Source organism: Kogia breviceps, chromosome 19 (assembly GCF_026419965.1).
Source record: "Kogia breviceps isolate mKogBre1 chromosome 19, mKogBre1 haplotype 1, whole genome shotgun sequence".
NCBI lineage: Eukaryota > Metazoa > Chordata > Mammalia > Artiodactyla > Physeteridae > Kogia > Kogia breviceps.
In genome coordinates this window covers 47811129-48832855 of record NC_081328.1, presented here as the reverse complement: position 1 = coordinate 48832855, position 1021727 = coordinate 47811129, and the positions used below count along the sequence as shown (strand labels likewise).

The following is a 1021727-nucleotide window of genomic DNA, read 5'->3' as shown; positions in this document are numbered from 1 at the left end:
GATGGGGTGGGGAAAGGTGAAATGAAACAACAAAAGGGTCAGGTTGAAAGATCTCAGGAAGGTGACATCACAGCCTCAGGATATGGGCTAAACTCAGACAGGAGGGGGTGGACCCAATGTGCAGGTGTGGGGCTCATCACACTCTCCCTGTCCTAACCCCAACTTTTGCCCAGCCCTTCAGCCTCTCCCACCCCCCAGTCCCCATCATGTGCCCATGGACCCCACAGAAGCTGCTCACATTCCTCTGGGAGAATCCCTTGTGGGTCTCCCTTAGGGGCAGGGTTAACTGGAGAGTTGGGGGAACACCCTTGAAGCTCCAAAGGGCCAGGACAAATGAGGCATTCCCTGTGGGCATAAAATTTAAATGGGTGCCCCAAATCCTGACTGTCCCCGAGCAGGGAATAGAGCACCTTCCAGGATGGGTAATGGGTCTACTCTGTCCACCAGGGCCTGGGTTCTACCTCTGTCCTCTGGAACCTCCTCAGCTTTGCCTCTGAGCACCCCTCACACAATTCACGGCCACTCACAGCTGACAGCAAATGGCTTCTCAGGTAGCAAGCAGAGCCAAACAATGGGCAGCTCTTTCCCAGACCAGTAAAGGAAATGGCTCCCTTCCCTTGACGGGCACCAACTGCCATGGAACTTCTGCAAGTCTCCTGGGAACTGGGACTTCTAGAACCTTCTCAGGACCTGAGTGACCAGTGGTGGTGTAGCAAATGAACAACCGTCAATTACCCACCACAGTGGAAAGGCTCTTGGATTAAACAAACTTTGCCTTTGAACATTTAGTTCCTTTTCATTTCATGAAATTACTAACATATTGGGGTTTAAAACTATTGTCTTATTAAGTGCTTATTATCTGTCTTGCCTCTTCTAGATTCCCTTTCTTTTCCTTTCTTGCCTTCTTCTAGATTTGTTTCATTCCCTCCCCATTACCTTGGTTATTATACACCTTTTGTTTTTTAGAGGTACATGGACATTATAACATGCATCCTGACTTACCTTAGCATAATACTCATTGCAATCTGATAATGAAATTCAGAAAACAATTTCCATTTACAATAACATCAAAAAGAATAAAATATTTAGGAATAAAATTTTAAAAGAAGAGCAAGATTTATACACTGAAAACTACAAAACATCATTAAAAGAAATTAAAGACAAATAAATGGAAAGACATCCCATGTTCTTGGAATGGAAGACTTAATATTGTTAAGATGGCAATTCTCCTCAAATTGATCTACAGATTCAACACAATACCTGTCAAAATCCCAGCTGTGTTTCTGCAGAAATGGAAAAACTGATCCTCAATTTCTTAGGGAAATCTGAGGGACCAAGAAAAGCCAAGACAATCTTGAAAAAACAGCAAAGTTTCCCAATTTCAAAACTTACTACAGTTCATAGCAGCACTATTTACAATAGCCAAGACATGGAAGCAACCTAAATGTCCATCAACAGGTGAATGTAGTATATATACAAGGAAATATTACTCAGCCATAAAAAAGAATGAAGTGATGCCATTTACAGCAACATGGATAGACCTAGAGATGATCATACTAAATGAAGTAAGTCAGACAAAGACAAATATCATTATGATATCATGCATATGGAGAATCTAAAAAAATGATGCAAATGAACTTATTTACAAAAAGAAACAGACTCACACACATAGAAAACAAACTTATGGTTACCAAAGGGGGGAGGGATAAGTTTGGAATTTGGGATTAACAGATACAGATTACTATATATAAAACAGATAAACAACAAGGACCTACTGTATAGCACAGAGAATTATATTCAGTATCTCGTAATAACCTATAATGGAAAAGAATTTGAAAAAGAATAGATATATGTATCTATAAATGAATCATTTTGCTGTACACCTGAAACATTTTAAGTAAACTATACTTCAGTAAAAAAATTATTTTAAAAACTTACTAGAAAGCTATGGTAATTAAGACCGAGTGTGGCTGCTATAAGGATAGATCAATGGAACAGAATTGATGAGTCCAAAAATAAACACATACATTTATGGGCAACTGATTTTAGACAAGGGTACAAAGACAATTCAATTGGGGAAAGAAGAGTCTTTTCAATAAGTAGTATTGGAACACATGCAAAGGAATGAAGTTGGACCCTCACCTCACACCACCTAAAAAAATTAACTAAAAAATGGATCAAAGACCTAAATGTAAGAGCTAAAATTATAAAACTCTTAGCATAAAGCATAGGAGTAGATCTTTATAACCTTGAATGAAGCAAATGGTTTCTTATATATGACACCAAAAGCATAAGTGACCAAAGAAAAAGATAAATTAGGCCTCATCAAAATTAAAAACTTTTAACAAAGCTTAAAGTCAGCAGAAGGAAGGAAATAATAAATATCAGAGAGGAAACAAAATAGAGATTAAAAAATAGGAAAAAAAAGCAATAAAACCAAGAGCTGGTTCTTTGAAAGGATACACAAAATTGACAGACCTGTGGCTAGGTTCACCAAGAAGAAAAGAGAGAACCCAAATAAACAAAATAAGAAATGAAAGAGGAGAAACATCAACCGATACTAGGGCAATAAAAACCATAAGAGAATATTATGAACAATTATTGGACAACAAATTGGACAACCTAGAAGAAATGGACAACTTTCTGGAAACATAGAGCCCACCAAAACCGAATCAAGAAAAATAGATAATTTGAACAGACAAATCACTAGAAATGAAATAGAATATGTAAACAAAAATACTCCCTACAAACAAAAGTCCAGGACCAGATGGCTTCATAGGCAAATTCTACCAAACATTTAAAGAGGAACTTTTACTAATCCTTCTCAAACTCTTCCAAAAGATTAAAGAGGAGGGAACACTCCCAAAGACATTCTATGAAGCCACCATCACCCTGATACCAAAACCAGACAAAGATACCACCTAAAAAGAAAATTATAGGCCAATATCTTTGATGAGTACAGATGCAAAAATCTCAGCAAAATATTAGCAAACCGAATACAACAACACATAAAAAAGCTCATACAACATGACCAAGTAGGATTCATCCCAAGTTCACAAGGATGGCTCAACATACGCAAAAATCAATGTAATACACATCAACAAAAGAAAAGACAAAAACCACATGATCATCTCAATAGATGCAGAAGAAGCATTTGACAAAATTCAACATCCATTCATGATAAAAACTTTTACTAAAGTGGGTATAGAGGGACCGTATCTCAACATAATAAAACTTTTTATGACAAACCCACAACCAATATAATACTCGATGGTGAAAAGCTGAGAAAGCCTTCCTGCTAAAATCTGGAACAAGGATGCCCATTCTCACCACTTCTCTTCGACATAGTATTAGAAGTTTGAGAAATCAGACAAGAAAAAGAAATAAAAGGTATTCAAATTGGAAGGGAAGAGGTAAAGCTGTCCTTATATGCAAATGGCATGATACTATACATAGAAAACCCTAAAGACTCCACACAAAAACTACTAGAACTGACAAATAAATTCAGCAAGGTAGCAAGGATAAAAGATTAACATACAGAAATTGGTTGCATTTCTTTAACAATGAAATATCAGAAAGGGAATGTTAAAAAAAAAAAACACCTTTTAAAATCACACCCCTCCGAGAGGCGAGAAGATGGCGGAAGAGTAAGACACAGAGATCACCTTCCTCCTCACAGATACATCAGAAATACATCTACACGTGGAACTTCTCCTATAGAACACCCAGCGAACGCTGGCAGAAGACCTCAGACCTCCCAAAAGGCAAGCAACTCCCCACGTACCTGGGTAGGGCAAAAGAAAAAAGAATAAACAGAGACAAAGAATAGGGATGGGACCTGCACCAGTGGGAGGGAGCCGTGAAGGAGGAAAGGTTCCTACACACTAGAAGCTCCTTCGCGGGCAGAGACTGTGGGTGGCGGAGGGGGAAGCTCCGGAGCCACGGAGGAGAGCACAGCCACAGGGTGTGGAGGGCAAAGCGGAGAGATTCCCGCACAGAGGATCGGTGCCGACTGGTACTCACCCGCCCGGGCGGGCGGGGGCCGGGAGCTGAGGCTCGGGCTTCAGTCGGATCCCAGGGAAACGTCTGGAGTTGGCAGAGTGAAAACAGCCTGAAGGGGTTAGTGCACCACGGCTAGTAGGGAGGGAGTCTGGTTGAAGTCTGGAGCTGCCGAAGAGGCAAGAGACCTTTTCTTCCCTCTTTGCTTCCTGGTGCGCGAGGAGAGGGGATTAATTGCGCCGCATAAAGGAGCTCCAGAAACGGGTGCGAGCCGAGCCGCGGCTGTCGGCGCAGACAGCAGAGACGGGTGTGGGGCACTAGGGTTGCTGCTGCCGCCACCAAGAGGCCTGTGTGCGAGCACAGATCACTCTCCACACCGCCCCTCCCGGGAGCCCGTGCAGTCCGCCACTGCCGGAGTCCCGTGATCCAGGGACAGCTTCCCCGGGAGAACGCGCGGCGCGCCTCGGGCTGGTGCAGCGTAACGCCGGCCTCTGCCGCCGCGGGCTCGCCCCGCATCCATACCCCTCCCTTCCCCCAGGCCTGTGCCAGAGCCCCCGAATCAGCTGCTCCTTTAACCCCGTCCTGTCTGAGCGAAGGGCGGACGCCCTCAGATGACCTACGCGCAGAGGCGGGGCCAAGTCCAAAGCTGAACCCCAGGAGCTGTGCGAACAAAGAGGAGAGGGGGAGGTCTCCCCCAGCAGCCTCAGAAGTAGGGGATTAAAACTCCACAATCAACTTGAAGTGCCCTGCATCTGTGAAAAACCTGAATAGACAGAGAAATATCCCAAGTTGAAGAGGTGGGCTTTGGGAGCAAGATATACTATTATTTTCCCCGTTTTTTCTCTTTGTGAGTGTGTATGTGTGTGCTGCTGTGTGAGATTTTGTCTGTATAGCTTTGCTTTCACCATTTGTCCTAGGGTTAGACCGACCCGTTTTTTTTTCCTTTATAGAAATTTTTCTTCTTAATAATTACTTTTTATTTTATTAACTATATTTTATCCTACTTTATTTTGTTTTCTTCCTTTCTTCCTTCCTCCCTTCCTTCCTCCCTTTCTTGCTTTCTTCCTTCCTCCATTTCTTTCTTCCTTCCTCCCTCCCTTCCTTTCCTCTCTATTTTTTCTCCCTTTTATTTTTGAGCCGTGTGGATTAAAGGCTCTTGGCGCTCCAGCCAGGCGTCAGGGCTGTGTCTCTGAGGTGGGAGAACCAACCTCAGGACACTGGTCCACAAGAGACCTCCCAGCTCCATGCAATATCAAATGGCGAAAATCTCCCAGAGATCTCCATCTCAACACCAAGACCCAGCTTCACTCAAGGACCAGCAACAAACAGTGCTGGACACCCTATGCCCAACAAATAGCAAGACAGGACTACAGCCCCATCCATTAGCAGAGAGGCTGCCTAAAATCATAATAAGGCTACCAACATCCCCAAACACACCACCAGACGTGGACCTGCCCACCAGAAAGACAAGATCCAGCCTCATCCACCAGAACAGAGGCACTAGTCCCCCCAACCAGGAAACCTACTCAACCCACTGAACCAACCTTAGCCACTGGGGACAGCCACCAAGAACAACGGGAACTACGAACCTGCAGCCTGCAAAAAGGAGACCCCAAACACAGTAAGATAAGCAAAATGAGAAGACAGAAAAACACACAGCTGATGAAGGAGCAAGATAAAAACACACCAGACCTAACAAATGAAGAGGAAATAGGCAGTCTTCCTGAAAAAGAATTCAGAATAATGATAGTAAAGATGATTCAAAATCTTGGAAATAGAATAGACAAATTGCAAGAAACAGTTAACAAGGACCTAGAAGAAATAAAGAGGAAGCAAGCGACGATGAGCAACACAATAAATGAAATGAAAAATACTCTAGATGGGATCAATAGCAGAATAACTGAGGCAGAAGAACGGATAAGTGACCTGGAAGATAAAACAGTGGAAATAACTACTGCCGAGCAGAATAAAGAAAAAATGAAAAGAACTGAGGACAGTCTCAGAGACCTCTGGGACAACATTAAACACACCAACATTTGAATTATAGGGGTCCCAGAAGAAGAGAAAAAGAAAGGAACTGAGAAAATATTTGAAGAGATTATAGTTGAAAACTTCCCTAATATAGGAAAGGAAATAGTCAATTAAGTCCAGGAAGCTGGGCTTCCCAGGTGGCAGCAGTGGTTGAGAGTCTGCCTGCCGATGCAGGGGACATGGGTTCGTGCCCCAGTTCGGGAGGATCCCACGTGCCGCGGAGCGGCTGGGCCCGTGAGCCATGGCCGCTGAGCCTGGGTGTCCTGAGCCTGTGCTCCACAAAGGGAGAGGCCACAGCAGTGAGAGGCCCGTGCACCGCAAAAAAAAAAAAAAAAAAAAAAAAAGTCCAGGAAGCACAGAGAGTCCCATACAGGATAAACCCAAGGATAAACACACCAAGACACATAATAATCAAACTGTCAAAAATTAAATACAAAGAAAACATATTAAAAGCAGCAATGGAAAAACAACAAATAACACACAAGGGAATCCCCATAAGGTTAACATCTGATCTTTCAGCAGCAACTCTACAAGCCAGAAGGGAGTGGCAGGACATATTTAAAGTGATGAAGGAAAAAAACCTACAACCAAGATTACTCTACCCAGCAAGGATCTCATTCAGATTTGATGGAGAAATTAAAACCTTTACAGACAAGCAAAAGCTGAGAGAGTTCAGCACCACCAAACCAGCTTTACAACAAATGCTAAAGGAACTTCTCTAGGCAAGAAACACAAAAGAAGGAAAAGACCTACAAGAACAAACCCGAAATAATTAAGTAAATGGAAATAGGAACATACATATCGATAATTACCTTAAATGTAAACGGATTAAATGCTCCCACCAAAAGACACAGACTGGCTGAATGGATACAAAAACAAGACCCATATATATGCTGTCTACAAGAGACCCACTTCAGACCTAGGGACACATACAGACTGAAAGTGAGGGGATGGAAAAAGATATTCCATGCAAATTGAAATCAGAAGAAAGCTGGAGTAGCAATTCTCATATCAGACAAAATAGACTTTAAAATAAAAACTATTACAAGAGACAAAGAAGGATACTACATAATGATCAAGGGATTGATCCATGAAGAAGATATAACAATTGTAAATATTTATGCATCCAACATAGGAGCACCTCAATACATAAGGCAAATACTAACAGCCATAAAAGGGGAAATAGACAGTAACACAATCATAGTAGGGGACTTTAACACCCCACTTTCACCAATGGACAGATCATCCAAAATGAAAATAAATAAGGAAACACAAGCTTTAAATGATACATTACACAAGATGGGACTTAATTGATATTTATAGGACATTCCATTCAAAAACAACAGAATACACATTTTTCTCAAGTGCTCATGGAACATTCTCCAGGATAGATCATATATTGGGTCACAAATCTAGCCTTGGTAAATTTAAGAAAATTGAAATCGTATCAAGTATCTTTTCTGACCACAACGCTATGAGACTAGATTTCAATTACAGGAAAAGATCTGTAAAAAATACAAACAGGGCTTCCCTGGTGGCGCAGTGGTTGAGAATCCGCCTGCCGATGCAGGGGACACGGGTTCGTGCCCCGGTCTGGGAAGATCCCACATGCCGCGGAGCAGCTGGGCCCGTGAGCCATGGCCGCTGAGCCTGAGCGTCCGGAGCCTGTGCTCCACAACGGGAGAGGCCACAACAGTGAGGCCCACATACCACAAAAAAAAAAAAAAAAAATACAAACACATGGAGGCTAAACAATACACTACTTAATAATGAAGTGATCACTGAAGAAATCAAAGAGAAAATCAAAAAATACTTAGAAACAAATGACAATGGAGACACGACAACCCAAAACCTATGGGATACAGCAAAAGCAGTTCTAAGAGGGAAGTTTATAGCAATACAATCATACCTTAAGAAACAGGAAACATCTCGAATAAACAACCTAACTTTGCACCTAAAGCAATTAGAGAAAGAAGAACAAAAAAACCCCAAAGTTAGCAGAAGGAAAGAAATCATAAAGATCAGATCAGAAATAAATGAAAAAGAAATGAAGGAAACAATAGCAAAGATCAAAAAACTAAAAGCTGGTTCTTTGAGAAGATAAATAAAATTGATAAACCATTAGCCAGACTCATCAAGAAAAAAAGGGAGAAGAGTCAAATCAATAGAATTAGAAATGAAAAAGGAGATGTAACAACTGACACTGCAGAAATACAAAAGATTGTTAGAGATTACTACAAGCAATTGTATGCCAATAAAATGGCCAACCTGGAAGAAATGGACAAATTCTTAGAAATGCACAAGCTGCCGAGACTGAACCAGGAAGAAATAGAAAATATGAACAGACCAATCACAAGCACTGAAATGGAAACTGTGATTAAAAATCTTCCAATAAACAAAAGCCCAGGACCAGATGGCTTCACAGGCGAATTCTATCAAACATTTAGAGAAGAGCTAACACCTATCCTTCTCAAACTCTTCCAAAAGATAGCAGAGGGAGGAACACTCCCAAACTCATTCTATGAGGCCACCATCACCCTGATACCAAAACCAGATAAAGACATCACAAAGAAAGAAAACTACAGGCCAATATCACTGATGAACATAGATGCAAAAATCCTCAACAAAATACTAGCAAACAGAATCCAGGGGCATATTAAAAGGATCATACACCATGATCAAGTGGGGTTTATTCCAGGAATGCAAGGATTCTTCAATATATGCAAATCAATCAATGTGATACACCATATCAACAAACTGAAGAAGAAAAACCATATGATCATCTCAATAGATGCAGAGAAAGCTTTTGACAAAATTCAACACCCATTTGTGATAAAAACCCTGCAGAAAGTAGGCATAGAGGGAACTTTCCTCAGCATAATAAAGGCCATATATGACAAACCCACAGCCAGCATTGTTCTCAATGGTGAAAAATGGAAACCATTTCCACTAAGATCAGGAACAATACAAGGTTGCCCACTCTCACCACTCTTATTCAACATAGTTTTGGAAGTTCTAGCCACAGCAATCAGAGAAAAAAAAGAAATAAAAGGAATCCAAATAGGAAAAGAAGAAGTAAAGCTGTCACTGTTTGCAGATGACATGATACTATACATAGAGAATCCTAAGGATGCTACCAGAAAACTACTAGAGCTAATCAATGAATTTGGTAAAGTAGCAGGATACAAAATTAATGCACAGAAATCTCTGGCATTCTTATACACTAATGATGAAAAATCTGAGAGTGAAATTAAGAAAACACTCCCATTTACCATTGCAACAAGAAGAATAAAATATCTAGGAATAAACCTACCTAAGGAGACAAAAGACTTGTATGCAGAAAATGATAAGATACTGATGAAAGAAATTAAAGATGATACAAATAGGTGGAGAAATATACCATGTTCTTGGATTGGAAGAATCAACATTGTGAAAATGACTCTATTACCCAAAACAATCTACAGATTCAATGCGATCCCTATCAAAATTATGACTGGCATTTTTTACAGAACTAGAACAAAAAATTTCACAATTTGTATGGAAACACAAAAGACCCTGAATAGCCAAAGCAATCTTGAGAATGATAAATGGAGCTGGAGGAATCAGGCTCCCTGACTTCAGACTATACTACAAGGCCACAGTAATCAAGACAGTATGGTACTGGCACAAAAACAGAAATATAGATCAATGGAACAGGATAGAAAGCCCAGAGATAAACCCCCACACATATGGTCACCTTATCTTTGATAAAGGAGGGAAGGATATACAGTGGAGAAAAGACAGCCTCTTCAATAAGTGGTGCTGGGAAAACTGCGCAGCTACATGTAAAAGTATGAAATTAGAACACTCCCTAACACCACACACAAAAATAAACTCAAAATGGGTTAAAGACCTAAATGTAAGGCCAGACACTATCAAACTCTTAGAGGAAAACATAGGCAGAATACTCTGTGACATAAATCACAGCAAGATCCTTTTTGACCCATCTCCTAGAGAAATGGAAATAAAAACAAAAATAAACAAATGGGACCTAATGAAACTTAAAAGCTTTTGCACAGCAAAGGAAACCATAAACAAGACGAAAAGACAACCCTCAGAATGGGAGAAAATATCTGCAAATGAAGCAACTGACAAAGGATTAATCTCCAAAATTTATAAGCAACTCATGCAGCTCAATAACAAAAAAAAACAAACAACCCAATCCAAAAATGGGCAGAAGAACTAAATAGACATTTCTGCAAAGAAGATATACAGATTGCCAACAAATACATGAAAGAATGCTCAACATCATTAATCATTAGAGAAATGCAAATCAAAACTACAAAGAGATATCATCTCACACCGGTCAGAATGGCCATCATCAAAAACTCTAGAAACAATAAATGCTGGAGAGGGTATGGAGAAAAGGGAATACTCTTGCACTGCTGGTGGGAATGTAAATTGATACAGCCACTATGGAGAACAGTATGGAGGTTCCTTAAAAAACTAAAGAACTACCATATGACCCCGCAATCCCACTACCGGACATATACCCTGAGAAAACCATAATTCAAAAAGAGTCATGTACCAAAATGTTCATTGCAGCTCTATTTACGATAGCCAGGACATGGAAACAACCTAAGTGTCCATCAACAGATGAATGGATAAAGAAGATGTGGCACATATATACAATGGAATATTACTCAGCCATAAAAAGAAATGAAACTGAGTTATTTGTAATGAGGTGGATAGACCTGGAGTCTGTCATACAGAGTGAAGTAAGTCAGAAGGAGAAAAACAAATACCGTATGCTAACACATATATATGGAATCTAAGAAAAAAAATGTCATGAAGAGATTAGTGGTAGGACGGGAATAAAACACAGACCTACTAGAGCATAGACTTGAGGATATGGGGAGGGGGAAGGGTAAGCTGTGACGAAGTGAGAGAGTGGCATGGACATATATACACTACCAAATGTAAATTAGATAGCTAGTGGGAAGCTGCCACATAGCACAGGGAGATCACCTCTGTGCTTCGTGACCACCTAGAGGGGTGGGATAGGGAGGGTGGGAGGGAGGGTGATGCAAGAGGGAAGAGATATGGGAACATACGTATATGTATAAGTGATTCACTTTGTTGTAAAGCAGAAACTAACACACCATTGTAAAACAGTTATACTCCAATAAAGATGTTAAAAAATCCAATTAAACAATAAAAAATAAAATTAATATTAAAAAAATAAAAGTAAAAATTAAAAAAAAATAAAACACAATCACACCCCTCAAAATAAAATACTTAGGGATAAACCTGACCAAGGAGGTGAAAGACTTATATGCTGAGAACTGTGAAACATTAATAAAAGAAATTAAAGATGATTCAAAGAAATGGAAAGATATCCTATGGATTGGAAGAATTAATATTGTTAAAATGGCCATACTACCCAAAGCAATATACAGATTTAACACAATCCCTATCAAATTACCCATGACATTTTTCACAGAACTAGAACAAATAATCCTAAAATTTATATGGAACCATAAGAGACCCAGAATTGCCAAAGCAATCCTGAGGAAAAAGAACAAAGCAGGAAGCATAACCCTCCCAGACTTCAGACAATACTACAAAGCTACAGTAATGAAAACAGTGTGGTATTAGCACAAAAATAGACATACAGATCAATGGAACAGAATAGAGAGCCCAGAAATAAACACACACCTACAGTCAATTAATCTTTAACAAAGGAGGCAAGGATATAAAATGGGAAAAGACAGTCTCTTCAGCAAATGCTGCTGGGAGAGTTGGACAGCTGCATGTAAATCAATGAAGTTAGAACACACCCTCACACCATGCACAAAAGTAAACTCAAAATGGCTTAAAGACTTAAATATAAGTCATGACACCATAAAACTCCTAGAAAAGATCATAGGCGAAATATTCTCTGGCATAAATCATAACAATGTTTTCTTAGGTCAGTCTCCCAAGGCAATAGAAATCAAAGCAAAAATAAACAAATGGGACCTAATCAAACTTATAAGCATTTGCACAGCAAAGGAAACCATAAACAAACGAAAAGACAACCTACAGAATGGGAGAAAACATTTGCAAATGAGGCAACCGACAACAGCTTAATTTCCAAAATATACAAATAGCTCATACGGCTCAACAACAACAAAAAAACCAACAACCCAATCAAAAAATGGGCAGAAGACCTAAACAGACATTTCTCCAAAGAAGACAGAAAGATGGCCAATAGGCACATGAAAACATGCTCAATATCACTAATTATTCAAATCAAAACTATAATGAGGTATCACCTCAAACTAGTCAGAATGTCCATCATTAAAAAGTCTACAAATAAAAAATGCTGGAGGGGGTGTGGAGCAAAGGGAACCCTCCTACACTGTTGGTGGGAATGTAAGTTGGTGCAGCCACTATGGAAAACAATATGGAGGTTCCTCAGAAAACTAAAAATAGTATTACCATATGTGATCCAGCAATCCCACTCCTGGCTATATATCCAGACAAAACTATAATTCAGAAAGACACATGCAACCCCTATGTTCATAGCAGCACTATTCACAATAGCCAAGACACGGAAACAACTTAAATGTCCATTGACAGATGAATGGATAAAGATGTGGTACATACATACAATGGAATACTACTCAGCCATGAAAAAGAATGAAATAATGCCATTTGCAGCAACATGGATGCAACTCAGATTATCATACTAAGTGAAGTAAGTCAGAAAGAAAAAGACAAATACCATATGATATCACTTATATGTGGACTCTAAAATACGGCACAAATGAACCTACCTACAAAGCAGAAAGAAACTCACAGACATAGAGAACAGACTTGTGGTTGTCAACGGGGAGGGGTGTGGGGAGGGTTGGACTGGGATTTTGGGGTTAGTAGATGCAAACTGTACATATGGAATGGATGGACAACAAGGTCCTACTGCATAGCTCAGGGAACTATATTCAATACCCTGGGATAAACCATAATGGAAAAGAATTTTAAAAAGAATGTGTATATATGTATAACTGAGTAACTTTGCTATACAGCAGAAATTAACACAACATTGTAAATCAACTATATCAATAAAAGAAGAATGAAAAACTTCTGTGCTTCAAAGGACACTATGAAGAAAGTGAAAAAACAGCCCTCAGCATTTTCAGAAAATATTTGCAAATCATATAGCTGGTAAGGGACTTGTATTCAAAAAATATATAGAACTCATAACACAATAATAAAAACACAAACAATTAAAAATGGGTAAAGGATATAGACATTTCTCCAAGTAAGGTATGCAAATGACTGATAAATACATGAAAAGATGCTCAATATCATTAGTCTTCAGGGAAATGCAACTCATCGGGGAAATGAACTTATATGAGGTCCCTGGAGTAGTCAAATTCAGAGAGACAGGAAGTAGAATAGAGGTTGCCAGAGGCTAGAAGATGGAAGAATGGGGAGTTAGTGTTTCATGGGGACAGAATTTCGGTTTGGGAAGATGAAAAATTTCTGGAGACGGACAGTGGTGACTGGCTGCAGCACAGTGTGAACGTACTTAATGTCACTTAAGAATGGTCAGAATAGTAACTTTTATTTTATGTATATGTAGTGTAAGCCCTGACAGTTTTTTTTTTTTTTTTTTTTGTGGTGCTAGCGCCTGAATTAACCTTTCATTGCCACGGCATCCCCTTCAACACATTGCCAGCCACGTGACTAGATAAAGAGCCAGGCCACCCCCCAAACTGAGGCTCCTTTGTTTTAGAGATCTTGGTTGATTTTAATAACTGACAATTTGGGCTACTTGTTTTTGGTTTTGTTTATTTTTTCTCTTCCTGCACTTTAAATTCCCACTCTTATGTTTTAAGTTCACCAATAAAGAGTGAGCCCTCAGAACCCTAGGCCCCCACCCTCTACCCCAATAAAAGCACAAGCTCAGGTACACCCCCCCACACACATGACCTCACTGTGTGCCCCCAGATGTGCTGTGTATGTAAGATGCCACCAGAACACTACTAGATCTAATCAATATATTTGGTAAAGTTGCAGGATACAAAATTAATGCACAGAAATCTCTTGCATCCTATACACTAATGATGAAAAATCTGCAAGAGAAATTAAGGAAACACTCCCATTTACTACTGCAACAAAAAGAATAAAATACCTAGGAATAAACCTACCTAGGGAGACAAAAGACCTGTATGCAGAAAACTATAAGACACTGATGAAAGAAATTAAAGATGATACCAACAGATGGAGAGATATACCATGTTCTTGGATTGGAAGAATCAATATTGTGAAGATGACTATACTACCCAAAGCAATCTACAGATCTGATGCAATCCCTATCAAACTACCAATGGCATGTTTTACAGAATCAGAACAAAAAAATCTTAAGATTTGTATGGAGACACCAAAGATCCCGAATCGCCAAAGCTGTCGTGAGGTAAAAAAAAGGAGCTGGAGGAATCAGGCTCCCTGACTTCAGACTATACTACAAAGCTACAGTAATCAAGACAATATGATACTGGCACAAAAAAAGAAATACAGATCAGTGGAACAGGATAGAAAGCCCAGAGATAAACCCACACACCTATGGTCAACTAATCTATGACAAAGGAGGCAAGGATATACAATGGAGAAAAGACAGTCTCTTCAATAAGAGAAAACTGGACAACTACATGTCAAAGATGAAATTAGAACACTCCCTAACACCATACACAAAAATAAACTCACAATGGATTAAAGACCTAAATGTAAGACCAGACACTATAAAACTCTTAGAGGAAAAACACTCTTTGACATAAATCACAGCAAGGTCTTTTTTGATCCACCTCCTAGAGTAATGGAAATAAAAATAAACAAATGGGACCTAATGAAACTTAAAAGCTTTTGCACAGAAAAGGAAACTACACACAAGACGAAAAGACAACCCTCAGAATGGGAGAAAATATTTGCAAACAAATCAACGGACAAAGGATTAATGTCCAAAATATGTAAACAGCTCATGCAGCTCAATATTAAAAAAACAAGCAACCCAATCAAAAAATGGGCAGAAGACCTAAATAGACATTTCTCCAAAGAAGACATACAGATGGCCAAGAAGCACATGAAAAGCCGCTCAACATCACTAATTATTAGATAAATGCAAATCAAAACTACCATGAGGTATCACCTCACACCAGTTAGAATGGGCATCATCAGAAAATCTACAAACAACAAATGCTGGAGAGGGTGTGGAGAAAAGGGAATCCTCTTGCACTGTCGGTGGGAATGTAAATTGATACAGCCACTATGGAGAACGGTAAGGAGGTTCCTTAAAAAACTAAAAATAGAATTACCATATGACTCAGCAATCCCACTACTGGGCATATACCCAGAGAAAACCATAATTCAAAAAGACACATGCACCCCAATGTTCATTGCAGCAGTATTTGCAATAGCCAGGTCATGGAAACAACCTAAATGCCCATCGACAGACGAATGGATAAAGAAGATGTGGTACATACATACAATGGAATGTTACTCAGCCATAAAAAGGAACGAAATTGGGTCATTTGTAGAGACGTGGATGAATCCAGAGACTGTCATACAGAGTGAAGTAAGCCAGAAAGAGAAAAACAAATATCGTATATTAACGCATATATGTGGAACCTAGAGAAATAGTACAGATGAACCAGTTTGCAGGGCAGAAATAGACACACAGATGTAGAGAACAAACATATGGACACCAAGGGGGGAAAGCGGCGGGGGTGGTGGTGGTGGTGTGATGAATTGGGAGATTGGGATTGACATGTATACACCGATGTGTATAAAATAGATGAGTAATAAGAACCTGCTGTATAAAAAAAATAAATTAAATTCAACAAAGCGCCCCCCCCACACAAAAAAACCCCACAAAAGACAACTGTCATGTCAACACAACACTTAAAACCCATCAACAGCTTCCTAGTGCTCCTAGGAGAAAATCCAAATAAACCTCGAGAGCCTTGTAGGATTTGGCCCCTGCTCACTCACACCATTGCCCCAAGTCTCGAGCCGAATGCCGCGTGCCCCTGCCGCGCTGGCTTCTTCCAGCTCCTCCAAGACACCCGCTCGCCAGAGGGGCTTCCTGCCCCGCATAGAATCCTGCATGCCTGCACACAGACACTCACACGTGCACACAAATACCTAATTCCTCCTCACTCTCAGCTGTGGCATCTTTCCCAGCAAGGGTCCCCCATGGACCATTCGCTCCCTCAGTCTCTGTTTGCCGAGTACCCAGCACTGCTCGCTGCATCACCGTGACAGCTGCAATTAGCCACTAATTAGGCATCAGTTATCCACTTCCCCTCTTGCTAAGGCCCATCCCTTTTTTTTTTTTTTTTTTTTTTTTTGCGGTACGTGGGCCTCTCACTGTTGTGGCCTCTCCCGTTGAGCGGCACAGGCTCCGGACGCGCAGGCGCAGCGGCCATGGCTCACGGGCCCAGCCGCTCCGCGGCACGTGGGATCTTCCCGGACCGGGGCACGAACCCGCGTCCCCCGCATCGGCGGGCGGACTCTCAACCACTGCGCCACCAGGGAAGCCCGACCCATCCCTTTTGATGAGCACTGCCACCCCAGGACCTGGTCCTGTACCTGACCTGCGGCAGTCCTTCAATAAACATCACTGAGGAACAAAGGCTCTGACAAGTCCTGCTGCAAAGACCGTTTAACCTCATCTAATCCAGCGTTTCCCCTAACACAGTTGAGCATGAAACCATTCTTTTCTTTAAGCCCCATCACTCTTCCGAGGAACAGTTTGAAACTGTAGATCAAGGTTCTAGCTGGTCCAACTTCCACCAAAATTGTGCTCTCCGGGGTCTATGTGTCCCAAGACACAAAGGACCAAACGTCAGATGGTGAAATGGTGGACGTGGCAGGGAGTCAGGCAGACGTCCCCTTGGCCATGAAACCACAGGCTTGGGCTCAGGGTGGACGCCCTGCCTCGAGTAGAGAGACTCAGGGGTGACGTGGAGGAAGGGGCTTCCCAGTGGGTCCCACCTGAAGTCCCACCTGAGCAGAGAAGCCGGGGGGGGGACCCCCAGGTTCTAGGTGGCACAATTAGCTTTAGCTATGTCCACACTGTGGGGGAAACAGCGGGCCCTTTGGAAATGCCACGCGGTGTGAAACACTTCCTAACTGGGAAATGCACTTGGGCCGAGCAGTGGGTGGCTGGCCACCGTCCCCTCTGCCACCGTCTGCTCTGCCAGCTGAGACACGTGGTTCCCTCATTTCCTTTGCTCTGACAGTCACAGCCATGGGAGATGAGCCGAAAGGCTCACCTTCTACTTACAGTCCCCCGGGAGCTCTTCCTCCTGCTGAATTAACTTGGAAGACAGGTTTCCACAGATGTGACCCATCATTAAATACAACTGCAGGACGATGTTCCTCGGCTGGGGAAGCTTGCGGTGGGCGGGAGACTGGGCCATCTGGGTCTCGTCACTGTCCCCACCACACGCAGCCTCCCTGTGTCTACTTTGGCGCTGCTACACGTCCTTAGGCTGAGTTCCCGGCAGAAGGGACAGGAGGACAGGCGGCTTTGTCCTCTGCCCAGCCGTGTCCTTGCCCCAGGCCTTGGGCACAAAGGGAGAGCAGAACCCCACCGGCCAGGCTGGCTCAGCAGGGGCCTCGGGCTTCACAAAGACGGCAGAGTAGCCAGAGAGATGTCTTCGGCCCGCAAAGCTTCCGGAGGTCACTGCCAGGCTAGGCAACCTGGAGGCCTGGGGTCTCTGTCTAGCAAGCCCCGGGGTGAGGCCCCACAAGGCACAGACTTGCCTGGAGTCCAAGCCAGCCAGGTTGGGAGGCAGGGTGGGTTAGCGGGAGGCTTTTGCAGCCAAATGCCTCTGCCTGCACAGGGCAGGGGGTGGTGGGCGGTGCTCCCGTGAAAACAGGTGTTTGACAGACAGGCCTCACGCTCAAAGGAACCAGACGCTGGTTAGAGGCGAGAGAGCCGGGTTTTATTCGGTCCTGTTGTGAGAGAGGAAAAAGCTGTGCTCGTCTCTGAGAGCAGCAGAGACAGCTGGGGGTTTACAGGCAGGGAGCAGTGAGGGCGTCCGTAGGTGGAAAATTACTAAAAGGAGACAACGAGGGGGATTCTTGCTAAAGGCAGGTCAAGGAGTAGACATCAAAGCTTGGTCAGATGGCAAGGGTGGGGTGACATAGCAGGATTCTCTGCCAAGCCTGGCTTAGGCGGGCCCTGGACGAGCCCTGCCGAAAAGAGGGCTCAGGGGAACCTGTTTAAAGGTTTGGTCAAGAAGAGCCCTTGGGCTTCCCTGGTGGCGCAGTGGTCGAGAGTCCGCCTGCCGACGCAGGGGACACGGGTTCGTGCCCCGGTCCGGGAAGATCCCACATGCCGCGGAGCGGCTGGGCCCGTGAGCCATGGCCGCTGGGCCTGCGCGTCCGGAGCCTGTGCTCCGCAACGGGAGAGGCCACGACAGTGAGAGGCCCGCGTACCGCAAAAAAAAGAAAAAAAAAAAAAAAAAAAAAGAGCCCTTGCCCGGCTTCAGCCTTAGGAGGGGCTCTGAGTTTGGGGAGCAGGCAGGGTTGAGCCTCAGGCTCCAGACAGAGGGTTCCCTCACCATGGCTCCATCTGGTGGGAGGGGGAAACAAGATTTATCCCTCACGGGTCCTGGAGGGTACAGGGCCACACAGCGAGGTGGTGGGGAGAGAGGTGACCCCAGGCTCTGAGGGAGGCGTGTCTGGGGTTTCGAGGGGTCACTCACAGGCTAACTGAAGCATAAGAGTGAGAATTAGGGCTCAGGAAACCGGAGGCCGGCTCACTTATCACCTGGTTGTCTAGGTCCTCCGGGGTCTTCTCAAAGGGCAGCTTCATGGTCGCGGGGGCCTGGCTCCGTACCTGTAACCATGCAGCTGGCAATACGTTCGTTCGTTCAAGACGGACGTCTTTTGAAACGGATGCCTCGGGAACCAAAACCTAAAGTCAGGCGTTTACATTTCCGATTCATCTGGGGCCTGTGCCCTGTCCCTCGCGCCAGCTCCGAGTCCTTCAGAACTGCTGTGGGTGGTGCCGCTGCGCCTCTGAGACGCCGAGTCCCGGGAGCCTCTTGGGCTGCCCCTCCCCCCATTCCCCTCCCCGCCCTGCCCCTCCCCTCCGCACGCACGCACACACTTAATTCATTCTTCATTCGAAGAATTGACGGCACCTGCAATCTGTGTTTTTATTAAACGTTAGATAAAATAAACTCTCTGTAACTTTCATTTTAAAAAATCACTTCAATCAAGCCTTTTACTTTTCTTCCACTCTTTAGAACGTGGTTCTCACAGTAGCGCCCTGGACCCGCAGGATCAGCCTCATCTGGGAGTTTGTTGGTGATGAATACGCCCAGGCCCGCCCTGACCTGCTGCAGCGGGAAATATGGGCGTGGGGAGGAGCCATCCGAATTTTAACAAGCCCCCAGGAGATTCTAATGCACGCTAGAGGTTGAGAACCACCGCTTTAGAGGAAAATTTTAGGCTCTGTTTCGAGTAAATTCACTTGAAGTAGCCAGCTATCCTTAGCTATCAAGCCCTCCTGTATTTCCTTTCTTTACGGTCATACACGTTTGAGGTGAACCCACCCTCAGGGCCTGGGTTCCCTTCAACGAGCCCACCGGTTACATGAAGAGCAGGTGTTTCAAAGCTACGGTTCTCCCCATGGCTGCTTAGTTGGAATCACCTGGGAAGCTGCCCGAACTCAGGGTTCTGGCCCCACCCCCAAGGCGGGCAGAGCCAAACGCCCGGATGTTCACATCTTCCCTTGGGTCTACGTGTGGACAGGTGTGCAAGCCTGGCCCGGGAGGGGTCAGTGCCCCTCAGAGGAGAGTCTTGCCGCCCTTGGCCCACTGTAGTGGAACAGTCCCTGACAAACAAACCAGAAATTTGGGCAGATTCGAATCAGGGATAAACGCTGTCCATGCACAGCAGCGGGCGCGGCAGAACTACACCCGAGAGACCCGGAACTCAGAGCAGCTCTCACCCCAAAAACCTCGCAGTCGAGCTCGTTCAAGTTGACTGTCTCCCTCAGGGCACGGACCTTGGATGTCCCTTGCTGTCCTTCCAGGAGAGGTCCTGCAAGGCCCTAGGGCCAGTCCCCGGCCAGGAGGCCTCTGCCTCCCTGCCCCGCCCCTAACATCCTTTTCTCCACTAACTGCCCATCAATGATGCTGCCCACTTGGGCTCACTTTATATCTGGGGGGAGGGGGCGTTCAAGGACAGGCTGCCTTTAAGAGAGCCAGCATCCCTCCAACGGCTTCTAAAACGTTACAGCGCAACTTCCACCCGAGAAGTGGAAATAGAAGTGGAAATCTTTTCTATTCTGGACATAGAAAAGATTTCTTTCTTAAAAGTGCAAAGATCCCTTTTCTTTTGGATATTAAAAAAAAATTAAACTGTGTTATAGAGTAGTCTCCTGTTCAATGACTTAGTTTATATTATCTCATACTGGAAAGAAATATCTCCAAGGTGAAAGAAAGCCAGGGGCCCTAAGTAATAAATGGGAGTCAAAATAGTAGCAAAAAGCTGCAAGATGATGGCTTTACCACTGAAACAGCACCATTCCTCCCACACGCTCTGTGTTTCCACAGACCATTGGGCCATCATCGTCCTGTTTGCCTGAGGGAGAGAGATACCTGGGCCCTGGGGGATGGGCCTCTGCTGGAAGGCCTTCTCGGCTTTGTTTGTAAAACAAAACGTTCTTTGAATATAGTGAGTCAGGAAAGAAGAATTTGAAGGAGGTCTGGAAATGAAATTTCCTGCCTGTGGTTGGACTCAGCCCATCTGTCTCTAAATCTACCCCAAGGATATTCGCTGCACTGTGACCAGGCTGTCCCTGCATCCCCCAGACTTCTATGGTGTGGGCAGGTAATCTGGGAAGCACGGCGGCTACCAGCACAGGCAGGGCTGCGGAGACGAGCCTTCGATTCTGTGGATGCCATCCCCAACTCCCCTATGGTCTCTGCTGAGACTGGGGGATTTGTCACCTCCAGCCTGGCCTCCGTCCCTGAAGGCTTCTTAAGCAATAAGGCACTATGAATCTCAGTCCTTTTGATAGGGACAGAGTAGGTGATTAAATAGTTAATCCCACTAAAGGATCATAAGTAAAGGAAAAAGTATGGGAGACCCCTGTAAGTTAATGATCGCTCAAGAAAGCAGGTTTGCTTAACCACAAAACCAAGCAGGCTTGCTTAGCAACAAAACCATGCAACAGAAGCATGAGACATACCCCCAAACAATAACACAATGGTGGCACGAGACCCACATCCTGCCCAGTGAGGTCAGTAAGTTCATGACTTTTAGGACATGGTCCTCTGCTCACAATAAAAACAAAAATATAAGGAAAAGATGACACTATACTGAAACCTGAGATGACATCATATTTTAGTATATGTTATCGCTCATTTCCATCGCACCATGACAGTGTCAGCTTGGCCATTTTGGACAAGAAAACTCCCCCGCCCGACCTGGAGGAGGAACTGATGACGGAAGCGTGACGTCTACTCAGGAATGAGGAAGAAAGTGGTCTTTTTCCCCTCACCACTTTTCCTTTGATTATAAAAATGTAGCCACAAAGTTCTCGGTGTGGCACTCCCTTGCCTGCCCGCTTGTATCTCTCACAAGCGTCCTATACTAATAAGCTCTTTCCTAACCTGTCACCCTGCCTCTCGCTGAATTCCTTCTGTACCAAGACAGAAGAACCTATGCTCTACTGAGTACCGACCGAGATGCATTCTGCTCGTTTCACTTTTATCTTCTGTGTCTTTCTTTGCTGGTGGGAAAGCACTAATAAGAATTCGGGGGCTTCCCTGGTGGTGCAGTGGTTGAGAGTCCTCCTGCCGATGCAGGGGACGCAGGTTCGTGCCCCGGTCTGGGACGATCCCACGTGCTGCGGAGCGGCTGGGCCCGTGGGCCGTGGCCGCCGAGCCTGCGCGTCCGGAGCCTGTGCTCCGCAACGGGAGAGGCCACAACAGTGAGAGGCCCGCGTACGGCAGAAAAAAAAAAAGAATTCGGGGTTGTCAGCCGTCCCTGTGTGCCAGAACTTGAGACTTTCTGAAGGAAACCCAGGAAAGTCCTGGGCACACTCAGACCGTTTGGTAACCTGGTTGTTGCCAGCAGAAGTGACACGGCTGCCTGGTTCCTGGGGACCTGTCAGGAATCCAAAAGAATTCCTTTATGGTTCTCAGAGGGGTCTGGAACTTTCTCAGGACCCCGCCCATTTTGTAATTAGTGGAGCCATGTTTGGAATCTGATATTCCAATTCACCAAATGCTGCTGGCGTGGCCCCTCAAGGGACTACTTTAATCGTGAAGATTTATTTTAAGATCTTCAAACTCCAGAGCCCCCTACCTGAAGGGTGATCCCCTGACCAGACCACCTGGGAAACCGCTGGAAACAAAGACTTTCCAACCCCACCCTGTGACTCCGTCAGAACCTAAATTTACCCTATCCTCAGGTGATTCAGGACAAAGCCCTGTTCCAGAGATGGGGAGACAGAAATGGGGTATGTGAGGGGGGTGGGGGGGTAGGGCTGGAGCCATCCCCCCACAGAAAAATGGTCTTAATGAAAGACACAAAAAAATGGTATATTTAACTTGGTGCAGCCATTATGGAAAACAGTATGGAGGAGCCTTAAAACACTTAAAATAGGGCTTCCCTGGTGGCGCAGTGGTTGAGAATCTGCCTGCCGATGCAGGGGACACGGGTTCGTGACCCGGTCCGGGAAGATCCCACATGCCGCGGAGAGGCTGTGCCCGTGAGCCATGGCTGCTGAGCCTGCGCGTCTGGAGCCTGTGCTCCGCAACGGGAGAGGCCACGACAGTGAGAGGCCCGCATACTGAAAAAAAAAAAAAAGAAGAAGACTCACCTGGGAGCACAGCTCTTCTTAGCATGGGCCTTAAAACTGTGGAGTGTTTTTTCGCATTTAAAGGTGCTGGGTGTGACCCAAACTTTCAAGGCCCAGCATTGGGTATAGTTTCTCAGTGCTGGGTTGTAGCTCTTTTACACACTTATCCTGGGTTTGTCTAATGCACAAACGCACCAACAGTCGACTCTGACCTCAGCTTCTGGCACTTTACTCTGTCTTTGCCCTGGAAACGTGGGGAAATGCCTGCCCCATGGGAAAGCTTGGGGAAAGCTGCCGATCGCCAGTGGGGCTTCTTTCACATGGGAACCAACCGCACGTGGGCATGGAAAACGGCTTCAGAAAAGCCAACCTGGGGCCCCCCCAGGACCCAAGACACACTGTGGTCTGCGGTCTGCCTGCTCATGGTGGGAGGGGTCTGAGGCTCTCCCCTCCTCCCAACCCTTTCCATTAGCTAGAGAACCTGCTCCTGCCCCTCTTCGGTGATTTACAAAAACAGCCACAACTCTCAAGAGTCAGATAAGTCAAGTCACGCTAAGGAATGTTGAAATACACAAAGCCGTCCGTTTGCTTTGAATATGCAGATATTTGACATAAACCATGAAACCAAGAGGAAATCTCCAACTTTCCAAACGTGAGGAAGGAGGTGCAGGGAAGGAACCCCAGCCCGACCACATGCTCTCCTTGGAGGGAGTTGGCTGACTGGGTCATTCCATCTGGAGGAAGCAGGAAGTTATGGAAACCAGACGCCCTGGGGACCCCTTGGACATCAAAACAACGATAAAATGGGGGAGCAGAACATTCCTTTGCAGACGGCCCTGGATTTTGTCATACAGGCTGCAGAGAGTTCCTGATTGATGTTTACGTCTGTAAGTCATTTTCAGGGTGTTTATAAAACTGAAGGGGAGAGAATAGCAGAAACACAGCACATGCTGGGCCTTTGGAATAAAAATGGATTATCTTCTACCTGGAATGTGGTTAATGCTTTAAGTTGAGCAATCAGGGGAAAACCTGGAGTCGAGATCTGGAAATTTCATTTCTTCCCAGTCTGGTCTTTTCGTAAGGATTTTGTGCTTTGACGGTGGTTCCTCTGAGTCTCCCAAACTCTCTCCACTTCCTTGTGAAGCAAAGTGATAATGGGGAAAACCAAAGTAGAAAACACCTATCAACGTTCCTTCCCAACCAGGGCAGAAGGGGGAACCTCTGGGCTTCAGACTGTGAGTTTACCTGTTGTGATGGTTAATTTTATGTGTCAACTTGGTTGGGCTAAGGGATGCCCAGATAGCTGGTCAAACATTATCTCTGGGTGTGTCTTGTGAGGGTGTTTCTGGAAGAGATGAGCATTTGAATTGGTAGATGGAGGAAAGAAGATGGCCCTCCCGAAGTGGGTGGGCATCATCCGCTCTGTGGAGGGTCTGAGTAGAACAAAAAGACAGAGGAAAGGTGAATTTGCTCTCTGCTTGAGCGCGGACGTCCACCTCCTCCTCCCCTCAGACAACTGATTCTCAGGCCTTCAAACTCAGTCTGGGACTTACACCATCGGCCCCCCGGTTCTCAGGTCTTCAGACTTGGACTGAACATCTCCAGCTTCGTTTAGTCACCAGCTTAGTTTAGAGGTTGGAGAAGGCCTGGAGCCTGCCTTACTACCCTACCGGGATGGGTCCGTGAAGCTTGTGCGTCGTGATGACCTGCAGTAAATTAGGCAAAGAGGCTGGAACTGCCTTGGCAGAGCATTGACGTAAGGGACAGAGGGCTCAGGGAAGGGGCAACGTTAGGATGACTTTGTTGTGTGAGATGAGAGAACTTACCACCTGACTGTGTTCCCCAGCAAAGCTCAGAGGACACCACCTTTACAAAAGCAACAGGCAATGCATTGGTGAGAGGGGCATTGACATGTTTGAGAGGCTGCAGGCTGGCTGTCCTCTGTGGGCCTGGAGTTTACAGTGAGGGACCAGCCACGGGACTGGGCTCCTCAGCATCAGTGAAGATGATGTGATTACAGAGTGGAGAAGGCAGGTGGCAGTCCTCACTGGACAGTGGTCAGGGAGACATAACAACTATAATGGACAGCAAAGCTAAAAGGCCATCGGGATGGGCAGGGAATTAGTGGAACTAAGACAAAAATCTAGAGTTGGTTGATATCAGCCATTCAGTGGAAAATCACGTTGGGTCAGTTGCATGGACCAAGAGCCCACTGATGTAGGGAGGACCCTAGTCTTCCTGACAAAGAGCCCCTGCACTGGCACCACAGCTGTTCATGATAAAGGCATCTTAACTCTTCCTTAAATGGACTCGCAGCCGTTTGTCAGAGTATTCACTGGGAAAAGGGGGACACCCCGAATTTCGAGGGCTGGTGGATACCGAGTCTGATGGTGACACCAAGATACCTGAAATGCTATTGATTCTTGCCACCACCTGGAGGGCTCTGAGATGGATTGGACGTGACGTGAGGAATGGGTGGATCTGAGCAGTGCGACGGGTGGACGGTATCACACCCTCCGGTGTCTTCTTCACATCCTGGTGGTCCACCTTCCAGCCACAAGCTTCACGGCCTTGTAGCCTGACAGTGCTTTGCCTCTTCTGCACTGTGTGTCTCTCACACTGAGACGTCTCTGAAGACACAGCAAAGGACGCCTGTGGGAAATCACACAGCACTCGTGCAGGTGCAAATCTAGGGGTGCGGGGGCATGAACCAATCCCCCATGGGGCCAAGACTGGCCAGTGGGGAAGACAGCCACTGATGGAAGAGCATGAAGTTGCTTTCGTGGGGGAATGACCAGGAATGGGATTAACAGACAGTTGGTTAAAGGGATGGAGCTGACTTTGGAAACTGGAGGAAAGGTGATCCATGTTATAAAGTGGCAAAGAACTTGGCTGAATGTGGTCAGTGTTTTATGGAAGGTGGAACTTAGGAGCAATTAAATTGGATGTTTAGAGGATGAGATGGCTTCTCACGGGGCTCAGCAACCGGGTACAGAAATGCAGATGGACAGCTTGTAGCACTGACCTACTGCTGAAGGTTTTCTGATAAAATATAGAAGAACCACGGCATAAAGGATTTGAGAATGTTGAATGGCCAGAGAGAGGCTTTGCTTCAAGGAAGACTTTCTGACCCCCTCCCTCCTGCTCCTTCCAAATAAGTGACCACTGGCCCCTCTGGTCTAAACACAATGTACACATGCTCCCATCATGTCCTGATTCCCCTGTCCTGGAATACTGTCCATGTGCCTTTGGGAGCAGGGACACTGTTTTCTCCATTGAACTATAACTGCTCAGCACACTGCCTTGGATACAGAAAAAACTTAAATGGCTGTTGAATTAACAAATAGAATATTAAGTAGTAATTAGGTGTAATTACATGTATGTACGTGGCAACAATAGTTTTCACAACAGGTCAAATCCCAAAACTTATAAAAACCAACGGTGCACAAGCCAGACAATATGTAGACCTGGAAACATGCCATAAAAGACAAAGAAAACCTAGCTTCTGCCATGTAGAAATCAAGTCTATAGCTGTAAGTCTGGGTTTTGTTGGCTTATATATTTTTTGCTATTGTTAAACATTTCTGGGGAAGACTTAAAGCACAAGAGCTACTACCTTGCAATGCGAGGGAGAAACTGCAGAAGCCAAGGATGGTTCGTGGCTTAGGAAAAAAAAACGTTCTATCCATCATGCTCCTTCCCTTCACTGTCTGCATAATAGAACATCTCCAGAATGACAAAAATCTCAGAGGGAAAGGTTGATTCCTAATTACTAAGTCCAGGGAATGCTGCCTAGAAATAAGCTCAAATTAGGGATGATCTTTTAGGTGGATTCCAAACAAATGTTGAATTTGCTAATTATCTACCCTGACTTGCTTGCTGCATTGGATGCCCCTGCTTCCCTCAGATTCGGGAACATTCTGGCTTTCCTCCAGCCCTTCTGGTTCCCCTCTCTCATGGTCTTATGGACTCTTTTCCTTCCCTTCCCATAGCTGTTAGCACCTCTTGACAGTTAATGCCGATCAAGGGAGAAAGTACTGGAATCCTCTCCTGAGAGAGGAGCTGCAGGACTAGCGGGGATCCAGCAAGGAGTCAGAAGATGGGTCTCCCTCGGCCCTGCCCTTCCCGTTGGTGGCTCCCTGCTACACCCTCGAAGGAGGGGTCTGGACCCAATGACTGCCAGGGTCTACTCTGTTGCCAAAGGGTCCCCCTCCACATCCCTTGGTGCTGAATGCAGACACTGAGAGAGCGCTCCTGATGCTAGGTTTCCCGTTGCCATGGGTACAGCCAGAGGGTGACAGCTCTTCTGAAATCCCAGGCATGAGATAATACGGCCTCAGAGCAAATGCGGGAGCGTGTCCTCCTGGTTAAGGTGCCCCAGAAAATCAGCTATGTGGGACTGGCTAAATGACATGGAACATTCTGCTTTTCTCCTGCCATTTTCACAGGTGATGGAGGGCTGAGCTGTCAGCTGTTTCATCAGCCTCCTAGCACCACTTCCGTGACCTGTGGCCCCTATCCCATCTGCACTTCCCCGGCGATGCAGCAGCTGTTCCTCAGCTGCCTCATCTGTCCCCTTGCAGAGGCAGCCAGGTTTCAAAGGAAGGAAAATGCCCCCCTGCCCTAAATCTCAGCAAAAGCCTCTGTGTCACAGTCTCTTATCATTTAAATAACATCCTGGGGTATTAAAAAGAAACCCCATAAACATATATATAAATCACCCGGAGAGCAACGCTTACAGAAAGGGTCAGAATGCAATATCAGAGACCACCCAGCCCAAACCTGTCCTGGCAGAACAGGCCAGGCCAGGTGCAGTCTCCAGGAAGAGAGAAGGGAACCAGGAAGGATGCAGCACAGGGGACCACGATGCAGAGGCCGGACCAGGGAGCCCCTGACGGACCCCGACCGCAAAGGTGAGAGATGGGCGGAGCCAAAACATCCCGCTGAGGAATCACCCCCTTCCCCATTCAGGTGTCACAAGTATGCCCAGGACCTGCGGAGGTGAGAGAGACTTTCAGTCCTCTGATCACATGGTCAGCCCTGAGCTTTGCCCTATGGCTGTCTCACAATGTCCACAAAGGCAGCCCAAGGGCCACACAGGCTGACCCAAGGGAGTAACTGAAAATGAAGGGAAATGCCCCCTCTCCCCACCCCATGCTCATGAGTCAAGCCCATGGCCAGTGCAGCAGGTGAGAGAGGAGGTGCCCCCAGATATGTGTATATTTTTTACAGCAATTTAAAAAAATTAATGTAATACATGAACAACCATTGAATTGTACACTAAATGGGTGAATTATATGGCGTGTGAATTACATCTCAATAAAGTTGTTCAAAAAAAGATATGTCCAAGCCCTGTCTGCCTTGAACCTTACATGACCTCATTTGTAAAAAGGGTTTTTGCAGATGTAACTAAGTAAAGGATTCTGAGATGAAACCCAACTCCATTTAGGATGGGGCTCAAATCCAAAGACTGGTGTCCTCTTAAGATAAAAGCAGAGGGAGATTTGAGACCCAGACCCAGATGAGGCCATGTGAGGATGAAGACAGAGTTGGGGTGATGTGGCCACAAGCCAAGGAATGCCTGGGGCCACCAGAGGCTGGAAGAGGCCTGGCAGGACCCTCCCCTACACCTCCAAGGAGAGCACAGCCCTGCGAATGCCTTGATTTCGGACTTCTGGTCTCCAGACTGTGAGATGTTTTAAGCCCCCCAGTTTGTGGGGCTTTGTTGGCAGCCCCAAGAAGGGAGAGCCATCAGGAGTGACCAGAACTGGCCCGGTGTAGTGGAGGGACCCATCAGCTTGCCCCAGGACCAGGCATGGGGGCGCGGAAAGCAGCCCTGGGCAAGTGTCTGGGGCCGCCCACCTGGAAGAGGGTATTAGAGACGAAAACTCTGGGCCCCAGTGACATGGAAATCTATCTAGTCATGAGCCCAGATGGGAAACTGAAGGTTCTGATTTTTTTTTTTTTTTTTTTGTGGTACGCGGGCCTCTCACTGTTGTGGCCTCTCCCGTTGCGGAGCACAGGCTCCGGACGCACAGGCTCAGCGGCCATGGCTCACGGGCTTAGTCGCTCCGCGGCATGTGGGATCTTCCCGGACCAGGGCACGAACCCGTGTCTCCTGCATCGGCAGGCGGACTCTCAACCACTGCGCCACCAGGGAAGCCCGAAGGTTCTGATTTTAAAAAGACAGTATTCCCAGGGGCAAAGATTCCAAATATTTTGAATAAAGGAGGGGGAACTAGGAAGAAAAACACTCCACAATTTGAGGTCTTTAGAAGAATAATAAGAACAGCATTTTTAGACTTCAAGTGGGGATTTCTGTGTGTTTACACTTCAGTTTTGGGAACCACGAAGACAGCGATCTGAATGCAGATCTGGAAATACAGTTTCCAATGTGGTTTCGCTTGGCCCGACGGTTCCCAAACAAGCCTCAGGACTTACCATTTTGGCCAGATTCTTCCCTGGTCTCCCAAGTGTCAGATGAATGAACGTGACCATGCGCGAGCGCCGTCCCCTCACCAGCCCCAGCAGCAGAGGAGCCTGAGTTACACCACCCCACAGAGACGCAAACCCAGGAGCTTCATTGGTCTGGTGTCTGTGCATGTGGTTCTCAGAAGAAAAGCAGGATGACGCATTGATCCAAACACACACCTGGGACAGGAGGCAGCTCCTACTCACGAGCAGACGCGGGAGGGCAGCGAGCCCGGTGGCCTCGGGCTCCCGCTCTCCAGCCACGTCGCCGGGAGAGTCTCTGCCGCTTACCCGCCGGGTGAACTGCTCACATCACTACACCTGTCTGGGCCTGCACTACAGCTGTGGGGCCGAGGCACCGGGCAGAGCTGCCTCTGGGCTGTCGAGAGGTTAAATGCGTTGGAGCCGGGCCTGGCTTGGAATGAGCTCCATCTGTGTTTGTCCTTGTTCTCATGATGTCACTAAGGTCCCTCTGTGCTGAGCGGTAGGCCGGAGGCCCGGCATTCCTGAGTCCCCCTGATGGCACCTGCACAGCAGATTCTGCCTCTTTTGCTCCACAAGTGAGCAAATGGAGGCCTGGCCGGCTCACACCTGTTGCAGGTGTGACATTTGCAGGGCCCTGCTCTTCTCTTCCCTGGGGCCCGCCTGCCCGCGAGGCCTCTTGGGGCACATGAGCCAGGATTTGTGAACGTGTACGGAGCTTGCAAACAACCAGAGACTCTTTAAGGCAAACCAAGGGGTCGGTCTCGGTTTCCTCATTCTGTCCACCCCACGGGGCTGACCAGGGCCTGCTGTGCTGAGTGGAGGGAGGGGGCCAGGAGGGGCCCAAGCATCCCCAGCCCATCTGACACATCCTGCCTGACCAACCAATGACCCAGCAAGTGGACATCCCCTTCCTTTAGAAAAGAGGAGACAAGAACCTCAGAAAGCTGATTTCAGATACCTGAAGAGTCGTTCAAAGGAAGCAGGGTCAGGCTGGCTCGATGGCTGAAACAGCGAGAATGGGGCCCATAGGAAAAGCGTCAGGAAGGCCAGCTCACCCCCAGTGAGGGGGATTCTTCTCAGACTCAGACTGTCAGAGGATGCAGAGAGACAGACGGGCTCAGGGAGAGGGCTTTACTCATCCAGGGCCATGGCTTTCAGATTAACAACACCTTTGGGAAAAAAAAAAAGGAAAAAATTCACTGGACTTCATCAAAATTTTAAATGTTTGCTCTTTCAAAGACCCTGTTAAGAAGATGAAAAATGAAAAGACAAGCTAAGACTGGCAGAAAATATCTGCAAACCACGTATCCAGTACCTAGAATATATAAAGAACTCTCAACACTCAACAGTAAAAAAAAAAAATCCAATTAGAAAATAGGTCAAAAAATGAAGAGATATTTCACTGAAGAGGCAAACAGATGGCAAATAAGGACACGAAAATACATTCAACATAACTGAACCATCAGGGAAGTGAAATATTAAAACCAAAAAGAGCTATCACTGCATATTTATTAAAACACCTAAAATAAAAAATAATGTTAATGTCAAATGCTGAAAATGCAGAAAAACTGGATACCTTCTACATGGCTGGTGGGAACGCGAAATGGCATAGTCACTTTGAAAAAGTTTGGTAGTTTCTTTAAAATCTAAACAAACAGTTATCATATGACCCAACAGTCGTAGTCTTGGGCATTTATCCTAGAGAAAGAAAACTTATGTCCACATAAAAACCTTATATGATAATTTATAGCAATTTTTATTCATAGTAGCCAAAAAGTAGGAACAAGCAAAATGTCCTACAGTAGAAGTAGGACGGTTAAACAAACTCATGCATCCATACTGTTGAATAGCACTTAACAAAAGGAGGGAAGGAATTACTGATGTATACAACAACTTGGGTGGATCTCAAGAGCATTATGCTGAGTAGAAAGGCCCATCTCCGAGGGTCACATAGAGGATGATTTTATATAATTTTGTCAAAATGACAACCTCATAGAGATGGAAAACAGATCAGTGCTTGCCAAGGATTACAGGTGGTAGGGGACAAGGTCATGGGTGTGATTATGAAAGGATGTCTGTGAGGAGATCTTTGTGGTGAGGGAACACTCCTGTATCTTGATTGTGGTGGTTACATAAATATATGCCTCTGATAAAATGAGAGGACTATACATACATTTTGTGAGTGTTAATTTCCTGGGTTTAATATTATACTACAATTATGTAAGATGTAACCACTGGGGAAAACTGGGTGACGTGTACACAGGACTTCTCTGTACTATCTGTACAATTTCCTGTCAGTTTATGAATGTTTCAAAAAAAGTTTTTTTAAAAAAATAGACAATGGGAGAGATGATAGAAGGTGAAATATTCTATGGTTCCTCTATTTTCTGAGAGTAGATGAGAAATATTCATTCCTTTCAGACTAAATATTCACAATGTAAGGCTAACTAAAAAAAGAATACAAATCTATGTAGCTTCCAAACTAGTGGCGGTAGGGATGAACTCAAGAAAGCTCAATTTAAAAAGACAAGAAAAAGGACTTCCTTGGTGGTTCAGTGGCTAAGACTCCACGCTTGCAATGCAGGGGCCCAGCTTTGATCCCTGGTCAGGGAACTAGATCCCACATGCCACAACTAAGAGTTTGCATGTCGCAACTAAAAGATCCTGTGTGCCTCAACTAAGATCTGGTGCAGCCAAATAAATAAATAAATATATATTTTTTAAAAGGACAAGAAAAGAGGAAAACGTGAAATGTGGAACAAGAAATTTCATAATATGGTAGATACAAATCCAGAATAGTAATTACGATTGTGAATGGACTAAATATGCCAGTAAAATGACAGAGGTTATCAGATTGGACCAAAAAAATGATATCAAGCTACATTTTAATAACAAGAGATTCTGTTTAATTACAGAAAGATTGAGAGTAAAGATGAGAAGCAAATACTACCAAGAGGAAGCTGGTTTATCCCATATTAGTGGGAGGTGATAATCAACTTCTTCTTTTGAGACATTCATAAATTGACAGGAAATTGTAAAATTTAAGGCAATGAATGTGTCCACAGAAAAACTTGTACGTGAATGTTCGTAGCAGCATTATTCATAATAGCTACGATATGGAAAGAACCCAAATGTCCATCACTGATGAATGGATACATAAAACGTGGCACATCCATAAAACAGAACAGTATTCAGCAATAAAAAGGAATGTTACAACATGGATGAACCCTGGAAACATTATGTTTAGGAAATAAGCCAGTTACAAATGACTTCATATATATGATTCCTTTTTATGAAAGACCAGAATAGACAAATCTCTAGCGAGAGAGAGTGGACTGCCTGGGGCTAAGAGAATAGTGGGGGTGGTAATGGGGTGCACCTACTAATGAGTTTGGGATTACTTGTAGGGGCAAAAAAAAAAGTTCTAAGGTAAGATTGTGATAACGGATATACAGCCCTGTGACTCTACTGCAAACCACTGAATTGCACACTTGAAATTGGGTGGCTCGTGTGTTAATTATATCTAAAAAAAGCTGTTTTTAAAAAGAGACTTAAAAAAACCCCAAAGCCCAGGCCACACCCCATTTCCAGGATTCACATTAGAATCTATTTCTAATAGATTCACATATTTAATTCACATTAGAATTGAGACTCAGCCATCAGTCCTTTTAAAAATTCCCGAGTCGGGCTTCCCTGGTGGCGCAGTGGTTGAGAGTCCGCCTGCTGATGTGGGGGACGCGGGTTTGTGCCCCGGTCTGGGAAGATCCCACATGCCGCGGAGCGGCTGGGCCCGTGAGCCATGGCCGCTGAGCCTGTGCGTCTAGAGCCTGTGCTCCGCGACGGGAGAGGCCACGACAGTGAGAGGCCTGCGTACCTCAAAAAAAAAAAAAATTCAACACGTGTTTGGGCAGTGGGGTCTCTGCTGCACAAAGAGCTCAAATCCTGCCTCTGAACTGGAAAAACGTGCTTCTGTTTCTTGCATTGCCTATTCCTGTCTTCCCCACGACTGCTTGTGCGGCTGAGCAGGGAACACAGACTGAGCAGGGAGGCCAGTCGTCCCGACTCCCTGTCCACTTGGGTCCAGGCAGGCTTTCAAGACAGGAGACACTGCTCTTGGACTGTTCAAAAGACCCCAGGCAGGGCTTCCCTGGTGGCTCATTGGTTGAGAGTACACCTGCCGATGCAGGGGACACGGGTTCGTGCCCCGGTCCGGGAAGATCCCACGTGCCGCGGCGCGGCTGGGCCCGCGAGCCATGGCCGCTGCGCCTGCGCGTCCGGAGCCTGTGCTCCGCAACGGGAGGGGCCACAACAGTGAGAGGCCCGCGTACCGCAAAAAAAAAAAAGGGAAAAAAAAAATTCCCGAGTCATTGCAACGTGCAGCCACCTGGAGCATCAATAGACCAGGTGACAGCTACGTTTCCCCCGAACCCGAAAACCCTCAGCTAGGCTAGGTCCCCAAGACTGACGCTCGCTCTCACGGAGTGGCAGACACTCTGCGCGGTGCACGACCTGGCTAGGCAGAAGCACGATGGCACCAGAAACCATAAACGCAGCCCAGGCCCCTCAGCGCTGTCAGCTGACGTTGGACCTCCCACCTCTCTTGCTTTGGGGCTCAAAGGAACAGCCACTCACAACAATGGTCGAAGTGTTCCATCGTCTCCTGGGAGCGAGGATGTGGGTGTTCCCGGCGACGCTCAGATTATCCAGGGCCCGTACGACCGCATTCCAGCCTCCAAAACACCTGCAGCTATGGCGGCGCCTCCGCGGCAGGCGGAGAGCCCAGGGAAAGGAACATGAGCCGCAGGCGTTCCACTACCCCCCCGGGCCTGGCCTGCTCATCGGCGGAGGAACCAAGAGATCCTGGGAAGGTGACAGCTTCGGCAGAGACCCAAGTCCCATGCCACACTGGGCTGGACAGTGCTCCCCAAAGATTCACGTCCACCTGGAATTATGCGTGAGACGTTATTTAGAAATAGACTCTTCGTAGATGTAATTAGTTAGATGAGATCCTCCTGGAGAAGGGTGGACCCTAATCCAATGAGAGTGTCCTTATGAGAAAGCAGAGGCACACAGGGCGGAGGCCACGTGACACGGAGGCAGAGATCACAGAGATGCAGCCACACACCGAGGTTCGCCGAGGTTTGCCGGCGGCCGCCAGAAGCTGGGAGAGGCAGGTGGGATTCTCCCCTTCATTCCTTTAACTCCCGTTTCACACACCTGGGCCGGTCCTGGACAACGAGAGGGTCGGATGATTTCTCACCGTGGACCAGGAGGGAAAGAGGAAAGGGAAAGGCTTCGAGACTGGAGGCTGCCCGTCGACACCCCCGCCTTTCTCTCCCTTTCAGAACTCTGCTCCCGGAGGGAAGACATCACGAGGAAGAAGAGCGCGTTCGTACGTCCTGCAAGGAAGACGGTCCTCAGCAGGAACTGGAGACACCGCACCACTTTGCTATCCCTCCCGTGCCCCTACCCCGACCCCAGCAGATTGTCCCACGTGACAAAGGACAGCAAACTGTGTGCTGGCGGTTGGGGTGAAGTTCCCCCCTACCCCCGTAGGGACAAGATCGTCTTCCCTGAAGCCTGAAGGGCTCGGGGTTCAGCAGAAGCACCTCCGTCCCGTGAAGGTAGCCGAGAGACAGAAACTGCAGGTACGTCGGTGCCGGGGTGAGCAGGGCCAGGCAGAGGCAGGTCCTACCACCTGCCCCCTCATCACGGCAAGGTGGGCAGGACAGGATTCCTCAGGTTCCTGTGGACCCAGGGAGGCCGCAGACGTGGCTGGAGGACCCGCCCCGCCCCGCCGAAGCGTCACCCACTGGGTGGTGAGCTGGGAGTGCTCCTCGTAGGAATGAGAGGGGAGTTGAGCGGAGCCTCTGTAGGATCCCAACACTGGGAGGCTAGGGCAGGAGAGGACGATGCCTAAAGGAGAGAACGATGTCACCATGTGACACCAGAGAAGTCACCAAGAATCGGATGGGAAACTGCAACCCCACAGCCTGCAGCCAGCCATGGGCACGCACCTCTCTGGGTGACACCCTGCAGCCCAGCGCCCTCGGCAGTCTGCAGGCGTGGGTTCCTGGGACGGGAAGGGGACGGAGGGCTGCTGCATTTTTCTCCCCGGCAGCTGCGCCTGGGCTTGGGAAGAGCCTGGACCAGATGGAGGTTGTGGGCTCACAAATGAATGGGCTCAGATGTTTAACTAACATCTGAGAGAGGGACGAAGCTTTAAACCAGATGCTGTTAGAGGGAAATGCCTGACGGAACTGTTTACTGGGTTAAAGGGAGTGAAATTTAGTTTTCTTGTTGCCAAGCAGGAACGAGGCCCTGTCAGAGAAATGTCTGGGCAGAGATGAGAACAGAATCACACATCTGCACACAGCGGATTGAGAGCTGGCATCTCACACCTGCTCTAAGACAGACAGATTGACAGCCACGTGCTGAGCATGGAACTCAAACAAAAGGACAGCAACCGTCACAGGATAAAGAAAGAAGGAGTTAATAAAGAAGCAAACACGAAGGACCAGACCTTCCCAAGTCCCAGGAAAACTCATCCTAGATCTGAAAATGAGACCAAGAACTAGCAGTTTGAAAACAATAGCAAGACAAGCAAACATCTGGCGAGATTAATCAAGAAAAAGAGAAACCACAAATACACGTTAGGAATGAGAACATAAGTTCTCATTGCAAATAGGAAGACGGAAAGTTAGATATTAGAGAGCTGTAGGTATCATTTCATGCCGATAACTTGAAATTCTAGAACAATGTTTTGAGAAACACGGTCTCCTGATGCTAGGTTCATCTAGTAAGTGTTTAAAGTGGACAAACATACACACATATAGCCTTAGAGATTTATCACCATGATCTGCATCGCAACCTGTTTCAAAGAGAGTCTTGCCGAGAGTAAATATGTGCTTATAACCCCCTGCTTCCTGAATATATGTGGGAAAGGGAAGGGAACATGTGGGACGTGTGGGCCAGGCCATGGAAGAGTTTTGGTGGCCTTGATCCTGGCTCTCACCTGGATGCTATTTAGTTATTTATTTATATTTACTTTTTAAAGTTTTTTTGACGTGGACCATTTTAAAAGTCTTTATTGAATTTGTTACAATATTGCTTCTGCTTTATATTTTGGTCTCTTGGCCGCGAGGCATGTAGGATCTTAGCTCCCTGACCAGGGATTGAACCCGCACCCCCTGCATTGGAAGATGAAGTCTTAACCACTGGACCACCAGGGAAGCCCCGTATAATTTAATCAGACACTTGATTTTGGAGCAAAGGCAACAGCTTGGTCACCCACGGCAGCCAGGAGCCAAGTGGTCCACCCCCAGCCCTGCTGCAAAAGAAGAGCACAGAAAACCCAACGTAAGGCATGGCCTCAATGAGGACAATGGGAAAGAAAACCATCTCTTCAGTAAAACCAGTTTTGACATCCCTCTATCCAAACAAGCTGCCCTTTCACAGGTGGCCCCTTCTCCTCTGCCAAGGCCCAAAAGCGATTTCCCACTCTCCTTCAATTCCCCAAGTTGAAATTCTACCTTGTCTTCCAAGATTTAATTGGAGTGAAAATCAATTCATAAAGCTTCCTGGATCCACCATCTCCCCACATCTGAACTCGCTCCCCCGGGTACCCCAACATCTCCACGATGCCTCCTGAAGAATCCTTTCCAGGAGTTCTGGGAAGGATGGCCTGGCCCTTCCTTAGGGCAGAGGTTCTGTCTCGCTATTTCTGAATCTTTTGTCCTGCCTTCTACTTAGGTGTGCTGAGTCCAGTTACATGGTATCCACCTCAAGCCATTTTCTACCTGTTCTAGAGAACATGTGTTTGCCTACATAACTAACAAGAAGGACAGGCCCAATTCTGTGGGGCTCCCTAAAGATGCCAATATCTTTACAGAGTAAAGAAACGCCACCTTGTCAGTGCAGACTCTGGACAGAGCAGTCTACGTGGTGTGGCAGACAAGGCCTTGGAACACCTGACCCAGACTCAGATTTGCTGCTAACTTGTGGACATGACCACATGCAAATCATTTACTCGTGGGCTGTCTCACCTTTCTGTACTGAGATATGAGGAACTTTGGGGTACACTAAATGCTAAGGTCCCTTCAAACCCCCCAAATTCTATGTGGTCTCTATCTACTGATGTATCTATTGATCTGTTTCTCTATCTGTAGATCATACATGCTTTATGTTAGTTTCAAACTGCGTGTTTCCCCCTCCAGACATCTGTAACCAGCTGATACCCTTTCCGAGGCTCCCAGAACATTCCAAGATGAGTGCCCACAGCCGATGAGCCTGTGGACACTCTGGGATGTTCCCAACCAAACAGGCGTGCCCATTTCTGAAAGTGTGGTTGACAAGGATGGACCAGGAGAACAAGTTAGGGTCAGAGTTGGTCTGAATAACTTTGGATCATGTAGAGATGAACCCCAGCAAAAAAGGCCATTAAAAATGTAAACAGGGCTTCCCTGGTGGCACAGTGGTTGAGAGTCCGCCTGCCGATGCAGCGGACACGGGTTCGTGTCCCGGTCCGGGAAGATCCCACATGCCGTGGAGCGGCTGGGCCCGTGAGCCATGGCCTCTGAGCCTGTGCGTCCGGAGCCTGTGCTCCGCAGCGGGAGAGGCCACAACAGTGAGAGGTCCGCGTACCGCAAAAAAAAAAAAAAAAAAAAATGTAAACAAACAAAGTACCAGAACATTCCAAAGGCTTGAGGAATCCATCTGTGCACGTGCTTTTCACTAATTTGAGGTGGAATGAGGGAAAGCCAAAGCTACCACAGCAGAAAACCATAGAGAGTCACTATTTCAGAATAGTTTATATTAAAGTAAGGCATTTGACCACAGAATGATCTCACTTATATCTGCTTCAATTCACCTAATAAAATACTGAAATCACTCTGTACTTTCCCATTCAGGTGCCTAACTAAACAGAAACTTTTCAGGGCAGACCCTTGTTTTCACGTGGGGGCGTCTATCCATTGCAAAGGACTGGCAGGGCAGACTTGTTCATCCATCAAATGAGGAGGGAGAACCAGGTTGTCTTAAAAAATCTTTTTCTGGTCCTAAAATTCTTTGGGTTTTATAAACCTACATTAGCTTCTCTCAAACAATTCTTGTAGCATAAGAAAGCTTATCCTAACAGGTCTGGTTTTGAATCCCAACCCTCCCATTTACCAGCCGTGCAAGTGGAGGTAAGTGAGCTATGCTTCCTTGTCCTCAGCCTTCTATTCTATGAAACGGGTACAAACAAACCCAGTGCTTAAGGCCGAACCCTGCAGACGGGCTTCCAGTAGCAGAGAGCTCCTCCAACCTCGAACACCTCCAAAAGGCCATACCGGTGATTTCCATTTCCCTTTGACAGTCTGGAAACCATGAATTTTGTGACGTTCTGTGTCTCCCCCGGTCTTTGGAGGCTGGGGCTGAGCTACAACACTGCATTTTACTACAAGTTTCCTGGAAGGCAGGACAACATAGGAATGCAGCAGGATAATACTGGCTATGTGAAAAAGGAAGGCACGTCAGTTCTTCAAGACGAAAAACATTTTGGTATCTTTGCTTGGCAGGGTCCTCATAGTGGGGCCCACAGACCAGCTTTAAGGAAGGGAATCAATGAAATTGTAAGAAAGTTTAGTGGATCCACGATGTATGCAAATTCTCGGAAAGCTACCCATAGCTTTTAGCAAACACAAAAAGAGCCTCAATCGCCAAGGACCCCAGCCACGTTCAGATGATCCAAGCAAGTCAGCCTGTGCCAGAGCTTGGTCTTTTCTGCAGTGCGTTATACCAGGGTGTGTGTCAACGTTGGGAAAACTTCCTAATGAAGTTAACCCTCAAAAGGACAAACCAGGGCTTCCCTGGTGGCACAGTGGTTGAGAATCTGCCTGCCAGTGTAGGGGACACGGGTTTGAGTCCTGGTCTGGGAAGATCCCACATGCCACGGAGCAACTGGGCCCGTGAGCCACAGCTACTGAGCCTGCGCGTCTGGAGCCTGTGCTCCGCAGCAGGAGAGGCCACGACAGTGAGAGGCCCGCGCACCGCGATGAAGAGTGGCCCCCGCTCGCCGCAACTAGAGAAAGCCCTCGCACAGAAACGAAGACCCAACACAGCCATAAATAAATAAATTTAAAAAAAAAAAAAAAAAAAAAAGACAAACCAGGTGATGAGTGCATCCTCCTGAGTTCAGTGACACAGCCCTTGTGTGATTCCTGGGGAAGGATAGAAAGTAAAAGTGCTTGACAGGTGAGGACTGGAGCAGGCGAGAGTCACCAGTGGAGCTAAGTCTAGAAGGAGGTTTCATGAGAAATAGAATATTCTATTCTATTTCTTGCATCATCTCCAAGTGTCTCCTCCCTGATTGCCTATTCGCTGCAGGGAGAATAAAGAAACAGCGATTATGCAGTGGACCAGGCGGGTCAACACCCACATCACCAGTGAGGGGCGCTGGACCTCGTGCCTCCCGATGGGGTGCCCCTGTGCTGGATGCAGCACTCCCTATACAGGGTCCTTCCCAAAATGCATAACCCCCGTCTACTCACGAGGAAACGTGAGGCATACCCCAAATGAGGAGCAATCTATTATTTTTTAAAAGGCGGGGGTGAGGGGTTACTCTTAAAAAATGTCCATGCCATAGTAGAAAAAGAAAAGCCATAGGAATTCCAGATCAAAGAAGGCTAAGGAAACAGGACAACTAAATGCAATGCCTGATTCTGGACTGGATCCTTGACTGGAGGGAAAATGCTATAAAGGATAGTACTGGGTCAACTGACAAATCTGAATTCAAACAGTTGATCAGACAAAAGTGTCGCATCCGTGTTACATTTACTGATGTTGGCAACTATACCGTGGTTTTATGGTTATGTAAGTGGATATTCCTATTTTTAGGAATTATGCACAGAAAGGTTTAGAGCTAAAGGACTGAGTGTATGCAAGTAACCTTTCAAATGGTAAAGGGAGAGAGAGAGAGAGAGCGCACAGTAACACAGCAAATGAGTGAAATATTAGCAGGTAAATCTGGGCATACAGGTGTTCTTTGTACAATAATTTTTGGTAACTTTTCTGTACTTTTGAAATTCTTTCAAAAAAGAAAACAATCGTAAAAGGCAAGGCCTTTCCCTGTGCGTGTTGGGGAGGTGACGTGGGGCAGATAGGATGAGGGAGAGGGAACTGGTGTCCATGTCAGGCGGTGGAGGCGGGGGCATGGTGGGGGGAAGAGAGGAGAGGTGAGAATCAGTGACCCGATGAAGAGAATAAAGAGAACCGGTCGTCAAGAATCGTTCTGCTAATCGGTGTCAGGGATTCTATCATCCTTATGACCCCGGCGCTCTCTCTCCTTCTTATTTAAAGGTCTTCCATCTTGGAATTCTGAGCCATTTGGATGATAAACAAGAACTCCGTGTTCTCAAGTGGAGGGAGGTGGACCCTCCCGGTTTCCGTTACTGATGTGGACCAAGCCATAGCCAGAAGCCCAGGAGCTACGTGAGGGGCACAAGACAACCAGGCAATGCCACCAAAGGGGCGGGTCCACCAGGGAGTCTAAGTGCAAACAAAGGCCAGGCTGCCGTTGTTCACTAACTGCACCAGATGCAGATGGACAGGTGGGAGAAAGGGCGATTTGAGCAAGAGCACCTGTTCCTGTCCCCAGGGACCTGTCAACTGCTCCCTTTGTTCCCAAGTGGCCACCTGCCGCAGATCAGTGTTTGGCCGTGGTGTCAGAAGGAAGTTTTGCTCAATGCAGACTGATGTTAATTATTTTTCTCTTTCAGCTCTAAAGAGCGTCTTAGCATCCAGCTGCCTCAGTGAAATGGAGTTGAGGTCATAGAGGGTGAGGGGAGCTACCCGGACAGCAGGGTAGTGAGAACAGGGCTGAGGATGGAATCACCAGGGGCTGGAGGGCTGACGTCAGTCCAGTTAGAAGAAGGACACCCAGGGGCATCTCCAGGAGACACAAGAACATGATCCTGACAGAGGGCGGGGGTCAGAACCACCAGGAAGGTCCCTGGCCGGGAGGCCCCCTCCATGCCCACACCAGCTGCCTCCAGCAGCTCTTGCAAAACTCTCAGAATGACACCATCACTCAAAATTCTGTCCAAGAGCCGCTGATCAGCTGTGATCGGTCAACTACAGCCATTCTCTGGCAAGCTGCTCTAATTGATTTGCAAAGGATTTCCCCCTAAATGGCCCTTGGATCAGGTAAATGAACAAAACTGGCTGTGAAGAGAAACAACAGTTCCCATTTATGCTCTGGGCCGCATGCCTTGGTATTTCTCTGGCCTTATGACCCCATCTGTGATTTTCAAACTAGAAACAAGTACTTTTAATGCTTCTAAGAAAGAATAAATGTCTGAGGATAGCCAAGAACATCTCAAAGCTGAGGAACGATAAGGGAGGTTTACTCACCAACTATTAATAGCTCCTTTGGAAACAACTGTAATGAAAAGAGTACTCTTGGCACATGAAAAGAAGCCATTCCAAAAATATATGGGAATTTAACACATGATAAAAGTAGTATCTCAATGCAGTGCGAAAAGAATGATTTAATTAATGGATTGTGTTGGCATTATCAGTTACCTTTCTGGAGTAAAATAAACTTAGATCCTTTCCTCATAACATAAACAGAAATAAACCTTAGATGGATTAAAAATCCAGAGGTCAAAGAAAGAAAATTAAAATTAAATATTAGAAGAAAATTTAGGGGACTATTTATTTTGGAGCAAAGGCAACCTCCTTAAATAAGACAAGAAACTCAAAACTATACAGAAAAAATGGACATATTGGACTCTATACAATTAAAATTTTGGAAAACCTAACACAAATAAAATCAAAAGGTCAATATTAGGCTTAGAAAAATACTTGTAGTACACCTATAAGCATAAGTTTAATATCACTTAACATCACAAAAACACCTACAACTTGACTTTTTAAAGACACCCCTAAAGGGAAATAGTCAAAAGGCATAAACAGGCAATGCACAGAGGAGGAAATTCAAATGGGCAAAGCAAAAGAGTGTGCATCATAACCAGGAGTCAGGGAAATACAAATCAAAACCACCCCGAGTTATTATTTCTCACTTTTGCCAGCTCTATGTATTGCAAATATTTCCCCCCAGGCTGTAGTTTGAAGAAGTCTAATTTATTCTTTTTAAAAAAATCTTATGGGGCTTCCCTGGTGGCGCAGTGGTTGAGAGCCCGTCTGCCGATGCAGGGGACACGGGTTCATGCCCCGGTCCGGGAGGGTCCCACATGCCGCGGAGCAGCTGCGCCTATGGGCTATGGCCACTGAGCCTGTGCATCCAGAGCCTGTGCTCCGCAATGGGAGAGGCCACAACAGTGAGAGGCCCGCGTACTGCCAAAAAAAAATCTTATGGTTAGTATTTTTTGCATCCTCTCTAAGAAATATTTGCTTACTCCAAACGTCATGAGAATATTCTTGTATGATATAGTTTTAGCTTTACAGTTTTAGGCTTGGGACTAGGTCTATGATCCATCTCAAAATAATCTTTGTGTATGTTATGAGGTAGAGCTTGAGGTTGATTTATTTCCATTGTTTATCCCGTTGTTCCAGCCCTAGCTGTTGGAAAGTTTCCTTTTCCCCCACTGAATTACCTTCCTAGATTTGTTAAATATCAACTAATTGTATATTTATAACAGCTGTTTTAAAATCCTTGTCTGCTCATTTCAACATTAGTTCATCTTGGGGTCTGTTTCTACTTGATTTTTTTAAAATTTTTTGAGTATGAGTCATAATTTCCTGCTTCTTTGCAAGTCTAGTTATTTTTTATTATATGCTGGAAAGTATGAAAATACATTGTAGGCAATCTGGATTAGGTTGTCTTCCTTTAAAGAGTGTTAAGGTTTTTTGTTTTGTTTTGTTTTTTTCTGGCAGGTAGTTAAATTACTGGCAGATTCTTTTGGTCCTATCAGGCTTGATTTATCATTTGTGGGGCAGGTCTATTTCTGTCCTGAACATAGTCCTAGGATACAGTTCTCCTAAGGCCTGGCCTTTCTGGGGTCACACCTGAATGCAAAGTCTTTCCACACTGGCTGGGCTGAAAGTCCAACTAATGCTCCCCAGCATGATAGATACCTCCAGTATCATGTTTGGTTCTCAGCCCTGCATCAGGCAATCTCTGCTAGGCCCTCACAGTCTTACCCTGCACCTGTACAGCCCAGCCCTCAGACAAGGTGCAATAGACTGAATATCTGTGCCCCCTCCAAATTCATATGTTGAAACCTATTCCCCCAATGTGATAGTATTTGGAAGTAGGTCTTTAAAAGGTAACTAGGAATAAACAACAAGATCCTACTGTATAGCACAAAGAACTATATTCAATACCTTATGATAAACCATAATGGAAAAGAATATAAAAAAAGAATATATATGTATAACTGAATCATTTTGCTGTACAGCAGAAATTAACACAACATTATAAATCAACTATACTTCAATTAAAAAAATAAAAATAATAAAATAAAAGGTAATTACGTCATGAGGGTAGAGCCCTCTTGAATGAGATTAGTGCCCTTACAAACAAGATCCCCAAGAGCTCCCTTGTCACTTGCCATATGAGGATATAGTGAGAAGACAGCCATCTGTGAACCAGAAAGCAGGCCCTCACCAGACACCACAGCTGCCAGAAACTTGATCTTGGACTTCCAGCCTCTGAAAGTGTGAGAAGTAAATACACTGTCTATTGTATTTTGTTTTAGCCACCCAAATGGACTAAGACACAAGGATCTGCAGTGAATGTCCATGCAGACCTCTGGAACCACCCACTCTGTGCAGATCCCTCTTCTCTGGGACCCTGATTTGCATATTTCAGCCACTCTGGCATCACAGAAGTCTCAGCAAGAACACCATTCTGCTTGGGACCCACTCCCCAAACCATGCACATAAATGCCCCTAAGTCAGAAAGCCAAGACAACCATGGTGGCTTCTGCTCGTGTGTTCTCTGCTCTCAAAATTACAGTCCTGTGTTGCCTGTTGTCCAATGCCTGCAGACATCTGCATGTTCTATTTGTCCAGCTTTACACAGTGGAAAGTCAAGCCTCACCCCAGTTATTCTCTTGTGACTGGAACAAAAGTCCTAAGGCTTTTATGCAGCTTTGAGCTGAAGTTATCTCAGAGTTAAGCTGGGTTAGGACCACATCAACCCAAGCCTCTTGTAGGTTATACGCCTCTTAAGAACAATATGACCCTATCACTCAGCCTGTCATTCTGCATTTTGGGAATGTTCAACAAGGCAGGGCCCAACACATTTGGGATGCCCCTTGCTAACCTGGGCTCCACCTGCATGAACTATTCCAACCTCTTTCAAAACCAATTCCTCTCCATCCTGAATCAAGAAAGGATTTGCTGGTGAATTAGACCATAGTTTGCATACATATTTCAGGACTCTGTTCGATTTTATGGGTAATATGATTTGTGCAGTAAACAATCATATGAAAGTGACCATAAATGGTTGACTTAAAAAAAAAACGAGATTGTTCTTCACCCCCGTCTGAATACACTTCCTCATTCGACCTGGGAGTCGTATGTTGATTGGCAAAGTTGACAGACATAATCTCTTAGACTTTGGCACTGTGTAGACAGGACACTGATGCAATGTCCCTCAGCCTACCATTTGCATGTGTCCCCTTCTTTGTGAACCTGAACCAACTCTGAGCATCCAGAATGTATTTAGTCAACGGTCCCAGCCAAGCAGCCGAGAGCAGGAACCTAAAACGACGAACTCTTGGTGGCCAAAATGCTCAGTGTCAGAGATGCAGCTTCCACAACTAAATTAACTGAAGATGGTCTCCTGCACTCTTGTTCTAGCTCTCACCATTTTTCAACAGGTCTTTAGAATTTTCTCTGCATCTAGGATTCTGTATCAGACTATCATTTGAATGACAGGTCTACTCCCTGCATCTCCCATAAGCAATCCATTCACTCAAATAAAGTCCTTCACCCATCGGTGGGCTGCACCCCAGAGTCCTGCAAGCTTTGTATTGGGTCGGCAAAAAGTTCATTTGGGTTTTTCTGTAAGATGCTATGGAAAACCCGAACGAACTTTTTGGCCAACCCAATAGTTGCCCAGCCTCAAGACTGAAGAAAGAGCCTGGAGACAGCACAGAGACATCAGTGCTTCACTGGATAGGGGATCTTACACAAAGGGTCCTGGAGTGACACCCCACCGTGTATGGCAGATGGCAGGCAGGACACGGCAGTAGCCTTGGCTACTCAGGGGAGAAGAAGGCTACCGTTTATTGGGGGAATTCACATCAGGTGGGCTCATGAGTTACCAGGGACTATTGAAGCCCTAGAATGAAGAGGACTGGGTAGTCACGTGAGGGAAGCAGGAACTAGTCAAGAAGGGGATGTACAGAGAGAAAGAGAAAGAGCCATCTTAAATGGCCTGACCATATACACCCACTGTGTCCATGGGTTTTCCCCTAAACTCCCACTTAGACTAGACTTTTTAACTAAATCTGTGTAGGAAGAGACAAGATCAATATAACATTACCTTTTTGCATATTATTGTAAAACATCCCACTTTCCAAACACATGATAAGAAAATGAGTGTCTTAGTCACACAACCTGGAGAGCAGTAGCCCAAGGTGCTTACCTGAGTCCACGACTGGCTTGAGGGTGTCCCGATCATCAGAATGGCACGCAGATCCTGTGTGCACCATGTGCTGTCCGGGGGACCTTGGGCACTACCTCACTGTAGTGTCCTGACTGTGCAAATGTCTGCCTCCAAGGAGGGTCCTGAGTTTACTTAACCAAAGAAATCATATGTTTATTATGACAGTAGGAAGTCGGTAGATAATCATCATGATTTCTTACATGAAACGCCAGACAAATAAAGGGCAGTATGCACAGCAGAGTGATATCCACGTGGTATTTACCCAGTAAATATTCAGCAATAATGATGATGGAAATGAAAGCATGAGAGCCGACTGCAACTGGCGGATAAGCTGCCCTGCCCTCAGTCTGTTTAGGTTGTGCACAAAGGTGACGCAACGGCACCGGGAGCCACCAGGTTTTTAAGGAAAAGGGCTGCAGCTGCCTAATCCAGGGGTAGGGAGGGGAGCTTAGCGAACAGGTAGCACCCCTCAGGTGGACAGAAATGGGTCAAGGATCAGAAGACAGGGGTGAAATCCCAGAAACGGCTTCCTTCTTTCTCCTTCCTACGCTGCTTCTCCTCTTATATCTTCAGCTCACCTCCATCCTTACAAATCTGGACCACTTTAAGAGTCAGAACAACCAGATAAGCTACTAACGCACCTGAATCCCATTCCCTCGGGTTACAGAAAACAAGTTCTGATAAACTATTCACACAATCCTGTCCGGCATAAAGCAACCTGTGACTTACTGTCATGCAATCATTAATCGTCATTTATTTAACAGATAGGTCCCAAGGGTCCTCTATGTGCCAAGCACTGTCTAGGAGCTGGGAACCCAGAGATGACCCGAAGAGGCAGACTCTCTGCTCTCATGGAGCTGACAATTTAGTTTAATGGATTAAATGACCATATCACCTTATCCCTCATGAATGCAGATACAAGAACTCCTTAACAAAATATTTAACAAATTGAACCCAGTAATACGTTTTTAAAAACCATGGCCGGGGCTTCCTTGGTGGCACACTGGCTGAGAACCTGCCGCTAATGCAGGGGACACGGGTTCGAGCCCTGGTCTGGGAGGATCCCACGTGCCGTGGAGCAACTAGGCCCGTGAGCCACAACTACTGAGCCTGCGCGTCTGGAGCCTGTGCTCCGCAACGGGAGAGGCCGTGACAGTGAGAGGCCAGGGTACCGCGATAAAGAGTGGCCCCCGCTTGCTGCAGCTGGAGAAAGCCCTTGCACAGAAACGAAGACCCAACACAGCCAAATATAAAAAATAAAAAAAATAATAATAAAACAACAACAACAACCATGGCCAAGTGTGTTTTATCCCAGGGGCACAAAGCTGATTTACCACTAAAAATATTATTCAGTGTAACTCACCATATTAATACACTGAAAGAGAAAAATCATATGAGATTCTGCACCTATGCAGAATCTCCATTTAACAAATTGATTTGTTAAACCATTTAACAAATTGAGCGCTCAATCATGAGTAAAACTCTCCACAAAGCAGGAAAATATGAGAACATCTTTAACCTTTTTAAGATAAAAAGCATCTCTGAAAAACCTTAAGGCTATCATCCCACCTAACGATAAAAAACAGAACGCTTTCTCCTAAGATCGGGAACAAGGCCAAGGTGTTCATTTTGACCATTAGCTCGCACCATATACAAAAATTAACTCAAGATGGATCAGACCTAAATATAAGAGGTAAACCTGTAAAACTTCTAGGAGAAGATGTTTGTGATCTTGGGTTAGGCAAAGATTTCTTAGAATCCAAAAGCACAAATCATAAATGAAAAATAATTGATAAAATAGTTTCATCAAAATTAAAAACGTTTGCCCTTCAATAAACACTACTAAAAAGTTTAAGGGACTTCCCTGGTGGTCAAGTCGTTAAGATTCCGTACTTCCACTGCAGGGGGAATGGGTTCCATCCCTGGTCGGGAAACTAAGATCCTGCACGCTGCACGGTGTGGCCAAAAAAAAAAAAAAAAAATTTTTTTAAAAGCAAGGCCTGGACTGGGAGAAAATATTTGCAACACATATATCCAATCAAGGACTTGTATCCAGATTATGTAAAGAATGCTTACAACCCTTTAAGAAGAAGGCAACCTGAACTTTTAAAAAAAATGGGCAAGTGACTTGAGCAGACATTTCGGCAAAGAAGAAATACAGGGAACAAGCCAATGAACAGATGCTCGGTATCATTAGTCACTAGGAAAATGCAAATTAAAACCACTATGAGATACCATCACACACCCACTAAAGTGGTTAAAATCAGAGAGACCAACAATACCAAATATTGACAGGGATGCAAAGTAACTGGGACTCGGGTCGTTGCCGCTGGGAATGTGAGGGACAGCTTATTTGGAAAACAGTTCAGTGGTCTCCTTAAAGATGCCCACGCTCCAAGACCCGGCAACCCTGCTCCTGGGTATTTACAAGAGAAATGGAAACACGTGTCCACACCGAGATTTGTCTGTGCAAGTTCATGGCAGCTTATTCAGAAGAGACAAAAACCTGTGGACAGATCGACAACGAAACACCTCCCAGCATCGAATGACTCATGCAGCAGTGCGGCCACGGGCAAGAAGGAAACCCAGCTGGTGGACCTCAGGGAGGGTAATTCAGTCGTGATCGTTGGGCGCCAAAGAACTTTTCTCAGCGTTCCTGTTCTTGGGATTTCGTGATGAGCCTGCCCCTCGGAGTGGGGCTCCCTCCCCCTGCCGCAGCAGTGGACGCTGTTACTGGACACTTTCCAGCCTGGGCTGGGCTGGGGCACCAGGCAGTGGGGAGAGGGGTTCTCTGTTGCTGGGTTTGGGCTTCAGTCCCCATGTCCCTGCATCTCAGGGTGGGGTTTTCTGGTGGCCCTTCCCTTCCCAGTGGTAGGAGATCTCTGATGGCCTCTACCTCCCCACGAGGGGCAGAGGGTATCTGCTCCTCCAGCCTCAATGAGACTCCACCTGTGACCCGGGGGTGGCAGGCTTTGTAGCTCTTCCCACAGTGGCTGCAGGCCTTGTTCTGTCAGGAGAGGTTTGTGGGTTTCAAGGAAGCTTTCTCTGCCCCCCCTGCCTGCCCCCACTCTTCCTGTGAGCGCACGGGGAGGCCCCCCGTGCTTTTGTGCTGTTCTTTGTGCTTTTCTGTAGTTTTAAAATTTCAATGATAAATATAAATAATATTTGTAAATAAATATAGACAAGAAATATTTATAAATAAGTACATATGCCGCCGGTTTACAGGCAAATTGGACAGAGTGGTGGGTTAACGCGGGGACCCACCTCCTTCGATTCTGGGCGTCGGAGGTTGTGGGGGGGCAGCCTTGTGGGACTGAGCCCTTCACCTGTGGGATCTGACGCCACCTCCGGGTAGGCAGTGTCAGAACTGAGTTCAGTCGTAGGACATCCAGCTGGTGTCACAGAGAATGCTCGGTTGGGGGCAACTCCCACACATCTGGTGGCAGAAGCGTCAGAGTGAAGAGTTGTGTGTGAACGTAAGGGAGAAGTAGGAGATGGGAGTTTTGCCAACACACCACCCACATCACATTTTCTGTCTGTAGCCATTCCCAGACCCAACCTTTGAAAGCTAAAGGTAAAGCTACAGGTAAAGTTATAAGCAGTAATTGCTTAGAAAGTTTAACAGGGCCAATTACATAAGACACCCACCAACCAGTGTCAGTATTTGCACGTAGCCTCATCCTCTTCACCCGGAACCTGCACCTACCTAAGAAACAGGCAAGGGCTATTTACTTGAGGTTTGGGCTCCGCTCCCTGGGAACTGACTGGCTGCCTCCAAGAAATATTTGGTGACTTGGACTAGCTCCTTGCTTCCTTATATTTCAATCCAGAGTCCAAGTCAAGCAAAGTCACCTCGTCCCCACGGCACACCACCTGAACTTCTGTTTCGACAGGCTCCCCAGACCCGGGGTCCCATCCACTGCACATCTGAACTTCAGTGAGGTGTTTCCCCGGCTGTGACATCTGGCATCTGCCATCCCCGCGCGGGCCCGCAGCCTCTGAGGGAGTCCCCCGGCACCGCCGAGCAGACCCACAACCGTCCCCCTCTAGTGAGCAGGGAAGGTGGCACCCAACGCCTGAGCCTGAGGGAGGGGCACCACGCTAAGATGCCAGCGGCCGTCAACGGGCAGATACTTTACAGGTGTGGGTGGATTTGGTGCCAACCTGAGTCAACTGCATATACGTGCCCGGGAAGAGCTGACGCCACCTGGGCAGGCCGAGGAGTTCATAAAGTTAGTAAAGCAGATGAAAGGACGTGAGGTCCAGCTCTGCCCCCGTACATTTGCCCAGACTCATGTCAGTGAATTCCTTCCCAAGGGGGCTGCTTCCCATGTTTCTCTTTGCCGTCTGTGTAAGTCAGGGTTCTCCAGAGAAACAGAAGCAACAGATCGCAGAGCTTGCTTCCTCTCTCTCTCTCCCTCTCTCTCCATCATGCGAAGACACAGCGAGTAGGCAAGACAGCCTCACCAGGAACTCAACTGGTTGCCACCTTGACTTTGGACTTCCCGCCTTCAGGACTGTGAGGGATAGATTTCTGTCATTTAAACCGCCCAGTCCGTGGTATTTTTTGTTACAGTGGCCTGAGCAGGCTAAGACAAATTAAAGAATTCCCATTCTTTAAATAGGTACTGAGCACATAGGGAGCAGACACAGAGTGAAAAAGCAAACTTTGAAATGCAAGGCTTCCTCCTTTCGCAGTCCATCCGGGCGCCCCTGAGTTTGGCGAACACAGGCTCAGACGGGGGCTGTTTAACCTGGGGCCGTGGAAGGGACTCCACCGACTTCGCACTTGGGGCTCTCTCTGTACTTTTCTGGGGAGAACGTCTGTAGCTTATATTAGCTTCACAGAGGGGCCAAGGCCCACAGGTAATAAGAACCACTTCCCTGGAGGTTCTGGGCGATACAGATACATAAGCTTTTGCCAGACATGTACCTTTCCCTGCAAAGAAATGACAGTTTTTCACCTGGAGAGGGCTGATTCATGAAGTCCAGCATTCTCAACAGGGGCTGTATCTTCACCCCTGATTCAGAAAACAGACTGAGACACAGCATTGATTCCTATAAGATGATCAGTGAGCCTTCAGATGGGGGACACACGATGCCTCTGGGAGAGACTGGCTTAAAGCGTGAAGGGAACAGGAAAGGTACGATCTGGCTCTGACAGATGCCGTTGGAACCCTCGCTGGCAGCACAACCTACCCACACACGCCCCGTGGTGGTGTCAGGTCCATGGGGCTGCTGAAAGGAGGGCTCCACCCCTGCCGCTCCTTCGATACAGGGTGACCTTATAAGAGGGACCACGTTCTGCTGATGTCTGGGGAGATGGTGCTGAAGCAGACAGGCTGGCCTGCACAAACCACTCACCCTGCAGAGCCCACCAGTGTCCAAAGGCTGAGGTCAGCCTGTGGAGCACGTGGCCCTTGCAAAGGCAGGGCAGCAAGGGAAGCAGGGGCCACTTCTCTGTCTCTGGATGGTTCTCAAAACAAGCTCTCTGCTGAGAGTTCTCGGAATCATATCCCCATTTTAATGACAGTGACAAAAATTGTGGTCTTGTTTCCACATCATCTGTAACGTCTATTCCTTTAAGAAATGCCATTCTCCGGCCAGTGCCCCCAGGTTTTCAGAGGGTGTCCTCCCTCTGCCCTCAAACCACAGGGCTTCCAGCAAAATCTAATAAGGCAGAGAGGGGACAGAATTTGAAATTGTGACGAATGCTCCCGGGGCACTTTGAGAAAGGACTTCTCTGTCCTTTCTGACCCCTAACAAGAGGCTGGGGTCAGAAGTGATGTTATCATACGTTGCTAAATCTCAAGAGCTCCCCCGGGAAGCCACCCTGCATCTCTTCAGTGCCGTGTACTCCGCAGTAGATGGTTCCACTTCCCTTTTCAAATAGTCACAAAGAAAGCATTACACAACTCCTAAAGGACACAAAAGCAAGCGTCTGATAGGCCCAACAATGGACTAAGTATTCAGGCAATTTTTAAAGTTTTGCCCCTATTTTATTCACAAACTTCCTCTTTAAAAAAAAAAAAAAAGTGAATGAGCTTATAAATCCTAATATAGACTATGGTAATGATAAAACAGGATAAAGGGTCAAAAAACACGATTAAGGGACTACCCCGGTGGCGGCGCAGTGCTTAAGAATCTGCCTGCCAATGCAGGGGACATGGGTTCTAGCCCTGGCCTGGGAAGATCCCACATGCTGTGGAGCAACTAAGCCCATGCGCCACAACTACTGAGCCTGCGCTCTACAGCCCAAGAGCCAGAACTAACGAAGCCCGCGTGCCTAGAGCCCGTGCACCGAAACAAAGAGAAGCCACCGCAACGAGAAGCCTGCGCACTGCAACGAAGAGTAGCCCCTACTCGCCACTAGAGAAAGCCCAGGTGCAGCAACAAAGACTCAACTCAACCAAAGATAAATAAATTTATATTGAAAAAAACCACGATTAAAAGTGGAAAGTACAGGCTATATAATGGTGGATATATGACATTACACATTTATCCAAACCCACAGAATGTAAAACATCAAGAGTGAACCCTAATGTACACTGCGGACTCTGGGTGATGATGTGTCGATGCAGGTTCATCGGTTACCCTACGAGCTCTGGTGGCGGATGCTGATAACGGGGGAGGCTATGCAGGTGTAGGCGCAGGGGTTATGGGAAATCCTTGGGCCAACCCCTCAATTTATTGTAAACCTAAAACTGTTCTAAGAAAATAAGTCTATTAACAAAAATAAAAGTGCAAAGCAGGATTGACAAGTCATTTGAGGAAGTGTGCCCCTGGGCACACTGACTCTGGGCTTCCTGGCAGCCAAGGTGAAGGGCAAATCACACAGCGGTTCCCGGAGACCCCAGCTGCACTTCGCTCGGAGTCACGAACAAGCGGTTCTGCGGGGCTCGTTCCCTAAACCCCACAGGACAGAACCAGGCTCGGCGAAGCTACCTGTGTTCACGGGGCCCCAACGGCTTTGTGGAGAGGCCACTCAGAACACCCCTGCCCCGTGGGCCTCACCCTAACGAGGCAGGGCTATGGTCACGGGGGGCCGGACTGGGTATCAGAATTGGTCCCTGAATCCAGACGTTTTCGCTAAACTGGGAGAGCGTTTGGGTCAATACTCGTCCTCTCTGGCCCTCAGTCCCCAGTAAAAGGGCCCTTTAAGAACAAGGCCTGGGCTTCCCTGGTGGCGCAGTGGTTGAGAATCCGCCTGCCGATGCAGGAGACACGGGTTCGTGCCCTGGTCCGGGAAGATCCCACATGCCATGGAGCAACTAAGACCGTGAGCCATGGCTGCTAGGCCTGCGTGTCCGGAGCCTGTGCTCTGCAATGCGAGAGGCCTCAACAGTGAGAGGCCCGCATACCGCAAAAAAAAAAAAAAAAAAAAAAAAAAAGAACAAGGCCTAAGAGGCGGACGGCCCCCACGTAAAATCAAGCCACGAACAATGGGAGAAGCCCCCGCAGAGCTTCCGGAAGGGCCTTTGGTGCTGGCCTGGGACTGAGCCAGTCTGAGTTCACCGAGCTGGTGTAAGACCAAGCAGCACTCCCCTCCCCGATCCCCGTGGGTTGTTCTGTGAACACGAAGTGAGGAAAGGTCCCGTGGATTTTGCCGAGGCTGAGAGACAAACAGCTGCGAAATTAAAATTCAGGGTCATCATGTGAAACTCGGCAAGCTGCACAATCCAGAGCGTTACTTTCCAAACAGAAAAGAAAGAGTCAGCATGATGTGAATCATGATGGGGAGAGGCCAGGGCGCTGGCAGCGAATGGTGCATGAGGGTCAGGAAGACTCCTGGTGGCGGGGCTGCCCAGCTGGGAGCTTAGGGACGAGCAGGAGCATCCCAGGAAGATGGAGGTGGAGGGACTTCCAAGTGGAAGGCAGAGTGACTTGCGGGGCCAGGAGGCAGGAGACGGACGGTCCATGAGAGGTACTGTAAGAGCCCAGAGGCTGGAAGGAAGAAATAACCAGGAAAGGTGCAAAAAAGAGCCAGAACTAGGAGGCGAGCAGGGCCAGAATCCCAAAGAAAGTGGAGCTGGCCAGAGAGGCAGTGACAGCCCCGAAGTCAGGAAGGGCCGGGCTTACCCAGGTCATCAGAGAAAGGTGAATGGACCAGATAAGGGCAGCGCCGGCCCAAGGAACGCTGGCTTCTCCTGAGATGCCACCTGCAAGGGAGAACCATGCACAAGGTCCAGGAGACGCTGCGTGCTTTGGACACCTGCAGATACGGAGAGGCTGCAGGAAAGGACGCTGGCCACGTGGCCCAAACCGGCATGTCCTAAACCTGTTTGTGTAACACTCAGGGGCACCTATTAACATCTGGCAGGATGTTAGTTTTTTAGGCGGTTAGTCGGGGACAGTGGAGAAATGAATGATAAGGCCCAGGACACAGGTGCTCAATAAACTGTAATTACATCGTGCTTAAGAGCATAAAGATCGGAGGAGACTGTGTAGAATAACCGCTAACGACGCTTGTCAGGAGGATGCTAAGCAGAATTCTGAACCCGTAGGAAACATAAACAGATCTGTTTCAACTGAATTTGTACAAAGGTCTAATCCAAGAGTAGAAAGTAGATTTTGTGTGATGCAATGCAGCGAACCAAGAGGAGGACTACATTAAGGAAGATAAGGCTAGTCTGGCTGCAATCACTCTTGTCCCTCTTGGTACAGGGACACAAGTTCTGGTACCCAAGTCACATGACCGTCCGTGGCTCACGGCGCCGAGGTTTTCTACTGTCTTCTCTGCAGCGGGTCACACCCAGCAGCCCGCTTGTTTTAACCAGGTTAGGAAACAGCTCGCTCCAAGTAGAAGCTGGAGTTGATCTAAACCATGAAAATCTAGCAGAACCCTCGGCTGGAAAGGAGAGAGAGAGAGAGAGACACTTCACAGCACAGACTTGACCACAGAGCTGCTTGTGGCTTGTCTATGCTGGGGGGCCAAGAGCATCCAGCGAGGAGATCACGGTCCTGTAACGTGAGACAATGGCCTCCCCAGGAACCGCAAGGCAGAGTCCATGGTGTCAAGTAGCCTGAAGTGGCGGCTGGCCCCGTACTTTCCTTGCTGTGCCAACACCCGAATAACCTAAAAAAGAAAAGATACAGCAGAGCACTTCCTGCAGGAGCAGCATTTATCGCTTGCATGTGATCCTCTGCTCAGAGCATTTCCCCTTCCGCCAAAGCATCTCTTTGGCGCTTTTGGGGAGGGCTCTGACATTCTGCAGTACGAAGGGGCAGCTGCTGGGCACATCCACACATCACGTTTTAAGCAGAAGTCTGTCCATTTGGTGCCGCTGTCCACCAGCTTGGAGTGAGGGGGTGAGTCAGCTGGCCCCTTGCTCTGTACCCCAAACTGGGATTTCATGCACGGCACGTGGAGGATCAAAGTTTCCCTGTTGGATGAGCAAAGCATTTCATAGTTTTCAATAATAATGAAAATAATGATGATGACGACGATGATGATAATTAAACTGAGTTCCATATCCAGGCACTGGGCTAAGAATTGTTTCTGTTTTTTGGCTTTTTAAAATGTGCATCAACCTCATTCATTCTCTTATAGCCCAATGAGGTATGTGCTGTTACATATATGTGTACATGCCCTAGTGTGTGTGTATGTATACATGTGTTATCTATGCACACATTTCCCAGCCCTATTCACTGAAAGGGCAAAGAAGCAAAGACACCCCAGGAGCAATGAGCACACCTAGAGCCCAGATCTTGGTCTCTAAAAGGAACCAGCACCCCTCAGAGAAATGGCTGACCCTGGAGCTGAGGCAGGGTGGGTACAAGGTGATCCCGAAATATTTTGTGATGCCAGGAAGGGAGTCAGTGCTAAGAAAATGCAGGGCATGACATGTCACAGGACATGGAGCTGATGGATGGGGCTCCCACTGGCCAAATCTGGGACATTTTGAGCATCAAATTCATTAAGGATAATAATAAGTTACAGACCTCTGGAAATAGGAATCCATGCATCTGTGCCATTAACAGGAATATAAATAGGAAAAGGAAAGTCTCCTCACAGCCAGGATGCCGAGGGCCAACTGGTCACTGGAGGGAGCAGTGGAGGTGGGGCTCATCATTTTGCAGCCACCAGAGTAAAGATGTGCTAGGACAAGAATCACCCATGAGGGCTTCCCTGGTGGTGCAGTGGTTAAGAATCTGCCTGCCAACACAGGGGACACGGGTTCGAGCCCTGGTCCGGGAAGATCCCACATGCTGTGGAGCAACTAAGTCCGTGTGCCACAACTACTGAGCCTGCACTCTAGAGCCTGTGAGCCACAACTACTGAGCCCACGTGCCACAACTACTGAGCCCACAAGCCTAGAGCCCGTGCTCTGCAACAAGAGAAGCTACTGCAGTGAGAAGCCCATGCACCACAACCAAGAGTAGCCCCCGCTCACCACAACTAGAGAAAGCCCGCACGCAGCAACAAAGACCCAGTGTAGCCAAAAATAAATTAATTTAAAAAAAAATCACCCACGAGGCTAAGTCTAGGGGAAAATGTTGACACGGAGCACCCCTGGGGCAATCAGAGCATAAGCTCAGGTGCAGACACGCTGAGTGTGGGAGGCCCAGTGCCCACCTGTGGGGTGCTGGGGAGAGACAGGAATCACACAGGCACATTTAGGGGGCCCAGCTGGTTAGGAGCAGTTGAAACCACGTGACTGGTCACCTACCCAGGAAGCTTATGAGCACTAGAGGCTAGAGTCCCGGGGAATATCAGCAGGTGGTGGGTGGGCAGAGAGGCCAATGAAAGAGCCTGACACTGAGCTGGCAGAGAGGTAGGTGAGCCCAGACTTGTCCATCAAAGCCAAGAGGAGGGAGTTGAGGCAGGCACTCGGCTGAGAAGTAAATGGCAAGCAAGGCCATAGATGCAACAGGATGAACTGTCAAAAACTCCAGCAACGCTCACAAAACTTACATATGAAAGTTCATGGTTGCATTGTCCAGAGTAGCCAAAAAGTGGAACTTACCCAATGCTCACCAATGGATGAATGGATAAAAATGTGGTGTATCCATAAAATGGAATATTATTCAGTAATAAAAGGGAACGAAGTGCTGACACAAACTACAACACAGATGAATCTTGAAAACACTGTGCTAATTAAGAGCAGTCAGGCACAAAGGACTACACAGTGTATGATTCCACTTCTATGAAATGTCCAGGACAGGCAAATCCACAGAGGCTGAAAGTAGTGTTTGCCTAGAGCTGTGGGGAGATGAGTGAATGCTAATGGGTACAACAGGGTTTGTTTTGGGAATGATGATTACATTCTAAAACTGTGTTCATTGCTGAACAACTCTGTGAATATACCAACTCACTGAATTGTACACTTCAAATGGGTGAATTATATGGTACAGAATTATACCTCACTAAGCCTGATGTGTGTGTGTGTGTGTGTGTGTGTGTGTGTGTGTGTGTCTGTATATATGTATGTATGCCTAGCAATGAAGAGAAGAAAGTGTAATGGCGCAGGACCCTATGGGGCCTTCCTGGGACAGACACCCACCCTCCCCATGTCCTCCACCTGCCTCTTGTCTGGAAGAACTTTAGCCAAAGAATAAATTTAATCAGAGAAATGAGAAAATTCGGAACAGAGGAAAATAGTCAAATAAGACAAAATAATAATAGTTTGACCATTAAACAAAATCAAGGACCTTTAGCTCCTCCTTAGGGGCTATGGATAATATTCTGATCCATATCCTTTGAGCTGCTTTGCAGATATTGAAACACCGACCAGGAGGAAGAAGTTAGCTACATGATGACTAGACTGTAGCCATGAGACATAAGCTGCTCCATCTTGCACTATTCCAAGAACTGGCCTCAAGGAAATGTGAACAAACTGACCCTGGAGTCGAAGATTAACTGTACTCAAAAGAATCAAGGTGACACTGATCAGACCTCTGCATGAGCAATTTCAAGACTGTCAGAGCTGACTGTGCTGTTCTGCATATGGCCCCTCAACCCCGCCTGTGAACCCCTGAAACTCCCCTTTAAAAGCTCTTGCCCCCAGTCGACAAGGGGGAATTGGTTCTTTGGGACATGAGTTCACCTTCTCTGCAGGATTGCCAGCTTCCTCAATAAAGCTAATATCTTTCCTTTTACCCAACATTTGTCTCTCAACATTGGATTCTTAAACGATGAGCGACCAAACCTCAGTTTGCTAACAGAAGGAATCAGAGTGGTTGTTCAAGGCAGTGGTTCTCAAACATTACTGGGCACCAGAAGCACCTGGAGAACTTGTTAAAAATCGTGTCAGGCCCCAGAACAAGAGGTTCTGATTCAGTCGGTGTGGCAGGGGCCTGAGAACGTGCATTTCTAACCCATTCCCAGATGTTGCTGAAGATCCTGACCAGGGAACCACACTTTGAGAACCAGTAAAACCATGGGAAGTGATGGCATTTGTTCACTGCTATTGTTCTAAAACTGAGATGTAATTCACTTATCATAAAATTCACCCTTTTAAAGTGTACAATTCAGTGGGATTTAGTGCATTCACAACGTTGTGTAACCAACACCACTAACTCCAGAATATTTTCAACACCCCAGAAAAGGAACCCTGTACCCATGGGCAGTCACTCCCCATTCTCCCCAACATCTCCAGCCTCTGACTACCACCAATCTGCTTTCTCTCTCCATAGATCTGCCTTTTCAAGACACGGCATATGAAAAGAATCATATAAACTGTGGGTTTCTGTGTCAGGCTTCTTTCACTCAGCATAACGTTTTCAGGGTTCAGCCGTGTCACAGCACGAATCTGTACTTCACTCCTTTTTGTGGCTGCATGATACTCCCTCGTACGAACAGACGAAAGTTTGTTCATCCACACTCATCAGTTGATGAGTATTTAGATTGTCTCCACCTTTTGGCTGTTGTGAATCACGTTGCTACAAACAGTCGTGTGCAAGTTTTTGTGTGGACATGCTTTCCGTTCTCTTGGGCATATACCTTGGGATGGAATTGCTAGATCACATGATAACTCTACATTGCACGTTCTGATGAACCACCAGCCGAGGGGACAGGCTAAAGCTTGTCCATCTCCTTACCCTGAGATGCTATGCTGAATGTCTTCTCAACTTTTGAGCTCTACCTCACTGTGACTCTTCCCTGGCGTTATGTAGGCACATCTGGAAAATGAAATAATACTAAGAATGTATCATAAAGGCTGAAGGCACATTTCTTGATCTTAAAGTTGATGTCCGACATTTGTTTCTTCTTCCAAAAAGCGCGGGGGGGGGGGGGCGGGGAATGACTATGCTAATAATCATTTTTGCTCCGCTCTCCTTAACGGAAGACAGAACCATCCTCGCCACTTCCCATCTTTATCATCACTAGACTTAAGACGAGAGGTTCAAGTGACACATCCTCCCGTGGAAGTGCACCTGACAAGCACGACCTTCCTTCTCAGGGCCCATCTGGGCATGAAGCAACGCCACAGGCAACAAAGCGGTTTGGGCAGATGTGGAGTTTATTTGCTGCAGTTCCTTGGCGCTAGTTTACAATGCAAAAAAAAAAAAACCAGACAAACAAAAAACGATTGGAATAATTATAATTTTTTAAAAAACCCTGTCAACAACTTTCAATCATTTCTTTATATTTTGACAAAACTTTTTTTTTAAAACAAATACAAAATAATCTAAAAGGAGAAAAACTATACATGGATTATTTACACCTCTGATAAATAGACTAATACTGATCCAGGTGCCTCTCTGTCTAGGTAATATTCGTGAGAACCAGGGCCAGGGACTTGGATAGCCAGAGGGGCTCCAGCACCGGCCCAGACCCCCTGGACCTCGGCTGGCACCACCCTGGTTCTCCCGCCCAGAAATTTCAGGTTCCCAGCCTGGACCCTCTTCTGCCACCTTCACGAGCTCTGGCATTAAAACGCCTGAAGCCACTCCAGGTAGGACCTACATGAAGGGGGGACCCCAGAAAGTGACCCCACCACTCCCCTTTACAAAAGCTACTTCCAGAGATGTGAGCCCGCCCGGAAGGTGTCAGAGGAGCCAGGGTCACACTGGCGCTGCAATGGCTCGGCCAGCCCTGCTCTGCCTGGACTGGGCGCCGGGCCCCGGACAAGAGTCCCTGAGAGAACAGCAGGAGAGCGGCGGCCACGGCTCCTTCAGGCCACGCGTTAGGAGGGCAAGGCCGACTCCAGCGGGAGGCCGACCACTCACCCTCCGGCTCCCCGCACCTGCCCCTGCCGCGCAGATGAAGGCCCGCTCCTCTCCAAGGGCCAGTGCAACACGCACGGCGTAGTCCAGGTGAAGGCCAGCTCGGAGGCAGAAAAGGCTGAAGCCCTAAGGTGATCGGGTCGGACCTGCTCCTTCCTCTAAAACGAGGAATGGAGTTCAGGGGCAGGAGGAAGAAAAACCAAATAAGAAACAGGTTATCCCGGAATCTCTGATGGGACTACCTTCCTCACAGTTTTGGTTACTAGGTATGTAGCTCAAGGAAAAATGCTGACTATTTTAAAGCCCGACAAGAATGAATCCTGAAAGAGAAAGAACAGCGCAGGCGGGGGGGTGGGTTCCCTTCCCCCTGCAGTGCTCCCCAGGCACCTGGAAGGAAAAGCATCGGCTGGAGTGGCCGGTGCTGCCCTGCAGGCCCCGAGTCTGTCCTCGCCGCGCGGCCCCCTCCCCCCTCTCGCCACCCCCCCCCCCCCGCCCAGATGAGGCCCCAGAAGTGCGGGGAGGGGGCCCGCCCGGCCCCTGCCCCTGCCCGGGCTGACACGCACAGCGGCGGCCCAGGGAGCTTCTTCTCTAGGGAGAAGCTTCCCGAAGTAGACAGGCAGAATGCCTGGACAGCTCTACCTTCTCTTTCTCTTTCTTTAAAAAACAAAAATATATCTTTATAGCATGTGGCTTCTCTTCCATTCCACTTTTTTTCTTAACATATAATAAGATATGGGTACACATATTTATGGTGCAGGGTTGAAGGCTTCTTCCCAGGGGATAACCGAGAGGTAAATGGTCGGCTCCGAGCTCTGCTATAAGACCTGTTGAGTGGAGACTTGCGGGGAGGCAGCGTGGCCGACAGGAGCTCTGTTCTTTTTAGAGAGAAAGGCTCAAAACCCAAGCATGACGGCATCAGGCCCCCTTCTCCAAGGGTAGCTGCCTACCCTTCTCCCACTTAAAAAAATTAGCAAAAGCTGAAGCTAGTCTCTAGGAATTCAGGGCGATGCCTGGCAAGATGCTCCCACTGCATGGGAGGCGGGGAGGCTGCACCGGGCCTCACTCGCCGGGCCTCACTCGCTGGGCACACCAGCCCTGCTGGCTGCGCAGACTCAATGTCTTTTCGTGGAAGAGACCTTCTTCTTCCGTGCGGCTAGCATCTCGTAGAAAGGGTCCCTGCTGATGGCTGCCCTGCAACACAGAAAAGGGGAGAAAGCAGAGGAGACTGAGGAACAGGACCAGGAGACACGACCCCAGGCAGGGGCTTCCTAGCAGCAGCCGTGCCCCAGACCCCCTCCCTGCTTGACTGTCCCTTTAAAGGCCATGTCACGGCATCAACCTTCACTGTGTCCACATGTGGCGTAAAAGACAAGTTTTGAGGGAGACACGTGGTACAGGCGACAAGATCACTGTGGGGTGCTTACTGCCTGTTTCAACCAAGTAATCAATTTAAGTTTAGGAACCCTCTACGCCCTCACAGCTGGGCTCTAACGCAGCAAAACAAGCGCACTGCTTTAGTTCCGTCATGACAGCGGCATTTGTCTGGAGCAGTGACCACCACACAACCCCATGTGTCCCCTGGCACGTGGTGCATCTGACTGGCGGCCACCGTCTGTACCGAGCAACTTCTGAGTCCCCAAGAGCACCAGCTCGACAGCCAAGACCCATCACTGGGCAGTCGGAGCCCAAGCAAGCGGCCAGCAGCCTGCTCTGTGTCCACAGCCTGGTGGGGAGGGAGCCCAAGCAGCCCTTGCACTGGCCCCAGAGACACCAGCACAGGTGGTGATGGCAGGCCTCAGCCACTCGCCGTCCCTCTGTATTTGTCATTCTCCACTTTCAAGCAAGGTGTGATCGACGTTTTGAAGTTGAATTTGCTTTTCCTGAGAAGTAGTATTCCAGGTGTCAACCAGCTTCTGGGCCAGTCACAAGCCCACGTGACTGTGGACCATACTTAACCAGGTGCATGACGGCTCCTGCGGACTGACCGGGCCCCGTTCACAGAGAGGATGTGTCCGTGCGAAACAGCAACTCAGCTCCGGGGCAGGCAGGAGATGGACAGGACCCAGAATGCATCCCGAGGGACCCCGCCACGCAGGCATCTGACCACTCGGAGTGCTTGGGAGGGAATCCTGCCTCCACCTTCAGAGCATTAGGGTGAGTCCACCTCCGCTTCCTGGGTGGGCCAAGCCCCCAGGGACGCGCGGGACATCTCCAGTGCACGTGACGGGGGCCAGGACGCAGTGAGGTGCTTGGGGCTGGAAACTCTGGCCCGGCCTTGCACATACGTGTGCTCCTTCTCACGGCCGTCCTCACGTGGTCCCTGGAGACACTCCGCCCCAGCCCCGGGAAGGCAGAGCGGAGAAGACACCGGGCAGCAGAAGCTCTCACTCAGCGGCCACCGTCGCTGCGCTGCAGGTCTGTCTGCAGAGACACGCGATTCTGTGTGACCACGTGCCCAGAGCACCAGGACCGAGGTAGCTGGAAACTCCTGGGAAGAGCACTGATGAGAGTAAATGTGCCTGCAACTTGACCTTCTGCAAAAACCTTTCCAGCAACATCGTGAAGAGCTTCCATGCGATCAGGTCCCTCCTCTGGCGCCTCTGCCCCAATATTTTCACTGGGAGAGCATCAGAGCCAAGGGCGGCTGGAGCGGAGCACCGCGCGTGGAGGAGGACGGCTCCCTCAGTCAGAAGGCTCGGGTCTGTGATTCGGGACGACTGAATTCACCTCGCTGTGCCTGTGTCCTCATCTGTCACCTGGGGACAGCCACCCTGTAGCGCCCGCCCTCGCAGGGCTCTTGCGGGGGGGGGCTAAGGGCGCTGGGCCGCGGAGCTGGGACAGCGTCTGCAGCCCCCACAAGGAGGTGAGGCCAGCTCCGGGCAGACGTCGGGGTCCACCCCCGAGCAGGCTCTGCGTTCACCTCGACGGAGGTACCGAACCATTCCAAGCGTGACCGTAAGGAGGGCTCGGGTCCTCTGGCTCCCGAAGTACAATGACACGGAAGGCAGGATGTACACCTGCAGACAGAGCCTTTCTGGAAGAACAATGAGCTGGGGGAGGCTACACACCATCCTGTCAACACCTGCTCTGATGCCCTAATGATCACGCAGGACAGCACACAGGCCAAGAGACACAAGGGACACGGTCTCCGTGCACACACAGGAAGTTGGTCCACACTAAAGAGAGCGCTTCAGACTGGGCAAAATGGATTAATAAATGGTATCAGGACAATCAGCCACTCACTTGAGAAAATAAGGTTACATCCTTTACTTCAAACCACATGCAGAAAATACATTTCATAAGGATTAAAGAGTCAAGTATTTTTACAAAAAACACGTGGTAAAAAAAAGGGTACGGGGACATGGGAAAGGAGCTCTCCGTGGCCTCAGGGTGCGTCCAGCACAGAGGACCCCTGAGCCTCATTATTGGTGGTGATGCCAGAAACGCTGCGGTGCTTCATGGGCCCCACGGCACGTGGGACGGCCCCTGATGACACCACACTTCCGACAGCCGTCATCCCCCAGGGCTACCAGAGTTCAGGCGGCGTGCTGAGCACAGCACTGCGCCACCTGTCTCACCCCCAGAACAGCCTTGTGCCTTAACACCATCATCCAGGAGGGAGCCGCACCGTCCCCGGGAGTCCTCGGGGAGCCCCGCCTCTCACTGCTGTGTGGTGAGAAAGCTGAGGGTCTGGGAGGAGGGCAGGCGACGCTGAGAGTCAGAGCAGGAACTCGGCAAGGGCTGGCCTGACTCCGAACCGGTGCTCTCCTGTCCCGCCCGTCTGAACCGCACAACGTTCAGAGACTCTGTGTGTGGGAATAAACGATCTGCTCCTTCCCCCGACCAGCACCTCGCCCCCCTTCAGCCGTTTATCCACTATTTAACCCTGGCCCAAACACTACACTTGTTTTAGTAGAGGTGCCAAAAACTAGAGCGTGCCCAGCCCCTCAGGAGCAGGCTGCGGCCCCGGTGGGAGAAGGCCCATCACTCGGGGCGATGCAGGACCTGCGGGGCCCTGGTCACCGGTCAGTGCGGCCTCACTGGTCTCCAGGGGAAGTCTCGAGGCTCAGTAATGGGGACCCCCTAAGGAAACGGCTGGGTCATGTCTGATGGACGCAGCCCTGGCGGGGAGAGCAAGGATGCATTCCGAGGAGCAAGATGGGTGTGGTGATGGGCAGCGGGTGTGATGGCGGCCAGGTCGGGGTTCACAGAGCCCCGGGGAGGAGTGGGGAGGAGGAGCTGCCGGGGCAGGACACCTCCCCTGTGATAAAGCGCGGTGACACAGGTGGAGCGAGGACCAGGAGGGGCCCTGGATCCAAGGATCCGTGGACACCTCCCTTCCCCCAGAACCACCGCTTCCTCCCAGCTCAGCAGGGAGTATGAGGCTCTGCCTCGCAACCCCGGATCACGGCCGCGTGACTTTGACAAGCATTCATTACTTACCCTCTAAGGGCCTCAGTCCGCCCATCTGTAAATGGGACAACAGTGTCGCACAGGATTAAGAAATTATAAAAGGGAACGGTTACAATCCTCACTGAGCTGGCACCATGAAGATGAAACCCACTTCCTAAGACATGAAAAGGCCAGTCTGGCCAGTGGCACCTGTGCCTATAAGCCTGCCCACCTGCCCCCTCTTTGGGGCCATGAGCTGCACTTGGGAAACCTAGATGTGAGGTGCGCTCTTAAAAACGCTCAATGGTCAAGAATCCAGAGACCCAGGGAAAAGTCACCAGGGAATCACAGTCAAACTACTCGCTAAGGATTCAGCACGCGGGGTGCTGAGGCAGGACGGGCAGCTCACGGGACAGCTGGAGCGTCACTATCTGAGAGGCGAGGTCGCCGCTTTCATCTGCCACCTACTTGATGCACTTGATCCAGTCCTCCTTCTCCTCAGGTGTTGGGGCCGAGATGCGGTACACCGTGTGGTTCCCCTCCACCACTCGCCCGTCAGCCTCCGTCTTACAGGCCTTAATCACTTGGTCTTTATTGTCGGGGATGTAAAGCTCAAAGCAGTTCTGAGAATTAAGAAACAGAGAGAGAGAGTGACAAAGATCTAAGAAAGCTGCTGACCAAGAAAAAAGTTAATTTATTTCCCAAAAGTAAATTTTTATTTCCAAAAAAAAAAAAATGTTAATATTATTTCTTTATTCTCACCTTCATAAAATATAGCCAACATATGTTTTCCTTTGGAAAAGAGAAGCCTAGAAGTAGAATTCTGGAGAATGTAGATTGTATATAAATAGGTTTTATTAGCAAAGATATTGAGCAGATCATACATGTTAGCTCTACTCCTAATATATAGAAAATATGGAGCGAACTGCAGGTAACTTAATGCCTTTTAAAGCCAAGCCAGCAATACGATATTCCAAAACAGAGGAAAAATATTTATAAGCGAACTGAAGATCATAAAATAAGTGGTCCAATCATGAGAGCTTGATGCTGCCTTTTAAGGAAGGACAATTCTATACCTCGTGTGATGTTCAGTAAATGACACTAAAGCTGATGGACAGAATGAAAGAGGTTATTATTGACTCTCACCTTTGGCTTGAACTGTAAAGATAATTTTAAAAGTTAGGCTAACTTAAATTAAATCATATGAGTACTTTTGGGGTTTTTCTCAAGTACAGCTAACCCTTGAGTAAGGCGGGGGTGGGTGCTGACCTTCTGCGCAATTAAGAATCCGCGTATGACCGACAGTCGGCCTCCGTCCATACAGCAGTGCCTCAGCACCCGTGGGCTTAGCCAAGCACAGATGGCACTCTACCGTAGGAGTTACCACTGAGAACAGTCCACGTGTCAGGGGACCCACACAGCTCCAACTTTGTTGTCCAAGGGTCAACTGTAAACCTCTGCAACTTCTTCCTGTATCAAACAGCTGCTATGCCCATCCCTTCTGTCCCCCCAAAACATCTCACCAAAAAATACTCACTGGTTTTTTAGAGTCTTCCACCTCCCGGATACTCAGGTTCTCTAATGGGATAATTCCACGGGGCTCCTTATCCTGCAGAAGAATTGGAGAGAGAAGACCTAACTGCTCAGTTTATGAATGCATGTCCTATTACCTTCCTCACGGCAACTCAGCCCAGCTCCTGTGACTCCTCCACGACATGAAGTCCACAGAGCAGCTTTAAGAACAAGAATAGGGCCAAGAAATGTGTGCGTGTTGTCAACATGCCACAAATGAATCCCTAAGACCGAAAAGCCTTTGGAGGAGGAGCTTCCACAGACGCTCTGAAAGAGTGAGTGTGACAAGAGCTGTGGGTGGCCCTCCAGTGGGGAACACGTAAGGCCCTTTCAAACAAAAATTATCCTGCTTCTTTGTCTGGCCCGCCTACTCATCTTTCAAGCCTCAGTTCCAGTGTCAGCAACCCTAGGAAGCTCAAGTCTCACCCGAGGTGCCCCTGTTCTGTGCCCGCAATGCCTGGATGATAGTCGTGTCACGTGTCACTACCTTCTCACTATCTCCAGCCTCACCTCCCCCCTGCAGACTGTAGGATCCTCAAAGAGACACTGCCTGCCTGATAACTGCACCTGGACCAACAAGCACCTAAACTCCTGTCCAGAACAGAGCCCTGCATCCCCTCACCCCCCAACTGGCCCTCCTCCAGGGCTTCCCATCTCAGCAAAGGCCACTCCCACACCTGCAAGGCCATCAGCCTTCACCTCTTCTCCCTGATGTCCAGACAACCAATGGCCAAAGACTCTGTTCCAAGTTCAACAGTTTAACTGGGCTATGCCTTGGCACCAAGCTTCCTAAGGACAGATGTTCCTAAAATACCATATGCACTCTTTCGATTTGCAGATTCAGGTTTATTTCTCCTTTTTAGGGAAATAATCTCATAACTTGTCTTTGCATGTGCAGGTCCCAGTCATTCTGGTATTGGGATCATCCTCATCTGTCCTCTGCACCTGTTAGCTGGCCCTTAATTGTTTTAATGCTTGTCTTTCAGACACGATCTCTATGACTGTCTCAAGCCTTTCCTCTAGGATAGTGGTTACATTTCTGGCTAATCATTCCTTAAAGTTTTAACTTATGTGTTAATAAATAAGTGATAATTCTACAATTATACAGTCATATTCTTAATATATAGTTTTGGTTCTCATTTAAGTCTGAAACTACTGGAGAGCCAGCTATTGGTGTTCTGGCCACTTCCAGAGTCTCGGGAGAGAAGCGAGTGGAGGGAGGGCCCCCCTCAGACACCCCGAGCCCCAACTCTCCCCTGGGGTGCTGGTGTCCGGCATCTCTTGGAGCTGATGCTCACCGCACGCCCCCCACTGACAGTCTTCTTACATGAACACACACCTGGAGCTTTCACTGATATATCGCAGAAAGTGAGTCCCGGTTTTCCACTTTTCTCCTTTCCCTGGTTTCTACCCTGCAGCAGACCTCACCACTGCTCCATCTGAAGGGGGAGGAGGGAAGAATTCCTACTCGGTTTACTTCTCCCAGACCTGGGCACGGGGAGCTCTGGGGCTGGTTGTGCCTGGCCACACAGCAAGGGGCCTTCTGCCGGCTCCAGGCTGCACCCCGGCCCCTGCAGCCTACTGTGAAGTGCGGTGAATGAGTTCTGCCCTTTCCTTATCCGGCTGCTATGTCCCCACTTCTTTCTACTAGATTTTCCCTCTTTGTCAGGTAATTTCTGTGTGGTTATCTCCACCTACCATCTTAACCCTGAGGCTCCCCCCTCGGCATCTTCAGAAACGTTTTCTCTGGATTCCCACTGCCTGATAAAATGCTGGTGTGCTGCTAGACTGAATTCAGGTAACGCCACTACATCATGAAGAACCACAAGATTCTAGAATCTCACTGCATTACCACTGAGACTGTCCCGGGACTTAGGGGTGCACTGTTTAGATGCCCCACACATGGTTCATATGAACCCAGAGACCAGTGAAAAAGGTTTAAACAAGATTTTAAAGATGTCACCAGTCTAGAAAAAAGTTATTATATGAGGCGGAGGGGGGGCAGGGGCAAAACAAAAAGAAATTTACCAAGCTGTTCACAGTGGTACTCTGGGGGTGAAAAAAAAATCTATCTTTGTACTGTTTGGGGTATTTGAAATACAGTACTCTCATAATTGAAAGGATTTTAATAGCAGAAAAGCAAAGCCAGTTTCAGAACTTAACGTGGCATGAGTTTAGCCCCCATAACACACAAAATCCTGGTCAGCATTCCCTTGGAAATTGCTGAGTGACTGAATTATGAGCTGACACTGTCATGACTCTCACTCCCCATGTGAGAAGCCACATCCGCACGACGTCTGCAAGCTGAAGAACCACAGTGTGGAATACAGTGGAAACCCGCTTCACCCCCAAGCTGCAGCAAAGGGCCAGGCGTGGACCTGCATCCTGGCTCCTACCAAGCTTCACACAAACACTGCCAGGACTCTCATCCCATCTTGCTCTACCTTTATTATAAAAGATACTTCTAAACCTTCGTTTTCTCAGTAGGATCTCAACTGCCCTGATTTATTTAAGACACATTCCAGTGCTGCCAGTGGTATATGGTTTGCTCTTCCGATGACCAGGGAACAGGGCAGAAACGAGGGGCTCCAGCTGTGGGGAGCCCGTCTGGGCGGGATCCAACCTGAGGCTACCAACCTGCTGGGCCTCCTGGGGGCTCCCAGAGGGAGCTTCGGAAAAGCTTTTGCCATACAATCTTTTTATTCTCATAGACTCTGTACAGTCTTTATTCTCATAGACTCTGTACAATCTTTATTCTCACAGACTCTGTACAGTCTTTATTCTCATAGTATTGTATGTATTGTAATTCCGTTCCCACTAAACAAAAACCAACAAAACTTTCAGTTTAAGTAAACGTCAATTTCTTAAAACTCCAGGTAATCTCCCATTTCGTTTCACTTTCTTTTCCTCTATTACATATTTTGCCCCTTGGCTGTTTCTTCTAAATCAAGTACTTCAGTATTTCTGCTACCACAGCATCACAATTACCTTCGTTTCCCTTTTCTTTTTTTTTCTTTTTTTTTTTTTTTTTGCGGTACGCGGGGCCTCTCACTGCTGTGGCCTCTCCCGTTGCAGAGCACAGGCTCCGGACACGCAGGCTCAGCGGCCATGGCTCACGGGCCCAGCCGCTCCGCGGCATGTGGGATCTTCCCGGACTGGGGCACGAACCCGTGTCCCCTGCATCGGCAGGCGGACTCTCAACCACTGCACCACCAGGGAAGCCCTTCGTTTCCCTTTTAATGGGGCTACAAACTCTCTCTTGGCCATGGGTCCAAGTTCATTCTTTCTAGCTCGGCTCTACAACCCATTTCTAATGCCGTGTATGATGTTGTCTGCCACTATCTCCTGGCCGGGCGCATGGTGTCCCAATGGAGAAGTGCATGTCAGCTCTGAGCTACGGTTCCTGTGGCCAGACACCCCACACCACACACGGGCCCCCCTCTTGAGATTCGTCTTAGCCCTTCCACTTCACATAAACTCTCCTCCTGCCCCAAAGATGCAGCAGGACAAATCTGACTGTCTCCCCCTGCGTCCTCCAACCCTGTCTCATTAGAGCTGTTTAAACACAAGACCTGGTCCACCCCCGTCCCAGCTGACCAGCAGGCGCTCACCGTCGTGTATTCAAAGTAGTAAAGGCAGTTGTCAGTCAGAATGAACCAGCGTCTTTTCCAAGTCTTTACCCTGCCACCTGCAGAGCAAAGAGAGATGTGTGTTGGATAGGAGTCAACCAGCCAGCGCAGGCTCCGGGGGGCTCGAAGCTCTGCCCCCAGAGAGGGTGCAGGACGAGGAAGCGGGGGCAGGGCGCCAGGAAGACACTGAGACCATGGCAGATTTACATCAGTAACGAGACACAGAGCCAAAACAGAAGCACCTTTCACAGCGTGAAAGTCTGTGGGTACAAGCAGAGCAAGCAAGTTGGGTGGCCCCCTGGAGATGACATCAGGACAGCAGATGAGAGCACGGGCTGGGGAAGGAGCTGGGACGGTGATGGGCCAGAGAAGCGTCAGCAGAAGCCTATGGATGCGGTGGAAATGGGCAAACACAAGAGGAGGGGAGAGGGTCAGCCCCCTGGCTACGCTACACTGCTGGTCCACCAGCCCAGGGTTTTATCAGAATGGGACAGGAGGAGGAACCAGGAAGTAAGAAAGTTTAATCCCCTCACAATCAAATCCAGTTTTCCTGGAACATGGAACCCAAGTTCCTTCGGTTTCACCTTCTACCCCACCTTCCTGACTGTAGTGCGTTTCTACACTGGCTTTTTAGGTTTCTGGGCCAGTGTCCTAAATTCCCCCAGAGTCCTGGGTGGGGCAAAGCAGTATCCCTGGATCAGGGAAGAATCCACTGGTAAGCAGAGGTCCCTATTCAATTCTGGACTTCTCACCGGAATCTTGAAACAAAAATAACCGGAGGAGGAGGCCACAGGCCAAGTGAGCTCTCACGGGCGGCCGCGAGCTGCTGGAGGTTCCCCTGGTCCTTCTCGATATTTCTCAAGAAGAAGAAACACCGGGGTCATGAAGCTATCCCAAGATGACACAAAGGAAGGGGAACTTCACTATGGCCTCGGTGAGTGAAGGCACATCCTGCTCTCAATCTGACCATGAGCAAAGCCTTTCTTCTCCTCGACTTACACCGAGTCCAGGGAAAGCTTTCTGAACATGAACCACATGAGAGGCCTTCACGTGGTGAGATACACACAGCATTTCATAAACACTTCTCACTGCCCTGGACAGGATCTGCTCTTTTGCCGACTTAACCTACAGAGAACATCACTTCTCCAACCCTCATAAAGAACAAGGACCAAAGGGTGTAAATTTAGCGACCCCAGTCACGCAGCCCTGCTTGCCCCTCAGCACAAACAGCTGAGCACAGGGTTTACAGGGAGTATCTCCAGCTGCCAGGACGTGGCTGTGTGATCACGCCAGGTTTCCTCAAAGGATCCGATTGCTGGAGCAACGCAAATCCTGTCATGGAAATGAAGTGTCCGGCGTCGGTCCTGGTACCAGTTTTAAGGACAGCTGGACTTTCCGGCCCCTTGCACGGCTCTGCTTGGGTGCCCGAACTCTGAGAGGTTAAGCGACTGATCATGAATTGCTGAGGTTCTCAATGGCACCCCACCACGGAAGGAGTTTGGCCCTGAGCCAGCATGCGCTACGCCCCCACCCGCACGCCTGCTGCTGTCAAGCGAAGACCGACTCGACTCTCTGCCCACAGCAACTGTCAGCTTCTGTGAGCACGTGTCTCTGGCCCCTAATACCCTAGGGCGTGAATCAAGAAAACCATGGATGGAAATACGACATGCGTGAGGAAATGGGAAAGGCTGGGCAGAACGGAAATAAATCAGGAGGAGAAAGAACACAAGGAATATACTTAGAACTGGAGCCGATTTGTTATAAAAAGGAAGCCCCCTTCCCCCTTTCAGAACCCGAGGAAGCAGCTCTTCTGCCTCTTGGGCCTTCATCGCCACACGGGGCTCGGCACACAGGACACCTCAACCCATGCCCACTGCCGTGTGCTCCCCTCACAGGACCACCCTGGGGGCACTTGGGGCTCAGGAGGTCGTGGAAGAGGGGTCAGATGTCACAAGGAAGAAGATGGGAGGAAATCTAGGACAAAAAGCAAAGCCGGACAAATCCTCTCCCTGGTGATGAAAGCTTGCCTATTTCATTTCCCGACAACCTGCTGCATTAAGGAGACCCCTACCATGAAGCATCACGCGGTCCCAGGGACACATTTCATGTTGAAAGGGAAACAGACATGAAACAAGCAGACAGACCGATGCGCGCACCTAGGACAGTCCCTGAGGAACTCACAGGACCACCTCCCAGCCTGCGGGCCTCTACCCGGTAGATGTAAAGGCCAGACGCTGGCTCCCCCGGAGCTGGGTGGGAATCACCTGACAAGGCCCGGAAAAAAAACGTTTCATAAATGTCAGTGTTGGGGCCGTTCTTCCCCTTGAGGCTCTGCTCAAGTGAGGCTGAAGCAGACACCTGAGGGCTCCTCATCTAGAAAACATGTTTCCCTGAATCAGCAAGTGGAGAGCAGATACCAACGACATAACTACGAGGCCAATTTGGGGGTTTGAACGATGACTCATTAAAAAAGAGGAGGGAGAAAAACAAAACAAAACATAAAAAACAGAGCCGAGGTTGTAATGCCCTCCCCTAAAACACAGGAGATTAAACAGAAGGACTTCAAGAAGGGATTTGGGGGTTTTACCTTTTTTAACTTTACCTGGCCTCATTCTGAGTTTAAGAAACACCATTTCCCTTTTTCACGCAAAGGCAAATGTCCTATGTTGTCTAATTCACTTCTTTTCCTAGTTTGCTTCTCTGGTCACGGCACGTGTGCGTGAACACACGGCTGCGGGAATCACAACCTCCTCCTCCTCCTCTCCTCCACTTCAGAAATCTCTGAAGTTCCCGAGTGTCAATTTGAGTCAGTAATATAGCATACGCCTGGCCAATAATTCCGAGAGACAATTCAGTGAATACTTTGTCTGCGTTTACAAATCCACTCTTAGTGTGTTTTCTTGCACTACTGCACTCAGGAAAGTTCCAATTGTCCCACATCTGGGTGCCCAGCTGTTGGATGCACTTATGCACTACTACCCCTCCAAGGGAAACATGAAAATCACTCCGCACCCCCAATCCTGACCAGTTCCCTAGGGACTGTACGGCAAGCTAGAAGCAGCATTAACACTACCACCAGCAATTTAAAACAAAATAATCAAAAATAACAAAATAAGAAAACGCTGCAGCGATTACAGTGGCCTGGGTAGAGCGAGCGAGCAGGGTGAGGGGATTACATACCTCCTGGAGTTTGGGGCAAGGAAAAGGAGAGCCAAAATCATGGAAACATACAAATGAGGGAGAAAAGAAAATTAAAACAAAGAAATTAAACCCGACTCCTTAATCTTAAGGTGCACTGTATTAGTTATTCATGTCTGCCTTATGGGGACGGGACATAAAGACAGTAACAGGGCAAACGCCACTGTCCGGCGTGTGAATGAAGGGCTGGCCTCATCTGCCACATCCCACCTGGTAAAGACAAGATCTGAGGCACCACCAAAATCCTGGCCTCAAAGATGCCACAAATCAGCTCTCACCAAGCTGACGTTTATTAGTATATCCTGAATCCAGAGGAAAGACAGTGAAGATTACTTTGGGGAAAATTAAATGTCTCTCTTCAGATGGCTACCTCTTGTTAAAGTGTGTGTAAAAATGCTCACACACAAGCCTGTGAATACATATGTACATATGTGTATACACAAGAATACACGAATCTTATGGTTATATGCATACACAGACATATACACACAATTGCAGACGGCTGGAAGGCCCGCCTTCTGTGGCACACACATACGGAGGGGTGATTTGAAGTGTGCTACAATGAAAACACAATGTGAAGAGTTTAGGAGGGTTTGGTGGAGGTCTGGAAAAAGTAATGCAATGACCTAAAAACGAGTCTCACGTTTAGTTCAATTTTTTTCCTTTTCAAAAATATGGGATGCCTCATGAATTTACATGTCATCCTGGTGTAAGAACCAAGATAATCTTCGTACTGTTCTAATTTTACTATCTGGGCTGTCAAAGCTAACACTTAGTATTAGCATTTAAACAAATTTCACTGGAGGGAGAAGCAAATCCAAACCTGGATGCACTTTTAAATTTTCCAGCAGGTTTCCTTTTAACTCTAGCCACTTGGCAATACAGACGCAGAGCAGAGTGGCCACCTCTGGGGTGAGGAATTTTAGAGCCTTAACTTCGAAGATTCTACTGGCTTAAAGATACATGAAATGTTGACAAATTCAAGAGACATTTAAAACTCCGGGCAGTGAGGTGGTGCTTAAGGAGAATTTATGAACTAAGTCATTATGTATAAACACGAGGACTTAGGATATGCTTTTAAAAGGGAATACAAATCCTACTGCCATCTGAACTAGTCAGAAATTGAAGATTTCATTTCAGCGCTTCCCAGATGTGTCAATAATGGCATAGAGTGTAAGGACTTCTAATCTCACTGGGACCAGGAGCTGAAATGGTAGAGGAGGATCATTCTAATGACACCTCCTGATAATGCAGGAACCCACACATCAAAAGGCCAAGGCAGAAGAAAACAGAGGAAAGTACTCTCTCAGTGGCCAAAAAATCAACATCATTACGTCCGGGGGCTCTCTCTGCATTCTGAAACGGTTAATGAAATAATCACATGTGCCTATGAATGTGTATAAAAACCTTCCTTTTGGTTACTTTGTCACCTTCATGGCAAGGCATGACCACAAATCTCAGCAATACAAGCTCACTTTTGGCAGAGGGAAGAGGAATAATTTTTAATTTTTCTGAATGAACAAAATCATTAATGTGGCTGATATCGTATTGGAAAGGGGGGGGGGAAAAAAAACCAGCGCCCAAGAATGAGTAAGAGTGCCGTGGATTGCGCTGCAGCCAGGGCCTTGGGTTTGCCATGCACGCTGCCTGTGGGGAGCCAGATGCAGAAGGAAGTGATGATGCACCGGGGTGGGGGAGGCAGGAGCACCAGATACAAACTCGTGATGGGAAGTAGAGAGAAGGGCACAGCTGGCCGCCCTCCCAGTGGTCCGGGGGGCCAGGAAGGGAAAAGGACCAGGTCCTCCGGGAACTGCCCCAGAGAGGAAATGTGGAGCGCAAACACATGTAGGCAGTATTTATGCGGGCAAGCCTGTCCCCAGGAGTCTCTGTGCGTCCCATGGGGCACTAGCCGTGCATTCACTTCCTTTCTGGAGGCGATCTTGTTAGAACAGTACGAATTCATACCAAAGTCTCTCCTTAGCGCCTCCTGCACCAACCCCCTTTTCCCCACAGCGCAGGCGCGGGTGGGCGAGTGTGCACACACACGTCCTTTCTTTCTAAGTTTCTGCGTTAGGAGCCCTAACCCAGACGGCGTCACTTACCGAGCTTCAATAGCCAGCCTTCTCGGTCTGGGTTGAAGAAAGTGTGAGTAAGGTCATTCCCATCATCTTCTGGGATTTTAAAGGGTTCGTTTTTTATGCTCTCATACAGATTCTGGGATAAAAGATGACACTGCATGTCTCTGATCCTAGAAATACCTCTCCTCCCGCCTTTTCCCATCATTCATTTAATAAGTGTTACTGTGTGCCACGCACTGGCGGCATGGAGAACACCTCTCCCTTTAGGGGCTCACAGAGACAAGAGAAATAAGATGCCTAATAGACAATTAAGAAAGCAAAGAGATCAGCCCGACTTCCATTTGAGCCTTTAGTTTCAGGTTTATAAACCACTTGCCCCCACTGACTCCTCACTGGGCCTCACTACCAATTTCTTAATGAAATTCACATAATTATGTGTATGGTCCGAGTAGACACCGGATGATCCCGTGTCCCTCCCGTCCCCTCCATCAGCGCCGCCCGGGACCACGGTCTTGAATCAGCGCCAAACTCACCCGGAGCAGCTCCTCGGGCAGGTCTCCCCCGTCGTTGATGCCTCGATTCATGGCGATGAACCTCTCCACGGTGGGCTTGTCTTTGACATTGGGGTTATGCAGGCTGGTGTTCAACATGATGATGGCAAATGAGAGGACGTAACAAGTGTCTAAGAGAGAAAGGCAAAATCCAATTGGAAACATCCCACCCGAAAGAACAAGAAACTCCAGATGAGACAGAGAATAAAGAGCAGTGCTCTCAAAAGAATCGGCAAAATCCACGCAGCTGGGTATGCTCTAGCTGAAAGGTTACATACTGCCCACTGAAGAGAGCAAGGCGCGTGAAAGAACATAAAGCGTTCAAGACCTAAAGACGTTTATTTCTTCAGATTGTAAAAGAAGAACACATACACCATAGAAAACCAGAAAAGCACAACGTATGAAAAAGAAGATATAAGCTACCTATAATCTCACCACCTAGTAATAACTTATTTTGCTTTCTTACATAAATGTGCCTAAGTGTAAGGTATCACAAATGTATCTCACAGATACAGACTGTAACACAATTAGAATGAAAACAGATACATAGTTTTGAAGTCTGCTTTTTGGCTAATCTTATTAGCATTTTTCCATGTCAATAAAGCCTCTTTTTAAAAACATGATTTTTAATAGTTGCATACTTCATAATTCAGAGGTACCCTAACTTACATTCTTACTACCTTACTGTTAGAATTTGGATAGTTTCCAACCTTTTACTACCATAAACACCATTTAAAGCAATGTTCTTAGGCAAGAACCTAAGCCTTTTTGTTTTAGAAATGACCTAGTACCTAGAAGAGAACCCGGCAGGCACTGCCAACCACAGGAGAGGACGCCCCCCACCCCCCGCTCACCTGTGGACTGGAACACCCCGTGGTTGCACTGACAGTAGCGCTGGGCAAACGCCTCCATCATCCGGTCAATCTTCTGGGCCTCTCCCGGCAGCCGGAAGCTCCACAGGAACTGCCTAGGAGGCGAAGACAGGGCGAGTTATGGGACTTGGGGAGATCATTTGTTTCTCCGTGAATGATTTCTGTGGCAAAGGGAGGCGTGGGGGACTTCAGCCTTCTGTCAAGTAACTCTGAACAGATGCAGACTAACTACTCCACATCACCGTTCTCTCGATCGGAGAGAATGAATTTAGAAAACAATTAAGATTTTCCTGTTCAAAAGAATGGTTCTCCTCCTCAGACTAATACACAAGACTGAAATATAGATAATGCTCATTTTAAAAGAACTCCAATCAATTTCCAGAAAAAAAGATGACATAGCAGGAAAAGAGATTTTCTATCGAAGCATTCATGACTGATCCCTTTAAGTCAAAGAGAGACCTGTGGTCAACAGATTTAATTCTGGATTATTTTCATCTATCTAAATGACAACACAAAAGATGATATTATTTATACTAACGGCAGTGAAAATACCAAATGACAATTTCTCGAAAGACACAGGTAATAGATTTAGCAAAAAAATTAATGTTGAGTTTTTTCCTTCTAAAATGAAGGGCACACTATCTACTTCCTATTCTAGGGCAGGAAATTAAAGGGTTTTCTAAAGCGAAATTGGGAAAGATTCAAAGTGTAAATATTCATCAATTTCCAAAATGTTAAATGAAAGACCTGAGGAACAGTTTTGCAAAATTTGCTTTCAATTTAATTCCCTTTAACCATCCAATCATTTCAATCATAGGCCAATAGACTACTTTCCTTAAGATGCTTCGAGACACTCAAATAACCGCCAAAGGTAAATTTCATTAAAATGCCACACAGGACAGATGCATAACCAAAAACCCGCCTCCTGCTCCACACGTTGTGAGCTGTGAACACACTCACCGTAAGGCCTGGACGAGGTTGAGATCGGTGAACTCATGTAGCTCCACAAACGCATGAAGAACCTGGATGTTAAACTCATCTCTAGCAAGAGAAACAAAAGATACGGGGGCGGGGGGCGGGGGAGAGCAGAAGTCAGACACTGATGCTGAGAATCCAAGGTCATCCTGACCCCCAGCCAGGCCGCCTACCATGCTGAGTGCTGAGGCCCCGTGGCCGGGGCGGGGAGGCAGCCATCTATCTACCTGCAGCTCTCCGTCTACTAGCTGAACACAGGAGGAGTCCTTCCGCCCCCAAGCACGCCAGCTGCTGTTCCCCAGCACCCCTCGGGAAAGAGCTCGGAGCATCATGGAGTTTGTTTCTCTAGGTAACTAACTGCTGACCAACCTACCACAGGTGTCTCCGGAGGCCTTACCTCTCCCCCAGGTAGTCACCGATGGCTGTTTTGTTGAGCCCTTCACCTTTATACAAGAACTGGGCGATGTCTTCGCAAGTGTTCTTCAGCAGATCATTCTCTATTAAGAACTGGATCCCCTGGAAAGACAGCAAAGATGCCAATGGTGCCTTAGACTCCAGGACGGTCCGGAAAGGAGACAAGGGCGCAGGAAGAACGGGTGTGGGTGCTCTGGACACAGAGGAAGTATCTACTAAGTAATTCCCAGTTCTGCAGGAAGCAGGGCTCACAACATGAGCTGCACTCTACAAACAGGCAGGTAAGCTGTCTCAGTCCCCCTGGGTTCCAGCTGACACCGTGGAAACCGCGACCTTACAGACTATGGGCTCTGGCTGCTGCCTTTCCACTTACTTTTTTAGGATCCATGTTGAATTTTTTTCTGCCCATGGCTACCTGTTTGTTCCTCTGCATGTTTTTCCTGTAAAACAACACCACAGCCATTTAAGTACTCCAGGTATTCGAGATTTTTTGAAAGACTGATATGACCCCCACATGCGTCCACTGATTTGCAGGGATTTCTGAGATTTATCCAGGAAAGCACAGGCACACTTAGGTCTAACTATGGAAGGACACTGAAATCCTGACACCATCCCCAGGCTCATTTGTTCCTTCTACTGCAGTGGGTTTCTTTTTTTAACATGATTTTTAAAAACTTTATTGAGGTATAGTTTACATATCATATAACACACCCATTTTGAGTGTACACCTGAATGATGTTTAGTAAGTTTACTAGGTTGTGCAACTATCACCATAATCCAGTTTTAGAGCATTTTCAAAACCCCAGAAGTGTATGCTATGTAAGTTAATAGCTTACTGCCTCAATCTGTTCGTCCATTCATCTGCTGGTAGACATTTAAAGCTAATTCCAGTTTTTGGCTATTTTAAATAAGAATGCTGTAGATATCCTCATGCATGTGGGCACGCTCTCATTTCTCTTGAGTAAATACCTGGGAGCTGAATTGCTGGGCACAGCACGGATATATGGTCAACATTATGAGAAACTGCCATCCCGTTTTCCCCAGTGTTTACACTGCTTATTCTCACCAGCTCTCGGCAACTCGAGACGCCACCTGTCTATTTAATGCCAGCCGTCCTAGTGGGTGTGAAGCAGCATCTCCTTATGACTAATGGTACTGAGCATTTTTCATGTGTCTATTATACATATAAAAGTGTTCAAGTTTTTTGCCCATTTTTTAGTTAAGCTGATTGATTGATTGATTTGTTTGTTTGTTTGTTTGGCTGCTCCAGATCTTAGTTGTGGCACGCAGGATCTTCGTTGCCGCGTGCAGGGTCTTTGTTGCAGTGTGCGGGATCTTTTTTAGTTGCGGCACGTGGGATTTTTAGTTGCAGCATGCAGGATCTAGTTCGCTGACCAGGGATCAAAGCGGGACCCCCTGCACTGGGGGCACGGAGTCTTAACCACTGGACCACGAGGGAAGTCCCTAAGCTGTTTTTTTATTAGTAAGTTTTATGTGTTCTGTCTATAGATATTCTGGATACAGGTCCTTTTTCAAATTCGGGTATTGCAAGTATTTTCTCCTCATCTGTGGTTTGCCTATTCATTTCTTTTAAGAGTATATTTTATAAGAGCAGAAATTGTAAATTCTGATGAACTCCTATTTGTCCATTTCTTTTAAGCCACAATTTTTTTTTAATGGCAAGTAAGAAAGCTATAATTCAGAACTGACAATTCTGTGACTGGATGTGATGAGCTGGCTGATTTCTGCAGGACATGCAGCTTCACTAATCCCTGATGGCCCTGCCCACACAAGTTTAAAATAACAAAATCAAACAGTCTCATGAAGCCAGACAGGGAGACTCAGGCTTAGAAAAATACAGACATGTAGTGAATTAGAAATAGCCCATTTATGACATTAAGCAGTTAGAAAATGGTCTGGGAACCCCATTCAAAATTAAACTCTCAAAGTAACTAAGATTTCACGTAGTTAAAAGAAGAAAATAACCTGCAGACACCCCTTGTCACTTTGTGCTATAATCTCATTTCTACGTTCTCTTCTCGTAAGTCTTAGGGAGGCACCAGCAAGCTTGTGATGACACTCAGACACAGCTGGGCCTCCAGCCTTCTGGAACTGCATTGGCAGCATCCATCAAGCTTTTCCTTTACCCAAAAGGAAAAACAGAAACTCTAGAATAGGTACACAGTGGACAACAGAAGGGAAGAAAGAGTTCACACGACAGTTTAAGGGCAGTTTAAGGCTTTGGGGGACCTGCCAAGTTCTCCAGTTCAGCCTTTCCAACAATGTCAAAAGCCCTCACATTTAGAAGTCCCTGCGCTGAAGGCAAAAAGTATAGTAACGTACGTGCTTGCTAGGCAAAGAGGGCAGAAAACACACTTTCTTCTTAAATACACCACGTGTGTACAATTGCAGGCTGGCACTTGGCGATGCTACAGCCACAAAACCACCTGGAAGAGGACAGACTCACCTCTCTTCTGTGGACCCCAGGTTTTCAATTTCATTAGCTACTTCTGCTATCTCATCCTTCAGCCTCTGCAAAACATACAGCCCAGAATTACCAGGAGGAAGATACAGATCGAATTAAAATCTCTAAAATCTTGCACAACTCCCTCCAACCAAAAACTAAAATAAAGCAAAATGAAATTAAATAAGATGACGCCCCCTCACAATCTAAAAATTTTTGGAAAATTCATCTATTCAACAAATATTTCTTGGGTTCCTACCAGAGAGTAAACATTCTAGGGAATACCAAGGTGAAAAAGATACCTCCTGACCTCAAGGAGTTTACAGTCTAGGACAGACATTTATAATCATACACACTATGTACAATATGTATTTTTCCACTGAAAACGGCGCCCTTAACACAGTCTGTTGGAGCACATCTGCAGCTCACTGAACAGAAGATTCCCAGGATAAACCACTCCCCCCAGCACCCAGGCTGCCCGGCCAGCAGTGTTGGTGCTGGGCCAACGGTGCCGCCAAGTGGCTGGCAAAGGGAACGCTGATCCCAGCCCTGCCTTCCACCCCTCCCCCATCTACGCAGGCCCTCAGAGTGGACGACTGTCATGCTGGAGGGGGCTTTGAGTGAAGAACTGCTAAGCTTTCCCAGCACTTACCAGTGAAGGAGGAATCAAAGAACTAGGGCCACAGCAAAGTATACTCACACCAACACTGGAGCACTTCCAGTCTCTCGGACGATGCACTTTGCAGCTTGGGGTTACAGGGTGTGCCCCTCCCGTCCCTGCCCCTGAGCTCTCAAATGTTTTACAGAGCAGAGAATTCTAAAAGAATTGCCTTCCCCAGGGGCTAAAATAATCCAATTAATGGCAACCTATCAACAGGTGCTTTCATTCCTATTTTACAGATAAAGAAACTGAAGACCAAAGAGGCAAAAAATTCTCTATCTAGAATCGTCCTGCCAGAAAGTGGCCACCAGGACGTGGACACGGATCTACTCAACCTGAAGCCTGGGTTCTAGTCGCAGTCAGGAGACCTGTCACTCTAGCCTGACAGCCGGCCAGCTAGGTGCAGCTTACAGAGCACTCCTCCTCTCTGAGGTTCCACTCTCACTTGTTAAGCAAAGCTGGTTATCAATACTTGCACTTTATCAGAACTGTGGTGAGACCAAGTCAGAAGGTGTCACGAGAAGACACCTGGTCGAGGTGGCTGCCCAGCTCCTACCTGGATGTCGGCCAGCAGCTCCTGCTTCCTCCGCCGAATGTTCTCCAGCTCCTGGCGCTCCTCTGCAGTCAGGTCACTGGGAACTACAAAAAAGGAGGGAAGGGTTACTAAGAAAGCTTTTACCTCGCCAAAAATAAATACAATCCAGAGACCGCAAAAGGACAAAGGTACCACGGAAGAGGTGAGAAGCCAGTGTTGGAAATGAACGACTGCGGGGGACGGATCTGGCTCCCATTCTCCGTCCGGATTACCAAGGTTAGAAAGGATAGTGGATCACAGAGAAGAGCTCTGATAAAGGAACAGTTGTCACAAAAAAACAAGAGAGAAAAGGCTGCCTGAGATGAGATGAGGTTGGCTAGGAATGAAAGAGGACTGTTGGGCCTGCCTCAGGGGTGAGCGGCTCAGGCCCCTGGTTAATCCATCTCTCTAGGCCTCAGCTCCCTCACTGGGTCCAGCCCCGACACAGGGCGATGTCTATGACCCTAGCGGGGAGGGGGAGGCAACAGAGAAGAAACGTGAACGACAGTTTTGTGCCATTCTGGGGGGGGAAGGGGAGAGACTAGTCTGTACAGAGAAAAAAAATCTAGAAGGACACACCCCCCAAACTGAAACAACGTTAAACTCTGAGGATGGGGTTATGGGGGCTTTTCTCTCTGCTTTATACCCTTTAACATTTTTTGAATCATATTTTTAAATGAGCTCTTATCATCAGAACAAAGTTACTTAATTTCCCATCAGTTCTCACCACAAAATGCTTCCTCATTCCTTCAGACTCCATCTCCTCTAAAAGCAGGGGCTCAGGGTAGGAAGGCCCTACAACGGCCCTTCTGAGTGTGCGGGCAGCCAGTGGTCAATGGAAGAACAGGAGCTGGCATCAGGCATGCCCGGCTCCAATCCCAGATCCAACCCACCACACAGCACTCAGGCCACTTCGCACAGTTACTGAACCTATTCAGGCCGCGTTCACCACCAATAAAATGGGGACACCCTCGGGCTTCCCTGGTGGCGCAGTGGTTGAGAGTCCGCCTGCCGATGCAGGGGACACGGGTTTGAGCCCGGTCTGGGAAGATCCCACATGCCGCGGAGCGGCTGGGCCCGTGAGCCGTGGCCGCTGCGCCTGCGCGTCTGGAGCCTGTGCTCCGCGACAGGAGAGGCCACAACGGTGAGAGGCCCGCGTACCGCATAAAAACCAAAAACCAAAAAACAAAAAAAAACGGGGACACCCTTGCCCATGCACTGGCTGCTGTGAGGGTGAAGTCCCATAGTCACCGAAGTACACCCCATCCCGCCTGGGGCTTAGGAGGGGCTCACAAGTGTTGAACCCATTCCCTTGGGGGCCACAGCAAAGGGCCCCATGTTGCCAGATGGGAGGGGCAGTACCTGGATGCTTCCATCCTTCGCACAGGCGCCTCAGTAAGTGAGAACTGCTCCGTATGATGGGGTGGCCACAAGTCGAGTGTGGGTAGTAAGCACTTGAAATGTGATTAGCTCAGTTTGAGATGGGCTGTGTGTGTAAAATACACACCAGATTTTGTACCAAAAAAGTAACATATCTCTTTAATACTTTTTTGTATTGATTACACATTGAGATGATAAGTTGGTAAATAAAATATATTATTTTAATTGTGCTCACAGGGGCTGCTGGAGAGTAACACTGCATTTGTGGCTCATATTACGTTTCTAGTGGGCAGCACAGTGGAACAGTTCTGCTTGAAGGCATAGTCAGGGTGCACGACTTGCCAACCATGGCAGTGAAACTGAATCTACTGCGTTCAGAGCACAGTTACTCTCCCCAAATATTTCATAAAAATCATATAAGATAATAGAAGAGGGTAGAAACAATAGACCAAGATTAAGTCTCAGCACAGGTTAGTTAGTTAGTTACATTAGGTTCTAAGCTGATTCTTCCTTTTTTAATCCAGCTTTTCCCCACCCTTGTCTAGAAAAGTGTCTTTAAAAAAAAAAAAAATTTATTATTTTTTTAACATCTTTATTAGAGTATAATTGCTTTACAATGGTGTGTTAGTTTCTGCTTTATAACAAAGTGACAGTTATACGTATACATATGTCGCCATATCTCTTCCCTCTTGCACCTCTCTCCCTTCCACCCTCCCTATCCCACCCCTCTAGGTGGTCACAAAGCACCGAGCTGATCTCCTGCTGCTATGCAGCTGCTTCCCACTAGCTAGCTATTTTATGTTTGGTAGTGTGTATATGTCCATGCCACTCTCTCACTTTGTCCCAGCTTACCCTTCTCCCTCCCCGTATCCTCAAGTCTGTTCTCTAGTAGGTCTGCATCTTTATTCCCGTCTTGCCCCTAGGTTCTTCTGACCATTTTTTTTCCATTTTCTTTTTTTAGATTCCATATATATGTGTTAGCACACGGTATTTGTTTTTCTCTTTCTGACTTACTTCACTCTGTATGACAGTCTCTAGGTCCATCCACCTCACTACAAATAACTCAGTTGCGTTCTTTTTTATGGCTTAGTAATATTCCATTGTATATATGTGCCACATCTTCTTTATCCATTCATCTGTCGATGGACACTTAGGTTGCTTCCATGTCCTGGCTATTGTGAATAGAGCTGCAATGAACATTTTGGTACATGACTCTTTTTGAGTTATGGTTTTCTCAGGGTATATGCCCAGTAGTGGGATTGCAGGGTCGTATGGTAGTTCTATTTTTAGTTTTTTAAGGAACCTCCATACTGTTCTCCATAGTGGCTGTATCAATTTCCATTCTCACCAACAGTGCAAGAGGGTTTCCTTTTCTCTACACCCTCTCCAGCATTTATTGTTTGTAGATTTTTTTTGATGATGGCCATTCTGACCGGTGTGAGATGATATCTCATTGTAGTTTTGAGTTGCATTTCTCTAATGATTAATGATGCTGAGCATTCTTTCATGTGTTTGTTGGCAATCTGTGTATCTTCTTTGCAGAAATGTCTATTTAGGTCTTCTGCCCATTTTTGGATTGGGTTGTTTTTTTGATATTGAACTGCATGAGTTGCTTATAAATTTTGGATATTAATCCTTTGCCAGTTGCTTCATTTGCAAATATTTTCTCCCATTCTGAGGGTTGTCTTTTCGTCTTGTTTATGGTTTCCTTTGCTGTGCAAAAAAGCTTTTAAGTTTCATTAGGTCCCATTTGTTTTTTGTTTTTATTTCCATTTCTCTAGGAGGTGGGTCAAAAAGGATCTTGCTGTGATTTACGTCACAGAGTGTTCTGCCTATGTTTTCCTCTAAGAGTTTGATGGTGTCTGGCCTTACATTTAGGTCTTTAATCCATTTCGAGTTTATTTTTGTGTACGGTGTTAGGGAGTGTTCTAATTTCATTCTTTTACATGTAGCTGTCCAGTTTTCCCAGCACCACTTATTGAAGAGGCTGTCTTTTCTCCACTGTATATTTATTTTTGGCTGCATTGGGTCTTCGTTGCTGCACGTGGGCTTTCTCTAGTTGCGGCGAGCAGGGGCTACTCTTGGTTGTGGTTTGCGGGCTTCTCATTGCGGTGGCTTCTCTCATTGCGGAGCATGGGCTCTAGGCGCACGGGCTTCAGTAGCTGTGGCACGCAGCCTCAGTAGTTGTGGCTCGTGGGCTTAGTTGCTCCACGGCATGTGGGATCTTCCCGGACCAGGGCTCAAACTCGTGTCCCCTGCATTGGCAGGCAGATTCCCAACCACTGCACCACCAGGAAAGTCCCTAGAAAAGTGTCTTTTAAATTTCTCCAAGACCCACAATTAAGAATGGCATTCGATTTCATGACCCAATCTCCCCCATACACCACAGTATCAAAAATAATACCCTTGGGGCTTCCCCGGTGGTCCAATGGTTAAGACTCCATGCTTCCACTGCAGGGGACATGAGTTTGATCCCTGATTGGGAAACTAAGATCCCACATCCCGCACAGTACAGCCAAAAAAAGAAAACAAAAACAAAAACAAACCCCTCACCATGTGAAATCCATTGACATTTTCTACTGTTTTACTCTTAGTTTTCCTAACAGTGGCTGTGGCCCAGGAAACTGATTTCGTAGCCTAATGAACGCACTGAGTCCTGTAGTTTGAAATACACTCCTAATTCACTAGAGGTTGGAAGACAGAGCCATCTAGAGACTCCAACAGACCACCTACACCCAGCCCAGGCCTTCCAAGTGAGGCCTCAACTGTGTCTCTGTGAACTCAGGGGTGAGCATTCCAACAGCTACTTCAGGAGAAAGTTAACTAACAACAGATCAGTTCTAGTTAGAGCAAAAACGACTCTAAGAAACAACACAAACTCTACTGATTCATACCCCATTCTAGAGAAAAGCACACCTAAAGGAGTCCATTCTGCTTCTTCTGGACTTCACAAACCAGAAAAATTTCTAGTCCATGAAGATGAGAAGTTCCCTTTAAGAAACTAATTTCCTGAGCTTCTAACATAACATGGTTTTGCAAATTTGAGGCAATAGTTCATTTCTTTAATAGCTATTCCATGGGGGAATGAATAACCAGGCTTTGACTCTGAACCACAGAGAAGGCTTGATCAGATCACTAAGGAGTCTCGCCCCAATCAGAGGCAAGACTACGGTCCTCATAACAAGGCTGATGAGAAACAGCCATGATGTGAAAAATTTGTATCTCGAGATTGCTGGATACCCTGAGAAGCCAATTTCTATTGTTCCAAACTGGAAACTCTCAGTGGTGGCTTCCTTTTCAGAATCTAAGCACCCAGCCATTCTGGGTTAGCCTGCGCACAAGACAGTTTTTCTGGAAGGTCACAATCTAGCTTCTGCAGTAGAAGTCCAAAATGTGCCTGCGGTCCTCCACCTTCTGAGATGCTGCTTTAGAGAGAGTAAAGGAATACAAAAAGGTACAATCCTGCAATACCACAGAGTACGGGGAGAGGGGCCATCGGCAACAGAAGCTTCAACGAATTTCCAGGGCAAAGAAGGCAGAGCGCCAACATCTCCCTCTGAAAGCAGACTCCACTAGGGCAGGGACCCTGCATGCCTGACACTGCCATGTTCGCAGCACCCAGCACAGCGCCTGGCACCCAAAGGTTCTGAATATATATTTGTCCCCAGACAAAAACAAAGGAGCTGGGCCGACACGCAGAGAGCAAGCATGGGAGAGGGTGCCCAGGGCGGAGCCTCGATTCCTATATTTGGGAGGCCTGGTACTGGCCTGTGGGGAGCAGACTTACGCCCCAGGCCCGTCCCCACACGTGGAGCTCCCACTCAGCCCATCCACCGTATCATTCTTCCGCACAGAGATGGCTGAGCCTCCGGCCTGAACGGCAACCAGCAGGGCAGGGAGCAGATAAGCTACCCTGGAGCAGACAGAGACACTTAAGGGAACAGAAGAAAACTCTGAAAGAACAGGAAACTATGAAAAGGAGACAATTACAGAAAAAGAATACGCTCTTGGAAATTCAACATATTTTGCCCCTCTAGCCTCTCCCAAAATAAAAAAAGTCAATAAAAGGATAAAAGATGAAGTTGAGGCACTCCTACAGAACAAAGTGCAAAAGAAAAGACTTGAAAAAAGAAGCAAAACAAAATATAAGCAAGAAGTCAGTCCATTCAGTACAATAAAGTTTTTTTAATCTCAGAGAAGTCCTCAGAGTAAAGTTCAGAAGTTGAAGGATTAAAGACGATCCTAAAACCTCGATGAGGAGTAAAGAAGGGAACCAGACCACCCACAAAACAAGAATCGGGCTGGAGCAACAGAGATCCCCTAAGACAGCGGAAGGGGCTTTCAAAGTTCTAAACAAAAACAATTCTGACCCGACACGCACGCACGCTCACAGCGTGGAGAGGATCCGATCAGAACAAGAGGCCAATGGGCTGCAAGACGACCGTCCTCAGGAAGAGTGGACGAGAGAGTGAATGCGAAAGAGCTGGAGTGTTTACGATGGGAGAAGGCATCACTGGGTCTCCTTCTCAACAGAAGAACAAGGTAGCTAGAAACAGGAAAACCAAAGGCTAGAGGGAATCAGGGTTCAAGCCACATGCCAATGGGAGGTAAGAAAGGAGGCATCGACCTTGGTGCTGGGAAGGGCTCCCAGGAGAGCGCACACTCCTGTCGCGGGGCGGGTGCTGGTGGGGAGCACGTGGCACAGAGGCCACTTCAGGTTCCAGGACAAAAGCTGTATGTAATCAGCTGTGAGCATGCTGAAATGGGGGAAGAGCTGACGGAGGTGTGAGGGCCCGAGAGGGGCAAGGAGCACGCGAAGGGCAAGCGGCATCCCCGCACCTCCTCTTACGAAGGAGCAGGAGGCACGCGTGAAAGATCGCAGACAGAAATCAAGGTTGTGAATGTGTGTATGAAAGTCTCAAAGATGAAAATTAAGCGACCAGACATTTGTGAAAAACTATCAAAAATGGACAGGGAGAGAGTGAAGGAAAGAATGCTGCAAGTGAAGGAAATCAGGAGATAATCTTTGACTTTGATAAAATAATCAGCAGGAAGAGAATATTCATACAAACCTCGCAGCATCTACCAGAAGACCAAAAACCAGAAAAAGTTCATTATGAGCTGTTGCTTCTGGGTAGGGGGTCTGGGAATGGAGAGAGATGGGGCACATGAGCTCCTGAATACTTGCTTAAAAAAATACAGTTAAGTGCTACTGCCATTTTTTAAATGAAAAATAAAAATGTTAGTCTATGGTCACTAGAAAAAGACAGGCCTTCTATTGGGCTGGCCAAAAAGTTCGTTCGGGTTTTGCCGTAACATCTTATGGAACATCAATATGTCCTGGGGGTCAGATGGAAGATACTTCTAGCCAACGTGCAGTCAGAACCAGCAAGACATTTATCCACATTTACTCTGAAGCTGTCTCCTGCCATAAACCACGCGATTTCTAAATTGCTTCTCCATTCCACACTTAGTACCCTTAAATCACAGCACCGCTTCCCTTTTGGTTCAACAAATCACCTAAGAACTTAACCACATACACAAAAAAGAAGCAGATTTAGATCTCATTTTTCTGGTGGAATTTTGCTGAGGTGAGAAAAAAAAATCCAGCATTTTAACAAACGTATTTTCCTCTGCTTAAACTTATCAATGCAACACCAGATTTTCAACTCAAGCCCTCATTCTCATGTTGCCCATGAGGAAAAAAAAAATTCCACAGACAAAATGCTTAATTTCATTTAACAGCATGAAGAATCAAAACCGTGGCTGGAGAGCCAGAGGAGTAAGTGATCCCTAGGATCCTAGCTGGCGTCTCAAGGACCCTGGAAGGCTGCCACCAGGACACGACAGGAACAGCTGGCACTCAGAAACCACCACATCCACTCGGCACCCCGAGTTTCTGAGAAAGCAGCGTGGGCCCCTGGGAAAGGCATCTATCTACCCACGCCCTGGCTCTCCTGCGTAGCCATTAGGGTTAAACTGTAAAAGATCTGATGGGCCAGATGGCAGAGCAACAAACAACTCCTCCCCCCAACCCCGACTGCCACGTGCTGCAGCCACGCTTCTATGCCAGGAAGGCAGCTAAACCCTCTTCTCCTGAAAAGAATGGCAACTAGGGAGGCAGCGGCCTGCGCATAAAGGACACGGGGCAGAGGGCCTGGAGGCCTTGGGAATTCATGCCTGCAAAGGTTAATTTCAATACAAGGTGCCCTGCTTCCAGTACGGGGACCAGTCCAGTAGCAGCCCCTCACCATTCCCTTGCAGGGCTCCAATTTAATGAAGGGGATTAAAGAGCCTACAACAACAAGGGACCATTGTGCTCGGCTGTGAATAGAAAAGCCACACAAGGGGACCTTCTATTTATTTCTTTATTTAAATGTTGCTCTGCGGATTTAACCGGCAGAAACCCAGAGCAGCACTGTGCTCCATCCAGCGCATACAAAGGAGGCTCTCTTAAAGGGACAGTGCCCTCCTTCCAGGCTGGGGGCGGGTAGATACGTACATGCGGCATCGCTAGGTCCAGCTTCTCCCTCTCCAGCGGTCACAGTCACGGGCAGGTGCCCAGAGACCTGCCATGAAGTCCAACTGAAAAGGCAGATCTTCTGACAGCAGTTTCTGCTCAACAGGAATACAGGCGGCTGCCAGCCAAAAGGGACCACGTTGTCTGTCCTTCATCCCCAGGGGTGACATATATCAAAGTGTTGGAGGTGCACTTTAGGGCCCAGACACTGCTCCCTGAGGTCCTCCAGCTATACCAGGTCCCTCTGCCTAGCTTTAAAATACATCATTTGCCTTATTTTTTCCACCATAATCATCAACCATCATCCTTCTTATATATAGCCCTTACCTTTCGGTGGATAAGAAGGGTCTAAATTTAAACCAGCACAGCAGGGAAATATTTAAAAAGGTGAGGCCAAGAGTCCATAAGGCCATCCCTGTTCCCCACGTGTGGAGAAAGTAGACAGACAGGTCTGGTCTCCACGCAGCCCAGGAGGGCCTCGGTGTGCAGAAGCTCTTCCAGGCCTCCGGAGCCTGTGCCGGCCAGGGTGCCCTGCTAAGCAAGGCCAGACCCTTTCCAGGCTGGAGTTTCATGAAACAGAAAACACTCACAGCCTCAGAAACCACCTGCCCACCTGGAGCCACAGCAGCCTGGTAAAGTAAAGCACTGGGCCTTCCTGTACCCTCTCCAGAAACTGTTACCAGCTCCAGAGGGAACATGAGCTATTTACAAACAGCTTTTGGGTTCAAGAGCGCAAATCTGGGAAGCTGCCCACGGAGTGAAGGCGGTGTGCCGCCAAAGATCAAAGGGCCTGCGTACAGAACTCACGGTGTGGTGAGTGCGGGTCATACCACCAGGCACTTTCTGAATCAGCCCTGTGCAGATCCTCCGGTCAGATCACTCACTCCGCCCCACCCTGGGGTAAGTCACCTTGGTCTCCCAAGAGATCCCAGTGCCTTCCAATGTGAAAAAACCCAAAAGACTAGAAAGAGCTCAGGCTTTGGTGACATACAAACAGTCAGCAGACTTTCACAAAACTCTCAATTCTATGCTGACGTTAGAAATACATGAGGTCAGATCTTCATGATGGGGATACGAAAACAACCAAAATTCACAGGGTCCTTAAGTAAAGGCAACATAGAGATGAGTGAAACAGAAAGCTCCAATGACTAAGGGGCTTCACTGACAGCCTCACACTTAGAGACAGACCTCAGGGTAGTTGTCAAGACCAGAGGGCACAGGAGGACGTAGCAAAGGGATGTGACCGAAATCTGAAACGTGTAGACACATATACGGCCAACAGTCTGCTGACCTGACCACCTCACACCTTTACAGAAAGTCTCCCAACTTTGGGAAGCAATTCCTTTTCCCTCCAACTAAGTCAAAACTACAGCAACCCTCTGTATAATTTAATACCATATTATTCTGCCTTGAAAAGGAAGGAAACTCTGACACGTGCTAGAGCATGAAAGAACCCGGAAGACATTGTGCTAAGTGAAATAAGCCAGCCACAAAAGGACCAATACTGTTCGATTCCACTTACATGAGGTCCCTAGAGAAGCCAAATTTACAGGGACAGAAAGTGGAATGGTGGGTGTCTGGGGCTGGGGGAGGGGAGAATGGGGAGCCAGTGTTTAACGGGGACAGAGTTTCAGTTTTGCAAAAATTCTGGGGAGGGATAGTGGTGATGGTTGTCAACAAGGTAAATGAACTTAATGCTACTGAACTGTTCACTTAAAATGGTGAATTTTATGTTACATATATTTTACCGTAATTAAAAACAAATGAAACAAAATTTTAATAGCAATATCCTGACTTCCTGATTTCTGCTTACCTTAGTCCCTTTCCCAAGAAGCTATGATTTGACTTTTGTGTAAAGCACTGGAAGAGAAGTGTCTCACCACCAATTTACAGCCTAAGTGATTCTAAAAGAAAGAATTAAATTGGCACGTGGCTAGCATAACTGACATTCAACACAGGAGGTGAGAGGTGCCTTCTAGCAAATTGCCGAGGTGAATATTTACTCTTCTAGCTTAAATTCTTTCCATAAAAAGACCACCCAGTCTCCCACCTAGAAGTAAGTATATTAAAGATTTTATTACCATAGTCTGCATCTTTAAGGAAAACTTTGTTCCTATCTCAGTCTTTGAGACGTCTCATCTAACCGCTAACCTAACAACTCAGGCCCCCTTAACTGAGATGAGACACTGCCCAGGGATTGGGGGGCGGGGGGAGGGACGTCTGTGTGGGGCTTCACTGCCTAGTTGCTCTGTGACCTGGAGAAAACCACCACCTCTCCCTGCCCTGGTTTCCTTAAGCAGGAATGGGCATGTCGGCATCCTTGTCCTTCCCAATGAGAGGGTGCATAATAAACAGCTCCATAAACTGTCTCATGAAGGCAGGGTATTTTATCATCTTACCTTACACAGAGAATGGAATCAACACATTTTATCTAATAAATCATAGAACTCAAAGACCAGTTTGCATAACCTTATGATTCAACCAGCTAACCAAACGGAAAATGAAGTCAAATTCCAAGGTAGTAAAAGAAAAAGTCATAAAATTTTATCCTAAAAGTTTGGTTTAGAAAAATAAAGTTAACATCTGCTTTCAAGAAAAGCTGAACACTAGAAAATAATCATTTTAAGAAGCTCAAGCTTTTCTAAAACCTAGCAGTGGTACTATGTGATCCAGCTGGACTTCTGCAGCAGTTTCTCTCCAGCACTCATACTTGCGATCTCTGTCTCTAAGGCTGTTTTTGAAAGGATCACAGAGACTGCAAGCAGAGCTGGAGCCAGCTCGGCAAGGAGAGCCATGTTCTACCTCTGGCTCCTTGAGACATCGCAGAGCCCTCCTGCTCTCAGGGAGAGCCTGGGAGCTCCCATCCTAGCAGCCGAACCGAGCATCAGTGCCCCCCTCCTCCCTCCCCACACCAGCTGCCATCTCTGGCACTGCACAGCTGTGCCACCACATCCCTTCCCTCCAAAAGAGAGGCTGGGTGAGGGCGTGAAGAACTGAAGAAGTCAGTTTGCTCTCACTTTACCCGCCTTCCTAAAACCTATGTGTACGCTGGCCCTTTGTAAAACCCTGAATACTTCTGCAGACTGAAACATTGCCGCCCCCTCCCCCCCTTGGCTGACAGCTGGAACAGACCCCTGGCACCAAAACAAACGTGGGACTCCAGCTTCTCTTCTATGTGCATTTTTGGAAAGAGGGCTACCATACCCGGGGAAGGTTCCAAAGTTCTTAATGAGTAAAATAAAAACTCCTAGGGTGGGTTGAGAGGGGGATCTCCCCGGATTTGCCCCTCTGCTTTCTGCCGGCCTATTTCTAACCTCACCAGAGCAGGGCCACAGAAATCGGTTATTAGCTTGTTCCTCAATCTCAGGCCTAGAAGAAACCACACTGAAGGCTTAAACCTATATTTGAAGAAGCTACTGGAAAAACCCTAGGAGGAGAGAGCAGAATGCAAAACCACAAGACAGACATGCAGAGAAGCAGCCGCTGCACACATCACGGTGCTGCCTGCTCCTGGGTGGGAGAGGCCGGCAGCGGGCGGCGGCGCATAATAATAACAGAGGGATCCGAGCTCTACAGGAAGCTGCACACGACGGGCTCACACGCGCCACCCACCCGGCCACTTACCCGGGGCGAGTCCCCGAGTCCCCTCTCCGGCAGCCCCAGGATCCCGGCAGCCCCAGGGCGGCGACGTCAAAGCCCGGGCAGCTGGCAGCTCTCAGCTTCAGAGGCCATGGTGGCCCGGCACCGCGACCCCCCAGTCCCAGGCCCCCGGCTGCCCACACAGCGCCGGGCGGAGGCAGCGATGGAGCCCGCACAGAACGTGCGTCCACACAGCCAGGGCAGAGGCGGCGGCCGCGGACACAAAAGCTGAGCGGAAACCCGGGTGGAGGGGGAACCGATGCTGGTGGGGAAGGCAGGCGTGGACGGAGACGTCGCCGGGCTGACACTTGGAGTGTGTGCTCCGTCCTCCAGGCTTATTTCCATGAATGCGAAGACAGTGCCCCGCCCACCACGCCCCCACTCGCGGCCTCGGAGGGGGGACGAGCCAAGAGCCTTTGCTCACAGGCTGCAGCGGCTTTTTTCTCCCCCTTGGAAGCAAAAAGCTGATGGTGGCTTCCCAGGGAGGATGTTAACCCTTACTTACGGTACCCTCTCCCTTCCTGAGTGGACAAACAAGAGGGCAGGCTCCAGAGGGCAGGATGTTCTGTCGCCCTCCGCGCAAGGCCACCTCCTTCTGCTGAGGACTGTGTCAGCAGGCAGGGGTGCTGACCACGCTGCTCCAACACTATCCCCCTCCTGTCCTCTGAGGCCCTAGGCCCCCTGTCTCCACGTGGCACGCTCCAGTCTTTTTACTAAAAAGGACCTGCCTCCCACTCAGGCCACGTGCTAGCCTCTCTCTCCACACACGGGCCATAGGTGTTTCCACACCAGAGGCTGCAACATAGCGATCCAGTATATTCTGGTTAGGGTGAGTGAGGCAGGTGGGTCCAGGGACGATACTGTAAGATGGCTGGTGACAAGAAACGTCGCTACAGCCTGAGAGGAGTGGCTCTCAAACTCCAGAGGCGCGAGGATCACCAAGGGCACCATCAGACACACAGATCTGGGACCCCAGGCTGAGACTCGGGTTCCAGAGGCTCAGGCCCCCGTGTTAAGCCAGAACACAGGGTGACTGGAAGCCTTGTATGCAGACCCCTCTGAGAAGCACTGCCTTTGACTAATAAGGGAAGAGACACAAGGATTTTAAAACAAGTGCCAAATAAACAAGGAGAAAAAAGAGAAAATAAACCACTACACTAGATGAGGTTCTCCGATCTCGGCACTATTGACATTTCGGGGATCATTCTGTGTCGAGGGCATCCTGGTGCCTTAGAGCACATTTAACTGCACCCTGGCCTCCACCCACTGGATGCCAGTAACACCCCATCCTATCCTCCAGATAGGACATCCCCAAATGTCTCCAGACATTGCCAAATCCCCTGCAGGGCAAAAGTGTCCTGCTTAAGAACCACTGGTCCAGGCACACAACAACAGGGGGAAAAAAACTTAAAAATCCCACACCCTTCCCTGCCTTCCAGTCCTCTGCCCTTAGGAAACTGCTGATAGGAGGCATCCTCCCCCACTACACTAACGTGGGACTCATACCCTGAAGTTTCCTCATCACCAAGAGGGTCACCAGACTTAACCAAACACTTGCACTTTGCAGCCTAGCCTGTCTTTAAAGAAACAGCCACAATATGAACAATTTTATTTTTGTGTCGAAATGGCAGTTCTCATCTAAAAGAATCATAACCAAATCTATGAGAAATAAACCCTAAAATTATTTATGAAATCTTTGCTTTAAGCTGCAAAAGGAGGCAAGTTTTCAACAAACACGTGGACTGAGAGTCCCTATCTGACACTCAGTCTGGTGAGCTGCCCATCCCTCCCCCGGCCCCAGGGAGAGTCCATCCTCCCTGGTCCACCAGAGCACCTCGTTCCCAACCTGTTTCCGTTTCCTTCTCACTGTTTAGAGGCTCATCCTGGCCAGCCATCAAGAGCCACCTCTTACGGGGAGAACTCCCTCAGTTCACACAAATTAACCCTCACTTAAAGGCCTTCTTCATACTATTTCCTTTGAACAATGTTTGTACCATGCAGTTTACCACCTGGCTGGACACTGTCCTGTTCCCAGGGGGTTATCTGTCCATGAAATTAAGCTCTTGCCTTCCAGTAAAATACCATAAATAGTCTCACAGCACTCTGCACAGTCCTAAGGGCTATGTCCCCCTTTCTGAGCTAACATCAAAATACGCACAGACACACTCCAGGGATTTAAAGGTCCCAGCAGACAGGTCCTGACCTATCACTTTCTGTGCACAACTCGGTCATAAGGCACAGGCTCACTGTGGCTCACCCTTAACTCACCAGCTACAATTCAGCAACAGAGGATCCACCACTGGGCTTGACTTGTAGCGTGTAAACCAGCAAAGGCCTCAGCGTGAAGCCAGGCCAGACTGGCTGGCAGCAAAGCCTGCACCATGGTCAATTCTTGGCACAAACAGTATGATCCAAGGAAGCAAGGAGACAAGAATTGAGAGTGAAAAGCTACCGACAGGATGTCTGCAGTGTGGCCTGCCTCTTCTCTGAAGACAGATCTCAATAAACGGCCTCACAATCAAGTTTATGAAATCACAGCGATGATCAGAGAAAAAGACTGTTCACCGGCTAGTATCTCAGGAAATCTACCAACAGAGAAAATAAAAGATTTTAAAAATTACTTTCTCAGACTTGTAATCTAACAATCTTTGGGGAAAACATGGTCACCACCCATAAACCAGCTACCCTATTAGTAACACCAGCAAATGCCCCGCAAGCCAGCGCACTCACTGTGCCAGGAGCAAGTACCCAAGAAAACAAGGAAGATCTGAGCATGGCAGAAAGACCCCTGCGGGAAAAGCTGTCCTCAGTATGTGCATCAGTTTCTAAAACTACTGTTTACCTTACCAACAAGAGTTTCACAGGAGTGCAACAGATAAAAGGATATTAAAGTTCATATGGAAAATGTATGTATGAATAGCCTAGAAAACTATGAAGAGGAAGAAGGGTAATGTGAGGGGAGCCTCTGCCAGAGATTAAAGCGTTGAGACATCAAAAATTTGAAATTTCAGCACTAGAGAAGGAAAACAGCAGAAAAGGAACTCAAGAAATACTGAAACACACAGGTGGCACTTCAAGTCATAAAATCTCATAAAGAAAATATTTTTAAAAGATACAAAAATATAAAGAAAAATAGGATTATTCAGCCAATGAGGGGGGGCAATTAGCCAGCTACCCATCTGAGGGAAAACTACGCTGAATGTCTACCTCATTTATATCAGAATAAATTCTAGCTGAATCAAAGATTTTAATATAAAAAAACCCCACAAAAATTCTAGAATAAAGCATGGATTAATATGGTCATAATCTCAGAGAGTCTGTTCAGCTTGCTACAATAAAATGTAAATCTTCAGAATGGAAAATAAAGTTCTATGAGCTAAAAGGTAAACAACCAGGACAACCAATGTGCAAAATATATGACAGAGGATTAACTTCTTTTCACAAGGAGAGCAGCGTACAGAGCAGTAAGACAAAGGTGGACACAACCAGCGAAAGACATAAAAAGCAGACCCAGAAAGAGAAACACAATGGCCAGACATGAAGGATGCTTAAACTCTCAAGTTAAAGCATGAACACCACACCGCTTCCGGTGAGTCTGGCAGAAATGAGAGCGTCTGCCAAGGGCGCGGGAGTACACAGGCGGCCCAGGCTCTGCTGGGGAGTGTAAACGGCACGAGATTTCTGCAGTACTTTTCAATTCAGCAATTCCGTTTAAGAACTTACCCAATGGACGTACTCCCAAAGGTGCAAAAATGAAAACTACTTACACACGATTTGGTCATGAAAAAGAATGAGCTGACTGGTAGATGCCAGCACAGAAAGATCTCCCAGACACTGTGCCACGGAAAGGAACAGGACACCATGCGCGTGGCACCGATGCTGGTAAACGCAAGATCTGAGAAGGATGCACTTGAAACTGTCAACGGGGACCCTGTTCAGAGACGAGGAGTGTGGACAGGGAGCACGCAGAGGCGGCGACGCCACATTTTATACCGTTTTGTGTATCTGGATCCACAACTGAGGCAAAATTGTATATTGAAATTTCTATTCAGAGAAAATATGGAAATGTCACCAGCCACTTACCCCAAAACATTTGCTCAGATTAATGACTAATTATTCCTTTAGTGGAAGGAACATACTTGAGTCCTGTTATAATGCGTGTGAAATCCCTGAGGCAACTATACCATCACGCCACGCTGTCTATGTGGGATTCCAACATATTTCTATGAATCAGAATCCTGAATGCTTAACAGAAGAGACTTAAGATGCCAGAAAGAGAGGAGATGCAGAAACAGCCACTGACTTAGAAAAGAAATGTACTGCATTTTTCTAGGTCAGAAGTTAAGCTTTCATGATTTCTCCATAGGGTAAGGAAGGAAGAACATACAAAAGTCAAGAAATTATCTTCACAAGAAGGGAAGGAGTGGCAGGGCAAGTCCATGAGCAAGACCATGAGCAGAGCTGAGGGCAGCAGGACCGACTTCTGTCCCCGTTTTCACTGGTGTGTCACACCCAGCACGGGCTCAGAAGGAGGACACATGGGTCCCAAGAGCAGCGCATCTCAGCAGGCTGCCCAGCGCCAGCCCCGGCGGAGTTCCATGTCCCCCCCAGGAGCCGCGGACCCACAAGCCTGTGGCCCCTCTGCATCTAGTGACTGTCCCAGCTGCAAAAAGAACCCATCTGAATCCCCATGAGTGGAAGCTCTTCACAAGGTAACAGAAGAAGACAGCAGCAGTTACAAGAGTCTTTTTCTAAAAAGGAAATCTCAGCTGGGCTGCAACAAACAGAAAGAGGAACAGAAACAAGAACAATGTAAATTCAGTAAAGGTGCCTTTGGAAGGCTGTCAAAATGCAAGGGAAAAGTGAGAAATGGATATTTTAAAAAGCTTCCAGGACGTCTACCCTTCCATGTTTAACGTAACCAGCAGCAAACTCTATGTAGGTCCTGTGCTGCCAGCCCCACCCCCCACAAACATATTCAGCGAATCTTCCAGAGCCACAGGAAGGGCTGCACCACAAGGTCATGACGCCTCCTGTCCAGATCTACCACACCTGCATTGTCCTCGTCTCCACTGCCCACTGGCAGGCTGGGGGCTCCTAAGGCCCCAGACCTGTGTCCTGCCAAGACCCACACTCCCTGCCTCTTTCCACAATGCTGGCTCCTCAGACAACTCTACCGGCTGCCCTCCACACCCCACCTGCCTCCTGGACGCTGGGTCCTGACCACTGGCAGCCAGCCCTATGCATTTATGTTCCGTACCAAAGAGAACTTAGGAGGTTGCAGAAAGCCTCAGATGATGGATAAAGGTCTGCTCTTTTCAGAGCAGAACCCGAGCCCCGTTTCTGTTCAGTCTTTCATCAAGAAAAAAGGGCAGTCCTGACCCTCTGTTCAACGCTGCAGGCACTCACGCTGGTGCGGTCCACAGACAGCCTATGAAATCCAGGCTAGAGCCTGTGAAATCCAGACCAGAGCGAGTCCCCTTCAAAACTGGTCCCAGCAGATGGTGATGCGGGTCTGCTGAGACGTGTGCTTTGTACGGTGCCAAGCGCTCTAGCTTAAAAATAAAGATGTAACCATTTTTGATTTCGCAAAATACAAACTCACCCCCTAAGGAAGGGAGTGAGGAGTATCTACAGATGTTCACTTACAGCACCTCTGATTTTCTGTTTAATACTCGCCTCGACCTCAGCAACCTGCCCAACATGAGGCTGGCACAATGACAAGGAACGCATTTAGAGGACGGGATGAGGGGTAAGTCACCATCAGAGAGAGTACTCTAAACGCAACCTGCAAATCCAATGTCCTAAGGGAGAGGCACTCTATTTAATTCCATTCTATTCAGCATGTTTTCCTATAAATAACACTATCCTATACTCACATAGTATCCATGGCTTAAAATCTTTTTTCATTTCCATTTTTATTTGAACCTGACAGCAAAGCCCGACTATGAACTCTGTGCATTTCCTGACAATGAACTATGCACTGTTACCTCCAGTTCAGAGGTAAGACTCAGCAAGTATAAATAATCCACAAACAGACCAAGCCCAATTCAAACTCACTGGCTGAGCCCTCAGCTCTTGATTTTCTCTCACGGGAATAATAAAAGCCACGTCAGCTCAGCATTTACTGTGCATCTGCATATGCCCAGCCTGTGCTCGGAGCTGGGACTTAAAGAGCTCCAGCCCATGCCCTGCACAGAAGGGAGAGGCCAGAGGGGTAGGTGTGCGAGCCTGTGGTGGTAGCACATGCTGCCACGGCGGCCACGCCTGCCCAGGGCTCAGAGGACACCAAGGACCATGCGGCTTCAGAGCAGTCAAGCCTCTGAGCCAGGAGTTGAGAACAAATTAGTTCCCCAAATGGAGAAGCAGAGACAGCGTGGATGCACATACCCAGTGAGGGGAGGAGGCCGGGGAGTAGCTGGGTTCCTGGGGACAGTGAGCACACCTTGGGTCAGGGCCCAGGGCACCCGGCAGAGAGCCTGGGCTACGCAGGTGAAGGCCTCGTACCACACACACCAAGGAGCTGGGATTCCATCCCAAAGAGAAGGTTCAAAGACAAACCAAGGAGGACCAAACACTCAAAAGGTAAGATTAAACGGCTAAAAAATAGCCTCTGGCAGTTAAGCAAACAGTGCTCGGTTCAGCACGATGGTTAAGTCTCGCATATGCACCTGCATAATCGTCACTGGTTAGTCCTCACCCCCACACACCTGCATAACTGGAGTAGAAACTGATGAGCATAAGTACCAAGTAAGGACAGAGGCAAAGCCACATCTGTAACTGAAGGACTGTGGATTAGACACTCGTGCAGCAGGTAGGATCTGATTTCTTTAGACATTTTCTTTTTAAAAAAATAAATTTAGTTAGTTAGTTAGTTATGGCTGCGTTGGGTCTTTGTTGCTGCGCGGGGGCTACTCTTCGTTGCAGTGCACGGGCTTCTCATTGCAGTGGCTTCTCTTGCTGCAGAGCACGGGCTTCAGTAGTTGTGGCTCGCAGGCTCTAGAGCGCAGGCTCAGTAGTCGTGGTGCACAGGCTTAGTTGCTCCGCGGCACGTGGGATCTTCCCGGACCAGGGCTCGAACCCGTGTCCCCTGCATTGGCAGGCAGATTCTTAACCACTGCGCCACCAGGGAAGCCCCTTTAGAGACATTTTTAAAAACTTCATTCCCCTGTGTGGGGCAGCTCTTTGGGTAACAATCTAATCAATGCAACTGCGTGAGAAGCACACGGTGACACGTAACCATCCCTCCCTGGGATGCTTGGGGACCTGCCCGGGAAAGTCCATTTGCTCCCTTCACTTTCACATCTGCCTGATGCCATTTCTGCACCTCACCTCAATACCTAGGGGAATCTATCTCAGCAACACTGCCCTCCCTAATGTCCCAAATAGACAACAAGATGAAACATTCCCAGGCAGGTTGAGGGAAATGGAGAACCACCCATTCTTGAAGGCGACTTTTTCAAAGCAAAGTTGCATATTAATCCTACCACTAAAATCTGATCTCTAAAAGCCCTGGCCCTACTCCCACCCCTGAACCAAGGGCACACACACTGAGCAGTGTATGTTGAATGTTCAAGCCTCTAGGATGGCTAGAGGCTGACGACATGGGACCCCTTGATTTTGACTTTGAAGTGACTGTTAGCACCCCCTCGGTGGGTCTGAAGCCAGGATACCCAGCAGGAGCAGCAGTAAGTAAGAGGGTAGAACTGGCTCAGTAAGCAGTGGTCACCACCTGCCCAGGCCAGGCCAGCGCACCCCTACAAACACAGTGTCATCCGCCAGTGTCCTCTTCCACTTTCACGAGGCTCCCCTTTTGAACGAGAGACCTTGGCTACCGTGGACTCACCTTTCAGATACAAAACCTCCCATGGGGGTGGTTCAGCCCTGACCTAGAACTGCCTCCTTATCGTCCCCTCTTCACATGCCAAGTGTCATTATCAACACTAAACGCCCTCTCTCCCAAAGGCTTTCACACATGGTACAGCTTTCCAAACCACCCTGTGAATATGGTCCAAGATACTCTGTCTGACATAGAGGTAAAACTCGAAAATGTACTTTATAGTGAACCAGATAAGGAAAAGCATAAAAAGGACCCCCAAAGTTTATTATCACTTTCACAAAATCCATTTTGAAAAACAGCCTAATATTTATTTCTGACTTATTCATATCATTCAGTACCAGCTACAAACCAGTATACATTTTGCTTTTTGTCTTATGGCATTAAAACACGGCCATCTGATGAAAGCATCACAACAAAACATACACACATGCACACATAAAACTTAACCTCAGAACGTTTGAGAGCCCTGACCTAGGGTGCTTTAAGCCAGTTCTTCTGCAAAAGCTTTTGGGATTTATAATCCACAAAATTTATCACCCTTTTATTCACAGCTTCACTGTTTACAGTGTGGGTGTGGAGAAGATGAAGGAAGTTCCCCAGACCTGATAAGGCTTCAAACTGTCTTTACCTAATACCAAAAGAGGAAGATAAAATAACTATGGATATTCTCTTTGTTACATTTTTATTTAATAAAAATGGTTATTATTCATCTTGAACCTCACTGATACTTTCAACCTGGTCTCTAACATCTTTCCTTTTTAGTGTCACACTCACTCTGGGTGTACACGCAACCTCCAGAGCTTCTAAGACTGCTGCTCAGATTCAGGAAATCAGACACCATCACCAAGTAGGAGGGCACAGGCCACCAAGACGCACCCAGGGGGATCTTCAATGAAAAGTAAAGAGTGGGGGTGGGGGCTAGGGGACGTCTTCAATTTAAAAACACAGTATCTCTCTGGCTTGCGCTCTCTCTCTCTCTCTCTCTCTCTCTCTCTCTCTCTCACACACACACACACACACACACACACGCACGCACGCACGCACAGAGGCAAGAGCCTCTCAGTCGGTACTCCTTCTCAAGAGGCAGTAAAACTGTCGTCACAGAATTTCACGTGTCAATCAAAAGAGCTACTTAAACCCCACCCCATATACCCAAGCCAGGACTGGGACTCACCATCCTCTTCTTTGGTTTTAAGGACCATCTCTTCTGTCACAGTAGGACCCTGAAGGTTGCTGGGTTTTGTTCTTCAAAGGAGAACTCAGAGCAAAGACTCCCTGGAAGGCAGGGCAGGGTGGGGCAGGAATACCTGTGAGCTGTCCAGCCACCGGGACAGCTCAGAGCTGCTTCCTGGACTGACAGGGAACTCGCTGGCCGCACCCCTGGACCAATCAGCCTCCAGCCACCGAAGCGTCACTCCCAGTTCACCGCCACCACCCAGTTCCTGAAGTCAAGCTCAAGTAGCTTCCTAGAGGTTAACCACCTCCTCCCTGGAAGCAGTCTGAGGCTGGAGTCCAACGAGTAACAGTGGCACTTCTGGTCTCAGATTCACCCAGAGCAGCAGACAGAGCTGGCGTTTCTCTCTTCACTTCCCAAGTACCTTCTTAGAATGGAATCACTTAAAAACCCCTGGCTGTCTCACGGTGAGATAACAGCGCATTTCCCAAGAGCATGACTAAGAGATCGTAATCATTACAGTATGTTGTGAGCTCACAGGATAAAAGTAGAAGGCAGATTTTAGAGGTCAAAAAAAAAAATAAAATCTAAGGGAATTATTCCCAATATAAGTTCAATTTCATCCCCATTCTATGTTCTAATATACTGCACCAAACTGTTCTTTTCTCTTACTATACTCATGACACATGTTTATTATTGAAATTAGATTATAGTAGTGGCGGGGGGGTGGTCACCCAGGGATAACCACTGATGACATTTCAGTATATATTCTTTACATTTTTCCAGATTTTTGTTTTATGTATCATATTCTCATTCTCTTTTACATGTAAAATTTAACTATATATACATATCTATATCATCTCTCGTATCTGTCATAGTTAACATGTATAACCACATATATTATACAATATATGAGATATATTTATCCTTAAGATATACTTACCTCAAGAGATAAGTATACAGACAGTCCCCGACTTACAATGGTTGACTTTTTTTTTTTTTGCCGCGCCTCACAGCATGCAGGATCTTAGTTCCCCGACCAGGGATCAAACCCATGCCCCCTGCAGTGGAAGCATGGAGCCCTAACCACTGGACAACCAGGGAAGTCCCACAATGGTTGACTTATAATTTTTCGACTTTATGATGGTGTGAAAGCGACACACATTCAGTAGAAACCATACTTTGAATGTTGCTCTTTCCCGGCCTAGCGGTATGCGGTCCGATCCTCTCCCGTGATGCTGGGCGGCAGCAGCGAGCACAGCCCCCAGTCAGCCCATGACCAAAAGGGTGAACAACCGATACACTTACAAGCATCCTGGACCCAGACAACCGTTCTGTTTCTCAGTGTCAATACAGTATTCAAGCCATTACGTGAGAAAATCAACACTTTATTACAAAATAGCCTCTGTGTTAAGATGATTTTGCCCTACTGCAGGGGGACAAAACACACTGTGTGTGTTCCGAGCACCTTTAAGGTAGGCTGTGCTAAGCTATGATGTTCCGTTTAGGTGTATTAAATGCATTTCTGACCTACAACATTTTCGACTTATGATGGGCTTATCAGGATGTAACCTGAAAGAAACCTTCCATGAATATTCACGTAACATTCTGGGAAAAGTGTTTTTCTCAGCACAATACCCACGTCAGTCACAATCCCAAGGAGACAGAGATGCACTCAGAGTGGGAGTCTGGAGAGAAGAGAGGGACTGTCTATAAAAGTGAGGGTGGAGTGTGGGGAGACCACAGGGAGAGACGCAGCAGCAGCGCCAGTGAGAGGGGGTGGCCCTGACCCAGGCCAGGCCTGCTGGGCAGCGGAGTAGAGAGGCCGCTGGCAGGACTGCAGGTAGAGGGTTCAGCCAACCTCAGCTCCCTGGCGGGGAGAAGACACCTTGACCTCACTGTCCCCTGGCCCACCAGTCTCCTACACAATCCAACAGGGCCAGAGGACCAGGGAGAGCATAGAGAGTGGAGCTGTGAGGGCACAACACAAAGCACAAGGCCCCAGGAGCCAGTCCTGAGGAATTCAATGGCCTGACATCTGCCCACCAAGTCTCAGCCCCGTAATCACCACAGTTTCAAGACCCTCTTCCTGGGACCCTGTGCCTCTCCAGGCTCGTCTCTCACCACCGTGCCTGGTTTGTTTCTCTAAGCAAAAGATGCACACACACATCATATAAAAAGCAAATAGTACCTAAGGCTTAAAACAGAAAACCACAGCTTCCTGCCCAGCTCCCCACCCCCAGCCCCGAATCATGCTTCACAGACGTAGGTCTCTCGACTATTTCTTCTGCTCAGCACCTCCCTGTTTTGAAATAACTAGTTACACTACGTGTTCTCAAGTTTTCACCTCTAGACGTCAACTGCCCGCCATGGAAGATGAAGACTCGCCTTTTACCCCCACCCCCCTCCCACGTGCACACACACATACACACGCCCACTCGGTATAATTACACAAACATTTCTGGTTAAATCAGTATTTAATATTCCCATAAACACCGCTCACAACTCAGCTATATAATGTACTATGATTAAAATAACCAGAGAATGGACTAAGTGTCCTTTGTTTGTTTCTGTTTGCTCGTGCCAAACTCTCTTCCAAGCTATGCAACTGTCAAGATGGTCACACGCGCCGAGCAGTCCGTTTTCTGAGATGGCCTCCAGAAACCTCCACACTCCTACTCAGCCTGGTCTTGTGGCTCTTGAGGCCCGCGTTCGGGGCACCGCCCTGAGCACTCCCCCGGACATTTCCCACCGCTGGACCTGAGTCTCTGATTCCATGGTTTTCTTCTTTCTTGGATTCCTTGCTCATTCTGATGGAGCACATTCTCTAACAACTAACAGAGAGAGGCTGTGGAGGGGTGGGTTTTCATCGTCGTTGTGAATTTTGCGTGTCTCTTCTCTCACAACCTGACAGTCTGGCTGGGTGTGACATTCTAAGCAAAGTCATGTTTCCTCGGCATAGTGGAGGCATCCACTCACTGTTTCCTCTTCCTGTATTGCTGGTAGTGACGGTACCATTCTGAGTCCCAATATTTTGTATGTGACCTTTTTCTCCTCTCAGGAAGCTTTTAGGACCTTATCTCTACACTCAGTATTGTGAAATTTCATACATTATGTTAGCCACCAGATAGAACCTATGTCTGAAGTCTTATACTCTTTAATAAATTTCTGTCCTTTTTTTTTTTTTCCAGTTCTTGTTTTTTGGAATTTCTATTAGTTAGACACTGGACCTCCATTGAGAATCCTTTAACTATTCTTATCTTTTCACTCCTACTTTTCCTCTCCTTTTTGAGCTGCTTTTTAGGAAATATTGCTGCAATGGCCTGAATGTTTGTGTCCCACCCGCCCCAACTCATATGTTGAAACCCTAATGTGATGGTGTTTGGAGGTGGAGCCTCTGGGAGGTGATTAGGTCATGAGGGTGAAGCCACCTTGATGGGCTAAGTGCCCTTATAAGAAGAGGCCAGAGAGTTAACTAGCTCTCTCTTTCTGCCATGTGAGGACACAGCAAGAAGATAGCCCTCTATAAACCAGGAAGAGGGCCCTCACCAAGAACCCAACCAGGCCAGCACTGAGATCTTAGACTTTCAGCCTCCACAACTGTGAGAAATAAACATTTGTTGTTTAAGCCACCCAGCCTGTGGTACTTTGTTACAGCAGCCTGAACTAAGATGATTCTCTGCTTTATCTTCCAACCTTTCTATTGAATGTTCTATTTTTGCTATTTTTAATTTGCAAGAACTCACTCTTAATCTCTGAATATTCCCTTTTGATAGGATCCTGTTCTTGTTTCAGTAATATAATTTCTGAGACTCAAGTATATAGTTATTTTTATACATAAATTTAGTTATCTTATTTATTTTTGGCTGCATTGGGTCTTTGTTGCTCCACATGGGCTTTCTCTAGTTGTGGCGAGCAGGGCTACTCTTCGTTGCAGTGAAGAAACCCCCCAAAACAGACAAGTAAAACCTGCTGGGACTGCGATTTGCAGTGGCAAATCTACATCGAATCTGTAGATCCTCTGGGAAAACTGACATCTGAGTGTGCTGGGTCCTGAGTGCACTTTCTCTCTCCATGGATTTAGGTCCTCTTTCAGTAAAATTTTAGAATTTTTTTTCCATTAAACTCTTGCACATTGTTGATAGATTTATTGCCAGGTATTTAATTACTGTTGGTTGCTAATATATTGGAATGCATTTGTGCTTATAAGTTGACTTTGTAAACAGCAGCCTTGTCAACCTCTGTGAATGATTCTAACAATTTATCTTTAGGTTTTTTTTACCTTTTCTATATGGACAGTCAGTCCACCTGTGAGATAATCGTTTCCTTTTTTTCCTCTTTACAATCCTTGTGCCGTTTTTCTTGCCCCGTTTCCCTGGCTAGAGCGTTCGGGCCCAATTCTCCTGGGGCTCTGTGGCTGAGAAAGATTGGGCTAGAAAACCCTGCAGCACAGCACCAGTGAAGTTGCTGAGCATGGACACCCGTCATTTCTTCGTCATCTTAAAGGAAAAGCTTTCTACGTTCCTCCACAGAATGTAACATTTACTGTAAGTTGTAAATACCTTTTATCATGTTAGAAAAAGATTCCTTCTCTTTCTAGTTTGTCAAGAGATTTTTTTTCAGTTATGGGTGGCTGTTCAGTTCTTTTAGCAATTTTCTTGCAGGTACACATGTGATATTGTTCCAAGAATATACAACCAAGTCATGAACTAGTCTAGCCCTGCATTGTCACGTGTGGTAACCACTACTGAGTCCTTCAAGTATGTTCTAAGTGTAACACACACCCTGGATTTTGAAACCTTAGCACCAAAAAAATGCCAAGTATCTTAATTATTATATTGATTATATGTTGAAATGATAATGTTTTAGATATATTGGGTTAAATAAAATATATTATTAAGGTTATTTTTACCATTTATCTTTTAGCTGTTCAATGTGGCTACTAGAAAATTTTAAATTACATATTTGGCCCACACAATGTTTTTTTGGACAGCATTGGCTAGACACACCAATGTGTGCGTGCAAATTTAGTCTATAATAATAGCTAAATGTGTTGTGTCTACTAGGTGTCTGCATTGTTTTAAGCAATTTTACAATAACCCTACTAAGTGGGAAAATTTTCTCCATTTCCTAGATGAAAAAACTAAAGGACATGGAGAGAGTAAGCAAATAGCTAGTGAGCCGTGAAGCCAGGACTATAACCCAAGCAGCTGACTCCTCGGCTTGCGCTTTTAGTCACTACCTTGTACTGATCATGTGGTATTTTAGGTCAGCAGGGAAAGGATGTGCTCTTCAATAAGTGGTGATGACAACTGACTATCTATTCAGAAAAAATTTAGATTCCCTTTGACATTCTATACTTTAAAAAACAAACAAAAAAACATCCAGATGGATTATAGGTCAAAGTGTATCTTATATATGTATATGCACTTTGACCTATAATCCATCTGGAGTTTTTGGTTTTGTTTCTTTAAGTTCAGAATGACAAATATAAGTATGTAAATATAAAAAGTATGTATTATATATACCTATATATGTACATATGTACATTTTTAAGTGAATTTTTTCTAATTTTATTGCAAAAGAACACTACTTCCTAAGCAGGTCACAAAAACCTAGAAGTCATAAAAGAAAAAACAATTGACCAACTTGACTTCATATGAATGAACTTAATATATAAATATATTATTTATATTCTATTTTGTATGACAAAAGCTCTCATGAAAAAGGTAAGACTGGCAGTATAGTTGGAGAAAATATTTGCAACACTTACAAGCAAAGCATTACTAGCCAAAATATATGAAGAGTACCTAAAACCAATAAAAAGACAAACAGTAGCAAAATAGGACAAAGGATATGAACAATTCAGAGAAGAAAGACAGACAGCCAATAAACAGGGCCGTATAAATTATAATAGCCAGTAGACTACCAGAGTGTTAAAGAGCATCGGTGAGGTTGTGGGGAAGGGGACATTCTCATAGTGTGTGGTGGAGAGCAATTGGTGCCAAGTTTGAGAAGGCAGTTTGGTAATGTCTGTCCCAGTTAAAAATGTTTATACAGTATGCCCCATGCCCAGATCTTGGTTTCTAAATACCATTCCCCATTAAAAGGAACCTGTGATCCTTGGGGAAATGGTTGATTCCAGGGCTGGGTAGGGAAAAATACAAAATGAGCCTGCCTGGAAAATCTTGTGATGGCAGGAAGTGAGGAAGTGCTCAGAGAATGATGGGGACAGGTTGAAAGACACAGGAGCCAACTTGAGGAAGCACCCAGCCATTGACACGAAAACTGCGGGGTGAGAAAGGATGGCGAGGAACAGATATCCGCATCACCCCAGAGCATCTCCCAACAAGATTCTTAGGAATCACCAAAGGACAGACAGCCACAGAAACTTACAGAAACCTGGTGGACTCATCTTTACTAGATGTTCAAGGTTAACATCACTAGTAAAAGGATTCATCACCATCATGGACCCTGACACAATACACTAAGAACACAACCTCATTCTTGCCAAAAATGTACAACCTCAATTGAATCAGGAGAAAACTGAAGGCAAATCCAAATTGGGGAACATTCTACAAAATAATCAAGAAGTCCTCTGTGAAGTGTCAAGGTCGTGACACACAGGACTGGGAACTGTCGTGGTCAGAACTAATTGCAGTGGGGTCTTCTAAATTATATCCTGGACCAGAAGAAAAGGACCTTAGTGAGAAAACTGGTGAGGTTCCAGCAGGATTGCCAGATTGCTCATTAGTATTGTATTGGTGTTAATTAGCTGGTTTTAATAACTGTACTGTGGTATGTAAGATAGTAACCTTAGGGGAAGTTGGGTAGAGGGCATATGGCAACTCCATGTTTTTGCAATTTTTCTGCAGCAAGTGGGCTCAGTAGTTGTGGCTCTCGGGTTCTAGAGTGCAGGCTCAGTAGTTGTGGCGCACGGGCTTAGTTGCTCTGCAGCATGTGGGATCTTCCCGGACCAGGGCTCGAAACCGTGTCCCCTGCATTGGCAGGTGGATTCTTAACCACTGTGCCACCAGGGAAGTCCCAAGTATACAGTTTATAAGGTTTTCTTCCATATCTTCCATGACCTGTTTCCTCTAATTTCTTTTCTTCTGTTTGCTTTGTTCTGTTGCTAATGTTCAGGGATTTTCCTTAAATGTCCAGTAAACAGAGGCTGTTTCTTTACATTTAAGAGAGAGGCACTGACAACCCGATTAAAAGCTCTGTGTAGTAGCTGTGACCTATTGAGTGGTGGGTGTCTTTGTAAAAAAGCAATAACATGTGGATACCCTACATGTCGGACTCTGTAGGTTCATTTTTCTTGGGCAATGACCTAAAGAAGTGATCTCCAACCTCCTACCTGAGCTATGTGGGCTATAAACCTGGCCAGCAGCATCTGGGAAGCTAGGCAGAGGAGGAAGGGTAAGGAGCTCATAAGTAAGTACACACACTTTCACTCAGTTTCCTCACAGGCTCATCTCCATGTTTTAGCAAGGGGGAAGAGAAATCGCCTTGCTACAGGAGATGGAAGAGAACTGGAAGTCTTAACTGCCTGCCATGACTTCCAACCCACCTTCCCGTTTCTAGCCTCACTCCGCATCTCTATTCTCAGAGGCCCATGGTGCCTTGAAGTCTTTCTGAGATTTGGAGATAAACTGTTTCGCTTCCTGATGGCCTCCTTCTCTGCAGCTTAGATCTTTCCTGATAAGCTGCCAATAGGAGAGTGGCTTAGAGCATGCAATCATGGAAGTGTCCTCAAACCCCCAGAAGTGCATCTGTAAGCTGGGGTAGAAAGTGACAAAGACCTCAACCTTCTGCAGACAGAAATCCAGTCGCCTGGAAATACTGCAAAACTCTTTTTTTTTTTTTTTTTTTTGTGGTACGCGGGCCTCTCACTGTTGTGGCGTCTCGCATTGCGGAGCACAGGCTCCAGACGCGCAGGTGCAGCGGCCATGGCTCACGGGCCCAGCCGCTCCGCGGCACGTGGGATCTTCCCGGACCAGGGCACGAACCCATGTCCCCTGCATCGGCAGGCGGACGCGCAACCACTGCCCCACCAGGGAAGCCCCTGCAAAACTCTTTTAAAGGCTACTTCTACTTCCTGGATTGCCTGAAAAACATGGATTTGTACTGTTTTTCCTCACAGACAAAAACAGCATCAAATCAGTATTGCACAAAAAAGACTTGAGAACAAAAGAAATACCACGTGTGCGTCACAGAGAATTCAAATGAAAAATTCCTGGACATGCACTTACCTTGCACCTGATCACATCTGCCAGTACGTACTTCGTGAGGCAGAATTTTTGGCAGTTTTATCATCAAAAGTAAAAATCAATTAGATACTTTTTTTTTAAAAAAGCCCAAACCATGCCCTTTTAGCCTTTATTTTATGCATACAATCTGAATTTCATTTTTTTCCAAAAAGAGTCATTACCTTTTGCAAGAAAAAAATGAGAAAGATGCAATTCTTCACAAAATCTGGTCTTATTTTCTGTGTGAAGAAAATCCATTATCAATGCCATAAAACTGAAAAAACATGTGGTTTTGAGTTTCTGTGCATTTTTTCCTTGAGAAGGGGGTCGACACATCACCAGACGCTCAGAGGAGCCTTGTGTTGAGGAATCTGCACCTGGACCCAGCCCTCCAAGAGTGGGTAAGGGCAGCGCCATCCCTAGCAGAAGCCGGGTAAATAAACGATTACCCACTTCCTGGCGATGATGGAACGATGCCCCGAAGGACTCACACCTGCCGTCATGGTCACAATCGGAAACGTGCTGTGTGCGCTTTAGGAAACATGAATTTGACATATGGCAATAAACAGAAACATCTCCCTCCACAAGGACAGAGGAGCAACAATGCAACTCACAAATGAGAAAGAAGTGTACACTAAACTCGATGCTGATGAGCATCCAACTACACCTGTAAGCGGTTGTTGCAATTTTAAATGCCATGTAGAATAGTCAAAATTCCTGCATGTGGTCAATTCAATCTGTGCTGCCCTCTGCTGGCTACATGAGAAGATTGTTAAAAGGTTTACAATTGGCCATTTTTGCAAATAAATTACCTTTTGAATGTATACAGAAGAAAGTCATGTTCTACCTAGTATACAGGCCATGCGCTGGTGATATTCAGCAGTTCTCATTTTCGGAAGGGTTTTTTGTTATATGAAAATTGGTTTCCCCTTTGTCTATACACTGTGACTAATTTATGGGAATGGGTGATAGCCAATGGGAATTTATGTTATATGGGCAGACACAGACAACAAACAATATACACAATAAATAATAAATTAACTAGCACGCTGGAAAGTGGCAAGTGCTATGTGGAAAAGAAGGAATCAGGAGTGCGTGCGTGGGAGCGGTTATTAAAGTATTAAACGTGGTGGTCAGAACAGGCATCACAGAAGTGAAAGCTGAACCTCAGTGACTCCCCCCAACCCAAAACAAAAACACCATACACAGGCTTCTCGTCCCAAATCCTGTGGTGTGTGAAATGCATTTATATTCTCCTCTGAACCTCCTACTTCCTGTTCCACGCCACGTGGACTGATGAAATTAAACAGGCACCCTCTGCAAGATTGGATTCCCAAGGCCATTTCCCCGTGAACAGACCTGAGCTCCGGGACCCAGAGCGACTGTGGCGGCTGAACCTCCCACTTCCTGTGTCCATTTAGGAGAAAGTCTCATCACCTGGTAACCTGAGGGTCTCTTACTTTCAACCTGAAAGCGCCGAATTCCCTCAGGATACCTGCCCCCCATGTTCTAGCTGCTGCTCACACACACAGTATTCATTATTTGAAAACTGTAAGTGCTTAGTACTCTGTATTCACTCAAAAAACACTTGGGTCTCTACTGTGTGTTCAGTTTGAGCACCACACTAGCTGGGTGCTGAGGTCTGGAGGTGAAGAGAGCACCGGTCTCTGGAGGCCCCGGGTGGTGGCAGCAGTAGCGGTCACCTAAACCACCACTCACGCTGCTCAAGACTAGGATGCGAGGGCCGGGTGCTCCAAGTTCTTGGAGGAAGAACACCAAAAATCAGTCCCTGGGAGAGGCGGGGAGAATGGAGATGTGAGCAGTCCAATAACAGAGAGTGACTTGAGAAAATCCACAAGCTCAGTGGCATTATCTGGTATTTAGGAGGAGATCCGGGGAGATTCAAATACCGCTTTGTGGCCACAATCTTAAAGGAAGAAGTAGAGATGCCCTTTGGGGTGAGCAGGCACTGCGTGGGAGAGGAAGGGCATTTTAGACAGAGCTGCCCAGCACAAGAGGCCCTTCAAGACCTGGTCCTGCCTGGCTCCCTACCTATCAACTGTCATCCCAAGAGAACCCCACCATCCACAGAGACCTACCTGCATTTCTGTCATTTGCGTAGTGATGGTTCATCCTTCCAGGAATGTGGCCCCAAACTTAACTTCCCTCCACTAAACAAACCCTCAGTCCAGTTACCCTACTCTTTTTGAAAATGATTTTATACCCAAAGTCACAGAATGACATTTGTGTTGGCTGGGCTGCACATTCTCTTCGCAGCCAGGAAACCTACCTGGAGAGAAGTTTGCAAGCAAAAGAGACCTAGGAAATGCAGATTCAAAGACAAAAGGATGTGGAATTCCAAACAAGAACCAGGCTCACGGAGCTGCTAGACAGCCTGAGGTCTTGTCACCCCAACTGAAGGAACACGTGCTACTGCACCTTAATCAATCAGGTAACTTTGAAAAGCTGGATCAGTTTCCAAAGAGACAGAGATATTTTCACAGAAATACAGGATTTCTCGAGCAACAAAACAACTCTGGAGGGCTTCCCTGGCGGCACAGTGGTTGAGAGTCCGCCTGCCGATGCAGGGGACGTGGGTTCGTGCCCCAGCCCGGGAAGATCCCACATGCCACAGAGCGGCTGGGCCCGTGAGCCATGGCCGCTGAGCCTGCGCGTCCGGGGCCTGTGCTCCGCAATGGGAGAGGCCACAACAGTGAGAGGCCCACGTACCGCAAAAACAAACAAACAAACAAAAAAAGACAAACCTGGAGGAGATCAGGAGGCACCTCTACCACCACCATCACCATCCCCTTCCACGATGACGGAAGATGAGGACATGGGAGAGTGGAGGAGCCACGCCAAGCCCGGCTGCCATCACCAAGCCCAGTGGGGCCCTCCCGGGGCGGTGCCCTCACCCCCATCTGCTCTCCATGTGCTCCCCCAGCCTGACGAGATGCACACTCTGGGCACAGGGACCAGATACCCCTAGTGAGGAAGTCATCAAGCGTGCGTTTCCTTAACTCTGAAACTGCCTAGGAGACAGCCCCTCTCCACTGAGATAAGTTTATAAAATACAAATATGAACCAGTAAGAAACTTTGTAAAGGCCGAATTCTGGTCTTTTTATCAAAGTAAACTGCTTATGAAATAAAGCACAAATAGGAACTAATAGCCAACAGCATCTGTTAGCTATTAACAGACTGAGTTTCCTATAAATGCTGCTGGGGCTACACCCTTCACATGAATACCAGGAAATATGAATGTGAATGGTCACAGCAGCATTTGTAGCAATAACCCCAAAATGGAAACCACCTAAATGTCCATTAAAATGGAACAGATTTTTTTTAAATTGTGGCATACTCAAAAGATAAAATATCATACATTTGTAAAAGTGAACAAACTATAAACTACATGAAAAAACATGGATAAATCTCATGGACAAGCAAAAAAAAAAAGCCTTTAAAATCAGAAGAAAACTCTACTGGAAGAATTTTATACCAAATCCAAAAAGTGTTAAGTACAGACCAAAATATTTTCTAACATGCAAACTCAGAACACCGACCTCCCACATACCCTTTCCTAGGAAACTTCTAGAGAATATGTTTCTGTAAACTTAAGGTAAACTGAAAACAGGAAAGACACAGACCAAGGAAAAGGTGATCCAACAGAGAGGTAATCCCCAATGACTCTGGGGGGCAGGGGGGAAATGGAAACAAAGGCCGCACAGCAGACTGAAGAGCAACTGATCTAGATTTGAGCAGAAAAATGATGTGCACTGTCCAGGGGGACACAACTGACTGATGTGCTTAAGCAGATAGAAAGCATCATAGATAAACTTGGGGCAAAGCTGCAGTATTTTAGAAAACAATTGATAATTTCAAAGAAAACCAGGCAAAGGGAAAGTTCAGGCAATTAATAGCTCCAGGGAAAACAAAGAGTTGTACCCGGAAGACAGAATGACTACAGAACACCACGTGGCTCAGTAGCGTCGTGGTCAACAGAAAGTCTGCAGAGGGACTTCCCTGGTGGCGCGGTGGTTAAGAATCCATCTGCCAGTGCAGGGGACACGGGTTCAAGCCCTAGTCCAGGAAGATCCCACACGCCACAGAGCAACTAAGCCCATGCGCCACAACTACTGAGCCCGCGCACCACAACTACTGAAGCCCGCACGCCTAGAGCCCGTGCTCTGCAACCAGAGAAGCCACCACAACGAGAAGCCCGTGCACGGCAACAAAGAGTAGCCCTGGCTCGCAACTAGAGAAAGCCCATACCCAGCAACAAAGACCCAACGCAGCCAAAAATTAATTAATTAATTTTTTAAAAGCATGCATGTATATTTTTATGTGGTGTATGATCTTTTAAACTATGTGTACATATTGTATCACTGTGATAAAATAAACTTTAAAATATTTTCTATTTTTCTACCTGAATTCTACCTATTCAAATTCCAGTTCCAGAACCTCCCACAACCCTCTCACTGTCCCGCCATATACAGGAAACAAACTAAAGATGCTGACTCAGATTCATGGTAAGTTTCCCCTCTAAACATTTTAGGATTCTGTGAACTAAGACTCCCCTTCTCAAAGATGAAAAGTGTCTGCTGAACCAGCGTTCTATGCTCTCAGGTAATCACGGAGCAATCACGTTAGGTATTCCATCAACTCAGTGTCACACTCATCACCCACCGTGTGATGAATGGATGGTTTTAACGCTGTCCTGGGTTGAAAGGAAAATGTTTAAGGATCAAACAAGCCTAATGTTTTTGTAGGGGACAACGGTGACTAAGCTATCAGGCAAGTTCATTCTTTAACTGGAGTAAAGTAATACATGACAAGCACCAGCTATTTAAGATAAATTCAATTAATATTTCCAGAAATGATGTTTCTGGGGACTTCCCTGGTCATCCAGTGGGTAAGACTCCGCGCTCCCAATGTATGGGGCCCAGCTTCGATCCCTGATCAGGGAACTAGATCCTGCATGCATGCCTCAACTAAGAGTCTGAAAGGCACAACTAAAGATCCCACATGCCAAAATAAATAAATAAATAAGATAAGATAAATTAAAAAAAAAAAAAGAAATGATCTTTCTGGTACTTTTACTACTTAGGGGAATGGTGTTCTGTGTACTTCTAAACCAAATTCAATTAATAACTTTTGGAAAAAAATGGCCAGCCTTCAATAAATATGGAAACAACTGCCATCATGGTGTGAAATTTAAGCGTGTATGAAAGCAAAGTTCTCTGACAGCTCAAACAGTAAGGACAGATAAGGCTGAGGAACACAGGAGCTTGCCTGACCATTCTTCGTTGATTTGGACATCTACTCTGATGCACAAGCACTGTATATCCTCTTCCTGTTTCCTTCGCTCCCTTTCTGCCTTACTAATTATACATCACCCCCTTTCTTTGTAAAACCACAAGAGCAAGTTACAAAATCGGTGCACTCCACCCATCCTTCTGCTCAGCTGACAGAGAGCAAAGTGAACCAGTGAAAAGAAGCCAGGGCCCTGCAGATGAAGCCATCACATGACAGAGGAGCAGGAGGAGACAGACCACGCCCACCCTGTGTCAAGGGGCAGAGCAGAGAAGGCGGAAAGCAGTACCACACAAGCAGCCAGTCCAAACTTCTTCCTGGTACCTGTCACTGATTTTAAAAACAAACTAATCAGAAACCATGGTTTTGTCTAAAATCTAATCTCCTTGTTTTACAAGGCAGGTGGTTTCAGTAAAATACAAAACAAACAAGGAAACTCTAATAAGCTATTCTTGAAGGGGCGTTTCTTCAAGATCTTCTTCAAGCTCTTAAACCACTGTTCAGATGTTTATTCTCCCTAAAAAAACCCCTCCCTTCCAGTCTCAAAAATATTCCTACCAGGTTTGGAGGCAGGTCTCTGTTTGCAGAAGCTACCATCACCCAGAGTAACACCAAGTGCTCCCACACAAACCCTCTGGGTCCACCTGAAAAGGGACAGCTAATGAGGTGCCCAGAAGGGGGAGAGCATGGGATATGGGGGCACAGTGAGGTCCACACAGGGAGCTGGAGTCGCATCCAGGGAGCAATGCCAGTGACCCCCACTCACGTGGCAGCAGGAGAGACAGAGAAAAACAGAGGACTTTAGAACGTGTTTGGAAGTAGAAGAGACAGCACTACTAAGGAACTGGATGTGGAAAACGAGAGAAAGGGAGGAATCAGGGTTGATTTCTCAACACGTCATTTGCACAACACACGGGCAGACATGCTGTTTTCTAGGATGGGGACAGCTGGGGGCTCTGAGGGGCCACACTGAGCATGAGGCCCCGTTCAGACATCTCGGGGGGATGACAAACGAGGCAGTGAGCGATCCAAGCCTGAAGCTTAGGGCGAGGAAGAAGGCTAGAGGTACAGTCGGTCCTCATAATGCAAGCAGTTACGTCCTAGAAAGTCACTGCTAACCCTGAACTGCCGAACACTGAACCAAGGTCCCCAGGGGAAATACAGGACTAGGTTCCTGTGAGCCCCTGATCCCACGTCCTCAAAGGATCAACACGTAAGCTTATTTCAGTACACCTCACTGACACTGAACTCACGCCTGAAGGAGGCTCATCAAACACATGTGCGTTCTCAGTGGGGCCCACCATGGCCCTCTTGCACTGGGGAACACCAGACAGCACATCAGCACTATGCATGGGGCCATTTTAAACAGAGAAATCACCAGCAGAAAGGGCAAAAACGTGACACTAAGCAAAGTGCATCCAGGGCCCTCGCTTAAGGCCTGAGCACTGAAAGGGGAGGTAGAGGGCCCTGGGAGCCGTGGTGGACCACCCGCATCTTTCACTGCCCTGCGCACATCCACACACAGCTGAGAGAGCACCACTCTCGTGTTGATCTGGGGTTACAAACAGATTCTAGCGAGGAGGCAAACTCACAAATACAGGATCCACAAATAACGAGGATTGGCTGTATAAACTCGGGAGACATCAGAGGATAGGCAGTACTTAATTAAAGCTATTGGTTATACCAAATGGTGATTCCAAATGTTCACAAGATCCAATTAGGGGGAAGAAAGAGGGAGAAATGTGACCTACTTTACAAACTTGCAATCTATTCCCAGATGCCTGGAGTTAGGGGGACGCCCTCTCTTCACCAGTTATAAAGCTGGTGATTTGATCTCCACTTTCTGACTGCTTTCTCTATTTCCAGCAGTTCAGAACTTGAAAGGGAAAGAAAGGACTGTTATTCATTGCTCTCTCCCACTGGAAAGGAAAGAGCTTCATTATATGCATTTCATATCAATTTCCATAGAAACTACCTTTAAAATGTATCTAACTGGAGGAAAACCTCTATCATCAATTAACTGGTTTGGGATGATCAGGACAAATAATGCTGTCAAATAAGAGACAACTGAGAACTCTGCAAAAGCACATTCAGTGAGTTTGTAACTGTGACCTAGTAAATGGAGATAATGTCACAAACCTCTTACCACCAAGTGATGGTACAGATTAATTTCTATATTGAAAATGTAAAATGCCTACTTAAATACAAAGTTCTGCAGAATACAAAACTTCCTGTTTAGTAAAAGACGGTCCTGCCAAAAAGTCATGTATAATCCTGGTCGGGAAACAAGACATCCAAGAACACATCAAGAAAAAGAGCACACGCAGGGTTTACCCAATCTCCCCAGAGATTTACTCCTCCTTTCCTGAAGTCTTCAGGCACATGCCTGAGTGAGCTGTGTGACAAGAGTCACCAGGAGCACGAGGACACTGGGGTCAAGCCTCTCCTCCCACCCCGAAGGCTGACAGACTGCCAACGAAGGCTCAGAGGGCTGCTGGCATCCCTAGTTCATCACGTGGGGTTTACACAATGACCTGAGGGAATCCTGCAGGAGATGTCAACCATTAAATTAAGCAGTACTAACAGTTAGGACTGAAAACGGTACATAACAAGGTACTAAGTGGACTAAATCGGTGGTTTGCCACACCGCAATTATGAAAAGACCAACTTGCCAACTTTAAGTTAAATTATTTTAACTCCTGCCATCTAACTTGTCTGGGGACATAAATCACTGGATCTTTAGAATAACCTTTAATTAATACCTTAATTCCAAAGTAGAAGACTTTCCACCTGGTAGTTCAAACACCAAAACCCCCTAAACAACAGACTTGTTCTAAAAATATTTTACAGAATAATCCCTTTTAAAAAAATATTAACACCTGCTGCCCCCCCCCCCCTTTTTTAAAGGAGATTTACACTTTGAGTTGCAGTGGTGCAAGCAATCTAGTGGGTGGCAGAGGCCTGGCTGATGACATGAGAGGGAGCCTATCTTCTGGCTACACGGGGGGTGGGGGTGGGGGGGGGAATAAAGTGACCATCGAAGGCTTGTCTACGTTGTGTTTGTCTCACAAACATCATGGACAAAAGCCGCGAGTTACCAGGGTGCAGCTCACCTAGATACACAGAGCAACTCTGCAAAGGGAAAGCACAGGAGGCGCAGGCACACAATGCTGAGAGGACCTTCCTGAGGGCTACCCTGCCCTCACGCCTGGCTCCGCTGTGCTCCTGGGTGCATCTGCCCACCTGCAAGAATTGATACTTCTATATTTTTGTGTGAAGCTTTCTTTCCAATTTTAAGGAAGTACAAAATTGTGATTTTGTACAAGAACAGAAGAAAAAAGTTTGCATTTACTCTGTGTTTCAAGTTTTACGTCACTTTTTTTCTAGGAAAATCCAGTATTTTTTTTGATTGATGCAAAATGATAACATATTAAAACATACTTTCACTGATTTGCATATTATTCTTACATTAAATAAAAGCTTTTCTAAGACATTTTAAAACTAGTTACTTACCATTTGTACATACCATTCCTTATTACATTTTACATATAATAAAACGTTTTTTAGGAGAAAAGGAAAACCCCACGATACAAGCCAACCATTCCATCCATGGATATTAACCCAAGAGAAATGAAAACATGTCCACACGATGACTTTACATGAAGGCTCACAGCAGCTTCGTTCACAATGGCCCCAAACCAGAAACAGTGCACACGTTCATGACAGGTGACTGGATAAATACACTGTGGTACATCCAGACAATGGAACACCGCTCAGCAATAAAGAGAAAAGACTGACATCCCCAAAATGATTTCAATTACTTCATGCTGAGTGAGGGCCAGACACAGTAGAGAATACATTGTATGATTCCATTTACAGAAAATGCTGGGGAACACAAACCAATCTGTAGTGACAAAAACATCCAGGGTGCCTGGGGTAGAGAGAGGGATGGGCTGCAGATGGACCTAAAGAACCTCTTCATGGCAATGGAAATGTTCTGTATCTTGACGGTGATGGTGGTTTCAATGGTGTACAAATCTGTCAAACATAGCTCATCAGGCTGTACACTTCACATAGATACAGTTGACTGTATGTAAATTATACCTTGATAAAGTTATTTTTTTTAAACTACAATAAGGAGGAATCAGAAAAGTTTTCAGCAAAAAGATAAATGGAAATGAATGTACTTGTTACCACTAAGTAAGACGTTCCAGCGTCACCGGTGGTATCCTAGTCTGCCGTGGCGGCCCTACCAAGCCCTCCAGAGCGCCCGCTGATGACGGCCTTCACAGCAGACACTCCCCAGGCTCCTGCCGCATGTCACCCCCTTGACTGATGTACACAGAGCACCTCACTGGACCCTTCACAATGCCATGCAAGGCAGGTGCAACTGTGTCGTTACCCCAAGTCTGTGCCCCTTAGAGAAGACAGATAATCTGCCCAAGGCACAAGGTGGCCAGGGTAAAAATTAAGGCTGACTGATGAAAAATTCATGACAGTGCACTTTGCTCTTTCTTTTTTTTTTTTTTTGGCCACGCCATGCGACTTGTGGGATCTTAGTTCCCCGACCAGGGATTGAACCCAGGCCCTTGGCAGTGAAAGCATGGAGTCCTAACCACTGGACTGCCAGGGAACTCCCAGACAATGCACTTTGGAAAGAGTATTAAAAGACAAAGTTATCAAGCCAAGTTTAAGCTTTCTACCAGAGAGTCCCTAAACAGGCACTGTCCTCCCTATCCATACAGAAAAGGATTCTAAAACCTATCTGTTCAGAATTAAATCGTGGTTTGTGTAGACTCACTTTCAAAAGTCTTTAACACAATTTGTGGATGCAGATGTCTATAAAAAGCCCTTTTCAGTCACAAGGGGACACAGGAGTGCTGAGAAGTCAGGAACACAAAGCTCAACAGCTGGCCTGTGTCCAATAAACACAAGGTGGGAAGCAGATGAGTTCTCACCCTAACTTAACTCTTAAGAAACCCTCATCTGAACTCAACAGAGAATACAGCTGGATGAAACATACCCAGAAAAATCAGCTCCTTTTCTTGGTTAAAGGTCAAAGTTCTCCTTCCATCTAGAATGCAAGGTCCCTGAGAACTCTGTTCACGTCTAAATTCCAAGACCCACAGAGTGCCCAGCTCCTAATAGGTACTCAATAAATATCTGTTGACTAAATTAACAAGAAATGACCTGGAAAAGAAGCTGCTATAATTCCCAGTCTGATTTATACGAGCACTAGGCAAGGTCTTAGAATAAAGCTACCCCACCAACACTGAGAAGAGAGAGAAAAAAATATTTAAAAGTTACGTCAAAAAACTAATGATTAAAAAACAATTCAAGGGGACTTCCCTGGTGGCGCAGTGGTTGAGAATCCGCCTGCCGATGCAGGGGTTACGGGTTCGTGCCCCGGTCCGGGAAGATCCCACGTGCCGCGGAGCGGCTGGGCCCGTGAGCCATGGCCGCTGAGCCTGCGCGTCCGGAGCCTGTGCTCCGCAACGGGAGAGGCCACAACAGTGAGAGGCCCGCATACCGCAAAAAAAACAACAAACAAACAAACAAACAAACAAAACAATTCAATGTTTGGAAGGATAAATTAACAAATATCATCATATACTACTGTGGAATGTAAACGTAAATGTGACAGAACTTTCTGGAAAATCACCTGACAGTACATATCAAGAGTCTAAAAAAAAAGTTTTTAGTCACTGACCCAGTGATTCCACTTACAGGAATCTAGCCTAAGAAAAGAATCAGAAATGTGAGCAAAGTTTTACCAGCAATGATGTTACAGGGTTATTTGATACAGGAACAGAGAGGAAACTTCTAAATGACCAACAAGAGAGGACAATTAATCAAATCAGGGCACCACCATATAACACTCCATTCGGCATAGGCAGGCCACCATAGGGCCCCAGCATCCCCACACGTCTTTTGTCACATCTGGTTGGTCAAGGAGACCACAGTGTGACCTGCTGGCTCCCAGGGGAGGGCTGGCTTGTCTGCTGCTTGCTGCGGAAGGTGCTAAGCCCTGCGATCCTGGTCCCTCGGCTGCAGACCAACCCAATTCAAGCGTGCCCATCGTCTGGGCTCATCCCATCACGCTTAGGGACTTGGTGTCGGGGAAGCAGCAGCCCCAGCCTGGGTTCCGGTGTCTGCTGGGCTCCACGTGATAACCTGTCTGGTTCTGACCCAGTGAGGCCTGCCACCTCCTTTGCCATCCCCTCCTTTGGACTCTTGCTTTTCCCGCTGTCCTCTATGAGGGTGGGGTCCTTCCCTGGCAGATGCCACCAAAAAATCATCCATATATAAATTTTAATGGCACAGAAAAACACTTACTTTTTTTTAAAAAGCTACAAAACATTCCACAGAGTGACTGGAACTAGTTTTTAAGACATACAACCCCCAAGCTTCAGTTTATCTAGTAATTCCAAATTTCTCCTTATCAAATCTTACACTCCACATTTCCGCAGCTGTTTTATATAAATTACTTTCACATTCACTCTCTTATTTGACCTTGCAACAACCCTGCAAGACAGGTAGGAAAGATACCACTGTCTACGCTTGGCAGGGGACGTGGGGATGCTAAGTGGCTTGCCCAAGATCACAGGGCCATTAGAGACAGTACCAGACCCAGGAGCCAGGCCAGACTACACGTGCAGTGCTCTTTCTACCATACCATTCACGCCTGCTCAGCACTATATAACCAGACTGCTAAAATGTGATAAATGGAGTGGATGTCCTCCCCTTTCTCTCTGCTAATCCACTTCCCTTCAAGGCGGGAACTTTTCTGAGCAGCTGCTCTGTTTTCTGTTTCACTGATTTCTGCTCTTTTATATTCTCCGTCCTTCTGCTTGCTTTGATTTCATTTTCTCCTTTTGGCTAGTCTCTTAAGATGGAAGGTGAGGTTTAAGCTTATTTTTTAAATCCTACGTTTTCCAAAAAGGACTTAAGGTCGGTAGACGTGTAGGAATATACATGAAAGAAAACTATACCAAAATGTTCACGGTGATGAGTCCCTGAGAGTTTGTTACACTCTTCCCTGCACTTTTGCATGTGTTTGAAATTTTCCATAATGTTAACTTTTCAAAGCTCGCCCGAAGTGCTAAAGAGGACATATACAATTACAGCCAGCCTAGCACAGCCAGACTATCCACCAACAACCCCTGAGGAGAGGCTGAGAGCTCCTCGGAAGACGCTCTGGCTGCGGGCCTCGGCCCTTCCACAGGCCTCGTGTGCCTGGCAATCCACGTCCCAAGTGGGACATGGGAAGGCTCTCTTCTCAGGTCACTTCCTCTGCTGTGCAGATCAGGGCTCCAGGATGGCGCCTGCCCAGGGGCTGCCCAGCAACTGAGCAACACACAGGGAAAGTGTCTTCTAAAAGGAGCAAAACTAAAACCACACAGATACTTGGGGAAGCTGAAGTGGGGAGGCAGATAACCTTGGTGGCTATAATAAAGGAGTTTAAAAAAAAAAAAAACCCCAAGCTTGGTTATTTTTTGCTCCTTTGATCTGCTGAGCCTCTTCTTACAAACCTCTGCTTGAAAGCTCAAAATCCTCTAAGGGGAATTCTGAATGGCCTAAAGCAAAACCACATCAATTAGATGGTTACCATTGGAAAAATGCATTTAACACTCAGCCAACCCTTCCTACAATCCTTGACACAAATCCTCACACCATCATTTCAAACAAACACAGGAAATAAAGGGAACCATCTCTAACGCAAGCCAGGGCCAAGCAACATGACCCCAAAGAGAACAGTGCAAGCTTCCTGAGAGTGGGTCTTCTACATCCTCGAATTTAGGCTCTTTGAAAATACGTGTGTACGTGTGTGTACATATGTATGTATGTATTCATTCATTCCTGGATCCTACCCTGGAGGGTCCTGGTTCATTAGCTATGGCTAGAGTGGGGCCCCAGAGTAAACTGCCTTTTAAACGGACACAGGCGAGTCTGTAGATTAGCCAGGCGTGGACACACCATTCTAATCCCTATTTACTAGATTACCAACTGAGATGGGCAGGTTAAACAGACTATTGATACTTTTGTAATTTCAGCCTGAGTCCCGCAGCAATGCAGGAGCACACATCCTGGCTCACACGGTCTCCACGTGCGAGATCCCCCGACTTTTGTGTTCAAACGGTCCGGAACTTACTTTCTCCAAGCGGCAAATCTTCAATCACAATTCAGTCTCACGGAGACTGTTTTCTTCAGTTCTGTGGCTCCAGGCAAGAATCGGGGCATGTGTAACCTATTTTTGTGTGGAAATCAACTGACCTTGGGGATAACACAGAGAACTAAAACCATGCAAACTTCCTAGAGCCTAGTAAAGCCCCTTCAAAAGTCAAAAGTGACTTTTAACTACTACATGCTTTTCTCTATCAATTGTGTTTTTACCATAAGGATGTTACTTTCATAATTTTTTTAAAGTAGAAGTTTAAATTCCTCTTATGAAAACGCTATATGTACACGTTTATATGTTTAAGAAAATGAGAGATAACAGCAAGATCAAAAAAGGGAAAGAACAGTAGTATTTAGCCAAAAATTCAGTTTTGTATCCCTGAAATCCATTCAGGGTGGAAATCAAACCAAATGAGCCTTTAATACGAATTTGTGAAAGAGTAGTCACACCTAGCCTGCTTCCTCTACACGGATGCCCATCAAGTGACTGGGAAAATAATCACCGAACAATGTCATGTCAATATATTCCTCTAGAATAATGAACTCCTTCTTCCTATCAAGCGCCATTGTTCAGGGATGTTTCCGTTACCTGAAACCAAAAAGAAATTCTCTTTGCTACCAAAGTAAGTACAAAAACACTCCTAAGGACGGGCAGCAACAACATAGCCTTCTGACTGGAGACCTTCTCTGTTCTGGCAATTCGATGACAAGCAGGGCCGCTGAGGAGCAGAACAGGACACACAGGTCCGAGTCTGTTGCTGCTCTGCATGTGTGCTGAATGAGGAACGCTCTTCTAGGACAGGAAATGCTTAACAAAACCAGAAAAAGCCTACACAATACTGTAGTCCTTCCTATTCACGTGGAACATCTCCTCAAGAAGAAAGAGGTCCCTCCTCATGAGAAACAGCCTAGGAACAAAAGCGCTAGGGTGATGTGGTCTGCAGAACATGGCCCCCAGAGATGTCCTGACCCTAGTCCCTGGACCATGTGGATCTCGTAAATTCCACAGCAAAGGGGAATTAAGGTTGCAGATGGAATTAAGGTTGCTAATCAGCTGACCTAGAGATGGAGAGATTATCCTGGATTACCTGGGTGGGCACAACGTGATCACAAGGGGGCTTAAAAGTAGAAGTGGGGCAAAGTCAGCATCAGAGTGATGAGATATGAGAAAGACTTGATCAGTCATTGGTGGTTTTGAGGATGTAATGAGAGAAATAAAACAAAACAAAACAGATGTAATAGGGCCACGAGCCAAGGGATGCAGGTGGCTTCTAAAGGGTGGAAAAAGCAAAGACATGGAGGCTCCCCTAGAGCTTCCAGAAGGAACAGAGCTGACACCTTGATTTTAGCCCTGAGACCCATTCCAGACTTGTGACCCACCCCCAGAACAATAAAATAAATTTGCATTGTTTTAAGCCACTAAATTCATGATAATTTGTTACAATAGAAACTAATACAGTGAAGCCACTTCTTTTGTCTCTATACGGTGCTGAAGGCATGTCCAGAAAAGATCCAAGTCAAAACAGCATCCTACCAACATGTCCAGTTGCTTTCCTGATTTTTTTAATCCCGAAAATTTTTAATCCTTGTCAAGATACATACATTTGTCTAATACCTCAATAATTCCTGAAATAAAGTGGACTCACACCAGAAATCACCTTACTGTAGCCCTCTTAAAGAATTTCTTCATCTCACTCATCTTTCAAGAATAGAATAACCATATGTTTTGTCCAAATATCCCTTTCTTTCTTTCTTTTTTTTTTTTTGCAGAGCACAGGCTCCGGATGCGCAGACTCAGTGGCCATGGCTCACGGGCCTAGCCACTCCGCGGCATGTGGGATCTTCCTGGACCGGGGCACGAACCCGTGTCCCCTGCATCGGCAGGCGGACTCTCAACCACTGCGCCACCAGGGAAGCCCCAAATATCCCTTTCTTAAGATTTGTACTGAAATCTCAGAATGCATAGAAAGCATCCCCACAACCCTTGCAGCAAGCCAGTATGTGGAACTTCCTAACTGCTTATTACCACAACCAGCTACAGCAAGAACCAAGCCCCCAAATAAACCACAAAACACAGAAGAATGAAAAAGGACAGAGCATGTGTGAGATAAGAGGGGTAAATTCTAATTTCAACAACAACCTGCAAGTTTACAGGAGCAATTTCAATGACCTTAGTTTCCACATCAAAACCAGATGGGCAAGAGAGAGTGTGGACTCAACAATTCCCTCAACAAACTCTGAGAGTCTACGGTGTACGGGGCCCAGTCTTAGGCACCTGGGTTGTGTCTGGTAACAGAAGATGAAGATTCCTGTCTCTGTGGAGCTTCCACTTCAGCTGGAGAAGACCAGCCACATGTAATAAACATAATCGGCAGCAGGCGATGAGTGCCTGGGGAAGGGGGTGAGAGTCAAGCAGAGTTGGGGGGCAGAGGCATGCAGTGCAGGCTGCTTACTTAACTACACGCAGATCTGTGTAGGCCTCCCTGGGAGGAAGGGAACCTAGACCAAGGCTGGTAAGTGAGGAGACTGATCACGAGGACGTCCAGGTGGGAAGCATCCCGGCAGGCAGTGGGCCGAGTGCAGAGAGCAGAGGTGTGGAGGTCTTCAAGGGCCTCCCTGGAGACCATGTCCCAGAAGGTGTGCCCCCAGAGCTAGACCACAAAGGCTAGGACAGAATCCCTGTTTCCCTGAGAATATTGTAAACCCACAAAATAATCTTTCAATTCCAACCCTGCCATCTTTTCAGAAATTCATTTCCTCCATGCTTTGTCTGGACACTGGGGGAAAGCACTGGCAGTGTTTGTCAAAGTTCCTGAAGCAGCTGGAGAAGTCACCCTTGCCCACCATCGGTAAAAGTCACCATGAAGGAGGAGAGCCACTCCAGGGAGGAGGCGCGCCTGACGCAGCCACTAAGGTGACCATGAGGTCTGGGACTCTGAGACGACAGCCGAGGGTGCTCAGGAGCTGCTCCAACCCCACTTTATTGTTGGCTGTTGTCCTGACACAAGAGTGATGGTCCAGGGGAGGTGAGACTTAGGAGGCGAAAAGCAAGAGGCGTGAGGATGAGGACGCTGGGGTCCTGGGCTGCCTGGGTGTCCTGAACCACAGCCCTCTTGCAGGCGCTCCCGCAGCTAGGCTAAGAGCAGTCAAATGACCAAAGGCTGGTTTCAAAAACTCCTGCAAACACCGTCATAAATCAGAATGCTCACTTAGGAATCTAGGCCCCAAAGTCTTTTTGAGCCTGCAAAGCTGAAGTCCTGCTCCAGAATCCTCGGTGACCCCTCTAGGGGACTGTTGTACAGACGAGGCCCTGACAGGAGGCACAGACTACGAAGTTAGAGCAGCAGTGGCGGAGAGGGGTGATGCTGGAAGGTACCATCATTCCCCTGAAGACACACTGTGCCACCACAGCAGTCTCCTGTTTCACCGTTGGGTTTCCTCTCTCAACAGGCTCTTCTTTATTTTTATTTTTTTTTATTTTATTTACTTTTTATACAGCAGGTTCTTATTAGTTACCTATTTTACACATATGAGTGTATACATGTCAATCCCGATCTCCCAATTCATCCCACCCCCACCAGCCCCCACCCCCCACCCCTACCACTTTCCCTCCTTGGCGTCCATACATTTGTTCTCTACATAATAGGCTCTTCCATTTCGTCCTAGGGGGTGAAAGGTGAGGAGCCACACCAGAAGGCACCTGGAAATGTCTGAGGGGCCAGCTTCGGGACAGATCGCAGGAGGCAGGACTCCTGTATTAACCTTCACCTGGTTACCTGGGCTTCGTATATAAACTCTGGCTGCCCAACTATAGGACGTGTCTGGCTCCAGGGGACCCTCAAAGGCCAGGAGCACGACTCCTGTCGCCACACCAGCCCCCATTTACCAGAGGCCCCAGGAGAAGCCAACACAACCCAACAGACTAGGAGAAAGAAACAGGCTTTACTGTATGATCTGCCTAACCCCTCAAATCTCAACCCTAAAATTAACAATGGGCTCTTTCAAAATACATCTGTTTAATAACCTGCAAAATAGGTTTTAACCAAAAAAGTAACCAAAGTGTATCAAGACATGGAACTCATGGAATTGGAACTCCTAATTCCAGGAGAAAAACAGAAAGTTTAGAAAGTTTATAAAAAGTATACAAGGTAGGTATACCTTTTACGTGTATAAGCATGTAAAAGTGAAGAGAGGGGTGTGAAATAATAGGAAATAGGAATGAGCAGGCTATTTGCAGCAACGTGGATGGACCCAGAGATGATCATACTAAGTGAAGTCACAGACAGAGAAAGACAAATATCATATGATATCACTTATATGTAGAACCTAAAAAAATAATACAAATGAGCTTATTTACAAAACAGAAATAGACTCACAGAAAACAAATGTATGGTTACCAAAGGAGAAAGTGGGGGCAGGGGTAAATTAGGAGTTTATGATTAACAGATACACACTACTATAAATAAAATAGATAAACAACAAGGACCTACTGTACAGCACGGGGAACTATATTCAATATCTTATAATAACCTATAATGGAAAAGAAGCCGAAAAAGAATATATATATTTGTATAAATGAATCACTTTGCTGTATACTGAAACTAACACAACATTGTAAATCAACTAGACTAAAATTAAAAAAAAAAAAACACCAAGCAGGCCGGCAGCAGCAGTGGTGAAGTGGCGAGCGCACAGGCTCTGCAGTCTGAGAAATCTGGTTCCAGTGCCAACTCTGCCACCCATCAGCCAGGTCACCTTTTATAAATAAATCTCTTAACCTTTCTATCTTGTCACCTGTTAAGAGGGCGTGGCCACTGTTCCTCCCACCCAGGATTACTGTGAGGACTCAATAAGAATGTACAAAAGATGTTCAGCAGTGAACTCGGTACACAGCAAGCAGTTAACTGCTGCTGCAAAAATAGTTATAGTGGTAACACGTGCTCTGCAATGCTCCCACCTCATTTCATCCCAAAGTTAGGTGGTTTACTCAAAAGTATATCTCACCCAAAACACACTGAAAACTAGAACCCTCCAGGCTCCCACAGCATTTGTTTATATCTTCATCAGAGCATCTGTCATATATTCTTCACTGAAATTTTTCAATTCATCAACCCCCCCCTACACTGTGAGCTTCTTGAAAACAGGGCCCGTATTTTTAAATTCTTCATAGCCTCAGCATCAAGCAAATGCCCCGACACAAAGAAGATAATGAAAATGGGATGAATAGATGGAGAGCTGGAAAATAATTTTGAAGGCAAGAAAGACAAAGGAATCAAGTACTTTTTCAAGCCTGAGTAATTGGGGTGATAAGTAAATGGGGATAAAAGTTAAAAAGAAAGGGGGGGAGGGGGAGTCTGGAGAGGAGAGTAGAAGGGAGAGAGGCAGAAGGTCGCCTTCCGATGCTGAATTTGAGATGATAGAATACCCAGGGGGAATCGTCAAGCAGGCAGCTGAAAATGCAAGAATACAGCTAAAAATCAAAACACTCTCTTAATTTCAATCATTAGGGCTGTTGGAAAAAGTATTTCAGGGAAGCAGAGATCATAAGAGAAAGTAACTTAAGCTAAAAAGCTTGCAAACACATGCAGTCCAGCAGCTGCTGTGTGTAAAAGCCTCAACAGACAAAATGAAATACGAGCCCCATCCTACATGGGGTTCACAGCACACGGTCTATGAAAACCTTAATCAAAGACTGGTTCAGAGTAGTTTTCAAAAAAAGAGTCTATACACAGTCTTAAGTGTCCCCAAATTTAAAACAAAAGCCTCTCCATTCTGCATTGCCTTCTAGCTGCTGCCCCCTCTCTGTTCATTTCACCTACTTTCTTAAAAGAGTTCTAAATATACACATATATAACTGCACAGTCTCCTTTTCGGGTCGCTTTCTCTGCCCAGCCCTTCAACGGTGGCACGCCCAAGATGACGTCGCTGGACCTCTTCTCAGTCAGCATGTCACATCGTCCCTTCCCTGCTTCCACTCCCACTCGTGTGTTGGTAATTCCCTGAGTTCCAGTTCCGAATCCAGCTGCCTAAATGGACCTCCCCCGTGGAGGGCCTGTACGAACCTCACGACTCCACTCAGTGTGTCCTCACCTGAGCTCCTGCGTTCAACTCTGCACACTCAGTCTAGACACTAAGTGGTCAGTCTCCCTGAGACTCATCCTGTTTCCTTATCGTCCTTTGAGGCTCTGTCCCTCCCAAACGCTGGCAACCAAATCCTATCAATTTCAGGTCCTTACCCAGTCTCATGCTTGTTCCCCACTTCCTCCCATCCCTACTGCCTTAACTCAGGCCCCATCCTCTACCCCGCCCGGATGCCTGCAACAGCTCCCAAAGGGGCTCCACGTGGCCCAGCTGCACCACACCAGACTGGGGAATCTTTCCAAAATACAAAATAATCACCTCGAAACAGGTCAGCCCAACCCCTCATGGCTCCTCGTGGCACAGAGAAGAAAGTCCTGGGTCCCACACAGAAGCCCTCAGGACCCTCCCCACCCTCCCCCCAGGCACACAGAGCCATCTGCCGGTTATTCCATTCGCCTCTTGCTCAATCTCTCTGCCTGAAATGTATTTCTTTGCCATATCCACCTAGTTAGCACTAACTCATCTTTCAAAATCCAGCCCAAGTACCAGCTCTTCCGTGAACTGTCCTCTGCCCAATCCGGTCCCACCCCGACCCCAGGTAGAACTGCTCTCCTCTGTGTGCCTGAGTTTTCCTGTACACCTGTCACATCCACTCTAATACTCTCCTTCACAGCCTTCTTCCACGTCTGTCTCCTCCTTCTCGGCTCAAAGTATCTGTGACAGTAGGGGCTGCGTGGTGTGGTCACTAGTGCTTGTTGACTGAATAAGCCTTTATAAATTGCTCACAGAAACCAAGCCTGTTTCAGGACTACAGAAGGGGAAAGTTTGTTAATAGCATTAAACCAATTCCATCATTCATACCCAACTTTAATAATTACAATATAGGCTGCAGGGGCTTCCCTGGTGGTGCAGTGGTTAAGGATCCGCCTGCCAATGCAGGGGAAACGGGTTCAAGTCTTGGTCCGGGAAGATCCCACATGCTGCAGAGCAACTAAGCCCAAGTGCCACAAGTGCTGAGCCTGCGCTCAGAGCCCACGAGCCACAACTACTGAGCCTGTGAGCCACAACTACTGAAGCCCGCGCACGTAGAGCCTGTGCTCCGCAACAAGAGAAGCCACTGCGACAAGAAGCCCATGAACCTCAATGAAGGGTAGCCCTCGCTCTCCGCAACTAGAGAAAGCCTGCGTGTAGCAACAAAGACCCAACACAGCCAAAAATAAATTAATTAATTTAAAAAAAAAAACAATATAGACTGCAACAATGCCAGATAAAGGCATGCTTTTGAAATAGAAACGTCCTTTTTATTTTGGGCCGGGCCATGCCACACGGCTTGTGGGATCTTAATTTCCCAACCAGGGATGGAACCCAGGCCCCCAGCAGTGAGAGAGCAGAGACCTAACTACTGGACTGCCAAGGAATTCCCATAGAAATCTTCTTGAAGACGCAAAAAAAAAAAAAAAAAAAAAAAGTGGAAGACACAGAAAGCACTGGGCTAAGGAAGGCGACATCCTGACCCTTGCTAAGGCAGCCAGGCCTCACAGAAGCAGCTCACAGCCATCTCACCAACACAAAAGCAGAAAGATGCAGCATCGCACCATCTTGCATAATGAAGAATAACAAAAATCCCCTACACAGCCTTCACCCTATATTACATTTTTTTAGTCCATGGGAAGAGAGAAGGAAAACAACATTACCAGCAGTTTCAAAGAATGTGGGATTCACTTCTTGAAAATTTCTAAATAATTTTCCACCTCCTCCAGACCTCTATTATTGCTACTGAAACTGAGTGACAATAATTAGAGAGGCAGTGTGACAATGGAGCAGATGGACAGTTTCGGGCAAAGTGCTTTTCTTTCAGAGCCCCCCTGTCCACAACTTTTGTCTCAAAGGGTGAGCAGGAAAGGGGTGAAGAGGGCTACAGGAGTGGAGACTCTACCAGCCACATGGCTCTCAGTCTCAAGCTCTCTCTCTCTCTCTCTCACACACATACACACACACACACACACACACACACACACACACACACACGTGTCCCCACCCTCCTCCCCCGCCAAGTAACCTCTATGTTTGCTCTCACGTTGGAATAACAAGGCGCTCTCCTTCTAGTTCTTACTGGAGAACTACCTAATCTTGAAGGCATGAAATACATAAGAAAAAACTCTATTTGGCAAGATGGTTTTTGACTAACACCCAGGACATTCAGAAAGGGGCAGGTATGAACCCTAAGATTCCACAGACTGAACTATTTATCATTGTAACCCACACCAATAAAAGCCACTTAACTCGCAATTTCTCCCCTAAAGGAAACATTTTGTATCTGGCCAGAAGACAATATATGGGTTGAGAGATCGTCAATCTTTAAGACAAAAACTAAGGAAAGGTAAATAAGCGACTATACAAATGGTCAAAATCTGACCCAAATCCCAATCAGAACAAATATATATTCTCCCCATGCTTAAAATATCAGAGTGAGGGCTTCCCTGGTGGCGCAGTGGTTGGGAGACGCGGGCTCGTGCCCCGGTCTGGGAGGATCCCACGTGCCGCGGAGCGGCTGGGCCCGTGAGCCACGGCCGCTGAGCCTGTGCGTCCGGAGCCTGTGCTCCGCAGCGGGAGAGGCCACAACAGTGAGAGGCCCGCGTACCGCTAAAAAAAAAAAAAAAAAAAAAAAAAAAAAAAAAAAAAAAAATCAGAGTGAGAAAAACGTAAATCAGCTGATTTAACAGAGACCTTAAAGAAGAAGTTAATCTCAGGTAAATAAATAAAGAAATCATCATCTCACGTGAACAGCCAGGTCATAATACACAAATATGCAAAAGAAATTTCTTTTAACCTAGCTAGTAATCAACATATAACGAGGTGCTATTTGTAACCATTAAATTAGTTTTTTAAAAAAGCTTTCATATGCTAATCCTCACCGGTGGCACATTTGCAGTGATACTAGAACACATAACCCCCATACTGGCTAAGAACAGGGTAGACTGATACAGCCCTTTTGGAAAGCAAATTGGCACCACGCATCAAGAATTCTCAAAATGTTTATACCCTCTGACATGTTAATGTCACCCCTGGAAATCTACCCTAAAGACCACAAAATGTATAATTATGGTAACCTTCTATTCCAGATTTTCTAAGAAAGCCCTGACTTCATGTAATTGTATTCTTTTCAATTAACGCAAATCACTAAGAGTGGAACTACCCTGGAAACAATGGAAGTCATCAATATCATAGAAAAACGAAGACAACTGGTTTGGCACAGGCTCAGTCAGAAAAGTGTTCTAGCTTCTGCTTGAGATGGAGGGTTGAAGACAAAAATTCAAGCTCAATGAATGTTAACTTTTGCCACACTGAACCTGGTTCAATCTGTTATTCCCTCAACAGTTGCTGAGCTGATGCTATCGGGTACGGGCCCCAGGCTTGTTTTGGAGGCACAAAGAGGAAACAGCAAATCTCTCTAGACGCCACGGGCTCCCACGCACCATCCTGCGGCAGCGCCCATGCGTGTCACTGCCCACACCTCACTTTAATCTTCTGAGGACGGCAGGTGTGCCTGGTTAAGATCAACATTTCCACTCTCTCAAGAGAGGCTTATTTCTTAAAGACCTCTTCTCCCTCGTGCTGCAGGATAGGGATCAGCCTGAAGCTAATAAACGCCGAGAGTTAAGATCTGTGTTTGAGAAGTAAAAGTCTTGAACGGCACGCTGAGTTCAACGATCTTAAGAACCCATGCTCAGACATTTGATTATTTTGTCTGAGTCATCACCACGAACATTTCCGATGTTACTACTAGATGGCCCCTGCCCATCTCGACCTCGCCACCTGTCCTAAGAGAGAGGCAGGCAAACACACAGGCAACCTCTGGAGCAGCAACTCCCAGAGTCAGAGCCGCCTGAGAACCGGATTAAAGCTACAGACTCTCCAAAAATGCACATTCACAAAAACTCTCACATACAATCTCAGAGGGGCCTGAAAGCCCATTAACGGGCAGGTTGCAGGTTAAAAATGTCTGCTCAAGTTCAGAGGTCACAAAGAGGAACAGAGTCACTGAGTCTTTTATTGGGCAGGGAACCCTATGAAGGCAAAAATACGTCTTCCTTTTGCAAATGAGAATTGTGACATCCAGGAAGTACAGTCATCTAATAAGAAGGTAAAATGACCGGAAAAAAAAACCCTCCCAATTATTTCACAGTGTTTAGAAAGAAGCTGCCAGGGGATACAGACCAGCCAGCCACAAGCATTATGAACATCTTTCTTAAAGTGTCAATTAAGCATTTAGAAAATCACTAATTCCACATTTTTCCAAAAAAAGAATAAGCTTTAAAATGACTTTTGTTTATCCTTCCCACCCACCCCCACCCCACATAGGTCTTCAGAGTACAGTTTATCATACCACACGTGTAGTCTGAACCACACTGCACTGGTCTAGTGAGTTAAGACTCTCCGAATAAACAATTCAGGATCACAGGGAGTATATAGGAGAAAGGGCTGACGAACTCAGTGGTGTGGTCTCTGGGCCCGTACAGGACACCAAGGAGTATGCAGTCAAGAAAGGCCTTCTGGTGAGTTTTCGAAATTCTCTTTCATTGAACAGAGAAACTCTAAGACTAATTTTCTTTCTTTAGCTTATTATAAACGAGCTATGTTTCAAAGGTTTTTTTATACCAAGGTGGTAGCTTGGAAATCATAACCCATTTCCCCAAAGATACAATGTTAAAAACAGTACTAGTGTCCCAGGCTGACTCATGAACCACCAGTGGTGGTTCTGAGGGAACCCCTGGACCTGGCATTCCATGTGCTTTACGAGTCCATAGCACGCACTTCCTTTTGAAATGTGTAATCTGAATAGTTTTCTTATCTTTTGAGGTAAATTCTCTGTAAAACCTAGAAGAGAAATGGACAGTTCTGGAGACTAAGGCAAACCTTAAAGAACTGGGAGCCTTATTATTCATATGATCATCTTGAGCTATTAGGTACTTTTTGTGTGGTAAACCCTATGGGTGGGGAATATTCTTTAAGTCAACATTTCTGGTTCCTCCAAAATACAAAGAACATGATTTTTTAAAATTGCATAAAGAGAAAGAAAGGAAGAACTTCTTTCTCATCTTTAAGTGTGGTCAGAATAACGGACCCCAGAGATGTCCCTGTCCCAATCCCAGGACCTGCGAACACGTCACCCCTCCATGGCAAAAGGGGGATCACCACTGCAGAACTAAGGTTGCTGATCCTCACCCAGATCCAGGTGGGCCCAATGGAGTCACAGGGTCCTAACTAGAAGAGGCATAGGTCAGAGAGAAATGAGAAGATGCTACCTGCTGGCTTTGAAGATGGAAGGTGGCCACCAGCCAAGGAATGTGGGCAGCCTTCAGAAGCTGAAAAAGGTAAGGAAACGGACGTTCCCTTAGGACCTCCAGAAAGGAACACAGACCAGTAAACACCTTGATTTTAGCTCAGTGAGAGCAAATCTGGACTTCTGACCTCCGGAACTATAAGATAATAAAGGTATGTTCTTTTGAGCCACCAAGCTTGCGCTAACCTGTCACAGCCACCACAGGAGAGAAATACCCCCTGCTTCCATTCACCCCGTCCAAGCACAAATTCATGCCACTGGTGGCAAAGCAGTCACTGTGTTAAAAGCAACCAGACCAACAGCTTCCTGCCTCGCCCAGTGGGTAAGAACACCAGAAGAGGGCACGAAGAAAGCCTGGCAGAACACTGGGATCTGCAAGAGATTAAACAGCAAGAGAAGGCACAGCAGCAGGCAAAGCTGGAGAAGACTTCTCCTGGGTAGGCAGAAAGACAGAAGCCTGGAGGAGCCAAAAAATCCTTCGGGACCAGCCAGGAGGCGATTTTTTTTTTAATCACAGAAAAAAAGCACACACTACTTTTACTTGTAAGGTAACAAGGGGACATCTGATGGGTACCCACCCCTCACATGCTCTGGACTTCAGGCCACGAGTGGTGGCCCTTCCCCTGTCTGCCACTCAGGGTTGTGGGTCATTAACCCACCTTTTCTGTAGTCAGTGGTTCCTCAATGACTTACTCATAAATAAATAGAAAACCATAAAAAGATGCTTCACCCCGTCTCCTTTTAACATACTCCATGACAAAGCTTGCTCCCTCAGAACTTAAGAAACAAACACCACCTATGTCAATTAGTCAATAAAGCAGGATTCGGTTCCCTTCAGCCACACAAGCATTTCTAACTGTGCTCTCTGTACTCTGCTACCAAACCACAAAAGTTCACCACTTGTTCTATCCGCCATTCTTTCATCTCTCAGGAATAAAACGTTACATTAACTAAAGCATTTCACAGAACCTTCTAAAACCCCGGCGATCTGGAGCTATTTGAAGGAGGAATGCCCTGACGATGGCCAACAGTTCCCAGATAAGGTTAGCTGGTGGAGGATTTGGGAACTGGTAGTTCTGTCAAGTTTTCCCTGTCTGTGTGATGTGATGACTATGCCGCGTCTCTGCACAGATGAGAAAGCAAACTTGCGTTTCTCCGCGCCCCTCGGGCTTCACCCGCAGGCGTTTTGGACCAGCAGCCCGCTCACACGGAACTGCGGGCAGCGATCGTCAACCCGGGCCTTGGAGTGGCCGTTGGCCGAGGTCCTGGTCCCGATGGCACCCCCTGGTCGCAGCCTGTCCACTTCGGGTTCGCTGCCTGTGTTCTCTCATTTTCGTTTCTGAACAAAGACATGGACTCGGGCACACAACTTACCAACACCGAAGGGGCCGGAAACTACGGAGAACGCCCGGGGGGAACTTGAGCGTTCGCGGAGGCCCGCGGCGGGGCTGTGCGGCGACAGGGCCTGCGCCGGACAGAGGCCCGCGACCCCCGCCCGATACCCTGGCCCCGAATTCGCGGCCCCGAGACCCTCTCCTAGCGAAAGCCGCCCGAGATACCGGCCTCGAGACCCTCGCGCCGGAGACCCCCGCCCCGGAGATCCAGGTCCTGAGACCCCAGTCCTACGAACCCGGCCCCAGAGACCCGAGCCCGGCGACCCCCGGCGCCGACCCCGGAGACCTGGACACTCCGACGCCGGCCCCTCAGCGCCCCTCAGCCTTCAGCCTCCGGGCTCTGGGTGACCCGTGCCCTGCGGAGGTCCCCGCCCGGCCCGGCCGCCCTAGGCTCGCGTCCGGCACCACCGTCCCCAGGAAACGCGAGCCGCCAGAGGCGCGGCAGAGCGCCGGGCCGGAGAAGGGAGGAAGCTAGGAAGAGGGCGTCCGCCGGCCGGGCCGCGGGCCGTACTGACCGTAGCTGTCGTCCTCGTCCATGGTGCCGGCGCCGGGCTCCGCGCCGGGCTCGCCGCTCGCCCCTGGACCCGTAGCTCCTGGCCTGGCTCGCCCAGCGCGTCTCGGAGCCCCGCCCCCGGCCCCGCGCCCGCCACCCGCCCCTTGCCTCCCGCGGGGCGCCCCGCCCGCCGCCTGCGCACCCCGCCCGCCGCCTGCGCGCGCGCGCACACACACCCCAGCACGCGGCAGCCTCCCGGCCCGCGCCTGCGCACGCGCGCCCGGCCAGGCCCGCGGCCCCGCCCCCGCCGCCCGCGCGCCCACCCTTCGGGCTGCGTCCTGTAGCCTGCCCGCGCCTGCTTACGCGCTCCCGCCCAGGCCCCGCCCCTCCGACTGGCCCCTCGACCCGAGGCCCCGCCTCATACTACGCCCCAGCCCGAGGCCCCGCCCCGGCCGCCTCCAGGGGCGCAGCGGGTTTCGGATTTCTCAAGGGCGGCACAGGCCCGGGGTGCACAGCACGGAGCCTGGCGGCCCACAAAGGCCCAAGGTCGTGTCCGGCCACTGAAGAGCAGTGTGGTCCTCGCTGACGTCAACCTCGCAGGTCCGGCCCTCCCCAGACTGCTAGAGACGGCCGGTCCTTGGTCAGAGACCAGAGCATTTGAATTCATTATTTCTGAGGTCTGAACCTTAGCACCGTGAATGTCATGAGCTCACTGCCTTTATACTTCCTTTTATTTGTCCTCTGAATTTACCCAGATCAAATTCCACAGAGAGGCACCTCATCTCCCAGCATTTCAGGATTTTGGTGACCTTGATTCCTGGGTCTCTTAAATTTGCACGTTTCTAGACTGTGCCTTACATGTTTTATTTGCCTGCCCTGGGCGGACCAATCCCCTCCCACTGGTAAACTGAGCTGCCCTTCGGGGAGCATGAGCACCTCCCCAATTTTTAATTTAGAAAAATCAAGGAAAATGCCACTTTTTCTAGCCACTTCTGGATGCATATGCTCTTTCTTGGTTTGGTGCTACCCATAAAAATTGTAAGTGCCTCAGTTGTAAGGAATCTCAGGATCACACATCACACAGGGATGGTCCAAGACCCTCCTGGGGGGGGTCATAACCCTGGACACCTAGCCAACGTGCTGTACCCAGGGGCTGCTGGAGGAGAGCTCAGCCCAAGGACCTGGCAATGTCCCTGGCAATGTCTCCAGCAGGGGGAGATGTGACCCTCCTCAGCAGCCTGTTTCCTTAAGGGTGAGCCCTAAAATATGCCTCCCAAGAGACAACAAAGAAAAGTAATTTCCCCTCATGGAAAAGGAATAAATGAATGACGAAACTCTAGACTTTCTTTCCAGATCTGCTTCCTATTAGCCTTGCGACCTGCGCAAACAGCTCAATGCCCTGGACCTGTTCCCCACCCACACAATGGAGCCTCTGCCTATAAAATCCAGGCTTCTACCCAATATTGATCTCTGAAGTGACAGATCTGTCGTTGTCCTCCTCTTGACTTCTGCACATGGATGGCTGGCTGGATGGATTTCAACATATCACCCTAAGGGATCCTAATCTTTACATTCCATCAGGGTGCGGCTCTGGCCCACCCTTCTGGTGGCTAACAAAATTGTACATTCACAAACAAACATCCCTCTCACTCTGCTGAGCTCTCTGACCCAGGCTTCGGTGCAGAAGCTTGATGTCTCCGGAAAGTCTAAGAAGATGGTCTCCATTTCCTTAGGCAAGTGCTTCTTTCAAATAGTTCCAGAAATTAGACACTTCCCTTGTATAGATTGTTATCTTACTCCTAAAAGGTTGATTCTGGTGGACCTAGCAGTTTAATCTTCACTGATTTCACCTAACTCTTGCTCAATGACCAAAACTTGGGAAGAAAAGCAATTGAGGCCACAGGTTAATTCTCACTATGATCTGAACTCCCAAACCCAGTACCTTTGGATGGGAAGGAATACCGGTGTGAATGCTAATCACTTCAATTGGCCTGGTACTTAACTGTTTACAAATTCCCTTAACTTACATTGTTTCGTTACAACAGTGCTTTCCAATGGCAGGTCCTGACTCTGAATGGATGAGAAACAATCACCATTGGATGAAGATAGAATAAGATAGAATCAGTGTCCATCACATACCATAAGGATAATGTTTGTTTTGGTTGTAGATGAATGCTCTGAGTAGGGATGTAAAATGTACTTGACTGCAAGTCACTGTCAAAGACCCTCTGTTAGCTCACATTCCTGGCTCGGGGGCTTTGTTGAGCTGTTATCTCCATACCGCAGGTTTGGAAACTCAGGCCCCGCAGAGCTCACAGTGTAGAATGGGAGCCACCAGGTCAGCTTCACTTGCTACTTGTGTCCTCAGCCCCTGGAGCATAGCAAGACCTCAAAGGGAGAGCCAGAGGCAGGGAGCAGAGGAGCTGAGAGGGCACTGGCCGTGGGTCTGGAATCTGCTGGTCTGCTGCTTACCCCCAGACCTCTTCCCCTACGTCAAGAACTTTGAAAATGGGTCAGGGACTTCCCTGGCAGTCCAGTGGTTAAGACTTCGCCTTCCAATGCAGGGGGTGCGGGTTCGATCCCTGGTCGGGGAGCTAAGATCCCACATGCCTTGTGGCCAAAAAACCAAAACATAAAACAGAAGCAGTATTGTAACAAATTCAATAAAGACTCTTAAAAAATTGTCCACATCAAAAAAAAAAACAAAATTGAAAAGAAAAAGAAAATGGGTCGGGGCTCCCTGCAGGCCTCTCACTGTGGTCTATTGTTTTTAGTGGTTGATCCATCTGACAACTTTTTTTTTAAGTTAGTGTCTCCCTTCTGTCATCCTTGTCTTACATAATAATTTCAAAAATTAGAATGACGAAGGAAGGTTTTTCAGCAGAGGTAACCCAAAATATATTTTTTTCCTGTGCTTATACTGTGATGTTTAAAACTTTTTCAGAAACAGTATTCAAAAAGGGACAGGTTACTGGGTCCTGTCCCTTTCATACAAGGGAGCACCCACAGGCTTTTAAAAGATTGAGGCTTATTTCCGCATTTACCGACGTGAGAGGATTCCCCAGCTGAAGTGGAAAAAGCAAGGACAGAACAGGGGTATATAATATATTTCCATTTCTAACAAAAATACATCGACATGTGATGTACATTTCCATTGTACGTTCAGCCATTTGACAAATATTTGTCGGGGGCAGGGCGCAGTGCTGTGCCATGCGCTAGCGGTTCAAGATGCTGAGGACACAGCAGCGAAGGGAACAGCTGGAAAGCCATGCCCTCTCGGGACTCCCAAACTAGTGGTCAAGCGTGGACTGTGGCTAACAGGACACACAGGAGACTGGGGGCCTCCCTGCCTCTGGGAGGAGAGCCAGTTGCCAGGGAAACAGGAGTGGGAGACTCTTCATTAAATACCCTTCAATACTCAAAGGGGTTGAATTGTGAACCCCCAAACCTAACCTCCAGTACCTGTGAATTGTGATCTTATTTGGAAGTAAGGTCTTTGCAGATGTAATCACGTTAAGATGAGATCATTAGGGTGGCCCAAATCCAATAACTGGTGTCCTTCTAAGAAGAGGAGATTAGGACACAGAGACACATAGAGAAGGCCATGTGAAGATGGAGGCAGACACTGGAGAGGCCAAGCAATGCCTGGGTCACCAGAAGCTGGAAGAGGCAAAGAAGGATTCTTCAGAGAGAGGGCAGCCCTGCCAATACCTTGATTTCAGACCTCTGGCCTCCAGACGTGAGAGAACAAATTTCTGTTGTTTTAAGCCCCCCAGCCCATGCGACTTTGTTATAGCAGCTCTGGGAAATACACAGCTTTTAAATTAAACACAATATACATGTATTACCTATTTTATTTTTTAATTGAAGTATAGTTGATTTACAATGTTGTGTTAGTTTTGGGTGTACAGTGAAGTTGCTTTATATATATATGTATATATTCTTTTTCATATTCTTTTCCATTATGGTTTATTATAGGATATTGAATATAGTTCCCTGTGATATACAGTAAGTCCTTGTTGTTCATCCATTTTATATATAGTGGTGTGTATCTGCTAATCCCAAACTCCTCATTTATCCCTCCCCCAAGCCCTTTCCCCTTTGTTAACCGTGAATTTGTTTTCTATGTCTGAGTCTGTTTCTGCTTTGTAAATAAGCTCATCTGTGTCATATTTTAGATTCTACATATAAGTGATATCATATGATATTATTACCTGTTTTAAATTAATGTTTTAAATAAAAATTTTAGAGGGGGCTTAGATATAAGATACCATGGGAAGGGACTTTACTATTACCTTTCTATTCTTCCTTGTACCCATATTTCATCTGGTTCCTTTTTCTAAAACAAATGATTCTATTTCCTTGCCTTTCTCTTCTCCCATCAAGATGAGTGAGACAGGGCTTGCCTGGTGGCGCAGTGCTTGAGACTCCGCCTGCTGATGCAGGGGACACGGGTTCGTGCCCCGGTCCGGGAGGATCCCACGTGCCGTGGAGCGGCTGGGCCCGTGAGCCATGGCCGCTGCGCCTGCGCGTCCGGAGCCTGTGCTCCGCAACGGGAGAGGCCGCGACAGTGAGAGGCCCGCGTACCGAAAAAAAAAAAAAAAAAAAAAAAGATGAGTGAGATAGCAGGGGGCCAAGTGGGCAGTGCAAGGTGGAGGGTCTCGTGAGAAAGGGGAGGACAGTGTCCCCTCCCTGTATGAGCACTGACACCCCCTCCATGTGCGAAAGGAACAACTCGCACCGCCACCCCGCACGTGCTGAAAGAACACGGTCTGCTGAGGCCAACAGAACCACAGGAAGCTCCACGTTCTAAGGCCTCCCCTCCATACAGAATTATAAATGGCTACCCGATGAGCCACTACTCAGAGCTCCGCCAAGGCCAGGGCCGGGGAGGGAGGGACAGTTACCTCAGATAACACCTGCTTCACGGAAGAGGAATGGGCGCAGCTGGGCCTGCCAGTCTCACCCTCCGACTGCTATGTGAACCCTTCATTCTCCCTGAGCCCAGGGTGAGAGGCAGACGAGGCTGGGCAGCGGCGCTTCCGGAAGCCAGCCTCTGAGCCCTCCCCATGCAGGTTTTTGCTAATTTTGTGTGTGTGTGTGCGGTACGCGGGCCTCTCACTGTCGCGGCCTCTCCCGTTGCGGAGCACAGGCTCCGGACGCGCAGGCTCAGCGGCCATGGCTCACGGACCCAGCCGCTCTGCGGCACGTGGGATCTTCCCGGACCGGGGCACGAACCCGTGTCCCCTGCATCGGCAGGCGGATTCTCAACCACTGCGCCACCAGGGAAGCCCCCCATGCAGGTTTAGACAGGTGTCCTCAGTAATACAAGACAGGGCCTGGGGGCAGCCCCCGGCAGCCTCTCCAGCTTGCATTCGGGAGGGAGGTGGTGCTGGGGAAGGAAGGGCGCTTGCAGAGACGCAAACAGAGCCACTCACACGGGTGAGGCTGGGGCACTGTCTTGCTTTGAAAACCCCCAGATTTTATCCTGCTAAAGCTTGCGATTTCTTCTGTGTGTGAATGGCACTTGAAATCTGTTTGTAATGGATCTTGATTGTGTCCAGCTGTCACAAACGGTTCCTCTGCCGTCCGACAGACAGCTGGCCACGTGCCACGCAGTCCAGGCTTTCACTTCAAATAGAGGAGCTACTGCTCCAGTTCCCACCAGACCTGCCAAAATATTTTCACTTGTGAAAAAAACAAAGGTGGGGGGGCACGGGGGGTGGGGGGCAGGGGCTCAGCGACAGAAGCGTCGGGAGGACGGCGCAAGGAGGCCTCTGGGCCAAGGACATCAACGGAGGTGGGCTGGCCGCGTTCTGAGAGGAGTCCAAGGGCACGGTCACCAACCGCACTCCTGTCGGGCTTACCCCTTCCACCATGACTTCCTGGGGGCCTGGAATTCGGGACCCACTGAAGGCAACACCCACCGGTCTCTGCCAAGGGGAAGTGTCTAACCGAGGCCATGTAAGGCGGAAAACAGCAGAGCAGTGCACATAAGAAGGGAGAATAAAGTACATGAACCACGGATCATTTCTATTACTGTAAGAGCAAAAAACCACATCAAGGTGCATTTTAACAGTCCCAACGGTTAGCGAGGGATGAAGAAGGCTGACACATCCTTTCAACAACACAGCTGTGACAGGTGCGGGGAAACCTGAGGACGGGAACGATGTGATTAGGGCTTCTTGTCTTGAAGGACTGTCCTGGGGCCCAGGAAGGCAGACCAGGAAGCAGGTCCACTGGAGGTTGGAGAACTGGTTAGAAGACACTTCGAGTCCAAGAGAAAAGTGGTGGCGACTCAAGCTGAGAGAGAGCGAGGCGGTGGGGACGGGAAAGAGAGGACTTTCCGGCAGCCAGGTGGAAAGATCAGAATTCTGCCACTGACGCGTGGGAGTAACGTGAAGGAGGTGCCGAGTGTGGCGGGCACATTTCTGGCTTTGGCATCAGGGTGGATGGTGGGCCCCCAGCCATAGGAGGGACACAGGAGGAGCAGAACACAGGTAACAGGAGGGCAGACAAAACAATGAACTCTGTCTGGGCCACAGACCTGCCAGCAGAATATCCAGGAAAAGATGTTCCTCGGGCTATATTGATTAGACAATGGGGTATATTGATTGGAGTGGATTGATTCTGGCTACATCTAAGTACCCAGGGCTCACCAGATCTAACAGATTTAACACTGAAGGGACAGAAAAAGAAGAGCTCTTCAGGGAGACGGGGGGTGACTAGTGCCCAATCCTGAAAAGAAGTGGCAAAGGCTCATCAGATTTGGGAATTGGGTCACTGAGTGGAGTGATGCGGACAGAAGGCAGACTAAGGACCGTGGAGAAGGAAGCAGAGGGCAAATCGAAGCTTAGCTGAGGGAGAGGGCGGCTGGGAGGGGACACGGAAAAAATGGGCCCTTTTTAGGACGGCTGACACTTGCACATGTTCACGCGAGAAGGAAGGGGAAAGGGCGAGACACAGGAGGCAGACGGGACAATCCCTGAGGCGAGGTCCCCGAGGGGTGGAAGAGGTCGGTCTGGAGAGCACATAGAGGACCCCACAGGGGGTCCTACAGACCATCCCATGTAAGAACCATTAGATCAGAGTTGTGAGTGTGGTCCCCACCCAGCAGTGGGTTCAGCATCCCCTAGGAACGCGTTAGAAATGCAAATTCTCAGACCTCACCCCAGGCCTGCTGAATCAGAATGTCAGGGGATGGGGCCCGGCAACCTGTGTTTTAACAACCCCCTGGTGATTCAGACCCTCTCTCAAACCCGGGACTAGCACAGCAGTTCTGAACGCTGGCCGTCCGGTAGAATCACTCGGCAAGGGTTTGCCCAAGCCTCACTCTCTAGAGTCTCATTTCCTTCACATTTGCATTAAATTAAATTAGTATTAAATAACTCTCCCAGGTGATTCTGGGCTCCGTGACTGTTGGAACCGCTAAGTTAGAGGGAGAATAGACCACATGGAGAGGGAGAGAAGTTGCTTATGGTTTTGGTTTCCTCGTGTTTCACTGTTTATTTGGGAGTGGGAGGGAACTCTTGCCGTGGGATGAAAGTCATTTGCCAAGAGTAAGGGGCACACGGGCGGTGGGAGGGCACAAACGTGCAACAGCCACTAATGGGATGGCAGAGAGAGACCCCCTGAGACAGAGCCTAATGAAGCATGGCAACCAGCTTTGGGCAGCTGGATGGTCCTCCCTGACGGTACCAGCCAGTCCTGATGCAGGAGTGGGGAAAGGAAGGAGCAGGATGCAGCTGGGCTGAGCAGAGTCTGTGCAGCAGGGGCTCCTCCAGGCAGGAGCGTGGGCTAAAGGGAGGAGCCAGTGCAGGTGACCGGCCCTGAGGCCCCGAACGCGAAGAGAGAACCACAGCGCTGCGCTCCCACCAGGTGTCACCTGACACATCCTCAAGCCGCCTGGGATTACCAGAACCTAGTTTCACCTAGGTCCCATCTACATGGAGGCTGTCCACGCTACCACGACTGGGCAGGATTCGTACCCTGGCCTTCCTCACTCCATCGTACCAGCCAGCCTTTCACTGCTCACTCCTGACTCCCAAGGTCGGCCGAGCTTCTAATGGATGTTCACCTGGCTCCCCAGGTGTCCCGCACTTTTTCTTCATCGGGAGACTCCATGCTCCCTGGTCACCTCCTTCTCACACCTGTGGTTCTCCCCATTCTGTTCTGATAACGCAGGCTTGGCTGCATCACAGCCTTGGAATATGTCACCCACCTGCCTCTCTGGTACAACGTGCCCTACCACTCAACTGACTGCCCAAGCCAGAGGTCTTCCCCCAACCCTGAACCTTCCACCTTATGGAAGCTTTGCTCTCGATTCCACCTCCAAATACCCAAGTGGCCCCACCTCTTCTGTTACTACCACGTCATAGTTCCAGACATGAGCACTTCTTGGCCAGCCTGCTGGACAGTCATCTCCACCTGTCTTCTCCACCCTCGCTCCTGGCCTGCACACACACTGCCATCATCAGCCTTGGGTGTGTAAAGAGCGAATCAGACCTTTGTAGACCCTTGCTGACGACACCGCAGGCACTCACTGTAACCCGAAAGACACACAAAGAAAGGCTGGCATGAAAGGCTCTTACCGGAATTATCAATGGAGAAGCATCCTGTGCTCTTGCCTTGTCACCTGACAGGGTCGTTCAGGTGAGCCCCACCAGCTGGAGCCTACTCACCTGTCACCCCTCCATTCACAGCCTCTCCTCGTCCCCGAGGCCACACCAGGCAGAGCTGGCACGCCCTCCTCCTGGTTCCCACTGGAGCCGGCAGCTCTGTGCTCGAGACCCCAGGCTGCCAGTGGGAAACTTGGCCTTATTCATCTTCGACGCACCCAGAACCACGTTGCTACTGACGGGAAACAGTAACAACATGGAAAAGCTATGGTCTTGCTTGTATGAGCCCTGTGCCCAGATTTGTGGTGGATCAACTCCAGCTGCCTCCCAGCCTGTGATGCAGAACCTTTGGACACAAGTTCGGCTGGTGAGACAGGCCCATGAACTGCATCAGTCACCCCACACTCTCTCCCGCCCGCCGAGCACCCCCTCTGGTTTGGGTCCAGCACACGTCTCACCTCACCTGTCCTTACTTTGCTGTCCTCATTTCGAGCTGTATGGCCAACCCTGCCCTCCCCGACAGTGACTGGAATAGAGAGTCCTCACGTCTGAGGGGCATGTTTGGGCGGGGCACTGTGGGGTGTCACTGAAGGGAAGTAAGGGGTACGGAGCCGCGGAGCTTGGGCACCAGAACCCATTCAACAGAAACCTGCCTTCGCCTGGGACTACACTCGTTCCTGTCACCCACTCACAGGCACCGCTCCTGCCACCTGTAACCACCCGATCGCGGAGCGCTCTGCAGGGACCTGTGCCCCCTCCTGGCCTTACCCCACTTCCAGGACATGCGGTATCGGCCAGACCCTGCCCCTCCTGCTCCTGTCAAGCCTGACAAGAGCAGCAACGTCCACGTGAGTCCAAATGACATTCTGCATCAACACTGAATCCCAGTCCGCACAGGAAACGAGTTTTCCTCACCACGGCCTCCAGCACGCGGCTGGAGCAGCAGCTGGGCGTGCCCACTCAGGTCAGGGGAGACTGAACAGGCACTGACCACGTCGCCGTGCCCTACCCGCCGCTGCGCACAAGCCAGGCTCAGGAGGGGGTCCCCAAACCCGAGGCCTGGGTCGTCCCTGCCAACTGTGAGGAAATCTCAGTTTAGCAAAACCTATGATTTCTCCCTCATCTTTCCCTGCAGAAATCCAACCATTTGGTTCAAAAAATTTTCAAACAAACCTCAGTGGAATGATACTGTTTCCAAGTTTCAATCTGGTGCTCATCGAAAATCACCCTCAAAGCTCAGGGAGTCACTTCAAAGGATTTCTCCCTTCTTAAATTCAAATAAATGTTATGTATTAAGACATTCAAATAAACCTCTTTATTCCCCCTTTATTCTTAACGAAGACCTGTTCTAAGCTTTGCTGCACAGACTGCTAAAGGCACCTGACTCCCATTCACGGACAGGTGACCAAAAAGTGCCTGAGGCCAACCTCACATGTAAACTGGGACAGCAGACTGGGGTCGGGGTGAACCTTTTAAAAGTCAAAGGGAAAAAAAACCAAAGACACAGGCAGGACTCACAAAAACTCATTGTTTTATTGCACCGAGATCTTGACAACATTTGGGGCCCCTGAGCCCCTGGACCGGAGGTGCAGGTCACGTGCCGTGGGCTCGAGGCGCACACGGGGCCGAGGTGTGAGCAGGGCCCCAGCCAAGGGTCAGGGAGTGAGAGGACCCAGGACCACTGGGAGGGGTGACACCCCCAAACACGAAGTTAAATTAGACCCATGTTCTAAATCAACAAAGTCTAAGACCGCCACTATAGAAGCTTTAGTTCTTTATACACATACACTTAGATCTGGACTCGTTTTCTGGGCCTATCCTTTCCCTCCCAGTTTGGCCGATGATTCTCCATGGGATGGGAGGACTTGTCTACGTAACAGTGACACTTAAATGCTGCAGGGTCAGGCCAGCGCTCATCCCTGCCCAGGAGAAAACGGGTACGTTTTCCTCAGGAAAAGGCTTTATAATTATACAGTGGAGAAAGGAAGAGACTTGTTTGGAGAAGCGGGAGAGAGAGAAAGGAGATCAATTCTGTGCTAGCAAACAACTGAATTTTTCTCTTTTCAGCTACAGAACATGATAAAAATATGGTCGGGGAAATAGTTCACGCAGAAATGGATGTCAACATCTCAAGAGAGAAAAAAACCCTGCCCACGGAGGCACCTGCCTTCCCTCCTGAGATGACAAATGACAGAGCCACAGGGCACTGGGGTGGGCCCCTCAGCTTTGAGCAAGGTGTGGCTGGCATGCAGGAATCAGTCCTCTGAGAAAGACAAAAAGGCTCCCGGGCCAATCCAGGCAGAGCCCGGTTCCCATCTGCTGGGACCACAGCAGCCCCAGCGCAGGCCACTGGTATTATTCTCCCCAACTTTTTAAAGAGAAATACAAAGACAGGAAGAAAAAAAACAGAAAAGAACAACCCACATGAAAAAATTAACATAGCTCCCCGTATAAAAAATGTTACCGCTTTTTCGCTACCACCAGGATCCCCCAGGCCCCAGAACAAGCAGCAGAGCAAAGGGCAAGGCTCCGTGAGGAAGAAAGTGGGGGCCAGACAAGTGCATCGGGCCTCAGGCCGAGGAGACCACTGGAAGGACAGGACCAGGCGTTGGTCCACTCCCACATGAAGTGGTACCAAGAGGAGAGGAAGCGTGGACATGCGCTGAGGGATAATCTTCAGATTTACTTCCATACCTTCTGCCACTGGGACGTGCGTCCTTTTTCTGGACAGTATCACCTCACTGAGGATTTCCCATATTTATTAAATTATAAGTTCGCAGGCACAGCTTGAACAAGATAAAAAAGTGATCATGATCTTCGAGTAATACAATCATCTAAATTCAAAAAGCACTCACAAAATTGAGCAAACGAAGCCAGTATTTGCATATTAGGGAGAGGGAACATATTGCTGATGGAAGCCACAGGCCTGGTCAAAAATAAATGTCTTATATCAAGTAGTAAAATAAATGGAGAATCTACCCCAAGACCACCACCTCGGTAAGGACCCCCGGGTTACTGCAGCTGCAAGGGAGGGTCCAGCAAAGCCACCTCAGAACAAGTAGCAGCTGGAGAAACAGATGTGTCGGCACATCTTTTCAGCCCCCAACCTGCCCCAGTACAGCCACCTGCTCTCCAGAGAGGGTCTAGAGTTTCTTGCAAGAGAGGTGCACGGGCAAGGCTGCCCGCCCCGCAATTCCACAAAAGAGAGAGGCAGCGGCATGGGGCCAGCCCGGGGCGCCGCCGACGCTCTGAGGCTGGACAGGTAAGGCATACAGAGCTCCCACCTGAGGAAGCGGGAGGCACAGGATGAGCTGGCAGTGCCAGCCGCCAGGAGTAGGGGACGGAGGGCCCGTCGAGAAGAGCAACTGGCTGCACGCCGTCGTCTCTGGAGCTCGAGGTCACACCGGGAAGGCGCAGCCACCGTCCTCCCCGCTGTCCCCCGCAGCTCCAGGCCAGACGCCGCTGGCCAGCATCACAGGGCGCTCAGCCCCATCCCGGGCCCCAGCTGCTGTGCTGCCCCCTGCTCTGAGAGTCCCCGTGTCTGTCACAGTGCGTGTTGTGTCACCAGAGGTCCTGATCCACAGAAGCCCGGGGCCTCTGCGGGCCGTCCCCCATGGCAGGCCTGGAGCCGACAGAGCCAGCAAGTCCTCGGCAAGTGGCTCTTCAGTCCAGATAGACGGTCCCCAGGAAGGGACCGCGTCTCTGGAGGCTGTGAGGCAAAGAACATCATTCTTGAGGGAGAGAAACTAGACCCTAGGAGGCCCCCCCCCCCCCCCCCCCCGGAGAGCGCGTCCAACACAGGCAACACGACTGACACGAGAGGGAGCCTGGAAACAGCCTGCTCCTCAGTCTGCAAGGGACCAGTGTGTGCACGCCACACTCCACACCGTACACACCACAGCCCATGCACGAGTGCACACACACACACACACGCACAAACTGACCCATCCTGACAGCTGCAAGTTCAGCGGCGATAGCTGAGACTGGAAGCCTTCGCTGGATGAGTCACAGACCAAAAGTTCCGTCTACTCTGAAGTTTCTGGAAGGCGTTGAAGTTTCTTTTCTTCTCTCTCTTGAATTTTTTCAATTTCTTTTCCTATGTCAAGAATCACAGTGTCACAATTCCCAAAAAGGGCTCCCCTGGGTCCTGGTGGCTCCTTTCCAAGTGCTTACTACATGCCAGCACGAGTCTCAACGTGTGACCTAAACTAACAGATTTACTCTCCACGTGACCCACGGAAGGTGTCCCCATATCCCCCACTTCACTGACGGAGGGGCAGGAGCAACTGGAGGACAGAGGCTTCCTGAACCCGGGCAGCGTGGCTCCAGCCTTGCCCTCGCCCACTCTGCAATGCTGCTGCCGCTTCAAACAGCCCTGAAAATCCAAGTCCTCCCCAGCGCCCCCCAAGCTGCGCTACTCCGTGGCGCTCCGCCCCCCGCCAGGTGCCACCACGCATCATACCTTCCCTCGGTCGAACTCTTCGTCCCAGTCATCAATGACTGTGGCCATGCGGGCCAGCCTGCTCTCCTGAATGGCGTCCTGACTGACAGCTGACACCTCGCCGTCCCACGTCAAAACTGCAAGACAGAGACTGGCATTGCAAGCTGCGTGGGTCCCCGGCTGCCCTGTGGATTTACTTCACGGGTGAAGTTTACAAACTAGGCTGGTCCACTCCTAGTTATTCAAAAAGTTTTGAGTGCCACCTTTTGGTGAAAATGGATACACAGAGAAGGAAAAGGGGAGGAAGAGAGTGGTCTCGGGTGTGTAGGCCAGTCACTGATCCCGTCCCTTAAAAGCAAACACCGTTAACCCCGAATATTTAGTTCTTTTTAAGCCCATGCCCTCATTTGAGAAACAAAGATCTTGCGTTCTTTCTCCAAGTCCGAATTAGAAAAATAACGTTCTAAATAAAAACTTACAGCATGAGTGTTGGATGAGTGTTTCGGTCTGTTGCCTTCCCCGACTCTGGGATTCTGACGGTCTCCCTGGCTGCCCTGCCCTGCCCTGCCCTGCCCAGACGCGCACACTCTGCCCTCTCCCCGGCTCCCAGAGCCCAGGGGGAAGCTGCTCTGGATCTCCAGCACAGACGAAACCCGCCTACAGGATTCTTGATCTGCATGCAATGGCAGTGGGGTCAGAGAGGGTACAACAGACATGTACACTCCCCTTCCCGTCTTCAGAGCCAAGCAATTCTTATGCACAAGGCTCAACACAGGAGGTCTTTTTCAGGCCTCTCTACCTCCTCATAAGCCAACTGCAGAAGACAGAAGTCAAGTCTCAAAACCAGTACCTCTTCTCCCATAAGCTTTATCAGATGAATATTTGAGCAATTCCTGGACCACATCAGATTCTCTCTCTCTGTCCCAGGATACAAGAGGAGCCTGTCCCAGCCCTGCAATCAGAATAACATTTACATACATTAAAAATAAACCACTGAGGAAACGCTCGTACACCTTTTATTTACAACAGAATTGTAGAACTTATTAATGACAAATTATTTAAAGAATGTATAAAAGCAAGCTCTTCCTGCCTTCCTGCCTGCCTGTGACAAGTAAGTTAACGATTATTCTTTCTCAAGAGAAGAGGTTATTGGTCCAAATCAACTCTGCAAAAGATGAAAACCTGAACACCAAAAACAAAACAAAAAACCTACAGGCAGCAGTGAGCCCTCAGTCTGACGGAGGAAGGGAGAGGAGCTCCAGACGGAGGCTCCTCGCCTGCAGGGAAGGGGCAGAAACCCGGAGCAGCGTGAACTGGAGGAACAAGGTGGTGCCGCAGCCGCCGCCACCACCATCACCACCACCACCGCAGCTTCGCAGGGCAGCTCCCACCTCCCTGCCCCCAGAGAGTCTGGCCAGCAAGGACATCTGCACAGACAGCACTGACCGCCCCTCATCAGGGCTCTAGAAACGACATCTGAGCTGCTCCTGGCCTCTGCCCAGTCCCCCTAACCACCCACAACTGTCAGAATAGACTCACCTCCCTGAACACAAGCCTGACCTCATCTCTCTGGTCTGCCAATTTGGCAATGACCTGGTGCCCTTCAGGCTCAGTGCTCTGAGCAGGACAGCGTCCAGTGTCTGCCCCCAGCCTGTTCCCCCGCCACACACACAGCTGCTCCTCAGCACAGCTCGGGCCCGGTGGTCATGCAGAGCCACCCGCAACCTGGGCTCTGGCCTCTTTAGGGTCACAAATGCCTGCCACGATTTTGGGATCGTGAGCAAACACACAGCGCGCTGGGCATCCCTGCAGCCCCAGCACCTGCCCGCCGCGCACTTCCTGCTCTGCACTGGGGGAGAGCCCTGGGGCCCGGCAGCACCTCCTGCTCAGCTGACGTGCTCACAAAGTGACTCCGTCTGACGACAGCCAGTCTCTGCAGCCTTTTCTCCAATGACACACGGGCTGCCTGAAGTGGCCATGCCTCACTGCCTAGCGGTTAGTGCTTTTGCCATGTAATTAATGGAATTCTGTGTTTATTCATGAATTCGTTTCTCCGGAGTTTGATAAACTACAAACCCATCCCCGGGAACCAGTGTGCCCCCAAAGCACAAACCGCAGACCCCAGACAATCTGCCACCTGGGGGCCCCTTCCTGAGGCACTGAGGACCTTCTCTCCCCGCATCTAACAGACACCTTCCACCAGGAGAGCCTGGTGAAACGAGCTGGCCCACTAAGGAAAAAGAAAACGAAACATGAACGAGGGGCTTGGTGGAGGCCTCAGCCCGGGCACGGCCACAGCACACAGAACCCAACAGCAAAAGGCCACACAGCCCTCAGGAAGGCCGGCTACAAAGACAGGCACAGGGAGGTGAGCTTCCGAACCCAACGCTGCGAGTTCAAGTGGCAAAGAAAATGCCAGGCTGTGCGCCCCAGTAGTAATTCCCGCGGGAAGGTTTAGATAGGAACAGCCCTGAACCGGAAGAAACACTGCGCGCACAGAACGTGTAAAGTTTACATGTAGCCCATCTTTTCCTATGGGGTAGTTCGGGCTGAACGGTCTGCCAGGTGAGGAGGCCCAAGTGGGCAGACAGCTGGCACGAGGGCAGAGGTAAGAGGTCTTCTAGCGGGCCCCTCCCAATGTACCATACCTGCCTCTAGATGCACAGGGCAGGCTGGCTCCCATCCCCTGCTCCCCTGGCGTCCCCTCCCGGCCCAGTGCACACCTGTGGGGCCTCCGGGAGCCTGGCCATTCACAGCTGTCCCTGGCCTGCTCCCAGGGACTACAGAGCCCCTCTGGCACTCAGGCTCATTCTCTTCTACTTCCTGCTGTGACTCCTGCTTCCTTTTTTTCTTTTTCTTTTTCCTTGGTGATGCTGCAATGGTCTCTGGCTGGACGACATCTGAGGAAGAGCAGCTCCTAGGAAGTCAGAGTTGACAGTCAGCTCCTAGCAAACTGAGGCCCAGATACCCCGTGAACTTTGGTGCGTGTGCCTCAGCACCCCCAGAAGAGCCCCGGGAGACTCCTCCCGAACCTGACCAGGACCTGCCCACAGCGACAGTCCAGAAAAGCACACAAGTGCGTTTTTAATCCGAGGCAAGTCCCACAAGGTGGACAACAGGACCCCAGTGCAGCCCGGCCCGGGTCACGTGACCTCCCAGCACCTATGGGGCTGGCCAGGTCCAGAACGCTGTTTCCACTCGCCACCTGCCTGGGACACCTGACCATACAGTCACGTCCCAGAGGGCCGGGCAGCGCCTATATTTCCAGACAGCACCCACTGGGAGTGGACTGTGTGTGAGCGGAGGTGCAGGGCTCCTTGCTCTCACCCATGCCGAGGCGGGTGGTCCCGGCGGAGGCAGTCTTCACCAAGGCCTTCAGCTCCCTTCCTCCTCCTCTTCCTGCGGCTCACGTGGTGGCCGTCACTCACACATCCCACGGGCCAGCCATTCCCTGGCTGCTGTCCGCCCTCTTCCTCCAGTCTGCCCGCCGGTGGCTCTGCCTGACCCTCCTTGCTGTGCACGGGGCTCCAGGGCGGCCCCGGCGTGCGCCCCGCCTGCAGAGGGGAGGCGTCCGTGTCCCCCGTGTGCCTCCTCTTCCTCCTCCTCCTCTTTCTGGGAGGCCCGGGAGGGGCCGCCACAGCCGTGCAGGTCTCTGAGCCCTGGCCCTGGGTCTCTCCTACGCGGGTCTTCTTCCTCTTCTTACAGAGACCCTGGGGGGGCTCGCTGGCCTCCGGCAGCTGGTGTGAGGGGGCCCGGAAGCCCCCGTTGACCTGAGGCAGGGGTGCAGAGGCGGGCAAGTGGCTCTGTGGGTCCGATGTCCCAAGAGGCGGGGGGCTGCTGGACAGTGACGGGGAGCGGGGGCCAAGGGGGGGCTTCAGATGGCTGGATGGTCTCGGAGCAGGTGACACAGCCCTGTAGGGACAGTCAGGTAGCGAGGACAGGCTGAGCTCTCCCTGCCTGCCCTCCCTCAGCCCCTTCCCTCTCAGGTCAGGATTTTTAAAGACTTTTGCCCGTAAACCTCAGATATATGTACATTTCAACGAAAGTTACAAAATACATGCTCACAAATCCAAATCTTAAGATCAAAGTTAATAAAAATTGTTACATATCTCTTAGTTTCTTGTCACCGGGCAGTTCAAAGTACTTTTGCAAACCCCAATGTTTCAGATTCTCAATACAAATGCGTTGGGAGGAAACCTCCACTAAGCAATACATGTCCAGCCTCCGCAAGTTACCAGGTGTCTGAGCACAGGCGGTTGAGTCTTATAAGAAAGGCGGTTATGAGCCTACACATCTTCCACTATTACCCTTCGAGGATTTTCCTCTGAAACTTGGGGTTCAGCAAAATCAGGGAAACAGATTTTCCAGTCAGATTATACACCAAGACAAGTAAAGGGCAGGATCTAGAGCAAATCAAGTGAGACTCTTGGATCTCCTCCTGCCAGCTACGCGACCTTGGAAAAGTCAACTTTCTACTCTGGGCCACAATTTTCTCATCTGTGAATGAGTGACAATAATGCCCATCTCCAAGGGTTGTTAATTAAACATGACTGTCTCAACATCATCTAAACTAGACAACAAACTCTGATGGCAATATACAAACTGCACTACTACATCACGCTACTCTGCATTTTCTGGAATTAAAAATTTAAAAAGTTATATGTCAAAGAAACAAAGAAAAAATACCCAATAAACGTCTTGGACGTTTAAGGACCTAGCATGTGCAAAACCCCCGTGCCAGGACTGACAGTGGGAGGGGGGCTGGACAAAGGGAACAGCAGGGCCCCTAACGAGGAGGGCAGGGAGGGCACGTTGGCACCGCGGCAATGCCAAGCCCGCCCAAACCAACCCATGGCCTCGCCCCATCTTCCTGCCCTCCTTCCTCCCTCCCCAGCTGCCAAAGGCCTTGATAGCCCCTCAGCCCTCCAACAAGCCATTTATTGGTAGTTCTGGACCTTTGGCCCTGGACTCACAACGGAACACGAGCACCCTGTACGGAGCGGGCCAGGAGGCGACAGCCCAAACCTCCAGAGGGGTATCTCTGCAGGAGCCTGAAAAGCTCCCAAAGAACCTCGCCTCCTGCAGCAGCCTCCGCAGCGCACGGGGGGCACCTGAGCCCACTCAGGAGGCCCTAAGGGCCAGGGTGACAGACCCCACCCCACCCGAGATAAGCCAGGGAGCACGGCTGGGAGACACAAGCAGCGCCCAGGACCCTGAGCTCACGCAGGGTCTGTTCAAACGCCCCCCACCCTCCACTTCAGGGTCCTATCACGGGGCTGGGGACGGTCATAGGCAGATCGGCTCACAGCACACGCATCACCACGGGCACGTGGCAGACGACAGAAGATGAAGACAGAGTAAAAAAGCCAGGGCCTGAGAGACCAAGCCGCCTCTGCCCCGCCGAAGCCCCTTTGGCAGGAGGACAGAGAAGACACCGGGCAGACCTGTGTGCTGTCCCCACGGGGGAGGAGCGGCCGCCCCACTTACCGGATTGTACTGACAGGCCAGGTGGAGGCGACGACGGGGTGAGTGGGTTTCCGGGGGAAGGTGAGGTCGGAGGATGGAGAGAGGGGAGGTGGACGGAGGTCATTGCCGGTTGCCCTCCGCAGGGTGCTGGCCTGCAGTTATTGACATAAATAAAAACTTGGTGCTCTAAAAAATGTTGCCGTGAGTGAAGAGAAAAAGTAAAAATAAAATAAAAATAACATAAAAAATAAAAGAGCCCAGAAAGAAGGATGAGAGGACAGAAGAACAAAAAAGGGGGCGTGAGGGGTGGGAGAATGGTAGAAGAAGAATCAGAAGTGTTTTTGGTTAGAAACAAAAAGGAAAAAACGAAGGAAGTTTAAACAAAAACCTCAGTACGACAATCACATCACGGAGCTTCGAGGTGCACACAGAGGTGCCAGCCAGCCCGTGTCCCGTGCGTCCCCGCGCTCAGAGCTCCCTGCCGGGGCCCGTGCCCCGGGGCTCCCTTAGGGCGTCTGCCCACAGATGGAGACAGAGGACGGCTGTGTGGCCCTGACCCTCTATTGGCCACTGGCCTCGTCCAATGACAGAGATGCCACCACCTGCCCGCACCTGGACAGCCCTCCACCACCTAGGGACGCCCAATGCCTCAGCTCCTCGGGAGGCCAGATGCCCCCGTGCTGCTGCCCCACCCCCCAAACTAAAACCGAACCCGCTCCTCAACCCCGACCCACACCCTCCCACACACCCACCTTCCTGGCAGAAAGGGCCAGCTTTTTGGCCGGTGGAGGAGACATAGTGTTGGCGGGCTCGGGGGAGGCGCTGCTCAGGTCAGGGCACTTGGCCTTCACCAGCTCCGCGTCCTCTCGGGCCGGCAGCACCTTGGTGGGGCCAGCAGGGTGGGTTCCCTGAGAATCGCCAAGAGGGGCGGCTCCACTCTGGGGGGCCGGGGGGGGCCTGGCGGGGCCACCGCCAGCAGGGCGCTCAGGGCTGGAGCCCCTCCTCTCGGCGGCGGGGCCCTCATCACCCACCTTGGGCCCGAGCCCGTTGGCGGTCCTGGCGGCCGGGGGCCGAGGTGAGGTAGAGAGGGTGGCCCTGCCGTCCCAGGAGCCGGGCCTGCGGCCCTCACACCTGCTGCCACCCAGTTCGCCAGCGCCAGGGGGCCCCGGGGAGGTTTTGAGCGGTGGGGAGAAGTGCTGCGGGGGGGCTGGTTTCTTGACTTTCTTTCCAGGCTCATCCAGAACGGTCGGCGCGTGGGTAGGCGTTTTGCAGAGTTTGGGGGAAGGGAACCCCAGGGGTGGCTTGGGAGGAGTGTATCCATTCTGAGACTTCAGGCCTGACACAGAGCCATTCCTGGCAACAGGCACCCCGAGCTCTTCAGGGGTCTGAGGCTTCTTCATTGTCACAGGGTCTGGTCTCTAAAGGGGAGCAAAGCAGAGGAGGCGGTCAAAGCTGGGGGAAGCATAGCCAGCTGGCCGGGCCCCCACAAGGAGGCAGCAGGCAGGGGCTCCGAGGAACAACTCTAGACAAATTATTTATATGGACACACGATACAGATACTGTTACTTCTTTTCAGCATCTTTTGAGTTGTGCACGTATGGGTGTGCCTTTTTATAATTATCTTTACTATGAAAGCAGTACATTTTCATCAAGATTTGAGAAATACAAAAAAATATAAAGGGAAAAAATTTACCAAGTTCCATCACCTAAACATAACCCTCCATTAACAGGCTGGTGTCTTCTCCCTTTGGTCTTCTTTTCTTCTGACACAGGTGCACAGGAGCATCTCAGTTTCACCATATGTCATTATCACCTTCATACTCTGGCCCATCAATAAAGTTTAATGTTTGAGTAGTGACCATCTCATTGCATGAAGAGTTTATAAACTAGACTGGCTCCAGGTCTCCTTGACATGACCACTACGGTGCTAAGTGCCCCATCCTTCTCCACAGCGCCATTACAACTGGGTCTATGCCACTCACTCACCGAAATGCTCCCCGAGGCCTCTGTCGGTGCTGTTTACCATGACAGGTCACCTCCACCCCCAACCAGGTCAGGGTCTTCAAGACTAGGTGCTGAAGGAATGGTCAGAAGACTGAATCTTCCTCTGTACTTAGTACTCCACGCTAATTTTTTAGAAATGGAATTACTAGGCTCTTAATATTTTCAAAAATTAGGATGCATACTGCCACACTGCATTTACTGTACTCTTGCCGGCAACAATTTTTTCCCAAAATACTTGCTAATTTGATACTGTTTTGAATCACTTAAACATCCATATCCTCTGCACAGGCAACAGAGTGATTTTAAGTCACTTAGGTCATTATCTCTTTACTAGCATTCTTCCTAAAAGGAATACATCTTCCCACTGCCCTGCAAAACCTGTTCACTTGTTGAGCATTTATGTACATGGAAGTTATACAATGTTACTTAGAGTAAGATAACTTTTGTGCAACTGCAGAGTATTTGGCAAGTTATTTTCATGATGAAAACACGCAGGGTCAGTGAAGAGGCCTTGCAGGTGGCCTGACGGGGGGGGGGCGGTGCTTGCCCTCAGGCACCCCCATGCCCGTCGCTATTCCTCTGAGCAGCACCCAAGGCTTCCGGCTTTCCTGCTCTGGCCACAGTGACCACCACCTTTGCAACCAGGTCATGGCATGTCATTGCTACGTCAACTCCAATGCTTCTATTTCAGCTTCTATTTTCTTGAATGTTGGAAAGGAAACAGATTTGCGTAAATGACTAAAACCCTGTAGACATGTGAAGGCCCCGGCAGCCTGTGTTTGGATTTGATCTTCAGACTGAAGGGAAAGGATCACAGAAGTAGTCAACAGAGAGGGCCGTTCTATTTTTGAATTATGAATTACATTATAAGGAAACTGCTATTATCTTATTAATAAAACTGAGTTCTTAACTATTTTTAGTACAAAATTTCAAATACATACAAAAATAACTTCAAGGGTATTCCTTAATTGTTAACACTTTACCACATTAGCTTTCTTGCTCTCTCTCCTTCTGTATATATGTGTATACGTATGTACATATATATTTTCCTAACTATATGAGTTAAATTTTAGACACGATGTCCTTTTACCTCCATATACACCCACGAGTATTCCTAAAACCAAAGGACGTTCTCTTAGCATAACCACAGTATAATTATCAAAATCAGAAAATTAACACTGGTACAAACTACTCACATTTTTAGTATTAAAATGTGGGGATAAAGTATTTTTTTCCCAGATGCTTAAGGCCAGAGGTTTGCTCGGGGAACCTGTCACTGCACTTCTGCGTGGCAGCTGCTCTAAGGTGGGGACACACTGGGAGCTCTAAGTCTTGATTTGCTGAGTCAGGTTTCCTCATCACTGTCCCCTCTTCCTCCTCACCATTGTTGGCTCCGTGACCCACTTCAGTAAGAACGTGGAATATACAGCAGGACTGCTGTCTGCACTCTCCTTCCATCGGGCCAAGCTCCCCAGCAGGAAGAGGTCTGGGGGCTCCACGATCCCGAGAGGCGCAGGCACGAAGAACGGTAATGATTACATCGATCCTCTTAAACAAGTACCTTTCCAGTCACTGATGAGGATGTGGTCCCATTGCTGATATTCTTCCTGGCGTGGTCTGGAACCACCCTGGGGTGGCCGGGAAGCGAGGAGGCTGTCCTGCAGATGGAGCCCTCAGGACTCTTCTTAGAGCCTGGAATCCTGTCAAAGGAATAGAACAAAGTCAGGCAGTGTCTTACTAAAGCTGCAGAGGTGTTACTGAAACTCAGTGTGAGAAGGAATCAGAATACAGAAGTCAAGGTTACAATTCCACTCCAAAAAAAAAAGGGCAGGCAGGGAGTTTCCTGGTGGCCTAGTGGTTAGGATTCCAGGCTTTCACTGCAGTGGCCCAGGTTCAATCCCTGGTCTGGGGACTGAGATCCCACATGCCACACTGCACGGATAAATTTAAAAAGGCAGGCAAAGGCAGAAAAACAGCCAGAGGGAACCATGACTGTCCCAAAGTGCTTCTCTGAAGCTGACTTTGCCCTTAAACCATGAGAACTTACTACGCAGCCTTGGATTCTGCTCAATGTAAGCAGAGAGCAAATTACTCAGTTCCTCCGAGATTAGATTCTCAGTTTATCAGAAAGCCATCCTGGAGCAGCAGAACACCTCCCTTCTCCACATCCTCATCCTCCAGGTCGGTGACAATCAGTCCCCAAAAAAGGCGCCTTCCAAAGGCCTGCACCCTCTGACTACTTAGCCTCTACCCTCTGACAACCCGCCTCTCTGCCCACCGTGATCACTTTCCCCACAGAGGAAGGTCTGTACGCCAGCCGATAGCCAGATGGAACGCATCTAATTTGGGGCAATAATGTAATAGACAACCTTCCAATTTACATTCAAAGTCACCTCACTGTGGGGCAGATGGACTCCTGCTCTGACCTTCCCACAGGCTCTGGCTTTGACTCAACAGCCAAGTGGGCGTGATCTCAGTGTCCTTTCTAGTGGCCGCTCTCCACCACACCTGGCTGGCAGGAGGAGAGCTGCTCCAGGAGCTTCCCTCCTGCAGAATTCCAGTCACTTTCATGCAGAGAAAGGCCAGGGAGGCCAGTCGGGGCGAGAGCAGAGGGAAGGCGAGCGCTCTGCAGGGTGGGGGTGGGGGTGGGGGTGGGGAGCCGGTTACCGCAGGTAGAAGAGGACGTAGGCCTGCTGGTTCAGAACCACCTTGATGTTGCTGGAGTGGACAAAGGAGTCGTTCATCTGGTACCACTGTCCACTGCTTGCCTGAGCAGCACAGGGTGTGGACGAAACAAAACACAACGATCAACACTTCCGCGATCCTTACTTTTAACAAGGGAAGGAAAAAACCTTTTAGCTGCCACATGTATCCCAGCGCTGATGAACTACCTAGCAATGATTTCATAAAATGTCAAGTATCTAACTTTGAATGTGCCCCTGAGTGTGCTGGAGTCCCCCTTCCTTCCTGGCACCCCGAAAGATGTGAGCTTCCCTTGTGGAAGGCTATTCTGGCAGGTCTGCTCAGCACAGCCTCTCCCACCAATATCTGGCCTTCCGAGACATTTCTAGGGGTCTAAGGACAGGGCACTGGCAGCAGTCCCCCTCCAGTGTCTCATCGCAAGGCCAAGAGTGGGACATATCCTAGTGGGACAGGTTTAAAACACATCTTTGCACTCCACGAAGAAACAACAACAGGACCTGGACACAACCACAAAACACGGCCACTTTCCACAGAATAAACATTCTGCAGAGGTCACATCTGGACTTGTGCAAACAGGCACCGCAAACCTGTCCCCCAGAGGTAGCACGCGTACCACCACCTAAGACAGCCTGACACGAATGCAGGAGCCACTGACCTTCACGTAGCAGTAATAGTGCCCGGCATGGCAGCTATAGCCCGAGTGGACGAGGACAGCATACAGCCCGTACATGACAGGCTCACCATTACTCTGGGACATATACGGACGGATGTTCAGGAATTCCGGATATCCCACATCCTGTTTGAAAAGCCCAGGAAAAAGCAATTACAATTCATCACTGGGAGTAAGGGTCACCTTGCCCTCTCCATCAGCTGGTCTTCAACATTGTGTGGCAATGGGCACACCGCAAGGCTGAGGCGGGGGCCTCCCTTAGTCAGTGATTAAAAGAGAAGCAGAAAAGTGCAGTCTTTCTATGGGAGTTTCTACGAGAAACTCTTACTTTATTGTCCTGACAAGTGGTTTATGGTCTCCTGTCTCGGATGTGAATCCAAATTAGTTCTCTCACTACCTGGGTCCCACGTGTGAAAGGAGAAGAGTTGTTCATTCTCCTCCCTGCCACCATGCAGGAACACTGCAGGGGGAGTACAGGGGGACAGCGCTGGGAGTCAGGGCTTCAGGAAAACAGGTGCTGACTCCACACGGCCAATTGAAACAGCGGGTTAAAATTTTAACGGAATGGCTCAGGATGAAGGTCACGCCATAATTTATTTTAGAAATCAACAATTTTTCATTAAAAAAATATTATCAAACATGATCTTTGAATGATACAGATATAACATAATTGCATTTCTGCCTGTGCACATACACTTTTAAAAAAATGAAGTACAGTGACTTCCCTGGCAGTCCAGTGGATAACACTCCACACTTCCACTGCAGGGGGCATGGGTTCAATCCCTGGTCTGGGAACTAAGATCCCCCATGCAGCACAGTGTGGCCAAAAAAAAAAAAAAAAAAAAAAAAAATGCAGTACGGTTTACACAGAGTGAAAATATAGGAGTACAGTTCGGTGAGTTCTGACCAGTGTACACTGATGGTAACCTACACTCCATTCAAGACACAGACACGGACCCAGAAAACCCCCTTCTGTCCAGTAAGTGCCCCCATTTCAAGCACCCACTGTTCTGAATCCCACGGCCAGGGGTTACTTCTGCCTGTTCTTGGGCTTCATATAGTCGGTACCTGTTTGTCTGGATCGACAGAATGTCATGATATTCACCGACATATCTTTGCCTGTCTATTGACAATCTCAAAATCTCAAAAGACAACACACCCAATAGGCTCTGGAGCCCAGTCCAATCTTGCTTAGACATGGCGCCAAAATCAAACAGACCAATGTTTCTCAGACTGTATCCTAATGGGAAACTAGTTCCAGGAGATTTTATGGCGGAACGTGAGCTCCTCAGGGCAGGAGCAACACGACCTCATTCAGCACTGATTACCTCCCACTGATTTCCCAGTGCCTCGCGTGGCATGGTGCAATGTAAGCCCAAGTGTTAGAACGGTGGAATGAGTGACTCCCTCAGTAACTGAGTTTAGAAAATTCCTCATAGTAAATTCCCCTTGGAGATTCAAAATACGACACAGCTTAATAAAGGCTCTGAGAAGGTCTGCAATTAAAAAGAACTACTTTAACTTCGGCTCGGCCTTTTCCTAACTCGGCTGAACACGGAACACGAAACACTTTTTTTCAGGGTACCATACTACCGTTCTGCAGAACAGCAGTTTGGGAAATGCTGACCTAACCACTACCACTGCCAGCAAGGAGACTGAAAGCTCAGACAAGTGCCTTGCCCCAAATCACACAGCTAGGCTCTACCAACCGAGAACACATCTCCAGGCCCTTATGAGACAAGGCATCTTCTATTAAAGCACCACTGTGCAAACAAGTAAATTATTACACTCCACGAAAAGGCACAGCATGCAGCTGCACCTGCTTTAGAGACAAACAGGACACGGGAGATGAGAGCCACAGAGCAGTGTTCATCACACTGATTCTTGGGCCACCCAGACCTTCTATAGCAGGAACACCCCAAGCACAAGAAGATTCTAGGAAAAAAAAAAATGTTCTTGAACTTGACTGCATAATGATCATGTAGGGATTTTGCAAAAATGCGGACTCCTGGGCCCTGTCTTCCAGGGATTTGAATCCACTCAATCTGGAGGAGAGCCTGGAATCTTTCAAAAAGCGCTGACCAAGCAGCCTGCGCCCCGTGAGTGCTCACCTTGGTGATCTTCCCCCCACTGAAGTTGGCAAAGCGCTTGAGAGAGAGTGTCAGGACGTTGGACGTCCTGTGGATGGTGAACCGCTTGCTGGCCGGAACCTTCTTCTTGCATCTGCGAGGAAGGGGAGAGGAAGAGCTGTCGGCTCGTGCTCTGAGGACTGCTGTCCTCACACTAGGTTAGTATCAGAATATCAGGAACTGCACTTTAAATAAGGGGTCTTCTTAAAAGAGACTGTGCCCTCTGCACCCCTAAAAACCAATCAACACCACTTAAGGAAAGGAAAACTACGGCAGGGCAGCCAGGACTAGAGAAAAGGTGGAGATTCTAAAGCAAAAACGAAGTACTTTCCCAACGAGGAGGCTAAAGAAGATGCATGTAAAAGTAACTTTGGGCTAACACAGGAAAAGCAAATTTGAGCAGACGTGGCCAAGAGATAAACAGGCAGGCAGGAAATCACCGAAAGCAAAGCCAGAAGACAAGGAAATGAAGGGGGAGAAGACAGAGGCAAAAGTAAACAGCTTCTAGAGCTAAAGGAGGTGAACTGAGAGGGATACAAAGCGGGGTTTAGGCACAGAATCATCCACCTGAAAAGCATAGTGAGAAAAATGTCCATTAGTGATTATAGCTTTTAAATGACCTGGATATAAAGTAACACACCCACACACTGAGACTGCACAACCCTAAAGAGGACGAGGTCAGTCACAACTGCTGAAATGGAAAAATGCCGAGGACAACTCAAGTCAGAAACGAAGCCACAGAACACAGCTCTTCGAGGAGACAGGACAGCCTCCAGAGCAGACGGCCATGTCCAATCACTCCACTTCTGTGCCTCCATTTTCTCCTCCTGTGAAATGGGGGTAATAACAGTCCCTTCCTCACAAGTGAGTGCATGCGAGGCCCTCAGAACAGGGACCGGCACGGAGTAAGTGCCACATAATAAACAGCAGCTATGACAACCACGGCTATCCCTCCATCTGTGTTGTTTAAAGGTTTTCAGTTTTAAGACACATCTACGCCACTCAAGAATGCGGACAGTGATTGCGAGTTCCCTGGTGGTCCAGTGTTAGAACTCGGTGCTTTCAGTGCCGTGGCCTGGGTTCAATCCCTGGTCGAGTAACTAAGATCCCGCAAGCCGTGAGGCACAGCCAAAAAAAAAGAAATGTGGACAGTGGTCACCTCTGAGGGCAAGAGGGAGGGAGGGAGGGGACGGCAGCCGTGTCAGGTTAGGTGACATATTTTCTTTCTGGCTGGCTTGATCTTTTTGCCACGAGCAAAACGAAACTTACTTCGCACACATATAGGCGTTCTCTCCACTCAGGACATCTGGTTTCACAAAAAGTTCCAGGGCACGCACGATATTTGCAGCTTGCTGAGAAGGACAAAAACAGGGAAAAGAACAAAGAGCGGAAGAAAAAGGCTGACTCTCCAGAAATGCCAAATGTAAGGTCTTTTTCAGGCTGACGCAGCACATCACAACATTTCACTTGCATAAGAACTGGCCTGCTAGCTGCCACCTTCTGGGAGTCAGAACATGGCAAAGGAACAGGGAGCCAGGCTGTTACCCCTCCTCTGTTGACGAGGATCACAGCCCCAGGGGTTTATCAAGGCCTCAGAGTGTCCGGTCCAGACCTCAGGCTGAGGTGAGCTCACCTCCTGCAGAGTCAGAGCCGGGAGAAAGGAAGGCCGCTCCGAAATGCGCAGCCTCTGTGTGAAAGCTGCCCGCAGCACACCGGACCTCCCTGCTCAAGCCCTGCACTCAGTGTGGCCGCTATTCATGCCTCAGGGCACAAAACTGCATTATTTTCCCCCTTGTTTTTGAAAGAAATAGAACACACAGAGGGAAATAGCTAGGCTGAAATACACGAAAATGTAGGACTCCAAATATTTCTTTCCTGATCTACCTGGATCACATGGCCTCATAGTTTTTGTGTGTGTGTGGTTTTTTTTTTTTTTTTTTTTTGCAGTACGCGGGCCTCTCACTGTTGTGGCCTCTCCCGTTGCGGAGCACAGACTCCGGATGCGCAGGCTCAGTGGCCATGGCTCACGGGCCCCCCCAGACCGGGGCACGAACCTGTGTCCCCTGCATCAGCAGGCGACTCTCAACCACTGCACCACCAGGGAAGCCCCCTCATAGGTTTTTGTTCTTTGGGTTCTTTGCCCTCTGGCCTCCCTGTCCTAATGCAAATGAAACAGCATGACAGGGTCTATACCCGAATCTCCAGCGCCACATCCAAGTAGGGATCGTAGGTGTCTGAGACGCTCTTGCACACGGAGCACTTCACTGCGAGAGAACAAAGGGGGCAGTGGGGTGGGTGCAGGGCCTCCAGGGCACCACCCCCTTTCCAAGTCTGAGAACTGGAGGCAGACCACCAGCTCACCAGCCCCCTGAAATCTTGGAATGGGAAGTGCTCAGGAGGAGAGGAGGGCAAACCCCGAGGTGCCTTCCCAGCCTGGCCAGCTGCCCCAGGGGCGCTCACTCCCACCCCAAGGGCAGCGGCCACATCTGAGCAACTATGGAGCCTGAGGAAAAGGAACACCACCCGCATCCACAGGCTCCTGATGCTTTGCTCCAAACCCCCTCCCAGGAATGGCGCCCCCAGCAAAGCAGCAGGCGGGGCTGCGGTGCACAAACCAGGCTGTAGGCCTCCTGGGCCTGGCGGGTCAGCCTGGGTGCCAATGCCAAGCATTTCTGGTTAATACTCTAATCCCCAACAAGAAGGGGCAGAGAACGTTTCTCCACTTACCTCGCGATCGGAGATAGCCTCCAAAAATCTGATGGACCAAAGTTGTAGCCTGCGTCTGACGATCCAACCTGCAGAAAGGCCATGACCTTCAGGGGGAGGACAGGGGCCAAGAAGCAGGCCGGCAGCCCCGCCAGACCCTGTGCCGTTACCCGCTCAGTGCGAGGATGGGAAAGATCCACCTGGTCAGCGGCAGCTCCTCCTGGAGGCCTCTGCACGCGCTGACCTGCGTGGCCTGCTCCCCACAGCAGCCGCCTCAGCTGCCCTCTTAGCAGGCAGCCTCACCTCCCACGGCACAGGGAGCAAGAGGCCGGGTGGACCTATATATCACCCCACCCCCGGCCCACCCCTCCCTGCTCCAGCTTAGCCCCGCAGTCCCTCGTGGGCACCGCACACGCGCACCTCTGGGGAAGGGGGGTGCAGGAACAAACTCCCCCTCTGAACCCACTCAGCAGGACAGCAGTGGACACAGGCGTGGGCTTTAGGGTCCGGCAGACCTACATTCAAACCCCCAGCCCCAGAGCTGCGAAGCAGAGCTCCAGAGAGCACCTAGCACAGCGCCTGCACCCACAGTGACTCACGTAACGAAGATTCTGGAAACAATACCCTTCGTCTAGCCTCTGCTCCTGGTTTTGCTTGCAACCCACCGAATCTGACCCACTCCTCTGCAACTGTCCTGAGTCCCCGAGACCTCCAGGACACAAATGCAGCTGAACTTTTGGTCTTTTGGGCCACAAAAGCACTAGGTGGCAAGGCCCACTCCCCACCAGGAAGAGCTTCCCCGTGTCCACCCAGGCCCCACTCTCCTGCCCACCACCTCCTGCAGATGCTTCTGCCTCCTGGAGGGGGTGGGGGGCGGCGTGAGCACTGCTAACCCCGCACCTCCCTCCGCAGGCGGCCACCTCCCACCACCGGCAAAGCGAGCCAGGCGCCCTGGTCTCAGCCTCCTGTTCAGGACACACGACTATTCATGGCCACGCTGCCCAGACGCACTGAAGAGTATAGCTCCAAAACATGTGGGGGACAAACACAGGGTCAGCAGATTTTTACTCTGCAAGTTAGGAAAAGAAAACTGCCACCATCTGTACTGTCACCACCACTCATCAAAGAAGGGGCATTTTAGGTCCCCAAACTAGCAAGGACATAACCTCAGAGCAGACTGAAAGCCTCTGGGTGTGATGCAGCTGCTGAACTCCAGGTCGCCCCCCAGGTCACCGGAAGCCCGTCAGGACAGGAGCCCAGAGGACCACATAGGACCCACCCTCGGTTCAGCCGGAAGCAGGGACAGCACAGACATTTAATCACCCAGAAGTAGGAAAATAAAGCCAGATCAAAAAGCTATCCCAGGGCTTCCCCGGTGGCGCAATGGTTGAGAGTCCGCCTGCTGATGCGGGGGACACAGGTTCGTGCCCCGGTCCGGGAAGATCCCACATGCCGCGGAGCGGCTGGGCCCGTGAGCCGTGGCCGCTGAGCCTGCGCATCCGGAGCCTGCGCTCCGCAACGGGAGAGGCCACAGCAGTGAGAGGCCCGCGTACCACACACACACAAAAAAGCTACCCCAGACGCTCCCACTGAACATCCCAGAGGGAGGGAGGGAAAGGAGAAGGGACGAGGGGCCCTGAGGCCTGTGCGGTACCTCCTATAAGGTGAGGCTCCCAAGCGTCCTGGCAACAGGATGTGGCTGGGAGGCAGCCCCCAATGCAGTGACTGGGCAGGAGGAGGCAGGCAGGCTTCTTGGGGAGCAGGGGGTGCCGGGGAGGAGAACAAAGGGGAAAACCAGGGTCCTGAACAAGAAACATAAAAATACTGAGGCCACACGCCCCTTCTGCCCCCAGAGGAAAAGCTGCCCACTCCAGCGTGTGCTTCGCTGTGTGGCCAGAAGGGGGCGCCCGAAGCAAGGGCCGAGCGACGCCAAATCCTCGTGATACGGAAGCAAAGGTGGTTCCGGTAGAAAATGGTGAAGGAGACTTGACACCTTAACTGATGAGAATCAGACCCCCCAGAAGCAACATGAATCAGGAGAAGACAGCGACACAAACTCCAGGCTGAACTGAAGACCCCAAACAAGCATGTGGGGAGATGGAAGAACACCGTGAACAAGCCTTAAAACTAAGATAAAACAACCAAAGGGAGGGAAAGTTCACTGAACTCAAGAAAAGAAAGAAAGACTGAACTTTGTTTCTTCTTTCTCTGAGGGGCACATGGAGGAGGGACTCAAAGGAGATGGAGTGAGGGGCACAGGAAGCAGGGGTGGGGGTGTGTGCGGTGCGGCCGCAGGGAGGGGGCGGCTGAGACATGAGAACACCAACAACCTGGCACCCGAAAGGGCACCGTACCATCAAATACATAAAGCAGAACACGAGAAACATTCCCAGGCGTTAAGGGGAAAAGGGGCCTTTAACACAAGCAAAAGCAATGTCATCGTGTGTTCCCGAGGGGAGAGTCCCAACTTCCCAACCAGTGCGGGGTCACCAAAGACAGATCACTTTACTGGGCTACGGGTCAGGTTTAATGACATCAGAGTTTCATCCGCTGAAACAGGTTTCCCATCCTCGTGGCTACAACTCAACTAACTTTCCCAAAGGATGTTCCAGATATGACTACTGAGTTGTATTTCCAGAGTCCAGGACTCAGCTCTATTCCAAGCCTAGGCAGCATTTCCTGCCTCCTTTCTTCTCTCTGAACCCAAAAACCCAGGAATGATACAAAAACACTGCTGACAGTAGCTGTTTTACAAACGGGAAGATTAAGCAACCAACCATCAATTCGTCATGTGCATTTGTCTATGCTCTCAAATTTGGGCAGAGTGAAACCTCAAAAATCATAATCTCCTTACCCTCAGGTTCTCCTGCAGCCTTTCAAGTTCTTCCATAAAGACATAATAATTCCTACCATCCCCATCCTCAGTACCAAAATAATGAGGTGATTTTTTTAAAGATGGGAAAAGTCCCTGTCAGTAGTGTAAGATTCTCGAAGAGATCTATTAAAGCATTTCCCAGGACTTCCCTGGTGGCACAGTGGTTAAGAATCCGCCTGCCAATGCAGGGGACACGGGTTCGAGCCCTGGTCCGGGAAGATCCCACATTGCCACAGAGCAACTAAGCCCGCGAGCCACAACTACTGAGCCGGCATGCCACAACTACTGAAGCCCGAGTGCCTAGAGCCCATACTCCACAACAAAGAGAAGCCACCACAATGAAGAGTAGCCTCGGCTTGACGCAACTAGAGAAAACCCTGCGTACAGCAAGAAAGACCCAACACAGCCAACAATAAATAAATAAACATTAAAAAAAAAAAAAAAAAAGGCATTTCCCTCCATGAGTTGCTGGGACAGAGATGGCCACCACCTGCCCTGCAGCAGGAGAAGCCCTTTCCTGGGAAGCAGTGCGACCCCCTGCTGGAGCTTCAGCTCAGGGCCACGGGGCTAAGGTCCACAGAGGCAGCCTGGGGCGGGGAGAGGAGCGCGTACTTGGCACAGCCGCTCAAGCAGGCCTTCTGCATGGCGTCAATGGTGTACCGCAGAAACTCGTGTGCATCCTCTTGGTTCCCAAAGCGGAAATGCCGGGCGATCTCTAAGGAGGAAAGGAAGAAGCATCAGGCCGGAAGGGAAGAGCTCCTGCCTGCTCTCCAAACGTCCCACTCCTGTCGGTCTCATCGCCAACTCCTAGCAGACCCAGGACTAAACCCAGGAGACGAAAAGGAGCCTGCCTGGCTTCCTACATCCCAGGTACCACCCTCACGGCAGTTATCTTCTCAATGAGACCTAAGGGCTTAAACCCTCTACACTTAACAGAAAGCATGAATGAACACCAAGCATTAAGGATATGAGATCCACTGATGAACTAAAGCTGGTTTTCCAGGAGCCAATACAGACCATGGCAGGTTATCACCATGTCATTGCAGTACACGGGCTTCAAAAACCAATGAGCCCATCTTTTCTGCTAAGGGAGATATCTGACTGTCACAGCACACGGACACTGGTTTCTCTGACGTTGAGAAAAGGCCCCGCAGCCCTTCCTTACCTGCTCCCCACCTCCAGGCCCGTGACACACAGCTCCCGGCCTGGCCAAACCCATCTGACCTTCAGGGCGGGGATCACCACCACCTGGTGTGCACTGTTCCACATCCAGCCCCGGGGCTCACTCAGTCCACTATACTCTGTGCGTGCAGCCTCCCGAGCCCTCCCTTCTGCCCCGCCCCGCCGAAGGAAGCCGCTCTCACTTCTGAGGTCTCGGATGAAGGACACGGGCTTGATGGCATTGCCACTGTTGGCGAAGGCCTGGATGATGTGGTTCTGCATGACGCACAGCATGCAGAAGCTTCCCTGGTGACCTGCGGGCACGGACAGGCGGTCGTGGTAAGGCGAGAGCTCCCAGGAGAGCTGACAACATGGCCTCCCGCCCAGCAGAGACAGCAGGAGCCCGACAGCCCGGCCCAAGCCCCCGCACCGCCTGCAGCACCCGGGACCCGGTCACTCCACAGTCGTGGGCTGGGCCGCAACCCAGCCCAAGGAGTCTGAGTTTTCAAGCACCGTTTAGAACAATGTTTTCTCTGACTTCCAAACTGCATCACATGGTCAACAGGCTAGAATATTTTGGGCTTCCCGACACCCCCTTCATGTGCTCTTCAGTGCAGGAACTTCTGCTCAGGTTTCCAGGAGACAGGGGGGCTTGGCCATCTCTGGGGAGACCCCGGGCACATGCTCCCCCAGCCTAATGGCCCAACTCTGCAGCTCTGGCACCCCAGCGGCCCCAGGCGACACCTACACGGTGCGGACGGGTCCATAAAGACCGGCGGTGGGCCACACAGAGCCCCCAGGCTGCGATGGGGCCCCCAGGCTGCGGCCAGTCCCCGTGCTCTGGATAAACTATTTGTCCCCCAGGAATTAGGCGAGATAGCGTTATGCTTCTACCTCTACTTACAATTATGATCTTAAAAATACATAGAGAAGAGCAAAGACTACACCCCATTTTAGGTGATTTTTAAGTACTGGTGTGACAGTCGAACTCCCCTCTCAACCTCTCACAACCCTGTTCCCCACGTGCTGCATCCTTCTCCCCAACCAGGTCACCACTGTTCCCATTCATGGACTCGCTGTATTCCACACGTGGCACTCACTTAGGACACCGCAGCTTCATGTTTAAGCTCACTTTCTATAAAATGTAACAAACTGCTCTTTAATCCCTGCTCCGGACCACAGTTCATCCACACGGCCCCCCTGCTCCTGCATGTCAACCTCCCCCTCCTTCCTGCTATCACAAATGCTGTGGTGAACGGTTCTTGTGCGCATGTCAGTTTCTCTAAGGCACATACCTACAAGATACATTTCTGGGTCCAAGGGCAAGCACACCTTTAGTTCTACAAGATACTGTAGTCATGTATGTAGTACACGACCTTCCTAAACAGACCCAGCGCCTAACACAAAATCCACACCAATCCATTATTCTCCCCCTGAACACCTCCAATCACCCAGTTACTTAGACCTATCTCAAATTTAAAAATGAAACAGCATGCAGCCTGTTTACCATATACACACACAAAAATCCTAGTATCTACAAACGAAAAGGGCACATGTTGGTAAAGATGTTGAGAAACTGGAACCCCTGTACACTGTTGGTGGGAATGTCAAATGGTACAGCCACTGTGGAAAACAGTATGGTAGTTCCTCAAAAAATTAAAAATAGAATTCCCATATAATCCAGTAAATCCTCTTCCAGGTATTTACCCAAAAGAAGGGAAAGCAGAGTCTCAGAGAGATACTCGTACACTCACATTTATAGTATTATTCACAAGAACCAAAATGTAGAAGCAATCTGAGTGCCCATTGACAGACGAACGGATGAAGAATGTGGTCTATACATAAAGTGGAATATTACTCAGCCTTAAAAAGAAAAGGAATTCTGACATCTGCTACAACAAAGAGAAACCTTGAGGACATTATACTAAGTGAAGTAAGCCAGTCCTAGAAGGACAAACACTGTGTAATTCTACTACATGAACTACCTGGAGCAGTGAGAGTCACCGAGACAAAAAGTAGGATGGAGGGTACCAAGGATGGGCGCTGGGTTGGGGGGGGATTGTTTTTAATGGGGACGGACTTCCAGTTTGAAAAAGTTCTGGAGATGGATGGTGGTCATGGTTTGTATGACAGTGTGAATGTACTTAATGCTACTGAACTGTACACTTGAAATGGTAAATTTTATGTTATATGTACTTACCATAATGCAAAAAAGTTTTATTTTTTAAAAAATGCTAGTATTTATACAAAAAATTCTTTTTGGAGGGAAGTCAAAAAACCATTCATGTGATTAATGCCTTTACATGAAGGAGAGGCTTTTATTTTTCATTTTACAGTTTTCTCAAACTCTTTAACTATATCCATTCATTACTTTTATTTTTTAAATGGCAATAATTGTGGAGAAGGCTCAAATTTAGGCAAAAACCTAATGTTATTTAAGATAACAAACATAACAAATGTTAAGCAAACAAAAAGGGCTCCCATTTACAAAATCTAATTCACGTTAAGATACTCCTGTGAAAGTCGTGTGGAAATTAAGCCTCTAATCATTATCTAAAATGCTGAGACTTTTAGACTAATAAATCATCACTCTTAAATAGAGCAACTGGGAACTCCCTGGTGGTCCAGTGGTTAGGACTCGGCGCTTTCACTGCCAAGGGTTCAATGCCTGGTCCAGGAACTAAGATCCCGCAAGCCCTGTGACTCGGCACAAAAAAAAAAAAAAAAAAAAAAAATAGGGCAAGTAACAATTTCACCCAGAAATACCTGAAACAGGATTTCCCAAATCCCTGGTAATACGCAAGTTTAATTTAAACAGCCCGTGGACACTTTCTTCAGGTAATTTAGGAAAATGTATCATAAAAGTTGTATCCATGATTCTGGGGACACTGCTACTTATATTTGGGGAAGAATGTACGAAAGAATAGGATTTAATCCTCCTGGATATTTTACACAGTGTTTATTTTGTGGATAGATCCTGAAGTGGTCCAGGCACGTTGCAGGACTGGGGCTCCGTGTAAGCAGCCGCTTGTCATGTTCCGCCATACTTCCCTGAACCCTTGAGAATCTTCAAACAGTGAATTCGAGGAAGAGAGGACAGCCCAAGCCCACTCAGGGGTCACCTGGGGATCCAGTCAGGTGCCAGGAAAAAAATACTAAAACTTCTCTTAATACATTTTACTCTAAAAAAGCCAAGAAAGTAAGGCTTACTGACATTTCATAGAGTGACATGAAGGGACACCGGTCTGCTTGCGTTGCTCACAGGAGGAGGGGCTGCTCCCAACTCAAACCCTTGCCCCCATATACTACAACTTACTTGTGCCAGGTTACACGGACTTACAGATGTTACCTACTTTTAACGGCATTAACCCTTGCAAAGTTGAGAACAGCTCAAAGATTCCTGTAGAGAAACCAACAGTGGAAGCACAGGGAACAAGAAAACGACAGAGCGACCTACAGGCTCAGGGGAGAGGCTCTCACCGCCAACGTCACGAGATAAAAACAGAGGCAACCCAGGCAAACCTTAGTGAAGTCCACCCAAATCAACCTTAGCCATCAACAAGGTAACTACTGGAAACAGAGATGTATAATCAACTTCATCTTAGAAGTGTGCACTGTGCCTTGATATAGTAGCTAGTGCTGCTGTGAACCATTACAAGACATTTAAAATAATACAGTCGTTCCCATAGCCTGGGCTTCTTTCATTCTTTTTTAATAGTATAACTAGTATCCCTGAACACGTCATGCAATCCCAAACTTTTATCATAACAACGTTCCTCCCACGCTCCCATGTCCCTGCCTCTGGTTCTGCCCTGATTTCTAATTATTTACCTACTTTTAAAAATCACTTTTATTTATTTAGGTTTTATCACATATACGTACACCTAAACAACAAATTGTCTGCTTTTCAATTTTATAAATAGGAATTCATGCTGCATGAAGTCTTCTGGGACTTTTTCTTCACTCGACCCTATGCTATTCAGACTCATTCATGCAGCGAATCCATTCTTCTGCACTACCATATAACAGTCTACCATGTGCCTATATAATTCAGGTACCCATTGTGTTGATGGGCACCTGGGTTGCTTAAAGGTTTTTGCTGTAGGTTTCCTGGTGCACAGATATCAGAGCTTTTCTGTAGAATTGCTAAGTGTAGATTATAAGACAGAGAACAACCACACTGTTTTCCAAAGCAGTTATGCCAACTCAGACCAGGAGTTTACAAAGAATCTCACTGACCTCCATCCTCTGTGACCTTCAGTACCGTCAGACTTCCGAATCCTCATTGACCACAAAGGTGTAAAGCGTCTCCCAGGTTACAAGGTTACTAGCAATCTCCTCCTCTGCTCCATGACCATGAGTTTCCTCTCCTATAAAATGCCTGCTCCTAATGTTTATCGATTTCTTAACATTTTTTCTTTTCCTTGCTGATTTGTGGTTCTGTATATATTCTTGGTACCAATCCTTCGTTGTTTATGCACCCAGGTGTCATCTCCTCGTCTGTAGCTCCGTTTGTCTTTTAATCTTTTTTCATGAACAAAAGTTCTTCATTTTAATGCAGCCGAATTCATCAATTTTTTAAATGGTTAGTGCTTTCTCCCAACCCAGGTCAGAAAGATACTTGCTCACGTCTGTTATAAAAGCATTGTTTTTACTTTTGAGAAGAAGTTTTTTTTAAAAAAAAATTTATTTTATTTATTTTTGGCTGTGTTGGGTCTTCATTGCTGTGCGCGGGCTTTCTCTAGTTGCGGTAAGTGGGGGCTACTCTTCGTGGCAGTGCGCGGGCTTTTCACTGCGGCGGCTTCTCTTGTTGCAGAGCGCGGGCTCTAGGCATGAGAGCTTCAGGAGGTTGTGGCATGCGGGCTCAGTAGTTCTGGCTCCCGGGCTCTAGAGCGCAGGCTCAGTAGCTGTGGCACACGGGCTTAGTTGCTCTGTGGTATGCGGGATTTTCCCAGATCAGAGCTTGAACCCATGTCCCCTGCATTGGCAGGAGGATTCTTAATCACTGTGCCACCAGGGAAGCCCTTTTGAGAAGTTTTAAATCCATTTTTTGGTGTGAGTATGCTGTGAAATGGGGATTCTATTTCATTTTTTCCATATGTAAGCCCTAATTATTTTTAAGTTCCATTTATTTAAAACAGGAGACACATGTATATGTGAAAAAATGGTGTGTAATGCCACATGTCCACGCATTCGTGGCTCTGTTTCTGGGCTGTCTCTCCATCGGTCAGTACCTCCCTCCCTGACTCAATTCTATGCCATTTTAACTTCTCTAACTTTACAAAAAGACTTTACAGCTACTAGAGTATACCTCTTCTCATATTCTTCACAGGTGTCTTGGTGATTTTGGTCCTTTGCTTTTCTTTTCCACATAAATTTTAGAATCAGCTGGAGCTACAACAATCTCTACATCAATTTGGGAGAGAACCAACATTTTTATAATATTGAGGCTTCCCTCTGTGAAGGCAGCGATCTCCATGTGTGTAGGTTATCATATAATGCCCTTAAATTCCCAGGAAAGGTTTTCTATGTATATCTTGGTAATTTGGGTCTCGACACTTACCATTTTTGTTGCTGTTACACAATTTTCTATAATAGCAAATTTAAAAAAAAATAATTCCTTGTTTGGTGTAGAGAAATTCAAGTAACTTTTTGTATATTGATGTTATATCTAGTCATAGTGCCAGATTTCTTTCTTATTCCCCCGAATTTCTAACTTGTCTATGGATTCCTTGTTTTGCTGTGCAGGAATATCATTTTCAACCAACAAAAGTGTTACTCCCTCCTGTCTCCTGTGTCACTGCTCTGGCCAGGACCAGCATATCAAACACAAGTACAGAGAGTGGCCACCCTTGCTTCTCTCCTTATTTTAAAAGGTGTGCTTCTACTATTTTCCTAACTGGAATGCTTTTTTGTAGTTGTTGCTAGATACCTTTTATCAGTATTAGTAAAAAAAAAAATCCCTTCTGTTGCTACTTTGCTAAGAGTTTTCTTTATCACAATTTTTTGGGCATCTATTTTCAAGTGACCTTTCTCTCTTAATCTGTTAATAAAGTGATGGCAACTAAGGTAGCAAGATTAGCAGTCACGGATGTAGAACTTACTGGGTGCCAAGTACTATCGTAAGCACTCTACATAATTCACTTAAGCTTTACAAAAACGCTATGAAGGAAATATTATTATTACTTTGCAGATGAGGAACAGGTCAGGTAATTCTCAAGGATTCAGTCGCTGGGTGGCAGAACCAGGATGTAAACCCAGCAGGCCAGCTTCCAGAGTGGTGCTTGTAACTGCTGTGCTACACTGGCTCCACAATTACATTTGGAGGTTTTCTGATATTAGAACATCCTTGTGTTACTAGGATGAACACAAGTTGCTCACAGTGTTTAAAAGACTATTGAATTTGCTAGTATTTTACCTAGAATTTTTACATGTATATTCATGAACAAGAGGGAACCGTAATTTTTCTTATACTGTGCTTGTTTAATTTTGTTATCCAAGTGAAGAGAACCTCACTGAACGAGCTAGGGAGCTTTCTCTCTTTTTCTTTTCTCTGAAAAAGTTCAGGAAGCATTGAAATGATCTGTTTCTTAAAAGTTTCATAAAACTTACCCATAAATTGTCTCAGCCTGGTGTTTTCTTCATGGGAAAATTTTTAACCACTGATTTAATTTTGTTAATGGTTGAAAGGCTATTCAGACTTTGTTTTCTTCAGTTTGCATAAGTTATATTTTCTTTCCTCTTTATTTTACCCACATTCAATTTCCACTTTGGAGGATGTTTTACAATGTATATAAAACATTGCTACAAAAACAGGTGTATAAAACAATCGAATACACATATTTCGGAGGTACCTTTTGAAAACTTTTCTCTCTTTAGGTAATTACTCTCAGACCAGTTTAGAGACCATTACTCTACCCTGATTCTCTTTCACCGCCCATCCTGCAGCTGGCACAATTCAAATGTAGGATCTATCAGCTACTACTTCACTCCTGAATTGGACCCGGGCTGAACTGGCAGCTCCGTGAGCACACGGGTTTGTCCACTTAGGAGACCATCTGGCCCCGAGGACCCAGGGCCACCCCACTGCACGTGCACACTCGCAGCCATGCGTGTGCACAGCCCCCCACCCCCCGGCGCTCACTTACAGCCTCGCGTGTGCTCCTTGGAGAGCAGATAGTTGGCCAGGGGCGGCGTGTAGGTCAAGCACTGCACAGTGGAGTTGAGGAAGCAGGTGTTGCCGAGGTTGTGCAGCCCCGCGCCCACACGGTAGACGCGCCCCCAGCGCAGCGACAGCCGCTCCACAGGGAAGAGCACCTTCTGGGGCGCGGGGACGCCGTCACCGCAGCTCTCGTACGCGTGCTCGCTGCCTGGAGGGGGAGGGATGGGAGAGAGGAGGCCGTCTGACTCCGTGCCCAGGCAGACCACCCAGAGCAAGTGGCGTGGCACACTCAGTGGGCACGTGCTCAGAACGCAGCATCCGGGGGTGACTGGGTTCCCGTTGCCGAAGCCCAGGAGAACACCTGTCACCCCACGGCTCTCCCTGACGGCGTCCGTCTAGCGCCCCAGGACCCCTCTGTGGATGAGAGGATGAGGTTCTGAGAACCAGCAGCTGGTAGAACTGGGCCCTGGCACTCTGAGCCCACCCCCCTTCTCCGTCCAGTTTCCAAGGCCTGCTCTTGAACCTCTAAGGACACAGATCTCTTTCTGACCAACCCTGTACCGTTACTTCCGTAACTAAAATCTACTGACCCCACGCACAACATTCACAAGTGACCACACTCTGTTTCTGGTCTTACTAATCAGTGAACGTTTCATCCCTCCACTTGGTCAGCACAGAGCGAGGCCCTCTCACAGTACCCTGTGTCCTGGCCTGCGGCTCATCCCCACTCCTGTGGCAGCCGGCTCCCTCTGTCCTGGGGTTCAGCAGCACGTATTTGCTCTTCAGTGACTCCAGCTGGTAGGAGAAACTCTTGCTGGCTGGCTCAAACTCCAGCTTCTGCAGAAGGACCTTCCTGGCAGAGGAGGCCAGAAGCTTTCCCAGCTCCCCATCGTCAGCCGAGTCCCTGCGGCCAGGCCTGAGGGCTTCCTTCAGCTTGTCGACTATGGGCATGGTGCACCACTGTGGGGATGAGAGAGAACACGGAGCGGCGGGGAAGCGGGTCCCAGGAACAGAGCATCCCTTCCCTGACAACCCCCTCCGGGGCCTTATGGATGTGACCCACCATAAAAGCGGCTCTGGATCGGCTGCCAACCTTCCAAAGGAAGGGTGACACGAGACGTGGTACTGACCACTTGGACACAGCGACGCCCACGCTTCTCCTCTCAAAAAGACAAAGTGCCTCCGCAAACAGCACTGAACGGACTGACACGGCCTGGAGGAGGCGAGACTACCTTCTCGGCGTCTTCTCTTCAACAAGTACCATCAAGTGACTTTGGACATCATACTCGGTGCAATTGCCCTCAAGAGGTGACCATGTGCTCCTAACGTCTGCTCAAAACCAGGAAAACACTAATTCTCACAAGACACTCTGGTCACACACACAAATCCATGTAATAAAGGAATTCGCATGGAGAGTGAGAAGAGCACCCTCATCTGTTCAGACCGATACTCTTCAAAACAAAGGCCACAAGCCTCATGGGGCCACTGAGCAGGAGAAATGAGGCTGCTCCAAACTGGGGTGTGCTGTAAGTGTAGAACACACACTGGATTTCGAAGACTCAGTTTGCAAATGTAAAACATCTCAGTAATTTTAAGACTAGTAATATGCCGAAATGATCATATTTTACGTACACTGGGTTAAATAAGTTATATTGTGACAATTCATTTCACCTGCTTCTTTTTATTTTTTAATGTGGCCACTGTAAAACTCAGTTATACTTGTGGCTTGTGTTACTGGGTAGTGCTTGTATAGATTATCTTTTTAAAAGTGAGGGAGAAGAGAAAAGATAGCAATAGGACTAGAATGGTGTACACAAAACGCTTAAACTTAAGGGTGGGGGAACAGAGCAGGCAGGGGCTGTGACGGCAACTCAGGCTCTGGAAGGCGGCAGGCCTGGGTTATTCCATCATGGATTAGCTATAGACTCCAGGGACAATCATTGTGACTGCCGGACACCGTTCTTTGTAAAATAGGAAAAAAAAAAACAAGTGTCAAAGGTGCCTGTGAGCTTGATGGGGAGACACACACTGGGTGAGAGCTGAGCGCTGGCTGCGGAACAGTCCCTAAAGCCTCAGTGTAGAAACTGTAACAAACCCGAAATCCCCATCACCTCCAACTGCACACACTACTTGTCAACTCGACCACCCTGGCCAAAGCTCAAGGACTATATGAGTCACAGTTAGGAAAATAATTCCTTACACAGCTTACTCCCATCAGAAAAATGATGACTTCCCCCGGGTATGTGGTCGCTGGCCTGAGCCAGGAGACCCAACTAGTCAGGTGGATCCAAAACTCTGCTCAAGTGAAGGACCCCGTCCAGTACCTCCTGGTAAACCATCCAGATTTATGGTTATAGGGCACCTAATTCTGTATGTGGATCGAATTTCTTTTTCTATAAAAATTTCTGTAAGGAACAGAAACGTAAGACCATTATTTAAAAAAAAAGCAAGCACAAGTTCTTTGACATGAAAAAAATGAAAGAAGCTTTCCTAAGGGGAATTATCTAAGAGTTCTCACCAACTGAACAATGGCTGCTGGACCACATGTGGGCTTACCTGGGGTGTCTGAACTTGGGTGTGCTATTCCTGCAGCATGGGGTCAGGTGCTTGGCCGGACTGGGCAGGTGTGGTGCTGGGCCCTCAAAATCACGTGCTCCCAGGCTTTGGCCTGTTCAATCACCAGAGCCACAAGCGTGTCGTCCAGAATGGGTGTCAGAGTCTGTGGGATGTACACAGCATCACATGAGGCCAGCTCTCTTCCCGCTGTCTCATCAGTCCCACTCCCTGGATGCGGAGCAGGAAGGCCAACCATCTACCGGGAACAGTCAGCATTAAGGCGGAAGGAATATGGATAGTGCAGGACTTAGGAAGAGTGAAGAGCTGAGCTAAATAACTACAAACGATTTCGATGGACATGATATGAAAACACTGCCCTTTGTTCCATACCTTAACCTTCACGCCGGTGACAAGCCCAGTGAACAAAAATCTCCCCACACACCAGTCAACTCCAGACTCCATCACATTTGCAAAGACTACGAGGTAACAGATAATCACCTCCAACTTTCAGATTTCATGAGCCAGTAAGAGTTCCCAAAAAAATGGCGCAATGAGAGTTGCCAAATTTTCACTCAGCTAAGTTTGTTCTTTTTTTCTTAATTACCAACCACAATCACTGTGATTACGGAAAATTAAGGTACTTAAAAACTTTTTACGGGCTTCCCTGGTGGTTCAGTGGTTGAGAGTCCGCCTGCCGATGCAGGGGACGCGGGTTCGTGCCCCGGTCCGGGAAGATCCCACATGCCGCGGAGCGGCTGGGCCCGTGAGCCACGGCCGCTGAGCCTGCGCGTCCGGAGCCTGTGCTCCGCAACGGGAGAGGCCACAACAGTGAGAGGCCCGCGTACCGCAAAAAAAAAAAAAAAAAAAAAACAAACTTTTTACTGTGAAAATGTTCATTCACAATGTAGCGAGAACATCACAGGGAATTGCCATGCTCTCCTAATTCAGTGTCAATCATTATTGTGTAAGACCAGTCGATTCCTCTCCTGAGCCCCCATTACTTTACAGCAAGTTTCAGACATACCATGTCTGATGTCCATAAGTAAAAGCATATTAACAGCAAAAAAAAGAAAGAAACAACGAAAAACAAAAGATTTATAATAAACATGATCTCAGAATGAAGTCAATCTGTAAAGATTTCTGTTTCATGAAAACTCCCTACAATGTCCCTCTTCTCGTCAAGATCACACGTTGCTAAGGACTCTTGTCATGGGCGGATATGGGTTTGGGAACCTCTCGAAGCTAGACGATAAACAGAACTTGGGAGATTTAATCCAATTTAATTCGAGATAAATAACTTAAAGAACAACCACTCATTCCACATAGCCCACTCCTCAATGTGGAGTCAAGAGATTTTGAACAAACAGAATTTTTCAAGTTTCAACAGGAAGATCAAACCTCTACATCACCAATTCAACCCGAAACATTAAGCAACAACCTAAAAATGATTTATTTCTGAGGTGCAACAACCCAGAGAAAAATGTCCCTATAATCATCACAAGCCCTCTGATGTACACACTTGCTTCACAACTCAGGGAGGATGCTCTCTCCAGTGCACGTTCCTCACGGGCCAGGAACAGCTCTCACACTTATCTGTGCATATTTCTACCTCTACTCAAAAAAAGCTTCCTTAAATCACCATTCAAGACCGTTTTCTCTCCCTCCTCCCTTTAAATGCATTTTTCCAGCATAAAATGCACTGGAGACTCACAGGGTCAACCACGTGCTGGCGGGGAGGAGCCCCTGACTGCACAGGGCTGGGGCCTCCCTGGGGCGCTTTTAGAGGGGGCTCTTCTGCAGAGCAAGCATCGGTCCCCAGCCAGGAAAGAGCAAACTGAGCGCCCCTCTCCTTGGAGGCCCGATTCTCCGCATCCCTTACAGACAGTGGACTGTGTCAGAGCCAGGATGTTTTCCTCGCTCATCCGTCTCTGTTTTAGGACGCTGCTCTAGCTCCTAGAACCCCAGAGGAGACCCAATACTACGCGGCCTAAGAAATAGGTGTTTAAAAAACTCACATCTTGTACCCATATCCCCTCACCAGGACCATGACCACGACCAAGACCATAAGGAACGTTACCCTCTCCAGGGGTGAGCTTTCCCACATCTCTTACTAAAAGAGAACAAACAAGATATCAACTCTGCTGCCAAACTGAACGCCCTCCCCTTTATTTGCACTTAGACCATTCCAAAGAAAGTCTGAATTCTGCATAAATGATGCTTCTGTGCTTAACACCACCACGGGCTGCTGCCTCCTCCCCCGCCTGGGCTCCTGGCCGGGGCAGCTCTCCACTGCACCGCGGGTCGCTCCCGGTGTGTGGAGAAGAGCAGAGAGCAGACCCGAGGCAGCCCGGACGGAGGACACACTTCCAGAGCCTCCCCGTGCACCCCCGAGCCCTCGGGGACGGCGCAGCCCTAGTACCTCCCCGTGGACGCCTGAGACCCCCGCGGACGCGCAGCCCGGGGCCTCCCCGTGGACCCCGGAGTCCCTTGAGGACGGTGCAGCCCTGGTGCCTCTCCGTGGACCCCAAGCCCCTCGCAGACAAACACCCGTGTCTCCCCGGAGCGTCCGCCGGTGCGCCCCCCGTTGGGAGTCACATTCCCACGCCCCGCCGGGCGGAAGCTCTCCACCCGGCCCTCGCACCGCCCCAACCCGGTCCCAGCCTACCCGGCCTTCAGCTGGTTCGGTTGCCAGCCCGGCTGCAGGCCCGCAGCGCTGGCGTCTGCTCTGCACGGGCCCCGCACACGCACCATCCGGGCCTCCGCCGCCTCACACACGTGTCACGGCGACGCTTAAAGGAGCCGCGGTCCGCAGCCCTCAAGGCGGCACACCGAAACGCCCCGGCAACTTTAAGAGGCGGTGCTAGCTTCCGCCCTATTCCCTGGACCCGCCCACAGCCACTTTACGCGCACGATACGTCACCTCCTCATCCCGCGGCCCCGCCAGCCTACGCGATGACGCAAGCGCGCAGAGCCTGAGAAGCCTGCCCCCTTGGCCGTCGACCCACGAGTTCCCGCAGAGCATGTGAGGTGCCTGCTTCCGGGTCTGGCGAGCCGGCGCGCCTCATTCTCACCTGCAGTAGGGGCGGTGGCGCGGGGGGCTTGATCGCACCCTCTAGGGCATTTAGTGACCAAGACACAGGCCCGGCGAGAAGAGGGCAGCGGGCCCAGTGAAGCCCGGAGGGCGGAGCAAAGTGCTCTTGGGATTAAGGGGTCGGGAGCGATGGTATTTGACCTTTGCAGTGTCCCGGGCCCTGTGCAATTCCCTGACCCCACTCCCTTCCTCCAAAAGCGTCATCCCGTGATGACTACGTTAAAGTTTTGGTTGAAAGTTTGCAAATGCGCTTTGCTTTTGCAGTATTTTTAAAAATGCCTTTCACCTAATCCGCTTGGTTGCCGTCCGCCCCATTCCGCAGGGCAAGTGGAGAGAGTGCAGTCCCAGGCCTGACCTGCAGATACTCTCGCATAAGCAAAGGAATATTGTTACTCCACAAAAAACGACTTTTCCTAAAAGGAAACACTTGGAGTACACAACACAATCTGCTGTGTCCTTGGCAGACAAGTGTGAAAGGCAGGCTGGGCGATCCTGGGCTTAGCAACTAGAAACCTGGAGCTAGTCGTTATGTTCCTTCCCCACACAGTCCTTCAAGCAGGGACTGGCAATGGAGAGAGAGAATGGGTGTAATTGGAACAAAATTCACCTGTAGTTATCACTTGGGGAGTGCTGGTTTTTGAAAAAGCAAACAAGTATAAACAGACCCGCAGGAGCCTGAGGTTGAGCTCTGTCTGTGAGAATCCTCAACTACAGAGATTCAGACTGGGATTTGTCCCGGAGTCCACTCTGAGCCCTAAAGCAATGATTCAGACAAAGTCCTTCTCACTCTTCCAGGTCTGATACAATGTATAAATGAGTGATTAAAAGTGTGGGAGGCGGAGGGCTGGCAACTAGCCCAGGAATGAGGAGACCTCAGTTTTATCCCAGCTCTGCCCTAGTTAGCAAGTTGCTTTGGACACTTCTTTGGGGCCTCCATGTGATCATCTGTGAAATAAAGATGATCTCCAGCAGATCTTTGATTCTAATAACAATACGGATGACATCTGTTCTTGTTGCTGAGTTCATGTTATGTGCCAGATACAAAGCTGGCCGCTTGCCCACACTATCTGATTTAATCCTCTTGGCAACCCTACAAAAAGATATTGTTTCCATTTTACAGATGATAAAACTGAGTGTGCAAGATCCCAGCAAGCAAGTGGAGGTTTAAACCCAGGTTTCTCAGGCTCCAAGTTCACATCTTTAGCTCAGGCCCTTAGAGGTAACCCCGAAATTTTTCTTAGATGACAAAGCTATTGCCTGAAAAGGCCCACATGCTGCTTGAGAATGTGATCTGAGACCTGGAAGTCCAGAGGAGCCTTTGGCCACCCACACTCCCACCCTACTCCCCTTTCAAATTCCCTCTTAGAAGTCTTCCAAGTGGAATCTCCTAGAGGTGTGTTCACATGGCCCATAGGAAAGTCTTTTCTAAAATGCTCCATCTTGGGCTTCCCTGGTAGTGCAGCCATTAAAAGAATCCACCTGGGCTTCCCTGGTGGCGCAGTGGTCGAGAGTCCGCCTGCCGATGCAGGGGACGTGGGTTCGTGCCCCGGTCCAGGGAGATCCCACATGCCGCAGAGCAGCTAGGCCCGTGAGCCATGGCCGCTGAGCCTGCGCGTCCGGAGCCTGTGCTCCGCAACGGGAGAGGCAACAACAGTGAGAGGCCTGCGTACCGCAAAAAAAAAAAAAAAAGAATGCACCTGCCAATGCAGGGGACACGGGTTCGAACCCTGGTCCGGGAAGATCCCACATGCTGCAGAGCAACTAAGCCCGGGTGCTACAACTGCACTCTAGGGCCCACAAGTCACAGCTACTGAGCCCGTGCACCACAACTACTGAAGCCTGCACGCCTAGAGCCCGTGCTCCACAACAAGAGAAGCCATCGCAATGAGAAGCCCTTTGACACAACTAGAGAAAGCCCGCGTGCAGCAACGAAGACCCAACGCAGCCAAAAATAAATAAATAAAATAAATAAAATTTTAAAACATGCTCCATCTCAAACGTCACCAGAGAAATGCAAATTAATACCACAATGAGTTAACATTCCACACTCTATGGAACTGCTAGAAGCTAAAAGACTATACATTGGAAAGAATGTGGAAGCAAATAGATTGTAAAACTGCAGGGAATATAAAATGATGCAATCATTTGGGAAAATAATTTGAATGTTTCTTTTATGTAACATACTTACCCTATGAGCACATCCATTGCTGTCACCACTGCAACTAACTACTGCCTGTAGGCTGGTAAATTCCAAATGTGCCAACACAGACCTCGCTCCTCCTCATCTTTGGAAAGGTGGGTCCAGTGCCTCCTGGACACCCCCTCCCCAGAAGGGGGTGTCCTTTCGAGGTGTCCCACAAGCACGTCGAAATTCACCATGCCCAGAAACTCCCCCCCCCCCCCACCAAACTGCCTCTCCTTTCTGCCCTGTTGCCTACTTGGGCTTCTGTGCTGGAGCTCAGACCAAATCCTTGCCCTTTTCAGCTGGTTTCCCAGTGGGTCCGGCCACTTGGGGGCACTGCTGAGACTGGTGGGCAGAGGAAAGGACAAGCAGGCCTTTCTTCCCCCTCCCTCTCTGCTTTGAGTGGAGTTTCCAGCGGCGGCTTCAGCTCCATCCAGAGAGACTTACTGTGGTTGCAGCCTCCCACCTGGCCTCTCCTTGGGCTCTTGTAGGGCAGCCTACAAGAGCTGCCCCTCCCTCTATCCCTCCACCCTCGAGGTGCTGACAACTTCCTGCTGTTCCCTTCTTGGCTTCCCAGGGAGTTTCTTCCATCAGGCTGTCACCAATCCCTACCTTAATCCGTGCTGTTTTAAAGGCTATGCGGAGTGGTTTTGGTGTTCCCGGTTGGACCTGGATTGATGCAGACAGTAACCCCAACAATCACCTGCCTGGCCGCATCCTGGACTCCCCCTCTCTCCCTCACCCCGTGTAAATTCTCAACACATTTTGCTAATTTTACTTTCCAAATATTCCTCAAGCCATTCCCTCCCCTCAGTCCAATTGCCCAAGTAAAGCCGCTCTCCACTCCTGCATTACTGGAATAGAGCCAAGTCCATTGCTCAAACTGCCAAACAGAATAATATATTTAAAAGGCCTACCTGAACCCATTTCACTCCTGTCTGAAACCCTTTCCTGTCCACCACTCCCCCTGCCTCCTGCTGATGGGAAAGCCAAGCTCCTTTGCGTGGTCTCTAATAGCCTCCCAGGGGCTGGCTTTTGCCTGCCTTTCCCCCTCCTCCTCAGCCATTCCCTGCCCTGCATCCTTCAGCAGAGCTAAATCCAAGTGCCCCCCAGACCCCAATCAGGCTGTCTCTAGTCCAAGCTCAGGTTGGTCTTTGGCGTAAAACTCCCTTTCCCACCTGTCCTTCAACCACCTCCTCTGGTGCCACCTCCTCCAAGAGGTCTTCCTGGATTCCCTCCATCCCTGCCATTAGGTTGGTGTTGCCTTAGGCTGGCGGCACATTCCACTTATACATTCAATTGAAATGTTCTCTGGACTTCTCCCTCCCCCACCATGTCTCATTTCATTGGTGTGTCCCTGGACCGGTGTGCTGGAGGTACACTGTGGATAAATGTGAAATCCAAATAAATGGCAAATAAAGTGCTAGAGATGAGACAACTGAATAATCTCTAAATCCTGAAAGAGAAAACTGGAGAAACACTGAAGATGAAAGAATAAAGTATTCTCAATTAAAAAAAAAAATAAAGCTGTAACCAAAATGAATCAAATTAGAACTTACCTTAAAAAAGGTGCATTAGGGCTTCCCTGGCGGCGCAGTGGTTGAGAATCCGCCTGCCGATGCAGGAGACACGGGTTCGTGCCCTGGTCCGGGAAGATCCCACATGCCGCGGAGCAACTAAGCCCGTGAGCCATGGCCACTAGGCCTGCGCGTCCGGAGCCTGTGCTCCGCAACGGGAGAGGCCACAACAGTGAGAGGCCCGCATACCGCAAAAAAAAAAAAAAAAAAAAAAAAAAAGGTGCATTAACAAAGTAACAGTATTGTTGCCCAGAAGTCACCTGGGGGCTCCTTACTTTGGAGGTCGAGGTAAAAGGGACTGGACCCCCCCGCCATTTCTCAGCCTGTAGATGACCAAAGATTTGAGCTAATTTCTGGAAAGACCTATGTCACATTTCTAACTGTAAAGTAATCATTGTTCTTCTGACTTTTACGTCAGTCATTGTGAGTTTTGGTTCCTATGAGCCTCTCCTGCTGGGCCTACACAGCCCTAACAATTTCCAGTTGCTAGAAACTGCCAAATTAGATCCAAACCCGGGTCTGGTTGAACTCACCAAGGAAAAGCCACGTTGCAGGGCTCCCAGAGTTTTGTTTTAGGCCTTCTTTCCTCTGCATGCAGATGGGCTGCAATGGAATTGGGCCTGTGTTTGGTGGTTTGGCCAAAAAGTAGCCAATGGACCTTAAATCCCCGTGTTGGCTGTGGCCACTCGCCTGCCTCTTCCTTCCCCTCCCAGACAAAGCTTCCTCTCTGAGAAAACTCACCCAGTGTAAATGCCACAGGTGTGTACTTTCCCTGTGTGTTTGAGGGCAGCTTTCCCCACCTGCTAATACTAAAATCCTGCTTGAATCCTTACGGAAGCCGTGAGATTTCCCCCATCCCCATGGCTCTCATAACACCTCTCTGCACACCCGCGTGCCTCCCCCAAACTCCCCCACAAGGCCTCTCACTGGATCCGTCTGAGTGTTGCTCCTGCTGCTGGGCTTGTTTTGATCCGCTCCTTTCCCCTCAGGTGGCTCTGGTTTTTCTTTGTAGCACAGTGGCACTTTGCACAGCTCTGTTACTGTCCTCAAAGCACTGCTTGCATCTTTTTGGCCTCAGGACTAGATTATACAAATTTTTTAAGGGTGTTCAAGACCCTGCCTTTTAAGTCCTGGCACCACCTTGCTTTTGAGCCCTCTGGCCCCAGCACTGCCCAGGGAACACATAGTAGGCCCACCTAGACTTCTTGCTGTGTCTGGGCCTGCCTGGGAAGCAGGTGGGTAGAGGCAGAGGGGCCATGGCCAGAAGCTGCCTGTTGAATGGTGTTGAATGGTTGAATGGCGACTCAGTCTGTCTAGTACCTGGGAGAGGAGGTGGTAGATGTCACCTCCAAGCCGGAGAGGCTAAGAATCTATGGTGCCTCCTCTCCTCTTCCCTCCTCTTTCTGGCTGAAAACCAAGGACTCCGAGGCTCCAGACGGTGGTGAAGGACACTGAGGGAAAGAACCCAGGTCCTGAATCAGCCATGGAGGGCACCCACCAAACATCCCAATTGGTCTTGGCAAGAAATAAACTCCTCTGTGTTAGTCCCTGGGATACTGGGTTCATTTGCTAAGGTATCCAGAGCTGCCTTAGCTGGTACACCTTTGCTCTCAGATCACAGGAAGGTAGGATAAGGCTTTCGGGCCCCAGGGTTGTGGCCGTGCTGCATCTGAGGATGAACCCTAGCAACTGGGAATACGGCAGAGGGAGGTTGATATACCTTGTGTGGTTGGAAGGTGTCCCATAATGACAGGGTGACACTGCATAGCAGTTTGCCCAGGACAGTGCTCCTTTAACCTCTTGATCCTACTAATTGTTAAGCGCACCCGCTTCTCTCTCAGAAGTGTCCTGGTTTGGAAGAGAAAGCACATAGGGATGAATTTCCCAGATAATTGAATTTTATTCTTTTTTTAAGTTTAGAAATTACAACTTGGAACAAGGTATCTTGGTGTGATCAAGTGTCTGCACTGAGACGGATTTTGCTGTTATCATTGTTTCAAAATTCAGAAAAAGGGAGAGAAATTTGCCTTTGTCCTGGAGGGAAAAAATCACATAAAAACAAACCACTACAAGGCTCTTCCTGCAAGTGGAAGGAAAGGGTCCCCACCTGCTGCTGGGTGGGCATCGATCTGCGGAGGATAACGTGCTCCCACGGGAGCCACGTCCTTGTTGGAGGCTCCGTCCGTGGTCCTTAGAGAGGCTGGGGAAGTAGGGCAGGCGCACGTCCTACTGAAGAGCCGGGCCCAGGATTCCGACTCTGCCTGGGTTCAAATCCCAGCTCCAGCGCTGAACACCTGGGTGACCGGTAACTCCAGCTTCCCAGGCCTCAGTTTCCCTATCTATCCAATGGGAAGGTGAGAGGACCACCCCTCAGAGTTGGCAGGTGTTAAATGAGGTCATGTACGTGAAACCTTTAGCACAAGTCCTGGCGTGGGATAAACGTTAGCTACGACTGGAATTATTAGGTTTATCAGAATGATTTCCTAAGCAGTTGCGCCTGGGAGTTTAGGAGCGGAGTCTCCTGAACTGGGGACAGATCATGGAAGAAGATGGAAAGGACTCATATGCGAAAAATAGTTATCACGGCAGGCCCGAGACCTCTCTCCCCCTGGAAGGTCTGCTTCCGAGGCCTGGGCGCGTGGATTTCTCATAAGAGCGGCTCTCGTGCCCCAACTGTTTGTGGGTGTTAAAACCTGCTCCTGCTCTGGGAGTCTGGGGTTTTGCTACACGCTGGGCAGAGGGCGCCAACCTGAGAAGCACCCAATCCAAACGCTGGGGGCTAAGTCTCTAGGGAGCCTCTCTGGTTGGAATCTTATTCCTGCTGCCTACCCCCCAGCCCCACCACCCAACTTCACTTCAAAGGACAAAGCAAGGACACGCTGATTGGCCTAAAAATAAAAACACTTTCAGCTTTCTTTCTAGGTGATGTATGCAGCATTCCCCCTGCATCCCATCCTAGATCCTGTCCTCAGATCCTCTATAACACTCGCCCTTTCTCTGATTTTGACCCCCACGTGACACCCCACCATTCTGCAAACTCCGACTTGGATTTGCTTCACGCTTCTGTATCATTTAATTAGAAAGAAACATCCCTCCAAGTTGTTACGGAATGAAAACACGCAGAATTATCTCCTGTTTCTGAATGTCTGTTTTTTCTTTTCCCCACAATTTGTTTCTTGGAGGAAAAAAGCTTAGAGCTAAATGATTCCCCAAATCAAAGCACTGCCTTTCACTGCGAGATGATTCAAGGCAACTGCCTGTGACAGGGTGAGCTGTGGGTCGGCTTGAAGCTTGAACCCAAGGCCAGAGATAGACCTGTCCATGAACTTGAAAGTAATGTAAAACCATGGCAACGGCACGTCGCTGTTGGGATAAAGCTGACCCTACTGAAATATTGCAGCTCCACCATCTTGGTTTGATTTTAAGTTAGATCAGATAAACAGATCCAGGAATAATTAGGAAGGAAAAGATAGTGCCCCTCAAACGTCTGAAGGATTTTCACCAGCCCTGATGGTTCTTCCACTGTTGCCCTGTCTCCCCCCCACCCCCCCACCCCCAATCGTGGTCTCACGAACTGGATCCTGCAGAGGCTGCTGCTGTTTCCACTTTGAACCCACGTGTCTGTTGGGGGGCCCGACCAGAGAGCAGGTTGTCCTCAGTTGCCCCCATTGCTTTTCTTTCACAGAATGAGCAAGGCTGAGGGGGAAACAGTGGGGTCTGGTAGAATCCCTAGCAATCTGGTGACCCCATATGTGGGTCTTCAGACTGATTTAGAACTGCCTGCAAAGATCAAGAAAACTGGGAAAATTGTTGAAACCGGATCATGAGTGCATGGAGTTCGTTTTGTCATTCTCTGTATTTCTGTCTATGTTGGAAAATTTCCACAAGAAGTGTTTTTAAAAAGTCACATTTGGGGCTTCCCTGGTGGCGCAGTGGTTGAGAGTCCAGCTGCCGATGCAGGGGACACGGGTTCGTGCCCCCGGGAGGATCCCACATGCCGCGGAGTGGCTGGCCCCGTGAGCCATGGCCGCTGAGCCTGAGCGTCCGGAGCCTGTGCTCCGCAATGGGAGAGGCCACAGCGGTGAGAGGCCCGCGTACCGCATTAAAAAAAAAAAAAAAAAAAAAAAAAAAAGTCACATTTGACCTAAATACATAAAATGAATGAAACGTTTAAGGCCCCAAATGTGGTCTGCAGGTTGGGACGGGCACCAATGCCAAGTAAGGTCATTTGTATGACACAGAAAGCGTTGGTATTATTCAATATTATTCTAATATGCCTCTGAACCATTTCCCCCATAGATCTTATCATATGGAAAAAACAATCCAGATATTTCTGCAGTGGACGGCATTTAATGCTTTGTCTCACTAACTCTTTACTGCCTCATGAGGCAGCTATGAGTTTGTTCTTGCTGATTAGGGATCTGCTACAGAAAATGGCAAACATGAATCTTCCATCGTCCCTGGAATAACAAATTCTACAAGTGGGCCATAGGGTGGTCACATGTTCAAACATACCACAAATGGACTTTCATGTGGTGACTCACAGTGATATGAGACTAGGTTAAAGTTTAAATGATGATGGGGGGACTTCCCTGGTGGCACAGTGGTTAAGAATCCGCCTGCCAATGCAGGGGACACGGGTTCGATCCTTGGTCCGGGAAGATTCCACATGCCGCACAGCAACTAAGCCCATGCGCCACAACTACTGAGCCTGCGCGCCACAACTACTGAAGCCCGTGCGCCTAGAGCCCGTGCTGCGCAACATGAGAAGCCACCGCAATGAGAAGCCCATGTACCGCAACGAAGAGTAGCCCCCACTCGGAGCAACTAGAGAAAGCCCGTGTGCAGCAATGAAGACCCAGCGCAGGCAAAAATAAATAAATAAATTAGCTTAAAAAAAGAATCATGATGGGACCATTTTTCCCAGCTTGAGGGGGAGAGAAGGGAGGTAGGGCAGGGGGGCAGGGGAGGGGACTTGAGGGAGCGACTGCAATGTACGGACCTTATTTGGATCCTGATTCAAAACAACAAACTATTAAAAAGCATTTACGAGACCATCAGAGATGTCTGAACACTGACTAGATCTTCCATGACATTCATGGATTCTAATTATGTTTTCAAGGTGTGATAAAAGTATTTCGGAAATGTTTTTAAAATAGTTTTTGTTTGGGGACTTCCCTGGTGGTCCAGTGGCTAAGACTCCACGCTCCCAACGCAGGGGGCCCGGGTTCAATCCCTGATCAGGGAACTAGATCCCACACGCCACAACTAAAGATCCCATGTGCCACAACTAAGACCTGGAGCAGCCAACTCAAAAAATAAATACTAAAAGGATAGTTTTTTTAGAGATACGTACTGAAACATTTACAGACAAAACTGTTTTGACATCTGGAATCTTCCCTTCCTGATAATCTCGGCCAGAGTGCTTGGGGGAGTTGGGTGCAGGCAGAGAAGAAAGACGGTGGGTTCACTGTGGAAGATGCGAGATGGTTGCAGAGCTTTGCTTTCGTGTGTGTGTGTGTGTGTGTGTGTGTGTGTGTGTGTGTGTGTGTGTGTGTGTGTGAAGTGCTCCATAACAGAAAGGGAGAAGTATGTGCTGAATGAAGGGGCCCCGTCCTGCCTCTTGGCCAGTTTAAGAAACCATATTCACTGTCGTCTGCCCCACTCTGTGCCACATCCCACATAGGCCTCTAAGCGCCCAGGCCTGCTTCTCAGGGGATAAACCAACCCGCACCCTCCCGTGTTCCTAATCTAGAAAGCGGCAGCTCGGAACTTCGGACAAGACCACACAGAGATAGCCAGCGTTCTCGTTGATAATACTGTTTATTGTCCACGGACCGAGCGGTCACTCGAGAATGACACAAGGCATCGGAGACATGCGCTGTCTGCTTGTCGACTTTCAACAACTCTCACGTGTTCCCAGCACAGGAAGGTCTCAGACTTCATATTCCAGCAAAATCACATTGCCCCAAAAGTAAAAAAAAAAAAAAAAAACAACAAAACAAAACAAAAAAAAACCCCCAAAAATCCAAACAAAAACGAACAAGATCAACAGAGCTTTAAATTACGGCGGCAAGTCCGATATTTCTTAATACTTATCAAGCAAAGATTTGGAAATAACTACAATGTAAACTTTATTTTAAATATTTTGAGTTGCTTGCAGAAGACAAGAATAGAGGGAGGAAAGAGCAGTGCTTAGAACATAACATATAAATTAAACAATGCTGAATGGAGAGCCTTCTTAAACTATATATATATGGCAATTATTTACTGTTGAGGGTATTTGAGTGGCTTCTCTCGGCCACCACTAGGTACTTCATCTTGACTTTTTTTTTTTCTGCTCAGCATGGCTACAAGACTGATGTGCGTAGACTGAATATAAAGGCCATCTTTTAGAACCAACCTACTCAAAGATTCTTTGCTTTGTAACAATTGGAACTGGAGAACAAAAGTTGGGAGATGGGAAATCAACGATACTCAAGGAACTGAAGAAAAGCAATCACCATCATAGGCTAGCTACCGTGCCATTTCCACTCTGGGTCCAATGCTCCCACGATGCAGAAACCTTTGAAAAAAAAAGGTGCGAGTCTAACCCCTACCAAGGGTAATAAAAAACACAGCACAGGAATGATTACAACTGATGTCAGAAACAAACCAACACATTAAAAAAAATCAGCAGAAACAGGAGTAAATGTTACATATGATAACACCGTACAGGAAGCTGACGGGGGTGGGGTGTTATACTGATTGGAGGGTCTGGTGTTCTCGTATATACTGAAATCACAAGGACTGGTCCATTATGACATCTTACAAACTTTCTATCACTGTACAGCATGAAAACGCCCTCGGAGCGAGCCGGATTCCTGGAGAGTCCCCTAGTCTGCCCTAGAAAGGGAGTCATCAAAATCTGTGCTGACCAGGTTCCGGGTAGGCATGGGGGCTGCACGCCACTGGTGGGGGGGGGGGTGTCAGGAGTCTTACAGGTGCTTTGGGGTCACCGCAGAGTAGAGCAGGCTTAGAAGATGACTTTGGAAGAATTCTGCAGAAGGACCACTCCCAGGCTGACAGACTTCAGTTTCACTGTGTGTGTTTGCATCGTGTGCATGATAAACTCAGAACAGTTTATCTTTAGAACACAAGTGGGAAGAAAAAAGAGATTATCTTTACTGTTACTGAGAAATTTCTGCCTCTGCTAACTCCCATTTTATCGGCATCAGGAAACCACCTTTAGGGAACAGATAGGTTCCCTAGTTCCCTATGAACTTTCTTAACTGAGAGATCTTCGTAATACAAGAAATATAAGCAGAGGTGGGTACACCTGTAATTTGGGTACACATATTCTCTAAAAATTCATCTTTAGAAGAATGTCTCTTAAAGCTGGCCACAGAGTCCTGGAGGCCCAGAAAGCAATGAGAATTTTACTGACGCCACCTCCCTCCAAAATCCGTCCTTCCCTGGGGAGGACTTCATTCTACACTTCGTTAACTTCACTCTCGGGAACCCCCGCATGGCACAGTGACGGTCAGTCTTTGAAGGAGGTCATACTCTAAACCTCCGGCACCTGCTTGGGGGCCTCTGAGGCGTGTTGGGGGACAGAGCGGGACCCAGCTTTTGATGTCCTCAGGATGTGCAGACGGCATAGCCAGCTCATGCCACTAGCCACACACAACCCCTCGCCAAGTAAATTCGTGCCCCTCCACCTGGATGCCGGAGGCCAGAAAGAGAAGCAGGGAGCGAGGGGCCTCAGCAGCTCAGGAAGGAACTACAAGGGCAGCCAAGCCCCGCCCCCGCAAATGTCTGCCCCAGGGCAGAACGTGGCAGGTTCCGCCAAGGGCTGGGGTGCGTGTTGGGGGCCAGGGATGGGAATCAAAGGACTTGGCTGGAGCTGAAGCTCGTCCCTGCATCGCCAGGAGGCCTGGGAGGGAGGCTCCCGATGGAATTCTGCAGATTAATACGATTAACTGGGGCTCCACTAAGAGCAAGCCACTGGTCCAAGGGCTGCTCCCAGACACACAGAAGTCACAGGTACTGGGAGTCCGTGGTGGGCATGGGGGAGTCTGCGGGGGTATAGGGCACTTACAAGGGGCAGGGGCTGTCACCCTAGGGCCAGAGGTGGAAGCTGCAGGAACTGAGGGACATGCCCCTCTCAAGAGGAAAGGGACCTGGTAGGCCTGCTACACAGTCTGGCAACGACCCTCAAAAGTTTCTGCAGAATGCACACTTCCAGGCTCTGCCCTGACCAGGCTGGGGGACCCTGAAGTGCTGCCTGCTCAGCGTTTGTGACAGTGCCAAGGCTGGGCCTGGGAGGGGAGCCCAAGCGTCCTGCCCCTGCCCGCACTCAAGGATGGGAGACTGAGTTGTGCAGTGTCCAGGCTGGCGGGTGGGGTATAGGACCCACCTCTGCCTCCAGACCCACAACGATGTTGAAAAGGGAAACGGGGGTGGGGAGTAGAATCACACTAATTTAGACCCACTTGGATGACTGTTTTATTCATGCTGTTTCCAGGAAGGGATGTCGGAGCTGGACCAGTCTGAACTCTTGGAGGCTTTCAATTGGCCACAGGGGTGCTGGTGGCCTGCTTACGGGTCCTCGATGTCCAGAAACTCCTGCTTGGGGGGTGCCGCTCCACGGTACCATGCACAGGAGCCGTCGCTTCTCTTGATGCAGGCGAAGAACTTGGCCTGGTGCCCATTGATGTTCTTCTCCGTGACCCAGTCCATCCAGAGGCACTCGTCCGGAGAGGAGATGTAGCACGGGATCATGGGGCAGCGCGTGATCTAGGAGGTGGATTCAGTCAGGGACCAAGGCCACTCATGGGGGCATCTCCAGAACCTGGCAGTGCACCTGGCGAAGGTGCTCAAGGGCAGTTTGCAGAATGAATGACCAAGCGAGTGTACCAGGAAGGGAGGGAGCTGGGACTGGAGTCCAACCTGCTCCATCAGTAGCCTTTCCTGAGCCCCATACTCTCCAAATGGTAGTAGGCAGCCTGCCCAAGGCGGGACAGTACACTGTCTCTGCACCCCTAGCTACTGCAAACGTGCCTCCACTTTGGGCCATCTGGTCTACCTTCTCTGAGCATGACAAACTGGCTTCAGCTCAGCCCTGCCCTCCTGGGAATATAACAATAATAACAATAAAGGGTCTTGAATCTACTGGATAGGTTCAAATCAAATTAAAAGGACGTTGTCTTGCTCCCAAGCACACATGGGTTCAGAGGGGATCGGCAAGTAGCATTTTGGCAGAAGAACCTGAGTTCACAGGAAGGTGAACACTTTCAGGCCAAGCAAAGAAAAAGGAGGAACTTGTTTCTTAACTTCATGTTAGGCACAGAGGAGTTTGCTGGACTTACGTGTAGCTGTAGATCAGAATTCACGTTCTGAACGAGCTAAGGAGAGGAGGGCCCATCTACCAGGATGGGCAGGAGGGCTGCACAAGCAGCGCCAACCGGCATAGGCCAATCCCGGCAGCCTCGTACAGGGCTGCGCTGGGCCAGCATCTTCTGGACCCAGACTCGTGTCCTGTGCTGGGGTTGGGGGAGGGGCAGTGCTGATGTGTTAGGAGACCACAGGATGGGAGCCTGTGGGCCGTGGAGGAGATGTCACCTTCTATGGCTGCTCCTAAGCATTAGTGCCGCTGTAACTGTGTTTGGTGCAACCTCTGGGCCGCTTTTAAGAAGTGGGGCTGGGGCTTCAGTACACAGACCCCACATTTACACGGACCCATGCATGGAAATGGCTGGTATGTTGGCAAAAGCACAGCACCCAGGACACTCTTTCACAAGGTACACAGGTCTCTGCACTTGCACATTTGTAGAAAGATACTCCTAGGACCATGTTCTCCCCCACAAAACTCCTCCTCCTAGAAGGCTTCCTTCCTAGAAACTCCAGGCCACATGGTCAGATTCCCCTTACCTCCCAAATGTCCCTGGCTGGACATCCTCACTTGTGGGTAGGCCACACCTCCCCAGAGCCCTGTCCTAAGTTGGGACCCCGTGGACTGAGAGGCCCAGAAAAACCAGGGATCAAATCCCAGCAGTCCACCCACCTGGAGGAGGTGGTGATGAGGCGAAGCCTGGGAGGAGGTAGTGGTGGCTTACCTTGCACTCACAGCCCATCTGGTACCTGTGGTTCAGGCTCTTCTTCTGGGTGGTGCTCAGGGTGTCCCAGGGCACGATGAAGTCACACAGGGTGATGTGCATCTTGCCATTCCCCTCGGCCTTTCCTGAGTAGACAGGGGTCACCAGGCTCAGGACAAGTTAGGGGTTCTCATCCTTCTCCTGCATTTGGATGCGGCTTGGGCATGGGCGGGGTCAGTTCTGACAGCACCGTGTGCTGTGGGCTCAGTGGTGTCCCCTCCAAAATTCTGAGGTTGAAGCCCTTACCCCTAGCACGTCAGGATGTGACTGAATTAGGAAAGAAGGTCTTTAAAGAATTGATGAAAATGAGGTCATCAGGGTGAATCCTAATCCAAGAGGACTGGTGCCCTTACAAGAGGAAGAGATTAGACACAGACAGACACAGAGGGACGACCGTGTGGGGATACAGGGAGAAAGTGGCCATCCACAAGCCACAGAGAGAGGCCTCAGAAGAAACCAACCCTGCCAACACCTTGATCTTGGACTTCCAGACTCCAGGATTGTGAGAAAATAAATTTCTGTTGTTTAATCGGTCTGTGGTTTTTGTTACAGCAACCCGAGCAAACTCATACACCGTGGAATATTTATTCTGAGTATAAAAAGAATGCAAGCTCACTGTAGAAAACTTAGAAAAGATAGGAAATAATTTTTTAAAACTTCTCTCTTTTCATTACCTAGAGCTAAATTTTGATGCATCTCCTTCCAATATTCTCTTATGCACACGTATTCACACACAAAAGATCATGTTGTACGTAGATCGTATTGTTTCCTGTTTCTTTCCCACCAAATATTTATTCCTAAGCATTTCCTCCATTTGCTGCTGCACTTGTAATTCTGGGTTGTTCCATTATGAACAGTAAAAACAGAATTTTATAAAATCAGAAATCTGCCCTGAATTCCTTTTATTGGGGATGATGAGACACTGTTGGTACCTTAGGCTCCTGACTCAGCCCCCTTCCTCCTTTTGTGAAGAGTTCTCACGGGTGACAGCCCAGGCATTAGCTGAGCAGGAGAAAAAGACAAGCCAGTGTATTCTGGTGACTGACAGAACCTAACGAGGGCCAGGGAGGTCGTCTAAAATCTTGTCCCTCCTGCTACAATGGCACCTAGTCAAGAGGCACAGATGCCCAGTGATGACACCAGAGCCTGGCAGAGAGCGACACGCGATTCCCTCAGAGGCAGACAGGAGCCCCAGGCTGCACCCTGAGCACCTCAGCTCGGCAAAGCTGCACTGCATCCGACTTAATGATCTCAGGCATAGCCCTGGCCACGAACAATCTGCTAATTGAAACGTAGCTCAGCGAAGCGCTGATGCAGCTTGTCGTCAACTGTGCCCCGTCGGGAGGAAGTGAAACAGAAATCCATTGCCAGGGGAAAGATGAGATGGGCTGCCTGAGGCTGCAAGCGGCACCAGTGACATCCTTTGCCACCTGCCGATCCTTTGCTGGGAAGGTGGCAGGAGGCAGTCCCCAGGTATGAATTCTCATGCTCTAACTTCTTTAAACACGCCTCTTACCTTCAGGGGCTCTATTTTTCCTTGTGTCTGTTTAGAGTTGTATGACATTCCAGGCAAAGAAAGGGATCAAGGAGCAAAATGACTACTGTAGCCTTCATTCTGATCCTAATTAACTAAAAAAATATACATCTGGGCGGCCTTAAACTTCAAAAATAGCTATTTTTTTTTCTAGGCCTGTAGCTATTTTCTATGACTTCAGAATAGATGAGGAGCAAAATGGACAGATGGCAAGTAACTCCTTCCCACAGCCTGGTTTCTTCTGGCATTTACTACTAGCCTGGTCATTCACCAGAGGCAGGCTGAGTACTGATTCTAGTCCCTCCCTCCAGACTTCCGTAGCAACTTCCACTGCATCACGTGACTGGCGCCAATATCCCCCTTCACATTGTTCTTCGCCTTTCTTACGTATCTTGTTCCTTAACCAACTCATAAACATGAAGGGTAAGGGTTGTGTCTTAATCCTTTCTTATCCATAGTTCCTTGCACATAGCAGTGGCTCAATAAAAGTCTGCTGACGATGGCGTGGTTATCTGTTCTAACACTGTGCTTCATTAACCGTTTCTTGCTGTCTTCCTCTTTAATCCTTTCACCACCCATTCAAACTTGCACAGAGAACGGACAAAGGCAGGGCATGGAGATGAAATGGAAATTGTATAGTTTCTGTGGTCCCAGTTACTGGGCTCACATGAGCTTTAACTGTCACGTGTAAATGGTGTAGCATCTCGGAATGTTAAAAGGCGACCCCTTTCCGTAGAGGTAATTAAGACTTGGTTGGGCACGTGAGCATCTGTCTGCCTTGGGAAAAAAAGCAAAGTCTTTCTTGGCTACAGAAAAACAGGAATTAATTAAAATTTGTAACTGAGGGTTGTATGTTTATTTTTCCTTCCGGAGGAGAGGACTGTAGAAGAAAATTACAGGGCCGATTCCGTAACAGTTCCTGAACACAAGCATCTCACGGGCCAACTCAACATGTGAAGTTGAGTCATCAGCCCAGGAGGAGGTGGGCTGCCCCAGGCTATGTGGTCACTCGTGGGGCTGCAGCCAGCGCTGGCTGAGTGGTTTACTGCGTCCCGTGATTCTTGGTTAGCCCATTCTGATTCCAGGAAAACAACATCTAGAGTCTGTTCTTTAGAAATTAAACACCAGATTTGTTCCAGAGCTGTCTCGCTGAGCCAGGGAAGGAAGTCAGATTAGAGAGGTCCCTCTGTAATGGGGTGAGTCAGCCGCCAGTGGAAGTGCCTTTTATTAATCTTATGTTCCACGGCCAGTTAGGGAACTAAAATGTGTCCCATGTCACTTGCTCGCTTCCAATACTAAATGTGAGGTAATCAAGATGATAGGCACACAGTTACCACGTGAATTCCTCTTCAAGTGTTTTTAATTTTTATTATAAGTGGAGCTATAATTTGGATGGTTTCATGTGTAGCAGGCTTCTGAAATGTGTGTGGCAATTCCTTGTATGACTGTCTTCTCATTCAGCCTGGGGACAATGGAAAGGGCCTGTGGTAGGAGCAGCACGGGTCACATACATGTTACATGTTCAATAGCACATATGAACGGCTGAGCTTCCACGTGGGAAAAATATCAATGTAATCACGAGTGACTTGAAATTATGAGCCTTTCTGCATTTGACACACCATGCTCCCTTTGGACATGAAGTCTTTCCCTTTCAGAAAAGGGTCTGAGCACAACTGATTTTCCCTCCACGTCCCCCAAAAGAAATAAAAGCAACCACCAGCAAAACAATCACCACGCGGCCACCACGTGGACCTCCACTCTTGTCCTGGACCCACCTGCTAAGCAGCCCTGCGGTCTCCTGGCACTCTCGGGGTAAGCGGAACGGGACAGGACCCAAGCCCCACGCTCCGCGGAGACACTGCTGGGGCTCCTGACTGCTGGACATAAGTCATCTCCCCGCCCTGCCCCAGGATCCGGCCAAAGGGCCCCATGGTCTGGACCACCCATCTCGTGGAGTAAAGGGTGGTGCCCCGCTCCTCAGAATCTCGGGGCAAGAGGCAGGTCTGACTGACTGAGAAAGGCCCCAGGAGATGAAATAATGTCCAGAGGCTACTGACCTCGAGGGAGGTGATCAACCACGGCTGCTGGGGCTCAGCTCTCCGAGCACGTGCAGCCTGGCTATTTGGCACCTCTGGAAAAAAAGGTCTGCCTTGACCCAGAGGAGGGCAGGTTCTCAGTCCTGGCTGCTCACTGGACTCTCCTAGGGAGCTTTACAAATGCTGATGCCGGGGCCCCAGCCCTGCAGATTCTGCTTGAATTGGTCTGGGCTGCCGCCTGGGCATCAGGAGTTTTGCAAACTCCCTGTGGAATTCCAACGAGCAGTGCATGTGGAGGACTGCTGGGTTAGGCATTGGGGCAGTGAGACTTCTAAACCCGGACCACTGATGGAAGAAGCAGAGTGTAACAGACCCAGGGGTCAGGCGGACCAGGGTCTAAATTCTGGCTGCACCATTGCACCACTCCCCGGCAGTGTGACGCTGTCAGGGGTGTGCTGAGAAACGCCTGACGGGCAGCTCTCCTGGGAGGAAAAGCTCTGGTGTGTAGCATTTGCCCTAATACTGTGGTGTAAATACTCCCCCTCTGGCCAATTTCAAGCTACCACCATGACATCAACTGAAGTTTAACACTGGGCTTGAAAGTGAAAGTGGGTTCAGGCACACACCACGGGACCTGGGAACACGGCTCCATCCTCTACTCCTCAGTTTTCCTCATCTGTAAAATGGGGATCATAATAGGGGGTAGTGAGGATTAAATGGAACTCACATGGAAAGCATTTGGAGAGCGTCAGTGCCTGGAAAAGGGCACTCCTATTACTATTAACAGGGAGCTGGTGAAGCCTGATGTAGAGGCCTTTAAGACCGAGCCTCAGCGTGGGTAAGGATTCAGCTGGGCATGTCTGGAAGCAGGTCCTAGCCCACACTGAGGTGGCTTTTCCACCAGGTGCCGCCCACGACAGGATGCAGGCTCTCCCTCCTTGAATAACCGCTTCGGCAGCTCTGCAGTTAGGCCAGACAGCCCTTAGAGGGCAGTGTGGAGACCCAGCAGGACGGCTGAGGCTCTCATTTTAAAGGGTGTTAGAGACAAGGACAAAAAAAGGACACAGAAAATTAGAAGCCTTTGATTTGCTAGAGCAATAAGGTCCCTGAACCAGGTGTGTCTCCACCAGTGCCATTTCCTGTGCTACTGTGCTATCACAGTCAGGTTGTCAGCTCTCTGCAGGGTGATTTTGTCCTCATCCGCTTCTCTCCGTTTGATATTATCTTTCCTACAGTAAAAACAGTAGATACTGCAAATGTGAAATGGTACAGCTGTTTTGTAAAACAACCTTTCAGTTCCTCAAGTGGTGAAACACAGAGTCACCACAGGTCCTGCAGTTTCCACTCCTAAGTATCTACCCAAGAGAAATGAAAACACACGTCCAGGCAAAAACTTGCACACCCATGTTCAGAGCAGCATTGCTCATAATAGACGGCAGGAACAGCCCCAGTGAAATGCTGAATGGATAGGCGAAATGTAGTACATCCATCCAGTGGAATATTATTCGGCCATAAAAAGGAGTGAAGTTCTGATACATGTTACAACATGAACAAAACATTAAAAACTTTAAAAAACATTATGCTGAAAGAAGCCAGACACAAAGGACCATATGTTACATGATTCCATTCATAAGAAAGTCCAGAGTAAAGAAATCTACAAAGAAAGATTAGTGGTTGAAGCGAGCTGGGGTCAGGGGAGAATGGGGGTTAGGAAGGTAATAGCTAAAAGGTATCGGGTTTCTTTTTGACTGTGCTGATGGTTGCATACCTCTGTAAATACACCCAGACCCTTGAATTATACACTTTAAATGGGTGAACTGTATGCTGTGTGAATTATATCTCAATAAAGATGTTACAAAATAATAGGTGCTCAAAATAAAACATTTAGGAAGTTCAGAAGGGCCTACAAAGGAAGGGAAAAAAATCTCCATTATCCCCAAGGAGAGGGACAAGAGTCTTGAGGTATTGACAAAGAAACTCAGAGAAGCAGGTGCTGGATGTGAGCATTTTGCGGAAGGGAGGGAGGTACTTGTCCAAGGAGAGATTCCAGAAGCCTCCTTGGCCCCGCTGCACCTCCCTCCCTGCAGCACCACCCCTGCATGGCCAAGGTCAGCACCTTCTCCCAACACTACATCTTCTGGGTCCTGGCACCTGCTAGCGTCTCTGCCTCTTTGTACCTTTTAAGCATTCGCTCGCTAGTCACATTTCCCCACATGTGAAACTTATCTTACTTTCTTTAACTTCTTCTCCTGTCCCCCTCGGGTGGGAACATGGGCTTCCTGACAGCAGGGCCCCAGGATCTCTCCTCCTGAACCTCCTGCCATGCCAAGCACAGCACACCACTAGGCACCTAGTGGGCACCTGCTAAAACACGTGTTGAAATATGTGAAATAACCTGGACGGAAGAAAATCCCTCAGATCATGGAGATCTGGATTTGGAATTAATTTTATGATTAAATTGGGATTTGGGGAACAAAATAGGATGTCAGTCTAGGGGAGGTGTCCTGTCTCTTCTTTTTTCTTAAGTTTGTGATCTGACTCCTACTTTCCCTAGAAGAGGACGGTGAGGTTCCTTAGCTGACCCAGACAGCACCGGCCAATAACGGGGCCACCAGCTGCAGACGGCTGTTCACATTTACATTTAAATCAACTGCAATGAAGTAAAATGAAAGCCCCAGCCCCTCAGTTGCACCAGCCACAGCTCAAGCGCTCAGAAGCCACGTGTGGTTCATGGCGGCCATACCGGACAGCACGGGCATATACAGCATTGACGGTGTCACTGGAGGTTCTGTTAGACCGGGAGGTCTCAACTCGGGATGATTCTGTCCCCGCCCCGGGAACATTTGGTGATGTTGGAGACCCCACGACTGGGGGGGAGGATGTTACAGCAATTAGTGGGTAGAAGCCAGGGATGTAGCTAAATATCCTACGTGCATAGGAAAAGCCCCCCAACAAAGAATGATCTGGTCTCAAATGTCAATAGTGCTGATTGTGAGGACACCTGCTCTGGACTCTGGGGGTGAAGCCTAGGTGGGTGGGCAGAGGAGGCCGTAGAAAGAAGTAAAGGGAAATCATTTTATGTAAGAATAAAAGAATATAACTTTTATTTATTTATTTATTTTGCCCGCGCCGTGTGGCAGGCGGCATGTGGGATGTGGGATGTGGGATCTTAGTTCCCTGACCAGGGATCCAATCCGTGTCCCCTGCATTGGGAGCGCAGTCTTATCCACTGGACCACCAGGGAAGTCCCAAGAATATAACTTTTAAAAGAGATGCAATGATAAACGAAATGTGGTCTGTCCATACGACAGAGTATTATCCAGCCTTAAAAAGGGAGGAAATGCTGACATTTGCTGCAACATGGCTGACCCCTGAGAACATTATGCTCAGTGAAATCAGCCCATCACAAAAGGGCAAACGCTGTTGGATTCCACTTTTATGAGGTCCCTAGAGGAGTCAGATTCACCGAGACAGAAAGCACTGCCAGGGCTGGGGCGAGGGGGAGTTTAACAGGCACGGAGTTTCAGTTTGGGAAGAAGAAAGTTCTAGAGACGGATGGTGGTGATGGTTGTACAACAATGTGAATGTGCTTCACGCCACTGAACTGTACACCTAAAAATGGCTAAAATGGTAAATTTTATGTGATATAAATTTTATCACAGTAAAAAAAGAGGGATACGATGAACAAAGCAGCAGGTGAGTAGAGAGCATAATAATATCAAGAGATTTAAAATGAGGTTTCAACTCTCCTTCCCCGCCTCCTGTCCAGGCTTGAGCACTTCCAGCATCTCGCCTCTTTGCGTCCACCTGACCTCAAATTGCCTATGAACACCGGTTTACTTTGTTCCTTCCCATCCAGTCACATTGGTTCCACTATTCTAACAAGGGGAATGCCTAGGACAGGAGAAAATTCACTAATTCTCTGATGGGAATTAGGCAGGGACTCCCCCAGACTTCCGAATAGCACTGTGCGTACCCTCAGGGCTCCACTTCGAGCCTCCCCGCCTCCCCCGCCCCTGGACGGTCTCTAAGAACGTTCCACGCCCATATCGACATACACACCTGCAATGAGATACTCCTTCTTTCCTCCAATGTCCAGCGAGACCCCGCACACTGCAGAGGAGGGGGCCGTGTAGATAAACTCTATGTCCTTGTCAGGTCCCTTGAACATCTGGAAAGAGGAGGATGAGGAATGTAAACGAACTGCGCGGCACAGCCACGTTCCCACGCCGAACACGGCGGGGGCGCCCCAACCTGCACCCGTGGTACTGCCAACATGGAAAAGGGGATGGAGATGTACCGGTGAGACAGATTAGAAGACGACCATTCCTCATGCACAGGATTCCCTGGAGTCACTCTGATTGACTGCTTGGCGTGGCAGTTGTCACCAGGCTCGGCATGAGACTGTCATCCAGAGGGACCCGCCTCAGATAATACACCTGCTCTCCCTGCCACCTGTGAGGTCATCTCAGAATCCCTGGGGAGGGGCTTATGTATCTCCAGGTGATTCTGACCCATCACGGAGGATCACCACTTTTGTGTATTTCCAGGAATTTTCAGCACTGGCTACTGGAGGGGGACCAGAGCGGAGAGGCACCTCTCAATTAGGATGTAACTCCCTGGGCAAGTGGAGGTTGACTTTTCAACTTGTGATTTTCTTACAGCCTCTTGGGAACAGACCTGCTGCCCAGGTGAAGGGGTGCACTGTTCCAGTGCCTGGGCAGGAAGTGAGAAAGCCACAGCCAGGGAGCTCCTGCGGCCCCATCGGGGACAGTGACAGGCGGCAGCCTGAGTGTGGACTGAGAACTGCCCTCCACCCCGGTTTTGGGGGTGCAGGCTGCCGGAAGCCTGGTGAGCAGGGGTGGGGGTAATGGAGAGGGGAGCGCACGCATGCGCCAGGACCACACAACAGAGGGGGCTAAACACGGCTGTAGATCACAGACACGCGGGCTCCACGATTCCACACGAACCGCATCAGGACTCTTGCTGTGGCTAAACCGAGGTTAATAGTTTCTTAGTTTTGGGGGGAAGAGTTTCAACAAGCAAACTCAAATGGAACAGGATCACCCCAATGTCACGATGAACCGGCTTTGCAAGAGCTACACCCCAACTCACGCCAAGAAAGGTTATACATGACGTCTGTCACCGAAGGGCTGAAAGTGCTTCCTTGCTGTCTACACCTGCCTTTTCACGACCCCTCAATGACTCATGAGAGCAGAGATAACCTTCCTTCCCGCTTCATAAATAGAGATGTAGACACTGGGTCACCTCTTTAAATGACATAGGCATGATGATTAAGCATTTCTTTGAACTTCTGGTAACATTTATGTTCTACTTTTTATTTTTGTAGCAAAATTAAATATGGACGGCCAAAACTACTAACCAGGTCGAAAAGCTGTTCCTCCAGCTGGAGCCTAGAATCTTCTTCCCTCTTACAGACCAAGTGAGTAATTGTCAACAACAACAACCTTCCATCAGCACTGGTCCTGTCTTCCCAAACTCCCCCCCAAGGCCTCCCCTCTCTCCCTCCCTCCCAAACACGGGCTCCTTGCCATATGACCTTGAACACAGCCGCCATTCTGAAAACCTAACAAATGCCACCACCCCCTCGGTCTGCAGCCCCCAGTGCCTCCTGCCCCTCCCCTCCCCCGTGCGAAGCATCTTCTCCGTCACCGGCCAGGCTGCCACGTCCATTTCTTCCTCAACTCCCCTCTCTCAGGAAGTTGACCTAGCACACCTGTCCACAGGTGTCCTCCTCTCTCCAAATCCCCCCTCCTCTTAGAACATAAAGCTCGCCAGGCAAGACTAGAGTCCACCCACAGTTTGGGGGAATTAGGTCATCTGCCCTCACATCGGTCGTGGGCTCCCAGAGGCAACAGCCAAGTTCCCAATGCCTCTGAACCCCGCCACGGAGAGGTGAAGAGGCGCTCACAGAGCGTTTCACAGATGCTGTGAACTTGGTAACTTAAGGCTGAGGATGTGCCACTGATTTATATTCAACCAAACGAAGAGAACACATTTCTGAAATAACCTAGCTGATGGGAACACACCATGCCCACACAACTTCTCAGCATTTACAGATTAAGGAAAATCAGATCCACTTGTGGCTTGATGCCCTTGCCCCTAGCTGTCTGCCTCAGAGGTGGCTGGACCGAGTTCTACGGACCCAGGGGCGCACTGAGATGGTGGGGCAGCCCCGCCTGGTCCCCGGCCCCGCTCCCAAACCTCCCCCAGCTCTGCCCAATGGAGCAACCCAGGGCCAGTGGCCGTTACCTTTATTTGCTTGATCTCATACTGAATCCGCTTGATGGGGTTGCCGTAGATGTCATTCCCAGAGTCTACCTCCTTCTCACTGACGGCTTTGGCCCTGATCACTGCAAAGCCAAGACAGAGAGGTGAGCAGAGTCCCCAAAAGGCTGTCCTGGCTCTAAGGAGAGGGCAAGGGGCAGCAGGGAGGTGGGAGGTGAGGGGCAAGACGATCCCAGCCCTGGGTACAGCATCGGACTCCATCCCGAGGAGGAAGACCAGGAGTGAAGCTAGAGCCCTCTGTCGACAGGGCCCCAGAGCAGAAGCCCTCGTCCCTCACGACGGGGGGCTGCTGGGGCCGTCACTGATTTGGACAACAGCTCGCTGTTGATGTCATGCTTGAGTGCTCTGGGGCTTTTCTTCTTTCTCCCTAATGTGTATGCATCTGTGGCTGGGGAAGCAGAGAAGCACACTGACTGATCTGCAATCCCGATCACACAGTTAAGGATGGTGAGAGTCCCCCCAGGCCCCCCCCCAAAGCCTACTGGCAATCAGGCTCTCTTGGGCTGAAGGCAGAGGGGGAGTCACCTACCTACGAGGGGCCCCATCATATTTAGGTTGGGGGTCTTCCATCTAAAAGGTCTATCTTGTCAGCCTCCTAATCTGTCCTCAACGTGTCCCTGAGAGATGTCGCAGGGATGATTCTCTGTAATAACACATATTCTATCAGAGGCACGGCGGAGGGAGGTTGAACATTTTAACTGGTGAATGGGGGGAGGAGACATTCAAGAGCATCTCGAGCAGACAGGAGGGACAGATGCCGAGGAAAAAGGCCAAACAGAAAGAAGGATGATCCTGGAACGTGACATGAGATGAAGGAGAGGGGAAGAGGTCAGCCTGGGAAGGTTCCGGAATGTTCCCGGGGGCCTGCAGCTGCTCGAGGGCCATGCACCCCAGGGCTTCCCACTAGCAATTAAGCCAAGACTCTGCTCCAACCCATAACCTGACGGGGCGCGGATCAGCAGTGCACCCTGTCACTTGGGCAGAGCCCTCCCTTGTTCATTTCGAGGCTTATCAGCTGGTGGCACGGCCCGTTTTAATGGCTTTAAAAGCTTTGTCCTCCAAGATTCGGCTGTTCAGGGTCACGCCGGATGAGGGTCACGTGAGTGTGGGTGTGAGCAAAATAAAGACACAAGGAGCAGACAGGCTCCGAGGAGCCTTCCACCTCCACTCCCCAATGCACAGCTGGAATCTCAGAGCCCCGAGGCAGGGCTGTCTTTTCCCGTAGAGCAGGGAGGCCCAGGCACGCGGATCCCCATCTGTGCCCATCCCCCTGGACCCCTGAAATGCGCTCTGGATCCCAGCCTGGCACCAGAGCCCCACGCCACAGCCCCAGCGCCCCACCCAGGCCCAAACCCATCCTTATTTTCTCTTCTGTCGGCGCTGAGTCATGACTGGCCAAGGCCACAGGTTCCTGTTTCCCAGGCCGAGCCAGGCCCCAACCTACAAAGCCACATCTAGGACATGCCACCCTAGAACAGAGGGCCTTGCCCTTGGTAGCTGGTCAACCTGATCCCAGCGTCTCCTCCCACCCCCCACCCATCCTCCCTCCCCAGCTCATGTTATCTTTTCTCAGTCACGTCCCGTCCAGTTCCAACACCTTTTTCGGCCGCACACTGCCCTCATCTAAAACACAAGACCCTGAGCAACCTGGCGCCAGCCAGTGACTGTTTCGGCTGCCGCGGTGGTCCCCCACTCTTGCGCTTCCACCAGTCCATAATACTCCCTGAATCTGAACCTGCCCAGGGGTGTCCATACCTCTAGACAGGCAAGTTTCTTCTGCCTTGAATGCCTCCCTCTCTCTGCCTGGAGACCGTCCATTCATCCTTCAAGACCCAGCTGAAATAGCCCTTCCCCATCTTCCCTCTGGGAAATCCTGTCCTCCCGTAGCACTTGGTATATTCCACATCTCTCATCCACTCTGCTGTAAACATCTGTACCCGTCTGCTCAGGGCCCTGGGAGCTTCGAACAGACAGAAGCTACGTTCTAACCACAGAACAGTTCGGGCTCACTATTTGCTGAGCTGACCCGGAGATACTTGGATGGCAGCACAGGTGAGGTTTGTCTTGGTCCCTCTTACGACCTGCCTCATCTATACCTTATTGCAATGCTGCACAAAAAAGTGTTTATGCGAATCAGTAAACATCAGGTTAGTCCTGTCGTAAGTTTGCTCTTCTGCGGCATCATCCTCAGCTCATGATATCAAATGAACCAGGAACATCCAAAGGAGACAACAGTTCTAAAAGGAGCAACGCTGCCAGATTTTACTATGGTACACCTAATTCTGCATGCTTTTTGGAACTTTTCAGCACTGTTTTTCAGAGGTCCAGCACCCTGCACAATGCTTACTGCATTACAGGTGTTCAATGAACACACTGCTGGCCATTAGAAAATAAGCAAAAAGTCAAAACTACAATGAGGTACCACCTCGCACCAGTCAGAATGGCCATCATTAAAAAGTCTACACATAACAAATGCTAGAGAGGGTGTGGAGAAAAGGGAACCCTCCTACACTGCTGGTGGGAATGTAAATTGGTGCAGCCACTATGGAAAACAGTATGGAGGTTCCTCAAAAAACTAAAAATAGAGTTGCCATATGATCCAGCAATCCCACTCCTGGGCATATATCTGGAGAAAACTCAAAATTCAAAAAGATACAAGCACCCCTGGGCTTCCCTGGTGTCACAGTGGTTAAGAATCCACCTGTCAATGCAGGGGATACAGGTTCGGGCCCTGGTCCGGGAAGATCTCACATGCCACGGAGCAACTAAACCCATGTGCCACAACTACTGAGCCTGTGCTCTAGAGCCCGTGAGCCACAACTATTGAGTCCGAGTGCCACAACTCCTGAAGCCCACGCACCTGGAGCCCGTGCTCTGCAATAAGAGAAGCCACCCAACGAGAAGCCCACACACCACAACGAAAAGAAGCCCCCGCTACTGCAACTGGAGAAAAGCTCACGTGCAGCAACAAGGACCCAATGCAGCTAAAAAAAAAAAAAAAACAAAAACCCAGATAAAAGCACCGTTATATTCACAGTAGCACTATTCACAACAGCCAAGACATGGAAACAATCTGAATGTCCATCGACAGATGAACAGATAAAGAAGATGTGGTACATATATACAATGGAGTACTACTCAGCCATAAAAAGAATGAAGTAATGCCATTTGCAGCAACGTGGATAGAGCTAGAGATGATCATACTAAGCGAAGTAAGTCAGGCAGAGAAAGACAAATACCATATGATAACACTTATATGTGGTATCTAAAATATGACACAAATGAATGTATCTATGAAACAGAAACAGACTCACAGACGTAGAGAACAGACTTGTGGTTGCCAAGTGGGAGGTGGGGAGGGACTGGGAGGTTGGGATTAGCAGATGCAAACTATTAAATACAGGATGGATAAACAACAAGGTCCTACTGTAGAGCACAGGGAAGTATATTCCATATCCTGTGATAAATCATAATGGAAAAGAATATGAAAAAGAATATATATATATATGTATAACTGAATCACTTTGAGGTATAGCAGAAATTAACAACATTGTAAATCAACTATACTTCAATAAAATTAAAAAAAAAATAAGCAAAAACTACTCGCAAACAACCAAGAGACTCCATTCCATTCCACACATCAAGGTCCATGCATTTCTCTCTCATAATAGCTCCTAAGGCTCCCAGGCAGTCTGAGTTCTTAATTGAAAGGGGGCAGCAGAGGGGCTCCATCCTGCTGAAGCCGTTCCCTGCTGTGTAGCCTCAGGGAAGTTCCCTGACCTTCCTGGGACTCAGCTGCTCACATCGGAAATGGAGACACGGCCGCCAGTATCTGCACACCATCAAGGTGTGGGAGGACTAAGAGATGGGGGGCACGTGACACGGTGCCTGACACATGATGCAGGTGTAGCTCGGGACAGAACAAACACAGCACCTCGGGGGCCTCCCTGGTGTGCACGTGCAGTGGTTGAGAATCCGCCTGCCAATGCAGGGGACACGGGTTCGATCCCTGGTCCGGGAAGATCCCACACGCCACGGAGCAGCTAGGCCCATGCGCCACAACTGCTGAGCCTGCGCTCTGGAGCCCGTGAGCCACAACTACTGAGCCCGTGTGCCACAACTACTGAAGCCCGCGCACCTGGAGCCCGTGCTCCACCATGAGAGAGGCCACCGCAACGAGAGGCCCGCTCACCGCAACGAGGAGTGGTCCCACTCTCCCCAACTGGAGAAAGCCTGAGCGCAGCAACGAAGACCCAACACAGCCAAAAATAAATAAATAAATTTATATTAAAAAATCCCCAGCACCTCGGAAAAGAATGGTGCAAATTCTTGCATTTGGGGGGTGAGGGGTAAGGAGAGCTGCACCATGTTCAGGCCTGGGGAGCCCACTCTGGGCAGTGAGCATCCCGGGTCTGGGTCTGATTCAGCTTCCTGATGCACCTGCTTTGGGGTCACAGATCACACACTCGCCTTTTAAAATTTGTCAGAAAAGAAGAGATTGGTTGAATCCAGGGTGCAGAGTTAAGACTAGAATGTTCACCGCCCCCTGGGCTGCCAGCTGCCTACAGGGAGGTGGTGGGTGGGGTGGGGAGATCTCCAACTGGGCTCTCCACGCAGCACAGGAATTCACATTCTTCAGAGTCTTTGAATTCTGGGTGGGAATCTCAACATTTTACAAAAGGAAAGAGAATGGGGGAACTTCCCTGGTGGCACAGTGGTTAAGAATCCACGTGCCAATGCAGGGGACATGGGTTCGATCCCTTGTCCGGGAAGATCCCACATGCCGTGGAGCAACTAAGCCCGTGCACCACAACTACTGAGCCCACTTGCCACAACTACTGAGCCCATGTGCCACAACTATTGAAGCCCATGCGCCTAGAGCCCATGCTCCGCAACAAGAGAAGCCACTGCAGTGGGAAGCCCGTGCACTGCATCAAAGAGCAGCCCCTGCTCACCACAAATACAGGAAACCCGCGTGTAGCAACGAAGACCCAATGCAGCCAAAAATAAATGAATAAACAAATAAAAATTTTTAAAAAAAGAGAAATGGAAGGAAAGAAAGTGAAGCAAGAGAGACAAGAAAGCCCAGTTCTATGGAAAACTTCCCCAAAGTGTCAACACCCTCCAACCATGAAAGAGAGATGCTGTGCACACACACACCTGTCCACGCAGGTACGAGGGATCCACAGCGGTGAGCTGCTCAGGGCAGCAGGTCCCATCTGGGCTCAGCACCACTCTGCATGGGGTGGGGTTGGGGGGACACAGGCAAAGCACTGGCTGATCAACTGATCACAGCCAGAGGCTCCCACAGGCAAGTTACAGATGGGAGACCTGAGGGGCCCCACAAGGGAGGGAGAGTGGGGCAGCAGCGCAGTGGACCCCAGCCAACTCGGCTGCGGACATCCCGACCCTCAGCTTCCTGGCCCCGGCGTGAGCCAGAGTGGGGACTGCCTTCCATGCCAAGCTCAGAGTTCCGAGTCGGACTGCCTTTTAAGTATAAATCCAAAAAGCATGGGCCCCCACCTGTTGCCCAAAGGGAAAAGGGGGTAAGGTGCGGAAGGGTCTTCAGTGACAGTCCCTGCCTTCGAGGAGATCCAACACGGGCAGGAAGATAGATGGTGGACAGGAAAACCAAGAAGCACACTCTTTCCAACTGCCAGTGGCAGACGGAGATGGAGGCAAGAAGAGCTTTCCAGAAATGTGTTTCCTGCACCTAGCGCCATGGGCATAACTCTGAGCTCCAGCCGGGAGGCCACTCCAAGTGAGGGCTGGGCCTCTCTGAGTCCCAGGCCATTTAAAGGACAGGGCTGGGGAGAAGCAAAGAGACCCAAAGGATCTGGGAAGAAGTTAAAATGGAGGCATGGACTCATGTTTACCAAACACCTACTGCATGCTGGGCCTGGTGTTTGGCCCTGGGTTGGGGGATCAGCCCAGGTCCTGTCCACCCCCCATGAGTGAGCAGCTCTGCACCACCACCCTGTCCCCGGGGAACCAGGGGCAGCAGTAGGAGGGAGAGTCTCCATAAAGATTCCTGTTCTAACCGCTGTGGACGCAAAAATGATGGCCTCTCCCTGGGCTGCTCAGATTTTTTCTTCTTTCTCTCCTGCCGTTAACACAACATCTGGGTTTGAGATCAAGGGTGATACACTGGCTGATGAATTCACTGCCAGATGTTGGCTACTGGAATGCACAGCCGTGGACTTAATTCAAAGCACAAGCAACCGCAGAGCCCCTGCCCCCACCACTCGGGCTGTGGACACCACATGACGTCACTTCCCCCTCTAGGAGCCTGCAAAAACAATCCCTAGTCCGCCCAGCCAGATTTGGGATGGAAAAGAACGGGGTGGGTGGAAAGTCAAGGTTGTGGACGACGATCCAAAGAACACAGGCTATGTTCAGGCTCCGAGAGATGACAACAGCCTAGGCAAAACCAACGGAGGCCAGACTGTGCCCCTGCCCTGGGGGGAGGGGACAGGGAGGAGGCCGGCAGGAAACCTTGGGTGTCCCCAGCATCCCCTGTGGCCAAGGCCGGTCCAGAGGAGCAACACAGTCAATCAGCCCAGGCCAATTTGTCACTCCCACACCCCGCCAACATCTCAGTCCTCACATGTCTGCAGACCTTATCAGGGAAGCAATGGAGATTAACAACAAGCCAAGGACATAGTCTATGGGGGAGCCGGGCCCTGAAAGAGAACTGCCTGTCAGAAGTTCATTTATTTCACACTGAAATAAACTGAATTATCTTGACTGTCTTACCACGGGCCCAACTCCTCTCCAGAGGAATGCCATGTGCTACACGTACGAATGTATCCTGTAGGATCTTTCCCAACGGGGCTGTGCTGCTCGACATGGGCTCCCGACCCCAGAGCACGGTAAAACTGTAGATGGCAGGCCTCTGACTTCTAGACATTCACGGCCTTGCACCAACGGGTCTGCCTGCAACAGGTGCGGGAATCTCCAGGATTCAGAAAAACATCCGTCTAAATCCAAGGTCAGCCCCCTGAACCCTCTGAGCCTTATGTGTATGCACTGACTCAGGGTGGCAAGGGTGCCTCAGAATCAGCAGAGGCCACCGTCACCTCCCCGCCCACCTACTGCAGCCTCCAGCTCAGATCTGGAAGGGGCGCCCAGCGAGACAGGCATTAACACGGACCTCGCCACCCTGCTCTTCAGTCTTGGTCACGGCCTCGTGGAAAATGCCCAGTGGTCCCTCCAGTGAGGGGCACACGGTCTCAAAGCCATCCACCGTGCGGGAGAGGTCAGGGGCTTTCGACTGGCCGGCACATTTACCAAAGACCCTACTGGCCCCAATCAAGAGTGGGTGGGGGCCCCTCTGCTGCTGTGCCTGGAACGCGAGCCCTGGTTTGAGAGTAGAGGGTCACTTGGTCCGTTTCCTTGTCTCTGGGAAAAACTACACGCCAACCATTTCAGAGGAATTCAGAAAGCAACGATTTTGTCCCACACGAGATCCAGCCTCCACTTACTCCAGGCCAGGCTTCGGACCTCCAGTTCTCCAGGTGTGCTCTGCACTGCTGGGGTACCTGGGGGGGCCCGGAGGGTTCCACGCTCTTTGTCTACACTCTCCAGAGAAGGGGCACCGCAAGGGTAGACATCTACACCCTCAAATCACAGAGCTACCAAAGTCCTCGCTTAATGCCTGCAGCTACATCCCGAGGCCGCCTCTTGGGATGAGAGTCTCTTGTCCCTTTAGGGTGGACACAATGACACCATATGGCTGGTTGACCTGGCGGAGGCCCCTTACCTTTTGAATTTTGATGAACTTGCCCCAAGTCCCAGTGGAGGGTGGACTAGGGTGCCTCCATCTCAGCCACCACTAACCCTTAAGGGTAGAGTCAGAAAATGAGGGGTGCCCCGCTTCCTGCGTCTACACCCCAGACACACAGTCTGCTGCTCTGCCCCATGAAACCTGTAACGAAGTGATCATATTTTTCAGAGCCCTGCTCTGGATTACTGAGGGATCCCTAACTGCTTGCAAGTAACTAAACCATCTCAGTGGGCTGTGGGGAGCACGGTAAAGACACTGTGAGCCTTTGCAATGGGCTGCATCTGCTTCTTTGGGGTGGGGGGCAGACCGCACCAGCTACAGGGGCAGGGGGCGGGTGGATGATGATTTAGAAAGAGGGTCGTGCTCACAGCGACTGCAGACCGCTGGGACTCCCCAGGTTTCGGGGACACGCCCCTCCCTACAGAACGGCACGTGGAAACGGGATGTGGCCGAGCAGCCTGGGAGATGTCACAAGGAATGCATGGCGTCAGCGCTGGCCTGGTGCCCATAAGGCCGTGGGAGCATCCAGCCCCACCTGCCCCTCTGGCCTCACTGTGCACCCCGCCTTCACCTTTCCAGCTGCCCCATGGTAGACATGGCCCTGGGGGCTCTCCCCAGGCACTCAGCTCTGCCTTCCCTGGCCTCAATGCCAGGGCCTGTTCAGCCAGGGGTGGAGCAGACCTCCTCCAAATTTGCTGCTTTCAGGGAAATGAAGTAATTAAAAACAGCCCTGTGATGCTGCAGGAAACCGAGGGCTTCTTCTATCCCTGTAGCAGCTGTGAGAGACCAGACCCACCCCCAGGTCCCCCAAACCTCCCCAACCCCAGGAGCCAACAGATGTCCGCGGCAGGGCTGTGGTGTCCAATGCGAGGGCAAGACTTGGCCAGTGTGACTCAGGCCAGGGTCAAAAACGCCTGGAATGACAACTGCTCAGAGCAGATGTGTTTTTTCAGGAGTTGAGGGTGGGGCAGGGAGAGGGTCGGGTGCAGGACAGACAACAGGAAAGAGCAGTGCAACCCCAGCCCTGGTCCACGCTGCCCATGAGCCCGGTACCTGGGGATCTGCCAGGCCTGCCCAGTGCTGTTCAAGATTCTAGCACGTACACGTGAGCCGCTGTCCACTGGATGCCCCGTCTCCATGGAGACCAGCTCTCCCATCTCCATTTCCTGTCCCTTTGCTTTGGCTCCCCTTGGGAGCAGGAGGGAAACATCTCTAAAAGCGCCTTGGTGATGCAGAGAGAAGCTGCAGCGCTCACCGCCCAGCTTCCAAGCTGCCCTCCCGACCCCCCAGGTCCCAGATAGGACGCCTGACTCAAGCCCCGCCACCTTTCCTCCCTTTTCCCCGGGGGCCCAGCAGGATCTCATGCCAGAGGCCTTGGTCACGGTCTCCGAAGCCTTGGGCTTGGGCCCTTCCCATTCACGTGCTGCTGAATCATTTGAAAAAAATGCATCCCCGCTCCTGGGAGGATTTGCTGAGAACAGTGCGGCTTTGTGGAGGGAACTGCTGCTCTGCACTTTCTCCGCCAAGACCCCGAGAAGGAGCCAAGCTCAGTCCTGCAAGCCCAAGCCTGGAGCCCGGAGCGGAGCGGGGGCAGGAGGGAGAGATGCTGAGAGGGTTCCCACCCCCCCTGCCACGATCCCTCCCCACTCACAGGCTGAGGCAGGGGTTGGACGGACAGCTAAGAAGTGAGGGGCTGCAGACAAGGGTCCTGTGCTCGCGCTGCTGCTGGCGGGCTGTGACCTCCGGCAGGCCTCCCCTTCCAGGCTGCCTTATTTTGGGGAGCAAACGCTCAAGTGCCGGGCCTGTGGCCCAGGCCCCCGTCCGCATGGACGGAGCAGCAACAGTGACCCTGGCGTGGGACGCTGAGGCGTGCGGTCTCTGGGCCGACTCCAATGCACGGCGTTTCTCAGGAGCCAGGGGCAGCGATGGAGAGGCTGGGACCCCAGAGCCACCCTCCCGGCTGCCAGTGTGGAGGCAAGCTGGGTGTGCAGGCTGGGTGGTTCACGGCCCCTCTCCTCGGCTGGTCTTCGTTAGCTTAGCAAGTAGGAGCCCAGGTGGCAGCCCAGCTGCCCCTTGGAGCGGGTGGTGTGTGGTGTGCAGTCCACCCAGCCTCCCGTCTCCAGCCAGGACGAGGGTGGGCTGCACTCTGCCATCAGCTCTCCATCATGTCTCCATCACGTACAGTCAAGAAGCTGCCCACGGGCTTCCCTGGTGGCGCAGTGGTTGAGAGTCCGCCTGTCGATGCAGGGGACACGGGTTCGAGCCCCGGCCCGGGAGGATCCCACGTGCCGCGGAGCGGCTGGGCCCGTGAGCCATGTCCGCTGAGCCTGCGCGTCCGGAGCCTGTGCTCCGCAGCGGGAGAGGCCACAGCAGTGAGAGGCCCGCGTACCGCAAAAAAAAAAAAAAAAAAAAAAAAGAAGCTGCCCGCATCTCATGGCCTGAAAGAGGGTCCCCTGCCCTCCACCCCAACTTGAAAAACCTATTTTCCCATTATTTTACATTTCTGAGATTCTGGATGTTCTCATACACACTACAACCTCGCACCTGGCCGGGCAGGGGAGGGGACGGGCATAAGGACCCTCAGAGCAGCACACATGGAACGCAGGGTCACGTCCAAACCGAGGGTGCCCACTGGCCCCTCCAGGGCTGGAGCAGTCCCTCTTCTGTCCCTGCTTCCAAAGTGTCCTGGTCCTGGTCGCAGGTCACTGCTGGCCCGCACCTGCCTGCGGACAGCGGACCTCGCGGCAGGCACCACCGGTGCCGTCTTCCGCCTGTGGATCCCTCGGGCAAACGGAGGGCCTGTCCGCCAGCAGGCCAGCCACGGACGCCTTCCCTAGCGGCTGCCGTCTGGGGAGGACTCACTGGCTGGGCTGCAAGGAAGTGACCTGACAACACAGAGTAAAACAGGAACAGGGTAGCTGCCCCCAAAAGTGGGGGGATGAATCACAAAACCAGGGGCAAGTTCTAGAAGATGCAGTTTTAGAGAGGAAGAGCCCATGAGGCAGGGAGGGAGGGAGGGAGGACACGTGGGGAAGGACCCTTTAGGAGGAGCCACCGTGTCGGGGTCCCCACTGCCCCGCAGCAGTACTGGGCGGAACCCTTCCGGGCGGCGCTGTCCCAGGGCCCCGGGCACCATGGTCCAGTCATGTCAAAGTGACCGACAGGGAGTGAAAGCAGCGTCTTCTGGGATCCCAGCCCACCCCCTGGATACCAATGAGAGATGGAAGTTACCGGTGACACCTCCATCGGGAGTCACTGGAGAGTCAGCTCTTCTTGCGGGCAGTGGGCGGGGCTCGTCCTGGAGGGCTGTTTCATGACCCACGTCACTGACGTGGGCAAGGGGGTACCCTGGCCCGCCCGCCTTCAGCCTTCTGCAGGACAGGTGGGGAAAGGCAGGGCGTCTCATCCAGCTGCCAGGGGACAACGTGGGAGTGACCGTCCAGGCAGAGTTGAGTCAGCCTCCACCATGGCTCGCTGCCCATCCCCCACACCTACTTTTAGCTCAAGTGTGGCCAAGAAGGGACAATCCCTCACCTAGAACACACGGGCCACAAACATGCCCTTTGAAAGTGGAAACAAAAATAACGCGCTTAAAGGCAGGCTTGCCCCTTCATTAGACTGCGGCTTCCAGCCCGAGTCACGAGGATCTCATTACTCAGTGTTTGGGTCCCATCGTGGCCACGGCTTTAAACCCAGTGATCCCACGGCACCCCCTCCACCCTCAGACCGAGGTGATCCCATGGCGACAGATGGGAATTCCAGCTGAGCACCCACTAAAGGCCAGCGCCCACCTAAAATGGAAAAGCCACAGACAACAGAGACTCACATGAGGGAGACGTGAGATGGTAGAAGGCTCCTCACTCAAGCTATTGATTTTAAAACAAAACTGAAAAACAAAAAGCACCTTGTGGGATGCCATTACTGCTCCATACAAATGGTCGCATTCAGGGGTTGTGGGCTGGATGCTCAGAGACACATATCCGGTCAGTCACCTCCCCTCTCTGAGTATCCCTCTATCACCATCTGTCATCGTGGTCACTTGTTACCTATATCCTCCACTAGAACACGTCCTGTGTGTGTGTTGTTCACTGTCCAGCTCCGGTTAAGTGGGGCAGTGTCTGTCACTCAGTACTTGCAAAGGAAAAACAGTGTAATATCAGGTCAACATTTTCCAGGGACAAAAAAAAAAGGTGAAAATGGGAAGGAAAGGAGGGATGGGACCTTTCCCACGCCTACATCTCAGCTGTGGTGTTCAAACATTCCCAAAGCACTTTCTGATGCCAGGCCTTCTGATCCAAATGTTTTAGGGATGTAGTTCACTTTTGGGGAACTGGCACAGAACAGAAGCAGCTATGGAAAGAAGGCTCAGAGGGTCACATGCTATGACGCTGTGGCAAAAATGACACCTACGGGTGACACGAATGAACGAACTATGCTGGGTCCAAAAACGCTTCCAAAAGACCACACGTGGTATAATATCCTTTTTCTAGGGTTCAAGCAGAAGCAAAACTAAACAATACAGGTTGTGTTCGGGTTGTAGCGAAGTGCAGGGACAACTCCCAAGTTCAGCGGGTGTACGATATGGCTAAGGAGGAACAGCGTAGAGAAGAGGGAAGTAGCGCACAGATAAAGCTGGTTTTCGGCAAATATTCCAGATTTTGGGTTTGGGTGGTGGGCTCACAGTTGTTCATTATATCGTCTATATATGGATGGGCTGGGATCGCGGCAGACTCTCCCTTCACTCCGTTGGTCACTTTGACACGGCTGGGCTATGACGTCAAACATACATAAGATGAAAAAGGCCATTGATGGCCCAATGATGCCAACATATGAATGAAGAGGATTTATCCCACCCAGTGCATCTGAGGTCCTTGGGAGGGAGGGAGGGAGGGAGGGAGGAAACATCTCCTTTGTATGCTAAGTCCAGGGGTCAGTTAGCTCTGGCCCAAGGGCCAAAGCCTGCCTACTACCTATTTTTGTAAATAAAGTCTTATTGGAACTCGGGTCACACCCATTCATTTATGCGTTGTCTGTGGCTGTCTTCCAGCTGCAAAGGCAGGCGTAGAGTAGTTGCCAGAGATGGTATGGCCAGCAAAGCCTAAAATGTTTACTATCGGCTCTCTGCAGAAAAGGTTTGTCCACCCCCATTCCAACCCCTCAGTATGCAACAGGCAGATAAAACCCCACCCAGTGTAGGTTCTCCATGACTGCCAAGGCTTCTGGGTCAGAGGTAAAGCTGGAGGGTAGGGAACCTACCAGACACCCTGGTTCTCCCATCACTGCCAGCCCCAGAAGGAGTCTATAGGGCTGAGTTGCTGGGAACCATTTCCCCTTTCTTTCCCTCTTTCCTCTTTCTTCCACACCCTTCTTTCCCTCCCTCTCCCCCTCCTTTCTCCCTCCCTCCTGCTTTCTAATATTAAAGTTATAAGAATGTTACTGATGTCCTATTAAATGATGTTGGTTTGAAAGACTAAAAGATTTTTGTTAAATCTCTCCATTAACGTCTCAGCCACTGGCTAAGCAACAAATGATGTATCTTTTGAAACTATGCCTGTCTGACCTTGGATGCCCCTCAAAGTCCAATGTTTATTTCGCCAAAACATCTGAAGCACTTAAATGTACCTGGTGTTTCCATCTGTGCAGTGGCATGTGAAAACAGCCTCAGCTCCAGGACACACCTTTGTGCTACAATGGCCAGACCCTCCTACCGCGCCCCACGCGTTCGTGCTAAGGAGTCTTCCTGAATTGGACTTAGTTTTAAAGGCAAGATTGGCAGTAAGTACGATTCCTGCAGAGGAATTCGCTCCAAAGGATGGAAGGATGACTGATGGCCCATTTTAAAGAGGCTTACAGGTCTCTGAGCAGATGACGCAAATACAATCGCACAGACTTGGGTGCCAGTTCCGGCAGAACGCTCAGTTATCAGTGATGTATTTACCAGGGGCAGGAGTCTTGCTTTTAACATATTGTCTGAAACTCTCACAAGCGTTTCCTGGCTTCTTCAAGGAACTGCTTGTGCAACTTGTTTTGCTCTAGAATTTGCTGTTGAAGGTCACGGATCATCTGACTGTGCCTGTCATCATCGACGATGCTGGCGGAGGGGGAAGTGGGGCTGCGGTCATACCGTCCTTTCTTCTCCTGGTCTAGAGGGGAGACAGGCTTCCGATGAGCCAGAGAAGCTTGCCTCTGTGCCCTCCTCCCATCTTCCAGCTCCGTCTGGAGGTCGGCCTCCAAGCTCATCTTGGGGTGTCTGATTTGCTTGAATGAGTCCAGCTGCTTTGGTCTACTCTGCTCCACCTGCATTTTCTGCTTCTGCCTTGATGCCGTCAAGCCACCTCTGTCTGCCTGTTCTTGCGGGTGAAGCTGAAGGGAGCTCTGTGCCAGCGCGTCCGGTAGGGGAGGCTCCTGTCTGGATTTGGGGCTGCACGAGATCAGGTTCTCTTCATTGACAGATGTCCCTGCCTCGGGATACCACGGTTTACTGTCACTCTTAACCATGCACTTGGCCATCCTATGGGAGTTTTGGTTCTTGAGCTTGCTTGGTAACTTTCTCAAGCTGGTTCTGGATGGCGTCAGGTGGACGTCCACCCCCGCTGGACTCGCGGGCTCCCCCACGGGCACCATGTCCATCTCTGCTTCTCTTGCATTCCTCTTTCTCTGGCTCTCCCTTCTCCACGCCTGCGTCTCCTCAAAGCCCTGTTCTTCACTGGGGCTCTGATCCATCCCGGGCTTGAGATCCAGGTGCAAGTTCAGGTGTTTTTTCAGCTTCCGGCTGGTATCAAACAACTCTTCAGAGGCAAACTCTAGCTCTCCCTGCCACCTGCTCTTGTCACAGAGCTTTGCCAGCAGTGAGGCCCCCCTTCTGCAGGTCAAGCCGACTGGCCACAGCTGTTCCAGGTCGTCGGCTTTGCCCTCGGGGCTCTGATCCAAACAGTGGTTTTTCGGGCCTTGAAGACAAGCCGTTCGCTTCACCAGCTGCCTCCTGCCATCCTGGGCTGTTTCTGTCTCCTGTTCCTCCAGGCATTTGACCTCCCCTACAGCAGCCAAGAGCTTTCCCAAGTCTGTCCCTCTGCTTAGCCCAGGGTCAACGGGACGGTGGCCCCCGCCGGTCTTCGTTGAAGGCACGTGTTTTCCCTTACTCCTCTCTCGTGGGCTCAGGGGACGAGGACTCAGGCCTGTGGCTCTGGAGGCTCCCTGCCTCTCCTGGTCCACCGCTCTCCTCCGGGACGTGGTGCACCAGGACTGCTGTCGGACCAGCTCTTCTGTGTCCTTCTCTTGCCGCATGGCCACTGCGTGCTTCCCCTGGGCCCTGGGCGACCTGGCTGCTCCTTGCTGGGTCGAGCCCTCTGAGTCAGCTTCATGGTCCTCAGCCAGTCTGCCCGCCACCGCCTCCCCAAAGCAGAGGTACTAAGTACAGCCTCTCCAGGCCTCGGACTCGCTGGTCTGGGGCCTCCTGATGCTCTGCCTTCAGCTCCTCGGCCAAGCGCTGGGGCAAGCTCTTCCACTGCTGGAGGTCCTGTCTTCTCTGCAGGGGCAGGGCTCCTTTCTCTCGGACGTGTAGCAATTTGTGCTTCTGCCTCAAAAGCAAGCCTTCGTCGTTGGGATTGGGGCTCCGCCAAGGGGCCCTCTCCGCGTTTCCTTCCGTGTCGGGGGCCTTTGCAGACACGGCTTCGGAGAGAAGGTGGTGCGAACCAAGAGCGGCGGTTCAAGGGCACCAGGGCCGAGGAGCCACAGGTGCTACGGCCATTTCACGGCAAGCCCACAGGGCAGGAAGCTGCACAGCCCTGCCGGGAGCGTTCCGAGAACAGTGAGGCCCTGGAGACAAGGCACACGGGGCTCTGAGTGCGGGACAAGCTGGGGGACGTGTCCCTCCAGATCACTCTCCTGACACCCGCCCACGAGGGTCTGTTCTCCGGTTCCCGATCTCTGTCTCACACGCCTTTAATGAGACCCAGCAGGGCAGCTGTTCTCAGTGGGGTGTGGTTTTGCTTCCCAGGAGGACATGTGGCCATGTCTGGAGACAGTTTTGGTTGTCACAACTGGAAGGAGGGGGGGTGCTACACCCCCCCTCCCTCCAGTGGATGAAGGCAGAGATGCTGCAAAACGTCTTGAGATGCACAGGACGGCCCCACGACAAACAGGGACCAGGCTCCAGACGTCAACAGTGCCGGGGTTAAGACTCCACCTTAGGAGACAAGTTAGGGTTCAGGTGGGGGTGATGCAAATGTCTGGCCATCTGGAGAGAACTACTTACAGAGGAAGCGGTGATGGAGGAGGAGCCTGCCAGGAAAGGGGTGTGTGTGTGTGTGTGTGTGTGTGTGTGTGTGTGTGTGTGTGTGTGTGTGTGTGTGTGTGTGTGTGTACTTGGTGGAACCAAGTACAAATGTCAATGTGCTGACGTGCATGTTTGTACTAGAATTCAGTGCAAACCAGAGAGGAGGTTAAGCTAGTGGTATTTCTTTTTTCACATCTCTGGCATCAGTCAGGGACACGTGCTCCAGCAGGCCTTCCTAAAGAAGGTGCATTCACACCAAAAAAGAGTATCACTTGCAGCTGATGTCAAAAACGGCCAGATGTGTGGGCTATGGGAGCTGCTTCCTAGGCACTGCAATCTGTACGGAGCACCCCTCAACTGCGTGGGTAGCCCTTCCCTTCTTCTATTTTAGGATGTGTGGAGCCAGGCTGAGTAATTTTAGACCAAAGTAATGCTGGTCATCAGAAACACCACTGCATCAACGGAACAACTAATGTTTTAACTGTGTGGGCTGCCCTCCGCTTATCTTTTTTACAGTAACCGTTGAGGTAAGGAGTTATTAGCACCCCTGGTTCAGGGGTGGGGAAACTGAGGCAGGGAGCAATTAAGAAACTTGACCCAAATCACACAGCTGGCAGGTAGCAGCTGCTACTCGGGTAGACCATCTTGTCTTTGACCAATGGTCACATAGCCGCTGGCTCTTGGTAACTATGATGATGCAGTTATACATGTGGAAATGCGGTTAATATCATATTCTACCAGTCTGCCAACCACCATGATAAGCAAGAGGAGAAAGAGAAAGCTGGGGCATTAAAAACAATGGTTGAGATTCTCAACAAAAGTGCCACAGCAATTCAATGGGGGAAAGAGTCATTTTTGTGTGCGTTTTCAACAAATGTTCCTGGGACGGTTGGATAGCCACATGCAAAAAAGATTAATTTACACCCTTATCTCATCATATACAAAATTATATACCATATACAGAAATTAAAGTGATCACAGACCTTAAGGTAAGGTCTAAAGCTACAGACGCTTGGAAGGAAACAACTGTATCTTCATGACTTCAGGTTAGGCAAAGATTCTTAGATACAACACCAAAAGCACAAGCAATACAAGAAATTGATAAGTGTGGCATCATCAGTATTAAAAACCTCTGCACTTCAAAGGACATCGTTAATAAGTGAAAACACAAGACAAGGACTGGAAGGAAATACCTGCAAATCACATATCCAACAAAAGACTTGCATCAGTTTGTATTAACAGCTCTTACAATAATAAGAAGACAAACAATCCAATTTAAAAATGGGCAGGGACTTCCCTGGTGGCACAGTGGTTAAGAATCCGTCTGCCAATGCAGGGGACACTGGTTCGAGCCCTGGTCTGGGAAGATCTCACAAGCCGCGGAGCAACAAAGCCCACGTGCCACAACTACTGAGCCCTCATGCCACATTTACTGAAGCCCGTGCACCTAGAGCCCGTGTTCCACAGCAAGAGAAGCCACCGCAGTGAGAAGCCCGCGCACCACAATGAAGAGTAGCCCCCGTTCAACACAATCTAGAAAAAGCCCGCGCACAGCAACGAAGACCCAATGCAGACAAAACTAAATAAATAAATTTATAAAAATAGGCAAAAGGTTGAAATAAACACATCACCAAAGAAGATTTATGTATGGCTAATAAACCCCATAAAAAGATGTTCAACACCAACACTCATCAGGGAAATGCAAAATGAAGATACCACTTCACACCCACTAGAATGGCTACAATGAAAAAGACAGGCAACGACAAGACTTGGTGAGGATGTGGGGACATCGGAACCCTCACATGCTGCTGGTGGGGATGCAGAATGGTGCAGCCGCTCTGGGAAACAGTTTGGCAGTTTTATAAGATGGTAAATGTAGATCTACCATATGACCCAGCAATTGTACTCCTAAGTATACACCCAAGAGAAATGAAAGCATCTCCCCACACCAAGAAATAGAAGTGCAGGAACTGAGTAACTGTCCCAGCTCACAGGGAGGAGCTGGGTTTGAATCTGGGTCCCAAATGTCAGAGATTGAGCTTTTCCCACCCCTGGGAATGGCCACAGGGGTGTCCAAACAGGTGAGGAGAGGGAGAGAGCTGTGAATGTCTCTTCGTCTGTAGAGAATGGGGAAAATTGCACCCCGAGATCCAAGGTCTGTGTTTGGGCCTGCAGCCACCGGCTCACGCCCCGTGTTAACTGGTGACAATGAGCAAAACCTGCACGAGCCCCTCCCACTCTGGAGGGTCCCCACCCACTCGGCCACCCATTATACCCTGAGCCAGGCCCTCTGGGGTGGGCACCCCAATGCTGCCCAGGTGGTTTTCCTGGAGACACGCAAATGGATGAAAACCTGAAACATCTGGATGGTGATCTTAGGGATAAAGCCCAGAAATTAGACTCAGCTTCCTCATTCAGGAACTGAAAACCCCGTACCAACTGGCAGATGCACCCTTGCTCTCTGCCCGTGTCCCCAGCTGCCCCGTGCCCTCACCTCCAAGCCCTTCCTTGCTCAGACTTGAGACCAGTGTTCTGAGTGTCCAGGTTCTCTCTCGGGCCCTCTGATCTTGCCCCCCTGAAGCGGGACGGGCTGGCCTGTGCTGGCTGCCTTCAAGCCCTCGGGAAGCCGCAGTCCTGTCCTTACAGAAGCTCCACTCAGAGCGGCAGATGGGAAGGACACTGGGCCCATTCTCCTCTCACCCTCTGCATCCCCGGTGCGTGGAGCCAGCCCGCGGCGGTCACCTGGGTAGTGGTTCAGATGACGCTTCAGCCGAGGCAGACCCCCTCCCAGGCCACCAGGAAGGGCCAGGCCCGCAGCAGCCCTCCTGCCTTCTGACCTCTCAATGGAGACTCCAGGGTACCCCAGGCCGATAAGGAAGAAAGGTGACCACGAAGGAGGCTGGGTGGCGCCCAAACCAGGGGCTCCAATGCCAGGTGGACCGGACTCCAGTCGAAGGGTCTCACCTGAGCCTCCTAACCAGGCTCCCTTGTCACCACCCCGGTTCCACCCCACCTGACTCCTCCTCCCCAGCACTATGGCTACAGCCACTGTTCTAACTCGGCCACCTGAGCATCTGCAACGGGCCCTGTGCTGTGGGCATCAGCAAGTCTCCAAGCATAGCCTCACGGTCACCTGCCTCACGGGTTGCCTGAACTGCTAGTTAAGATGCAGATTTGGGGGCCCGCCCCACCCCAGACGATCCCACCTCTGCCTCAGTGGGGAGGGGCCCAGAAATGCGCTCAGTTAACCATCTCACCAAAGTCAGTTGGCCAGTCCCTGGCCTACAGGCTTGGGAACATTCCAGCAGCTCAGGATCTGGCCCCCTCCACCCCAGCCAGGCGTCCCAAATGCCCCTGACCCAGGCCCAACACCTTCACTGCGTTCGTGCCCGTCCTCCTTCCTCAAACAGAGCCCCCCTCATCCTACCCTCCCACTTCTCCCCAGCCCCGTTCTGGTTCTTCCTCCCTGACAAGGCGGCCCCTGATTTCCGCAGCAACAGGAAAATGCTCCTGGTTTTCTCCGGGGCCCACAGATTCAACGGCCCGGGGACACGGTTTAGCACATTTTCTTTGAAACATTTAAAAATAGCTATAAAAGGGCTCCCAATTAGCTGGCATGGCCAGAGAGAACATTTCCATATAAGTAAAGCTTACTCTTTCATGTGTAAAGTTAAACATTTCTCTGTCTCCTGAGAGCACACAGAATAGATATAATTTGACCTTGTTAGAACTCTGGATTATCTTTAGGACTATAATATAGAGAATCCCTCAAGGGCTTTTAAGATATATAGGACCCCCACTAAAAAAACCATGTGTGTATATATATATGATAGAGTTCCTCTAAACTAAATGACCCCAGGATATAATTTGGAGTTTTTAAGTGTACTTCTTATAGCTTCCTCCGTAGTTGTAACTTTCTGTCTGTGTCTGACAGCACCCAGCACCCTATCCCCCTTTTCTCATACGGCTTCTAAACTGCTATGGACTGGGACCCACACAAAGCAGTGTCTTAAAAGTGTGTCTAAAGCAAGAAAAGTAGAGGCTGGGGCCCTGGTGGGCTTTCCGTGAGTCAAGTACATGAGCGTCTGAATCCATGGCCATCAGCTCTGGATGTGATGTCCCCGGCACTCAATCACCCACAAGGAGATGGAAAACCAGCCGTGCTTCTGGAATGCAAGCCTTCAGCTCAAATTTTTCACAGGCTTGAACCCCTGGCCAAATCTAACAAGGCCAAGCATACTGGGAAAACATCTACAACTCACACGTGGGTCCCCACATCCGACCCTGCAAGTGCCAAGTGGGAGAATGTAGCTCTGAAGGAGCAAAGCTGGAGACGAGAGGGTCTGAGCTGGCTGTGAGCTCAGAGTCGGCAGAGACAGTGGTCACCAAAAGAGCCAATGTGATCGTTACCTGTGTTGCTAGAAACGCCTAAAACAAGCAGGTTAATGGTCCAGCCCAGCCCCTGCGCAGGTCAGACCTCACCTGGACATTGCCGGCCGCAGCGTGAAAGAGGCACTTGGAGGAGCACCCACCCTGTTCCCACCCCACGGGACGCGTGAAGATCAAACGGGATGGCCTGCAAGTTCTAAAATCAAAATATAACTATCGAAATTTTTAGGAGGACTTCCCTGATGGTCCAGGGGTTAAGACTCCACGCTTCCAATCCCTGGTCGGGGAACTAAGATCCCACATGCCACGCGGTGAGGCAAAAAAAAAAAAAAAAAAAAAAGAAAAGAAATATTAGGAATTCACCTAATGAGAAATATACACTAAATGAGAACTACACTTTTACTAGATAAGGAGAAAATCTGAGTAAGGGAGAGGTATGTCTTCCCAGATATGGTTCAGAAAGGCAGAGAGTGGTTAAGGATGGGAAGAAGGGCCTCAGAGTTCAGGAGGAGAATGAAAACACAAAAACAGGTCATAGGAAGGAAAGTCCTAAGGAACCAAGAATGTTTGGTGGGAGGCTTGCAGGTGGTAGAAAAGTCTAGAACAGTGTACTCTGGTGGTTCAGAGTATTGACTGTGTGACCTAGCACCGGTTTCTTAACTCTGGGTGCCTCAGTCTCTGTTCATCTGTAAAACGGGGCTAATAACAGCAACACCCATCACCTACACAGATGCCAGTGCTCATCACCATCAGAAACACCCACAAGCTTGGCAAGCTGCTTGGGGAAGAGGGTGGTACTTACTGTGCGTGCCTCCAGATGCCTGGACCAGACCACCAAGAACACATTACAGGGGGGCAGAAATTGGCCTAGGTGGAAAGAAGCACTTTCTACAGGATTGTCTTGAAATCGCTGGGCTGACTTGATAGGTAGTGAGACACCCATCACTGGAGGCATCCAAGCCAAGCCCAGATAAAACAAACATCAGAAACATTTTAAACTCCATTTCTCTGAGTTCTAGCCGCTACAAATACACTTTGTGACACCCAGTGTGCTGCCCAGAGCTTCCACTTTTGCTCACTTCCTGACTCTCCCTCAGTTAAGTTCCAGAGTAGTGGTTCATAAAACCAGCTGGGTGTTGGACCAGCTGCATCAGAATCACCTGGTGGGGAGGTGATCATGGTAGACTATGAGTCCTGGCCAGGCCCTACCGCAGGTTTTTCCACCCGAATCCTGGGGTGGGGTTTGCGAATCTGTATGTTAAACCATCTCCCTGACGCACACTCAGGATAAGGACAGTTCTAGAAGGCCGAGATGGCCGGGCAGCCAGCCTCTAGGAGAACAAGCCCTTGTCATCTTGTCTCCCTTACCTCCCCGACCAGCTTCATTCAGACAGACATGAGGCACAGGCTCTTCCAAATTCACAGGAGACACCAGGCTAGCTGGTGGGCTGCTTATGGCTGATCCAACTGGCGCCTTACTAAATGTCTTGACGATGTCACCTGCTTTCCCTCCAACCTTACTACTGCAGCTACCCCACCTAGGTCAGGAGTCCCCAGTGCCAACAACTGTTCTTGTTGTATGATGACCTCCCCCCTCAAACCACCACATTCACCCCCAACCCCATCCCACCAGCTTCTACTGTCCATCCTCCCCGATCCAACTGTATATGCAGAGCCCCGTGGTGCAAGGACTTTCAAATTAGCCTTTTGGACATGTGGCCTGGACACCCTTATTGGCCCACTTCACAAGGCGCCCTCACCAAACCACCGGGCACAGAAAGAACTCCACCCTCACAATGGATAAGGGGGTGGGGACACAACAAGAACCTCGGCCCTGGGTGCCCTGCATGGGGTATCTGGGGCCCACTGACCAAAGCTGGCTGGAATCGCAGCTCCCCATCTCCACCAGCAGTCCAGCATCCGCCCCAGCTGGTGAACTCTGGCGGCCGCTGCCACGGGAACGACAGAGCTGCTGTACGCTGACATCAGAGCGGGGGTGAAGTCAAGGACAGTGACGAGCCAGCCAGAGGGCGAGCACCTGTCAGCACACCTGTTGTGGGTCCACCGATCACAAAGATTTGGCTCAAACAGCTGGGGTTTCAAGCAGAGGGATGGCCACCCCGGGGGCACCGTGAAGATGCCTGACGTGCGCGTGCTTTCGGCGTTTAAAGATGGTCCGGCAGGGAGAAAATCCTTCCTGTCCCAGCCTGGCAGCACGGTGACGTTCCTCATCGGGGTGTCACTCTTCTGAGCTGTTGCACCTCAAGGTCAGGGCTTCCCGACAACGCTGGCCACCCCTCCCCTCCTTCCCACAGGGAGGGCGTCTGGTCCCACGCAGGTTGGGGACATTTGCCCCTCCAGGATCCACTGTTGAGCTGAGCCGACTGGAGGTGGGGGGAAGGAATGCTGGCCTGGGGCCCCCATGTCACCCACCCACCCAAAATAAGAAATAGGACGTGCCTGACCTCGTTTCTAGGGCTAAGGGCACCCTCCACAAATTTGACAATTGAGAAATTTAGTTTGGGGAACATGATATTGGCCCCGAGATGTCAAAGCAACCGATCTCAGGGTTTGGTTTCTTGCGAAAGTCAACAGCAGGGGCTTGGAACCTTGGAGGCAGAGCTGATCCAGGGATGAAAGCATTTGTGTGGGGCTGGAAGGGCCCTGGGGAGGTCATGTGGTCCCCGACCCGGCGTAGGGTAGGAAGTCTGCCCCTGAACTTCTCAACCACAGCTTCCCACCCACTTTGGGGGCCCTTCTTCTTGGCCCTATAGACACAAGGTCTTATGTCCATTTCTCCTTCCCCAGAGCATACCCAGCCCCCAATCCCTTAGCCTCTTCTCAGCAAGGTCATGTACACCCACCTTCAGCATGGGACAAGTTTGGGGCGGGGCTTGGGGAAAGTGAAGATAACATGGTGGCCAAAAACTTCAGCTTGTGGGGTCTTTGACGCATTCTGGAATAGCCACCACTGCTGTGCTCTCCAGGTTGTTCCTGCATTGAAGATATTTCTCCCAAGCCCGGGCTCTCCAGACACCATCTTAGTGATTCCTAGGATGCAGCTCCCATCCTCTGGATGAACCTGCTCCGCTCAGTGGTCTCTGCTCCATGGGGCACATCAATGAACTAGGACCAACCCAGCTTTAATAGTGCGGGCCCAACCTGCTGCCGAGCAGTCAGACCCATACTTCAGCAAACTCTGACTTTAAAAATGACACATATCATTCAAGTTCAACAGAAAAAAATTAGAAAACACACACTTGCAAAAGAAAGTCTAATTTCCCCTCCTTTATCTGAACGTTTTACATTTCAGTAAAAAATTCTACAACCTTTGGTCCCACAGAGCATCCGAGGCTGTGATTTATTTGGCCACTGCCCTGCTGCTGTATCTAAGTGTTTCTAACGCTGAGATAAACAAGATGGAGGTGAGCATCCTTGTCACGAGATGCCAGCACACGTACTTCATTATTTCCCGCAAAAAAATTCCTAGCTTTAGAGTTGCTTGACCAAAGGGGAGACTCTTTCTTTTTTCTTTTCTTTTTTTTTTAAATGAACGTGTAGTTGATTTACCATGTTGTGTTAGTTTCTGGTGTACAGAAAAGAGATTCAATTATACATACATCTATTCTTTTTTGTATGCGTTGCCATTATGGCTTATTACAGGATATTGAATATAGTTCCCTGTGCTCTACAGTAAGACCTTGTTGTTTATACGGTTTATAAATAGTGGTGTGTATCTGCTAATCCCAAACTCCTAATTTATCCCTCCCCCCTGCTCCCACCAGCTTTCCCCTTTGGGAACCATGTTTGTTTTCTATGTCTGTGAGTCTCTTCTGTTTTGTAAATAAGTTCATTATATTATTTTCTTAGATTCCACATATAAGTGATATATGACATTTGTCTTTCTCTATATGACTTACTTCACTTAGTATGATAATCTCTAGGTCCATCCATGTTGCTGCAAATGGCATTATTTTACTCTTTTTTATGGCTGAGTAATATCCCATTGTATAAATATACCACATCTTTTTTATCCATTCATCTATCAAGGGACATTTGGGTTGTTTCCATGTCTTGGTTATTGTAAATAGCGCTGCTATGAACATTGGGGTGCATGCATCTTTACGAATTAGTTTTCTCCAGATACACGCCCAGGAGTGGGATGGCTGGATCATACGGTAAGTCTTACTTCTAGTTTAAGGAACCTCCATATTGTTGTCCATAGTGGCTGCACCAATTTACATTCAAGGGGAGACTTAAAGTCCTTGATCAGCATTGTCAAAATGCCCTTCTGAGCTTCTAAATCGCTCAGGTTAGGACCAAACACACCTACTTAAGAGTCAGCCCTTCCAAGGACAACAAGCCTCTCGGCCACACAGAACAGAGCAACAGAAAGGCCAACGTTGTGACGTCTGATCTATTTCCAGAGACTTCAGCCAGGATCCAGCTCCTCAGACTCTTGGTGCCGCCCTTGGCTGCGCGACCCTGGGTAAATCATGGGCTGCTCTCCATCCAGACAGGGGAGGACACCTGCCTGACCTACCACCTACCTCATGAGTCCTTGTGAAATGGCAGAGATGAAGTCCTTTTGCACTGAAAATCCCTAGACAGTCGATGTTTTTTTATCGAAGAGACTTATGATTGGTGACTATTTGCCAGTGGTTCCCCCCCACCCCGCAGAACCGATGCACAAGAAACAAACACCACCTTAGATTTTTTCTTTTTTTTTTTTTTTTGCTGTACGCAGGCCTCTCACTGTTGTGGCCTCTCCCGTTGCGGAGCACAGGCTCCGGATGCGCAGGCTCAGCGGCCACGGCTCACGGGCCCAGCCGCTCCGCGGCACGTGGGATCCTCCCGCACCGGGGCACGAACCCGCGTCCCCTGCATCGGCAGGCGGACTCTCAACCACTGCGCCACCAGGGAAGCCCGCCACCTTAGATTTATTCCTTTGTTCCCTGCCCTGGATCCAACAGGGCCAAGGGGCCAAGATGTCACTACCAAGAATTCGGGACTGACAGAGCTCATCACGGCTCTGCTCCAACACCATTCCTCCTGGGATACCTGGTTTCTGCCTGGGCATAGCTGGGCCGGGTCACTTCTCCCAGGGCCTTCTGAGACTTGAAGATTAAATGCTGGAGGGCTGCAGAGAAAAGCCCCCAGGAGAGAACTGTGCCTGCCCCCAAAATCGCCCTGTCACAGGGTCAACAGTCCTTCTGAAAAGGGATATTCCCCTAGGAGCACAACAATCCTCACGAAGCTGAAGCCCACGAGTGACCTCCGGCCTTTTCTCCCCGCTACACGGAGTGCTGTCTGTTGACAGCACCCTGGATTCCAGAGGCTGGGGCTCCCAGGGTCACCAAGAGCTCAGACTTCATCGCGGGCCTGCAAACGTTCTAGACTTCCGGCCCAATAAGGTCATCCCCGCGCATGTCCACATCTAACGCGTTCCTGGCAACCTTCCCACCCCGTCCTCGTTCTCCACACCCTCGCATGTCATGGCACCCAGGTGAGGACAAGGTGGCCTGGGGCGGGTCAACCAACTCTGCACAGTGAATTTTCTACTACCTGGAATGACCAGGGAGTGGTGTGGTGACACAGAGAAGGCAGAGCAGAGGACCATCAGAGGTACAGTTTCCATACGGTGCTGGGAGCCGGCGTGAGCGCGTCTCCCTCACATCATGTGGCCTGTGCTGAAAACCCATCCACCGGCCCTGAACTCTTGATCTGGACCAAAGAAAGGGCAGCAGAAGTGAGCTGGGCCACAGAGAGAGAGGCCAGGCCGAGTTTTACACACTGAAGGAAGAAAAGAGAAAGCAGAGGGGGCCAGGAATGTCAGAGGAGGTTTATTTCCCTTTTGCACACACACATGACTTTCTTCTTGAGGAGCTCTGGGGACAGAGGCCACAAGCTTTCACAGAAGCATCCTCCAGGGTCTCAGAATTCTAGATGGAGTGGGTGGGGCTGACATCTATTGAGTCCCTCCCATGCTCTGGCACACTTCACTCATTCATTGGAAATTCACTCAGCATCTGCTACGGCCCGGCCCCGAGGAGCGTAATTCTGCTTTCACAGAAGAAACCGAGGCTCACAGAGGAACAGGGTCAGGACTCTGAACCAGCTCTAACAGACTCCAAAGGCCCAGGCTTCTTCTCCCAATGCCTTCCACTTCGTCTTTTTTCCTCTAAAATGTCGGTCCATTTCCTCATTCTGTCCTTGGTTAAGAATCAGCTGTTGAAGTGCCTCCTAACTAGGGCCTTTGACTGTCATCAGAGGGGCCTCGGCCAACTCGGTGAGGATGCCCTGACCCTAAGGGGTCTCCCGGAAAGCCCAACCAAGACCTCCAGACCACAGATCAGAAATGGCCACATGAAGACTCATCCCAAGCCAGGCTCTGTCCCCAGGAACTCTCCACCCCGGAACGTTCCACTACAGAGGGGTCAGGGCCTTTAAACTCATCCCTCCCTCTCTTAGGCCCACAGGTTCAAGATTTGCTGCTTGTTCGGGGTCAGTTCAGAGAATGATATCCACAAGCATCATTTCTTCTGGAAAGCAGGGTGAGGGCCACCAGGTGAGAGGTGAGCCAGCCCCAGGAAGCTCACACCCAGGGGTGGGGCAATGTTTTCATAAAGGGCCAGATGGTACAATAACTAAAGCTCGGTCACTACTACTCAACGCTGCCTTGTAGCTCAAAAGCAGCTGCAGACTTTGTTATTAGGAATGGGCGTGGCCGCATCCCAGTAAAACTGTATTTACCACCATAGGCAGTCGGGGGCAGGGGTGCAGTTTGCCAGGCCCTGAAAGGCCAGCAGAGTTTTAGGAGGCCGACTGCATCCTGTGCATCCTGTCGTAGGGCATGGCCTTGCTGGGGCAGCACCAGGTGGAAACACACCGCCTGAGTCTCACCTCGGAAACCTCAAGGTGTGCTCAGCTCAGGGGTCCTCGGGATGCTGCAAAATCAGATAGTGGTGATGGCTGCACAGCTCTGTGACTGCACGAAAAACCACTGAATTGTACATTTTAAATGGGTGAACGGTATGTGAATTATACCTCAATAAAGCGTAAGTCTCTGAGGTAGGAAAACAGTAACAGTCTTCTTAAGAAGCAATAAACCCTTCCCTAATCTGCTTCTTGGAGGAGGAAGGCAAAAATGGGCAGCCCTGGAGGCGCTCCCCCTCCCTCTGGGCTCAGGGCTCTCACCCTCTCGCCCGCAGCCTTCTCCTCTGCCTCCCCCGTCCTGAAGAAACCTCCGCCCCTGTCTCCCCGCTGCCTTTTAACTTTAAAATAATTATACAACTCACACACGTTAATCACAGAAAATTTAGAACATACAGATAAGCAAAACAAAATAAAAATCACCCTTGATCTCACCCACTGCCTAGAATTTTGACAGTCACCCTTCCAGACTTTTCTGTACATGCACAATAATAATAATAATAATAAAAAGGATAGAGATACATACAGAAGCAATAAAACTTCTGTATGCCAGGGAATTTTCACCATAAAAACCAGTGACAGTAGTTATCTAAGGGAAAGGAGGGGGTTGGGACCGGGAGGGATTAACTGAGGTTTCAGGGTGGCAATGACTTGTCTCTTAATTTGAGTATTTGCTTGATCACTTTTTGTTACAATGTACCGTTACGCATTGTGCACTTAAAAATTATATTATACACTACCAAATGTAAATTAGATAGCTAGTGGGAAGCAGCCGCATAGCACAGGGAGATCAGCTTGGTGCTTTGTGACCACCTAGAGGGGTGGGATAGGGAGGGTGGGAGAGAGGGTGACTCAAGAGGGAAGAGATATGGGAACATATGTATATGTATAACTGATTCACTTTGTTGTAAAGGAAAAACTAACACACTATTGTAAAACAGTTATACTCCAATAAAGATGTTTAAAAAACAAAACAAAGAAAGAAAGACATATAAATGAAAAGCCAAATATTTGAGAATTCAATACAATTTAAAAAAAATTATATTAGACAGTGTTTGAAATGTGAAAGCATACTGACTGTAACTGGGCTTTTAAATTTTTTTTTTTTTTTTTTTTTGGGCTTTTAAATTTAATGCACTCTGAACATTTTTCTAGGTCAAAAACATGAATCTATAATACTGTTTAAAATGACTGCTTAATACTCTGCTGTCAGGATAGAGCTTAATTTAATTTGGCTCATCTCCAATTGACGAGCAAATCTCACGAACAAGGTCAGCTTCCAGGAGTTTCCATCCTTCATGCTCCCCAGAGACCACCCCCTCCAAGCCAAGGTGGTCCAGAATCACCACATTCAGTCTCCTCGCTGTTAAGCCTCCTTTCATTTTAAAACCCTCTGTCGGGCTTCCCTGGTGGCGCAGTGGTTGAGAGTCCGCCTGCCGATGTGGGGGACACGGGTTCGTGCCCCGGTCCGGGAAGATCCCACGTGCCGCGGAGCGGCTGGGCCCGTGAGCCGTGGCCACTGAGCCTGCGCATCCGGAGCCTGTGCTCCGCAGCGGGAGAGGCTGCAGCAGTGAGAGGCCTACGCACCGCAAAAAAAAAAAAATAAAAAAAATAAATAAAAACCTCTGTCTTCTTACTCTGCTATTTGATAGTCATGTGACCCAAGCAAGTTAATCAGCCCATGCCTCAGTCTGATCATCTGTAAAATGGGGATAATTGTCAATCAGACACGTTAACACGAGGAACGTGTGGAACACAAGTCTAAGCACTTAGCATGGATGATGACAGCTGCTGTTACTGTTATTCGTCACAGCCACTTTTCCTTCACAGAACTACCACGGTTTCCCTCCTAGTTCCCTGGCCACCCTCTTGGAGGCACCAGAGCCCAGCTGGTGTGTCTCTGCGCCCCCCTACCTGTGTGATAACCATGGCCAGACCTCAGGGCTGGGTGAGGACTACACGTCCAGCACAGCATCTGGCACAGAAAGAGCCAGTCCCCCAGCCCCAACCCCAAGAGCCTCCATGGGCACCGTCCTAGGCACTGCACCTCTGCCCTTTCTTGTGATCTTTGCCCACAACCTTAAAAGGTAGGTAAATTATTATCTCCTCTTTGGTGATGGAGAAACCGAGGCAGAGGCCACCTGCCCAAGATCTCTCCCCTGGACTGAGTCATGGGGCTGCAGAGCAGCCGCCCTAACCATGCTGCCCCAAACCTCTGTGTCCCCACTTCTCACCGCCTCTGCTCTCACTCCCTTTTCCCTTCGAGACCCAGCACATACTTCCAAAATCTGCTGTAGCTACTACAGTCGGAGACCCCACTGTCTCTGTCTCTTGGCAGAACTCAGCAGGGAACCCCACTGACCACCTGAACACGTTAGGGTATGCCTGGCCCTGAGGTCAAACCCCAGAGGAAGCCCCCGTCCCAGCCCATCAACCCCCTGCCTGCCTTCCATTTCCTGAGTCCCTCCCCACTGCAGGTGCCTGCTCCGCTCACCTGGGTGACTGACTACAAGCCCTTAACCTTGCTCTCCTGCCTGCAGCTTCCTTCCCCTCCCCCCCAATATCTAACAGCTCTCGGGGAGGTGGGGGGATGACAAAGACCCCCACCTGGTTCCCACTGCCGGGGCTCCAGGCTCTGCTGCTGCGCCCAGGCGCAAGGCTGCCCACCCTTTGGTTTCAAAGCCCCTTCCCACCATGTCTCTCACCCCTCCCAACAGGCCATAAAAAAGTCTTTTACAGGCAGTGATTAACCTTTTAGGGGTCACATACCCCTTTGAGAACCTGGTAGAAGCCACGGCCCCTGTCCACAGAAAAACATGGACACACACACACACAGCTTTGCTTACAGTTTCAGGGCTGAAGACCGACCCCCACCAGGCCCATCTCTGAACAGACATCCATGCCCCCCAGGTTAGGACCCTTCTTTATAGAGATTACATCTCAATTTTATTTTTACAGCAAACACTAGCCCAGTCCACCTTGCTGGGGTCTCCAGTAGCTTAACCTAGGAAGCTAATTGGACGAGGCTGACCCCAATTTTGTCAGCTACGAAATGGGATTCCCCTGGGTCTCTATCACTTTCCCACTGGAGCTGCACATGCAGCAGTGATGGAGGCGCCAAAGGCACCAGGATTCCAGCCAGCCCAGGCCTCAGGGGTCCTGGAGGTGGGCCCTGGGAGAGCCTGGGCCTGGGCTGGGGGAGCCAGCTTCATTCCTGCCCTTTCTGACACACTGGTACCCAGACTGCCCCCTCGGTCTGGAAGTCCTCCTCCCTCCCCACTTCCCCTGGCTGCATTTCCTCCCAGCATTCTGGTGCATCTCACATACGCCTCCCCCCAACCCGACGCCCTAAGGTCCTCACCGTCTATGGACCCTGTAGCAACTAAACAGAAGCCTAGCCCAGCACTCAAAATCTACCTGTTCGTTTAAAACTATGCACAAGTGCGGCTGTCAATCCTTATAGTAAGATTTCTATAATGTTCTCTTCTCACACCCAAATTGTCTTGGGTACCCGCTCTGGAAACGACTGCTCTGTGCAAACTTTGGTGGGTGTCAGAACCACCTGGAGAGTCTGAGAAATACCCATGCCCACGCCCTGAGCCCCAAGGGTCCAACATGGGACGCTAATTCAGACAGCTGCCTTGCAGCCAACTCCCTGGGTGATATGGCCACTGTCACCCACAGGTACACACTCTCGATGCCTCTCCTCCGGCCCGCAGGATGGAATGCAAACTCTATGTGATACACCAGACGTCCAGTCCCACTCTGCCTCTCAGGTCCTCCCGCCCTCCAGCCTGCTCTGTACCCAGACTCTCTCGCACCTTTCCCAGGCAGCCGGTCCCTGTCCTTGGCACTGCGAAATGATGCACTTAACCATGCCTGGTACGTGTCCCCCCAGCTCCATCCTCCAATTTAGGGTTCTTTACGCTTTCAACCTTGATTTCCTAAGTCTGACTTTCTCTTTCCAGAAAGACCATCCTAGCCACAAGACCACTTGCCCTCAGCCCCTTGTGTGTGTGTGTGTGTGTGTGTGTGTGTGTGTGTGTGTGTGTGTGGTGTGTGTGCTCTCACACACACTGCAGGGTGGAGGGGTGTCCAGGGCAGGCACCTGAGATGAGCTCCAGGGAAGGGGAGAAGAATCGGTGGCACTTACACCCCTGCCCCTAGTCTGCCTTCTCTTTATCTCCTTTCATGCTTTTTTTCCCCAGTTTTATTGATATAATTGACATACAGCACTGTATTAGTTTAAGGTGTACAGCGTAACGATTTGACTTAGATGTATTATGAAATGATTATCACATGTTCAGTTAACATCCATCATCTCATAGATATAAAATAAAAGAAAAACAAAAAGAATGTTTTCCTTGTGATGAGAACTCTTAGGATTTGCTCTTAACTTTCTTATACATCATACAGCAGCGTTAGCTATAGTCATCACTTTGTACATGACACCCTTAGTACTTATTTGTTTTTTAAATTTTTTTAAACTTTTTATTTTATATTGGAGTCACAGTTGATTAATGTTGTGACAGTTTCAGGTGTACAGCAAAGTGATTCAGTTATACACGTTTTTGCTTTTTCCTGCTGTTTTTTCCCATCCTTCAGACCTCCTGGGGTCCTCCAAGCATACCTCTTAGCCGTTTTGGAACCCAAGGGATTCATCTGCTACCACAGCCCCTTGGGCACTGGATCAGCAGCTCTGCATCAGGACGAGGGTGGCTGCGTCCACCCCCCGACCCCCAAGCCTGGGAGTCGTCTAAACCCGCACCAATGGAATGCTCTGGGCAACCCAGCTGAGATGACGAAGAAGAGCAGCAGGAGCCAAGCCCACGTGCAGCTCAGGGACTAGCGGCCAGGACCACCGACGCCAGGGGACCCAGCAGGCCCCAGGCTGCAGGCTGGCACCACGTCCTCAGATCAGAGAGGGAGGAACACGTGGGGTGGGGAGAGCTCCCTCCCAGCCACGTGCCATGGCCGCAGCACAGCCTCCAAGTGCTACACACATCTCTTCCCATCTCCCAAGCCAGGTTCCAGTCACTCCCCTGGAGAATACATCCTTCCAGGAACACTGTCCAAGGCCAAGCCCAGGAACTCGAGGGCCCCCCACGGCCCCCTCCCCATCCTCTCATTGGAACCCATTATCTCTCTTCAGATGCCCAAATGCTTTTCACCTTGTGACAGTTACTTGGTTCATTATTTGCCTGAAGTACATGGGGGCTGACTTACTTTAAGCCACGTCCCTGGCGGTCGGTTGGCGGAGTCTACACGCCTTCTGCCTACCCTGACCCACACAGTCTTAAACCTGCTTCCACACTGCCTGGCACCAGTGTCCTAGCGCTCCTTCCTGAGGGCAGGGATCATGCCTTGCTTCTCCCTTATGTCCCCTGGGGCAGAGCTGGGCACTCTGTAACTGCTTGTTGCAACACAGGTGAGCCTGATACGATCGGGATTACGAAACACAGACTGATACACTTTGCGAAAGGAGTCGACAACAGTGTCTTTACACAGCACCACCCCCATCCCAGCCCCCGTGCGCTCAAGACCTCAACTCAACTCACAGGAAGCTCGTCTGCCTTGCTTTTCCCGAGCACATGTTTGGTGAGGATGCTGCCGTTTCTGAGTGCCTACTGCGTTTCTCCCCGAGTGGCCGCTATCTGGCCCCCATCATTGTGTGCCCAAGGCCAGCCTGTTTGCCCTGGCAACCAGCACGTGCCCTTGGCTGTGGGCCCTGCCCCACCTGGTGCTAGAGACCACCGGAGGGTTTGCAAAAAGCAGCATCTAGAAATGGGAGCATCCTGAGAAAGATGGCATGGAGGCTGCCCTCCTGGGAGACAGTGGCCCTGAGCCTCACCTCCCAGGCCGTGGGGGAGACTTTATCGTCTGGGTCCAGAGAGCTCCTGGATTCACCCTCGACTCCAGAAACCAGTCCAAGCGGCCCAGATCTGCCAAGGCACTCAGCTGGCTAAGGAGCTCCAGGCTACCTCACTGTGGCACTACCTGAAGAGCAAGCCCAAAGCTGGTTTCCAGCCAGGTTACTGGAGCTGTGCAGGCCTGTAGGAGATGGCAAAGGACCCCATTAGATGAGAGGGAATGAGGCTGGTGGCACAGCCGAGCAGGGCTCTGAGATGCAAAAATACTTCCTGGAAAGGAAGCTCATCCTCACTTTTCTGGAAAGGACAAGGAGAGGGGCCTTCCAGGAGGAGCCCCGGTCACCTCTTCCCACCCCTTCATCCTCAATCTCATAACCTCAAAACAAACTCTTCTACCGACCCCAGTTCCAATCCTACCGGCTGCAAGAGCTAAGGAGATGCCTCCCAGAAATCCTTACACAGGCAGACAGAAAAATGACTGTTTCCTAAGCCAACTGCCTCTTGTAGACACCAAGCCATTTCACAAGCCTGCATCCAGCCAACAATTAAAGGAGCCAGCACACTGCATTAAAGGTCAGTCTTTAGGGACCCCAAGTACAGCAGACCATCACCCTTCCTGGACCCCCGGGCCACTGCCCTGGAGGCACAGTCACCTGTAGGGCTTTAAAACTACAAAAGCCAAGGTCGGAGCCAGACTTTTGATGTCTGCAAAGAGATCCAGACCCAAGGCAATTATGCTCTCGGCCAGAGTGGGGAATCATCACCAAGGAAGCCATGAACTCGCACCGCCTAAAGGAGAAGCAGATGTGGAAAGGCTATAGCTTTCACTGTGGGGTTTACTCCATGGCCATCTGGGGCCTACACCCTGGGATGTCTCTGGGACATAACCCGAGTTGACTAAGCATAGAAGGGCTGCCCATGGAACGATACCGGGCAGCATCCACCCCAAATTCATGTTCACCCAGAACCTGTGAATGTGACCTTATTTGGAAATAGGGTCTTTGCAGATATGATCAAGTTAAGATGAGGTCACAGCAGACTAGGGGGGGCCCTGAATCCAATGGCTGGTATTCTAATAAGAGGAGAGGGCACAGAGACACACGCACAGAGAAGGAGGCCACCAGAAGACAGGGCAGAGATTGGAGTGATGTGTCTACAAGCCAAGACACTAAATATTGCTGGAGCCACCAGGGGTGGCACAGATTTTCCCTCAGAGCCTCCAGGAGGAACCTACACTGCTAACACCTTCATTTTGGATGTTAGGCCCCCTAAACTGTGAGAGAATCAATTCTTGCAGTTTGTGGTCACTTGTTATAGCAGCCATGGGAACCTAATGTAATGGGCTTTGTGGCGCAACCCTGGCATCAGTAGGCCCTGTGGAACCTCTGAGCTGGGCTGGGGTTAAAAGTTTTGGCTCTACGATTATTTTGACGTGATGACTTGGACACAAATGCCAGGAGATGCAGGTGGAGGAGAGGGTAACGCGCAAAGCAAGAAGGGGCCTTGAGGCATTCGGACACTGCTGGACCCTGACCTTTGCTGCCCTTGATCCAAACCCAAAGCAGAAACGGCCCCAGCACTGCCTCAGCTGACACTGGGCAAGGATGGGAGTGGCCGGCTGGGCATTCTCTCTGTGCGTTCGGCCGAGGGGTGTGAGTTCGACCCAAGGGCCGACCCCTTCCTGCTCAGCCCCTGTGAACCAAGCCCTAGAGTCTCCTGAGCCACGGATTCCTTCTGAGCCTGGGCCTGATTCTACCCTAGAAGCACAGCCTCTCTCTCTGCAAGGGGCCTGGGCAGGCCTGGACTACCAGGGGACACCGCACGCAAGGCCAATCCTGGCTCCGCCACTGGGAGGAGCCTCTCCTCCCGCCGCCCCACCCCCCCACCCCCCCACCAGTCTTGCTGAGCAGCGAAGCCAAATTGGAGAACTTCCCCCCAATTCGGGTTTTGTGGAGACCACTCTGAAAGCACACACCGTGCCCCAGGTGCAGGTGGTCTGAGCCACGTGACACGCGCAGGTAGGATCACCTGAAGACTTTCCGCGCCGGGCAACAGCGGCAGCTCCAAGGGCCAAGTGAAGTGTGGCCAGGAGCCGTGGGGAGTGTGGGGAGATCAGAGGGGCACGGCTGACAAGAGGAGAAACCCAGAGACCCTGCCTTGCAGTCTGCACAGGTGAGGACAGCCCAGCCTCACCACAGCCGCCAAGAGGCTATGCGGCTGGCCACTGAGACTTAGAAGCAGAAAACCTGTCAGGAAGTGAGAGTGAGCTGCAGAGGCCCACCTGCTGTGTATCCGTCCTTTTGGTTAAACTGAACCTGCCCCAGGAAAACCTGGCTGACTGTCACCAGGGCAGTAGAGGCCTGCAAGGGTCAGAACTGGATGGAAACCTCCAGGGCCCAGCTGGTTCCTCCCATTTCTGCTGCATTCTCCCCACTTCTGTCTCCTGCCCCTCTGTGTATCAGAACAAACAACTGGGCTCTCCTCCCTTCCTCGCTAGCTCCCATGTGTGGGGAACACGGGGTCCTGAGGGGAAGAGATATTTGCTGGGGACTCTTAAGCAGCCATACAACCCTACCTGCAACCTCCAGTCACCAAAGCCCCTAGCTTGTGTGGATGTCCTGAAAAAGCAGTCACCACTCAAGGACCCTCCTGCCTGTCCCTGTGTGCAATGCCTCCTGGGCAGGACGTGGGAGGAGCCGGCCCTGGGGCTCTGCCCGGCTTTCCAGATGCTCCACTGAGCCCGTGGGAAACCTGACCAGGGGAGGGAAGCTTCCATCCAGCCCCAGCCTAATCTGGTGAGCCCCACAAGCGGCTTGGTGGGAGAGGCCCAGGCAGAGCAGCTCTTCCCCACCCAGCTCCAAGCCCAGAGGAGCCCAACTCCATCTCACCTGTGAAAGTTTCTTGCTGGGGTCCCCGGTCCTTCAACCCACTGAGGTCGAGAGTCCCCCCACCCCCCAGGCTGTGTCCCGCACTCTCCCCACCCCGCCCCCCACCCCACCCCCACCCCACCCCCGCGCTGGCATCCCGGGGCCCTCCGCCTGCCAAAATCCAATCCGTTCCCTGGCTCCCTTTTCTGGGGCTGGAGCTGCAGCGGAATTTCGGTGGAATTTTGAGGTTGAGAAGCATCTCGGCAGAGAGGAAAAGAAAGGAAGCGAACGAAGGGGGGAAAGAAAGTACGATTTTGGCATCAACTTGCAGGATTCTAGAAGGCACCGAGGCCCCGGAGGCGGGCGCTGGGTCCCTCTGCAAGATGCGGGCGGGCGGGGCGCCGGCGAAACCTCCGGGTCCAGCGCGCCCCGCAGGGGCGGTGGGCGCCGGACCGGGGCGGGGTCGCCGTCCTTACCTACGTCTGCATTGCAAAACGCCTGTTGCGGGTGCACCGGGGAGCAGCTGCAGGCGTCGGCCGGGCGGAGCCACGTCCCCAGCAGCAGGAGGCCGAGCACAAGCCGCAGGCTGCGGGCCGCGGCGCCCATGGCGGGCGGGGGGCGGGGGGCGGGGGCGCGGGCTCGGGCTCCGGCTCGCCGCCGCCGCCTGGGCTCGGGGCGCTCCCCTCTCGCCGGCCGGGGCCGCGCGGGTCTGGGCGGCGCTCCGCGGCCGCGCCCTCCGCTCCGGCCCGCACTCGCCGCACAAACTTTCTCGGCTCTTGGTCGCGGGGGCGATGAGGGGGCGCGGGGTGCGGCCGGCAGCGCGGAGACGAGAGCGGGCGGGGGGCAGCGAGCGAGCGAGCGAGCGAGCGCGCCACAGGCCGGGTCGCCGATACTCCACTGCCTTCTATGGATGTATGCGCCGCAGGCGCGGGCCGAGCCGGCCTTTTATTGCTCTCCGAGGCTTGTTGGGCTCCGCCCCCCGGTGGCGGGCGGCCAATGCGGGCTCCGGGAGCTCCCAGCCGCCCCCTCCCCTCTCGCCTCCCGCGCCTCCCGGCCCTCCCCCAAGCCCGGCTTTTGTTGTGTCCAGCCTGGCACGGCCGGGACCCGCCGCTGCGCACCTGGCTTCCCACCGCCCGGGACAGTACCCCGCAGCCTCCCAAATCGCCAGACTTGGGAGAGGGGGGGCGCTGCGGGAGGACAGCGCCCAGTGGACCCTGACTCAGCACTTGGCACTCGCAGCCCAGCCCTCCAGGGCACAGGCGGCCCACCCACCACCCCTTCTCCTCCAGCTTGGCACGGGAGATATACACAGCCTGATTCCCTCCCACCCCTGGGGTCTCTGAGATTCTAGCCAGGGACTGAGGAAAAGGATGTGTGCTTTGGAGCAGGGGTCGTTCCCTTGCCGCCCGTCTCCCAGCCCCCTTTGGCTGGGTGGCCTCCTGAAATTTACCGAGGATTCCTTTTTCAAATGGAGGCCTTAGAATTTTAAGTGCGCTTGGCCAGTAGAGTTGGAGGGGGAGGGGAGAGTGGTTACTATGAACAAAACAGGATTTTATATAAACTGGCCATATTTTTGATCAGCCAGCGGGGCGGGGGTTGGGGGCAGGAGCCCAGGAGACAGTAGGATCGGATGAAGGCATTTTCCGGGCTCTGCTCCCTTAGCCCACAAATGTGGGAACTGAAGGACTTTTCCCAAAACAGTTCTGTGTTCCAAGGAAAGGCAGAGGGTCTTAGAGGTGTGGATGGCACAGGAAGTGTGGCCCCTGGGGTCCCTGTCTACCTGTCTCTGAGCCCTCTCTGTGGTGGGCACTGTTACACATAAAGCATCGATCTTGCCAGCAGGATGTTTGTAATCCAGACGGGGAGTTGTAAACTGAGAAAAAAGACACAAAAATTTTGCCCGCTAAACTGTGTTGCTGACTTGAGATGTGAAACTGGGAAATACTGAAACAATGGAAAAACAGCTTCTTTCTGTTTGTGCCTGCTTTGAAACAGACAACCTGAAGAAAAGTTAAATAGGCAGGGCAGTTATTTTTAGAACTCTTAACAATTCCAAAGTCACTTTTTCGGCTTTTGTTTCTGTAAAATACAGTCGTGTCATTTGTGAAATGATGTTTGATGCTAATTTTTTTTTTTTTTTTTTTTTTTTTTTTTTTTTGCGGTATGCGGGCCTCTCACTGTTGTGGCCTCTCCCGTTGCGGGGCACAGGCTCCGGACGCACAGGCCTAGCGGCCATGGCTCACGGGCTTAGTTGCTCCGCGGCATGTGGGATCTTCCCGGACCAGGGCACGAACCCGTGTCTCCTGCATCGGCAGGCGGATTCTCAACCACTGCGCCACCAGGGAAGCCCTGATGCTAATTTTTTAAGTACAGTTAATTTGGAAAATTATCGCAAGTTGGCTGCCTGTAGCCTTTTCATTTCTTTCTTTCTTTGTTATTGCAAGTGGAAGGAAATGCTCTTGAACTTTACAGAAGCTGAAATTAATTTGTCAGTTTATGAAAGAAACAAATATCTATCTTAGGGGCTCTCAGCCTTTCAGGCAAGGTAGACACATAAATGATCAAGTATGCCTGAGGGTGAGAAATACATTACAAGTAGGTTGATGGTGGTGCAAAAGGGGATGGGGGTCCACGCCAGGCACAGGGCAGGAAATGAGGGGCCTGGGCTGGCCTGCCTTCCTTCCTTCCATCGACAATGCTTACTTGAGCATCTGCAATGCGCACTCTCCCGAGACCTGGGCACTCAGGCCTCCACAGAACGGACAATGGTCCCTGGGCCAGTGGGTAGAAAGACTCCTGAGCTGGTGAAGGAGAAGAGAAGTGAGGGGAGAGGAGCCATGGAGGAGATTTTAGAGGGTCTGGGAGGGGACCACGTTTTATTCTGAGGTCAGAGCTTCTGGAGGGTTTGGAGCAGAGGGGCAAAGCGGGCCCCTCTGAAAGGATGGAGCTTTGTGGTAGGATGGGCAGGAGTGGGGGCAGAGGGTTTACCTGTGACTCAGAGACGCAGCAGCCCAGCCTCCTCACTGGCCTTGCCAAGCCTCTGTCTCCGCATCCACAAAATGATGATAAAGCCCCCTTCCTAGTGGATTTCTGAGCATGGCTGAGCAGAGGCTCTAAAATCCGTTGCATGTGGTGGCTGCCATCGGGAGGCACTGAATGTTAAATGACTTTCTCGAGGGCACAGCAGGTGAAGGGACAGAGCAGCCCCCGAAAGCTCACCCCACCCTGACCAGTGCAGCCGTTTTACAGTGCCTGTGGCGGCCTTGGCTCCTGGGCGCCCCGCCTCATTGCCCCCGGCCTCTCCATTCCTCTACCTGTGCTCCTGGTTAGAATCTTCCCATCTCAAAACCACGGGAACTGAGGCCTCAGGTGAGGAATCTACTGAAGACAAGAAGTAGATTAGGATCTGGCTCCGGTGTCAACAGATGCCCTTTCACACGCTCTCTGCTCCACCGCCAGGAGGGCTCAGCAGCTGGGGATGAATGTGGGGAGAGGGCCGCAGCTCTGACCTCTGCCCAAGGAGGGAGGTCAGGGTCAGGGCGCCCACGTGCAGGAAGAAGGAGGACCCGAAGGCTGATAGCTCTCTCCATGGGCTTCTCTCCTAACTAGCTTCGCCGACCTTGATCTTAGGGGGCAGGCTAACAGGGGAGCCATACGGGAGACCCCCGCCCAGCCCCCATGTGCATTCTGACCACAGCCTGCTGGACCTCAGCTTGTATCTGTGACTCCCGGCAGGACTCAGGACAGACAGGAGGGGGCAGCACCTGCCAGGCCGGCCGGGGAGGGGGGGCTTCTAGGACCCTCAGATCACCACCCACACCCCCTGGGGCCACTACTTCCCACCGAGGACGCCCACTTTGCCCCTGCCCCCTTCCCAAAGAGACTTTCTCAAGGCAGAGCCCAGCAGAGCTGTCAGCCGGTCCCACCCCATGGGAGCATACCTAACAAACACATCCTGGGCTAGGCTTGGCAGCGTAAACGCTGTCCAGGGTCAGAAGGAAAATGCCAGCTCCGCCTCCTTCCTGCTCCTGTCAGGTAAACCGAGTCAGAGTGACCTCACCAGCCTCAGAGAGGAGGCCCTGTCCAGCCAGCACGAGGATAGGCTTCAGAGGCTCCTCTTCTCACTCCATTCGCTCTCCCAGTTTACCGAAGATCCATTTCCTCCTGAGCTTGGGAGTGTTTTCTCCCTCGAGACAGCTGGAGCGGAGCTGAAGGCGTCACACTCCTTCCGGCAGGTTCCAGAGAGCCAAACTCTCTACAGTATGTAGTGTGAAAATCGGGCCCACAGGCTCAGGAATCTGGCCCCGAAAGAGTGGGCGTGTCTCGGGCAGGTCCAGGGGCGCGGGAGCTGGCAGCTGGTGAGGGTGAGGGACGCGTCCCTGTGCCTGGCGGTTTGTGATGTGTGGCCCCCAGAGAGGAATGGGCAGCTGGCATCGGGGTCATGATGCCCACCCACCCCCCCAGGGTCGACTCCGGGCATCAGATTCGTGGCCACAGTAGGTGGCGGTGCCACATGCAGCCCAGACATCTGTCTCCAAAGTTCCTTGGCGGGGCTGTTTACCATAGGACATCCCAGAGGTGACAAGAAGGTGAGTAAGAATGATGTGTGTGTGGCGTGAAGATGGGCCACGGGTCACTGCACAGTCAACATGGGCATCTTCGTGATCAGCCGTGGACACTATAAAGGGCATTTTGATTTTTGTTTCACTTCATTAATTTCGTTATGAATCCTCTTCCGCTGGGCCGGCTTCTCAGCCTCGGCACCGCTGACCTTGGGGCCAGAACTTTCTCTGGTGGGGCCGTCCTCTGCACAGCCGGGCTGTCCTGTGCTTGGAGGGGGTATTGAGCAATAACCCTGGTATCTACCCTCTAGATGCCAATAGCATCTTCCCCCCAAGTTGTCACAACCAAACTGTCCTCAGACGTTGCCTAGTGTCCCCTGGGTGGCAAAACCTCCCGAGTCGATAACCCCTAACTAGGGAAACTGATAAAAATCCTTGGTCTTGAAACCAAATGCAGAGACATAAACAACAAGGTTCTGTTTCTGTAGGGCAAATAGTAATGCGTAGGGAGGGTCCCTGTACCCACATATCACCCAGAGAACAGGGAGATGGTGCTCTGTCCATACTGGTTCTCATGGGAGAGAGGGAAGGCAAGAAATAGTATAAAGATTGTTGTTGAAAAAGCGCCCATGGAAATTCCCTGGCAAGTCCAGTGGTTAGGACTCCATGTTCTTACTGCCGAGGGCCTGGGTTCTATCCCTGGTCGGGGAACTAAGATCCCACAAGCCACAAGGCCAAAATAATAATAATAATAATAATAATAATTAATAATAATGTGCCCATGAGCATACAGCATGCATGATAGTCCATTTATGGGAAATTACACATATGCAGGGATGCAGACGGATGTATGAACAGGTGTTCACCAAAAAGTCCATTGCATGTCTCCCGGTGACGGGGACTTAGGTGATGAGATAGATGTCATATCCTGCTCCTCGTGTGGGGAAAGCAATTTTCAGATGATGGTCCAACCCTAAAATGGACAGCACTTGGGGCAGAAATATGGCTATTTTTCTACATTTTCAGTACATCACTACCAAAGCCTGCCCTGGCTGCAGCTCCTCTAGGCATTTACCTTCCAATGCCCCCGCTCCGTCCTCTACACTGCTTTTGGCTCACGCCTCCCATTGGGGTTTCTTTGGCTGCGCCCCTCGCTATACTTTATGCCATCCCATAGAGCATCTTCAAGAAGGCGGGACCTGGCCTCTCTCCTTTACTCCCTGCCTCTGCACCTGTCAATCCCACTTCCTCCCCTCCCAGGCAGGTCCCCCTCTGGGCAAAGGCAGCCTTGAGCCAGGGCACACACCTTGCAAACCTGCCTGTGTCTTAATTCCCCGCTCCCCACTATGCAGAGCACAGCCTTCACAAACCCGGGGGCAGTACTCACACCACCCATGCTGCTCTGATCCATTCTAGAGTGACTCCAGAAAGAAAGGAGGGAGGGAGGGAGGGAGGGAGGGAGGCTGTCATGGGGGTGAACAGAGCCCATGAAGTAAGTTGTTGGCTTGAAGACACTGCCGCATCTGAAGTATCCGGAGCAGACAGCCTTGACGGCAGCACGTAAACACTTCCTCCAGGGAGGCGGCTCCCCTCCAGGGAGGCGGCTCCGGCACAGCCGTGGTTTCACCCCTGGACCGGGAAGCCTTTTCAGACCTTGCTTCCCATGGACTCTCCGATGGCACTGTCTCTCCTCCCTGTGGCCGCGTTTTGCCTCCCTGTGACTCAGAAGGGACTCCAGTCCTGCAAGGGAGCGCACGTCCCTCCTTCCGGTAGCGAGGGAGGGCCAGGGAGGTGCTTCTGCACAGTCCGTGCCCCAGAAGTCCACACCCCAGAGCTGTGCAGAAAAGCTGTGCTGTTCTCCTCCGGCTCCCCACCTGTCTGCCTCTCAGCTCTCCCTCTGGGGACTTCCCAGAGGCCCCTGTAGGCTTCATTTACATGGAAAACAAAGGACTATGGGAGGCGCTAGGCAGTGGCTCTCTTGGGGCACTGCTCTGCATTTTCTCGTGCCCAGGCCATTTCCTTCGGGCCCTGGGCATGCGGTCATGTGCTTCCTCTCATGGACGGGTTAGGGAGCAGGGCCAGCGAGCAGAGATGGGACCAGTGCTTCTCCATCCCTGGCTTTCTCCCGGAAGCAGCCACAGCTGGCCTTCTGGGGACCAGGGGCTGGCCAGGAGCGAGGGGCGGGACAGCTGGGGGACTGGCTGCCCAGCTCAGCAGGGGAGGGTTGGGGCTGAGTTTTCGTGGTTTCAGGTTCGCCTCCCTGGAAGGCGGAGGCAGGAGGCTCAGGTTTCCCGCCCCGCCATCCTGCTCTTCCTTTGGTGTTGGGAGTGACGGCCCATGGCCATGATGTCATCGCCTAATCCAAACAGAAGGGGGGCTGGTTTGGCGGCGCTGGCTGGCTTCCCATGCTGAGTGCAGCAGTAAATTTCATTTCAAGGCTATGATTAGGACTATGCCCAAGAATTTCCTCTCTCTCTCCTTCCTCTCCCCAATCCTATTTTTCTTTCTGTGCTCCTGCCTTGCCTTCTCTCCCCCTTGCCCACCCCACCCCCCCCACGCCCCAGTCTCTCTTCTCTGGGGATGCCTCAGGTTCTCGGCGAGGTCAGACTGTGGTCAGCATCACCAAGCTGCTTCCATCCCCAGTCCGGTTTCTTGTCACCCTCAGATTCCAACCTGTCTCACTCCCCCCCTCCCTCCGTGACGAGCTTCGGAGCAAACTGGAGTCCAGGGTGAGGGCGAGGGGACAGAATGCCTAAAGGCCCTCGTTCAACCTTGAGCTGAACTGCCAGACAAGACGGAGAGCAGGATGTGGGTGGCTCTGGTCCCCAACAAAGAGATCAGAAGGCAACGAACAGAGCCAGGAGGAAGGCGAGGAGAGGCCCGGCTCCCTGAAAAGTGATTCATCAGGTCCTCACCGCCATTTCCAGCTGCTCTCTGGACGTGTGGGCCTGGCTCGTTGACTCTCTGTTTTTGGCACTCCCACTCTCTCCTCAGCTACGAGACAGCAGCCCAACTCCACAGGCGAGAGGGGCCAAAAGGCAGTGGCTCGCCCTCTGGGACCCCATGTCCCCGGGCCTGCCCAGCCCCTGCTAGAAGTGGGATCATGTGTGCGGTCCTGCGCCAAGCCCCGCTCTGCTTCTCTCCTCCTCCGGCACGGCCCCAGTTCTGCCCAGGCATTCCCTGGCCCGGGAACGAGGCCAACACCTACCTAGTCCCTGCGGGAGGTGACTTGCATCCTCCGGCACAGCCTCCCCTGACAGGTGTCATCTGACCACAGAGCCCGGTCGCCTGGATGCCCACAGCGAAGGCAACAGGGGCTGGGTGGGCTGCGTCTCTCAGCACCCAGGCAGGCTGAGCTTCCTGAAGACACAGAGGGTGCCCTGGGTCCCCCTCAGCGCTCCCCACCGATTTGGACTGTGGTGTGACTCCTCAGGCCAGGTAGAGGGATGTCCCAGGTGTGGCCTCCTGGCTGGCGAGTAGCCCCCTGTCCCCCCACCCCAGTCCCCCACCAGGCACATGGCTCTCCAGCGCTCCTTCCCCGCCGAGCCTGGACGTGGCCTCAGAGCCTTCCTCGCCATGGCCCAGGAGCCAGCCCAGAGAGCCAAAGGGGGCTCGTGAATGATTTCCATCCCAGGGAGGTGCCCAGCTGGGGTTGTGTGGAGAGCGGGCCGCCCTAGGGAGGGGTAGAGATGGAAACTGCCCTTCTGTGGCCCGTTTACCTGGAATTCTCAGTCCCCTTGCGTTGTCTCACACGGGTTACTTGTCTTCATGTCTGCCTTCCCCAAGACTCCCGACTTCTTAAGGTTATAGCTCATTTGTTTACTCATTCATTCTTTCATTCATTCATTCGACAAGTTTGTGTTGGGCCCCAGCCGTGTGTCAGGCATGTGCAGGTGCCGGGGATGTGGATGGAACAAAAACGGCCCCTTTCCTGCTACAGCATGATCCACCTTTTAGTAGAAATACAGAGAGAGATGATGGCACAGTGTGTTGGGGACCCGACGAGGTCCGGATGGCCCGGGGGAGAGACCTGGAGGCCGGTCAGAACGATTCAGATAAGGCGGGAGAAGGTCCCAGAGGTAGGAGGACGCAGGAGCTGCCGGAGGGTCCTGCCAGCTGAGCGCGGACGTGGGAGGGGGCAGGGCGGATCTGGACCACGTGACGGGTGGGAGCCGGAGACAGGCAGCAGCTGTCCGTGGTGACGCACTACTGAGCAGGATGATTGGAAACACATGTCCACATGTCCCGCCGAGAGACGCATTCATTACTCACAGCCGAGGGTTCTCGGACAGCATAGGAGTCAAGAGGGAGACTGGTGGGGAGCGGTCTGCAGGGCCAGGGAGGGGCTCCGGGCTCCCTCATAGTCGGTGCCCATCGTCTGCACCTGGACATCCTCGGTCGGACGCCCCTCGACTCTGGCTGAGTTCCTACTCGATACGTTAAAAAAAACCCTTTTGATTTTGAGAACCTCCAGACGTGTTCACAGGGAGAGAGAAGAGTGTCATGTTCACCCATGTCCCAATGCCCCGCTTCGAAAACGATCGACTCATCCAATTTTCTTTCATCAACACGTGCCCCAGTGGACGATTGGGAAGCAAATCCCAGACGTTGTATGTAGTTCCTCTGTAAACACTGGAAGAACATTTTTGTTGAAGGTCTACTTTCTCTTTTTCCGGGTAGAGGAACACACTAACTTCACTTTATGAGGGTTTCTCACAAGATTTTTTTCTTCTCTTCGGGCTAAACCTGCTCCCCAGAATCAGATAACCCAGGGTTTATCCTCCATCACCAGCTGTGTGACTCGTGCCCCATGGCTTAACCTCTCCTGTCTCTGCTTCTTCATTTGGAAAGTGGGATCCCACCGGAAGTACCCTCTGCAGGAGCTCGCAGGGAGGCATCCAGCACATGGCAGGTCTCAGATGACATTGGTGATGAAGGCGCCAAGAAACAAAGCAGATCCCACCGCCAGGAGGCTGCTGGGGCCAGGATTCAAACTCTAATCTGCCAGACTCCAAAGCCTGTTACTTTTTCATTCCTCAGGCATGGTCGGCATTTCCAATCAGCATGCTTTTTAGGGTCCACTGAACCAAGGTTGCCAGTGACCTTTGGTCACATGATCTGGAAGATCCCTGAACCTCTTCCCCTTGAAACAGGGTTGAGGGAGATGTCCAGTAGCAGGGAAGCAGTTTCTTCAAGAACTCAAGGCCCTTGGAAATGAGCAGCAAATGGGGTCTTCCAGACAACGGGAGGGGAGAGGGGTGAGAAGAGGGTGTCTCCCTCCACCTGGAGATAGGCTCAGATCTTCCCACCTGGGAACAGGTACTCTCATTGTAACCCTGAATCGATGGGTTGTAAGGAATAAATACACAGATGAGACAGGTTGGCTAAAGTGGGCTTTCTTCAAAGGATGGAGCCTCAGAACGTCTGGAATCTGGAGAACCCTCAGGCCTACTTTACCCCTCTTGTTCTTCTCGCTCCTCCGAATGGCTCATCTCCACTACTTGCCTGTCTCTCTGTCTCCTTTCTCTCCCCAGATTTCTCTGCGTTTTCACAGCCCAGCCTGGCTGCCTTTTTATCCAGAGCATTCTTTTTTTTTTTTTTTTTTTTTTTTGCGGTACGCGGGCCTCTCACTGTTGTGGCCTCTCCCGTTGCGGAGCCATCATCCTGGCCCAGCCGCTCTGCAGCATGTGGGATCTTCCCAGACCGGGGCACGAACCCGTGTCCCCTGCATTGGCAGGCGGACTCTCAACCACTGCGCCACCAGGGAAGCCCCAGAGCATTCTTATGAGCGCAGATCCAATGGGCCAGCCGGGGTCAGGGGACTACCCACTCCTGGTTCAATGGCTGTGCCGCTGGTACCAACTGGGTAGTCGGAGCCTGCGTTCTGAAGGACAGGCTGGCCCAGGAGGGGAACAGGAAGGGACACCTCTCTGGAGTGAGGGCAGGGCCCCCACAGAGAGACACTCGGGTGGGCAGACAGTTGGGCCCTTGACTGCCCACCCATGAGACTCTCATATCCTTTGAACCCTTCAGCATTTGGAGAAGGCAGTCAGGGTCTGGGGCCAGGATGATGGCTCTGTGCCATCAGCTTGGGAGAGGTTGGCTCCAGCAGAAGAATCCTGTGGGGCTGCACCTCCCAGGCCTTGTTATTGTTCACACTTTCATGGGGCAAAGAGCCCTATTCAAGGCTATGAGGTCAGAGCCCTGGCCTTGTCTTTGACCGTGTCTCCTGGCAGTGGTGGAGGACAGCAGCCGCTCCAGGCTTGGACGTCTCCTGGAAGGCATGTCTGGGGCTGCTACTCTCTAACTGACTGCCAGAGAAAATATTTTTTGCAGGTTCCTTGTGAGCTGAGAATGGAAACGCAACACCCAGCAGGATGAGTCGGGGAGGGAGGCCTACCTTTCTCTGAGAATCAGGAAGACACCTGGGGATGGCATTACTCAGGCACAGCTGGGATGGCAGGTCCTTGATGGCCAGGAGGGGCCCAGGTGAGCAGAGTGGCCAAGGATGGGGAAGGCCCAGGACCAGAGCAGATGATGGGGTTGTTAGAAAAGTGTGTGCTCTAAGAAGGCAAATGAGATGAGTCAGGCTGAACCGAAGGGCTCTAGCTTAAAATAAACAAACAAAAAAAACCTTCTAAAAAGTACAGAATTCAGCCTGAGTTTTGAAAGTTCAAATACACAAAGAAAAAGTATATAATCAATACTCATACAGAGAGAACCAATGTTAGTATTTTGGCATCTATCACCCATTTTTTACTTGCAGGTATATATGAACACTTATGTAGCAAGTAATATTGTATGTTCTATTTTGTAGCTGCCTTATTTTAAACCCAGGAAGGTATCATGAACATCTTTCCAAGTGATTAAATATTTTCCTGCAATACTATTTCAACATCTGCATGGCATTCTGATGTAGCCTCTGCCCAGAAGGCAGGATGAAGTTGCCAATGGCGATGCCAGGCTTGATGGTCCCTATAGCTCCCAGTCCCAAAGAGTAAGCAGGTGTCCTCAGCCGTTACTATGGCAAAATACTTGAGGAAGGCTCTGATTGGTCAGGCTTGGATCCTGGGCCCATCCTTGAGCCAATCACTGTGGCCAGCGGGATTGAGGGCTTTGATTGGCTAGGCCTGAGGCACATGCCTATCCTGTAGCCAGGAGGAGGCTGAGGGGATGGATGCTGAACAGACAAAAAGCGTAGATCCTCCACAGACTGCAAGCCAACAGGAGCTCCACAAATATGCGTGGAAGGACTGTCCAACGAGGTACTGGGTCTAAGACTAAAGAACTGTGAGACATGGTCCTTACCCTGAAGAGGCTTACAATTTGAGGGAGACCCCAAAATACACAAAACCAATTAAAGAAAGGTTAAATGCCAAAAATGAGATAAACACGACAGGAGGATTTTGTGGCAGGACAGACCTGGGTTCAAGTCCCATTTCCACCATGACGTTGGCCAATCTCTTTACTCCTCTGGGCTCAAGCTTTCTCATCCATAAAGTGGAAATAATACCACATTCTTTGGGGTATGGTGTGAATTCAGTCTGTTGACATAAGAAGAGCCTAATTTGGAGTCTGGCATATAGTAGGTGCTTGGTAGAGGGTAATTAATATTAGTAGTGGCAGGATTTGTGCAGAGGAGGGGGAGATTACAATGCACAGACCAGGTGCTTGGAAAAAGTTTAAAGGTGAATGGTGGATTCATCAGAGCAAAACGTGGAAACCACTCAAATGTCCATCGAGTGATGACTGAATAAACAAAATATGCCGCCTCTGGGCAATGGACTAGGATTTTGGCATCAGAAAGAATGAAGCGCTAACACATGCTACATCAGAACTTCAAAAACATGCTCACTGAAAGAAGCCAGACACAAAAGGCCACATATTATATGATTCCATTTATATGAAATGTTCAGAATAGGCTTAGGGCTGAGGGAGGGGCCAAAGGGAGATAGTTTCTTTTTGAAGTGATAAAAATATTTTAAAATTAACTGTGGGGATGGCTGTATAACTGTAAATGTGCCCCAAACTATAGAATGGTACACTTTAAATGGACGAATTGTATGATATGTGAATTATATCTCAATGTAACTTTTTTTTTTTTTCAAAGACATGTGAATGGTGGAAGTTGGGTCTTAAAGGTTGGGTCAAGTTTGGATAGTCAAGACAGAGAAGCTTTCCCCGGGGAAGAGGTGGGGGGCATAGAGGGGAGCCGGTCTGGGTTTGTGGACACAGACCTGGCGAGGATAGGTGCTCAGGTGCTCCCTGAGCATGGTTCAATGAGACATGAGGACATGGTTCAATGAGAACCACTGAAACAAAGTCCCCCTAAAACCGAGTTTCTCTGCCAAGTTTGTGATTAGCCTCTCTATTCAAAACGTGATTCCCACGGACTTCCCTGGCGGTGCAGTGGTTAGGACTCCACGCTTCCACTGCAGGGGGCATGGGTTCGATCCCTGGTCAGGGAACTAAGATCCCACGTGCTGCACAGTGTGGCCAAAAAAACCAAAACAAAACGAAAAAACAAAAAAAAACGTGATTCCCTTTCTTGTCCAACACCTGTTTCCCTCAAGACTGAGAGGTATCACAGAAAAGGGGGACTGAAACAGCACGCCAGCCCCTGTGTCCCTGTCCTTTGAAGTAAAAGCCTTTTGCTTTAGTCTCCCAGGCCTCCCTTGAGTCTCAGAAGGGCTGGCTCCAGAGTTATTGATTCGGAAATGTGAAGATGTAGAAACAAAGAATATTTGTTAGTCGGGAAAACTGGTAACAATTTAGACTATAAACCAGACACATAGCAGGGTCACCGAACTCCCAGTTTCCTGAAATATATAGATAAATACATGTTTGACACTCAGTCCTAAGTGGTTTTTATGGGATGCAGACCCACTCCAATGAAAACTGCTGATGCAAGCCTGTAGACCCCAGACCGGTTGAAACCAGAAGGCTGGTGACTCAAAATTTCACCTTGACGCCAACCAATCGTACGCAAGCTGATCAGGCACCCTGCGGCCCCCTCCCCCACAGGACCTGTAAAACCTTTGTCTCCCGACCGGCAACTTGGAGATGATCTTCAGACATCAGTCTACCATCTTTCCAGGTTGCTGGCCTCCTGAATAAAGCAGTTTTTCCATCTCCACCAACACTTGTCTCTCGGGTATTGGCCTTTTGAGCAGCGAGTGGCCGAACTTGTGTTTGGCACCGGCCTTGTCTGTTTACACCGGCACTGAGGTCCCTCCCGAGAGGAGCCTAGGCACGGCGCTTCTGCTTCTCCTTCAGGCCTGAGACAGACAGGAAACGCTCCCGGAGTTCATCCGGGGGACACGGGGAACAGGATGGGAAGATGAGGCACAGGCTCAAACCCTGTGCTCCCAGGAAAAGAGCTTTAGTGGCACAGCCACCTCTGCTTGCTTGGACTCTGGCCTCTGCCGAAGAACGGCCTCTCCCCTCCTCAGTGCCCTGCACCTTTTCCATCCAGCTGTCACCCTGCTCGTCTCGAAGCCAGGCCCCACGAGAACCAAGCTCATCCATCGTGATCTAACCGGTAAGGCATGGGACTCCCCACGGCATCACCATCAGCTTCTCTGTTGCCCCCCCTCTCTCTTGGGCAGGACAACCTCCAACCTATGAGTAATTTGTTGCCACCCGGCACCCACCGTAGCCCCTGGAACCATGGGGTCTGCTGGCTTGGCTCCTGGTCTGGGGACCCAGGTGGTCCAAGTGGGGGTCGTGGGTGAGGGAGAGAAAAGAGGGAGGTGAGAACAGCTTCTCTTTCTTGGGCTGGCAAAAGCAGAGCTTTTCTGGCAAAAGAACAAGAGGAATCAAAGCCATCGGAAGATGGGGTGGGAGAAAAGACAGGTGTCAGACACAAGGACTGGGATGGAGTGACGATTTGAGGGCCGCTAGCGGGAGGGGCCCTGGGGCTTGTTTCCTCTCACGGGGCATCTTGGCAGGTGCCATTCCTGTGACTCCTACCTCCGGCTTCAGCAGCTTGGAGGATGAGTGCCTGCCTCTGACCCGCCCGGAAAGAGAACATCATGGGTTCCCTGGCTGGAGAGGTACCGAAAGATTATTTTTTTGCTCCGGGACAACATACATACAGAGAAGTACACAAATCTTAAGTGTTGAGCTTGATACATCCCTGCAAAGTGAAGGCAGTGAGTGACAACCGTCCAGAACGGTGGAGAAATGGACCATCGCCAGCACTGGAACACCACCTCCCGGTCACTCCCCCACGTAGACCTCGTTCCCGCCTGCTAGCGCTGGGCAGCCACCGAGCCAGGCTTCTCTTTTTAGGTCTGATCACCCCCAACCCATATCCCCATTTTTCAAAACCCTGTCCAGTCATTTTTGCAAAGATGATTTTATTCATATAGAAAATGCGGGGACTTCCCTGGCAGTCCAGTGATTAAGACTCTGCACTTGCACTGCAGGGGGCATGGGTTCAATCCCCGGTCGGGGAACTAAGATCCCGCGTGCCATGTTGTGCGGCCAAAAAAAAAAAAAAAAAAAAGAAAAGAAAACGCAGTCACTGCTTAGTTAAGCTTAGTTGGGTTAAGCTTTTAATTTCTTGCCAACAGTTTGTACTTATCTGTACGCGGGTGACCGTCTCAGAGGAAAAGGTACCAGGTGACAGGATTCGTGTCTGTAGAAACTGCTTGACACCTGGAGGAATATCCAGAATTTGGTCTAACAATCCTCTTCTCTTCTTGGGGGAAGCAGCCCAGAACAGAACTAAAAGATGGTTCTGCCATGCTTAGGATGTGAGAATCACAGTCGAACACCGTGAGAAAGAAAACCGCCTCCGGCAAGATAGCTGCTGGCGTCGGGCTGAGCGGGTTGGTGAGGACCCCTGAGGCGCTGATTCAGGGCTCCGTGTTAAGTGAGATTTTTAAACCATTCTTCTTGCTTACACCTGTTGAGTTGGAGTTTTCTTTTATTTGCAGGGGAAAGCAAACCAAATAGAGACCCAATGTCAGAACAAGAGCCAGCTCCATCAGCTGAAGAGGTCCCATTTTCTGAAAAGACTGATACATCTTCCTTATTTTGCTAATTTCCCACAGATGCGGAAGACGGGTGACCACCATTCTGCGATCAGCCTTAGGACTGGGGCCCAGCCAGCTGCTCTGAAGGAAGTGCTGTGGCCCCAGGGGTGGGCGTGGGGAAAGACCCTGCTGCCTACACACTGTGACAAGGGTGTGGGTGGGTCCAAGTCTGGGAGCTGAGTGGGGGGAAAGGAAGGCTGCAGAACAAGCTGGCTGGGCATGCTTTTCCCAGAAACGTTCTCGGGAACACTCATATGTTATTTTCTTTGAGGCTTTCTTTTCTCGCGCTCAGCAAAGCTTTACATACCAAAGCTCCTTGATGAGGCTGGATGAGGAGGAAATTTAACTTGCGAAAAGTTAACCTTCAACAAAGAAAACAAGAAAGGTTGCGTGTCTTGGGCTGAAGGCTTTTACAACAACGAGGCCAAGATTTTTGCCATGAAATATGCTGATAGTGTAAAAGCATCCAGGCTCGCCTCGGCCCGGCCACACCCCTGTTTCCCACGAAGGTTCTCCTCGGTCTCTCTACTGCCGCTCTGCCAAGGGCCACCTCCACAGCCCAGCTGCTCTGGTGACCAGGCACCTACTCGTTTTGCTCCTCACCTCTTTTGCCAAAGTCACATCGTGGGGGACTCAATTGCAATGTGGCTTCTGTGTTTGGGCTTTGAAAACAAGAGGCAGTGAAAGAACAGCACCAGATATGGAAGCAGAGAAGAGAAGGGGGTTTTGATATAAACACCTGAAAATTCTGGAAGAATAGCTACACTTATTCTCATTTATTTTTTCTCCAAGTATGGTTCAAAAAATGGACTGTCACCAGCTGTGCTAGGCACTGGGCATAGAGAAATGCTTGAGGCCTGGTCCCTTCTTCTAAGCCACTTGTTGTCTAATCACATAGACAGACATACAGACAATTCCTATAATGATATAGGAAAAATATTACAATAGCCTCCTTCGTTGGTTAAGATACTCTCAATTATAAGTAACTATGCATCAAACCCATACAGTCTTAAACAGTAAAGTAGATTTACTGACTCACATAACTGAAGAGTCCCTACGGAGGGCAGATGTTGCCATAATTGATCAAGGTTCACCCCTTCTCGGTGCCCCTGCTTCTTTCTCAAATTGGATGGCCTCCTGGTCACAAAATGGCTGCCAGTGAAACCAGGCTATATGCTTCTACATTCAAGTTGCTTTCTTCAGCCACGGACCAGAAGTCTTGAACTTTGCTATGGAGTGGTTAGCAGAGTAGACTTAGAGCCATACAAACCTGACCTTTAACTCTGTCTCTGTCGTCTTCTGGCCTTGTGGACTTGGGCAAGTGACAAACCCCAGTTTCTGTAAAGTGCAGAGAACAACAGCACCAGTCTCACTGGGTTGTGGTGAGAAGTAATGGAGTAAATGAGACCAAGCACTTAGCACAGCCCCTGGCACGTAGTCAGTATTCCGTGAATGTGGCTATAGGGGGCACTGGTTGCATCCTGAGCTTCTTCCTTTCTTTGGGGGACCCACACCTCCACCACGCAGCCCAGACACTCTGGGGAGAGCCAAGTCTTCCCTGGCTCCAGGGGTGACACACAACCCATCCTCTGGCCCCGCATATCAGTTTCGTGCTGGGCATGTGCCCCAGACTGACTCAGTGAGAGTGGAGAAGACGTTTGCAGGGGGTTGTGGCCGATCATATTTCCAAGCTGGTGACAACGATAGCTCCCATCCCACAAATTCCTCATGGATGCAGCCTTGACGCTCCTCCCATGAGTGGTAAGGACTATGGCTCGTCCCCTTGGATCCGGGCAGGGCTTTGTGACCACTGCAACCAACACAGTACAAAGGAAGTGATGCTGTGTGCCTCCTGAGGCCAGGTCATAAGAATGCCATGCACTCCTGCCTTGTCCTCTTGGAGCCCAGGCACCATGCTGTTAGGAAGCCCAAGCAGCTCTGTATGAGGAGGAGCCAACTTCCCAGCCAGCATCAGCACCAGTTTGTCAGCCACGTGAGTGAGCCATCTCGAAATGGATTCTCCAAGCCCCAGTTTAGCTGCCCCAGCTGATGCCACGTGGAGCAAGGATGAACTGTTCTTGCTGAGCCCTGCCCAAATTGCAGATTTATGAGAAAAATAAAAGATTAGTCACTAAGTTTTGGGGTGATTTGTTGTACAGAAATACGTAACCAGAACAGGAGTTCAGAAAAAGAGATTCACTGCCATTTAAAGGTTTGGTGTAGAGCTGGAGGCACTGCAGCCATTTTGGCAGCATGAAGGAAGCCAGTGTGAGGACTGCTACTGGCTGTAGCAGTGTGCTGCTACAGAGGATAGAAAGAAGGGGTGGACCTGAACCTGGTCCTCTGGACATGGCTGAACTGCTAGCTCAACTGCCCATGCAACCCACACAGCTTCTGGACTTTCCAGTTAATATGAACAACCATATCCTCTCCAAAGTTTAAGCCCTTTCTGAATTGGATTTGTTACTCATAACCCAAAGCATCTGAACTAGGATATCGACTGTCACTAACAGGGGATCACCACCTGGGTTTAAGCCTAGAGAAATGTCCCGATCAGGTATCTTAGAGCGGTAATGATGGTGGCTCTATGGGGCTGGCCTGGACAGAGCTGGGAGGCAGCGAGACCACCCAGGAGGCTGCAGCACAACTCCTGGGCAAGAGAAGGTGGGGCTCCAGGGGATGGGTCTGGAGAAGGGCGTTGCTGAGGGACAGTTCACAGGTGCTGTACTTGGTACTCCGAGTGATAGATACTAATCACCACTCGGACAGGCAACTGAACTGTCAGCAGTGACTTGGAAAAGGCTGCACCAACCTTTCCCTCCCCCCTCCCCTCCACTACCAAGGGACTGAAACCTTCCTCTCCTGGCTGCAAGGAGGGGCTAGAGATCTCTGGAAGGATTCAGCAAAGGCCCCGAGGGAAGTGGAAACTTCCAGGCCCAGCGGCTCAGAGGCTCGTCCACTGCCCACTGTGCTCGGACAAACTTCTGTCCCTGCTCAGCCCGCCGCCAGCCCTGCATGTGTTCTTGGCTGGTCCCCACCCAGCCTGACCTCAGCCCATCCCACCCTCCAGCCAGCTCCGTGGGCCTCCCCGCCCCCGGCCCCCCTCACACAGCTGGGAGTTGTTACTGAGAGCCCTCAGATGTTTACTAAAGGCCTTGCTCTGCATTTTCTCCCCTCTGGTAACACAGATTCTTAAAGAGGCCCGGCAAGTTTCCATGCTCCCATGCTCCCGGGCCTTGGAACCCCCTCCCTCTGGGTTCTTCCCAGGGGCACCCTCTTGACCTTGTGTGGGGAGCAGGTGCCAGGGTTGGGACAGCTAGGGCCAGCAGGCCGGGTGACTCCCTCAGTGGTCAGCCCTGGGGCTGCAGTGGCCAGGCCACCCTGACTGTCCAGGTTGTGGGGGGGCCACCTACCCAGCCTCCTTTCCCTCCTTGGCTACAGGGCATTCACCCCCACCCCGAGGAAGCTCAGGACAAGTCCCTGAGACCCACTCCTCAGGGGACGCCATGCCAAGGTGCCCTCGGCCGGGCCTCAACCCCAGACCGAGGAAACAAACACAGGCACTCCAGGGCTTGGGCAGCTCGCAGCCCAGAAACACCCCACTGTGCCCAAGTGAAGAAAATCCTTCTTAAGAGAGCTGAAGCTTTTAAGCATTTTCAGAAATCCTCTGACCTTGCATGAGACCAGGCAGGCTGCCCGCGCACGTGTCCAACAGGCCCTGCCAAGGTCAAAGGGAGCTGCCTGGCCCAGCGGGTTGGGAGGAGCTGGCCTGGCCTGCCGTGTGGTCAATGGCGAGGCCTCCTCGCCATTCCCGAGGCCCGGGCCGCCAAGGGGGGCCGCTGCTGGGGCCTGCCCGGCTGCAGCGTGGGCTCCATGCCAGCAGGGCCCAGCTCCCCTCTCCTCCTCCCTGAACCCCAGTCAATGCAAAGCCTTCAGATTACCGGGAAGCCTGAACCCCGAACCTGCAACACTGCCTGTGGTCTGGAGAGAGTGGAGCAAAGCTTATGGCTGGGCAGGCTGCAGTCAGGGGTGGGTACTGGGGTCTCTAACTGGGGTCTTTAAAAAGAGTCAAGGTTCCTGGAGGACCTGGCACAGTGCTGGACCTCCACGAACATCTGGTAATGGCGATAGAAGATGCATGAACGTCCCGCATGGACTGAAGTTTTGTGTCCACACCCCCAAATCCTCATGGTGAAAACTAACCCCCACTATGACGGCATTAGGAGGTGATCAGGTCAGGAGGGCGGAGCCTCAGGAATGAGGTTAGTGTCCTTACAGAAGAGAACACAGAGCGCCCTTTCACCCCTTCTGCCCTGTGAGGACACAGCAAAAAAGATAGCCATCTGTGAACCAGGAAGAAGACTTCCACCCGACACCGAATCGGACTCCAGCCTCCAGGACGGTGAGGACTAAATGTGTTTCACAAGCAGCCCGAGGGGAAGAACACACACCCTCACCCTCACGACACGAGGGACTGCGGCCCATGGGGGCCTTCGGATCCCCTGACGACACAGCCCCTGGAGAGAGGAAGTGCATCAGCACCCACTTTACTGAGATCGAGCTGAGGCTCAGAGGTGAAGAGGAGTCACACAGCTGAGAGGAGTCAAGCCTGGAGAAGTGATGCTAAGGCTGTATTTCACCACCTTTTGCATTGGAGCCACCTGGAACTCAGAGGTCACCTTGCTTGTCTGGTTGTAGATGCACAGTGAGCAGCGTGGGTGGCCCGGGGTGGTGGCTACAGGGTAAATCCAGGGCAAACAGGGGCTTAGCTTTGGTTTAGGTGCTTTCAAGTGGGCACCTCCTGGTGAATTGTATTTCACGGTGATGTCCTCTAAGATAAGAGGGTGGATGGGAGGGGGTGGCCCAAGGCCTCCCCTGAGGTCGACTTCTCATCGAAGGCTTGGGCATGGCCCCAGCGTCAGAGCAGGAGATGATAAAGCCACCAGCCCGAGACATGGCGAAGGTCAAAAGCAGCCCTGGTTACCAGCACCACCCTCCTAAGTCTTTGTGTTGCCAAGGCAACGCTCCTCCCGAGCTACCCATCCCCACGTGGGGTCTGCTGTGACTAAAGCGAAAGCCTCCTTAGAAAAGGCTTGAGGCTGGTCTGATGGGCTCAGCACGTCATACACAGAGTCACAAGGAGCTGCCATGTGTACCGTCCCCTCCCAGCCTCCCTGCTCACAGGCAAGGTTCTAGGGAAAGAGACCAGTGCGCCCTCATCTCCCACCCGTGACAGCCTCCCTCCCCCTTGCTTTGTTGAGCCATCCTGGCCACACACCTGGTTGGCCCCTGCTTGCTCCTGTCCAGCCCCTCCCTCACCCCCATTGCAGCAAAAAGGAGATGGAGCTTGGGGAGGCTGAACAGAGCCCACCCACCCAGAACGGGATGGTGAGGCTGCGAAATTGTAAAATATAACATACTGAGAAATACACACTGGGTCTTTGTCCCTGGCTCCTGGGACAAGAGCTTCTAAAACCCTGGGAACCTCCTGAGTGACTGGGTGAGAGGAGCACCATTTCGCGTTCATAAGGAGCCCCTTTGGACCATACCTGAGTTTATGAGAATGAGGTGACTCTCGGTGTGCCCCTCGGCAGCCTCAGGATGGGGATGGTCGCCCCAGGGACCAACCCGCTTCATTAAAGCTTGGGGCTTCCCTGGTGGCGCAGTGGTTGAGAGTCCGCCTGCCGATGCAGGGGACGCGGGTTCGTGCCCAGGTCCAGGAAGATCCCACGTGCCGTGGAGCCTGCACGTCCACAGCCTGTGCTCCACAACGGGAGAGGCCACGACAGTGAGAGGCCCGCGTACCTGAAAAAAAAAAAAAAAGAGAGAGTCAACATCATTAAAGCTTGGAACTTTTAGTCCCAACCCCTGACCTCTGGGGAGGGGAGACGGGCTGGAATTAATCTGGGATGGTGGCGGCTGGTGAGAACAGAAGCTCTGCACCCTCCCCGACACCTGTGTATCTCTTCCAGTTGCCTCTTTCTGCGCTGCATCCTTTATAATAAACTGGTATTAGTAAGGACAGTGTTTCCCTGAGTCTGAATCATTCTAGCACATCCTACACCTGAGGAGGGGGTCGTGGGAACCCCTCGCCCCACCCCAACTTGAGACTGGCATCTGAAGTTGGAGGCAGTCTTCTGGGACTGAGGCCTTAACCTGTGGGGTCTGCACTGACTCCAGGTAGTGTCAGAGAGCTGGAGACGTGGTGTTGGAAACGACAGCACAGATTCGGTGTCAGGAGAGAAAATCCTTTCATTTGGAGTCAAGTGCTGTAACGGCAGTACAGAGGAGCAAAGGCATCAGAGCTTTCAAAGCTCCCAGGTGGTTCCAATACACAGCCAGTAGCTGTCACTGGTCTAGACCTGGGGGGGCTTTGCAAGTGAGTGATCCAGAATCCCTGGAGGGCTCGGAAATACAGATCGCAGCCCCCTCCGTAGGGTTTCTGACTCAGTGAGACTGCGGCAGCCCTGAGCATTTGCACTGCTAGCAAGTTTCCCAGCCATGCTCGGCTGCCGTTTCGCAGCTTTTTCACTTCATCTTCTTATGACTCCAAACAAGATTTAAGTTCTAGGGCTTCCCTGGTGGCACAGTGGTTAAGAATCCGCCTGCCGATGCGGGGGACGCAGGTTCGTGCCCCGGTCCGGGAAGATCCCACATGCCGCGGAGCGGCTGGGCCCGTGAGCCACAACTACTGAGCCTGTGCGTCTGGAGCCTGTGCTCCGCAACGGGAGAGGCCGCGACAGTGAGAGGACCGCGCACCGTGATGAAGAGTGGCCCCCGCTCGCCGCAACTGGAGAGAGCCCTCGCACAGAAACGAAGACCCAACACAGCCAAAAATAAATATAAAATAAATTAATTAATTTAAAAAAAAAAGATTTAAGTTCTAAGTGTTTGGGTGTTTTCCCCCAAAGCTGTAGATGTGGGAGCAGAGAAAGCTGGCATAGGTCTGTGTTGACCTTTTGTTTGAATGCATGAATTGATCCATTCATTCAACCAAGATTCAAGGGCTGCCATGCTCCTGCTCTGTGCTGGGCGTTCCTGGGATCTGATGGTGGAAAAGATGAAATCAGTCTAGTGGCAGCACAGACACACATGGGGATTGGCCATGCCCTGTGGAAGGATTATTGAGGGGGGACGGAGAGTGTGTCACGGACAGAGGGCGGGACAGCTGCCTCCAGGCTGAAGACAGAGGCATTCCCAAGAGGTTGGGTATCTGAGCCACTGGTCCCCAGAGCGTGGTCCGAGGACCAGCAGCACCAGCATTACTGGGAGCTGGTTAGAAATGCAGAAGCTCAGGTCCCTTTTAGCAAGAGCCCAAGATCTGAGGCTCCTCTGAGGTTGAGAGGCCCCCGGACCTGAAGGATGCATAGGAATTAACCTGGTGAGGAAGAGTGGAGTATTTCAGAAAAAGGAATCATCTGTGTGTATTCGATCAGAGCTAGGATTTAGGGGTGGGTGGAAGAGAAGCCTCTTTCCTTGTGAAGGGCTACCACTAGGGACACTCCCGCCCGCTCTCCGCCACTTAACTGGGCAACCAAACCTCTGGTTTTCCGGGTTGCGGGGCTTTCAGTGAGTCACCCTATCCTTGACTGCTCCAGGAGGTGGGGGGACTCCTCATTGGTAAACCTGGGGCATTGTTTTGCTGAAATTCCAAGAGCAGACTTGCACTTTGGAAAGTCAGCTCTGGCTTCCCTGTGGCGCCTGGACCGGAAGTGGTGCCCAGGTGGGCTCTTTAAACAGACGGGGGGCCGAGCAGTGTCACCGCAATGCTCCAGAGAAGAGAGGCAGGAAAAGGACCATTTGTCTCAGCCTCCTTGGGAGAGGCTGGTCCGTCTGGGCGGGTACTCCAGAGATGAAAGGGGGCCTAGAAGCCGGCAGGGTCCCACCTTACGGAAGAGGAGCCTGGGGCTGGGTGGTGTGTAGGGGAGCAGGGAGGGCCCCTATATGCTCAGCTCTGCAGCTAAGCACTGGAACTCAGGACCCTGGTCCCCGGTCCCAGTCTCAGCCGGCTGCCTCCATGATCATCCGCCAACAAATGTCAGCCGTTCCATCCTGTCCCCCTCTGACCATTAGAATGGGCCTCCTTACATTACGCCAAAATCTGTTTCAATGGCTTTCCTGCCTCGGCCTCCTGGAGCTTTGAAAGATGTCATGGTCCACGATCCATTCAAACTGTCCTTGCCGATCCCACCGGGAACACCGCAGATGGATCAGACTCACCTTTGGTGTCTAAGCGTCACCGAAGGAGTTGCGTGGTGGGATTGAGGGGGCGTCCCCTTGGGACAGGACTCCACCCTGCGGCACCAGCAGGATTCCGATTGCAGGGTGCACGTGAGCACTGAGCGACTCCTGTGCCTGGAACTCTGAACAGCCCCACAGTGGGATGAATGGCGTCCCTCCAAAAGATACGTCCGAGTCTTGATCCCCATAGCTTGTGAATGTGACTTTGGAGAAAGGGAATTTGCAGATGTAATGAAGTTAAGGATCCTGAGAGGAGACCATCGTGGATTTAGGGTGGGCCCTCCATCCAGTGAGAGAAAGGAGAAGGGGATTCGAGGCACACAGAGGCAAGGGGAGAAGGCCAGGAGCGGACACAGGCAGAGACTGGAGTGATGCAGCTACAAGCCAAGGATGCCTGGAGCCTCCAGAAGCTGGGCTCAAGGCCAGGACGGATGTTCCCTCAGAGCCTCCAGAAGGAAGCAACCCTGCCAACACCTGGATTTCGGACATCTGGCCTCTAGAGCTGTGAGAGAATAAATGTGTGTTGTTTCAGGCGCTCGCAGTTTGTGGCGAGTTCTGCTGGCAGCCCCAGGACATTAACACGAGCCCCCAGTTTCTGCCCCTCCCCCTGGAGGCAGGTCTGGGCATCCGTGCAGCCCCCTGGATCTGCGGCGCAGGGCAGACCTGGGCCCCTGCTCCAGCGGGGTTTGAGGCTGTCTCCAGCATTAGGATCAGAGGGGTCAGAGGTGCTGGCGAGCTCCGCGAGGCAGAGGTCCCCAAGCATGCTCCCGGCAGGCCCTGCTTGAGCAAGTTCTAGTAAGGAGCCAGGCAGGGCAGCCGTGACTCAGGCCCCGCGCCCTCCCTGCCTTACCTGGGCAAGGCAACGACGCCTCCATCCTGGGGCCCCTTGGCACCCTCTGGACCAGCTGACTGCCCTCCATCTTCAGCACTTGTTCAGCCCACCTCCCGACACCTCCTTCCTTTTCTCTCTTTAGACCACAGCCCACGTCCGGCCACTCCTCCGGCCTGATTCCTCCAACCTGGTTACAACTTCCCCCTCTCCCCCTTGGGCGCATGTGTCATTCTGTCTATATCTCGGCTGTCTCTGCCGGTCGTTTATCTCCTGCAGGAAGAGACCCCAGCTCAGCCTGGAGGGGCCTCCATGAGATCCTCCTGCAGCGATGGCCTGAACACACACATCCGGTGCGGGCATCGATGCGGATGAATCGGCATGGCATTCAGGGAGCGATCGCGTGGGGAACGGGGAACCGGGAAGAGAGCTCCGCATTCCTTCCCTGCCGTTTTGCAATGACCACATGCTTGGCTCCGAGCTCCTGGCGTCCCCACCAGTGACATTCTTTCAGCAGATCAGCTGCTGCCACATCAGACCTTTTCTGTCCAGCACTCCCTGAGGCCCCGGGGCCTGCCACCTTCGCCTGGGGCCACATGGGTGGGGCACCAGCAGGTCACTGTGAATTCCAGCCATTTGGGGAGGTCTGAGCAGGTTTGTGTGAGGTTGTGGCTGAAACCTGGGGGGGTGAGGGCCTGAGTAGTGGGGAGACAGCTTTTAAAAAACATTTCATTATGTCACATACACCTCCATTAAAAAGTAAATTGAATAAATTAAAAACAAACAAACACCTCTCCTTGCCCGAGGGATACACAACTGTCTTCAAGGGGAAAGTCTCCCGTGAATCCCCTCCCCCAACAGAAGCACCGACATGGGTCATAAGCTCTTTGCCCCCAACCACGTGTGCCCCAAACCAGTAACTGTGGCTCCCCTGGGTCCCTCCCTGGGATCGCCCAGGACTGCTGCTCAGTGGAGGGGGGACGGGGGTTAGGTTCCAGAGTGAAAATCTGCGTCGTTTTGGGAAGGAACGTGTGAGACATGGAGACTCAACAGACAACAGTGAATGTTCAAGGCAGGATTGTTCTACATGTTTGTTTCTCCAAGTTGATGGTATGTCTTGAAGATCTTTCACGTCAGTACACAGGGGTCCACGAAGTCCTTTTGAACAGCTGTATGATTTTCTACTCTACGGAGGGCCTGTAAAGTATTTATGCCTCAGTGCATCTGAGTCTCCCTCCTGTGTTTGGGAAACGTGTCATCACGTGAGCTGAAAAGACCAGGTCACTGCTCTCAGATGGCCTCTTGGGGCCTTGAGTCTGCAGCCTGTGCCCGGCGACGCAGGACTGGTTCAGGGTGCTTGCTGGGGGCGGTGGAACGGCCACAGAGGCAGCATCCGGAAGCCGGGGTCCCACAAGGCAGTGAGCACCTCCACAGGCCAGGAACGGGTGGTTTCCGTTCCAACCTGACTCTCTGGGTCCTGCTGTTCTCGGCTTCCTAGTTACAAACAGCCGATTACCAATAGCAGTTACTCGCGTCACGAGGTGGAGTCTATTTTCCTAACCCTTGGATCCCGGCTGGCCCTGGGATGTTGGGGGTGAGTTCCAAGCCTGGGCCTCAGGAGGCCTTGAATCTCGCATCATGGAACACTGCCCACCACGTGACCAAACCTGGGTCATTGTCCTCCAGGATGGGAGACCGTATGGAGGGAGCCCTCCCCGCCCATTCCTGCCATCCCAGATGAAGCCTCAACACGAGTTAGCCCAGCCAACACTGTGCAGAGCAAAGATAACCCATCCTAGCCGAGCTCAGCTGGTCACACACAGATGAATGGTGGAGGAATGAGCTGCTATGTTTCGCAGTGGTCAGTTACCTGTCGAAAGTTACCTGGGACACTAACCTTCCCTAATTCCTGCTCAGTCCCTGGGCCTGGTTCTCTAGCCTTCCCACCCATTCTGCGAGCTTCCTAATTCCTTCCACAAATCCCTTTTCTGCTTAAGTTCACCAGAGTTGGTTTCTGTTTTTAGCAACTAAGGATGTTGGCTGGTATAGAAATTGATGCTGGAAATGCATTTCAGGGAATGGACCCTCAGAGAAGTGGGGGGCTGAAAGCAGAGGACATCCCATTTGTACACACATATGGCAGAGCGGCTGAAGTTAAAAAGATGGAGGCTGTGAGGTGCTGGTGAGGATGTGGAACAAATGACTCACACACGCTGCCGGGGAGTGTGGGCCCTGGGACAGCTAAACACACTGGCCCAGCAATTCCACTCCTGGGTGCACGCCCAAGAGAAATGATCCCATGTGTCCACCAAAGATGTCACAAGAATGCTCGCAGAAGCTTCACTCAAAACACCAAAACACTGGAGACAGTCCCAAAGCTGTAGAACAGGTTGAATTGTGGTAAATTCAGACATTGGAATTCTGCTCTGCTGCATGGAAAAATATGCATGAATCCCAGACAAAATACTGAGCTAAACAAGGCCACCACTGAAAGGCACATGCTGCTCTTCCACTGAAGAGCACTGAACTAAGCTCTATATACTTGTATATGCGCATAGATATAGATATGCATAGGTATATGTATATGTTATACACCAGGAAATCTGTTTCCCCCAATCCCACTGGCATCCAGGGATGGGAATCTGGCATTGCACACAGTCATGAAGAGGCTGATTCAGTTATTGCCTGTGGTTCCTTGGAATGAGGTGTTCAAGGATTGCAGGGTCAGAGGTGATTGTTTCTAGTGGGACAAAAGCAAGGATGAAGCAAGTGAGGCACCTTAGGTGAAAAATTTAAGATGTGTTCAGTCTCGGGGGATAGACAGCTGGGGAAAGCCCTTTGTCTTTTTCTGCTACCTCCTTCCTGCTTCCTGAAAGGTAGACATGATGGCTGGAATCCCAGCAGCCATTAGGTAACCTTGAGGATGGCAGTCACATACTAAGTGGTGTAGAAAGAGGAGGAGCCTACCTCTCTTCCATGTGAGAGAAAAATAGAGTATCTCTTATATGCCACTGCTATTTATGGTTTTCATTATATGAAGCCAAAGCTAAAAATATCTAATACAGGTACATCCATCAGAGATCTAGCGTCCTTGCTAGCTTGAGCAGCTGAGAGTGATGCTAATTACCTCCTCAATCGGTTGACTGAAAACTGGCCTCCCTGGGGGCCCATGAATTCCTCCCGAACGATGCAGAGAAAGGAATCCAGGAGCCGGGACCCCTGAAGAGTGTACTGTGTGCAGTCAATCTCTAGCCCCTGATCTGGAAAAACCCAGACAGCTCTCCTCCCTACAAGACCTGGTGAAATGCACTGGGGGAGGAAGTACCGGCCTCTTAGAAAGTGCCCTGTGGCTTATCTCTGAAGGTCAGAGAGGGCCCCCCACCAGAGACACTGCCATTGAGAGGGCTTCCCTAATGCAATGAGAAGGATGTGGTTAGCTGTCCATGAGATGCTCAAGACCAAAACAGATAAGCAGTTTGCAAAACTCTTACTTGATTTGTATCATTGAAACAACAACAACGGGCTTCCCTGGTGGCGCAGCAGTTGAGAGTCCTCCTGCCGATGCAGGGGACACGGGTTCGTGCCCCGGTCCGGGAGGATCCCGCATGCCGCGGAGCGGCTGGGCCCGTGAGCCATGGCCACTGAGCTTGCGTGACCGGAGCCTGTGCTCCGCAATGGGAGAGGCCACAACAGTGAGAGGCCCGCCTAGCAAAAAAAAAAAAAGAAAGAAAGAAACAACAACAACGACAAAACCTGAGAAGTGGTAAGCAGAAGTGATTGTGCCTTCATGATAGGGGTGCGGTCGCCTCCCAATTCCTGGGTTGCCCAGAGCCCCCTCAGGGGCAAGTGGTCAAACGTCTTAGGGCCTGGACTTAAACAGTCCGTGTGGTACTGACAATCTTCCTTGTGGCCATTAACCAGGTGACTGAGAGCTCCCGGGAAGGGCTTCACGGGCTCTCGTAAACACTTGGTTAGTAGGTTATCCTGAACTAGACCAGGTGAAGATACCAATAGGCCCTTCTGTTCCAGACACGGCCTGATCGGAGCTAAGTGTTATGGACACACACACACACACACACACGTACGACCTGCCTCGGGACCATGTCAGCTCTCTGATTCTGGGCCCGCCTCCTGCCATCTCACCATGCCACAGCCATCGCCCTGGGCCGAATTGAAGACAGGTGGCCCTGGCCACTTAGAAAAGGGTACCACGTCTGGACATTTGAGGTGACACGTGCCACACGTGGTGCTGCTCCGGCCCTTTACTGGTGACCCAAAAAGGCTGGAGTCAGAGCACGAGGCAGCTTGCCCCGAGGTGTCAACATCCTCCAAGGAATCAACATTGAACTCGATTTGGACTGGTCCTCCCCACCCATCAGTCTGCCTTAGTGCTACCAACCCTGGACTCACCGAACAGCACGGCGCCCCCAGATCATGCAGGTGCTGAGGCCCAGGGACTCACTGACGTATTAGTAGCCCATGACACGGAATTGGTTTGTGAATTCTTCCATGATGAAAGATGGAAGAAACCTGGGTCTGAGGTCTGAGGACAGGTCAACAGCCCATTAGCCAATCCTGGAATCAACATACTTCCAGATTCCTTAATAAAACCAATAAATTTGGTTTGGTTTGCCAAACCAAACCAAACCAAACCAAACAACCCCAAGCAAAAACCCAACCCTGTCCTCCAGTCCGTTGCGCACACTGGGCTCACGGCCAGTGTGTGGTTCTCCCGGACCTGGAACCCCAGTATGGGAGCCAGTGGTGGCCGGACAGGACAGCAAGTCCCCCAGGGGCAGATGTTTTGCTTCTGGTCCCCCTAACTCTGGGCTCTGCTGGTTTAGAGGTTTTATACCTATGAGAGGAATGTTTCCGCCAAGAGACACCTCCACGCTGCATTGACCAGAAGCTGAGAGCAGCATCTGGCCTGTGGGACCACTCACGTGCTTGGGCAAATGCTTGCAGAAAGAAAGCAGGAGGCCTGCCCTGGGCTGGTGGGCCCTGATCGTCAGGGGGACAGGTCCGCCACTCGAAAGCCCACAAGGAGGATGGAAGGAACTCGGTGATTTCTCGGGTGTCTCCTCAAACTGCCGGAATCCAATGGCTCAACGTGGGGCTGTAGATTGCCTTACAGCCAGGACCCACCAGGGCCTTGAGCTCTCTGGAAGGTTGGTTATCTGACCAGGCCTGTACCTTCACTGCCGAGGTGCTGGCTGTGGGCAGAGGTCCACGGAGTGGGTAGGAGAGGGGAGACGCTGTGGTCTCTTGACTCATTGCTACAGCGACGACAGCATTCCCCTGTGCGTGTCTGGTGCACGTGGATAAGAAACATTTCCTTTCTGTCTTCCTTTACCTGCTGATGTGGCCGACAGTGGTGAGGGCAATGGTCCACAGTGTGATTTAAAGTGATAGATTTTTAAAATGTCAAAGGACCACTACAGAGGTGGCCAAGATGGTGGGCCTGGAGCCCGGGGGGGCCTGGGGGCCCCCTTTGGGAAGGGGTGAAGCTGTGGGGGATCAGGCGGAGGCTTTGTGTCCCTGCTTTTGTTTTCGCAGGGCCGCTGGGGAAGAGGAGTGTGTGGCGGCGGGGACGGCTGTGTCTTGGCTGCCCAGCCTGTGAACCTCCCTCCCATTGGGTGAGCCTTGTGCCACCTCCCTTCTCGAGGCCAAAACAGTCCAGATACTTGTTCTCTCAGACCACGGCCAAGAGTGGAGGGCACATGGCCTGAGCCTGGCCAACCAGATGCTTCCACTGGGGCCCTGTGCCTGGAGTGTGCATCGCAAAGAAGCGGGGAGAGTTTAGAATTCCTGCCCTGCTCCGGTAGGGGCAGCGTCCAGCGCTCAGAACCCGGCGATGGCATTCTAACGGGATGTACCCACGGAACTCCAGGCCCGGTCCCCCCTGCTTGGCCTAGATTCTGTGGGTCTTCCAGTATCCTTCTAGTACATCCTTCTTCTGCCTGACCACCCCATCATGGGTGTCTTTTATTTGTGGTCAAGCACTCTGTTGGTGACCTTTTAAGGTTCTTTGCAAATTTCTATTTTTACAAACAACGCTGAGGTGAGAATCTCTGCCCCCATCCCTGTGCACATGTGCAAGGATTGATGGAGAAAAGATCCCAAGCACGTGCTGTCCCTTCTACCTGGGACGCGCCCTCCTGCCATTTCCCCACATCTGCTGCCCCTCACTCTTCATTTCTCCACTGAGATCCACTAAAGTAGCTCCAGCCTGGGCCTCCCCCCTGCCACCCTCTGGTTTCCATCCCCCGTTATTCCAGCTTGTATCTACCCCACGTGTTTGTTTGCTTGTGATCGCCTGTCTCACCCACAAGACTGCAGCGTCACGCGGAAAGGACTGGGTCTGCTCATTCACTGGACCCCGGGGCCCAGCACACCCAGCGTCCGAACACCCAGTGGACTCAATAACTCTTTCTGCATGAACGAGAGAACTTGGGAGCCACAGTGCAATTTCAATGATCTCAGATAAGGGACAGCAGAGGGCGGAGTGAAAGGCAGGGTAGGAGACCCGACAGCTCCTGGTTCACGTCTTGTGGCTCCCCAACAAACCAGCCAGGCCGCGGGAAGCACGAGTTCTCAGTCTGTGGACTAGCTGAAACCTTCCAGTAATTTCTTTAAGCTCGGCGAGATCAGCGGAAGCAGGGGCGCCATCTGGTGGCCGGCGGTTGGAGATGGTTGCAGAGAGGAGGTGAAGGGTGGGAGGTGCCCAGCCTCTGCGTGCTCCGCCACCCTGGCTTCCCCAGCCTCGGGTCTAGTCCACACCCGTGGAGTTGGTCAGGTAGAAGGGACGGATGGCGACCTGGAAGCTGCTGAAGGACCCTGCCGGGCAGGGGAAGAAGGAAGCCCTCCTGGAGCTGTTGGTGCCCAGGGCGCTGGGGATCAGGGCCTTCCAGCCCTCGAAGTTGGTGACGTCTGCCACGAAGCTCCCCTCACAGAGCATCAGGGCCTTGTTTTCATAACCGATGGTGGGATTGGAGTAGCTAGACTTGGAGAGGCCCAGGAGGGGGGGGTCGTCAGAGGAGCACGAGAACCCATAGTTCCAGCAGCTCTGGAGGGTGGGGAGGTCGACTAAAGACCAGGAGACTGAGCTGGCCTGGAAGAGGAAGCTGGGGTGCTGGGGCGTCTGGAAGGACCGGTAGCGGTTGTAATCGGAACCCATCACGGAGGCGCTCCAGTTGGGCGAGGTGTAAAGCCGGGGCTGGTAGATGTCCTCGGTGAGGTTCAGGCCCCTGTACTGAGCCAGCAGCTCGAAGGGCACGGTGTGGAACTCCAGGGCCTGCAGCATCTTCTTCTGGAAGAGCGCCTCGTGACTCCAGTACAGGGACAGGTTAAACTGCAGCGTGAAGAGGTCCCTGGGCAGCATCATGGGGAAACGCACCCTCTCCAGCAGGCCCTCCACCTCCCCGCGGGAGATGCGCCTCTCCTGGCTCCATTCCTCCAAGGCCAGCAGCAAGGCCAGCTCGCTGGGTGCGACCAGCTCACTCCTGGAGAGCAGGTCTCGGAGCAGGGCCGTGGGGACGTTCGGCCAGGCCTCGGCCTGCGTCAGGGGCCCGAAGTTCCAGGCCAGGAACTGCACGCAGATCTCCTCCAGCACGGGGTCCCGGCTGGCCAGGGCATAGGCATAGAGGTCCAGGGGCGTCCGGAAAGAGGGGTCCTCGGGGAGGAGGATGGCAAAGAGGTGCCCGCAGTAGCTCTGCAGCTGCTTGGCCCCGTAGGCCGAGGCGAGCTTGTGCAAGCACCTCACTGAGGACAGAGAGACATCGATCCTCCGGGAGTAGAGGTACCTGGGGGGAGACAAGGGCTGATGCCTGGTGATACTCCCTCCCCGCAGGACGACAGGTGTGCCCTGGTGCACGTGTGCTATTGACCGCTGACACCCGCCGTGTTAGCTATTTCAAGGGGCATTCAGAGCCCCCTGATTTATCTCCTGGGTCAGCCCACATTCCAAGCTCCCGTTTGCTTAGAGCCAGGTGTGGGCGGATCCCAGGCTCCTTGAGGATGTTGCTTCATCCTCATTCGTGAGGGAGGCGGTCCCGCCACCTCTCTCACGGGCCGGACCCTGGGCGCCAGGACCTGCCGGCCATCCCGGGCATCAGCGTTGCCCTGCCCTGCCCTTCCCACCGTCACGCATCTGCCCAGACCCCTCCGGGCCCCCACTGGGTGCCCGTGGGCGCCCCTCTGCCCCAGCACCTGTCTGGTGTTCCCATGACATTGGCATCGCCGCTGGCCACCTCCTATCTGCCTTCCCCACCAGCCGTGAGCCCCGCGGGTGGCACCCAGTCTGTGCCATCTGCCATGTGACTCAGTGAGCCACCAGGAAGCCCTTTGCTGCGTGAAGACGCGTGCGGAGGGAGCCTGCCGGGAGGGGAGACGATAGGCTGTGGCTGCTGTCTCCTGGGACATGGTGAGTGGGGTCCAGCTTTGGGAAGAGCCAAACTCTCCCCACGGCCTCTCTCGAACGCGGAGCCTTCCAGGGAGCAGCGGACCTGGTGGCTCCCCTGTCACCTGAACGTGGAGCTGGGGCGCCCAGAGCGGAGCTGGGACCCGGCAGTGTCCAGTGCCGGTGGCAGAGGTGGGCCTGCCCTCCTGCCACCCTCTCTCCCCTCGTGCACTCAACATATCACGTGATCCTGCTGATGGCCGTGAACTCTGGGGCAAAAAAGGGCATCTGCACCCTCTGGCCCGTCGCCCATAGCTGGGTTATCTGCCTGGTGGTGGCCTGAGCCCAGGAACCTCCGCCCTGGGCAGCACCCAGACAGCGGACGGGGCACTGCCTCTCTCATAGGCAAGGGGTGCCACCGAGGGCCCCGCAGATGACCATTGACAAAGGGAGCGAGGAAACCGCAGAATGTTTCTGTCACCACCTCTTAATCCCTCTTAGGGGCCAGAGAGGGATGGTTCCCAGCCGCTGGGAGCTGTGCAGCTCCCACCCGGTGACGCCCCAGCTCTCCCCGGTCTGGGCTCACTGTCCGCCCTCAGCCTCAGGCGGGCACCCGAGTGGCTGGGGACAGGGGGTCGCAATCAGCCCTTCGGCCCTGCCCCACCATCAGGGAAGAAGACGGCCTGAAAGGTAGAAAAAAGACCAAAGGCCCTGGAGTGTTAGTGACCCCCAGAGACCCCAGAAACTGGTGAGAAGCCGATTACTGACAGAAGGCTCTGAAGAGCAGGCGCCGCGTGGGGACCGCTGGGCGGAGGGGAGGGGAGCGTGCGGGGAGCCGCAGTGAGCAGGGGCCTTCTGGGGCCTTCTGGGGCCTTCTGGGGCCTGGACGGGGCTCTCTGCAGCCTCTCTGCCTAAGGGGAAGGGGAGAGACAGGGGCAGAGAGAAAGGAAGAGAGAGATAGAGGGAGGGAGAGACAGAGACAGAGAGAGACACAGGGAGACAGAGAGACAGAAAGAGACGGGGAGAGACAGGGAGAAAGAGCCGGAGCACGTGGCCAGACAGTCCAGAAAAATCACTGAACTCTGACCAAGGGCGGGGACTCCAGCTGGGGCCGGGAAGCTGGGGACAGGCGCAAACGCATTACAGAAATCTGTCCCGCGACGAGGGGCACAGGATGGCTGCCAAGTTCTTATATTGTACTTGGCTGAAAAGAAACCACTTTAATCTGTTGTAACTGCCCTTTGTTGTTTTCTCTTAAACGTCACTTTCAGCTACCTACAGCTTTGGGTCACGAGAGAGAACAGCGTTCATAGACGTGCTTCTTTTTTCAAATCGATGCTCTCAGAACACCAGCCCCCCCCCCGGAGCCCCTCGGGTGGGGACAGAGTGGCCCCCAGGACGGCGGTCTCGGGGGAAGTGGCCGCCCCTCAGGGCCCACTCTCCTCATCTGGGAGACGGGCTCCTGAGTGCGGCCGGCCTGCTGGTTAGACCCGAGGCCTGGGCGGCCCCGCCTGAGGGCTTCCCCCCACTTTTCTCCAGCAACAGATTCGGATTCGGGTTTTTAAAAAAATTTTTCAAGTGAGCAGATCAGTCAGGTGAGAAGAGGGAGAACCCTTTGATAGTTGTTTTTTGGATGCTTCTGACACCTGAGAGACAGGGGTGTGTGTGTGTGTGTGTGTGTGTGTGTGTGTGTGTGTGTGTGTGTGTGTGTGTGTGTGTGTGTGTGTGTGTGTGTGTGTGCGCGTGCTGCTCTATCTCTCACAGCCCCTGCAGAAGAATGCATAAGAATGTGCGTGTGAATGTGAGGATGTGTGGCTGTGAAGGCAAATGTGTGAATGTGCGAGTGTGTGTGCACACAAGTGTGAACGAGTGTGTTCACGCAAGCACGGCTGCCGTCGGTGCCGCATCCCTTGTCCCTGCGGTTTGCCTTGGAGGGGATGCCGCCCAGTCCCCAGCCCCCGGCCCCGAGGACACTCACTTGATAAAGTCTCTGACGACGGGCACACACTCGGTGTCCACCTCCATGCTGACCCTGCTGCTCGGCTCCTTCCACAGGCCGTGTGCCTCGGGGTTGGTGGACAGGATCAGCTTGTGGGCACAGATGCCCAGCTCGTCCTCCTCCTTCGTCTTCACCGTGATGAACAGGTCACAGCCCTTTTGGCTCTCAAAGATCTGCTCTAGAGCTGCGGGGAGCTCGCTGGACACGTCGAAGGTGTGGATGCCTCTGGTTTCTAAGAGGTAGAAGGGAACGTGCCGTGTTAGGAGGGGCCCTGCCACTTGCTTCCTCTGTGACCTGAAAACACCTTTGCTCCCTGGAGTCAGTTTCTTCCCTTAAATCGTGGCCCCGGTCCTGCCTTATCCACTCAGAAAGGTTCCCGGGGAGGCAAGGAAAAGAACAGCCCTGGAAGACAGGGTGCTGTTGCCCTCCGTGGTCCAGAGCCCCCGCTCCATCAAACACCCCTACTTAGCTCATCTGCCTCCCCCAGATTCAGCACATCCAGGTGGGTGTTTTGGAGGTGCTGACTTCCAGAGCCTGGGGCCCCATCCCAATCAATCACTCACCCAGATATGACCTTCTAAAACCCAAACCTCCTGCCTGGTTTGGTCTGAAGAGGGAGGGTCTCATGGCAACCCTATTTAGAGTTTTGAGGTTCTTGGCAGCCTCCTTCAGGGGACCGAGGCCTAGAGAAGCTACTTGAAGCCCTCAGGGTGGTTTGGGGGTGATGCATCCCCTTTCCTGGCCCCTCCCAAAGCTTAGCAGGGAATTAAATCCCATCTGTTTTTTCTTTGCCACAAACAAGTTTGAATCGACTCTGACAATTAAACCAGGTGGGTTCAGCCCCCCCAATTCCCCCCTGCACCCCAGATTCTCCTCTGGTCTTTACTCTCACCCCGGGGCTCCCCACCAGGCCAGGGCTGCTTCCTGCCTTGCATCCCGGCCCCACAGCCCAGGTGTGTCTCTTCCATGGGCCCCCGCGCTCCCTGTGCGAGCCCAGGGACAAAGACAAGTGGTCATGAGAGACGAGATAAAACTGGGACCCGAGGACTCAAAACTGCGGGCAGCCTCGGTCCATTTGGAACGTCTGATGGCATTGGGGAGAGGGCAGGGCTGGGGCTGTTTGCAATCAGGCCTTTCTGCCCACAAGCAATGTCTAAAGCACGTTCAGCACGCTGTCGAAGCCGGGTCCGGGGTGTGTGCTGTAATACGTTTTGGAATGAGAACCAGCAGAAACAGAAGGCTGGCGTTTCGAGAGATAAGCCTGCAGCGTGCAGACACGGGGTGCACACAGGCACCTCGTTTTAATGTACTTCACAGCTACCGCGTTTCTCTGAAACTGAAAGCTGTGGCAACTGTGCCTTGAGCGACACCAGTTTTTTTTTTCCCAACGGCAGTTGCTCACTTTGCGTCTCTGTGTCACATTTTGGTAATTCTCAGTCACCTTTTTTTTTTTTTTTTTTTTTTTTGCGGTACGCGGGCCTCTCACTGTTGTGGCCTCTCCCGTTGCGGAGCACAGGCTCCGGACGCACAGGCTCAGCGGCCATGGCTCACGGGCCCAGCCGCTCCGCGGCACGTGGGATCTTCCCGGACCGGGGCATGAACCCGCGTCCCCCGCATCTGCAGGTGGACCCTCAACCACTGCGCCACCAGGGAAGCCCTCTCTGTCACCTTTGATGTTACTATTGGAAAAAGATTATGACTTGCTGAAGGCTCAGATGGTAGTTAGCATTTTTCAGCAATAAAGTATTGTTTAATTAAGGTACGTACATTATTCTCTTAAAAACTAAGGTGTGTAGAGTGGTGTTTTTTTTCATCGATAGCTTTTCTGGTTCACTGATTTTACACCATCGCTCTATTATGTTTAGAACTGGCTAGTCTTTATAAATTTGTTCTCTACCAAAAAAAAAAAGAGAAAAAAGATGCATATATATTTTATCTGAAACTCTTCAGCTTCAATCCTCTCTTAATGTGACAAGGCCTTGCCTGCCCGTGTACAGCTGAGCACGGGTGTCAGTCTCCCCGCACCTCCCCCCATCACAGGGAGGGGGCGCTGCTGGGCCAGGAGCCTGCCCCCACCCCCACCCCCACCCCCCCCACCCCTGGTGACAGCTGCTTTGTCTCTCGCAGGAGTGACCTAGAACTCTGGACTAGGGTTAGAAAATCTTTGTTCCAGTTCTAGCTTTGCTTCCAACTAAGTATGCTTGCTTCTTTATTTAATTGAAGTATAGTTGGTTTACAATATATTAATTTCAGGTGTACAACATAGTGATTCAATATTTTAGTATGTACATTGTTTCTTTAGACATAATACTATTGCACACTCAGTAGACTACGGTATAGTGTAAACATAACTTTTAAAGGCACTGGGAAACTCAAAAATTCCTGTGACTCCCTGTACTGTGATACTCGCTTTCAGCCGTTTGGAACCAAACCTGAGATATCTCCGAGGTGTGCCTGTATTTGGAATGTGGCTCACTGTCCGAGAATTGGGTTAAATGGAGCATTTCTGAGTGGCTCCGGTTTGGGGGGGGGGGCGGTAAGGAAGTGGGGATCTGTTGCTGTGAGGTGGTGGGAACTGTGCCTTACCTGCCCCTCCTGGAAAGCAGGCACCACCTGCGAACCTTTGCATGGGGAGGTGTGTGATCTGCGTGGAGGGGTGGGGAGCCGGCGTGACCACCGTCCCTGGGATCCAGGGCTCGGGCCTCCGTGGCAGCTCTTGGGTGGGGGGAGAGGGAGGGCCCTGGGGCTCAGGATGGGGCACACCCCCCACTGCCCCCCGCTCACCGTTGGTGCAGATCACGCCGGCGTCCTTGTCGTGTCTACAGTTGCTCTTCATCCAGCCCAGGGATGTGCAGTTGGCCAGCGAGGGCTCTGTCCCTGTGCACTGCACCTCGTCCAGCATGATAGGGCCCCTTCCTGGTGGCACAGCAAGGACGACAGAGCCTGGAGTGGGAGCTGGGGCTCTCGGGGCTCTTGTAACGTCATATCATGAACTAGCCTTGTTCTCACAAGGTCTGTCTGCCTCATAGATATCAAATTATTATACGGTAATTTATGCGTCTACCCCTGTCGCTGAATATTTGGATGATTTCCCTTTTTTTGAATCACAGGCACTGCACACAGACTTTTCTTTCGGGGGGAAACTGTTTCAAGAAGGTAAATTCCCCGGAGTGGAGCCACTGGGCTGGAGGGAACGGCCGCCGGCCAAGCCTGAGTGCGCACCGGGCCGCCAGCGCTCAGCCAGCGTGGGGCTTCGGCCTCTTTGAAACCTCTGCCAGCACTGAGCTGGCGGGAATGCCATTTGCCCGCCTTAGGTACGATCCCTTCCTGGGCCTGGTTACTTAGCAGCGCGTCCAGCTTTGGAGGACCTGGGGACCCGCAGGTTACCTGGCCCGAAGGTGGCTCTGCCCAGAGCCTCGGTGGCATTCTTGAAGCCCAGGGCTCGGCAGACAACGCTGGCATCTGTCAGGTCCCACAGGTTGTCACACACCGTCCCCCACTGGCCGCCGTAGTAGATCTCCACGCGGCCCTCGTTGGCGGTTTCCCCGTCGGCCAGCCGCATGTCACCGTCTTTCAGGCCTGCAAGCTCCCGAGGGAGAGCGGAGGTGAGCAAGGGTGAAGGCCGGGTGCTGGGCCTCCCTCCCAGGGCAGCAGCATGGCCGCCCCACCCTCCTCGGGGGTCATGTGCTTTCATGGGGGCAGTAAAGTTCTCCCCAGTAGGGGGTGACCCCTGGATCGTTAGCTTTGAAGACCCCATCCATCCTCGATGGGATCACCCCCCGGGGAGCAGTGGAAAGTACACATAGACCGCCCCGCATACACACAGTGAGGGTAGACTCCACCTTTCTTGTCTCTGAGGTCTGAGCCCTTCATTGATAGAGGAAGGACAGAGGGGCGCCCGGTGCCACCTGAGAGTAGGGTGGCGGGACCCCAAGGAAAGAATGGGGGACGGGGCGGAGGCCCACATTGACCCCACCGAGGGTGTCTGGGACTCGGCCTGCTGACCTCCCCTGCCCAGCCCCACCTCAGCCCCCGCCGGAGCCGACAGGGTCAGGCAGGAGCTGGGCGCCGTGTCAAAGGGCGCTTCTCAGATGAGGGAGCAACAGGCCTCTGTGAGGTCACCAGGACGAGAAAGGGCCTCGAAGTGTGAAGGGTGAGGACAGCCATCCAGGACTCTGGAAGTCTGTGTCCAAAGGGCACTGGCCTCGTGTCCCCCAGGGTTTGGCCAATCTGTGGGCCCCTCCTGCCGGGTCCCTCTGGTTCCCACCGGATGAGATGGTGACTCCCTTGGCATCCCCCCACCGAAACAGACAAGCCATGACTTGGGACACCCGGGGCTTCAAGCAGGAGAGAAGACCCGGGCTGAGTCCCGTCACCCAGGCACCGGGCAGAACATTGCCCTGATTTTCTGCAAAGAGGGGGCTGACCCCGCAGAGCAAGGGAGCAGCAGCTTCACAGACGCTGCTTTCCACATCCCCGGGGCCCCGCTCACCTTGAATCCCCGCCACCAGCAGCCACATCCACAGGAGCCGCAGGGGGGCCATGGCCTTGCCTGGGAGCCCCTCGTCCTGCAGCAAAAGGAGGCAGCCGAGTGAGACGGCCGAGCTGGACAGCCCTCGGCACCAGGGCCGGTGTGTCCACCCAGCCTTCAGACCCTGCTCACGGAGGGCGGCCGGCGGGTGCAGGGCCTGCACCCTCAGAGCCAGGAGCCTGGGGTGCGCCCGGTGCTCCGGGTGCCTCGGCGGGGGCCCCTCACCTCATCTGAAGGTGCTCCTCCAAGGACGAGGAAGCCCTGCCCAGAGGAAGGGGGGTCTCTGGGACAGTGGGAACAGGAGCCCATCTCAGAAAGCTAGGCCCAGGGCGTGGCTGTCGGGGGGATGGGTGGGGAGGGTGCGGAGGGAGAAGGCAGGGGGTGCGGGGCCCAGATCGGGAGGGCCTGGGGAGCCTTGCTCAGGATGGGGCTTTGTCTTCAGTCAACGGAGCCCTGAGGGGGCGCCCTGAGGTCTGCAGCAGATGAAGAACATTCTGTGGCTTCTGGACCAAGTGAGCCCAGGAAGGGAGGGGGCGGCAAGAGCAGGGCAGGGGCCGCATCAGGATGAGGCCCCAGAAATCCGGGCAGGAACGACAGAGGGACAGGCAGCAGTGAGAGAGCTTGGGCTGGGCGCGCCGGGCGGGGAGGGCAGGGGTCAGGGCTGAGGCCCAGGCCTCTGACTGTGCCGCCGCCGCTGGGTGTGGGTGGGGAGAGGCTGGGGGGAGGGGCACAGGATGAGAGGACCTCTGAGGTCAGTGTCCCCAAGGAGCAGAGGATTGAAGAGGCGGGGGACCACCAAGGCCACACAGCCAGCCCTGGGCAGGCAGGCAGGGGGGACCCAGGTCTCCCCACTTTTGCCCGGACCTCTAGGCTCCGTGTAATCGTCACTGCTCCCTTTTCCCCTTCACCCCCATCCTGCCCCTCACTGGCCTCCCTGCCCTCCTGTCCGCACAAGGGGGTGGTCACTGCAACACCCACACTCACCCCCCGGGGGCCCAGCGAGCAGGGATGTGGCCTCTCTTGCGGCTGCCCCTCAAGTCAGGGCCTGGTGACCCCGAGGCGGCACCCCAGGCCTGCGTTAACCAGACCCCCAGGGGCTCCCATCATTGAACGGCAGCCCTGGGCCAGGACCGCTCACACCACTGGCTCGTGGGATCCTGACCACGAGCCTGGGAAATGCTTCGTTGACCCCACCTCACAAGCGAAGGGGCTGAAGCCCAGAGGGGTAGCCGGCTCGGCTCACACAGCTGGGGAGCCGTGGGTGGTGTGTGGGTGGGGGGGTGCCCTGTCTTCATTACACTGACCTCAGCCGACGGCCAAGGGGCTGTGGGATGACCGACCTCCCGGTGCACTGGGGCCTGTCCTGGCTTTGGCACGGGAGGTCCTGTGTCCTGGGACATGCCCTCAGTCCCAGGCACACGGGGATGGCTGGTCACCCTCTGCACTCCCCGGACAGTGGCAGCCACCAGCTTTGCTCATCCTGAAACAGGAACTCAAGGCCCCTGACAAATGGCCATTTAGGCACTTGGCGCGCAAATGTCACAGTACTTCAGGTGGCCGTGACCACCTGTTTTTGCCTGACTCATTTGGGAAATGGAACAGAGCTTATGCAGAATGGAAAAAGGTGCTCTTCCTTTGGGCTGGTTTAGCCTGGGCTGAGAAGCACTGATCCGAGAGAGCACCTTGGCTGAATTCCGAGCCCGCTTGCCCCTCGGGCTGGTGTCCTTGTGTGCCAGTGAACAACCTGCCCAACTGTACACAGAGACCCTTTGGACATGGGAGCAGCAGTGATGGTCCATGGATTCAGGAGAAGCACCAGATCCCCATCTGGGTACAAGCAGGGAGACTTGGCCCCCATGAGATTACATGATATAGAGAGAGGGACACCCACCTGAGAGCAAGACGCACAAGCTGATCTGCCCGAGACAGCTACTGATGGCTGTCCTAAAGCCTCCCCACCTGCAGGATGCCTCTGCAGACCAATCTTGCACGCAGAAAACCCTTCCAGTACAGAGCGTGGCCAGGCTGGTCTCAGGAAACGCTTCCGAAAGCCCAGTCTAGTTTCGGTTTCTAGAAACCACCTGACACTGTTTTCTTCTGGGGTTGGCTGCCGCCGAGGCTTCCTGCACCACCCGAATCCCCCTCGGTGCTGACTGGGGCTGGGGCGGTGAGGATGGCAGCGGTCCAAGGCGGCAGTCTGGCTGATTTGGTAACCAGAGCAAGGCGGCTGACGGCCACATTTGAATTTCAACACTCTCCCGAGCTGGACCAGTGCCCGGCCCCCGGCGCTGGGGGAGGGGAGAGGAGGGGCAGCAGCGGCCAGCGGTCAGAAGAGCAGAGGGTGGGCGCGGACGGGCAGGGTGTGCATCCGGACTGTGGGCTCTTTCACTGCACGCCCTGGGCCATTTCCTGGGTCTCGCACCTTGCCAGCAGAGGCGACACCGCCCAGGGGGGCTGCTCACTCCGCTCTAAGCCCTTGACAAGCCTGACCTGAATGCTGCACCCTGCTGGGGCGGGGGCAGAACCTCTGGAGTGGACAGAAATTGTTCTGCCCGCCTCACGCCCACTCCCTTGCCTTTCCTCTGACAGAGAGCCAGCACCTCGATTTTTCCCCTGGGGAAGCACCCCCGTCTCACCCTCAGGTCGTGTGGCTCCTCTGGGGCTGACCTGGGCCTGGCGGGTGGGAGACAGATGGTGTCAGGGAGGCGCCGTGATCCCAGCCGGCCCAGGGAGTCAGCTTCAGACTCCTGGAACGGGACCCTGCAGGGAGCAGGCGGCCTGGAGAGGCTGATGTCCGTGGTGCCCCAGACTGTGCCTTGAGGAAAGCCCGGCTGAGGATGCAGGTGAGGGAAGAGCTGAGAGACGGAGGAACCTCGGTCCTGATGCTACGGCTTGAGCACCTGCGGCCAGCTGGCCTGAAGTCAAGGCCAAGCCCTGGCTTCAAGGTTAAATGAGGCAATCGATCTCTTCTATTTCTGTCACTTGCATCCCAGGTTCTGGACAAGAGTTGTCCCCTTGGAATGTCCCCAGGTCTCTCTAACCCAGTGGCTGTCGACCTGGTTGGCACATGAGAATCACCCAGGAGTTTCACAAACTCCCAAGGGCCCAGACCCATTAAATCACAATCTCTGGGGTGGGAACAGGCATTGGCATTAAAGCTTTGCCGGTGGTTCCCATGTGCAGCCGGGGTTGAGAACCACTGGGGGAGACAGAGTTTCCCTGGCAGCCCTGCGTCCAAGAGAGTGAGCCCCCAGATCAATCATTCAATGACTATTTGCCCAAGATGTGAGGTCTGAGGGTGCTACCGGCTCATCTAATCCCCTCCAAAGGAACCGTAAAGATCAGTGGGGAAAGCAGCAGAAACAGAAGTGCCAGAAGAGACAGGGGAGGTTTTTTTTTTTTTTTTTTTTTTTTTTTTGCGGTACGTGGGCCTCTCACTGTTGTGGCCTCTCCCGCTGCGGAGCGCAGGCCCAGCGGCCACGGCTCACGGGCTCAGCCGCTCCGCGGCACGTGGGATCTTCCCAGACCGGGGCACGAACCCGCGTCCCCTGCATCGGCAGGCAGACTCTCAACCACTGCGCCACCAGGGAAGCCCCAACAGGGGAGTTTTAACACGCCTTCCAGCTGAAGGAGCCTCAGTGCTGGCTGACACAGAAACCCCTGCACTCACTTCCAGTGTCCATCGGTACTTGAGAATAAGTGGCCAGTCTAGGTCAGGAGTGCATAGGAAGTCCTTTGGGAGGTACTGGTGGCAACGTCGAAAAACCCAAGTTGCCGAATCTTTAGCCCCTGAGTCCTTTCCTGCTGGAAAGTCCTTTGTGTGCAGATGGTGAAATGTCAGACTGAGGCCCAGACATGGAATCAAATCACGGGTGTCTGTTCCCCTCCGGCTCTCAGGGTCTCTCCTGCCTTAGGACCACAAAGGGAACAAGAACAGGAACTGAGACCATCTGCTCCAGAGAGGAGTGGCTCAGCTCTGATAAGGAGACCGACTGAAAGCCCCAACACTGGACAATCGGGCCAGTGGTGACAGTGTAGACCCCGCTGCTGTAAGCAGGAAGCCACAGCTGAGACGTGGGGGCTGTCAGAGACCAGCCAGAGCCCTTACGACGCCTGCAAGACATTCTTTGCGCCTCCTCTCCCGCCCCCCCACCGAACACGGAACGCTGCCTATAATGCTAACCTTGAGGCAGCCGGCACTGCTGTCAGCTTTTGACAGGACCCATTCAATACTCCCAACCCCTACGGGAAGTAGCTGCTCTTATTAACTCTTTAACAGATGAGAAAACGGAAGTGCAGAGATGGGAAACCCAACCAGTTACACAGCTGGGAGCGGGAGAGCTGGGATTCCGACCCACACTTTTCTTTCTTTTTTAAAAAACTGGCTTGAGGGACTTCCCTGTTGGCGCAGCGGTTGGGAGTCCCCCTGCCAACGCAGGCAACACGGGTTCATTCGGTCCCCGGTCCGGGAGGATCCCCCATGCCGCGGAGCGGCTGGGCCCCTGCGCCACAGCTACTGGGCCTGCACTCTGCAGCCCATGAGCCACGACTACCGAGTCTGCGTGCTGCGGCTGCTGAAGCCCCCGCGCCTGGAGCCTGTGCTCCGCGGCGAGAGGGGCCGCCGCAGTGAGAGGCCCCTGCACCGCAACGAAGAGTAGCCCCTGCTCGCCGCAACTTGAGAAAGCCTGTGCGCAGCAACGAAGACCCAACACAGCCAGAAATAAATAAATAAATTTATAGAAAAAAAAAATTGCCTTGAGATCTAATAATTTACACACAATAAAGTGCATCGGTTTAATGAGTTTTGCCAAATGTTATACAGATGGTAACCATGACAATCATAATATAGAAAACATTCTCATCATCCCCACATGTTCTCTTATGCCTTTGCTGACAATCCCCTCTGCCAGCCCCCAACCCTGGCAACCGGGGATCTGCTTACTGCCACTGCAGCTCTGCGTGTTCTCGAATTTCATATAAATGGAAATACACAATATATAACCTTTAGCTTAGCACATGCTTTTGAGATGTCGCTGAGAATATCAGTGATTGGTTCTTTTCTCGCGAGTAGTAGCCCACTGTGTGGACAGACCTCAATCTGTTTCTGCACTTATGCACTGATGGACATTTGGGTCACTCCCAGTTTTGGACTACACTCACCCCCCCACTGCCCCCTTATCCGAGGCTTTGCTTTCTGCAGTTTCAGTTATGCGTGGTAAACTGCAGTCCAAAACTATTACATGGAAAATTTCTGAAATTAACAATTCGTGAGTTTTAAATTGTGCACTGTTCTTAGTAGCGCGATGAAATCTTGCGCCTGGGACGTGCGTCATCCCTTCATCCAGCGTATCCCACCTGTTAGTCAGTTGGTAGCCGTTGTCGTTATCAGATCGACCGTCCAGATATCACAGTGCTTGTGTTCAAGCAACTCTTATTTTACTTAATAATGGTCCCAAAGCACAAGAGTAGTATGCTGGCAGCTTGGATATTCTCTTACTGTGCCTAATTTATAAACTTTATCATAGGTAGGTATGTATCGGAAAAGACGGTATATATGGGGTTTGATACTTATCCACAGTTTCAGGCATCCACTGGGGTGTTGGAGAGTATCCCCTGTGGGTAAAGGTGGGACTACTGTATTACAAATAAAGCTGCTAGGAACATTTGGAGACAAGTCTTTGTGTGAATGTAAGTTTTTATTTGTTTTGTGTAGGGATAAGATCACTGGGTCGTATGGTAGGTGTATGTTTAACTTTTTAAGAAACTGTCAAGCTGTCTTCCAAAGTGGCTGAACCATTTTGCAACCCTACTAGCAATTTCTATGATAGTTCCGGTAGCTTTAAATCCTTACCACTACTTGGTGTTGCCAGTCTTTTCAGTTTTATCCATTCTGGTGGGTGTGTAGTGGAATCTTACTGTGGTTTTAATGACTCATGATGTGGAGCGTCTTTTCACATGCTTATTTGTCATTTATGCCTCCTCTTTGGTGATGTGAAGTGTCTATTTAAACCTTAAACACATTTTAAATTGGGTTGTCTTATCACTGAGTCCTTTAGCGGATACACGACTTGCAAATTGTTTGGAATGAAAAACTTGCCTTTTCATTTCCTTAACAGTGTCTTCTGAAAAGCAAAGATTTTGAGTTTGGAAAAAGCTCAATTTTCCGTACTTCTGGTGTCACATCTAAGAAATCTTTGCTTAACCTAAACTCACAAAGATTTTCTACTGCATAGAAATTTACAGAATTTTGTAGTTTTAGCTCTTATATTTAGGTCTATTATCTAATGTGAGTTAATTTTGTGTATGGCGGGAGATGAGGGTTTCAGTCATTTATTTCCATATAGAATAGAGTTGTCCCACCACTACTTATGGAAAGACAACCTTCTTCCCACTGAATTACCCTGGCACCTTTGTCAAAAATCAGTTGACCGGGCTTCCCTGGTGGCGCAGTGGTTGAGAGTCCGCCTGCCGATGCAGGGGACGCGGGTTCGTGCCCCGGTCTGGGAAGATCCCACATGCCGCGGAGCGGCTGGGCCCGTGAGCCATGGCCGCTGAGCCTGCGTGTACGGAGCCTGTGCTCTGCAACGGGTGAGGCCACAACAGTGAGAGGCCCGCCTACCGCAAAAAAAAAAAAAAAAAAAAATCAGTTGACCACACACATATGGGTTTATTTCTGGACTCTCTTCTGTTCTCCTGACTTTATATATCTATTCTTCTTATGGCACTAATACATTCTGATGACTTAACAGCCTTACATTAAGGTTCGAAGTCAGATAGTATCAGTCCTTCAACTGCTTCCCTTCCTCAAAATTTGAGTCTTTCCACCCATGAAGACAGCATATTCTTTGATTTATTGGGGTCTTCTTTGATATGTTTCATCAGTGTTCTATAGTTTCAGCATATAGATCTTGAACATGTTTTGTTAGATTTATATCTAGCTATTTCATGTTTTCCGGTGCTATTATAAATGACGCTGTTTTAAAAATTTTCCATTTCCAACTGTTCACTGCAGCTGCACAGAAACAAAATTAATTTCTGTATTTTAACTGTGTATCCTTCAGCTCTGCTAAAGTCAGCTGTTAGTTCTTTTTTGAAGAGTCCTTAGGGTTTTCCTATCTAGTTGATCTTGTCCTTGGTGAATAAAGACTGTTTTACTCTTTCTTTTCCAATCTTAAGACTTTTCTTTTTCTTGCCTAATTGCACTGTCTGGGACCTCGCATAGGACAGCGGGTGAATGAAAGTAATGAGCACAATGCCGGTTCCCTGGTTTGATCACTTAGCTGTGGTTATGTGAGAGGCTGTCACTGGACAAAATTACATGAAGGGAACACAGCAACACTATTCTAGTTTGGCAACTTCTCTGTGGTTTAAAATGGCTTTAAAATAAAAAGTGGTGGGGGAAAAAGGTGGTGAAAGCTGACTTTCTTGCCTTGTTCCCAGCCTTCGAAGGAAAGTCTCTCACCATGAAGTATGATGTTAGCTGCAGGTTTTTCACAGATGACATTTACCAGCTTAAAGAAGTTCCTTTTATTTCTAGTTTGCTAAGGGTTTCTTTGCTTATTTGTTTTTAAATGGTGAATGGGTACCGGATTTTGTCAAATATTTTTTCTGTATCTTTTGAGATTATCATACGTTTTTTCCTTTTTTGTCTGTTAATATGGTGAATTACGTGGATTTTAGAATATTAAACCAACCCTGCATTCCAGGAATAAATCACACTTTCTCATGAAGTATTTTCTTCAACTGGCTAAATTTTTGCCCAGGATTTTTGGCTCTATGTTCATGAGCGACACTGGTCTATATTTTTCTTTTCTCATATTTGTCTGGTTTTGGTATCAGGGTAATGGTGCCCTCACAGAATGAGTTGGGAAGTGTTCCCAATTCCCCAAATCATGGAAGATTTTGTGTTGGCTCGTTATGATTTCTTCCTTAAATGGTTGGTGCAATTTACCAGTAAAGCCAGTTGCCCTTGGAATTTTCTTTGTGTGAAGGTATTTTATTTCCACTGTACCCAAATCTTTTAACAATATTATTAAGGTATAATTTACCTTGAAATTTACCAATTTAAAGCGCACAAGAAGACAGGATTAACATTTGTAAAGAAACTAATCTCATTTTCTTTCACCCAGTTCTGAGATGACTTTGGGAAATTTCTTTTTGCTAGTGCATCTCAGGTGTGAGTGGCAGGCAGGCACGAGTCACTGCGAGCCCAGTGTACAGCGGTTACTTAAAGACACAGTCAAGAGCCGATTTTCCATGCCTTCCTCCTCTGTGTGCAGCTCCTCATCCTGTTCCCGCCTCAGCCCCATGCACTCTGGCTCCCCCCCGACCGCCCCGGAACTGGTCTCACAAGGATCGCCAAGAACACCATGTCTTCCTTGTTGCTCGGCCCGTGGACACGCTCAACCTTCTTACTTGACCTCCCGCAGAGTCTGACAGAAGGGACGAAGGAGGATGGGCACACTGCCACTTGACCCCGTGCTCCCCTGGTGTCCTCACCAGTCCCTTCCTTCCGTGCGCCTGAGACTTCTTCTTACGACTTCTTAGGGCCCCCGTGTCCTGCAGAACGATCTCAGTCTTTCCTGCAGACTCATCAGACTCCCTAATGACACCTGGACCAGTCTAGACCTCTCACTGGGGCCCACCTCACTACCAGTCTTCCAGCACCTCCAACAAAATGCGTGAGCAGGTGCTAAGGAAGAGTCAGGTAATTTTCTACTCCCCTCTGTGAATGGATTCACTTACTATTCACGACAGCTCTGTGAAGTAGCTCCATTATCATCGTCCTTTCACAGTTGAGGAAGTCGAAGGACAGAGAGGTTAGATGATCTACCCACGGTCATACCGCTGGGAAGTGTCAAAGAGCCAGGACTGGAACCCGGGAGTAACTCAGAGCCTATATATTGTTTCTTTAGGTAAGAAGTGGATTTATTCAGAGAGAAACACATTCCACAGACAGAGTGTGGGCCATTTCAGAAGGCAAGAGTAGGCTCAGAGCCTATATTTTTTTTTTTTTTTTTTTTTTTTTTAGTATTTATTTATTCATTTCTTTGGCTGTGCTGGGTTTTAGTTGCGGCACGCGGCATCTTTGTTGCTGCGTTGCAGGATCTTGGTTGCGTTATGTGGGATCTAGTTCCCTGACCAGGGAACGAACCTGGGCCCCCTGCATTGGGAGCGTAAAGTCTTAAGCACTGGACCACCAGGGAAGTCCCAGAGCCTATACTCTTTTTTTTTTTTTTTTTCCGGTATGCGGGCCTCTCACTGTTGTGGCCTCTCCCGTTGCGGAGCACAGGCTCCGGACGCGCAGGCCTAGCAGCCATGGCTCACGGGCTTAGTTGCTCCGCAGCATGTGGGATCTTCCCGGACCAGGGCACGAACCCGTGTCCCCTGCATCGGCAGGCGGATTCTCAACCACTGCGCCACCAGGGAAGCCCCAGAGCCTATACTCTTAACCACTCTGACCAAAAGAGCATCTTCAGACTTGGGGAAAAGTTGGACTGGATGATTCAGTTTCCAAAAAGTCTCCTTGTCTGCAAAGGTCCATGGGTCCCTATCCTGTGAACTGCCATAGCACATCAGCCGTCCTGGGTCAAGAAGGCTTCTGGCTTGTTCCTTGCCAGGACCCCCTCTTCACCCCCACAGGTAGCACACCCTTCACTGAGCCCCTGTGTGAATCAGCTCTCATATCCCCTGGGGCAGCGCCAAAAGCCAACACAGACCAGGAGACAAAGAGAATACACTTTATTGTTTCCAAAACAATGGCTCCAGTAGGAAGGAACACAATCATTACTCTTACAGCAGCAGCGAATACAGAGGGGAAAGGCTAGCTTTAAAATATTTGAAAATCACTGTGTGAAAATGGTGCTTCTGGGCACCTGAGTCTTGGATTTCAACTCAGTGACTGTCCCCAGTCCTCCGATCTTCCTAATTCCATCTTTGTCTTTTTAATATCACACAGCCCTGATGTCATTCATGGATGTTTATCAAGGAGGTGTGTCAGGGAGCCCAGCTGGGCAAAGTCAGAAAAGACTTGGACCTTCAGACCATGTCCAGTGGGAGCCGAGTTCTAGAGAAACATGTCACGTTCAAAGGTTTGTTTTCTGTTCTTTTGCTATTTGTTTTACAGTGGAAGAAACAGACAACCAGCACAAGAATGAGGGATCCTTCCTGGGTTCCCTCCAAGCATCTGTATTAAAGTTTCAAAGCGGGAAAAGTCTGTGAGACAGGGGGTCCACACAGTAACAGCCAGAGCCTAAAACACGGCCCTTCCCGGCCATCACGAACCCTACATTCTCCTGAAGGGTGAGGTAGCTTCTGGGCGAGGGGTGCCGTGGGCTGATGGCAACGGCCCTTCTAGGCTCTGGTTCTGGCTGACCTCTGTCCCAAACCCTCCACCTTTACCCTGGAGCGTGGAGAAGAGGCCACAGGTACTGAGACACACCAAGGTTTCTGTGAAGAGCTTCCAGGAAGAAGAGGCTGAGGAGAAATAAAAGGCTAGGACAGAAACCACAGGGCCAGACAGGCCTCGCCCACAGCCTCCAGGGTAAGGGAGCCCCAGTGCCTGGGGCAGGGTGTAGGCTCGCCAGAACCCAGGGCCCCACTTGACTCAGGAAATACAAATTCAAGTCATTCATGGAAGTCTTTAAAGGAGTGGCAATTTCTGATAATTGCTAGAAAACAGCAATGTATCCTTATCTTTGTATCCTTTGACCAAGGACTTGCAAAAGCTTGAAAACTTGCCTGACCAACCGTAACTGCATAATTACCATTTCCTTCACTGCTGGGAATGAATTTATTAACTACAAGACTTTGTTCTGATAAGATTTGCCAATTCCATTTTATAAGAAAGGAAATTACTTTAATTAATATAAGTTAATAATGCAAACTTCAAAGTGCTACACAGCCGCAGAATTTTCCTGAAGGCAGAAAACGGGCTCGGTCACTTGAATGGAGAAGTTCGATGGGGGTGCAGATGGTGGGCCTGCGCCCCCTCTTGCAGCACTCTGGGCACCTGCAGCGCCCCCGGCCGCCTGCCCTGCCCTCGCTCTCGCAGCCCCGTGATGTCCTGTAGCATAAACAGGTTCTTTTCCAGGGGTCTGGAGGGGTGGGTTTAAGGCCCGAGGCTCACTAGGAAGGAAGAGAAGGGGGCGGCCCAGGAGCACCTAGCTGGCAGGCCTGCTTCAGCCTCACTGCTGTGCTCCCGGAGGGGACACAGTGCTTGACACACAGTAGGAGCTCAAGAAATATTTATTGAACAAAAGAAGAAATGGAAAGAAAAGAAAGGTAGGTCAGATGGAAGAAACGGCTGAATCAGAGGATGGGCCCCAAATTAAGATGCCCGCAATGACTAGCTTATAGCACCAGATGGCAGTGCGGGGAAATGTCCGGCCTGCAGTCCCAGGACCCCTGCCGCTTCCCCTCTGAGAAGCCACATCTCAGGCTGGGACTGAGCTCCCAATTCTGGAAATCTCTAAACCAGGCATACACCTCAGAGTTCCGAGGGGAAAAAAAAAAAAGCAAAACTAAACATCACATAAAAGTCCAGTCCTCGGGTTTTTATAAAATTTGAGTCCTGACGTAGCTTAAAACCGTCCACCCGCTAGCCTTGCTCATCGTCTTGATTTTTCCCAGTTTAAATGAACTCTATGCCCTCATACTTCACACTCCCGATCTTGGTCTCGGGCAGGAGGAAGCGTCCGTCGAGCGTGAAGGCCATGATGTAGGTGGCGATCTGGCCACTGTCCTCCTCGGACTTGAGGGCCACGATGATCTGGTCGTCGGTGTTGGGGATGAACTTGAAGGAGGAGAAGCCGTGCGTGGGGACCACCTCCCCCACGTGCCGGACGGAGATGTCGCCGAAGTCCTGGGCGGCACTCAGCAGCAGGTTGGTGCCCCTGCGCTCGTCATCTTTCTCGCTGTAGCGCTCGTGGCTGGCGCGGCGCGGCAGGAAGAACCAGCGCTGCAGTGTGTCGCTCCAGCAGGCAGACTCATGGATGAGGTAGCCTGGGGACACACAGACCGGTCACCGCCCGCCCTCCCCTGAGCCAGGGCGGCCTCGCCCCCGCACGCAGACCCGCGAGCGGCCCGGCGCCGGAGCAGCATCACCGTCATCTTTTCTTTAGGTTTCCATGTGCTTTTGTCCCCACCTGTCCACAGTGACTGAGCCCAGGACAGCAGCACAGAGCCCGCGGGGCCGCGCTGAGTCTCCACCGCGCCACTCTCTGGCCACCCTTCCTCGCCGGCTTCCCCAGCACTGCCGAGTAGCCGTGGCTGCGAGGTCTGTCTGTATTTCGCCTCCTTGGTGCTACTCAAGTGGTGCAAAGGAGAGCGCCAGGGGGAGAGGCACGGGGAACACGCAGGTCCCATCTGTGAAGATGGATCAGGGCGGGTGGGGAGAGGCTGCCTCGAAGCAGAAAAGTATGGGAAGTGAGCCAGCCTATCTGGGCGTGAAGCCATGTCCTCAGTCACGTGCCCCAGGCCTAGAGGTGACCAGGCCGCTCTAAGCACCACCACTCCCCGCTACAAACCATAACTCTTGGAAACGAGGGCAAAGAAGCAAAGCTCTGTGCACCTGCTCCCACCACGTCAGATGCAAGGCCTGACCCCAGGGTGGCGGCCGGGAGGACGCTGTAGACGGGGCTGCTGTCTGAGCCTGCCGCGCCGTCTGTCTGGGTGAGTCGGGGTGAGAGAAAAAATGTCTCATCGGCCCCTGAAGCCAGTGGCCGGGTGGGAGCAACCGTCAGAGACAGCCGAATCGTCAGACAAGCAAGAAGCGAAGCCATGCTCGGCAAGCACCACGTGGAGCCCGCACGCTCGCAGCCACCCATCTGCGCAGCACCCGCTCGCGGGCCTGGCTCTCACCTGGCGGCCGGATGCCGGCAGCGGCCCGCAGGGCGTCGTAGCTGGACACCCAGCTCTCGTGGTCCACGCTGCCCCTGCAGCCCACCACCTTCACCCACTCCGGGTTCTCGTTCAGCACCTCCCCCGCGGCGGTGGTCCACTCCTTGCCCAGGCCGCCTACATACAGGTGCTCGTCCTTGACAGCCAGCCACTCGGCTTTGAAGCCTGGGGACAGGGAGACAGGGGCGGGCCTGAGGCGACGGCCGGCCCTCTGCTGACCTGGCCCGTGCGTCTGGTCAGGCAAGAGCAGAGAGCCCTCTGGGTCCGCAGCCTTGGGTGTCAGAGGTCACTCGGGGCGGCGACAAGAGAGCAGAGGCCAGGCCAGCCTGCTGGGAGCTCCACCCCAGAGAGGAGGCGGTTGGGATCCTCTCCTTAGCGCTGACCCCACGGCGTTCACGGGGCGCAGACGGGCGCCACCCCTGCCTGCTGCCTCCCCCTTCTCTCTCCCGGCTCTCCAGAGCCCCCGCATCTTCCTCCCAAACTCACCCCAGAAACCCTGCTGGGACCACCCGCCTCACAACCCACGTGAACCCTCCTGCGCCCTGCACAGCCAGAAAGGCCCACCCTCCACTCACAAACCTCCGCGGACCCCAAGCTCCCTGTTTCTCGAGCTGTCAGCCCCGACTCAGACTACGCCCAATCCTAGGAAAGTGTAAGGAAGTGTCAGTCACACAGAACGCGCCGGCGGTCCTCGAGGCCGCACCTGACACATCCCTGAGTCAACTATGTGCCAGCGGCCAGAGCTAAGTGGGGCTTGGCATGGGGGCTCACGGTAGCCACGCCGCACAGTGTTTGTTTTTTTTTAGACGGATTTACTTACTATGAGCTTAGTTTTGAAGGCTCTGTGGGTGCTTTGTTCTCCTAGCATATTCTCTCCTGTTCCTAAACCGTGTTCTAAATTGTGCTTGCTTCCCAAGTGTTCTGCAAATTTCCTGCCAGCCCGAGGAGCTGGGGCTGCAACCCTCCCTGCAAGGTGCTTCTCTGCAGGTGGCTCTGGATGACTGACCACAGGGCAACCCTGAGCTCCCTTTATCCTGTTTTCCTCCCGATCCAAAGGGCAAACAGAACGACTGAATGGTGCCCTACATGCCCTGACAGCCTGAGGCAGGAAGCGCACAACCAATGCTTTCAATAAAACGGCGGCTGAGATAGTCCCTGCCAACCTGCCCAGCCTTGGGCAAACTTGGGAGAGATGTTTATCACCAGGAGAGGGGGAGGAAGGCGGGGGAGGGGGGGGGGGGAGGGCCTGGCAGCGGGCCCAGTGAGTTAACGCGATTCCTCCTTTGCCTCAGGCGCCTGCCATGGAGTTTGGCTTTCTAGAAGGTGCGGACCCACCCGAGGGCACAGGTACGCGCAGAAGTTGGTGTCAACTCTCCAGCCACCCTGTCCGAAGGCTCTGGCCACACGGGCTCCCTCTCGCAGCTCTCCTGTCCACCTGCTGGCGAACAGCAGAGCAGTGGGGCACAGCCGATGCCAGAGGTCAGACTCCACTCAAGGGGTGGGGGGCGGTCACTGCTGCTCACACAGACCTTCCTTCTGCTGGGTTTTCAGAAAGGAGACGTCCGCTTTTTAATAAAGTCTTGGTTCAAAATGAGAAAATCTGATGCCCCGGCTTTAAAGGTGAGGCACGTGGAGGGTGCAGTCCCAGCGTGCTCTCAAGATGCCGTTTGGGATGCAGAAAGGGGCTGGTTCCTGGGGGCAGTGAGAGCAGCAGCGGCGAGCCCAGCCCTCCTCCTGGAGAGGCCCCACCTCCCCCGCAGGCCCCCAGCGGAAGCTGGCACTCCTGGACACAGCTTCCATCTGAGGTCTCGGAGGCTTCTGCTCAGGCTCTGGGGGCCACAGGTCAGAGGCAGGGAGGAGACTAGATCTCCCTGACGTCCCCCCTCTGGACCCATGACTGCTTCACTGCAAACATGTGCAAACCAAGCCAGCTGAGGGTGACCCAGGACCTGTCCTCTAGCACCGCAATGAGCCCAGGGGACAGATGGCCTGACTGACCTTTCCCCACGGTTCCGTCGCCGTCGGACAGGATCACCCAGGGCACGGCCTTGGAGCCTTCGATCTGGTAGACAACGCCTGTCCGGTCATCCACGGAGTAGAGCTTCCCATTGAAGACAATCAGATCCGACAGCTCCATGCCCCGCCCCTTTTCTGCCAGGTGGGACTCCAGGACCTCATGGCTTTGGTCCCACTCCACGGCCACCCTGTCCCCACTGTCTGACAGGGTCAGATAGCCCTTCTTCAGGTAACTGACCCAGGTGTTTTCCTCTTGGGCCCTTGACTCCGTGTCCAGGTCGGCAATGACAGCGATTCTGTACCGAGTCCCACCAGGTGTCCTCTGGGGGGCTGATAGGGGATAGGTGTCATTGTACCGGTCAGCAGGCGGCTGGCCGAGCCTCCAGTTGTGGGCATTGGGCACAGGGGGCCGGCCAGGAGGAGGGCGGTGGGCGTAGAGCAGCCAGAGGACAGCGGCACCCACGAAGGACGGCAGGATCACCTTCCAGCGGGGGCGGAAGCGGGGGTCTGCGGCCTTGGTCATGGACGCCAGCACGGGAAGGCCCCCCACGCTGATCCGGAGGGAGTGCATAGACTCATTCCATTCCAGGGGATCGGAGGGCTGGACAGGCATCAGACTGAAGGGCAGGCGGGACCTGCAACCCAGGGGAAAAGGAGAGGTCAGCGACCTGCCAGGCCCAGCGCTTCCCACTTACGCGAGGGCACACGGTCTGAGGCCGCCTCAACCAGGGTAAACAGCATTGCTGTGACTCTGTGCCGTTACTACTTCCTTGGCTTAAGTAAACCCCGACTCTTAGCAGTATCTGTGTTTATTCTTATTCAGCAAGAAGAAAAGTCTTTCCAAAGCAATGTTATTCCATCTCCTCTATCCCAGCTAGCAAGACAGAAAGCTCCGTGAGAGAAGGTTCCGTGCTTTGCCATTTTGTGGGAGGGGCAGCACGTGCTGGGGGGTGGGGTAGGGGTCGGGCAGGACAGGGTAACAGAGAGAGTACAGGTCTGTATTTTAATCCAAGGTCACCTCAGCCAAGAAGCCCTCCCTGATGGCTCTGCTCCCAACGGCACCCTACATCCCCTTCCTTGGCATCTGTCACCACCTGACATCATGTTATAGTTATCAGTTTGTTCACCTGTGTCCCCAACTCCCAAAACAGTGTACAGTGCAGATGCGTGCTCACTGAGTGAGCTTTTACTTCCTCCTGGGTTAGGTTTCTGTAATATTCAAATAGAAGTATAAAACACATTCAATCCAAACAAAAATAGTTGTGGTTTGGGCAACCTCCATCCCCTGGAGTCTTTCTGTAATGCAAATGGCTGAGGGACCAGAGTCTGATGGACACTCGCAGCCTGGAGCCCAGCATGTCAGCGAGTCAGCTCCAAGGACAGCGTGGCTCGCCACGGCCCACTTCCTGGGCGCAGCTCGAGGCACAGCTCCAGAGCTGGTTGTAGCGGCCAGGAACAGCAGCTCTTGTCCCCAGCACAGACCACGCAGCTCAGCGAGGCCACAGCGGCACCAGGCCGGGGCCGTCTCCGGGGCAGAATCAGCAGAACGCCAGCCCTCGGCCGCTCTCAGTCTCGGCCTTCAGCTGTAACTCAGTAGGTCTCAGCCTGAGAAACTTCCCTCGGGCCATGGAGCATTTTTGCCTTGGCCCCCAAAACCACCAACGGTGTGACTTTCCGTGCAGAAGCTCCTCCCTCCACCAGGCAGCAGCTGGGAAGGGTGTGGGGACCCACGGGGATCTGGCGGCTCTGTGCCACCCCCACCCTTTGCCCCCCAAATGCAGAGCATGCGGCCCCGCTCCTAGGATGGCAAATCACGGCAACAGGTCCAAATGGAAGCCAGGCCTTCCCCCTTCCCTTGCTTTTTGGACATTCTTAGGTTTTGGCCACAAGGTCAAGTGCAGAAAAGTGACTTCTAAGGAGGAAGCAAGACGCGTGGGGCCCTGCAGAATGGCCTCGGAGCCTTCCTCTCCTTCCCTGGGCACTGGCCCCCCAGCTCCCCTCCTGGGAGAGGGCTCCCTCCTCCCCCAGGAAGCAGCCCCCAAAGTTGCCATGGAGCCGCAAGCTGGTCACTGAGGACTCCGCGGGAGAAACAGGAGTCCCAGCCCCTCCTCTGGTCTCGCCAAACTGAGGCTTCAAAAGCACAGCCAGGTCAAAGCTGCCCTGTGTCCACGTCCAGCCCAGCGTCACCACTGAGCTCTCAATTCCTGCATCTCACCTCCTAGTCGGGAATTCTGCCCGGATTTCTAACATGCATTCGCTCACAAATCCTCCCCCGCCAGGAAGAGAGGTGGTGATGGAGGATGGCCATAATTGCAGTTGCCCTGGTCAAAACTTTCATCGAAACCTTGGGATGTGGAACTTTCCACCTGAACATACTTTGACAGTAAGTTATGAACCACCACCACCTCGAAAAGCCTAGGCACAGCCCGGGCTCCCCTCCTCCGCAGCACCTGCTCCGCCAGCAGGCCCTAGCGACCCGGCCACCCGTCTCCTCCCCATCGGCTCCCATCTGCTCTCACGGCCCTCCTCACCGCAACCACACAGGCCGCCCTCCAGTCCCTGCTGCCCCTCCCCTCCCTGACAGCCACTGGTGCCCCGCAGCCAGCGACACCTGCTATTCTAGCCGGTCCCTCTGGCCACATCATTCCCTGCTTCGTGAGCAAACCCTCGCTACTTACACGACCCCTGCCAGCCCTCAACACTCCCCAGCGACTGGCCACGCCAGCCTCCCTTCCGTCCCGACGCCCCAGCCCTCGTCCCCCAGACAGGGCTTGCCGTCCTCCCGCCCTGGCTCCTGGCTCTTGGCTGTCTCGCTTTCACCTCCTCAGAAGGACTCCCCTGCCCACCCTGTGCCCGCCCATCCTCCACCCCACAGCATCCAGTGCTAAAGGAGTGAAAAATACACCCACTTCCTGAGCAGCCCCTCAGCCTCTTGCCCCTGAGCCCCACCTGAGTTACACGCAAGCCCATGGCCCTGGATCAGTCCCTGATGGTCGAGCTGCCCCCTGGTCACAGAGCTGCAGGTGCAGTGGACACAGCGTCTGCCAGTGAAGATGTGTCACCGTTGTGACGTGGCGTCCTCACTGCCCCAGGTCAACTCGCTCACCATTCCTGAGTCACTATCCTCACTGTCACCAGTGACCTTGTCCCCTCTCCTGCCCACTCGCTCCCAGCAGAGAATCTGGGGCCACCATCAGCAGCCAGGGGCCAGTGGAACCCGCCGGCCACCCAGCCCTGGTCCAGGCGGAGCGCCTCCTCCTCCTGCTCAGGCTCGGTTCAGCCACGCCTGCCCTTCTGGTCCCTTCTCACCACCTGCCCTTGCCCAAATCTCCTATCCGAGTCACCGTGCCATCTCCAGATTACACTCTCAGGTATACTGAAAGCGCCCAGTATGCTAGCGGATGAACGGTGAATCCACAAATCTATGAATGAATGGAGAGCCCGCCCCCACCCTGTGACACCTCTGTTCCTCCCCACCTCACCATACTGGAACAGCATTCACCCTCCCGTCCATGCCGGGGTCTGCCCCCTGCCCCCTGCCCCCGGAGATGGCCCACAGACAGGCCTGCTCCTGGGGCCCTGCCCCGAGATCCCAGCCCATTGGGTGTTTTGTTGCACCTCCTGCCGGCAGGCACGGGGATGTGAGTTGTGACCTGTCTGTGGTCCTCCTCCTGCCTGTCTCTTCTCAGCCCCCAAGGCTGGCTCCTTCCCTGCCACCCACCTCTTCTCCTGAATCCACCTGAATCTTCCCCCGGAATCCAGGCTAGGAGCCCAGCTGCCGAGCTTCCTGTGCCCAGAGCAGGTTCCCCTCAGGAATGTACTGCTGGCTGAGGGCACTCCCAGCCCTCAGGGGCCATCCTCAGTCAAAATCACTCGCTTCCTCACATCCAGGCAGGTGCCAGGTCCCCTCACCGGTCTGTACCCCAGCTCTGGATTCCCACCCCCACAGCCTCTGCCCTGGTCCTGTCTCACCTTGGCCTCCTGATGACCCAGACCGTCCGGGTCCAACCTGAGTTCTGCCACTTAACCGGCCGCATGATCTCAGACCAGTGCCCTGGCTTCTCTGGGCCTCCGTCTCTCCACGTGTGGACTGTGTATGTGACGTGCTGGTTTCCCAGCGCCACGGCCGCTGGCTCAGATGCTGTAGGCCTTGGCGCTGACTGCATGCCGCTGGCTGGCTGCTTTGTTCCTCACTTTACTAGCACCTTCGCCCACCTGCTGGGGGGGTGCGGCTTTGCAGGCAAAGCTGGCTAGGTGCCGGCCCATCCCTGTAAGCACCAGGCACGGCTGCAGAGTCAGTGACCTGGACAGCCTGCAAAGCTGCGAATATCCACGCCCCCCCCGCCCCCCAGGAACAGATCCCCAGGCCAGACCCTCCCCAATCCATCCTCCACACAACTGACAGAAAGATTTTCCTAAAAAGTGAACCTTTACTAGCCCCCAACGCCTTCCTGCTAAAGGACAAACTCCTCAGCCTGCAGGGAAAGCCTCATCGCCTCGTGTGCATTCCCCACGCACAGCATGTTGTCTGCAATCCCACGATCCATGTGCTGAACCCCTGCATGGGGTGCCTTCCCCACCCGGCCACACGGAACCACCTAGAAGTCCCTGGCTGTCCCATGAGAGTCATGCCTCCGCTGTCCCTTCCCCCTCCTGCCCTGCATCCATGGTGAAGTGCCCTTCCCCCACCAGTAAGCGTCCCTCCTGCGGGGGGGCTGATACTGGTCCCAGAGGCACCCAGGTTGAATCCCAGAACCTGTGACTGTCCCCTTCTACGGCAACAGAGACTCTGTAGATGACAGCAAGTCAAGGACCTTGCGATGGGGAGATTATCCAGGTGGGCCACAAATGCGATGTGTCCTCACAGAAGGGAGACAGAGGGAGATTCGATGGCTAAGAAGAGGACCACAGCCAAGAAATGCGGGGGACCCCCAGAAGCTGGAAAGAGGAGAGGACGGACTGCCCCCTGGCGCCTTCAGTGGGAGCGTGGCCTTGCCCACACCATGATTTCAGCCCAGTGAAATGACATTCAAACGGACCTCTGGCCTCCAGAAGTGCGAGGGCACGTGTTCTTTTCAGCCAACAAGTTTGTGGTGATCTGTCAGGGCAGCGCTAGAAACTGCCTACCGCGCCTCTGCGTGAGGCCTCTCTCTGGGCGGGGGCTCTGCCATCTGCCTGGCTGCGATCCGGGTCCACAGCCTCCCCGCTTGGCTCTGAGCCCAGGAGCGAAGGGGCTCTGCTCAGTCAGGTTGGCTCCCAAGACCTAAGGACACCTGGGGTTCGATCACCTTTTGTTAAATAAACAATCAGTCAACTGCTCTCAGTGACAGGAGAACTCAGGCTGCCTTCCAGAAAATCCCTTTAGCTTCACCACTGGATCAAAGCCCAACCTTGGTCTCCATCTCTCCTTTAGGATCCCAAGGAATTACTTTTATTTTGTAGAAAAGAAAGTTTACAGTCACATGCGTTTTCACGCCATGCCACGGTCTGCCGGTTTATCACCTAAAACTGATGGTGAGCTGCCTGTAGTGTCTTGTTGCTGGAGGTCTGGTGCCAAGCGAGACCTTGCATTTTCATTAAAAAACCAATCCAAACCAAACCAAACCAAACCAAACCAAACCACGAGAACCAAGAGAAACGAGCCAGCGCAGGTGAGAGGTGAAATGGACAAAGCCGTTCCCAGTAGGGCCCGGATGACGCTTCTCCCCCTGCCCACGCGCCTCCAAACACTAAGCCGTTTAAGCGTCTGCTTTAGTGTAACAAGGGGTTTGTCAGTCCCACCACGTGCAGCAGAGTGGGCTGATTTTGTATAACCCGGGAAACTGGAGCCAAGTTGCTGCGGTAAAAAGTCACAGGCTCTTTGAGAAGCCAGGCTCGCCTGTTCAGGGGGCCTGCAGCCAAGTCCTCTCCTGCTCAGAAACCCCAGGGGACTGCGCCCCTGCTGGCTTCCTTCTCCCTCGCCAGCCCCACTGCAACACCCACAGAGAGAAGTCGCTGGTTGCCAAGGGGCAACAACCATCCAGGAGGCTCGAGTCCTAATTTCCGTCCCGGTCCCCTCTCTTTAGGGTGGGTATCAAGAACAGCTCACTGACACTCATGCTTTTCCGGTTTCTGTCGAACCTAAACTTCCTTAGAAAACAGACCTGAAACAGCTAGGTGTGGCATTGGGGTCTGTCCACTTGCCAGTGGGTTCCCAGGCCCAAGGAAGGCGGTACGACCTCTTCCTGCATGTCTGTCCAGGGTGACGCCACCTCCCCACCCCAGAAGCAGGAGCCCCTCTGAGGTCTGGTTACAGTTAAGAACGAGGATGGATTCCGACACCCCTACCTCCACGGGCCATCCTGGGGCCTCTCGCCACTGGACTTAGCAGGGCTTAGACAAAAGCGGGTGGCAACTCTGGACACAGCTGAGGGCCTCTTTCTGTAGCTTCCTTTAGGAACTGGGGTGTGACAGGTGGCAGGGCAAACAGGTTAACGACAGCTGCCAGGGCAAAACTCCTCCCCTTCAGGATCTAGGGAGGCAGGAAGAGACAGGAGGCCCCTCCCAGCTCCCTGTCGCCCAAAGTGGCGGCCACTCTCCTCCCAGCCTCTCACTCTTGCAGAGCAGCTGCCTTCCCTTCCCTGCCTCGGTCTCTGATCTGAACGGTCCCGGAGAGCGCAGCGGCATCCAGACAGCAGACGGGCCTCACTGCCCAAGGGCACTTCCTGGTTAGAAAGTCAAGAGCTAATCCTGTCCACATCACTGACTCTTCAGGGCTGCAAAGACAGAGGCCAAGGGCTTCAAAGCCGCAGAGAGACAGCATCTCAAAGGATGTGGATGATGTGTCTCAGCTCCTTGAGAACGTGACCTGATTCATGGCATTCTTCTGTTTTGGACTCGCCAAGGCTTACTATTTTGTACTTGAAAAGTCCATTTCAAATTTGGACAGGGTGGGCAGCAGAAGGGAACCAGGGAGGAAGGAAAAGGTCCCAGTGGTCCAGTATGTCCTTTAGGGACTCCTGAGGTCAGGGCTGACTCTGGGTGCTACCTAACTCTGCATCTCCCCTGACTCCTCTTTCTCTGCAAAGAGGCATTCACAACCGCTTACTGAATCCATTTAAATACACTTAGTTTTCAGCCCTCTGTCTTGTTTTCAAGTCACTAGCCAAGAGGAGTGAATTTGTTTTCTGTTGCTGCTGTAACAAATCACCGCAGACTCGGCAGCTTAGACACCACATTTACAGTCTTGCGGGACAGAAGTCTGACGTGGGTCTCACTAAAATCAAGGGCTGTGTCCCCTCCTGAGGGGCTGGTGGAGAATCTGCTTCCTGGCCTTTTCCAGCTTCTCATGGCCGTCCACATTTCACAGCCCCCTCCTCTACCTTCAAAGCCAGCAATATTGCATCTCTCTAGCCTTCCTGCCATCATTTCCCTCTGAAGTTCTCCAGTCTCCTTCTTCGACTTTTAAAGACCCTATGATTACACTGGGACCACCTGAATAATCCAGGATGATTTCCCTATTTAAATGTTGCCCGTTAACCAGCTTAATTCTATCTGCTACCTTAATCTCCCTTCATCACGTGATATATTTGTAGATTCTGGGGGGTCAGGATGTGGACACCTTGGGGGGGCATTATTCTGCCAACCACAAGGAGGGAGACAGGGAAAGAACCTGCAGCTTTTCCCAAGGGGCAGGGCCATTCACACACGGCTCTGTCTCTGGGGCAGGCGGCACAGTGTCAGGATCTTCCACAGTTTGCAGTTATCCCATCACAGTAGGGCTGCATGAGCTTCAGTTGTGTCATTAATGTTATACTTGGAGGATTTTTAGCAAACAGTTATCTTCCCAGTTGGAAGTGAGGTCCCAAACAAAACCACACATCATTGGGGTTGCTTCCCAGAGAGCCCACAAATATGGGGACACAATCACCCCACGATCGACCTGAATCAGGGCTTGCTCCCACAGTGGAGGTGCACTTGCAAGAACCCATCTTCTCCCCCACTTTTCTCAGTGGCCAGCATCACTGGGACTCATTCAGCCCTTGCGACCCCGTGGAGCCCTTCTGGGTGGGCTCCAACCTCACCCTCACTCTCACACCGCCAGTAACCGTCCGCACACTGCCGTCTGGAGCCCTACTCCGGCCTCATTCCCCACGACCCATTCTGCTGGCTGAGCACGAATGGAAGTAGGGCTCTGCTTCAGAACCTGGAGCTGTGAGTCCCACTTAATGACTTGACTTACTACAGAGAAACAAGTAGGGTTCAAAAAAAAAACAAGTGTAGAAAAAGAGAAAACCGACCGAACATCTTCCCAAACAGATTTCTCTATTATCAGGATTATTTTTTCCTAATTGATCACCTTGGTCTAATGAAAAGGGAAATCAACATAAAAGGCCTTAAAGATCAATATGAAAGTTTTAGATTCCCCGAATGTTGGCCTTTAATAAGATCTTTCCAGGAATCTCCACAGTCCAGAGTGTTACTGGAGGGAAAAGAACAATCACTGTCTTTTTTTTTTTTTCTTTTCAGTGTCCTAGGTACCATTCCACAAACATCTGAACAATAGAGAAATGACTTCCTTATCATAGTGCAGAGCCATTTCAGGACTCTGGACCACATTCCCAGAGCTGAGATACTCTTGTTTTTGACGGAGAAAACACTAGGGCATTTATCCACCTACCCCCCCCACCCCCCCACCAACAGCTGCCGTGAGGATGTCCACATTGCTGCCGGGGAAGTCCCGAGACTCGGATGAAAGGGGCTGTGTCTGCGGCAGCCTGCAAGTGCTCACCTCCAAGGCCACATTCAGGGAGTGGGGTGGACACAGCCGCTCCTCCTGCACCCTGGGTCCCTCCTCCCTGCCTCTGTGGCTCGGGAATGCCTGGCACATGCACAGGGTGCCGTCAGACTGGCATGTAAAAAATCCCTCAAGTACCAACGGCTTAAAGTCTATGATGCTGCTGTGGGCTATGAAAAAGAGGTGTGAACTACATTTGGTGAACATCTTTAGGGGGAAGATAGGAGGCTTCAGCTAACAGAAGGTCTCAAACGATCAGATCACATGGTGGCACAAAGTATACTTGCATGCACGGGATTTCCTCCACCACCCGGTGACGTCACAGTGCCTTCTGTGAGCAGGTGAGAAATTTGGATGAGAAAGAGTGAGAAGACAGAGAATCCTGTCCCCAGACCACTGCAGTGGCCTCGTGACAGCTCCTGAACAAATCTACACTTCCCCTGAGTCCTCTCCCACAGACACTCTCAGGACGCAGCCCCTACCAAGTGCAGAGGGAGGAGCTGGTCCGTCAGTGTGCTTCTCAGGCCGAATAGAGGGCTCATTGAGGCCGGCAGGGAGGGGCCCTCCAGGGAGGCTGCTGGTTGCTCTGGGAGGTGCCCCACCATGCCCACAGGCTCAGGCTGGGCTGTTCCACTCAGAGGCCTGTGGGGTGGGGCTGGAGGAGCGCCCACAGCCTAATCCAGGAAGATCTTTCTCAATCAAGCTCCTCAAAGGGAGAGGAGGGAGAGGCTGCAGTGACCCACCCCCCTACCCCCCGCCCCCCCAGCTCCTGAAGGACTGCAGCACTGGCTTCCTTTTCACAGACCCTCTGTGACCCCACGCTTTTGTCAAGTTTTGCTCCTTACACTGAAGAGCCAGCAAGATTCAGTCGACACCAGGAGACGCGCGCCCCCAAACCTACAATCTGTTGAGAACGTGGTAGGAAAAGATGTCAAGCACATACCCCGAGACAAGCAGGCAAAATGGAGCAAGAATGCTAAGGGACACTGGTCTTCTGGGGGCCACTCAGGTGCCTGGGAAAAGACGTGCCCGGCAGACAGAAAGGTGAGTGCAGGTGTAGGTGCCGGCCAAGCCTAGGGACATGAGGGCAAGGGAAAGGCACCAAGCGACGAGGATGGGCAAGAGGTGCCTGTCTCAGGGATGGTGCCCATCCAGGCCAGATGGAGGCTGGGAGGAGGGGACAGGGGAGCGAGCAGGAGTCCCCCAGGTCAGAAGGGGTTGGAGTGCTGCCGCCAGACGGGGTAGGTATCTCATTAAGTCAGAGGGGGGAGGTGTCCCGCAAGTCAGAGGAAGTAAGAGTCTTACAAGTCAGCGGGAGGAGGTGTCCGCCACCAGTCGGGAGAAGAGAACAGTCTCTCAGAGTCAGAGGGAGGCGTCCCACCCCACTCAGCGAGTCAGGGGGCAGGGGCCCCGCTCAGTCAGATGCGGAGGGAGCCTGCGGGGCCGGGGTCGGAACGCGGCGGGGTCGGAGGCGGCGGCGGGAGGCGGCGGCCGCGGGGAGGCCGTCACTCACCCGGTGCGGGCTGGCTCCGGGGCCCGCGGGCGGCGGGGCCTCGCTGCCGTCAGTGCCGGGACCTAGCGAGCGGCCGACTTCCGCCCGGCGTGCTCGCCCCGCCTCCGGGCAACACGCTCCCGGCAGCCTCTGCTCTGCGGCTGCGCGCCGGACGCCGAGCCAACTCTGCTGGGAGTTGTAGTTTTCGTTGCTCAGCGAGCGGGTCCGAGAGGAGGAGCCGCCGGCCAGGGGATAGACCGGAGGGAGGGGCGCTGGAGTCTGCGCTGCCCACCCGCAGGCCATCTCCGCCGTGTTATTCCGGAACGTTGGCCAAGGCAAAATGGGAAGGGGATGGGATGAAGGCTATGAGGAAGGGGTTATCATTCCTCGAGCTGAGATTACAGGACCCCTCGCCTGGAGGCAGAGAAGCGTGGGCCCCTTTCTGCCACCCTCATTCTCAGAGAGCCCCTCTCCTTGGCTCTTCTAATCGGCCACATCGGAATGTTGATACGTTTCCAAAGCAAAGATCAGATCTACAGGCTGTACTGTCCTGGGAGGTGGAGGGCCCTGGGGATGGGGTGGAGGTTTCGCTGCCACTGGTTGGCGATCAACGAATCCTCTTCCAAATCAGGGTCTCTGATTCATCTCGTTTTGCCAGTCTCCTCCCCAGCCCCGAACTGTTTTAATGGAAGTGTTAAAAGGTATCCTGGCCCTTCACCCCGCAAGTCTGCAATGTGCCTATTTCAGGAATCCTGAAAAAACCTGGTAGCAGTGGCGCGTCCCCCAAGAGCTTGGCTAGGAGGATGCCTCAGTGCTCTGCAGGTCTGCACCTGATTCAGCCTTTCTGTGCCTGCAAACAACCTCGTGTCTCCCGAGAACTTACAGATGCACAAGGGAAAAATTCAAATTATATAAATGGTGCACAGTGAAAAATAACCCCCGGTCCCGTTCTGCATTCCCTGCCCAGAGGCGATCACTATTACTAGTTTCTTGTGGTTATTCCTAGAGATATTTTATGACACACAAACTAATCATAAACATATATTAAATTACCAAAAAAAAAAAAAAAAGGAAATGTGCTGAACATGGTTCTGCATTTTTTTTTTGGGGGGGGAACCTTCTTGAATTCATTTGTTCCATATACCATATATACTGTTATTATTGTAAATTCTTCAAATCTTTTATTTATTAAGATATCTAAAACTATATATGCCTCCCAGCTTAAGAAATAAAACCTTAGCCCTGTTATCCTGAAAGCTCTTTTGGTACTCCTCCCTTTTCCCGATTCCCTCCCACCCCAAGAGGTAACCACAATCTTGAATGTTGTGTTAATAATCATTCTCCTGCTTTATTTTATAATTAGCAAATAGGTATGTATCCCTAAACAACATATATACCTATTATAACTTTTACAACAATGAAATAATACTCTATGCAGTGGATGAAAGATCAGGTCGCTCCAGAGATATTATCAGGTGTATTAATTTTGCCCACTGATGGCATTAAATGTCTTTTCATTGCCTGGTTACTGAGAGTTTGTGTTTCTTTCTTATATTTTGTGGTCGTTTCTATTTCTTCTTCTGGAGATGCCCCAATATCTCTGTGCTCTTTTTAGGAAATAACCCATCTTCCCCCATTGATATGTATGCAATGCCAGTTTTGTCGTAGATCAAGTTTCCATATACACATGGGTCTGTCTGGGGGCTTTCTGTTGTACTGGTGTAATTTCTCATAGTAGCTCCAATATCACTGTCCTCATCATTACCTCTTTATACTAAGCCTTCATATGTTGCAGGACAATTCCCCACTCCCTCACACTACATCCCACTCACCCCAGCCTTTTAGGATATTGAATGGGATTGCTTTGAATCTGTAGATTAATTGGGAGAGAAGTGAGATTTTTATGGTGATGAGTCTTCTACCCACGAGCATGGTTTGCCTTTCCATTTACCGAGGTCTTCTTTAATGTCTTTCAGTAAGGTTTGTAATTTTTCACTTCACATTAATGCTTGTTCCACATCATTATATAGAGAGCTGCTTCTTTCTCTAGAGAGCCGCGTGGTATTGCACCGTGTGGATGTCCTGTAATTTCTTTTACCAGGCCCCTAATGATGTCCTTTTAGGCTATCTATGATCTTTCTACATTACAGTGATGCCTCCGGGCATATCCCAGGACTTACTTATTTGAGCACAATTATATCTGTAGGATAAATTCCTAGAAGAAAAATGATCAGATCAAAGGGGCCTCGCATCCGCTGGTGAATAGACACTGCCTTCCTGGGAGGCTGTGGCATGGAATTGCCTTCCGCCCAGCCAGTCTACAATGATGTACAACCAGGTTTACCTTCTCATTTTCATTGTCCTTGTCTTCCTTACGTCCTAGGAGACTTCACCGTGACCTTCTCCTGGAAATTCTTTCCTCCTTTTGTTTCTGTGGCTCTGCATAAAAAACTAAAAGTTCTTCACTTTAATTGTTCATTCATGTGTCTACTTACTCATTCACTCATTCATTTCAGAGTGAAATGCCTAGAATTGTGCAGTCCACCAGGGGGCCCTCCTATTTTGTACATCAAGTAAAGTAGTATTACCTAACCGGTCTGTCTAGGACTATCTCTGTGTAACTGAAAGTGCTGGCAAGGAATTCCCAAAATAGGGGAGTAAATGTTGAGAGATGGAGAAACCGAGGCATGGGGCATTTAATGGCTGGATTAGAGTTGGAAAGCATATAAAGGGCAAAAGTAAGATGGTGAGTGTATTTTCCTATCCCCAACCTCCCATCTTGGCATGGAGTCCAGAGGGCAGTCCTCCTTATAGTGAGAGTGTCTTCTCCAGGTGTGAGGACCACAGCAGATTAACTTGTTCCATCCTTGCAGCTTCCAGTCTGATTCCCACCTGCCCCCCAACCCTTCCAGAACACCAGCGGCGCCATCCAGGAGCAATGAGGGTGGGCCAGCAGCCAGGGAGGCTGGGTGTGGCTGCCAAGTTTCCATCTCAGCTCCTTTCCCAACTCTCCACGGAGGCTCTCCCACCCCCATCCCTTGGCAGTGGGATGCCACCATCCGAGCCTGCCTCTTGCTACCCTTTGGAAGGGATTTCAAAAGTTTGCAATGCCAGTCTCTGCCCTTGAGAGTGGGATGGCTGGGCAGCCTGACCCAAAATAGCTGGGAGAGGCAGAATGTTAGGGCCTCAGGGAGAAAAATCACAGCGCTGCTAATGACAGGCTGTGCTTATCTGGAACCGAGCGCCTTGCCAAAGTTAACCGAGGTCACGTAGTTTTTTCCGAGGATGAGAAAACAAGCAGGGTGAGTACAGTGGCATGCCCAGGGAGAGAGAAGGAACTGCCAAACCAGGGAGTGCACAGAATGTGCTGCATCTGGGCGGGGATTCCAGGGAATGTGCGCCCCTCCCAGCACCGTGAGCCGCTGGGTTTTACATCCCATGAGCGGCCCTTGTCTGAGAAGGTGGAGCCACTTGGGAATGAACGTTCAGGAAGACGTTAGGAGTTTGGCTCCGACATCCTTGTGCAGGAGGTGTGGGCTCCTAGGGAATTCCAGGATGGGTGTGGCCTACGGCTCTTCTGGGAGCTTAAGAGACCTCTTTGGGGTGGGAGGGCTCATCACTCTGTTTGGCCTTGGCCTCTGACCCATCACAGGGCTGATGAAATCTCCCCCAGTCACTGCTGCTGGCTTTGGGTTCTAATTCGTTAATTTTGGTTTTTCACCATGACTCGTCCTAGAGCTGGCCCAGACTGTCTGACGGGAAGATATTTGCTGAACTGAGAACATTCCGCTGGGGGGCGGGGGGCTTTGGCCACGTTGGAGAGAATCAAGCATTGCCAAATCTTTCCTACTTACCACTTTAAAGCAGTAAGGAAGTACCTGACAAAGGGCATCAGGGCCCTTGCCAGCTCCATTTGCGTGACATAATCTTTCTCTTATTGAGAGCTGACTTTGCTTTCTTTGGGAGCCTAGCCTTGCGAATCTTTGCCCAGTTGCCTGTTGGCTTGAGTTGTGGGCCCTGGTGGCATTACCCACCATATACTCAGACTTCAGTTCCCATTCGCTGGAACTTCCCTCACCTCTGAGACTTCTCTTTCTCATGAATATCTTGGGAAACCCCAGGCTCTTGTTGCCACATTTAATATCAACACCCCCCAACCCCCAGTTCCTGCCTCAAAGAAATGAGTAATCTCTTCGTAATTCTTGGGAGATGTGGGGACTCAACCCAAGAGGAGAGAGGGAAGAAGATTATACCTGTAACACTCATAGTTATAATGAACATTCTCATGCTTTACCCCAAATCCCCCAGTACAAAAAAACTCTGAAAACTTAGTGTTCCCCTAAATGTGGCACAAAACAAATTTCACAGAACAACGTGGCTTGACCTGTTGGGAGACTATGCATGCCCTTTATTTGTCCCACTTAGGACTATGTAAGTGTCTGATGAAGGGGCCCTGCCCAAAACCTACTGGGTAAGATGCTCTAGTGATAGTTGCGGCCTATTCTAGGCACATCTGTCCTCACGGGTTCCAGTAAGGCACCCTGGACCTGGCTCTGCTTCACAGGCAAGGGGACTAAGGCTCGCCAAGGTAGGGCAGCATCCCCTGGCTGAGGACTCAAAGACTCCTGTTAGAACAAGCCAGCTGCTGCAGGAAGAGATGGTCATTGTCTGGCTGTATTTCTAGAGCTCTGCTCTATATTGGGCCTCTGAGTTCACGTCTTGGAAGGATCTTAAAGGTAACTCTCTTTTAGTTTGTCAACACCAAAGCCGTCTTGCATGGGGGGCGAGAGGCGGACAAATCTCCCAACTTCGCATCTCCTTCTCTTCCAAGCTGCATGACCAACTTTGTGTGCATTGAATTCTGGTATTGGTCCAGGACTTTCCCAGGTCTGAGTCTCCTGGGTAGAACAGGGAGTTTTCCCATTGCACTCAGGGGGTTCCCAGTTCCTAGGAGTTCTGAGAAAGACCCAAATCCTCTAACATCCCGGACGAAGGTCCCACAGAGGCTGCATGAAGATGTAGCCTACTTGCCTCTTCTCTTGTGTTGCTGTCACCCTGCTGCGGAGGTTATTTGAGGACAGAGCAACTAGAGGAAGGTCAGTGGGTGTGCTGGGCCCGGGTCTTGTTTACCAGGACATGTCCTTGGGTTATGCGTGGGAATGAAGATGAGCTTATCTCCGGGTTTTCCTGTGTGGAAAAGCAACCAGGGATGTAGGGTTTGCTAAGTCTCAGACTCACGCCAAAGATCACGAGCAGTTCTGAGTCTTTTCATGCCAGCTGAAATGAAACCACATCTCCAGGGGAGATGCGTGTACTTAACCTTGCCACGGTATCCCTGAAGTTCTCCAGGGTCATGGAGCATCAGGACCACTTGTCCTTCTGTTCCCACAGGAGCAGGTTGGTGGCCAGGGTCTTTTCCGTGCCTGGAGCCCTCCGTCTTCTTTCATCTCCATCATTCTCAGCTTGCCCTGGCGGGAAGGTGTGCCAGGGAGATGTCAGAAATGCACACCCCTCCTCCTCCTGTTTCGATTTCTTAGCCTTCCAGGCAGACACGTGGGGAGGAGAGGTGGAGAAGAAATTCCAAGGCAAGGAAGAGTGAGACTGAGTCTGCTTTGCCCCGAGCATCCCAATCTGGCATCCCTGCTTCTACATCCCCTGTCCAGGTGTAGCCAGAGGGAGAGGCCCTGGGAGGAGTGATGACAAAACAAAAAGTGCAGGGAGGACATCCAAACAGATTGGAGAGACCGTGGGAGAGGGGAAGAAACGAAAAAGAAAGAAAACCGTTATCACTACAGCAGAATTGTGTTCTTCAGGCCAGATCCTTCTTCTTCTCTTGATTTGATAACATTCTAGAACTATCTGGACTCGGACTTTGGGGATGGAGACCAGCCTGACCAGGGGCAGCTCTCGAGAAGCCTAGGGCAGCTTATCAGGATGCGAGGAGGGGGCCAAGGAAGTTGTATAAGGTGGAGAAAATGTCTGTTTTTCATATCAAGAAATGAAAGGCCTGATGGAGACTGAGAAATGCTGACTTTCCTGCTGGCCCCGCCCACCCTGCCCTGGCTCACACGTCCCCTGGAAAGTCTGCACCCCCAGCCAGGGTTCTTAACCTTTGGATCACAGACTCCTCCAAGAATCTGATCAAAGCATTAGACCATCAGCGTCCAACAACGCACATGTGTGTACACACACGGGCACACATGCAAGTTTGCGTTCTGTTTCGGGGGTTCACAGATTCCCCCAGACCTGTCCATGGTCCCCGGACCCCAGGTGGATATGTCTCAGGTCTGCCACCTTCTGGGGACGGATTCCAGGGGCTTGGCTGCAAGCGCGCCAGGAGCTCCTTGGAGCCCATCCCCCTGCCACCCAGCAGCTCGGAGTTCCCAGCCTTCCTTGTCCTGGACCCCCGGCCACTCCCGCACCTGGAGGGACTTCCGGACTCTCAGAGCCCCGCCCCCAGTCCCCAGTCCCCGGCCCCCGCCAGCTCCCAGGGTAGCCAGGAGGAGGGCTGCGCTGGACTCCCCTCCCCCCCCGGGCACACACACAGTTAATCCTCGGCGGCTGCTGTTTGGATAAAATGCGCTGGGAGCGTTCGAGGCTCCGCGGCCACTCACATCTGGCCCGGGTTTGCTCTTTACGCGTCTGTCCCGCTTTCTTCGGTTCTTCCTCTACTTTCGAGAAACCGCGTTTCCGCTTCTGGCCAAAGAGACCTTGTAGCCGAGGAGATCCAGGTGCCGGGGAGCGGCCGGCTGTCCTGCACCCCGACAACTTTCTGCGCCCTCTTCCCGGAGGACTTTTTCCTCCCTGCCTGCTCTCTCCTTCGACAAGTCTGGTCTTCCCCCGACCTGGCTGGGAGGGGGCTCCGCCGCTGGGAGATGCTCTAAGAGAGGCCGCGGGGAGGACGCGGGCGCCCTGCTCGCTCCCGGACGCTGGTGGCTGGAGGTAGGTGGCCTGGCAGACGGGACGTGGCCGTGGCGGGGGTGGGGGGAAGGAGGGGGATCCAGTGCTCCTTTTCCTGGCTCAGCCTGGTCGCGGAGCAGACATCTACATGGGGCGAGGAGCGGGGTGGGAGGGGCCAGAGGGCAGTGGCGGCGAAGGGGTAGAAAGACCAGGAGTTGGCGGAGAAGGGCCCGGTGCCGGTTCCTGATACTCCCTTCGGAGCCGAGGTGCCGTGGAGAGCCGTGGCCGTGGTTTCCCTCTGTTGACCAGGGAGCAGGGGGTTTCTGTGGCAGACAGATGCTGTCAGGAATGATTGTTACCTCCCCCGATTTTTGTGGCGTGTTTCTCTTGCTTCACTCTTCCCTGGGTGTGAAAGGGAAAGGAGTGATACCCAAGTCAGCTCTGCACGTGGTGGGGAGACCCCACCCCAATAGCGCCTGGACTGTCTGAGAGCCAGCCCTGCCTGTGGGCAACTTGGACCCTACAGAGGACAGGAAATGCTGGCTTTGGCCCTTGCATCTAATGGCTTTGGTGTTCCTGGAGGGGATCCAGCTTGGACAGGAAAAAATAATGTCCCTCTTGGGGGACCCTCTGGTCTGCCCACACCACTGAATGTGGCCCTGGTCTGGGCCCGAGTCACTGAGCTTCCCTTGAGCCTCTGGACTGTGCATGCCTCTCTGTGCACTACCAGGTACCAAGCATTTCCACGGCACAGGTGTGATCCCCGCCTGTCCTGGGCACCCATGTCGTGTTAGCCTGGGCCCCACCGTGCCAATTCCTGGACAGCTGCTGTGTCTTCCGTGGGACTCCCAACGTGCTTTAGGTGCTCACGGGCCCTCCTGATCCACTTGAGAGGAAGGGAGGAAGCTGCTTCTCTCTGTGACTTGCTCCTGTCTCCTCTATCTCACTTGGTTTCTAAGAATGGAGGCAGTTTGGCACACTTGGAGCTTCCTCTTTCCAAGCTTTGAAAATGGGGAGTGTCCTGAGAAACTGAGTTTTCTCAACCACTTAGCTACATCCTGGGTCCCTGGGGGAGGATGTGAGGTCCTCAGAGACGCTAGGCCTTTGCTTTTTATAGTTCAGGGAAGCAGGCGGACAGCCCCACGTGCAAGTTCACAAATAGAGGCGCTTGCCTGTGCGTACTGCAGGGAGAGGCCTGCTATGGGAAGTGCATTCTCCAGGAGGCCTGTTCACTGTCCTTGCCAACTAGAGAGACAGGAAAAATACAGGTGAAGGGGAGGTGGGGGGTGCAGAGGGTTGAGCTGCCCTTTCTGGTCCCCCTTCTCCACTCTCCCTCTTGACCTGAGAGCTGAGGTGGGGCTTAGAGATGACCCAACAACAACAGTGGCAATATAAATAATGGCAGCCATGGATGTGTGTGTGTGTGTGTGTGTGTGTGTGTGTGTGTGTGTGTGTGTGTTTCCCACACAGCAAGCAATGAGCAAATGCTGATTCTCAACAATTCTATCAATGGCACTCTCACCCCTGAAAAGCTCAGAGAGGCTATGACTTGCCCAGAGGCAGTAGAGGAGGACCTGAGGGCTGCATCTCTGTGCCCAGAGAAGGCATGTGACTTGCTCAAGGATGCACAACTTTCCAAGCCGAATCTGGAACCCAAGCTTCTCAAGTTTCCAAATTTCTACTTCCCAGCTTCCCACAGAGAAAGTTCCCTGGGGCCAGAAGGACAGCCAGGGTCTGCTTCCCAGGGACTCTAGCCCTCTCCTCTGGCTCTCTCTGTCTTCCTTCTCCCATCTTGAGTCTCTTAGGATGCCAAGGCACATGCTGCTGGTGAGCAGCAGGTCAGGGCGACAGACAAATGTAGGTGCCAGAGGCCTTGGATGGGCCCTCTTTCTGCCAGAGGACACCGCTGCCTGTCTGGGTCAGGGGCACCCATCCCGTGAGGGACACGCTCACAGGTGGGAGCCAAGAAGGCCGACATGGCCCCAGGGAGGGTGCAGGCAACTCCCTCCTCATTCCTGGGACGTAACCTCCCTATTTAGGGCAACCAGCACAGCATAATCCTTTTGGAACATGCTTCTTTCTGTTATTTTTCCTGGTGCCTCCCGCTCTACCCCCCCCCGCCCCCCCCCCCAGCTGTAATTAGCGTGACTCATAAACCAAATATTCTGGCATTGAACTTCACCCATCAAAACAAAGATGAAAAGAATTTTGTAGATACAGTCATGTTGCTGGGTGTCCTCACCAGACATGAGCTCGCCACTTCATTTTTATCTTCAGGGGCCGGACCTTTGCATGAGTCCCTGTTGCTGGGGCTCGGGTGGCTGAGGCTCCAGGGCCCTAGGGGAGAGGTGGTGGTGATAGCTTGCAAAGGAAGGGAAGAATAAAAAGTTTCCTTTCTGTTATGGTCCCCACACTCTGCTGACTACTTAAGGTAACTGCCTGCCTGTCCCCTGGAGAGAGATGTGAGTGTTTCGGAAGCAGCCTCGTCTCCGTGCCCTGAGAGTCCAGAGATCTTAAGTGGGGGCGATGGTCTCCTGGGGCACTTCAGCTTGGTGGTGTCACTACCGTGTGGGCAGAGGTTTATTATTTTCTTCCTATTTTTACCTGCTGAAATCTGCCTTCTCGTAAAGTCAAGTGAGACAAGGCAGCTCCCTGGACAGGACCCCAGTGTAGGAAGTTTCCTTGAAATGAGATAGAGCAGAGCAGGAGACTTGGGGCAGGAGGCAGGATGGGAAGGGAGCGCGGGAGAAAAGAGGCAGGAAGGCGGGGCGGGCAGTGGGGCAGGTGGGCAGCATGAGGACGCCAGGTGCTTGGTGAATCCACACTTGGGGGGAGGCCCCAAACCTTTCGCCTCCGTTGCACCCCGTCCCCAAGTGGGGACATTGGGTTACCAGCGGCTCTCTGCCCTGGGGACCAGCGAAGGAGAAGGACCTCGCCTGAGAAGGCTACCAGCCCTGGTGGAGCTGCGGGCGGATGCAGGCCAGATGTAGGCTGGGCTGGGCCCTGCATCTCGGCCCTGCGGGTTCTGAGGCTGGTGGTCAGGGTGGGGGACTGGGGTGCGCTTGGAAACACTTGGGCTCTTTCTGCTTGTGAAGAGTCTAAAGTGAGTTCTGGTGAGAGATGGGTGGGTCTGGGTGGAGTTTGGGGTGGCTGTGGCACTCAGGAGTTCCAGCACTCGGGACATCTACCCCCCAGCCCTTAAGGTATAGCTATGAGAGCAAGACCCGTGGTTCTATAAACTGGCCTGACCTACAGGGAGGAGACCCTGAGAATGGGCCCTGCAGAGCAGCCAGAGCCAGGCCCGGGCAGCTGGGGCACTGGGCTGGAGTCTGACGCCTGCCCTCCCCGCTTCTGTTCCGTTCTCATCCCGTACTCTGCTCCTGGCCCCCTCTCTGCAGGGACCTCTCCGGTGGGGCCCCTCCCACACCTGACCCCTGGCAGCCCCCAGGGGTGGGCAGACACAGGGCACACTCGCTGCACCCCCTGTAGATAATGTCAGTTCTTTACGTCGTTGCCTCCTGTCAGCTGCACTCGGCCTCAGTCCCCTTCGCTTCTGAGCTCATCAGAGGGCATGGGAGTCAGGGTGGGACCGTTTACCGTCCCTGTGAGATGTGGGCTCCCCTCCCCTGCAGAGCTCACCATGCACTGTTTTCTCTCTACCCTGCAAAAGCAGTGCCTTCAAAATGCACATTCAGTGGCCCACAGCCCCCATGCCCCTTCCATTCTGAGGTGTGAGGGAGGTTCCTGGTGATTCTGTGCCTAAAGCCAAAGGAACTGAGCTCCAGTGGTGGATGTTAAGATGCTGGCACCAGGGCGTTTTAGCACATTGCTTTGGTGAGGACGGTTATCACAGATCCCTGGTGCCCTGCATGGTGCCAGGCGTGGAGCAGGCCCTCAGCAATCTGCTGAAGGGACGAATGAGAGGTCTCAGCTGGGGGCTAAGCTCCTCAGGGCCCAGGGCTGCCGCCGGGGTTCCCACTGTAGATGAGTGAGCTAAGGAGGTGGACACCGCCCGGCAGGCGGGAGTGCCCTCAGGATGGTGGTTTGTCAGGACCAGCCTGCCCTACCTAGCCGGCATCTTCCTGGAGACCCCCTCCAGGCGAAGTGGCAGGAGCTCTGCTGTCAGGCACACCTGGGTCTCACCTGAGCTGCAGCCCCTGCCACGGCAGGGCCTGGGGTGAGTGACTCTCTCCCTCTGAGCCCGTTTGTTCCTCTGAGAAATCGAGGTGACTGTAGGGGACAAGTTCAGTAGCCTCCGTAAAGCACGTGCCCAGAGCCCGGCAGGCAGCAGGTGCTTAACCAGAGCTTTGTTAGAGGGAATCTCTGCTAAATGACGGGGCTGCTCCTGGGCCCGTTAACTCACCTGGCTGTTGAGCAGAAGTCCTGATGATGGCCTCAAAGATTTGGCTCCATTTTCTCCTGTTTTGTGGCTGCAGGCAGCTTCCTTCAGAGGCAAGTACACCAGCGACTAGTGTGTCAAAGGCAGAACAAATCTCCTGCTTATAGAAAACATGTTCTCTCTGGCTGGCCTGATTCTAGCCCCACTTGGGTGCCTTTCCCGGTGTAATCAGTACCCACGGTAACTCCAGGTTTCGGCTGCCCCAGGGGAGGGCCTTATCTTCCTCTTGTTCCACCGTGTCCCTAGAATCCAGCCCTCTTCCCAGTGCGCAGTAGACACTCAACAAACACTTGCGAAAGAACCTGGGACTTCTGGGCTTCCCTGGTGGCGCAGTGGTTAAAAATCTACCTGCTAACACCGGGACACGGGTTCGAGCCCTGGTCCGGGAAGATCCCACATGCTGTGGAGCAGCTAAGCCCGTGCGCCACAACTACTGAGCCCGCATGCCACAACTACTGAAGCCTGTGTGCCTAGAGCCCGTGCTCCGCAACAAGAGAAGCCACCGCCATGAGAAGCCCGTGCACCACAATGAAGAGTAGCCCCCGCTCACCGAAATGAGAGAAAGCCTGTGTGCAGTGACGAAGACCCAATGCAGCCAAAAACAAATACATAAAAAAAAAAAAGAACGTGGGACTTCAGCACCAGGGCAGTTTGTATCCCCCACAGTCCTGCCTGAGTCACAAACTTGCCACACCATCCTCAAGCCCCTCCCCCGTTCTCCTTTTCTAGGCAGAGACTCAAATTCCCCCAAATAAACAAAATGCTCTCTTAGTCCCCAGGGTGGGGCTTACTTATCATTTGTCTAAGCGGAAAATAACGTGTACTTAATGTGAAAAAATATGTGATGTTATAGGGGAAAACCCCAGAGACCCTGAAATAAGAAAATGGCAAACATCCGTATTTTTATCACCCAGAGATAATTGCTGTTAGCAGCCAGGTCTGTGGGGGGACCAGACAAGGAAGCCGTTCTGTGCTAGATACTGGGGGAGGAAACTTCTTGGAGGAGGTGGCATCAGGCCGGGCTCTGAAGGACACAGCGACGAGAAAGGTGGCAGGAGAAAGAGACAGAGGATGAGACCGTGGTGTGACTTGGGACTTCTGGTGGCTCCAGTTGGCTGGAGTGAAGGATACACATGCAGGGGTGGGGACAAGGGGGCCGGAGATGAGGCGGGAGGCAGATGGTGAAGCGCAGGGCTTAAATGTTTCCTTTATTTTCATGGAAGCCTTTTGAGCCAAGGGGGGCATTCAGATCTGCAGGTTGGAAAGCTGCCTCTGGCCAGCAGTTCGGAAGGTAGAGGAGAGACGGGGAGACCAGCGCAGGGCTGAGAAAGAAGCAGTGACAGCGCCTGAAGGAAGGGAGGGCGAGGAGAGACTGCCTGGAGGCCTGGTTACCGCCAAAGTCTGTAGAGCTCCGAGATGCCGGCCGGGGGAGAGGGGTGCCCTGTGTGAACAGCTGTAAGCGCAGGAGGAGGAGCAGGGATGGCGGGGGCTGGGGAAGAAGACAGCGAACTAACTGGGGGCTTGAGCACCTTACGACAGAGCGAAGAGGACGTGATCTGAAGGCAGCCGGACATCTGGGTCCGGACCAGCGCTGTGCAGTAGGTCTTTGCGATGATGGAAGTGTCCTCCCAGCTGTGCCGTCTAAGAGGGTAGCCATTTAAAATGTGCTCGAGTGGCCGAGAATGGAATTTTTCACTATGTTTAGTTGTAAAGAATTTAACTGGCCCCAGAGGCCAGAGGCCAATGTTCTGGAGAGCGCAGGCCAAGAGCTTGGTGGCCAGGGATGCCTGCTGGGGACAAGGATCAAGGAGCTGTCCACTGAAGCTCTCACACAGGAAGCGACGGGCGGAAAGTGTTTGGAGTGAGAGGGGCTGAGGGCTGAGGACACGGTCTGGAAAACACCTGTCGCTGAGGGGGAGGTTATGGAGAGTAAACACAGGGAGACAGCGGGGGCCGGATTGGGGGCGGGGAGGTGGGCTGTCATCCCGGCAGGCGCCCTGCAGCGCGCACAGGAGCTGGGCGTCGGCGATCTCAGCCAGAGCAGTCTGGGCTGCAGCAGGCAGGACTGACTGGGTGCTGAGCTAAATTGTACTCTTGACTTAGAAGCCGTTAGATGTGGGACAAAGTTCTACCTTTTGCCAAGCTTTCCCCGCAGATGGCTGTAAAACGCGGCAGTGATTTCCAGGCCCTAGAAAACGAAAAACGGTGTGGTGCTTGTAAAAGGGATGGTGCGGCCGGGGCACAGACCGTGGAATTCCCAGCTTTTTTCCTCCCTCCGTCTTGGGAACGGTCGGCCCCCGAGGGTGTCACCGCTGCGAGGTAGTGGGACGTGGGCCAGGCCACCTGCAGCGCGGGCTCACGGCAAGGCACGAGCTGTCAGTAGCTCTTCTCTGTCACACGGTTCTCAAAGCGGGGGCCAACCCTGCCGCCCGAGGCCTCACAGCTGGGAGGTGATCTAAGGACAGGGCTCTAGTCAAGGAAATCTTTGTTTGCACTGGGGAGGCTGGGCTGGCCAGGTGCCCCCGAAGGCCCGCCGCCTGCAGCCCATGTGGTCTCCTCGTTTGCAGGGCCTGGGCAGAAACTTACGCAGCGTCTTCTCTCAGCTCCAGGTAAGCCTCTCCTGGTCTAGGTGCAGCGAGTTGCCTCAGGAGAGGATGGAGATGTTTCAGAACGGGGAGGATGCCCGGCCCCTCCTTCCTTCACTGTTTTATCCCAAGTCAGCACAAAGGAAGCCCTCGTTTATTAATTAGCTAGTAGCCCTGGAAGACCCCATCTCTATCGCTGGCCTTGGGCTTTGGAGGTAACCAAATAAACCCCCAAACCTTAAAAAAAAATAAACCCTCTTCCTCTAAGCCAGAGAACAGCTTCTTGGAAGAAGGGAAAGAGGCAGATTCAGCAAGTGAGCTGGGCGCCAGGATGCCCTCATCTTTTGGGAAAGGCACAGCTCACCTCCAGTTGACCAGAGCTCCTCTAATAAAGGATGCACAGCCCCCACTGCTGCTTCCTCTGCAAGGTTGGGAGGAAGCGGGAGAGGGTCCGAGACCGGCTGGGGCTGCCCCATTACAGAAGGGAAAATTAGATATGAAATGGCTTCCTGGGATTGGCGAACAGATGTCATTTATCAAGTGGGAGCCACTCTGCCTCCCTCCTGGCCCATCACCAGAGGAGTCTGGTAAGTGGAAGAGGAGTGTGATGAATGGCTTCTGGGGAAGGAAGGCAGACGCCATGTGTTAGACAACCTGATGGTCATCAGGGCCAGAGGAAAGCCCCAACATGGGGCTTTCTCTTTTCTGCGCACCTCAGGATCTGAGTCCAGGGAACCTCCTGCAGCAACTGGAGAGCTCTGAGTGTCTCAACAGGAGAATTTCCGCCAGATGTCGAAGCAGAGAGGGGCAGCCCCAGGGCTTCCTTTCTGGTAGAGAAGATACGGGGGAGGGGAGGGTGGCAGGAGCAGATGAGCGGAAGGATTGCTGGTGGCTGAGGGATGGTTGATGCTGTGTTGAAACAGGGACCGATTGGATGCTGGTCCACGTCGCCTTCTTGACCTAGAAGACCTTAGGTGTGGGAGACAGTCCTATCTTATGCCAAGCTTCCCCGGGAGAAGATGTAAAATTTGGGGGTGGTGTCCAGGCCCTAGACAAGCCAGACTAAGATATTTGTTTTGGGTGAATTGGGGTCTGGGACACAGCCAGATCTCCTGGAAAGCATCAAATGGTTCGGAGGAGCAGAGACCTTCAGGAGGTATTAAAGAGGCTTGACGACTGACTCGATGTGGCAGATATGTGAGAGGAAGGCGTCTAAATGACTCCCAGATTTCTGGCCCGCTGTTTGTTCATAGTTCCTGCTCCCCCACCCCCCAACTTCATCTTAATAGAAGAGAGCTGCCCAACAGAGCTTTCTGCAGTGATTGAAATGTTCTGTGCAGTCCAATAAGGTAGCTCCCACCTCCCTGTAGCCATTGAGCCCCTGGAATGTGGCTATCGTGACTGAGGAATGGAATTTAGAATGGTCTTTAATTTAATTTATTTTAATTGAATTAATTTATTTTTTTGGCCATGCTGTGCAGCATGCGGGATCTCAGTTCCCCGACCAGGAATCTAATCCATGCCCCCTGCAGTGGACGTGCGGAGTCTTAACCACTGGACCACCAGGGAAGTCCCTAGAATGTTCTTTAATGAAATAGCCACAGGTGGCTAGCGGCCACTGCAGTGGACAGCACAGGCCTAGACTGTCGCATTTTGAGTCAACATCTGCTGCTCTGCCTTGAGCTGTGATTGTGTACATATCTGTCTCCTTCACTGAACAGTAATCTTTTTTTTTTTTTTAATACTTATTTATTTTTGTCTATTTGTCTGTGTCGGATCTTGCTTTTGGCACTCGGGATCTTCATTGCGGCACGTGGGCTTCTCTCTAGTCGCCGTGTGCGGGCTAAGCTGTCCTGTGGGCTTAGCTGTCCCATGGGCTTAGCTGTCCTGTGGGACGTGGGATCTTAGTTCCCCGACCAGGGATCGAACCAGTGTCCCCTGCATTGGAAAGTGGATCCTTAACCACTGGACTACCAGGGAAGTAAGTCCCCATGGATGGTAATCTTGAGGTCAGGGAGTATATTTCATCAGCGGTGGAATCACTGTCTCCCAAGCTCTTACCCGATGCTGTGCAAATCACGGGCGTCCAGTAAACCATGCCTGTGTTCAATTTTCTGCTGAGAGGGAATTCCTGAGCTACAAGGGCATTTCGACTTGTCTTCTAAACTCCTTCTAATCCAGGGAGATCCTAGGCTTCTCGCCTCTCAGAACAGCTGGTTACCCGATGAGGATTAAGGAAGAGGGAAAATCAGGTTTATAAAATGCTTTTGTCAAAGGGCACTGGGCGGGGTTGGCAACAAGACAAAAGGCAAACGTGTAGCTTGAGGGCTAGGAGTTCACTGTCAGAACACAGGCATGACACCATGGAGGTGGGCGGGCCCCCCCAAAATGACAGGACCGATTTTAAACGGATATAAGGAAACTTGAACTTGTGTATGAATATCGTCTCCTTAAAGGATTCACCACAGATCCATTCGAGGGCTGGGAGGATAAATACCATTAACCAGGAAGTGTTCTCAGACTTCCTGCCTTCCTCCGGACCCTGTCATTGAACCAATTCCTCCTTTTCCCCTCCCACCTACTGTAGAGGGGGGTTCTTCCTTGCTGGGGGAGGTTAAGATGCAGGGAAGGGGGGGGGTTGAGGAGAGGGGAGTGGAGGAGCCGCAGGTCCTGAAGGGAGTGGGTGGAAGATAAAGATGTTCATGGAATTGCTGTGGAATTTGGAACATGAATGTCTTCGCAGGGTTTGGGGTAGGCAAGTCCAGTTCTGAGTCATGTTGGAATTAACCTCAGATGTCTTGACTGCAAGGCAGCCAGGAGACTGGACCACTGGGGTCCAGATTCACAAGGGTTACACACCACTGGCCAAGGAGTCCTGGGGGCTGCTCCCCGGACCTGCCTCACTGAGCACAGCATGTGCTTTGCGTCACCTTTCTGGGGGCATACCTCCCCCCTTGCAGGGCACTTCGTTTCACTGGAAATCGCTAGAGGGCTGGAGCCAAGTTCGGTTAGATGTTGGGCAATACTGTTTTTGCCCAACTGAGTAAAACTGAGTAAAATGATCATAATGTCATGATGTTGACTTTGCTGTGGGACTTAGTAAAAGCGTTCTGAAGATGGTTTTGAAGAGGGAAAGCTTTCAATCTGGGTTTGCTTTGACTCCAAAGAGGAGGTCCTTGAGGAGAAACACCAGCCTCTGCTGCCCTCACTCAGTTCTCCTGGCACCTCCGACTCTTTGCTGGGTCATCACGGGCCCCACCCCCACTGATCTCATCACCCCTGCACCGGCTGCATCCTGGTCGCCATCTCTTCTATCTAGGTACAGAAAATACCTTTTCCAGACTTAGAAAGAAATGTACCCACGTGCAAAAGTGTACTTCCATTGAGGGTAGAGGGCTGAATCTCAAACTGGGAGGGTTTCTGCCTCTCAGGGGATACGTGGCAAAGTCTGGAGATGTTTTTGATTGTCACAACTGGGGGTGGGGCTGTGCTGATGGAATCTAGTGGGTGGAGTCCAGAGATGCTGCTAAACATCCTACAATGCACAGGACAGCCTCCCACGACCAACGCTGATCCAGCCCAAATGTCAGTGGTGCCGAGGCTGAGGAGCCCTGGGGACAAAAGAGGCCAAGATAGCTCTGTACTTTCTCTTGCTGTTATTTTCCAGCTTTTCCCAAATGAATATATATTACTTTGGATTCGGGAAAAAAAAAATGTTTGAAGAAAGGAAAACCTCTTTTCCTTTCAAGTGATGCAAGCTTAGCATTGAAAACGAATAAGAGAGTAATTATCAAGGCACCAAGGAGAAACAGAGGAAATACAGAAATAGGGCAATAAACAAATTTGGAGAATTCCATCTAACAAATATTTGTTGAGTTCAGGGTGCTGCAGGATGCTTGGTGGGTCCAAGATGAACAAGACCGTATCCCAAGCCCAGAGGAGGTCACAGGTCTGCTGTGCAGAATCTTCTAGGCCAAGAAAAACTCTCTGCAGAATGAGACAATATGAGAAACGCAAGCAAAAAAGAGCAGGGAGAGTTTGTTCCAGTTGAGGGTCTGGGAGGCCTTCAGAAGGAATATGAAGCACCTGAGTTGGGTCTTGGGTAGGATTTTTTTCTTTCTTTTTGGCTGCGTTGGGTCTTCGTTGCTGCGTGCGGGCTTTCTCTACTTGCGGAGAGTGGGGGGCTACTCTTTGTTGCGGTGGCTTCTTTTGTTGCGGAGCACACGCCCTAGAGCGGGTGGGCTTCAGTAGTTGTGGTGCACGGCCTTAGTTGCTCCGCGGCATGTGGGATCTTCCCGGATCAGGGATTGAACCCGTGTCCCCTGCACTGTCAGGCGGATTCTTAACCACTGCGCCACCAGGGAGGTTCCCTTGGGTAGGATTTTGATGTGATCTGAGGGCAGCCTGTTGAATTCAAATCCAGCCCCCATGGCTTAAAAAGTGGGCAGCCTTAGGCTAATTGACTTCTCGTCACGGTTTCTTCATTGGTGAATTCAGTATAATAATGAATGAATATCGTCTCCTTAAAAGATTCACCGCAGGTCCATACGAGACCTGTGATGGGGTAAAAACTATGAACGAGGAAGTGTTCTCGGAAGGAAGCCTAACCTTTGGGGTTGTAAGGATGAGTGAATGATGCAGGGATATCCAGCACCGGGCCTGGGGCAGCTGTCAGTCCTGTTAGCCTGGTTATTAGCAGAAGAGACGAGGACAAAGGGTGTTCCTGGCCAGGGGAGAAGGATGTGGGCAGGTGGGCAGGTACCAGGAGTTTGGGGGTGTGGCTGGAACCTGGTGCTCAAGGTGTGGTGCCTTGGCAGCACCTGAGGGCTTTTGGAAAATGTCTGTCCCAGATCTGCCAAATCAGAATCTGCATTTTCACAAGATTCCCCAGGTGATGTGTATGTACGTTGCAGTACGTGAAGCAGGGAGCTTGAACATGGGATGAGGGGTGCTGGGCAATGCAGGCGAAGTGTGGGAGCAGACTGGGGAGGGTGGTGCCCACCCTGGTAAGGAGCCTGGAGAAATGATAGATGGGTAGAGGGGGCGAGGAGAGAGAGGGAGAGATTCTTTTTTTTTTTTTTTTTTTTTTGCGGTACACGGGCCTCTCACTGCTGTGGCCTCTCCCGTTGCGGAGCACAGGCTCCGGACGTGCAGGCCCAGCGGCCACGGCTCACGGGCCCAGCTGCTCCGCGGCACGCGGGATCCTCCCGGACCGGGGCACGAACCCGGGCGCCCTGCATCGGCAGGCGGACTCCCAGCCACTGCGCCACCAGGGAAGCCCAAGATTCTTTTAATATGTATTTTATAAATTACATTTACATGTACAAATTTTCTTTGCCGAGTGGAGGGGAGGTGGTGGACATTTTGAGGAGGGGGGCTGGTCCAAGCCGTCTCTCTGTCATTTGGAAGGTCTCTGGGTCCTGACCCTTGGCAGGTAGAGAACGTGGAGGTGGGGGGCCCAGCTAATCCACTGCAGGGGATGGGGGCTGTGCAGAGAATTGAAGAGCGGTCAGAAGTGTGGGTTCAGGGGGTGGGGGGATTCCTGGGGAGGCCAGGCTTCCTGGCTCAAAGTCTCATAGCACATCTCTGAGGGTCCATCGGGAGAGCCTCGGCTCTGGTTCCCGGTCCTCGGCCTCCCCCAGGTTCTCCTGACTTGTAGCGGGGCTCCAGCAGCGAGGGCGGCCAGAGCATTCTGCCTTCAGAGCTAAAACAGCAAGCCTCCTAACACGCAGAATAAAGAACAAAGCCAAAGAGTCGGCCCCGCGGAGAGGGTCGTGCCCTCCCCAGCTGCGAGGCCTCTGAGCCATGGAGTGGAAGGAGGTCCGTGGTGGCCCGAGATGCGTGAAAGGAGCATTCGTCTGGGTAGACGATTACCGACAAACACAGAAATCCGTCTCAGTATTTTAGTTTTCCTTAGACGTGAAAGAGGAATTAAGGACAAATCAGACAGGATCTTCTGAGGCTGTTCCCTTGCTTTGATGCTTTGCCCCTCCCCACGATGCCTGGTTCCCGGCCCCAGCCCAGCTGCAGGGGCAGGGTGGAGGCGTTCTTACTCCTCCGGCCTCAGTTCTTTCACTGTGCGGGCCAGAGGGTCCAATTAGGTGTCCTTGTCAGCTCTTCTGGTGTTAAATTGTATGATTCGGTGAACAAAATGGGCCGAGATTGACCACCGTCGCCCCCTCCGTGATGGGGAGGTTTCCCAGGCACCAGAAAACAGTCGAGGCACGTGTGACTTCTGACTCCACACACCAGAAACGGCTGAGGCACGCGTGTAAATCCCACAGCTGGGGTTAGCCAGGGTGATACCTCTGACGCTGAGAAAGCGGTGGGATGTTTTGTCTGTTTTCAGCCCAAGCACTGCCCCCTAGTGGGCTCACTGGGAACCCCCAGTGGACAGCTCTTTCTGGAAGGACTATCTCAATCCTGGACAAAGAGGGTCCAGCCCAGAGCTTTTTGGAGAGACATGGGGCTGGCTTTGATGACAATAAATGCGCTCTGCGCCTGGGCACCCTCCGCCCAACATCAGATGCTCGAGGATACGCTCTTGCGCCCCCTGGTGGCCAGAGAGCGACGTGTCAGCACCTGCCTGCCCACCGGGCCCCACAGTGCAGGCTGGGGCAAAGTCTCTGGACAGGGGACCCCCCAGATTCATTCGGGATTTTGCTCATTGTCCTAACAGGGCCGAGACACGATCATCTGCAGAGCTCAGGGTTGAGGGGTCTCCTTCCTGGGAGGCGTGGGGGGCCAGGCAGAGCCATGCTCCGCGGCAGCAGGTGGCCTAGTGCTCCAACGCCAGCCCGGCCGCAGGGCGCGTGCGTGAGGGTGTGCGAGTCTGTGCGTATAAGTCTGTGAGTGTGCTGAGAGTGTGAATGCCCGGTGTGGGCATGCATGTGTGCATGTGAGCATAAGTACGTGCACGTGAGTGCACCAGAGGACACGCAAGTGTGTTGAGTGGGCAAGTGTAAACACGAGAGCGTGGGTCTGAGCGTGTGTGTAAGTGTACCGAGTGTCCTGAATGTGTACCGTGTGTATTTGTGTAGGAGTGTGTATTGAGTGTGTGAGAACGGGTGTATGTGCGTGTGAGGGCACGTGTATTTGTACATGAATGTGCACCGGGCTTTGTGAGTGTGTACGTTGAGCTTGTGTGAGTGAGTGTGTGATCGCCGTCCCAGGAAGAGCGGTATCTGAAGCACTTAGTGGGTCCGCTTAGTGGGTCGGGCAAGCACTGCAGGCCTGCTTCCCTGCAGGGCCCTTCCAACCCGTGTCCTCCCCGTGTGTCTCCCCAGCAGGGCTCAGCGGGAAGATGGGCCGCCGTGGGCTGGGACTCGCGCTGGCGTGCTGCCTGCTGCTGGCCTTCGCCTGTGGCCCGGTGCTGGGCCACGTGCCCCGTGGGCGGCAGGAACAGCAAGAGCAGGAGGGGACCAGGGAGCCACCGCTGGACCACGCTGAGAGGTGAGGCTGTGCGGTGTGGATGCAGGAGCGCTGGCTCAGCGGCGGGGATGAGCCTGGGGTTCAGGTGCCCCAGGGGGCTAGTTGGCAGCTAGAGGGGAAGGAGCAGAGGCCAAGGCTGGGGAGCCGGTGCTGGGGGACAGAGGCGCCAGTTCTCCGGTCGGTGACCCGGGCCTGTTATCTGAAACTGCGGACAGTAACCCAGCCTCATTCCAACCCCAGAGGAATGTGGGTCTGCGTGAGGTTCTGCAGCCACATCCTTAAAAGAAGTACACACCAAAACCACAACCCCCAGCTCTCAGTTTCTTTGCATCCTTGCCTGTCCTTTGAGAATATCTGTTAGGGTTCTAAGTACCACCTGGAAGTAGGAGACAGGGACGATGCTGGGCTGAGAGCTGATCTCCACCACCCTGAGGTCTGATCACATTGCAAGATGGGGGATGGTGGCTGAAGACTGCCACAAGAAGTGGTGGCTTCCCTTGTTATGAATTTCTTCCAGATGGCACTGTCTTCATATATACGACCTTCGATGATATGCAGACTCCAGGCTACTTGGGATTTTTTTGTAGGGATACATAAAATGCTTAGGATTACTCATGAAAATGTCATTCATCAAACGTGAGGTCATAGACACCTGAGGCTGACTTTTGAGTTTCTTTATCACTTTGAGCTTTGGGCTGACTTGATACCTGAGGCTTCGGGCTATCTTGGAGTACAATGGAATTGAACAGGATTTGGGGCAAAGTAACATCATTCTTCTTCTTTGTCTTTTCTTCTCCTTCTCCTCTTCTTCCTCCTTCTTTTCATTCAACAAACATTGATTGAGGGCCGTTATTGGTCTGGCCATCCTCTAGGCACTGGGGACACACACGTGAATGACACAGTCACTGGCCTCCAGGAACTCCAAGGCTATGGGGGGACAGACACACGATCCAGTTCAGTGTGTCCACAGTGTGGATGTGGCGGGGCAGGGGAGGGGGTTGGGGAAGGCTAGGAGGAGGAGTGACTGGGTCTTGAAGGACACCTGAGGAGCACAGGAGGGGAAAGCAGCCAGGATGCAGCCAGGATGGCACATGTGAAGTGTGGCCATTCCAGTGTCTGGCAGTGTAAGGGCTGGTAGGTTGTTTGGGTAAGAGGGTTGGATGCCGGAGGGTGGAGGATGGGAGGGAAGATGAGCCTGGTGGGAAAGGGTCTCTCTGGAACTTCATCTATAGGGGAGTCATGGAGAGGTTTAAATTTCATGGTGTCCTAGAAAGAATGCTGGAGGGTGGCAGAACAGAGGATGAATTGGCAAGGGAGAGATGAATTCCAGGAGGGCATTCAGAACAGCAGTGGTCCCTAGAGGTGAGGAGAGCCGAGGGCCCAGCTCCTGCAGGTACTTTGATGGTGGGGTGGGCTGACTCCTCAGGACTCCAAGATCCTCAGAATGGATTGGTGCTGCCAGAGAAGCATCTGCAATGAGGCTGAGGGTTCCATTCTGGGCGACTGGTGATGCTGCTGGTGCTGTGAACAGGGTTTGGAAAGAGAAGATTCTAGGGATGAGCAGCAGTGATGGGCCATCAGTTTGGGACACATCTCATGTGTGGGGCTTGTTGAATCTCTAATGGGGATTTCTGGTGAGAGGTGGGCGGGGGTCCATCTGGGAGTCTAGGGCTTGTAGGTGGCTGAGTTTAGGGTGTGTAGATCCATTTCCTGGATTGTCTGTGGTCTGAATATGGGAGCAGAGTGAGACAAAGAGCTGACCCTTCGAGAGGGACTGTGCCACCTCCAAGATGGTCGTGTCACAGCCAAAGAGCTGCAAGCAGATAGCACGGTGCAGTGCAGTGATGCCTCGAGGTAGCAGCATGGAGCTGTCGCTGCCCCCGCCCCCCGCCCCCCAGGAGCAGATCTGGTTGAGCCCTCTCATTTGCAAATAAGTCAGCTTAACATAGCATCTTCTAGAATCCTAGATACATGAAGGGATGTCCAGTCACTCCACTGGCATGTCATGTGCTAGATTTCTCCCATGTGGCCTCTGTCTTGCCAAGCTCCTCAAATTATTGCCGTTTTTGTTATCTTTGTTTCCACGACTGTCACTGCTGTCAACAGAGGGCAGGGGGCTCTTTCTGAACCTTCACTAAAAGCCTCAGAATTTGCCGAGAGCCAACGCAGTCTCTGTGGAGGGAAAATTAACACAGCCTCACACCTCCAGGCGAGAGAAGGCGAGACAGGTACCCTAGGCCCTCTGGTGGCAGAAGAGAGAAGAGTTCCTGGCTCTGAGAGCTCCTGGCTTTCACGGTGATGTCTTTACTCCCTCAGGGATGAAGAAAAGCATGAAAAGTACAGCTCCAGGCAGGAAGAGGAGCCCCCCGCATCCCGGTGCTTTCGCTGCTGTGACCCTGGTACTCCCATGTACCAGGCCCTCCCAGTGCCACAGATCAACATCACCATCCTGAAAGGTCAGGCACAGAGAGCAGCAGGGGGGACCGTCCCCTGGGGAGGGGGCACTGCTCTGTCCTGATTGGAGGGCAGGGCAGAAGATGGAGTTAGGGAGGAGTCGGCGGGAGCAGAAGGGCCCCCGCGGAGCACCGAGCAGAGGCGGTCATCTGGGGGGGAGAAGGCGATTCCGTTTCTGAGGCTCTGGCCCCTTTCCGAGAGGAGGGGTTGGGGAGGGATCCACAGGGGAAAGAGCCTCGGGGCAGCTCGGGGTCTCACCCCACCTGCCTTTGCACCGCAAGCCTCAGATTCACGGTCCTGTGAGCAGGACATCACCTTGCACAGCCTGGGACAATTGAACCGGGAAGCCAAGCGGCCCGGGTCCCAGATCCTCAGGCGCGGTTCTTGCATCTGTAGGTCATTTGTTCGGAGGGAGCCGTGGGCCCGGCTGCTGCTCCTGTTGCTTTTGGATAAACCCATATGTTCCCTTTTCTTCGCCAGGCCTTTCAAGAAGGATTAAAAAAAAAAAAAAAAAAAAAGATTGCTTCCGGATGAAAATAGAATAATCCTTGCGGTTTCCTGACGCCACGTGTTTTCCCGTCCCATTTAGGTGAGAAGGGCGACCGAGGAGATCGGGGCGTGCAAGGCAAATATGGCAAAACAGGCTCCGTGGGCGCCAGGGGCCACGCGGGACCCAAAGGGCAGAAAGGGTCCATGGGGGCCCCCGGGGACCGGTGCAAGAACCACTACGCTGCCTTTTCGGTGGGCCGGAAGAAGCCCCTGCACAGCAACGACTACTACCAGACAGTGATTTTCGACACGGAGTTCGTGAACCTCTACGGCCACTTCAACATGTTCACGGGAAAATTCTACTGCTATGTGCCCGGCATCTACTTCTTCAGCCTCAACGTGCACACCTGGAACCAGAAGGAGACGTACCTGCACATCATGAAGAACGGGGAGGAGGCGGTGATCCTGTACGCCCAGGTGAGCGACCGCAGCATCATGCAGAGCCAGAGCCTGATGCTGGAGCTGCAAGACCAAGACGAGGTGTGGGTGCGCCTCTTCAAGGGTGAGCGCGAGAACGCCATCTTCAGCGATGAGTTTGACACCTACATCACCTTCAGTGGCTACCTGGTCAAGCCCGCCACTGAGCCCTAACTGCCCGCAGGCCTCCTGCTCCATCTCCACAGGCTAACCTCCCGTTGTCTCCGCGCCCCGCCCTGCTCCGCCAGACCCCCTCCCCGACCCGGGTTTCCCCGGCCCACGCCTCCCCAGCTCTGGCATTCGACGTGACGCCCCTCGTGGGAGTGGGAAGCAACATCGGCTGTGTGGTCCCGGGCCTTGCCGTGGCCGCACGTGAAATCACCAGGCGGGTGCCCGTGAGAGCTCCCCTCTGTGTGCACGCCCTTGAGTGACCCCTGCACGCGTGCCACGACGCGCCAGGGTGTCCCAGAGTAAGCCACCCTTGCTCCCATTGCTGGGAATAATTAAGCCAATTCTAAAGGTTGTGAAAGGAGCAAAGTAAACCATGGAAAAGAAAGGGAGGCATTATTATTTTTGCCTTTCTGCCAGCCTCGCTGGCTCCAGGCAGGAGGGCTGTCTCCCCTCGAGGCTGCCGGAGACTTCCTGTAAGAGAAGATCTAAAGTGGATGCCAAGGGTGACAGGGGAAGCGGGTGGGGGGGCGTGGGGACCGGAAAACCATGTCTGGCTTAAGATTTTAGGCCACGTAGGAACCTTGCTGGCGGACAGCTGGACTGAGGTCCACACCCGTGGACATTCCTGTGGCCTTGCCCGATGGCTCAGCTGGTCTTTCTGAGCCACAACGAAGAGGGGGTTCGAACTGGGCGGCAAGGGTCAGCTCCTCAGAGGGACAGCCAAGCCCTCGGCCGTGGTCTCTGCGTTGGTGAGCAGCCTGCTTGCTGGAACCCGCAGGCTACCGGCAGCCAAGGTCAGCACAACACAGCAGAGCCGTGCATCCTGGTATGGCTGTGCCCACTGCCCCACCCCACCCTTGCGTCCTGGATGGGGCCCCCACGCCTCTCACACGGGCATTGGCTTTCTGTCCCTCCTCTCCAACGGGTCAGCTATGGAAGGAAGCAGGGCCGTGGTCACACAACTTCTTCAATAGACCCTCCTCACCCACCATCTCAAAGTCCTGCTTCCCAGAGAGTTCACCATTCAGTGCCCCAGCACCCTCCCCTGGGGCCTCTTTGGCCAGCATCCTAAGACCAACGCAGGAGGGGGCTTTCCTGGGCCCCAGAGCAGGGGAGAGCTGGAAGGGACCGGAAAGCTCCCCCCTGCCTGTCTCAGGAGCTCCTGCATGGCTCAGCGTCTGAGAGGGGAGAGAGGGCACGTCCCAACCCCCGGGGTCAGAACCTCCGCTCTGAGGGGGGTTGGGGGTAATGCCTGGAGCCGGGCGCTGCCCGGATTGGTGCTCTAGCCCGTGGCCGACTTTGGCCCGGCAGCCCTTCCCCACTTCTCTACATCAACGCCCAGGGCGAGGGTCACCGTGCCTGCTTGGGCCCTAAGCCCCTACAGGAGCCTTCCTTCCCCCTGCCTGCCTGCTAAGCCCTGATCTTGACCCACCCCTCTGCCCTCCCTGAGCCTGGCCATTGGGTCTGGGGTCTGCACATCCTTCCCTCCGAAGGACCTCTGCTGGTCAGACTTTAAAAACTGTGTATGTGGGTGAGCTGGGGAGCAGGGCGCCCGCCTCCTGCTTTGTGCTGCCCCGGTGCTCTTCCAGAAAACATTAAACTTGGAATTGTGTGTTTCAGCATCCTGGCCTCCTCAGTTTGGGTGTTGAACCAAATCCTCCTCCTTTCTATCCACCCCATCCCGCCGCCGGAACGCTGCCTACTGCCTGTTGGAGGCCTGGGGGCCCTCAGCTTGGTACCCGGGGACATTGGTACCCAGCAGGCACAGGCTGGGCCTTGAACTGCCTCATTCGTCACAGGAATGCATTTCACAGTTGGACATGGCCCCTTTGGACGCCCTGTAGGGGAGGAGCCTTCCTTGCTCCTTCTGGCTTCCGATGGCCTCAGGTGTTCCATGGCTTGTGGCTGCCTTACTCTAATCCCTGCCTATCTCTGTCTTCATGTGGCCTTCTTTCCTGGATCTCTTAAATCTCCCCCTCCCTTCTTTGCCAGTTGTTGGAATTAGGGCCCACCCGAAATCCAGGATGATCTCCTCTAGGGATCCTTGACTGTTTTACATCTGCAAAGACCCTATTTCCAAATAAGGTTACATTCACAGTTAGCAGGGGTCAGGACCCGGACCAATCTTTGGGCCCATGGATGGACACGGGTCCATCCAACCCACTACAGCAGCTTGCAGGCTTGAATACACCCACCAACAGCCCCCCTTTATGACCAAGTGGTGAAGAGCAGATGTTTCTTCTCCTTTCCATCGTTTGCCAACTGGGTTAGTGGCCAGGGCCCTCATCAGACTGCCAGCAGGCAGTGCAGAAGCTGCCTTGGTCCCGTCGGTGCCAGCAGGCTGGCAGACAGCTGCTGTCCTCCCTTTGCCTGGTTCTGGCGTGAGCCAGTGCGGCCGTGCTCGGCCTTGGGCTGGGGCCAGACCGGAGCAGGCGGACACTGCAGTCCTGCTCCCTGCAGGACAAAGATTGGGCCTCACCATAATGCAGCTGAGGCCACCGGGCAGAGGATGCAGCTGGGAACAGGGGCTGAGTGCATTTCCCAAAGGTGAATGCAAAGAATGAATCGGCTTCATCCAGGTGCCCACCGTGCGGCCTCTCTCCAGGGACAGTCACGTGGCGTGGAGCGTGTATCACCTGTCCCATTGCCGGCCAAGCCAGCATGCAAGAGGAGGCAGCCTTTGCTCTGGAGCCCACCCCAGCCCCTTTCAGTGTCCCTCACTCTTTAAGCTCTTCCACACCCAGTCTTCCACTCCCTTCCTGCTGATATGTCCACTCTGCTCTTTCTCGCTCCTGCTTTGTGCTAGCCCAGGTGCTAGGCGCTGGGGACACGATGACAAATAAGACATGGTACTTGCCACGTCTAGAGGACTTTTCTAGGCCTTTAACTGCAGTGCGACATGGATGCCACCTTCTCAGAAGAACAGCACGCGTGGCCCCTAGCAGGTCTGCTCTACCTGACGCCTGGCCAAAGCAGTCTACCTTGCATTGGCTCCTTTCCCCATGTCCTGACCCCGGCTATTGAGGAATTAGCTAACCGTCCCTGGAAAAGTTCTGATAAACTCAGCTGCAATACAAATATTTCTGTTTTAGCAAAAGGACTTAGAAATGGCTGATGACTCAGCCAAAGGAAAGAATTGCTTATGTTAGAGCTTTCAGGAGTCTTTGTAGCCGGGGGAGGGAGCAGTGAGGAGGGCACGCCCAATCCCATGGTGTGTGTGTGTGTGTGTGTGTGTGTGTGTGTGTGTGTGTGTGTGTGTGTGTGTGTGTGTGTGTGTACGCTCAAAGATAATGTTCTGTGGGGTTCACTATGGGGACACAATGGCATGGTGGCAAAGCTAGTTTTATTGGGCCACAGTAATGAGACTGGGATTAAATGAGACTTTCTTGCCCAAATCATGAAAAAAACCAGGTTACAGAAAATAATAAATAAAGCAAGATGCCTCCATACGCAAAAGAGTAGTCTCTCTACCTCACATCATATACAAACATTAACTCAAAATGGATCAATGACCTAAATAGAAGAGCTAAAGTAATAGCCTTAGGAAAAAAAAAGCTTAGCTGTAAAACATCATGACCTTGTGTTAGGCAATAGTTTCCTACATATGACACCAGAAACACAAGTAACACAAGGAAATTGGACATCATAAAAATTTAAAATTTTCTGCATTAGGGATTTCCCTGGCTGTGCAATGGTTAAGACTCCACGCTTCCACTGCCGGGGGCATGGGTTCGATTCCTGGTCGGGGAACGAGGATCCCGTATGCCACACAGCATGCCAAAAAAATAATAAAATAAAATAAAAATAAAAATAAATAAAATAAAAATTTTGCATCAAAGGACACTGTTAAGAAAGTGAAAAACAACATAGAATGGAAGAAAATATTTGCAAACTGTATCTGATAAGGGACTTGTATCTAGAATATATAAAGAACTCTTGCAACCCAATAATAAATGATAAATAATCCAGTTAAAAACGGCAAAGGGTCTCAATAAACATTTCTCTAAAGAAGATAAACAAATGACCAGGAAGCACATGAAAAGATGCTCAACATCATTAGCTATCAGGGAAACGCAAGTCAAAACCACAGGGAGCTACAACCTCACAACCAATAGGATGGTTGTAATCAAAATGACAAAAGTTGGCAAGAATGTAAAGAAACTGGGAGCCTTGTACACTGCTGGCAGGAATGTAAAATGGTGCAGCTGCTTTGGAAAATGGTCTGGCACTTCTTCAAACTGTTAAACATAGAGTTACAGATAACCCAGCCATTCCACTCCTATGTATGTGCCCAAAAGAAATGAAAATATATGTCTACACACAAACTTGTGGATGAATGTTCTCAGCAGCATTACTTCTAATAAACAAAAAAGCAGAAACAACCCAAATGCCCATCAGCGGATGAATGGATACATAAAATGTGGCATATCCATTCAATGGAATATTACTCAGCCATAAAAAGGAATAAAGCACTGATACAGGCTACAATATGGATGAACCTCAAAAACATTATGCTGAGTGAAAGAAGCCAGTCACGAAAGACCACATATTGTATGATTCCATTTATATGAAATTCCAGAATAGGCAACTCCATAGAGAGAAAAAGTAGGTTAGCTGTTTCCAGGGGCTGGCAGGGGGTAGGGGGAGTGACTGCTGACAGGTATGAAATTTCTTTTTGCAATGATGAAAATGTCCTAACATTGATAGCGGTTGTAGTTGCACAACTCTGTGACTATACTAAAAACAAATGAGTTGCACAATTTAAATGGGTGAGTTGAATGATATATAAATCATATTTTCAATAAAGTAGTTATAAAAAGCAAACAAAACACACACACACACACCAGAATGCCTTGCCCTCTTCTGTTGAGCTGCAGAGCCAGTCTCATTACCCCAGGCTTGACTTAGCATGGGGCTAGGGTCCAGGGTCCAGTGAGGCGGGATGGGAGTGTCAGGGTTAGTTCTTCCAAGAGCATTAACGAACAAACATTTTGGAATCAAATGATGGATGAGATGAGATCATGCAAACACAGGAGGCTGACTCAGGTGCCAAGCGAAGCATTCCAGAAGGAACAGCTAACTGAGGACCATGCCTTTCTCTCTGAAGTCCCCACACAGCTGGAGTAGGGACTAGAAAGGCACAGTGACCTCAAATGCCCCTACCTCAACTGGCCCTGGTAACCAGCTCCTCCCAGGGCAGGATAGAGCACAGCCCTTTTCTCCTTAGGTAGATGACCAGGCGAGGACAAGAAATTTCTACCTTAGCGATTTTCACAAGTAAGATTAGAAGTCCACACACCCTAGATAATTTGACAACATCCCTGCCTAAAGATAGAGAAACTGTTCCTACTGTTCAATTGAGATAGCCACTAAGTTAGTTGTCCATTCAGTTGAGAGCCTGCCTGCTAAAGATATCCAACAAATATGTATTAAATCCTTACCATGTGGGGGGAAAACTCACAGCAGAATTATCACAATCAAAAATTAAAATAACGATGTTTGCTACATTTGAGGAGATAAAAGACAAGATTGAGAATTGTGGCAAAGAACTTGAAACTAATGAGAAAAAGAAAGAGCCACATGGAAACTCTAGAAGTGGAAAATAAAATGAGTGAACTGAACAACTCGGTGGATGCGTATGTATGCCAGCATATTATACAGAGCTGAAGAGAAAAATCAGTGAATTAGAAGATAAACCTGAGGAAAATATCTAGTAAGAAGCATGGAGAGACAAAAGAAGCAAAGGACAGGGGCTTCCCTGGTGGCGCAGTGGTTGAGAGTCCGCCTGCCGATGCAGGGGACATGGGTTCGTGTCCCGGTCTGGGAAGATCCCACATGTCGCGGAGCGGCTGGGCCCGTGAGCCATGGCCGCTGAGCCTGCGCGTCTGGAGCCTGTGCTCCGCAATGGGAGAGGCCACGACAGTGAGAGGCCCGTGTAACACACACACACACACACACACACACACACACACACACACACACACACACACACAAAAGAAGCAGGGGACAGAACGGAGGCGACACTGAGAAAAACCTCCTGACACCTAGGCTCAGAAGTCACACCACAGCCACTCTGGCCATATTCCAGTGGTCAGCCCAGAGAAGGGATGGGTAAAAGGCTCTATCTTTGGTTGGGAGGAGACAAAAAGAATTTGCAGCCATGTCTAATCCATCAGAGATGCCACTTACAAAATGTCATTTGCCTCGGAGTAAATCTAACAGTAGATGTGTAAGGTAGAGAACAAAATATTATTAAGAAAAGAAAAATCTAAATCTATGGACGGTATGTTAGTTCTTGCCCTCTCCGAGGCAGATGCCAAGACAGGATTGGAGATACACGAGATTTGTAATTATAAAAGGATATATCTCAGGAACAGCCAGATGGGAGAGAGGCATAGGCGAAAGCATGTGTGGAGGGCCTGGGAGCTTCCATGCTCTTTTGGGAGGCTGCTACCCTCCCAGCACCTCCGTGGGTTCACCAAGCCAGAAGCTCCCCAAACCCTATAGCTCAGGGGTTTTTAAGGAGGCTTCATTACATGGATTGGCCATGGGTGATTAATCCTATCTCCAGTCCCTCTCCCCTCCCCGAGGTGGAGGTGTGCATACTGAAAGTGCCAACTCTCTAAGCAAGGCTGGTTCCCTAGCAACCAGCCTCCATCACGTGGTGGGGGGGCTCCCCCAAAGTCACCTCATTAACGTGAACTCTGTTGTGGTTGAAAGGGGCTTGTTATAACTAACAAAAGACACCTTTACGGTTCTTATCATTTAGGAAATTCCAAGGGTTTTAGGAGTTCTGTGCCAGAAATGAAGACCAAACATACATTTCTTATTATAAATCACAATATCACAGAGCCCAAAGCAGACTCAAGCATGTGTGGGCACTTGATTTTCCAGAAAGGAACAGTGCAAAGCACAGGGTAGAGGACGGTCTTTCCAAAAATCATGAATGACTGAGGGTTCATATGATAAAAAATAAAACATATATACAGAACAGACAAACAACAAGGTTCTACTGTATATCACAGAGAACTATATTCAATATCTTGTAATAACCTATAATGGAAAAGAACTGAAAAAGAAATATATATATATTTAACTGAATCACTTTGCTGTACACCTGAAACTAACACAACATTGTAAATTAACTATACTTCAATTAAAAAATACAATAAAATAAAATGTGACCTCCTCCCTCACATTATAAACAAAATAATTCCAGGTGGCCTGTAGACCAGAAGGGGGAGGGCAAAACAATAAAGCTTCTAGAAAATAACAGAGGATGGAGTATTCCATATTCTCATGAGTTGTGGGTAGGGAAATACATTTTGAAAAAGACACAAAAGTACTAATCGTAACAGAAAAGTCTGATGAATTCTACTGCAACAAAATTAAGGATTGTTTTGGATGAGTTAGTGGGGCACTAACAGAAATTACAAAGCATCTAGAACTTACTGAAAGTGAAAGCTGTTGCTATCAAAACCTGTGGGATACAGTGAAAGTCACTCTCAGAGGGAAATGTATTCCCTCAACTGCATTCATAGGAAAACAAGAAAGATTTAAAAGTAAGTGAACCACACTGTCTACTTTTGAAACCAGAAAAAGAACAACAAAATAAATCCAAAGAAAATAACAGGAAAGAAAATAAAAGCAGAAATGAGTGAAATAGAAAACAAACAAAAAATAGAACAAAATGAAGCGTTTGTGTTTTGAAAGGACTGATAAAATAGACAGTCCTTCAAAAAAAAAAAAGCATCAGGAAAAAAAAGAAAGAATACTCAAATAAACAACACTGGAAATTAAAGAGAGGGCATAACCAAGAGATCAAAAAATATGATTAGAAACGACTTAATACCCTACATTTGAAAACCTCAATGAAATGGACACTTTTATAAGAAAACACTTATTAGCATAAAATTGGCCCAGGAAGAAAGAGAAAAATCTGAATAAGTCAGTAACCAGAAAGGAAGATGAAATATTAAAGACCTACCCTCAAAAGGCAACTGGAAGTTGTAGACATAAAAAACAAAGAACTAAACTTCACAATTATTAACTAAAAATTCAGGAAAGCATCCTCATGACCTTAAAGCTGGGACAGCCCTCCTAAATAGAAGAAAACAGCACAGCCACAAAGGACAGTATTAATAAACGTGACCATATGGGAAATATGGGAATCTAAACGACCTATAGTACAAGATAAGCAGACATATTTGTTCCATTTATGTATGTAAGAGGCAAAATATTAGTAGTTAGAATATATGCGACTCCTACACATCAGGAAGGAAAGACAACACAGTAGTAATGGGCAACCCCACCCCCCCAAACAGGTATGACACGGAAGAAAACTCATTTCCAAATGGCTGACCAACACAAAAAGCTGCAACTTCAATTTAAAACAACAGCCAGACACCTACGGGCACCCACCAGGTGAGCAAAAATCTTCAAGATTTATCATATCAGTGTCTGAGAGGTTGTGGAATAACCTGTATCTACCCCGCACTGGGGAGGCTGCTGGTGACGGAGTACTCGGATGGCAGTTTGTTAGTGACTTAAAACTGAAAACGTGGGCTTCCCTGGTGGCGCAGTGGTCGAGAGTCCGCCTGCCGATGCAGGGGATGCGGGTTCGTGCCCCGGTCCGGGAAGATCCCACGTGCCGCGGAGCAGCTGGGCCCGTGAGCCATGGCCGCTGAGCCTGCGCATCCGGAGCCTGTGCTCCGCAACGGGAGAGGCCACGACAGTGAGAGGCCCGCATACCACAAAAAAAAAAAAAAAAAACAACCAACCTGAAGACGTATGTGCTGTCACTCTCAGCAACTCTAATCCTGTTTTATCTGAAAAAGAAAAAAACATATGTATACCTCAAATGGTCTATACAAATATGTTCATTTTAACATGTAAAAAATAATAGCAAACAAATGTTTACTATTTAAATGTCCACCGATGGGTAGATAGGTAAGTAGACTGATGTGTCAAAATGATAGCAGAGTAAACAATAGTCAAAACAAACAAATTAGAGCTATTTCAATCAATGTGGCTTGATTTCAAAAATATTGCTGAGTGAAGAAAAACAAGATAGAGAATAATGTGTAAAATATGACACCATTTTTTGATACCATTTTTATGAAACACAAACAATGTTATACGGTTCCAGATATATACAGGTGTGTAAAAGTATTTAAAGACATCTGGAAGGATACAGGTCAAACCAATAGAATTAGGGGAATATTGAGGGGTCTCAGGAGGACAGGGGAGGCAAGGAAATCAAGAGGGAGGTGGATTAAAGGGAACATTCATTTCCTCTGCAGTGCTTTAAATTTTGAAAAGGAGAAAATGAATGTAACTGTTGTGCAGGTATAGTGATACGGGGACCCGGCAAGGGCAGGCACCCCAGGTTTGCCATGATTGTCGAGGAGCGTGTGCTCACAGACGGAGGTGCACATGCAGCCGTGAAGCAGGAGGGGCTCAGTATTCATTGTGCAGGACGTTCAGGCAGGTGCCTGGGTAGGGCCTCAAGTGGGTGTAAAGGTGAGGTGGGTGGCTAGAGCCAGGAGCTGGGCCCAGCATCCTTTCATTCCTTAAGCCTTTGCTGAGCACCTAGGAGAACTCTGTCAAAGGGAGCGCGTTGAGCTGCACCACGCAGGCCTGCAAGCCCCGTGCTGGCCCAGCTTCAAGACCAAAGAGCCTGGAGTCAGCGACGGACACATCAGTGGTTTAATGGATGGGGGAGCTTACATGTCAGAAGCGAGGTCTCTGAGTGACAACCTACCATTCTGCGTGCAGCCGACGGCGGGCGGGACGTGGCGGCGTCTTTGCTTCCAGGCGGAGTGGGTGGTTACCAGTTATAGGGGGAATTGACATCAGGTGGGCTCATCAGTTACCAGGGGAACAAGCAGAGGGGCATATGCCTCACCACCCCTTTGATAAGCTATCGTGTTGATGTTCAGGTCTAAAGCTAGAACAATCTAGCCTGGGCCGGGGGCAAGTATGTAGGAAGGTCAGTCAGGTGAGTAGGGTGCAGGTGGAACAGGCAGTGGTGGAGCAAGGGAACAGCCACCTTGAGGGGCCTGACCATACAGAGTGATAGTTCAGAAGTAGTCTTTAAGTGTGATTTTTGCTCTCACCCCAGCTGGTCTGAGGTAGCGCTCTGAGTGAAGGGAAAGTGGGATTTACTGCAGAAGGAATGCACTGAGGAACAATAATAAGATAATAAGATTTTGAAGAAACCCGCCCCCCCCAAACAAAAACCAAACAAACAAAAACTGATGACAGCCTTGCAAGGCAGGCTATTATTTTGAGAGGTTTTTCTAAATTCCTGTGTTCTCTCCCTGTCGTAGTTAGATTCAGCTACCAAAATACTATTGGCTTAAATCAGACCGTAGTTTATTTTCCTTACATAGGAATTCAGACACCAGCAGTCCAGGGCAATACTGTGGTCTGTGCCACTGGGGGAGCCAGGCCCCTTCTCTCTGGTTGCTCCATGCCCTCCCAATGTGGCTTCTGTCTTACAGTCTCAGACGGCTGCTGCAGCGCCTACCATCACATCTCACACCCACCTGGCCGCCAGCCGAAAGCAGGGAAGAAAAAGTGGGGGGCGTGTTCCTTTGTTTTGCAGGCACAGCCAGAATTGCAAGTGTGACTTCCATTCTCCTCTGGAAACCAGAACGTGCTCACCAGGCCCCTCTAAACTGCTGGGGATGTTGTCTTCATCTGGGCAGCCAGCAGCCAGCTGCCAGCTAAAACATGGGCTTCTCTCCCTAAAGTACAAGGGGAGGAGGGATATTGGGGACAATTTGTTGCTACCACACCCTTCAGCATATGAACAACGAAGCCTGTGGAGCAGGTGACGTCCACTCACCTGGTAGGAAGGCAAAGCAAGCAGATGTGAGTCCAGGTCTCCACTGGGCCCAACCGAGGGGTAGATGTGGCAGCCAGTGCAGGAAACCCGAGGTGCGCAGCACCAAGCCGGTGGCACAGTTGGTCGGTCAGGTAGCGGAGGTCCCCAGGCTCAGGTTCCCGAGCCAACCTGGCTTCCTGTGCTGGCATGGACAGAGCCAGGAGGTGTCAGTGGGGCCCCCATGGCGGGGCAAGGGGGCTCTGCAGCAAGGCTGCAGCGAAGATTCAGGATCCCAGTTCACTTTGAATTTCAGATAAATGAAGAACTGCATAGTATAATCATGTCCCGTTTCCATACGTTGTTTATCTGGAAATCACATTTAATTGGGTGTCCTGTACTTTATCTGGAAATGCTACAAGGTGAGGGTTTTAGGGGGCCTAGCCAGGCTTTGGAGGGGTGTGGAGCCCCAGCGGGACCAGCGTGAGCTCAAGGCAAACATGGGGACCTCCAGGCTCGTCCTGACCCAGCACAAGGATCTTGAGACCAGGAGCCACAGGGACCTGCAGGGCAGCTGGCAAAGCAGGGGCCAGTGCAGAAGCCCCAGACCAGAGTCTTCCCTCCTCTGGGGAGGGTGTGCAGGGTGACTTAAACTTCCCTGCTCCCCCAGAGCAGAGGACAACACTGCCAAGAGGAGCAGAGGAGGGAGGCCCGAGTATTCCCTTCTCCCCAGAGACTGAGCATTACCCTAAAGAATCTCTAAGAACTATGTTTTCGTTCTGAGGATGGAAAGTTTATTTTTACCACTAAGCTGCAGGTAAGCGGCTTAAATGCAGATCAGATACAGACTCCACATCTTCTGTGCTCACCTGAGCAGAGCCAGAGGGGGCTCTTGACCCGGCTCCCCCTTCTCAAGGCAGACTTCCCAGGGCTTTGCAGTCCCTGCCCTCCCTGTGATCACTGCCACCTGCTCCCGAGGGCCCTGTCTTCCCTTGCAGCATGGCCGGGATACATATTCCACAGCCTAGTCATTTTCCCCACTCTCAGGGTTTATGGCAGCTCGGGGCCTCATAAAGTTCAAAGTCTGCAGTGATAATAAAGAAGCCCACTCAACTTGGCTTGAGCAGCAGGACACTCCCAGCTGCACGAAGGGGTGCTGGGGGCTGGGTGAGGCGCGCCTTGGGCGGGCCCAAACTCAGCCCTGTGGGGCCCAGCCTTGAGTCCAGGCACTTCTCCTCACACTCCACATGCTGGGAACCCCTCTGTGCCCAAGATGCTGGGGAGGTGCTACCTCTGAGATACCTCCAGGCCCTGTGGGCTTGGGGCCCTGCAGATTTGGGGGTGTAGAAAAAAATTTGTGCTTCAGTGGAAACCATGCATTATCTACATACTGCACATCCTGCTGTTATCTGATCCTAGCTTTTTTTAAAAGTTGAGGTATAATTGATGTACAATATTATATAAGTTTCAGTACAACACAGTGATTCACAGTTTTTAAAGGTTATGCTCCATTTATAGTTATTATAAATATTGGCTATATTCCCTGCGTTGTACACTATATCCTTACAGCTTATTTAGTTTATACATACACAGTAGTTTGTACCACTTAATCTGATTCTAGCTTTTTATCATCTTCTTTACAACGTGTAAATTGTCTTGTCCAGGCGTTCAGTGATCTTGCCCACCCCCCACTCCTGCGGAAAAACTCATTCTGCCTCTAATAACGTTCTCATTTCAATATTCCTGATCTATAAAAGGCTCTCTTTTTTGGTTCGCTTTTGAACTGGTTATAATACCTGTCTGGTTCCTTCGCTGATTAACGAATAGGACAGTCTTTAACATTTGTCTATATTTATACCTGAATGAGAATTATTATTTCACCTTTTTCTGAAAATTATCTTTGAATAGGGATTAGACGAATTGAGTTCAGATATCGCTTCTACAACTTACTGACTTTGTGACCTTCGGGAGATAGCTTACCTGAAAAAAGAGGTTGGCGAGGCCAGAACTGGTACAAAGGTGCTGTCGGGAGCCCTGGGCTCAGATCCCGCCCCCTTCCCGCCCCTCGTCTCGTCCCCGCCCCGCCACAGGCCCCGCCCCCAGGCCTTCCTCCCTCTACAAAGGCCCGGCGGCAGGTGAGCCAGCCCATAGCGCGAGCCGGGAGTCCTTCCGGAACCCAGTCGGGGCGGGGCAGCCGCGCCGAGAAGTCCCCATTGGCCGGCTGGCGGTGTCAGGGGCGGGTTCCAGCCTGCGATTGGCCGGCAGCCGGGCAGCCGGGCGGCGCGGGCGGGGCAACGTCATGGAGGCCGCGGGCGCCCGGACCCGGGCGGCTGCGCGGCGGCGGGACCGGCGGCTGCGGGCGCCGGCGACCCTGAAGGAGCAGCGGGGTCCCCAGCCCGGTGTGCGGCTGCCGCAGAGGAGGTGGGTAAGAGACCGGTGGGCGAATCCTGCGGCCCCGTCCCGCGGCCGGGCAGTGGGGCCAGAGTCGATGGGCGACCGGCCCAGGCCCCGGGAGGCGCGCTGGGAGCTCCGGGCGCAGGACAGCAATCTTCGGCCCCCAAGCCCCCTGTCCGCGGAGGGTCCTGCCCGCCGCCCCAGCCCGCACAGCAGCAGGCACGGACAGAGTCTCGGAACCGGGATGCGACCTCAGCAGCGGGCCAGGCTGGGAATCCTGGCGCCCTGGCGAGAAGCTTCGACATCCTCATCTGCGAAATGCGCTGATCGTGCCTCCCACCCCTGGCGGTGGATCTGCGCAGAGGATCCGAGCGTGGCATTTTTAATTGCTCAGGGCAGGCCAGCGTGTGTAATTAGGATTATTCGTGCCCATGCTGGGCAGGAAAGGGGTTGGTGCCTGGAGCGGGGACATCTGAACTGGTCTTTGAGGAGGTGGAGGATTTCAGTAGGTGGAGAACGGACAGCAGGGTGTTCCAGTTTGAGGGAACAGAACGGGCAAAGGCACGTTTCCATAGTTTGCATTAAAAGATGTAAGCCAGAGGACATTTCCCCCTGCATGTCTAAGTGCGGGCTGGTCTGTTTGCTTCAAAGTGCTCTTTTTCTTTACCCTTTTATTTAAAAATAATTTAACTCTTTCTTTGCTTAGAAATGAAGAGGATCAAGAAGAAGCAGTCTTTCGAGAAGTGGTCACTTTTACCCCAGACCCTTTGCCAGGTGAGAAGGACCGAGGCTCTGAACACTTGTGGCCGTGTTCACTCTTGGAGCTTCTGGACAGGGCTGCCCCCTTCCCCATCTCAAGTTTTCTGTTATTAATCCCATAATTTCCACTGATTCCTCGCTGTTTCCCTCCTCTGACCAGTTCGATATTACGACAAGGACACCACCAAACCCATCAGCTTTTACTTGTCTTCCCTGGAGGAACTCTTGGCGTGGACGCCCGACGTGGAGGACGGCTTTAACGTGGCCTTAGGGCCCCCCGAGCGTCGGCAGCCCCCTCTGAGCAGCAGGAGGCCCCGGACTTTGATGTGCCACGACATGATGGGCGGGTACCTGGAAGACAAGTGAGGACACTGCGAGGGCATCTCCTGGCGGGAGGGGTTGGAGGAGGGAGCGTGCCACGTGGTAGAAGGAGCCCTGGATGGGGAGTCAGGAGATGGGGCATCAGCCCACATTGCCAACACCTGGGAGAGGAGCTCAGGCCTCTTTGTTTCGTCTGTAAGAAGAGGGCACTGGATTAGGCAGTAGCTGATGCCGCTTTCAGCTGTGAAACTGTTTGATTCTGGGGACTACCTGCACCTGAAGTCTGGGAGGCTGGAGAGGGCACCACAGCCAGGACCCTCTTCAGATGGCCTGGCCCAGAAACTTGGTTCTTCAGCTGATTTCTTTTCTTCATCCTCCTCGCTCGAGCTCCCTTCCATCTTGGCCCACTGGCTCTGCAGTCGTTCCACCCCCGCCCCCCACAGCCGGGGGCGCTTCCTCCAGGTTGCCGCGGGATCAGCTTAGAGATCTTAAACGGCCATAAAACAATCTTGGACATGGCGATGGTTGGGAAGGCTTGAGTCAGAGCTGGCCATCAAGGTACAGACAGAGGCCGGTGATGTAACCTTGGGTGTAGCTCACGTGGTTGTCAACCCCAACCTTACGTGCAGGCAGGCTGTGTCCCGGGGAACTGCTGACCTCAGAAGAGAGTGGGACCCCAGGCACGGGAGCTCTGCGTGAGCCCCTCCCCGTCTCTTTCCTGCTGTCCTATGTTTGTCTGCTTGTTGAGGCTAAACACGCTCAGTCCATCGGGTCCCATGGCGGGTACCTGCACGGCCAGGTGAAAACGTTTCCCTTGAGCCTCCCCCGCTCAGCGTCCGGGCCGTGGCCTGACTCTGCTTCTCAGCCGTTAGGCAGGGCCTGGCTCACAGCAAGCTTGCCGTCAGTGCCGGCCGCATGGAACCGAAGAGAATCTTCACTCATTCGCCATTGCCCTCCCTTTTCACCGTGGGGTCGTTGTGTCCTTGTCTGTTTCTGGGTCCTGACTCTGTTCTCTTTCTTCACGCAGGTTTATTCAGGGCTCAGCCGCGCAGAGCCCCTATTCCTTCTACCACTGGCAGTACATCGACATCTTTGTGTACTTCAGCCATCACACGGTCACCATCCCCCCGGTAGGCTGGACCAACGCCGCCCACAGGCATGGGGTCTGTGTGCTGGGTAAGAGCCGAGGACCCACCTCCAACCCTGCCAGACTCGTTGGCACACCTGCCAGGTGACCCAGTGATGAAAGGGCTTGGGCTTCGGCTGCTTTAGTGGGTAGAGCTCCTTACCCGCCTTGATGCGTTAGGACAGGCAAAGGCAAACTTCTTCTGGAAAGGACCAGATAGTAAATGTTTTCAGCTTTCCAGGCCACTGGGTCACTATTGGAACTACCAGTGAGACAACAGCCCCCACAGACAATGGACAAACAAATGGGCTGGGCTGTGATCCAGTAAAACCGTTTTTACAAGAAGAGGTGGGGGGCTGGATACAGGCTGTAGGTGGTCCACCCCTGGGGAGAGCAGTGCTTCTCAAACTTTCTCCTGCATCCATATCATTTACTGGCTTGTCTAACACTGATTTTGGGGCCCCGCCCCCAGGGTATCTGATTCATTTGATATCTGGGGACGCTGGGAATTTGAAATTCGAATAAGGTTGCAGGCGACAGTGATGCTACTGGTGCAGGGACCACCCCTTGGGAACTGCTGGGTCAGAGGGGAAATGATCCCCGGGCCCGACCTCGTTTCTCTCTCCCGTCCCCCAGGGACTTTCATCACCGAATGGAAAGAAGGGGAGCGGCTCTGTGAGGCCTTCCTGGCTGGGGGCGAGCGCTCATACCGGGCGGTGGCCCATCAGCTGGTCCTGATTGCCCAGTTTTTCCGATTCGATGGCTGGCTGATCAACATCGAGAACTCTCTGAGTGTGAGCACGCCTGGCCCGCCAGCCCCTGTGCCCTGCGGGGACCCTCCATCTCACTCCTCAGCCTCACCGGGCCGGTCCCTGCTACGGCAGCACTTCACGGGGAGATGGGTGTTCTCCAGCGCGGTGCCCAGAAACCTTGCCCGCCGAGCTTTGCTTCTCTGGCTCCTTCAAGGCGGCCCTTTATTCCTCCCCGGTCTCTGCTTTGCTAGGGCCGCATGCATGGCTTCCTCTTCACGCTGCCTTCCCCTTGCGTTGCGCTTTACCTTTTCCTGATTGCTGAGTCCATGTCCTTCCTGCTTCAGAAAGAACGGAAAGTCGGGCCTCTGGCTGGACCCCCTGCTCGGCAGCCGTGGGGCTGAGGGGCTTCCGGGACCGGGACCCGTTTGCTCTGGGGTTAAGTGTCCTCCTGTCTGTCCTGTGCCAGACGCTTCTCACGACAGACCTCTCTGGGCCTCACGGAAGCTCTGTCTCCTTCCCTGTCTCCAGCTGGCCGCCGTGAGGAACGTGCCCCACTTCCTCCGGTACCTGACCACCCAGCTGCATCAACAGCTCCCCGGGGGCCTGGTGCTCTGGTATGACAGCGTGGTGAGCAGCGGGCAACTCATGTGGCAGGATGAGCTCAACGAGCACAACAGGTGAGCCTGCAGGAGGGCGGCCTGGGCCCCCGGACAGGGGCAGGAGCCCCCTCTGTCTTCTGGAGGTGTGGCTGGCATGGCTGCCTTGGGGAAGGTGAGGGGCGGCCAGAGTTGTCTGGTCCCCCGAGCACCAGCAGAGAGAATGAGCGCCTGGGCAGCCCGGCCGTGCCCAGCTTTACGGGTCACAGTCTGTGGGCTGAGCGGACACACGTGCTGGAGGGCAGAGGGCCCGGGCTTTACCGCGCACCCTTGCCGCCCCCAGGGACTTCTTCGATTCCTGCGATGGCTTCTTCACCAACTATAACTGGCGGGAGGAGCATCTGGAGCGGATGCTGGGGCGGGCTGGGGAGCGCCTGGCCGACGTGTACGTGGGGGTGGACGTGTTCGCCCGGGGCAGTGTCGTCGGGGGCCGGTTCGACACGGACAAGGTGGGTGGTGGCCTTTGAGGCCGGGGAGGTGGTGGCAGTGGCCCGGGCGCCTGGCGTTCTTGTGGACCTTTCGTTGCCATCTGCACCTCGAGGGAAAGAGAGGCAGCAGTGACCCTCCCCAGAGTGGGGAAACTGAGGCACCAAGAAACAAGCTCTGCCCTAAATCTTAACTTCCAGCCCATTTCTTCCGTCAGATGGTACAATTTGTACCCAGGTGTTAATGTCCAAAGCACCTCTTCCGACTGGGCTCTCATCTGTAGCTTTACTTCCTTTTGGACTGTGTGCTTTGCAGGGCACTGAGCTAGCATTGTAAAGCAAGACGTGGACCCAGAGGAAAGCCGGGGGGCATATTTTGGTGTTTCCTTAGCCCGGGGTGAAGGACTGAGGTGAAATACCCACAGTTTCTCGGGAACTGCTGGTTTGATAACTAGTGAGGTTTTTCTGGCGAGGCAGGTGGTGTCAGCAGTGAGAAAAGAGAAGAGGGTCCCGTGGCGGCGGCTGCACCTGGTGTGGGATAAGTGGGGAATCAGCCTATCCCGGGGCTGTCAATCCTGCCCTTCCCAGGCTCCGTGGGGACGTTCTCAACTCATTAATTAAGCTTTAAGTGAATACATTAATCCAATAACTGAAGATTCTCTCTGCCCCCTGTGAGGCTGATAATATAGTGTGAAGTGTAGTGAGAGAGAGAGAGACGTGTATCCCGTGGGCGCCCTGCGTGCTGGGCCCTGCCCCTCGGACATTCCCCTCTGCGCCTCCCCGCATCCTGCGCCCTCTTCTGGGAGGCTGCAGAACTGCAGGGATGAGCCCTAAACGCCCGCCCGGAGTGGCGCTGGGGCTCCTGCCTCCCTTTCCAGGCTCCCCGCTTCCCCAAAGCCCCCATCGCCATGCGTGGATGCTGGTTGCTGGGACGGGGATATCTCCCTGACTGCTGTCTCCCTAGTCACTGGAGCTGATCCGGAAGCACGGGTTCTCGGCGGCTCTGTTCGCACCTGGCTGGGTGTACGAGTGTTTGGAGAAGGGGGACTTCTTCCAGAACCAGGACAAGTGAGTCCTGCGCGTCCCGGAGGCTGAGTGTGGCCCATGGCAGGGAGGAGGATCTCAGGTGATTTCGCCAGCTTTTGGCCTTGCTCCCCTGGGGGTGGGGGTTAAGGCAGGGCAAGGGGTTCAGCTGCCCTGGCTGCTCCTGGGGGTCGTGGAGACCAGTTAGTTACGCAGGAAGGACAAAGGTTGGGGACCCCGAGGGACCACTTCCTGAAGACTTGCAGTGGGGAGCTGCGGTCACTCGGGAAGGGGTGCCGGAAAGACTGGAGTCATAAGAGTGAGTTCAGGGCGTCACGGAGCCCTCTGTGGACCTGAGCCTCCATGCATTTCTCCGCAGGTTCTGGAGTTTGCTGGAACGCTATCTGCCCACGCACAGCATCTGCTCCTTGCCCTTTGTCACTTCCTTCTGCCTGGGCATGGGGACTCGAAGAGTCTGCTATGGCCAGGTGCGTGGGTCCCATGCTGGGTGGCCGGGGGTGGGGGGCTTCCTGGATGTGCTGCATCTTGGTGAAGGGGCTGCCTTCTCTCTCGTCTTTGGTCTTCACCTGGGACCGGTGGGCGGGCCCTCAGGCGTGGCGGCTCTGTCTGCCCCCTGCCCTCCCTCCACTTCTGTCTCTTTCTTCAGGAGGAGGCCATGGGGCCCTGGTACCACCTGAGTGCCCAGGAAATCCAGCCCCTGTTTGGAGAGCGCAGGCTGGAAGGGGACGGACGGGGCTGGGTGAAGATGCACTGCTGCCTGGCAGACGCCTGGAACGGGGGCAGCTCTCTGCTTATCCGGGGGCTGATTCCGCCCGAGGTTGAAAACGTGGCTGTGAGGTAGGTGGGTGAGTGGGGCTGAGACGTAGGGCCTGTCAGCTTCCCCCTATCATCCATGTCAGTTGCCTAACTGGGCAGGTGGGCAGCAGAGGCCAGAGGACAGAGCTGGGATTTTGTTTTATTGTGTGAAGAACACGCCACATACAGTTTACCATCTTCACCGCTTCTGAGTGTCCAGGAGAGCAGCGTCAGCTACCTGCACGCTCTTGCGTGCGTTTTCCTTTCGCAGACCTGAGGCTGGCCTCGCGAGCAGCCCGCTCCCCGTCCCTGTCCTGGAGGGAGAAGGTGGCGGATGGGACCCGGGACAGTGCGGCTTCCGGCAGTTTCCCTGTGGCCTCTCATCACAGGGCCTTCCTCCTCCAGGTTATTCTCCCTGCAGGTCCCAGTGCCGCCCAAGATATTCCTGTCCATGGTGTACAAGCTAGAAGGGCCCTCGGCTGTGGGGGTGGCTTTGGAGCTCACCACGGGGGACGCAGGCAGCTGTCATGTGGGAGGCATCTCGGCGCTGAGCGGTGAGGGGACGTGGCTGGCTCCTTCCTTCCTTACAGGCCTCTGCCTTCTCAGGGGATGTCTCGGGGAGGAGGAAGCTAGAAAGCTGCATGGGGTGCGGGGGCAGCTGGGGTTGGGGGCACTGCCGTGGCCCAGGCCTGGACAGGGAGGTTCGCCTTTTAGCCGGAGCCTCTGGGCTGTGGCCCTGCGGTGCGGGGTTGGAGGTGTACTCCCGTGGTGGGTCTCCTGCCAGCTGCGCCCTGAGAGGGAGGATGTCCACGGGCCAGTCCTGGTCACCCATCCCTGGGTTTTCCTCCTCTCTTCCCTGTTCTCCTTCTCCTGAGGCCTCAGCCCATCGGGCCGAGAGCACCTGGGGCCACCAGGAAGTCTTGCTGGGCCCCCGGCTTCCGAGTCAGTGACACCTCCCAGTGCAGTTTCCTTTGGACTCTCCTTGTTAAAGTCTTGTGTCTCTTGCCCCACCAGAAACGAGCTCAAGGCGCGGTCCCCGACCCCTCCGGGTGCCCCCGACCAAGCTAGCCAAATGGGTGGGCCGCTGCGGCCAGCAGCTCAGCGGGGGCTGGGTCCAGCGGTGAGTCCCTCCCCTTCCTGTTGAATCCCCGGCCGGGGATGGCCACTCTGGGGTGGGGATTGAAGAGTGGGGGACCGTCCACCGAGAAACCCCAGAACTGGTGGGAGTGGAGGGGCCCTGGGCCGACCCCTCGGATTTCAGGCAGCTCAGTGACACAAGACCGCAGGGTCCACTTTGGGCTGGAGCTCGCTGTGGCTCGGGGCCTCTGAGCAGCCAGTCTGAAGGTGCCGAGCTGAGGCCCCTTGGGACCGGCCTCTGTTTGCCTCTCCCAGCTGCTACGAAGTGAATCTGCGGGGCTGCCTCCTGCAGGCCCTCTTCGTTAATTTCTCCCGGCCTCCGGGCAGCCAGGAGGAGGAGAACTTCATCTGTCGCCTTGGAGAGATCCAGGTGAGGTATCTCAGGGAGCCGGTTGCGGCTCGGCTGGGGCATCTGTCCGGCTGCAGATGAGGCCGAGCGCCGCCCTGCTGCCTCCGCTGGCCCGGGGGATCGGGGCAGAGGTGCGGGGGGTGGACCTCGCAGGGCCAGGCGCCCTCCAGCCAGCCCTGGGCTCTCGGGCCGTGCTGACCCCTTCTCTCTTCTGGCAGGTGGTGGATGCCAATAGCCTGCTGACCCCTCTGCCTCGGGTGCAGGCCGTGACTGTCTCGCAGGTGCGCTGGCAGCCGGCCGCCTCCGAGGGGGAGAGCGGCCCCGCTGGGCTCCGGCTCAGCTGTACTCTGCACTGGGCCTACCTCCTCCCTCACGTCCGATGCTTCCGGATCCACTGCTGCCGAGGGTCAGGAGGTGACTCTCCTTGCAGCGGGCCGTCGGAGCCAGAGAGGCCCACGCTCCTGGGCCTGGCTTTTGTCAACCGGTATCGGGTAGTGGACCTGGCAGTGGCAGCCGCAGAGCCTGGCCGGGATGGCCGAGTGGAGTTCCTGGTGGAGCCCATCCCCAAGGAGGGGTTTCTGGTGCCGCGGGCCGAGTGGGGCAGGGCGGCCATGCTGTACTCCACACCCCGCACGTGAGTGACCATTAAAGCACAGTCTCCCACCTCAAGGATAAGGCTTCTTCCGCACTGGGGCCCCACCCATCTGCGGGGAGGGCCCGGGTCCCGAGGGCTGGGCCAGAAGATCACGGGCCCCCGGAAGGCTGTGGGCTGTGGCTCTTCGTTGGGGCATTGGGATAGGAAAACTGAGAAGTCAGTTTGCTGAGTTGATAATTCCAGGGGTGAATGGACCCGCCCGCTTTTGGTCTAATCCCTGTCCGTAGTATACAGTTTCTGGGTACAAGTGAAAAGATTTGGGAAAATTTAGTCTAGAAAATTCCATAAAGAGTATTGCCTAATAGGCTGAAAGACGCTTATGCTGACAATGGTGACCTTTTATTCCTGCAGTTGGGACAATTAGGAACGAGCTTAATTGTGGCGAGAGGGCTTCAGAGTAGGGCCTTGAGACGCTTCCAAGGGTGGAAATGAGATAGAGGGGCCCCGACGGGGGAGCAGAGCAGCGGGGTGGGGGGGGCCAGTAGCTCAGGAACAGTGGCCCCTGCAAGTGCTGAGAGGGTGTCCCCGGGGGACCTCTTCCCCAGGAATGGGAGCCCCAGGCCAGGCTGTGCCAGGTCACACCAGCCCCAGGCAGGGCAGGCACCCGGGCCAGACCACCTCGTGTCCTGGCTTTCCCGGTTTACCGTCCCCCTGAGCCAGAGCCACTTCCAAGCATTCCCATTGGCCCCGTGTCCTGCTTCGTCTCTTCTGGGTCGTAGGTGTGAGCTAGTGAGCCCGGTGAGCTCGGGCGGCAGGAGGCTGGGCAGGGCCCAGGAAGGCCCTCGGGAGGCACCCAGCAGCCCCCCAGCCCTGGGTGCGGGCTCGGGGCCCCCTCCTTCACACCCTCCGGCTTCGCTGCTCCCTTGAGCAGGTGTTAGTCCGGAGCATCAAGGCATGGGGACAGCGGCCCTCCCCGCTGTGGCCCCTTCCTCCCGCTTCCTTCTCTCTCCCCGCACCTCCCTCCTTCCTCTGCCCGGCGCTCTGCACGGGGAGGAGGGGCGTAGGCGAGCCAGAGATGGCTTCTCCAGCCACACAGCTCCCCTGTTGACACCTGGGCTGCTGCAGTGGCTTCCCGGGAGGGGTCTCTTGACCCTGCAGCCTTGGGTATCCCTGCTCCCCTGCCCTCTCCAGGCCCGAGTGGGCTGTGCCCTGACCCTTGGACGAAGGCCGTCAGCCCCTCGTTCTTGGGGTCTCTCACCCCCAGGCCTCATAGGCCCCCGAAGGGGGTTACTTTCCTGTTCCTCTTGTCTTCCCCCTGTGCTAGTTGAGGTGGACGATGCCAAGGGCCAGGACGCTCTGGGGTGACCTCCCAGCCAGAGGGTTGGCCTGTGCCACGCAGGGTCAGCAGACTTGATTTTACGCCGCAGTGAAGGAAGAGGCCGCCAGGCGGCAGTGCAGCCACACAGCATCCATCCTGGTCCGCGGAACTCGGAGAGGACCGCAGGACACGGAGGGGTTCTCCTTCCAGGGCCGACGTTTGCCTCCGTCTCTACCTGCCCTGCTTCCCAGGTGCCCACATGCCCCTTTCCCAGCCCGACGCAGGGCCTCTGGTTCTACGTCTTTCCTAATTGGGAACGTTTTACTCTTCATGCCCCACACGTGTGGCGCAGCTCAGCCCCAGGACGGGAATAGGTTTGTCTGAGAGCGAGGAAGAGGGTTCCACTGGCTGACCCTGAACAGGTCTCCCAGCACCCCCGATTCTCCCTGTGAATCTGGAGCGTCAGGAGACTTTTGGGGGTTGGGGAACCGCTCCCTTGACTCCCCCTGGAATGCTTTGAGTCCCCCCCCAATTTTGAACTGGGGGGAACTGGGGTGGGGGCTCCTGGCTCATCCCAACCCAGTTCCCAGAGGTGGTGGTGGTGGGGCAGGACCAGGCACCGGGAAATAGGCAGCACAGCTGTCATGCCCCACTGCTCTTATTTCAGGAGGCTTTTTTTTTTTTTTTAAAGTGCTGGTTTTCCGAATATTTTATGCAGAGAAGGAGGGAAAATTTATAGTGGCAATTATTTTCTCACAGTCTGGTGAGCAAGCAATTAGAAAAAAGGGGGTTTAGCAGAGCATGGTGTGCTGCGGCATCGCACAGCCCCAGCTTCCCAAGAGCACGGTCCCCGGTCCCACCGACGGTCAAGGCTCCTATGCAGGAAAATAATATGTCGGCGTTTAAGCCTGTGCCCCTCTGGCGTGTGTAATCGCTCCAAAAGAAATGATCCGACGCTGTGAAAAATGAAGAACGCAGGTCTTGGTGAGACATGGGGCGGACGGCGCGTCTCAGGTTTGGAACCCGCCCCCATCGCAGCCCCCAGCCCAAGGCTTTCAGGCTCCTGGCTGGGATTCTGCCGCTTCCCTTCTCAGCTCTCCCTCCTCTTCGGGCTGGGGGTTGAGGATGGCGGCCACTCGCCTCCACCCCAGCGTGCTGGGGCTGGGGCACACCCGGGGAGGAGCAGTGAGCTCACCTTCAGGCAGCTCCTTTCCTTGGGACCACGGCTGGGCCCCGGCGCACAGGCAGAGCCAGTGGTGTGGGCAAGATCCCTGAGGGCACCGGCCTCAACTGCCCGACCGGCTCTCGTATTCAGATGTCTGCCCCACCGGTCGTCGGACACCCATGTGGAGCAGCCATCACTCAGCAGCCGGGGGGACCGGGGGGCCCTTCTGCCCCAGACTCTGCCGGTAACGTCACAGACCTCGCTCGCGGGGGTAGACAGGGCCAGGCTGCGGGGAGCACGTGTGAGCCCTGCCTCCAGACTCCTGGGACGGGATGGGGAGACAGCAGTCTGGAGGAGAGCATGGGGGCTCTAGACTCTCTCCCAGAGGGTCTTCTGACTCCCCTCTGGCCATCTGGCTTCCTGGGAGGAGCTGCCCGTCCTGGGGCCACCCACAGTGGGCGTCCTGGTCCTCTGTGCCCTCTACCCTCTGTGCCCGGGAGCTGGCAAATCATAAAGAGTTGTCCTGGTTTGAAGAAAAATCTTTATTAATAATCTTAATAATAATAATGCGGTTGATTTGAATGGTCACACCTTGGAAGCATACAGAATGGTAAGAAAGGAAGCCTGGGGGCCTGGCTGCAGTCCCGGGGTTGAGAGGGGTGGGAAGGCACAGGGCCGGGGGTGGAGCTGCTGCAAGAAAAGGGTCCAGAACAGCAGAGGGTGGAGGGGCCTGTACAGAGGACGAAGCCGGAGGCAGGGCGGGGCTATGTACAACGGGAATAGAAAAGGAGCCTCATCTCAGTAGCTTCAGGAGCTGATGCTGAATATAAAGTGAGGTGTATTTTTTTTACTTTTTAAGTTTCGTGAGACGGTGGAGCCGTGTTGGGAGCCGACATCTTTTGTTATTTTCTGCTGCTCCCTCAACTCCAGCTTTCCCTGCCTGGCCAGCGGCTCCTCCCTGCTGCCTGCCGTCTGCTGCCCCCGCGACTCTAGGACCTGAGCCGGGAGCAGGGGAGGGGGCTGGGGACCACCCAGGCCTTCCCCCACCCCTGGCTCTCCCTGCTTGGACCTGCCGTCCAGACCCATAGCACCGTGACCCGAACCCTCGCCGTGCAGCCAGGTGCCGGCCTGTCCCTCTGTTCCTCTCTGCAGGACCGGGCCCTGCAGGGCAGGGGCCAGAGGGCTCGACCCAGCTGCAGCGTGAGGCTGGCCTTCCCTCTGCTGGACCAGGCCCAGGGCCTCCTCCAGAAACGACCAGTCAGAACAAGACCTCGGGCTCAAGGCCCTCACCCCTGGCTGGGCAGCCAGAGCCCCCTCATGTGGGGGGAGGGGGCCTGGGTGCCCTGTAGTTCTGGAAACACATCAGCCCTTGGTGTTGAGGTCGGCCCCCAGGGCTGCTGGTTGGACAGCCTCCAGTGGCTGCAAACTCCTCCCTAGGTTCGCAGGACACAGGGGTTGGCGGCGCGGCAGGAGGGGTAGCCGGGGCCCAGAGCGCAAGACACAGGGTGACTGGGCACAGCCGAAGCCCCGAGATGAAAAGCAGCCCCCGTCCCCGCGCCCGCCCAGCCGTCCCTCCGCTCGCAGCCGGCAGCCAAGGTCGAGTCCTGCTGGCCACTCCTCCTGCTTGGGCCTGCAGCCGCTCGCCGCTGGCCCACGCTGCCTCGAGTGGGTCCGGAAGGAAGACTTGGTAGAAAACGGAGTCCCTCCCCTCCCGCCTCCCTCCTGCCAGCGCGCTGCCGGCGGCCGGGGGCCGCGGACCTGCTCCCTCGCTGCGGTGCGATGGCTCGCGGGCTCGCGGACTCGGACGTGGTGGATGCTTCTCGGTTTGGTTGGTTGTTTTGTTGCTTGGATCTGAACATCTTTTTTTGTTTTGTTTTTTGTTTTGTGATTTTTTTGTGTTTTTTTGTTTTTGCCCTTCATGGTCCAAGAAGGAAACGGTGGAAGCTTTCACTACAACAGAAACAGAAAGGCGCGACTTGCAGTTCACAGGAGCACCGGCCAGGCGTGCTGCTGGGGCCGCGGGACCCGGGACCCTGGGTGCCAGGAGGGCAAGAGAGGAGGCACCCCCAAACCGGCCCCACTCCCAGCTTCAGGAGCCCCCCTCATCTTGCGTAAGGGAATTTAATGCAGACCTCCGGCCTCCAGGGCAGAGAGGGCACGGCCGGTGGGTTGGGGGGGGACAGGGCAGCGGGGGTGGATGCGCCACAGTGAGCGTAGCTGGCAGACGCAGCTGGTGGGCTCTGCTAAGACCTGGGTGGGCAGGGTCTGGCTGCTCGGTGCAGATGAGGGCAGGGGTCAGGGCGTGGTGGGTGGATGACGCTGCATGGGCCACGTGGGGCTCTGGAATGCGGCAGCTGAGAAGGTGCTCTGGGCAGTGGTGGTGAGCTGGCCGGGCACCCTGCGTGTGACCTGCCCACTCCACCAGCCAGGACAGATGTGCCGGTGGAGTCGGCGGAGGCTCACGCCCTGGCTGGTGGGGACCTGCACCCTCTAGCTGGCCGTCCACGCCCCTGGCTGGCAGGGACCTGCACCCTCTAGCTGGCCGTCCACGCCCCTGGAAGCCCAGCTCTGGCACATAGGAGACCTGGGCCTCCTTGGTCCTCTGCACTTTCCTGGTGCAGAGGTATCAGGGCCGCATATGAAACTTCCCAAAGCTCCCGCGGCTCTCTCAGCTTCACCTGCAGGCCCCAGAGCCCTGCAGCAGAGCTAAGCCCCAGGCCTCTCGGGACGGCAGGTGGGCGCTGAGCACTGTTCCATCAGGGAGTCCGGAGGACAGGCACCACCCTCCCCTGCTCTCTCAGACCCCCTCCGGAAATGGACCTGGATAAGAACGTTTCAGGTTGGGGAAGGGGAGGTGGTGCTGCACTCTGGCGCTGCACAGACCCAGGTGCCAGGCTGGCAGGGACCCCATCTCAAGACTGTGGCTGGAGAGGACAGACTGTGGGCAGTGAGGCAGACAGGCTGAGCGGAAGGCCCTCGGGTGCTGCAGGGCTGGACCGCTTTGGGGCTCTGGGCCAGGGAAATTTCTCCCTGCGCTCTCCCTTCTTATAACAGAGGCTAAGGAACCCCTGAGGCTGGTGGGGCTCCCGCATGACTTGTGACAACTTCAGTAGGAAACATCAATAGAACTGAAGCAGAAATGTTAGATTAGCTGGATGGGGACGAGGAGGGCAGAGACACTTACTCCTGTGACTAGCTGGGTGACAGGTGAGGAGGAGCACTGTTGAGGCTATAGGAACCCACCGACTGGGGCAGACAAGCGGGAGCCCCTTGCTTCCCGAGCCCCAGGGGAGGGGCCGGGGCTCGGGCCCAGACTGGTTGGGGTAGCTTCCTGGGGAGGCCGGGCTGCCGTCTCGTCTCCGTGGCTCTGTAGCCCCGGGGAATGGGGAGTGGGCGTGGCCCTCTCGGGCTCTATTGCTAGTTCTTGGGGAGGGGTCTTCTGCCAGCCTAGCCCCTCCCACTGTGTGCATACTGTACCTGAAATGGCTTGGGGGGGCACAACGTCAACAGAGTCAAAATAGGAACCAAGGTTTCAGACATACGGGGGTGACCAGGGTCAAAGACACACACGCCATCGTGGGGGGGGAGACCAGCTGGCCGGAGGTAAAACCTATGGACTTAGAGTCGCAGAGGTCAGCGGTGCGTGTCGCTGACCGGGAGGGGTGCACTGTCCTCCTGGTGGCTGTGCCTGGTTTTGGACTGCTGGGTTTGGTGTGTACTAGGCAGTCAGTGTGAATGCTGTTAGGGGCTGGGCCTCTTGCTAGTAGGGGGTGAAGCGGCTGTACCCTCCTCGGCAGAGGCTAGCCTGCAACATCAAAGATGAAAAACAGCCAATCAGTACCGCCTTTTGGGAGGGAGGAAAAAGCAAAAAGAAAAAAAAAATAAGGGAAAACAAAAAGAGAAATAGCTAAATCCCGTTTTCTGCCCCCCTTATGGTCTGTCTGCCTTGGGGAGAATGGGCGCTGGGTGTCGTGGCAGCAGGAGGGGCCCTGGGCCTATTTCCGATGTGGTGGTCTTGGGGTCAGGGAGGTGCTGGGGTCACCAGCCACGGTGCTTCTGGATAACGAGGCTTGAGATGTCTTTCGGCCACTCTCTTGGCTCAGGCCTGGCCCTTCCCTGCCCGCTTTCTCTGTCATCTGTAATCTGGGGGGCAGGTCTGAGCAAGAGCCCCACCTCCTCAGCGCCCAGCGGGGCTGCCGGGGGCAGGACTCAGCCCCTCCAGGCACGGGAGGGTGGAGGGGCCTCTTGTCAGGGTTCCCAGGGCCTTGGCTCTACCAGGAGGGGCTGCATCTGTTCACCCAGCTCCGTGGGGCCTTCTGGGGTCCCTGCACCTCCTCCATCCTGCTGGGAGGACAGGCCTTTGGCACTCTTGCTCTCCGGTGCCCCTGGGCTGCCCTGGGTCAGGGAGGCCTGCACAGGAACCTCCTGCCCTACCCACCAGTTTCCCCAGAAAAAGGAAGAAAATGGCAAGTGCCAGAGAAGAAAAGTTGGGGGAAAAAACCAGAAAATCTTAAAAAAAATCAATAAAAGAAAACATAACAGGGAATCCTGTGTGAATTACCTAACACTTTTAGCTAGCAGCTTTGCAGAGGGCCAGGCGATCCTGGAGCCAAGGGGCCTGCAAGCCATGGTTTTGGGGCCTCCATCCAGGAGTGGGTGTGGGCCCCCCACCCAGAGGCCTGGGCCCTATGGCTGCCAGCAGGCACTGCAGGCTGCTTGGGATGTCTGAGCCTCGTTAAACATCAAAAAAGACAAAACAAAAATTGGGAGGGAGTAATCAAAAACAAGGGAGATGAGAAAAAAGTCCGTATTGTCTCTGAACCTCCTCCCTCTTTACCGCCGCAAAAATGTTTTCATCTTTGATGCTGGATGCCAAGCTAGCTAAAAACCGACATTAACACCCCCTGGGGTTGGTGGTGGGATGGGCCTGGGAGGTAGGTGTCCACTGCAAGCAGATTTGGGGGTACAGAATGAGCTGGGCTGTATGTGTCAACAGCTGGCCACACACACACACACACACACACACACACACACAGACACACATGCACACACACTGGCCCACACACCTCCGGCCTCAGCAAGCCCATCCGGAGTGCGCCCCTTCCGCCCCGCCCCAGGCCCTTGGTCAGAGGCCCCATCTCCCCAGGAGAGGGCCTGCAGACTCAGCCGGAGCCACGGAGGGGCCACGGAGCTGGGGCTTGGGTGAGAAACAGCAGGTAGCCCTTGTTCCCCACCTCGATGTGAGAAAAGGTACAGCAAGGGGGTGACAGAACACAGAGGGACCATGGCACGGACACACCCACATGAGGGGAAGAGGAGGGCCCTGCCTGCCTCTGGAGCCTCTGCCGGAGGGTTCTGTTTGGTTTTCCTGGTGAGGGGAATGGAAGGCCCAGACGGGACTTTCGTTACAGGGCTCAGAAAACCAAGCCACACCAGAATGCTTCCCAGATGACCACACGTCATTACTGGGCAGCCTACTGTCTGGGAAGACCTGCCTCCCTCTAATTCCACGAGGGCACAAAGGGGCAAGTCCTCCCCCAACTCAAATCCAGGCCTCTGTCTTCCAGGCACCAGGCCGGGGGCTGGGTCATTCCCCTAAGGGCCTGCCGGCTTGCCTCACCCCCCCCCCCCCCCCCACCGGCTGCAGCGCGAGCTGTCTCATCACGGCTCAGGGCAGCCGGGCCCCAGCCTCCTTACCATGGTTCCAATGCTGTAGGTCGCCGCGGGGCCGATGGTGTGATGGTAGGGGTCAGCGGCCGCGTAGACTCTGCCATAACTGGGGAGGTGAGCACAGGGGGTGGGGTGTGGGCAACGGGGCAGGTGGGGGGGGCAGCAGGTCTCCTGCCTCCTCCCAGACGGTGCCCCAAAGCCCCTCCCTCCCCTGCACGCCCCCTTCTTCTTCCTGCCTGTTTGGATGGAACACAGCCAGTCACCCTCTGAACATGTCCAGCGAAGGCTGACCCTGAGCGCTGGCCTGCTGCGCCCCAGACAAGACCCACAGGCCGAGACGCAGTGTGAGGCTGCGAGGAAGGCGTGGGTCCAAAGGTGCCGCCTGCCCCTGAGAGGGAGGGCTGGGCAGTTCCCAGGCCAGAGCCGGCACGCAATGGCTGCCCTCCACGAAGCGCCCACCACCTGGCCGGTACTGGAGCCCGCACGCTTCCCCAACCTGCAGCTCTGCAGCCGACAGGCCGAGTGCCCACAGGGAAAGGTGACAGGCCAGCCCCCCGCCAAGATCTGCCCTCAAAACAAAAGATAACCCCGCCTTGGGCCTCTGGGTGTGCTCTCAGGTGGGCAGAGGCCTCTGCCAAGGTGCACACACTCTGCCTTTCTTTCTCGAGGTTGAAGGGTTTCAGGCCTGGGAGCGCTGAGAAGCGTCAGAGGCGTGCCTCAGCAGAAGCAAAGGCTCCTAACTACCTTTCTCACTCGGGCCTCCAGAGCTTGGGGAGGGGGGTTAGGCCTCCAGCGCTGGGCATCAGAGGAGCTGTCCACTACCCGAGAACCGGGGGGTCTCAAGGCTCCCCTGTTGTGCAGGCAGGAAGAGATCACAGAAGTTTGGGGCTTGCTGGCTTGGGGTCTCCAAGCTCACGTGGACCTGCTCTCCTTTGTCCAGACCCTGCGTCCACCAAGGGGAGGCACCGCCAGGCCCTGAGTGTTGTGGGTGAGGGTTCCTGTCTGTCCCAGCCCAGCCCGACGACCCATCCATCTTCTCCCCGCCCCCGCCCACCGCGGGTACCTGTCGCTGTAGGCGGCCGCGGCGGCTGCGGGCTGAGCGTATCGGTAGGCGGCATAGCCTCCCTGCAGGATAAGGGGAGGACACGGCACACGGGCTTAGTGGGCTGGACACAGCATTTCAACCTTCATCTTGGCCAGGTGAGGGGTAGCTGGTGCAGGCCTGGGGGCACCTGGCTTCTGGTTTCGTGGCATGGTTCAAGGTGGGGTTTCTGTTCACCTCATTCATTCATTCATTCATTGATGCGTCCATTTGTGCGTTCAACACACACGGGTGAGCATCAATGATATGTCTGGCTGTGTTCAAAGCTTTGGCACACGGTAGGTGCTCACAGAGTTGCCACCAGGCCAGCGTACCCCTGACTTTGATGCTGATGGGTATGGAGACTCGGTGCTATCCTGGACGCTGGGATGGGACAAGGGCAAAGGGCATTAACTCAGACCACGTCTTAGCCCTGACCAATGGATTGCTGAATTACAGGCGACCACCCAGGATGGAAATGAGGTCTTGTGTGGGGTGGGGGTGGGGGGTCGTCAGCAAGGGCTCCTAGCTAGAGGAAGCAGTTAAGTGCAGCCCCATAAAAGAAGAGAGGAGACAGGATCCCATCAAGGGGTCTGCCCTGGAACCTCTACCTCCTGGTCTCTCTCTGGCCTCTGCAATAGACACAGGGTGCCTAGGGGGGCTCACTCAGTGACCCCAATACTGTTAGGGATATGGGAGATTCACCCACTGTCCCCATAATACAACTGACACCTTGTGAAACGGAGAGAACACGCCTGGCTCATCGGGCTGCTGGGGGATCCATTGCTACTCGCACCCTGAGCACAGATAACCCAGGTTTATCTGTGCTGAGGTCGCCCCCTGGGCTCCCAGGACGGGAGGGGGTGGGGGGAGTGGGGCAGGGAGAGTGGGAGACACTGACTGTTCACTGACACATACGAAACGCCAGATCCCACCCTCCCTCCCCCGGGGCTGCACTTACATAAATCTCAGCACCATAAAAGCCATCCTGATACACGACCCTGGAAGCAAACGGACAAGAAAGTGGTGGGAACGCTGGAGAGGTGGGGTAGGCCGGCTCCGGTGTCTGCTGAGGAGGGAGGGGGCAGGGTGCCAGCCCTGCCCATGGGACTGGCATTTTAACAAGCGTTTGCTCCAGTGCCCTGTTTTGGTATAACAATAGAGTAACACCCTTGCTGGTCAGCTCCTTTCTCCCACAAACCCAGGGGCCCATCGGCCCACCTTGCTTACCCTTCCCCTGCTCCACCCCAGGCAGCTGTATCCCCCCCATTAGGGTCGGAGGGCCCGGGCCCCGGGGAACGGACCAGGGAGGGCTTAGAGAAGGCCCACTGCGCTCCAGGGCCGACCACCACCCATTAAAGCATTGGGCAAGGTGCTGGGGCCCTAAACGTCCCTCACATGCCAGCGACCCTGAGAGCCGGTGGCAGGGCGGAAGTGGGTGTACTGACATGGAAGCGACTGCAGTGTGAAGTTTGGGGTTCCCACCGCCCCCCACCCCCGCGCCACAGTGCTGGAAAGGCTGCCTAGCCCCTCTGGCTGCACCACGCCCCCCTCCCCACGCCCCCGGGGCCGTTCTCCAAGCCTCCCTCCCCGTGCGCCCCAGGTACTCACGCTCCGTAAGTCGGGATGGGGGGCGGGGGCGGCGCAGCCCGAAACGTATTGTACACAGCCCTGCCCCGGCCCCGTAGGTGCGCGCCCCTGTAGGCAACGGCTGTGCCGGTTGTGGGGTAGGGGAACCCCGTCACTGCAGGAAAGGGCGTCGGAGAGGAGACAGTGTGAGAGGGAAGGCTAAGGGAAGGAGAGGAGGCAGGAGGGCTGAGGCCTGACCATGGCCGCATCCGGCTACACCGACATGGCCACGCCCACCACGCCCGACCTGGTCACGCCCACCCGGAAAACGTCCCCGCCTAGCCACGCCCCTGGCCACGTCCTCCCGCCCAGGACGCCTGGCCAACGACCGCCCAATACCCGGCTAGGCCCGCCCCAGCCCGCGCCGCGGCTCCAGCCTTTACCCGCATAGAATTCAGGTCCGTAAACTGCCCCTACCACCGGGTTTAGCTTCCAGCCTAGAAGAGAAGCAGAGAAACCCAATCACTGTCTTCCCCATTGTCTCCCCACCTCACACTATGCTTGGGAACCCCAAAGACTCCAGGATGAGCCCCACTGGGACATTCCGAGGCCGTGGCCACTGCAGAGGATGGGCGGGACCCCCTCCGTCTGCAGTCAGGGTAGATGCATTAGGCGGGAACACAGTCCCTGGGCCCCTCTTGGGATGCTGCAGCCTCACTGGCTGAGTACCTTCTGCTGCCTGACAGAGACCCAGTCACTCCTAACGATCCGCCTGGTGTCTTGATTCTTTTCACGTTTCTGCCTTCCCCAGCCTGCCCCAGGCCCTCCCTGTTCTGGGGCACTGGCCCCAGCAGCTTGGGGTCTGCAGTGTCCGCAGAAGAGCATTCATTAGGAGGGAAGTGGAACGCATTATTATGCAACGTCTGTAGGCCCCCAGCTGGGATGGGGGCTGCTGGTGGCCTGGGTACTTCAGTGCCTGACAGCCCAATTTCATGGGAGCTGTCTCATGTGGGCACCTGGCTGCCTTCCAGGAGGGTCAGAGGCTGCCGTAAAGGTGCTTGGCCTCAGCCACGGCGACCTCCTTCACCTCCTGCCCGTCTCTGTCCTGGGTCGGGGCTCCCGAGGGGCTCCCTTTCTCAGTGCTGAGTCCTGCTTTTGCTATCCTGTGTCTGTTTTCCCCCAAAGCAGCCGGTGGGAGGGCTGCCGGGGGAAGAGGTGGGGAGGACGGGCCTTGGGATTAGGGATAACGAGAAGGACAGCTAGCAGCCTCTGACCACTTTACCATATGCCACACTGTCCTAGACCCATCCAACGGAGGAAGGTGTCACAACCTCCCATCTTACAGATGAGCAAATGGAGGCTCAGGGAGGTGCGGCAGCCTTGAATCACAGGGCTGGAGAGCGTCAGAGCCAGACCACCTGTGGGATGCCAGACCCACGTTCCTGGCCACTCCCTGGCCCCCACAGCCTCTTCTGCCCTGCAGGTGGGCAGGCTGGTTGGTCATCCTCTCCCACCAAAGACCCAGGTGCACAGGTGAAGGCCTACTCCCACCTGAGGCTCTCGGGGTAGAAACCAGCCAGCTGAGCTTGTACCAGCTCCAGGTGGTCAGGAAGTGAGGGTGGGGTCAGCTCACCTGACCAGGCCCAGCCCCTGGCCCCTCAGCGCATCAGGATCTTATCTTTGCAGCACACCCCCAGCCCAGCTCCACGTCTCAAGCCCAGATTCTAACAGCCCCACTGCTGGGTTGGCTGGGAGGTGTCCAGGACAGAGTTTCTGGGGCCTTGTTCCTGGGGACCCGTTCTCCACACTCTCCATGAGGCTGTGGGTCGCCTTTCATCTCTGGTCCACCATCACACGACCAGCACAGATGTCTGTGTCTGAACGCTACTGCTAGGCCTCTGGAATCTTCTATAAATACCAGGTCAGGAGGGAAGAAACACTTCATCTTCTGGGAAGACCTCCAGTCCCAAGAACTGAGTTTTCTTAGTAAAAATACACGATGGAGCAGAGTCCTGAACCAGTGACCCAAAGCCCACCTCCCTTAGGTCCCATCGGGCAGCTCTTCTGGGTGCAGTCAGAGAGGCTGCACTTCTCCTTCGGATGGCCCTGGCACCTCCCCCTCTGCTAATTCTGGAATCCTGGGTGCCTCCACCTGTTGCTCTGGCCCCAATTCACTGTCTGGGACCCACCTGGGTGGATCCTTTGTTTCTTCAGCAAATAGTAGCACCTGGTCAAACCTTGTGAGTCTATTTCCTGAAGTGGAAATTTCTGCCCCTCTGACTGACTGATGAATGTGAGTCCTCTGGAGTGTTAAGCAGAGTCAAGCTTCAGTCAACAGAGCCCATGAGCTGGGCTTCACTGCCAACTGCAGGGAACCCAGGGCTGGCCCACGGCAGCCCTTGTCACTCTTGCCCAGGCCAACTAAGATGTTTAAATGAAACCATGTTTGCCACCGAAGTGGGCAGAGGTTTCTCCCTCTCTCCACTCCCCGTCGTTCAACTGGCCTCGGTTCTGTGCCCATTCCGGGCTAAGGGTGCAGTTGTTCAGGGATGGATTCTCTCCTGAATCCCATGTTCCTCAACATCCTCAGGTCTTCCCAGAAAGCAGGGCTGTGTGGCTCTCGGGAGAGGCTGCGCAGCCCCCAGGATCACCCTGACCCTGTAAAAACGTCTACCTCTTCCCTTCCTGTGCTGACCACCAGGTCACTGAAGTCATACACAGCGTGTGCTCAGGACAGGCGCAAAGCCGGGGAGCCCCCAGATTTTTAGAAAGAATTTGAGCTTTGATAGTCCTCAGAAAAGCAGGATGGGAGCGACAATAATCTAGTCTAGATGGGGTCTGGCCAGTGCCCCAGCCCTGCCGCAGGAGGACACACTGGGGGGCCCAGCTGGCGAGTCAGGTGGCAGATCCGCCCACTGTCCTGCCCTAGGTTTTCCATGCTGGCCGGCCCCCTGACTCCATGTCTATCTGATCAGACCGGGACAAGAGGGTCTGGGGGTGGCTCAGTCCACTCTTCCCTGCTAGTGGGGGTGGGAAGCAAAGCCCACGCCCTGCCAGGAGACTTGTCCTGGTGGAGCAGGGCTGCTGCTCCCTGGCTAGAGGAACAAACTCCAAAAGGCCCCAGAGAGTTTCCAGCTACACTCAAACCAGTCCGCGCACCAATCCTTGCCTGGTGGAGTTAAGTCACACAGCGGCTGAGCGCCGTCCCTCCACTCCCTGCAGCCAGCGTTTAGCATCAGCAGCTTTGTGTCAAAGAAGACTGGCCGCCTCTGCTTACTGTCGGGTCCAGGTGTACGCGGGCGCATCGCTCAGCTGACGCACGCTACGGCCAGCGGGGCCTCAACCTTTCCGTGTTTCCAAGGCCCAGGGGCGGGCGGTGGGGGGCTGTCCCTCGAACTGTCATCATACTCATTAAATACTGAACGCCTCTAGCCTCGGCACTTAGAAAATAAGGAACGGTCCGGGAAGTGGCCACCTTCCCCCTGCGCCTGAAGCCTGTCCTCGGCCTCTGGGAGCGGCCACGCTCGGGGAAAGCACTGGGGTCTCACCAGCTGTGTGGGTGGAGGCGGGTGGCCCCAGCTCTCCTCCTGCCTCGCTGACCCACCCCCTTCTGCCCGCGGCAGAGCTGGGACACGAGGAGGCGCTCAGCATCCAGAGAGGCCAGCCTCCAGCAGCCTGGGCTCCTCCTGGGCCCTGTCCCCACTGGTGGCCCCTGCAGCCTCCCTGGGGTCTTGGGCCACTTACCGTTGGTATAGGGGTTGGCAGTCTTCTTGTTGGTCATGACTCGGGCCGTGGCGTTATTGACCTGCCCAGAGAGAGGGAGGGAGAGGCTGAGGGGAACATTAGCCTGTAGGCCACTGGCCGCCTGGTCCTGCTCTGAACTTCTCCTCCGTGGCTGCCTCGGAGGGGGCTGGGGGCTGGGGAGGAGGCCCTGGGACACCCAGTCGAGGCACAGGACTGCCGCCACTGCTCGCCTGGCCCCCCACCATGGCCTGCCTTCCTCCCTGGCCTGCTCTCTCCGAGTGCTGCCCGCCCCCTCACCCCCTGGCTGAGAACCTGGGCCATCACCGTTCCCAGCACTGGCTGGTGCCCAGCCTGGCCCAGGCCCCGGGCCCTCGGCTTAGGCATTGGGTCCAGTCCCGTTCACAGGACTGTTCCCACACACCGAGCCCAGCCTCTCTCTGGCCACCCAAGGCCACTGGAGCAGCTGGTGGCCTCTCCCCAAAGTGCTCTCAAGCGCAGCTAACAGAATGGCCCCCACAGCATCCCTTTCCCTTGAGGCCAGCAGAGAGCTTTCTGCGGGGGTGGGGGGCACACGTGCCCGTGGTGGTGGGGCAAGGCCAATGGGGGAGGAGCAGGTAGGTACCAAGGGAGTGGGTCCTACTGTGCAGACGTCTAAGGCCGTGGTCAGGCTGCCCAGAGGACTGGGCTGGGGTGTAGGAAGGAGGAGCGCCTCTGAGGAGGCAGCAGAAAACAGGGCAGGTGTGGAGCTCGAGGGAGGGGTCTGGGCCGTACTGCCTCCCCGCCCCCGTCAGTGTGAGCCCCCAGGGCGGGGCCTGGGGCCGCAGCCTGTGCTGCTGCATGCTGGGCTGGAGCCTCTGGCACTCCTTCTGTTTCTGGAAACCCTCCCTCAGGTCCTTCCACCGCTCTTCCAGTGGCTCCGCACTGGCCATTGACCCATCCCTCCCTGGCCACCCTCGCTGCCCGCCCTGCTCAGGAAGCCCAGCTCCCAGACACCAGAGCCTCAGCACTGAGCAGGGCACACGCAGCCCCCCAGAAGGGGTGGTGGAGGGGGGAGTGTCGGGGGACCCCTCGCCTTCTCTCCCCTCTGCGCCTCTGGGCTGGATCCCTTTCTAGGCTCTGGCCGCGTACGGCTGCCCACCCTCTGGGGGATAAAGGCAAGGGGCAAACTGCAGGTCGGGGCAGCATGGGGAGGGCGGAACGGGGCAGCTGCGGCTCCTTGGTGAGATTAATGACCTCCTCCCAACCATGGGCAGACCGGGCTGGTTGAGGTCCTTGGAGCCGCCAAGCCTCGGAGACGCGACTTCTGGGGCTCCTCCCAGTGTCTGGCTGAGCCCCACAGCTGGGGACCTTTTCCAGGAGGGAGAGGGAGAGGGCAGGGTGGGGGGCCCTTGGGTGAGCCTGAGGTCTAGACCCAAAAGGGGTGGCAGGTGGTGGGCTCGGCTCCGGTCTCAGCTTGGCCCTGCCATGGGGCCCTGGGCCGGCTCTCTGCACGGCAGCAGCGGGGCTGGGTCGGGGCCCAGGGTGACCGGAGGTGGCTCTCAAGGGCGTCCCTGCCGCAGCACACTTATCTGAGCACCTCAATTTTCCGTCCCTCTACGATCGTCCCATTCAGCTTCTCCCGGGCTCGGTCAGCATCTGAGCTAGTTTCAAAAGTTACAAACCCAAAACCCTGTGAGCGGAGAAGGACAGACATGGAGAGAAAGACATAGGATGAGAAAAAGGAAAAAAAAGGAGGCGTGGGGAGCGGGGGAGGGCAGGGCAATGGGGGGCGGGGGGAGAGAGAGAGAGAGAGGGATTGAGTCAGGTGAGTTGAAGGAGAGACTCGGGCAGCCCAGAGGTCTGTCCTGGTGCCACTGGCAGGACGCCCGGGAGACGTACGGCCCCGGGGGTGGGGCAGCTGCTGGCCTGGCCTGAGCCTGACCTGAGCTGACCGCCTGGCACTTGAGGGGACAGGCCAGAGCTATAAGAGAGATGCTGACCTGACCAGGGGCCAGGACTGTTGCCCTCACCCCACCTGGGGGGCCAAGGCTGGGCTTCTGGACCCAGAGTGGGGGCAGCCTCACCCATCATCACCCCAGGAGCCCTAACTGGGGCAGGGGGGGGTCTTCCCGTCCAGGAGCGGGCACCCTCCCGCCTGCCCCCCGCAGGCCCTCCACCGAGTCTCTGAACAGCTCCAGGAGAGCAGCTCGAAGGCTGGGGACCCAGGCCCAGGGGCCGGGGCTCCAAGTGCAGACAGAGAGGTCCTGGCGACTTAGAGAGAAGGAAGCCTCAGCAGCGGCAGCGACAACACAGACAGCGGGGTGGGGAGGGTGGGGCGGGCGGAGGAGCGGGGAGTACAAGCACCCGTGTCGCTCAGGGGTCCTCAGGCTCGGAGCTCTCCAGGAAGGAAACGCACATTTCACACGTTAGCCTGGCGGGACCTACAGCCGGGCGCTGTAATGGTGGCGGCCTCTGGGCGGCACCCACCTTGGAGCCCCGCTCGTTAAAAATGATCTCCACGTCTAAAATTTTTCCGAATTGCTGCAGAGACAGAGATGGGGGTGGGGGAGACAGGAGAGGGTGTGTTAAGACTGCTGGCCCGGCTTGCCTGCTCTCCATGGGACCCTTGCCCCCTGCCTGTGTCTGGTCCTCTGCCCCCGGCCCCCTTTCCGCCTCCTGCGGGGACAAGAAGGTGCTCTTGGGTAGCCTGGCGTGGGGTGGGGGACATCCCTCCCCACCTTCCTGTGCAGAGAGCTTTTCCTGCCAGGACACTGGTCCCATCTGCGGGGTCACCAGCATTCCTCTCCTCTCCCTGCTGGGACTTTGCCGCAAGTTGCTAACACCCAGCCCTAATTCACACACGTGGGTTCTGGATAAGTCCTTCTCAAAAGGTGGGGTGCTGGTGGGGAGAGGAACCCCTGGAAGAGACGAAGAGCTAGGGAGGGACCCTGTACTGCCTGCTGCCTGTGCTGTTTGGGGCTGGGCTGTGTGGGGGGCAGGGTGCAGTGAGCCCAGGCCCCTCTGCCTGACCAGGACATACCAGTCAGCTGGGCCCAGACGCTCTGACTGCCCCCTTCCTGCCCCATCGCTGGCCTGGAACTCCCAAGGGGCAGCCTTGTCTCTCTCACTGGCATGTGAGACCAGGAACCTGGGAACCAGGTCCCCTAAAATCCCAGTTGAGGTCCCGAGGGGCCTGTCCTGAGGTCTCCAGTGCATACAGTTGATGAGTTTCCCCTTCACCCTGTAACGTTCGGGAGGTGGGTGTCACGTGGGCAGGGAGGGACATGGAACCAGATAGTGAGGCAATGCCAACCCTGCCAAGTACTGGGGAGGGAGGATGGTGCTGCTGTGCTGCAGGGGCGAGTGAGCTCATGGGCGCCCTGCAGGGACCATGGGTGCCCCTGGGCGGCCTGTAGGGACTGAGTGTGCAGAGGCCCGTGATGTAGGGACTGGAAGGGCGTCCAAGTGAACTGACCTAATAACATCGTAATAGCAGCTGCTTTGAGTGGGGGCCCCGGGCTCAGAGAGGTTTGGCAGCTGCCCAGGCCCAGGGCCAAGAGGGGGCAGAATTCTCATCTTCCAGCGATGCTACATCCTGCCTGCACCCTACTGGGTCTAACCCCAAATCCAGTGGGGCCTGGCCCCCAGGAAGGGAAGTGGATATCTGGGGCAAGGGCAGGTGTGGGTGCTGAGTCCATCCCGAGGCCACCTCCTGTTTGCCTGACAAATCCCACCTGGGGTGGTGGGTGGCATGAGGGGAGGGCTGGGGTTCAGGGCCCAGAGCCTGCCTGACTTGCGGCAGAAGTGGGGAGTGGGCACAGGCCAGGCGGGGGGAGGAGAGTTTGGGGTGGGAGAGGGAAGAAAGGGAGGGAAGACCGGCCAGGCGCATGTGTCCTCTGTGGCCGGGGCTGAACCCTGGCTGCTGCCCCCTCCTCACCTGCCCACGGGGCAGCCCGGGCACCCGGTGGGTGTCAGCACCTGCTAGGTGTTCAAATCAAGTGACAGAATAAAGTCACCACGGGACTTAGGGGCCTCCCTGCAGGATCTCACAGTAACACTGCAACTGGCTGAAATCCTACAGAGCAAAGTCTAGGAACAGACAGGGAGAATCCAGGAATGGAATGCGGCGCACTTGCTTCCCATCGTGTGCTCTCCTGTCGCCCCACCCCTGGGGCCTGGAGGATGCCCAGAGAGGTTGAGTGCCTGGGCCCCAGGCACACAGGACAGGCAGGGCTGCTGGGTGAGGCCAGGAGGCTGGGCTGCCGCTCTGGGCGCCCTCTGGGGGCACAGGGGTCCCCGGAGCCCTCATCAGAAGCAGGGGCCAGCGGAGTGATAACCTGACTCGCACTGGCCTGGGCCTGAGGGGCAGGGGGTGGGGGTGGCAGCCACACAGGTCTCTCTACCCCGAGCCTGCGTCCCTCCTCCTCCCTCCTACCCCACAGGCTCGGGTAGGGCTGGACCCACAGGGCAACGGGAGGCAGGAAACCCAGGGGGCCTCTCTGACGCCTGAGCTGTGCGCTGGGGGTGGGAGCGCAGATGGAGGGGCCGCACACACTCACCCCGAACATTTGCCGCAGGTCGGGGTCCCTGAACCGGAAGGGGATGTTGGAGACGTGTAGCCGCTTGGGCTGCTGCTTCTCTGTGGGGTCGGAGGGATGGAGCGGCTGGCTGTCCGTCTGTGCCGCGTCGTCTGTCTGCTGTGGGAAGAGGACCCGGGCTGGGAGGTGCCCCCTTCAGCTCCCATCCCACAGCAGGGGACGATCTAAGCGCCAGGTCTTCCCCAAGCCCCTTGGACGTCCCCATCCTGGGACTCGCAGCAGACATGGCACAGCAGCACCTCAGCCTCAGGTCCCACTTCCGGGCCTTTCCCCGAGCTGTGTCTGCAGCACCATCGCAGGGCCAGGCCTCCCTGGCCCAGTGCGTCCTCCCACCGTGGCTCGGCCTGTCCACTGAGGTCTGACCTCAGCGGTCCCTTGGCTATCACGGTCCTTGAGGTGACGAGCGCACTGCTTCCCTGACAGCCCGAGTTCTGGGACCACGGGCGCCATTTGGGGTTTCCAGGCCGATGAGAAAGTGGAGAGGTTCCAGAAGCCACCGCGGCACACATATCCGTGGAGGTGCTGCCCCCCCAGGGAGGCCTCCCCGGGGCTGCCTGCCTCTTCTTCTAACCCTGCTCTGGGGCTCTGCATCTTCCAAGGCTCAGGGGTGGCCACGTCCAGTGCTTCATTGCTGGTCCTCATTTTGGACCCAAATGTCGGTCAACAGGGACTCTTAAAGACTCAGGTCTCAGGGAACAAAGCTGCCACAAAGCAAGGACCCCCACCTCCCACCGGCTCCCCGAGAGCTCAAGGCCGTGAAGAGGCCCCGAGGCGGTGCAGTGCAACAAGCAGGTTGGGCTGGTGGCGTGCGCGAGGTTCCTCCCTGGGGACTTCAACAGGGCTGTGGCCCAAGCTCCAAGCTCGCAGCCAGGCTGCCCTTCGGCCTGGTTGGTCCCTGCTGAAGCCCCGGAGCCAAAGGCAGGCTGGGCGTGGTGAGTGCGGGGAGGTCTGACGAGGGGCCTGGTTGGCTCATCATGGCCCGGGGGCGGGGCCCACGGTCCTCTGTGTGCTGTGCAGCGTTAGTATCCAGGAGCAGAGCCGGTGACGGGTGGGGTGGGTGGACAGACGCCGCTCCCTCCCGTGGGGCTCCTCTGCCCCCTCGTGTCTCTGCCCCTTGTGGGCATAACGGGCCGAGAAACACCTTTTATTGCTTCTTTCCTCTTCCTGTCTCAAGTCCCGGCTCTCCTCCCGGGTCTTCTGGGATCACCAGCCCAATACACTGCTTGAATCTGAACCTTTGTCTGGGGGTCTGCTTCCAGGACAGGGCTGCAGACGACGGCCTGGGGGCCTACAGAGAGTGAAGCGGGGAGGGCAGGGTCCTCGAGGCCTGGGTTGGACTTTGCACAAATGGACATCCCAGTGGCTGTGGTCTCCCACGTGGCTGGAGAAGCAGAGGCAGCCGGCCGGCGGCGAGAGGCTGAGCCGCAGAGACACGCTACAAGGCAGCTGAGAGGAGGGGTGCCGGAGAGCACTTTCCATGGATCCCCAGGAACTGCCCGTTTGCTTCTGGTGGACAGAGGCCGACCAGTCCCACAAGCCTCCTGGAGCCTGGACAGCGAGCAGGGCGAGGTCACTGTGACCGAGGCCTCGTGCTGTGGCTGAGCAAGGCACCCCGAGGGGCACAGCCTCACCAAGGCCAGTGGCCGGACATGTCACTGGACTCCTGAGTGCCTGCCCTCGATGGCCACCCTCGTCATCCTTTCTGGAAGGAAAGGGCCTCTCCCCCAACTCCTGCACTCAGCGGATGCCACAGGGGAGGGGAGGGGATGTCACCAGCTCCTGGGCACACTCCCAGGTGGTGAGCTGGCAGGGGGCCTGGAGGGCTGCAGGGGTGTGGGAGCATCTTGTTCAAAGGCCCCTCACACTCAGCTCTGTGTTCCTGTGTTGAGAGGAAGCACAGGGTGTCAGAGCCCATTTGTGGGTTTGAAGCTACCGTCGTCTCGTGTGCCTGGGGCTCAGCAGGTTGGCCATCCCACGCGTGGCAGGCCCAGTTCTGACAAGCGTGTGTTCTCTGAGCCCGAGTGTGGGTCCTGCGCCTGTTCCTGGGGCTTTACCAACAAGTGCTGACCCCCCCGCTCCCAGGGGCCCATCTTTAGCAGGGAGGCGTCTGAGGAGGAACAGCTGGTGGGGTGGGAGCGAGGTAGCAAGTCTCTGAGAATCCTGATCTGGCCTGTACATGCCCTCATTCCTGACGGGCAACATGGGGCAGCTGCCTTTGGGCTTTTCGGGGACACTTGTGGGCTCCTCCCCCCAAGCCCGGGACCTGGAGACCCCAACAGCTCAGCCCCCTCCCCAGCTGTCCTGCTGTCCTCCTCCTCCCTTGGTCCCAGTCTTCCTTGCAGAAAATAAGCCTGTGCTTCACCTTCAGAGGGCCCATCTGTGCCCCTGAATCAAGGCAGAACCCACAGTGCATCTGCTGATTCTTCATAAGTCTGAGCCCCACCCTCTGGCTACAATAAGCTGTGGCTCTTCCATACAGTGGTAAGGGTGGGCCCGGTGCCCCTGTCACCCCCCTCCACCCCGTGCCTCCCACAGACCTGTGCCCTCAGCTGCTCCTGGGTACAGGTGACTAACGGACTCACCCCAGACTTGGAAAACTAGTGGGAGAGGGGCATGCAATGCTGACTCTGGGCCAGCAGAGGGCAGCGGTCAGCGCGACCTAGCGGTGAAACAGCCACAGGAAAGGCCCAGCTGGCGCTCAGAGGAGATGGGGAGCCCTGGGCGGGGCAGGGGTTGAGTGGGGGCACCACGGGAGGGTGCTGACGAAGCTGGGGCGTCTGGGGCTGGGCTGTTCTTTCTGTCCCGCCTTGGGCCCTTCCTAATAGCAGAACCGAGCCCACTGTGTGTCTCCAAGATCCAGGGTCCTTCTGCCTCTGCATCCCACCCCAGAGGCCCTTAGGGGAGCAGCTGAGGGTCAGGTGGGAGAAATGGGGTGATGGGGGCAGGACACAAGTAAGAAAAGAGCCCCCCTTGCCCCCAAGCACAGCTGCAGACAGAGGCAGATAAATGGGTTCAATGACTGTGAAATTGTAAGATGTGCAGAGAAACCCCAGAGTGCAACAGCACATTGGCTGCCCCGAGGCGAGATGGAGGCCTTCCCACCATTTATCACAGCGGTCCACGCAGCCTGCACCGCCTTCCAAGGGACTTTACTTGCTTCTTCTTTTTTAAAGCAATCTTTGCCTTTGATTCTCAAATGCAGGGAAAAGAGAAACAGCAGCTCCCTTCCCTCCCGCAACTGCCCTCGGCCGCTTTGTTTCTGCGCCCTCCCCATCTCTGCGTCACCTTGGCCGTCATGGGTCCCCCTCCACCTTTCAAGGCAGCAGCCGGCCCCTCTGGGTGGGACAGCATATCTCCCATCCTCGCACCCTCCGAGGAGCCTGTAGCTCTCTTCACCTGGGCCTCCCCAAGCCCAGCACAGGGAGAGGCCAAGAGGGCCCTGGGCAGGGGTTATTAGGTCTGGCAGGGCCACAGGCAGAAGGCCAGGACCTGGTGGCCGCCACTGGGATGGAGTCAAGCCTTGCTGATACCGCACAGGAGACTCCTGAAAATGCCCTTTCTCTATGGCCCCATCTCTCCTCATCTTTGGTCCTCCAAGACCTCCTGGGAACTCGTGCAGTGACTTTTAGCTGCCTGCCAGACATGGCTCGCCCCTGGTGGGCGGTGAGCCAGCCTTGGAGGAGGCATTCTCCGTATGTGGCCTCAAGCCATTCACTTGTGAAGTCTTCTTCAGAACCTTGAGTGGAGCTGTGTGTCCGCTGGCCACTGCGCTTGTTGCATTGGTGCTGATGGTGCCGTCTTGCTTGCACCACGCCTCCGTGGAGGCGGCACGGGCTGAGTCTCACCCTGCAGTGGTGCACTCCCACCACGGTCCACCCCTTTCCCTTTTCTTAAGCCCCGAGAGCCAAGAGCACAGGGGACCAAAGGCCGCTGCTCCAGGTGGAGTTTCTGCTGCTGCAGCGCTTGCTGGTGGGGGAGGAGAGACAGCCATGGGGCAGGCCGTGTGAGGCCCATGGGGCAAAGGTGAGGAGGCCCCAGAGGAAGATTTGGGAGAAGGGGAGGAGTTTCTGCGAGGAGGACCCTCTGGCTGTCCCACAATGGAGGGTGGACAGGTGGGTTGGGAGGACACCTGCAGGGGACCTGCATGACCTTGACTGAATGAGTGCTCCAGGGAGGTGGTCCCCAACTCGCAGCCCTGGGGGGTCCTGCAGGGTAGTGAGGTGGGTGTTGGGTCTTTGTTGCTGTGCGCGGGCTTTCTCTCGTTGCGGCGAGCAGAGGCTACCCTTTGTTGTGGTGCGCAGGCTTCTCATTGCGGTGGCTTCTCTTGTTGCGGAGCACAAGCTGTAGAGGCACGGGCTTCAGTCTTTGTGGCTCGCGGGCTCAGTAGATGTGGCGCACGGGCTTAGTTGCTCCATGGCATGTGGGATCCTCCGGGACCAGGGCTCGAACCCGTGTTGCCTGCACTGGCAGGCAGATTCTTAACCACCGCGCCAGCAGGGAAGCTCCCCTGCTGCCTTTTGACAAAAGAACGTAGATGACACCGTGATGACAGACGGAATCCACAGATGGGAGAGGGCAGGTCTGGACAAAAGCTGGAGCCCGCACCACCTGCTGCCCCGCACCTCCTGATTCTAATGTCAGGCTGCCCGGGGAGGGCCAAGAGGAGAGTCAGAAGTGACGGAGGCCTGACACAGGAGGGACATGACAGCTGAGCAGCAGGGCTGGGAGTGCCAGGAGTTACTTTAGTAGAAGTGGCTCCTGGAATCTTAGAGCAGGATGGCCGGCGGCCACCCTCCCCAGCTGCTCCCAAGGTGGGAAGCCCCCGCTTGAAGCAACACTCCCAGTCAGAGCACTCATGCCAAAATCTTTGCCGGACGGCTCTGGGTGTCTTCGAGGTCACCTACTAAATCCAGTAACTTTCACCCGTGGGGCCTCCGTCTCCGGATCCCGATGGAAGAGCAGCAGACTCTGACGCCCTTGCAGAACCTGAAGAGCCTCAGGTAAAGAAAGGAAGGTCGAGGCTGCCCGTTCACGGGCTCAGTGGCTCTCTGGCCCAGGCACTTTCCCGGGGAGGCGCTCAGCTGAGCAGGGAGACTCTCATGTCTTAGTTGGCTTCTCTCCGAGATTCCTGGGTCCTCTCCGGGGCCGTGGATTCTCACAGGCACGGAGGTCAACACTGGCCCCCTTCCACTTTATGTCCCTAATTGGTGGGAAGCAACGGCTCCCGCGGGGCAGGGCCTGTCATTTCTCCCGTGTGTCCCCAGTGCTGGCTCAGCACCTGGCACAAGCAGGAACCCGCAAATGTCTGCCGAAGGAAGACGACTTTCTTTTGTTAAAATTAATTAATTAATTTATTTTTGGCTGTGTTGGGTCTTCGTTGCTGTGCGCGGGCTTTCTCTAGTTGCAGCGAGCGGGGGCTACTCTTCGTTGCGGTGCGCGGGCTTCTCGTTGCGGTGGCTTCTCTTGTTGCGAAGCACGGGATCTAGGCACACGGGCTCAGTAGTTGTGGCTCGTGGGCTCTAGAGTGCAGGCTCAGTAGTTGTGGCGCAAGGGCTTAGTTGCCTGGTGGCATGTGGGATCCTCCCGGACTAGGGCTCAAACCCGTACGCCCTGCGTTGGCAGGCAGATTCTTAACCACTGCGCCATCAGGGAAGCCCCGAAGGAAGATGACTTTGAATTTGTCGTGGTGAGGCTGTGTCAGGGGGTCCAGGAGGCCTCTGTTTGTGCTGTCGAGGTGTTAGAGGGTGTTAGCCGTCGGTCTCACCCCCCTCTGTGTCAGCTGCAGGTCTGATCCTCTTGTCTCCCAGGTTTACTTCCAGGGCAAACCTCTGGGGGTCAGTATTTGTTTACAAGGAGGTTGTGAGAGGTTTTTCCAGATACACCCCGTCTGCTGCTGTCCATCAGAAAGAGACCAGTTGGCCGGCCGTGACCTGTTCACCGGGAGCCCCTCTGGCTCCCATGCACACCTTCCTTTTCTGAGGTGGAAAAGCTAAACCAGGGAACTATGGTTTGCCTCCCTGTTCTAAGGCCCATGGGCGCTGCCCTTCTCATCCGTGGAACCCTGGGGGCGTCTATGGCAGACACCCTGTACCAGGGACACCGGGATAATGGAAAAGCCTGGTGGCTTTGGTGCTGACTCAGGCTGGGCAGTGCTTCGAGCGGGGAGGAAGGGCACTGGCTGGGGTCTGGTCCAGCCCAGGGGGCAGCGTGGGGGGGGGGCTGTCTCCCCAGAGCTTGGATGCTGCTGCTTACACAGGGAGGGTAGGTGATATTTGGAGCCAGGGGAACACCGTGGGAGCCAGGCTGGGTGAGGGGGCAGAGGAAGCACACAGAGGGGGGCACCCATCAGATGGGTGGTGCTGCTCCAAGTCAGCACAGGGCGCGCTGGCCTCCTGCCAGGCCCCGCCAGCCAGCAATGGGACAGAGTCAGCAGGGCCAACTGGATGAGCGCAAAGCCCCAGAGCTCGGCGGGGCGTGGGCCCACGGAGGGTGCAGCGGAGGGGGTCAGGGAGGGGGATGCAGCAGCCTGGTCTCCAGAGGGGCTACCTTCACTGGGCGCCCACCCCAGGTTGGCCAGGGGCGGCGGCCACTCCTGGATGTGATCCTTGCTATCAGGAAATCTCCGAGAAGTGCCCGGCTCAGCACTTTCTCCTTGGGGCTGCATTACAACCACATAATTGAAGCTATCTGATTGGAGGGCAGCCAAGCAGGTAGATTACAAGTGATTAGCAATGATAGGAGTGCCTGCAACCCGAGACAGCCCTGAGGGGCCCTGGGCCTCTCCTTGCTGCCGCCAGCCTCCCCCCCCCCCCCCCCCCCCGCCCCCTGCATGCCCCTGTGATGTCGCTGAGCCAAGCCGGCCTCGCCCATTTCTCTCACTTCCCATTAACAAGTCACTGACCGCTGAGGACACCTCCATCTCCCAGATGAGGTGAGAGTTGGCCTGAGGTTGCGGCTCGGGGAGACTGGGGTGGGGGGCAGCTAGAGGTGGTGGGCCTGGCTGCCTCTCCGTGGCACCTGCCCACCAGAAAGATCCTTGGGGTCGGATGGCGATGAGCTTGGAGGCTAGGAGCTCCGTCTTGGGGGCGGGGACCCCTGCTATGGGGCTGCCTCTCCATACACAGGCTCCCAGGCCCCTTCCCCACCGGCACTCCCCATGAAGTTCTGAAGTTGGGGGGCCCTTACCGGCACTGTCTGGGCCCCTGCAATGGGCTGTGTGCTGGTCTCGCTGCTCGGCTGCTCCGGGTGGGTCTGTGCTGGTGTGTACAGAGTCATGCCGTGCTCTGGGGGGACCGGGGTCTGGCCCGAGTAGTCCGGCGTGGGGTGCGGTGGCGGCGGGGCGTACTCGGCGGGGATGCCGTTCTGTGGCGGAGGGGGGTACTGGGCCGGGGGGTAGGGCTGGGCCATCGCTTCAGGCGGAGCCGTGGCGTCCTGATTGCCCTGGGGAAGGAGAGAGCAAGGCTGGTTAGACCTTCGTGCGGCCTGGACACTGCCCTCTTTCACTGCCCCCTCTCCCGAAGGCTCTGTGGTCTCCAACTGTACTTGCAGCAGCATTTTCCATGCCCCCTAGGAGGGGGGCTCCCCCAGCATGGGGCAGCAGCTCAGAGCCGGGCTGCAGGGGGAATTCTGGGGAGCCCACGTCTGGGGTGAGACACCTCTGTGTTTGAGGCCACTTGTGCAAACTCGTCAGGCCTGAGTACACTGAAGATTTTTAATTTTTTAATCCACCTAATTTAAAAAAATTAAATATTTTGAGATAACTGTAGACACAACAGTTGTAAGAAATATCTCAGCACGATCCCGTGTACCCTCTACCCAGTGTTCCCCAGTGGTGACATCTTGTGAAACCTTCCCCACCAGGAGAGTGACATGGGTCCAGTCAAGATACAAAACGTCCCAGCAGCACCAGAATCCCTCTTGTGGCCCTTGATAGCCATACCCTCCCTCTCCCTCCTGCCTTAGAAAGGCTTTTTTTTTTTTTTTTAACATCTTTATTGAAGTATAATTGCTTTACAATGGTGTGTTAGTTTCTGCCTTAGGACAAAGTGAATCAGTTATACATATACATATGTTCCCATATCCCCTCCCTCTTGCATCTCCCTCCCTCCCTCCCCATCCCACCCCTCTAGGTGGTCACAAAGCACCAAGCTGATCTCCCCCTGATCTCCCCGTGCTGCTTCCCACTAGCTAGCTATTTTACATTTGGTAGCGTATATATATGTCCATGCCACTCTCTCACTTTGTCACAGCTTACCCTTCCCCCTCCCCATATCCTCAAGTCCATTCTCTAGTAAGCCTAGGTTTTCTCATCAGTAAAGCAGGAGTGAGGGAGATTCACAGCCTGCAGGGAAGAGGATTGGAGTTGATCTTGCAGACGTGGAGCCTGGTGCAGCTCGACCTCACGGTGGCCACCGGGTGAGGTGCTATCAGGGGGGCAAGTAGGGTGCCCGCCTCTGTCTTGAGGATCCCGGAGATGTCCCAAAGGTCCCTCCCGCCCTCTTGAAGGCCTGCCGCCCCGGGAGGGAAAGTGCTCCCTCGGCGCTGATCCCAGCCATGCGGGGCTCTTGGAAGCCCTGGCCCTTAGCAGGGCCCGGAAACACCCCAGGCCAGTGGTTCTCCAAATGGGGTGCCAGGACCTGCAGCCTTGGCATCCCGTGGGAGCAGGTAGCAAGGCAGATTCTCTGCCCCGCCCCAGACCTCCTCCTGCAATCTGGGGGCTTGTGAGGACCACTCACATCAGGCCTAAAGAGCAACCCTTGTAGAAGGTGCCTCGGCCCCGGAGACGGGACTGGGGCCCTTCGCGGTGCCAGGGGAGGTAGGGGTGGAGCAGGGTTCTGGCTGTCCCTTGCTGTGGACACACACTGGGGAGCAGGGGAGGTGGCCCCTGGCCTTCTGAGGGTGTCTCCAGGGAGGAGGGTGCCTCACCACCTGGAGGGACAGGGGCCACCTCTCACTGGAGTAGCCTCCCAGCGTGGAAGGACCCTTGCGCACACAGGGACGGCCGACACTTGTGACTGCTTTCCCGATGCCCCGGGACCTCGTGTGTGCTCCTGCGCTCCCCCATCAACCTCTGCGTGCTTTGACCTCCGTTTTCGTGTCTGTCTCCTTGTCCATCTCCCCCGCGAGACAGGTGCTTCTTCCAGTGAGCTGGCCGGCTTGCGCGATGCTGTTCCTTCAATTGGTGACTATTTATTCACCCAAAACCGTGTAGTGGGCAGCTGGGGGTGCCAGGCCTGTGGCTCCGGTGGGGAGCACGATGTGCAGCCCCTGCCCTGGTGGGTCTGCTCTCCAGTGGGAGAGTAAATCCAACTACCCGGATGTTGAATCCGCTGTTAGCGTGGGAGGTGGCCTGCGGGGACGGGCCACACGAGGGCAATGGAGATGGAGCGCCAGACCTGGTGTTCCGCCTTCAGAGGCTAGAGCCCCGCCCCTCCACTGTCTGCCTGCTCACCCTCCTTCCAGACGGAGGCCTGAGGCCCCCAACACTCTTCCCCGGGGCCCAGCCCTGCCCTGCTCCCCAGGCCGACACCCCTCACTTCTGGGGTGACCCGACGCCAGAAGTGAGAAGCTCCGTCCTCTTCTTCCTCCTTGGTGAAGCCCCCAGGTCCCTCCCCTCTGTCTGCAGAAACTGGGGCAGAGATCACGCCCCTCACGAGTGGAGGGAAGCACGCGTGAACACGTGTACACACGTGCACACACTCACGGGGGCCCGCTCCTCGCTGGGCGGCCCTGCCTCATTGATCCCGAGCAGCCGAAAAGCGCCCCATTACCCAGTCGGCCAGTGTGCTGGCAACGTCCCCGGCTCCCGCTGGAGGGAGGAGGCGCGGGTTCAGGATGAGGGAGGAGGGGGCTCGCAAGGCGGGAGGGAGGCTGGCAGAGGTGGAGGAGCGCCGCCAGGACTGGGAGGGAGGGAGGCGAGGGCCAGGAGCGGAGGGAAGCGGGAGGGCGGAGAGTCAGGGCAGGCGTGTGGACAGGCCAGGGTGAGGGAGAGGGCGCTGTCAGCAGCCTCCGGATATCAATTAACTGATAAATATTTGATTAGAACCTTCACTGACTTACATCTCCGCAGTGCCCCCTCTTCCCCACCTCCTCCAAGGCTCAGGAAAGGGGGGCTCCTCTCCCGTCTGCTTCTTTAACACCCCACCCATAACCGTCCCCAGTGCCCTCTTCCCGGGTCCCATTCTGGCAGAGGGGCAGCGCCCATCACTCCCACTGCTCGGTTCCTGGGCAGGAGCCCGGAGCCCAGACTGTCGGGGGAAGCGCAGACCCGGTGGGGAGGCTGGGAGGTGTGTTTGGAGTCCCGAGTGCCAGGGTCCGCAGGGCTCTGGGGTGGGCAGGAAGCAGCTGTGGGACCGGGCCATCGAGGGACATTTGCGACATAATGAAGTCAGCACATCTGAGCACATGGTGCTCTCTGATCTGCGGACATGAACTCATCGAATTCCCTCCAACCTACAAGGTAGACACCGCCTGCCCATTTCACAGCTAATAAAGCTGAGGTACGGGGCGAAGTGACTTGGCGTGGCCACCGGCTCCCAAACCTGGCCCTCTGCTCCTCGTGCAGAACTGTGGCCCTTCCTGGGGTGGGGTCGAGGGGGGGACTGGAGGGAGGTGAGGTTCCGCAGCCTAGTGACAGTCCAGACCCTCAAAAGCACAGGGAGGGCTCCAATCCCCCCTCTTGGCCATCGAGTGGCCCCAGGTCACCGTTTATCCTCTCTGTTTCCCCACCTGCAGTGGTCCACCTCTGGTGTGATTCGGTGGGTCCTGGGCAATCCTCGACCCCCCCGCCCTGGGCGTCCTCCACGCCCACGCGTCGTCCACGAGTGGCCTTCACCTTGGCTGCACACGCATGCCTGGGCCCCACCCCGGGGCAGCCAAACTTTACAACCAAACTTTCCCATGAGGTTCTGAAGTGTAGCCTGGGCTGAGAGCCGCCAGGCCAGACCAGGATGGAAAAGCAGTTGAGTAATCAGCTTCATCCTGAGAGGCTGCCTAGCTGCCTGGCACACAGAGGGTTGAAACCGTGAGCGTTTGTCACTTTCCTTTTCTTTCTTCTTCCCTGGTCTGTCGGGGCCACAGTGAGGCAGGGGTTGGGCTTGGCGGCCTGAGCTGAGCAGAGTCCCCCTGCCAGGCCATGGGGCTCATCTCAGATAGCCTCATGGTTTCAGATGATCTCAGAGCAGCTTGTGAACTTGTCTGGCTCCCCAGGGGATCGTGAATTCCCAGAGAATGGGGGCCACTCACTCACCCTCCATCCCCACGTCCCTGTACTCGGAACAACACTGCTGTACTTGGAAGCGTTTCAACGTGCACTGGATGGGTGGGTGGACGGATGAATGGAATGATGGATGGACAGGGGGGTGGATGGGTGGATAGAAGGATGGATAAAAAGATGGATGGAAAGACGGATGAAGAAAGGTGAATGGATGAGTAGATGGACAGACGGGTTAAAGCTTAAAGACTACGGTCAGGGGGCTTCCCTGGTGGCGCAGCGGTTGAGAGTCCGCCTGCCGATGCAGGGGACATGGGTTCATGCCCCGGTCCGGGAGGATCCCACGTGCCGTGGAGCGGCTGGGCCCGTGAGCCATGGCCGCTGAGCCTGCGCGTCCGGGGCCTGTGCTCCGCAGCGGGAGGGGCCACAACAGTGAGAGGCCCGCGTACCGCAAAAAAAAAAAAAAAAAAAAAAAAAGACGACGGTCAGGTCCCATACCCCCACTCCCTCTGCAAACCTGTTCCCCTCTCCTGCCATCACACTGGCCTAGCAAACCAGTAAGATAACCTCTGACCACTCCACTCCGTGGCCCACAACTGGAGAAAAGCACCAAATCACCCTGATTTCCTTAGATCACTTCCCTCTGCCTGGCACGGCCCCTCACTCTCAATGACCGTTTCACTCTCCCTCCTCAACCCTCCAACCGTGCTCCACCAGTCTCACTCTCAGCGACGACCGCGCTGCGTATTTCCTGCGGCAAATGGAGGACGACGTGCGTGCTCACCTGCTCACCTCCCCGCCTGTGGTCCTGCCCTCGGCCTTCCCTCCCGTCCCCGCTCCTGTCTATGACCAATCACTTCAGTGCACACTGGTATCCAGTCCTTCTCACCAGCATGCGCTCACAGCTCTGGCAATTCGTTGACTCTCCGCCATGATAGGAAAAGAAAACCCTCCTTGACCACACGGCTCTGTCAGCCGCAAAGCCCGTGCACTGCTTCCCGACAGAGCAAAGCCTCTTGAATGAGTTGCCTAGACCTGCAGCTGCAACTCCTTTATTCCCGTTCCCTCGTAATCCCACCCCAAGCCGGTTCTCCCTGGCACCATCCCCTGCAACTACCTTGGACAAGGCTCCACCTCTGCCGCCTGGCAGCAGTCTAATGGTCAGCTCCCAGCCCTCATGCAACCGGAGCCCTCAGCTGCGCCGCACGCGCCCACTCCCAGCCTCTCTCCAGACGCGCTCGCTTTTCTTGGTCCTTACTCACCACTCTCTTTACCGCCCTGGAGGAGTTTCTGGCCCAGCAGGAACTGACCACTCTAAGCCGACAGTGATGGTGGTTGGAAGGCAGTAAGTTCTAGAGAGATCAACGTTTTCTCATCTGGCAAAGGGGAACTGAGAGCAACGGACACAGAGGGTGGACTGATTCGGGAGGAAGGAAGATGTCGGGGGACTGTGTGGCTGGCCACGTGAGGCTGAGGCTAGGGCTCCGTCCTCTGGCTTCCGGAGCAGGGGAGTGAGTCTGGGGTATTTATTCCCCGGCTCTCTCCCTGGGAGGCCGTCTCTGTCCCAGACCGAGGGGGACCTAGACCCCTGCTCGAGGGGCTGCTCCAGGACCCTCCCTCCTTCTCAGTCCCAGTTGCTGCTTCCTCCTCTGACCGTTAGGCCTGGGGTGGTAACAGGTGTGTCACCACCAGCTCTGGGGTCCTGCGCTGTTCCTGGTGGTGCCCCTCGGCCCATCCTCCAGACACCTCTGCAAAGAGTCTCCTTGTACATAAACTCATGTTATCCTAGAGCCAGTGAGCCACCTGCTCCCTGCCGGATCCTGATGACATGGCGACGTGGGACGGGAGGGCTCGTCTAGCCCAAGGTACGGGTAGGGAGGGGCTCTGACCAGGGAGGGCCTGGCCAGCCTCTCAGGGAGGCCCTGTGGCTAACGGCCTTGTCTCTGCTCCTGCATCCGGGGTGGGATTGCCTTTGGTACCAGACCCTGAGTGCAGACTCAACGCGTCCATTTCTAGGTGGCCCTGGGCACAGCCCAGCCTCTTAGTCTGTGGGAAGGGGACAGTGGCTCGTCTGCCTAGAGGCAGGGGCTGGGCGGGAGGACCTTCTATCTTCAAGATCTAGAGCTAAGACCCTCCCAAGTGTCTCTGCCCACATCACTCGCCCAGCACAAATGCCTACACTCAGGCCTCGGCCAGGGAGCTCCCATCTTTCGGGATGAGGGTCCCCTGTGTGCGGGGTGTGCTGGGGGGGGTGCTCAGGGAGCAGGGTGCTGGGGGGAAGGGAAGAGCGGAAGTAGCAGCAGACAGAGCCCCTCCCAGCCCCCCGCTGTGCAGTCCCCTGGGGACCCCTCTGCTCACAGCCCCGCCACGACAATTAGGCTAATTGCTTCCCAGACTCCTCACCCGAGGAGGGAGGGCACCGTAGGCCCCTGGTCCGCAGGCCAGGCTGCAGAGGGAAGGGAGGCTGGCGGCAAAGGCTGGGCACCAAGCCATTTCTCCACCACCTCTGGGCAAAGCCAGCTTCCAGACAGAGCGGAGGAGGGGAGCACAGCACAACCACCAGTCCCGCCCGAGGACCAAGCTGTCAGGTGTGTGGCCTGCCTGTTTCGCTCTGGACAAGGCTCACCTGCCCTGAGAGGGGAGCCGACCTCCACCCTCACAGCCACGCCCCCCAATACTGAGCTCTAGCCAAGTCACTGGCATCTGCTGAGCCTCTGCTGCCTGGCACCGGGGACACACAGGAGGTGAACAGGCTGGATTTACGCAGTGCCCGTGTGAGCAGGCACTGCCACCGGTACTCTGCGAACTTGGCCATTTAATCCTCCGGGTGACTTGAAGAGGCAGGTGTCACGAGCTGCGTTTCACGGAGGGGGTACGGAGGCCATGGCCACGCGGAGAGTGAGCAGGAAAGCCGCCCCCAGGCTATTCCTGACACACTCCGCTATGTTCACAGCATGGACAGGGTCCTTACACAGGCATGGTGGAGGCTGTGGGGAGGAGGGACCTGGGACTGGGTCTTGGAGATGATGCACCGCCCGTGCTCCCAGGACAGGAGGGACCGATGTCCACTTCCTAAGCCCGGAGCAGGGGCCAGGCCAGAGCCTTCATGCCCTGTGTGACAATTCACAGGACCAGGAGAATGGGTGGGTCAGTTTCTAGAAGAGGCTGGTTCAGAGGGCCCTCTGTGAGCATCCCTGGCCTGGCCCCTACGCCTCCCCTGTTCCATGCCGATCTGTGTCGGAAGGGGAGGCAGCTGGCCTAGGGGCTGACCTAGGGGCTGACTGCTGGCAGGAAGGACGTGTGGGTTCAAGTCCCCAGTGAAGGCTGAGCCAGGGGACCTCATGGCTCTGACCTCTCAGCCTGAAAGCAGGATGGGCCTGCCGTCCCCATCCCAGGGCATGCACGAGTGAGGCCTTGCCCCAAATCTCTGAACACTGGGGAATCTGCAACCCGAGCAAACCCGAGACTCCTCCAATCCTCGAGTCTCAGACAGGAGGTGACTGCAGGGGACACCAGACCCGGCCTGCCAGACAAAGTGACTTTCATGTCTGTGCTCTCACCAGCATCCCGCCTGGCTCTGCTTGAGCAAGCCTAGCGATGCACGTTCTCTACCAGCGTGGGGGCTCCTTCCCTCTCAGAGCGGCTCTGCTGGGAAGCCCTTCCACACGCAGAGCTGAAATCTGCCTTCTGGAAACTTCCACCCCATGCCTGCACTACTGCGGTCTGTGGACTGTCCTCCACTCGCGACCACACCCCTTTCCTTTCCCAGGGGCTGAGGGCCTGGTCAACACCCACCTGCCCAGGGGGAGGCTGCCTCTGGCTGTGGCTGCCCAGGGCGGCTGGCTCAGGAGCAGAGGGACAGAGGAGTTTCATGGAGCAAGAGGGCCACCGGCGATAACGTGATGGTAACAGACAGGGGATGGATGCTCACAGAGGGGAAAGGGGAAAGGGCCGGGGGCAGGGGAGAATCCGAGGAACGGGAGAGAAGGGGAGTCACGAGACTGACACATTTGGTTGTTTTCTTGGAGGTGATATTCCCATTTCCTTCATGTGCTGATCACAGGAAAGTGAAGTTTTGGGGGAAAAGAGATGATGAGATTATCGAAAAGGAATGAAGATGAAGCTGGGACACGTGGCGAAATCAAGGGAAGGGGCCAGAGGCGCCCTGACGCTTGTCCGTGCTGGCCCACACAGCAGGGCCTGCTCCCATGCCTGCTGACACGCGTGGGTGAGTTTGCTTGGTTTTGGCAAGAGATGTCCCGCCGTGGCTCAAGGCGCACGAGCAGGAATAGCACGGGTCCTCTGACTTTCTCCAAGGACGGTGGATCCTGGCGCTGCCCAAGGAGGCCCGGGACAACCGAGGTCCCAGAGAGGGACCTCCGAGACCGAGAACGTTCTGTCCACTCAGCCGAGGAGGAATCAGCACCCTGGGAGGCTGATTCGTCCAGCCAGGGTCACCTGCTGCTGAATGCAGGCAGGACTGGTGTTGCCACATCCGCGCCAGCGGGAGTGGGAACAAGGGCGCGCGTGAACCCGCTCGCTGACTACACACCAAGCACCCGCTAGGCCAGGTTCTAGGTGCTGGGGTGTGCCCTGCCTCTGGGAGTGGACGCCCCGGGGGAGGCCCCGTGAGCATCAGCTAAATCTGAAATGCACGACGTGACTTTCGGGGGACAACCAATTAACCTCGCCACTGTGTCTCGCTCACGCTAACATCCCAATTTCCTGGGCGGCCAACTGACAGCAGGGGCCTGGCGGAAGCGTGTGCGGGCCGGGCGCCTCCGTTGCCCCTGAGTGTTTCCTGTGTAACTCCTGGAGGGGAGGGAGCTCGTTTTCCCGGGAGCACCGATACAGAAATAAACAGTTACAACGGAGATTTCCAGGACCTGCCAAGACCCAGAGAGAAAGGAAGGGCGGATCCAGGATTCAGCTGGGGCTGCCCCGGGATAGATGTCACACGTGGGAGGGCAGCAGGGGGGCCGGGGCAGCCACAGCACACGGCCTGGCCATAGCCCTCTCCCTCACCAGGTTTTTTCTTGCCTCGGACTCAGTTGCTTCCTCAGCCCAGAAACAGGCCACCTCCATGGCTCATAGGCTCCTGCCCCCAGATTTCGTGAAAGAGTGGCCCTGCCAGACAGGAACAGAGCCCCCAAACAGCCCAGGCACCCGAAGAAAGCCAGGTGCTAGCCTGTGGAGGGTGAGTCCCGGAGGCCTAGTGCCATCTCCATTCGAGACCCCTCCTGCCCCTTGAGCCCGCCACCCCAGATGCAGGAATATCCCCCTCCTGGAATCTCACGCCTCCCTTCCTAGAGTTCTTTAAGATGTCGTTCCAGAGGCGTGCAGGGTGGGTGGATCCCTGCAGGCCAGGACTTCAAGGCAGAGACTTTGGGGCACGGTCTTTGCAAGCCGGGGTGCTGGTACCAATGCCTCAGGGCAGAGCAGGGCTGCCATCACGGTGCAGGGAACTCGAGCGCGAAGGGCAATGCCTTAGCACCTGAGCCCACCCGAACATTTCAGAACCTCAATAGTGGAGGGTGGAGACCCCCGAGGGCAAAGGCTCACCACTGAGTCCCCAACACCTGACTCAGCCCAGGGCTATAGCGGGTGCTCAGTATATGCTGAGTAATGCTGACTGCAGGAGTGACAGCCATTGGTTGAGGGCTTTGCAGAGCCCACCACTGTGGTAAGCAGTAAAAAGGTGTTAGTTAGTTCATGTAATCGTCAGACAACCCGTGAACTGGCATTCTCTGTGTGAGGAGAGAGACTCAGAGCCGGAGGTCACTTGCCCACGAGTGCACAGCTGGCACGTGGCAGTCCTGGGACGTGAACCCAAACTTGTCTGACTCTAGAACCAGCGGATGCTGCACGACAGCTATGGACTCTTGTCCAAATGGGAGTAGAAGAGGGTGGCCCTCCACCCACGGCCCCAGGGGGAGGGTCAGCGGCAGCCCAACGCCCTCACTCCCCTCCCCAAAGATCCCAGGGCTCTGCTGAGCGGGCTTTCCCGGCTTCACAGAATTTCTTCTAACCCAGCGGGCGGCAGGGACCCACCTCTGGGCCTGACGCTCTCCTCCCCTCCCCACCAGAGGCGAGGGAGTTAAGTGTCTGACAAGGGTTCTGTTGAGGGAAAGTCCCGCCTTGTGGCGGCTGCAGAATTCCGTGGTGTGAATACTCCCACTGCGCTGATTTCAAGCTACCAGCTCGGAGCCACTGAACGCGGAGCTGGGAAGGGGTGCACACATTCCAGGGCTCCTGTGAAGGACTCCAGCACCCTTGGAGAGGGGGGGCGCCGGCTCCAGCCGGGTTCCAATCCACCTTTCCTCATCCAGGCAACTGGAGGTCAGGGAGGGCCAGAAATGCCGGCGGCAGGCGTGAGGGGGCTCTGGGGGAGGCCGGGGTAGGGCTGCACGGGGATGGAGGGGAGTCCAGGGACCCCCAGAAGACAGCCGGGAGGGGATGGCTCGCTGAGAGGGAGATGCAGAGGCTCCAAGGCCGGGGATGAGAATCCACCTGAGCGATTTCCCCTTCTGCCCCATCCAGTGCGTTCTGTCCCCTGGCAGCCAGTTTAACATCTTTTATTAATTAGGGCCGTGGGAAGGCCCGTCACACCCTGTACCGCTTCATTCAGGACCCACTGGGTTGTGTATTCTGCAGCCGCTGGCTCCCTCCCTCCCTCCTTCTCCGGCGGGGTGATGGGGGAGAGTCTGGCAGACGGGGATACTCCAGAGAGCACAGGGTGCCTTGCGTGTCTGCTCCCACCCCTGAGACCTAGAGGGACTTCAGGGGAAATGCAAGCAGAGCCCCGAGAGGTAAGCCCCTAGGACCCTGCATCGCTCGCAAGTTTAGAATCTGAAGCCACGTGTTCTGCTGTTCCTGGCAGCAACGGCAAAGACGGGCGGGCCCGGGCTGGGTTCCCACTGCCTCTGCCGCCTTCCCTCCAGAATCCTGGGTCTCTCCCGCTTTATGTCTCCTTTTACTCTGGTCCAAAGACCCTCATTTTCCAGTAGGGTCTCATGCCCCTCCTGGTGGCTGCCGGGTGGGTAATGGGCCGGGTCATCCTGGCAAACAGTGAGTCCTGATAGTGGAGCCCCTCCACACGGAGCACACGTGGGGCCCGAGCCTGGGCTCCCACTTAGCCCCCAGCACTGGGGCCAGTCTCCTGACACGGCCCTCTGGGGTGCCCTGGTCACCCAGCCCTCCGCCCAGGCTTGGCACAAGGGTGGGGGAGCCCTGCCACACTCTCTCTCTGAGTGTCCCTGCCGGTGGGCCTGGTTTCCACCATCTGCACCACGAAGGCCGAAAGAGCCGACCCAGAGCCACTGTGGCTCCAGAACAAAATGCACCGACTTGACCCAGAGCCTGGAAGCAGCCTGGTCGTGCTCTACGTGTGCCCTGTGCACTTCGTGTGTGCTTCTGTGCTATCTGGGGAAAGAACTCTGGGCACCTGTGGTCCTGCACAGAAAAACACCCTACGTCTCCATCTTATCACCCTCCAACTGAAATGTCAGCACCCATGCACGTGGCCGCAAACCCAGGGCGTGAGTACCACCCGAGACCCCATCACCGACACAAACTGCAGGTCCTTCCCACCGTGCTGTGCTTTACACTCAACCCACCTCCAAAGCTAGGGTGTGAGCAGACCCGAGCCTGCGCCTGGCTCTTTCGCACGTTTGTAAAGAAGCCACAGCTTACGATTTTAAATGTCCTCTTTCGGAAAGTGTATTTCAATAAAATGGTTTCTTTTGTAATCCTATGTATCTTATGCGGTGAAGACCATTTTTTGAGAAGGGGTCCACGTGCTTTAACAGATGCTAAGGGGGTTCAAGGCACACGAAAGGGTAAGAACCTCCACCCGATGGACCCCAGGGGCCCTCCTGCTCTACTGACTGAGACGCCCCCCACCCATCCCGCAGGATGGAGCCCGGCCATCCTCCAGAGCCCACCGCTGGCCCCTCAGCCCGGACTCATCCTCTTCCTGCATCAAATTGGGCCCAGATCTCAGCTGAAAAGCCTCAGGGGAGGAGACGGATTTTTGCAAGATTAAGCCATAATTCCCTCCAAGCTCACTGCATACAAATCATAAACAACGTGGCCCCATAAATCTCCTTCTCCCATCAGCTTCACCTCCACCCCGCCGTCCGTCCTGCCTGGGGAAATCAGAGAGGAGCCGGCAGCCGCCATCTGGCAGATATGGGGTCCAGGAAAGCAGGGGTGGGGTGAGGGTGCTGTCATTCAAGACCCCCAACAGGTCCCGACTCCCGGGGGCCCTGCCGAGCTTGAGGCTGCTGGGCCAGGCAGGGACCCCCGGGGCCGCGTCTCTCCAGGAGGGCGGGAGGTAGGGGGACAAGCACGGCGCTGGGTGTCACAGGGGAGCTGAGGGAGCTGGGGCCGGTCGCTGCCCCTCGATGAGTGGGGTCCTCACCCCACTTCACAAACCCCCTTCGGTGCTGCCTGGCCCTGAATCTGTAGCCCTGGGCGTGTGTACGCGTGTGTCCACACATGTGTGCGCAGGCACCATGAAGAACCAGCACCAGGCCCTGGGCCGCTCCCCTCTGGGCACAGATGGGGCCGTGGTTAACAGGAAGCGGCGGCTGTCCAGGGATGTGGGAGCTGGTGGGATCAGCCCTGTGGTGGGACGCTGTCTGGCACCTGATGGGCCCCTTGGCAGAGTCTGGAGGCCACAGCCTCTTCTCCCTGCTCCCCGCTGGAGCACTGGGTGGGGGGAGTCAGGTGGCTGCCCCGTTGCCCCCAGGCGTCTCTCAACTGCTGCTCGCAGGCCTCCTGGCAAGGAAAGTCAGGAGGGCTGGGAGGAGACATCCTCAGCTCCAAGAGGCGAGGGAGGTGCTTGGGAAAAGCAAAGCCCTTCTGGACCCTCTTCTAACCAGGTGGGAAGTGAGAGCAAGAGGGCTGGGAGGCAGCATGCTGGCCCCTCGGAGGTGCTGTGTCCGGGGACAAGCCCACCCACCTGCTTCCCCCACCTCACAGATGAGTAGTGAAGCTCCTGGGGGTCGAGCACCTTGCCTGAGGCCTCGCAGGTAGGGCTCGGACCCCAGCGTCCCAAGGCCCCCTTCTCACCCTCGGAGCCCGTCTGCCTCTGGGAAGAGGAGGAGCTCATGGTGGTCTTGTACCCCTGCCCACAGGAGCCCTGGGCTCAACCAGAAGGAAGCTAGGGACAGCTGAGCCATCTGCCCGGGCCCTGGGGGCTGCGGAGCAAAGGTTCTGAGACGCCTGTAGGCTACCAAGGGCAAGGTTGGAGGGAGAAGCTAGAGGACAGTGCTGGGGAAGCCTTAGGGAGGAGGGAGAAGGCAAGAGGGTCCCTGAGGAGGGCCCCGGCCCAGCCTGCCAACCACAGCCACTTGCCAACTCCTAGCAGGGCCCACTGCAGCTCCCACACAGCTCGTTCTGACCCATACCTTCACCGCCCCACTCACTCGGTCAATAACTGTTTGCTGAGCACCTCCTAAGTTTGCTGAGCACCTCCTATGTCTGGAGATGCCAAAGTGAAAAACACCACCCCAGTGCTGTGCTCATGGACAGGCTTTGTGCAGACATTCTCTGCTGTGACCCAGGCCTCTTCCCTCCTCCAACCTTATCCCTTCCCTGGAAATGTCCAAACACCTCCTCTGGGAAGCCTTCCAGGTTATTCCCACACCCTGTGACCTCTATTTTGCTCAGTCCCTCCTCTATCCTTCCCTGAGATGCTCGCTGAGATGCTGCTGTGAATTTATAAGTGGGCGAGCACATGTGGCATCTTTGTGTACACTTGAGAGTGGACCAGCAGACACCAGGCTCCTACTCAGTGCGATGGAGAGGAAGCTCCCTCCCAGGGCCTCGTGAGAACAAAGCGACAGGACAGTGTCAAGGTGATCCCACAAGCAGGAGTGCCACACAGAACCCACTCATTCCGACCACAAATATTAGAGAGCAGCGTGCAGGCCACTCTCCCCCAAGGGTCTGGGGCAGCTGCCTCCGCATCCCCAGGATAAGCCCTCCTGCGTCCACACAGGCAACCTCGTATATGTTAGCATGACATGACGTGGGCAGGAGGGGGTGGGAATGGCGGGCGGGGGGTGGGCTGGACCCACCCTTGGGTGCAGCCCGACGTCTGCGCCCAGCAGCCTCATGTCCCAGATGTTCCCACCACCGCCACCACCACGGTGCCCTTCTCCTTGTTACTGTGAGCCCTGGGAAGGCAGACTCAAATGAAAATTCGCTAAATGTAATTAGGAAGGTAAATTTCCTGGCAACAAAGATTACATAATGCGCCCCACAGTCAAATACCTGCCAGGGGATCTGGGTTGAGAACTGTTAATTAATTAGTCGGTTGGGTGGCCCTTCTTTTGTGGGGACATTCGTGAGCTGGGGGCAGTGTCACCAGGAGAGTCCCCCGACTCTTCCTGGTGGGGAGCCGTCTTGGCACAGCAGGGAAGCCCACTGCACCCCTGCACTGGGAGGGGCCGGAGGGAGGAGGACAGGGTGGGAGGGGAGCCCCCGCCTGGCAGTCCTCTCGGTCAGAGGGACACGATCTGCACCGAGGAGACGGGTCCACCCTGTGCCACCGTGACCGAACTTTCCAGGCACTCAGGCCTCCGCCTCTCACCCAAGCTCTGTCCACTGGGGCAGCCGGGCAGAGCACTGCCCGGGCAGCAGAAGGCAGGGAAGGTGCCGGGCAGCCTGGTGGACCCCGCAGCGCTGTGGCCTGAGAGCCGCAACCCCAGCCGGGGCCCTGCACGTGCAGTCAGGACCACGGGTGTGGGGCGGTGGCCCACGCGGCGGGTGTGCCCTCGGGCAGCCTGTCCTGGGCGGGGGCCATTCTCCTCACAGCCTTAAACCCCACACGGACAATTCTCTAAACACACATAAAAGCGGGGTCCTCCCAGGGGCGCAGGGATGGCACCCACAGCAACAGGCCTCTAAGCTCGCCTGTCGGGCCTCCTCTAACAGGGTCTAACGGGGCCGCAGTCTTGCCCCGCACCTCACCAGAGGTGCTCTGTGTTCTTCTCTCAACGCCCAGCAGTCAGCCCACGGGGAGGCACCCTGACACAGGCCCACGGTCACACACACGCTCCGCGTGCACACAGGCTCACGCACACGCGTTCCCCACGCACACACACTCCCTTGTGCACACACGCACTTTATTCACATGCCACGCACTCACCCCATCCCCCAGGAGCGTTCACACACACAGCCTGGGGCAGGTGTCTCGGTCCCGCACTACCGACGTCTGGGGCAGCTCGTTCTCCCGTGGGGCCGTCCTGGGCGCCGTAGGGTGCGCGGTGGCATCCCTGGGCCCTGCCCGCTAGATGCCAACAGCACCACCCTCCCCAGGTGTGACAACGAGCAATGTCTCCTGACGCCGCCACGTGTCCCCAGGCGGGGACAGGAGCACCTTTGACCCAGACGCCCCTACCCTTCCCGGTCACCAGAACGTGCATCTGCGCGGCCTCGCACGGCTGGCCTGGCGGCACCGCCTCTCCCCGCCGGGGCCCTGGCGCCTGGCCTGGCTGTGCGGGCGGGCCAGCTCCGGGCCCCGGTCGGCGCCTGGCTCCTGGAAGAGGCGAGTGTGGATCTAATCTCCAGCTGAGTGAATGTCCCTCCTTAATGAGTTTCTTTAATTAATGGAGTTTTGGGGTCTGCTCCACTCGCTTTATTCCAGTCACACTGTGCCTTCTCAGCACAAAGCGGGCCGTTTCCTCCCGGGTAATTGCGGGAGCCGCGGCCGTTCCTGCCGACGCTGCACTTTGCTGATTGCGCCTGTCAACTCGGGGCTGACAACTCCATTTTTAAACATTTCTTCTCCAGAAGCCATGTGCACATGCGTGCTCGCACACACACGCGGGGGCGCGGCCCCGGCACCCCTGCTACCACCGTCACAGCCGGGCACACGCATGCTCTGTGCACACCAGAGCATTGCCGGGGCGCCCGGAGGTAACCGGGGCAGAGCGCGTGCAAGGCAACACACCGGCACACGCGCGCTCACACCCGTGTCCACACTCGGCCCTTGCACGTGCACGTACCCTGGGACGCTCAGAGCCAGTCTAGGCCTGGAGTGCCTGAGAAACAACCAGAGTCAGGCAGACCCTGCCCGCCTGCCCGCCCACCCCTGCCCCAGAAGAAGAGCTTGCAGGGGACATTGGCATGCCAGGTCACACCGCCCCCAGGCCCCCCTGCAGTCCAGTGACCCTGCTTGGCTGCCACCCGGCTCCAGTGGCTGCCTGCCCTGCTGTGACCCGGCGCCAGCTCTGGGCTCCAGGGCCTGGAAGGATGATTTACTCCCTTTCAATGGCTCATGAAAAGCTCCCTGAATTAAAAACATTTATCTTCTGCTGCTGACGAGGACACTGGGCTCTGTACCCATGAGGCTGGGCAGTCAGGGGTCACTGCTCTGCAGCCAAGGAGGCGGACCAGCTGCCCTCTTGACTCCCCTGTGGGTAGGACGGGATGGGACAATCCTTTAGGACCAGGGCTTGGCCCTGACACCCAGGTGAAAGAAGTAGAGGCTCCTGCAGGGCAGAAATGGGGCCTTCCGGCCCCAGGAGCCAGCCTGGAGAGGCTGTGGCTAGGGCACAACGGAGTGCTCTGCAGTCATGACACCAGAGGGAGGGACAGTCACTCTGCCTGTGTCCCGCTGGGACGTCCCACCAACCTGTCATCCCAGTCGGATGAAGAGGCTGTCATTATCCCCATAGTATCGACGGGGAAACTGGCCGAGAGAAGCAGAGGAAGAGTCTCGTGGTCTCACTACCAGCAAGTGATGGGGCCGGCTCTGAGCACAGCTCTGCCTGGCTCCCCTGCCGACCCTCCCTGGTTCCACGCCCCTGCCAGGCTGCTCCACCTCCGAGGGCAGCCCTGCTTACCCAGCTCTGATGGCCACACATCCATTTACCATAAGCTTCCTGCCCCTTCTCTTCATAGGCTCCTCCCCACACCTGAGAGGCACGTGCTGTTGTCTCCATTTTACAGAGGAGGAAACTGAGGCTCGGAGAACTTGCCCGGAATCACACAGCTCGTCCGTGGCAGAACTCCCAGTATCTGCGCCCCAAGAGCTGGCCCTGGAGGGTGAAGCCTCAGCAGTGCCCAGCCCTTGCTGGGGCAGCTCCAGGGAGCCCCAGAGCCAAGCTGCCACCGCCAGCCGGGTGCCAGATGCACGTGCGTCTCTGGATGTCCGTGTGGACCAGCAGGGTGGAACGGCGACCTGATGTGTGCTAAGCACCTACCAGGCCCTGGCACTGTCCCCTACATTAGCTGCAAAGCACACGACGGCCCTGGGAGTATTAGAGTCCTTGTTTTTGCACATGGGGAAACTGAAGCTCAAAGAGATCGGGCTAAGGTCCCACAGCTCAGAGAGGCACGGAGAGTTAGATCCCAGCCCACCTGCAGCCCAGGCCATTTTCCCTGGACCAGCACTTCCCAAGGCATGTGCTATAGAACTCTAGTGTTCTGGAATGTTCTAGAAAAGGCCCTGAGAAGTTCTGTAGGAAAGATGTGTTTAACGTTGTTTCCCAAACTTTTCAGACCCAGAATTCTTTGTGTGTGTGTGTGTGTGTGTGTGTGTGTGTGTGTGTGTGTGTGTGTGTGTGTCTAAGGTCTACCAGAAGCTGAGATCTTTGGGAAACAGAGGCAGACACCATGCTGGGTAGGGCGGGGGTCAGGGGCAGTTGGCCACTGCTGGGAGATGCCATGCTGAGCGCCCTTGCTGAAAGGTCTCAGGCCCCCAGGAGTGGAGCTGGGGGCTGCCCCTCCTCTGCACCTCCCACTGGGAGCCGAGGGCCAAGAGGGCACAGGGTGGGGACCAAAGCAGTGAAGGAAGAGGCTTTGGAGTGGCTGGCTTCCCAGGATCAGGTCCTGGACACACCGCATGCAGTGACCAGTTCCTAAGCACCTACTGGAGACGAAGCTCTGTACTGGGGGTGGGTGCGGGGGGAATTCCAGGGCCCAGTGGCGTGGTTCAAAGCAGCTGTGAACACAAGCAAAAACACGATGCCAGGCCAGAGAGGACAAGAGAGAGCCCCCAGACTGCTGACCACTGCAGGCTGGGGGTGGGACTGAGAGGGGTCAAAAGACCCTTGTCCTTTCTGTAATAAATAAGAATGAATGGATGTACTCCTAGTGTAACTGGAATCAATGAAAAACCCCCCAAAACAGGAAGCTGTTTTTTCAGGTCCAGTGAATGCTTAGAGCACAGGAAAACTGTGTTCATGGCCAGCGCAGTGCCATCTGCCACTAGGAGTTACCCGGAGACCAGAGCAGAGGGGACCGCAGAGCTGGAAGGCAGAGGCAAAGGATCTGTCTGGGGGGCCGGAGGGTGTCTCCTGAGCATCTGATTCTGAACTTGCAGTTATATCACAAGAGGCCGGGGTTGGACTTCTTTTTTTACAGAGACTCAGACAGGGTGATTATGGGACCTGAGGTCACACAGCAAATCGGCAGGTGAGGGTCGGGAGGCGAGTAGGGTGGGGCTGGGCATTCTGAGGCCCAAATACAGCAGTACCGCAGCCATGTACCCGGGACAAGCAGGTCTGAGCTCCACTCCTGCTTAGCTGGGAGTCCCTTGGCAAATCCCTCACTTCACTGAAGCTCTGTTTTCTCAGGCAGGTATGAGAACAGAGCCCACTTGGGCGGCTGTATGAGACAGGAGGTGTTCATGCAGGTAAGCGGGTAGCAGAGCCATGCCCAGTAAGTGCCCGAAACTGAGCAATGCTGACAAAAATGAGCGTATTTCTAAGAGTTCTGCTGCCCAGACACCCCAGGGAGCTTTGGAGAACCTGGCCTCCCCTACCTGATCTCAGGGGAAGAAAGAGAAACAGGTGAGAAGGGGAGGCACTCCCGAGAAGGGAGCCAGCTTTGCAGGCCCAGGTGTGGGGTTCTTGCCTGGTGTCTTTGAGTTTGTGGGAAGAGAGGGAGGGAAAAAGTTGGAGCTGTTTTCGTTTTATGATGCTTTTGAAACACCATCTGGATCAAGGGAAATTAAATATTGCAGCTTTTAACTAGAGGCACACTGAAAACACAACCTCACAGTAAATAAAAATACGATTTACCACCATGACGCTTTCATTGAACAAAACCCCCTGTGCACCTCATTTGTAATTATTCCCAAACTCCGTGCAGGATGGCCCCCAGCCCCGGCCCCTCACTCTATCATCTCCCCCCGAAGGATGGGGAGGAGGCCAGGGAGCCTGCAGGGCTGGGCCGGGCAGGTGAGAGCCACACTGTCCGGGGAGGTGGAAGGGGTCTGAATGTGGCTCATTATGATTGAGATTAAACTGAAAAATCAATTTTTAATTGAATGTATTCTTTGAACAGGCCCTGTTGCCCATGGCTGAGCACTAATGGACTTTCCATTCTAAGCTGCTCCTTCTCTGTGGATGCCCCCTCCTCACCCTGCTGACCCCTGCAGGACTGACCAAGCCCATGGATCACCCCCAACTGGGGCAGCAACCTGACTCAGCCCGTGGGCTTCCGAGGGCAAGGTGGTCGAGACCACCCCTCTGAAGCTCGTGTGGGTGGGAAGGGGTGACAGCTGGTGGAGAGCCAGCTGTCTCTGTGCAGACCGGCCGGTAGTGGGCAGGAGTCTGCCTGGGGTTTTTGTTTGTTTTTTTTTTTTGCGGTACGCGGGCCTCTCACTGCTGTGGCCTCTCCCGTTGCGGAGCACAGGCTCCGGACGCGCAGGCCCAGCGGCCATGGCTCACGGACCCAGCCGCTCTGCGGCATGTGGGATCTTCCCGGACCGGGGCACGAACCCGCGTCCCCTGCACCGGCAGGCAGACTCTCAACCACTGCGCCACCAGGGAAGCCCTGCCTGGGGGTCTTTTGAACAGTCCAAGAGCTGCTGCTTCTTGACCCAGCCTGGGGCTCTTACAAAGTGGGGAGAGGGGCAGGGCTTTCACACAGTGGGGTTCTTTTCTGCCTCCAGATCCTTACCAAGGGGCAAGTCCAAGGACAGGGGACAAGAGTGTCCCAGGGAGTGCTGCTCCCTCCCCCAACCCTGCAGGCCCTCTCCCCTACACCCTTGTCCCAGGCCTTGGGACAAGAAGACAAGGTGAGGGACCTGGGCGGGGACCAAGGGGAGACCAGGAGCCAAGGTCTTTGGCCCTGCACCTCCACCTGCCACTTCCCCGTGTGCCTCTGAGGACTGGCTGACGGGATGTGATCCTTTTCTCTTGTAGGGGAGCTGGTGGGTCTGAGATGGACTCAAGCCCCAGGAATGTGGGTCTCTGTGCCTGCGTCTTAGAGAGTCACACACCCGGGAGAGGGGACCGGTGCTGACCTTTGCTGGGTCAGCTCGCCTGAAGCTCACCCTGTTCTCTGCCCTCGCTGGCCTCCTTCCCGCACAGGCGACCCAGGGATCATCCCAGCTCGCGAGTACAGCACCTGGGTAACCAGGATGCTGGCCTTCAGCTGTGTTGTCCTGGGGGTGGGTACAAATTGGGTTTCAGGTGTCTCCTTGGCCTCCCCAAGTGACCCTCACCTTCGACCCTCTTTACCGCACATGTTTCCCTCTACTTCCTGAGGCCCCAAACACCCCTGGGTAGGCTCAGCCACAGCATGGGGGTCTCCTGCCAGGCATGCTGCCACCCTGGACCACGTGGAGTGGTTTACAGACCCAGGCTGGGCCTCAGCTGCCAGAGCCAGGGTTCCCTCCCACCAGGGAGACCTCTGCTCTGGCCCACAGGTGACCCACTTAGCCTGTCAGCCGACTCAAACCCATGTGTGGGGCTCGGCAGGGATGCGAAATGGGGGGAAGTCACCCTCCAGCAGAAGCCCCCTGGCCTGAAAGCTATGGCCAGTTTTGCACCCAAGGGCTGGGCATGCTTTTGGTTGGAAGGCAGTGGCCCTCTGAGGCCCTCCTGCAGGCAGCGATGTTAGGAAGACCCCCTGTCTATTCTTAGTCTACAGGGAGCCCGGATAAAGGGCTCCCGTGCTCACTGTAAGGATGTTCCTCCCGGCACCCTGTCCTTGTTGAACTGCCCACCACCCTGCGCAAACCCAAAGCGCCTGCCTGCCCCATCATTCCACTCAAGGACGGTCCGTGAGGGGAGGCTGGACCCCAAGGCAGCCCTCGAGATGCGGGGCCTGCTTGGCCCACGCCTGGGGAAGGACAGCAGGCTCCCTGTGGCTAGTTCTGCCCGTGATACCCCCTGCAGAGAAGGACAAATCTAAGTGACAGGGCCCAGCACTGGCCGTGAGGAGATGAGCTCTCCCCGGACAGGCACTGCTCAGTGTAGGAAAAGAGATGCATTGCATAGGAAAGTGGACGCAGGGCTGCCCTTCCCCTGTCTCTTGTCCAGGCCAGACTCTCAGAGCCTGGTCCATAAACTGGGCAGGGGAGCCGATGTCTGCCCACCTCTGAGCCATTACCAGGCTCCCCGGCAAGAAGACGAGTCCACCTGTGCTCTCCCCTTTGGCTAGTTTTGCGCGAGACCAAGCGACTCTACAATAACCCCTGGGGGCTCTCAGCACCTCACTGACCCATACTCTGGGGCCAGGAGGGGCTGCCTGTCCCAGGAAAGTCGGGAAACACAGATTCCCGAGGGAAACTGCTCGGGAGCCCAGAGCACAGACCCTGCCTGCTGGTCAATGAGCTCTGGCTGTGACGTCTCACCCCTGATGGTTCACCACCTCTCCCGGGGTCTGGCCGAAATTGTGATTCAGCCGTGCGGGGCATGCCTGAGCTTCTGCATTTCAAACAAGCTCCCAGCTATCCGTCTATGGACCAGTGGTTCTCAAAACTGGCTGCACACTGAAATCACCTTGGAAGTTTTAAAAAATACCAGTGCCTGCATCCCATCCCTGGAGGGTCTGATGTCGTTGATCTGGGGTGAGGCCCTGGCACAGGGGTTTTTTAAAGCTGCCTCGGGGATTCAAATGTGCAACTCAGTTTGAGAAGCACTGGCTTGGACAACAGCCAGAGGTGGCCTCAGGGGTGCCGGCTCTCTGGAGCTCTCTGGAGCTGGCCCCCAGCTTCCCACTCCTGCTGGGCAGAGCCTTGCCTCCTTGGGGCCTGCAGAGGCCTGCTGGGCACTGACCGTTCACGGGGTGGTGGCTGGAGAAGCTCTTCCCACACCCCTCCCTGTCCCCCTGCTGGTTTCTCTTGGGCCAGTTCTGGTTTGGGGAAGCCCATCTGGGTGGCTGTAGCTGAGGCTTGCCCACCTCCTGTCATTTTAACTCAGGTCGCTACTGACACGTGGGCCGGTCCTTCTCTGTGGGGGGCTGTTCTGTGCACTGTAGCAGGCTGAGCAGCACCCCTGGTCCCACCCACTAGAAGCCAGTAGCACCTAAACCCTCCCCAGGCATCGACAAAGGTCCCCCGGGGCCGGGAGAACCGCTAAGCACCAGCCTCACAGCCCGGAATTCCAGGCTAATGCAGTTTTTTCTCCACGACCCCTCAGGTAAGGCACCCAGTGAGTCAGTCCCCCTATCTCAGTCACATCAAACCGCATCTGGGGACACCAGTGACTCAGGCACCATTGGCACTGCTCGGACTTAAACTCAGGGTCCAGGCTCTGTGCCCCGACCTGCTTTAGGCTCGGGCTTAGACCCTACTCTTCCCTTCTCCAAGTGGTTCTGGCTCCAAAGCCACGCCCCTACGAGACTTTCCATGGCTGCCTGCTTCCAAGCAGAGCCCTTCGGTTCCCAGGAGTTTGCAGGACAGATTGGCGTGCCTCTGGCCCAACCTGGGAAGCAGCGGAGGGCTCTCCCCGCCCCCTCCCACCAGCGTGTCACTGTGATCCTCAGGCCCCACTCCCCTGGTCACGAGGGGCAGCAGTCCCAGCACTGGCCCACCGCTTGGGCTGCACTGCACACGGGGTGCCCGTTCTCACCCCACCTGGGGCTGGTTTGTGTGTGACAGCATCCAGTGTCACACCGGGGCACCTCAGCATGCGAACAGGACCGGGTACAGCCCGTCCCCAAATCCCAGCCCCTCCTGGTGAAAGTTCACAGCCCGCTTGGATCTGAGGGGGCCGTCCTGGTCCCTGCCTAAGGCCCGGGAAAGCTTGCTGTAAGGGGCCTGCCGCCTGCCGCCTGCCGGTCAGGTGGGTCAGCCTGCTGGATGCATCCCTGAGGCAGCTGTGCTGCCCCCTCTTCAGGCTCAATCCCGTCCCGTGGAGGGGGGCGGGTGGGCAAGCGCCCCAGGCAGAGTTGGAAGCCCCCTGCTGCCAGCCAACGGGCAGGGTGTCAGCAGCCCTGTCCCTGCCCCCGCTGGCCTAAGCAGAGCACAGTCAAAATCCTGGTTGCTGGACACACCCAGGGGGCCAGATCCTTTGTTTCTGATCCTCCAGAGAAAACAAGACGAAATAAAAACCGGCACATGAGCACGGTCACCACGGGCCCAGCACCCGGAGGTGGGCTCCCGCCTGCTGTGTGCTGTGTGACGGTGGACACTGCCGCCGGCGCCCGTCCAACCTGAACCAAGGCCCTGGCCGCGTTTCCATCCTCAGAGGCAGGAAGGCCCCACATCAGCGGGAGCTGTGGTCACGGGAAGGGGGTGGCAGCGGTGGTGGCTGCAGGTTTGGTGGAAACGAAGAAGTGCTTTGTGGGCCACAAGGGGCAGCGCAGCACGCGGCCTTCCAGAGAAGGAAGGACACCGGTCCAGTGGCCCCTTCTGCGGACGCTTTAAGTGAATTCACAGCCCTAATCAGCCTGTGTGGCCCATTTTACAGACGGGGGAAACGAGGTGCAGAGACAAGAAGTAACTTGGGAAAGGCAGAGCTGGGATTTGAGCCCAAAGCACTGGAAGCGGCTGTAAGAGGCAGGAAGACCCCCAACCTTAGTGTCCTGGTGGCCGCTGTGCTCCCCGACCAAGAGGGAGGAAGGCTGGCAAGGCCCAGGAGAGCAGGGCTCTCAGGGCCACCAGCCAGCCCTCTATACCCTTGGCCCTGCCTCCCACCCCACAAGCTCCTGCTGGCTGGGCTCTGTGCCCCCTCGTCCAGGAATGCGGGCGGGCCGCCCTCTAGGCGGCAGCTCATCCTGAGCTCTGACAAACCCCTTCGATCCGGCCTCTCTCTCATGCTAATGACTGTGTCAACATGAAACAGAGGCTGTGAAGGGGAAGAAAATTACTCCCTGAAAAGGAATTGACTGATCCCCATCATTTCTCAAGGAATCACTGACCTGTGAATATTTCATTACCCAAAATGCTGCACCAGCCATACAAAGCAGCCGCCGCTGCGGCACAGCCAGGAGCTCGGTGGGGTCTGGGTGGACGCGGGCACCGGGGGCCGGCCTGGGCGTGAGTCTGGGGCCCGGGAGGCGCCGGACTCAGCGCTCTGCCCGGCTCTTGCACCTCCAGGCTGTGACCTAGATCCACTTCCTCACCTGAGACCCCAGGGCTCATCCTGAGCACCGAAAAAGATGGGGGCCCAAGGACGGGACTTGAAGTCATCGTAGCTGCTCTGGGTCAGGGGAGTGGTGACAGCCGACACTCCTTGCCCTGTGTGCCTGGAGTAGCCACCCGGCATCTCCCGAACGTCCCAGCTCCAGATCTGGAGTCCAGTTTCCCGCCAGCGTCCCTCCCAAGCCTCACAGCCGCCTCACTCGGGCCTCACTCAGAAGTTCTTTCCCAGGCTTGGGCGAATCTGGGTCTAGCTGTTTCTAGAAGTTCATGCTGCCCTGCTCTCCAGTGCTATGGCCTGGGGGATGGTGGGAGAAGGGGGGCAGTGCTAACGCTACAGACCCAATGTCAAGATGGCGTCGAGCCGGGGGAGGGGAAAGGAGCATGTACCCCGCAGCAGGGCTGTGGTTCAAATCCTGCCTCTGCCCTCGGGCTGCCGAACACCTTCCTCAGGCTTTGAACCTCTCTGGACTATCGCTTCCTAGTCCCCAAACCAGGCTAACAACCAGGGCTACCTGGTAGATGGCTGAGGGTGAAATAAGACACAAAATCTAAACACAGTGCCCGAAGTGAGCAAGGAGTCAGCCACCTGGAAGCAATTATTCATGGGAGACTCTGTTCCGGATGCTCAGACTCAGGTCCCCACGGGGGATCCTGGCACCCTCCGAGGGCCTATCAAGGCAGCTAAGGTTGAACTCCAGAGGATACGAAAGGCTGGGACCACCCTTCTTGGCATTAAATCGCCTCCCGAGTTTGTAAGATCATGGTGGGTGGAGGACAACAGTCTGAGGCTTTTCCTGGGAATGTCAAGGGGCTGGAAAAGGATTCACCCAAGAAACAGTAACAATAAACCCTATGCTACCCTGAGCTTTGGGTGGGTGGGGCCCAAACACCCAGCCTGAAGCCACCAACCAATGACAGGTCATCCTGAAGCTTAAGATGCCAAAAGAGACCCTCTAGGGGCTCAAGGCTCCCACAGCCCCCGGAGAGAGACCCCAGCCGGCTGCTGGGGAATGTGATGGCTCTGTTATTATTGCTGGGGTTACACTGGGGATAGTGTTTCCAAATTAGCAAATGCCAGGGAGGAGGTGGAGACATCCATCTGGGGATTAGCAGAGCATGGGAGGCAGCGCCCCTTGGCACTGTCCAGCTGTAGGGAGCCAGGATGCTTGGTTGGTGGGGGGATATGGGAGGGGAGAAGGAAGCAGACCCCAGCCCAGCCCCCGACACCCTCCTGGTGGCTACACGGAGGCTACATGGAGGGCTAGTTCAGTCTGAAGATGGGAGGAGTTGTCCTGGGGGAGGTAGGGGGTTGGACAAGAGGACAAGGGCTTGGACGGCAGTAAGAGGGACTTAGGCTGGCTGCACGGAGAAGCTCGAGGCAGCCAGGCGTGTGAGACACTGGGAAGCATGCCTTGCGGGAGTCTATGGAAAATTCCTCCCGCAGAACCACACACTAGCCTCCTTCCCTGCTGGTCACCTGCCTGGAAGCTGGCCACCCCAATGCACTCCAGCGGGCTGGGGGCGGCCTGTGTGCTCACTTGAGTCTTCTCCCACTTTGCTGCATCCCCAACTCCAGCTCCCTCCTGGGATGCTGACGAAGGGCCCTGCAGCCCTCCAGGACAGGCCAGTCCTGCGGGGTAATGGGGCAGGCTGGCTGCCTCTGTCACTGCACGGAGCTTCCATTAGGCATCTGTGTAGGCCAGGGCCAGTGGACCGAGATGGACAGCCAGCCCCCTCCTTACCGGGATGGACAGGCATTGCAAGCAGACTGTCCGCACCTGTGTTAGGGATTCACATTATATACCGGGGGTGGAGGACAGGGTGCATTTACTTGGGGTCAGACAAGGAGGGGCTCTCGGAAGCCTGGTGTCACCTAAAACAGAGGCGGCCATGACCAGCCCGTATGGTCAGGATAAAGAAGTCTGCAGCACGGTGGGGAGCAGCGGGCACCCCGTCTGCTGGACATAATTTGGACTAGCAGCCGTACACCAGGGACACCGAGGCACGAGGTCTGCAGACGGACAGAATGAATTGCTGTGGCTCCACACAGCTGGGTATCAAGGACACGAGCCAGGGGTCTCTGGGTGGGGGTAGAGCAGGGGATGTGAGGGAAGGAGAAGCCTCGTGGGGGGGGGGGTTCCCCAGGGAGAGGAGGCAGTGGAGCCCAGCTGTTCCAAGGCAGCAAGTGGTTCAGAACTCGGGGGGTTCTGAGCACGGGGGTGGGTTAAGGAAGAGAAATGACGCCTGCTGGGCCTGGGCGGTGCAGGCACAGAGGTAGGGCCTGGCTCTCTCCGCTGGGCCACACGGCACCAAGCCCAGCTTGCTCCATCTGCACCCCCTATAGCCCGAGGTCTGCTCCCCCAGCCCGACGGCGGTGCCTTCGGTGCCTCGACGACACCCTTGAGTCAGGTGCACCGCCTGGGACGGGAGGCAGCCGGTCCTCCCGACCTCACACCCCTGGGGTGGCCAGGTCAGCTGAGGGCTGTGGGGCTGGGGAGGTCCAGAGCCACCACTGAATTCAGAGCACACGTGAGGGCAGAGAAGGGCCCCGGAGATGGATGGACTCTCCGAGTAGCTGTGGGACTTTGGGCGCGTCACTCGCACTGAATCTCAGTGTCCCCGTCCGCAGAGTGGGGAGAACAAAGGCTCACCTCCCATGTGCCCCCCCCCCCCCCCCGCCAGATCTGTCCCTGCAAAGTGCCTGGCCACTGCCAGGACTCACTGCCACCCCCTTGTGGCCCCGCTCGTCCCTCTGCTGGGCTGGGCACCTGGATACTCAGGACAAAAACACAGCCTTGACGGGGAGTGGGGGGCGGCAGCCATGAGGTCGCCCCGCGCGGGTCTGGATCTGTTCCTCGCACGGCCCCCTCAGAGGCAGGCCTTGCTGTCCCAGTAACGCAGACAAGGGAACCGGGGCCAGCAGATTGGAAGCAGCAGAGCCCTGGGCTGCCCGCTCACCTCCTGCCCTGGGGGGCTCCGGGGGACATGCAGATAGACAAGACACGCACCCCAGGGAGAGCAACAAGACGGGGGCGCTGGAAGCCCACCCGGGGCACCGCCCCAGAGGGACGGGCAGTCAGAAAAGAGGCTGGTAGGCAACGGTGGGACTCAGAGTCACGGAAAGTTGGGGAAGGGTCTTCCTAGCAGAGAGCGCAGGCGCCAGGAGGGGCGAGGGGAGGGGAGAGCAAGCGCAGCTGACGCAGCAACGGCGGTGCAAAGGGGCGGGGAAGCTGGGAGTCCGCACCCACCGGCCCCTGGATCTGGGGCAGCTTCCCCCAAACATCTGGTGGGCTACAGCTGGTCTCAGCTGGAAGTCTGGGGGTGCCCACAGGGTTCGGGGTGGTGGGCTATGGGACTGTGGGGACCCCAGACCCAGAGGGCTCTGTCCCCGCAGGGTCCCACTGGGCCCGGACACCCCCAGGGAGACTCGTCCCAGGCACCCCCATTTCAGCCGCACTGAAGCCGAGCAGCCGCTGATGCTGTCCGGCAAATACGGATGCTGCCTCCAGAGAAATCAAGGTGCCGCGCCAGCCACTGGCCAGTGAGGAGGAGATGGCCCAGGAAGCTGCAGGAGTGGGGCACTGGCCAGTGATGGTGGCCCACAATGGCGGGGAAGTGACTTTCTTAGGGGTGGCCAAGGCAGAGAGGGCACTTTCCAGCTGGGCAGGGCACCACCGCCAACTTGGGAGGGAGGGCCTGCACCCCTGCACAGGGCGGCGCGCTGCGCACAAGGGACAGGGTGAGGCCTGTCACGAGAAGGTGCTACCGCCAGACAGAGAGGCCAAGGGACCCCAGAAAGAGATGGAGGGGCAGGAAGGGGAAGGAAAAGTGTGATATCCGAGCCAGAGAGAGAGAGAGGGATTGAGTGCGCCAGAGCAGAGGAGAGGCAGGGAGGGCCGCAGGAGAAGCAGTGGAAACAGTATCCAGTAACGAGGAGCAAGGCAGAGAGGGCAGAGGCGCTGGGGGCCCATCCCAACCGCTTCTGGGCAAGACAACAGGCCCCATTTCTGGACTTTGCCTCGTCCTCCCGTTAGGTGTTTGGTGTGTTTACTGCCCCATGTCTGCAGCCCCGGCCGTGCTCAGGGATGTTCCCGGCACTTCCCCAGTGAGGGTGCCTGGGGTGGGGTGCGCCTGCCATCCAACACACAGCACGGCCCTGCTCACTCCCAGAAGGGCAGGGCAGGGCATCTGCCCCCAAGCCTCTCTCCTCCCTGTCCCTGTCCCAAGTCTGTCAGCAGCTCACCCTTCCGGCCTCGCCCTGGTCCTGACTGCGCCCCGCCCTGCCCTGGAGTCCCTCCCATGCGCAGAACCATGGCTCCACCGGATCCTGGAGCAGGCTTGATGGGCTGTTGGGCACCGTGGGTGAGAGAAGGGACAGAAGCAGCAGCCACCCACTGTCACCCCCTCTCCCTGTGGTCAGGGAGGACAGGGGATGGGCCTTCTAGAATGTGTTGAAGGGACTTCATGCCTAATTGAAAGAATTCCAAATCCCCTCAACTGGGAAATCGTCTTTCTCCTCGAGAAACCCATTTTCAGAGCTGCTGGGGGTGACAGTGGGTGTGAGCCCAGCTCCCTGAAAGGGGTTGGGGGCTCCAGAATGACAGAGATGGCTCAAGCTGACAGGCCCTTGGGAATTACTGTGGACTAGTGCTTCTAAGAGCCCAGAGAGGCAGAGGGGCTTGCCTGAGGACACACAGCAAGAGTCAGGTGCCGAAATCTCCCTCCCAGTGCTCTTTTCCTTATGCTTCTTCTCAGTCTTTACGTGTTGCACACACGTTACAGACGCAGGAAAAGAAAACAGAAAAGGAAAAGAATCACCTGCGATCCCAGAACCTTAACCCCAGCACGTGGTTTTCCCACCTCTCCACCCTGTCTTAGGCGATGGGCCTACACATTCTTGCCTACTTGGGACTGTGGCTGTTGACTTTTAGCTCCTGCCATGGCAGCCCTGCCCTCTTCCACCACACCCCTGCCCTTGGCAAGGACTCCTCCAGCTGGGCCCAATCTTCTGTGCTGTTGCCTCCGTGAAGCAGTCAACTTCACCCTCCAATGACCACTGCAGACGCCACTGGCCTTGCTCCAGCTCCCACAGCAGCCAGGGAGAAGGAGTTAAAATGAGGCCTACACTGAACTGTGCCTCTCCACCACCTAAAACCTCTTAGTGATCTCATTTTCCTCTCTGAAGAAAATGCCTATTTTTGCCCCCAGCCCCCAGGGCCCTGCTGGTCACCACCCTGCTTCCCTTTCCAGCTCTGCCTTGTGCACCTGACTCCAGCTGCTGGGGACTTTTTTTCAGTTCTTTGGACATGCCAAGGCCCCTCTGCCTCAGGGCCTCCGTACATGCCGTTCCCTGTGCCTACAATGCTGTTCCCCTCAGTCAATCCACACCCAGCTTCTGCTAGTCCTTCAGTTTACAAGTCACCCCCTTGGAGATGTCCTCCACGACCACGCTGTCTCAAGTCTGTCCCACCGTTAGCCTCTACCTCAGGACCCTGTTTTCACAGCACTGAGGCTGACTTGTCAATATTTTCTCAGTTTCTTGTCTATTGTCTCTGTGCTCCAGGAGATTGCAAGTCCATGAGAGCAGGGACCACATATACCTTGTTCTCAGCTGCATACTCAGTGCCATCACGATGCCTGGCACACAGCAGGTGCTCAATAAATGAATGAATCAGTAATCAGATGGGTGGAGGGGACAGTAGGTAGAGGAAGTCCATCACTTGCATTGAAGGACTCAGGACCTGAGCAAGCAGGCGGACTAGAGCAGGGGCAAAGGGAAAGGACGCTGCAGTATCCAGAGCACTGGGGACGATGAGACCGGAGTCGCTGGCACCTGTCCCCTCGGCCTGCCCTTGCCTTGATGAGACAGGGGAGCCTGTGGGAGGGGGCACTGAGAAGTGGGGGCTTCATGACGCTCAGCTGGCAAGCGGCAGAGCCTCTCCCACATCCTCCTTGGAGCAAGCACCAGTGTCACCTGTGTACTGTGTCACCTGTGCGCAGGTGCGCACACACATACTCATGCACAGGGCGCCCCTCCTGTCCTCCCAGGTGCAGGGTGTCCTGTTCCCCAGCGCTGTGGCCCTTGGCTTTGGAGTTTGTGGAAGAGTGAGGTTGCCATGCCTGACTCACAGAGGGCCAGGTCAGGGAGGTGGCAGTGGGCAGATGAGAAATGGCAGCCTCCCTGCCAGATACTTGGAGCTCTGCCAACTGCACCCCTGAATAGTAGCAGCCAGTGCCAGAGCATTAGGGAAAAGCAGCCAGCGGGTGCCCTGTGGTTCCTGCCCCTCCCCAGGGCTCTCTGCCTTTCTGAGGTTTTATTCTGAATACCCAGCCTACAAAGTGGAGGTGTGGCTGCCACAGAGCAACTCAGGACCCACCCTCTGCCCACAAACCCCGACGGTTCCCCCAACCACCCCCGAACCCCTCAGCGATAGTCTCCTCCCTCCTCCTCGGGCAACCCCAACTCAGCAGAGAAGCTGGCACTGCCCACTCCCAGGCTGGAGGCGAATGGGCAGGGAGGTTCAGGGCAGCAGGCTCCCAGCTCCATCAGACGGACACCTCGGAGCAAAGCCAGCATGAAATATTCATGCAGTAAATGGTGCAATTTTGTCTGCATTCAGCCAACTTCATGTATATTTCAGAGTATTATGAAATGATAATGTTGTCCAACAGAGGCAGTGAGATCAGGAGGCCGGAGCATGGGGGGGGGCAGGAAAATTCTCTGGGTGGAGATGGAGTGGGGGGGAGGACACCCCCAGACTCTTGTCCCTTGGGAGCACAGAGATGAGGACAACCAAATCTCTTGAACAGGACAGGAAGAGAATGGGGGTGGAGGGGATGCCCCAGCTCCCAGATGGGGGGCAGCAAAAGGGATGGCCCATGGGCTGTGGGAGCCCCTGAGGGCTCCAGATCCAGGAGGGAGACAGCCCACCCTCCACCTTCCCGGGCAAAGGCTCCCCAGGCGCCCTCCTGTCCCGAGAACTCCCCGCTTGCCTCTCCCCTCTGCTGACCACAGGGAGCTTGGGTTTCAGGCCGAGGCCTTGGTGCCCGATTCAGCATTGGCTTTCTCCAGGCACAGGGTAGCCGGCACCTCTGCGGTGGCTCAAGCCGGTCCTGCCAAAGAGGCCCCAAGTGCAGCCCCTCTGGGTTTGTATCACTCCGGGGGCCTCCCCTGTCTGGGCAGGACATCAGGGCCAGGCCTAGCCCTCCTGGCCCTGGGTCTGATTTGGCTGATGCTCTGGGCCTGGCCTGCTCGGGAGCTGCATGTGCAGTGTCTCAGGAGGGAGGGCACGCCTGGCTTGCCTTCTGGCTCTGAGACATCTCCTGGGATCTCAGATGAGCTCTAGGCTGCAGAGATCACCCAGTGAGAGGAGAAAGTGTTCTCTGGCCTCTGGACACCCAGATGTCTGTCTCCTGGGCCAGGGTTCAAGTCCGAGGTACCATCGTGGCTGCCTCAAGCCTCCATTCTTCATCCACCCAGACTGCCAACCCTGGCTTCTCTGGGCCAGTCTCCCCAGGTCCCACACCAGGGGAAGAGCCCTGGCTGGGAGGCTTCCCTTCCTAAGGGACAGAGACCCCAGAGGCCTGGCAGCCCCAAGTCTTGCCAAGTTGGGGGTGACCGGGCTTCCCTGGCCCCCTCCCCTTTCTCCACTTCTACAGTTGGGCAGGCCTATGGTATCACAGTCCCTGGACCAGGGGCTGACAAACTAGAGACTGTAGGGCAAATCCGGCCCTCTGCTTGTTTATGTAAATAAAGTCTTACCGGAACCCAGCCCCACCCATTCACCTGCACAGTTGACAGCTGCTCTCCTGCTGCTGCAGCAGAGCTAAGGAGCTGAGACAGAGCGTGTATGGCTCACCAGGCCTAACCTACGTACAGCCCGGCCCTTCATGGAGCAGGTTTGCTGACCCTGAGCTGGACAACAGGACTGGGATGCACTGGCTTGCTGGAATCCTCCAGTGGATGGGAGCTGGCTCAGCCGCGGGAGTCTGAGAGAACACGGAGACTCTGTGCCCTTGGCTGGTGACATCTGCCTCCACTGTGGTCACTGGGTGAGAATGACTTTCATCCCTGGTGAACCACAGAGCCAGAGCCACACTGTCTGGTCTGCAGCCTCTCCAGCAAGGGTGGTGGCCCCTCCCCCAAAGCCAGCCTGGGCCAGGGGGCAGGGAGGGGGCTGAAGGGCATGAGTCCCTGTGAGCCCCCAAGTACCTGGGGAGACCGCCCCTCCTTTCTCTCTCTCCTCTCGTGTCCTGTATGTCCTCACTCTCTCGGTGTCTCACCCCACACCCCCAGGCTGCCTGTCCCCCCTCTCTCTCTTCTGCCCCAGGTTGGGGCCCATCAGTACCTGGGCACGGTCCAGTCTGCAGCTGGCCCTTGTGGCTAGAGGGTCAACCGATGCCTGGCAGAGAGCCTTTCTGCTGGACCTTGGCTGACAGCTGTCCCTCTGTCACCAGGTCTGCCCCTTCTCCTTTCCAGGCTCCAAGAGGCCACCAAATGCCTACTTGCCGGTTTCCACAAACACCGATAGCAATGTTTCTGCCTGTGAGGCCAGAGGAATGCTTGAATCAGGAACCCCTGAGGGGACCTGCTAAGAACAGAGATGCCTGGCTCCACCTGGGTGGATGAATCAGAGTGAGACCTGGCCGGGGCCATTTAATAATGTCCCCAAGGGTCTCGGTCCGGTGGAGTGTGAGGACCCAGTAGGTGAGGCTGTGCCAGGGCCAGGTCTCCATGAGTCCTTAGGAGCTCAGACACATGGGGCCCTGAGCATGCCCTGCTCCCTAGCCTCAGAGAGACATGTCTCAGGGGAGGGCATTACGTGGCAAGGCAGAGGCAGGGGTGGCGGCGGTCCCTCCCACGCACTTGTCACAGGTCCAGACCGCCCACCTTCACCACCCGATGCAGCTGTGGTGACCCAGGGCGCCCCCAGCCCTGGCTGTCCCGCTCCGACGGCTTTAACCATTATTGCTGTTTATGATAATGACATGAGTGGGGAAGCAGTACAAAGGGGTGACTCTGCGCTCGGGGCGGGGGGTGGGGTCGGAGCTACCTCTGCTACATGCAGTACAGAAGGTGGCTGCATTTGGAGAGAGGGTCTTTAAAGAGGTGACGGAGGTGAAGTGAGGTCCTACGGGTGGGCCCTAAGCCAACGTGATGGTGTCCTTACCCGAAGAGAGGATGAGGACACAGGGAGAAGTCAGCGTCTACACACCCAGGAGACAGGCCTCAGGCGGAACCAGCCTGCCAACGCCCTGATTGCCAACGTCCAGCCTCCAGACTGTGAGTCAATAAATTTCTGTTGTCTAGGCTGCCTGTTTTGTGGCAAATGAATACGGCCACTTACAGAGGACCCCAGGCAGGCGCCTTGTGCCCTGAGTTTCCTCTACTGTAAAATGGGAGAACAACGGGCTACGGTGAGACTGAGCGAGTGAACAGATGTTAAGAGCTTCGGCCAGGTTGGCTCGAGGGGCACCGTACACGTTGCTCTTACTGTCACCACCCTTCACGTTTCCCAGGCCAGCCCCTGGGGAGCCGGGCCCTGCCTGTCGCTCTCACACTCACTTGCCCCAAACACCCCCAACCGGAGCCCCATGACGGCCAGAGGAGAGGGAGCAGGGCACCCTCCCTCCCAGCAACCCCTGTACCCAGGCCTGGGGCCCACTGTTTCCTGGCAGGAGATCAGGATGTAAGTGAATAGATGGCCCCGGGGCTGGGCAGGGGTTGGGGGTTCCAGGGCAGGGGCCCAGCCACAGGCATGGACACCGCCTCTGCAATTACTTAGTTTAGGTGGGAAGGGGTCTGGGCAGGTGTGGCCCAGAGTATTCAGGGGTCCTCTCCTCTGGCATCCCTGGCGGGTGGCCTCCGGGTCCCACTCAGGCTCCCAGGGATGGGCATCCAGGCGTCTAGGGCAGACTGTCGGCACGGGCAGCTCTGACAGTGGGAGGCTCTCCGCCCTGTAGACGGTGGCTGTGTGGCACGTGCTGAGTTTGTACCTGCCCCACCCCGGGGAGGGGGGACGTGGGCACAGTGCAGGGGCAGCCCCAGCCCAGTGCCAGCTGGGGCTGCTGAGAGCAAGCAGGCTGGATCCTGCCTTTGAGGGCCTGAAAGAGCCTCTTCTCAAACATTGGTCCAACCTTCCCCTGAGGGCAGATTGTGGGTGATTTGCTGCAGGCAAAACAAACACTCAGAGAAACGGAGAAAGGGTTCAGGCGCAGGCCCTGTTCCCCCTTCTCCAGCGGCGGCGGACAGCTGTCCCATTGCTCAAGTTCAGCACCAACTGCCAGAGGAAGAAAGATGCCCAGGAAGTAGAGGGCAGACCCAGGGAGAAGGCATCCTCCACCACCCAGCCCCAGGTGTCCCTCCGGATGGGCCTGTGGGACAGGTGGGGGTCTCTTCTTGTCACTGCTGGGGGACAGGCCTGGCACCCCCTCAGGGCCCGGGGTGTGGCCCGGACAGCTGCAGCCTAAGGGTGTGCTGAATCGAGCCTTGCTCTGTGCCCAAAGACAAGGATCTTTGGTGGGGGACAAAGGAAGGGACAGCAGGGAAGCACAGGGTTACGTCTGGGGGACACTGCTTGAGCACCTGCTGTGTGCAGGCCACATCCAGCTCACAGCTGGGCACCAGGGCACCGCCCTAGCTGCAGAGGCCACATGGGAGCCAAAGGGTCACCTCTGCAGCAGGTGGACAGTGGGACATGGCATGTGTGAGTCAGGGTTTAAGACGCAGATGGCTGTGCTGGGGGCCAGGGCAGCTCCTGGGTCAATGTCCAGCCCCACCTGGGCCTGGGCGAGCTCACCTGGGGGGTGCCAGGACATCTGCTGAGAGAAGACCCAGAGGCAGGTGCCACGTGGACAGAGGGTCCAGGAGCAAAGCTGCCGCCAGGCAGCTCCTCATCACCTACTCTGCAGGTGTGACGGAAACGAACCACAGGGCCTGCCCCAGGCCCGGACCTCCGAGACCCCACCCTGTGCAGGCACGTCATCCCATGGACAAGCTCGAGGGAAAGCATGGGCTCCAGACACAAACCGCAGCAGGCTCCCAGGGCCCTTTTCCTGGTTTTCCCTATAGTCTCACAACAAAATCCCTTCCGGAAAATTCCAGCCTTGTCTCAGCTGAACCAGGGAATTGGCTGCATCTGGATCAGAGGGGCTGCGCTGTCAGTGTGCACCGGACACCGGGGTGTTGGCAGGAGCTGTGTGTCCCAGACAGAGAGGGGCCCCAGGAAGGAAACAGCAGGGCCCTGCTCCCCAGACCCACCTCACCAGCCCCAGCCTCTGGCCCACCTGGACCAACATCTTCTAACACGACTGCCTTCCAGTGTCCAAAGGCCATGGACGTGACCCCCAGCCTCTGCTCTCGGCTGGCCTGGACACCCCCTGGCCCTCAGCACCTGCTCAAAATGGGGCCAGCAGGGAGCCCAAGACCCTGCGATCATGTGCCTGAGATTGGTTCTAGCATGACCGGAGGACTGGGCTGGGGAGGGATGCCAGGGGCTCCTCCAGGGGTGGGTGGAGGAAGACAGGGAGGGAGGGAAGGATGGTGGGGGTGAGCCAGCAGGAGGGGAGAGCAGCAATGGAGTCCAGCGAGGCAGGGTGACCAGCTGCTCCAGAGTCACCTGGCACAGAGGGCCAGGCCAGGCTGCTCTCACCGGCAGTCCAGCTCCGGTTTGGCACCTGCCCTTCCCCCTCTGCTCCCAGGCTTGGACCACTCACCGCAGGGAGCTGGGCAGTGGCCCAGGGACGGAGCTGGGGCCAGCTGTGGCTGAGAGAAGTGCGTGGCCACAACTACCCTTGCAGTGGACTCTGCAATGACCAGCCCTGACCACCTGCGCTGACACGGAGACGAAGGGCGGCGCATCCCACAACTGCGTCCCAGACCCGCAGCTGCTTCTCCCCTGCCCGCTGTGCCTGACGCTCACGTGGACCTGAAAATACCGTGGCAGGGGCTGAGCGCGGGACGGGAAGGGCACAGATCCAGGCGGCTGGGCTCAGAACCTAACCCAAGCTCAGGGAGGTTCAGGCTGAGGGGCGGGGAACCCACCACGTGGAGTCAACTGGGTGCCCAGAGCTGTCAGACTGATGGTGGAGGCTGAGGCATCAAAGCACTTCCCCCAGGCCTCCGTCTGCCCGGCTGTCTAGTGGGGCTAAGACCCCTCCCTGCACCCCCTCCCACTTGGCCTGTATCCAGGTGTTGGGAAGAGGGGATGCTGGGGGAGGGAGGGTGGTAGAGCGCTGCCTGAGAAATGCCTGTGAAGGCTGACCTGTGATACTGCAGAAACACAAGAGCCTCAGGGCCTCAATTCCCTGGTTCAGCCTAAGGGGAGAGACCCATGCGCTGCCCCTGTCGCCCTCCCTCTCCTTCTTCCTGACCCCTACTCCCCTTAGGAAAAGACAGCCAGGACCTGGGGCACCTGTTGGGGAAAAGAGGCAGTGGCTCTGGACCCCAGTACTCCTATATATTCCCCTCCCCTCCTGGGATGGAACAAGCTCCACGGAGGAGGCGGCCTGGCAAGGGCCCCGGGAAAAGGCCTGAGTGGCTGCATGGGGGCCTCTGGGTCTGACCCACCTGCCCAGCCTACTCCACTCCCCACCTGATCCCCCGGCCCAAGAGCAGGGGGCCACAGGGAGCAGGCAGGTGGGGTGAGGAGGGGTCCAGGGGGTGAAGGTGGGAGGAGGAGTGGGGTTTGGGGTCTGCACTCATTTTGGCAAAGTGGCCAGGGCCAGGCGAGCCTCCCAAGGCCAGGTCAGACTCAGCCCCGGTGCCCGGGGGCACACACTGAGCACGCCCTCCTCCGCACTGCTGCAGGCGGGCTTCTGGGGGACAAGAAAACAGACGGACGAATTGGCTGATGGGATGAGACACCCCCTGCCCTCCAGCCCCCAGAGCTCATCTGGGGCCCAGCTGCCACATGCCACAGCCTGGGGTTGCAAGACACGTGGACTCACACTCTTACGCTCACACATGCGTGTGTGACACACACACACCCACTCATGCTCACATACATTCACATGGGTACACACACACACTTGCACCCTCACCCCCCAGGCTGGTCGCGTTCCCACCTCCCTTGTGGGACAGCCTAGAAATGGTGCAGAGGCTTCAGGGCAGGGGTAGGTGTGTGTGTTTTCACACACGTGTGAGCATTCCTGCAACCCCACTCAGCGGCGCCGCCCCCATGCCCTCTCTGAAGTGCGGATGAAACAGAGAACAGATCTGCTCGGCCCCCCAGGCCTGGGGAGGGTGGTGGGCTGGGCTGGGCTGGGCTGGGCTGGCTTTCTAGGCACCGTGCTGTGTGTGAGTGATAAGTGAGCATCTAGCTCCTGCTCTGGGGGATTCTCCCGGGATCTGTGGCGAGTAGATAAAGCTGGGGATTAGGGAGCAGATACAGCTACAGGCCCGGAGCAAAGCTCATGTGTGATGCTCTCCAGACAACACGCGAGGAGGGCGGCCTGGAGCCAGGGCAGGCCCCGCAGACCCCGGCTTTCCTGGCACTTGTGAGGGGGGTAGATCCCGGGGCCACGTCGGCACCTGACTCAGCACAGAGGCCGAGCAGGTGGGTGTGCAGTGGGCACACAGACCTTGGGCTGCGGGAATCAGAGCTGGATGGACCCTCCATGGATCTCTGGGCAGGCCAAGGCCTAGGTTCTGACCTCTGGGTGAACAGCAGTAACCAGAGTCTGCCTCTGCTTCTCCTGTCCAAGCACTTTCCCTGGAGCCGGGCCTGGGCTCCCCAGCCACCCCCACCCCATCCCATCTGCTACTCCTCTTGCAGAGAACTCTCTTAGAAGTACAACAGGAGACCCACGGAGCAGTCAGAGGGGCAGGAGTTGAGATTCACTCTTGAGCTGGGCACTGAATAAGACGCCTATCTGGCCCTGGTCCTCCAGGAAATTACAGCTTAGTCAGATGTACAGGCCCTCCTGCAGAGAATCTGAAGCTGTGGGAGGATGGAGGATACAGCCAGGCAGTGATGAGGCCACCCGGCCTGGAGCACTTGGGGGGCTCCCTGGAGGAGGTGGCTCTGCTGGAGCCTTGATGGATGTATAGGAGGGAGCTGAGGAAGGGTCAAGATAGAGGCCAGCAGAGGTCAAGTCAGGGAGGCAAGATGTACAGATATTGTTGCTCCTGGAGCCGAGGTGCAGGGTCATGTTGGGGGAGGACACTGAGGACCTTCCCTTGATGCCAATGAACCCCCTGACAGAAGCCTGAGAGAGGCCTAGAAACCCCGCACAGCTCTGGCACGCACCCCAACCCTGTCTCACTGGTCTTTACAGACCAGCCTCACCCATTTTGGACACCGAGAGTCTCCCTGGGCGCGTGGGGGACAAAGGGCTTTCTCCCCCAAGGTTGAGCTTTGCTCGTGCAGCTTTGGTCTGGACCCTCCCCCGCCTTTGCTCTTCCTGTGTGGCCCCTCCCCCACCAGCACACTCTGGGGGACCAGGGCCTCCTGGAGGGCAGGCAGCGGCCACAACATCAAAACCAACTGTCTAAGGAGCTCTTGCCACCATCACAGAGAGCCCTTCAGGGGCAGAGATGGGAAGAAATTCCCGGGACTAGGCAGATCAGAAAATAGCTCCTGGCCATCCTCCCCAGCTGCCCCGCCGCTGCGCACCTGGAGCTGGAGAAGGACAGCCCTGGGCTGACGTTCCCGCCCCCTGTAACCTCCGGCCCCATTACGCCAGCTGCAGCAGCCCAGCCTCACCGCGCGGAGCCTGGCGTAATGGAGCATTAGATCAGAATTGAATTTCCCTTTAATTACAATGGCCCACAGATACTGCTTAATTTGTAATCTGGGGGTTAATGCGGTTTTCCCCTCTTGCAGTTGTGGGGTTGCCTGCGCACACGTGTGTTCTCACCCACATGGCTGCGCTGGGCCGCCCCCCAGGGCGCTGACGGTGCGTGTCCCGCCTCCCCCGACCTCCGCCCGCCTCCGGCCAAGCCCACAGCACATGAGACGTCTGTGTGGCCGTCACATGGCGTATGGCGCGCACATGCATGAACCGTCCTAATAGGCAGACAGGAGCATAATTTTTCCTCTAATTACATATTCAGCACTTCTGAGAAAATGAGATTTTAGTAATTCAATTGGACTGAGAAGCAGGGCTATAATAAAATGAAATTTGTAACAATCGTGCAGTTAAATTAGTTAAATGGAGAGGAAGGAGCTGTGGAAAACCGACCCCTCGATCTCCTCAGGACTAATCAGACATTTGAACGGAGTTGTGTTAACAGAGCCCTGGCATGAGGCAGGTGGTACGGGGGGAATGCAGAGTCAGGCCTGGCGGGCGAGGCCGGGGTCTGCAGGGGGTGGAGGGGGACAGGCCGGCAGGCCGAGAGCAGGCCGGGGAGGATCTGTGTGAGGCAGCCCAGGAAGGAGGGGCAGAGAACAGAGGAAATGAAGGTGTCTGGGATGGAAAAACCCAGCCATGCTTTCTGGATCTGGTGGTTCTCAAACTGCAGTGTTTCAGAGCATCCCTGCTGCCACCTGGAGCAGGAGGAAGTCGCCAAGGGGATGGAGGTTTGTGCAAGAGAGCTTGAGGGGACATTCCTGAGCAAGTGGTGAGGGCTGCCTGGGGGAGACAGTCACAGCTGGGGGCTGAAACTGCGGGGTGCCCACGCTGCTCCAACCCCATAAGGAGAAGCTCAAGCTGGGAGGGAAAAGCAACGTCCCCTCCTGCCCAGCCCAGTGCATGGCCACCTCTCCCCCTACCCCTGCACCTCTCTGGCCCTGCGGTCCCTCCTTGGGGCCTGTGCACACGCCTGCTGAACCGAGTTTCAGAGGCACTGCTGAGCCTCTGTGTTAGAATCAGAGCTGCAGCCTGTCACTAAACTCTGCGAGGGGACAGCAGCAGGCCCAGGTGGGGCCTTTTGGGGGGAAAGAGGCCACCCGGCCCTGCCCTCTCGGCCAGAGCTGGCCATGGACCCTCAGTGCCTTGGGCGTCAAGACAAGGTGTCGACACCCAGTGTTGGGGGAACCCCAGATCTCAGAAACAAGGGTCTGAGTCTGCTCCACAAGCTGGGGCATGGTTCTGAGAGGGGCCGTGGAGAGGCCCGGGGGCATCCCGCACAGCCTCTTTCTGACTCTGAGCTGGGCCTCCTCTGTCTTCAGGGGTACCATCGCCCAGGAGAACATCCTTCTGGGAAGACTCAGGCAAGATAACAAGTCACTGGAACCCCAGAGCTGGGGGGAAGGATTTGAAAAGGAAGAAGGTGCCCTGCCCAACCCACCCAAGGGGCCTGGGCACTTTCCCTGCTGGTGCCCGGGTACTGCTGGGTTCAAGGCTGTCTGGGTGGGGGAAGGCCCAGATGGAGGCCCCTGATGGTCAGCCGGTGCCGGTCTGCTTCCTGCCCAGCCAAATGCAAAAGGCTTGCAGACAGAGTGTCCCACTTTCACCAGGTCTTGATGCCAGGGGCCACCCCATACAGAACCTGTTTCCCTGCGCTCGGCTCCTCCTCGCCCAGGTGCTGTGGGCGGCTCTGGGCCAGATGGAGTGCAGACAAGCCTGCTGCAGCTCACCCTGCCCGGCCTCCTCGGAGCCTTTGCCAAAGCCCGACCCTTTTGCTGAGCCAGGTAAACAGTCTGGGGCCGCACGGAGGGGGCCCGGCTCCGAGGGTGGGTGGGACCTGCCCCCTGCCCTGCTGCCTGAGCACATTCTAGAACGTCAGCAGAAGTGGCTTTCTGCCCGCCTCTGCTGGAAGGGCCCACCCTGGCCATCACCCTGGCAGCTGGGATGGAGGCAGAGGGGAAATCAGTACGAAAGCTGGAGGTTTTGGCGTCAGGTTCTGGGGAGGTGAGATGAGGTGAGGGCAAGAACCTCCGGGAGGGGTGGGCTTTGCTGCCATCCTCACCTGGGCAGGGGCTGCAGGTGGACAGGCCCTGGGGCAGGATGTCAAAGCTATGTCTGGGGGGGTGGTAGGGAGACAGCCCCAGGTCGAGCTCCTTATGGGGCCATTCCACTTACCCCTCAAATTCTCCCGAGACGCACATGCTGGCCTGCCCCTGATCCACAGAGAGAAGTGAGCAGCTGGGGGGTCTGCCCTCTGGGGGGAAGGAGGGCAGGGCTGCCCTCGCCTGGTCAGATCCCCTCCAGGGGGTGGGCACCGTTTCACCCCTTCAGTCTGGGGAAGGGAGGTGTTGCAGAATTAACGTCTTGGGCATGGCCACTTTTGCCAAGGAAACTAGCATCACCGGTGGCCTAGCCTGCAGGGCCGGGGATCAAAACACAGACAGCTCTGCTCGCTAAGGGATGGGAGCCCGTGGCGGGGCGGCGGTCAGGCCGGAGTGAGCGGGGTGGGCAGGGTGAGCCCGAAGCTCCCTTGTCCCCCTTCTCCCGGCATCAGTCTCACCCAAGGGGCCTAATGTCTCACGTCTCACTCATCTTCCACTCTTGGCACCAGGAACAAAATGCACGTCATCTGCTAAAGGAAAGACCTGCCACACCTTAATTTTCCTAGAACCAGGATGAAGTATGCCTGTGACATGGGCCCCAGAGCAAAACAGCCAAATCGAGGGGGAGGGGAGGGGGACGTAGGGAGGGGTGGGAGTGGGAGAGAAGGACTGGGGGGGAGGGGTGGCATGTACTTTCTGCCCTCCAGAGCCTTCGGCACCCAGCCCCCTGGGTGGGCTTCCACCTCCCAGGCTGCAGCAAGCCGATCAAATATTTATCCTTGTTTCATTTTCCAAAAGGGGAATGAAGAGAAAGCAATAGAGAGAGAGAGAGAGAGAGAGAGAGAGAGAGAGAGAGAGAGAGAGAGGAGAAAAAAAAAAAATCCAAGTTTCTCATTTGAAAGTTAATTAGTCTAATTAGGTCTAATTAAGAGCCCCCAACACAATGCAGCTCACAGATGAACTGCCGGTCTCATTTCCTCTGGTTCTCATCTCAGACCAAGCATGGGGAAGCCTGGAGGGGTGCAGGTTCTGACACGGGCACGGGTGGGGTCCCCTCCCTCCTGGGGGGCAGGCAGGGGGCCCACCGAGGCAGAGCCCAGGCAAGCAGGGATTCCTCCACAGCAGGCCTTCCCAGGGCGTGCCCAGGAAAGCAGGCCAGGGCAGGTGCCAGGGCCGCCCGTTACAAGGTGCTGGCAGCGGAGGTTCCGACTCTGGAGCCACAGACCCAGCAAAGCAGCAGCGGGAATGGCTCGAGGGGCTGATTTCTGAACGCAGATCAAAAGAATTAAGTAGGCTTAGCTCTGAGCCGAGGATGGAGGGGAGTCCTTGAGCCACCCACGGGGAGGCGAGGCTGTGGAAGGGGTGGGGGGATTCAGGATGGTCCGGGGGGAGGGCTGAGCCTGGTGACATTGAACACCCTGGCACTGCAGTCCAGGGGGAGGAAGCCCAGCCCCCCAAAGTGTGCACCAGAGCCAGTGAATTGGGGCTTGGCCCTCACCGGCCAGAGGGAAGTCCCGGGCTGATCGGAGCCCATCACCCCTCCTGCCAGGGCTGCCCCAAGCCAGGTCTGGCTGGGGAGTCAAAACAAAGGGAAATCGCCAAGAAAGTTTTCGAATAATGGAAATTCTGCCTCTGCAGAATTTCTCTGTGGCCACATTACTGTTTACATGTATGAAAAGTTGCTGCATTGTACACCTTATAGTGGGCGAGTATTATGACATGCAAGTTATACCTCAACAAAACTGTGAAAAATCCTAAGGGGAAGGGACTGGAATCCCTGGCTTCTGGGAACCTGGAAACACCCTCAAAATAGCGACCATGTGGACACCAAGGGAGCCAAGCTTGGCGGGGGACTCTACTGGCAGGGTCCCAGTTCCTGGCTATGGCTACCTGGGCAAGATGGGCACATTACCCCCCCTACCCATTTTCTTATCCTCCCTGTGCCTCAGTTTTTCTCTTCTGTAAAACGGGCTCACAACCTACATTTTGGGGCTGCTGGGAAACTCACAAGAGCAGTGCCAGGCACAAGGCAAGTGCAGTGCTGGCTCCCTCCCGCCCCTGCCCTCTCTGGAGTCTCTACCAAGCACCCTGTAGGGCAGCACTGATCTGGAGGGGTGTGTGTGCCCACGCGCTGCACTGCACCTGGGTCTGGTGGTGACACACGGTCTTCTGACCTCTCACCCTCTCCCCTGCTGGCACCCTCACCCCGAGCCTGCTCACAGCCCAGGGTCTGCCTGCATCCCCAGGGGGAGGGCCCCTTGGTGGGTGCCTCTGTTTCCCTAGCACAGCTGTCCATCTCTTGCCTGGATTTCTTGCTCTAGACTCTCCCAGTCAGCCCTGGGGCCTGCTCAAGCCCAGCTCCACCCGGGCCATCAGAGCAGAGCGAGAGGTGCCAGAGCAGCCTTGGGAAGCTGCCTCTCTTGGCTGCTGGATCCTCTATTCCAGTCCCCGGCCCAAGGACAGCACAGAGCCCACCAAAGGCTCTAGCAATTTCCAAGGAGGAAGGAGGAGGAAAATGCATAGGTAACAGCTCTCCGACTGAAGAAGGGTGGGGGTGTTCCTGGCTGGATGTAAGTCACAGGGCCGGGTTGGGTGGTGGTGGTCAGTGCTTTATTTTGGGGAGCTGGAAAACAGCAGAGCTGGCATATTGGCAGACTCAGGAAGCCCCAAAGGTTCTGGACACCCAGGCCCTCTGTGACATCCAGCTCTGAGAGCCACTGACCTGTCCCAGGCACCCTAGCACACACTGGCCCCCGAGGAACTGCACAGGCAGGGAACATTTGGCCAGGCAGGGCCTCCAATGTATACTTTCAATTCTAAATTAAAATAAATCCCATCATTAACTTGTGAATAGCACAATTACACTGCCTTTGCTCAAGCATGGGTTTAAATTGTTAACTTGCTAAATGGAAATATTTAAGATATAAACTACACATTTTGTGACCTTATTTTAGCAATTCCTTTTCTGGATTTAATATGTATATCTGGAGCTTTAAACAACAGAAGAGGCCACGTCCACCAGGGCTGACCCTACCCTAGGCCTGGGGCTGGCCACTCGGGCCGCACCATGTCATCTATCCCCCCACTGGATGCAATGCTATCCCCACGGACCCAGGACGAAACTGAGGCCCGGAAGGAGAAGGGCCAGGGTCACTGAGCAGGGGAGAGGCAGGCCTAGCTCACTCACTCCTTCCACACCCTGCCAGTTTCCACTTGCCCACCATGACCAGTGCACTGACAGAAGACAGAGTGGAGCACAGACGTGCCCAGGGAGGCCAGGCTTCTGGACAACCAGGGCTCTGCGGGAGGCTCTGCCTGCCTTCAGTCCCGGGGACAGGGACAGTGAAGGTGGCCCAGCAGGGACAGCCTGCCCCTCCTCTGCCAGCCTGCCCGCATCAGCTGCCTTGTCCTAGCGCCCAGCCAGGCCTGGGACACGCAGGCTGTGTGTTGGCTCATGCATCTGGGGCTGACACTCTAGCCTGAGGAGCGACTCCGTCTCTACCCACAGTCCCAAATGCTTAATCACACTGCGGCGCTTTCAGATGTACACGTGTCACCCTTGGAAACCGCGCATGGGCTCCCACCGGGCTACCTGCTAGGCCCCGGAGACCCCTGAAATGGCCACCCTGGCCCTGCCGCGCTGCCGGGACCGTGGGAAATCTGGCCTCACTTTCTCCTTGCGATGTGAGCCCGGAGGAGCTGCACTCTGCAGGCGGGGTGGAAGCAGCAGTCACCACTGGCTCTCAGACGTCAGGGACGGACATTCACATTCACTCGAGCCCAAGCACTTGCTCGCGGGGCACCCATGGCCTGGCTTTCATCCAAAGAAACCAGAGGGTCTGGGCTTTTCTTTACGCACGCCCTAGGCAGGGGCGAGGCTCAGACCAATTGGGAAAGTCAGGGGCCACCCCTCTTTGTCCAGGGGCTCCTCCTCCCAAACGTACCCACTATCACGTGTGGGCAGGCGGTGGGAAAGCCTCTCCCACAAGTAGGCCCCCGGAAGGGCAGCTGAGGAGTACTCTGCAGGTGACACACAGCCCAGGACCAGCACTGCTACCACTGTCTGCAAGGCCTCTGAGGGCAGCGCCTGCACCTCTCCGCTGTGGGAGCCCTGCTCCAGTCCCCACGGAACAGCGGCGGCCAGACACAAAGGGCCCCGTCCTGTATGCTTCCGTTAATGTGCAACGTCCAGAACAGGGAAATCCAGAGACACAGGGCAGATTAGGGGTTGTCAGGGACTGGAGGGAAGGGGAGCGAGTGCTTAATGCACATGGAGTTTCTTCTGGGGGGAAATGACAAAGTTCTGGAACTCGATAGTGGTGATGGTTGCACAGCTTTGTGAATATACTAAAAACCATGGAACTGTCCACTTCATGAGGGTATATTTTATGCCACATGAATTATACCTCTATTAAAAAAGGAACCACAGATATGAACTATACAGTTAGAAAAAAGGAAAGAAAGACAGAAGGAAAGAAAAAGAAAGGAGAGAGAGAGGGAGGGACGGAAGGAGGAAGGAAGAAGTGGGTTGTGGGATAACAGAGCCAAGTTTCCCTGCCATACCCCTCGCCCCTGAGCATTCCCGCCCTTTGAGCCTCTAAGCCCCACAGAGGCTGTGACAGAAGACCTGCCCCATCTTTGTCACTTGTGGCCACTCAGCCACTTGCCAGCTGGCTGCTCAGGTGGCTGGGCCTGGAGGGGTTGCCCGGCTGGGGGTGTTGGAAAGGGCGGTGGGTGAAACAGAAACCAGACCCTCTGCTCGCCGAGGCTGCCACGGAGGGAGGGCAGATCTCAATCACACGGTGAATGTTTACTGCGTATCTTCATGTACCCGGCACTGTCCTAGGGTGCTTGGGAAACACAGTGAACACAACAGTCCTTCCCCTGGTAGAGGCACACGAACAAGTAAAATGTGAAGTATGTCAGAAATCCACGAATGCTACGAAGAAAAATATAGCAAAGGGGATTCGAGAGAGAAAGATGAGGAGGGGTGGCTGCGCTTCTAAATGGCTTAATAACAATCAAGTCAAGAAGGGTCTCATGAGAGAGAACAAAGTCTCGGAGGAAATGAGAAGGCATGTCAGGCGAGTGTCTGGGGACTGGTACTCCCGGCGAAAGACACAAGAACAAAGGCCAGAAGGCTGGAACGGCCTGGGGAGAAACACACATCCTCCTGTTCAGGGAGGCGACGCAGCCCCGGCCCATTTCAGGTAACCTCTGCTTCACTGCCTTCCCAATGTGTTTTCCCCACCAGACTCCATGCCTGGAATCGCCCTGGCCTCCTTGTCTGTGAGGCCCTCCCAGGTGGTACAGAGGTGACCTGTGACCTTTCCGTCCCTCCTGGGATGCTCCGCTCCCCTCACCTTCCACCCAGGAGGCTGCCTGCCCCCAGCCCCTGGCATGCACCTCCCTGGCCAGGTGTTTGTGACAGTGGCTTGGGGAAACCGGGGCTGGGGCATGTGGGGACACTTCTTCCTCTGGAGCCAGGGAGCTGCCTTCCCATCTACCTTGCAAATGCACCCTGGAGCAGGTTTATTCTGGGGATGGTAGCACAGGAGGGACTGTCTCGGGTTGCAGCCGGGCTCGGACTGGAGGTGAAGGGAGGACAGGAGGTGAAGGTGCTAAGCGTCCAGAAGGGCACAGCCAGATGTTCACATCTGTCTGGGGCACTTGCCCTGGTCTGGTCCAACAGACCTGAAAGGAGGCTGGAGGAGAGGGCAGGACCCGAGGGCCCTCCGCTGGGCATGCAGCCTGCCCTGGCGCGCACAGGAGGACTCGTGCCGGTGCGGGAGGGGGGAAGACTTTCTCCACCAAGGAGCCAGGACCTGGGGGCTCACGAGGGCTGAGATCACGTGGTTAAGGCCACGGCCACCAGAGCAACCCACTCACCCCACATCAGTGCCAGCCCTAAACCAGAAACCACCAGTTCCGCAGGGACCCGCCTTCTCCATGACCCATCTGTTAGCATGTCTGGGGCACACCGCTTCTGCAAAATCTTCCTGTTCACCCCACCTTATCCCCACTGCCTGCTGGGTCAGGCCCCATCATCTCTTGCCCAAGCCTTGGTCTTGGCTGTTGCCTGGTCTGTAGTCTCCTTTCCATCCCAGATTCATCTTCCTTAAACGTAGAGCTGATCGTGTCACTGCCCTGCTCAAAGACCTTCCGTGGCTCCCTATTACCTACTGAAAAAAGTCCAAATTTCTCAGCCTAGACTCGGAGCTATTCCCATCATCATTCTCACCCTCACACTCCAGGCAGTCCAGGAACTGGCCCTGAGCGCACTCAACTCTCTGTCTCTCCATATAAACTGCTGGCTCCCTTTGGGATGGTCCTGCCCACAGACTCACCTATTGCAGGTCCCAGCCCCAATGACACCCAGGGAAGAGCCTAGCTCCTCTCAGTCTCCTTCCCAGATGCCCCAGTTGGAACGCACCTCATTCCTTCCACACCTGCGCTGTCCACTAGGGCAGACCCCGGCCACATAGGGCTACTGAGCATTTGCAGTCTGGCTGGTCCGACGCGCGACAAGCCATGAATGAAAAAATACGCAGTGAATTTCGAAGATTTAGCATGAAAAAAGAAGACCCCAAATCTCCATCATATTTCTCTTTTTTTAAAAAAAAATGGATCATTTTATGGCCACTCGGCATGTGGGATCTTAGTTCCCCGACCAGGGATCAAACCCGCATCCCCTGCATTGGAAGTGCGGAATCTTAACCACTGGACCGCCGGGGAAGTCCCTCCATCATATTTAGACTGATTAAATGTTGCAGTGAAAATATTTTGGATTGGGTGAAATAAAATGTATCATTACAATGAATTTCACCTGTGTCTTTTCATGCTGGTCAATGTGGCTGCTAGAAAACGCAGCATCACGTGGGGCTCCCATTGTACCTCTATGGGCAGCGCTGCTCTGTGCTGGAGCAACCTCCCGCCCAGCAAACTTTTCCAGCAAATATTTTGAGCTTTGCAGGCCCTGTGGTCTCTGTTGCATCTGCTCAACTCTGCCGCTGTGGCGTGAAAGCTGCCACAGGCAGCACGTGAACAAACGAACGTGGCCGTGTTCCAACAAAACTTTTTTTTAAAAAACAGACGGTAGGACGGATTTGGCCCAAGGATTCCTGCTCGAGATCACTGGTTTCCAGACTGTTGAAGAGGGCTATTTAGTAAAATGTATTTTTAAAAGAAGGGTGGTGGAGGATTTGAATTGCCAACCTTTTATTTTACCAAATAAGGACACTGAAAACGTGAACAGTGGGTATCACCGTCACTTAACTAAAACAGTTATTTTACACACAAAAGTCAATAGATTGATCTTAATGAGAAAAGTTACGACACTTAGATTCCTAGTTATCCCACTTTGCCAGGGGTAGGTGAAGGCTTTGTCAAGGACACAGCCAGCCTGTACACAGGCACTGGGGGCCAGTGGGGCTCTGAGACCTGTAGCTACGACAGGGATCCGAAGGCCACCCCATCCACATCCCCTGAAACACACCAAGTTCTGGAGCAGTGTGACTCCCCCAGACCCCCCACTCCACGCCGGTTCAGATGCAGGAGGTTCAGGGAGCCCGGGGATCTGCGTTTCTCGCTGGCTCTTTGTGCTGCTGGGCCGCTGACCAGGCTTTGAGCAGCGAGGCCTAGAGCTGACGTCCTGTGATGATGGAAAAGTTCTGGATCTGCCCAGCACGTTAATCACAATACTCCGTGAGCACTGAGCCCTGGAAACGTGGCTAGTCTGAGTGGAGATGTGCCGTATGTGTAAAATCTACACCAGATTTCAAAGACTTGGTACAAAAACAAGAATGCAAACTACCTCATTAATTATTTCACATTGATCATACGTGATGGGTTGATGTTTGGGATACATTGGGTTTTAAAAAATGTATTACTGAAATTCATCTGTTTCTTTTCACTTCTTTTAAGTGGCTACTAGAAAATGTAAACTTTCCTACTGGCTGATGTTATATTTTTATCGTACAGCATTGCTCTAGAGCCTCTGAAGTAGAGAACCAGTCAGCCTCTGTTGCATTCCTCTGATGACGGGGAACTTACCACCTCACGTAACAACCAATGCTAAAGCTAGGAGATACCAGTTACAAATGTTCTTAGAGATTTTACTCTAAACCCACTGCCCGTTGCCACCCTCTGCTCCTGTCCAGGTGGGGAGGGTCTGTTCTCCCTTATGTGCCAACCTGCTGACCTCAGCCGAGATCCGGGTTGAATCTCCCGGATACCTTTAGCTGATCCTCCTAATCACCCTTCTTTGAACACACCATGGTTTGGCAGTAACTTCCCCCCCAAAATATGACGGCTGGGATGGGAAAACTCCACACATTCGTTCTCCATTTCTAACCCCACTTCCTGGTCTGGGCAGCCCTGACCTGGTCCTGTCTACTTGCTCACAGATGAGGGAATGAGGCCCAGGAGGAGAACGGCAGGTCAGGCAGAGCTGCAATCAGAACTTGAATGTTCCTGATTCTTAATCCAGGCCTTTCCCCACCGTGCCTCACCCTGCAGCTCAAGACAGATTAAGTTTCACACCACCCACCTTCTATGGGGACGGTTTCTGCGGGTGTCTTCTTGGGACCCTTCCCCACACCTGTATCAAGCTCTGCACACACCACACACAGAAGCTAAACTGCCCCGAGCTCTCTTCCGGCTTCTCAACACACACAACAACCCCGCATATACACACACACAACACACAACCCACATGCACACAATATACAACCTCACTCACACATGTGCTCTTGCACACACACACTCACACACACACACTCGGCCCCCTTAGCACAGAACGGGCACAGGTGACATTTGTCTAGGTGAGACTGCGCTCTGGGAGCTGTGATCTGGGCACCGGGTCCTCCCGGGAAGGATGCGGGCACGAGTCCCAGCAGAACACAGCCTGAGTCCTGGCGCTGCTGCCTCTGCCTTCCCGGCTCAGCTTAAGTGCTCTCGGCCCTCGTGGGGGGCCCTGCCGCCCCACCACAGCCCCCACTCCGCGTCCTCCACGTCCACCTCTGTCTGTCACCCTTCTTATCTGCCTTTCTGTGGATCCGTCCCCTCCCTTCCGGACTGGAACAAGAGCTCCGTGAAGGCAGGGAGGACGCACAGCCGGGTGACATGCAGGGGGTCCTGGCACTGCTGCTGGATGGCACTTTGGCTCAACCCCCGGCGTCCTGCCATTTGTTGATTGTACCCTCGCTCTGCAGATGAGCCCCAAAGGCCCCAAGAGACCAGAGTGTGCTCTAGGCCACAGGGCCGGTTGCTGAGGGGCCAGGACAGGCAGCGTCTGCCTCCACCCGTGACACTGTGGGCCCGGCAGCCGCTCTGAGGCTGGTGTGGGACAGCTCCTCTCAGGACCACCTGGAGTGGGTGACCTTGGGGGTCTGTGTGGGACCAGCCCTGCACTGGCTTGCGGAGCAGGACAAAGCAGCCTCCTTCCTGCCTGGGGGGCTCCGGGGGCCAGGGGCTCCCCACTGCCCCTGTGGACAAGCTCCCCACGTTCCCCAGACGCGGAACTGAGTCACCACGCCGGGGCTCACCCGAGCCGCCCGCTGGAGTGATTAAGAGGCCGGACGCCATGCCTGGGTGGGTGGTGACGGGGTAGGTACAGGCTCAGGGGAGCAAGCAGGGGGCTCTGCAGCCCGGCAAGCCCCCTGGAAGGGAAGGAAAGGTGATGTAAAACCCCAGCTTAGACACCTGGACACAGAAGCTCCAGCCGGGAAGGGAAGGCGTTGGCTGGCTCCCCTCTCAGGCCACCCGGCTGGGCTCTGGACGTGCCCTCACAGCCACAGGGGGAGAGACACGTGCTGCTCTTAGAACCAGTTTACTCTGGTTGAGTTGGGCCTGTGAGCCCCAGGAAGCGGAGGACAGGGGGCTCTTCTTATTCCCAACTCTACACCCAGGGCCCGCTGCAGAGCCTGGCACAAACAGCCACTCCATAAATAATCGTGGCTGCTGACCTCCTTCGCCTCTCCTTCTCTGTCGACTCCCTGAGCTGCTCAAAGATCCCAGGAGGATGAAGACGGTGCCTGCCCGCTGGAGCCCCTGGCTGGGGGGTGTACGGGGGCGGGGAGAAGACTAGCCTCCACCGCCTCTCAGAGGCTGCTGGCACGTCTCTGTTGCGGCTGGTGGGGACCCCACTGTGGCAGATGGGCTGGCACCAGGGACGCCCAGGGCTCCCCGGAGCAGCCGAGGCCTCCTGCCCAAGCCCAAGTCCCAGCCCCACCCGGTCTCCTTCCAGAACTGGACTCGCTCCCCCTGGGGGTCCTGGACACCAAGGACCACGCTCAGCCGTGCTGGGTGACACAAAAGGCCTGTGATCCCATGGAGATGCAATTTGTAATGCATGAGCAGCCCCTGACGGGACACCCCGGCCAGAAGAGTCTGGCCAGTGGCTTGGCAGGCCGTGGAGGGGGCCGGAGGGGGCTGCACGGGCTGGCCAGAGTCTGGGGGATGAGAAGGGGCTGGAATCCCCTGCGAGGAAGTCGGGGGCGAAGGGGAAAACAGAAAATGAATACAAGAGAGGCGAGAAAGTAGGCCGGGGGAAGGGGAGGAGAGGGCGGCAGAGGCCCAGCAGCAGGGAATATTCTAGGGGCAACCACTGACATGAAGGCAGAAGAGAAAGGCTGAGGACCTGGGGGAGGCACGGAGAGAGGTGCTGGAGGCGGGACAGCAATGTGCAGCCTCACTGGAGCCCCCAGCGGTCCGGGGTGGCCGCAAAGCCCCGCCCTCGGGGAGTGCGGGAGCCCCCTCTGCAGGCCCGCAGTGCGCTGCTGCTTCGGGCACCTGGGTGGGACTCAGCCCCGGTCACAGGCAGGCCCCCAGCTGCCGACCTCCCTCCTGACATCTGCCTGCCTGTGGGACCACTGCCTTTGGCCCGGGTTCCAGTTGGGTGCCAGGTGCCACCCCAGAGCTGGCTAGAAGCCCTGCCAGCCTCCCGCCCTCCCCCAGGAACCTGGTACTCTGCTCTGAGCCGCCCGCGGGTGGCCATCCCCAGGACCGAGGACAGGAGACAGAGGGCACTTGGGCTGGGACCTCAGCCTCGCCTCCTCCAAGGATGGCGGCGTTCTGCGAACCCCGAGTTGTGTGGCTCAGTGCTTGCCCGCTAGTCTGGCAGGCTGTGGGCACCTGGCCGTGCCGGTGGGAGAAGACAGGCCACAGGCACGGTCTGCCCGGCTGCAGCATTCTTTCCTGCCCTCTGCTGCCCCCCCAGCACTCCAACTGGCTTAGCCCACGCCCGCCGTGCCAGCTCCTCTGCCCCCGTGAAGCCCGTACCCAGCCCCATGCACCCACACCTCTGGGGCAGGGAGGCCCCACAGCAGAGCCGGGGCTCTGCGGCTGCTCAGCTCTGCCCAGCCTTCACGCTCCGCTGGGTCTGAACATCCTACACTAGGCGACCCTCCGTCCATGCCCGGGGCTCGATCCCCCCTCGGCCACCACTCCTTGCCCCGCTTATCGCCCATCCAGCTAGACACAGCTCCTTGCTCCTCGCTCTTCAGAGAAACCCACTCTGAGAAAGATACCATGGGCCAGGACCCTTGGGTTTCGGAGGCAGGCTGCTTCCACTTTCCCCAACTCGAGGCTGCAGCTGACTTACTTCTCTTCTGTGCATGGCGAGGAAAGTGGCTGGAGGGTCCTTGTTCCTCACTAGATGTGTGATGCTGGGGTCCGGCTGCCTGGGCTCGAACCCAGGCTCTGCCCATCAGCGGATTTATTATTTATTTATTTTTGGATGCGCCCCGCAGCATGTGGGATCTTAGTTCCCTGACTAGGGATCAAATCTGTGCCCCCTGCATTGGAAGCTCGGAGTCTTAACCTCTGGAGCGCCAGGGAAGTCCCTCGTCGGGGGCCTTACGAGTTAGCCGTTACTTAACCTCTCTGTGCCGCGGTTTCCTCAACTACAAAACGTGCACATACACTTAGCAGATTCAGGAACCAACAGGAGCTGCCAAAGAACAAAAACTGAGGGGGAACCCATAGAAATAACCGAGTTACTTCAGCAACCAAACGACACCAGAGTAAGTTGGTTTCACCCTAAGTATGAGCGTCTCAAGGCATGGGCAGCTAGAAGAGCGCTATCTCTGGTCCCCAAGGACTCCCTGGGGGGGTGGGGGGCGAGGGGTCCCTGACCAGGTGGCTCAATTTAGAATGAGCATCATGGGACCTCAACTACTGGTTTAGGTAAATTCTCCAGTTCACAGGATAATTTTTAGCGTGTGGCTCCGGCCACTGGAACAGACCTCAATAGCATGTAATTCTGAAGATGCAGGTGGAGAAGCTGTTGTTTTGTACCTGTCCCTGCCCCCTGGCTGGGGTGCACTCACAGGCATGTTATGTCACCACGAACACGTGTGTCTCAGACGGGGTTCCCAGAATCACACCACGGTGACATGCCAACAGCCCAGGAACACAGACAAGATGCCCAGGCGTGTCAAGAAGGTGTAAGAAGCAGTGCTACCTTTGCTACGGTAATTAATCCTCATTAAAAATTCCTGTGACTAGCAGCATTGTTACCCTAAAGAGAATGATTATTAATAAGAGCAGAGCTTCCTAATGAATCTCAGAACAGACCCTAGAATTCCCTGGCCTCCCCGAGGAGCCTTTGGGTTCCACACCCTGAAGGAATGCTTTTTGCTACCAACTCCAAGAAACAATCTGTCTCACATCAGGAAGCTGGGTGGAAACACCACATCCTCCACGGAAACTTCCGGTTTCTGGCAATGTTTATGCCAATGACAACTGAGGCCATCTGTGATTTCACCTTGATTAAGAACATAAAGATGATAAGATGGACAGAACTCTAAACACAGCCCTCGGGAAGGCCTCCAGCGCTCCCATCCTCCAGGGTCTGGTCCCTCTCCGACCTGCTGGCAACCTGCCAGCACGGTCCCCTCCTCTCTGTCACCAACAGTCCTTTTTAGAAAACTTAGGGCACTTACATCTCTGTCTTCCCCAGAGGGATTTCCCAGCTTACCAGCTGGATGTGGCGATAAGATTCTCTTTTATAGGACACTGCAGCTTAATAATAAGTAATTACCGTGACAAAAAATCCCATTTTGTGGGCGTGGGGGTTTTTCTTCACACTCTCTACAACTTCCTTCTACTGGAGCCCAGACTAGGGCCTCTCAGGGAGTCTTGATGATATTCTGGATTTCCAGATGAGGTACTTCTTGCTGTGAAAGGTGATCAGTATCGGCTCCACCCCTCGCTGGCCGCAATGCACCAGGACAACAGCCTCTCTGTGTCCTATCCTTGGATCCCTAGCAGGGACCAGATGTGGCGGACCACGGCTCCGGGCTGCCCTGGAGGGGGCCGAGGTACTCACAGAGAGCCAGAGCCCCCAGGCGGCCAGCTGTGCAGGTGGGGAAACCAAGGCCAGGCCTTGTGGGACACAGCCTGAGTGAGGCCCGGGGGCCGCTCGGGTGAGCTCTGAACAAATACCAGAGCCCAAACCGCAGCTGGATTTCTCCTGGTGTCGGGTGACCTGAAGTCATGCCTCGCATGGTTAGAACTCTGAAAAATACCAGCACGGCTGAGAGGCTGGGAGGAGGGCCGCCTGACAACAAGCTCCTCTAATTAATTATAGAGCTGCTGCGTCTCAGAGGGGACCCGGCCCCATGCTCAGCACACTTGGGGTCCAGCCCATGCAGCGGGGAAAGGTTGATGCTTTAATAGAGAGAACGGAATTCTCCTGGTGGAGGTTTTATTTTCTAATTTCCAGTGCGAAAGACTCTATGTTTCAGAAGCTTGCCTGTTTAAACCCTGCATCTTAATGCACCGAAAACCACGTCTCTTGTCTTGCTTGATTTCACGTCTTTTGCTCCTGCTCCTGTTATCAAACGTGTGTTGAGACCGAATACACAGCCTACATATGGCACCAGGGCTCACTCATACGGAAGACCTGCAAGCCCTCGGTGGGAGCCTGCAGGGCAGGTAAGCTCTGACTCTGGAGGCTGGGCCGGAGCCGCCCTCAGCCCCACTGCCAGGGGATGCAGGAGGCTGTCTCACTTCAAAGGTGGTGTGGGACAAGTGGGGTCTTGAACGAAATGTCATTATTGGTTTGGTATTGGTCCTGGACCACCAGAGCTGCGTGTGCTCCTATAAAAATGTGTCTCCACAAATAGCCAGGAAATGGCTGGCTAGACTTTCCCAGTCTGCTGAGACACACGGCCATCTCCTGCAGAACAGCTGCGAAGGAAACTGGGTGTTCAAAGCTTGGCCCAAGGTGCACACTCTGGCTTTCCCACAAACAATTCTACCCATGGTTGATGCCCATTTTGGATGGGTCTGTCTCGGTTGTGGTCTTTTTGCCATCCTGCTGCCCCTACAGAAGGCTCCAAATGCCACCGGTAGAGGACGCATCCACTCAGCACTGGAGGAATTGGGTACCTTGGCCCCCCGGGTCTTCTTGATGCATTTATCCCAACTATGAGCACTGGTCTGACTCCATCAAGATAACGCCAAATGTGTGGCATTTTTCGGAGGCTTGCCGCTACTTCATCTTAACTTGACCCTCCCGTTCAACCTGGGGGGACGGCGCCTTTGCCCTGTTTCTCAGAGGAACAGCCTGAGGCTCAGAGAGATGAACTGACTTGCCTAACACAGCCAATAAGCTGTGGATCAGTCTCCAATTCTACATTTTACCTATGGAAGCCTCTTCCTGCAACCCAGAGCATTCTTGCCAGTGGGGCTGGGGGTGGGGCAGATCCTGGCTACTTTGAGTGGTGGGCCCCATGACCACCTGGGAGCTTGTTAGAAATGCAGATTCACAGGCCTCACCTCAGAGATCCCCAAGGGATTCCTGCGCTCATGGAAGTCTGGGAGGCACTGGGAGGCTGACCTGCGAGGTCCACCCTGATCGCCTGCGACTCAATGACGATGGAGAATTTTGTGAGTCGGCCCTGGCCTGGAATTGGATGCCCGCTGCCTGTGGGGGTATGGGGGCCCTCTCAGCGGCTCTTGTTGTCACTGGGCTGTGTCCAGGACTGCTCAGACATCACAGGCGGTCCTAGGGAAGGTGCGACCAAGGACCAAGGGCTCCGGGTTGCAGGCTGCTTCCGGCCACCCTCTGCTTCTGACCGCACAGTCAGTCCCCTGTCCCTTCCTCTGCAGTTGCTGACATTTGTCAATTCCTGCTGCGTGGATCTGTGTAAGGGGCTGACCCAGGCGCCCAGCAGCCTGGGGACTCAGAGCTGCCCTGGCTCAGCCGAGGACCCCATCTTTGTCTGCCGTGTCCCCAGCTCCTGCTGAGCCACCTCCGATGGCTCTCTCTTTCTTGGCTCCCTGGAGAGCCCAAAGGGGCACAAAAGGACAAGAACCCACCATCCAAAGGCCCAGCTCCACCTGACCGCTCCTTGTCTCCAAGCAACACACACTTCTGCCATCCTCCCTTCAAACATACCCATGGGAGAGGTGGTGGAGGAACATGTTCACTTAGGCCTGGCCTGACCCTGACCGTCAGCCTTGGGGTGGCACCCCCTGCCCTCTGCCTCCCATCTCCACATCCAGCCCAGGGTGCAGACCTGGTTCTATGGGAGTCCCCACGCCCCGCCCCCTCCGCCCCCCCCCCCGGCCCCCGGGTCAGGCAGGCCCCAGGATGGTCGGCCTGAAGCTCTCCCGGCTTTCACTATCTTCCCCCTTCAAGCCCCAGGCCTCCCCAAGCAGTCACCCCGACCCTGCAGGTCCAAGCAGAGGCTGAGGATGCTAAAGATAAAGAAGGCAGCCCCACAGCGCCGCAGAGGAGGGCAGGTCGTAAGGTGTGGGCAGCCAGGGTGGATGAGGCAAGGTACTGCAGCCCCCCAGCTGGCTCTGGCCAAGCTGGCACTGGGAACTGCGGCCCTGAGAGGCCATGGGGCCTGGGGGAGGCAAGGGAGTCCCTCCTCTATCCCCAATGAAATGTCCCCACTGATTCCGCATTAGGTGGGATCGCAGGACCCCCGCCCTCCACACCACGGCCAGCAGGCAGGGGGCAGCTGATTTTCTGTGCGCATCTCCCCGTGGGCAGCCCTGAGGATTTTGGGGGCTCAGAGTCGCTTGGCTTCCTGCAACCCCCTTGCCAGCCCGAGCTTCCTGCGCAGCCCCGCAGACTGCAAAACTCTGGCCCAGCCCCCTCCCCAGTCGGAGCTTCAGGGGCCTCCGTCGTCAGCCCCATCAGGCGGGTGGCCCGCCTTCCCCGAGGCCGGCGCGCGGTCCCCGCTGCAGTAGAGCTCCGCGCCCCCGCCGCCGCCTCCGCGCGGCCCCCAGGCTTTCCCGACCGGCCAGAGAGGGCCGGGCTCCTCGCCCCCGCGGCCCGGCATGAAGTTCCCCAAAGTGACCACGGCGCCGAGAACCCCCGCCCCCTCCCCTCCAGCTTCCCCCGAGACTCCGCCCGCCGCCCCCTCCCGCGCCTTCAGAAAAGTTGCGAGCGACACCCCAAACTCCAGCCCCCGGCCCCGCGCCGCGCGCGCCGCAAGCTACCCCGCGCTCGGCCGCCGCGCAGGGGCGCAGTTCCCCCCATCGGGCCCCGGCGCCATGACGCGGGGAGCGCAGCGGGGCCCCAGCGGCGGCGCGGAGGCGGCCAAGTGCGGGTGTGGGTGGCGGCGCGGGGCGCACGTGCGCCGGGGTGGGGGCCGGGGCCCGGCGGGCCGGGGGCCGCTTACCTGTTGGAGGTAGAGGAAGGCGGGCGGGCAGGGCACGGAGTGCGGGAGCATGCTGCCGGAGTTGGACAGCAGGAGGCAGCCCGAGTTCGCCATGGAGCACAGCATGGGGCGGCAGGGGGGCGCCCGGCGGCCGAGGAAGCTCTACGCTCGCTGCGCGGCTCGTACCCTCCGCGCGTCCCTCGGTGTGTGCGCGCGCCCTGCCTCCCGGGCGCCCTCTCGGTCTCCTCCTCCTCCTCTTCCTCCTCCGGCCCTCCCCTCCCCCTCGTGGCGCTCTTTAAGACGGAGGCATGGAAGGAAAGCGGCACGCCTCTGCCGGGTGCTCCCCTGCCCGGGCGGGGACGCTGGAAAGAGCGCGCGCGAGAATATGGCAAAGGGAGGCTATATGCGCGAGAGAATGGATGAGGGGAGCAGGGGAGAGGGAGTCCGTCACTTTGGAGCCACCGGAGCCCTGTCTGCAAAGAGTGGTGCGTGTGCGTGTGTGAGTGCGCGTGTGCGCGCGTGTGTAGCGGTGGGAGGGGGAGTCCCTGGCGTACTCCAACATCAAACAGCCCCGCGCGGAGGGAAGAGAATCCGGAACGACAGCACAACAGCGGATCCCACACTTAACCCCTCGCCCGCCGGCGCCCGCGCGGTCAGTCCTCGCACCCTCCCACTGGTCTCCGCTCCCCTCCTCCTCCCCGCATCCAGCGGCCACTCCCGAGTTTGGGGTCTGTGGAATCTCCTTTTGCCCCCGCTCTGTCCACCGGCCGCTGCGGAGAGAAGAAGCCGCTCTGCAGGCTCTGCGGCCCGACCGGAAGGCGCTTAGTCCTGCTTGGCGTTCAGAGAAGCGCCTCTTCTAAGGGAGGCCGGCTCAGTGGCGGGGATGTCGGTGATGTAATGAGGGCATCTACGCAGAGGCTTCCTCGCTAGAGAACGCTTCTCCTGCTGCCCCAGGCTTGGAAGCCCAACTGGAGCCCCAGGGAGGCTCTCCCACCCTCCCGCTGTCCCCCAGGCCCCATTTACACCCCAGGCCTGCCCCCAGGCACACGGTCTTGTGGACCCTAAATATACAGGGGTGAGGGGCAAGGGGCACTGGCCACAGCCGCGTGCTCCCCTCGCCATACCCAAACAAACACACCGGACTTGTGCGCACATCAGTGGAGCTGGAGTGCACAGTCAGACCCCTGACCCCAGTCAGCGCCTGACAGAGGGCTTGACTGTGTCCATGCACCACCACTGTGGCAGGTGCGTGTGTGTACACACGTGCGTAAGTCTGCAGCTTCACCAGGCACACACACACACGCACCCACGGGCCTGTCACGCCTCCACACTTGCCAGATGCCCCCTGACCAAGCCCAGTTTACCAGGACAAGCCACAGGTGAATCCGGACACCTATTACCAATTCTGGACTCAGCTGTCCTAACTAAAAGGTACCTGTAATTCCTGTGCTCTCACTGTGGAGAGCAAGCCCCACTCTGGAGGGAAGCAGTGCTGGACCGCCTGGCGGTGGGAAGACCACTGGCTTGGGAGTAAGGTGGAGGCAGCTTCACTTGCTGTGTGATCTTAGGAAAGTTGCTTGTTCTCTCTGGGCTTTGGTTTCTGCACCTAACCTGAAAGTTTGGGTGGATGACGTCTGAGATGTCTCGTAGCACTTGCCGCAGGATGTGTCCATGAGGGCCATTTAGGAAGAAGCAGCAAGGGGTGGGGACTGCGGATGGGCTGCCTCCAAGCAGTTAGGGAACAAGCTCAGCTTGAACAAGGCTGGCAGGTGTGTGTCCCTTGGATGCCCCTCTCTGAGGCACCGCATGTCCCTCGAACGTAACACCTCCTGTTCCTCTTCTTCTAAGAAGGAAAGGGGGGCTGTGCAACATCTGGCAGGGAGGCAGACGGAAGAAGAGATGAGGGTCAGAGGAGAGATGGCATTGGGGAGAGCTGACCCATTGTGTTAGGTAGCCATCCTTGCCTGACCTTTCTTTGGGAATCCCTCACTGTGCTGACCCCAGGGATGGCGCTGGCACAGAGTGGGGATGGGGGAAGTTGGCTATGGACTAGCAGAGACCACCCCTGCCTTCAGGCTGGACAGGTTATTAACTTAGCATCCCAGAAGAGGTGCCCCTACAGCCTACGACAGCAACAGGGTGGGCCAGTGCTGAGGCCTGGGGCATCTGCAGAAGGAGCACCCGACTGGGTACAGCATTTGCCAGCGGAGACCTTGCTCTTCTGTGGAGGGTGGCACCCCAGAGTGGCCCCGGCCACAGACCCCAGGGCAGCTCTGCAGGCCGCTTGTGTCTGGAGTCGTGCTGCTCTGCCCCGTTTCAGAAGCCTTCCCTCTCCTTCTGTCCTCTCCTAGCACCTGTCAGTTGTCACTCAGGAATCTGGGCAGCCATGTAGCATTCACACTCAGCCCTGGGCTCCAAGTCCACCCTGCCTGTGACCCGTTCACTAGCTAATTCACTGTTGCTACAGAGCATCTACCGAGATCAACGCTTTATCCTTCCCATAAGAGGACTTGGGAGTGTATCCTAAACAGTGCCTAACACACAGGAGACACCCTTTGAGTTGACTCTCATGCTTTTTCTTATCGTGAATCCACTGTGTGCAGACACTGCACCAGATGCTAGAGCTGTAGAAATAAAATTCTTTGTACTGGAGAGAGCACACCGTCTGGTGGGGAAACCAAGCCAGCAAACCAAGGCTGCAACCTACTGTGCTGAGAGCTGTGATAGCCCAGGATAGTGGGAGCTCAGACCTGGGGTGAGCTTAGACCTGGCGTGTGGTCAGGGAAGCTTTCGTGGAGGGACTCCAGAGCTCCCTTATTGGCCCTTAGAAAACCAGGGTGGCGGCTAATGCCAGTATTGCTTCCAGCAGCCTCACACCTCGTCATCAGTGGGCATCTCAGCGTAGCCACCTGCCTTCAAGCCTCACCTCCAAAGACTGTCAGGCCTGGAGAGCATGTCTAAACACCCGTCTCCGTCAGCCACCTAATCACACTCGGGCTCCAGCAAGAGAGAACAGCAAAACAGAATAGAAAGAAAACCTCCAGAAAAAGGATTTGAACAACATGTGTGTTTGGCTTGTTTCTCAGGACGGGGCTGCATGCCCACGGCCTCATGCGCTGTGTCCTGGACTTGTGACTTTCACTAGGAGCCAATGACTAAATGGCAAATTGAAGAGGCCTCGGTGCACTGGTGTGTGTGGGGGTGCCTTTTGGGGGAGGTAAGGCCATGGAACAGCTAAATAGCCCCCCCCCACCCCCGATCACTTCTCGGTCTCCCCTTCAAGAATTGAAGTGTCAGGAGGGCAGGGAACTTGCTGGCTGGTTCACAGCCTCATGCTAATGCCTGGAGTAGCTCCTAGCAGGGATGCGTTTGGTTGCCCCTGTTCCCACCCCCGCCCCAGCCCGAGGCTCAGCTCGTCCCAGAGGTGAGTCGACTATAGCTGCTGGAGGACCTAGGAAGCACAGGCACTGAGAGGGCTGGGCCAGGCTGCTTCAGAAAGATCAGTGCCCCTGGGGTGTGTGTCTGGATCGTGTCAGGACCATCCCTTGTCTGTGGTCTGGAGGAGAAAGGGGAAGAATGCTCTGCACCCCTCCAAGTGCTCCTGGGAGCCCCCCAGTGGCACGGACCACGTCTAACGTGATTGTTTCTGAGTCTGTGCCATCCTCACCCAGAACCTCCAGTGCCTGGTGCAGAGGCAACACTTTAGGCTGTGGGGTACAACGGTCTTCAGATCCTCTGGACTCCTCGCAGCCCTCCGGAGCCCCTGGTGTCTCCCGGGCCAGGGTGGGTGGCCCTGAGTGGGAGGGGGATGCCCGGGCGCCCAGTGCTCAGTTGCCCCCGCTTCTGGGGCGAAGGGAGGCTGCGAGCTGGGAAGAGCTGTCAATCCGGTGCTAATATTCACTACTTAAAAAAAGAGCCAAGGAAAAAAATATCCTATTCGCCCTGAATCTGAGAAGGGCCTTGTTAGGGAGGCAGGAACTGAGCTGTAATTATTTCTGTGCTCCTGGGCACCACTATAAATATCAGGCAAGGAGGCACCTCAAAAGGTCCAGATGGTTCCAAGGCTTTGGAGATCTCCTGGCTCCTTCCTGCCCCCACCCTGTGTCACCTTCCCTGGAGGAGGCCCTATTGGGGGTGCAGGCATTGCCCCCTCTCCTGCACCCACTCTGGGCAAGCCTGCCCGGGAGATCCAGGCCCACAGCTTTACACTCTCAGTCTCTTTGCTGTGCACCTCTGTGAAATGGGCACACGGGGTCTCCCTGGGAGAGCATGCGCCAAAGTGTTTTAAATGGTCTGTGTTTTTAACAAAGGTGGCGGTTCGGTGGCCAAATGATTTGGGAAAGTGTTGCCTAACTCAACACCACCTCCAATCCCTTGGAAGTTCCAAGGCTGCACCTTGGCAGATTCCAGCAAGAAACAGGAAGCCCTGCAGTGCCTTTAGGGGAGGATAGGTTGGGGGTTAGGTTACTCCTGGGCCTGTGCCTCTTTCCCCTTCTGAGCACCCAGGCTGGCATCCTCAGGCTTCACCCACACAGGGAGAGCAGCGTGGAACTTGGCAAAGGCTTCCCAAGACAAGGAGTGAGCTCACCGTCTCTGGTTGCAGCCGGCCATAATCCCCAAAGACAGTGTGCTCTGTGCTTCCAGCAGAGCCAGAGCTCTCTGCCCCAGCATTGGGGTGTTTGGCACAGGCTTGGGCATGAGCGCCGGGGGACCAAGGAGGCGGGAGCAGCAGATTGTACACGGCACCTCCACAGTGGAGTCGGCTAGGGTGGCCATGGCTCGGGGGCAGAGGGTGTGCTTAAGGGGGCATGGGGTGACCCACGAAGCATCTTTTATGTGAGCCAACCCGATGCCCACATCACCAACTGAACACTCTCCGGGGGAATTCATGCCCCCTTTCCACAGACAAGGGAACAGGAGTAGAGTCAGGGGCCAGTTCCAAGCTCGGGGCTGCTTGGGGTGCCTCCACCACCCTGACACCACTGGGAAAATGTCAGGTTGAGGACAAGAAGCTCTTAAGTCATCGTGTAAGATGTAGGAACCCCCCAGATTCCCGGAAGGCGGTGGCTTCCCTAACTTGGGCGTGGGGACCGTTTCTGCTTCACCCTGGTGTGTCCTATTCTTCCAGAAGGGCAGGGGAGTTGCCAGAGAAGCCCCTGCAAGGACAGGATGGGAGTGCGCTGCCCGGGCAGACCAGGCCACGCTGGAGGCATCCAGCAGAGGGCCCACTCACACCAGCCAGAGCCTCCCCTTTGACGTCAGTCCTATAAGGAGGGGCCACTGGGGGTGCTCCCCACCCCTGGGCCCCTCTGCATCCCTGAGCCACCAAGTGCCACCAAGTGCTTTCCCAACACAGAGAGAAAGTCAGTCCCAGCCCAGGCTGCCGTGGCCAGCGCCCACCGTCCAGCTCAGCAGGGACACCCCTACCCGCTGGTCCTGTCCCCTTGGCCCCAGCAGAGACTGCAGCAAAAGTAAAAATCAGCGTGCAGAGGAAGTTTATTTATCTGTTTAATTAAGAGGCGTTTGCCAGCCACATTCGGGTCCATCCGTCTCACTTACAACCATGTCCCGGCAAAATTAAACATAATAAATACACGGAGACTGAAAGCAAAGGGCACACTCGAGATATATGGGCAAAGCCCGAAGTTGCACAGGGTTGCAGTTATAAGCACATCTTTCTTTGGCAAGTTCCTCTCCCCTCGGGGCCTGGGAGCCAGAGGAATGCTCTCAGAGAAGGGCTGTGGGTGCCATCCCTCCCTGCTTTTCCCACTCAGCACTGTTGCCAAGCTTTATTTATTTTAAATGAGCCCCCAGGACTTCTCCCTTCTGCTCTTCTGGCGAGGGGGAGAGAGCTCAGCACAGAGCAAAAGAACATCTGAAATCAGCCAGCACTGTGATGTTCCACCTCGGGGCTTGGTGGGTAAGAGGCCTCGGCAGCTACAGCCCTGGAAAGCTCTTTGCAGGCTTCTGCTGCATCTGGGCCACGAGCTCCTGGCAAGGAGGCTGCCTGGGCTGAGAGAGACTTGGAGAAACAGATCTGTGCTCTTTGGTGTGGCCCAGCCACCATTCAGGATGCTGGCCCCAGAACCCACAGAAGCCAGAGGAGGGAGAAGGGCAGAATTTTTTTTAAAGTCTCAAGAGCCTGGCTGTTTGCTTAAACTTCTCGGGAATGAGAGTGTACAAAGGGAAAAAGTGGTGATTTACTAACAGTATTGATTGCTAACTGTAACAATGCCTTACACTGGCTCAGTGTTTTCCTAACCTTTTCATCTCATTTGATCTTCACATTGTAGATGAGGAAGGTAGAATGATGCCCCCTCGGTTTATGATGACACTTCCAGGATCACAGAGGAGGCCCAAGGTCACACAGCTAGGGAGAGGCAGGGTTCAGGCTGGAAAACACGCTTCCTGGTTCACAGACTCACACGAGCCTTTAGATTCCTTTCCACGATTGTGCTTGGCTCATGTGCTCCTCTGAGCAGCCTCCTCACTAGCCTTTGGCTTTCTCTCCTAACAGGATCAACCCCAAACCAAATCTGTTAATGTGATCATCATTTGCAGTAGCTTTTGGGCACTTACTAATCACACTGCCGCTCAGTCTACACGGCAAAATTATCTTGAATTTCCTCCTTCTCATTAGGCGGGAGGTCGCGAGAACTCAGGAGGGTTGCTGAACTCTATGAGGAAGCCAAGGAGAGAAGCTGCCACTGGACGGAGGAAACCCTTTTGCAGGGTTCCTAGCTGGTCTGTCATGAGATGCTCAATTTCCTGGATCGTCATCTCACACTCTGAGCCTGGCCCACCACCTGAGCTCTCCAGTCCCACCTAAATCTGGGCGTATCTACTTGGCTCCTTTGTGCCAACACTGAGACTGTCCACAGAAAAGATAGAGTCCTGAGAGGCACAGGAAGTCTGTATATTTGCTTGGAGATGAAGATGCCAGCTCTGGCTGGCTCACCAATGAAATGCCCTTGGATGGTAGAGTCCCCAGTGCAGATAGGACTGACGACAGCCTCTGCTCACACTAAAGCAGGGCTCATGTTACAGGTTTATCACCAGCAGAGGCCGTGGGACCAGGGAAACCTACAAAACCCGCAGCTCCATGCAGGCCCACCTGAGCGCTAAAGTTGCCCTCGGCGCCCGTACCTGCTGCCTTTCAGCACCAGGGACAGCGCGCGATCGCCTTTCTCTCTGGTCACACTACCCACGCAGTGAAACAGTCCCTGGAAGGGAGAGACACACTCACACGCACAGGCAATGGAGTTGGAGGGGACACGGGGATCATAGAGTCCAGCCCCCTCTGCCTTCTGGCTCGCAGTCACTGAAGCTTTCAGGGACTGGTACTTTTTTTTTTTTTTTTTTTCTTGAAGTACTCCACAGAGGGAGACCTGGACATCTCTCTGGGGAGCTCGTTCAGATCTTTATCACCTTGGCTGTCAAGAAATTCTGCCTTGTGTCTCACACAAACCTTTTTCACCTTAATTTTATTCAAAGGGGAAAAGCCTTGAAGGAATTCCGAGGGGGAGCTTGGACCAGTCAGCTGAAGCCACTGTCACCTCCTCTAACGCCCAAGAGGGACTGGGAATCACCCACCAGAACTTGTAGAACAAGGCTGTGTGCTCCAAGGAAGAGGCCCAACAACAGCCCCGCACACTTCATGGTGTCGGGAAGGGAAGCCTGTACACGTGACATTTGGGGATCTCCCTTTGTTGCGACCAGCATGAACTTGTGTCAAGTTCAATTAGAATTGAACTGAAGACGCAAAGCATGGAGGGTCCCTAAGCAGAGAGCCATGGAAAGGGGTCAAGATGTGTTCTTTCATCCAACGTGGATGGGTCCGAGCTGCCTAGGGTAGAGGCCGCAAGGGCCCATTCCGCGCTCCCTGCCTCTTCATAGACAGCAGTTGAAGTAGTTGGACTCCGCACTTTGCCATCAGTTAAAATAAATCTTACTTAACAGAGAAACCAATGCCCCTTCCTTCAGCCTTGGTTGAGGAGGGGCAACAAAGGGACAGACCCAGGCAGCCCTGTAGAGAGGGAGTGACGATCAGGGGATAGTCTGGGCCCAAGGACTGTGAAAGTCAGGTCCTCCAAACTCTGAACAAATCTGAAAGATTCTGGGTCAAACATCTGCTTATAGCTTCAACCAGTTAAAAAGCAACCTCACGGGTGCAAGAAGCAGAATGTGAGGGGGCTGGCGCCGGCTCTTCCTCTGCCCCTTCCTGCCCCATAAAGCCAAAGAAGTATCTCATTAAAAACTCATTAGGAGCCTGAGGCCACAAAGGCCCAGAGAGGCAGTGCTGTCCTGGCAAAGTGCGTGGCCTTGGGGAGGTAGGTGCATTGTGTCAGGCGGCCAGTGCCAAGCTGGAGACAGGAGCAGAGAGACAGAACAGGGAGGTGGCTGGTGCTGGGAGGTGGGCGTTGGGTGCAGGAGGCTCTTCCAATGAAGTTTCATGAGAGCTGAGCTTGTCCCAGGACTCACAGGGGTGGTGACATGCCTGTCTGCCAGGAAGCAGAGGAACAGAATTTACCTGCAGACTCTCTTCCCCTTACCTGCAGGGTGACAGAGGCCAAATATGTGCTCTTTCTCAGGCTTTGAGGAGGTGAGCCAGGGTGAGGAGGGAGGGGAAGGTAGGACCCTGGCTAGCATCAGCCGTGCCTGGCAGCTCAAAACACACCAGGAAAGATTCATGAATTGGTGCCCACTGGAGGATAGTGCAGCAGAGAAAGGGGCCTTGGATGCTGCTTGCTTCTTTAGATTCCCTAAAGTTTGCCAAGAGAAAGGAAGTGGGACATCTCTGGTGGAGCTGAGGGGGTCTTAGACGTGAGGCTATTCTGGGGCCCCTGCCCTTGTTGGCTTCCCTTCCACTGCCTCTCACTCCTGGAGGGGGAAGCCTTCCTCCTTCCTGATCTACTCGAGCAGTGGGGTCCAGTGCTGCTTTGGCATCGACACAACTGTAAAGTTCCAAGGCATGAGGTTTCTGAGAATTCACTGGCAAGGAGGTTTGGGGGAAGTTGGCAGCCAGCTGAGGGCCCTGTGCTGCTCTTAGCAGCTCCCAGCCTTTCCTCCCGCTGAGAGTTGCTGCATTAGGATGGGTGGGTGGGGGGGGAGCCGTCTGTTCCTTTTCTTACTTCCCTAGGATGCTGTGACTTTTGATTCCTGCTTGATTAATATACAGCCAACAGAGACTGTATTTAAGGCAGCTTTAATTCTCTCAGGTCACCAAACTCGGAGCAGCAAAGCTGCAAGGAGCCAGCCCTGCAGTAGATCAAACACTGGGACCTTCAAATCGCTCCGTGGCCCAATTTCTCATCGCTGCTGCCGCCTGATAACCCTCCCAGCCTGGAGCCAATGTCTCCCTCTTCCAGGGGTGGGGACAGGGACTGGACGTGGAGGTCCATGGCTGCAGCCCTCCTGGAAGCCAGGAAGGAGAGCTGGAAGCACTCAGCACTTCAACCCTGCAAGAGCGAGCCCTTCAGCACCAGGCACAGCTCTGAACCCCCGCTCCCCCCTGGGGCGTCCAGTACTGCTTACACCCCTGCCTTCCTGAGCCAAACGCAGATGGGTGGGTGTAAAGGACCTCACTGCTTGGCTGCAGGTTGCCAGTGGCTAGCCCTGCTGATGACCACTTTTCACCAAAACGTCCACCCCAGCCAAATAAATCTCACTCTGCAAGTTCTCACCCGCACAGTCTCCCTTTAAGGCTTCCTCTAGATTCAGCTTTCTTTCTTTCTTCTTCTTCTTTTTTTTTTTTAATAGTGTAAGGTTTTTTTTTTTTATTAATTTATTTTTGTATTTTATTTTTTTGGCTGCGTTGGGTCTTCGTTGCTGCACGTGGGCTTTCTCTAGTTGCAGCGAGCAGGGGCTACTCTTCGTTGCGGGGAGCGTGCGTCTCATTGCGGTGGCTTCTCTTTGTTGCAGAGCACGGGCTCTAGGCACACAGGCCTCGGTAGTTGTGGCTCGCGCGCTCCAGAGCGCAGGCTCAGTAGTTGTGGCGCACGGGCTTAGCTGCTCCACAGCATGTGGGATCTTCCTGGACCAGGGCTCGAACCCGTGTCCCATGCATTGGCAAGCGGATTCTTAACCACTGCACCACCAGGGAAGTCCTAGATCCAGCTTTCTTATTCTCTGACCACCTCCCCAGAGAGAAGCAGGCTGTTCTTAATTAGGACTACCTAGCCCATCTCCCTGCTGGTCCTCAGTGCCTGGAGCTTCTGCAGGCCCAACAGTTTCCCTTCTGGCTCTACCTCATGCCCTCCCAACTTGTGTCATTAGCATCTCCTGAAAGGCAGGCTAATTTCTCTGCTTAGCACCCGGGGGTTCACTTGTTTGGTGGGGGTCAGGGGGGAATCCTGTGTGGCTGCCATTTCCTCCAAAACGTCTTTTATAGACCCGGTCTGTGCTGCGATCTGGGGAGGCACGTGGACCAGTACAATGCGGGAAGATTACACTCGGAAGCCGGGCTTGTAAATTACCTCCCAGTGGGGGCAGGGAATGTGCTTGTTCACGGAGAACCCAGTGCGCAAAGCCATTCTCATTTAAGAGCAGGATCTTCCTGGATCAGACTCTGATCAATCCTTGCTGCCACCAATACACCATATATTTGGAAGAAATGTTTGCATCGGAGTTGAGGAAGCCCCAGACTTGCCTTCTCATGCTCCCCCCTCCCTGCAGTTTTATTAGGATTTTTCTCTAGACCTAGCCCCCACTGGATTTATTCCCCCTACTCCGCCTCTATCCACTTAAAAATATCGTCTATAGATTTTCAAATCATTGCTACACTTTCTAAGAGAAGGATGCAGTGGTTAAAAATTAACAGCAAATTTATAGGAATTCTATACGGCAATTACAGAATTATAATGAAGTGGCTGCCACTTGGCCAAGTGTGGGTAATTGGAAATCCACGCTGGGAGACTAGAATCTTTACTGTATTGGAATTGTATTTTTGAGAGTAAATGCTGTGAAGAGGGTCAATGGAGCCTTGAGCTGGCCGGGTTCTCTGGAGGAAAGAGTGGCTGGCTCACTGGCTGTTTGGGGGCAGTTTAAAAGGAGGATCCTTTAAGCTGGCACACAGGAAGGTAGGTAGGAGTTCTGGGCTAGGGGGGCAGCCCTGATGCCTCCCAGTTTGATCTGGGGAAGGCAGGTGAGAGTATGAAGGAAGGACTGTTGTGACCAGCAAAGGGGTCATTGAGATGGAGATGGACAGAAGGTAGCACTGGAGAAACCCGGTGCTTTATCTGGCTGGTGCGCTAATTCTCCTCGAAGAAAACTGGTAAAAAAAATCAGATGCATCACTTTCTCATGAAGACGTCAGCTTTGTCCAATTTCACATGGTGCAGCCCTTATTCCCATACTTGCTATGGCAGAAATGGACTTGGGCTACTTTCTCCTCTTTGCATCTCTTTGAGATCCCAGGCACCCAGATAGTCCAAGGTGGGTTGTCCAAGGAAGCTCTGATTCTGAGAAAGGGAGTTCTACCAGGAATTTAGGTACAAATCGCCTCCTGGTTCTTCAAGAGTTTTCTCTAGACCTGGTGCTGTCCAACACAGGAGCCATTAGCCTCTGTTGGTGCAAAATACAAGCCAGATTTTGAAGACTCGGTACAATAGAAAGAATGAAAAATAATTTGTGTATCCAATTACACACTGAAATGATACTTTGGATATACTGGCTTAAGTAAAGTATATTGTTAAAATTAATCTCACAGGTTTCTTTTTACTTTTTAAATGTGGCTACTGGAAAGTTACACATGGACACGTGGTTTGCACTATACTTCCAAGCAGGCGACACTGGTCTAGAGCAGGGGGACGATGTCTTTGCACTCAGCCCCCGCACCATCCGCTCACTGCCTTCAACAGTGCCTGGCGCACGGTGGGATGCCCGCTGGCTCTCTTCTTGTGGTAGTGTCCAGAGAACACAAGTCTGCACCGGCGGAAAGCACGCACTGATCCCCCCTACCCCAAACACAGACGTCCAGCAACAGGGTTTGCTCCATTTAAATCTCTTTGTGTTGTTCGGCTTCCATTTATTCCGTCCTCATGTCTGAGACTGGGTCTTGTCATTATGTCCTTCCAGTGCAGCTGTACAAGCCCAGAGGCCAATGGTGGTGGTAGTGGGCTGGCTTTTCTTCTTATTCTCCCCTCCTGCCCAGGACAGGACAAGGGAACTAGCAGTCCAAGACTTCTCAGCTTTGGAGCTTAGCTCGTGGCTTGGTGCTTCTGCCTCCTGACCTGCACTGGGGAAAAGCATCCCAGCAGCCAACTTCCATGCGGCTGAACTTGTTTGTATTTGGCTCCTGGGTGAGCATATTGATTTTCCTTTCCAGTGTATTGTGAGAGGCTTCGGAAATTCCATTCCACCGATACAGGGCAGGGCAATAATTATCATCATCATCAAGTGCTTTGGACAGATCAGATCTCGGGCACCTAGATGACGCTCAGCTTCATTCTATGCCCCAGCCCCCTTGAAGGCAGGGAGAAAGATGCATATCATTCTTCCCATGTCATCAGATGGATAAGATGAAACACAGAGAGCAGAGGACTGTCCAGGGTGGAGAGGGGAACCAAAGGCTTGGGGTCACCCCCTCCTACCTGGGGAACAGAAGCAGAGCTGAGCTTCTGGGAAGACTGTAGTCCCAGGTCTCCTGCTTTCTACCACACACGTGGCCTCAGCAGTTGCAGAACCCTCCACCAGCAGGAAGTGGTACAGACTCAGGCTTGGGAGTCACCTCAACCTGGAAGCAAAGCCCATTTCTACCCTGACCAGCCACGAAACTCGAAACTCGGAGCAAGTGCTTCAACATCTTGAGCTGTACTTCCGGCATCTATAAGAATGGGACACAATACCTCCCCCAAGCGTTGTGGGATTCAAAGACGTTCTGTATACAAAGGAGCTGGCACACGGTAGATGCTCAATAAATCACGGTAATTAATTCAACAGATATCTATTGAGTGCCTCCAAATGCTGGGCTTTGTTCTGGGTCCCTTGCCTCTGCAGCAGCCAAGTGAGACATCCAGTGAAGCTGCCTTTCTCTCCACCTCAACGGACCGGAATTTGCCCTGATCCCCTCCCGAGCCTTGGGGCAGGAAGTATCCTTAACTCTCAATTATATATGCAAATGGAATGGAACATTCCTCTGATAATTCAGAAAGAGCAGAGAGTCCACAAATAATTCTTATTTGAATTTGAAATGCATTCTGCTTATTTTTGCACTGGATTTACCTTCCTAATTACTGTTTGTTCTGGCTTATGCTCAAACTTGTTTACATTCTCAGAGCTCACATTGGCTGGTGGTGAGGAGTGTGTTCCAGAGGTATGCTGGGACCACCAGGCAGAAACCAGTCACAGACCATCCCCCAGGGTGGGCTAACACCTACTGAAAATGGCGCAGTGGGCACTGGGGGCTCCTTCCTGGTTTCTGCCAAGAGGGATGATGGAGGACACTTTAATTTCTGCTTCAAGTCTTCTGCATATGTGGGTGGCTGGGCGTGGTGATGCAGAGGCCTGGGGGCCACACTGAATCCCATGACCTGTGTTTTCTCTCCCGGGGACGAAGAATAGAGATGAAATGTTCCTCCACTTACAGCTCTCCTTTGGGAATGTCCACATCTTGTTCTCTGTCTCTGTCTGGGCTTCCCTCTCTGTGTGTCTTCCCCTTCATGTCTTCCTGTCTCTGTGTGTGTGTCTCTCCATCACTCTCTACACCTTCCTCTACTGGTGCTATTTTGAGCCCTCTTCTCCCCAGGGCAAACCAGGAAACAGATATTTCTTTCAATAGACATAACTTCCATGCAGCTGGAAGTGGGGGAACCGTCTTCCCTTTAGAATCGTGAGCTTTGGTGGCCAAGGGGGTTGTAACTAAATGGACACCCCTTTTTATGGCCACCCCACCTCCCCTTCAGGGCAGGGAGGAAAAGAGAAAACACAATGAGTCCATCAGTTCGCGCTATCGCTGTTCCACCTACCCCTCCCCCTGCCCCACATAGAGTTGCAGGCATGGAAGAGGGGTCTTGCACCTACACCAGGCAACCAAGACAACGTGCAACCATAACTTTGGCACCTGCTTCTGATTTTCTCAGCCTGCTGAGTGATTTCACCGTCTGAAGGTCTTGTTCTGTGTCAGGAGAGTGTGGGATGGGCTGTCATCTCACAAGTGCTATGAGGGCAACGCTCGGTCATTCTCTATGCTGGACCAGACCAAAAGGCAAACTCTCTGAGGGATGGTTGCTTCCCGAAAGCCCTCTGCCCTGGTCACACCAGCCTCCTCTCCATCCACACAGGCCCAGGTGCACCAGGCAGGAGGTTGACTCAGACGCCTTTGCAGCTCTCAAGGGCCCAGTGCTAAGGCTGCAGTGAAACACTGACATTTGTGTTCTGCACGCCAGCTCGCAAAGTGTCTTCCCATACGTCACTTCAATGTGCCTCTCACATCCCTGGGAGACGGATGGGCACGGTGGGGGGAGACTGAGGCTCAGAAAAATGAGAAACCCCCGCCTCCATGCATTGTCCAGGCCTCAGGCCACTCTGCTATGATTTTTAGGGATGCCGGAAAGCCCCTCCATACCTATAAGCTTTCCGAAGCTGAATATTGTGCATTTTCCAGTGGTAAGAAGCAAACCCACTCCCACAAAGATGCTGAGAACCCGAAGTCTACAGTTCACTCGTGAGACTGTTAACTGAGAGCTGGTTCTCAGGGAGAGGAGGAGGAGGCCTGAAAAACACCGGCCAGTAGCAAAGCCAGTGGGGGCTGTCCCCGTGGAGTGAAACTGCACAGAGAAGGATGTCACCAAGGTAATGGGGTGGGGTCTGGCTGGCTCACCCTATCTCCCCTGGAGACACAGACAGGGCGGCAAGGAGCTGTCAGAAGAGGAAATTAGTGGTCCCCGCTGCAGCCAGGCCCCTGTGGGGGCGTCTCTGCGAGGCACCATCCCTGGAAGCTGGTGGGAAGCAGGCCATGCCTCTCAGGTGGGCTTCAGCCTCCTCTGCCACAGCCCCTATCTCGCCTCGTCCTGTAGCTCTCATGCATTCAGGCCTCCCCCAGCAGGTGTGGGAATGAGAACTAGGGCAAGGTCCTGACTCCTCTGCCCTCCACCCCACTGTGATGGGCGGCAGATCTTGGGGTTCTCTCCGGGGAGGGAAATTAGCCCAGGTGAGAGGCAAGGAAGAGGTCAAGGCCAGACATCTGTAGTTCTCAACACAACAGCAGACCGTGAGATGTCCATGACCTCTATGGTGAGAACGGGTTACCTAGAACAACCTGGTTTGGTCCCAGTTCTGAAAGTAATTAGATGCTCTCAAGTAAGTCTCTAAAGCGTCAATTAAAATTAAATAAAAGTAAAAGTCCAGTTCCTCCACTGCACCATATTGCAAGTGCTCAGTGGTCACATGCAACTAGTGGCTTCTGTGTTGAATGCTGATATAAAACATTTCCATGGTTGCAGAAAGCTCTATTGGATGGTCCTGTTCTAAAGCTTTCCTTATCTCAGTTTCCTTATCTGTAAAATGGGAAGAAAAGTACCCTAACTATTGCCCAAGGCTCAGTGAGATAGCAGATGGCCAAAGCACAGTGTAAAAATTGTAAACAAAGTGGCCTCGTCGTTTGTACCCAAGCTGCTGGGCTGCTGGGAATGGAGAGAGGCATGGGAAGGCCCTGGGAGAGTGGCAAGCCCACAGACACATGCTGTTTGCCGTGGCCAATCCCAGTGGGTCAAAGGATGAGGTTGCAGGGGACATTCAAAGCCCTCTCATCAACTGGGAGATGTGGTGGCACCAGCCATGTCACTCATGCTATCTCCCCGTCTAACAGCAAATATAAGAAAGAGAAGAAATAAACCCCCACAGACAGAGCCACACGACAGGGACTGTCTCCACTCAGAGCCGAGAGGGTAAGAGGTGTCCCTGGGAGGGCGACCGTGTGGGAGGAGAGTCCGGTGGCTCCACACATCTGGCTCCACTCTGTACCAAAGGCGGGGCTGTGGGAGGGATGCCTCGGCAGGAGGGCCATGGGGTTTCACAGGGCACATTCCCAGGGAGTCGCTGAAGCCAAGAAAGCTTTGCTGGGCTGGCAGAAACACACACATCAACTCAATATAAAAAACAAAAGGGAATGTTGCACAGACAGCAGACCTTAGCTGAGGAAGGGGACAACACCTGCCCTAAGAAACTGACCCGGTGGATGCATCTGAGACCCCTGAGCCCCCGCCCAACACAGGGACAAGTCCCAGAGGTCCCCTCCTCAGGCCATATCGGTGGCAGGGGGAGGGGGCAGCAAGGGAAGCCATGCATCCTTGGGAGTCTCTGGAAGTGGGCGGCCGGGCCAGCCATGTCTCGATGCTCCCAGGATGAGCCTATCCCTACTCGCCAGTTCTTCTTTGTCCTCAGCTCCTTCTCCATCCATTCCCACACACCTCTGGTTTCCATAAGGCCCCTCTTCCCTCTCTTTGTTCTTTTAAAACATCACCTTCTCTTCCCACAAAACAAATACAGAAAGTGACGTGTATTGATGAAACTGTCGAGACCCAAGTCAGCTGTAAGCTGAGCAGCAGAGGTGGCCCAAGTGCTGCCCTAACGAGGAGCTCTTCCTTCCCACGCAGGGGTGCCCTCACCTGTCGTCCAAGTTGGAACAGATCTGCCCTTTTGGGCTCCAAAGTTAATGGGCTGAGAGAGGGAATGCTGGACACTTTGAAAGGGAATGTGGGGGAGGCGGGTGGAGTGAGAGAGACAGAAAGAGGGAAATCGGGGGACGTCTTGCTTCCTGCAGTGCGAGCGATGGCAAACTCTGCTGGAATACAGAAAGCCAGGCTTCCTAGCAGAAGCACAAGTGGGATTTTCAGGGAATTGTGGGCTGAACAGGGAGCCCAGGCCCCCCCACAAGCCGCTGTCCCTGGTCCTGAACATGCCTGCTGGCGAGCGGACGCTTCTCCCAACCCTGGCGGGGGCACTGTCCATACTCTGTCCATACTCTCAAGAGATTCTCCCGCATTTCTCTCTCCCCCTCCCTCCCTCTCTCTCTCTGTCTCTCTGTCTCTCTCGTTCTTTTGGTATTTTCCAGGACGCATACAATGTATCTGCAAGTCTCAGATTTTACAACTATAAACCCCTCCCACCCCTTGGAGACATTGGAGGTGGAAGCCCTGCCCTCCATGCCCGCCAGTGCTGTGCTCATCTCTCTGCCTCCTCACCCCTTCCCACATGCTTCCTTTCCCCCACACTTTCCCGACTCCACCCGAGGCTGGGCAAGACTGACGAAGAGCCCGGGGCAGACTTGGGCAAACTTCCTTAAAAGTTGCCTTCAACTTTCAGACCTCCTCTTTCTACACCTCCTTCCCTGCAGCAGACGACCCAAATGCTTGGCTTATGCCACCTCCTCTCTAGAGCATCTGTCTCATCCTCCTCCTCCTGCCTGCTTCACTGGGAGCTGTCACAATCCTGGGGTGATGACACATGTCTCAGTAATCTCAGCAGTCATTACTGGGAGAATACCCTAGGTCCCCTGGGTGCTCTTGGAGGTACTGACAAGGCTTCTTTGGCATGAGGGGTTGAGGGGGCCAGCGCCCAGAAGGGGGAGGATTCCGGAATGGGAAGCACAAACCCTAGGGTGCATCTGAGAGGGACGGTGCCCCCTTCTGCTGTGTAATCTACAGGCACCTCCTGTCCCAGCAAAAGGGGGGAAGCCTGGGGCTCGGAGCATTGTTGGGAGCCGAGGCGGTACCAGGAAACTTCGTAGCTGCGTGCGGGGTGCCGGCCCCATCACAGCAACTGCAAAACCCTTACACTGGGGCAGAGCCCCACAGCCTACAAAGCTTTCACTAATACCATCTCACATGCTACTCACACCCTGCCTTGCACAGTGCTTTCTGGAGTGGTTACTCCAGTGCTACACACAGGAAGAGGGAGGCCCAGGCAGGGCACTTGCCCAGGATCCCCCCAACTTAAGCCCAGGAGTCAGACACGTCTTGTGCCCCACCTCCCGCCCACCCTTCACTCCAGCCTTCTCCACAGCAACCAGCTATGCACGACTGTAATCTGACAGCGCCTCCCCTCAGCACATCTCTGACTTTCTGCCCTGGGGATTTTCTGCTGCTGCAAGAGTGGGCACCTGTGGGAACCCACTCAGCCATCCTGACGCATGGGCCGACCTGGGAGTGTGCAAGGGTAATGGTGCATGGAGCGGTCCTTGGCCGGAGGGGGAGAGGACCAGGCAGGGAATGCTCTCTCTCCAGCTCTCATGTGGACTCCTCACGTGGATCCCTCCACGGTCCCTCTGGGGCTCCCTCACGGGCCTAAGCTCTGGCTGCCACAGTGGCGATCGGCTCAACGGCATACCCCTGGATTGGCTCTCCCTCTTTCCCTGTTCTATTCTCCCCAGTGCCCCTCACTCCAAAATACACTCCCTGCCTTTGAACACTTCTCTCAGGGCCTGGTGTCTGGGGGGAAGCCAAGCTAAGGCAGCCCCTCAGGATGGGATTCTGGAACCGGGTGATCACCATCAGACATAGCTGGGGACCCCATTGCTGCGGCCACATAGGCTTGTGACAATCCCTGGCATGCAGGGCTGTCACAATCACACAGACGCTCACTGGTGGAGGACTGGGAAGAGGGGAAGGTGGAATGTGGAGCGTTTGGTTATGCAGTAGCTGTGGCAATGGTCTGGGGCAGTGGTAATTATAAGGACTGTGGAGCTGGTTGGCTTTAGAAGCCTTAAAAAAAAAAAGACAAAGACAGTCAGGTGAGCTGAATATCGACTCGAGGGACATTGGCCTCCATGGATGTATTTAAATAGACCTTATTTTCTAAAGCCCCAGGACTTAATTATAAGGGTAGCAGAGTTACAAAGGAGCCCGAACACACAGATGTGATACAGCTCCTTTGCCAAAATCAGAGCCCTGATAGGAAAGAGTGGGACCTAGAAATGTGAACACATATGGGGATGAGCCTGAGGGTACCGCACCCCCTGAGTTTCCTGAACTCTCTGGGCTGGCCAAAGGAGCCCCTTCCTCCTTGCTAGAAGAGAGCTGGCCCTCCTTACCTGGAGAACAAGCGAAGACATCACCTGAGGAGGTTTCTCACAAGATAATGCTTGTCCCACAGAAAGTTTCCCCTACTAGTGAGACTAGTAGCTAGAGTCAAGGTACAGCAGAGGCCAAGTGGTGGGACATCCCCAGCTCCAGGAGGAGATCTACAGACCCAAAGGAACAAGACCTAGCTGGTACTGGGGAGCAGGAGCCAGAGTGTATCTTGAAAGAGTTGGATCAGAATATAAGTCTGGATAGAGGAGAAATTATTGACATAAACGTAGCTCCCCGTGACTCAGGCAAGGACATCTGAGTCAATCCAATAACCAGCTTCAAGCAAAGACATACTGATGGCTTTCAGTAAATGAGGTAGAGACACTGAAACTACTTTGGCAGAGTATTAGAGAAGGGTCAGAAGGCCCAGGGTGGTGTGACCACAGAACCCACCAGCTGACCATTGCCCAGGAGGGTCCAGGGGATACTCCCTTCAAAGACAACAAGAAATGCTTTGTTGAGGGGGCACCAATGTCCATGGAAAGCTAGTAGTGGCTGCCTTCTGCAGGCCAGGTTTTCATTAGGAGATACTGCCACTAACTGGGCTCCTTGGTATCAGTGAGGATGAGAAGATTCCAGAATAGCAGAGGCCAGGTGGCCATGTTTCACCATCACAGGCAAGGTGGATATAAGTACCACTATGATCAGCGAGGCTTGGTAGCAACTGGGGTGCCTCCACCTGCAGGATCTGTGGCCAACTGACCACAGTGTTCCTGGAGGTGAGATGGGTGGGTGGCCCACTAGGGAGTTGCTTGATTTGTATAATCCAGAAAGAAATCAAGATCTGGTGAGCAGAAGACTGTTCTCAGCCATTGCAATGGAAACTGGCTGTTCCGGGTCTTAGGTAGTTCTCGGATCAGAGCCTGCTGACTGAAGAGGAAAGCAGGGAGGGCTTGGCAATGACACAGCAGTAAATGCAGTGACAGTCCCCCCATCCTTCCCCAGAGGTGACTGGGGTATTTACCAGAGAACCTGTACCTGGGAAAGGGGGGTATCCAGACTTTGAAGGCTGTGGAACACGTGGGCAGGGCTGACACAAGCACTAGTAAAACGGAAACGCCATCACAGTCACAGGTTAGAGGGTAGATTACGGAAAGCCAGAGATACACGACACCCTGATCCAAGTCCATCTTACAGCGGGTCCAGCGGGTTCGCAGACCCATCCTGTCCTTTGGCTCTCATCTCTGAGTACATCATTTTGGACAAATATACTTAGCATCTGGCATAACGTTCATATTGGTTCTCTGACCTGGAAGGGCCACGTGGAAGCACATGAACCTTTCCCCAGCCTGGCCAAGACAGCAAATCAGAAAAAATAACAGCCCCCCCCGAAAACTGTGGAGATTAGATCCACCATCCAGGACTTGAAGGAGGCAAGGGTGAAGGTCCCCATTGTATCTGTGTTCAATTCACCTATAATGACCAGATGAATCACAGTAGATGATGGTGGACTCCCATGAACTTAACCAAGCCTCCAAACACAGACTGCAGTGCTTTATTTACTGGAACCAATCAATAGAGCCTCTATTACTTGGTACATGGTCGTTGATATGAAAAATGTGTTCTTTACAATCCCTATCAGTAAAGAGGGTTTAAAGCTCTTTGCTTTTATAAAAGAAGGATAGCAATACACATTTACTGTATTGCCACCGGGCTATAATTATCTTCTTGCTCTTTATCACAATCTCTGCAGGTCTTTGGTCATTTTGACATTCCAGAGAATGCCATGCTCATCCACCATGTTGAGGAGATCATGTTCATTGGACCAGGTGGGCAGAAAGTGGTAAGCACCCCAAATGCCCCAGTAGGACACATGTGTGTCAGAGGGTGAGGGAGGAAGCCCAGGAAGGTCCAAGGCTTGCTCCATTAATGGAGTATTTAGAGTTTGGAGCATTCCGGAACATTTCCTTGACGTTTATGTAAAGGCAAGCTGTTGTGCCCTATTTCTTTTCCACCAAGAAGGGGGCACAGGAACTCAGTGGCCTCTTTGGACTTTGGAGGCAGCATATGTTAATGTCTCCAAAGGCTACCAGTTTTGAGTAGGTCCTGCAGAGAGAGCTCTGCAGCAGTTTCAAGACGTGGCACAAAACTTCTGATGGTGCTAGAACCACACTGTGGTGGTGAGGAGTCTCTGGAGAGTCTCAACCACGGACACACAGCACTCACCTTGAAGTTCCTGTGACGGATTGGATACCATATGGGGTGCAAGAGGAGGACTGCATCACACACTTCTTGCATCCCACACGCCTCCTCTCACCTCCTTTCTACTCCAGGCTTTGCTGCCTGTCTGCTTAGCCGAACTGCACATCTCTGTCTATCCGAGGTCACTATGCATATGACGCCTGCAGGGACCAATGCAGGAACAAAGTTGGGGAATGCCCCCAAGTCAACACCCCATGGCACAGTCCTCCCAGTGGGCTACGGGAGCTGGTGGTTAAAACTCTCCCCTCCCTTCCCTCCATGGGCCGTTTGCAGGTGCCTTCTGCGTGGCCCCTCAGGGGTCTAGGTGGACTGAGCCCCAGTGGCCCCCTTGTTCATCAACTCAACAATACACCCTGCAGTGGCTTTCCTCCTTCCCAGCTCCCTTTCCAGCCCTCTTTCCTTTGGATCACTTCCCAAAATAAACCTCCTGCGCACAAGCCCTTGTCTCAAGCTTTGCTTTTGAGGGAAAAATCTAGACTAAGACAGGCAAGATTTGAAATCTGGAGTTTCTCATCCTGAGGAAAAAGAGCCACCTGACTTTTTTCTCCTCTCCAGTTTCCCTAATACTATTAACTGTTTTCAAATATTTGTTGGGTTAAAAGTACTTCTTAATATTATAATTAACAGGGTTTCTTTAAATTTAGAAAAGAGAGCCAAGTATGAAGATGATCACCTGTGATCAAACGATCTTATTAGCCATAAGTGTTGGTCATTAACAAGAAGAACATGGTCCTCCCCGGTCAAAGTGGCAGGCAGGGCTTCTCTGGTGGCGCAGTGGTTAAGAATCCACCTGCCAACGCAGGTGACACGGGTTTGATCCCTGGTCTGGGAAGATCCCACATGCCGCGGAGCAACTAAGCCCGTGAGCCACAGCTACTGAGCCTGCGCTCTAGAGCCCGTGAGCCACAGTTACTGAGCCCACATGCCACAACTACTGAAGCCCGCGCGCCTAGAGCCCGTGCTCCGCAACAAGAGAAGCCACCGCAATGAGAAGCCCGCACACCGCAACAAAGAGTAGCCCCCACTCGCCTCAACTAGAGAAAGCCTGGGCGCAGCCAAAAATAAAAATAAATAAAATAAATAAATTAAAATTAAGAATAGATTAAAAAAAGAAGTGGCAGGCACAGAGGTAAAACCTTTTTCCTGATGTCCCTAAGATCATTGCTGGATTGGAGACCTCAAGGACCACTCGATTCACCCCCTCCTAATGGCCTGAGGCCAGAGTCAGGGAGCTCTGGTCAGAGACGCTCTAGGTGCTGCCCTTTCCTGACACTTATCTCTAGGGTGGTGTCATTGCTCCCTACATGGATCCAGTGTCCCTTGCAAGCTCAGCTGGGAAGCTTTCCGGGCCATTCTTGGTAACCAGGTTAGAGCTGGGACTCTGGGCCAATGGGCTGTGAGGTCAGCCTATGGGACAAAGGGACCTGGGCTCTCTTGGGACATCACCCAAGAGCAGGATGCTCTGGAAGACGTTCTCTTCTCACCTGCCTCCTGGGTCCCGCTTCCTTCCAGCCCCAGGTCCTGAGCCGGGCACCTCCTTCTAGGAGGACATCTGTCCAGGCTCAGTGCTGCCCTCTGGGGAGCATTTGCCCTCATGGAACCTTCTCCTGGGCCACCTGCAGATTCACGGGCATTCGGGGCACCCCGTGACCCCCACATACGTGCTTACTCTCTTTCTCTCCCTGCTCCCTCTCTCTTTACACATCTTCAGCTCCTTTAAATCTAGCCACTCTTGCCCCTGAATCGAGGAAATGATTATTTATTTAGTTATAGAATCAATCAACATCTTGCCTCTTTCTTTTAAAACAACATGGGTTACAAGTCAGAGGCTGTGGCAGCCCCAGTGGCTAGCTAAGTGATCAGAAGGCGGTCCGTCTCTGGCCAGTTCCTGGTAGCTCTCTCTGTTCTCACCCCATCATCTCACTCCTGTCTCTTTCCGGCAGCTCCGGGGAAAGGCTTATATACAGTGACTGCAGAAACGCCCCTGCTAACCTCTGTTGGTATAACCGGAACCAAGTGGATACAGTGGGGCTGAGGCACAGCCTGGCAGGCACGCTCTCTAGCTGTAGGCCCTGCCCCGTGGCTCTCGGGATTCAGGCACAGAACCAAGGCTCTCAGTCCTTTCTTCCAGCTCCGCTATCTCCATCCCATCCACGTCAGTCAAGGCCATCCCAGCCAGCAGGCTGAGGTCCTGACACTTGCAAACAGAAGGGACTCCCTTGGGCTCACTGGCAGGCAGCGAGCAGGAGGGGCTGCCAGGAGGGTGAAGACGAAGAGGCAATGGCGCCCTCTCTGTTGGGGTCTGCGACCACTGGCTGACTTCCCCTCTCTTTGGACAATTTCCAGCTTCCAGCTGGTTCCCTGTGTGGTATCTTTGTCTGAGAAGACAGTCAGCTCTTGGCCTTCTCGCGGAATGTCGGTCCCACGCAAGCAAGAGTGGGGGAGCCTCAAGGGAGGGGTGCCTGTCTGATGGATGCCCCTTCCTGGTGCCTGAGCGGGAACTGCCTCAGGTCACGTCCCCACGCTTGGGGTTTCTCAAGCTATCTTTGACCTTGCTCTGCTTCTACAAAACAGGTGAGACGTGACACCTCCCCTCCCCTCAGGCTGCCCTCTCTCCGCCCCTACTCTCTCTTCTGCCCAGGCCACTTGTCCCACTGGTGGTTCCTGATGCACTGGGCATCCCTCCTGCAGGGGTCACTGTGGGATACTCCCCCCTCCCCAGGGGCAGGTCAGCGCACTCCCTCTGTGTTTGCACCTTGCACCTCCTGCATAGAGATGGGTCTCATTCGTATTCCTAGTGTCCAGCACAAGTGGCTGCACATCATATTTGCTTGATAAAAATACACAAAAGGAGATTGCCTGCGGAGACACAGTGAGAGGTAGAGCGTGCAGGGCTCGTGTTTGCCATAAAAGGATAGCATTTCCCTGTGTGCACGGAGCGTGCTCTAGCGAACCCTGCATCAGATAGGACAGACAGACGAGGCTCCTCTCTGGCTAAGATAACCCCCAAAGCACATGGGGCAGGGGTCTTGGAGGGAGAATATTCTTTTGCTCAGTTTTATTTATTTCTCCACATCTTTTTCAGAATTAGAAAACTTCATCTTAACACCGCCAACCCCATTTCTCTGTGGCCTCATCTGATCTTTATCTATACGTAATTATAGTTTTTACCCAGTTATAATCAGTGTCCTACTTCTTCACTTAACGGTCTTTCAAAAACACCTTCCCTGTATCGAGTCTTCCTTCCCATCATGTTTAAAGGCTGCATAATATCACAGTGAGTCGTTGCCACATAAGTCACTTGTTACCTGACTACCGGACAGGTTGGATCTAGCCGGTGCGGTTTCTTCTGCTGCTATAAATATCTTGGTACTTCAAGCTTTCTTCCCCTTTTGAATTATTTCCCAAGGATATGGTTGGTCCCAGGAGCGGGATTGTGGAGTCAAAGGGTCGGGACGGCTCTTGTTACATTCTGCCAGGTTTTGTCCTTCAAGAAGACTGGGCTGGGGTACGTGATGCGTGAGCGTCCACCTGCCCCATCACCTGCGCATCTTGTGGCTGGCTGGGGGTGTGTGGGGACGGGGAAAGGAGGTAGCATGCAGTTTGGGCTTCTGGATACCACCAGAGTGCCAATTTTTGGAGGTTACGCCTTCCCTCTCCAGGTCCTTTGGTCTCCGACTGGCCCGCGTGCCCACTGCCACAGAGCAGAGAGAGGGACTTGAGGGCAGGTGGCTCTAGCAGGCGGGGCAAAATGGGAAATGAGGGTGTGCTGTCTCCCAGCAGGGGCTATGGCTTCAGCTGTTGGGAAGGGACGGGGCTGGATCAAGACGCTCATCTCTCGGTGCGTTGCGGCCCCCACTTCTGACTTCGCCAAAGCCGGCCTCTGCCGCATCTCCCCACTCACTGTCCAGAGCCGCGAGCAGGATTTTCCAAAACCCAGCTGCTGACAAGCCACGGCAGGAGTAAGATAAATGGAAGGGCCCTTAATCCCAACTTCTTTCCATAATTAAGTTTTGAAATCACAGTTCGCTGAACCTGGTTTCAGTGGAGCAGATGGGATGGGCTCCAGGTGGAGGCCGGCCTGTGGCACCCCGGTGGGGGGAGGTTGAGGGGGATTGCGAGCCCTGCCAATAGATCAGAACTCTGCTCACTGCCCAGCCATGGGGGTGCCTTGTTCCTAGAGTCAGACGCCCCTGAGTTGGGGGAGCACTGCTGGACGGACAACACCAGCAGCTGCAGGTGCTCTGTGGTGAGTCCCCAGCTCCGACGGGTCTCCAGTTTTGAGGCCTTGTTCTCAGTATTTACTCCCCACCCTTGGAGGGGGCATCTCAAAACACCCTCACCGGAACCAGGGGCACCTCCGACGGCCAAGCCCTCCTCGAAATCATTCCACAGTGCTTGCCTGGTTCTTTGTTAAACTGACATCACTCCTTCCCTCATTCAGCACCTCTGTAGGGGACCCACGTTGTAATAGGCTCAGGGCTGGGCAGGCGGCAACAGAACAGGTGAGGCCCTAGTCTCAGGGAGCTCCCTGGCTGGGCCCGGGGGGCCTGGACATGCAAAGCCCCCTCAAGCTCTGGTTCCCTGGGGCTTTTGGAGACAACCAGCCGGCATCTCTCCCTCTTGAGTCCTGCTGCGTTTGAAAATTGACAAACACCAGAGGGCATAGCCCCACCTCAGGATCCTGGGCCACACCAGGGATGTGACAGGGTAGACCTCCCTCAGCCACCCCAGTTCTTCAAGGCTGGAGCAGGACTCTCTCTCCTCAGCCCCTCCTCTTCCATCCATTCAGCCCCCAGCAGAGGGGGTCCATGCCCCCAGGAAGCCCTGCCTGTTCCTTGCCCTATCCTGTAGCCTGGCTTCTGTTCCCAATGTCTCCTTCCTCTAGGACCCCTGCCTTTGTCACCCTGCTTTTGGAGGTCACATCTTGCCTCCTGCCCCCAGCAGACCCCTTCCTACTCTCTGTCCCACACCTGCCCACCTGCCTCTCTTCCCTCATTCGCTCCAAGGATTAGACTTCAGAGCAACTTGCTTCTTTCACAGAAAGGTCCTGACACCCTCTTCCTTCCCAGCCCTGCGGAACCTTGGCCAAGATTACAACCCTCACCTTCTCTGCTCTTTTGGAGGCTCAAATGTCCCCAGAAGGCCCACATTTTCAGTTGTTTATGGGAGGTGGTCAAAGGTGAGTATATGACAGGCTAGAAAGAGGAGTGGGGCCCCATCTGCCCAGGTTCCTGCCATTTTCCTGGGACCTGGACGTGGATGTCACCCCAGCTACCTTGTAGACAGAGATAATAGAAAAGGGATTAAATTTCCTGATTCTCTGGCGACCAGATTAGGGCCGTGGGAATAGCGGGGTGTGTCTCCCCCACCTCGTGCTCTCCTAGGAAGGGGACAGGGCGTGGCGGGGAGCAAAATCTCCTGGTTCAAACCCCATCAGACTTGCCCAGCCACACCGGCGTCTCCGTCTTCGTTCGTCAGTTTGGACCCTTCCCGAGCCGTGTCGAATCCCGACATTTTTACCTGCAGCTCCAACTAGAACCCTATGTCTAGCGATTGCCAGGGTGACCAGAGAATGACGGCGGAAACCAAGGGCCGGGCCCTCCCCAGGACCCTGCAGCCAGCCAGGCATGTCCCCTCGATTGGGTCAGCTCTGCTCAGAGGCACCCGCTCCTCTTCCTCCCTGGTTTATTCATGTCCTGGTTTTGTGAGGGTCCCAAGTCCTTCCACGGTGGAGGTGACCGCAGGCCCCAAGAGTCACCTCACACCCAAGAGATGGTATCAATCGGGTGTGGACAACAGGGGCTGATGGGCTGTGGGTGCGACCGCTTCTCTCGTCTCTGCCCCCACCAGTTGAGACTCCGGGAACATTCGTGCCCCAGGGACGGCAGGCTGTGGGAATCGCAGCCTGACTCTGTAGTTCGTGCCCCATGCACAAGCCGGGGCATCTCCCCAGCCATTCTGTACCCGGCCTCGCCCGGGATTGGGAATTGCCGACGTGGAGAAAGCTACGACGCCGTGTGTAGGCGCGGCACGGGCGTGGGCACGCAAGATGCCACCACAGACCAGACCTGCCTGTTCCTATTTCTGAAAGTGGCGCCAGCGGCTGTTGGATGGACGAGTGTCCTGAAGACCCTCCACGGAGAGGGAATGCCCACGACCCACCTGTGGGACCCCACTCAGCCCTGGCACAGCAGGTACTCGAATTCACGCAATCAAGTGAAGTTCCTCTGAAGGCCTAGGAAGGGGCTCCCTGGGAACTGCTCCTCACCAGGGCTTTTCGAACTGTGGGTTTTAGGCCCCTGATGAAGTCGCCTCTGGGGGTGGTGGGGCCGGCGGCCCCTCGTACAACTTTCTCACTCACCTCGGAAAATGGCTCTGCGGTCATTGTTGGAGTGAATGGACGCTGCATGATGATTTTTTTAGTAAAACCAGACATGGCCCTGTAGTGTAGGTGCCTCACCGAGGGACCCCCTCCCTCATTAATCAGACAAGCTCTCCCCCTGGGTGAGGAGAGAGGCTGGTCTGTAGGTCCAGGCGACCTGGAGCTCTTGGCCTTGACAAAATGAGCTGAAGGTGTCAAGGTCTCAAAAGTGATTCAGACCAAGAGAACACTGCTGCTGGCCCTCGCTGGTCGCTGGTGGGAAGGTACGAAGGGAATAAGGAAGGAGAAGCTACGTGGGAACAGGAAGGACCCCTGCATCTACCTGGGGGAGGGCGGGAGGAACTCAGGGTGGGCGGAGCTCAGTGCTGGAAGCTGGGTCCGGCCCAGGGGAGGGTAGGTTTTCTGACTCCCAGGGGCTGCCCATTCTGAGACGCCCAGGAGAGAGGAGGCCGGAGACCCAGGGGCCCCCAGATCCCAGGCCTTAGGAAAAGAAGGCACTAAATCCTCATTATAAGGCTTTTTAAATGCACAGACAGGATATTAGCGTTTAAACAGCTTCTATTACTCCAGGGCAAACTTTAAAAAACATAATATTTATAGAAAACCTCATTCAGCTCACCCTGTTTGCTCTTTATTTCTCCTGCAATTATGGCTAATTCGGAGATGGTTTGCTGGCATCTCTGCCTGTTGCGAGTCAATTATGAAGCCACCCACCGGCTCCCCCAGGCTGCAGAGAGACACGAGCCTGCCTCCGAGCCCATCCCTGTCCTGCCTCTTCCTGGACAGGAGCAAATGCCCAAGGTGCCCCTCCAGGTGCTCACACGTCATGGGCCAGTGCCCTTTCTCCCCGAGCCATCTGTCTGACCCTTCAGTCTGTCCTGGGAGCTCATTTTCTTTCCGAGGTCCGGCTCTGGAGGAAGAGGTGGGGAGGTGTTTGCTCCAGGCTAAGAAAGGAGGTTAGACTCGACCTGGGCGGGTGGTGCTGGGGGCTGGGCCTGGGGGTCTGGGGAAGGGGGTGGATGAAGAGAAGTTGGCAGAGACAGAGCCTGAAAGGCCCAGCCTGTGCTGGGAAGCTGGGGTTGGCAAGAATTAAGGGTGACTCTGAGAGTTCAGGTGGGTGGGAGGACCCTCCCATGATCCATAGGAAAAAGAAGGAAAAGCTGGTCAGAAGAGAAATGAGCAGTTTCAATGTGCTGAGTCTGAGGAGTATATGGACACCAGGTGGGCATCAGGTGGACAGTGGGAGATGAGTGGGTGCCAAGTGGAGCTGGGGAGGGGTCCAGGCTGGGGTGCTGACTTGGGAGTTGGCGGTTTGAGTGCCGTCTCCCAAATTGGGGTGGGGACGTGGCTCAGAGAGGGAGATCCGGGAGAGAAGACCAAGCAAAGGGGTCTGCCTGCTGTGGCCCCCTGCCCTTTCTACTATGGCAAATCCCCACCTGGAGGTGAAGGCCAACCAGGGAAGATGAGAGGGGGAGACTCGCCTGATCAGGTTCCAGCCCTGCCCTAAAATAGCCTCAAAAATTCCGGAGGGGATACTCTGGCATGTCCCCCAGTCCTGGCTGGGTGAGTGGACAAGGACAGAGCCCTGGAGGGGAGGGGGTCCTGGGAGGCAAGATCCCCCAAGAGAAGCCACAGCCCCAAAAGAAGCAGACTGCCTAGGGGGCACGGGCCTCTCCTCTGCATCCACCCAGCCACCTGGGAGCGTCTCCTAGTTGCCAGACCCAGACCACAAGAAGTCCCACCAGGATCTGGAGGGACCCCCGGGCCACAGGAAGGACGAGGGGCCAGCACACGAATGCCAGCCTGGTGCTGCCGGGAGTCAAGATACAGAGAGAAATCCGTTCTGCTTGCTGGTTGAAGAATAGCGTCCCTGGGGCAGTGTCCCCTCAGATAGGCCTTGAAGAACAAGGAGGAATTTGCAGAGCAGACAGAGGCTTGGGCAGCCAGGGCGTTCCTGGCAGAGCTCATGGTCTTTGTAAAAGATGGAGGCCTGGAGCATCTAGGCATGTGCTGGCCCTAATCTGCCCTGGGTGGGAATGCGGTGAGCAGGGCTCAATGGAACTCAGCTTGTGACCGCAGCCGAGGGGTTGACCACAGCCATCCTGGCTCCCAGTGGCTATTTCCCTGGTTGTTCAGCTCAGCGCCTGCTCTGGGCTCGCCCACCTGCTGGGGTCCTGCCCTGCACTCCCCGGTCCGGTCATTCCTGCCGCCCGGCTTTCTGCTCAGAGCTGAGCTTCCCATCCTGACGCCTGGCACCCCCACGCAGGAGGCCGGGGAGGCTCCCACGGTGTGGGAGTAGGGGAGGCAAAATCTCCCAGCCTAACACATCTCCCCGGACCGGATGGGGAAGGGGAGACCTCCTCCGAGGTGAGAACAGAGAGAGGGGGAGAAAAGGACCACCGTTTGTTTTTGCGAAAGGTCGCTCTTGGCTTCAGAGGCGGGGAGGTGGAAGACGGTAGGAGCAGAGGGGAGACCTGCCCCCGAGACCCCAGCCCCAAGCCTGGGAGCCGGTGGGGAGGGAGGAGAAGCCGCTGCCACTGCAGGGGTACAGAGTGGCTGGCTCTGGGCGCTGCACTGAGGCCAGGCCGAGATGAGGCACTGCTGCAGCCGGGCCAGAAGTTGAGTGCAGCGTGGGGGACGGTGAGACGGCGGGAATGCCTGGGGCCCCGTGCGTGCGTGTCTGTGTCCCACAGCTGTCCTGCCTCAGCATCTTCCAGGCTGCCCTCCCCATGAGCCGCTGTGCTGCTGGGGGTGCCGCTTCCAGACACGCAGCCTTGCAGCGTGGCCAGCCTTCTGCATTCCCGCTCAGGCCTGCCCGAAGCTGGCTGGCCCAGATGGCTGGCCTCCCTCAGGCCAGGGCTGCCTACGGTCACCAGCCACCTAGGGACCCGGGCCCGCCCCAGGCCGGGTGGGAGGCAGATCCACCATCCGCCTGAAGGCAAGACCCGCCCAGCCCCCACAAGGCCATTGACCCCTCTTTGAAGGAACAAAAGAAAGAGATGAAGCCATTCTTTCTATGGTTCTTAAGGTTTCTTCCAACGGGGGAAACTGAGGCCCAGAGGCCGGATATGGGGATGGGGGTCCTATGTGTGGAGAGTGGCAGTAGGTGGCCGGCCTCCTGTCACCCTTGGGCCTGGGCTGGTGCCTTCAGGCTGGGAGAGGACGGGGACCACCTCTGATAAGCCCAGCCCTTCCCTTGCCTGGAGGGTGGCTTCGGGCCTGCTCAGTGGGAACCACCTTATCCATGCCCCATCATCCCCACCCAGGGGGACCCGGTTGAGAAGGGAGGAGGGCTGGACAGAGGAGGAGGTGGGTTTGGGGGCTGGGAGCCCCCTGGCTCCCCTCCAAGCCCTGGCCTGCGCTTCCCAGGCTGGACGAGCCCAAAGGAGGCACCAGGACAGGGGCAGTGACCTCAGACTTTCTGGCGGGGATGCTGGTGGATATGGGGAAGGGTGGGGGTGCAGGGGGAGGGTCTCAGAGGGCAGGGGTGTTCGTGTGCTCTTGTTGAATGCTCTGTAACTGTGTTACAAAATCCTTCACAAGCCACAAACATTGGAGCGTGGAAGAGATGTTCAGAGAAGGCCTGATGCCCTAGGAACCCACTGCCTGATTTCTAGCAGGTCTGCTGAGCTCTAGGGCTCCCTGAGGGTGCCAGCACTTATGAGCTGGCCCGTGCCAGGGAGCAAGCCTGGCCGGAGGCTTTGGAGGCTCTAAAGCCTGCAGACCCAGCTCTGCCAGTCACAGCTGTGCTCTGAGCCTCAATTTGCTCATTTCTAACTGAGGTGACAATGCCAGCCATGCTCCTAGGCTGTTTCAGTGATTGGGTAAGATTGATCAAATGATCAGTGATCAAACAAGATGCATAAAAAGCCTGTACCCTCATACCACTTGAGGATGAGTGATGGAGAAACAGGACATCACAGTGGAAAGGGGTCTCCCCGCCTCCCTGAGGCTTGAGGAAGGGCCTGGTGCCCTGTGCTTTGCAAAAGCGCCCCCCCACCCCCGCCCTGACGCCCACCCCAGGTCCCTGGGCATCCTCCTCTGGGTCCTTGCCGAGGTGATGAGTAGTCGCACTTGTCAACACAGTGCTCAGGGCTGGCACCTGGTCACCTTTCCTCTGAGTGTGTCCAGAGAGCCCTGTGGAAGCAGGCTTCGGACATAGAAAGCTCAATGACCAGAGCGCCCACCACTAGTGGTCTTGAGAGCCCGTCCTTACTTTCTGTGACATCCAGCCCGGTCATGTGGCCTTGCCCCTATACTTGGACTTGCCATCTCCGCCCTGGGAGACGGACAGCTCCTAGAGGGCAGGGGCTTGGCCGTGCCTGTTGTTGCCGGGGCAGCCAGCGTGGTGCAGGGCACACAGCAGATGCCTGAACGTGTTGGCCAGAGGGCTGAATAGAGAACTTAAAGGCTGCAGAGCATGGCTGGGCTGCCCTTTAGGGAGGGTGGAGGTGGGGCAACCCCTCATGGAGAGAAAGAAGCAGTTTCCTCCATGATCTGGGTCACTGTTGACAAGCCAACAGGCTGGAGGCTCAGGTCTGGAGAGTTTGGGCCACACCTCTGGGATGTGGGTGGGAGGTCTGCCCTCCCCCACTCCGAGCATTTTGGGAGCTCACCCTTTCCTGCGTGCCTCTCTATCCCCCAGGGACCTGACCATGCCACCAGCACTGTCCCTGAATAAGTCGCATGTCTGCTGGCATCCTCTGTGCTCTGGGGTGGCCACACTATCACCCTCTCTAGAAAGACTGGCTCAGATGGCAATGTCTCGTGGGCAGCGCCTGCGGTGAATTAAGCTCTAGGGTGTCTGCTATAAAAATGTACGCCTGAGTGCACACACGTGGAAATGCAGGAGACCGCAACACAGCTGCATGCATTACTGCACCCACACACATACACACATACACCCGTGTGCACACGTGGGTGCACACACACTCTACATGACGACACTGCCCCCACAAATGTACCAAGGTGGCACACACATCAGGGTGGCCCCCAGTTGGCAGGCCATGTCCCCCACGCCCTGGAGGTCTTCAGTTTGTCAGCCACAGGGGGGCGCCGCAGGGCCCCAGCATAGAGACTTGGCTCTGCACCTGGGCTGGGCGGTGACATCTGCCACAGATACAATCCACAGCCCTGCAGCTGGTGTCATGAGACATGGAGAGGATGCAGCATGCTCCGGTCAGAACGCCAGCAGTTATGAGTAAGAAATGATGAGGCGAGAAGGAAGAGGGTCTGGGAGCAGCTCTCCCAACCAGTGGGGCTGGGGAGGGCATTCTAAGGGCCACCGTCCACACAATCCAAGCTCAGCTGCTCTGTGGCAGTGCCCCTCCAGCACAGCAATAGAGCAAACAACGCATTCAACAATGCAGCAGGAGGAGGGGGGTCTTGGGAAGGGGAAACCCACCTCAGCTCTGAGACAGGGGCAAGAAGAGCAAGGGAAAGGTGGGGCACAAAGGGAGGGCAGCCTTGAATTCACACCTGACGCCTCACACACCATCACGCCCGGCGGGCTCTCCGTGTGTCCTGATCTAAAGAAGTGCTGCAGTCTTCTTCCTGAACAGTAACATGTGGAGGCCAGCCTCCCGCCGAGAGCCTGAGGAGTCACCTGGCCCTCCCCTTTCAACAAATGAAACTCCCCTGCAGCCTTCAAGGTTGGAAAGGAACTCATCCATCACCGACCAGCTGTCATCCTTAGAAAGTTCTCCCTTTAGGCAGCCCGTAAAACCTGCCGCCTGGACTCCTCCCTCTGATTTCAGCTGACCTGAGGCCACATGGAGCAAACCACCTTTTCCTTCGGCGGGCCAGCCCTCGGACACTCCAGGACAGACCGTCTGGCTGCCCAATCTTCCTCCACCAGGCAAACAGCTCTTATCCCTGCAGCCGTTTCCCTGGGGAGTCCCATGAAGCATCATAGCGGTGCCTTCAAAGTGATCCCAATGGTCCAGGGGGCCTCCAACAAGCCTCCACCTTCCATAATCTGGGAATGTACCTTCACTCATGTGATCCAAATAACATGAGCTTTCGAGGCCACCGCTTATACTCAGGGTGACTGCACCCTCCAGCTTGTCTGGGACACTCTGGGTTTACAGGTAACAGTGTCCCCAGTCTGGATAAGCTATTTCGTCACTATTATAGACTAAATGTTTCCCTCCCTCAAATTCACATGTTGAATCCGTGACCCACAGTGTGATGGTATTAGGAGATGGGGCCTTTGGGAGGTGATTAGGGTCAGATGAGGTCACGATGGTGGGGCCCCTGTGTTGGGATAAATGTCCCGATTGCTTCCTGCTTCTGCTTTCCATGTGAGGACACAATGAGAAAACGGCGATCTGCAACCCAAAAGAGGGCCCTCACCAGAACCCGACCCTGCTGGCACCCTGACCTTGGACTCCAGCTTCCAGAACTGTTAGCAATAAATGCCTTTTCTTAATAAGCTGCCGGGTCTGTGGTGTAATGTTACAGCAGGCCAGATGGACTGACACAGTCCCCCTAATTGTACTGAATTTACTATCAGTTAAAACCCCTGGGTCTTCCCTCTCTAAAATTCATCAGTTTAGTGTTTTTGGACCTCAGAGCAAGATTTGACATTTAGTGTTATTAAATTTAGCTCAATTTCATCTATGGCCCTAGCTAGTATTAGTTATTCTCAGTTTCAGATCAACCAGAATCTGAACATCATGCCTGTTACGTGCTTACATAAATCACTGATAAAAATCCCGCCTCGGATAGGGTTGAGAGAAGAGCCTTGTGGCATACCACTAGGGACACCCCAGGAGCCAGCGCTCTTTGGAGACAATCATTCAGACAATTCCGAATGCACCTAACTATACTGCTATCCAGTCCCCGATTAGAAGAGGGTGTGGTCAGGGTGGGCCTAATTTAAGAGGTGATGTTCAGGTCAATCTGGAGGAGCCGAGGGAAGGAGACCTAAGGCTCTTTGGGAGGAATGTTCCGGCAGAGGAGTACCCCAGGCAAAGGCGGTCATGGGATGTGTCTGGCTATTCAGAGGACAGGCAAAGCGGCCCCATGAGCTGGAGTAAGGAGAGTGAAGGGGAGCAGTGGGAGAGGTGGTCAGAGGAATAATGGGGTCAGATCACATGAGGTCTTACATGGGAGGGTGTTGGGATGACTGGCTTTTCTTTAAGAGAACTGGCAGCCCTGAGAGGATCTGAGCTGAGGAGGGGCAAGTTACAAGGTCCAACTCATCATTAAAACCCCCGTGCACAGTCCTTAAAAAGGGGGAGGGCCAGGTATCTAAGGAGGAAGACCTTAAGACCATCTCCACTCACCCTAAGGATTCCTTCAGAGCCAGTGCCCACAGGGGAGTGGGGATGGTTTCTCGGCTCAATCACCAGTCCTCTCCTATCCTTCCAACCTTGATCAAGAGAACATGTGTTTGTGGTGTCTTTGATGGCACCAGGCACCTCTTGAGGGTCAAACTTCTGGGGCAGAAAGAGTCTGAATCTGGCATCACTCAGACCTGGGCTAATTCCAGCTCAGCTGCTGACTTGCAGTGTGGCTTTGAGAAAGTTACTTAACTTCTCTGAGCCTCACCTTCCTTTTTGGCAAAATGGGATAGAATCATTTACTTTCCCGGATGGTTATGAGGTTTAGAAATTACCAAGGTAAAGGGCCTGGAACACAGGTGGTGTTTGATAAGTGATCACCACTATACATTCAATCAAGGGAATTTGCAATTATAAGAATGAAGAGAGAAGCAGGTGTGAAAGTGGGGGTTGGGGGCGGGCAAGTGAATTTATTCACCAAGAAACCGGAGAAGGAAAAACTCCAACTCGGCAACTTGTTCAGGAGTCTCTGGGGCCCGGCCAGCCTCGGGGACCCTCAGACTTCTGGGCAGTGGCTTCCTTCGTGGCTTGGCCTGCACAGAAGCAGCTGCAGACGCTTTTCTGACCCCATCTCGTTCTGCATCTCCTGTCCTTCCCTCCTTCCCTCGAATGCATCTGCAGATACCAGAGAGTCAGGAGGCTGGACACCCAGCAAAGAAGCCTGGAGATTTCTTGCTGGTTTGGCCGAGAGCACCGGTTCTGTGTGCCGAATCCCGGAAGGCTAAATCCAGCAGAGGAAGAACAGAAGCCCCGAGAGACTGAAGCTGCGTGTTGAGCAGCAGGTGAGAGCACATCCATGGAGGCAAGTTGGACCTCTGCCTCTGAGTGGTTTTCCCTTTATTCCCATAGACTGGCTGGAGGTGTGCCACCCACCCCCCGCCTCCCACCAGGAAGGGGTGATTATTTGCTCGGGTATCAGTCTGGCTGGTTCAGGGTGGTGTCCTGAGCCCCTAGCACAGGGCCTGGAGCACAGTAGGTGCTCATGGCATCGGCGTGGACGGGATCACTGGTGCTGCCCAGGGCCGTCCCAGGAGGATTTCGTGCAGGAGCAGGGGCCCTCTCAGTGTCTTGCTGGCTGGGGTTCGAGGGGAAGGGTGGTAAGGAGAGCTGACCTGGGGCCAGTACTCATTATTATGTACTTTATAACTTTTCAGAAAAACACTTGTTGCTGAAAGTGAGGGTGCGGTCACTCCAGGCTCAGGGGTCTGGCAACCGCCTGCAGCAGCAGTAGACAGGAGCATGCATGTGATGGTAGAAAGGACAAATGCAAAGTGCCCGGGGAGACGCTGAGCCGCTCAGGGGACATAGGGGGTGACCCTAGTGCTCAGGTGAGGGTGGAGGGACCCAGGAGCAGAGGGAGGACGGCCCAGTCCTCTGTGCTGGTTTTGCCTTTCTGGTCACCTCACCAAGGCCAGGGAGGTCCCGAATTACAACCTCATCACATGGCGAGGGACCTCCACTTTGCTAAGTGGTGAGCCGATAACGTAACGCTGCTTTTCAGCCACCAAAAGGAATAAAACCTGCCTTCTTTGTGGACCATGCCAGTGGATCCCAGAGACCTCTGGCCCTTCTGTTGGCCTTGAGGAAAGGCCTGTAGGATCAAAAGGAATCCAGCGTGGACAGCCAGGCTGGCTGGCGCCCATGTCTTTCTGCCCGTCCCCCCAACAGGGGCAGACGTCCGAGAGAGACTGGACAGTTTCTCCTTTCAAGCCTCCCGCACAGGCTTTTCCCACAAAGGGTTCTGTCCTAGGCAGGTCGTGTCAACGCCTCACTAGCTCCCTTCTCTCCCAGAGTGCTGCCTGCAAGCTCTCCGTGCTCCCTCTGGCACGTGCCTTGGGCAAAGCTGTCCACTCTGGAGCAGGTGGGGGGCGGCTTTGAATTCTGGGAGAGAGAGATGTGTGTCTTGCTCTCTGCACCGTGACCCACCTTCTGCTCCTTGAAACCAGATGATAAATTACTCTGCCCAAGCCGAACACGCCGGACAAGCCTCCTCTCCAACCGTAATTAATACTCGGGGGAAAACACAGACTCGGGGTTTTTACACTTTCGCACAAACATGGATGCGCGCACATAGGCTCTTTCTGTTGTCCTCTAATCCCATCTCAAATGTTTCACGTCCTGCTTCTTTTATGGGTGGCACAGAGCCACCCAGCCGGATACATCCTGAAAGCCAAGGGAGGCTCTGGGGACACTTGTCAGTCCCTGCGACGCAGAGCTTGACGGTTTGGGAGCTGATTTTCTGGCAGGCAGTGCCCACGTTGCTGGCACAGTGTAGCTTTGGCCTTAGAGTTAGACATAGCCATGGGTTTGGGTGAACCCTTTGTGATCAACATTTTCAGGCATTTCTCCCCACCCTTTGTTTTTATTCCCGCTATGGCAGCCTAACTGATGCACTAGTCCAAACACACGTGTGCATATATATCAAAGAGCTCCTGACAGCTGATATTCCTAAAAGAAGCTCTACACTGAGTCAGGAGCTTTGCAGTCCCATGAAGCTAGACTGCCGACAACCCTGATAACGGAAATGCTCTGTCAAAGGTCGGGAGAGCCCTAGTGGGCCAGGCAGGGTCGAGTCCCCTGTGTCCCATATGCCGGTCAGTTAGCTCCTTTGGTGTGGCAGGTGGAGCCATGGTCGGGAAGGGGCTCAGAAACCCAAGCTCAGGAAACCCACACTCTCTTACAGGGATCATCAACTTTGCTCAAGGGAAATTCTCAGCATGAAAAGAAGCCCGGGCAGCATATGTCTGGGCAAATCATTTACCCATCCTAAGCCTCAGTTTCCCCCATCTATAAGATGGACCCGACGGTCAATGGGATAACATGTTGAATGAGCTGACAGCTGTGTGAGCCCCTCGTAAGCGGGGAGATGCCGTGCACAGATAAAGGACTAAGAGTGCAGCTCCTGCCATGCCTGCGATTTGGAGGAGTGAATGGCCTTAGCCTCTGACGGGTCCTCCTCCCTGCTCAGTTACTTGTGTTGGGGTCAAGGTGGACGCTGCCCCCGATATGCTTAAGCCGTGAGGCAGTTGGGGCTGCTGAGGGACTCTCGGTTCCCTTCTCCCCCACCACTGGGGGGTTTCTGACCTCCCCACCACTGAGGTTTTAAGAGGCTTGGAGGTATTGTCCTGGACCTCCCCCTTTATTCTTTACAATCAAAAGTTTCCTGAGAAGAGATTTTGTGAAGAGCCCTTTGTAACGATCTTCTAAGAGCTAAGCTCTTGATGCTGCAGATTCCTCTTAATTGAGGTGGGCAGTGGGTGGGCCATTCTCAAGGAAAATGAGACAATGGTGTTTGTCTCTACACTTGGACCTCTCACTCCCAGGCCCGAGGTGCCTTGACCAGAGCCTAAGCCTGCCTCCTTCTCAGGAGCTCTGCCCCCTTCCATCCCGGTGTCTTGAGCCAAGAGTGGTTTTTAAGACATTGGACACCAGACAATGAAGGACAGTGATCTCTCAGAGATGGGAAACCAGTGAGAAGAGTCCCCATGGCTTGCCATCTAGAGAGTTTTCAGTCCAAAGTGCAGGGACCCCAAGTAGAGCCTGGTGTTGTCCTTGAGCTGAGACAGAGCTGAGAGCTGGGGAGACCAAGCTGGCTGGAGCTGCAAGACTGGATAGCAGAGAGGAGAGAGCTGGAAAGAGCAGGGATCCTGGAGAACTGTAGAGGGTCCCCAGTGAGTATTCAGCTGAGTACTCATCAGCACATGCATTTGAGGGAAGAACCATCTGAAAGGATTAGAGGAAACTGTGCTTGGCACTCACTCGGGGCCAGGAAGAGTGTGTGTCCTCACCAGCCAGACTGGGACACTTCCTGGTTCCTGGAGCTCAGAGGGGCTTGCCTTGGTAGTAGGGGACACTGAACCTAGACTAACCATGCCTTGGGGCCTGTCTAACAAATCTTAAAAGCAAGATCTGAGAGGATCAAACTCTTTCTAAATAACTTAATTGCATCCCAGACCAAAGCTCAAGAGTATTTATAGGAATAAAAGTATCCAGCACGCAAGAAGATAAAATTTACAGTATGTAGCATCCAATTAAAGATTACCAGGCATGGGCTTCCCTGGTGGCACAGTGGTTAAGAATCCGTCTGCCAATGCAGGGGACACGGGTTCGAGCCCTGGTCCGGGAAGACCCCACATGCCGCAGAGCAACTAAGCCCGTGCGTCACAACTACTGAGCCTGTGCTCTAGAACCTGCGAGCCACGACTACTGAAGCCCGTGTGCCTAGAACCTGTGCTCTAGGCCACCAGCAGTGGTAACTATATGGATAAATATATGACTTTTTCCTTATTACTTAAATCTCTTTAAAGTATAACCGTTTAAACAAAAAACAGCATTGTAAGGTTTTGTAAGGTTTATTATACATGCATAAAAAAAATGCATGGTAATAATAGCATGAAGGTCCAGGGGGGAGAAATGGAAGTGTACTTATACTTGTGCCAAGTGGGTTAATATCACCTGAAGGTAGACTGTAATTAGCTAAATATATACATTGTAAACTCTAAAGCAACCATCAAAATAACAAAATAAGAGGTATAGCTAATAAGTCAAGAATGGAGATAAAATGGAATAATAAAAAAATACTCAATCCAAAAGAAAGCAATAAAAGAGGGAAAAGGGAATAAAGAACAAATGAGAAAAACAGAAAAAATAGTGAGATGATAGACTTAAGCCTATACTGGATTACAGTTTGAAAATCAATGAATATAATTCACCAAGTTTTTAAAGTTTTTTTTTTAAGGCAGCAATTAGAGGAAATGATCCTCTTTTTTTTGAATTTTTGAATTTTATTTAATTTATTTTTTTATACAGCAGGTTCTTATTATTTATCCATTTTATACATATTAGTGTATATATGTCAAAGTTGTTTTTTTAACAAACTAAAAAAGGAAAAGCATATGACCATTGCAGTAGACACAGGAGAGGAATTTAACAAAAATCAACATCAATTTCTAATAAAAAATGAATAAAACCTTTCAACAAGCTAGCAATAGAAGGGAACTAGGAATAGAAGGGAATCTATGAAAAACCTATAGCTAATATCATATTTGACAGTGAAAGGCTTACTATCTTTTAAGATCAAGAATGTCCATTTTCACCACTTCTATTCATTGTTCTACTGGAGGTTCAGTGGAACAAGGCAAGGAAAAGAAATAAAAGGTCTCCACATTGGAAAGGAAGAAGTAAAACTGTCTTTAGTCACAGACAGCATGATCATCAATATAGAAAAATCTGATGGAATCTACAAAAAAGCTACTAGAACTAGTAAGTGAGTTTAGAAAGGTTTCAGGATAGAAGATTGATATTCAAAAACATAATTGTATTTCTATACACTAGCAACAAACAATCAGAAATTGAAAGAAAAATACTATTTAAAATAACATAAAATATGCAGTACCTAGGGATACTCCACAAAAATTCACACATTATTGATTGCTAGAAATTCAGTCACATATCTCTATAAATTCTCCTAGTGTGGTAACATGAGTCAGATTAAGAAATCTTGGTTTTCCCTCCAGTTTGAAGGCCAGACAAAATGTGAGCTTAAGAGGCCTCTCTCATGCTTATTGTCTCCCGGGTCCCACTGGGTTGCAACTACCTGGCTTTATAACTCAGAGTTAGTAGAAAGAGGGATGAGAGTAGTATTTTTTCCCAGGTTGGAGGAAATCCTGGACCACATTTCATCACAACCCCCATGGAAGAAGAATACAATAAAAGATGAAAATCTAAATGGTAAAGAAATCAAAAAGGGACAGGGAAAAGATCTCTTCAAACCACTTTACTTATGAAAGTATAAAAGTCCTATTCATAGTAGGGTTAATTTTTCTACTGCATTCCTTTACATGCTTCTTCCTTATGGGTGAAGGAAGGTGGGAAATTTTGCAAGCTAGAGGTTATGCTCCAGCTACAATCACCCACTGCTTGGACCCTTTCTTTAAAAATGAATAAAGTGGCCATTATTTAAAAAAATGCAGTACCTAGGGATAAATCTGACAAGAGACATGTAAGACCTATACACTGAAAATTGCAAACTACAGATGAGAGAAAGGAGCCCCAATTAACTGGGGAGACATACCTTGTTTATGAGTCAGGAGACAATACTGCTAAGATTCAAGTTGATCTATAGACTCAATGCAATCCGGATCAAAACCCCAGTGGGCATTAAAAAAAAAATTCATGCATGGATTCTAAATTTAGGGGACCTAGAATAGTCAATACAACTTTGAAAAAAAAGAACAAAGGTGGAGGGCTAACATCACCTGATTTTCAGACTTATTATAAAGCTACAGTAATCATGACAGTATGGTATGGCATCAAAGCAAACAAATAGATCAATGCAACTAAGTCCAGAAATGGACCCACACATATATGACAACTAATTTTTCACCAGGCGGAAAAGGTAATTCAATGGATAAAGGACAGTTTTTTTTAAAATAAGTAATACTGAAATCATGGGCTATCCATATGCAGAAAAATGAACATGAGGCCATACCTCCCACCATACACAAAAATGAACTCAACATAAATCATAGACCTAAATGTAACACCTAAAACCTATAAAATGTTTAGAAGAATGGATAGGAGGAAAAAAGTCTTGGTGACTTTGGGTCAGGCTAAGATTTCTTAGATACAGCATGATCTATGAACAACACATTAGTAAACTAGGCTTTATCCAAATGAAAAAGTCAGCTCTTTGAAAGGACACTATTGAGAGAATGAAAAGTCAGACCAATTGGAAGAAAATATCTGCAAAGCAGGTGTCTGATAAAGGACTTGTATCAAGAATATATAAAGAACTCCCCAAACTCAACAATAAGAAAACAAACCACCCCAAAAATATAGGCAAAGATTTGAACAGACACTTCACCAAAGGAAATTTTGGAATGTCAACCACCCACATGAAAGGTGTTCAACATCATTTGTCATCAGGGCAATGCAATGGAAACCACGACCAAATACCATTTCATACCTGTTAGAATGGTTAAAATTATGAAGACCGATAACACCAAGTGTTGGCGAGAATATACAACTGTGGTCCTCACACCTGGCTGGTGGGAATGTGAAATGCTGCAATCGCTTTGGAAGACAGTTTGGCATTTACTTAAAAAGTTGAACATACACTTTCCATAGGATCCAGCCATTTCATTCTTGGTATTTTACCCAAGAGAAAAGCAAGCAGGTGCCTATACAAAGACTTGGACACAAATGCTCATAGCAGCTTTATTTGTAATAGCCCCAAACTGGACACAACCCAGATGTCCTTCAAGGACTAAATGGATAAACAAACTAGGGTGCATTCATAGCATAGAATACTACTCAGTAATAAAAAGGATGAACTATGGATGTACCACCACCTGGATGAATCTCAACATAATTATCCTGCGTGAAAGAGGCTAAACCCCACCCTCCCCAAAAGAGTACATATGGCATGATTCTATTTATATAAAACTCTAGGGAAAACAAACCATTTTATAGTGACAGGAAGCAGATCAGTGCTTGACCGGGAAGAGGGGATTGGGAAAGCGTGAGAGGAAGAGGTTAAAGGGGCATCAGGAAAGTTTCGGGGGTGATGGATACGTTCGGTATCTCGACAGTAGTGATGATGTTGTGGGTATAAACATATGTCAAAACGTTAAATCGCACACTCTAAATACAAGTAGTTGATTGTGTGTGCGTTATACTTTGATAAAGCTGATGAAAACACCAAGTTTGCAAACGTTCAAGTCAGCAAATCACTGCATCATTCCTTAGAGCACAAATGGACTCTTTATCCCACAGACAGAGTCACCTGAGGACTGGTTTGTATGCTTCCATGTAAAATGAGACTCTTTTATAAAGACGGCATGGCAAGAAAGCTGCCATATGTAGCCACTGTCCTTGCGGCTACAATGCTCCGTAAGAGCATGAGCCCAAGGCTGACGGCACTTTCTCTGTCCCCTCCTACGGAGAAACGCATCGAACACCCACAGAAACAGGACAGCCACTCCCTGGGGACCCTGTCATGCGTCGCCCAGGGCCACGAGAAGAGGAGCCCTGATGGAAAAGCCAGTGAGCGGGCTCCGCGCTGTCCTCCCCACATAGCCCCTGTGGTCTGCGGTGAGCGGTTTCCAGGACAAAGCTCCCTGGCCAAGTCAAGCTCCATTTGGCCAACGCCCACTTCTGGGCCAAGCAAGGGTGGGCTTGCAGCAAAAACAATACGAAAGCGAACACCAAACTAAGTTTCCAGTGTTTGGCTCAGGAAGGCGTCAGACTCCTCCCACTTGACAGCGTTACTTCCGTTTCTGATCTGAGAACAGCTCTGCCATCCTTGTCACCTGAAGCCCAAGACCGAGGAGCCCATGAGGAGAAGCCCGCTGGGACCCAGGCTTACAAATACACGGCGAACCTGCCTTTTCTAATTTCGTTCACAACAAATATACATTATGTTTATAATAACCTTTCCCCAAAAGTATAACTCTGAAAGTGCATCAACGAAGGAGATCAGCTGCAGGCAGAAGAACACAGGGACCCAGGGCTCAGGTCACAACTCTCCAGTCCCCCCGTGGGGATCGGCATTGAGAACCGAGCCCCCTCCCCGAGGAGACCAGGCCACAGAGGGGAGTCAGACCACCCTGGACCAGTGAGCCTGAGGTGCCCTTGGTTCAGAAGGCTGTGCAGTTCATGGGTGCACACCTGGGCCCTGAGTACCTGGGACAGGGGAAGGGAGGGCAGGGACCAGGAAGGAATCAGCACTGCTTCCCTGGCCGCTTGGAGCTGCTAAGCAGTGTCACCTTTAAACAAACTCCTGTCCCCTCATTTCCCCGCTGGCTCCTCTGGCCCCCCAGGCCTGCCTTCCCAGGCATTTTGGACAGGCCCATTGGGGGATATGAGCTAAACAAGCCACCCCCGCTTCAGCCTCCACAAATCCCCTCCCTCCAGAGCACAGGAAACCCAGAACCCCCAGCAACCATTGTCAGCGGCTCTCAAGATATTCAACATGGGCATATCTGTCAAAAACTATTCAGGAAAAAAAAAGAGAAAGTCTTCATACCTTTTATTCAGCCAATTTTTCCCGAGGCACTGTGGGCTCTCTAAGAAAAAAAAAGAGAGAGAAAAAGGGGAGAGGATTAGAATCATCGTCTTCATCGCACATCTGGTTGCTGGCTGCGAACTGCTCATTGACTAGCCAAGTCTGGAAGAAGAGGCATTATCTCCCTAGGAGGCCGAGGAAACCTGCCCACGTTAAACTGCACGGCCAGTGTGGGTGGGAGCCTACGTCTGACTTAACAGGCAAAGACAAAGGGAAACAGAACACCATGGTCCTGTCATCCAGATTTTCCAAACTCATTTTCCCTGCCACTCCGGGGTATTCCCATGTGTTTTTTTCTCTGTGTTCCCTTTTCCCCAAACTCTGAGTTGCCCACTCCTCTTCTTTCTTATCCCCACCTGGTCTTGAGGTTATCCTCACATGGGGACTTTGTGAATTGTGGATGTGGTGTTTAATCCCAAACTGGGTTCCCCTGCCACCTGCACTGGTTTGTCCCCACCTCCCCAGGTGTCTCTCTGTATGGGGTCATGGTGCTCACATCTATTTTAATATTCGTCAAAGGATAACACAGGGTGGGACTTCCCTGGTGGCGCAGTGGTTAAGAATCCGCCTGCCAATGCAGGGATCATGGGTTCGAGCCCTGGTCTGGGAAGATCCCACATGCCACGGAGCAACTAAGCCCGTGCGCCACAACTACTGAGCCTGAGCTCTAGAGCCCGCAAGCCACAACTACTGAGCCCACATACCGTAACTACTGAAGCCCACGCGCCTAGAGCCCGTGCTCTGCAACAAGAGAAGCCACCGCAATGAGAAGATTGCTCACTGCAACGAAAAATAGCCCCCGCTCACCGTAACGAAAAATAGCCCCCACTCACCGCAACTAGAGAAAGCCTGTGCGCAGCAACAAAGACCCAACGCAGCCAAAAATAAATAAATAAAAATTTAAAAAGAGAAAAAAGGATAACACAGGGAAAAGTGGAAGGGCTGCTATTGCTGTAAGAGAAGTAAGAGAATTCTAAATCTCACAAATACATGATTTCAGAAGCCACTGTTGTGTGTTGTTTGGAATTAGGTGCAGCTTCCAGGAGCTTCATTGGCAGGAGCAGCTCAGAGCTAGTGCCAGACCAGCAGGGGCCAGGCGTTAACTCCTTTTATAATCCAGGAACCTGGGGCCAGAGAGATCAAGGTACTTGCCTAGAGTCACAAAGCTGATTCCTGGGGGCCTGAGGACTGTACACATGTGTCTGAACTCCTAGTCCTGCCCTTTCCTCCCTGGGCACTTCCGAGATTAGAAATGAGGGTGTGTGTGTGTGCTTTTTCTGGACTTAAATTTTCCTTACTTATTTATAAGTACATCTCTTGCACATCCATTTTTATTGTGGTAAAATACACATAACATAAAATTTACCATTTTAGCCATTTTAAAGTGTACAATTCAGTGGTATTAAGTACATTCACATTGTTATGCAACCACCACCATATCTGGTTCTAGAACTTGTTCATCACCCCAAAAGGAAACCACGTACCCATTAAGGAGTCACTCCCCATTGCCCTCTCTCCACTGTGTGTGTATTTCTTTTTTTAAACTTAGCATAAACAGGATAAAAACAAGTGAAAAGCTTCTAAAATCAAAAGGCAGTCAGACTGGACCTCTTTCTTAAGATGTAGAAAATCACCATCATTACCATCATCAATATCACCAGGAAAAGCAGGTAGATGCTGTCACTTATTTTGCACGTTCTACGTGCCAGGTGCAGGCACTACTCTTACCATCCCCATTTTTCAGGTGAAAAAACTGAGGTGCACTTTGGTTAAGCAACTGCACCACCAGTAACTGGGGCACCCGGGTTTCCCTGGCAGGCTCCCACTGTGCCGCACTCCCTCTCACCCACAAACGGAAAGAGGCACCCTTCTCCGTGGGAAACGAGAATTAAAAGTGGAAGGAGAACATTTAATGCATGGAGACTGCCTGGCCTGTATTAGAGTTTGTGCAAATCACGCAGGCGGTATTTCATGGGAAATCGCACCCCCGACCCCCAACCACAGCAGGGAGGGCCGTGGGCCAAGGTGTGGCTGAACTTGAACCACACAAGGAGAGGCCATCACGGAGGTGGCGCCCCTATAGTCCCTGTTTGTTGCTCCGCATCTCCCCCCACCCCCCAGTCAAAAGCAACTACTTCTGGCACGTGTCTACACGCAGCTCACAAAGTGACCGGATGCGATTGGAAGGCACCGTCGAATGCAGGCGTCATTACAGAATGAGATGGATTGAATCAATCAGCTTTCATCAATCACTGCCTTCAGTTGATTTGGGGGATTTTCTTATTGTTGCCTTTTTTCTTGTTTGTTTGTTTGGTTTTTTTTTTTTTTTCTTAAAGTGAGTTTTCCTCCCAGTGCAATTCAATTTGGTTCCATTTAATTCAATCCATCCAGCCCCAGTGAGCAAACACACACACTGGCTGGAGCACAGGTCTGGGCCAAGTGTGTGGGTGTTGGATGGGAGGAGTCTGCTCTGCTGGGCAGGTGGCTGCAGGGCCAGAGAGCGCCGGCTAGTCCAGGATTTGGGGTGGGGCACTTTCTTCCTCCCTGTCCTTGTCCTTCCTCCACCAAAACAACTCCCAAGATCCCTCTCCTTTATCCACTGTGTCCAACCCACAGATTTCCTCTAAGCGCCAGGGAAGCTTCTGGCCCTGAATTCCCAATCTTTGGGCAACGTCAGCACAGATCAGGGCTGGCAAGGCGTCCCCACCCCCACCCAGCCTCCACTAGTCCTAAGGTCCTGAGTCACTCCTTGAGTTCTCCTAAATGTTTCCCATGGTTACAAGTGTCCTTATTTGGTCAAAGCAAAACATTTGGTACCTATGCCATTTGAACCCAGGGGTTACACCGACTCAGTCCATGTCAGGAGTCTCAGAGGCTGGGATCCATGTCCATCTCCAAAGAACCTCCATGTTTTTAAAGACCCAGAACCAGAGGGAAGACACGCTGAGCCTGATGCCTTCACCATCGGTGGCACATGACGGTCCAGCCTATTTTCCTAGTGCTCCAGGCTGAGCCTCTTCCCTTTCCTCTGTCTGGGTACAGAATCTCCAGGGTAATGAAGTTTTCACCTGTGCCTCTCTGGAGGCTCTTGCTACTTGGAAAGGAAGTGGGGCCTGTGTAGACCTGCTTCCTCTGTAGTCTGGCTCTCCTCCTGGCGTGAACCAGACAGGGATGGGCCGACTCCGACGGGGCTTGTCCTGCATTCTGAGACAAACACTGGCTTCTCTCTTCCTCTTCCCTGTCCCCAGCATTTCCCGTCTTCCCACCCCCTGCCCTCTACCCTCTCACCTCACCCACCCTGTCCCACCACCCCATCTGGGGGAAGAGGGAGGGAGGAGCCTGGGGTTCACCTTGCTCAATGGGCCTTGCTGACAACGTCCACCCGTGTGCGTGCTGGTGGGCCGGGAAATGTGGGGCTAACTCTCAGCCTCACAGTTAGCAAACACTGCTCTCAGCCACTCAGCGGGATAATCAGTTATGGAGATTTTTGCCTCCGTGATCAGGTTCGTGGAGGAGCACAGCTCATCAGACCAGGGGTGCTGAGTTGCTGAGCACACCCGTGGAAAACCCTTCAGCAAAGTCCAAACAGAGCAAGACGCATTTACCAAGCTCAGAGGGTCTCCACCCGGCCCAACTCCCACTGCGACAGCCTCTGCACGAAGTCTGCTGAGCTAGAAACTGCAGACTTCCCAGGGGAGACTTGGTGGGCAAGGAGTTACCCAGAGCGGAGCTGCTCTCTGTTAGCTGGGGTGGGAAGTCCCCACCATCTGGCACTCGCCCACTGGACTGTGACTTCCACCCCCGCCCCACAGAGGCTATATCTCACCGGCCCTGCGGCCCCAGAGCCTGGTGCAGGGCCAACACAGATGGAGGCAGTGGATGTTTGGTGGATGCATGAATGAATGAACCATCCAGCAAGCATTTGCTGCAAGGGATCGGGACCAGATGACCATTTTGAAAAGTGGGACCGGGTCCTTCTAGAGTGATATTTGCTCCTGGGGGTCCTGTCATGGATGGACACTCACCCCCATGGGGACCATTCCTCACCGTCTCCCTGCTCAGTTGTCCTTCACCACAGACTTCACCAGCTCACAGCTTAACCTGCCACCCTCACCCCTGTCCCCCTCTGATGCCGAGTTCCTCTTGGGCTTTTCTCTGCAATTCTCCTCAACAGCATTAGTATCTGCCTTTGTTCAACTCCATCCAAATGACGGAGGTCACCCCCTTTAACCTGTGTTCTCTTCTGTCCATAAACCATTGTATTTTTCAGAAATTAAACCTCAACTTGCTTGTACCACCCTTGGGATAAAAGAACATGCATCCTGCACCCCTATGTTCATAACAGCCCTATTTACAATGTCCAAGACATGGAACCATACTAAATGCCCATAGACAGACGAATGGATAAAGAAGTTGTGGTACATATATATAATGGAATATTACTCAGCCATAAAAAGGAACGAAATTGAGTCATTTGTTGAGATGTGGATGGATCTAGAGACTGTCATACAGAGTGGAGTAAGTCAGAAAGAGAAAAACAAATATCGTATATTAATGCATGTATGTGGAATGTAGAAAAATGGTACAGATGAACTGGTTTGCAGGGCAGAAGTTGAGACACAGATGTAGAGAGCAAACATATGGACAACAAGCGGGGGAAAGCCACGGGGGGATGAGGATGGTGGTGTGCTGAATTGGGCAATTGGGATTGCCATGTATACACTGATGTGTATAAAATTGATGACTAATAAGAACCTGATGTATAAAAAACAAAATTAAATTAAAAAATTTTTAAAAACCTCAAAAAAAAAAGATGTGGTATATATATTCAATACACACACACACACACACACACACACACACACACGTACACAATGGAATGTTACTCAGCTATAAAAAAGAATGAAATAATGCCATTTGCAGCAACATGGAGGGACCTAGAGATTAACCTACTAAGCGAAGTAAGTTAGAAAGAGAAAGACAAATACCATGTAATATCACTTATATGTGGAATCTAAAATACAATATAAATGAACACATCTATGAAACAGAAACAGACTCACAGACAAAGAGAACAGACTTGTGGTTGCCAAGGGTGATGGGGGGTAGGGGAGGGATGGATTGGGAGCTTGGGATTAGCAGATACAAACTAGTATATATAGGATACATAAACAATAAGGTCCTACTGTATAGCACAGGGAACTATATTCAATATCCTGTGATAAACCAGAATGGAAAAGAATATATATATATGTATAACTGAGTCACTTTGCTGTACACCTGAAACTAACACAACATTGTAAATCAACTATTGGGTTGGCCAAAGAGTTTGTTTGGTTAGTAAATACATTGTTTGATAAAATTATTGGTGAAAATGAAAAATGTCTTTTAGTTTTACTTAAAAACAAATGAACTTTTTGGCCAACCCAATATAATTCAATAAAATTGAAAAAAAAAAAGAACACCCATCTATTAGTAAAACCCATTTTTAGTGTGGGTCATGCAAAATGACTTGCCAGAAAAACTCCTCTCCCATTGTGGCCCAGATGCCCCCTCACTAGTGGCTCTCCCGTGGCACACCCCAGACTTCCTCCCTCCCCTTCCCAGCCAGGTGCCGAGTCACTTGACTGTGGGGTAGGGGTAGAAAGGTATGGAGAAAGTGTAACATGTATTTGTGACTGGTTGTGACTCCAACTATTTGCTAAAATTATTTACTAGTAGCCATCTTGTCTCTTATTTATTGAGCATCTATTATGTGCCAGACACTGAATATACAAGCCTCAGATCAGCTCATGAGGTAGGCATTATTATCCCCGATTTCCTGATGAGAAAAAGGATGCTCAGATATTCATCCAGGTCCATTTCACTTTAAGTCCCAGTCCACTGCACCACACCCTCCTGCAGTTTTGGGGAAGAGGGTTTGGAGAATCCATCATTTTGGAATACCTGTGTTCTTAGCTCCACTGGCAAGAATAACCCAGTCTGCCACAGATGCCTATGTTCCAGGACAAAGAGAAAATGGCCTGTCCTGTCAGGGGTGTTTGGGAGAGGAAGAGCTTTTTGATGCTGAAGGTGCTGAGGAGGCTGCTGGTGACAACACAGACCCATTTCTGCAGGAGGAAGCTTGGGTGTCTGAGTCAGCTTGGGCTGCCATAAAAAAATACTGCAGCCTGGGGTCTTAAACAGTTCTGGAGGCTAGAAGACTGAGATGCAGGTGCCGGCGTGGTTGGGTTCTGGTGAGAGCCCACTTCCCTGCTTGCAGACAGCTGCCTTCTTGCTGTGTCCTCACACAGTAGGGAGAGAGCTGTGGTATGTCTTCAAATGAGAAGGGCACTAATCCCATCACAGGACCCCATCCTCATGACCTCATCTAACCCTAATCACCTCCCAAAGACCCCACTTCCTAACACTATCACAGTGGGGGTTAGGGCATCAACCCACAAGTTTGGGAGAACACAAATGTTCAGTCCGTGGCACGTTCCCCAGCATTCACTCTTTCCTTTGCTGTTTTCTTTCTGCATCTTCCCAAATGTGCAGCACTGGTGCTGGGCTCTTGTTTAAGATCAGAACAGATTTATCTGGCGGCGTACACATCGCTGCAGTGCAGTCGCCAACCTGCAGCAACGACTGGATCTTAGGGGCCCCTTGCCTACTGTGGTCATGCTGCTGGTTAGGGTCTCTGCTCAGAGAGCCTGTTGCCCTCCGCTACCTTGACCTTCTGGGGAGGAACAAGGCCAGGTGGATGGTATTGAGGCAGCATTAAAAACCCTGCCTGTCCACTGCTACTCCAAAGTTGTATTACTTTGGATTTTATTAAACAGCCTATTTTGTGCTCTAAGAGGAACTGGAGGTGAACGGTGCAGTTTTATAAATAAAAAATTAATCATGGGTGCCTTAAACACGACTTTTGATGATGGTCATCACAACGCCAGAGCCACCTCAATTTAAAGGTGTTTTTTTTTCCTTTTTATGAAAAGGAATTCACCTTTGGAGAGGAGAGGACAGGAGAAGAGGGGAGTGGAGGGAAGAGATGGGGAGGGGAGAGGAGGGCTGCTGGCTCCTGGCTCAGAGACCCCGAGGTACTAAAAGGGAGACTGGGGAGTTCTAGCAGGTTCTGGCCATCAGTGGTTGCAGGGCCCACTGGGGTTCTGAGCACACAGCAAACAGGGCCACCAGGGGAAGAGAGAGCCACCTCCCGATGGGCCCTCACAGGGCGTCAGGGCAGGAGCAAGGTTACTCTGTGCTCAGAGCAGCCCAGACCCCTCTCCCAGGAAGGCCAGGCAGAGATTAGGGCCCCCCCCCCAGCCACAGTCCCCCCTTCAAGGTCCTCCAGGGCCTTTAGTCCTGCTCCAGGGGGCAGGGAGCAGGTGAGTCCATCTCACCCTCTGCCCGAAGGGCGGCCCTGTGGGCCCTGCAGCAGTAATAGCACAGCTGACACCTGCTGAGTGTTCAGGCAGAGGGTGGGGAAAGCCCAGCAGCCCACTGTGGGTCCACTGGTCCCAGAACGCATGTGGCTTTGGTGCCCAATGTCTGCCAAACCCTTCTGTCTGGTTGTGACTCCCCAGCAGTCCCTTCTCTGACCTGTGGACAGCTGGCTCTCCCGGCTGTGATGGACTTTGCAAACTCCTGAGCTTCAGGATCCCCACCCAGCCCAGCGCCATGGCCCCTGTGCTGCCTCGGCCTTTGCCAGCAGCCCCGATGCTGTCAATTGCTCATGCTGTGTAGGAGGCTCTGTCTGGTGGGATGAGGTCAGCAGGCAGCTGGTGGGCAGGCCCTGGGAAAGGTGCTCCTCCACGTCAGCTGAACTCAGCATGGACCTGGGACTCAAGTGAGCTCACTGGTCGCAGGACCAGCGGCATTTCCAGCATCTGAGCTGTCTGCCAGCACTACTACATGTCACCCTTCTGTCCCGGGGTTGGCCAGGAGCAGAAAGTGAGGCCCAGGGAGGGAGTTTTCCCAAGGTGGACACAGCTCCGAAGGACCCAAGCTGGGACAAGAATGTCCAGTGCCACCAAGCAGATGGCAGATGGTGTGGGGCAGGGACCAGAGAACCCCCTGTGGACACAGAAACCATCCAGGGGCCAGAGTCACAGAGGAAATGTGGGAGAGTAGGGGTGGCACCTCCTCCCTGAGGAGCTTTCCAACACACAAGCCCTATCGCCAAGAGCCCCGCATTGGGTTATTTCAGCAAGTCTACGGAACCCACTTGGCCGTCAGCCCATGGAGGAGATGCCAGCTGTACTGGGTAGAATGGTACCCCCAGAAATGTGTGTCCCCCTGGAACCCCAGAATGGGAGAGAGGGTCTTTGCAGATGTAGCCAGTTAAGGGTGAAGATGAGATCATCCTGGATTAGGTAGGTCTTAAGTCCAATGAGAGTGTCCCCATAAGAACCAGAAAAGGAGCAGACACAGGCACAGAGAGGCCATGTGACACCAGAGGCAGGGGCTAGAGTGATGTGGCCACAAGCCAAGCAAAGCCTGGGCCTCCAGAAGCTGGGAGAGACAGGAAGGATTCTGCCCTAGAGCCTTTGGAGGGATCGTGGACCTGCTGACACCTTTATTTCAGGCCTCTGGCCGCCAGGACGGTGAGAGGATAATTTCAGTTGCTGTAAGCCCCATAGTTTGTGGAAATGCGTCACGGCAGCCCCAGGACACTAATCCGCCAGCCTTCTCCACATGCCTTAGAATGATCATGACATTTGCCCCAACCCATGCTGCACCTCTCTTGTTGGCCTGGGCAGCCTGGGCCCAGACCCCAGCAGCCCTTCCTCTACTCACTGGCCGGCCCTCTGTGACGTCATTCTGATGATGTCCACTCTCCAGAGCTCACCCCTCCTAGAGCTGTTCTTTCTAATGCAAACTAGAGCGATGGGGAGGCCATGGCTGAGCTGTGGTCCGAGAAGGATGCTGCACGGCACGCTGGCGTCTTGCAAACAGATCCTGAGAAACATCTTTCAGGTTGAAAGACCCCAGGAAAACCGTTGTTCCCTTGACGGGTATTTTGTATCCACTTAAAAAAAAAAAAAAAAATTTATATATTTTTGGCTGTGTTGGGTCTTTGTTGCTGCGTGCGGGCTTTCTCTAGTTGCGGCGAGAGGGGGCTGTTCTTCATAGTGGTGCGCGGGCTTCTCATTGCGGTGGCTTCTCTTGTTGCGGAGTACGGGCTCTAGGCGTGCGGGCTTCAGTAGCTGTGGCACTCAGGCTCTGTAGTTGTGGCTCGGGGGCTCTAGAGCGCAGGCTCAGTAGTCGTGGTGCATGGGCTTATTTGCTCTGCGGCACGTGGGATCTTCCCGAACCAGGGCTTGAACCTGTGTTCCCTGCATTGGCAGGCAGATTCTTAACCACTGAGCCACCAGGGAAGCCCTTGAATCCACTTTTTAATTTGTTTGGGGTTTGGGGGGTTTTGTTTGACTTTTTATTGTGGTAAAATATATGTAACAAAAAATTGACCATTTTAACCATTTTTAGGTACACCGTTTAGGGGTAAATTCACTCACACTGTTGTACAATCATCAGCACCGTCCATCTCCAGAACGACTTCATCCTCCCAAACTGAACCTCTGTCCCCATGAAACATGGACTCTCCATCCTCTCCCCCAGCCCCGGCGCCTTCCGTCCTCCTTTCTGTCTCTGGGAATTTGACTCCTCCAGGGACCTCACACGAGTGGAATCACACAGCATTTGTCTTTCCGTGACTGACTCATTTCACTGAGCAGTGTCCTCACAGCCCCTCCATGCTGTAGCAGGTGTCAGAATTTCATACCTTTTACGGGCTAATATTCCACTATGGATAGACCACATGTTTGTTCATCTGTCGATGAACATTTTAAGCCACTTTTGAAGACAGCGAGAATCATACAATCAGCCGTGTTTCCCATTTTTCTTTGGCTGCTGGCAAGTTCAGAAGAGAGAAGAAATGGGGCTCAACCTCGCTAGTTGTATTTCAAAGCCCCGACAGCCGTCTTTCCCCTTCCTATTTCTCTTTCTCTGTTCTCTAATCTTGACTTCTACCTACGGACACATTTCTATTTTATTTAGCGTGGTTATGAAAATGGATGCAAAACCGTCTCTGGGACACGATGGGGATACCGGGTAGAAGCGTTCGCCATCTCATGCTCTCCAAGTTGTCCTCGATGCCACACCAGCTTGTGTGGGCCCTGAAGAGTGCTCAGTGTTACAGCTCCTGTCTCCAAGTTCATTCATTCACTCAGCAAACAGGTGTCGAGTCCAGGCAGGAGGGGCACAGCCACGCGCACAGCTCAGACTGTGGGGTGTGAACACCTTTGACTGTCTGGCTTCCTGGTTGCGTCCGCGTGCTGGGGTCTGATTTCGCTGAGGAGGCTGTTCTTTCTAATGAAGGTAAAGGGCCCCGTCTGAGCCGTTCCCCGGGGAGCCGGGGGCTGCCACGTTCTCTCTTCAAAACTCGGCTGAAATGGAGTTCAGTGATGGCCAAGTCTGGGCGGCCGTCCAGTCTCTACTTGGCTCCTGTCCCTTCTCCTTCTTTAAAAGCCGGCGGCCCCTGCGCATGGAGAGTCCGCCAGGGCTGTGTTCAAAATCACAGTTGGGATGTGTCTCCTTGTAGGTGATCCTTGGAAACCTGACGATGTACTTACAGCCTCTCCTTAGTGGGGCAGGTCTGGCCCGAGGACACAACCCCTCGGCACAGGCAGCGGGTGGGATGCTGCCCAGTTGCGCCCTCAGCAGCTCGGGTTGGGGTTGGGGAGTGCGGTGGAGACGGGGGAGGGGCTGAGTTAATACACAGGACAGGCAGCACCATTCAGCACACAGACGGTCTGCTATACTAGCTTCTTAGATGAGCATGTTTTTCTGTCAATAATTTAGACATATCCTTTCTCCTTTGGGAGATGGGCAAAATCTCATTTCCTGAGCAAATCCCCTAAGAAACCAACCTGTTCATTCCTCTAAGATTTTCAGAAATCTGTCTCGATCAACCTACTTATAAAAGTAGAGACTTGGCTGAGAGGGCTGGGAGCTGGGTGCCAGGACAGCTGTCTGCACAGCCCATGGGAGCCAGGCGGAGTCCAGGCAACGTCCCAGGACCACGCTGGGAAGTGCAGCCAGCCCCGTCCTCCTCCACTAGTGCCTTCTGTAAATGCCATGAGGAAGATGTGCAGAGTACAGAACCTTACTGTTTGACTTTAACACAACAACTAGATAATCGCTTGAAGAAATAGAGAAAAGCCAGGCAGAGATGTCCATCTTAGGAAAAATCTTGGGATGAGGTATCTGCAGCTTTTTCCCGCTCCCCAAAGGGGAGAGAAGTCCCTGGTTGTGCTGGGCACTTATGTTGGAGGTTGATCCGCAATCTGGTCCCACCTGGGATGACTGGGAAACCTTTGGCGAGTTTCTCAACCTCTGAGTGCCTTAGTTTACTCACCTGTAAAGTGGGATGACAACAGGGCAGCCCCCCCGGTGCCTTTGTGAGGAGTAAAGGAGAACGGGCTTTAGCATGACACCTGGCCCATTACTGGGGAGGATCTCACCCCAGTAATGAGGTAGTGAGTTTTATTTATTTTTATTTTTATTTATTTTTGGCTGCATCGGGTCTTTGTTGCTGCGCAAAGGCTTTCTCTAGTTGCAGCGAGCAGGGGTTACTCTTCGAGCGGGGGCTACTCTTCGTTGTGGTGCGTGGGCTTCTCATTGCGGTGGCTTCTCTTGTTGTGGAGCACGGGCTCTAGAGTGTGTGGGCTTCGGTAGTTGTGGTGCGCGGGCTCAGTAGTTGTGGCACACGGGCTTAGTTGCTCCGCCGCATGTGGGATCTTCCCGCACTAGGGCTCGAACCTGTGTTCCCTGCGTTGGCAGGCGGATTCTTAACCACTGCGCCACCGAGGAAGCCCCGAGGTAATGACTTTTAAAAGTGAAACCAAGGCTGCTCTGGCTTTGGCAGGAGGACCCCCTTCCTGCTGGGTCCTATTTCTGAGCTGGAACTTGCCGCCACAGGCTGGGGAGGGATCTTCCTGCCAGTGTGGCCACGGCAAGGCCCCCTCCCCTGGGTTGGCAATGTCGCAGGCCTTCCCCTTCTTTCAGCTGACAAAAGACTCCTGAGACCTCTAAACCGCCAAGCCCTGCAAACCCACGGCTGCGACGGCCGTGAAGCCTGGGACCTCGGGCACAGCCAACCACCTCCTGCTGGAGCGCTGGTGGCCGAGGAGGGCTTAGGTCCTCAAAGTCACGCCTATGTACTCGGGCTGCAGATTCGGGGGCAGGGGGAGGTACTGAGCTGTGAGTCAAGTCAGAGCCCACACCCACACCTCCCTCCGTTCAGTGCGTCCTGGGTGGCTGTGCTCCAACCCTGCTGCATAACCATGTCTTTTATCTTCTGTATCCTGATGCTTCGATAGCTGGGGCCTCGCTGACCCTGGAGGGACCATCTCTCCCAGGGCTGGCTAATTCCTAGAGATGGCAGGCAACTCTCTCAGCCCATCCTGCATGTACAAAGCAACCAACCCAGAGCCCACACCCACACCTCCTCTCCGGGGCTCTCACACTCCAGGCCACTGTCCACCTGCCCTAACCACCGCAGGGCCAGGTATCAGACACCCTGGGACAGCCCGTATGCCCAGAACCCACTGAAATTACTCAACTAGCCCAACCTAAGCCTGCTCACCGTGCCTCACCCGTCTGTTGCCTTGGAAACCACAGTACAGGCTCTGGCCCACATTCTCCTCCTCCCTCTGTCCTTCTGACCCAGCCCAGTGCTGTCCCACGTCTCCCTGTGTGGCATGCCTCCTGTTTCTAGGGAACTGTGAGTATAAAGTCTTCTCCTGGCATGGCAGGCATTTCCGTGTCTGTGTGTCCTATCCCACCTGATTCAAACCCATGTCCCCTTAACACCTGCCAGACTCACCCTCCCAGCTGCACTTGCTGGCTTCTCCCTCAGGGTCCTGGCTCTTGCAAGAGGGAGCTGGTTTTAGGGGGTGACACCCAAGTGCTCCCCTGAGGGTGGGGGAAGAGTCAGTTAGCACTTGGCGCGGCTTAGAGGCTGCTGGCTCGACCCGATTGCCACTGTTAGACCTCCTCAAAAAGACTATTACTGCTCAGCAATTACCTTTCGGGATTAACACATCTCTGCCCACTTTACCAATTTCAGAGTCTTCTAGTGGAATCGGCCTCAGAATTAAAAAGTGAACCTGGACTTCTATCAGACCCATGTCTCTGGGCGCGTCTGCCTGCGACTAACCCTTGTTGACAAGCAGCTAATTGGGGATTGTGCTCATATCGACAATTGGGCCTATTTAATAATAGATGGCCGCTGTCTTCTGTTCACCAAGAGCCTTTACTGAGATCGATGGAGAGCATGGTCATTTGTGTCTTTAGGCATACATCCCTGAGGCCCCGAGGCTAATAGCCAGGACTCTAAATAGTAATAACAAAAATGGGGGGAGAGCTTCAAGATGGAGGAGGAGATCACCTTGCTCCCCACAGATACATCAGAAATACATCTACATGTGGAACAACTCCTACAGAACACCCACTGAACGCTGGCAGAAGACCTCAGACTTCCCAAAAGGCAAGAAACTCCCCACGTACCTGGGTAGGGCAAAAGAAAAAACAGAGACAAAAGAATAGGGATGGGACCCGCACCAGTGGGAGGGAGTTGGGAAGGAGGAAAAGCTTCCAGACACTAGGAAGGCCCTTCATGGGTGGAGACGGCGGGTGGGCGGTGGGGAGGAAAGCTTTGGGGCCACGGAGGAGAGCGTAGCAACAGGGGCGCGGAGGGCAAAGTGGAGAGATTCCCGCACAGAGGATCGGTGCCGACCAGCACTCACCAGCCTAAGAGGCTTGTCTGCTCACCCACCGGGGTGGGCGGGGGCTGGGAGCTGAGGCTCGGGCTTCGGAGGTTGGATCCCAGGGAGAGGACTGGGGTTGGCTGCATGAACGCAGCCTGAAGGGGGCTACTGCGCCACAGCTAGCTGGGAGGGAGTCCAGGAAAAAGTCTGTACCTGCCGAAGAGGCAAGAGACCATTGTTTTGGGGTGTGCGAGGAGAGGGGATTCAGAGTACTGCCTAAACGAGCTCCAGAGATGGGAGTGAGCCGCAGCTATCAGCGCAGACACCAGAGACGGGCATGAGATGCTAAGGTTGCTCCTGCAGCCACCAAGAAGCCTGTGTGCGAGCACAGGTCACTATCCACATCTCCCTTCCCGGGAGCCTATGCAGCCCGCCACTGCCAAGGTCCTGAGATCCAGGGACAGCTTCCCCAGGAGAACACACGGCGCACCTCAGGCTGGTGCAATGTCATGCTGGCTTCTGCCGCCGCAGGCTCGCCCCGCATCCGTACTCCTCCCTCCCCCAGGCCTGAGCCAGAGCCCCCGAATCAGCTGCTACTTTAACCCCGTCCTGTCGGGGCAAGGAACAGATGCCCTCAGGCGACCTACACATAGAGGTGGGGCCAAATCCAAAGCTGAACCCTGGGAGTTGTGTGCGAACAAAGGAGAGAAAGGGAAATCTCTCCCAGCAGCCTCAGGAGCAGTGGATTAAATCTTTACAATCAACTTGATGTACCCTGCATCTGTGGAATACCTGAATAGACAACGAATCATCCTAAAATTGAGGTGGCGGACTTTGAGAGCAACAGTAGACTTGGGGTTTGCTTTCTGCATCTAATTTGTTTCTGGTTTTATGTTTATTTTAGCTTAGTATTTAGAGCTTATTATTGTTGATAGATGTGTTTATTGATTTGGTTGCTCTCTTCCTTTATATATATATATATATATTTTTTTTTTTCCTTTTTGTCCTTTCGTGAGTGTGTATGTGTGTGCTTCTTTGTGTGATTTTGTCTGTATAGCTTTGTCTGTCCTTTTCTTTTTTAGTATAGTTTTTAGTGCTTGTTATCATTCGTGGATTTGTTTCTTGGTTTGGTTGCTCTCTTCTTTCTTTTTTATTTTTTCTTCCTTTTTAATTTTTAATAATTTATTTTAATTTTTTATTTTAATAACATTATTTTATTTTGTTCTCTTCCTCCCTCCCTCTCTCCCTCTCTCTCTCTCTCTCTCTCTCTCTCTCTCTCTCTCTCTTTCTCTCTCTCTTTCTTTCTTTCTCCCTTTTCTTTTGAGCCATATGGCTGACAGGGACTTGGTGCTCCAGCTGGGTGTCAGGCCTGAGCCTCTGAGGTGGGAGAGTCGAGTTCAGGACATTGGTCCACCAGTGACCTCCCAGCCCCACATAATATCAAACGGCAAAAGCTCTCTCAGAGATCTCCATCTCAATGCTAAGACCAAGTTCCACTCAACGACCAGCAAGCTATAGTGTTGGACACCCTATGCCAAACAACTAGCAAGACAGGAACATAACCCCACCCATTAGCAGAGAGGCTGCCTAAAATCATAATAAGTTCACAGACACCCCAAAACACACCATTGGACTCGGTCCTGCCCACCAGAAAGACAAGATCCAGCCTCATCCACCAGAACACAGGCACCAGTCCCCTCCACCAGGAAGCCGACATAACCCACTGAACCAACCTTACCCACTGGGGGCAGAGACCAAAAACAATGGGAAATACGAACCTGCAGCCTGCAAAAAGGAGACCCCAAACACAGTAAGTTAAGCAAAATGAGAAGACAGAGAAATACACAGCAGATGAAGGAGCAGGGTAAAAACCCACCAGATCAAACAAATGAAGAGGAAATAGGCAGTCTACCTGAAAAAGCATTCAGAGTAATGATGGTAAAGATGATCCAAACCTTGGAAATAGAATGGAGAAAATAGAAGAAATGTTTTTTTTTTTGTTTTGTTTTTTTTTTGCGGTATGCAGGCCTCTCACTGTTGTGGCCTCTCCCGTTGCGGAACACAGGCTCCGGACGCGCAGGCTCAGTGGCCATGGCTCACGGGCCCAGCCGCTCCACGGCATGTGGGATCTTCCCGGACCGGGGCACAAACCTGTATCCCCTGCATCCGCAGGTGGACTCTCAACCCCTGTGCCACCAGGGAAGCCCAGAAGAAATGTTTAACAAGGACCTAGAAGAACTAAAGAGCAAACAAATGATGATGAACAACACAATAAATGAAACTAAAAATTCTCTAGAAGGAATCAATAGCAGAATAACAGAAGAACAGATAAGTGACCTGGAAGATAAAATAGTGGAAATAACCACTACAGAACAGAATAAAGAAAAAAGAATGAAAAGAATTGAGTACAGTCTCAGAGACCTCTGGGACAACATTAAATGCACCAACATTCGAATTATAGGGGTCCCAGAAGAAGAAGAGAAAAAGAAAGGGATGAGGAAATACTTGAAGAGATTATAGTTGAAAACTTCCCTAATATGGGAAAGGAAATAGTCGATCAAGTCCAGGAAGCAGAGAGTGTCATACAGGATAAATCCAAGGAGAAACACATATTAATCAAGCTATCAAAAATTAAATACATAGAAAAAATATTAAAAGCAGCAAGGGAAAACAACAAATAACTTACAAAGGAATCCCCATAAGGTTAACAGCTGATCTTTCAGCAGAAACTCTGCAAGCCAGAAGGGAGTGGCAGGATATATTTAAAGTGATGAAAGGAAAAAACCTACAGTCAAGATTACTCTACCCAGCAAGGATCTCATTCAGATTCGATGGAGAAATTAAAACCTTTACAGACAAGCACAATCTAAGAGAATTCAGCACCACCAAACCAGCTTTACAACGAATCCTAAAGAAACTTCTCTAGGCAGGAAACACAAGAGAAGGAAAAGATCTACAATAACAAACCCCAAACAATTAAGAAAATGGTAATAGGAATACACATATCAATAACTACCTTAAATGTAAATGGATTAAATGCTCCAACCAAAAGACAGACTGGCTGAATGGATACAGAAACAAGACCCATATATATGCTGTCTACAAGAGACCCACTTCAGACCTAGGGACACATACAGACTGAAAGTGAGGGGATGGAAAAAGATATTCCATGCAAATGGACATCAAAAGAAAGCTGGAGTACCAAGTCTCATATCAGACAAAACAGACTTTAAAATAAAGATTATTACAAGAGACAGAGAAGGACACTACATAATGATCAAGGGATCAATCCAAGAAGAAGATATAACAATTGTAAATATTTATGCACCCAACATAGGCACACCTCAATACTTAAGGCAAATGCTAACAGCCATAAAAGGGGAAACTGACAGTAACACAATCATAGTAGGAGACTTTAACACCTCACTTTCACCAAGAGACATATCATCCAACATGAAAATAAATAAGGAAACACAAGCTCTAAATGATACATTAAAAAAGATGGACTTAATTGATATTTATAGGACATTCCATCCCAAAACAACAGAATACACTTTCTTCTCAAGTGCTCATGGAACATTCTCCAGGATAGATCACATCTTGGGTCACAAATAAAGCCTTGGTAAATTTAAGAAAATTGAAATCATATCAAGTATCTTTTCCGACCACAACGCTATGAGACTAGACATCAATTACGGGAAAAAAAATCTGTAAAAAATACAAACACATGGAGGCTAAACAATACACTACCAAATAACTAAGAGATCACCAAAGAAATCAAAGAGGAAATGAAAAAATACCTAGAAACAAATGACAATGAAAACATGACGACCCAAAACATATGGCATGCAGCAGAAGCGGTTCTAAGAGGAAAGTTGATAGCAATACAATCCTACCTCAAGAAACAAGAAATATCTCAAATAAAAAACCTAACCTTACACCTAAAGCAATCAGAGACAGAAGAACAAAAAAAAAACCCCAAAGTTAGCAGAAGGAAAGAAATAATAAAGATCAGATCAGAAATAAATGAAAAAGAAATGAAGGAAACAAGAGCTAAGATCAATAAAACTAAAAGCTGGTTCTTTGAGAAGATAAACAAAATTGATAAACCATTAGCCAGACTCATCATGAAAAATATGGAGAAGACTCAAATCAATAGAATTAGAAATGAAAAAGGAGAAGTAACAACTGACACTGCAGAAATACAAAAGATCATGAGAGATTACTATAAGCAACTATATGCCAATAAAATGGACAAACTGGAAGAAATGGACAAATTCTTAGAAAAGCACAACCTCCCGAGACTGAACCAGGAAGAAATAGAAAATATAAACAGACCAATCACAAGCACTGAAATTGAAACTGTGATTAAAAATCTTTCAACAAACAAAAGCCCAGGACAAGTTGGATTCACAGGCAAATTCTATCAAACATTTAGAGAAGAGCTAACACCTATCCTTCTTAAACTCCTCCAAAATATAGCAGAGGGAGGAACACTCCCAAACTCATTCTACGAGGCCACCATCACCCTGATACCAAAACCAGACAAAGATGTCACAAAAAAAGAAAACCACAGACCAGTATCACTGATGAATAGATGCAAAAATCCTCAACAAAATACTAGCAGACAGAATCCAACAGCACATTAAGAGGATCATACACCACGATCAAGTGGGGTTTATCCCAGGAATGCAAGGATTCTTCAATATATGCAAATCAATCAATGTGATAAACCATATTAACAAATTGAAGGAGAAACACCATATGATCATCTCAACAGATGCAGAAAAATCTTTTGACAAAATTCAACACCCATTTATGATAAAAACTCTCCAGAAAGTAGGCATAGAGGGAACTTATCTCAACATAATAAAGGCCATATATGACAAACCCACAGCCAACATCATTCTCAATGGTGAAAAACTGAAACCATTTCCACAAAGATCAGGAACAAGACCAGGTTGTCCACTCTCACCACTATTATTCAACACAGTTTGGGAAGTTTTAGCCACAGCAATCAGAGAAGAAAAGGAAATAAAAGGAATCCAAATCAGAAAAGGAGAAGTAAAACTGTCACTGTTTGTAGATGACATGATACTATACATAGAGAATCCCAAAGATGCTACCAGAAAACTACTAGAGCTAACCAATGAATCTGGTAAAGTCGCAGGATATAAAATTAATGCACAGAAATCTCTTGCATTCCTATACACTAATGATGAAAAATCTGAAAGAGAAATTAAGGAAACACTCCCATTTACCACGGCAACAAAAAGAATAAAATACCTAGGAATAAACCTACCTAAGGAGACAAAAGACCTGTATGCAGAAAATTATAAGACACTGATGAAAGAAATTAAAGATGACACAAACAGATGGAGAGATATACGATGTTCTTGGATTGGAAAAATCAACATTGTGAAAATGACTATCTATACTACCCAAAGCAATCTACAGATTCAACGCAATCCCTATCAAACTACCAATGGCATTTTTCACAGAACTAGAACAAAAAATTTCACAATTTGTATGGAAACACAAAAGACCCTGAATAGCCAAAGCAATCTTGAGAAAGAAAGATGGAGCTGAAGGAATCAGGCTCCCTGACTTCAGACTACTACAAAGCTACACTAATCAAGACGGTGTGGTACTGGCACAAAAACAGAAATAGATAGATCAATGGAACAGGATAGTAAGCCCAGATAAACCCACACACATATGGTCAACTTATCTTTGATAAAGGAGGCAAGAATATACAATGGGCAAAAGACAGCCTCTTCAATAAGTGGTGCTGGGAAAACTGGACAGCTACATGTAAAAGAATGAAATTAGAACACTCTATAACACCACACACAAAAATAAACTCAAAATGGATTAAAGACCTAAATGTAAGGCCAGACACTATAAAACTCTTAGAGGAAAACATAGGCAGAACACTCTCTGACATAAATCACAGCAAGATCCTTTTTGGCCCACCTCCTAGAGAAATGGAAATAAAAACAAAAATAAACAAATGGGACCTAATGAAACTTAAAAGCTTTTGCACAGCAAAGGAAACCATAAACAAGACGAAAAGACAACCCTCAGAATGGGAGAAAATATTTGCAAACGAAGCAACTGACAAAGGATTAATCTCTAAAATACACAGGCAGCTCATGCAGCTCAATATCAAAAAAACAAACAACCCAATCCAAAAATGGGCAGAAGATCTAAATAGACATTCCTCCAAAGAAGATATACAGATTGCCAACAATCACATGAAAGGATGCTCAACATCACTAATCATTAGAGAAATGCAAATCTAAACTACAATGAGGTATCACCTCACACCGGTCAGAATGGCCATCATCAAAAAATCTACAAACAATAAATGCTGGAGAAAAGGGAACGCTCTTGCACTGTTGGTGGAAATGTAAATTGATACAGCCACTAAGGAGAACAGTATAGAGGTTGCTTAAAAAACGAAAAATAGGGGCTTCCCTGGTGGCGCAGTGGTTGAGAGTCCACCTGCCGATGCAGGGGACAAGGATTTGTGCCCTGGTCTGGGAAGATCCCATATGCCGCGGAGTGGCTGGGTCCGTGAGCCATGGCCGCTGAGCCTGCATGTCCGGAGCCTGTGCTCCACAACAGGAGAGGCCACAGCAGTGAGAGGCCCGCGTACCGCAAAAAAAACCCCTCAAAAACCGAAAAATAGAACTACCATACAACCCAGCAATCCCACTACTGGGCATGTACCCTGAGAGAACCATAATTCAAAAAGAGTCATGCACCGCAATGTTCATTGCAGCTCTATTTACAATAGCCAGGACATGGAAGCAACCTAAGTGTCCAACAACAGATGAATGGATAAAGAAGATGTGGTACATATATAAATGGAATATTACTCAGCCATAAAAAGAAATGAAATTGAGTTATTTGTAGTGAAGTGGATGGACTTAGAGACTGTCATACAGAGTGAAGTAAGTCAGAAAGACGAAAACAAATACCGTATGCTAACACATATATATGGAATCTAAAAGAAAAAAAGGTTCTGAAGAACCTAGGGGCAAGACAGGAATAAAGATGCAGACGTAGAGAATGGACTTGAGAACATGGGGAGGGGGAAGGGTAAGCTGGGGCAAAGTGAGAGAGTGGCATGGACATATATACATTACTAAATGTAGAATAGATAGCTAGTGGGAAGCAGCTGCACAGCACAGGGAGATCAGCTCGGTGCTTTGTGTCCACCTAGAGGGGTGGGATAGGGAAGGTGGGAGGGAGACGCAAGAGGGAGGAGATATGGGGATATATGTGTATATTTAGCTGATTCACTTTGTTATGAAGCAGAAACTAACACACCATTGTAAAGCAATTATACTCCTATAAAGATGGTAAAAAAAGATTGTAATAACAAAAATGACTTTCGTTGTCGGAGGAGGCCCTGATGAGGACTGTTCAACTAGCTGATTCTGAGGTGTGGGCAGATGAGTCATCACGGGCAGACCATGGTTGGTCAGTGCTGAATGAATATCTGCTTCAGTGGACACACGTGTCGGGTGAGTCTTACACACACCCTGTCTCGCTTGGAGGATGTCTGATTTATAGAAACAAGGGAGCAGAGTTGATGTGTCACAGGAAGTATTCCCCACAAGGCTCCTTGGACAGACACCCCCCTCCCGGACTCTCCGTGCTCCCTAACCGCCCACTCAGCCTCCTTAGAGGCTCCCCAGCTTCCCTCCCATTTGCCCCCTTTCTTCCCAGTGACACATGCCTGGATCATCTTCTCTGTGCCCTGACTCCATCCACCATCTGTCCTCCAAGAACTCCGACATCAAGGTGTCCAGTCCAGCATCCCCAGGTCCCTTCTGGACATCACTACCTGGTTATCTATGGCAGGAAACATGCAAACTCAAGGTGTGGGGCAGAGGAGGGGTGATCGCCCCTCCTGAGAAACCCCCCAGCCCCTGCGTCTCTTAGTTCAGCCAACGGTGCTGATGCTGATCCAGCGTTCAGACTTGGAACCTCTGGGCATTCTCATTTGTCCCCCTCCCTCGTTCTCCCCCAAAATTGTCCTCTTGGGTTCTGTCCATTCTCCCTAGCCAGCACCTTTGTACCTGTTTGTTCCTCACCACCTGGCTTAGGGCCCCTTCTCTCCCCAGAACTCTGTGCAGCCTCTGAACTTGGTCTGGACCCTCCATGAGTCCAGCCCCAATGCGTGGCCAGATGGGTCTGTTTCATTGCAAACCTGACCCTCTCACACACCTGACAGTGCCCCACAGGCTTGGGAAAGGTTCAGACCTCCCCAAGGCTTCTCACACCTGGTGCCAACCCACCTTTTCACCCCTGCCTCCCCCGCAGCTCCCCATCACAGATCTACTCTCCGTCAAGGAGAGAGTCCTGTGGGTCCACAATGCGCTTGTTTGTGCCTGCAAAGACCTGTTCCTTTTCCTCCACCCATAGACTCTCCATCAACTGAATTATCAGGTGGTCTTTGTCAGCCTCGTCTTTCTTAATCTCTCAGCAGGATGGGAGCCTGTTGACCAGACCCTCAAGCTTCCTAGGCTGGCCCCACATGCTCCTGGTCATCTCCCTGCCACTCCAGCCCTTCCTTCTCCATCCCCCTTGCCTCCTCTAGTGGGTACCCCAGGGCTCAATCCAGACGCTTTCTCTTCTTACCCTTTACCATTTCCCCCATTCAACTCCAACAACACTCTGGCTGCAGCCACCACCTGCATCCCAGGGGATGCTGTACTTGGTACCTCCAGCTGAGGTCCCCGAGGGTCAGGCCAACTCAACCAGCCAACTCAAACCTGCATCTTCACTCCTCCAGCCCGACATGTCCAAGGCTCCTGGTCCTGTCTCAGCGGTTCCATTTCAGTAAATGGAGCCATCGCCCGGCCAAGTGAGCAGGTCACCTGGGGGCCACCCTGGCCTCCCTCATGCCCCATCATCCTGTCCATCACGGATTCTGCCAATTTGGCCTCCAGAATGCCTCTGGAGTCATCTACTTCTGTCTACCTCTATGCCACACGCCACTTCCCTGGCCCCAAAGGCCATCACTTCTTACCTGGACCAGCCCCCAAACGGTCTCCTGAATTCACCCCAGCTCCCACTCAACAGCCAGGGTGACTGGGTGACTTTCATGACGCAAATCTGAACACGGCCCCTTCCTCCCATTAACACACGTCCGCTGCTCCTCAGAGCGGCTCGACTGGCACGCCCAGTCCCACATGGTCTGGCCCTGCCCGCCTCTGCTGCTTCCCTTGTCTTTTCCCCTGTGCTCCAGCCTCACGTCTGTTGTCAGTTTCTTGAGCACCCCAAGCTTCCTCCAGCCACAGGGACTTTGCACCTGCTTTCCTTCTGCTTGCAGCCCTCTCCTGCTGCAAGCCTCCCCTCCAAGGCTGTAATCCCACCTCTGACCCCGGCCAGCACCACCTCCCAGGAGGCCTCCCTGACCCCGGTGAGGTCAGGCACACAGTGGGAGCACCACTCACACTGCTGAATGAGTGGAAGGAATTTGCTTGTGAAGGGCATTCGCCCAGCACCTCTGTCCTCTGCACCTCTTCTCCCAGATTCCTTATCCTCCCTCAAACAACTCCCACCCACTTCCTGGGCCCTAACCCCATGTGGGACCACTCAGGATTGTTCTACTTTGAAAGCATCATCAACCCCAGGCCTTTGGACATTCCCCCTAATTAGAGAAGTTTGTTTCACTCCGTAATCCCAGGTCATCTTCTCAGCTCAGGCAACGTAGGATTAGAACATGCAGATGTCTGTATGAAGCTATAATTCAGCTCCTCTGGCCCCAACAGACTGAAGAGACGCCCCAAGTTTACATGCACTTTGGGGGAGGCTGTGATCGCAATAGTCTGTGCCAAGGAGTAAGAAGGGAGAGGCCCTGTGGTCTGCAGAACGATGTCGCTCACCACCCGCACTGAGATGTCCGAGTCCTGGCCACGGGGACCTGTGATTATGTTAGTCTATGTGGCAAAGGGGGATTAAGGTAGTAGATGGAATTGAGGCTGCTAATCAACTGACCTCGACATAGATCATCCTAGATCCTCTAGGTGAACCCAGTGTAATCACAGGGTCGTCACGTGTGGAAGAGGAAGGTGGGAGAGGAGCTCCAAGTGATGTGATGAGATGTGAGAAAGTCTCTAACCACCATTGCTGGCTTTGAAGAAAGTGGAAGGGGCCACGGCCAAGGAATGCAGAGGCCTCTGGAAGCTGGAAGAGGCAAGGAAATAGATTCTCCCCAGAGCCTCCAGAGGAGCACAGCCCCACTGACACCTTGATTTTGGGCCAGTGAGATGCATCTCAGACTTCTGGCCTCCAGAACTGTGAGATAATACATCCGTGTGGCTTTAAGTGTGTTACAGCAGCAATAAGAAACGAACACGCTCCTCTTAGGGGAAAGGCCCCAGACTCACAAAATCCTGGCTCTGTTTACCACTTCCAGCCAATCTCTCTCCCTCTCTCTCTCACTCCCCGCCACCCCCCCCGCCCCTGGGACACCAGCTGGTGTGAGCCCACCCTGAGCCCTCTCCCACGTCTGCTGTGCTCTCCTTGGAGCCTGGAGCTCAGCAAAATCGCTCCCTGAGCCACCTCTGCCTCTCGTGGACGGCGTCTCAAGCTGCCGACCCTCCCATGGGATGCAGTTTGGGAAGGCAGCCAGGAAACGTGAAGCCCAAGCCTGGACAGGCCCAAGTGGATCCTGGTGGCCGATGGATGCCTTAGCAGGAGACGTGGCGCCTCCTCCTGAGCCAACACCCAGCGTTTCCCAAAGAGAGGTTAAAGCCAGACAGAGTCAACTTCCTCCCTCCCTTAGCACCCCATCCCCCACTGCACCCCAGAAAACTCCGGGGGAGGACGCGGATTAATTTAACTTTTTCTTAAAAAGATTTTTTCTCTTTGAACGTGAGCCTTTTTTTTTTTTTTTTTTTGTGGTACGCGGGCCTCTCACTGTTGTGGCCTCTCCCGTTGCGGAGCACAGGCTCCGGATGCACAGGCTCAGCGGCCATGGCTCACGGGCCCAGCTGCTCCGCGGTATGTGGGATCTTCCCGGACCGGGGCACGAACCCGTGTCCCCTGCATCGGCAGGCGGATTCTCAACCACTGCGCCACCAGGGAAGCCCCTTTTTTTTTTTTTTTTTTTTTTGTGGTACGCGGGCCTCTCACTGTTGTGGCCTCTCCCGTTGCACAGCACAGGCTCCGGACGCGCAGGCTCCGGACGCGCAGGCTCAGCGGCTCCGCGGCATGTGGGATCTTCCCGGACCGGGGCACGAACCTGCATCCCCTGCATCGGCAGGCGGATTCTCAACCACTGCGCCACCAGGGAAGCCCGGAAGCCCCATTTTTAAAGTCTTTATTGAATTTGTTACAATATTGCTCCCGTTTTATGTTTTGGTTTTTTTTTGGCTGTGAGGCATGTGGGATCTTAGGTCCCCAACCAGGGATCGAACCGGCACCCCCTGCATTGGAAGGCGAAGTCTGAACCACTGGACTGCCAGGGAAGTCCCTAATTTAACTTTTTTTTTTTTTTTTTTTTTTTGGCGGTACGCGGGCCTCTCACTGTTGTGGCCTCTCCCGTTGCGGAGCACAGGCTCCGGACGCGCAGGCTCAGCGGCCGTGGCTCACGGGCCCAGCCGCTCCGCGGCATGTGGGATCTTCCCGGACCGGGGCACGAACCCGTGTCCCCTGCATCGGCAGGCGGACTCTCAACCACTGCGCCACCAGGGAAGCCCTAATTTAACTTTTAATTACATTCACTTAACAAGATTATCCAGCTGAGGTTAAAAAAAAGTCTGCTTCCCAGATGAAAAAAGCCCTCTCTTTATCTATTTATATCCACTATATACATAACCAGAAACGAATATTTCTTTATAGACCATTAAAGATTTAATGTTTAATTTATAGCCACTTTCTCTGGCAGGGTGTCTAGGCACAATGTCAACATTGTTAATTAAATGAAAAAAATTTTTTTTATCACAAAGATATATATTTTTTAAAAGCCACATTTGAACCAGTTAGCAATAGTCCCGATTTGCTGCTCTAGGATGCGTTGCTGGAACTGGGGGGACACCTCTGGAATTTCAGATCACAGGCCCTGTGGTTTGTGTCCAGCTGGGTAGGTAGTTGCTGCCATAAAATCCCAGCCATGTGGCTGAGCACGGGAGGCTCCAGGATGTTCACTGAATACCTACTGTGTGCCAGGCACTCTCCTAGATGGTTTACACACTCACGCAACTTCAATTCTCCCAACTACGGTAGAGGAGGCAGGGCAGGGTCAGGGGGCGGGATTATCATCCACGAAGCTCTGTGAAGTTGAGCAACCTGCCTGAGGTCACACAGCACAAGTAGATGGATGAGGAACCCACATGTGGATCCAGATCAGATTCCCAAACCCAGGCTCTTTCTCCTCCCCACATAGCGCCCCGCGCCCCGAGAACAAACTCAGGAAGCAGCCTTTTGCCACTGTGTGCCCGGACTTCTGCTGAGTCATTAGTAACTAAAGGAAATGTCCCAGGTGCCCGCCAGGTGTAAGCATGCAGCTATGCCATCGGGACTGGGTCACTGTTGGGTCCCTAACACCCAGGCTCAGTGGGCTCCCAGCAATCACTCAGGGAGTTTTAAAGTTCATGAGAGTGAGGGCGACTTTCCAGGAGGGCTCAGGTACCCTGGAGTCAGGGAGCAAGGACGCTGAGGTCTGGAGGAGGCCAGCTGCTGCCCAGCACTGATCCCTCCTCTTCACAACCCTGTCCCTTGGCGGCAGCAGGTAAGGAGTGCCCCTTGCTCTCCGGGGCCCCCTGCCATAGCAGGCCTCTCCCCTCAATCTGGGACACATGGCCCTGGGGTCCAGCTTCACAGCCGACTGGCCGGACTCATGCATGCTGACCTCGGATGTAGATCCAGGGAGGGCCCCCTAGCTGTCTGGCCCATCCCTCGCCCTATCTGAGGGTCCTGGGGATAGAGATGGAACTTCAGGAAGCTGGGTCCTGAAACATCAGTAGTGCCCAGCGTGAGCTCTGCTCTCAGGGCACTGGCCTCAAGTCCTGGGAAGACTCATAGCTGCCACCAGGGGCCACTGGTCTGCTGCCACCAGGGGCCACTCCTGAGCCCTTTCAGCAGCTCTAGGACTTGGGCCCCGTGCCGTGTCAGTCCAGGCCATGGGCAGCAATGTACCAGCCGTGTCCCTGTGAAGCCAGCCATCCCTGCGTGGTTTCCGCATACTGACAAGGCCACTGTTTGACTGGGCCCGATGCTTGGCTGTGCCCATTGCCCAGGCAATGTCCACTCTGGGTCTCGCCATGGGCCAGACATTCTGGGGAAATGGTTGGGCCTACAGGCTGATGTGGTGGAAGGGGTAACACCTGCTCCTGGGCCCTACCTTACCCTGTTCCAGCTCCAGGTAGGGCCTGGACAAGACCTGTGTGCCCAGAGCCTTCCACCCTGGGCAGGGACTGTCCGCCACGCTGGAGGGCAGGTGGCCTTTTCTGAGGGCCCAGAGTGGACTTTACTGACTTCCCTGTCCCTGTGCTGCATCTGCCTGGCCCTCCCCTTCTTAGCTGACCCTTCTGAAACTTGACCTCTTGCCAGGTCTCTCCCTGTAGATCCTTCCCGGGCCCACACGCTTCCCAGGCGTTCTGACTGTGTGGTCACGTGTGTGCGTGTGCGGGTTTGTGAGTGTGTGTTGGAGGTGGGTGTAAGGGGAGCACAGAGTAGTCATGGAGGGGGCATCTGGGAGGACAGTGCCCCAGGCCCACATGGTGAGGCCCCGCCCAGCCAGGGCCGGAGGACACTAATGACACCACGAGGGACACTTGGACACTCCAACATCTATCCTGCCACAGCTGTTCAAAGAAGTAACCTCACAGGGGCAGCCCACGCTCCCCCATTTTTCACTCCAGAGTGCTGTCCCCACCAGCTGGACTCAAGGGTAAGGCCATGTTAATTTGAACCAAGGGTGGAAATCAGAGGCAGCCAGAAGCTGAGGCCGACAGAAGCCAGCAGCCTTTAATGGGGTGCTCCATCTTCCCCTGGTGATGGCACCTCCCGGGTCAGACTTGGGGAGATGCTGAGTCAGCACCTGGATGGGCAGGGGCCGCCCGAGGTCAGCAGCTGGCAGTTGGCTTGGCCTCCTAGGCTTGCTGCTTTCCATCCTCAGTGGCACTGCAGCTCAGGGCCAGTGTCCCTCGCTTTCTCCCTCTCCCTTCCTGCAACCCTCTTTCCCAGGGCCCTGGGAGAGGGAGACACTCCTGCATGTCCCAGGCCAGTGCTGCTGCTGGGATTGGCACTGAGTCCAAACCAAGTGCAAGACTTTCATCTTCTGCTTCAGGGCAGAGCTCCACGCTACGCTCGCTGGGGCCAAGGAGGAGCCCAGCCACCACCCCTGCTGACTCCCCCGCTTCCTCCTGCCTGGGGGGGCCTATAGGTCCTGTCACCCAACAAACTACTGGTCACAGTCCTCTAAGAATTTGGGGAGATACCTTCCAAAGCCATGAACTACATGGACCAGAGGAAATGGGCTTGCTGATGGGCCAGCAACGGTGGTCCCCCTTTAGCCCTCCCCAGCCCCGCAGGGACGCTCCCCTCCCCTCCTGCCTCGACCTCCATGAGCTGTCGAGGTGAGACACATACTAGCTCTGTTCTTTCCTGCAGGGAGGCAGGCATGCTCATCTCTGGAGCTCCTTTTCCCATAAACCGACCCTCCCTTTCTCCTGTGGATCCACTTTAATTATAAAGCTAAATAACAAGAAGAAATATTAAAATTAAAAAAAAAAAATCTCTACACAAAGCAAGTTTGCTTGTGCTGGCCACCAGCTCCCAGAGCCAAGGCACAGAGCGAGGATGGCACCACGCCACTCACTAAAAGCATGAGTGTCACTAAATCAATAATTCATTTACTTTAATGAGATAAGTACTTTGAAAACTAATTGCAAACCTGCTCCATTTACTCCGACCATTTACAGCCCTTAATGTAAATCGCAGAACCATTGCTGCGGGAAGGAGAAAGTCTTTAGGTGGAAGACACCGTGTCATCATCCCCCCTTTCTTCTAAGAAAGAGAAAGAAGTTCTCAGTGGGGGGCGGGAGAAATGTGGGGAACCGATGAACTCCATCTCTCCACCAGCCCAGCAGAGGCCTGCCACCCCCTTCCACCGCCAGAGGGGAAATCACCGGAAAAGCGGATGCAGCAACACTCATTGATGATGGACGCCAGGAAGTGACCGTCCTGAGGCCTCCAAAGAATGGATAGTCCTAAGCCTGAGCCCTCAGCCCGTGGGAGCTTCAAGCCGCTTCTCCCCAAACCCCGAGCCTCAGGCAGAATGCTCGGCCCCAGAGAGACCTGTGCAGGGCTGAGAGTCCTTAGGAGAGTTTTCAGTTCATATTTGGCAAGTGAAGTCCCGAAGGGTTCAAGCAGCTTCCCCAGCACACAAGCCGGGGAGCAGAAAGGTGCTTCAACTAGCAGGTGCTGCCGAGTCAGCTAATGCAGCCTGTGCTGAGCTGCACGCACCATTAGCAGAACCCTGAGGTTTATCATCTACGGGGGGTGGGGGGCTGGGGGGCTGGGGAGGCGGCTGAAGAGCCACAGAACCCCTGGGGTTGGGAAGCGATACCCAAGTTCTCCTCATTCTCCTTTGCTGTTGTTTTGGGCAAAGAAAAGCAATGATGGCATTTTTTTTTTTTTCAGCTTTTTATGTTAGGGGAGTTCCATATCCTTCTCTCTCTTTCTGTTTTCTGGCCTTACTGGAAATCTATTCTAATTCCCCAACATAAGTCCAAGGGTACTTCTTGACATTTTCAGGAAGAGCCCATATAGTTTAGAGATTATGTCTCTAAACGTCTTGGAGAATGCGGAAGAACCTGCTTTTGCTTTGTGGCTGGGTGCTGGTCTGGTCCAGCTCTTAGAGCTGACCTGGTGCGGGGGAAGCACTGTGCCTGCAGGCAAAGTTGAAGCACTGGAGAGCGGCCTGCGATGACACCCCCAGGCTCGAGGAGGAAGAACCCAAAACCGTGCCCCTGAGTCTCACAGCCCACTCAGCCCTCTGTACCAGGGCAAGAGCAGAGGATAGAATCTCTGTCATTCGAAACCACTGTACATACGGCTGCCGATCACCAACAGGGTTGCTGCCGGTATGATTTTTTACGTTTACCGAGCACCAAGAATGTGCTAGACCAGCCCTGGCTCCCTGGGGTCCCTGGAAACGGAACATAACTTCCCCAAGCTGCAATGGAGCCAGGAGCACAAATGATACTCGGGGGCAGATCCTAGCAGATTAAAAGGAGCCATCGGTTCTGGGGGCCGAGGGGGGCAAGCGGGAACTCAGTTTTTCTCAGCTGTGCCAAAGCAGATGCGCGGGCCCTTCGGAAGACGAGAGTGTGGTAGCCCAGAGCTATGGGGAGGACGCTGCGGCTTCCCGGTGAAGGCTCACCTCTGGCGGTATCCCACCTGCTCATCTACCTGTTCTGCTGGTTGCAGAGAAGGGGCTGATGCCCAAGATATCTTGAACTTGACCAGCTATCACAACCTACTTGTGGGGGGGGGGGGAGGGGAGAGCCACTGCTCCATGTCATGTTCAAAGACACTGTCCCAGAAAGCGTATCCTCAAAGACTCCCTGTGTCCTCTGCACTGGGGCCCGAGCAAAGGCTGCTCTTTCTAAGTGGCTGCAACTGGTTTTGCTATTCTAGCTCTAAAGTCATCGCTCACAACCAGAAGTGTCAAAATTCTTTCCCTTGTAAATGTTGCACATCAGGCTGAACTGTGTGTAGGAGCGGAGAGAGCAGGGTGTGTACCGAATGCTGTTTCTCTATAGTTGCATTTTCCTCCTCCCCGAAACACTCACCTTATACCCAGAGTGAGCCATGACACAACCTGACATCTACGGACTCTACCCCAGAGGCTGCACTCTCCCTGGGGTGAGGGGGTTGGGGGACGTATGGGTGCACTACTGATCCCAGGTGGAAATGGCCCCACAGGGCCTGCCATCCATACGGTGAGATGTTCTGGGTGCCCAGCCCCTCTGGGTCAAGGGCAGCTGCCCACAACGCGGAGGCTAATGAGGAAGGTCCTAGGGTGGGGCTACAGAGAAGGGTCATCACCTAGAAAGAACCTCTTCTATTTTTCCCTTCCAAGTTGCAAATGAGTCTTGCTTGGGAGGCACTGTGTGAGGGGAAGGGCAGGGGATGGACCTTTCGGGGGCCGAGGAGGGACTGCTTTGCAACCTGGAAGGGAAGTGTGCTCAGCTGACACAGGAGGAGTGGGAGGGGCAGAGCAGGGGCACAGTAGCAGCAGACACACTTCCCTGTGCTGAAGTGGCAATCCTGCACCCCCCTCGGAAGTGAGCGATCCCAAGCCTGGACCATCTGTGTACACTGGTAACAGGGCATTCACATGTAACCCGGCCCGGACGGCTCCACACATGTCAGTCTGGGCCCTCGGGGGCCCTTCTTGCAGCCTGCCAGCTCTTTCTGCAGCTGCAGCTGCCCCAAGCTGGGGCCAAGGGTCAATGGGGCAGGTAGCCTGAGTGGCCACAGGCTTTGGGAGGGGAGAGCAAACCTTCCCAGCTGGGCAGTGCTGGGGTCAACCCACAGGGGCCTTGGCTAATGGCTGCCACTCTGAGGAACTCATTAGGAAGAGGAAGGCTGCCAGCTATACAAGCAGCTACTGGAGATGGCGAGGGAGCCAGCAGGATTATCCCGCCTTCAACCCTTTGACTGAATTGTGAGTGTCAGTGGCTGGGAGATCTGAGCAAGCAGGTGAGGCAGACCCATTGCCCATCCCATCCTGCCAGGGCCCTGGGGCAGGGTTCATCCCCAGACATGGACCCAGGCCTGCCGCTCAGTGAGGCTTCTGGATAGAACTCTAGAGACAGGGGCCCCAAACCAGGCCCCCCCCCCCCCCCCCCCGCCACTGCAACACTGGCCGCTCAACCCTGAGCAAATAACAGCCTCTCCTGAACATCAGGGCACGTGGCAGCTGTGTGTCCTTGGCACCAGCTGCCATTCTAAGCGCTTTGCCCCTTTCTCTCTCATTCAATGCATGGGGAGGCCCCAAAGGCTGGTCTGAGCATTATCCTCGTTTTACAGATGAGGAAACTGGGGCTCAGAAATGCTAAGTCAACTGTGAGGACAAGGAGAGCATGAGCCCAGGTGGGTGTGCCTCAGCCCCTGCATACCCTGAACCCCAGATGGAAACCCCCCCCGCCGGTGAGCTTTTCCCTGAGATGAGCCCCACCCATGGTGGGCGATAAATAGAGCTACAGGGGCCCATAGGCCACCTCCAAGGGCCAGAGGTCAGCTGCACGGCCGGGCCCGAGACCCTGACTCAGAGGGAATGGCCACCTGCCGTGGCCGGAGGCAGTGCCCCAGGATCCAGTCCTCTGCCTAGAGAGGCTTGATCAGGCCAGGCTGCAGTTGAGGATGCAGCCAAGGTGAAGCCAGCATCTGGGCTTGAGGGGTGTCCCATGCCCCCTCCACTGGGAAGGGAAGAATTGGCCCGTCAGGAAGTCGAGTAGGGAAAGCCTGGACGTGAGAGAGGATTTTCAGTCTAGATCACAGATTCAAGCAAAGCTCTTCCCCTGCTCTGGCCTGTCCACTGCCAGACCGCATCACCCTCCTGCTTTCTCTTCAGCGTGCACTGGACTCCTTGCTGGCTATGGAGCCCTCCAGGAACACTCCACACCAGGGCCTTTGCCCCTGCCCCAGCTGTGCCTCACTCCCCTAGGTCTCTGCGCAAATAAAAGGATTCACATCGTAATCTCCTGTCCCCACTTCCCATCCCCACTGCATGGCACTTGGCTCTTGCAGGCTCACTGCAACTTCCTTATGAGTCTAGTCCCTTGACTGTCCCTCTTCCGCAGCACAATGTAAGCTCCACGAAAGACTCTTATGTGTTTTGTCCGCGATGTAGACACTGACGTGTCTCTAGAGTTCAGGACAGGACCTGGTTCAGAAGTGACACTTCATAAATATGTCTGAGTAAATGAGGAAAGAGGTGTGAGCACCCACGAAATTATATGCACAAAATTCCTTCCTCCTTCCCTTGCTTCCTTTTTCCTTTCCTCCAGCTCCTCCCACCCCCGCCTTCTCTGTCAGAGTGGGATCATTAGGAGCAGAGAGCAAGGTGGGAAAGGGACTGGAGGCCAGAGGGTGTCGGTGGAGATGCTCTTGCCAGATTCCACGAAGAGCCCATCCAGGACTGTGCGCACACGGCTCTACTGAGGAATCTCTTAAAATGGAGGTTCGATCCGGCAGGTCTGGGGTGGGGGTGGGAGGGTTCAGAGCTGAGAGCCTCTATTTCTCAGGAGGTCCCAGGTGAGACATGTGGCCCCAGGTGATATGGATGCTGCTGGAGCAGGGGCCACAGTCTGAGTCAGAGCTCAGACACCAAGCAGGTGGAGAGCAGGATTCTGTTTCGTTCTGTTCTATGCTAATCCCCACAGCGACCTCAGTGTGAAGCTGGGATCGAGGCCTGCACACCCCCAGGCTTCCCCTGCTCATCAAAGACGTGCCCAGAGTGGCCCTTCTAGGCCATCAAGGTCTTGGTTTCTGATGGAGTCGGCCAAGGGGAGGAAGCAGGACTGGAGGCTTCCCAGGACCAGAGTAATTGTTGGCTTGTTTTTCTGGGACTTGGAGAGGACAGAGGCATAAGAACACCTTCCATGTTCACACAGCACAGCTGGGGATTCTGGGCCATTCACAGCACTCAAAAACTTTGAGTTATTGACATTCCTTGTCTCTGCCTGGGCTGCATTCTAAACTGAAATAAACACTTTGGAAGGGCTCCTTGTCCGTCACGGCATTACGTGGCGAAGCCGAGAACCCAAGCCTGGAACCCTGCACGCCCAGACCCTGCCCACGTCCCACACCCCACCCCTCCCCTTGCCCGAGGGGGGCCCAGCACCTCATCTCCAGTCCCTGCTGCAGGCATGTGCAGGCATTTACACATTTCTCTCTGAATTCTACCCCGGCACTTCTCCACTGAAGGAAAATCAATGGGAAGATCTCAATTAATAACACGGGGGCCAATTGATTAGAATCCTAAATTAGGTCTGTGCTTCTGCCTGCTCAGAGGGTAAGACCCCTTAATCATCGTTCCATTCTTGAGAGGTGGACCGCAGGCTGAGTGGAACGCTGGAATGGTTTCCTATGTGGGGCACCAAGGGGACAGGCCAAGACTGGTACAGAAGAATCAGTCTTTTTCCATCGAATAGAAACCAACCTATACACCCTCAGTCAGGAGCACGGGGGCAGCCCACACAGGACGATGTGCCTTCTAACGCTTGGCCATGAAGCTTCTCTCTGATCGCCTCCTCTTCATTCCGTTTCAGGTGGCCTGGCTGCTGAAGCTGTGGGAGCACGCCAGCTGGGCTGATGAGATCTCCAGGTAGGGCTGGAACAGGTGAGGCATCAGACTCCACGCCCTGAGATCTTGCCCGTGGCTGTTCTGGATGGCTGCCACCTGGCTGAGTGGGCTTGGGGCCTTGAGCTCAGGTAGGGTAACAGCCAGGGCTAACGAGGCATTCCAGAGTCCCAAGGGCTCTGAGAAGCTCAGTGAGATCCCTCCCTCTCTGACCCAAATGGACGCTGGGGCTGTCCACTGGCTGAGTTTCATCCTGCCGTGACCCCTCCCGGCTTTGGAAGCATTCATGGCTCTGGAAACACTCAGGCTGGAGTGAGAACCGCAGCAAACGCGACCTTTTGCATGATTTCTTTTCTATTCTCCCAGCCCAGCATTTTGGATGGTGGCCAGCACTTTGAAGGAGCAATCCAAGAGAATGTTGGTATTTTACAGGTACTTTGTAAATTCTGTAGCACTTTAAATTTATGCTATTTGCTCGGAACACTGGAAAGGCACACAAACTTTCTGCTGACATCAATGCCTCCTTTGCTGGTTAGGCATTACCTGTCGTGGCCGGGCCCTGGGGCCTGGCCAGAGAATCCTGCTCTGCTCTGTGGCTGCCCTGTGAGTAGCCGGGAGAGGAGATGAGAAGCAGGAGGCTGCTCTGACTCTGCCTGAGCTACCCCTTCCTTCTTTCTGGGCTGGTTTGCTGAGATTCACCTGGATGGTAGACCAAATGTGTCAAAACTACTGTGCCCCTTGACTGGAACCAAAGCTCCAGGAGATCTAGGACATTGTCAGTGGTTGTCCAAATCTCCAGTGCCTGGAACAGGGCCTGGCACACAGCAGAACCTAGCAAGTATTTTTTGGATGAATGCATGCACACACACCGTAGGGTGAACTGTGTCCCTGGTATGCCTTGGTCCTAACCCCCAGAACCTGTGTGTGATCTTGACACTGAGCAGGGGTCCTGTGGGGCTCCTGGGCACAAAGCCTTTCTGTGTCCCCTATTTCTTTGATTACAGGAAATAGCCTTCATTCAGCCTCAGTGACCTTCTGTGACTGACTTCCAACTAGCAGATTCAAGCAGTTGTTAATTAGGGAAGGGAGGGGATGCCAGACAAGGGAGAAACAAAGAGAAACAATATTTCAGCCTTGGGGCAAGGTCCTGGTTCCCCATCTACTGGACACACACAGCAATATCTTTGAGCTGTTTTGCAGATACTGAAACCCCCTCCAGGTTGGAAAAGTTAACAATTAACTGATTAACCATGGCATGCTGCTCACAAGCATGTAGACCCCAGACCAGTAGGAACCAGAAGGTTGATGACGCTGACTCCCACTTACCTCACCACCAACCAGTCAGAAAAATGTCCACGAGCTGATTACGCCTTCTTTGAACCATTACTATAAAAACTTCTCACTACCCTCTCCAAGGGGGGCTCAGTTTTTAGAGGTGCTAGCCTGCTGTGTTCCCTATTTGCCTGGCAAAGAAGTAAAGCTACTCTTCTTTCGGCCTAAATTCTGTCTCCGGTGTCTCTTTCGGCACCGCTGTACAGAAGCTGAGATGTCGGCAACAATCTTACATGGACAAAGGGTCTTTGCAGATGTGATTAAGTTAAGGATCTGGAGATGAGCTTATCTTGGGTTTAAGGTGGGCCCTAAATCCAATGACATGTGTTTTCACAAGAGAGGGTAGAGAGATTCGGACATAGACACACAGGGGAGAAGACCACGTGAAGACGAAGGCAGAGATTGGGGTGATGTGTCTACATATCACCAAAAAACTCCTGGGGCTGAACGAGGCAAGGGACATTCCCCCCCCCCCCCCCCCCCCCCGCCGCCAGAGTTTTTGGAGGAAGCACACACAGCTCAGCTGACACCTTGACTTCAGAGTTCTGACCCCCAGAACTGACATAGGAGGGAAGGGGGCAGAGCACAATCTTTAAAAGCATGACATAGCCTGAGGACATGTCAGAAACTGATTAGAACCAAATGGGTCCAAGATGGCGGACAAGTCAGCTTCCACTAGACCTTGAGCCTCAGTATACGCTCACTGTAACACATCAGCACGCTAAATGACACACCCACAGGCGCCATGACAATTCCAAGACCGGACCACAAGGACGAAAAAGTGGGTGGTGGCCCTATTCCTGGAAATCCCCTCTCCTTCCTGAAATAGCTGGAATAATCCTCCTACTCATTAGCCTATGAAACTACCGACAACCCCACACCCTGGTGCCTTTTCTCACCTTCTGAGATGGTCCACACTCTGTCTGTGGAGTGTGTTTCTCTCTAAATAAATCTACATCTTACCTATCACTTTGTCTCTCACTGAATTCTTTCTGTGATGAGACATCAAGAACCCGCACTTCATTAAGTCCTGAGACCACGTGTGTGGTCTCAGTTGGAAGCCTGTGGGTTGTGGCTGGGTTCGAGTCCCGGCCACGTGGGTTCAAGTCCCAATCTGAGGTGCACGGTTTCCGAACTGTTAAGACACTTCTATTGTGTAAAGCCACCTGGTTTGTGAACATTTGTTATAGCAGCCACAGGAAACTCTGACACATGCTGTGGTCTGGAGCATAATTCTGGCAATGTCACCTCTTCCATGTACCTCGGACGCGTATCATGTCTCCCAGCTCATCCCCCCAGTTCTTTCCGTCTTACTCCCTGCTGCTGGAGGGGGTGCGCTCTGAGGACGGGCGGGGCTCTCTACCTCCCTGTTTTGTTTCTGTCAGCTGGCCCCAGGAGAAGAATCTACCCAGGAGGAGGGAGGGAGATTGTCACCTCTGCCTCAGTCCAGAAGGCAGATTTGTGGCCATAACAACAGCTCTGAACCTGTCCAGAAAGCAGCCGGGCAGCATCCTCCAGAGCCGACTCTCCACAACCTTCTCTGCAGGCCCCACATCCAGCACTGGGCAATATGGGGTGTGGGGTGTGATCCTTGACCCCCACTTCAAAGGACCAAAAGCAGAAAGTAAACAGTTCTGACAAACAAAACTCTTAGTGCTCTTTTGCCTGTAGGAATGCTTTCAGTGAAACTCAACTTCTTAAGATCCTATTACATTTTTAAATTTCACAGTGGTCTCCTCCCCAAAGCCAGCCCTGGGGGTCCACAATTATTAACTGTCTTCAGGCAGTTCTGGGGAGCAGCTGGCTCCAGGACTCAGAGCCTTTCACTTAACGAGGGTTTAACCTGCAGTGAGACTCTGTCCTCTCTCCCTGGTTCCCCGTCCCTAATCGTCTCTCATGAAGGACTCATCAAAAGCTTCTTGAAACTCAAGTAAATTATGTCCACTGGGTTGCTGGGATGCCTGCCATTTTATTAACTTTTTAGAGTGCTCTGGTGGGTCCAAGAGCCCGTTTTCCTTGTGGATGTGTGGAGCCGTTTGACCTCATTACCTCTGGGCACAGAGGTCTGTAATTTCCAGGGTCTCCCTGGCCAACGCTAGCGACTTTCCAATTTCCAGAAAGGGCTTAGTTTCCGAATCCCTTTCAAGATCACCGCTATTTTAAACTTTCTAATTCCATTAGGTGAATCCGTTCCCATTCCGGAGATTTACTGGTCTGGGATTTCGCAGGTAAGCTTATAAACTGCTTCCCGAGAGCCCGTGGCCAGGGAAGCCTGCCAGCCCTGAGCAGGTCGTGCACACCCAAGGCTCCTGGTGACTCTGGGCAGGTGACTCAGAACTGGCTTAGGGTGGGGACCCCCACATGGCTTGAGTCAGAGAGGCACACGGCTCAGCAGCCTTGGGTAGCAGGACTTTACATTCGTTTGTCATACAAACACTGCACAAATCCGCTGGCACTGTAACACTCACACCAGCGTGGAGATTCCAACGCGGCTGCTCACCCGTGACTGCAGAGGTGAGGCTGTCCGTGCAGACCTCTGTTAGATGTCCCTGCCCTCCTGCCTGCAGCATCGAATCTCAGTTCAACGTGAAAAGCATCCTGGACAGAGCAGCCTGCTGTGTCGGAGCAGAAACACCCCAGAGTAAGATTAATGAGCTCCCTGTGCTCTGCTGTCCTGGCCTCTGTCCCCACCCCCCATCCCCACCCCCACAGCTGCTGTGGGAGCCTGGACATGCTGGATGCCATCTTCTTTTGAGGACATTTCAGCTCCTTAAGGGACATGCCCTCACTGTCTTGGTCTGGCCAGCACCTTGCCTTGTTGTCCTGGGTTTTACTGACCTGCTAAGTTGGTCTCATCCCCGTGGTTTCTGTGTTTTGGTGTGATTGGTCTGAGTGGATCTCTTCCAGTACTTTCCTTAAGGGATATTACTTGTCATCTGCACGAATGGAATTGTTTGACTACGTTCACGTTACCTGTGACCAACGGCTTCCCTGAAGGGGATACTACTGAGCTGGGTTCCTGGCACAGAGCTTCTGAACGCTCGGAATTTCCTGAGTGATGGGAGGTTCTTTGTTATGCTAACAAGATGACTCAGGGAGAGCCCTGGCTGGCTGCGGAATGGGGGCTGGTAACCAACCTCGGATTAGTCGGTTGGAACACTGGACCAGCCCAATCTCCAGAGGGGGCTGGAGACTGAGTTGTCAAGAGGCCAATGATTTAATTAATCATGCCCGTATGATGAAACCCTCACAAACACTCCGGGAACCTAGGCTCAGGGCAGCTTCCTGTTTTGTCAGCACATGGATGTGCCAGGACAGTGACTGGTCTGATTCCACAGCGAGAAGGTGTGGCAGCTCCAAGCTCCCTCCCGGGGGGGTGGGGTGGGGGGTGGGGGGGTGTCATCCTACTTGTATCCTTCATAATTAAAATGTAAGTTTAAGTATAGGGCCTTCTTGAGTCAGAGACTTTCTAGGGAATTATAGAACCAGAGGGGTTCATGGGAACCCCTGAATTTACAGGTGGTTGGTCAGAGTGTGACTTCTGGCTGGCATCTGTGGTGGGGCAGCCTGTTCAGGAGAGTACCCTAAGCCTCTGGGTGGTTAGTGCCAGAGCCGCATTGAGGTCCACCCAATGGGTGGAAAAGGGCATTGTGTCAGAACCCGACGTCTCTGGATCTGGATCCCAGTCCCAGCTCTGGGTCCAGGGTGTCATATTATTAGCAGGTCACTTAACGCTTTGGGCCTTACGGTCTGATCTTTAAGCCGATGGGTTTGGGATGGATGCTCTCCAAGGTCTCCCCAGTTCTGAAATGCTGTGACCCGGAGCCACCTGTCCCCCCGGTTCCTCTTTCTGGAGGAAGCTGCCAGGAGCTCACAGGCTTGCTGCTCAGAACCCTGGCCGCCACCATGCCTCTGCGAGAGAACCCCTGAGCCACAGGGAAGACCAGGGAAGGTCTAGGTGTGGAAGCCCTCGGGTACCAACTGGCGGATGAGGAGGAGGAGAAGCTGAGATGCCCAAGAGCAGGGAAGAAGCAGGAAAGAAGCATCCCTCCAGCTGCAGGTCTTGGTGGGGCTGGGACATACCCACACGCATCTCTAACCTTCTTTCGATTTTCACCCCCCAGTGATAGAATTCAACATGCACAGGTCAGAAATGCCCTCAGTCTCACCGCAAATTCCCCTTTGCTCCACGTAGTTTTTAACCCCTCTACTCCCCTCTACCCCATCGTCCATTTTTCTCTCCCAGCTCTTGAAAAGCCCAGTAAACGAGTTTTCTGGCTGCACGTGAATTACGAACAGGTGCGATCGCAGCTTCTCTACTCCGGCATCCACAGCAGGGTGGACGCTCCGGGGCAAGCAGGCTCCTCCAGGTCATCCTGCCCAACCCGTTGCCGACCCCCACGTCGCCTTTATGATGACCTGTAGTGCCTCTAGCCCACAAAGCCTCGCCTCGCATCCCTTCCAGACATCTTTTTATTTAGAAATTTTTTTAAAATTAATTTCTTTTATTTATTTTTGGCTGCGCTGGGTCTTTGTTGCTGCGCACAGGCTTTCTCTAGTTGCTGCAAGCTGGGGCTACTCTTCATTGTGGTGCATGGGCCTCTCACTGTGGTGGCTTCTTTTGTTGTGGAACACAGGCTCTAGGTCCATGGGCTTCAGTAGTTGTGGCGCACGGGCTTAGCTGCTCTGTGGCACGTGGGATCTTCCGGGACCAGGGCTCAAACCCATGTCCCCTGCATTGGCAGGTGGATTCTTTTTATTTTTGTTTAATGGCTGTGTTGGGTCTTCGTTGCTGTGCGTGGGCTTTCTCTCTACTTGTGGAGAGAGGGGGCTAGTCTTCGTTGCGGTGCACGTGCTTCTCATTGCGGTGGCTTCTCTTGTTGCGGAGCACAGGCTCTAGGCACACGGGCTCAGTAGATGTGGCTCACGGATTCTAGAGTGCAGGCTCAGTAGTTGTGGCGCACGGGCTTAGTTGCTCCGCGGCATGTGGGATCTTCTCGGACCAGGGCTCAAACCCATGACCCCTGCATTGGCAGGAGGATTCTTAACCCCTGCGCCACCAGGGAAACCCCCAGACTTCTGTTATTAGAAAGTTCTTCCCCAGGAATGACTGACATTTGCCTCTGACGATCTCCCCATTGGTCCAAGCTCTGCCCTCTGGACCACAAAGGTCAAGTTCTACGCCTTCCTCCAAGACTGCCCTCTTACTTTTTGTCCAGCTGGGGGCTGGCTGCTCACCGTCCCGCCTCCCTACCCTGCAGGGTCATCCTCTGAGCTTCCTACTCCAGTTTCCATGTCAGGCCTGCTCCACCTTCCTGGGAAAATAAAACCAACCTGCTGCTTTGTGGCCTCAACCACCTGGCTGTGCCCTATTCTACGTCTGCCCCCTCCTGGACACAAGGGCTCACTCATGGCCTGGCCAACTCTAGCCACTGCGATGACCCGTCAGATGGCCTCCCTCTCCACCTCTCTCCATCAGCCTGTGACCTAGACCCTACCTTGCTGCCACCCTTGCGTCCAGGCTACCCTCTCCCCCTCTTTCCAGCATTCCCGCTCCCTTCTTCCCACGGGGCATGCTGATCTCCAGCCTCCTTAGGACAGCTTGTCCCCTGAAATTTCTCCTTCTCCCCTCAGAATTCACACCCTGCCTTGTCCAGCTTAGATGTTGCTCTGGGATGAACAGTGTTCCCCCCCAAATTCATGTCCACTGAAAACCTCAGCATGTGCCCTTATTTGGAAATAGGGTCTTTGCAGATGTAATCAGTTAAGACAAGGTCATACTGGATTAGGGTGGGCCCTAAATCCAATGACTGGGGTCCTTGTAAGAAGGGGAAATTTGTAGAGAGATACAGGCACACAGACACATGGCAGAGCCCCGTGAAGACAGAGCAAAGATCGCAGTGATGCAGCAGCAAGTCAAGCAATGGTGCTTTGCTCCAGGACACAGCACCCAAGGGGGTGTCCAGAGATGTTCCCTTCCAAGGGCAGGGAGAGTGTTGTTAGGTGGGGACTGAGGAGGGTACCGAGCTGGCTGTGATGGGGCCCAAGGAGGTGGCGGGGAAGCAGAGTTACTTTGACCCATAGAGTCTGAGGCAAATCTACAAATCTACAAATCTACAAACTGGAGGCACCAGTGACAATGGCCTTTCTCCACTGGAATGACTGTGAGAGCGGCCTTGCTCTGAGGGTGCCTCATCTTCAGCCCCAGGTTGCCGGTGAGGAAACATGGCACGAAGGTTAAGTGATTAAGCTCAGCTCAGAGCCCAGGAATCATTCCTAATCCTTCTCTGTCTCCTACCGTTCCTCCAGTCTCTCCAATCCAAGCATCAGTGAGTCTCTCAGGGCTTCCTTCAAAACAGGTCTCCATTCCCTCCTCTCCAGGTCCTGCTATTGGCTAGGTCCAGGCTTCCATCGTGTCATCCACGCCCTGAGCTCCCACCTCGCCCCTACGTGATCTCACAGAACTGAGAGCAAGGGCCGGCATCTCTCGCCTCACATTCTCAGCTCCGCCTGACTGGCCTTCCTGAGCCAGACCTCCTGTTTCTGTCTCTCTCTGTCTCTCCTTCTCTGCCTCTCCCTCTCCCCTCCTCCCCTCTGGGGGTTTCCTCCCAAAGACCTCATCCCCCCTTCCCAGCTCCTTCCTGCCCTCGGCCCCGCTGCCCAGCACAGTTTGTCCCCTGACTCCACACGGTCAGCTAGATTTCAGAGATGCCCTGACCTCCAGGTTTGAAGTGTGGCCGGGCTTGTCACAGCTGCCCAGTTCTCTGCATAGCAGGGCTTTCCCCTTTGGTGACTTTATCTGTGGACGAACTCCCCCTCCAGCCCGACTCTTGGCTCCATGAGCTCAGGGGCTGCGTCTGTCTTCCCCTTTGCTTGTCTGCTTCCCAGCTCCTGGACAGTGCTGACCACAGAGTATGTGCTCACTCAAGTGGGCTGAGCGGAGCGAACAGAAGAGCTGCGCTGGGCACCTCACCCCGCCACCGCCGTGGGCGTCCAGCAGGCCCTCTCACGGACGCACAGTCATCTTAGCATTGGCCCAGCCCTTGCCGTGTGCCCAGGTTCGGACAGATGAGCGGATGTAGCATCAGCCACCCTGAAGATAAGCTCTTGTTACGCCCCCACCTCCACCCCCAGCACACCCATCAGTACCATGCAACCAAGGGACGCACCGTGAGTTTGGGTGAGAAACGATGAGAGCGTTTGGGCAACACTGAGGTGAGCCGTGGGATGGCCGTGACGGAGGTGGCCCTTGGTCCGGCCTGGACCTCGAATACGAGAGGGAACGTTTTCTTTAAGCACAGAGCTATCACAGCACCTGGGCTCTCCACCCTGAGGTGCTGACCCGGGAGAAATGAAAACTGGTACAAGTAAGTACCCGTGCACACGTGTTCACGGCAGCACGTCCCCAGGAGCCAAAAGGTGGAAACAACCCAAGTGTTACAAATGGATGAACAGATAAAACAACGTGGCCCATCTACACAATGGAATATCACTCAGCCACAAACAGGAGTGAAGCGCTGACACCTGCTACAATGCGGATGAACCCAGAAAACACTCTGCAGAGTGAAATCAGCTGGACACGAAGGCCATGTAGTGTACGATTCCATTGATGTGAAATGTCCAGAGTAGGCAAACCCATAGAGGTGGAAAGATTAGCGGCTTGCCTAGGGCTGGGGTTTTTGGGGAAACAGGGCATCACTGGTAATGGGTGCCGGATTTCTTTTGGGGGTGATAAAAGTGTTTTGGGGACTTCCTGGTGGTGCAGTCATTAAGAATCCACCTGCCAATGCAGGGCACACGGGTTTGAGCCCTGGTCCGGGAAGATCCCACATGCCGTGGAGCAACTAAGCCTGTGTACCACAACTACTGAGCCTGCACTCTAGACCCCGAGAGCCACAACTACTGAGCCTGAGTGCCACAACTACTGGAGCCCGTGCGCCTAGAGCCCGTGCTCCGCAACAAGAGAAGCCACCGCAATGAGAAGCCCGCACACCGCGACGAAGAGTAGCCCCCGCTCGCCACAACTAGAGAAAGCCTGCGCGCAGCAACAAAGACCCAATGCAACCAAGAATAAATAAATTCATTTTTAAACAAAGAGTTTTGGAATTGATTATGGTGATGGCTGTATAACTCTGTGGATGCGCAAAAAATCCTTGTATTGTACACTTAATTTTGGGGGGCATTCAAGATGTTTTTATTTTCAGAGCCTTGTGCCCTTTAAATGGGTGAATTGTATGGTATATGAATTGTATCTCAATAATGCTGCTATTTAAAACAAAAAAAAAAGAGGTAGTGTATCTGGAGCCGACTCACCTTCCAGGCGTGTCCTGAGCACGTGTGTGCTGCAGCACACCTTGCCCACCATACCCTGTACCATGGGGGCGGCTGCCACCTCTCTTACAGATGGGAAACTGAGGCTCAGACAGGGCGCTTGCCCAAGCTCGCAGGGTCTGCTGCGGGTGCTGAGGACTCACACGCAGTGTGTGTGGCTCTAGACCCTGTACACTCAGCCACCACCGTGTCTGCCGCTAGCACAAGGTGAGCCAGTGATGAGGTCAGCCATCGCCTTGCACGTGCTCTGGGGTTCGGGACTCCGTTAGGTTGGGCTGAAAGCGATGGTGCTGCCAGCTCAAGCTTTGTCCACAGGACGGGAGCGGGGACACTGGGAAGACTGAGCTTCACATCCTACCAGGGACCAGAGGAAGCCGAGAGTGTGGCCAGGCTGCCCTGCACCCGCCAGGCACAGACCACCCGGCTCTCTGGCTGCCCCCACCTCGAGGCCCCTGAGCTTAGGTCTGGTTCTCTCCCCTACACTCTGCCCTGCCCAGCTCTGCCCGAACCTTTCAATGCTCTGAGGCCTCCTAGGACTCCACGGCGGTGGAGGAGGGACTGCAGCTCATCCTGTACCTTGTACTGTAAATACAGATATAAGTATTACAATTCGGTTTAATATTTAATATCATTGGGTTAATACGCATTCCAAACTCCATAAATAATCATTAGCCGAGGGTTCTAATTGTGCTGCTGGGATCCGACTTCATGACTAATTTAAAGACCAAAGACATTCCCATATTCAGCTCCCCGAAACACCATAAATCAACCTGCAGCCCCATCTCTTTAGTTAGAACCACTGGGATAAGTCGAGGAGAGGGCAGCCTGCTGTGGGCCTCTGCCCAAGCCGCCACAAGCATGCTGCCTGGCTGGGCAGGGGGCTGGCAGGCTGCCACTGTGGGGCCTTGGAAGCCCCACAGGTCAAGGGGCAATGTCAGCTGCGAGGGTCGCATCTTGGGAGGGGGCCGGCATGGCGGGGGAGGCAGTGTTGGAGGCTGAAGAAATGAGCTGCTTGCAGAGGAAAGCAGAGGAGGGTGGGCAAGCCTATTGGAAAATTCTGTGGGCTCAGGGGATGTCGTGTAGAAATCAAAAAGCCCTGGAACAGTCCACTTGGCAGCCTCCAGGCCCTGCTCACCCCGTGCAGGGTGCTCCAGGAGGTGAAAGGTTGTCTCAGCAGTGTTCTGGGTACAGCAACCCATGTGGGCCCTGGGGTTTCTGCCCAAGCAAAACCCTAAGAGCTTCATGGGTGGAGAGTAGGTTTCTAAACCCCAAATCAGGGCATATAGTCTGGCTAAAGGTTTTTGTTTGGTATGAGAAGGGAGCCTGAAAAGGATAGCCTAGACTGCAAATACATACAAAATCCCACTTTCGGGGATGTATAGTGATAGTGAGGTGCCACATCTGGAATTGGGATCAGCCCAGAAGATCTAAGACATGGGTTGGCTGTAGGGCAGGCAGCGGCAGCCCCTCTCTTGGCCCTGATCCTCGAGATTCCCTCTCCAGCCTTAGGAGGTCGGCAGCACCGGGGGTCCCAATGGCTGTCCCTGGTTCCAGGCTGCCTGCAAAAACAGCATCAGAGGAAAGAGGTCTCCTTCCTCAGAAAAGCCGAGGACCCAGCTGCTGGTACCCCAGTGTGGGGGCAACACTCCCAATGCTGACCTGTAGGCGTCACCCCAGTCTTGGGGGGTGGCTCAGGTGTTGCCACATAACACCTGTTTCTGGAAGGTGGGAGCTGAAGTCACGCCCTTCCTGACCCCTACCTCTTGGCTGTTTCAGGCTGGAAGGAGCCCCCTGCCCATCAGGACCCCACCAGGAAGTTGCCTGACCAGCAGGCTGGGAACCAGGGAGTGTGCCAGGCCCATCCTGACCTGTGTGCTCCTCGCATTCAACCCCGCACTGGCCGGGCCTAAGCCTCAGCCTGGCGCTCTGCCAACTACAGCCTCATACTGAAGATGCTGCCAGGTTAGCCCTCCTGTCCCTGCTCTGGACGGAGGCTGCAGGGGCCCACGTCTGCTTGGCTGGAGTAACCAGGGTGCATGATACTGGAACGGGAGGAGCCTAAGCCCAGCCCCTCTGGGACAGATGAGGGCATGGAAACCTGGAGAGGACAGGGCTTGCCTGGGTCATGTGGCCAGTAAGTGCAGGGCCAGCATCTGGACCCGCTCCGGACACCATCACTTCCTGGAGGAAGTGACACCAACAACAGGTTTTGACCGAGTGCATTCGTGGCACCTGCCTTTGTATCGTCACCTCATCCACTTTCTCATATGCTTCTCTCACAGCTCCCCGAGGTGTGCACCATTTATATGCCCATTTTACAGATGAGGAAACTGAGGCTTAGAGAGTTTCAGACACCCAGTCATTAAGTGGCAGAGCTGGGTCTAAAACCCCACACTGTGATAAGGACGGGGATAGGGGAGAGGGCAGGGGAGGGGCTGGTGATGCCGTGAGGCTGGTGTGGAAGGTGGTCCGAGTTCTTGGGAACCAGCAGGAAAAAAGACACAGAATCAGGTGAGCAGGACGTGTGTCTCTACTTCTCTAGGGTGGGCACGTAGAAGGTGCTCCATATTTACTGACTTGGCTTGTACATCCCCTCTGATGTTTATAATAGTTCCTCTTTGGGGGACTTCCCTGGTGGTCCAGTGGGTAAGATGCTGCACTCCCAACGCAGGTGGCCCCGTTCAATCCCGGGTCGGGGAACTAGATCCTGCATGCATGCTGCAACTAAAAGTTTGCATGCCACAACTAAGAGTCTGCATGCCACAACCAAAGATCCCACATGCTGCAACTAAGACCCGGCGCAGCCAAAATAAATAAATAAATAATAAATAAATAAATATATATTTTAAAGTCCCTTTTAAAACTATTTGTGTTCTGGGACCTCTAATTATGCCAAGATTCTGGTGGGTGGAATGAGTGCCCTGTTGCAATAGCCCTGGGCAGCAGGGGCTCAGAGTTTGGTGTGCGGTGAGTGCTTGGTAATGAGACTGAATGAAAGACCACATGACACAGTTCAAATAACTCACGGGCGGCACATCTGGTCAGCTGCTCCTTACAACTTTCTCTGTCCAGCTAGTCTTTTCTTGATAAATGCAAATGTAGACATTCCCCACAACTAGCGAAGCAGATCTGCTTTGGAGAGATATGAACCTTACCAATTGGAAACTCTGGGCTCTGCCCGCCCACCCTGGCAGGAGACCACCTTCTCTGAAATGGGGATGCAGATTGGTTCTTATCATCAAGAAAGTTAGGAAAAAGGACAAGCATCATCTTGGGGGGAACAGCTGGAGGTCTCAGCGACCGAGAGATTAAAGACACTGGTCCAGGAGAGCTTGGTTAATAGTGGTGTGTAGGTGGGGTGGAGGGTGGTGGCGGCAGTGGTGGTGGAGTGATCCCGAAAATTGACTGTTAGGGACTGAATTTTGTCCCACAAATTCATATGTTGAAGCCTTAACCCCCAATGTGACTGTATTTGGAGATGGGGCGTCCAGGTAGGTAATTAAGATGGAATGAGGTCATCAGGGTGGGGCGCTGATCCGATAAGGGTTAATGTCCTTATAAGAAGAGGAAGAAACACCAAAGATCTCTCTCTCTGTCCCATGTGCACACAGAGGAAAGGCCATGTGAGGACACAGGGAGATGGTGGCTATCTAGCAGCCAGGAAGAGAGCCCTCACCGGAAATCAACCCTGCAGTCACCTTGATCGTGGACTCCCCAGCCTTCAGAACTGCGAGAAATAAATGTCTGTTATTTAAGCTGCCCAGCCCATGCCATTTTGTTGTGGCAGCCCCATAAGGCTAATACAGAGGCAAGGCAGCATCTGATGATGGGAGGGTTCGGCTTGGATGGTGAGGATGATATTGGTAATGTAAATATTTCCATTTACAAGTGCAGCAGAAAGTAAAATGAATGAGTTTACTGTCAAATTTTGAGAATTGTGTTCCACCTGTGTTATATGGCTGCAGATCTTAGGCCCAACACTCAAAGACTCAGATCTGAGTGGTAGCTGTCTGCTGCCTGGGATGTAGAATTCCAGGTGCCCAGGACTGGGTGCAGCAAGCCTGCCAGCCAGCTGTGGGACGCACTCCCTCAGAGATGCTCTTGCATCTCTCTTGTGAAGCTAGGCAGGCAAAGGGAGGGACCCTGATGCCGTGCTCTTCCTCTCCTCTCTCTCCACCCACCAGCCCCCTTGGAACTCATGGGAACGTCTTGGGAATTAAAGCAGCGGTGCACGTCTGTGTGCGTGTGTGCGTGCGTGCGTGTGTGTGTGAGTGGTGTGCGGTGTTCTTCCCAGAATAACCTAGGGTGGCAATGGGTGGTCCAGAGAAAAGATCACATGTCACCATCGAGAATATCACCACGTCCACAGAAGACCAAACAGCAGCTGCAGGTGTAGATAGAAGTCACAAGCCAACACATGTGCACACACATGTGTACACACAACTCTCTAAGGAAACCATGAATCCATCAAAAAAGGAAGCACGCAGTCCTGGGTGTGATGCATGACAGACTGAAGAAGAAATGAAAGTGTGGTGACTCAAGAACCCCATGGCTGGTTGGGCACAGGACACACACACACACACACACACACACACACACACACACACACACACACAGACACAGAGTCCAGGGATACCAGGCCTGCTGTGCTTTCCAGAGGTACCTTCACAAGCAATTCTAAAGGGGGACTTCACATTCACCTGTCATGTGCGACAGGTTGGTCCTTTGGCATCAGCTTAGTGACACCTTCGGAGGGAATGTACTCCTTTGATGGGTATGCATTTTAGAGAGTGAATTTAAATTAAGGCTGTAGTTATGTAAATGGATTGAAGGAACACATGGGCTGGGGGCTCTGGAAGGTGGGATCAGACATCATGCTGTGTGCACACCCTGTGTCAGAGCAGAACAGAATAAACTGACTTTACTTTTCACACCTCCAGGTACCCCTGCGTACATGCCAGCCTGAGACCAGGGCCAGAGCAGGATGCCAGGGCAGGCTGTCTGTGGGTGGGGTCCTCACATTTCCATTACAGAAAAGCTGTGGCCATGTGGGGCACGGCTCTGCCGTCCATCACATATTGCTTACAACATCCTGGGCAGAACCTTCCATAAATCAAGGGTGGGAGAGGCAGTGAACCAAGCACGTTAGCGAGAGAAAGGTCTGCTTGCAAGATGATCTGCTGTCGTTCCCAGACTACATGAATCACCTCCGTTGGCAGGTGGGGCAACAGATTTAGCAGGAGCTTCAGAGCCAGACAGACCTGGGTTCCAGTCACAAGCGCAGGCCAGCTGTGTGGCCTTGGGGACTTCCTACCATCTTCAAACCTGAGCTTCTTTATTTGTGAAATCAGACCAGCGTTGCAGAGTTGGGGACGGGTAGAGGTGCTGTGTTGGGAATTCTCCAGGTGCCCGGGGCACAGAAGGGCTGGCGCTGGCGTGTGGTCATGCCAAGATGGCCCAACTGCCCTTGGGATATCGCATCGGCATCCACAGCCTTGCACGGCGAGCCTGCCCAGCTCAGCTCTGGTCCTGCCAGTGACCACACTGTGAGATCTTGCTGACGTTCACGCCCGATGCTGTATGGATTGAACTGCCATCCTCAAGGGCTTTAACACAACAAAGCGTGTTAAAGTCAATAAGTGGCCTTGAGGGTTTAGTTTTTAAGTACATATATGCATAATCTTTCCCTTGGTCAAGCTCATCCGGTGCTGGCTTTGGGTGCTCAGAGATCCTAGTGAACAAAACAGTCGTCAGGGAAATAAACAGCCATTAGGCTGAAAACAGACGCGTCCACATAGGCACAACCCATCAATGTGATCACTGTGGAGCTGGTCCATCCACGGACTTTGCTGAGACAAATGTATCTGGGCGGTGCGGGGTGGGAAGGGGACGACAAGAGAATAACATTAATTCAGAGGTTGTCGTATTGGGTTGCAGTTTTATTTGCTTCTTGAGATAGTGCTGACCAAATGCCCTGCAGCTTATTACTGACCAGGCAGTTCTGGAGTGGGTTTGGGAGAGCAAAGGGACGGGGTCTGGGACACAGGGAGCTGGGGTGGACTCCCCCGCAAATACAAATCAAGGAGAAGTTTGAAAACACAGGCATAAAAGAAGGAGTGTGGGAGTGGGGCTGAGAGTGGAGGGAGCTGCTGTGCTGGCTGAAGAAAGTTCAGGAAAACTTCCATGTCAAAATGCTTTCCCCCTAAGGGATTCGCTGATGCATTTCCCTTTTAGAAAAGCGTTCTTTTCTGCTCTCGGGAGCTTAATTTCATTCAGAATGAAAAATGACGGGAGTGAATTGGACGAGCGGCTTGGACCCAGCCTGAACCGCTAGCTCAATGCACTTCATGTTTATTTAGCTGAAAGCCTGAGTGGGAAGCAGTTCCCTGCACCAAAGCAAGGAAAGACGGGCATGGGGTGGGCAGGGAGGGTCAATGCACGGGTGTGTGGGCGTGGGCAAGCTGCTAATTCAGACGGGGTCCTTGAGGTGCCGGGAGAGGGGACCGAGAGGGAGAGGCCACCTCTGCTGGGGGATCGTGCCACACCCTCCCTGGGCCGCCTGGACCCCTCAGGATGTAACTGCACGTGGCAGGCTGTCCTCACTCTCTGAGCATCCCCGGACGTTGGTCAGAACTGTCACCCACACCTCCTCCAAGCCCAGCAGTCGACTGTACAATGGCAGGTCCAAAGTGCGAGGGGGGCCAGCTTACCCGCGGGCTGGGCAGGCTCCTGGCTCCAGGGTAGGCTAGAGGAAGAGAAAGCTGGACCCCTGGAAAGCCAGACTGACCCTCAGTTCTACCTGGAGCTCATTAGCACCAACATCTTTGCAGTTCAAGTAGCCCAGTCAACGGTTCTTACTTTAACTGCATGAGAAATAGAACTAAAGGGAAACAGAGGAAATAGCCAGCGCCTCATGTGATCTAAGTGGCCCTGTTTTCAAAGCAGGTGTGGGAAGTTTCCATTTTCAGGAAAGACATCAAGGCAGGGGTGGGAAGAGAGCTTGTGCTAAAGTTGTGGATATTTTGCCACATGGGCCAGGAAGGAGCAGCCACTGGTGGTAGTTTTTGCTTTCTTTCACTGTTTCATTTCTATAGCTCCTAGAATAAAGGACAGAGATGAAAGTTTCCCCAGGCTAAGATAACATTCCTATTTTTCATGTGTGAGTGCAGTCTGGGTTTGGAAATGCACCAGATCAAGGTGAGACTGGTCATATGTGCTGGACCTGGAGAGAGGACCCGTGGGGAGGATGTGCTGGCCCCTGGAAATGCGTTTCTGCCCCACGTGTAGTCGAGAGCCCTTCCGATCCCAGAACCCAAGCCACGGCCGGTCAGGCAGGAATGGTGCTTCTAGCAGCAGGTTAGCTGTGACCTCAAACACTGGGTCCAGCTCCTACAACTGAAGATTTCACAACGAAGATTTTTCCCTTTGTTCATGGAATTGTCCAGTTCCTTCATGTACTTCTGTACTTAGAAGTGGAAACGTATTCTGAAAGCCAGCTGATTTTTATCTGCTGCACGTTTTCATGGGCCTGTGCGTGGCGTGAACAGTCTTGTCTCAAATATAGGGTTGCTCTGGAGAAAGGGGTAGAAAGTCTGTGTGCTATTTGGGGTCTGGAAAAGCTTTTGGTAGGGCTTGGGTTATGATATTTAATAACTTTCTTAAATGTTTTGTTTGTTATCCCCAAATTCATAATCCAAACATCTTGTTCATAAATCAACAGCAATAACAAGGAGAGTCATAAAAAATGGGGGGGTAAGGCAATCAAGTCGGGACCCTCTTTGGCACTGAAGGCTTACAGTAGTCACGAGGAGATGAGCGGACTTGCACTTGGACAGATGCCTCCTCAGCGCCGTCTGAGAGGACTTTGGGGCCATGAAGGAGACAGAGAGATGGCAGGCTTGGGGTCCTTCATTCTCGTTCAGCCCTGGTGTTCAGAGGGAAGAGGAGTAGTCCCAGAGAGAGCCTGAGCTTTGTGGACAGTCACGGATTTGAAACCCTGCCCAGATATTTCTGCCTGGGTGACACCAGGGAAATGGTTTCACTTGCCGAATCTCAGCTTTCTCACTGGCAAAATGGTAGTGGTGGTACCTGCCCCTCAGGGTGTTGGAGGATTAGGGAGGTGGTGCTTGACGAAGCAGGCCCTTGGCAAGGAGTAGCTGAACCCTCTTCTGGGGCCGTGAGCTTCTCCCAGCTCCCACAGAAAAGCTGGTGTCCCCCTTTTTCTGTCCCAGACAAGTGGACAGTCAAGACACAGTGACCATGCCTAAGGAATCACCATTGCCTTTTCCCGATCCACGTGGACGGGATGGTACCAGTTCACAATCACGCATTCACACAGGTTCACATGACGAGCTACCCTCATTTCTGACCATCTCCAGTGAGCAGGCCCTCCACAGATTCTAGCATAAAGTTGTTTCTGCCCTAAAGCCACTTCACCAAGTAGGTAATGTTCTGTAGACAAATATTTAAATACACCAGAGAAGCTTGATTTTACAGGAACCCCACTGTGAGTCCTGTGGTGGCCTGAAGACCCATCACAGGACCCCAAACCACCGGTTCCTGTCGCTGCTTTAGAAAGGCTGCACTTCTGTGCACTGGGTTCCCTTCAAGTCCCGTGCAGACGCCAATGAACAGGGAGGGCACTAGCGTGAAAACGTGCCTCTGTCGGACTCCCCGTGTGGTGCTCTCCTGGAAGCTGGTGCCGATCCAGAAGTCTGTGGCTGTTGTTGATAAATGGCTGTCTTACCTCTCCGAGTGCTGTCAGGGACTCTCTGATGTCACCAGTGACTACACTGATTGACTCCTGTGCCATAGGGGTCACCTGGAACTTTCTAGAACTTCCTTCCTCTTTGGACAGCCTGGCAGTCCGTGGCTTCTCAGCTCAACTGAGTGGGGCCCTAGCCCACTCTTGCAGCCACGTTCCCCATGCCCCCTGCTGTCGCCTGCAGTCCTACCCCGAAGGGAGAAAGACTCCCCTCCTCCTGCCCCCATCTCAGTTCCCCAGGTCTCCCCTCCTTCCTCGGCTTGTTCCCAAAGGCTGGCAAAGCCTGTCGAACAGAACATGTTGTAAGGGAGGCACTTAACACCCTGCACCCAATACTTACTAGCTGTGCAGTGAGAGTGCGCACACCCCTGGGCTGCTTTCCTCCTGCTGTGTGACAGGGCTTAATACTGCTTCCTGCCTCGCCAGCTGCCCCAGGAGAGCCGAATCTCCACAGCCTTTCTCGCGCCACCCCACCTCCGGCCCCGGGGCTGATTCTGGTTCCTCTCCCTTGGTGTTGAGATAAGGAAAGGGTGGGATGTGAAGGGGATGAATCCAGGCTGTGTGTTAACATGGAAGCTGGATCAGGAAGCCCAGACCTGCTGACCAGCTGGAGTGGGAGCCGAGGGGCCCAGCAAAGGGACACCCTCTGAGGACTCCCCTCGGTCCTTGTGAGACTGTGTCCTCCACGGGTCCTGAAGGAGCACATCCACCCTCCTCCTTGGACAGAGAACCGAGAACAAGGAGCTAGGAGCGAGGTTCCCTTCCCCCCCGAAGCTCTGACTCTGGAGCAGGCACTGCGGTGAGTAGAATAGATTTACATGAATGAGGACAACGCAGTTTTGGGAGACTGATGGAGCAAGGGATGCTTTTTCCCAAGCAAACGATGGCCCCCCATTCCCCTGGTCCCTGAGGTCCTGCCTGTGCTAAGGCAGAGGGGTCCCTGCCTATCAGCCCCCCAGGACGAGGAGGGCCATCAAGTGACACTTCCACCTGGAAAGCACCAAGCTCCCCCTCACCAAACACCGAAACAGCATTTCCCCAACCCGCAGAGACCCTGGAGTGTCTGTGCAGATGGATGGAAATTGGGTTTCAATGGATTCATTTTTCCTCCAGATTAGGTTTGCATTGAGCAGGGGGCAGGTGGGGAGAGATGGATCAGCGTGGTTGCCTGGGACGCCCTTTTCTCACAGCTCAGCATTCTCCCTCTCTGCTCTCGTGCTTGGCAAAATCCACAGCGTGGGTGCCCCCAACTGGGACCCCAGACAGGGTCAGTCCACTGACAGGAGACCCAGTCAACAGCAGGTCCCTGGGCCAGGTGGGTCACCTGGGGTCCCTGATGAGAATCGGCAGTTCTTAGGTGGGCTCTGTGGGTGGGGTGGGTAAGTGCAAGAGAAAGAAGGAGCTGCCTTTGCTGGAGGGGCAGGTCCCACCGTGCTCCTCCCAGAGGCTTCCTGGTGTGGGGGCCGTGCCGACCATTGGCTACATCCCTGTTCCTCCAACCATGAGCTTCTGGGATGGGAGAAATTGAGGACAAGAGAGGCCTCACATTTTGTTTTCCCACAACACACACACTTGTCGGGGGCATCTTAAAGGGGAGCATTCCTACACGCATGCTCATAGCAGCTTATTCCCAACAGCCAAAGCTGGGAACAGCCCAAGTGCCCATCCACAGATGAGTGGATAAACAAAACGGGGTGCGTCCACCCAATGGCAGATTACTTGGCAAAAAGCAGGAATGGGCACTGACACTTGCTATAACACAGTGAACCTTGGAAACACTATGCTGAGTGAGCAAAGCCAGACACAAAAGACTCCATATGGAATGATTCCTTGTATATGGAATGTCCAGAATAGGGAAATCGATTGGGACAAAACACAGATTGGTGGTTGGCCAGGGCTAGGGGAAGGGAGAGCCTGGGGAGTGGCCACCTAATAGGTACGGAATTTCCCGTTCGGGTGATGAACACATGTTGAAACTAGATTGTGAAATACCACTGAATTGTTCACTTTGAAATGGATAATTTTATAGGAGGTGCAAACTACTATGTAAACAATAAATAAGATACAAGGATATACTGTACAGCACAGGGAATATAGCCAATATTTTATAATAACTATAAATGGATCATAATCTATAAAAATTTTGACTCATTACGTTGTACATCTGAAACAAATACTGTAAATCAACTATACCTCAATTTTTAAAAAAGTTTAAAAAGTAAAGACAGAAAAAGAAATAAAATGGATAATTTTACATTATGTGAATTTCACTTCAAGAAATTTTTGAAAAAATTAAATTAAAAAAAAGAACACTCTAGATATAAGGGAACTCTATTGGGATACAGAGATGGGGAGGATGGGGCGGGTGGGTCTGAGTCAACTGCCTTGCATTTTTCCACCCCTTTAACGTTCTTATTTTTGTATCTGGCTACAGGGAATGACAGGGTAACTAGCGTTTTTTCGTTTGTTTGTTTGTTGCCTTTGATGGTTTCCTCTCACTTTTCCCCTGCTCATGGGATTTCAGTAATTTGGATGTGCATCCACTTGTCAACTGTACTCAGCAGTATCCTTGGTTCTGAGAAATCAGGAGACCCTGGATCCATCTGCAAACATTTACGTTTTCATGGGCAGGTACCTCCACCACAATGTGCCAAGAGTAGGAAAATTTCAAGGCAAGTGTGACCAAGACGAAGGCAAAGATCTCACCCACAGGCGCCCGCATCCTGTCTCTGATCCTGTCCCTGCCCTCGTCCTAGGCTGTGATCTATGATGTGGACTAAGTGGTAGGCATGTGGAGGCGCAGCAAGGCTGGAATGGGGAGGAGCTGTAAAATGCCGTGATATCAGCGTCCTATCAAACTTGTTCAGATTGTTCAACTCGGACTTGGCCTAAACAACCACATCATTTGATCCCGTGATGCCAGCAGGCAATGGAAACTCAGTCTCATTTCTCAGAATTTTGAGAATCAGACTGGCTTCTATCTTACTCTATGGCACACTGGGTCATTTGTGAGGCTAAGCTCCTAAAAGCTTGCAGATGTGGGGCAGGGGCAGGGGAGACAGAGAGATGGGAGAGGCCCATGTAGAAGGAAAGTTCAGAGTTGATGGCTCAACATGCACTCACTCCAAAGCACGCACCAAGCACCCCCAGCTAAGCACTGCCTGGGCACTAGGGATGAATGTCTTTCCCTGGGCAGGTGTGTCCACCTGTCAAATAAACCTTCCCATCTGGACGTGTCCCAAAGTTAACCCATCCAAAACCGAATCTCCGAGAGCCAACTTGTCCCTAATTCCTTGAGTGACCTCAATTTGCTCAGACCATGACTCTAGGGACAGCTGAAGCTTGTGTCTTTTTCTCACACCCCACACACGATCCATCAAGCCCATGGGAGTCCACCCTTGAAACAGCTGGACTTCCACCATTCATCACCTTGGCTGTAGCCAAGCAAAACCTTCCACCTGGTCCAGCTGCTTCACTCTGGCCTAGGACACACTGTCTGTTGGCAACATGGCAGCCAGTGTGATCGATTTCCAAGTAAGTTGGATGGTGCCATGACCTGAATGTAAACCCCCCCAACACCCCCATTTCACTCAAAGTAAAGCCAATGTTCTCAGAAGGCCCCATCTGGCCTCCCCTCACTGGCTCTCTTCCAGAGCATCCTCCTCACTGTTCCACCTTTGAGTCTTTGCTCAGGTGTCACCTCCTGTGAGGCCTGCTCCCCACTTTACTTAGCTTCCAAGCCCCCCTCTGTCCCCTCCCTCAGTCCCTGGGAGATCCTGGGGCAGCACTTTTGTGTGTCTTGTTCTACTCTGAATCCTCAGCCCCCAGAATGGTGCCTGACACGTGTTGGAAAGCACTGAACTCTCACTGAACATCTGGATGATTGAAAGGAAAATGAAAAAGGCAGTCACAGCCCTCCAGGTGTCCCCAGGCCACCCGGGAGGACTGATAGGGGAACAAACACTCACAAAGCAGAGAGAAGTCATGGGTGCAGAGGTCTGCCCCATCTGTCTATCCATCCAAAGAAAGTCCCCCCATGACTCAAGCTATCCCAACCCACCTTCCCTTTCCAGACCCAACTTCCCAAGAGTGTAACCCCAAAACCACTGCCCCCTTTTATGCTCTCACATTCACCCACATCCTGATGTCTGGCCCTTCCATGCTGGTCACGCTGCTGTTATGAGACTCCCCAGCTACAAAGTGTGACAGATGTTTCTCCATCCTTATTGACAGCACCTCTCACATGATCAGTTGTTCCCTTATTCCTGACACTTTCTGCCTCTGGTGGCCCCCACACCCCAGCACTGTGTCTGGTTGTTCCTTCTCCCATTTCTGCTTCCCCTGGGCTCTGGCTTCACATCACTGGTCTTCCCAGGCCAGCTGCATTCCATTGGGATGAATTATTCACCTCCGTGTTTCAGGTCCCCCTAAATATAATGACCCCCAAATCAATACGTCTGACCCAGCACCTCCCCTGATTTCAGAGTTCATCAGAGAAATCATGGGGAGAGGTAGAGTGTTCTAGACAGAAGGAACACCTTGTGAAAAGCACAAGTCCTGAAAGGGAAATAAGTATTGGGAACTTGTATTAGGAACTGGGTTGTTCAGTGTGGATAAAAAATACTGGGAATGAGGAGAGGTGTGCAATGGGTTAGGCCAGGGGGGAGATGTTGGGAGGATGTTGTCTCCATAGGAAATAGTCAGGGGAAATCAATCATGGGCATCTTCTTATGACTTGCACATCTGGAAAATTATGCACCAGAACCTGTAACCTCTGGCCTTCTGCCACCCATCATATCCTCAAAGAAATCCCCTCTAGGGGCAGAGGAAGGGGCACCAGACTTCTCTGATGGGTCTGGTACAGCTCTCTGCCCACTCTCTAGTCTCAAGTCCAACTTGGTAGCAGTCAGTGTGTAGAGAGAGCTATCCTAGGGCCCCCTGGTTGGCCCAAGTCTTTGTCCCTTCAAGGCTGAGAAGCTGAAGGCAAAGGGATGGAGAGGAGTATAGAACGTTCTCAAAAACAAGATCTTGTGTCTCCCCTGCAGATTAGTGGAGATGCAAGCACCAGTTTTGTTGACCACTCAGCACTGAGACCCTGCGGCCTCGTCTACCCTCAGCAGACATCGAAGAAGCCACCTCGTCTACCCTCAGCAGACATCGAAGAAGCCAAACACTCAAGCCCCCAGTAACAGCCCTCCTCCTTTACCCTTAGCCATCCAGAGTGAGGCCTCCAAAAGCAGCCCTGTCCTTTCTGTTGAACCCACAGTTCCCTGTCTCCTTTCTTTCCAGGCTGGTGGCAGCCGATGGGCTGCTCTTTTCCACGTGAGGCTGGAACCCCTGGCCCAGCTTCCTGGCTCAGGGGACAGGCCTCCAGGACCTCACCTTTTGGAGTCATCTTTAAAGCTGCTTCTAGTACTCAAAGCTACCTCTCCGCTCTTAGCCTCTGGTTCGGAGCTTCCCCCAGAAAGTGGTGTATTTTATCTTTATGTGTCAGGATTTATATAAAAAGAGGATAGTTCAACTCTAAATGTAATGAGTTGGAAGAACAGCTCTCTGGTGGCTTTCTCTAGTGAACACGGCATCAATAACATTGATTGCTAAAAATAACTAATAACACGGGGCTAGGGGTGGCCAGGGACTGCTCCAGCCCAGCCCCTGAAAGGGATACAAGCAAAGCCAGCTCTTGCCTCTGAACACAGGCTCCTCCAACAGCTGAGTGCCTGGTAGTGTTTAGCCAGAAGAAGGAGAAGCAAAAGCCCAGTGGGTGCTGGCGGGGGGAGGGATGGCAGGACCTTCTAAGCCTTGGAGGTCCGGCAGGGCATGAGCCTTGGTTTCCACACCTGGAAAGTGGAGATTCATGATTCTTCTTGCTGTGCCAGCATCATAGGTTTCTTGAGGGGATGCAATTACATGGCCCTTGTGCAGGTCTTAGCCTCCTGCCTGGCACATGGAGAGCAGTTCTATACACGCTTGAGGTTGCAATGCTTATTCTCGATACAGTCAAGGGAGGGATTCCAGGCACAAGCAGTTAGCAAGTGGAGTCTGAGATTGACACAAATGACCCTCAGTAGGGGCCTTCTGTGGTCAGGCCCAAGGGAAATAAATGGTTTTTAGGATTAAGGGTCACCCAAATCAGAGAAGCTATAGTGTTTGACAAGGCAGATGGACAAGCATAGATTATGTGCATCTCATTTACCTCCAGAAGCTTCTTCTCGGGGTTTGACAACTACTGGAGGGAGATGCTCCGCCACACATGCAAAATCAATTCCTGCACGCCCTCAGCTCTGGTCACTCTGCCCTTGACAATGCTGGCTGGCTTCTCCCAGAAACAGGCAGCGTGCTTGAATAGGTATCTATGCTGGGGTGAGGGGGGGCTCTTCAGCTGGTGGGTCAGCTCAGCCTGTGTGGCTTCCTGACTTTCTAGAAGGATTCACTTGCTTGACCTCTCCTGCTTCTCACCCCTCTCCTGGGACTTCAGGAGAGGAAACGTAAATAAAAGGTGAGGTGTTAAGTGCTGAGGGATTGAAGGACCACAATAAAATGCTAGCCTTCAGTTAAGGAAGAGAGCTATTAAGCTGGCCCCAAACAAGTCTAAGTTAATAGAGATGAAATAATGTTTTTTAAAATTAATAGCATAAACGTCAGCTCTGATGGCTGGGGTATTATTAAAGGATCTGGTCACTGGAGCACTCTTTGTGAGGTTATTTTCTGTCTCATGTTTGCCTTGGGTATGTGGAAAGACCTACGGCTCTCTCTGGAATGCCTCATTTTGGATTCTGGGGTAACTTCATCAGTTGAGTTGGAGTGTGAGAGATGAGAAAGTTGCTGTGGGGTTGCATTCAGTTAGCTCGTCCACATGGATTTGTAATTAAATATGGGAGGTATTTGCAGCACTCTGCTTCAAGTGTGGGAATTTATTGAAGTACCTTGCAAATGCTCCTGGTTGGGGATGCTCCTCCCCTGAGCAGGAGGAATAGGGCTCAGGGCACGTCCCAGGGCCCTGTGTCATTAGTCCGCCCCCTCGAATCCAATAGTCCCTTACTGCATTAGCATCAGGCCCCGTAGGGCTCTGCAATGGCTCACCGCCTGGAAAGCAGGACCCAACACCCAGTTATCTCTGAAGCCTCCCTTGATTTCTGTTCTCAGGGACAGGAAGCAGTGTAGGAGAGTCCCTGTACTCATGGTGCACAGAGGGAACACAGCCCTTTCCCCTGACCACTTCCAGAACTTTTCTGGATGGCCCCATGTGGCTCCTCCATGTTCAACGGGAAGAGAGCGAACTGTCTTTGCAGGTTGGAGCTGCGTGTGACGGTCTGATGTAAAAGTTTTACCATGGAGCAAAACCTTGAATTTCACAGTGCTCAGTCTCGCTCCTGGGCTGGAGACATGGGTTGACCATAACCAGCTCCCACAACCTAATGAGATTTTGCAACTTAGAAACCCCAAAGCCAGACCCTGGAGACCCAACTCCAACTTTGCCCAATCCCTAGTTCTGAGGCTTTCATGGGTGATCACTGTTTTGGGGTTACTCTAAATTGTTATGAATCTTCAGCAATCAAAGTAAGAGGGGGGTTGTTTTAAAGTCAAAGGAAACCATGGACTCCAAGGACACCAAGACACATCAGAACACAGGACTTAACGAGCATCTACAGGTGGTGACTGGGAGAGAGGCAAGATGAGGAGAATCAGTGCGTACCCTTCACAGAACCAGAAAGTATGGTGGGACCACTCACACCTCCAGTGCAGCATCTATCACACTGCATCTTGACTGCCCATGCCCCACTACCCTGAAAGCAACCAGAGGACCTGAGCCTGGCCCTGAATTGAGCCGGTAGCACTGGCACATAGAAGGTTCTCAATCAATAGTGAAGGAATTAAAATGTTATTCTATAATGATAATATATCTATGCTCACACTTATACTTGGCACTGTACACACAAACACACACACACTATGTACTGCCCCTAGAGGTGTTCAGTGCTGCCGAGGGTAACACTGGGCTTCTCTCGCTGGATAAGGAGAGAACAGCAGCCGCCGAAAGCTTAGAACAGATCTTTTTGCTTTCTTTCCTCCGCTCAGTTCTGCCACCAGAGACCTCTGACTATTGTATTCTGATTCCACCAATGTGAAGCTGCATTTGGGGTGGGGGGAAATCGCCTGCTCCTTTCATATTAAGAAAGTAAGAAGCAAATAGACTTCATTTTGGAATCTGGCCTTTCTTTTGGGAGTTGGTATAAAAGATAATTCCTCCCTGAAAGTCTTCCTTTGGCTTTATGGGGTTTTAGATTTGCCCTCGTCCTTGATCCCCACCCCTGAAAAGAGGCCCCTGAAGCACTTGCTTGCCTGGAACATCAGAGATGGAGGTCTCAGAAGCCTCTTCTCTTTTACCATGCTGCTATTATTAATGCCTTACATTTACATTACATTCCACAGTTTTCCAAAGCTACTTAAAGGTATTGCCTCATTTAAACCTTCCAACAACCCTGTAAGGTTGGCAGGGACGGTCTCACCATCTCCATCTAACAGGTAAGGAAACTGAGAACTTGGGGAGATAGTGCCTTACGCAAGGTCACATAGGGATCAGCAGGAATGGTCCCAGTTCCTTATCTGCTACTCATACCAAAACACTCTTTGTTTCATTAACCTGCTGCTTCGGGGGGATGATGAATAAGCCAGAGGGCTACTCTGTAGCAATGCTGTGGTCCCCAGATGAGCCAGAGGGATGAGATGAGAGACATGGGGAGGGCTGTTAGGGAGGTATCCTCCTTAGAATTTCAGCCCCAGCACTGATTCAGGATGGGGAACTGAATCGGGGATGAGAGAGAGCCCTCAGCTGGCATGGAGTTGGCTAGAACTTGGGAGGCAATGACACTGTCTCTCATATGGTCATCCGTCCAGCTACCAGAACAGGTAAATATTTATATTGCAGGCCCCTAGTGTCTCCAACTGGGACTACATGGCGGCCTCATACAGTTAGAAAAGCATAGCCAATTGAACTGGCTTTCTACTCCCCTTCAACGAGTCACTGCTTTTTCCTAAGTTTCTCTACATTTGAAACCCCTCGGCAGAATTTTGGACTGGAGGGCCATCTAGAAGATTAGAACAGGCACGCCTGTCATCAAATCCCGGCATCAGATAGCTGTACTCTAATTCTGTAGATGCCTCCACTTCCCAGAGAAACAAGGAAAGACACGGGGTGTGAGAGAACAAAGAGTTCAGCACCATGGACAGCGACCCAAGGGGGCCTTGGGCTGCCAGCCACCTCCTGATCTCCAGGCTGGGGGTTGGTGACACCGCCTCCGCTCATCTCTGTCCCATGCCTAGAAGCACATGGCACTCATTTATCACCTGGAAACAGCAGACAGTGCTTATAAAGGCTCATGTCACCACTGATCTGCCTTCATCAAATCTGAAACACGATTGCTTGTTGCTTGTTTTAATTCATTTCCCCACCAGCCCTCTGTTTGAATAACTTCCTAAAGTTTTGTTCATCAGGAGGAAGAGATTCTTCCCTGGAGGTAGGCAGACTAAGATTTGCTATGGAATAGATCAATACCCAGTACAAACAGCCTGATTTTCTACCGGATAATGATGTGTGTAAGCTTTGCTCAGAGCCCCGTTCACCCTTCCAACCTCACTTGTTCCAAGTCACAGGCTCCACATGAGAGAGAATGGTCACTACGGGACATGCTCAGATTTGGGGATCTTCTTGGAGGCAACAGTTTTATCTGACACCGGTGGCTGGGGCCCGTGAGACGTGCAGTATGCAGATAAATTCTGCCGTGTGTGTGCTCACTAAATCCACCACACTAGAAATGCATTTGGAGGAAATCCTGCCTGCCCACAGCAGATTTTCCAGATCCTGGCAATTGGAGCATGTTAAGGATGAGATACAGCTGCCAGGTCTGATTTCTAAAATCAAGATTCGTTTTGTGGGGAGGGCAGGAGGAAAAAAATTAATGCACAGCCTGGCAAGGTGAGGGAGGGAGGATGCCTGCCGCCTTGGCCTCTTTGTACATTTTGAGTGGGAGCCAATTATTTTCCAGCAAGTGACTTCCAGCTTGGGGAAGGGGGAGGGGCTTCCATGAGAATCTGGGATAAGCGTTGCCTGACTTCAAAGTCAAAACTGTGGCGTCTGACTAAGATACGGTGCTGAGCGAAGGATCAGAAGTTGTTGGTTTACGTTTTGTGTTATTTGTTCTTCCCTGAGTTTTCAGCCATCCTGCCACTTCACTTGGTTTCCTGACCTGCCCACCCCCCAGCCTTCCCCACCGCACACCATGCTATGTCCATCCCATAGGGGACACGTGGGCCAAGCAGCTGCCCAGGCCATGGCTCAGGGAGTGGTCCGGCACCTACGCCCACCCTGGCCGAGAGTGATGGAGATTGTGTGAGAATGGCTAGTGTGTCCATGTGTGAGCAGGTGGCAGTGCTTTGCTGGGAAGTGTGGGATGCATGGGCAGGTTTGGGGGTATCCGTCTGTCTGGGGCAGGGCAATGAGAAAGTGCAGCTATTTGTAAATAACGCCTAATTAATGAGGTTTTACATAATAGCTGAGCCAGCCCAGTAGTGATGGCCATCTCTATTCTTCCACTTTTCAGTTACAGCTTGTGAGGTGCTGGGGGGTCTGGGGCGGGGGAGTTGAGTGAGAAAGGGTTAGAGGAAGGCAGAGGCAGAAATGAGGTGAATTAGAGGAACTTTTGATGCATTTAATATCAATTCATTTTGCAGACTGCTGACACAGCCAGATTCCACAGCTCAGAATTTATGGGGCTCCCTAGTGCACAGACTCAAAAAGAAAATACAAAAGAACTTTTTAAAAAATGACCTGCCATCAGCACAAAAAGTTAAAAAGTTGTAAACCCCCCAAAAGGTACCAACATTACCACACACACACACACACACACACACACACACACACACAATCTGATTTTGATTTTCTTATTTGGTTTAGGGCATTTAGTCTCATTATGTAATAATCACATCATTTGCCAGAGTCATGCCATGTTTCATTACTTTATGGCAGACTCTATATTAGATATATGCCCCCAAATGATTAGTATAATGAGAATGTCAGGGAAAGGAATACACTGAAGAAAGGGCACAGTCTCCTGACCTGGAGGAGAGTGGTCCTCCATCCGGCCCCTCCCCAGCGAGCTGGGCTCCTGGGAAAGTGCCTGATGGAAGATTCCATGCCCAGACTGAGCCTCATGCTTCTTCCGCAGCCACTTTGCCATGGCTCCCTTCCTCCTCTCCCTCCTCCTTCTCCTCCTTTCCCCTCCACCACCAGCTGTGGTTCTTCCCCCCGATCTTGGCCAGTGTCTCCAATTCTGTGTTTGTTCATTTTCCTAAAGTGCCCTCCAAAGTCCACTGCCTTTCTTCTCTGGGGATGCAGAGTTCCCTTTTCTCCCCTGAGCAGCCATGCTTGGGTCCCAGGCTTCCCGAGCTGGAGGACTAGAGTCACACCAGAGCCAAATGAGAATGGCTTCCAGCAGACCTCTGACACCCTGGACTCTCTCTCAGGGACTCAGTGGCTGCACCTTCCACAGCTGCCATGGGACCCCATTGCCAGCTCCTCCGTGGCCAAGGTGTCCTCTGCCACCCCGGAGCCGTCCCCTTTGAGGTAAAGGGAAGATGGAATCCATCTCTCCAGGGCCATGTGACCTCCTGGAGCCATCCCCATGGCATCACCGAGACCCTTCCTAATCATCTCCGGCAACCCCAGGGGGTTCTTGGGAACAGGCTGGGCTATGGCCTCCACAAGAAACAGTGATTGATGTAGGACAAACATGTGGATATCTGGTGGAGCTGTCATCTGTCATGGTGCTGGCCACAGAGCAGGGTGGCCGTATGACACAATGGAATGTGTCTTTTCCAGGATGGGGGATTAGGCCTGAGTTATGTTTTATTTACAGCAGGCAGGGCTGGCCACACTGACCCGTGTGTAGATTCTGGCCCACCTGGGGTAGCCTTCAAAAAGCTGAGCCTTTGGAATCAGGGACCACAGAAGCTGACAGGGTGACTCAGTTGCCCGGGACGCTTCCTCCCACCCACTCTTCAGAATTGTTCTGGACATACAAGGAGAAAAGCCCATTTGTCCGACTATATACAATGGTCACATTGAAAAAACAAACAAACAATAAGTATACAAATTACAAAGCAAAGCACGTGCCCAGGAAGGCATAATGGGTGTTATTGTCCCATTCCGGCAGCTTCTCCTGCTGGAGAGCTCGCCACAAGCAGATATAAAATGCATCTGAGTTAGGTCACTTGAGTCAGCAGTGTTGGAGCAAAACGACAGTGGGAGGAAAATGTGGGCCGGCTAAGGCGGTCTGGCAACGTGGAAAACGTCTTCTAGGAGCAGACAGTACACCATTGGCAGTACACCACGGAGTGACACCGTAGAGAAAAGGAACTGTGTCTGCATTTCCCCAGCACCAAAAACATGCCGGGCACTGTGTGCATGTGGGTGGGGGGACAAAAAGGAGTTTGAACAAAATCTGTGTCTAGTTGCTCCCACCCAGGTGGAGAAGACAGGTCAGGAGCCATGGGGTTGTTTCATGATGGGTGAGCACGGAGCCACAATGACACCTGTAACACAGGGAGAAGGGAGGGCGAGTGCTGGGATGGCTTCATGGAGGAGGTGATGTTTGGGTTCAATATCAGGGGACAAGGGGTCTTTGAGGGAGAGAAGGGCATTCCAGGCAAAGGCACAGAGGACAAGCCAACGTTTCATTTGACAGCCAGGGTCGAGAAGATTCTGTCATCCCCAAGCCAGTCCTTAGTGAACATGGCACGTCTACAGGGCAAGCTTGGGGGGTGTGGAGACCCACCTCTTCTTGTCTCTGTCCCACACTTACACACCCTGAGTATGAGGTGTGTGAGGATGCGGGGGTTGGAGTGGAAGAGGGTGGAGGTCTTCCATGGGGGCTGTAGCACCACACCATCTGATGCAATGTGGTATTGACCTTGATGGCAGGAGAGACAGGAGTAAACAGCCTGTCCCGGTGGTGCGGATCGATCAGAGGCGGGGTGGCTGCATTTGCGCACCAGCATCTGCTGATGGCCAGGCTCAGAGGCGGGAGGGCAATGTCTGTAACCGGAGAGCTTTGTTTGGATTCAGCATTGTGGAAGTGCTCCCAGCAGCATATGCAGCTGGACTCGGGGAGATGGGGTAGACATAGGAAATGAGCTAATAAATAAGAGGCCGGGTGCAGGGTCCAGGTGGCTGCCACGCAGAGATGCTGAAGAGAGCAGGATGTGTCACCGGGGAGCCATTCCCTAACACAAACTCGGCGGGACAGAGCGATGGCTCACCCGGGTGCGACGCCGGTCAGGGTCAGGCCCTCTTATGGGATGAATTATGTCCCTCAAATTCATACGCTGAAGGTCTAACCCCCAGCTCCTCAAAATTCAAATGTATTTGGAGAGAGGGTCTTTAGAGAGGCGATTAAGTTAAATGACGTCATTAGGATGGGCCTTAATCCAATATGAGTGGTGTCCTTATAACATGAGGACACAGACATGCACAGAGAGGTGACCATGTGAAAATACAGAGATAAGATGGCCATCTGCAAGCCTGCAGATGTCCAGCTTCCAGATCTATGAGGAAGTATTCAACAGATGTCTGTCGCTTAAGCCTCTCAGTCCGTGGTACTTGGTTACGGCAGCCCCAGCTGGCTGACACAGGCCCTGTCAGCTCAGTACTGCTCTGGGAGTACCAAGAATCCAGTAGAGATGGGGAATCAGAAAGAAAAATGGAGACTTCCCTGGTGGTCCAGTGGTTAAGACTCAGCGCTTCCACAGCAGGGGGCATGGGTTCAATCCCTGGTTGGGGAACTAAGATCCCACATGCTGTGTGGTGTGGCAAAAAAAAAAGAAAAAGAAAAATGGGTGACATCACTCTAAAATGGGAGCTAGGATCCTGCTAAATTTAAGCTCTGAGTCCCAACAAAAATATCTTTTGTTTCTTAATAAAAGTAAAATCAATTACATTTATACTTTGGGAGAAAATTCTGGGGGAGGGGAGAATCCACCTGTAGGTAAAATGAGGCTAAAACAGATACAGAAAAATCTACCGAACAGTGTCATTTATGCATGAGAAGATCAGGACAGTGGGAGCTCTGCCTGGACCAATGGAGAAAGCACTTCAGATAAAGCGTGTATTGTTATTGTTGTTGTGTGATTATTATTCTTTTGGGTGGTGATTAACCTCTCAAGGTGTCTTAGTCTCTAAACCAGTGTTTGTAGGCTCTGAGGGAAATACCAGGAACCCCCTTTAACTCAAAGCCAGAGACCCTGGTGATTTAAGGGGGAAGTGACATTGGGTTTTTTTTTTGTTTCCAGAAAAGATGAATAGGCCTCCGGAGAGGACGAACTGACATTTCAGAAGTTTCCAACTTACGTGGCTACATTTATAGACAAAATCCCAAACAGAAGACTCACGCATGTTGGGGTGAAGGATGGCCCCTATTTCCTGCAGTTACATTTGGGGAACAAGTGCTCTCTTCCTCACCATCAGCTCCCGAAATCCTATGCTCACCAGACCACACCTGCCCGGCCCCTGCCCACAGGTAGTTTGAACACATGCCCCAACCAGTTGGTTCCGGCTGGAAGACACTCTCTCTCCAGGGCGGACCTGGGAGAGCCCTGAGGGAGCACTGTGGGTCCCAGCCCCAAGATCCAGTTCACATTATGTCAGGACCCGTGGATGTGCTCTAAGCCTTTCAATCACTCGGGCCCTTCTGGTTCCCCAACTCATCCGTCTGGGCTGTACCTGGACTTGGAATCTATCTGAGCGAGCAGGTAGTAGAAGACAATGTCCCAGGGGGACATGGCCTCATAAGCCTCGTGCAAAGTGGGGGCAGGGGAGACTGCCTCCATTGGGTACATTTTTTCAAGACCTAGAGACTCAAAAATGCTCCCCAAACAGATGGGTGAAGAGGGTCTCCCCAACGAGGCTTCAGTCCGCCATCTAAAGGCCTTTCTTCTGCCGATTGATTTCACAGGCCTGTGTGTGTGTGGTGTGTTTGTCCTTATGTGTAGGAAGGGAGGCAGAGGAGAACCTCACTGGAAAGTGCTTCCAAGTCTATTTAGTTCCCATCTCGCCAAGACAGATGAATAGAAGTGCACACCAGCACACAGCAGCGGGACCCACAAGGGCCAAGCGGTGGGAACAATCCCAGCGTCCATCGACGGATGAGCAGAAAAATATAATGTGGATAAACACAATGGAATCTTACTCAGCCTTAAAAAGGAAGGAAATTCTGACGCACGCTACAGCATGGATGAACCTTGAGGACATTATGCTCGGTGAAAGAAGTCAGACACAAAAGGTCAAATATGGTATGAGTCCATGTATATGAGGTCCCTAGAATAGTCATATTCATAGAGACTGAAGGTAGGATGGTGGGCGCCAGGGCCTGGGGTCAGGGGAATGGGAGTTAGTGTTTAATGGGAATAGAGTTCCAGTTGCACAAGATGAAAAAGTTCGGGAGATGACGGTGGTGACGGCTGCACAACAACGTGAGTGTACTTAATGTCACTGAACTGTTCACATAAAAATGGTTAAAATGGTAAATTTTGTTCTGCGTATTTTACAACAATTAAAAATAAATTTTAAAAAGATTTGTACGTACACTGAGCTCTCACCATGCGCCAGGCACTGTCCTAGTTCCTTCATATACGATAAGTACCTCTTTTATCCTGTCAACAGTTCTTCAAGAAAGATGGTATTATCCCATTTTATAGACAAGAAACAAGAGGTATAGAGATTAAATAACTTGCCCAAGGTCACTGGCTAATAAGGGACAGAGCCAGGGCTCAAACAGGGTGTTCCTAGTACAGGGCAGGCACCCCATAAACAGGCGCTGAAGGAACGAGTGAGTGAATGAATTATGTCACACCCCAGACTGTTACACTCTTGCACTTGCCCTGGTTTCTCAAGTTTTTGTTTTTAGGGGAGAGGGAGGGAGAGGGTTGTTGGTAGCTGGGGCACCTTTAAAATAAAGTAACTTTAAATATATATATATATATTTTAACAATAAGAGAGATCATTTAGTTTACTACATGCCAAGTATTGTGCTATAGAGCTAAGCTATCCTTACATATGGTCTAATTTCAACATCAGATTAAACCTATGAAGCTTTTTAAAAAAATTTTCCTTCATTTAATATATGTGAGGGCTTCCCTGGTGGCGCAGTGGTTGAGAATCCGCCTGCCGATGCAGGGGACATGGGTTCGTGCCCCGGTCCGGGAAGATCCCACATGCCGCGGAGTGGCTGGGCCTGTGAGCCATGGTTGCTGAGCCTGCGTGTCCGGAGCCTGTGCTCCGCAACGCGTACCACACACACACACACACACACACATACACACACACAAAAATATATATATATATATGTGAAAACTAAGACTATAGGAGACTGGTAACCAACCCATAGTCAGGTAAGCAGTGACTGGCAAAACCTTAATTTTGGCTTAATTTTGTATAACTACAGCTAAATTATGCTGATCTTTTCTTATAAGTTTTCATATGTTCATACCTAAAACTATAAATATTAATCAAAAATATACCTGAGCGAGGGGTTTTACTTTGGGACTATGGAAATGTTTTAGAACTAAATAGAGGTGATGGCTGTACTACGCTGTGAGTGTCCTACATGCAGCTAAATTGTTCATTTTAAGATGGTTAATTTTATGTTATGTGAATTTCAACCCAATATATTATTTTAAAATATATATATGATATATATCCACAAATATAAATAAATAAATAAATAAAGATATCCCGAAAGTGAGTACAAATATACCAGAAGTATGTTTACTGGTGGTTCATTTGGTATATGGTTGAATAAACACACAACTGTCCTCTGTGGGCACCACTCTCCCACGGCTAGGCCTTGCTCTCTTCTGAATGGTCTAGAGGAAGTGGCGAGCCTGGGCGCGTGGCCTGCAGCTGGACTTGTCAGGGCAAAGATGTTCTTAGGGGAGCTTACAACATCACTTCATGGATGGTGACACCACCATGGACGCCCCCCGCCCCCTCCGTGCTAAGCCTGGGGACACTAGCCTGCAGGCTGGGGATTTGGGGCTTTCAAACCTGGTTTTATTAAAAGTCCCTAAGCATTTTCTCTTCAGAGGCTTGTCTGTCTCATTAAATAATAAGTCACGTGGGCTGGGAGCACTGACTTGCCTCACCTCATCAACATCCATTTCCCTTTATCTTTTAGAGAGAAATGATAATTTATTCCTCAGTAATGGTTGCTGGGAGCAGACCACCTGATAAACAGATGTGATTAATAATGAATTAAATTAACATCACCTTTCAGCCGACAGTGGGGAAAAGCTTCCCGAATCTGTGTGTAGGCGCACATATGCATGTGCATGAATGTACGTATGTGTGAGCATGCACACGTGTGTGTAGGTGCATAAGCACCCGTTGTGTGCACGTGTGTGAGCCCGTGTGCATGCGCATGCGTGGGTGCACATGTACATGTGTACGTGTGTGCGCATGTGCACTGCTAGTGTGTGTTCACACCCCCACACACATTCTGTGGACCTGAGAAGGACATCCATGAATGAAGGGACATGGACGGGAAGCCAGATGTGGCACCCTCTGTGCAGTCCATTGTGAACTGGGATTTGATACGTTGTAGCTGCAATAATACCCTGGAGGAGCCCATTTCTCAAAGACACTCTTTGGAGGATATGTTTGCAGACACCTTTATAATGTGAATAATCATCTCCTAATTCCCGTTTGGAAAATTAATCTTCTGCTTTCTTAAAGTGTGGTGCAAGGTTTTAGAAATAGGGTCAGTGGCTAAAGCCGGTTTTAGTCTTTGTAAACCCAGCTGAGGAGATTGGTTAAGGAAATTAGGGTACTTCTATACAGTGAAATAATACTCAATCATTAAAAATGAGGTGAATATCAGCCTAGAAGGAAGTTCCTGAAAATACTGTTAAGCAACAACAACAAAACCCAGGTTACAAAACAATGACTATGGTGAAATAAATTTGCAAGCTCTACGTTTGCAAACTATCTGGAAGATAACAAAACACTGAGGTGTAAACAGTGGTTGTTTCTGACAGTTGGATTGTGGGTGTGTGCTCTTCCTTCGTTTTTCTTGTCTGTATTTTCTACAACAAACATCTATTGCTTATGTAATAATGAAAAGGTTCTAAGAGATTGTTTTAATTTGAAAAGAAAAGAAACGATCCCACTGAAGGTCTTTAGACCCTGACAGCCCCAGGGGAGGAAGGTGAAAGTGTTTTTGGAAGCAAAGACGTGGGAGACAACCAGAGAGCCAGTGCTCTTGGCTCCCACTCTTCGAACCTTCGAAGGTGCTGGTGGCTCTCACAACGAGGTCACGCTGAAAGCAGCATCGTGTTCGCAGAGTGGGATGTGCTCACACCCACTAGTGTCTGTGGGAGAACCAAATCCCTCACCCTCTCATTTGGCTCCTGCCTCACACCGTTTCTCTTGATAAGTCACGTACTCGTTCCTCGGACACTGAGAGAGTCCCCTGTATTGGGGACCAGGCACTGGCCCAAGGTGGCCCCCACTGTCAGCCAGTGCCTACTCAGCAGGGTCGCCCTCTGCCCACCCAGGGGCCTGAGGCACAGTCAGGGCAGGAGGCGCTGCTCTGGTGGTTTCTGACCAATCATCAACTCCCCCCCCCCCGCCCCACTGCCCAATGGCTGGGGGCTCAGTTCCTGGAAACAAGGCAGACAAAGCACTCAGCCTCTGACCTCACCCACTCATCTTCAGGAGCACATGGACCCCTGTGAAATTAATTCACACCTCCACCTGTCCAGTCCCAACGGGAGGAGCAGGTGGACAAGAGTGCTAGTCACTGAAAGTACCACTTTTACTCGGATGGCAAGTGAAAGTGACGCCATCCCTCAAAGGTCCTGAGTGGGATTCAGGAGAGCTGCCTCCACCCTTGGCTGAGGGTCTTGGGGCAAGTCATGGGTCTTTCCGACCCCAATCTCCTTGGTCAGAAAAGGAGGAGTTGGACAAGAAGATGCCCGGCTCCCTCCCCACTCGGACATTCTATGATGGTCTATGGGTGTCAAGATATGACGTAGCATGACATTCTACTTTGACAGCAATTGGACCACAGCAATACCCTCTTCCTACTTCCTTCATATTTCAGGATTAGGAATAGATTTCTGAGAAAGAAACTCCTTGCCAGCTTGGAGCATGTCTCTCTCCCTTGCACACACACACACACACACACACACACACACCCCAGTGCCACAGCTCAACCCCATGAAAGGCCTCCAGTGTTGACTCCAAACCAAGGACACAGCAAACTCCAGTGACAACGCTCTCATTCAGCTCCCCAAACACTGGGGATCCTACCCCAGGGACCCCACTCTGTCCCGCACAAACCGCTGCCCGAGGAGGCCAGTCTGGGGCCGACACGCCCACAGTCAGACAGACGTGTTCCTCCCAAGGCAGTTCATGGCCAAACCACTTCTGCATGGCACACAATGAGCGAGGAATCAGAAGACACAGAAAATGTGAGTCCCGGTCCCAGCCCCTCACTTACTAGGCCGCAGGGTCCTCACGTGCAGTGCGGGGGTGACGGTTCTGATGGGGCTGGGTGAGGCTCAACCAGGGCAGCAGATGTAACCATGCAGAGTCACAAGACTTGTCAGCACGATGTTCTGAACTGGCCTCTCAGGAGAGGTGGAGTGTCCGCCTCCCCACCAGGCCCCTTCCCATGGGTGGATCAGCCCCCTCTGTCCCTTGACCAGGTGCTGCGGGTCCCAGAGCACGGGATGGCGGCAGGCTGTGATGCCTATCACAGGGGGAAGGGACCGTGGACCAGCAGCTTGCTCCTGCCTCTGATTTATTATTATTTTTCCTTTCCACCCACCCTCAAACAGAAACAGATGAGAAACCCTAAAAAATGCCACAAAACGATCAGAAAGGCCAAGGAGATACAGAGCTGCTCTGACAGGATGCTCTTTGGTTACAGAAAGACTTTCTGCTTTTCCTAATGAAAGTCCTGTGCCCTTGTCTGCCTGCTCTGGACAGAACATAATTGAAACAGGCTGGGTGGCCACCCCTCCAGCAGGCCTCTGAATCGCCAGAGGGAGGAAGCGTTTGGAAAAGACGCCCGTCAGCGCTTCCTGCCTCCTGGCCCGTCTTCCTCCCACACTCAGCCTGTGTGGGCCAGGCAGGCAGCAGGGCAAGCGGTGCAGCTCTGAGCTAGACAGACTCCTGAAAGGGCAGGGAGCCTCCGCTGGGCTATTTTTCAGACTTCAATTCCACTGAGTGAAGCTTCAAAAGGCTTTCCACTCAGTCCAAATTCCCTCACTGCCTTGGGCGAACACTGTCCTCCGAGGAGACGGGCCAGCTGACCGTCTGCAGGTCTGCAGTAGACACCAACATTAGGCCGGGTAGTCCCGTTGTACAGAAGCAGCAACACCCACGGGTCAGCTTTATTACCAACTGATGAAACCGACGGAGTCAAACAACAAGGCGCAAAGCTTTCTGCCGCAGCAGGCTGCTGTGGCCATACACGTAGGAGCTGGTGGCAGTGACCTCCCTGCGCCCTGCTCCACACCCGAAGGAGGACAGATTCTAGGAGTGTCCCCTACAGCACCAGGTTGAGAATAAACAAGGCAGGGACTGAACTGTTGCCAGCCCCAGGCCCTCAGCAGTGTTAGCAGATAACTCCCAGCCCAGGACGCCAGCAGCCAGCACGCACCTGATGCTCTTGGATTTCAGCTGTGGGCAGACCCTGGGTACACCCGTCCTTGGACAGCTTCCCTGTCCTCCCTGCTCTGTTTCCTGGGAGTCCATTCTCTCCATACAAATGTTTCTAACTCAGGCTGAACTGTTCTTGCCTCAGACCCCAGGAATGGGGGACAAGGTCAGGAAGGAGGGATGTGGCTCAGTGACCATCCCGAGGGTCTCTTCCCCTTTCTCTTCCACGTATAGATGAGTAGGCATAGAAGGCCAGGAGCAAAATGATGGGGAAGGGGTGCAGGTAGGAGGGGAGGCAGGAAAGCCAAGGATGCCCTCCCTCTCGGTCTCCTCCTAGATGCACGGAGGCCACACCTAAGCCCCCTCCTCTGCCCCATGCGCATGGCGGCCTTTCCCACCGGGGCCCCCTCCATCCCAGCTCCATGGAAACCTGGGAGCACTTCTCCACGTTGGTCCTCAGACCCGCCAGCTGCGCACTGGGCCTCTGTAGGGGAGCAGGAGACTGGGGTGAAGGGAACCCCATGCCCTGTCCGGGCTCGGCAGCCATAGCTCTGGGAGAGTCTGGGAGAGAGTTTGGCCCCAGGCCCTCTTGAGAGTTTTCTTTTATATTTATTAACCCACTTTCTCTCTTGGCCTTCGGAGCAATGAGGAAACCTCAGCCAAGGCTATTAATAGGCCGAAGCCGTCCCAGAGGAGGACAATGAGCTCAGACCTACAGAGCAGGTGCCAAGCATAATAAAGTTTCCCAAGTTGCCTAAATATAGGTTGTAGCCACGTCGGGGCCCTGACCGTGGTCTGCCCATTGCCACCGAGCCCTGCTCCCCGGGAAGAGCTTTGCGCCGCCTGTGCCAGACCAGGCCCTGCCTGGAAAGGACCTGCTGTCACCCATGTGTCCACCCCAGGTCAGACCTGGTGGGTGCTGCTAAGGAAGTGGGGGAGGGGTCCACAAAATGACATGCAGTATAAATGATGCCTGTACACAGAGCGTTTAATAAAAAGGCGGTGAGGGAATTTATGGGCAACCCAAGGATCGTTAAAATTATTTATCTACTTACCTCCCTTGCTGGCTGATCAGTCTATTAATTATCTATCATACAGTCACTGATTTGCATTTCAGTGAAAGGACAGGATGAGGGCAGGTGAAAAACACAGAGGGGTCCGGGAACCAAGAGGTGTGGACCCTCCTCTCTACTGACCACAGCTCCCCAGCTGACACTCCTCCAGGCCACATTGCCACCCATGGCTGTGCCCCCCACCCCTAGCCCCCCACACCTCCGAGATGCTCTGGGTTTGGGAACCAGGTCAGGTGGAGCAGAAGGTATGTCGGAAGGCGGCGCTACAGGAAGGGGGCACGCACCTGTCTGCAGACGGGCAGCTCCTGGGAGAGGGTCCCAGCCGAAGGGGCCTGCAGACTAGCTCGAGGGAAACGTGGGCAGAATCTTCCTCGGGCGGATCTGACTTAACCCTGCGTTGAAAAGAGAAAACATGAGAACAAAACCATTTCAATCTCTGAATATCTGGAGTGCATCAGACACACGCTCTCCCGTGCTCTTGATTAAAAATATCACAGGACAGAGTGTCATGGGAACCGCATCCTTTGAACGCTGTGAGGAGAAAACATTAGGCTGGGGGGAGTTATAACAGGGAGTTATAATGAGGCGTCCCCGCTTACCACCTCAAGGCAGCAGATGCTCCCAGCTCTGTGGCTCCCCTGCAGTGAGACTCACCATACTGGACGGGTCCCTGGAATGCGAGGAGACGGGGGCAATAGGCCGTGGGGTCTGGCTGGCAATGGGCAGGCTGATGGCAGCATGGCCTATGTCACTCACTCCCAACTCAGGCCCCAACTCTTTGCTCAGGTCAACAGAGCTGGGCTGGGGATAAATCATCAGCATCACCCCATAACCAGTTGGGGTTCCCCAGCACCAGGCTAGATTCCAGGTGTGGGGGGCTGACCAGGGGCTGCAGTTCATGCTGACCTTGCAGTTTATCTAGACATTTAACCTCTCTCATCAAAACCTACAGGGCTCACCACAGCCAGCTTTGGCAGCCAATTCCTTGAAACAAGTATCTTTTCTCCCTTCCTTCCTTTCCTCCTCCTTCCCTCTCTCCCTTCCTTCCTTCCTTCCTTCCTTCCTTCCTATCTATCTCTACATGACATCTACCATCTATCTACAGCTACAAGATATATCTTCACATAGCTGTAGATAGATACATACATGCATATGTAGGTAGATAGATACATAGATCATATTGATTCCATTTTTCTGGAGAACCTTGTCTGATTCAGGTCCTTTACCTTGCACTGCAAGAGATTGACCCTGTCCCCTCACAGAACCAGAAATGTCACTGCCCCCACCCCCATGCTCCACCCAGCAAGCAGTTCCCACTCTCAGGGAAGGAGCTGTGCCCCTGCAGTGACATCGAAGCAGGAGGGAGAAGGAGGCGGCGAGGGTCTAGCCGTCTGCTTGGGAACGAGCCAGGAACGACATGGCCCTCGTGAGTCTCTGAAGTGACGGCCCAGCCCCAGCCCCTGCTTCTGCCGGGGCCTCAAAATCCAGCCCTGCCATCAGAGCCAGGCTCCCTGAATTGGCAGGACAGTCATCCCCACGCCCCCCTCCTCTGTGCATCCACCCAGCTGACCCCTCTTCCCCTGCCTGACGATGGCTTCTCAATTCTGATGATGTATCAATAACTGCAAAGCAAAATGCCACAGTTAGCAGCGCTACTGTACTATAACTAATCGTTTTTGGAATCGATTTGCAGGGTTGAGTGTGCGCAGCGAGGTGGGCCCACGTCCGCAAGGCCGCTGCAGCCCCCAGGAATTAGGGACACCAGGAAAAGTTCCAAGAGACAAAGAAGCGCGGCAGGAAAGGAAGTGAAGGAGACCAGGAAAAGAGCAGATTTTTTAAAAGACGGGAACTGGAGATTCGCAGCTGTAATACAGAGAACAAGGGGCAGCAAGCTGCCTCCCGACTTGGGGCTGGGTGAGGACATGGAGGGTGACAGAACCCTTCCTGGGATGGGGACAGACCCTGCCCTACCCCCAACGCCCGGTCCCATGCAGCCTACAAACGTCAGACCTGGAAACTCCTCCAAGCATATGAAGAGCCCTGGGCTCATGTACTTAAAAGATTTCACTGGCTTAATAAACCGTGTTGTCGCCTCTGCCAGGTCAGTCTTGGGCTGAGCACAGGAGAGGACTGGGGGGTGCTCTGTGGCTGCTCCAGCCTCCCCGGGGAGGGGAGATCGGGCAGGAGGGAAGGACAGGGGCTCAGGCAGGGCCATGTCTCTGATCATCAAGACTCTCAGAACCTTCTTCCTGCTGTAACACGTGAACCCTTCCTGAGATCCTAGAGGGAAACCGAGGCATGGAACCCTTGAAGAGCTCCCCAGCCCCAACCGCTCAAGGCGCACAACCTGCATTTCGGCACGTCTTGGACTCAAGTGAGCCCAGGGAAGCTGGAGCCTGGCTTGTGTCTGCCACACTGTCCTCGCTCTTGCTACGGTGGCCGCTGGGTGACTCGGTTTCCCGTCTGCGATGTGAACTCGCAGCAGATAAAACAGCTGCCCCCTCTTGCACAGCACGCCTGCCGCGCGCCCCCCCACCCCGGGGCAGGACCATCAAAGGAGGCAGGACAAGTGGGGCCACACAACAGGGGCTAGTTTAGGAAAGTGCCAGAGAGGGGACAGGGGCCTCTGTGCACTTCCTGAGCACAAGTCTCAGGATGGAGCATTAGTAGGTCCAGTGCCCTGGGCTCCACGCATCACTCATTCACTCATTCATTTAGCCTTTACACCCTGGTCCTGTTTACCTCACCTCTTCCCACCCCAGATGCCCAGCAAATTCCCAGGCTGGACCCCCAGGGGCTCAGGCCAGAGCTGGGCTGTCTGGGTGTGGAAGGGGCAGAGAGCCCCAGGCAGGGGGTCCTGCCAGTGGAAAATGGGAAAGCTCCAGTGACACCCTCAGGGCAGCGAGGGAGGGAGGGCGTGGCGTCTAGTCTCTTCCTGCAGATAAAGTGCCAAGGCCAGGGCAACTTGGCCTGTTTACTTCACTTGCCCAGAGACTCTGCTTCCCACCGGCAATCCCTGGGGGCCCCTGAGGCTGCAGCATGTCCCCCGGAGCAGGGGGTGCTTGAGCCCAGGTCTTGAGCCACAAGATGCCCCTTGGACTAGGGGACACCCCTGCCAATTCTCCTACCTCTGGGAGCTACCCTGAGGCCAAACGTAAACATCTCCAGACCTCTGTTCATCCTCGCCTGCATCTCCACCCCTCTCCCGGGATTGCTTTGACGGTCCAAGGGTCTGTAGTCCGGCCTGCCCGGGCCTGAGGGCTCAGCAGCCAAAGAGACTTAGAGGGCAGGGAGGGGTCAAGGCCCTACACAGGCTGCTCAGCGTTTTGGCCAGGGAGGTCAGGGGTCATGATCACTCCTGAAATGGGGTGCAGGCATTGGGGCCCTAACAAGGAGTCCAGACATTGGCGAATGGTTTTCTTAATTTTTAAAAATAAGTAGAACAGTTTCAGGTTTTGCCTTAAATCTTTCCAGGGTACAGACTGCTTTCCCAAGTGAGGGAGTAGAGGGTGGAGTAATCCACAGTTCCCCAGGAGTATGCAGAACCCCAAGCCTGCCAGTAAACAGGAAAAGTGTACAAGAATTGGGAGATTCAGAGTAAAGTAAGCTGCCACCTCAGCTCTCATGTGGACAAAAGTAGACGCGACTAGCAATCTCAGTGAGGGTGGAGGAGACGGCTGGTGGAGCACAGGCAGGTCCAGACAGTTGGAGAGCTGTGGGCAGGATCTGGAACATTCTAAGACCAGCCACTCACAGACAGGTACCATCTCCAGTGCAAGAGGAGATGGGCACAGAGACCCACGCCGCGGCATCCTCTGCGATAGCAACATTTTCCGAACAACCGGAATGTTCATAAAGGACAGAGTGGATAAAGATGAAGCAGTAAATTCCTAAGACAGATTTCTACACAACAGATAAAAGGAGTAGAACAGAAACCACGGAGAAGCTGCAAAATCACAAAGCTGAAAGAAGCAAGTTGCAGAAAGATGTCACGTGCGTGCACTTTAAAAAGACGTAGAGGGACTTCCCTTGTGGTCCAGTGGTAAAGAATCCACCTTCCAATGCAGGGGACGCAGGTTCAATCCCTGGCTGGGGAACTAAGATCCCACATGCTGCGGGGCAACTAAGCCCGCGCGCCACAACTACTGAGCTCGCACACCTCAACTAGGGAGCCCGTGTGCCACAATTACAGAGCACACGCGCTCTGGAGCTTGTGCGCCACAACTGGAGAAGTTAAAACCCGCACACCACAACTAGAGAGAAGCCCGAGTGCCACAACTACAGAGAAACCTGCACGTTGCAACGAAGACCCATCACAGCCAAAAAAAAGACACAGAACTATGATCTATTTATTGTTCATGGTTACGTGTGTGCAAGTGTGTTTTCAAGGGACAAAAATGATGGACACCACGTCGACGCTCAGAGCTACGTCTGGGTGTCTGTATGTCGGGGGGATTGAGGCTGAGAGTGCAGAGGGGACTTGACCTCCATCTATAATGCTTCATTTCCTTTTTTTTTTTAAAACTATGCAGTATAACTAAATGTTAACCACTGTTAATTGCAGGTAGGGAAATGTTATATTTTACCTTAATTATCGTATCTCCAAAAAACTTTTGAGACAAGCATGGTTAGATTATAAGCCCCTTGAGAGAGTGAGAGACCCTGATGACGTGTACGGTCACTCAGCCGGTAGCGCGGTGTTTTACACCCTCAGTGACTCAGTAGAATTCCTCGGCCTGGATGGCTGAACAGATGAATGACGCATGTGGCAGTGACTCTGGAAGAGTCAGATCTGCCCTTTCCACTCTCCCTCCATTTAAAGGACAATAAAGTAGTGCAGAGTTGTTTCTTCAACTGCCCACTGAGGCTTTCTTTAGAAACCACCAGCCTAAGTAGGCAGGAAGCAGAAGCTGCTGCATTCTAAACGAGGGTCCTGGGTGTGGGGACGTTAAGTCCCCAAATGTTCTGGAGTCTTGACCATCCGTGTTTCCAAGAACTCGAGCTCTCACATTCCTCTCCCCCCCAGAATGCAAGGGGAGGGCACAGAGCCTGGGGACCCAGCGACCGACTTCCGAGCAGAGCTTCCCCGCACTGAGAAGGGTGCCACGAGGTCCTGGATGCTCAGAGAGCTTCTCCCGCTCCTGGCAAGCAAACGCCTTCAAGCAGGCAAGGAACCCAGAGTGACACAAGAGGGGTCAGCAGGGTGGCTGTTCTGCTATGAGGGGCCAAGTCTGCAAGAGAGCTGGAGACAGGCCGGTCCATGGCCAGAAACCCATTCAAGGCGATTTCCCCAAGATCTGCCGTCTGTCATCCACTGGGCCACACACGCGCACTTGCCCGGGTCCTCCAGGGCTGGTACGCCATGGAGGGCAGGTGTGTATGGGGCTTGAATGTGCCACGGTGGGCAGATGTGCCCCGGCTCTGGCTTTGATCGTACACGGTTCCACTTACAAGCTAGTGAAAGCTGCGTGATCAAATTCCAGGTCATTACTCAAGGAAAGGGACCCCTCTGTGGTCACCAGCGATAGTTTCGAACCAATTAAAATAAGCCTGGCGTTTCTGCGGGCTGCCGCCGTGCCCGCCACCGCCGAGGTTTCGGAGAGCCCATGCTTGCAATGAGCAAGATGCACGAAATGTGAATGGAGACACTTAAGTGCCACGTCGAGGGGATTCTGGTAAATAAGGCCACATGCAGAGGCTGGGAGAGAAGTCTCCCGAGCTAACCCTGGAGGAAACTTCAATAAAAACGAGATTGGATTGAAAACAATTCACTCTGCAAGGGATGGGTCTGCTGGCAGAGCTGGGACGGGTCTTCGGGGGAGGAAAACTGTTTTATTTCCCGTTAGTTCCCGTTTGCACGTGTATGTGACCCCTGCCGAGAGCACCAGAATCTGCCAGGGTGACAGTACCCCCTGAGCAGGCTGGGAGAACCAGGGTGTAATTTGCCGGGCTGGGGCACAGAGGGGCAGGCAGTGGTTTAGTGAAGGTGGAGGGTTGGGGGTCTGGAAGAGAGCTGCAGGGGCGGGGGTGTCTTGGGGCTGAGAAGGCAGAAAGGCTTTACTGAGGCCTTGGCTTGTGCGGGGGTCACACTATCTGGCGGCTGCTCTGAGCTCCGTTGGGTCCTGTTTCAGGAAGATCAAATGTCACCCATGAGACAAATGGATAAGGTTCCAGAGAACATTGCCCAGCACCCAGGTCAGCAAGTAGATGGAGACTGGTGAGCAGCCCAAGCTGGTACTGTGTCGCTCAGTGTAAACTCGGGGTCAGCCCTGAGTCAGGGGCAACCCCACCGGGCTGAGACTTTGGCTGCTACCTTGGCTCCCAGCTAAGCCTGTCTACTGCTCCAAGTTCTGCCTGATGAAATGGAAGGACCCCCAAAACAAGAGAAGGAAAAGAAGTCACCAGGCCGAACAGAGACCCAAGGAGTGCGGGCTGGGTGAATTGTGCCACACCCCAAGGCCACCACAGTCTCCCCGGCACACCTGCTTCTGGCAGTCAAGCTTTACAACCAGAGTGACAAACCTTGTTCCAGCTAGGGTTGCCAGATTTAGCAAATTAAATGACTGGACGACGAGTTAAATTTTAAATTTCAGATAAACAACAAATAATGTATTACACTTTTTTAGTATAAGTATGTATAATGCAATATTTGGGACATACTTATACTATCAATCATTCATTGTTTATCTGAACTTAGAATTTAACCAGGTATCCTGTATTTTTACCTGGAAACACTAGCTTCCAGCTGTCTGACTGCCCAGCCTAAATACACACACACACACACACACACACACACACAGGCATACATGCACACACATGCACATGTATACACGTACATCCTTCAGAAAAAGAAAGGAGCTAACACTTCACAAGGATCAACTGCCTGCCTGGTGCTTCCCCTCTGTTCTCTCCGTGAGCCCTCCACCCATCCACCCCCCCCCCCACACAGCTGTCCCATCATTCAGACAAAGAGACTGGGACACTGGGATTGTCACTCGTCCAAGGCCGCATGGTCAGCAGGCAGCCTGGCTGAAACTGCAGACCCTGGTCATTCTCATTCCAAAGTCTGCACCCTTTCCACTAAACCAGACCCAATGCGTCATATTTTAGATGTTTATCTCCAAACAAAATGGCCATAAGGAAGTTGCTATTGATTCTGCAGTCAAGCCAATGCACAGCATTTGAGGTCTTGGCTCAGGCCCATGCCAAGCTCTGACATCTGAAGATGCCATTACCATCCTGGGAGGCCCCTGGTGGGGAACTTGCCCAGGACAGGGTGTGGGTGAGCACACCTGGCTTCCTTTCAGAGGGCTGGTGGTTTGGGTCTACCCGGAGAGCTCTGCTGGCAATCCCGGCCCGAGCAAGTATGGAAAGCAACATCGGTGTGTGTGGCAGAGCATTCTAGAAAATAGGATCTCTCCCCTGGATACCGAGAAGGGGACAAAACTTGTGCCTTCCTGGGCTGAAAAGATAGACCCGAGACTGTCTGCAAACTGGCAAGGTGTCCCTGAACCCTCGACTGCCCCTTATCAACTAGTTGCTTCTCAGGTAACCAGTAAGTGGTTTTGAACATTGCTATGTGGTTAGAATTGCAATCCTTTAAAAAAAGAAAAAGAAGAAGAACTGCAATCTTTGATGAGGCCAAGGTGAGTCACCGGGTGGCCTGGTTCGTCATCTACCTGGGCCACCCTCTTGGCAGGGAAAGAGATTAGATCTGGCTGTCAAATCTTGCCCTTTAGAAGACAGTTATCATACCACACACTAACTCCCAAGTCTTAATCACTTGGTTTCATGATGATCTTTCTGAGAATGAAAGTTAAGCTTTACCACTTTGTCATATCTAGAAATAATTTCTCCCCCCTCCTCCTTTAAAAACAATTGTCTCATGGATTAGAAATACCTCCAGCTCATCATTAGTCAGTCCCTCTCCTGTGAACTGCTTGCCTACTGTTGGCAAAGTTACGAGAGACAGAAGGTCCTATCTGAGAGCTGTCAGCCAGGTCCTTGTAAGGACTAATTCCTGTCATGAGTGAAATAAAAGCATTCTGGGCCTGAAGATCTGGGTGGTCCAGGTGTTATTTGCTTACCCAGTGGCCAAGAAGAAACCCAGCATGGGGTTGAGGAGGCCACAAGGAAGAGGAGGAGACCGTCATGGATCATCCAAAACTCCAACCCAGAGGACACAACCAATCACATGGTAAAATCCAGAAAACAAAAAACTGCAAGGGCAAACGAGACAGGGAGGTCTCTACCTGAAAAGTACAGCCAATGCCTCCTGCTTTCGTTTCCACGATTAGCACCTTCACCCCTTCCAGTTTCCCTTCTCAATAATGCAGTCAAGAGGCAGTCAGAGTACTCATATTGTGATGTTTTTATTATTTGCCTGATGGAGTTTTATTGGAAAAATGTGTGTCAAGTGTTGCATCTTGAGATTTCCCTTGTAAGGAGGGAAGGTGTAGGGGGTCGGGGGAGGAAGCTGCCACTGGATTTTGGCTCTTCTGGAGACAGCCCCCTGTAAGGAGCTGGTTTCATTATAAGCAGGTGGTTGTTTTTTACGTGACCTACTTCCTAGATGGTTTTCCCTGCATTTCATCTCTGCCGCAAAGTTTTGGCATAGTGGAGCCAGAGAGGAAGAACCATCAAACCTGTGTCACCCCAAAAGAGGAGGGAACCAAGGAGCCTGGCGGGCCTCAGCAGAAGGAAAGAGACGAAACAGGTAAGAGGCTGGAAGAGAGAGGGGCAGGTGAGGGAGAAAGAGCAGCAGGGAGGTTCTTCCTGGCCACTCAGAAGATGCACAGCGACCTCCCTGCACAAAACGCCTGGCTGCCAGAGCGGCGATTACCCAGGAGGCCTCTGCCCGGTTTCTGGGTACAAAGCTGAAGATCAGCTCGTTGGAGGGCCCGGGGCAAACTACTGTCAAGAGCAGCCAGGGCTGGCTGGTATGTCCTGTGGTGCTGGACCATTTAGGTGGCCTGTGGCTCCTGAGATGTGGGAAACTTCCCACAAGGCTGTGGTGGGTTTGCTGTCTGACCACTGCAAATGTGGCCTCTCGGGGTGGGGGCTGGGATTCACTCCCCCACAGAGCCCTCTTGGTGCTGACTCTGACCCAAAGCCACAGGACAAAGAGGTGCTGCTGGCAGCCCAGCCCGTCACCAGAATCAGGGCCCCATTTGCCCCAGCTGTCCAGCAGGACCCCAGATCTTCCTGCTTGGAGGCCAGACTTGACAATGCTCATTCAGTCATTCTCCTGCCTTCAGGCAGAACCCTCTCTGACTGTCCTCATCATGAGAATTGGCATAATTTTTAAATGCTTCCCAGTAAGGAGCTCCCCATGCCCTGTCTCCCTTGGCAAACCAACCCCACTGGCAGAAAAAGCCCTTCCTCTGATCTATCCCCAATCCTGCACGATGAACCCTGAGTTCACTCCCCACATCTTGCCCTTGGTGGTTTTGGAGAACAGCTGCTTGCCGCTCTCTGCTGAGTTGCCAATAGAGCCTTCGACATGAAAATACTGCACCTCACAGCTGCGAGCTCTGCCTACCTGTCCTGTGCATATCTGGCTTTCCCCCTAAAATCTTGGAGCGGAATTGCTGCTGTTTGCAGCTGGAGCGGCTCCGAGGAGCCGCCCCATTTCTCTGTGCCACAGCATGGCTCTCGCCAGCACTAGTGGGCAAGTGGAGAATGGATTCCTCACGGTCCTGGAAAGCCACCTTCTCGGCACGTTCAGGGAATTTGCCACGTTCTGCCAGGAGCCCCCATTACAGCACCATCTGGTCCTAGATGTAACTGGTGACACAGCTGCGGGAGGCCATCTCCAGAGGCACTAGGGGCCCCGGAGAGGAAGCCCTCACAGGTCAGCAGTGCCACTGCCAATATCCAGGCACCAGGAAACACCACGCATAGATTTGACTCATGGCCTTTGTTTTTCAGATTCAAATGAGCTGAAAAAACAGGTAGGCATAAAACTTATCGTGCTCAAATGAGTTGCTGGAGCTCAGGGCACAGATGGACCCTGTCATCTTCCAAAGGCGTATCCCCAACTATAAAGGTCCAGGGACCACAGGGGTCCACCTCGCGTTCTCCCTGTGTGAAACGCCAACTCCTCAACATCAGGGAAAGAAAACAAACACAAAGCCAAGAGGCTCTCTTGCTACTGCAGCAGGTCCTAGGGAGGTCACGGCCACTGAGCCAAAGCTCGGGCCCCTGCCTCCTCTGGACCCCGCCCAGACACATCCCCTCAGCCGAGCCAGCACACAAAGGCACTTCAAGGCAAGAGGTAGAAACTTCCATGTCTACTTTTCCCATGGAGAGCAGGTGAGTAAGTTCTCATCAGAAATGTGCTGTGTGTGGGCCCTGCCTCGGCCCATGTGCTCACGGAGAAGACATGTCAGGCAGACGGAGGGAGAGAGAGAGGCGAGAAGGAAAAACAGAGTTATGAGCATTTACCAGGTGCAGAGAACCCAAGCGGTGAAGACTAGAGGATGCCAAGGGCTTTAGGAATCTATGTTCTAATTCAGGAGCCAGAACTTACGTTCGTGACTTTCTCAACTTTGTATACGTGTCTACAATTATTAAACAAATGCAAAAGGTGACACAGAAGAATGTCGGTGTAAGGAAAGAAGAGGTGGGTACAGGTAGAGAGATACCAGGGGATATGCTGGCAAGGATGGTTTCCAGGTGTGCCTCAGAAGTAGTGATAAATACGGGGGCAGGGGAAGAGAGGGCACCCGGCCAAGAAAAGGAGAGGGAGAGGGAGAGCATTTCCACAGAGCCACCGCCGTGAAGCTAAGGCAAGCAGGTATGGTCTCACCGAGACTGCAAACGCTGAAGGGCTGGCGGAACATCCAATCCATTCAATGAGCTGGCGAGGGCAGCGTGCCCAGGCACAGTTCCCAGCACAGAGCCTGGCACCCAGCAAGCTCTTAATAAAAGTTAGTTCGCTTTCCCACGTGGAGCGGAACCGACTGGGGGCAGTGGATGGAAGAGCTAAGGACCTGGCTTCTAAGTGAAACTTGTTTTCCCGGGAATGATGAAATGCACGTCACACTGTGTCGAAAGGCAACGGCAGGTGAGCGTGACGCCCAAAGGTTGGGATGGAAAGGAGACGGGAACAGGTAAGCACCCACTGAGACGAGCACTCCTAAGCAGGGTCCGACTGCACCTGTGTACACACATGCATCTTCTGGACAGAGAATATCCAGGGTTGTCTTTGGGTCCTTAGAGGGGGTCTGGACACTTCGTGAGTTAACCGGCAGGGCTGTGTTTCCAAAGTCCTTTGCCTGGAAGCCCCCTTCCCAGCTCCAGCGATTGCAAAGCACTCAGGGAAGCATATGCGATTGGCTGGCACTGGGTGTGGACAACTGGCTCCACGCTCACTTGTCGCTCACTTCTCGAAGCCATTAGTCTGAAAGTAAGAAACAAGGGGGGGGGGAGGCGGTAGTGTGCTGGAGGGCGGGAAGTTGGGGCTGGGAACTGGGCAAGGCTGAGTTCCATTTCCTGTCCTACCTTCCCTGAATGTGGGTCTAGGGCAAAGCTGTCAGGCTCCCTAAACCACAGGGCCATAGGTGTCAAACGGGGATTCTTGTCATTCCCATCCCATTGTCACTGGGATTGGAAAGAACGTGTGTGAAAGACACAGAACACCGGTGTGTAACAACAGAAGATGGTGATATCAAGATCTTGGTAAGAGAAATATAGGACCAGGACTTTTCAAAGAGGCTTCACAGGCATGGAGAGTTGATTCCAGGAGACAGCATTTCTTAGTACTTGGGTTAAGTAACTGCTGCAGCACAGATGAGGGACAGTCCCTCTCCCACTATCACCACTGACCCCAGGGCTGGTTTCCCTGGGATGGAGATCTGAGAGCTGTTTGCTAGGTGTCAACCATATCACGAATTGAGGTTTTAAACCCCTCTCCTAGTCCAGCACGTCGAGTGATGGTGAGGGCAGCACATTTTGCAGCCAAGAAAAGAGACTGTAATGGCAGCTGCGAGGCCACCAACAGACATTGGCACCCCGTGGCTGCAAGTGCCCACCCACCTGGACCCCCTCTCCAAGCCTCCCTGTCCTGGGAGTTCACACCTCGTCGTCTTCCTGTGTTCGATGTTGCCAGGATTGCAGACGAGGCAGTACCCCTACCCGGCGCTCTTCTGCCCTCGCCAGAGACGACTGCTTGCTGAGAGCTGGTGAGAGAGGCGCGTTCAGCCCGTGGCCGGTGGTGCATGGAATCATGCACCAGCGTGAGCCCAAGCCAGGCTTCATTAGTGCACAGATGCAAACAGCGAAGGGAGGCCAATTGTTTGGACAGTTTGCTGTCGAGCTGGCTAGGCAGGATGAGAACTCAGGATCTTGCATTTCCAGGCTATTTGCAAATCTTCAGGTGCCCATTTCTAGGAGGAGCTGAATCACTCAAGTGCCTCTGTGGGAGCTGCAGGGAGAGGAAGCCCACTTCTTGCTGAGCCCCTCACAGGCGGGATGCTGCTTGCTGCAGTGACATAGCTGGCCCCTCCGCTGCATCCTTCTACCTGCCATGCCACCCACGCCATGCCATCCAAGTATGTGACAAGCCTGGGGACTGATGGGTGGTGGGGTCCCTCTCTGGACCTCCCCTTGGCAATTCCCCCCGGCAACCCCCCCCCTTCCTGAGAGAAAGGCATGTGGCTCACCTCCCGCCTGCTGGGGGCAGCTCCTCTGGTGGTGGGCAGGCAGCTGCTGCTGGCAGCTATCTGGCCTGTGCCCTCAGCTCTGTACTCTGAAAGCCTCCCCCCACCCGGAGTTCAGAGGGTCTGGGTGGACGGAGGAAGGGAGGCCCTTGGAGAGAGTCAGGGGTGTGGAGAGTGGGGAGCAGGCAGTCTTCCTGCTGCCCGGCAGCGATAACGCACCACCTGGCAGAGCGAGTCCGGCACCTGTAGGGGGCAGACGCTCATTCATCACCCTCGCAGCCCAGTCCTGGCTCCTCTGCCTCTGGGCAGGCAGAGAGGAGTGGGGAGGGCTGGGCAGCTGTGAAATGCTGCCCACGGGCCAAGGCAGGGTCACGGTCCCAGGGACTGTCCTCTGTGTGCAGGGAGGACAAGCCCCATAGTGAAGGCTTGTATCAAGGAAGAAGGTCTGCAGGACATGCAGCCGTCATGTTTAGCACACCAGGTACAACCGCTCTTTGCAGACAACAGTGAAGCCTTTCAGGAATGCTGAAGTCTCAGCCGACCCCCTACCCTATGGGCAACGGCACTCCTGCCCATTCCTTCTGTTCGAGCTCCGGCACAGGGCAGGAGCAGGCAGGAGACACTGAACAAGAACTGGCCACAGGTGAGCTGCTTCACTCAGGCGAGCTGCTCCCCTGAGCCTCCCCAGGGGAGACAGAGTGATGGGCTCATCACTGGGAATTCCGCAGGTGGGGCTGGGCAGCCTGTTGGGTTGGGCCTTCCTGGGCCCATGCGTGGTAGGAAGTTCAGGGACAACTTGCGCCATCTCGTCAAAAGATACAGCTTTAACCTCAGAGGGACTTATCAGTGAGCCCAGTAAGATTTCAGGGAATCTACTTATCCCTAAATGTCAACTACCCAGTCATTGACATTTCCCCCAACCGGACAGCCCCTTGAGCTCAGCCCTCCTCTCGTTCCTGTGACAGCGACAGAGAGGGAACTCCTTAGAAAGGCCACTCAAGACTGGCCCCTTCCCAGGATGTTACCACCTGCTGTCCCTCTAAAATGAAATAAAATAAAATTTAAAGATAAATGAAAAGAACAACAAAAATATAAGTACAGCTGCAGAGCTGCCTTCTTTGCCTCCCTGCTTGAGCTCCAACCTCTCAGATATTTATTGTTCGTTCCCCCCTAAATCATTCCTGACGGCTGGACTGCTTGCACTCCATCACGAGGAGGGGCTGTGCGGAGCCGCAGTTCCGTTTAGCTTGCAGAAAAAGGAGCCTCCTAGGAAAAACCCACGCGGGAGCTGTCCGGTGCTGAACTCCTGCGTGATGGACGATTATGGACCATCTGCACTTTCAGAGGGCGATAGATTTATAAGCAGGAGAGACAGCTAGAAGAGTGTCCATTACTATAACTCACTGCCCTCTTCAGAGATATTCTAATCAGGCATCCTTTCCTCTTGCCAAAAAGCCCAGGTTAAGAACTGGCAAGAGGTGAAATCAGTTACATATTTCTGGGGTGTTTCCTTCACAGAGCAAGGCTGTCAAAGGTGCTGGGGGCAAGGGTGTCAGAAGGCTGGGGTGGGGGCCGCTGGTGGAGGGACCCTTTGCCTGTCAAAGCAGGTTCCCTGTCGCATTTCCCAGGGCTCCCCGTCTCACCTCAGCTCCTGATTTCTTGCAACTGGTGTTGAAAAGATAGAAGAGGCCAGTATGTCTCTCCTTTCTCAGCCCCTGCACGGACCTACTTGAGATTTACTGACAACCAGGAATCATGCAACGGGTGCAGCAAACATATCTGTATCTTCCTGGTAGGCCATACAGTTTGATATTTATGTGCATAGGGGAAAGGAAAGGAGTACCTCAGTGGAACCCTGGGTCGGGCACTGAGCTGGATGCCTTCTGTACATTGATTCACAGTAATCTTATTCCTGTTTTACAGGTGAGAGAACTACAGCCCATGGAGGTGCACGACGGGGCCGGGTCTCCTGCCCAGGTCCATCTGACCCTCCCTAGCCTACTGCCCGAAGGTCCAGACGGCAAGGCAGAGATGCAGAGAGAACTTCTCTCTGCCAGAGGCTGCTGGCCCTCTGAGGCCGACCCCACCCCCCAGTGCCCCTCCAGCAGTACAGCACCTAATGCTTCTCCAGTGAGCTCCCACTCCCTCACATGGCCCTGCAATGAGGAAGTGAACTGACCCCCTGGGCCCCAGCTCCCAAGAAAAGACCCTTATACACAGACAAATAGCCCCCTAATTTCTACTTCAGAGTTCATTTCTTTCTACTTCAGAATTCACAGAGCATATTGACACTTACCTAATCTGACCACAGCTGTTGCACTAGATAAAAACATTTATTTTTAATCCCCATTTTAAAGATGAGGCAGCTAAGGCCCAGAGAGGTTAATTGGTTTTCTTGAAGCCACACAGCTAACCAGCAGTCAAGCCAGAATCAAGCCCTCATCTCCTGGCTCTGTGTCCAGAGCCTTTCCGGCCTCTGCCTGCCTTCCCAGGAGGCTGCACTGAGCACAGCCACCCTTGAGAATTTCCTTCCTTGGGGACCTGCCCTCTTCCAGGCTTTCCCTCTGTAATTTCTGAGCTTCTCTGCCAGATCCCACCTGCTCTGGGGAAGGTTAAATCACCCAGCTCACTGGCAGAGCCTTTGAGAACTCACCCTGGGTATAGGCTCTGAGACTCTAAACAAAGACCCTGAATATCAGGCAATGCCCCCCTCCTGCCAGGACCCTGTCATTCTCTGAGAGGGCTGATCAGGGACCCATGCAATGATGCTCAGCTCAGCAGTATGACCGGCTGCCAAGTGTTCTGGAGTCAGGTCTTAACTGGGATAAAATCAGGCTGCATCTGAGAACAGCAAAAGTTCAGCTTGTTCTTTTGTTGTTTTTATTTATTTATTTTTTTAAACTACAGTCCTACCTGCCTCACCCTGGGAACTCAGCTGTGGCCTTTTCACCTGGAAAAAGCCTTCTATTCTTGCCAAGCCCCCTCCATCCCAGTCTCTCATGTATTCCATCACTCACACGTCCGTGCAGACACTGAGGGCAGGACCCTACCTCACACTGGGCAGTCAGGAAAAGCGTTTTGCAGGAGGTTGAATGTGAACTGCCCTGGATCTTAAAGGGCATGGGAGGTAGTCAGGTGAGGAGGGAGAGTGGGAGGGCTCTGTCTTGTGGATGCAATGTGGGCAGGAAGCACAGCATGCCATCCGTGTATGGAACAGACAGCGGATAAGTTCGGATTGGTGAGAAAGGCAAGCACCACCCCCCTTTTTTAAAAAAACTATAAAACCTTCCCATAGGCCTCTTGCCCTGTAGAGTTAGCTACTCTCTGCTGAGCATTCAGGGCCCAGGGTTGCCCCCGTGCTGGCCACCCTGTCCATCCCAGCAGATCTGATGGAGAATCTGCCTCTGGACCAGTATGTCCAATAGTTGGTGCCATCACGGAGATGCTCTGTGGCTGAGACCTCTCGTTTCATAGCCACTACCACATGTGGTTTTTGGGCAATTGAAAGGTGGCCAGTGTGCCTGAGGACCTGAATTTTAAACTATTTTATTTAAATTCACTTAAGTTTAAATGGCCACTGTTTTAAATAGCCCAGCTCTGGAGGGTGAGCTGCTCAGACAGCCTCAGGGTCTCCCGCTGCCTGATCCCACTGGCCACTGGCTAAGGGCAGGTGTGGCCAAGACCCTCATGTTCTAAAGCTTTGTTCTGGAGCCTGAGCCATGGGAGGGGCATGTATCTCTTTCCAGCCTGAGACATTTTGCTTCACCTGTGAAAACAGCATCCAATTGATGAATGGCCAGTGCCTGCACTTCGTGAAATTAAATTCTTTGCTTGGACAGAGCAGCATGGGGATATAACCATGGCTGCCCAGGGACAGGGACAGGGCTCCAGGGTGCTAGGCAGCAAAGGGCTCAGGATCCTGGCCCTGGCGGTTGCCACATGAGGGTCAGGGGGAGGGCAAGGTCGGCAGACAGCTGCATCAGCAGGTGCCCCAGGCAGTGGCTGGAGGGGAGCAGGCAAGAAGTCAGGAACGTTAGTGGAAGAAAGGAGCCATGCAGCAGGGACGGACAGTACTCACGCCGGCCCAGGCCCTGCCCCCAGGGCGCTGTCACCGCAGGTCTCTTCAGGGCACATTCACACCAGCTCTGACCTTCCAACCCAGCTCCTCCTGCCTCAAACACAGGAGAATTTATGGGCCCCTGTTGTTTCCAGCTCAGCTCTGCTCTCCATGGAAACCAATTCCCCTCCTGCTTCATTATTATTATTATTATCTTCATTAATGCTTGACAGAATGCAGCATCCATTATGGCCATCCTGAGGACTCCCATAAAGGGCCACTTCCCCAAACCCACCACCCTCCACCCCAGCCAAACTCTTGCAGGCGATTCCCTCCTCAGTGGCGGGGGGAGGGCAGTTGGGGTGACTAAAGTGCCTCATCCTTTGTGCCTCTTCTCACACAGTAAAAATTACTGCCAATGATATTATATGGTCATGCCGTAAACTCAAATCACCCCTGAGAACTTGCTTCATTTCATTACGACCCTCACTATATAATCCAGCAGTTACTCCAAACCTGGTGTCCTCTCCTCCTTCTCCCTGCAAGGAGGTTTACAGACCCCCTGGGGGCTCTAAAGAGCTGCCTCTGGTCCCTGACTCTCACTCACAAAGCCAGGGAAGGCAGAGGCCACCCTGGCCCAATGGCCATCCCCTGAGTGCATCTTTGGGAAATGCAGAGAATCAGAATGAAAACTCAAGTGCCCCTGCCTAGTTTTGCTCTAGAATCACTCCTTGCTCAACCCAGAAGGCTCCATCTATGCCCTCCCACCCCTGTTCCTCCTTTAAAGAAGTGGCAGGTATGTTACCAGCCTCTCTGCCCACACCCCTAAGTCAGAACCAGAAGAACACCCCTACCACACCTGTCCCCACTCAGAGGGGTGTGGGCCTCTGACTCTCTTCTCCATTTACAGCTAAGGAGTCAGGTTGTCCTGAAAAATGGGCCTTCAGATGAACCCCAGAAACTCTGTGTGTGCGTATGTGTATACGTGTGTTCACGTGTGCCTATGTGTGTGTTCACTGTCTGCCCACCTGAGGTCAACTCCACCTTGGGATGGACCGTTGCCTTCCCTTTCTCCCGTCTCACCTCCCCCCAATCCCTGCCCTCGGTGAAGAGTTTATTTAGGGTGTCAGGCTGGTTTTGCTGCTGGGCTGGGGTTTTACCTCTTGCCCTGGATGGTTCTGGAATTGCCCTAAGACCATCCAGAAGTCCCCTTGGCTCGGCCTGGTTTTCCCCACACAGACCCCAACTGTCATTGCCAAAACCCCCTCTGTGGGCACAGAGCTGCCCCCTGCCATGGTTTCCTTTGAACTCCACAGAATCTTGGATGGTCCCCATAGATTCTTTAAATAGACAGGGTGACGGGGTTTCAGGGGATGTTCAGGTTTGATGTCCTCCTCCATCTTTCATAGGTGGGATTTTCAGGGTGGAAGGAGGGGTCAGGCATCTCTCTAACCCCCTGACTCTCACCAGTTCTTGGTTCTCAGATGGGGAAAGCCCAGCCCACAAGGAGGTGGCTGCCGTGCCGTTTTTGGGTCATGAAGTTGCGTGGTAGGTTTGTGCCTGGGAAGTCTTCTCTGGGCTTGAAGGTCCTGCGGTGCCCCCTGACCACTGTGGCCCCTTTCTGAGCCCATTGTCTCACAGCTGGTACTGTCACTGGTCACTTTGTCCTGTCTTCACTCATGCTATCTCTTGGGTCCTTGGGTTATTTCGATCTAGTGTTTGATTGGTTGTTTTTTTTCTTTCCATGAGTGTGTGTCTTGTCTCATTAACCTGTCTACTTATACTTAAAAAAAAAACTTTTAAAGAAATGCTTTTATATCTCACATCTGTATTACCCGGGCTCTAAGCCTCTATTTCCGAATATATACAGGGCGTGTCCACCCGATGGCCTCTTGCCACCCCGTCCCCGGGGACCCATCTCATCATGTGCGAAAAGCAAGAGCTGTATGCAGAGCTTCTGCCACATGGACTCCCACTCATCTCCTCCTGAGTTCAGCCTCAAAGTCTCTTCTTTGCATTTCTATTTCCCTCTTCAATTCCACCTCCTTCCTCACAATTGGACCCCGGTCGCCACAGTGGCCCTGCCTCTGCCCATGCCGTTCTGTCCGCACCATCCCGCATCAGCAAGCTCTCCCTGCCCCAGAGCCTGGAGGGCTTCACTGCTTGGAGTCAGAGGGTGGGTTTCTCACCCCCATCGGCCCGTGCAAACATTTCCCCCGTCTCTTTCCTCCTGCCTGCAGCTTGGGGTTTCACCATGGACCCGCTCAGCTCATGACTAGACGTTTTCACAAAGTGCAGGCTCCTGATCTCCAAAGATATTGGAAGCCCCCAGAAGACAGGCATGGTGCCACAGGCTTTCTGAATTGAGTTCGTGTTGCTGGCTCGTGTCCCATGGCTCCCCGGTGTCTATCTGCTGGACACCATACACATTTTAGCTGTGGTCCTTTCTGGGCATTGCAAGGACGATCTCAGAGTCCCACTTCACTTCAACCGTAGTTCCTAATGCCCATGTGAGGGAGGAGGGTCCACACAACAGTACGGAGAGTCCCAAGGGGCTCCCGGGCTGGTCCTCCCCAGCCTGGCCTGGTCCCCTCCATAGTGACATCCACCCCCGACTGACAGTCACTCCCTGCGGTCTTAGACTATTCTGTTTGCAATTCTGTCTCAGGTCTGAGCAATCCTGTGTCCAGACAGGGTTGTAGGCTTCATGAGATGCCCACCCCCCACGGGCAGCTACAGGAGCAGACTCAGGGCTTCTGGGAAAGTCAGCTCTGACCCCTGGCCCCAGAGGGCGACGGAGTAGATGGTCACCCGAAGCCCAGAGCAGGGGGAAACCAGCACTCTCAGTGGCCTGTCCCCACCACCCTTCACCAACCCCCTGGGCCGCCTCCTCATCCTCATCTGCTGCCATCTAGGTTTGAATTCTGTATCCAAACTGGAAATCCTCCAGCCATTCAGGACTGGAAGGAACTATTCGTAGCTCTTTTATTTTTTTACGCTGCTGAGCAAAGCAGGCATCAGGCTGAGCACAGCTGTTGAGAGGCGTTTTGTGATAAATCAATACATAGCCCAAGGTGGGGAGGAAAGGGAATGAACAGGGAGTCCAGGGCGCTGGGGACAAAGGCCAGGTACAGGCCCGAGGCCAGCACCTGAGTCCATAAGTTAAAATAAGGAAGAAGTAGGGGGAGGGCGTGGGGGAGGGGAGGGAGAGTCAGAGAGACAGAGACAGAGAGACAGAAGGAGACAGAGACAGAGACACAGAGACAGAGGAGGGCGGTAGGTTGCAAACCCTATCATGGAGGAAAATGACCCTCAGAAGCCCCATTAAGACGCGGCTGGGGACTTCCCTGGTGGCGCAGTGGTTGAGAATCCGCCTGCCAATGCAAGGGACACGGGTTCAAGCCCTGGTCCGGGAAGATCTCACATGCCGCGGAGCAGCTAAGCCCATGCGCCACAACTACTGAGCCTGCGCTCTAGAGCCCGCGAGCCACGTCTACTGAAGTCTGTGCGCCCAGGGCCTGTGCTCCGCAACAAGAGAAGCCACCGCAATGAGAAGCCCGTGCACCACAACAAAGAGTAGCCCCCGCTCGCCACAACTAGAGAAAGCATGTGCACAGCAACGAAGACCCAACACAGCCAAAAATAAATAAATAAATTTATTTTTTAAAAAAATAGACGCGGCTGATCATCTCCCAGCCTCAATAAGGACACTGTCCTTCATCAAGGAGCTGGGAAGAATGTTTTCTCTTCTCCAAAAGTGTTTTCTTTTTTTAAGAAGTTGTCATCCTGGCTCTTCTCATTGAGAAGCCCACGCTGGCCTCCCCAGGCATTGTGAGCTGCAATGGTTTCAATTTCTTTTGTTCCAGAGACACAGAACTGTTTAACTCTCATCCCTTAAATCAATACCTGATGTCATGTCATCCAAAGCCATTATTTTTATACCAGAAAAAAAAAAAATGGAGACTGAGTACAGTCTAAAGAAGAGAGAGAGAGAAGGCAAAAACCATTGCTTAGGAGGCTGCAAGCAAAACTCCTGCTCAGAACCATCCAACCTTAGCATCACCCAACTGGCTCTGCCTGTCTCCTGGCTCTGGGACACAAGTGCCTGGAGGCGAGGCAGAATGAGAAGAGGAGGAAAGATCCTTGGGAAAAGAACATGCCATGACCCCAGAGGGTTTGTCTGATAGCAAACGACTTCACCCCGAAGACCACACCGGCCATCAGCCCACACAGATGAGAGTTCTACCAGGACAACGCCCACCACACCTTCTCTGACCCTCTCTCCCGTCTCCCCGTCCCCCTCGCCCTTCCTGTTCCCTGGATCCTTCCCTCGACCCGCAGGCACAATCAACCTCCACATCCTCAGAGGAATCCTTTCTAGGACCTTCCCTCCCTCACTGCCATGCAGCTGTCTCCTCTCTCCCCTCCAACCTCCACATCATCCCCTCCTACGAACTGCAATCCTGCTCCCTTCCCTCCTCTCCTTTCAAACTTCCCAAATCCCGGTTGCCAACTGTCTCCTCATTGGAGATCCTTGGGAAAAGAACGTGCCAGGTGCCAGAAGGGGTTGTCCGATAGCAAACCCTTTTGTCTGACCCATCTCCAGTCCTGCCCCATCTCTCTTTTCTGTCACCTTTGACCTGTCATCTCTCCGTCCTTGAAATGGTCTCTTCCTTCATCTTGTCCTGTTTCTACCCATCACCCCTTTCCCTCAACTCCAATGACTTCCTAAATCATAACCTTTACCTTGGACCCCTCTCCTCTCTCTGGAGATTGGTGTCGTCAGTTGCCCAGGAGACATTTCCACCTGGAGATATACCTGAGGCGACCTCATGGGCACTCGATCCTCCCCCGTGTCACTGTCCCAGCAATGGCCTCACCACCCTCCATAGTACCCAGACTACAAGCTCAAGCCACTTTAACCTCCACCTTCTGCCCCCTCCTCACACTCAGTGGGTCCCCAAGATTGTTGGGGCTACCACCTCTCTAATCTCTGCCCGACTCTATCCGGGCATGCCCGCTGCTGCTGGCACCGTGCCTGGCATCTTGGAAGAGCATCTTCAGTGGTTAGATCCTGTCCCCATAGCTTGAACATCTTCAGTGCTCCCCCATTTCCTACAGATGGGCCTCTTAACCTTTGGGGGACCCTTAAGAGACCTCTCCCCAGAAAAAAAGCACATGTGTACACAGAACTAAATTTTGCAACCATTTCAGGAGGCCCATGGATCAACGGGAAGCCATCTGTAAATCCCTCGGTTTAAGGGTCTGTAGGGCTGAGACAGCTCTCCAGGGAGGCAGCAAGGACCATCACAGTCTGTCCCCAACACATCTTCCCAGTCTCAGTTTCCTTATCTGTAAAATGAGAGCAGTGACAGACCCACCTCAGAGGGTGTGTGTGAGCCTGAAGATGCACGTGTGTAAACCACGTAGAGCTGTGCCCCACACAGAGCCCATGTCTTGTTCCTGACCAGTCACCCCAACTCGTCCTACACAGACACGCTGGCTTTCCTCAGTGGGCTGGGCTCCTTTGAACCAGTGAACCTTGGGCGTTCCATTCTGTCTGCCTAGAATATGCTCTGCTGGAGAACTGTCCCTTGTCCTCCAAAACCCAGCTCAGATGTCACCTCCTCTCTGATACCTTCCTGGCCTCCAAGGCTGTCGGCCAGGCCCTCCTCAAGTCTCCTCGAGTTATTGGTGACGTACGGTGTCTGCCCTGTGCCCAGGAGCTGTACTGGAGGGCTGTGTTCAGTGGACTGGGCTCCGAGGGGTGGGGCAGCTGTGTCCTGGTTCTCACCTCGCTGGTGCCCAGGGCAGATATTCAGTTTATGAACAAAGCACATGGAGCTCTGTTTGTGACCACGGGGAGGTGCCTAGGACAGAGTCTGGGAGAACCACTGCACGTGACTTCTCTCTTTCACCTGCTGGGGACCTAGATATAAACTATCTAGAAAGAGAAACAGGCGTGCACCTGTTGTCAGATGCACGGTTTTTTGGTATTCACCTTAACATACGCCCGGCCCTGGGCCAAGAACAGCGCCTGTATTATCTCATTTGATCCTCACCCCAACCCCCTCAGCAGACGTTATAATCATCACCCTTGTCTCACGGTGGAGAAGACTGGGGCTCTGAGAGGCTAACCACCAGCCAGACTCTCGTCCCTGATGCCAGACCCCCCTGCACTGTCCGTGTGCGCAGGCCCCTGTCTGTACTCCCGGGCACAGCGCCCCAGCCTCCTAGGCCTGGCTCCTGCTTCCTGCTGTGGTGTTACCTCCAGTGACGTCAAGGACCGAGAGTGCTGTTCCCCAATGCCCCCTGCCTGCGCTCGCGCTCACAGGCCCCGCGGTCATCCTGGAAGCTCCTCCTTCCTGTTTGCTCCCGTCCGCTCTCCCTCCAAATCTCAGATCCCCCGAGCCTTCCCCGAGCACCCCAGACCCCAGCAAGATTGCCTTCCCTGAGTTCCATGCTGCCGGCAGCACATATCTGGAACGTAGGGTCTCCTGTCCAGTATTGGGATTTTCCAGAAATCCTGCCCCGGTTCTTGTTGTTATACTATTCAACTGGTTCTGACAGAAAAAGCAGGACTTGCTCTCACACCTGCCGATCTACCTGCCCCATATCATAGTGACGCATTTCTCCTGATCACTCTTACCTGTGTGTTCAGACAGATTCACCTGCATTTCTTCATTTGCCCTGTAACAGCCTCTTCTGTTCTTTTAAATCCCAGTTTCTCAGATGGGACAACTGAAGTCCCAAAAGCTGATGCCCCCTGCCCAGCAGCCCATGTAAACAGGACAGTCGGGGCAAGGGGCCTCACGCTCCGGTGTCCTGGCTCCCAGGAGCAGACTCTCTCCTGTGGAGGTGAGCCTCCAGCCCCATCCTCTCTCCTCTGAGTCGGCCCTTCAACTTCACCCTGTCACACAGAACAGTCTGGCCTTCGGGTGCACCGCAAGCCTCTACCTCCCAGCCCAGCCCTGCAGGAAATGGGCTCCCAGGGGCAGCTCATTCACCAGGACGGCCAGAGGGACAAGGCTCTGAACAAGGAAATGCACATAATGAATAACAATGGAGAATTCTCTGGGGCTTTGGGGCTATATTGGTGGCTGCCGGCCTTCTGGAGGCAATTAAAAAGGCACGATAAAAAAGTGAAGTGTTACTATTTCAACAGTCCTGACTCACACTGTGGGGAAGAGCTGCGTCATCCCAGCGTCTCCCAAGATCAGGCTCAGGGCTAGAATTTTCCAAGGAGAGACTGTGCTTACTTGGCAAAAATGTTAGTAACAGCTGGGATAGAGACACAGGTGCTAACGAGCTTCCCTTCATATCCCTAGCACCACCCGTATCTCCGGAACCCCTTCTCAGGGCCTGAGGTTCAGGATCCTTGACAGCCTCACCGAATCGGGGCATCTGCACCCTTGCATGTGAATTGCATGCATAACTTCACACGTTCCTGTGTACGTATGCATGTACGAGAAAAACGCGTTCATAAGTCAGATTAAGAAAATGCACTTGTATTTACTGTACACATTCTCTCTCTCTCATACACACACACACACACACACACACACACACTTCTTACCCACATCCTGCTTCTGAAAAGCAAAGAAACTGGCAAATATGTATATTCTTGCTACGTGTTCACACCTCTCCCGTGTGTTTGCTGGCACGCCCCTCCAGATACAATGGAGTGGAAGGAAATGGGGTTGCATCTTGAGCCCAGTCATCCCCTACAATGGTAGCAGCAAGGACTAGGAAGGCGGTTGCGTAGCTATTCACGGCGCTGCAGTGAGCAGAGAATATTTATTAAAGTACTGTGACACGTCTATTACCATAGTCTATGAAATTTCTCTTCTTCCGTGGAATTTCAGGGAGACTGGGGTGAGATGGAGAATAGTTCCCGTGAAAAGCTTTTCAAGAATTGCATTTGGAGCCGTCATAACTCACCTCCCTTGAGCCCTACCCCCACCATTATTATCCCAAGTACTTCATTTATGTAAAAGGTACTCTCCATCTGCATCCATTTTCAGCAGTCTATACTCACAGAGAGGTTGAAATACACCACCTAGTAGTGGGATCCATGAGTACAGACTTCACCATCCTTTCTGGGATTAAAATTGCTACGTAGGTCCCCAAGCATTTCACTGCCACAGAGGGAAAATTCCTGTGTGACAGATGATTTTCCCATGAGCCCTGGATACAAACAAGGAGCTAGCTACAACTCGCTTTGTTCTTTCTTCTCTTCTCCCATGGGCTATTATACGATTTTGGCTGTTTGGATTCTGGAACATTTGGAAAACCATTGGTCTAGGGCAGTGGTTCTCAAAGTGAGGTCTCTGGACCAGCAGCGTACGCATAACCTGGAGGGAAGGTCAAGCTGCAGACTACTGGGCCTGTCCTGGAGTTTCTGATTCAGTAGGTCTAGGATGGGGTCTGAGAATTTGTATTTTTAACAAGTTTCCATGTGATTCTGATGCTGCTAGTCTGGGCACCACAGTGTAAGGAGCACTGACCCAGGGGGACTCAGCCTATGATAGCACAGCCCGTGTTGGCTTGAAAGTTGGGGTCTGGGTCCTAGTTTGGCCCTAACCTGTGTGACCTCAGATAAGTCGCTTGGGTGTCTTCTTCTCTTGAGTCACAAGACTCAAGAGAGTCTTTTTTTCATGAGTGAAATGAGCGGATTAGGTTGGATGACCATGAGGGTCCTTTCAACCCCTACGTTCTACGGTTCTAGGCACTGCTGAAACACAGCAGTACCAGTACCTGGGGTACTGGTACACAGGTACACTGGTACACAGACACAGAGCCTGTTTTACTGTCCCCCATCCTTCTACCGGCTCTTATACCCCCTTCTCCCCCCACCTCCTGATGCTAAACTTGAACACAGTAGAATCTGTTTTGGGAAACAGGCAGCCAGCAGCTGCCCTCCACGAGCCCAGCTTCCCAGAAGTTACATCTCAGGCTTGTTTCTTTCTGCATGGGGAAGGCCTCAGAGGGCTGGGTCCCAAGCTTCCCTCGACACCCTGATTTTTAGAGTCAGTATAAAGATGACATGTGTTCCCCTTCAGGTCTCCCCTGCCGCATGGGGCAGTGTGACTTTACAGCATGTCCCAACACATCTCAAACGTGACCCAATCTGGGGTGATTAGAGGGAACCCACATGATGATGAGGGTGTAATCATTGGTGCTTCCCGACACAGGCCTGGCACTCAGAAACCAGGAGACGGAAAAGCTTGCAGTTTTCCATGACGGCCTGAATTTATGAGATGAACGCAAAAAAAAAAAAAAAAAGGAAAAGAAAAAGATGAAAACATCTGTAATGAACATCTGGATTCTGTTGCTAACCATGAAAGCAAATCCGTCAGAGTCAGCATGTTGGAGAGGGCTGGGAAAGGGTGTATTTATAAACAACTGCAATATTTAAATGGGAAAAAAAGTGCCCCAGCACCACAACTTCCTGTTTTAAACCCTTTCAGGATGGCGAGGCATTGAGTTCAGTTCTGTATCTGAGCCACAAGGGAGATGGTTATACCCGCAAGTCAAGCTCTGGACTCAAACTGGCATGATTACAGCCTCTGGATTTTGGCAGTTGGTTCCCCAGAAAAGTCATTTAAAGAAAGTGTTAAATGCACCTCTGCGTGTTTGTAGGTGTGCATTCATGCACTCAGGGAGGCCAGCGTGTGCACACATGCACACGGGCGGCTGGGTGTGCACGGTCATTCACACAAGTCCGTGTGTGGGTGTGTGTAGAGTCATGCTCACAGGCGTGTGTACACGTGTGTCCGTGGGGCTGTGCACAATTACACACAGGTGTGTGCCTGTGTCAGTGTGTGCATGTGAGTGTACATGCACAGAAATGTCCAAATAAAAAAGTTGACATATTTGCAGGCTACTCTTTTTTTTTTGCAGCTTCCTTTTTTAAATCTCCTCACGCTTTTCAACAGCAAGACCCCCTCCACGCCTTCCCGTAACTAACAAATCTGTCTCCGAGTTCTGCCCTCCTCAGGTGTAACTAATGTGACTTTAGAGGTGTCGTCCCTGGGCGACCAGCGACTGGGGCAAAGCATCAGGGAGGAGAGTCGGGAGCTGGGTGTGAACAGTCACCGCCGCCCTGCCCTCACTGCCTGTCTCTCGGGCCACCTAAGCTGTGCACACAGGGCATTAAGGATCCATTTCCCAGCCCGAGAAGCGGCTCCTGCCCCTCAGCGCATCAGGGACAGAGCCCGGGAGGCATCCTCTTCCATCCTTCTCCGGGTTCTGGGCTCTTTGCATAATAGTCTTAATAGGGAGAGGAGTGGAGGGCCTGTCTGCCCTCATGAGCGATGCTCCCTGAAAATCCCTAGCCAGGGCCGTGGGAAAAACGATTTGCTGCTGGTGGCTCCTAATGTATGGAAATATCTCTACCTGTGGATGCAGGTGACATCCTAATGCGAAAGAGATGAAAGAAATGGAATCCATTTGGAAAATTTCACCTTTGGCCCCCGGGAGCTGGGGCGAGAGGGTGTCCTCGGTGGTCTGCCCCCTCCTCCGCGTCCTGGCGAGCGGGCAGTTTGCCAAACCGGTCACCTGGCATTAGAGGCAATGAAAACCACACACTTCCTAACCTTGTTGTGTGGTTCGTGTTTAGGGCTCTTGCTTTATCAGTTTTTATTTCGTGTAATATTCATCACACTGGTTTATTTATGGGGCCTTCGTTGGGAAGTTATTTTTCAGGCCTGGTGAATAAAACATTAGCCTTTGCGAGCTGTCAGGGTGACTGCAGCTCCTCTGATGTCAAGCTGACGAACTGCCTTTTCTTTTTCCCAACGACTGCACTTTTAAAGAAATTTATTTGTATTTTGTTGGGCGTTTGTTGTTCTTTTCTCTTTTGGCTGGTGGATGTTGGTCTGAGTCGGGTTCTTTTCTGTTCTGATGAAATGCTAAAACCTTCACTTGCTGAGAAAGGTAATACGTTGAGCAGGAGGGGTGAGAACTGAAGTCCTGCGCTGGAGGAGAAACACCCTGAGAATCCCACCCCTCAGCGGATGTGACACTCTCCCAAAGTACATGCTGATGAATGAGGGACTTCTCAGTCATGTGGATAAAGGGCCAGAGCCCCACCCAGAGGAACCATGGGGATGCTGACCCAGCTTGTGTAAGAAAAAAGCTAAATGTGGCTTTAAGCAAACTCCAAATAAGAAAATCCACTTTTTTTTTTTTTTTTTTTTGCGGTACGCGGGCCTCTCACTGCCATGGCCTCTCCCGCTGCAGAGCACAGGCTCAGCGGCCATGGCTCACGGGCACAGCCGCTCCGCGGCATGTGGGACGTGGGATCTTCCCGGACCGGGGCAAGAACCCGCGCCCCCCGCATCGGCAGGCGGACTCCCAACCACTGCGCCACCAGGGAAGCCCGAAAATCCACATTTACGATAAAGAAAACTAGGGTAAGATTCACTTTACAATTGGATTGTCATAGTATTTCTCCAGTAATTCTTCTAAGTCCATTTAAAATGTGGATTACTTTACATGACTTTTCAAGTTTCATTATGAGGAAGGAAGGAAGGAAGGAAGGAAGGAAGGAAGGAAGGAAGGAAGGAAGGAAGGAAGGAAGGAAGGAAGGAAGGAAAAAAGGAAAGTAGGAAGGAAGGAAGGAAGAATCTGGCACGGTAATGCTGTATTTCACATTAAAGAGTGCCAAGTTTTTCTTTTGCTTTTTTTCCAGAAAACAAGATAGGGGCTTAGAAGACCTCAATCAATAAAAACCCAGCCAGATGCTGGTGATTCACTACAGCTTGTCTTTTGGCAGAGGCCTAGCCTGGCCATCTCTTAATTGAGATCAGACTGGTCATGCTCACCAACAGCACAGAAGCCCAGTGGCTCTTTCGAAACTGGAGGAGGAAAATGTGCCTTAACTTCTTGGGCAAGACCACCATTGGACCAAAGACATCTGCTTCCCTCCTTGGTTCCTCCACGGGATCCAGGGCCACTTGGGCTGGATGCAGATGGATAATGAAGGCTGCCACTTGTGGGGTGTAGACTACACAGATGCTAGGCAGTAGTCATGCCCACAGCCCCACGAGATAGGCACTATCAGCCAATCTCACGGATGAGGAAGCCGAGGCTTGGGAAGGTCACACAAAGGAGAAAGGGGAGAGGGTCTGGACACAGAGCCTGCACTCCCAGAGCTGCTGTGCTGGTGAGGCTCACACTGTTGCTGCCCCGAGCGGGACCAAGGGATTGATTCGGCTCCTCTCCTTTTGGGTAGCGATGTGAGATGCCAGGAAGATGCCTGTGACTGGTTCATTTCTATAGAGAAGGAAAACACTACAAATGGAAAATCAGATCTCCAAGAAGTTTTGAAAAATTGGTTTAGAGAGCTACGTGGTCCACTTCAGAGGTGCAGGCAGACAGTGAGAATGCTCACGCACATCAGGGCTCTGTGCTCAGGGACCTGAGGCCAACACCCCCTCCTCCAGATTTCCAGGGCTCAGAGCCTAATGGAGAAATGCACATGCACTAAAAAAAAATTCCTTGAATCTTAGAGTCTTAGGTATTCTCAGCTGGCTAGTTTGAGTCTGGGTAAATGAAAAACATCCCGAGTGCCAGTGAGTGCATCCTTAGAAGAGTCCACCATGCCCAGCAGCTTTCAAACATGCTCCAGTGACTCCTGTCTCAAAGCATCCATAAAGCAAGGATGACCAAGAGTCTGTCAACTCCTCTCATGTGCTGGAGCTGCTGCCCTCTCTCTATTCTCCTTCCTAGCCCAGTGTCTCAGTAACTTGTCTACATAGGATTTATCCACTTTGTCACCTTCCATTCAACTCAGCCCACTCCAATCTGGCTTCTGTCCTCACCATTCACTCCATCAAAACGCTCTTGCCAAAGTCACCTTGACCTCCTAACATTGTGAAATGTTGAAGTCACGGTCACTTATTGTCCTCAGACCCTATTTGACCACCCCCACTCTCCTTCTGGAACAATTTCTTTTGGGGGGTTTTGTGACATCATGCTGGTTGCACCTTGCTTCTAGGGCTGATTCTTCTTTGCTTTTTCTACCTGACTCTAAATGCTGGAGTCCCTCAGAGCTCCAGTCTAACTGCCTTTCCTTCTTTAATCACAGTATTCCTCTGGAACCTCATCCTCTCCACCTTGTGTTTTTTGAGAAGTCGGTCTATTTCTTCTAAGTTGTGGGATTTATTGATTCATGCATAGAGTTGTTTGTAGTATTTCCAGATTACCCTTTTAATGGCTGCAGGGTCTATAGTGATATCCCCTTTTTCATTCCTGATATTGGTAATTTGTGTCTTTTCTCTTTTAATCTTTGCCAGTCTTGCTAGAGGTTTATCAATTTTATTGCTCTGCTCAAAGAATCCGCTTTTTGTTTCATTGGTTTTTCTCTACTGTTTTCCTGTTTCGATTTCATCCATTTCTTCTCTTTACTATTTCCTTTCTTCTGCTTACTTTGATTTTTTTTTTTTTTTTTTTTTTACTTTCCTCTTTCTAGTTTCTTAAGGTAGGAGCTTAGATTATTGATTTGAGAATTTTTTTTCTAATATAAGCATTTAGTGCTATAAACTTCCCTCTCAGTGCTGCTTTAACTACATCCCACAAAATTTGATATGCTGTATTTTCATTTTAATTCAGCTTTAAGTATATTTTAGTTTTCCTTGGAGACTTTCTCTTTGATCCATGAATCTAGAATTGCCTTCAAAAACTTTCCAAATGTTTGGAGATTTTCCTGTGATCTTTCAGTTATTGATTTCTAGTTTGATTCCATTAAAAACAAAGAACATATGCTGCATGATTTCAAATTTTCTTACGTTTGTTGAGGTTTGTTTTATGACCTTGGATATGGTCTACCTTGGTGAATGTTTCCATTTGAAAAGAATGTGTATTCTACTGTTGTTGGGATTAAATATTTTATAAACAACTATTAGATCTGTTGGTTGATGACATTGTTTGGTTCTTTTGTATCCTAGTTTACAATTTACAATCCTCACTTGTCGCAACTAGAGAAAGCCCACACGCAGCAACGAGACCCAACGCAGCCAAAAATAAATAAGATAAATAAATTTATTTAAAAAAAAAAAAAAGAAAAGACCACTCTCTCATTCATGGGCATTTTGGTTGTTTCTAGGTTTTTGTTATTATGAGCAGTAATTCCACAAACACTCTTGTACATGCCTCTTACTGTTAGACATATGCAAATATTTCTCTTGAGTGTAGATGGAGGAGTAGGATTGCTGAATCATAGGGTATGGGAATGTTCAAATTTGAGAGATAATGCCAAACTTTCTTCTAAAGGGCTTGAACCAACTTATGCTTTCCTGCAACGAATAAAAAGCCTAATGATGCTCATCCTTTCTGACATTTAGATCTGTCAGACTTTTTAATTTTTGCCAATCAAATCGGGGTTAAATTCTTCTCACTGAGGACATGATTAACATTTCCCAACTCCTTTATGAGGATGAACATCTCTTTTTATGTTTATTTGTCATATATTTCCTTTTGTATAAAATTCTTGTCTTCTGCCTTTTTCTCTAATGGGATGTTTTGTACTTTTCTTCTTGATTTGTATTGGTTCTTTCAGCGTTCTTGATACTAATCTTTTGTCAACTGTATGGACAGCTAATATTTTCTTCTAATTTGTAAATAACCCAAGATCCACCTATATTTTCCTCTAAGGGACTTTTGACATTTAACTTCTTCACTCAACCTGAGCTGATTTTCAAAATATGATGTGAGGTAGTGATCCAGTTTCATAATTTTTATAGAGTAATGACACTATTTTTTCCAACTCATTTTATTAAACAACCCTTCCTTTAACCAATGATTTGAAATGCTATGTCTATCATAAACCAAAATTCCATGCATCTGTTTCTGGGAATTTGGGGAATTGGTCAATCTTTGTGACAACATCACATAGTCTTAATTACTAGAACTTTGTAATGAGCCTTGATGTGGTAGGAAAAGTACCCACGCTGCACTCTTCTCTTTAGAAGGGTACTGGCTATTCTTGGTCCTCTACTTTACTGTATAATCATCTTGCCAAGTTCCATGAAAAGTTCTGTTTGGATGTGGACCAGAATTGCATTGGCTATAGTCAGGATAGATCAATATGGGGAAAATGATATTTTAATGATATAAAGTCTTTCTTTCCTTTATTAGAACTCTTTTACTTACACTTAGTAAAGGTTTATAATTTTATCTTTATAAGTCTTAAACATTTAAAAATTTATTTTTAATAAAAAAATAAACATTTTTATTTACAAATGTACTTGACATTTTCTGATACTATTATAAATGGTATTTTCTCATTAACTGTGTTTCCTAGTCTGGGTTTTTTTTTTTTTTTTTGCTGCTGGTATATAGAATATAACTTATTTTCATATATTAAGCTTACATCAGCCAACTTGCTAAACTCTCCAATTTCTAAAAGATTTTATGTAGATTCTTTGGGACTTTCTATGTAAACAACCATATCATCTGAAAATAATAACAATTTTTTCCTTCCTTTCCAATCCTTATATCTCTAGTTTCTTTTTCTTCTTCTATTGCACTGTCTAGGACAATGTTTAATGGGAAATTTTGTTATGACTTCACATTTGAAAGACAATTTGGTGGCATATAAAATTCTATGTTCTAAGTTATTTTTCTTTTGTACTTGGAAAATATCACCCCATTGTCTTCTTGCATCTGGTGTTGCTGTTGAAAATCCTGAAATCCCTATGATTCTGGTTCTTTGTATGTGATCTTTTCTTCCTCTCTGGAAAACTTTTAGATCTTTATCTTTTTTGCTCTTAAATTCATTGTAAGTGTGTGTAGGTTTGATTCCCCACCCCACCTCTGCACCCATCTTTCCTTTTTGGCAATCTAATAAGACCTTTTCAATCTGGGACCATTCATCCATTGTTTTTAATCCCAGAGATTTTATCTTCACATTTTCTTCAAATATATCCTCTGCTATATTTTTCTTTTTCTTTTTTTGTGGGACTTCCGTTACTCGGATGTTAGTACCTTAACTTCTTTATTTCTTCGGTTATAGCTTTTAAAAAACATTTTCTTTGTGCTTTTCTTCTTTTTTGGGGGGCAGATATATCAAGCTGGTCCTTCATTTCACTAATTCATTCTTCAGCTGTATTTAGTATTTATCCCCTGCACTGCTCTTTAACTAAAACATTTCAATACTTAACACTTCTGCTTGGTTATTTTGTATATTTTCTTATTCTTGTTTCACTCTGCTTATAACGTCTTCTATCTCTTTTAGTATGTTTATTAAGCTGAATTTTCAAATTGGTCTCTCTGTTCTAGTATTTTTGCTTCTGATGGAATCTGGAATGATCTGTAACACAGTTCGTTGCCTTTTTTTTTTTTTTTTTAATGCATGTGCTTCTCAAATATCTTGTTATTTTGCCTGTGAGCTCATTTCCCTCTGGTGGAAATCTGCTACTCTGCCCTGCAGTGCCTCTGGAGGAAAGCCAGCCCAGGGAACCCATGTGACCTTAGGAATGGTGGTGGAAGCTCTGTCACCGGAGAGGCTCCAGAAGATCATATCAATTACCCTTCACTCGACCAGATTTCCCCTTAGGTCTGAGCTGCTCCTTCCCCCCCTCCAGAGAGAAGCAGCATTAGGATGAGCCCCCCTGCACCCCCACCGCCTTAGCCTGCACTAGTATGATCTCCAGGTAGTCTGCAAGGAGAGTGGTGGGAAGTGACTGCTGAGGTCAGGTGGTCCACACCTGTTTTGCTTGGCTCCCCAAGAGCACAGGGCTCTTTGCTGTTCTGATGTTAGGCCACCTGCACGTGAACTCTGCATGGCCACAGGTGTGGGGTGTGGCCACAGGTGTGGGGCAGGCCCTGTTTGTCCCGAGGCAATGGTAGCAGGACCTGGGATAAACTAGAGTAGATCTCCAACAGTCCCCTTCACTCTGCGTTCTCCCGCAGCTGTGCGCAGCTACCTCCTGCCCCCAGCCAAAACCCCAGCCTCAAGCACATCAATTTGAAACCCATCTAACCCCCATCAATTTCCCTCTGTTGTTCCCCGGGGGTGATTTTGGCATAAGGAGCCAGTGGTTTTGCTAGTTAAGCATCAGAACCAACACCAGGCTTCAAAAGTGACATGTCCAAAGCAGAACTCTTGACCTCCCTACTGTCCAGGAACTTCCACTCCGCCCTCTTGTCCTCATCCAAGTAAACAACCCTTCCAGGCAGCTGGCTGATCACCTCGAATGGAAGGCCAGCCTTGCCCGGTCTCTTTCCCTCTTCCCCTGCATCCAATTCACCAGCAAGTCTGGTAGCTTCCACCTCCAAAATGTCCCCCCACGTACTCCATCGTCACCTCAGCATCTGAGGCTTGGACTTCCCCTGCCCTGGTTGCTGCATGTTTCCTGACTGCAATCCCTGCTTCCCCCTCACCTCTTCCAATGGATGCTCACAGGGTAGCCAAGCTGATCTTTTATTTAATAAGTTTATTTATTTATTTATTTTTGGCTGTGTTGGGTCTTCGTTGCTGTACGCAATCTTTCTCTAGCTGTGGTGAGCGGGGGCTACTCTTCGTTGCGGCGCACGGGCTTCTCATTGCGGTGGCTTCTCTTGTTGCAGAGCATGGGCTCTAGGTTCTCGGGCTTCAGTAGTTGTGGCACCCAGGCTCAGTAGTTGTGGCTCGCGGGCTCTAGAGTGCAGGCTCAGTAGTTGTGGCGCATGGGCTTAGCTGCTCCGCAGCATGTGGGATCTTCCCAGACCAGGGCTCGAACCCATGTCCCCTGCATTGGCAGGTGGATTCTTAACTAGTGCACCACCAGGGAAGTCCCCAAGCTGATCTTTTAAAACACAGACCAGCCTTGCCATTCCCTGCTCAGCCTCTGCACATGACTTCCACTGCACTGGGGGCTGCAGGGCCAGGCACTGTCCTGCCTACATCCCCTGTTGCCCATCTCACACGGCTCTCTCCTCCCTGTCCACCCGGCCACATGGGGTTTTTAGTCCCTCTAACTGTTGAGCTCCCTGTTGCCTTGAGGCCAGTTTCTACTTCTTCGCGCTGTCCTGTCGCCACCCCTTCACCCAAGTCCTACCCACCCATCAGGTCCCTACTGAAATTCCCCTTTCTCAGAAAAGCCACCCTTGACCGCTAACCCAAGCACATCCCCATGACACCTCCAAGCACCTGCACCCTTCCTTGACCACGTTTACCACTCTGTGGGATTTCTATTTATTTGTGTGAACGTTTGCCTGATGTCTGTCCATCCCACCTTTCCTGCTGTTGTCCAGTGTCCAGCACAGCCCTGAAGTACAGGGTCGTCCATGTCCATCTGGGTCACACTGCCCTGGGAAACCGAGACAATCACGACAGAGTGGCCCAGGCTACGGGGCCCACGTCTGCCGTGGTTGCCCTCTGCCCCAGGTGCAGTCATCTCCTGTCCTTGGGGGAAGTGTCCCTACTCCATCCTTGGTGTAGAGGGAACCACGCCTGCCAGGAGCCTTGGCCCCCAGTTTCCAGATGGGAGGCCAATGGAGGCACAGGCCTGGGGAGCTGGAGAGAGACAGGGCATCATCCCCTGTCTACAGCATTGCTCTGGCAGCTGCATTCTCCTGCCCCAACTCCACCACACAGCCCCTCCTGCTCGGCACTTTTGATGGATTACCGGCTCCGGTGACCTGCTCCCCACCCCACTGCCTCTGCAGCCCTAGGATCTGAGGTGCTGTCTCATTGTGTGTGTGTGTGTTTAGTAGACTTCATTTTTTAGAGCTGTTTTACGTTCACAGCAAAACTGAGCAGGGTTTCCCTGGTGGCGCAGTGGTTGAGAGTCCGCCTGCCGATGCAGGGGACACGGGTTCGTGCCTGGGTCCGGGAAGATCCCACATGCCGCGGAGCGGCTGGGCCCGTGAGCCATGGCCACTGAGCCTGCGCGTCCGGAGCCTGTGCTCCGCAACAGGAGAGGCCGCAACGGTGAGAGGCCCGCGTACCGCAAAAAAAAAAAAAAACTGAGCAGAAGGTACAGAGATTTCCCATAGAGGCCCTACTTCCTGTCTCCACACACAGCCTCCCCCATTATGAAAACCCCGTGCCAGAACGGGGCATTTGTTACAAACAATGAACGTACACTGATTCACCATCCTAACCCAGAGTCCACAGTTTACATCAGGGTTCACTCCTGCTGCTGTACATCTGCGGGGCCAACAAACACGTAATGTCATGAGTCCATCCTTACAGTAGCCTGCAGAGCAGTTTCCCTGCCCGAAAATCCTCCGTGCCCCCCCTAGTCATCCCTCCCTCCCTGCGAACCCCTGGCAACCACTGATCCCTTTACTGTCTCCATAGTTTTGCCTTTTCACTCTTGGTGTCTTGAAAGTTCTCCTCAGAGGGAACCTTATTTATGAGTTCTTAGCAGACTCACAGGACAGGGATAGAGGAAAGGGAGGCCCGTGTGCAGAGGCCATCGGAAGACGACGGAAATAAGGGCAACAAAGCAGACAGCAAATTCAGGGCAAGGGACATTCCTATCTCCTCTGCTCGCAGCCTGTGAGGAGAAGCCTCCTCCAAGACGCTTCCCCGGGAGGTGAGCAAGTGCACGGCGCTTAGGACCCTCACCCCCTCCCCTCCCCTTGCACAGGGGTTAATTTCCACATTGCACTGTTCATCGTTACTATAATTATTTTTCTTTCCATAGCACTGAAAGTAACTTGACACGCTCTGCGTGTTTTTTTGCAAGGTATCCATGATCCTTTGAAAGTAAAATTAAAGGATATAATTAGCTCATTTAATAGAGATTGCACTGAGTTCGCCATCACCTGATGGCCTGCCCCCATCCCCTGCTGCACGGTTATTAACGGGTGTTCCTGCTAACAGCCCGCCCCTTTGATGAGGGCACACCCCGCCGGCCTCGCCTCTTCATGTCCCCACATGAGGTCATTCTGTTTCATGGATTCCATCTCCTCACACACTTCCACACAGTTTAACACAGGACCCCGAAATGGACGTGGTGTATTTTTCAGGTGGAAACATACAAAGTTATAACTCAGGCAACACGGGGTGGGGGGCAGTAGGGAAGGAAGTGTGGGCAGGGGAGGGAAGGGACCCCGGATTGGAGCGGACTCTTCCCAATAATAAAGTGGCCCCAAGAGGGAAGACATGAGGAGTTGGACTCTGAACAAGCATGTGCAGTTAGTTCTTCAGCTGCACCGAGCCCTTTGCAGAGACATGTTGTTTGCCAGGGGGGTTGAGTTCTGTTTGCAGGCCCCCAGGCAGGAGTCCTATTGATTTCACCAGGCAAGCACTTCCTCTCTGCTTGGGGCGCCCACTGACTTGTTCTGTGCTCGAATGGAAACCCAGGGGCCCCAGTGACTGCAGCGGAGGCCGCTCTCCAGGTACTGCTGAGGAGACACAGGCCCCTGGACCACTGATTTCAAGTCACAATGGAAACTAAAAAGCTGAATATGCCCAAGTCCGTTGACGAACTGTTTTTTTTTTTAAATTACGTTTCTTGCAAGTGCAAGGAAAATTCCATCTCTGTTAAATGTCTTACAGGAGGCAGAACAAAATTATCTAATATGCGATTTAAGAGATTTCCTGCAGTGGGACATCCTGGCTTGCTCCCAACTCCAAATATTACTGAGTCTTTAAAAACTCCTCCCTCCCACCCTGAACTTGAGTGTAAACTTGGGGATACAGCTTTGGGGCATTCACCCCAACTGAAGCTGAAACTCAAGCGTCTTCGGTTCTTGACTTTCTGTAAGAACTTAAACAAGAGACCTGTCCCATCTGTGGTCCAAGTGTTCTGTCTTCGGAACTGAGAGATGTGTTCTTCCAGAAACAGGAAATGCTAGCAGGCCTATGGACTGGGTGGGAAAGACATGTGTGCCCCAGGGACCCCACTCGGGCACTGCCAACGAGTGACTCTCTCGAAGGGCACGTGCTTGTCCACTTTGAAATGAGAAAGTTCATATTATTTTTATGCCACCATGAAAAGATATGATATAGTGGCAGGTTTGAACAACCATTCAGAAAAAATCAGTTTAATTCCTGGAATGTGATCAGAGACGAAGATTAGAAAACAGACCAAAAGTAAGAACTGGTTGGGAATTGTAGGGAAAAGTTCAGTTCTCGGGACTTCCCTGGCGGTTGAGTGGTTAAGACTTCACCTTCCAAGGCAGGCGGTGTGGGTTCGATCCCTGGTTGGGGAACTAAGATCCCACATGCCTCACGGCCAAAAAACCAAAACATAAAATAGAAGCAATATTGTAACAAATTCAATAAAGACTAAAAATGGTCTACATCAAAAAAATCTTTGGAAAAAAAGTCAGTTCTCACCCCCCAGTTAAAAAGTGTTACAAGGGCAGACCAAGTCCTTTTCAGCCAGGCCCCCGAGGCCTGAGCACCAGGCCTGGTGCAGCTGCCCCCTCCTTCCTCAGCTAGTTCCTGTCTGGCTAAGGGGCTCCCAGCTGCGCACAGATGGGACCCCTCAGCTACTTGCCTCTTGATCGAGAGGCTATTTTCTAAAGTGTTCACCTGAGTGCTCAAAACAGAGACTTGGCAACTGCACCTCGGGAGCAGGTTCTACCCCCAGTGACATTCCTGCTCTGATCCAGCCCCACCTTGGCCCCAGACCCCGGACACTTCCACACCTGCCGGCCACAAACACATCCTCCCCAGGTGCTGTAGCTGCTGCTCTGGAAAACATGTGTGCACATTTCCTAAAACGCAAATGCAAGCAGGCTATAAATATATGTAGTGGTTTGTCTCTTTTGGGCAGCACCTGGCTGGGTGCATCCGTCAACACAACATTTAATCCTCTCAACAACTTTATTTTATGAGTGAGGAAATCAAGATTCTGATATGTTAGGTGGACTTAAATATACCCTAAATTTACCTCTTTAAAGGTGGTCCCAAGAGGCTCAGGGCAAGAGGGGAGGGGGTGACTGGGCTGATTGATAGTACCTCCCTGCTAGGGCTGCCAGATTTAGCAAACAGAAATGCAGGATGCCCAGTTACATTTGAATTTCAAATCAACAAGTAACTTTTAGTATAAGTATTAGTACAAGTATGTCCCAAATATCACACGGGACATATTTACGCTAAAAATTTTTTTGTTATTTATCTGAAATTCAAGCTCAACTAGGCATCCTGTATTTCATCTGGGACCTGCTCTCCCCATCCTCCCCGCTAAATTCCAAAGAGCGTATTTTTGTTGAAGGTGAGGAGTTAACCCTTGCAGGATGGGAATGGTACTCATCGCTGGCTGCTAAACTCTACACAAGCAACACTGTTATATTTGAAAAGTCTGGTCGACATTTTTTGGCAGAGGGAAGAAAATAACCTCTCCATACAGACAAGGTTGGCCTGACAAGACCGGTCTGAGGCAGGGCGCATTCTGCCACTTCTAAACATCTACCGCATCTGGTTCTTTGGGTCATTTTTATTTCTTTATATATTTTTTTCATGTTGGCAGCCAGTGCCTAGGTGACTTGAGCTTTCTGATCTTAATGCACCTTAACTAATAAACCATTTTAAGTACACTGAGCTAAAGAAGCAAAATATTTAAGGATACTGGGAATTTCAAAGGGGCATGTAGACACACTTTCAAAAGCCCTAAGCACTATGTAGCTATTAAAACAGCTCAACAAGAGCAAAACAAGGATGACTGCAGTGAGCTCGGAAGCTAAGAGAATGGCTGGTCAGCCTCAGTAGGAGGGGAACACGGAGCCTGGCAGGGATCGCGTGGGTCAGACGGCCACCCGAACCTCACCAGCCTAGTCCAGTGCCAAGCCCTGGGGCTCCCCTCTCAGCCAGGTTCTGCAAGGGTGCTGGACCAGGAGGTGAACAGTTCTCTTGATTCTGCATCTTCATTGAACTAAAACCCATGCAATCAGCTTCAGAGATGATGAAATGGGAAAAGCTCTCATCAGTGCCAGATGAGTGGTTCCTGGCTTAGAATCAAAACCCCTATTACAAAATCATACCATTACAAAATCGCAAGGAAGAAGCCAGGAGATTTCCCTCCACCATCTGTTAATTTATAGGGTTATTGGTGTCAGCAATTTAGGAGAAGTTAAATTATATCACAGCCCCACTCAGAACTCTGCCGTGGAAGATCAGAAATGTAATCACAAATTTTAATTGAGAAAAATTGCTCTGGATCAAATTCCTGTGTGTGTGTGTGTGTGTGTGTGTGTGTGTGTGTGTGTGTGTGTAAGAACCAGATTAAATTATGTGTTTTGGGGGTGGGGGAGGGGAGTGGCAATATGAGTTTTAAATTAGTTGTGATAAAATCGAGGTAAGATTGTAAACCGGTTTGTGTATTGTGTATTGTGAGCAATTACTGGGAGCAGACGTCTCGTCGGGGTTGTTCCCGCTGAACACGGGAAAATGTCAGCTTTTGGCCACAGGGGGACGAATTCCCCACACACACATTAGAAAAGACCCACATTTGGCCCCTAAGGTTTGGAAGACGGTGACTGACAGCCGTTCCCCAGTCCACCATCCAGACCCCACCCCCGTGGACGGCAGTTTTTCCCACACAGTTTACCACCCCCCACCATCTCCTTGTCCCCAGGTGACAGTTTCTGTCAGTCTCTATACTGACCCACCTGTCAAGGGGGTGACCTATGACCAGTCCACGGCTCCATTCAGCTCACACAGGCCGCTTCGCCTCTGCCTTCCGCATACAGAAATTTCCACCTCCTTCCCGATCAAACATCCCTACGGTAATTAGGAGGCTCCCTCTCAGGCCACCCTCTTGGTCAATGGAGCCGTGAGGATTTCCAGGCCCTCCAAGTCCCACACAGCCCCACCTCCTGCCCCCAGAGCCCACGTGTCCTCTGGGCCGCAGCTCTTGGTGCAGGGCTGACCACCAACCGTGCACAGCGCACCTGCCCGGACTTCCATCCAGGGTGGTTCCTTCCTCTCCTCCTCCCTACTTCCTCCCTCTTTCATCCTTCCCCCTCCCACCCTTTCCCATTTTCCTGCATTTCTTAGTCTCTGGGCTAAGGCTATGTGTGTGTGCATACGTGCAGTGCGTGCTCGTCGGCGGGTGAAGCTGTGAGCACTTGCTTATTTATTTGGAGAAGCAGAGGAAGTGGAGGTGTTGCTGGTTCTTGCCATTTCATCTTGATTTAGTCGTTTTTATATGGCTCGCAAGGCACGTGCAGATTTCTGTTTCTTTATTTGTTCATTAAAACTTCAATAAAAATGTTATAAAAATGTCTTATTTTGCTAGTTAATTGCCATTCCCATTTTAATATGCATATGCATGCAGTGTCTGCTCTCCTCCGAGATTCCCCGAGCTTCTCTAAATAATACAGCTGCTGTGGATGAATGTTCCCTGCCTCTGCGTGTATCTACTCGGTCGTCAGAGCCTGAGGACCTGCTCCGTCACTTGCTCGCTCCTCAGGCCAGTGGGGTGATGGCTAACCGTTCAAACCCTGCCACGCTTGGGGGTCTTTCAGCCCAAGGCGGGGCAGTGCGAGGAACTTTCTTTGGTTCTCAGATATTCTCTCACCTTTGGGAAAATGCACCTTGCCCTCTGCATTTTTCTGAAGTCAGAATTGTCAGCTCATCACTACTTTAAATGAGGCGCTCCAGCATGTGGCTGAGATCCCCAGCCCGAGTCCAATGAGGACAGTGGGGAAGGCAGCGTCTCCAAGAGCCAAACAGGCCCCGAGCTCCCGGCGCAGGGAGAGGATGGCCGCCAGGGGACGGGGAGGGGCAGGCATGGGCAGCACCTGCACTGGGCCTGCAGCTGGGCTGCAGGGACGGTGCCAGGCTGCAGGCGAGCATGCTGATGCCAGCTGGACATTCAAGGGGAACAGGAGCCTTTTATGTTCTGTGTGCGGAGGCGCCCAGAGGCCGCTTTTCCAGGCTTGAGATACCAGATATGCCTGGAATATGAGCGCCGGCCTGTTGGGTGATCGCTCCCTGTGACTGAGCAAGCTGCTGGCACCACATCCCCTGCACCAGCCCGGACACGAAGAAAAGGTGACTCAGAAGCTCTGCCACCTGCCCAATGCCGCCGATCTGGTGTTTGTTGCCCCGGCGTACGGGTTAGGGTCCTAAATGCCCCCTTTCGTGTCCCGTTAGCTCAGAGGAGGTGTCTTTGGCTAATGCGGAAGCATCAGAGAACCCTCAACGCCTGCCTCTGGGTGTGGAAACGCTTCTACCCTCTGAGACCCCCCCGAGTCCAGGGGACCCGCTGGAGAGAGGCTGCACGCTGTGCACATCTCACAGGGCAGGGTTTCATCAGCACTCAGGGGAGACTGAGAACCGCGCGTAATTAAAAACTCAGAGGAGTGAAGTTCACACAGGCTGTGGGCTGAGTGGCAGAGACTTGAAGTCAGGTATCAGCAGGTCCTGCCTCTGAAGAGGCAGCTTGTCCTTCCGAGAGTGACCAAGGGTCCTGCAGCCCAGAGAAGGGTGAGTGACGTTTGGTTCGATGTGCCAACAACTGAGGGACTCACGAACGGGCAGATGCGCTGTGGACAGAGACTCCCGGAACACTCGAGGATATGCAAGGGATTCCTGCGACGTGCAGGCAGAGGTAGTCTGTCCTGTGCAAGTGGACGGGGGAGGCAACCTGAGCCAGGCTCTCCAGACGCTAGTGCCTCTGAAAGGTTGTTCCCAGCCATGACCCCACCAACTGCCTCAATGCCTGTCTTCCAGGCTCTTCCGTCTGGCTACCTTTCTGGCATCTCCTGAAAACCCCACAGGAGTCTCAAACCCAATGTGTTCAGAATATGACTCCATCTCCCCTGCCCTGTTCCTGCCCAGGCTCCCTCAAGGGTCCCTGTAAGCTTAAGCCAAAAATCTGGGAGTCTTGGTTTTCTTGGTGCTATCAGGTGACCTCAGAGCCCTTGGACCTGGCTGCCCCACTCACCCAGCAGGCTGGGTCCACTTTAGAAAGGTAATCGGGTCCCATCACAGCGGCTCCAGGGGCCCTGACCTCCCCTCACACCTCCCTGGTGCCCACTCTGTTTTGGCCACTCCGCACATCAACTCAGAGCCTCTGCTCTGGCCATTCCTGCTGCCCTACTGTGCACTTCCGCTAGCCTTCACACGGCCGCTCCTCCTCCCCCTCCTCCTCCTCCAAGCCCCAGCTTAGACGCCACAGCCTCAGAGATCCTGTCCCCTAGGAAGTGGCCCCAGCCCCCCACCCTCTTGGATTCTTGGGACAGCATGTGATCTCTGGGGTCCTTCACCTGTTTGTTTAAATGACCCCGTGTCTAGAGGTGAGCTCTGGGAGAGCAGGTGTAGTCCTCTGCTCCATCCCGTGCCTGGGGCAGGCCCGTCACAAAATCAGCAACGGTTACCTACTGGCTGATTGGTGAATCAATGCCAACTCTCCAGGTCCTGTCTGGGCAGCTGTCGGCCCAAAGCTCAGAAAGGCTGCCCAGGGCTGGGAGGCAGATGCTCCCTGCATCAGGACAGGATGGCTGGGCTGTGCAGAGCCAGAGTGAGGACAAGGGGAGGTCTGGAGGGCCAGGGGTTGGGAAGCAGGGCTATGAACATAAAATAAGAGAAAACAACATTCCATCAGTCCTGGCTGTATTCGGTAGATCTGGGGAGTGGGGAGGCTTGTCTCCTGATTTTTGCTGAGCCTAGATGAAGCCCACTCACGCCGAATATTTCCATTTCTACTCTGAACACACTGTATTTCTGGGAAAAGTTCTTAGCTCCTTGCTCTTTTTAACTCCCTTTAAAGAATCACTTTGGTTTTTTCCAGTTTCATTTTCCTCCAGACAAAATACTCACTCCAGCAGAACCTAAAGGAACAGCTGTAACTAGGGGAGAAATACAGCACCCTCTCTGACATTGAGGAACACAACAAACTCCCAACCAAAAGTCCACCGAGAACAACTAAAATATGAGGCTGCCTGGGCATCAAAAACCGCAAAATGAAACCGTTAAAGGATAAAATCATTAAATGCCTGTGATAACACTTTATTTTAATGGTACATTTAATTCATACTTAATTCCACTGGTGCCCCAGCAGTGGCCCCCTCGCTCCCATATGAATGCCAGATAAATGGATTACGGCGAGTGGGGAGACAATGAGGGCTTGCCGAAGCCAGCTCCCGGCAGGTGGAGAATGTTGTAACAGAATATATTTCCTATACATGAATCACCAGCACATTTGATAACACCTTCTGAAAAAATAAAACTGAAGGAATATATCTTCCTCACACTGACAACGTAGATTAAACAGTTTTGCCCCATATTCTATACTTACAGCTGCTATCTGATTTAGAGCTCATGAAACCCTCCAGGTAAGGAGGGCATGATCAGAACCCAGCAGAGGCCACAGGGACGGGGCAGGGAGGCTCGCCAGGAGCACAGCTGCCACACCTCCACGTGGCCCGTAACCATGGAGACAGGTCCTCTCCTGGGTACCGCCCTCTTGCACCAAAGAGGACATCAGCATCAACTGCAGAAGTTCTGCCACAGTGCAGCTCTGATCAGGACCCATAAGACAAGAAGGACCGCACTCAGGGACACTCCTGCCCACCGTGACACAGACAAGAGGGGCTTGCCACAGCTGCTAGCTGACTTGCACTTTAGAGGAACCACCTGCAACTTGGGATCCCTGTGCCAAAACCAGCACCATGGAAAGCAAGGAGGTGTGAGTTTGCAGGCAACAGAGCAAGAATGGAGCATCCCAGTCTCTAGCAGAACTAACTAGATGGCTGACAGGCAACCCCAGGACCAACCTGCGGTCCAGGCAGTGACCAGGCATTGTGCTGGCCTCCCTGACAGGTGGGCCAGCCACCTCTCGGGCACCGTCGTCAGTAAAGCCGACAATTCACACATGTGAAACTGACAGCACGACGGGCCATTGGCATTGTGGGTTGTGGCTCTATCTTCCCCAAGCTTTATTTTTTCTTGAAAGTGTTTAATTTTAAAGGAATGGGTGGGCTCCAGCGGCTTATGCCTGCTCAGGAAGTGAGCTGTTATTTTATGGTATATTGTGCTGGCGCCACATCTCCATCTATCAAAGTCAGTGTCCCCAGAGCCCGAGAAATCAAAACATCATGAATAGAGTGCCACTCTCCAGCTCCCACAGTCTGCCAGCGTGCGAGCCGTCCTCCCAACACGCAGTGTTTTATTGATGCCTCCGTCGCACGCAGTCAATGCTGGCCTGCTTCACTGCCAGCCCAGCATCTGCTCAATTAGAGGAGGGCAAATGCAGAGATGCACCGGCATGTGGAGAATATGTACATGGAGCTGGGAGGCTTCTGTCCCCAGGAACCAGCGGGCCGACGGTCCACACTGGTCCTCCCTAGTGGGCACCTCCTCTTCCCTCACCTCCTCATCCTCCTCCTTCTCCTCTCCCTCCTCCTCTTCTCCCTCCTGTCCCCCTCTCCCTCCTCTGGTGCCCTGATCTTTGCCCACCGCCCGATTCTTGTTCAAAACGCCCATCACGTTGGGCAGATCCACGTGTTTGTCACCCAGCATTACTGATCACCAAATGTGGGTCCTGGGCTGCAGGTGCCGGGAGGGAGAGAGAGGAGAAGACAGTAAATAGAAGGGAGCCCCTCCCTGGCTTGGAGCTCAGGTGGTGTAGGCAAGCTGTACTTGAGTGAACAACTCGAAACCATCCCTCCAGCAACCTTGCCCGGGATCCCGGGGAGGAGAGGATGGAGGCACCGTGCACCTGTGTGGAGAAGCAGAGAGAGGCACGGCTGGTGTGCACCGAGGCAGGCAGGCAGGGGGCTCTGCAGGCCGCAGGAGATGAACCAGAGCTTCCCCAAGGACGCCCACGGCCCACAAACACTTGAACCGTTGTTCTGGGAGCGGGCACTGAGACGGCCCACAGGCAAACATTCGCCGTGACGGGGTCTGTGACCCCCTGGGCACACCTCTGTGTGCGTTCAGGGAGCGGAATTAGCTCCAGCTCAAGACAAACAGCAGCGAAGATGCACGGACTCCTGAAATCCTCACAGGAGGTTCTCAGCACGTGGGAAGAGGAGTTTCCGTGTGATTTGTGTTCATTTCCTACTAATGAGATGGGAGGTGTGGGGACAAAGGTTCTCGTTGATCCTATCCTCTATCACACGTGAACTGTCTCTCCTTCTGGGGCCCCAGTACCTGGGTTCTCTTTCAGGACAACTTTCCTTCTTTCCACACCCACACTCACCTGTTCTCTGGAAGGATCAAGCCTCACATAAAGCAATGGGAGCATGAAGCTAGAGGGGGCCGCCACCCTCCCAGCCCAGGTACTAGCAGCACCACAGCATCTGGGCTGAGGATCAGGAAGCCAGTAATCTTTGGAGTAGTTTGGCCTGCTCCTCAGCCCCATTACCCAATGGGGAGGGGCTCAGAGGGGAGGTCCGCTCACTGGGCATCTGCCATGTGCCAGCACTGACGCTGACACCTGACCAACAGTCACACTCGCCCTGCACGGCCCCTCTCCCCAAAATCCAGATGTGTACTTTGGGGGCCCAGCCAATGTCATGGTAATTAGCGTTCAAAGCTATTTCACATGCAGCACGACCACCACCACAGTCTGGGTTCACTCTGCCCCCGGCAGCGACTGTTGGAGCTCAGGTGTGTCACCACTGCTGACACACCTGTACCCTCTCCCCTTCCTGAGAGAGCCTCTGGCCAAAGGCTCCTGTGTTCTCCTGTGTTCCAGCCCAGGGGTCCTCTTTTGTGGCCCTGGGTGACTGTGTTTGACCCTGCGGGACGCAGTTTGGGTCAACAGCATCTGAACGAGCATCTATCTTTGTCTTCTGGCCTCGTCCCTCCTGCCCCCCTTTCCCCTCCCACAGGACGCCCGCACAGGGGGAGGATCCACAATGCTAGAGGAAGCGGTCTTGGACATCAGCGAGCGGGCCCTCCAGGACTGACAGACGTTCCCTTCACTCAGATGCAGTCCGGGGTCCCCCCACAAGAGAAGGCTCTTGATGCAGCAGAGAATCTCACATCCAGGGCCTCCCCGGGCTGCACAGGTGAGGGGGCAGCCGAGGCCAAGCCCCTTTCCTGGTGCCCCGTGACACTCATCCCCCCAAGGTGTCTCATCAGGAGCAGAGCTAGGAGGGTTTGAGAGGGAAGAAGCAGCAAAGACGGCGTTTGTACATCTGAGGGAATCTTCCAGACAGCCTTCCCATGGAATCGAAGCTTGGGAAGTCACCACCCCGTGGTGTCCCCTCATTTCCCTGGGACGTCAGAACCCCTTGCTGGTGCCTCAGTTCCTGCTTATGGGGCTGGCCTGCTGCCGCCCAAATAGCGGTGGCCAGTGTGCACAGCCCCCCCACCTTTGACAGGACCACGCACGGACACACACCGTCCTGTTCACACTCAGTACGAATTCGTGCACTCCCACACTCACACATGTACAGTCACACACTCTCACCCAATTGTTTTGGAAACTCTTGAGGAAACGATTCAGGTTCTCAGTTCTCAGTAGCAAGCGCTTTCCGCGCAGAATCTGATGGCCCAGGTGAAGCCGAGACAAGCACCCTGGGATCCCGGGCTGGGGCGGCACCTGCCCTCCGCTCACCGTGTGAGTGTGGAGAGGAATGGGCGTGGGGGCTCAGGGATGGAGGGCCAGCGGGGGGGCCGCCTGGCCGCCTGGCACCTCTCCTCCTGCTCTGCACAGGGGCCCCAACTTGCACGTCTGCCACGAGGGGCAGCCATGGGCCCCGCGGCCCCGCCGGGCAGATGGGCCCACGTCACTCTGCCTGGTGTGGAGGCAGCTGTTAGGTTCTGAAGGGCTCTGAACACCCTGTAGCTTCAAGGGAAATATGGAGGCCTCCCTCTGATTTCGTTCCAGGGGAACCCAGGGCCTCCCTTATTCCTCAGCCCGACGCCGCTCCCTGCCGGGCCGAGGAGCTCTGAGCCAGAGTCCCCTAGCCAATCAATTAAGTGTTTGATTCCAGAAGGCACCCCTTGCTGGGACGAGACACTGGATATGGAAGGGGAAATGGAAACCGCGGAGCCCACGCACTCATCACCCTCCCGGGCGGCCAGCGGCCTTCGGGTCGGGGGGGGGCACTGAAATATGGGTGGGGGATGTGTGACACCTCCAGGCCAGCCCTAGGGACCCCCGTGCTCTTACTTCTTCTCACAAATGCGGACATAGTGTCAGATTCCACAAAACGGAGGCAACTGGGGCTGAGTCCCCAGTGGGAGCAGAGCCCCCCTGGTCAGGAATGCCCTTTGGGAGCTTCACATGACGAGTAAACGCCTGCTGCGTTAGGCCACCAAGATTTGGGGGGTTTCCTGCCCCAGAAGAAAGCATTTCCCCAATTGATACAGAAACAATGATAAGATAATTGAAGGTGTTAAGTGGGCCGAGGAGACCTGCGCATCAACCAAAACCCACAGGCAAGGTTCAGGGAGATGTTCCTCAAGACGCTTTGCTCGGTGCCGGCACAGAGCACGTGCTCACCAAATACCAGTGACTATTATTATTATTATTATTATACCCTTTCAGCAAGTATCCCTCCCTCTGTTGTAAAAGGCTGACGCACCATAGGTTGCCCCTCCCAGATTCTGATCATCGCCCCACCCAGCACAGACCCTATGGCCCCGCCTCCAGTGTCTAGGTCCCCCCAGGTCCTACGGCTCCTCCTGGTCCTACTGCTTTGCCTCTGTGCGAAGGGTGCTCCACAGGCCAGGCCTGGCCCAAGCTCCCATTCCTGGGATCCTCCAGCCCGTGCCCCACGTCAGGATGAATTCCTACAGGAGCTGCCCCAGGACCCCAGTCCCAGCCACATTTTCCTGGGGACGTGCTTTTCCACCCACAGGGGCAGGGAAGGAATGGAGGAGGCCGGACGCACTGCTCCAGCCGTGAGCTATAAATGCCTGTTGTTGATAAGTCCCCCATCGGTGATATTTTGTCATTGCAGCCTGAATAGACTAAGACAGAAAGCTAAGCTAAGTTAACATGAGTCTGTTCCTACATTTTCTTCTGGTCAGAGTGTGGGAAGTTGGTTGAGAGTTAACCTGTGATGCAGAGACTCAGGGTAGAGAAGGTGCGGGGTGCCGGTTGCAGGGGTGGAGCTCAAGGGGTGAAGAAGATGGAGGAGCCAGCGGGGCCTGGAGCCCCTCTGCCACGGCAAGAGCCCAGCCCCTGGAGAAGATGGGGCAGGCTCCCCTGGACTTTTATTTGCTCATTCGAAGGGGAAGCTTAGTGTGAACTCTTGTCAGGCAGATCAGAGGCCTGGTCTCCAAAGCTCAAAGCTTCCTAGTTTTGGGGGCAGGGCTCGCACCCTATTTCCATGTGTTGTTTATTGATGCATTGGCCCATCCAGCTGTGTTCCCAGGTGTAGCCCACATCGACTCACAGCCGTCCACATTCTCCCCCCTCCACAGCCCCCATACCCTCTCACAAGGGGCCCCCTAAAAGCCTAGCCAATCCCCACTTCCATTTGGAGGAAAAACCCCGAGAGAGGAGGAGAGGAGGGCTGGCCATGGACCCAGCCCACCTGCTTGCCCTGCCTGCCGAGGGCACTCTGGAATATCCATGGAAGGAAAGAATTTGCCCAAAGCCTCTGAATGGTAGACAGTAAAGCCAGCCGCCACCCCACCTCACTGCATCCTGAGCTCTTGAAATAGTTTCTTCTACGTTTACGTAAAATGAGTCGGAGGGGCCAAAAGGGTGCTTGTTTGCACAAGCCTTTGGGGCTGAGCAAATACTCCACCGGAGGACTTGACAACACAGGGCTGGCCTGACTGTGCCCAGGCCGTTTACAGCCTGAACAGGAGGCTCTGCAATGGGGTTGGTGTCTCCCCCCGACCCCAGAACGAGGCCCGCCTGGAAGGACACACGTGGGACGATGGCTCACCGGCCCCCTCCTCCCTCCAGATGAACCGGCTCCTCCCTGCCTCTGTTCTGTGATGGGTTTTAAGCTCACGGTGGCTCTGCCTCCTCCACACCAGGCGGGTCCCAGGAAGACAGGGCTCTGGAGAGGCAGCGTGAGGGGCTGTCGGCAGGTGAGGTGGCAGCGATAAAGTGGAGAAGGCCGGGCCTCCTGACACTGGGCTCCACCTGCGCCTGAGCTGGGGCAGGGTTGGGGGGTGAGTAGGGAGGGGCTGGTACGCCGGGCGAGAGGGGACAGGGGCCTCTGCGTGCCAAGTGCCAAGACCCTCTCCTTTGGAAAGGACGGGTTTCCAATGCAGAAACATGGTTTGCTAACAGCCGAGAATTAAGAAAACTCATTAAGCTAATTAGTTGCTGTAGAAGACTTAGGCCAGCAAATAAAAACTGGAAGGAAGGGCTTTTAAACATTTGCTTTAATTGCACTGAGCAATGAGAAAATGTCCTCACTGGCTGCACCCAGGTACGTGTGAGGGAGGGTTTGCACACACTGACACACACACATGCACACAGCCTTTTTTTCACATTTGCAGGATTTGTGGGGGGGGTGGCGGTTTGCTATTTAGGTGTGCCCTGCTTTAAGAACACTCCATATGAAAACACATGAGTTAAATAAAGAATGATGCTTTGCATCAAGCAAAAGCATTGTTTTTTGGAAAAGACTTCTGGCGAGGTTTCTTTACAGACTGAGCTTCCCTCAGTGCATTGAAAATATGATTTAATTTAAAGGAACTCTATTTACATACAACATCCCATAGATCCTCCACCTGCTTCCTGGAGAGCCACCGGCCCCCTCAGCCCAGGGCTTCCTTCTCTGAAGAGCTCCAGGCTGCTGCTTCCTCCTCCCTCCCGCCTGCCACAGCTATACCTGGCTCCCTTCCCCTAGTTCCTATCTCAGGCCCCTGCAGCTCTGCCAGCCAATGCCCTGCTCATGTCTTTCTGGTTGCCACCTACTTTCACATCCAGGCCCCCAGCCCCACGGGGCTCCCCTTGAGCCATCGAACCACCTCCGTGCCATTGAGAGACACTCTGTGTTCCCAGAGTAATGTGACATCCCGGGGACTGGGGACACAGCCCTCCTCCCCATCCCTAGTCATTTGGTCAAGACAAGGTTTTCCCAGGAGAGTGTGGAGACGGTGGAGGGAAATCGTTTCCCACACATTGATTATAGATCAACCCACTCTGCGACTTGTGGAGGGGAAGGGTGAGGAGAGGATGGGAGGGGGGGATTTGGCCCCCGTCTGTGAGAAGCTGCTGGCCCAGTTGGGAGATAGAAAACACACACTCGTACATCTCACACACACACACACACACACACACACACACACACACACACACACTGAACACAAAGCTGTCTCCTGATGGCTGGGCAAGTGGGTAAAGTGATCACAGGGTGGGTAGGCAGGGGCTCTTGACTAAATGACTGGGGTTGGAGGGCTGTGTCCCCAGCCCCCAGGGATGTCACATTACTCTGGGCACACAGGGTGTCTCTCAAGGGCACGGAGATGGTTTGACGGCTCAGAGGGAGCCCCAGGGGGCTGGGGGCCTGGCTGGAGAGGAGGCAGCAATCAGAGAGAGTGAGGGGGACTGGGGGGCAGAGCTGCAGCTCCCAGGGCCACACTGCTGCTCAGAAGAGGGTCACAGAATCCCTTAAGCTGCTCCAGGTGAAACATCTGGTCCCGTGACAAAACTCGGCTTCTGGGGCATCACAGTGGTTATGAGCCCAGACTGTGCAGCCAGATGCCTGGGTTCCAAACCTGCCCCTGCCCTGTACCAACTGTGTGACCTCCAGCAAGTTACTTAACCTCTCTGGGCCTTCATTTTCTCGGCTGTAACTTGGGATAATGGTTATGTGTCCCTCACAGTGTGGATGAGGATTTAGTGAGTTATTCTGTGTAAACCCTTAGAATTGTATCCGGAAGATAGTGAGTACTCAATACATGTTAACAGCAATTATTACACTGATTATTCCTAGATGTGGAGTCCAAATGCACCACAGCCCTGCCCTCTCCCCGACGCAGGGTGGTCCTTTCTCAACTGGGCAGACACACCTTCCTTCTTTGCTCTCACAGCCCCAGGGCCAGGAGCACACCTTCCCTGGCTTGGTCTCCACCCCATAGTCCTGGCTGGAAAGGATGCCTGATCCCCACGTTTTATTTTGGGAGGAGAGAAAGATCAAGTTTCCATGCCGAAGCTGCCTTCCTAGCCACTGTGGCACCAGCAAGCCAGGGTGGATTTGGATGAAACAGGCGAGGAGGTGGAGGGGTGGGAGTGGCAGGGGCCTGCCAGGACCAGCAGGACCCTCTCTTGGCTCAGACTGGGGAGACCGGAGCTGTCGAGATGGAAAGACGCCGGGGCTCAATAGGAAGGAACACCCCGCCCCCAATGCACACACAAAGCCAAGCGTTCAGCTGAATTCCTTTTCAAAATATTGTAAGAGAAGTAATATTCCACTGTGAACAAACCGGCTCAATTAAATTACCAGTGGCCTCCCTGGCCTCGCTGGCCTCCTACTGCCGCCGAGCAGACAGCCAGGCCCGGGGGGAAGGAGAGGGAGCTACTGTGCAGGGGAGGGGCTGGCAGGTGAGGACATCATCTTCAGCAGGTGGGGAGGGGGCAGCAGGACAGGGCCGTGGAGATCTCCTTCCTCTGTTCTATTTCTCTGCCACCCCTCCGCCACGGGTCAGCCTGAGCTCAAAGACAATTAAGATGCCTGCTCCTCTGCACGTTTGCCTGCAGGTCCATTTCCACATCCCGCGACCCCGGGGGACAGGGAGCTTTCTTGTGAATGTGACACCCTGGCACCCCACATCCTCTTCTCTGTGGTCTGGGCCATCCCCAAACCTGGGGCCCAGACACCACCCCCCACCCCACCCCTGGTTTCAGCAGTGGTGAAACTCATGGTACTTTCTACCAGGCTGTTGGTCGAGTTTGGGGCTTTTTGTGTTGTCTTCCTAATAGTTTTAAAGAAACTGCAGGGGAGAAAAAATATCCCTGATCAAGCATAAGGTATTTCCCTCCTTCTAAAAACTTATTTCCCTAATTTGGCTATTTCTGTGGCAATGCTCCAGACCTCCACCACCTGGCTGGTTCTGCCTGTGTGTGTACAGGGACACACACACACACACACAGGTACACAGGGACACACTCAGATACAGGTGCACGGGGACACACACATACATGGAGACAAACAGACACAAGTACACAGAAACAAGCAAAGAGAGACACATATATACACAGACACACATGCTCACACACATACACACATACATACACACACACACCAAGTTATGGCCTTTTTCTAGACATTAAGTTGCAATGAAATACCCTGTCACAGACGGTGTGACCCACCAGAAAGAAGACCAGAAGATCCCAAACTGGAAATCACTGTTTTTTCTCAAAGATGTTGAGACTCAAGCTGGGATAATCAGGCTACCGTGCCCTGGGTCCCTGCCCTACACACACACACACACACACACACACACACACACACACACACACAGAGTGCTCAGCAATGGCTTCTCTGAGTGATGTAACATTCTTACCAAGCCTCTATCATGCCCATTTTATGGGTAAGAAAGCTGAGGCTCAGGGAGGCCAAGTTGTTTCCTAAGAAACAGAGCTGGACTTGGAAGGCAGGTCTGTCCACTTAGATTCAAGCCTTTCATCTGCTCCAAACTGAGCAGGAAGCTCCAAACTGGGCAGTAACTGGGAGGGGGAGGATGCAGGGGGAGGGGACATCCAGCTTCCGTGTGTCTGCATTGAAATGGAAGGGTTCTTGGCGTCCTGTAGTTCCTCCGTCTGTCCATCTGCTTGCTCTCAATCCCCTGGGGAACTCTGCAGGAGAAGCCTGAGGCCTCCCGGGGTGTGCGTGGCCTGAGGAAGGCAATGGACCCAACCTTCTCACCCTGAGCCGTGCAAACTCGCTCTCCAGAGTTCCCCGCGGTGCCCTTGGCCACTGCCCTGGTGGACAGTGGCTGTTGGGCAATGACTTGGAGATCTGAGGACGCTGGGCTGTGCTAATCTCCAGCGCCCCAGCGTGACAGCAGGCCACTCCTCCATTAGCCAGACCCAGGAGGCACAGTGCCAGGGCCCACGAAAATGATTTAATTTCTCTTAAAACCAGAATAAATAAATGAACTTTTAGATTGAGGACAATGTTTCGACATTTAACATTAATATATTCATCTTACACCACCGCAGTCATAAAATATAACTTTTAACATTTCTTTTATGGAGGAAGGAGCCGGAGCGAGCCGGAGCATCCAGGGCCCAGGAGTTCTAACGTGGCCCCTGTGAGCACAGGGCTGGGAGGAAGCTCCCGGGGCCCCTCCACCAGCCGGAGCCCTGGAGAGCACCGTGCCTCCCCTTAGCGGCTCAGCTTCGGGCCCCATCACCACCCGGAGCACAAAGACTGAACTCCACCCTGCAGGCCCAGGGAGATGAGAGTGGGGCCCGAGGGGGGCTGGGGGGTGATGGGTGGCTGGCTCCCTTCCCGGAGCGTTGCCAGAGTGAGAGAAGCAGCCGTAGGACCCACGGAGGAGATTTCACTTGGGTAATGCACGAGTCGGACGTAGGCCTGCCCCAGACCATAATTTTTCTCCTGAGAACCAGTGGAGGAGATATTAAAGAAATATGACAGAGAGCATTTTAAAAAATACCGCCTTTGCCAAGGCATCAGACTCACTGGGACACAACCTTCGGCCACCCCTCTGGGTTGGTTCTAGCCTTGGACTAGCATTTTTCACGCTTCAGGGGCTGACAGCCTGGACCAAGCTTCCCCAGGGACCGGTGCCACAGGCCAGCGGGCAGACAGGGAAGGCGGGGCTCCCTCCTGTAATCCCCGCCTCCACCAGCCCCTCCCTCTCCAGGCCGCATTGCTGTTAATGCCTCTCTTTAACACAATTACCCCGAGTTTCTCAGAGCTGGCCTAACAGATAACATTTGCTAGTTACAACGTGCTGATTCTTGCTCTAGGTAACCCTGAGTGGGAAAAGCCTGGATCTTCACCCGCAGGAGCTCAGCGCCCACTCACCCCTGTGGGCTGTTGGTCTCTGCTCCCTGCCCCCAGAGCAACAGGCCCTGTCCAGGCTGCCCAAGACTCAGAAAGAGCTCTGGACCTGACCGTCCCCGGCCCTGGGTCTGACTACGGGAGCATGAAACTCCAGGGATGGGGTGTGGGGGGGTATTTCTCACCAGCATCCACCCCAAACTGACCTCTTTCCTCCACCACCATCATGTGACACCTGCCCAGGACACCATCTCCTCTCCTGGCCTCAGAACCAACACTGGGGGTGCGGGGAATGAGCTGAAGTGGAGAAAGGCATGAGTTCTAATTCTACTTTGTGCTTATTGTGTCTTTAATCCTCACAAGTCACTTAAGGGAGCTTCACATTTCTCCATCTTTATTTATACTTTTCTCAATTTTCCAGATTTTCCTCAAGAAGCACGGGTGATTTTTTAAAGCAAACACCACTATCATTTTAATTGAAGAAAATAACACCCCTGCTTTTAGATGGATGAATAAAAAAGGTTGGGTGTGAGCAGGGGCCCTGTCTGGGGTGGGGGGTGGTCAGGAGCTGGACACTGGTTCCATTGCTGCCCTGGGGGCACCCTCGGGGGTTGGGGGCCACACGGCTCACACCCTTAAATCGCCGATGGACCTGCTTGCTTCCCTCTAAGATAGATTTCCAGATCCAGGCCCAACTCCAGGAGATTTCCTGGTTTCAGTTCACCGAGAAGCCTCCTGGCTCCCACTCATGACCAAGCTTGTCACACGCCTGAGAATTACAGATTAGCTCCTTGAGCCTTGAGTCGTGGCCTCCCCCTCCTTTCTCTTGGTAAAGCTCCCCTCTGTCCCCTGCCCCGTACCCCTGGCTCTGTCACCCTGCTTCTCTTCTCAAACTCTCCCCTCGTCCTCTGAGTCCCTCTGCTGGCTCGGCTCCCTCCACCTCCACCTCTCTGCTTCCTCCCAGGGCCCCACTGCCATCATTTCTGTCTTTCTCCCAAATCTTCAGCATCAGTAACCCCCCCCAGCTTACTACCCCCACCTAACAATTCTTAGCAACACCCCTCATCCCCCAATGCCCCTCCCCCGGCTGCCAAGCCCATCTCCTGCACTTGGGGCAGATCTTACAGCAGAAGAATTTAATTGCATGTCAAAATTAAATCTCTTTTGATGAAGAACGATTCAACGATGGCTCTGCCTAATCAAATTAACAAAGTCTTTTTTGATTTTCAATTATCTTCTTCACGGGCACACTTTTTCCAAGGCTCCCGAGACGGCACCGACAAGCTGTGCATACACAATGAGGACCCCTCACCTGGACGTGCTGACCACGGCCCCAAGCTGCCCCCCTCCCCACCTGGGAGAGAGCTGCGTGGCCTCCCAGGGCTGCTCAGAGCCTCCAGGAGCACCCTGAAGCCTTTCAGTGCCATGCAGCCTGCAATCCCGGGGCCTGGGTCCCGCTCTAAGCGGGGGGTGGCGAGGAGATGCTCCAAGTGAGAAATGGGAGAAAACCAGGGGGGGCTGACACCCAGGGGAAGGAGGCTGGAATTCGTTGAGTTGGAGATTGTAGACACATTACCCCAGCGATGGACCACAGTTGTCCAACAAGCTTTGTGCAGAGCCAGTTTTGTCCATGCACCCTCCAGGCAACCCTGTACCTGCCACACTTTCTGTCCACCTCAATTAACACCTGTGTCTTTTAGTCTCATTCTGCTAGGATCTACAGCCATCAACAGTCCTGTGTGCCTCTGCCTGTCCTGTGGACCAGCACTGCCCGGTGGAAATATAACACAAGCCATAGATGTAACTTTACATTTTCTAGAAGTCATGTTGAAAAGGTAAAAAGAAACAGGTGGAATTAACATTAATAATTTATTTCATTCAAGCCAAGCTTTTGAAAAGGCAGATGAGGAAAGAAGGCTCCAAAGATGACCCAAGAGTGCGTCGGGGTAACAAAACCGACCCTGATTTCACTGTCACCACTAAACATACTCAGTGTCAAGCCTGGGTGCACAGATCACTTCTCTCCAGCGCACCCTGTTATCACCTTTACAGGTGAGCTGTCAAATAGCAACACCCAACACATCCTCCCCAAGGCATCCCCAAGGATCCAGAAAGATCGCCGTGCACACACACACTGGGACCCAACAAAACACAAGCCCTTGCTGGGGTTTAAATATATTCCCTGTGTTGCTTTGGACCCACCTTGCCACCAGACTTGGGTCCTCTGAGGCTGTTGTGCTGCCAGTGACTGAAGCAATAGGGGCAAACTTTGTGCAGTGGACACTCAGATATTTAATGCTGATGGAAGGCAGTTGTCCAGATGACAGGGGGGCTTTTGACCACATAAGACTGGGGGCTCAGGCTTTCCTGCTTGTGTCCCACCAATCATGTTACAGAACAGCCTGAATCTTGCCATGATAGTGGTAAAAAACTGTGTGCTTTCCCAGAGGCACACAGACTTGCTTGGTTCCAGATGAGCTTGCTGAGGAACCAAACCCCGTGCAGCCACCAGCATTCCTTTCTCCTCACTAAAGACCTTTCCAAATTGGCCCAAACCACAATTTCACATGCATTTCTGAGGCTTCAGAGCTGGCACCCTTTCAAACAGCTTCCAAAGCCATCCACCCCAAGCAGTCCCCGGCAGCCCCTGCCATGAGCATCTCCCCCTGGGTTCTGTGAGACCCGATGCCAAGGGAACTGGGGTGCCTGAACCCTGCCACCAGTTTCTTGAGCATTTGAGGGTAGAGTCCAGGCGGGAAGGAGCAGGGGAGCCCAGGAGAGGTGGTCTCAGAGTTTCTCTGAGCCGGTACTGAGGTTTGAAGGTGCACAGGCCAGGATGGCTAATCTGAATGGCTGGTTTAAAGTATCGTAATGATTGACTTGAGCTGTTGGGACTGTATTTTAGGGCTGTGTGCGCACATTTCTAAAGCATTCAATCTCACCCCCTCAAACACACGCACACACACACACACACTCACACTCAGACTGTAGAATCAATACCACTCTTCACCAGCGCCCTGAGCTCCAGTATCTGATTACTGTTCATCCTGAGACCACTGCACAGGAGAAGATGGGAACGGGGCAGAGGTACCAAGTCCCAGAGTCTCCCGGGGCCTCCAGCCCCATCCTTCTCCCGTCCCCTCTCTAAAGCCCAGTCCTCAGCTTCCTCCCCAGGGTAGCAGTGGCCCAGGAGACCTAGCGTCTCTGGCCACGTGGCGGCCCCCTACCCAAGTGGCCTGGAAGGAGCAAGGGCACCCCCGCCTCCTGCCCCTCCCGGTAGCCTCACGCCAGGAAAGTAGTTAACTGCACCCAGCCTCCAGCACACAGACTTGTTTGATCAAAGATTCAGTTGGTTTTCTGTCCCCTTCTGGCACAAATTCATGGGCTCTCTTGACAGAGAATTAATTGCTGCTGATGAAATTTCATCGCTGAAGGAACACACCCCCCTGGAGGAATCCCACCCAGATGGCTGGTTCCTGATCCAACTAGTAAAAAGTGCTCCTTGTAGAATCAGAGCAAAAACGACCCGAGGGTTCCTGGGCACTTTCCGGATGCCCCACCAGGAAAGGACTGGAATTTGGGGTTTAGAATTGGACGGGTGCCCAGAGCCTTGTCGGCTGCAAGGCCCAGGGGCTCAGCACCACCTGCTCCTCCGTCCTCGGGGCGGCACACACTGGCCTGGAGAAGCTCCCTGAAGGGCCTGGAGGCCTCATTAGACAACCTTGGGTCTCCCAGGCCGTGCGTGGGTGGAGCCGTTGCTGGGCCAGAATGCTATGAGGGCCCAGGAATGGAGGTCTCAAACGAGCTCAGGCGCGACCTAGACAGAAGAGTCTAGAGCCAGAGGCTTCAGGGAAGGACACTCCCCCAACTCATGGAGCCTGTTCCTGTTTCTTCAAAAACATATTGAAAGGGTTTCCAGCTGCGTCCAGATGCTCCATCTGCAGGCTCCTTTCCTTCCTCACCCAGGCCAGGCATTATTCAAAGAGAAGATGAGAAAGCTGGTGGGGGATTAAGTGCTCTGGCTGCAGCCGCACTGCCTGCATGGCCATGGCCAGCCACATCCCCGGCAGGGAGGCAGCTGGCAGTTCCCCAGGGGCACCTCTTGCCATGCCCCCTTCCTGCCTGGGTCGCCCTCCCCGCTAAGGCCTCTGAGCCTCACAGGCAGCTGGTCCGTAATCCTTCCTGCCTCCACCACCCTCCAGCCGCCATCTCCAGCCTTGATCCCCTTCTCCTCGGCAGGGAGGGGTCCTCTAATCCCCTTAGTGTAGGGGCCTCACTGCCCTGAGCTTCCTTTGTCTTTTGCAATAAGCATTTCAGAGGGAGCCCCCAGCCCGTGGGTGGGCGTGTTGCACAAGTGTGTGTGTGAGGGGCGTCCTATGCCAGCAAGGCGCGAGAGGAGGCATGGAGGGCCTGCATGTTCCCGGCCTCCTCCAGGGATGAGGTCAGGATGCCCTGGGTGGGTGAGTGTTCACACTTGCCTGGCAATAAGCATCCCCGGAGGTGGAGGGTGCAGTCCCACCCCTGTCTGGGAAATGGTGACCATGATCCTCCACAGGTCCTGGCAGGAATCCCTCCCAGCGCTGGGCTCCAGGCTGGTCCTCATCCGGACCATCTGAACCGCAAGCCAGATGCCCAGTTTGGAGGCAGCTCCACGCTTGGCCACCCGCCTCCTCGGGTCTCCTTCCCACTTTCCCGGAAGGAGGGGAGAAGGAGGCAAGGACCAGGAAGAGAGCACCGTCTGCAGTATTGTCTGCCCCTTTTCTCTCTGTCTCATATGTGAGAAATCAGGGCTGCTGGGGGGAGTAAGAGGTGGGCAGGGCTGTGACTCCAGGAGGGAGAAGCAGGCCCGAAGCCCCAGGAGCTGACAGAACACAGAGACGGAACAAGGGCCGGCGCAGCCACCCTGGGACTTGTCACTTGCTGCCATGTGTGGCCGGCCCCCACCTGCAATCCAGCCCCTGACATCGTGGGCCTGACCCTGGCCCAGCCCTCATCATCCAGCCGGTGGACCTTCCCACCATCACACTCAAAATTCTCAGCTGAGGGCCACTTACGTGCCACCCATCAAATCAGAATGTTTCCCCCTAAAGTTCACTCCAAGGGGGGATAAGATGGCCCAGGTGAGGGGAGTGGGAGTCTTTTTGATTCTGACCCCATCTGCCTTCATCTGTCGGGTGGGGGCAGAGGGTATGGCTCCCCGTCTCTGCAAGTCCACTCTCTACACCCATCGTGGTCACAGGTGCTGTGACCGTGGGGTGCGTACCGAGAGGAGGAGTCAATCTGGAAGGTCAGGGTCGCCTTCCTCCCCTTCCATTGCTCCTCCAGGGAAGCACGAACAATAGGAGAGAGGTTGTTGGGTTGATCAAGTCATGGGTGGCGGGGTCCAATGAGGGTCAGTGGGTACGGGACAAAGGGAGAAACCTGGGGTGGAAACACGAAGGTTTGAGTACCCCCAGGATGAGGTCTCAAACGAGCGATGGCCAGGTCTCCTCCAGGACACAGCCCGCCAGGACCCCTTCCTGGACTGCACTGGGGCCGAATTCTCCTCCCAGTGGTCTTTGGGGTTATTTTTAATTTCCCCCTGTCACAGTGTGCTGGAGCTAGTTTACGCTCTTCAGGAACTATCTGAGCCGATTGACAGCAGGTGGGTGGCCTGAAACCAGTCAGCCGTGGTGGGAGTATTTACAGTGTGGGAATCAGCAAATGCTACAAATCAAGGCAATCTTTTTTCCTTTGGAAGAGCCTGTTGTTAAACCTTTACTCTCACACCGCTGCCCCTGACTCGGAACCATCATCGGTATCACAGGAGGGCTGTTAAGCCACAGGCGAGCTCGCAGGGTCCACTCCCAGCGGTCGCATTCTGTAGGCCTGGGTGGGGCAGGCGGTTTGCATGTCTAATGAGTTCCTGCTGGGGCTGATGCTGCTGGTCTGAGGACCACACTTGGGGAAGCACCGTTCAAGTTCAGCATGGGCTCATTTACTCAACGGCACCAAAGCAAACAGCTCTGAAAGAGAGGAGGCACAGGGGCAGGAGGCCATCTTCAAACACCGAAGGGCTGGAAACACAAGTTCTCAATGTGTTTCCAAAGCAGAGCAGCTTTCAGCTTAAGGGAAGGTCTTGAAACAGATGAAGCCAGCCCTCCACCTATCAGCTGCTGCAAACAACGAGCGCCCTGTCTCCTCAAAGAACCCACCAAGGGTCTGGCTGCTGGAGGGGAGACCCGGCGTCAGGAAGAAGGAGTCTAGAATGTTCTAAGTCTCATCCAGCCTACAGGAAACTGTGCCAAATTTCGACCCTGGAAAGTGGCCAGGAGTCCCTCCAGTGCCGAGTCTGTCTGCCCCCCCGTCTTGTTCTCCGTGGACACGTCAACACCACCGTCCCAGGTGGATTTATTTCAGTGCTGCACTTAACTTGGTTTTGGCCTGAAACATCGCCCAGACCGCTGCTCTCACTGTGAATGCCGCGCCAAGGCCAGGAGATGGGTTGAATCTCCTCTGCGGCTCAGCCTGAGAATCTAAGGACGCCCATCCACGCTGGCTCCAGGAAGATGCCCTGCGCAGCCCAGGCAGGTGGCCCAAGCACTCAGAGCACCACCCACTCTAAAGTAGCCCGGAGGCAGTGGGGCTGCTTGTTTCCGTCAAGACGCCCCGGAATGAGTCTCTGGCGTGAGCCGCCTCTTACCCCAGGACCAGCTGTTGGGGGAGGTCGCTGAACCTCTGGGACCCCGTCTCTGCTTCCCCCCTTTGCCCCGCCCTTCCTGTCTCCACAGCTCCCAAGTCCTGCAGGGTCTTCTTCAAGCGTCTCCCTCACTTTCTCTCCAGATCCCCTCCCCGAGAAGATCCCAATCCCATTGGAGCCTCCACACCTCGCACCGCGGGGTCTGTAACTGCTCCTAGGCAGGGTCCCGACACCTGGCTCTCTTTTCTCAGACATGCCCTGATTCATTTCCTTAAAACTGTCACTGTGATCACGTTGCCCTCCTCCTCTCTGCCTTCAGTGGCTCTCCCACTGCTGCAGGAAGAAACCCCAGTTCCTCAGGCCAGCCACTGAGGTCGACCCCCGACCCCCATCTCAGCTCCGAGGACATCTCACCTGACACCAGGTGACAAACAATACCTGAAGGAGAACTGGAGCAGGTTCCCTGACTCTTCTGAGCCTCAGTTTCCTTATCTTAATAATGGGTGTTCTAATAACACCTCCGCTGTGTTATTACTTAAAATGTCAAGTGTGTGGCTTCTCTGTCTGACTTCAGCATTGCCACCTCTTTAAACTGGGCTCAATGTGAACCACACAGGGGTGGGATGAGTTCAGAAATGGAGCCCAGACAATGAGGCATGTGTGTGAATCTGTGTGTGCGTCTGTGTGTGCGTGCGTGTGTTGGATTGGGGAGGTCTTTGAGAACACTGTGGTCACTGGGCCCTGTGTGACAACCACAGTGCACGTGTTTGGGGCAGCACACCTCATTTATGGACCTAAGTTCCTCTGTAAAAGAAGGGGCTGGACAGAAGTCCCTTGGGTCCCCCCCTTCTTGGATCCCAAGTGCACTTGTCAGGTGGCAAGAGGTTTGCGGGAGGACGTGTGCTGCCACCTGGTGGAAGAAACTTGCACAGCACGCTCCCCACCAGGGCTTCCTGCCGCCCGAGGCAACACTTGCGGTGTGAGCTCCGGGGTTCCGACACCGCCTGGAACTTCATGCCTCTGCGTGGCCTTACTCTCCCGTAGACTCATCATCTTCGTCTGTGAAATGGAGCTAATATCCGTGCTTCCGTGTGGAGCTGTTCTGAGTGTGAACTGGTATCACACATGAAAAGCACTTAGGTCGTTGCTGGGTCTGCAGTAAATACCCAACAAGGGAAAACTACTGTTATTTTCTGAGATTTCGAGGAGAGAAACAAAGAGATGTTCTTTAAGCCCCATGACTCTGTTGGCCTCTGGGTTTGTCTGTTGGCTTCATCCTCTTTCTTTTTACTATTCCTCCTCTGTCTGATTTTTAACCTTCTTCTCCATCAGTCGCTACAGTCCTTGTGAGAACAAGAAGGGGTGCACATGATGGGTAAGTCGAGGTGACTGAGGCTTCTCCTCCCGCTGGCCGTTCATCGCCATTTCCCAAGTGCAAACTCAGAGAAGCTGCTGGGTACACAGACTGTCCCCACGAGGCTCGGCCGCTTACCAGCTGTGCGATCCTGAGCAAATTCTTTCATCCCTGTGCGTCAAGGAGCTGTGAGGGTTTATGAGTTAGTTCTCGTGAGCTGCTGAGAATGGGGCCTGGAAGATCACAGGTTCACGTGAAGTCAGTTGTGAGGTGCTTCTCGGTGGCGCCCGGGGCTGCTCGTATCTCCTGGCTCAGGGTTGGGTTGCCCAGCCCACACCGCCGCGGGATTTGCTTGCCGATGAAGCAGCAGATGAGGGGGCCACTTCTGGTGGAAGTGTTCAGGACCACCACACTTCCTTCTCCGGCAATCAGCAGGCGGTCACTGTGTGCGCCTGGGTCCTGGGATGTGGTGCCACCAATGCAGAACCACCCAGCTGACCCGCAATGCAGTGTGAGTCAGAAACGGCCTGTTAACTTTGATTTGCATCATTTGTTACTGAGCATAACCCAGCTTATGTCGACCGACACACTATTATTCCTCCAGAGCTTCTGAGAGTTATTTCCTCTCATTTACCTTAACATAGGCTTATTAAATATGAATAAATATAAATTAATGAACACACATCTTTCCTTTCCCCAAACTTAGAATACCAAGCAATAGTACCAGTGAAATTTGCAATTCAAAGTACATCATGAACTATGACATGAGCAAGAGATGAAACAAAACAGAGTTTCACAGTGGTTTTTTCTGAAAAGGCCAAAAAACCTTTATAGAGAATTGATTTGGGGTTTCAGACCTGGTACCCACCTATGAGACCCCCTGCTAACAGCAGAGACAAAAGCCTGCGGGCACCTCTTCCACCAGTGTCCCCCTCCCTCCACCACCACCTAACTTATTTGAAGACAGGTGGCTACCACCTATCAGGAGGGAGAAGCTGAGTAAATACAGTTGGCGAGAGCCCCAGGATGTGCTCTCCCTTTGCCGTGGTCCCTGGCGCCACCTAGTGGCGCTGGTCAGCACTGCCTGGAGCCCGCGGCCGCCTGCTCCTGCCAGGGCCAGAGCGCACTGCACACGACCATCCCACACATCTGACTCCCCTGGACACATGAAGGGAAAGGATAAAAGGCTCAGGATGGAAAAACAGGATGTGGCCTGAGGATGGCACCAGCCCGGAATGGAAAGGAGGTTACCACCTGTTCTCTGCCGGGAGTCACTCAGACACCCCTGCAATGCAGAGGGGACCCTGAGGCCGAAGCCAGGCCGAGCCTATCTCCACCACTGGGACGGAGGGCTCACGGGCCCACCGAGTTCTAGGCCCACCAAGTGCAGGTGGGGTTCGTGTGGCTACCTAGAACAGTGCCCACTGTGAAGCCCCCCAGGATCTCACCTCGGTGCTGGGCTGAGAAGGGAGCAGCCAGCAGCATGGGCCCATCCTCTGCTGTCCACTCGGGGCTGCCAGACAGGGAGCATCACAGGCCTCTCCGGGAGGAGACAAGTGGAACCGTGTCCACAGCATAAACAGATGGCCTTGCCTGAAAGGCCCGGGTCACACAGGTCTTCTTTCTCCAAGTCACTGCATATTGTGGTTCCAAACAATGGAGCCCCACTTCCTCAACTAGACACGGGCCACCTGGGGCGACAGCCATATCCCCCAGCCCCCGATACCGAGGAGTCCTTCGCACAGGGTCCCGCTCACTGAACGAGTGGCCGACGGAGGGAAAGAGATGGGAGAAGAGCCACGACTGGGGGCACAGGGGCATGAGCATCTGAGCGCCTGGGGGGTGGGTGGGCAAATGGGGAGGACTCCAAATGTCCTGAAGAGGACCAAGGCCAAGTACAGCATCCCAGCACATCCTTAGTGAGGGACAAACTGTCCCAGTAGCACCGTGGCCGCCATGCACTGGGCTGTCAACGCAATGTCTCATTCGACCCTCACGGCACCCGCCCCCGGGGGATCCGGGCAACACAGTTTTATTTCCAACCCTCATGGAAGACACCAGCCACCGTCAAGGGTTGGCACAGAGCGGGCCAGCCCAGAGTCCTGATGGTGTCGGCTGAGGGGTGAGCTGCAGCAGCCTCTGTCTTGGGCAAACCACATGGCTCCTGGCCTTAAAGGGCCACTTACTTCAAGGGACAGGTCATTCAATGCCTGGAAGGAACAACACAAGCCAACCCGCCCTGAGGGTTCCCGCTTCCCGGGAACTTGCTGTGTGCCTGGATTCCTGCTTGAGAGTCCACCTGTCACATCTGTGAGCGATTCACAGCACACTCCCACCTTTCACAGGTCAGATTCATCCTGGGATCCACCGTCCTGAGTCAGCCTAGGCACCTGAGCGACAGCCCGGCCCCGGTTCACAGGGGAGAACAGGGCCCTTCACAACTGACACTGGCAGCTGACACTTACGTCGCCATTAGTCATGTGGGCACTGGTCCAAATGCTGTCAGTGGGTTGTCTCCCCCAACCCCGAGGGGCAGGACCACTGCTCTCCCATTTCAGAGAGGGGGGCAGGGCAGGAGAGTTGCCCAAGGTCAACAGCACTAAGTGGTCGATGAGATCACAGGTGCCCCGGCCTGGGTCTCGGCTGCCCCTCTAAGGTGAGACAGGGAAGTACAAGAATCCCCCCTTCTAGCTGCTTCGTGAACCGCAGGGGCCATCCAGACACTCATCTGCGATCCTGCCAGGCCGTGGCTAGGGCTCAGCAGTGCCAAAGTCCCGGCACTATCAGACCTAGGGGTAGAGTCACTAAAGAGGTAACAGGGGCTTTGCCAGCCACGGGCTTCCTGCTCCAGCATCGGGGTCCAGCACAAGCAAGATGGGAACAGACAGATTCCCAGGCTCTGGGGAGCGAGTTCAGCACCTCCAGAGAAACCGCTGTGTCTCCACCTGGGATGAGAAAGGCTCCTTCCTCCCAAACCCGCCTCCACCTTCTTGGCACAGCTGCCGGCCACCTAGACCACTGGGGGAAAGGAAAACACCCTTTCTGGGGAAGTTGAGCCTGTCCTGGAGGGGGGTGCTGCTGGTACTTAACAAACAGAGGCCAGGACAGCCCCCTACTAAGAATGACGCGGCCCTAGGTGTCAGTAGCGCTAAGGCTGAGAAATGTAAGCCACCCAGAGAAATGCTAATCACATATAATAACAACAACAATAACCAGTACAGCTGACACATAGTGTTTACTCAGGTCCAGAGACGATTCTAGGCATTTTCCACACATGAACTCATTAACCGCAACTTGTGAGGTGGATGTTATGGGTTGGATCGTGGCCCCTCGAAAGATACGTTGAAGTTTCAGCCCCCTGGTACCCGTGAATGTGATGTTATTTGGAAATAGGGTTTTTGCAGGTGGAATCTGGTTCAGATGAGGTCATTAGGGTGGGCCCTGATCCAATATGACCACTGACCTTAAAAGAAGAGGGAAAACACCGTGTGAAGACAGAGACACAGGGAGAAGACGGCCACTGATGACACAGGCAGAGATTGGAGTGACGCGCCCGTGGGTCAAGGGTTGCCAGCAGCCACCAGAACGAGGAGGTCAGGGAGGATTCTACCCAGAGCCTCAGAGGGAGTGTGGCCCCACGACACCTGGATTTCAGATTTCTGTTGTTCAAGTGCCCCAGTTTGTGGGGCTTTGTTAAGGCAGCCCCAGGACACTAATACAGTGGATAATCTTACCCCCATTTTTCACAAAGGGAAACAGGCACAGAGAGATTCAGGGCAGTTCTCACGCTCCCTCGGCTGGGAACTCTTCACTTTAGCCTCGCCGACTGCTCACATTTCTGATCAGAACATGAGCGTTTGCGTTGAGGTTTTGTGGGGGGTTCATGTCATGATTGCGATGGCTTCATATGGAGGGTTGTGTTGGGTTTTATCATTTTGTTGCGGTCGGGCAGGGGAACCCTGAACATCAGGGATCATTAAATGGGGCAAAAATCCCACGTGGTGGCCCTGCAAGTGCCCAGTGGACAGAAAGGAGAAAGGAAGAAATCTCCCTTTAATTTTGTGGGAATAATGCTGTTCACGTGCTAAGTAACATCCCTGATGACAAACAACCTGTTCTCTTGTGTCCTCATTGCGTTTCCACTTCGCTTTCTCAGGGGCACACAAGCCAGGGCTCATCCCTGGAGAACAACTGGCCCAGCTGGTACAAGGAATCTTTATTTTCCTTTAAGTGAAGTTTTCCTTTCTCTCTAATGTAGGACAACCCAACTCCAGCTCCCGGACCACAGAGAGAGTTCACCAGCGCTTAGAAAAAGTCCGAGACCTCCAGACCCACGCGCCCCTCGGCTCGACCCGCAGATGTGACAGAGGAAGTAACAAGGAACAGCGGTGGATTCCAGGCCTCCGGCCACACTCAGTGTCACCCGTGGGATCAGGACTGGAGTCCCTGGGAAAAGGGTGCGGAGCGGGGAGAAGTCTGACAACGAAGATACGAACCAAGGGATCTTAAAAGCCAGGCTCACTGACTTTAGGGCTCCCCATAGTGTGGATGGAGGCGAGTGGTTGGCACCAGGACGGAAGAAGGAATAAAGGACCCCAGGAGGCAGGGACAGACTGAGGGAAGTATAGGCATCCCTCAGTATCCACAGGGGACTGGTTCTAGGAGCCCTGCAGACACCAAAATACACAGATGCTCAAGTCCCTGTATAAAGTGGTCCCTGTAGCATTTGCATATAGCCCACATATATCCTCCCGTATACTTCAAATCATCTCTAGATTACTCATAATACCAGATACAATGTAATACTATGTAAACAGTTGCCAGTGCGAAGCCAACTCAAGTTTGCCCTTTAGAACTTTCCGGAAACTTTTTTCCCCCCAATATTTTTGGTTTGAAGTTGGTTGAATCCGCAGATGTGGAACCCGCAGATACAGAGGGCCCTGACTGTAGAGTGCGCCCAGAGGGACTAGGCAGATGTTGTAGAAAGCAGGGTGCCCCCATGCTCCCAGCTCCCGCACGGAGCAGTGATTCCCCCCTCAACAGGGCCATTTCACAGGTAAGCAGTCCCTGCCTGTAGCAGCTACTGCCCAGACACCTGTTGACTGGGGCAGGGCCTCTTCCAGGACCCCTGCCAGCTCCTGACCCACCCTGACCTCAGAGGGTCTCTACATCGGAGCCAAGCCACCTCAGAAGCCAAAATTAAAGCCCACTGCCCAAGCTCCTGACCTGGGCCAGACCCCCCAAAAGCTGCCCCCAGATGCTGCCACGTGGGGCGGGCACAGTCTCCTTGACACCAAGAAAACCTCCTCCAGATGAAAACAAAACAAAAACACATTTTAAAAACCTGTCCTTCCAAAACAGAGAAACCTGGGTGAGCTCATTTTCACATCTGCAGCCATGAAGCCTCTTGAAATGCGGCTTTCATAATAGCTGGCCAGATTGGGTCCGCCCCAGGGTCTGGTTCTAGAATGACAACGATTCAGCGGGCTGATGAATTCATACCCAATGTTCAAACAGGAAGATAAGACCTTGGGAACTCTGTCCTCCGGGCTGGTGGCTAGCCTGCACCACCAGGTGGCGGAACATGGGTACTACTGCCCGGAACAGGTAGTTAACTTCAACCGAAAGAGAGGGAGAAAACAAAGGCAAGAAAACCGGTCGGTCCCAAAGGAAAGACTCCTTCGTGAACCATGGGCACATGCAATCAATCAGTCAGTCAATCAATCTATCAATCGATCAAGAACACCTTTAGAGGGTCAGCAAAATGCAGCAATTTTTTCGAGTTTATTAATGGTGTGATTCGGGGCCTCTGCCTGCAAAGGGCACGCTCACAGAGCTTCCTTCCTTGCACAGGTGTCCTGGAGTCTCTGGCTTCTTTAGGGAGCGAGGCTCAGGCCACCAGGTGTGGCATCTCATCTCTGGAGGGTTCCCCAGATCTTAGCCACCCAGACGGCCCTTGGAGCATCTATGTGTGTTCCCATCGGAGACCTTGTGTTGGGGGAAGAGGGAGGGGGTGAAAATGAGAGGAGGGGACCTAGATTCCCTTTCTGTCCCTTTGAAAGCAGAGGACACCCAATACGACCCCCAGCTCTCCAGCCCATCTTCATCCTGCCTTCCAATCCCAGTGCTGGTGTCGGAACACTGCTGACCCTGCTCCGTGATTGTGAGCTACTGGATGGGGTGTCAGTCTATGAGCCCCAGGGCACCTGGCCCAGTGGGTTATGGGCAGTGCCCACTCAGACACTGTCATGGGACTGAAAGCCAGCCCCAGATGCGGTGGCTTGACACATCAGCCCCAGGCCCCCAAACTGCTGGCCTGCCTGTCCTGAGATGGAATTTGTCTGGGAAAAGGGGACAGACGGCTGGGTGTATACAGATGAAGAACCTTCCGGGACCCTGGCAGTGTCCAGGTGTGGGAGCATCTGGGGGACACAACAACCTGAAGGGTTGAACCCACAGTGGATTGAACTGTCTCCCATCCCTCTCCCCAAAAGATATGTCCATGTCCTAACCCCCAGGACCTGTAAACGGGATCTTATTTGGAAATAGTCTTTGCAGGATGTAATTAATTTAAGGATCTCCAGATGAGATCATCCTGGATTAGGATGGACCATAAGCCCAACGACAGGGACAGAGAAAGGAAAGGGATACTTGACACCAGGGAGAGGGTCATGTGATGACATGGGCAGAGATGGAGTGACGGGTCTACCAGCCAAAGAACGCCAAGGATAGCCGGCAACCGCAGAAGCTGGAAGAGGCAGGAAGGATCCGCCTCTAAAGCCCAGATGACACCTTGATTTCAGACTTCTGGCCTCCAGAACTGAGAGATGATATATTACTGTAGTCTTAAGCCACCCACCTTGGGGTAATTAGTTACGGCAGCCCCAGGAAACTCATCCAGGTCTCATTCAGGTGACACCTTCCAGGTTACCTGGATAGTGGCCACCTGGGAGTCAGATGCTTGAGAAAGAACAGAAGCAGGTGACTTCGTGGGCTGCCACCTGGAGCCCAGGGTAGAGGCCCTGGGAGAGCCTTGTGTCCTCAGAGGCTGCCATGCCAGCAGCACTGCTCAAAGAGAAAGCGGGCTCTCTGGGGAGAGATGAGAGGGAAGGGGCTGAGGGGATGGGGACCCACTTGGCAGCTGCTCAGATTTAGTCTGCACCTCCTTCACCAGTGCAGGGGAAACAAACGACCTGCGAACTGAGTGAGAAATGGTGATTCATTACCCCTGATGTGTGATGATGGCTTAATTATTTTTCTAACTGGGGAGAGCCGCTTTCTGACAGCAGGTGCAAATGAATTCTCCACTGCTCTAAGGAGTGACTGGCCCAGGACAGGCAGGAAACTGGAAAACCTAATTAAATTGGGGGACTTGTGAAATAAATGGAGCGGGGAGTTTGTTTGCTTTCCGCTGACGGGTATTAAAGATTCCCGGAGAGGCTGTGAGGGCTCCTGCTGGAGTGGGAGTGGGGGACATGGAGGAAGGAGGAGCCGCATGGGGTGACAGGACCCCAGGTGAGCTGCACGGGGAAAAGGTGGTCAGGGGGCCTGAATGCTGGGCTGTGGGGATATTTTGGCCATGAATGGGCGTCACCTTTGACTCAGTTTCCTCGTCTGTAAAACAGGAGGCTGGACAATCGGAGGAGCCAGGGATGGCTGAGTGCCGGTGGTGGGATAGAACCCGGGTGTACCTGGCATCTGACTCCAGAGCACGGCGTTGGGGGCTGACAGTGGTCTGGATCCGACACATCTCCCCCCTGACCCAGGTCCAGTTTTTTCAGCCTCTCTGAGCCTCAGCTTCCTCATCTCTACTACGGAGCACCCACGGTACCTGCCTCTGCTCCAGGACGGCTCCAGGCTGTCGTGAGCTGACGCCTGCAGAGCTCTCGGCAGAGGTAACTGCACTGGACGTGCTCAGCCAAGGGAGCTGAGCCACCCATCAGTCCTCATGCAAATCAGAGGGGGGCAGCCCCTCCCAGGGGCTCAGGATTCCCCACCCTTCAGGTGCCCTCTGCATGGGTCCCTCTGTGAGTGTCCAACCTCCCCACTGACCTCCTGGTCACTCAGCCCTTCACCCCATCTCTGTCTCCAGCCCATGAGAGGCCTGCCTGGCTGTAGTGGAGACATCTTGGCAAGAACTTTAATATTTGCGGGCTTCTCTCTTTCCTGACTGCTGGGTAGGGCCTGTCCATCCCCCTCAAGACCCCTCTCCCTGTCTCCTGCCCTGTGGCATCATTTAGAGGCAGAAGCTGCCCAAATCCCCTTCCTTTCAGCACTGGCTCTTGTGCACAATTTCAGGATGTTACTGTTTCCAGAATCCCCTCCTCTTTCTAACAATCCTCCTGCCAGGTGAGTCCCCATCCTGCCCCCCGCCCCCCTACACAGATGAAGGACCACAGGAGACTTAGGAAGGAGTGAGGGGAGAGAGGAAAGATTCAGAGCTTAGGCTGGGGTCCACTCTGGGCAGCTGGCTGCGTTGGACACGGAGGTGGGAGCCCTCACTGCCCCTCCAGCCTGAGGGGACTCTGCTTGGGGCAGGAGGGATGCTTAGAGCCCTGGAGCCTCGGCCTGAGATCTGGAGGCCTTAGCGACTTTGGTGAAGACAGACATCACCAGGTTGCATCCCCTCCCCTGCTTGCTGGAAAGCCCTCTGGGCCCAGGCATGCTGCTGGAGGCCAGCCTGTGAGGGGCCAGGAAGGAATCCGTGTGGGTCCAGATCTAAGCCCTGGCTCCTCTCACACCACCTCCATCCAGGCCGCCAGCTTCTCCCACCACCCGGCTGGTTCTTCTAACCACTCCCTGTGCCTAGGTCTGCTCCCCTGCTTAAGAACCATCCATGGCTCCCTGTGGTCTGGTATTTTGAAATTCCCCCAGCCCTGACTTTCAGAGCCTTTTAAAATCTGCCTGCAACCTATGGAACCCCTAGTTCCCACCTCTGTTTTATCCAGCCTTGGTCTCCCCACACACCCCACACTGACTCCGTTCTTGTAGCCCTTGTATAGGGACACCTGCCCCCTCCTTGCCATCCCACAGCCTCCAGCTGCCTTATCTGGCTGGTCTAGCACTCCCTTCACTTTTCCATCTCTGGAGCCCAGCAGCATTCCTACCAAACACCAAATTTGGGTCAATTAACTCTTCCTTGCATGGCTATTTTGACCACCCACCTAGTCTGTAAAATCCCCAAAGACAAGAATCATGAGAATTCAAAGAAGTAGATTGTCTCAACCCCCCTATCAGGACCTGACACTTGGTCTAGACCCATAGAAGTACAAGTAGCATTTGTCTCAGAAACTTGAGGATCTGCCAGCATCATCCAACCCATGGCACTCAGCATGGAGCCAGGACTCCAGAAACACGTGTGCATCCAAGTGCTCACCACAGTGAAGCAAATTCCTCCCAATTTCCCCCAAAACAGCCCTCTACACACTCATTTTACAACTGAATTTTTCCCCAACATTTTATCGTAAACGTTTTCAAACATAGGGAAAAGCTGAAGGAGTTTGTAGTGAACACCTATGTACCCACTGCCTTGAGTCTACCACGAGCATTCTTCTACACTTGCTCTATCACTTACCCATCCATCTCCCCTCCCTCGGACCATCCATCAACATATTTTATTATTTTTGATGCCTTGAAAATAAGCTGCAGACATCCATATACTGCCCCCCCCATACTTCAGCATGTTTATTTGCTTACAATTTTATATTTGTAGCTATAGTTTAATTTGCTTACAATTCTTTTTTTTTCTCTTAAGATTAAAATCTACACACAAATGAAATGCACAAATCTCAAGTGTCCCATTGGATTGTAACTGAGCAGGACCCTATAGGGCCTTCTTGGGACAGATGCCCCTCCACGACCTCTGCCTGCCTCTAAAGTTTGTAGAAAAACTTTAGCCTCCTAGGCCTTCCCTGAGTTCCAAAGAATAAATTTAATGAGAGAAGTGAGAAAATGCAGAAGCAAAGGAAAAGTCAAGTAAGACAAAATAATAATAGTTTAGCCATTAAACAAAGTCAAGGACTATTAATTTCTCCTTAAGGGCTATAGATAATATTCTGAACCGAGCTGTTTTGCAGATACTGAAATCCCACCAGGTGGAGGAAGTTAATTGTATGCTGCCCACAAGCATGTAGACCCGAGAATGGTTGGAATCAGAAAGTTGATGATGTTGACTTCCAATTACCTCACCATCGAACAATCGGAAGGATGTCCACAAGCTGATCACACACCCCACAACCCACCTCCTTCACCCTGTCTTTAAAAACCTTTCCCTGAAAGCCTTCAGGGAGTTTGGGCCTGTTAAGCACCAGCTGCCTGGACTCCTTGCTTGGCACCCTGCAATAAACACTGAACTTTCCTTCACTACAACCTGGTGCCAGTAGATTGGCTTTCCTGTGAGCAGGCCAACTGACTCAAGTTTGGTTTGGAAACAGGATGAGTTTGCCAAATGCACATGCCTGTGGAACCCTCACGTGCCAAGATGCTGACCATGACCCACCCCCCAGGAAATCTCCTCACTCCCTCCTAGTCACTCCGGCTCCTGCCCTCAAGGGGGAAACACTGTTTTAACTTTTCCCCACCACTGATTTCCCCCCACCTTCACATCTCCTGAAGGCCATGACCGAACTTCAGAGAATTGGCTCCACCGAGAGATAAGATTTGATTCACAGGTTCCTGGGGCCACTACACACTTGCTTGTGTAGGTGGCTTGTCCCCTCAATGGAAGAGTTGACACCAATGCTATGGACTGAATGTCTGAATGTCTGTGTTGTCCCCAGCCCAATGTATATGTTGAAATCTTAACCCCCAGTATGATAATATCAGGAGGTGGGGCCTTTGGGAAGTGATTAGGTTTAGGTGAGGTCACGAGGGTGGGGTCCCTGTGATGGGACTAATGTCCTTGTAGAAAAAGATCAAAGCTCTCTGCCTTGTCAGGACACAGCAATAGCAGAGGTTCACAAGCCAGGAAGAGGCTCTCTCCAGAAACCAAATCAGTCAGTGCCTTGATCTAGACCTCCCAGCCTCCAGAGCTGTGAGAAATAAATGTCTGCTGTTTAAGCCGCCCAGTCTGTGGTGTTTTGTGACAGCAGCCCGAGCAGATAAGAAAACCAAACAATTGTGAATGTTTACTGAGGACCTACTACGTGCAGGGCAACATTCCGAGCATTGTGGGAAATACAAAGAAATACGAGATGCAGACTCTGTTTTCCACAAGCCTATGTGCTAACAAGGTAGAGCTGCATGAACTTCCACACGAGGCTGTGCAGAGCCACTGTTGAGTGACAAAAGTGAGTTGTGGCTCCATTACACTCACCTATGTCCACGTGTGTCTGCCTGTATTTAGGAAAAATAACAATAACACACACCTCTTGAATGAACAAGTGAATCAGCCCTGCTGTTCAAAGAGGTTCCTCCCAAGGGGAGGATGGGAAGGAACGAGGGGCTTTCCTCTTTATGTGGTGTGCGTCTGGATTGTTGAAATGGTCAATGAGCTCATCCTACCTTCTTTTAAAGAAGGATGTAATTTCACTAGAGGTGGAAATACACAGCCGTCACAATGCAAGACATGGATCAGGCCCCACGTCTGGCTTGGATTCATACCAGGAGGTGAGAGTGGTTTGGGGGATAGAAGTGTCCCCTGGGATTGGGGGCCGTGGAGGAGGGAGGACTTCGCAGAATCACAAAGGAGGAGGGAGAGTGAGATGAGAATTCCCTGGGGTGAGAGACCTCCAAGAGGGTTTTGTAGAAGGAGGCCTGGGCACAGAGTCTTATTTGCTGAGAACTGAAGAAACGGGGAATCATTCCTTTATTCACTGACACTATATGAACACCTACTACGTGCCAGCACTGGGCTGGGGGGTCAGAATGCAACAGTAAAAAGATAGTTCCTTCTCGAGGGAGTTGGCTAGTGGGAGATGCAGGTATTGATCTGTTTACAGCCCAGGCTCTGGCCGCCAGCTCGCTAGCACCGGCAGCAGCCTTCAGCAAGGGGGTTTGTTCTCAAGGCCTCCGCTGCTCATCTGTGAAGCGGGGATGGTGGGAGTACTGGCCCCGGGACCATCGTGGGGATTAACTCCAAGGCTCCCTGAGTGCCAAGCAGGTGCCTGGGCTGGGTGAGCTCTCAGTGGAAGCAACTATTAATGGTATCTCCTGTGGAGTAATACTTTTTTATTTTATTTGAGGTGAGATTCACATAACACAAAATTAACCATTTTAAAGTGAACAATTCAGTGGCATTTAGTACTTTCATAATGTTGCATAACCACCGCATCTACCGAATTCCAAAATGTTTCCATCATTCCAGAAAAAATCCCTTACCCTTTTTCTGCAGTTTCTCCCCATTACCTCTCCGCCCTCCAACCCCCAGCCCCCAGCCCCTGGCAAACACTAATCTACTTTCTGTCTATGGATTTGCCTATTCTGGACATTTCATATCAAGGGAATCACAAAATATGTGATGTTTAGTGTCTATCTTCTTTTGCTTAGCGTAATGTTTTCAAGGTTCATCTATGTTGTAACAAGAACTTTATTCCTTTTTATGGCTCAATAATATTCCATTGTATGGAGAGACCACAATTTGTTTATTCACTCATCTGTCCACAGACACTTGGGTTGTTTCCACCTTTCAGCATTTGTGAATAGTGCTCCTACAAACATGTGTGTGTCAGTTTTGATGGGTGTATGTCTATCAATAGGAGCAGAATTGCTGGGTCATATTGTGTTCCTGTGTATAATCTTTTGAGGAACTGCCATATTGTTTCCCATGGCTGTGCCATTTTACGTTCCCACCAGCAAAGTGTAAAGCTTCCAATTTCTCCACATCCTCCCAACCCTGATATTATGTTTGTCTGTCTTTATTCTGGTGGCACATAAAGTGCCTGCCACTTTACCTACTCGACCTTCTGAAGTCCATAAGTGATATGTATGGGGTAGCTGACATGATGCCTCTTGCCCATATGGAAAATTCTAAGCAAGAAGTGGAGAGCATGGGCAGGCAGCTGGGAGGTGGTGAGTCTAAAACCCCAGAGCAGGTGGGCCCGAGACCTGGGCAGCTGGGGTTCAGCATTCTCCACAGACTGGACAGGCAGGCCCTGGACACCGACCCTGTGCTGTCAGCCTGGGACTTGTGCACTGGTTAGGGCTGGCAAGTGGCCTGCCTCTGGTGTCCCTGTGTCTGCTGCCTTCCTCTTCCAGCTCAACCTGCATTTGGGATGCCAGACAAATGCAGCTTCTGAACGCTGAGCCCTCCGGGGCCAGGCTGCCTCTGGGTCAAGGTCCTCCAAGATCTGGGTTCACCCTCTCCCCACAGTCTTAGGCTGTCCCGACCCGGTGGTGTCCGCCTGCCCCACTAAGAATACTACATGCTCACTCCTGCCCCTGTGCATCGTTCCTGGCAGCATTCTAAAAGGCCCCCGAGGTGCTGGGCCCCTGGAATCCTCGAATCTTCTCCAACTTATTCAACCAAACATGAATCAAGGTGCTTCTGTGAGGGGATTTTGCAGGTACATTGAAGGCCAACTCAGCCTGCAGGTCCCAGCTCCAGGGTGTCTGACCTCCCTCCCAGGTCTGCAATTAGGTCTTCCTCCTCAGGGCGCCCCCAACCCCTCACTTCCCCTCACCTGGCCCCTCTTCCTCTGTCCTGTAATCACTGCCTGCTGGTTTGCAAGTCTGTTGCCTCCCCCATCCCACCCATCCAGTGAGGCTGTAAATCAATGAGGGCAGGAGCAGAGTTGGATTCTCTTGTGTATCACCAGTCTCCTGTGGTGTCTGACATGGAGCTTTTGTTCATTCAACCATTCATTCATTCATTCATTCATTCAGGTAACAAGTAGTTCTTGAGTACCTACTATGGGCTAGACCCATGAATAAGCCAAACCCAGGCCTCCCAGAGCCCTGAGGGAGCCCTCAGGGGCTATTGCTGAACAGATGAATGAATGAGCCCTCACAGTGGGGCCAACTAAATGAGAAGCATGTGTGAGTATGTGTGTGTGGGGGGGTACTGCTGAGTGTGTATATATATGTGACGCAAGAGTGTACATGGTGTGTATATATGGACGAATGCGTGTATTTGTGTGAGTCTGTGGTGTGTATGTGTGCATGAATGTGTGTGATGTGCATGTGTGTGTCATGTGGTTCGTGCCGACAGTACGGTGGAACCTCCAAGCCCCTGTGCACTCCAACCTCTGGCCTCCCCATCAATCAGACTTTCATAATCACACTCACCGAAGCCAGAGAAAAAGCCACCTCTGCCCCATCTTTCTTCCACTCCCAGGAAAAGGGAAATTTGGACTTTTTTCCCAAAAGGCTCTGCCAGTTAAAAAAAAAAAAAAAAAGTGGAGGGGGGGCTGCCTGGAAATGTCACTTGCAGATGGAATACAAAAAAGAGACCAAAACCAAAGCCAAAACCAACCCAGACCACCAGACCCTCCCTATAAGGAGAGGCTGCCGGCATGGTCCTCAGCAGGACGGATTTCACGCAAGGTGCCTTCTTACCCAAGCTGAGGATTGAGGGCTGTGCTCTCTCAATTCCCGGGACCTAGAATCCAAATTCCCCAAAAGGAAGGGTGCTGAGTCTCTTGGGGGGATCCTCAGGAACCCAAGAGGCACTCAAAAATCTTGGTGAGATGGGGTGTGGTGAGGGACTGCACACAGAATGGTGCCCCATCACTGGGCTCCACAGACGGGAACATGTAGGAAGCTACCAAACGCCCCATCTCCCACCCGGAGGTAAGGACAGCAAGCCCCATCCTCTCCACGTGGCCGGATCACACGTGGGAAGCAAGCTTTCACCTAGAGTAATGGAAGAAGGCTCTCAGTGCCGGCAGAGCCATGACCATAGAGACAGAGGACCAGCTTCTTTCCCCTTTTTGGGTCCACACCTGGTGGTGGGCGGGAAGTAGGAGGGTGCTAGGCAGTCGGCAATAAGCCCACTTGGGCCCCTAGCCCGCGATGCACTGGCACCTGCACGCCCAGCCTGCACCGTCCCGCTGCGGCCTGGCCAGCAGCCACTCACGTTGGCTTCCACAGGGCACACAGCTGCCGCGCCATCTGCAGCACAGCCGGCAGCCCTGGGCCCTGTGCCCTCAGCGAGTGGCCCTTGCCAGCCTCGCATGGGCTGGAGGTGGAGTCGCTGGGACACGCCCAGCGTGTCCTGAACAGGTGGCTGGGGGGCTCTGGGGAGCCGATGCGGTAGACACAGCGGCGCTAGGAAGCTGTGGGTGGGGCAGGCGAGGCAGTGCCCTCTGGGCAGGGACTGCACGAGGCGGGGCACAGAGGGGAATGCAGGCTGAGTCTGAGTAACTGGAAGGAAGCACCCCACAGCCCCTGCCTGCCTCAGACATGCAGTTCCGCCCAGGGCCTGCTGAACCCCACAAATGCTCACACCCCCTCCCAAGCCCCCTCAGGGCCCCACTCCTGTTCACACCAGGGACTTGCCAGCAGTACTTTCTAATGAAATGCAAATCAGCAATTGCCTTGTTGAACTACAAGAGGAAAAAAAAAATCACTGTAAACAAAATCTCTGTCGCCATGGAGATCATTAACAATAGCCTGCCCACCCTCCCTTCTCCTTTCCCAGTAATGTACAGCTGAGTTCCTTCACACCACATTATTATTACTTTTTAATTATGAATAATTTCCTCCTTTCCATAGGAAGATGGATTAATACACGGAACTTTCCAAACGAAGCCCCCCTTTATGATGTATTTCAATACACAAATGAGTTTATGTTACAGTTAACCCCTTCTGTCCCATTTGCTCTCCCCACCTGTCTCTGCCTGTCTGCTCTGGGGTCATGCCATGGGTTCCAAGAATGCAAAGGCAGGTCTAGGAGAAGCCTGGCCAGGCTCAGGGACTGCTGCTGGGGGAAGCAGACCCCCAGAGAGTGCAGGCACCACAGAAGAGGTATGTCCGGGGGAAGGACCACACACCACGGGTTCCCTCCTGCTGGAGAACAGCAGCCTCTGGTCCCAGCTCACGGGTGCAATGATGAGACATGATGTCTGTCCATTTTGCCCAGGCAGCTCCTAAATACCCATGACTAGGATAAGCTACTGTGCAAGACCTGGCAGTGGGGCTTGGATGGAGCCAGGGAAGCAGGAGAGGCCGGCACGGTCCCACCCTCTGTCCCCAGAGGGCTCCCAAGCCACTGCTGTGCCCAGCTGCCAACACACAGGAAGCCCCTGCAGCCACCGCCATCTAGGAGAGTGAATAAAAGCCACACCACAGTCACAGCTGCCAGGTTGCAATTTCACCTGCAAGGACCTGAGTCAGGGGCACACAGGCTACTTCCAACGCCACTCAGAAACTCGGGCTGCACCATGCCACCTGCACTGCTGAGCTGGGTTCCCAGGGCTGAAGCCCTGCAAACTGGGACAGACCCTTTGAATTATTTAAAGCGAAAATAGGTTCCCAAGAGGCAAACCTCTAGCACGCAGAATTCCACCCAGCGTGGGGCAGGATGCAGAGTCTGGCGTGAGTGACTTAGAGGGTTTCCTCTCAGGGCAGTCTGTGTGTGCTGGGGGGAGGAGAGGGGGACCACGGGGTCTCTGAGCACGTTTCAGACCCCAGGAGGAGACCCCTTATGCTGGAGCCAGCTCCTGCCACCTGCCCAAGTACAGATGCCCCCAACCCCCAAGGATCTTTGCTCCACAAAGCCCCACATTTCCTATTTTCCTGGACTTGTGCCCCTGTGCCTCTTCTATGGGTTGACTTTAACTGGTATATTTTGGCTGTAATAAACCATAACTGTGAGTATAACCACTTTTCTGAGTTCTGTGAGTCCTTCTAGTGAATTATTGAACCTGAGGGTGGTTTTGGGAGCCCCGAACTTGAAGTTGGTGTCAGAAGGGTGGGTGGTATAGTGTGGCTACTGGCTGTAATGGGATGGGGCCTGCGCATCTGGAGCCTGTGCTCTGCAACAAGAGAGGCCGTGACAGTGAGAGGCCCGCGCGCCGCGGTGAAGAGTGGCCCCCGCTCGCTGCAACTAGAGAAAGCCCTCGCAAAGACACGAAGACCCAACACACCCCAAAATAAATAAATTTTTTAAAAAATCACCTGGCCCTCCTCACAGCCCTCCCCGGGCCCTGGGATATGTCTCCAGCACCCCACGTCCCACCAGATGGTGCAAACAGGAGGTGCCCAGTGATGGGATCCTGGCACTTAACTGGCTCCCCTGGAGACACACAACCAGCAGGGTTTCCCCAGCTTTATATCAGGACAGCAGGGGCAGCTTCTGGCTTCGGAAGTGTTTGTTTCCAACAATGGTCCAGGTTCTGGGAGAGTCACCAACGACAGGAGGAAAGAATCTTAGGAGACTGAGCCTGCCTGAAACATCTTTGAAGGGAAAAAAAACATATGAGAAAAAAGTGGAAAATAAAGATTCAAACCTACGCCTAAAACCTTCCAACACACCGATAAATGGAAAACCACACCTATACTTAAGGACTTTCTCCAACCCACAGTTTATTTAACTGTCCTTTTCAAGGGACTCTTAATCAAAGGTGATTTCAAAATCAAATATACTTGCGAAAGTACTTTTGTTCCAAGTAAAGTATTAATATGATTTATCCTATACTATGCTCAACAAATGCTATTTCTCATCTGCCAACAGACTCCTTCGCAAGAACATGGGGCACGGGGTCAGGGCTGACGTGCCAACACACGCACGAAGCATTGAATTCCGATGTTGCCTGCAGACATCAGCCTATCGACTCATGTTTGCCAGAAACACGGCGGGAAGAGGTCAAAGACTGGAAATTAGTTGGTGTCTGCAACCAGAAGGACGGCCTGGAATTTCCCAGATCAAATCAGAGAATTGCTCTTTACGGCAAAGTATAAAAACTAAGTCAGGCCTGAGACCATACTGCTAAGTGTTAGCTCACACAAACAGTGGAGGAATCCAGGGCTGAGACGACAAACACTGAGTGTGAAACAGAACATGTATAAACATACGGGTGATTCTCATTATTCCTGGACTGATATTCTATAAAGTTGCCACCAACTCTTAATTAGTGAACACGAGACCATTGCTCCTGCAGGGCTGGCTTCCTGCGAGCCTCTGGCCGTGACATCTTTGTCAGTCCATCAATACATGATCATCTGAGCCATTTTAAGCAGACAGTTCAGTGGTTTTAAGTACGTTCAAATCCGTTTGCAGCCCTCACCACCATCCAACTCCAAGACCTATTTTTATCTTGTAAAACTGAAACTCTGTGCCCATTAATCACTAACTCCCGTTCCCCCTCCCCCAGGCCCTGGCACTCACCATCTATTGTATGTCTCTGTGAATCTGACTGCTCCAGGTCCCTCACATGAGTGAAATCAGAATATTTGTCCTTTTGTGACTGGCTGATTTCATTCAGCATAATGTCCTCAAGTTTCCTCCATGTCATAGTGTGTGTCAGAATTTCCTTCCTTTTTAAGACTGAATAATATTCCATTGTGTGGACGGGCTACAGTTTGTTTGTTCATTCATCCGTTGATGGACACTTTGGTCGCTTCCACCTTTTGACAATTGTGAGTAACGCTGCTTTGAAGATGGGTGTGCAAATATCTCTTCAAGACCCTGCTTTCAATTCTTTTGCAGAAGTGCGGTTGCTGGTGGAGTGCTTTTCGTTTGTTTTTCATAGAAAAACACACATGGAGCTTCGCTTCATGGGCCAGGCCACAGAAGCCAGCTTGGCTCATAGAGGAGTCTGACAGATGTCAGACTTCCAGGATGGTGGAGAGTCTGTGTTTCCTGGAGGCACACATTCATTTTTAAATGGTCACTAAATGGCCCTTTATTCGAGCACAACCTGTTCAGCTCGAAATATTACCTTATTTGTTTGAAGTGGAAACAAAGGACAATTGATTAATTTGTTAATTATTCTTTCCTCCTTCCCATGCACACCAGTATCAAAGGCCCCACATCCCAGAGGTGAAGGGAAAAGATTCATTTACTGATGAGGAACCAGGGAGATGCCCTGAGGCAGGGGAAGGAAAAAAAATAAAAAAGCAAACGCGGTACACGGTTTTGAAAGGAGACCTAATTGGAATGATCCTAGAAGACCCACCGGCTCCTCTTCTCGGTGAGACAAATAGGTCTGTAGGACCAACCCCACAATTTGTGAGGCTGGCTCACTACAGATCTGTACTTTACGCTTAGCTTGGTAAATGCATACAAGGTGTCCTTAAGGAAAACATCCAGAACACATAGCTTTTGGGATTTCCTCTCTTGCTCCCCCCCACCCTCTCATTAATTAACCAGTCTCATCCTGCTCCCTCCCAGCCCACCCTCCAGGTCACCCTACAGGAGATAGGCACCTTCCACCGGTCGGTATTGGTGAGGGCGGCAAGCTGGCCCGTTGGAGCAGTGCTTCTGCAGAGACAGCTGGACACTCAGGTGCAAACAGGGACACGGTGAGCAGCTGCTCTTCTGTCCCCTGCCTCTCGGCCAGGATCCCTCTTCTGCATCCCCACCTTCACCCCAGTGACCCAGGTCTCAGGTCAGTCGACCTGGACATCCTCCCTGGGCAGTGTCCTGGGGTGGCCCCCATTGTTCATGCCCCCTGTCATGTGACTTTGGAGCGCCTTCCGTAGATGTGGAGTGCACTTCCCAACCCTGGACCTTGGGCTTGGCCAAGTGACTTGCTTTGACCAGTGGGAGGTGAGCTGATGTGATGCAAGAAGAGGCTATAATGGTGTTTGTGGGTTGGGTTCGTGCCTCCGTCGTGGCCAGCAGAACTCCCCTGGGAGCTTCTGTGCTTCGGCCAGCGCCCAGAATGAACCCACACAAGCAGGCCCGAGCCCACCTCAGAGCAAGGAGCCCACAGCTTGAGCAGAAGCACCCCGCCCAGCCCAGCCCAGATCAGCCATCAGCCGGCGCCCAGCCCAGCCCAGATCAGCCAGCACCCAGCCAATGTGCAAGAATGGCAGGACAAGAATACAGATTGTTCTTGTTATTAATGGAGTTCAGTCTAGAAAGTCATGGCTAACCCTTGGTCCTAGGAGAAACACAGGATCCTGTTCACAATGTTTTCATCAACCTATCAATACATAAGCCTATTTTATGTATGTTTCTGTTTAAAGATGCCTTATCTAACACAGGTTGTTGACATTACAACTCATTACATCAGAGTTGAGGGCCAACAGCGCCATAACACATGCTTGAATGAAGCTTAGCTAACGCCAGTGTTTTCTCCATAGGGCACATCGCATGCAGCCTCCTGGCGCTTAGGAACAGCAGACGGCACTCCAGCACTAGGCTCGGGCCATTCTAACAGCGAAATCACCAACACGAAGCACAAAGATACAAAAACTGTGGCACTAAAATGTTTCAGCATGAGAGCTGAAACAAGAAGGCAGAGCGTCACCTGTCCAGACTGAGAACACCTGCACAGATGACTCAAATTTTTCGATGTTCTGCACATGTCCGCAAGTGACCATGAAAATGCCCTTCGTATTGATTGGGGGTTTACAAAGAAAGGTTAGCAAGGGGGCACGTTTGCAAATATGGAACCCACAAATAACGAGCATCAACTGTAAATTATTGGCTGCTGACTTACGGGGTAGTTGGTTAGGCATCAAGAACTGATTGCTACATGTGATGAAGACTCAGGGGACCCATGTCCTCAACTTCCAAGATGGGAAAATCTAGAATTGTTGAAAACACTAGGACAGGCTGAAGTCCATGAAACAAATCAGGGTTCTCCTGATTCTACAACAGGGTAAAAATCCCAGTGTGTATGTCATAGTAGGAAATAAAAGCCTGGCAGCCCTCTTCCAGGCAACGTGCCTCTCCCCGGCCCCTACACGTTACAGCTGCGTTACATCTGTCCGTGGCCCCCAGTAGATCTGAGCACAGGCGGAGAATGTAGAGAGCATCCTCCTGTCCTCAAGGGGTTTCAGCATCCTTGGTGTTGCCTTGACGACAACTAGAGAGGAGCATCTTGGCAGCCGCTCTCCTGCCCATCAGCTGGGGCATTGTGTGTGGGTTTTAGGATTTGAAGAGTCAGGAGTTTGGGGCTGGGGGGTATACCAGCATGCCAGCCAGGTCCTCTTAAAAGGAGCTGGACCAAGGGGCTTATTACTGCAGGACCAGCTCTGCCTGCAAAATGCAGATACTTCCATGCTGAGAGACACTGAGAAAGGCTTCTTGCCGCAGGACACCAGGCTGACAGTGAAAGCCGTGTTCATTTTTGGATGATATGGAATCAGAAGGGCAATAGGCAGCCCCGTCCATTCAGAAATAACAAACCTGGTCAGAGCTAGGAGATGAAAGGCAAGCCCACAAAAGATGAGCAGCCCACCTTCATCTTTGTGACCTCGGCTCTTTTCTGATGTCCCTCAGAATACCCAGATCGCCTGAAACCAGGAAGAGCTTGAAAGCTCCCAGCCGTCTTTGGCAGCCGCGGTTCTAACTATCTGACTTTGTTTAGGGGATTAGCTGAGAGGGCAAAGGGGACCCAGGTACATTCTGTATCTTACTTAGGAAAGAGTGGACAAAAGTAATGTCACTTCAAATCATATTGGTCTGAACTTTAGGGAGAGCTGGGTCTTGCTTAGGAACATGGATGGGGACAGAACTGCTTCTTCAGAGATGGGCTTGGGGGCTGTGGGGTCAGGTATCAGCTGAGTAGTCTGGAATCCTCAGGGAAGCATATGTATCAGTGTTTCCCACCCGGCAAGGTGTTCTTGAAAATAACTGATTATGCAAGGGGGACACTCCTTGTTTCCCAGGGCCTGGCAGAGCCGGGGAAGGAGACAAACTTTCCTGGGAGCCTCCTATGGGTAAGATGTGCCCCTTGCCTCTGATCTTCTCCTCCACCCATCTGAGGAAACAGGCTCTTAGTTTAGAACCTCTGTCTCGCTGGAGATGGCATATCACAGAGGATTCGAGCTTGGGCTCGAATACCAGCCCAGCCATATATCAGCTGTGTGACCTCGGGCCAGTGGCTTCCCTCTCTGTGCCTCACTTAACCTATCTATAAAAGGAGAATGACAGCAGCATCCACTTCATCAGGGCAGTTGTGGGGTTAAATGAGGCAATTCAAGGAAAGGGCTTAGAGCAGAGCCAGGCACGTAGTAGGGACGAATAAATGTTAGCCACTAGGCTCAGCCCCCAGGCCCTCCATGCCTGCTCCAAGGTCCCCTCTGGCTCTGCTGGTGTCAGCATCCACATTAGCTTGTGACTGCTTGTTTACAGGTCCTCTCTGCACAGGCAATTCTTTATTACTGACATGTGGCTTGTCCCTGACAGCCTTTAAATCCCAAACGTCTTCTCTCTGCCACCTCTCACATCCGCAGTCACCTCCTCCCACGCCCCGGCTCTGTGTACTCAGAGAATGCAAAACAATTTTAACATTGTTTGAAGCCAAACATAATTAGGAAGGTAAATCTATAACAACAGCTAAATCACATAACACATTCCAAATCCAAGGAAGCGTCACTGGGGGACGTCTCGGGGTCTCAGATGCTCCAAATCACAAAAGTGATGGCCACGTTTTCCCCTGGCGGTCCCCCTCCCTGCCCCTGAGCCCTCCCCAGTGGCCTGCACAAGAACAGAACTGGCTCCTGGCTTCCCCGGGCCAACATGGAGTTCTCCATATCGGGTGGGTACACACAGCAGATGGATTCTTCTAGAAATGTCAGCGACCACTCACTCGGCAGGCAGCTGCTGGCCACTGGCTACGTGCCAGCACTGCGTAGATGCACGGGGCACAGTGCTGCCCAAGAATCACCAGCTCTGGTGAGGCAGGGGATCCATCAGCAACTGCCCTAAGGTCGTGCAGCAGCCCTATGTGCACAACAGATGCGGGAGGGACGGCTGATTCTGAAATGTGCATGTGTTCACGCACGCACAAGCGTGTGCAGCTACAGAGGGCAGTGGCCTTGGGCCTGCTTACATGAAGAGTAGCGCTGGGAAGGGGCCCAGGGGGAGGCCTGCTGGCAGGGGGCACCCTCAAAGTCCAGCCTCTGTCCCACTTCAGAGCCCTGGTCCATTTGTGAAGTTCAAGTACACCACCTCCCTTTGCTGCCTGCCCCTCCCATCCAGCGCCCTGGAGATGCCTTTGCCTGGGGGCAGGGGGTTAGCAAGATTAGGGAGGGTCCTTGCTGGAGCCACCCTCTTCTGCCCTGGGCAGCAACGCTGTTAGAAATGGAGATCCCCAGCCAGAAAAGTCTAACTTGAGATTTGGTTCTCATTTTTGGGCCTGGGTTATCTGTGACTTCAACCCCCAGGCTACCCTGGCTCCCCTCCTTCACAGGGACCTTCGGAAGCTCAGGGCATTGGAGTCCTCCCACCCCCGCCCTCGTCCTCCCGTCTGGATTCTCCATGCTACCCTTGCTGCCCCCACCTGTCCTGCAGACCTCCCTGGACTCTGGGGCCACCCTGGTCTGGGAAGAGGTGTGGAGTGACCGTGGTTGGTCGCAAAGGCCTCAGAGGCAGGTGCATTGACTGGCAGCTGCCCATGTGAATACTGTTCATTCGAACCTCTGGGGGACAGGGCCACTCTGCACACCCCCTCCTGCAGCTCCTCCTTCTCCAGAATCATAAAGAGATGATTAAATAAATAATGATTCCCTATATACGTGTTAGCACACGGTATTTGTTTTTCTCTTTGTGACTTACTTCACTCTGTATGACAGACTCTAAGTCCCTCCACCTCACTACAAATAACTCAGTTTCGTTTCTTTTTATGGCTGAGTAATATTCCATTGTATATATGTGCCACATCTTCTTTATCCATTCATCTGTCGATGGACTCTTAGGTTGCTTCCATGTCCTGGCTATTGTGAATAGAGCTGCAATGAACATTGTGGTACATGACTCTTTTTGAATTATGGTTTTCTCAGGGTATATGCCCAGTAGTGGGATTGCTGGGTCGTATGGTTCTGAAGAACCTATCGGCAGGACAGGAATAAAGATGCAGACTAGACAATGGACTGGAGGACGTGGGGAGGGGGAAGGGTAAGCTGGGGCGAAGTGAGAGAGTGGCATGGACATATATATACTACCAAACGTAAAATAGATAGCTTGTGGGAAGCAGCCGCATGGCACAGGGAGATCAGCTCGGTGCTTTGTGACCACCTAGAGGGTGGGATAGGGAGGGAGGGTGGGAGGGAGATGCAAGAGGGAAGAGATGTGGGAATATATGTATATGTATAGCTGATTCACTTTGTTGTACAGCAGAAGCTAACATACCACTGTAAAGCAATTATACTCCAATAAAGATGGTAAAATACATAAATAAATAATGAGCACAGGAAGGCAGCTCTGGAGCGGGAAAGCGCGCGGCACCTCTGAGCTGAAGGGCTACTCGCTGCTGATGCGGCCTGACACCAGGCTCTGGGGTCACAGAGGGAGGCCGGCCCCGAGTCACGAGACCCTATTCCCAAACACGAGGCTCCCCAAACACCCCCACTCAGAGTAGGCATCTGGGCCACGTCCCCTGAAACCCGCGTCTCCAGGCACAGGGGTCTTCAGAAGGCATTTGGCCTGGTTGCCTTGTCCTTTGGGGATCTGGGAAACCATTTGTTCCAGTGGCCAGCACACCCCTCCTTCTGCATTGAGCAGACTTGGGGTGACACATGCCTACACACACACGTGCACGCACACACAGCGAACTCCAGGTTTAAAAGCAAAACCACCCACTTCTGCGATGCTGGATGGGGTATGTCTGTGGGGCTCCCAATGTGCCAGCTCCTAAGAGTGGGTCCAAACCCCACAGGCACAGCAAGCCTGCAAGAGCTGGCTTTTGTGTCCTATCTCCCTCTTCTCCTTTCTCCAGCCCCAACTGGCTCCTCCACAAAATAAAATTAAACATTAAATAAGATCCCCACCACTGTTTTTTGGTTTGTGTGTGTGTGTGTGGTTTGGTTTTTTTTTTTTTTTTTTTGGCGGTACGCGGGCCTCTCACTGTTGTGGGCTCTCCCGTTGCGGAGCACAGGCTCCGGACGCGCAGGCTCAGAGGCCATGGCTCACGGGCCCAGCTGCTCCGCAGCACATGGGATCTTCCCGGACCGGGGCACAAACCCGTGTCCCCTGCATCGGCAGGCAGACTCTCAACCACTGAGCCACCAGGGAAGCCCCTCACCACTGTTTTTAATAGAACGGTCTAGAAGTATCTGGAAGCAATCCATTACCCCTGCCCTCCAAGATCAAATGATGAGCTACCGCCCCTGTGCATGGCCAAGGTCCGATGCTTTCCCAGCTCGAAATGCTAATCTCCTTCTCCTAGATCTCCAGAAACAACTGGAAAATCACCCCCACATGGACATCAGCACAGCCAGGCTGCACAGATGTAGGCTCCTCTCTTCTGTGGGGCCTTCCATCTCCCTGAGCCTGTCCAGGACCACCAGGAGTGGGGGAACAGGCTAGCCGGGAGGGTCATCGAGGTGCCAGGGGAGGCTGCTTGTCTGGTGGGACCTGCGCTTTCTCCCTACCATCAGATTCCGACTCAGACATCATCATCATCGATCCCTAGGCTCTCGCGTCCTGTTCCTTTTTCTTCTCTGCCACGACTGTCACCTATATTTCCTCCAGGAGAGGGGGATGGTGGGGGGTGGGGGAGAGCACAGGGGTGGAGATGGGGTGGAAGGTAAGGGGTCGGGGGAGTTTGGAAGGCATTGCCTCAAACTCGCCCGCAGCAGTAACAGGGAATGAATTCAGGGTGTGGAGTCCCCGCTGCTCAGCATTTCGACGTGTGGGTCGTGGGGCAGGGAGCTGGGGAAATCTCGTTCTTCCCCTCCTCGCCAAATTGCCTTCTTTACAAATTCCCAAGTTCTGATGATTTTAATTTTACGGTTCACATTTTCTCCCAGCAGAATCCTGAGATGACAAGGTAGAAAAGTCTGCCTTGATTAACTGTCCCTCTGGCGCTGAGGCAGGGCCTGGCGTGATAAATAGCAGGAATAAAACCGAGAGAGGCGTGAGGCAGGCAATCGCGGGCCTGGCCGTAAATCCCTGCTCTGATGGGGCCCGAGATGAGCTGGTTATTTTATGGAGGGAGCTCGGCTGGAAGCAGCAGCTCACAGAGCCAGCGGGCCTCCTTGAGGCCCCCCCCTTTCCTCTCAGGCCCCAGAGCCCCTCCCCGCTCCTAGCTCCCATGCAGTGGATATTGGTTAAGTAAGATAGAGTGGAATCGCTCTATTGTGTCATTGATTTTTAATAAAAGCAGGTAACATGCTGCAAATCTGGCAGTTATTTCATTTCTCCTCTCCTCTGCCCAGATGTCCAGAAACTTCCCCCAAGGGCTCTGTCCAATGAGCAATGGCGGTGATGGGCGCCTGGCAGAGGGTGGGCCCCGGGTTCTGAGGGGTTTCCAGGAAGTCTGGGCTCTCTTCCCTCTTCATGCAAGCACACAGTGCACATGTGTGCACACACACACGTGCATGAACACATGCGTGCATGTGAGCACATGCACATATAGGCACTCACACTAAGTATACTCATATACTTAGTACGGTGCCTGCATACATGTGCATGTGCACAAACATACAAGTACACACCCATGCACGCACACGCAGGCACACACACATATGCACAGGCACACATGCCCGACTAGCCAGAGAAGAGGGACAAATGAAGCCTGAGCTCTCCTCCCGACCCACCTCTTTAGTCTCTGGTGACCTTGAGTCTGATATGAATAAGCTGAATGTTCCAGGAGTGGACGAAGGCAGGTGTGTGAGGACAGAAAAGCAGGAGTAGCATCAGGAAAGGACAAACAGAAGGGCTTAGGAGAAGAGTGAGTTCCCATGAGATCGTGAAGAGCCTGAGACTTGCACGTCCTGGACAGCAACGACATCCCCCACCAGGCCCACCAGGCCTCCTGGGTTGGTCTCTGTCACCTTCGCTGGAATTACTGAATGTAGCTGAAGCTCTATGTCATTCATGGCTGGAGCGAGGTGTGCCGTTTACCTGTTCACAGAGTCCCTCTGGGCTGTAGGAACAGCAAAGAGCTGAGAATGAGCCTCGCACTGCTGGGGTGTCTCTAACTTTTTCAGAGCATTATCACAAATGGGGTCTCCTTTGGGTGGCATATTTCCTATCCCCTGTGACTCTGGAGAGGACGAGGCCGTAGTCACCATCTCATAAATGAGGGCCCTGAGAGGTGGTTAGTTGCTCAGGACAAGCCCCACTTCCTGCCTGACCTCCTGGCCACACCTGGAACTGTCCACCTGGGCTGTCCAAGCCCAGGGTCAGGGCAGGAAGCTCTGTGACATCCTTACCAGTTTCTACCAGAGCAGCTCCTCTTCATCTTGTCAGTAAGGCCCCCCCAGTGACTTGCTTTTACCACGGAATCTGCAGCTAACTCATGTCTGATCCCTGGACCATGTTCCCCCCATGGCCCACCCATTGACACGGCCAGACGCCGACCTCTACCTGCTGCTCTGGCTCCCCCAGCAAAACTTGCTGCCAGAGCCTCTTTGCCTTGGACTCCATCCCTGTGGATGACAGGGGCAGAGCCAAGCCCACCTCCACCATCAGCATCCGAACTCCAGCTTCTCTTCACGGCCTTCCTTCAGACAAGGGTTTCCCCCCTCAGGAGCTTCCTGCTCTCCCACTACCAGCAAGAGGGGCCTTCAAAACTCTCTTCAGGCCCAGGCCCTGCAAGAGAAGCTGAGGCAGAATTCCAGGCGTCCACAGTGGGCTGCAGCTGAGCAAAGGCTGGGCAAAGTCTTCAGCCCTGAGTTAGCTTCTTGGCGGTCACACCCCCGGGACACAGGGAGGGGCAGAGGGCCCAGAACCCCAGGAAAGGATGTCAAGAGAAGATCTGTGGAGGGAGAGACCTCAGCTGGGAAAGGGCTGCAGGAGTAGGGGTCAGAATTGCACCGAGAAGGAACAGGGCATAGGTGAGGGGCTGGGCCAGGCTTTGGACTAGGCCCCCAGGCCCAGCGTGTGCCTGCCTCAGGCTGGAGCCCAGCGGCCCTGGTTCTGTTACCTCCCTCTAAGAGCCTTGGGGTCTGTAGTGGGCTGGATAGCATCCCTCCAAAATTCAGGTCTACCCAGAACCTCTGAATGCGAACTCATTTGGGAAAAAACAGTCTTTGCAGATGTAATGAAGGTAAGGGTTGAGATGAAATCATCCTGGGTTAACGGTGGGCCCCCAAATCCAATGAGAGTGACTTCTAAGAGACAGAAAAGAAGACACACACACAGAGGAGGGGGTCGCACAACAATGGAGCAGAGACTGGAGTGATGCGTCTACAAGCCAAGGGACAACAAGCATTGCCAGAGGCCATCAGAAGCTGGAGAAAGGCCTGCAAGGGTCTCTTCCTCAGGGCTTCCAGAAGGTACCAGCCCTGCCCACACCTTGATTTCACACTTCTGGTCTCCTGAACTCTGAGAGAGTGAATTTCTGCTGTTTTAAGCTACCCAGTTTGTGGTCATTTCTTCCAGCAGCCCCAGGAACCAATACAGTGTCCTTTTCTGAGAAAGGATGGCCGTAGCTGTAATGGGCTCACCGGGTGGATATTGGGTGAGACACAGAACTGCACCAAATCCTGACCGCCCAGGCCTCGAGCTGGGCTGCAAGCATCACAGGGCCTTCACTGTTTGTCAGGCTTATCTGGAGCGCTTTACACGCACTATTAACACTCACAGCCTCCCTCTGAGTTATGCTCGGCTATTACCCTCCCATTTCACAGAGGAGGGAACCAAGGCAGGCAGCTCAGTCAGGCCTCACTCCCCCGCTGGCAGCACTGCCTCACCTCCAGTCAGGGGGCCACATGTCAGCCAGCGACTCCACAAGATGTGGGATGAGGCAAGGATGAGTTGGGAGGAAAGAAGGAACACGGGGAAGACTGGGGGTGCAGAGAGAGGAAAGGAGGCTGGGGAGCCTGGACCCCAGACCCCTTTGCATCTTCAGGGATTAACCAATTTCTCTGACCTCAGCAGAGGGACCAGGGACCCATGTGGGTTGGGGACCTGTCAGGACACGCCCACCTTGTCACCGAACCCCACAGCCTGTATGTCATCATCACTCAACGCACAGCAGTCACTGTCCAGTTCACACCTGTCTGCAGGACTTTTTCCGAGCTCAGCGAGGCTGGGGGATGGCCGGGCACGTTTCGCCAGCTGTGAACTCACTTCTCTCGTGAGAAGAAATCTACAGCCACAGTGCCAACAGGCTGAGCACGGTACCCCATGATGTCCTGATTCAGCACAGAGCCCCACACGTGAGGTCAGCTCTGAGCCGCACAACCAAAGCCCTCTGTGCCCGACCCCAACCCCCCACCAACCGTCTTTCCACCTCCCTAGGGCGCCCAAGGCCACCAGGGGCTCCCCACTCTCCCCTGATGTGACCTGTCTTCCTGCCCAGATCTGACCCTTCACAAGCCCTGTGCCTGGGTTTGTATTTTACAAGCTTGTATTTGCTCCCAAACCAAACAGTATCTGTAGATACTGTAGAGTATCTGAAATATATAAAGAGTACATAAAGAACATTTCCTCACCTGCTCAAAAGAAATCCTGTTCCCATTAACAGTCACTCCCTACTCCCCACACCCCCACCCGCTGGCAACCACTAACTGCTTTCTGTCTCTAATGATTTGCCCGCTCTGGACATTTTGCATCAATGGAATCTCACACTACGTGGCCTTTCCGCGGTGGGCTTCTTTCACTGGGCATCGCGTTTCAAGTTCCATCCATGCTGTAGTGTGTGTCGGGACTTCATTGCTCTTTATGGCTGAATAATATTCCACTGGGTGGATACATCACATGAGGTTGACCTGTTCATCTGCTGATGGATATGGGCTATTTCTACTTTTTGGTGACTGTGAATAGTGCTGCTGTGAACGTGGTGTTTTCATTGGTCTGGGCTCCTTTAGGGAGTGCATTTTCTTATAAAGAGGTCCCACCGCCCCGAGGCAAAGCCATATGAAGCTCAAGACCTGGGAGCAAAGGATCCAAAATGAATTTTCTAAATGGAAGCAGCCTCAGAGAAGGATTGATGGGCCTTGGCCTTTAGAGAGGCAGCCAGAGCTCACTGACTCATTTCTGTATTAAACCTCATCCACAGACCCAGGAGGGCTGCCTCCACCTCCCCAGCTCACAGTAGAGAGGTTCCCAGCACTCAACACCACTGACAGCTCTCCCATTAGGACTACCTCTCCCCCCACCCTTCCTCCCCGAGATTTCCCTCCCCATCTGCATGAACTTGGGGCCCATGCAGTGTTTCCCCTGAAGAGCCCATCCCGCCTTCGCGGAGCACAGTCTATGTCCCAGCAAAGTCCAGGCAGTAGGTCTGAATGTTACCCACGCGTGGTGCATTCCAGGCCTGGTTTTGCTCCCCTGGGATATTTGGTGATGCCTGGAAACCCTACCGGTGGTCACAATTGGGGGACACTACTGACATCCGGTGGATAGAGGCCAGGGATGCTGCTAAACATCCTACAGGACAGGTCCCCAAACGAAGACTCTCTGGCCCCAAGTGTCAGTAGCGCTGAGGTTTCGAAAGCTTGCCGTGGAGGTGACAGCTCCTATGAGGCCCCGAGTGCCTCAGCTGCCTGGCCAGCCAAGCCCAGAGCACCCTCACCTAGTCGGGAGCCTATAGGGGCAGGGGGTAAGACAATGCTTCCTCAGCTGTCCCAGTACTTCAAGGACACAGATTTCCACCCTTCCAGAAAGTTCCATAGGCTCCTCTCCCAGCTCCAAGCCCAGCACAGGTCTCCCTGCTTCCCCTTCAGGCAGCACAGCGGCAGATCCCTGGCCAGGAGCCACAGGGGCTAAGAGGAGAAGGCTGGTGTGGTATCTACCAGGTCCCACACAAACTCCCCACACCCCCATACCCAAGGCCAAAGCCCATCTGGGGTGAAGGCAGGGCCACTTTGACCTGGGCCTCCCCATCCGACATTCCCCTCCCTCTCTTGACATCTCTCAGAACAGCCTGGAAGCACAGTCACTGCCTTCCGCGTGTGCAGCAATTGCGTGAACCCGTTAGCAGTAAACACTTAAAACAGCTCAATTTTTGCAACCTGCTTTCTGCATGTCACTTTTTTTCAATCTATCAAAGCCTCTGTAAGTGGATGAAGCTCCGGCTCCGGTCAACTTCTGACAGGCCCTTGAGCAAATCTCAGGGCTTGTGCTCGGAGCCACAGGGAAATTAAACTCAGCCTCAAACCGCTGCTCTGACTAACGTTCTGCAAACTGCTCCCCACGGCCCCGCGGGCAGCTGGCACTGTTAGTCTTCCTGTCTGCCGGAGCGAGGCAGGTGCTGATGTGTACCCCCATTTCACAGAAGGACCCGCTGGGGTGCAAAGAAGTCAAGAAGCTGCTGGAGAGTCAGTGGGGGAGTGAAGGGCTCCAACTCAGGCCTTCGCCCACCAAGCCTGGCTTAGCCACCATCCTGTCTCCTCACCTCTAACGGTATTTCGCTGCAGCCGGTGGAGAAGTAAAGAGCTTCTGCCGTCCATTTGGCTTTGTGCGGCCCACCGCTCAGCAAAGCATCTGCGGCCAGGCTGAGGGCCAGCCAGGATGGGCCCTATCTTGGGTCAGATGCAGCTAGAAGAGGGGATGGGAGTACTGGAAGGTGGGGACACAATTGGGGCAGAGGAACTAAAGCCAAAACCTGGGACAGGGAAGTAGGGTGAACTGTGTCTCCCAAAAGGATATGTCCAAGTGCTGTCCCTGGAATCTGAGACTGTGACCTCATTTTGGAATAAGGGTCTTTGCAGATATATTTAAGATGTGTCTAAGGTAAGAACCTCAAGAGAAAATCATCCCGGATTAGGGTGGGTCTGAACTCCAATGACCAGTGTCTTCATAAGAAAGAGAAGAGGAGGAGGATGCATAGCAAAGGCCAGATGATGTGGAGGCAGAGACTAGAGTGACACGGCCACAGGCTGAGGATGCGGGAGTCTCCAAAAGCTGGAAAAGGCAAGACACATCCTCCCCCAGAGCCTTCAGAAGGAGCACAGCCGTGCCCATATCTCAGACTTGCAGCTTCAGGACTGCAAGAGAATAAGTTCCTGTTGTTCTAAGGCCCCCCGGTTCGTGGTCATTGTTATGGCAGCTCCAGGACACTCACTCCACACGGACATGCTCAAGGACTGGAGTGAGGGCTTCCTCTTAAAGCATTTCCCAGGGCAGGGTCAGAATCAGGAACCTGGTCTTGCCACGTGCGGGGAGATAGACAGGCCCACCCTCCCTGGCTGGTTGGTAGCTCCAGCTTATGGGAGAGCAGCCACCGAGACCCCCTCATGGAGGCTCCCCGACAGGAGAAAAGCTCAGTGTGATGGGACTCTGGGGTGAATCAGGGTGCAGTTGGCGCTCTGGGTGTTGGCAGGTTTATTTCGCCAGCCTCTCTCCTCCCATGGTCACTTTTGTGTCCTTCTGCCTTAGCCGCTGGATCGAGGCTGCTTTGCCAGATGGTGGGGGTGGGTACCCAGGAGCCTGGGACCCTCTCCTGGCCTCCCCCTGGGCTCCTTCCCAGTGAGGAGGGGGAGAGCAAATAAAACCTCCCATGCTGGTTCCATGCTAGGAGGCAGGGGAGGAGGCCCAGGATCAGTTTCTGGCAGTGTGCCCTTTGGTTTCCATGAAGAAAATTAACATTTAATTACAGTAGGAGCTGAAAAGAACATATCCCGCAGAAGGCTGTGGGGATCTGTCACTCACCTCCCGTCTCCCTTCCTCTCTCCCTCCTTCCCGCCCACCAAACTTTCTCCGCAGAGCCCATGCCACCCCGTGCCATCTCCGTGCCAGCCCCCACCCCTCCCTCCAATCACCAGTGACACTCAACCCACATCAAGGTGAGTCAGCAAGAATTCCCCAAGCCCTCCCCCAACCCCACCCCCGTCACTCCAGCCCAATTTATTGAGCAAAAACTGTTCAGAAGACTCCAACATCTTCCACCCAGAGATATTTCAGCATTTTGCATAATTGCCAATTAAGATCAGTTTCCATCATTCAATTATGGATGAAGATTCCTATGTGCTGATCAGCAACCTGCACGCACAAACACACACACTTTGCGGATTTGGGAACCTGTAGAACCTACAGAGCATCTCCCTTGGTAGACATTGCCTTTTGGCCCCAGCTCCGGGTCAGCGTGCACCCATGCACGCACATGCAGCCTCACACATGGACACAAAGGCAGCTGTGTGGCTGGCAGGAGTGGACTTAAGGGTTAAAGTCGCGATGGGCTGCGCCATCCCTGCCACCATTCAGTAGGGTCAGCACATTTCCGTTATCCAGCTGCCCGCTTGTTAATTAATCACTCATTAGGCTAATCACAGCTATCTCGTCTCCCACTAGGGGGGAAGATGTTAGCACAGTGGAATGCCAAACCCAAAACGCAACTAATGGGGCTGCAGGAAGGCAGAAGGAGAGAGAATGGGATGACAGGAAGTTTCTAAAACCGAGCCGGGCGCTCACAATCAAACGGAAGTCGTGCGCGTGCAGGAGCCCTCCAGAGGGTGGAAGCCGCCCCTTGGCGGGCAGCCACAGCAGCCCCTCTCCCCGTCCTTTTCAATTCAATGGGCCCCTTCCTATTTCAATCCTAATCAGTTCCCATCTCAGGCTGTGAATCGAGACCTGGGCCCTGGGTACAGGAAGAGAAAGAGAGAGGGGGGACCCCACAGGGACCGCAGGAACATCTCGCTACAAATAGAAAGACAGTCCCCAGATATTAATGCAGATGTTTCCATCGGAGTCCATGTGGGATGTAGATCCTGGGAGGGTGACTCCAGGGAAATGAGTCACCCCAAATTCCAAGAGGAATTGCAAGTTCATCCAAATCTATGGTCCGGAGGAAGAAGACAGGAGAAAAACTACTAGCCACTTGCCATGACTTAGGTGCTGTGCTAGAAAGAAAAGGACCCTTTTCCCAACAAAGCAGCAAAGCTCTGTGGAGACACATCGGGGAAACAGCTTCAGACAAGGTGTTGTTTTTATGTCACCAAGACTTGTCAAATGCCTCTGTCCAAAGAGGTAGATCCTAAGAGGAGAGAACAAGCAAAGCCCTTGCTAAAGAAACAAATTTAAGAAGTAAAACCTACTTTGAGAGAAGCACAAACCAGGCCTTGATAAATGAGGGCCAGAAGCCTTCAATTAGAAGCTGGTACGGCATCTTCGAAGAGCAACAACTACCCCCCTCTCCAGCATGAGGAGCCCCAATTGCTCACCTAAAGCCATGTTTTCTCCCCCAGAAGTTTCCACCCACAGATACGCTAAACCCTTCCTGCTGCCTGTTTTGCTTCATTAGGGCTATTTGCTATCAAAATGCACAATTATTAGGGAAGTAATGATGTTTAGGTGTATCATTTGCAAGAAATTAAATCTAAACACCTGGGTAGTAAATGAGAGAAAAAGATATTAGGAAATTTGGTTTTAAGTGTTTATGCTAATTTATTCGACTCCGTCAAGTGTAATCAGCCCTGAACCCCAGGAACTGTCAGTGTGGGTGACAATTGCAGGCAGAGATGGGCTGCGGAGAAGCTGTCACGTTGCTGTGCTCTGAGGCCAGAAGACAAGCACACCAGCCTCGCAGAAGCATCATCTTGGGGACAGGGAGGAAGCTGGAGAAATGTGTGTTCAAATCCTCCCAGGGGGCAAACCTGCTCACCTTGACTGCAACTCAACCGTTCAACCTGAATCACGGGGCGATGCATGCCCCTGGATCAAATCCACAGGAAGGAGACCATTTGCTGTCCAGCGGGGAACCCGGGAGCCATCACTGTAAGTTAAACTTCATTCAAGAGGTATCCACGGGGCCCCAGAGTTCATGTCCCAGCTCCCTGCTTAATGGCTGTGAGATCCTAGCCAAGTCGTTTGATCTCCTCAAACCTTCCTTTCCATCGTTTGAAAAATGGTGATGAGAACGGCACCTGCACCATCAGATTGTTGTGAGGATTAAATGACAGTGTGTGTTGATATGTAATCCTGGGTACAATGACTGACACATAACAAGAGCTTAATAAATGGAGTTACTTCCATGGGCCCCTATCCTCCAGGCCCAGAGAGTCCCTCCCATCCAGTAGGAGCCAGATTGTCTACACAGCCTATAGGGTGGGGAGGGGCTGACACTGTTGGTCCCACGGAGCTGAGAGGGCTTTCTGATACATCCCCTGTGGATCTGGGGGTGGCTCATGGAGGAGGACAGCTCTGAGCCAAACCTGGAAGTTTGGTAGGACTCTGACTGGTTGGAATTCAGGAGCAGGACGTGGTGGAAAAATGGGCTAACAGAAGCGCGGAGGTGGGACTTGGCAAAAGGCTTCTTTGGCAGGAGAGGGGATGTTCAAGGAGGAAGCGGACAAATTTGAGTCAGGGTCTCCCAAGAGGTGGGAACTTAGCATCTTAGGGGCAAGACTTGCCCCAAGACTTGCCCTAAGACTTGCCCTACGCCTCTTGCGTAGATGGGCAAGAGGAAGTATTCTGTCTGCATCCTCTGCTGAAGGGGAGCACAGTGGTCAAGGTGGAAGGGGTGGAGAGGGTATGTGCCTGGCAGCTGCAACGGGAAAGGAAGAGCGCCAGCGGAGCGCCCAGAAGGTGGGGTACAGCTAGCTGTGTCCCCCCAGCCACGTCAGGACAGACGGCTGCTCGAAAACAGATATGGGTTTGAGCAGGGCCCAGGGCACTGTCTGCTTCCGGGAGGTGTTCCCTTGTCCCTCATGGTACCTGGCCCCCCAGCTACCTGGGCCACATCCAACCTTCAAACCCAACCAAGAGATGTGCAGCTCTGAGCAAGTTGCTTCATCTCCCTGGGTGTCACCTGCCTCGTGGGATTGATTTGAGGATACAACGCATGAGTTTCTGCAAGAGTCCCCAGCCCATGGTCGGGGCAGTCTTATTTACTAACGTTACATACAGTTAGAGTGAAAAGCTAGCAGACCAGGCATCTGTTAGATGTGTGGTACTGGAGCTCAAGAACGCAGACCAGCTTTGGCCCGGCCCCCCAGCCCCACTGCCCATGGGCCAAGTCACAGCGACGGGGTCTCCTGGGGGCAGCAGCCTCGTCTCCTTGTGACAGGATAAGCTTGGGGGCTGGAGGCATCTGAGCAAGACCACTCCCCACGTCTTAGCCGGTCACAGTGACAGGAAAGGGTGCCTTCTCCTCATCTCGGGGTAGCTGATGGGAAGTCAGCAGGAGGTGGGAATATTGAAACAAGCACGGCAATAACACAGAAGCGCTAGAAGACTGCCTGCTACGGCCCCGAGAACCTGGGGAGCTTTCGTCTGTGCTGAGGTCATGCAGAGAAGGTGAGACTGCAGGTGCGCGCCTTGTGCAGACGTGTGGGGCAGCTTAATGAATGGCTGTGACCAGCAACCTCAATGTCTTGGCTGATCGACAACAAGAAAGAGGAAGCAGCTCAGTCCCCGGCGGCTCATTTCCACCATCCCATCGGTCCTAGACAGACAGCAGGCATGTGTCCTGGTCTTGGGGTGCAGCGTCCAATGCAGGAAGCGGCCTCCCAGCCCACCACCCAGGAGTGCATTTATTAAGGGCCCCCAGCCCAGCCCAGAGCTGGGTGCAGTAGCCTCTGCTCTCTCCCCACCCACAGCATCAACCTTATACCTCTCAGCCCCTGTGTGCCCTCTGAGCCTCTCACCTTTGTTCTCCTACAGTCAGCCCCACTCCAGGCTGAAACTCATTCACTCCGAGCCAGGGTACAGCATTCTCCTGGCCCAGCCGTCTCTCCTCAAGGCCTTTCTCCCCAGCACACCCCGAGAAAGCCAGCTGGGTCTGAGAGGCAAGAGGGCTCGTCCTACTTCCAGCCTGGTGCAGTTCCTCCCGCTGCATCTCCCTCCTGATCCCTTCCTGCCCCTGCCCCACAGCACTCCCTCCTTTCCCGTGGGCCTGCTGGCTGTCTCCTAGGGTCTGTCCCTCTCCCGCCTGGCCCACCAACCCCACACCCCCTGACGTTTATTCTAACCACTACTATACCCCCCGAAGATCCCTGGCTCCTTGTACAATGCTCCCTAGGTACCTTCAAGCAGAAAGGGCCTACTCATTCTTGGCCCAAAGAAGGAAGCCGAGGGAAGAATTCTGGAACAGTCTGACGCTGTGTATCACCACACAGGGAACAATGGGAGTGATGCAAGGAACCAGAGGCTCAGAGAGGGTAAGTGATCTGTCCAGGGTTATACAGCATCTCAGCAGCAGACACTCAACCCCACCCAAGGCTCCCGAGACCTGCTGTCCACCAAGCGCACAGAGGGCTCCCGCAGCCAACCCTAGAAGCGGCCATTGGAGGGTCCTGACTGCAAAGACGTGGAGGATGCTCTGAGGACCCTCGCAAATGTGTCAACATATTTAGCTTTGATTCCTGGCTGAGGTTTGTGTCTTTACAAAATAATGGCGTCTCTGAAACTCACTGATTAATGTCTTAAAAGAATTGGAAGGAACGGGATCTGAGGCAAAGGGACCAGTTAGGAAGCTTTAGCAGTGTCCAGGTGTCCAGGAGAGAGGTGCTGGGCTTGACTGAGGGCCAGTTCCCACCTCCGGAGATGAGTGGCGATCTCTGGGGTTGTCACGAGTGAGAGCAACTGCTCCCACTTGAATGGCCCCTGCTGAGTCCCCGCTGCACCTCACAGACACAAACCCCTCTCACCTGCATCTCCACGCGCTTCACAACCTGGGTCCAGTCCCGCCTTGGCAAGTCCCCTCCCTGTTCACTTCACCGGCTCTCTCAGTCTCTCCAGCTCAAGCTCCTGTGAAGTCTTGGTACAGGTTGGTCCTACAGCCTGAACTATCCCCACCCACAACCCTGCACATCCTCCCCAGCCACTCGGCACAGGGTCACCTCCCCATTCTAAATGCTCCTCCTCCAGTTGTCTTTAGGGACAACTGTTTCCTTTAGGGCCCTTACAACAGCTTGTAATTATATGTGTGTAGTATCGATCTAGGTATAGTCACAGGTGCTGGATATAGATGATATAGATATAAATATCAGTGACAATGGTATGAGTACAGATAACAGATGATACAGACATGGACCCCTTGTCTGCGGCCACTTTCCTCACCAGATTATCAGCTCCCCTGGCACAGTCCATGCTTGCTTTCCACTCCTCAGGTCTGGGCCTGGCACACGTCGGGCCCTGGTTATGCTTTCTGAGTGGACGGGTGGATGAGGCCCACAGAGCCTCGCGTGGCGGTGGGGAAAGGGCTCCGGTAGAGGCAGAGATGTCAACAGACAGCTTTCACCTCTACGGCACAAGCGGTCTCAGCATCAGGGAGCTGTCCCCTTGCTGGAGTGTCCAGGGGGAGGGGGGTGTCTTAATACAGCTCATGAGCAGGGCGACGGCCTTTCCAATCTCTGCAAATGTCACCTACTTCCAGAGATCTGTGAAATTACCCAACCAAGGCACGTGGCCCATAAGTCCTTCTAACGTGCCTTTGTGTCCGTTTCAATATCTCCACAGGCTCTTTCTGAGAAGGCAGCACCTGCGGGTCACCGGCACCCTCTACTACACGTGGCTCCCGGGGCCTCCGTATTCGGGGAGAGTCAAAGCGTCCGGTCACCCCTGGCGGCGGCAGCACCCGGTGGCAGAGAACGCCGCTGGTCTCTGCTCCCAAACAAGATGCCCTCCCCTACAGCAGACCCCTCCCCTCTCCCGTCTCTCACATGCATAGTCTCTGCAGACCCCAGACCTGGCGGGCTCCGTAGCCGGAGCCTGGGATTCGGGTCCTCGAGCTCCTCCCTCAGCACAGTCCAGCTAGCTCACAGGGCTCCTGGGGACAGTGGCGTCACCTCCAGGGAGCCCGGCGTTCCGGGGCCAGCTGTGGAAGTGGGGAAGGGCTGGTGCTCTCCCTCCAGCTCGTCTCGGGCGAGTGGGTGTGGGGGCAGCTAGAAGAGGAGCAGGTGTGCCGGCCATTAGGACTCTGCGCCTCACCACCCACTGATGCCAGGCTTGGTGTTTCTCCAGGAAGCTGGGAGTCCCGGGATCTCACTGTGGTCAGAGCTCAGAGGGGCGGATGGCATGGGCGGTGCCCCACCTGGAGAGGAAGGAGTCCCGAGGAGAAGACGGTGCTCCTCTTGGCAGGAGGACACTGGGGGAGGGGTGGGTTGTTCTGTGTTCCTGGGGAGGCCACGTCCACCGCCTCCAAATTCTAGACACTTCCAGACTCCACCCCCCCATGGTGGCCACATTCCTAAAGCCTGATACTAAGGTTCCTCAACACCTCGCAGGTATTGAAACACCTGTTGCTTGAAGGTGGGACGTTGAGATTATGGTGTGGGGACAGGTTGGAGGGGTGGAGGGGTTATGGGATTCGTGGTCACAGTTTTATTTCCTCAGCCAGCTAACACACTGTGAGTGCTAAAAACCTCCGTCTTTCACAACAGCCAACTGTCCATCAACAGATAAATGTATCAACACAATGTGGTCTATCCATGCAGTGGAATACTATCCAGTCATGAAGAGGAATGAAGTACTGGTGTGCGCTACAAAAGGCCAGATTTGATCCCATTTATATGGAATGCCCAGAACAGGCAAATCCATAGCGACAGAGAGTGGACTGATGTTTGCCAGGGGCTGAGCACGGAGAGCCGGGGACTGACTGCGGATGGGTACAAGGTTTCTCTTTGGGGGGATGAAAAGGTTCTGAAACAAGATAGAGGTGGTGCTTGCACCATACTTTGAGTGTACTAAAGGCCACTGAATTGTCAACTTGAAATGATTCTAGTTAACCGTACGTTATGTAAATTTTACCTTGATTTAAAAAAATCTGACCCCTCTCTGCCTCTCCTGTCCCCTCTGAGTACAGAGCTTCATCCTCTCCATCCCAACTCTGGCAGAAAATGCCAAAAAGGACTCTGGTCCACCCTTCACCAGACTAATACCATGGTCAGCTTCCAAAAACCCAACCTCTTCAGGTCTAGCTGCTGCTCTCTCCACAGGGTACACAGAACCATCGCACTAGAGCTCCACCCACCCAGGCTCCCTGCTCATCCTCCAGCCAGCTCCAGCCTCTGTCACTCCTCTTGAACAAACTGTCCTTTCTTACCTCTATGCCTTTACTCTGTCTGCAGTCCTCTGTCCACCTCTTTCTCCCCAGAAAACTCCTATGCATCCTTCAAGAAAGATCAGGGCTTCCCTGGTGGCACAGTGGTTGAGAGTTCACCTGCCGATGCGGGGAACGCGGGTTCGTGCCCCGGTCCGGGAAGATCCCACATGCCGCGGAGCGGCTGGGCCCGTGAGCCATGGCCGCTGAGCCTGCGCGTCCGGAGCCTGTGCTCCGCAACGGGAGAGGACACGACAGTGAGAGGCCCGCGTATCGCGGGAAAAAAAAAAAGAAAAGAAAGAAAGCTCAAAAGCCCTTCCACCGGGCTCCCAAAGAGTCTGTTGTGCCTCTATACAGCTCTGCCCTCACTGCGAGGGACAGATACACTGTATCTTCCATGGGACAGCAAGCTCCTCCAGGGGAGGGGATACAAACCCAAGAACCAGCATGATGACTAACATCCTTTCACTCCACAAATAACACAGGAGGCCAAGGATTCAATGAAGAATGAATAAAGGAGGACGGCTCAGCCCATGGGGACCTCTGATTCCCACAGGGAAATGGTCTCTCGTCATTCAGGTTCTTTCTGTTCAGCTTCAAAACACCCCAGCCCTCCCATCTTCCTGGGAAAGTGAGCCGAGTTGGGAAGGCGGAGGATGAAGATGGGGAGGTTACTTCTACAACAAGTTCCTCCTTCTTTGAACCCTGACAGCATTTCTCCGTGGAGCTCCACCATTTAAGAATTAGAGACCACGTCTATGTTTACACCCTCCACCCCTCGTGAAGGGCCCCCCAACCCTCCTGGGCCTGGACCCTCCCTGCTGCATTGTTTCCCCATGGTAAGTGCTACTTGCTAGAGTGATTTGAATAGCATCCCCCCAAAACACATGTCCACCCAGAACCTCAGAATGCATCCTGATTTGGAAATGGGGGTCTATGCCAAGATAATTAGTTATGGGCCTTGAGATGAAAGCTCCTCAGTTTAGGATGGGTCCTAAATGCAATGGCTGGTGTCTATATAAGAGAATAGAGAGGGCGGTCTGGGCACAGAGATACAGGGAAGAGGGAGGCAGAGATGGGAGTGATGCAGCTACAGGCCAAGGAATGCCCGGATTCACCAGAAGCCGGGAGAGGGGCCTGGAACAGACTCTTCCCTCAGAGGTTCCAGAAGGAACCAACCCTGCCAACACCTTGATCTCAGCCTTTTGGCCTCCAGAACCATAAGACAATACATTTCTGTTGTGTTAAGCCACCAGGTGGTGGAAATTTGTTATGCTAACCCTAGGAAACTAATACACTTGCTAACATTCCAGATAATTTACTGATTATGTTCATTATTTGTCTCCACTTTCCAGGATGCACATTCTATGAGAGCAGAGATTTCTGCCTCTTTATCCACCGGTGGGTCCCAATCTCCTAGAACGGTGCCCACCACACGGAGATAGATTAGTAATCATAGATGAGTGGGTGTTGTACCTGAGCCCGAACCTCACCCAGCTCAACCAGTTACCAGCTGTGTGACTGGGCAAGTTCCCAGACCCCTCTGAACCTCAGGTTTCTCTTCTGTAGGGCACAAACAGTAGCAACCACTTCCCGTGATGCTGCTACAGAGAATAAATGATTAGAAAGGCTTATAATGTGCCTGGTTCAGAGTAAGCCCTCAAATGTTAGAAATGGGGTTGGAAATGGAGTCACTTGAAAGTAGATTAACAGTGGTTCTCAGAAGGGGCAACTGTGCCCCCCATCCCAGGTCCATGTCTGGAGACAGTATTGTCACACCCGGTGGGAGGGGCGCTTGGGCACATAGTGGGTGGAGGGGTGGAGGCAAGGAAGGCTGCTCTATATCCTGCCGTGTCCAGGACAGCCCCCACCAAAAAGAGTTTATCCCGCCCCCATGTCAACAGTGCCCAGGTTGAGAAGCACTGATGTCAAGTCCAAAATGGTTTCTGGAGTGGAAGAAGCAGGACATCAGTGCAGAGTGAAAGCTCAGACACAGAGTGATATACGTGGTTTGTGTGGAGGGCGATGGCAGGAGGCTATGTTTCTAAGGTGAGGCCAAGACCTGCCTCATTGGCTGCCATCTTGAAAACTCCCACAGAATTTCTCCAGTCTGAGCATAGGGGTCGTCTCACCTCTACTTCTGGAGGCACTCAGCCCACACCCACTCCAGGTGGAGGGAAGACGTCAGGGAGCAGCCTCTGATTATTTTGCTACTGCCCTCACCACTGCCATTTCCGCCGCCATCAGTAGCACCAAATTTTCATAGGGCCGCTCTGCAAAAACAAACCCCTCCTGGGTTTAACCCTGAGGCCCTGGCAAGCCACCCATTACAGGGACTCTACTGCGGCTTCACTGGACCCAGACCAGGAAATCCAGATGGAGATGCATAGGAGAACTCACCGCCCCTCTGGCTCTGCAGTGGGGTCTCTGCAAGACAGTGACACATTACGAAACTTTCACTCCCCCTTCACCACCACAGAAACCAGTGGGTTTCCTCTCCCCCAAAGCACTTCCAAAGCAGTGGGCAAATTACCAGGGAAATGTTAGCAACGGCCTGGAGAAGAAAGGAGCCGGCTTGCCCGATGTGTCACTCCGTCGAGCCCGCCAATGTGGGGAAGGCGCCCACTAAGACCAAGAATGGGTACGAGAGAAGGAGCCCACGTGAGCCTAGCAGAACCGGGACCTTGGCCCACAGCGGAGGCTGTCAGGCGCCAGGCCCCCAGTCAAAGTCCGGTACATATGTCAGGGCGGCTGGAAGACAGGCATCCCCCCGTAGACAGCTGCCTGCAGGAGGAGCTGCTCTGATGCAGACTCTGAGGGGACCACACAAGCTGGTTACTTCACTCAGGGAGGAGGAGGGGGGGGATGAAGGGAGGGTGGCAACTCTTTTTATAGCAAGCAAACAAACAAACTGTTTTGCTTTAAGAAGCCAAAAGAAAGAAAGAAAGAAAGAAACAAAGAAATGAAGAAAGAGAATGTTTCTGGAAGCGTAGTAAGCCATTTTGGTTAGAGCTAGAGGGGAGGAGGGTCCGGAGCCAGGCTTGCTGAGGCCGGGGTCTGCGCCAGCCCCCAGAACAGCTGAGCGCAAGGCAGGCCAGTGTCAGTTGGCCCACAGCCTGCGCTGTGTGTGACTCACCCTTACGCTCACAGAAGCCCGGGGAGTGGGGCAATAGCTACCCCAATTTCACAGGTGAACAGCACAGGGCTCAGCCAGTTGGTGAGGCCACCGGTCGGTGAGAGGGAGAGCAGGATGTGGCCCAGCCCCGAGCCCCCCGCCTCATCGACCGACTGACCGACCATGCTGTCCTGCGGACCCCAGGGTCTCTCATTCCTGAGCAAGCTGGGAGAGGAACCCTCCCTGACTTCCCTGTCCCTCATCCGCCTTCCCCGTCACCTCCATCCACTGAATCAAGAACTGATTCAATGTACTACGAATGGCCGAGGCCTCCCAAGGCTGTCCCCCAGAACCCCCCCAGACTCCAGAGCCAACACTGTGCCCTCCCTTCTTTCCTCCCTTTGTTCTGTCCACGTAGACACCGGAGCTGCTCGTCAGGGAGAAAGCTCCATCCCATAATAAACAGCTTGAACTATTTATAACCCTGAAAACATCTTTATTATTATATTTCTTCCCTCCAGAGACAACCTCGCACAATCGTGCCCAGTGCACACCGCGCGGACGGCAGGGCCGCGGGCCGGGCGCTTCCTCCAGCCCTGCCCGCCCGGGGAGCAGATGGCGGCGTGGGTGTTAGGTACCAGCCTCCCGGCAGTCCGAACATCTGTTCCCGTTAGAAAATGCTAATTGCCATCAATCAGGACAGCACCTACCCACATTTACACGCAAGCGCATACACGCACGCACACACACACACACACACACACGCACACAAATACATTGAAATTTCTCCAAGCGCGACACTCCCCGCATGATAACTCGGTGGTTGGTGCCTTTGCCCCACGGAGGCCAGCGCCTCCCCGTAGGCTCCCCCTGGGCTGCGCAGCCTCTCCAGGACCTGCCTTGGACCCACAGCAAGGAAGGGCGTTAAGGAGTCCCTCAGTGGATGACTGGGCTCCAACTCCCATGGCCCCTTGTCTGCCCGCCTGGGGGTGGACACAGGGTCACCGGCTCTGCACAGTGGGGGTCAGGTCACCTGGACAGAATGCCTGCAGAGACCAGACGTTCCTTTGAGCTCTCCTTCTCCACTTGGCTGGGCCATCTACATCGGTGTCCCCTCTCCCAGCAAAGGTTCTGGGTGCCCCATACCTCCCAGGAATAACCTAGCCAGATCTTTCAGCCCAGAGGTCTGTCCCACTTTCAGATCTGGAGGGTGGTCCAGAAGGTTCCCCCCCGACCCCATGTGCTTGTGGGAAGATGCTCTGCAGCACCGTTCACGGTCCCGAGGCCGGCCTCCTCTGAACGTGTGCTGCGCCCCATGTGCTGGGACCAGCTTTTCCTGCCCTCGGGTGTCAGGTGGGACCTCGCCCTTGCTGTCAGCCTCCATCCCCCAGCCTGGGGCCCTGGGCTTCACTAGACCCATGGACCACAGTTTGATTGACACATCTCCCACTTCCCCAGACCCCAGTGATCTGGAATAGTCCTGGGGGCCGGGGGGCACGGTGCTTCCCACCACAAAGCCTTGTCCTCCTGAAGGGGCACAGACCTAGGCTGCTCCCTCATGGGAGGGCAGTCTGCAGCGATCCAAGATAATGACAACAGGTGACTCTCTGACCAAGTGCAACCTGAGGGCCCCAGTGCTTCCACAAGGTGGGCTTGGAATATCAGCCTGTTATATAAGGAGAAACGAGCATTCTCCGGAGAGCCCTTCCCCATCCCACCCCCCAACACACACACACACACGCCCTGAAGAAAGCAAGCAGTTTTGCTTTTTTCCTCCTGGGTGGCAGGTGTTGCTGCTGTTGGGCCCAGGGACTGGTCTGAGTGGTCAGCTCAGATGATTGAAAGAGCGGTGTCCACGTGGGCAATGAGCCAGGCCCAGGCTCCTCTCACCTGAGGATCCAGGCACCAGGTGGGAAGAAGGGACTCCAGACACAGCTGGCAGGTGACCTCCTGACGGTGTAACATCACTGCCACTTGTGAACCCCGGCACGGGGCTGCCTTCACTCCCACGGCGATGGGAGGAGGCGCACAGCTACACAAGACAGTTAGGAGAGGCTGGCAGGTCACACTTTCTCGTCTGCTCCCGTTCCCCAGCATAGGAATTTCCAGAGAGAGCAGAAAATAAGGAGATGCGCGGGGGCGTGGAGGAGAGGAGGAAGGAGGGAAAGGGCAGAAAACCTCACACAGGCTCCAAGCACCTTTTCAACTGTTCTGTCTTTAGGAAGGTCCTGTGAACACACATAGGATGCTGGGACACGGCCGCATGATATGTCCGTGGAGCATGTTTCCATTGGACATCGGGTGCCGGGACTGCTGTCCCCACTTCCTGCCCTGCCTGCCTGAAATAGAAAGGTTTAAAAAACCCACCAAGCAACTTCTGCCCTGGACGGCTCCCCATCTGCCAAGGTGGGCAGCAAGGCCTGTGTACCCCTGTTCACCGAGCCACTCTCCCGTCCAGCCCTGTGGCCTGCGGTCGCCAGCATCATGGGAAATGTTACCCTGGACCTGCTCCATGCCAGGCTCCGGGAGCTGGTGTGTGGTTTCCCGGGCTCCACTTTAACTGGGCTTGTCTCTGTTCAGAATTCCGTGTTTCTCTCCACTAGGTCTGTGAGTGCTCGGCGTGGAGACCTTGAGTAGGGTCCCCAGGAAGTGTCCTTCTCAGACTGGAGCCCTCCCATCGCGCTCTCCCAGCCTCTGATTTCTCCTGCAGCTCCCAAGCGCGCCTGGCCTGTCTCCCACTCAGGAGCCTGGACTCAGGCCCTGGAGGAGGTCCTTCTCCAACCCCAGGGACAGTGCATAGTGCTGCCTCCTGGCTGTACCTGCAGCTTCCCCCGCAGTACCCCTCAGTCTGCATCCTTCCCTGTGGAGATGCAGAACGCCCCCTCGACAGGTGCCCTCTGGGACACTGGGGATGCAAGGACCACGACCACACCAAACCTGAGCGCTAAGTTCAGTCCCAGGAGCCATCATCTGGCCCAGCTTCTCAACCCCAACTGTGGACATCTGGGCCCGGGTCATTCTCTTCTGGTAGGCACTGCTGTGTGCGCACAGGAGGATACTTAGCAGCTTCTCTGGCCTCCATCCACAAGATGCTCATAGCCTCCCCTAGTCGTGGCAATCAAAAACGTCTCCAGACATTGCACGGTTGCCCCCAGCTGAGTCCAGGGCTCTAACCAGAAAGCCTTACAGATGACAACCATAACCTAGGTGGTCGTGCTCTCCTGAGGAATGAACAGTGTCAGGGACAGTGGAAGGCAATTCGCCCTGCCTGGGAGGTCAGGAGGGCCTGCGAAGGCCTCACAGAGGGGATGGCAGCGGCACTGGGCCTGGAGGAGGAGCTGGACGTTTACCAGCTGTGCGGAAGGGCAGGGCGAACGGAGAGGCAGCAGTGTCAGGCGGGCAGCGAGGAGGCAGGGAGGGGCCAGAGGGGACAGGACAGGTCAGGGGCTGGACCTTGAAGGCCCCGGATGTCACAACCAGATGCCACGCGTCACATGTCAGTCCTGACCATCATTCCAGGAGGCTCCTTGGGCACATTTCCACATCCCTTCCACCTCTGCCTGGCTTTCCTCCCCTCCATCCTCATGTCCCACTTCACAGCTTTCCTGCCTCACTGGTTGACTAAGGCCTGAGAGCTGAGAGAGGCCCTAGTTAAGCATGAAAGACTGCAGAGCAAGGAAATACTCCCACCCCTATAAGATAAAAAGGGATGAAGTTTAAAAATAAGCTTTGTAATAATATAGTAAGCAATGAAAATAATCAGTGACTTCCAGAGAGGGGGTGGGTGGGAATAGATGGACGGACGAGGATGGGTGATGGATGAATGGATGGATATACACACACATAAACGGATGATAGGTACATGGAGGGGTGAGTGAATGCATAGATAAATACATGATTGATAGATACATACACATACACAGATAGATACATGGATGGATGGATATATATATATACATAGAGAGAGAGAGAGAGAGAGATAGCAAAAAACATCCTGCATTTTTTCTCTGTACATTCTCCTTTGGGGTTCATTTCAGAAAGGTTGGCCCAGGGCCCTGATGTTTGGTGGTGGCTGAGGAGCCAGGTGTCCAAGCCTGGACTAATTCTCACTGGGCGAGAGTGAGGTGGTCTGGATCTGTGGGGAGCAGGCTCCAGCCCCGGGCCCTGCTCGTCTCTTGGCAGCACCAAGGCCCCATGACTCTCCCTTTCTGTCCTGCAAAGCCCCTCGAGGCCCTGGGACCAGCCCTGAGCTGAGACGGGCTTGGAGCGGAGTGCCCACACTCCACGTCAAGCCCCGGCCCTGCCACATGCCCCTGCCTGGATAACTGTGCCCACATCCCTGTCTCAGCGTCCTGCCGATGAGGACCCGGCCACTTGCTCTCAGACCTCCCAGCGGGGAGGAGGGGGCTGCTGCTTGCACTCCCCAGATCTCTGTTGTATATGTTGGTCTTTGAGTCTGATCCTCCCCCGAGCACACTAGGGGCTGCATGGAGCCTGCCACACTGGACTCCCCACCTCTGCCCACAGCTGGACACAGCTGGATCTGTGACCCCAGGAAGCAGATTCCTTTCAAGGTCCCAGGGCTTCCTGGTGGGTTCCCCCTCCTCTCAACAGGAAGTGATAATGTGGGCCAAGGAATGTTCCACGTAAGGGGGAGGGCAGCTTGCTGGGCCAGAGACAGGAGAAGATGCATGAAGTGGTGGGGGAGAGAGATTCAAGGTCCTCTGCTTACTGAGGTATACCTCCAGACCTGGGCTTCTCCCACAGAAATACACATCTCACAGGGTGCTCTGAGGATTAAATAAGAGCCCAGTGTGAGAATTTTGCACACATGTGTGGGTTGTCCTGCCAACCACAGGCTGTATTTTATCAATCTCTGTACCATCCTATTCTTAGCTCAGGACCCACAGCACCAGGCTGTTTCCTGCCCTTGATGTGCTCCATAAACGTTGGAGAGTGAATACATACACACTTGGATTTCATCCTAACTATGGATGTCACCAGCCCAAGAGATCACCCCACCCTCAATGGCCAACATGGGTGTGTCTGAGACATCACCCCACCCACACAGAGGAAAGAGTAGACATTGTTACCAGCAAATTTGGCAGGCTGGTGGAGGTGGGGTGGTGATTGGGAGTGGGGTGTCTTCACTCAGTAGCTCATCTCTAGGGTACTGGGCCCTCTATATGAAATGTCATAGCATTATATGAAGAGGCTCATCAGATTTCACAGGTGATGGTATTAAAATTCATCTAATCTAATCCACGCCCCACCAACACACACGTGCACCTCACGTTAGAATCCCTTCCCCCACATCCCCAACAAGTGCTTCTCAAACCAGGGAACCACCCCCACCCACCGCCTTAAGCCCCTCAAGGAAACATGGTGATGAGATGGGGGTAGCTGAGTAAGCATATACAGCGTTTCTAAAGCTTTTCAGCCGAAGTATTTTGGAGAAATAGTACTGTTATGTTACAACCAGAAAGAGCATATTGTGGATGAGACGTAAGATCTGCATGAATTTTTAAGATAACAAGACATCAAAGAAATGTCAGGTTTCCTTGGACCCCTTCTGGCAACAGATGCCCAGTCTTTCAGGGGTGCAGGTTTAATATTCCTGCCCTTTGGAGTCTTCAGAGGAGAAATTCATACCTCCAGTGAAATGCTGTGTGCTCTCTATCATCCAAGACAAGCCATTTAATCTCCCTTTTCCTGAGCACAGCCTACCGCATACAGGTGCATGTTCTACCTCTGGAATGCACCATCACATTAAAGAAATGATAACCAGTCCTTCCTTTAGACTCAGAAAATGAGAAAAACTCACTCAAATTAATTTCTTCATAGAAGATAGAATAAGGCTTGTACCTGCCTCAGAGAAAATGCCTCCTGAAAATGCCTGCCTTCCAAATGGAGGCAGGTCTTGAGCCCATGCATGCCTTGCTCTGGAGGCTGGGAAGGATGAGTAGTCTTCCATAGGAGTGGCCCACCATGTATCTGAGCTCCTGGAAAGTGGGGTAAGAATGCAATGCTCCAAGTACACACCGGGGACTGAGAGCAAAGCGTTTTTGCAAAGAGTGTATGGGGCTAGGTGAAATACTAAATAATTATTGATAAAAAATCATTATGCTCTTGCCTTGGGAACTTTTTGAGCAGCAGAATGGTCTAGAACAGTGGCCAATCCAATGATATTCTGGCTCACAAACAAAAGAAAACATTCAAAGGTCACCTCTGGTCACATCTGGTGCAGGTGACATTTGTTCTGGTTGTCCAGGAGGTTACTTAGCATTTGGGTGTGCAAGCATCTGCTTCCTTAGTTGCAAACAGCACAACAGAAATGAAGACACACAAACCTATAACCTCTCAACCAAATATACTGTTTAAAGGATAATCATGGTCTGAAAGTTCTTTGTATGGCAACATGCTCTCCCTGCTCTGTAAATGCTGTTGAGTGAGTAACGTGCTCCCGTCCCCTCGGACAGGGTCTGCCATGGACCAGATTATTCCTCCATCACACCTGGGGTGAAGGGGGTGCATTTCAAGAGAGATAACAATGTCTAGAACATTATATCAAGACGTTCTGTGGAAAGTCTTTTATGGAAACCTACTATGTGCAGGGCTGTGGGAAGAACACAGAAACAGTAGAAGCCTGTGCCCTTAAGACACCCAAGAGAGGAAAGGAGACAGGCAAAGAGGGGAGACAGGGACTGAGGAGGAATTTCCGTGGGCAGAGAAGGTAGAAGGGCAGTCCCAGTGCCTGCTTCACACGCCTTCCAGCTGCCCTCTGTGGACTTGGAGGGATAGAACCAGAGGGCAAAAAGCAGAGAGGGGCAGGGCCTGGGCCATGCCAACTTGCATCCATCCCAGAATCGTTCTCCCAAACCTGGGATGATGGGTGTGCCTGCTGGGACCCCTCCAAGCAAACCACAGCGGCCAAACTGTTTGGGCGGAGGTGAGCGTCATCCTTAAAGAAAACTTTTTATCTTGAAATAATTTAAGACTCAAAGAAATTGAAAAAGTAGTACAGAGAATTCTCGTGTATGCTTCTGTTACGGGCTGAATTGTGTCCCCTCAAAATTCATATGTTGAAGTCTTAGCTCCCAGTACCTCAGAGTGTGGCTGTATTTGGAGAGAGGGTCTTTAAAAAGGTAATTAAGTTTAAATGAGGTCATATGGATGGGCCCTAATCCAATCTGACTGTGTCCTTATGAGAAGAGGAGGCTAGGACACAGACACACAGAGGGACGACCATATAGGGACACAGGGAGAAGACGGCCATCTACAAGCCAAGGAGAGAGGCCTCAGAAGAAACCAATCCTGCGCACACCTTGATCCTGGACTTCCGGCTTCCAGAACTATGCAAAAGTAAATTTCTTTTTACCACCCGGTCTGGGGCACTTTGTCATGGCAGCCCAAGTAAATGAATGCACCCTCACACATGACCACATTCCCAAACAAGGATGCTGCTCTGGGTACACCAGTCAGACGCGGAGCTTATTCACACTTCACCAGTTTTGTGATCTGACTTATGTATCCTCTGTATCTGTGCTTCTCAAACTCTCTGTGGCAAAGACCTCACTGTTTTACTTCTAATTTATTGCAGAGCCTACCTTTTGGTTTTTTGTTTTTTAAAGCTATAAAAATGGGATTACTGGAAGTATGGAATAAAAAGACATACAAAATACAAAACCCAACTTCTTATTATTAGATTCAGTAGACACAAAATCGGACAGAAAACTGCTCTTTCACATTGGCTGTAAAAGGTTCTAAATGAATACTTCCATCCTCATCTTGCAGAGACCAGGGCAGCAGCTCACAGGCAGGCACTGGTCCTTGGACCTCACTTTGAGTAGCTCCGATTTGGATCCTAGAGACACGTGAGCCAGTGTTGTCACCAGGGAGCAGCTGTGGGATCAAATTCTAGATGGCCCCGTACTAACCATTCCTCTGTAGCTCAGTTTCCTCAGGGAACCTAGCTGATAGGGTCACTGTGAGGATTAACAGAGGTGAGGACCTTGGCTAAGATACCTGAATCATGTGTCAGCTGGACCAATATCCAAGCCCCAACTACTGCTTTAGAGGCTCCAGCCCCAGGGGCGTCTCCCACATGAGGTGGTTTTATGAGTGTGCTGTTTGATCTTTGTTGAACTTGGGTTTGTCTTCTGATTGCTTCCAGGTCCTTCCAGAATGCTGGCATCCTGATGAACCCCCACTGGTAGCTGCAGGTGGCCACACCCTGCGAGCTTCCTGCAATTCCAGCCGTTACCCAGCCACACTCAGCGACACAAGGTCACTCAAAACACCATCTGCCCATGCATCACCCACCTCCTCTCCCGCCTCAAGGAAAAAGAGAAAAAGGATTCTGTTCCACCTCCATGTTTTCTCCCCGCCCCCACCACACACACACACCCCACTAAAGTTAAGCTTGTCTCGACCTCTACTTCTAGATTAATTTTTCTTCCTGAGGCATTTGCTGACACTCCCTTTCTGTTCTTTGCCCCTCAGAACACCGATGTCTTTGAAAACACCAGGCCTGGGAATGCTTAGTGTATCCTTGCAAATCGGATAAAAAAATAATTTTCTCCCAATCCATAAAAATCCCCACTCATCTGTTTGCCCTTTGAGGGGAGTTCGCTGCCACGTCAACGCAGAAGAACCAAGTAAGGCTTCTATGGAATCAGATCCAGGGGCCTAGGCCGGTGCCCTTCTGGCAGTGGACCGGCAAGCACACATCAACTTCTGGATTAGGTCGGCTCACAAACCCTCATGGCCCCCAGTAGCCCATTTTGAATCTCGAATCAGTGGATTTGTACAAATCCATGTAGAACCTCGCACACCTCTCTGTCCAGGACTTCTCCTTGAAGTCCGAAGTTCTTTACAGGAACTGCATGTGATGCATGCACAAGTGCGTCAGCATAGCACCTGAAGCACAGAAACTTGTCCCTCCCTCCTCTCCACGCCCCTGCCTGCTGCTGTTGATGGTGATAATCATTTATAGCTTGGACCAGACGACGTGGCCCTGATACCAATGGCCCCTAATCTCACGGGAAGATGCACCATGTGCACATGAAGATGACTGGGAACGGCGTTTTCCCAGGAGGACACCCTACCCACGTTGGACTTTTTTATCCGTAGACTTCAAGGCAGCTGGTACCAGCCTGTTTGCAGCCTCACCTCCTCCTCATCCCCTGGTACCTTTGTTCCTTTCTCTACCAGCCTCCCCCAGTCCTGGATTCTCACTCCCGCACTTCATCCTCCTGTAGCCTGCTGCGCTCCTCAGCCTTCTGAGACTCCACATTTCTAACCCCCGGTGCTGCTATGTGCCCGACCACCTCCTTCCCCCAAGGACTCTCTTCCTCACCTTCCCAGGCTCGGCTCTGACTTCCTCTTCCCATCCCTTCCTTTGGGCCTCCCGAGCCTCCAGGGAGACCCTCACCGGCCCGGCTCTGAAACAGCTCCCAAAACATGTGGCAGGAACTGTTTACTTTTAGTTTGCTCTCAAGACCAATCTCAACAGTGGACTGATGGGAAGGAGATGACACAGAAAGGACCTCAGCCAAAACAGCTGGCACTGCTGCCCCCTCTTGAATTACAGAGGACCTATGACCTTGGGTTGGGGTTTTCAAGAAGCCCCTCTTATAGCTTGAGGGTTCGAGCCTTCCCTTCCTAATTGGCCTATGGGTACATTCTTATTATTGTCCTTAAAATGACCAATGATGGTACTTCTGGGCGGGGGACAAGTAGAGTTCACGGTCTCTGGGCTCACCTTCCTCCCCAGTAGTCTTGGCGGATACAGTAGGTAGAATTGTGTCCCCCCAAAAGGGTATCTTGAAATTCTAACCCCAAGTACCTGTGACTGTGACCTTATTTGGATTTAGGGTCTTTGCAGATGTGATCAAGTTAAGACGAGGTCCTCCTGGAGTAGGGGGGCCCTAATCCATAGCCGGTGTCTTCATCAAGTGAGGGAAACTTGGACATACACCTACACACACAGAGGGGCACGGTGTGTCAAGACTCAGGGACAGACAGACACCGAGGGGAGAAGTCACGTGGTGACGGAGGCAGAGACTGGAATGATATGTCTGCCAGCTAAGGAACGCCGAGGGCTGCCAGTGACCACAGAATCTGGAGAGAGAACGGGGCCCTGCTGGCACCTTGACCGCAGACCTCCAGTTCCCAGAAGTGTGAGAGAATAAATCTCTGTCGTTTTAAGGCCCACTGTTCTGTGGTCCTTTGTTGCGACAGCCCCAGGACTCCCCCACAGAGCATCTGAATCTGGAGCGCCCCCACACACACAGGTTCCCCATCTCAAAGCCCTGGGCTCTGATGAGATGGCTGCTGACCCCTGCCACTCTTCTCAGACTGTTTCCATCCTGGGAGCAGCCAGCATTGCTTCCCTTCCAGCCCCAGAGCTGAAGCTACATCTGGAAACTCTTCTCACACTTAATTGTTTTTAATGCTTTAACACACTGAGTGACTAATGGACTCTAATTGGACAGCTCCGTCACGGACGGGGTGCTCTGACAGCGCCCTCTGCCACCCACCCCCCCTCCTGGGCTGCTCACTCCCAGAGTTCAAAGGTCACCAACAAAAAATATTGGCCCGTTCTCCTATTTTTAAAAAGATGTCACACCAGTGCCAATAAGCGGTTTCATCCTTCAGCCAACAAACATGAGGCAAAGAAAAGGATAGCAAAAAAGCCAAAAGCAGATGGGACAACATATCACCAGTGCCACTGAGGTTTGTGACACCTGTCTTGGACAGAAAGAGGGGTTCTTGGAGGCAAACCCGGCACTAGTGAATGTTAAAGAGGCTGGAAAATTCCAGCCACAGAGAAACAGGGTCCAGGCCTTCCCCACGCAATCAGAGGAAAGGAGAGGGGAGAGAGAGAAAGAGAGACACAGAGAGAGACAGAGAGGGAGAGGATGAATATAAGGAGAGGGTTCCAGACTCTTCCCCCTTCCTCATGGGCACATCCCCAGAACTTGTTCTAGAAGTAAATGTTCAGAAGGAAGGATTAAAGCTGACCTCAGCGCTCTCCCAAGTCTTCTTTTCCAAACACATTTAGCAATAGAAGAGCAACCACAGGTATTTCTAGAAAGACTCATGTTTCCAAAAGCTGGCTCAAGCTAAAGTCTTCAAATTAAAATGTCAGGCATGAGAAGCAAATAAGATGCCTCTGCAAGAAGGGAGAAACACCAGCCTCATCGTTCAGGTGCGTATTACCTGTTCCACCCAGCAGCCACCGGGACTTCCTCATGCGTGGCAGGAATGTATTAACTGCAAGTGTCAGAGAAACGTCCCATTAGCTTCTGGTGTAACTAGATAAAGTCACGCTCTCCCTCTCCCCACCACTGGGGAGACATTTACCTCGATGCTCTAGAAAGCTCTGCGTGCATTAATATTGCTGATGTGGGCAGGCTTTGCTACGGCTTGACTCCCTGAGGGTGCCATGTGATGGATTCCAGTTTAACAGCTTTTAAAAACAAGCAGACAAGAGACGAGCGTGATGGATGATGCAGGAAGCACGCTCATTCGGGAATGATTTATGGGAAGTCGCATGTCGCCGCTCAGGGGTTCATCCCCTAGGGTGGGAACTGGGGTAGAGAGATGGGCTCTAATATCGTTGGGGGGGACAACAGCCTGAAGTGCCAGCTGCACAGCCACGACACGCTCATGCCTGACCCAACACGAGTGGGGCAGCCCCTGCTTCGGCCACACGCTCTCCCCTGTACTTGAAAAAGTGTGACTGGCCCAGCCCGAAGCCATTCTTCTTGGGTGTGGACTTTCCCCTTCTCTCTCCCCTGCAGGTTTTAGGAGCGCCCTCTGAGGGCCCAGAGGTCAGAGCAGAAGACTTTGTTCATCTCTCAGCTCCAGAACAGAGGTGCTCCCCCACCCCAAAAAACATCTGGAGAAGGAACAGCCAGCTGTGCCCTCTGTCTGAGCGACCGTGACACACAGCACCGAGGGTTGGAAGGAGTCAGACCGTCCAGTGAGAGCGGTGACGGGGAGGGGAGAGAGAAAGGGGAGGGTCACGGATAGAAGAGTGTGATGCCCACTGCGAGTTTCTGTTCCGGATACTGGCAGGCGGGTCCCGCCCCGTTGATCTGGAGCACCCATCTGCCCCCGGCCTCTGCCACTGCATATAAGAGACAAATCTCATTTTGCAGCAGATTAATTTCCACCCATGTTTTTAATAAGGACTCAGAATTTACAGTAAAATCCAAATCAAATCCATATTTAAAGTCTGAGCCTCAGAATGGGATCTGACTTATGGGACCCTTTCCAAGGCAGAGAAAGGGAGCCAGGAATGGGACAATGTCTTGGGAGGAAACAGCTTCCTCCCATGCCCTCCTCTGACCCCTTCCTGCCCCCACCTGACCCCAGGGCTCCATCAGGGACGTGTCTGCAGAGCTGGGGAGCTACACTAGACAGTCCCACATGCGACAGGAAATGGAACAGCCCGCTCACCAGAGCAGAAGCTCCTGCGCGCTCTTCCGTGCAGTTTCGCCATCATTCTCCATCATCATTACTCATCCCAGAGTACCCCTAGGGAGCACTTTCTCCAGGCAACCTCCCACTGCGAGAGGGCATGGAAGATGCAGGGGCTCCATACGTGCCTGTGTTGGAGCCTCTCCCCAGCACCGTCACCCCCCAAACCTCCATCCCCCAGGTCGACTTGCCTCCAAAACGCCTGTTCCTGCTGCTTAGGACTAAGTCACGGACGAGGGGCCTCTGGGGGAGAGAAACCAGTTGGGAGGCCTGCTGCCCCATGCCTCGTTTCCTTTGCAGACCTCAGCTCTGGAAGCATGGGGGCACCTGGAGGGTGGGTTTGGCAGCCCCCCTCCGAAGCCTGCATCTGGATTCCACTGAGAAGAGTGGGGGCACCGCCACTGGGTGGGAGGGTGTCTGCAGGGGCTCAGCAGCCGGCACACCTGACCGCTGATCAACGTGCCTGGCCCTCTCCCTTCAGACCCACCCCCCACCTGGAGGCGATCAGAAGGCGATACACAGAGCCCAGCTACCTCTGCAGGCTTCAGTGCTGCTCAGAGCGAACGGGACGTGAGGGGTCTTCCCTTTGACGCTTCTCTACCCTGGACTTCACCCCACTGGAAGGGAGAAGACCCTTGAGGCACTTTCCCTATTTCGTAACTTCAAGCATGCCTTCGGAAGCCACAAGGGGACAGAAAGGGCGTATGCACCCAGAAGCCGCTCCGGGCGGAAAGGAGCTTGCATAGCCACTCCTCTGAGCCCCAAGTTCCCGGACCCGCCATCGGGATCGGCCAGTCTAGTGCTTTAAGCTTCCACAACACCAGGGATTTACTTTTTTAGGAGAATGCTCGTCCTCAAACCCACAGAAAGGCGAGGCTGGGGCCTGCAACCTCCTTCAAGGAGGCAGCAAGGGGAAGTACCTTCCGAGGGATCACAGAGTTGCTCCACAGTCACCTGCCCACCTGCCCTCAGGATGTGGGCGCTCTGCTGCCCTGCCCCCAGGGACAGAGCCAGGTGCACTTGCTCCGAGCCAGGAGCCTGAGATTAAGGGGATGGTGCATGACCCTAGGAGTTATTTGGCTTACACTGAGGTCAGCCCCAAACCATGTGTCCAGTGAGGGTGCTTCAGAAAGCTGGCAAGGCTGGTATCTCGGTGCATGCAGTGACGAAGGGGCTGCGGAGGATGGCGCCCTGGCACTGGTTTTATGGCAACGCTGCGGGGAGCCCCAGAGAGGAAGCTTCAGAAGGTCCCGGGGGATTGAGACCTTCTGATGGGTCATGAGGACTTGCTCCTCTGTCCCAGTGTGGTCTGGGGCATATGGTCTTCCTTTCCGGCCCCTCTAAGTGGTCTCCAGTGGTTTAGGGAATGGAATGACAGCACGACTTCAGTGTAGAAGAGGGGTTGTTCAACATGCTCGTCTCCAGCACGCCCCCAGACCCACGCCTTTCTCATCCCAGGTCCACGGCATGGTCACCCCTCCCTGGGACAAGCAGCATCCTCCTTGCTGGTCCCCCGCTTCTGCTCTGACCTCCCTTCCCTGTTAGTCCCCCACCCAGAAGGCAACGACGTCTTCATACAACTCAAATCAGGTCATTCATCCCTTGCTCAGAGCCCTTCGATGGCTCCTACCATCCTTAAGACAAAATCCAAAATCCTTAACCCTGACCTAAAAGCTTCTGAACATAGCCTGGTCACTCTCTACCTCACCTCCTTCCATGCCCCGCTCACCCACTCCATCCTGGCAGACCAGCCTTCCTGCTGCTTCTCCAATGTGCCTGTGCGTCACTGCCCCAGGGCCTTTGTATTGGCCGCTCCCCTGCCTGGACCTCTGCCCTCAGAGCCCTGCCAGGCCGCCTCCTTCAACCTCTGCTCCCACCAGCACCAGGGGCCGCCCTGACCGCCTGTGTGCTCAGCAGCCTCTACGGTTCTCAATCACCCCCGCCCACCTCATTTTCTTCATAGCCTTGTCACTACCTGACGTTTCTCTAAATAAGCATCTGTTTACCCTCCACGTCCCTGCTAAAAGATAAACACTATGAGGGCAAGAACTTGGTGTGTCTCCACTGCATCTCCAGACCCACACCTGGGCTGGGCACCTGGAGGGGCTCAGGAATGGTTGGATGACTGAATGCAGACCAGTCAGTGGACCCACCAGCCCACTGAAGAAAAGGACCCAAATGCTCTGAGACAAGAAGATAATCGATTTGCATCATGAAAAGAACACAAGCAGCGCATTCCTGGAGATCCACCAGTGTTGTGTGTAGAATCTGATTCCCTGGATTCTAAAATGGGCATCTTTTAAGGAGCATTAGAGAGACCAGCCTGTGTTCTGGTCTCTTTGCCCAGAATTATTGTTGGCACCTTTCCAACTACGGGGTATGGGGCCTCTGGTCTTTCCTGCCCTGGATGACATGGACCCACCAGCTTTGTGCTGTTTCTCAGCAGAGAGCGGGGCTGCACGAACTCCAAGGTGGTGTAATAACGAATTTTTCTGGTTTCTGTCCCTGGTACCTGAGAGGTAACCGCTAAAACCTGTGGAATTCTTGAAAGATGGGAGTGCCTTTTGTTATTCATCAAGTCCCTTCAGACCACAGCTGACTTTATGCTAACCAGGTGGCTCAGGTAGACCCTCAGATAGTTTCAAGGAAGGGGTACTGGTTAGAGGTTTGGTATTTTCACTTCCCACCTCAGGGGTGGGAAGAGTTGCTAAAGACTGAGTTCAACCACGTGGCCAATGACATAATAAGACCCCAGTAAAACTCTGGACACCCAAAGCTCGGGACCTTGGTGGTTGATAAACACATGGATGTTCTGGGAGGGTGAGCTGCCCTAACGCTATCGGGAGAGGGCATGAGGCTCCAAGTCTGTCCGGCACCCCCTCAGACCCCTCCTATGTGTGTCTTTATAATAAAACTAATTGTAAGTATAGCACCTTCTTGAGTTCTGCAAGTTGTTATGAAAACTGGGGGGGTTGTAGGAACCCTCGAAGTTGTAGCCAGTGGTCAGAAGTGCAAGCGGCCCTGAGACTTGCAGCTGAAGTGGGGCAGTCTTGTGGGAGGACGGGCCCTAAGCCTCTGGGGTCTGCCAATAACTCTAGGTGGCGAGTGCCAGGGTCGAAGTACAGTCCAGCCACTGGAGGTGGGAACAGGGCAATCACTGAGTCCCCTCTAGAGCCAGATGAAGGCATCAGAGCACATCACTGGGTTACAGGGGAATGTGCACAGCAGGACACGGAACCGTGCAGGGGAGGGTCAGACCCCGAACTTGGCCTCTATGGCATTTTGTGCTGACACTGGACAATGGACACTACACCCTGTCTACCTTCCTTCCTGGGATAACAACATCGCGGCCAGGCTGACGGATCTCAGCAGCCACTCCTTACAATATCCCACCCAAGGCATTCCTAGGGATCTGCTGATTCTCCCTGTCCTACTCGCTGAAGCCACAGAAGACACCACAATCAGCAAACCAGAGCCAGCAGAAGAAGGTCCCTGCAATTCCCTCGTGTAAAATAAAATCGCCGCATCGAGATGTTTTTCCACCACAAATGCAAACTCCGAGGATGGGTGTGGTGGGTAGCTGGCGCCTTACCTGGTAGTGGAAGGTGAGGTCTATCTTGTGATAGCAAGGAGGCCCCCTGGGGTTCTTTCTGGAACTCCCTTGGGCTGGAGGGTTACTAGGGAAGGCGAGTATCAGCAGGAAAAGCTTCAGCGTCTCAGAGACAGGCTTCCAACCTGAAGGAAAAGAAAAGAAAAAAGGTTAAATGCCTTTGGAGCAAACATCCTTTTTTTTTTTTTTTTTTTGCGTTACACGGGCCTCTCACTGTTGTGGCCTCTCCCGTTGCGAAGCACAGGCTCCGGACGCGCAGGCTCAGCGGCCATGGCTCATGGGCCCAGCCGCTCCGCGGCATGTGGGATCTTCCCGGACCGGGGCACGAACCCGTGTCCCCTGCATCGGTAGGCGGGCTCCCAACCACTGCGCCACCAGTGAAGTCCCCATTTTTTGATATGAAACAAACATTGGTGTTAATAAGCAAGAGAAGAGAGAGCAGCTTCAAGGCCAGTTGGTTGCCACCGGGGATCACACCCCAGGGGAATAAGGGGAACTTTGTGGAAAACAAATCATTAGCACCCGACTGCTGCCTGGGGTGTGACGTCCTCTGCTGCTAGCCCAGCTCTCTTGCTGCGGAGCCCTGACCCCTGCAATTCTTTGACCCCACTGTGCTGGTCCCAAACCACCTTGTCTCATGCCCTCTTCTGCTCTTACTTCCCACCTCACCCACTTCAGATTCCAGGACCTATCCCTGTCACCACGACGGCAACTGCCTTGTCCCTCTCTTTTTAACAGCTTTCTCAGGTGATTTCACTCTCCTGACGCATCCCTCCAAAAGTGTCCTATTTCACTGGGAGGAAACACCCAGATTTGCCTGCAAGCCAGGTCAATCCAGGTTTGGGGACTCTGAAGCTTATACGATTTAGGGGGCTTTCTAAGAAAATAAGACAAGATGGTGGATGCAAAAGTAAGGTGCAGGGTCTTACACGGGGCCCATGGGTGCATCACTTCATGGTAAATCCTCCTCTACCCACAGGACCCTAAGCAGTCTGGCCTCCTGCTGCACCACTGGCCCCTCCTCCAACCATTCCCCACCCCCTGCAGCCCCTGGGCCTCCTGGCTGTCCCTCCACACTCAAGCACCTGCATCCCCCCTACATCAAGCCTTTGCACCAGCTGTTATACGGATAATTTCCCAGAAATTATCGAATCTGGTGTCACACAAATGCACTTGTTTCCTGTGGTCTTTCTTTGCCCCTCCCCCACCCCGGAATGCCAGCGTCCTGCGGGCACTTGATCTGTTTTATTCAACTCCATCTCCAGGGCCTGGAACATGCCTGGCACATCGTTGGAGCTCACTCAGTATTCGTCGAGTGAATAAATGAATGAATGAAAGAACCCCCCCGCTTTATTTTCCTGTTTCACACTCTTAGGTTTACTTAGAATAGCGTCCCATGTCAGTCTCTAGAGCAGGAATTCCCAGGAAACAGAACGGAGCTGGTTGTTTCTGTTCATTTTGTTGGTGGCGTCCGGTTGGGTTTTGCAGGGGTAGGAGGCACCTGGGCCTTGGATATTTTTTTCTTTCTTTCTTTTTTTTTGCTTAATTTACTCTGAGTGTGTGTGCCATCAGGCAAACAGGACACAAAACCATTTAGGGGATCCATTCTGATCATCCTGGAGAGACTGGCTTTGGGGAATGGTTATGAGATCATGTTGGCCAGGGAATGGTTGAGCTCTGCACCCCCCCAGTGGAAAGGCCCCCACTGGCACATCCCCAGAAATCTCACAACAGAGATTTTTAAAAATAATAAAGAAAAAATTACCATTTTTTTTCTTTTCCTAAAATCTGGTTACTTAAGGGAGCACTGCCCCATCCCAAATGGCAGGGCCAAATTCACAGAGCGCTGCCAACTGCAGAGACATGCCCGGGCACATGTGCCTTTCCAGTGACCACCCATGCCATGCAGAAAGCCAGGAGCTGGGCATGGGAGAGGCCAGGAACAGCCCTGAGCTCCACAGGCCACTTTTCAAGGGCAGAAACAAGTGTGTGATCTGATTCTCCTAGGTCAGTGGGCTAAATGCAATGAGAGGGATGGCTGGGGGAGGGGCTGGGGGAGAAAGAGGGGCTCACGCGGAAGTGGAGGGAGCCCAGGTAGAGGCGGCTCCAGCTGGTAACCGCAGTGGCGGGGCTAGAAGGCAGGTAGGCTGGCTTCTCTTACAACTAAACGCTTGATTCTCAGCAGCCAGCATAAAAGGCAAGGGCTGGCGTTCATTTTCTACCAGACCCGCTGGAACAGGAGCCACGTAGGGCTGTGGATGCTGCCCAGCCAGGCACGACACCCCGTGTCCCTGGTACCTAAACCCGGGAAAGAAAGTGACAAAGGAAAGAGCACAAAAATAGGGGGGACAGGCAGTAAGAATCCAAGGGATGCCCCCACACTCCTCCAGTCCCCAGCACCCTGATCGTTATGGACGATCCCCAAATCCAGGCCAGCTTCTCCAAGGGGCAAATGCCTCCACATCCCCCACCCGCCTGGCACCCTAACTCTGCCCCGCACGCAGTGCCTGCCGAGAGCAGGGCCAGCGCCAAGGCCTGAGGGGGGCCCCTCTCCCCGCTTCATTTGCTTTCCTCCACCCGAGCTGAATGGGACATTATCTAATAGCTTGTCCCTGATTGCAGTGGCACATTTTCCCTCACTCCACAGTAGGAAACACCATCCATCACCCACAGAGCAGAAGCCAGGCCCGCAGTTTCAGGGACCACAGGGCTCACCCAGGTGGGTTGCCCCAGCTCCCGGGATGCCAGGGGAAGGAACTGGTCCCATCCTGCCCGTGGAGCCCAGCGTGGGTGGAGGCAAAAGGCCAAGCAATGAAGTCGCCAGGATGCCTCCCTCAAGGCCCACAAGGTTGGCTCGGTTGATAAGGCAAAAAGAAAAGAGCAGAAGGCCAAGTCCGCCCAAGGCCAGGTCCAGGGTCAAGGCTACAGCCTGTCAGCTCAGACTCTGGACTCTGAGGCAAAAGGGTTGGCTAGGTTGCAGGAGCGATCTGCGTCTTCCTCATTCTCGGAATTATATTTCTTGCACCCAACCATGTACCAAGCTCGGTGCCAGGCACCCATGGTTCCAGGCTTTGCCAGAGCACAGCCTGTGCAGGGAGGCAGGCAGATGGGGAGGATTCTGAGGCCCAACCCCCACCCCTGCCCCACACCCATTCCAGAACCCCAGGGTCACCGGGGCACAAGGGCTCACTGTGGGCCAGGACTCTTCCCTGCTCCCCCTATACCTGCTCAGGATCCACACCCCTGGCATTAGTGGCGGGCACCCTCCAAATAATTTGGGGGTTGACAGAGGCTTATATCCCAGGAAGGCTGGAGATGTGATATAGAGAAGGCCCTGGATCTGGAAAGTGCCAGGCATGGTCCTGCCAAGGGCGAGGGCAGGGAGCCTGGATGGGCGGGAGGGCTGAGTCTCAGTGGGCAGTAAAGAGCCCAGTCCCACTACCTGCTTCCCCACATCTCAGCTGTGAATTGAAGTCTCCCAGGCCTGTGGCCCAGTCTGACTACTCCAGCCCATGGCAGCTGCTGAGCCAGCCCAGCTCCCAGCTTTGCTCCCAAGGCGGCAGGAAGCTGGGGGCTGCTTTCGGTGCTCCAGCCCAAAAAGGCCTCCTGTTGGATTCTTGCCACTGGGGAGAGAAGATGGAAAAATTAACACCTGGGCTTTTAAAAGGTGTCTTCTGCAAAAAATAAGCCAACACACAAAGGGGCACTGGCCCCAGCAGAGGCTCCTTCTAGAAAAGACTTGCATGGATGACAAGGTCCTCTGGCCACCCTCAAACTCCAGCCCTTCTGATGAGCAGTTACACAGCCAGGGACTGGGCAGTCAGCCCCTCCATTCCTCTCTGAGGGCCCCTGTCCTCTGCCCACCGTGCAGCTGGACTCTGTCCTGAGGGGCTGAGCAGAGTGGTCCAGGAGGAAGGGGGGAGGGAATTGAGAGGGGAGGGGAGTGAGGAGGTGGGGGGAGATGAAGGGACTGGAGAAGGGAGGAAGGGGGGAGGGAAGGAGGGGTGAGACCCTGGCCGAATCATCATCATCATCATTGAAATAGGACTGAACGTAGTCCCACGAGGGCAGACCTGTGTTGATCTTTGCTCACCATGGCTCCTGGTACCTGGCCCAGTGCTGCACACAGTAGGTGCTCAGTCAATAAGTGAACAATGAAAAGAAGGAGAGGAAGGCACATCCGGTTGAGCAGTATGCAGGGGGGTACCGTTTCTCATTAAAATTCCCAGCCAACCTTAAAACCAACACATGGAATTAACTGTTCTTAATTTGGGTCTGTCAGCGGGATGGTCTCCGGCTCTCAGAGGTAGAATGACCTTCACGTTCTACACAGCAAAGCCAGCAATCCGAGCCCACAAAAGCCCCCCACACTCACAGCTTCTCTTGCAGAGGGAAGGCCCAGCAGCCAAGCAGATATTCTGGACTTGCTTCCAAATCTCCAAGAGAAAGGTGCACTTGGACTTTAGGGCCCAGGGACAGGCTGGGACAACAACAGTCCTTTATAAAGTACAGGTCACCTGAGGATGTGTTTTTATTTACAGGACTTGGGTTGAGGCAACACAGAGAAGCAGAGACAGCCCATGAGCTAACATGCAGCCCTCCCTGGAGTGCCCTCCCTGGGTCCCCTGCCAGCACATGCGCACCATTGTGGGTTGGGGGGAGGGGGCAGGGGGGCGGGGATGCTGTTTAAGACAACAGCTCCCCCCCTGGGCATGTGCAGCCCTGCAAATGCAGGTCTCGAATTCGGGATCCCTTCATCTCCTCTTTGGAACAAGGCACACAGTCGCTGCCCTCCATGACAGACTGGGTGACATTCCTGGAGACTCTGGGGCATTGGGGTGGAACAGTTTGGAGCATGTTCTCCTCCAGCCCTATCTCCGACATACTGCGTGACCCGGGAGAAGCTGAATGAATGGCTCTGACCCTTTGCCCCATCACATGAAGAGCCTGCTGTGTGCAGACACAGACCCAGGAGCTGGACGGTCCAAGAGGTGTGGTGTCTGGACTGTCACTTGACCTGCTCCCCCAAGAGGCACAGGGATAATACATTCCAAAGGTTTTGCACTAAGTCAGAGGCATTTTCTCCTAATGCCTCAAGAAGTCAAATGACCTCTCAGGGCCCCTAGAGCCACAGGCCTCTTCATAAAGGTCAGCTATGGACCCCAGGAGCCGCCTAAGGAGGGGGACAGGATGGAGTATAGGGGACCCCATTGCTTATGCCAAAGGTTTTCCCAAAGGACTCTGAAATCTTCGGAAATCAAGTTTTGGGGAGTTTGTTGTACTTTGTTTGTTTTAATGAGGATACAAACATTGCCAGAGGTGTGCCTGCATTCTTGTGTGGCTTCCCAAAGGGACTCCAGAAATGGCATCAGCAGAATCCCAGAGGACTCAACATACACATCTTAGAAATGGGCTTTTCTCCCCAAATCACACCTTTCTGCTGCATTTCATTGCAGAAAATGGAGCTTTTTAGTCCTCCAGTTCTGCCTGACAGAAAGTAAAAGAAGTTCAGAGTATTGGCACAGATTTTCCATAGAAACAGAGAATAGATGGGTGGTTACCAGAGGCAGGGGGTGGGGAGTGGGGGAAATGGTGAAGGTGGTCAGTAGGGACAAACTTACAGTTATAATACGAATATGCTCTGGGGGTGTAATGCACAGCATGGTTACTTTAGTTAACAGTGCTACAGATATGCTTCCGAAAGATGCTAAGAGCATTTTTTTTTTTTTTTTTTTTTTTTTGCGGTTCACGGGCCTCTCACTGTTGTGGCCTCTCCCGTTGCAGAGCACAGGCTCTGGATGCGCAGGCTAAGCGGCCATGGCTCACAGGCCCAGCCACTCCGCGGCATGTGGTATCTTCCCGGACCGGGGCACGAACCCATGTCCCCTGCATCAGTGGGTGGACTCTCAACCACTGCGCCACCAGGGAAGCCCAAGAGCATATCTTAAAAGTTCTCATCGCAAGAAAAAAAAATGTAACTATGTGAGGTGATGGATGTTCACTAGACAAACTATGGTGATCATTTTGTAGTAAATACAAATATCAAATTATTGTGTTGTATATCTTAAACAAATACAAAGTTATATGTCAATTATATCTCAATAAAACTAGGAAAAAATTCAAAGTAATGGCAGGGATTCAGTTTTTGTTTTTAAAAACCATCCAAATTTCCAAACCAAACAGAGCTGCTTATCCTGCTAACTGTACCCATACATTAAAACGTGGAGTCCTCATTCAGTTGCAGGCTTTGTAGTTCAGCAGGGCACTGTATTCCTTCCTTATTTTTCTCTGAAACCCGCTCCTCCCTGTGTGCCAGCGTCCTTTCTCCCATCTTCTCTCTTCAATCTCTCGAGGCATCTTTCAGAGATGCTGGCGGCGTTCCCCTCGATTTCTCATCACACCAATTCCTTCTCAGTCTGCTTCCCCCAAAACATGAGCTAATAACCAAAATCAGAGCTTAAAATGGGACTCAAGCTAAGAAAGCAAAACTTGCTATTTCTTTAACCAAGAGAAGAATGTGAAGCATCTCATTTCAGTAGTAAAGATTATAGAGGATATGTAATATTCTGAATAAATGAATCTCCTCCTCCCATTTTTAAACCACTCTTGTGAAACCAGCTTTGTTCCCGACTCCTCTCATGCCTTATGAATCCTGTCTCTGGCAAAAATAATTTGGGTTTTATTATTCTGGCATCTAGTGGGAGTCTGTGACAATTTTACTGTAGCTCTGCTGGTGTTGCTTCTTCTTTTTTTAACACCAGTGTGTTTTAATAATAGTGTAGCTTTAGGTATTGTTGAAATGTTACATTATTCAACGTATCCAACGAGAATGGGAAGGGCCTCATGTAATTTATGTGTCCTCGGCGCTGTGCTTAAAGCTTGTGAAATGGAGGGGTGTCATTTGGGAAGCAATTTTCCCCAAGGTCAGGGAAAATTGAAGTGGCTGGAGACTGTGCGACCCGAGTGACAGCCGGGCTCAAGCTGGGGGCTCAGAACCCCTGACGTGAGGCTGGGACCAGTGGCCAAGGGACTCCGGGCCCCAAGCCAGAAATATTCCCCAAATACAGGAGAACTCCAGTATACTGCTGGATTGCTAGGCTGCTTGGGTTTCGAGCAACTCTTAATGAGATGGTGTTGCCAAGGCACGATCCAAAGCGTTCTCAGGCTCTGCTGTCCATTTCCCTGCCTCCCTAGCCAAACTGGGGTTCCTATGTCTAGGAATCGATGACCGAAACCCCGGGATGGTTAACTGGGCCTGTTCCAGACACATCAGGGGAGTTCAGGTCATCTGGTTCCCGCATTCTGGCCCTTCCAGAAAGCACCATTCCTGCGCCAAACGTCCATCAAGTCCCTCCTATGCTAGACACTGGGGACACAGATAAGAAACACCACACTGACCTGTACCCAAGGGGCTTATGGTACAGAGGGAGAGATGAAAATAAAGCAAAAATCCCAGCAGAGGTGGGGTGAGGCCACAGATGGCAAGCTCCACAGGGCAGACCTTAGTTTTGCTCAATGCCATGTTCCTGGCATCTAGAGCAGTGCCGGGCACATAGGTGTTAAAGGAATATGTTTGAGTGACAGAATGAAGGAATAAGGTACCAGTGAGAGAGGTGGACAAAGGATGTGTGGAACCCTGAGCAGAGGCTCCTCACTCACACTGTGAGGGTGTTCTTGCTCCCAGGTGCCAACCCTGGAATGAGTCAGAGACTCGAGGGGAGAGGAGGAGACAGCAGGTGCAGAGCCAAGAAGGAAGAGCAGGCGAGATGTCTTCCAGGGATGCAAATAATGGGGCAGGAGGTGTGGGATTTGATGTACTGGAAGATGACACTGGCCAATAAGTCAGATCAGATCATGATGCACCTTGAATGTCAGGCCAAGGACTTTAAAAGGCCACCTGAAGAATTTTAAGCCAGAAATGATGCAGATGCATGTCTTAGGAAGCTCACTCTCGTGCCAATATGGACAGGATGGAGGGGGTAAAAACCAAGGCAGGAATCTTAATCAGGAGGCTGCCGCCAGGAATCAAGTGAGAAATTAAGATTTAGGAAAGGGCAGATGGAGAATTTGTGTGATGCACAGGACTGAGGGAAGGTTACACTGAGGGGGCTTCAGCTGTGTTGATAATGTAGTTTATAAGTTATTCTTTATATATGTTATAAATGTTATAAATGTTATAATGTTATATATGTTATAAAGTTATTCTTTGTATATGTTAACAATTACTTTTTACAATTTTTCCAGGCTTGTGGAATTGAGGTCAGATTTCGACATGTGTTCAAAGAGCCCCTGATATGTATGGGGGGTGATATTTTGTAGATGGTTGGGTACTAGGATCTAAGGCTTAGGAAACAGTCATCTGCTTTGGAGATTGTGGCAGCCCGCCTCCAAGGTGGCCCCTACAATTCTCACCTCCTGTCCCCTTATGTAGCCCCTGCCCACATCAGACCAGCGCCGGTCTGTGTAACCACTAGAACATGGCAGAAGTGATGGTGCATTGATTCTGAGATCAGGTCATACTTACTCTGGGAGAAGTTGCCCGCCATGTCATAAGGACACTCAAGCAGCCATAGGGAGAGATCCACATGCAAGGAACTGAGGCCTCCCACCAACAGCCAACATGCTGCAACCTCATGAAAGACCCTGAGCTAAAAGCACTCAGCTCAGCCACCTCCAGATTCCTGAACCCCAGAAACTATGAGCTAATAAATGATTGTTGTTGGAAGCCACTACATTTCAATGTAATCCATTACAGAGCAATAGATAACTAACGCAGGAATTACCAAAATATATATATAAATGGTGGCTGAAGCCATGGGCATGGGCCACCTAGTGAGAAGGTGGACTAGGAGTACAGAAAAGGCAATGAGGGGGCATACGTGGGACACCCCAGGAGTTTGTGGGAGAGAAAGGAGGAACAGGAGAGGCCCCAAAGAGAAGGAAGATGAGATTGCAAAATACCACAAAAGCCCAAGGAAGGAGGGCATTGGATGCTTCAAAGAGGTCCAGCAGGACTGGACTTCTAAGGGACACAGAACTGAAGGTCAGTGATTTTTTTCATCAGAACTAAGGAGATGGACAGGTGCAAGGAGAGAGCCTGGAGCCGACCACGTCAGCTCCACCTGCAGGCCGTGTCTGTTCACAAGAAGACCCTGTGATTTGGGCCTGGGATGAAGGGCAGCCCATTCCCCACCGTTATTATCCTCACACTGCTTCCCTGGGTATTACCCACAGCCCACGCTCAGTAAAGGGTCAAAGCCCCCTCCTCACACCGGCCCCCTTTCTTCTGCCCTCTTGCAGGCCAGAGACACCAGCTCAGGGATGCCCTCCTTGGGAGGGACAGGGACAGGGGAGTTCCCCCATCTAGAGGGCCTGATGGGAGAGGCCAGGAACACCAGCTACGAAGGAGTCCCTGGGAATGCAGGGCTTCAGGAGTCAAGGGAGTGGGGGATTCAGGGGCAAAGGGAGGTGTAGAGGCAGCTCAGAGGATGGAGATGTGGGAAGGGGAGAGGGTGTGGGGGGGCGGTGCCTGGCACAGGGCAAAAGGAGATGTGGGAGGAACACAGGGGGCTGAGACATCTGGAGAGTGGGCGCGCTGGGTAGGGACAGGGGTGCAGGTAGATGGGTAGGGTTGCAGGGCGTGTAGACATGAGGGAGGGGACAGAGGAGGTAGGATGGAGTGCAGGGAGTGAGGGAGGGGCGTGGCTGAGAGGGATGGGGACGAGGGAAGGGGCGGGAGGAGGAGGGCTAGAAGGGCAGAAGGGGTGAGCATGGGAGGGGGCGAAGAAGGTGAGAACTAGGTGGAGGGAGTGGGGGAGAGCATGGCGGGTAGGGCAGGAGGAGATGTATGGGGTGGAGGGGCTGGGGGCTGAGGGGTGGTGATGAGACTGTCCGCACTTGCTCCGGCCCCACACAGCTGGGCCCGGCAGATAGCGCAATGCCAGCAGCAATCAGAGGCTCTTTTTCACTTATCTCTGCGCTGCCTGTTATCTGCGTGGTGGAAACAGGGCATTCGGTTATAGGATTTTGATGTTGAACAGCTGACGTTTTATCCAGACTGGCTTTACGTCACAAGTGGAGGGGGCTGAGATCTTCATAGGATTCTAAATTTTGGAAAGTGGGGAGGTAAGGAGAGGGCAGAATAGGGCCTCCTAGGGTTCCCTCCTGAGGATGCCTCAGTGCCCGCATGGACTGGCATTTTGGGGTGCCGATGGGAGGGGCACTGGGGATTTCAGGGGGATGTTGTGGCCTCTGGGTCATAGAGCCAATGGGCCTGGGTGAAGACTCAGCCCTTGCTCTCACAGTGCAGGAACCAGCATGACTGCTTTCCCCAAGGCCCCTTTTGGACCTAGGGTCCTTGGGATCCCCTGATCTGGCCCTGAGACCTCCATTCTGTTGTGCACTCACAGGTCTGGGGGTTTGCCCGAGCCTGACTGTGTCTCCTGGAAGGTTTTTAAATGTTGCCCCTGTTGAGCCATACCTCCCTCCCTGGGCACAAGGAGTGCAGTTCCAGCCTGAGCTTCAGGGAACTACCTTAAAACGGTAACATGCTTTAAAAATATATATCGCTAGCTACTGTAACCACATGACCTTTGCACAAACATTCCTAGAGTTCCCCAAGGGCCCTGCTGTGGAATAATTTGGCCACTTGGAGGAAGCTGTCTGATCCTGGTATGGGTACCGGTCCTCGGCCACCCCCACCTCCCCTGAGCACAGGAGGCAAACAGGGGCAGATGCAGCAAGAGGGATTTGGGACAGAAAGAGTGAACAGAGGATTCCTGGGCAGACGCAGCACTGAATCCCCACAGGGCGAGGTGTCACATATCCCTTTTCTTGACAACCCGGCACACATCGATGCCCACCTCTGAGCCTCCCACATATGGTCTCAGGTGTTCACAAGATTGTCACTTGCATGCCAATGCCTATCTGCCCCACCACAAGTCGGGAGCGCCTGCCACATAGAAGGACATGGACATCTTCCTGGGGGACCTGAGTGTGACATGCATGGAGGTGGGGGATGAGCTGATGATTTTGCCTGGTGCTTTCCAGCCTAGGACCCTTCTCCTGGCTGTCTGTCCCTTTGCTGGCCCCTCTCAGCCAGGCCATTAGCCCAAAGGAGCTGGGTTCTCACAGGCCTGCACTGGTTGAGGCCGTCCTGAGAGTCTTGCTAAGGCTAGAACTAAGTCCTGTGTTCACCTGCCTGCATAGCATCACCCCACCCAGGCACTTCGGTACCCCCTGCCGAAACAAGGAACTTCCTCAAGAGATGGGAAAGTTCCAAATCTCAGTCTAGGTAATGGTTAAACAGGTGCATACATTTGTCAAAACCGCTTGGTCTGTCCTAAGACCTATAGATTTCATAGTATGTAAATTCGTCTCAATTTTTTTAATTAAAAAATATGTCACCTCCTGGACTGACAGTAGATCCTGAGTTACACCCACTCTCTCAGGTCCCTGAGGCTTCGGAGCCTTTCGACTTAACCAGAGTCAGCGACAGGAGCTAGATCAATACGCCTGGAAAGAAGCAATAATCAGTGTAATGATACCGCGGGTGTCCCATGCTTGGGGCTGAGAGACTTGCCCCAGGGGGCTTCTACCAGCAGTGGCAGCAGGGCCACAGCTGTCAGCACACTGTCACCCAAAGCCTCAGTCTTCCCTCATCAGCTCTCTAGCCGTGAGAAGAAAGGGGGAACATGACAACACAGGAAGTGTCCTCGTCTCAGACCCCACCCTGGCCACCTCGCACACCTGAAGCAGGGACCGGAATCCTCGCCTGGCCTCCTCTGATGAGTCCCAGGTGGAGATGGACACACCACGCACAGGGCTGGGGGTACTGAGAGGTGGGACACACCCACAGCTGCCCCCTTTCCCTCGGGAGCACAGTGTCCACCTCATCACCACCGGGGAAACACCCAGTGTCTACCCAACCCCCACTCAGGTCAAGAGAGGCGGCTGCAGGACTGCAGAGGCCTCTCCTCTCCCTCTGGCAGCCACAGGGTCCCGGTCTCAGCCAGGCCTCCCTGGTGAAGCCGATGTGCAGGGGGGCTCAGGAGGGTCACAGGCAGAACAGCTGGTGGTGTGAGGAGCAGACGAGAGCAGCTGGGAGAGATGCTGGCTGGAGAAGCGAGGGCCATCACAACCTGCTTCCTCTCTCCCGTTTGCTTCCTTGGCAAGAAGCTGTCCTGCCGCCTCCTGCCCTACCTTCTGGATGTGAAACTTAGACCAAGGTCTGGCAGGGAGGAGGCTTCTCTGTGCAAGCCCAGGTCAACCCAAACCCTGCTATGGCCTGCAGTCTGCTCTCCCTGAGAGATCCTGGCCACAACATCTGCCTTCCTAGGACCTCACTGTCCCTCAGAGCTCCTTTGGGCAGCATCTTACTACCCAGGAGATAAGTTTTAGCTCATGAGGAAAGGAAGACCTCTCCAGAGGCAGCATGGCTTGGTGAAACTAGGAGTATACATCAGAAAGAGGCTAAGGTCCCTGCAAATAATAAATGCTGGAGAGGTTGTGGAGAAAAGGGAACCCTCTTACACTGTTGGTGAGAATGTAAAATGGTGCAGCCACTATGGAAAACAGTAGGTAGGTTCCTCAAAAAACTAAAAATAAAGTTGCCATATGATCCAGCAATCCCACTCCTGGGCATACACCCAGACAGAACTATAATTCAAAAAGATACATGCACCCCTATGTTCATAGCAGCACAATTTACAGTAGCCAAGACATGGAAGCAACCTAAATGTCCATCAACAGATGAATGGATAAAGAAGATGTGGTACATATATACAATAGAACATTACTCAGCCATAAAAAAGAACAAAATAATTCCATTTGCAGCAACATGGATGGACCTAGTGATTATCATACTAAGTGAGGTAAGTCAGAAAGAGACAGACAAATACCATATGATATCACTTATATGTGGAATCTAAAATATGACACAAATGAACATATCTATAAAACAGAAACAGGCTCACGGACATAGAGAACAGACTTGTGCTTGCCAAGATGGAGGGAAGGGTGGGGAAAGGAAGGACTGGGAATCTGGGATTAGCAGATACAAACTATTATATATAGGATGGGTAAACAACAAGGTCTTACTGTCTAGCACAGGGAACTATAATCAATATCCTGTGATAAACCAGAATGGAAAAGAATATGAAAAAGAATATATATATGTATATAACTGAATCACTTTGCTGCATGGCAGATATTAACACAACACTGTAAATCAACTATATTCAGTAAAATTTTTAAAAAAGAAGAGGCTAAGGTCCCTGGAAACATCAATTCCATTTGTCTACTCAACCATCTGTATATGTGCCATCCATCTCTCTGCCCATCCATTCATCCATCCATCCATTCACTCATCCATCAACCCACCCACCCACTCATCCATTCATCCATCCATCCACAAAGTAACCCCAGTGAGGGGCAGAGAAGGCCCAGAACAGGGGCAGGGGCTGGAGGGCAGTGCTACAAGACTAAAAGGTAGAGTACCTAAGAGTGTGGCCTTGGGAGTCAAATAAACTTGGATCAAAATCCTGGCTCCCTTGTCACTAACCTTTGTCAACCTCAGTTTGCTCACCTAAAAATTAGGTAATAATAATTCTCTTATTGGGTTACTATAAAGAACAAATAAGATCATGTATACAAAATGCTTAATTTAGTTACTAGTCCATGGTAAGCACTAAATAAATAATGTGACTTTGCAGTTCTTCCTGCTAAAAAGGTGGATTCTCTTGTCCCACCCTCTGTGAATCTGGGCTCAGCCATGTGAGTTTGGCCAACAGAATGAGGCGGAAGAGATGGTGAGCTATTTCCAAGCCGAGGCTAGAAGAAACCTTGTTTGTTTCCGCTGTTCTCTTGTGCCTCTGCCGTTGCTATATTTGGGCCCCTGGTCCCAGAACAGGGATGAAAGATACATGAAGCAGGGCTGCCCCAGCTTGACCCAGCCTGGAGCAGAGCCACTGAGTCAATCTGCAGACCCACAGGGGAGCCTAGCCAAGATCAGCTGACCCCCCAACAGACCCAGGGACCTGTGAGCAATGAAAAGAAATGATTTTTGTTTTAAGCAACTGACCTTGAAGGTAGTTTGTTATACAGCAGTAGCTAACTAACACACCTTTTCCCCTTTGATTTCTCTACCCACTTCTCCTGTCTCTGTATCAAAGACATTATATAACTTCTAATCATGTCTCTCCTACAAAGCCAGAAAAGGAAAGACTTCTGCAAGCAGATCACGTGAAGCCTCAATTCCCTGCCTACGACCCCTGCTACCTCACTGCAAACAGGAAGTGACATTGCAGCTCACAGCTCAGGCAGAGAAATGACCATTGAGAGAAGTTCAGCAAGGTTCTCCATGGCCTGGAAATGCAGATGCCAGTGAAAGGGATTTGTCTGTCTGTCTGTCTATCTGTCTACTTTGAAGTCAAGGTAATGCAATTTTCAGAATCTCCAGGGAGCTGGGCTCTCAGTGGCAGGGAAGAATGAGAATTTGTCGTGGAAACTGCTGCTCAGCAGAGATTAGGGCTGCGACGGAGGGTGCGTGGCTCTCTCCGGCAAGAGCATTAGGGATTCCACACGGCAGGCTCACTGTAAATCACTTGCCATTTAGGCCCGCTGCTGAGGGGCCAAAGGTCGATTTTCCATGGTTATGACAACAAAAACTAAAATTGGGCCATACCTGAAAGGTATTATCTTCCTCTGAGCTGCTAAATGCACAAGAGTAATGAGGTTGATTAAGCAATATACCTTGGCCCATGCCAGTTGCTTGGAAGACAAATTAGCCAGGTAAGTGGGTGGCTCCGGCCACCCTACCATGCCTCCCCCTAAAGGTGGAAGGTCCTGGGCTCTTCATCTCGCTGACACCAGAAAACTCTCCGGCCACAGAGACTGGGTATCTAAAGTGCTCGGGAACTCTCCCAGCTACCAAAGAATAGGGACATCCAACGGCTCCGGGGAACTAGAGCCCCTGGGGACAGGCCACTCTTGCTTCTGAGTCCCCTTCCATGCCGACCCTTCCTGGTCATCACCATCCACAGCCACGAGTTTGAACCCATGAGAGCCCAGGGGCTGAGGATTTGCTCCAGCTCACCCCTCCCTCTATGGAATCCTAGCATTTATCTGTTGCAGACACAATGCCAATACCTTGAATTTGCATAACATGCCCTTCTCCTTATAAATTATTGATTTGTATTCCATGCGCGTGCACACACCCCGCCTGGAGCCCATCCTTCAAAGCCTCACTGTCAACAGGCTTCAAATTGGACCCATCATCTCAGGTTATACAGTATTTATAAACTGACCTGTCCCATCACTTGGAGTTATTCTTAGAAACCACCCTGCCTCATCGCAAGAGAGAGGGAGAGGGAAAAGAGGGGAGACACTCAGAGTGAGAAGGTTTTCTTCCAGAACTGATTTTATTTTCTACTTAAGTGACAGTTGTTATTAAAATGGTGGGTGGGGTGTGTTGGCAAAGCTGCGGACCTGCCAGTGTCACCTGGCCAGGGTGAAGTGGGCAGAGCCCACAGGGGAGGTCAGAAAATCTATGTCATCGCCCCCATTCACTGGCCATGTGACCAGGCATGTCTCAGTGAGTCTCCCTGGTGAGCCTCGGTGCCTTCATCTGCAAAATGGGGCTAATATAACCTGTGTAGAGGATGGGGAGAATGGAGCAAGACTGGCTACATGGAAGGTCTTTAAAAACATTAAACTCTACTCTAACACCTGCTGCACCATGGCTGAACCTTGAGGACAATAGGCTGAGTGAATAAGCCAGGCACAAAAGGACAAACACTGTTTGATTCCACTTATTTGAGGCACCAAAATAAGCGAATTCACAGAGACGGAAAGTGGGATGGTGGTTGCCAGGGGCTGGAGGAGGGGACGTGGGGAGTTAGCATTTGATGGGGAGAGAGTTTTATCTGGTGAAGATGAAGAAGTTCTGGAGATGATGTTGGTGATGGCTGCACAACAGTGTGAATGTCTTTGATGTCACAGAACTGTACACTTAGAAATGGTTAAAGAGGTAACATTTATGTTATATATATTTTACCACAATAAGAAATGTTTTAAATGTTTGACTATTATAAAAATGCAAAGTGATGCTATAATGATTCACCTGTAGGCCCGATAAGCAAGTAGTCTTTTATGAGCATTCTGTCTCACATATCCACCCTGAAAAATCAACACCTGGGGGCTTCCCTGGTGGCGCAGTGGTCGAGAGTCCGCCTGCCGATGCAGGGAACGTGGGTTCGTGCCCCGGTCCGGGAAGATCCCACATGCCGCGGAGCGGCTGGGCCCGTGAGCCATGGCCGCTGAGCCTGCGCGTCCGGAGCCTGCGCTCCGCAACGGGAGAGACCATGACAGTGAGAGGCCCACGTACCTCAAAAAAAAAAAAAAAAAAAAAAATTCAACACGTGTTTGGGCAGTGGGGTCTCTGCTGCACAAAGAGTTCAAATCCTGCCTCTGAACTGGAAAAATGTGCTTCTGTTTCTTGCATTGCCTATTCCTGTCTTCCCCACGACTGCTTGTGCGGCTGAGCAGGGAACACAGACTGAGCAGGGAGGCCAGTCGTCCCGACTCCCTGTCCACTTGGGTCCAGGCAGGCTTTCAAGACAGGAGACACTGCCACCACCATACTGGCCAACCTCTCCTGGGGTTTCACGGTGATTCCTTTGAAAGCCCCTTCTTTTTTTAATATATTTTTTTATTTTTATTGGAGTAGAGTTGCTTTACAATGTTGTGTTAGTTTCTACTGTACAGCAAAGTGAATCAGCTATACATATATCCCTTCGTTTTCGGATTTCCTTCCCATTTAGGTCACCACAGAGCACTGAGTAGAGTTCCCTGTACTATACAGTAGGTTCTCACTAGTTATCTATTTTATACATAGTATCAATATTGTATATATGTCAATCTCATTCTCCCAATTCATCCCACCCCGCCTTTAGTCAGAAAGAGAAAGATATCGTATATGAACGCATATATGTGGAATCAGAAAAAAATTGGTAGAGAAGATCTTATTTACAAAGCAGAAATAGAAACACAGACATAGAGAACAAACGTATAAAAGTCCCTTCTGATAAGGGGCAAACAAACTCGTGCCCCTTGCCTAGAAGTGGGCAGAGGGCAGTGAGAGCATCTGTCAGCCTCTGGAGCTGTCTGGTCCAACAGAAATATCATGTGAGCCTCCTGTATCAGCTTACATTTTCTAGTTGCCACATTTTCTAGTTTTAAAACAATTAGAAAGAAACAAGCAAAAGTGATTTTTAAAATTTAACACAATCTATAGCACAGGGAGATCAGCTAGGTGCTTTGTGACCACCTAGAGGGGTGGGATAGGGAGGGTGGGAGGGAGACGCAAGAGGGAGGAGCTATGGGGATATACGTATATGTATGGCTGATTCACCTTGTTATAAAGCAGAAACTAACACCCCATTGTAGAGCAATTCTACTCCAATAAAGATGTTGAAAAAAAATAGTATCATTTCGACATCCATATAAAAATGATCCATGAGAAATTTTACCTTCTCTGTTCTGTGCTGAGTCTTTGAGATCCAATGTGCATTTTCCATGTTCACAACATCTCAGCCCCAAACTATCCCAAACTGTTCTGTGTCCAACAGCCCTGTGTGGTTGTGGCAGCCATATTGGATGGTGCCACTCAGGGCTTCCTCCATGTCCTACAGGCACACGACAGAAAAGTGGGACCCACTACGTTTGCAGTGGTCCATCAGGAAAATCTAATGAGAAGAAGCAGGGTCACCCAGTCCTGGGAGCTGACCAGCGAGAAGAACTGTCCTCTGCCTGGCTCCCACAAACTCCTCCACGGCCAGCTGTCAGAATGCGAGCTCTCTGAAGGAAGGCGCTGGCCCTGTGGGATCAACAGGGGCTCCTGGGCCAGGACAGGGCACAAAACCCTTCATCCAGAACTAGAATCCTGCAGAGCCCTGTGATTGCCTTGACCCCTCATGCCTACCCACCTTAGTGACTTCAGACAGGAAAGAGGAAAGGACACGTGTGTGGGTGCCTGGACCCCTCCTCTTGAGCTCCTGAGTGCCCTCCCTCGACAGAGCTCCCAGGACTGGGGCCTGGGCAAGGTCATCAGCCCCTCAGGGGCTGCCTGTGTAAGTGCCCAGTCACTAAAGCTTTGATGTATGACGTGTACCCCAATCAGAACAGGCGGAGGAGGAAATGAGACGGAAATATCCGTAACAGAGTCACTTACAGCCTATGTTTAAAAACCAAGGCTTCTCCATTGCCAAGTCAGAGGACAGCCATGGGAGAGGATTCCCTCATCTCTAGTGTAGCTCACTTGCTACCCACGTCGTGCATTTTGTTATGACACTGTGTGAGTTTCTGCTGCCATAAATGACCACAGACTGGGTGGCCCAAACCAACAGAAGTCTATTCTCTCACAGAGGAGGCCAGAAGTCCGAAGGCATTTTCACGGGGCTGAAATCAAGGTGTGGCAGGGTTGCACTCCCACCAGAGGTTCTAGGGGTTAATCCATCGCCTGCCTTCTCCAGCTTCTGATGGCCTCAAGTGCTCCTTAGCTTTTGGCTGCATCTCTCCAGTCTCTGCCTCTTTTGTCACTCACAGGCCTTCTCTTCTGTTTGTGTCAAATAGCCCTCTGCCCCCCTCTTGGAAGGACATCTGGGATTGCATTTAGGGCCCACCTGGATAAAGAAGAATAACCTCCCCATCACAGGATCCTTCAATTAACCACACTGCCCAGTCTGGTTTTGTCATACAAAGTAAAATTCACGGATTCTAGGGATTGGGACATGGGTATCTTTCAGGGGCCCATTATTCAGCCAACCACAGATACCATATGACACCAAAATCATACATCAATAAACATATGCATGTAGGGATCAGGTTAGATTTGAGTAGATTAGATTAGATAGATTCATTCGCTGGTGACAAAGCTGGCCACTTGCCACAGGAAATCGTTCTTGGGGAGGCACCAACTTAGTCCTTAGCCAGCAAGGTGAAGGACCCCCCCGGCGGGGTAGCTGCTGCTGAACGTCCCCACAGCCCAGGCTCTAAGACCAGGTGGGCAGAGAGTTCCATCGCTCCCTGGGGAGGGCCACCCCAAAGCTGTCCAAGTGGGATACCACCAAAGTGCTCTGTAGCATCAGCCATCATCACCACTTCAGGTAAGGGTCTGCAGGAGACACCACCCAGGCCCTGCCATATCCCCTCACCCTTAACGTATCAGTGGCCAACCCTTCTACTTCCTAGGACCACTCCCAGGGTACCAACTCTTTATTGATCAGAGTCCAATCAGGAGGCAAAACCCCACATTCATTTTGCCTCGAAACTACAGGGGATGCTTCACATAAAGAATTATTAACGGGCTTCCCTGGTGGCACAGTGGTTGAGAATCCGCCTGCAGATGCAGGGGACGCGGGTTCGTGCCCCGGTCCGGGAAGATCCCACATGCCGCGGAGCGGCTGGGCCCGTGAGCCATGGCCGCTGAGCGTGCGTGTCCGGAGCCTGTGCTCCGCAACGGGAGAGGCCACAACAGTGAGAGGCCCGCGTACCGCAAAAAAAAAAAAAAAAAAAAAAAAAAAGAATTATTAACTACCACAGGGAACTGAGATAAACAGGGATTGGCTAGCGAGAGGGAAAGAGAACTCTAGAAACATGAGATCAGCAGATATGAGGATCTGCCATTACTCCTAGGTCTGAGCTAGAAAAGACTCCAAGGAAGGGGATCCCCCACCCGCACCCCCAGGCCGAGATCCAGACTTTGTGGAGAGGGCACAGCTACGTCCCCCTAAAGAACTGCCAGCCCCTGCCTGGGGCTCTCTGTCTGCCAGGGCCTGAAGGCCCGCAGTCCAGGCATCATGCTCCCTGAGGAGCCTCGAGAAGGAATGGCAGAGGTGGATGTACATAGACCCCACCTCCTCCCCATGGTGAGAGAGCCCTGGGGGGCATGTTCTCACTGGCCCCCAGAGTCCCTGTGGGATAGGCTCCAGTTGCCCTCAAGGCCGTGGGCTGCCTCTCTCCCTGTCTCCCTCCCCACTCCCCTTCCTCCCCATCACTGCCTGTTCTTGATCACCTTATCTCAGGGTCTGCTCCTGGGAGCCCCCAGACAGAGACACAGGCACTGTCAGAACACCAGGGAGGCACAGCCAGAAGCGGAGGTGGGCCAGCCTGCAGGTGTCTGGGACAAAGTGGACCCAAGAAGGTGGCTGAACAGGGCAGTGCTGGATTGCTCCGTCGAGTTTATGATGAGCGTTTTGACAATGAAACTGATCTGTATCACTGTCATCTGCTAACTATTCACTCAAGGCTAGGAGAGGTGCTGGATGCTTGACCTGCACGTGTCATTGAACCCACACAACCAAGAGCTTCTGCTGTTGTCCCCATTTTACGGTGGAGGAAACCAAGGCTGAGAGCACATCCCAGCCAAGGCCGCACCACTAGCAAGAGGCCGAGGGTGGACTCAAGCCCAGGTGCTTCCCCCATTCCCCATTCTCATCCAAACCAAACACGTGAATGCTTACAGAGGACTTCGTGAAGTTCCCCGGCTGTGGATGAAGATAACCAGAGGAAGCAGGCATTTGAGGGAGAAAAGAGAAACCCAGACGAGGAATGAGGAAATAGAGACCCCAAGTTCCTGCAGACCAAGAGTGACCCCAAGGTCTCCACTCGGAAGCTGCCTCTCCCCAGAGCGGAGCGGAAGCAGGAGGGAGGAAGCGGCAGGAGGGACCCGAGGATGCCAGTTTCCTGCCCAGCTGGACTGTAGGACCCTTCTGAGGACATGGAGAAGGGATGAGGACTCTCAGCTGTCACTTGGCTCCCGTGATCACTAAATCACAAATCACGGGAACATTGGAGGACCTGCTGCGTGGCCATCTGTCATGGCGCACTGGGAGGCAGAGGCCCGCTGGGCAGGAAGCTGGCTTGGGTGACCTCCACGTCCGGGCCCATCCTTGGGTCCAAGTGCTGTCAAACTTCTCAAGCGGGGACCCAGGCAGCCCCACGTTCCGGCAGCACTGCCCCAGCCACAGAGCATCTCAGCCTGGTAAACAAAGACCGAATCCCGGACAGTGAGAGAAAGGCTATGTTGAGGGCGGCGAGGATGGAGGGGTTGCGCGGGACCTGCCCCTGGCTCCGTCCTGTTTGTCACAGGTTGGGAAGGTAGGGGTGGGGCAGGGGTGGCATCTGCCAGCTCAGCAAGTCTTGGCAGGACGAAAGCATTAGGTCACAGAGAAGTAGACCAGGAAGGGAGGGTGGAGGAGCACAGGGACCGTTCCCTATGATGACCATTCTGGATGTTGCCCAGTGAAGGCCCCAAGATGGAGAGGATCTAGAGTCTCTAGGCTTCTCCACTAGCCACATCATCACTTCACTGCAGTGAAGGGCTGAGCCTGTGACTGGCGTTCTGGGACAGCACTGGCTGTCAAGCAGCTGCCTGAGAAGTTGAAGAAGCCCCCCGTGCCCCCAGAAAATGGTCAGCACCCTTTGGTGGAATCTGAGAGGCGGGAGAGCAGAGGAGCCTGGTCCTGAGCTCCTGGCCGTGTGGTGGGGGCCAGGGTGGGGCTGCAGCTCCAGAATCCCACCTCTGTGGAGCCAGGAGGAGGCGAGTGACTGGGGAGCAGCCTGGGGCCTGTGGAGGTGACCTCTCTACCCTGCCTGCTTCTCGCCCCACGTTTGGAGTCAGAGGCTATCACTTCCAGGCCCTCAGTTCTTATTTTGGACAGGCCGGCCCTATCCGACCCAGCCCTGCTCTCTGACCCTGTGAAGACCCCTTCCCTCAAGGTGCCCCTCAGACAACCTGGGCCGAGGGTGCAGGCGCTGGACCTTCCTAACCCCGCTGTTGTCAGAGCTCCGACACACACCCACACTGCCTGCCACTCACAGGACCTCCAGACCGGGAAGTAGCAGCTTCCTTCTGATGTCCTCGGGGGCCCCTCCCAGCAGCACCGGCCTGAGGAGGATGGGGCTCTGGCCTGGCAATCCTGACCCACACGTCACATGGGCACGTTGGCAAAGGCCCGATCTCAGCCTTGTGGTGAGAGAGGGGACAGTCCTGCCAGCCACCCCTTGATTGTGCAGTCATTCCAGTGGTCAAAATGGATTCAGAGCAAACAGAAGCCCTGCCCCCCTAGACCCAGGGGGAACGCCCCACCCCATGTCTCTGATGGCTCCACCACCCACACATGCGACTCAAGATTACAGTGTGCTCTAAATGGCTGCTTCTTAATGCAGCAAAGAGACCCCCTCACGTTGAACCATAATACACCATCAACATGTCTGGGGTTCAGATGAGACCCTCTACTTGGGGCAAGCATCATCACTGCTTCTCATAAGTTGGCTGTATCCTGCAGCCCCTGGAGGAGACTTTCATGAATATCTTCAGTGCTAACGGAATCTTTCTAGAAAGTTCCAGAGACTTCTCTAACTGCCACTCCGCAAAGGGAAGGGGGAGGAATATCTTCTTTCCTTTACAGATGAGAAATGGGAGGCCTGGTGTCAGCACAGCCCCACAGAGCAGGCCAGGAAACGCCCCCCCCCATCCCCCTGAAAGGCAGATTCTACCTGCCACTGACCCATGGACTCTGGGCTGGCCACTCCATCCCTTCCTGATCCTCAGTTTCCCAACTGTCAGGATGGGCCAGCACTAGGGAATCAGCAGAATCCCCTCCATCCTACTGCTGGGCACAAAAGCCTGAAAAAAGGAGGCACTGCCAGGTATTTTTTAATAAGCATATATTATTTTTATAACTGGAGGAAAACAAACTTTGTGACAGGAGTAAATCGCAGTGAAGGCCATAAAATTACCTCCGGGCCCCAAAGGGTGGCATGAATGGCCTCACACAGCTCAGAGAACAGCCAGAAGTCAGCCCTGATGGTCAGCCAGCCAAGTTTCCCACAGGGGACAAAGCAGCAGAATTGCCTGGTATGGACAGAGGGGCCACAGAAAAGTCGCTGAGCTCACCCTGCAGGCAGGACGTCCATGGCCATACCACAGGTGGGCCAGCAGGGCTCCTGGGAGCTTGGCTCCCAACCCGGGCCAGCCAAGCCCCGGCCCTCACTATCCAGTGCCCCACCTCCTACCTACCACCTGTCTGGCAAGCATGCAGGACACTGGGAGGGGAGAGGAGCACAGCCGCTGCTGGCAGCCAGCCACCCCACCCTCAATGACACGCTCATTTCTATGCAGTCAGCCCCACCAAATCCCATGACCTTGGCATTTGGGGGTCACGGGAGAAGGGGAGAAGGACGCGGTGCGTGCACAGCCCCTCCATCTAACACGTCAATTAACATTCCCTGTGCAAAAGTTGGGGCTGTAATTACAGCAAGTGATTAACAGGCCGAGGTAGCCTGTCTCAGAGGGAGAGATTAACAGCCGAGGTTGGGAGTGCCTGCGCTCACCTCGGAACCACCGGTGCGTCTTAAACAGGGGCCCCGGTGCCCTGGAAGCTGGTGATTAATGGAGGGGATGAGAGTGGGGACGTTTCCCTGGCACCCGTCACCGAGGTTTTTTCTCTTGGCGGTCACCGTGCTGGCCAGGTGCGGGAAAGGGGAGGGCAGCCAGGACTTGAGGCAGAGGACCGGAGCCCCAGGGGAGGCGCAGGCCTCGCTCTGCCTTCCCCAGGCTGCAGACGACCCCGGGGCAGCAGCTTCTCCATGGGGGAGAGGCAGAGGAAGGCCAAGTCCACAGGGCCCGCAAACATCCGGAGACTCAGCCCCTTCATCAAACCACGTGGAATCCGTGGCCACCCCTCTCCTCCACCGCCCCAGGTAACACTTGGGCCTCCTCTAACAGGCAGAGGCTCCTGCCAGGACGGTCACCATGCCAGCAAGGGTGCCCAAGTCAAGCAGAACGCCTGCTCAGCTGGCCGAGGGAATGGAGGAGCCTGTGCGGGGGGGCACCACCTAAGGATGAAGGGGAAAGGCGAGGGGGAAGACACCCCCGGCGAACTGGGTGTTTGCAGGTATGTGGATGTGCTGACGCCCATGAAGGTGAAATAGCACACGGTGCGTGTGTGTGAGAGTGTGTGTGTGTGTGTGTGTGTGTGTGTGTGTGTGTGTGTGTGGTGGGCTGACACAGTGCAACAGGTTACCTATTCTTTCAGGGCTAGACCACCTCCTGTCTCCATGTGAGGTGCTGGGACATAGGCATTGAGGGACCAAGTCCTGCCCAATAGGCTCGTGGTCTCACAGAGAAGATGGTCTTGCCAACTTGATAAATACCCGAGGGCTCTGAGGATGAGGCCTGCATAGGGAGCCCACAGGCATCACGGGTCTGACCTGTGGGACAGGGACAGGGGCAGGAAGGGCAAAAGAGAGAGGTGACCCCGAGATGAACCGTGAATTCAGCTGGGAATTTATCTGTCAGGTGACTGGTGCCAGGCACACATCACCATGGACATGGCCACCGTGGCCAGGCCCCAGTCCTCACCTGGACCCCAGTCCTCACAGTGAGACAGCACAGGCTGCTTGAGTTCACAGCCCAGTGCAGCCACATGCTAGCTGTGTGGCCTCGGGCTCTTCCTGGGCTTCAGTCCCTCTGCTGTCCACGGGAACGACAGGAGCTCCCATCTCTTAGAAGGACACAGCACACGTGCCAGCACCTCGCAAGCTCCCGTGGGGCCAGTGCCCAGAGTGGCTCCCCCCGTGGGTGTGTCCCTCGGTGTCTATCTGGGCACACACCCTAGTGGACCTCTGGGTGGGTCTACCCTGACTGCCCCTCTTCGTCCAGTAACCAGATCACGCCTGCTATTGGCGAATCACTGCTTCCTCTATTCTAACCAAAACATCCTGCCCATCCTCACGGCACTGTGACTGGTCCACGGGTTCACCTGTGACCCCAGCCAGACCTTCCCAGACAGTCCCTGGCGTTTTTACTTACTAAAAGGCAGTGGGGAGAGGCCGTCCACTCCCTGGAGTCGCTAGACCTACACAAAGGACATCCAGACTTGCTGAGGGCATGCCTCTTCCACCTCCAGCCTGCACTGAGCAGGGAGGCTGTTGGGACACAGCCAACATGCAGGGGCCCCCTGCCCCCGCCTAGTCCCCACATCCAGGCACCCGGGGGCCAGGCTCACTCCCGCACTCCCAACCACGTGAGCAGCAGAGGCGGGCATGTGAAACTTGCACCTGGGACATTTGGGACGGGCACACAACGCACTGAGCAATCGCCCACGGATGACCATTCGCACGTGCGGGCACCGCTGGCACCGGCGTGTGCAGGGCGCCTCGTGGGCCCCCACAGGGGTGGATTCCAGACCCACTCCACTTCACGGTCCAGGAGGCCACCTTTGCACCTCCATACACATACTCCAGGTGCCCTGAACCAGACAGGTCCAAGCTGTACCCTCTTCCTTCCGGAAATCCGGCTTCCACTGAGGTGCTTCCACTGAGGACTTAAACCAAGGCCTTCTCCCCTTGACCAGGACTAGCCTTGAGTCCACGATTCCATGTGCCCACGGCCAAGAACATTTCCCCAGGACAACAGAGAGAGAGCTAGAGTGAGCCCTGGCCAGCCAGGAGTGTCAGCTGCTGCCGTGTCAGCCAGTATCCCGGGAACGACAAACGCCCAACACAACAAATGAAGAAAAAGGAACTATTTCCATTGCCGAAAACATTCCCATCCCCACAGGGTTTAAGATGCAACGTAAGAAGGGACAAGTTAGCCTGCCAGCCATGCCGCCCCTCCCCGGGCACCCCCTCCCTTCCCTCAGCTCCCTGCCTTCCCTGGATGTCCCTTCACCCTTCCCCTGTGTGCATCTATCCTGCGCCACCAAGTGCAAGGCCAGGAGGCTGCCCCTGGAGAGATGGCCTTGGCAGTGTGCAGTGGGAATGAGGCAGAAGAGAGTGCTGGTCAAACGCGAGGTGTGGGGACGCGTCCATGCACGCAGGACAGGCAGCCTGCGGTGGGCATTTAAAGAAATCATTCCTGAGAGATACACCATCCTCACTTTGAACTTCAGGGAGGCATCTCAGCACAGTGTAAACCTGCCTTTCCCTCTGGTGGCCGCCACTCTCCCCTCCAAGTTCGTGCAAGCGTGGAGGCTGGGCAGACAGATCTGAACGTGGAGCCCCACTCATCTTCCCTCCTGTTCTAAGGGAGTGCCACCTGAGGACTCACCCTTTCCACCTGGGTCCTGTCTGCAGCACTTCTAAGGCTTTTCCTGTGTGCCAGGAGCTGGCTACAAATTCGAGTTTTCTGCCCCCACAAGCTCGTAATTCTGCCAAGGATGAGAGATGTTGAAACACAGAAGGCAGTAACCTGTTTTGGGAGTGACAAGTCCTTTGCCAGGACTCCCCTCCCCGGCCCCCAGGACCACCGTGAACCCCTGACCAAGGCTGGATGCACCACAGTGTCGCGCTGGGAACCATTGGACCTGTGGCTGCCCCCCGCCAGCCCCCAACCAGGGCCTCCATCAGCACCATGCCCCCAGGGGGATTCTCAAGGAGGCAGAGAAGATGGGGCATTGCAGAGCAGTTTTCACGGCTACGGCTACAGACAGAAGTTTCCAGGCACAGAGGTGTCTTGATTCCATCTGGTAAGGGTGGAGTAAGATGGAGCCACCAGGCAGTGCGGGATAATAGAAACACGACAGGCTTTGGGATCCAGAAGATGTGGTCTGGGGACTTGGTGCTGACCCTTCCAGAGGGACTTTGACCAGATCCCTTGATGTCCCTTGACCTTGCTTTTCCCATCTGTAAATGGAGGTACCATCCTCTCTTTATGGGTCTGTTGAGAGGATTAAATGAAGATGGCCCAGGAAGAGCTGCTTCATGAATATTCATGCCCAGGCCAGAGGGACCGCTAGCTCAAGGCTCTGCTGGAGTCCCAAGTTGGAGGGCATCTACAGAGGGGGCCCGGGGACCTTCTTCTCTGACTGGCAGAGATGACACAGCAGGGAGGAGGGGAATGCTCAGGTAACTTGGATGAGAAGTTTAGATCATCTAGATGGGGCCATGGACTCTGGACCATCCCAAAGCCCACTAGAACAACCATGTGCATCACCCGTGAAAGGATAAACAAAGTGTGGTCCATCCACACGATAGAACATTATTTAGCCTTAAAAAGGAGTGAAGCACTGACACGGGTTACAACATGGATGACCCTTAAAAACATTACCCTAAGTGAAGTAATCCAGACACAAAAGGATAAATATTGTATGATTCCACTTGTATGACGTCCCTAGAATAGGCAAATCCATAGAGACAGAAAGTAGAGTAGAGGTTCACCAGGGGCTGGGGGAGGGGGAATGGAGAATTATTGGTTAATGGGCAGAGTTTTACTTGGGGACGATGAAAAAGTTCTGGAAATAGATAGTGGTGATGCTTGCAGAGTAGTGTGAATGTCCTTGATGCCACTGATGTGAACACTTAAAAATGGCTAAAATGATACATTTTACATCACATGTATTTTACTACAATGAATCTCAAAAAAGAGAAAGCAGCATGCTGGACTCTGTAGGGGAAGAGGGGGGTGCAGGAGGGGGTGCAGGAGGGGTCCCCATTCTGCTGGCCAAGCACTCACTAAGTGCTTCAGTTACTGGGCAGAGAGGACCTGTTATCAATACAGCTCTAACAGTGTTGAGCTGTGGAAACCCCGCCTGCCCACCCTGGCCTCTCACTGGCTCTAGAGAGGGAGGGTTGGGGAAAAAAACCCCGCTGTGTTGCTGCACTGCGGGGAGTCATCTTTTTTGTAACATCAACAGTAACATCAGGAAATTTCCACTTCCAAAGACACCTTAGCCTGCATCCAGCCTCCCCACCAGCAACTTCAGGAACCCCCTCTGCTGTTCTCGACTCCACACCACACTCCCTGCAGATGGCTGGACTTCTTGAAAGCAGCTGGCCTGAGGTCTGACCAGGAATCAATCCTCCGTGCGCACGGGAGGCCGCCAGAGAAGCCCGACAAACCTCCAATAATTACAAGGAGATAAGACCATTAGGTATAATTAAACAGTGTCCACAGGCAGACCACTCGGCTATAGCCTCTGTCCCCCGCCCCCTCCTCCTTTTCCCCAAGACTGCAAAATAAATTATCCTGTGAAGTCAGCAGAGGTTGAGCTATGGAAACAATTAAACAGAAATTAAATCTAATTCATTTATACTCGAAGCACAAAGTGGATCATGTAGGTTTTTTTTCTCTCTCTCCTCTTTTCGCCTTGGTGTTAGAGAGGACTATTATGGGAAATTAATCACGAAGCAAAGCAATGAAAGTGATCTATCACTCGCTAAAGTGCACTGACCGACTGTATAAAATCTATTATAGCCGCTGGAAAAAGTAGAGGTAATGCTGTTTGGGAGAAGGGAGAGGCCAGGGAAAGAGGGGGCTCCTAGCTGAGGTTCGAGTGATGGCCAGGCCAAGGACCCGCTTCCTCCACGTCACATTGCGCTGGAAAGAGGTCTGCATCCGAGTCTCACTGGGCTTGTTCAAGGTGTCCCTGAGGCGAGGCTCACACCCACAGAGGAAAAGCATGAGAAGGATCCCCCAAGGCCAGCGGGGCTTGGGCCTAGGGGTCAGAGGAAGAATCTGTGTGATTCTCACCATTTTCCTCAACGTAGAAGGGTGGGGCTGCGAGGACAAGCCCCAGGAAGGAGCCCTGCAAGAATCAGCCAGGCCCCAGTGTCCCCATCTACAAACTGGGGGTGACGCAGCCTGCCCTGCCCCACCTCCCAGAACCACGTGAGGATGAAATGAGCAAGTGGGCAGGAAAGTCTTCGGGAAGTATGGAGCGTGGAGATGCCGAGTGGCTGGCGCCAGGCCCAGTCAGCTATATTCCTGGTTTCCTGCTTTCAAGAGAAACAATTTTGAAAAATTGTTTTCCCATCGTGTGGGGGGGTGGAGATGGCATAAGTGGAACATTTCCTCCAAACGAAGGGGGGCCCATGGCTGCTGGGGCAAAGAGCTCAGAAGCGCTGGGAAGGAGGAGGCTGGCCCGGGATGCTGAGCCCAGGAACTGCTGGGAGAAGACCCGGGGCTGGTGGATCCCCTAAAGCCCTGGGGGCACCAAAACGTATGCTCAGAAGGTGGTAAACAGGGGAGCTCAGGAGTTGGGGGGTAGGCTGAGCTTTGAACTCGGCATAAAAGAGGAAGAGACAAAGGCGGCCTCTACTCTGCTGCTCTCCTGAAGGGCAGACAGCCCTTTCGGCAGATGGGGCTGCCCCTCGGAGCCCACACACCCCACTGCTGCCCCAGGGCTCACTTGCCGAACCAAGGCCAGCTGCCATGCTCTCAGGCAGGTGCCAGGGGACGGCCAGAAGGGGAGAGCAAGGCAGGAGAGGTGAGCCAGGTGATGGGTGAGAAAAGGCACGTCCAGCTATCTCCTAAGCCCTCTCATTCAAGAATGGCCCTGACTTCACAGCCCAGCCCAGTCAGGCCCAAGTCACCCAGGATATGCCTGAGGCAAGGCCCTCAGAGAATGGGCGGAGGGGCCACTACCCTGGGGCTCAGCCCCTCCTCCTTCCTCCTCTGCCTTTCCTGCACACCATCCCCTGTGCTAAGAATGGGGGCGGCCCTCTCTCTCCTGGATCATCTTCCCTTTACCTCTCCTGTCTGCACTGCCAGAATCATCTTGGGGCCTGTGCAGTAAACGGTTAGCTTTGCCCCAATAAAAGGTTTGGCCCTTGCCTCTGGTTCCTGGGAGGTCACCTCTGAGCCCTTGGAAGGTCCTGACCAATAAGTGTCTTTGTTTACCTGGGGGTCTCGGGCAGCTAGATAGTCACACTATGCTGACAGTGTGATTTGGGAAGGGGGCCTGGGGCCGTGCTATATCAGTTTGACCTCTTGGGGGAGGGGCCACAGACAAAGGTCAGACACGTGGGTGGTCAGTGGTGTCTATGTGATCAACTCCCAACGAACGCTCTGGACCCCAACGCTCAGGTGAGCATCCCTAGGTGGTGAGCGCTGTCAAACATCGTTTTGAAAGGACCGAGGGCCGTCCACGTGACTCCACTGGGAGAGGAACCTGGATATTCACCCCTGGTCTCACCTGGACGCTGCCCTGGGCGCCTCTTCCCACTGCTGACTTTTATTTATTTATTTATTTATTTAAACATCTTTATCGGAGTAGAATTGCTTTACAGTGGTGTGTTAGTTTCTGCTTTATAACAAAGTGAATCAGTTATACATATACATATATCCCCATATCTCCTCCCTCTTGCGTCTCCCTCCCACCCTGCCTATCCCACCCCTCTAGGAGGTCACAAAGCACCGAGCTGATCTCCCTGTGCTATGCGGCTGCTTCCCACTAGCTATCTGTTTTACATTTGGTAGTGTATCTATGTCCATGCCACTCTCTCACTTCGTCCCAGCTTACCCTTCCCCCTCCCTGTGTCCTCACCACTGCTGACTTTTATCTGTGTCCTTTCCCTGTGATAGACTGTACTCGTGGGAGTGTAACGGCTTTGCTGAGTTCCTCCAGTGAATTACTGCACCTGGGCGTGGTCTCGGGGCCCTTTGAGCTGTAGCGGTTCACAAGGCATATTAGGAATCATCATGTCCAACTCTACGCGTGCAGTTGAGGAAAATGAGACTGGGGTTAAGGGAGTTGTCCAAAGTCCTGTAGGGCCATGGGAAGTGGGCTGGGACCGGCATCCCCTCCCTGGGACAGGACCTTCCCCCTTCCAGCTTTCATCCTTATTGCCTTCCCCAAGGGAAGGCCTCCCTGGGCAGTGTGCCAGCAGACTGAATGAGTGAGCGGGGGCAAAGGGGAGATGCGGGCACTAAGGCTGGTCCCCACTGGCCAGAGATGGCGAAGGAGCAGAGTGGCTGCCAAGGCCTTCTGTCCCGAGGGTCGGCACTGGGGATGAGGAGAGTGTTGGGCCGAGCTAGGGAGCAGCCTGGAGCCACAGTAAACCAGGCCGCCCTCCGCAGGGCACATGCTGGGGCCCCGGGGGCAGGAGGCAGGGATGCTAATTAAAACGCCAGCACATGCTCCCAGGTGCAGACTCACACGCTCCACGTTGCCCTCCCCACCCCTCAGACGCCAGCCCAGCAGCCAGCTTCCCTCTGCCCTGCCCACAGCAAAGGGACGCAGGCCTGAGAATGATTAATGCCCTCTGCCACTTCAGCCTGGCACCTGGGCCGGGAGGCATCCAGCGTCACAGCACCAAGAGGCCAGCACCTGCCCCTCAGCCTCGGGTGGCCAGGTGTGAGGGCGGGATTAATGTTGGGCTCCCCTCCAAGGCTGCAGGAAAGAGCGTGGCGGGGCCTCTTCCAGACGGGGCTTCTACTTGATGCATCACTCTGTGTGGGAGGGGGTCCCCACCAGGACCGGCCACATGAGTTGCAGGCGTCAGAACAAAATGAAAATGTGAGGCCCTTGTTCACATTTTGGGTAGCAACAGCAGAGCTTTAAATCAAGTGCCAGCCCTTCCGAGTTTGGGACCCTGCACAGCTTTCCAGGTGGCACAGGAGCAAAGCTGGTCCTGAGCCACAACTACGGAGCCCACGTGCCACAACTACTGAAGCCCGCGCACCTAGAGCCCATGCTCCACAACAAGAGAAGCCACTGCAATGAGAAGCCCGCGGACTGCAACGAAGAGTAGACCCCGCTCGCCGCAACTAGAGAAAACCCGCGCGCAGCAACGAAGACCCAACGCAGCCAAAAATTAATTATTTTTTTAAAAAAAGAAACGACACAGCAAGTCAGTGCACGACGCGCGCACGTGCACGCGCACACACTCAGAGCCTCCCTCTGACATTCGGGAGACACTGAGCCCAGGTAAGAGTTGGCTGAAATGACAGCACAGCTGACATGGAGGAGCAGCTGTTCCAGAGAGCGCCCAGAGGGCCAATTCCCCAAAAGATGGGCGAGCAGATGGGCTCAGCCCTCTGGCCCAGAGCCTGAGGTCCCAGAGCTAGAAGGTGCCAGGAGACCAGCTAGTCTGACTCTTTCCATTAGCAGATGGGGAAGGAACTGCAGGCTAAGAGAGGCCCAAAAGCTGCCTGGACTTCCCTCCCCAGGAGGTTCTCGGTGGACAGTGGAGGTTCTGCACCAGGACCTTCCTCTCCTTGCAGGTCTGTATTACTAGCCCTGACCCATGTCTCAGCAAGAGCAAGGACCTCACAGTTGTGCCCCGTGCTCTGGTTCTGGAGCCCGGCCTGGGGCAGGACACGCTCTTCTGCTTCCAAGACGCTCAGAAGGGGCATGTGGGTGTCCAGGGTGATGGAGCTGGGGAATGCCTGGGCTGGGCAGGACCTTCCAAGCCTGTGCCCCCGACCCCTGGGGGACACCACATGTGAAAACAGAACTCATTGGCCTCCTGCACCAGAAGCTTAAAAACCAACTCTTATGGGGAGGGGAGGAGGGACAAATTAGGAGCATGGGATTAACAGACAGAAACTACTATTCATAAAATACATAAGCAACAGGGCCTACTGTATAGCACAGGGAATTATATTCAATATCTTGTAATAACCTATAATGGAAAGTAATTTGCAAAAAAGTAACTGAATCACCATGCCATACACCTGAAACTAACGCAATACTGTAAATCAACTATGCTTCAATAAAATTTTTTAAAAAAGAACAAAAAGCCACCTCCCGGGTCCTTGAGAGCACTTGAGCACTTGGAGCATAATAAAGAGTTCTGGGCGAGTGAACTGGTCAGCTCACGGTGTCATTTAATTGCAGCAATTACAGAACGTCAAAGGACTAAAACAGCCCCTGCCTCCAGCTCACATGACGAAGTAGAGGCATGGGCACCCAACAGGCAGAGAACACGGATGCTGGAGCCCACTGTCCATGAGACCAGGCAGGAAAGTGCCTGACTGGCACCTAAGACGTGAGGGGTGTTAGCGCCTGGAGCTCCTGCTCTGGCTCATCACACAAACATGAGCCCACCACGGCCAATGGCCGGAACTCCCAGCAGGGTGAGCCAGACCCCTGTTTCCCCTAGCATCTAGAATAGCACCGGGGACGTAGTAGGTGCTCGGTAAATACTATTGAAAGACTTTAAGGAAAAATGTTGCTTTTCATTTCCAGCCATCACGGCCAAGACGGAGGCTCTTCCTGAAGTACAGGACCAGGAAGAAAGCCAGCAAGTACCAGGACCAGGAACAGGAACAGGACTCTGTGGTCACAGAGAAAGAGAGAACACAGGCACGTGGAAAATTTGCATAAATACAGAGAGATCCACGTTTATTTATGTTTTGGGGTAGCAAGACAATAGATGAATTCTTTTCTTTCCGATGTTTGGTATTGTTCCATTTTTCTACAATAAGTATAATGTCTTAATAGGAAAACCAATGTAAGAATAAGGGCTTTATTTTTCCTGCAGTTACCCTAAACTGGGATGGGGATAAAAGAGCTCCGTCGAGTCCGGGATGGGGGCAGGGTGACAGTAAGGCCTCCAGGACTGCAGGTCAGAGGGGCTGGGTTCCAGTCGTGGGGCTGTAACTCGGGATCTGTGAGCCCTGAGCAGGTAACTTCCCCTCTCTGTACCTCTGGTGCCAGGACTGTGGAACGGGCTAAGGCTAGAATCTTCCTCCTGGAACCAGGAGGAGCAAATGGCTAGATAAAGGAGAGGCCTGAGCAGAGGGTAGTGAGCAGCCCACAAACGTGGGAACAAGCTCTTGTGGATCCAGCACAGGAGGGAGTACCAGCGGGGGTGTGGGAAGGGGGGCGGGCAAAGTGACAGGGAGGAAATAAGAAAAAACACAGCCCATGGCAACAGGGTACACAGTGGTCTGTGTTTAATTAATACCCAGATACCCCCTTCTCTTGCATCCACCCTCCCTCCTGCCCCGCGGGGCGGCCACGCCATAGACAATGCCCGTTCTCGGGCGCAGGGACCAGAGAGCTCGGGTGCAAGGTAGGGATGGTGGGGAGGAGGGCAGTAGCGTGGCTCCCTCGCTCAGGAAGCTACACCCCTTCTCCCCTTGTGACCTCCCATGACCTGAGCCAGAGGGCTCCAGAGCAGCCCTCCCACCATGCCTCCCACCTCTCCCCAAGTCACAGGTCTGGGGGCACCAGTTTTGAGAGACTAATGAAGGGAGAAAATTCAGTCTCTGGATCTTCAACAGCGTTCTCCTCCATCCCCCTCAGTCTAATACATGGCTACTTTTTTGTTTGTTCGTTTTTAAGTTAAGGAAGTTGAATTTCCTTTTCCTAGCCAGAAAGGACTCATATTATTTTTCTCTGAAGAACACTTTAGTACCAAATTAGATTTTAGTGTCAATTAAAAAATAACGTATAAAAACATTATGTTAAGTGAGAGAAGTCAGTCACATGATTCCATTTACATGAAAAGTCCAGAACAGGCAAATCGGTAGAGACAGAAAGTGGATTCGTGATTGCCAGGGGCTGGGGGGAGGGGAGGATTGGAAGGTGACAGCTAAAGGGCATGGGGTTTTTTTAGGGGGGGACAAAGTGTTCTAAAATGGATTGCAGTGATGGTTGCACACCTCTGAATATACTCAAAACCGTTGAACGGCACACTTCAAATGAGTGTGTTGTATGGTGTGTGAGTATATATCTCGTTAAAGCTGTTATCAAAAAAATTTTCTTTTGAGATAGTCAAACTAACGAATGTAAAAGCAGCAGGTGCCCACTGCTGGTCTGGATGACCAGCCTGCCTCTATCTCCACCTCTCACTGCCTATCTCTTGCTCTGTCACACAACCCTCAGGCAGGTCCCCCATCATGCCATGCGTTCTCCTTCGTCCCACCCTGGGCGTCTGTGCACCCCACGTGTCCCGTCCTCATACACACACACTCGCCCTTCTCCTAGCCATCCACCCTCCAGGAATGATCGCCAGGACAGGGTTGTGAGTTTTCCTAGGGGCGCCCAGAGCCTCCTGTCCTCACCCTGCTGAGCACTGGTCACTCACCCTGGAATTCCAGCTGTTGACTTAGCTGACTCCGCCAACAGCTAGTCAGCAGGCCCTTCAGGGCAGGGATCTGCCTCTGGGCTCACCGTCCCGTGTCCCAGCCTCACAGGGCCTTGTCCATGGCAGCAACTCAGACAAAAGCCACTGGACGAACAGAAAGGCTCCAAGTTCTCCCATCACCGACCTGCATTCGCAATTGTCAGGACTCTGTTTTATGTGATGTGATTTTAATTTGCAATAGGTTCTTCTATGAAATATATAATCAGCAAATTTGTCATTCTTGACGACAACGCAGTATTAACAGTTTAAATTCTTCCCGCTGTTACTGCAGATATAAACATCCTTGCACAAGTAAGACTGGGCATTTTTAGCAACTTCTGTGCTCCGTGCTTCCTGAAATGGGATTACAGGATCGATGGGCATTATCTATTTTATAATCCATTACATACTGGCAGAACCCACTGTTGAAAGGATGCCTTGAGCAATGAGAGTTTTTAATACAGTCCTACTGGGACTTGATATTTATATACTCTCAATTTACCTTTTTGCTAATATAAACAGGTGGATTATTTCAGGTCATTGAAAATTCTATATAGTTTAACCTTTAACTGTATAGCCTGATAAATTCCCATTCAGGCTGAAGTAGACATGTGGGTTTTTCGATGAAGTTACTGCTCCAGGACCTGGGAAGGGAGCCCTCCTACTATGCCCACCACCATTGGGGGGCCAATCTCAGCCACAGTGGGAGACAGGGATCAACTAAGGCCACGATGGAGGGGAGGACCCGGAAACGCTCCTAAAAAGTGTGCATGCCTCCAAGGCTGGAAAATGGAGTTTGGGAGGCACTGGGTACCCCACAGGACTCCCAGTCTCCAGGTGTCTTTGCTCTCTAACCCCTGTCCTGAAAACTGCTCTGACTGCAGAGGCCCGGCGTAGTGAGGCCACGCTGAAGGCATCACCGCGCCCCGAGTCCAAGAGTCTAGAGTCTCTTCTTCCTCAGAAACCACTCCTCAGTAGCTACAAGTCCGCAACCGTCTCCAGACACAGAAACTCTCCTGCTGACACCAGGGTCAGGAGTTCCATGGGGCCACCCCCACCCCGTGGACTGAATGTGTGTGTCCCCCCACATTCAGTGAGATGGTATCTGGAGGTGGGGCCTTTGCAGGGTGAGTCAGTCATGAGGGTGGAGCCTTCATGACGGGATCAGTGCCCTTGAAAGAAAACACCCCAGAGAGATGGTCTCTTTCTCGGCCACTTGAGGACACGGTGAGGAGTCTACAGGCCAGGAAGAGAGTCCTTTACGAGACACAGAATCTGCCAGCACCTTGATCTCAGACTTTCCAGAACTGTGAGATAGAATGTTGTTGAAGCCACCAAGTCTATGGGATTCTTGTTCCAGCAGCAGGAGCTGACTGAGATACTCCCCTCCCCTGCCCCGTTACCTTTTATCCATCTGCTCTCATCGACCATTTCCAGGCGTCTTATGAGATCTCCTGTCATATTAAGGCAGTGTCGTCTTTAAGTAAAATCCAGACACACACATACACACACACAGACTCCACCCCTAATCCCCGGGAGGTTATGGAGCTCACCTCAGGGATGTTGAATCTCATCTACAGTAAAGAAGAGAATGTCATCATGTTAGTATTTATCAAAAAGAGAAAATACACTATGTAAAGAGTTTCTCGAGTGAAAGCTCTTTTGCTCTTGAGAAGGATCTCTGACAACCCATCCTCATGTGTCCAAATCCCACCTCCTCTCAGAAGCTATGTGACATGCCAGCTCACCCAGGAAACCCTCCCAGTTCGCCCCTGTACATCCTAGCCCTTATCAATGTCCTCCCTGGCATTCACCATTTTGTGCTTGAGTCTCATCTCTCTTATTAGACGTTGAGCTGCTTGAGGCCCAACTGTCTCTTACACATTTCTGCATCCCCACAGCCCCCAAAAGAGTGACTTGTAGAAGGTGCACAGTAAATATTTGAGCCAGAAGTACAAATACTTGTATCTTCCACATGATGAATTAATCAATTTCCAGACATAGAAATAAAAGTTTATAATAGAAAGTTTAAATGTTTTATCCAGCAATTCCACAACTGGGTATATACCCCAAAGAATCGAAAGTGGTATCTTGAGGAGATATTTGTACACACCCAGGTTCATAGCAGAATTACTCGAAATCACCAAAAGGTGGAAGCAACCCAAGTGTCCATAGATACATGAATGGATAACCAAAATGTGGTCCACCCATACAATGGAATATTATTCAGTTTCAAAAGGGAATGAAATTCTGACACAGGCTACAACATGGATGGACCTTGAGGACATTATGCTGAGTTAAATAAGCCACTCACAAAAGGACAAATATTGCATGGTTTCACTTATATGAAATACCTAGAGTAGTCAAATTCATAGAAACAGAAAGTAGAATGGTGGTTGCCAGGAGCTGGGGAAGTGGGAATGGGGAGTTAGTGTTGAATGGGCAAAGAGTTTCCGTTTTGCAAAAGGAAAACATGTTCTAGAGATGGATGGTAGTGACGGCTGCACAACAACGTGAATGTTCTTAGTGCCACTGAACTGGACACATAAAAATGGTTAAGATGGTAAATTTTACGTTACATATACTTTACCACAATTTTCAATTTAAATATTTCCAGGATGATAGGAATTAAACTTGTCTAAATGTCACCAGGCACCACCAAATCCCACTGGGGTTCGGCATGTTTGAGCGCCTGGAAATGGGTTGGGAGGAAAGAAAGATCATCCTGTGCTCACAGAGGCCCTGATGCTTCCCTGACTTCTTAGTCAGCTCCGGCTTCTGTAACAAAAACACCATAGACTGGGACATTTATTTCTCACGGTTTCTGGAGGCTGGAAGTCCAAGATGAAGGTGCTGGCAGATTCAGTATCTGGTGAGAGCGCTCTTTCTGGTTCATAGATGTCCATCTTCTCCTGTGTCACCACATGGTGGGAGGAGTGAGGGAGCTCTCTGAGGTCTCTTTTACAAGGCACTAACCCCATTCGTGGGGGTTCCGCCCTTACTACCTAATCACTTCCCAAAGGCTCTCACCTCCTACTACCATCACACTGCGGATTCATTTAAAGGCATGAATATTGGGAGGTCGCAAACATTCAGTCACAACATCACAGTGAAAAGACCAACGTTTTAGTCAATGAGTTTCTCTCTTCCAAGTTCAGTGTCCCCATGAGCTGATCAAAGAGTGGTGATCAAGGAATCCACTGGTTCACTCAACAGGAGTTACTGAGCCTGAGCCCTGAGCACTGGGCAAGCCCAGATGCCAGGAGTACAGCCAGGGGTGGGACAGCTGTCTGCCCAACGAGAGAGAGAAAGACTGGCAAACACACAAATTAAATGCAATTTGATGAAATGCAAAACTAATCAAATTCAAACTTTTCAAAGCTGCCAATATCAGGATATCCAGCATCCTGATATCTTACCTCCCACAGTGTCCGTGTCCTGAACCTCCTACTCCCCCCTTCCAGCCTCAGTGCCACCAAAATGAGTTGACATCACTAAGGGCTCGTGGGGTTTCACTTCCTCGGGGGGAGTAGGCATTGTCCTGGGAGATGAAAGGCTGGGATTTCAGTCCTGCACTTGTGACCACCTCATTGATTTTCCCTTCTGGGCCTCAGTTTCTCCACCGTTAAAACCAAAGTTGGGTTAAATGATCCCCAGGACCCCATTCTGCGATGGGAACCCTCCACTCTCCCACCAGGGAGGGGAGCCCAGGATTCTGGAGAGTTCTGAGCTAATAAAATAATTCCATTCCCCATTTGGATAAAAAATGAGTTTGACAGAAGGGTATTGCAGAGAGTGATGTTCAGGCAGGTTTACCACCACACGGCAGACAAACTGCAAGTTAGAGCCAGTTCCCTAGAACCAATATTTACAAACAGTCTCAGCATTAACATGGGCAAGCGGCTTCCTGTGCATCTAACTCAGCCTCTCCTCCCCCAACTCAGCTTGGTGGAGGCACCAGAGCTCTGCTCCAGCCTTTCAGCGGTTTTAAAGAGGAGAAATAGCAGCAAGACAACGGCTTCTCTCTCCTGCCCAGCATGTCCTCCCTGGGGTTCCACTGCAAAGCAACGTTCTTGAATATGCAGCAAGGCCCCCCGCCCTGGGATGTCAGCTTCAAGTGCTGGAAGCTGCTCCCCCCAACAATGTGCAGAACCTGGGTCCAAGACTGTTGCCCCCGGCTGGGGGGGGGGTGGTGTTGAGTCTGGACGGAGCACAAGGCCATTGCATCTGGAAGCAAATGCCTCTGCTGGAGGAGCAATTTTAAAAGCAGCCCTGCTTTGTCTTGTGCCTTGAGAGGTAGAGAAGTCACCCCCACACACACACACAGAATCTCTCCAGGCACCACGAGCTCAGGACCTACACAGTCACATAACTGGATAACAAGGATTCTGGCATATAATTCACCATCGGATAGGCGTCCATCATGGTGCTTAAAGAATGTTGTCTTCATGGCTTTAGCATGGAAAGGGCCCTCCAGCACCTCCCAACCTTGCCAGTTGCCCCAGTAAATCAAGGTTTCTCAACCTCAGCACCACTGACAGGTGGGGCTGTCCTGGGCACAGTAAGGTGTTGAGCAGCATCTGTGGCCTCCACCCTCTAGACGCCAGAGCACCACCACTGCCCCCCAAGCTGTGACAAACAAAGATGTCTCCAGACAATGCCAATCGTCCCCTGGGAGCAAAACCTCCCCTGGTTGGCAAGGCTGCTGTAAATTAAAGGACCACAGGTACATCAGGTGGCAAGAATCTCTAGTCTGCCACAGACCAGGTGAGCCAGAAGGCAAAGACCTCCACATCACCCAGCAGGCCCCTCTACTGTGACTACTTGGATTCACCAATGAGTTTCCCAACAAGGAAGAAAGCCTGCTGTCCTCATTTCCAAGAAAATGATTCCTATTCTTTCCAGCGGGGCTGTGCCCTGGCAATTTCACTTTCATTTCTAATGACAGAGCTCTCTCTTACCCCCATTCCAACCCCAATGGGGGAGGGCTATCTGCACCTCTGAAGCTCTCTCTAATCACATATGTGTAAATCAAATTCAAGTTTTTACGCTCGCCAGGATCTCAACATCTGAAGGCACCTGGCTGGAATTCCTTGAGGAGTATATTGTAATATCACTCATCACCATCTATTTTTCTAAGCTTGCAGTTTTGTAATGGAAATCTCTTTTCTTGTCTGAGTATATACCCTATGTGTATAAATTTCAAACCAAAAGGCATGGAAACTCATTTTTATTTAGAATCTTTACAAAATCTCTTGAGATAACTGGCAAAGTGCTGGGGATGTCGCCCACCCAGGATGGAAATGGCTGACCTCCATCCTGGTAGAAAAGCACAAGGAAAGTGACTGGATTCTCCAGGACAAGCCAACTGCTGTACACGGGTCCTCACGTGCCAACACCCCTTGCAGTAGGACTCAGCTTGAAGCCTGGCCTCCACGCAGGGCCCCAGGGCCCCAGAGTCTCCCTGGCGTCTCTCAGCCACAGCCCAGGGAAAGAAGGCTGCCTCCCCCACCCCGCCCAGTATTCACCCCCTTGCCCAGAAGTGACAGGCGTCACTTCCACGCACAGCCCGCCAGGGAGAACTAGTCACGTGACCCCCAGGAGCGTGAGGCCTGGGGAGTGCAGCCCTGCTGGGCGGCCTCCTTCCAGCAACAACTAGGCACCAAGAGGGGAGCCCAGCCCCACGGTGTTCAGCCTCTGTCAGCGGGCCAGTGGCGGCACTCACATGGCTCAGGAGGGGGCCGGCCTCATCTATGAAAATGGACTGTGGCATTGAGCCAAGTGGCTTCCTTCCCAAAGGAGAGGTGACCCTAACTGTCGTCCATATGTTTTGTCACCTTTGTCATAGGGTTAAGTCCCAGGGAGTTAGGTGGGTGCTACTCCCGCATCGACAGGCGCTAACAGAAAGTGAGGGCGGGACAGCAGCCCACATGCCCAGCCAAGGAGTGGCCCCCAGCCCCACTACTGAAACAGGTCATAAAATAGGAAGTGTCTGATTTGCAGAGTTCAGAATGGCCAGAGCGGAGGACACTGGAATTGACAAATCAAAGGTGGGTGGGGAGGTGGGGGTAGTTCTGTTCTGGCTAAACCATGTCCCAGTGGCTGGACATGAAACGGACACTGGCTCTCAATTCTGTCACCCTGGTACATACAATTAAAAGATCAGGGCGCAGATGAACCAGGCCTGCAGAGGGCCCTGTGCAGACAGGGACCCACCTCCCATCTTCTCCTGACACCTGTGTTGGTGAGAGAACCAGGCACTGGAGAAGGTGTGGAACAAAACCACTGTGTGACACCAGCCGGCCCCTCCTGCTCTTAGCACTGCAGCGAGCAAGGCTGAGGACTCGGAGGGGCCGGGACACAGAAGGACCTCACGGGTGGCAGACCCACAGAGCACCTGCCAGCCCCTCCACACCAGTGGCCAATCCCAAGGTCAGGTATCGCCATCCTGAGCCCACCCTCTCCTCTCCTCTCCCGGCGGGATCACCACTCTCTGAACCCCTCACTCTCAGCTGTTGCTGTGCACAGGATTATCCCTCTTCTGCACCAGGGGACCCCGAAAGCACGCACAAACTCCTGTCTGCCAGGATCATCCAGCCAGCTTGCTGGTAACTATGCTCTTCTTTTTCTTGTCTTTCTTTCTTTTTTTTTTTAAAACCAATTGCCCTTCTGGGAGAGAGAAGAAAAGCCAGATCTTTTGGAAATACCATCCTGCCGTTGCATGTATAAAATCCATCAGTTCTGAAATCACAGTGCTGGAAAAGAAGCTGGAGGGAGGGCCACCCCGCAGCTGTGCCTGGAGTTCTGTGCTGGGCACTAGTTTTGCTTGTTATCCTCTCCGCCCGCCTCCCCCTCCCTCCAGCCCGGTCTCTCGCGCATCTATTTTTGTGGTTGATCAGTGTGCCTCTGTTTCCCAACCAAGGGCTTACGTATGTGTATTTCTATACATTATTCCCTCCGTGGAGGCTTCTGAGCCATGCAAATGGCACCTTATGCAAATCAAAGACTCCTCCATCTGCTTCCGATATTCCCCACTTCCCCTTAATAACCTGTTTTAGGGGATGCGGTGCATGCAGCAGATGATACAACTTTATTTTTGTAAACCCAGTTGGTCCTGGAGTGCTGGCAGCCACAATAATAGAAGAGCGCGCCTGTTACTGCCTCTCACTGAGTCTGCTGTTAGGCAGCCCCTCATTAAAACAAGCCGGGAGGGGCTCCAAGAAGAGGGGAGAGGGCACAGCGGGCTCCCAGCGGAGCAGAGTGGAACACGGAATCCTGGCCTCTCCCTCTTTCTGCTTGGTCACTGTTTGCCATGGGTCAAATTGTGTCCCCCCAAAAATATATGATGAAGCCCCTACACCTGGTACCTCTCAATGTGACCTTATTTGAAAACAGGGTCTTTGTAGATATAATAAGATGTAAGTTAAGATGAGGTCATAATCGGAGTAGCGCGTTGAATCCAATATCATGGGTGTCCTTACAAGAAGAGAGAGGACGCAGAGACAGGGAGAAGGCCACGTGACGATGGAGGCAGAGGCTGGACTGATGCAGCTACAAGCCGAGAAACGCCGAGGGCTGCTAGCAACCACCGGAAACCAGAAGAGGCCAGGAAAGAGTCTCCCTTAGAGGTTCCAGGGGAGCAGGGCCCTGCAGACACCTCCCCATCACAGCCCCTCCGAGGGCCTCTCCTTCCCACCTGCGACTTCATAGGTGTTGGTGTAACTGGGGTGGTGTTTATTTTCCCTGCCCACTGTGCCCCCAGCCCCTGCTTCAGGCCCTTGGGGTAGATGCTCAAAAACTACCTGGCAGAATGAAGGTAGGAGGGCTAAGTAACTGCCCCCAGGTAGCACAGTGAGCAGGTGCAGATGGCGTAGGAAAACATCACTCGGAGTCAACTCCAAACTGTTTCTTTTAAGACCTCTTTTAGTGCCCAAAGGTACTCTTGCCATCAAAAACTCACTCGCACCCCAGTGAAGGGTACCTAGGATTCTGTGCACTGATTTTTCAATTTCCTGCAAGTCTACAGTTATTTCCAAAAACAAGTTAGGGGGGAAGAAAGATCATTCTCTTTTTGTTTGACAAGATGCTGCAAAGCCCAACAAGGGCTTACCCCTCTCCCCCCTCCCACCCCACGTACATCACCTGGCTCACAGGTGGGCTTGAGGCCTGACAGTCAAGAAGCAAAGTCTGACTTCCAGTAAGAGGTAAAGAGAGGCATTCAGAGAAAAGAGTTGTCACTTAGAACCTAAGTTTTTCAAACACCCATGGAACCAGTTCTGTGGCTCCCAGGAGAGATGGGTACTGGGGGCCAGGGGGGCCTAATGGGATTCAGACAAAGAAGGGAGGGACCTAGAGTGGGGGTGGGGCAGCTGGCCACCGGCGAGGTGCCCAATGCAGGAGCTGGCCAGTCCTGAAGGGCAGAGGTGGCCCGTGTAATCGGGAAGGCATGTGGAAGCAGCTGGCCGCAGACCCAGTTGGCAGATGCAAGTCTGTGCAAGAGGAGGGACCTTCTAAAGGAGATGATGGGCTAGACCTACACACGTGTCACAGGAGGTGATGCCGGGAGCTCCAAGCGAGCTGGACGAAGCAGGGAGAAAAGGAAGAAGAGCCTTTCATTCTCCAAAGGGAGGGAGATGGGCCTGAAAGCTTCTGGGTGTCCCTGGAAGCTCTAGAAAAGGTCAGCAAATCAAGGCTAGGGGCCAAACCCAGCTCGCCATCTGTTTTATAAACAAAGTTATTGGAACACAGTCACGTTTGTCCACTCACACATTATCTAAGGTGGTTTTCACGCCGACGGCCAAGTTAAGTTGTTGTGACAGAGACCGTCTGGCCCTAAAATACTGACTACCTGGCCAATGACAGAACAAGTTTGCAGAGCCCTGCTCCAGAGCATTTCAATTCTATGAGAGCTGGTTTGAACTTACACAAAGCCTGGATGGGGGATTTTTAATGGGATGCAAAGACAAAAATGCACCCCCCCATGGAAAGAGGAAACACCAGCAGTGTTCTCCTCTTACCTGCCCTGGGGGAAATCCTCAGTTCTGGCAAAGTGAAGGCACTCTGTGACCTTTGCAAAGGCCAAGGTAGGGTCAGGCACCTGCACTGTTACCTGGAAGTAAACTGTGTTTTCAGAGAAGGGAACATGCCGTGAAGTGGTAGAGTATTTCTGATGTGATTCAGGACGGGAAGCCCAAAGTAAGAGAATTCCAGAATAAAGATAAAAACCCAAGTGGCCAGAACATTTTTAGGACAAAAATCAAACCTAGGGAGAAACTTTCATCTACAATTGATTGTCCAGCCAGCGCACAAGGGTGACTGGTTCACACCCAGCCAGGGGGCCCTGTTCTGAGGGCTTCTTGGCCCTGGAGTCCAACGGCCCCATCCACTGAGCCTGCCTAGATCCACTGTCTGAATCCCACATCATTCTCCTGCCCACACGCACCCAACCTCCCCCGAGCCCGGGCATCTGCAAGGGTCCAGGCATCCCAGGCCTCTGGGCCTCCTCCCTCTGGGCCTGCGCATCTAGGAGGCCAGCAGCCCTCCCTGCCATGGAGAGTTGCAATGAGTCTTTGCATGTGTGTTTCAGGGATGGTGAGGGGCTGACTTACTGAAAAAGCCGTGTTCCTCACCCTCTCTCATCGCCTTGGCCCTCGGTCCTCTGTGAATAAACACCTGCCAGCCCCCCACGAGTGTATGAGATGCATGTGGGCCAGAATCCTGCCATCTCCATCTTCGTGCCTCAGCCCATACCCAGTGATTGCTCACCTGGGGCTCAGCTGACAGTCTTTTATTTTGAGGTTGTGATGAAATCCGTCCGTGAAATTCAGCGCCAAGAGGCAAGCCAGCCCTACAAGCCAGACCAGGAGAAACCAGGGCGGGTGGTAGTCTGCCCCCAGTTCATTCACTCACTCTACCCTTGGGTGCTGGCCTGTGTAGGCCCTGGGGCTTCAGAGACAATGAGACTCTGTCCCAGCCCTCAGGGTGCCCACAGCAGGGCTGGGGGAACCGTGATAAAGCCCATATGGATCATCATTACAGAAGCATAAGGCGTGTGCAGAGCGCTGAAGGAGCACAGATGATGGGCCTCCGGGGGCTCGGGGGGCAGCTCCTCCAAGGGCATGTGCATTTTAAGAGGGTCTCTTTTCAGCAGTGGACTCTAAGCAGCTTGGGGTTGGTGGTGGATGCTGGTGGTGGCATTCTAGTGCCTGCTTGTGCCCCCCAAGCTCTCTTGGAGCATTGCCCCCGCAGTCCAGGGGCTCCACCAGACTGAGGACTTGGGCAGTGCTGGCAGTGAAGAAAAGAGAACAGCAGGCTCCCCCCTGGAAAGTGCAGCACAGAGAAACATCGGTGTCGTTGCCAAGTCCCCAGACCCTACCTCTCAGTCCCCACACAGACTGCGCCTGCATTCAGGGGAGGGGCTCCTGCTGCAAGCTCACCCTCCCCCGTGGCCTCTGATCGCAGCCCTGCCAAGGAGGTCCCAGGTGGGGTGAGGAGGTCGTGGCGCTCAGAGGAGGGTGGCCCAGGCCAGCAGGTGGGGCCCAGGAAGCTGGCAGCTGCCATGCTCCTCCAGCTTTAGCATCCTCGTCATCTAAGGCAGCTTCACTTTTAAGCAACCAGTGAAGGACAAGTGCCCTGTAAATTTAGAACGCGTGACGGCCGGCAGCTTTTGGTAGTCATCTTAGTGCATGGGTAGCGGGAGGAGACAGAAAGATCCACTCATGGCTGCACCATCACATCCCAGCCCACGGAGGTGCTTGCAGAAGGGAACGTCTTTCCCAAAAGGAAAAAGGTAGCAGAGACTCTGAGGCTGGGTCCCAATCCCCAGCCCAAGGGCTGCTCCTTTCACCACTATTCCCACCAGCATGTCCCCACCCAGGGCACCTCGGCCCCCACCTCTGGGCTCCCTTTCTCACATTTGGCTAAAAATAAGAGCCTCTTTTGGCAGCAAATACACCCAGTTTCCCCAGAACATAGGCTTCCTGGGAATCTAGAAAAGGGAATAGCTCTACCTCTCATGGAGCGCAGATGGATTCCTGAAAGTTTGTGTCAAACCAATTTTTGTAAATCCAATCATGTTCGCAGTGATTCACCTCCATCTCAGAAACACTTCTCTCCTGGCCAGCTGCTCGCCGATCAGCTCTCCTTCCACATACACAGACATGCTCACCAGCAATGGGCTCAAGCAAACACCAGTTCAAGAGGGGGCTGCAGCCACAGAGGGTCCTCTTGTGATCTGAATACTCATGCCCAGATTTTGCTGTGTCAGGGCTCAGGTTTCCAGGAAGCGGGGCAGACGGCACAGCGCTCTCCTCAGCGTTTCTTTAGCCCTCATCTGATTTCTTGTAGGGAGGTATCACCAGAAGCACCCTCACACCTCTCACCTGCTTCGCCAGGACATCACAAGGTGTCCTCTGCTGTGTGATAGATCTGCAGGAGAACAGCACAGGAGTGGGGGAGGGAGGGGGAGGGCAGACTCAGTTTCCCTGTTGTAACATCCACCACACGATGGCCCTAAAGGCAGGCTGGGGTGGCCTGCAGCAAAGCCAGGATGGACCGTGCAGAGCCACTGGCCAGCACAGAGCGGGTGAGGCAGGGGCCAGCATGAGCAGACCTGCAGTGTGGGAAGATGCCTCTCTGCAGGACAGAAGCATCAAGGCTGCAGGCAGGAAGGCGGACAATGGTGCTGGTGGCCGAGGAGATGGACAGAAGGGGACAGATCCAAGGTCAGCGGACTGGGCAGAAGACTACATTTGGGAGGTCAGAGGAGAGGAAGGTGATATAGGCCAGTGAAAGAGGCCCGCGCCTTCAAAGTAGGGAGACTCCCCCTGCTCCTGTAGTCACTATCCAGGACAGACCAGCCAGGAGTAATCCTGGGGCTCTGGCCTCTGTGCCCTGTCTCGATGATGCTGGAGAGCATGACTGATGCCCGGTCCAGGGGTAGCTACTGTTGAATCACCTGTACAGTAGACTCCGAGGACACAAGCTAGGCCACAGGGACCAGTTACTGCTCCATGATTTCTTCTGTCAGGCGACTATTAAAAATGTGTATGGGCTTCCCTGGTGGCGCAGTGGTTGAGAGTCCGCCTGCTGATGCAGGGGACATGGGTTTGTGTCCCGGTCCGGGAAGATCCCACATGCTGCGGAGCGGCTGGACCCGTGAGCCATGGCCGCTGAACCTGCACATCCGGAGCCTGTGCTCCGCAACGGGAGAGGCCACAACAGTGAGAGGTCTGCGTACCACCAAAAAAAAAACCCCAAAAAACAAGAAAAAACAAAATGTGTATGTACACGCACACATGTGTGTTAAAGAATGGGTGACTGCTGTTGAACTAGCTCTGAGCAATCTGGAGCTGAATGTCCACTGACATGCAGAAGCTCTCCCAGTGGATTTCACTGGTTTATACCAGGGTGGGCATGTCCCCAACTGGATTATACATTCCTTAAAGGACAGAAAAAGGATGCATATGTGCTCAGCACCTGTCCTGTTTCAAGCCCCACCCAAGGTACTTGACCCTCGTATTTCAACTCCTTTTCACAGCATCACCCTCATTTTGTAGGTTAAGGAAGCTGAGGCTCAGAGATTCGACCACGAGCTAGTTGGTGGGGGAGCTGGGGTTTGAGCTTCTCTACCACGCAGCCTCTACCCTTTGTTTTTCTCACAGGATCACCCTAGGGATGGGACAGCACCCTCCTCCAGCAATGAGGGTTTCAGGCCTCAGACATCCTCCTAAGGCCACACCCTGGCCATGTCCCTGGACTCACCCGGCCATGCCCCCAGCACACCCATTGGCTGGCATGGGTAGAATAGAGAACTAGAGGCCCATCAAGGAGGGTGGTGATAAACCCACCTGTCAGGGAGGGGTCTCCAGGTCCCTTCAATACCAGGGAAAACCAGCATCAGCTCTGCACAGCCCAGAGTCCCAGGAGTGTGGGCGGGAAGGTTTTGGTTTGTGGCCCCTAAGGCACCCTGGGGCTGAGCATGGGAGCTGTACAGCACAGGAGGGGTGACCTCAGCCCCCTGTGGTCAGGGAGTCTGAGCAGCCTTTGGCAAGATCTGTAGTTATAATTGTGTCCTTATTATAAAAGTGATACATATTCACTGCAGAAAATTTAGAAACTACACATATGCAAAAAGAAGAAAATTTAAAATAACCCACAATCACACTACCCTGAAATAACTCCTGTTAACATTTTGAGCATATATACCCTCCCAGACTTTCCTATGCATAGAATATATATTTTGGTACCAAGTGGGATCATACTGTACATTCCATTTTGTAACTTTTTTCCATTTAACTATGTCTCATAACAAATCACTAAGTATTCTTCCACAACATCATTTTTAAATGGCTGAATTAGCCAAAGGATACTAAAAGGACAGCTGAAGACAGGAGAGGAAGATTTTATAATACAGAGCACTGCAATTAAGCATTAAATAGGAAAATGACCTTTGTCAACAAATCAGCTCTACAGTTACAGAAAAATGTGATTTTTTAAACTTATTTTCCTCTTTAGTCCAAATTCTACAATATTAAAAAAAACCAAACCTGACTTAAAGACATGACACTCAAAAGAGAGCTCCCTTCTCTGAGATCTTCTCTTACTGAAATGGACCAATGATGAAAACAGCCAGATCTGAGCATCCTAAAACCTTCTAGTCTACCTATGCATGATCTCCATAGTTCTGAGAAGCAAATGTATAGAGTAATTTAAAACAATAAGGGGTTATGTCTGTGTGTGTGTGTGTGTGTGTGTGTGTGTGTGTGTGTGTGTGTGTGTGTGTAAAGGCAATGGTGGATATCTGAGGATTTGTTGATGGACGAGTTAGCTTGGGGTGGGGATGTATGTGTATGAAAGGTAATCAGTTCTGAGCAACGATGAAAAGGTTTTGCTACTGACCTTTATAACTATAACTATGAACATTTCTAACTTGATCTGAGCTCAAAGTAGGGGGTGCTCCCCTTGGCTGGTGACGTCTTCAGAAACAAACAACATCATAGTTCTGAAGGGCTGACTTGATTTCCTCTTACTGCAGGTTTAATGGACTAAATGATTGTGTCCCCACAAAACTCATATGTTGAAGCCCTAACCCTCAATGTGATGGTATTTGGAGGTCGAGCCTTTGGAAGGTGATCAGGGTTAGAGGAGGCCATGAGGGCTAGGGCCTCGTGACGGGATTAGTGTCCTAATAGGAAGAAACACCAGAGCCCTCTCCCCACCCTGTGAGGACAGCAAGAAGGCAGCAGTCTGCAAGCCAGGAAGAGGGCCCTGACCAGAACCTGACCACACCACATCTTGAGCTCAGACTTCCAGCCTCCAGAACTGTGAGGAATAAATTTCTGCTGCTTAAGCCACCTAGTCTGTGGTATTCTGTCGTGGCAGCCAAAGTAGGCTAAGACCTCAGGTAAGATGTGTAGGGTAGTTTGGGGACGGTAAGATTGCAGTCATCTGGACTTTGTCAAGCCATTCCCCAAGGAGAGACCCACCAGGGGCACATACAGAGGTGGGAGGAGTGAGGAACCTGAATCCAGGACTCACAGCTGCTCTGCCAGAAAGAGATGTGTCCCTCAAATATGAAATGGGAGCTCGGGCTGGGTCTGCTGTTTCACAGTGACGACAGATGAAGTGCAAAGAGTTTGGGGACGGCCCAACAGGGCTGCTCACGGATGAGGCTCGGGCAGAGCTCCCAGGCTCCTTCCCACAATGGTCTCACCGTGTTTGTGGCCTTCTTCTCCCGCCGTGAGCCCAACGGAACAGGGGGAAATGAACGGAGAACACCAGCGGGCTTGTAGGGGTCACAGCCAGGGCCAACTCCAAGAAGGACAAAGAGGGCTCCTGCAGGGTCAGGAGAAATCCTGGGGCCAAAAAACACAGGGTTCCTCTCCAGGGACCAAGGGTTGGGGCACTGAGAGCAGTTCTGCACAGACTCAGGCCCTCACCAGAGCAGGATGAGCCCGGGTGCTGGAGGGGCTGAGAACCATCCCCCAGGTCCGGCCTCAGGACCAGCAAGCAGCTATTCCTACCACTGGTCCCCACAGCTTGGTTGAAAATCCAAGGACGAGATTGTCCTAGAGCAGAGCCGAGGGTGACTGGTCGTAAGCTGTGCCAGCCTTAGATTCACTGTGACCCAAATCCGAGCCTGTAAAGCATCATGGGTGCCAAGCACCGGTGGCTTCTGGTTTATTGCTTATCTTTTCTGTGCACTTTAGGGAAGCTGCTTTAGGGAAATGCCAACCTGCCATGTATGAAATAAAGCTAGGATCTCTTTCCAGGTGGGAGCCACTTTAACAAGTGGCTCCCTAGAGGCTGAACCCAGGGAGAACAGGGCTCAGGGACTCAGGGTGCTGGTGGCCCTGGGAGACACAGCTTCAGGGGCTGATATGTAGGCCTCCTGGTGTCTAGAGCGATGCTATACGACGGGAAGTCCAGGCCACGGCTGGAGCAGGGCTGGGTGATTCAGCACCTCTCTGCGTCACAAGGACACAGGTTCTGCCCCCTGCCTGCTTTGCACCCTCCCATCAGGCTGGAAGCAGGGTGGCTGCGGTGGATCCATAACAACATCCCGGGGCCTCTCTTAGAAGCCAAGAACTGTGCACGGAAGCTGACCCTCCCTGCTGGAAGATACTCCTCTTGTCTCATTAGCCAGAACCAGTCACGGCTAAGAGCACAGGATCTCCCACGGACCACGTGCTCAGCCCTGAGGTCAGGGTGGGCCTCACTCTCCCCAGCCCTGCCCGAGGCGGTGGGAGGATGGACACCTGCACCAAGCGCAGGTCAGTAAGAAGAAGGGGGAGGGCCCAGATGCCCCTGGGAGCTGGTCAGCCTGTGGGGTCCTCTCCCCAGCAAGGCTCTTCCCTGCCGGCCCTCTGGAGATGTCACCAGGAGCCGGCTGTCTTCACTCTCACTATACCTTTACCCTCTTGCTCAGCCCCCAGAGCACTCACCCCAATGTTTGGGCCCACAGGTGATCCAGAGGGTAGAAAATGGCCCAGCTGCCCCTCTGGGGTTCCTGGGCTCACAGGTCAGCTGCATGGCCAGAGGGCCTGGCCAGGCCACAGGCACAGGGCAAGACAGGATGGCCAACTCCCAAGGACAAAGTCGCCTGGGTGGGGATGACCATTCCAACGCAGGAATGGCCTGTGCCAGGGCCCTGGGAGGCCTGCGGGATTTGCATTTGTGGGGCCACTGGCTGAGCAGAGTTAGAAGAGTCCACACGGACAGTGGGTCCGCCAGGCAGTGGGAGGGGCCCCTCTTCTACTGGGAGCAGCTGAGCCCCCAGTCACGAGCCAGCCCCTGGGGAAGGAGCCCAGCCCCTCTGCCTGTGAACAGTAGCCGCTGCAGGTCCGTCTGCACAGTGCCTCCCTTCACAGCTTCCTACGCACCAAGAGACTCTCTCTCCTCGCCCTTCCCACCTCCATTCATGGCTAGAATTAAGAGACCCCACAGGGGGACAGGGAGGAAAAGTTACCACCCCCTTGGCCTGACAGTCTGACCCCAGAATCCCCATTATACTAATCACCACCCAACTCACACCCTTGTCTTGTGCCACATAGTCCTGGCAACACCAGTAACATACATGTGCATATTCCAGTAAAATGCACCACCACATCCTGTAAATTTGCCAGCCAAGGGGCCCTGCTTAAGTGTAGCTCAATAAGCGCGCGCTTGTGGCCACAGCAGTTCTGTCAAAGGTGCGCCATTGTGCTGATGGACGGATGGACAAGCCGGGCTTCCGTTGACTCTCGGGCTGTCAGCCATTGGCTTCTTCCTGCTGAATGAGGCACCAAAGACTCTTAAGAGGAGCCAGCCGTGGGCTCCTGGGGCCGCACCCGGCCTAGCACTTTGCACAGAGTTCCCTGTTGTCTTCTCCATCCTCTAAGGGACCCAGAAGGTGGGACATTGACCTGCTTGGCAGATGTATTTGTCTCCTAGGGCCGCCGTAACAAACTAAGTGGCTTAAAACAACACCAATTTTATTCTTGAACAGCTCTGGAGGCCCAAAGCCCGAAACTAAGGTGTCGGCAGCGCTATGCGCTCTGGAATGGCTTGTGCTGCATCACTCCAATCCCTGCCTCCGCCCTTACGTGGCTGTCTGTCTTCGTATGTCCTCTCCTCTTCTTATAAGGACACCAGTCCCTGGATTTAGGGCCCACCCTACCCCAGTATGACCTCATCTTAACTTGATTAAATCTACAAAGACCTATTTTCCAAATAAGATCTCATTCACAGGCCCCCGGAATTAGGACTTGGATGTATGAGGACACAAAGCAGTGCACAGAGTAGGTCTCTCCTGGCAGGTGAAGGGTGGACAGGTGCTTACACCAGTGCCAGGGTGGTCTCCCCACACCCCTCCATCACCCACATGCCAGCCAGCCTCTGCTCTAGTGCCCCAGGGCAGAGTCCTCATGGCCTCCTGAGTCCCGCTAATGCTCGCATCTCTCAGACAGAACCAAATTCTGTCTCCCTAGAGCTTACACCCACACATCCTTTTTCTGCCTTTGAACACAAAGGGACAAACCTACTTCCTCCTCCACCACAACAGACCTTTGAATAAGTGGAGCATGGCAGCAGGCCCATCCCCACCCTCCCTGCCTCTCCAAGTCTCCTGGTAGCTTCAAGGGCCCACCTGTGATGGGTGTGCATCTGTGCACACCCCAGCTGAGCCAGCCCCACTGGCCACTGACTCTCCTAAAGCAAGACACAGAACTGACCGCAAATGCCCCAAGGAGATGCTTCTCCCCAAACATGCACAGGGTGCTGTGGGCATAAGGCTGAGAGTGCTGGAGAGGGAAGGTTCAGGGACTCTGGATCCTGGCTGAGGGTGTGGGGTGGGGATGGGGACAGCCCCTCACCCGAGGTCGGGCTATGGGGCTCCCAACGTGGGAGACAGATGGAAGAAGAGCTGGTCCCAGCCAGTCTGTTGATAAAATCTGTATGGTAGTGTGATGACTTCTCTCCCAGAGGCTGACAGCTCCCTGACAGCAGGGTCAGGTCTGTGTGTGTACCTGGAGCGTGACAAAGTCTTGTTGAATGAATGAATCAATGAATGAGTGAATGAGTTAATGGCTGGAGTGGACTGGAGGAAGTGGAGACTTCCCGTCTTTCCCCCTTCCACCTTGCAGCCCCTGAGACGCCTCCCTGTGGAGTTACATGGTGAATGTGGCTGTTGAGGAGATGCCCATGATCAGAGCAAGACACCCTCAGTGCTGCCTCCCAACTCCCAGTTCCCTCCTCTGGAGCAGAGCTTCCTGTGCATGCAGAGAAAGCAGGATAATAAAGGGGGAGTGGGGTTTTGAAAGCCATCCAGGGCTGCCAGCTGTCTTTGGGGCAGCACCAGGACAGTGAAGCACTAACTGAGGCTCTCGAGCCACACATGGTTCGTTTAAACCCAGGAGTTTCAAACAAAAAGATCAGCAGGCCTTAGGCACCCATGTGGGGCTGGAGGTCTACCATTGTCATTAGACCCAGAAGGCCACCACCATGAGAAGCTCGGGTCTAAGGCTTCAAGATCAGGTGATGGTTTAACACAGCTGGTCCAGAAGCAACTCCAAGACTGCATGTAATAGTCAAAGTCTGAGAGTGGTCCATATGTAAAGAGCACCCTGGAACGAATAAAGAAAAAAGACTCCATGGAAACATAGACATGAACAGACAGTTCACAGAAGTCAAATGCAAATGAACAATTAACACAGAAAAAGGTAATGAACCTTCCTAAAGTTGAGGAAATGTAAGTTAAAATGATATTTTGTACCTTAGACTGGCAAATATTTTAAGAAATAATAATAACTGATACTGGTATGGATGTAGGATAAAGGATTCTCACATGGTGTGGAGAGATTTGTAAATACTTTCAACTTTGTAAAGCAATCCAGCTGTAGTTATTAAAATTTAAGATATACATGCCCTTGGACCCAATAATTCTACCTTTGGGATTTTCTCCAAAAAAGCAGAAAGTACCGGGAAAACACGTAGCATATGCACATGGGTGGGTCAGTATGTGCAAAGGGGAGATTTGGGGAGGGGACATTTCCAACTGTTAGCAGAAGTCAGAAGTCACCCTGGAGAGCTGGATCTGGGGAGGAACAAAGGAGACTAATCGTTTCACTTTAGACACTTCTGTCTTGAAAGACCTTATACAATAAATAAATAGTGACTTTTATAACTCATGTGACTGCATTTTTTAAATGACTGTGGAAATGATTTCGAAATAAAGTCTTTCTACCTCCCCTGCTGTTATAGGTGGGGTTGCCAGATTTAGCAAATAAAAACACTGGATCCTTGGATAAGTTTGAATTTCAGATAAACATCATTTTAAAAATATATATATATATAAGTATGTCCCATGCAATATTTGGCACATACTTGCACAAAAAAATTCTTCTTTTTTCATCTGAAATTCAAATTTAACTGGGCATCCCGGGTTTTATCTAGCAACCCTAGTTACAGGGGGAGGGAAGAGGAAGATCTCTGCAACTCTAATTTAAATCCATTTCTTCTAGCTCCTCGTGAAAACTTGTCATAGCCTAGACGATATTTTTTTCTCCCAGTGATCACACGCACTCGCACACACACTCGCATGTTTTTATCATCACTCGTCACCCTCCAAAAGAGCATCCTCTGACTTGCACGCACTGATGTTCGTCACGGCTCTTATTTGAGAGTCAGGATGTCACATCAAGTCTCCTAGGGCAGCATCTGTGCCTTTCCCATTCTGTGTCCAAGCCCAGCAGTGCTGGGCGCACAGAAAACGGTCAGCAAACTGGGGGAAGCCAATTAACAGAGGACCAGGCACGCCCTGGAGGGAGGATGGTGCCCCTCTTCAAGGTGTGTGGCATTCAGCTTCCGGCCAGTTGCTTTGCTGGGTCGCGCCCCCCAACTTCTTAGACATGGTGGGCATCTTGGAACCTGCTCTATCCACCAGGTCCACCTTCTGTCCCCCCTCTCCCAGCACTGAACACACAATGCATGAACCTCATACAGAGTGGCCTAAGCCGTTGCTTCCAAAGGCTATATTTGCATCTCGTTCCACATTATTTGCTTGCTTTCAGGGTGAGGAGACCCAGGGCTGAGGACAGGAAGTCTGGAGCCAGGGCAACCTTGGCCAGCTTGCAGGCTGCTCAAACGCCTCACGTGTACAAGCGGAGGTAGGGCAGATGTTCTTTTTTTTTTTTTTTTTTTTGCGGTACGTGGGCCTCTCACTGTTGTAGCCTCTCCTGTTGCGGAGTGCAAGCTCTGGACGCGCAGGCTCAGCGGCCATGGCTCATGGGCCCAGCTGCTCCGCGGCATGTGGGATCTTCCCAGACCGGGGCACGAACCCGTGTCCCCTGCATCGGCAGGCGGACTCTCAACCACTACGCCACCAGGGAAGCCCGGGCAGATGTTCTTGAAGGGATTTCTAAGCCTTCTGTGTTTAAGGTCAGACGTGTCCCCAGCCCTCCTATTCCAGAGTGTGCCACTAGCCCACCCTTGCCCAAAGTGGAGAATGTGACCGCTAGCCACAGGAAAGTCCTCGGCCCTCTCCTTGAAGCCCAGGAGACTCTGCAGGCCCAGGTATCCTGATGGAATCGCTGCTTAACCCGCTGTCCATCGTGTCGTTTGCGAGCTGAGAAAGCCACAGACGCAACATTAGCATTACAACCCACACTGATCTTTGTCAATTACGCTCCAGTATTTGAGCTCTAACCAGCTTTAAATTGAATCAGGACGAAATCATCAGAATAAAAAGAGCCCAAGCCCCAGCCTTTCAATTCCAGCACTGGGAAAAAAAAGTTATACATTTCATAATGGCCTTCTACCCCATAATGAACAGGAAAAATAAATTAGATTCCAAGCTAAGGGTATATTTATGCAATTTCATTATATGCCCATGAGCAAGCCTGGTTTTCACCAAGATAAAAATGAGCTCTCAGAAACACTCGCACTAAATAAATGGAGTGATTTAACAGCTTAATGGGGAGCGTGGAGGAGGAACTGAAGGACAATGTCAAAAATGGAAAATAAAAATAAGAGGGACATCTGACATGCCTCCCGCGCTGCATGCACAACACCAGAGGTGCCAGCTCTGTGTAGCCCCTCTGGGCAGCATCTCTCTTCTTGGTGCCCTGGGTGACCAAGGCCAGGATAGGCGGAGGGAACACGGCTTTTCCCCGAGACAAGGAGCGCCGCAGCTCTGCACACTGGTGCAGAACACCTGCCCCCAGGGCCCCAGGCCCAGAGGTCAGTTCTTCAGAGTCCGTCCCGGCTTCCAGAGACAACCTCGCCACAGTAGCTTCTGCAGTAAAACTCCGGGTTATCTTAGCCCTCTGGTTCTCATCACTAACCTTTCTTCCCTCCCTTCCAGAAGTTCCTCTCGGTTCTTTTCCTTCCATATCAGAGATACCTGATGTTAGCGTGGCCCCAGCTTGGGGGGCAGATGTGGCACCTCCATGCCCACGGGGTCTCCTCCAAGGTCCCCACACACCGGTTGCCCAGCCTTCACCTTAGCATTTCTTTTGCCAGAAGCGAAAACAAGTTCTCTGCTGCCTTTGAACTCTCCAAGCGTGCAGTTTTTTGGTTTTTTTTTCCTGTGCACTGTTTACCGTGCGATGCTCTGGAACCTCTGTGTGAGAGGCGTTGTGGAAGCTCCGTTGTTGTGAAGGTTGACAAAATAATGGATTTATTTTTATTTTTTTAATGCATATTCACAAAGCTGGAGGGTGTCTCCCGAAAACCCCAGTGGTGCGTAGCTGGGAAGAAACTCGGAGTTAGACAGCTCCGGGACCTCTCTCAAAGGCAGCGCTTTCGACTTCCTGAGGTCCCCTTTTCAGCGGCGCTAAGGGGCTCCCTGGTGCTGTCAACAAAGGCAAGGAAAAGGTCATCGACTCCTGGAATGTCAGTCCCGTGGCACCTTCTGGGGAAATCTCCCTCTTCACAGATAAGGATATAAAGGCTCCGAGAGATCAGGAGGGATCCAGCTCATCCGTGTGGGGGGCGGGGGTGTCTTACATCAGCCTGCCCCCACAGAAATATCATGCCAGCCACAAGGGTTATTACATGCTCTAGCAGCCACATTAAAAAAATGTTTTAAGTGGGTGAAATTAATTTTAATAATATATTTTATGTAACACAATATATCCAACATATTATCATGTCAATATGTAATCCACATAAGAAATTACTAACGAGATGATTCACATGCTTTGTCAGCATGCTGCGTCTTTCAAATCCAGTGTGCATTCTACACCCACAGCCCATCTCCACCCGGACGGGCCATGGGCTAATGGCTTCCCTCTCAGGCGACGCCAGCACAGAACTCCTTCATGTCACAATCGTCTCACTTACAAACAACCCCAAGCCTAAAAGTCAACCATGCAGCCGCATGTGGCTGCCGACCGGTGCAGGGAAATATGCCCATTGCTCAGAAAGGCATGTTCACAACCTGCATGATTAGTGACTTCCCAAAACCGCCATGAGACCATAATGAAAAATCATCACCCCCATGACTCCTTGGGCATCTTCTGTGTCAAGAACGAAGAAGTCTGCAGGGGACGTACTGCTACATCCTCTGCATAGCTCTGAGAGGCAAGTCCTGTCATCACTGTGACATCCCATCGATAGCAGAGGCTGTGATGGGGTTGCTGCAGAATCACACAGTGAGTCAACAACCATCAGGGAGCTGAAACATCAATGTTTATCAACCTCTGAGGGCAGAATATCCCGTCCTGACAAAGAGAAACCACTTAGAACCAAACAGGCACGGGATTCCCCTACTTCGCACTTCCGGCAGCCTTCGGCCGAAAGGGGCAGCTTAACATGGGGCGAAACCAAGACCCTCCTGCCTCTGCATGTTCCCTCCTTTCCCAGGGCCTCCAAGGGGAAAACATAAACAAACAAGCAGATAGATAAATAGCAACCAACGAAGATAAACAAGCTGTGAAGATTAAGCATGCCGAGCTCGAACCGGCCTGGCCTCGTGGTCTTAGGTACCAAGCCCATCAGCTCATTAGTGCAGACAGAGCTGGAATTCCACAGCACAGTGTGATTCCCGGCTCCCACCCAGTGAAAATGCAGAGCGACTGACTGCCCAGCAAAGACACAGCCAGTGTCCACAGAAAGGGTCACGGGGGTAGTTGGAGCGCCAAGAAGCTTGCTGAGGACACTGTGGGACAGAGGTATCTAAACACCCACCCAGACCTCCGCCCTCGGCATTGACGGGCTCCTTCCTGCCTGCTGAGGTTGGGGTCGGGTCCACAGCGGCCTGGCTGGCATCCTGACAGCGGCCCCACAAGCAGGTTTGAGGATACTGCGTCAGTGGCTGGTTGGCGGTGGTGCCTGGACCCAACCCCGGCCGCTCGCTGTTTCAGTATCACCTGCTCAGGTTTTTGTCCCTCCTTGTGGGTCAGGCGGGGCCCTACCTGTACCAGGACAAAGCACCAGCGTCGGCCCCTGGGATGCTGTAAAGCTCAGGACGTGTGCTGCTCTGTTGTCACGTGGTGATGACTGGTGCTGGAGAAAGGAGACCTCGAGGAAACGCGGGAAATGAAGATGTCTGTCTCCTCGGTTGCTGGGGAACTGATTTGGAGAAAGGGGAGCAGGAATGAAGAGGAGAGAGGGGAGAGAAAGAGCAGAGAGAGAACGAGTCCTCCCCAGGCTTCAAGAAGTTTGCTCCTCCTACCGGAGCTCCTCCACCTTCCAGGCCTCCCGCCTGCCCTGCCGACCTGACACCCTGAGAACCACCCGCAGGCACCGCGCCTGCCACGACACGGCCACCAGGCCCCCAGCAGACAGCGCCCGGCCGCCTTCCTTGACGGCCCCTGTAAGGGTGTCTGCCTGCATTCTCAGGCTCTGTCTGCGTCCCCAAGCCACCCCCTCGATGCTCTTACATAACTTGGGTCCTTCCCCACCCACGAGCAGCGCCGTCCTCCCAGTCCCCCCACCTTCTAGACACGGGGGTGGAACAGCTGCTCGCACCGCTCGCTCCTCTCCAAGGGAACACCGTCCCCCACACACCGCACCCCAAACTCAAACACTGTCACCCTCCCCCAAAGCAGCAGGGGATAAAAAATAACATAAAATAAAAACATGCTACCACTGCCGCCCACCACATCATTAAGGGCAAGAAAAACTCTCCTACAAATAAAACTCTTTCCTTCTTGTTCTAGAAAAACAGTAACGAATCCTGGGGTGGGGCGGGTGGGGGGGACGCAGGTAGGGAGCAGACGAGGGCTGCTCTGCCTTTTCATCTCCATTGCTGAAATCATCTTTGATATTTCTTATTTTTAAAAAAGAAAGAGAGGGGCTTCCCTGGTGGCGCAGTGGTTGAGAAACTGCCTGCTAATGCAGGGGACACGGGTTCAAGCCCTGGTCCGGGAAGATCCCACATGCCGCAGAGCGACTAGGCCCATGAGCCACAACTACCGAGCCTGCGCGTCTGGAGCCTGTGCTCTGCAACAAGAGAGGCCGCGATAGTGAGAGGCCCGTGCACCGCGACGAAGAGTGGCCCCCACTTGCCACACTAGAGAAAGTCCAAGCACAGAAACGAAGACCCAACACAGCGAAAAATAAATAAATAAATTAATTAATTCCTACTCCCAACATCTTAAAAAAGAAAGAGAGAACTACACAGAGGTGAGAGCACAGGCTCCCAGCGCTCCTACAGCATTCGTGTGGGGGGAGGGTATTAGAATTCAGTACCAGGAAGTGGCATCTGGGGCCCCAGTTTCCCCTGCCCTCATCCTCACTCCCCTCCCTACAAAGGAGCACATCTAATGGAACAGAGGAGAGGCCATGCTTGGTTTGGGATCAAGAGGCCAAGATCTGCATCATTGGAACCCCGACATGATGGGAGACATCATGGGAGACACACATCTCCCCACTCCCACCTCAACCTCAAGGCAGTGAGGGAGCCAGGGTTCCTGTGTCCTTCCAGCCAGCCGAGCACTAAATGGCTGCCTTCCCTTCCAAACGCTTCCATGAAAGCAAGAGGGAAATCCGTAATTTTTCCCCAGGGGACTCTGTCTAATCCACTTCCCGTTATCCAATTCAGCCTCACAGTTGAGACTGTGGTTCCCTTTCCTGTGTGTTCTCAGCTTCTCTGCGTCCTCACTGCTCTGGTCTGGATGCCCACACCCGGATTCAGCCAAGAGTCCGTCTGGTTCAGCGTCTGGGTGCACACTCACTCCCCCTCTCACTCACTCGGCTTACTGCACTGTCTTCAGAGGGTCTTAGTGGGCATGGAAGGTTCCCCTTTGATTATTCCTATATAGCTAACTCTGTGTGTGTGTGTGTGTGTGTGTGTGTGCGCGCGCGCGCGCACATGAGTGTATACTACATGCAAAAACCATCATGTTACAACCTAGATAAATCCCAAATGTGTGGGATACAATTTACAGACGTGCATAACAACATATTTAAAGCAAATAGTCTTCAAGAGGCTATAGGTGGGTCCAGAAAGGTCACGGCTGTGGTCTGGATCTCAGGAGGCTCTTATCTCCCCGGATCTAAATTCCCACCTATCGCCACTGCTGAGCCATGAGTGTGTGAACCCTTCATGGACAATTCTAAGTAGGGCAGGGAAAAGTCCAAACCCCAGGCTTCTTTCCTGTCAAAACAGAGGGATCCAGTCCTGGAAAGGCGCGTTTATGGAGGACCTACCGGGTCTTCCACAGTGTCTCCCCTTCTCAGCCACAAGGCTGGACAAACAGGCTCCATCAGGTGAAATGTTGTCACCAAGGTCTCACAACTGCCAGTGTGGTCCTGTCTGCACCCTGAGCTCATCCAATCTCTGCTCCAAGCCCTCGATACCCAGCACCCAAAGAGCAAGCTTTCTAAAGAGGGAAGACTAATGGCTTGCCCGAGTAGGTGAATGAAGAGCAGGGCATCCCTTACTTCCCTGCTTGTGCTCCCAGCCAGCCTGTCCTCATAGTGAAGGTTCAGTACGCGGCAGGCATCCCGCTCAGGGCTGAAAATGGAAGCTGGATGTTGGGCACTGCCCTCCCACCAGGGAGACCCTCCCAGGCAAACCGTTGCCATGATGGAGAACAGCACAGAATGATGACAGAACAGGAAAAGGAGCATTCCGCTGCCCAGTGGCTCAGACGCTACAGAATCTGGAGGGCCCACATCACTCCTTTTCCCTTTTCTATTAAAAAATCTGCTGCCTGCAGGAGGAGGGCAGGGGAGGACCAGGCATGGGACCCCAGGGCAAGTCCCCAGACAAGCTCTCTCACCCACTCTCTCTCCTCGGAATGGGTGTCCACTTGCCAAAACAAATCTGGAGCACAGGCAGGAAATGCGCATGCTGCATTTTCAGAGAACCTCCGCTCAGTGAAAGAGAGATGTCTTTTTATCCCAGTCGAGCAGCTGCTTGTCCAGCACCGACAGCCCACATGAGGCCAACAGAGAAAGGCAAAGGAGAGATGGGACAGGAGGCTCCAGGGAGGTTCAGGGAATAGCGGGGGGTGGGGTGCTCCACCACGGTGCTCCCCCTAGAACAGGCCTGAGTGCCGGCTGCACCCAAACACGCTCACGTGTGCAGATTCCAAGCACCCCACGTCCCCTGACCTGTGGTGAAGGACCCTGATCTTTTCCCACACTCCCCTTGGCCGATCATTCATTCAGGGAGGCTTTGCCATGGGGTGGCTGCCTCCCCACAACCCTGGAGGAAAACCAGCTTCCCTCCTCACTCACTGTGGTCTGAACGGCCTGGAGCTAATCAGGAAATTCCTTTGCCTTTATTCAAATCTTAGGGAAAAGTCAAATTCCTAGGCAGAGCCTGGCACAGGGTTGGCGGCCACTACCCGCATGGTAGAGAGGGCCGCCCCTGCCGTAAAGGAATGGGAGCAGCACAGGGAGCTCCCAGCTCTGGGCAGGCCCCAGGAATCAGCCCCAGAAGATCCAGCCTGGCTCAGAGCAGGTGTCGCTCCAGATGCAGCCATAGTGCTGGGTCCTGGGTCTGAGGATACCCACTCCTAGAGACACACTTAGCCCCCACCCTCGCCCACTGCTCCCCTCTCTCTCGCCCACACTCTCCCAGAGAAGAAGGACCAGCTTGTATTTGAGATTCCCGGAGCTCAGAAGTCCAAGCAGGCATCTTGCCAGGCGTGGGGGAAGGCAGCAGTTCCCTTCCCTCTCTGAAGGGCCGGCACAGCCCTGTGACATGGCTCTGTCACCACCCCCAGAGCCACAGGTGTACCTGGGATGGTGGTACAGACCAATCCAACAGAAATTAGCTCGTTAAATAGCACCAGCTCCTGGAGAAGGGGTCTGCTTGGACATGCCCCCCACCCCCAGGCTTCAGCTCCCTGGGCCTCCATTCTCCTCTGTGAAGTAGGGGACACCCAGCTTCTTTGGCATGGCATTGTTCCTCCACAGGACTTTTCTAAACGTGAGAATATAGCCTGTTCACATCTGCACCTTTCATACATCTTTGGGCATCTCTTCAGTCCCAGTGCCTATGTCAGGGCCTGGCACGCAGTAGGTGCTCAATAAATATTTGTGAAATGAATATAGAAATGCTTCCTTGTTACATTTCATTTTATCCTCATAAAAACCCTGTGAGCTATCAAGAGCCCTCATTAGCCTACTGGGGACAATCATCATTATTGCAGGAACCGATGTGGTTGACTGTAGCAGCACTCTGTTTGCATGATCTCATTTCTTTCTTTCCTCCAAGCCGTGAGGTGGTACAATTATTATCGCTGTTTTGCAGATGGAAAAACTGAGGCTCAGGATGGGGAGATGCACTGCCCGAGGTCCCTTGTCCCCAGATCAGAATTGATGCCAATTTTAACCCAGCCAGCCTTTGCCTGCTTTCCACAAAGGCTAAGGAAAGGCTGCTGGTGAGCAAGAGAAAACAAAGCCTCAGGTTTGCACCAGGGTCTCTGGGTTCTACCAAGCAGGAGCTTGCCTTATTTTAAAAGTCCTAAGGGAGGCTCCGGAACGACATGGGGGTGGACGGGGCTCAGCCTGCAGGTGGGAGCCTGCGATGTAGAAGCACAGCTGTCGAGCCGGCTGTCACCCACTCCTCCAGGGCAGGGGGAGCCCCACACAGCCCTGGGAATGAGCAGATAGTTCTCCCCTTTTCCACTGGAGACAGGCAGGGATGCAGCTCAATAGAAGTTACAGGCAACTGCAACTCTGAGGCAGGCAGAGCGCAGGTTTCTGTGGAGACTCGGAGAATGATCTACCTGACACCAGTGTTAAGAGTAAGCAGAAGACTCTTTAATGAGATCAGGGCAATGGTTTGTGTCTGTGTTGAGATGGGGCACTGACTCCTGCCTCCAACCCAGAGGGAGGCTTTGGAGGACAACCCAGGGAGATGAGGGGGGCTCGGCAGAGCAGGCCTGAGGCTTTCCTGTGCCGCTGAGGGCCAGGAGCCCCCAGGAGAGGATGAGACAGAGAAAGGAAAGAGGAAGTAGATTCCTGCTCGCACACTCCACATCCCTGTCCCTCAGGAGGGAGAGGAAGGGAGAGGGGACAACATGAATATTCCTTCACCATGTGGCCCAATATCACAGCTGAGAAGTCCCCACAGCTGTGGGCACAAGCCTCTGCCTGGCAGAGCTAACTTTAAAATAAGAAAAGTTGACTCATCATAAAAAGTAAGAATTTTCCAGGCTCAGAGACATGACAGATGAAGCAGTTTACCTAAAAAGCCCCAGTGTTCTGGGAAGAACACACACCAAAAAAACCGAAACTGTGGGAAAGCAGCCTCCAAGGGCACTATGAAGGCACATCGACTGTCCCTGCTGGGCACCCACTGAGAGCACTCGTGTATCCCCCCCCAAATTCTTCTTCTTTCTCTCTTCTGGGGTCTACACTAGGAAAAGTCTACACCAGAACAACGGGTCAGAGACAGGCCTCTCCCCAGCCAGGGCCTAGTTAGGCTTATGAACCTAAATACCTCATGTGTAGGAGAGGTCAGGCACAGGGTGCTTGGAATGAAGGGGTCTGGAACCAGGAAAACAAGACGGTCAGAAGGCACCCCCACACCCAGAAGCATCCCCATGGAAGCCTGCACAGTAAGACAAACTCTCATAAAAGGGGCGACTTCATGGAGCCAGATGTACTCCACAGGAGCCAGTTCATGAACCAGTGGGGAAGAGAGGATTGATGGAACCAAGTGGATACGATGCAAGTAAAGCTAAACTACTACAGTAAAAGAGGGTCCCAGAGATCAGGGGAGAAAGTTCCAAATGCAAGTCCATATGCTCATGGCAGGGAAGCATGGCACATACGTGTCCAGCACCCAGCTTTGGGCTGAGGACTTCATACTTATTGAAATAGCACTATATGCCAATACCATCTGCAGAATGACTGAATGACTTAAGTGGATGGATGGATGGAGGGAGGGAGGGACCAGACCCATGAATGGATAGGTAGATAATGCTCTGTTGACATAAAAAGAAGCAAATGGAGCTCAGAATCCAGAGCATTGAGAACATGACTTTGCAATTCAAAAGTTCTCAAAATCTACCACCTGATATAGTCTAGATCAGTGCTGCCCATTAGAACTTTCTGGGATGATGAGAATATTCTACACCTACGCCCTCCAATATGGTAGCCGCTGGCCACATGTGGCTACTGAGCACTTGAAATGTGGCTAGTGCAACTGAGCAACTGAATACTTAGCTTTATTTAAATAGTCACATGCAGCTCATGGCTACCATATTGGACAGCACTGTTCTAGAGTTTTCCAACACACCTTTGTATATGCTGATCCTCCCTGAGTGGCTGTTTGGAATATGTGCTACCTGAGGGTAGTTGGGAAGGGTGACGTTTTGAGAAACTGATACCAACATGAGCAGGGCAGCTCCGTTTTCCTCCAGCCTTAGATTTCTGCTGAATAAGATGGGAAGTTTAATGTCCATACGAAGCACCCAAAAATCTTGTTAAGATGCAGATTCTGAAATTCAGCAGGTCTAGGGTTGGACTCAGACATCTGTAATTCTAATAAGCCCTTAGATGATGTTAATGATGATTATCTTATTGTTGACTGTAGTAGTTTTTCATTGGTTCTCTAAGATTTTCCTAGTATACAATTGTATCATCTACAGAAGAATAATATTTTTATTCCCTACTTTCTAATATTCACTCTTCTCATTTCTTTCTCTTGTCTGATTGCATTGGCTGATGCTTCTGCTACCATATGAAATAGTAGTTAGTGATAACAGGCATTGTTCTTATGTTAGTGTTTCCACATTAAGAAAAAGAATGGATTTTGGACATAATTACATAGGGTCATGTTAAGGAAGCATCTATCAGTTCTTATTCTTATTGAATGTTTATCAAGAATGGATATTGACTTTTCTCAAATGCTTTTTCAATATCAAAAAAGATAATCATGTGATAATTCTTTTTATATTAATTAATATAATGGATTATATAAATAGATTTCTTAATATTGAACCATTCTTGCATTCCTGGAATAAACTCCAAATGGACATAGGGTATTATTATTTTAACGTACTGCTTGTTAACATAATGCTTGAATCCTACTTTCTAACATTTTATTTAAAATTTTGCATCGATATTCATAAGTGAGAATGGCCTATAGTTTTATTTTTGTACAGTCTTTGTCGGATTAAGAAACATTGTTATTCTCTATTTAAGAAAACTATGTGGGGACTTCCCTGGTGGCACAGTGGATAAGACTCCATGTTCCCAATGCAGGGTGCCCAGGTTCAATCCCTGGTCAGGGAACTAGATCCCACATGCATGCTGCAACTAAGACCCAGTGCAACCAAATAAATAAATAAAAAGAAAATTATGTGGATGTTTTCCTTCTTTTTGTTTGCTGTTGTACACTTTGATAAGCATTGGAAGTACCTGCTCTTTAAAGGTTTGGTTTAAATTCCCCCATGGAACCATCCAGAGTTCCTCTTTTGTGTGGGAATAGCTTCAAAACTTTCTATCTTCCATGCAATTGGTCAGTTTTGGTAAATTATATTTTTCTCTTATTTCTTATGTTATATTTCTTATGTCTTCTTCCCCTTAACCGTGCTTGCACTAGCTAGTAGTTCAGCTATTCACTGTTTTAAAAACCAGCTTTTTATTTATCAGTCCCATTTTCCATTTTGTGACTCCTATTCATTATCTAGTAACATCACTAATGCCTTCTTTCTGCTTTCCTTCAGTTTATCATTCTTTTGTCCATTTTCTGAGTCATATACTTAACTCATTTATTTCTAATTCTCTTTCATTTACTGAGTTTTTAAGGCTATGAATTTTCTCCACCACCCTCACCCTCACCACTGCCAGGCACAGCTGGTCCTTTATTGTAGATGCTTCATACACCCCTCTGGGAGCCTGACCCTCTTGTGATGTGTTTGCTGACAGTGCGTCTGCCCCATTGGACTGGGTTCCTCAGAGTCAGACTCCTCCGCAGCTCTGGATGTCTAGCACTTAACACAAGTGTCTGACACATCATAGGTCATCAGTAAATGTGGAAAACATTATGAAGTGGTGAAAATTTTTATGGTGATAATTGTAAAACCCGCGTTTGAGCATTTATTCTATGCCAGGCACAGTGCTAGATGCCCAACAGACATCAGTTTCTCTCATCCTCAGTCAACTCCATGAGGTGGGTTTTGCTCTCCCCCTTTCACAGTGAGGAACAGGGCTCAGAGCAGTCAAGGACTTCCCCAAGTCACATCATTCAGAACTCATGAACCCAAAGCCTGTGCCCCTAACTAAGTGCTGACCACAAAAAGCAAAGGACACCAGCCTATGTGGAACAGAGAGAGCCCATGAGGCTCTGCAGTTAGAGCACAGGCTTGGGTATGAATCCAGATCTACCACTAGTAGCTGTGAGACTCAAGGCAAATAATGGAACTTTTCTGTGCCTCAGTGGTTTCATCTCTAAAATGGAGAAAAATACCCATACCCCCACAGGACTGTTGTAAAAATTACATGGGATGATAGACATACACAGTCAGCATAATGCCTGGCCTGTGGTAAGCACTCAGGAGCCAGTGGTGGTAATTATGATTGTGATGCTGGAGATGGCGGTGGAGATGCTGATGATGAATGTGACAACAATTGTATCATCCAGTCCTCCAGTTACCACAATGCCACCAAAACCCAACATCATACAGTAGAAACAGGCCCCATTAGGAAGACAAATAAATGCCCACAGAGTTGAAGGAATAGAAAATCATAAAATTTCAGAACAGGAAAGGATTCTTAAGACCATTCACAACCACGCCATTTTACAGAAGGGGAAAACAAGGACCAGAGTAGGGCAAGTGGTTTGTTCAAGGTCTCACACCTGTTTATGGCCAGACTGAGACTAGATACGGATCTTCTGATCCATGCTTACTCCCCGCCATTGCCCCAAACACCATCTGAGCACTCACCCTGTGCGGGGCCCCAGTTTAGAACCCACAGAGCTGAACACAGGAGGGACATCATCACACAAAGCACAACAGATAGCAATTCCATTCGGTGCAGGGAGGAGGGAGGAGCCACCCCACTTGGCCTCACAGAGCACTGCTCTCAGGGCCCAGGCGGGGGTGGGGGGGAGCAAGACCAGGGTGGACATGGAGCTGGCGGGAGAGAGCACAGCATGGGCTGCCAAACGCAAGGGCTGAGGGAAAATGCAGGGGCAGCACAAGATGAGTTTAACACAAATGAGTGACAGGAGTAGGAGTTGTAAACACATCCAGAGCGGGTGGAAAGAGGAAATTAAGTATACAAATTAGGGATGATATGAAATTAATGGCTACTTAAAAAAACGCATGCTAATTTAACATCTTTGTAAGCACGAAAAAATATGAACTAGAAAGAAAAGACTGGCAAAATATTTACTGACAAAAGGCAAAATAAGAAAATATTTGAAAAGCGTGTAGCACATAAATAAACGCCTTAAGGTGGCAATTCCCTAGGAAATTCATTTCCTTCTGCAGGCGCAGAGTCAACCAGAACAGCTGGATGGTAAAGGGGACGGAACCAAGGCCTTCTGTCCTCAGGGGCTGCTGTGCATTGAGGGCTCACTTTGTGCCAAGCCCGGAACTGAGGTTTTCCATGACTGTCTCCATCATCCTTGAAGAACCCACCTAGGAAACTGGGACCGGAGAGTGAGCCATGGGTCTGGTGTTCAAACCCAGGCAGTGTGGCCCTGGTGCCCAAGCTCTTAGCCACTGTGTGGTCTGTTCTCCTCTCCCCTAAGGGAACGCTGAATGGGACCACCCTCCAAACACCGAGAAGACAGGAGTCCGGCCGCACATGGCCTCCTGACATTCCTTAAGGGACAGCACCTGAGGGCCTATGGGAGCCGAGACGCCACTGGGATGAGTCTCAGCTGCTGGCCGCCAGCACACCGTCACACACACACCGCCAGATGAGTGGCCATCGGTGAAGCATTTTCAAAGGAGTCTGAAGAAACTGTCTTTGCAAAACCGAACTAGGTTGGCTCCAGTATAAACATAGTCACAAGGCCAAAAGGAGGTTTGTAAACCATAAACAAAGACCAAGGCAGAGGCCAGCATGTGGGGCAGGAGGGGGCGTCTCAGGGGAGTTCCCCCGGGCCACTGCAAGGACCCAATCTTGTTTAATATCCAAGCTAATGATCTGGAAGACAGCAGGCAGGTCGGGAGCAAGATGTGTCGGGGAGACAGGCAGGCGGGCGCTGCAGTTTGTGTCGGGGGGGTGGGGGGCGGCAGAAATGACCTGGAGGGAAGGTAAGTGGTTCCCAAGTACACTGAGATTCAGCTTGAGGGAAAATTGTGAACGCTCAAGTCTAAGAGAGAAGAAGAAGAAGAAAACCCAGCCTGAAACAGATATTTGCTGAGCAGAGGACACCCGGGAAGGAGGGACAGTGCCACATCAGATGACCAGGGGTCCTGTGCTTGAGAAGCTAGAATGCAATAAGGGGGTGTGATTTGTGTTTTCAGCTCTTTGGGGGCAGGAAAAAAAGTCCCTCAGAGGAGGTGGAGAGTGTGCTGCTCAGGGACAACCCCCGAGGCCACACTCACCCAGAGGGGCCTTAGCAACAGAAGCAAGCAGATGATCCGATTCAGGGAACAGGACTGCCAGCCTGTGCACAAGAACCCATTAAACACCCATCACTCAGCTACCTGGGGTTGACCGGGGGAGGGAACACTCTGGAAGGTCGGGAGGGTGGACAGAGGACAGAGCAGCTGGAGGGTTGGGGTGGGGGACTGGGGCTGCAGGGGGGTAGACTCTTCCTAAGAGGACTCTCATCAGGCCCCGCCCCCCAGCCCTCTGCCTGCCTGCACCTGAGCTGAGACGCTGCAGTGGGAACGTGTCTAGAAGGTTGATTCAGCTGACTGAACAGTGCCGGGCCTCCTTGCTCAGCCCGTCCATTGCTTGGGAGGAAAACGAAGTCATCAGCACCGGACACATTTGGAAATTTACTGGAGCAGCCATTTCACGCTGCTTTGTGGGGACTGGGTTAGTCATCCAGTTAACCAAATATTCCCACAGCCCCCCCTGTGCAGAGGCTGCGTGGGCCTGCTGGGAGCAGGGGGGAGAGGGCAGTACAAGAGGGGGTGAATAGGCTGGGGCTGGGCCCCACACAGAAAGGCAGTGGCAAAGGGCCTACAGAGAGCAGGGTGAGCTGGGGGGATACAGGGGGTGGGAAGGGGTGCAGAGGGGCAGCTTTCATGGAGCAGGACCACTGAGCCCGAGAGGCTGAATCAGGCTCTACACAGGCATTAGCTTTAAATGCAACCGGCCCCCACTCAGTAGGCATTTATGGGGGGCGGGGGACTTGTGCAAAGCAGCTGGACTACTCTGGGGCCTCTTACCATGAGACCCCAAGGAGAACCAGCAAGGCTGGTCTCAGGTCTGGGAGCCAACAGTTTGCCCCAAGTCTCAAATGGGCAGGAGCTCAGATGACCTCTACTCTCTAGCATATTGTTTATGTTCTTACTGGAAGTGACCTCTTTGAGGACAGGGAGTTTTGTGTGTTTTGTTTTTTTCACTGCTGATACTCTGATACCTAAAATACTATCCAGCATATATTAGATGTCTAGTAATTATTTGCAGAATGGATGAATGAAGGGATGGGTGGATGGGTGGGTAGAAGGTGAATGGTGGATGGATGGATGGCTGGATGGTGGATGGCTGGATGAAGTATGGATGGATGGATGGATGGATGACGTATGGATGGTGGATGAGTGGGTGAGTAGATGGTGGATGAATGGATGGATAGATGATTGAGGGATAGATATGGATGGGTGGGTAGATAGTGGATGGGTGGGTAGATAGTGGATGGATGGATGGATGGATGGACGGATGGAGGGTAGATGAATGGATGGTTAGGTGATGGGTGAACGGATGGAGTGGCCCCCTGCTGCATCTTCAGCAATTCCTTGAACATCAGGTTCCAGGTGACTATGCCCTCACCATCAGTCCCCATCCCAGCCCCAGGAGACCAATGAAGAAGAGACTTGGGCTGAAAGGATCGCTGGAGAGTCTCTGAGCCTAAGCAAAGCACAGGAGATGCTGAAGAAGACCCAAGAAGCTGAGAAAGCCTTGCCCAGATCTTGCGAGGATTAGATGAAATCATATACATAGCGGTACTTTGTAAACTACAGAGCAGTGAACACATGTGGAGTATTCATGCTTTATTCTCCATCCCGCAAAGACTGAAGCACCGTCCCTCTCCTCTGGTGGAATGCTTGGAGAGCAAAGCCACTTTCTTCCCACTGTAGCCCCAGGACATGGTCAGAATACTGTGAGCACATCACTGTGTTTACAAGGGACAGCAGGCAGCTAATGAGCGACTACTGACCACCTGGCCCCTGCTGTGTCCAGGGACATCAAGTGACCATAACACATGGTGGCTCATGCTTTAACACCAATCTCCAAATCTAAGATGCCAGCCAGTTCTGCCCACGGCAACATCAGCCCCGCCAGGGCCAGCCACTCCTGGCACAAAAGCTGCTCAGCTGTCTTAAATTGTGACACCTCCCCCCACCCCACCCTTTCCCAACCACAATGGCATTGCCAGCTTACTGACTACAGTGGGGTCTTTACTGAGCTTAGAACTATGCTGAGGGCTTTACTGCATCAGCTCATTTTCTCCACTCAACTGCCCTACAATGGAGGATAATTGACCCCATTTCACAGATGGAGAAACTGAGGCTAGCTGGGATTAAGTAACTGGCCCTAGGCTACATATTTGACCAAGGTGAAGCTAAGACTTGGACCAACACTGACTCTTATGCACCAAGGCCCCCACCAGACAGACCCAGGTGGTTCTTGGCTGTTCCCCAAATCAGCTCCACCCTCAAAGGATCATGTTCCCATAATTAAATATACCTTGGACCGTGACTATAATTCCCAAAGAGGTGTCTCAAAGTGCTTTAGGGGTTTAGGGCCTAAGTTTAGAACCCCCTAAGGTGACTACTCTGAAAAGGGCCTTTTGGTCATTTTCCATGTACCTACTTGGGCCTTGGGTTCACCACAGTGCTCAGGGGCCCAAAAGTGTCAGGACGGCAGTGGTGGGGTCACCCAAGGAGCTGCTGGGAGGAGAGCCTGGCCTCACCAAAGCCAAGTTGGCCAGGCACTTGGCTCCCAGGAAAGAGCCTTCCCCTTGGCTCCCAAAACCCCAGACTTTCCTCTGCCTCAGACAATCCCAAAGGTGAGAAGAGCAGGGCCAGCCACTGCTGATTCACGTGAAAACAAACAGGGTCCACCCAGGTATCCTGAGACGGCTACAGAGGCCCCAGGCCCATGAGCCCACTGTGTCAGCACCTTTTCACCCAAATAGGATCACCACCAAAGCTGAAAAGTGCTGTGTGTGTGTGACAATGCTCAGCGCCGCACAGCCTGGGGTCCAGCACAGGCCAGCACAGTCCAGCTGGTCAGGAAGCAAATAACCTTGAACTCAACTGACTCAAGCACTGCAAAAGGAGTCTTCTCCACGTCCTGGCTGGCATCACAGACCAGCAACCAGCACCCCAGCGGCAGCCCACACCTCCTCACCAGGGAGGTGCACAGGCTTGTGGGGGACTCAGGGCCAGGATGGGCCCAGTCTCCCATCCCCACCTGCACCAAGCAGCACTGGTGCAAAGATGTCTCCTGGTATGGGGATGTGGTGACGCTGGGTTTCCCACGCGCTGGTTCCACAAAATCCAAGTTGTCTCCTAGACACGCTCCCATCACGAGTGAGGACAGAGGAGATACGCAGTGGGCAGCACATCCCACCGTGTGAGGCCAAGCTAATCACTCTACCCCAGAATGCAAGTTGGCAGCCATTCAGCGGCCACCAAAGGCCAGCAAGGGGCAGATCGATAAGTCTTTGTGACACACATTAGCAAATTCATTAGTGAAATTAATCCTCCCCCCAAACAGTTGAGATCATGTTAAAGAATGGTTTGTCAATTCCTTTTTTTTTTTTTTTTTTTTTAATTTCCATGTGTAAGGAACGGCGTGGAGGCCACGGCTCCTGGGAACCAAGATGAGAAGCCCTGAGCCCTCACCTGCGTCCTCAGTTTCCCCATCGGCAGAGGAGGCCAAGCACCTCTCAGGCCAGAGTTCCACAGGTCTCCCTAATGTCTGTCCCTTCTCTCGAGTACTTGAGTCTTTTCTGTTTTCTTCCTCTCCCCTTGAAAAATCAAGTAGGATGAGTGTTGGGTTGAGCTGGATGCTGGAGATTAGATTGCATCTGTCTGGATATAAATAATTTACTGCTTGATGGTCAGAGAGAATTTAATTAGTTCTTGTTCTCCTGATAGAATCAGCCCACCATTGCTAAAACATTTCACTCTGAATTAGTCTGTAAGGGGCCAACAAGGCAATGCTAATTTTATACACATGACGTCCCCCGCAGCTTCTGAAAATACACATCCAGCACGAAGCACTGCCCGGCTGTTGCAGCCGCTTTGGTGTCTGGGGGCGCTGGATAAAGTCCAAGGTGGCTGGAGAGAGTGGAGCCCGGGAAGGGCCAGAACTCTACTGCCTTCCATTCACAACTCTTCTCCTCCCAGCCACTGGATAAAAGGATCAGGGACCAGGTGACATGATCAGTGGGTGAACTGGCGCAGGCCAGTTCACCAGTATTCCAGCAGGAAGCACTCAGTAGAACTACACATTTTCCTCTCTTCAGAGCATGGCTCTGCTGGATGCCAGCCTCCCCACCTGCCTGGGGAAATCACAGCTCAGATTAGGACCTGAAGATGAGGCCCTGTACCAACCAGCACACGCCCACTGCCTCTGCAGGGGCAGCATAGGGAGGTGATGAAGGGGAGCAAGGAGGCCCTCGCTTGTCCTGAAGTTCCCTTTAGGAACATATGAAATGAAGTGGATCTCAGAAAACAAGCCAATGGGATCAACAGCCCACAAAAACCACCATGATAGAAAGATGCTCTGGAATGTGGGAACGTAGTCAACGGGTCTTCTCCAAGAAATGTTCAGTGAGAAGGAAGAGGATGAACAGGCCAAAGGCTGACTCATCTGTTGAGCTGAGACCGTCCCTGTCAGAAACTGCGGCCCATGAGGCAGGAAATAAAGGGCCATGCTTCTGTAGGCAAGGAAAGGGCAGGATTCCACTGCTGTCAGCTCTCTTGTTCATTTGAAAATGAAGACGGCCACTTCTCAGCATATTTATGTCTTTGACCTAGAGAGGACACGATTTCATGGCACGATTTAAAGAAGTACCTGTTTCACCACAACCTTGCCAACACTGCATGTTGCATTTTTTTAGGCCTTTGTTAATATGAAATGGGAAAGGGGGTGTCATGCTGTTTACATTGGTATGGATTTGATTACTGGTGTGATTAATTTTCTTTCCACATAGAATAGGAACAGAATATGTCCTCTTTTGTAAAGTGTGCTCAGTTTTGGCACTTTTCTTCTTTGGAATTAAACCAATATGTTCTTCCACTGCCTGTCTGAATCCCCTGCTGGCCTGGAATTTAGGTCACAGAGCGTGTCTTTTCTCTATCTGCTTGTCCGGTGCAATGCTCTCTGTCACAGAGTAGGCACCTAATAAATACTTGTTGGGCGAAACAGAGAACAGAATTGAGGAAGTGAGTTCTGTCATGGTTCACAGAAGCATTCCTCATATAGAGGAAGGAAATTGGAATAACAATACTCAAAAGAAAACCATCTAAGGTTAAATGAGAACTAACCCTGTGCCCAGCCCCGCTTAACACTCCACGTGTCTCTGTGCCCCCACCAGCATGACACTTGGCCCCAATGCAGATGGGGGACCCAGGGTTTCCTTGAGGTAACTTGCCCAAGGTCACCCAGGTAAGGGGTGGTGAGCAGCATTTGCCCCAGGCAGGCTGGCTCCTGCTCTCATTCTGACCCACACCTGCATGTGTGCAGTCCAAACTCTTCTGGCTCCCGGCTGGGCGGCCCCAACCTGACTCTCTCTTTCATCCAGCCATCCTCCTCCATGAACTTAGGGCCAGATGAAGGAGACATAGTCCCCACTCTCAGGAAACCCCGAGATGTGTTCACCACGCTGGGAGGAAGGCGTGCGCTCCACCAGGCATCACCAAACAGGAGGCAGGACGACCGAAGGGTAATTCAGCCTCTCACACCAACCAAGGAAACGCAAATGAAAGCCGGGCGCGATAACATTTCCACCTACTAAATTGGGGAAAATCGCTTCTGAGGATAACAGCCGTGTTGGCGAGCTTGCACCGCGCTGGCACCCACAACAGCTGATGGGCACGTGTTAATGAGGGAACAAACTTCCCGGGGACCCCTTAGCAAAATGTTTCAGGAGCCTTACAAATGTTTGTGTTCTTTGAACCCAAAATTCTGCTTCTAGGAATTGATCTCACAGAAATAATCACAGGCACAGACCAAGATTTATATACAAGGAAGTTAATCACAGGATTATTTATAACGTGGAAAAAAACTGGAAACAACCCAATCCGCCAACAGGCAAGGAAGGAAGAAACAAATTACGAATTTTCGGGACATCCATGCAACAGACTAGACAGCAATCACTAAAGACTGTGGTTTTGGTGGATGCTTTAAAACATGGAATGACGCTCACCATATAATTTTGAATGAAAACAAGACAGAGACTATATATAAATGTTATCCTAATCTCATTTTTAAATGCATATTTTGAAAGAGAAGAAATAAACCAAAATATTAAGGTAGTTACCCCTGGATGGGAAGATTAAGGTTATGGCTAATTTTTGTTCCCATCATTACACTTTGCTGGGCTTTATTTTTTACAAAGAGAAAATATCTACTATAATAATAATAAATATTTTTAAGTAGCAAAGAATAAGTTTAGCACATCACTTTTTTGTCTGTGGAATTCATTTTGGAAGCTTACTCGGCTCTTCAAAGTCCTTTTTAAAATGGGGCATAGAGATCTGAAGACAGAACCCCAGCAGTGCTCTATCTGAGAAAGGATAGAGCAGGGTCTCCTCCTTTCTGCTGGAAATAATACTTCTATTAATGCAACTTAAACCGCCTATGGATTTTTTAAAATATTTATTTATTTTTTGGCTGCATTGGGTCAGTTGCGGCACGCAGGATCTTCCGTTTCGGCGCGTGGGCTCTTTGTTGTGGCACGCGGGCTTCTCTCTAGTTGTGGGACCTTAGTTCCCTGACCAGGGATAGAACCGGCATCCCTTGCATTGCAAGATGGATTTAACCACTGGACCACCAGGGAAGTCCCATCCCCCTATGGATTTTTTTGGTTTTTTTTTTTTTTTTGCAGTACGTGGGCCTCTTACTGTGGCAGCCTCTCCCGCCGCGGAGCACAGGCTCCGGACGCGCAGGCTCAGCCGCCACCGCTCACGGGCCCAGCCGCTCCACGGCATGTGGGATCCTCCCGGACCGGGGCACGAACTCGTGTCCCCTGTATCAGCAGGCGGACTCTCAACCACTGCACCACCAGGGAAGCCCCTGCTATGGATTTTTGATGCCACCCTATCACACTGTTGGCTCACACTGTGGCTTGCTTAGTATTATATTTGCCACCACCTAGCCCTGTCTCACCCATCACAGGCTTGGAAAGTTTGGCTATTTGGACCCAAACAAAATGCTTTCAATTTATTCCTACTAAATTGTATCTTGCTAGATTCATTCTAACTGCTCAGATATATTTAAATTCTGAGTCCGTCTACAGAATGCACTCACCATTGCTCTCAGCCTCGTGTCATCCTCAAATTTAATAACTCTGCCACCTGTCCCCGTCTGAGTCATCAGCCACCATAAAGAGCAGGAAGAGCATGACGATAGAGCCCATCTCTAGACGGCTTATGGCACGTCTCTAGAAACCTCCCTCCATGTTTTATCCACTTGTTAATCAGCTCTCATTTGTTGTTCAACCAGTTATAAACATTTTGAACAAAGGTATTTGACAAGGCTGTCACAGTCCCTATTTGAGCCTTGCATGCTGTATCTGGGATCACCTACTTGTCCACTAAATGAAGCGGCCAGGCAGTCTTCCCCAGTAGCTCCTTCCTCCACTGCACTGCCCTGCACTCCAATGGGACTCTCAGCTGTGTGCCGGAGAACCAGGAAGGACCATCGTGGGCCCCAGTCCCCCATCCATCCATGTGCTATGCACCTTGGACCCTTAAATAGGAGAAATGCTGAGGTTTACCCCAGATCCTAAAGTCAAACCCTGAAACCCCATACCTTCCATTTCACGCTTTCAACCACGATGTTGCTTGAAAATCACCACGCCAAGGGGGCATCTCTCCTTATGATGGATGGACTCCACCAACATAGGTGGAGCTGTACAGGGCTTCGAGGCCACCCCAGCCAAGATGCTGACCTGCCTGTGGATGGGGACCTTGGGCTGCTCTTGAGCCCAGTGGCAGAAGCCTTACTTGCCATCCTTTAGATGCAGTGCCCATGGTTCATCCATTCCACGGATCTCTGAGCACCATCAAGAGAGTTGCTACAGGTGGGACACCTGGCAGATCACCATGGGGTGAATGGCTTGTGCCTTGAAGCCCACCAAAAAGGTTCAAGTATCTGCCCTGCAGTGAAAGCGCTACCTGCAGTGTGCTTAGCTTCTTCTTAGGCAAATTACCTGGCTTGTCTGTGCCTCCATTTCCTTCTTTATAAAACGAGGCCACTGCTTTAAGGATTCCCAAGTCTCTGGCAGAGGAAGCCATCGCCTGTGTTGATGACAACAGTGTCCTCTCTGGGGACTTCATCTCTGGGCTCTGGACTCACTCCAAGGCAGGGCTGGCTGAGTCATGTCCATTGAGAAAAGCTTCTTTCCTTCCAATTCAACAAATTCAGAATTTGAAAATCCATTTGAAATTCACATATAAGAACTTGCCTGACCTTCCCCTCCATACTCTCTATTAAGAGATGGTTTGGGGATTTCCCTGGCCGTCCGGTGGCTAAGACTCCACACTCCTAGTGCAGGGGGCCCAGGTTCAATCCCTGGTCAGGGAACTAGATCCCACATGCCACAACAAAGATGCTGCATGAGGCACCAAAGATCCCACGTGCCGCAACTAAGACCCGGCGCATTTTTTATTTTATTAAAAAATAAAAATATTTACTTTTTAAATAAATATTTTTTAAAAAGAGAGAGAGATGGTTTTCAGACCAAACCTATAGCACAAAAGCCCCCAGAAGGCTGCTTGGTTGCTCCCGGGACCACCTGGGCCTCTCGGGAGCCAGGACCCAACACAAGGCAAAACACACAGGGAGCACAAGGGCCTCATCTGGTCTTTGTGCCATGAAACAGCACTGGTACCCCTGATTCTAATATTTCAAATAAGTATGTACACAAAGTACAAATGCCCTATTCCTTTATAATGGTCTCTGACAACCAAGCTTTTGCAGGCCTTCCCCACCTCCCACTACAGCAAAATCTGGGGTTAAGGCCTCTTTTTTTCAACATTTCTCCCCATGCCCATGGCTGCCTGATCCTACCACACTCCCCATATTCAGATTCCTAGCCCTGTCTCACCATCAAAGCCTGGGCAGATGCAAGAGCCCCGTCCACTCAATGCAGGGGACAAGCAGGCTGAATTCCCACCTTCGTCCCATCCAAAAAGCCTCCCTCTGAAAGTGACTGGTCCATAACCCAGGATCCTGCAGCCCACTCGCAAACCACCACTGAGGACAAACCAGCCAAGCCCCCAAATACTGCTCCGTGGGAGCAGCTGAGCTGGTGAACCCCCCTACTGTCCCCAAATCACAGATTCTCAGATATGGGGTGGGGACCTGCCAAGGGGGCGATGGGGCTTCTCAGCCCACCCTCTAGCCACACACTGGCTTCTGAAGAGAGCAAAGAAAACTTTCACTAGCCTCCCAAACATGCCTCTTCTTTTCTCTTTTTTAAAAATTTATTTATTTTTATTTATTTATTTGGCTGCACCAGGTCTTAGTTGCGGCACACGGGCTCTCTAGTTGTGGTGCACGGGCTCTAGAGCACACGGGCTCAGTAGTTGCAGCATGCAGGCTCTCTAGTTGTGGCGTGCAGGCTCTAGAGCACACGGGCTTAGTTGCCCCATGGCATGTGGCATCTTAGCTCCCCAACCAGGGATCAAACCCATGTCCCCTGCATTGGAAGGTGGATTCTTTACCACTGGACCACCAGGAGAGTCCCTTCTGTTCTTCTTTTTTTGAAATACTTTTATTGTGGTAAAATATAAGTAACAGAAAATTTGCCATTTAACCACTTTTACATGAACAGTTCAGTGGCAATAAGTACATACACATTGTTGTGCAACCATCACTAACATCTGTTTCCAAAGCTTTTTCATCAATTCAAACAGAAACTCTGTAGCCATTAAGCAATAACTCTCTCCCCTCTCTCCAGGATCTGGCAATGACTAATTTACTATCTGTCTCTACGGATTTGCCTATTCTGGAATTTCATATAAATGAAGTCATACAATATTTGTCCTTTTGTGTCTGGCTTCATTCACTTAGCATAATGTTTTCAACGTTCATCCACATTGTAGCATGTGCCAAAATTACACTCCTTTTCATGGCTGAATACTATTCCATTGTGTGAATATACTACATTTTGTTTATCCATTCATCTGTTGATAGATACTTGGGTTGTTTCTACCTTTGACTATTGTGAATAATGCCTATGAACGTAGGTGTACCAATATCTCTTTGAGACCATGTTTTCAGTTCTTTTGGATATATGCTAGTAGGTTTATTTCTTTAATCCACCAACCTGCATTTATTCCATTTGCTGTTGCCCAGGAGTACCTGCTGCAAGCGTTGGCACCAGATGCAAGATATTCTGGAGGCCAAGGTGAACTTCCGAGGATGTTTGAGGGAGGGATGGACTGATGGATGGATGGATGGACAGGTGGATGGATGGATGGATAGATGGATGATAGATGGGTAGATGCATGGACAGATGAGTAGACACCCCACTATCCCACTCCTCTACCCTATCTTTCCCCAATTGACTGGCACAATAGCAGTTTAAGAATTTCTGAGTGGACAAGGCTTCCTGCATCTCAAAAGCTGTGTGTAAATGATGTTTCCCACCAAGAGCAAAGACTGCCACTGGCTCCCAAACCCTCCTACCCCTCAGAATCACCTGGATAGCACTTTCAAAGTGACACTTTACAGGACCCACCCCAAGACTCTGACCCAACAGGCAAGAATGGAGTCCTGCAGTCAGTATTTATTCTAGGCTCTCCCAAGGCTCAGAGGATCAGCCAGGGCTGAGAATCCCTGCTGTAGGTCTAGCTCTCCAGGAGTGGTCTGGGAGCCCCGCTGCTCTGCACAGCTATAGCAGCATGGGTAGCTTTTAAGAAATAGAATGTCTGTCTTAGGAAGGATGGAGAAACCTGTAAATTACAGATAAGAGACTGACTGCAGGATGAGGAGGGGCCCTGGGGGAAAGCACTTTTTATGAAACAGAGAGGCAGGAAGGAGAGGACAAGCGGAGCCAGAAGAGCTGTGAGGAAGTTAATCTATTAGGTAATTATTGTAATGCTGGCTCCACAGCCCCTGCCCTGTCCTAGCTGTCATTAACTCACTGAAAAGGATGCTTCCATTACTGCAATCTCACCCTTTTGGACTGATGATCTGGTGATCTGAATGATCACTGGTGATCTGAATCTCAGGTCCGAGATTCTTAAGGAATCCCGGAGTCTCCTGCATCTCTGAGTTCTCTAAAGAAGTCTGCGTCATGGTTTCCAAACACACATCCCAAATAGGGGAAGCAATAGACCATGCCCTTGCCTCAGAACAAAAGGCAAATCATAGTCCTGTCTGTAAAACTGGCTGAAGCGAAGTCTTGACTTTGTTCCATGAAGCCCAGGTGAGGACAGGCTGTGACGCGTCCTCCCTCCCCAGTCTGCCTGTCCCTGAGGTTGTAGGGTCTTCCTCATAGGCTGGATGCCTTCATACATATCACATAGCAGGTGTTTTTTCATCCCGTTTTGGACTTCCCCACTCTTTTCCATCACAGAAACTCCAAAACTGAAGTGTATTCGAATTATATCAGGTTGTATTGAGCCTGGAGTTAAATCTGTGATACATAGTTTCAATTAAGTTTTAAGTCTCCAATGCAGTATCTCATTTTATCTCTCTGCCTCTCACCAAGTGAAGGCTATTGGTTAATCAGGGTGCAGGGAACGTAGCCAAGGTTGGATATTCATGAACTTGCTGTAGAGAGCCAGGCTTCCTCAGAGTGTCTGAACCAAGGACCCTTTGCCCGCCCCCCACCACAGGCTGCCTGGCCCCATTCTGCCCCAAGAGGAACCGAAATTCACAGAGGCCCAGGGAGAGTAGAAAACCCACACCCCCATCTCCCAGTGGACAGAAGCAGCCCCAAGGCCTGCATCACCCCCACCCCAGGGAGCAGCTAGCATCCCAGTGCCTAGGGCCCATTCCTCCAATACACATTTACTGAGCATCTACTATGAGCCAAAGGATCTCACGTTGACAATGACATCCATGTCCACCTTCAGGCCTCCAGCCCATTTTCCCGTCTCCAAAGAGCACTTTTTTGAAAAAGCAAATTCCATCATGTCAGCCCCTTGCTTCAATCCTTAGTTTAATTAATCAATCAAACCTACAAATACTTCCTGGGGCACAGGGTCAGATTTCACTCCACACGGGGCCCTCCAGTCATGGCATGCCCACTACCCACTACCCTTCCTGAAGGCATTCGGCCACATCAGTGGGGTGGGAGTTAGGGAGAGGTGGGGTCCGGCAGAGGCGGGGCCAAGTCAATTCCGAAGAACCCAAGAGCTGGGGACCCTTTCCTTGGTGGTCAGTAGTGGGAACCCACCGCCCTTGTGTGCTCATTTCTAAAGTATCAATAGCAGGTAAGGGATCAGCCTTATCCTTTTACTCTATTGCCTACAGCAGTTTCCAGACATGCTCATTTGGGGCGCCCATCTCAGCAGGCAAACAGCAAAGGCCTGGGTTTCAGCAACAAGGCTCTGAGGCCTGGAGTAAGGACCGAAATGCAGGACAGCAGAAAGCTTACCAGCAGTGCCCCTCCCTCCCCAGGACACCATCGCAACGTCCCTCCCCACCCCCACCCCACCTCCACTCCACGGAGGGTTGCCAAATACAGCAGATAAAAATACAGCACGCCCAGTTAAATTTGCATTCCAGACAGACAACAAAAACCTTTAGTGTAAGTATGTCCCATACAATATTGGGGATATACTCATTCTAAACAATCACTGTTTATCTGAAATCTGAGAGGCAACCCTTTACGCCATGGCATTTGACCTCTTTCTCCCCTGTACCTCAGTCACTGCCACCTCCTCTCTGCTCCCGTTCCACCAAAGGCAAGGGCCACTCCAGTCCACCCTAGAATTCACCCTTCTTCCCAGAGCTTTGTAAAGAGCTCTAGAAAATGAAGCAGAGGCACCAAAAATACTTCCTCAGGGCCTGAGACAGATGAAAAGGAGAGAGAGACAAAGGCCACCAATAAAGAAAGACAGAGGAGGACTGGGCAGATGAAACCCCGTTGCCTGCCGGTGTCCTGTCCACACACCTACCTCTGGGTGATGCAGTCCCAAGGGGTGACCTGAGGCTCTGGGCATCTCTGGGGACCTCATGGAGCCTGTGGGGAGCGGCTGGGAGATGAGAGGCCCTTCAATGCTCTGCAACGGCTCACACCCCCAACACAGGGAGAACAGACACTGTTCCTTTAAGGGGCCAGGCCCTCACCATCCCACAGCTGTGGCCACTCCGAGTGAAAGATGCTGCGGGAGAACCACATCTGGGATTTTCCAAGGCAATGATTCAAGCTAAATGTGTTCCAAAACCTCACTGTCGAGTCTAAGTGATTATTTCTGCCTTCCTATCTTTCTCTGGAATGTTCCTTCTCCCTCCCCTTCCTCCTGCATCACCTGACTCCCATCCCCATCCTGGTTTGGGTTTTCTTTATGAATCTGCCAGCAAGGGAAGCCAAACCATGACAGGGGTGGGAGAAGGGGGGACGGGACATGCACCAGCCAGAGAAAGGCAGTGTCTCCTTCTCTACCTGGGCCAAGTATGACATTCTCTAGGAACAAACAAGATTGTAGAGGTGGGAAACCAGGCAGGGGAAAGAGGACCGCAAACTCCAGATTCTGCATCCTGCAAAAAAACGGTATGCTCACCCCCACACATCCCCTACACCGCCACCTCCCGGGCCTGCTGCCCGAGAGGAAGTGAATATGGTTCTAGGGGGCAGGGTGAGCAGGATGGGGTGGGGGGCAGAAATTTGGGGGATTGTTTAAAAATTATTCATCTGTTCACTTAATAAGCATTTATTGAGCAGCTACTAGGCTGGTGCTGGAGAAGCAGTGGTGGGCAGGGCAGTGGTTAACTGAGTCCTCCTCACACCACAATGTGCCCCCAAAACCACAAGGGCTCCTGTTAAGGGGCAGATTCTGAGCCAGCAGGTCTGGGCAGGACCTGGATTTTGCATGTCTATAGCTCACACGTGGGTGGATGCTGAGAGCAAGGCCCGCCCTGAGCCAGCGCTGGTTCCCAACTTTGAGTGCGTATTGGCGTCACCTGAGGAGTTTTAAAATCAACTGCTGCCTGGGTCCCACCCACAGAGGTTCTGACCTGTTGGTGTGGACCACAGTCTGTGCATCGGGGATTTTGAAAGCACCCAGGTCGAGAACCACTGGTCTAATGGGAAAGATGGGTCATTAAACAGTTCACCAAACTACTAGTTATTGAGTTACAATTGTGGAAACCCTGCAAAGAACAGGGGCAGACTGTCTCACTATTGCAAGGACATGCACTAGGGGAGCAGGGGTTCCCAGGTTAAGGGGTTCTCAATGTGCAGATGTTGGGGTGACAGCAACCAGGGAGAGGCATGGAGACAGACTCACATGGGCAGAGGCCCTGAAGACCAGGAGAGGCCAATGGAGCTGGCATGTGAGAGATGCAGGAAAGAGGGTTGAGGGGCTGGGGAGGCAGGCAGGGCCAGCGGGCGGGACTTGTGGAGCCCGAACCATCTTCCAAAGGCAGCCCTTTGAGGGGGTTTCAAACATGGGAATGACAAGATCAGATTTCCTTTTAAAAAATATGACCGACTTTGGCTTAGAGAAATGGGTGAGACGAGCACCAGAAAAAGAAAGAAAAGAGTAGTTTGAATCTCCATCATTCACCTTTGAAAAAGCAATTCAAAATGAGGCTAAATACCCGAGAACCGGAGCACCTCTGTCTTAATGCCAAGATGAGGTCGGGTCATTTCCAACTTCTGGGAAAGAGATAAGGCCCTGCCCGGGACGGGCCTGGTGCAGCAGATTCATCCGACAGCTCAGCATGCACTGTTTTCAGTCTGGCCCACTCTGCAATGGTCTGCAAATTATTTCCCGGTTTTCCTGCGATCTGAGCAGACCTCAAATCAGGCTGAAACCACCAGTCAGAGCCTCGCTCCCAAGGGGAGGTCACCTAGTCCTGTTGGGAGCCTGGAAGGCCACTGTGATGGTCAGTTTTATGTGTCCACTTGGCCACGCCATAGTTCCTAGTGATTCAACCCGTGCTCTAAGGTGAGGCTGTGAAGGTGTTGTGTAGTTACAGCTCCCATCTATAGTCAGCTGACTAAGCACAGGAGATCTTCAAAAATGGCGGGGGGGGGGGGCTCATCCAACCCGTTGAAGGCCTTAAGAACATACGCTGGGGTTTTCAGGAGAAGAAGAAATTCTTCCTCAAGACTGCAGCATAAACTCCTACCTGAGTTTCTAGCCTGCCAGCCTCCCCTAGGAATTTCGGACTTGCCAGCCCCCATAATCAAGGGGCAAATTCCTTAAAATAAATTGCCTGATACAGACAATGATAGAGATAGAGGTAGCTAGAGATGATAGAGATAGAGAGAGATAGAGATAACATGGATATGGATGCGGATGGAGATGGGGATAGAGGTGGAGATATACGAAATTGTCCTATCGGTCCTGCTTCTCAGGAGAACCTCAACTGACACAGATACACACAGCTCTGGCCTCAGATACCTCTAATCACCTCTCACCTGCCCATGGTGAGATCTATCCAAGCATCTACTTCTCCATCGTTAAAATGGGGTTCATGGAAGCCCCAACCCAGGCCCCATGGGCCTGATTAGGACGGAGCAGGTAACTCAGACCTGCAGAACGCAGCATGCTAATAGCGCATTACTGAGAAGCATCATCCGTGCTGTTCACTCCAACAGGAAATGTCCCACACCAGACCCCCATCACAGCTTCCCGCTCAAAACTGGAGAAATTATCTTGGCTTTGAAGCAGACAGAGAGAACTAGTGCAGAAAATTTCTATCATCTTCCAACTCCCGGATTTAAGCTCCCCGACAATTAGATTTCCCAACAATTCTGGCTAGAACAGGAAAGCAGGGAGTGAGAAACACGTATGAGAACTTGGTGGAGTGTAGGGTCGCCAAAGGAACGCAGTACTACAAATGGAGCACGCTGGCACCCTCAGCACGGAAGCTGCACGACCACAAAGAAGAAGAAAGGCAACAGATTTTCACATACCCAAGTGGACTCAGCTGGACAAGAAAATGCCCTAAAGGGAAAAGGAGCATCATCCAAAAGTGTCCCTGAGCTTGATGATTTAAAAACTTATCATCGAACTCAATTAAAAACTGCCTTAGTGATATTACATTTTTTAAAACTCTTATATTTCTAGTGCCGAGGTCCCTTGATAAGAGGCAGCAGTTTCCAAAAGTCCAGTGTTAAAAGCGATGGGCACACACTTTGCCAATTAAGATCCCCGTGCCAGCACACACACACATCTTGTGGCTTCTCATTTCTGCCAGTTTCAGAATTGGCTCTGGCTCCTGGAGCAGCTGGTCAACGTACTTCCTCCCTGAAAAACCCAGAGAAGGGGAGGCAGGAGCTAGGGATGGACAGGGGGAGACCAGCACAAGGGAGACTGGGGTACAATGCTCTCTGGACTAAAGTAGCATTGGGCTGAAGAGCCCTTCGTGCCAAAGCTCTGACTGGTCGCCAGCCCAGGTCCCCTGGCACAAGGGTGGCTCTGGACCACTGCCAGAGGGATAGATCTGCGGGGAACGCCGTGTAGACCCAGCATGGGCAGCAGTGCTCACAAGCTCCTAAAAATAAGCATCCGCTCAGCTCGGAATCCCACTGTGCCTCCACCTGGCCCCAGAGTGCCCTCCCTTCTGGGACTAAGAGCTGGCTGGCCGATGGGCCAGCCCATCGGATGGTTGGGGGGGTAAGGGGGCTGGCAGAAACTTGTTCAACCAAAAGGGCCACTTGTGTGCTTCCCTCTCGTCTCCCTCACCCAGTGGGGTTTCAGCAATGCCAGGGAAAACCACAAAGTCCAGGGAAATCAGAAGTTTGGTAACCTTACAGCTCTGGGAGTACCAAGGCAAAGTCCTATCTTCAAATAACTCCTGGTTCATCAGGAATGCAAAGCAGGCAGATGGCAGGTACAGGGCATGAAGCAAGGTAGAGGCTGAGGGTAAGGCCGGCTTCTTCAGCCCAAGGACCTTTGGGAGGCAGGTACCTGCATTTCCTCGTCCGTATGGCCACAGTTAGGGAGAGGGCTGGTGGGGGGATGTACACAGAACCGCCCCCTTCCCTGGCAGCATGAGGGGAAGGCTAGGACTTGCCAGACAACCTCCTGGAACCCACTCTGGACCACGAAAACTGTGTATTGATGCACATTTTCTAAGTCCTCAACAGAGACTGGAGAGATGTCATTTGAATTCACAATGTCTATGGGAAAGGAACTCCCTGGCCTGGCTTTTAAAAATAAAATAGTAAAATAGCATAAAATTTTAAACCTATACACAGCTTCTTCTAGAAAGCCAGAGGCACAAGTAGCTACTGTAGGGTTTGCTTGGCATTTTGAGGTTTTGAGCAAACAGTGGATCATTCCAGAATTCCACCATTCTCCCAGCTCAGACCATTTGCCAGGCACTGACAGCAGGGCTTGCACCGTCACCACATATCCCTGACTGCACAGCTGTGGCTACACTGGCTGCAAACTCCCTGGTTTATTACATCCTCCAAAAAGCAGTGGTCTACTAGAGAGTTGGCTGCATTTTAGACATACAGCCCCCAAATGTCCCCGTCCTCTTTGCAGTCCCGAGTGTCTGCTCCAGGACGCTGTTCCCATGCACCTCTGTCACATCTCTTCCTTTCTGAATGGCACAGGCCTTCGTCTTTCTGTTTCCCTCTTGCCCTTCTCTGCTTCGCACTCCTGCCCTTGCCTAATTGTTTCCTAGGCCCTTCGGGACCTCGTCTGGTCCTGCCACATGGTGAAGGCAGAGACCTGTCAGGCAGGGATCCCTGTCCCCAGCCCCAGGCACCTGCCCTCGTGCAGCGTTAGACACATGTGCAGGCCCAGCTGCCAGGTGGATGGCCCATTCCTCCCCTGAGAAAAGCCCGCACTGGAGCGGGTATCAAATCAGCCCATTTGCTTCAAGCTCCCCAGAACAAAGAACGTCCCCGCTTTTCTGGACTTGATATTCACATGTCATTTTCCCTGGATTTCCACCGGAGGATACTGTTCTGCAGACCGTTTCCACAACACCTGGCCTTCAGATCCGCTCTGGGCAGTGCCAGCCGTGGGGTAGGGAGCAGGAGGGGCACCAGATGCTGAACCAAAGGGGAGATCCACCATATGGAGGTGAATGATGGGAAGGGGAAGAGGAGGGCTGAGCTCCTGGCTGCTTTTCTTCTCCGAGTAACAGCAGAATGGGGCCCCAGGGAGCAGGTTGGCTCTACTACAGCAGACAGGCCCTTGAAGCTGATGGGCTATTGGGAAACATGGTGGAACTTGGCTGCTCCAGTACACAAGCTCCATGGCCTTGGGTATCTGCTGTCCTCCAGAGCTGCACTGGATGGCCATTCACTGCCATTACTCATCCTTAAACGGGGACTGGGGTCATAGGACTGTTGGTCTCAAGGGTCGCCTCTGGATCTTAGCTCGCTGAATGTGCCAACTCCATGCACTGCAGCCTGGCCTCCTGAGGCCCTCCAGGCCCTCATGCTCAGTCCTCTCTCCACATCTTTGCTTATTTATCCTGGAATTTGCTAGGTGCCACCTCTACTGCTCATTCCCTGCCCCAGTCCCTCCATCTCCTCCTCTTCCTCTTCCTCTTCCTTCTCCTCCTCCATTCTCTGACAATCCAAACTCTATCCGTCAGCCAAGGGCTCCCGCAGTCCACCCTGAACCACTTCCTGTTTCATAGATTTAAAAGCTCATTCCCCAAACAGTCAATTCCAATAGATCAAAGACTGAACCCAACACTGTTTTATCAGCCCGCACCACTCTGGCGGCACAGACCATGATGGTTCAGTAGGTGCCCACTGAATTCAACTGCAAGGCTGAGAGGCTGGCACCCACACTGGGCTGGGAGATTTCGGGAGGGGCCTCATGTCAGCCCAGGGAGGGGAGGTTCTGCTGATGTAACAAAGGTCACAGAGTCACCGTCGCTTTTAACAGCAAAGACCTTTCTTGCTCATGCTACATTTCCATCACCAGTCCATATATTTGTGATAAAAAATGAGTCTGAATCAACAGTGCTGACCCAAGGCCAATGTAGACTGTAAACCATTAGTGCAATAGGACATCTTAGATGCTGCTGGGCTTCCAGAGTCAAGAAGGAAGACTTACACCCAGCCTTGGATTTATCTGACCGTTCTTCCCATGGTCACCCTGGCCCTGCTTCACCCACATTTCTGCTGACCCCAATTAAGGCGAGGCAGGGCCGGCTGCAACCCCAGGTGCTGACATACTAACAAGCCTCAGGCAAAAGAGAATAAATGAAACTAAGTGGGAGGGACTATCAGAGAGTCACCTGTTCGATTTCTGTGCATGTATGCACCAAGCTAAGAAACACCTCATTTAAAGAAGGACACAGGTCTTAGAGACGCTCTCTGGCCTACCCTAGCCCCAGGTCACAGATGCTTTCCCCATTGCATGTGATACAGGATAGGATTTCCATCTGGTTTCCTGATAGGGAGGGGAGAAGGGCTGTTCTTTTGCCCACACAGCCTGGGGGAGCAGGTGCCACCTGCTCCGGACCTGGCAAGGGAGACTGCTTGCTGTTCCAAGGAGCTGGGAAGCTGGACCCAAAAGGGACTTGGCTTGGTTTCCATGGATGCTGCCTTGGAACCAGGGCCACTTTGGAGAACCTTCTTTTAATGAATTGTGGACTGAGGCAAGATAACCCCTTTGCTAGAGCCCTGCACACACACGTGCATGTGTGAGTGTGCATGTGTGTGCATGGGTGTACATGAATGCATTGTGTGTATGTACGTGTGTGTGTGTGTGTGTGTGTGTGTGTGTGTGTGTGTATCTGGCCTTGGAAAAGTGGGCATTCACCTCCACCTCCCTGTGGGTGCTCCCCTCCCACCTCTCCATGCCTCCCTTTGTCCTTCACTAATGACTTGGGAATGCCAGACAAGATCTTTCTCTTCTCAATAAAATGTAGCTCAAGATGCATTTCCTGGAGGGACCTGAGTAGCTAGCAGCTCCCAGTGTGTGATTGCCACATGGGATGTGGCTAGATGTGGTTTCTGAAGGAGTGGTCATTCTTTAATCTTGCCTCAACCAGAGCCATGGACCACTGGAACCCCGAATGGCCTGCTGTGCCCCGACCTCCAGGCAGGGATAAGCCATTTTAGGTGAAGCAGAGGGCAGGCAAGACCCCATTCCTAAGGGCCCCTGTCAGGGACTAAGACCCAAACCCATAAAAACCAAACAATAGAGCTACAGGAACTAAGCGCTGGATGCTCCAGGGAGGGGACGCCCTCTGGACTGAGGTAGTGTGGCTCCAACCCCCTTCCTCTGCCTATGACCCTGGCCTCCTGTGCCTTGGTTTCTTCTCGGTAAAGCAGGGCCAAGGATGTCCATTTCACTGGGTTATTTTTGGGACCCAATGAGCTGATGTGTGTGGTCATAACTGACATGTTCATCCACTGATCTCAACCATCTGTTGGGCTTTTCAGGAGCAGGCACCATGACATATTCTGAAGACACAGTGATGACTCAGACTGAATGGCCCCTGGCCCTACGGAAGGCAGACGTATGTCAGTGCACCACGCTGATTGCACTGCAGCTGTACTCAGAGCTACAGGGAGACCTGCAGGGGGAATAGGAAAAGCTAGCTGCAACCTCTGGGTGGGGGCAGTCAAGGAAGGCTTCCTTACAGAAGTGACTAAAAAACTGAGCTCTGAAGACTAATGGGATTAATGACAAGGTAAAGGGAGTTGGGATTAATTGGGATTAATGACAAGGCTGGGATTAATGACAAAGTAAATGGGGAGAGGAAGAGTGAGCACGCCAAGCAGAAGGAAAGCCTGTGCAAAGGTCCTGAGACTCCAAGGAGCACAGCCTGTCTGAGGAACTGAAAGACCAGGAGGCAGGATGGCCCCAGGGTGGCTGCTGAAGTCCTCAGGATTTTTGTGTTTATCCTGAGAACATTAAAGCCATTAAAGCATTCTAAGCAGTCAGTATGATCAGATTTGCATTTTTCAAAGATGCTCTAGCCACCCCACCCCCCCAATCTACTTCCCCCATCCTACAGCCTAGGCCTGTCCAGGCAGGTGGGAGGCTATGGACACAGTCAAGACTAGAGTAGGTGGCATCTGTGGGAAAGGAGAGAAATGAACAGGACTAGAGAGAGAGATGAAGATGACAGGAGGAGTCCCGGGCTTCTGGCTTGTGCAAGTGGAGGCAGGGGAACAGAGGTGAGGTGCCGTCTGCTGAAACAGAGAGGACCAGACTCAGGAGGAGTCCTATACGTTTGGACCTGCCAAGTCTGAAGAGGATTCCTGAACAAACCCAGGGGAGATGGGGGTTCAGGCAGGAGGACAGTCAGGACTTGCGTGGTGGCTGAAGGCCCAGCCCAGGGAGAACAGAGAAGATCAAGGCACCAGGAACCACCAGCAAAGGGCCAGCAGAGAGGAGAAGCCCAGGAGGTGAACACGTAGACAGGTGAGCACAGTAGGCCCTGAGAAAGGAGAGCTGATATTGGGACAGGCTCATGGGAGGGCTGAGAAGGAAGCTAGGACTGGACAGGTGGCTGAGCTTGGACATGACCCTCCACTGACTAAGTCTCCATGCGTCTTGGCAGTACTGACCACCTCCCCCTACCCTGCAGTCAAACTCAAGTGCCCACAGACCAGGCTTCCCATTGCCCAGGCTGTGCCTTCAAGACTGGATTGGCTCCCAGTGTCAATGCTTCTACGCTGGGTAGACTGATTTCAAAAATGCCCCAGATTGTTCCCACCTCCATGTAAACACTCCCTTTGCAATGGGACATTAAGGGTCCTCCCACAAAGAAGTGGGGTCTATGTCTTCACCCCTGGAATCAGGGCTGGCCTCCTGACACGTGGGCCAAAAGAAGTCCTGCAAGTGGTGGTGAATCAGCTCCAGGTCCGGTTCTCAACAGGCCTTGCTCAATTCCATTTCCTGCCTTGGAACCCAGCCTGAGCTAGCCTTCTGTAGGATGGAAAACCATGTGAAGCAGGAACCAGTCCTCAAGTGCTGTCAATCTCCTGCCCTCCCACCAAATGGCCACAGATCCATGAGTGAGCCCAGCCAACACCAGTCAAGCATGGCCCAGATTAACAGAAGTAACCAGCTCACCTATAGACTCAACTGTTGTTTCAAGCTTCTGAGTTAGGGGGCTTGTTTGTTATACAGCAGTACATGACACTCTTCCCACTAAAGGCAGGAAGATGCTCCACAACTGCATCCTGCTTCTCAATATTAGATAGAATCCAACAGAGACACACAGCTAAATTCAGTCTGGTAGAGTTTATAATTGATCTACTTGGTGAGATCTTTAGTTTAAATTTTTCTTTTAATATATTTTCAATCAGAAATGTAAGGAGCTGTTTGGAACGTCCCAGCAGAGTTCTCAGAAGCATCCTTTCCTGCGTTTCTCCAGAGAGGCTTGTTTTGTTTATTGGAGAGTATGTTCTCTTACAGCTTTTCAAATGCTTCATTTTCCTCTGACGGCAGCCAGGGCATTTGATCGCAAGAAAGATGGTGATGTGGTTGCAATTGCTGTCAATATTCCTTTTATGACTCTGAATTTGCATCTGTGCAAGGCTGTAATTCTTATCTGAATGCCAAGCACAAATAACTCAAACTTATTTAAAATAACTGGGAAAATTCCATGCTGGAGGTTTAAAATAATTTTTTTCCTTTTGCTGCTGCAGATGGAGAAACTGGCCCTGGCAAGGCCATTTGAAATTGACTCAACAACTAGCCAGCCCCCAAAATTATGTGGCAGGTGTGTGCAAGGCAGAAAGATGAACAACAGAGACCCAGAACACCCACCCTTTGGTGCACCAACTCTGCAAGACCCCTTCCAGTCCCCAGAAAAAAAGAGACGGTGTGAGAAGAGGGGAACACGGGGACATGATGGGTCACTGTACAGGTGACGCCCCTGCACACACTCTGTCATGTGTGGTCCTCGTATCATTCTTCTGAGGGGTGCAGAACCGGCCTGATCCCAAAACCTCCACCTTGCAGGTCTTTACAAGATGCATCTGGAGGGGTTCTGCTGTTTTACTCATAATTTAGAGCCCTCTGATGCTCCGGCCACAATAATGGCGCAACCCTTCTGCTCAGGAGTAGGGGGTGAGGACGGGGAGAAAAGTAACCCCGATGTCATGACCAGGAGAACACTAGCCTCATCTACCAACCCGCGGGCTGCCCAGCCAGGTCCCGCAGCCCAGGACTGCAGAAGTCACCCAGCCAAGCAGAGGACCAGCTTGAAAGTCTCTCTCACAAGCACCAGCCAAGTGCAACACCTCAGAAGCCTGCCTGGATGCCACCTAACCCCACACTCCAGTCTCAACACACAGCATCCTTCAGGATCTCCTGGGGCGCTGGTTACTACTGACTATGTTGGCCAAAGGTGGAGTCTTGCCTGGGAACCTGCATTTTTTCAAGAAACACAGTGTTTCTGTTGCAAGGGGTCCAGGGACCAGACCTTGGGAAATGCAGCCATAGAAAGGGACTGGGCACCCAGAGGAAGAACAGGATATGCCACCAGGAAACTATAGGCCTCCTAGTCCAGGTCCCACTTGGAGGCAGGGGAGAGGCTATGGGAGGACAGATGAAGAAGCCCCTGGAGGAATCAGGGCAGGACCACTTCATGGGAGAAGGGGATATCTGAGCTGGGTCTTAAAGCATGAGTAGGAGTTTCCAGGGTTGGGGTGGGGGTGGTGATGGGCCATCCAGATCTGGCTCTTGAGCCCACTGTAACGTTCATAAACAAATGCTTTTGAACCTTAACGTCCCGGCCCCACCCTGGGCACTTTCTCACATGCGTTCTTTTCCACTGGGCAACTGATCTTTTACTCATCCTGGGAACTCTCACTGCAAGAAGACCTCCTGGGTTTCATCTCACCACTCAGACTGACTTCTTCCCAAGGGTGGCTTGGTGTCCTCCTTAGGCTGCCCCAGATGCCCAGCACAGGGCCTTCCCCAGGCAGGAAAACAAATAACAGTTGATGGGTTGATTGACAAGCCCCCACTAGGAAGGAATCTGCAAGCCAGGTTACTATTTGGTCTAGGAAGCTACACCCCACCCCGACCCCCCAAAATCGTCATCATTTCCAGAGAAGTGAACAGCCTGCCAGGACTGCCGGCCCCAGAAGCCCAGTCCTGAGCTTGGACATACCTCCCAGGTGGCCAGGTGAGTGTCCTGGGGCAACCCTATCAAAGGACCACACCATGGGTGGCTTAAGACAACAGGAATCGATCCCTCACAGTCTGGAGGTGAGAAGTCCAAGATGAAGGCAGGCACGTGCGAGGCTGACTCCTTCGGAGGCTCTGAGGGAGGATCCACCCACCCCGGACCTCTGTCCTAGCTTCACGTGTTGCCAGCAACCCGCAGCGTCCCTTGACAGGTAGACGCATTCCTCCAGTCACATAGCCACCTTCTCCCTTTGTCTTCACAGGTCTTCCCTCTGGGCAAGTCTGTACCTGAATTTCCCCTTTTTATAAGGACACCAGTCCTATAGGATTAGGCCCACCCCAATGACCTCATTTTAACTTGATTACCCTGTAAAGACCCTATTTCCAAATAAGGTTACATTTTGAGGTAAACTTACTGGAGGCTGGGACTTCAACATATCTTTGTGGGGGGACACATTCTTCCCCCTTGCCCCCAGGCTCCTGTGTGTCCCCTGGGAGGCAGGTGGGCCTCGCACACCTATCAGAGATGGCGGGAAGGAGCAAGGACCGCCCCCCCCCCAAGAGGACTGGCCGGCTGTATGCCCTGCTCAATCAGCCCTGCATCGCGCCTGCACGGGGGTGGGGCTTGGGGGGAGGTGGTCTGTCCTTCCAGCCTCTCTAAAGCCCCATCTCCTGGGTGGGGAGGGCTGTCAGTTCCACAGTGGATTCCAGTGTTTGATATGGAGATTCTGGCAGTGAGAATGGATGAGCCTCAGTCAGAGGTTTATGTAAAATGACAGCTTCTGAAGAATGAAGCCCTGGGATTAAAAAAGAAAAGAAAAGAGGAGGAGGAGGACAAAGAGAAGCCTTGGGCTCCCTCCCCTCCCCTCCCCTTCCCCTCCTCATGCATTTCCTGGAGGGTTGGGGGCACAGCAGCTCCTAAGGCTGTGGGACCCCCAGAGAGAAACCCGGGCATTTGGGGCTGCTTCCTCTTCACCTCAATTTGTCTCACCTTTGCCCCAACCTGCCCCTTCCTCTCTAATCCCCCTCCCCTCTGAACTGCCCCCCACACACACTCCTCATTTACTGTCCTGATCTGTCATTGCCCAGGATAAGGACCCCAGATGACCAGGCCCAGGTGGGTGACAGACACACACGAAGACATTGTAAACTATGAACAATCATTCTGAAACTTTCTCATCCTATCATGTTAAGAGGATGGGTACTAGGGTGGAGGGACCAACTCCAGATCCTTCTTGGGAAGCCGACAAAAGCAGAGAAGGATTGCATATAATTGCCCTTTGTTTAAGAGGCAAATGAATATTCCTGCAGAGCTGAAAACTCATTCTTCACACAGATAAGCTTCCAAAAATTGCAATCTATTTGTTGCCAAGTTTGGGACTATTATTTCCTTCCCAAACCCCTCAGATTTTTTTAGTGGCCTGAAATGCAAATTGCCTTCCTTGGTGGCCCTTTGGGGCTAGAACTTTGGTCTAAAGAAGTCTATCTCACCTGGACCTTGGGAAAAGAGATGGCTGCCCCTGGGAAAGAAAGTTGAAGGTCAGGGATACTGATGAAGGTCATTTTGGCCACCTCTCCCTGTCAGTGAAGCAGGTAATGAGACCTGTTCTCCTGTCTCACCTGGAGGTCCCACCCCCATTCCCTGGTATTATTTTTCTCAGAAGAAGGGGCAGGGGTACACAGGGACATCCATGCAGCCCTGGGAGAAGCCTTCTCACTGTGACCCATGTCAAGAAAGAAGGCTAGCATGGACCCCACCCAAACCTCAGAGAAATCTTCAATGAACCTCTTAAGAGGAGAGGGGCTCAAGACTGGGACTGACTTGCTAGAAATCCCAGGGGGTCCCACTTCCCAGAGCACAAAATAAGCCTGTGACAGCTTCTGAAGACACTTCTGGGTCCTGGAAGGAGGGAGCTATCCCTTGTCCAGAAAATTCAGCTGGTGTGTTTTCAGCTCAGGCCTGCTTATACCCACTTCCCCAGCCCGCTGTCCTGGGACATGGATCCAGGACTGAGGATGAAGAGCCCCGGCACGAGAGATGCACCAAGAGAGACCCCTGAGCACCGGCCCTGGGGTCGCAAGTGCTGGCCTCCATTGCAACACGTCCACCCAGGGCCAGGTAGCCCCAGGCTGAGGCTTTGTGAGTCAAGGCTGGACTGAGCCCACCTGCGCCAGGGGCTGTACTCTGCTTGCAGCTCAGAGTCTTCGTCACAACCACTTTGCATTTCTGGAATTCCCAGGGCTGGGGGACACCTTCCTATGACCAATCCTGGCACTGAAAGGAAGACCCCCCAGCCAGGCTCCACCACCCAAAGACGCAAGGGCACCATGTCCAGACTCATCAGTCCATGAACGTTCACTGAGCACCTACTGTGTGCCAGGTGCAGCCCAAAGCAATAAAGCAGCACAGTTCCTACAAAGGTCCCACATCCCACCCCATCGTCCTCCTGAACTGAGGTTTCCTGTAGGGTTGCTAGGTCAGCTTGGAGCCCCTGACATACAGCCTGAGACAGGGTGTGGATACGGATTACTTGTTAGGGAGTGATCCCAGGAAGCTGGAGTGAAGGATTGGGAGCCTGAGCCAGGGACGGAAGAACAGCCGCGCGTGTGTGTGTGTGTGTGTGTGTGTGTGTGTGTGTGTGTGTGTGTGTGTATGAATTTGTTTATTGTTTATTTATTTGTATAGTATCATCAAACTAGTCACCCTGTGGGCAGCTGGGGCTCGATCCATGGGGGATCCTCTGGGGAAACACACAGACTGCCCCCTGTCCCTGGGGAGGCAGGGAAGCTGAGGAGGAATTTCTACCAACCCTGGTGGAGGGCTGCCCCTGTTACCAGCATGAGTGGGCCCTCTTCCCTCTAGAGAAAGCTCAGGGGCAGAGAAGCACAGGTGCCCAAGACAAGAGCTGCCAGCATGCATGGGAGCTGACTGCCATGGTCACAGCCGCTGACAATGAGGGTGAGTCCAGAGGTCTCCAAGGGACACACACTCCCGCAGGCCCAAACCAAGGCAGTTGCCTATTTCCAGGGAGCATGTGCCCCCACCTCCACCCCCCAGCCTGTCTCTCAAAGGCCAGCTTTTCAAGCATCCCCACCATGAGACTGGTTACTGCAAGAAGTGACCCTGGATAGGTGTTTGTGTCCCCTCCAAATTCATATGTTACATCCTAACCCCCAACGTGTTGGTATTAGGAGGTAAGGCCTCTGGGAGGTGATTAGGTAGTGAGGGATTAGTGTCCTTATAAAAGAGACCCCAGGGAGCTCCCTCGCCCCTTCCCACTTGTGTGGACACAGCAAGAAGGCTCCGGCTATGAACCAGGAATCGGGTCCTCACCAGACACTGAATCTGCCAGTGCCTTGATCTCAGACTCCAACCTCCAGAACTGAGAGAAACACATGAGTGTTGTTTATAAGCCACCCAGTCTGTGCTGTTCTGTGAGAGCAGCCCCGAAGGACTAAGGCAGTAGGTAAATGTACCTGCAGCCTTGGCGTATCCAGACCATCTCCTCCACTGACAGCATCACCTTAGGCTTAAATCCCTGCCCCTCACCTCCTCCCTGCCCAGAGAGAGCCAGAACCACCCCACCACCCGCAGCCCTGCCCTAGCAGAGCCCAAACCACAGCAACAGCCAGATAAGAAACATGAAGGCTTGGGGGATGGCAGAGAGAGGAGGGACCCCAGCCTCTCAATCTAGAATGGATACACACGTGGTGAGGGCGGCACACAGCTCTCTTTGGCGGATGCCACCCTCAGGTGACAGAGGTGGGCGGGCAGCTACTCCGGAGAGGTACGGGTGCAGAGAGACCTGCACGGGAGGACAGCCCACTCTGGGCCGGCCAACGCCACCCGGGAGGTTCCCCCCGCCTCAGACCAGGGACAGAGTCACCACCGTCCTTCCCACCTGCCCCCGATCCTTCCCCCTCCCCTTTGCTCTTTTTTCTTTTAACTAAGCTTCTTTTGTTTTTTGAGGATCCCTTCATGTGTGCACACCTGCACATGCGTGTCAAGTTTTTATTCCAATCCTTAAATGAGGTCTTTGCTGAGAATTTACAATTCCCCCGTGGTCTCAATCTTGCAAAGGTTGCTTTTTTAACGCTGTTAGGCCTTAATTCTAATAAGCCTCCTCTTTATTACAGAACCAGGTCACATTGCCTTGACACCGCCAGAAGATCTTTCATCAGCAGGGAGGGGTGGGTGAGAAGAGAGAGGGGCAGCGAGAGGAAGGGGCACGGAGACGGGAACTGGAGAGAAGAATCCTCCCTTAATTTGATGGAATTCTAAAATAATCTAATTTCTGGGAACCAGAGTGGCCTGATAGCTTTAGATAACTCTGTGATATGATCGTGTCTCCTACCAATGTTAGTTTGCTTTTTGTGTCTTGGTTTTTAAAATGACTAGAGGGAGAAGGGAGAGCAACAGAATCCGACGGCCACGCCGGGCACAAGTTCAGGTCCCAGCCCTGGAAACAAGGGCATCTGCTCTGGCCCGGCACGTTTTCCCCTGCCAGCCTGCTCTGATCCTGAGGGCCAGCAGAGGAACTAGAAGAAAGGGACAAGCAGGCTCCAGGACAGAGAGCAAAACCTGCTCGGAGAAGAGGCTCACTGGATCAGGATACCTGGGGAATCCGTCAATGACACACTCTCCCTCCTCCCTCCCTCTTTCTGAGTTTGTTGTTTTAAGGTTTAGGGGGATATGCAGGGAGAGATGTTACTGAGGAAAATGAAGTGTCAATCTGCATTCTCAGGACACAGGGACAGCCCCACACACACACAGATTCTTTCAATGTTTATTAAACATCTACTGCTAGGGAGGTAAGAGGCTGTTCCCCTTTCCTCTACTCTTGTCACTGGAAGTAGAAGAATCCAAGAGCTAAGGGCTAAGATGTTGCAGATGCTCCTTAAAACCTGCTGGAGCTTTCTGAGACTGAGGATGTGAGCCAGGAACAAGGCCTTCATTCTAGAAGTTTCTGCCTATAAAGCTGTGGGGCAATGCCTTGCAGAAGCACTCAGACTATGGGAAAGACACGGAAGGAACTAGACCATTGTGTCCAGATCTTGAGACATTCTCTGGAAGCACCTTTTCCTCACCATCAATCAGCCCCCTTTCAAGCCCTGTTTTTCTTCTCTCCCCAAAAGTCAACTTGAGGGCCTTCATCCCAGTTGGGTATGTAAATCAGGCACTACAACCCTGGACAAGCACAGGCACACTCAGACCACCCCACGCCTGCAGCCACCCAGCCTCTGAGCACAGAGAAGATGCACCCTGTAGAGCCAGCAAGCCTCCCCGCCCCTAGTCCCTGGTCCGATCCCGAGTCTGTGTGACTTCACAGTGTTCTTCTGGGAGGACAGTGTGAGCTCAGCCAATTGTTCAGTATAAAAATTTAAATCAAGGTCTAATGTAAGGTACCTTAGAAATCAAAGGTCATTTTTTAAACTTTGGTGCCAAAGAGCACTGGTGCACAGATTGAGGTGCTGTTGTGGGGGGAGAGGAGAGTCGTGCATCTTCCACTGAAGAGGGGAGACGTTCCCCGTGTCACAGGGCACAGACGCATGCGCCCCTAGATCAAGCCCATCCGCCCACACTGGGACCCATGCCCCTAACTGAGCGCCCAGCCCCTCACCCAGCAAGTGCGTCTTGAGTACCTACCGTGTGCCCTGAGGATACAAGACGAAGACAAGACAATATATGTGTATGTTTCCATATTAAAGTACACAGATTGTTCTGCCGACTTCCCTTTCCAATTATACTGTAATGCGGATTTCCTTCCACATCATCTAAAACAGTTGCATAAAACCCACTGTTTGAATAAACCATTCTTTCTAATCGTTTTTTAAACAATCCCCCACTACAGGGGGTCTGTCAGCAGTGGGAGACATTTGGGAGGTGGGGAGAGGGCAGGCACTGATAAGGATGGCCTGGCACTTTCCTCGGTACTGGTGGCCAAGTCACAAGGGGTTTGAGTGCGTGTGTTCCAACAACTCTCCTGGAAGGACAGCAAGGTGGCAGCCCTTGGCCCGCTGACAGCAGATTCTTGGATTCTGCAAAATATAATTGTGAAGGCCAATCTGCCAGCGGAGAAATATGCAGCGCATTCACAAGCTAAATATAAATAATATTGATTAGTCTGCCATCTTGAATTATCCATTTCACTTCTGTTTTCCATTAGCATCAATAATCACGAGCTGACTCCCCAGTAGATGGGTCACATTGCACTCCACAGGATGCAGCCAGCCCAGGGTCACGCATCTAAGGAGTCTCAGGCTCTCTTCCAGAACAATCTGGCATCTTCTAGAAGAGTCCAGCACCTTCCTAGGAATGTTCCTTCCCTTTCATCTACTCCTCACTCCAAGCCCAGCAAACAGTGGGGCTCAGAGACACATCTGAGTCACACACACCCCCGCCCCCCACTTTTGGAGGCATTCTGCTCTCTTTGGCAGCTGACCTTGGTTCTGGGAAAACAGTGGCACACAGTCCAAGGTTCACTGAAGGGAAGGAAGCTAGTATGGCTGGATGCACAGCCCAACCAAGCTCACAGGGCACCACCTCACTGCTGCCAACCCCAGGGGCAGAAGCTGAGCCCACTTCTCCTCTGAGCCAGAAACCACATGGCTTTCCCACGGACCAGCGGGTTCCTCGTCCCTCTGGCAGCACCCCCACTCCAGGCCCCTGGACACAGAGTGTGCCCATAACACACCTGGGAGGAAGCCCAGGCCTCCTGCAAACCCTCCCACGACCAGGACTCAGCAGGGATTCAAGCGACAGGAAGAACCAAGGCACGGAAACCCACCAGTCCCCTCACAGCCGGCCCCGCCAGGATGGAGGGCTAACAAGACACAAGGCCCACGTCCACCCCACCCCAGCTAGCTGTCAGAACCCCCGCAAACAGTGACTGAAAACATACCGTGAGTAGAGGAGCAGCCTACACGTGCTGGGGGAAAACAGGGTCCCTGCTTTCAAAGCCTTTACACTCTGATACAGGAGACGGGTATGCAAACACCTAGCAGGATCTATCTATCATTTTTCATTCTTCCTTAGGAGTGCTAATTACTGCTCCCAGAAGGTGCTGCGAAAGACAGGGTGCTGTCAGGCCCAGAGGAAGCCATGAGGAGGGGCCTCCGAGGACGCCTTCTCATGTCCTTTGTGTGAGGTGTGCAAGTAAGTTCCAAATGCCCACCTGCCTTAGATACGGCCGCAGGTGCAGCTCTGCCCCAGGTTTGTGGAAGGATCTAGAACCTCCCCATTTGTCTTCACCCTCTACCCACTGGCAACGACTCCCAAGATTTTCTAGGAGAAATGCAGGTCACCCCACTGCCCACTCCACATACAGGAGGACGTCATGAGGAGACACCAGGGCTCCTGGCTCCCCAAGGAAACGCCTGCCCATAAACCAGGGGTTCATGAATCGGCCAAAAACACAATGCCGGGGTCTGAGATCACACTCCATCCATGGAAAAGTGAGACTGGCATGAAGTTGGGGAATTGGCTCCAGTTGGGGAATGAGCGAGGACCAGCTGTGGGAGAAGGGGAGAGATAGGCCTCCTATGGAGGTGCAGCGGGTTTTCTGCTCTCAGAGGGGCTCAAGGGAAGGAAACCACAGCTCTGGTCAAAAATGGGCCCTCTGGGGTCCCCACGGCCCATCCTTGGCTACGTGGTCCAGCACCAAGGCCTTCACCTATCACTACTGTCCCCCAAAACTGGAATTTACTGCCCAGAGTCAGTCCCTGCCTCCACCGTCACTTGCTGAGTGCCCCCACATGGCTCAAGTTGGCTCCTGCCTTTCCGGGGAAAGAGAACAGCTTCACCCTGCAATAAGTAGGGAGCAGACACCCCACAAGTCACTGGGGCCTCAGGGCCCCCAACACAAAAATAGCCAGACACCCGTGCGAGAAAAGTAGTCAGACCCCAAGGCAGGTGGTGACAAGGCAGTTGGCCCACAGCCTGGTCTCTTCTCTTTTTAGCTGATGTTTCAGCAACAAAGGCTGAGCTTGGACCGTGCGTACCCTGGGGGTTCCCTTCGGAGCCCAGCAGATAACAGAATGCGCCTCTACCCATTCCGAGGGCTCCGCTCTCTGAGTAGAAAGAAGTCTGGCCAGAAGGAATCTTGGTCTGGCTTCTTTCTCCCCCAAAGCCCCCCGCAGAAATTCATATCCCACAGCATGGCCTGGGCACATGCTCTGCAGCCGACAGGTGTAGGGACTCTGCAGGTTGTGCTTGTCCTTACCCGTATAGCCAGGTGCAGGCAAGTGCTCCTTGAAGCAGCCAGGGGACAAGGCGCGCACGAGCGCGCGCGCACACACACACACACACACACACACACCCCTCACTGTTAAGGACCTGGAATGATGTCTTCTCTGTTCTCCCGGCTATAATTATTTTAGCGTGGGAGACAAATTCTGTCTCCAGTATCTCAGAAGTGCTACATTAGAATATTATATGCTATGGTCCTGCAAAATCTCTCCAGTAGCTCTTTCCCTCCATGCCAGAGCACAGATAGGCTCCTCAGATGGGCGGACACACCGTGGAGGCCCTGCACCAAGGGTTTAATGCCTGCTCCGAGCCGCTCCACTTAGAGCAAAAGAGCCAGGAACCACGCATGCGGGTAACCATGGCAACTTCAGGGAAGTTTTAAAAAAATAAGTTTGTGAGTTGCTGGTTGTTATTTGGTGCTTGGGTTCTTTCCTTCTTTTTTAAGATAACAAGGTCCCTGAATAACACTTTTATGAGTTTTTTGGGTACAGCGTACAAAGTAGCAGCTGCCTCCAGACTTCTAATTACCTTCAAATGGGGCTGTGCATCTCGTCCAAGCACCACTGTCACATATCCAGGTTCTGTCCTTGGGTGGCTGTTCTGCGTGGGGTGACCCTGAGTCAGTGCACCTCCCACACGTGTCTCCATGCCTCCCCCTCTTCAGGAGTCCCAAGACTGTCAATCCAGATCCATGGGGTTCACAACCAAGTCCCACGACACCACTCACACATCTCCCAATTTGGGGAGAGGGTCAGGCGATCCCCGAACAAGATCCTAATCTCTACATGCAGAGCTGTGCACACACTCACACACATGCATGCACAAAGAGCCAGCATGAGTCGTGTAAACTACATTCCCCCACAAAACAACATCCCACCTAAACTCGGAAATGCCCAGGTGGCCTCCATGGAGGCAAATGGGAGCCACACCCCTGACATGGACCCTTTTCCGTGAAGGCAGCAGAAACAGGCTCTCAATGCTGAGGGACATGCTCACGTGTTGACGGGGCACACACGCCACGCACATAGCCATTGCTTCAGTGGCCCTGGCTGTGCCAGCAGTTAAGTCACCGCAGCAGGAAGCACACTCCTCCAGGCCCGCTGCCCTGTTGTCTGCAAAGCACCTCCGGGCAGAACAATGGTGGGGCCCCGCCCACCCTGCTGCCCACTGTGCCAACGCATCTATTAGGGTCGGGGTCAGGAGTGTCGAGGAGCGCTTGAAGGCCACGCACCGTTCCATGTCACAGCTGTGGCGCCAAAGGGCTGGGCAGATGGCTGTGAAAAAAGGAATATTTTTTTTTAAAGCAGAAAAATCCTAAATGGCCCTTTCAGCCTTTCAGCGCACATAATTGTAGTATCCGAGTTAATGAAAGGCCTGGCGTGCTGGCTGGCTGAATACCCCTAACGCCGCAGCCCGCAGCTCACGTGGAGTGGCTCCACCGCCATCAGGGAAAGCAGACCACAGTGGGGAGGTGGGAGGGGGTGGGGAAGGAGGTGGGGAAACGCAGGAAATAAAGAGCGTTTCCAAGAATGACAAGGCTCCCACACGGGATCACATCATCAATTAGCCAGTAGGAGGGCTGGGGAGTGCTTGGCATCTCATTTCCACAAAGACAAAGTTTCCTTGAGGAAACTGCCAGAGTCTCCAAGGCACTGAAGTCAGACGCAGAACAAATGAAGAGGGACGATGGCCGGGCTTGGCTGTTGCTCAGACGCCCGCCCCAGGCCGCCTGGCAGAGGGTTGTGTGGGTTTAGAGACACAAGTGGAGCCTGCGTGGGTCTAGGAGGTGTGCACACACAACACATGTGTGCATGCACACATACGTCACACACGCATGCCTACACGCACACGTGTGCACACATGCACATACACATCCATGTACACACACACTCCATTAGCAGGTTAGGGTCCACTATTCTGACCCAAAAACATTCCAGTCTGTGGCTCTCTCGCCTACCAGGTGCTAAGGAGATAAAACACAGATGTGTTATTTAGAACTTCCGCAGAAGAGCCTACAGCACATCCCCCATCTGTGAGGAGACCCTGGGGTCTTCAGCCCGGGACTTGGATGGAGCTCAGAGTATGTCAGATCCTTCAACAGTCCATTCTGGAGCCTTCAAACCCACACCCAAGGGGCTCCCGCCCTAAAGGCCCCAGGAAGCAGCCTAGCTCGGCCACCTAAGTGGAGGTGACTGATTTATTCTGACCGTCCTGCCTCTTAACGACACGCTCTCCTCCAGCCATGCAAGGCTTTAATTGTCCATCCAGCAGGGCACGGAGGAACCGTAAATCTTTCCTCCCAGCTGCTCTGAGCTCAGCGCTGCTTGACCTGCCGTTGCCAGCCCCTCACTTGCATCCCACTGGAGCAGTCTGCTGGCTCTGAAGGTGGAAGAGGGGAGTGGGAAAGCGGCAGCAGGAGAAAGAGGCTGGTGGGGTCAAGGAGGGGGAGAGAGGGACGGTGCATGGCCATGTGCTCTGTCTGCTCCTGACCCCCGGGCACTGCAGAGGAGTCCTCACTGCAGCTAAAAGGGGAGGCGGCAGTAGGTAGTGTGCACAGGGTGCCCTGGGCTACACCCTCCCGGGCCAGTGTCTACACACCTGCCTCACTGGGCCTAGCTCTCAAGCAGCCTGACTCCTATGAAGTGGGCCAGACCCTGGGGCAGTCTCAGCATTCCCTTGCTTTGCTGGAAAACAGCACAGCTCTGAAAGGAACTCACTGGGGAGGAAATACTATCCTCCATCCAACCCTAACTGTGTGTGACTGGTACCGGCTGGGGGCACAGTCTCTAAGAGATGGTGGGGGGTAGGCCACAGGCACATAGAAAGTCAGCCTCAGGCTCCAAAGCAGGCCTCCTTTCCCCTCCAAAAGACTTAATACTTTCTGTAATTTTAGTCTATATTAATGCATTTCAAAGTGGTGAATATTATAGTTATGATTATTACCTAAAGACTTCCTTTATAGCCCTCATTTTCTAGCGTTCGTTACTTTCTGAAAAATTATCCTTGGGGGCGGAAGTTCTCCAAGTCTGGTCTTGTGAGTTTTCTTCTTAGGATCTGAGCAAAACATATTATTGTGTCCATGATGGGAAGCGGGGCAGATGGATTCGCTCTCCCTGAGTCAGTCTCCGTGCTGACTTCTGACAAGGAAAGAGTAATGTCCGTGCGGGGAGGGATAGGACTGCAAGCTGCATTTTAACATGTCAGCACGGACATCGATGACCTGGTTTTGGTTTTGCCCATCTGTTCTGTCCAGACAGTTCGACTTCTGAAATGGGATTTCCATCTACATGGGGGGAAGCACCCATGCACCGTTCATTTTACAAGCTTAAGCACAGACAAGTCAGGACTGCAAGTGCTAATCACTGCAATACTGTCAATGCATGGATACAGCTGGACACTTATTTTCCAACACAAAGGCAACCTTGGGGAGAGAGCCCAGTCACGGCCAAGGGGTGTTGGAAGGGTCAAAAGAATGCAGATTCTGTGTGCATTCTTCTCAACTGTCCTAGGAGAGATCTATGAGGAAAAAAAAAAAGGACATGCTGGTAAGCTGCCTTTTGTCCTGTTGTAAAGTTGTCCCAGACACCAATCCCAGGGCTTTCGAGGTTAGGATAAGGGCAATGGGGTCCCCCATCAAACAAAGGTTATCCTCTGGCTTCTCTATCCCTCCCTTTGGTCATCAGTTAAAGGTTCACAGCTGACAACATATCAAAAAGACTTCTGGTATGATAATACTCAATACAGCGTTGGCTGTCTCGGAGTGTTGATTATAATATTACACCACTGAAAACAATAATTCTCATTTTAAATTCCTCCAGCACTTCTCTTTTCTGCGAACATTTCAAAATACCTGACTAATGTACTCATGGATAGCACCCCTAAGAGGTAGGCAGCAGGCACTCTCAGTCCCATTACGAGCAGCCTGGGGGACACAGCGGGGAAGTTGGTGAATCACAGCCCCCACCCCCGATCTGTGAGGAGCCTGGGTAAGAAGGCCTTTGGGCCCTAGTTCCACTTCGCCTGTCCCTGCAGCGGGGGCCCCAGCTGTGCCTAATGGCATCACAGTGGTCCCTTCAATGAGGGAGAGTCAATATTCCAGAAAGGCATGCACACTTTATGTTTATTTCTAATGGGTTTTGCAAAACTGGGTTTTGGTTTGTCACACATTGAGCCCTGAGAACCAAAAACATCTCCCTGCTGAAGGTAGGGGTGAGATAGAATCACTCAGTCTGAAAGTGCCATGGTGGCGATCTACAGGTTCAGAGGAGTCTGGGAGGAGAGGGGAGGTCACGATTCTTCTCTTCCTCCTCCTCATGGAAAATCCAGCTGGCACTGACCTAGGGCCCCCACCTCTTAGAATCCAAAGCCACTCCTGCAAAAGCAAAGTGCCCAGCACTCCCCCCTCCTTCTGTGTCCTTCGACGTTCCACCAGGAGTGGAGGCATGGGGAGGGGGTGATGGCCCATCAGTGGGGCACACCACGAGCAGGCAGAAGCCCCTCCACTCTCCAGATGTCCTGGACAAGGCGACCCCTGGGTCCACAGCCCCACAGACAGGACCTCACTCACATCTTTCTGCCTGGCCATGGTGTTCCTGAGAACATGAGCTTCCAGGTCCCTCCTGGGGGCCCTCCTAGGCCCCCGAGCAAGTAAGGATCTCCTCACCTATACAGAAATGCTACGACTTGTTTCCATCTTGGCACCTGCGACTTTCTCTGGAACCATTTTAAAACAGCATCATCTCCTTGTGGCCACAGGAAACAGTGCAGAATCCATTTCCTTAACTCTGACGAGATGCTCATTCCTCCAACGGGCAGATGGCACCGAGGAAGGTTCATGCTCACCACCAGCCGTTGTGTGCCTACTATGCGCCAGATCCTTTACCTGTGTTTATCGCCCCTCTTCGCAGCTGAGTAAACTAGGGTTCAAGAGCTTGCCCGCAGGTCACTGGGTTGGGAAATCTGCATGCCCTCCCCCACTGCATGCTGCAATCAGCCCCACCACTCAGGAAGTCAGAGCCTGGCCTCACACCTCAAGTCCCCTGCACACAGACTCCCTCTGTATCTCCGGCATGTGCCAGAACTGCTCCCTGCTCCCCTAACGGGCTTGGGGTCACAGCTTTGTCCAGAAGTTACATTCCATTTAAATGTGCATCTAAATGTGTGTGTCCCAGGGGTGAAGGGTGGTTCTTACAAGAATCAGCTGACAGGAGGAACAGCCACGATGTACAATCTCAGGGAAGCCAGCACCCGTTAACAAGGAAACTAACTGAGTGAAGATTCAGACTAGACCTCCACGGAGAAGAGAGGATGGGAGGGCAAGTCAGGAATGGGTGGCGCCCAATAGGACACTGTGTGCAGACCCAGCTTGAAGCATCATTCTGATTTTCCTTTTTCTTCTAGGATCTCAAGGTGATGGGAAACATAGGGAAACCATGGTGTGTGCGGTGATCTCACTGAAGTATTAAAAATTCATCTTAACACCTCTTGCTGAAAACAGGTTAAAAAGCCCTGCTTGCTGTTGCCAAAAGAAAGAGGTGTGGGCGCCGGGGAGAAGTCACCAGCAGGAGCTTTCATTTCAGGGGACTCAGAGGCTCTTATGTACAGACCCTGGAGTATTGCCCTGCACCCAATCCTTAAAAGTTCCAGAAAAATTAGGAACTATTTTCTTTTTAATCCTGTAGAGAAACCTCTCATTTAGATTCAGAAAGGATTTTGAACTATCAAAGTTTAGTGAGAAATTATTTCTAAATGTGCCTAGGTGTTTGTGCCTCTTTAACTCTTTCTCCAAGTTATATCCACCTTTTCAATACAAGTAAACTTTATGTTCTTTGGCTTCAACAGAGCTTCCCATTTTTACATTAAAAGTCTTCCCTGCTGAGAACAATGTGCTTCTCTGTGTTCTCATTATCCTTGCCTAAAAGAAAACCACCCTGAGATGTGATGCCCAGCCTGGTGCCCAAAGACACAAATTTCAAGGGTGCAGGGGAAGTACCCAGACTCTGGAAGGCCACCTTTCCTGCCATCACCATCCCTCAGTTTCATTTGGTGTCACAGACAAGGAGACACTGATGAGCAGAGCTGCAGCGTTCCACCTATCCACAGAGCTCTGAATGGTCCCTAGGTTTCTGCAGTGCATGCCTGCGCAACTGTAATGGCAGCCCTATGAGAGAGGATCTTTTTGGTGGGCTTGGGTTACCTTTTTGCTTGTTTGATTTGGCGGAGGGAGATTTGGTTTTTGACATAAGACAAGATGCCTTGGAGAAATAGAGGCACATGGGAGTCTCTTCTCTTCCATACAAAAAACACGTGTTACAATTTCACCTGGCCCTCCAAAAGGAACTTGATGAAACTGTGCAGGGTCCGGCTGGTAGCAAGTGTCTGTCCCCAGGCAGTTTCCTCACCTGCAAGTAGGACTGTTTTCTTGAAGGGCCAAAAGAGACATACATGACCACCTGCCTCTCCTCCTGGTTTCCAGCCACAGCCCAGGGCTATGAGAGACCAGAAGGGTTGGCCCACTTCCCTGAGCATCGGCTGAGACCTGGCACACAGAGTTGATGACCAAGCGTAGGTCTGAGAGGGAACTGGCATGGCTAGATACAGGGGAGTTCTTCACCTATGCCTCTGTTCTTCTAGAATCTTGGGAGGAATCTCTCGGGACAGCCATTAACCAAAGCAATCCGTGGTAAAATTCTGCTCAAAATATGTATACTCTCCCTCCTTCTTTTTTCTGCTGGAAATTCACTCTGACCTTAAACAAATTAAGCCTTCCAAAAAACTTGTAACTAGGACTGCTTTGTTCTAGGTCCTCAGAAGAAACCACAGACTCTGAAGACCCCACCCCATCCAACACAAACTGATGCCAATGAGTTACAACCCACTTCCCGGGTGGAATTAGTAGGACCCGGCCCTGAGATACACACAACGAGTAGAGACTAGATCCAAAGGAGAGGTCCCTGTCACACAGTGAGGGTATCTTTACGCCCCAGAACTTAAAATGAAATTGGCAGTCCTTTCCCAGGCCCTGAGGGCCCTGCTGGCTGGCCAACCCTCACGTGGCTCCCCTGGCTCCTGAGCCAGAGCATTCAGTCCTGTTTCACCTGGACTCTGGCAACACTTTCCAAAATGCAATTCATATACTGTGAACTTTCCCCGAGCTACTAAAGGGAACACTTTCAAATGAAGTAACAGATTTTTATGCTCTTTATTACCTCAAGTCACCTTCTAAGGCATGTTTTGGTGTCAGCTCATGTGTTGGAGAAATTGCTACAGCAAACTAATTTACTAAGTGCATTGCACTTAAAAACATGCATTTTAAATCTTTTTTTTTTTTTTTTTTTTTTTTTTTTTTTTTTTTTTTTGCGGTATGCGGGCCTCTCACTGTTGTGGCCTCTCCCGTCGCGGAGCACAGGCTCCGGACACACAGGCTCAGCGGCCATGGCTCACGGGCTCAGTCGCTCCGCGGCATGTGGGATCCTCCCGGACCAGGGCACGAACCCGTGTCCCCTGCATCGGCAGGCGGACTCTCAACCACTGCGCCACCAGGGAAGCCCAAAAACATGCATTTTATAAACCAAACCAGTCTGCCACAAGGTATTTCTTTAAGCAAGGATACTCATTTTTCTGTCTGCAATCCTCCACAAAAAAAAAGACCTCACTGTGTACTCAATTACTACCCATCCAACTAGTAGATGAGAGCCGTCCTCAACTCTCATACATAATTCAAAGGGAAAGTCACATACCAAGTGCCCACACCACTCAGAAAGTATAGGGAGAAAAAAAGACATGAAAGAGGAGGAGAGAGACACACACAGACGGACAGTGAGAGAGAGAGAGAGAGAGATGGAACCAGAATGTTATAAATAAAAAGGAGACAGTGATGGCTCAGAGAGAAACCTACTTCAGAAAGGCAGCAAAAAAATAAGATGTTTAGGCTGTCTGAATGTTTCACGAACCTGTGAAAATAATGTGCTGCTTTCTAAAAGAATGTGGGGAGATATTGCAGCTAATCAAAGAGATGCAGGTGCAAATGGGATGTGTTTATAAAGCCAGTATCTCGTGCAGAAGAAAAGGCCTGCTGCAGGTGGGGATTTAGGGAAAGACAGGTGCCCACGGAGGAGCATAGCATCTCTGTTCAAGGGAGGAAGTTTCAGGATGGTTTTTCCCCTTCACTTGTTTAAAAACAAAAAATTCCTCACCAAATGTCAGCTGCGAGTCAGGTTCCATTTGTCTTTATAACAAACTATCAAGCAGGAGTGTGGAAATAAATAAACACAGAGAGACAACCAACCCAAACTTGCAGGCACACGGATGGGCTGGAGGAGGTAGACCGCACACTACAACCGCTGAAAAATAACATTTCAATTTCATGTTCACTGTTGCTCCATGCTCACTGAGACGTTTCCCCCTGCGTGGCTCCTCCAGGCCCCTTATACTGGCCCCCACAAACACACCACCACTCTGACACTTCTGCGTGGGATAGGAGCTCCCTTCACTTGTACATTCCTTCACTCCTAATTCCACAAGCATGCATCAAATAACACTGCGTGTACAGGAGGAAGTGGGAATAAATCAACCAGCATCTCTGCCCTTAGGAGCAAGGTGCCTCCAACTTCTACACATCACAGAACAAAGGGGTCTCGGACCATGGTTGAATGGGGGTTGGGGGATACTGTAAAGAAGACTGTAAGGTAGAGGCAGCACCCAAGCTGGGCCAGGCTGGCAAGGATCCAGAACCAGGGATGGCATTTTCTATGGCCAGTACCATGCTTAGTTCATTCCCCGATACTAAAGAACTCCATAATTTCTCTCCATTTCTCTGATGCTATTTCTTTGAGCCATTGGTAATGCTCAAAGTTTAGTAAGTGGCAGGAACATAACAGAAGGTCCACTCTGGAATAGTACCCAGGAGTCCTCCCACCTGCCTCCTTCTTAAATCTGCCTCTTTGCTGGCCTCAGGCTTAACCCTTCCCCCTAGCCGGGTGAGGTGAGCCACAGCAACGCCCCCAGCGGCTCCAGGACAATGTCAAAGGCGAGAGTGGGCCAGGGCAGGCTGCACGCCTTGGCCCTGTCCTTGGTGCTGCCGCCAGCTGCACCCCCTGTGGCAGGGGGCCTCCCAGGACGCAGCCTTCCCTCCAGCCCAGCCTCTGGTCCCTGAGGAAGGGCCATGAATACACCCAGATCAGCTGCAACTCATACCCCAGGGCACTGGACCAGAGGCATTTGCAGTGAAGGCCCAGCATAGTCAGACCCTGGCCTGCAGGGACTTTCCTGGACTCCGGTTTCTCCAGGTGACCTGAGGTTACCCAAGGCCCAAGCGTGGACACAGGTCTCTCTAAAGCTCAGGCCCCTGGAGGGGGGAATCAGAGCAATCATTCAAGTCCTCTTTTAATGGAGGAGGGGATTGCTGTTGGAAATAGGCAACTTGTGCCAGAAAACCCCAGCAGCTCCAAGACAAACAGCCCACATGCCCCTGGCAAACTCTCCCCTTTGCTGGCAGCTGTCTCACCAGGCCCAGCGTACCACCACTCAACTCTGCCTCTGCTCCCTAACCCCTCAGAGTTTCCCACCTCACTCTCCAGGAGTCTGCTCTACCCTCTCAGAAGCTCCCAGTTGGGAAATGAGGGGTTAAACGTTGCTTCCAGGAGTGTGCCAGTGGCCAAGCCCCATGCCCATGCAGGGAGGCCTCCAATCTCGGGAGAGGGACGAGGGTGGCAACATCCATCCTCAGCGCAGAGGGGAGCCCTGAGCCCGAAGGTGGAGGCAGGGACTGAGGGGGCCCGCCTAGCTGGTTCTCAGAAGGCGCCCGGCCGCCCTCTTCTGCAGCCCCCCAAAACCTCCCGGTGCCAGTGCTCTTGCGGCCTGAGGGAGGCCCATACCTGCCCACATGCCGCTTTCATCAGGCGGCGCTTTCACTGCAACTTTTCTCCCTCTCTCCCTTCACAATTTTCGCTCACCTGGAGGGTCTGGTTTTAATTGGTGTAATATCCCCGTTGACAACGCAGCCTAATTAAGACATCCGCCCAATTTCACGATGCACAGTTAATGAACAGGTTCTGCCGCAGTGTTTATACTTTTATTATTTGCAGACCAGTAAAACCAAAGCCAGTTTCTGCCTGACAGACCTCATACGGGCGACCCCACTCTACTAGCCTCGTATCTGCTCGGTGCTAAGTGCCCTGGGCTTCCGGGTGTGAGCCCAGGGCGTCCCAGCGCCGAGCGGGTGTTTCAGCAGGAAATTAGCTGCCGGGCGCGCGGGAAAAGCGACATGACCTCCAGCGGGGGTGGAGGGCTGGGTCCCTCCGTCCCTGTCCTTTTCCTCCACTGCGGGATGTCTCCTGCATCAGCATGAGGGGAACCGCGGGTGTCTTTTTTAAAGTGACCATTAAAAAATAAATCTAGTCCCTCCCCAAAGCTGGAGAGCTCCGTCAGGAAGGAGTTTCTCCTCACCCCCCTGGACGCCGCGCTGTCGGCGAAGCTGCAGTCCTGGACTCCAAGGAACATCCCTCCTGCTCCACGCTAACACCCCGCATCTTGGGGCCGCTCTGGAACGGGATGGGCTTCCATTGTCCCTCCACGCCCGGGGCCGCATCCTCGTCCCCGCGCGTACTGTGTGAGGGCCCCCGGCAGCCCCGGCACTGCGGGGATGCACGCCTGGGGAGGCTCCGCGCCGAGGGAGGCTGCGACCTATGGCATCGTGCCACCGCTAGGTTCCTCGAGAGACAGCCCTCCCGAGGGGGCGACCCCCGGACGCCCCCCGGCGAGTCTCGCCGCCTCCGGGGCCTCTGGGGCCTCCGGGGCAGAAAGTTTGGGCCGAGTGTGCCCAGCCGCCTTGGCGCCAGCTTCCCCAGCCGCGCTACGCCGGCCCCCGGGGGCGGCCGAGGCCCGGAGAAGCAGCCTGGGTTCACGCCCGAGCCTCCCTAATGCAGCTCCCAAGACTCTGCGGGGAGCGCCCTCAGCCCGCCGCCTGTTGGGCCCTGCGCGCGGCTCGACCCCTGCCGCTTTACACTCGCGCACAGCGGGCGCTGAGGGCCCGGGGCCTCTCTAGAAGACCGTGGGAGACCCTTCCTCCCCAAAACTCCTTTGGGTCATCAACTCCTCTAGTGAACCCTTCTCCTCGAGGACCCAGGCAGGGCTCCCGGGGACTGGGTGCCTGGAGAGAAGTGCATGCATCCCGTGGAGATCGCTGACTGTCCCCCCAGTCCCACCCGCGCGAGCTCCAGCCGCGTACCCGGACGCACCCCGCGGGGCCGGGATCTCCTCGCGCTCGGCCTCCCCCCGCCAGGGAGTTCCCCGCTCCGGGCATTGTGCCGCCGCCGCCACCACCACCGCCACCACCGCCGCCGCCGCCGCCGCCACGCAGTGCGCGGGACTCCCCGGCGTCTCCATGGAGCCGACCCCGGGGCCTTCCCATTCACAAAACCGCCCCTCCGGCCGTAGGCTGGACCACGTGCCCCGACCCGAGCCCAGGAGGGACACGGAGAGCCCCGACCCCGAGCGCGCCACCCCTCCCCGCGCGACCTCGGGTCGGTCCCTGGCCGCGCTCTGCAACCCCGCGCCCCCGCCAGCCCCGCCTCCCCCTGCGGGGTCCTGTGCGCCCCTCCCTGGGACGTGCCCACCCCCACCCCGCTCAACACGAAGGTAATGACCGCCGCAGGGCGAAGCGCTGGCGGCGAGGACCCGGCTACTCACGGGCTCAGCGCTCCCCGCGGCAGGTGACAGGGGCCCGGCAGCCATGCCCCGGCTGCATCCCGGCCGCCGAGCTGGCAGCGGCGTCCCGGGCCGCGCGGGCACCGGCGAGCCGGCGGCAAGGAGCGCACGGGGCCGGGCTCAGGCGGCGGCTGCGGATCGCGTCTCCTCTGACCACGCGAGCGGCTGGGGGCCGGGGCCGGGGCCGGGGCCGCTGTCCGAGGAGGCTCCGCCGGCTGCGAAGCAGCCCTGCAGCTAGCTCCTCACTCGCTCTTCCCTCGCCGCCTTCTCTCTCTCTCTCTCTCTCTCTCTCTCTCTCCCTCTCTCTCTCTCCTCTCTCTCTCTCTCTCTCTCTCTCTCTCTCTCTCTCTCTCTCTCTCTCTCTCTCTCTCTCTCTCTCTCTCACTCTCTCACTCTCTCACTCTCCCTCTCTCTCTCTCTCTCTCTCACACACACACACACACACACTCACTCTCTCTCTCTCTCTCTCTCTCTCTCTCTCTCTCTCTCTCTCTCTCTCTCTCTCTCTCTCTCTCTCTCTCTTTCCCCCCCGTCTCTCCCCCCCTCTCTCTCCCTCTCGCCTCTCTCCTCCCCCTTTCTCTCTCCCTCTCCCCGGCTCCTCTGGCTCGCTCGGCTGGAGAGAAGAGACAGCAGGAGCACGCGGCGGCGGCGGCTGCCCGGGCGGAGCGCGGCAGCGCGCGGCGAGGGAGGGGGCTCGGGCAGCCGCTCGACCGGGAAGGGCGGCGGGGCGGGGAGGGCCGCGGCGGAGACAGCGCAGGCCGGACGCACCCTTGCGGCCCGAAATGCGGGCCCGGAGAGCCTGCACGAGAGAGGTGGGCGAGGCGCGGAGGACCCCAGAGCTGCCCGGTTTCCCGCGAGCGCCGCCCTCCGGTCCCGGTCCCCGTCTCCCCTCCCTCCCTCGGCGATCCTGAGGCCGGGCAGCCCCAATCAGGACCCCTACCCTCCTGCCACCTTGGCCCTGGCCCTGGCCCAGAAAGGACAACACTGGGGATCCCCATAAATGGGACTCGGGCAGCGGGGGTGAATGCCCCCCAACCTCTGCCGCCGGTCTGCACTGCCTGACCTCCTCTTCCAGTTTGCCCCCCGCACACACACACCCCACCCCTTACTGGGGCTTGAAATTCGGTGTCTTGCCTTCCCGGGACTCCGAGAGTGAGTGACCAGCCACACAGTCACCACTGGGGTGTTTGTCCAGATTGACCAACCAAACCAATTCAAACATTTCCACCTTGGCTGGGGAAGAGGGGCTGTCATTGGAGGAGGTCAGCTAAGGATTTGCCTAAAATCAGAAAAGCAGGCATTCCCTGTCCCCACTCCCAGCTGCCCAACCCTAGGGGAAAGGACCCTGATGTAGGGTCTGGGACGGTCTCTATCATTGGGATAGAGACGGAGTGGGGGTGCAGAAGGAAAGTGGAGGCTACGGGCCAGTGGGGTGGGGACTGTCTGGGCTGGCAGGATGATACCCATGGAGAGCTGTGAGGTCACACCAGAGGCAGGCAGGAGGGCCTTGACTGTCCCAAACAGAGCCACAGGATTGGGCAAGGCCTTGCTCCTGTTTCTATGCAAAAGACAGGCGGATGCAGTGCCTGGAGCACCACTGAGGAGGGTAGAGCAGGGATGGAAGTGAGCTGCACCCTCAAAGACATTCTCAACCTAAAAGCAAATGAAAAACCTGTGCCAGGTTGCTTTTACTTCTGGATGCTGCTTCTGGAACAGATTCCTCCTTGTACCTGACTGTCCTGCTTTTCTGTGTGAGGCAAAAAGCATGTCATGGAATCTGGGGTTTGTTAGGGGCCTGGAGGATTCAGAGACAGTGAAGGGAGGGACGTAAGCTCAGTTCCTACGTGCCTGGAGCTCTGCACTGCTTGCTGCCTTCCCTGCAGGGCAAGGACAGACAGTATCCACGACCAGTGGCTACTGTCCACTTACGAGCTTAATGCTTTTAATTTCTGGCCCTTTGGCCTGTCTGGGTCATTGATCTTTCTTGGTCAGTGGGAGTCATGCTATACAATTTCGAGTTAGCTTCTTGGCCCTACAGCTAAACACTGGATAAATGCCTTGTCTACCAGCAAGGCAGCTGCTTGGTTGATTGAACTTTCCCCAGCCCCCACATTTGAAACGGCACATCCCTGCTCAAAAGACCTAATTGGCTCTCTCCGTCCTCTGCTGTCAGATGGTCCAGGCCTCCAGCTCGTGGCTGGGCCCACCCGCTCCTCATCATCCCTATAGACAGGTCTTTTGCTTCCAGGAGAGCTCTCTGAAGACAGCACCAAATCTTGTTCCCAAGCTCCACCAGACCCAGCCAGCACTCAGCATACAGTAGGTCTGCTCAGACACCTGAGCCTGTGAATTGAAGTTGCCAGCTGTGGCAGGATCAGCCACAGGACCTGCACATCAAAATCCCTGTCAGGGACAGGTCCTGGCAAGGCTAGCCTCATTACAAGCCCCATGGAATTTGCCCTTCCAGCACCAGCTGCTGTGGAATGGGGATCCGGCCAGAAAAGGGGGTCAGGACCAATCTGTATGTCCTCATACTAGGATCAGCCAGGGGGGTTTCTATCTTGGGATATCATTGAAAAGAATTTTACAAACCTCTGATTTGGAAGCTTCATTTAAAAAAAAAAAAAGTGAGACCATGAGGAAGGAACCAGGAACAGTCCTTTGCAATAATGATTAGCATAGAAGCAAAAGGAGATTTAGCTCGGAGCCTAAAATGACAACTGAACACACATAGCTAATTTTACTCCCCCTGAAAACCCCACTAAAACTACTGAAAGAGATTTTAAAAAAATACAAAACCCCACAGAGCTGGAGAACAGAGAAAAGTCAACCATGAACAAAATGTGGGAAGCAGGAAGGCAAATGGGCAAGTGGTACTTGGCCTTGCGGAGCTGAGTCCTAAGCCTGCCATGGGGAAAGCTGAGAAACAGAACCTCCAAAGGCTTAGAGCTGTGGGACAGGTAACTGTGAGGCAAGAAAGGCAGCTAGGAGCAGCAATGATCTGTTTAAGGAGCCTGCAGATCCTGGATGGCTGCCCACTCCAGATCACTGGATGGCTGGCCACTGTAGAAAGTTATTCCTTGAGGAGGGTGTAGCAGGGGCTCTGTGGCCTGGGGGACTTCATGCACAGTGACACAGGGGTGTGCTGCACTCTGAAGGCTGACAGCCCCCCTCAGTCCCCATAGCACCAACATCCTCCAGGCAAGAGGCTAGAAAAGTCTCTTCCTATTCCTGTAGATTTTAGGAAAAACCTAAAGATGTAATTTTGCTGTTTCCCAGCAGACCACTGAGCCAATCTCCCTAGAGAGAAGCCCCAGTGGATGAGCCCACCCAATCCTCAGACCTTCCAGTCTGCTCTGCAGTCCCCTCCCCTAAATGTGAGTAGACCACCCAGGATTACCAGGCACCTGAGGAAAGCCTGTGAGAGAAAGAGCCACCCAGGTGGGGACCTAGGGGGCAGGCATCTTTGAGGAAACAGACATTAGGCAGGGAGGAGGAACAGCCATTTAATATCCTAAAAGACAGGGCTTCCCTGGTGACTCAGTGGTTAAGAATCCGCCTGCCAATGCATGGGACACGGGTCCGAGCCCTGGTCTGGGAAGATCCCACATGCCGCGGAGCAACGAAGCCCATGCACCACAACTACTGAGCCTGTGCTCTAGAGCCCACGAGCCACAACTACTGAAGCCCTCGCGCCTAGAGCCCATGCTCCGCAACAAGAGAAGCCACCGCAATGAGAAGCCCGCGCACCACAACGAAGAGCAGCCCCCACTCACCGCAACTAGAGAAAGCCCGTGCACAGCAGTGAAGACCCAATACAGCCGGAAATAAAACAGACAAATTTATTTTTTAAAAATCCTAAAAGACAGCAGATAAGATATTGCATCTATGAACCAAGAGCAGGATGCTATTTTAAGGAGAACATCTAGAGAACAAAAAAGGGCTGGAAATTTAAACATGTGAGAACAGAAACAAAAGCCTTCAACAGACAGGTTGTAAGATAGAAGGGAGGGGATGTCCCAGAATGCAAAGCAAAAAGACAAAGAGGAGAAAAATAAGAAAGGATGAAAGAATTAGATGACCAGTTCATGGGGTCCAGCACCTGTACAAAAGGAACCCTCCCTTCCATTCCACCCTGTCTAAGAGAAAGAGTTATTTAATTTAATAAATTTTCCCAGAAATGAGTTTTCAAGTTCTCAGCACAGTGGGAAATTGACCCACATCAAGGCATATTATCATGAAAAGCAAAACACTGAAGAGAAAGAAAAGTTTCCACAAGCTTCCAGGTTCCACATAAAAGAGCAGGAATAAGACTATGCTTCAGAAGTCTCAACAACAGCAGAAGCTAATAGATAATGGAGCAGTGCCCTCAAAGTGCTGAAGGAAAATATTTTCTGGCCTAGAATCCATTACTTAGCCAAATGAACAATCTAATGTGAGATTAAAATAAAGATGTTTGCATGTGCAAGGTCTCAAACAAATTTACCACCTGTGCACCATTTCTCAGGAAGCTACTAGAGGATGTGCTCCAACAAAACAAGGGAGTAAAGCCTGAAAGAGGATGACAAGGGTTAGATGCAACAGTGGATCCAGTAAGAGAGGGAGAGAGGAGGGGAATTCCACAGGATGGGAGAGAAGGGAGATCACAGGAGGGTAGCTGTCCAGATTAGAGCAGGGTGGCAACACGTCCAACTGCCTAGTACACAGACCTGCTGAAGGCTGTCATCACTAATATACCTTCTGACATTGTACTGCCCTTTTAATGCCAGATGCACCTGCCAGGTTCTTATCTGTACTTGGCCTGCTTGGACCAGGTCCTGATGGAGTTCCAGCTCTCCTCTGCATGCACTGGCACCTGTATAAGCTGAAGACACTCATTTTCCCCATCAGAAGTGTCCTATTTTGTTTTCTTAGAAACAGGAGGATGGCCATAGTGAGCTAAAAACCAGACAATTCAGATAGGTCTATTCCCCCACTCCCACCAACCTGCCAGACATCCCAGCTGGGGATGGCCCTCAGTTCCCCAGGAAGTGTCCATGGCCTTGCCAAGAGCCTCTTAGAACAGATGCCATGGTCCTTTCAGGGCCAGTGGATACACTGACTCCCTAAAAAGGACTCTAGTAAACTCTCAGGCAGCTGAGGCCAGTCTGTGACCCCAAGACTATTCCTCTTCTCTTCTCCCAGGCTCCTCCAACTACGAGTAGCAGCCCAAAGTAGCCACAAACAAAAAGGATACCATGGCTAGTTCTCTATATTAATCACCTTGCACATAAGTAGATGATAATAAAACAATAAAATGTTTGAGGAAAACACAATCTAAGGAGAATTCTTTGTCCTTGTCCGTCTTTCATGACCAGCTGGTGGACTATTGGAGAGTGTACTTTACACCCATTGCTGGGCTTCCTTGTTTGGTCTTTTAATCCAACAGAGTAAATTAGAAGGTTACTTAATGCAGTCATAACCTCCTTGCTAAGAATGGATCTTTCTCTCTCTGTCTCTCTCTACAGACAGACACACAGACACACCCCAATATTTATGTTACATATAAATATATAAATTTTTTCATTTCCTCACCACCATTGTTGGTATTTGGGCTTTCCCCTTTGGCCACAGTCCAGGCCGTGCTAGGACACTGTGGAGAAGTGCTCCCTATCTTAGTGACTTCCCCATAGGGACAGCCCCACAGGGCCTGAGGGAACCTATTATTCAAACAACACATCAACATTCTTGCACACAAAATGCAGGACAGCCATGAAAAAGCTTATATTCTATAGGGCTCCAGGGGTTGTATCTCTCTGGATCTTGTGAAATATAGGTCACAATGAAACCTCGGAGGTCAGAGGCACCAATCTGATTAATTAACAAGTGACATTGTGGAGGCTGGCCGGCTCAGGCCCACACCTCTACTCACAGCTGGTGGAGAGGCACCCAGCTTGCGCCCAGCCTCAGCAGGGGCCGCAGCAGCTGGGCCGGCTTCCCAGTCTTCCCTCATACCTGAGTAAGAGTCCCAAACTTTGCCCACTCCTGGTCCTCCGGACCCTGATTGCTGGCAGACAGACAGACAGCGCTGTCTTCTTCACCAAGAAGGGAGGGCTCAGACTTGAGCAGCTTTCTTCACTCTCACCTTCCATCTGTGTTCATCTCCTCTTCCTGCTCCCTTTCCTCTCAAATCCTCCCCCTACCCCCATCCAGCCCCCTTGGGCTTCCTCCTCTTCCACCTTCCCTGCTCTGGGGAGTTCTAGCCCCCCAGCCTAAAAGCATGGTCAGTCCTTACCCATCCTTTAAGAACAGACCCTAGAGCTGCTCTCTTCCCATCTCCTTCCCTTTATCACAAGTGGTCCCCACCTCCTCTCCGACACCCCCCCGGAAATGGCCCTGCCGGGGTCCCTGGTGACCAACTCGCGTGCGCCCTCCTCCGTGCACTGGATCTTTCAAGGCAGGTGGCACGCTCTCCACTCCCTTTCTAGAACCTTCTCCCTTATCCTCTATAACAGCACTCTCTCTGCTCTTCCCTCCTGAGGCAGCTCCCTCTGCATCTCCACTTGGTTCCCCTGATTCTCCCTAAATGCCAGCTTTCCCCCGAGACTCCATTGCCAGTCCCTTCACATTATTTTCCTCCATGATCTCACCCCCTCCCCTGGTTTCACCATCGCAGACGTCATCCCAACATTTCAGAGCTAGAAGCAACTCCAGAGAGATGAGAAAACTGAGGTCAACGTGTCCAGGTGCCCTGCCGGGGCCTCCCAGGCACATGGGCAGCAACTCCGGACCTTGAACCCAACTTCCGACTCTGCCAGCAGTGCTGCCCCCGCCCCTGCCATGCTGCCTCTTATTTCACATGCAGGGGAGCAGGTGGGTGCATCTGCAATGTCACACACACACACTTCCAGACTTGATATTTTATTTAAGAGCATGCAGCTCTATATCAGTACCCAGTTGCTTTCAGTTCTGACATTTATCTTCTCCAAAGGAGGGTGAGCCACTTGCAGATCGTCCCATCTCTCCTCCCACGTGGCTGGGAAATGTCACAGGGAGATCCAGGCAGCTCAGGGTCCTTGCCCACATTGCACACATTTCAGTCATTGGGCTGCTTGGTAACCCAGCTGCTTTGGGAGAGCTTAGAAGGCCTGGAAAATGCATGAGGGGAGCCAGCAGAGGGTTCCCAGGCACTGTCCAACTTTCATAACCAGGGGCGACAGCCAGAGCCAAGAGCCTCCCAGAACAGATGCCATGGTCCACTCAGGGGCGGGTGTGTCCTTCCCCATCTTCTCAGATCTCCTTGTTTTGAGTGGGACCCACGCCATGTCTTAGAGCTCTGCCTGTGATTGCACAATAATACCCACCCAGAAAACAAATTAAAAATAGGAAAAATCCATCCGAGGCGTGTGTCTGCTGAGGCAGAGTGCTGTCAGATTGCTAGGCAACCCCAGGCGATCCTGTGGGAAGGTCTGTGCTAAGCTTGTTCCACAGAAGTAGCACTCTTGTCCCTGTTGTGTAGATGTGCTCAGCCGAATCTGAGCAAGGTCATGAACAGAGGGAAGGCACAGGCTGCCTGAACTGAAGACGTGCCCATCTGCCTGGACAAATGCATTTTCCGGAGGACAGAGAAGAGGCTGAGGATGTCCGCAGGATGAGAGGCATCTGGATGCACGCTGGAAAATCTATCTGGTTTCCCCATGTTCCCCGAGATACAGGTGTTTAGAACTGTGTAGGCAAAACGCCTGAATCTTAACTGATTTTCCCATCCAGCAGTCTTCATCACCTTTAGCCAGAGGTGAACTAAGCAGGTTCAGAGGCTGAAGACAGAGGAGGAGGAGAAAGGAAAGGGATGCATGGCCAGAGCCCGTGCAGGAGCAGGGAGGAAGCAGATCTGCGAGCCCCCAGGCACCGCCATTCTTGGCTTTGTGCTCCCAAGGCCGAGATGGAAGAGCATGCTTTCTTTTTACAGTTCCATTCAAACCATAATCACGATAAAATCTTTGTGGATGTTACAACGTTGGCCATGAGCATAAAATACTTTTAAAAGGAAAAGGCAGGGGATGCGACATCATGAAAAATAACGAGAATTTTCATTTTGACTTGAAGATCTTTAAAACAAGGGTGAAGCCAAGAGAGCTTCTTCCCTTTTACGATGCTGCACAGAGACTGCCCAGGGCAAAGGCAAAAGGGTGTGTTAGCTTCCTGGGGCTCCCATCACACAAAACCAGGGGCTTGAAACAACAGAAATGTATTCTCTCACAGTCCTGAAGGTCAGAAGTTGGAAATCAAGGTGTCAGCCTGCTGCCTCGAAAGCTCCAGGGAGAAACCATGCCAGGCCTCCCTCCTGGCTTCTGGTCACTGCCAATAGTCCTTGGCATCCTCGGCATGTGGCAGGTTCACTCCAGTCTCTGCCTCTGTCTCCACGTGGCCTTGTCTCTGTGTCCCCTTCCCTTCCTTATAAGGACCCCAGTCATTGGACTGAGGGCCCACCCTAATCCAGCACGACCTCATCTTAACTAATTGCATCTGCAAAGACCCTATTTCCAAATAAGGTCCCATTCTGAGGTTCTGGGTGGGCATGAATTTGGGGGGACATTATTCAATCCACTCCAGGGGGATTGATAATGAAATCAGATGAGCTTCAGAGCAGGCAGGCACTGGCCATCACCTGGTCCAACCTGTCCCTCTCTCTTGAGGGAATGTCTCTTACAGCACCCCAGACACAGCATCCCCAGCTCTGCATGGGCGCTACCATGGCGGGGTGCTCCCCACCTCCCACGACGGTCTCCCCATTAGGGGAGAGCCTGCACTGCTGGAAAACTTCCTCCCAACATGGACCCCGAATCTGCTGTGATCATTGTCCCGTTGAATCTCATGGAATTTTGCACAAGTCCTGGCTCCAGCCCCACCACAGTCAGATGGCAAAGAGGACATATAATTCTCCCCCTTCTGACATGGGGTTTCCACTAAGATGGCCTAACAGTCACTACAACACACGCTGCTTCATTTCCAGCCAGTTTCTTCCACATGGTTTCTGTGCATACATCCAAACATGTGGGGATGAGGGTTTCACTTACTCCTGTTAAATTTAATCCAATTGGTCATCTTTTGCGTTGATTCTGCCATCTGATACATCAGCCTGTCCTTCGGACTGTATAATCCCCAGCTGAAAGCACAATTGAAGAGCCTGGACCAAGCCAGTGAGAAACTGAGCACAGAACCCTCCCACGTGCCGCTGAGTGGGTGGGTTGCCGTGAGGATGTACATTTTAAGGGTACAGCTATTAAATAATCTCAGTAACTAACATAATCAGAAAGAACATCTCACTGAATCACTTTGGATGGCTTTTACCATTAAAGTTTGGAATCTACTGAGCACCTTAATGGTAAACTCAGACCTTTACTATTTCCATAAACTTCTTTTTCTTCTTCCAGTTCTATTGAGATATAATTGACATATAACATTGTATTAGTTTGAGGTGTACAACATGATGATCTGATATATGTACGTATAGCAAAAGAATTACCGCAATAAGTTTAATGTTACAATTTTTTTATTTTCCTGTGAGTCTGTGAACTGAGGTGACAGTTGCTGGTGTGACTGAAACAACATCAGTTTCACTGGGACATGGCCGATTGATGTCCTCTAGAAACCAAGGACAGCCCTCCCCTCAGTCACCAAAAGCTCATGTACACAGGAAAGGCTGAGAGACACATGGTTGTGTGCGATGCAGCCCCCGTGGGGTGCTGGCTGCTGTCTCGTGGCTTCTGGCACCCATGTGATGGCACCTACATCCTACAGGACAGGGTGTGTGTTAATGACTTGGCTTGGGAGCCACCCGAAGGAGGCAGGGGAATAAATGACAGAGGGGAGAAAACTGTAGGTGGGTCGCAGGCCTCTTAGAACCTGAGCTGTTGCTGTCTTTGAATTCATCCTTATTTTGAATTTCATTCTCTGTTTTAAGATCTTCCCCAAAGAAGACATCTTTACATTGTGGCTCTATTTCACACTTGCTCCCAGAGACCTCGGAGCACTGCGTTATCTATGGTCTCCCATACACACAGTCCTGTATGAATACACCTGATCACGTCCCCAACAACAAAGGCAGTGCCCGTCGCCACCACCAGCCAGACTCACAGCTCCAAGGCCCTCTGTCTGACCAAGGCAATAGCAGGACAGGAGATGCCTCCCTCCAGCTCCAGCTGACTCTGGAGAAGGCGCCCATTGTGGGGAGGGCTACCCACATTGCACTCCTGCCCTGTGTTAGTGTCCCCGGGCCACCAAAACAAAGCAGCACAGGCTGGTAGCCTAAACAACAGACACTGGAGGCCAGGAGGCCAAGATCAGGGTGTTGGCAGGGTGGTGCCTCCTGGGCCTGAGGACAGATGTCTTCTCCCTGTGTCCTCACATGATCATCCCTCTGTGTGTCTATGTCCTAACCTCCTCTTCTCATAAGGACACCAGTCATGTTGTATTAGGACCCACCCACATGACCTCAGCTTAACCTAATTGCCCTCTCTAAAGGCCCTGCCCCCAAATACAGGCACATCCTGAGGTGTTGGGGGTTAGGGCTTCAACATGTGAATCTGGGGGACAGTTCAGCCCACATGCCCTGTTGATGTCCCTATTTCTCCTAAGAGCCAGTGTTTCCAGTCCTGAAATTCAACCATAACTCTCACTCTTCCTTCCCCTCCCCACTCAGCCCCGTCTGCATCCTAACTAAAACTACATTTCTGTCTCGATCCAGCATTGAACCTCCACGTGAAGCTGGGAGGTGGGCTGGGCAGGTGGCACTTTTCACATATTTGCGAGGTGTGGCAACGCTGGGGTCGCAGGTCTTCCACCCCTGCCCAGCAGACCTGGCCCCTAGGCCCATCCAGGGGAGTACCCCCTCTGCCGAGCTGGGTCTCTTGTTTTGTCCCCAGCAGTGGCAATAAATGACTCTGAGCCCCCAGATCCTTGGACCAGGCCCTCCACCCAGTGCCCCCTAAATGCATCTTCAAAACTGCCAGCCCCCTGGGATGTCCAGGACAGATTTCCACCAAGATAAAAATGAACATTGAAAATGAGACACTAACTCCTGGAGACTGTTCACCAAGCATCGCTCCACAGCCACAGTGCCCCTGACCCACTTGGCCAGTTCCTGAGAAACAGGAAAGTAGCCTCCCCTGTTGAGGAGGACAGTCCAAGGTGGGAGGACAGAGGGCCTGGCTGCCTGGCCCAGCCTGGCTGCCTGGATGATGGGGACCTACCACTGGCATCTTTAGGGCTTGGCTTTCTCCTGTGCTAATGGGCAGGGATGGACCTCATGACCCTCAGTCCATCTCCAGGAGTGGGAGCTACAGTTCTGCCTGAAGCAGCCTAGCTGCCCCAAACCAGCTCAGCAGTGCCAGTGCTCGAAGGAGACGTGGGGGCAGGAGGAGAGGTGAGCTGCCTATTGCTCCAGATCTTCCTCCTTCTACCTCCTGCTCCAGGAAGCTCATCCTTTTCCAAAATAGCTCCTCTGCCCCTTCCCTCCTCTCTCCTCCCTGCTTCCAGGAGCTCCGTGGCCAAGTCCCACCTGGCAAGGGGCAGCGCTGTTGGGGGAGGGAGGGTATGGCTCTCAAGCTGCAAAATTTCAAGGTCAAACAATGACCCCTCCATCCCTCAACCTCCTCCCTCCCCTCCAGGTCAGGCCCCACCATCCCCACAGCTGGCAGACCAATAGAAGGAGACGTGTTCCCAGGCCAGTTCCCCTGTTCCATGGTCCTCACAGTGCCCAGTCCCCAGAAGAAGGGTCACTTGATCATTTAGAAGCCCCTACAGGCTTGCCTCTCCCTGCCCTGCTTGGGAGGTCCAGCTCCGAGTTAAGTGCTGACCCTTCCTTGGCCACCCGGAGGGTCCTCCTCTGCCCCCCACCACAAGGACAGGCCTAGGGATAGTGAACCAACCTTGGCCAAGCACTTTGGACCCCACACTGACCCGGATGTGCCCTCTGCTCAGCTTTGTGCAAACCCAGCTCATCTCCCCACCGCCCCCTGCAAACCTCCCTGGACAGTGAGACCCATTCTGATCTGCGACTTCAAGGCGAACACAGCAAACCGGGGGCCCGGTACACCAATGCAATTTCCTGCTCCACTGCAAGTCAGCAGAGTCTTTGGCAGTCGTGACACACCACATATCAGCCTGAAGTGGCCAGGAGCAGGGGCCAGCCAGGAGAACCTTGGGCTTTTTTTTTTAATTGAGATGAAATTCACATAACATAGAATTAACCATTTTAAAGTGCACAATTCAGTGCCATTTAGCACATTCACAATATTGTACAACCATCATCACTATCTAGTTCCAAAACGATTCCATCATCCCAAAAGGAGACCCTGTACCCACCAAGCAGTCACTCCCTATTCCCCCAGCCCTGTGCTTTTTGATGTTAAATGAATAAAATGCAAATTGCTTCTACTATTCTTGCTCCAAAGCACTGGCGCTTTTTGAATAGGACTGTCACACTGTCCTCATCTTCTTGGCCTGCCCACTTAACACTCAGGGATGTTCCAAAAGTGTCACATGAAGGGACAGGCAGTCTTAAGCTGCCTTCATGAACAACTTTGCCATTTGCCCAAAGACAGTAACTCCGCATGCATTCATTTACCCAAAAACTATTCTTTGAGCACCTTCTAAGTGCCCAGCTCTAGGTCAGCTGGTGGCTCACAGCAGGAAAAGGATCCAATCCTGCCCTCCAGGCTCTGGGTGCTGAGTTGGGGAAGCAGATGGGTAAACAGCTAAATGACAAGGCCACATGGTAAGTGCTTTGAGAAAAATATGAAGAAATACTCCACCCACAGAGCGGCCTTGCCATCCTCTATCAATATTTTTATCCGTACTCCCACATGTTAACATGGCCGTCTTCACCTCCAACACCATCTTTAAACACCAAAGATGGGGACACATATGCTGGATGAGACCACAACAGGCAGGGGCTTAAAGAGGCAACTCACAAAGAAGACTTAAAAAGGGCCCCAAAGTACGGAAAATGTCTAATCTCACCAGCCACCAAAGCAATATAAATCAAAACAAAAACACACTTCCACTTTTCCACCCGCCAGATTCTGAAACTGCTGATTGCATCCAAAGCTTCTGCTGGGAAGTGACCCTCTTCCGCACTAGATGGTGGGGTCGAAGTTGGCATCTGTCTGGAGGGCAGATTGGCACTTGGATCAAAAGCTTCCAAAATGTGTTTAACCTTTAACTCAGCAATTCCACTTGTAGGAATTCACCCTAAGGAGAAACTCAGGAACAAACACGGATTTATCTCGAAAGACTTATGTACTAGAATATTTGCAGCATTGCTTATGACATGAAGAGACTGAAAACAAACTGAATGTGCAACTCCTGGGTGCTTGGTAAATAATTTGAGCACTCATTAAAAACCCTACCATAGGGCTTCCATGGTGGCGCAGTGGTTGAGAGTCCGCCTGCCGATGCAGGGGACAGGGGTTCGTGCCCTGGTCAGGGAAGATCCCACATGCCGCGGAGCAGCTAGGCCCGTGAGCCGTGGTCGCTGAGCCTGCGCATCTGGATCCTGTGCTCCGCAACGGGAGAGGCCCACAACAGTGAGAGGCCTGCGTACCACAAAAAAAAAAAAAAAAAAAAAAAAACCTACCATAGAAGAATATTCAATACCACTGCAAAGTGTTCATAAGCCTTCAAATGGGGAGGTTTATAAAACAGAGTGTGCAATGCAATGCCATTTTTCCTCCCCAGGCCCTGAAACAGGATGGAGGGACACAGTCTCTTGGCCAGCAGTGATTCCCTCTGTACAGGTGAACAACAGGTAATTTTTCTTTTTGAAATTTTATTGTATATTCTAAGTTTTCTACGTTGGATCTAAATTGCATTTGTAACCAGGAAAAATATAAGGAGTGTTTTTTAATTCGATTAGAAATGTTATAGAGGCAGTTTGTCTGCCAGCGCACCAGCTCGCAGGGGAAGGAAGAATCTGGACAGTTCCTGATAAACACAGGGCCCCACCTACAGGGGTGAAAGGTTCCCATGCCTTTGACCGAGAAGCTGAGGGAGTGCCGTAGTCAACCTCTTGACTTCCCTTTTCAGATTAACTTTTGATTTGATTTGCTGGTATCATGCCATCAGGAGCTCTACATGTGTCCTTGGAGCTCATGGACCATCTTGGCAACACATTCTAACCTTCTCTCTGGCTCCTCTCAGGAGAAGGTCCCTCCCGGGTTTATTATTTTGAGCTGAAGTTCTGGAAGTTTCATCATTACAAAATAAATATTTTTGAAGCTCATGATTCGTGAGAGCAATAAAAGAAAATTAATTTTTATTGAATTCCTACTGTGGGTTACACACCTAACATGGAATTTCTCATTTAACCTTTGAAATAATGCCTTAAGCTCAGTGTTATTGCCCCCAAATTACAGATAAGGAAAATGAGCCTCAATAACCGAGACACAGGGCTTCCCTGGTGGCGCAGTGGTTGAGAGTCCGCCTGCCAATGCAGGGGACACGGGTTCGTGCCCAGGTCCGGGAAGATCCCACGTGCCGCGGAGCGGCTGGGCCCGTGAGCCATGGCCGCTGAGCCTGCGCGTCCGGAGCCTGTGCTCCGCGACGGGAGAGGCCACAACAGTGAGAGGCCCGCGTACCACAATAAATAAATAAATAAATAAAATAACCGAGACACAGAAAGCGGGCCTAGGACTCAGCAGCTGGCTTCCCCCAGAGCACCTGATCTAAGAGAGCCAGAGAGAAAGTCCCAAGATGGGGGCCACAATCTTTCTGTAACCTCACAGCCAATATGGGCTATAGGAACCCAGACTCCACTTGGACCCCAAAGTAAGGGCTTAATGTCCACCCTTCCTAGAGAATGGATGGCTCGCAGAGAACGGTGCTCTGTGTCACCTGGCCACCCCCCACCCAGCCACAAGGACCCAGCAGCTGATGAACTGGGGCACCTGCAGCTGAGGGGATTATCGGGGGAGACCGTCCAGCCACGCACACTGCAGGGATCTGAGCCTCCTTCCTCGTGACTGCAACATCTCTGAAATGAAGACACAACTCTATTGGGAGAACAAGCGCTAATTAAATTTCCTGGGATCATTGAAGAGGAAATTACTTAATATTCTGAACAGATTTAATATTTGAAAGCATGGATGGCCTTGATTTGTCGTGGATGGGTTCTCTGCCATCTCGGGCTTACATTTGATGGGATCCACACAAGCTAGGAGGAGGGGATGGAGGTGGCTGGAGGCTGTGATGTCCCTGGAAGCCAGAGAACAGGGAAAGAAACTGGGCATGGCCGGAGGGCAAGGTCCTCGTAACAGCCCTCCACAGGGACCCCAGGCACTGCTACAGCGAGCTGGAAATCATATTCATGTCTGTGGGTCCCTGACATCTGCCTGCATTCAGCCCACCTTTCTGTAACTCAGGACCCTTGTTGGCCAAGGTACCCACCTGAGTGACAAGGAGGTCTTGTATTCCTTGGAACGCACGATCTAAATACCCCTGTGTCTCTTGGCGGAAGTGGGAATTAAAACAAACACTTTTACCACATTCCCAGGATACACAAGTCTGGACCTTTCGGGAGCCGCTCAGCCTCGTCACCGTCATGCCACCCAGGGACCACCCACAGGTTCCTCTGAGAGCTGTTTCTGAAGGAGCCGCACCCCACAAGCTCATCCAGGTGCCAGGACGTGGTCTCCAGACCCTGAGCAGCAGCTGAGACCTGGCCACTGGGGGCCCCTCCCTGGAGGCTGGCCGGGGGTGTGGGGGCCCAGGCCGGGTGTCAACCTCACTTACTGCCAAGCAGACAAGCTCAGGGTCACATCACTCTGGCTGTGCTGCACCCACGGGGGCAATTGCTAGGCCAGGGGACCAGCTCAGCCAACCCCAAGGCAAGCCCTGCAGGCTCCTCGAAGCCCTGCAAAGGGTAGAGGGCAGGGGAGAGGTGGGTGAGTTCAACTCACTCCCTGATGAGGAGAAAACAGTTTCCTGATGGGAACCGGTGATGCAGGGGGAGGGGTGCAGAAACCCCAGATGAGAGCGTGGGCTAGCCATGGTGATGAGGAATTCCCACCCGGCCCTCAGACATGACACAGAGAGTCAAAATATTGGGGGAGCAAGTGACGGAAACTCAACTCACCCAGCTTAATCTGAAGGATGGTTCATTGGCGCCCGCTAATGAAGTAGAGCTGGCCTTGGAGATAAAACATTACACACACACACACACACACACACACACACACACACACACACACACACACACACACACACACACCCCTAGTCCTCCCTTTCCATTGACCTAATCTCCCTGTTGAATATGTGTCCTGCATACACTGGACGTGGAGGACAGAGTCCATGGCTGCTGAACATGGGGGCTTAGAGCCTCTCATCTGAGCAATCCCCCAGGACATAGAGAGCATCTTCCCCCATCTCTATACAGAGAAGAAGCCACAGTGAAGGATGCAGATCTCACATCAGTGGGGCCCATCCTGCACCATGGCCACCCTGAGAGGGGGGTGCACTGCACGTGTTGAGGGAGGGGACACACAGACTGCATGGATCAGGGGCAGGCAGAGGTCACAGCAGCTCCAGCCCAGGGGTCCTAGATGCCCAGCGGGCAGCCCATAGCTGCACAGCACTGAGGCCACCAGCCGAGAGGTGCGGAGGCTGATACCCGCCACACAGAGCTCGGAGGAGGCGCCTGGTCAAACTCCAGACCTGGCAAATGCCAGCACCAGCCTTCAGAGTGATTTTTTTTTTTATTATAAGTGATTCTGTCTGCTTCACACTTCAGGGACTGGAGATTGGACATGCTTTATAATTGTAATTAAAATAAACCAAGCGCCAGGAGGGTCAGTAGGATTTTACATTGAGAGGCTCCTTCTCCCATCTTTCTTATCCTTCTGACCGACTGGGAGTTCCCCAGAGCCAGTGTCCCCTGACATACAACGCTTGGAAGAACAGAGCCCTGAAATAAGTCTGTAATTTTGTTTTTTTAGTTGTCTCTCCTACTTAGTTTCCTGTTCAAACAGATCCCCATGCCAGTCTGTAATCCCTGTTTAAGCAGCTAAACCTCCATAAAATAACCCACAAACCAGTCCCATCTTCCTGCTGCTCTTAACCTGTCTCCCATAGTCTTTGGGAGGTCAGCCTTTTTGACACTAAGCTTATCTGGCTCACCTGGCTTTGGGCATCCATCAGGGAGGAGTGGCCGCTGGAGGCCCAGAGTCCAGAACAAATGCCTCTCCTATGCTTTCCAAATGCTGCCCTCAAGCTCCATGTTCAGTGAAGAACCGCAGATCCCCTGCACTTGACTGGGAGTCAGCCCCTGCCCACCTGCCATCACAGCCACTGGCAAGTGGCTGGGAGCGCTGCCCCTCCCCACCCTGCAGGTCCTCAAGAACCTGTAGCAGAGTGAACCCTACTCCCACTTTGTATCCCCCGTGATCCATTCCAGGGGACCTGGAGGCCTTCTGCCCCTGCTGTTCCCCCAAACAGGCTCAAACCACATCCAAAGTGGACCTTCTGGGTACACTGAGCTGTGGACACTGTGCCCATCCTGCAAAGAGAATGACCCATCCCTATTAGGGGTTCCACAGCACCCACTGACATTCAGCTCTGTCTAAAGAGCATGGATGATAAGCTGCAGGAGGCCCAGGAGCATCCTTGGGGAGCCTTCAAGGAAACTGACTCAGAGAGGACGTGAGCTGTAAGGGGTCAGTGCTGGGTCCAAAGAGACCTGGCATCTAGGCCTCCCAGCCTGTCACTCACTGTCCACACATCCTTGACTTTACTTGTTTCTCTGACTATAAAATTGACTCTGACATAGATGATCTCTAGGGTTTCTCCCAGCTCTAAAATTCTCTGCTTCTGTAATTCAGGAATAAACTGTGAAGCATGGATGAGACAAGCCCAGAGCTCAGAGGGTTACGATCAACGGTTGTAGGGTTCAGGGGAGGCTTCCTGGCATCCCAAGACTCAGCCTGCACACAGGCCCTGGCACGTGGGCCATTTCTTGAAAGTACCACATGGCAACCTGAACGTTCTGACCCCTTTGAGAGGCTGGAAAGAGTGGCTGTGAAGGAGTTCTGGAAGGCTGGGGCCTGAAAGGAGCTTCCCTGGTCACGTGAGGCCACATGAGGCCACAACCTCTCCCTTCCCCCTCCCAAACTATTCCCCTGGATGCAAAGCTTGAAGCTAGGGAGAGTGAGAGAAAGTCACTTTCACTAGACAATAACACGATGAAGTATTTTAAAGTTCTGAGTGGACAATATTTAATATTACATAAAACATAGAAGCCAAAAAAAGAAAAGAATTTTGACAAAAAGATAAACAACTTCCGTATCAGAAAAAGAAATACTATAAACAAAGTTAAAAGAAAAATTACACAGTGAGGAGAGATTTATATCATGTATAACAAAAGACTGATCACCTTCATAAATAAAAAGTTCTGGCAAATTAATAAGTGAAGGACAAACAACCAGTAGTGAAACAACCAGTCCACAGAAAAATGTAAACAGCCATTAAACATAGGAAAAGATGTTCAACTTCACTCATAATTAAAGAAATTCAACTAATAGCAAGATAAGGGTCAAACTGGCAAAAGTATTTAACAATACCCAGTACTGGACAATACACAGTAGATAGGATTAAACTGGTAAAATCTTTTGGAAGGACTATTTGGTGATATTTATTAATTTTTAAATGCACATGCCTTTGATTTAATAATTCCACTTCCAGGAATCTCCCACTGACTTACCCTCACAAGTAAGCCAACATTTACTTACAATAAATTAAGTTAATATTATTATAGTAGCAGGAAATACACTGAGAGGGAAAGAGTCCACCCACTAGGAATAAATTATGGAATGCCCACATGATGGCATATTCCACAATCATTCTTTTTAAACAAGGGAGAGCTATAAGTGCTGATGAGTCACTGTTTCCAAAGAAAATTGTAACCAGAAAAGCAAGTTCCAGAACAATATACATAAAATCCTGTTTATATAGGAGAAAAAAAGGGATATTCATATATATATGTATATATATATGTATATATATATATATATGAAATTTTCTGGAAATATGCAACACCAACTTTACTGCTAAGCTGTGGAAATGGGGTGTTAACAGAGAGGCTCAATCAGGGAGATTTTAGTTTCTAATTCTTAACTTTTCTATATTGTTTTAATGTTTTTGCCATGAGCAAACATACTTTGTTCATAGAAAAAAAATGGCTTTAAGAGAGAAAGTCATGCTCTGGTTTTCTTGGTGAATTTAATTATCTTTGCCGCTTCACTTTTTTATTTTTAATGTTACATGAGCTTATTGTAAGGAAAAACATGTAAAGTACAGATTTTCAAATAGAGACGAATATGAAAATCATTCATGATCCCAAAATCAAAATATAACTACTGTTAATAAGTATGTGTCTATGCATAAATGTGGTTTGTATTTTAGATTATATGTTTTTCACCACATCCTGAGTCATTCCCATTAGTATAAATATGCTCTAGTATCTCCCAACAACAACAGTAAAACCCTCCCTTGGCTCAAATCCCCCTCCAGATACTGCACTGCTTCTCTGCTCCCCTTTGAAGAAATATTCTTCAAAAGTTGTCTTTACATGCTGTTCCCACTTCATCCCTTCTCATTCTCTCCTGAAGTAACTCCAAACAAGTTTCTTCTCACTCTTCAGTAGGAAAAACTTCTGCCAAGATCACCAATGACCCCCCACCAACCCCCACCAACATGGCCAAATACAGTGGTCAATCCTCAGCCCCCATCTCACCCCTCCTTTGTCAATGTGGACACAGTCATTAACTCACTTCCCTAGAAAGCCTCTTTTTGCTTGGCCTCAGGGACACCACTTTCTCTCTTAGGGGCCTTCTCACCTTAATCAAGGCCTTCTCAGTCACCTTGGCTAGCTTCCCCTCATCTCCCCAAACTCTACACATTGAGGTGCTCAAGGTCTCAATTCTCGGATGTCTCCTCGCCGTGTAGGAAAGATGTCACTTCTCCCATTCAGTCTCGTGACTTTTAAAAAAAACATTGTAGTCCTCCTAGAGCAACCACTAAAAAGTACAGTGGCTGAGGCTACAAAGGCAATATATAAATTAAAGTGCAGCATAAAATTAACCACAATGAAGGCAGAAAAGAAGGTACAAATGAACAGGAAGCAGGAGAACAAACAGAAAACAAATGGTAAAATGACAGACTTAATTCTGGCCATATCACTAACTACATTGAACGTAAACATACTACACACTCCAGTGAAAAGGCAGAGAGGTTGTCAGCAACAGAGATAGACTGAAAGTAGAAATTTAAAATAATACAAGGCAAATAATAAGCATAAGAAGGCTAGAGGGGTTATATTAATAACAGATTAACTAGACTTGAATACAAAGGGTATTAACAGAGTTAAAGGGTGATACTTCATAATAAAAAATGGAGTTAATTTATTAGGAAAGTATAAAATTCACAAGCCTGAAAGGTAAAATAGAATTTCAAATACATAAGGCAAAAATTGAAAGAATTAAAGAGAGAGATCCACAATTATAGTTGCAGATGCTCATACCCTTCCCTCAACTGTTGATAGAACAAGTCATCCAAAATCATTAAGGAGATAGAAGATCTGAACATTAACCATCTTGACCTAATTGACATTTATAGCACACTAAATCCAACAACTGCAGATACTCATTCTTTCCAAGTGTACCCAGAATATTAACCAAACAGATCACATGCTGAGCCATTGGGAATAAACTCTCAAGTGATGGCAGCAAGATGAAGAACCAGGAGGTCTCAGCGCTCATCTTCCCCCGAAAAACAATGAATTAACACCTATATTCCAATGAAAATAGCAGTGATGGAACTCCAGAGCACAACAAAGAGGCAAGAGAAACCCTGCAGAACATAAAAATCAAGGATGGATGCGTAGAAAAGCACACCCTTCTGCCGGAAGACAATATGGAATGCTCTCCACCATAAGACAACATGTGCTGAACTCAGGGTCTGCCCCTGCCTACCTTCCTGTCCACCGGGCCTATAACTAGGTTAAGTCACAGCATAACCCAGCCGGGAAAGTGGAAGGAAAGGGACAATACCAGCCCCACCACCCCAGGAGCCAGGAGACCTACCAGGACCCACAGGAGCATGCTGCTTGGGGTCAGATACTGAGGGAGTTTGACCAAGGGGGCTGGGGCACCACCAGTGCTGGGGAAAATTAGCCATGTGGTAGCGATGGGGGAAGGTCACTCATTGCTCCAACAAGCAGGGATGCTAGGCTCAAGATCTACATACAAGAGCTACAACTGCAAATAAAACACGCAAAGTCTCAGCCTTTGGGGGGTGGCCAGTATGGAAAGAGCAGAAATAAACAGGAAAGGGAACAATATAAGTGTATGATTCCACACTAAGAGGGGTTCTGGGAAGGCTATGAATAGATTCTGAGTTGGCAAATGAGCGGGAAGATGCCCCGAGCCCCTCTGTGCGTTCCCAAGAAGGCTGACACTGGACGAGACTCAAAGTCGGAGAAAGAGCCAAAGAGATTAGCATGGGAGATAGCTCCAATGCAGGTAAGAGCTCAGGTGTGCTCTACACCCCAAAGGGGGCTGGGATGGGGGGTGGGGCTAGAATGTGGTAGGCAAGAGGATGAGGTTGGAGAGGGTCAGAAAAAGCCAGATTACGCCAGGGTTTTAGCTCATGCCCAGGGTTTGAGAGTCCATGCAGATGCAGCCCAGTGGAGGGCTTCAGCAGGGAAAGATGTGGGAGGACGGACAGTTTTAAAAGCCCATGCTGGCTGCAGCACTAGAATGGCCTGGGGTGAGAAAAATGGGGAGATCAGTTGGAGAGCTATTAACGTCCAGGAGCAGTGAGGAGGAGCAGAGTCTGTAGGGAACCCTCGTAATGCTGGTGTGAAGTCAGGGAGTAGGCCACAAAACCACCCTCACTTCTGACACCAAGTGCAAGTTGGGGTCCTCAAGACCACCCTTAGGTTTGATAATCTGCTAGAAGGACTCAGGGCTCAAGAAAACTGTTACACTCACTGTTATGATTTATTATAGTGAAAAGATACAGATTAAAGTCAACCCGGGAGTCCAGGAAGATACGAAATGTGGAGCTTCCATTGTCCTCTCTCCGTGGAGTCAGGACAGTGCTGCTGTCCCAGCATCAACGTGTGGTGACATTGCCAACCAGGGAAGTTCCCAAGCCTTGGTATCCAGTCTCTGCTGGGGTCCACCATGGAGGCACTTTGAGGCCCACGTGGCTGACCTCAGTCCAGCCCCTCTAGAGGTCAAGCTTATACCATGTGACCCAATCCCACCCATGTCAGCCACCCATGTCACATGTTGCTGGGGCCCAGAGCCCCATCTTAAATCACTTTGTTGGTGTGGCCCAGAGCTTCCAGGCAAACCAAGACCAGAACATTCCAAGGGCTTAGAGATCCCCTTAGAGATCCCCTTTGTCCAAGGGCAAAGGACAGACCTCTCTTGGGACAAGGTTAAATCCTCTGCTACACGGCCATTATCCCTGGAGTCTGGCTTTGTAAGCCAGACAGTCTCTGCTTGGCATTTTGTGGAAGTAGATAAAGAATCAAACTCCAGAGCAATTTTTCCAGATCCTTCTGAATGGAGTCTTTGTCCACATATTAGTTGGGGCAAGAAACTGCTGAGGAGTGAAATCCCAGTGCTTGCTGCCCTGGGTCGATTCTGTGAGACATTGTGTCCTCTGACTTTTCTGTCCAGGGTGTCTGAGTTTCAGGTCAGTTAAAAAAAAAAAAAAAAAAAAAAAAAAAAATGGAAGCTTCATATGTCACCACAGCACTGGAGTTGGGGGGGTGGGGACCAAACAGACAAGTTACTCCCAAGAAGCATCGTTTCACAGGGAATGTGCAGTAGAGAAAAGACCACCTCTTCCTGCTCCCCAGCTTGCACAAATGTGTGTAGGGGAAACTAGAAATACAGTGGACAGAAATTGGTGAACACAGACTGCATGTGCCCAACACATAGCCTCTGGATAAAGAACTGGGAATTCTCTGATTCTCTGTAATCCGGTATCAAATCCGGATTCAAGGGAAGCCCCCCCCGCAACAGCTCATCACACCAGGACCTCAAAGCCAGGCCCTCCCCTTCTCAGCCCAAGGCTGAGGGTCAGAACTGGGCAGCCTCAAAACCTGGACCCTTCCTGGTAACTGCGAGGATCCTCCCCAATTCAGCCTCACCCACTTTGGCTGCCCCATCACTCAGTCACCACCACCAGCCCTCCTTCTGCCTCTGGGACCACCAAGAGCCCAGCCCAGCTGAGGGAGCTGGGGGGTCAATGAGGACTTTCTGAGAGCGAGGATGACCCTGGGGGGCAGGTGAAGGATGCACGTAGCTCCCTCATCCTACTCTTCTCCTTAGTGCTGCCTCCCCTCTTCTTTACCTCCTGGGGTCCAGGCACGCAGCGTTTTGCTTTCCCCACCCCCCTGACATCATCCAGCTTGCGTGTCTCTCACTTAAACTCTTGCCACCTGGACCACAGTGGCCTCCTTTATTAAGGACACAGAGCCACCTGGGCCAGGGAGAAGGGAGGAGGGGCAGCAGCAACAAAGCCTCCATTAAGGACTCGGGGGAGGGGTCCCACGGGCAGCGGATGGGGGGAGGCAGAGGCAGTGGTGAGGTGCCCCCATTGAGGGCCCGGAATCAACTGTCAAGTGCGTAGACATGAAGAGTTTGTGTGCAACCAGCACGAGGCATATGTGTCAGAGACTCAAAGGCGTCCGCGATCATTTGACATCCTTGATTTAGACTGATGTTCCTGCACCTCCCGTGAACGCGTTTTATCTCTTTGCATCTTCCTCTCTCATCCACGTGCGCCTCATGCTCTCCCTCACTCTCTCCCACGTTCCTCGTCCTCCTCTGGTCTCTCCCCTCTCCGCTCATTCATGGTGGTGAGTTTCAATATCTTTCCATCCTGCTCCCCCCACCTCCTTCCCATGAAAAGAAGCCTCAGCCTGTCTCTTATGTACCCAAAATGCACACTTGATTTTTTTCTTACGAAACTCACCCTCTGTCTTTGTCACACATGCCAAGCCCCAGGATGTACTTGAAAACGGAGTTTGCATGTCCCAGGTGTCATGCAGAAACTGATGGCTCACTGGAGGGTGTTGTCAGGAAACTCAATGAGGAAGAGTACCCATTATCACCTTGGGGAGCATAAAAGCCATCTTACCTGCTGGGGCTGATTGAAGAAAAGCCTGGACAGCTGCATGTTAATCAATGAAGTTAGAATGCACCCTCACACCATACACACAAACATAAACTTAAGATGACTTAAAGACAAACATAAGACATGACACCAAAAAACTCCTAGAAGAGAACCCAGGCAAAACATTCTCTGACATAAATCATATCAATGTTTTCTTAGGTCAGTCTCCCAAGGCAATAGAAATAAAAGCAAAAAAAAAAAAAAAAAAAAAAAAAAGGGACTGGGCTTCCCTGGTGGCGCAGTGGTTGAGAATCCGCCTGCCGATGCAGGGGACACGGGTTCGTGCCCCGGTCTGGGAAGATCCCACATGCTGCGGAGCGGCTGGGCCTGTGAGCCATGGCCGCTGAGCCTGCACGTCCGGAGCCTGTGCTCCGCAAAGGGAGAGGCCACAACAGTGAGAGGCCCGCGTACCGCAAAAAAAAATAATAATAATAAGGGACTGATCAAACTTATAAGCATTTGCACAGCAAAGGAAACCATAAACAAAATGAAAAGACAACCTACAAACTGGGAGAAAATATTTGCAAATGATATGACCAAAAAGGGCTTAATTTCCAAATATACAAACAGCTCATACAACTCAATAACAACAAAAAACAAACAACCCAATCAAAAAATGGGCAGAAGATCTAAATGGACATTTCTCCAAAGAAGACATACAGATGGCCAACAGAGACATGAAAAGATGCTCAACGTTGTTAATTATTAGAGAAATGCAAATCAAAACTACAATGAGGTACCACCTCGCACCAGTCAGAATGGCCTTCATTAAAAAGTCTACAAATAACAAATGCTGGAGAGGGTGTGGAGAAAAGGGAACCCTCCTACACTGCTGGTGGGAATGTAAATTGGTGCAGCCAATATGGAAAACAGTATGGAGGTTCCTTTAAAAACTAAAAACAGAGTTGCCATATGATCCAGCAATCCCACTCCTGGGCATATATCTGGAGAAAACTCCAGTTGGAAAAGATACATGCACCCCATGTTCATAGCAGCACTATTTACAATAGCCAAGACATGAAAGCAAACTGTCCATGGACAGATGAATGGATAAAGAAGATATGGTTTATATACACAATGGATTACTACTCAGCCATAAAAAAGAATGAAATAATGCCATCTGCAGCAACATGGATGGACGTAGAGATTATCATACTAAGTGAAGTAAGTCAGAAAGAGAAAGACAAATACCATATGATATCAATTATATGTGGACTCTAAAGTATGACACAAATGAACTTATTTACAAAACAGAAATAGACTCACAGACATAGAAAACAAACTTATGGTTCCCAAAGAGGGAACGATGGGGAGGGATAAATTAGGAGTTTGGGATTAGCAGATACAAACTACTATATATAAAATAGATAAATAACAAGGTCCTACTGCATAGCACAGGGAACTATATTCAATAACCTGTAATAAACCATAATGGAGAAGAATATGCATATATATGTATAACTGAATCACTTTGCTGTACACCAGGAACTAACACAACACTGTCAATCAACTCTACTTCAATTAAAAAAAAAAAAAAGAAAAGCTGGAAACTGAGTCAGAGCAGAGGATCAGTGGAGGGAGACAAAGCAGGCTGCAGATGAAGAAAGTGTGCCAGCATGTGGCAGGAAGCTCTTTTCATACCAGGAGCCCCAGGGACTCCCCCAACCCTGGCTCCAGTTCCCCTACAAAGCACAGAGCTCAGCATCTCAGTTGTTCCTCCAGGCCCTCCTACACAGACACCCTCAGTAATGAAGGACCCTCAGGAGCAGGGTGGCTTCGGGACCAGGACCTGCCTTCCACCACGGTCCCCGTCCTCTGCTCTGGATGCTGCAGAGAATGCAGGTCCCTCACATGATGATGCTGCATGTGCTCATCACCCCCACCTTCTCCAGCAAAAGACCGGCTGCCTCATCCTGAAACGCAACCACCTCCAGGAAGAGAGCCCACAGCTTGCCCTCCAGGCCCACCAGGGAACCCTGGCCAGCCCAGAGTGTCCTTTATCATCCAAGCACAGGGGTCCCTGCTCGTGTCCCCAGATGCAGGGGTCCGAACAGCAGCACGGACCCCTTCTCACTTCATCTCTGACGTGAAGCCTGCAGTTATTTGGTAACAGTGGTGTGTCAGTCTGTTGGGGCTGCTCTAGCAGAATGCCATAGCCTGGGGGCCTTATAAACAACAGAAGTCTATTTCTCACATTTATGGAGCCTGGAAATCCAAGAGCAGGTGCTGGCAGATTCAGTTTGGGTGAAGTTCTGCTTCCTGGTTCACAGACAACTGTCTTCTCACTGTGTCCACTGATGGCAGAAAGGATGAGGAAGCTCTCTAGGGTCCCGGTTTCCACACTTACGACTTAATCACTCCCAAAGGCCCCACTTCCAAATGCCATCACATTGAGGTTAAGGTTCCAACATATGAATTTGGGGCAGGCCCACCAACGTTCACAGCAGATGGACAGTCACCTTGTAGGGGTTAACAAGGAGCACGTGCCCACTCGCTGTCCCTCCATCCTGCCAAGCACCCTCCTGCCACAGGGCCCTTGCACTTGCTGATCCACCTGCCTGGGACACTCTTCCCCAGAAGAGCACAGGTCACTCACGGGCCTCAGTCAGGTCTTTGAACAGCGTTGCCTTAGCAGAGAGGCCTGCCTAATGTGGAGCAGCAGCACCTCTCAGCTTTACTTCCACCTGCTGTGTGTGTGTGTGTCTGTGTGTGTTGCTTTGCCCCATCCACCAGAATGACAACAGGGACTCGGTTAACAGCTAAGCCGCAGCCCAGGCACCTAGAACCATGTCCAGGAATCAGACGCCTTTAATAAATAATTGTTAAGTAAACGGCCACGGTCAGCATCCCTCCCAGGGTGTCTGGTGCATATTGTCTAACATATGTGTAGCAATGGCTCGCAGGAATAACCCAGTTCTCTGAATGTGGGCAGGTTTCTCTCTCCCACCACTTCCAGCACCACGTCCCTCTCCGTGCCTCAGTGCAGCCTCATGTCTCCCAGTAAGGAAAGCAGGACAAGTCCAGCAATGAAGCTGCTGCTGCTCCAGCAGTGATGCCGTGAGCTAATTCCCTGCCACTGCCAAGGAGGGTGCCCAAACACCTCTGCACAGACAGAGTAATTACTTCTAAACATAGCCACCTCCCCAGCTGTCACTATCAGATGCTAGCAGGTCGGGTCCAGAGTCAGCCCCCAGCTACCTCCCCAATCTCAGGAGCCCCTGATCGTGCAGACAACCTGTGGGAGCACCAAACAGGCACAAGCCACCAGAGCACCCCAGGCCACCAGCCCTGCTGCCCCCAAATGAACTGGGCCTCCAGACGCCGGCACAGCCCAGGGTCTAGGGACCTCAGGGTTCATCCACCCTGACCTCAGTCTCCTCCTCAACCCTCCACCCTGCTCACCAATCACGTGGGCCACCTTGCCTGGTTCCCAACTCCTGCCCGGCTCCCTTGGACCAGAGACTTCCCAGGTGGGGGCCCCCCAGGGCAGGATTGCAGGGCCAAGGGAGGAGGGAAGACAACCCCCAATCCTCTTTTGGGAAATTGAGGCGAGAGAGGGGCCAATTCCATTTATGTGAAACATCCAGAATAGGCAAATCCAGAGGCAGAGAGTGAATTAGTAGTTGCTAGGGGCTGGGGCAGCGGCAGGGGAGGGGGTGGTCTATGGGATCGATGGCTAGTGGGTATGGGGTTTCTCTTGGTTGGTGGTGAAAACGTCCTAAATTCTGCTGGGGTGGTGGTTGCACAACTCTGTGAATATACTGAAAACCACTGAATTGTACACTTCAGACAGGTGAATTGTGTGCTATGTGGATTCTATTTCAATGAAGTTGTTGAAAGAAAAGACTACTGGAGCAGTAAGGACCCCTCCCCAAACCCACAGGAGGGCCAGGGAGCCCATGCCCAGCTGTGGGGCCCATGCCTTTCTGGTAGACTCACGAAGGGAGGAGCCTGAGGCTGACCCAAAAGGAGAGGGTGGGGGATGGCAATGGGAAGTCCCCCCAGCTGGCGGCCAGGGAAGGAAGGAGGAGTGCACATGGCTCACATTATCATTAACTCAGAACCGACCCCATCCCCCAAATGGTATTCAGTATAAACAGATGCTCCACGAGCCACAATCAGAATGCACATTATTAATATAATATTATTATATTCCACAATCTCTTCCATTACTTCCCTCTAGCCCAAAAGACAGAGCTCTCCCAGGGGTCTCCCCACCAAGCCCTCCAGGGCCACACCTGGGTTCCCCACAGCTGAAGGGTATACATCCCATGATGCCCCCCAGACAACTCACCCTCACAGGATCCTCTGCCCTGCCCGGGGCTGGGGGCTAGGGCGGGGCACAGCTGCCTGGGTCTGCAGTGGGGACAGGGCGCCTCCACCCTTGAGTTTCCGTCTTCACAGACTTCCCAGGGCCAGCCAGATGCCCCACCCCACTTCCTGATTCTAGAGCTCGAGGGCTCCCAGAGGCAGGGATATAACCGACAGGGTCTGTGCAAGCTCTCCAGGCCTGTGTGGGCCATCAAGGTTTCCCAGACCCCCTTGCAGTAGGTTGGAGTCATGTGGCCGATGGAGAGAAGAGATACAAGCCATTTGCAGCTCTGGCTCTTAAATTGTCCTTCTCAACCTCCCCAACCCGCCCATATGCCCCACCACAGCCTTGGAGTTACATTCCAGATGCACAGCCACAATGCAGCAAGGCAGCTCAGCCCACCTCACCCTTGATGTGAGGGAGAAATAAATCTTTCTTGGCATGAGCCATCGAGATGTCTGAGTTTATTTGTTAGCACAGAAGAGTCTGGTCTAATCCTGTGTTGATTAATCCAACAGCTCTTTTGTGTTTTATGAAAAAACCTTTGCTGCAAGTTCCCGAAGACTGATTTAAAGAACTCTTGTGAATGATCCCAATTTGAAATGGGGAATGAGACTTTTCTGATCCCTTTTCTTCTCAACAATCCCCCAAAACAAATAGATAGAGAAACAGAAACACAATGAATGAGCAATGTGGAATCCCCAGTCATGATGAAGCCAGGAAGTTGAGAGAGGAAGGCTGGGTGACCCAGGGACAGAGGAGGCAAAGCTAGCGACCTCCAGGCTGGGGCCAGGGAATGATGCCTAACTGATGTGCTCCATAGACTCCTCCCCCAAAATTATGGAAGTTGGATACTATGAAGGCCAGGGTGAGGCACAGATACAGCAAGATCTAAATGAGAAATGTGGGCCCTGCCCACCTCCATACAACAAGGTACCCTCTCCTAGCCCCACAGAGACCTGATACGCAATCTTGGGGAGAGTGAATCCGAGAAACCCCAGGCTTGGGGATGCCAGCTCAGAGAGGGTGAGGTCAAGCACAGCACTGAAGAGAAGAGGATTGAATAGAAGTCTCCACACTGAGGGTGACAGCCCCACCCAGCCAGCCTCCCCTACCAGCCCCAGAGCACCAGAAGCCAGACCTATCCCCTCACCCCAACCCCACCCGAGGCAGGAGATCAGAGGATCATTCTCTGGAGAGACTAAAAGCTGTCCCAGAGAAAAGACCTACAAATATACTGAGTCATATTGGAAAGCAGGCTGTCCTCCCATCACTCTATAGTGAAGCCCATGCATGGTCAATGTCCGTGCCTGCCAGGCCCTCAGACCTTAGCCATGCCCAAGTGCTCTAGACTCCAACAGTGGTATCTGCATCTTGTGCCTGAAGGTTTCCCTAAACCCTCAGAAGACTGCTCTGCCTTCCTGCAGCAGGTGGACAGGTCCTGACATTTACCCTCCCCCTCCCCCTCCCCCTCCCCCACAGCCCTCAACCAATGACTCAACCAAGTCAGGGCACAAGTACCCCAGTGCCATCAACATCATCCAGGTGGAATCATTCTGAGGTATGTGTTTTGCACCACTTCTCAGAGTTCTCCACAGAATCGAGTTCCAAACATGCACTGCAGTGCCTGACTTAATATCATACCCTTTCTTGGCCACCTTCCTTTCCATGTTCCAAAACCCCACTCCCCTCCTGGGGTTTCCTTCACCTCTCAAATAAAATGCTTGCCCTCAGATCTTCATAACAGGATTGGCTTCTGGAGGAATCAAATAGAGACAGTCTACAAGCTCTCCACATAGGCACATACACACAGCCTCCAATCAGCTTGTGGGCTGAAAATATGAGGGGACAGAGAAAGAGATCACCAGATATTCAAGAAAAGCCTCCAGGATGGACAACAGAGACCAAAGCAAGAAATATGGGGAAATTCAGAATAAGTGCTGTCATGGGTCAGCCTCCTCCAAGACGGCAGCCTCCTGGTACTCACGTTCTTGTGTCCACCCTCTCACAATGTATCACGACAGAAGAGATGACGGTTACTTCTGAGATTAGGTTATAAAAAGTACTGAAACTTCCATCTCGGTTCTCTCTCTCCATCTCAGATCAATCACTTTGGAGGAAGCCAACTGCTATGTCCAGCAGCCATATGGAGAGGCCTGTGTGGTAAGGAATTGAGAGCTCTGGCCATCAACCAAGTGACTGAGCTTAAAAGCAGATCCTTCATCTCCACAAAGCCTTAAATGACTCCAGTTCTGGGTGACACATTGGCTGCAAACTCATGAGAGACCCTAAGCCAGAACCACCCAGCTAGGCACTACCAGATGCCTGGCCTACAAAACAGCGAGATGAGAAACATTTGTTGTTTTAAGCCACTGTGTTTGGGGTAATTTGTTACACAGCACTAGATAACTAGTACAGGTATATACTTCACAAAGAGAAGAAAACTTCAAAGAATGTACCATTAATATCTTCACAAAGATGAGACAAGCTATTGCCATCCATGAAAAAAGAAGAAACAATTAGAGAACAAGAATGCCTAGAAATAAAAAAATATAATAATATAAATTTAGGTCAATAGGAGCCTTGGATAATTAAGTTAAAATTTCCAGACAGCAGAACAAAAAGTCAAAGAAATGTACAATAGATCTTTTTTTCTAATTGAAGAGTTAGATGATGAAGTCAGGAGGTCCAACATCTGACTAATAAGAGTTTTAGAAAGAAAACACTGAGAAAATCAAGAGAATAAAAGTATCAAAGAAATAGTACCAGAAATCTTCCCAGAACTGAAAGGCATGAGCCTTCAGATTAAACAGCATACAAAGTATCCAAACAATAAAAGAACAAAGGCACATCTTTATGACATTTTAGAACACCGGGATAAAAGTTTCCAGAGAGAAGAAAATCAGGTCATAAAATAGGATCAAATATTTAGATGGCATCAGACTTCTCAACAACAGCATGGAAACCAGAATTTGGTGGGAAAATGCCTTCAAAATTCTAGGTAAAAATAATTTCAAAACAAGGAGTCTACATTCAAACTGAACACGAGAACAGAATATGGTATCTAAGATGTTATAAGAGAATGAGCTCCACTAAGACTAGGTAGGAAACAGAAGGATGAAGCTGCAAGATCTAAGAAGTGTGGGCTCCATGACAGGAGTGAGCAAAGGGAAGTCCTGGACAAGAGCCATGCAGCAGTCTGGAGCAGCCCATGTAGGCTGCGGCAGGTGTCAGAAGGCTCCAGGGCAACTTCAGAGGACTGATCAACTATCTGACAGGACTGACCTCATGGACGCTTGCATGGGAAGGCATGTTGGAGGGCCTGTGAAAGCCTAAGAAATTATTAACTTCAGGATAAACAAAAAGTTGTACAAAAAAAAATGTTGTAATTATTATAGTTACAATGAAGAAAACCTGTATGTAGATTTAACCAAAAAATGAGAAGTTATTTGGGGAGGACAGAGGAGAGGGAAAAAGGAGTGTAAGTAAGCTAAAATCCTGATCTACCATAAAAGAAAGCTCAATGACAAAGTCTAAAATTGATGAGTAAAGAAATTTCAATGTATAGGTAATGTTTAGAAATAGAGAGTATCATGGACTGAATGTTTGTGCCCCCCCAAATTCATCTGTGGAAATCCTAACTCCCAATGTAATTTTATTAGGGGATGGGGCCTCTGGGAGGTACTTAGGTCCCAAAGGTGGAGCCCTCATGAAGGGGATTAGTGCCCTCATAAGAAGAAACAGGAGAGCTTGCTCTCTCTTTACTCTCCTGCTAGCACCTTGATCTTGCACTTCTGCCTCCAAAACCGTGAGAAATAAATGTTTGTTGTTTAAGCCACCCAGTCTACGATAATTTGTTACAACAGCCTAAACAAGAAGTAAATTCCAGAAAAGACAGCTAAGAGTATGCAGAGATAAGGAGGGAGAAAGAGGCTGAGAGGGTGTTTGTTATAACCTTGGAGCACTATTTGACTTTTAAAACTATTCTCTTGTTATACACCTTGATTTTTTTTTTTAAAGGTTCATTTAGTTTCTTGAGAATAAATATTAGAGTACCTGTACAGGGAAGTCTCACCAATTCATACAAGTCTCGTGGCTTATATAAATGAGTAAAACATCTGAGCAGTATGATATTGAAATAAATACTGCTCTTTTTTTTTTTTTCAGCTTCACAAAATAGGTAATCCAGAGCAGACTAACGGTTTTGCCAAGATAAGCAAGGGCAAAAAACAAAGATGGAATTGTGGAATTGTGCAGCTTGCAAAGATCTTTTAGTTTTCTGACCCAAAGCACCTATTGTACAGACTTGTAAACTGAGCCCCAGAGGGGCTGTGCTTACCCCAAGGCACGTGGGTAACAACCAGCATAGCCAGGACTCGAACCCAGGTCTCTGACTCTCCAGGACCTATTCTCCTTTATGTAGCCAGAGCACCTGAACCCCTCAAGATCACCCTCCAAAGATTTTATGCACAGTGGGAAGAGTCTTCTAGAACAAGTGATCTGGCATGGGGGGCAGGGGAGGGGGAGCGAAAACGAAGACACTGGGAAAATTAGCTCCAGAGATACTTCAGGTGTCACAGAGTGACATACATTGGCTATGGGACATCTAAAAGGCTCAGTCCCATGCCTGATCCTTTTTTGAAAATTGACTCTATACATCTAACCCCAAAAGACTATGGCTCAGGTTGGAGTTCAAATAAACATGGGCATGGCCACCCAGCCCTGGGCAGAAGGCCCTCGGCAAAAGGGAGTCCATCCTATTATGTGAACTCTGACGATAATAAAATGACCCGTTTTTCAAATGAAAATAACTGGACTTTCACATGTACTAGAATATTGCCCTTCGGAGCGTTTCTGTCACCTTGGCGAGGGCTCACTTTTGTTTTTTTAATGATATCTATTTAAAGCACCTGGGGAGGGCTTCCCTGGTGGCGCAGTGGTTGGGAGTCCGCCTGACGATGCAGGGGACGCGGGTTCGTGCCCCGGTCCGGGAGGATCCCACATGCTGCGGAGCGGCTTGGCCTGTGAGCCGCCTGTGAGCCGCCTGTGAGCCGTGGCCGCTGGGCCTGCGCGTCCGGAGCCTGTGCTCCGCAACGGGAGAGGCCACAGCAGTGAGAGGCCCGCGTACCGCAAAAAACAAACAAACAAACAAACAAACAAAAACACCTGGGGACACCTCTTTTGGAGGTGGCCTTCAGAGCCGATGTAAAGCCACCGCAGGGACGCGGGTGTCCCTCCCTCCCCTCTCCCTAAAGCCATGTTATTCAAATGTCTCTTGGCTATCCGCACAAAGCAGGCCTCCCCTCCGAGGACTAAGACCTGACTCCACGAGGACTAAGACCTGACTCCACGGACGATTTAAAAAAGAGAGAACTTTAGAATCCGGAGGGAATCGCGAAACAAGAGTTCCACCACAGTGATACTCGGGGCCGCAGCTGGGTCTGGGCGCTTGGCTTCCCTGGAGGCTCTGCGGCCGCGGCCTAGGCCTCAGCCTCCGTGCCGGCCCGGCCCTGGGCTGCAGCCTGAGCCCTGACCTCGACCAGAACAAAGGGGAAGAGGGCCTGATGCCCGCGGCGCAGCCCCTCAGCCAGGCGGCCCTGCGACCCCGCGGCGCCCGACCCCGGGGAAGCTCCCTGGACGCCTCCGGGAGTGACTGACAGGACCCGAGGAAGAGGCGCAGAATAGGCATAGTGACTGAACGGTACATAGAAAGTTCTGTCCATGTGAGCTGGGCCCACGTGTCCAAACCCCTTACCACAAATTCCAAAATCCAGAAAGCTCTGAAAACCTAACGTTTTCTTTTCTAATTATGGCGCCAAAATCTGACCAGAAGTGACCTGCGGCCATTGCTTACCGCGGTGACGGGAGCCGCGTTACTTCTCGCTCTTCAGAGCTTCGGGGTGAAGCCTGAAGCCCCAGCGCAGAGACAGGCGGACGGAGGCGGAGGGCGAGGCAGCCACGGGGCTGGCGGGGCGGGGCCGTCAGGGGGCGTGGCCACGCGAGGCTGGTCGCGGGCGCCCAGGCGCCGCCGCCAAATCCGGAACGTTTACATTGAGGTCTTCGCGGGCCGGGCACGTGGCCGCCCGGGCGGTCTTGGCAACTCTCTTACGGCTGTGCCCTTGCAAGCGGCACCGGCGGTGGGCTGTGGTCGCCGCGGGCAGAGCGGAAGTTCCGAGAGAGAGGGCGGGGTCGGGCGAGGAGACTCGTGTAGCCCGGGGCCAGCTCGGGGTCACCCAGCAGTCACGTCCTCTCAGTGACCTCCGATGAGGCAGTGCCACTCCAGGCCCGTAGAGCCTCTTTCACAATATTAAGTCCATGTATCCCGTTATCTTTTCTAAAATCCAAACAAGCCTGAATCCCAAAACCCGCCTAGTTCTGAGGGAGTTCTAGGGCTTCAGAGAAGGAAATGTGGATCGGTATTATTTTACATTCCAGAACCAGGAGCCCCCTAGAACCAAGGAAAAAAATAAAAATTCCAAGAATAAGTAGTTTCCAAAGGAAGGAGAGACTATGTCTGCTAAGGGTACCATGGAGGTCCTTGAAATGGGGCATCCTATGGCAGGGGGAGGGGGTCTCCCCAGCCACAAGATGACCCAGAGTCAACGGACATCGATGGGACAACTGATGTGTTTCTCAGCCCAGTGTTGCCCAGGGCCTTTGCACAGTGGCGGGCACGGCTCTGCCCAGCCAGCCCACTCCGCCTGCACCAGTCTCCTCTGGTCTTACTCCACCTGCTTCGGCCGAGCCAGCCATGGGCTCCTCCAGCACACTTGGTCCCTGCGGGGCTCCACTGGACTCCCACCTGCTCAGCCCCCTTCCCCGACCCCCTGTGTAAAATAGCATGCTTGCACATCTGCACACACATGCACACCCATGCACCCCAGGAAGAGTCCTGGCCCCGTCCAGTGTTTCTCCAGGGCTCTTATCACCACCAAACACATTATACTTTTCGTGGTTGGCTCATTAGGACATGTGTGCCCAGCAGGGAGGGCACGAGTTTTGTTAACAGCTGATTCTCCAGGACCCAGTGGGTTCTTGATACATATTTGTTAAAGCAATGAATGAATGCCTTCCAAGCCTGGCCTCTTATCCGCTTCTCTAAACCCTGTAGCTTAAAGAGGCTGCACAGAGCAGTGGAAACCCACTGGGCAACAGGGCTGCCTGGCTCTGCCCCTCACTGGTGAGCCTGCCACTCTGAGTCTTATTTTCTCATCTGTAAAATGGGAATAACAACAGGAGCTTTATCTCACAGGGCTGTTGTGGGGATTGGGTTCATTTATGTGAAGTTCTTATGTGAGAAGCATTAGATGCTGTTCCCAACTTTCAACATATACAGGACACGCACAGCCGGCTGCATCACCATGCTTGGGCTAGGACCGTGCAGAAAACTGTCTCAGGCACAAAGAGCCCTGGGAATCAGGTATGAAGCCCTGTGCTAGTGACCTGGGGCTACCCTAACAAATGCCACATAGGGGGCTTCAAACAACAGAAATTGATTCTCTCCTGGTTCTGGAGGCCAGAAATCCAAAATCAGCAAAACTAGTCTGAAATCAAGCTGTCGGCAGGGCTCTGCTCTAGGACAGAAGCCGTTCCCTACCTCTTCCAGACCCTGGGGGCTGCCGGCCATCCTTGGTTTGTGGCCTCATCACTCAGTCTTCAAGGCCAGCATCTTCACGTCTCTCTCTGCTCTGTCTTCACGTTGCCTTCTGTGTCAAAGTGTCAAAGTGGCAGATCTCCCTCTGCCTTCCTCTTATATGGATACATAGGACTGCATTTAGGGCCCACTCAGATAATCCAGCATAATCTTCCACCTCAAGATCCTTATTCCCATCTGCAATGACCCTTTCTCCAAATAAGGTCACATTCACAGGTTCCAGGGATTGGGACCTATGTATCTTTGGGGGCCATTATTCAGCCCATCATGGGCCCTATCAGATTCAGAGGCCCTCTCCCCTAATTCACTCTAATCTGCTCTGGACTCTAGAAAAATTACAGGAGATTTGGGAAGATGCCATGAGGTGTGGTTGAGAGAGCCCTGTGTGGGGAGACCAGGATTAGACCCTCTCCCTCACTGCAAACACAAGACCTTGAGTTAGGCACTTACCCTGAGTCTCAGCTTCCAGGACCATCAAGTGAAGGTCAGGGACCGACCGAATGGGGTGCTATGAGGACTAGAAGATAAAGTACCCAGGGTGAGGTGACTGACGGGCCACAGGATGTAAGTGTCACAGGAACATCATTCAGCCTTAAAAAAGAATGAAGCACTGATGCACGCTACAACAGGGACGAGCTTTGAAAACCCGCTAAGTAACAGAAGCCTGACACAAAAGCCATGTGTTATATGATTCCATTTATATGAAATGTCCAGAATAGGAAAATCTATAGAGACAGAAAGTAGATTAGTGGTTGCCAGAGGTTGGGGGGACTGGGTGGATGCTAGTTATCATTATCAATTTTAGAGGTGATGAAAATGTTCTAAAATTGACTGTAGTGATGGTTGCATAACTCTGTGAAGATACCAAAAACACTTTCCATGGGTAAATTGTATGCATGGGAATTATATCTCAATAAAGCTATTTTTTAAAAAGAAGTGAAGGGGGCTTCCCTGGTGGCGCAGTGGCTGAGAGTCCGCCTGCCGATGCAGGGGACACGGGTTCGTGCCCCGGTCTGGGAAGATCCCACATGCCGCGGAGCGACTGGGCCCTTGAGCCATGGCTGCTGAGCCTGCGCATCCAGAGCCTGTACTCTGCAATGGGAGAGGCCGCAACAGGGGAGTCCCGCATACCGCAAAAAAAAAAAAAAAAAAAAAGTGAAGGGACACCGGGAATTCATAGAGCAGATACCCGCTCGATATCCTCCATCTGGGATGACCGTGGGCTCTGAGCTATGTCTGAGGGTGAGAAGTGAAAGTTCCAGCCCAAAGGGGAAGTTCCAGCCCGTGCCCTCAGCAGGGTTTATTCTGTGGGGAGAAACACGATCCACCTGCCATGCCAGACTTATCCTCTGTTCTGTGATTTCCAGTGGAGATCCTGACAGACAGGGGCACAATTTTCCCTTCAGACAGGCTCTGCTTGTGGAAATGCAGAGCAGCTAAAGATATTAAAGCAGCAGCTGATTACCCACAATGCAGTGTTCTGGCCAATGATTTAATACAACCTTGAAGGGCATAATTAGGAATTAGGCAGACAGCCACTTTTTTGACCGGCGAGAGAAAGGATGGTACCCATGCTTCGCTCAGAGAGACACTTCCAGGAATCGTGGGTCATGTTTGGGAAGAAGGTGAAGGGTCTTTTCAGTTTCATGAGTGATCGTGGTGGGAAAGATTCATGGACCATTATTCAGCTGCAGAGACTAGAGGTCATCTCGTAGAGAAACAAAATGAAGGTTCCAGAACAGTCAGGGTGGTCAAGGCCTGCTCAGATCTAAATTGGAGGTCAAGTGGGGTCTCCATCAATATCCTCACTTCTACTCTGTCACCTGACTGACCCCATCCATCCTCACGTCCTGTCGGCCCCACTTCCTAAATCTTTGACCTCCACCCACCCAGCATTATTATACCTGAGCCCACATCCTTGTGTCAGCTCTGCTTCCAGGACAACCCAAATTGAGACAGCTTTTTAACAGAGCTGTTAGCAACCTTTTTCTGTAAAAGGTCAGAGTTAATATATTAGGCATCAAGGGCTATATATATGGCCTCTGTGGCAACTACTCCACCTCTCGAAAGCAGCCATTGGCAATACATAAACTACTGGACGCAGCTGTGTGCCAATAAAGCTTTATAGACACAAACAGGCCGTGGGCCAGATTTGGCCCACAGCCCTAGTTTGCCGACCCCTGTTCTGGTTCACCCCACCCCTCTGCCCTCTTCCAGTAGTGTGTCCACATAGCAGGCAGAGACTGATCTTTGCAAAAGGCAGGTCTGATCGTGTCACTCGCCAGCTCAAAGCTCTTCCAGGACTCCCACTGTCCCTGGATAGAATGCAAACCCCTTGCTTTGGCCTATGGACCTTTCTGCCTGAATATTCTGCCTTGATTTCAGGCCACTCTGGGTCACCTGAGACATTTTTTCTGCCTTTCACACATCTTCCTGCCTCTCAGTCCCTCCAGATGCCCTCCCTATCCTGTGTCCAACACCCACCCATCCTACAGATGTCAGCTGAATGTCCCCTCTCCAGAGAGGGGGCCTCCGACAACCCCTAAGACCACATCAGCTCCCCTCACCTGCGTTCCTAGCACCCTTACACCTTTTTCATGCTCATCACAATCGTGCTTCTCTTGTGTGCTGGGGTGTCCAGTGCTGCCTCACCTGATAACAACAACACAGCTCCTGGCACGAAACAGGTACTTGATAAACACACGGTGGATGAAAGAATAAAAGGACAAAAGGACAAAAGGACAAGAAAACTGTAAGTTCCTTATGATGGAATTTTTAAAATGATACAATGACATGCTTTTGATACCATACAAAGATGAGTTGAAAATGCCAAGTAATTAGGAGCAGGTTGAGGGATGTTGCCTCGAAAAGTTCCCCCTCAAACAGCTTGAAGAGTTCATGAGGCTGTGCTGAACCAAAGAATCATGTCAATGGAAAGTGTGTTTGTTGAATAAATGAATTTCCACGCAGCATGACCCAGACCATGAATACTCTGAGTTCAGAGAAAAGAGAAGGTAGTGTGGGCTGGAAAATCACTGGGATTCCTTCTCATACACAGACCTTTCCAACAAAAAGCCCAGGCTGGGTGGGCACAGATGGGAACTGCAACGGGCCATCTTGTTTAACTCAAGCCAAGAGTATGTGGGGATGAGAGAGGGGTGGGGGGATGAGGCTGGGCAGGCCCATAAATTCTGTCAGAGTCAAACTGGAGGGGCTCCAATGCCCTGCTAAGGAGTCTGGGTCTCCTGGGACATGTTTCCTTCTATAGGTAATGGGATTGAATGTTCTCGAGCAGTGGCAAAAGACAGAAATAGCTCTGTTCCTAGAAAACACCTCTGAAAGCAATGGGATATGTAGGCCGGGAATGTCAGGGATGGCGGGGAAGAGGAGGCCTCGGCAGTGGTCCAGGTGGGAAATAAGGAGGTACTGGAAACTAGAACACAGGAGGTGAGGCAAGCAGAGGGAGGGGTGTGGAGGAGAAAGAACAGGGACAGGGAAGTGGGAGATGGCCCTGCAGGTGGAGCCCCGACTGTGGCGAACAGGGGGGAGGCCTCACCGTGTGTACCATGGGCACCAAGATGAAGAAGCGTGGAGGCCAAGGGAGGCTGAGCCCCCTTCCTTTCACTCTTGAGGAGTTAAATCTGACTGGAAATTCATGGCTCAGAGCTGCTGACGGGCTTCCCATGCCTCTGCTTCTTGGTCCATGCAGGTAGGTAGTCTCCATAAAATACAGGTGACCACATGTTGAGACGGGAAGGCATGCGGGACGTGACACACTGTCCTGGGAGTCAGGAGGAGGATGGGGCAGGCCCTCCACTCCCACCACATCCCAAATCCTCCAGGATGCTTTCCTCCTGCGGCCACCCTTCGTTAGTGGGAGCACATGAGGGTAAAGCAGGAACCAGAGCTCAGCCCTTATCCCATAAGCACTTCCTCCAGCAAAGTGTTATGGGCCTTGACAAATGGTTCCCCTAGAAAAGCACAGCAGGCCAGGCAAGGAGGTGGCCCCGAGGATGCCGGGCAGGCAGCAAGACATCCCCTGGACCGAGGTTAACTTCCTGGCCTTGGTGAAGACACTGCTATAGGTTTCTTTATTCTGACCGTGCCCAAGTCCTTTGCCATCCTGGAGGGCTCCACCCAGTCCAGACACATTTGGGCCAGGACACCCCATCCCCACCACACGTACACACATATTCGTGCTTACAGTGGCATAGAGCACAAGAGCAGATCTGTCTGGAAACGGGCTCTTGACACAGTGCCTTGTTGGTGGCAAGTGCTGAGGCGGGGGATGGGGGGATGATTTGTGAGATGGACGGGAAGGTGGCGGGGAAGGAGGAGGAAGCATGCACACAGCGATTGGAAACCTCCTCTGACCCTGGTTCTCAGGGGGTCTTTAAACCTCCAAGTACCCCGCCTCACCCCCACATACTCTGAGGAGGTTCTCAACATTCCAGCCACACATACCGACCCTGGATGTATTCTAGAAGCCCACATAGTACAGGGCTGGATACCAACACCCACACTATTCTGCCATGGAGCACTCTGGAGTCACTATAGCAATCAGCCTTGAACACTTAGGAAAGAATGCGGGGCCAAATGAGCACCCCAAGGGTCTGCTTCCCGGGGTTTTAAAGGAGACTCAGCTCCCTCGGATAAATGCATTGAGGCCACACTGAGGGGCACATCTCAGTGGGGCCTGGTCCCTCCAGGGGACACAGACGGCATTTTCTGGACGGAGCCCCTCAAGTCCACATGAGCCCATGCTTTAGAGGATGAGACAAAGGGCAAGAACACTTTGTTCTGTAAAAGTGACAAACGAGACCCTTTGTTCTCAGTGGCCCCAATACAGGCAGCACAGGGGAAGGATTTAATTTACTCATGGGTTTTTTTTTTCTTTGAATTGACAATTCACTGTTTTAAAAGGGAAGGACTCATAGTACTCAAAAGAGAAAGGAGACAGAAGACTTAGAAGGGAGTCAGCAGTGGCTCTGTTCTCTGTGTCCTGATTTACATGTGGACAAAGACACACCTCCTCCCTCCTTTCCTCTCTCTCCCTCTCTCAACACGTGATCCATCACACCTGCACTCCTGGATCATTTCCTATACCTGCCTGCACCCCTTAACCTTCAGCTGCTCCCGGTTCCGGATGCCCCTGGGGGTTGGTGAGGGTGGCACTGGCAGGGAGCCCAGACACACACAGGTGACCTGCAGGTTGGCACTCGGTGACCCCTCCAAGATGGCAGTATGAGGTCGGCACCCCCGCCAACCCAGGGAGGGCGGTGATACCTGTCCCTCCTGCTCTGAGGCCTTCCCTCCCCCTCCTGTAACTCCATCCCCATTTATCTCTGTGTCAGCCGCTCAACACATCCTTTTAAATGGTTCGTGCACATGGCAACAGTATCCACTCAACAGGCGTGTGTATTCCTGTTCTAGAAGCAGAAGGAGATGGGGGCAGAGAGGCCAAGCTAAAACCCTACCAGCACCTGGAGAGGCACCCAAGGGTCAGGGAAGTGGGGATGGGTGTCCTTGCATTGGTGTCCTTGCATTGTCCAGCTCTTAGCCTCAGGATAAAAACTGTTTGTAGACGTAACTGCTCCCAACACCTGCAGGGCCCTGGGTCCAGAGCGAGCAGGGCAATCAGGAAGGGGGCAGATGAATCCAGCCTGCTGCCTGTCATTTCAGAGCAGGCAATCAGAGGTGGGTTTTGAAAAGTAACAACTCAATGTGTTTAAGTCACGTCTCCCAGAGGCCCAAGGGAAATGCTGGATTAACAACATTTTTTAATTTAGGTGAAATTCACAGACGGAAAATTAACTATTTTAAAGTCTATGAGTTCAGTGGCATTTAGTGCACTCATAATGTTGTGCCGCCACGACTTCTATCTAGTTCCAGAATATTTTATCACCCCAGAAGGAAACCCCAGACCATTTAACAGTCACTCCCTGCTCCCCTGTCCCCCTAGCCCCTGGCAACCACCACTCTGCTATCTCCATGGATTTGCCTGTTCTGGACATTCCGTGTAAGTGGAATCATACAACTCTGTTCTTTTGTGTCTGGCTTCTTTCTCTGAGCATGTTTCCGGAGTCCATCCCTGTTATAGGATGTCATCAGGGCTCATTCCTTTTTAAGACAAAATACTATGGGCTAACTTTTTGTCACTCCAGTTCTACAGCTGCAGCGTTTCAAAAACATCGAGGCAAAGCAAGAAAAGAACAGCTCCTTCATCACCACCTTCATACCTTCCGTTTTCCCCCCAAAGTAGCAGATGAATGAGAAAGCCAAGAAGAGGGACCAGGGGAGGGTGGGGAAGGGGCCAGAGCCCTGGGAGCAGCAAGCTGGGAAACCTCATACACTTAGAGGGTCGGGTGTGCGGGGAAGCTCAGAGGTCAGGCCTCACCTCAGATGTAGCCAGATGTCGCCTGCTGAAGGGACTGAGCCCCCGGAGCTGAGACCATCACTGCTCAGCTCCACGTGGTCCCAGCAAGTCAGCTGTGCTCTGAAGACCCTGCACCGAGCCTAACAGCTACAGGTGTCTGCCATCTAGAAAGAAGCTCCGAGAACACGGCTCCTTCGTCTGAGCCTGACGTCTGCCCACAGCAGCTCGGGCCACCCGACTGGAACGAAGAGCGGGCGAAGGGACACTGGAGAATTAGCAGTGGCTGCTCGAGTCTTCCCACCTGACAGCACGTGGGTCTTGCTGAGCTGGAGAAGCAGGGCCGCCTGGGAGCCAGGAAACCTGCAGCCCTGGCCCTGGTTCCCACTGTGAAGGACAAAGCAGGTGACTCCTTCAGACTCACAAGAATGGGTGCATTGGGCAAGACCAGGGGTTCAGAACCTGGGGAGAATTCAGAGGGTCTGTGAACTTGAACAGGAAAACATCTCATTCTTTCCCATGCACACCTTGATCTGACAATTCCTTCAACTGTGAATAAAGGCCCCAGCCACAGCAGTGAAGCAGTCTCTGCCACAACATCACAGGCGTTTTCCTGTCACGTGACAGTTGTTGCAGACATCTTGAAATCTCACTTACCCAGATCATTATTTCTAAATGAAGGTGTTTCTCAGAGCCTCCTTACTTCATGCCTTACAAGAAGCACATAGGGCTTCCCTGGTGGCGCAGTGGTTGAGAATCCGCCTGCCGATGCAGGAGACACGGGTTCGTGCCCTGGTCCGGGAAGATCCCACATGCCGCGGAGCAACTAAGCCCGTGAGCCATGGCCGCTAGGCCTGCGCGTCCGGAGCCTGTGCTCCGCAACGGGAGAGGCCACAACAGTGAGAGGCCCGCATACCGCAAAAAAAAAAAAAAAAAAAAAGAAGCACATACAATCGCCAAAAGGTAGAAACAACCCAAATATCTATCAATCGATGAACAGATAAACAAAAGTCAGCCATAAAAAGGAATGAAGCACTGACACGTGCTACAAAATGGATGAGCCTCACAAACATTATGTTGAGTGAAAGAAGCCAGTCACAAAAGACCATACGTTGTATGATTCCATTTTTATAAAATATTCAGAATAGATAAATCCATAGAGAAAGAACACATATAGGTGGTTGCCATGGGGGAGGGGGAAGGAGAAACAGGGAGCAACCGCTTCTTGGGTACAAAGTTTCCTTTTGGGGTGATGAAAGGGGTTTAAAACTAGTTAGAATTAGTGGTCGCACAACGTTGTAAATATACCAGATACCACTGAATTGCACACTTTAAAATGGTTCATTAGGGCTTCCCTGGTGGCACAATGGTTAAGAACCCTCCTGCCAATGCAGGGGACACAGGTTCAAGCCCTGGTCCGGGAAGATCCCACATGCCACGGAGCAACTAAGCCCTTGTGCCAGAACTACTGATCCTGCGCTCCAGAGCCCATGCTCCGCAACAGGAGAAGCCACCGCAATGAGAAGCCACTGCAAGTAGAAGCCCACGCACCGCAGTGAAGAGTAGCTCCCTCTCACCGCAACTAGAGAAAGCCCAAGCGCAGCAACGAAAACGCAACACAGCCAAAAATAAATAAATAAAAATACATTTAAAAAACAAACTAACACACCATTGCAAAGCAATTATACTCCAATAAAGATGTTTTAAAAGTACATTTAAAAAATAAATTCTGTATTTAAAAAATGGTTCATCATATGTTATGTGTGAATTGTTATCATATGTGAATATTTCCTCAATAAAAAAGAAGTGTATATAACAATATCTTGTTTTTTAACTACTTTGATAATTATATTTCAATACTCTAACCCTAGGAAGTTTCTTTTATACGTTTAAGACCATTATTCTGAAAAGGAATTCATTGGCTTTGCCAGATGCCAAAGGCTCTTTGGCGTATAAAGGTTGGGGTCCCCTGGACTGGAAGCCCTCCACGGCCCACTCTTTGTACCTGTTTTTACCTGGACAGGTGCAGTCTTGGCTCCTGGTCCCTCCCAGGCCCATCCTGGCACTGTGTGGAAAAGCCGGTGGCTTCCCAGGTGCTGCCTGTGGTGAGAGCGGAGCATTGGTTTCCTCCTGCTTTTCACTGTTAACGGGACTGGTAGTAGACACACAGGACAAAACCCCAAGTGTGACCATTATCACCGCACACTTAGAGGCTTTCATTTGGTGTGGAAGGCTCTCTGATCTCCGGGACTCATCTCTAAAAATGTAGATGTCCCAGGAGAGGTGAAATCCAGCACTGTAACCAAGGTGAATCTGACGACAGGTGAGGCTGGACCAGGTCGCAGGTAGAGGAAGATGGAGCTTCTGGGGATGGAAGCAGCAGAACATGAAAGGGGATGCTGATGGAGGACCCTAAGGTGAAAAGGCTGCCTTTTGTCTGAGGTGTGTCTGACGCTGGCTTGCCTCCCTGAACAGGGAATGTCACGTCACTGTCACCTGCTGTGAGTGCAGAGGGCCTGGTATCTCTTCAAGATCCCACCCAGCGATGAGCCCACCCAACCCCACACCCAAATGAAAGTGCAGCACTAGCCACTGAATGCAGATGCTGGCTGATTATTCCTGACTCAGCCTTTGATTCCCCTGTGCCTGTTTCCTGCCCCTCTACATCTGCATTCATGTGCCCCTCTCTGCTTGTAAACCCCTAGGGTGATAAAAGGGATTACTTACTGACTTTCTGTCATGCAATGTGCTAGGTGTTTCATAAGCATGATCACATGTAGTCCTTCTGCAAGCCCACGAAGTAGGCACCATGTACAGATGGAGAAACCACAGCTCAGAAAGGTGAACCTGTCACTTGTGCAGAGCTGGGACCCAAGGTCCAGGCTCTCTCCTTCACACCCCTCCTCCTCTGAGAACGGGAAGTCCTGTCTTGGGTCCTCCCAATGCTGCATCACTTACACCTCGAGAGAGAGTTGCCGAGCCCCTCCTGTTTGCCGGACACTGTGCTCGTGGGTCGTGGGCAGGCACGTGTCCTGCTTTAGCTGATTCTGCTGAACAGTTTCCAAAGTGCTTGTTCCAGTTTTCACTCCCACGAGCAACGTATGAATGTTCCTGTTGTTCTAGGTCTTTACCAAACCTTGAGGTCGCCAATCTATTTTAGCCATCCTGGTGGGTTTATAGCAGTGTCTCAGTTTGCATTTCCCTGTTGACCATAAAGCACTCTATGAAGTGATTATTTGAGTCTCTTTCCCAGTTTCCTATGAACCCCTTTTTTGGTCATGTATTTTGCAAATGGCTTCTCCTGCTCTGTGCTTGCCTTTTAACTCTCTTAACAGTGCCTTTGATGAAGAGAAGCGTTCAATTTTAATATAACCCAATCTGTCAGTCTTTTCCATTACAGTTTGCACTTTTTATATCATGAAGATATTCAGATTTTCTTCTATGTTGTTTTCAAGAAAGTGGAATTGATTTTCATGTATGGCGTGAGGTAGGGATCAAGCTTCCTGTTTTTTTCTCCAGTGGCTATCCGACTGGCCCAGCACCATTTATGGCAAATATCATTCATGCCCCCTCCACAACAGTGCCACAGTTGTCATATATCATATGCCCATATGTGCTGAGTTTATCTCTGGACTCTCTGTTCATCGGTCTATTTGTCGATCCTTCTATTCGAATTTTTTTAGCCTCTCTTGGTGATTCTAACACGCAGCCAGGGTTGAGAACCACTCATCTGGGACCTTGCAGTTCATGGGGAGAGGTTTGGGTGTTAGTCTAAATGCAAATAGGTAGATGCCCAATAAAAGATTTTCAGAGGAAAAATAGCAATCCATCCTCCTCTCCACTCCCTCTCTTCTCCCCGCTCTGACCTCCAGATCCCCTGAAGCCAAAGTGCAAAGAAGGAAATACAAACACAAGAAGGAACGCTTTCTGCTTGGGCCACCGGCCATGCCTGAGGAAATCTGATCCCTCCTGCAACCACATTTTGTTCCCAAGTTGCCATGGTACTTCCTGTAATTAATGGCTAGGTTTTAATTAAACATTGATTAGCTCCTAATTAGTCTAATGATTAGTCTTGGGGAGGAGACAGGGCTGTCAAACCCCATAAAAGAGGCGGTGGAGATAATGAAAGATTATGGCTTAGGTGGAAATGTTATTTCTCCCTCCCTCCAGGCCAAATGTTTTCTATAATTTTGGTCTATTATAAATGATGCTTTCAATGTGAATTTTTCTAATCGGTTTGAGTCTGATGAAGTCCCAGGTGACTGATGCAAGGAAGATTGAATGTATTCGCCTTTTCATCAGATTTCAGCCTCTTAATGCAGCTAAAGAGCCTTTTCCCACTTAGAGAGGAATTAGTTTCTGTCTCCACAATGAAGTCATCCTGGGCTGAGGCTGTCCCCTCCCAAGGCCTTTGTTGGGGGCTCAGACCTTGCCAAGGATTTCTGGGATGCGAGAGTAACAGGAGTTTCTCCCCCAGAGCAGATTTTGCAAGCACCTAATGCCCCGTGTCACCTCTCCTCTTTCTTCTCTACTTTACCCACACCTCCCACCATGCTGATGCAGCTCTGGTTTTATTCTGAAAACAGGATACCAGTCATGTGTAATCTGCTCCCAATAAAAGATGCATGCAGCCTCCCCCGAATCTCAGCCAAAGAGAAAGTTTGAGTGGCTGCACATGGACAGAGCTCAGAGTAAATTGCGTTTGAAGTTAATCTATAGACGTCAACTATGCAGCAAATCTTGCAGGGAGAAAAAGGATTCGATGATACTGGTTAATCACCCCCAGTGTATCTTTTGGAAGTTTGAATTTATGCAAAACAATACAAGATTCCCTTAAAGCCGTGTGTTGACCACAAAGCTCGGGAGAGAACAGAGACATGAAACCTGAAATCCAGAAAGGCTTAGGGTCGAGGAAAAGATGCTGGCTACAGAACAAGGCAGGTCCTGACAAGCAAGACTTGCCAACTTGAGAAGCCCCAGCATTTGCCCTTGGGGGTTCCTGGTGCTACCAGAAACACCCCAGCCAGAGTCAGAGAAGGCATGGGGAAGCTCAGAAACCAGTGGTAATTGTGGTAAAATACACATAGCATAAAATTTAGCATTTTAACCATTTTGAAGTGTACACTTCAGTGACATTCAGTACATTCACATTGCTGTGCAGCCATCACCACCATCCATCTCTAGAACTTTCTCATCTTCCCAAACACTAACTGCCCCTCCCCCCACCATACCTCCTCTACGACTTTGACTCCTCTAAGTACCTCCTATGAGTGGAATCAGACAGTATCTGTCCTTTTGTGCCTGGCTTATTTCCCTTAGCATCATGGTCTCAGAGTTCATCATGCTGCAGCAGGTGTCAGAATTCCCTTCTTTTTAAAGGCTAAATAATATTCCATCATGTTGATGGGCCACTTTTTGTTTGTTCATCCATTGATGGAAACTTCGGTTGCTTCCACCTTCTGACTATTGTGGGGAATACTTACACTTCTTGAACTAACAGGCAAATTTAGTTATTTGAGTCTTCAGGTGGAAGATTAGGTTAGAGAGGACTCTGTGCTAATCCCCCAAATCTCTGCTTTACTCTCTCTTTAAATAAACAAGGAGGGACTTCCCTGGGGGTCCAGTGGTTAAGAATCTGCCTTCGAGTACAGGGGACACGGGTTCAATCACTGGTCAGGTAATTAAGATCCCACAGCCTCAGAGCAACTAAGCCCACGCACCACAACTACTGAGCCCGTGTGCTCTAGAGCCTATGCGCCACCACTAGAGAGAAGCCCGCGTGCAACAATGAAGAAGATCCCGCATGCTGCAACTAAGATCCAACGCAGGCAAATAAATAAATAAAGACAAGGAAACCCAACAGTTACATCCCCTTTTAGCAATTTTACTTGTCATTTTCCAATAGCTTTTGACAGACAAGCACATGGGAAATATCCAACACAGGCTTTTATCATCTTACTGAGACTTGGCCACATTTGCCCTCTTTACTGGTGAGAGTGAGAATGAACGTGCAGGGTGTTATGTCAGTGGGGCTTGGGGACCACTTGCTATGGCAGTCAGCAGGACTGACTGATACACCTCCCCACATAACCCTGGGGTGCCCTGTGGCCTGGTGAACTGGGATCCAGGCATCGGTTTCAGAGGGAGGCCTCTGCCCTGACGGAGGACACCCTCATACCGTGGGCTGTTTCCAAGCCTGTTCATAATGACCACACCCACGGGGTCTCTGCCACGTCCCTGCTGCTGGAGGAAAGTCCACCTCAGCAGCAGGGAGTGTGGTTCCAGGGGGATAAGGCCAGAGGCCGGGAGACCATGGCGAGATCCCCACTGGTCCTGCTAGCCCCTTGGGGTCCAGACAAAATGGAAAACACCCACACCTTTAACGGGTGGGCATTAGGCAAAGACCCGGCTGCAGACACCCAAAGGAAAAAAGAGAGATTAGGTCACATTTGAGACTTAACTTCAAAATGTTGACACAGCAGTATTATTGCCACCCGAGGCACAGACATGGAAAGACTCAAAATCCATCTTCCTCTCAAAAAGAAACCCCAGATGAGAACAGGGACAGCCAGACACAGCTCTGCCTACCGCTCCTATTTAGGGAGAGAGAAAGAGAAGCAGCCATCGTGTGTCCGGGAGACACGTCCGGGGTCACTAAGCCCCCGGGGGAGCAGCAGCCTGCAGGTTGAGCGGCAAACACACCCCATCTTTCAGGACGTGTCCCTCCTGCCTCCTTCTCCTGAGCTCATTCTTCTGCTGACGTGGCGCCACTATCCCGCCAGCCCCTCACATCTGCCCCTCCTCTCAATGACGCAGGTCCCCACACCCAGGAAGCTCATCTCCAGATTCACAGGTGCAAAGCACATGGGCTTACCTGTGCTCAGCCGGGGGCAGACGTCCAGGAAGGTGCATGTTCTAAGCTGGAGGGGGCCCCAGGAAAGCTGGTCTTCATTCCTGGTGGGACTTGTCAGGGGAGGGATGGGCTCAGGCCAAGGATCCCAGGGTGGGTGGACCCGAGGAGGGAACTGGGAAAGCTGCAGACTCCACACCACCCAGCTGAATGGCAGCTTCCTTATCAGGACCCAAGGCTGCAGGCGTGTGTCCCTGGCGAGGCTGAAAAGGGGCTGGGCTCTGCCTAACCATGGGGCACTGCCCAGGAATACAAGATTTCCCTTTAAGTAATCACTGAAATAAATGCTTATGATCTGCCTGCCTGGGGCTAAGTCCCGCTCCAGACAGCATGGGGAATATATTAACCAATGGGTGGGTCTAGGCTCGAGGGAGGACCCCCTCACTGCTGGAAGGCTATGAGACAACAGAAAGTTCCAGGAGCTCAGGGAGGGAAGGACCACTTTTAACTGAAGGTGCACAGAAGGCTTCCTGGAGGAGGTGACATTTCAGTGGGGTTCTGAAGGATGTACAGGAGGATTTCAAAGGGGGGAAATACCCAGGTGCACGTCCCACACAAAGGTCCTAGGCCAAGGCAGAAGCTCAGATGGAGACAACATGCAAATGGGGCTGTGACAGTCTTGGGCGACAGGATGGCCCCACCAGAAATTCACTTAGTCAGTCCACAAATATTAATTGGCCACCCAGGGCTGAGTGGACTAAGGGTCAAAGCCAGACTGCAAAGAGCCCTCCAGGGGCAGCTGTTGGAGACACTGGACAAGAGGTGAGGTGGGGTCAACCCGTGCCGTGGGAAGAAGATGACGACAGCTATTTGCTACTCTGGTGGTTCCTCAGGAGGGAATTCAAATCCTCCTCCCAGCCCAGCCTCCCCTGGGGACCTGCAGGTCCAGCAAGTAGGAGAAACACCCCCCTTCAGTGGCTGATGGGCTCCGGGGACTACGGGGGACGTCCCTGCCCAAGTGAATTACTGATCACAGCCACCTTCGGTCCATTGGGCTCCAGTGACCTGTGCCTGGCTGACCTTTGCTCTTCATGTCCTGTCTTTGGGGTGCAGCCTTGGCCAGAGGGTAGCTTTTCCTGTTGACTGCAAGGGCGGCCTGCATGCTAGTCTCCCTAAGCCATGGGTTCTCTGCCTCCCGCTCCCCGCCGTGTTCACTCACAGGACTGCAGGTGTATTGATCCCTGCGCAGATCTCATCAGATGCAGGTGCGGGAAATCTATGGGATAAGGGCAGGGGGCAGGGGCCATCCTCCCACCCCAAGACAGTGGCAATGCCCACCCTCACAGTCTCCTGCCCACAGGGACCCCCGCAGAGCGCGTTGCTCTCAGACTTGCATTTTAAGGATAAAGAGGCAGCGGGCCCTGTTGCCAGGATGCATTTAGGGATCTCAGTCTCTTCATGGGGGGAGAAAAGGTCGCTCTCAGCTCAACGCAACCTCCTTCCAGGGTGAAGGTCACAGTCAGGGGTCACCACTGCCAGCCACTTGCTTTGTAACATGTCCAGCCAGCTCGGCACATTTAAATCCCTGGGAGGCTCCTGAAGCACAGTCAATGGTGACGAGGACAGAAGCCAAGGCTGTGGACTGAGATAGAGAGCCGGGCGGTCAAGAGAAACGCCCAGGGCTGCCGGCCAGGCTCATGCCACCCAGCTGCTTAAGACCCACGATGCCCCAGCCTGCAGGCACCCCTTCGGTTTCTGAAACTCTGGGACACACGTGTGCGCACGCGCACACACACACGCATACCCGTTATGTTGCTGCACCAACTGAAATGTGTCAGCAGCAGAAGCGAGGCCCCTGTCCCCGGCCTTCACGCTTCATGCTTTTCGAAACAGCATCTTCCACTTGTGCTTCTGTATCCCTTCCCCTGTGCAGAAGAACAAGTCTCAGAGACCAGAGCCTCTGGATGCTCGTCTATCCCAGGGGCTCCCTTCCAGCCAGCCTCAGAGCCGTGCTCCCTTGGGAATAAAACAGACACAAGTGAAAACGTTTCTTGGTTGAGGCAGCTGGGCCAGCCACATCGGGTGCCTGGAAATTGCTTCTGTCTCGGTCACATCCAGAGAGCCATTTGTGAGGCATTTGTTGACAGGCCGGGGTGCGTCCTCAAAAGCTGGGCGCTCTGTCACGATCCACCGTCCAGGCATGTGGATGACTCAGAAGAGCTGTGGCCAGCTCTGCGTGGTCAGCTCCCACCCGGCCACGACACCCCATCCTCTGAGCCTGAGGGCAAAGAAGGAATGTGAGGCCCCACCTGCTGGTGAGGTATAGCCCCCAGTGGAAACTGCATCTGATTCTCGTTGGCTCCTGTCCTGGGCAGGACTTGGACACAGGTGGACAGGGCCAGGAAAGGGGTGATGGCACTAGGTTTGAACACACCTTGTTTGAATCTTCACTCGCGTCACTTTGCTTGAAATCTGCCTCCCACATAGCAGACTCTCTGCATGCCCCACCCTCGCCCCACAGCTTCAGTGCATGCCGGCCCAGCTTCTAAATGCCAACTCCTGCCTTTATTTGCCTGAGGGTTTTCTCCAGCCCTCAGAGCCGCTGTGTCCACATCCTCCCCACCTCGGATCCCAGGCAGCAGGCCTGAACATCCCCAGGGAGCAGCCCTCAGAGACTGGGGGTTGGTGTATGAGACCTCCAGCCCCCCTCCCCTCTGGTGGAATAACCCTGAGACACATCAGCCTCTGACCTGATGATAATCCCCCTTAGGGGCTGCCTACCTCTCCTCCTGCTCACCCTGACCCATGGGCTTTGCAACCTCAGGTAAACTACCTGCATGCATCTCAGGGTCTGCTTCTGGGGAAACCCTATCAAAGCCCCCACCCTCAGCTCTATGATGGGAGGAGCTGGGAAGGGGAGGGGACATGTAACCCAGGACTGGGTGGAGCAGGAAGATGACACCTCCTGAAATGTACATTATATCACTCAAGGCTGAGCCCACGACAGAGGGGGCACTGAGGGCCAGTAGGCTCAAGGAAAGGCCTGTGGATCAGGAACGAGGGGAGGAAGCAGGAAGAGAGAAGTGGACAGCAAGGACAGCTCCTGGGAAGACAGGTGAAGGGCCAAGAAGCCCATGGAAAGACATCACTATCATCAGGGAGATGCAGATCAAAACACAGTGAGACACCACTTCACATCTCCTAGGATTAAAGAAAGGTTGGGGGGGGGGAGGGAGGGAGGAAGGGAAAGGGAAGAAAGGGAGAGAGAAAGGAAGAAAGAAGAAAACAAACAAATGTTGGAGAGGATGTGGAGAAAGTGGAACCCTTATGCATTGATGGTGGGAATGTGAAATGGTACTGCCCACTGTGGAAAACAGTTTGGTGGTTCCTCAAAAACTTAATCATAAAATGACAATACAACCCAGGATGTCACACCAAGGTATATAGTCAGAAGACTTGAAAACAGATACTCAGACAAATACATGCACATGCTTGTTCACAGCAGCACTATTTACAGTATCCCAAAGGTGGAAACAACCCAAATGTCAATCAACCAATGAATGGATAAACAAAACGTGGTCCATCCATACTATGGAATATTATGCAGCCCATAAAAAGGAATGAGGCACTGATACATGCTACAATGTGGATGAATCTTGAAAACATTATGCTAAGTGAAAGAAGCCAGTCACAGAACACCACACATTGTATGATTTCATTTATATGAATTGTCCAGAACAGATAAAGCCACAGAGGCAGAAAGCAGATTAGAGGTTTCAGGGGCTGGAGGGAGGCAGGAATGGGGAGTGACTGCTGATGGGGATGGGGTTTCCTTTTGGGATAATGAAAATGCTTTGTAAATAAAGGTGCTGATTGTACAACATTGTGACTGCACTAAAAGCCATTGAATTGTTTACCTTAAAATGGTAAATTTTATGTTAGGTGAATTTCACGCCAATTTTAAAAAATCCATCTGTGTATCAAATTTAAATACATCTTTCTGGATTAAAATTAAATTGAGGGGCTTCCCTGATGACGCAGTGTTTGAGAATCCTCCTGCCAATGCAGGGGACACGGGTTTGAGCCCTGGTCCGGGAAGATCCCACATGCCGTGGAGTAACTAAGCCTGTGCGCCACAACTACTGAGCCTGCGCTCTAGAGCCTGCGAGCCACAACCACTGAAGCACATGCTCTGCAACAAGAGAAGCCACCACAATGAGAAGTCCACGCACTGCAACGAAGAGTAGCCCCAGCTCACCACAACTAGAGAAAGCCCGCGCGCAGCAATGAAGACCCAACGCAGCCAAAAATAAATAGAATAAATAAATGTTTTTTTAAAAAAATTTAAAAATAAAATTTAAATTAGTTTACTTCAATCTTTTATTAATATGAAAAGAAACTGCAACTGAGGTGGAAAAATAAAGCAAATTCTGCCAGACGTTCACAACCAAGAGAAGGCAGCAGGCACGGCAACCCGTAAAGGGCTGACCTTGCAGGGCACTGCACTGATTATAACTGATCTCTGCACTGAGCCAACCCAGTAAGCCCTAAATTCCTGTATCACTATGGTTAATCACAGAGATCATCACTATTGCTAGCATCCATTTTCCCTAAGAAGTCATTCGCCCATTGCCTGGAGTGGGAAACTGAGGACTGTATGCAGCTTGGAAACTGAGAGAGGTCCCTGAGGGGTCCTCAGTGGGGCACCCTAGAAGGAATGCCCAAGGTGGGTATTCCCTCACCATTTGGTGGGGAGTGGGATTCTGAGGGAGGGTTCCCAGGAGAAAAAGCAAGAGGGAGGGAACCATGTGGGGCCGAGAAAGTCATGGTCTCACAGAAGGCCAGCTTCAGCCTGGTCCTGCGGGACCACCGGAGTCGCTCCCTCCCTGGGACCAGCCCTTTGCACCTCCTGTTGCCCTACTGGTCACTGGGAGGGGTAATTCTCTATAGAGGGTGCTGCTGCAAGTTGGCAGAGCTGGGGAGGGGGTGACTCAGATCTTAGGGGGCGGCAGCAGCATCCACAGAGTCCAGTAGAAGGGAGTTCAGCAAAATTCTCTCCTTGGCCTGAGAGCTGACCCTAAACCCAGCTCTGCCTGGGCCCTCTGGTCAGCGTCTCTTGGTGGTCCTATAAAACGATGATCACCACTACTTCCAGGGTGTCCAGAACCTTTTGGAAGGCATCTTTGATCATTACACGTTTAGAGGTGCAAATAATGGTAATAATAATTAAAAGGCAGTTAATCCAGGCTGGACTGATTTCTTGTTTTGTTTTGCTCTAAGTGGAGCTAATCTTACAGCTAGCATTTAAATGGGTAGGGCAGGAAAAAATTACATCCTTTTTTCTCCTCCAAATAGATCTTGCCCTCATCTGGTGACACGAGCTTGGCAAGGGGCTTGGATGACAGGCCCTGCCATGACCCGGGAATGGCGGCCGTGAGCAGCTGACTCTTCCTATTTGTTGCTGCCACTTTAGCAAACCATTCCAGTGGATTTTCTGTTGTGGTGCTGTGTTAGCCATGTCCACATCAGACCCCAGCATGGACAGAAACCAAGCCACCAAACAAGAAGGCCCAAAAGGAGGGGACGTGCAGGGTATCTGTGCAGACTGTGGCAGAAGGCTGGGTAGCCCGGGGATTCCGGCAGATGGGAGCGCACTCAGGTCTCCAGGGGCAGACAGAAGCTTCTGGAGACATCCTCCCAGCGGCTGCTGCCTCCTCGGGCTGCACGGGGCTTGTTCGCAGTTAATGAGCCCTAATTAACATGTTGATGGGGATGTGTGCTGTTTATATTTGGAACATTTTTACTGTGTCAGTTGTTGCTTTTGTTGGGTTAATGATGTTCAGGTTGGATCAGGAGTCTTGGGAAACCGATAGTAAAAGAAGCTGTTTCCCCTCCTCCCCCCACCTCCCAGCCTTTTCCTCTGGATGATGCTGTTACTGCAGGGAGGGCCTCCACCCCCAGCTCTCGCCCTCAGCCAGCCATCTGACCCCAGACATGTGCCCAGGGCACAGTCCAATGGCTTCCAGTCACTCTGTCCCTGTCAGTCATGATTCCACAGGCCACGTGCCCAGAGTTCCAGCCCTTCCTGCTTCCCTCCAGGCGACTCACCAATCCTGGCACCTCCTTCTGTGTTCACACTCTGTAGTGGGGGCATCTAGGAAGGGGGCTCCTAAGAGACCACGTGGATTGGTCCCATGCAGGGGAGCTGAAGGCTGAGGCACCAGAACCAAGTTAAAGCTCAGAGCCTGGATGTGCTAAGAATATCTCTCTCACTGAAACATTCCAGGTGTTTCCGTGGGGTGCAAGCAGCAGGCACCCATAACCATCCCAGAGAAAATATTTAGCTCCCAAGTACTATGGCAATTCAGGAGCAAGCTCAAATTAAAAGGATAAAAAAGGAGGATGCCTGAGGTAGGGTGTCATCTCTGAAACCACCACTGGCTTTTATAGCCTGCTTCCAATGTGCCTTTCCAACCCCCCACTGCTCCCTGCTTGACCCTCTCCAGTCTCCCTCCTACCCACCCCCCCACCCAGAGTTCATATCTCCTTACATCTGTACCTCTGCATAGTCCTCCCCCTTCCCAAGTCCTTAGAACACCCTCATCTCTCTCCCCAATGTCAACTTCTCAAAATGCCACCCCTCTTCTAGGTGCAGTGCATAAGTCAGCTGCTGCTCACCTAATGCTGTGTAACAAAATACCCCCAGAGTCAGCAGCTTATGAAAGAATTTATTCATACTCTGACAGGTCTACGGCTGATCTCAGGAAGCTGGTTGAAGATGGCTCAGCAGAGGGATTCTGCTTCAGGCTTCATACCCCACAAGCTAGACTCCAGGCTGTAGAGCAGCAGATATCCCATGAATGGGATGGGAACTTTTTTGGATCTAAAACTAAAGAGACGTCCCGTTTTAAGCAGGGATCTGAAATATGTGAATCAGAAAGGAGAGAGGCAGAGAGAATGGAAATGCAGGACAGAGATTCAGACAGAAAGAGGAGAGAGAGTTGAAGGAGAGAAGGAGAGAGATAGAAAGATGAGTAAAAGCGAATAAGTACACACTTGCCCATAGAGTAAGACTCTCCCAATCTGGAAATAGAAGAACTGTCACACTGACCCAGTAGCACCAAACAGAGCCCAGGGGATGCCTTCAAGCTTGAGCGGCCTCCACGCTGATACAAATTTGGTCATGAGAATTCACGAGTAGATGAGCCGTGAAGGGTGGGCTCTTCAGGAAACGGAGCTTGGATGCCTGGTTACCCTATATCTTTTTTTACTTTTGGGGGCTGCACCACGCAGCTTGTGGGATTTTAATTCCTAAACCAGGGATTGAACCCAGGCCCTCAGCAGTGAGAGTCAAAGTTCTAACCCCTGGACCACCAGGGAATGCCCCTAGTTACCCTATTTCAAAAAGGAAATTGAATACATATCCCACACCACGAGTGTGCATCACACTACTTTAAAATTTTTCAAAGAAAAGATTTATGATCTTGCAGTCAATAAGAAAGTCTTTTTTAAAAAATCAAAACCCAGGGAGTTCCCTGGTGGCACAGTGGTTAAGAATCCGCCTGCCAATGCAGGGGACACGGGTTCGAGCCCTGGTCCAGGAAGATCCCACATGCTGCAGAGCAACTCAGCCCGAGAGCCACAACTACTGAGCCAGCATGCCACAACTACTGAAGCCCACGCACCTAGAGCCCGTGCTCCACAGCAAGAGAAGCCACCACAATGAGAAGCCTGCACACCACAACGAAGAGTAGCCCCCACTTGGCACAGCTAGAGAAAGCCCACGTGCAGCAACGAAGACGCAACGCAGCCAAAAATAAATAAATAAACAAGTTAAAAAAAAATTTTTTTAAATCAAAACCCATGAAGGAGATAATCGAGCATTTTTAACTACATTAAAATTTTAAACTTTATACAAAAAAGACAAGAAAGTGGGAATATGAGCAACAGTCTGGGAGGGGTTTACACCAGGCATAAGTGACAAAGGATTCCTATGCAGAATGTGTGTAGAACTCACAAAAATCAACTTTTAAAAAACACATGACAATAGGAAAATGGACCAAAGACAAAAAAGGCATTTCATAAGAGGAAATGTGAATGTCTTTTAAAACGTGATGCTATATTCAACCTCGTTAGTAACGGAAATGGAAATTAAAACCTAAGTGAGGTCCCATTTTACAGACATCAGATCATCAAAAAATTTTAAATGAGACTGTACGAAGAGTTGGCGAGGGTGTGGGTCACTGATCAAGTCAACACTGCCGGTGGTCGGACGTGCCACAGCCATGCTGAAAACAATTCGTCATCATCTCATGAAGCTGAAAACGCACCTCCCTAAGACCCTGAAACCCCCCTTCTTAGCCAATTTTCTAGAGAAACTCTTGCCCGGGTTCACCAGGAAACATGAATGTTTACAGCAACGTTGCTTGAAATAATTAAAAACATATCCGCCAACTGGAGAATGGAGGACTGTCATTCCCTCACGCACTGGAATTCTACACGGCGCTGAAAAGAAATGGACTGCATTTATATATGAATCTCATAAATAACAACATAGAGTTAAAAAAAAAAAAAAGCCAGGATGCAAAGGAATCACACAGGGAGGCTGTGCTCAAGTAAAGCTCAGAAATCCACAACCAAACAATATGCTGCTTAGACCTAGACACAGAAGAGTTCAAATCACAAAGAAAAGCAAGAGAATGAACAATTCCAAACGCAGGGCAGAGTTCTTGTATTTGGGACAGGGAATAAAAAGGAGGTTGGGGGGCAGCAGGACCCAAGGCCAGGATACCTGTCTGTGCCTCTGAGTTGGTGGTGGGTCCACAAGCACATTTTGCTTATTTATTATTTACACTTCGATGTTTATGCATATTTCATCACCCAAGAAAGGAGCAAATGGGGAAGGCGAGAAGCTAATGCAATGGGACAGAGGGCACTGAGGGGGAGGGGGAAAGGGCAGGGCATGGGCTGCAGGCTTGTCCTCAGAGCCAGGAAAGTGCCCCCCAACCAGCTGATGGGAACCCACCCCCAATCCTCCCAATTTTGCCTCGAGGCCCATCCTGCAGACCATCTCTGCGTCTGACACCCGGCCAGAACAGCATCTCAGGCTGTAGGGTCTATCCTCCCGCCTGGAGACTCATGTGGCCTAGGACACGCTGCTCTCCCCTGGGCTGACCTGGGCTGGATGGGGTGTGTGGTCCAGCTGCTTGCGGGAAGGCTCGCCTGCCATTCAACTTCGCCCCGGGCCTGGACTCGCCCTCCTTACTCAGCACCTCCCCTCTCCCCTCCTTTCCTCCTTCCACCTGACCCACAGGGCAGGTGGGGCTCCCTGCTGGGCCGCCTCCACGTGGGTGGCCGGTGGAAAAGGAATAGCAGCCCCAAGGCCCTAAGGGAGACTTGCCTCCTCTTCCAGCGAAATGTTCTCCTGGGCACAGTGCCCTCCACCGGAAGATGACGGACACGTGGCACTGCTGTCCAGTCCTCTTTGGCAAAACCCTGCTGGGTGCCCCCTCCACCTGGCCCAGGAGGACACCCTGGGTCCCCACACGGCACCCACAGTGCCCAGGCTCAGGATGGCTAACCTCTGGCAGAGGGAGGGGGGTGCCATGGGCCAGTCTCCCCTCCCCGTCTGGACAGACCGTCCAAGGACAAGGCTCCTTGCAGGTGGTCCTGAGGGCTGAGCCATCAGTCTGCCTGGTGGGCTCCACCTCCCTTCCTGTCCTGCCACCTGCCCCTCGGGTAACACGGGATCCTGCCTCTCAGGCTCTGTTTCCCCTCCCCCTTGACGATACCTCTAGTGCCCCAACATTTAGCACCAACCCCAAATCTGGATTCTCGACTGCCTTTGCTAGCCCCTCTCACATAATGAGATGGATTTGGACCACAGCTCATTTTTTCGGTTTTATGGAGTATTACATGAAAATGCTGTGAAATTAGGTTCTGGTACTAATATCATGCTGTGCCCATCCGTCTGCTTTCATGTCCAGCACTGAGACTAAAGGAAAGGGGCCAGGACAGGTGGGAGCGGGATGCTGGGGCCTGGGGCCCGTGAGCTGGAGTTTCCAGTCCAGAGAACAAGGAAGGGGAGACAGGGCACAGGGAAAAAGGCCTGGACCCCCCAGAAGAAACCCAGCATGACTCAGAGGCGGGGGCGTTGGAGAGGGTGGGGCTCCCAGACCCAGACCCGTGCAGAGTCCAGAACACCTTTGAGTTGGGCCTCTGTCTCTGAGGCTGGTCACTAATGCAACCAGCAGAGAGCTGCTACTCAGCGCTACTCAGGGGACGAGGGGAGGAGGAGGGGGAGGAGGGAGAAAAGCCACCCTTGGGCCACGGCCGTGCCAGTTCCCTCTGGCTGGCTGCTCTGAAAAGGCCGTATCATTCCCAACACCCCAGGCGGATGGCCCTTCCTCACTTGCTTCCCTCTTGAGACCCTGGCCTGTGAGACCCTCAAATGCAAGTCTTCCCACATCACCCAGTCCCCCACCCACACGTGCACACACGCACACCCATGAACACTGCCCTAGCTTCCCCCTTCACACAGCTTCGCCTGCCTCGTGTCCCACAGGTAGGGTTTTACCCCATCCAGGTTCCCATGGGCCGTCCTCCACTGCTGGGGTTCTGTGGGCTGGCATCTGGGCAGACCCCACAATGGAAGCCCACTTAGCATGTCAGAGATGGACGCCACCTTAGAGACGGGTTAGTCCAGCTCTTCTGCCATCAGACCAGCTAGCGAGGTCCAAGCCGCCGTGTGACTGGCCCATGGTCACCAGCCTGTCTGGGGGACTGGGTTCAGGGACGACTCCCCAACTCTTCCCTCCCCCAGGAGCCCTGACGGGCCAGGAACATAGGACTGTGGGTAAGAAGCACAGAGCTGGGTCAGGGTGTCGGCGGTCACTGGAAGGAGAAAGCCATCAGTAATGGACGCTTCCTGCCCACGGTGTGGCAAGGGTGAGACCTGGGACGAGGCCATCTCGAATTGGCCACCACCCAACCGAAATAGCGTGTTTTAAATAAGCACAGCCCCGGCCAACACGGCTATCAACATTTGTTTGCCTAACTCAAGGGGAGAGAAAAAAATACCAAGACTCAAGCACTGAAAGTGAAAATGCTCCAATTTCCCATCCAAAGGTTTTGCCGCGGGCCCGCGGCCAGGAACACTGGTGCATTGGACCTCAGCCCCTGCCCTAAATTTAACCAGCTGGAAATCTTTTTTTAAGTCGCATCCTATTCAACCTTTTGAAATAAAGATTGGCCTTTTCATAGGAAATCTGCATTTTATTGTGCGGAGGAGCTAGGCACCCCTGGCTTCACCCGTCCTCCTCCTGGACAGCAGCCTCCTGGTTTTGGCTGCAAACCCAGGGAAACGTGCAGATTTGGGGGGGGGGGGGGGGCGGGGGCCTGAGGGCCCTGACCGTCAAGGCTGGTGTCCCTGGGCTGAGGGCACGTTTCTGAGATGGCGGGCACAGAGGCCTCCTCTGAGAAAGCAGGAAATTAAAAAAGCAAAAACATCGGAAAGATGCCCAGCCAAGAAAATAAATAAGACATTCTTTAGTGCTTGCTCACGCGAGAGACGCGCCGGGATCACGGAGAACCTGGGCACAGACCACTGGGGTCAAACCTCCCCAAACCTCCCCAGCTGCGTGGTCCTCGCCGCTCACAAACCTTCTCTAGGCTTCAGTTTCCCCATCTGCAAAATGCATCTCCCTCCTCGGGGCCGCTACAAGGATGGCAGGAGTTAACATCTGTGAGAGGCACAGACGGTGGCTAAATAATAAATGATCAGTGAGAGTGTGCCCTCGTGGAAGTGGCTTGTCACCGAATCACGTGGAGGTAGAGCTCACAGGCAAGGAAGAAACGTTCATGACATTCAGTCCTGTGACCCTGTGTGTGAGGCCAGTGCCGTGCCGGGCTCTGGGGAGTAGAGCCGTGACCTTCACTGACCTTGTCATCTCACTGAGAGACGAGGCAGATGTAGGGGTAGGCCCTGAAGTAGGGGGCCAGAGGGCAGACAGGGGAAATGCTAGGGAGGGCCCAGCAGTCGGGAGCAGCTATACGGATGACACCAGATGTGAGCTGACCCTGAAGGAGCTGGGCGGGCAGAAGAGGAGGCCCCGGCATGGGGTGCACACAGGAGCAGGTTAACGCAGACACAGGATGACTGGGGTGATGAATCCTGTGTGTCTCTGCAGGTGACTCTGGTCCAGGCAGATGCAAGCAGTGGGGATGCGGGGAGACCTGTGGGTCTGAGCCCCCCCCCGCTGGGCCCCAGGCACCTCAGAGCTCCCTCCCTCCTGCTTTTGTCTTTCGGGAGGTAAAACCTCGCAGGCACGTGGCTGAGAGCCAGCACACACTCAGAGAGCATGCACACACCCTGAGTCTGCAGGCTCTCCCCTCACTGAAGTCAGACCTTGCCTGAGCTCTGGACCCTGCACGTCACCTGGGTGACTGTCCCCCAGGCTCGGGGGGCTGCTGTGGATTCCTGAGCATCCTCTGCTCTCTCCTCGGCCCCAGCGGCTCTGAGAAGTTCAAGTAACACTCACATAGGTCTCAGACCCAGCACAGCATCCACCGGACTTCAGACTGGGGACTTTAGGCCCAGGCCAAATAGCTCTGAGTCCATCCCACCTGGGGGTTGTCGAAGGCGGCAGCTGTACGTTTACACTAGGCTTCAAGTTTTTATTTTAAATCATCATAAACTCACCACCTCCTTCGTTTTATGCCCGTATGTACAACTTCGCTGAGGCCAAGCCTGGTCTGGCCCTGTGGGGACATCACAAGGGACAGTCCTGCTGCCCCCTCAGCCCCCTGGACCCAGCTCAGCAGGACCAGGAAGGGCCACCAGCACGATTGGGGATACTAGCCCACAGAAAGTGGATGAGAGAATAAATAAATAAATAAAATTTAATTTAATTTAATTTAATTTTTTTTAAAAAAAGAAAGTGGATGAGAGGAAACCTCTTCACTCTTGGACACTCTTGGACATGATTTGACTCCAGTGTGGCCATTACGGCCCCACTGGAGTCCAGCCAAGGAGTGGAAATGGACAAGACTAGAACCCGGTCCACACCTACCCACCGCCCCAGCAGTGGGACAACACCACCACCGGTCTGCTGGTCCCGAGAGCCACCCAGTATGCAAGAAGGCAGACGAAGAAGGAGGAGTGGGCTCTGGCTGCCACCTGGCTCCTAACATTCTCCTGCAGCCTGATCTGGCCTCCAAGAATTCGTCAACAGTTCCAGGAACTTCCTGCCCCAGTCCCCACTTCCGCCCCGATCTTCAGCCTGCCGAGGACCCTAGGCCTCCTGAATGTGACGGGTCCATGGGCAGAAGGTCAGTGGGGAGAAGTCCACCCATGATGTCTCTTAGATGAAGACCTAAAATAGTCTATGAATCCATGTTGCTTCTTTGCTGGAAGAGACACACGCAATGGAGTTATCTTACTGCGAAAGCAGAGTTGCTGTTTTGCTTTGTTTAAATAGCATATGTTTATCACCTCGCAGTTGGTGATTCAGATTTATCCCTTGCCTTCCCAGAGTCTCACATCTCTCTCTGTCTCTCTATCCCTCTCTGTCTCTGTCTCTCCATCTCTCTATCTGGCTCGGTCTCCCCACAACCCTCCCTGCCCACAGCAGGTTCCCAGGGGACAGAACCTTCTGAAATGACAAGAAAACACAGTGACAGGGCTTCCCGGGTGGCGCAGTGGTTAAGAATCCGTCTGCCAATGCGGGGGGCATGGGTTTGAGCCCTGGTGCGGGAAGATCCCACATGCCGTGGAGCAACTAAGCCCATGCACCACAACTGCTGAGCCTGTGCTCTAGAGCCCACGAGCCACATCTACTGAGCTTGTGCTCTAGAGCCCGCAAGCCACAACTACTGAGCCCACTTGCCACAACTACTGAGGCCTGTGCGCCTAGAGCCCGTGCTCCGCAACAAGAGAAGCCCCTACTCGCCGCAACTAGAGAAAGCCTGCGCGCAGCAACGAAGACCCAATGCAGCCAAAAACAAATAAATTATTTTTTTAAAAAAAGAAAACACAGTGCTTCTGCACACCCGAGAAGTGTCAGGAAAGGAGGAAGATGCCCTCCTGAGTCAGGGCAGAACAGCCCCCAAGTTCCTGGTAAAACCCCTTTCCCCAGCCAGTTCCCCCCAAAGTTTGAGCTCCAGCGCTTCATCTGCTTATAGATCACCAGCTTCACAGGAAGGATGGGGCCGGGTTGCAATTCATGAATAACAGAGAAGCCAGCGGCCCCTGGACCAACTGGAACAGGTTTCTATTTGGGGCTTTTCAGCAAAGCCTCAGGGACGGGGAGCAGCGGCTCCAGGAGAGATGGGAAACAAAATGGCTGTCAGAAAAAGCCATAAAAAAGGAAACATTTCAATAAAGAGGTATTAATAGGGCTTCCCTGGTGGCACAGTGGTTGGGAGTCCGCCTGCCGATGCAGGGGACACGGGTTCGTGCCGTGGTCCAGGAAGATCCCACATGCCGCGGAGCAGCTGGGCCCCTGAGCCATGGCCGCTGAGCCTGCGCGTCCGGAGCCTGTGCTCCACAACGGGAGAGGCCACAGCGGTGAGAGGCCCGCGTACCGCAAAAAAAAAAAGGTATTAATATATAAAGGAATGGTACATTTTTAAACGCTTCTCACTTGTTTTTCCCCAAGGTCCTTGAAACTTGCTTCTGGAAGGGTTAAGAGAAGACTTTGGAAATGTAAGTTTAATTGTCTGCTGAACAACACCCAGGGCTGCGCCCTCCCCGCCCGGCTCAAGGGGGCCTCATCCAGCTCCCGTGGAGGCCTGTCTGCCGGTGCAGCGACCAGGCCGGCAGCCCCTGCCCACGCGGAGCTGTCTGGCCTTCACAGGCTTTTTATTGTATTATTTAACACCCAACCATCTCAGCGTGTGCTGCAGCGTGTGCACAGTTTATGTTCCCAGCAGAGGGGAAATAACTGAAGGAATATTTGCAAAAAGCTGAGCTATGTAAATATTTTAAGCCCACTAATGTGAAGGCTGGTGATGCTGTGCGAGGGAGCACACCCCACGGAACGTGCAGAGGGTAGCGAGGGAGGCCCCCGCAAGCAGCAAGCAGATCTCCCCTGACTCTCAGCCTGCCTGTGAGGGCGAGACCCCAGGCCTCCCCAACACAGAGAGCGCACACCCCTGCCGCCCATTCCGACGTCTTAGAGCTGGCTTATTTCCAGTAGAGCTTGAAACAAGAAAAACATGAAACCTGATGTCTTTACTAAAAAGGCAAAACTTTCCATGAGCACGCTCTATGAGTTCAGTTAATGTGGTTCTCAGAGTGGGGTTCCCAGGAGCAGCAGACGTTAGAAATGCAGAATCTCAGGCCCCACCCATCACCCCACGGAATCAGACACTCTGGGCCACACTCACTTGGACTCGCCCTCTCAGGGACACAGTTTTCTCTGCGGTATCTCCCTGCCTGGATTGGACTGAGCGGGTTGGCTGGAGGCAGTGCCAGAGGTGTTCTCCCTGCAATGCTGTCCTTAGGGTATTTCACAGGCTGGGGTGTCCCCCTGGCAGAGAGGCTTCTGGAAGGGGCCGAGGATATACAGCTGCACAGGGCCAGGTGGCAACTGCAACCCCAAATCTGGGAGACCCTACTGCCTCTCCCGACTCCCTGAGCCCCAAGACCCCATCTCAGGCCCCAGAATCAGAGCAGGGCAGGGCAGGCAGGGGTCCCCGGCTAAGGGTGGGAGGGAGTAGAGGCCTCTGGCCTGCTGGCCGGGCACTTTTACCGGACTGTGTCCTTCAGTGACATTCTCCTCGGCCGGTTCCTTTGGGGCAGGGAATCCAGCTTTCCTAGACAGGAAGCAGGAGAGGAGGGGGAGCACGGAAGCTCCCCACTCCTTTGGGGAGCTCCACAGGCCCGCAGACAAGCTGTGTCCGGTCCAGGGACTGCAGCCTCGGCGAGGAGCTGGCCCCTGCCTGCCCAGCCTGGACCCAGCCCCCTGGGCCACCCGGCACCATCTTCGGGGGCCTCCCCACCCTGCCCCAGGGCCCTATGATGGGACATCCAAGGGAGGAGACTTTCTTGGAGCCAGGCCCTAGGCAGAGTCTCCCCTCCCAGGTCAGGTTGGGGTGCAAAGTCTGTAGGTAGGAGGCTGAGGCCAAGGTTAAGGGGGGGGCCCATGAAATAGCATGACCCACCCTCTCTCCCCTGAGGCTTCCACTAGAAAGGTCCTCTTCCCAGCCGGAAGAGTGTGAGGGGAAGGGAGAAGTTCTCTCCCTGGGGGGGGCAGGGGCTCATGGATACGCCTTCTTCCTTCTGGAGGGGCCTGAAGAGAGGAGACAGGGCATGAGGGAGGGCAAAGTTCAGGGACGGGGTCCTGGGAAGGGCAGGAGTAGAGGGACATGGCGGGGGAGGGGACTGGCGCAGCGAAGCCTCAGCCGCCATCAGGCACGGTAAGCAGGTGCTTGAGACACTCCCTTACGCAGATCAATGTCAGCAGAGCCATTAGCCACAAAAATGGGTGGAAGCAAAGGGCCCAGTTGGTAATCAATGCGGGGTGAGCAGGACCGACAGGAAAGGGCCCGGCAGAGGACACCAGGGCCAGCAACGGACATCTCAACCCCGGGTGGCAGCTGGGGTGTCCCTTCTCCCCCTCCAGGGACCAGCTGTCACCGCCATGGTCTGAGCTCCCCGTGGCCCGGAAGAACTGCTGACTGCCGGACACTGGGGTGGACGTGTGGATGGCACCGAAGGAAAGACGTGTGCAGGTGTCCCCAGGAGGTCGGCTGCTGCAGCAGCACTGGCTGGTACGAGTCAAGGAGGCACCCTCTGCCTAAGATTCGGAGTCTGCAAGAGGTATTGGGGCCCGTTGGAGGGGAGCAAATGCCGGCTGGGAAGGGGCCTTCCCACAAGAGGAGGGATGGAGCTCCCGGAGCTTCCATTCCTAGAGATTCAAGAACACATGCCAGCCGTGTCACCTCTCTGGGCGCCCCCTGCAGGGGGGTCCCATGAGAGTGCAGCGGGTGATAGAGGGCTTGCCCAAAGCCTGGCAGGCAGTGAGCACCGTTTTTCCTGTCACCTGGGGTGTGTGGGTGACCACGTGCGTGTTTCACTTGTTCCCAGGGACCTGCAAAGACCCTCGTGAGCGAGTGAGAACTTACACTTGGATTTCCAGATCTCAGCAAGAAAAGTGTGTCACCTTCTTTCAGTCCACACAAAAAAGAGAGGTCGGGGACAGTGGCTGCTGAAGCTCATCCACACAGCTCCCTCTCTCCCTCACAGACCCAGCAGAGCCAGCCGAGCCCCTGGGCCTCTTTCCCCTGGACCCACTCTTTGCCCCCACCGGGTCCCTCTGAGTCCCAGGCAGCACTTTCAGGGTCTTGGTTCCACCCAGCCCAGGCCCGGAACCACAAAGACAGGGGTCAGGTACCAGCCCCCTGTGAGGACCTTACAGGGATCCTGGGCCACTCTGGTCCTCACCATGAAATGGGAACATGAGTTATCACAGCAGTTACAATTACAGCAAGGCCACGGGACAAGAGCACCAGACCACTTGTCCCCAAACTGTCCCGAGGGGAGAGGTTCTGCAGAGTTCTCTGGGCATGAAGGGCCCTGGGGCTCCTCCCTGTGAGGACAAGACACACCCCCGACTGCCACACTCCCTGGAGCATCTACAGGCCGGACATAGGATCTGCATCTGCTCTGGAAACCAAAGGTCTAAAGGAGATATGAGCAACATCCGTAGCCCAAAGAGACACCTGCAGGACTAGGGACCCCCATGGGGGTTCCAGGATGATCCCAGAAGGTCTCAGCAAAGGCAGGAGGAAGAGGGAGAGAAAGGGCACAGAGGCCAGGAAGGAGCAGAGTGGAGGTGGAGAGAGGAGAGGAAGAAGGCAAAGGGTGATCCAAGGCCACTGTGCCCGATGGGGAGCCCACGACACCAGGGCAGGGCCAGGCCCAGGGGAGAGGGCTCAGAGACACAAGGGGAAGCAGAAGACTGTAGGCAGTGACTGAGCCTCTCCGTGCCTCAGTTTCCCCATCTGCAGCACGAGGCAGCAGGGAGTCAGCCCGCGAGGTGGAAGCCTCGCAACAACATGGCAGCCTGGATGCTGTCGTTATGTTTGGGAAGGGCCCAGATAATAGATGTGAAAACGTGCAATGGGCACTCGCCTTGTCAGCACATAAACCAAAAGTGGAACGATGCGGAGAAATTAGCCTGGGTCCCTGCAAGGAGGACTGCAAAATCTGTGAAGGATTTCATATGAAAAAAGACAACAGGTGTTCAAAACCTGGTACCAAAATGTAGAAACAGCTCAAATGTCCATCAACGGATGAATGAATCAACAAAATGTGGTCCCTCCATACAATGGAGTATTATTCAGTCATAAAAAGGAAGGAAGTTCGACATACACTGCGGCGAAGGAAGCCAGACACAAAAGGCCACGTGTTGTATGATTCCATTATAGGAAGTACCCAGAAGAGGCAACTCCATAGAGGCAGGAAGGGGGTTGGTGCTTGTTGGGGGGTGGGAGTGAGGGGATAGGCGGCAAATAAGTAGGACGTGATTGATAACGGGAGCAGGGTTTCTTTTTGAGACAATGACACGTTCTGCAACGAGATAGAGGTGGTAGTTTCACAGCACTGTGAGCCATTCCCTTTAAAATGGTTTATTTTAGGTTCTGTGGATGTCACCTCAATAAAATAAAATAAAGACAATAACAACAACAATAATAATAATTAATAATACCGAGTGCCAGCTGTGTGCCGGACAGGGTTCTAAGGGTGTAGCTGGGAACCCTACAATCCCCCTTTTATAGCTGAAGGAATCAAAGCTCAGAGAGAGTGAGTGACATACCCAAGGTCTCCGGGATACCTGTGTTTGAGGAGGAACTCAGGAAACAGGATGACAGGAATCACGCGATGGACAACAAGTGGCCGCCATAGCCCCAGCCTTGAAGGGGTGTCTTGGGCCCCCAGAGCTGGGCATGGAAGCACATTGCACCCGCTGGCCGGGCAGAAGGTGCCGCCCAAGCCCTGAGCCCTCTGCTGGCTCCTTGGAGAGGCCGTTGCAGCAGACACCAGGACCACACTCCACCCGGCGTCCAGAGTGACCTCTGGAGGGCAATCTTTTTTTTTTTTTTTTGTGGTACGCGGGCCTCTCACTGTTGTGGCCTCTCCCGTTGCGGAGCACAGGCTCCGGACGCGCATGCTCAGTGGCCATGGCTCACGGGCCCAGCCCCTCCGCGGCATGTGGGATCTTCCCGGACCGGGGCACGAACCCGTGTCCCCTGCATCGGCAGGCGGACTCTCAACCACTGCGCCACCAGGGAAGCCCTGGAGGGCAATCTTGACCCTGTCATACCCCCTCTCCTTCACCCCCTGAGGCCCACATGCCCCTCCCTGGTCCCTGCCCCTTGGCCTTTAAAGGAGCAGCTCCCCTGCAGTGATGAAAGCACAAAAGCAGTGCCCTGTCTTGCTCCAGGAAACAGCTGCTGATGTCACACAGTGGCCGCAAATATTTTGCTTTGTAATTGGTTAAAAAAAATAGAAGATATTTTGGGGTTACCATTATCAGTGTAAGAATATAAGGTGATAAATTCGCGCGGTGTGCGCAGGCCTCGGGACACCGCTGTGACGCCCCCACCCAGGGGTCTAAGGACTGAGGTCAGGGAGGTGACTCCACCACCTCAGTGGGCCCCCTGGGGCTTCCCCGCCCACCACCCTCGAGCGGACCCTCCGCCTCCCGGTCTGGCTTCTCCCTCCACCAGGAGCCCCCCCAACCTGCCCACCTGCCTGCTTCCGCCCCACCCTGGAGCCTGCGTGGGCCCCACCTCCCCCTCCTCCGAGAAGCAGCCCCGACCCCCCACCAGAGCGATCCCTCCGCCTGCGGGGCCCCTCTTCCCCCCACCCACACCTCCGCTGTATGGGGCTGGCTGACGGTGACAAGTGAGCACAGACGCGACTTCCATCTGCGGGTTCCGGGAGCCGCTCAGCCTGTCTGCCATGAGCAGCTTTGTTCCCAGGGCGGGCCACACGCTCTGCCCGGGCGGCGCCGGGACCCTTGGGAATCCCTCCAGCTCCGTGAGCACGGCCATGTGCTGGCTGCCAGGAGGATCACCACCAGGAGGGGACACCCAGCCCTGAGCCTCGGGGACAGATGACCCAGCAGGACACGAGTAAACCTGGGCAGAAGCCACCCCTCGGCGTCATCCCAATTCAGCCCCAGGTGGACGAGCAAAGCCCCACCAGGGGCCTGGAACAGAAGGGCCGGGCTCCGGACCCCTGCCCAGGCCACCATCTGTCCTGACAGTCGGCCCGTCTGCCCGGGCAGCCCCTCCTCGCAGCCCACCATCTGCCCAGCCCACTTGGCCCTCCTCCTTGCTCTACCAGGGCCCTCGGGAGGGGAAAGGGCAGGAGTCAGAGCCCAGACCTGACTGCCTCAGACCAGCCCCATCTGGCACCCCTAAGGGGAAGGGGACAGCAGAGCCCCGCCAGGGCAGGGGGCACCTCCAACACCCTGCCTCGCGACTGGGGGTGACGGAGGGGGGAGGACAGACGGCTCTGCACCTGGAGGAGGCAGCACACCCCACCTCGTCCTCCTGCTCCCCTGAGGCCCGCGCGGCCGGGTCTAGCTCCTCAGGCGTCCCTGCTGGAGAGGCCTTGACCACAGCCCTCACCCAGACCTGCAGCCCCCACTCCGCTCGCTCTTCCAGGTCCCTGGTCAGCACCTTCGCCTCCCCAGGACCCCCAGGGCCTGAGAAGGAAGAAGAGCCACTTCCATCCAGGGCCCAGTCCGGGCTGGTGAGGGAGCAGGACACCAGAAGCCCCAGCTCTGCCCTCAAGGCCCACAGCCAAGTGCAGGCCCCGTCGTGGTGACCCCAACCCGCCCCCCCCCCCCCGCATCATCTGCTCAGAGGAAACCAACATCCATGGCAGGGCCTCCCGTGGGGACCCACCTTGGGCACAGGGCATCTCGGGCCCTTGGGAGACGGCAGCCGAGCCCAGGAGTGTCAGCTGCAGTACGAACACCCCGAGAGGTCAGCTTGGGTGACGAGATGAGACCTCAGCCCCGCCCTCCACCTCAGGACCCCCTGTCCGTGAACCCCATCCCCGCCTCCTCCCAGGATTCCCCTCACTGTGTGACATGATTGCTCCTCCACAGACGAGATGGTGGGGGGGCGACTTGTCCTTGGTGAGAGGGGCTGGCTCCTCCCTGGGGAGGAGGGAGGGGAGGAGGGGAGGAGCACGCCCCCCACCCTCATGAGCAGGGCTCGGCCATCTACCCTGCTCTCTGCTGGAGGGTCAGCCCCTGGCTGTGACTGGGGTCTTCCTGGGGGATGAGGCAGGTCCACACTGCAAGCCACAGAGGGCAGCCGCTCTGTCTGGTCCCACAGGCCCCCACTCCGCAGCCTGGAAGTAGCCCCCAGGCGAGCACCCAACAGGGAGGACGGCGAGGGACCGGAGGATAAGAGCCGCCAACTGCCGCTGTGTCCACCCCCCCACCCCAGGAGCAAGCAGCCAACGGGGCCTTGCCGCACCCCCCCCCATGAAGGGACCCTCCTGCGGGACCCCCAGGAAGAGCTTCCATTTACCAAGCGTGATGTCTTCCAGCTGACACACCATTCACCACGAGACATCCTGGAGCAGGCGGGTGCCCCTCCCGAAGTCCACCGCATTGGACCACTCCCCATTCCCTCCCCGGGGCAGGAGTCTGGGCCCAGAGCCTCAAACTCCCAGTGCACCCACCAACTCGTCGCCTCACTTCAGTGACACCCACCTGTCCCCACCAGCCTCAGTCAGATAACCACGCAGACGTCCACTTTCCATGCAGGAGCAGGTGGAGGAGAGCCCGAGTCGGCCGGGTGGGAGGAGAGGGGCCAGGGAGCCAAACCAGCTTTGCAGCTGTCACCATCACGAGGTTGGGGACAGCACCACCAAACCCACCTCTGCACACCCTGCAGGGCACAGGAGCCTCTGTCCTCCCTTGGCTCCCCCAGCCTGGCCGGAGAGAGTGGGCAGTGGCACTGAGTGGGGACAAAGTGTGGGAGACCCCAGCCGGCTGCTGAGACCAAAGCCGGTGGAGCTGTGGCTGGACAGCTCCACCTGGTGGACACATCGGAGACTACAAAGCCAGTCGGCGTTTTCGTTCTGGTTCTGGGATTTTTAGTCTGGGAATTCTTCCCCTTTTCCCAGGGGTGCTCTGTGACTATCAGAACCCCCTGCCCTCTAATCGGATTCTGCTTAGATATGGCTCGTTATCAGAGGGCCCAACCCAGGCACTTCAAACAAGGCAGGAAAATAAACCCCCCAAAGAAAGAGCTTCCGGTCAGCAAGGCCCCTCCCCAACGCGGGCATGTCTGTCACCCATTGTCCAAGCGAATCGCCCTTCCTCCCACCACTGATGTGACAGGCACCTGTGGCCTGCCTTTTGGGGGGGAAAATCAGAAATCCCTGGCCAAAGAGGGGCAAATCAAGCCTAAGAGTAGAGTGAACACGGCTGAAACAAACATAACACATAAAATAGAAAAATATACAGAAAAGGGGGGAATAGACAAACCAAAACAAAACCTCATGGGAAACTCATTGGAAGTAAGTAGGGCCCAACTTGCTACTCCAAAAACTGTTCACTAGAAGAAAAAGAATTCATGATTTCCCTTTTTAAACTATATTTCAGGATAATCTGATAACTCTAGTTGACAAGGGAAGGTTGGTTTAACAGAATTGTAGCTGCTCATTGTAAAATGATGATACCATGAGGAAATTACCATTTTGCAAGCTCTCGTGAAATAATTATTTCTCAAAATGGTCCTGAATGGATAAGACCGTTGATGAAAGACGCTACCAAGGAGCTCTGGGACCTGTTGGTCAATCTTAGCATCACAGGTGTGCCTCTGAGTGAAACTCAGAGCCCCAGCCACAAAGGGTTCTGGTAGAAAGATAAGCCTGAATGAAGCTTCCAGAGCTAAACTCCCATTTCCAGAAAGGGTGGGGATGAAGTGACAGCAGTAGGATGCAATCAGATCCAGAATATGTGGGACATTCAGCAGGACAGCAGATCTGGTTTCTGCAGCAAGTCACGGCTGGTGGAACTGGGGAGGGGGTCCTGATCTACATTAAGAGAGATTTAAGAGACACAACAATTAAATTAACTTGTGGTCCTTGTCTGGAACACGATTTAAATAAACCAACTGCAAAAAGGTATTTCTGAGACCATCAAAGAAACTTGGTTATAAATAGGGCATTAACTGATACTAAGGAATTACGACATTGAGCTAATGGAGCTGTAAGTATGTCACAAAGTTTCCCATATTTGGAGAGTTGCATCCTGACGTTTGACGGAGCAGAGTTACAGAATGTCTGCTACAGGCTTGAAAATACTTCAGCCAAAGAGAACAGCAAAGAACAAGAAAACAGCAATAGATGAAGTTAATGTGATGATTCTTGATAATTGTCAAACTGGGGGAATGCACATATGAGAATTTATTGTGCTAGTCTATCTTTAAGTATTTTGAAAACTTACACTATTAAAAAAAAAATTGAAAGAAAAACATGTCCTGTCTCCTACAAACCTCACCTGGCATTGTAGAAATTGACTCGTCTTGTATCCCGGACCCCCACCTTCTCTCTTGCTCAGAGAATATTCGTTTGGGGGAGGGAAAGTCTATGGTGTCATCATTGCTCTTTTATGGTTCCTGTACCCACAAGCCCATGGGGCTCTCGCTGCAGGGCTGGGCACCTGGGGGGGAGTTCCTACTGGGCCCCCACCAAGCATCCTGGATGCCTCTCATCCTCTCCACACCACTCGTGGACTTTCAGAACCAGTTCAACATTGTGTTGGGGAAGGAGCTCACCCAGAGCTATAGCCCCTACACTCCCTCTCTGTGGCCAGCAGAAAAATGGCCCCCAATATGTCCTCATCGCAATCCCTGCAACCTGTGAATATGGTACCTTATATAATAAAAGGGACTTTGCAAGTGTGACTAAGGATCCTGGGATGGGAGGATATGCAGGATGATCCAGGTAGGCCCAGTGTCATCATCACAAAGGTCTTTCTAAGAGGTCGGGAGGTCAGAGAAGATGTGACAACAGAAGCAGAGGTTGGAAGGATGCAACGTAGCTGGGGACCATGGGCCCAGGACCACAGCCGCCCCTAGAAGCCGAAAAATGTGAGGAAATGGATTTCCCCTTGAGCCTCCAGATGGAAGGCAGCCCTGCCAACTCCTTGATTTTAGCCCAGTGAGACTTCTGACCTCCAGAACAGTAGAGAATGATGTGTGTTATTTTAAGCCACTGAGTTTACGATCATTTGTTACAGCAGCCACAGGAAGCTCATGCATTCTGCAAGGCTCATCTGAATGCTGGACTCAAGGGAGCTAGAGGGGCTGAGAAGGTCACCCTGGTGGTCTGAGGGCAGGTGATGCATCAGCGACCTCCCACCACTCCTCACCTGCCTTCCTCCTTGGCCTCCACCCTTGACAGGGTGCAGGGGCAAACCCGCAGTGAATCAACCCCACTGGGCAGGCTGCACGAATTCTCTGTGAGACAGAGCTGTTCCCCCACCAGCCCCTCCACCGACCCCGAGAGGCCCGGCCTGGGCAGCCTGTGGGAGACAGGGCCCCGCACATATGCTCTCCTCCCTTCTCTGGCCCTGGCCCTGCCTCCCTGCCTGGAGTGCACGCTCTTGATTTCATCTCTCTGCATCCCCAGCTCAGCTCACACACCTCCAGTCATCACCCAGTGTCCTGTGACATGGAGCCTGTTACTATCAACAATGCTGTGGTGACAGGAGGGCAGGTGGGGACGATCATGGGACCACATAAAGGTGGTTACCTGCCCAAGGACTTTCACTGCACAAAAGGGACACTGTTCCTGTCCCCAGATAAGGGTGATGAGTTGGGAGGAGCAGGCCTGGCCGTGACATGCTGGATATCCCCTATCTGCCCATCGTGGCCAAAGGTAGACCCTTATCTGTCATGATACGTCCCTTCTTCATTATCAGGGCATAAACAGCATCCAAATAGTTATAAAACAGATGGTTCTGGAGATGGCAGGTCCTCTGAAAGTCTTACGGGAGAAGGTTCTGTGATAACAGCGTGATGAACAGACACATCCTCTGTCGTGTTCCTTTGCCCAGTGTCTGGAAGAGTCCACAGCCGACTCCGGACTTCAGCACCTGACACTCCTACCCCACCATCTTCGTGCCTCTTAGAGCCGCTGCCCCACCCCACTAAGGTGGCCAGGTGCTTTCTGGGAGCCAGCGGAGGAGATAGAGAGACCTCAAACACTGCCCCGTGGCCCAGCCCCTCGGAGCTGCCACCCCCTCTCTCCCCCTGACCATCAGATCTCAGCCACTGGGGCAAGAGGGGAAGACCGTTTACACCAACAAACTCAGGAAAAACCCCTTTGGAAAATTCTAGGCCTCAGTCCTGAGTGCCCCTGGAGACCATGGCTGGTGGCAGAGGACCAGACCAGCTGGAGTTCTAAGAAGAGACTAGGGAAAAAGATTTATACCGAAAACAAGTAGGGGACAATGACAAAGCAAGTCTGAAGAAAAAAACACCCAGTAGATGAGCTCTATGGAGGCCGAGGGGCTCTGAATGATGCTGTGACTATCTGAAGAGCGGGTCCCAGGCAGTGGGTTCCTGGGGGGTGGGAGATGCTCAGCCAAATACAGGACAAAGGATTTGATCAGACCTGGCCAGCGAGAGTCCCAAAAGGGAGGGTCCTGGCTGCCCCCCAGGCAGTCAGGAACTGAGCAGCCTCGGGGTCACTGGGGGGATCCAGGTGGGAAAGGAGGAGTGCTGCCAGCAAATGTGACTTCCTGCCCCAACTAGCAGAGGCTGCTGCTGACCCCCTGTCCATCCCCCCCCCCCACGCTGATGCATCACCTGAGGGCACTCTGAGAAGGCGAGGCTGAGACCCGGAGGAGGAGGTGGGAGGGGAGACGCCCACTCAGGCCTTGCTGTCTGGGAGAATGCCGCTGCTCCAAGGACACTCTGATACGGGAACCCCTCGGCGGAGGCAGGAACCACTCGTGTCTCATCATTCACCCCGTGTAATGGGCCTTCCCGGGGGCTGCTGGTGCCCCAGCAGAGGTAGATCCCTGAGATAGATTCTTGGGGCTGAAGGGACAACGCAGGCTGCAGGGTCCCCGGTGGAGAGAGAGCTGGCCCCCCAGCTAGCCGTCCACCGCAGGACTGGCCTATCGTGACCCAGGTCACAGGCTGAGCAGCTCGGCTGCTCCCCTCTCCCCAGCTGTTACAAATCAGCAGTTTTAGATGAAGGCGGCAGCAGGAGGAATTACTGGAAAATGTGTCCAGAGGGGACTGTGCCCCCAGGACCTAAAGGCCACGGAGGCCGGCAGCCTGCGTTAACAAGCAAGGTCTCCTCCCGAGAGTCGGGCTAGTCCTCAGTGGGAAGGCAGGGCAAGTGCCTGGCCGACCCCCCAGCCACCCGGCACCTCTCAGGTGCAGGAGGAAGCAGGAGCGGCTGGCCTGTTCCAGAGGGAACCTCGACCCCAGCCACCCCCAACCGCCCGGCAGACAAGCTCCCAATCCTGGCCAGTGTCCCGGGCCCTCTGAGATTCTCAGCGCCACGGTCTATCTGTGAAGAGGGAGGAATCACGAAAACAGCAGCTTCCCTTATGCTAACCAGAGCCGTAGAAAGCAAGCCTCTTAAATAAGCACTGGATACCACGGGGCATCACCCAGAGCACAGGGAGGGCTCAGAGCCACACACCCCTGCCTGGCAGCTCCCAGCAGCCCCCCCGGGGCCCCTGAATGAAGACTCCCAGAGGTGAGTCTGGGTGCCTGGCCCACCAGCCCGAGACCCCTCTCCAAGGCGAGCAGACCTCACTGTCTGATCACCTCCATCAGCCAGGACCTGGGAGTTAATTCTTGTTTAATGGGCAGCTGCTGTCACGGAACAAATGATGGAGTGATGTATGAGCAGGGAGGAGCGTGGTGTGGAATAGGTAACAGAGGGCAGGGCAGGAAGCAGCGGGGAAGGTGAGAGCAAGGAGACAGGGGCTCATCTTCAACAGCTGGAGCCCAGGGAGGGAGCCAACAAAGGGAAGGGGCCAAGCAGGGGAAGACTCTAGCCAGGTGAGGGCTGCAGACAGGCAGAGGTCTGCGGGGCAGTGGGGTGGCAGAATCTGGAGGCTTAAGAAGCAACACTGAACGGTGAAAAGAAACAACCACGAGGGCTTCCCTGGTGGCGCAGTGTTTCAGAGTCCACCTGCCAATGCAGGCGACACGGGTTCGTGCCCCTGTCCGGGAAGATCCCACATGCCGCGGAGCGGCTGGGCCCGTGAGCCGTGGCCACTGAGCCTGCGCGTCCGGAGCCTGTGCTCCGCAACGGGAGAGGCCACAACAGTGAGAGGCCCGCATAACGCAAAAAAAAAAAAAAAGAAAAAAAAAGAAAAGAAAAGAAAAAAGAAAGAGCCACAAGAGCACCGAGCATCCTCCAGCACCCCCAAATGTGGTCGCTGCCCCTCACGGCCCTGCCCTGATGGATGAGGAGGGCTGGGCCTCCCCCACTCACATCACGCCTTAAATCCAGGGCTTTGCAGCTGCTGACCATCTCACAGAAAGTCTGCTGAAAGGGAATCAGGACCCCGGGTTCTGGGCCTGCGGAACCAGTGGAGCCTGGGGGAGGCGAGACTCCTCAGAGCTCAGCATGGGGGCTGCACCTATGGAATCGTTTCCTGTACCCCACACCCCACACCCCATCCTGCAGGCCTCATCACAGTCCTTGTCACATTGCCTTACTGGCCTGCAAATGCTCTGTTTAATCACTTAACACTCACAAAACACTATTAAGAAGGAGAAAGACAGGGACTTCCTTGGTGGTGCAGTGGATAAAACTCCACGCTCCCAATGCAGGGGGCTTGGGTTTGATCCCTGGTCAGGGAACTAGACTCCAAACACCACAACTAAGGAGCCCGCCTGCCACTACTAAGAGTTGGTACAACCAAATAAATAATTTTTTTTTTTTTAAAAAGGAGAAAAAGGGCTTCCCTGGTGGCGCAGTGGTTGAGAGTCCGCCTGCCGATGCAGGGGACACGGGTTCGTGCCCCGGTCCGGGAAGATCCCACGTGCCGCGGAGCGGCTGGGCCCGTGAGCCATGGCCGCTGAGCCTGCATGTCCGGAGCCTGTGCCCCGCAACGGGAGAGGCCACAGCAGTGAGAGGCCCGCATACCACAAAATAAATAAATAAATAAATAAGGAGAAAAACAGAATCAAAAATAACATTTATGATGTGCATGGCAAACACGGTTAGTGGCTGTGGCCCCTTGGGCTGTGAGCGTTAAAATTACTCCTATCTCCCTCTCTATGCTTTTCTGTATTTTCCAGATTTTCTGAAACATGTTTGAATTGTTTTCAAAATGATCTCCTAAGTTAGTTTTGAACTTTTCAAATTGTTTTAATTATTTTTAAATTTGGGGGAGACAACGGTTTTATTATTGTAATTTCATTTTATGTGTCTGCCCTCCAGCAATGACCCCATCTTTCTTATCTTTGTATCGAAGGCCCCCACACAGAGCTGGGCCTCTCTGGGGTTTCCCATGTTTTAGGGAATCATCCCTCTGTCTCTAAGACAGAATCTAGAATTCTCTAAACCTAGTGTTAAATCACCCCTAACATTCTTGACATCTCTGAAAGGTCCTCGGATTCCAGGATCTTTTCATTTTTTAATTTTCACTTGGAGTAAAATACACAAAACATAAAATTTACATTCACATTGTGTCGCAACCCATCTCCAGAACTCTTTTCACCTTGCAAAACAGAGACTCTGTCCTCATTAAACACTAACTCACCATCCCCCTCCCTCCAGCCCTTGGTAACCTCTCTTCTACTCTCAGTCTCTATAAATTTGACCCCTTTAGGGACCTCATATAAGTGGAATCATACAGTGTTTGTCCTTTTGTGACTGGCTGATTTCACTTAATGTCTTTGAGGTTCATCCATGTTTTAGCCTGTGTCAGAATTTCCTTCCTTTCCATGGCTGAATAAGAGTCCATTGTGTGGATGGACCATGTTTTGTTCTGTTTCATTTTGATTGTTTTTATTTTTTAAAAATTTATACAATTTTTAAAGGTTATTTTCCATTTACAGTTATTACAAAATATTGGCTCTATTCCCCATGTTGTCCATCCTTGAGCCTGTCTTACACCCAATGGTTTGTACCTCCCACCCCCTCCTACCTCGTATGTACCCCCCCTTACTTGTAGCCATTAGTTTGTTCTCTATATCTGTGAGTCGGCTTCTTTTTTTGTTATATTCACTAGTTTGTTGTTTTTGTTAGAGTCCACATATGATTGATATCATATAGTATTTGTCTTTCTCTGACTTATTTCACTTAGCATAATGGCCTCCACGTGCACCCATGTTGTTGCAAATGGCAAAATTTCATTCTTTTTTACGGCTGAGTAGTGTTCCATTGTGTGTATGTATATATATGTTTACCACATCTTCTTTATCCTTTCATCTGTCGATGGACACTCAGATTGCTCCCATATCTTGGCAATTGTAAATAGTGCTGCTATGAACATTGGCATGCATGTATCTTTCCGAGTCAGTGTTTTTGGTTTTTTCGAATATATACCCAGGAGTAGAATTGCTGGGTCATATGGTAGTTCTATTTTTAGTTTTTTGAGAAATCTCCATACTGTTTTCCACAGTGGCTGCACCAATTTACATTCCCACTAACAGTGTATGAGGGTTTCCTTTCCTTCACATCTTTATCAGAATTTGTTATTTGTGTTCTTTTTGATGATAGCCTTTCTTACTGGTGTGAGGTTATATCTCATTGCGGTTTTTTGTTGTTTTTTTTTTTTAAAGAAGATGTTGGGGTTAGGAGTTTATTAATTAATTTATTTATTTTTGCTGTGTTGGGTCTTCGTTTCTGTGCGAGGGTTTTCTCTAGTTGTGGCAAGCGGGGGCCACTCTTCATCGCGGTGCACGGGCCTCTCACTATCACGGCCTCTCTTGTTGCGGAGCACAGGCTCCAGACGCGCAGGCTCAGTAGTTGTGGCTCACAGGCCTAGTTGCTCCGCAGCATTTGGGACCCTCCCAGACCAGGGCACGAACCCGTGTCCCCTGCCTTAGCAGGCAGATTCTCAACCACTGCGCCACCAGGGAAGCCCTCTCATTGCGGTTTTCATTTGCATTTCCCTGACGATTAGAGATGTTGAGCATCTTCGTATGTGCATGTTGACCATCTGCATTTCCTCTTTGTAAAAGGGTCTATTCAGTTCTTCTGTGTATTTTTTCATTCGGTTGTTTGTTTTTTTGATGTTGAGTTATATGAGCTGTTTATGTATGTTGGATATTAATCTCTTATCGGTCATATCATTTGCAAATATTTTCTCCCATTCAGCAGGTTGTCTTTTTGTTTTGTTGATGGTTTCTTTTGCTGTGCAAAAGCTTTGAAGTTTAATTTGTTTATTTTTGCTTTTATTTCCTTTACTTTAGGAAACGGATCCAAAAAAATATTGCTGCAATTTATGTCAAAGAGTGATATGCCTATGTTTTCCTCTAGGAGTTTTACAGTATCTGGTCTTATATTTAGGTCTTTAATCCATTTTAAGTTTATTTCTGAATACTGGACCCTGTTTTGTTTATCCATTCATCCATTGATGGTCACTTGGGTTGTTTCCCCCTTTTGACTCTTGTGAATTGTGCTGCTATGAATATGGGTGCGCAAGTATCTGTTTGAGATCCTACTTTCAATTGTTTGGGGTACATCGCCAGAAGAAGCATTGCTGGATCACATGCAAATTCCACTTTAATTTTTTGAGGAACCACCATACTGTTTTCCACAGCAGCCAAACCATACCACATTCCCAACAGCGGTACGCAGTGCGCTCCACACCCTCACCAACACTTGTTGTTTCCTGGTGTTGTTTTGTTTGGTTTTGATGCCGCCAGCCTAATGGGTAGGAGGTGCCTAAACTTTCTTTGCAGGAGTCAGCATAGAGAAACTGGAATGAAAACTGCCCTCCAGGGGATTCTGAGGGCAGTGACACTACCCTGTACGATACTATAATGGTGGATACACGTCATAAATTTGTCCAAACTCACAGAATGTATTGATACAACACCAAGAGTGAACCATAATGGAAACCATGGACTTTGGGTGAGGATGACGTGTCCATGCAGATTCATCGATTGTGACGAATGTGCCGGTGGGGGGTGTTGATAATGGGGAGGCTATGCATGAGTGGGGGCAGAAGGTACACAGGAAATCTCTGTACCTTCCATTCAATTTTGCTGTGAATCTAAAAATGACTAAACCGAAAACAAATCTTTATTTATTTTTTTTTAAAAATATATCCTCCATACGTCTAGGAGACTGGGGAGGAGAGGAAAGTAAGGAAGGGGCAGAGAAGGTGTTGTCCCTCAGTTCAACGATGTAAGGGCCCAGTTCTAGACTGACCTACAGTCTTAGGCAAGTACCTAATGTCTGGGGGCATTTAGTCAAATCCTGGAGGTGGCCCAGGCCCTGAGCCCTCCTGAGTTCCCCCTCCACTCCATGTCCCTCACACCTCCAGTGTTGGACCTCCAGGAAGGAAGGGTGATGGGCCCCTCTCTCCTCAAGTAGGGCCCCGTGGGAGCTGAGTCTGGGGTCTCCTGCTGGGTCTGTCAGGCTCCCCAGCCCAAAGGAAGGAGAAGGCCAGCCCAAGAGCAGCCAGCACACCTCCCCGCTCCCTTACGCAACCATTCATCCACCCATCCATCCCTCTCTCCATGGACACTCTGATACCTCCACGTGCTTAGATATGAACACAGTACAGACATGTCCTTTCAGGGACCCATTGCCCAGTGATGGGGAAATCAGACCCGCAAACTCATAATTTCAGCAAAGGTGACAAGTGGTTCAACAGAAGAATCACAAAGGACAGCCCCAAAGGTTCCCAACTCTGCCTGGGGCAACGGGGAGAAGCTCCCCAAGTGGGGATGGGGGTAGGGGGGCCAGGGCTGGCCCGGAGCAGAGAAGAGGCCCTTCCTCGGTTTATGAAGGAGATGGTGGCTCTGGGGAAGGACAGTGATGCCGACATGACACTGGGAGACCCTGGGGGGCCAAGCACCGGTCCTGAAAACCCTGCCTGGGAACCTGAGCTTTGTCCTCTAAGTGATGGAAACAGGAGAGGGGGCAGACTTGCTGTTATAAAACTTGGGTGGAAAGTGAAATCTTGTTCCAGGAGAAAGATCAAGGTCTGATGCTGGCAAATTTAGAGGCTGTGATCCACTCCAACCCTGGGGGCTGAGATACATGGGCAAGGGGGTGTCAGTAAAGCAGCCCTCCTCCTATCCTCTCCCTCCCACCCTCCCTTTCCCTCTCCCTCTCCTTCTCTCTCTCTCCCCCCATCTCTGTCTCTATCTACTCCCTCCACAGCTCTGGCTCCATCTTCCTCCTTTCTCCCCGATGGTGGTCAAGCCCGCTGATCCCAGGAAACAGTCTGCAGTCTCTACAGGGACCTCACCCTGCAGGGTTGGCCCCACCCTAGGACTAACCTGCTCTAACCTAACTAACCTAACTAACCTAACTAACCTGCCCTCCCACCCACCTCCCCCATCCCATCCCATCCCAGGCTCTGGAACAAGTAGCCCCATCTCTGCGGGGGACCTCCCTGCATACCAGGAGGGAAGCCTGCGTGCCCCGGGGAGAAGCTCTGAGCGTGGCGGGGGGAGAAGCTCTGAGTGAGGGGAGTGCACAGAGTCCCCCGAGAGTACTGCTAACCACAGCACATAATCCTGTTAAAATATTAATCCTCATTTAGCCAGGAGTCGAGGTAGCCACTGAGATAAAGGCCCTGAGAAGTAATAAAAGGCAATAGCAATTGATAAAGTGGATCATTGTTGCACTAATAAAATCCCAGTTGGGAAGGTCAGATCAGTAACCAGAACAACGGTCAGCAGGCAGGTCCCGGCCTCAGCAGGAAGGGGTGACCGCCTGCCATGACACTGGAGGGTGCCAATGGTGGGCGGTCTCCAGGAGGGAGAGGGGAGGAAGCCAGTTCTCGCTGCTCCTTCTCTCCACAGCACCACTGGGCCGAAGCAGCCCTTTGAGAAGGAATCGCCATACTTGGACCATGGTCTCCCTCCCGCGTAAACCACTGTCGTAAAGGTTGTGGCCACTCCCAGCGGCGCACCTGAGAAGCCCAGGCCTGTCTGTGTGTGGCTCCTGGTGGCTTCCCGCTGCTCTCCAGGCACTTGTCCCAGGCTCAATGGCTCAGCCCACACCCCCCTCTCCAGGGACATGAGGATGGAGCACCCACTCCAGCCCCCAAGCCAGGAGTTCACGCAGACCACGTCCCAAGATGACGAACGCAGCAACCACCTGCAACCTGGACCCTGTTTAGGAACGGTCATCACCGTGTCCCCAAGTCAAATTCTTCTTTGTCCAGGTCCCGCCTGATGGCGACCTTCCACTCCAGCTAAATTGTATGACCGTGCTGCTCTTCGTTCAGCATCCCCAGAAGCAAACAGTGTGCCGGCAACACCACACTCTCCGAAAGAGCACGAACTGGCCGCTGGGAGAGACCCACCCAGACCCAACTTCGCACTCATCACTGTGGAAATTCGAGAGGTGGGCCCTTGACCTCCAGGGCTCATCCAACAGAGGGGACAGCCCGTGGCTGGAGGACCCCCGCTTCCACACCCACTACCCCCCAGGACATCCAGGGCTCCTTGGCAGGCAGCACAGCCCAGGGGGCACGGTGACCAGAGAGGCAGAGAGAGATTCCCATTTTTAGAAGGAGACAAAGGAGAAGCAAGGAGCTGGGTCAGGACCAGAAGGCCACAGCAGTGGCCCCGACCTGCTAATTTCATCCACGTACTCTCTCATTCATGCATCAAGAATCATGCAATGCCTACTGTGCATCAGGAGGCGGGGATAGAGAGTCGCTCACAGCCTAGCAGGGGAGACACAGAGACAACTGCAATGTAATTCACTCATACCAGGTTGTGAATGAGAACAGTGTGGCACTGACCCGGGAAGCTGACCTTATGGGGACAATGCCGGGTATGTCCCTCTCCCCAGCAGAAACCGAGCACAGGGCTGGGCAGGCCTGTTCTCCCCAACCTGAGCCCCACGCACTGCTCAGCTGCACAGGGTTACCTGTGTGCGGCGCACCGCCACCTGTACATGTGTCAAATCCACCCGGTCCCCAGGCCTCTGGGTCAGGGCCCCCTAAACAAGAAAAGCAGCAAATAAACCACTTCATGCATCCCTCTGTGTCCTCAAGGAGGGGTCCTCAGGACCTCTCTCCATCATGGATCCTGGTTTGCCCATAAACGTTGCACCCAGAGGAGGACATCAGCCCTGTCTCTCAAAGCTGCACATGCACCTGACTCAGCTGGGGAGTCCTTGGCTTCAGGAACAGCTAAGAGGGTGAATTTTTGAATGTTTTATCAACACCTCGGTAGCAAGGCACACACCCACCACCCAGATCTAATATCATCTCCAATAACAGGAACCAGGGCTCCTTGAGAAACACCTGATTCCAGGACTGAGGTAGAACATGTACAAGATGAGCCTGGAGCATCCTGTGCTCCAAAAAGCAAGGGAGTGCTCCAGGAGACAAACGATGGGGTGTGTCAGAGTGATGAGGGAGCCACCTGAAAGAGTTCCCAGCGGCCAAAGCTGGAGTGATTTAAGCAACAATAAATAAGTAGTATTGAATTATAATTCAAAGTATAAAATAAATATCCATGAGTTCACGCTGATATAAATGATTGAATAAATTAATAAAGCAGAACAGACAAATGTATGTAAACGCTCCCAAGGAGCGTGACCTCCTTAAGTGTGGGCAGCACCTAGTGACCTTCCTTCCAGAGAGTAGAGTATGAAAAAGGAGGGCAGTGGAGAGTAACTTCATGGTGGAGAAAACTGGCAGACACTCTGCTGGCCAGATGGTCAAGGTCAACATTCACAGTGATGAGTCACGTGGACAGTATGTACCCTTGACGTGACATAATGAGAAGATGCTTTATCTCTGTGCTCTTCCTCCCAAGAAGCCACAACCCCAGTCTAATCAAGAGGAAAACATCATATCACCCCAGCTGAATGACTCTCTACAAAAGCCCTGACCAGCACGCCTTAAAATCTGTCAATGTCATGAAAAACAAGGAAAGTATGAGAAACTGAAACATCCAAGAGGAACGTAAGGAGATGTGATAGCTCAATGTAATGGGGGATCCTGGAACAGAGAAAGGACACTGGGGTAGGCACTGAGGAAATCTGAACAGAATATGAACTTGAGTTAAAAATGGCTTATCAATACTGGATCATAAACTGTGCAAAAATACCACATAATGTACGATGTTAATAATAGGGGAAACTGTGCATGGGGTGTATGGGAGCTCTCTACTGTCTCTGCAATTCTTCCATAAACCTAAAATTATTGCAAAATAAGTTTATTTTTAAAAATGTTTTGCCTAACCAGAAAGTATGGCAGATACTTGCATAAATTTTCCCTCTAAATGTGTTTATTCATATTCAATAAATATGCATTGAGCACCTACTCTGGGCTGGCATCATGCCAGGCTCTGGGGACATAGCAAACAACAATACAGCAGGCCCTGCCTGCAGGGAGCTTTGAGTCTACCTGAAGAATGACCAGCATGAAAGAGGGTAGGGAAAGTTACAGGTGACAACCATAAATGACAGGAAAATAGATTTCAGAAGTATATCTTCTCCCAAAAATATATGCTGCAAATTACACAAAGAACTAATAAAGCCCTAAGATTCGATGATCGCTTTGACCACTCAATCAATGGTCAGAGATGATGAAGCATCTGTATGCAGGGAGCTAGAGATAAGAAATCGTGACATGAAACTCTCCTGGCCTCTCGGGCTTAATACGTTAAGACGTCATTACACACCTACTAAGCTACCCAAAAGGAATAAAAAGTAAAACCCAATGAAAATAGTGGGGCGGAGGAGGTATCAGCAACTATCCACTTCACCCATTCCTGATGTCAATCTGATTGTAAGAACCAAGTAGCCTTTACATCCTTTGTCCAATAACCCTTCGCTAGGGACTGTACCCCAAGGAAATAATGTGAGTGAGAAAGAAAAGAAAAAAGTCAGTGATACCAAGATATTCACCACTGTACTATTCTTTAAAGAAAAAAATCAACAGCCCCCAAAGCTGGATAAGAAGATCCCAAGTGGCTGGTAAGTCAATGGGATCTAGAAGTGGTTCCAAGGGGCGTTCTGCAGCCAGAACACCTGGGCGCAAGTCTCAGCTCCTCCACTAGCTCAGTGACCTTAAACCTCTTGATGCTTCAGTTTCCTCACCTGTAAAGTGAGGGTATTACTAACTCCTGCCTCCAAGAGCTGCTGCAAAGCTTGAATCAGATCGTGGATAAAGCCCTGGACTTGATCGGCAGAGATGCCCTGTCACTGTTAGCTACAGTCAACTGCACACTCTTTCTGCTGACATGCTCTAGGAGACCAGGGAATAAAAAGGAAACTGATGGCGGGTGAGCCAAGGAGCTCCCTGTGACAAAGGGTGAGCAAGGTACAGAGCCAAAAAAAGGAGGGGAGCTACCCCAAGTCTGGCTGAGAGCGGGAAGCAGACCTTTCATGCCACCTGCAGGGCAGACCCAGGCCAGCAGGAGCGGGTGAGCAGGACAGGGAATTCCCGTATCCCCGATGAGGGCCAGAAGGATGAGCGGAGTGAGAACAGAGCAGCGACTCCTCCCTCACCACACCCCACACCCACCCACCACTGACATACCCCGGGTCTGTGCCCCTCTGCCCCTAGCCCCAGCTTTGCCCCTGGACCACTGCATCAGCCCCTCACTCACCTCCCACCTCCCGACCCCCCACACAGCAGCCAGCATATTATGTCACACACACCCTGCTTAAACCCAGCAGGGCCTCCCAGAGCCATTATCCTATTGGATTAGGTTAAGATAGGTCCTGCTGAGAGTGACAGAAAATACAAATAACGGCAATGGAAGCAAAGACAGAGCTTGTGTAACTCTCCCTTCGAGGGAGCCCCAGGGGCTGAGCCATTCGAGGCTGGCTCGACCACACTGCCCAGGATGCCTTGAAGGACCAGGCTCCTTCTGTGTACCCTCCCCCGGCGAGCCCCTCATCATCAGTCTTCGGGACAGCCTCTGAGCTTGAGGCACCACAGGCAGAAAGAATCATAAAAGGGCAAAGCTGGCACTGGGAGGAGACTGGGGGCTGTCACATGACACTTTTCTTTTGACCCATTGGCCAGGACATGCTCACATGGCCCAACCACAATGCAGGGCATCTTGGGAAATGTAGTCCTTTTTTTCTTGGCAGACATTTTATTATGGAAGAAAGGGAGAATACATATTAGAAGATATAAGAACTGATATTAGAAGACAACTAATATAAAATCCAGATTCCCCCAGGCCTGCCTCCCAGCCTCAAGCCTGATCACTCCCTTCCTCCACCTCATCACCCTCATTGTCTGTCCTTACCTGGAAGGCTTTCCCGCCCACTCTACTCCCAGCTAAATCCATCCTATACGTCTGGATCCTCAGAGTAGGCTTCAGCTCCCCACTCCCAGCACTAGTGTGAATGTGGTCCCCGCTGCTCTCTCCTAAGGCACCCACACTTCCACCGTGGTGCCCCACATTTGGTGGCTACTCACACAGGTACCTGATCCACTGGCTGGAGCTCCGGGCCATGATCTCGGTGAGGGAAGGCCTGCCCTCCGGTCCTCCTGCACCACAGCTCTGCGGGACTCCGGCCCACGGCAGCCCCCGCATGCCCCGGTTGTAGGAGTCCACGTGGGGGACCATCTCCAGCTCTCAGACTCCAGCATCTGAGAGAATCATGAGGGGCGGAACCGTGCGTGGATTCCCCCCAGGGTGTGGCTCTGCAGATGGGGGGAAGGGCCCAAGAATCTGCACCCCAGGGTCCCCACTGCCTCACCCCAGAGGAGGCTGCTGCGGGCTCTGTGACGCTGGGGGTCGCCTGATGAGAATCCCTCTGGCCAGCCAAGCAGAGTCCTAGGTAGGACCGCCCTCAGCAGGTCAGCAGCGGAAGACAATTTAAACCAGGACATACCAAGGACTCGACACTTCCCATCAAATTTCTCATGGGCACCTCCAACTGGACATGGCCAAAATAGAATGTGCTGCGCTCGACCTGCCCTCTGACCTCTGATCGCCCAACGGGATATACGCAAGACCATCACCCTGGCTGCCCAGGCAGGAAACCTGAATGTCTCCCTTGATTTCTCCCTTTCCATCCCCCACAACATGCAATCTAGAAGCAAATCCCTCCAGAAAAACCTCCAAACTCCCTCTGCATATGTCACTCGCACTGCCACCACCCTGGTTTAGACACCAGCAGTCCCCTCCCTGTGGAGCACCTAACCTCCCTTCCTTTGTCATGCTGACCGTCCTGCAAATGGAGCAGCTTGTGTGTTCTTTTTTTTTTTAATGTTAAATCAGTTTATGTCACTCCTGGTTTAAAAAACCATCCCATGGGGGCTTCCCTCGTGGTGCAGTGGTTAAGAATCCACCTGCCAATGTAGGGGACACAGTTTCAAGCCCTGGTCTGGGAAGATTCCACGTGCCACAGAGCAACTAAGCCCTGCACCACAACTACTGAGCCCGTGTGCCACAACTACTGAGCTCGTGTGCCACAACTACTGAGCTCGCGTGCCACAACTACTGAAGCCTGCGCACCTAGAGCCCGTGCTCCACAACAAGAGAAGCCACCGCAATAAGAAGCCCGCGCACCGTAACCAAGAGTAGCCCCCACTTGCCACAACTGGAGAAAGCCCACGCACAGCAACGAAGACCCAGTGCAGCCAAAAATAAATAAATAAATGAATTTATTTAAAAAACCAAAATCCCATGGCATCCTCCCTACACTGCACAAGAATGCCAGGCTCCGTACAACAGCCACATGCCCCAGGACCTGCCCTGCCGCTCTCCCACCTGCCCCGACCCACTCCCCTGGCTGGCGACCCCCGGAATCACTCCCTCACAATCATCCTCTCACCAGGCCCTGGCCGACCACCGATCTGGTGCTGCCCCTTCCTAGCCACCCCCAGACAGATGCTCCATCTCACCTCCCAGCTTTCTTTCTTTCTGGTGACTCTATTTTACTGTTTTACTTGTTTATTCATTTATTTTGTGTGTCCCCAGCTGTAATGAAAGAAGCCAAGAACACCGTTTATCTCGTTCACTGCTGTGTCCCCAAGGACTTAGAACGGGGCCTGGCTCACAGAATGTGCTCCATAGGTAGTGAGAGGGACAGAGACAGAGAGAAAGTGTGTGAGACAGAGACAGAGAGAAAACTGCACAATGAACTCAGGGGTCCCTCTCCTGCACCACCCTCCCCATGAGCACAAGGTAAAAAGGGAGGCCCCCCTTCTGACCACCTTGTTATGAACCCCAACAATGAGATCACCCACACCTGTGCACCCCTCTGAGGCTCCCTGGGGCCTGAGAAAGAGGGCACGGCAGGTGCTGACCGGGCCATCAGGTTGGATCTCTGCCCGCCCCATCCCAGGAGCCCCCTTAACACAGGCAGGGAGGGGAAGAGGCACTCCGCCAAGCTGGGGCTCCCTGTGGACAAGGCCAGCCTCCTGGACCCTGGAGCCCGGCCAGCCCACCCCACAGCCCTGGCCCAGGCAGGCCTGAGAGCCACGTACCCCAAAGGCCTCCCAGAGTATGGTCTGGAGGAGGGGCTCCCATCCAGGAGCTCTGGGAGCAGAGGGACAGAGAGTTGCTATGAGAGCTGGGGTGGCGGCACAGGTTTTCCCAACCGAGTGAGTCCATTCTGCTCTCCAGGCCTTCAGGAACAGTCCCCATGCTTCCTGTAAAGACACTTACGCACAAAGTGGGCAGGGCATGGAGCCCAGAGAGATCCGCTGGCAATAAAGGCAGATGCACACGAGGGCCAGGCAAGGACACGCAGCCGGGGGGCTGCTGTCTAAGGCACAGGTACATGCGCAGTCTCATTTCAAAGTTGCACAGGATAAGACTTGCCCAGTGACCCTGGGACTTTGCTCTGCTCCTCAGCAGGAACCTGCCTGGGTCATTGCATGTCTGGAGGACCCATCATGGGAGGCCTGGCTGTCCTCCTCGCCGTGGCTCTGGCCACCCTCCTGGTTCCAGCGTCAGGGGCACCCATCCACCGGCAGGGGTCCCGGAACAAGCTGCTCCTGGTGAGCTTCGATGGTTTCCGCTGGAACTATGACCAGGACGTGGACACCCCCAACCTGGACACCATGGCGCTCGATGGGGTGAAGGCTCGCTACATGACTCCGGCCTTTGTCACCATGACCAGCCCCTGCCACTTCACCCTGGTCACCGGTGAGTGTTGGCCTCAGGTGGGGCTTGGGGGTGGGGGGAGAGCTGAGAAACCAGGGAAGCAACAAAGGGAGCCGAGCACATGCATGGAGCCCTGACCCGTGGGGCTCGTGGTGCCGGAGACCAAGGAAAGACCAAGGAGGGAACACTCTCACTGCACAGACATGGCACGGCCAAGGGGGTGGTCAGCAACCCTTACCGTTGGTGGCAACGGATAGAAGGTAGATAAAAACACCTGGGTGTCTCAGTTTAAACGGTGGTCACAGCCAGGGTGGCAGTCTGGGAGGGCTTCTGGTGGAGGTGAGGGTAGCCAGGACTCAGAAAGGCGCTGCTCACCCCTCTCAGCCACCCTCGAACCCACTATTGCTCTGTTTAGGCTAAAAGCCTAAAACCCAGGTGTCACAGGGCCACACTCCCTCCCTCCGGAGGCTGTAAGGGAGGATCCTTCCTGCCTCTCCCAGCTTCTGGTGGCCCAGACTTTCCTCGACTTGTGGCCACAGCTCTCCAAACCCTGCCCCCTTGTCACATGGCCATCTCCCCTCTGTGTATCTCTCCTCTTCTTAGAAGGACACCTGTCATTGGATTTAGGGCCCACCCTGATCCAGAATGCCCTCATCTTAACAAAACCAGTTACATCTGCAAAGACCCTCTTTCCAAACAAGGTCACAATTGGAGGCTCTGGGTGGACACAATTTTGGGGCACATCATTCAGTACAGACAGCATATTCTCACACCAGCATTCCCATGACCACAGACCCTTCCACACACAAACGGAGGCACCTGGCGCTCCCTTTTGCATGTCACCTCCTTACTTAACATGTCACAATGGGGATGTGGAGAAAGGAGGCAAGCTCTTCATCACCCCGCCTTTTCCACCTTCTGAACTCACACACAGGCATTGCCCATGAAAAAAATAAATTGTAAAACCTGCCTCCTCGGGCTTCCCTGGTGGCGCAGTGGTTGAGAATCCGCCTGCTGATGCAGGGGACACGGGTTCGTGCCCCGGTCCGGGAAGATCCCACATGCCGCTGAGCGGCTGGGCCCGTGAGCCATGGCTGCTGAGCCTGCGCGTCCAGAGCCTTTGCTCCGCAACGGGAGAGGCCACAACAGTGAGAGGCCCGCGTACTACAGAAAAAAAAAAAAAAAAACCTGCCTCCTCTTGGTTCATTTATCTGCCTGCCTGGGATTCTATTTCATGGCTGGGCCATAATTTATTTAATTAGTTCCCTCCTGATAGCCAGCCAGGTTGCTCCAACCTTTTGCTAAAACCAGCGAGGCTGCAAACGATATCCCGGCACGTGTGTACTTGCGCCTTTGTGCGCGTTTAGCTGCAGGGTAAGCTGCTCAAAGTGGAAGCAGAATCTCTGAGTCAGAGAACGTGATGGCCCAGCCTGGCTCCCATGGCAGCGTGTGCTGCCCCGGGGCCCTGACTGTTTCCTGCCCTCCCACCACTTCCTCTACGCCCCCACCCACCCCACAGGCAAATACATCGAGAACCACGGGGTGGTTCACAACATGTTCTACAACACGAGCAGCAAGGTGAAGCTGCCCTACCACGCCACACTGGGCATCGAGAGGTGGTGGGACAACGGCAGCCTGCCCATCTGGATCACGGCCCAAAGGCAGGTAATGCTGCACCCACACCCACTGGGACAGACGGGAGAGGTGGGAGGGGGACCCAGCCAACGAGGCCACGACCACGTGACATGCGTGGCAGGCCCAGTCCCCGCCCTGGGAGTCCGACACTCCCGGCACAGAGGGGTGTTGAGTGGGGTCCCACGGGAGGTGGGAGCCTGATGCCCATGAGGGCCCACCAGCAGCTACACAACGTGCCCAGTCCCCCCTGGAGCCCTGGGACCCAGAGGGGTTGTTCCACCCTCCCAACCGGAGGGAAAACTGGAGTTCGGTACTGGTGGGAAGGGAGCCGCGGGGAAAATAATGTGACTCCACAAAAAGGCAGCTAACAATGAAATGGCTTCGTACCGTTCCCCTCCCGCACGCCTCTCAGGGCTGGGCAGCTAATTCTAAAGAGGTGGGTCATCCTAGTGAGAAGCCCAGGACCCCAGCATCTTGCAACGTTCTGGGCTTCCTGGCAACAAACTCAAATGAATGTTTTCCAAGGTGAGCCCAGAATAAACTTCAGAGGCTACCCCCACCTCATAGGCAAGGCATCCACTCATATCTGAGTCCCCTCGCTCTGGAAGGAGCTACCAGACACCAGGCTGACTTGCAGAAAGCGTAGCCAAGAACTTGGCATCTCCAGGAAGAATGGCCAGAGGGAGTGGCCAGGCAGACGGGGCATGCATGGACAGATGGTTGTGAGGACAGATGGATGTGTAAATGAAACAGCAATAGGTTTATAGAAAGACAGACGGATGGCCAGGTTGAAGGCTAGAAGGGCAGGTCCTGGGCGGTGTGTGGAGGGGCCGACGGACACACGGCTGGACGAGAGTACAGCAGGCAGAAGCCGGGTTGCAGGCCGGAAGGGGAGGGCTCTTGGGGCAACACTGCGACCTAGGGCCGCAGTGTCGATGAGGACGCAGCATATCTGGGATACTTTTATATCTACTATCTCATTAGTGCCAAGTCCACTAGGCACCCGCTCTCTCCTCTACTAAATCAGTATCAGCCTTAATAACATAAGAGCTATGAAAGGCCTTTCAGAAAATACAAAGTCCCGTGGCTGCAGTTAGGAGCAGGGCTGGGTGAGTGGTAGAGCAAGGGCAGGCGGTGAGGGCAGAAGCATCAGAAGCTCATGACGGCAGGGGACGGTGGGCGGAGGCCCGTGGCACTGACACCGCCTCCCCCGGCAGGGCCTGAAGACCGGCTCCTTCTTCTACCCGGGCGGGAATGTCACCTACCAAGGCGAGGCCGTGACGCTGAGCCGGAAGGAAGACGTCCTACACAACTACAAGGACGAGGTGGAATGGAGGGCCAACATCGACACTGTGATGAAGTGGTTCACAGAAGAGGGCCTGGACCTGGTCACCCTCTACTTTGGGGAGCCAGACTCCACGGGCCACAAGTACGGCCCCGAGTCCCAGGAGAGGAAGGAGATGGTAATGCAGGTGGACAGGACCGTGGGCTACCTCCGGGACAGCATCAGGAACAGCGGCCTGGAGAGCAGCCTCAACCTCATCATCGTGTCCGACCACGGCATGAGCACCGTCAACAAGAAAGCCAGCGACCTGGTGGAGTTCCACAAGATCGCCAACTTCACCTTCAAGGACATTGAGTTCGAGCTCCTAGACTACGGACCAAACGGGATGCTGCTCCCCAAGGAAGGAAGGCTGGAGAAGGTATACGAGGGCCTCAAGGACGCCCACCCCAGACTCCACGTCTACAAGAAGGAGCTCTTCCCCAAGTCCTTCCACTACGCCAGCCACCCCAGGATCACGCCCCTGCTTATGTACAGTGACGTCGGCTATGTCATCCATGGGGTGAGTTCCTGGGGCTGCAGGTGCTTCCCTGGGCTGCTGGGTCTCCTTCCAGTTCTGTAAAATCACCCCCTGTTTCTAGCCAGACCCTAATTTGAGGAGTGTCAGCCACCAAAGGGACACACCTGCGCTGTGTAACAGGAGTGGGGGCGTGCCCATGCATTGCACACCTGTGTGTACGTGTGTGCATACGTGTGCACACATATATGTGTTTCTGTGTGCGCAGGTGTGTACGGTAAAATGTGGGAAGATTAGCTGTAAAAGTGACACGGAAGAGGTGAGAGCAAAGAGCCCAGGAAGGTTGAGTGGGAAGCAAGACGCAGAGCAGGGGAGGAAATCTGGGAAAGGAAGCACTGATGTTTGGGACGCCCAGAAATGGAAAGGAGCCCAGCGAGCATCCTTGGGCTGAAGCTCCACCCCATTTACTTGGGGGTCTCCATCCATGTCACCGGGTCTTTGCTAAGGCTCCTTCTTTAGGCCACTGATCTTTGGGGGCTGAGAATTCAGAGCAACTGAGGCTCAGAATCCTTCCCACCCACCCCCCACTTTGAACTCCTTCCAGGGGTCCTCTGCCAATGCAGGGCCGCACAGAGGGTGCTGGTGGGGAGGGTGGGCTGGGCTGGGAGGGCCAGCAAGAACTCCCTCTGGACCCTCCCTTCCCGCAGAGAGTGAACGTGCAGTTCAACAACGGGGAGCACGGCTTCGACAACAACGTCAGGGACATGAAGACCATCTTCCGGGCCGTGGGCCCCAGCTTCAAGAGGGGCCTGGAGGTGGAGCCCTTTGAGAGCATCCATGTGTACGAGCTCGTGTGCAAACTGCTGGGCATCGTGCCCGAGGCCAATGACGGGCTGCTCAGCACCCTGCTGCCCACGCTCCAGGAGGCCAGCTCCTCGCTGACCACGACCCCCTCAGGTGCACCCCTGCCCTCTACCTGCACCCATTGCACCTCCAGGCAGCTGCAGGTGATGTGTGCTTGCACGGCTCTGACCAGGGTGCCCAGCCCGCCACTAGGTGTCATCTTCCCTTTCCCTGTCCCTGGCTCCTGGGAACATCTCGAGTCCCTGACATTCCCACGGCCCCTGACGTACTACGGTGCACTTTGTGCATCTTGGCTGCGCAGACAGGAGAGCCGGTGGATGTGAGCAGCCTTGTTTAAGGCGGGGAGTCTGAGGGCCAGAGGAGCTGGCAGTTTGCCCACAAGACAGGCCTTCCAGGTGAAGTCCACCTCCAGGTTCCATGGCCACATGAGGGCTCCTTTCTTCCTAAAGTCTTCCTCTGCCAGCCTCCCACACACATACCCTCACCCCAACCCTGACCCATCTCAGGGGCAAAGGTCACCTGGGAGCTGGCAAGGTGGAAGCCCCCGTGGGTGCCTGGCTGGAGGTGGGCAGGCCCCGCCGGGCAGGGGCTGTGAAGGGTCACATTGAAATGAGCCAGGAAGCCAGTGCAGCTGGGGCAGGAGAACAAGGCTGGGGGGCGGGAGGTGCTGGTGATGAAACCAGGGCGCTTGTGGGGGCAGCCTGGTGGCATCTCGCCCGCCATTAAGCAGTCGGGGTAAGGGACATGCTCCTATTTCCCTCATTCACTGGCTCCTCCGACTTTCCTTAGGGTCTGCCCTCCTGCCAAGCAGCTGGCCCCCCTTGGTGACAGGACTGCTGGTGGCTGCATTTCTCCTGGTCAAGGTCGCATAATACCCATTGCTCAAGGTCAGAGGCCCAGGAGGTAGAGGGGAGGGTGGGACCGTGCTCCCTGCAACTCCAGCTGACGCCCCCGCCCTGTCAGTCCTCGGGCGCCCAGGCAGCCCCTTCCAGCCTCTCTGCTCTAGACTCAGAGCAGGTCTTTCTAAAGCAGACAGCCCAGACAGAACTTCCCCAGCCCCCTCCCTCCTGCCTGCAATGTCTCTCTTCTCCCTGGGAACAAGGGAAGCCACGGTGGGTCAGGTCTGGGAGGAGAACTGCAGGGCAGTGTTCCTGGAATACGGGAAGCAAGCTCGGAGGACTCAGCTTGCTGCTGAGTGACAATCCCTGGCCAAAGCAGAAGCAGGTCACTCGTTCTTTCTAAAACTACGCAATGGGAGCCCGCTTGGTGTTAGGCTCTGGCCTGGGCTCTGGGGCCACACAGTGAACCCTGGAGTTTGTAATTTAGGGGCCAGGGAGGGCAGATAATACGAAGAGAACAAATACATACCCAATAATGGCGGAGAGCAGGCCACGCGGGGGGAGGAGGGGACTGCTGTTTAGGTCACCTGGCCTCGCCTGGAAGAGCCTCTGTGGGGCGGAGGGGGGGGATGTGGGATGAGGCCTGAATGATGAGGACCAACTGGCCACACCAAGTCCCAGGGGACGAGATTCCAGGCAGGGAAGAGCAAGAGAGAGGCCCCGAGGTGGGACTGGCCCCTGTGCTTCTGGGAAAGAAAGGAAGCCAGTGTGCTCAGAGGCTGGTATACAAGCATGGGTACGCGATGGGCTTCCATGGGAGGGCCCTGGGGGAGCCCTCAGCTGAGGTCATGCAGGGACGTGCCGTGGTCTGACATGAATGATTAAAGGGCACACTAACTGCCAGGCAGGAGCACAGGAACAAGAGCAGGTACAGCCAGTGAGGGGGTCACTCAGGGGTCCAAGCAGGACACCTCAGTGGCAGGATGGAGATGGGGCAAAATGGACAGATTCGAGATACCTTTAAGGGTATACCTGACCTCCAAGGTTTATGGATAGATTGTGGGAGATGGAGGGTGAAGAAAATGGACAAATGAAGGCTGAGTCTGAGGTTCGGGGCCCGAGCTGCCCCGTGAAGGACAGAGCCACTTACGGAGATGTGAGCAGGCTAGAGTCATCCTGCACACCCATGCCCCACCCTCCCCCACCCTGTGCCCTCCCAGGTCCAGCTGATGGTCAGGAATTCCCACAGGGGCCCTCCTCAGACTCCGCCCACCATGGGTGCCTCTGTGCTCCTCCCTGCCCAGCCGAATTCCCTCTATCCCTCCCTCCAGGCACGTCTGCTTCATCTCTTCCACCAGACCCGCCTTTCCCCTGCCCCACCCCTTCTTCCCAACACAACACACACCTGTTCTTCCAGGTCCACCCCTTCCAGGAAGCCTCCAGAAGCTGGCCACAGGCCCTGAGCCTGCTCCTGCTGTGATAGTCTACTGGACACGGATGGGCCTGTCTCCTCAGTAGACCTGAGACCATGCCTCCCTGTCCCGACAGCCCCAGCCCATGCTTGGCCATAATGGTGCCAGCACGACGACCTGCCCAGGTTAGACCTCCGGAGGCACAGGTCCACTCACCGGTCCGTGGCTCCCAGACTCGCAAGACGCCCCCACTCCTTCCCTCCCCCTCCCTCTCCTTCTCACCCCCCTCTTCTGCTGCCCCACTTCCTCTCACCACAGAACTGTCCCATGGGGGTACCACTATCTGTGGCCACAGGGGTGAGGGTGTGTCGGGAGCCTGCTCGGGAAGGCGCCGCAGGCCTGGTGGTGGTCGAGCTATAGGACCAAACCCTCAGATGCTCCGACCTCAACCTCTACTTCCAATGGGCGGCAAAGAGGCTCTGCCTGGAGCTCCCAGTCCCAAGTCCACATGCCTCCAGCCCAGGGGCCATCTCCATCTGGGCTGCCCAGGTCCTGCACCCAGGCCACCAGGAGGGTACCGCCACACAGAAAGCATGGGTGGAAATAAAGGACCGGGCTGGTCATTACTAAAACGCAGTGACCAGTGTGGGTGTGACCTTTTATTCTAAAGCCTGCTGGTTTCTTATAGCCTTCCCACTTGGATCCAGTGTATAATAAACTCCTAGTTCCTTAGGAGGTTGACAAACACAGGGGAACCCATTCATTCTTGTTGGGGATGGGCCCTAGAGGGACAGCCAGCAAGAGGTAGTAATGGGTGGGCGCCCCGTTAAAAAGGAAAGGGGGGATGAGAACTGACAGGGAACCAGAATCTCTATGCCACATTGTTCAGCAAAAAAGAAAACACTGGGCTTCCCTGGTGGCGCAGTGGTTGAGAGTCCGCCTGCCGATGCAGGGGACGCGGGTTCGTGACCCGGTCCAGGAAGATCCCACATGCCGCGGAGCGGCTGGGCCCGTGAGCCATGGCCGCTGAGCCTGCGCGTCCGGAGCCTGCGCTCCGCAACGGGAGAGGCCACAAGAGTGAGAGGCCCGCATACTGCAAAAAAAAACCACAAAAAAACAAACAAACAAAAAAGAAAACACTGCAAATGGTAGAATGCCACTGGGGCGGGGAGAAAGGGGGGATAAGTCTAGACATAAGACATGTCCCTGGAGAAGTTTCAAAAAAGGGTGAGCATTGACTGGCTCCAGAGAAGGGACCTGGGTGGCCAAGCCAGGAGCAAGGAAGGCACTGCCCACCACTAGTGCCTTGGACACTGTCAGTACTGAGCCACTTCAAGGACTGTGCATTCACAACTACTTTCAAGATCATAGAGTTGAGTCAGACCAAATCCTGCTCCAGTCTGTTCCCACCCACAAGCTGTGGCCTTAGGGGGGGCAGTTTACCTCCCCCAACCTCAGTTTCCTCATCTGAAAAAAGCGGGATGATAAGGAGGTGCTTGCCTCCCTGAGATTACCCCAGCATGAAGCACCGGGGCAGCTGCTTCAGAGATGGTAGCCATGGGAATGATTAAAACCCTACTGTGGGAGGTACTGAACTTGTCAAATTCAGCTCTTTTTCTTTTTGATAAATTTATTTATTTATTTTTGGCTGCGTTAGGTCTTCGTTGCTGCTCGCGGGCTTTCTCTAGTTGTGGCAAGCGGGGGCTATTCTTGGTTGCAGTGCACAGGCTTCTTATTGAGGTGGCTTCTCTTGCTGTGGAGCACGGGCTCTAGGCACGCGGGCTCAGTAGTTGTGGCTCGCGGACTCCAGAGCGCAGGCTCAGTAGTTGTGGCGCATGGGCTTAGTTGCTCCACGGCGTGTGGGATGTTCCTGGACCAGCTTTCGAACCCATGTCCTCTGCATTGGCAGGCAGATTCTTAACCACTGTGCCACCAGGGAAGTCCCAAATTCAGCTCTTAAACAAATAAATCCAGCTGTGACAGTGGGAGACACATTCTTTGAAGGACAGGTTTGTCAGGATCTGCCTATTCCTCACCTATGAATCCCCCCTCTCCCTTCCCCGGGCTTCTTGCTTCTACCTGCAGCTTGAGCTTCATCTCCATCTGCAGGATCCATCCATCCCAACCTGCCCTCCATAGCTGCCTAACCACCAGCCTGGAGCTGGAGCCCTGCCTGACCAGAAAGGCCTTGCGGCTCGCTGGCCCTGCATCCCATAGCTGTCCTGGAAGGACTACCCCGCCCCCTCTGCTTGCAGCCATACCAGGATACCCAGACCCTCCTGCCGGCCCGTACCAACTTCTGACTCTGGACAGGCCTAAAATCAGGCTGGAGGAGACCGGGGGGTTATCCCTATACATCCACGTCCACGGAGCAGTGAGTGTTCACAGGTGCCAGCATAACAACCACGACCCCCGGGTTTCCAAGAGACACCCAACCTTTAACTGAGAGCCCACGATTATCATGGTCAGCCTACCCTACTTTCCAGGGACGGGCCAACAGATACTCTGAGAATCACTCTTGATTGGCTCTTTCAAACAGAAAAGAGAAAGAGAGAGAGAAAAGAGAGAAAAATAATCTGGTCTGTCCCACATTAAGTATCCTGCTAGTACAGATGTCTGGCATCACCAGAGCACCCCAAAAAAAATTCCAGGCAGTTGACTGACTTACTGAATAAGCTTCCTGCATCGGGAACACAGGAGCTAAGGCAGGCAGTGAGCTGTGGGCTGTTTCCCATCTGTGCAGCTGGGGGTGGACCAGGGGCAGGGGCACTGCCTGAGCAGCATGGTGGGTTCAAACCAGCTCCCGAACTCCAACACTCACTAACTCAACACTCTGCAGCCCTGGGCAAGTTCTCACATCTGGGCCTCAGTTTCCTCACCTGTAAAATCAGGACCAATAGCAGTACCTGTCTCATGGGGTGGGCCCGATGACTGAGTTAACACTTGCAAACTGGACTCCCCTGGTGGCACAGGGGTTAAGAATCTGCCTGCCAGTGCAAGGGACACGGATTCTAGCCCTAGTCTGAGAAGATCCCACATGCCACGGAACAACTAAGCCCATGAACCACAGCTACTGAGCCTGCGCTCTAGAGCCCGTGAGCCACAACTACTGAGGCCCACATGCCACAGCTACTGAAGCCCGTGCACCTAAAGCCCGTGCTCCGCAACAAGAGAAGCCTCCACAATGAGAAGCCTGCACACCGCAACAAAGAGTAGCCCTGGCTCACCACAACTAGAGAAAGCCCGTGCACAGCAACGAAGACCCAACACAGCCATAAATAAATAAATACATTTATTTTAAAAATATATTCTTTCAAGCTGCTTAGAACAGGGCCTGGGCCATGGAAGGCCTACATATTTTAGGAGTTATGAAGAGACAGGGCATCACGTAGTGAGAAAGTAACAGCGGCTCCCTTTTCATCTCCAAGCCTTCTTGTTTCTCTAGCAGAAAGTTTCTGGTTGGTGATACTAAATCTTAAACACCTCCCTCTGTAGCATAGAGAGAGGACCCAGGCTCAGAGCTCTGGAGGGCAACTGTATAAGGGTGGAATGTTACAACCCTGTTTTATTTGCATTATATTTGTTTTTATGATCACCTTCAGCCTGGACGAGTGCTACTGATTTTCCATTTGAGTCTGTTATTTTAAATTTTTTCCTTTTAAAAGTAACTTAAGTAAAAAAGAATGAGTTGATTTAAAGAAAAATGTTGACTGGTGAACATAACAAAACGTATAAATAATAAAGGAGGTTATCCAGAAGCAGACCTGCTGGAAGTTGTCCACCATCCTCCTGCCTCCCCTCCCTCCCCGCAGTGTGGCCAGCCCAGGACACTTCTGGAGGGCAGCACTCAGCCTCCCTATGGCCGATGTCCAAAGATTCCCCCTCCCAGCCCTTCCACAGAAATACACTGTATTTCAAACATGCCCTGCACCCTTCTCAGCTACCTATCAGAGGAGTTCAGGACACCACAGAAAACTAATGTTGCAGTTTGCTGCACAAAGTTCATTTTACTATCGGTCCAACTAAAAGAGTCTGGAGAAAACCCCAGCTGAAACAAAGCCATGCACTGCATTCTGGAGCCACATGGAGATGACGGGGGACTCACACATCATCCACACACAACTGCCTGTCAGCTCAGAGCCTTAGTTGAATTTGGCCAGTCCAACTGCTGGCAGTAATGGATGAAACATCTGAGTAAAGACTGGGTAGTTCATGCCTGGCTGGGTGTATGATTGGGACACTGAAAGCCCCCTTTGTCAAGTAGCCCCATTCTTTAGAGCCAGCTCTGCACGCTGTCACCAGGAGGCAGCACTCTTGGGCTCCTCAACACCCCTTGAAGCCTTTCTCAAGCAGCTTCTGAAGTAGAGAGGAATTCAGAACCTCCTGTTCCTCCAGCTTCTCCTTCTCCTCCTCCTCGGAAATAGCTGTCCTCCTCAGACCAGCCTTGGGGAAGTGGTCACGCAGTATTTATGCTTCCTCTAGTTTTAGATGGAGCCCCAAGCAAAATACCGGACCTTCAGAGAAAACTAGAACTTTCTACACTAGATTTGTTTTAGGATCCCACGAGGGAAGGGATCATGTAGCCCCATGCTTAGCACAAGGGCCACCCGGGTTCAGTGGTTCTCAAATTGGTAGGTCTGGAAGTGGGTCTGAGAATTGACATTTCTCACTAGTTCCCAGGTGATTTTGATGCTGCCGCCCCGGGCACCACATTTGAGAATCTTTGCACTGGATAAAGGTTATGAATGAAAGACAAGAAAAGAAAGAGGGAGGGAGGGAGGGAGGAAGGAAGAGAATGAAGGAAGGAAAGAGAGGAAGGGAGGGAGGGAGAGAGAGAGAGAAAGAGTAGGGAAGGAAGGAAGAAAAGACGGGAGGGAGGGAGGAAGCAAACCGGCCTGGCCTAGACCAACCTCCTCGTGTTAAACAGGATAAGAAGGTGGCGTCACCCACAAGTTGGCTCTGGACAGAGGTGGGAGGGGAGCACAGGTATATCCAAGTTCAATCCTGGTAGGCTTGGCCAGCCTCTTCCCGAAAAGGCTCTCTACTTGCTGGCAAAGAAGTCTGTGCTTTCCGGAACCCAGCGAGCTGCTCCCCTCTCCACTGAAGAGAAGCCTCCCTTCAGCCCTTCCCAGTCTTTTCATTTGTCCTGGGACCCAACAGGAGCACCTGCGAGTCTTAAAGCCCAACAACTGCTTGCGACGCATTCCGGCGCCCTTTAGAACGCGCGGGTTCATCTCCCCTGAGCAGGAGCCGAGGCGCCGAAGCTTTGCTGCGCCTTCACACCTCGCAGCAGCAAGCGCTTTGCGCACCGGAGTCGCTGGGAGGCGAGACGGCAGGAATACTTCGGCCCCCGCCCCAGGCCTGCAGAGCTCCCGAGTCAGGTCGCTGGGTCCCCCAGGCAAGCAGGGTCACCAAGGAGGGCAGCGCGTCCAGACCCCAGCCTGGGCGCCTCATCCGACGCCTCCCACCCCCACCCCCGCCGCGGGACCATCTGTTGCCATGGTTACCCACCGCACTCCCTGCAGCCCGAGCCGGAGGCAGAGGACCTCTGAACCCGCTTGAGCTGGGGACTCAAGCAGGACGGGACGCGAACCTCACGCGCCGCATACGCTCGCTGTAACACTGTCACACGCGAACCGCACACGCCTCGCACTCATCTCACCCGCACTCGGCACGGACCACATCCCACCCCACACATACCACATATACACAAAACACACGCCACACGCACGCACACTCCACACGTGTTGCGCACACTGTATGCACCCCACGCTCCACACCACCTCACTCCACACCCAGCCACACACAGCATAAAGACACGTACCACACACACACACACACACACACACACACACACCCCTACTCGGGACCTGGACGCCGGAGGACACCAGCCCTAAACAGGCGCCCCCCGCTGGCCCTGCGCCGACTTCTACCTTCTAAGGCTCAGCCCGCAGCCGGGTAGAACCCTTGCCCGCGCACGCGCAGCAGACTGGTGCGCCCGTCCCTTTTGTGATCGGCGGGCAGAGGATTCCCTGGCCCTCTCTGCAGCTCGACCTTGAAGGTCACTTCAGGGACGGGGCAGCACCCAGGGGTGCGCACCCCCAGGCTGGACGGTCAGTGCGGTGGCCCCGGACCCCCCACTCCTCATCCCGCCCGGAAGCGCCCTGACCCCGCGTCTCGTAGCGGCCAAAGCCCAGCGGGCCAGCCCGATGGTGTCCGGGTCGGACCGCCTGGGGGCGCGCTTCCAGGGAGAGCTTGCCAGGGGCTGAGCCTGGGGGACCCCACCACCACCACCACCATCACAGGGATGCCGCCTCCTAACCCCATCGCACCTCCGGAGGTTGCCCCTCCATCCCACAAGGCAGAAGGAGGCTGAAGGTGGTGAATCTCCCAAGACGGGACAGACCCAAGCCACTCACATACCCCCAGTACCAAGAAGGCAAGTCGCTAAGGCCCGGAATCTTTTCGATCCGGATGAGAATTTACTCTGCTCAATTTTTTGTTTTCCTTTTGGTGATAAATCACTGAAACTTTCAGCTTAAATCTCCAAAGAATTTCAAAAAGTGGAGCGACATAGCTCTAACAAAACTATCCCATTACCATGAATAAATTTTATATGAACAAGTTTTCTCATAGCCTACACCAATAAAAATGAAAAACAGGATTGGAATTGATTCTGAACCACGTCTCAGATAATAAGTGTTATTCATCCAATGACACATGAACCATTTGAAAACATACAGCCCCAGCTATCTCGTTAAGAGATTCAGTCCAACAAAAATTAAACTTTTATATGCATATCATAAACATATACCACAATTTTAATACATTTTTGTTGATTTGAGGAGCTGATTAATTGTATAAATCACTCAACCCAGAGAAACTTTTTTTAAGTCTTAGAGTCACAGGAAATAAAATATTTTAAATTTACATTACATACATGTTTTTGTTGCAGAGACCTATGCTTGAGTGGTTAGTGAATTACTTTCAAACGTAAAAATGCTTTTATCAAAATAAAATTCAGTGGAAGAAGTGAAAGGTGGAGGAGAAAAGAACCAAGAAGAATCTGCCCATGTCTTTGGTATCATGAGGCCACATTGCTGCCTAAATTACATTTCGTTTGATATATTTAAAAGAATTGCCCAAGGAAAACTGGAGGCAGATGCATTTAGAAAAAGAACGCTTTCTTGCAAAGAATGCAGAAGAGGCAGACTTTAGAAGGACTGGCTCACCAAATCCAAAAAGCCATCAAGTATTTAAAGGGGAAAAAAAAATCATGAGAACTCAGGTCACCAAATTTACACTCATCTGTCCTGGGTGGGTCAGCAGCCACTTTCTCCTGCGATAATGCTAATCCTACAGGTCAGGACACGTGACAGGAGGAGCAAAGGTTGGGGCTAAAATTCTTGTTGTTATCGAATACAGTTGAAGTTCACAGGAAATAGGCAGGGTTGGATCATTTAGAGACTGTGATTTATGTTTATCTCAAGGTGCAAAGTGGTTTGCTGGGTTGGTTTGGGGTTTTTTTGTTTTTTGTTTTATTTGGCTGCGTTGAGTCTTTGTTGCTGCGCACGGGCTTTCTCCAGTGTGGCAAGAGGGGGCTGCTCTTCGTTGAGGTGCACGGGCTTCAGTAGTTGTGGCCACGCGGGATCAGTGGCTGTGACTCGTGGGCTCTAGAGCGCAGGCTAAGTAGTTGTGGTGCATGGGCTTAGTTACTCCACAGCATGTGGGATCTTCCCAAACTAGAGCTCGAACCTGCGTGCCCTGCATTGGCAGGCAATTCTTAACCACTACACCACCAGAGAAGCCCCGGTTGGTTTCGTGTTTTGGCGGGGGGGGGGGGGGGGTTGGTTTGTTTGGTTTTGTTTGGTTTTGTTTTGTTTTGCGGTACGCGGGCCTCTCACTGTTGTGGCCTCTCCTGTTGCAGAGCACAGGCTCCGGATGCACAGGCTCAGCGGCCATGGCTCACAGGCCCAGCCACTCCGCAGCATGTGGGATCCTCTCGGACCGGGGCACGAATCCATGTTCCCTGCATCGGCAGGTAGACTCTCAACCACTGCGCCACCAGGGAAGCACCCGGTTGGTTTGTTTTTAGCAGAGGAACGTGACTTGCTCAATGACCTTGGAAGCAGGACAAAATGTCAGATTTTGCTTCTCCAGAGTGAGGAACCATTTTATTTTTGAGTCGAAGTTTACAATACACTGGAAATCACATCGTTTGCAACCTTGTAAACCTCATGATGAAAAACAATAGATATCAACCTGAAAAGGTACCAAAGTTGCATGATTTTTCAAAATTCTTTTAGGAGTTATCTGGACAAAGCAGCTTGAAGGCCATTGACCTAGTTCAACTCCCTTCTGGACAGACTTGTCCACTATTACACGGAGTGCTGGTAAAATGCAAGGGAAACTGGGCAAATGACCAAGGAGCACAAGGAAAGACACTCAATGTCACCATCTTCAAGGAAATGCAAATTAAAACCACAGTGAGATGTCACTTCACTCCATAAAATGACTATAATTTTTTTTTAAAAAAGGAAAATAAATGTTAGTTAGGATATGGAAAAGTTGGAACCCTCATATATTGCTGGTGGGAATGTAAAATGGTGCAGCTGCTGTGGAAAACAGTTTAGTGGTTCCTCAAGAAGTTAAATATAGAATTACCAAAGGACCCAGCAATTCCACTCCTAGGTATATACCCGAAAGAGTTAAAAACAAGTGTACAAACAAAAACTTGTACACAAATGTTCATAGCAGCATTCTTGACAGTTGCCAAAAGGTGGAAAGAGCTCAAAAGTCCATCAACAGAAGAATGGAAAAACGAAATGTGATGTATCCATACAGTGAAGTAGTATTCAGCCATAAAAAGGAGTGAAGCACTGACACACGTTACAACACAGGTGAACCCTGAAAACATGCTAAGTGAAAGAAGGCAGACACAAAATGTCACATATTGTATGATTCCATTTATATGAAATGTCCAGAACAGGCACATCCTTGGAGACAGAAAGCAGTTAGTGGTTGCCAGTGGCTGAGGGGAGGGAGAAACAGGGGGTGACTGCTTCATGAATGCAGGTTTCCTTTTAGGATGATGAAAATGTTCTGGAACTAAATAGTGGTGATGGTTGCACGACACTGTGAATGTACTAAATGCCACTGATTTATACACTTAAGATAGTTTAAATGATATGCTTTCTGTTATGTGTATTTTAGAAAAAAATAAAAAACAGGTTCTGGGGCCCCACAAAAGAAAAAGCAGGGAGACTGCATAGTGGCCGTGTTTCAGGCCACGAAACACAGGGGACCCAGTTTGCTTAGCCCGCTTCCAACAAAGCTGTCCCAGTCCTCTGATTAGCTGATAAATGCTGCTGCAGGGACCCACAGGGGAGCCAGGAGGAGCAGCTTGGGTTGACCTCCTCAGAGCGGGCTCTGAGGAGGTCAACCCAACTCCCACCAGAACCTGGCTGGAGCCCCAGTTCCTCCATAGAGAAGCTCAGGGAAAGTGGACGAGGACGCTCCAGAGAGCACCTGGAAACTCCTCCTCAAGGCTGCTCTGGGCTACAGTTGCAGGGTATCAGCCAAGTCCTGGTGAATTGATTCCTAGTGGCTAAATGTGGAAAATGACATTTTTCAATCATCAGATTCAAGTCATCAGCAGATTGGTTTTTTTGTTTGTTTGTTTGTTTGTTTTTGTGGTACGCAGGCCTCTCGCTGCCGTGGCCTCTCCCGTTGCGGAGCACAGGCTCCGGAGGCACAGGGCCAGCCACTCCGCGGCATGTGGGATCCTCCCGGACCGGGGCACGAACCCGCATCCCCTGCATCGGCAGGCGGACCCTCAACCACTGTGCCACCAGGGAAGCCCTGTTTTTGTTTTGTTAAACAGAGCACACCTTAACAGATACCTCCCACCCTCTTAATAAAAATTTAAGGTTGATGTATTCCACATCTGGAATTAATTAGAGAAGTGGTTCTTTTAACCGGCAGTTCCTTGGGAGAAACTCATTTTGGAGAACAAATGCAAGAGCCAATGTTTTTGGACAAACCACGCCATAGAGAAAACCCCTCTGGAAGTCCAGTGTTTTACATGGAAACTTCTGCTAAACAGGTCAGGGGCAGCGGCACATAATTTGTAAATGTCCAGCCCAGAGAACAGGAAAGACCCAGTGTCTGTCCAGAACCATCATCCCTCCCCAGCTGCACGCTCCCTACGGGAGGATCCTCCCGGAAAACGCTCTGGTTGTTCAGTTCTTACTATGGCTACTCTTAAGACTTTATTAGAAAATTAACGTTTTCTGTTTATGTCATTTTCACCAAAGGGTTGCTTTTCTCATGCGAAATGTGGGTAAATAAATTCTGCAAAGAAATTCAAAGGACCAATAAGCAAGCATAGGGAAGGATGTTCATCCTTTCTAAAGAGCCAACGGCAGAGGGATGCTATTTGGACCGAGTAATTGCTTTTTAAGATAAAACACAAAGGCAGGTTCCCACCGCCACTCACCCAGATGGGAAGCAACTGTCATCACCCACCTTTTCACTCTGTCTGTGGTTCTGCTCTGCCACCAGTTTTGCCACTAATTATGTATGAGACCCTGTGCAAATCATCACACCTGTATGCCCCGTTTCCTCTGTTAAAACAGGGTTCTGTGTGGTTTTGGCACTTTATTTTTTATTTTTCAGCTGCACTGGGTCTTCATTGCTGCGCACGGGCTTTCTCTAGTTGCGGTGAGCGGGGGCTACTCTTTGTTGAGGTGCACGAGCTTCTCATTGCGGTGGCTTCTCTTGTTGCAGAGCACGGGCTCTAGGCGTGTGGGCTTCAAGTAGTTGTGGCACGTGGGCTCAGTAGTTGTGGCTCATGGGCTCTAGAGCACAGGCTCAGTAGTTGTGGCCCACGGATTAGTTGCTCCGCGGCATGTGGGATCCTCCCAGACCAGGGCTCGAACCCGTGTCCCCTGCATTGGCAGGAGGATTCTTAATCACTGCACCACCAGGGAAGTCCTTTTTGCACTTTAGGGAGTGCAAGTTACATAGACTGAGCAGGGCCTCACTGTCCTGTTATTCTGACCACAAAGGCCAACGTGATGCCAAAAGCATTTCCTTTTTTTTTAAAAGTATTTATTTTATTTATTTATTTATTTTATTTATTTATTTTTGGCTGCATTGGGTACGTGGGTACTTTCATTGAGGCATGTGGGCTCTTCGTTGTGGAAGCAGGCTTCTCTTGAGCTGTGGCGTGAGGGTTTTTCTCTTCTCTAGTTGTGGCATGCAGGTTCCAGGGTGCACGGGCTCTGTAGTTGTGGTGCATGGGCTTAGTTTCCCCTCAGCATGTGGGATCTTAGTTCCCTGACCCAGGGATCAAACCCGCGTCCCCTGCATGGTAAGGCGTACTCTTTACCACTGGACCACCTGGGAAGTCCCAGCATTTCTGTATTTTTTATCTTCAACTACATCTTGAAGTTATCGACCAATACGCACTCTTTCATCCACAGAGACAATCCAGCTACCTGCTGTGTGTGTTTTCTGTGGCGGCTCTATCAAAGTACCACAAACTGGATGGCTTCAAACAATCCAGACTTCTGGAGGTCAGAAGTCTGACATCCAGGTGTCGGCAGGACCAGGCTCCCTCTGAAGGTTCTGGGGGAGAATGCTCCCTTGCTTCTTCCAGTTCCTGGTGGCTGCCAGCAGTTTTTGGCTTGTGGCCACTCACTCCAATCTCTGCCTCCGTCATCATGTGGGCTTCCCTTCAATCTGTGTCTTTACTCTTCTGTGTCTTACAAGGACACTTGCCATCGGATTTAGGGCCCACTCTGTTCATCCAGGACAATCTCATCTCCAGATCCTTAATTACATCTGCAAACACCCGTTTTCCATAAAAGCTCACATTCAGAGGCACTGAGAGCTAGGACTTAGAACACATCTTTTTGGAGGCTGCCAATCAACACACTATACCTGCTTACTTTATACATCTAACAGCTTGGAGTTAGATGTATAAAGCCATGGGAGTGATAGGTATTGTTATCCAGATGGATTACCAACCCACTGATAGGGATAGAGCTACACCTGGAACCCAGTGCTTCTAAAACCCCAGCCAGAGGTCAGCTGGAACGCCCAGCAGGAACCTGAAACAGGTGAAGGGACTGGTTTATTTCATAACCTGAAACAAATCCTCTGGGCTTTTTGTCCACAGACCTACCCCATTTGTATGTTCAATAAGCGGGACTAGTCCTCTTTCCCCAAGACATGGAGACGTCTCCAGCTGTTCTTTATTTTCCACTCTTGATAGAGATACAGGTAATGGAAATATTTTGCTCCTTTCTCAACTCGACCATGAGAAAGACAACAGCATAAGCACAATAATATACAGCAGTCAACCTCTGGTCTCACTGTCTGGATGACACTGTCCCAGGGTCAAGAGCAGCTCCTATCTGCTCTGCGGTGGCTGACATGCAGGACGGCAGCCCAGTGTGGCCAGATCTCCTTGTTTTTCACAAGAAACTTGACAGTGGATATTCTTGGGGGGTGAAATCTCCTCATTATCAAATGCTGACAATTAATTCAACATATTTAAAAGCCTGTTTGGTATTTGTACGCCCATGTTCACAGCAGCACCACCTCTAAAGTCAAGGGGTGGAAGCAACCCAAGTGTCCATCGATGGATGAATGGATAAACAAAATGTGGTCTACCCATACAATGGAATATTATTCATCCATAAAAAGGAGGGAAATTCTGACACCTACTACAATGTGGATCCTTGCGGACATGATGCTCAGTGAAATCAGCCAGTCACAAAAGGACAAATATTCTGATTGCATTCATGTGAGGGACCTGAAGCAGTCAGATTCACAGAGACAGACAGTAGATGGTGGGTGCCAGGGGCTGGGGGAGATGGATGGGGAGTTAGTGTTTAATGGGCAGAGTTTCAGTTTGGGAGATGAAAACATTCTGGAGATGGATGGTGGTGATGGTTGCACAATGATATGAATGTGCTTAATGCCATGGAATCATTCACTTAAAAATGGTTAAAAAGGGGCTTCCCTGGTGGTGCAGTGGTTGGGAGTCCGCCTGCCGATACAGGGGACATGGGTTCGTGCCCCGGTCCGGGAAGATCCCACGTGCCATGGAGCGGCTGGGCCCGTGAGCCATGGCCGCTGAGCCTGCACGTCCGGAGCCTGTGCTCTGCAATGGGAGAGGCCACAACAGTGAGAGGCCCGCGTACCACACACACACACAAAAAAATGGTTAAAAGGGTAAATTTTATATTATGTATAACAATTTACAATTTAAATGTACAATTTTAAAAATGTTTAAAAGACCTAGCTTGGACCCAGCATGGACCACACATCACATCTGGATACCAAATGAAGCCCACTGACTGCCAGTCTGGGGGTTGAGCAAAGTTTCTTGATGGCAGCAAGCCTTATTCCCAGGTGTTTCCCCAGCACCCAGCCCACGACCTGTCTGTCCCCTAGCAGGTTTAAAATATGTCATTTGATGTTTTGGTTTTTCAATGCAATGTTGGTAATATACACAATACAAAGGAGCTGTATACACGGAGAATTGTGTGAGCCTTTACACACACACACACACACACACACACACACACACACACACACACGCCTGCACAGAGGGATGGGTTGGTAAGGAGATGCATCCAGGGTACCTAATGCCATCCACTTAGCTCAACGAAGATGCCCAGACAGGCTACCTGTGATGATCTGGGTATTAAAACATTTCCCTCGAATTACATAAAAACATTTTATTTCTCAGTGGGATGAGAAAGAATGCTGAGGGATACACAAAGCCAGTGAACTAATTGGGAGGATGTGGAAAGTAACCAAGTCATCCCAAAGTGGCTGTGAGAAAAGGCTTCAGCATTTGCAAGTTTAAATTGCAAAGCCAGCTGGAGGCAGATGGGGGAGGCTTCTCTGTACAGGAAAAGGAACAGGCAAAATGCCCAGTCGGATACATTTTTTTCAAGCTCTTCAGCCTGAAACACAAGGTGCTTAAAAAGTCTGCCTTTGACACCCGAGACCTGGCCAGCCCAGCCTAGAACAAGGACAGCAAAGACTTCGGAGGAGGGAAGTAGGAGGTGTCCCCGTTATCACCCAGGCGTCCCTCCCTTCAGTTCTGAGAACACACCTGTGGGGGCAACAAGCATGGACAAGGACCAACGAACACAATCAACGTATCTCTTGCTCCAAAACTGGGTCCTTTACATTTATCATGAATCCTCCTAGGCCACCAATCTCTCCTCCACGTCCTCACCTTCAAAATGCACACATAACCTCATCATCAACATTCCACCCACTCTTTAGTGAGAACCTACTATGGCTGTGCACAGCTTTCCAGGCAGAATCCCTGCATCCTCTGCCCGGAGCTCCAAACTCCTGCCCTCAGCCTGGTGAAACCGGTACCACCCTGACCTCTACTAGGCATCACTGCATTCAGGTAACTTCCAGGAGTCGGTGACATTCCATCGTGGAGGCACAGAGGTTTCAACTCATGCCAACGCAAGACACCACGGGCCACATGGAGCTTTGGGTTAGGAAGGAGTCTGAGACCCAGTCTAGGCTCAAAGGGAAACCATGCTGTGGTAAATTGGTGAAGTCATCCCTGGAAATAAGATGGAGAAATGATGGTGCCTCCCAGTTCTGGGTTTATTTTATTCTAAAGCACTTACCAAACTTAAACTCCTTATTTTGATACTGTGTGATCAAGGTACACAAGCAAAGGAAGAGAGTGGCTCGGCAGTTGAGTTTTGAAACTAACATCAGTAGAAACTCCTGTGTTTTGCTGTAGGTATAAAATTATTTCCTTTCCATGCTTTTCAAATACAAGGTCCTAATTTCTTCAATATACAAAGAGTGGTCGCAAATACAATTTTAAAAAGATGAATGACACAATAGAAAGGATTTGAATAAAATGTTTAGACAATTCTCAAAAAAGAAGCATATTAATGGCCAGCAAATCCAAGAGAAGGTGTTCAGCCTCTCGCTCATAACTAAAGCAACACAAAGCAAAGTAAGATGCCATTGCAGGGGCGCGCCCGGGGGGGGCGGATCTATTTTAAAGTTGAATAAAAGCACTCCCACCTAATGTTGGTGGGCGTGGGCATTGGTGAAAGTTTCTGGAAGAACAATTTGGCTTCATCTATCAAACTTTAAGATTTTATATATCCTTTGACCCACAAACGCCACGTAAGCCTGCAAAAATACTTTCTATGAGGAGCTTACAGCAGCATTATTTGCAATGTCTAACACTTGAAAACTACCCAAATTCCATCAACAAGACAATGAGTAAATTCGTGAGGTAGACATTCAATGGGATATTACTCAGCAATAAAAGTGAACTATCTGAATCAGACTAACGCTGAGTGAAATAAGCCAGACAGGGAATTCCCTAGCCATCCAGTGATTAGGACATCTCGCTTCCACTGCAGGAGGCACGGGTTCAACCGCTGGTCGGGGAAACTAAGATCCCTGCAAGCCTCGCAGTGCAGCCAAAAAAAAAAAAAAAAAAAGCCAGACAGCAAAGAGAACATCCTGTATGATTCTATTTATATGAAATTCTAAAACAGGCAAACTAATTTATGGTGTTAGAAGTTGGAATAGAGGTGACATCTTGGGGGGGGTGGCCCAAGGGCGCCTTTGCCCCAGTACCCTCCACCTGAGTGGTAATTACAAAGATATATACATAATGTGAAAATATACTGAGCTATTTCCTTCAGATCTGTACTCTTTAGTATATGTAAGCTATATATCAATTTTACAAGTTATTTTTACTGTGAGCATATGTTACTTTATATGTACAAAAAACACAATATATTAAAAATACTCAAAAAGACAAGCTATAAATATATTTTTACCATGAGCATGTATTACTTGTGTGTGTGTATATATGTATATATGGAAAACATAGTATATAAAAACACATTTGAAATATTTTATGTATATATTAAATACACAGAATAGAAATATATCTTTTATGGTGAGCACACATTACTTTTATATATATGGACAACACAAGATGTAAGGAAAAAATAAGACCAGACTCTTGAAAGAGTAAATCTCCTCACCCCACAACCCCCAACGTGCAAACTAGTCCCTGCCTTTGCACCCGGCCTCGGGGGGAATCTGCACCCCTCCCCAGCCCGCCCAACTCCTCTGTCTTGCCTGCCCTCCTGGCACTTGGCCACCTGCTTCAGGGCAAGGGTCATTTCTAAATACTTGCACTTGAGAAACTGTGAGATCAAAAGGAATTCTTGCTTGTGTTCAAGAGGCCTCGTCCAGGGGAAGGCCTCAGCCCAGGTGTAACTATCAATACATCTCCAGCCAAACAACTCTGTGTTGCTGGAGATAGAGATAAAGGACTCTGGGGGGTTCCTGGGAGGCTTCCAGAACATCAGAGGAGGTTTCCTGGGATCGACTATAGTGAGAAGGGCAGGAGAGCTTGGGATGAATCCAAACGAGACCCCACCTGTGTGGAGGGCAAAATGATTCTCCTGGCTGTTGGCTTTACAGCTGCAAAGTCAGTCCCTAGGGGGCAGGGAGGAGGTGCCCGCAGCTGCGCCCCAGGGCGGGGGCTGAAGTCCCCCCAGGCACCTGTGTGGACAACCAGGAAGATGGGGTCTGGGTGGTGGGAACACTTCCTTTCTCTCAGGCGGTCTCACTGGTTAGATAATCAGTGGGTCTGCTGATCTGATCAGGGAGGAAATAGGAAAAAGGAAGCAAGCAGACATTCTCTGTGGGGACAGCTCAGCTCTCCTCCCAGGACGGGGCTTCTGGGCTCCTGCTGCCACCAGATGTTGGCTGTTTCTTTCCTAAGTGAAACCACCAGTGCCTCCCAGCTCAGAAACAAGCCCCAGGAAGATGAGGACCATTTGGCACTTTGTCATCTGCTGCAATTTTCAGCTGGAAGCCGGATCATCTATATAACCCAGGCCGGAAGCATCTCCTCTTTTCAAAGGAGGAAAGCTGAAACACGGTGAGATTGCGCATTCCCAAAGACATACATATGAGCTACTGAGGGGGTGACAGGCACCCCCTGCCCATTCCTACTCCCTGGAAGCCATGGCCAACCTAAACAGGAGGCCCCAGATGCTACCTAAAGCTGGTTACCAGAGAGACAGACAGAAGGAGGAGCTGAGATGTAGAAAAGTGACCAGTCCTGATCTAAGAGAAACTCAAAATGCCATCTGAGCCAGAGCCGTCTCATGTGTTTTGACTCAAGTTTAAAAAACATGGTGGCTTCCCTGGTGGCGCGGTGGTTGAGAGTCCGCCTGCCGATGCAGGGGACACAGGTTCATGCCCCGGTCCGGGAAGATCCCGCATGCCGCGGAGCAGCTAAGCCCGTGAGCCACAACTACTGAAGCCCATGAACCTAGAGCCCGTGCTCCACAATAAGAGAAGCCACCGCAACGAGAAGCCCACACACCGCAACGGAGAGCAGCCCCCGCTCGCCGCAACTAGAGAAGGCCCCCGCACAGCAACGAAGACCCAACGCAGCCAAAAATTAATTAATTAATTAATTAATTAAAAAGAGAAGACAATTAAAAAGTAATGATAAAATAAAAAATAAAAAACATGGTGGGGCTTCCCCGGTGGCGCAGTGGTTGAGAGTCCACCTGCCGATGCAGGGGACACGGGTTCGTGCCCCGGTTCGGGAAGCTCCCACGTGCCGCGGAGCGGCTGGGCCCATGAGCCATGGCCGCTGAGCCTGCGCGTCCGGAGCCTGTGCTCCGCAACGGGAGAGGCCGCGACAGTGAGAGGCCCGCGTACCGCAAAAAAAAAAAAAAAAAAAAAGGTAAACAGAGAATTCCACAAAATCCCTCAGTTCCACTCCTGGGTGTATACCCCAGAAAATGGAAAATGGGTGTTCAAAGAAAAACTTGCACACAGAGGCTCACAACAGCATTATTTGTAACAGCTAAAAAGTGACAACAGCCCAAAGGTCTTATCAGTGGCTGAGTGGATTAGCAGCATGTGGCACATCCAGGCGGTGGAATGTGACTCACCATAAGCAGGGGTGAAGCAGACACACCACACGACAAACGTGAACCTTGAAAACATGGTGCTCAGTGAAAGAAGCCAGACACAAAAGCCCTCATATTGTATGATTCCATTTATATGAAATTCCAGAATAGGCAACTCCATAGAGAGAGAAAGTAGGTTAGTGGTTTCCAGGGGCTGGGTGGTCGGGGGTGGGGGAGGATGGAGAGTGACCACTGATGGGTTCAGAGTTTCTTTGGGGGATGGTGGAAATGCTCTAAACTGACTGTGATGATGGTTGTACAACCTTATTGATATACTAAAAACCATTAAATCGTATACTTTAAAATGGTGAATTTTATCTTGGTGAATTATGTATACATTTTTTAAAGTGTGCGAGCAAAATAAAGGAGACCTATGGGCCACGTTCCCCCTGAGAACAGCCATTTTCAGCCCCCAACCTGAGCAGAAGTCCTCCACCTCAACACTTGGTCTCCATGCCAACTGGATTCACTTTTTGCTGTTCCTGCTCTAAGACAAAAATGTGAGCTAGAATTCTCTGATAAATATGGTGCTACTGGTGGTAGGCAGTGGCCAATCTTTCTGGACAGCCCTTAGTATCAAGAGCAATAGAAATTATTATACCCTTTGATCCGAAGATTCCCTCCAAGAAAACATACCATAAGGAAATAATTCAAATTACAAAATGTTTTCTATTCAAAAATGCTTATCCAGCATTATTTATTCAATGTTAAAACAACTGGAAATAATCTAACCAGCCAACAATTTGCAGAGGTTGAATAGATCACAGTGTGTCAGCAGGGAGGAATCTGGCCTCCATCACTTACAGTGCGTCATGTGGGCAAGTGTGGTGGGCAGAATAACAGCCCCCAGAGATGTCCACGTCTGAAAGCCCAGAGCCTGTGAATGTGCTGCCTTACAAGGCAAAAGTGATGGTGCAGACGTGATACAGGTAAGGGCCCTGAGATAGCAGATGATCCCAGATTATCCGGGCAGGCCCATGTAATCACAGTTGTCCTTATAAGTGAAAGAGGAAGGCAGGAGGGTGGGAGTCAGAGGAGGAGGTGTGAGGGGGGAAGCAGAGGTCAGAGGAAGCAACAGACAATGCTGCACCGCTGGCCCAGAAGGTGCAGGAAAGGGTCACAAGCCAAAGTAGGAAATCTAAAGTTGCTAAAGTGGGAATAATAATTTTACCCGCTTCTTGGACTAGTGTGAGACAAGGATTAAACACGATCATCGGGCTTCCCTGGTGGCGCAGTGGTTGAGAATCCGCCTGCCGATGCAGGGCACACGGGTTCGTGCCCCGGTCTGGGAAGATCCCACATGCCGCGGAGCAGCTAAGCCCGTGAGCCACACAGCCCACGTGCCCGTGCTCGGCAACAAAGACAAGCCACCGCGATGAGAAGCCCGCCCACTGCAACGAAGAGTAGCCCCTTTTCGTCACAACTAGAGAACACCTATGTGCAGCAATGCAGACCCAACGTAGGCGAAAATAAATAAATAAATAAATTTATTTAAAAAAAAAAAAAAAAAACTGTTGGGTCTTCCCTGGTTGTCCAGTGGTTAAGACTCTGCGCTTCCAATACAGTGGGCACGGCGCGCTTGCCGCATATCCTGCATGCCACATAGTGGACCCGAAAAAAAAAATTGTTGACAATCTGATGGGTGATAATAGATGCTGTAATTGATATTTTAATTTGCATTTATTTGATTATTACTAGGATGGGATCATCTTTTCCATGTATTTATTTACCATGTTAACTTTTTTTCTTAACTTTTTTTCTGCAAATTGCCTCTTTATGTCTCTTTGCCCATTTTTTTCTCGGAGTCTCTCTTTGTTTTTGTTTTTTTGGCCACGCTGCGCAGCTTGTGGGGTCTTATTTCCCTGACCAGGGATTGAACCTGGGCCCTTGGCAGTGAGAACACACAGTCCTAACCACTGGACCACCAGGGAATCCCCAGGACCTCTTTTTTTTTATTTCTTTTTTTTTAACTTGAAGTACAGTTGGTTTACAGTGTTTCAGGTGTACAGCAAAGTGATTAAGTTATACATTAAAATATATATCTATTCTTTTTCAGATTCTTTTCCATTATAAGTTACTACAAGTTATTGAATATAGTCCCCTGTGCTATACAGTAGGTCCTCGTTTTTCATCTATTTTACATATTATAGTGTATATATCTTTTTTTATTTCTATAAAGAATAAAGCATGGATATGAACATCCTGTCCACTTATAATTTCATTTTTTCACTACGTTTTTATGATAAAAAATGTCAAACATACAGCAAAGTTGAAGGAAGAGCTCATGAACACCTGGGTTCTCTCCACTTAATTCTCAGCATTTTGCCACATTTGTTTTATCAATTTGTTTTTGCCGATTCAAATGAAAAGAAGTTGTAGGTGTTGATGGCATTTCCCCACTAAATACCTCAATATACATTGCCTGAGAACCAGGCCCGCCTCCTGCCTAGCTGCAAAACCATTATCACACCTGAGAAAATAAAAAATAATTCTCCATCTCATCTAATATTCAATCAAGATTCAAATTTTCCCAGCTGTCCCCAAAATTTCTTTTTCAAACCAAGACCCAACAAAGCTTCAGCACTGCATTTGCTTTTTTTTTTTTTTGACTGCACCACCAGGCCTGCAAGATCATAATTCCCTGACCGGGGATTGAACCTGTGCCCCAGCAGTGAAAGCCCCGAGTCCCAAACACTGAACCAACAAGGAGTTCCCGCATTTGCTTTTTTTTTTTTTCACATTTGCTTTTTAATGCATCTTTATAGTTACTCATCTTTTTTATTTTAATGACATTTGTATTATGCTTAGAAAGGACTTTCCATGAGTCAACAAATTTATCTTTCCTATATTTTCTTCTGTCATAGCCTTACTTTTTTTTTTATAGCCTTACTTTTTTAAAAAATTTAACCTTTTATCCATCTGATATTTTTAAAATTTTTGTGTCAGTGTAAAGTGTACAACTTTATTATTTTTTTTCCTAAAAGACTACCAATTAGTCTGACACCTCTCATTGCCTAACCATCCCTCCACACTGATTCAAATGTCACTATCATCAGGGGCTCAAAGTCCTCTGTATGAGTTTCCCAGGGCTGCTATAACAAAGTACAGCAAACCACATGGCTTAAAACTACAGAAATTTATCCGCTCACGGTTCCAGACACCAGAAGTCTGAAATCAAGGTGTCGGCAGGGGCACATTCCCTCTGAAGGCTCTAGAAGAGGACTCTTCGTTGCCTCTTCCAGCTCCTGGTGGTTGCCAGCCTCTCTCAAAGTTGACATCTTGCATAATTATAGCACAATATCACAACCAGGAAATAGACATTGGTACAATCCACAAACCTTATTCAGATTTCTCCAATTTCACTAGTTTCTGCTTTGGGGGATATAGCTTAAATACAATAAAATACACCCATTTTAAACAGTTCTATCCGTTTTGATAAATGTATATAGTTGTGCAACCGCCACCATAATTAAGTTTTAGGATACAGAAGATGATGGAAGAAAAGACCAGAGTGGAGGGTCCCCAGACTTTCTGGTTTTTTTTATTTGGCTGCGCCGGATCTTAGTTGTGGCACACGGGATCCCCGTTGCCATGTGCAGGATCTTTCAGTTGCAGCATGAGGGATCTAGTTCCCTGACCAGCAAACGAACCCAGGCCCCCCGCACTGGGAGCGCAGAGTCTTAACCACTGGACCGCCAGGGAAGTCCCTCTCCAGGCTTCCTTACAAATACCTTTTCTATTTGTTCATTATGTAACAATACACATTCCTTGAGCAGACATGATTTTTTAAAATAAGCAAAAATTAGACAAATGTATTTCCAGCCTTTTGTGGACATAGTTAACAAACATGGAATCATTTTGTGTATATAGCTTTATCGTCTGCTTTTTAAAAAACTTAACACGTCTGTCTGGCCAGGACAAGAAAAAAACAAATTCTCCAGCACTTCTTATGACCATAAGGCATTCTGTTGTATGGCTGTCCCATGAGAGAGGCAGAGGAAATCCTAGGACAGTGAAGACTTTAGGACCACATCCCCAGTCCAGTTTGGGGAGCATCCTGCCAAAAATCCCCACGTGCCTTCTGCAGACAGCCCCCACCCCTGGCTCAGGCAGCCACTGATCTGCTTCCTGTGTCTGTAAGTTTTGCCTTTTCTAGAATTTCATAGAAATGAAAGCATATATATGTAGTCCTTTGTGTCTGGCTTCTTTCACTGAGCGTAAGACGTTGAGACATGTCCGTGTTATTTCTTTCATCAGGTAATCCCTTCTTTTTAGTTGCCGAGCAGCTGTCCCTAGGATGGTTGTACCAAAACTTGTTTATTCATTTACCAGCTGACGGGCATTTGGCTATTCCGAATGAAGCTGCTATGAGCATTCACGTACAAGATTCATGTGGACATGTGTTTCCAATTCTCTTGGATAGATACGTAGCGGGATTTCCGGGTCATATGGTAAGTGTCTACGTACTTTTAAGAAACTGCCAAACTGATCTCCAGAGCGGCTGAACCATTTTGCCCTCCCCCCAGCAGCATGTGCAGGTTCCAGCTTCCCCTCACCCTCACCAGAACTTGCTATTGTCAGTCTTCTAAATTGTGTCTGCTGGGCAGAGGTGTGGTTTTACCATGCGTGTCCCTAATGAGCAGTGACATGGAGCATCTTCTGAGGTGCCTGTTGATGCTGATGTCTGCTTCTGTGATGTGTTTGTTTAGATTCTTTCTAGACAGCCCCCCTTTTTGGTTGGTCTCCTGTTTTATTACCTCGTGATCAGAGAATGGGGCCCATATGGTTTCCACTTTTGGAATTTGATATTCTTTGTGGCCTAGAACATCAAGTTTTACAAATGTTTGATAGGAAGTTGAAATGAGTCTTGGGTTGACGGGAGGGGGCAGAAACCCAATTCATACTAGCTTGGGCCGTCAAGGGGATGTCCCAACTAGGAAAGCCCCGGTGGATACTCTCGGTTTGTCCCAGGTTTCTCTCGATTTTTCTCTGTTTCTCATTCTCTCCTTCTTAGCCTGCCTTTCTCTGTGTGCTGACTTCAGTGTCTCTCAGTAGACACGCTTATCAAGGGGCGGTGGGGGGAACAGCCCTCCAATTTAGCCACATCAGAGGAAGCAAGACCCTCTCGCAGGTCCCTTAGGTGAAGGCCGGGAAAGGACTGTAACTGCCCCCACTTAAGTCACGGCCGTCCCCAAGCCAGGAGCTGCATAAGCTCCCAGGATGCAGGTCCAGCCCCACAGCCAATGCACACACAACCACAGGGAGAGGGGGAGGGTTGGCACCCCAAAGGGAGGTGGGTGCTCTCCCCAGAACCAGGGCTAGGGAGCCAAGCAGACAGATACATCCTGCCAGGGAAACAAGATGCTCCATCAAGACATCAAAAGTACCAGGGTCTGGTCCTCCGAGGCCTCACCCTTTCATGCCCACTGGGTCTGTGATTTCTCGGAAAGATGCCTGAGAGTCTCAGTGGCAACTGTTCTATCCTTAATTCTTCTAGTTGTGATACTTACCACTTGCTGCTTTTTTTTTTTTTGGCTGCACCGGGTCTTAGTTGCAGAGCGAAGAATCTTTGTCGCAGCGTGCGGGATCTTTAGTTGCAGCATGCAATCTCTTAGTTGCGGCACGCGGGATCTTTAGTTGCAGCATGCGCACTCTTAGTTGCGGTATGTGGGATCTAGTTCCCTTACCAGGGAACGAACCCCGGCCCCCTACACTAGGAGCACACAGCCTTAGCCACTGGACTACCAGGGAAGTCCCGCTACTTGTTGCATTTTAATGCTACCTCTCCTGCATTAAAATTCATGAAAAGAAAAAATGGACGGGCTGTAACTTATTAAGATGCAACAGCTTTCTTTGTTCTGGTGCACAACTTTTTAATGATTTTTTAAAAATTAAACCAGCACCTCTTCACTTTTCTTCCCTCTCATAATTTCTACTTCTCTTACTCAAAAAGTCTGTTCTTCTCGAGTCTGCCCCCTCCCACCCCTGCCACCCTGCCACCCAACTGTCCGAATTTGAGCATATGAGTTCAGAAGAAATGCTGACTATAAATGTAATGTGTACTCATCACAGAAATCTTGGAAAATATAGACAAGTATAAGAAGCATCAAAAAACTAATTTTAATCTCACATAAAGTATTTTTATTATTTCTCTCCACTCTTTTTTTCGATGCATCTATATAGATATTTTTATAATATTGAGACCACACAGCATGTGTTTATTTAATCTGCATTTTTTAATCTAACACTACATGTGGTTTCCACCATGTCATTTAAAAGATCTCCTAAAACTTGTATTTTAAGGATCATAGAGAATCTCCTTGGATGAGCATAGCACACTCCATTTAAGTCAGCTGCCCACTGATGAACATTGAGCTATTTCCAATTTAATTATAAGCTCTACTGCAGTGAACAAATCAGGACATAAATAAATCTTTCTATGCATCTCTGATTTTTTTTTTCCTTAGGCAAATGGATAACAGAAGGGCATGACTGGTGTTAAGGATCTGGAATCACATTAGCAAATTACTTTCCAGAAAAAATGAAGCCATTTGCATTCCCACTCACGGCAGGCAGCACAAGAGGGCTGGTTTCACATAGTCACCCAACTTTTACCAGGGCCTTCTAAACTGATTTTTAATTTAATTGAGGACTTGAGGGGTTAAAATCACTAATATGCTCTTTCTTGGGATGAATTTGCCCCATGCCTACCTTCAAATTATTCATTTTTATGGCTAAGGCTGGGGTTACAGTTCTGTGCCAGGTGATGTGGTGGATTTAAGGACGTACCAATTCCATTCCCACTCTTGAGGGTTTATACCCTCATGGGAAGGAATTTAAATCAAGAAACAATTAAAGAACAATACACAAATTAAATAAACCAATAAACCCTCATGTACTCGCAGGAGGTCATCAAGCTGAAAAGGCCTGAATGAGCCTGTGAAAGTGAGAGGGAGGTTGTGTACACCTGGGGGACGCGGGAAGTTGGGGTAATTCTTTCCATGGACATTTTGGCAATTCATGTCAGAGTCATAAAAATGTTTGAATGTTATTATGGGATTTTTCAAACCAAAAAGAGTGATAGACTTTGATCAGAAAGAATCACGCTAATGTCGCTACAAGTAAATGGGCCGGGCTGCAGGCTGGCATGTACTGACCCCCGATACACATTGTCCCTAGTACATACTGTCCCCTTGTACATGCTGTCCCTTGGTACACACTGCCCCTGGGTCATGCTGTCCCCTGGTACACAGTGCCCCATGGTGAATAGTCCCCTGGTACATACTATCCCTGGTACACACTGTCCCCTGGTACACACTGCACCTGCCATCCTTTTGCAGGTCCCATGGCAATACATAAACTGCTGATACCACTGTCTCAGCTGTGGACCCTGTATCTGGTCTTTGCCTCCTCCACGTGAGGATGAGGATGAGGTTGAGATGTGTCCCACATGTAGTGAAAGCATCAGAAGTCAGCTCCAATCTGCTGCTGCCTCTCCGGCAGGTGGTCTGAGGCAGCCTCCACCAAGCCCGTGGATGAGCCCTGGCCTCTAAGTCTCTCTTGCCACAGCCCCGCTGTACCCAAGTCCTTCCCCGGCCATCTTCACTTTGAGTGGCAGGAAGTACCTTCTTCATTCATTCAACAAGTTTTTGAGTGTCTTTTGTGCCTGAGCCCTCTCTACACAGTGGGGCCACAGCAGTGAACTAGCCAGACCCTGAATTGTGAGTCCTCCTATCTTGTTCTTCTTGAGATTGTCTTTTTTTAAAAAATATTTATTTATTTACTTTTGGCTGCATCAGGTCTTAGTTGTGGCACTCAGGCCCTTTGTTGCAGTATGCGGCTTCTCTCTAGTTGTGGTGCGCAGGCTCCAAAGCGCATGGGCTCAGTAGTTGTGGCTCACAGGCTCAGTTGCCCTGCGGCACATGGGATCTTACTTCCCCGACCAGGGATCGAACCAGTGTCCCCTGCATTGCAAGACCGATTCTTAACCACTGGACCACCGGGGAAGTCCCTTGAGATTGTCTTGATGATTCCAAGTCCTTTTTTGTTGTTGTTGTTGTTGTGGTACGCGGGCCTCTCACTGTTGTGGCCTCTCCCTTTGAGGAGCACAGGCTCCGGATGCACAGGCTCAGCGGCCATGGCTCACAGGCCCAGCTGCTCCGGGGCACGTGGGATCCTCCCGGACCGGGGCACGAACCCATCTCCCCTGCATCAGCAGGCGGACTCTCAACGACTGCGCCACCAGGGAAGCCCCCAAGTCCTTTTAGAATTAGCTTGTCAATTTCTTTTTTTTTTTTAAGTATGCTGAGATTTTGATTGGGAGTGTGTTAAATCCTTAGATGGAGTTGGGGATGTTGACATCTTAAAAATAGCAAATCTTCCAGCTCATAAACAGTCTTTCTTTTGGCCATGCATAACGGCTTAAGGGATCTTATTTCCCCAACCAGGGATCGAACCCATGCCCTCAGCAGTGAAAGCTCAGAGTCCTAACCACTGGACCGCCAGGGAATTCCCAACAAACAGTCTTTTTTATTTAAATCTTCTTTAATATTTCTCCACAACAAAGAAATCAGAATAGATTGAGGGGAGACAAGGGCCTGAATATCTTTATTATAGAAAATTTTTATAAAATTTGCGTTTTAAAAAAACACATTAAACTATAACAAAGATCAAAGTAATCCATGAGCTTAAAAGCTAGATAACTCAGGAAACAGTATTTTATATAAATTTATACATGCACAAGGTAAAATTTTTCAAATATTCACAAGGTCATAAACTGATCATTAAAAACCTCTTCAGAGACTTCCCTGGTGGTCTAGTGGTAAAGAATCCACCTTACAATGCAGGGGACGCAGATTCAATCCCTGGTCAGGGAACTAAGATCCCACATGCCGCAGGGCAACTAAGCCTGAGTGCCACAACTACTGAGCCTGAGTGCCGCAAACTACAGAGCCCACACGCCCTGAAGCCTGCAAACCACAACTAGAGAAGAGAAAACCCGCACACCACAACTAGAGAGAAGCCCGCGCGCCACAACGAAAGATCCTGCATGCCTCAACGAAGATCCCGTGTGCCACAACTAAGACCCAACACAGACCAAAATAAATTAAATAAATAATAAATCTTATTTTAAAAAAACACCTCTTCACTGCCCCCCAAAAATAACCACTGGTATGCATGTCTTGAGTATCCTCTCAAATGATTTGTATACACACCAACACACAAATTCCTTTTGGCTGCACAACAGAAGTAATATCATATATATTTGTAGAGGGCTAAATAATGGCCCCCAAATAGTCATGTCCAAGTCCTAACCCCCAGTACCTGTGAACGTGACCTTATTTGGAAATAGGGTCTTTGCAGATGTGATTAAGTTAAGGATGTCAAGATAAGAGCATCCTGCACTTAGGGTGGGCCCTACAACCAATGACTGGACTTATAAGATTTAAAATGTCTTTATAAGAGAAAGGAGAGGAAGGTTTGAGACACAGACAGAGGAGAGACAGGGAAGGAGTCCGTGTGAAGATAGAGGAGGAGAATGGAATGGTCCCTGTGCCAAGGGATGATAAGGATTGCAGGCAACTACCTGCAGAAGCTAATAGCAGCAAGAAAGGATTTTTCCCCAGAGCCTTCAAAGGCAGCTTGGCCCTTCTGACACCTTGATTTCAGACTTCTGGCCCTCAGAAGTGTGAGACAATACATTTCTACTAAGTCATCAAGCTTGTGGTAGCTCATATGGCAGCCCTAGGAAACTCATACAATATTGCTCCATGCTTAGATTTTTCACATAATAACATACTACCTTGAAGATCTTATGTGTACACCTGGCTGGGTTATTGTCCCCAGTTGCTCAAACACTAATCTAGGTGTTTCTGCAACAGTATTTTGTAGATGTGACTAACATCTACAATCTGTTGACTAGAGGTAAAGGAGATTTTCCTGGATAATCTGTGTGGGTCTCATCCAATCAGTAGAAAGACCTTAAGAAGAGAACTGAGGTTTCCCTGAGGAAGAAGAAATCCTGCCTGTGAACATGAATTCCAGCCTGCCCTTCCTGACGGCCTGCCTTAAGATTTCCAATTTGCCAGGCAGCCCACAATGGCATAAGCCAATTCCCTGCAATACATCTCTTTAGGTATTGGCATTTCTATATCGGTTGTTTCTCTGGAGGATCCTGACTGATACAATCCACCCCCCCAGATGAGGCCGTGGGCCCTGCTCTGTTGTCACTGCTGGCTGGGGTCCCTGCCAGCCCTGTTCCTCACTCCTACAGGGTGGCCTAACACAGTGACAGGCCAAAAGAGCCACTAAAGGGCTTCCCTGGTGGCACAGTGGTTGAGAGTCCACCTGCTGACGCAGGGGACACGGGTTCGTGCCCCGGTCCGGGAAGATCCCACATGCCGCGCTCATGACCACCTCTGAACCCAAAATTCACCTTGCAAATTCCTATCTGGATGCACCCTCACTATCTTGTCCAACTCTGTCCACTGAAGTTGTGGGTACATTGATGTGCCATTCATTCTGGGACACGTGCTCCCATCAGCAGCATTCACACTAAGACGTGAGACTCTAAAAAGCAGCGACTGCAGGATGCAACTTGTAGTAAACCCCAAGAAATATGAAATGGTGATGTCGATAGCAGCCTCTTTCACTTACATAGCCAGGACGTGTATAATAGAAGATTTCAGCCCCGAAGAGGAATATTCTATGAAAATACCTCAAAAGACACTGGTCACCACTGTGAGCCCTGGGAGATATTTCAGATGCTCACAGAACCTGTGAAAACATGCCCAGCCAAAGGAGCTGGGCTCCAGTACGCGGCCGTGCATCGTGATTAGATTACCAGCATTTCAAGCAGTGCTTTGTTTCTGCGGTCATCATGGACGCTTCTGCCGCAGGCCTGCATCCCTCAGTCCAGAGAACAGAAAAACTTGGTTTTTTTAAACAAACATTACTCTTTGCAGCAAGAGCTAAACATGGAAACAACTCACCATCTGTCAATCAGGATCTATTTATATAAACTACCATACATCAACTACGGAATATCATGGAGAGATTCAAAGGAGCAAGGTAGGTCTATCCACTTGTTGGGGAGTAACCTTCGGGCCATACAACTAAGAGAAAAAATAGCAGCAGGCAGAACAGCCTTAGTGCACTACCATTTGTGTGATCAGAAGAAACCAGCGGGAGGGTGCACCAGGAGAAAATGCTCCACGCATCCCTGGTGGTTCAGGCACAGAAAGCCCCTGGAAGAAAACCTAGGAACGGGTCGAGTTTGTTGCTTCCAGAGTGGAGAACTAGGCTGCTGGGGACAGGAGGGGGAGGCAGTTTCTTCAGTATCCATCTGAATCTTTTGGCACCCGGGGCATGTCCCACTCTCCTTGCTCAGTTAACAGCCACAAAGGCCTATGGTGATGGAGGAGCAGGGCTGGAGGCTGGGGGGCTGGTAAGGTACTGCCCCGCACGAGCAGGGGCCCAGCCTTGGACATGTCAAACTAGACATTCCCGCCGTCCTCTGGGCCACCCTGTGCTCACCTGCAAAGCGGAATTTTCACGGTGCCTTTTGCTGCTAACATTCCTTGTCTCCGAATGCAGTTCCTCTGATTATCACTGAGATTTTTGCCAACAAGAAGCAGGAAAATGGCTTTTTAAAAGAATATGTGTCCTTTGGACTTACCTTCGTACTATCTCACCAAAGCAGCAGGATTAAAGAGGGAAACGAAAATCTCTTGTTTCATGTGACCTGAGCAACATTTCTTTGTTTGGGTTCTTTTAGACAAGAAGTAAGCCAGCAAATGAAGGGACTGAACAAGAGCATGCATTTGATTCATAGGGGGATTTGCAACCCAGTTCTCAGGTCCATCCCTCCTGAAACCCCTGGGTTTATCGATTTTGCCCAAAGGATTTACAGAGGATGCTCAAGATGGCCTTTAGCATCCGGGGAGAACGACCAGCAAACTCACGATGTGGATTTGTTTACTGCTTTGACTCCCCAAGCTAATTATTGGTTTTTAAATAAGGACTTCACCCTAAATTTTAAAAGTTTGTTAAGTGTAACTTATTGTTAAATTTGAGAAAATAATGTATTGATATTTCACACTGGAAAATTGCACTCAGAAAATCATTTTTACACTCTAACAATCCTGCACCAGGCAAAGGTTTGAAAAAAAGCAGATGTGGGATGTGTAACAGACTTGGCTAATTTGTGTTAGAATACCACTGAAACCAGCTAAGCATCAAACACTTTCAGAAATGCCCTAGATGGACTTATACCTCCTAGAGTTGCTGAAAATCCGAGGACAGAGGCAACCCCATCTACCTGGGGTGGGAGTCTAAATCAGTGCCGACCCTTGGGGGACACTTTGGCAACAGCCAACAACAAAAAAAGTAGACCCATTGCCCTTCAATACAGAATCCAGGCATGCTGTTCCAGAGATGTGCTAGCACCTTGCACATGCAAAGATAAAGACGTTCAACCAGGGAATTCCCTGGCGGTCCAGTGGTTAGCACTCCGCACTTTCATGGCAGAGGGCCCAGGTTCGATCCCTGGGAATTAAGATCCCACAAGCCACACGGTGCAGCCAAAAAAAGATGTTCGACCAGTCAGAATGGTCATCCTCAAAAACTCTACAAATAGGGACTTCCCTGGTGGCGCAGTGGTTAAGAATCTGCCTGCCAATCCCTGGTCCGGGAAGATCCCACGTGTCACAATGCAACTAAGCCCGTGAGCCGCAACTACTGAGCTTGGGTGCTGCAACTACCGGAGCCCACGCGCCTAGAGCCTGTGCTCTGCAACAAGAGAAGCCACAGCAATGAGAAGCCCGCACACCGCAACGAAGAGTAGCCCCCACTCGCCACAACTAGAGAAAGCCCGTGCGCAGCAACAAAGACCCAACATAGCCCCCCCCCAAAAAAAGTCTACAAATAATAAATGCTGGAAAGAGTGTGGAGAAGAAGGAACCCTCCTACACTGTTGGTGGGAATGTAAATTGGTGCAGCCACTATGGACAACAGTATGGAGTTTCCTTAAAAAACTAAAAATAGAGTTAACCATGTGACCCAGCAATCCCACTACTGGGCATCTATCCGGAGAAAACTCTAATTCAAAAACATACATGTATCCCAATGTTCATAGCAGCACTATTTACAATAGCCAAGACATGGAATCAACCTGAATGTCCATCGACAGAGGAATAGATAAGAAGATGTGGTATATATACACAATGGAATATTACTCAGCCATAAAAAGAAGGAAATAATGCCATCTACAGCAACAAGGATGGACCTAGAGATTATCATACTAAGTGAAGTAAGTCATATAGAGAAAGACAAATATCATATGATATCACTTATATGTGGAATCTAAGAAAATAATATAATAAACTTATTTACAAAACTGAAGAGACTCACAGACATAGAAAACAAACTTATGGTTACCAAAGGGGAAAGGGGGGTCAGGGATAAATTAGGAGTTTGGGATTAGCAGATACAAACTACTCTATATAAAACAGATAAACAAGGTCCTACGGTATAGCCCAGGGAACTACATTCAATATCTTGTAATAAACTATAATGGAAAAGAATCTGAAAAAGAATATATTTATATATATGTGTATATATACATACATGTATAAAGGAATCACTTTGCTGTATACCAGAAACTAACACAACATCACAAATCAACTATACTTCAATTAAGAAAAAAAATAAAGATGTTCGTCACTGCACTGTTTCTAATAGTAAGAAATTGGAATCATGGACTGATATGATTGCAAAATTAATAAACGACACTCTTTTAAAAAAAGCCTTCTACAACAGAGGTCTCTCATAGGGAGCTGTGGTCTGGTCTCCAAAGCAACATCACAAAGGATTTGGTTAATTGTCGTTCCCTACCTTCTACAACAGCGTTCCTTAACCTCCCCAGCCCCCAGGATCCAAGGGGGGGGTCCAGTCTGTGCATATGTTTAGAGGCCAAGCAATAGGCTAGGCGGCCTGGGGCGGGCCTCATGCAGCCCTGGAGGGCCTACTGCGCGCAGGCTGCCTCACTACTTCCAGAGGCAGCCTGCCCGCCCCCACCAGGCACAAGTGGGAAATGGCAGGAACAGGCTCCACAGCCTCAGGACTTGAAGCAATTTACGATTCCTTGTCCTCTTCTGTAAAATGAGGGCTGGGACAGGCTGCCCTTTGTAAGAAGTGTTCTAAACAGTGTGAGCTGCAGATGGCCTCTGGGGTGTCCTGGGTCAGGATGTCTGGGGTGGGGCCCAGGGGTCAATATTTGCATTGTGTGCCCAGGGGATACTTAGGCAAACTGAAAGTTTGAGAACTTCTGCAAGGGCCCTAACTGTGCTTATTTTTACTTGAGTTCTGATACATAAACACTGTGTGTCACGTATGTATAACATTTACCCATTGCATATACAAAGTCAGCATCACATAACACAGCTAGCCTGTAAGTTATACCTCAGGCTTGCAAATGTGAGCGGACCTGGTTGGGGGACAAATCACCACATTAAATATTCAAGTTTGTGCAATGTATTATATACATCCTGAGTTTATCCCATGCAGACCATTGAGCGTGTGTCCAGTGTGGACGGTGTTAGTTACTCCTTTTAGCCAACTCTGATTACGGTAATGAGACAGTATTTGTAAAAAAACTAAGAGCTGGCCTGAAACTGTTTTGTAAGATGTAGCCAGTGTTATTTAGTTTTAACTGCCAAAGCTAACAGATCCAGGGTATTGGCTTCATCTCAATTCCTAACTTTTCCATTGACTTGAGAATAATACCGTCACATCATTCACTTCTTGTCTCGGTATCTGCTTTCTGATCCACAAGAGCAGCATGAAAATATTTAACCTTTCTTAGTGGTATTTCAGACATTAATTACTTAATATTTGTCATTGGCACTGCCACTTGCACAGAAAGAAAGTGGAATTAAACAGAGTACTTATGTTTGCCTGTATGCCTGTATTTTTTAATATCTTTTTTGTACATGTTTTAAACATTCTCATATAAAGTATAAATGGAAATGTAGATAAACTATTCATGTTCCAGGATTAATTTAAGTATCAATAATTGCATGACTTTCATTGAAAATATGTCTAAAGTATAGTCCTTGCATTCCTAAGGACTTGTATTGCCCAGTACTTAACCACTAGCTACACGTGGCTATTTAAATTTAAGTTATTTAAAATAAAATTAAATTTAAAAGTAATTCCTCAGCAGCACATTGCAAGTGTTCGCTAGCCACAGACACCTGGCGGCTGACACACTGAAGCGCATATGGACATAAGGCATTTCCATCCTCTCTGAAACCTCTACCAGACAGCGCTATTACGGACACCGCACTATATCCAGTCATGTCTAGATGACAGCAAATGCTGAGGAACCACTTGCTGAATGAATAAGAAAAAAATTAGTTCTAATTTGTCTTAATAATTCTTAAATGTGACAGTCAAAACGGAATCAGCTTTGGCCCAAACCCATGTTTTGACACAATTGGATTAGCTGGAATCATTCCTCAATTCTGCCAACTTCCAGTTTTGTTTTTAAGGAACACTTCACAAACTTTGGATCATACATCACCCTATTTATCTGATAATTTAATTATAGTCAAATAGGTCATATTTGTTTCTCCCAATAAATTATCTAAACGTTATTTTACCCAAAGTGGGTGTCCCCAGTTGGATAGACCATGTATGTATTAAACCTTCCAAGAAATTGATTTTTTTTTCCCCAATGAGTTAGGATCACATTCTGGACCAATTTATTTCTTAGGGGAAGAAAAAATTCTCTTTTTAAATTTTTTTCTTTAAAAAAAAAATTTAAACAAGTATCCCAGGATAACATATATCATCAAGAGGAAACTGGAAACCTCCAGGGCAAAAACCTCACACCCAAGATGAATTCTGCAAGGAAATGTGAGTTGAAACTGATCCAGCTATTTGCAGGATTACAATAAATACACCTTTGGCCTCAGCCCCACAATTTACTTCCTGGCTCCACAAGATTAGGATACAAAAAGAGCTGGAGAGAGATTGTACGCAAGTTCTCTCTACCCCAGGAGTGCAGGTTTTATCCCAAAACAGGTATTCTGGGCTGCAGCCCCTCCCAAGTGAGCAATCAGCCCCCCACCAAAAGCAAACTTCCTTCTTCTCACCTCCTTTGCAAATAATATCTGAGTTTGCAAATGTTACCCAAGTCCTCTCCAGGATCTCATATGAATGTAACCAACTTAACCAAATAAACCGAAGAACATGCCTGAAAGTGAAAGATGGGCTCCTGAAGTTCCATATTTTCTACAGTAGGCCTTTCCTATTAAAACAACAACAAAAATACATTTCTCCTGCAGAATCCTTTATAAATATGGTTTTCATGATCAAAATTACATTGAGTCAGTTTCCTGCAACAAGAAACGACTTTTTGACTTACTCAACCCAGAGAGTACTTTGCAGCTGTGTCCAAGGGAAAAACAAAGCCAGAAAATGAATTTTGAGTTAAACCGTACTGATACGAAAAAAAGCGCTAACGTATATCCCCTTTATTACTAGTTCGACTTGCTCTGATTCAAGATCTAAATGATTTAAGGGGAGAGTTGCTCATGGAATACTGATCTGAACAGCATTTAAGGGTGGCTGCCGAAGATGACCCCACCGGACTCCAGCCCACCGCCTTCTCTGAACCCGGTCCAGTCTCCTCTCTGCCGCATGCAATTGATCCAAGACTTGGACTGCCAAATCCTAGCGGGCCCATTAATGACTTAGTCCTAGGTTACATCCATGTCCTCAAATCCCGATCCAATCTCCTCCACATTCATTTCCTTAAAATCATTAAACAAATTTTTAAAAGGTGCAGTTGCTTTTCCCCCTACGTGCGCCCTAAAATTTGGGGGTTGGGTGCCACTCTTCACAACTTAAAGAACGAAGAGCCGTTCGTTTCCACCAGATGCATTTTCCTCTCTAGCCTTTGAGGCAAAAAGAGGGGCTGCTCCGTTTTTGCCGCTCACCTCCTCCCCCAGTACTTTGTCTTCCATTCCTTCCCCGCCCCCGCCCCAGCCCGTTTTGCTCCCACGCAAAATAGTACGACTGCCCGAGACCAAAGGAGACCAAGTTCAAAAATGCGGAGGGCGCCTGGGCCCTCCGCGCCCCAAGCAGCGCCCCTCGGGGACAGGGGCAGGAAGCGGCCTCCTCGCCGAGTCCCAACTTCCCCCCCGCTTCGGGGCAGAACAATGGCTTTTTGCCCGGAAAACGAAGTTCGGAGGAGGCCGGGCGCACCCCGGAGACCAAGCGGGACTCGACAGTTGATCGCCAGGTCCGAAGAGGCAAGGGGCCTCCTTCTTCCCCGCGAGGGACCCGCCCGCGCTCGGCTGACCCACGCGCGCTCCCCGCGGCCCCAACCCACCCAGACCAGGCGCGCCGGACCCCCGCCCGGGGCGCGAAGCTGATCCCGCCGTGAACAATGCGCGCCCCGCCCCCCAGGCACCGCCCCCTCGCGCTCATTGGCCCATGCCGGAACAGGGCGGCCCGCACGGGCTGGTGGCGGGCTGGGGCGCGCGGGGCGCCGAGGCGTTGCGCGTGCGCGGGGCGGACCTGCGCGGGGCGGGGGCGGTGCTTTGTGTGCGGCCGGCAGGGCGCGCGGCGGCGGTGGCTGTGCGGGGAGCGGCGGGTGCCGCGGTCTGGGCGGGGCAGCATGGAGGAGCTGAGCAGCGTGGGCGAGCAGGTCTTCGCCGCCGAGTGCATCCTGAGCAAGCGGCTCCGCAAGGTGCGTGCGGCCCGGCCCGTGCCCACCCGCGCCCACCCACCCCGGCTCACGCGCCTCTTCTCTCCCTGCAGGGCAAGCTCGAGTACCTGGTCAAGTGGCGTGGCTGGTCCTCCAAGTGAGTCCACAACAATGCGGCGTCCGCCTTCCCGCCCGCGCCACCTCGGTGTGAAGAGAGGGCGGCGTGGGGTTTCCTCGGCTGCGCCGTCGGGGGGCGTCCGCGCGCCGGGCGGGAAGTTTGCGGGCTCTCGGCGGGCTCCTCGGGCTTGGCGGGAGGGGGCACCAAGCCTGCGCGGGGTGCCCTTTGTTTACAAGCCCGCGGGTCTCAGGGCTAGGCGGCCTCCCCTTCCAGCCCGCCCGGCTCCGCTCCCGGCGCCCCGGCCGCCTCTCCCCGCGCCTGGCCCGCGCCCCTCCGGCGCCGCGCGTTCCTCCCGCGCCCATTTGTTGCATGCGCCCCCGCCCGCCTTAGCCCTCCCCGCGGGACACGAGGCCCCCTCCTCTAGTCCGTATTTTCCCCGCTGTAACCTGAGCTTTCTATTCATGGATGTAGGGCTCCTTTTTTTTTTTTTTCTTTTAATGGAAGGGAGGGGACTTGGCATCCCGGAAGGGGCTCTATTTACAGACAATCGCGCAGACCCAGTTCCCCTTTCTTCCCGGACCCCACTTTTCTTTCTTTGCTTAACTCTCCGGGTTACTGGCCCGCGTAGGCCTGGGCGACAGCAACATCTTTGGGCTGCGTTTCTGTGCCCCTAGGCCTCCTCCTCCCTGCATCCTGAAGGAGCCTTCCCTTCCCTCCCTGGCTCCGGACCAGGGTTTGGGGTCTTCCCTCTCTGCAACTTTCCATTTTATTGGGATTTGTTTTTCTCCAGAGGGAGGCTGTTGAGTCCTCCTGAGGTCGGGTGTTAATTGGGGGTTGAGGTAGTGGTTTCCCTTTGAGTTTGAGGACACGGTGTTGGCTTCAAGAGTTCCGTGTCTCGGACCTCGTCCTGGGCGTGGGTGAGACCTTTCGGGACTCTCCCCCACCCCGGTGCCCTGGCTGCCAACAGGGATCGGAGAGCAATGGGGCAACCCCACTTGGGCTTGTTTCTGAAGTGGCTGGTCAGTGCCTAGTGCTTTAAGATGCCCTGTTCTTTGCTTTTCCAGACACAACAGCTGGGAGCCAGAGGAAAATATCCTGGACCCGAGGCTGCTCTTGGCTTTCCAGAAGAAGTGAGAAAGTTAACAGACCTGTGGGAGGGGGAGACTGTTGGGGGGACCCTGGCCTGTCACACAGTCGTACAGGGCAGTGATGGCGCTCCAGGAGTCCCAGGCTTGGCCTGTGGTTTGAGGTCCCAGATGAGTCCTCTCCCCACCTTCCCTTGGCTGGCCAGCACTGTGCCCAGACCTTGGGAGTCACTGAGTAAGTGCTGCTTTTGGTCTTTTCGACAGCCAGATTTGCCAAAATGAACCTTCTTGGTTCCTTCGTGAAAAGTTCTGGATTCTCTTCTTGGCCTTTTCTGTTGACTAGTTTGCAAACAGCACTAATAAAAACAACGATGGCAGGGTTGCCCTAAAAATTGCAGACCTGTCCTCCTCATGGGTGCCATTGAGCAAGAGAAGGCTCAGAGAGGGAACTGGGACACACAGCAGAAAGTTATGCCTACTGTGGTGTGTCTGACCAAGAACAACACATTTTTCTCTGTGCTGCAAAACAGGTAGCACCAAGTGAGCACCACGGGGGCCCCTTTATCAGTCTCAGGGGCTGAATTTACTTCTGTAATTCTAGATGTCATATCTGTTTTTAGGTAGGAGACTTGGGTTAAGAGAGACCTCTTTGAGATACTCAGGGGAAAGGGTGGTGAGGGGCATGTGATGGCATATGGTTCCAGGGAGTGCTATTCCAGAGCAGGCTGGTGGGGGCACGGTGTGGGGATTGCCCTGTTGGTAGAGGCTGATAAATTAGGTGCTCAAAAGCTTTCCCAGATGGGGTCGATCCGGCCAGCTGTTCTCTGGTAGCTCAAGCTGTGTCCACTTTTTTTTCACTATAGCAGGACATTTTGGGTCTTCTCAGAAGGGCCATGGCAATGGGGAAAAATAGAGATAGATTTTGGTGGGGGGTTGAGAGAAAATACATCGAGCATATGCTTGCCTCAGTACCTTTGACGAAGCTTATCAGCAAGCTCACTGTCTGCTATTTACTCCATAACTAAGGTCCTGTAAGTCGCAGAGGGTGGGAGCTGGTACTTTTCTCTGTAAGACAGTGTCCTGAACGTCTAGAGAGTGTGTGTCCTTTACATCACTTTTACTTACAGCACAGCAGACAGGAACTGAGGTTAACTAATACCAGAGAGATAGATGCAGCAGTTAAAAAGAGCCATGGGGTGGTCTGGTTTACATCACGGGGGAGAGAAAACTGGGAAAGTGGGTGCTCTGCCTTCATGTCCACCCCAGAGATCCCCGTGGGAACTAGGAACTGGTGGTGATTTGCTTGGTATGGGGATGTGGCCTTTGTCTGTAAGGGGAAGTCTCAGGTTCAGAGCTCACAGGTGCAGGTTAATGTGTCAGCAGAGACCCATGAGTGCTCCTCTTCTTTTAGGAGACAGGTTGGGGCTGCTTTGAGTATGAGCTCTGTCTTGTACTAATTGGCTTCTTTAAGAGATCACCTTAAAGTCCTCAATGCGATGATGTTTGCCCATTTTGATTACCGGGAGACTGCTCCAGATAGAGCCTCTTCCCTGGGGGTAGCCTGGAATAGAGGCTTTTGGGGGTGGTGGGTGGAGGCGGCTTTCTTGGCTCCCTGACCCCAAGTCACAGAGCTGGTTAACGGTGTCCTGCCTTGAGCCCTGAGCCCCGGCCACCTCGGAATCAGGTGTCACCAGTACTTCCATCTAGAGCAGAGTCTAGGAACAGAAAGGGCTTAGAAAAAGGAGACCAGAAAAGAAATGTGAGCCAGGGGCAGTGGCTCTGGGTAGACCGTGTGGGGAACAGGAGCCCTTGGTTACCCCAGTGCTCTGACGACCGTGAGATTTTGTGCGGGCATGAGAAGACTGAGAATGGGGGGTGATGGTCCTCACCTCCCTCCCTCTGGACTCTCTTACTTGGAGTGAGGGGGTTGGACCACGTGACCACAAAGCCTCCTGGTAGTGGTATTGTAGCATTTCCACAATACCATCTCCCTGCGGAAAGTGGCCAGGATTCGCCCAAGGTTTTAAGAGGAGTCGGAGAAAACTGGGAACTGTTCCTTTCCCAGCTTTACTTGAATTTCGTGACTTGTTTTTACTCAAATGTAAATGAAATAGATGGAGGTAAAAATAATACTGACCCCTAATGCAAAGAGCGGGCTCTGGACCTCTGCCTTGGATGTGTTAATTAACAGGATATGTTTTTGCAGGGAAACTGGTAAGCTACCTGGGGATGTTTGAAACCACGGGGTTCCAGGGTGGCAGAAGGAAAGTCTGTGACTCTGATTGCTGATTGTCTGCAGGGAACACGAGAAGGAGGTGCAGAACCGGAAGAGAGGCAAGCGGCCCAGGGGCAGGCCGAGGAAGCACACAGTGATGTCCCCCTGCAGCCGGCACTCCAAGCTCAAGGTGGGTGGCTGCTTCCCTCCCAGCAGTGGCTCTCGGCCGGCTGAGCGGAAGGCAGTGATTGCGGGCTTTGGGGAAGGAGGCCGGCTGGCACCTCCACATAAGTCTTTCCCTTGCTCAGAAGACCTTAGCTCTGCCTCTCTAGGCTGCCGCTGATTTCCTCTGCCATCAGGGGGCAACAGCAAACCTCATCCCTCCACCTCCTGCCCTGTCTCTCTGGGGAGGGCCCTGCAATGGTTAAGCCCCCCAAGCTGGTTTCCTGGTCCTGTGACATCCACTCTGCTACTTTCTCACCTCCAGTGGCTTACAGGGAACAAAAAACAGGAAGCATGTACACAGTAGGTGCTCATAGGTTTGCCAGGTAGGCACAGCTAAGAGGGGCACACACACCTGGGCTCCACGGCACAGCCCCTCCTTCCAGTAGCTCAAAGGCAGGATGGGGAAGGGGTCCAGGCCTCAGTCTTAGATGTGTCAGTGATTTCTCTCTTGAAGGCACTGCCCCCGGGGCCTGAACCCCCACACTGGCCAGGAGCTCAGTCACTTCTTACAAAACCGCCCTTCCAGGAGGCTGAGAAGCCTGCCGTGAGTCTTATTGGCTAGGGTACGCTGGCCTGGTTTTGTCTTCAGAATGTTCCTTTTGAGCAGGATAGTGGGGCTGGAGGAATCAACTTTACTGCAGGAGAATGTGGGGCGTGTACGTTGAGAAACATCAGCGAGGCGGGGCGGGGGGGGCAGCCAAGCAAGGAGGCCCCAGACTCCCTGGGTTTGATTCCATCATCCCCACTTCGGGGCAGGCGAGCTTTGTGGCCAGGAGCAGGTGTTGGCTCTGTCTACCTAAAGCACACTTCTTACACAGGGACCTGAGAAATAGTAGGGTGTGCTTAATTAGTGTTTGGGATGACACCCAGAGGATGAGGAGGGCAGTGGTGTGTTTTCCTCTGTGCTGGAAGGTTCTGAAGGGGTCAGCTTTGGAAATGGGGAGATGGAAGCAAGATGTCCAGTTGCTTTAGGTTACCAAGCTGTCACACACACTGCTTCACTCCACCCTTCCCTTCTGAGACATGTGAATCATGCTGCTCTGAATTTCCCTTTTCCAGGTGTCTGCCGAGGGCCAGGAGCTCCCCGTGAATCCCTGGAAAGCTCGGCGTCCATGGTCAGCATGTGAGCGTTTCCCTCCATCGTTCTGGCTTCACTTTGTGAACCACCTATTTTTCTTCGTTCTCTTTCACTTTTAACTGCATTTCTTGGAACCTCGTAAGGACCTCTTCAATCCTTTCTGGAACCAAACAGTGAGATCGCTCCCTCCTGGCTGCCTCTCTGGTCTGGAAGCCACAGGAGGGGCTGGCTCCAAGGTGTCTGATGCCCCTGGAGACCAGGCTGTAGAAGTGACACCTTCCCCTTTGTCGTTGCAGGAACCCGACGCCCCCTCCAAATCCAAATCCAGCAGTTCCTCCTCTTCCTCCACGTCCTCCTCTTCTTCCTCAGATGAAGAGGATGACAGTGACTTAGACGCCAAGAGGGGCCCCCGGGGCCGTGAGACTCACCCAGTGCCTCAGAAGAAGGCCCAGATCCTGGTAGCCAAGCCCGAACTGAAGGATCCCATCCGGAAGAAGCGGGGCCGCAAGCCCCTGCCCCCAGAGCAGAAGGCGGCCCGGAGGCCTGTGAGCCTGGCCAAGGTGCTGAAGACAGCCCGGAAGGACCTTGGGGCACCGGCCGGCAAGCTGCCCCCCCCGCTCAGTGCCCCTGTGGCCGGCCTGGCAGCGCTGAAGGCCCATGCCAAGGAGGCTTGCAGTGGCCCCAGCACCATGGCCACCCCGGAGAACTTGGCCAGCCTGATGAAGGGCATGGCCGGCAGCCCCAGCCGGGGTGGTATCAGCTGGCAGAGCTCCATCGTGCACTACATGAACCGGATGAGCCAGAGCCAGGCCCAGGCCGCCGGCAGACTGGCTCTCAGGGCCCCAACTGCCAGCAAGTGCAGCCTAGGGCTGGACCTGAAGGTGAGGACGCAGAAGGGGGAGCTGGGGATAAGCCCCCCGGGAAGCAAAGTCCCAAAGGCCCCCAGTGGTGCTCTGGAGCAGAAAGTGGGGGGCACAGGAGGGCCTCCACACGTCCACAGTGGCAACAAGGTCCCTGCCGGGTGCCTGGGCCCCCAGCCTGCACCCACCCAGGAGCTGAGCCTCCAGGTCTTGGACTTACAGAGTGTCAAGAACGGCACACCAGGGCTGGGCATGGTCGCCCGCCATGCCACAACCACCAAGGGTAACCCTGCCACCCACCCAGCCACTGGGAAGGGTGTGGGGGGTGGCCTCACTGCGGTGAGTGGGGCTGGCCTGCCCACTGAGGCCAGCAAGAGTGAGAAGCTGGCCTCCAGGGCAACAGCCCTGCCCAGCCCTGCCGGCAAGAGGGACTTTGTCAAGGGCAGCATGGCCCCAGGGCAGGAGGGCCACCCGACTCCGGGAGAGGCGCGGAAGACGGCTACACTGTCTGAGATGAGCACCGGCGAAGAGAACAGCAGCTCCGACTCGGACCCTGACTCGGCCTCCCTGCCCAGTGCCGGACAGAACCTGTCAGTGTCCGTCCAAACCAGCCAGGACTGGAAGCCCACCCGCAGCCTCATTGAGCACGTCTTCGTCACCGACGTCACCGCCAACCTCATCACAGTCACGGTGAAGGAGTCTCCCACCAGCGTGGGCTTCTTCAACCTGAGACATTACTGACACCCACTGGCTGCCCGGGCCTCACCTGCCCCTCTCTGGCCTCTGGCTTTGCTTTGATGCATGGCCCGCATCCCAAACCCTCTCCAGGGGCCGGTGGCCTCCTTCAAGGGCAGGCTTGGATGGGAACTCCCCTGGACCCAGCCCTGCCTGTGACTTCGGCAGGGGAGGCTCCGTGATGCCTTGCCACCCAGCCTCGCCCTTGTTCCTACCTCTGGGCCTTCGCTTTGCTCTCCATTTGCCTCAGGAAGTCTAGGTGGCCGCCTGTAGCTCAGCGAAATGTTCCTCAAGAGCATCCTGTGTTTCTTGAGCCCAACCATGTTCGCTGTTTGAACTGCCTCCATGGCCTGTGGTGACAACGGTGGTCAGCTTGCCTCCCAGTTTCCCAGGGCACAGGTGTTAGGGGGGGTGCTTCTCCTGGCCCAGCTTGGCCGTTCCTGCCCAGCAGCTGGAAGAGAAGGTGTACTTAGGGCTGGGGGGAGGTAAGGCCTGGGGAGCTGCGCCCGGGAGGGCTCTGCTCAGAGTGTGGAAGGGTGGGGGGAGCAGGAAAGGCACCTTTCTGGTCGGAACTCCCCCCTCAGCAATGCCTGAGCTGGCAAGGGTGAGGGGACTGTCCACCTCCCTGTCCCTGCCCCACCCGGGACAGATGAGGGCTATAGCCTTAATGTAAGAGGACAGGTGTGGCAGTTTGGATCAGGAACCCTGAAGAGGTTGGTGTGGGTGCCATCTAACCCTGATTCACATTAAGAACAGCAGCCCCCAAATGTTGACCCAGAGTCCAGCATGGGCAGGGAGGGGGCTGATCCCAGAGCTGTTCCACCTGAACCTCCGAGTTTGGGGGCCAGGAGAAGGGTGTCCTGCTGCTGCCCTCCTTTCTGCCAGCCTGTTCAAGGACTGCCTTCATCCTGATCATGGCCCCACAAACTGCCCCGGATCCACTGGGAGGTGGGCACTTGCTGGAAGTAGGTCTCCCCTCCCGACATCCGCTGGCTTCCAGCTGCCGTGCAGGTGCTTCCCACAGTTCCCACCTACCTTCCCCTGACAATCCCTCCCCACTTCTGGGGGTTCCATGTTCTCTTACCCTGTACCATTTGGGAAATGGAACAAAATCTGAGTGACCCACCTGGCTTTCGGAAAGGCCAGAGCTGCCAGCCCGACTGCCTCCCCCCAGATGGCTGAGTGTGGCAGCTGTCTTGGCAATTCCAACCAACAACAGAATTGCCATTACTGATTTGGGGCAGAGAGGTACATCAGTGAATGGGGTCACTGGTCTTTGATGCCAAAAAGAAAAGTGGGAGTGCAGGTAACTTCATTTCTGCTTCAATTATCAGTTAACATCAGCCAGCAGGTGGGGATCTTCTCTTGTCCCCATAGCCCTGAGTGCAGTGGACACGGTGGGCTCTGGTTTCTGAGGGTGGGCCTGCCAGAACTCCAGTCCCCTCAGTCCCTCACCCTCCACGCCAAATAGGAAGAGATGGCTTTTGTGTAGCCAAATCGATTTCAACAGTGTGCCTTTGGGGACAGATCCGCATCCAGGACCTCATTGAGGGGCATCCAAATGCAGCTTCCGACTCTTGTATGTGATAGCCATGCTGGCTGCAGCAGGAATGGTGCCCACCCTGGCAAACCTGAGGACTGGGGGTCCTGGACAGCCAGGCTGAAACTGGAAAATGGGCAGTAAAGGGAGAATGCAACCTCCACTGCCCCAGCAGGAGATGGAGAGATGCCAGTACACTGCACAGTCTGGAAGGAAGGGGCGTCAGCACCCCGGGCCCCTGGCACCAACCTCCCCTCCTGTCCCCAGATGTCCCTGGGTGAGACTAAAGGGGCTCTCCTAGGCTGCCTACCCCTGAAAGGAGCTCATAACCTCCACGTTTTGCTGCCTTAGAGGCTGCAGAGCCAGGCCAGTAGCCGCTCTCCCCTGCAAGCCCTCAGGGTGACCCTGCTCTGGGCTGATCTGACAGCCCCAGCAGCCAGGCCTCCAAACCCTGATTAGGTGCCTTTTTGTTTACCAGCTACTTCAATCCCAAAGTTTGAATCTGCAAACACCTTACTCCCAGCCACTTTGCCTTCTTGCTGTGTTGTGTGTCTTTCTTGGTGTTTGTGACTCCAAGAGGTTCGTGTGTGTGTGTGTGTGTGTGTGTACACACATGTGCAGGTGTGACAGCCTTCGCTGAAGAGTTGGATAGATGCTCAGAGTTGGTCATGTTTACCAATAAATACAAGTAGTACTTTTTTTGCTGCTGTGTGTGTGTGTGTGTGTGTGTGTGTGTGTGTGTGTGTGTGGCTAGGCATTGGTCACACATCTGACTTGTTTATCCTGCAGGGTTTCTTATGCGAACTGCATCACAGTGTATATTGAGTGGGTGTTTTAATCCAGTTTTTCTGTTCGCTTTTGTAACGGATAGGAAGAAGTGGCCAGTCTATCTTCTTCTTTAGGGGGTTTGGCATATTTTTATATATATTTTTTGGTACCAAAAAGAGTGTTCCTTGTTTTTGGTTACACTCAAGATTCTGACCTAACTAAGAGAGCTCTGGGCCTAGAGGTTTTATTAGGGGAAAACTAGGGGGGAGGACCAGAGCTTTGGACCATTGCCAATCACTGGCTTGATTTGTGTTTTTTAATTTTAAAAAAAAAGCCAAATTATTCATGTATGCCACTTCTAATTACTTTAAAGTATGGCTGTTTGTTTGCTTTTTTAAAAGAGAGGGAACAAAAGTGAATATGTTATTGCCCTGGGAAACTTAAGATCTTTGTTGAAACAGCACAGCAGCCCAGCCCCCATATTCAATCAGGACCAACCAGTTAAAGGAAATGCTTCCCCCAGGAAACCCACAATGGTTTGGGGGAAAGGGGTGGGAGAAGTGGAGAGGTAGTGCCTAGAGGACCGGATTTTTGCTCAAGTGCATCTAAAGATTCTGGATTTTCTAGTATTTTGGAGAACTAACGCTAGCAATAGGTTGCAGATCTTTTTAGACTGATGTTAATTTATTTTGCAAGGGAGAGTCATTAGCAAAGGTGTCAGGATTTTTGTCAACTTTTTGTTAACTCTTAGTGTATCAATAAATTCTTAACTTTTCAGCCTGGTGTATGTCATGAGTGATACCTGGAAACAACAGTCTCTTCACTTTCCCTTTCTTGAGGCAAAATAGTTGTCTAGACTTGAACTGAATCATGGGGTGAAGAAATTAAAGGCTTTGGGAAAGGCTCAGCCACTTTCCTGGGATGGAAAAAAAAAAAAAAATGTTCTTCTAAGCAAAGAGGTGGGGTTGATTATGAGTCCCTACACCAGCATTTCCCAGGGAGGGTAGTTTGGCACCAAAGGAGACATTTGGCAATGCCTGGAGACAGTATTGGTTGTCAAAACTCGGGGGCAGGGGCGAGTGTTGTTGCTACTGGCATCTGGTGGGTAGAGGCCAGGGATGCTGCAATACGTTATAAACTCACTCTGAGACATCTCCCAGGAACTAACACTAGGTTAAAACAAAATTTTCACACACACACCTAATATCCAATGATAACTGTGTTGGAAAGCTGCTCAACCCCTTGAATCCACCACATGCGGTAACACTTCTAAAGGACACAGCAGTAAAATTCCAGGGGAGTTGCCATGAAGCACAAGAAACAATCAGTGGTGCTACTGCAACTCCTAACCCATGGCTCATAATAAAGAGATGATTTGCTTATTATATAACCTTCCCTGGTCCTTTAAGGTTTGCATTACCCTCAGCATGAATTTATTCATAAATTTCAGCCTCCAGGGAGAATGAAGCTCCCTTTGAAGTAAAGAGAGAAGTTGGGCCTGGACGTTGGCCACCACTGGTTGAAAGGCTAGTTGGGGCGAAGGCCTGAATGTTTTAGTTCGGGAGGAGATTCCCAATACAAACAGCAATGCAACCCCCCAGCTCTGCCCGGCTCCAGAAAAGCCCTGCGAATTTGAAATCAGATTCTTGCAGGGAAGGCTGCTGGCATGTTTTCTTTTGTTGTGCCTTTGGTGGCTGGAGCGGCTTTCTTTTGGAGGAGGTGGGCAGGGACGACCCTAGCTGTCCTGTCCTCGGCCTTTGAGAGCAGCAGAAAGGGGTTGGGGATAGCCAGGAAAGAGCGGGCTAGAGGGAGTAAGAGCCCGCGCCCTTCCCGGTGGCGGGCCCGAGTCCGCTTGTACAGAGCGCCGGCCAGACGTGCACGAGGGGGGGCCCTGACCCACACTGGCCTTTGTTAGTTTCTGCGCTGCTGATCTGATCGCCTAATCCACCGCCTTCCCAGAAGAATGGGCTGGGCTGCCAAGGGGCCCGACCTGGCCCGCGGCATCCCTGGGGCTCAGCCCCGCGCCTAACCGGTCCAGCCCGAGGGCGCCTGGTGGATCCGGCAGGCTGGACACCTCCTTCTTCCCTACCTTTGTGGCTGGAGGGCCTGGCCGAAGGGAGGGCGCAGAGGGGGAGCTCGCGGTGGCCCACTCTAGAGTATTTTGGGGTAGGGGAGATGAGGTGTTCCCTTCTCCTTTGGGGACCCAGAAAGGCACCGCCGCCGGGGAGGGAGTGGGCGCTAGGGAGCGGGGCTGAGGCCATCGCCTCTAGAGGGCGCGCGCGACCCGCGAAGATAGGGCCGAGGGCTCTTTGGACGCGCGGGGAACATTCCCCACCCCGGGCTCCGAGCTGCTAAGGGGAACCAAATTGGACGACCCGCAACCCGACCGCTCTGAGATGCCCCCCAGCAGCCTCCGTTTCCAAAGTCTCACGAAGAAAGCCCCGGCTCCAGGCCACAGCCTCTTTCACCGTGTCCAGGCTCCCAAGGCAGGAGGTAGAGCCCGAGCAAGCCCTGAGATGCTCCAACCCGAAATCCAGCTGCTGGACCGAAGGCCCCCTCTGGTCCCAGGGGACTTTGGGGTGAGAAGAGGAAATCAGAATACGAGCCCCCAAAGTGCGGGGGCAGGCCTGTTCGCTGTTGGGTCTCCCGCACACAGCACGGGGCCTCGACTAGCATCTGTACTGTTAAGCATCAAAGGGACCAAAAAAAAAAAAAAAAAACAATCCAACCCGACGCTCTCCGAAGAGCCATAAAGATTCCAGTTCAACCAGTGTGCTGGGCCAGGCTCCGCGCTGGCGGCGGCCCCACGAGGCGGCCTTGCCCTCCGGAGGCAAAGGAATGCCCCAGCCGGAGGCAGCACCACAGGCCCAGGCCTCCACACCTGGTCTCTTTCCCAGAGAATGTGCCCAGGCGACGGAAACTCGCGGAAAAAGCACCAGATCAAAGGCGAGGCTGATGGTGGCCAGACAACTGGGGAAAGTGGGCAGAGTCGGTGCCCTCCATCTCCCTATCTCCCAAAGCACGAGCCCACTCTGCTGCCCAGTGCAGGAGGGTGTCTTGGTGGAGCAGCGGGACCACGGCTTTGGGGCTGGCCACCCACCGCGACCCTCGCCAAGCCACTCCACTCCACTCCCTGCCCTCTGACTCTGCCCGCCGGCCCAGTCTCTCACGTCTGAAGGGTGACCCACTGCCCCAAACCCAGGCTCCCGGCCGCGCCCTCCCTCCCGGATCCTCACACAGGCCACAGAGTAGAGAAAGGAGGCGGGGAGAGCTCCGCCAAACGTGGGGTCACCGATTCGATGGACAAGAGCAGGAGATGCGCCAGCCTACGCGAGCCCACATGCCTCCCTTCGGGCTCTGCCAAGTACGCCTAGATCCGCGCTTCTCCGTGGGGCGACGTCTGCTATGGCTATGGGGGTGGAAGTGAGCTCAATGTGGTGGCCTCTTTGGGGTCCCAAGGGCGGCTCTTCTGTGCCGGCTTCACGACACCGCCCCATTGCTGTAGAGTCCACGGCCAGGAAAATCTGAGAAACCCCCACCCCACCCTGTGCTCTGCTCTACCCTAGACAGTTCCTCGCCCAGCGATGGGGGTGTTGCCCCCCCCCAGAAGGCCGGGGACTGAGAGGCTGAGTGGGGGTTGGCGGGGGCGGGGGCGCAGGGCTGCGCCGCGGCAGCTCCGGGTTCACTAATCACATCAGCGCGCTCTGCGCCAGCTCGGAGCAGCCAGTTGCCTAGCAATACCCGCGAACTCAATTCCTCAATCAATAGGCGCGAGGCGCTGCATTTCGGGGAGCGCTGGCGAGGCTAGGTGGGTCTGGGGGGCGGGTCCCCAGACAGCACTGGTGAGCTGGCGGGGAAGCCGGGGGAGCGCGGCACAGAGGCGCCGGGCGTCAGGGACCAGGACCTCAGGCCTGGGGGTGGGGAGCGCTGCGGGAGTCCTGCCAGAAGAAAAGGGAACCCAGAGGTCGGGCCCATCTTCCCGAGATCCCCGAGTTCTGCCCAGGCCGCAGAGAAGTGCAGTCCGTAGGTGAGGAAAGCCAGGACCATCCTCCTTATAGAAGGCTAAGAAGGGTCACATCCCGCTCCCTCCCAAGCCTACCCCTCTCCACCGCCGGGTTTGGCATCCCCTCAGCTGGGGAAGGGCCTACTGGAAACGGAATCGTCCAGGGCCGACAGAGTGAGAGAGGGGGGTGTGGGATGGGTAATGAGCGAGGAGGAAAGGATCCTCTCCCCCGCGAGGCGCCTGTTCCCTCTTCTCAAGGGCCAGAAAAAAAGGAATAAAACCCGAGACACGTCTCTATTTACAAAGTATATATTTAAACACGTAAAAAGCGGTATTGGATACAGACATTCACAACCGCGGAAGATAGGTGCCAACCTTCACTCGAGCTGAGGCGGAGATCGAGTCGAGATTTGTACAAATCTTAGAATTAAATAAACCCAACACGCACACATCCCGCGCGGTTGCAGACTCCCAGCCACGCGGCCCCGGCCCTGCCCACCCACCCCCAGGTCAGCGTCGCAAAAGAGAGTAAAAGAGACGCGCGAATGGCCACGGACAGACGGCAGGACAGAGGGACGGTGGGGCAGAACGACGCTAGCCGGGAAAGGTCAGAGGGAAGGGGCAAAGTCGGCCCCGAGGGAGGGAGATGAGGGCGAAGGGAGGGAGGGAAGGCGGCAGCCAGGTAAAGACACGTGTCCCGGAGTGACCTTCCACTCGGTAACAGACATGTCCCGTCAATGAAGTTTCATCTGAAAATAGCGTCGATATTTAAATAGATACACTTGGTCAACGGCGCTTCTTTATACAAAGTCTAAAATACCAGTTTTACAAATGCGAACATTTAAAAATCCCCATTCCAGGGGCTTCTCTTTACAGGCGCAATTTCATAATTTAAAAAAAAAATCATGTAGTACACCGTCTTCCTCTCTTTTACCCCCTCACTTCAAAGGCAAAAGTCTGGAGGAGAGAGAGGCTGAGAAGAGGGAGGTGGGAATACGGGGAGTGCGGAACAGAAACCAGGCTGGGGTTCCCGCCCTGTCCCCCCAGCATCGAGAAGTTTCCCCCCTCAATTCCGGGTCCCCGCCGCGCTCGCTCGGAATCTGTGCTTCCTCTCAAGGTTCGGGGGCCCCCTCGCCCCTCCCTCCACTAGCAATGGGAAGTTAGATCCCCGCTGGCCCTTTAAGGGTGGGGGAGGGCGGGGAGGCCGCAGGATCATTCCTCGAAGGGACCGGGATGTGAGGGGGACAGATTTGTGCTTTTGAGTCAAAAGAGGAGCGCGCGTTCTGCGACCCTGGAGCACAGCGTGGTCAGGAGTCGGCCGGGGCGGGGGCGTCCCGGGACCCGCCGCCACGCAAGGCCCTCCCCAGCCGTCTCTTCTCCAACTCCCGCTCCTCCTCCCTCCCCCTCTGGCGGAGTTTGAATGTCGAGTTCAAATAGAGAACACTCCGCGAATCGAAAAGGCCTATAAATTATAGCTTTTGCTTTTAAGGGGGTAAAAAAAAAAAAAAAGGAAAAGTTCTGATGCGTACTCTTGGATGGAAACCTCCCCTCGCCCCTCCCCTCTCCCAGCCGAAACCGCCGGGATGCGAGTCCTGCCGGCTCCGAGCCCCGAGCCCCGAGCCCAGACCCTCCACCGCACTCCCAGCCAAGCTGCGGCCCCCGCTCCCAGCCGCCCCTCCCTCTGTGGGTCCCGCAGGGTGGGCCTGTCTGGCCATACATTCTCCTGAGAGCTGGCGGCCCGCCCTCCCCGAGGGAGGGAGGCTAGTCCAACTCTTCCTGGGAGGTGGGGGCCACCGTCTCTTCTGGCGAAACTAGAGGACGCGAAAAGGAAAAGTCCACCCCCGACCACTTTTCTTGTAAAACAACAACCGCCTCGAACTCTGGGCACTGACATGCAATCCTCCCAATTTATCCTGGCATTTCGGGAATGTAAACAGATTCGCTGGATTTCTTTTCTTTCTGTGGAGTAAGGAAAGGAATCGAGGGAACTGGGAGATTTTGTCCACATGACATACACACGATCCGATCTGCGTGTACAACACACACATCTCCCGTAAAGTGCTTTTCCTGGTGTGGTCCTGGGAGAAATCTGCTGCTCCCCAACCACCCGCAACTTTTTACCTTTAACCTCACACACAAAAAGTTACTCCAGTTAATACTTTCTCCCCGCAACAGATTTCTTAATCTTAAAAAAAAAAATAGGAAAAAGAATAACAGATTGACCCCACCCCCTTCCTTTCTGATTGGGGAGCCAACCTTTTGTTGGCCTGGCCCACCAATGGGAAGAGAGAAAAAATCCGGGTCCTGCCTTGGTTCCAGGGGTCTGACCTGGGGCTGTAGGAAAAGGGAGGAGTGGTGAGGTGGGCTGGCTGAGTCTCTCCAGACACCATCAGAGGCCCAGTGCCCAGGTCTTCATCCTCTCTAGTGCCCTGGGTGGCTGTCAGGCCCCTCCTGCCCCACCTCAGCCTGTCTGCCCCAACTGAACCACACTGAGTCTCTCTTTCTCTCCTCGTTTAAATAAAACAACTTCAAGAGTTGAAATATATATATTTAGATATTTTTTCTTAAATAACATATTTACATCTAATAGAAAATATAACTCTAGAGATAATCTTTCCAACCAAAACTGAGGGGGGGGGAATGAAAGGAAGGGGGTTATGTGAAGGTAGGGATGGGACAGGACCAGCCAGAAGGCCACCTCCCACCCAGAAATAAAAAGCATTATGCCAAGTTTGCACTCTCACTCTCTCTCCTGCTCTCTTGTCCTGGGATCACCCACCCAGCAATTCATCTTTTCTCTTTAAAAAAGCCTTGGTCCGTGTTACTTTCCTTAATTGTGACGGTCAAAAAGTTTGAGGTCACGTCGGTGACCACCACCTTCTCCAAGTTGGTCAGAGAGGGGCTCCAGGATTCTTCCTCTGGGTCCCCCAGGATTCTGGCCACTGGGATCCTGGCGATGAGGGAGGGCCTTCCCCCTTGGGCCCCCATGTCCCGATACAAGCCCCCCACAGAGCTGGGGGTGCCTGAGCCATGCCGGACCCGGGGGCCACCAGGGTCCAGGGTGCCCTGGCCTTTGGCCTCCAGGAAGGCGGCCCTGTGCTTTATGACCCTGGCTGGAAAGGTGTCCACAGCCAGCTTGCCCGTGGCCTCAGCCGGGCTGGGGCTGGCCACACCGCACTGGGTCAGGTCCGAGTCTTGCCTTCGAGCCAGCTGGATCACACTGTGGCCAGCTGGGAACTTTCCTGCCCCGGAAGCATTGTCGTCCAGCTTCCTGCCCTTGAGGTAATCTCCAAGGCCATCACTGGGTTCTCCCAAGGGCCTTTGTGAGGGGTCCAGGAGCTCTTTCCGGGGCTTGGGACCTCGCTTCTTGGAGCTGTCACCTGGCGAGCTGGGTTTGTCGTCTGCGCGGCTAGCACCCCGTTCACGCTCTCGTTCCCTCTCCCTCTCTCGATCCCGGTCCCGATCGCGGTCCCGAGGGGGCTCCACTCGGCAGGTGCTGCTGGTGCTGCTGCTCCCGGGTGGGGAAAGACCCATGTTCCGAAGGCCCTCACGTGCCCGGGAGGTAGAGGCCAGTTCTTGGGGTGAGCGGCCAGGATAGGGGATCCGAATGCCTCGGGCAGAGTCACTTCGGAACTCGTAAGTTTTGGCCTTTGCTTTGGCCTGGGCCTGCAAGAAGAGAATGCAGTGTCGAGGGCAGAGCAGGGCCCTGTCCACCGCACCCACCTCCCCACCCCTCTTCCAGCCCCACCCTCCCTGCTACACTCTCTGATGCCTTGGAATTTCTATATGGGTTGGGGTGAAGCTTAGGGGCAGCAGTCTGGAGGAAGGAGTAGATGATCTATCTGGAAGCAGCCATTCACACCAAGCACACTTCTTGTATTTGATTATACGTCTATTTGGGATGGTTAGGGGGTCCGAATTCTAGTGTGGAATTCTAGAATCCCCCTCCCATCAAGACACCCTTAGCAGTGCCAGTGACTTGGTGACAGCCTGTCTGGTGACTCCCTCCTAGATTACAAATAGGACACCCCACTGGTTCACAAGCCCTCAGGGCCCCCTTCCCACAAACTGACATAACATTGCTGCCCACCACTGAACACTGCCATTCTACCTTGAGCAGGAAGGTTTTGGGTTTGGGTCCTCGCTTTTTGGGGCCATAGAGCTCCATCTCTCGTTCCCTGCAGAAAGGAAGGAGGGAGAAAGGGGTGTGTGAGTAAAGAAACCAAGTGGGCCTCCAGTTCAAGCTGGATAGGAGCCACCCTTCGTGTTCTAAGTGAGAAGCTGAAGTTTGGAGGGGCCTCTACCTTTCCTCAAAGGCTGCGAGCAGGCGAGCATCCAGGATGTTTTCTTCAGGTTCCCATGTGCTGTACCTAAAAGGAATCAGGAAGAAGTGGGCATCAGTCCCGGGAGCAGGGAAAGAGCCGCGGGTAGGTGTGTGTATGTCTGTAACTTTTCTTGTTGCATTGTATTGTATTTCAACGTAAAGGGAAAAAGAGGAAGAAAGCAAGCTCCCAAATAACAGTCTGGGGTTGAGAATTGCACAGAACCTACTTACTTCTGCGACCAGCCCTTCCATTTCACGAGGTATTCCATGCGTCCCTGAGGATGCAAAAAGGAAAATGTATGTGTGCACGGGGAAAAATGCATGACGAGGACACGAGAAATACATGCAAAAAAATGCATGCACCGAATGAATGCGCGAAATCCCACCGCGAAAGGCACGCGCCCGCTGCATCACCCCCTGCACGAAACGCTGCACAAAGTGCATGCACCGGCATTCATTCCCCCACCCCACACCCCACACCCCACACCCATGCAATCTGTGCATCGCTGCAAGTCTAAGGAAAGCGCTTGGGCTCAGAGCCGCCGCCACGGCCGCGGCCGCTGCTGGGACCTGGGGGAAGGGAAGCTGGGCTGCAGCAGGGGGAGGGAACCCGGGCAGGGAGGGGAGGGCTCGGCCCAAGGCCTGGGGGCACCTACTTTCCGTATGCGCCGCTTCAGGAGGGCTTCGGCCGCGAACACCCGCTCCCCCACCGCTGAAAGCTCCATGTTGACTCGCCGCTTCCCCCCTTGGCCGCTTCCAGGAGCAGAAAAGCAGCAGCCAGCGCACGACAGACCATAATACTCTCCCGCTGACGTCAGTTCTCCTCCCCCTCCCGCGCCCTCGCTCCCTCCCCACCCCCTCCCGCGCGCGGCTCCCTCCTCCCCTCTCTCCCCGCGCTTCCTCCCGCCCCACGTGTTGCTAACGACGTTGCTAAAGCCGAGCGGCCAGGGCCAGCTCTCCCGCGCTCTGATTGGGCGAGCTGCGGGCCACGCCCCTCTCGCTTTCTCCCCCGCGTTGCTACGTGACCCGCGTTCCAATCGCCAGGGGGCGGAGTCCGAAGCGACTCCGGAGACAGAGCGCTGGCGGGGGCGGGGGTGGGGGGGGGAGGGAAGAGGCCGCCGCCGGAAATGACGTCGCATGGAGGGCGGGCTCGGCCGCTGTCAGTCTGCTGGGCTGGCAGGGGGGCTGTCCACCCTCTGTCCCCGCCGGGGCCCCCTTCCCGCCGCCAAGATGTCCCTCCGGTGCTCAGCGTCCCCCACAGCTCTCGCTGGGACCCCTGCGGCGGTGTCAGCCAGGCCCCGCCCCCTCAGCGACCCCCAGCCCGCCCCACCCCCACCGCCCGGACTCGCGCCCTTCCCTCCCCCTGCCGCCGCCCGCGGCACACAATGCACAATGCACAGGTGTTGGGGCGCCGCAGGCCGCGCCCGAACCCCGAGAGCCGGCGACGCGCCCCTTGCCAGCTCTTCCACCCGGCCCCCTCCCCCCGAGTTGCACACCCGACCCTCGGTCTCCATGGCAACGGCCTCCCCCGCCGCCGCCAGCCCCATCCCGCTAACAAATCAATGTGCCTGCGTCTCCTTCTCCTGTCGCGCAACCCTGCCCTCGGCCACCCTCCGGGCCCTGCGAGCCGGGCTGGGCTCGAGCGCTCGCCCCCAGTTTGGAAGCCGAATGCAGACCCAGTGGCGGCTCGCTGTTGCCTTCCGACCCTTCCCACACCCCGGGATCCCGTGGGGGGCGTCGCGCGCCTTTTTCCTGCCCCCCACACCCGTCCCAGACGCCCGCAGCCACCTGCCTCTGCCGCCAGCCCGCGCTGCTCGTCCCCACCAGGCCCTGGCCCCAAGGGTCGCCAGCCACAGCCCAGCCGCACCGTGCCCCGGGCCTGGGCGTGTTGGGGGAGGGCATGGACGACCACCAAGCAGAGTCTGGAGCTTGGTTGGGGTTGGGGCGCGTGGCTGGGGGAGCGTCCTGCTTCCCCCGGATCCGGGCGACCCGCTGGGCCTGCGCCGCGCACTTCCTGTCCACAGCTCTTCCCAACGTGCGTGGCAAACACTGCGAGAGAAAACCTGGGGAGCGTCGCGGGGTCCAGTGCGGGTTAAGGAAGAGGGGCGAAAATGGCGGGGTCCAGGAAAGGGGGCGAGGGCCTGGCCCTAGATGCCTCGAGTTTGCACACACGCAAACACAAGCTCCTGTTCAGCTCGAGGTGACCCGTGGCTGGGACGGCGGCGGCGGCGGCGGGGACAGCAGCCCAAGTCCGGGCCCAGCAATCCCCAACCCTTTTCTCTTACCAACCAAGCTGCAAGTAACAGCACCTACTCCTCGGAACCCACGATTTAGTTAAAACATCGCTGATAAACTTGATTGGAAGCAGTTTCCCTTGGCGAGGGATGTGGTGGAAGAGAGAAAAAAGAAAGAACGAGAGAGAGAGAAGGAAAGGCGAGCCAAGGAGTCTGACTCGAAAGGGCAGAAAGCCCAGAGCGGAAAACCGGCCTCCTGTCCAAAGTTAGGTGCGCGGCGGGAGCGGCGCGTCCTGGACGCGCGGGACAGGCGCGGCTCCCGGCCCACCCTCCCTGCCACTCCCCGCCCCCACCCCTGGAAACGCGGGGTTCCAGTTTTTGGCCTTGCTGAAACTTTACAAGGTGGGCTGTAGGTGTACTGTCTCCTCTCTCTGGCCGTTTGGTCTTATTAGCGAACAGCGAGTTGGCGACTCCCAGATCGCTCTGGCGACGCGCGCGGGCTGCCCGCGAGAGGCCGCCGACGGCCGCGTCCTTAATCATAAAAAGTCATTCCCGGTAACAAATAGTTTCGTTGGCCGGTGCCAGCGATACAGCTGTTTCTGTTTAAGCTTAAATACTTTCCAACAGTTTGGGCAGTAAAAATAAAGTCGGCCTCAGCCGCCTATAAGTGTCTGGTTTCCCCGCCCAGAGAAAGCCCACCCTCCGCCCTGGGCCAGGGTCGCTCTGCACACCCCGCCCGCACCCACTTGGAATCCGCTGCCCGCTGTGGGCGACGGCTGCCAGGCTGTCGCAGCCACGCACCGGCCGCCCGAATTCCCGGGCAGCCCCAGGGCCACCTTGGAGCAGAAGGGAGGGAGCCTGTCCCGATCGGGCTGGAGGAATGGACCGGCTTCGCTACCCACCGCCTTCCCCCCCACCCCTCGCAAGCTGGCCCGCGCCGGAGAAGAGTGGTGGTTTCCCTTCTGATAGGGTTTCTGGAGCCCTGTTCCCGGGAGTTGTGTTTGCGTTGGGTGCCTTTACAGACCCGGAATTTGCACGAGGCGTGCAGAGGTCGATGGTATCAGTTTCACGCTGAAAAAGTTAGCTCAGCTCCTCCCTCCCGGTGTTTTTCTTTTTCTTTCCTTCCTTCCTTCCTTCCTTCCTTCCTTCCTTCCTTCCTTCCTCCTTCCCTCCCTCACCTCCCTCCCTCACCTCCCTCCCTCTCTCCCCCCTCCCTCTCTCCCCCCTCCCTCTCCCTCTCTCTCCCCCCCTCCCTCTCCCTCTCTCCCCCCCCCTCCCTCTCTCTCCCCCCCTCCCTCTCCCTCTCTCTCCCCCCTCACTCTCTCACTCTCTTCCTCTCTCCCTCTCTCCGTCCCTCTCTCTCCCTCCCTCCGTCCCTCTCTCTCCGTCCCTCTCTCCCTCTCTCTCCCTCCCTCTCTCCCTCTCTCTCCCTCCCTCTCTCCGTCCCTCTCTCTCCCTCTCTCTCTTTCTCCCTCGCTCTCTCACTCTCTTTTTTCTTCCTTGCCTAAGTGCCTCCGAAGCTTCAAGTGGGAAATGAAAACCCCAGCGCTGCCGTGCATGGCCCCCTCCTCCGGAGGGGTATTTAGTAATTTTTTTTTTTTGCTTCCCCGTCGTATTTTCCCGCCTGTCTTTATGCCTGGTGGCAAAAACACTTGTTCTGAACAAAATTAGCTTAGCCCTTGCGAGCTGTCTGAGTTTTCAAACGTCGGGATGCCTGCAGCGCCTATAGCAAAGGTGGAGCTCGATCCAGAAGGAAACGAGAGGCATAGAATAATCAGAACAATCAGACCAAGCCCAGTTCTTGTCCGCTGCAGAGAAACTCAGTCCCGCGGAGTGGGGAAAGCAACCCCCGACTTAGTGATGGGGGTGTGTCTCACCCCTGACTGGTGCACTGCTGCCAGCTGTTTGTGAGAGAGCAGGGTTGCAGAGAGTGTGAACACCAGTCATTGGGTGACCTCAACTCCCCGACAGTTTGGAGACTGAGAGGTGGCAGTCTGAGAAATAGGTTTGTAGTCTGGCGCGACCCAGAGCTGGGGCCTCTTTGGTGGGTGAAGAAAGATGCCTGTACTTGCCGGGAGAGGGGGCTAGCGTGGGGTGATAGAGGCGTCCTTCCCGCTGAGGCTTTCAAAGTGATCAGCCGGTGACACTTAGAAGCCAAGGGAAGAAGGAACCCCGCTCTCCACCTTTCTTATTGAACCTGCCTTCCTCGATCACTCAGTTCTCGCCACCTCCCTTCTTTCCTTCACACAACCTCTTTTATCCTTCAAAGTTAGATAATTGCTTTTCCCTCGTGCACCCTTGGGTGTAAACAAAACAGAGTTTCAAAGAACAAGAACCTTCTGCTCTTAATTTCATTGCCCGGCGGTCCTCGGCTGCGGCTGTCAGGTTCGAGTGCGCCGCCACTGCAGTAAATAAGGTAACTGCTTCCTATTACTTTAGCCCCATATGGCTGCAATTTGAGTGTCTTTGGAGACAGTGCGTGTGTCGGGGCGGGGGGGAGTGAAAGTGGAAATCAAACGCTCTCAGATCGCATTTTTATAAAGGAAATTGTCGGCGATTCTTTTAGCAGTCTTCCCACCACCACCTAGTTCCGGGGATGAGCTGCCCAGTTTCTTTGTTTATGGAATTATAGACGCCCGCCCACCTCGGGACACCTGCTTCCCGAACGCCTGGGTCTCCTGCCCGATTCTGCACTCGTTTTGGTGAACTGGGCACACGCCTGCCACTTCCCTTCCCAACAAAGGGCCTCCAACCTGCTCCCGACTCCTGGAAGCCAGCCCCAGCCCTCGGCCCAGTCTCCGGAAGGAGTCCGGACCCTGTGCTCCATGCGCCCGCCTCCTCCACCGGGGAGCCGCCCCCGGTCCAGGGGCCCTTTTAGGCCTCCCTGTGTCCGCTACCCGCGGACTCAGCCCCCGGGGAGGAGGCCCGAGGCTGGCGCGGTCCGAGGGGAGGGAAGGCGAAGGGCGGCCGCGATGAGGGGCTGGGCTCCTGGGTCGCCAGACCAGCAAGCCCCAGCGCGTCCTCTAGCTGGAGGGTGAGGCCGGGCCTCGGCTCGTTCATTGGGAGCGTTTCAACTCCACGGCTTGGCGGGTGTCGGACCTGCCTGGTCTTGGCCGCGGACGCGGGCGGATTTGGAACCCAACCATTTGCCTCGGGCGCGACAGCCGCGCCGGCTGTGAAGTGAGCGCGGGTGGCTCAGAGCGTGGCCGCGTGTGCCGTGGCCGAGCGTGTGGCGGTCGCGGCCCGTGGCTTACCACCGGCGGCTCCGGAGCCTGGCGGGCGCCCTCCAACTTTGCCGCCCCCATGCCTGGGCCAGGGCCCGACGACGCCTCCGGGACGCTGTTCGCCCGCTACAGGGGGAAGGGCAGGGGTGACCGAACACCCGGCAAAGAGGTCCCAAAGACCCGGCCCAGGCAGACTGGCCGGTGACTGGAGGTGAGGCTGCCGTGGTTTCTGGCCTGGGCTCCAGCCTCTACTCCTTCCCAGAATCAAGAAGTTCCCACCTCTCCTGTCCCGTTTTCTCCTCCCGAGTAGACTTTCAGACCCAGACCATCCGTGTCAGAGAAACACGAGGACATGATGCAAAGGATGCTAGGGGCTGACCATGTTACAGTAATTTCCCACAAGCCTGCACACACTCTAGATGCCACATAGCCTTTGACTTCAGCCCCCTGAAATCACAGGAGGAATAGCAGTCCCACAGGGGCAAGCAACATCTATGGAGCAGCTGTTGTTGGGCACCTGCATTATCCCACTTAACATTGGTAAGAGCCATTCCATTATCAACCTGGTAAGAGCAATTCCATTATCCCCATTTTATAGATGAGGAAACTTGAGGCACAGTGAGGCAAGTAACTTGTCCAGGGACATACAACACGGGTTCTGCCTGAGGAGTCCCAAGCCCAATGCTCTCTAATATCTACAGCAGTGGCTTTGGATGCTCTGCATGTTTCACTCCTCCAGGGCTTATGGAAATTATTCAACATAAGAAAGGGCTAATGGAGGCTCATGGAACTGGCCATAGAGGAAGACAGTGATCTTACTGCCAGAATCAGCAACCTGGTTGTGCTAAACAGAGATACTTCTCTGGGCCATTAGCATAAAAGATGATGCTGGAACAAAAGAGGGAGGGAGGAGTTCTCAGAGCCCAGTCAACTCAGCTGGAGGCTGGATGTTGGTGGAAGTCTTTGTTTTTCCTTCATCATAGAGCACAGTGGCTAAAACTGTGGGCTCTAGGGCCAGTGGTTCAAATCCACTTATTGGTTGTGTGCCCTTGTGCAAGTTACTTAACCACTCTGTGCTTCAGCTCCTATAACTGTTATTTAAAAAGAAATATTAACATGCTTACCCCACGGGGTGAATGGACAGGTTCAGAGAGTTGTCATGTAAGCACTATCACACCGTCAGGCACAAGCAAATGCTCAATAAATGTTCATCATTACTGTTACACTTGTCGCTTATTAGTGTTCTGGGGCCAGGTCAGGCTAATGGGACTTGGTGGGTCTGGGTTGGGTGACTTTCCCCAAGGAACCCGGTATCAAGCCCGAACTTTCCCTACCTCCCATGGAGGGGTACCCACAAAGAGGGAGCCGATGCTCACCGACCCTCCCAGGGAAACTGTGTGCTCCTCAGACACAGTCTAGACTCGCCCCTTAGCACGGCCTTTTCCGGGATGCGTCCCACCAGATGGCCTCGCTACCAAAACGCAACCGCGGCTCCTGCAGCGCGGAGGCCTGGTTCCGTGCGGATGCGGTGCTGCAGGAGCACGCGCACAGAGATGAGGCCGGCACGCATGCGCGCATGCGCGCACGCGCGCCGCGTGGTGGGTCCCCCAAGTCCTCTCCGGGAAGGCTGCCTGGTGTTGCTTGCGAAGTCCGGCTCAGGGAGCCGGGAGGCACCCTCGACTGGCGGGGTGCAAGGGGAGATGGCTCCGAGGTGGACGGGAGACCTGAGCGGCTGCACCTCCTTGCCTAACCCGCAGGATGAAAGGGGTCCGAGAGCGGATAGGTCTGCGTGTTCGGTTCCCGTCGCCCCTGGAAGGGCGTCAGACTCTACGGCCTAGGCACAGCCGGGGCGGGACTGGGAGAGGCGAGGAGGGCAGCGGGGTGTGGGGGCAGAGAAGCCTGAGACAAATGGGTGGCCTAAGGGTCAAGGCCTCTGAGCCCCATCCGAGAGGAGGGTGTTATCAGAAGCCTCCTGGCCCCGAGATTCCCGGGACGCGCGAACTCTGCTGCTGCGTCAGCCTTGGCCTCTGGGCTCGACCCACTGACTGCAGCCTGTGGTTTAAGATGCCCCAGGTGGAGAGTCTGACTCCGGATTCTGTCTGCACGGAGAGGGCCTTGACCTCGCAGTGACTCGACAGGGTCCGTGTGTGCTTCCTTCCCGCTCGTGACCCCATCCATCGGGAAGGCAGGGAACACACACTTCCCAAGGGAAGACAAGGTTGGGCAATAATTGGTGGCCCCAGAGCGTGCGCTCAGCGAGGTCTTCTGGCTCCCTAGAACCCGACCTCTGCCAGGGTTGGCACTTGGGCCGCCAGCCATGGTGGCCAACTGGTTGCCGCACTGCCCTCTCCATCCCCACAGGATCTCTCCCGCCCCAGGGAATCTGCAGGGACGCCTGGGACTCCTTCAGGCGCTTCAAGTTCATTCTCACTTCCTACCCCGCCCCCAAGCGGAAGGAATTGAAGTGACTTTTTGATGTGACTCAGGGGACTTCAAGTTAGCTCCAAACTGGAGATCCTTCAGTCAGTGCCACTTCCTCGCGAGGTTGCTCACGCTGAGAAGAGCCAAAGTCCAGTCTCCCCTTTTAGAGGTCGGGAAAATCGAGTGCAGGAGCCTGCCGGGTCCTTTGACGAGGCACATGTTGGAGGGGTGGAGGTGGGGAGCGAGTCTGAGGGCTCCGAAAGAACCTCAGGGGCCGAGGCGTTCGCCCACGCGTTCGCCCTCACCGGGGCGTACGGGAAAACCTAGGGGCAGACGTTTGGGATTCGACGGAGGAAACGCGACGGTGCTCGGTAGTGTCCGGCCTTCTTGTTTCTGTTGGACCCTGGTGGAACCTCGGCGTCCTCCACTCTGATCAGTGCCTTTTCTTGTAGCCCCCGGTCGGGGCTTCTGCGGTGCACCCCCAGCGTTAGTCCCAAGGGTGGGCGCTGTCGGGGGCCAGACGAGGCCGGGCGGGCGTCGAGGTTGCGCGACCAGAGCGCGCCGGCTCCGCGCACGCCCAGAAGTCGTGCTGCTGGTTCCGGGGCTGCCGGAAAGCGCGCGGCCAGCGGTGGCTCTGTCCCCGCGCAAGCGCCTCACTGCCCGGGAGAGACCCGTCTCTCCGGCCACCCTTGTCTGCGGGATGGCTCACCCCCCAGGGGGAGGGCACCGACGGCCACTCGGGCCGGGCCACCCTCGCCAGAGAGTCGGGACGCCTTCTCTCGCTGCAGATGAAAGCCTCAGGTCGGCTTCCCCGCCCTTCTCTAGGAAATCAAATTCAGGGAACGTGGTACCGTATTTACGCGCACAACTTCCTCCCTTGACATTTTGCACTCTTGAAGTTGGGGCAGAAGTAATTATGCAAACATCTGGGGCTGTCCTGCGCCGCTACCCGGCACCGTTCTTATTCATCTTGAAAGCCGCACTCTCTCATTTGCATAATAATGGCTTATCTAGAATGACACGGCAAATGGAGGCAAAATTAATTTTCTTTTCTTCAGCTAGTCCTTGAGATCCTGAAAACAGAAGCTTACGGCAAGAAAAACTGATTTTGCTGAGAGTGTGGGTTTCTTGAGCAGACCAGGGAGAGATGAAGTTTAAAGTAGTGGAAATGGGATGTTCACGCTGAGTTTCTGTTGTTTTTCTAGTTTCACCCTTGGAGTTTAGCTACTTTTGGCCAAATGGGTCAAGGGCTGAGCCACCGTGAGAGTCCTGGAAAACACTCTATCACCTCAACAGTAGAGGGATGTTCAGTGGCTCAGGAAACAGGGGCAGCATGGACTGTGGCTGGGAGTATCAGAGGTCGATGTTGAAGGTAGCGTGGGGCGGGGAGAAAGTAGACCGGTGGCCCGCCTGGATTAAGGAGGTATCTGACCGATCAGCGCTCTGGGCCTCTGGTCTGGCCCCTCTAAGGCTCAGTTCCCCACCCTTTGGACAGATCAAGAGGAAGCATTTCCTTGCTCTGGGATTGGCCGCCACAACGACTGGGGCAGCAGAAGTCCTTGGATTCAAAGCAGAAAAAAGGGTGTGTGGGTAGTCAGGAGGGCATTATGTGGAGGAAGCATCTTTTATACATTAAAACATCTTTTTGATCTTTTTTAATATGAAGGGGAGTGGCATGGAGAAATCCACAAATAAATATGGTAAATGGATTTGGACCAGAATTGTCATCGTGGGGCCACTTTCAGGGCTATTCTAGGCTCCAGAAGATTTTTGCAGTAGAACTTGTCCCCTCCAAGGTCAGTCTTCCCTCTCCCAGTAAACAGTGCAGAGAGAGCACAGTGCAAAAGGTTGGGAGATCCACCCGCGGCCTCCCCCCCCCCGCATCGCGCTGTGGACAGGAACTCCCTATCTCTTCCAAGAAGACGGAAGTTTTACGTTTAATTAAGGAGGTGGCGCCAGTTCAGCTTAGCCACCAAGAAGCCACCATTGCGGTCACTCCTTTTAAACTAATTCTTACATTTCATTTAAAATCAGGGTTGCAGGGGGAAAGCCGGATTCCGAATTGCTGAGAGTGGAGCGACCTGCAGAGTGATGTGAGCAAGCGAGAGGGAAAATGGGCTAAGGATTAGCCCCACGGTCGAAGCACTGGCTGTTTTCGCGGAAAAGGAGGAGGGCTCCAAGAGACCGCAGGGCGCGGGAGAGGGTGTCGCTGAGAGTCGGGACTACTGGACTGGGACAAGGGAGCCGGCCCTCCCTCCATCTCCTTTCTCTTTCCTCTGCATTCATTCTCACTGCCTTTCGGACGCAGTCTCCATTCTGCCTTTTTTACACCTCCCTGTGTGGCGCAGCTCGACCCCAGAGGTATTATCTTTTTTCTGGCGGTGGGTGTGATATCACAGCTTCTTCCCGGGGGGGAGGGGCGCCCTGGGGGAAGGGCATCCCTGGAATAGGGGAGGAAATGTTCTAGCCGCTCTCAAGTCTTTTCCTAGCTAGGAAACGCAGGGAGAGTTGGGATTCCAGGCCTCCCAATCATAGCTCCAGGTTTCAGCCTCAATTTCTCCATTTAGGAGAGTAGGGAGAACGCCCAATGAATAGTAGAGAAAGGAGCCAGAGGAGAGACTTGCAGGGCGTTGCCGGTTCCACTGCTTCCGAAATCTCTTAAGTCTGAAGGAGAAGGTCTCCAGACGACCTCGTTCTCCGGCCGGCGCTCTGGGTGTTCTAGCAGCCCCGGGCCGTGGGTCCCGGAACAGTCCCCCCCACTACCGCACCCCTGCACACACAAGCTTAGGGGAGGGCTCGGACCTCGCCGGCCCGCGAGCAGCCTCTCATTCTGAGGGGGGCACCATCCAGCCCGCAAGGTCCGGAGCAATGGCTTCGTTGACCCCAGAGCCGGAGCCGACCCGGGCCCAACCGACCGAGAACAAAGAGCAGCCCACGCGGAGAGACGGGCTGCCCACCCCGCTGGAACGGCGCCCGCGGGCTGGGGGGCGTCGAGCGCCACGCCTCGGGCTCCGAGTCACCGTCGCAAGCCCCAGTGCGGGACAGCGGGGTGGTGAGCTTTCCTCCCAGGAGTCGGAAACTTCTAAGAGCAAATTCCCAAGTCTGAGTAGGCGAAAAGTTCGCGTCCCACTTTGCACTAGTCGGGTCCGCGCGGACTTGTACAGTGGAAATGGAGAGAGCGAGGGCAGTGGGTGCGGGGATCTCAGCAATCCATCTGGGCTTTAAAGGCGCTTGGACCACTCAGAAGCGGGTGGAGGAGTCGCCTGTCTCCGCTGAGGGGTGAGCCGACAGCGAGCGTGGAGATGGGAGTCTGAGGGTGAGGGTGTGCCAGAGGCAAGTGTGGGGGAAGAGAAGGAAAGATGGGCACAGAAGTGGAGGAGAGGTGGCTTGGGGGAGTGATTTGGAGCCTCAGTCAGAGCCTCCCCTCCCCTCCCCACCATTGGGTACTCAGACCCTATAGGCTAACCCGGGTGCCCCCTCCAGCTGAGGCTCTCAATGCTGTCAAGCCCAGGTTTCCAGCTCAGGGGAATCCAGGAAAGAAAGTGCCTTCAGCACTTGCACCGCAAGAAGAGCAGGCTCCTCTCCTCTCTGGAAAATCAGTATTCCCACCTGCCAGATTGGCAGATTCTTTCCCATTTTGTTGTTATGACAGGTACCTATAATGGACCCACATGGAGAGTACTTTGGATCCCAGGAAAGGACTCCTTAACACACACACACACACACACACACACACACACACACACGTGTTGTTTTTCTAAGATGGTGAAAGAGGTCCCAGACTCAATTTCTTACAGTAAGGTAGTGCTTCTTCCAGCTTCTGTGGGTTCAGGCACTTCTCTTCCCCAGAGAGAAAGATCCTGGGGCCGTCTACACTGGAGAGCTCCCAGGGATGCTCAGGGAAGCCAGCCAAGGGATAGACAGCTGGATTCTGAGTTGCAGCAGAGGGTGGGGCAGAGCACAGGAGGGTGGAGCCAGGCTGGAACTGGAGAGCACCGACTGGAGGAGTTTATTCAAAGGTAGGGAAGAGGCTGGAGCTGACACCCACCAACCAACTGCCCAAGGGAGCCTTCTGGGGAGTGCTTGGAAGTACCTGTTTCTACATGGGCTCAAATGTACATGATGTTTTATGGTCATTTGTGTCCCAGAGTCTTGTGCCCAGCCTGGCACAAGAGGGTGTGCAGGAGTGGTGGGAGTGGATAGATGTAGCTACCATCCGCTGAGCAAGGGCTGCTTGCTCCATGGCAAGCTCTGACTAGATGCTTTCCGAACTCTTCACTTCTATTCTTCATCACAGCCTTAGAGGGAGACTTTATTAACCACATATAAAGCTGGGGAAATAGGCTCAGAGGGGCTAAGTAACTTGCTAGTGACCAAGTTAAGCTGCAGGACAGGGCTTGACTTAGGTCTGTCACCCAGAAGTTGAGGTGTCTAAGAGGAGGTGCCATGGTAGTGGAACCAGGCTCGGCAGGAAGCTAGACACACCCTGCTGCTGCTCCAAGTCATGGGGTTTGGCACAAGAGAGCCATCTGGGGTGGAGTTGGGGTCACTGGCCCTTAGATTTCCCAGACTCTGGCCAGACCAGAAGACCAGCAGCCTGGGGCCAGAGTCCAACAGAATTTTCCTGCCTCTGGTCCCTCTCCTCCGCAGCCACCCAGGAAGAGCCACTGGCTGCCATCTAAGGCAGTCAATTCCAAAGTGCTTGTAGAGCCAGTCAGGCAGCCACGATGGGTCTTCATGCACCAGCTCCAGGGTTCCAGGACCACCAAACCATGCAAACATGGAAGCCAGTGCCCGAGCTGCTGCTGAGACATGCCTGCATAATCCAAAAAGAGTGGATTGGGAATGAAAAGAATTGGGTCCAACCTGTGCTTGCTCCACCCCTGACTGGCTGAGCTGCCTTGGACAAGTCATTTTTTTTTTCTCTCGATCTCAGTTTCTCCTGTAAAAGGGTCATTTGGAGCAGGCAGTCTTGGAGCATCCTGTCTAGCTTCCACATTCTGTACATTTGGGGTCGTGTGGTCAGGTTTACTGGGATTCCAAAAACTTTAGAAAATACTTGTTAACCATTGACGGCTGGCCACTGGTGCATTGCCTCAGCCAGCATACAACCCTGGAGTTTGTGACTGCTTAGAAATCACAGGGACTCCTGGGGAGAGCTGGGAGTTCCTGTCTCAGCTGTGTCAGGTACTGGTCTCAGTTTCTCAAGTGATGCCAGCCTCAGAGCTATTAAATAGTTAGGGGGCCCAGGAAAAAAGGGGAAGAGCCCTGAAGGAAGCGCTGAGTGACCAGACGGCCTCTCCAGTCCCAACCTCAGTTGGGGACAACGGGGGGGTCATTATCTTCCCTCCAGCTCCAGTACCAGTGCCAAGCTGCTGGAGGCATAGCCACAGCTGGGACTAATTCCAGGTACATTCTATAGGTGGCATCATGCTACTGGAAATGGCCTCCTTAGAAGGAAGAGCCTCCCTCTGTGGCATCTCCAGGCACTGGGGAAGCCAAGGCAAGGTCGACACAACCCCAGTTCAAACTGCCAAGAGTGGGGCACTTGAGGCACCCGTGGAGTGTGAGAGGAGGAATCGTTCTCTCAGACTCTGCGGGCCACTGGTCCAGATGCATAGGTTTCTTCAGAACCATCAGCTTTCTGGCAAGACTCTCTGGGAGTCTCATGCCCATTGCAAACGGTGGGAAGAAAAGGCCTCAGCCCAGTACACAGTGAGGAGCGATAGGTGAGCTATTCGGGGTCTCCAACAACATTCGCTGGCAAAGCCATGCTGTCCCACCCACCCAGCTGGCAGGAGAAGTGTCACCACACCACTGAGGCTCCTCCCCGGTTGGCAGACAATCTGGCCAGGGCCCATTCCCGTGTCCAGACCCTCGCCTGGAGGAGGCCAAATCTCTTCTCCGGGTGGGCAAGGAAACCGGCCAGAAGTGAGGAGGGAAAAGGCAAGTGGTGCAACAAGCTGCAGACAGGACTTGGGGGTCAAAGACATACGCGGGTGCTCGAGATGGCCGAGGCTGACGGGTTGTCCTGAGGCTCCACCCTGGCCAACCTCCCCTCCCAAAGACACCCCTTGCGGCCCCTCCCCCTCGGAGCTGTCTGATCCCGCCTCCTTGGGCCCAATCGCGTAGCTGGGCCGCGGACCCGCCGGGCCTGTCACTTTGGGCAGCATTTAGCCTACCGTCCAGGAGCAGGCAGGTACAGAGGAGACGCAGAGAGAGGTGTGACAGCGATGCCTCTCACCGTTCCCTCCCGCCGCCTGGCTGGCTCCAGGCTGCCTGGGACGCCCGGGCACCGAGCCCGTGGGTCCTCGCCGCCCGGGCCACACGCAGCTCCCGCTTCTCAAGACCCGGCCTGGGACCTCCGCCAGGCCTGGCGCTGCCGAGGAGGTCGGAGAAATGGGGCGCGGGATCTCAGCTGACGGCACCATGGGCCAGGCCTCGGGAGACAGCTGAGGGGGACCCTGAGCCTCCAAATCACAGTCCAGGTCTCTTTCCTCCCCACCCCACCACGTTCTAGGCGTTCGGCTAGGTTTCTCGTGATTCTGGGCCTTTGCTCAGACTCAACACAGACTGGCTCACACAATTTTTTTAAACAAAAGCAATTAGATTTCAATCCCGGTTCATTTGCATTTGCACCTCGGAAGCAGTGGGGAGGGGGGAGGGGGGAGGGGGGAGGGAAGGAGTCGGGAAACTGGCCGGCGGCGGGTTACACCTTCCGAGAACCACAGCTGGCCCAGGCTGCCATTGCGCAGGCCACATCTGGCCCGACCGCGCCATAGCCGCGGCCCCCTCCCCGCCCGCTCCCGGGGCCCGCGCGCCGCAGCCCGCTCGGTGGCGCGCTCATCGATCGCCGGGGCCGCGGCCCGGCGAGCGGAGAACAAGGTATAGCCTGTATTTAGGTTCCTGCCCTTATATGGCGATGTGCGCGAGCGCCAGCCGAGCGGCCGCACCATATAAGGACACGCGGAGGGCGCCGGGCTGAGCTGGTGCGAGCTCATTGGCCCGCGCGTCTCTCGGCAACCGGCTCTCACGAGTGGAAACGAGCCAGCCGCCCCCGCCCGCTCCCCACTCCCTCCCTTTCTTTCTCCCCCTGCGTCCCCGCCTCTCGTCTCGGCACCCCTCTCCTTGCTTACCCCCATTTTTGCCTGACCCTCTCCCCAAGTTTTCTTTTCGCGGTTGTCCCCCTCCCCCTCGGCCTCGTTGTCATTCTCTTCCTCCCGCTCGGCCTGTCCTCGCCCCCTGCGCGCAAGCTCCCACTTCCATCCCACGCACCCCCTCCCCAAACCTCGGCGAACGGCAGCGGAGGAACGGGAAGGCCCGGATGCGGGAGGGGCGCTGGAAGGTGTGTGTGTGTGTGTGCGCGCGCGTCGCTGCTGCGGTTGCTGCCGCAGCATCAGGTCCACCGTGTGCACGCACTGGGCTCTGCGAACAGTCCGAGTCTCCCCTCCACCCGCAACACACACACACGCTCACCTCCCCCGCCCCAAAGGTAATCAGAGCAATTAGCTGCCGAAGAAATGTGCTTGCGGAACTAGGGATGTGCTAAACCACAAACAGCCCTAGGTACCACCAAATTACCATCCCCTAGGGTGTCCCTTCGGGCTGGATTTCTGAATGCAATCATAATAATGATAAATCGATGTCTCATTTAAAGCTTATTTTTAAAACCTGCCAATCGTTGTGGGGGGAACGCTGAGTGCGGGGGAAAAAATGTACTGATAGAGCCACCCTCGGGTTTCCAGGCACAACGCAGTGCATTGGTGGTTGCGGGATGCAGGTCAAGTGCTCAGCGCTGGGCCCACCCGCTGGACGGGAGCCCGGGGAGGGAGAAGACGTCGCTACTCCCGTGAAGATGAGGCTCCGGTTCCCCTAAAACTCAGGCAGTAAACGCACAGCGGTTCCCGGGGCTCCCCTCGGCCCCTCCCTCGCGCTCAGAGGCGCGCGCACGCGCACGCACGCACAGGTGTCCGGCTGACCCCTCCCGAGTGGTAACCGGTTCCGAAGCGCGTGTCCTCCTAGCGACGCCGAGGCGAGCAGAGCCACCGCCTCGGGGACTCGCGCCTGTCCCCAGGGGAACCAAAGGGGACAGCTAAGACAACCCTAGCGCCCTGGGACCGAGCTTGCCTCTAGGGCTGCCGCCTAGCCCAGGCATTGAGCGATGCCCCCTACTGGGAAGCCTGTGCCTGGAGCCCGGCGCAGGTGGGGGTCGCAGAGGAGACCTGGCTCGGATGGGGGATGGGGAACGGAGAACGATGACCCGCCTGACCTCTGCTCGGTCTCGGGCATCCTTCCTCTTCGCCCTCTTTCCTTTCCCAAACTCAAATCCCCGAACCTGGCACCTCCCAGGGGAAGATGGCAGAAGCAGGCTCTGCCAGGGAACGCGGGTGCGAGATTGGGGAGGGCGCTGCCTGCTGGATGGAGTTAGTTTTGGCCGCCGCCTCCTCGCTGTTTCTGCAGAAGGAAGCGCTGTGGCCGCAGCAGCCCTTGGTGCCAGCACGTACCCCTCCCTGACCTTGGCTGAGATTTGCTGCCGCGGTGTCGTGCCTAGCAGAAAGCAGTTTCCCTCCTGCGCAGGGACTGGGAATGCCCTTGGGGCAGAGGGTTTGTCTGGGTCGGCGCCCAGAGCTGGACCTTTGCCATGGAGACCTCTCTGAGCACTGGAAAATCCGTGGATACCCGGGTGCAGCCTCCCGGTGCTCCCACGTAGCCCATCCCTGCCCCGCACCTGCCCACGCCCATTTAGGCAGTTCATTCATATTAAATATCCATCCCCAAGTTTCTGTGTGCTCAGGTAGGTGGATACCTTTGCCCATGGGGGGATACCTTAACCCAGCGGGAGGAGGGGGAGGGGGAGGGGGAGGAGGAGGGGGAGGGGGAGGGGGAAGGGGAGGGGGGGAAGGAGCCCCCCAGATGTCCTCCCCGCACAGGAACGTGTCTCCTAATTGTGCCTCTGCCTCGCTACTCTTAAACCGCAAGAGCAGAAGCCATTCTCGAGTTGGAAACCCGTTTCCTTGACCTGTTGGCTCTTTGTCCTGCCCTCTGATTTATTGAATTTGAAATTTCCAGCCAGCAGTGATGAAATCGCTGGAGCTGAGTACGCGGTTGGCGGGAGGCGTGAGAGAAACTTGCAGATAGGGAAAAATAAAGTCCCAATTTACAGATACACCTCTTCCCGGACAGCCCGCCTCTCTACGGCCCGGATTGTTCGGGATTGGAGTAAGAGGGGGCTACGGACCCATTCCACTGCGCCAAGTGGTTCGGGCTCCGGAACCCGACCCCACCCGTGGGTCCTCCGTTCGCATTTTTCGTTTTTTCCCCAGCAATACCAGACCTAGGGCTCCGGGGGCAATTTCCTTCCCGCCCTGGTGCGCCCCCAGGCCCTGTCCTGAGCCTGCGCCCCAGGCCGGTTCACCAGCTCGCTCTGGACGCCCCTCTCCAGAGCCCGGGCTCCCCTTGGCACCCAGAGAAGCCTGCTTGGGCCCGGGTGCCAGGGAGCTGTAGGGTGGCCGCGGGCCCCTCTTCGGCGCGGGCGGCCCTTGACTGGGCAGAGGCGGGGGTCGGGGAGCTGCTCCCTGCAGAGAAGAGGGTGGGCTCGCGGCACCTGCTGAGCTGCCGCCGCTGCTTCGGCTCATGGCGCCGAAGGATCCACCCGGATCTTCTCCGCGGAGTTCCGGGCTTGGGTCATTTGGTAGTCGGCAAGCACACAGCTTTTTAATTTATTTTTTATTTTTCACCGGGGGTGGGGGGCTGTGGGGGTCGTCAGGGGTGGCCAGCCCAGCTCCAGCGCCGGGGTGGGGGTGAGGACAGTGGGGCGGCACGCGGTCACCGAGGTCAACAGCCCATTAGCATTGCCCCACCCGGGCGCCGCGACCTCGCGAGGGCACGGGGCATGCGGGGTGGGGGACAGACCGACAGCGCCCTCCCTGCACTGTCCCCCTGCCACCCCCCACTCCTGCTCCCTCCGCCGCTAGGTAACCGCCCCTCCCCCTCCCTTCTCTCCCCCCGCTGCGGCCCCAGATCCCCCGGTGCCCACTAGGGTCCGGGCGCCCGGGCGGAGAGTCCCGGGGCGGAGAAGGGAGCGGGGCTGCGGGTGGGCTGCGGCGCCCGCCCCCCGCCCGTGGCAGCGTGGCGACTGGCGCCGCTTTGGCAGCCATTTTCTGCAGCTGCCGCGGCCGGGGCTCTGCGGAGTGAGGCGGAGGCTGCAGCCGCCAGACAGAGGCGGCGGGGACAGAGGGGCGCGGGGTCACCGGCGGGGGGGTTATTCGGTGGCCGGAGCGGGGGCTAGGGGCGTGCAGTGTCGCCGGCGCCTCCCGCCCCTCCCCCTGCTGCATTGCAGGCGGAGCGGGGCCGCTCCGCGTGGCGAGCGCCTGCGATCCCACCCTTTCCCCGCCATCTTGTACCCGAGCTGGCGCCTTCCCAAAGAGGAGCTGCGTTAGACAAAGCCCGCCCTGGGCCCGCGGGGGCCCCTGCAGCCCACCCGGGCTGGGCGGCCTGGGGGCTCCCGGGCCCGCGCCCTCGGCCCGCCCCTCCCGGGGGGCCGGCACACCCCCTTCCAAGGGGGGCTCCACGTGCGACGGCCACTCGCCTAGCCCCAGAGGGTCAGCGGGGATCCCCACATCGGTTGCCAGGCTGGACCCGCGCCTTCGCCGCAGCCCACCCTGCTTGCGGAAAGGGGGGTCCCCCGCAGGCTGGGCTAGTGACAAGAGCTGGGTACTCTTGTAGCCTCGAGTCCCTTCTCTCCTCTGGTTGGGTTGGTTGGGAGGTCACTAATCCTGGAGCCCCCACCAACCTCACGCCCCCGTTTCTCTCCTGGGAACCTCAAAGAAGACCGCAGCGTGGGCGGCTCTAGATACCCCCCTAGCTGCTCAGCAGCTGCTGCAAACGGGAGATTCATTTTTCTGGGATGGCAGTGCTGTTGCCCCAACACCCCCTCGCCCCCCCCCCCGCTTGCTCAGCCCCTTCCCTCAACGCCCCTGCACAGGACTTCCTGACCTAGGGGTTTGTGGCGTGTGTGGGGGAAGATGAGGCGCCCCTTCCTCAGCCCCGAGACCGCGGGAGAACTGGCTCCCGGCAGCCTACTCTATCCAGTGCCACGCTACTCCTTGGTAGGGAATTTTCTCCCTGAAGACTCCATTTTCCCATCCCCAAGTCCCCAGCCCCTGGGGCGCCCAAGGTCTCCAACAGCTGGTTGGTTCCTCCCGACTGCACATCCCAGGCTGGGGGTGGGGGGAGGAGCACATGGCCACCGGCTCCTGCACCCTCCCTTCCCTTCAACAGAACCCCTAGGGAGTCCCCATCTCCCAGTCCACCAAGACTCCCAGGAGTGTCTGACTGGAAGGGACGGTGGTGAATGAGGAAACAGGCTGGGAGACGGGAGTGACTGGTGCAAGGTCACTCCGAAGGTGAGTGGAGAGCTGGACTCTTCACACCCCCCCACTCCTCCCCTTATTTCTTTCAGATACCAAGATCAAAGCCCAGGCTCGCTGTGAACGGGGAGCTCACTCCAAGTACTCTTGGCCAACGTCGGGACCGCGGCAGAGGGGGCTGGGCACCAGAGGGGTGAGGAGCTGCCAGACTGCTGGTTCACACCCGAAACTGGGTTTCCCCAACCGGACGCCTGCTGTCCCTCCCACCCCCATCCTGCGGGGTCTCCTTCGAGGGTGGAAAACAAAGCATCCCAGGATGGCCTTGCCAACGCTCCTGGAGGGGCGCAGTCCTCCCCCCACCAATGCCTGCCAGCCCGCGTGGATTCCGATCCCGGCTCCGGAAACCAGTCTGACCACTTCGCCCATTTCCCAAGCCTCCCCGGGCGGCCGGCGGCCGGCTCCCAGGGTGGGGTGAGCCCAGCTCGGCCGCAGCCTCCGCTGCCCCAGCGACGAATGGATTTGCCCAGAAGGCGGCCGTCAAAGGGACACACCCGGCCGCACTCCGGGGGCTTCCGGGTCGCTCCCCACCCCGTCTCCCCCCATCATGAAAACTGGTGGTTGGAAACTCCACTCCCGGGCCGCGTCGGCTTTCATCCGCTGGGTCAGCTGCCGGCCCGACGATCCCGGCGCAGAGCCTCCTCCTGACCTTGCCCCATGCGCATTGTCCCAGACGCGGCTGCCCTGGGGGCGCTTACAGTCGGGTCGGGACACCGAGCTGAGCCCCAGAATCGAGTGTGAACCCTTTAGACGGTGGCTGTTGCGTGGGATCGCAGAGTGTTGCCCGATGCGACCGAGGCGGCGGAGGAGGGACCGACCTCGAGGGAACCGTGGGCGGGAAAGGCCAGAGCAGCCCCACCGAAGTGGGAAGCTGGACATGTGGCACTGAAGTCCGCTCTGCGCACGTGTTTCAAAGGCTCCACCGGCAATGCACCAGGATGCCCCAAGAAAGCAACTGCGCCCCACGTCCCAGCCGCGGCTCCAGTCGATGAGAACACCCTGGAGGGCAGGGCTCGAGCTGCCCGGGTACCACCCATCACGTGGCGACAGCGCTGGCGCGCGCCGGCTAACCCCTAACCCAGGGCCGGGATGGTGCGTGGCGGCTGCCCTGCGGTCCCGGCCGGGTGCGGAGCTGAGAGGCGGCGGCCGCGGGGGCGAGGAGGGAAGATGGCCGGCCGCCAGCGTCGCCCGCCGGGCCGGGGCCGCGGAAGGGCAGACAGGCACGTAAGGTGGAGGGGAGCCGCTACCCAGCTTTGTCGAGAGGCCCGGGCTACTCCTAGTGCCCGGCTGGGGCGGGCGGAGCCAGCTTTGTCGAGTCAGCAGGGTCGAGTTGCGGCCGGTGTGCTCCTTCCCCGAGCCCCGCCCTTTCCCATTCCCACCTCGCTTTTTTAGGGGGAAGGGGAGGGCAGTCAGCACCCACAGGCAGTGTTGGTGTTGTGCTTGGGTGTCCTCCCGGATCAGCCCACCCCTCCCTGCTCCCAGATGCTTCCCCTCCCCCATCGCGTTAACCTGGGGAAGGGGCAGAGCAATCTGCCCTTGGAGCACCTCCCATCTCCCCACAACCGGCGTAATAGCTGGCTTATTCCTTCTAGGTCCAGCTGAAAGGTTTTAAAAAAGCAGGTGGGAGTGGGGTGGCGGGTGGGGGTAGGGTATGGGAAGAACCAGGACGAGGTACTAGTTACTCTCACTGCAGGCTAGGCAGAGGCTGCCTCCTTTCTGAAGGCGTTTAGGGTGGAGGTGGGGGTATGTATGTGAAGGACCCAAGGGCAAGGGTACAGGTCACTTTCAACAGACCACGGCAGAGTGGGGTTGGAGTGTCAGTCCCGTTTGCTAGGAAACCCTACTGCCAAGGCTGTATCCCCCAGAGCTCCCAGCACTTGGAGCCCTGCCCCTGAGGGCACAGCCCAGAAGAAATGGGAGGAAGGTGCAGAGAAGCTGGATTTAAAAGTGAAGGAGGGCTTCCCTGGTGGTGCAGTGGTTAAGAATTTGCCTACCAATGCAGGGGGCATGGGTTTGAGCCCCCTGGTCTGGGAAGATCCCACATGCCACGGAGCAACTAAGCCACCACAACTACTGAGCCTGCGCGCTAGAGCCCGCGAGCCACAACTACTGAGCCCGTGAGCCACAACTACTGAGCCCACATGCCTAGAGCCCGTGCTCCCCAACAAGAGAAGCCACCACACTGAGAAGCCTGCGCACCGCAACGAAGAGTAGCCCCCACTCACTGCAACCAGAAAAGCTCGCGCACAGCAACGAAGACCCAACGCAGCCAAAAAATAAAAATAGAATTTTAAAAAAATAATAAAAGTGGTGAAGGAGGAGAAGTCAACAATTAACACCGCCTAGAGTGGGCAGAGCAGGATACCTTGGACTCTTAGGCCCACTGTGCTGGGGAAATCATGGAGCAATTCCTGCTTAGGTCGGAGGGTGACCTGAATGACCTCTAGGGACTCCGCCTACAAGATTCCAGGGAACAGACAAAACAGATGCATGGCCCACAACTGGGCCCAGTTCTGCTGGAGCTGAATTTCTCCAGACCTCACAGTTCCATGGCAGGACCCTGTGAAATAACATGGGAAGTGCCTGGTACTTAGTAGGTACCCTGATTAAAAGAGTAATGGAAAGGAAAGTCTTTAATTTCCATCTTAGTGTTGATGTCCTTATGGTCCTCTTTGTCATCATGATTATAGAGAAGCTTCCTCAAATGCACCTCTGTTCCTCTGTTCCCAGCACTGTTCTAGGCCCTGCACCAAGGGCATGAAGAAGGTGCCTGTGAATTCCCATGTGTCACTAGAGTGGAGGCAGCAGCAGTAGGAAATCAGTGTCTCCAAGAATGGACTGTCTTCCCTCTCCCCCATCCACCTTCTCTCCTTGGTGGAGGAATCCCCAGATAAAGTGAGAGATGTCAGCTCCATTTCAGGAAGTACATGAAGGTTATCTGCTCCAGCCTGCTCATCTGCTTCCCCTCTAGTTACAGGGGACATCTTTCTAGGGCAGTTTGAGCAGGAGGTCTCCAGGCTGGTAGCCGGAGAGACTGCAGGTGGGAAGGTGAGGGAAGAATTATTGCACCTACCCTGGACCCCCTAAGCCTCATTATTCTGCACAGTGGGACCTCCCTCAGCTTCAGATGCCATTCTGGTAATCAGGCATCTAGGCTTTTTTTTAACTCACTCTCTCAATATCCATCCATCCATCCATCCATCCACCCACCCTCCTACCTATTCACCCAACAAAGATTTCCTAGACACCTTCTCCATACTGGTCAAGCTCAGTGCTCGGAGTTACAGATAAAACACCTGGCTTCTGACCTCATGGAGTTTAAAGCCTGGGGTGAGAGGATACAGTAATAGAAAAGCCACACACCTAATGTAATTCACAACCTTGTAAAGTGCCCGGGAAGAAGTGTTTGGTGCTATTGAGAGCATATAACAGGTTCATTTGGGGTTGTGGGCTGCAGCAAAGGCCAGGATGGAAGTTGCCTGAACAATTCTGGCTTCTGGTTCAGGATTTTTAGGGTTGTCCACTCAGCCCATGAGGATGTGACCAAAACTTAAGCATTAATGGAGTAGCCATGGAAATAGAATGACCATGACGTGAGGTCAGTGAATAAAAATCCTCTGTCAGCTCTCAATTGTGGGAAAGAGGAAGCTACAAAGAAGTTCAGGCGCGAGGAGAGGGGAGTTTATTGCCAGGTCTGTAGAGCAGATGTGGTAACCGGCAGCTCCTTATTTTGGAGGCTACTCTAAAACTATGTTCAACTTGGGGGGCCTCCAGAGGACTGAGCCAGTGTGGAACAAGCCAGGGTGTTTAGGTCTGAACCAGAACTTGAGCCCGCCAAATCTCATCTCAAACTGTCTCCTGTCCAGTTTGCATTGAGAGTGGACCACAAATCGGGGACCACAGGCAGAGGGCTTGTGGTCTTGGATGCTTCACCAGCTAAAGTGTGGGGCCCGAGCATCATTGTATCCACCTGTAAAATGGGGGGGTGTTTCCTGGAGTCTCTCAGAGGCTTCTTCCAGCTCCATCCTTGTAATGACTCTATGGTCTCAGGAGCAGTGCACTTTTGGGGGTTCGTCTCAGTTCACATCTGGTGCCTCCGATGTGTAGGTGGCTGTGGCTATGCTGCCATTCCTGCCGGGGGGCGTCCTGACCAGACACTCTGTGTGTGCAAAGACTCCCGAGGGAGCAGTGTGGCACCGGGGTTAGGAGCCCAGGCTACCTGAATCCAAGCCCTGGCTCCACCACTCACTAGCTCTGTGACCTCACGCCAGGTACTTGACCTCTCGAAGCATCCATTTCCTCATGGGGGTAATAATAGTTTGTATTGCATCAGGTTACTGCAAGGATTAAAAGAGAAAAAGCATGTAAGGGCTCTCCCGTGGAGCCTGGCTCAGTGAGCAATCTATAATTGTGAGTTATTGTCATTATTAGGTCATGGGGACACCAGGCAGTGGTGACACCAGGCAGCTGGTGTCACTTTTGGCATCTGACCTAAACTCAAGGTGATGATGAAAACTATGAGAGAGAGAGAGAGAAAACAAAATACCTCACAAGTCAAGACAAAAACAATCTTTTTCATAAAAGATAGAAGAGTAAAGACAAAGATCAAATCTAATAACTATAGACTTGTTTAGACACACAGAGAGAAAGGGAGATGCCTCTCCCACCTCCCAATCCCATGAGCAGGTGGGAAATCATTCTGACCTGGGGGGACCAGGGGACAATCCCTGAAAAAGCCTCTGCCTGAATTTTTACTATTTTCTGAGGCTGGGTTGGGGGACATGGGGAGAAAGGGAGCAGCAGAGACTTATAACCTTGTAAACACAGCTCATTCATTCAGTAACTATTTATCCAGGCCTTCCAGACACTGTGCTGGGGAATGATGGTGACAAAGACACAGTCCCTACTAGTGAGAGACGTAAGGTTCAGCAGCTAAGGGAGTCCAGTCAAGAGTAGCAGAGACACAGGGATCCCTGCAGGGCATGACACAGCACACAGGTGCGGCCTGGAATTCTGGGCATGTTCTTGGTCAGCTGGTGGAGGCTCCTGACCCTAACTGGGGACTGGAAACCTGGAGGAGGCTTCTTTCCCACCCAAGTTAATTTCTGGGCAGCTGTGTGGTTGCAGGGCAGGTGGAGAGATGAGAACCCGTGGCTGAAGAAGGTTCCATGTTCCTGGCTCAGGGCTGGCTAGAGAAAGGCAAGAGGGACCCTTGTATTGTGGGCTTCCAAAGCTCCAGGGAGAGAGCTGGCCAGCTCTGCATTTGGAGCAGAGAGAAATGGGCAGCCTACAACTGCCAAATCTGCGAGGTGCTTCAGGAAGGGCCCCCCTTGAAAGCATTATTTATAGATCTGACCGTTTGCCCACTCTTATCTTGATGATGGGAATTTGGGACAACAGGTCACAAGTTGGTGTCTTCCTTTGTCAGTAATCCATTCAACATGGCAATTCCCTCACCCTTCACACAAGGCATGGGCGACACAAAGAGATGGCTTGCCTGCAAGAGACCCAGCTGGTCTGGAGTTGGAGGCACATTTCATTTCTCCAGCCAGCTGGGGAGACAACTGGAGCAGACCTGGAGATTGCCTCTAATGTTTTAAATGTCAGTACGGTCCCTACTTGCTGACTTGCCAAGATTTGATCAGCTAAATTGGCCTGTGTTGTATGTTCCCTGCAATGCACAGTGTGTATCTGGATCTTTCAACAGTGTCACCAGGGAAGCTACATGGCAGTAAACAAATTTCAGTGGATGTGGTTCTGGGGTAAGCCTTCCTCTTACCCCTTCTGAGCTACTTCCTGTCTCATTGGGGCTTGCAATTCAAAAGAGTTCTCTCCTTGGGCCCTAAATTAGGTTGAGGGAGGGACCAGCTCCATTTGGGATGCCGCAGCCGCCTCTGCAAGCTTCTTGGGCCCAAATAATGCCAGCTTTTGGCGGGGACAAAGGTCAGGCCTAAATTGGGGTCTTCCCAGTGTTTCCAGAGTCTCATATGTGCCAGGGGAGAAACCAAATTATGAGCTAAACTAACCTAAACTCCCAGAGGTTTTCCTTCCTTCCTTCATTCATTCACTTTTTCACTCATAACTTGGCTAGCCAGGCAGCATTTATTGCCTGTTTTTGGTTGGCCTTGTTTCTCTCCCGTTACTGGGAGGCAAGTCAGAGAACAGAAAGGCAAGATTATTTTCTAGCATGTTCTGCGATTGAATCGAGATGGGAATCTTGGGACTTCCCTAGTGGTCCAGCAGTTAAGACTCCGCGTTCCCAGTGCAGGGGGCCCGGGTTCGATCCCTGGTCAGGGAACTAGATCCCACATGCCACAGCTAAAGATCTGGCACGCCACAACAAAGATCCCACATGTGGCAACAAAGACCCGGTGCAGCCAAATAAATAAATATTAAAAAAAAAAAAAAGAAGAAGAAGATGGAAATCCCCAGGTCAAAATGAGGAGGGCAATCTGGGGGCCCAGGGATGCTTTAGTTTTAGAATCTCTTCATGAGAAGCATGACTGGGTGTCTCTGGGGCCCACACAGTCTCTGGGAGCTGGACCCTCACTTGGCTGGTCAGCCTGCTGATGTTCACAGGACTCCTGGCTTGTCAGGTCTGGAGGGCAGCAGTGGGGAGACCTCGGCTCTAGCACTGTGCCCAGCTCATAGTACTGAATATAATCAAATCAGACAGACATACACACACAGAAACCTAAAAAACAAAACGAAAACAAATTATGACAAAATAATTCACCCCTTCCAATCTACCCTCCCCCAGATGAAATTAAAATGACCAGGTGTGGGAATTCCTTGGTGGTCCAGTGGTTAGGACTCTGTATTTTCGCTGCCGAGGGCCTGGGTTCAATCCCTGGTCGGGGAACTAACATCCCACAAGCTGCGTGGCACGGCCAAAAAAAAAAAAAAAAAAAAGAAAGACTAGATGACCAGATCAATTACCAAATGACTGAGCAGGGATACACGGGCTGTATCCCTGAGACAGTCATATGAACAAGCGAAGCTTCTTACTGCCTCTTTGGGGCTAACACTACCCTGGGACATTCTTAAGCCTATCTCTAAGCGAACCTTACAGCAGTCCCTGCACCAATTTCCTCCAATTTCACTGGTGAGGATACTGAGGCTTAGAGAGGTTCAGCGAGTTCCCTCCCTCCCTCCCTTCCTTTCTTCCTTCAACAAATAGCTCTGGTGCACTTGCCAAGTTCTGGGAGCTGAGAATAAAGGAATGAGTAAGACAGACACTGATTTGCTGTCATGGTGCTTACACTCTATTGGGGAAAAGAGGAGGCAGACAAGCAAACAAATCCAAATTTTAGCTAAGGATGCCTGCTCTAAAGAAGCAAAACAGGAGAATGTAAGAAATGGAGTAATGGGTCATGGAAGGCTTCTCTCAAGAGGGGGCATTTAGAAGATCTAAACAGTAAGAATAAACCAGCCTTGGGGAGCTCTGGGGGACAGGACTGCCAGCCCCAGGGCACAGAACTGGTAAGTGCAGTGCAGCTGGCCCACGGAGCCAGGTTTGCCTGACTGCCTAATCCTTCCTCTTTCTGCCACATCCTGCTTCCTCACATGGCCAGAGAGTAAGGTTGGGGTCTGCTGTGCGGTGGGAGCGGCCAAGCTGAGCTGGAGGTGGCCATGACCTGGGAAGCTCGGTGGCTATGGGCCCACCCTCCTGGACCCCCATTCATTTGTGTTGAGGTCATGGGGTGAAGGGTTAGAAACCAGGCCTTCAGGTAGTCGGCAAGGGACAGTCAAGTTGCCCAGATGTTCTCAGCTGCTGGAGAGCTGGGTCTCAGTCTCGCCTTCATGGGAGGCTCTTCTGATTCTTCCCAGCCCCACTACGAGGCTCCAGTGCCAGCCAGCACTTGTCCCCAACCCCGAAGGGGAGGCTGCAAATTGCAAGAATAGTAAAGGAACTCTCACATATTCTTTATCCAGAGTCACCAGTTATTTACATGTGCCCCATTTGCTTTATCATTCTCTCTTTCTCTTTTCCCCATAGTTTTTCTGAGCTATCTGAAAGTAAGTTGGAGACCTTGTACCCTTTTATGCCTAAATTCTCTACTGTGTTTTTCCTAAGAACAAGGACATTCTCTTACACAACCACTGTCCAGTTATCAAAATCAGGACGTTTACCATGGATGCAATACTATTTTCTAAACTACAGTCCACATACAAATTTTGTCAGTTTTCTCAATACTCTTTAGAGACAGTTTGTTTTTACTTTTCCAAGAGCCAAACCAGGACTGTGAATTGCATTGAGTGTCCTGTCTTTTTAGTCTCCTTAAGCTGGGACAGGGACTTCCCTGGTGGTTCAGTGGCTAAGACTCCACACTCCCAATACAGGGGGTCCGGGTTCGATCCCTAGTCAAGGAACTAGATCCCACATGCATGCCGCAGCTAAAGATCCCGCATGCAGCAACGAAGATCCTGCACGCATCAACGAAGATCCTGCGTGCTGCAACTAAGAACCAGCGCAGCCTAAATAAATAAATAAATAAATAAATAAATAAATAAATAAATATATATATATATATATATTTTTTTTTAAAAGGTAGGGCCATCTCAATGGACACATGCCTTTCTCCTTAAGCTGGGACAGGGCCTCTGGGTTCCTCAGCCTTGGCATTTTGAAGAGTAAGTGTCTGATATTTATTTCTACATGGTTAGAGTGGGGCACTGCACTTGTGGCAGAAAAGCACTGGAGTGATGCTATATCCTTCTCAGTGCATCATATCAAGAGGCACAAGTCAGTTTGTCCCCATATTGGTGACACTAACTTTGATCCCTTCCAACCCAGTGTTTTTTGTCAGTTGGTTTCTCTCAGCCTTTTGTGTCTCTCTCCTTATCTGTATGGGTTTCTCTCCTCATCTGCTTCTGTCTCGCTCTCTTTCTGTTTCTGTTATGATCATTCTCCGTTTTCTTGTGCTGGTCCTTTTGGTATCCTTACCTCTGGGTCTGTCTCTCTCTTTATCTCTGGTCCTCTCTGGTTTCCTTTTCTCCCTGCTGCTGCCTCCGCCCTTGATTTTGGTCCTGCGTCACCATTCTCTCTCCAAAGTACTGAAAGGCATGCAAGACCACTTAGACCTGCCACCAGGCTGACCTACAGCTGAAGACCAGGTGTGTCGTCGGATTCCTAAGAGGAATCATATGGAACTAATGAGAGGCTAGACCTCTGAGGCATCATAGTTTACCCAGGTAGAATCTCATGGTCCTGGGAACTCATCTCTGGGCCCATGAGAAAAGGCAGGCTCTAGACAAAGACAGATTCTGCATAAAATTTCCTCTTCTTGCTGTCCGACTGCCTTCTGCCCACCCATATGTCATCTCCCATGAGAGGGTGCACAGACCCCCAAATCCCCTCTAGACCCAGGGCTGAGGCTCACTGTGGTTGGGCCAGGGCTGAGCAAATACCATCTTTCTGCCAAGGCAGAGCCGACTCAAAGCTCTGAGGTTAGCAGGTTTCTTGCCACCTCAGAGAGCTGAGCCCACAACAGCCTTCGTCCCCACTTGGTGGTCACTGGATTGGAAGAAGCCCAGACCCCGGGCTTCTTTTCTCTCTGGGTTAGGCCCCAAACCACAGTCAGAGAATAGAGGTCAGACCACGGCACTCAAGAGCAGCACACGCAGGGAGGTCAGCTCGGTGCTTTTTTTGTGACCACCTAGAGGGGTGGGATGGGGAGGGTGGGAGGGAGACGCAAGGGGGAGGGGATATGGGAACATATGTATATGTACAGCTGATTCACTTTGTTATACAGCAGAAACTAACACACCATTGTAAAGCAATTATACTCCAGTAAGATGTTTTAAAAAATAAAATAAATAAATAGCAAAAAAAAAAAAAGAGCAGCACATGGCCAATCACTCATGGCTATGGCACTGAATTTTGAATTATGTTATCATTATTCCTATTATTAAATCCAGCTTTATGGTGGGTGACTTGGGTGAGCACTGCTCCTCGTTGGAACATACGTACCCACTTGTGTACGTACCCAGGGACTTTCTGCTCTGGTGGTTCCTCTGCAGTTATTTGTTTTCATCCTAGTCTATGGAAGTAGGCATCACTAAGGACCAGCATGAAGCAAAAGGCTAAGGGAGGAAAGAGTACTGGCTGCTCCGCCGCCCTGCCTAGTTCTTCCTGCCGGGCTAGGGCCGGGCAGCGTCGTCTCCACCCTCCAGTGCTCAGCAGCAGCACTGCCAGGCCCAGGACAGGGAGCAGTGTAGGGGCTGGCGCCAACCTCATCTGTGTCTCTTTAGGGGTCACAGGCCTAGGGGAGGTCAGAGCCACCATAGCTCTTGGCACTCAAAGGCCACCCAACCCTCTCGTTTCGCAGATGAGCAACCCGGGGCCTGGGAGGGGAAGTAATAGCACAGCAGTGGCAGAGCTGGGGCCAAATCCCAAGGCTCATGACTTCCACCCCAGGGTTCCTTCTGCCATCGTCCCTGGATTCCTCAGCTGCCGGCTCAATAACTCTCTCCCATCCCCAGACCTGTTGGCAGGCAAGAAAAATAACTCATGTGAGTCAAAAGCAATTTGCAAACATAAATAATTTTCAGTGCCAGGAGAGGAGACAGTAGGAAGACACATTGAAGGTTGAAAGGAACCTGGCCAGTCCTGAGTCTCCTTCACCCTGCCCAGTGCTTCCTCTCCCCCCTCAGCACGATAGGAGAGTGGGGAGCACAAAACAAAGCAGGAAATGGTTATAAGGATGCTCACTTCCGTTGTTCATGGGAGGGATTCTGCTTTCCAGGCTCTTCTCTCCCCACCCCCCAACATTCACGTGATTTTGTAATGCCACCTCCTTTAGAGAATCAGAGGAAATTAGATGGTCTCCTGCTTGCATCTGGAATAGCCCAGGCCTCCTCCATCCTGCTGTATTCCTCCTTGTCTTCAACCCCAAAGAGCGCTGCTTCAACAAAGAATGGAAGACACACCATTATTCTGTTACATTACTGTAACCTCAATGTTATATTACAAAGGAGCGGAATACGACTGTCCCGTTTTCTCAATTTGGATGCTGCTTTACAGACCACCCAAGACCATCCTCTGATTTTGTGACAGGCATTTGCTCATCTCCCCAGGATGTTATGGCTTATTTTGCCCTGACAGCCAGCGAAGTCCCTCGTAAGAGGTTTTGAAAATAGTGGTGGTAGTGAGGGAAGAGCCGGTGTCATTTCGGAGGGCTGAGAGTGCTAAGCACACCTTTCTAAAGCCCACCCCAAGGGACTCTCTAAAGCAGAGAGAAACAATGAGAAACCAGATACCATGGAATTAGTGAAGAATTTCTCAGATGAAACAGGAAAGGGAGGAAATGCAGGGAGGTTTACATTACACCTGGCGCAGGTTGAAAGGAGTCAGGGCCAGTCGTTGGCAATATTAAACTCCATGGTGCGTTTGAAAGGATCCTTCGCTCAGGCAGCAAACGAGAGGCGTTCCTGTCAGTACTGGCTGCATTGCCACCACTCTCCTCCAGCCCTAAATGCACACGCACATGCACACTCACGCAGGCATGCACACGCACCTTGGACGTCCATTGGTAATGCCAGCTCTCTGCCCCTATCTAGATTTGAGAACTTGCAGGTAATTAAGTGAAATAATAATTACAGGCAGCATTTGGTGAGTTTTTACTGTGTCAGGCCTTATCCACACAGCTTACGTGAAGACCATATATGAAAATAAAAAAGGGGTGTGTGCTGTGTCTTCTACTTGTTGTTAACTCGTGTGTGTGTGTATGTGTGTGTGTTTTGGAGTAACATGCCCATATCTCTACTATCCTGAACCTGGTGTTAAAACTAAATACATAAGGACGAGGTGATTGCTGTGCTGTCAGGAACCGTATAATATGTACCACTAGCTAAATATGGAAATTCAACCATGAATCTCCTGGAACTGACTCAAGGATTATCCTTAGGGTCTGTTTCCCTAAATTCAATTACCACATAATTACTGGGAGTCTCCTGAAACTCACACAGATGGATCAGGTGAAGGGCGAGGGGGCAGCTGAGTGCCTGAGTGTCTGACATCCGCTGGTGGCAGGGCGAAAAGGAGCAGCCTGAGTCCCCAGCCTCTGCTGTGCAGCTTTGTGGTCATGGGGGTTGAGCCCCTGGGGGTGGCACGGGGGTCTTTCTTGTGTCTGCTGCTAATGGCTCGCAGTGCAGGAATCAGCATCACTGTCTGAAAGCTCCCATCTGTCTGTCTGTCTGTCTGTCTGTCTGTCTCTCTCTCTCTCTCTCTCACACACACACACACACACACACACACACACACACACACGAGGCATTTGATTCTGAGGTATTTATCTAGGAACTGTGCACAAACTGTGGGAGTGCATGAAATACCCAAGACATGTCCCTTGCCTTCCAAATGCTCAAGGCTTTGTCCAGTTGGAGAATCGAGGTTCATGCACACAGGTATGTTGCAGCTAGCAACTGATTGACGAGTTGGGTGGGGCGGCAGTAAATACTGCAGGAGATCAGGCACAGCAGGCCCTAGTTTTAAAGGCTGGAATAATCTAGAACAACCTCAGGGAGGGGATGGGACCTAAACTGGCCTCTGAAGAACCCACAGAATCCTGGAAGCTGGGAGCACAGCCCCTGGAGACAGACAGGGCTAGCTCAGAACCCACTATCTCTTCCCCTGTATACTGAATGTTTGACCTTGAATGGGTTACTCGAGCCTCTAAGCCTTCATTTTACCATCTGTGAGACAGGGACAGTGATAGGACGTAGCTCATGATGACGCCCTGAAGTGCCCCCACAGGTAGTGGGCACTCAATCCATGTTAGCTGTTAGCAGTAACTGCAAGGGGAAGAGAGGAGGAGGAGGGGGCAGGGGGGTTTTTGAACTATGGCCACAGGAAATGGACACTTGCATCCAAGAATATCCGCCTTTAGTACTATTTCCTCTTTAGAGTCTTCATCTTCTCAGATGAGCCGCAAACATAACATGGAACCAAAGAAGAAACTCAATTCAAAAAGCACGAGGATTTGGTTCTGTACGAGTGCAGGCGCAGCTCTTATCTCTCTCCTGTCCCAATGCTATTCTCGGTGATCCAGGATAAAGCTGGAGAGGCTGAGGATGAGGTCCCAGGTCAATGGGTAATCATCCACCAAGCAGGTAGTGAGGGCAGAATGCAGAGGGCTGGTGGTGCACACTGGGTTACAGAATTGGGGGGGAGGGAAGGGAGAGGTAGCAGTCAGTTCAGAGGTAAACATCACTGGGTATCTGTCCCTTGGTCAAGCTGAGGCTCTCAGCCAGAAGTCATTAGAAGGCATTTGGATCTGACATGAAATGTTCAATGTTCGCTGGTAAAAAAAAATAACCCGCATGTTTACTTAGGGGGTTTTCCAGAAGCGCTCAAGGCTCTTTCCCGACCCAGTTCATCCTCACTGTATGGCACGTCTTTGAAGGTGCTGAGGAAACTGAGGTGTAGGAAGGGAAAGGGTTTTGGTGAGGGAAGTGGGTACTGCAACTGGATCTGTTCTGCCGTCCTGTACGTTCTAGACTTTGTTGTTGGGGTGGCTGGGAATGGGGAGGAGCCTCAACTCAGGAGCCCAAGATGGGCCAACAAATGGAGGGGCCGATTCTGGTCTTCCATCACTCCTTTGTCTAGGTCTTGTCCCATGCTCACTCCACCCCCACCTGAAATCACAGGTGACGGCCCCGCTGTCATGAAGCAGCCATTCTGTGCCATGCCAGCATACTCCATGTCACTACAATCACCGCACTCACAGGATCCATGTGGCTCAGTGCTCAACAGTTTCTCTCTCCTATTGGACAGAAACTTCCCTGTGGGCAGGGGCTGACCAAGTAGACTATTCAGGATCCAAACAGAGTTTCCAGATAACATCCAGGATGCCCAGTTCAATCTGCATTCACATAAACAATGCATTTTATATTATTTTTTAGTCTTAGTATATCTCAAATATTTCATGAGACATACTAAAAAATTATGCATTGTCCATCTGAAATTCAAATTTAACTGAGTACTCTAGATTTTTATGTGCTCAGTCTGGTAACCCTAGCTCCAAAGCACCCTGGTAGGATCCAAGGATGGAGCTAACACTGAAGGGCTAAACTTGGCTCTTGTGAAAACGAGTTGGGAGAGATGGTGCAGGCAACAGGGAGACCAGAGCTGGAGTCTGGGACCCAGCTGGTGCAGGAGGGACCAGCTTCTGAGGGATGGATGGATACACAATGCCCCTCTCTTTGCAATCAGTCACCTTCAGTCTCTATGCTCAAGGCTCAGCCCCATTAGAAAGGTTCATTTGGAGAAAATACAGAGAACTTCGGGTCTCTGGGCAAAGTTAAGATCCCGGTGTGCAAGGTTAAGATCTCAGCTTCCTGCTTTCATTCTCTCCCCTGAACCTGGGCTCAAAGAGAGGGTTTAGGACCCTTTGCTTGTGAAGTGCTGGGCATTGACAGACATCTCTGCCCTGCATTAGGAAGAAGCAGTCTACACCTGCGAGAACTGGGGCTGCTGGACTCTCCTCCCCTGTCCCGATGCCAGGGCCCCTGGCCCTCTTTGAGTGTTCCTGAGCTTTGGACACATCTATGTCTGAGAGGTTAGGGTGGAGCGAGTTGCCGTGGGGTACCTCTCGGCTGGGTGATAGCAGACCACCTGATTGGTTCTAGAATCAGTACAGAACTGGGAAGTGGCCACATGAGCTGGACAAGCTGTTCTGTCATCAGAACCTCAGACTCTCATCCCACAGGGAAGCTCAACCCCTGTGGGGTCTGAATGGAACAAGATGCTCAAGTGGCCCCTGGCACATCCGAGGAGCCCAGTCAATGAGAGTCCCGTCCCTCCTGGGCCAGAAGGCGCCTTGGACACTCTTGAGTCTGGTGCGAGTTGGGCATCTCTGCTGCTCCTCCTGACCTGTCCATCTACCTCTGTCCCATTGCTGATCTTCTGACCTTAGGTTCCAAGCTCTTCCTAGGACCACCCTCCTCGAAGACCTACCCCAGAAGGTCCACCACCAGGCCCAGTTTTCAAGGCCTCAGACCACCTGTAGGCCACACCTTTCTGCAAATGGTAGTGGACAGGTTTCCTTCCCTGCCCACCAACAGTGCCATCCTCTACCTCCCCTACCCTGTTCCCCAGGCTCAGCCTCGCAGAGGCCACCCACTGGGCAGGAGGGGTACCCTTAGGGGCTGAGGCTCACTCCCAAGTCACCAACTGTGCAGACCTGAACAAGCGGCTCCCCTTCCCACTCCTGATTTTTTAGTTCTCCTCTACCAGAAAAACAGGGAGATGAAATCCACGCCTGGCATGTGCCTTTGTGTACCAGTCAGTGAAGGACAGGCCCAATTCTAGTGCTGAGTAGGCAGTTTGCCAGGAGCAGTCAAGATTACCCCTCCCTTCATTCCCAGGGTGGCAAAGGGCATTCATTACATCGAGCGGGGAGGGGGGAGTGTTTAACTCACTCTAAAGGGGGCTGGGGTGATGGGGGTAGTGGGAGGGACAATTCACAAAAGCCAGGGCTAGAAACTCCCAACGGTTTTTTTTTTTTTTTTTGAACTTCCCTTCCCTCCCTCCCCTCCCCCGCGCTAGGCTCCCCTCCCCCACCTCCAGCCGCTTGGTGGCCTGCAGCCAACACTGGCCACACTGTCCGCATTCAGGCCTCCTGCCCTCCTGGCCCTCTATCTCTTCCCCTGGCCTTCCCAACGCTGTGCTCTCTCGCCACCTCTCCCCCTTTAACAACCCCCCATTATGAACCGTGTTGACCTCTTCTGCCCGGGCGCCCAGCACAGGCTTGGCCCCTCAGTCCCAGATGGGCAAGGCAAAGGGCTTGGGCGCCAGGAGCAGCCCCGCGCCCACCAGGCCGTCAGTCCCGTGGCCCCTGGCCCTGCTCGGCCACTCCAGCCAGGAAGATCGCTGCGTCTGCAGAAAGCTGGCCAAGGCCGGCCGCAGCATTCCCGGGTCGCGGCTTCCAGGCCCTGGGGAGCCCCACCTCGGAGCTCGGCCCACTCCCCTTTGCCCCCTCGGGGCCCTTAACCCCTTCCTGCTTGGGGAAACCAAGGGCCCCAGCCTTGCCACCCAAAGCAGGACGGGTGAAGATGGGATCCCACATTTCCCTGCTCACTAAGGAAGTGGGGACGGGCAGGCCTTGCTCCTCCGGCCTCTTTCCCCTCCCACTCCCCATCCACCTCGCAGGAAGCCCCCCGCCCCCTGCCCTGGCTGCGTTCGCGGCGCCTCCAGTCGGAGCCTTTGGCCTGGTGGTTTCCGGGGAGAGAGGCTGGCAGAGAAAGAGCCTCGCAGCTTCCTCGGTGGGGCGGGGCCAGCGATGGCAGCAAGGGACGCTGGAGAGGGTGGGAGGATCCCCTCCCGGCTGAACCTGCCCTACCGGGCAGGGATTATTAGGAAGGAACACCCCTGCCACATCAGGGCCAGCGCCAGGGTGTGTTGCGCCCTGGGGTGGGGGTGGGAGGGGGCAAAGATCAGCAGGTGTCTGGCGGGCGCGGCGCTGGGGGTTGGCCCCACCCAAGTCTCCAAGCCGCTCGCACACCCGTGCACCCCTCCCCCACCACCACCACCACACAGATCCCGGGTTTGCCAGCGCGGTGGGCAGCGAAGGCCTGAAAACTCTTGAGAGCGGGGGCGACGCCAGCACAACCCCCCCGCAGGAATTCTCCTCTCCTTTGGAGAGCCTCTCGACTTCCGGGGAGCGGGGTCACTCCCCGGGTGCGGGCGCCTCTGCTCGCGAAACCAGTCCACTTTGCTTTTGCAAAGGTTTAAGCGCAAGTTGCGATAGGTTCCCCCACAACCTCACCGCCCCCCCCCCCCCCGCCAGACCGAAGGCGGAAGCGGGATGGGGAGAGGGGTCCAGCCGCCTCCTGAGTCTCTGACGTTCGCTCTTCGCTAATCTCAAACAGCGAAAGTGCACCTTCAACATCTCCATTTAATATTTACATTCAAGCAGGTAATAATTGGAAGCTTATAGTTTAGACATTTCTAGTAGCAGCAGTTTCTAGAGAGCTCGTTTAGCCTTTTAACAAAAAAAATTTTTTTTGCACATAGAAACAACACATCCATGTGTACAGTATCAAAAAATATATACCAAGGTTACTGGTATTGCAGTTCCTGGAAGGGGAGGAAATGAAATCAACCGAAATACTGAATGAACGGGTAGAAAGGTCAACAGAAAATAGTTTGTCTGATATAGAATATAACATGATCTAGAGAGAACTCCATAAATCTAGGTTTTTATATTTCAATATATAAATACCTACAAATAAATATATATATATCAGCCCGAAGGGGGTGGTGGGCCTTTTGAGCTCAAACAATACATTTCAATAATAACACCACGTACAAACGGGAGTAAAGTCTGCACTTGACAAGTTAGCACGGTTAAAATATAATACTATAACTCTTAGACCGCCTCGAGTGGCTGCCCTGTCAGTCCCGGAGGTCCACGAGAGAGGGGATGGGGCAGATGAGGGGCGAGACCCGCAGGCACGGCGTGGAAGGCGCCAGTGTGGGCCGGGCGCTCCAGCCAGAACCCGGTGGAGGGGCGCGGTTGCCGCGGCTTCTGGCATTTTCGCGCTGGGGCCCGGCCCGGATCTCCCGCAGTTGGAGAGAGGAGGAGTCCGCCCCCAAGCCCTGCCAGGTGTTAAGCCCCGGCGGGTACAGCGCTTCCCCTTCCGACGCCCTTCGGCTACACTGTCACGTACTCCTTGAACGTGACGGTGAGGCAGTTTGCGGTGACGTCGGTGATAATTATATTCCCAAAGAAGGGTTTGAACTCGCTGAGTGGCTCCTCGGGCTCGTCCTGGGCCTCGGTTGGAGGCTTCTCGGCCGCTGTCGCCGGCGCAGCTGCCACAGCTGCAGTTGCGGGCGCCTCAGGCTTCACCTGGAGGACGCTGGGCGGCTCCCCGGCCTCGCTGCGCGTCTTGACGCAGCGCAAGTCTATGGGCTCGTCCAGGTCCGAGTCCAGCAGGATGACCTCCGGTTGCGGGAGGGCGGCGGCAGGGGGCACGTCCGCGGGGCGCTCGGCGGTGGGGCTGCCCCCCAGGCAGGTGGGGGTGCTAATGCTGCGCGCTGTCAGGCGCTTCTTGCAGGGCTCTCGCTCGCCGTGGGTCTCGGAGAGGCAGCGCTTGCGCGCATGGGAGAGATTTAGGTCGACGTTGTGGTGATGGTGGTGGTGGTGGTGGTGGTGGTGGTGGTGGGAGGGCGGCTGTGTGCCGCGGGGCGGGTCCCAGGCCAGCAGGTCAGGCTTGGTGGTGAGCTGCAAGGGCTGCTCGCCGAAGGCCTCCTTGGTCGGGGAGAGCTTGCGGGAGCCGGCCTCCTGGGGCTGCAGGTCCCCGGCCCCCGGACCCTCCTCCTCCCTCCTCTTGGAGGGCGTTTCCACCTTCTTCTCCTCCGCCCCCGCGGCCTTTTTGAAAGTCCTGTCTGCAGGGGGGTGACGCTCCTCGGCAGCCCGCTTCTTGTGGCTGGGGGAGCGCGCCTCGCCCTCGGCTGCCTCGCCGGACTTGATCTTCACCGCCTGCATGCCGTTCTCCATGTACTTGCTCATCACGATCACGATGCGTCCGTTCTTGTTCTTGTTTTTGACTATCTTCATCTTGCCCCCAATCCCGTTGCCTGTCACTGCTTCCTTGGGGGCCGGCGTCATCCCGTTGGGGGGACCCTTCTCGGAGCCCTTGCCTGGAGCCCCGACCGCACTGGCCAGGGGCTTCACCGCTCCCAGGTAGCCCTTGGGCCCCCCGCCGTGGGCCCACTTATCGGGCGGGTGGCTCTTGGCGCCTAGGTCCGGGCAGGTGGGGCTGGGCGCCTCCTTGTGGCTGCCCTGGTACTGCAGGTCATACATTTTGGGGTCCGGCTGGTAGGGGTGGTGCTTCTTGCTGTTGAGCTGGTAGTAGTATTTGCCGCTCTTGCCTGGCGGTGGGGGCTTGCCCGCCCGCTCCTTGCTGTGCGGCTGGTACTGGTGGTGCTTCTTGCTGTTGAGCTCGTACTGGTGCCCCTGGCCCTTGCCCTGACCACCCAGCTCCAGCTTGGCGCGGTTGTCAGCCGAGGAGTCCTGGAGTCCGGTCAGCACGTTGGAACGACGGGCAAAGGTAGGTACCTAGGGGAATGGGCGTAGAAATGGAGGAAGAGGTGAGAGGAGGGGTAAGGCCAGCCCCAGAGCAAGCCTCAAGCACCAGGAGCGTCCCAGCCCCTACCAGGTCAGCAGCTGCGTTATGGGGCAGAGGGGGCGGGGAAGGGTGTGGGAGGTCATGATGAAAGAAAGTGGAATTGGGTGTTCTGGAGGAACTCGCCCTGACTTCCGGGCCTGGAGGCAGCTCAGGAGGCAAAGTCAAGGGAAAGACTTGTGGACGGCCCCCGGGGCCAGGGAGTGTATTCACCTGCACCACCAGTGGTTTGGGCTTCGGCCCTCTCTTCCGATATCCCATCAGCTGCTCCTGCCGTTCCCTGGGGAGAGGGAACAGAAGGCAGTGCTGTTAGCCTCAGAGTCACCTCCCTCCTGCTATGCCTCAGCCTGCGTGATACCCCCACTTTGGTAAGCAGCGGGGCCAGCAGGAACCGGAGGGATCAAGGGCTCACCGCAGAAGATCGCCTCGGCTCCCACTTGGGTGCCCCGGTCCAGCCCAGAGTCCCGCTTTACGCCCACACCAACCCCTATCTGCCCAAGGGGTCTTCTCTGAAGCTCTCCCCCACCTCAGATGTCCATACCTGAACCGGGCCCCCGGACAGCCCTGCCTCTTTGCCTGCAGCTTGGGGCTGGGCGGCTTGGCACTGGTGTCCACAGCCTTGGGCCCGGGGCCCTGCACAAAGTGCACTGGGCTTCGGGGTTCAGGGGATGCAAACAAGTCCAAATGAGGTGTGCGTCGACCCTGGGCCTCCCCGTCAGAGAGGCACGGGATGCTAATGACCTCATTAAGATTCAGATAACGAGTGCCGCCGGCAGAAGGGAGGACTCGTTTCCTTAAAGGCCAGGCACTAAACAGGGGGAGGGGCTGCGCCCTTGTTTACACAGCGGCAAATGAGCCAATTAGGGGCTGGGGGCGGGGGCCAGACGCCGAGGCCAGGGCCTGGCCAGGTTTGCAGCCACCTGGTGAACCGGCTCTGGCAAGGCCTGGGCAGAGCTGCTGGGCGGGGCGACGCGGGGCGGCACGAAGAAGCACCGCCTCTTCCACGAGCCCGGGCTCCCAGCCTCCCCTGATTTCCAAATTATTAATAAAGCCCACGGCGGTGGCAGTGGTCAATACAGCTGCCAGGCTTCCTCCTGCAGCCTGGTGGAGGGTGACCTGAGGCTGGGGGGAGGATGATCCTAGCACTGCCCAGCCCTCTATGGGAGAAAAGAGTGCCTCTCCAGCGTTGGCCCAAGTTGCAAACCATTCCCGGGCCAGAAATCCGCTCTCCAGCGGCCCTAGGCACCCCCCAACCCTTGGGCTCACCATGCCTGGGGGCCCGGGCCGGGGCCTAACTCCAAGTTGCATGGCATTGCAACAGGCTGCGTTTTAAGTCTTTGGGGACCCATTATGCAACATGGCATCAGCCGCTGACATGGTTATAGGGTGGTGAACTCCCAGGTGGAACCGGGGCAGGATCCCTTCTCGGCGCCCCCCAACATCGCAGGAGAGCAACTTCCCTGCTGGTCGCTTGTTCCAAGGGTCTAGAGTTTACAGTTTTAGCGCCAAACGCGCCACAGGAAATAATGCAAAATAAAAGGGGGAGGAGGGCTAGAAGGCAGCGGTGTGGCCCAGCTCCGCGGGCTCTTGCCGCTCCTCCCCTCCTCGATCGCCCTTCCCCCTTCTGTCCTCCCCGAAACAGAGAACCGCAGCCACCGGCGGTGAATCCAGCTGCAGCAGCTGCAGCGTGACAAGCATCTGTGCCCACGATGAGCCCCTCGTCAGACGCCACCCCTCCACCACCAGGCAGTGCCCATCCCACACCCTTTGGGCCAAGCTCCCCCTACCCTGAGAATGGGGTCCAGACCCACCAAGCAGCCTAGTGGGAGGTGTGAAGGGCACGCAGCTCCAGAAAGAATCTGCCCCCTGCCAATCCCAAGCTCCCTGGGGGGTGAGGGTAGCAACTTAAGGCCTTGTCAACTTTTCTCCAGTCCCCAACAGGTTAAGTTCAGTTCCGTGACGTCCGGTGGTTTCACAATGCCAGCTCCCTTGGATCTGCCCCGAGAGTTGCCCGTGCCAAGCGGCCAGTGGCAGCAGGAAAGCAACACCTAGGCTCCGGGGGTGGGGCTTCAAGGTAGCGAAAGGAGGGGGGCCGGCAGGGAACCAGGCACAGCCCCAACTTCTCCGCGCAGCTGTAGGGCCACCCGCACGCACCCTTCCCACAGTTTTCCCCAAACACAAGTCTCTCCTTCTCCGGCCCTGCCCACCCCCACCCCCACCCCCACCCCCCCCCGCAAGCTGCAGCAACCGCCAAGGATGTTGGTTAGAGGAGCCGAGGCCCCAGCCGTGCCCATTCAGACGCGGGGGGAGGGGACTCCTGCCAGCCCCCTCCCGGCCCTTTCCCCCTTTCCTGTTGCAGCGCTGGCCCACTCTCCCATTCCCATATACGGTCACGGCTGCAAGAGGCGGCTGCTTGAGGGACGCTCACCTGTTCTGGAAGGCGATCAGCAGCCGGGGATCCAGGATGTTCTCCTCGGGTTCCCACGTGTTATATCTTGCAAGGGAAAAGGGAGGGGGACACGGCGTAAAAAAAAAACCGAGCCAGCTTTGCGGCCTCCAGGTGGGGAATGACATAAGGCCCTACTCTGTCTTCATGAACCGAAAGCTATTTAGCTGTGGATGTGGGGGTGGAGAGTAAATTTCTGCAGGCCTGACACGGTCCCTGATACACCCTCCCCGAGTCAAAATAAACACACAAGGGCAGGAAGAAAGGGGAGGGGTAAGAAAAATGAAACTAGCAGTTTATTTTGCAGTTGTCAAGAATTTTAAGCATGTTACTGCGACATGTTCCAAAGCCACTTTGCTCACCAGGAACCCTGCGTGCAAAGCAGCCAAAATGCAAAGTCGCAGTCCCCTCCTCCTCTCCCCAGCCCCGAGTCTCCGCGAGGGCTTCAGCCATTCTCCATTTGACCCCTAATCCGATAACCGTCAGCCAAGCGGCCCCCCACACCCCCTCGCGGCCCTGGAGACCGCTGTCACGGGCAAGCAACCCCCAAATACTCAGCAACACAAAAATATGCCTCTGTGTGTGTGTGTGTGTGTGCGTGTGTGTGTGTGTGTGTGTGTGCCTGCGCGTCTGTCTCCATCCGGTGCCTTCGCATTTCAAATTAAAAAAAAAAAATTCCCCACCAAAAGCGCCGCAGTGACAGTTCCCAACATTTTCTGCTTTTTTTCTTCCTCTCCCTGCACCACTAGGAGGGAAGAGGCACACAATTGCATTTTCGTCGCTTTTTAATTTTTTTTTTTTTTTGGTTTTGCAATATGGAGCCGTTCGGTGGAGGGAAAGGGGAAAGGAGCCATTTTCTGCTGCACATCAGTCAGTGCCTGCGCCCTCCCTCCCTCCGCCGGCCTCCCCGGCTCGGCCCCGCGTCTCTCCAGCTCCTCCGGCTCCTTTTAGTGCATAAATTAGTGATGGCATTTCCCGGAGAGCAGAGCACAACACAGGGCGCCGGGCTCGGGCTCGGCGGCTCGGCTTCCCCAGTGCCTGCCACCGACTTCCCCACCCCCTCCTCCCTCCACCCCACCTCCACCCCGCCTCCCGTCCGCTCCCCCCACCACCCCACCAGCCCAGCGGGTCCGGAGCCCGGGAGCCCCGCGCCTCGGCACCGGGCTCCCCCGCCCCTCGGCCGCTACTTACTTGGGGGACCAGCCTCTCCATTTCACCAAATACTCCACTCTGCCCTGAGGGGGGAAGAGACAGCACTCCATCAGCTTCCGCGGGATCCCCGGCTCCGGCCCGCAGCCTCCCCACCCCCTCCCCGCCTCCCCGCGGGCTGCTCCGGCTGCCGCTCCCCCGCCGCCTCGCCGTCGCCCCCGCGCCGCCCTACCTTGCGGATCCGCTTCTTCTCGATGCTCTCCACCGCGAAGACGTGCTCGCCAACAGCTGGCAGCTCCATGGCCGAGCCGGAGCGCGCCGGGGCACGGGCGGCCGGCACGGCTGCAGACGCTGCTGGCTCCCGCCGGCGCCCCGCTGCCGCCCCGGCCGAGGCGCCCCCGCCGCCCGCGCCGCCGCCGCCGCCGCCGCCGCTGCTCGCCCAGCACAGCCCGGCCGCCCGCCGCTGCCCGCGCCCGCCCCGGCTCCCGGCTCGCGCTCGCTGAGACAACTGAGCCCGGGCCGCGGCTGCACAAGAACTCATGCAAATCCGGACGTCAGCGGGCGGGGCCTCGCCGGGCCCTGCTCGGCGTCAGGGGGCGGGCCGCGGCCGGGATTGGCGCAGCCGGGCCTACCGGAGGCCCCGGGCCTGGGCGGCGGGGGGGTGGAGGGGGGGTAGGAGGAAGGGCGCGGGAGGGGGCCGGGAGGAGGAGGGCGCCGGGGAGGTGCAGGGGGAGGGATCTGCGAGCCTGGGAGAGGGACACTGGAGGGAGGGAACGGGACCGGGCCGGAGAGGTGTGTCGGCGGCGGGCCGAGGCGGGGTGGAGAGCTTGACGGGGCCGCGAGGGTCTGGCTGCGACCCCTCGCCTGCGGCCTACCGCCTTGGCTGGCTCCCTCGCCTCTCATTCTCAGCGTGCACTGCCCAGGGACCCCTGCCGAGGGCCACGGAAGCATCCACTGCAGTTTCCATTTGCACCGAATTGCATCATGTGCAGACTCCCAGGGGGTCGCCGGCAGGGGGCGGAATCGGAGCAGGGGCAGCTCGCGCCCCCACTCTCTGTGTCCCGCCGCCCCGCCCCGCGAGGCTTAGGGCATTTAGGAAGGCGAGGAATGGGAAGAGAAAGGATAGGGAGGAGAGAGACGACTGGGTGCAGAGGACCGCCAGGGAGAGCGCGGAGAGGAGAAAGGGGATAGAGGAGCAGCCAGCTTGGGGCCCTATGGCTCAAGAACCTTACCAGAGGGTTCTCCGATCCCACCCCGGAACCTGCGAGGCTCCTAATTTACCCTCAGCCCTCTCCTTGTTGGGGCGAGGGCGGGATGTCCAGTTTCCAGCAGCAACCCCCCGCCCCCAGCCCGCGGCCAACACGGCGGGAGGCAGGGAGGACAAAGAGGGGGCGAAGGGAATGTCCAGGTCGGCTTGGGGGCCCGAGAGGACTTCGTGGGGTCCCGGGAAGGGCTTCGAAAGAGGGAGCAGGGAGGGTCAAGAAAAGGTTGAAGCTGAGCAGGGCACAGCGGGGCCGCACGAAAGGGAAGTGAATGGAATGGCCGAGGAGCCAAGCACTCGTCACGAATTCGCGCTCCCTGCTCCCCGACCGCAGCGGCGGCCGAGCCGAGGCCCTCCCGACGCGGCCGGAGAAGCCGCCGAGTGTGAAGTTTAGCACCTCCGGCGGCGAGACGGCGCGTTCCGGCGTGCAGCTCCAGCGTCCGGCTGGGGGAGCTGCTGCGCCCCACGCGGCCTCCCGAGGGCGCCGCCCGCGGGGCCGTGATCTCTGTGGGGTCGGAGTGAGGAGGGAGGGGACCTGAGGAGGGGACAGGACGGCCCAAGTGGCAGGGGCAGCGGCGTGCCTGCCCGGGGGTGTGTCAGGGCCCCCAGCTCCGGACCCTTGAAGGACCGGGAGCAGGAAGCTTGCGCAATCCCTTGGCTGAGCGTCCATGGAAGAAAGGAAAGGAGCAAAAGCCGAGCGAGAGTGGAACGAGCGTGGAGGGGCTGGAGGGGGGGAAAGCCATCCGGGTCTCCACTCCCGCCCTGACACACGTCCCGGAATGCTGGGTGGGGACTGCGCGGGGGCTCGAGAAAGCGGGGGAGGGGCGAGGTGAGGAAGCGAACCCCCAAAGCATGCGTTGGTCTCATTTTCTCCCGGGAATCCGGGAGAAGCCTGGAGACGGTCTGGTGTTTAAGGACGAACACGTTGACTCCACCATTTCACCACTACCTCGCAGCTCCCGCGGCTCGGCGGCTTCTGCTGCCGTGGCGGCGGCGGCTCAAGACGGCCCGCGTGGCTCCTTCCAGGAGGGTCCTGGGGGTGGGGATCGTTTTCTGGCTGCCTCAGAGAGGGGCAGAGAGGGGCTCTGTCTGCAGCGACTACCCTCTGACAAGCTTGAGGCGCAAACCCAAGATTCCCCCGAGAAGGTGTTGGGGGGACGCGCCGGCCCGGGTGGGGGCGACGCCTGCTTGTAGTCCTGGGGTAGGGCGGCTCTCTGGATTTATAGAAGCTGAGGGAGGCGAATTATTTGGGAGGGGGACACAGGAAAAGGTTTTCCTCCCCCTGCTGTGTTTTGGGCTTTTTCCTGACGCTCGTGTTCCGGGAGAGGAGCTCTCGTGTGAGACAACTTGACCGTAGAAGGGGAAGCCTCCCCGAGATTGGCGAGGGAAGCGCTGTCAGCGCGACATTCACCCTTCCAAACTGAGCCTACCAACTGCCAGGCCGTCGGCGCTGTCGGTCTGTCTAGAGGTCTGCAGCGACCTTGTCCTGGACAGTCCCTTCGTCCGGGGAGGGTCTTAGCTTCCCGACACTCCGCCCGCCCCCTCGCTAGAAAATCCCCTGGAAAATCTTTTTCCAAGGGGTGTTTCCGAGGCGTCCCGGGCAGGGGGGTGCCGAGGGAGGGCGAGAGGCCGCTGCAGCCTCCGCGCCGCCAGGGGCGTCGGCCTCCGCAGGCCGCTGTTCGGCTCGCTCCGGCCGCGCCCCTCCGGGGCCGGCGTTCAGGATCTCGGGGGCCACGCTGTAGCACTCGGTGCCCCGACGGCGGGTTTGCGCAGGAGCCGGGCTGGGCCTGTTGCTGAGCTGGTGAGGAAGGGTGGCTCCCGCCGGCCAATACGGCGGGTCTTTTCTGGAACTGCCGGTATGGCTGTGCGAGCAGCCGCAGGCTCCCCAAGACTTCGGGAGGGGACGCCCAGAAGCTCCAAAGAAGCCCCGGGAGTCCCCCGCCGCCCCCGCTCCCAGCCTTTCTGTGGAAAGTGACCAAAATACACAAGCATCCGCCGAACCCGGGAACTCGCGTGGCTATTTATTTTGTCCTGGTGGTGGGTGGGCCGATGTGGAGAGAGGCCGACTCCCAGAGCCCTCACCCCACCTCGCAGCCTGACCCTAGACCACCCCTCACCTGCCAGCGGGTGCATGGAGGAGCTCAGGTCCGCGGGACTGCGAATGGATGCAAGGGGGAGGCAGAGACAGAATCTGAGGGGTGGGGAACTGTGAGCGCCCTGGAAGCTCCCCCGATGCGCCCCGCGAGCCCCTCCTGGGAAATCTCCCGTGGGGCCTCCCCTACCGTCCCACCCCCTGTCTTGGCCCCTTCGAGGGAGTCGCAGGCGAGTGGAGCTCTAAATTCGGGATTCCCAGAGCCTTCAAGGGGCCCCTGCCTCCGACCCGGGATACCCCAAGCCTCACGGGGAACCCCGGAGAAGTGTCGCCGGTCTGCGCTTTTGACGCTGCCCCCTTCCAGCCGGGGGCAGATCGCGCCCCTCGGTTCCGCCGAGCGGCAGAATTCTCCTGGGTGCCACCTCAGGCGGGGCCCCTAGGGGCCCTCAAGGGCCCCAAGAGAGGAGCGATGCTATCTTGACGAGCCGCAGGCTTCCGCCCTGAGTGCCGAGGGCCGAAAGAGCGGACCCTGGAGAAGCCGGGAAATTTTTAACGGCCCTACACCTGAGGGTGGTCACTGACAGTTCAGGGCCCCAAGGGGCCTGACCCGTGCCATCCCGGGGAAACAAACGGCTTCTTAAAGAAACTCTCTCTCTGAATGGACAATCTCTGCCAGGAGATGCCATCACCCGCCCACGGAGCCCAGGTCTGGGCTCTGCCCGGAAGGGGCCGCCTGTGACTTCCCCAGCCAGTCCCCGGCTAAGAAAGCTCTCTAGTTAGTGTGACTTTTTAGGCCCCCAGAGGTGGATTTTAAGTAGCTGAGGGAGAATTTACTAGCAACGACTACAAAATCTGCCCAGGCTTTGACAAGAGCTCATTTCTCTCCTCTGTTCTTAGTAGGAGAACTTGTCTTTGACTTCAGCTCTGGCGTATGTAACTTTGCATTTTAGCGCTGGCTTTGGGGCAGCTGACCTTGTGGGACTGTGCGGGGGGGGGGGCGGTGAGTAGAGTGGGGAGGCTGTGTGGGAGTCCGGAACGCTGCCCCACGCACCTTCTAGGAGGGATGGCTTTGTCCCTAAGGGCTCCGCTCCGCCCTCTGCGTCCCCACCCCCAAGTTTCTGTTCGTAGTCGCACCGCCCGCCCGCGAAGGGTCGGCTTTCATTTGGGTGGTGAAGCCCCTAACGCCCCCGCGTCCCTCCTCAGAGAGCAGCTGGGGGCTGGAACTGGGGCTCCGGGTGGGAGGGCCCGGTCGGGCGCGCGGGGCGGGGAACGGTCCGGCGCGCCGCGAGGTCGTGGCCCCTTGGGGCAAGGCTTGGGGCCACATTGGCCGCCGCAGGGTCGCGCCTGCGGCACGCGGGGGTCGTAGGCGCCGAAGCGGGACGCGTCGTTTTCTACGACGTCGGCTGGTCCACCCCTTCCCAGCGTCAGGGCAGCTTCTGAGGTTCTCCTGGAGAAGCCCACCCAGCCCCCGTCCCATGCTCGGTCGCAGGGCTCCCGCCCGCCTGGAGATATGCGCCCCCAGGATCCATATTTCAAATATGATCTTTGGTGTTGCTTCCACCGCCTGCCGCCGCCGCCGCGCACTCACAACGGCCTCTGCATGCTGTGTTTTTCATTTGGGTTTCGTTTGCTCAAGGTCTCCCCGCTGATCTCCTGTGCCTACAAGGTTCACCCCATTCACACCCGCCCCTGCATTTTGCTCTCGGGTGCTTCCGTTGCGCCCCCCGAACCCTGCGGGGCCCATAGACAAGGCAGATGTCTTTCTTTCCTTTTTCCAACCAAGAGCTGCTGCAGCAAACCCGGGGATAAAATAAAAATCGCCAGGCGAACCCCGAAGTAGTAGTCAGCCGAAGCGCGACTGCTACCCCACCCTCCCCCGAGCCCAATGCGCTCCTCCTCCCCGCCTCGCGGCGCGCCGAGGGTTAAGCGTGCGCGGGAGTGGGTAGCTGGCAACGCAGGAAAAGCGGGGGTGGGGTGCCGAGCGCGGCGGGCCGGGGAAGCTGGGCTCGCTCTCCTCCCCCTCCTCGCCTCCGCCAACCCCGGGGTGGCGAGGCCGGAGCGATAGGAAGGGCCCGGTGCGTCTCCGCCTTCTTCGCTGGCCGGCAGCCGAGTCCGGCCGCGGCCCGGAACCGCGAGGACGCTGCTTCGAGGCCGCGTCCTGCGTAGCCCGGGCGGGGGAGGGGGCGGTGGCTCCGGAGCCGCGGCCGTGCGTCGCCAGCCAGCCGATCGATCCCCAGGGGCGGGAGCGCGGCGAGCTCCGCTGGACACCTGGGGCGGGGGTTATCCCTGCAGGATCAAAGGGAGAACGGAGGGGGTGCTCAGGGATCCGGTGACCGTGGGATGGCGGCCGGGAGGGCCCAGCCAGAGCACAGTTCGGCCTGTGTTGCAGGGGCCGAGGGCTGGGGACGGGTGGTAACGCCTGGGGTACCCTCTAATCCCACGTTGTCTGCATCGGGGCCGCCTTTGGCTACTTCCGGAGCTGAGTCTGGCAGCCCTGAAACTTCGTCCGTCTATGTCCAGGTCCCCGTCCCCACCCCACCCCCACTCCCGATGACGAGGTCGTCGGACGTGGTCACCTAGTCCATCCCCCTCGCCCCGCCCTCCTGAATCCTGATAGAAATGGGTGGGTGTCCCCTCGACCCCACCTCCAGAAAGATCCCCCAGGTTTGCCCAAGAAGTCCTCCTCCCCAGCTTCTAACGGAGGATAGTTTCCTGTGATTGTCTCTGAAGACCCCCAAGGGGATCCCCTTCGGTTCCCAGGGGCCCCGGCCGCTGCCTCACCTGCCTGCTCCAGGTGCCGGGGCGGGGCCGGGGCAGTGGCGCTGAGGAGCCTGCACTCTCTACGCCCTCCCCTAGGGGGCGGGCTCCCCTCGGGCTGGCAGGCAGCTGGGGCCTGCCAGAGCTGGCCGCCCTCTGCGCCCCAGGGAGTGGGAAGGAGATGTGCACGTGGGGCAAAGTGGGGGGTCTCACGGCTGTGGGGGGTGAACAGAGGAGTCCCGCGCGCGCTGCCTCTAACTCACCCTTCCCCCTCACTCCGGCTGCGAGGCTGCTGCCTTTCTAGCCAGAAACAACCAGCCCCAGAGCGACTTGGAGCATTAGGAGCCCACCCTGCACACTCAGGACTGAACACAACCCAATGTCCAGGGCCATTGTTTCCCAAACTGACCCCTTGCTCAGTGCCCTTTCATTCCCAGAGAAGTCGGCAGGAACATATATACATTTTTTAATTTGAGGTTTTTAAAGGAAATCTCAGGTCAAGAGCATCACAAAGCCCCTGTTTGCTATCAAAGGGCCAATAAGAAGTAAACTGGCATTACAGTGCATATTTCCCCAGAGAGCCAAGGGGATTTATGTAGGAACTGGGGGGGCAGGGGGGATAGAGCAGAAACTCCATCACGAACTCTCTTCCCTAAACTGAGCTTCACTAAAAAAAAAAGTTGGCTTGGCCGACAAATGCCACATCTTAAAAATGCCCTAACACTTCCCTGTAAGGGATGCTCCCCTGGGTTGCTGACTGGGAAGGAGAATAAAACCCCAAGAGATACCCCAGGCAGGGAGAAGGGACCCCAAGTCCTCTCCTCTGATGGAGACAATACCTTTGAGAAAGGCAGGAGGTGGGTTGGAACGTGTCAAGATTATTTATAATCACTGAAGTCCCAAATAAAGTTCAGTATTTCATTTTTTCTGGGCTTAGACAGACGGATGGCAGAAGGGAGGTGGTGAGTGTAGCTGTAGGAATGTGGGATTGATGCAGGGCATGAGTGGGCCCACACAAGCCAGCCAGCTACACGCTTCTGGGCAGGGCCACTTCTCCATCAGACTGGGGAGACTCAGTGCCAGGGCCCACAGTACTTTTAGGGGTCCACGAAAATGTTCTAGTTTCTTTTTGTTGTTGTTTTAAAATTGTGGTAAAATATACATAACATAACATTTACCATTTTAACCATTTTAAGTGTTCTGTGGCATTAAGTACATTCACATTGCTGTGTAGCCATCACCCGCATCCATCTCCAGAATTTTTCATCTTCCCCACTGGAACTCTACCCATTAACCAATAACTCCCCATTCTCTCCCCCCAGCCCCTGACAACCACCATTCTACTTTCTATCTCTACGAATTTGACTACTCTAAGTTCTTTATATAAGTAGACTCATCGAGTATTTGTCCTTTTGTGTCTGGCTTATTTCACTTAACATAATGTCTTCAAGGTTCATCCATGTTGTAGCATGTGTCAGAATTTCCTTCTTTTTTTAAGGCTGAATTATATTCTACTGTATGTATATCTAATTTCTTTTAAAATCAGAAGAAAAAACCCTTAAGTTCAAAGAAAATGTTTTAATGTAGACTATTAACGTGTACATCTTTATATCAAGGCAGTTATAAACTATAATTTTTAACACTTTTTTTTATGGAGAAAGGCACCCACAAAGGCAGAAGTGCCCAGGGCCCTTAGAATGTGGTCCTGCTTTGGGGAGAACTTTCAAGAATGGCACCTCTGGGGAGAGTTGGTGAACAGGAACCACCAGCTCTCTCTGTGGATGGGTTGAGGTGCATCAGTTGTTGGCCTGGGGCTGGTGGCACTGGGGGTCCAGAGCATTCACCTACATGTGTGCCCCACTGTCTATAGGCGTCATTGGGCCACTTCTCACTTTGGAGTGCAGGTTTCTGTCTGATGCTACTGAAATAAAAAGCACGTAAAAGTAATAGGGAACACCAGGAAATAAAAACACAAGGCCTGTCTTTCTTTCCTTCTTTGATTTAAAGAGTTCAGTTCTGCAGGGCTCAGAACCAGCTCTGGCTCTATGGATTCCTCCCGGATGTCCGTCTGGCCTGTGTCAGTGAGTTGATTGCCTGTGATTTGACAGTAATGATCATAATGGGGTGATTTTGTATTCTTTGACTGATTCAGATCGAAAGGTTCAGAAACGGACTTGTGTCTCCCACTCCCTCCCCCTTGCTTGAAACTGATGTTTTTCTTTGAGTCCAAAGAAATAGCAGACTCTCATGGAAGAAGATCCATATAGAGAAAGTGTCCTTTCCTTTTTAAACCTATTAGGGATTATAGGTTTCTTTTTCAGCATGGAGACCAAGAACAAATGCCATGGAAGCCAAGAAATATTGCACAGGACAAGAGAAATGTTGCCACAGAAGCCTCTGTAGACAAGAGGTATTTCTCAGAATTTTTTTTTTTGGCTGCATTGGTTCTTCGTTGCTGCGTGCGGGCTTTCTCTAGTTGTGGTGAGCAGCGGGGGATACTCTTCGTTATGGTGCTCGGGCTTCTCCCTGTGGTGGCGGCTTCTCTTGTTGCGGAGCACAGGCTCTATGCATGTAGGCTTTAGTAGTTGTGGCATGCGGGCTTAGTTGCTCCTTGGCATGTGGGATCTTCCCGGACCAGGGCTCGAACCCGTGTCCCCTGCGTTGGCAGGCGGATTCTTAACCACTGCACCACCAGGGAGGTCCTGTCAGAATTTTTGAAAACCAACTACAGCTACCCTGTGCATGGGGCTGACTGGGGATTACTCCCTCCCACACACTCGGCAGATGTGACTGCTTCATCTCCCTCTCAGTTGCCCACCACTGGCAGAGATACATTCCTGTTTACACTGAACCTACCTTCTTTCTCCAAATAGGCGCAGACAGACAGACACAAATGCTGTGGGTATCAAAGCGATTAAACCAAGGGTAATTCGCCCCCTGGTCACTTCCCACTTGTTTCTCAGCCTGACTCCTTGCTGACTGGCTTTTGCACGTCATGTGGGAATGACAAAGAAGCCCTGTGCTCCTCAGTGGGACCTGTGTGTGTCCTGGAGGACAGGTCCCAGCTCTGGAGCAGTTCTGGTTTTCAGAAAGGCCAGGCCGGTATCTGTGCATAGTCTGCAGAGCTGGTGCTTGCTATTTCTCAGACGCATCGATCACGCCGTTTTCACGGCGCTCATTAGAGGCCTGGTTATTTGTGCTGCACACCAGCGATTCCCCCCTAAATTCAGACCCTCCAACCCCACTGAGGAGTGCCCTTACCTGCCACTTCAGGGTTCCTAAGTCTACCTTCTAGAGAAGAGCAGGGTTAAGGTAGAGTGTTTGCCTCTGTCACCCCAACTCCAGGGAGCCGAGGCTTTTTTGTCAGTTTCCTGGGATGGGGTGGGAGGCATAAAGGAGGAGGTCCCCATGCAAAGTGGAAGTGGGGCTACTGGCAAGGAGTGTCCCCTGTCATCTGCTTATATCCTGGACCAGTGCTTGGCCCCTCCCCCTCCCCCTGGGTCCTGCACCAGCTGGGAGGGGAGGGAGGTGTATCTTTAAGACCAAAGACAGGCAGTGAGGGAGAGGTGCTTACGGAAGAGCAGGCTCCAGGTTGCCAAGGTGAATCTGTCGATAGAGTATTGAACAGGCCTGTCCAGTGGCCAGAACTGTTTTTGTCGAAACAGCCATCCTCTGGCCCTGCTTTCAGGGCCCAGAGCACTGCAGACAGGATCCCAGCTGGAGAGGAGTCTCCTGGGACAGAAAGCCCACCAGTGCCTCCCCTTCCTGAGGACGCATTAGTCAGGAAACCTGGGTTTCTTTCCTCCTGCCTGAGTGACCTGGAGAGGTGCAAAGCAGGCCAGCGCTCTGGACCCGCCGTCCTTCACCAGGCACTTCCTGTGGGCTGTTGGTCCACCCTGCAGGGCAAAATGAAAATGCAGGGCCCCTCATTTAAAAATTATGAACAAATTCAAGATGGAGCATGAAGCCAGCATGGGGCCCTTCTGAGTATGGGGCCCACACCGTGAGGTTGGCCCTGTGCCCGCACCTAGCAGCTCGCTGTCCAATCTCTGCTCGTGTTCCACAAATGCCGTGCTCCTCCCCAGTCTCTCGGGCTCCACGCTCATCAGACCAGCTCACTCCGATAGTCAGACCCTGAAAGGAGGCCAGCTGTCCTGGTCAGACCGTCATCTCTGTTGGGAGAGACTCTCATGGTGGCCCCTGTGGTCAGATGTCCAGCTCTGGCCACGATGGCCAGGCTCACACAGCAGGGAGAGTGTTAGGAGGGGCTGGGGAAAGGCAGGTGTTTGGAGTGTGGCCTCGTTAGTCCACAAGCCCACTAAAACTCTTCCAGTTGTCGTGTTTACACCCTCGGCCACCCTCAGCCCTGACACCTGATGGAACGTCTCTACTCCTCCCTGTCTGCCCCACGAGCCACCCAGCCAGAAGTGTTGAGATTCAAGGGGTTCTGGCTCAAGGGGCCTGCAGACATGGCCAGACAGGGCTGTTAGGATGAGGAGGAACCTGGGCAAGTTGACACCTGCTGGCAGTCCTTCCGCCGTGAGGATGGAGGAGCACAGAGTGATCAGAAGCAGACCCACCCCGGCTTCTCTTGGCATTCCCCCTGCTACCTGAGTGACTCCAGGCCTCAGATTCTTCATCTGTAAAAAGGAGACCTCAGCTCAGCATCCCTGCAAAGGCTGCCAAGGCCCCATGTGACCTGCCTCTATCACCTTCTGCCTTCCTCTCCTCCCACTCTCCACTTTGCATGCTCTGCTCCAGCCACAAGGACCCCTCTGATCCTTGAACACTCCAGGCACACTGCTGTCTTAGGGCCTTTGCACTGGCTGTGGCCACAGCCTGGAACTTTCTTCCTCAGATAGCTGCATGGTTCTCTTCTTTTCCTTCAAGTCTTCGCTTAAATGTCATTTTTTCAATGTGTTGCTCCTGACCACCCTGTGACTAGGCCCCCTGCCCCCATCGCCTTGCCAATCTCCCTTTTTTCTGTAGCACTACCTTCACCCTCTGACAATATCCTCTGTGTACTGGTGATGCTACTTCTCTCTCTCCCCTGCTGGAATGTAAGTCCACAAGGGCAGGGTCTTGCTCAGCAACTTTCTCTGATATGTCCCCAGCATCTAGAACACTGCCTGGCACGTAGTAGACTCCCAGTAAGCATCTGTGAAGTGACCGATGAATAAATAGGATTTATTTTTCCCCAGGAACAAGATGCTGTCACCAGTGGTGTGCTGGAGCTAGCTCACACTCCTCTCAAGAGCCAATGCCTTAATTTTCAGAAAATTTGTGAGCCAGTTGTTAAACACGGGTGTTATTAAAAATTAAACTATTTAAATTTATAAGGAAATAAATTATATTAAGAACACAGGCAGGGGCTTCCATGGTGGCACAGTAGCTAAGAATCCGCCTGCCAATGCAGGGGACACAGGTTCGAGCCCTGGTCCGGGAGGATACCACATGCCGTGGAGCAACTAAGCCCGTGCGCCACAACTACCGAGCCTGAGCTCTAGAGCCCGTGCTCCACAACAAGAGAAGCCACTGCAGTGAGGGTCTGAGCACCGCCATGAGAGAGTAGCGCCCACTTGCCGCAATTAGAGAGAGCCCACGTGCAGCGACGAAGACCCAACACAGCCAAAAATAAATAAATAAATAAAAAGAACACAGGTAATAAATGCTCAAAACTCGTTTCTTCCTAATGATTTCACTCCATTTGATGCTTCCCATGTTCTTGGGGTGATTCGCTTCTATTGTACCTGATGGTGGAAATGTTGGGCAACGGTGGCCGCTGTACATCTTGTCCCAATTCCTTGTTCAGTGACTTCCTGCCGGCAGCTTGAAATCAGCCATGGTGGGAGTATTTACACCACAGAAATTGGTAAACACTGCAAATCACGTCTTGCTTGACTGTTTTGTTGATTGTCTAGACTTAAGAAAGTGATAGAAAGAAATGTTAATGATGCAGATTAAATTTCAAAGTGTGTCCTGTCTGTAGCCATTACAAAAGAATTGAGGAAATACTCTTCTGATATTAAAAAACTTTTATCTGATTCAGTGAAGAAGTCTCTCACATTATTATGAACCAGTGAGGTTTGACTGACTTTGTTGTTTCGCTTTCATTTTACTGGTTGGCTTCAATACCAACTAACAATCATGTCAGAGCTACACTCAATGAAAGCATTCTGTGAATCAACTGGTTATACAGAGTTTACAGTAAAGAAGATTGTATATTTTATTATAATTTGTAAATTCTATGATACACATCTTTTATCTCAGTAAAATTATATATATTCCACCCGACCCCCACTCCCCTGGGTGCTACTGCTAAACATTTATTAGCACCTCACACAGGGACCAGCCCAGAGGAGGCATTTAGATTATTGTAAATAAATGAAATATATTTAGTAAAAAGGGGCTGAGGGGACTAATTCAACCCTGTATGTAGCCCTAAAGAAGGCCAGGAGATGGGAGGAGAAACCCAGGCCTGGGACAGGCGATGGTGAGAGCTGGGGTCTTGGGATGCCATGAGAGGACCCTGAGTGGGCGTGGGGACACAAGGAGACCCCAGTGGAGTGTAATGAGGGAAGGCCTGTGGATGGTGAACCAAGGTCTTTCAGGACAGCACCCCTGTAGCTTCTCCTCCCAGGACAAGATGCTCCCTCTTGTAGGCTGCACAGGATGCCAGACCCCCTAAGTCATTGTCCTAAAGGCAGATGGCCCCAGGCCCCCAGACAAAGGCCCTGTTATCCTCAGGATTGCCCCATGCTGCTCTCTCTGTCCTCCAAGCTTGTTAGGGGACCTTGTGTCCTAGGACTGATCACGTTCACATTCCTGGCCTCTTTATCTGCTAAACCCAAGGAGGGGCTGGTCCAACTTCAACCCTGACCCCCCTCTTGCTGGTGGGAAAGAATTATCCTTTTGTTTTGTTTTATAAGTGTGTTTGCATAAAGTATGCCTCAGATTGGTGGGAGGGTCAGAGAAGGCCTCACAGAGCAAGTCACATGTGAATTATGACTTGTATGTTGAGAAGGAGACAGTCATGTAAAGATGGGGTGTGGGGTGCAGGTTGTTCCTGGGAGAGGGGGCAGCAGGTACAAAGCCCCTGAGACAGGCACAGACTGGGAGTGTTTGAGGACCAGAAGGAAGGCAGGACATGGGGACGCTGTGAGCTGGGAGAGCAGATTGGAGAACGATGAAGGCTGTTTGCCCTAGTGGCTGTCATGAGGAGTTTGGACTTGATTCTAATTGTATGGAAGTCCTTTGGAGGTTTTAAGCAGGGAAGTGGGGGGAACCATTATGTGCCGGCAGATAACCAGGTCAGGCCTAGACCCTGGGGACACAAGGCAAGTTCCCAGGCCTTGAGAAGGAGCTGCAGGATTAGCGTTCCTGGAGGCCCCTTCTCCACCTGGTCATCTTTTTTTTTTTTTTTTTTTTTTTGGTGGTACGCGGGCCTCTCACCGCTGTGGCCTCTCCCGTTGCGGAGCACAGGCTCCGGACGCGCAGGCCCAGCGGCCACGGCTCACGGGCCCAACCGCTCCGTGCCATGTGGGATCCTCCCGGACCGAGGCACGAACCCGTGTCCCCTGCATCGGCAGGCGGACTCTCAACCACTGTGCCACCAGGGAAGCCCCCACCTGGTAATCTTTTAAGAAGCATCTCAGAACTACCATCTCTCTCCCCTGTAAGCAGCATGGATTTGAAGACTCAAATGCCAAAAATAGAGGGTAGGGCTAGAGGCACAGTCTCCAGGAGCCAGGCTGCATAGGTCTGCACGGGGGTGGAGTATTTACTCCCCTTGTGACCTTGAGCAACTGATTCATCGTCCTGTAACTGTTTCCCCAACATGAAAAGGAGGCTAATGATAGACCAGTTGGTAGTCATGGAGGTTAACTGGATCAATAGGCAAAGCTTTGCACAGCACCTGCCAGGCGGAAGGCACAAGTGTTAGCTATTATTGTTATTTTTATTGTTTCTATGATTGCTGTCGAGACAGGGAGGAACCAAGGCAACCAAGCCCCGGTCAGAACCCCAGCTCAGGACAAGGAAGCCTGGGGCCATGGAAGTTGATTATGTTAACTGGTCGGTGGGTGAGGCCAAAGCTGCACACCTCGCTGCTCTCCACAGAAACAGGTGTTATGAGCTCCAGAAGCCTCACATTCAGGGCCCATGGAGCCCCTGGAACCCCTGGGCCCTCAGGGTTTGGGGCCCCTCAGTCCCCGCTGGTCTCGATGGGCAACCCTGGGTACAGGAAGGAGGCTTTTGTTCTCAGTGCAGGTTGACCCCTTAACTGGATCTGTGTGGCCCTAGGAAGTCCTCTGTGCGGGAAACAAGCTGTCCTGGCCCGGGGGCAGAGGCACAGGCGAGCTGGGACTCTGTCGCAGGTGTGGAGGGTGGGGTCTCTGAGAACCGGAGTCAATATCCCAGCCTCTGTGTCATCCGTTTTGGGTCTTCGGATCACTGCGTGTGAAGAGGATCTTCGAACACCAAGCCCAGTGCCAGCCTTGGACACTTGGGGGTAGCGTGCGTGGCTCAGCTGGGCAGGGCTGGGCTAATGCCCCCCCCTCCCCGGCTGGAAGAGCAAAGGAAGGGGCTGGGAGGCCACGAGAGGGGGACCAGGGGGCCACCCAGCTCCAGGGGAGCCACTTGCTGGCTTGTGTGTGGGACTGGGGACCCACTGGGTTATGTGCCTGCGATGGCAGCATGTCAGGTCTGTGCCAGGCAGCTCATTTTGAGAGGTGGCGTCCTATTCCCCACTCACAGACGAGTATGGTTCTAACTGATTATACAGCGGTAGCGGGGCTGGGGCTCTGTCCATGGCGGCCCCGCCCCAGCAAGCTCCACTCTTCCGGCAGGAAGCTGTGCTCCAAGGGCCTTTTCCATTTCCTGGTCATGACCAGGCCCTGGGTCTTCACACCTGGTGACCAGCCTTCAGGAGGTCCTGGGGTTGTGGTGAGGATTGGAGTGAATTTAACGGACACAAGTCTCCGTTAACACAGGGTTTATCATTTTAGAAGGTGGACCCGGGAGGGGTAGCGGGGCCTGAGGATTGGCCGAAGGTAGCTCTGGTGACTTGGGCCCACCAAGTGTTGCGCTGAGTGCCTGGTGAACACACTCTTACCTTATCCATGCTACGTGGTCACTATTACCCTCAGCTCTGTGGGGAAACTGAGGCAAAGAGAGTGGAATGATATGCAAGAGAGGTGCGTGTGCTTTGCACATGGGATGGATGTGAACTTGTGGTGGGGGGCAAGGAATGGGTGAATAGCAGCTCCCCCTCCCAGATATGTCGACCTGACACCTCAGAGTATGGTTTTCTTTGGAATAAGAGTCTTTGGAGATGTAATTAAGGCAAGGATCCTGAGGTGAGATCATTCTGGATTAGAGTGAAATGCAAGAAGTCTCTTAGAAGAGACTGAAAAGGAGAAGATACACAAAGACGTTCTCCTTACATCTGGGGAAGAAGCCACGTGACGACGGAGCCACAAGCCAAGGTACACCTGTGACTGCCGGAAGCTGGAAAAAGTGAGGAGTGGTCCCCCCCAGACCTTCAGGCGGAGCACGGCCCTGCCCACACCTTGATTTTTTACTCTGGAGTCTAGAGCTGTGAGAGAATAAACTACTTAAAAGCCCCCCAGTTTGGGGTGGAGCCAGGATTTGAGCCTGGGGTGTCTGCCACAAAGCCTTGTTTCTCCGTCACCCTGCTGCCCAGGCTGGATCCTGGCGTGAGTGTCCCTTGTCCTTTTCTTTTTGGTAGAGAGACAAGGACCACTAGTCTCTCTGAGCACCTGCTATGGGCCGGGTGCTGGGGTACATCTTCTCACTCAGTTGTCATGCCCAGACTTTCAGCTCCTTTATTATCCATTTTACGTGAGGGGACCCTGGCCTGGACCTGAAAATGTGGGGGGACTTGCAGAGGAGGGGCTCTGAACCTGAGAGCTCTCCTCTGCTTCTGCCAAAATGCCCCCGAATGGACAAGATATGATGAGTGTCACTAAGTAGACAGCATGATGCTTTTACAACCCCATAGTTCCCCCCTAAACACAGGTGTTCAGAGAAAGGTCTGGAAATGTATACCTCTTGGGGTTGTTCTCAGTCCTTCCCTTCCCACTGGCTCCCGCCCTGGATCCCACCCTCATCTCCAAATGTCTGGATTATGGGAAGCGCTGTAGCTCTGGCCTTTCTGCTTCTTTTCTTCCCTCCCAAACATGCCTCAAATTCCCATTTCATTACCATTCTTGCCTGAATCGCCCCATTCCTCTCATTGGCACACCAGAGGCCTTCTCCTAGCACCCACCTGCTGTCCAGCCCTTCCTCTTCAGCCCCATCTGTCACCCTGCTCTCCTTGGGGGAGCCCATCGCAGATGGGCAGTCTTCCCTCACTTCCTTTCAGGTCCTGGCCTGCTGAGGCCTTGCTCCTTCCCTTTTGGGGCAAGCAGAGAGGGGACAAACATTTACCAAGCACTCCTGTACTCCCTTAATGCCAGGCCTGGCGTGAGACCCTTCACTCACAGAGCCCTGATTTTAATCATATCCCCATTTCACAGATGAGAAAACTGAGGCTCAGATGATGACTAAATGGCTTCACGCAGCTTCTATGTGCCAGAGTTGGGATTGCAAACACTCATCCAAGTCTGTGCTCCTGATGGGTGCCTACCGTATACTAGGCAGTCAGACATAATACTGCCACTGGGACGCCTGCTCTGCAAACCACCCCCTCCCCAAGATGGGGCCACGCAGACCCTGTGCTCTCTCTGTTGACCCTCACATCTGTAGCTCTGTGTTGACACTTCAGCACATGGTGTGGGACAGTGACGTAACGCTTTCATGTCTGTGCACACCCAGGCCTTATCTCCCTGCTTGACTATAAATTTGGGGCTGGTGGGACACGCCTGCATTTCCTCAGCATCTCCTGTGTTCCTAGCAGGCACTCAGGCATGCATGCGGCGATCCATTTTGAAGGAATGCACACCACGTGAAGTAAACAGTGACGTTGACCTCTAGGATGGAATTTCAGGCCCAAATGCCTTTATAGGGCGTCGTGGTACTGGGTGTTGAGAACCTTATGAAACTCCTCATTTCTGGTCCCCCCAGTCGGCAGGGTAGACTGGAGGAGCTCACATTCAGCGTCACTCAGCAGGTGGCCAGGCTGGGAACTGAAGGCTGGCTTTTCTGTGAGACTCAGGAGGGCCACTGGACTTTTCTATTTATCGTGAGGGTCTAGGGCAGTGCTGTTCAACAGAAATGTCATGGGATCCACGTCTTTAATTTTCAGTTTTCTGCTAGTCATGTGAAAAATGTAAGAAGAGACAGGTAAAATTTATTTTAATAAGGTATTTTATTAGCCCAGTATATCCAAAATATTAGTCCAACATGTGGCCAGCACAAACGTTATTAATGAGATATTTGACCTTACATCTGTTGTTCTCACTCTGGGAAGTTGGGTGTGGAACGCCTCTCCACTGGCACTCGGTGAATTCCAAGCGCCCAAAGTCCACATGTGGCTTGGGGCCCCATACTGCACAGCGAGCTTGGGGCTGGATGTGGTAACTCCCAAATCCCAGCTGAGCAAACCTGTTTGAGCCTTATGATTTGTCCCTGGTTTATGCCCCCCTAGGCCCTGTGGGCCTGAGGCAGCACTGGTGGCCGGACCCAGTGTCAAGGGTCGGTGGTCATTTGTGTGCCCGGTGTGGTCAGGCCTGGCATCAGGCTTGGTGAGGGGCCTTCCTCTGGGCCAAAGCAAGTGCCGACCAAGAGTACCATGCGGAATCTAAAAAGAAATGATACAAATGAACTTATTTACAAAACAGAAACAGACTCACAGACTTAGAGAATGAACTTACGGTTGCCAGGGCGGGAGAGTGTGGGGACGGGATAGTTAGGGAGTTTGGGATTGACATGTACACACTGCTATATTTAAAATGGATAACTGGGGCTTCTCTGGTGGCGCAGCGGTTACGAATTCGCCTGCCAATGCAGGGGACACGGGTTTGAGCCCTGGTCTGGGAAGATCCCACATGCCGCGGAGCAAATAAGCCCGTGCGCCACAACTACTGAGCCTGCGCTCTAGAGCCTGTGCGCTGCAACAAGAGAAGCCACCGCAATGAGAAGCCCGCGCACCGCAACGGAGAGTAGCCCCCGCTCACCGCAACTAGAGAAAGTTTTGTGCAGCAACGAAGACACAACGCAGCCTAAAATAAATAAATTTATTGAAAAAATAATAATAAATAAATAGATCCTTAAAAAAAAGAAAAAGAAAAAAAATAAAATGGATAACCAACAAGGACCTACTGGATAGCACGGGAAACTCTGCTCAAAGTTATGTGGAAACCTGGAAGGGAGGGGAGTTTGGGGGAGAATGGATATATGTGCATATGGCTGAATCTGTGCACATGAAGCTATCACAACACTGTTAATCGGCTATACTCCAATAAAAAATAAGTTTAAGAAAAGAGTGTTACCTCCAGCCCACCTCCCCGTGGAGGCCCACCCAGGTTAATTTAGAAAATGAGATCAGAGTCAGGGTGGGGGGTGGCCTTTGCAGACACCTGTGGGGCTGGACATTCACATCAATAATGTGTCCCCTGCACACCTGGCTCACTCCAAAGCCTTCCTCCCAGGATACAGCAGTTTTCCAATGGCCTAGGAGGCTGGCTGGCAGGGTGGCAGGGGACGGTTGGAGCTTGAGTTTCTTTGGGGAAGGGTTTCGTCTTCCTGGGTGCTGGTCTGGGCTTCTGTTACAAGCAGGAAGCTGCTGATGTCTGCGGGACAGGGCACACCTCCGAGGTGTCTGTGGGATGCTGCCTGGAGCGGACCCAAGAGGGGCCGTGAGCATCTGTTTATCATTTAAGTGGATGCTGTTTGCTGGCAGCTGAAGGTAATTATGGGGCTGCGTCCTTGAGGACGGTTCTGCGCATGTGTCTCCTGAGGGGATGGTGGCCGTCAGCTGCTCAGCGAGCTGTGAATCGCTGGGGCTCTGGGCAGTGCCTCCATTCTCTGCATCGGGATGCCTGGGATAAAAATGCCAAATCTGTTTGAGATGGAGACATTTCCCCTTCTCAGGGCTGGTGCCATCAGTAGGTGGTCCTGGTGGCACTGACCTCTGGCCTCCAGTCACAGACTTTGCCCCCCAGGATGTCTGTCCCCAGCAACCTCTGTCTGTCCTCGTCCCTCAGGCCTCTCTCCATGGTTTCTCTATCCTCTGTCCTCCTCTCTGCCTTCTACTCACGAGCTCCAGTCTCCTCTGATTCTTTCCACCCTCTCCCTTTTCAGGGACTCTTCTGGCTGTGCCTGTGTGCCTCATTCAGGTCCTCTTATTTTGTTGCCAGGGCAGTCACAGTACTGCATTTAATAGTGTCCTCCCACCCCTCCACCAATTTCATTTCTATCCGGAACTTCAGAATGGGAACTTGTTTGGAAAGAGGGTCTTTGCAAACGTAATCAACTTAAAATGAAGTTGTTAGGGTGGGTCCTAACCCACTATGACTGGTTTCCTTATACGAAGAGGGAAATTTGGACACAGGGACACAGATATACTGGGGAGAAAGCCACACGAAAACAGAGATAGACATTGGAGTGATGCATTTAGAAGTCAACGACACCAAGGTTTGCTGGTAGCCACCAGAAGCTGAAAGAGGCAGGAAGGGTCCTCCCCTAGACCTTCAGAGGGAGCCCGGCCCTGCTGACCCCTTGATTTCAGACTTCTGGCCCCCAGAACTGTGAGAGAAGCAATTTCTGTTGGCCAAGCCTCCAGTGAGTGGTCCTTTGTTACAGCAGTCCCAGGACACTCACCCAGGCCTTTTCGCTGCGCTGGACCCCAGAACAATAGGAGAATCCCTCCGCCTGACCCTATTCTCGGTCTGCTGAGGCTCCAGTCCTCAGCAGGCTGTCCCTCACGTCCAGATCTGTCTGCAGAAGCCCTGAGCTAACACGCATTTCCAGGGATAATGGCTTCAGAAATCCAAAGGATTTCTTTGAGCTCACCAGACGCTGACCACAGCCAAGCCGCAACCCCACACTTGACAAGTGATGTAATCAATGCCTTGACAGTGTTTTCGGGAGATTAATTGGGAGCAGAGGGTGGGGTGGACGAGAACAGGCAGACGAGAGCAGGTTATTTTAACAGTGTGGACTAAAGCCGTCCCTGCCTGAACCGTGTGAGGGTGGGGGTAGAGGTAACAGACCTTGGGAACAATACTGGCAGAATGGGACAACACCGGCAGAGCAGGGAGGTCACCAGGACGGCACGTGGTCTTGTGCAGGTGGAGCTGAAGTGACCGGGTGGCCAGTAGTAGCCAGCGAGGAAGGCTGTGTGGCAGGATGGTTAGGAACCATCTGGGCCAGAGTCTTGGCTCTGCCCCGACCACGGGTGGCATCCCTGACTCCAGGCTCCTTGTCTGTGAAATGGATGGGATGGGACCTACCTCCCAGGGATCTGGGAGAGTGAGAAATGGGAGGATGGTAAGCCCTAAGGGCGCTGTATTGCTGCTCTGTGCTATTGTCAGGATTCCTGAACAGGCTGAAGCTCTAGACTGGGTCACTCTGCAAAAAGCAAGGAAAGAAGAGAAGCTGATGGCTGCTCTCCGGCAGGGCTGGGGGGCTGTTGGAAGATGGGCAGTCGGCGTAGAGATGGACTCAGGTCAGGCAGGATGGGTCCGACACACACACGTGTGCACGCGCACACACACACACAGGTGCATACAGGCTGCAAGCTCGGCCACTGACCACGTCAGGGCAGGCTGTCAGTTAAGAGAAAGTGAAGGGACTTCCCTGTGGCGCAGTGGTTAAGAATCCACCTGCCAATGTAGGGGACACAGGTTCGAGCCCTAGTCCGGGAAGATCCCACATATCGCGGAGCAGCTAAGCCCGTGCGCCACAACTACTGAGCCTGCGCTGTAGAGCCCGCGAGCCACAACTACTGAAGCCCACGCGCCTAGAGCCCGTGCTCTGCAACAAGAGAAGCCACCGCGATGAGAAGCCCGCGCACCGCAACGAAGAGTAGCCCCCGCTCGCCGCAACTAGAGTAAGCCCGCGCACAGCAACAAAGACCCAACGCAGCCAAAAATAAATAAATGAAAAATAAAATAAATTTTTAAAGAAAAGAGAGAGAGAGAGAGAAGGTGTAGGAAGGGCTGTGGCTGGAGCGGCCAGCAGGGGCCAAACAAAGGTATGTGTGTTTCATGATGGGAGAGAGGGTGGGGGTAGGAGTGGAAGAAGCATTGATGATCAGAGGAAGGGGGTGCTGGGAGTACGGGTGGGGTCCACCTGGGAGAGGAGGAGGGTGGTCAATCCAGAGACCGGTGGGACAGGGAGAGGATGAGACCAGACATTCTAGAGAGCCAGGAGGGGAGGCTGTGGAGGGGAGGAGTGCCCCCTGGCAGTGGTCTTCTCAGAAAAGCTGGAGGCAAGGTCATCTGCGCGGTGTCTGGGGGGAGATGGGGCTGTAGTCAGGGTCACCAGGAGATTAAGGGGAGAATGGCTGCTCAGCAGGGGAGCTGGGCTGCGCTGGAATCTATACACTCTAGGCTGCCCACGCAAAGACCTGCAACCTCCAGACCGAGTGGACGAGGAAGGTCCCGGAACAATGGCCTGGCCTGGCTAGAGTCCAGGGGTACAAGAGCCTGGGTGTCACTGGGTCGGGCTGGAAGGGACCCTGCTCTCCGTCTCCTCTCCTTGCCTGTTTGGGACCCAGGCTGCTGACAGAGGAATCAGGCTGGCCTCCGAGGGGAGTGCAGGTAGCGCTGTATACATGTGTGTGTTTACACAAGAAGGTGCCTGGAAGGATGGTCGCCCCTTGTCATCACTTCTGGGCAGTGGTGTCTAGTGATTTTTATTTTCCTCTTTTGCACTTTTGAATTTAGTCTACAACAACCATGCACTGTTTTTTCCAAAAGCAATAAAGCAATTTAAGACGTCCCCCACAGGACCCATCATTTGGGTTGAGCTGGAAGGTGGGCCTTCCAGCTTGTGCTGATTATTACACATTCTGCTCCCTGCGAGGGACTCTGGAGTCTCCCAGGTCCTTGTGTGCAAGTGAACTCGGAAGAGGGGGCAGTCAGCATCACCCTGAAAACAACACCCCTGCCCCCAAATGCTTCCTAGCTGAAAATGCCCTGTCCTTGAGAAATAGGTGACCCAGGAGGGAACTCCGCACCCTCTCTGCACACCCTCTAGCCTGCCTGGCTCTGCAGCCACGAGGTCTCGGGATCTCATTCCTTCTCGCTCCTCTGAGGACTTCGCCCTTTGCCTGCTCTCTCTTGTCTGCATCACCACTCCTCCCAGTAGAAGGATTTCTGTTCACAAGCTAACCCGCTCTGAGAGTCTCCTCCTGTTACCCCATGACTTTCTCTAGCTGACACCCTTTTCCTCTGCCTCCTCCAATTTCTGATTCAATTCATCTCCAGTGGGGTCTGGGTTGGGGGATTTGATAAAGGCTCCTCAGGTGATTCTCACATGCAGTCAAGGTGCAGACCCACCAAGCTCACAGCCTCCTAGAAATTTCGCCCATCCTCATCGCCTAAGTTAATGACACGCCGATAAATGTTTACTAATCGATTCTGGGGGATGAGGACAAAAACCCCAATTTATATCATTTGCCAATTCCTGTGATGTAAATATTCCCACGTGGCCAGTTTCAAGCTACCATCATGAAGTTTACCGGCCAGCAAATTCGCCAAAATTTAACCTATGGGGTGGTATCTCCCTGTGGCCTGGCTTTACTCTGAGCTGACTCACCCTGCCCTCTGGATCCTGGTTTGGTGATGGATGGAAACCAGGCAAGATCACACAGCAAATGGATTATAGAGGCAGCAGCAGGCTCAGGTGCTCTGAGCAGCAGCCCAGGGCCACCACCCTCACCTCCTGAAGGGCATTTCCTACGCTGGTAGATGGCCAATTCTGTCTCTCAGTCCAGTTCTCACCCAAGCCTCCTTCTCCAAACCTTCTGTGCAGGATGTGCAGCTGGCACTCAGCAGCCATTCTGCCACCTTCCACTGTCTCAGAGAGGAGGGCAAAAAGGGGCCTTCCCAAGGCTTCTTCGCCACTCAGTTTGGCCAGTCAGATGCATTCTTGGGGATTTGGAAGTGGGAAGCAATGGAAAGGCCACACTTCTGCTTTTTTTCTTGGCATGTTTGGTGGTGAACGTGCTGGGCAGCATTTCGGGGGCTGGTCTCCAGCCCTGGGACTGTGGAGAGGCAGGGTGAGGGCTGCCTAGTTTTTGGCCAGTGTGGGTTCAGCAGATGTTCCAATTACTCCAGATGTTCTGAAGCCTGCGTTTCCACAGCTGTCCTCTTGGTCTTCCACCTTTTTGAATGGACAGGGTGGTGGCTCTCTTGGTGGGCCAGTTTGGTGGTGTCCAGGGCCCCATTTAGGAAGCCAAGGTATAGCCTGCTTCTCCAGTCCTCCCAAGGATTTTTGTAAGCACCTAGTTTCATTTTCTGCCAAATGTAGCCAGAGTGGCTTCTGTTCTCTCCATCTGAACCCTGACTGACACATCTTCTCACCGTGGTCACCTCAAATCCCATGTCCTGTGACCTTCATTCAAGTCTGGGACCCCCAACTCCATGGGGTATGTCCATGTTCTTTCATCGTAGTGGGATTTGGTGAAGCATCTAAAAAGATGTAGACTCTGAGATGGGACCTAGAAATCTTTTCAATATGTCCACTTATCAGGCAAACACTTCTGGAAAAGTGCAATAATCCAACACCACAGAGAACTCGGAGGTAAGGAGCATTACCACTGTCCTGAGTGACTGTGGAAGCCCAGAAGGACTCATGAAGTTGTGCCCTCACGGCCCCCCACTTTTCTCTTAAGAGAGCAACTGTGGTCTCACTCTGAGCCTGCCTGCCCGAACTTCACACACGGTCTCAACCACGGCGTTCACAGAGGTTTGGAAGGAAAACACAGAAGTGAGAATGGCTGTTGGGGGCAGGCATGCAAACGGCAGTGAGTAATGACAGTTGACAGTGATCGAGGAAACTGAAAACTATAAAAACAAAAGAAAGTGCAAGGCTCACAAAGCACAGGCAGGAGCGGGGAGGAGAGGCTGGAGCTGGAGCTGTGAGTCCTTTTCCCCAGCCCCCAGTGGGCTGCGAGGTCATGAGCACCTGGGCCCAGTCCTGATGTACTGTTGGTGCCCATGACACAGACCCGTCAAGAGCAAGATAAAGTACGTCAGTGCCTGTGGCTGGGGAAGCACTGTGCATTTTTTATAAGGATATTTAGGATGTAGCAGGGTAAGAGGATGGCGTGTGAATTTTTTCTTTCTTTTATTCACTCAGCGGTTAACAATGCAGTAGCAATTTTAACAGACTCTCCACATAAGTGATGGACTTAAAATATATTTTTTTTATCAAGCAACACTTGTTTACTGAAAAATGTTGGAAAATTTTAAAAAGTGAAAGCGAGAAACCTGCAGTCCAGAGATAGTCACCCTTAACCTATTGGAACTTTCCTCCCAGTCTTTCTTCTGTGTCTGTCCATTTCCTCTGTCTCCATCTCAGGCTCGGTCAGTGTCTGTACCTGGGTTCCTCTCTCTCTATGCGAATATATATTAAAATTTAAAAACAAGTAATGATGACAGTGTATTTATAGATCTGTATCCAGCTTTTCACTTAACTTTACCTTGCCTCCTCTCATCAGGGAATTTAAAAAACCAAAACCAAATCCCTTGTTACTGGATAGCCTTCAGTTAAAACGGACAGATTTTGGGACCTCCCTGGCCGTCCAGTGGTTAAGACTCCATGCTCCCAATGCAGGGGGCACATGTTCGACCCCTGGTCAGGGAACTAAGATCCTGCATGCCTCATGGTGTGGCCTAAAAAATAAAATAAAATAGACAGAATTTGCCATTGAAAATAGAGAACACCCAATTAAATTTGAATTTAGGATAAACAATATGCAATTTCAGGACATACTTAAACTAAAAAATGATTTGTTGTGTACCTGATATTCGGATTTAACTGTGTTCCGTATCTTGTCTGGTAGCCTTAAATTCTAGGTGCTGGGTGGCTTCAGACACTGGGGGCTCAAGCATCCTGGAGGGGGAGTTGGCTCACACCTGAAAGAGTGAGTCTGATCACACTATTCCTGATTCCAGGTGATTCTTTGCTTTGGCCTCTTGTACCTTTTACTGTCTTCCAGGTACCAGGCCGGGGAATTATTCATTTAACCCTCACAAGAGCTCGGAAGCCCGTTTTGCAGAAAAGGAAGTAATTGCCCAGGGAAGTAATTAGGCTAAGTAATTGCCCAGGGTTTCTCAACCAGGAAGGGCATTTGGGTCCAGATATGCCCGACTTGGGTCCCCCTTGACTGGGCCAAAGAAAATTAAAGGAAGTTAACCAGGTGGACAGGGGCTGGTGCCTGAGAGACCTAGACCAGGCTTTGGGGTACTGATGCTACCCTTCTGGGGGAGCCTTGTCCCCTGGATAGCAGGCTTGGGCCTCTGAGCTGTGGGAAGGCCTCTGGTGACAGCCTGGAACCCCGGGGGCAGCTGGACAGAAAGCCACTGACTGCCCTCAGGGTTCAAGGCTTTTGAATTGCTGGCAACAATTTCTTCGGAGCCCTCAAGGGCTTATTTAAATGGAGTTGAAGTGCCCGGCCCCTGGTGGGAGAGGTTAAGTAGCAGAGATGGAGGATTAAGTGCTGGTTTGGGGGATGGGCAAGCCTTTGGAAGGCTCTGGAATTGGTCTTGCTGTCTCCCAACTCTTCCCCAGCCCCCTGCACACCCTCACCCTGCTACCCCCACCAGGCAGACTCCTGGTGTTCACCTCTTTCTCTCTGGTCCTCACCAAGGTTCTTAAACATGGGTGTACCTGTGGGTGCTTTGTGAGACACAGAGTCTGGAAGACATGGAGTGTAGAGACAGACCCGTAACAGAAACCCTGACTCTTGCTTGGCAATGCAGGACACATGTCATAACTGCCTCCCCGATGGGGCTGTGACCCATGGCCTGGGGGAGCTCTTGCCACGGTGCTGCAGCCAGAGCCACTGTCCACCCTCGTCCTTGACTGACGTACTCTGGGAGTTCAGCCCTTCAACAGGCATGGATTCAGTGAATTCCATCTTCCAGGCCCCTGCTGGCCTCCTGGGTTTTTTTAAGGTAATCTCTGTGCACTTCCACTGTGCCAGCCAGGTGCACGGGGACTTTTGATCTCTCTGTGGGCTTTTATCTGCGGTGCGTGGCCCGAGCGGGTGGGCATGTGCTGGGGGACACAGGATGGATTCTACAGAGACTTCAGCTGGGCTCCACATCTTCCCGCCCCTGGAGTTTACTAGCAGTGTGGGCCCCACCCCCAACTCCCAGACCCTGGAGCTGTGGCCCATGGGGAGAGAAGTCGTTGGCTTTGAGCTTGACCATAGGTGGGAGGCTCACCAGACAACTGCTCACGCCAGGACGTGGCTGCAGGAAACACCCGGCTTATGAGGCTGCTGTCCCTGACATCCAGCCCCTCCTGGCTCACAAAGTATTGTCCCCCACATGCTTCCCACCCTGGGGACTGCCCATGGCCAGAAGCAACCTCAGGCTCACCAGGGCAAGTTCTGCCCTGCTCTCCAGCACAGAAGGCCAACTTCAAAGCTTGGGAGGTAAGGCTGTGTGCTTACCAGCCGGCCCAGCCTTGCTGCTCTGGCCTGACATCCCGGTCCCCCTTCCATTGGCGTTGGGCCAGCTCGGCTTCTGAGCACTTCTCTCTTGGCTGGATTCAGTCGCTCTAGCCCCTCATATGGGGGCCTGGGAGCAGCACGCATCTGGGTTCCATCATCTTCTTACTTTCTTGGAGAAGCTTCTTACCCTCCCTGGCTCTGGCTTTCTCAGACTGCATGGCGGAAAGGGTGCTTCCTGGGCAGTGGCTGAAAGCACAAGGTGCCAGAAAGTGTGGGACAGTTCGCAATTCAGTGCCCAGCACAGGTAGGCGTTCAACCAACCAACATTTACTATTTGCTAATGTTGCCAGTGTCTGAATCAGATAAATGTGTAATTACTAAGCATGACCTGTCCTGTGACCACTGCAGTTGGGCCCTGTTGGGTGGGTTGGCTGGTCAAGAAGACCCCTCTGAGGACGTGGCACTTAAGCAGATGCATGTAGGATGGCGCTGGCATGTCCTGCCGGCGGAGGCTGAAGCTGGCGAGGATGGCCGGGTACCTGGCCAGTTTGGAGGGGAGGAGCATCTGGAGTGGAAGTCGGAGGCTGAGGTAAGGGATTGCATTTTGTTCTAAAGACCACAGACACCATCAGGGGCTCTGTGGGAGGACGCCCCCCGTGCTCTGCAGGTTAGAAAGCCCCTCTCTGGCTAGGGTGGGCAGAATGGAGTGAAGGCCAGGGGCAGAAGCAAGGAGGCTGGTCAGGGCCCCAGGAGACAGTGGCTGGACAAGGACAGCCGTGGGAGGACAATTGTGGACAGAAGGTCAGCTCTAGTGATGTCTCTGAAGAAGGGGTGGGTGCAGAGAGGCTCTTGGGCTCTGCTGAGCGTCTGAGTGGATGGAAGTGCTTTCCTGGGAAGAGAAGCCCAGGAGGGGCAGGCTTGTGGGGGGAGCTTGCCAGATGTGCCATGTGCTGAGGCTCCAAGGGGCCCCATGGGAGGCTGATGGGTCAGAGGCCAGAGGTGGACACGAGCTTTTACCTGGACTTTCAATCCCGGCCCTTCTCATCTGCCCAAAGTGGGGGAGCCCAAGGGAGCCCCCTCAGCACCCACACATGTGCACCCCACAAGTATGCCTCTCAGAGTCACCCTTGACCGAGAAGGTGTCTACGACAGACAAACGCTTCTCCCCGTTGTGCTCTGCAGGGCCCCTAGGACCAGGCACCCTTGTCCATGGCGATGGCAACTCCATAAAGCATCCTCTCACTGGGTCACCTCCTTTCCTGTTTCACGCTTACTCCTCTTCACTCCTGCTCCCTGGGATCACTTTTCCAAATAAAACACTTGCAAATCAAGCAAAACCCAGGACAGGCTTTTCGTTTGGGAGAATCCAGGATAAGCCATAACCTTGAATTTAGTGACATACTGTAGTCGTTGGGGGCTGGAGCAGGAATGGGCTGGGAGCGCCGGGGAGCCATGGGGGTGGGGGAGTAGGGGAATCACAAGGCAGGACTGAAGGTCAGTGCTGTCCGGAGGGAGTTTCATTTGGTTTTGTTTAGTTTTTGTTCATTTATTTTTTTAAATTGACCTTTTCATGTTGAGATAATTGTAGATTCACATGCTCTTGTAAGAAGCAACACAGAGACATCCCATGCAGCACGTCTACCCAGGGTCCCCCAATGGTAACACCTTGTAAAACTACAGCACAATGTCACAAACAAGATATCACTATTGAAATAATGCCCCCATCTTACTGTTTCCTCACTTTCACTTGTACTCATCTGTGTGTATATTTAGTTTCAATAATTCTATCACCTGTGTAGGTTCACATATCCACCACCACAGCCAAGATACTGAAAGGTTCCATGGCCTCAAGGATCTCTTGTGTTGCCCTTTTTGTAACCATTCCCAAGCCCCCTCCTCCACTCTCCAGTGCCCCCCACCCACCCCCAGGAGCCACTAATCTGCTCTCTGTTTCTGTAATTTTGTCATTTCAAGAATGTTTTATAAATGGAATCATACTCTACATAACCTTTTGGGATTCCCTGGAGATTAATCCAAGGTGTGGTATGTGTCAACAGTTCTTTTTATCGCTGAGTAGTATTCCATGGCGTGGATATACTGTTCAACCATTTGCCCATTGAAGGTCCAATTTTTGGCTATTAGGAATAGGCTGTCATGTACATTCATGGTCAGGTTTTTGTGTGAACACAAGCTTCCATTTCTCTGGGGTAAGTGCTGAAGAGTGCAATTGCTGAGTCATATGGTAAATGCATGTCTGGTTTTGTAAGAAACTGCCAATCTGTTTTCCAGAGAGGCTGTCTCATTTTGCATTCCCACTCACAGCGCGTGAGTGACCCAATGTCTCTGCATCGTTGCCAGCATGTGATATGGTCACTATTTTTAATTTTAGTTGTGTAGCGACATCTCATTGTGGTCTGAATTTGCATTTGCCTCATGGCTCACGATGTTGAAGGTCTTTTTCTGTGTTCATTTGTTATTTGTGGATCCTCTTCAGTGAAATGTCTTTGTTGAATTTGAAGTGAGTGTCCTGTAAACAACATATTGTTGGGTCGTTAAAAACAAATAGACTCTGCCAATCTCTTCCTTTTAATTGGGGTGTTTAAATAATTTACATTAAGGCAAATTACTAATATGTTAGGACCTATGCCTGCTGTTTTATTATTAATTTTCTGTTTGCTTCCTCGGTTCCTTTTCTCTTGCCTTTCTGTGGATTACTTGAATGGGAGGGTCCATCTTGATATATTTATAGTGATTTTGGATGTATCTATTTGTATGGTTTCCCTAGTGGTTGCTCTGGGTTTTACTACACATATGCATAATTTATCTGTCTATGGGTGTCAACATTTTAACACTTGCAGTGAAGTGTGGACACCTCCCTCCCACTTAGGTCCCTTTAGCTTTCTCACTTAAAATTATTTTTTAGATGGGCTAGGAGGTCTGAGAACACAGAAGGAGTTAGATGATGGAGTGAATCCTGGCACATAACAGTGCCCACACCCGAGGGCCCCTCCTTGCCCCACATCGCCCCTGGAGCTGCAGCATGGCGGTGAGAGGAGCTCACATCCTTGCAGAAGCCCCCTGGCTCAGCTCTGCCAGGCGCTGTGAACTGATATCACCTGCACCTGCCAGGATGAGAGAAGCACTCGCCACGCCCAGAGCCTCTGCGATTAGTCTTAAGAGTGGAATCTCATGAGCAGGAGGGGAAAAAGCAATTTCTCATTCAACATGTCAAAAACTGCTCACACAAAACACCCCAAAGAGACATCAGGCAGGGAAGAAGTTTGCATCGAGGCTCCTCGAAGGGCCCAGCCTTGCTTGCTTACCTGGTGCTGCAACCATCCTCTTGGCAGGGGGTGGGGAAGGTGGAAGCCAGGTGAAGTGGCCAGGGGTGCTGGGGTGTGGGGTGCAGGAGCCCCAGGGCTTCACCATATTGGGGCCAAGAGGTGGTGGAGGCTGTCACAGTGGGCCAAGTGGTCCTCAAAACCCTTTCCAAGGGCTGGGGTGGCTGCTTAGTCCACCCATGGCCCATCTGCCTGCCCCCTGCCTTCCTGTGGCTCCCCGCCTCACCCTGTCCAGGCCCTGGATCCTCCTGCTGGAATGAGCCCTGGGACCCACCCTTCTCTGCATGGTGTGCGTGTGATGCACATGTGTGTATATATGTGTATAAGATGCATGGGTGTGTGTGTATATGTGTGTGTGCATATATGTGCATGTAGGCATGCATATTCTATGAGCATGTGTATATGTATATAAGATGCACGTGTATGCATATGCCATGTGTGTATGCATGTGCATACATGTGTGTATATGTGTGAGTATGCACGTACACATAATGTGTGTGGGTATGTGTATATACTGGTGTATCATGCATGCATGTAGCTATGTGATACATGTGTATGTGTGTACAATGGTTGTGCACACATGTGATGTGTATGTTTTGTGCTTGCATGCGTGTAATGTACGTGCATGTGTGTATATATGTGTATCATATGTTTAATTTCCTCAGTATGCAAAAAGCTAATACAATTTGATAAGAAACATCTAAACAACCCAACAGAAAAATAGACAAAGGATATAAACAGGTAACTCATAGAAAATAAGATTTAAATGGTCAATTGAATTTAAAACATAAATAAACCCCCCCACAAAAGAAAACAGTATTGAAGGATATGGATACAATGGCCACATTGTGTCTAGTGGGCAAAATGAAATAACATTTCACCTCACTGATTGGAAAATTCAAAATGATATATTGTTCAGTCTTTAGGTCGCAAAAATTTAATACAAACACTAAGATCCACTGAGGCAAAAACATGGGTGACATAGACACCTCATACATGCCTGGTGGAAATAATCTGGCAATATCTACTAAGAAGAAAATAATTCACATACCTTCTGACCCAATGATCCCACTGTGGGAGCCCCTTCTACAGAAATAAAGACAATAATCTATGAAAATAAACATAAAAGAAGGCTTTCCAGCATTGTCGATGGTGGGCAAAACCAAAGCAAAACAAACAAACAAAAAACTGAGGCAACTAAAATGTGCATCTTTAGAGGAATGATTATGCAAACTGTAGTAAATTCACACCATGGCTTACAGAGCAGCCCTGAAAAGGAGTGAGTTAAATCTGTGCCCGCTCACATGGAAGGAGATGCCCATCAGAGAGTTGGTAAAGAGCGAAAGGCCCAACAAGTGGAAGCTGTAAGGCATGGTGCCCGTGTTAATATTATCAGGAAATAATAATCCCCACCACCTCCAGAGACTGCAGTATGAATGTGAGAAACTTGTGGCCAAATCCCAAACTGCCTGATACTGGAAACCCTGGAGAAGTGAGAATGGAGGAAAAGAGGGGACAGTGATTCTGTTTTCATTTATCTTTGCATCGTTTCACTCGTTAAAATGAAGATATATTACTTGTGAAGAATAGCTTTGGTGATGCATAATTGGCATACAAAAACTCACATTACTATTTAAAGGGTATAATTCGATAAGTTCTGACATACGCATTCAAGATAGTGAACACATCCGTGATGCCTCCCCCAATCTCTGCTCCCTGCCTCCTCCTGCCCTGACCTTCCCCAGGCAACCCGTGATCTGCTCTCTGTCACCACAGATTCTTTTCCATTTTGGAGAGTTTTGTATAAGTGGAATCATACGGTACTTACTCTTTTTTTGTCCAGCTTCTTTCACTCAGCCTAGTTTTGAGATTTGTTCACGCTGTTGTGTGTATGAATAGCCCATTTCTTTTTATTGCCCAGTGTTCCAGTGCATGGAAATAACACAATTTCTTTACCCATTCACCTGTTGATGGGTTGATTCCAGTTGTTTGTTATTACACATAAAGCTGCTAAGAACATTTGTGTGCATGTTTTTGTATGGATTTAGGCTTTCATTACCTAGGAATGGAATGGCTAAGTCATTTGACAGGGTATCTTTAACTTTCTCAGAAACTGTCAAACTTTCCCAAAGCAATTATGCCATTTTGCATTTTCGCCATTAGTGTTGGGAAGTCTAGTTCCTCAGCATCCTCATCAAACACTCGATGTCATTAGACTTTAATTTTCGTCATTCTAATAGGTGTGTGATGGTATCTGATTATGGGTTAATTTGCATTTCTCTAATGACTAATAGTGCTCACCACCTTTTCATGTGCTTATTTGCCATACATATATATTTTTTGATGAAGTGTCTGTTCAAATCATGAGAGGATTTTTTGGGGAGGACAGGGAAAGGGGATTGTCTGGTTTCTTATTATGGAGCGTTGAGGGTTCTTTCTATAGTCTTCATACACGTCCTTCATTGGATACGTGATTTACAAATATTTTTCCCTTTTCTGTGTCTTTCCATTCTCTTAACAGTCTTCAAAAAGTGGAAGTTTTAATTTTTTCTTTTAAAATTATAACAGCTTTATTGACATATACTTCGCATACCATGCAATGTCACTTAAGTGTACAACTCAGAGATGTTTAGATATTCACAGATATGTGCAAACACCACCACAGTGACAGAACCTTTAGAACATTTTCATTGCTTCATACGCATTAGCATCCCCCCCACCCCCAGCCCTAGGTAACTCCTAATAAAACTTTTTTACTTTAATGACTCCTATTGATTAAGTTTTTCTTTTATGGATTTTGGTATTGTATCTAAGATATCTTGCCCAAACTCAAGATCACAAAATTTTCCCTTTTTTTTTTTTTTTCTGTAAGTTTCATCGTTTTAGGTTTTCCATTTAGGTCAATGATCTATTTTGAGTTGCTTTTTGTAGTGGTGGGTGGTATGAATTGGAGTGCTCTTTTTGCATATGGATGTCCAAATGTTTCCTTTGTTGAAAAGACTACTCTCCTCACTGAATTGCTTTTGCACCTTTGTAAAAAATCAGTTGTACAGGGATGTAAAAATCTATTTCTGTTCCATCAATCCATTTGTCCATCTTCACACTAATATCACGCTGCCTTGATTACTGTAGCTTTACGATAAGTCTTGATATTGGGTAATGTTAGCCCTTCAACTTCGTGGTTTTTTTTTTTTTTTTTCAAAGTTGTTTCAGCTATTCTAGGTCCTTTTATATTTTCATGTGAATTTTAGAATCAGCTTCTCAATTTCTACCAAAAAGAGCCTGCTGCGATTTTGATTGGGATTGCATTGGATCTGTATATAATTTGGGGGGAACGGAGAGTTTAGTGATATTGAGTCTTCTAAGCTATGAACAAAGTAACTCTCTCCATTGACTTAGATCTTTTAAATTTCTCTCAACAATGACTTGTGGTTTTTAGTGTACAATTCTTAGACATCTTTTGTCAGATTTATCTCTAAGTGTTTCATATTTTTGGTGCTACTGTAAATGATATTTAAACTTTTAAAATTTCTGATTGTTACTATTATATAGACTACAGTTGATTTTTATATACAGATGTTTCTCCTGTGAACTTACTAACTTCACTTTTAAGTTCTAGCAGGTTTTTGGGTTTTTTTGTAGATTTCGTCAGATCTTCTACATAGATGATTAATGCTGCCCACAAATAAAGACAGTTTTGTTTTTCCTTTCCAACTGGAATGGTATTTTTCCTTTGCCTTACTTCACTGGCTAGAACCTCCAATATGATGTTGTCTTGTTTCTGATCTTAGGGGGAAAGATTTTAGTCTTTCACCATTTATTTTGATGTTAACTGTGGGGTTCATAGATGCCCTTTACTAGATTGAGGAAGTTCCCTTCTTTTCGTAGTTTACTAGGAATTTTTTTTTGTCATGAATGGATGTTGGATATTGTCAAATGCTTTTTTCTGTCTCTATTTTGAGATAATCATATGGTTTTTCTTTTTAGTTTTTCAAAATGAACTACACTGATTGATTTTCAAATGTTGGACCAGTCTGTTCCTTGGTCATGATGCATTATCCTTTTAATATATCATTGGATTGGATTTGCTAAAATTTTGTTTAGCTCTTTTGCACCTTGTTTATGAGGGATATTGGTTGGTTGGCGTTTGTTTTTTTTTTTTTTTCGTGTAACATCTTTGTCTGATTTTTGTGTCAGACTAACACAGGCCTCATAGAATGAACTGGCAAGTGTTCTCCTGCTTCAATTTTCTGACAAAGCTTGTGTACAATTGGTATTACTTATTTCTTCAATGTTTAGCATATTTAACCTGTGAAGCCATCTGGTCCTGGGTCTTTTTTGTGGGAAGTTTTCCCCATGGTGTTTTAACAAGCCCAGGAAGACTATTTCTTGAAGGCGAAATGCATAGGGCCAAACCAGCTCATTTATTTGTTTTTAAAAACAAACTTTAAAATCAAAGTAATACATATGCACAGATTTTTAAACATGGTACAGAAGGCTTATGATGACAACAGTTCCTCCTTCATCCCTTCCCCTCTTTTGAGCCCATTCTCTGGAGGCAATCACTGTGAGGGCCCCTAGCTGTTTCGTAACTTCAGTTGGCACACTGGTCAATAACTTGACAAATATTTATGAAGGGCCTACTGCGTGCCGGGCACTGCTCGAGGCCCTTGTGGAACTCTGAACAGGACAAAGATCTCTGCCCTGCAGGTGATTGACTTAACAGGGAGAACAAGCTGCGGTTTTGCTCTCTGCACCTGCTGGCCTTGCCCACCGTGTCTGGCGTCTGGTCCTACAGTCTCAGGGTTCTCACCACCCCTGCCAGCATCGCCCACAACTCTTAAGGCTCCAGGGTGTTTCCCCATGTGGTTGGAGCAAGGGCCCTCGGTGTCCTGGCCTCTCGACTTCTGCTTCCAACATCAGCCTCCTAGCCAGTCCGGCAGGGCTGCACAGCAGTTCCTAGCCCCGACAGCCGACCCGGACTTTAGCCTATGTGTCCCAAATGAAACACGTCTTCCCGAGAATGGGCCCCCCTCAGCCTTGGCTTCTCCTGTCCTCATGCCTCTCAGACCCACCGATTCTCCCCAAACACCCCCAGAACCTGCTCCCTCCTTTCCGGCCTCCTTATCTTACCCGATGGACTTCAAAGACCTCTGGGCCATCAGGGTGGCCGGCTGTGCACCTCGCCCAGGACTGAGGTTTCTTGGGGTATGGGACTTTTAGTGCCAAAACAGGGTGCTGGGTCACCCTGTAATTGTGTCCCCTCTTCCACGCCAGCTCCCCTCCAACAAATGCTCCTTAACAGGGGCAAGGAAGTTATTCCTGTAACTTAAATCCCATCTCATTTCTCTTCTGCTGAGATGCCAAAGTACCTTTGGGATAAAACAGCACCACAGCACCTGGGGGAAAAGGCAGCTTGTATGGGGCAGATAGCCGTCTCTGTGTCTTTAGACCATTTTGCCTTTGAAATTGTGTTAGCTTCATATGGTCGCTGTAACAAACCACCACAAACCGGGAGGCTTACAACAGAAATTTATTCGCTAACAGTCAGCAGTGCTGGTTCCTTCCGGAGGCCCTGAGGGAGAACGCTGGCTTCTGGGGGGCGTGGCAACCCTTGGTGTTCTCTTGCTCTTCACTGCATCACCCCAATCTCCGCCTCCGTCTCCCTCAGCCTCCTCTGTGTGTCTCTCTGTGTCTCTCCTCTTCATCTAGGTCATTAGGTTTAGGGCCCAACCCAAATCCAGGAGGCTCTCATCTTGAGATCCTTAAATAATGACACCTGCAAGGATCCTGTGTCCTCCTCTTCTGAGGTTCTGAATAGACAGGAATTGGGGGGGGGGACAAAATTCAACCCATCACGGAAGTCTTGGAGGTGGATTTGTTGTTGGGAACCCGAGGCAGGCATCTGTGTGGGGTCTTCTCAGGACCTCACAGCTGCCCAGCCTCCTGTGCGAGGCTGAGTGGCTCATTTGCAGGCTGGGCTCCCTAAGGAGCAGACTCTGAGTGGGACACTTGGGGTCAGCAGGTGTGGCAGCGGGGGATCTCACCTGAGGAGGGAGTGGGAGCAGGAAGGGATGGAGCTTTGAGGAGTCCTGAGGCAGACTCACCTGGGCTCAGGGCTGTCGGAGCTGGGAGGAGCAGGCAGGGCCTCTCTGGTCATTGGATGCCCGCTGCTCTGGCAAGGATGTGCCCTTGGCTGAGGCCCTCTCTTCCACTGAGTGAGGGAACCTCCCACAGGGGGCTGAGAGCTCAGGGCTGTCTGTGGAAATCAGCCCCTTATTCCCAAAGGTGGATCCGGGCGACCTCCACCCAGCTCCCTGAAGCTCCCTGACCCTCACCGGTCAGGCCTCGTGGCCTTCGCTGTTCTGAGCAAATCAGTGTGCTGACCCCTGACCCACGGCCTCAGAGGGCCCTCCCCAGAGGACAGGGCCTTCCCTAGGGCAAGTCCTTTCCAGAAGGCCCGCAGCCATTGGCCTGCTCCGCCTGCTTCCCAGCAGATCTCACCCAGAAGCTCTCCCACAGCTCCACCCCTTCAACAGAGGCCAGGAGGCGTGACGCACGTTTCACAGAGGGGATGCCGGGTCCTGGAGAGGTGGAGCCCCTGCCCCATTCTCAGCTCAGGCCAGGCTCTCTGACTCCAGAGGCCAGGATCTCCCTCGGTTCAGGCCCCCCTGGGGGACTGAGGGCCTCTGAGCATCCCCAGCCTGGGTCCCATTTCCAAAGACACCCGATTCCCTGGGGATTACATTTGTGCTGAGTGATGGCCGCGGGCCTGGCGTCCTGGCCCCTTTTGGGAAGGGATGTAAAAATAGGCTGACCTCGAAGGGCCGAGATTCCTCTTTCCTTGGCCTCTCCCTGAGCCCCCTCCCGCTGCCTCCTCCTGCCTGGCTGGGCCTTGCCAGGGTGTAAGAGGCCCGGGACAGAGCCAAGAGTACCCCCTCCCATGCCAGTCTTGCTCTGGGTCCCTGCTGACTGCGGAGGACAGCAGGCCCCAGGCATTAGTGAAGGCCACGCCAGAGGTCACCAAAACTGGGCAGGGGGCACCCATGGTCACAGAGCAAGTGGACCAGTTTGAGGATGAAGCAGGGAGGGCCCTGGGAGCTTTTGCAAAGTCAGAAGAGATTTGGGGGCAAAACCTTTCATATTCATGAGAAATAGCTTGAAATATCCTAAGTCATCAGGGTTAGGTGTGTGGAAGTGGGAGGAGACTAAACAACTGAGGGGTGGCCCTGGGGACAGATCTAGTCTTGGGATTAGAGATATTAAGACTGGACAGTAATAGTAATGATATTAATATTAGTTCTATTAATAATAGAATAATAATAGGATAACATCAGCCACTACTTTTTAAGTACAGACTACATGCCAAGCACTTTGCATGTAGTGTTTATCGCATGGACTCTGGGACTCAGTATTTGTTTTTTTTTTTTTTAGAAGTAAAGTCTCACTTTTTAAAAAAAAATATATTTATTTTTGGCTGCATTGGGTCTTCTTTGCTGTGCACAGTCTTTCTCTAGTTGCGGCGAGTGGGGGCTACTCTTCGTTGCGGTGCATGGGCTTCTCATTGAGGTGGCTTCTCTTGTTGCGAGCAGAGCATGGGCTCTAGGCACACGGGTTTCCATAGTTGTGGCACGTGGGCTCAGTAGTTGTGGCTTGTGGCTCCAGAGCACAGGCTCAGTAGTTATGGCACACGGGCTTAGTTGCTCCGTGGCACGTGGGATCTTCCCGGACCATGGCTTGGACCCATGCCCCCAGTACTGGCAGGCGGATTCCTTTTTTTTTTTTTTTAAATAAATTTATTTATTTATTTATTTTAGGCTGTGTTGGGTCTTTGTTGCTGCATGTGGGCTTTTTTCTCTAGTTACCGCAAGCGGGGGCTACTCTTCGTTGCGGTGCGTGGGCCTCTCATCGCGTGGCTTCTCTTGTTGCGGAGCACGGCCTCTAGAGCACAGGCTCAGTAGTTGCGGCACATGGGCTTAGTTGCTCCACGGCTTGTGGGATCTTCCCAGACCAGGGCTCGAACCCGTGTCCCCTGCATTGGCATGCAGATTCTCAACCACTGCACCACCTGGGAAGCCCAGGGACTCAGTATTTTGAACCTCATCTTACAGTGGAGGAGACCAGGACTCAGAGAGGTGAGATAACTTGCCTGAGGCCACACAGCTAGAAAAAGGCAGATCTGGGCCATGGACCCTGGTTTCTGACGTCTGCACTACTTCCTGTGGCCTCTCTGTGCTGCGGTGAGCCCGTGGCCCATCCACACTGTGAGCTTTCCATCAGCTGGGCCTTCCGTGGGCCAGCACCCACAGCTGGCTGCACCTGTGATCTTCTGGGCTCCTCTGGGCTCTGGAGGCAGCAGGTGCTGTCAGGCTGCCCTTCTTCCCGGAGTGTCAGCCAGGCCAGGATGGAGGGAGTGAAAGGGAGGGCTAATTGTGGCTCCTTATTCATGGTCACATCCCTGTCCCCTGAGCCGGTCAGAGCCTGAGGAAGGGCTCACTGACCAGCTGCACAGTACTGAGCAGACCAAGCTGCCAGCTTATGCATCCCTGTTAGTGGAACTCAGGCCCTGATTTGGACATGATCCCTGGCCCACTCCAGCAGTCTTCTGAAAACCTCCCACCCAGGCCTCAGACACCTCTGCTCCACTTACTCTAGTGCTGAACTCCCTGACTGTAGCCTCACCAAGCCCCCGGGTGGCCCCCTTGCTCAGTCCCACTCCCGCCTCAGATGTCCTCAGCGGCCAGGAATAACCTAGTGACTCAGGCAGTGCCTATGGTGCTGACCCTGATCCCTGGGTGTTTTCCCCTACAAGGCCGTGTGTCCCTCCCACCACCCGGAGGTGACATGCAGGCTGCTGTCCCACTTCATTCATCCATCCATTCGTCCACCACTATTTATGGAGCCAGCTCCTTTGCAAAGCACTGGGATACACCTGCTCAAAACGGAGACTTCAGGGGCTGAGGTTTTTGCTGGGAGTCTGGATTAAGAGTCAGGCCAGGACCCTAACATTGGTCCCCTGGTGGATTCCCTTCCAGATTAGCCCCATTGTCTGAACCATCCTGGAGGGTCATGAGCTCCTCTGCCAGCTCTGCTGCTGGGCAATGCCATCAGGGCTGGCCCGGGTGCCAGGGGTGACCTCTCTGCTCGGGAATGAAGGAGGGGTGCCAAGACTGTCTGCCTGGTGGATAATTATTGCTCATCTCCTGCCTGACCTCTCCTACCTGTTTGCCTTGAGGGGAACCAGTTGAAGTTCACAGCCAGAGTGGGACTCACAAGTCAGCCTGCCCAACACGCCCGCCCTGCCCACCTCACCTGCTGCCCCGCCGGCCCAGCAGCATTCCCTCCCCAGGGAGGAGCTGACCCCTGGCTGCCTGATGCATGATGCCTCTGCAGGTGAGTCATGAGGTCCGCCTCCGGCAGGGGTGAACTGGTCCAGGGGATCCGGTCTGGGGCCTCGGCGTCACCCCCAACTCTAGATGGATCCTGCCCCCTGGCTGTTCGTGCAGGAAAAATAAAACCTCCTCTGACCCCTTTACCCAGACAAAGCCACTGTTAGTGTTTCTAGTGTATTTCCTTCCCGTCTTCTGACTACTTACACCTGTGCACATATTATTTTTATAAAGATGAAATCGTGTACATGCTGGTTAATACCATCAGGAACATTTCCCCATGAGACTTAAAATATTTAACAGCTTTATTGAGATACAATTAATGTATCATAAATTCTCCCATTGAAAGTGTAAAATTCAGTGGTTTCAGTGATGTAGAGTTGTGTCACCATCACCATAATCTAATTCCAGGATATTTTCATCACCCCAAAAGAACTCTGCGCCCATTAGCTGTCATTCCCCGTTCCGCTCCCTCCCTCCAGCCCTCAGTAACCACTAATCTTTCTGTCTCTATAGAGGTGCCTATTCTGGATGTTCCATAAATGGAATCACACGAAGGTCTATTTTTTGGAAGCCCCGAATTAAATGGGTGCTGGGCTTTCTGATCTGGGATACAGCACGTCTCCTTGTGGGGTAGATCGGTTGTTTCGAACATTCCTCTGCGTTGGGAGGACCACCCACCGCCCCCACTGGAGGATCTAAAGGTGGGATTATAAAGGCTGAGCTGGAATGAGTTGCCCTCCCGTCTTTGTACTCAGCATGTTACCCCGCTGGAGGAGCGTGCAGTCACTCACCTTTCTCCAGAGAA

At 52.5% G+C, this 1021727-nt stretch overlaps 12 protein-coding genes, 3 long non-coding RNA genes and 3 other non-coding genes across 57 annotated transcripts; 6 read left to right on the top strand and 12 right to left on the bottom strand.

Moving 5' to 3' along the window:
- Window positions 1-52372: 52372 nt before the first annotated feature.
- Window positions 52373-59081, bottom strand: LOC136793150 (uncharacterized). The gene is made up of 3 exons (XR_010838030.1): window positions 59001-59081; window positions 53360-55342; window positions 52373-53129 (listed from the first exon to the last, which is right to left on the bottom strand). It is a non-coding gene; the product is annotated as an uncharacterized lncRNA (long non-coding RNA).
- Window positions 59082-59404: 323 nt separating this feature from the next.
- CYTH1 (cytohesin 1) lies at window positions 59405-137251 on the bottom strand. Of its 6 annotated transcripts, none has more exons than XM_067020540.1 (14): window positions 137137-137251; window positions 81491-81573; window positions 80277-80341; window positions 78183-78249; window positions 77793-77911; window positions 77381-77461; window positions 76403-76515; window positions 75531-75679; window positions 75022-75133; window positions 69704-69780; window positions 66058-66129; window positions 64989-65143; window positions 64572-64596; window positions 63384-63934 (listed from the first exon to the last, which is right to left on the bottom strand). In XM_067020540.1, the coding sequence occupies exons 1-13, from the start codon at window positions 137156-137158 to the stop codon at window positions 64584-64586; spliced, it is 1128 nt and encodes a 375-aa protein (XP_066876641.1). In that variant the 5' UTR covers window positions 137159-137251; the 3' UTR covers window positions 63384-63934; window positions 64572-64583. The 6 variants fall into 6 exon arrangements, with proteins under 6 accessions (XP_058904485.1, XP_066876638.1, XP_066876642.1 ...); XM_067020539.1 differs by lacking the exon at window positions 137137-137251 and adding an exon at window positions 102062-102218 and having other exon boundaries at window positions 63919-63934; window positions 69704-69782; window positions 75021-75133; XM_059048502.2 differs by lacking the exons at window positions 63384-63934; window positions 64572-64596 and adding an exon at window positions 59405-61319.
- Window positions 73588-73691, bottom strand: LOC131747207 (U6 spliceosomal RNA). The gene has a single exon (XR_009332833.1). It is a non-coding gene; the product is annotated as a U6 spliceosomal RNA (small nuclear RNA).
- A 9995-nt stretch (window positions 137252-147246) lies between the features above and the next one.
- Window positions 147247-182493, bottom strand: USP36 (ubiquitin specific peptidase 36). Of its 2 annotated transcripts, none has more exons than XM_059048492.2 (21): window positions 182271-182493; window positions 179606-179768; window positions 177748-178009; window positions 177036-177257; window positions 170091-170201; window positions 169339-169441; window positions 165873-165940; window positions 165339-165409; window positions 164415-164497; window positions 163128-163239; window positions 161002-161142; window positions 160311-160411; window positions 159205-159343; window positions 156392-157057; window positions 155661-155791; window positions 153501-154085; window positions 152897-153090; window positions 151024-151125; window positions 150195-150310; window positions 149677-149828; window positions 147247-149441 (listed from the first exon to the last, which is right to left on the bottom strand). In XM_059048492.2, the coding sequence occupies exons 3-20, from the start codon at window positions 177998-178000 to the stop codon at window positions 149697-149699; spliced, it is 3330 nt and encodes a 1109-aa protein (XP_058904475.1). In that variant the 5' UTR covers window positions 178001-178009; window positions 179606-179768; window positions 182271-182493; the 3' UTR covers window positions 147247-149441; window positions 149677-149696. The 2 variants fall into 2 exon arrangements, with proteins under 2 accessions (XP_058904475.1, XP_066876721.1); XM_067020620.1 differs by having other exon boundaries at window positions 179606-179861; window positions 182271-182349.
- A 9766-nt stretch (window positions 182494-192259) lies between these two features.
- TIMP2 (TIMP metallopeptidase inhibitor 2) lies at window positions 192260-243221 on the bottom strand. Its single transcript, XM_059048512.2, has 5 exons — window positions 243067-243221; window positions 206435-206535; window positions 204224-204332; window positions 196553-196677; window positions 192260-195233 (listed from the first exon to the last, which is right to left on the bottom strand). Exons 1-5 carry the CDS (start codon window positions 243194-243196, stop codon window positions 195036-195038), a joined length of 663 nt encoding a protein of 220 aa, XP_058904495.1. The 5' UTR covers window positions 243197-243221; the 3' UTR covers window positions 192260-195035.
- On the bottom strand, window positions 218118-229152 carry CEP295NL (CEP295 N-terminal like). Its single transcript, XM_059047478.2, is given in 3 exon segments — window positions 218118-221639; window positions 221641-221924; window positions 228792-229152. Coding segments are annotated over 3 exon segments (2049 nt in total). The 3' UTR covers window positions 218118-220235.
- A 30493-nt stretch (window positions 243222-273714) lies between the features above and the next one.
- Window positions 273715-307533, bottom strand: LOC131746800 (soluble calcium-activated nucleotidase 1). 4 transcript variants are annotated; one of them, XM_067021609.1, is made up of 8 exons: window positions 307190-307278; window positions 297091-297743; window positions 297042-297046; window positions 282154-282223; window positions 281049-281240; window positions 280446-280577; window positions 277641-277893; window positions 273715-275066 (listed from the first exon to the last, which is right to left on the bottom strand). In XM_067021609.1, exons 2-8 carry the CDS (start codon window positions 297719-297721, stop codon window positions 274034-274036), a joined length of 2316 nt encoding a protein of 771 aa, XP_066877710.1. In that variant the 5' UTR covers window positions 297722-297743; window positions 307190-307278; the 3' UTR covers window positions 273715-274033. The 4 variants fall into 4 exon arrangements, with proteins under 4 accessions (XP_066877710.1, XP_066877708.1, XP_058904481.1 ...); XM_067021607.1 differs by lacking the exons at window positions 297042-297046; window positions 297091-297743; window positions 307190-307278 and adding an exon at window positions 284084-284257 and having other exon boundaries at window positions 282154-282229; XM_059048498.2 differs by lacking the exons at window positions 273715-275066; window positions 277641-277893; window positions 280446-280577; ... (2 more) ...; window positions 297042-297046; window positions 307190-307278 and adding exons at window positions 291919-294195; window positions 295054-295257; window positions 307398-307533.
- A 4111-nt stretch (window positions 307534-311644) lies between these two features.
- Window positions 311645-319255, bottom strand: LOC136793259 (uncharacterized). The gene is made up of 4 exons (XR_010838298.1): window positions 318640-319255; window positions 316519-316613; window positions 313991-314678; window positions 311645-313060 (listed from the first exon to the last, which is right to left on the bottom strand). It is a non-coding gene; the product is annotated as an uncharacterized lncRNA (long non-coding RNA).
- C1QTNF1 (C1q and TNF related 1) lies at window positions 313767-333904 on the top strand. Of its 5 annotated transcripts, none has more exons than XM_067021903.1 (5): window positions 319585-320273; window positions 321243-321284; window positions 328547-328712; window positions 331008-331147; window positions 331735-333904. In XM_067021903.1, exons 3-5 carry the CDS (start codon window positions 328564-328566, stop codon window positions 332283-332285), a joined length of 840 nt encoding a protein of 279 aa, XP_066878004.1. In that variant the 5' UTR covers window positions 319585-320273; window positions 321243-321284; window positions 328547-328563; the 3' UTR covers window positions 332286-333904. The 5 variants fall into 5 exon arrangements, with proteins under 5 accessions (XP_058904493.1, XP_058904494.1, XP_066878004.1 ...); XM_067021902.1 differs by having other exon boundaries at window positions 319638-319816; window positions 328550-328712; XM_059048510.2 differs by lacking the exons at window positions 319585-320273; window positions 321243-321284 and adding an exon at window positions 313767-314318.
- Window positions 333905-341062: 7158 nt separating this feature from the next.
- LOC136793258 (uncharacterized) lies at window positions 341063-345164 on the bottom strand. Its single transcript, XR_010838297.1, has 4 exons — window positions 345091-345164; window positions 343135-343315; window positions 342833-343033; window positions 341063-341110 (listed from the first exon to the last, which is right to left on the bottom strand). It is a non-coding gene; the product is annotated as an uncharacterized lncRNA (long non-coding RNA).
- A 245-nt stretch (window positions 345165-345409) lies between these two features.
- ENGASE (endo-beta-N-acetylglucosaminidase) lies at window positions 345410-360492 on the top strand. 2 transcript variants are annotated; one of them, XM_059048496.2, is made up of 15 exons: window positions 345410-345531; window positions 346211-346278; window positions 346424-346625; window positions 347612-347760; window positions 348347-348504; window positions 348991-349139; window positions 349402-349567; window positions 350508-350611; window positions 350946-351054; window positions 351234-351424; window positions 351788-351936; window positions 352397-352502; window positions 352775-352889; window positions 353087-353502; window positions 354891-360492. In XM_059048496.2, the coding sequence occupies exons 1-15, from the start codon at window positions 345410-345412 to the stop codon at window positions 355153-355155; spliced, it is 2469 nt and encodes an 822-aa protein (XP_058904479.2). In that variant the 3' UTR covers window positions 355156-360492. The 2 variants fall into 2 exon arrangements, with proteins under 2 accessions (XP_058904479.2, XP_066877780.1); XM_067021679.1 differs by lacking the exon at window positions 354891-360492 and having other exon boundaries at window positions 345444-345535; window positions 353087-353537.
- On the bottom strand, window positions 356471-861942 carry RBFOX3 (RNA binding fox-1 homolog 3). 26 transcript variants are annotated; one of them, XR_010838272.1, is made up of 16 exons: window positions 790528-790852; window positions 677692-677834; window positions 556311-556418; window positions 481677-481716; window positions 379773-380027; window positions 372549-372686; window positions 370477-370530; window positions 369587-369679; window positions 368011-368071; window positions 364710-364763; window positions 364309-364441; window positions 363659-363698; window positions 362680-362741; window positions 361644-361722; window positions 358472-359751; window positions 356471-358427 (listed from the first exon to the last, which is right to left on the bottom strand). XR_010838272.1 is itself a non-coding variant. In XM_067021683.1 (16 exons), exons 6-16 carry the CDS (start codon window positions 379992-379994, stop codon window positions 359707-359709), a joined length of 1122 nt encoding a protein of 373 aa, XP_066877784.1. In that variant the 5' UTR covers window positions 379995-380027; window positions 481677-481716; window positions 556311-556418; window positions 677692-677834; window positions 735963-736119; window positions 790528-790852; the 3' UTR covers window positions 359663-359706. The 26 variants fall into 26 exon arrangements, 22 of the variants coding, with proteins under 22 accessions (XP_066877794.1, XP_066877793.1, XP_066877787.1 ...); XR_010838271.1 differs by lacking the exon at window positions 790528-790852 and adding an exon at window positions 735963-736389; XM_067021683.1 differs by lacking the exon at window positions 356471-358427 and adding an exon at window positions 735963-736119 and having other exon boundaries at window positions 359663-359751; window positions 363659-363839.
- Window positions 726181-726259, top strand: LOC131747157 (small nucleolar RNA U2-19). Its single transcript, XR_009332786.1, has one exon. It is a non-coding gene; the product is annotated as a small nucleolar RNA U2-19 (small nucleolar RNA).
- Window positions 726439-726513, top strand: LOC131747155 (small nucleolar RNA U2-30). Its single transcript, XR_009332784.1, has one exon. It is a non-coding gene; the product is annotated as a small nucleolar RNA U2-30 (small nucleolar RNA).
- Window positions 861943-879999: 18057 nt separating the features above from the next.
- Window positions 880000-885472, top strand: ENPP7 (ectonucleotide pyrophosphatase/phosphodiesterase 7). Its single transcript, XM_067021088.1, has 5 exons — window positions 880000-880252; window positions 881730-881875; window positions 883063-883689; window positions 884352-884601; window positions 885298-885472. The coding sequence occupies exons 1-5, from the start codon at window positions 880000-880002 to the stop codon at window positions 885378-885380; spliced, it is 1359 nt and encodes a 452-aa protein (XP_066877189.1). The 3' UTR covers window positions 885381-885472.
- A 36929-nt stretch (window positions 885473-922401) lies between these two features.
- CBX2 (chromobox 2) lies at window positions 922402-931904 on the top strand. Its single transcript, XM_059048497.2, has 5 exons — window positions 922402-922546; window positions 922618-922661; window positions 923687-923752; window positions 926007-926112; window positions 927522-931904. The coding sequence occupies exons 1-5, from the start codon at window positions 922475-922477 to the stop codon at window positions 928824-928826; spliced, it is 1593 nt and encodes a 530-aa protein (XP_058904480.1). The 5' UTR covers window positions 922402-922474; the 3' UTR covers window positions 928827-931904.
- Window positions 931905-937661: 5757 nt separating this feature from the next.
- Window positions 937662-940256, bottom strand: CBX8 (chromobox 8). The gene is made up of 5 exons (XM_059047278.2): window positions 940112-940256; window positions 939687-939730; window positions 939436-939501; window positions 939243-939309; window positions 937662-938797 (listed from the first exon to the last, which is right to left on the bottom strand). The coding sequence occupies exons 1-5, from the start codon at window positions 940178-940180 to the stop codon at window positions 937919-937921; spliced, it is 1125 nt and encodes a 374-aa protein (XP_058903261.1). The 5' UTR covers window positions 940181-940256; the 3' UTR covers window positions 937662-937918.
- A 35694-nt stretch (window positions 940257-975950) lies between these two features.
- CBX4 (chromobox 4) lies at window positions 975951-981875 on the bottom strand. Its single transcript, XM_059047276.2, has 5 exons — window positions 981719-981875; window positions 981529-981572; window positions 980320-980385; window positions 978105-978171; window positions 975951-977824 (listed from the first exon to the last, which is right to left on the bottom strand). The coding sequence occupies exons 1-5, from the start codon at window positions 981785-981787 to the stop codon at window positions 976418-976420; spliced, it is 1653 nt and encodes a 550-aa protein (XP_058903259.1). The 5' UTR covers window positions 981788-981875; the 3' UTR covers window positions 975951-976417.
- Between the last annotated feature and the right edge of the window lie 39852 nt (window positions 981876-1021727).

Coding starts and splice junctions, on each gene's coding strand:
- CYTH1 (XM_067020537.1), bottom strand. CDS start 102,089: ATGGTCCTTAAAACCAAAGAAGAGGATG. Junction 76,516..77,380: donor AACCTCGTCCAGGCCTTACG/GTGAGTGTGTTC, acceptor TTCGCCTCCTAG/GCAGTTCCTGTGGAGCTTCC. Junction 65,144..66,057: donor TGGAAGACTCTAAAAAACCA/GTGAGTATTTTT, acceptor CTTAATTCTCAG/AACTGCTTTGAGCTTTACAT.
- USP36 (XM_059048492.2), bottom strand. CDS start 178,000: ATGCCCATAGTCGACAAGCTGAAGGAAGCCCTCAGGCCTGGCCGCAGG. Junction 159,344..160,310: donor TACGTCCTCTTCTACCTGCG/GTAACCGGCTCC, acceptor TTCCTTTGACAG/GATTCCAGGCTCTAAGAAGA. Junction 149,829..150,194: donor AAGAGTTCGACCGAGGGAAG/GTATGATGCGTG, acceptor TTCTTGACATAG/GAAAAGAAATTGAAAAAATT.
- TIMP2 (XM_059048512.2), bottom strand. CDS start 243,196: ATGGGCGCCGCGGCCCGCAGCCTGCGGCTTGTGCTCGGCCTCCTGCTG. Junction 196,678..204,223: donor GAAGGAGTATCTCATTGCAG/GTGTGTATGTCG, acceptor CTGTCTACTCAG/GAAAGGCCGAGGGGAATGGC. Junction 195,234..196,552: donor AGATGGGCTGTGAGTGCAAG/GTAAGCCACCAC, acceptor TCCACCTCCTAG/ATCACGCGCTGCCCCATGAT.
- LOC131746800 (XM_067021609.1), bottom strand. CDS start 297,721: ATGCCTGTCCAGCCCTCCGATCCCCTGGAATGGAATGAGTCTATGCAC. Junction 277,894..280,445: donor CGGCGTGATCTGCACCAACG/GTGAGCGGGGGG, acceptor TCTACCTCTTAG/AAACCAGAGGCATCCACACC. Junction 275,067..277,640: donor GTCGTCAGAGACTTTATCAA/GTGAGTGTCCTC, acceptor GTCTCCCCCCAG/GTACCTCTACTCCCGGAGGA.
- C1QTNF1 (XM_067021902.1), top strand. CDS start 319,747: ATGAGACCGTGGTGTGACTTGGGACTTCTGGTGGCTCCAGTTGGCTGG. Junction 319,817..321,242: donor TGAAGGATACACATGCAGGG/GTGGGGACAAGG, acceptor CCTCGTTTGCAG/GGCCTGGGCAGAAACTTACG. Junction 321,285..328,549: donor GCGTCTTCTCTCAGCTCCAG/GTAAGCCTCTCC, acceptor TCTCCCCAGCAG/GGCTCAGCGGGAAGATGGGC.
- ENGASE (XM_059048496.2), top strand. CDS start 345,410: ATGGAGGCCGCGGGCGCCCGGACCCGGGCGGCTGCGCGGCGGCGGGAC. Junction 345,532..346,210: donor GTGCGGCTGCCGCAGAGGAG/GTGGGTAAGAGA, acceptor TTCTTTGCTTAG/AAATGAAGAGGATCAAGAAG. Junction 352,890..353,086: donor GTCGCCTTGGAGAGATCCAG/GTGAGGTATCTC, acceptor CTCTTCTGGCAG/GTGGTGGATGCCAATAGCCT.
- RBFOX3 (XM_059048505.2), bottom strand. CDS start 437,774: ATGCTGTGCTCCATGGCGAACTCGGGCTGCCTCCTGCTGTCCAACTCC. Junction 380,028..437,669: donor CCTTCCTCTACCTCCAACAG/GTAAGCGGCCCC, acceptor CTCCTTCCCCAG/GGCAATCAGGACGCCACGGC. Junction 362,742..363,658: donor TTTATGGTGCTGAGATTTAT/GTAAGTGCAGCC, acceptor CTTATCCTGCAG/GGAGGCTATGCCGCCTACCG.
- ENPP7 (XM_067021088.1), top strand. CDS start 880,000: ATGGGAGGCCTGGCTGTCCTCCTCGCCGTGGCTCTGGCCACCCTCCTG. Junction 880,253..881,729: donor CCACTTCACCCTGGTCACCG/GTGAGTGTTGGC, acceptor CCCACCCCACAG/GCAAATACATCGAGAACCAC. Junction 883,690..884,351: donor TCGGCTATGTCATCCATGGG/GTGAGTTCCTGG, acceptor CCCTTCCCGCAG/AGAGTGAACGTGCAGTTCAA.
- CBX2 (XM_059048497.2), top strand. CDS start 922,475: ATGGAGGAGCTGAGCAGCGTGGGCGAGCAGGTCTTCGCCGCCGAGTGC. Junction 922,547..922,617: donor TGAGCAAGCGGCTCCGCAAG/GTGCGTGCGGCC, acceptor CTCTCCCTGCAG/GGCAAGCTCGAGTACCTGGT. Junction 926,113..927,521: donor GCCGGCACTCCAAGCTCAAG/GTGGGTGGCTGC, acceptor TTGTCGTTGCAG/GAACCCGACGCCCCCTCCAA.
- CBX8 (XM_059047278.2), bottom strand. CDS start 940,180: ATGGAGCTTTCAGCGGTGGGGGAGCGGGTGTTCGCGGCCGAAGCCCTC. Junction 939,731..940,111: donor TGAAGCGGCGCATACGGAAA/GTAGGTGCCCCC, acceptor TTGCATCCTCAG/GGACGCATGGAATACCTCGT. Junction 939,502..939,686: donor TGGAAGGGCTGGTCGCAGAA/GTAAGTAGGTTC, acceptor GATTCCTTTTAG/GTACAGCACATGGGAACCTG.
- CBX4 (XM_059047276.2), bottom strand. CDS start 981,787: ATGGAGCTGCCAGCTGTTGGCGAGCACGTCTTCGCGGTGGAGAGCATC. Junction 981,573..981,718: donor AGAAGAAGCGGATCCGCAAG/GTAGGGCGGCGC, acceptor TTCCCCCCTCAG/GGCAGAGTGGAGTATTTGGT. Junction 978,172..980,319: donor CTGATCGCCTTCCAGAACAG/GTGAGCGTCCCT, acceptor CCCTCTCCCCAG/GGAACGGCAGGAGCAGCTGA.